The sequence below is a fragment of the Harpia harpyja genome, chromosome 21 (assembly GCF_026419915.1).
Source record: "Harpia harpyja isolate bHarHar1 chromosome 21, bHarHar1 primary haplotype, whole genome shotgun sequence".
Lineage (NCBI taxonomy): Eukaryota > Metazoa > Chordata > Aves > Accipitriformes > Accipitridae > Harpia > Harpia harpyja.
In genome coordinates, this window is record NC_068960.1 from 1,118,133 (window position 1) to 2,110,281 (window position 992,149).

The 992,149-nt window shown below is 52.2% G+C and overlaps 34 protein-coding genes, 2 long non-coding RNA genes and 2 other non-coding genes across 94 annotated transcripts in view; 17 read left to right on the top strand and 21 right to left on the bottom strand.

Annotated features, from left to right (window-relative positions):
• RBBP6 (RB binding protein 6, ubiquitin ligase) overlaps positions 1-29,921 on the bottom strand; it is a 32,175-nt gene extending 2,254 nt beyond the window's left edge. The window contains exons 1-18 of one of the 9 annotated variants that reach the window (XM_052773495.1): positions 29,239-29,378; positions 28,907-28,973; positions 21,475-21,574; positions 19,473-19,511; positions 18,757-18,793; positions 13,858-13,902; positions 11,371-11,459; positions 11,161-11,257; positions 10,240-10,379; positions 9,167-9,339; positions 8,304-8,407; positions 7,521-7,876; positions 6,337-6,433; positions 6,178-6,256; positions 6,028-6,085; positions 4,523-4,888; positions 4,064-4,165; positions 879-2,627 (exon numbers count right to left, since the gene is read on the bottom strand). In XM_052773495.1, the coding sequence (XP_052629455.1) occupies positions 879-2,627; positions 4,064-4,165; positions 4,523-4,888; positions 6,028-6,085; positions 6,178-6,256; positions 6,337-6,433; positions 7,521-7,876; positions 8,304-8,407; positions 9,167-9,339; positions 10,240-10,379; positions 11,161-11,257; positions 11,371-11,459; positions 13,858-13,902; positions 18,757-18,793; positions 19,473-19,511; positions 21,475-21,476 (3,533 nt within the window). In that variant the 5' untranslated portion in view covers positions 21,477-21,574; positions 28,907-28,973; positions 29,239-29,378. Of the gene's footprint in view, positions 1-878; positions 2,628-4,063; positions 4,166-4,522; positions 4,889-6,027; positions 6,086-6,177; positions 6,257-6,336; positions 6,434-7,520; positions 7,877-8,303; positions 8,408-9,166; positions 9,340-10,239; positions 10,380-11,160; positions 11,258-11,370; positions 11,460-13,857; positions 13,903-18,756; positions 18,794-19,472; positions 19,512-19,704; positions 19,834-21,474; positions 21,575-28,906; positions 28,974-29,238 lie in introns of all 9 variants that reach the window. The other 8 variants (XM_052773496.1, XM_052773489.1, XM_052773497.1 and 5 more) reach the window with 8 other exon arrangements.
• Positions 29,922-64,885: 34,964 nt separating this feature from the next.
• Positions 64,886-97,948, bottom strand: CACNG3 (calcium voltage-gated channel auxiliary subunit gamma 3). Of its 2 annotated transcripts, XM_052773291.1 has the most exons (5): positions 97,632-97,948; positions 69,967-70,050; positions 67,719-67,859; positions 66,125-66,371; positions 64,886-66,001 (listed from the first exon to the last, which is right to left on the bottom strand). In XM_052773291.1, the coding sequence occupies exons 1-5, from the start codon at positions 97,840-97,842 to the stop codon at positions 65,860-65,862; spliced, it is 825 nt and encodes a 274-aa protein (XP_052629251.1). In that variant the 5' UTR covers positions 97,843-97,948; the 3' UTR covers positions 64,886-65,859. The 2 variants fall into 2 exon arrangements, with proteins under 2 accessions (XP_052629251.1, XP_052629250.1); XM_052773290.1 differs by having other exon boundaries at positions 64,886-66,371; positions 97,632-97,947.
• Positions 97,949-103,483: 5,535 nt separating this feature from the next.
• On the bottom strand, positions 103,484-240,397 carry PRKCB (protein kinase C beta). 4 transcript variants are annotated; one of them, XM_052772283.1, is made up of 17 exons: positions 240,061-240,397; positions 239,777-239,808; positions 187,827-187,909; positions 173,205-173,316; positions 171,951-172,079; positions 156,780-156,936; positions 156,260-156,394; positions 153,848-153,944; positions 147,801-147,947; positions 141,406-141,579; positions 137,074-137,165; positions 136,053-136,115; positions 133,927-134,065; positions 130,342-130,422; positions 129,975-130,082; positions 123,418-123,558; positions 103,484-108,260 (listed from the first exon to the last, which is right to left on the bottom strand). In XM_052772283.1, the coding sequence occupies exons 1-17, from the start codon at positions 240,228-240,230 to the stop codon at positions 108,108-108,110; spliced, it is 2,013 nt and encodes a 670-aa protein (XP_052628243.1). In that variant the 5' UTR covers positions 240,231-240,397; the 3' UTR covers positions 103,484-108,107. The 4 variants fall into 4 exon arrangements, with proteins under 4 accessions (XP_052628243.1, XP_052628242.1, XP_052628245.1 ...); XM_052772282.1 differs by lacking the exon at positions 103,484-108,260 and adding an exon at positions 112,467-113,861; XM_052772285.1 differs by lacking the exons at positions 103,484-108,260; positions 239,777-239,808; positions 240,061-240,397 and adding exons at positions 112,467-113,861; positions 202,521-202,539.
• Positions 240,398-256,460: 16,063 nt separating this feature from the next.
• Positions 256,461-264,985, bottom strand: AQP8 (aquaporin 8). Its single transcript, XM_052772936.1, has 5 exons — positions 264,540-264,985; positions 262,130-262,256; positions 261,032-261,246; positions 259,585-259,719; positions 256,461-259,209 (listed from the first exon to the last, which is right to left on the bottom strand). The coding sequence occupies exons 1-5, from the start codon at positions 264,791-264,793 to the stop codon at positions 259,167-259,169; spliced, it is 774 nt and encodes a 257-aa protein (XP_052628896.1). The 5' UTR covers positions 264,794-264,985; the 3' UTR covers positions 256,461-259,166.
• Positions 264,986-275,701: 10,716 nt separating this feature from the next.
• Positions 275,702-296,960, bottom strand: LCMT1 (leucine carboxyl methyltransferase 1). Of its 3 annotated transcripts, none has more exons than XM_052772337.1 (11): positions 296,604-296,806; positions 295,163-295,272; positions 294,437-294,558; positions 292,850-292,926; positions 292,123-292,184; positions 283,908-284,010; positions 281,870-281,990; positions 280,989-281,090; positions 280,472-280,563; positions 278,357-278,454; positions 275,702-276,624 (listed from the first exon to the last, which is right to left on the bottom strand). In XM_052772337.1, the coding sequence occupies exons 1-11, from the start codon at positions 296,798-296,800 to the stop codon at positions 276,602-276,604; spliced, it is 1,107 nt and encodes a 368-aa protein (XP_052628297.1). In that variant the 5' UTR covers positions 296,801-296,806; the 3' UTR covers positions 275,702-276,601. The 3 variants fall into 3 exon arrangements, 2 of the variants coding, with proteins under 2 accessions (XP_052628297.1, XP_052628299.1); XM_052772339.1 differs by having other exon boundaries at positions 295,181-295,272; positions 296,604-296,795; XR_008232775.1 differs by lacking the exons at positions 275,702-276,624; positions 278,357-278,454 and having other exon boundaries at positions 280,989-281,122; positions 296,604-296,960.
• A 257-nt stretch (positions 296,961-297,217) lies between these two features.
• On the top strand, positions 297,218-345,953 carry ARHGAP17 (Rho GTPase activating protein 17). 9 transcript variants are annotated; one of them, XM_052772324.1, is made up of 23 exons: positions 297,218-297,392; positions 320,877-320,916; positions 324,997-325,101; positions 325,929-326,005; positions 327,106-327,217; positions 327,414-327,490; positions 328,166-328,277; positions 329,063-329,131; positions 329,288-329,369; positions 331,470-331,597; positions 331,988-332,099; positions 332,676-332,757; positions 333,215-333,295; positions 333,993-334,106; positions 334,459-334,550; positions 334,687-334,843; positions 335,008-335,025; positions 336,066-336,308; positions 338,344-338,507; positions 338,916-339,527; positions 340,541-340,564; positions 342,626-342,670; positions 344,956-345,953. In XM_052772324.1, exons 1-21 carry the CDS (start codon positions 297,340-297,342, stop codon positions 340,561-340,563), a joined length of 2,553 nt encoding a protein of 850 aa, XP_052628284.1. In that variant the 5' UTR covers positions 297,218-297,339; the 3' UTR covers position 340,564; positions 342,626-342,670; positions 344,956-345,953. The 9 variants fall into 9 exon arrangements, with proteins under 9 accessions (XP_052628284.1, XP_052628286.1, XP_052628285.1 ...); XM_052772326.1 differs by having other exon boundaries at positions 345,034-345,953; XM_052772325.1 differs by lacking the exon at positions 342,626-342,670.
• Positions 345,954-346,657: 704 nt separating this feature from the next.
• Positions 346,658-349,119, bottom strand: TEX47 (testis expressed 47). Its single transcript, XM_052773386.1, is given in 5 exon segments — positions 346,658-346,837; positions 347,305-347,529; positions 348,343-348,411; positions 348,795-348,974; positions 348,976-349,119. Coding segments are annotated over 5 exon segments (756 nt in total). The 5' UTR covers positions 349,078-349,119.
• A 1,109-nt stretch (positions 349,120-350,228) lies between these two features.
• On the bottom strand, positions 350,229-367,016 carry SLC5A11 (solute carrier family 5 member 11). Of its 4 annotated transcripts, none has more exons than XM_052772334.1 (16): positions 366,731-367,016; positions 363,441-363,617; positions 362,447-362,518; positions 361,630-361,734; positions 361,317-361,376; positions 360,696-360,800; positions 359,179-359,284; positions 358,271-358,351; positions 357,638-357,843; positions 356,671-356,806; positions 355,797-355,904; positions 355,247-355,397; positions 354,841-355,009; positions 353,851-354,066; positions 352,462-352,624; positions 350,229-351,357 (listed from the first exon to the last, which is right to left on the bottom strand). In XM_052772334.1, exons 2-16 carry the CDS (start codon positions 363,570-363,572, stop codon positions 351,137-351,139), a joined length of 2,031 nt encoding a protein of 676 aa, XP_052628294.1. In that variant the 5' UTR covers positions 363,573-363,617; positions 366,731-367,016; the 3' UTR covers positions 350,229-351,136. The 4 variants fall into 4 exon arrangements, 3 of the variants coding, with proteins under 3 accessions (XP_052628294.1, XP_052628296.1, XP_052628295.1); XM_052772335.1 differs by having other exon boundaries at positions 351,244-352,098; XM_052772336.1 differs by lacking the exon at positions 352,462-352,624 and having other exon boundaries at positions 351,213-351,357.
• Positions 367,017-369,533: 2,517 nt separating this feature from the next.
• GRID2IP (Grid2 interacting protein) lies at positions 369,534-413,235 on the bottom strand. 9 transcript variants are annotated; one of them, XM_052772314.1, is made up of 23 exons: positions 413,216-413,235; positions 409,952-410,523; positions 406,963-407,117; positions 395,446-395,700; positions 393,805-393,890; positions 393,292-393,361; positions 391,870-391,964; positions 390,223-390,406; positions 387,243-387,397; positions 385,096-385,197; positions 382,476-382,573; positions 381,877-381,994; positions 381,202-381,527; positions 380,549-380,962; positions 379,167-379,254; positions 377,718-377,807; positions 376,740-376,936; positions 376,041-376,196; positions 374,966-375,052; positions 374,285-374,414; positions 372,727-372,845; positions 372,117-372,281; positions 369,534-371,684 (listed from the first exon to the last, which is right to left on the bottom strand). In XM_052772314.1, exons 2-23 carry the CDS (start codon positions 410,513-410,515, stop codon positions 371,613-371,615), a joined length of 3,726 nt encoding a protein of 1,241 aa, XP_052628274.1. In that variant the 5' UTR covers positions 410,516-410,523; positions 413,216-413,235; the 3' UTR covers positions 369,534-371,612. The 9 variants fall into 9 exon arrangements, with proteins under 9 accessions (XP_052628274.1, XP_052628273.1, XP_052628272.1 ...); XM_052772313.1 differs by lacking the exon at positions 413,216-413,235 and adding an exon at positions 412,665-412,795; XM_052772312.1 differs by lacking the exon at positions 413,216-413,235 and adding an exon at positions 412,545-412,795 and having other exon boundaries at positions 377,718-377,795.
• A 2,211-nt stretch (positions 413,236-415,446) lies between these two features.
• ZDHHC4 (zinc finger DHHC-type palmitoyltransferase 4) lies at positions 415,447-430,991 on the top strand. Of its 3 annotated transcripts, none has more exons than XM_052772345.1 (7): positions 415,447-415,629; positions 416,601-416,731; positions 419,113-419,186; positions 420,867-421,045; positions 421,134-421,259; positions 421,920-422,164; positions 423,259-427,376. In XM_052772345.1, exons 2-7 carry the CDS (start codon positions 416,609-416,611, stop codon positions 423,541-423,543), a joined length of 1,032 nt encoding a protein of 343 aa, XP_052628305.1. In that variant the 5' UTR covers positions 415,447-415,629; positions 416,601-416,608; the 3' UTR covers positions 423,544-427,376. The 3 variants fall into 3 exon arrangements, with proteins under 3 accessions (XP_052628305.1, XP_052628306.1, XP_052628304.1); XM_052772344.1 differs by lacking the exon at positions 415,447-415,629 and adding an exon at positions 415,989-416,371; XM_052772346.1 differs by lacking the exons at positions 415,447-415,629; positions 423,259-427,376 and adding an exon at positions 430,234-430,991 and having other exon boundaries at positions 415,986-416,731.
• Positions 425,183-434,757, bottom strand: E4F1 (E4F transcription factor 1). Of its 3 annotated transcripts, none has more exons than XM_052772331.1 (14): positions 434,509-434,751; positions 433,887-434,038; positions 433,651-433,747; positions 433,039-433,244; positions 432,702-432,822; positions 432,264-432,416; positions 431,768-431,934; positions 430,995-431,222; positions 430,570-430,675; positions 429,826-430,043; positions 429,282-429,480; positions 427,872-428,032; positions 426,989-427,051; positions 425,183-426,304 (listed from the first exon to the last, which is right to left on the bottom strand). In XM_052772331.1, exons 1-14 carry the CDS (start codon positions 434,663-434,665, stop codon positions 425,957-425,959), a joined length of 2,376 nt encoding a protein of 791 aa, XP_052628291.1. In that variant the 5' UTR covers positions 434,666-434,751; the 3' UTR covers positions 425,183-425,956. The 3 variants fall into 3 exon arrangements, with proteins under 3 accessions (XP_052628291.1, XP_052628290.1, XP_052628292.1); XM_052772330.1 differs by having other exon boundaries at positions 433,651-433,750; positions 434,509-434,750; XM_052772332.1 differs by lacking the exon at positions 425,183-426,304 and having other exon boundaries at positions 426,989-427,077; positions 433,651-433,750; positions 434,509-434,757.
• A 381-nt stretch (positions 434,758-435,138) lies between these two features.
• On the top strand, positions 435,139-438,539 carry PGP (phosphoglycolate phosphatase). The gene is made up of 2 exons (XM_052772347.1): positions 435,139-435,790; positions 436,166-438,539. The coding sequence occupies exons 1-2, from the start codon at positions 435,166-435,168 to the stop codon at positions 436,489-436,491; spliced, it is 951 nt and encodes a 316-aa protein (XP_052628307.1). The 5' UTR covers positions 435,139-435,165; the 3' UTR covers positions 436,492-438,539.
• A 211-nt stretch (positions 438,540-438,750) lies between these two features.
• Positions 438,751-445,273, top strand: BRICD5 (BRICHOS domain containing 5). Its single transcript, XM_052772343.1, has 7 exons — positions 438,751-439,962; positions 440,048-440,293; positions 441,610-441,741; positions 442,455-442,607; positions 442,873-442,980; positions 444,401-444,554; positions 445,050-445,273. Exons 1-7 carry the CDS (start codon positions 439,816-439,818, stop codon positions 445,142-445,144), a joined length of 1,035 nt encoding a protein of 344 aa, XP_052628303.1. The 5' UTR covers positions 438,751-439,815; the 3' UTR covers positions 445,145-445,273.
• Positions 445,274-445,316: 43 nt separating this feature from the next.
• MLST8 (MTOR associated protein, LST8 homolog) lies at positions 445,317-450,743 on the bottom strand. 2 transcript variants are annotated; one of them, XM_052772341.1, is made up of 8 exons: positions 450,493-450,736; positions 450,305-450,356; positions 450,055-450,217; positions 449,877-449,952; positions 447,589-447,741; positions 447,270-447,394; positions 446,646-446,809; positions 445,317-446,083 (listed from the first exon to the last, which is right to left on the bottom strand). In XM_052772341.1, the coding sequence occupies exons 1-8, from the start codon at positions 450,619-450,621 to the stop codon at positions 445,965-445,967; spliced, it is 981 nt and encodes a 326-aa protein (XP_052628301.1). In that variant the 5' UTR covers positions 450,622-450,736; the 3' UTR covers positions 445,317-445,964. The 2 variants fall into 2 exon arrangements, with proteins under 2 accessions (XP_052628301.1, XP_052628300.1); XM_052772340.1 differs by having other exon boundaries at positions 450,055-450,356; positions 450,493-450,743.
• Positions 450,744-451,175: 432 nt separating this feature from the next.
• On the top strand, positions 451,176-459,413 carry LOC128134960 (hexosaminidase D-like). Of its 5 annotated transcripts, none has more exons than XM_052773300.1 (15): positions 451,177-451,543; positions 453,875-455,390; positions 455,598-455,694; positions 455,843-456,080; positions 456,222-456,331; positions 456,650-456,737; positions 456,824-456,988; positions 457,087-457,270; positions 457,485-457,556; positions 457,673-457,877; positions 457,976-458,058; positions 458,295-458,373; positions 458,613-458,714; positions 458,856-458,945; positions 459,072-459,413. In XM_052773300.1, exons 3-15 carry the CDS (start codon positions 455,600-455,602, stop codon positions 459,253-459,255), a joined length of 1,695 nt encoding a protein of 564 aa, XP_052629260.1. In that variant the 5' UTR covers positions 451,177-451,543; positions 453,875-455,390; positions 455,598-455,599; the 3' UTR covers positions 459,256-459,413. The 5 variants fall into 5 exon arrangements, with proteins under 5 accessions (XP_052629264.1, XP_052629260.1, XP_052629259.1 ...); XM_052773299.1 differs by having other exon boundaries at positions 455,160-455,390; XM_052773303.1 differs by lacking the exon at positions 451,177-451,543 and adding an exon at positions 451,939-452,496 and having other exon boundaries at positions 455,160-455,390.
• A 2,668-nt stretch (positions 459,414-462,081) lies between these two features.
• Positions 462,082-495,852, top strand: CASKIN1 (CASK interacting protein 1). 2 transcript variants are annotated; one of them, XM_052773186.1, is made up of 21 exons: positions 462,082-462,289; positions 477,097-477,148; positions 479,956-480,053; positions 480,171-480,316; positions 480,415-480,510; positions 480,781-480,911; positions 480,998-481,106; positions 481,386-481,494; positions 481,618-481,712; positions 481,790-481,907; positions 483,573-483,788; positions 485,863-485,970; positions 486,128-486,246; positions 487,233-487,320; positions 489,047-489,144; positions 489,630-489,740; positions 489,833-489,934; positions 490,423-490,561; positions 490,641-492,752; positions 492,836-493,241; positions 493,727-495,852. In XM_052773186.1, the coding sequence occupies exons 1-21, from the start codon at positions 462,196-462,198 to the stop codon at positions 493,821-493,823; spliced, it is 4,644 nt and encodes a 1,547-aa protein (XP_052629146.1). In that variant the 5' UTR covers positions 462,082-462,195; the 3' UTR covers positions 493,824-495,852. The 2 variants fall into 2 exon arrangements, with proteins under 2 accessions (XP_052629146.1, XP_052629148.1); XM_052773188.1 differs by lacking the exon at positions 483,573-483,788.
• A 482-nt stretch (positions 495,853-496,334) lies between these two features.
• TRAF7 (TNF receptor associated factor 7) lies at positions 496,335-532,716 on the bottom strand. Of its 4 annotated transcripts, none has more exons than XM_052772827.1 (21): positions 532,568-532,716; positions 518,042-518,160; positions 517,738-517,795; positions 516,479-516,570; positions 511,624-511,740; positions 510,196-510,288; positions 508,373-508,406; positions 506,888-507,071; positions 506,031-506,165; positions 504,910-505,127; positions 504,249-504,322; positions 503,143-503,191; positions 502,500-502,627; positions 501,337-501,419; positions 500,888-500,927; positions 500,338-500,454; positions 499,022-499,144; positions 498,086-498,205; positions 497,735-497,866; positions 497,383-497,502; positions 496,335-497,139 (listed from the first exon to the last, which is right to left on the bottom strand). In XM_052772827.1, exons 2-21 carry the CDS (start codon positions 518,120-518,122, stop codon positions 497,125-497,127), a joined length of 2,013 nt encoding a protein of 670 aa, XP_052628787.1. In that variant the 5' UTR covers positions 518,123-518,160; positions 532,568-532,716; the 3' UTR covers positions 496,335-497,124. The 4 variants fall into 4 exon arrangements, with proteins under 4 accessions (XP_052628787.1, XP_052628788.1, XP_052628789.1 ...); XM_052772828.1 differs by lacking the exon at positions 532,568-532,716 and adding an exon at positions 528,991-529,147; XM_052772829.1 differs by lacking the exon at positions 511,624-511,740.
• A 305-nt stretch (positions 532,717-533,021) lies between these two features.
• Positions 533,022-534,235, top strand: LOC128135012 (uncharacterized). The gene is made up of 2 exons (XR_008232892.1): positions 533,022-533,091; positions 533,316-534,235. It is a non-coding gene; the product is annotated as an uncharacterized LOC128135012 (long non-coding RNA).
• LOC128135051 (small nucleolar RNA SNORD60) lies at positions 533,151-533,241 on the top strand. Its single transcript, XR_008232916.1, has one exon. It is a non-coding gene; the product is annotated as a small nucleolar RNA SNORD60 (small nucleolar RNA).
• A 324-nt stretch (positions 534,236-534,559) lies between the features above and the next one.
• RAB26 (RAB26, member RAS oncogene family) lies at positions 534,560-568,674 on the bottom strand. The gene is made up of 9 exons (XM_052773255.1): positions 568,421-568,674; positions 565,796-565,906; positions 542,660-542,701; positions 541,695-541,761; positions 541,245-541,297; positions 538,619-538,684; positions 538,396-538,452; positions 537,871-537,947; positions 534,560-537,587 (listed from the first exon to the last, which is right to left on the bottom strand). Exons 1-9 carry the CDS (start codon positions 568,637-568,639, stop codon positions 537,485-537,487), a joined length of 795 nt encoding a protein of 264 aa, XP_052629215.1. The 5' UTR covers positions 568,640-568,674; the 3' UTR covers positions 534,560-537,484.
• A 14,540-nt stretch (positions 568,675-583,214) lies between these two features.
• On the top strand, positions 583,215-682,737 carry PKD1 (polycystin 1, transient receptor potential channel interacting). Of its 2 annotated transcripts, XM_052773106.1 has the most exons (46): positions 583,215-583,594; positions 624,573-624,644; positions 625,752-625,823; positions 627,198-627,367; positions 629,490-630,158; positions 630,465-630,648; positions 634,426-634,640; positions 635,736-635,848; positions 635,930-636,056; positions 637,006-637,283; positions 637,771-638,520; positions 639,623-639,754; positions 641,404-641,579; positions 641,966-642,099; positions 642,678-646,300; positions 647,300-647,446; positions 649,812-649,955; positions 651,214-651,493; positions 653,030-653,246; positions 654,382-654,532; positions 655,520-655,672; positions 657,948-658,092; positions 658,944-659,546; positions 660,051-660,207; positions 661,699-661,951; positions 662,605-662,800; positions 663,915-664,085; positions 664,551-664,694; positions 665,021-665,231; positions 665,605-665,731; positions 666,645-666,761; positions 667,172-667,221; positions 667,407-667,609; positions 668,230-668,335; positions 669,001-669,119; positions 670,294-670,496; positions 670,795-670,989; positions 671,811-671,950; positions 673,060-673,187; positions 673,561-673,729; positions 674,464-674,589; positions 674,756-674,930; positions 675,594-675,881; positions 676,362-676,496; positions 676,845-677,159; positions 677,574-682,737. In XM_052773106.1, the coding sequence occupies exons 1-46, from the start codon at positions 583,341-583,343 to the stop codon at positions 678,198-678,200; spliced, it is 13,164 nt and encodes a 4,387-aa protein (XP_052629066.1). In that variant the 5' UTR covers positions 583,215-583,340; the 3' UTR covers positions 678,201-682,737. The 2 variants fall into 2 exon arrangements, with proteins under 2 accessions (XP_052629066.1, XP_052629067.1); XM_052773107.1 differs by lacking the exon at positions 639,623-639,754.
• Positions 682,738-683,327: 590 nt separating this feature from the next.
• On the bottom strand, positions 683,328-717,693 carry TSC2 (TSC complex subunit 2). 7 transcript variants are annotated; one of them, XM_052773112.1, is made up of 42 exons: positions 717,233-717,693; positions 716,618-716,782; positions 715,644-715,730; positions 714,866-714,976; positions 713,862-714,006; positions 713,610-713,727; positions 713,061-713,109; positions 712,531-712,656; positions 712,113-712,186; positions 711,636-711,762; positions 710,831-710,974; positions 710,466-710,603; positions 710,149-710,252; positions 709,300-709,381; positions 708,230-708,385; positions 707,785-707,901; positions 707,115-707,237; positions 706,718-706,824; positions 705,959-706,112; positions 705,093-705,215; positions 704,640-704,774; positions 703,883-704,072; positions 703,345-703,438; positions 702,917-703,019; positions 702,605-702,699; positions 699,933-700,064; positions 698,004-698,168; positions 697,191-697,343; positions 696,914-697,026; positions 696,272-696,493; positions 695,269-695,484; positions 693,524-693,592; positions 691,178-691,338; positions 690,316-690,818; positions 689,410-689,485; positions 688,418-688,504; positions 687,993-688,179; positions 686,783-686,922; positions 686,495-686,573; positions 685,686-685,777; positions 685,302-685,400; positions 683,328-684,927 (listed from the first exon to the last, which is right to left on the bottom strand). In XM_052773112.1, the coding sequence occupies exons 2-42, from the start codon at positions 716,753-716,755 to the stop codon at positions 684,760-684,762; spliced, it is 5,502 nt and encodes a 1,833-aa protein (XP_052629072.1). In that variant the 5' UTR covers positions 716,756-716,782; positions 717,233-717,693; the 3' UTR covers positions 683,328-684,759. The 7 variants fall into 7 exon arrangements, with proteins under 7 accessions (XP_052629072.1, XP_052629069.1, XP_052629068.1 ...); XM_052773109.1 differs by having other exon boundaries at positions 699,933-700,061; positions 716,618-717,693; XM_052773108.1 differs by having other exon boundaries at positions 716,618-717,693.
• Positions 717,694-718,186: 493 nt separating this feature from the next.
• NTHL1 (nth like DNA glycosylase 1) lies at positions 718,187-725,185 on the top strand. Of its 2 annotated transcripts, XM_052772458.1 has the most exons (6): positions 718,187-718,287; positions 718,846-719,093; positions 721,179-721,349; positions 721,913-722,072; positions 723,877-723,982; positions 724,674-725,185. In XM_052772458.1, the coding sequence occupies exons 1-6, from the start codon at positions 718,230-718,232 to the stop codon at positions 724,795-724,797; spliced, it is 867 nt and encodes a 288-aa protein (XP_052628418.1). In that variant the 5' UTR covers positions 718,187-718,229; the 3' UTR covers positions 724,798-725,185. The 2 variants fall into 2 exon arrangements, with proteins under 2 accessions (XP_052628418.1, XP_052628419.1); XM_052772459.1 differs by lacking the exon at positions 721,179-721,349.
• Positions 725,186-725,758: 573 nt separating this feature from the next.
• On the bottom strand, positions 725,759-766,717 carry NHERF2 (NHERF family PDZ scaffold protein 2). Its single transcript, XM_052772457.1, has 7 exons — positions 766,264-766,717; positions 761,518-761,775; positions 738,271-738,447; positions 734,795-734,948; positions 732,194-732,237; positions 731,493-731,555; positions 725,759-728,618 (listed from the first exon to the last, which is right to left on the bottom strand). The coding sequence occupies exons 1-7, from the start codon at positions 766,471-766,473 to the stop codon at positions 728,460-728,462; spliced, it is 1,065 nt and encodes a 354-aa protein (XP_052628417.1). The 5' UTR covers positions 766,474-766,717; the 3' UTR covers positions 725,759-728,459.
• Positions 742,517-743,711, top strand: LOC128134583 (uncharacterized). The gene is made up of 2 exons (XR_008232788.1): positions 742,517-743,245; positions 743,366-743,711. It is a non-coding gene; the product is annotated as an uncharacterized LOC128134583 (long non-coding RNA).
• A 9,405-nt stretch (positions 766,718-776,122) lies between the features above and the next one.
• NPW (neuropeptide W) lies at positions 776,123-779,059 on the bottom strand. The gene is made up of 3 exons (XM_052773167.1): positions 778,634-779,059; positions 776,924-777,039; positions 776,123-776,663 (listed from the first exon to the last, which is right to left on the bottom strand). Exons 1-3 carry the CDS (start codon positions 779,019-779,021, stop codon positions 776,628-776,630), a joined length of 540 nt encoding a protein of 179 aa, XP_052629127.1. The 5' UTR covers positions 779,022-779,059; the 3' UTR covers positions 776,123-776,627.
• Positions 779,060-792,264: 13,205 nt separating this feature from the next.
• On the top strand, positions 792,265-811,088 carry ZNF598 (zinc finger protein 598, E3 ubiquitin ligase). Of its 3 annotated transcripts, none has more exons than XR_008232790.1 (12): positions 792,265-792,514; positions 796,222-796,334; positions 797,767-797,896; positions 800,162-800,373; positions 800,941-801,158; positions 801,908-802,025; positions 803,673-803,854; positions 805,129-805,201; positions 805,844-806,604; positions 807,548-807,683; positions 807,960-808,166; positions 808,522-808,639. XR_008232790.1 is itself a non-coding variant. In XM_052772493.1 (12 exons), exons 1-12 carry the CDS (start codon positions 792,329-792,331, stop codon positions 809,133-809,135), a joined length of 2,619 nt encoding a protein of 872 aa, XP_052628453.1. In that variant the 5' UTR covers positions 792,265-792,328; the 3' UTR covers positions 809,136-811,088. The 3 variants fall into 3 exon arrangements, 2 of the variants coding, with proteins under 2 accessions (XP_052628453.1, XP_052628452.1); XM_052772493.1 differs by lacking the exon at positions 807,960-808,166 and adding an exon at positions 808,788-811,088 and having other exon boundaries at positions 805,132-805,201; positions 808,522-808,666; XM_052772492.1 differs by lacking the exon at positions 807,960-808,166 and adding an exon at positions 808,788-811,088 and having other exon boundaries at positions 792,266-792,514; positions 808,522-808,666.
• A 2,609-nt stretch (positions 811,089-813,697) lies between these two features.
• SYNGR3 (synaptogyrin 3) lies at positions 813,698-836,589 on the bottom strand. Its single transcript, XM_052772511.1, has 4 exons — positions 836,413-836,589; positions 824,413-824,653; positions 818,159-818,301; positions 813,698-816,387 (listed from the first exon to the last, which is right to left on the bottom strand). Exons 1-4 carry the CDS (start codon positions 836,509-836,511, stop codon positions 816,178-816,180), a joined length of 693 nt encoding a protein of 230 aa, XP_052628471.1. The 5' UTR covers positions 836,512-836,589; the 3' UTR covers positions 813,698-816,177.
• Positions 836,590-846,391: 9,802 nt separating this feature from the next.
• GFER (growth factor, augmenter of liver regeneration) lies at positions 846,392-850,214 on the bottom strand. The gene is made up of 3 exons (XM_052772515.1): positions 849,980-850,214; positions 849,379-849,590; positions 846,392-848,486 (listed from the first exon to the last, which is right to left on the bottom strand). Exons 1-3 carry the CDS (start codon positions 850,184-850,186, stop codon positions 848,324-848,326), a joined length of 582 nt encoding a protein of 193 aa, XP_052628475.1. The 5' UTR covers positions 850,187-850,214; the 3' UTR covers positions 846,392-848,323.
• An 11,338-nt stretch (positions 850,215-861,552) lies between these two features.
• On the top strand, positions 861,553-865,890 carry NOXO1 (NADPH oxidase organizer 1). The gene is made up of 8 exons (XM_052773387.1): positions 861,553-861,617; positions 862,075-862,155; positions 862,271-862,346; positions 862,850-863,030; positions 863,293-863,486; positions 863,783-863,896; positions 864,185-864,302; positions 864,561-865,890. The coding sequence occupies exons 1-8, from the start codon at positions 861,597-861,599 to the stop codon at positions 865,213-865,215; spliced, it is 1,440 nt and encodes a 479-aa protein (XP_052629347.1). The 5' UTR covers positions 861,553-861,596; the 3' UTR covers positions 865,216-865,890.
• A 455-nt stretch (positions 865,891-866,345) lies between these two features.
• TBL3 (transducin beta like 3) lies at positions 866,346-876,875 on the bottom strand. The gene is made up of 22 exons (XM_052772495.1): positions 876,787-876,875; positions 876,587-876,638; positions 876,409-876,501; positions 876,093-876,140; positions 875,648-875,789; positions 875,041-875,125; positions 874,404-874,571; positions 873,994-874,069; positions 873,460-873,556; positions 872,846-873,042; positions 872,324-872,465; positions 871,779-871,837; positions 871,142-871,245; positions 870,327-870,477; positions 869,952-870,182; positions 869,262-869,332; positions 868,692-868,848; positions 868,214-868,272; positions 867,617-867,720; positions 867,312-867,383; positions 866,741-866,899; positions 866,346-866,583 (listed from the first exon to the last, which is right to left on the bottom strand). The coding sequence occupies exons 1-22, from the start codon at positions 876,831-876,833 to the stop codon at positions 866,471-866,473; spliced, it is 2,427 nt and encodes an 808-aa protein (XP_052628455.1). The 5' UTR covers positions 876,834-876,875; the 3' UTR covers positions 866,346-866,470.
• Positions 876,876-877,526: 651 nt separating this feature from the next.
• LOC128135052 (small nucleolar RNA ACA64) lies at positions 877,527-877,653 on the bottom strand. Its single transcript, XR_008232917.1, has one exon. It is a non-coding gene; the product is annotated as a small nucleolar RNA ACA64 (small nucleolar RNA).
• A 508-nt stretch (positions 877,654-878,161) lies between these two features.
• On the top strand, positions 878,162-881,034 carry RPS2 (ribosomal protein S2). Its single transcript, XM_052772510.1, has 7 exons — positions 878,162-878,378; positions 878,472-878,561; positions 879,023-879,130; positions 879,734-879,907; positions 879,991-880,150; positions 880,622-880,713; positions 880,911-881,034. The coding sequence occupies exons 1-7, from the start codon at positions 878,223-878,225 to the stop codon at positions 880,989-880,991; spliced, it is 861 nt and encodes a 286-aa protein (XP_052628470.1). The 5' UTR covers positions 878,162-878,222; the 3' UTR covers positions 880,992-881,034.
• A 454-nt stretch (positions 881,035-881,488) lies between these two features.
• Positions 881,489-883,452, bottom strand: NDUFB10 (NADH:ubiquinone oxidoreductase subunit B10). The gene is made up of 4 exons (XM_052772513.1): positions 883,179-883,452; positions 882,367-882,505; positions 881,848-881,987; positions 881,489-881,701 (listed from the first exon to the last, which is right to left on the bottom strand). The coding sequence occupies exons 1-4, from the start codon at positions 883,435-883,437 to the stop codon at positions 881,601-881,603; spliced, it is 639 nt and encodes a 212-aa protein (XP_052628473.1). The 5' UTR covers positions 883,438-883,452; the 3' UTR covers positions 881,489-881,600.
• Positions 883,453-883,788: 336 nt separating this feature from the next.
• RPL3L (ribosomal protein L3 like) lies at positions 883,789-892,314 on the top strand. Its single transcript, XM_052772507.1, has 10 exons — positions 883,789-883,942; positions 884,806-884,998; positions 885,637-885,805; positions 886,694-886,829; positions 887,985-888,171; positions 888,726-888,886; positions 889,174-889,275; positions 889,920-890,015; positions 890,537-890,656; positions 892,200-892,314. The coding sequence occupies exons 1-10, from the start codon at positions 883,940-883,942 to the stop codon at positions 892,254-892,256; spliced, it is 1,224 nt and encodes a 407-aa protein (XP_052628467.1). The 5' UTR covers positions 883,789-883,939; the 3' UTR covers positions 892,257-892,314.
• Positions 892,315-892,814: 500 nt separating this feature from the next.
• LOC128134598 (testis-expressed protein 2-like) lies at positions 892,815-899,861 on the bottom strand. Its single transcript, XM_052772494.1, is given in 13 exon segments — positions 892,815-893,447; positions 894,193-894,313; positions 894,454-894,666; positions 894,921-895,058; positions 895,162-895,294; positions 895,398-895,497; positions 895,602-895,748; positions 895,968-896,185; positions 896,514-896,817; positions 896,919-897,119; positions 897,279-897,692; positions 897,694-898,199; positions 899,745-899,861. Coding segments are annotated over 12 exon segments (2,604 nt in total). The 5' UTR covers positions 898,183-898,199; positions 899,745-899,861; the 3' UTR covers positions 892,815-893,321.
• Positions 899,862-903,735: 3,874 nt separating this feature from the next.
• On the top strand, positions 903,736-907,380 carry MSRB1 (methionine sulfoxide reductase B1). Its single transcript, XM_052772514.1, has 4 exons — positions 903,736-903,834; positions 904,403-904,545; positions 904,671-904,785; positions 906,053-907,380. Exons 1-4 carry the CDS (start codon positions 903,780-903,782, stop codon positions 906,082-906,084), a joined length of 345 nt encoding a protein of 114 aa, XP_052628474.1. The 5' UTR covers positions 903,736-903,779; the 3' UTR covers positions 906,085-907,380.
• Positions 907,381-929,805: 22,425 nt separating this feature from the next.
• Positions 929,806-970,917, top strand: HS3ST6 (heparan sulfate-glucosamine 3-sulfotransferase 6). Its single transcript, XM_052772509.1, is given in 3 exon segments — positions 929,806-930,083; positions 930,085-930,275; positions 969,787-970,917. Coding segments are annotated over 3 exon segments (1,002 nt in total). The 5' UTR covers positions 929,806-929,891; the 3' UTR covers positions 970,406-970,917.
• The last annotated feature ends 21,232 nt before the right edge of the window (positions 970,918-992,149 follow it).

Below are 992,149 nucleotides of genomic sequence, written 5' to 3' on the forward strand. Positions count from 1 at the left end.
AATTCCTTCATGTCCTATTTCTACCAATGGCAGATAAATTAGATATACATTCTTGTCTCAACATGTAAGCAAGCAGTTATGGAGAGGTATATACAACCAAAGTTTTACCCTCATGTCCCAGTGTTGTTCTTTAGAAAAATCTATGTTTTAAAAACTTTTTAGAATATCAAGACACTGTCTTAGTCTCCAGCAATGTCTCAAATATTCTTGAGTTTGCTTAGTCCTGCTTCTTTAGACACTGAAATGTAAGTAATAACAGCTCCACACTAATCACTTCCCCCCTTGCCACATCACACAATGGAATATAGAAGAGAAATCTCCAAGGTGGGTGCCAAAAAAAGTTGACACTGAGCTGGAAGTAGCGTAGCTGTGTCAACATGGCACTGTGCTCAACGCTAAAATCCGTATAATATATTGGCAACCAAGCTGCTATTTCTGCAAGATATAATTTCATGTCATACTGACAAAAGTATATCATTACAGTACCTTGCAGTTTTTAAAATGCAAAACATTGCATGGTATAGACATGTCTGTTAACCTTGCCTTTAGCAGCAAGTTGGATTTGAAAGAAGACATAGAGGGGACACCTCAGAGTCAACATGTAATGAATAAGAAGGGGGGGGGGGAAGTCCCAGAAGTAAGGGTCAAACATGTCACCAGTCAATTAACCTTATTAGCTTTCTGTGCAGTACAGACTGCTTGTTTTCATTAAAAAAAATTTGATTTTGACCAAAGTACAGTTTAACAGGAAAGATCACAGATTATTCACTCATTTAGCACAGATTTAGCTGTTCCTTTCTTTAGTCACCACAAAGAATTTTACAGTTTGGGAGGGGGAGAGGAGGAAAGAAAGAATATGAAAAGAAATTATGAGGTACCTGGTGTAATCTACAAGAGTGGTACTAGATCCATCAGCTGCTGTTACTTTTCTTCTCACTTTTCCCTTCACTTTTTCTTGTTTAACTTTGCTGCTGCTTGGCTCAGGTTTCTCAACAGGTTCTTTTGCAGGTGGCACATTTTCTCCACTCACAATCTTTTTGCCAGTTTCTCGGTTAAGTTTAATCTTTTTTGCAGGATTGTTAAGAAAAGCAGATTTATCCTTTTCTGGAGTTCGCTCTCCTTTTTCACCATCAGGCTCAGTCTTCCCCTTCGGCGATGTTTTCGATTCAGCAGTTTCTGGTTTAGAGACCTTTATGGAAGTGGCTTCATGTTCTTTATCAACCTTTTCATCTGCTTTTCTTTTTCTTTTTTCAGGTTTTGCATCAGAAGGTTTGCTTTTTTCAGCAGGTTTTTTTGACTTGTCATCTTTGTTGGAGGGCTTCTCCGACTTTGTTTCTTTTGGATGGTCTTTCTTTGCCTTTTCCTCCTTGGCTGGTCTGGTTTCTGGGTGATCTTTTGTCACTTTGGGGTGAACTTTCCGTGGGGTACCAAGAGCCTTCTCATCCTTTTGAGAGGAAGATGTTTTAACACTGTCTGTCTTTGGCAACTCCTCCTTTGCTTTTTTCACAGGAGGTTCCGTTCGTGGAGATTTTTCGCGATCGGTGTCCACCTTCTCTTGGGAAGTTTTAGCTGGTTTTATTATATTGTCTTTCTTAGGAGGAACAGCCACTTCTACTTTCCGCTTTGTCTTGTCAATTTTTGCTTTTGGCTTATCCTTCTCTTTTTTCTCCTTTTCAGACACCGGTTTGAAAGCAATAGAATCTGCTTCCATAGGCTCATCTCTCACAGGGGTGGCATCATCTCTGCTTGGGAGCATGAACAGAGTGTCCGTTTTAACGTCTTCTGCTGTAACTGGCTCTCTTGGTTTTCTTGCACCTTCTAACAACTCAGTATTGGGAAATCCTTCGTTCTCATCCCCTTTTCTTCTCTTTCGGTGTTTTTTATGTTTATTTCCTTTGCCATCTCCCAGTGGATTTTCCACCTCCTTCTCTTTTGATTTTGTAGGATCTTTGATACCATGGCTCTCTCTTCCAGAAGGTTTTTCAGGGTAATTTCCAGCTATATTACGATTTCTATGGCTCTGCCCACCAGGATAATCCTCCCTACGTCCCCGAGCATATGGTGAATTCTCTCGTCTGGTCCCAGGTGGACCAAACCTATCTGGAGAAAAGTTCTCTCTGTTTACTGGAGGTCGAGGTTGAGCACCAACAGCATAGCCCTTGTAAAACTTTTCATACCATTCCCTATAGTTCCTTTCCCATTCTCTGTATCTTTCCTTTTCAAATGGATCTCTAAAGTCAACAGATCTGCCATAGTAAGCTTTCATATCATATGGTGGAACTTCTCTGTATCTGTTAAAATACTCCCTTTCTCCTTCCCCTTGAGGTATAGTCCGTTTAGTGGGAGACTGGCCTCTAAATACTGGAGACCTTGACCGTGAATGGTATCTTCTGTATGGGGGTGATCTTGACCTTGAACGGTGATAACCATGTGACCTTGACCTAGAACGATAGTTACGACTCTTCCCTTTGCCTCTTCTTGGATATGGCGGCGATCGTGAGTAGGAACGAGAATGGGAACGACTAAATGATCGAGAGTAGGAGCGAGAGCGGGAAGAACCTGATCTTGACTTGGAGTAGGTATACGAACTTCTAGAGTAAGATGAAGCACTATAGGGAGACTTGGACCTTAAAAAAAAAACACAACACAAAAAAAATAAATGAAGTTAATTCAAAACAGTCACTCTCCCCAATTTTTTTCCTCCCAAATTTGGTTTGGTTTTTTTTCCTCTCCATATGCTTATGTCAAAGCTTCTTTCAGCTGCTGACATAATGCTACTGCAAATTGAAGAACTTGATAACACGTAAAAGTTTCTGCTTACAAGACAGAACAGCTGCTGCTTTGTTAGTGTAAAAACATACAGAAAGGGTAAGTCTATTTCCACTCACTTCTATCACATGAACTACCATAGCTATTGATTGATTTAAGGTGGTGTATACTGGCCTCTACTGGTACATGAACACACACATTTTTCACTTCTCGGCAACTACATGCAGTGCAAATCATTTTTGTTGCAGTAAGATGCAAAAAGAGCAAGTCTTAATGGCTACAGCGCAGCATCAATCATCAAGAGAACACAATTTAGCCTGAAGACAGTAAAGCTCAATTTTAAAATGCCAGCTTAGTCTATTTAACTTCACTACTTATTTGGCAATTTGTATAGGATGCAAAATACTTGTACTGCAATCTTACATACAGTACTATTTAATCAACACTTCTAGCCAGATGTCCTAGCAAAATTTTGCTCGTACCTCTAGCTCTAACCAAGGCTAGTGACTGCATTTCAAGGAAAATCGTATCTAAAAGCTTCTGAACTCAGCCTCTAGTAATATGACTCAATGCCATTACTCTAGGAAAGATACTGACAGCATTACTAATAGAGAGCTATTCAGACTCCTGCCCAAGTGATTTTTCAGGATAGAAAACATCAGCTACCCTGAGTTTTTTCTTCACAAGTTTTAATTTTTTTTAAAAGAACCATTTCACATTATTCTGCATATGTTCTTTAGCATCATTCCTCCTCTCAAAGTCCTTTACCAATTTAAGATTTCCTTAAAAACAAGTCTTATCTTTTAATTCCTAAGAAAAATTTAACAATGCCAACAAAATACTAGCAAAAGCCACCAGTTTGCAGTCCACGTTAAAGTCTCTCCGTGTACCCACATGAGATAAACAAAAGAGGAAATGAAGACAATTTCTCTCACATATGTCCTCCGAAGAGCTTTGAGATAATGGTTACAACCAGAATAGGGAGACACAGAAAATCCAGCAACTACACCTATTCAGTTTCTAGCCTCCTTCACAGCTGTCAGGAGGTGAAGGATGTCATTACAGAGAAGCTTTAGCAAAAGAGACACCTGTTCCTTAACAACTGCTGCCAAATTATAACTAACAGTCAACTGTAATCTCTGACATATTTGAGCTAGTAACCTACATATGAAACTCCTATCTCTGCTAATCCCTTGAATCATCCAATCCATCTAATGATAGAGAGGTGGAGTGGAACTCCTCCTGATTCTTCTAGACAATCTGCTTCTCCATTACGGACATGTAAAGCAGTTACCTGGAAAACGAACGCCTACGCTCCTTTTGAATCTTTTTATATTCCATCAATTCCTTAGCAAAATCATTTGTAAACTCATCAAGTTTGGACTTTTTCTTTTCCCTGTTAAAATAAGTTTGACCTTTATTACAATTATAGTTTGACCTTTATTACAAAAAGACATCAAGAAACAAAACATGGCCAATATGAGAAAATGTATACTGCATGCAAATGCAAAAGGTGAACATCCTATTTAAGCAAAAACAGTTTAGAATTCCTACAAGTTTTAGGGAAAGTTTTAGAATTACATTTGTCTTGTTTTAGTTTTGCATGTTTACCATCTGCAATGAAAAAGTATATTGGAAGAAACACTATGTCATTTTTGCTTATGTCAGATGCACTTTAGTGTAACTGCAGTCCGATATGCTATCGAAATACAAAAATGAAAAACAACGCAACTTCATTGAGTCAAATACTTACTCCTCTTTAAGTCTCCGCTGTTCTCTGTAAAACTCCTCCCTAGATAAAGGAGGTGCTTGTGTCGTTGGGATGGTATTTGAATGAGCCGTTGGTACTGCTGTTGGTACCCAAGCTGATGACATGTTTGCAGGAGCTGGGGGATATCCTGGAGGGGGGACAGTGTACCCAGCAGATGGAGGCTGACCAGGTGGAAACTGAGGAGGAAACTGTGGTGGTGGTACCCCCGGTGGAAGAGGAAGTGCATGGGGTGGTGGAGGATACAAGGGAGGTGGAGGCACAGGCACAAAGACTGGTGTTGATGCTGGTAGTGTTGGGGCCTGAGTCCTTTGGGTACGTTCACTGTGCGGGCGTCCTCGATTTGAACTTCTAAAGAAACCCAAAAACATGCGTCACCATTTGTTACACTCTGCCCTGATGTTAAACAGGAAAGCGAATGAAGCGGGAGCATGTTGGCGAGCACTTCTTGTTCTCAACTTAGGCATTTTTCTCCCTGCTTCCTGCTCATTTGAGACTACGCTCATTTCTTGATCCTCATACTTGCCTTCCACATTCTCACCCCCAACAGCTCCCTCAGTCTTCTCTCCTTATACTCAGCTTTGCGACTGTGGGTAGAGGCTGCCTGTGCTCAAGAGACTCACATCTCCCATGTGCCCACTGCTCCTCTGCCACTCCTTGATACACTTAATACTTCACAGTACTGCACAGATTAACTCATCTCTCAAACTTCTTTTAACTTGTTCCACATACGCTTCCTATGTTGCTGCCTCATGATGATGTATTTGGCCTGTTCTTGTCCCTGGAATTGTTATTTTCTTGCTTACTGAATTTGAGATTTTAGGCAATCTGTGGGATGGATCCTGGGTTTTGATTTATCTTTAAGATTTTTATAAACACAATACTGCACCCTTACAATCTATCTGTAACATATATATACCAAAATGAAGGACTAACTTGACACTGTGATAATAGATAAAATGGACTCCTCTCTCTCAAACTGAGAGAAAGCAGCTTGGCTGTTTGAGATGACTAAATTGAAGAAATTCAAAATTGTCATAAAATAACAGCACTTACTTTTCCAATAATTTGCTCAATCGGTATCAACCAAGTTGTTAAAGAAAGAATGTTGGAGGCTGATTTCTATTGGGAAGTCAATTTCTACAGCCCTATTCAGCCAGTAATCAAAAGGGTGGCTTTCCATCTGATCTTTTAATTATATTTCATTTTTATAGGTAATTATGGTTTCCTCAAAAAGTGTTCATTTTTCAGAGTCCTCTTCTCAATTATGTACTGGAGTTTTATTTTAAATAATCCTACTGCAAGCAGAGACCCCCTTTGTTAAAGCTAATTCAAATTAAGCCATTTAAAAATTAATTACCACTTGTATTCTCCACAACTACCTGTGCATACTTATACAACAGCTGACTTGTAACGAAATAAGTTATATGTTACGGCCTAATTTAACCGGTTACCAGTAGTCACATATTGAATTTCTGTAGAATACTTACAGTTCCCAGCCTGGTCTGCCACCTGCTGAGCGAATTGTACTGGCTCTCATCGGATGACCTTTTGGAGTGGGGAGAGGAAAAAGAAAAAAAAAAATTCAGTTTATCTGAAGATCATTTTTTTAGAAGAATTCCAAAGTTACATTTACTTACCAGTTGTGGGTATTGATTGTCCTTGAGGGCCCAGAAGACTTGGTAATGCTGGTTGTCTTAGTACAGGAACCTGATAGCCCTTGTGAATAAATGCAAACAGTTAGCAAATAAGCTCTACTAAAATACAAGAATCACTGCATGTGTTGAAACAAAATTTACCTTCTCTTCCAACAAACTGCTGATTGACAGAGAGGAAGATTTAGAAAGTTCAGCGGCAGTCACCAGAGCTGCAGGAGGTATAACAGTATCAGCATCCCTACAACAAAAAACCAATTTTTTATTATTCAAACATTGTTTTGAAGTGCTACTTGAAATGTAAAGTCCAATGTGAGAAAAGGCTGACTACTGTAAATGGAAAAAAAAAATTAAAAAATAATCTCCACCAGATTCACAAACGTGAAGTTGGCTGATTCCAAATGAAGCACTGAAGAGAAGTCAATTTGGACTACTAGCATTTAAAGAGGAAGCTCACTGGAAAAATATTTTATTAAGCTAGCTGCACCTGAAAGGATTAGAGTACTTATAAGCCACACACTGAATTTCTGGAAGATGCAAGAACTGAAATTCTATTAGGAAATGTTTATGTGCTAGTTCAGAGGCTGCCTTAGAGGCTCTTTTGAATTATGATCCTTTGTATTCAACGGTACAGCTGAGCCTGACAGCCTTCTGGACAGAGTGGCTATTTGCATTCAAGGCATAAAGTTGAAAGGATATAAGCCCTAAACACTAGTATACATTTTTAATGTATTTTCGTATGACTTCACTGGGTTGCAAGCTTAGACCTTCATGTTTGTAAACACTTCAAATTTACAGTGTTTCAATGTTTATTATGCATCACTGACTACACTGTGTTTTACTGAGGATGACCGACTTATAATATTGATGATAGAAATACTGTGGAAAAAAGTAATGTGAAAACACTTGGTCAATTTTACCTATAATTGTGCTTTTACAATTTTTATGAAAATATTATTTCCTCAGTACTAAACAGAAATTAATGCACTCAAGAAGGTTTGACATAACTAAATGGTTACTTTAGGAATTGCTAGCCACTTAAAATCAAACGTCTCCTGGGGAAAAAAAAGTTCCCCTTTTAGGGTAAACCTGTACTGAATGACTGATAAGGGAACCAAACAAGAAATACTTCTGAGAAAATTCTTGCATGAGGCACACTTCCAATTTAAAGTGTCCTCATTCAATGTAAAAACAAAAAACAACTTCCACAATTATCCGGAACTGTCACTAATGATATATAAATTGCTAGCTGAGAAGCTCAAGAGGAAGAATCTAACGTAAGCATTTTGGTGTCTTTCATATTCATGTTGATCTACAGATTTACTTACCGAAAAGGTCCATCTGGCTTTTCACCACGGAGAGATAGGGACACTGCTGGAGGGAGGTCGGAGACAACAACAGAAGACGGATTTACTGGCAGCCCAGCTGCCACAGATGACTGACCAGGGGCCAACGATGACAAAGCAGCAGCAGAACGAGAAGCCAGAGAAGCTAATGGAATCATTAGTGGATCCTGCTGTCTGGAAATTGTTGGCCGGAGTAGAGGCTGCAGGTTGCGTGTTATTGTTTGTCTCATGAGTGGTGGTGGAGGTGGTGGCGGTGGTGGCTGCTGCTGCTGTTGCTGCTGAATCTGCTTACGGAGCCTTTTTGTGTAGCCAGTTTCATTTTTGAAGTTGTTCACAGCCTAGAGGCAGAAAAACATTTAAAATAAGGTAATATGAAACTTCAGTACACATACAAACAAAAGCCTCCACAGCGTAAAATTACTTGTGTATTCCTGTAAATGCTAAATCCTAAAATAAATCAACATACAGATATATGAAAACATCACATTAAACCCTGATAGAGTATCTGCATTTAAAGTACTTCAGTGTTAACACCAAATTTGAAAGTGAGGCAATCATGTTAAACAAAAGTGTGACCTGAATTTGCCAGATTGTCTTTAAAGAGTTCTAAGCTTCTGTAACAACAGATAATGTATTTGTAAAGTAAATTTAGCCTTATTCAATCTAGCTTTGCTTAAGGAAAGGTAAATTAATATTTTCTTCCCTTTCAGCTTTTTACAAATAGACTTTTCTTACAAACAGTTTATGCAAAAGTAATCATGTTACCTGGCGTAGGAACTTATTGGCAATTAAAGCATCAGGAGAAACATCTGTCTGATGACATGTGGGGCATGTATGTTCCTCAGATTCCAGTAATGCTGTTCTAATACCTGTGAATAATTAGAATCATCAATATAGTTTTTAGCCAAACTAAGGAAATTTTTGTGTTCTAATAAATTATAAAAATATGTATACGATTAATGGGTGAATATGGCCTTGAACCGAGAGCATGAAACTATAAATGTTCAATAGTGTAAAAAATTTCTAGTATGTGGCAAATTTTTCAAAGTTTTCATATTTTACTACTGTAACATTTGAAGATGTAGAGTAGGCTGTGTCTTGATGTTTCAACTAGTCTTTTTTCCACTACCTAGTACAGTGAGAAGTCAACAACCTCAAGGTTAATGAATTAAACACATTTTAAAAAACAATTAGCAGGTTTGAGTTCTGAAGGTTTTAACCAAGTCTCTTGGGGAGAAGAATGTGGATTAAATGCCTAACTATCCGTTTGTTGCAGACCACCGTAAGTCGCCAGAGTTGGATATGTAATTTTGTATGAGAGAAAGGGCTGTGGACAAACCAAATGCAATCAATATCTAATACTGTAATTACCTGCACAATTATGCACTTTTCTCATACTCATCCTTCCACATGTAAAGAGGATTTAACTAGATATGTAAGAAGGGAAGAAAGCTTTCTGCCTCCCCCCCCCCCCCCGCCTCCTTTATACAAGAAGAGCCCTTTCCTATTCAGGGTATATTTAAGTATTAAATAGAACTGGTAACAAAGCAATTTCATGATCCCCTACTTCTGCTTTCAGAAGATCATATTTGGTGTTTTGAATTAACAAACATGGGAGTAACACTTACATTCGTCACAATAACTGTTTCCGCAGCAGGGAATAACAACTGCATCGGTCATTATATCTTTACAAATCAGACATAGCAACTCATCTGGAATAGGATCATCTTCTTCTGAGGAGGATGACGGCTCCTCTGGTAAAAAGGGAGGCTTTTCCTTCTTTCCTATAGCATAAGCTTCCCTGGAGGGGGGTGGGGAAAGAAAAGGAAAAAAGTTAAATATGGGTAAAGTGAAACTTTTCCAACCTTTCAATTTTATCAAAGTAAGATAATAGATGGAATCCTTCTCTCTCCACATTAGCCTTCTAAAACACAGGCATTTAGTTTCAACCACTTTTCTAAGCCACAACACTAGAAGAGGGAGGAGGGAACAATGTTCCTTCTGCAGAACTCTCCCATTCATTGGATCAACTAGGAAATTAGCTCAGACTAGAAAAATATTTTTCTGACAGCTAGAAATCAGATGAAGTGAATCCCATCTCTCCTTTGCCAGAGGGTAAATGTAAATTGCAGGCTCAGGATAAAGCTAGTCTCCTAGTAATTACATTTTATAAATGAAAGACGTCTACATTACAGCTTCTACAAAAAGAGATCCATGACAGAAAAACAGAAGTGCTACCAACTGCATTTTAAAACAGCCACTGTTCTCAGCACACAGTAGTATTTTCTAGTTTACAGCACCAGGAAAATTTCAGTCTGTTTCACACATGCGATTTGATAAAAGTCAGAGGGGGAGGAAATCTCAGTGCAACAGCTACTTGTTAAATTTTGCAAGAAGCCTTTGAAACATAAAGCAGAGGCAAAATAAGCTTTCAAAGAGAATGATTCAAACTATAAACACTACTGAAATGTTTTGCAGACAGAGATTCTTAGCATACCACAAGTTTAACCAACTTCCAGGGGTATGAACAATAGGACCACCCTATTTTAATATTAGAAAGCATCACAGATTTCAAGATTGAGATACAATAATTCCTCTCCTGTAATTACAGATGCTGGTCAACTTGGTTGCATTGCCACTCAGGCATTTACACGTTTTCTCTTGTTCGCTTTTTGGTCAGTCCGATTAATTCCATACTTACGCATCAATAGTTGGTATTGCGTATTTTCCAGTGTTTGTCAACATAGCACCCTTTGTATTGGGATCTTTCACCTCCATCATGAAACTCCTTGGAATTCCTGTGCTCTTTTTAATTCTGGGAACAGACTCAAAATTTTTGTCCTGTTAAGAAAAGCAATGCAGACATACCTCATCTTAAGACTCACACTTAAAATGAGATTTCAATTATTATTTTAAGCAGCAAAACCTTTAATCCTTTCCTTTTACCTAGTGTAAGGGTTGCTTGACTAACATACTTAATTTTCCTAAATGAATATACCCAGGACGTTCCAAAGGCTTGAGCAGTGTTTTGAACTCAACAGACATTCCTTGGCTTAACTTCAGGTTCCTTAAGGGTGACATATCCCTTAGCTCACCATCCAGTCAGAGAAGAGACACAAACCCATTCCTCCTCCAAAGCGCAATTTAGAGTGACAGCTTAATTCAGTGCTCTGAATCAGTCACTGGAGAAACTTATATTCACCATCTATACATGAAGACTGAATTCATACCTCATGAATATACATTCAGTGACTAATGTTAAATAGCATTAGTACTCAACCAAAGACTTGTGTAATTTAAACATGCAAATATTCAATAGATGGGGTCAGAAAAATTTCCAATAATATTGAAACATATCCAAAAATACAGGAAAGTTCACAGAGAATAATCTATAGGTATGTTTAATACCTATGACCTAGAAAGAAGAAAATTTTACATTTATAATTCCAGGTTTCCCTTGAATTTGAACGGCTTTGCAACACCGCCATATAACCGCTGTATTTCACCCCAAGAGAAACAATTCTTAATATGAATATTCATGTATTTGTTCAGTAACTGCCACAGTAAAAAAAAAAAAAAAATCAAAAACTTAAGCAACACCAGAAGTTCCCCACAATCTTACCCCATTTGTTGGGCAGTTCTTTATATAGTGGCCAGGTTTTCCACAACGAAAGCAAGTATACGATGGTGGAGGTGGACCCAAGGGTTTCTTCATGTAACTAGAAGTTTTTTGGGGATAAAAGAAAAAGGTATGCATGTGTGTCTCTTCTTAAACATAGCTACAATTTTTTCATAATCTTCAAAGAAAAGATATGACATTATCAACACTTACTTGATTGGATCATATTCATGGCCAGACTGTGTCATCATAGCTTTTATTTTATCTTCTTCAGAAGCATTGGCTTCAGCCAGATTGGCAGTCTGTTTAACAGGTAATTATTTGACACACACATTAGAAACACATTTAAGCCCACACAGCCAAAGACAACACCACTCATCCAATCCTGTAAAGAGCAGCACAACGCTAGCTGAGGTTGCATGAAAACAGCTGCTTATATAAAATATATTTGTCCTGAAGATGTTCTGGGGAGTCCTTACGCCATTACATGATGTTTATGTGCCTGTTAACCTACTTGAAAAGAGCATTCTTGGGCACTCAAAACCTTAGGCTCTGTTTGTACCTTACAGAAAGACTTGTGTAACCAATCCAATTTTCTTCAAAGTGGACTGAAGCTATGTGCAGAAAAAATACATTATCCAGTATTTTTAAACTGATTTTTAAGCTCCAGACTATTTGAAGGAGAAGATATCCACTGTACATTTAATTGAGAAAGATGTATGCAAGTATCATTATTTACATTTTGCAGCATTAAAAGGACACACAACTTGAGAGTTGGGGAAGTTGGTTTTGCTTGCTGAAATTCAGCTTATGACACAGAAGCATTAAAGGGAATCAAGCTTTTTTTATAAGTCCTCAGCAAGACAAAAGATTCTTTTCAGTAGAAATTTGACCATCATGTGCTGTAGGTGGTCCAAATGACATGATCCCCCCCCTAATAACTTCTTTATGTTAAGTGATTTAACAACAGTAAGGACAACCTGCAGTTTTTTCCAGTTGACTGTGTCCTTTTAACATGCAAATTGTAATATAAGCCTTATGCAGAACTAGATCTTCAAATTATTGAAGCCAACTGATTTTTTTTAAGTAGTATTTGTTGAAACATTTTTATTACACACTAGTCCAGATACAAGCAGGGTCTAAGGGAGTGACTGCAAATTACTTGGACCTTCAAGCACCTATCATTCAGATCAACCACTCATGTTTTTGTTTTCATATGCATTCATTCACAAAAGCAACCAACTAGTTTCAACATTTTATTAAATGGTCGTTTCATATACACAGTTTTTTCTCAACAGTAACATAATCCAGATCAACATCTATGAAATCATTTCCATTAACATTTACAGAAAACTTTACAAATACTTGACTAATTTGTTTGAACCCAAACGGTTTACAAAACACATCAAAAAAACCACAAAACATTAGTAGGAATAGACCAAAATTCAAATATGGCATTTAATACATAGTAATAGTAAAACAGAAAACTGTTAACACATTGCCTCCATGCTAAGCCAGTCTGCACTAAAGATGTTAAAGTAACAGTTTTGAGCTGCTCTAAGTTATGTTCCTGTATTTTTCTGAAATATTTAAATTTTCTTGAAAGCTTAAATGTGTACACCACTTGGACAGTTTTTCACATTTTAAGAGTAAAACTTCACATGAGTTTACAGAACCAAGGACACGTTTAGGGACAGCACTAATGGAGACCAATTTATTTTGGTGGTTACCTTCCAAATTTTTTTTTTTTTTGGCCAAATGTACACAATTTAATATCTGCAGTGAGAGAGGGAAGAAGTTAGCAGTGGGAAGAGATTTCTCTTTCTTGGAAATGAACTCCAGCCTTTATTTTCAGAAGAAAGAACTAGCTACTCTGCATTAGGCCCTGCCTTCTCTAATCTTTGTAACTTTAAAGACTAGTAATTTAATTGGCTAGCACTACACCTTTTCACAAAGTGCAATCACTAGTGCTTTCCCAGACAAAGGTTACACATTGTTGAGCAAAAAATGCAAGCAGTTCCATAGCAAAACATGGCATTACAACAGTTTCAGAAGGTCACATCTGCCAATATGCCACACATACACATTGGTATATTCCTATAAACAATTAGGTACATTTACACAATTTACACAGTCTGCGTTCAAACAAATTAGATTGTGTTGTCCACTATATATATACTACAATTTACGAAACTGTGCAGCATTCAAAGAATGAATCTGTAACTATAATGACTAGAAATTCAAAAATAGCCATGCAATTGTCCATGTTACAGAAACGCTTCTATTTTGGCTGTTGCAAACCCCCCCTGGAATGTCCATAACTTACAGCCAATTAAATTCTTCTGTAAAAATTGTGTTAGTTTCCAACGCAAAATTAACAAAAGGTATGAAAAACGGTAAACAGCTTCTGAAGTGCTTCTTCTTTGTGTCTTGAAGATGAGTAATACTGCAACATTATGTTGAGGCTGATAAGGTACTCCCCTTCTATCTTCCCAAACTGGGAACTACTCTTTACAGGATAGTATCAAGATATACACACATTTTAAAGTTAAAATAGATACTTTAAATTATTAAAAATTGAATTAAAGTTTTGTTCAAATTACAACAGTTATCCACCTATAGATCACAGTATAAATTTAAAAATAGGAAGCAAACACTTTTTTTTTTTTTAAAAAGTATTTGACAAGAATATATATATACCTTAGTAAGCTGGGCCAGAGAAATAGATGCAGAAGAGTCATCAATCTGTTCACAAAAAATTAAACACATATTCAAGTTCTACAATCAAAACATAGCAATCGTTAACCTCTACTGTAGTCTGAAAGTCTGCACTATATCCTCTGAGTGTCACTGAAAGAGGCATTTCCAACCTAGTGTAATTTGGTTTTATTCAAAACAAAGTCCAAACCTATGACAGCTTAAGAGAGTGCCTATGATTAGTAAGAAACTAAAATAACCAAACCCGCTCGAGATCAACTTATTGCTCCAGAATATCTCAGAGAGGGGGCCCTGGTCAAATGCTCACAACTGCTTTAAAGTCAAAGGGGTAAGGAAGCTGTCAATTTTTAGCTAAAAAGGATTTTAAAAAAATATTTAAGTTTATTTGAGAAGGAAGCATCACTACAGGAAACTTATTTTCAGTTTAGTTTGTAAATTAATCAGTTAATGTCTCATCATTTATAAATGCACATGGTTATGCTTTTATGAACACAGTAGCTGCCTGTCAGAATAAAGCACAGGCTTATCAGCCATGAAACAGGAATTCTGCCCCTCCTGTCAGTAAGTTTAAAAACACCGAACTCACCATACCCCACAAAACCCAAACAAAAACACCAATCTAAAACATCAGCCATAAAAGTAACCCACCACTTTGTCTAAAAAAACCCAACTGCTTAAATTATTTAAATAAAGGTGTTTATCATGACAGATTAGCCTATAAAAATTGAGAAAACTGATTTCTTGTATTTTATTAGACCACAGGCCATACTATCCAAATTAGTTTGGGAAGTGTGAGAATTTAATATTTTCCTTGCTACCAGACCAAAACCAATTTTTAATAGCAGCCCAGTAGTAAATGAACAAAAGCAAGAAAGTGTAAAGCACACTCTTATGATGAAAACATGGATTCAGAGCACAATCCTGTAATTTTTTTCTCCATTGCACCCATATTCCTCCCTCCCAGCTGCCTACTGGAACAGCTTGCAGGAATGAAGTCCCCAGGCCACTAGTTAGTAATGGACTGCAGGGTTTATTGAGAACTAATACTGAAGTGCAGTTTTTCCACAAGTAAAAAGGGTAACTTATCTAGTTCCTTTTCCAGTATATTGAATTATATTATGCCACAAGCAGCAGTTAAGCTTACACTAGCAAAACTTCATTAGAAAGACACTCGAATCACTGCTTATTATGTCTTAATTGCTCAAAAATGTAGAATAACATTTCTCAATGTAAACTGAACAGCTCTCCTCAAGAGGTCACTAAATTGATCAGAAGAGAGATTAAAGCCCGCCCTTGGAAAAAGCTCTTGTCCTTTATTACCTCATGTAGTAGAAAAATTCAAGGGAGTACTTTTAGCAGACTCTGGGGAAAAAATACCTACATGCAGAAGATGATTCCTCACTCCAGTTAATCATTCCTTCTCTATAGGTTTAGGAAAGCACATACCACATTACTGTATTAGTAACTAAAAAGTTCTTGAAAATGTGCCTTTGGAGAGGAACACCCAGATCTGGAAAAAGAGACCTTCTTTCTGTTGCAAGTCTTACCAGAAGATTCAACTTTCCTTCTTTTCAGAACATTTTGTACCTAGTTCTGTTAAAAAGGAAGTCTGATCAAGTATTTTGAAGCTTCGTGCTCCATATGCCACTCTTTTTTACATGTGGAAAAACAGGCCTATGTTCTCTCATGGCAGGCACAACCACTATCAGTTTGTAGTTTTTCAGAAGCAAACAAGAAATAAGGAAAGCTTTCTATTGGAGCCTAACATTAAACAGTCTAGTATTGACCAGTCACTGAAACATAACAGCTAATGAACTATTCATTAGCTCTTGTATTTCTTTAGGAAGCAGTTGTTATATGACCTGCAGGCAACAGTCTAATTTCTTAAAGGAGGTGATAGCACTCCTTTCTACTAAAGAGTTATCAAAAGCAGCAAATGGATAATTAATGTACTATTTAGTATGTTTGCCCAAGGGCCATCTTCCAATGATCCTGCATTCTTGTGTCTTTTTTTTTCCCTTTAAATTTCTACTGAAGTATTTCCTGCCAGTCCCTCAAATCAGTCAAGTAGAAACAATATCTCCATGAAACTTGTATACAACCCTAAGATAATACTGCAGAAGAAAAAAAACCAAGCAAAAAACCACAAACCAACACCCCCCCCCCCCCAAACCCCAGAATCAACAGTCAATGTATTAACTCCCATCGCATGCAGAAGACTAAACAGAAACTAACATAAAGCAAGTGGGAAAGGGGACAGAAAATAGGAGGAAAAGGCTAATCTCACTGCTGGAGTGCTACATTTAAATTACAGTGGCTTCCTAAAATGAGATAGCCTGGCTAAACTAAAAATTCAGCCAGGAAGGGTCACAGCTGTCCTTGACGGCGCTAAAACAATGGGCATGACTCTTTGCATTTCTGCAGCCTCTAAGGACAAATAGCAACTAGAGATCCTTGCAGTTACTGAAATAGTAATATGAAAACAAAAAGGATCCACTTCCTTGCTTTGGCTGTAGTAACAGTAGGACAGCAGCACAAATTTGCAACTGCAGAATGACAGCATAAGAGCAAGAAAAAGAAGAAATATTCAAAGTATAAGCTTTCGTGCATTCTTTAAAAAAAAAATCTTAACTAATTTTAATTTTGCTGCTTTACTGTTCAACAATAATTGGCAAGCTTTCCAGTGATTTATTCCTACCACACTAAGATCCAGATTCTGCTTTGAAATATATAAATATGTGTATTTAAAAAAAAAAACCCAAACAAAACCCCCACACTTCAGACCAAGACCTGAGTTAGCTTTAAGAATAAAGCTAATTGTGTCTCCAACACTAGAAGCACCTGAGGCTGCAGTGCTTTTACAGTGAGAGAGAGAGGACTTGTAAAGACAGATGCAAGGCTTCCACCCTATGGCTACCCATAACCCAAATCAGGTACAATTGGAGCAAACAAGAAGGGAATGTTTTTGCTTTGCCTTTCATTCACTTTAGTTCTAACTAACACTAAGTATTCCCTCCCACTCCAGGATTTTTCCTTTTTTTTTTCTTTTTTTTTTTTTTTTTTTCTTTGAGACATCTATGTTAGCTTATGGTGAGATGCTACTTAGAAATGTAATACAGACATGCCAGGGAACACACGAGGCTAAAAGAATGTTAACTTTATTTATGAACATGTGATTTGTGTTTATACACATGCTAGTAAACAAAAAGAAAAATAACTTTTCAAGAAATAAAAACCCATCTGAATTAGATCAAATACTATAAACGTGGTTTACATAAATGCATTACATTAACTACTAGGGTCACTGGGCCAGTTTAACTAACTCAAACTCACAATGAGAGGCATTCATGTCCAAAAAGGAATTCAAATCAATCAACAACAGAATTACCGATGCAGATTTAGACTTAGTGTTTTTAGACCTACACACAAAAAGTTTTCAATTTTAAGTTGATTGTATACCATTCCATAAGAGTCAGAGGCTGTATTCTTCACAGAACACAGACCCAGAGTTCATGAATTTCTAGATTAAGTTATCCTAACAGCTTATCAAGTGATCAGATCCAATGATCCAGGGTTAGTGTAATGCCTCACACCATTCTAGTGAAGAAAAAGCAGTTATACTTAAAATAAAGATGAAAAATAAAAAACACCACATAGTAATTTTTATACTATAAGGACTATTTTGAAATGCGTAGTTACACATAGTATTCGACCCAAGTGGCAAATCAAGATCTAGATCATTAAGAGTCAAGTATTTCCGTGTATTACTTATTTATATTTTAGCAGCAGAATGACAGTGTTTTCAAACCTGAAGAAAAGTGCTGCACCTTTTCCAAATATAAGTTCAAAGTGGTGGTATACTAAAGAAAGGCTTAACCTTTGAGAAATTAAAGCAGCATCCAACCCTGAAGTCACCCAGATCCAAAAATGTACTGCAGGCAAAAGTTAAGAAAAATGACAGGGATTTTCCCCACAAATGCACCAGGCTCTAACCTGGCACCAAAATTTGTATCAGATATTTTCATTTGCAGACAAACTATTAAGCTAAACTGCTTCATCAGATAAAGTGGAAAGATCAAATGCAGAACTTTAGAATACCACTTTGTGTAGCAACGACACTTAAATTCACGGCAATCTATTAAAGACATTTACGTACTCAGAGGGGCCCAAACAATATCACTTCAATTATACAGTTTTAGGAACAAATACCCAAGTATTTAAGGACATGAAAAGGAATCATTCAGCTGCACAGAACTGTCCTCAAAACATACGGGCTATGTTGGTTTTGGTATTTGTTTGAACCCCCAAGTCAAAAGTAAGAAACAGTATCAAGTTTAACAATAATGGTTTCTCAGTGGTTTTTGATAACATTTTCAAAAACCATTAGGCAAAAAAAAGTATTTAAAAACAAAAGCTAAGTGATACAATGTGAAAATGGCAAAAAATACACTCCAAACAATTTTTATTGCAAGAAACAAAAAGCACACAACAACCTATACAAACATACATATTACTAGCTATAGACAGACAGATGTAGAACATGGCACCATGTTCAATTGTGCAAACCTTGAACCTACATGATCTAAAAATGATCATACATTATCTGTACAACACAAAGTCATACAGGAAATATTCTAGCATATTCAATATGAAATACAATGCATTACTAGGCACAAATACCAATATTCACATTAGAACTGTGCAAATGATGGTATTACTCAGTTTTTACTATGCTGAATCAAATACATGGTATTTACAACATATACTATGCTTTACTGGAAAATATATTAAGTTAACGTTTGGAAAATTAATAAAAGGCTACATTGTTTAAAATTAAGTGCAGTGTGTAGAAAAAAAGTGTGAGATTGTGTTTTTACATACTGCTTTTGATGTTCCAGTCACTGGCTCAGTTCGACTTCTAGAAGAAGAAATAAAGGTGATCAGAATTTAAAAATAAAGCACTTGTACCCAACATAAAGCAGTGAAAACAGATTACAAAACCTGAACATCAAAACATTATGTTCCAATAGTCTAGTGAATGTGGAAATTTGTTTGTATACATAAAGTGTTCTCTCTTGGTACATTCAGGGTAACCAAAAAAAAAACCCCCAAAATCACATTTCTACTTTGTCACCAATTACTCTAAGACTTACAGATATAGAACACAACAGTGCAAGAGGAAGTCCTCAGATATTTTGTCTCTATGTAAGTATCAAAAATATGAAGTATGTTCTATGGTTTTGTGTTCTTAAATAATCAACCACCAAAACATGAAGGGAGCTTTAGCCAATCTGTATATCCCTAGTATGACAAATAGGTACCAGATACAGTACTTTCATTTCTAAGGAAGAACAGTGATAGTCTAGCACTTTGAGGTGCAAGTTTACTTAAGTGAAAAAAAAAAAACAAAACAAAAACCAGTCATCTGACAAAGGAATAACATAAAAAATGTCAGCAGCATAGTCTTTAGAACAGTGTTTCTTTGTGGAAGCCCAAGCACTGTGTTCAGATATCTACTATATTTAGCCATGAAAGTGCCAAAATACTAAACGTGTCACATATGCTATATTGACTAAAAATAGTAGTAGAAATGTCACCTGAAAGCAGTTTCTAGGATTTTGTGCGATTTAGGAGTCCTGTGACAAAAAAAAAGGTCTTAATTGCCAGAATTTGCTTTAAGATACTCTTGAAAATGCTACAATATTTTAGGAAATATTTATTACATTTGAAAACTTGCTGAGATTCCACATACTCATTGATCTGTATCTGCATGCTACTCATCATGTATCAGACATGCAACCATTGATATAGTTAACAAACAATTCATACATCATCCAAAGTGTCCCATGAGCAGAGGCAATTCATAGGCTGCTGTGGATTTTATGTACAAATAGAAAGGCTCGTGCTTCCTGCCACTGCTAGAACACCACCAGGCTCGCAAGTACAGCCACGTACCTCCTGAAGATGAGGAAGTACAAGGAAATACTTTAGATTACCACACAATGGTTTCTTCATCCATTTACCTTGAAGAACATACTACAAGGCGAGTAACATGTTTTGAAGGCCTCTCCACCATTACAGCATACATTCATCATTCCCAAACATTAACCCCTCTACCAGTTGTTTCTGCAATGTTTCCAGCTGAAGGAATAGAAAGCTAATCTGCCTGGTTAATTGTCAATGCTAGAACAGCAGTACCCTTCTTTCCTTATCCCCACATACAGGTATTTATTTGATCTTTGATGCTAGCAGCATCTATACTCTCATTTTAGGGCAGCATTACAATACCAGGAGAGGGTGCCATCCAACCAGAAATGGAGGGTGCATTGACAAGACAGCACTCAGCATACATATTTAAATAAACCCCCCAAACAAGGCCATGTTTGTAAGCCCAACGCTGTGGCATCCAGAATTACGAGGTAGTGCCCGAAAGCACTGCAAGAACTATTGCAGTAGCATGCCCAAAGTTTACATGCAGAGCCACACAAATTCAGGGTTTTTAGCTTGCAAATGCTTCATGGGTACCAGGATGCTGCTGTACTGTTTGTCCGAGACACACTGTAACTCATCAGTCTATTTATTGAGAACCAACATGAGAAAGACAGGGCAAAACCACAAGCTAGTAATATCTACTAATTGTGGTGAAGAGGCATATCTATAAGAGGGCTGAAAGACATGGCCATTCAAACAATGCTAATGTAGCTAATATAGAATGGGATTGTATGAATACATAAATGACAGCAATAATCCTGCAGTCACAATTGCATTTGAATATCTGTAGTTTTAATCAATACATCCGATCCTCTGTCCTCTATAAATCTTAGGAATACAGAATTAAAACCAGGAGCACAGATATCAGCTTAGGGTAAAAATAGACTTAGAAAGATAGCTAGTAACATTTGGTAATGTGCTAAACTGCTTACTGAGTTTCAGGTTTGGAAAGGATTAACTATTCCTTCATCATACTCGCACAAAAGGCGATACACTTGAGAATGCTGTTCTTTTTCTCTTGCCCAAAACGGACATTGTCTTTAGGAAACTAATGGGATTCACTTATGAATGGAACTTCTTGTTTGTGTGGTTCGCCAACTGGCAATCCTTGATCTTGCCTCTATAGCTAGTGTGCAAACCCCCCAGATTTGGGGTATAAAGAATACCTGCCATATCCCACCCCTCCCTCTGCCAAATGCAAGAAATAGTCAAACACTGAGAATTAGACTCTTCTGAGATGAGAACAAATTATAAATTTACACTACAATGCATATCTGTCTTTACTACAAAAGCAAACACATATAATATTGAACCTCCCCATGTGGAGGAAACAGGACCTAAAACTTGGATCTCAGAAAAATCAACCCCAAGAACAAACTCAATCTTGAAAGTTACCATTGTTGGAGTTTGAACCTCATGTCCCAGCAGGCCTAAAAATTTAAGTCTCCTTTGGGACAGATAAATTAAGATCTACCCCATTAAAACAAAAATTAACAGCACCTTTAACAAGAAAGACACAATCTGAATGCCTCTGTAAACTAGTATCAATAGAAAAAGTTAACACACTGAAACCCCTCACAAAGATTACAATGCTTTATGGATACTTACATAACATATGTTTTGCTGGTAGCTTTAACTCCTCCAATAGGTATTCTTCTAACAATTACCGATGAGTTCTTAGGAATCAGGGCATTATCATCTGTGTACTCTGAAAACAACATAAATACAGAAAAAATGTTAGTCAATTCATAAGAATGTATATTAATATGTAATTACATAGCACTTCAGAGAATCCCTTTACAGATCTAAAAGCAAAATTTTGTATGTAACATCACACTTTTATTGTCTCAACACACTAACAGTACCTTTCAAGAAATCTTCAGGTTTGATAATCAAACACAAGCAGCAAAATATTTTGGTTTTTTTTAAATAGTTTGAATGCCAACAGCAAAATCGACTCAATGGTCACTAAAAGAGAGCCTGCTAATGCATGAAGTTCTTTCCTGATCTAGCTTAAGTTGCTTTTGCTTCTGTTAGGCTACAAAATCAATAGATCTTTGGAGAAAAACAAGCCACAGGCATAAACCGGATTCTAAAGTCTGACCAGCTTGCCCTGCAACGAAACAGGCACTTAGCTAAAGCATGAAAACTCTGTGCCATTGCTTTCATAGCTGTTACCTAAAAACGACTCACCTATGCTGCTAGTGCTCAAGACTGACAGAACACAGGAGAACAGAGCCCGCCATCTCTGTCAATTTCTTGGAGCTTACTCCCTCAACAACCACACTTCTCAGCTGCTCAGTGCTTTACATTTAAATGGAAACGAAACTGGCAGTGCTAGAATTTGGATCACAGAAATATGAGGGGTTTTTTCTGAGCCTGCTTTCGCAAGTAGGGCAGAATTGGCTCAAACTAAAGTGGTATCTCCCCCCTTAAGCTAATCGTCTAGTTCGAATTAACCAGAGATGCGAATTCTTTCTATTCACTTTTTGCAGAGCAGAAAGACTCAAACTAAATTACTTATGAAGACAGCCTTGAAAAGCCTTTTGAAAACTGTGTGCCTGAAGCTATCCATGCTTTGCCTTGGCTTATACCACGTTAGTCTTCTGAAAAGGAGGAAAGCTTTCTGACCTTTTACATAAGGACCAAACAAAAAAAACCAACTACCTGAGATACTTTAACTGAGTAAGCTTAAAATGCAAAGATCTCTCCACAAGAATGGTTTCTATATTGTACATACACAAGCTGGATATGACTAAATATTTTAAAGCACTATCAGCAGCCATTCCCTGTAATCTGCCAAGAGTTTTAAATATTAAAAGCCCTTACCTTTGCAGACCAGGTAAGAACAATGATCTGAAAAGCAAAGATGCTGTATATCTTATCTAGTCGAGCTCTCTTAGGGTGGTTTTTCTCAGCGTTCACACACAAAATACAAGTATTTCACAATTATGCTCCATTTTTCAGTATGTTACTCCTACAGGCAGGAATCTCCCACAGACCAAAACATACCTACCAGAAGACATCTTTTCAACAACTAAATGAAAATGTTAATTCTATTTCCAAATGACAGAATGCTTCTTCAGAAAACTGAGAAATCATTTAGCTGAAACTAATTTCTGATCTTCCCCTAGGGAACTGAACAGCAAGCTTCCTCTGGACTTCACAGTAGTTTAAAACTGTAGGAGAAAGGACTACTAGTGATGAAAACAGAGCCTTTTACATAAGCCATATCCTTAAACCAACCCCTAGAGCGCTTCTCAAAAGGAAGATCTAACCCTTACACAGCCACTTGCCAAAAAAGGCCTGCACTGGGACTTTTCTGATGGACAAGGAGCTCAAAGAGTACTGAGGCCCAGACCAACAACAGGGAGATCATGCCCACTGCAGTTCTAGAAGCCCAAAGCAGCTGTTTCTACCTGTTGAGTGGAGTCATACAGAGTATTCTTTCTGGTCCACATCATAAACCACTGGACTGAGATTTCAGAGATACAGGATAAGCAACAGTGGCTCCACAAAAAGGCAGGAGTTTGCCACACCTGTACCGAACTGAGGATTGCGGTAGTTCTGCAGAAGATTACAAGTGGCAGCACCTCTCCCAGAAAGAGACTGTATGTATGAGGACAGCAACCAATGCATTTATTCACAAATTATGCAAGCCTGCAGACGTCAATTTGAACATGCGCAACAGGTGTATGATGCAAAAAGAGGAAAAAATCCTCTTTAAGTATTTTGTGACAATTCACTGACCATTAGAAGAGAAACATTGACATCTGCCTTCTGAATAGCCTATCCTTGTGTGTATGTATAGAAATACATGATTGTTTTCAGTCTGCTTATTAAGTGCACAGTGAAAAGAGCTCCAGCCATCTAATAACAGACTGATATAAAAATGAATTCACCTTAAAAGTCAATCAGTATACATTTAAATGTATCAACAGAAGAGCAACAACAGGTTGGTGAAATAAAGGCTTTATTTGTATAGGACACTTATCACAGCACATATCTGTAGTTGGTACTTGAAGTATCCCACTAGCTTGATCACTGTGTCAGAGAATTTGTGGAAGAGCATTTACATACAGCAGAGTACATTGCTGAGTTAGTTCTGTGAAGCGACCTGATACCAGTTGGCTTGAATACCTTTATTTTTCCTTCACCTCAATTAACTGAATTCATTTTGGTGATGAAATTTTATTAAAAGTGAAGTCAATGTAGACTAAAAAGTTAACTTTTTTTTTTTTAAAGAGGAAAGGACTAAAACTGGAGCGCTATTACTGAAGCCCTTGGAAAGTTTTGTTTGCTCAATTTGAATTTAACAGACTCCCGCTTAGTCTAACAGCTCTCAGACTAAACTGGCATCTCCCAGCAGGAACCCATTCCCTGCAGGCAGCAACATCCCCTAGTAGAGACTTGGCAACTGCCAGGACCTACAAAGCAGTGTCACTCTGCCTCACCACATGACTCCACATCTGCAAAGTGAGCAGTGACGTCATGCTCAACAAGGCTACTTTTCACACTTGTCCAAGCGAAGCTCCAATAGAAATGTTCAACAAAGCTGGAGGTAACAACGTTGTTGATTCCTACTTCCTTACAGCACAAAACTTGTTTTACTGCCAGTGATGGCCAGTAAGCAGCTACTGGGCTTTTGTCAATCTGACCTGTGATTAAAAATAAGGATTCCATTAACTCAGAAAGCTTGCAAAAGCAAAGGAAGATTCAGATGTTAAAGTCAAGAGCAGAAGAGACATAACAGTCTAAAACTTGCCATCTATTCTACAAGAAAATAGTATACTTGAAAGAGTCAAGGGGAAGAAGTACTTCAAGGAATGAATGGATGCAGACAAGTTAAACAACAGCTACTTTGACTGCTGCCTCACACTGACTTAGAAATCTGAAATCAACGATTGCATTAGGGTCCACAACTTTCTTCCTGCAAAAAAGTACAAACAGCTCAGGCTATGCTCTGAAGTTTGTACTGCTTTACATTTAATGCACAATTTTAAAATCCCATTTTTAAATTAATCTATAATTCTGAAAATCTGCTGGTTTTAATAATTTGTGTCATATGTATACAATAAACAAGCTACTAAAAAAAGTTCCTGCTTTACTTTATGGCCTGCTTTAATCCACCATTTTGAGTCTGACAGCACTGCAAAAGCATCCCTCTGAGCACTAGCTAGAGAAGTATTTTCACCCAGATAAAGTACAGAAGCTCATCAAAACAGAAATCATCAGAAGGCAAGCCTATATGTGAAATAACAAAGAAAAGCCTTTATTAGGCTTAGATGCCTCGCTAACCAGCTATTATGCTACTGGGGGAAGGATTTGCAGAGTAAGAGATGAACACGACTACTAACATGCCAGACTACCTCTACCAGAAAACACGGTAACTCCCAAGCACACATTTTCTCCCTAGCACTTAAAGATACGCTTTCTCATTATGTGATTTTTTAAACTCTGTTCTAATCACCACCACCCGCACACTTTGCGACAAACAAACCATCTATGTAGCCGGCACTGAAAGCACTGCCTCAAAACATCCTGATTAACAGACTGGACTACTATTGCTGGATTTTCAGCTTCCACCAAAACAGGTATCAATGATCTCATCTACAACTGGTATACCATAATTTCTTGAATTAGCTAGTTCAGTAGGCCAAATGGCTCACAGAACTTTCATTTGCATTATTACTACACAGTAGTGTGCTCCAAAAGAGCACCTATATTGCTTTGAAAGGATGAGTTAATAAAATCTAACATACTTTCAATCATAAATCTGATTATACAGACCACCCGATGTCTTATTGGCAATGCTTGCCATTTCAGTGTGTGACTGGGAAAGCGAAAGCAATGCTGGAGACAACATGGTAATGAACCAAACTGAGCCTGCCCTAAGCACCTGGCCAAGGGACATTAACCCAGCTGACAGCACACCCCCGAGAGGTCCCAACCCTGCTGGTGACGGAGCCCAAGCAGCTGGCTCCCAGAAAGGCAGTGCATGAGCTCACTGTAATATCATCTTTTTTGAATGGGTACACGCCTTACCCTCAACCCAACCAGGAAAACAGGGAACTCCATACCCTTTCTGAAAGCTCTACACAGTAATGCTACATGACAGCCCAAGAATTAATTGCACTCTGAGGTGTAACCAAAGTAATCCCCCATACTAGCACTGCAACACAAAATGGCACAGTGAAGGGCAATGTTTAAAAGTTGCTTAAATGTTTTCTCTAAAATGCTATGTTTGCACTGGGTTGAAGACATTCCAGTAGACAGACAGACATCAGCTGTGAGGCCAAATGATTTCAGAGTTAGCATGAGTTTGTTTTGAAGGCATCACATTGTGGCATTACTAAAGAGTCAAGTGCATGCTGCAACGCTGAACTCAAGCAAGTTCTGAGTTCAAGATACAGTCTTATAAAAGCAATACTCTTCCTTAAAACTATTCATCAAAGACCAGTTCAGAGTCACTTTTTTTTTTTTTTTTTTTTTTCATTTTGTCTGATAAGCAGAATAGCACATTCTCCAAGTGTTTTCGGTCAGGATGTTACAGGGCAGGACAGAGCACTCAAGAAACTTGAGTTCTGGAGTTTGCAGTTCTTCCACAACATTGTGAGAACATCTATTATAAAAGACAGGTCAAGAAATTCAGATCACATTAAAAGGTGGCAAGTTTAAATGCACCATTCTCGAGCACAGGCCTTTTGAAGGGAATTCTGCCTTTATAGAACATGCCTCTACAGTAAGCATGGAAGAGGACACCCTGCCCCCCCTTTCTTAAAACTGTTCCCAACCATCCATTTTGCCTTCCCACCATCTTAAAAGAGTCCATCATATCATTTTTTTTTTCCACTGATATTTAAAGTCCTCTTTACTTTTAGCTTATATTAGCATTGATTCTATTACTAGATTTCCATTATGAAAGTAACAGTTACTGATCTGTAAAAGGCTAGAGTACTCTGAAAAATCTGAACAGGTAGGCCATCTTCACTCAAGGTTCACTTTGTTCTTTCCAAAATCATTTCAACATTTAGGCAGGACTCCTGCACAAAGTTATAAAAACCCAATACTTTATGTCCACGTGTAAGAATTCCAAACATTCCATTTGGCGGAATATGCTGGTCTAGCTTTTTTCTTTATCTTCTGAAGGTGAGTTTAAGCATCTACATCTGATGAATAAAACCCCAAATTCATACTTATGCATATAAACTAAAAATTTGGCATACGTATATACTGCACAGAAACGTATTCTCTAGCTTTGCTCTGAAAACTACTGGGGGATTTTTGCGGTTTCACACAGAAAATGCCCTTACAAAAACTTCAGTAAGCATCTGTGTCACTAATATATTATTTAAAATTTTACGCTCATTTTACAAAGGTCAAAGTGCAACACGACCTACGCAGAGGAGGATCTTGTCCCTGTTAAACGAGAGCAATGCTCTTTGAAGTACGAAAGACATTCCTTCTTTAACTTCACATTCAGGCAACACCACATTTAACAGGTCCTAGTGAAGCACATACTTTTTCTTCACAAGATTCTGATTATGTATGAAAACAAAGCAACACACTTGGTAAGACCAGTCTTATGTCTATTAGAGCAACACTTTATGGGGTAACATATTTATGACCATAAATTTTTCTTCTAAAACTTTGCCTTCTGTTCCTCACCTGCTATAACAGAATCCATGTGTTTGGCCTATTTCAAAACATTTTTTCTTCTAGTGATAATAATTGGCCTCCACCACAGTTTATTACCATCCAGCATTCTGGTTTTAAGGCTCTTTTTTTACACAGACCCAACTATTACTGAAGTGACGTCAGCCAGTTGGACATTCAGCCTGTTAGCAGTTGGGAAGCTGAAAGTACATTAGCAACTGAAGACAAAATTCAGAGACCCTTCTGCAGCAAAGTCCTTAAAGCGAATTAAACATTTTTCAAAAGCTTTTTAAAATTTTATTCAATACTACTGGAAAAATTCAAGACTTCTGAAACGTATCTCTACCTATGTATGTCACACAATCCAATGGCATCCCTAAGACCCCTAACATTGCGCTGTTAAGTCTCTTCACAGACATCCTCATCAAAATAGTCTAAATATCTGTAAATAAATAGCAAACTTAAGGTCCAACCACTTTGAAGGCTAGTTACCACAGTGTACAGATCATTCTGTTTAAGTTTTAATACAGGAAACAGGAAAAGAAAAAAAACCACTAGCACAGATTTTAAAGAAAAGACTGTTATAAGAGTGTCACAGAACCACAGGGAAAAAACCAAAAAACTTAAGGTTTAACGAATGAAAACACTTTACAATTCTTTTTATTTCTGAAAAGCCACATCTCAAAGTCTTTAATCACATTCAAACTTATCAAGATGGCAGACTACGGAACTGAAATATCGTACCAAGTAATACAAAACCGTTATCATCTCTGAGAATCAAGCACCATTTATTAGATTTAGAAGAATTTACGACTTCTCCAAGAACGTTTCTGACGTATGTTCACCATAAATGTTCTGCTATAAAACTTCAGTACTATCCTTATACGGTTAACACGTAGTACCGGGGGGTGTGTGTGTGTGTGTGTGTGTGTTAGATATGAATGATGAAATGATGCTCAATAGCATCTGAATGACAATGTCTTTGGTGTAGAAAAATTATATTAACAAGAAATTCCAAAGTGTAATTTAGATGCAGAGAACACTCATGTGCAAGACGGCTTTAAACAGTCTGCATAGAGTATAACTCACAGGTACGCTCTGGATCCCAAACGTTGCTAGTGAGCAATTTCTGCAACCGGCACAAAACCCAGTTTTCCAACGCAGTGGGGTAAAAGAAGTTGAAGACAAAACTAAGTCACCAAACCCACTTTTTTTCCTTCAAATTAGCCATCTATTTCCATCACTTTCAGCCTCCTCTACCAGATTTCAAAGAAATCCGGCAAGTTTGTTATTACAAGATCTCCTCCCACATTTCCTTATCATTTTACGCAGCAGAATCCCAGGAAACCAAAACTTTTGTAAGCACGGCATGTCGCACACGAACCACGTATTCTTCCGTGCCTAGCTCCGCGTCTACAACACACATCCGACGGCAGTTGTCAGAACAGCAACTACGAAAGAACAGCCCCGTGAGGCCCCCAACGCCAAGTCACAGCTACCGAGGGCGGCCGAACCGCATTATCGCTTCCCACCCCGCCGCATCCCCGGCGCCGCTCGCCCTCCCGGTCGCGTCCCGTCCCGTCCCCCCCCGCCCCGCACGCCGGCGGGACGGGCCCCAAGCTGACTCACGCTACACGGGGACAAGCCACAAAGGGCAGGCCGCGCCGCCGCCAGCCGGGCGGTCCCCGAGGCCCCGCGCCCGCCGCCCCCACGCACCTTCTTTGGTCTGGGCGTTGGTGATCTGCAGGTCGCAGTCGGCCGCCTTCAGCTTCTCGCGGCCCATGATCTGGCGCTTGAGGTCGCACAGGGAGATGTGGAGGCCGTCGAAGGTGACCGTATCATAGTTGAGCTTGGAGGAGAACTTGTAGTGGACGCACGACATTGTCGGGGTCCGGCGGTTGCCTGCTCCGCGGCAGACGGCGTCGCGGCCTCCGCGCCGCGTTAGGGCCCGCGGCGGCGCGGGGCAGGGCCCGCCGGAGGGGGCCGGGGCAGGCGGCGCGGGCTGAGCTCGGGCGGGCCGGCGGCGCTCAGAGGCCGCGGCGCTCCGCCATGGCCAGGCCCCGCGGCCTCAGGCAGACTCGGCTGGCGGAGGCCTCAGGACTCCATCGCGGCGGCGCTGCGAGGCCCCCCCCCCGCTCCCCGCCTCCGCAACGACTACCGGCCCGCGGCGATCGAGCTGGGCCGCGCCGGCGCCCGCCCGCCCGGCTCCTCCTCGCAGACCCGGGCGGACGACGGGCAGAGGGGCCCCCCGCGGCCCCGGCTCGGCCTCCGCTCCCTCTCTCGCACGGCAGCGCGCCCAGGCCCGGCCAGCTCGCTATGGCGGCTCGGGCGCCCCCGCCTCAGCGTTCGGCGCCGAGGGGTTTCCCGGCCGCCAACCGCACGGGCCGCGGCCAGCGCCTCAGCTGCGCAGGCGCAACGGCGCACCGCACCCACCACCCCTCTCCCACACCTTCCCCCCCCACGCCCCACGTGACCCAGCGCATTATGACAAAAGGCCCGCGTCACGTGGGCGCGGCGGCCCCGCCCTCTTCGCCCTACCGCCGAGCGCCCCCTAGGGGACGGGGGCGGGCGGGAGCGGCCCTGTCACCGCCCCGGGCCGCGGCTGGCCCTGCTGCCCCCCCGGTCCTGCCACCGGCCGCCGTCCTGTCACCCCCGGGGTCTGTGGCGTCCCTCCCGTCACCTCCCGGGCTTTCGCCACCCAGCGTCACCTCCTGTCAGCGCCCGGGCCTGCGGTGGCTCTCCCAGCAGCCCCCGGGGCCCATCACGGGCCGTGTCCTGTCACCCCCCAGGCCTGTCACCACCCGGGGTCCCCTCCTGTCAGTAGCCAGCCTGGGGGAGACGCGGCGGGCTTTGCCGCGGGGTGCTCGGCTGCTGCAGGGCCAGCGAAGGGAGGGGACATTTCTCCTGGCACCCCGCGAGCTTCGGGGGGCTTTGGCCTGCCGCCTTGTCCGTGCGAAAGAACGAGAGCGTTCCCCTTATCTCCCACACGAGCGAGCAAGCGACACAGCAGGCCATCGTTAGGTTTCCATTTCTGCTCAGAAGGGGCCACACCAAAGCAGCGGTTCGGTAAAAGCCCCCCACCGCCAGTCAGCCGATCGGAGGAGCGATCCCCCACGCCGCGCACGCCAGCGTCCCGCAAAGCCAACGGCACCCGGGGTGGGAGAAGGACCCCGCCGCGCAGGGCAGATCTTGGGAGCGTGTTGGCACTCGTGAACGGGGCACAGATGGCAAAAATGCCGGGAGAAAACAACACTTTTTTCCGCATCTCAGAACGTCTCGTGAAAACACAAGTGACAGAATTTACAAAGCAGTTATGCTACTGACACACAGCCGAGCACTACCCCAGTATCAAAGACATGTCTGACAGGGTGACCGATAAAACAAAAAGAGCAGATTTCAAACCGACTAGATACGTTCTCTTTTTCAAAGGGAAGAATGGGTAGTCTGGATTAGAAATGAGAAAGAAATTAATTAGAACAGGGAACAGAACTTGAGCAGAAATAAGGGAATTAAATGCTGCGTGTAAACAGCAAAATACACCACATGAGGACAGAAAAATCATTACCATCTTATAGTTTTCATTATGCAGGCAATGACTGCAACTTAAAATATCTATTAATGTTTTATTATGCAGATGATTGCTTTTTAGTAAAGGAGCTATTTGTTATTTCCACAAATCTATGATGCACACTTTACTTTCTTTCCAGGCATCTAAGCTTTTTACAAGATCAAGTAATTTATACCATGCACATTTCTGTATGAATCCTCATTTTTCATTTACCAGTTATTTGCCCACTAATATACTGCAGAAAATTAAATGATACAACTAATGTTAGTCACTTTCTTGTGGATTTCTTATTTTTATTAATGTCATGATTAAACCCCCAAATGTTTAAAGTTATGTACTGGTTGCACATTCAATCCATTTGTTCAAACTTACAAAGTACAATCTTCCACTTAAAAATTACTTATTTTCTAACCCTCTGGCCGCAAGACGTTACAGAGAAAACCTTTTGAACCTTTGAACATCAGCTGGCACAGTGCTATCTCAAACAGATAAATCCAAAGACAAATACATTTTTTAAGTAAAAATAGCGAAGGCTTGGAAAAAACATCTAAAATTTCAGTCTAGGAGACTTCTGATACCTCAACCCTACAGGTAACATTTAGAGATTTTGTCCACTCCAGGGGAAAAAGGATCTGCATGAACAAGGTGACTGTCAGGTATATAGGCTCTCCAAACTACATAGGGTCTGTGTAAAACAATTTGTCTCCATTAGAGAGGCGGGGAGTAGATTGTCTTTGGTTTAGTTTTCAATAATTAGAGAATGTCAGCATACCCAGATTACCGTTTTTTACACCAGCTTCCACATGAGTACCAGATCTGTGTACTGCGGATCACCTGCTGTATCAATTTGTTCTGAATCAGACATGGGCACAGCCGTACCAGGCTGATTCAGACAGCAGACACCACACTGTGTTTATGCTGTCCTTTGGCTTTTGCCAGCAGCTGGACAGCAGCTGATACCTGATCTGGATAAGGTCTGCTGGGACAAACTTACCTCTTCAATAAACTTCAGAACAAATTTTTATCAGCAGAGTTTGTGCCAGGTCAGCACATTGCATTGTGTCATCCCAGCCCTTTTGATCTGGTATTAGGGGTCCTAAAATGAATGCAACGGCTGATGAAGCCCAGCCTTACGGTCTGCTCACACAGCCAGGAGATAATGTATCGGAGGTGGCCGATGGCTTTACACCTCCCAGCTCTCCACAGCACTGCCCAGCCCTGCCTTGCCCAAGGTTAAACCCCCTCCAGAGTCCAGCAGAACTTGCTTGGTTGCTCCCTCAAGCATTTCAGCCAAAATGGCCTAACCTGGTGATGATCTGCAGCTCAGGCCGTTGGAGCTAACGCTGCTCATTTGGACCAAAGCAGGATAAGGGATGCACCCATGAGCATCCGAGCTGTGAGATCGGAGGAGTAACCTCTGGCAGGAGGGTGGTGAAACCAGTTAAAGATGGTAATCTGGGCAGCAGCCACCCAGCTGCACCCAGAGGAGGATGTGTGACCAGATCCTGACTGCCTGGGAATGCTGCCATATCTTTACTTAGACAAATTCATCTTACACAAAAGGTTTGACGCCTGTTAAACGATGTTTACCACATTCAGCAGAAATGCTCATGTCATAACAAACAATTAGCTTGCTGTTGCAGCACGTAAGAAAGTGTTCTCAGTTACCCACATTCATAACTTTAAAAAACAAATTGGGAACCTCCTAGGGAGGAAGGAAATACTCCGTGACTTTCAGAGGGAGCTGGGTTATATTCTGAAAGTAATTCAAAACCGAAAGCAGCATTAACACTTGGTGTTCTCTGCACACCTGTTGGCATCAAGACTATTTTTGTAGCTTTAAGTTAGTTCTGTAACTTTTAACTCTTTTGCTTTCAAGTGCATTCAGCAGTAAATTGTTCTCCAAGTTCTGCAAAACAACCTAAAATGTAAGTTACCCAAGTTTTGTTGTCACTTTTTTAGGTCATACTCACAGATTAGTTAAAAAAGAGCAATAAAGAGAAACCATTTGCTTTAAAATGTAATTTCAGCATTTTACCATTACTGATCATTAGGAGCTGTGTAGGGAACTTAATCTCATTTACCACTTTATTGATTTAGAAGCAGCTTATCTATGTACAGTTCTGCTGCACTGTACTGAGCACCTTTTGCTGAGCACAGTTGTCTGTGCTGTTTTAATTCTGAAATACACAAGTGCTTGGACTGAGGGCTGAGACAGAATTGTTCCCGAGTGTGTGCGAAGTACCTGTTGTACAACTGAACGATACAAAAAGAAACAAAAAACCTGCCCCCAAAGCCAAGAAGGACAAATTATTTCTGATAACTTCCAAGCCGCACGGGCAAGTCTGTTGGAAAAGGACATGCAAATAAGCAGGTTGGCATAGTGGGAAGGTATATATTTGCATTTCCTTCTTCAGTTTGTTTTGTCAGGAGCAAAGACTCTACTGGTTTTTTTGTGTGTGGGTTTTTTTTTTTTTTACTTTAGCTGTGAGTTCTGTGCAAGAGAAGAGGACCTTGCAATGCCACGAGCACTCAGGGCTTGAGCGATCCGGTCCGAAAGCCCTTATCACCACCTGCAGAGCCAAGGGCCCACGTGGCCAGTTTTGCTGGAATATCCACATTGCTCTGTAAGTCACAGTTCCACAGCTCCATGTCATCAGTCCAGCTTCCAAGGTAGCACAGCTGCTGTCAGCAGGCACCGGTTAAAGCTAAGCTTTAATTAAGAATGACAATGTCCTTAATACACTTAAAAAAACAAACCAAACAAACCCCAAAATGCCAATTCTTATCTGCTCCTGCTCTCTTCTGCTTAGCTCCTCTACACTCCATGTACACACACACCACAGACACAGCAAGCCGTGTCTCACCACCACATCACACCAACTTATTACCATTGATAAGTTATTATATTTTGAGCACAATGATCAAAACTCAGAGCCTGGAGGGTGGTAAACAAAGGCGTCTAATTAGGCAAGAGGAATATCATGCAAATGTCTGCTCTTTTGCATTGCTGAATAAAGGAAGAAAGCAGGTCTTGGAACCAGCATGCCAACATCTGTACACAGTCAGTAAGCACATTAGGGATGGCAACACATCACATTCACCAAATTTCCATCTTAGTCTTTATATCCACGGACCATATATGTTTATTGCCACAAACCAATGTACTCCCCAAGTGCGGCACACCCACAGTTGCTTGAACTCTGGCTGTCTTTACTCAAATGCTCACAGAATTTAAGAAGCAAATTGTCATAACTTAGTATAACCCTCTGCATACTGCATTAAAACCCAGAGCAGTGGATTAATCACGCATGATCTCGAACATATTCCTCCACCTCTAAGTCTGGTCCCTTGGGCATGATGAGAATACTTCAAAGACTCCAAAGGGTTTCGGTGCCACTCCTTTCTGAAACAAAAGCTAGCACTCAGATGTGGTGGTGTGGTCTTCTGTGAGGAGTTCCTCACTTGAGCTGTGTCCGCTTTTTGCTGGTTCCAGTTCCATATTGTAGCCGTGGGATTTGATTTCCGCAAAATTCTGTTGATTTTCCCTCTCACCCGCAAGCTTAAACCTCTGATCATCCTGGATCTAAGCCAGCCTCATGCAGCCAGGATCTCCCTTACACAGTGGGAGTCCCCAGCTGTCTGTGCAGCACACCTTTCCAGCTACACAGCATAAAAGCAGAGTTGGATCTTTTTGTTTTTGTTTAGGACTTTTAAAAACTATTTTTTGAAGGGAGAAAGGAAAGGAGATTTTGTCAAATAAAAGACGAAGAAAGGACAATTAACACTGGGCCACACTCTGCTGATGAGAACAGGAGGAATGATAATCTATTTGCAGAGGGAGTAAAGACCCCACTTGCTCTGAGCACTGCAGAGCCCCGATCACTTGCTTGTACTTCATTCAGGCACCTTTTGGGGTTAGAAAGGGGGCTAGGATTCCCAATGGGCATTTTTTAACCCCTGAGATATTTTCCAGGAGGAGTTGCTGAAGCTTTCTAACTTTTGGGCTTCCCAAGAGAGAAATGCCTTTGCAAGGGCAGAGGGAGGATCCCAAATGCCAGTGCAGCATGCAGGAGGGGAGGCGCCTGCCTTGTGAGAGCACCCCTAAGCTACCCACCCCTCCAGATTGCTTTCCTAAGACAATAGTATCAGCTAGGAAAGAAATCCAGACTTTTCCTTATCTTTGCCACTGTAACTAGAAGGAACTTTGTCAGAAACAGACCAAACCTAATCAGTTTTTAATAAATGTCCTGTGCCATTGCTCTGATTCAAGACTGAAAAATGGTGTTTTGGGCACTGCCTGGTGAATACATGTGAAATGTGCTGGCCTGCTAGCCCAGCTGGGGAGCTGTGAATCCTCCAGTTATTCTGGAACAATACAGAATAATTATGGGATGAAGAAGTCGAATTCTCTTATTTTGTGTCCTGCCAACATTCCTAATTGAATCATTGGCCCTTCTGCTGGGAGAGTGAAGAAGCAGCTTGGCTATGACATTTGTACCCAAGCCTGGGAACTGGAGAAAGACCACAAGCCCCTTTTACCTGACGGCTGCCCAGTGGATTGCCCAGCTTGGCCATTACCTACTTGTCTGAGTTCAAACTAGTTACCCAGAGGTGGAAGCTGGTTTTGTTAAAGTTCCTCGAAGTGTTCTCACCCACCAGTATCTGCCTGCCCCCCCATAAACTGTCCAGTTACTTTTTCATGAAAAAATCCATTACAGTTCCAGGACAATCCATTAAAGATTAGGATCCATCTGACTCATTCGTAATGGTCAGGGCTGCACCACCAGCCAGCCATCTATAACCGGAGCGATAGCCCTGCATGGAGCACTGCACCAGGGTGCCAGTGCTTGGATGATGTATCAGCATCGTACATCATCACACTACCATTGCTCGGCTGATGTATGGCTTCTGGGGTGGCACTGGCTGGGACAAATGGGCCCAGGGGCCCAAGAAAGGTGTTATTTATTATTTTAAATGCTAATAAATATTACAGATATCTGTGAGGAACTGTTCTGCAATTTATGAAGTGAAAGGGGGAAGAAATAATTAACAGGCAAAGGAGAAGGACCTAGAGATCCTAAGACACTGAATAGCAGTTTGATTTCACAGGACCATCTTTGGTCTTTTTGGCAATGCCTCATGTGTTTCCCAAGATTAACGAGGGACTTAACTCTCCCCACAGATTTGGTACTGCTCTCACAGATCACCAGAAATGCTCAGATGTTTTGGAATCAGTTGTCCCTACAGCTCCTTTGCAATGTAGTATGTGAACAAAAATACAATGCCTCTGCTGAAATCTGGCATCCCAGGCAGTGGGGAAGAAAATTTCGTGTGGATTTTGTCCTGTTACTGCACAGAGGCACACAGGAGCTGGATGGTTACAGACACTCATTTTGGGCCAGCTGTGTTTGCACGGGCAGACCACATCCCTGCTGCAGGCAGGCAGCCTCTGTCCCTGCTCGAGACCCCAGTGCGACAGAAACTTGTACTCTAATGCATGAGTGCCACCAGAAAACATCTAGCAAAGCATCATTATGGGTCAGGCCTCTTCCTGACCAACCTGTTTATTGGGATTGTTACGCGTTTGTGCTTTTCATCTGTAAATTGCTTCCCAACATTAAGCAAGCCTTGAAGTGCGGTAGAAAGCAGGAAAGTCTGTAACTCCAGAACTGCTGAGAGGCACAGGTGTAAGATGGCAGTGCCAGGCAGATTCACAGCGTTCCCAGGCTCTGGATCATGCCTCCCTCAGCCTGTAAACTGGGGCTCCCAAATCCCTGCCACACCCTGTGTGGCACTGGTACTTTATACCTGTGCAGAGAAAGTGACACCTTTCATCCCCCCGCTGCTCCTGCTTGGCTTCCCCAGGAACCACAGTGAAAGACACAGGCTGCCGTCCAGCAGCTGGGAAACCTCCGAGCCCTGGGAAGCGCTGGTGCCCTGGCTGGAGGGGCAGCCTGGCCGCCCACCGCCGAGCATCATGGTGATGGTGTGCCCAAACCTCAGAGCCAAATGCTCGCCCAAACTTTCAGGGACACCTGCTCCCTCCCAGGTGCCCTGCTTAGAAATCAATACCTTGGATTTTCTTAAGATAATGTCTTTTACTGTGGTCAGTGTCCTGCCCCAGCTGAAGATGCTCGTGGGCTCTCCCTGCCTTGCTTGCAAGAGGTCCAGGGGGTGTGGGGTGGACTCAGACACCTTGGTGGCACTGCATCACCCTGTGACGGTCTCTGTGGACTCAGGATCGTCTCATGGGCACGGAGAGCCTCCCGTCACCATGTGGCCCATTCCCACCCGTGGTTCAGGAACCCTGTGACCAGCTGAGACCTGGGCTCGCCTGGAACCCCTCAACCAGCCCACAGGCGAGACCAGAGCTCACTGCCCTGCAGGGTGCTCTCAGGGTAGCACTGTGCAAAGGGTCTGATTTTTTTTTTTTAAATGAAAAAACAAAGACATTTTGTCGTGTTTTAAGTTAATAATTTAACATTAGATCATGTCATTGCGGCAGAGACAGGCACGTATTACATCTCTTTGCAAAAAATGTCACCTAAATACCAGAGGGTTAGGAGGCAGAAGAGGCAAGGAGTCTCTCAGCAATTCAAATGTGAGATCAAGAAGAAGGGAGGTTCTGCTGCGGTGCAGAGCCAGCAGCATACACCGACAGCACCTAAACAGGGAGGGCTTTGCCCAGCCCAGCCGCCCCGCGGTACCCAGCCCAGGGCTTACACAGCTGGGCTGCCTTTTTTTCCTAGTTCTGTTCATAAAACTTTGGCATCTTAATAAAGCCTATGTTTTATCTATCATTCCTGCCTATTGGCACTGCAGGTGTTTGTACCCCAAATAACAGAAGTTCAGGGAGAAAACCAAGGTTGCTGCACACTGCCAGTCCCATCACCCTCCCACAACCAGGCAGGGAAGGAGGGAGACCCATTGTTATGAGGAAAAATCCTAGAGATATATGGAAACACAGAACCAACAGCTGACAAACAATGGAAGCCCAACCACAACAGCTGTTCGTTTGGGCAGAGCATGTCTGGGTGTTAGTGTCCTGGAAAACTGGGAAATTCTTTCAGCCCAAGTCTGCAAGTGCTGGCACAGCCCATCTGCTTTGTTTCCTCGGTCGTTTTCCAAAGTCCTCTCCCAATTTGCAATCCACTTCAAGTTTCTGATGTTTGCCAGTGCCCTTAGGCTTGAGGGACTTTTAGAGTTGAGAGAAACTGCAAAAGTTGGGCTGAAATACAGAAAACAAATCCAGAAACCTTCTTTTATGTCATGGGAAACAAATAAACAAGGAAGTAAACAAGCAAAACCCCAGCCTGTAATTACCAAGAGAGCCTGTAGGTCCTGGGAGCTGCTCCCTCTACAGCTCAGCTTACACCCTCCAACATGCCACAAATGCCCGTGCAGACCAGTGGAGTGGTGTTGACCCAGTTTTCAGTGGATCTCAACACTGGGCAGTCCCGATGCAGCCGGGAGGAGCGGCGGTGCAGGCGCCCGGGCAGACGATGCCATCGCTCAGCCCCGGGGACCAGCGCAGCCCCGCACCCCTGCACCCGGCCAGTTCTGGGCCAAGCCCGCCTGAGCCCACACGAACCCTGGGGGGACCGTGCTGGTGTGTTCATAGGAATATAAAAGCATAAAAGCCCTAGATGCAAGCCATGACAGATAGAAGTAAACCAGTGCATCCCTCTGGTGCAAGGGCCAGCAATTTTCAACCTGGGCACCCTTTGTCATGAATTTACATGGATGTCTGAACTTATTACCCTTTGTACTAAGGAGAAGAAAATTGGCCCTATCAACTAGTCAGAAGATGAGAGCTCATTCCTCAGCAGGGGTTTGCCATCATCACAAAATGAATCAGGCGAGGTATAGCAGGACAAACAATTCCTCCCTGCATGAACAGTGTTCTGGAGTAAATGTAGCTTTTTCTGTAACAATCAGAGCTAATTTATCCAGAAAGTCATAAAAGCCATATAAAGAACTTCATCAGTAAGTTTCCCCCTAATGAGCCTGCCCTGGGACCACTGCTACTCATGCCTGAAAGCATGCAAGACTCACAGCCCTGGCACTGTGCAGCCCACAACGGAGCCTGTCCCCTTGGGGACGGTGCTCTCCCTGAGTTGTGATCCCAACTTGAAGCGAGATCTCCTCTGCAGAGGTTTTTCCTTTGATCCTATCCCAAAATGATGCCATGAGATGAGCCCACCTCTGGGTCTGGCATTGCAGCACAGACCTCTGTGACCCGACCACCAGACAAGCAGCAGAGCAGAGGACTCGGTCTGAAAGCAAGCGCACGCCAGCATTTCTTCTGAGGCTGGCAGAGTTCAGCCCTCCTGGAATCACAGAGAGGGATCATGCTGCTGGTGGGGACGTCTCCCCCCTCTGGGGAATCCACTGGCTCTGGGGAGACACCGGCTCGTTATCTCGCCATCGCTGACGCTGCTCAGCGTCACCTCTCAATCTCATCCCGGCTCTCAGCGTGGAGAACACCAGGGGTGACCTTGCTACTTAATGAATCTCGAGTCACTAATTATTCTGCTCAGTGAAAGAAAAGACAAAACTAACTCGCCATTGCCACCTCGTGAAAGAAGGAGCCTGTTGCCTTTCAGCAAGTGCAGCAGCATGAAATGGCTCTAGGACCTTGCAGCCCTGCCGAGCCCAGAGGATGCTGACCCACGGCCGGGAGGAGAGGACCTTCACTTTGGGTTTGCCCCTGCGCCAAACGCTGTCAGCAGCGGCGGGGGAACGCCTCTGGATCCTCCATGGGCTGGGTTTTGGGTTTACCTCTCACTTTAGGGTTTTGCCTGCTTACCTCCTCTGTGCCCTGGGGCAGGTCCTCTGCCTCCTCACCTGCGCACAGAGCTTTGCCATGGCCCTGATGGGGGGGGAAGCCCCCCCGGGGGGAAGGTGGTGTGCTAATGAAGGCCTCTCCGAGGTGTGGAGGAGCCGAAAAGTCCAGAGTACGGGTTCCTGGGCTTCTCCCATAAAGGACAATTACAATGCAACGTTCAGAAGATGGAGATAGTCACCCAGAGTGTCCTCAGCGTGAGCCGGCCAGCCCTGCCGTGTTTAGCCCCATAGCCATGGTGGTGACTCAGAGCTCTTCATTTCAGTCTGGGACTCGAGGCTGCCATGATGCTGAGAAGAGGGACAGGCAAAGGTGTTGGCACTTCAACAGCAATGAAGTAATGCAAAATACCCATTACCTCTCAGTTCAGAGTCTGCACTCTTGAGCAGTGCTCTTGCCTGCCTCCTGCATGGACAGGGTCACTTCTGCACCCAGCTGAGGATGGAGGTGGAGGCACTGGAGGAAGGACAGAGCCGTGCCTCCCACCACACTGCTGGTCAATACCAGCTCTTGTGGCACTCATGCCTGCGCTGAGACACATGCCAGCTCTTCCCATCACCTCATTTTTGCTAGCATTGCGGCAGTCCTGGGGAAGGACTTCTGCAACTGCCCAAAGCCAAGTTTGGGGAGTACCAGGCAGGCCCTGGAGCAGATGGTGCCTGTCCACCTCCTCCTGCTGCTGCCGTGCCTGCCAGGGGCCTGGCTGGCAGGAGGAGAGCTGGGCAGTCTTACCCAGGACGGGCTGATGCTACTGGAGCAGATAAATGTACACCAACATGCTCCTCAGCAAAGCGACCAACAGCCAGCCCCACCGCTGACACGCTGTCAGTAGGCTCCAGAGTCACCACGGCACTGGGGCAAACAAAGAGGAGCCGTGGTTCCTGGAGCTGGTCTTTCTGTAGGCGCCCAAACCTGGACAGCGGGAGAATTTCCACGGCACCGGGGAAGCAACGGAGAGCGGGTCGCACTTTGGTGTTTTTTTGTTGTTGTTGTTTTTTTTTTTAAAGAGAACGAACCTGCTGCCCCTGCCCCAGCCACCCCCGCTCCGGGGCCGGCTCGCCGCGGGCCGGTCCCGGTCCCGGTCCCCGTCTGCCACTAGAGGTCATTTTAGCACCGGGAGAGGGACCGGCGGCGGCGGCGGGGCGCGGCGGCAGCCCCCGTGGGTGCCCCGCGGGGCCGGGTCCCACCGCGGGGGCTCGGGGTTCGGGGGTTCAGGGCTCGGAGGAGTTCGGGGGTTCAGGGCTCGGGGTCTCGGCATCCAGCGAAGCGCCGTTTCCAGTGCAGAAGCCCCCAGACGGCGGGTGGGAGCTCGCTCCCGGGTGACCCACGGGATTTCTGTTCGCTGGAGAGCCGTGTCCTCCCGCCAACGCCTCTGATGGCACCAAGCGTGGGGCCCGAGGGCGGTGGGCCCGCAGCCACCGGTGGTCCCTGCCAGCGCCTGCCCTAGCCATTACTGCTGAGAAAAGTGCCGATGCCTGTTACGGGTGGTTGTTTCCATTAGGAAGGGCAGGAAACATCCCCTTGGTAACACACAAAGTCACATCTAGTAGCAAAATCAATAACGGTTTATGCACAACGCAGCCCCACACACGTGAACCTTCCCAGCGCCCTCGTTCAAGCGATCGCGGGGAGCAGGAGAGTCCCGTCGGCACGGAGCAGCCGTGGCTTTGCTGCAGCATCAGAGCCCTCTGCACAGAGAGCAAACGCTGCCGGGCCACAACCGACCGGGAACCCCGCAGCTTCTGCACCATTCCGCAGTGCCACCGCGTTCCTCCCGGGCTCTCCAGTGGGAGCACGGATGGGTCTGTCCCCATCTGTGCTCATCAGCCCCTTCTGCTCCCGGGTCCTTGCCTCAGACCTTTCCTGTCTCCCCTAATCTCTGCCCTCTGTGCAGCCTCTTGGCCACATCCACCCACGCACATCAAAGCAACGCCAGCTTTCCTCCTAATTCTTAGCTTCATAATACATTTTAAATCAGAGTTAATTAGAGGGATCAAAGGCCCCTTCTCTATATCCTCTCGAGCCCTCCTTTCCCAGCCCCGGCCAGGCCTGGCTGGCCGTGCACAGCAGCTATCACAAGATACAGATGCCAAGTTTCAGGAGACGGAGAGCCAAAATGGAGCACTTTTCCTCTGCAAACTCCCTGCGCGGTTGCGTTAATCACTCAGGAGACGGTGCTGAGTTTGTGGAATTGGCTGATGATGGGACCATGGTGGTTGACTTTATCCCTTGGATGCTGCCCTTCTTTGAGTCATCTTAGTTCTGAGTCACCAGCAGCCGTTAATCCCTTAGAGATAACGGCCTCATCCAGCTCTTTCTACTCAGGTACTTTTCCCTCTACGCTTACACTTCAAAAAAAGGAAATAAATATGTGTGAGCCGAGGTCCTGGTGGAAGCACTCCAGGACATGCTGCGGGGTGGCTAGTCACGCCAGCACTCGTGTCACCTTGTGGAGCCGGGGCTCTCAGCCACCCCTGCTCAGTGGGCTCGGGGGCTCCTGCCCCCCCCGGAACCGCTGCTTGTGTGAAATTACCCTGTGGGTAAACCCTGCCTGTCCCTGCTCCCCCCGGAGGCACGGGTCTCCTCTCTCCACCAGCACAGCTCTGCACCACCAGAAGCAGGACCGCACCATGCGGACCCACCAGCCTCCCCTGAGATTGATGCACCCCCCTCCATAAGCATAAACTGAAATCAAGCGTTGTTTGTATCCTTCATTTTAAAACCTTCTACGCATCCTTTAGTAAATTGTTCCCAGATTAATTTCACCCTTTGTTAAAATGTGTGCTTTATTTCCAGCTTAAATCTGCCTCAGTTAAACAACTTGTTATGCCATCCATTATCAAAAATTTCCACAGACAGGTACTTGGAGACCTCAATCAAGTGATCTCTTAACCCCCTCTTTGACAAGATACATAGGCTCACCTCTTGAATCTCTCTCTGTGGCAGATTTTCAGACCTTGAGCAGCTCTCGTAGCTCCTGCCAGGACTCTGCAGTTTCTTAACACCTTGTTGGGAGCACGGACACCAGCACTGGCCCCAGGATGTTCTTGGTCTGACTGATGCTGTACAGAGATAATATCCTCTCTGTGGATATTGTTTTGGTATTTCCCTGTTGATACCCAGCAATCGCATTAGCCGCAGCATCACACTGGGATCACGTGCAGCTGGTACCTGCCCTGTGCCTAAGGCCTTTCAGAGTCACCCCTTTCCAGGACGTGCTCGCCTTCACCCAGCCCCTCTCTCCTGGCTGCATGCCCTCACCCCTCCACTCCACCAACTGCAGAGCACAGCCTGCAAGGCAGCCCCTGCCTTGCACCCAGCATGAGCAAAGGGGCACTGACCCCTGGGTAATGCTGTTTGGTTCCCTCTTTTTTTTTTTTTCCTCTTTTTGGTACCTGCAGTTATACATGAAGCATTTGCTGTTTCCAGAAGAAACATCTCTTTCCAATCTCACCTGAGACCCAGGTGCAGGAGATAAGGCTGCATCCTCTGTTGCAATAAGGCACATGTGAGCATTGAGCGCTGTCTGATCTGATCCCAGCCCATCTGCGCTCCCCTCAGCACCCCAGTGATGCTGCTCTGATGGTCCCCAGCCTTTCCAATCAGCCTGGGGGTAGGAAATCCTCCCTTGCTGGGGCTGCCTGCAATGGGCTCCCTGGAGCTCAGCTGGGCTGCATTGGCCTCACCCATTTCTCAGGGATGGCTTTCTCCTCCTGTGTCATTCTCTGTAATCCAGGGAGTGGAAGCCACATTTGTATGCAGAGTTTAAGAGCTACTGGGCAATTAAATTGAATTCTAATTATTGTATATCACATATTAGCAATTTCTACCATGCTAATATTAATTGCTAACAAGACGATAAGACATATCAGGCAGTCATGATGGAGCATGCGTTTGCTTGCTTGGGAGAGATGTGTGAAAGCAGAGTGTCTGGAGTGAGATGCAGAAATTGCTGCAGACATGGATATCCGACAGCTGGAAGCCGTTGCCTGGCCTGGGAGTGCCAGGGTTTGGCATAAGCCTTCAGCCTTCCCAGGGCTGGAATCCAAAGGAGGCTGAAATTTCCTGTTCTCAGGCTTGGCTTCCTCAAGAAACAGGAACATTTACAAGGTCACACTGTATGCAGCTACAGACCAGTTATGTTGAAGATGTGCATGGGCCCTCCTCCCCATCTCAGGGTGTTTGAATGTATCTTGTTGCATTTATGGGAAGTTCAGTCGAAGAAGCCAACGACCGCTTGGTTCTTGAGATGCAGTTCCCTGTCCAGAGCTGCTCTCCCAAGCGCCCACAGAGATGATCTTCCAGACAGCGACAGGGAGGCAGCAGGATGGGCATGGGGCAGGAGACTGAGCTCTTTGTCCCAGTGCCAGCATGCCTGTCACATTTGAGGCAGTCACTGTAGCAACCTTCACCTCTGCCAGGCTGGTATCACAGTTAAAACACCACTGGTGGCTGTGGGGCTGGACATGGACATCCCGCTTCAGCTGAGTGGTGAGGCTGATGTTCTGGTTTAGCAGGACCCGTTCTAAGCTTGCCAGAGATGCTCTGGCAGGCTCCGGGCTGCCAGAAAGTCCTCACCCTGTCACAGCCAACATGTTAAACAACCTTACATCACACAGGGAAAACCAAAGAGATCAAAGCTGAGGCAGCTGGAACAGCCTCTGCGGATAAGCACATCCCTTTGGAGAGTTACTCAAGGACAGAATGAGCCCCAGCAGCTGTGAAATTAACCCAAACAGAAGTCTTGAAAGGCCTGTGGGAACAGAGAGCTGTTGGCTTGGAAGGAAACCCTTCCCAAGGAGATGGGCTTGGCGGCTGCTGCTGCCGGTCCCTCAGTACCCCCGGCAGCGGCCGGCCCCGGGGCTGGCTCGTGGGGGCTTCAGGGAGAAAAGCCGGCCAGCCGGGAGCATGGGAATGTCCCCAACGGCCCGAGTGGCAGCTGTGATAAAATCCTCAGCACATTTCTGTGCCAGGAGGGAGGAGCCGCTCCGGAGGCAGATGGAGAGGGCTGTTGTGCAGGGCAGGCTGCCAGCACACGTGTGGAGCTGGGGCGAAGCTCAGCAGGCAGAAGAAGGGCATGGGCTCCCCCGAGCATCCCCCCCAGGACTTGCCTTTCCACATCACTCAGCCTGGGCCCCTCCTGGTCGGGCTGCGGGCAGCTGCCCAGAGGGGACTGCCTAGAGCAGGCTCTGTTCACCTGGAACAACAATGATTTAATATCAGTTTCCTTTCAATGAGGTAGTTTTGTCCCAAGGGTTATTTATCTGTCTATTGAAAAAAAAAAAAGCCCTGTGTGAGTCAGTCTGCACTACAAACCCGTGATAAATTACATTTGGACATATGCTAAATGACATTTACCAATAAATTTATGCAGATTTCTCCTGTAATCCTTCTCCTCCATCAAAAGTAGTAATACTTTCTCTAATGCAAATGCGCTCCTAGAGCCTCGCCACATCAAACAGGAGCTGTGCTGAATTGTTAAGAATTCTAAATGATAATCTTCATTGTGCTCATGAATAATCATTTCCTATAGATGATTATTTAACAATGCCTTGGAAGAGCCTGACGGCTCACGCCTGAGCCTCCTTCGAGGTACGGCTGTTCTGGCTGCCCAGGTCCATCAGCGCTGACGAACCTTGCAATCAGATTTCATGCTCATTTCCCTTCTTGCTTCATGCATTACTTGTGTAGCATAAGATTTAATGGGCTCCACTAATGAGCCCAGAGAGGGAGCAGAGCAGCGTGCTCTGCGCTGCTGCAGCAGATTCGCCCTCACGCTGGGTCCTGGGCCGACCTCTCCTCCCCACCCAGCTGTGGCTGCAGCCCCCACTACCAAAACCTTCCCTCGCAAACCCAGTGCAGCTTGCGAGGCTCCGTGCGGGCTCCATCGTGGAATCACACAGTAATTAAGACTGGGAGCGTCCAACACCCAGATCAAACCGTAACCATGGCACACATCCATGTTCTTGACCAAAACTCCTGACTTCTTCTGAAGACCCTGCAAAAACGCAGCAGCGGCTGCTTCTTTAGCTTCTAATTCAATTGTGTGCTCATCGGTTGCGTTAGAAGGAAAGGCTCCCGCTCTCGGGTCCCTTCTCGGAGCTCCTTTCTGGAGAGGGCAGCAGAAAGCAGGTGGAAGGGTCAGGGCACTGGACAAGGTCTGGAGGCTTGGCGACATCTCAGGCATCCAGGGCTGAAAACAATGATCCTGTAAAGCTACAGCGTGTCTGCAGGTTGGACAGAGCAGAGATCACAGTGAAAAGCACAGGGTGCCGGTGGGTGGCACGCTGGAAGTGCAAAGCCCTTCACCACTTCTTATCAGTGGGGTTTATATTTTTAATCATTTTTAAAGATGATTACATTTTGAGCAGCAATGTTCTAAGCTAATGAGCAGCCTGCCACTTTGTGGCTCGGCAGGAAAAGTCATATTGCTGGAGTCGTGGTTTTTTTTCCTTCAATCCAAAACACAGACATTATGGAAATAAATGATTTCTTTTCACAGTTGTTTAATATAATTTTCTCTGTGCTGGGTTTTATGAGATGCTGCAGCTCATTAAAATAATGATCAGACCTAGGAATAGGACACAGGCGATGAATAGCAGCTGCAGCAAGCCCTGTGTGTGTCACATAGGTTTTACAGAAAGGCTTTGGCTCTCTTGGAGCCCAGTGCTTCTGTCACCAGAGCACTCCTGCCCCTGGAAAGCGGGATGTTGGGCTGGGCACTGAGGCATCCCTGTGTCTGCAGGCAGCGGCAGCACGGGATCTGGGGCAGCAGCCGCCAACCTGGAGCGGGGTTTGTGCGGGACCAGCCACCTTGCACACACTGGTGTGCATGGCTGTAACTCCTCCGTCCCACTGTCGGTCCACAGCTCATCCCCCTGTCTTGAGGTCTCACCCCAATTAGTGGATGACTTGGCTCCTGGAGAGTGAAGAACAGAATAAGCTGCTGATCTGTAACTCTGGTGGTGGAAGGAACCAGGACTCTCGTGTTTCTTTGGTCTCCTTCTTGTCTCGTTTCCCTGAGAAACCATTCTTTGTGGAAGAGTTCAGGGACCCATGAGCAGCAACGTGCTGGACAGAGGTGTGCCATACCCTGGGAAAAAGCGCTAACAGAGCAACTAGAATAAAACCACGAGAAACATCCAGGCTGCAGCACAGCCGTTAGAGGCACCTATCTCAGGCAACAAACATTAATTGCGGGCCATAAAGACACAGTTCTTTATTATCCATGAAAGTTTTGGCTCCAGTATCTGCCGTCAGAATCTCTTAAGGAGCATCACTGGGTGGGTGCTGCCAGCGGAGGGGCTGGGGGTGCCCAGCCTTCAGCCACGGCTGAGCCGGGCTGGACTCACCCGCTCGGGGAGCTCCTCCGGGGCCTCTCTGTGCAACCCCACCGCTCCCCGGGGCTGGGACGGTTATTTGCAGCCTCTTGATCCCTGCCAGTTTTGCCTCAATGTGTGAAGGCAAGTTGTTCTAGTTGCAGAGGTTGATAACCACAATCAAGACAGGCTTCCAGCGCGGCGGCTTTCCGTTGCTTTGCACCCGAGCATCTCAGCCAAACCCTCAGTGCCTCTCCAGCACGTGTCCCGGGAAGCTGCTGCCGTGTCCTTTGGGTGCCGGCGCTGCCGGATCACGCTGTGGCTCCAGCCAGAGGGGACCCGGGGGGTAAGTGGGTGCAGGGCAGCCCCCCCAGCTATTGCCCGTCAGGGCGGGTGCCGGGGGAGGCTCTGCCACCTCGGACAAGCAGATTTTCTCATCAGAGCCAGCACAGTAGTAAGTCTTCCCAAATTTGCCTTTTTCACTGAAGAAACAGCCTAAATACACCCAGTCTGGGAAATCAATCTCATGTTTTAGGAGCGAGTAAGGTAAGGACATGACAGGATTTGCAAAAAGCACCCTCCCTCTCCCGTTGCAGGCAAGGCAAGACTCCTGCCTGCTCTCCACAGCTCCCTGCCTGCTCGCTGCCCTGACAAGCGGCTGCTTTGGTGTCCCTGTGTCACTGCTGGCACCATCGTGGTATGTCGTAACTGTCCTGGCATCCAGGGGGTCTCGGTGTGATGGGTTAACCCTGGCTGGATGCCAGGTGCCCACCAGAGCTGTTCTATCACTCCCCCTCCTTCTCAACTGGACAGGGGAGAGAAAATATAACAAAGAGCTTGTGGGTCGAGATAAGGATAGGAGAGATCACTCACCAATTACCGTCACGGGCAAAACAGACTCAGTTTGGGGAAAAATTAACTTGATTTATTACAAATCAACCGGAGTAGGGTAATGAGAAATAAAACCAAATCTCAGAACACCTTCCCTCCACCCCTCCCTTCTTCCCGGGCACAACTTCACTCCCGGATTCTCTACCACCCCCCCCCAGCGGCACAGGGGGACGGGGATGGGGTTTACGGTCAGTTCATCACACGTTATTTTCTGCCGCTTCATCCTCCTCAGGGGGAGGACTCATCACACTCTTCCCCTGCTCCAGCGTGGGGTCCCACCCACGGGAGACAGTCCTCCACGAACTTCTCCAACGTGGGTCCTTCCCACGGGCTGCAGTTCTTCACGAACTGCTCCAGCATGGGTCCTTTCCACAGTGTGCAGTCCTTCAGGCACAGACTGCTCCAGCGTGAGCCCCCCACGGGGTCACAAGTCCTGCCAGAAAACCTGCTCTGTGGGCTCCTCTCTCCACAGATCCGCAGGTCCTGCCAGGAGCCTGCTCCAGCGCGGGGTTCCCACGGGGTCACAGCCTCCTTCGGGAACCCACCTGCTCCGGCGTGGGGTCCTCCACGGGCTGCAGGTGGATATCTGCTCCACTGTGGACCTCCATGGACTGCAGGGGGACAGCCTGCCTCACCATGGTCTTCACCACGGGCTGCAGGGGAATCTCTGCTCCGGCGCCTGGAGCATCTCCTCCCCCTCCTTCTTCACTGACCTTGGTGTCCGCAGGGTTGTTTCTCTTACATGTTCTCACTCCTCTCTCCGGCTGCCGAATACCGCCGTCCCAACTTTTTTTCCTTCTTAAAAATGTTATCACAGAGGCGTTACCACTATCGCTGATTGGCTTGGCCTTGGCCGGCGGCGGGTCTGTCTTAGAGCCGGCTGGTATGGGCTCTGTCGAACACAGGGGAAGCTTCCAGCAGCTTCTTACAGAAGCCACCCCTGTAACCCCACCCGCTACCAAAACCTTGCCACACAAAACCAATACACTCGGTTAACCCAGGGCAAGGGGCAGCTCCAGCATCTCAGAAGGTCCTGGGCTGCCTGAATCAGAGGTGAGGAACAGGGAGAAAAGCAGCATTTCTTCCCCGGTACAGCACGGCCGCAGCAGAGGATGCTGAATGGACTGGCTGGGTCATGGGCAGCAGCGCTCGTTGCATGCCAAGGGATGGGCACAGCGGCTGCAGCCTCGCCGGAGGGCACTCGCTCCCTCTTGCCTTCCTAGGCCAAGAAAAACTGCCCAAAAGGCGCCTTTTCAAGCCCAGGAGCACAGGCTGCAGATCTGATCTGCTGCTCAAAGTCTATTCCCATTTGTAGGAGAACTGGGACTTCGGCGTTCCTTGCTGTCTAAAAAGATCGCGCTTCATAAATGCATTTCCTCCCTCCTTTTAGGGTGTTTAACCAGTGGCAAAAGTGACCCTGTATCCCCCAGGCAGCCTGCATTGAGGGTTTGCAGCTTGGTTTTGGGCTGAGACACTTAAAGACCTCACAATACCAAGACAAAGAGTTCCTGCAGGGTTTCCACGATCTGGGAGGTTAAAAGGCACTTGAACCCCGAGGTGAGAGCCTCTGGGATGCACTCTGAGAACAATTTATAGCTTCTCCAGCTGCCCAGAGCCAGCTTGCTTCCCTTCTTCTGCTTCTATTTATTTTGCTTGTTATCACTGCGAAATAAATATGAAGAGGAGTTAAAATTCAGACTCTTGCCCCAGACCTTCCTGCTGCAGGGCAAGCCACAAAGCATGGGCAGGCTTAGGGGTCCGTGATTTTACAACTCCCCAAATCAGGAGATATTGTACCTGCTCTGCAAGGTAAGTTCCTACCAGCCGTAAATGGATGAAAAATAAGCTTGGAAACGTGCAAAAACACCCCAGGAGGGCCAAGGGGTGCTGGGGAAAGGGAGAGCCCAGCAGGTGTTTGCATTTTCTCAAAGAAGTTTGCAAGTTCGGAGGCTCAGCTTCCATTCCCACTCCCACGGGGGCCAGGGGGGGCATGCTGCTGCACAGGTGTAAGCACACCCCCAAGGGCTGGGGCCGAGATGGCCGTGGGGCAGAGGGGAGTGGGCAGTGGTGTCCGTCCCAGCCCCGTGGGCAGCGGGATGTGGGGACAGGGGGACGCCAGCCCCCGCTGCTGCGTGGCGAGGCAGACCATGGCTGCCTGGGGGCTGGTTTCCATTCCCCTGCCAGCCGCGAATGAGGGGTTCTGGTAAAGCCGAGCTCCCCCAGAGCTGAGCTCCTTGGCTGTGGCTGCGGTGTGCCGGGCTCTGGTATCAACTTTGGACCTTTCAGCCTTCTCCTGCTGCTCCTGGAGTGGGGGGTGAGTGGCCAGGGCTGCGTCACCCCACCCCACAATCTAAGCACCCGCAGGGCACCGGGGAAAGCCAACAGCAAACCTCAACAGCAGCAAAAGCAGAATAATAATTAAAAAAAAAAACAACAACAAAGGAAAAAAAAAAAACCTGTGAAAGCAGCAAGACGAATCAGCAGCATGGGGGACCAGCGCTGCAGTGAATTTGCAGAGGAGCAGAGCTGGTACAAATCAAAGCAGCCCTCAAAGCACTTTGAACTGGCCAAGTTCACATCTCCGGAGTTCAGCCAAACCCTTCTCCCCTGGGAGCTAGGACTAGTGCTGTACCTAGCCAGTCTAGCCCTGAAGATCTCCCACTGCAGATTTACTGCTGCTCATGCAAGAAACCATCCTCAGCGTCCCCAGAGCTCCCATGGAGTGGGTATCCCCCAGCACTGGCCCCTCCACCTAGGGCTGATCTGCTGGGAGATGCTGGCTGTCCTCGGGGGCAGCTCCAGCGGCCTCCCGCCTCTGGAGGAGCGTTTGGAGACATCCCCAGACCTACAGAGGTGGGAGCAAACATCTGAGGGACAACAGGGCCAAGCCAGGGCACATCCCAGCATCGTGCCAGTGACAGGTTATTTCTTCCTCGTGCAGCGTCCGTAGAAGCCCAGGCTGCCTTGGCCAGGAGCCATCCCAGCTGCCCAGGTTGTGCCTGGCAGTGGCTTGACCCTGGGAGGAGCTGCATCTCCTGATACTGTCCTGCATCTTCCAGGCGCGATGGCTGGGCGAGGACTTTCATGCTACGAAGCTCGTGGGGCTGCTCTGGGTGCTCCAGCCTCCCACGAGCTGCTCTGACACACTGGGACACGGTGCCCCACCATTCCACCGCTGTCCCGGGTCCCTGGTACCACCCAGAGAGCCACAGCTAGCCTACATGACAACTACATGCCACTGCTGTCTTCAAAAAGCAAGTTTCTAAAGATGCAGGCTATAAAGTCTTGGCCTTTGTATAAACATTTTAATTACAAGTTTCCGGGACTTCTTTTCTAAGATAAACACATTTTAATTGCAAATTGCTTCTGCTGTCTTTAACCGTCCTCTAATACTGCGAGCAGCTGTTGTTTTTAATGTTTAATGAAATTGTCTTTGGGATGGGCTGGGATGCAGCGGCAGCCCCGCTCTGCCAGCGTTGGGGGTGGGCTCCTCCGCAGGCAGCAGGGAGCCGGGTGACACCAGAGCACCCTGAGATTGCACTGGGTGAACCCCAGTGACAGTCTGGGACGCAGAAGAGGGGCAGGTCCTTCGTCCTGCAGAGCCACCCCTAGCCGGGCAGTGACCCTGGCACAAGATACCTGGCTTTCGGTGCGCGGTAGCTGTGCCACTGCCAAAAGGGACAGGGCCGGCTGCGGCAAGCCGTACCCCACCCAGCAGGGCTCGGGGATGACTCTGCTTGCAAAACCCACCGGCAGCATTTCTGCCTCCCCCTTGCCGAGCAGGAGCTCATACGCCCCGTGCCCCAGCTCCAGGGAAGGTCTTTCCAACCTGCCGTGTGTTGTGTGGACACAGGGACGGAGCGCTGCTGGAGACCTGCCCAGCCTGCGGCGGAGGGGCTGCCTCCAACCCTGACACCCAGCCGGGTGCTGGGGGGGCTCTGGGCAGTTCATGGGCTCAGCCATGGCCACCCCCGGCGGAGGGGCTGGCCTCAGCCGCTTCCCCGGTCGCTTCCCACCGAGCACATCACAGTGGCAAGCAACCACAAAGAGGCACGGCATCCCCTGTGCCACCGCTGCCCATCCCCAGAGCCGCCCGGCGACGAGGAAATGCAATTAGCTGTTAACGTGCGGCATTTCACGTGCCACCACTTGTAGGTCAGGTCTCTACGGCGCGAGGCTCAGCCTGCCACATCCAGGCCTTAATCCTCACGTCTCGCAGCCATCAGATTAGCACAGAAAATTGCTCCGGCACTGACAAGGGCTGCGCTGGCTTGGGAAGGGGAGCCACGAGGGCTGGGGGCTGTCAGACACTGAATCCCATTTTAAGCACTAAACCTCTCAGGGCTGAGCAGCCTGCGCAGGAGAGATGCCCCCGGCATCACCAGGGTGCTCCTCCCCACCTGCGCCAGCACCAGTGCCATGCGTGCCTCTCCCCATCCCCGTCCCCATCCCATCCCCTCCTGTCCTCTCCCGGCCAGCACTGCGGCTGCTCGTCCCCCCACCGAGCCCCGAGCCGCTCCAGCCATGCCCCTGACCTGCATCCCCCTGGTACCCAGCCCCTCTGCCCCTAAACCCTGGATGCCTGAAGGGGGGGATGCAGATGTGTGCAGTTAATGCCACCGCTTTGCCCCAGAGCTCACTCAGTCTGCCTTGGGCAACTTCCCCGCTGCCTTCAATGCCGGCCCCAGCCCCTTCACACCAGCCACAGGCTTTGCACACACTGGGGTGACACCAAACCTCACCCCAAATCCCTGGGGCTGCAGGGTGCTGGGACAGGGATGGGAACCTTGCGGCTGGAGCGGGACACGTTGGGGCTGATCCCGTGACGAGGACAGGGAATGTCACTGTGGTCAGAGCTATGGACAGCAAAGGACAGGAGGAAGGTCCTGCCTTTGCAGTGTCACCCAGGCAGTGAGGACTCTGACAGCAATAAAAAGTAATTAGCTGGCTGCATATTGCTGACAAGGGGCAGGAAATAGAGGCTAATTAAGACTGGGAAGCAAAAGGAAATCACCTACCTGCTTTGAGCTCCAGGCTGCCCAAGAAAAAAAGCCCCCCATTAAAAAAGAAAGAAAAGCAAAAAAAAAAAAAGAGCCTGCAGTTTTAAATATTTGCTATTTACTTGGAGGTTAGAGAACGCTCGTTAGCCTTTTCAATTATTTTTGCCGGTTTGCTGCTAGGTTAACTGGCTTGAAATTCTCTGTGAAGATATATGATGCATTTAAAGAGTCTCTGAAAAGCTCGTCTCTGCTCCCCGGGGCACTGGGGAGAGCACGCTCCTCATTCATCCCAGCTGGTGATAGTGCTGCTCATTGTGCTCGCACCTTCTCCCTGATTTTATAGGTTCAAATAGCAACCCTTCACCTGCTGCCAATTTCTTGCTTTTCTGTTTGCTGTAAGCCTGGGTGAGTTAAACCGGCGCTTTCTGCTTCAGCTGCGTCCCCGACGCTGACAGAGCTCGCGGCGGAGCGGGGTGACCTGGGACGAGGGGGTCTCCCACTCCTGGCGCTGGCTCCACGGGGGCACCCGAGGAGCTGGTCCCAAGGGGATGCAGCGAGCTCGATTCCACCTCGTCCCGCGGGGCAGGAGCAGGTCCCGCAGCCCCGGCTGCGTTCCCTTGGTCCAGCCCCCGCGGCTGCCGCAGCCCCTCGGCGCAGCTGCAGCCAGTGCTGCCCCGACTGTCCCTCGCACCCTGGTCCCGCTGGGCGTTGGGCTCCTTGGGGAGACCCTTGCGATGTCAGGGGTGGTGGTGCCAGGCCGGGGGGGGCACCCATATGGCGACCTTAGGGCAGGCTCCTGCCGCGCTTTGGCTGCTTGGACATCGCGTCCACAGGCTGTCCCAGGAGTCTGGGAAATGTCCCTGTCCCACGGACCGTGCTGGCAGCCGTCGGCGTGGTGCAGGGCAAGCACAGCCCTGCTCCCCGCGCTGCAGGCAACTCCCCGCATCCCAGACCCCCCGAGCGATGGGCCACCCCGCAGCGCTCCGGACCAGCACCCTCGGGCCACCCCGACCCCTCATCCCAGCCGCTGCCTTGTCCCGGGAACAGGCTGCGAGGCTGGAAACTGCGCGTCAGTGACCAGTGTGCATCTGCCCGGCCGCCCCGGGGGGACAGCCCTCCCCAGGGCCCAGAGCTGCTGGCACAAGCATTTAGCAAGACAGTCATTAATGTAACCCACATCTGCCCAGCTACTGCCCTTCTCCCCGGCTGGAGTCTGGCATTTCCCCCACACCGTGCTGGTGCTGCCTGCCCATCTCCTGGGCTCTCCCGGGCTACAGAATCGCTGCTCAACTCCCATTCAGCCGCAGAATTTATACGTGAGTGTCAGGATCTCCTGCCAAGTTTCATTACTACATATGCTCTTTTTTAAGGCTGGTAATAAAACACAGTGGTCATAGTCTACATCGATATGCAGGGGACATCCCCATCACACAGAACTGGGCTCCTGGGGAGGCTCTTCTCAGCTGTTTTATCTGTTCCTCTGTGCTGTTAACGAGTAACTGCAGCTGGAGCCCGCGGGATTGCTCCGTCCCTGCAGGCTGCCAACGCGTGCAGAGGGACGTGCAGCATTTACACGCTCAGCAGTGCAGCACTGGCACTCCGGGCAGCCACTGAAGCACTGTGCTCCCTTAGGGAATGCGCCACAGGTACTCACCACCCTCCCCGGGCCTTGGCAAGGAGTAGGAGAGGCTTTAAAGTCTCATTGGAGTATTTACTATTGTTTTTAATTGGTGAAAATGGGTGACCCTAAATACAGAGCTCCGATGGCGTTTATTGCAAGCCTACTAACTAGGCAGGGATTGCTAGGAGTCACTGGGACAGAGCCAGCGATTAAAGGATAATAACCACTTTCACGTTTATAAACTGTGCCCTTGATATGGAAGAGGAATATTTTTAGGTTGGAAGTTGGTGCTGCGAGCTCCGGTGTGGGAAGGGCTCTGCTCCTCCGAAGGGAGCATCCTGCAGCAATTACCCCTTTGCCCACACGCAGGAGGGGCTTGGAGCGGGGAGCCCACCCGGCAGCTGCTCCGCGAGGTGCTGGTGGCTGCTGCTGCGGCACCGGGCGCTCGGGCAGCTCTCGGACGTCTGGGAGGCTCTGGAATCAGATATCCCAGCCCGCACGGCTTCGCCTTCCAACCCGCCACGCATTAGAGCCCTGCAAGCACTGAGCGAACACACGCTGCCAGCTTCTGCCATCCGGGCAGCCGTGATCCCGCAGCAGGTCCCACGGCGACGCGGGGTTTCTCCTCTGTGAGATGTCGGTGCGGCTTCTCCGGTGACACCCTGGCTGAAGCCGGCAGCTGGGCAGCGCTCAGGACCCGCGAGGGGCCACCTCAGCGCTGTGCCATGGGGGGGAGCACAGGGTGAACCCCCCGATGCCAGCCCCGGACACCCCGCCTGCAAGATGGTGCTCTGGGATGCAGCGCCGGCTCCCACCGCAGCCAGCGGTTGCTCTCGGCTGCCTCCGCTGCATCAGCCGCATTACAGGAGCACGTGCTGCGCCTTCCCCAGACGCAGCATGCAGCCCCTTAGAGCAGCTGACAGGGAGGTTTCATCCTGCCCGAGCCCCCGCCTGGACGCGGGCATAGCTCTGCCGGTTAGTGCTGGGTTCAGCTCCGGCACGGCCAGCCCCTCGCCTCGCTCCGTCCACACATGTCCTTTACTGGCTTGTTTTGCTTTAAACCCAACCTGCACAGCCCCGCAGGCGCTGGGATCTCGCGTCGGAAACACACTGAGTGCTCCCAACTGCTCTGCTCAGAAGGCGGTGGCGGCGTGTTGCCTTTTTTTCCTTTGCCTTTTTTTTTTTTTCCCCCCTTTCTCTCTTCAAATCTTCCTTTGAAACCAAAACTTCCTGTAGTTTGAAATGGACAATCAGGCCACTCCGGCAGCTGCAGCCCGAGAGCTTCAGCTCTTGGCAGGAGGATCAGAACTACAAAACTATTTCTTTGAGGCAAATTATGCATTCATCTAGCTCATTTGAAACAAAATATGATTTGCAATTTAACTTTCCATAATGAGCTCCTGCTATTATACCGTTTCCATAATGGCTGGTTTCATTGGAACAGATTGTTGGTGCACATGGTTTACAAAACATTTTCGATGCAAGCCCCGTTTTTTCTTATTTTAAATAGCAACAGCTGCTAAGCATGATAATTATTGTATTTCATCAAAATAAACTTACCAAGTTGCTTCTTAATGCTACTCATTGCAGTTTTCCAGTGGACCTACAGGTTATTAAAGGAGCTGAAACTTTAGTTCTCCAAAGAGAGAGCCGTACCACAGACGTGAACTCGGCGCCTGAAGGGTCGGGGCAGGCAGGAGCCAAGTCCTCCCCCAAGCATGGCAGGCTCCTGCTTCACCGCCCCTGTCCCCAGCGTGCCTCCGGCGGTCCCCCCCGTCCTGCTCTCCCAGGCCAGCAGAGCCTGTCCCTGCAGCATCACCCGCAGTCTCCAGACACAAGATCTGCCGTCCTTGCAGGGTGTTGTAGCACCAGTGACGTTCCCACGCTGGCCCTGCCCACCCTGGCCAAGCGCTGGACTTGGCACCACATCCCAACCTGCCGCTAACTCTCCTGCTTGGTGTTTTGCCGCTGAGCAGCGGCCACCACCACCTTTTCCCGTAGCAGCCGACGGTGCCAGCGCAGGCATCGGCCGTTGCACGCGATGGCCCCTTGTCATCTCCCGCCGCAGCTGTGGCCCTGGGCTGCTCACCTCCTCGACTCCAAATTACATGGCTCAGTCCCCGCACGCCGGCCGAGAGCCACGTCCATCACCGCCCGGCTGGGCGACCGCGTGGGCACCCTGGGCTCGTCCTGCCCTCGCTGCTCCCGTCCTCCTCCTGTGCCTGCCCCAGGGCTGGGGAGCCAGAGGCTCCCACGGCTGCTCCCTCTTCTCCTCCCCTTCCAAACGGCTTCTCAGCTCCCAGGAGAACTGCATTCCCCCCCCCGATTTGCCATCACAGGCCAGAGATCCAGAAACCCATCAATTAGCTCCCGGTTGCAGGCCGGTTGCTGGAGCCAACAGCGCAATACAAGGGTGACAGTGCCACGAAGCCCCTGGCACTGGAGGGTCCCGTGCTCCCGGGGGCAGCACCCGGCCCTGCCCGCCCGCGGGGACGAGCTTTGCCGGAGGGAATACGCAGAAAGCAGCAGCACCATTTGCTAAGCACTGAAACGGTGCGTCTGCCCAGGCAGAAAAGCCAAGCCAGGGCAGAGCCATGTGTGCACGTCCCAGCCACCGCCGAGCACTGCTGAGGGCTCTTGCGGGGGGGAGAAGCACATACCCACGGAGGCAGAGGCTTTGCAAAGCAGGTGCTGGTGCAGCGCTCCTAAAAACACCAGTGGCAGGCTGGGCAAAAGCCCTCCAGATCCCCAGGCTTTTGGGGGACGTTACATCCCATGGGTCGCTTTGCAACAAGGCAGACGGGGACGCGATCGCCCCTCGGCATCTCGGCAGGTCGGTCTCCAGGAGAGGGGATGCCGCGGCCACCCCTGGGGGGGTCCGGCTCTCCCGCTCACCGCTGCTGGCACCGCCCGAGTCTCTGGTGGCGCAGGAGACAGCCAATGCTGTGACAGTGGTGTGAATGCTAATGAGGCTGGAAGGAACGAGAGTAACTAAGGAAACCAAAGAGGATGGAAAGAAAGTTGCTTAATAGGAGAGCCCAAACCCGCTGCAAATGGATGAAAAGAGAGCAGAAAGGTGCAGCCGGTTGGCCTTAGGGAGGAGGTTCATGCGAGCGAGGACACGGAGTCTTCTGCTCACTTCAGTTACTGGTAAATTTGACCCTCTCTTCATTTAGATGCAACCTTTGCAAATCAGATCACCTGTACTATATGCAATGCAAATTCCTGTCCTTCCTTGCACCTATGGCTCAGTCTATGGGTGCTTCAGGCCGATGTCCCTGGATGCCGCTGAGCTGGGTGCCGGGAGGCTGCTGAACCAACAGAGACCGTCCAAAAATTGTTACGACAAACCCCCAAAAAGACAGAAAGGGAGGATGGTTTGTGCAATCCCAGCACTATTTGTTGTCAGCCTTGTCCTGCACCGGGCAGGGTGAGAGCAAGCCTGGAATAATTTATATCCTTTGCAGGCTCCTTTTGACAGTGACAGAAACCAGCTTATCAAGAAAAAGGGAAGACGCTGCTTGACTTAAAAAAAATCTCAGCTGGCATCTGTGCAAGGTGGCACCTCAGAGAAGTGGCACGTACAAACGGTCCCATAAATCTGCTCCCTCTGATGCTGTCTGGGGACTTGTCACCAGGGACACCAACGCCAGTAACCCCTGTGCGTTGTCACTGCTTTGCAGCATCGCCTGTGCCGGGCTCCTGGCAGGGCGAGATGGGGTTTGGCAGGTTCCCACTGACAGACACCAGCCGACACATGGCCGGACCGTTTTTCCCCTCTGGAAGCGCACACCCATGCTCACCGGACCCTGAGGGGGTTCCTGCAGCAGCGCGGGTGCCCACGGGCCGCCCAGCAGTGTGCAATAGCCACAGGGGCTGATGCTTTATTTGGGGCTGTTTCCTGAAAGATTCAGCCTCCTGGAAGCCCCCAGGACCACAAACAACCTGCACAAGGGGTGTAGCACAGAGCGCAGCGAGAGCTCCGCCGCGAGCCCTCGGCCCCGTGTGAGGCTTTGCCGTAGCTGAGGACTTGCGGGTCTACAACCACCGTCAGCTGCCCTCCTCCAGCACAGGGGGCTGCCAGCTCACCCAGGGACAGGCAATGAGAACCAGCAATAATTAGTTCCTAATTGTACTTACCTGCATCACTCTTTCTTTCCCATGGCGTTCCCAGGGTACCCATCGGGAAGTGCCGAGGGGGGTTCCCCCAGCTCCGGGGCAGCTCCAGAGATGCAGCTGCAGGCACACAGCACCCGCCCCCCACCCTCCCAAAACACCCCCGGCTCACAACCACCTTCTCTAACACAAACTCAGGTGGGTCAAGGACGCTTTTCTCCTCTAGTGACTAGAGGGAGGTTAATGACAGAGGAACAAGAATTTATTAGCAAAGAGACTTTACTGTGCAAGCAGGTGAAATTTGTTGAAAATGTTCTGGGGAACTTTTAAGAGCTGGGTTTAGTGGCTGTGGTCAGCCAAAGATCTATGCGTGCACACATCCACTTACAGTGGATGATAACGATGCCAGAGAAGCTATTCCAGCCCCCGAAAGAAAGGCTGTCCTTTAAAGCATCTCAGCATTTGGATTTAGATGACATACAGTAATGGCACCGCAGAAGCCATTACTGTCCATCAAGTAAATAATAAACATGTGATATAAACTGCTTGGACTTACCTAGGTTTTCATGAGCTATTGCAAACAGTAAAAAAAACCCCCAACAAATCAAAGCAGGAAAGGGCAATGGACAATGTCGAGAAATGAACAGCCAAAGAGGCGGCTGCTCTGCAGGAACACAGACCAAGGCAGCTTCCCTTGCAGCAAACCGTGGTGAAGTCTGTAGGTTTATCCTGATGTAGATTTGGACTTGGGAAAAAAGGGTGGAAAGAAAAGCTATCTGCTGCAGACAGAACCCAGCTGACATCTCCCCTCCGCGGCTCTTTGTGTGAGTGCCGGCTTCTGCAGGCTGACAGCAGGCGGTTTGCCGTTAGGTTTCTATCTATTACAGCACCAATACAGCAACTAAAATCCTCCCTTGAGAGGTAAACAGGAACGTAAGCCCATGATGACCAGCAAATGAAAGCCCCAGCAATGACTGGAAAGCCATCTCCAGTTCCCCTTGCTATAACCGGGTCCCCCTGCAGCGGTGGGTCCCTCTGCACCCGCAGGGCTGCACCCAGCACCCAGCCGCGCGTCCCCTGCGATGCAGAGTCCCGTTTTACCCACGGTGAGCTGCGAGTAACCCGTGGCGACAGCCACTATTCTGCCTGACATTGAAACACTGACCTTAGCAGACATGTTTGCTGTAGTACTGTAACGGGATAGACGGTCTTTGTTTTGTCCATCCAGTGGGATCGTTCCAAGGGCAATGACTAAATTACCCAAAGTCTTTTGCTCCGGCCAGATGAGCCTACAAGCTTGCGCTCATTTTGCACTATTTACAGTGATCACACGATCATCTAAAACTGCATAAAGGCATTGTAGGATAAATATAGAGCACTGCAGCACCCTTAAATCAGGCTGCTCAGAGGCAAGTGTAGGACTGGGTTGGTTTGTGTGATGTGGGTCTGCTGGGACTCGGAGGAGGGGGAGTGGGTGCATCTGCACATGACACCCAGCCCCTTCATCACCGCCCTGGGCTGCCGTGCCCGCGGTGGAGGCGGCTATGGGCATTGGCATAGGGATCCGCACCCCGGCTCGCCCTCGCTTGGGGGTTGGCACAGGATGGCATGGCTGGTGTCAGGAACGGCGCTGGGCAAGGTGCTGTGAGCCATGTGATGACAATGGGCTATCATACTGTTTATCAAGGTCTGGTGGAAAGAAAACAAGGTAATGGGGCATTTGCTGATTCAATTCGTTGAATTTGAACAAATCTTTTTAATCTTCCTCCCCGAAGGATTGGAAAGGTCAGGAAATAGGCAGAATGTGCACTTTCAGGTATTGAAATTAAACTTGTTAAGAAATCCATATTGATTTGCACTTCTCTGAAAAATACTGAAGCCTCCAGATTTAGCCTGGGTATTGATTTTCTCTTCCAGGGGAAAGACATCGGCATGAAGGAAAGATATTACACATGGCAGTAAACACCTTCAATCACCAGCCGCCCGCTCTCCCTTCATAAACAAATGGCCCCGCTTCGCCCGGCGAGGCTGCAGACCGATCCCGGCACTGCGACACGAGGGGGCTCAGGCAGTTCTACAGCGGCAGCTGCCCGGGGGCTGCAGAGCTGCCAGCCCCCGGCTGACGGTGCCCCGCTGCTGCTCCCTCCCCTCTCCCCAGCCGGAGTTTTGACACTTTGCCCGGCTCGGCCGTGTGCCGTCGTGGAACAATTTGATGACGAGCGCCGCGGTCCCGGCTGTGGGCTGCCTGGTCGCTCGGTTCTCTCCGTGTGCGATAATTTCGCTGCCCTTTACTCTGCAGCACTCCTGCTCCACGTGCCCCGGCCTGCCAGAGCCCACGAGCGATGAGGTCCTTGTGCCCGCTCTGAGCCGGGGGAAGGAAGACTTCTGCTGATGCCCTGGGCGCAGGGAGCACCGCGGTCTGGTCCCTGCAGGAGCTCCTGAGGCGGAGAGACCCGGCACAGGCGGTGCCGCGCTTCACAGCTCCCCTTGCTCCGGCTGCTGCGTTGGGACGGGGACGGCGTCCCCCGGTGACAGCCACATCCCTCTTCTGCCCGTCAGCCCTCCCGCTGCAAGGACTCATTTCCAGAGGAGGAGGGTGGTGCGGCAGGGCACAGCCGTGCCGCTCTGCTCCCCAGCCAGGTCCCCGTCCTGTCCCCTTTGCTCTGAACACCCCCAGCACCTCCTTCCCCCTGTGCTCCGGGGTCTGAGAAGCCCTTTTCCTCCCCGCAGGGCACTGGGGATGCCCAGGTGAGAGCTGGCCATCTGTCCCGCTCGGGGCTCACAGCACGACCCGGCTGGTGGCCAACCTCTTGCCAGGCAGCTGGTGGGGACATCTCCTGCCATCGCCACCAACACCCCCTTCCTCATGCAGAGAGCTGGCTTGATTGAAAGGGATGATTTACAGCCCCCATAGGTGAACAGTTCTGTTCAGGAGCTCCTCACACGGGTGCTGTACAGGTAGCCCAACACCAAAGGCACCACCGGTGCAGCAGCTCTAGGGCTCTTCTCCCCGCTCATCTAACCACTCCCGAGGTGCTTTACGCCGCCAGCTCCGCAGCGAGCCAGCTGCGGGACCGAGACGAGTCGCAGAGGTTGGAACCAAAGGGCAAAGGCACTGGAAGAAGCAGTGGCTGGAGTTACGCTGCCTGAGAAACAAACAGCTTCAGGTCATAAATTTAGCCTCAAGTTAGAGCAGAGTTTGCTGTCTGACTCGTGGCACCCAGCACGGCACAGGGGAAGGTGACAGCCAGCACACATCCTGGGGCACCTCCTGCTTCTTTTCAGTTACTCAGGGGATAACTTGGTTAACTTCAGAAAATCAATCCTCTCTCTGAAATGAAGCAAAATCTTTTCCCAACCACTCTCCTGCCTCACTAGCCCACAAGAAAAACACTGGCACGACAAATTGCCCCGAATGTGGCTTTAATGATTCCTGAAGGCACCGAGGGTCCCGTGTGTACACAGGATGTGGCACAGCAGCATCCCAGCGCCTGACAAATCAGTTGCTCCGATTTGCTGCCAGAAAGGCAATGAATATATAATGACGGCAGCATTGGTAATGATAACAACGCTTTCAGTTATATTATCAACACTTGCTACGCCACAGGAGTTAATTTGTCTGAAGCTGGTCAGGCATCTTCCCGGCAACTCCCGCACCCTGATGTCAGGAGCCAGCCCTGCCCCAGGGATGGGGACAGCCGCCCGTCCTGCCAAGGAGGGCTCAAACACGCTGGGCACCATGCTGCTCCAGGGCAAAGCCCACCACCGAGAAAGGGGCCTCCTGCACGGCTGGGGCTTTGCTGTTTGGGGTTTGGTTTTAATTAAGAAGTGTACCCTGTTCACACGCTTTGCTTTGCCCAATAGAGACAAACAGGGTTCCTTACCTGCAGCAGTCAGTGACTCAGCCGGAGCCCGCTTTCTGGAGATTTGATTCTGAAAAAAAAATACATCTTTCCTTTAAGCCACAAGCGGGCATGTGTATAGAATCTAGAGGTTGGTGATGCCTCTGCAGCCGGGCAGGGCCGTTACACCGCCATGGCAGCCGGGCTCTGGGCAGCGGCTGGTCTGGTCAGCGCGGTGTCGGAGCAGCCGGAGCAAGGCTCCCGCCTGCGGCACACAACCCCTCCTGGGGCCGGCAGCGCTGCGGCCAACACCGCCGGCACGGGACAGTAAATGAAGGTCTTGGTGTGGCTTTCGTGATCAGAGTCCCTAATGAGCTGCTTAAAAGCGCTGCTCCGCGTGCACCGATCCCGGCACTCAGCCCATCGGAGTTTCCCCTCCGAGCATCCCTCCTTCCCCTTGCCTGGTTGGGAACCGTCGGTCCCAGGCCAGGTTCCCCCCGCTCTCCTCCGGCAGAGCTGCAGGGCTGGAGGGCTCTGGCTGAGCACACAGACCTCCCTAGCAAGATTGCCGGATTAATTATCGGTAGGGATTTAATTTCAGATCTTTGCCAAGGACAGTCAGAGCTCTGGGGTGCGTTAATAACATTAATAAAGCAAACCCTGCATTTGCTCAGATGCTGTTTTTGCAGGGCAAGCCCCCAGACCCCAGAGGCTGCGGGAGGGAGCTGGGCAGGAGCCCTGACCAGACCAGCGGCCACACACCAGGTAAGTTAAAATGCAGCTTATTCCATATTTTACACTGCCAGTCCTTTCACTACTTTGTTTTTAAATATTTCCCTAAGATAGGAGTGCTACACTTCCTCCACTATTTTTAATACATGCAACCAGCAACTATGGCAATTAAGAGGCCTAATTAGCATCTGAATCCGTCTTCTCACACAACCCCCCTTTGCAATAGTAGCAAATAAACGGTAAGAGAGATGAAGAACCTGCACAGAGTCTGCAGCCCCATGCAGCCGGGACCTGCCGAGGGGCCGACGGCCCTTGCTGGGGCTGTTTGAGGGGCTCCGGAAGGGATTTCGGTCCGGCACACTTCCCGTGCCGGGTTTCCCACAGCGACCTGCCCGTTATTCCTGGGAAGCATTAGGACATGCCCCATGACTGGCCACGCTCTGGCTTTGGGAGGGAGACCCAGGGCAAGGCTGCTCAAAGAAACACACACCAGGCACCAGATGTTTCCCTTCTGCAGAGAGCATGAGTAAATGAGAGCTGGCCCCAGATTACCTGCGGCTGCCTAATGAGCCCCCCCCCAGGGCCTCCGTGGGAATCCATCACTTTTGTCAGAAGGTTAAATAAGATTTCAATTAAGTGACACATCAAATTGTAAGACCAGCTGCTTCGAAACCGCCTCCGTTTAGACAAGCTCTGCTCCGGTGAGAGAAGGCAGCTCAGCCCTTAAAGCCAAACCTCCGGCTGCACGCGTTCACCTTGGCATTTAAGGACTGACCTCCTCCCTGCCAGCCCGCCGTCCCCTGGCCGTCACACCGCGCCGGCAGCCGTCACCCCCCTGCCAAGCAGCTCGGAGGGGACGGCCGCGCTGACACCCAGCCGGAAAACGCTGCCGAGCGAGCGCGGCCGGGGGAGATGCTCCCCAAGGAGGTCTTGGAGTGGGCTCCGAACTCGGCATTTCCCTGGGAGAGGGGGTCTCGCCGTGACTGCCCCGGGATGCCCAGCTGCCCCTGGAGAGGGGACGTCACCCCACCGCAGCACCTTTTGGGGAAAATGGCTTTCTGAGCCGCTCTCCGGCAGCACTTGCCCTGGCCGTGCGTGGGCTCGGGGGGGGCTGCACGTGCACACGCGCCTCACCCCCAACCCGCAGCACCCCGTGCACCCCGCGCCCCATGCACCGTGGCATCCCGTGCACCCCGCTGCCCGGCCGAGCCCCCCCATGCAAACCAGGGCAGCACCGCAAAGGGCAGGAGAGCGGAGCAGGGGCTGGGGGTGCTTCCCCGACCCCCTGCAGCCAGGGAACCCCGACCCCGGGCACCCCACGCAGCCGCGGGAGAGGTCGAGGCTGCCGTGAAACACCCGTAAGACACAGCGCATGGTTTTCCAGCTGCCCGCAGCAGGGTCAGCGCGACCTATTCAGCCAAGTAACTTGCTTGCCAAACTGGACAATTTTATTGTTATTTTTCTCATCGATCTCCCAGCCATTATAGAATCATACACCATCCGCACACAGCCCGCGGCCGGCGGCCCAGCCATCAACCCAGCTTCTCCTTCAGTACCACCAGGTCAAGCGTTGCCTCCTTGTTGTGCCAGACAGTAACTTGTGACTGCGTGTGTATTAATTTTAGGGAATTAATTCATTTTCTTGCAACATTAGAGGTTAATTAAATGCTGGCTAATTGCTACCAGTCATTGGAGGAATTCTGCTCCTGAGTCCTTTCATGGCCTGAATGCACCAAAGGAAGAAAAAAGGAAAGAAAGAAGGAAAGAAAGAAGCCCTTTCAAGACCACAGAAAATTGCAAAAGGATGTTTCTTCCAACCTGACATGACAAAATTGAATTCCAAGCTATTTAATGCATGCACGAAACGCCATAGAGAAACCCAGCCCGAGCACTCCATCCATCACGACAGGGAAAGGGGTTTCGTAACACGAGCACTCGCTATGGCACCGACTCAGTGCTTCAAACTCCGGACTTCCAGGCAATTTCGCTTAAACGTAACTACCAGATTAAGGATTCTCACAGACAGGGCTATCGCCAGCATTTCCATGGGACAAACAGCTAAGGTAACACTGCGATTATGATCAACATTAACGATGGAGACCTCGGGAAGCCACTGTCCCGGGTGGTGATGGAAGCCCCGCTCAGTCCGCAGGGGCACCACGGCCAGGGTCACGGCGCAGCCCCCGTCCCCTCCCCGCCGGGGAGGGGGGGACGCGGGGGTCCCGGTCCCACCGTGGGCGCAGTGGCCTGGCCCGGCCAGTGGCATTTCGGGAGTGAAAAACCAGCCCCGCGGGTAGGGGCACGGGGAGCCATCTGGGTTTGTCCTTAAAAACGGGATTTCACGGGTTACACCGTCACGAGGATGACGTCATGCAGCCTGACAAAACGCCCCTGCCCGCCTCAGACCGGCGTGGTTCGTCTGTTGGCCGGGTTGTTGTGCAAAGACTCCTTGAACTCTTTGGGGATGGAGTTATGGACCTGTAAAAAACCGTGGTCCCGCTCCGAGTTGAGCAGCGTCCCCATGGTGACCTTGGAGGGATCCCTGGAGAGGGTGAACATGGAGATGTCGGTGGAGGGGATGGTGCTGAACCCCTTGCTGACGGGTGACATGTCCCGGGACCGCGGCTCGGTGGAGCGGGAGCTGGACCGCCGGCGGAACCGGTACCTGTAGGGGGGGAGGCGGGTGAAGGCCGACTTCTTCAGCAGCTCCGAGTGGGACTTGGCGCGGATCTGGCGGTGCTTCTCGATGTACATGTGCACAGCGATCACCCCCACCATCTCGGCGATGATGAAGGACAGGGCTCCGAAGTAGAAGGACCAGCCGTAGGAGTAGCTCTTCTTGGAGTCGCTCTGCCCCGGGTCCCCCGCGTTGGCCGAGATGTAGACTATGATCCCGATGATGTTGCTGAGACCTTCAGGGGAGGACGAGAGGGAGAGGTGCTCGCTTGAGCGGCAGGAGAGGGACGGGGGACAGCAGCACCCCGATTCCCTCCCGGCAGCGGAGGGGCTCAGGCTGGAGGAGCCTGGCCCTTCTCTTGCCCGTGACGACCCACAGGGTGCTCGGCAGGCAGGCAGGGTGCTGGGGGCCATGGCTGCACCCCCGAACTCCATGGGGCACCAGCTCCTCTGCCAGCACACCAGGGCCAAACCCTGTCACAGACCTCCGCTGCCATCCCCAGTATACACATATATTCACATACACCCAGTATACATGTATATTCACCTATATTGGAGGGGCAGGAGGAACAACCACTATTTTGCTTAGAAAAGGGACGTTTCAAGAGCTGGTTTTGCTTTGCAGAGCTGCTCGCTGAGCAATGGACCACAGGAGCCCGGACGATGCTGGGCACCGGGGCTGTGGCCAAAGCAGAGCCAACACATAGGGCACGGAGGGGATCCCTCTGGCACGAGCCCTGGCTCGCCGTGGCCCTGGGAGCGCAGGGAAGCGGGAATGGCTCCATCTCTTTTCAGTTCTGTTGGAGCCCAGAGGCTTTATTTGGGATCCGGGCAGTTTTTGCACTGCCGGCAGCGCCACGGGGCTGTGCCGCAGGGCTGGGGAGCAGCTGATGTATTCCTGGATTTACTTAATGAATCGATTATGTTCTTTCTGTTGTTTTCTCATCTGCATCAGCAGCTCCTGCCAGCCAAAGGAGGGAGAGTAATTTGTCTCTTTGTGGGGAGAAGAAAAACACAAAATAAAGCAGTTCCTTGAGACAAAGACATTGTCATAAGATAATCAGTGGAAGCGTTGGGGAACAGTGCACAGAGAAATGAGTAATCCAGAAGGAACGGCCTCTCGAGAGAGCGATTTTCCTCGTAGGACTGCGGCAGCCCCTCTGCCTGCTGCCTGGTCCCGGCTGCTGCCAGCGCAGTGCCTGCCCTCATCTGGTCCCACGACCCGCTGCTCGGCCGTGATGGAGGGCAGAGCCCCCCAAAACCTGCCCTGGGGCCGGGTGCTCCCCCAGTGGGACAGCTTTGCTCCAGGAGCCCCTCCTGGGCTGCAGCCCCTGCATGGAGACTGCTTGGGGCAGAGCAGGGTGGATGCTTGAAGTGCTGTCTAGCACAGTGGCCACTCGTCAGAAACCTCTGCTGTTTTTTTCCCTGCCACGAGGAGTTTTCCACCAGGACAGGACAACTCATGAACTCCAGAATCCGACGGCCCAGAAGGACCCACAACCCGTCTCCAGCTCCCCCATGTCCTCCCACACTTCTACACCAGGAGAGCCGTCCCGCTCCAGTCCCTGCCGGGCAGCTCCTACCTGCAGAGACGAAGAAGATGCCAGCGCTGAGGATGACGTTGTGTTTGCTCTTGTAGAACTCGCTGGCCGCCACGCACAGGCCTCCGAAGAACAGCAGACCCACGCTGAGGATGGGGAAGATGCTGGATGCTCTCACTGCACCTGCGGGACAGGGAGTGAAGCAGGGTCGGTCCCCGGCATCGCTCCTGCGGCGGGGGCTGCTGGCATCTCCCGCGCCAACGCCAGCGCCTGGAAAGAATTGTTGCAACGCCACGCTCGGTTGCTGCCACAAGGGATGGGGGAGACCCAGCACTGGTCCCCGCTATGCATCCTCTGCTTGTCCCCGAGCTGCTCTGCTCTGAGCTTGCTCTGGAGCCCAGCATCAGCCCTGCAAACCCTGCAATTCAGGCCTCCCATCACAAAAACTGCTTAAACCCTGAATTTCTTTTTTTTTTTTTTTTTGCTTTCTAGGCGATTTCTTCCAGTCTTGCCACACAGTCAGCACTAGCAATTTACCTTCCCATTACCAAACACGCCACCCACAGGTTTTGGCTGTGGACGTGACTCTGGAATCTGGGATTGCTGAACCCCCCAGATCTCACCACGCTGGCAAGGAACAGTACTGCCAACCACAGGGGTCGGGAACCTGTCCCTTGGGTCCCCAAACTATCGTGGCTGCTTTGAAAGTAAAGAATTTACAAACTAACGCACCCCAAGTTCAACAAAAAGTCATTTTCTGATGTAAGGGAGGAACGTTATCGAAATGAACAAAAAGCCCAAGACCCCGAGCCCACCACGTGTGATGCCGTGACCCCGGCGCTGGGCTAATCCCAAGGGGATTAGCTCCGGCAGTGCCTCTGTCTGCATGCTCAGGAGTCACTGACCAAGCGCTACACAAAGAAGGGTCTTTTCTATGTGGCCTATCAGAAGTTCAGCTTCCAAAATGACAGTAGAGAGTAATAAGTGCAGCAAATGACTACCTGCTGCACCGAAAATACACTGTGCCTTGGTTTGGGCTCTCATTCCTCTATTAGGGCCTTTATTAAAAGCACAGAAATACAGAGAAGCCCCATTAAAATGCCATTCTGGGGGCTTTAAAATAGACTTTTTATTTTAAATGTGGGAGGGGGTGGGAGAACTTAAACGCTAATCTACTAAAATTGCAAACCAATTCCATTAAACGTGTTCCCCTCTTAGACGGGTGAGCAGAGCTGATGGCTCCCTGCAGAGTTAGAAAATGGGGAGCTCAGAGCAACATCTGGATGAGCAGCAGCTGCATCAGGCAGGAGCCGCTGCCGGCCCGGGGGTCGGGGCTGAGCAGAGGTCGATGGGTGCTGGGGGTCACTTTGTCCTCGGGGATTCTTCCCAGCCCCAGCGCCTCCGAGGCTGCCACGTGCCCCTACTGCCTTATCTTCTTACTTGTTTGGAAATTTAGGCGTTCAAATGAACCCTTTGCCGTGCAGACTTCGCGGTCTGTCACACACGCGCGTGCTTGCCGACGTGCCGGGCGGTGCACGTCCGTGTTGCTTTGCATCTCAGGGCGCGCGTCGTTTGCGTCCAGCCTCTGTCAACCTGCGCCTCGGTGCCCCAGCGCTCGCTCGTGCACGTGTCTGCCCAGCGCTCAGGGCACGGTGCCTCTTCTCTGCAGGGTCAGCCTCGTCCCAGCGGCAGGTCCCCCCACGTAAAAACCTGCGGGTTCTGCCCCGAGGCTCTGCTGGCCCCCCGAGACAGGAGGACTCCGTTTTTCCCAGGAGAGCCGCCAGCTCTATTTTCACTCTGTCTCCCTGCACTCGGCTGCTGCTGGCAGGGCGCACGGCAGATGCTCGTCGTGCTCTCCCGGCGAGCGCCAGCAAATCCAGCCTGGCTGCAGAGACTCGGGGAACAGGGAGACCAGCACCAACATGGCACCCCCGCGGTGCTGCACCAAGGACGTGCGGGGTCCCGGACCCCGGCGACCCTTGCACCCCGACAAGCTCAGGCTGCGCAGCAGCTGCTGGGACCGGCCGCGGGGGACAGCGAGTGCCAGACAAATGTGCCATTAACGCTGCTACTGCGGTGTGACGTGGCCACGCTCAGGTAACCCGGAGGGTCACCGCTGCTGTGCAGGGAGCCTGGGGGGCTGCGACCCATCGGCCTCCTGCCAGTGGGGGGGAAGGACCTGCTGGGTGAAGCTCTGGGGGATGGGGAGGGGGGTGCCAGCGCAGCGTGGGGTGAGGGGGTCCCCAGGGAGCGCCCGCGGCTCCGTCACGCTACGGGAAAGCAGACTCACGGAGGAGATACTCGGCCGTGTCTTGCTCGTAATCCGCATCCTCGGGGAAGTGGTCGATTTTCTTGCACACTCCTCGGAAGGTTCCTGGGAAGACACAAGCCAAGAAACCCTCAAACCCCTCTGCGCTGGCAGGAGCGCTGCTGGATGTGCTGCACAGGGCCGGCACGGCAGCAGCCCAGGAGCCGCTCGGGCACCGCTCGGCACGGGGCTGTCAGCGACCCCAAACGCTGCCCTCCGTCCCCAGGGACAGTTTGGTCCCTGCCTGCTCCTGCACCCTCCGAGCGCTGCCCGTCCCCTCCGGTGGGGCTGCACATTTATATCTCAAACTGAGTCCTGTCGTTCACATCACTGCTGAGCTGGGAGGAGACGCCCAAGCTGCTCTGCTCCCCCCGCAGCCCCACGGCAGCCGTGGGCAGAGACTCTCGGCAGCGCAGCCCCCGCTCCCCTCTCCGGCTGTGCGGTGCTGTGCGGTGCTGCCAGGAGCTCAGCGGTGCTCAGCACGGCACTGCCTCTGCTGAGCTTTCCCTCCCTCCGTGGGTGCACCCGTGGACACGGCAAGGCTCGCCTGGCCCGTTTTCCCCAGTGAATGGGAGGCGAAGCAGGGCAGGCACTTGCTGGCTCTCAGCACCCACCCACCCAGGCAAAACCCTCATCGGTTTTGACAGAGAATCGATGCAGCTGTAAATAAACCTCCCGGCCTCCAGGTCTGAGCAACACCTTATTCAGATGCCCTGGGGAAAGTGCTCCACGGCTGCAGCCCAGGGCTCCTTCTGGGATGTTGGGTTCATCTGCTTTCCCATCAAATTCCTGCTGGAGATGACAACAGCACCGGGGTCAGTGTGGCTGCTTGAGCAGAGCCCCCACCCTGGGACTCTGCAGCAACAAGAGACCAGCCCAGTCCTCCCAGTTTGGCTGCTCTGCCCCAGCCCCTCGGCTGTATGAAAGAGCAGCTTTGATTTACTGCTGACCTACAAATGCAGGGCACAGGCTGCCACACAGACGAGGAGCCTCAGCACATTTGCTAAAGTAACATCTGGGCTGCAGCTTAACTTCCAAGACGTGATTTTTTTTGGAGGCACAGATAAGTTCATTTAAATGCCTACAAAAAGTCTGCAGGCTGCTTACCCTTTCCTGCCGCTTCTCAGACCCGCTTCGTGCCGGGGACACTGGCAGCTGGGGCAGAGGCCAGAGGAGGCAGAGTCGCCCAGACGACCCGTCCGTACCCCATTTCCAGCCTGCTTTCACACGTCCCCACAGCACACGCGCGCGTGCACCCACGCGCGACCGTGGATGAGCACCCAGTGCCGCAGGCGGGCATCGCAGCTGAGCTGGGCACAGGCAGGAGTGCCACCCGCCCCACGGCACGGTCCCGCCAGGAGACCCCGGCCGCTCCGCGCGTGCCACCTTTCCCCTCCTGCTCGTGGGTCCCCACGGCACGACTCAGGAGTGGGGGCGAGAGCACCCCCACCACAGTGGGCACCGGCAATGCTGCCTGGAAGGCCTGGGGAAAGAGGCAGATGCTCTGGCATCTGCTGGCCTCCCACTTAGCATTTGGGGAAAAAAAAGGCTCTTTTTCTGTGGCTTTTTTTTTCTTCCTGCCTCTGAAGCAAAACAAACGCATTTCGCCTTTAAACGGCTGCCTGTTTGCTTTGGCTTTCTCCTCGCTGCGCTTTCGGGCTCATCTCTCTCCTGTGCTGAAGCCGTGCAATTGTGCCATGAGAGGAAAAAGCCGAGGACGTGTCAGGCTCAGGCACATGATGTACTGGGGACTCAGTTACATGCTGCAAGATGCGGATGCGGGGCGAGAACGGGGCAGCGCAGCCGTGTCCGCGGCGGGGGAGAGCCTTATGGTTCAGACGTGTTTGTGGGACAGCCTGGGGCAGGGGCTGGCTGCGAACGGGTTCTTGCCTCTTCTGCTCAACCATCCACCAGCCCCAGCAGCCTGGTCCACGTGCCACTGATGGACAGGCACAGAGAAATTAAAGGCATTAAAAAATAATAAAAATATCTTGGCTATGCCCAGTTGCGCTTATGGATTTGTTGTGATGGATGCAGCCCGTCACCTCCTGTGGACGCTGTGAGCTTGCTCCTTGTGGCAGCCCGCCAAGACACCGGGAGCCGCACTCGATATCTGCTGGGGGACAGCTCAGAGCTCAGGCCGTGCCACGGTGCTGGACGGGAACACGGCTCCTCAGGGCCCGGGGCAGCAGCAGCCGCTTCTGTCTGCAGGATTCACAGAGCCGTCTTCTCCAAAGCAAGCAGAAAACGCTAATGCAAGAGTATGCACAATGCTTCCTCTGCGGTGCCAACAAATGCTGCCCTTGATGCTATAAATGGGGAAACTGAGGCACAGAGCGCGACTTCTCTGGAGTGGCAAGGGGCAGGGCTGCAGCACATGGTCAGGTCGTGCTGGCTCTGTCCCCTCTCCCATGGGACCACAAAGGACATGCCACCAGGGGACAGGGCTCCAGGCAAGAGAAGCCAACCCGCACGGTGTCCTGCACGGCCGCACGCCGTCAGCCTGCACTCCGGCTACGGGCTTGGGGGAGCTGAGCATCGTGACAGGCATCAATTAAAGCCTGGAAATGAAGCTCTGGAGGTGGCAAGCTGTCATCCAAGCAGGGGACACAGCATCCAAGGGAGAAACGCCTGCTCCCGTGCTTTGGGAACTGCAGGCGAAGGGGAGCTGAAAACAGGCACCACGAAGGGGGCTGGGGAGGCACTGGGCATGGCAAGGACAGCAGCTGCACGGCACAGCGCCCGTCCTCCTCCTCCTCCTCTCAGCTTTCAGGTTTCCACCCACCTTCTCCAACCTTCTCCCCATACCTGCTAGCAAGGCTCTGCCCCCCACACCCCAGAGCCACCCCCCACTTTTGTCCCTTTGCTCTCCAGCCATCGGGGACATGCTGCCAGAGTGGGACTGTGCCAACCCGCAGCACCCCAAAACACCCCGACGGACCCAGAAGGACACCCAGAGCCGGCATGTGTCTGGACGTGCCTGGTCCCCCCCGGACACGTCTCCAGTCTCACCCAGTGCAGGGCTGTCACTCCCAGGACAGCACCGAGGTTTCTGTTTCCAGCTGGTCTCTAAACACCTCGGTCCTCGCTCTGCCTCACAGCCCCGAAGCCCCGACCCGCTCGGGTGGGACAGACCTGCCCTCTCCAACTTTTAACAGCTGCAAAGCTGCTGTCAGCAAGGGACACCCACGCAGCGTGCAGGACTTTGCGAGAGCTTCTCCAGAGGCACCGTGACAGCGCAGGAACATCTCCCTCTGCAGCAACCTCCCGGGTAGGGTCGCGGGGCCGGTGTTCATCATCTGATTAGCGGGAGGAAACTTTCCCTTGGTGCCATGTGGGAAAGGAGTTTAGAGAGTGAGTCAGCCCATCAGCACAGCGTGCAAGTGAGAATACTAATTTTCTTGGGCTCAATCTCTTCCAAGTTCTCAGAGGCTCCTTGTGCCACTGAGCCCCCACTGAAACACAGGGCCGGCACCCCCCTGCCCTGAGCAGCGGCTGGACGAGCCAGGACCCCCGGGAGCCTTGCTTCTGGTATATACGATGTCTAAGGTAAATCTGTGACTGTGAGGGAAGAGGGCAAACCTTGGAGCAGGAGGCACCTGCAAGCGCAGGGGATGCCCTGTTCGGATGCAAACACGCCCCGCCCCGCTGCCCGCGGGCTGGCAGGGCCGGGGCGCGACGCTCATCCATCCATCCATCCACCCACCCACCCACCCATCCCTCCCTCCTGCCGCAGCCACCGGGACCGCACACAGCTGCGCTGCATCTGCTTTGCCCCACGGGGATCCGTAACCTCTCTCCTTCCCTCAGCCCTGCCTGTCCCACCCAAACACCTCCTTTGCAACAGAAATGGGACGCAAAAAAATAAAAAAATAAAAACGGAGTGACTTTCTCAGGGCAGGGGCAGAGCCTTTGCTCAGCGTTGCTGCTGCAGGACCCACCATCAACTCCCTCCCGCTGCCCACGGCAGAGGCAAGTGCCGAGCAGCCACGGCTGACCGGCCGGAGCGGGAAAGCACGGCGGCATCGCTAATTTTTGCGGATTGCTCCGACGGGCGCAGGGCACCGGGTCCCTGCAGGCAGCGGGGCTCCAGCCGCCCAGTGCCAGGGGACGAGGACAAACCCGTGCGTGCCCCGGCGGGGCCGGGGGCTGCGCGTTTCGAGGCGGCAGCGCCGGGGCTTGCCACGCTCCTCGCTCGCCGGCCCTTCGCCACGCACCTCGCGGGTGGTTTAGCAAAAATCCGTCCCCGCCAAGGCAAAGGGAGCCCCAGCCCGGCCGGGGACAGGCCAGGGCAGCACCACCGGCCCCCCAGGCGGGGAGCGGGCAGCCCCGCTGCCTGCCCGGCTCCACCGCATCTATTTCACGCTCTGACATTTATTTTGGCTCCTTTACTCCCTCTGTTCATTAACCGATGCTCGTCGCCATGGCAACCGCTGAGTCACCTGACACACAACTTCCCAGCCTCCAAACAAATACCACAACAAGGCTTGAATCCCCAAAAGCCTGCCCTGACCCCCAAAACGCTCCCTGGGGATGGAGCTCTGTCCTGGGGAGGGGTGGCTGGAAAGGGCTCCGGGGAAGGATGGGGCGGCCGCTCCTGGCCCTGGCGGGGGGCTCGTCCCCCCCAGCAGCCGGGGTGCTCCCACTCACACCCCTCGCGGCACACCCCGTCCCCCGGTGATGGCAGATGCAACTCCGAGCTTTCCTCTCCTGGCTTTATAGCTGGGCCCCAGTAAAGGCAGCGTTACAGCATCACAGGCAGAAAGGAAGCCGGTTTTGTCCGAGTCCTCAAACTCCGGAGCCTCCTTCCTCTGCCCACGTTTTCTTAGCAAGGACGCGAGGCAGAGGCGATGCCGGATCGCCTGCTCCTGGCTGTCTCTGAACCTCTGCCAGAACCGAGGCTGTGGCTGCCCCCCCCGCTCCCAGGGCTCGAGCCCTGCCAGGCACCGGGGCCGGCCGGCCGCAGGAATCGGCTGGGGAGGACTGGCCAGCGCGGGACTCACTGGGACACTGTCCTGACTCGGCGCTTGCTCCAGGCACTCACAGCCTCAGGCCCTGCTAACGCCTCGCCTGGGCAGCACCGTGCCCCTTGCCAGCATCCCTCTGCGAGCCCTCGGGCTGGGCACGGCTCCCAGAGCGGCTCGTGCTGCGGGGATGGGATGGTTGGGGTGCCGCTGCCTCCCCCCGCAGTCACTGTTCCCTTTGGTGCCGGTGGTCGGGCTCCTCTCCCTTCGCAGGAGGAAGGGGAGAGCTCCCGCCAGCCAGGAGCACGCCGGGCTGCTGGTGGCTGCTGGTTTCGGCACACCCCAGCCTGCTCGCGAGTAATTTCCCCAGCTGATACCCATGCCTGCGACGCGACTCTGCGCTGCATGCATGAGTCGCACCACCTTGGTTTAATTCATCTGCTGGCCAGGAGAGCACCAGCAAAGGCAGCATGCTGCTGTGGTTATTCATTCCCCGCTCAGCTGTCTCTGTGGTAGATCTGGGTAATTTTCTCTCCCCGGCAGTGTGAATCCCGATTAGCCAACTTAGCTTATTACTGCACTTCCATGCCCAGAGCCCGACGCGGCAGCAGGCAGCTCTGCTCACGGCGGCTGCGCAGCCCGGCTCCGGAGACTCCTGGCTGGGAATTGGGGCTGTGCCGAGGAGCCCTGGTCAGCCGGCGCTGCCTCCCCTCGCCACCCCAGCACGGGACAGCTTCTCTCTTTTGCCTCTTTCTGCACCCAGGAACCAGACCTGGCCGGCCCCTGCTCCAGCGGGTCCTACTCGAGAATATGTGGAGCGCATCCAGCAGGCACGGCTGTCGGCGAGCTCAGCCTCCCCACGCGAGCACACGCTCTGGGGTCCCCCCGATGCACGAACCGGCAGGGACAGTCCTTGGCCAACAGGCACCGGCAAGGAGCCGCGCAAACAACGGCTTGAAGCAGCTGGACAAGTGCCGGCCGCAAAGCCTGCGAGAGAATCCTTTGTCACGTTACGTGGCCCTCCCGTTTTGCTTTCCTCCCCTCCGCCCCAGAGCGGTGACCGCGGCTGCACGACCCATCGCTGCTTTGGTGCTCTCCCGTGGCCGACACAGCTGCCAGCCCCAGGAGCAGGGAGCTCCGGGGGCAGCGGCAAGGCAGCGCAGACCCCCCGGCAGCGGGACACGCTGCCGCCGTGCCAGGGAGGGGAGGCACGGCCCCCGAGGGCCGGTACGTTGAAGTCTGATAAGTCAGCCAAGAGAGCGATAACATCAACCGGCGTAACCGCCTGGGTGAGACCGACGGAGCAGGCGGGAAGCGGGAGCGCTGGGGATCGGCCATGCCCTCCCTCCGCTGCCGAGGCACTCACGGTGGTGCGGGGCCGGCCAGGACAAGCCTGTCCTTCAAACGCTCGGCTGTGCAGCGCGGCACCGCACTCCTTGGCCAGGCTGGATTAAAATCAGCCAGGAGCTGAGCCACCCGAGCCCTGCAGGAAGCCTCTCCCTGGCCTTCCTGCCTTGGGGGGTGCCGGGGCACCCTGCCTTGAAAGGGTCAGCGTGAGCAAACCCAGCTCTGCCATCAGTTAGGTGCCATCAGTTAGGTGCCATCAGTTAGGTGCCATCTCTCTCCTCGTCCTTCACAGCTGCCGCAAACCCTTGGCCAGCTGCGGAGCAGCATCCATCCGCGCTCTGCACCAGTCTCGGTGAGCTTCAGTTCAAGCCCTCGATTTAATGGTCCCGCTTTACTCCAGGGGCACCCCAAGTGTCCCCAGGCACCGCAGGGAAGCCCTCTCCAGTTGGCAAATCTTCCAGGGCATTTTCCGCATGTAAGCGCTGTACACGCCAATGGGACTGTTGGCCGTGCGGTGCCTGCAGGGTGTCCCTGCCCAACAGCTCCAGGCTCGCTGCAGCGAGCCCTGCTTTTTAGGTAACATCAGATTTAATTTGGAAGAGATGAACTCATATAACACATTTTGCATTCAGTGGTTTTGTAAAGGCATCCTTTCCCTTCCCCTCCCGCAGGGCTGTTTTTCATCCCGCGCTCCGCGTGATTCTTCGATCCCTCTCATCCCCACCAGATCAGAGTATCCCCAAGCTGCACATTAAATAACGTGACTAACGCCTGCCTCCTGCGAGTCACCCCTTCTCCCCCGGACGAGGGCTGCCTTACACAGGGTAACATTTTGTTCCAACAGGATTTTGACGCTGTTGCTTTAGTCCATTCGTATTTCAATATAGATACTCTCTACACTGCATTTACTGGAGAATGCAAAGGCAATTAATTGATTTGATCTTAGGTCTTTTTCCTCTCAAAGCCCTTTTCCCCAGGGAGGCAGGGGGGTGGGGAGGGGGTTGCAGGGGAAGCACAAGTCTCGTGATGGTGGAAATATGGCTAAGAATATTGATCCTAACCTGGAGAGCCACAAGACTAAAGAGCTCTAGTTATGGTTTTAAAATCTCATTACTTTTCATCCAGTGGAACAGTTTTGCAGAGACTGTTCTGGTTGTTACTTTTCAGTGTGCAAACTAAGACTCAGGCTTGAGAAGATGAGCTATCACCGTTCTTAAATGGGAACAAAATTCCCCTCTCCCCTTGTGTTGGTTGGCTCAGCCAGGAGAAGTCCTGGGGCAAGGTCACATTTCAGCCCTTGGCTCTCCACACCTCCTGGTAAGTTCAAGTGAGTTATCTCCTAACTTGTGGTTTACAGTAATGGCCTTCCTAAAGATACCTTGTCACACCAAATGTGTTTGGAGGAAGTGGTGGCGTCATTATGGTTTAAGTTATCTGAAAATTAAGATTTGTTGGAGAATCAGAGGTCCAAGCTGAGCTGTCGAGTGCTGGGGTACGAGCCTGCAGCACATCCTCAGAGACGCTCAGGCTCTGCTCTCCCTTGAGTAACAAGAGCAAGATACCTAAATATCTCCGAGGAATTAAAACTTCAGGGCTCATCTTTTTTTACCTCCCACCCACCTCCCAGATGCTTGGAGAGATGGAAAGAAACTCATCTTTAGTCCCTCCCTTCCCCAGCTTCACGCTCTGCAAGGGATCCTGAGGCTCTTTGCACAAGGTCCCCCGTGTGAGACTGCAAAGCTCCAGGGTTTCAGGGTTTCATCGCCCGCAGACCCTTGGCCACCACGCAGGGCTTGGCTCAGCCGGCACGGGAGCGCTGGCACCGAGCAGCAGCTCTGTCCCATGTCCCTGGGAAGGGCTGCTGGAGTTCCAGACACCCCCCAGCATCTTGTTCACCTCCCACATCACAAAGTCTTTGATACAGCCTGGTTTCAAAGACAACACAAGCAGCTTAGAAAAGCATCAGGGAAGGCTGGTGGGACGGCTACAGACACCCCAGACCCACGGCTCGGAGCAACCCAGCTGGACGAGCTGCTCGAGCCAAGGACGCTGCCCAACACAGCAGCCTTGGGAAAGGGTCTGCTCTCCTCCCAAAGTCAGGGAAACCTCGGGAAGCCAGGCGAGCGACCGGCCCTCGCCATCAAATCAGATTTGTGATTACTCAGACCATAAACTGTCACCACTTTACAAATGCATCTGTTTGCTTAAGCTTCACTAAATTAAGGCAAAACCTGCGTGTTGGTTTAAAAAAAGACCACTGCTCCGTGTTACTCTCTCTAGCCAGCTGCTCCGTCCTTGTTGGGATGGATGCTGGGCTCCCCACCGCCTGCCAGCGGGACAAATCTTCCTCCCCAGGACCGAGTTCTCCCCCCAGCACATCCCCATCGCCCCAGCAGCCCCACACCAGCTTCCCACTGGGGTACCGGTGTAATCTGGCTCCATCTCTACTTCACACTCTCTCCCCCTCTCTGCGGTGGTGGTTTGTGTCTGAGCAGAGTCACCTACACAGATATGCCTTTTCTGAAGGATTTTTTTCCTGTTGTAAAAAAAAAAAACCCAGTGGAAAAAACCCAAGTCAAATGAAAGGAGCGCAACAGCGAGGAGGCAGCAGAGGTGGGTTCTGCGGTGCCGGCTGGACGCCGAGGCCAGCGCAAACACACATTTGAACACAGACGCACAGCAGCGCAAGAACTGAGCCCCCCTGCCCCGCACATCCCTGACACCTCGGGGGGGTTTGGGGAGCAGCACCCAGCTCCGCGCTGCCCGTGACGGGCATCCCCGTGGGGGACACGTCGGGGCGGTCGTGGGCACAGCCCAGGCACTCACACCCATGGGTGGACTGGGAGCTTCTGCCAGTTTTAGCCTGCAAGGTGCCAGCGAACGGCGTGTGTCACAGAGACTTTACTCCCTCAGCATTGCTAAAAGGAAAAAAAGAAAAAAAAAAAAATCTACATTTTGACAGTGACTCATCATCTCCCATTCTGGAATCTGTGGGGTTGTTGCAACCTACACAAGGCAGTTCAGAAAAGCAAAACAATTCTGAATAATAGAGGAGGAAAAAAAGTTTGAAAATGATCGGTAATTTCTAGCATTCTGCTTCAAGGGTTTAGCTTTGTTTTTCTCATTATAAAAGTAATCAGGCAATGCACTGGAGCTGCCTTCCAGGGTCTCCCCCCGCACTCCCCTGGTTTCCTTCCTCCCTCCATCCTTCCACATCGGTGGAGCTCACGGCAGGGAAACGCCCCGCCGCAAACCCGGCTCCCAGGAAGATGCCGGGCTTTCCCAGCCAGCCGGGATGGGGTCGGAAGGCACAGGGGGCTGCGGCCAGCGCGGGGGCCCTGGGTGGCCCCTGCCCTGCAGGGCAGCCAACGCGCCGCCATCCCCTCCGCGGCACGCCGATGGCAATGGGCAGCCGGCTGCCGATGCCGGGAGCCCTCGCATCGGGCTGGGGAGGAGAGCGCTCATCAGCGTGTCTAAGGAAACCGTTTCATGTTTTATCTTTAACAGTGATTAAACATCGATTTTTATTTTAAAAGGTAATTGACGTTCCTATGATAGAGAAATGAGCGCTGGAGCAGCCAGAATCAGCATAAATAAGCCATGTGCTAGAAATTAATGAGCTTCACTGAGTTTATCCATTTCAATTAATACAATTCCAGTAATTAAAAAAATAATAACCTTTTGTTTGTTTGCCTGCTCACAGACATTGATGGTAAGAGACAGGGCACGAGCGGGAGCCCTGGCCAAGCATCCCCGTGCCCAAGGCACCAGGACCTCCCTCTGCACAGATGCAGCCAGGGCAGGATCCCACTCTCCTTCATTTAATGAACATTTTAGATTCACTTGGGTTAACTGATGAGCTTCTGGGAAGGGTTTGCCTTCCAGCCTAGTCTTTGGCTATGGGTAACAGGGGCAGCCAGCTCAGTCCCAGGAGATTGCTGGGTCACAAAGCCTTTTACTAACAGGACATGGGGGAAGCAGGTCTGTCCCCCACCTGCCAGACACCCACCCTACAGCAGCCGGAGACATGTTTGAGAGTAAAGATTTTATTATTGCTTTTTATGCCTTCAGCAAGTTGTCCTTTGTGATCATTTCTGCCTGCCTTATAATGTCTCCTCATTTAACCTGTTGAAATTCATGCCCCTTTCTGTTTCTCTTATTTGGACACAACTTCCATGCATCAAATGATGTCTTTTTCTCTCCTTTGCTCTTTCGCTATAATTGTTTTTGTTGTTTTTCTTCACTGCTGGTGTACCTCTCGCCTGGCTCCATCGTGTTTGGAGCCATCATACCCCATCACCCCACTCTGGTCACTGAATAACCTCACAGAAGTGGGATGCAGGACTAAACCAAGACTTGTGTCCCTTGCCAGGCTGATCAGCGCCTCCAAAAAGCATCATTCACAGTGTCTACAACTTCCATTTCTGTGTCACATCTTGGGGCGCCCTTTCTGCGGTCTGTGGAATAACTGAAATTTCCTATTAACACGGTCCATCTTCAGCCCCCGCAGCCTCTCCGGCACAGCGCTGTGCCTCGTGTCGGCAAACCTTCAGCTGGGACTCGCACACAGCTGCGCTGCCGCTGCGAAGAGCAGCAGCTCCCAAAGCCGCCCCGAGAAGGCTGGTGGTCACCGCTCCCGCAGCGACGGCCTCCCCGGCAGCGGTCGGCAACGCCGAGGCATTAAACCAGCAGAAAAAGAGGGAGGGAGGAACCGGGGAACAACCGAGCCCTCCTCCAGCACGGCGTCAAGACAGTGAGAACAAAACTCATCCAGAAAGCAAAAGGCAGCCCTTGGGTTGCCTGCGCATCCCAGGCGCGAGCTGGGATAACGAACAGAAGGATCTGGACTCGCTCGTTTGTTGGAGTGAGTTTGACCCACGTGGCGGGTGAGCCCTACGGAGATCCATATGGCCAGAACGCTGAAAACTGATGATAAAACCTGCCCAGAAGGGACCAGGTGGGAAAAACAAGGGTCAAGAGTGTAAAAACCTGGGATCCTCTGGTTAAACAAGTTGCCAGTAATTCAGACAAAGATAATCTGTAGGTACTGGGTGCTCTGGTGTCTGCTTCAAACTCCGAGCTGTGCCGGAGGCCAGATTGTACCAGAGGCTGCTTAAGCACCTATTTATAATAAGTAGGAGAGAAAGCTGCATTATGATGGGAAGCTGGAGGTTTCACTTTGCCAGTATTAAAATGTCCTCTGAATTTCTAAAAACCTATAAATGACAATTTCATAGCTCTGAAGCGTGGCATCTAGCACAGGGGAGTGCTATTTTAGACTGTGTTGACAGCTGAAGGGGAATGGATCACAGAATTAAAAACTAGTTGCTGCTCAAGTCCAAGCAATCATGACTTGATTACGCTTCTTATGGGCAAACAGAGGCAAGTCCAAGGCACTAGCATATATTCTTGGTGCTTTGAAAGGTCAATTCACAGAGCAGAAAACAATTATAAGCCAAATCAGTTAGGAGAATGGATTTAAGCATAAAAGCATGACTCTGAATAGAGAATGATTTAGGAGTGTTTTACCCCAAAACTCAAACCGATGCAAACTCCTGTCGCGGTTACAAAAACTGCCTGGCTAATGTGTAAACAGCTATAAAAATAAAAACATGCCCAACAAAAAGAAGAAAGGAGATATTCATAACTCTGAATATAAATCAGCAACTAGAAATTGCAGAGCACTGATAAAGGACACAAACAAACAGTAGAAAAACCATCAAAACATCTTTCCCCGATGCATTAGGATGAACAACAACAACAGAAAGGAGCAATGCTATCGCCCGTTACCAAACAGAAATGGCAGAAGCGTTAGTCACAGGACCGAGAAATGTTAAATAACTGTTATTACAACTGCGACATTTCATATTCAGCATATTCACATCCCAGAGTTTAAAGAGACACACTGAAGGAGCCGACTGAGCGATTAAGAGCGACGCTTAACGCCTTGCCGGGAAGTTCCTGAGGACTGTGAGGACGGAGATGCTCCGTGGCAGGGCAGCAGCGGTGCGGCCGCCTGCCCTGCCCGGGCTCCAGCACGCCCCGGCGCAGCGAGGAGCCGTGCCGCTGTACTCCCTCCACCGCTCCAGGTGCTCGGGCTGGCATCTGATGGCACGAGCGGGGACTCGGAACAAGGGGACAGGCCACGGACAGAGCGACGAGGTCACCGAATCTGCTTTGGTGCAACTGACGGCAGACTGCGGGAGTGCTGGCGACCGGGGCTTTGCGCCGGTGGGCGCAGACCCCGAGCTCGGGCAGCGCGGCAGGTGAGCAGGTGACGATGAGTGTGATGGCCAAAAGAGCTAACCTGGGGCTTTGACGCACAGCAGCCTGGAGTAACAGCTTCAAAGTTTTATTCCCTATTTCAAGGTGAAGCAGCTGCTCCAATCTGTGACTAATACCACGGTCCGTTTTTCAAGGAGGATGTTAATAAAACCAGGGAGGGTTCAAAGAGGCAGAAGGCTCGGAAGGTCTGCTGTAAAGAGCCCGACAGGCGAGCGAGCGAATCCCTCCGTGCCCTCTGCACAGCCTGATCTCAGCCCAGCGCTGCAGATGCCGAATTGCATTGAGGGCTGTGAAAAGCAAATCATTTTCCAAAGGAGCCCCACGGTGCAGAATATCAAGGCTAAAAATATGTAAATCACCACGGAAAGCACTGTCAGAGCTTCAGCAAGACTCGCGAGTTGCTAAAAGGCAATTTTGAATTTCCGAGCTCGCTGCACAAGGCATTAAAAAGGTCACTATTTCTGAAATAAGGATCTTTACAAATAAACACATTTGCTGAGGACTTGGTGAGTCATGCTGGAGCGGAGCACAGAGCATTTCCAACCTAATGCTTTTGACAGGCCGCGAGCAGGGCGATCTTTTCATGTTTACAGTTCATCAATAGTTTTTACAGCTGCACAGTCAATCTTTAAAGCACATTTAGCCTGGGAGGAGGCTCGGCAGGTTGTTTTCCTTGCAAAAGTGATACTAAATTTATTTTTTCCTTCCTCTTTTATAGCATTGATTTGAAGGTAAGTATTTGAACTTCAAATACGTGACTGCCACTCAAGCACCTGTCTTTTTTTTTTTAATATATATATATACTTCTGTCACATCTCCCTAACGATATAAATATTTGAAGTTTTCAGCTGATGTGCTAAAAGGGACTCAATCCATCAGAGCCTATTTATTTCAGGGAATTCAGTGGGCATCGTGTTGCATGTTTGCTGGTGCGGGAGTGGGGGGTGCCGGCAATCTGCAGCTGCAGGCTCCCCGCTTTGCCTTACCCGCCTGGCACCAGGCTTGCTCCGCTCTGTGCGGCCCAGGGTCAGGGTCCTGCCCGGCCCCGCTCGCTGTCGCAGGTACCGGAGCACATCCAGCACCGACGGATTTAGCTCGCTGCCTGCTGGAGGCAGAGCCGCCTCCTCACCATCTGCGGGAGGGGAAGAGAGCCCCGGGAAGCCAGTTCCAACGCCCCAGATGGGGAAAAGTGATATTCAAGAGTAGCACCGTAGTTTCACTCTTGGCTTTTTTTGGAGAACAAGAAGGGACTATCCTACAGACTGAGCATTAGGGGAGGACTTTGCTGGTGAACAAGTGAGCGATGCCAACCTTGCTTTCCCCCTCCAAGAAATAAAAGGCACCTACCTATGCCCTGGTAAGCTTTCCAGAAATTCAGAGCAATTTCCATCGCACAGCACCCGCTCTGCCCCGCTGCCTTCGGGAGGGCTTTGCCATTGGATACTCGACGCTGCCGTACAGGCAGTGTGCTCCCTGCCCGGGGGCAGCGGTGAGGACAGCTAGGGGAGGATGGTGTGTCCTGTCCACCATCCATCGCTTTGGGATTTCACAGCACTGAGAGAACCCAAAACATTGCAACCAGCTTCCCTGGGCCCTTCAAACACTCTTCTGCCCACAGGCAGCGTGTGGGACTCCTCTGTTTAAGGCTCTCCCTTCCCCTGCCCATGCCGCAGCCCTGGCACTGCGGGCTCCATGTCCAGCCACCCTCGGAGCAGGGAATAGGACCACGCTCCCGGCTACAAACCTGCTCTGCTTTCACATGGGTCAGACCTGGGCAAACTGCCCTGTGGGTCCCCAAGCCACTCGTACCATTACCTTGGCCATAAACTGTCCTCACCTTCCCCTGGCTTCCCAAATCCAACTCAAAGAACAAGACACTTTGCTAGAATAACTCCAGGGCTTTGAAACCACCCCAGCTCCCACAGGGCTCTGCCCTTACAGGAGGCAGCAGCAGCCAAATAGAGATTTGAAGGGGGAGAGAAAAAAAACATAAAAAACCCTGAGATGGATGGGCAAGCAGATAGCTTCACAGCTCGTGCCAATGCTTTCCATCTTCTTCCTATTTTGCATTAAATCACACAGCAGAGCCCATCCTGCTGCTGTTGAAGCCAGGTGATGTTTTGCCGTTGGCTTCAAGGACAGCAGGGCTGTGCCCCACAGCACAGCACAGAGAGCCGGAGGGGTTGTGCCTACCAGAGGCACAAGGCTGCCCCAAGCACGGGGGAAGCCCCCCGGGACACTCGCTGCTACCCCTGCACGGCACAGGCTGCCTGCGCCACCCTGGCTCTGCCGGCACCGGCCCCCCCCAGTGCTTACCTGGGGCTGCTCCCGCGGGTTCGCTCCCCCGTTTTCAGCTCAGGCTCAGTGCCCAGGGTCCGTCGCTTTTCCCTCAGCCCACACTGCACATCCCTGCAGGGAAACCGGTGCCCCGCAGCAGCCCTTTTAATGGGTCTGTCCCAGCTGCAGCCCAGCACCTCCAGCCTGGTTAATGCTCATGGCACACACCTGCCTCGCCCTTGATGATGCACGGAGGGTTTCGGCTGAAGGAGATGATGAAAGCTGCACTGAGGGCTGTGGGGATGGGGCAGTCTGTGCAGCTTGGGGTAAGCCCCCGTGTATGTTGGGTTACCAGTATTTGCTACGTTATTGCTCCCCACCCCTCACCTCTCCCACCTCTGCCAGCTCCCTCAGGGCACTTTGCTTTCTGCCGGAGCATGTTCGTTATCTGCCCTCGGTGCTCAGTGCACGGCCCTGGCCTCATTCAGCTCGCCTCCTGCCAAGAGGGAGCTATTCCCCCTCCGTGGGCTTCCCGCTCGGCTCCAGCAGCACGGGAACGTCTCAGAGGCTCCTCTTGCTCCCGCGCTGAGCTGGGGCAGGTGATGTTATCCCCAATTTACAGATGGGTAGTGGAGGGATGCAGATCACAAGCGTCTGCTCATTTTGGGTGCTCAGCTGGAGCTGCACAGAGCCTGGGATTTCACAGCCCTCGGCACAGCCCTGGAAATAGGCTCTGCGCGGGAGGTGACAGCGCTGCCGCCCAGCCGGCCGAAAGCGCTGCCAGAGCCTGCACTGCGAGCGGGGCTAATCACGACGAAACCCGGACCCCAAGGAACAAAGCTCCTGGATGCCAACGGGACGTTCTACTTCTCCTATTTTCTGGAAGACTTTTCACCATCCTGGGGGGGAGAGCTGTCCAAATTGACAAGGCAAATGATTTCTAAAGGAGTGACTGAACTTGCATATCCTGAAAAGCGCTTGCTTGGGACACAGGGCTGCTTCCGAGATCCTCCGGTGAGCGGCACAGACACTATACCTGATGTACACACCGAGCCGCTGCAGATTTATAGCCACTGCACTTGTGCTGAACCGCAGGTGATGGAGACCAGCTCACACATCCCAAACACCCGTGACTGACGTGGCCGCTGCACGCTTGAACAGGCAGAGAGGGCCGTTCTGTTGCAGCGGCCCCGCACCCCAGCGTACCGTACCGCACCGTACCGCACCACTCGTTCCCCTCGTTCCCCGGGGCCGAGCGCTCGCTGCCTGCAGACGGGCTGCGCTGCGGGAGCGCGGCTCAGGGGCGGAGGCATTGGCACGTCTGTCTCTCACTTCAGCCGCGAGCGAGCTAGGACAAACAGGAAAGCCATACGGCACTCGCCTATAGGGATGCACAGAAGCTCAGCCAGGAGGGTGCCTCCGTCCCGAGGGGACGAGCCGGTGGCCCCTGCCCGGGAGCGGGGACCTGCCCTTCTCCTGCTGCCGGCCGAGGCTAGGGTCAGCGGCAGTGGGAGTCGCGGCAGGTTGGGGCAATATGCAGAGTAGGTATTATTTAAAACTATTATTGTTATTTAAAACTATTTAAAACATGCACGCCACCTCCCCCTGGCCTCCCTGCTGTCCCTGTGCCCTGGCTGGAGCACACTTCGACTGCTTGGTTCCCGCTTCTCCCCCAGCTAAGAGGTCTCGCGCCCCGGGCTGCAGCTTTCCTACTTCCTATGAAAGGTGTAATCACTCTTGTCCTTCTTCAGCTTTTCACGTTGGAGGGAAGGCCAAAGACTAATGTATAGAAAACACTTTCATCCTTGGCTGAAGCGTGCCGAGGAATGACAAGAGATTCTCCAGGCGCAGACAGAAGGAGCCTCGGGGCTGCGAGAGGCTTCCAGACACCGTCGGCAGCCCGCCGGCTTGCTGCCGTGCCACGGGCTGGCGGGGGGAGCGGCAGGTCCCCATCCGGAGGGGACCCCACTCCGCTGCCTCACGGGGTCCCCGTTTCCCCAGCCCGCTCTGCGGCAGCATCGCCGGCTGCTCGGCGGTGAAGCCGCGCGGCACAGCTGCTGCGCCGCGATAAGGTTTGCTCAGCTGAGCGAGGCTGTTAAGGCAAATGGAGGATTTGGCAAGGATGCTGTGCAGCCTGGCAGAAATGACTGCCTCGGCTGGCTGGTAAGGCAAAGCCGGAGCTGCTGCAGGCTCGGGGCGGCAGGGAAAGTCGACGTGAGATCGCAGCCTGTCTCGCAAAGTGACGGTGACCTTGCCGGGGCGGGCAAGCAAGCCCCGGGGTCAGGGTCGGGCAGGAGGCAGTCCAGAGGGAAGGCAGCCGCCGACTTTCGCAGCCCCTTGCAATTGCTCATGCGATGATGTTGTGTGATGCAATTGATGCTGCTGCTGCATCAAAGCACTCTGACAGTTGCAAAAAATAATTGTAAGCTGGTCTTTAATATCCAGCCGAGCACCAGCCGGCCTGTCCCAAGGGGTTTCTGCTCCCTTGTCAGGAGGGAGCCCAGCCTCTCCGGGGCGGACAGAGGTGCCATCCCTGGGACCAGGGGTAGTTCTGCGGGACACGAGCGGCTCGACGAAGGTGCCAGCAGCACAAGCCAACACTGATTTTTAAGAAGCTAAAATCAGGAATACTTTAAAAGGGTAGTTGCTTTTCGGTAGACTCTTTGGAGGTTGCTTTCGCCTCCCCTTGTGATTCCAGGCACGAACCGAGAGTAAAGGTGCAATTAGGGGACAATTACCAAATCACCAGCGAAATTGGAAATGCGAGCATTCGAGAGGCACAAACACAAATGTGACCCTCCAATGCTGCCTTTTGTCACTGCTTTCCACCACCCGAGGCCCACGGGGTGTATTGCCAATGCCAACACCCCCGCGGGCTCCCAGCAGCCCCCAGAAAGGCCGGGGGGGTCACACATCCCCCTCCGGTCCCTGCACCCACCCTGACGCTCCTGTCCCAGCCCAATTCTCCTCCTTCAATACAAACTGATTGGCAAAAAGCAAATGCACAAAGCCCCCAATGAGGGCGGTGGGATGGCAGTGAGGTGCTGCTCCTGCTCCCACGCCTGCCCTCTGCCTTCCCTTGCCTGCCTTACAATTTCTTTATGACTCTGTTTGTCTGTGTACAATAAAACAACACAGTTCCTAATAACCTGACGTGGGAACGGCTAAGCCGTCCTCTGCAGCCCGACAGCGCCAGGTGTGTCTGTAGATTGTGGTGTCAGGAGATAAGAAACAGGCAATATCTGAGAAAAATCATCATGCAATATCACCCATCCAGCAGCCACAATCATTCCTCCTGCCTCTCCCCATGATGACTATGAAAAACCCTGATATTTTCAAGCCCATCAAATGCAGTCACTCACGCAGCGTGCAAGTGATTTTTGCAAGGGTTAGGGAGATGAGCAAAGCCCAGATGGAACGCCACACATTTCAAAAGGGAGCAAAACCCTGTTGTGAGAAGACCTTTCCACCCCTTCTCCTTCAGGCAAGCAAGCCATGGGGCGGCAGGAGCGCCGGTGCAGGGAGGGCAGCAGCAAGAGCACGGCCAGAGCAACGGGGAAAGGTGGGATGGAGGAACGGACTGCGGCAGTTTTAGCATTAACATTCTTGTAGACCCTTGGAACTGAGACGGTGGTTAAACGATGGTGAATCAGCCCTGCTGCTGAGGCTGCCTGCCACGGAGCAGGGTGAGGACGGAAACCCGCTTCTGGGAGCCTGATTCCCAACAATTTGCAAACAAATGCAAAACATCAAGTTGCCATACGAGCAACTCAGTTACAATCTGGCCCTTTTGCCGGTGCTGGCCCAGAGGCAGAGCTGCTAAGGGAGGCTGACTGGGTTTTCTGGTCCTGCCAAAGGCAGCTGGCTCTGCTCTGGCTGCGGAGCGTGAGCTAACCCGAATGCAGAAATCCCACTTCGTTCTCATGCTTCTCCAGAGGCCACAGAATGAGCAGACCTTCGTTGGTGCCAGCTGCTCTGCATCCCTCCCTACCTTGGGCAAGCGAGGGACCAGACCAGGCAAGCGAAGCCATCGCTCAACAGCTTCACCCAGGAAAGCCCGTGGCCAGGCAGAGGTGTGCTGCTCGTCACGCAGCGTGCCTCCGGTCCAGAGAGTGACTGCGAGAAGTCGATGCGTTTCTGTCTCCGATAGAATCACTTCAAAGGACATGGGACAGTTTAAAGCACAAAGCATACACCAGCCTGAACTTTTCATTTTGAAGATACTGTTAAGTACCCGCTGCAAGTAGATGGTTAAAAGATAACACAAATGTAAAATAAGAAAATTTCGGCAATCATCCCCGAGTCCCAGGGCTGTCCCACCAGCCCGTGACACAAGCGGTGTTTTACACCAGGGGTTGTGTAACAGATCTGCCGCGCGGCGATGCAGCCCGCTGCTCCTCCTCGGCACAGGCTGCGGAACCTCTCCTCCCCGGAGCCGCTGCAGAGCTGTCAGCACGCACAAGCCGAGGGAGAAGACACCAGTTGTCATCCCGGCACTGTCATTCTTTATCACAGCAGGTGTCTTCTTAATCAAAGACATATCTCGAGATGCCCGCTGCTGCGGTCCCCCCGAGCGAGCCGCGGCTCATTACAGCCCGAGCGGTGGGACTGCGCAGAGCGAGTGGCAATGGATGCATTCCCGGGGTGCCTCACCCCAGAGAAAAGCTACGGAAAACCCCTCGTGCTGAGCCTGAAGTGTCAGCCAAAGCAAACCCACCCATGAACTGCTAGGAAGGGACGTGAAACCACCCTCTCCACACCAAGCACTAACCCAAAATGCAGTCAAACACCAGCTTCGAGGAATCTGCTTCCAAGTCTCATTTAAAAAATTGAAGTGAGTTTTAGATGTTGTAGCACAGTTGCAGCCCTTACCAACGGGGCCGCGGACAGGCAGGAGCCCTCCCTGGTTCCTCCAACGTCGCAGGCACGTGGAGAAAACCCTCGCCGAGCGCGCAGCCCTGCTCGCGCCCTGCTGCGCTTCCCCGCTCGCTCCCCGTCTCCCCGTGGGTGCTTCAGGGTGACTCAGTAAGCGGGGTGGGCACCTTTCCCCTTGGATGTCTTTGACTAACTCACCCTCAGCACCTATCAGTGCTGATGTGCATTAATGACAGTGGATACGTTGCATCTGCATCCTGCCAGTGCACGGCCGTGAGCCACCCACAGACACTCATCAGCAAGGTGAGCCAGGGATTAACCCCCCCTGCCAAGCAGGACCCCTCGGGCAGTGGCTGAACAACCCCCCTGGACTTATGGGCTAGCGCATTTCCATAATTTTAAGAGCAATTTTGATTTTCCTGAAAAAGGAGGTTAATGTCTATTTATGAAGTGCAGATTGTGTTCATTAGAAATCTGTGGTGAAATCCATGTGAAAAGTAACCACCGAGATGTGAGAAGCACTGAGCAAGTTTAATACCATGGCCGTCTCACCTCATCTCATCCCAAATGGCACGGGCAATTGAAGAGCATCACAGGTCTCCACACCTGGACCATTACCCAGAACCACTGTGCCAAAGAGCACCGCGTGGTCCAGGCGGGCTGTGCCGGTGGGCAGGGAAGGGTCTTCACCCTACGGACAGGCGATGATGCCGTGTGCCTTTCCAGGAACAGTGTAAGAGTTGAACACTAACGAATCCACCCGGCCTCACATCACAAAAGGCAAAACTCACGCAGAGAGAAGGGAAGCGATTTACCAAAGGCCACGTAACTCTCGGCAGCGGAGCCAAGCATCTCTCCCCACTCCCTGGCTGCTCTCAGCAAACATCATCTGCTGGCACCTCCCGCCAGCACCCCACCTCCCCGGGGACCGGGGAGAGGAGGATCCGGCATCAATCCATGGGGCATCCTCCCCCAAACTACAGCCACGCTCCCAGCTGCCAGCCCTGGCACCAGGGCTTGCAGCCTTCGTTAGCCATCCCTAATTATTTACAGCTGTAATGGAGATAGTGACCTTGCATGGGAAAAAAACCCACTTGAGCCTCATTCAAATTCAGACTTCCACCTCTATTAAACAGTAACAGCTCTTGAGATGACAGAGTCTGCACCACGCCTATGCAGCAATAAAATGCCTGTTTCTGAGCTGTTCACAGCATACATTTTACTCATCACGTGCTGCTCACAGGCAATGTGGGAACCAGCTCTCTACACCACCCCAGAAGACAGGATTTTTGTCCAGATAAATGCTGCAGCATCCCAGGAGGGTAAATTCTGCACCCCCTGTTCGAAGCGACTGTTTCTCAAAGCAGAGCTGGTGGCGGCGAGCTGAAGCACGGCTCCTCTCCGGACACCTTCTGAACAGCAGCGAGATCCGAAGGCACGGCTGCCTGGAAGCGCAGCACCAGCTGGCAGCGGCCAGGGCCCCTCGCTGGCCAGAAGGATTTTTATGGCTCTTGGCATCTGGCCACGTGCCACAAGAACACGGGTCTGGAGCAGACCGAGGGTCCAGCTAGCCTAATTTCCATCTCTATCAGAGGACAGCAGTCAATGCTTATTCAATATATCCTCCACCAAGCTAAGGTTTGGGATTTCCTAAGTCAGAGGGTGTGCCTGGGGCATCGTACGAGACAGCTCGCAGAGCCCCACGCTCGAGGCATTTGCTCGATCCTGTTTTGACCCCGGTGACACAACTGACCCCAGTGCCGGCTGCGTGGCCTGCCCCCCCCCAGTGCTGTCCTGGTGGAGAGGCTTCTTGGGGGTGGAGGGGAAGGGTTGTTAAACCTGCAGCGTGGTAGTTTCATCAGATATTCTCAAATGGGTAACTGGTCCCTCTTCGCCTTCACCCATCGCTACCACCTTAGAGGCCATCGTCTACTTTCCATCACACAAGTGAACGCGATGCCTCCTAGCTCTCGTATCACGGAGAGCAAACAAGCCCTCCCCACTCATCTCCCCAAACCTCCCACGCTGTTACAGACCTGTCCTGTCTCCCCCTCCATCACCTCCAGCCCACGCCAACGGTCCCCATCCGAGCACGGCCGCCACCCCAGGGCTCGCGGGCACGGCCGGGACAGAGCCGCGTGCGGCGGCATCGGCGCGGGGGGCCGCGCTGGGGCTGCCGGGTGGGTGGGCTGGAGCAGCCGCCCGCCAGGGAGGTCAGCGTGGCTGCGCACGGCGAGCTTGGCAGCCGCGACAGAAACCATCACCAGTGCTGGCGCCGCTGGCAGCACCGCGGAGCTGGACCAAGAGCACCGTGGAGAAGCGTTCAATTGCAAGACGGGTTGTTGATGAGAATCTATTACAGACACCAACCAGACAGAGGAACAGGATGAGCAGCTCCTTAAATACCTACCTATAATGAGTAGCGAGAAAAAGTGCTCTATCATGGATGATTGCAATCTCAGGGACATTTGCTTGGCGCTTTTAAAAATTAAAGATAATAACTTTCTAACAGAAACAATATTGCTGTCACCTTGGGGAAATTCTCTGCTTGGCCTCACTCAGAAGGACTGAGAGGAGCTGAAAGCAGGGGAAGAGCTGGTGGCTGTCCAGGGGCAGCTGCTTCCAGCCCAATTTAACGCCTTCGGTGCGAATCAGCTCAGCTCAGCAGAGCCAAAAGCAAGCACGGACAAAACCGATTGGGGGAAAAACGTAAATGCAGAAGCACGATTGCTACTCAGGAGCAAGGGCAGAGCGCTTCCCTGGCACCCCACACTTCTGTTGGACCTGCTGAAAGGGGAACTGACAATTGCAATTAAAAAATTAAAAATCAGGGCTTTTGATATTAGAAGTAGCAGTTAGGATGCGCACCTGACTGATAAGAGAAGCTAATGGGATCAGTTAAAATAAATCTGCAACCAAAAGGTTTAAACAAAACAAGGAGGCATTCTTTAGCCACGTTAGAAGAAAGGAGCTTTACTGCCGAGGTAAGTCACTACCAGATCATGACGGTGCAACTGTCAGTCATGAAGCAGAAGTGACACACAATTATTTATTCATCAGATACTTCTGTTCTGTACGTGGAGACAAATAGGCTCCTGTATTCCACCAGGAGTTAGGGAGGATGCTAAACAGAGACTATTAAGTGTAAACATGAAACTCGTAGGACTAGAGAACTTTCTCCCAAGAGCATTCAGAGAATAGGCTGAGAAGTTTTCTGAAGATCTAAAATGGATTTTAATAAACTTTGGTATTCTGTTGAATTTCTAGAAGACAGGAAAAGCTGGTCTAATGCCACGAGTGATGGCAATGGGCAATGGTAGGAGCTGCATCCCCAGCATCGCCTGTGGGTTAGATAAGGTGGGCAGCGGCTAGGGGGGAACCAGGGGATGAGATAAATGTCAAACAGCCTTGCGGAAAAGAGATTTATCAAACTTCATACATTTTTCCTGATATGGTTACAAATTCAGTTGATAAAGGAAATCAGTAGCATAATACATTTAGTGTTCCACAGGGTATTTGACTTAGCTCTCCTGAAAAAGTAAAAGACCAGTATTATGCAGAATCAACAGCACTTTATTAAAGGGACTGGGAGGCAGATTGCAGAGATTGTACATTGTCATCCGATGGGATATTTCTACACAGGATCGCCTGTTACCAGAATAGTGTTGAGCTATAACAATGTCTTTATCGAGAGTATTAAAGAAAAACATGAAATAATCGTGGGCAGAAGAGGCAAACGGCAGAGGAAAGACTGACTGCAATATTAATGAATGATGGAGGTGGGTCAGGCGAATTTGGGCAGCTTGGTACTGTGGACTCATTTAGCAATGGCCATTTTTATACAGCCAAGTCTGAGGTTTTACAGTTAGGAACGAGGAGAGCAAGTTACAGTTTGGGTATAGGAGGTGATACCCTGACACTCAGCAGCACAGAGGGGCTTGGGGTCGTGGTGGACCATGACGCGCGGGAGCTCCCTCTGAGATGCTGTAGCTAAGAGGGCTGAAGTGAGCCGCAGGTGTACAACCCGACTAACAACATGCAGAAATAAGGAAAAACAAGCTTGCCTGGCTACGTGAGACTTAACTATCAGAGATTATTTCTTATGTTCAAAGGAAGTTTGAGAGGTTCATTTCTTTTCCCAGGGCAACAGCTGGCCTAGGGACATGGCAGATTCACCCCCGCCTGAAGTCTCCAGGAGTGACCGTCTACCTAAAACGCACCAGGAGCCAAGCAGGAGTTGCAGGTCAGGTGTAAAAATGGCTCGGCAGGTCCTGTGGGCTCTAGGGGTCAGCTGACAATACCCGCAATATGATGTTTTAATCTAGACAGGATCCCCCCCCAAAGACCAAAACCCAAGCAAAGCTCTCCAGGTTTGGCAGGGAGGAATTGCTGGCTTGGCGAAGGCTGCGTTTATGCTCCTGTGGGGGACACTGGAGCGGGGAGACCGGGACAGGTCCGAGCGGGACAGCTTGGCTGACGAACGGCTCCGGGTCCCCGCGTCCTCCGCAAACCGCCCCGTGTCCAGCCCCAGCTGAGGACAGTCCAGAGGGACGGCAGGATGCCGTGCGTCCTCCGGGAGGGAGGTGGACAGATCAATGCTCATGGTCCTCCAGAAATGATGGAGCACTTTATTCTGATGAGAGAAACGAAGGAGGAAAGGAGAAGTACCCCATCGCCTTAAAATACGGTATTTCAAACAGCCTTCACCAAATCCTCTTGCTGTTTCAGATCCGCATGACGCCACGGAGCCAGTCCCAATCTATACCACACAGCAGGGAGGACAAGGAGGCTCCCTGCATTTAACGATGCTGAATTTAATTAAGTTTGATGAAAACCAAAGTTCTTTTACTTTCCTAAAAACAACACAAGCCTAAGCAGCTATTTCTCAGCTTCAGCTTTCTCCCTGAAGCATCCTGCATTTCCCTACCTTTTATATTAACAAGGAAGTCACAGAGGAAAACAACTGACGATCAACAGCCACAGGGGACGCACACCGACAAACGCTGGTCACGTTTGAGCGGGAAGTACAGGACGACACCTACTAAGTATTTGCATATTGTAAAAGTGATAATTGGAATTCAAACGCTGCAATTTAAAACAGAGGCTATCCTAGCACAGCAGTCTGGGAACGCCTGCCTGGGTTCCAGCTATTGAGTCAACCACTAATTTGTGTTTTCCAGTGTGGGTGTCTCTACATAGGTCTGCGGCGGCTTCATTCAAGATTTATCCGCTCTCGCCTATGGGCTTTTGACGCTCACGTGGTGCGAGCGGCTCCCACGCAGGCGCTGCGCCTGTGTGACTGACATGGATTTAAAGAGCATCTGCGACGGAGCGTGCACCCAGCACTCACGTCGGTCATTTTAATAATCTGCCACGCACACTCAGCCAGACGAGCGACTGGAGCTCGCCACTTAATTCCCCTGTCGTTACACATATTAAACCCCTGTTAGCGGAGGAAAGTTCAAGGCCGAGGCGCTTCCAGACGGGCAGAGAGCACTGCCCAGTGCTGAACGCATCTTCCGCAGCACGGGACAACCGGCCCTTTCGACTGACCGTGTTCATTCCTAAAGCAGGACGATAAAGTGCAACCCTTGTCCGTTTTTCAAGCCAGATACAACGAGCGCACAGAAATTATGAGACACAGGGAGGCCCTGCCAGCCGGAATCAGTCAGGACCTGCTGCACGTACAAGTACCGGGTGCAGGGGCTCAGCTCCCAGCGCTCCCCCGGCGCAGGGCGCACTGGCAGAGAGAGCGGCCGCAGCAGCGATCCTCGGCTGCGGGGGGGACCTCAGCCCCCGCCGCAGCACTGCCCTTCCTCTGTGGGGAAGGTGCATGAGCTCGGTGGGGAAGTTTTCCCTTCCCAGCATCGCATCAGTTAACAGCCTGTGAGACACCAGCTCATTTCTCCAGCAAAATTCAGGAGGGCGATGAGCAGCCCCACCGCATCCCCCCAGCACCATCGCAGCCCCACGTGCTCACCCCGAGCACCGGCTGGGACCCTACCCGCCCGGCTGCCGCCTCAGTCCTGCACACCCCCCCGCAGCCCCCACTGCCCACCCGTGCTCTCACGCGCACGCAAGGGATGACGGAGCCTGTGCCCAGCGCGAGGCCTCGATCGTGCCACAGGCACGACCGAGCAGCACCGGCACGGCACCGTGCGGAGCCTCCCCGCTCCCGCTCCCGCCCCAGCAGCTGTGGGAGTGCCGAGGCGGGGGGAGAACGTGCAGCGGGGAGTGATGACCCCACCGCGAGCACGTGCCCCGCTGCTCCCAGCCCCGCGCCCGGGCGCGGGGTGATGGACTGTGATTCAGCTCTGAGCTCTGGCATGGCACTGTTAAGCCCTTTCCTGAGTGTGCTGTGCCCAGGAGACCGGGGCCTCACCGGCTCCTTCCAAAGCAGTGATTTATCGCAGTGAGGGGAAGATAAAACATTTGCTGGGAAAAAAAAAAATACAGCCGGCAAAACCAAGAATTTTGGAAACTACTCATGCCTCCAGCCATCCCATCTTTCACAGCCCTGGCTGCTGCCTCCTTGACTCCCTCAGCCCAAGAGGGGAGACAGATTATCTCAAATTATTTATTACGGAATTAGAGCATGATCCGAACCCTCCTTGAATCAATAAGAAAGCTCTGACTGACTTCACCGGGTTTAGGATGGAGCAGCAGGAACAGACGGGATATTTCTGCATCCGTGGCCGTGACTCACCGAGAACTTTCCAATGTGGAGGGAGCAGCTCGGCAGCCGCGGCTCGCTTGCCCCCACTGTCGGAGGCATCGCTCCTGGCCTGGGGGAGCCTGACACCCCGGGGGCCCCGCCGGACAGTGGGGCAGGTCCCCCCAAGTACACAGGACACCAACTGCTGCCGCTAATTTTTTAAAGTTATGGCCCAGTGTGATTCCATCAGCCATTATTTTGCTGTGCAGGTACCAGCACCTGGCTCCGTTCAAGCTCACGTTTAAGCACAGCCTGTTGTTGCTCATATCAATCTCAACCAGTAGCTACGGGTCAAAACTGCCCCAAAGCGCGGCCTGTGCTGCAGGGGAGCGCCCGCTGCCGTGGCCCCTCCGGCCGGGCGCTGCTGCAGGAGCGAAGCACCGGGGTGAAGCGGTGAGGGCAGGCAGGCGGGAGTCCGGCCCGGCCGTGGGGCAGCCGTGGCGGAGCAGCCCGGCCGTGGGGCAGCCGTGGCAGGCCGTGGGGCGCAGTCCCCGAGGGACGGAGGGACAAGCTGCGGTTGGGGCAGCAGGAGCAGCACACCTTGCCCCGCTCTGCTGTTCAGAGGAGAAGGGCTGGCACCGGTGGTGGGGCTCGGCTATAAAAACGCCGGGTGCGATGGGTTTCCCCGTGGCAGGGACACGGTGCCCACGGAGCCTCGGAGAGGGGCAGAGGCTGGGGGGCTTTGCTCGCTGAGCACTTCGCGTTAAAACAGCCCCCGGGGCCGGGAGAGGGACCTGTGGCCTCTCAGCCCGGAGCTCCCCGTCTCCCCGAGAGCAGGCACACACGCCCGGCGCTGCCGGGAGGATGCACGGCGCGGCGGCCCACGGGCAGCGCCGGTCCCCGGGCACGGGGGGGGGACCCCGGCACCCCGCGGCCCCGCTCCCCCCGGACCCCGCGTCCTGCGTGCAGGAGCCACCCGCGAGGTTTCACGGCTGCCGTGCCCGGGGAAGGGGGGGGGGGGGGGGGCGCGGCGGCGGCGGGGCCGCCGAGCAGCCCGGCCGGGAGGGATGCTCCGCTCGCCGGCCGCGGGTGCCGGGGCTCGCCGGGGGCCCGGCTCTGGGGTGGGGGGGGGGGGGGGGGTCCCGGGATGCCCCTGCCCTCCCCCGAACTTTCGGGCAGGGCCCCCCGCGGGGCCGGGGGGTGGGCGGGGGGTCGGCGGGGCGTCCCGGCGGGGCGGTCGGTACCTTCCAGGCAGCACGTCCTCCAGAGCCCCGAGTGGGTCATCACCTCCTCGTTCTTGCGGCTCGTGTCGTTGTCGCTCGTGGACTTAGTCCTGCACACGCCGCGCGAGTAGAGCCAGTAGTCGGTGCCCACGGCGATGGTCATCAGGCTGAAGGCTGCGAAGGCTCCCACCGTGGTGATGAGCATCTGGACGCCTCTGTCACACATCCTCATGCTGCTTCATCCTACGGCGGCGGCTCGCAGGGGAAGGGCCGGCGCCGCCGCCCGCCGCCGCGCTCCGCGCTCGGCGCCTCATGCCCCCGCGGCCCGCGGCGAGCCGGGCCCCCGCGGCGGCGCTGCGCGGGGCCGCCGAGCCCCCGGGCGCCCGGCCGGCATGGCCCGAGCGGCGGCGAGGGGCGCGGAGCCGGCTCCGCCGTGCAGCCCGCGGCGGGGAGCGCGGCGCCTCTCCCGGCGCCTCCCCCGCGCCGCCCGGCCAAGGCATCCGCGGGGGGCGGCGGGGGCGGGGGGCAGCGGAGGGCGGGCCGCGGGGGGCCGCGCCGCCTGGAAAACGCCCCCCCCCCCGCCAGCCCGCCCGGCCGGCCGGCGGCGGGGGCACCGCCCGGGGATGGGCACCGTCTCGGGGGGGGGGGGGGGGACGCGGGAAGGGGAGCCCACCTCGGGGCGCTGGGACCGGGGCCGGGCGCGGGACCCCCGCCCCGGGGCGCTGGGACCGGGACCGGGCGGGGGACCCCCACCCCGGGGCGCTGGGACCGGGACCGGGACCGGGCGGGGGACCCCCACCCCGGCCCGCTGGGACCGGGGACTGCCCCGGGGAACCGGGCCGGGGAGCCCACCTCGGGGTGCCGGCACCGCCCCGGGGGTGCCGGGCAGACACCCGCCGCCAGCTCCCCCCCCCCCGGTACCGGAGCTGCTGCCCCGGTACCGGGCGCCGAGCACCGGCTGGCTGCGAGGGGCTCGGGGCCGCGCACCGACACAACCGCGGGCACCCGCAGACCCCGGGCGGGGCGTCGGGGTGGGGGGCACAGCAACAGCGGCTCTGGGGGAGGCCCCCGCAGCTGCCCCCCGACCACAGCCCGCGGGCACTGCCCGCCCCGAGGGACCGGGTTTTATCAGCCGGGACAGAGCAAAAGCAACGCCGGTGCCAGCACACGGGCGCTGTACCTTGGGGTGTTTTCCACATCACGCTCCTCAATTGTTTGCCGCCAGTTAAAACCCTCACTCTCTCTCTGCGCCTCTCTGCTGTCTCCTCATCTCTCTCAAACATTTTTGCAGCCAGTTGGATGAGCTTATGACTCATGCGACCTTTCAAATAAGCCCTATAATATACCCACCTCTTAAATTAATAGTCATTTAAGGGCTACAGATGAGACGGGAAAGCGTATGATTTACCTGAGAGTGTGTACTTCCACAGTGCTCGTTTGTATGCGCCCACATGTAAATACTAGTTATTTACGCCCAAAATGCAAACAGAAAATTACAAAGGTTACCAAAAACTCAGGCACTGGGAAATTAAGAAGTGTGACAATTAAGTAGCCTCCTCAGCCTTAAATCACCTTTGTGCATACTCATCAGGCAGGGCACGCTGATTGCAACGCCGCAGTATTTCTTCCCCAGCACCCTGCCGCACGCAGCGCGCCCGCTGCACTGGCTGCCCGGCTGTGGATCCCCCTGGTTTATTCCCCTGCTTCGTTACGGGCCCTTTGCCTCGTTTACCGCCTGTGTTCAGAGCTCAGGCTGGAGGCGGAGGCAGGTCTGCCTGGGCTCTCCCGGGCGCGCAGCACCAGTTGCTGCTTTTCCAGCATTTCCACCCGCAGAGCTGCAGTGCTCAGTGGGCTGGGGGCTGACCGTGCTCTCTGATGCGGGTGAGGATGGAGACTCCGGGATTGTGGTCAGAAGCATCCACCCAAGCTGAATCGCAGGGCTTTTTTCCATCTATTTTTTGAGGAGGGGTTATGGTTGCCCGGTTTCTGTGACTGGCGTTGGCAGCGGCACACGGCGGTCACGGGTCACCCCTTGGCGTCACTGGCTGGACACGCAGGGCTGCGCCGGGATGCTGTTCCAGAGCGATCTGGTGGGTACCACAAAGGTAGCTCGGGGTAAGGTGCAGGGAGAGACCGTGCTTCTCTGGGACAGCTGCCTCAGCCATGGCATTACCCTCCCTCGTCCTGCCACCCCCACCACTCCCACCGCCTGTCACCCAGCTCCTGCAGCGTGTGGGGCAGAGCCTGACACCAGCACCCTGCCCGGCCCCCATCCTGCGCAGAGGCAGGCGTCCCAGGGAGGAGGCAGCAAAGATATCTCACACCTACAGCGAAGGGGCTGAAAATTGCATTCCGAGTGGGGGATTTTGCAGCCTTAATTGTGTTATTTTAACAGTGTGTGTGTAGGTGTGCGCAGAGTGCACATGTACCGTTTCCTAGGCTTTTAACAAAGCAAGCTCAAACAGAATCAAAGTCCATGTGGGATCATGTTGGCCTTTGTAGGGGTTGGTGGCAGGGGCACCCCTCACCAGGCCCTGCACCCCTCTTGCCGCTCGTTGTATGGAGTAGCCAGTCCCAGGAGTGAGCCCGGAGCTCTGGCCTCAGCAGCCACCCCAGGGGACGCACAGGGGGTTCACTAAGATTTGCGGCCAACAAGATTTTGGGGACCTTGCCATCCCGCTTTGCAGCTCAGACTCGGGAGGGCAGTGTGCTCCGGCGGTCGCAGCCTGACGCCCTGCCCTGTGCAGCCTGGGCCCTTCTAGCTCCGGCCCTGGCCACCCCTTGCTGCTCACTGGCTCATCCATCGTCATTTACCTGCTCACGGACCTGGACCCTTCCGAGTTTGGCAAAGTGGAAACGAATAACAGAAACCAGCTCATGCTGCAAAGATTGTACAACTTGTGCAAAAAAAAGCTGTCCTTGCAGGCAAAAATGTCCTAAACCGAGATCTGTTAGGCTTTGTCCTTCCAAATCCAGCAATGAAAGCTCTGCTGCATTTAAATTGGCAAAGTGACAGAAAGTAAGTAGTCAGAAATAATCCCTAGCTGGATTAGGTTTTTTCCTTGAAGGAGGAGAAGCTCTGATACAAGGCGAGTTTAGGTCATTAGCAATGCAGTGAGATGCTGAGCTCCAGCCTTGCCTAGTCTTCACTTCATTTCCCTGCTCCCGGGGGCTGCAAGGGGATAAGGACTCCAGAGCCTTTGGCACGTGCGTTCATCCTTCCCCACTCCTACGAGGGGATTATTTATATCTGCACATGCTTTGGAAATGCTGGTTGCAGTCTACTGGCTCTAACAGGACTCCAGTGGTGACGCTGGTGTGTCCTTATGCGACGTGCTACTGAGTTCAGGGACGTTCTCCTAGCTGTGACACGACTGAGCAATGCCATACGTGCCACCAGCCCAAGTGTGTGTGGCACGAGCTGGCTTACTCGGTGCGAGCTTGTGCGGTTGCCTACCAGCTCTGCGGCTCCTCGCTAGACTTCCGACAGTTTAATAGCAATAAAAATAACAGGGGAGAGAAGCAGAAATCCATTCTTATTAAGCCTCTTTACTGTGGGAAGATGCCAATGGAGTGCAGGAGTGGCCACGCATGGGCTAGCAAGCACCACACAGCCTCTTGGGAGACCCAGGTGAACGCGCTTACGGCAGCTGCGTGCTAAGTCCACCTCACTTCGCCCACACTTCTGCTTTCGCACGTACCAGCTGCACACACGCTGGCGTGCCCAACCATTGCATCTGCTTTTTTTTTTCCTCTGTACCGATACCCTTGGTAGACAAAACAAATCCAGGAAAGGGAAGGGATGACACGGGACAGCAAATGTCATGCCAGTGCCACAGGGTTCCCCCAGCTGCTCCGTGCCGGCTCCGAGGGTACGGGGTGCTGTGTGCAGTTCAGCAGCTCCCCATCTCCGCAGCCCTGCCGGGGGCATCCTGATCCCGATTCCGATCCCAGGCTGCGGGAAGGAAGCCGAGGGATTCCCTTCCCCAAGGTCATTCCAAGACCAGCCTCTACATGGAGCAAGTCTGCGCAGGATGGGTGAGAAAGGAGGAAGATTATCAAAGGGATTCTATGAGGCAGTGGTACCACAGAAGTAATAAAAGAACAAATAGCAGGGAATTAAAAGGTATTTTGTAATCTGAGTCCGGCCGGACCACGCTGAGCCACCATAAAAGGTTTGCTGCTGCTCCGACCCACCGCAATTTAATTGATTTGATTTAAATTCTTTGAAGAAGAAGTGGATAACGAATAATGAGGCAAACAGGATTGTAATGCAAATGAAAGAGATGAAAGATGGCTTCAGGGAGACGGCTCTTGAAGGTCAGAGACTAACGCAAAGCTGCTTCTGGTCACTCATTCAAACATTAATGAGGCTGTGTTCCTCCAGATGCCTTTGATGGATGGAGGGACAGCTCCGGAGGCAAACGCTGTGCTGATGTCTGGCCTTTATTCTCCTCGCTCCAAGCGGATCATCCCCTCGCAGTGGTGAGGAGGATTTTACCTGGCCTGTTGTAGGGACTTGGGTTTCTGCTGCCCATGTTTCACTGGGTAAGCAGACTTCTTAATTGGGTTTTTCCAGATACTCCGATGGAGACTCTAACTTCAGAATTAATTAACTTCACTATCAAAAGCTGAGTCATTTGTCACAATGGTTTTGTCATTAGCTCCCATAATTAAGGAAAGTGTCACAAAACCAAATGTTTCACTTACACAAGCCAGGATAACGGAAGCTCAGGAGCATTTCCGACACGCTGGGAATGGGCACGTCAGCGAAGCTGGGGAGGGGCTCGACCGGCCACCCCAAAACGTGGGAGACCTTCCTGGCACGGCCCCGCAGACCGCCCCATCCTGCAGCTCACCCTGCCCGCGGCCGGGGGCTCTGGGGGAGCAGCAGAGAGGCAGCGGGGGGACAGACCAGGACTGTCCAGCCTCGAGGGCAGATGCTGGGGGTATGTGAGCGGTGCTGGGGCCGGTCAAGCCCTGCGGTTTTCCCACCTCTATGCCAGTTGGGGTGAGCCCCGGTGACCACCAGTTGCGCCAGGTAGGAGAGACACGGACATCTTCTTGCTGCAGGCTTAGCTGAAGTCCCCAAAGGGAGAAGGAAATGCCCTTCCTAACATGCTTACTGGCTTTCACAAGGGCGCTTCCTAAAAAAGCAAATTTCCTCAATGGAGAAAAGCAGGTGTGTGCTGTGCAGCTTTCCGTGCAAGCAAGCAGAAAGGTGCGTAATGGTGCGCTCGGCCAGGAAACCCTTTGCAGCCGCATTAGGAGCACGTGCAGACGCTGGGGGATTCGCAGAGTCCCGACCCCCTGAGCCTGCTGCTCCCCTGCCCTCGCTGCAGCGGCAGGGCAAGGCTGCGCAAAGCGCCCGCAGAGGGTCTGCCTGGCACCTGACCTCCCTGGAGCCAGCCAGCTCACCCCCCGCAGCCCTGCGTGACTCACAGGGACTGGGAACCAATGTTCACGGAGTGGTGGGAAGAGCATCTGCAATAGTGTTAATTAACTCATCTTAATTAGCAATTAACTGAAGATACAAACAACCTACACCTTCCCTCCCCCTCCCCATTGGTCTATAGGTATCTTTAAGTGCAGCCACAGCTGCAGGTCTCCAGTCCAGGACCTGCATTCAGGGAGGCCCCATTTGCTAATATTCTCTAGCTGTACAGATATGCATCTTTTTACAGAAAAGCTGCAACATCTCAACATCTGCTGCTGTAACAGGGCTCGGTGGGGCCCCTCTGGGTGACCACGCAGGCGGCCAACAGCTGGAACCAGTTGCCGATTGCTGGGGATCCCATGGCACACCCAGCCCACCGGCTCGCCCCCTGCACACCACCCAAGTCTCGCGGGCAAAGGAAGTCAAGCTCTCAGGGTTTCTTTAAAATTATATATTTTATTTTTTCATACATGCAGCAAATAGAATAAAGAGTATATGCCCATCTAAAAGGAGGTCTTTATGAGAATTTCTGACAACACACAGCAGGTAGTCTAGGATGTAGAAAAGTCATCAAATACTTGCAGGTGAAATCAAATTCACAAACACAAACTGTTCAACAATAAACATTTTTTTTTTTTTTTCCTTAATTGCCACTTTGAACGTGATCAGAAATAAACAGCTTGGATAACACTGCCATGCATGGAGCAAGATGTTTGTTGCTTCTTTTGCTGTTGCAGGCTCAGTGGCTCATCTGCTTCTGCAAAAGCAGAGAAGCCGCAGCACTTGTTAGTATGAGTTAGTTCCACGCTCCAGATGTTAAGCCCTACCTTTTGAACAGCTAGATCCTTGCACTCTGCGCTGGAAACCACCCTAGTTCTTCACTTGTATTAGAGCTCTCGGGATTCACAATCATCAGAGCGTACCTACTGCCCAGAGCGCTCGCCCATCTTCCCATCTTTGAGACTACCTATACGGGTTGGCCGCTATGCAAACTTGCATTTATTTATTAAATGGATCAATAACTCCTTTGGTGATGGCTCTTTCATCAAGAGAAGGCTGCGCAGATGTCCAGCCAGGGGAGATAAGAGCAGCAGCAGCAGGTCCCCATCACCACGTGCAAATGGCATCGCGCTGGGGCAGTCCCCCAGCACGCACTGGCTGGAGAGCAGCTACGCTTGGGCTGTGCAGACTCGCCCTGAACTGCTGTGTGACAGCTGGGTTGGGACCAGCTGTATCCCAAACAGCCATGTGCAGCTGCAGGACAGCAGAGTCGGAGAGGATCGGGGTTTCCAACCCCCCCGCGCCTGCCCACAGCCCTCAGCAGTGCCCTGCAGACCCCCCGGACCAGGCGATTCCTCAGGCTGAGCCCAAGCAGCCAGCCCTGGCTCTGCCCCTGGCCTCGGGCAGGTCCCTGCTCAGGCTCTCCTCTAGTCCCTCCGCTCTTCCACTGTCCCCGTGTGCCATGCAAGCTCTCCAGCGGCGCTCCGCCGCTGCGGGCACCCGGCAGCCTCGCCACCACTCCCCAGCTCAAGCCGGGCTGTGCTTTACACCAGGAACATGGACAAACAGCCGCAGTCCTCTCTCCTTTTCTTTGGCAAAATGTCCAAGTGAAAGACTAGGGCGCACCCAGGGAGCACCGGCATTTGCAGCCCTAACATCCCTGCAGACAGGAATGGGAATCTGCTCCTGCACCAAGGTATCCTGGTGTATTTCCAAATGTCAGCATTGGGAACGAAATCCTTAGCCAGTGGGTAAATGCAAGCCGTTACTTCTTCGCCTCCAAGAGCCTCAGCCCTCCTGCCCCGTGTCTTCTTCACACAGCACGCGGTCTCCTTTGCAAAGCCCACGCTGCTGCCCAGCCCCCCGGCTGGGTGCAGGAGCCGTCCAGGTTCTGCTGCCCGGAGCAGCCGCCGCAGCCCCGGCTGCAGCCGCTGACCAGCAGCAAAGGGGCCAACACCGCCCCGGGGGGGGGACACACTGCCTAATCCATCCTGCCCCCCAGGGAACCACCTGAGGAGCCTGAACCCCACTTACCTGCAGCGTTCAGGTATAATCCAGCTCGGGAGAAAGAGTCAGGAGTTGCCATCCTGTGCAGGTGGGGTGAGTGGATGTCCTGCCTCCCTCCTCCTGCCTCACCTGGGGAGGTGCGGGGCTCTGGCTCCCACCCTGCCACCGCCGGACCCCACGGCCCATCCCACCGCAGCCAGGCTGCTCAGTGTAGGACACCGGACTTGCCCCCAAAGCCCCTCCAGCACGCAGTCGAGCGGTCAGGGTGCACCCTGCAAGCCCCCGGGGATTTTTCTCTCCTCTGCAGCTGCAGGCTGAGATGCCTCCTCTGTCCCCCAGAGCATCCTTCGCCTGTCTCACCTGCTGCTCGCTCACACCGTCCCCTTGTCCCCCCCCGGCACTGCCCTGTTGCACAGTGGGTGCAAGCGTGCTGGCAGCATGCTCCAGTATCGCTTTACTGGGCTTTATCCTTGCATCAGAGCACCTGGGGACTGACTAACAGGGCTCTCGTGAAGCCTCTCAGCTCTGAGCATCTTCCTGAAGCGCTGCTTTCCCCATCCAATAGTGAAGATTAAATCATCAAATTACAGCAAACAGCGAGTCAACCGCTGTCGCTCTGCCCTTCCTTGGAAGAGTTTGTACAAATCTCAACGCCTGTGCAGGGCCAGGCATATCCCATTTTACATTTCTCCACAGAAGAAACAGGTCACCTGGAAATAAACCTTGAAATAAGAGTTTGGCAAGTAGCAGAACGGACAACATCAGAAATACTCAAGGTACGAGTTCTGCAGACAGGACCTAGCCTTTGCTAAGCTCTCCCTGGAGCATGGATCTTAACCCTGCAGATCCCGAAGATGACACCGAAGCTGCCTGACGGCACAGCCCAGCACAGCCGGCTGCCGGCCCGGCTTCCCCGCGGGCCCCGTCCGAGGCTGCCCGGCTCGCTCGGCGGTTCAGCAATGCCTGCTCCATGCAGGGCTGTCACCCCAACACATACACAGAAGTCCCAAACAGAAAAGACGTAACTCCCCCCTACCCCCCAGCAGCCCCTGCGTGTAACCACGGCCCCGGGGTGCCCCTCGGCACAGGAGACCCTACAGCAGCATCCTGCACAGACCCTGGGAACGGCTTCAGAGCTGAGGATACGGCAATGAAAAAGATTCACCACTGAAGTAATACTAATTCTGCAGCGACGGGTTTGAAAGTTACAGTAACGTACATGCTCTGAACATCGACCCTGGTCTGCAGAGGATGGCGAGACGTCTTCTGAAACGTGGAGTTACGAGAACCCTCACCAAAAACCAGCCCACGGGTGAGGCTTCCCTGGGCTTTGTCTGATGCAGAGTGTCTCATAAACCCTCTCGTCAATCTGGCACAATTTGCAGTTTTTCTGGGTTTTTGTTTTGTTTCCTCTAGCCCAGGTCAGTACCCAAGACCATGGACTCGCAGCTCACGTCCCCAGCACGCACGGGGCACTGCCTGCCTGCAATTTAATCACGGGGCGAGGACACCCGGCCGGCCGCTCCCCGGCAGGTGGGACATCAGCTTTAGCTTCTAGCAGCCTTTTTTCCCCAATGAATCATTAAAGGAAGAAAATAATTTCAAAAGGTAGAGTTTGATGTTTATAAAAGATCTACAAACCAGAATTTCCTTTATAGGATTCCTCGTGATTCATAAAATCCCACCCCCATTTTCCCCTATAGGCATGGAGTAATGTGTATTTACACTAGAATTGGTAGTGGTTCAGAAAATACAGGTATGGCGGTTTTTTTTGCAAACCCACCAACCTAATGTGTAATAAGAGAGGGATAACAGCCAGTGACTCAAAGGATGCTCGCACTCGGGGCTCACCCTGCTGCGAACCCAACAGCGAGCGAGAGTTGCCACCCGGCCAGCGACGGGCAGCCCCTGCCTGCCCCTGCCTGCCCCTGCCCTCCCGCATGGCACCGCTGCTGCACACACGGCGTGGCTCTGCCTTACAGACAGCTCCTGGAATTGTCTCTCCTAATTCAGAATTTTTAAAATGATGCAGAAGGTCCTGGATTACTGAATAAAACCCCCAGGAATTTTGGCTGAAATCAGGTAAATCAAGATGCCTGTAAAATTCATGGGTTTTGAGCCTTTAAGATAATAGCAGAGGGTGTAAAGTAGAAAAGTTACCTTTATAAATAGCCCTCAGTACAGCCCTTTTGTAGCGGGCATATTTTCAGTTGGTAAATTGTAAACCGAGAATATAAACGTGTTTTGTTTTGGTAGAATATTAATATCCTTTACAGAGCTGTTAAATTTCAACAGTGTCTGTGAAAAAACAGGAGAAAGATTTATGAGAGTGCTGACAGAGTGTATCAAAACTGCAAACTGTTCCAGATGTTAAAAAAAAAATCCCACCTTTCACTTAGAAAAAGATTTGCTCTGATTTACAAGAACTGGCATGGAATTCTTTTGGAGTCTTAATGCCTGAGTGTAGGAAAGGCCGTATGGCGAGGCGCAGGCTTGCGGGAGGCGAGGGAGGAAGACGGCTTCGGTGAGCCAGGCTGACGGTATATACAATGCATTTAAAAATATATGTCTATAAGCAGACTTTTCCACACTGATCAAATGTATCCATGTCTTGAACAAAAGGCTCCTCTAAGACAAGCTCACAGTCATCGCAAGCTTCAGCACAACGGTTTAAGATATCAACCATGCTTAGCATTCAACAGAAACGATTTGTGAGTAGCTAGGGTCACTGGAATCTCAGCATCCGATTTCAAAAATTACAAAGACTGTAGCAATTTGGTATATTTCTGTTTAAAAACTCTATTAGTCACCACCAACTATAGTTTCTAGAAGCATTACTGACTGTTAACTCGAACCCCAAACATCTCCAGCTAGGGAAACCAAGCTAGCGAGTGACACAGACATAGAAAGGCCTCCTAAAACAAGCGGTCGGCGTGTTTCGCATGAGGGTATGTATGTCTGCACTGCTAATCCCGGAAGACTAGTGTCGGTATGTACAAGGCGATCTGGAGTTTCGGACTGCGAGGAGAGGGCGGGCGGCGGCTGCGCCGCGACTACACGTTAATGACAAACTCAGGGTTAGTGTAGGAGAATCCAGCAAACTCGTTCTGGTCCAAGTTCATGATGAAGAGTTTGTCCGTGGGCGTGAGCTCCACCGGCTGCCGGGTGAACTCTTTGTCGAAGTTGGAAGTGTCTCGTTTGTCCTTCTGTTAAATGGAAAGCACAGAGTTAAACGCGGCAAAGGGGGGAGCGCGAGCGAGCAAGCGAGCAGTGGCAGCACCCAAGGGTGCGCGGCCGGGAGAGCTCTGCTGTCCCTGGGCTTCGTGCCCAGCACTCGAGACCTCCACACCGGTTTCTAAAGCCACCGCCGATGAGGAACACGCACCCAGAGAGGCACCCTGTACAATAGAAGTGACCCCACACCGCGGGCAAGAAGAGAAGAACACCAGTTTAACACCTTGAAACACACAACCAGACAGTAAAGGGACACGGTGAGAGCACGGGGCGTCGGGGAGGGCTGTGGTGCTCCCAGGCCAAGCGTCCCTCCTCTCCTGGCCGCTGCAAAAGAGAGCAACAGAGCAGTTTCTTGGCATGCAAAACCGCCACTGCAAACAGAGATTCACAATACACAGGAGGAAGGAGCCTGGAGGAAGCAACATGCCTCGAAATGGAAGTAAACGTTCAATACGATTTCAAAATTTGCACAAAATAATCAGCTGTAAGAGCTCCTCTTGCTTTAAGCTTGATGGTTTAAAATTATGCTACGATATGGCATTGACCAATGCAGTGTTTTATTGATTTGAGGATGCGATTTGCTCCAGGGTTGTATATAGAAAATATACAGTAGTTCAAAACCTCAAAGAATGAAAATTCCACATATGCAACCTTTTATCATTTTAATTTCGTAAGAACAACAACTTCGCAGCTACATCCAACCCAAAAAAGAAAAAAACAAAGTTAGTCACGATTAGCGCTGGTAACCTGCTATTGGCACTGCAGATCCCATCAGTTGGGAACGCTTGGGCCATTTTTGTAAATGGGTGTGCATCAGAGATTGCCCAATTAAGGTACATTCTGGCTGTGGGAGGTTACAGTGCCTTGGCTAAGTGGGAAACAGGAGCGCTGAAGATACAACATAAGCACCCAGGATCCTCCATCAGTAAAGAAAGCCCACGGAGGGATGCCCCGCTCCCTGCAGCGTGGCAGCCGGGCAGCCCGTGGGCTGGGACCTGCTCTGCTTCGTCTCGTTATTAAAGCAAGCGGGGACAAAAGACTTTCCCCATCTCTTCTTCTGTGTCTCTATGTAGGAGCTTAAACGAGATGGGAGCGCAGTCATTCGCAGTCCTCTCCCAGTGTTTCCAACTACCTGTAAAGGCTGCATGGGGCTGGGGTGCTGCTGGGGGTGACCGGTGGGGGACCCGCAGCATCGCCCCGGGGCCGGACAAGCCTCAACGCAGGGCAGTGCTCTTTCCACCGCTTTTTCATTTTCAGTAGCGGGCAGAGCCGCCCGCACGCCCTGACTCCGTGCTGACGTGACACTGGCAGGTCCCCATCACAAATTTGGTGCCTCGCAGAAACCTGCAAAATGGTCTTTTTATTTCTTCCGACCCTGCCGCTGAACCGAGGTCCCCGCAGTGCCGGGAGCTTGCCTGAGCTCTGCTATGATGGAAGATTTCCAACTCTCGCTCACGGCAGAGGGGCCCGAGGGGGAATTGCCGGGGGGTCCTGCCGCCCTCACACCCCGGCTGCGGGGGGGACAACGCGGGACCGTCTGCACCCCCACCCCGCTCCCTCCTGCCGCGGTCATCCTCCCCGCTGCTCCGTACTGATGAAGCACCCGGCGGGCGATACGTTGCGTCCTCACCGCAGCACCTCTTGTCCCACCGGCTGCCGGCAGAGCCGTCGGCACCTTCACGCCTCAAGCAGGAGCACGGCCAGAGCAGGGCTGAGAGCCGGGTCCTCCCTGCCCTCCTCCCGCCAGCCCGGCCAGGCCACGAGCTCCACATCACAACTGCAGCAGGATCGAGCCTCTGGAGATGAGCCCCAATGCCAGCAGCGGACCAGGACCTCCGTGGCCCCTCGGAGACTCCACGTGCCACAGGAGGCATCCCATCAGGACAGCTTCAGCCTTGCGGGGGAAAGACCAGAGAGCAAAGAGAGCCAAGGGTGGTTGAGAGGAGACGAGGTGGGAAGAAAAATGGGGCTGGAGCTCAAGGAACAACGAGAGAAAAGCCAGAAGAGCCAGGACATGCCATCAAGCCAGTGGTGCTCAGGGCTCCGGCAGCCCGACCTGCCGGCGCCCGCGGGTCCCAGCCTGTCCCCAAGCAGGAGCTGGGTCTCTGCCTTCGCTGTCGGACAAGAGACACTCGGGAGCCAGCACAGTCCCTGCAGGGCTCCTCTGCCCAGCACGGAGAGGGAAGAAGAAGTGGATTTGGGGGCACAGAGCAGGAGTGGGGAAGGGCAGACGGGGTGAAGGAGACGACTTCGGGTGCAGAGTTCTGCCAGGCAAAGGGTGAAGCGGTCGAAATGCAAGTGTAAGCCCACCTCGATGGAAGGCAGCGTCCCCCCTGGGACAAGAGGGGCTGGTGCGGAGCCATGGAAGAGCAGAGGCGCTGCCCTTCGCTGCCAAGAGGCCACTTCGAAGCGGTTGCACAGGGGCTCTCTCTTGCAGCCCCAGCACGTGCAGAAGGAAGGAGCCGACGCTGGCACCAGGCTCCTGCCCCGCTCCCGGAGGGATGCTGAGCTGACCAAATGGTTCCTGAAGGCCACGTCCGCCCGAACCAACGTGTGCCAAGAAAACACCGTCCTACTGAGCCAGGAGCTTCTCCCGAGCAGGAATGCTGTGGGATGCTGCAAAGAGAAATGGAATGTCCACATTTGCTGCTGGTGCAAACTGCCACCGCGGTCCCCAGCCCTTCGGAGTGGCCTCTGCTGATGGCACCAGAGAGGGCGAGTGCTCAGCCTGGGAGCCCTCGGGTGAGCAAAACCTCCTGCTGCTTTTCGGCAGCAGAAAGCTCTGGCAAAGGCTGTGACGTGCCTGGGAGGGGGCTCAGGGCAGCCCATCTCCCCCTGCACAGCGTCCTCCGGCAGCTTCCCCCCCCCAGCTCCTCCAGGGGCTCGGCAGGAAAGCGCAGCACCAGGAGGGCCCAGCTGTGAGCGCAGCGAAGCGGGGTTTTGCTGACTTCTTACCTTGAATTTTGTCTGAAATTGGTGGCAATTTGGCCTCTGTCAAAGATGATGAATAGCCTGGGAGCAGGTAGGGAACGGCTACGTGGATCTGGTAAACAGAGAGAGGGGAAGGCAGGGGAAATTCAAGGCTGAAAACGCCTCCAGCAAAGGGCTAATTGACTCTGGGAGGTGACGAGGAGCACGGGAGGGATGGCGTGGCGGAGGCACCGGGGCTCCCGCACGCCCAGGGCAGTGTGCCCGCAGAGCACGTCTGGCCCAGAACAGCATTTGTGCCCGGACCAGAGGGGACGGGAATCCCCCCCGACCACCGCCACCGAGCCCCTGCCCCGCGGCAGAGCTCCGCTCCAGGGCTGCACGGGCAGAGCTCGCCGGAGAGCAGCTCCCGCCGGCGCTGCCGGTGCTGCCGTTCGGTGCCTTTCAGAACGATCCCGCAGAGTTCAGAACCGCAGCAATTGAGCAGAAGCGGATTTCCAAAGACAGAAGGGAAATTCTGCGTGCGCTCAGGAGAAGGGAAGTTAGCAGGAACCTGTAATCCCTCTTTAGCTGAAACTGCCAATTGCTTTTAACAACTGCTCCTCTGAGAGCGCACAGGCAGGGCGATGAGTCACCGACACACAGCACTGCCTCGCCGAGAGCCTTGCCTCTGCAGTCTCCAGAAATCCGAAGCGCATGCCGCAGTTGTCTCTGCTCAAGGCATTTAAAGAGATTCCCAAGCGGCAGAGCTCTGCTCGCCTCGGCAGCACCCCGCGGGAGGGCCGTCCTGACACCTCAAATCATCCTTCCTCCAAGGGACATCGGACAGAAACTCCTTTCCCTGTCCGTGTTTGAGCGCACGAGTGAGCAGGGTCGCCGGCTGCGCAGCACGAGCTGGTGCAGAGGACACGCGGGCGTTCACTCTCCGCTCGGAAGATGCTTCCAGTACGTCGCACCTCGGTTTGGGGACAAACGCTGCAGAGGACGAACGGGCCGCGGCTCCGCCGGCGGTGCAGGAGGCTGCGTTGTGATGTGGGCTGCTGCCTGCGCTGCTGCCTGCGCTGCTGCCTGCGCTGCTGCCTGCGCTGCTCTCCCAGGCAGCTCTGGGGACCCACCGTGCCCCCGAGCCAGCATCCCCGAGCGGTCGGGGCAGCTTCCAGCCCTCGGCGCGGTGCAGCCCTGACTGTCGGTGCTCCTGGCATCTCCGAGCCCAGAACTGTAGAAACTCATTATTGCCAAACACATGGAGGTTTCTTGGACATTATTTCTCACTTTTTATTTTATAATCAGTATTGGAAAAAAAACAATGGCACATTACAACTCAAAGCAGGTTGATACAGTGACAGCTCGTGAACATCTGCAGAATAGTATAAAAGGAAGCTGCATGATTGTTATTGTTTCAAGAGAAATTCACCCTTCCTGAAACGTTTTCTTTGATGCCAGAAACAAAACTTAGGCCATTTAAATATCTAGCGGCATTTTTTAAAAGTAGGACTATTAGTTGAAACAAGTTTCTTTACAAGCTTCGTATCAGAATTCACAATACTGTTCAACGTTAAATAGCATCCCATTTGTGTTAATACCATTTTTTGACACATTTAAAGCGCAGGTAACAAACTCGATCAAGTGCTTTGGCATTTGAAAAAAAGAAAAAGTTTTGCTATGAGAACCAATGTGTGGTATTTACTAGGGTGACCATGGATTTGAAAGCACCTCCAACAGCTCTTTCAAATTTCCCGCTTACAATTGGATATGTTTCTTTTGATTTAAAAAAATGCTACTTAGAAACTGCACAATCAGGAGAAATCTTTGCAAACAGCAGACCTGGCTTCCCTAATAATTTATCACTGCTGCTGAAGACCCAACGCAGAGAACTGCACCTGCCCAAATCCACATACGTACGAGTCTACGGTGGCAAGGGGTGCTGTGGTGGATTTCAACCGACAGCAGGACAGAGCTACAGAAGAAGGCAGAATCGGCATTTCAGCTCTCTGGAGCAGCTGCTCCGTTTTGGGAGGAGCTGAGCTGCTCAGCCGGCAGCACCCGCGCTGCGGGGTGCGCGTTCGTACTGGGGAAAGGTTTTGTTAAAAACACTTACCTGCCGCTAAGGCTAAGAAGGCTAAATATTAATTTTTCATGATTACATTAAAAGACTAGAAAAAGGGAAGAGCAGGAATTGAAGCGCATGCTGAAAAGATCTCTCCTAATTGTCACAGTTTACACCTCTCCATTTTACCTCTGTTAGAACTGTTTTTATTTTCTAGAAATAAAATGTTATAAAAGCACATTTGCAGCTCTTACTGCACATCACCCACCCTTCAGGCACGCCCCAAATGATGTGAAGACACTTCGGGCTTTGAAATATGGTCACTCTAGTAAGAGTACTAAAGAAAAACCACGAATGCAAGTTTTGCAATGGAAAATGTCACCACAACAGCAGCTGGGACTGGATGATAGAGATGCAGGAATGAGATCTAGACAGCTACTTAGCTCTTGGCTTCACGTTTAAAAAACTCAGAGTTAACAAAGGAAAATCCTTCGAATTCTGACTGGTCAATGTTCCTGATGACTTCCTGGTCAGGAGGTGTTAAGACGGGTGGATGGCGAGTGAAAAACCGGTCGAAGTTTTCAGCATTGCGTCCACACTATGAGAGGGGAAGAAAAGAACGTATGGTGGGTGGAGAAAGAAGCGTGCGGGATGCGGCTGCAGCCACCCGCCCAGCCTCGCCGCGCGCCGCCGCTTATCTCGGTGCAGCAATGGCAGAAAAGAAAAAGGTGCAAAATACTTATGAGCTTTGTTAGTCACAAGGCGATGTTATCTCATGGCGCAGCCAGAGACCGGCAAAACCCTCCGGCTGCACCATGGCAAGTAATTGCAGGAGAGGAATGAGATGGGAGTGCAATTACTTGCTGTCGTTCCCTGCCTACACGCAGCACTGTACCTTCTCTCAGGCTATGCCACGCACACGGTGGCTTCTTCTGAAAGACCCCTGCGGCTTCACCTGCTCGGTCATCCCTCCTTCCCCGGGAGCGGGACGCTTTCGTCATGTCTGGACTGCTTAGAGGCTTCTCCTTGCCCCTGCTCAAGGAGAGAGCTTCTCACCTTCCGCAGAGCTCTTGTAACCTGCTGCTGGCCGAATGCTTAATGCAGGCACTTGTGCCTGGGAATTTCCAAGGCTGCTCCGTCCCTTCCCGACGTGCCCGTCAGACTCTGACGGTCCACGCCGGTGCATGGGGTGCTGCTCGGCCAAGGCAGGCGGGAGCGGGGGCTTTCTGCTGTGTGGCAGCCGGGCTCGCTGCACGGCACCCCCAGAGCTCTCCGCTGCAACTGGACAAGGCTGGCTAACCCTAAAAACCCTGCTCACAGCGACGTTTTTCTCTCTTGCCCCTGAAAGCAGCTCGTGACAACCCCTATGTCGGGTGAGGCAGGAGTCCCAGAGCACCGGCGAGCTCTCTGCAGCCAGCAAGGCTGGACGAGAGAAGAACCCGAAAGCTCTGGAGTCCAGGTGACCGCTGCCCTGGCTGGCACGGCACTGCGGGACAGGAAAACACGGGGCCTGGAAAGCACCCGAGAGTGCCAGACCCTCATCGGGGGTCGGTCAGCATCCGTCGCTCCCGGGCTGCCGCGGAGCAGGAGCCCTGGGCAGCAGCCGAGGACCCGGCTGGCTGTGCTGCAGTCTCTGCAGCGAAAGAGGGAGGTCGGGAGCAGGGAGACATGCCAAATGCCTTATTTAATTTTCTTAGCCATCAAAACAAGGGTCCTGTAACTTCCCGTGCTGCAAGTCATGATTTAATATAATAATAATAGCAATAGCTAATAACAGGTGGATACCAGGTCACTGCAGCAGCTACAAATTGTGCTCAATTACTACCTATCACACGCATGTCACATCCCTATGAACTGCATGTAATGACTTTGCTCTAATGGCTGGTGAACTCTCCCTCCTATCGGAGCTGCCACACAACTGATGCTCTCCTGGCCCTCTTTTCTCCGACGAGATGCAGAAGCCAGCATCTCCCGGTCCCTCAGTTCTCTCCTTCCATTTCTCCATGGAGAACATACGCTTCAAGTGCTGGGAATATTTTTCCTGGTATTTAACTTTCATTTGCTAAGGAAACAGATTTACATTTTTAATAAACGTCAGACTAAATATAATAAAATATTAAAGACAAATACATGTAAACTTCAACATTTCCCAGTTCCTTCCTCTGCCAGAGAGGAGGTTTCAGGGAAGACGTGAACATCCATCAGCCTCCAACGGCATGTTTCTTTGGCAGCTCTTATATGTTCTTACAGTGCCAAGTGAGACAATTCTTATCCCCAAGTCTCTAAAAAAAGTTCAATGGGTAACATTTGAGTCAATTTAACTCTAGTTACTGCTGTGCTGAAGCCTCCGAGCCCATCCCTCCCTCTCATATTTTGTAAGGCCATGTCTCAACCTACAGCATATTTCTAGTCTGGATTTGTCAAGCTTCTGCTCCCAAGCGCATCTCCTGTCCGTCACCCTGAGCTCAGCATGGTTTCTAACTCAGCACTCAAACTTACTCAGAGACCTCAGAGGCAGTTTTCTCCCCCTGCATCTCTTCTGGGCTGCCGCAGTCACACACGCTGCAGCCCCAGCCCCGGTGAACACAGCTCCTGCCTCTGGCCCCACGGCTGAGCCTGCAGCTGAGCCCAGGCAAGAGCTCTTGGTGTGGTAGGTCACAACGTGGTTTGCTCTTTTTTAAGTATTTTGATGCAAAAATGAGTTGGTGCTGCCCAAGGGAGGAGTTAGGCAAAAAAAAAAAAAAAAAATCCAAAGACAAACAAAATCTCCCCAAACCAAACATGCAAACACAGTGCAAACCAGTTCACCAGGAGGGTACTGAAGATGAGGGCTTCCCAAAATGAGCCTGAGAAGCCTTTTCATGCAGCCTGTGAAGAGCATCGCGTTGGTGGGGGAAAACCTGCCCCAGCTGCCCTTGGCCGTGGTCCCAGCACGATGCCATCCACATTGTGGCCCTCCAGAAACAACTTTTTGGAAATCCCTGATTTCAAACACAGAGACCCAAGTGGAAAATGACCCCTCCAGAGAAACGGTATGGGTCCCCGCACCAGAAAACACAGAGCCCGGGTCAAATTAACAACAGAAACCCAGTAAGGAGATGGAGAATGAAGACACAAGTGCAGCGAGCAGACTGGCAGACACACAGCTCGGGAGCTACTCTCTAGAAAAAGCCCAAGTTCTTGTACCTTGCCAATCCCTGACTGCTGTACGGACCCATCCCGAGGCAATTCTCCGCATCTCTTCTTCTGTCCAAGCACCCCGTTCCTGCGGGCAGCAGGCGGGTGCAAACTAAGAGGGACGTGCCCATCACCTGGGCAGGCGGAGGCTCGGCATCACACGAAGCACTGGCCAAACTGGGACCTGCTGGTTACCTTCCCCTCGCGGTTACTCCAGCCGTACCCGCGCTCCCCGTCCGCAGGTCACGTCTGATCCCAGCCCGCTGTCTCTGCTGAGGCCGGGAGCTGTTGGAAAGCAGCACCCCAGCCGTGCTGGGGGACGAGGCGGGGGCAGCCGAGCCCCCCCAGACCCTCCCCGGGGGAAGCGCTCCTGGGGGATGCTTACGCCGGGCACCGTATCACCGGCGTCTCCAAGGCTGACAGATACCCCTCTCTCCAGTGCAGCAGCACAGCGGCGAGGTTCACAGATGTCCAGAAACGAAGAGCGAGGTTCTCTCCAGATGAGCTGACAATTCCCACCATGAGGAATTTGACCAAGACCTGTCACAGCGCCAGTTTTTCGGGAAGAGCTGGTCGTTGCTCCAGACCACGCAATCAAGTACAGCTTTAGAGTCTTGCAAAAGTAAGTTTTAGATGTTTGACAAGTCAGCAACAGCCAAATGCATTCCTGAAAGCCATCCTATTAGCATCAAAATAGAAAATAAATTCCCCAAATTGAAGTTGCCAGTTCCACAAAGCCTGGAAGCTAAAGTCATGAAACAAAGAGACGGGGGCTTTTCGAGGCCACATTGTCCCTAGTCTTCCCCTTCAGTACCGGGATAAAATAAACTATGAGCAAGATTACTGGGAAAGTCTGCAGTGCTTAAGGTTATCAGTGCAGTAACACAGAACATAGCAGGGTTTACCTGGTAATAAGCTGCTCACCTGCACGTTCTATCAACTCCGTATACAGTGAAAGCCTTACAGTGCTCTGAAAATATAGCTGTCATTGCCTATTAGCTTCATGAGATCTCGGTGGAGACATGCAAGGCACTTCATGTGAAATGTCTGACAGCCCTAGCTGCCTTTTTGCTATAAAGAAATGTGCTGTCTCTTAAAAAAGAAAAAAAAAAAAAAATCAAACAAGAGCAACCCCTTCAAACATTTAAAAACTAATCCTTGTGAAACGCTTCCAGTTATAGGGATAGAAAATACAAATATATTTTTAATATGTATGTTGGCAAGGAATAATTCTCATCATAATGAAATAAGGCAAGAATATGTGGATGGAAAATTTTAGAAGTTGCATCTATCCATAGTATTTCATGCCCAGCTTTGTGAGGTTTGCAGACTTTCTCTTTGGATGCATAAGAACTTGTCCTTATCAGCAAACCAATCAGCATATCCTCCTCTTTGGGAACTTTCACAGGGATAAAATATATACTTTAAGGCTGGATATTGTCTTTGGGTTTATAGGAGCCATGTCCAAGCCCAAACCCAAGGTCTAAAGGCTGTGGCCATGCCTCTGTGCTGTCCTGCCACCCCCACGATGCCACAGGCAGCCACTGGCTCTCGGGAACGTGGCAGGTTTTATTCCAGTGGCCAAAGCCCAACACTGCTGGAGTTTCAGATGCAAGATCTGGCCCACATTGTGCTAAGAGAGAGCAAGAAGGATCCATGCCGCTCCGGACGGCAAATGGTCGCTCTCTGCAGGAGCGCCATCTTTAAAGCTTCCGAAATTAAGTTCCTCTTTAAAGGACGGGAGACATGCTGCATGAATTTTTACATTTATCTAAAGCCATGTTGTGAAAAATCTGCCTTATTTCAGTACTATATTAATGTACAGGCATCACTCCATCCTGAATGGAGAAAGGGGGAGGGTGGGAATTTATATCTTACATAAATCCCCAATGTGTCCTGTCTAATATTTATAGCCAGCATAGAATGACTTTTTTTTTCAAGCTGCAGAAATAAAACTGTCAGCTTAGAAGATAGCCTTTTTATTTTATCAGTTTCTAGCTTGATTTCAAATAGAGAAAAAAGGCATAATAAAATATTTTCCATTGATCCCTGAGATGCAATCAAAGATCATAAAAAGCCGAGGATGGCTGTTCTCCTGCTGCGACGAAGCCCTTGCTCCCGAGGAGAAGCGGTGGGCTGAACGCACCCTCGATTTCCCGTTTTTCTGGCCCAAACCAGTGGTACAGCCACAATCCCACTGGCCTCCCAGGCATCTCCTGGGCAAGTCTGACCTTCCCGGTGCTGCGCTGGGTTAGAAACCTGGCTCTTGCCCCCTGAGGGAGGATCAGGGCTCTCTGACACTTCTGGAAACAGATGCACCCTGTTTGGGGGAATTTGGCTTGCAGCATGAACCTGGGGCCACACCAAGGGCCCCTTTGCGCTGGTCAGGGTGAACAGGGAACAAAGGCGCTTTTTGTTCATAAGTGTTTGGCTAACGATCCCAGACCGCAGCTCGGGATGCTCCAGTGCGCATTCATCCTTGCTCCGGGCAAAGGCTGAGAGCGTTTGCTGCAAGGGTTTTCTGCTGTACGGCCCTGGCATTCATCTCTCTCCTATGAACAAAGCCAAGCTTCTTCCCAATGTACTGAGAATATTGGCTGAATAATCAGAGGGGAATCTCAGAGAAAGTCTTTACGGGACCCTGAGGCTACCAGAGCAAATCTTGACTCAATTATGAGAGGAGATGTTTAACCTCAACACATTTGGCCGCCTCTCCATGGCATGCTCCTGCCCACTGTTGGCCCCCTCAATCCTTACATCTCATCTAATTAGGAAATTACTTATGCAAACGCCTGAACTCACCTCGTAAAGACTGAAACTAAGGCTACAAAAATGCACATACAGGATAACTGGAGTTTTCACGCGTCCAGGTCTATAAAAGGCGTTTCAATATTAATTCAAAGCAGTTAGAAGAAAATTAATTTATGCAATTAAAAATTATTAGATTAAAAGCAATTTTTTTAAACCCCTGTCCTGTTGTGAGTAATCCTGTGCTCTGCCGTGTGATTTCAATGCTTTCAAAATGAGGAGACTTTTCAAATCACTAGGCTTTATGTAAAGTAAAGGAGTAATTAGATACCAAAAACAATAATTATCTCAATGAGAGACAGAGAAAGCAGGCAAGTGTAAATACACTTCCCAGGGTAAATGCAGACCCACGAAAGGAATTGTTATGCACAAGCCAAACCACGAAGCAGCCAAGCGCAGCCCCATGTCAAAACCGCCGAGTTTCTGCACACCAAAGACAACCCAGACTCTGATCTGTCTCGTTACCGTCTCTGTGATAAAGGTTAATCAAGCACAAAGCAGGAAGCAACACAGGAGCTCTTGGGAATTTACTTTCAGCTCTGGGTACGTAACACCCAAGCCAGGCAGAGGGCTGAAGCGTCCATTTTCCTGTTGGTGTAAAATGCTGCAGGTTTCTGGGAAGCGATGTGAAGCCCTTCCCGGCAAGCGGCCGCTGGGAAGGCACGGAGAGCCCTTGCTTGTACCCACGCTCCCTACCTGCAGAGATGTTACAAAATCATAGAAAGGTGGCAAAAATATTGTGGGTGGGTGCTAGAGAAGAGAGAACTAGCGAAGATGCTTCTGCGGAGACTGGGTGCGGGCAGGGGACCACCCCGGCGGGGAGAGGTGCGGAGGCAGCACGCGAGCTGCCCACCGCACTCACATACGCAAGAGGAGGTTTTGTGCTACTTGAGCAATGAGCAAACATGAATTAATGATACCTTCCGATAAGCAAAATTTGTCGACATGATGCTAAAGACAATTCGGACAGGGCTTTGCTCACCCTTGGCTTGTGTTCACGGGGCTGAAGTGCTCGGGCACTACACGGGGCTGGAGCACGGGAAGGCTGTGGGCATTTGTGGGCAGATACCGAGCCCACATCTGCATATTATTCTGTTATGTTGAAAATTTGGCCTGCAGACAATCTGTAACCTTATCTTTACAGAAGCTAATTAAGAAAAAAAAAAGAAAAAAAAAAGAAGACTTAAGCCAAGGTAAAGAGCCAGGCTAGCACAAATCCCCCACTCCAGCAAGTGCTCAAGCCCTGCATGCGTGGCTGAAGGTCAGAAGCAGTAAGCAACGTCTTTCCTCATGACCTGCCCAAGTACATTGTGAAGGTGCCCAAACCCAGATTTTCATTTCCGTGCTGCTCTGATCTGTGCTCACAGCTGGCATGAAAGGAGCAGCATTTTCCAGCACAGATGCACTGCTGTTGAAATATCAGCTATCAGCAGGTACCTGAGTTGTCTTAATCCTACCTAAATCCTAAATCTACTGCGCCTACCTTTCTATTAATCTTCCTGTCCTATCAAATGGTGAATTTTCCCCAGCACCAGCCGTTAGGTGAGATGCGACAGACGGCAGCTTACCGTCCCCCTTCCAAGGTCCAGCATCAAAAGGATTTTTAAGGAAATAAGACATTTAAAGCAGGACAAAAATTGCACATTTTAAAACCAGTAAGAAAGCACTTTTGACAGAATTCAATTGTTTTTAACTGTAAAACACCAAGCGACAAATAACGCTATGCCACAACCCAAGGCAAAGAGCATCACTGGGGATCTGCTCAGGAAGAAAGGGCAGATGTAGAGGAGGGGGACAGCAACAGCTTTGCTAGCAAACGCACACAGAGGCAGGAAACAGCAGGAGTTACGGATTTCAGGAGAAAAGGGCTCTTGCAGAATAAGACCCCCGAAGCCCTGGTGCCAGCTCAGCCCTCCCGATGGGCTCCGGGTGCGGAGCAGCGTCCTCGCCACGGCTGGAGCTCACAGACCACCCACCCCGTGTCTCAGCATCCTTTGCACAAAGGTCGGATCCCACCCTAAGCCCACACACATCATGGTGTGTACAAACAGCCCCAAACACTTTTGCACTATTATACTTCGATATCAAAGTTAATGCCTTCCCGGTAATACCTTCCCTACATGGTCTAATGGCTTGAAGATTCCATTCCATCTGAGGGAAAGGAAAGCAGGCAGCAATTCAGATCTCTTGTGCTAACCATCACCAGCTGCTTCCCAGCAACCTGCATCTCCACATTTCTGAGACAGGCAAGGAGAATGGGACGTTTTTCTCTTTGCTGATGCAGAGGGCAGCCCAAGCCCGCACTGCACAGAAGCAGCGCTCAGCCGTGGAAGTGAAAGGCTCTGAGGACAGTACCCCACATAGTTTCCTGCAAAGGCATCACTGCACAGGAGTTAAGTTTGTAAAAATACTTGTCTAAAATTAAAATATGCAGCACCAAGTGTACGCCGGGCATCGCTGTCAGACCTAGGGCAAGGAGCAGACCTCCCGGTCGGCAGCCGTTCCCCCATCAACGCTGCATGCCGGGAGGGAGACGAGGCTGTGGAGGCTCCTGCTGAGCCCAGCTAATGGGCGGTTTATTTGTATTTCATCAGTCAAGCAAGGAGCTGTAGAAGGGAAAAGGCTGCTAGAGCAGAGAGGCATTTAGAGGGAGGAGAGCTAAAGGAGCCGAGCACCCTACTCCATGTTTTCCCTGAAAGCGGAGTTCTTCCAAGCACTGAAAGGGTCCCTTCAAAAGAACAGGTTTGAAATCTGTAAAGCAGATTTCTGTAAAGCAGAGGAAAACAGACATGTCCAACGTTGCTAAGGGCAGTGGGGCAGGGAAGGCTCAGTTAAATACATGGAGCATCTCTGGACTCCTGAGCTGTGATCCAACATGATGGATTAAGAGAGCATGCAATGTCCACACCTTGATCACTGGGCATAAATATCAGTCCATATCAGCCATGTAAATCAGATTTAACTTTGGATTCACAGCTTTCTGTAAAACACCAGTGCCCAACTAGGGCACAGCAGCTAACAGGCACGCAGGAGGTGGAAACACAGGAATAAGCCTATGCCTTAAGGACCTGGACGACCGCGGAGAGACTCAGACATAGCTGTGATCCTGCCAGTCCCAACAGTGGCAAAGAGAAATAGAGAAATCCAGGGAGAGATGTCCCTGTCCCCGAGTCTACGTGGTCACTGCTACCTGTGCATCCTCTCTTGGGAAGGGCAGAGAGACCACGGGCAGAGAGACGCAGCAAACAACGTGCTCGGGGACGTACAGGGAAGCCCGAGCTCCGCAGCTCGCAGGCTCGTGCCCTCGTGCTGCTTCAGCATGAACCCCGTACGCAGCAGGCGATGAAACCCGCTTTGTGGCTCAGGCTGCACCCCTGCACTGGCACAGGCATTACACGGACAGATGTCACTGCAAAGACAGCTAGACCAAGGAGTAGTCAAGTAGTCTCGTCTTTTTTGACAAATAGCTTTCAGATTGCTTGTGCCTCCACCTCAGTTTCGCTGCTGGCAGCTTATCTCCCCCTACAGCCTCGCACTCCCAGCACACGCAGCATCTCTCTCGCGACTAGAACCCATCTTAAAGCAAGGCAGAGATGACAGAGAGCAGCCAGGTTCTCCTCACTGCAGAGCTCCTCTCCACCCGCGTCAGCGCCCGCACGCGAGCCAGGCTCCAGCCTTCCACCGCTTTACCTTGGAGAGAAACTGTTGAGTGAAATACAGCTCCGTTGCCAATTCAGACAGACTATGGTGCTGAGCTGGATGTTGAAATAAAGTTTAGATTAAAAAAAGGAGAGACCTGTTCAGCTTAAGAAGAAGGGAGGAAAAAAAAGAACAGAAAGACTGACCCCTGGGATAACAGACAGACAGTACTGCAACGCAGTTAAATCCGTGAGCTAAACGCGTGGTGTTTCTACCCCTGCAAGTCAGAGCGAGACCAGGCGTCCGAGAGCTATCCTTTCACAGCAGTGGTTTGACACGTGCCAAATGCGAGGAGACGCGATCTTCTAGGCAGAGAGACGGTACCTCCGCGCTGCGGGCCGGGCCGGCAGCGCCTGCACGTACGCCTGTGCGTGGGCACCCACGAGCACGAGTGGGAGAGACTGTGCAGGAGAGAACCGGCGTGTGGGAGAGCGGGAGGGGAGAAGCATGCTTAACGCAGCCACACTTACAGCCTTTGGCTTGAAGGGAGGCTGGATCTCCTTGCGCTCCAGCTTATCCCAGTCGATGTAGCGGAAGAACGCGTGCTCCTTGATGTCCCGCTCCCCTTCTGGACCACATCCCAGTCGCTTGGCAGGGTGCTTGGTCATCAGCTTGGGGAGAGGAAGAGAAGAAACAGTCACTCACAGAGTGTCCAACTGCTTCCCAGAACGTCCACTCTGAGAAGTCCCCAGGGTGCTGCGATGCCCGGCTGGGCAGCCTGCACCACGCGGCCGCTGTCCCGGGACGCCCTGCATCAGGGTCCGGACCCCAAGAGGGGCTCCCATCTCCTCTGCCTGCTTTTGGTGCTCAAAGCAGAGGACAGAGGGAGAAGCCGGAGCAGCTCCAGGGACAGGGAAGGTTGACAACGGCTTACAACAGCAGACTAAGCAGATCGCGGGTACGTGAGCACTGGGTGGGATAAGCACATCCCCTTTTCCTCTGGGAATGAAACTGGTTCACCAAGAAGTAATGTCAGGGTGCTGGTAGAGCTCCATGCATCACTGCAGTCTCCCCAGCCTGCTACAACGGGGGGAGTAGGATGCGTGCAAAGCTGCTCAGCAGTCCCTTTGCTCAGTAGCCAACTTCTCAGCATCTGCATAATTAATTTGAAAGGCCACTGCTGATTTAAGATGAACAATCTGCCCTCAAAAACTTTCATTAGCCCTAGAAGCAGAACCCCCACTTCTCTGGAGCCGCGGCAGCAGACAAGAGGTGTATTTCTAATGAAAGAGTCAATTTGGAGGAAAAAAGCACCAACAGTCCATTAATGTTGTTTATCATCTACACTTCTCCTCTTCACTGGCTCAATAAGAAAAGTGAAACGGGCCATGGGAATTAAGGGCGGCTGTACAAACATTAATATCCTGGGGGCATTGTTTGAGCTGTGTTCAGAGATCAGATGGAGATTCCAGAGATTTAGAAGACGTTGATAAGCACGGAGAATATGAGCCGTACACCTGCAACGAAAGGACTACTTTATTAAAAGCAGGGCAGTTAAAACTGATCCCAGAGCTGTGCAGAGGTTGCAGCAAGCCTGACTCTGTGGCCCAGGGCCGTGGGTCTGCAAGAGCCCCCCGCTGCCCTCCTGCCAGCCCCCGGGAGGGACAGGGCACCCACAGCTCGGGGGGAGGTGGGACGGAGAGACAAGAAGCCTCCCCACCTTTCTGTTGAGACTGGCCCACACCCAAAAAGACATGTTTTTGTAAGCAAGCATCTTCTGACAGAAATAAAGGCATCAGCCCAAGCACTGTGGCGGCAGGCAGCCTGCCGTGCCACGGGGAGCTAATGACCCCCGCCAGGTCCTGCGTCCAGGCAGAGCTCCTCTGCCCCAAGGCGTAAGTGTTTTGACACAAGTCAGCCCTGCCATCCTCGACTGCACAAAACAAACTTGCTCAGGGAAGCTGATCTTTAAAAGTAATGCTACAACAGGGAACTGAAAGCAAGGAAAAGCCTGCAAAAAAACCCCAAACCAAAAACCCCTTGAAAAAAACAACACCCAACACATGTGAAATAAGAGCGGAGCTGCTAACCACTCTGCTAGCAAATAGCACTACATCCATGGCCAGCCAGCTGCGGAGGCAACCTGCAGCTGAAAGAGTGATGGAGCGAGGCTTCCTCGAACCAGCATCACCCCCCGCAAAGCCCATCTGCAAACAGCAAGGGCTTTGCAAGCTGGACAAGTGATTTTCCAGATGGTGAGACTTGCCTCTCCTCAGGGCAAGGATGTGACTGGCATCAGCATCAGTCTTGCAGAGCCCTTCCCCGTGTGAGGAGGCATGGTGGAGCTGCTGCTGGTGGGCTGCAGAGGGAGGGCCACGGGGGTGCCAGGTGGCAGCAAAAACAAAAGCGAGATTTTTTCCTGACTAGTGTTTTACTTTTTTTGTAAATAATACGCTTTCCCTTAGTATTGCAGCATGCCGCCCTTTATGAAAAAAACCCAAAACAACAAATCCCAGCATAAGAAGCCTGGCAAGGTGGAAGATGTTACGCCTCTTGGTCTCTTGAATGAGCGTGGCAGCAGCACGGACAAGCAGGTGGGGCTGGCTCCAGCCCCGCTGTCCCCTGCCAGGAGAGGGGAGCGATGCCACCAGGTGCTGCTGGCAGCGGGTGGGCCGGTGGCCACGGCAGGCAGGGAGCCCACCGCGGGCTTACGGTCCTCCCGCTGCCGACGCAGCGCGGCGAGGCGGGCGACCCACCAACCCCTCGGTGCCGCCGGGCAGCTCCCACATCACCCTCGGCACACGGACAGGCCGATGCCGTGCCCCGCTGAACCTCGCCGTCCCTCGGCTTTCACTACATCCACTTCAAGGTGACTCGGGTTCGGCTCAACAAGAGGATCTGCGCGTCTCCTCGGCGGGCTCCGGACAGCATCCTGACAATTGAATCAGGTCCCGCTTAGCTGTGCCAAAGCGGGAGAGTAAAAAGCATCCTGTGACTCAATGAGGTTTTCCTAAAGCAAGTCCCCGACAACAGTGCGAGAGCCTGAAATGTGCTACTGAACTGATTTAGTGATTGGCTGTCGTGTCAAATAGCTTAGTTTGCTTTCAGAAAAAATGAAAAGAAATCTGTTCGTGGGTCTTTTCTGTTAAGTGCTGACCCTGAACACACTGACACACCGCTAGCTTTTACTGCCACAGAAGGCAAGGAGGGAAAGCAGGTCCGTGTCTGCAGGATCTGTGCCTCCGTCGACACTAAAGCTCACAGATGCCTGTGCATAAGCTGTGAAAGCATCTGACAGCGCGAGCCGGACAGACGTACGGTCACTCATCTGCAAAGGAGGTGTTAGCAGGGGGGAGGCTGTGGCCCCACGGAGGCTCTGAAGGCCAGCGGTGCCAGTGGGCAGGTGGCTCGCTGCCCCGTCCCCACGCTCCCCAGTCCGCTTCCCAGCTCCAGCTCCCTCCGGGAGGTCAGCAAAGCTGCCGAGGCTGCACCGTGCCGGGGCTCCCTCCGAGGGGACCCTCCCCTGCGGGAGAGCCCGATTCCCCCACGTGCACCCAGCGAGAACGTCTACAGCCCTGCTCAAATCTGCTGGACCTCAGCCACCGCGCTGCCCTGCAGACCCTTCGTACGCACACACCACCAAGGACAGTCCGTGATCTTTTACTCATTAGTTTTTCCAGCCAGAGCCCAGGTTCTTACCTGCTGCCTTCTGCTGGAAGCTGTTTTACACACACCTGCCCCCCAAATCAAAGTGTTGCCATTAAACCCCCGGCTTCCTCAGCGTAACACAAATGCACACCAAATTCAGAGCAGCTCAGCCAACTAATAAATCATAAAGGATTTTCTACTTCACGTACCTGCCTGTAAAGCTAAACAGAGCTGTAGTACAGTGCCGTTATTCAGTATTTTCAATATACACATCCAGAAATTAAATTTTCTTGTTTTCCGATTGTGCTTTTATGCATGTGAGCATGAAGGCACCATCTGTTATTGACATATAGGACCCCATAAACATGCAGTTTGATTCTCCTGGCTTACATAGGATAATCATTTAGCTTGCTTTGTATTAAACAGGAACAAGTTCGTTTAATCCCCATGCTAACGCAGCGAAAACCCTTCAGGCTCCTGCAGATAAGGAAGGATGTTTTAGACCAAATCACGTCTGATGCTTGCAGCTCAGGTGCAAGAGGTCCAAGTCTGGACTCAACTGCTTTGCTAAACCGCAGCTTTACTCTTTGCCTCTGGAAGGCAAGCGGATGCTGCGCGTTCATGGGCTTCGTGTAATAGCGGCACATTTTGCACCAAGAGGCAAAGCTGACCCAGATGATCTTTGTCCGTGTTTGACGAGACCACACGGCTTACGGGCAGCAGCCCACCAGGGGCTTCCCGTCGGGGCGCCAGTCCCTCCACCGTCCCGGCACACAGCCTGGGCACGCTTCTGCGCAGCACAGCCGTGCCACCGCGGCAGCACATCCCGGCCCCATCCCAACCGCAGCCCGGTGCTTCAGCCGGAGTGAGAGGCAGCAAACCCCTCGGCACCCAGGAGCGCTCGCCACGCGCGGCCCCAAAACGCTCCCACCTTCCAGCCGCCTTCTCCGTACCCACGGCCACCTCCGAGAGGGCTGCAGCGTGGCACTAAGCAGCTATTCTGTGCTTTTCCCAGGCAGCACCACCAGTGGAAATACCACTCAGAATACCTGTAAACTTTACTGTGGAAAACATGCCATTTTATGCCTTTGCTACCAGGCAGAGATTAAAGAGGGAGCTTATATTCGCAGGCAATCTGTCCACCTGGAAAGGGCTGCTTTGCTCATGCACAGTCAAACCCCTCCATATGGGACAGAAAACAGCTGATGGTTTGTGCCAGTGCCTGCGTGCGCACACACGCACGCCGCTCCACGGGTCTGAAACGGGAGCCTGGCTCCTCATAACCAAACCAGAGCTCAAGAGAGCAAAGCTAAGCTACCTGCACCACGGAAACAGCAGCTCCGACATCAGCCTTCAGAAAAAAATCTGAGCTGACAGCAGAGGAGGGAAATGCTCCATTTGATCTGCTAATTGATGCTGACTGTCGAGTCAAGGAGCTGTGTTCTGGTTAACTCTCCATTTTGCTTCCCAGCCAACAATCTCTGATTAACGCTTGTTTCTTGGCTCGGGCCGATACAAGGCTTTCAGGATCAAATGCTTCTCATCTCCGAGCTGTGCAACAGTAAGTGATGACTGGCACCAGCACGCCGGAGTGAAACCGCGTGGGAGCAACAGAATTGTTTTGGAGAGCATGGCAGTGAAATACCATATCCTTCACGTTTAGGAGTAGAGGCTTCTCCAATTGCTTGCTCTCTGGGCTGATATAAGGCTGGGTTTGTGCCCTCCTGGAAGACTGACCATGTACCAACACAAACAGCACGGCCCTGATGCCCCTGAAGTCAATTGAGACATATTTTACTGTATTCCAGGGGAAAGCATAAATACTTTGTTTCCCACTTATTGACGGTTCTTAGATACCGCACATATTTTTAAACTTTCTGGTGTAGCAGTTTGGTGGCAGCAAAGAACGTCAGGAGTTTTTCTGCACTTCCCTGAAACAACAGTTGTACAAAGGGAACCACCACTTCGCTGCAAAAAAAACTACAGGAATTTATAAAGGACCAAGCCCTCCATGCGTGGCTACGCGTCCTCCCATGCAGCCTCACATTTCCAAAAGTGAGAAAAGCCATTTCAGCTACACCCAGCAGACGTTTCAGTCATGGTCTCTTCTCGTCTATTTACAGCATTCACATTTTGACTGATGCAACAGCAAACAAAGCCGACAGTGAGATTTGTCCCTGTTCCAGCCTCTGCTCCCTCGCAAGCACCATTCCCTTGGGCACCGTGGGATAACGATGTTCACCATCACCAAGCATCTTCCCTCCCTCCTGCCTGGCCAGGAACACAGTGGACTTTCCCCTCATGCCCCAATCAAAACAAGAAGAACAAGAGATGGTGAGAAAGTCTGCGGAAATTCCCCCTTCCATTACCAGTGTGGTTTCCAAATTAAGGTCTCGATTTTACTACATTCTGCTGAAGGTGGGTGCCAGCTGGCCTGGACAGCACCCCCTCCCTGCGCCCCGTTCCAGGCGGGGAACACCTGCAGCAGCTTCTCCCCACGGGACAAGCGAATACTCCTCTTCAACACCAGCTCTGAATCCTGGCAACACTGGAAAGAGGCTTTGAAATGCCGCAGTGGGAGCGTTAAGCGCAAGATGTGTCATTTGTAGATAGAAACACTATTTTGAGATATAGAACATTCAGATATTTTAAATATTAACTATTAAAAGCAAACACTTTTTAAATTCCTACACAAACACATATTTATAGCACTGTTTGATACTGGCTGGCTGAGATGAGGCTCAGTCCCAAGCAATAAACATATGCATAATAACATCAGGACCTGGCCAGCCTTTATTCATCACAACCCAAATTAACTCAGACTGCATTTAAGTCTTGCCTAGGCCCAGTCCCTAAAGAGCTCAGGACACTGGGCAATGCAGAGCTTCACTGCAAATTAAGAGATACGATAATGAAAATACTGCCGTGACCCAACGGAGACGCACACCAGCACTGAACTTCAGGTGCCCCTAAAGGGCGACTGACTCATCAGAGCTAAACGGAAACCTCTGCGGGATGAAGGTTTTGTATCTGATCTTAGGAAAACTATTTAGAAATCATGTTCATTTTCTCTAGGCATCATTCTTCTTTTCAGGCAAAGATGCATAACGCTCCCCTGTTGTCACCTAACGGGGAGCAGGGTCTCTGGGCAGATGCCCTCAACTCCCGCATCCCAGCCAACACTCCAACTTTCTCCTGACCTTCCCCTGAGCAAAGACAGGTCAGCCCTCTGGTCCTACCCGTGTTTCTGCTCAGTGTACCGTAACGGCACAGAAAGGATCTAGGTGTTATTTTTAATTGGTTTTAGTACATGTACACCAAGTAGCACGAGTTGCGGTTCTGGGAGCAGAGAGCACGGGCACCAGAACACGATGGGGCTTTGTCAGGTCCCACCGCCTGCACTTGACCCTCCTGGCAGAGAACGCAGGGCAGCCCTTACCCCTTTGCAGATCGCCACTGCCTCCTTGGACATGGACTTGGGGTAGGCTACGTTGTGCTCCATGATGGACTGGAAGAGCTCGTCCTCATCTTCTCCCTCAAAGGGAGCCTAGAGCAAAGCAAACAGAGGTTCAGCGGCATTTCTCCATCTTTGAGCTTCTGTTTGCTGCTGTGATCCTCAGCCACGAAACCAGCCCCGGCTGCGCCGCGCAGTGACTTGTGTCTCGGCGTCGCAGTCCCCGGCTTCATCTCCAGCACCGAGGAGATGGCCCCCCACCGTGTGCCAGCAACAAAACAAATTACACGTCAGCGTATGCTCGCAATGGAATTTAACACAATCCCATAGGAATCAATTAAAATTCAATTACCTGGCCAGCTAACATTTCATAGAGCAGGACTCCAAATGCCCACCAATCCACGGACTTCCCATAGGGCTGATAAGCAATTATCTGAAAACAACACAAACAGCAGGATTTGATACACTCCCATTTTTAACCTGTTGGCACAATACAAACTAATTTCAAGATGTAGTCCGGGTCAAAAGGACAAGGTTATTTTCTGAGATACCAGTCTCTGAATGGTGGGAAATCGCGATTATAAACAGAACGCACAATAGGCAAAGAGTTCAGTAACTTTAAAAAAAATCATCAGCCTTCAAATATGCACTAAATATTAGAAAAAAACAGAATATTCACTGTGATTTTAGACAGACTCATTCTGATTCAGATGAAACTTTAGCATATTTGTTGTGCTCTTGCAGATTTGTCACGGCCCGGCGCGTTGGAGCAGGAGCAGCAGCCGTTCTTGCTTATCCTGGATGCACTTTGGGATTTTTTTCCGCTGACTTCAGTGCAGTTGGTCTGAAGTAACAACACAGAGTTTGGCCCTCTGTGGATGGTACGTGGCCCTTCAAAACAGATTTGCAGCATATGGGTAGTCAAAACCCTCTGCATTCCAGGCTGCCAGTTTGCTTTCTATTATTTATTGCAGAACATCCCTCATGAAATAACCTAATAACCCATGGCCCCACCCTTACCTGAGCAATGTAGTTGTTTTGGAGTTAGGCTATAACATCGGTGGTTCTTTTTTTGGGTTTGGTTTTTTTTTCTTTTTAAATTTAAAAATATCAACATTTATTTTGGAAAAAGCACCAAAACATGAATTTTTGTATTTTTCCATGATTTTCTCTACAAAATCTGAAACACCCTAAATTTCATAATCATACGACCCTGCAGCAAAGCCACCCAGCTAACCTGCCTCTGTCAAGCAAGTGACCTCACCCGTGCACGTCGGTGGTTTGGGGTGCCCACAGCTGAACCCAGCGAGGGGCTCGGTCCCCCGCCGCAAGACCCCACACGCAAACAAGACAAGCGGCTGGTGCAGAAACGGACCCAGCCCCGGGAGGGTCCCGCGGCTCCTTCCCACGGCACCTCTGCCGCTCGGCTCTCCGTGTCCCTCGGCTCAAGCGTGCAGCAAGCCGCCGGGTCCGCACGCTTGCCTGGGGGCTGCTGCCTGAAGCCAGCCCCCTCCTGCCTTCCCTTCAGCACGGGGGGGTCCCTCCAGCCCCCTGCTGCAGCCCCACGCGAAGGGGAGCAGTGACGGGTCCAACCCAGGGGCCGCAGAAGGAGCCGGGCTCCCGCGGGCACCTTTCTGCTTTGAAGGGTCTTTCAAGCTCCGGTTTATTTGCTGGGTTGCTGCTGATGGGCATCATTTCAGCGTTCGGGGTTTGACAGGCCTTGGGCTTTGCCATCTGTTACTGAACGCGAAACAATTACAAAATTTATTCATCCTAATTACAGAATTCTATTCTGCAAAGATTCCTATGCTCAAGCACAAATGCAGATCGTATGCTAATCACAGGAGGACGTACACAGCAATCCGGCCCCAGAGGTCTGTCCGCAAGCAATGCCTGGAACCCCAAGAGTCCTCATGTTGGGCAGCCCCTGCCCTTGCAAAAGACCTCGGCAGTGTCCAACGGGATCCGACCAGGAGGCACGTCAAGATGCAGGTCAGGCGCTGCCAGCCCACCTAAGAAGAGTCGAGTTCCATCCCGCGAAAGCATCAGCACCGAGGCACGGTTAGAGAGCAAGGCTGATGCCAATCTTCTCTTTGGTCCTGGTCCTGCTCCTGGTCCTGGTCCGGCCACACGTCCAAACGCGGTGACACGACCCTGACTGCCCTGACGGCATCCTGCAGTCTGGCCAGACCCTTCCCACTGAGATCAGACGTTGAGCTTCAGCTCTGAAATTCCTCAACTGAGCGCACTCGAAGTTCTTTCCCCTTGTTCTTTAGACGATTTACGAATGCTCTGGGAAATTTAGGTGTGAACTGTTCACACCATAAAGGCCTTTAAAAGAAAACAGTACTTAGACGAAATCCTTGCAGAAAAGCAGTCTCTGTAAATTGAAGTCGCCGACCGCACGTTAGGGAAGGTCAAAACCCAACAGCTGAAGAACACGTTTTGTTCAGAGGAAATTACACATGCGGGGTCATTTGCACTCAGTACCTGTCACCTTGGCACGCAGAGCTGTACCTTAGAATAGAAAAAGCCCTTAAAATGGGTCAAGCAAATCACAGGACATTTTCACCCTGAAGACATGTTGGCTCGAGAACATTGCAGCTTCCCAACGGGAGGAAGCACAGTCCAGCAGAAGGGCCCTGGAGCGGAGCTACACGCAGGGACCCCGGCTCTGCCACGGGCTTGGCCACCCAGCAGGAGACCACACCAGAACTGTATACCCCCTTTTGCTTTTTACAAAATAGGGCATGTGTATATTCACTCTTTTGAGACACACTGGTAGCAGGCTTTAATACCATTCCTGGGTACTGTAGTGATTTGTGCCCTAATTTCCCATTTTCTGTTTTTATTTTGGAAAAAAAAAATAGAGCAAGGAGAGGAAAATAAGAATTTAAGTGATAATGCTTAGGCAAATACCAAGAGAACTGGTCATTTGTCCTGCTTTGAAAGAGTATTAATCACACACAGCAACTGAGCTATGTACCAACTGAACACCAATATTAATCTTGGTAAGTAAGATGAGGATATGTAATACGCATTTGAACGAGTAATTAAAAACCTCTCTGGCTGCAGCAAAACACAATGTAGTTTAGCATACAAGCGCATCTAACTATGTCCTAGCAAAGAGAGTCTCTTCCTCTAAAATATTTAAATGAATAAATATTAATCTCATAATTGAAAATTCAGCAGAGTGAGAAGATTTGAGAGGGATATTTTTATGTTAAGGGAACAGACATTTGGGAATAATTACCTACCTGAATTTCACAAGTCTGCCTTAAATTGTATCCATATAGCACTTCATGTAAGTGTCATATGTGACTCCACCACATAAGTAATAACCAAATGCAAAGTAATTTTGGAGTGATCAAGAACTGTAAATAGGGAACTTCTCCTCATCAGACACACAGCCCTTTGCTGCAAGTGGCAAGCTGGAGAAATCTAAAGATTCCACTTCGCATGGGAATATTATCCACCGATAATTTCATTTTTCCCACCAGTCATGTTGTGCTGAAAGTGGCCGTTACACATGGCAAGGGGCAAAGCCGAGCTCTTGGGCTCATCTTTTCCAGGAGCAAGGAAGGGTGCGAGGAGCAGCCCTTGGTGGGTTTGAGCATGCCAAGGATCGGACAGGCATGGTGATGCCAGCGACACAGACATGGGAAAAACACCCAGAGAGGGAAAACACACTGCAGGGAGACCAGCAGGGAGGATTTTCTGTACTTTTGAGGCAGAAGCAGGGCATGCAGCCAAACAGAGAGGCAGATCCGGCATCACTGCTTCCTTACAGGACATGAACTTTCCAGGCTGACAGTGAATTCACCGACAGCCCTGTTCCTCTCAGAAAGCTGCCCAAAGCAAGGTCATCCCATGGAACAGTGTCAGACAGGCTGCCCAAACACGTACGGAGCATCTACTGCTCTTCTGCATCCCTTACCTCGGGTGCAATGTAGTCTGGAGTGCCGCAGAAGGTCTTGGTAGTCACCCCGTCCCAGATGTTCTCCTTGCACATCCCAAAGTCTGCAATCTTTATGTGCCCCTCACTATCCAGCATCACGTTGTCCAGCTTTAGGTCTCTACAAAGTGAAAGCAAAACAATAATGCAAAAGACCACCCGTGAAGCCACCCAGCAAAGACACAAGTTTCTGGACTCCAGGCGCTCTCTTGTGAGTGAGCTCTGGCTTCATCTGACACCCAGGCTCTTTGTAGGATAATGTTTGGGGAAATGAGTAAAAATAAGTTACAGATCTGTCAGGATGAAGTGTTTATTTCACTTTTAACCCACAGGAACACCATGCTGGGCAAATTGCTTTTAAGTGTACGTCAGAAAACACTATCATCTAGCAGGGAGACAGATTTAATAGATTTTTTTTTTTTTTTTTTTGTGCCTATGAAAATCAAAGTGTACTTAAAGCTCACTGGCAATGAAGAAGTACCTACTCAGCAGAAGTCCCTGCATCACCTATGCTATGCTCCCCCATGAAAGTACAAATCAACCGTGTTTCTCTCTGATCCTTGTCCACAGAATATCTGTTAGTTATACCCTGCAGGAGCTTTGCTCTTTAGCACAAATTGTGGAGACAGTTTCAGCTGTAGAGCTCCCGATCCGACTCCCAGCCCCGAGCAGCCTCTGCAGAGGTGGGTGCTCCAGCCTGAAGGACAGTTTTGCAGCAAACACTCCGTATTTCAGGTGCAATTTATACATTACCAGCCATGGAATTACCACGCAGTTCTGTGATCTGTGCCACGTCCTATACAGTAAAGCATTACTCAAAGGTCTCCATTTCAATATCAGAGCACGTCTGCAAGATTTCCCTTGCCCGAGGGCCAAGGCAGGCGACAGAGCGGCAGACAGAGGCACAAGCCCAGGCTGTGCCCTGCTCGCCCATCGGCTCAGCCGGCCGCGGCTCTGCGGCTCTGCCCAGCTCCGTGCCTTGTCTGCAGGCGAAGAGCAAACGCACATCGCCCGGTCCGGCGCGAAGGACACACCGTGTCTGCGTGAGCCCTCTTCTTGGAGACCCCCGGCTGAAACACCCCACTGGGAACAGCCTGCTCAGCAGAGCCGTGGGGCTGCACGAGGCTTAGCTTTGTTAAGTAAGAGCCCAATAAAAGGAACAGCATAATTTACAACTTCTTGCTGTTTTTTTTAAGGCTGTTTTTTCCAATTACTGTCAGTGCTTAGAACCTTGATGGGCCAAAGGCAGATGGATATGAGCCTGGATTCGGATTCGGAGGAAGGAAGGAAGAAGGGGCACTGCGGACCGGCAGACCTAGAATCTCTCTGTAGTGGCTGATGGCAAAAAACACCCCTCATGTCAGGTTTGCTCCACTTCTTTCATCTTTGGAACAGTCTTCAGCATCTCATAACTTCAGTAGCACAGCTGGCATTTCTTTTTGCAAAGCAGTTAATGGTATCTGACGCTCATTAGGATGCTCTGCTCTACCTTGGGCTCTGGGAATACTCCTGAGCAGGGAAGAGCAGCAGTACCCTAGTTTCAGTGCTTAAACAGCAGCCTCGGAGCCCGGTCCGGCACTTGGCGGTAACCTAGCTGACTCTGGATGCTATAGTCATATTGTGAACGGAAAAGAAGTTTTAGTGTCTGAACCAGAAGTGACAGACTTGCGCTGCAGATCTCAGAATAAGCCATTCATAAGCACTTAGTCTAGTGTTAATGGTAAGAAAATAGTGCCCTGCAGCAAAATACGTGGCTCAGAATGGGCCACGCTGCCAGCGAGCATTTGTGTCATATGGAGACATGAAACACATGAAACAGAGGCAAGAGAGGAACCAAAGCTGCCTTCCTATAGACCGGGGACAAAGACAAGAACCTTCTCAAAAACCAGCAACACTACGAGGCTCCCAGCTCCGTTTCGGGTGTGCGTACCCCACCGGCAGCCGCCAAACCTGACCCGTGGCACTAGAAGGGAGGAGAGCCCCGCGGCCGGTCGCTGCTCTGCAGAGTGGGGCCGCGGGAGCCCTGCAGAGCATCGCAGCGGTCACATCGCTCCGGCTGGGGCTGGAGTTCTCGGGGGAAGAGAGGAAGGAGGAACTTGCTCACCTACCGATAAATGATGCCTTTGCTCTGCAGGAAGAAGAGGCCGATGGCTATTTCTGCTGCGTAGAACCTGAAATGAAAGATTTAAAAGGAAGACTGATAATTAAAGGAGATGAATCAAAATAAAAACCTTTCAAATCCAATCGCACTAAATGAAATGCGTTAGGCATACATGACCAAAGGATAAAGACAGCCACAACATAAAAATACGAGACAAGTATCACACGAGAATGACACAACCCACCCTCCGCTCGTATCGGGTAGGGATGCGATCAGGTTGCTGTGGGCTAGCAGGGGGCTGTCACTTCTTGTTACACAAATTCTCATTAAGCGAGAGCTGGGATCTACGGCTGTTCGTTTCTCTGTACTGGCAATGCAGCTTGAAAAGTTATCTGTCATCTCGGGGAGGCCGACGAGATAACATGCACTGCCACCCCCTTCTTTAAAGAATATTCTGGGTCTCAGAGGACTCTGCCAGAGTGCAAAACACCAGTCCAAACCCACCCGGGCTCTGCTTGCTGTTTGTGTTTTTTCTTGAAGCATATGAAGGCTTTCACAGACACCTTCTGCTCTGTCCAGATTACAGGGAGTAGGAGCCAAAAGCCACCAGTTAACACTCAGGTCAGCAACCCCAGTAGAGGAGCCAAAGACCCGACATCCCTCACGCCCTGGGGAAGGGCACGGGGCAGAACAGAGGTGAGCTGGCAGCACGGCGGCTGGGAGCTCACCAGCTGCTGCTGGTGTCTCCCAGGAAGCTTCCAAACCTCCCTGCCTGGTCCTTTTATGAAGGTCAATTATTTACCTGTCAACCAGTGTATCCCAAAGAGGAGCTGGAGGCACCAGCATGCTTGGCACCAGGCAAAGAATGATCCTGCATCCTCAGATTCCTGCTGTTCTTCCTTTCCCCTCCCTTTCTGCCCAGGACTTGCACCACAAAAGCCTGTAGCTTGGACTATATTTCCAGCTGTATGACAAAGGTACATCAAGTACCTACCCTGAAGGTGCCAAACTAGGGCTACTGAACTTACACAGCGTGTGGCTCTTTAAACCTCCCAACCTGCTGGATCTGGTACATTAAGTCCCCACCATTCACGTATTCCATCACAAAATACAAGCGATCCTAAAGAAAAAAAGCAAACAATTAGCAGCAGAATTATTAGAGCAGGGAATCTGCAGGGGTCAGAAATAAGGACCAAGGCAACTGACAGCTCCAGTCTATATTTTTCATGGCAATACAACTATCATCATTGTCCTCCCCCAGGGGTGCAGGTGGAGCTTCTGTTCACATGGAATCCATAAGACAGATGTACTAATTCCTTTGCAACGCTCTGGACTTAAGCTCTGCATCTTTGCAGATAGATCTGATGGAGAAGGCAAGTGGAGGAATTCCTAAAACAGAGGTTTTTCACTTCCCATTAATAAATTTGCTCTTATTCTTCACTGAAGCCATTTTGCAGGGCGTTTGATCAGACAGCTCCTTGCCTGTATTTCCCCAGGCACTGCATGGCTTCAATTAAGAGATGCGCAAGAGATGTGAGCAGTTCCTATGGGGACCAGCCTCCATGTGCAGGCAGCGACCAGCATGATTTGGCCAAGCACCGGGAGGGCCGTGGGACATTCCCAGCTCACCAGTCTCGCCGGGAGCAGCCTGCGGCAGTGCCGGGACCACACATGCTTGCAGGGGACCCAGCAGCCCCCGGTCAAGCTGGGGAGGCAGGAGGAGGCTGCATCCCCTCTCCTCGCTCCTCCTAGCCTGGTCTGAGGGTGTACTTAATGTTCACGCATGGTTAATTAAGTAAGTAGTTGTTAAGAGTAGAACAAACAGGCCAACCAGTGACTTTGAATCAATTAAAACACTTGCTAGTAGGTGCAATCACAGCCACCTATAAGCACACACCGACTGCCTCTAATGTGTCAAACGCACTTTGCTTTCATTAATTAAGACTCCCCAGATTAAAGCACCCCTCCTCTTACACAGCGTGGCAGCCACACAGGTGCAGACCTAAGAAATTCCCAAGTAAGCTGAAGTGATATGTTCTTCTCTGCACCACGCTGTCCCCAGGGAAAGCCAAGCCACGGTCAGGGGCAGGCTGGGGCTTGCACCGTGCACTGTCCTGGAGCCGCAGCGACTGCGGGGAGCTGGCGAGGGGCTTGTATACACAGGATGGCTCCTGCATTCATGGCTACCATTAGTCCTGCTGGGTGTAAGCCCAGTCCTCTACACATTGCTAGAAATTTGAGAAAGCGTGGGCTGCAATCAACCCCGAGGAGAGCAACGAGGCAAGAAACAAGACCCAAGCATTCCCACAAAGCTCAGAACCGAGGATTAATAAAACAAAAGCAGCTGGATTTTATCATGCCGCGTCTTGAACGGAGCTCTAGCACGAGCCCTGCAAATCCCGGGAGACACAAGATTTGAGCCAGCAGGAGCTCCACACCAGCAACACCTTTACCCTGGGGAATCCATGCCCTTGAAATGCCACTTTCCTCTGATGTTTCACAGCTCTTTTTTCTAATGGGAAATGGCTGTGAAGAAAATTGTGCAAGACTGCCAAAACCACCGACCTAAACCATTGCAGGACGTTTCTCAGGGAGGGAGAAGCAATGGCTCCGGACCACCGGAGTGCATGCAGGAGTGGGACACAGACTGCTGTCCAAGTGGATCTTCCCTGCCAGCAGACATCTGTGCTCCGACCTGTGCGCGTGTCAGTTATGGATGAGCACAGCAAAGCGCTGCGTAACATCAGGCCTGAGTCACCCTTCTTACAACAAGCAACTTTCCACAGCCTTCAAAAACCAGTCGTGGGGCCTCGACGCACAGGAGCCCAAAGACATCCCCGGGCTCGCCCCAGCCCTAGACCACAAAAGGAAAGACACAAAGGCTGGAGCACTGCGAGAGCTTCAGGTTCGCAGCACTACATAAGAATTCATAATATTTCCCATTCTTCTTTTCCTCCTTAAATAAAACTTGCCCTGCTTTTAAGACAGTAAGGATGAGGAGCCCAGAAGATATGCAAATGTGAGCACTACCATAATAAGGGCTATAGAGTAACTCGGGTAATCAGCTCCTGCACCCCAGGCACAGCACAGCGTGGCGATGCACAGTGCACCCTGACAGCGGGGCGGCCTCAAAGGTAATTAAATACAGTACCGAAGGGCCAATCAGCCTATGTAAAACATGTGGCACTGATGGGATAGAAAAGAGATTTCGGCTTATCAGATGGCTGGGAATTTTGGAGCATACCCCTCCGTAAATGACTGCCTCTGCCAAGGCGTCGATCCAGTTCAGCAGTAAGGCACAGGGCAGGCAAAGTCACCTTCAGCAGCCACCGCCACGCTAGTCAGCCTGTGACAGTAACTGGAAAGCAAAGCAATATTGTGCTCATTTGCAGCTGTTTCCTAAATATATCGATCAACTTCAAGGAGGAAGAATATTAAAAAGATGGTCTCTTGAAACAGCCAGCTGAGCTCTAAAAGCAGGATTTGAGCTTTCCTCATTTGGGTGGAGAAGAGAATGCTGGTGCTTCAGAGAAAAAAACATCATGAATAAAGCAGCCAGATGGCTGGCCAGCCTACAGGCTGGAAGAGAGGGATGGATACAGAAAGCTGTCCTGGCTCTTGCCTATGGCAGAAAAGGACGGGGTCTATCCAAGTCTGGAGCATCCAAACTCACTGAGCAACAGCAAGTTACAGATACATAAATATTCCCTGCAGAGACTTGCACGGAGCTGGTAAAACACACACGCCCCTTCCTTAGGCAGCCAAAACGCAGCTCCTGGGGCTCCTTCCAATGCCCCCCTTCTTCGAATTAACCACTCGTCCATCTCCTGCCTGACTCCACGCTGTGAACAAGAGTCAGAGCCAGGACAACAGCCGAGTTCCCCATCCACCCGTTATTTATCATTTATCAGTGTCACTGCTGCTGCTGTGCCCTTCGCTGCTGAGCCCCAGAGGGAAGCGAGGTGGTCAGGGAAGGCATGGCTCACCCGGGGACACCCAGGGACACCCGGCTCACCCCCCTCCCGGGAGCCCAGGCTCTGACCCAGGACCTTTTCGGGGCAGAGCACCCCAGGATCCCACAGCCGGGCCAGCACGGGGCTTCTCTCGTCCTTCAGACCCAGGCAGGAGCGCTCTCATTGCTCATCTTCACTTTTTCTTTGAAATGCAGATTTAGGGCTTGTCTCTCTCCCACCAGTCACTGAACTAACAGCCCCGGCTGAGAAGTGTGCTCTGGACTGTGCTCCCAGAAATCAAAGTGCTTTGTGCCAGCATTTGATAATACACCCTGCTATACATTTTGATTACATTACAAATACGATTACTATTAAGCTACTATAGGTCTGCCAGGAATAATCCTGCGCTGACTCACTTCAGATGCCAGAGAGATGCTGTGTGAAATAGCTTCTCCTGCCACATTTTGATTACTGTGCCGCAAAGCCAGTCCGCAGGCTTTAAATACACTGAATGTGTTTGGTAAATGAAATTTCTGGGATAATATTAAAATGTAATCCTCCTGGATAGCATTGTCATCGTTCGAAAGGACTCTGCTGATTCCCTCTCCCTGCTCCCACTGACACGTACCTGGACGTTTTCACTCCCAGGTTGCTTGACAGCTGGGCAGAGATTGCTTTAAAGGTCCCACGTCCCCTTCCCCACTCCCCCTCTCCGCTTCTGATTTGTACAAACTCAATTGCATGCCCATTTCAAACTGAATTTCCTGTGGTTTGTATTAGGTTTCACTCTTTACTCAGGTTTTTGACCACAAGAATGAATCCTGAGAAAAAGCGCAGCACTTTGCTATCGAATCATAACGGGTATCAGCAGCTGGGGGGCCACCTGAGGGGCTGGGAAATCACATATAATGCCATCAACAGCTCCCTGATGAAAAAATCTCAGGGGTGCAGATATTGTTCCTTACTGCCTCCAGTTTAACACACACACACATTTTGTTCATGGAAGTGCTTTTGCAAGCAAATTGGACAAGTTGTGAGGTTGCCAAGGCAGAAAATACATGGCTGCTTTTGCAAGTGTAGGGATGTATATCCCGAAAAGAAACATCAATAAAAGCAAAGGTATGTTTTAGAGAAGGTAAAACGCATGACCAGGGCAGAAGTCCCTACAGCTCTGTCCACACAGCTCCCAGGCACCCTGCAGCCACCCCGAAAGGCACTGGTCCCAGATAAGTAGTGACACTGGGTCTCTAGAAGAGGGTTTCTGCCCACAAACTCACCACTGAAGCCAAGTGACTAAAATCCATTTTGCAAAGCGTCAGACTCCCCCTGCTCCATGTTCAGGGTCCAGCAGGGTCCCCAGTCCACTCTGCCCTTTGCCCAGGGACAGGCTGCGGCACCGGCACTTACCATCGTCTGAAAGCAGGAGTGGAGCTGGGTCAGGAACGGAGGCTTCCCGGAGAGAGCCAGGACACGTTTTTCAACCATCGTGCACTCTACGTCATCGTCCTGGATAACGACGTCCTTCTTCAAGATCTTAACGGCGTAGAGCTCGTCCGTACCCTTCCTCTCCGCCAGCATCACCTGCACGGGGGAGAGGACGCATGCAGGATAAAGGAAAACACGGATCTACAATGCTTCTAGCTTGCTATGGCCAGTAGTTAAAAATAACGGCTCGCTTATTATCCTGTGGCTCCCATTATAACCCTGAAAAGCGATTCAGGTGCCAAATGACACAGAAAGCTACCAGTGGTATTTCCAAAAGTATTTAGGAGCCCTAAGTCTAACAAGTAACACATCTACTTCCTCGCCACCTAATCGCCTCGAGGAACCCAGTCCAAGGGGCTTGCTGATGTCTGAGCCACACATCACCCTTCATCACCTTTCACCCCCGAGTTGGGCCCCGGTTCGGCACCCTCAAGCTGCAAGCAGCATTGGCGAGAGTTTGAACACAGAGTCCATCAAATTACAAAGTGGTAAAAACGTCAAGTGGAAAAGAGTCAGCAAGAAAAAAATGGCAAGATTTTTTCTGCCTCACACACCCCCTCCACAATGCGCGCAGTGATCAAAACCCAGTTACATGCTGGTCCATCACCCAGCCAAAGCCCCTCTCATCCAGAAGAATCCATCCAACCTCCCATTTTAAACCAGTTTCACCCATTTGCGGGTTTATTTATTACAATAAATGGGATGCGCTGCTTCTGCTGGTGCAAATTTCCCTCATTAATCCCATCAGCCCCAGTGAGGATCCCCAGACTGATCCACCATGGTCCATCAGCGTAAGCTGCTCCTTGGGCTGCTGGCAAAATTAACGGACTCTGAAACCACACTTTGCTTCCCATTTTCCCTCCTCGCACTCACTCATCATGTTAGATTCGAGCGCTCAGTGGAAATGAATTGCTTTCCATTTGAAAGAGTCTGCAGAAATCCTCCAGTCACATCAGGAACGGGAGTTCGGATGTTTTGAAAATAAATTACGAGAAGTCAACATCAATAGGGTGGAACTGAAATGCATTTCAGACTGTAGCAGACTGGCAGAGGAAACGCGAGCAAGTCTCACGGACAACTTTTGAGACACCGAAGACAGCGGAATTAACCCTCTTGTTGGCTTCAGGCAGACGACACGGAGCTGGAGCCCCGCGCTCCCCACTGCAACGTGCCCGGCTCCTCCGCTGGAGCCCCGACCTCCCCGGGGAGCTGGAGCTGGGACAGAGCCTGTCCCGGGGCAGAGCAGCCCTCTTTGGGGTTTGGGGACAGGGCAGCGCTGTGCCAGCCCTGGGGTGGCAAGGCAGGGGACACAGCCTGAGGAGTGGGGACAAGGCAGGGGACACAGCTCGAGGACCGGGGTCTTCGGTGCCCACCCACTTCTTAGAGGGAAAAATAACAGTACAACGAGGAAGAGTACTTTCTGAAAGCATGTGGCTCTGGCTCCTTTCAGGCGCTTGGCTGCAGCCCTGGAGAGGCTGGCTGTCCTTGACATGCTGCTTGTCAGGATTAGCCGGGAAAGGCATCGGGGCTCCTCAGCGCCAAGTGCTTTGGAGAAGCCACTGACATTTACATTTTCATCAGCGGGGCTGGGATTGCAGCGGCCACACGCCGCACTCATCCGTCGGCAGGGCTAAAAAGCAGACTGACAGCGTGTCAGTGACTTCAGTAACCGATTCCTTTACTCGCTGATGTTTGAAGAAAGTTGAGAACCCGGAGCAGCTTGGCGTGCTGCTGTGATGCAGCCCAGCAAGGCACAGGCACTGGGACCAGATTTGTGCTTCACCTTTTCCTGCTACCAGCTCCCTGAGGTGTCTTGCAAGAGCCCTTTGCACCGAATCGACAAGCTCAGCTCGCAGGAGTGCCCGCGGGCACGGGCAGACCGGTGCCCTGCCTGCAGCCGCGGGACAGGGTGCCAGGGCAGCAGACACAGCGGCTTCACATGGAGCCTGCACCCCTGCCCTCCCTTGCGATTCTGCACAAACTGAACCATTTCAGTTCATTGCCTCCATTTATCTTCACCGTTTTTATGCAAGTTGAGATTTACAAGTGACGTGCTAAAAAACAGGGCTGATTTTCAAGTGACAAAAGCAGACGGGCTTTGGCCATTCAAAGTTGGTGGGAAAAGAGAAGCGACCACTCCAAGCACACAGTTTGTGGGAAGATGAAGCCTGTTACCTGGGAGTAAGTGTATTATATGCAGTATCAATTATATGCAGACCTACCTCGCTATCCATAAGCCTTTCAGAGAAAAAGTATCTAAACCAGGGCATCTCTGAGCCTGGCGTGTGCTACTGCCCCGAAGGGACCGCACCGGGGCAGGGGGTGGCAGCAGGAGCCCCCTTTGGAAGCAGGGAGATTGCAGGGCCAGGCAGGGCTCGGAAAGCATCCTGGTGCTCCTCCAGACATTTTGCTTGGAGACTCTCAGGGGAGAGCGTGCTCTTGGTGGTAACGGAGCATGTTCGGGGATAAACACACCAGGAGACTTCCCTGGGGGTACAGGCAGATCAAATGCAAAGGTAAAACCAGCTGCTGGAGAAGGGGCTTCGGCTGCAGTAAATAACAACATAGGGGAGCTGAATTCTGCCGGGGCTATCGGAGCCTGTCCGACACGGGAGGAAACCCCAGAGAGAGCGGTGGGTGCCACCGAGACGTCAGTGGGCGATTCCCACCCGAGCGGGGACGTGACTACCACCAGCCCAGCGCGCCCGGTCTCTGCAGCGCGGCGAGAGGCAGAGGTTGGCTGGTGTACCGCATTAAATGCAAAAAACTGCTCTAGGGCTTATAGGGACTGTAAATGTTTCATGCGGTAGCTTCCCAATGACACGGCAATCCTGAGCCACAGCTGAGCCAACCAGCCCTGCTTTACTGAAATGTAAAAGGCAAAAGGACTTTGCAGCTGCCTAAAAATCAGCTGCACTACGTACACCCACAGTGAAGAGGCCAAGTATGAGAGCCTGCGTCTGGGTGAGTGCAGAGGGATGCTGAAAACCACACGTTACTATATTTCTCTCTCACATCTGGGCTGGCAGAGCGAGCAGCTCCAGAAGTGCACATCGAGACTAACGCAGTTCAGGATGCTGTAATCACTGTGAATTTGCATATGCGGAAGAGATTGCAGGCTCTGGCCTACGGCCAATCGAGAAAATACCTTCTGCACCCTGAGTGACAGGCACGAAGTCTGCACAGGCATTAGCAGACACGGCCTGTTCTCCAAGCAGGAGACAGGGCTGCTCACAGCCCGTGGGGCTTAACGCGACCGTCTCCGACGCCGTCTCGCTCCGACCCTGCCCGCGGCAGCTCGGCGGCGCGATGCCAGCGTGACAGCTTGCAGCACGGAGCCGCAGCCTGTCCAGCTGTGCAGAGGAGCTCGGTGCTCCCGGTGCGTCAGGGGCTGGCTCAGAGCTGGCTCCAGCACGCTGGCATCGCAGTTCCTATGGTGACTGCAGCATGGGTACGGCTAAGATCTCAGGAGGAGGACAGCCACCGACGAGCAGGCTTCAACAAGGGCTGGTAATGACAAAGGAAAAGAGTGGGACCCATTGCACTGTAAATACAGAAAGACTGAAACAAGCGAATGCACCCAGCGCAGTTTGATAATGCCCTGAACAGAGCTGTGCACAAGATGCACGCTGGTGAAGGAGGGAGCGTGCACCCAAACCTCACCACGTGCCCAGGGCCCAGAGCACAACTCTGCAAGTCAGAGACCGAGTCCCTGCCTGAGTGCGCCAGCTGCCAGCCCTTCTGCCACGTTTCCTACCGAGAGAGGAGAGGAAAGCATTTTACAGCTTGAAGATTATCATAGGACAAGAAAATTGTCTCCCATTGCATTGTAATCCGTAACTGCAGAAGCAAAAGAATCAGCCCTGCTCAGAAAAACACCATAAAACCCCCCGAAAAGATTGACAGCTTGATAGCATGACAGATTGATTAGCTGCAAAAATATGAGCAAGCCACATAATTTAACTCTCCTCTATTTATATTACTGCAAAGCAAACCCAGGGTGGGCTGTGCCAAGTGCTGCCTTCTTCAGTCAGGAACATCTCCCTTCCCCTTGCCAGCCCAGCGGAGGACTGCCACCAGCTGGAGCTCCGGGGGGCTCCGACGGGCCCCGTGGCCAGGGTGGGCAGCAGCGGGGGCCAGCCCAAGAAGACCCAAGACCACCAAGGAGCAACGAGGGTCACCCTGGGGCTGAACATGCTGAGCCAGGACCACGCACGCCCGAGCCCCTGCCCCTGAGCTATTTTCCACCCCTAAACCTTGATGCCTAGCTCTGTGGGGACCTCCCTCTGCCGGCTCGCTCTCTGGAAAGTAGACTGCATTCATTTTTTAATTTTTTTTTTTTTTTTGTGCAGAAAAAGCTGATGTTTAACTTGATCTATTCCTGTAATATAGTGTATTTGTTTGGGAATGCTCCAGCATAATAACTGGAGATATTCTGATGCTGAATGTAGAGAAAGGAAGTTTATTACACTGCACTGAGGCCAACTCGTAGGTACTCCTGACCCTGGACAGCCGTAGTGGTGGAGAGAGAAAAACACTAAGCAGTAAATCTGAGCTGCTGATGCCAAAGGGTTAATAAGCTTATGCCTGAGACAAAGACTCACTAAAACAGTGTGATTATACTCAAAGAGCTCTCACAGCCTGCTTGAACGGCAGCAGCAGTGGGTGCTGGGAGGCGGGAGGCTGGCAGCACACAGCCAAGGACGGGAGCAGGCGGTGCCAGCCCTGGAGAAGGATGCCGCTGCCACGGACACGACCGGCCGCTCCGCACGCCACGGGCTGGGAACCTGCCGGGAGCCCGGACCGGGGAGCCGGGCTCCGTTCCCCGCCAGCCGAGCGCCGGCATGGCATGCGTCTGTGCACCTCTGTCCGGCTCCTTCCGAAACATCTGGCACCTCTGTCTAAGTGCAAACCGAGCAGGTAGCAAAGTGTCCTCCGCAGCCGGGCACCCTCCGCCGTGCCACCTCGGTGTCCCCGTGCCGGGGCGACGGGCAGCGGGAGGCGGCGCAGGCACACGTGAGGGTGAGGCTGCATCTAACCGTAGAAACCAACGTGCTGTTTTAATAAGTGCTAATTAGCATATTTATAACATGCTGTTCCAGGGAACAGTTTCTGTCACGCATTCCCTTACATAAGCCGCGATGCCGACTGAAGAGTTTGCTAATGTTTCTCACATTAAAAGAAAGAAGAGGGGGGCGGGAAACCACAACTACAGAGTTTCCAGATGCCAGGCACAGACTTTAAAAGGGATTAGGTGTTGGGAGGGAGAGAAAAGGGAGCAGAACCGATGTGGAAACGGGGGTATGTACACATTACTGAGTGGTAGCAGCATGGGCACAACGCAGGGGGCTTTCCTGCTCCCCCAGGCTGCCAACCCGCAGCGAAGGTGTAAAACGCAGAGTAACGGCAGCCTCCTCCCCGGCAGCATCGCTGGCAGGGGAACCGCAGGCTGATGCTCGGGGTGCTGGAGACCATCAGGAACTCCCCGTTCTCCTCCTGTCGCGGATGCTTCAGTGGATCTCTAAGCTGTCCACCTCCAGAGAGGGAGGCTGGGACCTCCCCGAGCTCAAACACCAGCAGCAAAAGCCAGGGAAGGGAATGGGTGCCAGCTGTGAAAGGTGGGTTCACCCCTTGTGCTCAGCGGGCGATGGTGAGCATCGCTCCTCTGGCATTCCCTCCTCACCTCCACTGCCGGCCCAAGAGATGGGCCCAAAGGCAGAGCAATATTCCCTGCCCTTAAGGCAATTCACTAATCAGAGCGGTGTCGGGCCATCCATCACACCAGCAAACACCGCGCTGGTGTGCAGCAACAGCAGCCCACCTTCCTTCCTGCTCCGGGCTGTGAAGCCCAAGCAGCCACTTGAGCACTGGAATTTCTAACAGAAATCATGACAAAGTTGGCAAGACCCCAAGAAAAATGAAGGCTCTAAGTCACATAATTACTAGGAGAATGAAATTCTGTTACCACTCATAACCGGTCTGGAAAGCTAATTAAAATGTTCACATATATTTGTAATTATTAGAGAAAAAAATGGCCAAATAAAAAAGAGCTTTAAAGACAGAGCACGCACCCTGCTTCCCAAAAGAGACCATCTGATTTTTGTGATGGTCTAATCAGACATCTCAGGTCTTCATCACTGTGATACAGCAGTCACACAGTCCGGAAGGGAGCCAACAAACTGGGCTCCCATTACTGTGACACCACTGCTCCCAGGCAGAGTGACAGATCATGCTGGAGTAGCCACGCGGCCGCAGCTTAGAAATACTACAGATGTGTGTTAAATACAGAAAGTGCAAAGGCGTATGTTGTACCGCACCTTCCCAAAGCTTCCTTTTCCCAGCACCATCAGGAAATTGAAATCCGAAAGTTTCATCCGATCTCTGCTCCCGTTGTTGTCGAACTTAGAAATGGCATTTGTCGTCTTCTCATCCGCAGCCTTGGACCCTGTTCCAATCTTGGCTCTCTGCACAGATGGAGATGGGACGGGAAGAAAAGGGAAAAAATTACTGAAAACACTATGGAGAAAGGTCATTATAAAACCAGACAGTGCTCCTGAAATCCCACATTAATCAGCTCTTTTCCAGGTCAAAGCCTACCCTGAGCTACAGGAACCTTTCCTGTAAGCATGACAGGGACAGCACCAAGAAGGGCACTGGAGAAGTTATCAGTCCCAACACACTGCACTGTTTGGCTGGTTCCCAGTTAATCTCTGCAAGAGCAACTGGGAACCACATCTGCCCATTACTCCATTACCCCTCTCCCCGCAGACAGCGGGACATGGCAGCCTGCGTGCCTGGGGAGCTACCCTGTAACATGCTCTAGATCACCCTAGTCCTAGAGCATAAAGTAGAAAACAGAGGCTTAAATAAGCTTTTTCTTCTCAAAGCTGGCTTCTGTCTCTCACCTCACCAGAAAAGGACAGGTGAATATAAATATATTAAGGTAAAATACAGGACTTTTTATCCAGCTCCACCTCCGTTACTATCTGATATTGGAAAGAATTGCACTCCCGTGCCAGTTCAGGCTGAACGTAGGAAGCTACAAATCCATTTTGAACAAACCAGAATAGAAAGCACTCCTCCTGCATCCCCAAGCAATCGCACGAGCTGCTGCAATCACAATTGCTTATTAAGGAGCCTCACAAACCCCCACATTTTTAAACACAAAATCTCATCGGTGGCTCGGCACCTCCTCATTGGTCCAGGGGCTATCTAATTTGCTGAACCACAGTTTGTAAAAGCTATCTCACAATTTATTCGGTTTTAATTTTTAGAAATATGCGACAGTGTAAGGCTTGCACTGAGCTCAGTCTAGCATGAAATTCCATTAACCCGATTCCAGCAGTTCAATTTGGCTGCTGCTCACAGCTCCTCCAGATAGGAGCCTCACAAGTAATCTCCAAGCCTTTGCTGCTGCTAATTGGTTCTTGCAAGGTTCTCCGTGCTGTAAAATTCTCCATTCAAGGTCACCTGCAGCACCTAGACACATCTGAAAAACTCCTGCACTGGAAACTAAAGGAATAGCCTCCAAGATTTGCAAACATCATAATTGCTAATGCAGCTCTGCCCCAGGGAGGGGGCTGAGATCATCCAACAGCCACCGGTACTGGTACCTGCTACTGCCGCGAGCGGAGCCGCACAGGCGGCATGCCTGCTTTCCAATGGGAAAAAGTGCATACATTGAAAAGGAAATAAAGTCACCTCTCCCGAAGTACAAGGGCTTTTCCTCATTGTAATCTTTAGGCTTTTGCAACGTCCCCAAAAGAAGGGGATACCCAGACAGAGCATTTTACTTCAGATCGGCTCCGGTGACAAACAGCAGCTCTGGCACCGACCGAAAGCTGCTCATCGAACCTGGCCAAAGAGGGATCCAAACGTGGGCAACCGAACAAGAGCAGCCTCTGCGTCTCCTCCACGAGGCCAGCCCTGTGCTGTGTAACTTTGCCTTCAGCAATCCTCACCCTATTGTATTTCAAAGCTATCTCCAAACGCAAGGTGTACTTATCAGCAGGCAAAATAGTCATATTCTGTGAAAGCTTCCTAAATACTCTATCACAGCTGAAAAACAATCTCGTCAGATCAGATTTGACACTAAATTAACCTCTGTGAAAACAAGCTGCAATAAAATTCAAGGGCAATATTATACTTCCATTAAATGACACCCAAAAGCACACCTCTGCATTTCAGATGAGCCCACGTCCTCCCGCAGGTCTGCAGCCCAGCAGCACCAGGGCTGGCCGTGGGACTCACTGAAACTCTGACCAAAGCAGGGGGAGGCTTTCGGTTCTGAGCAGAGGGGGAAAGAGTAACACAAAGAGGGGGGAAGGAAGAGGATTTTCACGTGCTTCATCCCAGCAAAACTGGCTAGCTTCAGACACAGCATTACCAGCAGCACCGGCAGACACCCGGGCAAGTGCCCGGCACCCATGTGTGCAAGCGACTTCATGTCCCTCCTGTTGCTTACAGCTGCTCCCCAGTCTGTGTTTGAAGAGGGGCTGCTTCAATCACAGTCAGCCTTGCACTTGACCTAAATTTGCAGCATCACAGTATGTTCATAGGAGGCAAGATGAGGATATAACACAACGCGACTCCCCTGATAAAACAGGCTCAGCATGTAGCTTGGCCAAGAGGGGGAAAGGTCTTTCCTGAAAAGAGCCCAAAATAAGAGTCGGGGAGATCTAAAGATCATCACTCCCAAGTGAAGTGCCTTGCTTTCGCTATCAAGTGTCTCCAATATCTATCTCTAAGTGAGTACAAAAGTCCTTTAACCTGTTCTAAATACACTCCTGATACTCACACAATCTCAAGACCTCTTTAAGGTTTACAACTGAAGTGTACCAAATATTGCTCACAAAATTTTAGAAAAAAGCCCTTGACCTTCGTTATCCAACTCCATTTGTCATAGTTAATTTACTACATCTGAATTTTTGCAATAGCAGCTGACGTCCACATCTATCAAGCCATCCCAGCAAGCAGCTGATAAAGACGGAGCAGAATTGGCAGGGGATGTAGCGCAGGGCTTCACGCTGTGCTTTCGTCTCGGGATGCTTTCCTGTCAAGCCCAGGACGGGCCCGCTGCGGATGGACGGCTGCAAGAAGCGCAGCAGCAGGACCGCGGCCAAGAACGGCACCGCAGGCTGCCAGAAAGGGGCATTGCTCCAGCCGGCAGCTCTGCGAGCATCCGTCCGTCTTCTGCGTCGTCCAGGCTGACACCTCAGTCCTTTCCGCTGGGTGCTTTTGCAACGTTAAGTCCACCCAAGATACAAACCTGTCATCCACGTCTCAACTTTGGCCTGTTGATTCGCACTGCTCAGGAACAGGCAGAATCAAGCAGCACTAATGCGGATCGATGGGAGGATTTCTTTTTAGTCCTTGTCACCTGAAATGCCGTGACAGCACCCTGGCTGCTGCATCCCAGCCAGGCTCCAGCGCACTCCTCGCCCGTCGGGACGCCAGCACAAGCCATGGCTCAGCTGGCCAGGGATTTCTTTCCTTGTAACGCTGACTTGCTCACAAAGGAGGATGCAATAGGGGAAGACACAGCAAGGCGGGGGTACAGATGTACTCTGGCAGAGTGAAATGACACCTCCGGACAATGTATTTTCTGACCTGTAGACAACTCATCATCCGACTTCCAACACACATACCGTTTTCACACCACTGGAACATCATGGAATGCAACAAAAGCAGGTAGGTAGCTCTTTAGAGCCGACAACCGTTGGTTGTATGCCAACTGTTGTATTAGAACTGTTATATTTTCTTGGATATTCAGGGAAGTTATATATAAATGAGATAAGCGTGAGATTAAAAAAAGGAAGGAGAAAAAGGAATTAACTCTCCAGTCCTGTGCTATAATTATGGAGTTCACGCTGACAACCATAAGGGCAACTATTTTATTTTACATATGGCTCATTTCATGTAAGTCTCCAGATGTACCACATTCATTCTGAGGATTCTGGGAAGACTTTAGCAATACTGAAAAATGGCAAAGACCTACTAATTCAATAATGTCTGGATCAATCATTCGGCAAGATCTTCCACGGCTTATTAAGCTGTAAATAGACATTTCTCCTTGAAGCCTCTTTGGGGAATTGGACCCAAGCATCACTGAATCTCTCAGGGACTGGCAGGGAAATCTCACCAGCCTTAGTTCACCTCCGTGCAGATCCTTGGTGCCGCCAGCGCAAAGCCCCGGTGCTGACAGCATCTTTGCTGGGCCAGCTCCTCGGGGAAGCCCAGGCGTGGTAAGGCTCTGCAGAGCCTTTCTGGCTCCCTCAAATCCCATATCCACATTCACTCGGAAAAGCCCATCGCTTTTATGTCCTTTGCTTTTCACAGGCACCACCAGCGCTTTCCCCAAGTGAGTATTCTGCACTTCACCTCCATGGGCCAGAGCTGGCAGCAACCCCAAGCCCTCGCAGCCGCTGCTCCCTTTGAGGGCTCCGGCCGCTGCTGCTGCTGGCTTTCCCCTCAAAGTTATGGGCTCGCTTCGGACAAGGCACTGTCACTCATCTGACCTCCACTGTCACTTGGCTGTATCAATTAGCCCATAGTTCAGTTAGCATAGTCTCCACACTTGGTTCATCAGATTACCCCACTATCCAGGCTGAGAGCGCACTGCTACGCACCACGGGAAGGATGGATTACTTAGGTTATTGAAAAATAAATCACTGGCTTGTACGTATTGCCTTAGCATTGCAGGCTTACACCTGCGGCAGCCCCAGCAGCGTTTCTGTCGGTAGCACCTTGGTGCAAAGCACCATCAGGGATCGCTGATACCCCACGCCAGCTCACCCAACCATCACCCTCTTAAAAACCCAGCCCCGTCTCAGTGCACCAGGCAGGGTACAGAGGCTGCCATGACATTTAACGGCTAAGAAAGGGTTTCTTTCCGAGATTAGCTCCAAATCCAATTATATTAATATCTTAATTTATCTTAGTTCATTATATTAATTCATAATCAGCAGCATGACAGGAAAAAAAGATGAACAAATCCTATTATATGGCACCTCAGAATGAGGGTAGAACTGCTGTACCAACAACACGTGCACGTGCTGACATCAGAGCACGGTTACATCAGGTCATCCTGGGACATCCAGGATCTTCATCCCTCTTTAATTGGAATACAGGGTTGGAAACACATTAATAGAAATACCTCCTCTTCTAGCTATGCTATACTCATTTTGGCAAACACAAACTGTGAATTACGTAACACTAACAAAGACAGACATCGTCTGAAACAACACAAATGAAAGGGGGATGTTTGCTATGCTGCTTTTTTTGCAGTAAGAAGACACAACTTCTTAGAAATGATGGGATTTCAGACTCCTTCCTACCCGCAGGTAGCAGAGATACAGGATCAAGCACACTCTTTGTGGAGCACAAGGCGCCAAGCAAGCATTACACAGAACTCTGCACTATGCAACATTCTCTGTTGTATCTTCAACCTGACGTAAGTGCCAAAGAATCATTTCCATATCTCTCATCTCCTCATCCACCAGAAACAACTGTTCCCTTTCCCAGCTAATCCACTACCTGCTTCTACCATGCACAAAGTCAGACACACACGTGCACAGGGAGGTCACTGTATTTTCAAATTAGAAGAGAGTATTCCAGAAGGGCAAGATAGATGGCTCATTCCATGTGCTACAATTAAAAACCATCCTGTCAATCCCACCAAAAAATTGCACATGAATGAGCCCTACACTTTCAGCTCTTGGTGTATCTGAATCCTTTTGCCTTAACTTGCTCTTCTGCAAATCTCTACAAAACGATGCCCTTTGGCTCACCTGTCCCAGCTCCCCATCATTCCTCGGACTGCTGCACAGTTGCTCCTGGCCCCCCACGTGTCTCGTGCTGGAGAAGCTGCGCAGCTGCAGGGATCCAAGGAGCGGCCAGGTCCCTGCTCGAAGCACCCATGGTCTCTCTGGTCTCCCCTGCCCTGGAATCACCAGCCGGGCATGGTGACATGACCCAGCACTGCACCAGCGAGGCAGGAACCGCTTACAGATGCATCGCAAACTTCCCATTCCCATATGGTCCTTGTTAATTATTTAACATAGCCAAACCATTGCTGGAAAGCTTCACATCTTCAGAGTGATTTTTTTTGCTCAATGTAACTGAGCAACTTACCTTCTGGAAACACCGCTCAAAGCTCATACCCCGGAGCCAGGCGTGCCCCGGAGAGCGTTGGCAAAGACCAGCCAAGGGCATGCGTCCCCAGGCGTGGGTGCAAAGCAGGGAGAGGGAGGAGTGATGGGCCATACCCTGCTCCGCGCTCCCTGTGCTGCCGGGGAAAACCCCTTGCCAAGGACATGGCAGGCAGTGAGGAAAACCCCTGAGTTCCCAAGAAAAATCAATTCACCTCAAACTTCTGCCTCAGTTCCTCATTTCCTTCTTCTCCCTCAGGAGGCACCGGGACGTTGAAATACTCCCCCTCCTCCTGGCTCAGCAGCTTAAACCTGGAGGGGCACAGTGAGAAAGTCAGGTCAGGATGGCAGGCAGGACCGCAGGCAGGCAGGAATGCGAGCAGGCAGGACCGCAGCTCCTGCTGAGCACAGCTCTGCCTCTGCCGTACCGGCATCCAGGTGACCCTTCCCCAAGGATAGAAGACCCCCCCAAACGTCACACCTCCAAACCGTCCCACTCAGCAAGCTCCCAGACACACACCCGAGGGGAGGGTTGTTTCTGGGGTCCCTCGCTGTACTGGTGACCCCAGCCATCACAACCCAGAAAGCACATCCGCTACCCACTGCGGCAGACACCGCAAAGCACCCATGCCTCTTCCAAAACACAAGCCTGACCCAAAAACCACATCTTTCTCGTGATGGCCACGGGCACACGAGTGGGCAAGCTCCTTCCCCATCAGCTGCCCCGGGTGCCAAGGCAGGCTGGGCTCCACGGGGAGAGCACACAGAGCCGGCCGGTGCCGGGCTGGCGCCGACAACCCTGAGCGCAAAGCCAAGATGCTCACCCAAAAAAAAAGGAAAAAAGTCTAAGCAGCAATTATCAGAAATCATGGAAATGTCATTCAGATCTGAGGCGTTTCACACAGCCGCAGGCAAAGCCTTGGCTCCATCGGCGAACCCTCCCGGCAGCCAGAGGACAGTTATCAGCTGGGTGTTATCTACAGAGGCTGCACTGAACGAACAAAGCACTGTTTGCATAATATAGGGACAGGCTCTTCCTTTGAGCTTGTTTTCTCCATTAACTGCAGTTGTTTAGATATGAAATATACATCAGAGCTCCTTCCAGAGTTTATTCTAGCCAAATCCTGTGACAAGGAAAATTACTTAGATCTCCACTTACATGATTTTTAAAAGGCTGGGAAAACGATCAGACTTTGGGCTGCGTCAGAAGCCGGCAGCGCACCAGCCCCAGCCAACACACACGCATCCTTACAGGTGACTGGAAATTTGGGGGAAGCGACAGTTTTCTTCTGTTTTCCAGAAGAGAAGCCGTGTCTCTGGTTTGTGGCAAGCCAGGTTCGCAGGCTGAGCCCCGCCACCCGCACAGTAACGCGGCCGGACCCTGCCGGCAACCCCACGACGGGTCAGTTTTCCCTGGGGGGGGGCCGGCACCCGCTGCCTGCCCCCACTGCAGGCTCCCCATGGGCAGGACGAGGCGGACGGCGGCAGGGAGCACCCCCAGCTCTGCCCCCCAAGCCCCGGCTGTGCCAGGGCAGGCAGCGGGTGCCCCGCATGGTGCCAGCCCTCCAGCCCGCCTGCCTGTGCAAGAGATGTGCGGGCAGGCTAGCCCGCCCGCTAATTCCTCCTCTTCTCCGTTCTCTGCTTTAAGTGAGACACGTACGGCTTCCACGGTGGAAAAGACAGAGTCCGGGGTGTTTTGCTCAACTCGCGGAATGCAAATTAATAGCATGCAGGTTTTGGTTTCCAAAAGACATATAATATCTATTTTCAATTATTACACTTGACATGGAAAGGTAACACAGCTCTCAGGCATCAGTGGCTGGGGAAAAAAAAAAAAAGGGAAATAAGGCACCATGTGTCCTGCTGGGGGAGATAAAATGGAAATGAAGAGACCCATTCAGTGCGAGTGTTACAGACCCACTGTGTTCATCTTTCGTATGGTAACGAGTGACAGTAATTACACACTTTGGTAGCATTCCTCTGTTTATTGAACAGTGCCCCTCAGCACCGGTTCTGCTAGTCTGCCTGCTGCAGAACGGCTGCCCCCGCCACAAATCACAATCCAAAGCGTGTCCCCCCCAGCCCTTCACCCGCTCACAGCCTTGCTCTCCTGCACGCCTGATGAAGCCACATTGCCTCCCCAGGACGGAAACTAAGGGAATCCAACCAGAAAATGCTGGAAAATGCTTGCTCGGCAAATGCTCGGCAGGCGATGCCGTCTCCTCCTGAAGCCTGCGCAGCAAGAGCCCGTGGGGAGCACCATCCCTCCTGGCTGTGAACGCCAGGCAGAGCAGCCCCGCGTCCGTGCGTGCCCCTGGCAGGGAAAAGCCCCCCGAGCAACCCTGCAAGGGGCAGGAGGACACAGAGGAGGTGACACAAAGCCAGCCCACGCAGGGCACTCAGACGCTGTCCTGGCACCACGGGACAGCCCACGGCCCGCCACAGCACCAGCGATTCTCCCCAGTCTGGGAGGTGGAGCAGCACCTGACACGGGGGCCAGAACGGCTGGCGGTCCTTGGACAGAAGGGTGCTGGTCAGTACGACGGGCTGACGTGTCTTCCATGGCGCACAAAAAGATCAGGACTGCTTTTTGCCTGTAGTGTTTTTAAAACAAGTGCAACTCTTACCATCCATCAACTCCCGACTTCTGCAGCTCAGAAATCCCAAAGGACAAGGAGCCCATGAAGTCATTCCTGCTGGTCAGATCCCAGTCCCAAATCTCCACAGACAACCGCCTGTCTTTGTCCGCCTCTTTCAGTTGGCTGGACGAGAGGAAAGAGAAAGGGATGGTTTTATTCTGGAAGCCATTGCTACACCACCGTGACCCTCCGTGCTCCATAAGAACATGGATGCAAAATGAAGGGATGGTCTTCAATGACCATTCAGCTCACTACTATTTAATTTCCCGACCGCATCTGTTTCAAACGGAGAATGTAGAGCTCCTGCCCTGAAATAATTGGCTTTGATCAGGGGTCAGGGCAGTGGTTTGAGTGTTTCTGAGTCACACTTACAGGACCGAAAAGAATTATTTCTCAGTTGAATCAGCTTAATGTCTCTGAATAATTAAATCAGAGCAAATACAATCACATTAATTCTTCGGGGTGAGACAAATCAGTTTACAAGTTTAAACATTTTTCTTGTACTTACAATTTAAATGTCTCGTTCCACTCAGGATTCAGGGAGCACTTGATAGTTTTGGTCTTCTGCTTGCTTTCGTTTTTGGGGTCAGGGATTAGTTTAAGCTTCACGTAGGGATCTGACAAGCCATTGGGATCCATAGGAACTAGGTTTTTAGCATCTCTTACTGGGGAGGAGAAAAAGGATTAAATTCAGTATTCAAACTCTAAAAATACCCAACAATTGACAACTTCCCTGTGTGCCAAGAGTTAAGTGTGAAAATAGTGATTAAAAACAGAATTAAAACTGAATACATACAGACACGGACGTTGCATGAGAAATGACATACAGTTATCAATGCAAAGCAAATACAGCTCTAATAGACAAGGGAGGCTGAAGGATCAACTCAAGAGATTATTTTCGCTTTCCGATAGGATGATTTGGTGTTTGCTCTCAGTTTAAAACAATTTAAAGCTGCTCTGTTTCCTCTTGCACCTTGGTAAGGAGAATTGCACCGATTTGCATCTTTTTTGGGGACAGGTGGGAGCACAGGGACGGTGCCTTCCACGGCGCGTGGAAACAGCAACACAACAGCCGTAAGCAGGGGAGAGCAGGCACCAGCAGGCACCAGCAAGCACCAGCACAGCGGCCGGATCCAGCGGCGAGCTCTCCTTTGGGGTGCCCTCGGGCTCAGCTGCCGGGGCCCCGCGGGACCAGGGGGGATGCCCGCCGGGCATGTGTGGCAGCAGCACCCCGGCTGCGAGAGCCGGAGCATCTCCTCGGGGAGCAGGAGCGGAACAAGGAGGAGAAGAGGGGAGAGCAAACCTGCGGGCGACCTCGACTGCTTGTAATTGGATTGCAGCTTTGACAAATTAAACACGGTCGGGCTGATCTAAGTCTCTTTCCCCAGATTAAGTCAAGAAGAGTCTGTCTTCTGGGAAAAGGGTCTTAGATTCCCTCAGCCTGACCAAAGGTATCGGAGATGAGAAGTCCGATAGGACGTGATGGAGCACAGCTGTAACCAGGGGAAAAGCTGCTTGCAAGGCAATCCAGAGCAGAACCTCCCCTCCCCTGTGCTGCAGCCGGCAGACGCGGCTCCGCCGGGTGCTTTCGCAGGCTCTCCTGCCCAAACCGCCCAGGCCTGAGCAGGCAGCGCTGCCCGAGCAGCGGTGGGGGCTTCCCTCCCGCCAAAGCGTTGCGGTTACGGAGCCCCCCGCCCCTCCGCGGCAGCCGGCACGGTGCCCGCCAGCAGCCCCCTCGGCACGGCACGCCGTCACCTCCCCGGGTCCAGTGCGCAGCTCGGGGATCAGGCACGGAGGGTCGTGCCGTGTCGGGAACGGGGAACTCGGCGCTGCCTGAAATCCCACCGGATCACACCAGCAGCTCTGCTGCGAGGTTCACCGGGGGCACGCCTTCACCCCATACACCCCATAATCCCAAGGAGGAGAGGACTCCAGCTGCGTGTGCAGTGCTGCAGGGCGTTAGAAGGTACTTCCAGAGAGTCAGCAAGAGTAAAAACAACTGCTCAGTTCCCAAATCAGCAGTAAGGCATTTCTGATGCAAGGTTGGGAGCCAGATAGTTTTGAAAAGCAAATTAATGCTCCAAAATCTGCAATCTACCGCCGTCCTCCTGAAGCATCGCCCAATTTCTGGCTCCATGGAATAAAACTTGTAGCCAAAATTCAAATCTGCATTTATAAACTAGCTCATTTATCAAACGTGACACCCTTGACAGCAGCTCGTGACACAGAGAGAGGCAAGCCTGCCGGGAATCGCCTGCTGCCCAATTACAGGTGCCCGGGCAGCCCTATCGATTTGGCAGCACTAGATATTCTTCAGACTCCTGAGACGAGGCAGCCACGGGAGCCAGAGCCGCCTCCTGCCTCTCTGGCAGGAGGGGAAGGAATGACTTCATTACTGACAGAAGCAGCCATATACAGTGACCTTGCCACGGATGCCGTCATGCCCAGGACAGGTCGGATCTCTTTGCCGGGAGGTTGCGGCCCGCCGGTCGGTCGGCGGGCTCAGGGACGCAGATGCAGCAGCTGCTCGGCGTCGGCACTTACAAAGAGCTTTCTGTGCTCCTCTGCAAGAAGCGGCTTTGCTGTCGGGAAGAGGGGGAGGACGCCTGGCGAGGCTCCGGTTCCTGGGGCAGCACTCGTGAGAGGGTGCCCAAGGAGGAGGACTCACCCTTCGGGCACCAGAGAGGACCGAGGCTCAGAATTTCCTTAAAAAGACAACAGGTATCTCCGGAGGACAGTAAAATATCAGACTCGAGCGGCTCTCAAGCTTCACTGGTTATTGCCGGTTTGTTATGCATTGCACAGGCTGCGCTCTGAGTTCGGGCCAGCTTTGCGGTGGGTCGTCCCTCCACGGACCCCGCACGGGGAGAAATCCGCAGCAGTGCCAGGGCTGGTGAAGCGACAGCGCCCGATGTGCGTTACCTGCTCTGCCACAACCTCATCCACGTAACGAACCTGCACAGCCCTGCGTCTTGTGAGAGCAGCCCAACAGTTGTGCCTTCTCCTGCCTGTAACTGCTTGCTGTGACACAAGCAGCGTGACTTCATTTCTATAATGTCTTGACAATTATTTTCACGTGCCATTTAATAAATGAATATTTTTTTTTCTAAGTTTGGACATAAATGCCAGCTCTACACTTCAGAGGATGCACAGTAGTTATTCTGTGGCTTAATTTGGACTCTCAGTCAAAATCTTCTGCGGAAAGCTTTGTACCGTCCAAGCAGAAAGGCTTGCAATCTGCTGTGTAAAATCTCTAAGTAATGAGTTTAATTTCCAAGGGCCCTGCCAAGGCTCTGCACTGATACAGCCGAAATGTCTTCCTCTCCCTCACCCCTTATCAGAGAAGAAGAATACATATTTCCTCATCATCGTTATAAGCTTTTATCTGTGCCTTTTTGATAGGAAAAAAGGCAATCTTTATAACCACGTTCTTGAATTATAAAACACAAAAGAGTATTAAAGTCCCGCAGTAGGTCCTGCCAAGGCACTACCTGACTGGCAACGAGCCCGCAGGGGAAGCAGTCTTCGTAGGGTTTGTAAATAAACAGCAGGAATTGCTTTGGCTGCTTGCAGACGTGGGAAGTGCCTTGTACGGGGAGCCCGGCCCCCAGCCCAGAGCCCCGCCAGACATCCCCCGTCCGGTACCCTTTGCCCAGCTCCATCCTTAACTCCTCGGTCGGTCCGACCACGGGTCCGACCGCAGCCGTCGCTGCTGCAGGCAACCGCCCCGCTCCGCCGCAGGCTCCTGCCTTCACCCCAGTGCGGGGACCGGGGCTCCCTGCCCGCACCCCCCTGCGCTGCCATGGCACGGTGAGCGATGCTGCCAAGTGTCCTGCCGAACCAGGGCTTCTCACCACCCTCCTCCTGCGACTCTGCTGAGCTTTTACTACCTTCTGTTACCTGCCTGGCTTTAAAATCATTACAAAAGGTATTTTCAATGACCCTGACCATCTGCAGCACACGGAGACGTGAGAGCCTTGGGGGAAGATCTCATCTCCACGTCAGAAGCAGACAGCCCACTGCCACTCGCCACCGTGCAGGACCACTTAAACGGGGGTGTCGCAGTACTGGGTACTGAATGGTGCCCACCGCAGCCCCGGTCCCACACCTGGGGCAGGCATGGTCCACGCTGGGGACCATCACTCCTCATCTGCCCCGGGGCCAGCAGAAATCCTCAGAGACTCCTCACCCCCCCCGAGACAGATGGCAACAGCCGCTGTGTGAGCGGCAGAACTAACCCAAGAGCTGGAAGAAGCCGCTCACTCTCGGGACTCAAACCGGACAGCGTCCCCTTACAGAGAGAAGACGCAAAATTATGTCAGACTGAATCAGTGCTCTGACTTTGCTTCATGTCTCACCGTCCGAACGGCCAGTGTAATGTCCTCTGGAGACAAATAAGCCTTTGTCATTTATCAGGCCATTGTTCACTTCTTTAAGCAACGGGAAAAGTAATTCCTGACCCTCATAGTCAATCAGTTTATGCCCTGAAGCGTGAGATTTGATTACCTCATGTCATTATCTCAGCATGCAGACCTAAAAATTTCATTAATGGGAATAATTTTATCTATTCATTTAAAAAAACAAAATGCTTCTGCTTGACCTTAAGTAACTTTCTGACTTTTCAAGCAGAAATCAACAATTAAGTGAAAGAAAAATATAAACCTCAAGAAGCGTAGTAGCAATACCTCGCGTCAGGAGAAACGTGCTCCTCTCCAACCGTTTATGGCGTTTCTTTGACAGTTAAATTTGATGTAAAAGGGTTTTACATCTGTCATATTCTGACAGTTTTGTGCATCATTAAGAAGTAGTAACATCATTATTAATAGTGATGAGTAAGAATATTACGATCCCATTTAAAGCAGCTGGTCTTAAATCACGTTGGGTACCAAGCCCAGCTACGGCTACGGAGAAGCCGCCCTGGTTTCAGGCTACGGCATCGGTAAGTCTTGGACCTCTCTGGATCTGGGGGGGACCTGGGGCGGGGGCACAGCTGGCAGTGCCCACATCCTCCTCCGCACACGGCGGGTGCCTGCGCACGCTCACGCTCGGAGGGGACACGTGGGTGTGCACACGGGTGTGCAAGCGAGCGCTTGGCGCAGGCTGCGGCTCCGCTCGGCAGCACCCGGCGTGTTCCCTCCCACGCGCCCACGGCACCGCGGCTGCGGGGAGCATCACGGCACTGCCGACGGCCGGGATGCCCTCACCGCTGCGCGCCGGGGCTGGGCCGTGCACCTCGGACAAATAACTCTGATTTTACACCAATTCCTTCTCCTCTCCCCCTCCAGATGCATTTGCAGAACGTGCTGCCTATGAGCCAGCGCCCTGGTGAAGCATCAGCAGACCAAGACCAGCAGCCACAGCTCTGCAGCGCCGGCTGCTCGGCCGAGGCTCTGCAGGGGCAGCGACGATGCTTGGGGGGATTTCTGGGAGGAAAAACCTCTCCCCTACCCGGGGGGCACTGCAGGGAGTGCGGTGCTGGCCTGGGGACACTGCTCCATTGCCAGGGGAAAGAGATGTCACCCGCCCTGCCTTGTAGGGCCAGGGCAGGTAGAGCTGGTTGAATGATATTTGAATAATTTATTCTGCAAAATTTGCAATAGTCTCCAAATAAATTATTCAGACAACATCTTTTAACTACTGAGCCAGCCGTAACTGCAGGAACAGGCTTGGGAAGAGACACTTATTTCAGACACCCACATCTCCAATGGAAAACACGGGGAGAAATATCACTATAACAAATGCCCAAAGCAGGAGGGAACACAGCCTTTCCAGGCAGCTTGTTCTGCCCATGGAGGTCATGGCCAGAAGCTCACAGCAGCTGCAAGAGCTGTACTGTGGAGAAGCAGGCCAGGCAGCTCCGGAGCGGCCAAATGCCGCAGGATCAGGTTGGGATGCAGTGCTTGGAGGTCCATCACGTTCCCCCTCCCAGGGATGGGGAGGACTCCTGCAGGTCCTCACCAGGAAAGCCCCTCCAGAGGCCACTTCACTGCAAGTCCCACCACCGCACGGCACGGTCCTGCTGAGCTCCGCTGCCGGCCAAAGAGGTGGCAGGCACGAGAGGATGGTCTCTGACCCTCTGCTCCCAGGATTGTGTTCCACCTGGGGTAAAACCAGCCCCACATCAAGCAAAGGGGGCCGGTGCTCCATCGGCAGCTCCCCAGGGAAGGCAGCGGCTGATGCAGACCGCAGCCCAGCGCCAGGTCTGCTCCCCACTCCCGGGGTGGTCCCAAAGGGACGCTGCTCCCCTGCGCCCCAGAGCAGCCCACCCTGTCCCGAAGGGCTGCGCTGGCCTCACACCTGGGGGCACGGGAGATGCTGCACAACCCCATGCGAAAGGGCTGCAGCCGGCCCCGTCGTCTGCCTGGGGTCGTGTGCCTGTTCACGGCTGGTACCCAGGTTTCCATGGGAAGGCAACATTAATATGCTGGATAAATAAAGACCAGAAAGTTCTTCGCTAAATATGCAGTGCCATATGGGGGTTCACTTTTATGTTAAAAAAAAAAAAAAGCCTACAACAAAACCCACTCCTACCCCGCTCTTAAAGACAGCTTACACTGGCTGCCAAATCCTTTACCTTCATCTCTGAGTAAGCAAGGCCATTACAACACAGTCAGTGCAGACAGTTCTGCTTCCCATTGCCCACCAAAGGAAAAAAAACCCTTCTGAAAGCCCTGCTCATTGCAAGGAGAGGTCAGAACTCAACCACCTCATCCCAGCCCAGTCGTCTCACCAAGGTCTTGGCCAGCAAAACGCAGTGCCATGCCAGTGGCACCCCTGATTTCACGCCTCTTGGACAGGATTTTGGGGAGGGGAAGGCTCTCGGGCTGACCTGCAGCACTCATCTTCCTCCCCCCAGCAGCACGCACCATCCCCGGCTGGGAGCAGCTGCATTCCAGTGAGCACCCGGCAGTCGGATTTAACACCCTCGTGCGTTAAAACATTTAATTAATGCTCTGCCAAAGAATATATTTGCACATGCTTATACAACAGAAAAGGCACAGGACTCATTATGGCTGCATCTTCCTGGGCCGGTGATTATTAATTAACACACTTCCAGCTCGTTTATCTAATCACAGCATAATTGGTTTCAGTTTTGGTCAATGTTTTACTTCATCAGCTCAGTAAATAGCAAGGCTCCGGTCCCGGCAGCCTCTGCCAATGCTGCAGGCGCAACAGGAGTATCGGCCGTAACACCAAGCTGGCGCCGTGTTCCCACGGCTCCTAACAGGGGTCTCGGCTTCGCAGGAGCCACCAGCGACATCAGCACGTTGCTGGGATTCCCAAGAGAGAAGAGGGAACCCAACATCGTCCCCTCGCTCCAGCAGCCTTGCACGAGGGCAGGGCACACTCCACGTTCACACGCGTGTAGGTCAAAGTCACCTAAACATGTTGACTAGTGTCCATCTCCCATATATACCCCTGAATTTGCAGCATAACCCTATCATGTTTTTTCTGCCTTTTAGTCCCTGTAGACCACCACTTCCCTAAGCGACAAACTGCCCGACCCCCAGCTTGGCACAGGGAGCTCCTCGCTGGGACACATTGACACCCCGACACACGACGGGACACCCCGATGCACGACGGGACACCCCGACGCATGACGGGCTGCAACTCCCGCCGGAACAGAGCGGCAGGAAGAGCCAGCTCTCAGCCGCCGGAGAGGAGCGATGCACAGAGTCCTCCATGCAACCTACTGTCTCACCATCTTGGAGAAGCAATAGATTTAATGGACTCCAAGCCCAGCGTTCTTATTCTCTGGCTCCTCTGTTTCCCAAACTCAAATATTCATGTATCCTAATGTGACGGGCTCAGAATAATCTGCGTTGGGAAGCTTTTCTATTATGGAAGCAAAAATGTGCAACGCCTTGATGACATTTTAATTTGCTACAATTTCCCACTTTATTCAGCAGTCTTTTCCTGCTAATAAGACACTTGATCAAAGCCCAGACCAGAACACAGACTGTGAATATACATTTGCTTTTGTCCAACATCAGCCAAACGATGCCCTGGCACGCTCCACCACGTCTGCCTCCCACACGAGGCGGTTCAGAGACACACAGCCCACGTCGGTCCCACTCCGCAGCGTCCTGACACCACATCTCAGCCCGACCTCACACACCGGTGGGTGCGGGTCTGCCATCCCGTGTGCCAGGATTGCTGTTATGTTCACAAGTCTCTTTTTTTCTTGTTTCTTGCAGAAGAAATTGTTTATTATTGTTGACTGCAGGCTCATGGGAGAGCGGCACCATCCTCGCTGCATTGCTGCCCTTGGAGCTGGCAGCATCCCACTTACGGACACAGACAAACTGACACGGGCTGGCTCCAGGGAATCCTCTCTTTGTATTTAAGGCAAAGCCAAGAAGTGTAACAACGTCAGAGCAGGGAAATACAAGCAACAAGTATCTGCAGACTCCTGAAGTTTAAAGGACCAGATTCGCTGAGTGACTGGGGTAAAAACTGCCCAAGTCAATAAGCGTCTTTAAGTAGCGTATGAGGGAATTAACTTGCTTTGGCAATTTGACACATCTCTGAGCACTGCTAGGGACCCAAATTTTGTTTACCAGGCCCAAAAGATGACTTCTCTTTTGTCAAGCAGCTCAAGCTAAATAACCCAGCCCACGCTACCTACTTAGTATGACAAAGCCGCGAGCGGGAGTTTGCCGTGGTTTACGTGGTGGGCGAGAGAAGCAGGGATCTCATTTCGCCACTGGAGGAGAAGCGGCAGAGCCGTCCCCGGGCTGGGCTGCCCTCGCTCCCCAGCCCGCTGCGATGCTCAGCTCAGACGGCCTCCCAAACTGCTGCTGGAAAACGCCACGCAGTTTGCATCCGCCCTTCCAAAAGTGAAGGAGACTCCAAATACCGTGTTATGACAGTCATGGTATTGATGTAAGGAAGCCAAAGAGCTGGAGAGACTTCTCCCCAAATGGCCTCCCAGGAGGCTGAGCCCGCGGCAGCTCGGGTCGCTCGCTTCCGAGGACACTCGTGGGCCCCGCTCCCGGCGCTGCCGTGCACAGCACCGATTGCGCGGATGCTTTATCGTGATTTAAAACAACACATTTAGCAAGCAGAGCTGCTAACACAAACAGCCGTTTCTAGCCAGCTACTTGAGGTTTTCCAGCCTCATGCAGTCGTTCCCTGGGTCCGGTCTGTTCAGCGCTGAAAAAAAGAGCTTTTAACTCCAGCCAGCCCAAATGCACAGACATGCTGGCCATCCAAACACATTTCTCCTGCTGCTCAAATCCACCTTGGCTCATTAGGCTCTGAACCAAACCCTGCCCGCTACCAGGACGCTACACAGGGCACCTAGCACAGCCGGAGCCGGTCTGTGCTGGGGACCAACAGCCAAACTGGCCCCACAGAAGGACCGTGCCCGAGCCGGGGGTGTCACCTGCAGCTGGTTCCCCCCTTGCACAAAGCAAACCCCGAGTGTCCCAGAGGGGAGGCAGCGAGGGGTCGGGGCCATCCCGGCCGGCTCCGTCTCGGGGGTCTCGCTCACACTGCGGGCTTTCGATCCGAGCCCGGGGATGCTGATCACCCGGTCCCCACACAGCTCGTGTTGATGCTTCAAAAGAGAAGTGCCTGCCAAGAGCACGTATCTAAGTGCTTTGCTGGATGAGATGCAGATTGTTTTGTGCCCTAATTAACAAGGCCCTCAGAAACCTCCTGTATTTTGGAAACTGCCTTTGGCTGGTGGAACAGCGAGCCCTGTCCCCAGCACAGAGCTGGGGGACATGCTCCACAGCCGCACCTCACCGAGCCAAGGGTGCAGAGCCACAGGCATTAGGAAGGTGCCATTTATTTGTCCAGGTGCCCTAATATTAGACAAAGCCACGCATTTTTAATCACTGGGAACACCAATAAATCCCGGAGCTTCAGCAGCCTCCGAGCAGCAGCAGACAATGGCAATGCAGGGCTCTGATTGCAGCGTGCAAGGCTGCACTCCCAGGTGCACCCATTATACAATTATATTCAACGTATAGCATGAAAGGAGCTGTAACAGAGCCGATCCTCGAACATAAAGGAGTGATTAACACCACAGACCCAAGAGCTGGGAAGCTAATTAGGAGGGGCAGCTCTGCAGGTTCCCGCCACTCCTGCTGCTCTGGGCACAGCCCTGCAGACCTGCAAAGCTGCGGCTGCACCAGACCCCAGCCCCGGTCACCCCCGGTCTGCCCCCCAGCCCCAGTTGGCAATGGGGTGGCCATGCTGGGTCCCACAGGGGTGCACTGGAGCTGATGATGCCTGCTGCCCTCCGAGCGGGCATCAGCCAGGGACAACGCTGCTGGCTTATTAAATCACACGCAATTGATGGAAATCAACCTCATCGAGAGCCAGCCCCGGCTGTCCTGTGCACATTTTGTAGATTTTGAGAAATCTGGGGCTTTGGCTACTGAATTTCAATCCCCTGCCTCTGCAGGGGCCGCTGCCCGAAGCCTCACTGACCCCCAGGAACCGATACAGATGCTCTCACCAGTCTCCTACCCTGCAGCTCTGAGGTTCATTCTGGTTCTTCAGAACTAAGAATGGGTTAAAAATACTGAAATTTGGATCTTTCTCATGTTAGTGTCTGCCAGTAGTATCTGGCAGACCGTGCTGTAGGCAGGCCCGCGCTGTGCCAAGTGCTGTAAAAAAGCAAAGCGCGAGCACAGCCCTTGCTGAAGGAAAGCACAGCCTACGGCTGACCCTGGGACTGCTCTGTCCCTGCAAAACACCCGCTCCCTCCCTACACCACCGTACTGTTTGGGGTCAAAACTGCACCTCGCAGCAGTGCGAGTTTCTTATGTTTAAACACATCTCCTTCTTTATTGACCTTCATTTTGTGAGCTGAAGATGGTGAGCGTTCACTGCACTGGAAGCAGCAGCGTCTCCTACCTGCTGCTGTCAGGATAACGGAGCGTGAGGGGGGAGAAACACTGCTGGGGCAAGTCACAGTCACCTTCAAAAAGGGGGATGCAAACAGATGCAATTTGTCAGGTCACTATGTAACCAAACAAGTCATTCTAAGTCAAACACCACACTGTTTAACCAAAAAGCTGTGTTTTCCATTGGGAGGAAAAGGTTAGCCTTACAAAGGAAAAAAAAAAAATTAAAAAATCATAGAAAGAGAGAGAAAAGAAAAACACCCTGCCGAAAAGCATATGGCAAATTCCTGTCAAATTTAAGTCGATAAAAAAAGCAAAGCACCGATTCATCCTCCCTTGGCCATGCCTGTGCTGCCACCTGCAGGCACTTGTCCCTGCCCAGACAAGCGCTGCCTGCTCACTCCAACAGCCAAGCACGTAGAGACCTTTCACCCTTAACACTATGGTTGTGATGCTTTTTGCCATGGGAAAGCTTACTAAATTTCTGGGCAAGGGTCTCCACACCTGGGACAATAGAGAGAAGATCTTACCCCAACACCAGAACCTGCATGCAGCTGGGACCAAATGTGCCCGGGTACCACGGAAAGCCCCTCAAAAACAGACCCCTGCCCTCCACCACCCCAACAGCTCCAGCCTGCTACAGCACCCTGCACTGCCTGCTTAAACCAGCAGAGAAGTGTATTTAGGAAAAGCAGGGATCCCAGCACTGAAATCCCACTGTCTGGTGTGACCCAACTCTGCCTGCTGCGATGGGCAATGCTGCCTGCGCCCGGCTGTACGGGTGTCTGGAGCTGAGCCTCTGCCTGCTCCGTGCCAAGATGGAGACAGACCTGGCACAGGGCGAGCGTGTGCTATGTTGGAAAATGCTGACAAATACTTGGGATTGACTGCATGGGTGGCGGGAACAGCGGCTCATCCGTCCCTTAGTGCAGCCGGCCCCCGGGCCACGAAACCCCATCCACAAGCTGGACAAGGTCCATCTTTAAGTTGGCTTCTTATCTCACTGCTCAGACCTGATCTCCTTGCTTTGTAGAAACGTCTTCCCCCGTTCCCACTAGTTTCGCTGCTCATTTGTGCTTCAACAATTACTTGCCACAGGTCTTCTCCATCCCAACAGCTTCCAGCCCCGCGGTACCCTCTGGAAGGGCAGGCGGGTGGGCGAGCAGCCAGGCTTCCACCTCCAACCCCCAACCCCCCCAGCCTGAGCACCCCAGCAGCGGGCTCACCCCCCCAGCCAGCACTATCTCCCCACCCCTGCCAGGCTCGGGGTGCTCCACCACCCACCCACCCACCCATCACCACGCTGTTGCTCCCGTTCTTGACAGAAATCCACCCCCTGCCCACCCCAAACTGAAGTTTCTGCGGAAAACCTGTAAAGGGCATTTTCCACCAGAAATCTGTTCCAGCAGAAGCCTGCCTGCTGGCTCAGCCTGCTGTCTCCCCGTGCCGGGCTGTGTCTCCACGGGAGCCACTCTCCAACCGTGTCCCCCCCCGTGCCACCCTGCGGTGGCCAAGGCAGGTCCTGCAGGAGGAGACACCGGGGGCTTTTTTGGCACATGCCGTCAGCGGCACAGACCCCTCTGGGCAGCCCAACGTCCTGGCCGTGGCCACGTCTGCAGAGTACCTGCCTCCAGGCGCAGCTGCCAGCCACACCATGCCACGCCGTGGCTCCTCCAGCCCAGCTGGACCCCCCCGTACCGCTCAAACCCAGAGCACCGCTCCGCCGTGTCTTGTGCCACCCTTCCAACAAGCCCTGGCCAGAACTCGAGGGTTAATTTTTCAGCATCTGGCTTCTCCCTGCCAAAAACCTGGCAATACAAACCCAGCCATTATTTGAGGGCTTTGCCTTTTTGAAGCAAACAGTCGCTGGGGGAATGGAAATCTCCGCTGACCCACCGGAGAGGAGCCAAAGCCAGCCACAGCGGCACAAACCGCAGCGCCCAGCCTGCCGCCTGCCTGGCACACGGTTCCCACGGCTCCCCAGGGCGGGGTGCTCACGTTTGCTTTGGGACCAAGCGGACCTTTCCACCCTCCCTCCAAGTTCTGGAGTGAAAATCCTGAGCCCCTGACCTGCCCGGAGGAGCAGGAGGGAAGGCAGGGCTCCCCACCTCGGCAGCCAGCACACAGTCTCTCCTCTCTCAAAGTGCTCCCACTCCTTCATTAGCTATGCGGCAGAGCTGGAGAGCACAGTACGTTTCCCTGCCTTTCTGGAAAAGCCAACAGATGACATGTTTTCACCAACACCTCCATAAAGGGCCAGAAATAAAACAGTCTTTCAAACCCAGCTGAAGAAAAGAAAATCCAGCTGCACAGAAAGGGGCCGGGGGAGTTTCTCCCCTGCCTTCGGAGCTATGGGAACGTGGCTCCGGTGCCAGGGAGCCCTTGGTGCCAGCGGGAGGGAGAGCTCTGCGCCCCATCGGCCTCCGCCTGGCCTCTGATGGGAGGCTGGGTACCAGTGCCGCCTCATCCCCTGGAAGGAAGGTGCCCGGGAAGCAGGACTTCTGTGAAAGAAAGCTCTGTGTGGTTCATTGAAGCTCTCCTTTAAGGACAAATAAAACAAAAAATAAATTAAAAAAACCCCCACAACATTTTTCAATTTTTCATTGATATTTTCAGTAACTTGCTGTTTCTTTCGAAAACACTTCTGACTGCTCTCTAGGCCAAAAAGGATCCTGACTCTTCTCCACACTCCTGGATCCCACCCGAGCAGTTCCTGATGCGAGGCTGGGGGGTCACTCGTGCCACCACCTGCCCACCCTCGGGCACCTCCACGAAGCACCATCACGGCCCAACGCTCCCCTTGGTCTCCCATCACTCTGGGGGGGACTGGCTCGGGTCACCCCTTGCTGAAGGAAAGAAGGGGCAGGCAGGGCTGGTTTGGGAGGGCTGGAGCCCCCCCGCCGGGATCACACACGTCTGTTCGGATGCGCTCTGCCCAGCCTGTCCTCCCAGGCAAGAAGGAGTCATCCCAGAGCAGCGAGACGACAGCCCCACAGCCTCACACTCTCCCTGGGGGATAAAGCCCCCGTGAGAGCGGTGACGGATGCCTCAGAGCTGACACCATCCCACTGAAGCAAACCCTGTGGATGTCACGGCACCTCCCGCTGCCAGCCCAGCCGCCCTGCAGGATGCTGGAAACCAGACCTCTCCAAGAGGAGCCAGCCAAAGCTGGTAGGACAAACGAGAAGGATCTGGTCCTTGCTATCAGTGTCATCAGCCTGGTACCCGCCGGGGACCACTCAGAGGGGCGGCTGACCTTTGCAGCGTGGGCAGGTAGGCGGCATTTTACACCCCGCGGTCTTAACTCATCCTGTGAATAACGGTGAACGGCTCGGCAGTCCCCTGCAGAGACCGTAACCGCCCGGAGCTGCCTGGTTACCCAGCGTGGGCAGAAACCTCCTTCCCCAGAGCAGCGCCGGGCTCAGCCTTTGCGAGACAAACCCCAGCTCTTCCCCGAGCTGCCTGCCTTGCCCGCAGAGAGCTCTCCCTGCCTCCCACCCGCTGCCGGCACCTGCACCCGTGCCGCAAGATGCCGGTCACCGGCACCCAACAGAGAGTCTCACATCTTTAGTCCGATCTCTCCATGCAGGGGACAAGAGGCTTTACAAGAACACAGCTTACGTTTCATGAGATGCTTACAGGTCACGGGGGAAGCAATTATCTTCTGGGAACTCAAAATCCGGGTGGCAAAAGCCTTTAGAGACAGGATAATCCTGTTTCCTGCCACAAGACGAGAATGGAGGAGTTCCAGGACAGGGGAAACCAGGATGGGGGACAAGAGGTTTCCCCGTGGGTGGCCATCGGGTCCCTGGGACACTCGGGGCAGGAGCCTCTGCCGAGCCTGGCGCTGTCCGGCTGCCTGCAGCCTCCTCCAGCCCTGTATCCCACCGCCCGGCACATCCCCGGCAGCGGACACCGCGAGGTGGCATCACCACTCTGTGCCTCCCCTGGGGACGCACCCACGCGGGACGGCTCCTGCCCACCACCCATCGCCAGGGTGGTGGGAGCCACGCCGGCCCCCCCCCCGATCCACGCCAGCCCTGCTCAGGGTGCCCTGCAAAGAGCTGCAGCAGCCTGCCCCGCGAGCGCTACGCCGTGCTCCAGCTCTCCGTCGGAGCTGGGGAACAGCAAGGAAACGTGAAGAACGACGGTTATCTTCACCACGGCAGCGCGGAGGGGCTGATGTCCCTCTGTGCCCCCCAGGGTACAACCACACCGCAGGGACAGCCCGCCCCAGCAGCCTCCGAGCACCAAGTGGGAAGGCAGCACATGCGGATAGAGAGGGAGGCCGTGGAGTCTCCAAAATTGGTGGAAGAAGGCTGCAGAGCTCTAGTCAGGTAAAAGGACCATCCGAGATTCCCACCAAGACCTGTACGGGCCCAGGTACCGTCAAGGGCATGGAAAGAACAGCAGGAAATGGATGTTCATCACACGGACAGCACAATACAAACAACATACTTTTTTCATACTGCACAGCTAAACAGAGGAACTTTCTGCCACCCTCCCCAGGATGCTGCAGATGCTCAAGTTTACGTGATTCAAAAAGCAGTTTGAAAAGTCTGTAACTGAAAAAGCTATTTAGTACAGATAGCCCCTGGAGCCCCAGCCAGTGCTTGCCAGAGGGCAGGAGCATGCCTGGGGAAGGCTCAAAGCCTTGTCCTGCCTTGCCAGGCGCCCGCTCCTGGCCAGTGAGGCGCTGGGCACTGCACTCCCTGGACCCACCGCAGCCAGCACGGCTGTTGGCAGGGCACACGGCAGCAGTGAGGGGCAACCGGTCGACCCCAGACGTGGGGTTTGTACCTGGGTCGCACACCTACCTACGACGGTGAGCACATCCTTCTCGATGTCAGCCCTGATGTATATCCGTCCCCGACGCTCGGTGTGGTCCGTCCCGCACAGACTGGGGACGTTCATCACGCAGCGCTTGTGCACGTTCATCATACAGGCTGCGGGGCGGAGAGAAAGAAAAGGACACTCGGCACTCCTGTCGCTTCTGCCAAAGCTCTCGGGGTGTTCAGAGGGGATGGAGGGGGGAGAACTTGTCCTCCTTTTAAACGGGGATGTTTGTGAGGGATTCTGGGATGAACATGCAGCAAACGGAGCTTCAAACGCAGCCAGAGACTCTGGCAGAGCCCTGTCCGGACACAGGGACCCGCCACCACCAGCGGTTCTGGGTCCCGCCTACAGCGATTACAGGGCTTTTAGCCCTTACTCTAATTACTTGAGTTTTGCTGATTTATCAAACTTCTCTTCCATCACACCCATAGGGCAATGCTGGGTGTTCAGCTGGATTCACCAGGAGGTGATAAGGGGCATTAAAAATTACCTGCGTATGTGTATACATATATACATGTACAAAAATTTATATATAAAAAAATGTAAATACATATATAAAAATATATATTGTAAAGAAATTCATTTCCACTTGGTAACATTTTGAAAGTGATAATGAATACACTGTTCTCACAACAGTCAGCAAGCTTCTATATTTATGAGAAAGCCAGCACATGGTGAGCAGCAGAGTATGCTGTTCCCCGCAGACAGCCTAAGCACGCAAGCCGACGCTGTGTATTCGCAGTCCTTTTAAATAGGAACGTACAAGATTAACTTGGAAAGTAACTGATCTCCCTCTCCATCCCCTCCCTCTTCTTTCATCCCCCATTTTCTCCTCTCTGCCCAATAATTCCCCGTGCCGTGGTCAGGCCTGTGCAGACCCGAGCGCTCTGGCTGTGTCTCCGCAGCTGGCACCGCCACGGCCACAGGGTGTCAGTCGGAGCCGGTGCTGCAGAGAACCGAGAGCTGGAGACGATGCTGCAGGGGGGATGCAGGCAGAATCCCCCCCGCCCCTCTGCCTGCAGGACTCACAGGGGGTCCCCACGAGAGGTGAGAAGGTGCCCACTCGTGTCCGGCCCCTCGGGCGCCAGCGGCGTGCTCCGCACCGCTGGCAGCGGGGACAGGGTCTCGGCATGGGCTGGGAGCCCCTGCCCAGGACCTCGAGGTGCCAGAGCCCCCCCACCAGGTGCCAGAGCCCCCCCGACGCTGCAGCCACAGCCATCGGTTATGTCACTTACTGTCACATTTCATCCCCTGGTGAATAAGCCCGTACAGCAACGACCCGCAGTGGTCACAGAAGGTGGGGCTGGAGTACGTGTGGATTTTAAATTTGTGTTTGCTCCGGGGATCCTAGGAGGAAAATAAAAGATAAAGATTATAAACTTGCATCAAATATTGGCAAGGCACCACCACTTTCCACATTTCACATGCCAGCTGGCTTCGGAGGTGCTGTTAATGGACTTCAGTCAACTGCCACCGACTGATGTGGACCTTTTCCAACAGTCGCCAAGATCCAGCTTTATTACTCTTTATATGTGTTGCCATAACAATGAAAAAGCAATGCATTGGCTTGTCTGGGGATTTATTGTTTTTTAAATAACTTGGTCTTAACATAGAAAACACCAGGTGAAATTGGTACATAAGAAGCAACATAAGGGCTGGACACTACTCAACTTCCACGTCAACCCAGTGGGGTAAAGCAGAAAAAAACACCCATGATTTCCATCTATATTAAGACTACCCAGTAAACATCTTTGGGCTCTGGTACCAACCCCTCCCTGGCATGCTCCTAGGGAATCAAGCTGCTGAGGGTATAATTTAATATTTTGAGCTTTCTTAAAACCAATGGCAGACTCTTCTGCAACAGCAGAGTACACAAAACCAGGAAAGCCCAGTTTATCCTGGACACTGTCTGCAGTCTTGCAAACAGGCACCTTGCAAACAGGGCTCCTGGACCCCAACGAGGGTCTACAGAAGTTAAAGCCAAACAAATTCAAATGAGAAACAACTTCTCAACAGGGAGACAGCATCAACCACTGGAACAAATGACTGAGGCAGACCAAGGATTTGGTATTTCTTGGTATCTTCCATGCAAGACAAGACAATTCTGGAAGCTCTATCAAACCTCGGTTATTCAGCTGAATGCAAAGCAACTTTACGACAACACAAAGCTACACAGGAGACGAGACAACAGAACGTCTCCTGCCGGCCCCAAAGCAGCGCAGACAGCATTGGCTTAAGTGCTGCGGTTACTGCAGAAGCTGGGGCAGCAAACGCAGAGCCCCAGCAGCAGCCTGCTACTCAGTGCCCTGCCCCGGGAGCTGGAGAAGCCCCAGTGCAGGGGCCGGGACAGCACCGCCGGGACCACGCCGGGACCGCGGGCACGCCGGGGCAGAGCCAAGGCCGATGCTGGGGCGGGCAGCGTTGTTCCTGCAAGAATTGCCCAGAGCAGCACGGCTTTGCGGAGATGGATGCTGGGGCAGCCTGCCCGGGTGCTCAGCACGTTCGGTAGCAGCACGCACGCAGGCAAGGGAGAAGACTATGGCAAGCAGCAGCTGGCTTAATTTCATCTCAGGTTAATTGTTTAAGGGTTAGGGATGAGGCGTAGCTCCTGGCTTGGTCATTTGAGCTGACCGGCTTTTTAATGGCCTGGAAAGGTGCCTGGGCATTAGGAAAGACACCTTTTCAGGGCACTGTAAGCTGAGTAAATAAAGAGTGGAGTCAGAACCAAGCTATAACACAGCTGCCAATACATTACCTTCCCTTGAAATTAATTTTCCTACCGCTATTGCATTGAAGCTTTCAGTTGCATTCATCACTAATATTGTGCGTTATTACTTCGCAGCATCCCAGATAACTTTAGTGATACCAAAAAGGTGGACAACTTACGGAGCTTCATTTAATTCAATCTGTTAAATGCAAGGGATTAGGTACGTGCTTCAGCAAATGTATTGTACTTGAAACTGAAATAACTCACATTTAACCCGAAGCAAACCACTTCTAGATACAGAGCGCAACATGCCTCTGGTAGCTCATGTGTCAGCTGTGTCGCAGGAAGGCTGAGAGGATGAGGGCTCACGATTAACCTGTCTCCTGGACACCCCCAGCTACCAAAAAGACGGTTCTTTAAGTGACACTGTACGTTTGAAAGCCATCCCCCAGAGATACAAGAGAGGACAGAAAACTTAAACCTGGATTTTAGGCTAGAAGAGGGGGGGTGGGGGTGGAATTTCCCCCCGTGAAAGCTTCGGGCAGGCAGCTGGGGCTTGGGCCGGGCACCTGATGGCGACCATGGCACCGCAGGCAGGGCAATACCCAGCACTGCTGCCCAAAGCGCGGACGGACACCACGGAAAACCCCCGCACCTTTTACAGGGGCTTACAGGGTTCGTCAGATCCTCCCAGTGGACGCACTGTAAGCCCTTGAAAAGTCATCCTGCTTGATTTTATAACCTGAACTCTGTACAGCAGCTCAGGACCGTCTCCGTGAGCAGCTTTGCCTGGACGACACAGAGCTCTTTAATCGGCGTGAACCAGCTCCCCGCACCTCCCAGGGACCGTCCCCGGCAGCCGAATGCCTGTGGGCACAGCGTCAGTGCCCACAAGCCCACCAGTACCCACGCAGGAACGGCTCGGGCTGCCTCCCTGGAGATGAGGTACCCAAGAAAATGTAAAACTTTCTTTTGCCGCCGTCCCAGGAGAAAGGAGGTCTCTGGCCGGCCAGTCGGACACTGAACCACGCATCATCCCGCAGAGCCCCCCCCGGGCACAGCACCCACCCCTCCCGTCGCACTGCGCTGCAGAGGAGGGCAACCCGGGGATGCTCGGGCATCGGCCCACCACCGCCGACCCTCCGTCGGCAGCAGGACGAGGGCAGGGGGGGGCACAGGGGCAGCTCTAGCAGAAGCCACGTGCCAGTCAAACCCCAGCGTGTGACACGGGGAGGAATCGCCCCCGAGTGCTCCAGTTTCTGTGTTCCCTTCTAGAAACAGATATTCCCGTTTAGGCAAATGAAAGCTTTAGTCATTCATAAAAAAAATACAAGCTTAATGCAAAACGAGACAATTTCCACTTCATGCGAAGGATGTTGAATTCCCACTGGAACCGAGAGTTAAAAAAGCCAGAGCTAGAAAAGCAAAGCGTGCACCGAGCAGCGCTGCGGCAGCAAGAGCGTGCTGGCACAGGGACGGCTGCAGCTTTCCAAACCGCTCCCTCAGCATCCCAGCCCCACGAGCAGGCACCCTCCGCTCGGAGGGAGCCGGACCCCTCACGGGGGCATCTCAGGCTTCGCCTTCTGCTCCCACCCCGGCGAGGGGCTGTTTTGGAGAGACCCAACACCCAGAGGCCAAAGGGTGCGAGGGTGATGGGAGCAAGCCAGGCGTGGGGAGGCAGAGCCGCTTCTCCGGCTGCCGGGGCGTGGGGGGGAATCGTTTCACCTTGACCGGTGCTTTAGAAAGTACCAGAAACTGGAAATTCTGGATATCATTTTCAAACAAGGCTGAAGTTGTTTCACAAAGAGACTATTTTTGTACCACAGAGACAGGGATGACGAGATCACTGCGTATGCAGATGCCGAGAGGCTTAAAACAAGAATGGTTAAAAAGAAGTTCGCCAAGAAAAGAAAAGGCACCCCTCCTCCATCCTACCAGCGCAGAGCTGTCCCTGAAGAACAGGGCAGAAAAAGCTTTCTTTGGAGCAGAACTGAAAAATGCCATTAGGACTGTTTTACTGCATTGAGAGGCTCTCACTTTTCTCATCAGCGCTGCCACAGATCTGTCATCCTCCGAGCAGAGGGATATGTGCGTGTCCTGAGGATGTGAGCCCAAATGAGGGAGTCAAAGCGTGAGCCAGGGGAGGAGAGGAGCCGCTCTTGACTTTGACCCGGTATCCTGCAAGCACCGACCCACCAGAGGCAGCTGGCTTCTGCTTCCCAACTTGACAGCAGGCTTCTGGTCTGAAACAAGCCAGGGCAATAGCGCATCCCTGACTTATTGCATCCCTGACTTGCGGAGCAAACCTCGCAGCCCCTGGCATCCCCCAGAACCGCCCTGGCCCCGGCCGTCCCACCGCGGGCACCGGCGGCTGCGCGCAGCCTGCGGCTCTGTGGGTCAGGGCTGACAGCAGCCCGAGCTCTCCTGGGAACGCAAGAAATTTGATTTGTAAGTAAGTAATCAACTCACGGCCTTCAAGGCACTCTGAGTGCAGCCCAGCTGGACCCATATTCAGGCTCAGCAATCACCTGTGCCTTTCTTCAGGGTCATACCCACCACCGAGCTCGCTGAATGACCGCATCGACGTAATGTATGCTTGCCCGCTGAACCCTGATGGAGATGCTGATGCAGGAGCCACTGCTTACCAATTACGTGCAGGCAGGCAGCTGGTGGCATTGATCAGATTGACAATTTACGCGCCGCTCATGGCAGCCGGCAGCCCGTTTGCTCTTTTTGCGGCAGTGTGTCAGGATGGCGCTGGGCAGAGGCTCGTCAGCCAGCAGTAAGCCCAGGCGTGAGAGCAGAGCGGGGCGAGCGGAGCGGCAGGGCAGCACCGCGCTGCCTGGCAAGCCAGGGCGTTTTGCTTCAGCTATTTCTCATGCAAAGTCCGTGTCCTGGCAAGGGCAGCAGCCCTCTGTCGTACCCAGAATTGCAAACACTGTGCTGGATACCGCCCGGGCTTTTATTTACTTCTGCACTAAATTCAGCTTCGCCTAGCTCAGACGGAGTGCAGGCATCGCCTCTCCCTGGGGCAGGGAGGAGGTGGGAGGCAGAGGGAGGACCAGACCCTTCCTCAGGCCCAGCAGTCTGAGCCACAAAACATTTTTAAAACATGTCCAGCTTACTTGGGCTCATCTCTAAAATAAGTCATACACGCAAGGCACTGAAGTTTCTTCTGTTTCCTTGTGGAAATAAAACCCGCCAGGCCCCAGCTCCCGTCCCTCTCCCGGAGCACTGCACCGCTTGTCCTTCAGCAGAGTCCGGCCGCCCCGCTCTCCCCGGGGAAGCTGGCAGCCCAGACCTACACCCATGGCTGATGCTATTTTAATCCTTTGTACTAACCACATTCACTGGACTCTACGGACCAGCCACAGAGGTTTGCTCCAAGATTACGCGCCCCTGCTTTCCCCATCTCATTGCAGAGAAAGCTTTAAATTATCTTTCCTGAAGAATTAACACAGTTCACATGAAGAGACTGTTTTAAAGTGAATTTCATAGTAATTTAAGCAGCATAATAGCAGAGCAAATACAACACAGCAACAGCTTACTGTCTGCACCTGACGAAACCCAGGCAGTGGATATAAAACCCAAAACCTCGCACTTTGTTCCCACATTTCCCCTGCGGAAAATCCCCCCCAGTATGCAGGGAACAGCTCACAGCAGAGACAGAAGTGGCCTGACAGCAACTCTAAAGGTGACGGCGGAGAGAAAAGCCTGTCGTTCCTTCCAGGGACGTAAGAGGCTGGGTCGGGCACGTGAACGAGACAGCTCTGGGCGGCATCCTCTTCTTGCGCAAGTTCTTCTTACTGAAGCCAGGAGGTGGTGGAGGAAGATGAACTGAAGGCACCGGTGACCACCAGAGACAGGGACCCCACACTTTTGGTGAGGACAGGCTTTCAGCAGCACTCACCTGCCCTGTCCTGTTCGGGATGCTGCCCTGGTGATGCACCTCCTGCATCTTCCCACCTGCTTGCACAGGGCTGGAAAAACGCCTTTGGTGAGAAATAGCTCCAAGTCCCAGCAAAAAACAAGCAAGGAAGTTAAGGACCAACTGAACAAGAGTGATGGGTCTTTGTTTCAATGAAAAGAGCCATGATAAACCATAGAGACTCCACTGAAAGAAGGTTATGCACAAGAGGAAAACACAGGTCCTGTTCAAGGCAAGACAGCAAAGGTTTGGGCTATCTTTTCTATCGATACCGTAACTCCATGGAAGCCTGCTTTGGCATGCCACGTTTTAAAGATGATCGACACTGCCATGCCAGTAAGTGATACCAAACCTATTTTTCTATCATTTACAGTATTACAGCCACAGAAAACCTTGCACAGCACAGGGCCTGAAGGCATGGCAGCGCAGTCAGCGGGATGCAGGCAGCTCCTCCGCCCGGACCTGGCCTGTGGAAGGGCAAGCGGTCCCCCAGCATGGCCAGCAACACACCAGCAGCTAACGTGTCTGCAGGCACGAGCATCGCGGCTTGGGCTGCTTCCACGTCAAACACGCGGCCGCAGATAAAACCTGCCCTTGACAGCTTTCCTTGACAGCTTCCAGCAAGTTAATACATTTTTATTGACAAAAGATCTCATCTGCTAGTCAGACAACTGCAGAGGGAAATGGATGACAGTTATTCTTCTCTTGCTGCTGCCAACACCGAATAAAATACACTCTCTTACCGAGCAGCAAAAAGAAGCCAAACTCAGCTTTTTTCCCTGAGCAGCATTAGCATCTCAACATCATTTAGAAATGTTTGTTATCTTTCATGTGCCTTGAGAGTCATTTTATTACAGTGTAAGCTCTCTGTGAGAACAGGGCTCCCACAGTGCTTTCCCTGCAACTCGGCAGCCTCCAGGTTGCCCGAAAGAGCACAGAGACCCCCTGAAACACCTCCCGCCTGCAGGATGCTTCATTTCTAGACCCCCCCACTGGTGCCACCCGGGTGGGCACAGCCTGCACCACCCACCTCACTGCCCTCCCGATAGCTACGCTCTGCACAAACCCAGCTCAGACCCAGCCACCGGCTCTCCGCAGCCACGGGCAGGGCACGGACCCAACCGCCCTCTCCCATCCCCTCCTTTAACCAGAGAGGCTGCAACCTTAACAGGCGTAACTAGACACGCACCCCCCCGGAGAAAATGGGAGAAGAGCTTTTCAATTACAGGGCTGAAGACACGTGCAGGCTGGCAGGAGAAAGAGCTGGGCTCCGGCGGAGCCAGGGAAACACCAGAAGGTGCTGGGAGGGAGCAAGGCAGATACATCTTCATCCCACGGGAACTGTCACCGGCTGCCTGCGCTGGCAGCGACGGCAGGAGCAGCAAGCATGTGCCCTCGCGCAAGGGGCAGATGGCACACCACGAGAGCTGGAGAAGTTAATTAGCAAGACAAAAGAAAGCAGCAAGTAGCAGCAAGGCTGTGAAGATCTGCTTATGCACCAAACCCGGGGCATCCCGGAGGTACGCGAGATGCGAGGAAGGATCGGGGTCCTGCTCTCTAAGGCAGGACCTGGGCGAGAGGGTGCTTGGTGTCTTCAGGAAGGTCCTGGCTCGACGGGCACATCTGGAGGAAGGGAAGGCAGCTGCTCAACCCACCTCCACCCTCGACAGGCAGAGCCTGGTGATAGCCCCATGATGCTATCCTGTGCCAAGGGACTATGCAGCAGCAGGCGTCCCTTCCCACTGGAGATAATCCCAGAAAGGAGAAACTTGAAGGAGCTGCCAATTTTCAGGTAGTACAAATGGCATCTTCATTTGTTCTGCTGCTGACATCTCATTGCTAATTGTTGCCAGCCCACGCCTGACCAAATGCTCTAGAGAAGAAACCAAACTTGGGAAGGAGGAGCAACCCTCTTTGCACCCTGCTACAAGCGTCAGCTTGGGATCTGGTGGTGCTCTGCATGGAGGGATAACGACCACGTACTGATGCTGCAAAGACAGCTTCTGACTCTAATAACACCTGTATGACCCACACTCCGTGAAGTGTCTCTCTCGTTCTAAGAGAGAGTGGCAGCAATACTTTCTTCAGTACAAACACGCAACTCTGGAGCTTTTCGAGAACGGAGGAGCCCAAGACGAAGATGAAATAATTCTGCCTCCAGGAAACAGAGCGTGGAAAGACCAAAGGCGCCATGGTGATAGCATTACAGAAATCCTCTCCTAATGCTGCGAATGGTGGAAAAATTAAACGTAAAATTGAAACGAAGCTACGTGGGCTTGTTACCTTCCTAGAGGAACTCTGATATTTATTAATGCATCCTGATTAGATGACCTTTAACAGGATAATGCAAAGAAGGTCATTTTAATGATTATTTTGTCTACAATTTAAATAATTATGCATTCTACTAATAGCTCCGACTATAATTAGGTTTGCCAACTGGATTACATTACACATGCCTGACTTCAGCTCCTGAAGACCTTGCCGTATTTCAGAAAACTTCAGCTTGAATGGTCATGCCAGCTCTGCCTCTTGCAAACAGGAGAGCACAGGAGTGTCGGAGCTTGTAATGAAAAACAGCAGAGTTTAACACTGGAATTGGTGGGTTTGGGCTGACCATCCTCTACAGAGCAGCTCACCAGTTTTCACTTCAGGGATGCTGGGGAGAGACCACAACCTGACAGCACATTAATGGGAAAGCTGTGATGAAGCTCAGACCTTTTGGAGGAACGCAAGCCCACGCAGCCGTGGGAGCCCAGCCCAGCGGTGCGGTGCAGGTAGAGCGTGCGGCCCTCAGCACCAGCACTTCAAAGCTCAGCACAGCGCACATTCAGACCAAGTTAGAGAAGTAAATTGTAAAAATGCCATTGCCCTCAGCTAGCCAGTAGCGTGTAACAGACACACTGTCCTCAGCAGCGCTGCTGCCCAAAACACAGACCCGCTACCACATCTTCAGCCATCAAAAAAAAAAAAAAAAAAAAAAGAAGAAAATCCTGCCATGACTTAAGAGCAATCTAGCATGAAAGCAGCCCTGGTGTCTTCAGTACCAGCATTTATAGCTACAGCTTCATTCTCTATTGCAAGAAGCAATTAATTTTTTTTTTTTTTTTTTTTTTTTTTTTTTACTTAGAGGCCCTATCATCGCTGTATAATTAGTCCTCCTCTCCTAGATGGAAGATTCCTATTCGGTAGGCTTTGCAAGGTTAAACACACACACAGTCTCTCTCCTCAAGGAGGTTCAAACACAACCAGATCAAACAGAAAACTGCTCCAAAGTAGGACTAGTCAACGGTAACAGAAAGAGACTTTGACATTTCACTGCTCTCCAGTTATTTTGTTATGCTCCAAAAAGTGTAAAATGTCAGCCTCCCCCCAGGGTTATCAGCTTGATACATGTACAAGCCACCATCCCATAAAGCACTTAAGCACATACTTAACTTCAAACAGAAGAGTTTTATTTAAGTAATTAGTGTTACTCAGGTGTTTGAAATTAAGCATCCATATATACCATAAGCACTTTACAGGATGCAAAATGTTTTCCTCCTTGATTCTCAGTAACTATGAAGTACTACAAAATACAGAGATCAAGGAGCAAACTTAGAATTTTTTTTTTCTTTTATGATGGTTTTTTTTTTTTCCCTGGGCTCCATGACTAGCATACTAGAATAGAGCAGCTCTGGGGATGAAAAGCAGCAGCCAGCTGGCATTAAAATCTCCAGCCCAGGCTGGGATCTGGCTGGCACTGCAGCATCTCTCCTTTGCAGCCCCAGCCAGAGCAGCCTCTTCCAGCCGCCGTTCTGCGCTGCCCCTGCAGATGCCGAGCACGGGGTTGCCATCTCACTGAACAAATCTCTTCCCTCTCCAGCCCAGCAACGTCACGTGGCCCACTGTAATGACGAACACGCTGCAAGGTTTAAACAAATGCAATAAATTAAAACTCATTCTTTCTGCAAGATTTCACTGGATATTAGTATTTGTGAAAGGAAAGACAGTTACCAGATTGCTGCACCGACTGAAAAAATGCATAGCTATAATCGTTACAACCTAGATGCTACCAGCGTTTGACATAATTATAGGTTGCTCTGGATTCATGCCGTGGTTATTAGCAACAATAGAGCAGAGGAAAACTTGAGCTTTGCATCAGTTCAAAACGAAGCCCCTGTCCTCGGCTCATTCCCAAAGTAGACAGGACATTGCTGTTTGCTGAAGTAGCTTTCCATCTCCTGATTCAAAGCTCCTTAAGGATTATATTACTATAAGAAGCTTGATTGCCAGTGCAGAAGGAACAAAGTTTGCCCTGCATGCACCCCCCAATCATACCCCAGCTGACAGTTGCGCAGGGCTACAAACCAGAGGGTCTCCCAGAGGGCTCTGCTAAACAGCAAAAAAATCCGGCTACAAAAGGGCCATTTTTGCTCCCTGCTTTAAGTCCCAAGCATCTGCATTCCTCTCTTCATTTTCAGAAATAACGTATTAAAAAATTAATTAACGCCAACTGGGCAGCTTTTACCTGTCTGCTCCATGAGCCACAGTGGCAACTCACCCAGCAATAACAGCAAGCAATAGAGAATTCGAGCAAGGGCCTTTACGCATGCCCCGGTATCGAGTGGCGCCTCTTAAAATGTGACAACTTAGATTTAATTTAGACCTTTCCCTTCTCAGGCAGAGGCTGCCCACAGTAACCTACAGCTGGCCGCAGGGTGGGAAGAGACACACGTGGGAGAGACCTGCCGGTCAGAGACCAAGGGACCGTGCTAGGGGAGCGGGACCAGGCTGTCCGAGGGTCCTCACTGCTCCTTGCTCGCCCCAGCTTGGACAGGGCTGGTGGGGAGAAAAAGAAAAGCATTGCATCCACCTTTGGCCAAAACCCCGCACAGAAAGAGAGGAAGCATCTCCCTGGTACCTGCTGCCTTTCCTGCCGGCTGCGAGCTGCTATCCAGATGACGAGCAAGGATGAGAAAGCAGCGCCCGGGCGGGCAGGCTGCCCAACGCCCGAGCAAAGCTCCGGAGGTGGCATCTGGATCACAGCCATCCCCTGCTTTCCCACTGCCAAACCTCATTTTCCTTGAGCAAGGTTAAGCGGTTTCAGCGTTTCCATCTCCCTCTGCCGCGGTCGCCTTCGCTGGCACCTTTCTGCTACTTCTGCACCACCCCGGGGAGGGTTTCCAGCTCTGCCACCCCAGAGGCACCCGCAGCGCCCAAAGCACCCACCCAGCCGCTCCCGGGGCTGCTGCAGCAGCGAGGGGCCACTCGCAGCTGTGGGGTCGGGGGGCCGCTCGCCCGCTGCCGTCACCCCCTCCGGGTGCCTGCAGCCACCCAGCCCCCCCCCGCCAGCCCAGCCAGGGGCTGGGAGCCTGGGGGCTCTGCTCAGACAGCAGCTCCTCCGGTTACGTTGCACCTAAAGCAGCCTTGTAAGCAAGATTTCATCTCTGCATGCACAAATATCTAAATGCGTATCTAAACAGATATATATTTTGGATACATGACATACATCTCTTGTAGCCTGAATTAGGTCTGCAGGGTGCTAGACCCACAAGTGGATCTTGCTGCCAGTTTCTTTCTGTGTTTTAGACGACAGAGAATAGAGGAGAGAAGGCACGAGTGTCAGAGCTAAATCCACATGGCCAGAAGGAATCTCACTGCGTGACATTACTTAGCGGCAAAGGTCATTGTAAAACGACTGCACGACGGAGGGAGCCCGACGCACGCCTCGCTGCCCGGCGGGCACAGGGCAGGCAGCGCGGGTGGCAGGGGCTCTGCCACGTTACCCGCAGCCTGAGCGTTAGCTTTGTGCAGCGTGACCCGGACACGTGCGTGCGAGCTTGTTAGCTTGCCTGGATGGCCAAACTCAACTCTCGGGGAAGGGATCACCTTCTACCAACCTTACCTCATTTCTCCATGCCTTCTCCAGTTCTCACCCTGTTTCAGCAGGCACCCACTGCAGAGGAGCAGCAGCAGAGGCAGTGAGTGAATCTGCCCAGAAAAAGCAGAGGCACGAAGGCAAGCGGTGCAAAGCCATCGCTTCCCTCTCATGCAACTCCATCCCCTTGAGCGACACGCTCCGGTCAAGCACGCTGGGACAAATGCCGCATGGGCACAGCGTTGTGTGCACACACGCACGCTCACATGCAGACCTTACCGCTGCTCCCCTGCATGGACCCTGAGCGTGCCCCTCTGGCACAGCCTCAAAGCATCCAGAGATGGAGACAGAGGGATGCTTTTATCCCTGTCAAGCCTCATCCCGCGAGCAGAGCGATGGAGCCCTGTCCTTGACCGCCTGTGCCTCACTCCCTGCAAGCAACACGCTGAGCGGGCAGCTCCTGCCCATGCCTCCGCTGGAAGACCCTGCTTGCTTCACGGACAGCAAAGACCCCAGGGGCTGGTGTCCTGCAGCCCGACACCAGTGCCACCCTGCCACCCTCCTCTCCGGGTTGCTCTACCGCATGGAGAAAGGGCCATCGGTGCTCCCACGGAGGCTGTGCAGGACGGAGCTGCAAACACCCGGCTGCCACGGTTCAGGCGGAGGGTACGGCTGTCACCCAGGCCCAGGAACAAACCCCACCAACTGCTTTGGGGTCAGCGTGTTCAAACAGGACCCCAGCAGCCTCTCCTGACCTTCAATGTTACGGACTAAGAGTCTGCAGGACCGGAGTACTTGTGGATGCATTAGTCTCTCTTGGGTTGGCGCCTCTACGGCATCTCCTCTTCCCCTCCACTAACTGATTTTTAAGGTTCAATAGCCACCAATACACCACAATTAGCAGTAGCCCCCATGGAGAAGAAAGCCTTCGGCGAGGAAAGCGATAGTCACATGCAAAGTGCCCAGAGAGGGGGGATTCAAAAAACCATGTAATATCTTGACTAATTGTCTGGTGGGAAGTGGAAATAAAACTAGGCTTATCAAACTGTGCACAAGCCCAAGTCTGAAAGCATCCATTTTCGGGGCTGCTCCTGCAGCACCCCTGGCAGCCACATTGGCAGCACACGGGAGCAGGACCCGGGCTGCTGCGGCACTGACCTGGGCAAGCTGGAAGACACCTAGAAGGGCAGCTCAGCCTGTGGGAAACAGCCAAAAGCTTCATCATCAGCTCGTTAAAACTAACACTCTGCCAGGCATCCTCTCCGGAGGTGGAGGAGCGCTGTCAGGTAGGCTTCAGCACGCTGGAGGCACTGCGCTGTGGAGTCAGGGCTGGGCGGCTGCAAGCACAGATACCCCAAGAAATCCAGCATCAGGGGGTCAGGGTCGAAACGGGGTTTTGCACAGGCAGGTCCCTCGATCAGCCACAAGCTGGGCACTGGGATAAAGTCACCGCTTTGCTAGAGCCACGGTGGCGACTGGCTTCAAAGGTAGCTCTGGGAACGTGGGGGCTGTCAGGTGCCATCCCACCGCATCCCCCTGCCCGGGGTCCCCGGCAGCTCTGCGGTGCAGCTGCCCAGCCGTTCTTTGGGACCAAAGCCCAGCCAGATTTCTCAGATCCAAACCAGAAATGCTCCAAACCCAGCACGCTCATACAGGAGGAGAAACCAGACAAAAGGGGAAGCCAGCAAGGCTGCCCTCTGCTTTGCCTGGAACAGAAATGCAGTTCTGGCAAAGGATCCCAGACCACCACGACCCACGCTGAGCCCTTCCCCTCCACGTCCCCCCCCAGCCTCTCCCCGCAGCATCTGCCCAAGGGGCACAGGCAGCCCCTGCTCACGACTCCCTGCCCAGGGCTCTATCCGAAAGGGGCTGACCCCCCAGCTCTGCCCCTTCCCTTCGAGCCTCACCCCCTCCCCAAAAGCTCCCATTTATCAGAATCACGGCACGCAGCCCCGTTTCGGGCAGGGCGACTGACAACGTGTGTTTAGCCTCCACCTTCAGCTGCCTGTTACACTGCCTGCTCCCACCAGTTCTATTTTTATGGGTGAGAGTTGTGGTGCACTGTCGTTTCCCCAATTTGATCTCTTTTTTTCCTAGCAGTTCCCCAAATTAGCCAGTTTCCACAGTAAAACACAAAAACTGCCAGACAGACCTGAAAGGCGCTGGCAGAACCGCACTGAGGAGCCTAAGCCAGCTCTGCTCCACTGCTCCAGCTCTCCCACTCGCCCCCGAAAGCCTGGGGATTCACCAGGAAATTAAGTCCTTGTGAAAATAAGGATGAGGACTTAGTTAGCGGGCATTTGGGTGGTTTTCTGGTTTTTAAAGAGCAGCAATATTGTTTTCCAAAAGTCATACTTAGAGTAGTATTTCCCAGTAATTTTGTTGTCCTTGATGATGCTGCCCAGTCAGTTCTGTGTTTTCTGAGAGAGTCGGAGCAAACACAGCAACACTGACCATGCAAATCACAAGCAAGCATCAAATGTGCCTGCGGGGTTTTTTTTGCTTGAGAAGACCAAACGTATATATTTGTTAAATTAAACCTGCAAGATGATACAAAACCAACTTGAAAAAAATGTGCCTGTTTTTAGCAAAAAGGCCCCTGGGGCGAGGAGCAGGGATGCTGCAGGCGAGCGGCCGAGAGCCCCGACACCAGGTAATGCCGAACAACCGCAGGGCAATGCAGGACTGACATGGAAATAACAATGCGGGGCAGTGATGCCTTTGGAAAAAGTGATGAGCTGAGGAGGAACAAGGATAGGCACATTCCCCAAGGCTGACTCTAGTCCAGCAACACAGTAGGCATCTGTTAAACAACAGCTAATTTTTTCAGGTATTTCACTTGTGACAAAAGGAACTGATCGAGACCTTGAACCAAACCCTGCCAGAAGAGAGAGTCTTCTTCAGGTCAGGGCACGTTGGGCAAAGTTTTAAAGCAGCTTTTAACTTTTAGCGCTTCATGCATATTAAACAACTCCAAACCTAAAACCTCAGTTCAGGTGACAGAACCTGGAAACATCGTTTTACCGATGGGGAAACTGAGGCTGCGACTCAAGGGACAAAAGGGAGACAGGGCAAGGCTGCAGACTCAGCCCCAAATAGAAGTATCTCTGCATTCCCATATGCTCTCCCTGCTCTGCTGAGAGCAAGTTGTTGGATGATTTGAAAGTGTTTTAAGTGTCTCAAAAAATATATGAGAGCCCACGCAACTACGAATAACAAGGCATTAGAGATGCCCGTGAAGTAACGGCACAGAAGTGTCATTAGCCAAGAAACCTGGAGGAATTTCTTCTCCAAATTGCTGCGAGACAGTCATCCACCAAACCCCGCGCTGTGCCTTCACTCAGGGCGTTGGACCGGGTACTTACGTCCGAGGCAGGGCCTTTATCAGCACCGGGGCAGGAGAAGGTAACGAACTCATGGCACCGCTTGTGCACGACGAAGCAGCAAACTGCAAAGAGAAGACAGCGACAGCGTCAGGGGTATGTTAAAGGGTTGGCACCACGTGAACCCCGCACTTAAAAAAATAAAAAGCTGTTGCATCTGATTGATGAGAAGAGACATCCAGGACTCTAAGCAGGTTTCTTTAAGTAAACCTGTGGTAGATTTTTAAACCTTACTGAATATCATCAACTGGACCAGGCATTTCAGTAAAGCTAAGCAGAAGCAAAATGTTCAGTGAACGTCAAAGGAGGGCTGGGAACCCTTATGTTCGCTCATTGTCACTCACGGCACACGCTCTGAGGTCACCGTCGTGTATAAAAAGAGGGAGAATCTGGCATTCACGGGTATCTGAGCTGAAAAGTGCATGTGTCCAAAAATGGAAGATTGTACCGATGGGAACAGGTGGGCAGTTTTCCTCCCACAGCTCTGCTTTTCTTCACCAACTCCACAGCCTCCATTTGCCAGACCAGAAGACACGTACATCTTCCTCTCCTCACGCACGCATGTCGATGACAAAGTCACCCTTCTGGGAACAGCGCAGGAAAATTAATCCCAACATGCCACTACCCAGACTTTCAAGCATAAGTATCCAGAGCTAAATCCACATCCCTTAAACCACCAAACCCGTACAGCACATGCTAATCTGAAGCTGCCAGCAGTATTTTTGCAGTCTGTGCACTGACAGCGCTGTACTTAAAGGCTAATTTTTTCCCCTAAATGCCAAATAAGCACCTTACTTTCAGCGACAGACCTTAAAAAGGCCACTCGGCACTGCAGATAATTTCAACTGACAGCCCAGCTCCTTCTCTGAGGGTCTCAGCCTCCCTCGCCTCGCAGCTGGAGGTGGCACTACTGCCTGGAGAAGCTGGGGTGTCCCGGGTCTGGGGAACGGAGGCACCACCTCGCTCCCAACGTCACCTCTTTCGGGGTGCCAGCACCCCCCCAGGTCCAACCGCGCTCTGCACCGTGCCCCATCACCGCACCCGCGCCGCATCCCGAGGGATGGGACCTCAGCTCCGAGGCAACACCGCGCACGAAGGGAGCCCGTGCAGGAGCGGAGCAAACCCAACAACTGCTGATTTTTGTCAACAAAGCAAAGCTGTGCAAAGGCTGCTTTTGTCTGGGGGAAATCCAGGTACCAAACTCAGCTCTGCCTCAGGGGCCTCTTATTTGCCACATCCTTTTCCCAAGAGCCATAGTAACACTAAATGAAAGAGCAAGTGGAAGAGGAGATGCACACTCTACTGGGGTTCAGAGAAATCGAGCACATAAAACAAATTCGAGCAGTGCAAAAATGAAGCAGGTTTCAATGGCATCGCTACTGGACTTTTCCTAAGGAACAAGGAAAAGGCAAGTGATGTTTGCCATTAAACTCACAATCCCCTTATTGTGCCCTGCTACATCCACTTTTAAATTAATTTTCCTTTTCACATTTTTCATTGTGAAAAAAACAAACCCAGAAGGTTTTAGAGGCACAACAGCTGCCAAGAGCTCTCTCCTTATAGGACCTCTCACTTACTTTTCTGAGTCTAACAAATAAACATTTTCTTGAAAACACTGTTCACCATTTCTGTCATTTACATACAGAGACAGAAGCATCTGGGAAGCAGGAAGGAAGAAATTAGAACTCTATTAGCAAAGATTTGTCCTGAAGTGTGTGTATAAACTCAGTAAGGCTCCACGACACGCTGGAGCGCAGGCGCTGCCGGGAGGTTGCCTGCTGATGCCAGCATCTAGGCTGCGGTGAGAGGTTCCCAGCGGAGCTGGAATGATTTTGGTTCAACAAAAAAAACAAGATTGCTACTAGGCTGAACTTCCTAATGCCGCTCCTCCATGCCATATGCAAAAAGGCTGTTGGAGGCAAACCTGACTCTGAAGAGTACGTAAAGAAAGAAAAGCAGGTCTTGTCGTGCTTCCCCAGCTCCGAAGAAGTTTTTGCACTTTGGGGACAGTGATATTTGTTCCTGCTTGGGGAAGATAACCTTCCCGCCTTTGGGGTGACCAAAGCCAGAGAAGGAAAAAAAAGCAGGAGTTGTCTGTGCTGGTCTTCCCACCAGGGATGGCTCACCCACAAGTGACTCCAGGTCGCAGGAGACCGCCTGGTTCTGCTTTGCAGGTGCTGGCAGCCGCTGCCCTCCCACCCCTCGCCCGGTGCCGAGCATCCCGCAGGTCTGCCCGTGCTGGAGCATTCCTCCGGCTGGGTGCATCCAGGGATGCCACCGCACGTGGGCCAGGCTCTGCTCCGCAGGGCTCCGGAGAGCGAAGCCATCTCCAACCTCTCCCGAAAGGCGTGACGGCCACGCAAGAGCCGACCGCCTTCCTATTCCACCACCGCAACCTGCCTGGCATTACAACAGATCTCCTTGCCCCGCTCTTCCCATCTCCTAACCGCTCCTTCCGTCTCTCAACACTCCCGCGTAACGCGGTGCGCTGTCTGTTTGCCGAGCTGATCCCCACGGCAGCTCCGTGGAAAGCCCTTCGGAACAGCGGGCAGCCCTGCCAGCAGCACCCGTCCGGCTGAGCACACCCCGCCTCAGCGCAAATTTCCTGCAATTCAGGAGCAGGCAGAGGAAAGCAGCCTCCCCAAACGCTGCTACCAGCACATGGAGCACTCGAGGTATGATGGGGACTGCAAAAAAAGTTCGTTTCTGTCCCTCGTAACAGCAGCCTCACCACCATGGCTATTGCTGCATGTGCTCGCTGCTTTACTTTCCGCGTGCACCTCCCCTGAACAGGGCAAGGGCAGGCTGTCAGTTCGGCTTTACTTTACGGAAAGTCAGAAATCTGACCTTTCTATTTTTGCTCTCTCAGAAAGCTGCAGTGCTTTGGTTTCAAAAGCAACGCTCCTGGATCCCCTCTGCTCCAGGCAGACAGGACCAGGGCCCTGCTCTGCCAGCTCATTAACAGGGATGCATCGCTCCCCAGAGTCTGCATTGCACAGCCAGGAGACACAGCACATCAGCAGAGCTGTGGGTTTCAAATGTGTTTGGTTTCAAAAAAAAAAAAAAAAAAAAAAAAAAAATCTAAGTCTTAAGTTCTGCTGTGCATGAGAAGAATCTGCAGTGGCTTTCCATACTCTGCTCATTACACATTTAATTTGTCAGGCAGAAGTTAGCTGCAAAGGAAAAACAAAGAGGGAATTTGAAGAAGCAAGGGAAAGGAGAACACAGGACTGATCCTCACAGATGTGCGAGAGGATGACTGGAACAAGCACAGCGCACGTGTGTGCACACACCAACCCCGGGCACGCTGCTTCCTCTTGCCTCTCCAAAGACACTATGAAAGCAGAACATTTTACATTTTCACTTGCATAAGCAGAAGAGGTGAAATGCCCACTTCTAGTAGCAAGAGAGACTAGAAAGCCAATGTCTGAGAAGCTCAAAACCATCCCAGATTTTTATTGCAGCCTCTCCCCCATATTCTTGTAAGGTTTCACTGAAGAGTTTAATTATTAAAGATGGCATTAAATATATACACACAGGTAACACCTCTGCACTTTGAGCAGGGACCTAAAGAATATGCTAGAAATGCAGTATTTTCTCTTCAACTGGCAAAATAATTGCTGTGTGTTCAAAACATTCGTATTACAGTTCAATTAAGCAAATGATAGCCGAGTCACTGTAAGTCATCTTTGTGGCAACTGAATATTTAGCAAGAATAGCAGGTTCTCCAGCAATCAATGTTAACAGAGATTGTAAGGACAATCCGTTGGAAGATGGTGAAGCGTAACACTTCCTTATGCATCCAAAACAAACGAGGCTCTCTACCGACTGCAGCAGTGTGGGCTTTGCATCCAACGCTTCGAAGGAAGCTCTGCAAGCCTTGGAAAGATCCATTCAAACATTTCATGCGTGCTTAGGTGAATGCTCAATCCACGCAAAAAAAGGGCCAATAGAATTAATCGGGTACAGGAGCTTACGCCAGTAATCCTGCCTTAACTCCTAAACACGCATCCTACCCAACAGATGCGAGAAGCTTTGATGGATCTTTCCTCCCGTGACTAATCCGGTGCGTTACGCTGGGAAGAGACTGCTCGCTTTCCACCCTGCCGAGCAGGAGCCCGGTGCTGGCTCTGCACAACCGCGGTACAGGGCAGGCAACGAGGCAGCCACGGCGGGTCTGCCGGGACGGGCGCTGCCGTGCCGCTCCTGGCTTCGTCGCACTTCAGCATTTTAAGCCTGTATCTTTGTCAGTTTAGAAACTACAGTACAAGCAGCAGCTTTCCCAGGTTGCTAATTAGACAGTTAATTTGTAAATCTTATTATGTGGATAATAAAGCTATCAAATCCTACTGGTGAGCTACAAACGTCCTGAGTCATTTATATACAACAGAAATGAAACATCAACCTTTACCTTTTGTTATTGCATAACACAAGAATGTTTACTGGCCCTGAATTCTTCTTTAGGGCTATCTCCATTGCAGGCATCTGGGGAGACATCTCTGTCTCGGGGGAAGCAAAGGATACAAAACCCTACAAAAGACAAGCAGCAGAGCCCTCGAGCTCAGTGACTCTCCACAGGCTTACGAGACTTGCTGGAACACACATTTTTAACAGCAGCCCCAGCACAGATCCGGGGAGACTTGCACCAAAGCATCAGAGCAAGATCATGCACCTCCATTCCCTGTGATCCCGATGCGGTTTTGGGAAGAAAAAAATCTCCTAGAAGGTTGGTTTTCAGAGCTAAGAAACCACAATAGCAACAGGGCACCAGGGTGTTTTCAAACCCTAGGAACTAGCCTTATTTTGAAGGATGAAAAGAGAGAAAATGCTAATGGTGCTGCTTAAAAAAAAAAAAAAAAAAAATACACACACACACAGACTTAAAGGCTTCTTTGCCTAAACCACTGCTCAAAAATCCTCGAGAAAAACCATAAAGCAGTTTCCCAAGCTGATCACAGAACCTGCCAACCAGAAAAACCTCATCAAAATGCATTCCAAGTGTATGAACATTGCAGAGCACGTGTCCGGCTGCACCTCCAGCATGGGGATGGACCTCCTGGGGAAGCGAGGGCTGCTAGCGCAGCTCAGCAGTAGGCAGATCATCCATCAGCTCCGGGCTGCTGACAGCCAGCCAAACCAGGCTGCTGAACGCAGGGAGACAGGCCAGCAAATTAAAGCTTTATTCAGCGGCATGCGGTCGGGAGCAGTCATACGTTTGCATGTTTTGGAACAATGCTGCAAATTATTGCAGCAGGCAGAAGCCCCTGGTAAGTCCTCGGCAACGGCAGGAGGGACAAATCCAGCACTCGACTGCACTGCGCGGAAATACTGCAGCGAGAAGCAGGGTCCAAGTCCCCTAATCGCTGAGGACTTTTGCCATCACAGACCCACAGCCGGTGACCAAGACGAGCTGCAAGCTGAACGCTGCTCTCGGAGGTGACTTCCCTCCAGCTCTGCCGGTTGCTGCGTGTCCCCTGCCGCAGGGTGAAAGTCTCGCCCCCGCGCCGGGACCCCAGCAGTTGTCCTGCGAGGTCAACGGGACAGAGCGAATAACAAAATCCTCAGTGAAAGTAAAAAATAAGAGAGGACAGGACCTCGACATTAATCAGAGTGCAATTAGAGAAGAGCAGGTGCTTCCAGCGTCATGGAGCAGCCGGGCAGGTTTGAAGGTACATCACCTCGACGTGGGGACAGCTGATGGGAGCAGCGAGCTCCCAACGCTGTGTGCTCGGAGAGCTGCGCAGGGCTCTGGCACGGCGAGTTATCGGCACGGGGACTCAACACACAGGCACCCGTCACAAGCATCCGAGTTATTAAGGCACCGGGCAGAGTCACTAATCAGGAATTTCCTTGCAGCCACCACAGCCTGGCACTATGGTGTAGCCAGCCCTGCGGGAACGGAGAATCCCCTCATCCCGGACGCTCCCAGTAAAAGCAGCTAAAAACTCTTTGTTGGAAGGGACAGGGAAAGACGTTGCAGCACGACAAGGGCCAGCATTTATGCCACTCAAGGCTTGCCAGGACAGGCTGGGCAGCTGGCAGCCCTCGGCAGGGGGATGCACCCGTCCACCCCGTGCTCTCGGGGTCTGCGAAGGAGCGTGGTCCCCCCTGTTCCTGCCTGCCCTGTGCAGGGAGCAGCCCCAGCCCATGATGCTAAAAGCCCACCCGTGCAAGGGGCTCCCACGGCCGGTAACCCGGGGCTCCGCTCTTCTCCCACGCAGCAGCCCAGGGAAGCAGGAGCAGCCCTGGCCATGCTGACTTCCCCCGGTGATGATGAGCAACGCAGGTATCGTCACCTTTGTCTCACCAGGTCTGTTCAGAGCGAACAGAGCGCCTGTTTGCTGTGCGTCACCTGCACATGCACCTTCCTTCTCCTTCGGAATATTTTCTTTTCTTCTGTTTACAAAATGTAAACAAATGCAAAAGAGTTTCCCCCACCATATGCACCACGGCTCATCTCGCATGCTCCGTTTCCATTCAGATGCTTTCCCAAAAGCAGACAGTTGGGCAGTCTGCCCAAAGATACAACAATGCTGAAAGATTTGCTCTTAGAATACAAAATCCTTCCCAGTCCAGTGGCTTCTGCCCAGAAAGAGCCCTTTATCAAAGCTTTAAGCTCCTTACACTGGCATCAGGATACCCGGGGAGCCAGCCCAACTTGAGCACAGGTATTCCCAGGAATATGAAAGCCCAAGAGAAGTCTCGGGGTTAGCGTTTTATCTGCAAACTCTAAGCGTCCGAGACTGCGGAGCCCGTCCCAGACAGCAGCGCAGCAGCAGCAGCCCCAAGGGCTGGAGCTGTGCCTCTGCCTGTGCCGCTACTGCCAGGACACACGGCTGTCCAACGCAGCAGCGGCCAGTCCTGCTCAGAGCGCGTCTTTTGGGGCCCCGTTTCTCCAGCATACTTCGACCTTGCTCTGGATCAGATTTTGGGGATGCTAGAAGCACACTCTGGAGGGAAAGCTGCCTTGCCCCGTACCCTGGCCACCCTGCATGGTCCACTCCGTGCAAGGAGCTGGGTGACTGCGAAGGGTCCCAGGTGCCGGAGGGAAGGCAGTGGCCTCGTGCCACCCGCAGCACCGCATCTCCACACATCCCGGAAAAGCCAGGAGAGCCCCAAAGCTGCCTCCGAGCCCCAGCAACCCTGACACAAGCTCTTGGCCATCTGCACGGGGGTCTGGCACCAGCCCACAGCTGAGGGCTTAAAAATGCCAGGAGAGCACAAACCTGCAACGTCTCTGGCAAGCAGAGCAAGGCTGGCTCGAGATGATAAATCATTTCCTGACCCCTGCACGCTATCGGCTTGGAGCCTGCCACATGAGATCTGATTAGCCTCATCTCCCACATGAAATGTCGTTAGCTGGCAGGAAGGTATCCAGCCCTCCTCAAAAACCCAGACGCTGTGACAAATGACTTCCTGCAGGAGTGAACCCTGCCTAGCAACTCCATGCTGCATAAAGCAGCGTTGCCTTTTACTTGATCTCCATTTGTTCCTTTAATTTCATTGCATGAACTCCTTGTCCTGATGTTCTGAAGAAGGGGCTAATCAATTTTTCCCCGAGTCCTTCATGAAATGAATAATTCAGGGAAGTCACCTCTAATGCCTCCCCCAAGTACATCTCTTCCCAGAATACACATTCCCACTGAAGGGAAGCCCTTTGTCCACCTCCACTGGGTAAGGGAGAGCTCTGGAGGCACCAAGAACAGTCTCTCATACGGTATGTCAAATAAGGCAGACAGATGGAGAGTTAACAGAGACAGAAGAAGGTTCAAGCAAGATTCATCTAAAAATCAAACCCAGGGAGGAGTTAAAACTTCCCCAGAGAGCTGACGGAGCCGTGATTTAGCAGATGGTTCTAATATCATGAAGCTCAAAGATTATTTCGAGCGTATCTCGGTGCATAGCTGCTCCCTTACAACCTATGGAAATTCTCATTTGGATAACGTTTCCACTTCCTAAATAACAAGAGCTTCAGGAAACAGCTTGAAATTTGGATTATCAAAACTGGAAAAGTAACAAAAAGGAAAAAAAAAAAAAGATTTTTAAAGGAGCTTTGTGTTGATCCACCTACACTGGGCAAACCCATGGGGTCAGATGCATTGGCCTGGCCTTGCCCGGATGATGTACTGACATGCACCACAGCCAGCAGTTGCCCACAATTTTCCATTCCCACGTTAAAAATAAGGCTCACTACATCAAACAAAGCCAGTGAAGCATGGTAATCATGAAATAAGGGGAAAGAAGGTTTCCAGGAGGGGAAGTCCTGAATTTCTGACAGCGCTTTACAGCTTTTAATCACTTACAGTACACAGAGAGAAGCTGAGCTAAAATTTGTGCTATTTGGATTTAATCCCCAGCTTTGGTTAAAAGCTTTCTGGAGTTCTTACAACACAACAAATACCTTCAGCTCCTCATCAGACTTCAGCGGTTCTCTGGTTGTCAGCTCCAGAGAGACACAGTAAAAACAACCGTGCTCTGGGGTTTTTGGACTGCAGCTCTCCTCTACAGAAACCCATCGGGGAAGAGCTCCGGGGATTGGGATGACGGGGGTTTACGGCGAGTCCAGGCTGATGCACTGGTTGTTAGTTGCTCGTCGGACCGGAGGACGAAGCAAGAGACACAAACCCCCTGCCCTTACTCATTCGCTCCGTGCCTGCCTCCACCATGGCGCAGCAACCCCAAGGAACGACGAGCAACTTTTATCCCTTGGAAGCCACCGGGGTTTTGCCGATTCGCACCGTTGGGTGCGCAGCCCTGGAGTCGGGATGAGCAGGAAGGTTAACGGAGGGGAGAGGGGGCCCTGGGGACCAGGGGCAGAGGGAGAGGGGGAGACACCGCTGATGTAAGCAAAAGGTAGAGGGGTGCAGGAGGTAAGGCGTGCAAGAAGACATTTCTGTACGGTTTGGGTTTCTTGCAGAAAAGGAGAGCTGTTTTTCTTAAGGAAGGGGGGGGTGGGGAGAAAAAGAGCGAGCGAGACAGCAGGCTTCTCTTCTGCGAGTTCTCGCCAGCCTTATTTCTCTAGAAGACTCTGATTGCCTGAACAGCTACAAAGATTTTCAGTCCAAGAAAGCGATTCTTATTCAGACCAGTTAATTCTGCGCTAATGGTACAAAGAAACCTTCATTACAGATTTGAAGACGCCCAGCCTTGCAAATTAGTGCTGAGAAAGCTGTCATTCAGTGCCAGGAAGATAGAACTGCATTTTCTGGTATTTCTGAAGTAAAAGCATCAGGATATATATTTTTTTTAAGCTATACAATCTTCCAGCCATCTTAAAAACAACTGGCACTGTCCATTCTGCCCTCCAGCAGATCCTGTCCACAGTTCCCAAAGCAGGGACCACATAAGACCCCACAGCACCTGCAGGACTTTTGCCCATCATTACTCATCCCAGGCTGGCTTCTGGGAAGGGATGGAGCAGGGACACAAACATGTGCAGGATCAGAGCCTGCCATGGGCTCCACGAGCCGTCCTCGACCGAGCAGCCCCTCGGCCGATGCCGTTTCCCCTTTTCGCAGGTAGAGGAGGATGCTCCTGCTCCTCCCGGCCCCCCAGGCCCTTCCCCAGGGCTGCGGGAAGGACTGAGCCTTCCAGGCAAGGAGCTCAGCAACAGGGATTACGTGCCTGAAGAGCAGGAACCCTCTCTTTTGTGCAAATCCTTGTTAGGGAAAGGGCAGACTGAACCATCCTCATTTATTTAGGCTCCTCATCTGCCCATACACCGGGTACCAGCTCTGGGCTTTTTGCTCACATCTCCCATTCACCCTGCAGGGAGAGTTCCCAGTTCTCCAGGAAAACCGACCCCTCGCTCTTCCACTTGCTTGCTGTTTGGAAGGGGAAGAGGGGCAAGGTTAGCTTTTGAACAAGGCTGTGTCTGAAGAGATCCAGGATCCTGCAGGAAGAGCCCCTCTCCAGGGTCCGTCTCCCAAAGCCCACGATGCCGACGGGCCGGCAGCGCCCGCCGCTCTGCGCGCCCGCACCAGGGCTGGCGGCTACTTCCAGAGACACAAAGACATTAATTTTACATTAGAGAGCCTCGTCCCGGCTCAGAGAAAAACGGCTCAGACTTTAAATACTTCATCAGCATTTCTCCCATACCAAGCTGTAACAGAGATTCACTTTCAGACTGAATAATTCAGCCCTGTGCACGCTCCCGGCCAGCGCGACGCGCAAAGTGCCAGCCGCGGCTCCGCCAGCTGTGCCGGCAGGAACCAGCAGTGCCGGCAGCAGCTCGGTGAGCCCCCACCGAGCCCCCCCAGCCCCGACTGCACGGCCAGAGCCCAAGGGGGCTCGGGGAGGAGGCACTTGTCGGCCGCGGCATCGGTCGGCAGAGCCCAGCTCGCACCGGGCTCCGGCACGGGCAGCAGGACTCGCCGCAACCTCCGAAGCTGGGCGAGAGCCTGGGCTGTGCTAGACCAACTTCACCCCATCCCTGATTCCTCCACGAATTACAAGTTTGGGGACTCCCCAGGAACGTTCCTGTGTTACTGATGCCCTGGGGTGGGGAGGAAAATGCATTCAGGTGCCAAGGGGTTTCGTGGGCAGGATCTGGGCTGCTCCTCGCACTACCTCAGGCGGGGTATTTTGGAAGACTCCCGCAGGCGCCGCCATCTCCTCCTCCCCTCTCTTCTCCTGCAGTTCACGGATGACTGAGCCTTTCAGCTTGTGCCGTCTCCACGCCCTGGCGCTCATCCGCATTCCTACGGCATCTCCCACCCATGGCTCAGCACGGCAGCGCCTGCCCAACTTCCAAGACCAGGCTGGCTCGGATGCAGCCACCCAAGCCCTTCCCCACCGCCAGCGGACGAGGCTCTGGTGCCCGTGCCCCTCGCCACACCACCGCCCACGCTGCCGCAACACGGGCGGGATGCCCCAGAGAGCTCTCGACACATCCAGGCAGCAGCGTAACTACTCCCATCCCTCCCACGTACCCTGCCCTCGCTGCGTGGCTATCAGTTATCTGTGGCCTTTCCTTGTAAGCCGGTTATGACTTGTTCGCTCTTTGAGCTCCTCCACTTTCTCACGGCGTTTCTTATGCTCAAGGGCCAGACGAACTCAGCACGTCCCGACACGAGTTTTGCCCCGACTCTCAGCGATGGCACCCACCCTCCGTCCTCGGGAGGGAGAGGACGTGGTGGGCAAAGCAAGAGTTCGAAGCATGCTCAGCTCTCCACGGTCCCCTCCTCCGCAGCTCTGACCCCCAGTAAGGTCCCAGCAGCACCCATCGCTCCCCCGGGGAATTGCACGTATGCCCCTGGAGCAGCCGACGTTTCCTCACGCTCCAATTCCACCCCCCGAAAGGCGCTTGCGGTTCAGATCCCCCCCCACACCTGTAAAGCAGAAGCCCGTTGCCCCATTCAGCGCGAGCAATGCTTCTGGGCACTCATTTCCCCACATAATTCAGGGACTTAAGAAAATACAAAGAATACAAAACCACAAAGAAAATACAGCCTTGCAGAACTGTAAAAGGAAGCCTTGCTGCTCCCTTTGCATCTGGAGGGCAGAGAGACCCTACAGGAGATGTAGGGTCAGATGCCTCCCCGCCTGCAGCAGAGCTGCCCAGGGAGTGCAGGAGCACACGATCCCAGCCCAGCGACCGGTGAACATCACCGTCCGACGCCAAGCCGCAGCAGCGTTCGGGTGCTAGAGCTGGGGATACAACTGGCATTTGTGGCTACGCGGGGTAAGACCTTGTCAACAAAACCCAAGTGAATCCAGTGCCTGCAGTGTCCAACACGCAGAAGCAGCCCACAGCAGCTGTGCTGAAGAGCAGGGGGAGGAAGGCTACTCTGCTGTTCACTTCTAAAAGAGACTTCTTTAATATTCCTTTTTTTTTTTTTTTTTTTTTTTTTTTAAAAGGGGTTAAATATTTTGAGCCCAGCCATGCACTTTTAGGAGGATTTGAGTACATATGAACAAAACATTCAAAAAGTCTGCAGCTTTTATATGAAATACCAGTAATGAACTGACAACATCCTCTGCATGACAATGAATGTATTGAAGCCAGGCGGGATGAGGAACATCAATCATCCACGGCAACATAATAGGTGTGGGTGGGGAAGGGGACGATGACAGCATTAAAGCTCGGAACAGGGAAAGATCTTCATTCTCCCACCGCATGGGCCAGAGAAACACCTAGAGCTGCAGCCAGGCTGCAAGGGACGGAGCGGGATGCTCCGGGAAGCAGCACGGGTAACACAGCTGGCCCGGCTTCTGCAGCTCTCACTGGCGTGGGGTTCACCAGACGTGGCAGAGGGTGGGTCCCTCCACCCAGGACACGGCAAAAGTCCAGCTCCTGTTTCCTCTCCAAATTGCTTGGGCCAAAAAAGCTGCGTGGGAGCAGCGAGCAGAGCACCCCAGCAGCCTCATCACCAGCATCCAAAGACACCCCGCGGGAACGGCTCCCTTCTCCCCCACCACGTGCCCGTCCCCCAACCATGCGGGCAGGGACGGTCGCGCAGGTACACGGCCGAGTCCCACCACAAACCGTGCTATTAAGAGACCCACAAAAGCCCCTGGCAGATCGGCTCGCCCGCAGGAACCTTTGCAGAGAGGCTGTTCGCAGCGAGCGGAGCTGCACGCCCCAACACTTGAACGGGGGCGGCCAGGCGGACCACGCGGCACGCAGACGCTGCTCGCCCGCTCTCCAAACCCAGCCGGGGCCAGCAGAGAAGTTCAAAGCAACAAGAACGAAGCCACCGATACGTTTCCCTGCACAAAGTGCATGGGAATCGCAGACACCTTTCTTCTCTGCTCCTTTTCCCTGTGCCAGGTGCCGTTGCAGAGACCCACGCACAGAACCAGGGGGAACCGCACCAGCCGTGAAACTGCCCACACACCGGCCCTGACAGATGCCCTGAATGAACGGGAGGGAAACGTGCCGTTCCCTCATCTTTAATTATAGCCAAGTGACACGTTGCAGCAACACTAACAGGTAATTTTTCAAGTTGGAATTTGTTTCTTTCCATGTTAACATCCCCTCTAACCTGTTTCTTAAAAGCCCAAATTACGAGCCTCATGATGCTGCATGCAGAGAAGTTCGTCACGGCCTCAGGCAGCGAGAAGGACGGCGCTGGGCTGGAGTGGGACAGCCCTGGCTCCTGGACCACGGAGCCATCCTGCAACAGTCGAGGCAAGCAGGGATGCTGATGTTTCAGGGGCTCCCCTGGGGATCGCAGGCGCTGGAGGAAGAGCACCTGGGTGCTGGCCAAGGCTAGGCAGCTGAGAGGCTTCCCGGGATGCGGGACAGACGGACAAACTCAGGTTCTACTTTAGACAAACGGGGACAGGCGGCATCGAGGGAACTGCTGCAGCCCCCTCTGAGCCCGGTCCCTTTGCAAGGGGACGGGGTCTGGGTCCCTGGGGACACCCCGGTGCCTGCGGCCAGCTCTGCTCACACGCACCCACGCAACAGCTTCAGGATCGGTCCCAGCCCCCCAACGACACCTTCAGCATCTCCACCAGCGAGAGATGAAAAATAAGTACTCTGTGATTAATCAAGGCCCCAAGGGACCAGATTAAACAGTCTTGGCAGTTAGTTCTTACGAAGGCGCTGGAAGACAGTGGAAAGCTGTGGCAGTCCCTGGAGGATGAACGCCGAGTCCTCTTAAAATCCTGCCTCGCCTGCACCAGTTACACAACTCACCGCTCGCTCGCTCCTCGGGCTCGCTGTTGTGATGTGTTAAATTACAGATGGTCTCAATTAAAAGTGCATAGATGGAAAGGAGGCTTGGAAAAAAAAAAAAAACAAAAAAAACCCCCAAAAAACAACCAACAACCCGCACATGACAAGAAAGAGAAGATCATTAAAAACTTGGCAGCCTACTTTAACACTGGTGACCTGGTAATTTAATATTGTAATTGAAACTCCGGGTCAGCCTCTTGAGAGGAGGTAGAAATATGGAAAGGTAACCCTGCAGGATCAGTCCTGCCCAGAGAACAAGCCAAACATTAAGAAGAGGGCAGGCCCAGGTGCAGATAACCCACCACCATCCCAATTATTATACTTGCATCTCAGAGCCCTAGAAGATGGCTGCTAGCTTGCTTTAAAGTGCTAATAATGTAACTCAGTTAAAGCTGAATTTTATCACTTATCTCCAAGACAGAGAAGGGAACTTCACTCCTATTTTCTTCCTCGGATTCCCCCCCCCCCTTAAATTTTAATATTCTGAACATTGTCTTATTTCCAAAAGCAGAGACCAGGGTAATTATTAAGTAGCAGTGCTCAGATAACACTACCTTCGCCTCCCAATAAGCAAGGAGGCTTCAGGGACACCAGGCTGGCGAAGGATCTTTCAGCATTTGCGCAGTTCACGGTGCATGCATCATCACTGCCACGCAGCCACGTCCCACCGCCTTCCCCGCCTGGCTGCATCTTGCCCCAGCTCCAGCTCTGCCCGAAGCCTGGTGCCCACCCGGCTCTGGCTGGCACAGCCGGCTGCGCGGCGGGCACCGGCCCCCGGCACCGCTCCCTCTGCCCGCGGTAAGCACCGCTGCAACCTTTGCAGCATCAAGCGAAAAGCCACTCCAACCTCTGTACCCGCTACCGACTGCCCTCCGTTTCCACCACCGGTCTGTCTGCCCCAGCCCAATCGGGCGGTTATTTTAAAGTCCCCAGATTTGACCACAACGCTGTTTTTTGTCTCTCTGCCCCACCAGCGTTTTCAGGACGCTCACCCCAGCAGCAGCTTTGTCAGGCTTGTCTGACATAACCAGGGTAACCTCCAGTGATGCTTTCGCAGATGGGATTTAAAATTAATGACAGTTTCTCAGAAGATGTCTTTCAAACGCTACAGACCCAGGATTAGCCTGTTGGCAGTAAGAGGGTGTCAGACTGTGCGGAGAGGATCAGGAGACTCCCACAGCTGCTGGAGGAGGCGCGGGCTGGTTTCTCTAAGTTCCGTTTGTGAACCTCAGCAGGATCTGCAGGGGCAGCTGCTACTCAAAGTCCCACGAGGGCAACGGGATCTGCACAGATCCGTTTCAGGAATGTTACGGTTTTATCTGCCTAAAAGAGCTGGTGTCACAGAAGCCTCGGTGGTGCACCAGAAGCCATACGGGTGGCTCCAGCCTGGGAACAGGGGCACCTGGCTGAGGCAAGTGGCTTAGGGAGCCTTTTCTACAAATGGCAAGCATGAAACCAGTTTCCTGTACAAATCATGGAGTCTGCATACATTCAGAGCATCTCAGGACGATGGGATCACGGGTCAGCCACATGCCTACACTGAAGTTTCCGTAGCTGACCCGTAACCTCCCTCTCCCACTGCTGTCCCCACCACACCAACTGCCCCAAGGCACCACGGTGTCTCGGGGTGCAGGCGTGCTCCAGGGAGACCGTGCCTTCCTCCTGAACCTGCAGCACATTGAAACCTGCAGAGGGAAGTCAAAGCAGAGCGAGAATTTCACTCTGCTCGTAAGCCTCTGGCCAAGAGGCTTCATAATTCTGGTACCAGAATTAATTTTCCATGGCCCTGGAGATCCAGAGAGAGACTGAGCTGCTTTTTGTTCCTGAAGACTACAGCAAGAGGAATTTGTGCTGAGCACACATTGCAAGATAAAGCACTCATTTCCTTTAGATAGTCTATTTAGGGTACAGAGCTAAGCCCATACACAGTGAGAAATTTCTCAAGCACCCTTGGCTTGAAGTGTCATTTCTTCTTTCCTAGTCACCCTCCAGGAGCACTCGTGAGCACTTGCGTTACCTCCAGAAACTTGTAACCAGGCGGGTCAAGGGCTGGAGTTCAAAACTGGCCCTACAAATGCGAAGAATTTAAGGTCTTCGACCAAGACAACATCAAAAGTAGACCACAAACACAGAGCTACTGCACAGCAAAGTTTGGGAGGCATTTATATACTGCTAAAAAGACAGCATGGTCTGTAATCTTATTCCTCTCTGTCCCCACTATTTCTAAAAAACAGGCTCTCAATAAATCAGACTAATCCAAATTTAGGGAGATTTGTAAAGTGCATCTATTCAGAACAATAGAAGGGTGCAGGTGTTTATTTCTCACCTCATTTAAGGAGCTTAGTAATCACATACACCACCTAGCATCCAGATCCGACGCACTTCCACGGTTCGCGGCGGGGCTCGCTCCACCAGCCAGGACCACCCCCCCGTTCAGCCTTGCTCTGGGTGGGATCTGTTTGACAGCCGCACAGGGCTTAACATCGCGTGGGCATAACGTACCGGTACTGCCGTGCGGGCCAGCTCCCACGCTGACTGCCTGACCCGGCAATTTTGGTAACTCTGTGATAAGGCACCGGGTGACCCCTGTGGCTTGTGCTGAAGTGCCGGAGTCGCTGCACGGTCCCTTTGCTTTTCAGGAAGTGCAGAAAAAAAAAAAAAACCAAAATCATGAATACAACAGCAACATTATTTTTTTTTTTTTTGGCTGATACGAAGAGTAATGACTTCCCTGCTGCTGCCTCTGGCTTATTTTGAGCAGGCTGCATCTTGGGAGTTTTTGTTCTCTATATACAAAGTAATGTTTGAAGGGTTTCTTGAACACCCAGAAATGGTAACACATCAATTTAAGTACAACTGAAAGCAGCAGTTAGCCAGGGTCCTTGTAAGGTGAAGCTTCCTACATAGGATTTTTTAAATGTTGCAATTGTGTCGTGTAATTGTGCCACAGTCCGGGGTTTCCTACAGCAAAATGCTGACCGTTTCTCTGGTCTGCTGCCTCACCACCAGCAAAGTGTTTCCCCAAATAACCGAGAGCTCGCCAACACCAGCCCACCGCAGAGGGCAGGCACCCAGGGCACGAATTTGCCCTGACGGCACTTAAAACACAGGCACAAACGGCTCCTGCCATTAACATACCTCCCATGCGTGCGACCTATCAAAAAGCAAACGGGAGCGTTCAAGACAATCTCAAGCCACTTCTCAGTTTATCTCTGGCCTTTTTCTCTTCTGCAGGCTGTTGCGTGCCCCATTCTGCCCCAGCTGCGCAAGCCACCAGCGTGCCGCTGGGCACCTGTGCCTCCAGCCAGAGGCTCAGACCACAGCACGGTGTGTCCTTCAGCACTTCCACTTCTACTTCACCAACACGCCGGTCTCCCCACCAACTCACCCAGGCGGACATTAGCCAGCAATGTTTTGGAGCTTGCAAGCCCACGAGACAGCCACAGGACCTGCCAGATGGCAGGAGATGAAGCTCCATCCCTGCTCCTGTGTGGTGGGAAGCCAAAAACCGCTCCTGCCAGCCCCATCTGCTCCCCCAGGGTGGCTGGCCGTGGCCAGGCAGGGTCCCAGAGCCCCCGGGGGATGTGGGATCGTGCTGCTCTCCCCCCCCCCGTGCCCCAGCCAGAGGACAGCAGCCGACTGGACTTTATCTTGTTATTTCAACCACTTCCTCCTGCAACGTGCTGGCAGAAAGCAGGCTTATCTTCAACGGCTCTGAAGCAGAGTAGGGGTTTCCTTCAGTTTTTGATTCTCCCAGGCTCTCTCGTAAGAGCAGCGTACGTCCCAAACCTCTGCAGCTGACGGCAAAGAGGGGGTTCAGAGGAGGGACCCCGGCGGGGCTGAAGTCCGAGCACCGCAGCACGCATTAACCTCTGCCTGCAGCAGCGTTAGCGAGGCAGCAGCTCCATCCGCACGGGCGGCTGCTGACTCACATTTCCACCCAGGCTGTGCACCTTCCCCCCCCAAAACACCAGCACCCAGCCGGGGAGGAGGGTCCGAGGGGCTGAGCGGGGCTTGGCAGCCGGCAGCCGCCCTCCGGAAGAGACAGACTCATCAAGAAGTTGTGTTCCATGTTCATTAAGTCTATTTTTAAATGGGGGGGTGGGGAAATCAAGCGTTATTTGGTCCTCGCTGTCTCTCTGCTTTAAAAAGATCACTGCTACCGCGGGCAGGAGCATCAAATGCCCCAGGAAGCTGCAGGCAGGGGCAAGGCATCCTGCGATAGCAGGGATGCTCTCCATCAGCAGCTCCCACTGAAGGACCTCCCCAACCGGCCACCAGCAGCTATTCCCCCGCCACCGCAGCATCTTCAAACAGGCAAACAAATGCCCGTCATCAAGTACAGACAGCTCCAGGAGACTTTAGGTCCCCAGTAAGAAAGCAGCAGCCCATGCACCACGGTGAAGAGGGGAGGAAGGCTGGGCAGCCCCCGGGGTGACAGGCGGGGGTGCCCCCACCGAGGCGTCTCTCCGCAGGTGCACCAGACCGAAGCAAGGTTGCAGACTGCCAACCCAAATCTGGAGGATGCGCGCCCCCGCCGTAAGTCAGCAGCCAGTTTTTTCTCTAGCAAAGGAGAGAGCACGGAAGCGCCGTGCAGCAGCTGGCAGCTCTGGTTGCTTATCAATTAGCAATCACCTTATTAAGGCTAACAAGCAAGCCAGCCTGTAGCTACTCCACCTTCTCAAGCAAGCGAAAGCCATGCAGTGCGCTGAGAGGACACAGCGAGGAAAGAGCAAAACCCGAGCTCTGCAGCCTCATTTCACTTTTGCTTGCTGTCACGCCTTACCCGCTCGCCCCAGTGGACACCGCTAATTTGATGAGCTTAATTCTCTGAGGCCATTTTCAATCCCTCTCTTGCGCTGCAGCACGGGAGGCACAGAAAGCAAACCTCCTCGCAGTGAATCCTGGACAAGGTGGCGGAGCGGGGAACCCCTGCCCGGGTTCCTGCGGGCACAGCCATGTCCTGCAGGTCCACCCCGCGTGTGGCTGCCCGGGTGCTCGAGACGGGACCCAATTTTCACTCCTCTCACGTTCTCCAGGCAGAGGGGGCTCAGACCTGCACCCCAGCCCCCTCCCACCCACCACCATCCCTCGGGGCTGCCACCGGCCCCCTCCATGGGGCATCTCCCCGGGGTGGGCAGCGGAGCCCTGGGGCCAGTTGTTATAATTAGCAAACGCAGCAGCAGAGCAATGGCCGGGGTCTCCAGCAGCAGTTGGGGCCACGCTACACACACCAGGAGGTTGCTTGTTCTGTCCGTCTGTGCTGTCAGCGTCTGTCAGTCTGGGGACAGGACCTGTCCCACACCACACGACAGGTCTGTGGCCAAGCAAGGGACAGAGCTTGGCTGTGCTGGTGCTGCGCCGGCTTGGCCACGCAGACGCCCTACGATCCTCTGGAGAACAGAGGCATGCCTGCTGTCCGGAATCTGCTGGGGAATCGTTCAGGGGAAGCTCGTTAGGTACAAGTCGTTTCTTATTTTCCAAATCCTGTTCAAACCGAGACCTGTCCTCAAACCTGCCCAGCAGCTCGGCTGCAGGCGGTGCACGGCTCTGAGCTCCGCGCAGCATCCTCTGCGCATCGCCGGGGTCCGGCGGGCTCGGGGAAGCCCTCTGCCAGCCCAGGGGCTCAGCTCCCAGCCTCATACCACAAACATCGCCCCTGTGAGCCAGGAGGGGAGAGCACGAGAAGGATGCAGCCACCAGCCAGCACCCCAGGAGACACAACGGAGCACTGCTGAGCTTCAAGTGAAGTAGCGAGCATCTCTGACTTTATGCTACAGACACACAAATCGGATGTTAACGAGAAAGGACAACCTGGGGTATGACACACCATGGACGAGGCTCACATGAAATGGTTCTGCCCGTGCCAAACCCGCTGGAGCCACAGCCTGCCATGGGACATGACATGGGCAGGACAGCATCCCCGGCACAGGGAGTCGCAGTCAGAGCATTTGCAGGGGCAATTAGCTGTTTGGGAAACACGTTACCTGCACCAGGCACTCCGTTAACCCCATCGCACAGGGCTGATCCTTCAGCACACGTGCCAAGCTGTCAGGGAAGAGGAGCAAGGGAATGGACCCCAGCTATTACCAACCTCCTCCTTCGAGAGCCCTTCCCAGACACACAGAATTCCAGTCTCCAACCCCACTCCCCATTCATCAGGGGAAATCCCACCACAAGCACCGTACTGGACAATGTTTCACACGCTCACCTGAAGCACATTTCCCTAATTTGCCCATAAAAACGGGAGACGAGACCATCCCAACGCCTTGCTGAAGTCACAGCCTCTCTCCATCGCTCTTCCCTCTCCCTTCTCCCCGCACCACTCTGAGCCTTATTTCGTATTGTGAAGAAACTTCCCGCAGGGTTTGTCCTGGGACAGCCAATTTCCTCGGAAAGCCTTGGAGCACTGCCGACATTAAACCTTTTCCTCCCACCAGGAGGCAAAAGGAAAGCTAGTGAGAAGGACAGGCAAAAAAACCTGCAAGAAAAATCCTAATGATTTGGAAGACTTCCAATCAAGGAAAAAAGCCATTTATCAAAGGCAGGCCTTTACACACGAGAGCAAACAGCAATGCTGGGGGTCAAAACCAGCCTAGGCAGAGCCAAAGTCCACGAGACAGACGGACAGACGCCCACGGGCGTCCCTGCAACAGGGAGGCTGAGTACGGTGGAGTGGGAGCTCTCAGGGGGACCCACTGGTACCGGGCAGCCTCCCAGACAGGTCTCACCACAAAGAACATGGTGATTTGGCAGTTCTGGCATAAATAAGGCACAGAGAGAGCTGGGCAGAGAGCTGCAAAACCCCAATTTTGCTCCAGCAACTACCTCACCCTCCCTGCTGTCAGACCTCTCCAAAACGCGCTCCCTGTGCGGGGACCGGCACCGAGGGCTGCGGGGAGCAGAGACCGAGGGATGGAGCACCCCAGTAGCGATGGCTGGAGCATCCATAACCCACTTTCCACCTTATTACAAGCCTGCTCAGTCCCCAGCTCCACAGGGGAATTTTGGGAGGTCTTGCAGGCTTCCTGCTCCTTGTGCTGCCAATGGGGACATGCTGATAAGAAATCCAGCCACTTCCTCTGCAGAAAAAAAAACAGCTTTAGTGAACGGCAGGCGAGAGCACAGCAGCTCCAGCAGCATGCGGTGCTGGGGGCAGAAAGCCTTCTGCCACCCGGGAGGATGCTCGCCGCGGTGGCGAGGGCTTTCCTAGGCTTGCCTTGGCTGCAGCCAGGAGATGAATGTTCGCTTCTCGGGAGAGGCTTGCCAGCAGCGCTGCGAACAGCAAAACCCCTCAGTGCTGACCCTCGCAAGACAAGCGCTACCACACTCCAGCCCCCACATGCCACAGCTAGGCTGCCGCAGGAAAGGATGCAGATTACACCATTTTTTGTTGTTTTTCTTGTCTTGAAAACAGGCCATTATCTCATGACAGTTTGGAGCACTATATGTTATTACACAGCAACATTACTGCCTTTAAGACATTCAAAGGGCTGCAGCTGGCAAGATCTCTAGTGTACTTGGCACTCCTTTTGATGCTATACAGATAAGATATTAAAATAACATTTCCAACACGTAGATTTACTGTGTCTGCTCACTCCTCTCTCTCCAGCCAAAGCTGTTTAGAACAAGATTTTTATTGATGCTGCAAGACAGGCGGTGCACACAGTGCAGCGCAGGCTGGAGGAGTCACCTTGCTATGGGAGGGAGCGGGGCAGCTCTGTCCCGAGGATCCGTCTGTCCCTGCCCCAGGTTTTCCCAAGGGAAGGTCCAGGATTCAGCACCAGGTAGGATGCACTCAGGAACCTGTTTGACACGATGGCCGTGAAGAGCCGGCAGCGCAGCGGGGCACCAGCACTCGAGCAAGGTCAGCAGAGAAAGCGGGAATCAGACACTACCTGCAGTATCATATTAAGGGAAGAGTCTTAAAACACATTGAGGGGAGGAAGTAATCAGACCCACTTAGCGGTTTGGGGGGTTTTGTGGGTTTCTTTTTTATTATTATTATTTTTTGTTAAAGCAATTATTGTTTAGGTGAATTTTGCTTTAAGTGGCCAGTACGCTTGGCTTCTGCTTCACTAACAAAACTTCATGGAGCCATGAACTAAATTTGCTCTTCTTGGGCAACAGTCCTGTACAATTACATGCCACTGTGTTCAATTAAAACATTACCTAGGCTGCCAGCTTTCAGAGGAGGAGAAGAGAAAAACAGAAGAGTCGTTTTATTTACACGGAGCTCTGCAAAGAGCTTTCTTGGCTCACTTTCCACATCCACGTCCCTGCTGGCCAATATGACTTTATTAATGTTTACGATATGGCCTACTTTTTAATGCGACTCTGTCCCACTGAAAGAATCCATTTGCATTTTTAATGAAATTTGGGTAAGCAATTTAGCCTATCCCCCAGCACACTGGCTTCCATAAACCTCGCACAAAGCCTATGTACTGTCAGCCCCTCTAAGCAGACTGCCGTGGCTTGTCTTCTGGAAGTCCAGGTATTTTACAGAGCAACCTCTTCGCTGAGGGGTGTCATTTTATACAGAGTTTGCGCTGCTGCAGCTGGCACAGCATCCGCACCGTCCTCAGCACAATAAATATGGGCCATCACCAGCTAGCCCAAAGGCAGCTTTACATTCAGTTTATTTTAATAAAGCAATAAAGGGGGGAAAAAGCCATACATAAGATACTAAACGGAACAATAAAAATCTTTAAGCTCGCCTGAAATTTCTCACGGCTCTTATGTAGTACTTTATAGAAATGAAATAGGGCAAATTTCAGAAATACTGGGCTGAGTTTTGCTTGCATATCCCCAGCAAGTCTCTCCAGTTCACACTGGCCTCTTCTCCTGTTTTCCCTTTGCTACGCAGGATGAAGAGAGAGAAACCTCTCTGCTGAGCCGTAAGAAGTTGTCTGCTGAGCTGGGGGAAGAATGAACAGAAGCTTCTAGTAACTCATTGAAAGTTGCAGTACCAGCTCATACAGCAAGCAGCAGCCCCCAGCCTGCGTGCCCGCCTTCACCAGCCTGACAGACACACGCCGGCTCCTCCACCGCGCTCAGCCGGCATTTCCACGGCAGCACGCCGAGATCTGCCGTGCAGTCCTCCAGTGTGATTTTTGGAGTAAAAGCCCAATCTTCAGCAGAAGAAGAGACGCACACCCCTTACCTGTGACTTGCTTTATAGGGCCAGGTCACCTCTACCAGGGCAGGCAAGTGAGCTGCAGCCGCTGGATCAAAAATCCCACCCCACCTCCAGGCAATCTCCCCTTGAGTCATCCAAAGTTTCCCCTTTTCCTTGCAGGAGAGTACAGTACAGCATCACTGCAGCATCACCCCCACCAAGCCATCTCAGAGATCCTGCAATGTCTCCCAGTACCCGCAGAGCCTAGGAAAAGTCACATAAATGTCCCCAAAACTGCTTTGTACAGCAGCTTCTTGCATACCCCTGCAGGAAGAATAACGTTCCCGTGAGCTTAAAGGCCGCCTGGAATTGTTGGTGCCGAACAAGGAGGCAGATACACAAAGCCCCGTCACTGGTGAGGCTCGGAGCTGGTGGGCGCAGACCCATTTCGGGGTGGTTAAGCGGAGGGAGCCGCTGCACGGGGCCCCGCAGCGAGAGATGCTCCCCCACCATGCTGCCTTCGAAGCTCGCTGCAAAGGCACCCAAACGCTATTGCAAACACAAACCTGTGTCCATTTGAAGAGTTTGGGGTGAGAAAACCCCTCAAAGAGGTGCCTTTCCAACCACATCTCGTTTTAAAGCCCCTCCTTCACGCTGCCTTCCAGTCTCCCCCTCCCACCCGCACCACGCTGCCATGCTCGACCGTCCCGAGGGTCCCCACCAGCCCACCCCACCGGGCTGGCTGGAGGAGCACCGACAGCCCCAGCGTGGCCGGGCTCAGCGCCGGCTGCTCCCGAGGCAGCACCGCTGCCGGCCCCTCGCTGCGGGCTCCTGCCCTGCCATGTCAACTGCATCTCAGATTCAGCCTCATTTGAGATTGGCAGCTGCTTGGGGGCGGCTTTCCATTTCTGAATGCACGGCACCCGCTCCTCAGCACATGATATAGTAATAAATATTTGGAAAGGTTTGTTATTTTTATATAAACAGTAGCAACATATTGCAGAGGCTCGGTTAAAGAGCCTGCTCCTCGCTGCGAAGCTCTCCGGAGGTCCACAGCACTTCTCCGACCCCCACCAGCCTCGGGAGGGACCCACTGGCCGGGGCCACCCTCATTATGTGCCCCAGCACCCAGACATGGGATGCCGGACACAGGACTCGCTCATCCCAAGCTACAGAGGCTCCCAATTCTTTGCTCCGGATCTCCCAGCTGTAAACAGCCTCTCTGAAGCTCCCCTGAAGTTTTCCCAGAGCACGGCGTGAGAGCACACCTCCCATCTCCCCTCCCAGCTCCATTTTCCCAGCCCTCCCCTTGTTACGGGAGCTGTGTAACACGGGAAACCTTAGGCTCATCTCACTTTCCTCCTGCATCTCTTGGCTGCTCCCATCCCCAAACACCGGGCAGCCCGGCAAATTCGCAAAAGGCCCGAGACCCCTACACTGCAGTTCTTCAAGCTAGAATAAACACAGTCCCTCCATAAATCACTGCATACCACACAGGCTATTTATCCTGGGATTTACGGAGACTGGAGCTACAGAAGAGGAAGCAGGTTCAGCCTAGGACAGCAAACTCATTTGCCAGCCGCCCCCAGGGAAGCACTTCTCTGCCCTTCAGACTCCGGGAACATCAAACGCACACCCACAAAAAGGTGGTTCCCCAAAAAAACTCATCTGGTTTACACCCTGCCAGGATTCTAATTCGCTGCAAGCGTGGTTCTCAAATACAGCATATTTAGATGGCTGAATCTCCTTCTACATTGCATGTTTTTCTGTGTTACATCATCCTTCCTCCTTTAGCGGCTCCAGGATCTTCCTCCCCTTCCATCATCACTGGGGCACTGCTGCTCGGCCGTGGCCCAACATGACACTTGCCTGCCTGCGTCAGCCCTATTCCAACTTCGGTGCCATTAATAATACTTACATTATAATTCTGTTTCATTATAATATTATTTTGCATGGCAAAGGCTGAACCCAGCATATTCCTATTGCTAATGGAATTACCTCTCCTTCTGCAGCCCCGAGCACCCAAGGAGTGGGCAGACAGGCGAGCGGGAGCTGCGTGTTCCTCTCGTGCTTTAGAGAGCTACAGGCTTACGTGACCACCCAGTAGTACCCAAAAGTGAAAAGGAGACGACTAAAACAAGGCTTCGATGCTGCCCGAGCCTTTTTTCCTCCAAGGTTGGTGCCCACACACCCACAGCCCCTGTTCCCCGCTGGCTGCTACAGCCCCACGCTGCTCTTACTGCTGTCCCAGTTTGCGTCCCGGGACGTACTGCAAGGAGAGCATCAACATGCAGGGACTGTCATTTCAGAGAAGCTCTTAGCTATAAAATTATAATTCAATAAAAATGCTTTTTGCTGCTGCTCTTTTCAGTACTGCAAGTTCCCGAACCAGCCAGAGCAAGTGGCTGAGCCCCGCCAAGTGCAGCAGGACGCGGGGCAGGGCTCTAGAGCTGTGGTCCCAACACACACACGTGCTTTTCATCACCACCTAAACAAGCCACAACCACTACCACGGGGGTTCAGAAAATGAGAGAGGGTAAGCAAGCTCCCAGGAGCAGAGCAAAACAACTTGGCAGCACTGAAGGTTAATCCCCCTTACAGTATTATATCTCTAAAGTTGTAGTGCCCGCTCACGTGTGCCAAGTTCAAGAAGAGGCTAGATTATTTTCAGTTGGGCTGATGTTCCTGAGGATCAATTCCTCTTGCTTGCTCCATTGTAAGACCAGATTTGGCCTACACAAAATCCCATTACTCCTTGAGCAGCTGCTGAAGTCCCTCTAGCGCAAAAGGAACATTCTAGACAAAATTTGTTAAAAACCCCAGACATAAAGGAATAGCTAGAGTTTTGATCATCACCTCCATCCTGCAAATTACAGGGCTTGCTAAAGCCCTCCCCTTCTGTACCTGCCATCGGTGCACCTTACAAAGACAGCATTCCCAGCTCTTGCAGTTTTAAAGAAAAATATCCCAAATATCAATTGATGCAATATTGGAAGCAAAATACTCTCTATGGCAACCCGAAAGGTCATAATTATCCATGCAGGTGGCATAGCGAGCAGCCCCGAGGCACACCGAGCTTGTAAACTTTGCTTTTGATAGTAGGTATTGAGGAAAAAAAAAAAATCTCATTCAATCCCTTGAGAGTTCAGGCAGCTCTTTCATTAGCAAAAGATATTCTTGAACTCCCTGCACAACCTGAAAGACTATTATATTTGCAACTTAAAATCCATCTGAGTGTCTTAACTAGCAGGGAGCGGGGAGGAAAAGAATGAATTGAATCAGGTTTCTAACCCAAGAACGCCCGTTCCCGTAGCAACGGCGGCGTTTGCGATGGCTCTGGCGGAGCACGGGTGGATGGGTATGCCGCATGCAGATTTTTGCTAATAACCCATCACCCAGAGGACCCGAGAAGCCTCCCCACCACGCAGCCCCGGCACGGCCGATGCTGCACCCCAGGGCTTGGGGGGGGTCAGGTGTTAGCAGAGGTCTCCGAGAAAAAGCACAGCCTGGTCTTGCGGGAATTTCAGTGCACAAATGAGGTAGTTTTCAAAGATGTGCTCTGATGGCTCGAAATAAACAGAGCGGCCAGTGGCATCTGCAAAGAGGAGAAAGTGTTTAACCACCGCTGAAGCGGTAATTTTCTCCAGGGGAAAAAGCATCTAGGTGGGCACACAAGAATCAAGAGTTACCAGCATACAAACATTTCCTTCAGGGAATTGTCAACTCTCCAGTGAATTCCTGACCAGCCAGTAAGACGGTGCTTAGGCATCATAATTTCTAGAGATACAAAGACCAGAAAAAAACCAGTCTTAATCTTCAGCAGAATCAGCATGAAGTCAACTTTCAGGTGAAATTTGCGAGGTGACTCTGGAGCAGAAGCAGCTCCTCTTTAATCCAAAAGTAACCATGAGAATGAAATGCAACTCTTCAGTCTCACCACCCCTCTTAGATTTAGGTATTCATTTTTCAACCAGCTCAGTGCCGAGAGTGACCCAACATCATCACACAGCAATACCGAGAAAAACAACCAATATGTTCCCACCACACTCACACTTTCAAAGCCTGACACACAAATGAGCGATTCTGGCTAATTTCTCTCTCAGTCATATGGAGCAGATCTGGTAAAACCACCAAAAAGCTTCTAACAGAGTTAAGAACGAAGAGCTCACTTGTCCCCATACAATAAGGGCCAAGTGCTGTAAGGTTTACAGCAGCAGCCATACGGCGCAGGGGAGTTACGCACATCAGGAGACAGGCTGCCGTACGTGCAACGAGGGCAAGAGCTTGCCGTAATTTTAGCACACGCTCCTCAGTCGTGGTCACGGGAGCTTCACCTCCACACGGCTGCAGGGCAAGAACCGCACCGGCGACCCGAGACACCGGAGCCACCAGCGCCAAGCTGGGCCTTGGCCACACCAAGCCGAGAGACGTGCCAACGTCCCGCTGGAGTTGCCGGCATAGAAAGCACCAAGTGCCACCAGCAATCTGACGTCAAAGGACTCGGTAGCTTTCCTTCCCGCAGCACCTCTCTTCCTTGCAAATGCTTCCCACGCAATCGTGGCCAGAGCTCCACTGAAAAAGGTTCAAAGTTTGTGCCATAAGGGTTTGGGGTTTGGCATGTCTGATTGCGAAGAGACAGGAGCACGGTTCTGCTGTGCTACCCGCAGCTCTGCGAAGACAAGAGACCTCGGGAGACAACACCTCACCATCCACCGTCAGCTGCCGAAGAGGCCGCTGAAACCTTGCTTCGAGGATCAGCTTTGGCAGATTCAGGACTCCAGGTTCGTACAAAAGCAAGCGAGCGCAGCAGACAGGACAGGAAAGATGCAGCAGAATTTAAGAGCTAGAGGCAGGTTAGCCGATGCTGACTTTGAAAGGACTGAACCCGGGTCCTGCGTGCAAAGGCATCACATTAATATTGGCACAACCTTCCACTCCCTCGATAGAAGTGTTCCTCCCGCAGCAGTACCTGTGCATGGCGAGAGATGTGCCCATGGAAAGTCCTCGCTCCCACCTCCGGGATCTGACAAGCCTCAGCACTAGCAGAGTCCACCTGGGTTTGCACGCTGCCACGCAGCTTCGTGACAAGGCGTCCCCAAACCATCGCCTCAGTGAAATCCGGGATTCCACCCCAAAGCCCAGCCTCAGGACTGCAGTGCAAGACGCTTTATGCAAGCCCAGACCATGTACAACTACCCACGCAGATCAAGGGAGCTCTTCCTGCACACCCCCACGCCTTCTACCAGAAAAACCTCCTGCAAATTTTATTACGTTTCTAGCAGCAAGTCTGGAGCAAGGATTTCTTTAAGAAAAAAAAAAAAAATACTTGAAAGAGCAAGCAGCAAAGCTGCCATCTTCACGGGGGCTGCGGCAGAAACCTCCCCTCGAGGGCAGCACTTTGCCCTTCCTTGCCTAAAAAAGGGGTCACCACAAACTAGTGCTGCTCAGCTGACATGCAGAAGCTCTAGAAAACAAACTTCTCTTGCTGAGCATGGACACTCCTCTCGTCCTCAGCACTTGAAACTTCGGCTGCTACGTCAGGTTTTCATTTGACAAGAGGAGTCTCGTGGGAGCAGAGACAAAGCCAGCAGCCGGTGCTCCCACCCCAGCCCACGCGCGGAGCCCCGGCTGGAGGAGAGACCCCGGGGTGGGCAGCCCAGCCTCCCGCACGGGCAGAGGGACCCGACGCCGGGGGACCGAATCCTGCTCCTACGCCATCCCGCTGCTCATCAGCGCCGATGGGAACAGCCCCGAGTGCTTCTCGCCCCCGCTCGGGAGGTTTCACTACAGCCCTTGCATCCTCCACCATATCAAAAGGCAGATGGATCGCTCTCACGTCAAAGGTAAGACGGACTGAGTCAAAACACGAGAAGGATGCCTTTTAAATGGACCGATTGCGGGGAGGGTCCCGGTGCAGCTGCTGGGGATGACAGAACCAGGCAGCGTCCCCAGGGACACAGCTCTTCGCTCGCTCGAGTACAGAAGTGGGAGAGCAATTAGGAGGAACAGCAACGAGCTTCTCCCCCTTCCAGCCTTCCTACTCGCAAACACCTTCCATCGTGCCGCAGTGCCGGGGAACGGCTCCCCACCGCAGCGGGGCCCCCCACACCTCCCAGCAGCGCAGCCCCAACCCTCCACGCCAACGCCAGCTCGGGGGGACTTGCTCCTTTGAGCATTGCAAGAGAGACGACAGTCAAAGACTTCATGAGGTTGCAGAAGGGCTGGGGATGGAGCTGCTGCCTGGTCTCACCCGTGGCCAGAGACGGGCCACTGGAAAGCTCTTGCTGCCAACAGAAAAGCGGCACGGCAGCACCAGCAAAGCAGCTCTCCAGCCCTGGCTGCAAGCTGGGGGTCAGCACTGCAATCAACATCTTGTTTTCAAACCGAGTAAGTGTAGAGCGAAGAGGAAAGCCTGTACAGCAGCGTGATGAGATGGCAGGAGAGCACAGGATGGGGAAGGCGTGGAGCTCCTGCAGGCTGCTCCCGGGTACCAGCCATCACTGGGCCATTACAGAGATATACAGTCTTGGCTTACAAACCCTGAGCCACTCTCACAGGAAGCTTTATCACAACAGGATAGGTCTAATTTGGTCCTGATGCCCCAGTTCAGAGAGCAAAGGAGGTGAACTCCGTGGTACCAAAGGGGACGATCCAGAAGAACAGTGCTCCAGCACGGAAGGAAGAAGATAGACAACTTGGAGCCAGAAACCACACGTGGCAGCGAGGAGATGCTGAGCACAGCACTGAGGTCCTCTGCAAAGGGAAGGTTCCTGACTGCTTGCCAGGGGAATAACTAGGGGCTTCCAACCTCAGTCACCAAAGAGCGAGCGTATGCCAGCCACTTCCCTTTTACTGCAGGATTTCCAGGAGGAAGACCAGGGAGTAGCCGGGCACAGGGTGTCCAGGCTTCACCGTGCTCGCCGACTGCAGCCGTTTGACACCTTGCCTGCGACCGCCAGCACAGCCACTACACTCCTGCCCCCGAAAACTCCTCCTCGGAGCAAGGATGAGCAGGACCCTGCAAAGGATGCACTCCCCCACCACGGCATTAGCGCTCGAGCTCTGCCAGGCACGAAGCGAGACAAGTTCAGGCTGGTTAGTGAGAACCTCCAGGCTTCAGAAATAGCTTTGGGGAAGCGATACTACAGATGATGCTTCGGGGCACACACGGGGACTTCTCAGGGCGCAGCGCCTGGCACTGCTCTGCTGCTGCCCCTTCCGCCTCTCCCACGGGCACCGGCAGCACACGCGCTCGACGGGCAGCTCGGCTCCCGGAGCCCTCGCCGAGCCACAGCGCTGCATTTGCGCCAGGGACTGGGGGGAACCGAGAGCAAGCTGAACACCGCGCTTCTGGACTGGATGGAGACCGGAGGCCTTTTCTCCACCCGCTTTGCAAGTCTGGGGAGCGGACGCCTGCTGTGGCTGGATCTCCTTCACCTCCAGCCCGGTCCCGGCTGCCCTCTGCCCCGAGTGCAGCCTGACCTCAGCTTCCCCAAAACCAAGCCCACAGGCACAGCCTGCCCCAAGCCTGTGCGCTGCCATCTTCCCCCTTCATTTCTGTTCTTCTGCCTCGATATGAAGTCATGTGTTGAAGTTATCAGAGAGCTGGAAGTGAGTCAGCACAGTAAACCACAGCCTAAGAATATAACTAATTAAAACTATTCACTCAAGCCAGCATGTTCCAACATACTCAAGACCCTAAACAAAGCCAGTTGCATCAGTGGGACGCAGCACACAACCCCAGCACGTTGGCTACCGTCTCCTGCCACAGACTGTACAGAGAACGACTCATATACCAACGCAAAAGTCAGGGCTTCGCTACCAGGGACCGCATTCCTCAACAGAGATCAGGAGATGAGTTTCGAGAGAGCTTGACTTCAGCCTCAGAGACTGCAGAAGTCATGCTTTGGTTGAGGGAACACCACCAAGGGGTGGAGGGCAAAGAGCAGTGTTTGTACAAGACCGAACAAATTGGTGACTCGGACGCAGCAAGTCAAAGCAGCAACAGAAACGAACTGTAACTTGTCTCCAGTCTGTGCAGGATGAGCAAGGAGGAGTAGGTCAGCCAAATACCTTGCTACCTTTAATATATTTATCCTCCCCTTCTCTTTTTACGGGGTAGGAGTGTAATTTGCTGACCAGGACTAAGACACCCCAAGGTCACTCAGGCAGATTATGGCAGAACAGGGATCTGAGCCCACAGCCTTTCCCAGGTCCAAAAGCAATGCCTTAAGCCAGGTCTGCTGCAACTCCCAGCAACCAAGGAGGACCTAAATGCTTCACTGTCACTGAACGGTGCTGCTGGTGTTATGGAAATGCTCTGCAAATAGATGCTGGGACATCCGTTTGCAGAGTGATACCCACAGACACAGGTCTGAAAAGCTAGGAAGAGAAGCGCGCGTTGCTGTAAGCATTCACAGGCATCCCACGTGCACGGCAGCTGGCAGAAACAGGACTGCCCCAGTCCTCCCCCCCTCCGGGGACACATGAACCAGGGAGACCCCCTCCCACCACCACCATCGCAAGAAGAGTGGAGAAGGCACCTTCCGTACACCCGCTGACATCCCCGCAGGCTGCCGGGCCAGTCTAGTGCCTCCTCGTACACCACACACCCCCGCTACGGAGCACAGGAGCAAGGCAGAGCAAAAGCATTTTGATCACTAGCTTACATGAATAAAAAGCATTTAAAGACGTCTCTGCTGCAAAGAACGTTTCCTTTATGCAATTGAGATAGAGTATGGGAGCATGAAACCAAATCCAGTAAGTGCAACGGAGATGCAGCAGGCAAGGAGGGCGGGAGAGCCTGCCCGCAGGCATCAGCTGCACAGGTCCTCAGCGCAGCCTCCCCAGGACAGCGACGCTAGCTGAACCCATCAATGCACACGCCGTAAGGGGGGAGAAGTGCAGAAGACTGATTTACGAGAACTCTGCAGTATTTCTTCGGCATTAAAATACAGAGATGCCAAGTGCTTTATCGCACCACTTGTCTCCCTCCCAACCAAGAAAGATAAAACATAAAGATCCAAGACCCTATAATGGATCTATTATTAATAAATACAAGTATGCAATAAGACCTGGCTTATGCTAACAAACTTTGACAGAAGACAACTAACCATCCAGCTATGAGCGCTGCAAGAATAACATCAGACAATTAAATGGCACTTCTAAAAATAGACTACCTGACCTGCTACCACTTCTGACTATCAATCCAGCCTTCCCTGCAGAGAAGCTGCTAAAGTTGAGTCAAACCTCAAAATAGTTGTTCTCACATCTGAAACGGTGCTGTGTCTGTAAGCGATCCACCCCTTCCTCAATTTAGATCATTCAGAAACCTTCACAGAAAGAAAAATCACTACGTGTCAAGGCAGAAGCAGAGAAAGACAGATACTGATTGCAGTAACAACAAAAGCTGAGGGAAAGGTTGCAAAAAACGGTGCTGCAGCCAGCTGGGGCTTCACAGCGAGTGGCACTTGCATCGTGAGAAGTCGTCGATGGGGAAGGAGCCGGCAGCGCTCGGACATCAACACACGGTTGCCGGCGAGCTCAAGCCGCTCTTCGGGAGGTTTGTTAAGAAACGAGGAGTTCGAAGCCTTCGAAGTTTGTCTGTTGGCTCTTTCCATCACTTTTTGTCAGCCCATCAACACCAACGCACGCAAACACCGTGCAGCACGGACTCGCTGCCTGCGCGGGCAAGCGGGGCTTTGCCTGCCTACCGCCCGGCTCCCAGCACCCGCCCCACAGCCTCCCCCTCGGCTTTGCCGATTTCGAGCTCGTTTACGGGAGCGCTGCGTTTCACACCGACGAGTTGCATCGCTCTTGCTCTGCAGGCTGTTGAGGAGCGAGGTCGGCTCCGTGCCGCCACGCAACGGGTGCCCCTCGTCTCAGGTTTTGTAATTTCTGCGCCGCGTTGCTTCAGCCAGAAGACTGCACACATCTGCTCTTGTCTTCTGGCTTTTCTGGAAAAGGAGGTGAAGGCTGTGCCTGACGAAGCACATGTGCTCCTGGTTTCGGAAGGACCGACAGCAGCACCGCGTGAAGGCAGGTGCAGGATCGGATTGAGCTAGCACAGCCTGCCATCAACAGCGCTCCTGCGGGAAGGCAGGGCAGTCCATGGAAGCAGGCTGAGCTATGCAGGAAAAGTTTTTATCTGGGTAGGACTACACCAGACAGGCTGGATGTCACCTCCCCCAGACACACAGATGAGTTACCCCATGCCCCAACTGGCCACCCAACAGAGCAGGCTCCCGAATCAGTCACATACATGCAAACGAACTTCCAAAAAATGACCATTTTACAGATAACATGGAAACACCTGAAACGTGTGGTTTGATTCTTCATTTAAGTCTTTAGTGTTTTTTCAAAGACTGCTCTAAAACCCGAAGGGTGAAGAATGAAAGTGAAAACTCAGGTTCTTGATCTGACTGGGAGCGTAACACTGCAGGGAGCAGGGGCTGCATGGCCAAGCCTCCAGCCACCGCAGCCTGGGGACAAGCAAGGTTCAAGAGCTCCCAGGCCACCCGCTGCACAGGGAACACGCTGTGCATCAGAGGATGCCCCAGAGCACTCGACCACGGTCCGGCCGCAGCAGCACAGGGCTCTGCTCAGCCGCCTGGGGCACCGGTACCACCAGGGCAGAGGGAACACTGTCCCCATCACATCCAAAAGCAAGGCGTGCTGGTGCCCAGCAAATATTTTGCTGGTGCATCCTGCAGTCAAAGCTCTCACGCCGTCCTCCCGCCGGCACCCTGGGAGCCACATGCAGCAATGCCACCTTTCATGGCATCGGTGGCTCCGGGGGCCCATCCAAAGCACACGAACACCATTCAAAGCGGGTCCAGTACAACCTGTTGCCCAGACAAACTAGACCAGGAACGCCCCAGTTTTGCAGAGAGACTTTTCAGCAGCTCCTCCAAGGCTACTCCGGTGCTTCCCCACCTGAAAGCTCTCCCAGGTCCTGTTCTTTCTTTAACCTTTCTGCTTATAATTTTCCTTCCTCTCCCAGTGAAAGCCATTTACAGGAAGTTACTCTATCGTTTCCGTGTTACTTTAGCATAGCCCTACTTACGAAACCTCTGCCCAGGCCAGGGAGCTCTAAGATGCGCTCCAGGAAGGGACCAACGCCAGTAAAACTGTCCTGCCAGGATTTGCCATCTCCTGTCCAGTTCACCAGTGACTGTGAGGGCCAGGGCTGGCAGTTTCAAAAGGACGGGCAGCGTTACAGCAGCGCAGGAGCCAGAGGCTTCACGGGAGACAAGCAGCATCCTGAACTGCTCCCCCAGCAATTCCACACGAAACAGGGTAATTATCATGTCCTTCCTTCCCCCCTCAACCACCCAAAAACAGCTCTCAGGCAGCGGTGGGATGTTATTTGACAGCGCAGCTGAGCTCTGCTCCTCGGGAGGGGAGATATCATGGGAACAGCATCACAGCGCGCGGCACTCGGCATCAGCCCGGGAGCCACAATTCAGCCACACAGAGGCCAGAGGTTCCGGCCAAGCTTCACTATCATTGAATATAGAGCAAACACGTAGATTTTAGCGGTCTAAGTGGACTCCACCATCAGATCCAACTAATCTTGCAGAGCATCAGCCCCACCACAGCTGCCCTGCTCGCTCCCACCCGGAGCTCATCCCCTCCAGCATCTTCTTCCCTCCACTGCTGCAGAGAGAGGACTGCTGGTATTCTACAGTCAGCTTCAAGTACCTGTAAAATCACCCTTCCACTTGGCTTGCAACTGGCCATCTTGACCCAGCTAGCAGAAAATTTTTATTATTTACTTTTCTATAAAGCTAATCCTATGGTATCATGTTTAGTCAGTAACTTCAGCATTTCTCAGTGTGTGGTGGCTAAGCAGACATAATTCTCAGGAATTTCAAAGAGCTACCAGCTTGTAAGGACTGGCTAGCTGCAAAGCATTAACTCCACAGTACCGTATTTAAAACAAAACAGAATAAAAAGCAAAAAACTAAGCCACCCCAGAACCCTGGAAAGTTATAAGTTTTCTTTGTTCCCTGACCATCTAAGAAATCAGTTACATGTTTTGTAAGCAGCAGAGAAAGTAGCCCCAAACAAACATTAACAGCTTCAATAACAAAGGAAAAGTGGGGTTTTTTCAGGACATCACAAGCTGCCACTTTTCTCAGCTGTTTCAGCACAGGTTTGTTACAGTCTCGTTGGACACAAGTGCCGGTTTAGCAGCAGCAGCGCACACAGCAACGCCGATGCTCCCAGCCGGCTCTGCTGGAGGATGCGCACGCCTCCTGCTCCCACCGACGCGATCTGCGATGCTGAGCCACAAGCCTTCGCAATTAAGCTGCTCATTTCGGTGTAATGGCTTGGCAGTTCACATACAGCAGGGCCTGGACAGCAAATAAAACCTGAACAGGACAAGACCTGAATGTGCAATAACCCAATCAAAGGGGAACAGCTGTCCTGACAGGCAGCCACCTCCAGAAGGCCACTGCAGAGCAATTAGGAGTCCAATGGTCTCCGCAGCAGTAGAAAGATGAGATACGAGTTCTTTATTAGACATCCATTGGCCCTCGCTCGTTAGAGGAAAAGCATATCAAAACCAGTAGCCAATAAACAGGAATTTAAATGTGAGCAACAGGGATCCATTTACAGACACCTCTGTTACTAAAACAACAGGCAATTATGCAGCAACTGCCCCAGCATTTCCAGAACACAGGCACACGCTCGTGAGCTCTTCCACGGTCGTATACCTGCCCCAGACATTTTATGAATAAAAGTGGTAAAAGAAAGTGTTTGACCCTAGCTCTCCTGAAAGTTCAGTTTTGGCCTTGTAATAAGTGGACAGGTAATAACAGCTCCTCAAAAATCATGGGATATTCTAACAGCTAGGAGATCACAGTCCTAAGACTGATCTCAAAGCACATGCCCTGCGCGACCAGGATGCACACGCCTCAGGTCTGGCTAAAGCCCACCGGCATTTTTTGTTTCCTAACTGTCATTCCTAAAGCCAAAAGCTTTAGCACCCCATACAAGTCAGCAGTGAGCTGACAGCTATTATTTTAGGAGTCTCCATATGGACCCATTGCAGCATCTTGCATCTCTAATTTAGGGCACAGCCTGACTTGGAGTGGATGGCTGTTTCCACCCCCCAGGTCCGTTGAACAACGGAGCATTTCCCAGCCGGCTCCAGCAGCGCGGCGCTGCGAGAGCTCTGGACCCTGCTCAGCCCATTCGTTAAATGCAAGCAGCTGCAGAAAGAAAAGATGAAGAGAGAAACACTGCCCGAGAACGTATGTCCCAAAAACATATTCAAGGAATGAGTTTCTTTAGAGAGGGGGGAAATACACTTCCATTTGTGCTGCCAAGAAGGGCTGAGGGGACCATCCCGGGGGGCCTGCCTTCAGCGCCCGCATGGGACCACGGGGCACTTTCAGAGGGAGAAGGCGCTTCTTGCTCCTATGCGTAACGCAGTTTGCAGTCACACACATCGCCCATCCCGAAGGCAAGCAGAGCAAGAGAAAGGGCACTGGCACCGCACAAGTGCTCGCTGTACGGTGGGAACGTCCCTCCTCTGCCGCCGTGCACGTGCAGAGGGAGAAGCACCACGACCAGACCGAGAGCTCCGAGCCCACCGTGTCCCCACAGCCCAGAGCGGCTTTGCCACCCGTGCAGTGCAGAGGTGCAGCGCGGGGGCACAGCCGCAGCAGCCGAGACCTCGGCTGGACTCCCCACACACAGGCTCGCGCCAACCGCCCGACACCGAGGACGCTGGCCAGCGAGGGACAAGCATCGCTCGCCACTTGATGTTGAGGAGGGATCCTGCCCCAAAGAGAGCGACGGACACCCGGGCAGCCAAACACCCCCGAGGAGCTCTCGTCGGCAGCGCTATCAAAGCCAGGAGACATGCGACTGCATCGCCTTGCCCTGCTTCAGCAGCGCTGAGCAGCAAGCGATGCAAACTGGTCCCACTGCCATGCCAGGGGGACTGGGTTCTGCTCCTGCTGTCACCCACACCAGTCAGAATGTCTGGGGGCTCCTCAGGGACACCGGCCTCCATCCCCCTGCCCCAGCGCGGCTTTCCACGCTAACCAGCCGCAGCCAGCACCACCATCCGACTGGGCCCGCTGCGTTTTCCCGAGCATCCCGGCGCAGGGGCGAGGATGGCAGCGCAGCCTGGGAGCCCTTTGCTTGCCCCTTCGGAAGTGACCAGACGGGCCACGTTATTTTGAACCCTCTCTAAGTGCTGACACACCACTGCTTACTCACATGATTTTCCTCTTGCTTTTTAAAGAAGTATTCTTGTTTCACTCTGACACGGTGGAAGAAAAATTACAGCCCAGCAGGCAGCGATAAGGGAGGAACTTGCGACAGAGCTGCAGAGTCTGAAGCACCCAGCTGCCGAGGCACCCGATTCAGGAATGAGATAAGTCGCTGCGCCCCACAGCTAGGAAGGGGCCCCCGCTGCTGCCAGACAGACTGCTGCTGGTCCTGGGGCTGCACCGGGGCCGGGGGGGACGCAGGGCAGCCTCTCCACCTGCATCAGAAAAGTCTTGCTGCCTTCAAATCCCCACGGACCAGGCGGAGGTCTAGAAAAGGGCAAGGTGATCAAAATTACGCAGTTGCTTGCATAGGGGGAATGATGGAGCGGGCTGCAGCCCCGCAACCTGGAGGTGGGACAGATGACACCGTAACGCCTACAAAATCCTAGCTGGCACTGCAGGAGTGAGGACCGGCTGTTCTGCCTCTTCCAGGGCCAGAGCTAGAGGCCGTCAAACGATGCTAGCAATAGCGAGGGCAAAAGCAAAGAAGAGCCGGTGGCTGTTCATGCTGCGGGAGAGCCGAGAGCACCTCGCTTGCGCAGGTCACCCCTGCAGCCCTCGGCTCGGGTGAGCAGCAGAGCCACAGCACGAGCAGCACCAAGCCACCAAAGCATGAGCTGTACCGTGTAAAGCTCATTTTGGTGGCTCTGGAGCGGAGCACCTGAAAGGCAATTCGCAGGTAACCGCTGGATTCAGTATTCCTTTACAAAATTGTAGCCTTATAATTTCTGCAATTAGAAAGGGAGTTCTTCTACCGTGATCTAAAATAGAAGTTTTTGTCACAAATTACTAGCTTTCACTCCCCTCAAACCTGAGCTTAAACCGAAACTTAAATGGAAATTTACAGGAGAATGAGAAAGTGAGTCAGTCTGCCCTTCCCAACAGTCGTTTATTTTCATCCTCTTGGACTCAGTTAATAGTAACACCAGAGAAATTAAGTTTCTTCCAAATTTACAAAACCCAGAACGGGGGAGGCGGTTTTGGAAGGGAACTCCGCCGTGCCGCAGACCATCGGCAGCACTGGGATTTGCCGCCGGCCAGGGATGCCGTGCCTTGGCTTCTGTCCCCATCCAGGCAGGTGCCCCGGGAGGCTGGGGGGGCTTCCCGCTCCCTCCCACCTCCTGCGGGACCTGCCCCCCCCTCAACAGCAAGGAGGTACAGGCAGCACATTATGTCACAGCACTATTGTCCCATTTTTCTGACCCACGCAAGCGAGCGACTCTCATACCAGCTTGGGGAAATGGCTAAAACTGACCTAAAAGATAAGCCTCTTGCCTTGTAATTTGCTATTTGGCCAAACTGTAGCCAGGTGAAGGCAGAAGGAACTTTGTCTTCTGAAGCACGGCGCACTGAGGCCAAAACAGCCGGAGCTTTCTAACTTGCATTTGGGAAAGGAATGGCAACCACTTGCAGCAAAGCCTTAGATTGAAGAAAAACAATCCTCGAGTGATGCCGACCAGAGAGATCCATAGAGAAAGCCTCCCCAGCAAGGTGAGGAGCTGCTCACGAGGAAAATCGGACCCAGGTTCTCCGCAGCCCAGCTGAGCAGGGGGTCCCGGGGACAGCCTGTGAGCTCCCTCCCCGCTTCGGCTGCTCTCCCCAGAGCGAGCAGCACATTGCTGGAGAGACAACCCCTCCTGCCCTATGTAAACCCCTGGTGATAGAGCCATTGCCTTCAAACACCCAGCCTGTGCGAGTCAGCCGCTGTCCTCATCTGTTGGGTAATACAGACGCAGAGAACCTGGAGCAACAGCCAGTCCATGGTTACGGAGGTTTGTTCTCTTTTTGTATTGGCAATGCTCATCATTGTCTTGTGCAAGCTGACAATGCAGGCAGAAACAAAAAAAAGTTTCCAGAATGTATTTCAAAGCACCTTATTTTCAAGTAGCAGCAGAGCTGAGATTCAGAAAACAGGCTGCAAAGCTTCCTACCCCAGTACATGTCTCCTGAGTATTCAGGTCGATAGAGGGACCGCTGTTAGAGAAAAAAAAATCCTTTTAGGTATATAATAGGGGAGAATTTAATTTTGCTCCAAGGTTGAGAGAAGCAAGCCATTTGTCATGCAGTATTTGATGACAGCACTTGTCCACAACCTAGACAAGCATTTGCTTCCCTTACAGCAGAGCAAGAGCCGCAAACAAAGGAATTCAAACTGTTTGGCACCGAGACAGATATTCATACAGTTTCAGACAAGGAAGAAATTTGAACTATAGTTTGAAGTTATTTTAGAAAAATTCTCTACAAGGGTTTAGTACTCAACCAAAATGCAAATCACCATCATGGTTTCCTAAGCAAATGAGCTATTGTTACATTTTTTCCAGTCCAGCAGCATCTTGCTCTGAAGATCTAATAGCAGCCCTACTGAGCAGCAGCTAATTAAAGCCTTTCCTCCTGCCAAAACCCCAGATTCAGAGTCTCTAAATGACCCAGTAAGTGACACTTTTTCCACCTCAGAAGCCCTAGGAGACTCTAGGTCAGAAGCTCTGCTCTTACCACCGCCGCGGCCGTACATCTGCCATGTCCTCCCCACCGATGGCGTCTAGGGCAGAGGTAGCACGGACTGATACCCGGCTCCTCTCCCTGCTGCTCCTACCCACATGGTGCAAGAGCACGAGTTCAAAGACACCTCTCCAACCAGCATCCCACCTTCTGCAGCTTCTCCTACAGCCGGTAAAGGCTGCGGACAGAGCGGACACCTCTCCCCGGTGCAGACCTCGCTGCCGGCACAGCTCGCCCCGCTGCGTACGGACCTGGCCACAGGTCCGACAGGCAGCTCTGAAGGCGTCCAGCCTCCCACGTCGCCTGTACCGCAGAGCCGGCTCTCCTTCCCCGGCCGCAGCCCCCGGCACCAGCCCCCCGGACACGCTCCCCAGGCTGATGGGCATCCTTCAGCCCACCCCACGCGTGGTGGCACGGAGCGGCTCCAGGCGCCTGGAGAGACCTGGAGGACAAGGGGCAGCCCCAGGAGACTTGGTGGTGAAGCGTGAACTTCGCTGTTTCGGCACAAAGTTCGGCTTCCAGGGGCAGCCGCTGTGGCGCAGGGCACGGGCTCTCCCCCTCCGACTGGGAGGAGATGGCATCAAGGAGGTGACGTGATGGTAGGAGGCTTCTGGGACAGAGACCTGCCGGCCTCCGAAGAGGACGGCTCGCAGGACAAGCTGCCAGGCCACGAGCGTGTAGATACGGATGTCCGAGGCAAGGAAAACCCCCAGAAGCAAACTCTGAAATCAGCTTCTCAGCTGCCACGAAGGTCACTTTGTTTTACCCAGGGGAATAACTCGCTGCTGTTACAGACCTACAAGCCTCATTTCCAGAAGACTCTGGCCCTGAGGCACCTCTCCATCAAAGACAAACGAATAAGACAAATTTGGAAGTTAATGGACTGAGCTATTGGAGACGGTCCTTAGACACATGATCGCGCAAACGTGATTTAGTTCAGTTTCACAGCCATTCCTGGGGCAGCAAGCAGAAAGCAGCAGAATCTCCCGTGACAGGCTGGCAGCCGAGGTGTCCTGCTCAGCCCTTCTCTCCCCTTGCACGCAGGGATGTCCCCTCTTGCCCACTCTACCGTCCTCAGAAACTCTCTCCACCGGCAACTACAGCTATTGCATGAGAGGGCACTTTGCTCTGGTCAGTCCCCGCAAAAAAGCGAGTCATTCCATCAAACTCTTCAGAAACCAAGCGAACACGGAGAATTTTAGTCTCTCCCTTAAAGGCTGTTTTCCCAAAGCAGCCCATAAGACAACAAAAAACAAAACCTGTAACGAAGCTAATCTCCATCATGATGACATAGCAAAGGTTGCTCCACAGCAAAAATGGTGTCAAGCCTTGGAGAGTCTATAAATAACCATTTGGGGGATTATTTCAAGCTGTGCATAAATCTTCCATCAGTACAGGAAAGGTGACAATGCATTGACTTATCCTGAGCGATAGCAACTGCTGGGGACAGAGGGGCTCCAGCACCGTGACCGAGGCTGAAAGCAGCAAGCACCGCAGAGACCACGCTGTTGCTTCCACAAGCTCACCAGCACCACTCAGCTATACCTTCTGCTGCTGGGTGGGGAAGGTGCATCTGTCTCAGAGACCAGGGACACGGGTTGCACCGTTTTTATCGCTTAGGCAATCTTTCTCCTCTTGGCTACTCTAGGTTAACGGCAAGTTATGGAGTATTTCCAAATATTTTTCCTAATCCTAGCTAAAGCTGAAGTATTTAGTGTAATGAATGCAAAGAAAGAAAAAAACCTAAAAACAAATTACTCAGCCTCTTGGGGTAGGCACAATATTAACAATCTTGACATGCACCATCATTTTGCTTACAAGGCAAGTGTTAACGGTCCCTGCCAAGTAAAACACTGAGATGTAATGATCTCTGAATCAGCCTCTCTCCAAACCATTGCACTGATAAAGGCAACAGATCTGGAGACATGGTAAATAATGACTTTGCACTGCGTCAGGAGCTAATCCACTCAGTGATGCAAATTAAATTCGTGGGCCACTTCCCCCTCACTCCAGCTTCTTACTGATATTATAAAACAATCTTTGTACTGACTCCTGACTTCATAGCTATGTCACCGAGTAAAGTTGCATGAAGCCATTCAGGACAGCCAAGACGACTTTCACTCCTCTTCACAACCTCACTTTCTCATTCTTCTGCTATAATTGGAAATCATGAAAATGCATTTGTTCATGTGCTAAGAGTGTCAACTATTAAATGTGCTTGCTGTTCAGACCATCAGAATAGAGGTATTTAACTGTTCTCTCCAAAGGTGAAGCTATTACTGTTGCATCATTTCACATGGCAACAGAAGATGGGGAGGAACCTACCAGCATGATCAGCTGAAACGCACCAGCCTCACAGCTAAGATTTAGGCATCAGAATCGTTTCTAGCTTCCCTGCTGCTGACTGAATATCAAATGTAGGAAGACCAGATCAGAAGTACAGGAGACTGTAGTTTTTTAAACATGACCCCCAGCCGACAGCAGAGGCAGAGCCACCCCGAGCAACCAACTATTGCCATCGCCCTTGAGGGCACACGTACTCACCAACTCACCCTGCCCTCCGTACACATCCCCGCTGAAGCTGCCTGCACCAACAACTATGTGCCCTGCTGAAGCCCAGCGGCTCCCAAGACCTCCCTGCAGAGCCACTAATTATCCCCCCCATTTTCCCAACCACCCCCAAAAAATATTCACCTTCTTGCTCAGAAGATTGCTCTGGGGAGTAGGCATTCCCACCCAAAGAGGAAAGCTTGCAGTACAACGGACTCTGAAAAAACACAGATTTGACTGGATGCAAAAGAGCCAATTTACTGTAACGAGTCTCAGGTTCGCGAGTCCAGTAACTTGCATGTACTGGAGCCTACTAATACTGGGTCTTTAGGCAGGCATTGCCTGTCCAGCTAGGATTAGCACTGAGTATATTCTGCTTGTCGTATTTAAACAAGACATATAAATCTGGCACAAAAGCAAGACCAAATATGGAAGCAAATTATTTAAACAGACAAGATGTAACTGAAATGCATTAGATACTCAGCAATCAATGCACTTCAGCTGGGGCAGGAAGACTTGTGCTCCTGTGCTACAGAAGTTAAATTCTGAAAGCAAGAGGCTAATGAGGTTACAAGTATTCACCCCAAGCACTTGCCGATTCAAGCATCATGCTAGAACTGGGGTCTTTTTTCACATGATGGGAAGATCAGGACAGCTATAAACAGCTGAGAAAGTCAGCCCAAATCCCTCAAAAGCAAACAGCTTGAGCAGAGCCGTAATTATGCCTCGGGTCAACTACGAGCCACAAAGAGTTGGCCAGCCAACACGCCTGGTTCCTGACTGCGCACGCCATCCCCATCGGCCTGCGAGCATCCCCCCCTCAGCTGACACACGCCAGCAGATACACTGTGCAGGCACCTCAGGCGTGCCGGAGAAGCGGCAAGGGAAAGAATCACGTCTTCGTCTAAACAGCATTTATCAGCACCTAGCAGCAGAGCAACGATTGCCACAGCCCAGGTCTGCCCAGCCTTGGACAGCTTCCAGAAAGAGAGGCGCTTTGTAAACAAGAAGAGAAAGTAACTGGCTTCCAGCAATCTCTTCGCAGGAAGATGACGACGAGTCCTATCCCCGTCTGCAACAAGCGTTGAAGCGCAGATGACACGGCTGCAGGGGAACCGTCCTGAAGCGATTTACACGCTGCAGACCAGCATGCGGCCAGCAGACAATGCCCATCGCTGCCAGCAGATGCTGAGCTGAACAACAGTGGCAGCATGCAGCTTCATCTGCACGGCGATGCTGCAGGAGCAGAGCTGTCACGTTCCATGAAATGCATTTCCTTTTACAGGGAACCAGGATCAGCCGTCGGAAGCGATGGCGAGGGCTGACTTACTGCGTAAAGTGGGACCCTGCAAGGACTCGTCATGCTTCCTCCTGTATCAATGAACAGTTAAATAATCCTGAACAGGAAAAAAAGGACTGCCGCTTGCAAGTTATTGTTTTAATTATACAGAAATCAGGTGGCCTACTCATAAGGAGAACATTTTAATTTATTTTATTTTTCCAATGGAGGCTGGTCTAAGAACAGGACAGATAAATCACTCACAGCCTATATTAAAGTAATCGGAACAGAGAGCACCGTGGTGCTAACACAAACCAGCTGTGAACCGTGGAGATCCCCCTCTCCTCCAGGCACAGCCCGCATCAGCCCCTGCAGCTGCAGCACACCAGGGCCATGCACCCACCCCAGCACTGCGCAGCACCGCGGTGGGTGCACATCCCCAACTCCTGCTGCTCCCTGAGGAAGGGAAGGTTTGTGCTCGCCCCCCTTCTCCTCCCCAGCTACAAAGCCGCAGAAGTATTTCTCACGGGGCAGAAGCTGTTATAGGAGGCAATGGCTTCCAACCATCTCTCTGGGCATGGCACTGGGGCCGACTGAACACTGAAAAGCCAAACAAGCGACCTCCGAACGGGAGAAAGCTGCTCGGCCGGAGCCATCCCTCGGCTCTTTCAGTCGAGCCTTGGCCACGTGCAGCAGGAGGATGCGCAGGGGAGCGAGCGCTCGGGGTCCGCAGCGCCGGCAGCTCCCCCGGCTCCGCTCCCCGTTTAGCTCGACAGCCACCCCTGGAAGCTGCAGCAGTAGCTCGTCGAAGCCGTTTGCTGCCCCTCAGCTCCTTGGGATGAGACACACCGAGGGGGAACAGAGCAACCCGCTGGGAGAGACCCCGCGGCTGCTGGTCTGTGTGGTGCCCGCAGGAATCTTCATCGTCCCGGTAAAGCGAGCCAAGCGCTCGGCTGCTTCTGCCCTTGCACAGCATCGAGCGCAACTCTCACCAGCAGCAGCTCACGGCTGGGCACGCTGCCTTCCCGGGAAGAGTTAGAGCCAGCACAGCTACTTCTGGGAATTGCTTCTGCTTGATACAAAGCGTTTGGCTGCTACCGAGCACCACACAACCGGAGCTTTCTTCCCGTCTCCCCCACCCCTCTTGTGGCTTTTGTGGAAAAACTGACTTCTCGGTGACGGCTGCTCCAGGCTGGCAGGACAGGGCCAGATGGGGTCACATCTCTCCCAGTGAAAGCCCTTTCTCTGCTGGGGCAACAGCCCCCATGCTTGGGAGGGCCCCCTAACACTAGCCCTGATGGGGCTGAAAACCTCTGGAGAGATTTTCGCATTCATCCATCGGGTCAGCGTCTGGAGGACTACAGCATTTACTGCGTCCATCTGACATCTCTGCCGGTACTATTGCCTCTCTGCCTCAAGGGACTCCCGGCCAAGGCACAGTGGTCACCGACACCGGCCCGGCCCTGGCCGGCAGCGTTGGCTCGGAGCAGGGCAGCAGCAGCCCACAGCTGTCCTTCCTTTCCCAGGGGAACGCGAAACCCAAGGGACAGCCCTCGTTTCCTATTGCACTCGGCTCCAGACACCCTAGCCCCGTGTCTCTCTTTAGGCACAAGATTGGAGCCCAACACCTCCCGCCGGGGAGTCCTTGCGGGGGTCCCGCTCCGAGGAGCGCAGCGGCTCTGGCTCCAGTAAGAGCTTCTGCTAAAACTCGAGGTACAGGACAACGCCAACCCAGGGATGAACAAGTCCTTGGCCGCGCTTTGTTTCCTACAGCATCGTTTGAAAAGCCTGGGGGGTCTCTGAAGCACTTCTCGCTCTCTCCTCCCTCCTCCCCTTGCCCAGCTATCAGGGACAGCGTGCACATCGGTCACCGGCAGAGCGAAGGGTATTTGTGCCGGCAACACACAAGGCGACACCAGAACACGGCAATGGAAACCCAAGGCTGCATCCAGGACCGCTGCACAAGGACTCCTGCTTTTCTGATTTTGTTTCTACTGCCTTTTTCAAAGGGCTTGTTCTTATCAATCTGTCTGGGGTTGCAGCCCTTGAACAACGCGAGGAACACGCTGCCCGAAAGACCTACAGTTACCCCTCTCCTGCAGGGAGCTTGTTACTCACCTTTTCTAAATGGCTCCAATTTACGGACTTTCAGAATAATGATTCACGAAGCCACGCTAGAGGATTAATCGCACAGCACTGCAAACGCCCCCCACCACTGCTCCGTGCTGTCCTTCATGCTGGAGCCTCACCACATGCATAAAAAGGCAACCATCCCACGGTCAGACGCTGGCAGTTCCGCAGCTCTGTTTGTGTTAATGTACAGCACTAATCCTCTGCGCAGCTGGCTTCTGCAGGAAAAATCCACCCAAACATTTCTTCGGCAAAATCCCATCCCACCCACCATTATAAGCACCCCTTCTTGTTACCGCACATGTTTGATTCAGACCAGGGGACGGCACTTCAACATCCCCCCTCTGATTGTACACTTTATAATGACGTGTTCCAAGCAGTTCTGCCCCAAACTAAATTATGGGCACAGCTAGAAGTTAATTTCTTAGTCACTGTGATCATGCAACTTATTAGCTGATAAATCTGAAGGGGGACCGCATGGCATCGATGAGCATCTCAAGAATTTTTAGATTTTTGCCTTTCCAAGCGCAGTCACAAGAACAAGGAGCCGTGCTTGCTGGTTGGGAGGGCAGCAGCCCACCAGAAGGGCTCGTGCAACTCCTTTAGCTTGAGTTTCCAGATAAAACCCCATCAGTTAACAAAATTCACACCAAGTTTTGAGAAGAGATTCAACCCCACCCCCTGTTCTACACCAGATATCAAACCCTCAAGGTCTTGCTCTGTTTTGCAGCCCCAGCATCTTCTGCTGGCACTGAGACAGGTGAGCATCCACCCACAACTTACTGCTAGTGCAAGGATGCCCTACACACCCTTCCAGGAGCCCGTGTGCTGTAGGAATTTGTAGGATCGCATGCACGTGAGCTAGCAGACATACAGAAATGCCTGTACTGTTTGCCAAGAAGTCGCCTTAGAGACAGCTCAGGCATTAAATTCCCCTGGAAGACTCAATTCCCTGAGAATAATCATGGCAGAGGCTCGTAAACCGGGGTGGTTTAAACTCTGCAGTGGAGTCACAGCTGACAGACACCAGCTAGACGTGATGCAAACCCTCCTGCCACCCCCAAGGCACCCAAACACCCCCCAGGGCCAGCTCCGAGACCCTCTGCCCAGCTTCCTATTGCTGACACTGGTCAGCGACAGGTACCCCGGGAAGGAAACACACCACCTCGTTATCAAAGTCTAAGATCATTTTAGGATGACAGCTATCTCAGGAGATAAGAAAGAAAAATCTACCATGCTAACTGCAAAGGGGGAGGGAAAAGAGAAACCACTTCCACTGAGAAACTCAAGCAAACCCTTCTGCGCTGTAAGGAGACACTAATGGGGCTTAACATATCAAGTGATCCCCGCTGAACCCGACAGCCACAGACCCTGCGCTGCAAGAGGCTTCTGCGAGCCCAGATTTCCTACCAAAACGGATCTGCTTCCCTGGCTGCTCTTCCGAGCTGCAGGTACCAACTACAGGCAAGGGCAGGATTAGGGAAACCAGCTCAGGCTACAGGCTTTAAAACTAGTCTTTGGAGGAGACTTGATCCTTTGACCAAAATGCGAAAAGGCACATCTTCCCATTTTCCCTGTCAACTCTGCTTTTATTCACAGTTCTGCAGAACCACAGACCATCTGGTGCAGCGCAGGGGACCAAACCGACTTCCCCTTTCTATTTCTACTTGCTCCAAGGCACTGCCCCAGCGGCCGGAGAACCGGGCTCCCGCTGCCCGAGGCTCCACCGCTACAGTACCGAGAATTGTTTTACCACTGCAAGGCGCACAAAAAATCCCTCCAAAATTATGTTTCCAATTTCTGCAGCATTATATAATTAGCATCGTTTGTGTTGCAAAAGTAATTGCAGTAACATTTTTAATTAGTCTATTTGAACACTAACATTTCTCCAGTGTGCATAATATGTTGACACGAAATTACTGGGTTTGAGGCAACTCTGAATGATTGGAGTTTGTTTTGCTTTTGTTTCTCACTTGCTTAATACAGTCAATAAAAGCACACACTGAATGCCTGCGTGAAGTTAATGGCGACAAACCAAAACCCGTAGCAGCAGCACGAGCTGCAGTTAAGACCAGAGCTGTTATGGGTTTCACTTCCGTCTGGAGGGCAGCGAAGAGGTGGGGGAAGGAAGGGTGGGTTTTGAAGGCAGAGAGCAAGAAAGAAGTACTTGCTTGAAAGGTAAGACCTGTCTGACATTTTCCAGTTGCTTGGTTTTGGTATCAAACGTTGAATTGCGAAAACACAGAACAAAACGAGAGCACTGGATTTGGAGGACGGGGAGAGGAAAACCTGGAAGAAGGAATTGTATTTGGTATCAAGTTCAGAAAGAGATTAAATCTGAAGAGTATCTTTGCTTACTGAGTCATAACCAGGGATAAGAAGTAAACATTTTTCCTCAGAAAAGTTACTGCATGAGATCTAAGCACCTGTTATTAAATAACGCTTTTTTTTTTTTTTCCCTTCTCCTCTTAAGGAATCCAGGTTGTTCTTTCCAAGATCTTTTCTACTTTGTACACGTGAAAGCAGTAACAGCTGCAGGTTATTTTTTGCTCCTAAGTGAGAACCACATCACATGGCTCTTCACCTCTACATGAGCACCTCTTCCCCTGCTTTTCCCAAGTTCCCAAGGTAGAAGCCCAGCCCAGCTGCTGCGATGGCGACTCCAGGTTAAACAAACCCAGCTCTCAGTGAGGTGCCCCCCTCACAAAACCTCCAATGCAGCTGGTACCCTGGTCTGCAGAGGGACCGAGAGCTGCCTGGACCACAGGAGAAAGATACCCCGAGGATGGCAAGGAGGGAACACGAGTAGAAAAGATGAAGAGAAAGCTGCCAGTTCCCAGAAGCAGCACATTCCGAGAACGAGACCAAGAATTTCACTCTCGACAGCTTTCAAACCAGTTCCCTTTACCATCCTCAAAGCCCTTCTTAAGTTAGGAGAACCGAGACAGCAAAGCCATCGGCTGTAACTTAGTCACACGTCGTTCCTTCACCAAGGCAGGCTGCAGATAACGAGATACTGCTCTCTCCCTCCTCACGTATTCCCTGGTAATGGTATCGGACAGATGGATCTCGAAACCCAGGAAGGGGAGAACACGTACACCCCTTTCTCTTTGTTATTTATGAGTTCGCATGAGAGCTCGCGTACCTTCCAGCTAAAAGAGATCGTTATAACAGAGTCAGAAAGCCCCCTCTGTACCGCGGGCTGACACGCAGCCAGTACACGTCAAGCCTCCCCCAGGAAGAGTTCGTTTTTCTGGCAGCTCTGGGTACATCCACAGCACTTCAGTCCTCCAACACTCACAAAATATTGATATTTTTTGTTAACCTGCAAGAACCAGCCCTGCTCCTCAGGGCCGCCTGCGCACAGACCTCGGGCTGCCCAGCACAGAAATGCTTTCTGGCTCTGAAGAAAGACGTTAGTCCAGGAAGTCTTAAGATGCATACAAGGATAAGGAGGAGATTGTATACAAGGATAAGAAGCAGATTAGCAAGCAATTAAGTGGCATTTGTGGTATCCATTAGTATTTCAAGCTACAAAGAGTCAGTTTCTGCTAACTTCCTGCCAAAAGTCACAAGTAATGAGCTAATTAACAATCTAATTATTGCAAATGCCCTAGAAAGAAATCAGGGCACAGGTGAAAACCTACTTAAAGCAAGCATGGCAGTAGGAAACAGCTCAGAAACAAGGCATGTGCCTTAGCTACATTTCCAGCCATCCCCACTGAACGACAGGATAAAATAGTTGGGGAAGTTGTTAAAGTTGAATTAAAGCTGCATTCAGTAAAGGGAGAGCTAAACACTACAATCAAAGCTTACTGCAAGCCCTGTACAGCTGAAGAAAAAGAACCCCTAACAAAAAGCTAGCCCTGAGGTTTTTTCCTTCCACATTAAGTATTTATCAAGTTCCACAGCAGCTGCAGCACAACCCGTGGGGCACAGACCCAGCACGACCCGGCACTACGACGGCTCCGGTGCAATAGCTTGACGCGCTCTGGGGGCAGGAGCAGCACGCGGTGCCAGCCCTGGCACTCCAAATTCTTCCTCCCGCTGTAGAAGAACCGCTCTCCCTCCCGGAGCCTCCCGGGGTAGCTGTGATTTCAAAGCAGATGGCAGGCGGCAGCGACTTCTAGCTCACGCTTGACTTTCCAACCCGGACGCGTTCTGCATGGAGACACGGCGTGCCTTCCATCGTGGGGCACCAACTGCACGATGCTTTCGCTGTAACGAGGATCGCACCCACAGTCTCCCTCGCTAAGGGGAGCACTTTCACCTGGGGACCTCAGAACCTCGCAGAAGGGGACGTATGAGAAAATCCACAGAAGATCACTGATTTTAGGAAACTATTCAGGGTAAAGATTTGCAGTCTGCAAAATTTCCTATTGCAGTCTGCAAAATTTCCTATTGCAATACAGTGATGCAGTTTTCACATCTGTAATACCAGAATAACCTGGAAAGTGGTTTCTTAAGGCAGAAAGATATGTTACAGACCAGTTACGCACCTTTGGAGACGTCACTGAGCACAGCGTTCTACTGGCAGCCTCGTGAGGGCTCCTGCTCCAAGAACCACAGGACAGGACTGCGCTGTTTAACATCTACCCGTGGAGGGAAGGTCTCCCCATTTGGAGGCCAATTTTTGTGCATTAGCAAGCCTGAGACCACCTTCATGGGTCTCATTTACTGACCTCGCACCAAAGACTAATTTAATACTGGTTAAAAACATTTAAGGATAAAGCTTGAAGCAAGCGCACAATTACAGGTTTGGACAATAGTTCCTAACGGCTGGAAGAGAGACTTGAAAAGGCTCAAATTATCCGATACTGAATGCTATAGGTAGAACTGAGCAAAGCACTAGAAATGGTACAGGAAGAAAGAAAATCCCTGCCCCGCCAGCACACGATCCCCACTAGCTTTTCTAGCACACTTCAAATTTCAGGGGCGTTATGTTTGCACAAACACACCTGGTGTGACACTGCCTGCACCATAAGGAAAGCCAGAGAATTAACGGCTGGGTAAACCTGGGGAAGACCCTCAATAAGAGATGCAAGCTGCACAAAACTCCTCTTAGTAACATGACTTAACTGCCCATGTATGAAACCTCAGGTACCAGGGGAAGCTGTGACCTTGAGTAACACCACTAGGAAGTGTTTTAGTCTCCACATCTGCTTTCCTCTGCTTGCCAGCACCAGCCCAGGCCTTTAGGTGGGGGGTTGGGAGGCAGCAAGGAGTTGCTTCTGGTATTTTAAGGTTATACTCCTAAGGCAAGTGTTAAGGACGAGTAGCAGCACCACTTAGATTGGGCTAGACTTACACCGCTTGCACAAGCGTCTGCAGAGATGCTCCTGAGAGCACCCAAGACAAAGCCCTCCTGCCTGCAGCCGCCCCAGCTGGCAGGCGCAGCGCAGGCAGAGCTGCTTGGACCCACCGCGGCACCTCGAGTTTTGATTCTGTGCCACACCGTAACTCGGTGGGGTCTGCTTTCTGCTTCAGATGCATCTGAAGGCTGCCAAGATGAGCTGTTCTTGAGATATTAGAGCTATACAGCCGTTTTATTTTCATGCAAAATACCTCAACTTGGGATTCAGCCACCTGCCAAAATAAAGCTCTGTCCCAAATATTCAGAAGAGCAAAATTTCACTGCCAGCAAGTGCAAGCACCAGCCCGGTTTGAATCCCAAGCCCAGACCTTAACCTCACGCAGGTGTGACCCACACCATCACAGCCAGGGTTAGCCAGGCTATCTGCAAGCATCTGCAACCTGCCGTTAAGCTAGCTACAGGAGCACCATGCAACCAGGTAAAGCCCGGTTAATTCATCCTAATTTCCTGAGGGGCCATCATAAATCCCTGAAGAGCCCCTCCAGAATCCCCAGCATTATCAGAACAAAGAATTCTGGTTGTAGTAACCCAGGAGCTATTGCAACATATTTTGTTATAAAGCCTCATTTTTTCCCCAGCAACACAACTAAGCCATTCAAGTTCTTCCAGACTGCATAGTTACAGCATCGGACTGCCACCAAGCCAGCACGCAGCCCGTTTGCCGTTAAAACACATGTTTTCATGTTAAGTACATTAAAAACAATAAACTTCCCTCTGCCTCTTCCTGGGGGATTTATCTTAAGTCTTGGGCCCTTATCTCCAGTAATGAAGCCCGACCGGCTTAAAAGCACCGACCAGTTGCTCGGCTGATTAAAAAACAACGAAAAAAAATATGACTAAGCTGCTTCCCCGGCCTGGGCACGGCGGTTCCCGCGGGGATGCTGCCCGCCAGCCCCGGGAGCGATGCTCCGCGGGGGGTCCGCGGCCGGTCCCGGTCCCGGGGATGGCGGACGGTGTCTGTCGTCGTCCCCCCCGCCCTCCAGCCCCCCCGGCAGCGCGACACTCACCTTGACACTGGAAGCCCTGCTTGCCGAAGCCCCTGCGGAGAGAGAGGCGGCGTGAGACACCGGCCCCGGGGTGCACCGGGGGGGGGCTGAGGGGAGCCGGGCCGGGGCGGGGGGGGTGCCCGGAGGAGGCTGAGGGGGAGTCCCGCCGGGCTGGGCGCCGCGGGGCCGGGTGAGGAGGGGTCCCGCCGGGCCGGGGCGGGGGTCCCGGAGCGGGTCGGGGGGGGGGGGGGGGGGAAGAAGTCCCGCCGTGCCGCCGGCGGGGGGGTCCCCGGGGGGTGGCTCACCAGATGAAGTCGGTGCAGTGGCTGCAGAAGGTGGGCTGCTTGAAGAAGCGCGCCGTGAACTTGTGGTTCTTCACCTCGTGCACGTTCTTCTGCCGCAGGGCGCCCTTGCGGGCGAAGCGCACCGGGCCCTCCTCGCCCTCGGGGCCCGGCGCGGCCGGCGGCTCGGCCATGCTCTGCGCGGGGCTGCCGGCCGCCGGCTCGGCTCGGCTCTGCCCGGCCCGGTTCGGTTCGGTTCGCTTCGGCCCGGTCCGTCCGCGGCAGCTGGGGCCGGGGCTCGGCTGCGCTCGGCACCTCTGGCTGCAGCTGGCGGGAGGCACCGACACACACCCGGCACCGCCCCGCCCCCTCATCTACATAACGCTTCCGCCCCGCCCCTCATCTGCATAACGAGACCCGCCCCTCCCGCCGTTTCCAGCCATGACAAGCCCCGCCCTCCGTTCGCGCCGCTCGGCCGTAGCCCCGCCCCTCTGCTTTGCACCTTGATTTGCATAGCGCCGCGCGGTGTGGAGCGGGGGGGGGGGTGGCCCTCCCCTCGCCCCGCCGGGCCGCCGAGGGGCGCAGTGGGCGGTGCCGGGAGAGGCTCCGCCCACGCATCTCATTTGCATACACCACCTGCATCCCCGCGCCGGCGGCCCACGCGAGACCGGCGGGACCGGCCGCGGTGCGGGCAGCGGTGCGGGCAGCGGTGCGGGCAGCCCTGCTGGCCCCGGGCCGGCCCCACGGCAGGGACATCGTCCTCTCCCGCTGCCACCGCTGCCCCAGCAGGAGGGTGGGTGGACGAGCGGGAGTCAGTGGGCGTGGATAAGTAATAATGGTGGTAATAATGAGGGTAATAACAACAATTTAAACAAAAAAAACCCCCAAACCCAAACAGGGCAATCCTGTCTTCAAGCCAGTCGCGGGGGGCACCTGCGCTGAACGGAAACTGCCCGCTGCAGGACTGGCAGCACTGCAGGATGGGGGGTTCTCCCAGGCTCCCTCAGGAGTCCGAGGCTTCCCAGTGTCAAGGCCGGAATTATTTTGCTCTGCCCCGATTGTCCACGCAACACGAGTGGGCAGCAGGAGCAGTAAGTTTAGGGAGGATCCAGGCTGGAGCTCCAGCAGCCACCAGCTCGGGGGGCCGGAGTGCAGCTCGCCCACGCCTGGGCTCACGCACAGGCACAAGGGTGCAAAGCCGACCAGCTCAGAGGTCATCTCAGAATGTTTTTTTTCAAGCTTACGGTTCAAATAATGACCTTCTTTTACCCAACTCTTTGAAAATACCCCAGCTGACTAGCACGGAGGAGTTTTCAAAGCACATTTGCCATTCATCATCCTTGCTACCTGCTGGCATTCACAGACACTGAAAATCAGATCTGTCAGCCTCCTCCTCCTTGGGGTCCTGCTCTGACGCCCAGGTCTCCCTGTGGCAGCCCGGCACTGCATCGTGCCTGGTCTGGGAGCTGAGGCAATGAAAATTCAAATCAAAACAAGAGACAACTTTAATTGAAACATAATCATGAAAATGTTTCTGTGAACAACAAGGCTTTCTAAATTCTCGTTTATGGGATTTAGTTCTGGCTCTACATCCATGTGACCACTTTCCTTCTGTGGCCCAAGTGCATCCCTGCTCCGCTGTGATCCAGCCCTCCATCCTACAAGCTCTTTCTCTGAAGAATGCCCCTCTAGCTCTATGGAATTAAACGCCCAGGAGGCTTACCAGAAATAGGCCCAGAGCTGTTATTACCCGGCTGCTTTAAAAGGTTCATTACAATAATAAAACATAACTGACCTGTCCTGCTGATGTCGTCTTTCCATAAACAGACAGGCTTGTTACTAACACCCAGCACCATGTGATTTTAATGCTAAGAAGGAGCAATAAATTGCAGGCATCCCTCCTCGTGCTGTGCTTGTGTCATGAGGAAATGAAGGGGAACCTTCCCGAGGCCTCCCGCAGCGTGCCGGAGAAAGCAGGGGCCGAAGGTGGTGCCTTTTCTCCCCGTCATCCTGCCAGCCCGTACTGCAGGGTGTCTTCTGCCTTGGGAGCGAGGCCCTATTCACTGCTGCTTTGCACATAGAATTCTTCACAACAGAAATAACTCCTTCTGCATGCAAAGGAATGAGAGTAATAATGAAAATAATAACAGGTCATTTTGATTCCTTTCCAGTGTACTTTTGCAAAGGAAAGTGGTATATTACCCTAAGTGCATGCTGCACTTCACATGTAGCCATGCTAGGCTGAATTCTTCTCGTTTTAATTGTAAACTCTGGGCTTTGCCTGTTTCTTCTTTGTTGTTCTTTTACTGTATGTACCCGTTTTCCAAATGCAGCCCGCATAGCTGCTGCATATGAAACCCAGTGGCAGCAGAAACCACTGAGAATATGTCTTTAATTTCTCCCTAGAAGTGTTGATAATCATGTTAATGCGCAAGTTTTTTTCACTCTGCTGGGCCAAGAAGTACAAAAGCCAGGTACAGTTCCTGCTCTCAGGAGGCTGTTTTCTTTTTTCCTTATTTTACCATTTTCATTATTTAGCACACTCACAGTCATATCACATTAAAGGCAGGATTTTCAAGACCATGCTCATCTTCATGGGAGCTGGGTATCCAGATCCCCTCAGCACTTTGAAATGTCGGGCTGAACATCCCAGCAGCTCCTTCCTCTAAGGAAATTGTTATATTTATTAATGCAAGTAAAGTCCCCACAGGTGCGATGAGAGGACTAACACACAAACAACTCTGAACCGGCACTCTCAGGGGAGCGCAGTGCGTGGAGCAGAGGGCAAATCAGCCCAATTCGTTCCCATTTCCGTAGAAGTGCAGGTTCTGTATGACTTGTTCCCCTCCATCGGCTCCTGCCATCAGATAGAGGAAGGCACCAGAACCCAACCAGTGATACGGGTAAATGGGCTCTCCTTTCCTTGCCTGCAGCTGCAGAGCACCGCCGGGGAGCACAGCGCTGTAAAATCCAGGCTCGCCTTTACCCTCCGGCTCTGCGGCCTCCCTCCGCTGCCGGGGGGTGGGAGCGCAGCCCCGCAGCCACGGGAGACACGGAGACAACGGGTGCAGGAGCCAGCTCCCATAGAGACATGATTCACATCCTGAGGAAGGGACCTCATCCTCCCACCAGACAGCCGAGGAGCTGCTTTGTGGAAGGGAAAGCGCCGAGCAGGGCTGCCGCTCGCACCGGGAAGTGTGTGAGCAGAGAGCCTGGCATGAGGCTGCGGGGTCGGGGTTGCAGGGGACAAGTAACACGGGCCCTTTCCAACAAAAACCCCGAACCATAGATAACAAATTGCAGGGGTTCAGGTCAGAAACCCGCTGTAATCACACAACCTGGTGCGTTGCACCAAGGATGCTGCAACGTGCCCGCGGTGCCAGCCGGCTCCAGCCCTGCAGCCTTCGCTCTGCACCGGAGTGGGGAGAGCCAGCCCCAAAGTCCAGTGAAGAGGCAGAATCCCAAAAGACAAGGTAAATTCTCCCTGTTTCCTAAGCAAGCTCTGCCTCCACACATGCAGGAGCCCCTCACGCTGCTGGTGTGGACGGGACGAGTGTAGGAGCTGCTGTCCCGGAGCAATGGCTTGCATGGGACCGCAGGCAAGCTCCTGGCAAGCGCGCTGCAGCCTCCAGCCTTGCATTGGTGTAGGGATGCTGCTCCCTTGGTGCCCACATTGGCTTTCTCTAAAGAATTCAAAGAAGCTGGAGAACAGATTTTTCTCTTCTTTTCAGCATTTGTTTCTTAGGGACCTAAATCCGCCACAGGAAACAGGTGGAGGAAGAGTCAAACTCTAATTAAATATAAAGGTGTCTCAGCAGTGCTCAGCGGCCTCCGCCTCCACTTGCAGATGCCGTCTCGCCCCCGCAGTGTGCCAGGAGGGCTGACAGGGGACCCTGGACCAGGGACCTGCTGTGCCCTCCCTGCGGGTGCAGCCAAGCAGCCATCGCTCCGCGAGCAGCAAGTCTTAGCACTGGCTCTTACGCCCTGCATCTCCCCGTGCCTCCTTGCAGCTCTGGGAGCTCGTGTGAGGCTTTCTGAGAACACTTAAAGCTCACCGGAGCAGCGGGCTGGATGCAGGCTGGTGGGGTCCTGGCAGGGGTCTCCCAGTGCTTGGGGGCACATGCTGAGCAGCGCTGCTCCTTTGGGTCCAGGAACTGCAAGTAAAGTTTTAAAAGGTTTCACCCAAAATGGTCTTGCCAAGAAAGGGCAGATCCCCGTATACACACATACACTTTCTTCTTTCTCTGGAGGAAAGCCCTGGTCCCACCAAACTTTGGAAAAGCTTCTTGCTGCTCGCAGCAGTCGATTCTTCAGGCCCCATGGCAGAGGCTGCCCAGGCGGTACCCGGAGAGCAGCATGGCTGCAAAGGGCCCGTGGGGCAGAGCCGCAGCTGGAGCTGCAGGCTGGGGCATCCCCGGCCGGGCTGCTGCTCTGGGGTCACCCGCTGGGAAGGGGGGTTCTGCCCTGGGCCCCACAGGGACACTGGGGATGGAGGGGGTGACGGGCAGCCCCCCGCCCCCCGCAGTGGGGCGATGTCAGCTGCGCTGGTTTTTCCCTTTCTGCTTTCACAGTTTTTGCATGTTTCACGTCCTCCGTGCAGAAAGGATGGAGCGAGGAAGAGAGAAGCTGCGTTCATGTGAGGAGAGACCTACTTACCCACCCACCGGAGGCAAAAGCATCCTTCGCAGCCAGCCGCTGTGTGAAAAAAAAAAAGCAGCCCCAAACGTTAGCGCCTGAGCATTATATAAACCCTCACGAGTGGCCGGCGGCAGGGAGAGCAATGGGGAGAGCCGCAGAGGCATGGCCGGTCAGTGATGCTCAGCTGGAACAGCCGCTGCTCCAATCCCAGTTGCGAGAAGCAATCGTTTTCATTTACCTCCACTCAACTTTTTTAGCCACCTCGTTTTGATCTAGCAGTGCAGATGCCGAATGGCTGTGCGCTCTGGGTCTGTGTGGATGTGCTGGAGGGGAAATCCAACAGGGCTGTCGCTGAGGGCATCGGGACCACTGCCCGAGGTGGCAGCGCTGCTGGGGGACACTGTGGGCTCTGGCCGGCCACGGCCCCGCAGAGCACCTCTGCTAACCCGGGGGGGTTTCAAACACAGGGAGCAGAGACACCCAGATATGTTGGGCAGAGAGGAGGAAACCTGGGCAAAGCAAGCCAAGAAATGTTATCCCTGACGGTCCCCAGAGTGCAGGTTATTCAGCTGGCAGAGAGCTGGCACGTGCTGACCCTCCACCCAGCCATCCCGGGGCAGGAGGGCACGAGCAAGTGGAGGGACCGCAATAGAAAATGGTAGTTAAACAGGGCTCCATCCACCCCAAGTCCATCTGCCCAGGGCAGAGCGGGCAGGACAACACCAACCCACCACACCAGAGAACACACTTTCCTGCAGAAGCAGAGCTTGTGCCCTGTTTCCAGGCTCCCAGCTGGCCTGTGCTCCTTTGCTGGGACTCACGGGCACCCAAGAGTAAGAATGAGGCACGAGGACAGCCCGGGTGTGCAATTCCCAGCGAGGAGCTGCCAGGCTGTGAGGGGCAGCGGGGCAGAGCCAGAGAAGCAAGCTGGTTCCTGGCTAAGCGTGCAGACTTGCAGTGCCTGGTATTCAGGGCTTCTGTAAATGCATTGCTATTTTTCAGACCCACAAACGTTTCTTCCATCCCTCCTCAAGGCAAAGCATACTACAGATGGATAAATGAGATGAGAAGCCTGTGTTGTTCGCTGCCTGGCGGTGATACACCCTCCACTTGCTCCGGCAAGGGGCACAGGCACCAAACCTGCCAAAAAGCTGCAGAACCCAAGCGGTCCAAACCTGCATGCATGGAAAGCACAGCCACACATCAGGTATTTGCATGGTTCGGCACATCACAAACATGGTTAGGCTATTTAAATATTTCATATTCCTGGCTGCTGGCTTTCAGGGAGAACAAATTAATTCTGTTTCATGTATCCAGAAACGGCCCACATCAAACCGCCTTCCTGCACACTTGGTTAAACAAAGTTAGCAGTAAAATCCTTGGGGTTTTGCTGCTTGTTTCCAAAACCATTTGATCAGTAAGTGGCTTTCACGTCCTATGACTCTAAGATAGGAAGTGGTCATTACTTCTTGCTATTGCTCCAAACCGGTGGGGATTTCCCGCTGCCTTCCAAGCTGGGTTAGCACACAGGTGAGTTCAGCGTGGTGGCAGGAGCCACACTGGCACTGCCACCTCCGCTTGTCTCACCGGCGTGCAAAGGGTTGCTCCAGGCTCCGGAGAGCAAGGCAGCAGCATTCAGAGTTAAGGACAGCATTAAATTTTTCTGCTGGATTATAGAAGCAGCACCCAAACTGAACAGCAACAAGACCAAGCTGTAAGAGGTGGGCTCGAGCTGATGCACGGCCACTTTTCCATCCAGCTGCACTAATGCAGTCCCTGCATCCGCGCGTGCACCCCCGGGTGGCTGGCACACTCCTGGCCAGGCAGCTCTTCACCCCTCTCCCTTTCTTAGGATCAGTCGTGTCCAGTGACTAAGCCCAGCTCTGGCGGCAGAGCAGAGCGGGAGCAGAAGTGCCGCACACCCACCGGTGTCAGTGGTGCCACGAGGCCCCTGCAATCCTCTCCCATCTCTCTGGCCGGGGCTGCAACACCTGCCTCCTCTGGCATGCAAAATAATTCTGCTTTTGTGCCGTGGCAAACTCCAGCTGCCATCCCCCAGGAACCAGGTTTCTCTGCAGCACCCCTTCTCATAAGTGATGGCTGGTTTTATATACAGCGTTCATCACATTGCTCAGAAAAATCATCTGATCATAAAGTTATTCACCCAGCCCTGCAAGGATTTCCATTTAAATAACAATGAGGCTCAGTTACAGACGGCAGGGCTGATCTGGCTGCACAATGACTTCTTCATTAAGCTTCCCCTCGGAGGGCTTTCCTCACAGCTGAGCCATTAACCTCTTCCCTTGCAGCTGCTTTCTGCTGCTGACACCCAGCAGGTCCTGCCCCGAGCCAGCAAACCCTCGGCCCACAGAGCCCAAACGGGCCCTGCTGCGGGTCAGGGATGCTCCGGAGCCTGTTTCTTCATGAGGCTATCACCTGGCTGCCTTGAATCCTGGGAGATGGAAATCCTCAGATAGATGTTCCTACAATGGCTTTGGCCTTTGTCCGCCCCCAGCTTAACCGGGCATCGCTGCTGGCATGCCCTCAGCACATAAATGCCTTCACACAGATGCTTCACAGAAAATTGGGTGGCTCTTCCCTGCTTGTTCACTCCAAGCGAGCACGGGTCTCATTTGGCTTGTACCGCTCAAACATCATGCTCGTACTCTGCTCCCTTTCCCCCAGCAGCTCTGCCCCTGGGCCTCCATCTCTCCAGCTGGTCTGGTCATTTCCCAGCAAAACCAAGCCTGGGCTAAAGCACAGATCTGCCATTAGCGCAGGGTGGGGTTTGCCTTTTCTCACGGCGTTTATCTCATGTTATTTTCCACTGGAGATTATTCCAGCTTGAAGGCGAGCGTGCAGGCGAGAGCTGTGGGCCAGGTGTGCCGGGGTCCTGCCTCGCTGTCCCCCGATGTCCTGCCGGCCACCCTCCCAGACCCCACAGATGTTGGGAGCGTGCCCGGGCACTGCAGCAGAGCTGGTGGAGGGGAGGCGCAGGGGAGGCTCGCGGGGGCTTTACAGCCAAAGACGTGGGTTTCCCTCCTCCTTCCCCCATGCCTGGCACTCTCCTTGCTGGTGTTTTTGCCTTCCCAGTGGCCTCACCCTCAAAAGCCCATGCACACAGGGATACAAACACCCACCACCGCTCAGTGCTGTTACTGGTGAAGGCGGTGGGTGCCACTGCTCAGACGCCACCAACCCCTTCCCCGGGTGCTGTGCCTGCCGGGGTGGAGGACCCTGGCTGAGCCCACCCCAGGTAACACGTCTCCCCGCTGCCGCCGGCTGCCGGGATGTGGATCCTTACGCACGTGTTTGTGTCACCGGAGCATAGCCATGGCCCAGGCATCCCACTTTCCCTCCGAGGAGTGGTGACCCCGGGAGCATGTCCGCAGCTTTACCACTGACTTACTGCTGCCATCTTCAGCTGTGGCATCGTGTCTCTGCAGCTCCCTTACTCCTCTCCAGCCGGGTCCAGGAGCGTTAGTGCAGGCGAGGGATCTCCTCTTGGTGATGGCTTTGGGACTCCAGCTCTAGAGCTGCAGACAAGCTGGTCTCCTCTGCATAGTGTGGGGTATCCCGGGACCTCCTGGTACCGCTCAGACCACAAACATTTAAAGTTAGACAAAGCTGGGGAGGAAAAGCAATGAAAAAAAAATTGAAAACAGAGAACAACCTACCTGTTGATCAATTTCCAGAAATATTTGAAAATGTTTCACCAAAAAAAACCTGAAAAAAAAAAAAAATCTCCCAGAAAGGCTTGCTGCTTTACTAATTTAGAAATCAAAAGAATTTTTGAATGGAAAACATTTGCATGAGGTTTTCACTCCTCTCTAACTAACTAACTCGGTTTTGGTTTTGGACAGCAGCATCTCAGCTGCTGTTGGGTTTTGTTTACCCCAAGGGCATCCCCCCGGGCGGCAGGTTGGAGGGATGCGGGTACCAGGCTGCGCTGGTGTGTCTCCTGGGTCCTGTCCCAGCAGCTCACACCACCAGCCCCAGCGAAGAGAAGGGGAGGGAGCTCAGCACTGGCCGAGTGGGATTTTTCTGCTGTAAATCGCAGCAGGTTGTTTTACTCCGTGAGCTGTGAGGTTTATTTATTCCTCCCTTACGCTTGCTCATCTGTGTTTGTTAGCCAGATCGTACCAGTTGCCATCTGGAGGAAGCTGTAAATTGTTTTCTGGCTTTTCCCTACCGACCGTGGCTCCTCCGGCTCCTTCCTGCCCCTCTCGGAGCTGGGAGCTCTGCAGCACCCGGCAGCCGGCGGATGTCGGCTCCGCAGTGCGTGGCCCAGCCCCTGCCCGTGGGCTGCTGGAAGGGCCACGGAGACCCGGGACCACCAGGTCCAGGGGCCACAAAGCATTGTAGAAACTCCTGTCTTCAGGGGGATTTTTGCTTCTTTCTGTGTGTGGATGCCAGGCCACGGCCAATCCACTCACTGCACCCAGCCCGGGAGCTGCTGAAGTGTGCTCAGGTGAAAATAATCCTCGTCACTGGCGGTGGTCACATTTGCAATGACACCGGAGGGGGCTCTGTGCTCCGCCAGCAGTCTCTGAGCCAGCCACGTTCCTCAGCTCTCCCTCTAGATTCCTCTTCCCAACGCCTCCATGAAATCCAGTTGCTTCTGCAGCCCCGGGGCAGCACTGGGGCCTGCGGACGACGGGCGAGATGTCACCTGGGCTTTCCCAGGCATCCTCCCTGCTCCAGGGCTGCCCGCTCCTGGAACAAGTGGAAGGTGAAATCCTCCGCGCTCCCAGCTCAGTCTGGACCACGGCCATCGGGGCCTGTGAGCATCTTTGTAAACGAACATTTGGCGTGTTAAGGGCCATCCTGCCACTTCCCCCCACCCGATTCATTCGAGGTGGAATCTCCTCCCCTGAAACGACTTGCTGGACTGTCAGCAGGTATCTGAACATAATTAAATCCCGCTGCTTTTTCCAGTGTCCTCGGAAGCCTTCTGCCTGACCCATTTCTGATGCATCCCAGCAACGGCAGTGCCGGCGGGGTGCCCTGCCTGCTCCCCAAACCCCGCTGCCCGCGCAGGCAGCGCGCCTTGCCTTTGCCGGGGCACGATGGCTCTTCTCGGGATTAATGATCAAAGGGGGAAAGCTGCTGACACCGGCTCCAATTAGTGCTGGAGAGGGGAACGGCAGCGCCGGGCGCCCGGGGACACCGGCCGGGGCGGGGGGGGAGCCCCGCTGACCCCGGCCCCGCCGCCGCTTGCGGAGGGAGCGCTCCCACCCGTGGGAACCCCCCACCCGGGGTCCCCCCCACCCGTGGGAACCCCCCACCCGTGGGAACCCCCCACCCGTGTCCGGGGCGCCCCGGGCAGACGCGGGCTCTCTCCCCCCCCGCCCGGCAGCCCCGCCCGACTCGGGATGTCACCGTTCCCACGGCAACGGGAGCGCTGCAAAAAAAAAAAAAAAAAAAAAAAGGAAGAAAAGGGAAAAGGAGCTGAGGAAACAGCGGGGGGGGGGGGAAGGCAGCCGGGGGGTGGCGGGGAGGGGGGGGGGGGTCGGTACCCAGAGGCCACCCCCGCCCCGCCGGGCCGGGCCGGACCGGGGGATGCTGCCCGGTGCCCGGAGCGCGGCGGGGGGGGCTCTGCAGGCTGCAGCCACCCAGCCCGGCAGCGTCAGCCCCGCTGGGACTGGGGACAGCCACCTCCCCCAGCACCGGCACGGCGTTAGCCCCCCCAAACGCTCAGAAAGCAAAAATGGGGGGTCGGAGCGCTCTGCCCCGTGCCCCTCTGTGACTACAGTCTGAGAGATTTTCTCCAGGTCTCCATTTTTTTCTTAAATCAAGGCTGAGAGTCCCACCAGGTGCTGTAGCTTGAGAAATAACTCAGGGGGGTGGGCAGCAAAGCGGGCAGAGCTGGGGGCAGCTCCCGGCTAGCGGTAACGGCAGGCGGGACAGACGGACGCAGCCAGGAGAAGCCCGGGTATGTGAAAGGCATTTTGCAGCTCAGCATCCTCTGCCCGACCTTCACGTGTCCTCTTTTTGCAGACCCTCGCCAGGGCCGAGCTGCCAAACCCGGCCGGTTCGGCCCCCTCCCACCGCAGGCCTGGGCGGTTCGGCCGGGCCCCCGGAGCAGGGACCGCTGGCCCACCTCGTCCTGGCGCTGCCGAGGCTGGGGATGCCCTTTGCCATCATTGGCACCGTGGTCGCAAAGAAGAGGAGGAAGCCACGCCAGCACCAAGGTGCCAATTACTCTTTCATTAGCAGCCAATGCATTTCTTTACCAGCCCTGTGCTTCTCTGTACAATGTTGATCATTTTGATGGAGCATTTGTTTTAATTTCCCAAATGAGGAAGCAATCTTGTAAATATTGTGCGGTAATTAAAATGGCTATTTATTGTGCAGCATTCTGGCTGCTGCCAGCACAGAGTCTGATTAGCATTCCCCTTCCACGGAGCCTTTGCTCCAGCCCGTCCTGCTGCTCCGGCGAGCTCCTTCGCCCTCGCGCCTCTCGCTCCGACGTCGGCACAGCCAGTGATATGCAGCCAAAGCACCTCCGTGCCTGCAAGCCCCGCTGCTCTGATTCCTCGCTGCTAAAAAACAAACGGAGGTTTGACATCCTCCAAAAGCTGAGAAAACCAGCAAAGAGCGATAGAAACTCTTGCTTCTGAAGCAAAACCCGCTTCTTGGGGTCTTGCTGGCAGCAGCGGGATCAGCCACTATGGGCAAATCTCCGTGTTGGGGACAACAGAATAACTCGGGGTCTGGAGGAGGGGGGGGTGCCCTGGGGCAGCGATCCCTTTCCCAGCTTTGACCTCAGGTTGGGGAGTGCTGCCTGCTCTCTGCTCGGCCCGGCGAGGAAGGCGCCCACCCAAAGGCTCGCGGTGGTCCCGCACGGCAGGTGCCCCCCGACCCACCCTGTCACCGCCAGCATGGGAGAAGGGCGCACATCCCGACAGAAGTCCTGGTGAGGGACTGAAGCATCCCGGGGGAGGGGTGACAAGCCCGCTGGGAACTGCCCTCCTGCTTGGGCTCGCAGCCCCGCCGTGGGGCCAGGGGGGGTTTTAGCCCAGTTCAAGAGCACAAGCCCGTGTCTCAGGGAGGGGACGCTGTCCCAAGGCTGGCAGACGGCAGCGGTGGGCTCCACGCTGCCCGCTCCCAGCAGAGCCTGTGGGCCAGCACCAGTGACCTCCGTCGTGGCTGACCTTGGAGGAGGATGGGGACGGGGATGGGAATGGGGCGTGTGGCAGAAATTTCTCCGAGATGGTTCAAAATCCTCCTCCCAGGTCTCCATGGTGACCAGGAGCCTGTGCCATCTCCGGCGCTGGGTGCAGGGCAGGCGGCAGCCGTGCTGCCGGGGAGCGGAGCAGCTTTCCCACTGGGGACCACAGAGTGCTGGGGACACGCTGTGGGGTGGAGAGGGGCCCCACGGCCCGGGGAGTGGGACCGCAGGCTGTTCACGCATCACCGCCGCTGGTACTCACACCAAGCCTTACAGCGAGGGTCAGGAGTTGTGTGTCTGAACCTGGACTTCCAACTCTCATCACATTTGCGTGAGCGCAAATTAGTTACCTGAGGCTTTGCCTTGTGTGGTTTCTGTTTATTATTTCCTCTCCACAAACATTCAAAGTGGCAAACGCTGAAAAAAAAGAAATACTTGGGAATAAACCTCTATCCAAATCCATTTTAAAAACCCTTTAAAATGTAAATCCTTCCAGCTCAAGCGATGCCGGGTAAAGAAACACTTTGGTGCTGGGGGAAGCGAGGCTGAATGTCACTAGGTGTGCAGAGAGGAGGTGCAGCCCCCGCTGCCATGAGCGGCTCGGCTCCCCTGCCAGCTGGGGGGAAGCGGGGCTCCGGGGGTCCCAGGCCCCCACGCTACCCTGTCCCCCAGGCCCCCTCCCAGGAGGCACATTTCTATGCTGGCTCCTCTCCGGGGAGCCCGAGTGGGCTGCTGATGACAGTGAAAAGAAATTAAAGATCAATAAAATGAGGAGTAGAAGCAGAGGGGGTGGGAAGCAGAGGGATAAGCCCCTCTCCCCCTGTTTCCCCTCCACCAGCCTTGCTGAGGGGCCTCTCCCGCTCTGCCGCGGGGGTCAGGTCTGGGACCGCTTGGTCGGACCCCCAAGGCTGAGCTGGGGAGGTCCCCGCCTGCCCCCCCGTGAAACACCCTCAGCTCTCCGGCTGCCGTCGGTTGCAGAAGCTCCCGGAGCATGTGGTGGTGATGCTCATTAGTGCTCTTTGCATATATGCTAATCGGCGGGGAAGCTGCTCTGGCATTTGTGCCTTGTTCCTGGGCTGCAGAGTAAAAATAGCAGCGGAGGCTGGCACAGCGCTCCGGGGTGGCACAGTGGCAAGGGACATGGCACGACGAGGAGGGATGTGGCACGGCGGCGAGGGATGTGGCACGGCAGCAAGGGACATGGTATGGCGGCGAGGGATGCTGCCCAGCCTTCGGGTGCGTTCCCCAGCCCCGCAGGCACTGTCCAAGCACAGGAGGGCACGAGCCCGTCCCCACGCCTGCACTGCCTGGACCCCGCTAATGGCACGGCTTTAAAAGCTTCCCCAGAATACATTTAGACTCCCACTCCCTTTACCATCGCCTCGCTCCCCGTCTCCTACATACAGATGCCAGCTCACGCGCGGTACCAGCTCCGCACGTCATCGCCCACCTCCACTGTCCCCTGCACCCCCATACCAGTGCCCACACATCCACCCAGCACACCCCAACCCAGCAGCGAGCACCCATGGGAGCTCCCCAAGGCACCAGCACCCGGTGCGGCGAGCAGGGTGCTCCCCGGGCTCACGCAGACACCCGGGAGATGAGCACGGGGAAGGCTGGAAGAGACGTGCCGGCCAAATTATAAGCTGCCTTGGAAGCCTTGCGGGCGCAGCAGCTGCCCTGCCCGCTCCCTCGGGGCTGCCAGTGGTGCGAGGGCTGCAGGAGCTGCGCTGCTCCCCGCTCCCATGCAGCCCCTCGCATGGGGCCGTTGCTGCAGGTGCCCCCTCCCCTGCAAGGCTCCTGTAACACCCACAAGCACCGGAGGAGTCCAGGGGCTGCACATCCCTTGGCTTTCTCACGAAAGGTCTGCAACGCTCCCCCAGCCCTGTGCTGGTGTCGCCGCTGCCCTGCCTGCATCTGGATTTTAGTGCAATTCATGTTTTTTGAATGTTTTTTTTTTACATTGGCTGGGGCCAGAGTCCCCCAGTTTGCTCCCACAGGCAGGAGGCAGCCAGGGAGCCGAGGAGCAGGTCGGTGCCCTGGGAGCGGGTCCGGCCTCGACCGGTGGGTGCTGGTGAGGGGCAGAGATCCCGCTGCCCCCAGCCATCCCTGCTCGCTGCTGCCTGCGTCCGCCCTCCGCAGCCACTGCGTGTTCCGCCCGACAGACAAAATGAGCTAAAAGAATTAAATCACCTTTTATTTTTAAGGCTGTGATTTATCCAGCTGTAGACGGGCAAAGAAAACCTTTACAGCAGAGCAAAGTGAGAATTCCCAGACGCTCTCACGGGGCATGTTCCAAAAAGCATTCATCCATCATACTCTGCCGCAGCCACACTCTTGGCATCTTGATGTGCTGCCGCTGCTCGGGGATGCTGCTATTTTAAGAGGAGGCTTTGGGGGAGCACGCTGCCAGACACCCCTAATGGTTCTGAGGGGAGAATTTTGAAGGAAAAAATCTGAGGTTCCTCCTTTCCTGGACGGGGTCAGGGGTGGCAGGCGGGCGGGCGGGCGGAGGGGAACAGCGAGGTCTTGTTCTGTCTGTGAATGAAAAGCCTTTTGTGAGCCCGGTGCGGTGGCACGGGTGGGGAAACATCACCCGGTGAGGCTCCACCGCCGAGGAAACAACCACCACGGGGCCAGCACGGCGCGGCGCCTTGCTGAGCTCACGGCCCCGGTGATTTCTTCTTGTTACACGAGCTGTTGTCTGATTATTGCTAACGTGTGGAGGTATTGCTTTTTCAGCCCATTTTTCCCTACCGCCTGGACCGTCCCTCTCCTGGAGGTGAGCTCAGGGGTGGCCGGGCACCGGTGCAGTGATGGAGCCAGGTCTCCTGCAATAAGGGACTCGGTCCTGCAGCGTCAGTGTTTGGGATCCCAGAAAGTGGCCTGGGAGAGCAGAGCTCCCTCCCGGCTGTTCACCCCTCATCAGCCCGGGAGGGTGCCAGCCCCTCGCATGCAGCAGAAAGGAGAAGTCACCCCCCCCTCCCACAGACGCTGGGGATGAGCTGCCACCCCCCAGCAGGGACCAGAGTGCTGAGGCAGTGCTGCACTTACGGCCACGGCCACGCACAAAACCGTGGCCATGGGGCATTCCCAGGCAGGCTACGGGGCTGCATCCCACCCCGGCTCTGTGGAAACAGCAGGGGGGCAGGGAACCCCCCCAGAGCAGCCACGGCCCCATGTCACCGAGCTCAGGGCTGAGCCATGCACGGACAGCGCATGGGCGATGTCTGCCCAGCACCGTGCGGGGGCCAGGAGCATCCTGCGCTGCACCTCGCTGCCACGCCGGCTCCCCATCGGAGCACGGTGTGCTGCCCGACCGGCCGTGAATTCCCTGTTCCCAGCGGGGCTGCAGCGCGGTGGAGCCAGGCAGGCCTGTGAGCTGGGGAAGGAGGGAGACTCGGCCGAATTAACCAACTCATTAATTTGCACATTTGCACGCTGCGTATCAGCTATTTCCAGCACGATGCTGCTGCCAGCGGCTGCATCCCACACGGCCACCAGCCAGGGTGGGCTGAGCCGTCCCCGCCAGGGACCGGGGGATCGGCCGCAGGTCAGGGCGCAGGGCAAGGCATGAAACGCAGCAAGAACTCCTGCATGGCCGGGGGGGGTCACGCAGGCTGGGCAGGGGCCCGGCTCAAATTGGGGCCACAAGCCAAGGTCGGAATCGTCTGCTGCCGGACATGAGCTGCAGGCGAGCAGCCCGGCTCGGCGGCCGTGCCGCGGCACTTGGATATTTGGCGAGAGCCTTCAGCCATGGACAAACGCACGGCTGTTCCCCGCGGGTGGGCTGGCACCGGGGAGCCCGACCGCAGGCAGCGGTTTGGCGTTCTTCCCCCGGTCAATGTTTAACCTGAGTATTTATCCAGAGTGAAAGAGCTGCAGTGTGAGGGCAGGAGGGGCTCGGGCAGGCACAGGGACGGACAAACATCCTTCTGATGCTGTTCCCAGAGCACACCCTGATTTTTTTCCCTGTGTCCCCAAAGCACTGGCACCAGCCATGGCCGATAGCACCCGGGCGAGCACATGCACGAGGTCTGCAGAGCCTTCGGCGGCTCTCGTGTCCCCAGCGGTGCCCTGGGCTCCCCCCGGGCTTTTCATCACGCAGGGGTGTGAGCGCTGGTGTCCTCGCCAGCTCCAAACCTCAGTAATTACCTCCCCATTAGGTCCAGGTGCCCACACCATCAGTGTCCCAGGCCTGCCCTGCTCCCGAGCGGCATCTCCATCCCAACGGGTGCGAAGAAGCTGGAAAACACCAGGCAATGTCCCGGCTCCGCGGCAGATCCACGTGCCGATAAAAACATGGTATAGACCCATGGCCAGGCCTGATGCAAGTTTGATTGAATGGGAATGAGATGTATTTTATGTCCTTAAAGCACATCAAGTGCTTGGAAGTTAATTGGTATTTAATTAGCATAAATTAAGCTCTTTAATAACAAAAACAACGCAGTATTACAGATGCTTTATTAAAAGTCACCCTGACAAATTAAAAATGAACGTGCTGAACGCATCAACAGCAAAACAGGGAAGCACACGCGGCCGTGCGGGGGCCATCCCCCACCTCCTGCCCCCCTCGCCTGCACCCAGGGACCGCGAGCAGCGCTCAGCAGCATCGCCGCCCCGGTGGGACCGCAGCCCCCCAGCCCACCTCGCCTGCACCCGCCGGGCAAAGGGCCCTGGAGCCGGGGTGCAGGAGGGAGCTGGGATGCAGGAGGGAGCTGGGATGCAGGAGGGAGCCTGCCCCGCGCAGAAGCAGCTGCAGCCATAAGCGTGTTTCCTGCGGTGTCGCAGGGCCGTGCTTCCTCTCGAAAGGGGAAGGTGGGTGCCCATCCTGCCCAAGTGTGGCAGCTGCAGAGGTCTGCGCCCCGAGCAGGGGCCGGGGCAGGTCAGGGCCCCCCCAGTGGCTCCCCACGGCCCCCAGCTCCCACCAGCACCCGCTCCCGCACCCCCCCAGGGTCCCTCTGGGGAGGAAGCAGCGACTTTGCTCCTTGTTTGGTTTGGCATTTTTTGTGGCGTTGCCATGACAACCGTCCTAGTGACATCTTCATGCTATTTGTCTCCTTCTGTGGGTTGCATCATTTTCCTTCCTGAATGAGCAGCTGCCTGTGCCCCGGCTCACCTGGGGCCCGTCCTGCCCACCGCGGGGTACCACGTCCCCCTGCCCAGCCCTGGGAGAGCTGCCTGCGGGAAGGGATGCAGGCAAATACACACGCCCCGAGTCAGGGATGCTTTAATTCCAGCATTTCCTCACTTCAGCATCTCTACAACCTTGTCCTTTTCTAAAAAAGAATGCATCGTTGTATGTGCGTGCGTGCATGCGTGCATGTGTGGGTCACCTCCTGGGCTGGGAAAATAGAAAGCAAGCTGAAAATAGAGAGGTGACATTGTGCGGGGCTCTGCCAGCCCCACGGGGACATCAGAAAGCTGGGAACCTCCTCCCTGCCACAGCAACGGCTTTTCTGCCTCTGCGTGGAACAGCCTGTGAAAAGAGGTAGGAAGCATCTGCTTTACCCTGGGGGTTTCCTCCAGACCCACTGGCAGCAGGAGACGGGGAACAGCCGGAGCCCAGCACAAGGTCCTGGCCCTGCGAAGATGCTATTGCTCCCGCTTGCAGCAACCTGGCCCTCTCCCACTCCTGTCTCCCCCTGCTCTCCAGCCCCGTTTCTGGACTGGTGCCCCGGGTGCTGGGCTGGGCAGCCCCATGCGGGGGGCACAGGCCCCCCCAGCACAGCCCCTTCCCTCGGGGCACCTCAGAGCCACTCTTGTAGGGGCTGGGAAAGCAACAGACGTTGCCCAAGTTAAAAGTTTGCAGAATTAGGAGTGACTAAAGCCAGGTAACTTGAGGGGTTCCCTGCTGGGGCTGGGAGTACTCGCAATGATGCTCATGTGCCAGTTTACCACCCAAGAAACCCTTCGAGCGGTGAGGACGGGGTCCCTGTGAATCCCCCCCCCCCGCCCCGGTGGAAGCTGGCAAGTCCGCACGATGAGTCAGGGCAGAGCTGCCGTAGGGGACGGATACCCGGCTGACGTAAAGCTGCTGCGCTGGCTCCTCTCCCCCTGCCCACACAGCTCCATCATTTTCCTTCTGCCGACTCCTCCTGCTTATGGCAGCAGCTCCCTCCGCCAAGGCAGCCCCCTTCCCTCGCCGCCCGGCCCCCAGCACTCGTCCTCTGGCAGGGGAGGGATGGACCCACCCTGAGCTCTCGGTGGGCACATCACCCCTGGCCCTCCTGATGCCAAGAGGGGCCAGAATTCGGACTGCCACCAAAGCTCCCTTCTCCCATCACCTCCTATGTGTCAGTCTCTGTGGGGCAGGCCACAGGCAAGAGCTGCTCGGCATCATCCTGGAGCTGCGCGAGGGACAGGAGCCGATCCACGGCACAAGCCGTCAAGCGGGCTCCTGTGGAGGAACATCCTGCCATGCTGGAGCATGGGCTCCCCGCGGGCTGGATGCTGAGGAGGGAGCTGGTGGAGAGAGAGCAGAGATGCTCAAATGGGAGACAAATGCAGGAGTTGGTGTAGGGCAGGGCACGGACCCTCGCAGCACCCACCGTCACGTTCGGGGCTGGGGAGCTCCCGCAGGTGTGTGCCAAGGCAGAGGGAGCTAGCTGCATCGGGCCTCGGAATTAATATTGTCATGAGGAAGTTAGAAATCGATTAGTGTCAGCACTGGCAAGCAATATCATAGAGTCCCCAGGCAGGGCTGCTCGACTCAGCTTCTCGCCACCTTGGCAGGATTACGGCAGGCTCCTCACAGGGTGTTTGGGAACGGGCAGCTCTCACTCCCTGCCCCAGGGAGCTGGAGATGCTCCTGGAGAGCAGCCCAGCACGGGGCTGCCGGCCACTGCCACACACACCGGACCACCCGAGCACGGGACAGTGGTGCCCACCCCGGAGGGCGCAGGGCTCCCTGGCACCGCAGACACCCAGGCACGGCCCCGGTGGGACGGATGCCGTGCACGACCGATGCCGGGGAAGGCTCGGACCCCACGGGTGCTGCTGTGGGTCAGAGGATGCTCCTGGCAAGTCGGTCCCACAGCCGCGGCAGGGGCTGGCAGAGCCCTGGCGAGCGGGGTGAGAGCAGCGCTGCCCGGCCCTGCTGCCAGTGCAGGGCTGCCTGGTTCAGCTGGGCTGCTTTCCATCGTCCCTGCGGCATCAAGTGAACCATCTCCTGAGCACAAGGTGCCTGGGAGATGCAGAGGGGAGGTGGGATGGCGAGGAGCAGGAGCAGGGAGCTTCAACGGCGGCTGTGCTGAGCCGCACCGGCCGCCCGCGGCAGGTCAGCAACAGCGGCACGCACGCAGCCCTGCATCTGGCATCACTTCAGGAGCAGGCGGATGGTCCGGTCGCCGATCAGGAGCCTTTAGGGAGGTAAAAGAGAGAAACTCAGGGTTAGGTTTTTTTGCCATTGCAAGCGTGCATCAGAAACCCAGCAACAGCCCAGTGCCAGCCTGAGCCTGGATTCGCCCCGCACAAAGACATGGATGGAGCAAACGTGGATTTGGAGACAGGTAGGATCTTTGCTGTCGCCCTGTCCTCCTGGGAAGGAGAAGGGAAAGGAGTCTCCAACCCTTGGCCATCTCTCTGGAAAAGCGGCTGCTTGCAGCCTTGACCCAGGGAGCAGGGAAGCAGCCCAGGCAGGGCGCAGGGCAGAGACCCCGGGGAGGCGGCAGGGTGGGAAAGGGGGGGTCAGCCTGCACGGCTCCGCTCTCCTTACCGCTGCGGGCACCACGTACCTCACCAGCACGCCGACAAGGAGGGCAGCGACCATGGGCCCTACCCAGTAAACCCAGTGATAGTCCCAGTAGTTCGCTACCAGAGCCGGCCCAAAGGCTCTGGCAGGATTCATGCAGGCTCCGGACACGCCACCTCTGAAAGAGGAACAAACCGGCTGCATCAGCCCTGCGGGACACGACACCGGGACCTGTCCCCCTCGCTGCTGGGACAGGGAGATGCACAGGGCTGGAGGCAGCAGCGTACCCCTCCCGGGGCTCCTTGCCGGGGGTCTGGCCCCGTTCTGGGTGGGTGGCAGGCTCGGACCACCCCGGCCCCCATCCAGGCACTGCTGCTCGGTGCCCGGGTACAGTTTGCTTTTGCAGCGTAACGATGCCCAGACCCGAGCGGCTGCAGCGCAGGGACCAGCTCGACCCAACAGCCCACGGTGGCTGCTCACCGGTGGGCACCTGCCTTCCCTCACCAGCGTTTGCAAGATACCGGGGAAAACCCGGTGCGGGGTGGAAGCACGAGTGCCGAGTCTATTTTGGGGCTTACCGGGAGCTTGGCTTTTAAACAGGGGAAGCTCTGTGCCACACGTAGGTAGCAGAGCGGGGCAGGAGAGACGATAGCATTTAGAGATTAAAGAAAACTGCAACAGATAAATATTTGCACACGAGGTTTGTGCAGTGTTTAAATAAGAGCTCTGAATCCCGCTAGAGGGGGCACTGCCTTAACTAAACAACCCATTAACATTCATAATTGTGTGCACTCGTTATCTGATCGCAGTGGCACAAGACCCAGGCTGCTCGCCCGAAACGCCTGCCTACGCCGAGGCTGCGCTTGGCAGCGTTTCCAGCAGCCGCGAGGACACGCAGCGAGGAACGGCTCCCGATAAACCCTCTCCTGTTTGCTCAGGGCTTCCGACGACAAACACCGCCCGTGCGGCCCTTCGGTTTTATCAGCCCGTAACAGGTACTTGTAAAGGCTGCTCTGGCTCAAGTGCCACACTCCGGGCTCGAGCCGACGGCCTCTCCTGCACCCAGCCGGCTCGCTCAGCTCTCCCCAAAAATATCAGGGGGCCAGTGGGCTCATTTACCTGCCTGGCGTGCTCGGCTTTCCTCAGTTTCCCTGGCCAGCAGGTCCTGTGCTGTGCTGCAAGGGGGCACATCCCATCCCATCCCATCCCAGGCACCGGCACTCCCTCCTCCCCGGTGCAGGATGCAGCAGCCGCAGTGCCGGCCGGGAAGGGAGCAGGAGAGCCCTCATGCTGGGTGCTTAGAGCTGCCCCGTGGGCTCTGCTCAGCCAGCACCGCAGGGAGCTCTGAGCACCAGCTCCATCCCCGCAGCCCACGGTCCCATCCTGACCCCCCTGCTCGAGGCACCCTGCCCGGTGACGGCGGCTGCTGGGGCGGATGGCACCGGCTGGCCGGTGGGAACGCGGACGGGGAGAGGACTCGGCGAGCTCACCCCGCCAGGATGTCAACCGTGACCGTCAAGCCGATGCAGAAAGGTGCCAGCGGGGTCTTGGTCTTCCCGTTGACGGCGCCCATGCAGACCGCGAGGACCAGGAAGGTGGTCATGACGATCTCGCCCATGAGGACGGAGGGGATCTGCTCATCAGCTGCGATGCTGCTGAAGGCTCCTCCGCTGGCATTCACGTACCGCTCGCTCGCCGCCACGGCCTGCACGGGGGGAGCCCGGTTTGTGCCATCCACGCTCCATATTGTGGGCTTTAACGGGCATATGTGCTCACTGTCAGGACAGCGTGGGCGGGCGTAGCGTCAGGTTAAAGAAGAGCTAATCTCATCACTTTCCTCCTGAAAGCCAGCCCTAAGCGCCTGGCAAATATAAACTCATTAGCGAAGGCTCTTAGCGTCTCCCGAGATAATGAGCCAGCCACCGCTTTCCCGGCAGGATGAGCCTCACCCAGCTGCCGAGGGGTTTGCGGTGGCCAAACCGCACCGTGCCGCTGGGTGCGGGCTGGCTGGGTGCTGGGAATGGGCAGCACCAAACGTAAATTAACCTTAGAGCACAGTGCCGTAAGTAGAAGCGCAGGCAGACACCGTGCGTGAAAATGGCTGGAGCTGCAGAGGTACCGCGCACCGTTCTGTGCCTAATCAGTGCACCATAGCAAACCTCTGGAGAACAGCTGCCATCCAGGATTAATTAGCCGGGCCCCAGAGCGCCGTGCAGAGGCAGCACCCCCACATCTGCGTGGCACTGCCAGACCCAAGCCGGCAGCGGGGGGCGAGTTGCCCGAGTTCTGCAGTCAGATCGTGACAGACCTGGGAAGAGGAACCGGGCGCCCTGGCCCCAAGAACCAGACAAGCCCCACGGCCACGCGACCCTCTGAGCCGTATCCCCTTGTGAGAAATCAGGGCTCTTAATGACATGCAGAATGGATGCACCACGTCCCCCTCGCCCTCTCCAGCACACAAGCTGCTGCAGGAGACCCCAGGGCTGGGCAGCAGGTTGGGGCTGGCCAGGCCAGCTCCGGCAAAGCAGGGGGGGGTCCCTGCTCCCCCGCATTAGCCCTGGTTAAAGAGACTCCCCAGGTGTCCATACCTTTGCCAGGCTGGCTCCTATCGTCCCTCCACAGAGCTGGGAGAGCCAGTAAGGAATGAGCATCGTCATGTTCAGCCCGCCGACCAGCCACACGCCCAAGGACACGGCGGGGTTGAAGTGTCCTCCGCTGCAAAGGAGAGAGGAGCATCAGCGAGGGGTTCACCCCCAGGGTGGGGTTCCCTCCTGGGGGCTCGAGCGCTGCACTCGCCATGGACTGGAGCCACAAATGCTTTTTCAGTCCTTCCCGGGAGGTGTTATGCACTGCAGAAGAGCAAAATCCAGCCATTTCCTTTCTCTGCAGTTACTGCTTCGAAGCAGCAGCATCTTCACGCTGGACACCCACCCCCTCCCACGGGGCTGGCAGGGGCAGGAGCTGCCCCGGTGCAGTTTGAGGGACAGGGTTTGGGACTGGGTCTCCGGATACCCCCAGGTGATTCCAGGAGCTGCCGCAGCACTACCAGGGGAGGTGCGAGGAGAAGGGGTCTCTCCTGGCGTTGCGGGGTGCTGCAGGCTGCAGAACGCACCAAAGCCCTGCCCAAGTCCCCGGTGCAGGGGGGGTTACACCGCTGCCCCCACCCCCAGCGAGAGCTTTGCCTGTGGCAGCAGCACAGCCCGGCCACCAGCGCTGTCTGGAGCAGCTCCTCTGGGGGCAAAGACAGAGGAGGAAAGTCATTCCCCGTAACAACCTTGTGACAGCCACCCCTGCTGCTCAGGGGAAGCGGGGGGGGGCACTGATGGAGCTGGTACCCAGCTTGGCAGGACACAAGTCCCCAGGACAGCAGGGAAGGGGATAAGCGCTGTCGGACAGGGCTGAGGCCACCTCCCAGCCATACCAGTGCTGCTGGACTCTGCGGGGATTTTCAGGGTTTACCTGCCTCTGCTCGATGTGAATGCAAAGGCACACAGGTCTCCCTGCATCCCTGCCCGCTGCCCACCACAGCCCTGGCAAGGGCTGGCAGGAGCCGGCGCTCGCCTCCTTACGAGACCTAAATCATTCGTCTTGAAGACCACATGCAAGACAAACTCAGATACCTTCTAATTAAAACAGATTACCATGAGACATGTGTTAATGAACAGGTTTTATAACCAATCAGCCCTAATAATTGCTGGTGAAGCCGATGAGTCAGAGTGTCTAGGAACTATGATCACATCTTATTCTTCAGCTGTAATTAAAGACCCATCATACGAGAGCAAGAAGTTGTGTTGTTTAGGCTAGCAAACGTCTCGGCCAGACAGGGCTCTGGCTGCAAGTACCCTCGGAATGAGTGGGAGCCGGGGGGCTAAAGGAGAGCCTGTCTGCAAATAAACCCTGGCGGGAGCACCCACCCACCCGTGGCATGGACAGCGAGCACTCATCCCGAGCCAGGCTCCTCTCCAGCCTCTCTGGACACAAAGTCTAAAACCTGACTTTTAGGCTAAAACATCTCCCTGCGCAGGACCCTGAGCCAGCTCCTCCTTGCTTCAGAGCTAACGGGGGACCCCCGAGACGCCTCTGCAGCCCCTCATCACAACCCCCCCCCCGCGCTGCTCCCCTCGCCCGTGGCTTCGCTGTGCCGAAGGCGTCCGGCTCGGCTCCGCCGGCACACGCACCCCTGATCACCGAGTCCCGACTGCACAAACCTCACCCTGAGGTGTTATCCCTCCTAATCAGGCGCTGATAAATTATCAGTCAGTTTGCTCTGGACTCCAGGGCTCGCACGTGAGCCCAGCTGAGCCACCCTCCCCGGCCGGGGGAGGTTTGTGTCCCAGCCCGGTGTGCCCAGTTTGCCGGGGGGGGACAGCCCAGAGCCACCCCATCCATGGGCTGCGCGGAGCCAACCGAAGGGAAGGGAACAAGACTCCACAGGGAGTGTTTCAGTTTCTTCCTTCAGTGTAAATCCGTATCTTAGTGTCAAACAACACCTTTTTCAACGAGCAGGTTTGTCTAAATGTTGCTTTTGAGGAACTGAAACCATTTGTAAATGGAATCCAAATTTTTCACCTGAAAATACACAGAGTAGCAGCATACTTGGGCCAAAATGTTTCGTTCTGACATCCTTTTAAAAGGAAACGTCTCAGCTTCCCAAAGGAATGCCTCTGTTTCAGCTTTGACTGTTTTTATCAAAAGGGGCTAAAAATAAAGCATTGCAATCAAAAGCCAAGCGAACTCCCCCAAACCCAAGGCATTATGGGCAACCACCACCTAAGCAGCCATGGCATTAACCAAGAGGCTCGACGGCAGTGCAGCGCTGCTGCAGTCACCGATATTTGGGCAGGAAAGATCCTAAAGGCAGCGCGTGGGGACACGTGGAGCATCTCCTCCCGTCCACGCATGGAAACGGTGCGGGTGCTGCGGCAGGGACCGCAGTGAGGGGGTGCAGAGGGGGTGGCGGGGGGGACACGTGCAGCCCCAGGTGCCGGCCCCCCTTACCTGATGTCTCCCAGGATGGCAATGGTGAGCCCCAGGGCCAGCCCGTGTGCCAGGGCGGGCTGCAGCCTCCCCGTGCCCTCTGCATCCTCGATCACGGAGAGGCAGCCGATGAAGATGAAGAGCCCGCTGCCCAGCAGCTCGGCCACGCAGGGCTGGACGTAGCGCTCGTACCAGTGAGGTTGCGAGGGCTTGGACGGGATGTCGATGTCCATCGCCTCCTTCACTGGGTGGTGACCGCGCTTGGCAGCAGCCATGAGCGGGGCTGGAACGAAGCAGGCAGAGCCCTGGTGGCAGCCGGGCACGATGGAGGGGATGCTGCAGAGCGGAGGGCTTGAGAAACTGGAGATGCAGGCTCAGGTCTCGGAGGGGTCTTGGTGCAGGGACGAGGACCCTCGAGGAGCACCCTGCTTGTCCCGCTGAAAGGCTGGCAGGCTCCCCTTGACCTGTATGAAGAGGTAGTGGATGGGAGGCTCTAAAAAATGGATTGGATTTGCATTGCTTAAAAAAAAAAAAAAAAAAAAAAAAAGGGGGCAATAAAAGCTGATAGGCCAACCCCCAGGAATATAAAAGCTCTTTATCACTGCCGTTCCTTGGTTCAAGGCTTTGGGGTTTTTTTTCCCTGTGGGCTTTTTTTTTGTTGTTGTTGTCATTGTTTTAATGTTTTCTGCCAAGACTCAGAATCTGATTCCTTTCATGTAGATACCCGGAGTGCCGGCACCTGTGCAAAGCCCAGCTGGCCTGCTTCACTGGGCAGCTTATACCTGCTTGTGCTGCCAAGAGGCAGCACGTGCCAGAAGGACCACAACATCGCGTGTGCCGGGGCACGCACGGATCCAGCAGTGCCCTAGGAAATAGCTTACATAGCTCTGGGGAGGGGAAAAACCACTCCTTGTCAAAAATCACTCCTGGCCAAGAGCTCAGTTCTCTGTAATTAAGTCTAAGCCCAGGCATAACACAAGAGACGAGAGCCCTTCCTAGCATGGTGCGACCGAGAGCCCCGAAACGCGTGCAGAAGCAGACACACGAGGTGCAAGGGGGAAGGCTGCGCCCCGGGAAAGGGTGTCCAGAGGCACCGTGCTGACGTGGGGGGAGGCAAACTGAAGCCCCTCGGAGCCAGCCCAGGACTCGGAGCAGTGTCCGGGGTTAGGCGTGGAGGGCAGACACCTCCTTCAAGAACTGCCAGACGTTGGTGCCTCCGGGCATGGCAAACACGTGGGATTTAACTTGTGTTACATCGGTAACGCTTAAGGGGCTTTAAAACCTTAAACACAGCATCAGCATGGAGAGACCTATCACGAGATCTCTTCCTACAGACCCTAGAGAGCAGGTAAAGTGACCAATTTGCCTCGAGTTACCGAAGCAGCCTGCCTGAACCACAGTCAAAGCCGGTTCCCCTAAACCTCAGCCCACGTCCTGCCCAGACCTCCAAAAGTGGGGGGTCCATATCCCCCTTGCACTGCCCTCAAATAAAAGATTGCTGGCGAGGGTGCCAAGGGATCCACCAGCAGCTTTGAAAGTTGACGTTGATCAACCGCTTAAAACAAAACCTCCCCAAACCCCCACCGCACCCCGTAAGGGATCACCCACTGCCCAGAAAGCCAGACCCGAGCCCCAGCAGAGGCCGGGGAGCTGCAGCCGGCAGGCGAGGGGGGGGGCACGGCCGGGAGGCTGCAGCCTGGCCGGGGACACTAGCCACCACCACTGCCCGTGCAGCGATGGGCACGGCAGAAACCGCCCTGGCGACACGAGCGCGCGGGTCTCTGCATCGCAGCTTGCGTCGAGCAGCAGGAACGCGCCTGCCGCCTGCGCGGGGATGCAACCCACCCCGCAGGAGATGAGCACTGCGGCATTTCACCTCCTTGAGCAATCGCCCACAACGTTTCGTGTTTGTAGTGGGTAATTAAGGATTGGGGTTTATAGGTATTTTTTTTTTTCCCCTCTCGTAAGCAAGGGTAAAGAACGCCACGGATGTTTTATGATGTTTTCACAAGACACTGGGAATGGGAAGGAAATTTCCACTTGCCTGTCCCAGGGAGGGCTGTTGCTGGCCACACGACAGACAACGGTCAGGCCAGAGCTCCAAGGGAATCCCAGTTCAGGCACCTCAAAATGAGCCTCTGTCAACTCATTTCCCCTCCCGGGAGCATGTTTCCTACAGACAAAAGGTCTTGGCATCAAGTTAGAGAAATCACTAGAATATGGAGAGTGAGAGCTGGGGTTGGCTGGTCTTTGGGGCTTCTCTTTGAACCCCCTGCATGGACCTGTGGAACAGGAAAATACCCGATTCTATCTCATCAGCTCGCAGAGCACAGTCACCTGGAGCCAGTTTCCAACAGGTCCATCGAATCCAGCCGCCACCACATCTCATGGCACAACCAGATGAGGGTTTCATTGGGAGGGATTTCAACTCGGGCAAAAGGAATCCAGATTTCAGGGCATTTATTATGAGATTAACGTAACGCACATCCAGATTTCATCTGGTGCTTCTTACCAGCAGCTCTCACAGTGCTGTACAAGTGATGCTGGCATCGCATCAGAGTGCCAAGAGGCGGCTGAGCTGCCCCCGATCGCCGGCAGCGCCGGGCAACAGCACCGGGCAGCATGGGCAAAGCCCCAGGAGCCAGCCCACGGCTCTGCCCCTCTTTGGCCAGGGCAGAGGCAGCAAAATTTTGCAACGCTGCTGCTGCCGCGTACACGGTGCAGGAATGCTGCCGATGGCGATGCCATCACGCCTGGACCGCGGCTGTACAGGCTGCTGCAGATGTCTCCCAGTGGAGCGATGGCTCCGGAGCACTGGAAGGTCACAGCCCAAAAGTGAAGATTAACTCCGCGTCCTTGGCTTTTAAACATTTACCATTATTGTTTGGGGAGCAGGGATGTTTGCCTGAGCCTTCTAGAGGAAATGCTCTGCATTCAGGCAACAAAGGAATTAATTATTACTAAGCACAGGACTGAAACAACAAAACAGAAGTGCGATCTTGAGGGAACTTTTTTCCCCCATCAGTAGGAGCTCCAGCCAAGCAGCTGCGCACCAAGTGCCAGCCAGCACTGCCCGGGCATCCCGTGTCTGCCATGTGGGACTGACTGAAAAAAATCGCTGGGGGAAACCGGCTTGGGAAATTTCAGCACTGTGCAAAACACTGACTGATTTGTTTTCGAAGATTAGGGAAAAGGAAGCATTTTTTTGCAGGGCCACGGCTGATGTGCCGCTAACCGAACAGTTCAGCTGGCAGTTTCTTGCCTTTCTTTCTGGAGTCCAGGGAACACTGCTGTTCTCTAACCACTGCCTCGGTGTAAGGACAATTACAAAGGAAAATAACGCTCCCCACATGTAATTCAAGTTAACCTCAAAAACAGGGACAAAACCAAAACAATAAAATAACGATATTTTCAGCACCTGTCAGCTGTGGCTCTTAAAGCACTTTCGAGCCCCTAAATCCTATCTGAACTTCCTGATGGACAAATGAGGCTGAGCAATCACTTGGCTCGTCACCAAATCATCACAGCACGCACAGCAAAGGGGCAGAACCGGACCTGGCAGCGTGGGAGGGCAGGCAGGCAAAATACAAACGAGCCACATAGGAATTATCTAAAGTTTTCAGCTGTGCCATGCTGAGAAGTGCCAGAAGATTGTGCAAGACAAAGGGACATAGGGTTGTTCAGCGTGGTCAGAAGTTGCACTACTGGCAAGATGAGCAAGGGCAAAGCAAGGAACTCTGGACTGAGAGGTCCACCGAGGCTCGAAGGGAACAGCATCATCTCAGCACGCTCGGGGCTGCCTGGACTCTCCCACACAGTCAAAGGTTTACAGCACCAATATACACGATCTATATTTATAGAATTGGCAGAGGTGGTGTTGGATTTCTCTTGTGTTTACCCTGAACCGTGACCTTCCTGCACTTACAACTCTTGAGCATAATATGTTTTCCATAATACGTAATAAGTGATTGCTACAGACCCAATTTAAGCTACATCTCAATCCAACATTACTCCTATGCCATTCTGAGAAGAGGCCGCTCCAGCACCTGCCTTTTGTTTAGAGACGCCGCTAACGTGCAAAGAAAACAACCCTGCTCTTAGCACCCTTTGCCCCTCACGGATAAGATTAAGTACTTGGCACTAAGGTTTACTCAGTAAGCTTGATAGAAACTACACTCATGGGAAAAGGCGTGGGGATGAGAACAGATAAATCTGTTCATATTAGCAGACACTTATTTTTGTCCTTGTTTGTGCTTGCACCAATTTGTTAAATAAGTGACAACAGCAACTGTGTCAATTAGGACAGGAAATGGTGGTACAAAATAAGCAACAGCTTCGAAAAATCCTTTTTAGGAACCGTAGAGAACATTTCCCATGTCCATCCACCTGGACAGAAAAGTCAGAATACTCCTATTTTATTCAGCACCCCCCCAATGTTTCATTCTGTTTCTCCCAGCTTCATCATGCAGATCTGCAACCTTTCTTTTCCTTTTCTCTATGAACCATCGCACCTAGAGTCAAACCACCCAGACTCAAAAAAGCACTGAAGCAGACACTTACGGACATACTCAAGTGCCATTAACATTTAACAATGTTTAAGTGCAGGACTTGAGCATATGTGGAGTCTCTGTTGCATCAGTGCCAGTACATTTCATAGGACAGACTTCTGACTGCATATCTATAAAAAAACCCTATCAGCAAAGTATTTTGGTGCTGCACAGTGGTGTTGCTGCAAGGAAAGACCCCAGCATAGCCAGCATCCATGGTCAGCTCTTTTAAAAAGCAATAAAGAAGGCAAAGACAACTGATTTGACACTGCCTTATCTTTGCGGTATTTATCTTGGAGACTGATAGTCTTAATGATTACACAACAGTTACTGAATGAGAACTTGCAGAATTATTTGCAGCTCGTAGCAGTAACACAGGTTAGCTGACCTCTGCCCATTTATACATCCTATATTGCATAATAGTTTTACTTCAAATTGCTACCGTAATGCTTGAGTGCAGATGGAAATTTCCAAGGGTTCTTAATACAGACTTACTGCTGCCTGTTGGAAAACAGGGACAGATTTGGGTCAGTTCTGCATACACAGAGTAGACTGGTTTTTGAGAAAGGAAAATAACCAGTAGAATGAAGCCATACTTAGACCTTAATTCTGGTATTTAACATTAAAATCCACCAAGCTCTCAAAGAAGGGATGGGTGCTCCTAGTCCCATGCAGCATACACACATGCACATCTTCCCTGCAACTACCTAACACTCGACTCCCCGTGACTATCCTTTAGGCCGACTACAACAGAACATTTCTGTCCTTGATAATCACATTTCCCTGTGCCCCAGCAGCACAGAGACCTGAAAAATCTTGTAAGCACAAAATGAGGAACTGGTAACTCTGCAGAGAAGCTTGAAATGCTATGAGCTAAGCTAACAACCACTTTTCATTCAGTCCCTAGAGCTGGATAATCCCTGTAAGGAACTAAATAATTAAATTTTCTAGAAGCGGACTTCTTTTATCCATCTTTTAAGAGTGAGTAGACAATGCTCAAGCATGGGTCACGTGGCTGGAAGACAGGCACAGTAAAGCGTAACCACCTAAACTGTGGCTGAAGCTTGGGCAGTGCGAGGATCAACATCCAGGACTCAGCACGGAGCAGATACTAGGATTTTCTTGTACCTGCCAGGAACAATTTGTGACAGTCGTCTCAAAGGGAGGCAAGGACCACGTGCTCCGACTCCCTCTGTTTGCCATGACAACTGGACTCAGCTTCACAACCACAGACACTGGAACAAGCAAAGAGGATTAACAGCATCATCTTGCTTCAAGAACAGCAAGTATGACCAGACACAATTCCTCTGGCTGCCCTTTCTCGCTACCCACGTTCCCTGGTAGAGCTCCTTCAGCGGCCCCTTCATCCCCCCCACGCACCCCGCAGCTGCCAGGTCAGTCTCCTGTCAAAGCCCCACGCAGGACCACAGCCAGCCTGGCTGTCATCCTCACTGGAGGTCCCGTGTCACCCACGCTCTCCAAATGCACGGCACACGGGAGGGACAGCCCGACTACCCACCTGCAGTCAAAACAGAGCGGGAGGACAGGCGGGAGATGCAAATTTTCAGGTGCTCCACAACCCATTAGCAACATAGCAAAGAACATCATCACAGGCTTCTCGCCATAGCAGACCTGCAGGAGAACTTTTCCTATTGATGACATCAAATCTCCTGCTGTTACTACATTTACAGACATAGAAACCATATTCAGTAGGGAAGAGGAAACTAGTTCAAGTACTTTTAAGTGATCTTCAACAGAATGACACAGGTGTGGCTATGACACGGAGACCAGAGCTAAATTCAGGGCTGGCAAGAGACAGCCCAGTGGCAAAGATGACAGCGTTGTGCCCTTGTCTAGGGGCAGGTACCAGCCAGGTCTGGCTCCCAGCCTCTTCAGCCAGCACCGAGAGTCCCACGCAGTGATCCGCTGCAGACACCAGCCGGCGAGCTCCTGCGGCAGGGCCAGGCAAAACCCTTCAAGCAGCAGGGGAAGCCGCCAGCAGGGCAGGAGGTTGCAAAGGGAACGATCGAGCTCCTGCACCATAGTTGGCTGGTTGGGGCAATGCAACTCACTTTCGCCTTGCAGTTCACTCAAGCTTAAATGATTCCCCCTCCCCCCCCTTTAAACAAACCATTTGCAGGGATGAATTTTGTTGTACTGTCAGTACCAATAACCCAGGCAAAAGGCTGGGCTGGGCGCAGAAAAGAGGCAGAGATTCACCATGCAGCTCAAGGGAGCCACTGCTGACACGCAGAGTCACACAAACCACAGCAGGCAGCAGCAGAAGGCAAAGGCCATCCCTCCTGGCTAGAAAATGTTTCTCAGCCTTTTTCAGCTAGTGGTTTTCCAGCAAAGTAGCATTGTTTCAGCAGCACTAGGCACTCTCCAAACCCAAATATTCCCTGAAGAGAGGTGAAAGATTTATTTATCTTAGTTAGCGTAACCATGAGAGCTAGACTGCCCACACCCGTCCTCCCGAGGTATCACAAATTCCTTTGATCCTGTTGTAACCCTGAAGCACAAGGTGACCTACTTTCTTCACCACTGTTGGCAACCGAGCTAGAAGAGACTCTCGAAGAGTTCCTGCAGGAATGACTTCCCTTCTCCTAGCTGGATGCTGAACCGTTTAGCTGAAGAGCTGCAAGATGGAAAGTCAGACTCATCTAGACGAAGAGCAAATAGGGCACCATCGTGCCTTTCATCCCACGGCACCAGCTCTACTCCTATGCCGCGTTCTTCAGTGCTTCCCTCAGATGAACAAATTATACAGGAATTTAAAATAGAAATTGATGAGCAGAAATTCCACCAGTATCTGCCTGATGCTAGCAGACACATCGTTTCTAAACACAGAGAGGATTAAACTGTGACAAAGAAAAAGACAAAAAAGACTGACTGATAGAGCACAGGACTGTCTCCTGTAGTGAGCCACATTCAAAGTCCGTTTATAGGAAAAATGCAACAGCTCAGTGGTTGCATCTTAGATGTCGACCAGTTCAAAGGGAAGAGATTTGTTTGTTCCAGAGCAGGTAAGACTTACAAAGATATGTTACAAGAGGCTCAAGGAATATGCTCTCAAAGGGGGTCTTGCCAAAATTAAATTGATGGTAGAGGTGGGGCTTTTATGCTATTACACATCTGTTCATTTTATTCAAAAGAAATCAGCAGGATAGTCTTGTTGCCACAAAGCAAGCATTAGTCACTGCACAAGAAGACTCCTGCAGTGCAGAGGGTGATATAGGGCTTTTGGTTTGATGGTGGTTTTTTTTTTTTAATCCCTGATTCTTAATAACAGAGATATTAGCTGTCAGGTAACCTGTCAAACTTGGCTATCAGCAGATTTGTGACGCTACACATTGTCTCGTTTCCCTCATCTTCATACTTAAGCATCTTTGACTCAGCTATTTTAGATTATTTGAATTAACATGCAAAAAGTAAGAGGTTTTTCAGGATAGACACCATCTCTCACTGGGTGCTTGTGCAGCACCCAACACAGGCAATGCTAATGCCAGCAAGTCAGATCAGAGCCGTTTGTGGACGGAGATCAAGGAGCAGAACATCAAAGAGCACTGCAGGCAGAATCAGATATCTTGTCAAAGCCGTACCGAGGAGTCTCCAATACCAAGAAGTTAGTCATCCATTAAAAAGTTCTTACTCCATAAACCACAAGGAAGAAAATTGCATCCATATGAATACACAAGAAAGTAGGAACTAGCTTTTATACGCACTAGAATGAGAATTTTGAGAGATCATCAGAGAGATTAAAGGACAGTTAGGTACGCAATGAGGCTGGAAGGGAAGCGAGATCCAACTCCTGGCAGCTGGAGAGCAATGGCACAGCAGTCACCACCCCTCTCTGTTCCAACAGGCTCACCTGCTAGCCATCCACAGGGATGCAGATTTAATGTGGCTCGTTTCCAAAGGATGGAAACGCCTCTACAATAGGGTTAATGCCCACTGTGAAGATAGAGCAGGTATAAGCCTATCCCCAAAAAACACTGTTCTGCTGATTAAAAAAACCCATAAAAAAACCCATAAAAATTCCATTATCTCAGTTCACCTGAAGCAAAAGGGACCTCAAATACAGCACCAGCTGGTAGAACAACAGGTCCTAGCTCAACCACGTTCCCCAAGCGCTACAGTCCACTCTGAAGATGGAAGTAGTAAAACATTTACTGTTGTCCATCTCTGGTTCACCCTACTGTTTCTTCAAAATGGAAACAAACCAATAAAGTACTCAACCCCTAGTCATGCTTTCATAACATCACGTCTTTGATCTAGCAAATGAATTTGCAAGACAGAACACACCCCACAGGAGCAAAGCTCTTATGTGAGTCAGAGCATCTGTAGGTGGGAGGCCCTCGTATGCTATACGCTCATTAAAAGCAAGAAAGGCAACTTAATGGCCCACAGCATGATCCAAGATGCAGTACTGATGAAGTCCAAAAAAGTTTGAAGGTAGCAGCATCCAAATAAAAGACTTACCAGGATTTAGACTTGGGAAAACAGCCTTTGGGCAAAGGAAAAGGGCTGGGTCAGGGCGAAGGGGCATGAAGGCGAGACAAGCACCTCAGAATCCCAACCTAAATATGCAGCTGTAATATAGCAGTTCTTTTAGAAAGTTATTTCCTTTCTCCTCAAATGTACAACCACAAAGAAAACAAACAAACCAACCAAAAGCCAACAACAACCCAGTCCAAACCAACTGTCAGTGGAGATCATATGTTATAAAGCTATCACAACTTCAAATGGCTCAAGGCCTGGACTCACAAAGAAGTCAAGAAGATCTGGGCCAAGTATATTTTCAGAGTAACCATGCTTTAGATATTCAACTACCAAGCTTCTGGGCTGCATGAAACCACGTTAGCAGAACTGAGAAGTAAACTTTCACTAGACTGTGGCTCAGTCAGCAGAATCAGACCCATCTTTCCATCAAAACTTAGGTTGGTTTCATGGACAGCACAGCCATAACAAAAACCTGCTGTTCCAACTGCTAGTGACTAATAGCAAAAGAGGAGAAAAAAAATGCTGCAAATATAGCAGAACTGACTGCAGTTCTTGAGTTCTTTTACCTTTTCTCAAGCCCCTATCCCAGCCTAAGTAGAGACCCTTGCCATTTTGTCAGTGTCACATTAAAGCCCTTTCAGCTGTCAGGCTCTGCCTCCTAAACAAAACCAGGATGGTACAGAGGGAGGATGACAAAGGTATCTCTCCATAAGGAACCTTTTCAGTACTTATGCTCTGAATAGGGACTGTAGATATAAATTTGCACTGGCATTTTCAAATGAAGTTTTATCCATACAATTTTGCCCTTGTGACCCTGATACTCTTGTCTTCTGGCGGTTATCAGTTGTCTTTACTCAAACCTAAGGTTCCAGATCTTTAGAGGCGAGTTTCTTGCACTGACTTTCTGAAGGGGCAGACACCAAGAAAGTAGTTGTATACTGGTATTCCTCTTTATGCCAGCTGAATATCTACTCTTCACACAGCTACACAGGTTAACTCAGGAGAAACTGTACACTGAAGATGGGCAAAGAGGCACGATGCTTTTATCTTCTTCCAGGTCTCTGGTATAAATGCTATGTTTAGCGAGGCAGTAAGTTTGGAGGACTCAGAGGACTAATTAAGACAGATTCATAGATCCTTACTGAATTTAGCTCCTTGGGTTCATGTGAGGTTAAGACAGAGCAATTGCACAGTGGGAATGAAAAATATTCAAAAACTCTAAGTAATAACAGTGCGAAACCAGAAAGCAAAACCCAGAAGCTGCAGGCCATTAAATGCAGCAGGCTAACTGCCCCTGCTTCCCAAGAAGCAGAAAGGTTCATCAGCAAGTCTACTTCCTAATCTAGACAGCAGGCAACTGCCATGGGAAACTACCCAGTGGCAAACCCTATAGTCCCTGGTTACAGCTGCTGTGCTCAGGAAGGAACTTTGATGGTAAGGTGAAAAAATGAGATGTGCCCTTCTGGTCTCCTGCATCTGCAGAGAGAAAGGGTCAACGCTAATGCAGACACAGCTTACACATGTCTCTTAATAGACGAGGGGTACAGATAAGCCCAAACATCTAAAACGTGCAGGCATAAGCATACCATTGATATTGTTATCTAGGAAGCAAAGGTTATAAGCTCCTTTCATAATTGCACAGTCCATCCCTTCCCTTTGGGGGCAAAGAGTTTATGCGAACACTTTGCAAAGACCGAGCAGAACATTAACCAAATACTGTATTTCTGTGCCTTGTCATTTAAGAAATCAGCTTAACACAAACATAACAGCAGGTGGCCTGTAGCTACCAGTGACTAAAATCAGTGACAGAGAGGAGGGCAGTGAAGGGAAGGCCATTTCTTTTTACTACTTGTGTTCCTCTGAAATTATGACTGTCACTTCTAAGAACTGTTTCCTTTTTCTGGTATCTCAATAATCTCCTTCCCTACATCTCCAGTGCAGGCCCATGTCAACTATTTCCAAAGCCAGGTATTCTTACACTACAGAAAGTCACATACGGTAAGAAAATGGTTGCTTATGCTTGCAACTGCTTTAAAAAAATACTCTTGGTGAAGCATTTGGTGAAAGGGGAAAAATGCAGTCACTAAACCAGGTATAAATAGGTAATTTCTAATGAGTAAGACACTAGGCAAATTATAAATACTAAACATTTATTATTTTTCTCATAGGAAGGTTGCAAGATTCAAACAATAGGGCAAGGTCTTCCAGTGCGGTTGGGATTTTGTTTCTTTTAAGGGGAAAGAAAGAAGAATGAGAAACTGGTGTAAAGATACTACCAGAAGCAGTGCAAATTTAGATTAATTTCTTTCTTACCTTCACCATCCCAGTGCTGAACTGCCAAGCTAAGCCCTTCCCAGTTAAATAAAGTCTACTTTAACACCATCCAGTTTCTCATACGTGACTGAACAAGAATGATGGCTCCCCTTCTTCTTTCACTCTTCCTCTACAAGAACATACCTAGTATAGTGACAGCCTTGTAGCAACAGTAAAGCCTGGAGAAAGCTAACATGGTGACAATTCATACAAATTAAACCTGAACAGAATGAAAATTAACAAAATTTAACCTTCATTATCAGCCGTACACAGTGCAGAGATATCCAATAATGCAGCTCACCAGTATTGTTCTTCCAGCTTCCTGTCACAAATACATTTTACACACCCACAAAAAGACAACAGAGGAAAATCATATAATCCAATAACACTTTACTTTCAGTTTTAAACCAAGGAAGGCAAGCTTTTAAACAAGAATTATTGACGTCTTATGAAAGTCCGTCATTATATATCTGGGAATGGGATGCAAGTCTTGCCTCATAACAATTGCTCACAATGGGCAAAAAAGATTCATTAAAACTACCAAAAGCCAACAGGAGAGTCGACATCAGCAGCACCCGTTGCCTTCTGCACTGGCGCCGCTTACACAGATGCACAGACTAAAGTTGGCACATGCAAAGTCCCATCATTTCTGTGATCTTGTCTCAAGTAGAAGGCAGTTGCTGTGGCTTCTGGGCTCACGGGTTCCCTCCAGCAAATATATTAGAATGTTATGCTTGCAAGACCTATTTGGAAAGAAAAGGGGGCGGGGGGGGGGAGAAACAAGTGTTTATTCTTATACTACCTGTACTTCACTACTATTAGGACAGTTAGACACAGGAAAAAGGATGCTTTGAGAATATTTTTTTTTTTTTTTATTAACTTAAATGTAAAGGATTTGGTGGGAGGAAAGGAAACTAGGAAACAGGCTGATCTGTACTTTTTTAACCCTTTTTTGATTGTGATGCAGAAATTAATTTGAATAAGCCAGCCTGAAGGAGTACTGAAGTTATTCATGGCAGAAGGAACAACAGAGGCTGATGATGAACCTAAGGGTCTGCCCGTGAAATTAAAAAGAGAAAGCTGGGGAAAACACCATTGATGACGGCAGTAAATTCACACTGGATAAAGAAAAACTGCTTTAGATTAAGGCATATCCATTCATTAGACATTTGATTATCTCCTTTGAGATTTGTCTTTTTTGACATCTAAGATATGCTGCATCACTTAACCTCAGTACCCAAAATTGTCCTAAATACTTCTCTAATCACAGCAAAGAATAATGCTGGAGATCCCAGGAATACTGGCTACTATGAATAGGTGAACTTTCTGGCCTTATTTCTAGAGGAGCTAAGTTCTGTATTACAGTCATCACTTTTTAGCCATAAGAATCAAATGGAAAACGTGCATTTCTGCAGCTCAAAACTGTCAAAGTTGTAGGATTCAGGTCAGCAGACAGCACAAGCTAGCATCTCTGTTACAGCAGCAGCAACAGGGTATGGAACATCTAGTTTTATGAGCTGTATCAGATGCTTTGCTACTCAGTCTAGCTGCACAACTTCAGCAGAGGTTCCATCTATTCATGTTTGCTAAGGAACAGCAAATAAAATTTGTTCTTGAATACTGCTTTGTCAGGAGCAAGGGAAGGGCACAGAAGGAGAAGGGGAGGAAAAAGAGATAAACTGGCAGGCAGAGAAGTTTTCTGGAAAGACTGAAGTCCCTGAAATTGCAGACAGAAGTACAGATAAACCACGTCTGCAACAGTTGTCTTTCTAATTTGGACAGGTAATGGCTGTAGACATCCATCCTTCACCCAAACCACAATTCTTTTGATTTTATTATTTCTTAAACAGCAGCAACATGCATAATGCTATACAAAGCATAAATCAAGTCTCTCTGTTTCAAAGAAATTCCAGTCTAGGAGAGACAGAATTTTAAGAACAAAAGGAACATTTAAAAGAGTTAAGTTCAGGGGGAATTTTTTCCCCCAGAAGAAAGTAGTGTGGAAAACTTAAATCTCAGATGGATGTAAATGGGGACAGTGCAGAAGACGACTGGGCTAAGTAATACAAATTTATTTTTATGTTGTCAGGACACTGTGATTTCATATACTGTGTGCCCATATGGCACTTTACATGCATAGGATTTGTAAACCTTTCAATTAGCACTGGTAGTATAAAGCAGGCAGTTATTTAAAGTAACCCATACGGCATTTTTCAGTATAAAAATTCTAACTCCCCTGTACTGGACAGGCTTCCTGTTGGGCAGCTCAGATGCCTATACAAACTGTCAAAAGGCTGTGGAGAAACTGTCATGAGACACCACCTGGGAGGTGTTCACAACCCCATCAACGACAGAGAAGCAGACCCCATTCCTGATACAGGATACTTCTATCATACTTCTGGTGTATATAGTCCCAGTCTTTACACATAAGATTTCAATATGAAGCGTCACCCCCTAGATGTTGGGGAACATTACCCAGATTACTGCTGTCCTTTGAAGCCCAGCAGATGCAGTAGTGCTGCATTAGTTGTTCAAACAGTTCCTTTTCATCTAGGAATTCAAGTCCTTCTATTCTGTAGGAATAAAAACAAAATTGTGATTCAAGGTGGAGTCTCAGTACAGTTTTTAATGTACTCTTCTTCACCCCCTAGGAGTGAAAACTACAGCCAATAAAGCAGTTGACTTTCTAGTAAATTAATACAGGTATTTGTCCATAATGAAGATAACACCACTACTCCTAGCCTTTGTTGTCAATGTATGAAACAAGTGACCAACAAGATGTTGTCAATTTCTCATTCCTGGAATTTCATGTTCCAGGACTAATCTGTGTAACTTCTCACAAATACCAGTCTTCTAATCCCTTTTACTGCATGTATGTGATCTTGCTGGATTTAAGCAGACACAATAGTACAGCCTAATGGAAGGAGATTTATCTACCAAAGGATTACAGTGAACAGTTGATGATAGTATTTTCTCCAGACAATCACAAGTCCATAATATGTCTTGGAAGAGTGATGGGTACACCAGTGCGGCTTCTAACAACTCTCCCACATGAGCTCATGATGAAGTACAAACCAAATGGTACATATAAGATCTGAGGATTTTTTCCTAAAATGGTTCCTACCTAAGATTCTTTAAGTAAGATCTTTGAATGTCTTCCACCAAACAAATGGGAGAACTTCTCCCAAGCTGTGCTTGCTTTAAAAACCTGGCACATTCCTCTCTCTCACTCTAGATTACTTGAATATTGGAGTGTTTATTTTCCATGCTAAATATTTGGAAGGGCTGCTACTGAGGATCAAAAGAGACTGAGGAGCAAAAGTTCCTAAATACACTCACAGATGTGCAAGTGCCGCAGAACACTTTTGTAAAGACTTTTGTAAATAGAAAGCATTATTTGCCTCATTAATACTGAAGGACAGAGTTTACATAACCTATTTCTTGGCATTTGGAACAAGTGGAAGGAGCTGAACAGACCTAAGGTAGTCAAAAATGCTGCAAAAGTACAAGCTATGTCTCTCCATAAGTGCCATATGGTACAATCACACAGTCATCGTTCCTATTTAAACAACCTATGATTTTCAGTCTCACCTGTTCAGTTCCATGATTTGAGAAATCCCCATATGTGAATACTTATTTTCACCGAGGTAACTTGTTCAGCTAATTTAAGCTATAGTTAATGAATAACTCATAGCAACTCACAGTTCATATTATATACCTAAGAAGTTACTCATTACAAATAGTTTCCCCCTCTTTAGCTTTTCTTTAATGCAAAAAATTTAACGAAACCCATGCAGATTACTGACTGTTACAACAGTGTTTAGTTATACCCTCTATGTACTAAGCTCTGTCTACAGACCCAGCAGTCTAGCTCGTGAAGATGATATGAATGGAAGATGCATCCATCTGTTGAGAGATAGTCACAGCACACTGTTGGGCACACCTCTCCCCTCTCTCCCTCTTTGCTTGCATAGTACAATAGGTCATAGCACTAAATTACTGCCCTGCCTTGGCTCATTACCTAAATATGCTGCCAAGGAAGAAGGGAGGGAAGATCAGAACTGGCCATTTTCCACCCACTTGTAGTAAAAAAACAAGTGGATAAGTAATCTTACCTAGGCCTACAAGACTGGAGCAAACACCTGGATGTCATCTCCCTCGGGGACATGAAAAGTAGCTGCCTGTTCTGAGTGTAACTTAGGACTCCGCTCCACCCATCTAGTGTTGTGGAGGCTGGATGTTTACAAGAAACATCTTAGGTACTGTAAAAACTCAACACTGCATTTCTGTAGCATCTTTTATCTGCAAATTTCTGTCATAAGATGCTTTATATCGCACCCAAATAAAACATCACCACTGCCAGTGTACTCCTGGCAGCCATAACCCTCTGGATTGTTAATGTTGCTCCAGGCATTACCCTTAAAGTTCTGCAGAGCTTCAGACTCAGACATGTTCTGCCTACCTAGCTAGCATCTGCACACAGCCTCCTCTCTGTTGTACTATGAGATCCCGTACTACATACTGACATGAACTACCTTGGAAATGGCATCTAAAGATGACTTTTGGCCGCAAGCAAGCTATCAGTAATACCTTTTGACATCAGCCTGTGGCAAAAAGCTGTACACTTTCATCATATCAATGGCACGTGCAGTTTCCCAGCCATTTAACAGCAATCGTTCCCTCTGTAAAATAAACAAGCAGCACAGTTTTCAGTAGACTTGAGGAAAAATACCAGAGAACAATTTTTCCCCCTAAGGATTTTGTAGGCCATCTGCTTGACCTGTTCTCTGAAGAGCTCTTATACCCTTTTCTAAGCATCTGCTGCTAACTCTGCGCAGAGAGGACAGTGGGTAGATGGAGCTGTGCTCTGATCTACTGCAGTTTTTGTACAACTACCAAAACTAAGTAATATCAAGCAACCATGGCACTGGTAACAGGGAACCACTGTAATGTGGATAGGAAAGGGTTTCAGTAGGTAGCAGCTGTCCCACTGCAAACCTGCTTTGGTCACTGCTCTGAGCCTTACAGTGCACACACAGAGGCAGAACTTGCAGACATATTAATTAAGTTTAATATCAAACACAGCCAGAGCTCTGCACCCCTTTACCTGAGAGTCTAAGGATCTGCAAATTTCCACGCCAGCCAGGTTACACTGTCGTCTCTGCAAGTTCTCAATCATGATCTGTCCAAACCGGTCTGTCATATTCACCTCAGGTAGAGAATGAGACAAAAGTGTTCCCCCTTCCGAAAAGAATGTAATCGCAGTGAAAAGCAGTAACTTGGTTAAACTCTTAAATTGTCTATGTCATAAAATGTACAGGATAACATTAAATTAAGTTTCACGTTCTTACACCAGGTCTCATTTCCCACTGCCACAATTTTCTCAGCTACCTCATGTTTACAAGTTGAGTGTCAGTTTAATGGTGACAATGCTACTGCCTTCACAGACACAGGGACTGGGCACTGAAAACTGACTCTGTTTTGTCAGCAACTTGGTTCAGCTCTCTAGCAGTGATTTACAGCTTGGAAGATCCTGTTACTAATTCCTGGAGCCACCTAGTTCCCCTGAGGCAGCATTTTACTTCCATACAGAGAAGCTGAGTTCATGCTGATGTGATTTTTGCTCCACTTTGCTGAAGAACAGAGAGGGGTAATTATGTAATGTTAGACACTCATATCCAACATTCAGCATCATTTCTTTTTCCTCTGTCTTATCTAAACCAATATTCTATGGTTTTCTCCACATATGCATTAAGTCTCAATTATTTTGGTTCAACATAGTCCAGAAACTGTCTTTCAGAATAGCTGTGTATTCTTTACAATGAGCTAACAGATCTACAAGATAAAACACATTACTAAAGAAACTCAGCAGAAACTGCTGTCTATACAAAAGGATATGGCCACTCTTATTTTACAAGCTGAACTCCCACCTTGGAAAGCAATTTTTATTACAATAATGCAGGTCTAAAAATGCCATTTTTGTTTTACCTGCTCATAATTTATAAACATCGCCACTGGAAAAGTGCTTGCTGCCCACTTTAAAAGATTTGCAGATTGCTGCGGTGTCATGTAAACCAGCACACACTCCGCTACCAGAAGCGTTGGCAAACTTTAAAACAAAAAAAAAACAACAAAACAAAAACAAGAGAACTGTTTCTAGCAAAAGAACAAGAAAGATCTATAAAGAATTATTAGCAAGCAAGTAATTTCATGTCCCCAAAATGTCTTAAAAGAACTACCCTCTTTATGAGCTAGACATTTAAGACTGAATGAAATCACTTCATCAAGTTGACTAGAACTGGGTTTTCTGGCAGTCAATAAATTAACCACAGGGGATACCCATGGTTACAAAACAGAGATATTAGGAAACAATCTCTCCTAAGTCAGCCATACTTTGAACACAGAAGAATGTGTATTCTGTAAGTTTTCTCTGAACTGTGACAGCATCAACTGAAGTGCACATTAAAATTAATTTTGTTACCTGTGTTAGAAGAATTGTACCCTTTATATACAATCCGGACTCTTTTAGAGCTCAGTAGAATTAGGAATAAAATATAAATCAAAAAAAGTTTTCTCTTAAAAAAAAAGTTCTAAGAATTTTAATTAGACATATTTGCTCATTATCTGTAAAATAAGCTTCACATTATCTAACTATAATATAATAATATACCTATCTATAATGCAATCTATAGTTTGCACATTGCCTCTTCCCCCTCCACCACAAAAACCCAAAAATAGACATCTACACGAGTAATCTTCCTTAGAATTATGGAGTTTTATTTTAATTGCTAGAATGAACAGGAAAAAGAAAAGTCACTAGAAGCAGGAGAAATTCCACAAGGAGCAGCAATACAGGCAAGCAAGGGAAGATTTCAAAAGATGGAAGTGTAAAGATTTAAATGGAAATTTGATGCATTCTGCTTACCCATATGCTCTCTCCCACCCAGCCAGATAGCTGCTATTTATATATCTCATATTTGAAAGGTATGTCCATCATCCACTCTAAAAACTTAACTCTTGCCCCCTCTAGAAGCCTAACGTTTGAACAATAAAATCCCAGATATTAGCTTCTGGAGTTAGGTTCTCAAAGGACTCCATGGCGATCACTTTACCAAAAGGTCTAGGGAACAGTAGGGGTTTTAAGTGGAGGCAATAGAAAATAATTACAAAGATAAAACTCAAATAATTTAACATTGACAGAATTATTCTTCATTTTACCAGCTAAGCTCCCAGAAATCTTGACTCGTACAGCCCTTACAATAAGGGTGGAAGATGTTCACTGATCTACGTACTGCCCATCACTCAGCATTAAAACTAAACGCAACTGAACCAACCCTTAAAAAAGCGATTTATGACATTGACACATCTCTAGTTTAGAGAATCCCCTTGAATAACTTATGATTCTATTAACTAAATTTCAACCAAATTCAAGCAAGGGGTTACTCTTTTAGAAATCTTTAAAAGAGTTAAATTCATGAAGTAGAGAAAAAAAACTCATATGAGCTCTGAGGCAGAAAATGGCTGCTGTGGGAACCCATCCCCTCCAGGGCAAGGGATGGAGGGGGGGGGGAGCAAGAAGGAATTACAGCTGCCTGCCCTGCAACAAGAGCTTTACCTTGTGCGAAAAGATCACATACCCCAAAGAGAACCAACCACCAGAAACACATTCACAGAAAGCTTTATTTCCCCCAGCATTTTAAGAACAAGAAGCAAATAGTTCTGTAACGTTTGATCTTCTCAGTAAGGACAAAAATGCAGTTTGCAGAATCGACTACACAAGGAACAACCTTACTTCAGACTTGGAACTAGCAAGCAGTCACGGCAATGCCAGCCTGCTCAGCTCAGTGAGGCTGCATGAGGTGTCTGAACAATTCCTGCTGCTCAAAGGGCTCAGGAAAAGGTAACCATGGAAATAGCATAATGAGCACTGTATGCCCAAGCCTGACTTTACTCTCACCAGTATGCTTCCACAGGCACTCATAAAAAAAAAATTAAAAAAAAAAAAAATTAAAAAAAAAAATCTTACTGTATATCCAGGTTATGTTTCTTTAGCTTTTCTTCCAGATCTGATGAGAAACGGAGATCTGCTCCTACTATGGAATACCGACTGGAGTCTAGGCTGTGAGAATCTGCAAGTTTAAAATTTTGAGACTAACAGTTACAAATAAGGAATGCTGAAATTATAACTTAAAAAATACACAGGAACATATGAATTTGAAGTCAAAGTTTGATTTGTTATACCTAACAATCAACAACAAACTCTCCTTTTTAAAACATTAATTTCCCTTATACCTAATTGTTGTGGTTTACAGATGGTGATATATTAGCATCAGACTCTGCAACAAACCTACTCTTGCACTCCGCAGCCACTCTAATGCAGATAGGTTATCCCATCTGTTACCATGGTTTCAAGGAATGCAGAGAGAAGAAGAATGTGAGGATTAAAGGCAGGGGTTTTTGTTTTGTTTGTAGAGTCTTTTTAGATGACCCAACGTATGTACATAAGGAACTACATAAAACAAAGTACACCAATTTCTGAAAAACTAAGTTAAGAGTAACCATGTTCCAAATATTAACAATAGGTATAGCTATACAAATTAACAATACATATAGCCATATAATATACATGGGTATCAGACACAGATTTGGGGGCCAAAAAAAGTTATCATTTAGCATTTTTGTATGATCTAGCAATGGTATTTAAGTGTAGAGTCAAATGAGAAAAGGTATTCTGAGAAACAAATATTCACCCTGGGATGCAACAGGCAGCAAGTTCCTGTAAATGCTTTCCAACATGAAGGAGGAACTAATACTAAAGTCAAAAGACACTTTGCCATACTAGCAAAACTGTAAGGAAGCCAGCAGCAACATGAGCATCTTGCTATCAATAACTCTGACAACCAGTTGCAATCAATTCAACTAGATGAGCCGGTTCCCATACAAAGCATTTTACAAGTGCAGCATCAAACCCACTTAAAGATGTAAAGTTCTGTGGGAATATATCAGACTGCTCTTTCACATTTTAGCTTTACTAGAGTGAAGTCATTAGGACAGAAGAGCACATAATTTTCCCCTCTTACCATATGAGTGCGACGGAGCAAGCAGTAAAATAAGTAAGCTAAACAGTGAAAAAAAACGCAGAGTGAGCGTTTAAAGTGGTCTTGTAATGGCCAGTCAATATCCATCTGCAGCAGCAAGCTCTGGCACAGCTCCATTTGGGATCCTGCTGCAGACAGACACAGCTCCTGAATGGTAATATGGGAGCAGATGTCAAGAGCTAGGTGAAGAGAGAAAGAGAAGCCAAGTGGCTGAAGAGACAGGATGAAGGGTTTTTCCATTTCAGGAGAGGGGGAAAAAAAAAAAAAAAAAAAAAAAAGAGGAGGTGGAGGGGAAAGGCAATTTATTAAATTACACAGTGCTTCAAACATTCTGGAAGATGTACCTCCATTTAGTTTTCAAGTGACCAACTGTTTGAAAATGGCACTAGCAAGTGAAAATAGCTGTCTTTCCAGCAACATTTCTGAACAGATACAGAAACCAGAACAGTTCACGCAGAGAGTTACAGGGGAAAAAAAGAAAAAAGAAAAAAAGAAAAAGTTGTGTGGCAAATGATTCAACATTTTGAGTCAAAGCTTTTTTCCATGTGCATGTTCTGTAATAGCTTTACGACTTCCCACACCCTTCTATTTAAGTTATTATATCAAGGCCATGATAATGGCATCAAAAAAAGCCACACAAAAAACCCCCACCACACACAGGGAAGTATTTATATAGTGATTGGTTTGCTGTCTGGAGATACAGCACAATGAGCATCAGTCACCACAATTAGTATAAAATTAATGCAATCTTCTTGTCCAGCTTCATTGACTTGGACATACTAGTACATTAATTATAACCAGAAATAAACTACAAAAATTTTTAACTGATCCAGTAACAGAAGCAGTACAAACACTTCAGAGGTGGAAGTAAGTGTCTCTTGCTCACATGATGTTGATTCAAGCATTTTTATCACTGAACAGGAAAGAGCAAAACCTCTCAAACTTTAGGTTAGAAAACTGTCCTTTAAAATGCTTCAAATTTCAGCAATCAAAATTACTAACATTGTTTTTAATAAGTCTGAATAGGCATGAACAAACCCCACAGAATTTCTGTTATGCCTTGACATGGTGGGAGAGGGGATGGCCAAAGGAAGCAACCTGGGCAATTCTCAGTGCTGAGCTGTACAGCCCAACAGAGAGTTGTTTTTGGAGATGTAGGTTGTGGACAAGTGAAAATAAACAGCCATATAGCCATAGCGTGCTTATTCGAAGGTAACTACTGGAAAAAAAAAACCAAACACCAAACTAGAACAGGTTTCTTTAAGGCTGATTTGGTTCATATTTGGATGTGTTTGGAAATATTCTTTAAACCTTAAAGCCAAATATACTTAATGACTTAATACAGGACTCCTTGCAGCAGAAACTTTTAAAAGGCCAAGAAAGCTCACGAGGAATGGATTGTCTTCCTCTCTTCAAAAGCCTTTTACTCCAAATGCAGTAACTTCACTTCCATTTCCAGTATCCAGACTGCCTGGTTCTCCCTTCTTTGGTCCATTCAAACAGAATGTACTTGTTCCTCCACACATTTTCCTGCCAGCTTCCCTCAACTCTCCAGTGATGGTTGTTGGCAAACACAACCAGAGATAGTACCGAGGCAGAGCTGCACACACATTATACACAAGCTGATACAATTGCTGAAAATTGTACATATCTGAAAGCACCTCATTAAATATCTCCATAATTCATATATTTCAACATTTATGATTAATACTTTTATCTTGAAGGAAATCTTAGGGAAAAATATGAAATTTACACTAGGTAATTTTAAAATGCAAAAAGAGAGGCAAAAGGAAAAAAAAGCAAGAGGAAAGAGTTTAAGCTAAGCCTCTCCCAAACTTCCTTGTAAGATTTTCTGCTAGCTTCCACCTTTGGCCTATAAATGGCATTAAAAAAAATCCTTTTGTATATGAAGTCAAAGGGATGAAGAGCTCATGCTTAACTAGGTAAATAACTTCAAGATTTTTAAATCAGACTGACGACTGCTCCATCACTTCACACTTAGATAGCAGACACTCACTTATTGCAAGGCAACGGCAGCTGACAATAGCTGGAATTGCCATTGTTCCCAGCCTGGAGGCTAAAATTGAAGTACAGCCATAAACACCCCAGAAAATAATGTACTGCTAGTTCATGGTCTGGCACCAATATCTACTTTATTGCAGAGTTTGATGCTTGAAGCATGAAAATTTGCAAATATGCTGCCACCCTGACTGAGCAGCATTGGTGCAAATGTATTTTACAATACCTGCCTATCTACAGAGCAGCAGAAAAAGAAAAAGCAAGTTTCAGCTTGGTAGCAAGTGTCACATGGTCTCCATTGATTTCTTCTTATGAACAAGAAGTTTCTTTTAACTGAATCAATTTTTTTTGGTAAAAAAAACCCAAAAACTACTTTTTTGTTTTCTTACTGTAATCTCACTCTTCTGAAGGTGTCTGCCACAGTGACCTCCCCACAGACAAGAGCCCTGCACGCTCCATCAGATCTCTGCCGCTGCCAGGAACACTGCTGCCTTCCCTCCTGGCCGGGCCGGAGAACACCACCCACGCTGCACTAACATGCAAATCAGTGATAGTTTTCAAATAATTAGGGCCACCTTGTTGCGACTCAGGCCAACTGCCCTAATGCTGGCACAGCCAGCAACATTTGGTGGCTTAATCCATTGAAAATCCCATATTCCAAGCACTAACTCCTATCCAGGCACCAATACTTCATGTTGGTTTTTCGCAAAGATGTTTGGTCATGATGTTCTTTTCTAGAGCATGGAGCTACCTTATGGTTTTCTTTGTGATGCTCACACTCAGCCCATTCAGTTATGTACAAAGTTTCTCTCTTGTACTTGCCTGAATTGAAGGTTTGAGAAACACCAGATTCAGATTTCATTTGAGAAATACAAGGGAGGGGAGAGTGAAGGAGAGAAGGAAAACAAGACCCACCACTCCAGCCCACTTCATCTACCCACCACAGACTCTCTCAACCTAGGTGCACACTTTTGTTATCCATGCATAATGCAACGGAGAATGTTTCGCTCTCATCATACCACTTGTATGTGTATTCTCCGTGGCTTTCGGCACAGAAGTAACAATACAAGTAGTTCGAAATTGCAGTAACTGAATAGTAGCAGGAGTTGCTTACAGTTGCCTTTTGACCTCACTGCAATAAAATTTTTCTTCATGGAAACATGCTACCAGCAAGTAAATGCTCTGTTTTATGGTGGCCCTCAGGCACTCACCCGCTACCTTAATCCATCTGCTGAAGCAGCATTATAGAATCACAGGTGCAAGAAGCACAGCGCTTCCTCTGCTACAAGAATTCAGAGTTTTCTTACTCTCTTCTCAGACTAGTGAAACAATTTCCTGGAAGTTTTCCAAGAGACAGCATGCAGGATACTATTGACTCAAACTGATTTCATTAGGATTTTCATCCTAAGGTATCTTTGGCAGCTTTACAAACAACCAGCCCATACAACCTATTCTGCAGGCTCACAGGCACGATATAGTATTGGTCTCACGCAGGTTGTTTGTTAGCTACAACATCAGAATAGGATATGTGTCAAAACACAAAGAAATCGAGTCTTGCAAGCACAGGATCATCCCCAACGCAAGGCATGCAAGCCACCAAGACGGCAACACCCCCAACGTCTGCGTTGGGTCACAAGCGAGTTTGGAAATGTAGGGAAAAGGAAGTTAAAACAACCAACTCCCGAAGCTGGGCTAGACAGGGGCAGAATGTGTAGGAGTGGCACTGAAAGGTAATAGTTCATTGAAGTGAATTTGCACTTGCAAGGTAGCAAAGGTGGAGTACTAACTTCCCAACACTAGCAACTGCATCATAAACTAGATAGTGCCACTGAACTTTGAAAACAATTTAACTTGATATTGCCACAGCAATGTCAAATTACTGCACAAATTCACTGCTTTCCCCTGGAGATCTAACATTCCCTAGGAAACGACAGAGCTGTTCAATGACAAGTGTCATCTTGCTGCATTCAAGGGCAGAGGCCACAAATACCTATACTTGAATTGCAAGCCATGCTGTCATTGCTTTGTGTAAAGGGCAAGGAGAAAGGAGATGTTGCCCTGAAGCCAATAAAGTTGTCTATTAGCACTAGGTTCATGAAATGAAAACATTTAGTGTGAGGAGAAAAGCAGTAAGAGAACAAAAGTCATGTCAATTGATATTTACAACAACTCAAAAATCAAATTCCAAAGCATCTAAACAAATTATTCCTGGTATACATGAGACAGCAGTGTGGAACTGATTTGGGGGGACAGGTCAGGACAGGACAAACTCCCCCCACCAAGATTCTAAAATCCTGGTCCATATCCCCACCCCAAAACCCACAAAAACGAGTAACATTTCCCTACCTGGAAATGCTGCTTCATTATGCCCCACTACACTCCCTATGACAGGTATTCCCAGAACATTGCGTTAGTCTAACAGCTGTATCGAGTCAGACCAAAGGTCCCCCTAGCATGGTATCCTGCCTCTCACAGATGCCAACAGCAGCTACCTAGGGAAAAGACAAAAAGAGGGCAAACATGTACTACTAATACTGGCATCTGTGTTGTTTTCTATCTTTTTTCTAAGAATCCTTAAATTTTATTTGGATTTCTGGACCATTACTGAGCCAATGTTTTCATGTATCTATTTATTATAATACCCAGATCTCGTACGCAGGCAGCAATAATCAGCCAGAAGTCTATCTTTTACATGTGAGGCACAAACTATTTTTTCCACCCATGTGCATCACTTTATATTAATCTGCATTGAATTTATCACCAAGTCGCCAATTTCACAAGATTCTTCTACAGTTCTTTACCACTCTGAAGAGTTTGGACTTGCCAACAAGCTGCCACTTACTAATCACTCTATTTTCCCAACCATTTCTTAGTGTTGAACAACAACATATCCTCAAGCACAGATCTCCACCTCCCTCCATAATGAAAATTAACAACATATGCCTACCCTCCATCCCCAGCTCTTTATCCATATGAGAACCATTCCCTCCCCCCACAACAACTGTGCAATTTCTTTGGCACAGGACACTGTCAAAACACATTTTTTTAAATTCAAGCACTATATTAATTGGATGCCCTTTTCCAATATATCTGTTGACTCCTACAGAGAACTCCAATAGGTTTGTGAGGCACAACTTACCTTTACAAAAGCCATGTTGACTCTTTCTCAACACATTATATTATTCCTGTGTTCCACTAAGTCTGTCTGTTAGAGTTTCTACTAATTTGTCCAGTAGAGACACCAGTCCTACTGGCTTGTAGTTCCCTGGATTTCTCCTGGAGCCCATTTGAGTCACAGCCGCCACCTTCCAGTTCTCAGGTACTAAGACAGTTTTAAAATGAGAGGGTATATACCAGTTAGTAGCTGAGTGAATTCATTGTCAAGTTCCTTTAGATCTGTAAGAAATCTCTATTCAGCTGTTTGATTTGTCTACTTAGTCCACAGCCTCTTCCGGTGGCACTTCCACATGAAGCAGTTCCATTAACATGTCCTTAAATGAGAGTTCCCAGATGGATTTCACTTGAACTGACCAGTGGTTATCAAGTGCCAGTTCAAACTGGGATTCCACAACAGACTTCCACCATCTCCAAACACCTGGACGTTGTGCTACATCCCAAAGATCTCAGTGTAGTAGAGCCTACATCAGCCTGGTTACAGTAAAATTGCTACTCTAACGTATTTAAAACCCAGCACTGAGAAAGAACAAGAGAAACAGCTTTAGAGAAATAAGCCACTCCAATACATTCAAACAGTGATACATTAATTGCTGTTGACTGCTGTGACTTGCTAATTAGTAGCTTTTGATTACAATACACTACTGCAACTTGATAACTTTGCAGTTCTTTTCCTGTACTAGACGTATCTACAGCTGTTCAGTAACACAAACACTATCAAACCCTTCTGATCGACCTTGCATTAATGCCTTTTTAAGAGTGCTTATGCAGCATATTTCATTGTATATAAGAGATATAAGAAGGTCTCCTAGCTGAAACACAGTGGCACTTCGGAGCCCTTTTTCTGGGATGAGGCACTGGGCTTTCATCTTTTGAGACCTGCACGTACAACAGAGAATTCTGCCATTCAAACGACATCTAAAAGGTTGGTAAGTTAAGACCCTCTAATACGCAGCAATAAAATGTGCATAATATGCATAAATATGCACAATCAACTCAGTATGTGGCAATACTCTGATCCAAGTTAAAAGCACTAAAAGAGCCTTGGGGTGAAGCACCTACACCTTGCTACTGGCAGCACGAGCACACTTCCTCACTCTCTGTACTCTTCCTCACTCTTTGGAAGGCCCTTTCAAGTCCTCCAGACCCTTAGCCAGAATTGTGCTTATTAAAAGCACCTATACATGTTATCATATCAGGGAACATAAAATATTGCTAGCTCTGTTTTAGGGTCACATCTGCTAACACAGATTAGTTGGTATCGTAGATGCAGATAATTACTGTTCCTCCTAAAGGGTCCAAAGCAGCTACTATAGCACAGTATCTGCTATTTGGGCACTGAAACCATTACTCGATGGAACCCAGCTTTTTTCCCACAAGTAAAGAGGTTTGCGAATTACAGTCCTCACACAAACATAATGAGGCTATAAGCCGAGACAGTACAATCACATGACACCACCTGAATCTAATATCTTCTTAATATTAAAATGTAACAAATGGCACTGGCTCCTGAGAATGGACTTTGCAGGCTGCGTTTCTTCTGTGAAGGCTCCGCTAAATGTGAAGACATGTGCTCTTAATTAGACAGCAAGAAGATAGAGGAAAACACTCAATAGATATTTTAATCCAGTATACATGACTACCAGTAGCATTTTTCCTTTTCTGTGACAGAAAAGAAAACACAACTTCAGCTACATATGAGAGAAAAAGGAAAAAAAACCAACAACTTTCTGTCAGAATAAAATCACTTCAAGAGAAGACGTTTCTAACATGACACAGAACAAATGGGCAGGAGTCTGTAAGAGAAGAAAAAAGCCTCTTTTCCCTCCCAATTCTCTGTCCAAATAGCATTTCAAACATTAAAAGCCTGCCCACATAGCAGAACAAAATGATCAGAAAAGTTTAAAAAGTGCTGCAGTACATTGCTGACTTACTTTTAAGATGACTCACCTATTAGAAGAGAGTCCCCTGAATGGGATTCCATAATTGGTTTTGACAGGGGAGGTTTTGATCTGTGGGAAGAAGGAAGAAGCATCTCTGAGCAGTTAAGCTTGTTTAACAGTGTGCTTACAATTTTTTTTTTTTTTTTTTAACATATATATATGTGTGAGTGTGTTAAAAACAGACAAGAGAATACCTCTGCCCTCTACTGGAAATACAAACATTTGCAAGTTAGACTTAGTAAGTTGCAATTGAGTTTTATGCCTAATGACTCTTAAGTTTTGAGGTAATCTTTCAAGAGAAATCCAGGCACTCTCTTCAGGTATCCTCCATAAGCCTTAGTGTATTCATTCAAACAGAATATTCGCGCATAGTACCAGCTATCCTACCTCTCTAACTGAACATGCAAGTCTGGGAATTTACTACTGTCTTCAATAGTAAGAGAAGACTTAATCGCCTCTAATCAACATGAGGCTTCCCTTGCCCATTATACTTTACATAACTAAGAACAAAGTCTACTTGCCTCCCTAAAGCTTCCAGATATGAACTTCTCCAATTTGGAATAGTGGCTGCACAGTCACATGTATGACTTGCCTGCATAATGAAACCTTTGTTCTAAATCCTAGAGCATAAAGAGTTTCTCAGAAGAGAGATGAAATAATTGTAGGTTGCAATTCATGACATTTTGCTGAATTACATTCAGTTTCACATAGCTAAACATAGGCATTATACTTACTTGATATTATGTATTTTTCTTGCAACTATCATTGGAAAATCCACTTCGAAATATTTTCTAGGGAGAAGATTTTCATCCTGAGAATTGGAGTAAGACTCTAGAATTAGGGGTATTCAAGCTTCACATGCGCATGACAAGAAGATATAACCTTAAGTCCTAAACAGTTTTGTTTCAGTTTACACTGGCATTTGTAACAGTAGTATAACTTAATGTCCCACCACTTAAAAAAAAAAAAAACCAAACAACAAAACCAGTTGAGACATTAGAATGTCCTCTAAGCATTAAGGAAATTATTTAACATTTTATGTAATGCAGCAATCCTAGACACTAGATCACTGAAACATATATTCCAACAACATATTATCAGGATTTAGAAGAGCACAGCAACAGTAAACTATTACGCCATTTACCATGCACCTTCAGCATATTCTTCTAAGAACAGGAACATTTTTCACAGGTTTACACAGAAAGTGACCACATTCTACAATTCGCCCTCAAATCAACAGTCAGACTACAAGCGCACCAGCATTCCTCTACTACAAAAAATGGGAAAACCTCTTCATTTCATGTTGTCAGTATTTGACACCCTGATAGATAAGCTGTACCAAGTTTCTCCCTACGCAGCAATCCTTTTGTGATGGATATGTACTGCTAGTTCTAGCTTGTCAACCTCATGAGTTTCTGAACAGCAGATTAAATCAGTAGTCAGAACACTGAAGTGCTCTGTTAACTGGGTCCCATCTTCTGTACGTTAATTATACCACACCTGCTCTTTATGAGGAGAAAGAATTGGAATTACAGGCCCCACTTTAACTTTTGAAATCACTGTTACAGGAAAGTTAATAAAACTGTGTATTGACATAGTTTTCACAGGAATGCAGGTAAGAAAAAAGCTTCACATCTCAGAAAAAATTCATTATTTTTTCCCTTCCACTGACTGAAATATAATGAATTGTGACCAAGCAAAATATGACTGGCCTTCTTGAGCTTTCTTCCAGAAACCAAATTTACAAATCTAAATGCTAATGAGAAGACAAGATGACTTAGTGGTGTGTTTACTCAGAACGATACTCTCATATAATATCTGAATAGTCTGAATTTTTATGAATTACATACATGCACACAGACATATATATTTACATACATAAAACTCACATTTATATAAATGATTCAGGAACATCTAAATAAAGCCTGTACAGTCCTGTACTTTGGTACCTTATTCCTGTTTAAATATAGGATAAAAAAGTGAAATCTTAAGGCTTAAAGAGGGCAGCAAAATATGGATTTCAACCTCTGTTCCTGAAAGTCCACTAGAGGTCAGCTTCGTGTCACACACTTTTTGGTAAAAGCCAGTGAAAACCGCAGCCCCTCCTGTGCACTGAGGTTTAAAGGTACCTAAACTGATTCTAAGCAAGCTGAGAACTGAGGCAGACCAGCCAGGTCAGTCTGCTGCAGTACTCAGCCTTGCTGCACACCTCCACGTTGTACTACAGAATGCAGCACCAATAAGCCCTCACAGAAGAGTGCTTCAAATGTCCACACAAATCTTTGTCTTCAGCCCAGTTCGTTGCTCTCGGCTATCATTACCTTTAATCTCCAGAATAGGGTATCCATGCCAGCACCAAGATTAACAATTTGACAGTTGCAGTCTGTCTTCTTTAGAAAAGCTTTAATCAGATAACTGACTCCATGAACACGAGCATAATAGCCTGTTAACAAAAAAAAAAAAAAAAAAAAGTTTGGTTTTAATTGTTATTTTCATATAATACTTGATGTTTAACAGTCATTAAGATTTTTAGGTAGTCTATTTAAAAAATGGTGTTTCTTAGGAAGAATAACAGACTCTTTTTAAGATAGCTAAGGGTTTCTCTGGTTTGGGTTTTGGTTTTTTTTATTACTAACAAAATCTGATGCACTGATAAAACAGGATTCCTTGGGTAAATGGAAGTTTTAGTCAAGTTTCTCCTCAAACTGAGCAGAATAATTCTAGCTGGTGTGCACACTTTTGCAGAGACCAGAGCTGACATGCCCTGCTGTCCTGGGTCAAATCAACATTTTTGATTGCTTTGTAGGGATTACTGCATGCTGAGACACACAGAGACATTCCATTCAGAATACAGAAAGCAAAGCATAAGAGTTCTGATTTAAAGAATAATCTTTAAAAGATCAGATACAGCATGGAATTATTACTGTGAAGAAAACTTGTCTCATTCTTTTACATATTTGCTACACTCCATAATACCCAGTATATAGAGGTTTTGTCAGGTGCTCTTCAAGCCCAGTCAAGAACACGTTTGCACTGCCTTCACTCACATTCACGTGCCAACTTGCCTCTATTGATTTCAGGTGCTTTTCTTTCTTTGGCTTGTCTCACAAAATACTGGATGTAAGGGTCCTTCCAGTAGCCAACACTTACAGCAAACCTGTCCAGCAGAGGGGAGAAAAAAAAAAAAAGAATTATGAAATAAGGCCACCAAGATTTACTCTAAAAGATATACAGGCTGAAAGGGTCACTCTCTGACCTGAGTGTGTACATGCAGACACGGTTTAAAAAAAATCTGCTGAATCTGTCGAACTATTTTAATTAAGAAGTTATACGAAGTCTAGTTAAAAATTTTGGCTGCTGCCGTATTAAACAAGCATCTTTTTAATAGCCTCTGCACTATCTGATGAACTTCTGCAAGCGAAGACCCCAATCTCAAATATTTCCTTCTCGAGGACCCAGCAAACAGAGGAATTGTCTGTCTAAAGTTCCTTAGACCGCACACAAAGCATGCTTTACTTCTATACATCATTATCTTACGAGCTGTTTGCACTTATTCCAGAGCTTCTACATATCACTTTAAGACCAACAACAGTGCTGTTCTATTCTAACAGAACTTACTAGTTTCACAACTGATTTTAAAAGGTAACCTCTCAAAACCAGACTCAACCACCCAACACTTTCCTGCTACACCAATAACAAAAGGATACAACAAAAAGCCAGCAGTGACAGAAGTTAAACTCACACCCATGCACAACAGGGCAACAAAACTCATCACCCTCCCAGCACCCATCCTCCAGAGGAGGAGAAGTAAAGAATTCTGAAAAATATCAAGATGGTTTTTTTTTCCCCTGAGCTATCCAACATTACTGAAATTTCTGACCCCTGCTATTAGACAAGATAATTCTAGCTATCAATGTATGCTGTTTTATAAACAAACCCTAAGCTGAAAATGGGGCAGGTGTTTAATAACAGGGGCAGGAAAGTTTACGGCAAACCTGCGGGCCCGAGTGAAAAGCGCCTTGAGAGCAGACGCCCACCCCTTCAGAGAGGACCCCCGACCCTCTTTTGAAGTTTATCCTCCCACCTACAGCTGAGCTTCCCCTACAGCTGTACGCCTTTCGGTGGGTTTCCCCAGCCAGCCGGCCCTTGCAGCCGCTCGGGCCCCGGGTGACGCTCTCGGCCTCGGTGCAGACAGACAAAACACACCGGCACCGCCGGGCACGGCGGCACCCGCTAGAAGGGGCTCTCGCCCCTCTTCCCCCCCCCCAGCCCGGCTTCCCGGGAGCCGGTCCGTGCTTCGCCGCCCACCCCGTCCTCTCTGCCGGCCCTCACCCCCTCCAGCATCGCCCCAGGGCCGGGCAATCTCCGCCGTCCCCCGCGCACCGAGCCGCGGCCCGGTGCGGGAGGGACGGCGGAGGGGCCCGGCCCGGCCCTGCCCGGCCGACCCCACCCCGCCCCGCCACTCCCCCCTCCACCAAGCACCGCTACCGTTTACAGACGGACGCGTCCTCGCACGTGCCCCGGACCGCCTCGTCCGCCTCGTCGAGGCCGGCGGCGGAGAGGGGGTCGCGGGCAGCGGCCGCCATGGGGGGCGCGAAGGGCCGGGCCCGGGGAGCAGCGCGCCTGCCTCGGCCGCCCGCCGCTGCCGCCACCGCCCCTACGGCCCGCCCCCCGCCGCCCTTCATTGGGCGACCTCCGCAGGGCGGTCCGCCGGAGCTCGGTAGCGATTGGTCCGTGGTCTCGTCCGTTCCCATAGCGTCCAATGGGAGAGAGAGGGCTGCACCGCCCCGCCCAGGAAATGGCGGCTGTACCGCAAGGGAAGCCGGGAGCGGTAGTCTTGGGGGACGCTCGGCGGTAACGCCGCGGGGGGGGTAGGCGCCGGGGCTGTTCGCTCCCCGCCGCGCACCGAGCCCGGCCCAGCTACCGCTCCTGAAGCGGCAACGCTCCGCGCTCCTGAGAGAGCGGCGTGAGCGGAGGAGCCACCTTCGCCCTCCCCGAGCTCCGACATCCGGGTTCTCCGGCCGCCCCGCCCCTCCCGGGGACCCGGCTGTTTCCCCCCCATGCGGGCACGTGATGGTGTGGGCGGGGCCGGAAGCGGCGGTAGGTTCCGGTGTGGGCAGGGAGGAGGAGGAGGCGGGAGGCCGGGCCGGGCCGGGCCGGCGGTGGTGCGGCGGCGGAGGAGCAGTGGGTGCCCGGCGGGAGGCCGGGGCGAACGGCCGCCGCCATGAAGAAGCAGTTCAACCGGATGAAGCAGCTGGCTAACCAGACCGTCGGCAGGTGGGCGGTGGGGCCGGGGTCTCTCGGCCGCGGGTAGCCCTGTCTGGCTGGGCCGGGGCTGGGGCTGGGGCTCAGGCGGCGGCTCCGCTCCGGTTTTTTTCCCCCGGCGGAGCACGGCGGCGGGGAGCGGGGTGGAGGCTGTCCGCAGTCTCGGCCGCGAGGAGGGGACGGGGCACGGCGGGGTTTCCCGCGCCTCTGCTGCGCCGGGCCTTTTGGGGAAGAAAAAACTTGTGTCAGCTCGGAAAGAAACGGGTGGGACGGGGAGGGAAGGCGAGGCGGCAGAGGCCTTCGTTGCTCGAAAACTAAAAAACAGCAGCGAGAAGATTCGGGTCCTCGGTTTTCGAGCTGGGAGCGGGCCCTGGGCGACCGGGCGGGGGTCGGCTCCGAAGGGCGGGCTCGGTCCGTCGGTCTCCGCTGGCACCGAGGCCTCCCGGTACCTGTCGGTACGTGCTGTCAGCCCCGGGAGCGGCTCATGCAGCGAATGAAACGGAGCCCCCCGCGGGTGCTGCAGTTGGCCCCCGAATAGACCGCTTCCCTCCCGAACGCGCGTTTGTGCGGTTCGTGTTTAAGGTTTGTGTCGAGTTTAAGGCGGGGGGGGGGGGGGCAGAAAGGCGAGGTCCCTTGGGGGCTGGGGGGTGTCAGGCCTGGGGGTCAGGGGAAGCGAGGGAGGGGGCTTCTCCAGAGGGTCACCTTGCCCCCCCCCCCCCCCCCCCCCCCCCGAGCCCCGCAGAGCTATTTGCATTGTGTGCTTCCTGTCTGGGTTTTTGTGACTTTCGTTTCCTTTGTTGCTGTGTTAATATTGAGTTATTCGATCCATTTCTCGCTCTTTTTCACATTAAAGGAGACTTCAGAGAGCGCATTCTCTATGACTTAATTTTAACAAAAATAACCGCAGTCTTGTAGGGTATGATCACCACTGATTTCCAGATGTCAGAGTCTAGGAAGCTCTTTAGTCTGATTGTGTGGAAAGAAATCTGCGCGTAGACACAGGAGTGTCTGCCTGCGGCTCTTCTGTGTGCTAAAAATGCAAACGTAACTTTACTGCTTTTCTAGTAGAGTTCTATATTTTTCCCCCAGATACTCCTCTCTGCTTTTAGTGGAAACTTAATCTGAAAGTATGTACTTATACTGAAAGTATAAACTTTCATATTATCTGAGTTTATACTTTCATGGTCTCCACTCTAATAACTTGCTTAACATGGTGTTTGTTTTCTTTGGGGCCTACATACATATAAAACAGGTCAAGTGTGTCAGCTAATAATGGCTAAGTAGTAGATTTTTAATAGGGCGTTTGTTTTGCTATAAAAGAAAGCGTAACTTCCAAACCAATCTTGTGTCCTTTCATTCTCATTTCATATAAATTAATGGATTTTTTTTTTATATTGTTGGGGTGATTATTGGCATTCCCTTTTTGCACGTGTTGGCCCACAGCTCCAAATCCCAAGTGGAATTTCAAGTAATCTGCATTGTACTGAGTAGGATAAACATCTTGGGCTCCTTTCTACTTCAAGGGGAAAATCAGAATTAAATCTGGAGAGCTGTTTATAGTCATGTATGGGTTGGGAAGTTCGTAATGACCTTTGACTAAATGCAGCTGAAGCCCGGTGGAAGCTGTGGCTATTGGTCGTTTCAAAACAGAGCTTCTCAGGGTGTGGTTGTCTGTGTGCATGATTATTGCTCATACTTTTTCGCCAGGTAGTCTGCTGGGGCCTTAGCAGCCAGCTTCTGAAACAGTAAAGTTTTCTAGTTTCATTAAAATATGGACAAGTACCTGTAATTGTCTTTCATTAAAAACTGTTTGAAATTACACCAACTCATTTGTTTTTATAAGTTTAATATTAATAGTTTAAATTAAACTCTTTCTCTCTTTCCTGTTTTAGTCGGTATTAAATACAAGCACATCCTTATTGGTTCTGTCTTTGCTTATAGAATGTTTTTTAATAATAAAGTATCTTAAGTTAGTTGTATGGATTCTTTACCCAAGAACATACAAACTTTTCTTTTCATTAAATAGAGGTGAGAAGACTCTGAAGAGTGAGGGTAATCATAAACTTTTGACCAGTGCTTGTTGCCTTTTTCATGTATAAGTGTTTTCCTCGTGTTTGTAAGTGCTTTGAATGAACCAAATTGCCCCTTCTAGGGGTTTGTTTGTGTAGTCTTGTTAGCACAAGGTGGTACTTACTCTTTTGTTGCTGACCTTTGTGGCTTTCCAAGTTAAAGAAAAATGCTTATATAACTGAAATAATTTTCATCACTGTAAATCTGCATTAATTGTAATGAAACTAGGGAAACTTAGTTTATGGATGAAATTTGGGGATGGGAGGGAAAGAAACAAAACTCGGGAGGTTTGTGTTGCTTTTGCAATGTATGAGCATGTGTGTACAGGAGCTATAGCAGTGGAAACTCAGGGAAGATATTTTTACGTTTCCCAGAGTGCAGTGTATTCATGTGCGCAATTGAGCACTGGTTTTCCCCAAACCTGTTTTTGTTTAATTTTTTTGGTTCATCATTGCAATGCTTTTATCTGACTTTCCAGATATCCTGTTGTCTGTAAAGAGGTTGAAATTAATCATTTGTATTAGATGTTCACTTAGATACAGACAGCCTTTTAAATAGTAGTTTAAAGGCCCGTCCAAGCCCCCAGTGTAGTGAAGACTTTGATTTCATAGAGCCAGAGATAATTTCTGGAAATGCTTCTGCATTTCTTTTCCTCCAGTTATGGAGGTGAGAGGGGTGGCTCAGCCCTGCAAACACTGCATCAAGAAATCAAGCATGATTAGACCAGTTGGTGTACCAAGAAGGAGAAATGGTTCACTTCACAGTTTTAATAAAAGTTAACTTGAAAAGCATTTTTTTTTCAAGAGGTATCAAATGCGCTATTGAAATTAGTTGGTGAATATTTAATATTGCTAGCCTCCTTACATTTCATGTACTAGCCAAGCATTCAGATAGTCACCAGGGTCTGTCTTAATTTCCCAAAGTAAAATCACTTAGTAGTGAAAGATTTGTGATTGGTTTCACTTGCAAATATCAGGGCTGAGGTTTTCAAATTTGGGGCAGTGCTGCCTTCTGTGGTTTTGATAAGCGCTGTAGAACTCATGGAAGACGTGGGAGGTGCGACATCATTCAGTAGGATCTTGCAGGCAATATTAGCAGAGGCAAGTGTTTCTGGCACTGGGTACCAAAATGAGGAGTGAACCATTTCAATTTTTTAACATTGAAGAAAAAAAGAAAAAGGAAAAAAAAAAATTGCAGTGTTTCCCACTGTTGCAGCTTGCTGCTTTCTGAGGTGGGTTTGTATTGAGTTGGTGTAACTCATTTATTAGCTTTTTATGCTTTGACAGAATGAGGAGACAAATCCTATGCCAAAAGGGTTCTTCTGGTTATGCAAATGTCTTTAAGAGGTGCAGTGCTCAGTATTTCCAGACCTTGTGTGCCGTTGGGAGATCTAGCAGGTGAATAAGCTGCCCCACAAGAGGAGCAGTTTTGGCATCTGTGCTGAGGGGTCACATCCCCACAACTCTGCTGGCTCACCTGGCACGCTCAGGATGTTGTGTGGACTGCCTACTCCCTTTGAAAGGGACTTCTACCCTTTGATGTAATCTGCTGCTCCGTAGGGTGATCTTCAACTGGCTGCTGCTTCTTGTGGTGTTGTATTAGAACGGGATATCTTCTACTGGTTTTCTTTTTGGTCATTCAGAGCTTTTTTTCTCCATAATTGAGGGGTGGGGAGGTGGGGGGAACGGGCATGTTATCATGAGGTTAGCAAACCTTGGCTATGCATCAGTGATGTGTCTTTACCATGGTTTTGTTCCGTTTAATGAAGGGATGTTTAAAATAGTTCAGGATTTATCCTGGTCAGCTTGCTGTAGGTATGAATGATACTGCCTTTCTTACAGCCAGCTTCTGAAGGTTGTCATCCTTGGCCTTGTACCACAAATATGTCACTTAAGATCACAGAATTAACTCCGTAGCATTGAAAATAAGAAAAGATGGGCAAGAGCTTCATTAAAACAGAGGAATGGCATTTATGGGAAGCCTAAGAGTCTGCATGGATAGTATTATATAGAATTATGAAATATATATAGGAAACTAATGAAAGAGGGGATTAGCGGAGTGGAACAGGATTCCACAGTAATTAATAGATGTGGTAAATATTTTGCAGTGATTATCTTGTGGATGTTGTTGGATGCCTTAAAACAAGACAAGTATTCGATCTGCCACCCAGTACTTTATTTTTTATGTATTTGACAGGTTTGCTGTAAGTGTTGCAGGTCTGCAAGCAAGCATTTCTACTGAGGGGAACAACTCAAGCTCTGGTTAACCCATAAAGTAAAATATCAGTGGCTTGTCTATATAAACCTGGAGGAAAGGGGAAAATGAAACTGTATTTTGCCTTTCATTGAAAACTGGCAGTTCAAGCACTGGTCCCTCTAGTTTTTTGTTGGCTGGTGTCAGAGAGACTGTCCAAGTCCGGGCCAGGTGACTCAGACAACCTCTTTTTGGGAGGTGGCATCAGAACTTTCTCAGGGCAGTCTTAGCTAGAGTAACGAACTGTGAATCTCAGTGCGTGTTGGTTCTCATGTCATCGTGAAGGATGTCACATCTACTCAGAGATAATTCGCAAGAAGCAGGACTGGGGTGTGCAGGGGAGCGGAGGCATGGCTTACCAGGAAATCATTAGTTCCACGTGAGCTGAATTAATGCATCAGAATAAACTGGCATCTTGACCATGACAGATACACCAGCTAATCACACAAAACTACCTCAGCTCTAACTTTATTTTGAGCTGCATCCCAGCTCCAGCCTAAGCAATTGGAAACAGCTTGAAACTTTTAGTTAGGCTGAAAAAAATTAAGGGGGGGAAGGAGTGGAGAAGAAAAAAATAACCTTCATTCTAAACTTCATGATTTTCCGGTGGCCTGTGATTCCTTAGAGGCTATGTGCTGAGATTGCTTTTAATGGAATTTATGTATTAATTCCTGTAAACCTTCATCTGTTTTGAGGACCAAGGCTCATATCCACTGAGAACAGTTCTTCTGTTCCACACACATGTTTCCTGTATGCTTCGTCTGGGTACAGTGCCTTGTGAAATGGAAGTCATGGAATATGTTTTATTACATGCTGTCTCACAAATTTGAAGAGGTGATGTACTACCTTCCTGGTGTGTTTGTACCTTTCCTTGGGATGCTTCATAAGCAGATACTCATTCGAGCAGATGAGCTGCATGTTAGGCTCATAAATGAAAAGGATTATATTGTGTATGACATCAACAAGGTAAATCTTCAGATATCTATGTGTGCTTGTCTTCCAGTTTTCTTAGTCTTTTATAAATTACAAAGGGAGACAGATTTTGATTAGAAGCTCGGGAAGTGTTCTACTTTATAGTTGCAGTCATCTGTAATGAAAATAAACATTCAGAGGTATTGTCATTAAAGTCTTTCAAATGATACACTAATAAGCATTTGAACTACGTAGCTAAGTAATTTATATGAGGAATGAGTCCACAGAGGTGTTTGTTTCCTGCTGTTTGTTTACAGAAAACCAGGTTTGTAATTAATGACACTTGTTAGACTGTCTGACAATTTTAGGTGAGTTAGGCTTTCCTGCCTTTGGGGACACAACTGTTAATGTTGTTCCCATCAATTTCTTTTTTCATCTTTTAGATGCAATCAACAGAGTACCATGCAGATTAAAAATTATTCTAGCCAACTGGTCTGGAAAGTTTAGGTCTGGTGAAATCATTTAAGATTAAGACTGATAGATAAGTGGATATACTTACTGTCTTTACTAGAAGAGATACTCTATCTGCCTTGTTACAGTAATTTAAACCAGGGACAGGCAGATCTCACTAATTAGAAATCTGGAAGAGACCACAAACCACCTTAGTTTTTTGGGGGGTTTTTTGTTTTGTTTTGTTTTTTTAATGCAAGAAGCTAACTTACTATAGCTTCTTTACTACTTTTCCACTGTTCAAATACAACTTCTTGTATGCAAATAGGTTTTTCCAGGCCCTGTACACATGACATTACTGTGACTCAATAGAAGGATTTGAACGTATCTTTTAATAGCTCATGCCCTGCATAAAAGTTACTATGCTGAACTATATTTAGTATTTCTTCAAGCCACTTCGCAATCTGTAAGTCATAAGTTGGAATTGGTGTTACTGTGACACAATTATTACATTAAAGCAAGTTATGTTAAAATGACTATTATTGAATGATTGTGTACAGTAAGGAGCTACGTACATTTGATTTGTATAGGGGAAGACCTCCTGGAAAATGATAACTTTTAGTAATACTTTGTGGAAAAAGTAGATGGTCCAAGGTATTAATTTTTTTCTTTCTGTGTTACCCATTGATTCTAGTCTGTTTCAGAATTGTTCTGTGAGTTGTTCCTTAAGGAAGTTCTTTTACTTCTTCAACTTTTGTTGATAGTACTTTGCAAACTAGCTTTATTGAACATCCAGAGTGGTAAAAGAAGAGTGCACTCATCTCTGTTAAGTCCAAAACACTTCAATCAATATAACATTAACCCTACAATGCCATTTAGTGTCAAAAAACCACTTCTTTAATGTTTTTCTAGTTCTTATGTGGAAGAAAAAATTAAAAAAATTAGTATGACCCCAGTATTCGAAAACTTCTGGCTCACCCAAACATCCTTTTAAAAAAAGTTAAATGTGGTAGGCATTATTTATTTGGAGTGCTTGTTGTCATTGGTAAAGATATTTGAAGAAGTGGTAAACATTGAAATACGTTCATATTTATGGGCAGGGGGAGAATTTGCTTTGTGCTCGGTCCTAGAGGTTGGCATTTGTCTGCATCTGAGTACTCATGAAAAGAAAAATCTCATTTCAGTGTTTATAATAGTTATCTTAAACATTTCCTGTTTATCTCCAAATGAAGTTTGAGGTCTCTTTAACTACAAAATTGGCTTAGATCTTTCTGGATGGCAGATTAATTCAATGACAGGTTTAAAGAGCCTGAGTAGATTGAATTAGGGAAGATCTGTTTTCCTGAACATGTGCAGACTTTTGGACTTCATGTAACTAACTGTCAAGGACTGATTGAAATAAAGTGTGTGTGAATGCTAAAGCACTTGTATACTAATAGCAAAGGGACTGCATTATCTCAACATCTGCATGTTAGTAGTTTGGCTGTTGAACAGGCAGAGCAAGGAGGCAGTAAGCTTTATATTGACTGAAACACTGGAGTTGGCATATACAGCTGCATAAACTGTTCATTACCTCTGAGCCACTTCTAGGCTACTGTATGGGATGTGCAGAAGTTGGCGAAATGGTGTTTCCATCAGAGATGTAAGCAAGCCAAGAACTAACAGTTACCCCTTTAACGCTGCCTCTCAGCCTCAGCAGTATCAACAAAGTTTCTTGGTATCTGCATATTTATCTATTTCCTGCACCCTTTGGGGAAAACTGACACAATGTAATGCGTTGTGCAGCTCAGGAATCTGATTTTTCTAACAGTACAAACTTCCAATTATAGAAGAACATGCAGCTATTATGTTTTCAGTTTGGGGCTGCTTCTTGTAAAACTTGGCACTTGTCAGTGTATTTGCAATGGCCATTAATGCAGCAACAAATGGAGTAGCTTGTGGATATAAAGTGTGTCCAAGGTATGGTCTAGATTAAATTTTGTGAGCATGCCTGTTAATCCCATTGATTAATGTATCCTTCAAAGCAGATTGCTAAAGACAGAGGGAAAATGACCTGAATTTACTGAAGTTGAGGACTTTGTAGTGACTTTCTTCAGTTGTTCTGTCTCAGTGGATGACTGGTGAGGACTGTAAGGCTGAACACCTGCTGCTGCTGGTGAGAAGCTGTATTGCTGTACTGGAACCCCTGGTAAGAAGAGAGGTTTTGTCTGTGAACAGATGGTCAGAAAACAAAGGAGTGTATTCTGGCCTGCTTTTAGGTGTTCCCTCTAAGTTTTGTAAAGGCAGTCACTTTATCAGTATCTCTTAATTCCTCAGGGACCAAGATGATCTCATGTCAGTTTAAAGTCTAGGTCCTTAAGAATCCTTAAGATTAGAAACTGTTAAGAAATTACGTTGCGTTTTTCAGAAACTTAGTTCTCTGCAGAAGTTGTTCACTGTGTGTAATACTGTGCTTTTAGCGCATTGCAGTATGGTGTTTTCCAGAAAACCACCATATTAAAACTTCTAGATAACAAGTGCAACATGTAGTAGTGCTCTTACAAGGGCAGCAACAGGTTTTAAATCGGTGAGTAAGTATTTGCTCAGCCCTCGGTTTAAAAGGCCTCATCATTTGTGATCCGATTTCAGACCACATGAAAACCTAGGAATGCCCTGACTGGGCTGCGTCTGCCTTGCCCAACGTCCAGTGGCCAGAAGCAGATGACGCAGGAAGGGTGCGAGGCTCAGATAGCCCGTGGTGTTTCCCACGCGTGTTCTCATGGCTGCCAGCTGTGTCTGTCTCCGGAGCTTCCTGAGCCAGAGGTGGCTTCTGTGTGGTTGACGTCTGATAGCACCAGGCTTGTGGTGGTCCGTGCGTTGATTGTGCCATCATTGCTAATGTAGAGCTCCACCTTACCAAATAGCTGAAGAATGCGTTAAAGCTGTAGTCTGCTCCCTGCTTCTCAGAAAGTCCAAATTTTGATAGTTTCAACTATTTGTCTTTAAGTGACTCTTGTGTGAGAGAAATGTGTGTCTCTGTGCCTGCATGCTGTGAGAATGAGCTCTTGGGTGTGTTACCTTATTTTCCTGAGCGGTGGGTGCTTCCAGGGCAGATGAAGCTTCAGTTATTTTGCTTCTCCTTAATAGATGCAGAAAATGCTTTTCCAACTTCTATAAAAATTTCTGGTATTTGGTGGTGAAGAATGACTTGGTTTAGTTGCGCTAAATTTTGTTGACTTGAAGATATCTTAATAAAATGTTGTGCTTTCCAGTAGAGAACTAGCTAAAGCCTTTTGGTTAGAAGAAAAAAGATATTATATAACTTTGTGGCAGACTTGTGTGTCCACTGCTGAGTGGGCAGTGTGTAAAATACTTGAGATTTTTGTTGCTGAAAAAGAAATTAAAAGATTGCAAACTCAGGGATTTGGGAAATATTAATTGCCCTCTTGCATGCATGTCCTCATCTTTGGCTCTGTTCATCATGCTGCTGCTTGGTGAAACCGATCAGAGGACTGATAAAATATCTGCAATAGACATATACCATAGGATCTGTTGTAGCCAGTCATCTTGGGGGATCAGGACTGCACAGCAAGGGTAAAGGGAGCTTCTGTCTCAGGAAGGCACAGTCTTATGTTGCCTTAAAATGTCATTTTTCTGTGCAGAGACTTCTCAGGTGGTTTCACAAGGTTTTGAATGGTCTAGGGCAGCAATAATGATTGTGCCAAACCTGGTGCGCTGTGCTTGTGTCACACCACATAACCGGACCCTGAGTCACCATCCCAAGCCGGACCTGTGTGGCTGCCTGGGTGAAGCACTAAAGGGAAGCAGAGCAAGCTAAAACAGTAGGAAAGCATGTATTGTCCAGGGGTGCTAGGTGCATCCAAGGTGGAGGTGTTGGTATCTGACATAACAGCAGAATAATGAAGGTAAAAACATACTTGAACCTGCTTTAGTGACAGCTGCTCAGCTAAATGGTCAGCTGTGCACCTCTACTCTGGAGGTGGAGTCCAACTCTTCTGATTTATTTATATATACGTTTATTCATATAAACAAAATAATCTTGGTATTACCCTCTTTGTGGATGAAGCTGTGATTCCTTGATTCTAACTTGATCTGATGGTGGTTCTTTAGAGCAAATAAGTTTAATGCCAGGTTATGCCCAGAGTCCAAATCCTAAAATAGTAATGATTTAATCTGCTAAAATAGCTAGAAGTGATCTAACAAGCTGTTCCAACCTGATGCTGTAAGGTGATACACTTGGAATTTATGAAAGCAAATGTATTTCTTAGATACTTGCATGGTATTTTTAGGTTATGATAACAGGTCTGTGACCAGAACTGCTCTTTAGAGGTCATTGTATTAGCAAATTATGAAATGCCAAATACATATGATCTTTTTAGGATGTGGTTAAATGAAAAAAAAGTGTCTTAGTGTGTTAGAAATGTTTTCTAGTCTTATGTACAGTTTCCATAAAGAAAGGTTTCATAACTTAAAAGTAGCAGCTCCATTTTTTTTTTTTTTTTTTTTTTTTTGGTATTCAGGAGAACCTCCAGCCCACTGTCTTGGGCCTTACCTAAGGCAGCAATTAGCTGCCCCCGTTTGCCATGGCACAGCTCTGGTCTGAAACGTATGGGAGTTTAATAATGCAAATTAAACTGTGTAAGGTATGGCTGATCTCCAGTAATTCAGAACCAAGTAGCTTCATAGCAGTTGGTGGTAACTGTCAAGTGATTTTAACAGATTACTGTGCTTGATTACCTAATTTTTTCAGGGCTGCTTGATTGTTATAGGTACCAGTCTTGAAAGGAAAGCTAAATTTGATCCTCACAGATGTTGTTGTGCTTAAAGCAGCACTTGATGTCTAGACAAGAAAAAAATAGGGAACTTTAGAGTAGCTTTTTTATCCGCAACATTGCTTTGTTGACTGAATTAGAACATTTTGGTTAAAATTTATTCTGTAGAAACCAAATAGCCTTAAAAGCTTTGAGTTTGTAATCGCTATTCCGTTGCTGATAAAAGCATGTCAGAATAGTTGTGCATCTATCTTATGTTTGGACAGTCCTGCTGTCTCAACAGGAAATGGGCTTTCATAAATACACGCCATCTGGGTGAGGTCACAAGTTCTTCTCCTAAGTGAGGTGGAGCTTTTTTTTTTCCTTGACACAGATTGTTTTCTTGTGAAGTTAATTGCATCGCAAAATGACAGGAACATCCTGGGCTGACTCTGGCAGAGCGAATCAAAGAGCCAGGGGATCTGCAAAAAATGGGTATGCAAAATAGCCAAATGGATTTTAGGTGGGAAGAATCAATAAAGGAGTTTTTTCCTTCTGTCTTACAAGTTGTCCTGTGCCAGAAATTGCTGGACTGAGATTTTTGTATAAATATACTTGTTGGCTATATTGCATGTTTCTCAACATCCCAATGATACTTCCAGAGTGAAAAAATAATAAAAGGAGAACTGGTAACTCGTACAGCTGAGCATTGCACAGAAAAGGTATGTGATTGCTGAGAACTGTTAATGCTGTTGGAGCATGCCACTTGTGACAGAGTTAAGGCTACAAAAAACTACTTTAGCCAGTGATGGGAATATTAAGTTATAAGGTTGGCCCTTTTTAGAAGATACATTGCATGCAGATTGGAAAGTTAGGGCTGTGATATGGCTCTGGAAAGTACAGCACTTTATTCAAACAAACTTTTTTGGCATCTATGAACTAATTATCAAGCAATTAATAGGAAATGTTAATCCACCTGATTAAAAGTTGAATTTTCTGTAGAAAATGAAGATAGAAAGCTAACATTTTCATACAGAAAAATGTGTGAGCTAAACTGTTGCAGCTTCTATTTCAGTCAAACATTGAACTGGTTTGTCTTGCTGTAAGCTTATTTAATACGCAGATTAAGTGTTCTGATCTGATATTTTTTGTAGGAATGGAACAGTAGGATAAAGTAATCCTGGTTTTGTAACAGCGGGTCCAAGTGTGTGTTGAAGTGCAGTACATGTTAATAAACCTCAATTAGACTATTAGTCCAAGGCTCGTATTTCCTTCTCAGAAATCTAGGGATAGAGTTAACTTTCGGTTTCATGCTAGAACAGCAAAAAGCATCGTGTGCAACACATGGCAGGGTGGTAATAGCATAGTTCTGCATGTTATACACGTTAGTATGGTCTTGTATACCCTGTATCTAAGCAACATAAAAACAGACATCTATATCCAGTGCCGTAAAACCCAGTAATTGGATGAGTCGTCTCAGTTGCAGGCTAATTGTCGGACTCAGCTCAGAAACTTGCTTTCCTGTTGGTGAAACATAATAAAGGGTTCAGCCATTAATTGTTAATCATGGCTACTGATCAGAAAATCAGTGCAAAGGCTTCATTGTGAAATAGTAGGCGTAAAGAATAATCCCTATTTTGTCACTAGCCTATTAGTCAATTTTATATAACTTCAGGTCCCTGAATTCCCTTATAGTTTTACTGTTATTTCAAAGCTTCCAGCTCCTTTCTGCATTCTTACTTTCTATTCCTACTTCATTGTTCTGCCTTTTCTGTGTTTCCTTGTTTTGCTTCTTGTATTGATTCAGTTTGGTTCCTTTTCAAAGGCTTTCTCTTGCCAGTTTTTTGAATCCCCAAACTCAGAATAGACATGTCTGGACAGTGTATTAAATTAAGAATAGCATTACCTTTGGTGAAATGTTCATTTCTGGATTGGAGTTTTTTGACGCTTATGCAAAGTAATATGTAGCTGAAGTGTCCTGCCAAAGTGCAAAAAAGCAAACAAATATGCAAAAAATGCCTAGGATTTTTTTTTTTAGCAGTTCAGTGTATTTTGCTTATTCCTGTATTGCATATTTTTCCTATTCAAACATGTCTGCACTGTAAAAAGTTTATCTTTGCAAAAGGCAGTACTACTTTTTGGAGTCTTTTCCAGTGATTAACAATGCAGGACTTCTGGTAAAAGAAGTCATAACATTTAAAAATGTCTTGAGTTAGTGGGCAATCCACCTGTTTTGTGGCTAGAATGGAAAGTAATGTCTTGTTTGAAAGTTCAGGATATGTTTGAGGGGGGTTTTTTTGGGGGGGGGTGTCCCCCTTCTCTCCTTAAATGTGAAGGAGTTCTCATGTCAGCAGGTGGTTTGGCAAGGGGTCTGGTCCTTGCCTAAAACTAAAAGCTGCCAAACCCATGTGTAGAAAATCCATGAACTGTTTTCTTATCCAGAAACATCAGCTGCTGCCTTAACTCTGTGGTCAGGATGTACAACTGCATCGTGCTTTGCACCAGTACCCTTTCTGCCAAGCCTTGGTTCCCTGGCTGCCCTTCCATTTATTCCCACCCCTTCTTTGTGCTTGCACGTCTGATCTTGGCAGTGGAGTTAATCTGACTGAAAAGTGGGTTTTCTTCCAACCAGGTTAGTTTTCAGTCAGGTCAGTCCTTTGAGCTGTTGGCTAGGGGAGATGCTTGTGCCAGGCAAAGGGAGCTGTGAGCAGCCGATGATGGTAGGAAGGAGGACACAACAACTTTTTTCAGTAGCTCCACCAGCTGATGTCACTTCTGTGTTAATGAAATGTTGGCCCCAGGGTGCAGTTTCATGATCAGCTTAAGCTGATTTTAAGTAGCTGCTGTTGCTAAAAGGGACAGATTTCCCCTCTCCCTGCCCAGCCCGCACTGGAGCCAGTTCCCCTGCCCGTGGACAGGGAATGGTGCAGCCACAGGGTGGCCCAGGGAGGGGGGCCAAGACAACTGGAAACCAGTAATTTCTTTTATTGGATGTAATTCCAGTCTGAGCTGCCTGTGACTGATACTGATGCAGGGGAGGGGGATGTAAGGACCTGTACCTGAAGTTTGGGGAAGGGGGTTTGCTTCAGACAGGACTCTTGAAAGGAGAAAGGTTGTAGGGCATCGTGCGAGGGAGGAATCCAACGTTCGCTCCTTGTTGTGGGTTTGATTTGGTGGTGACTCAAGCTGGCGCAAATTCAGGCTGCTGTGGAGGGACAAGGTGAGCAGCTTTGGAGAGGCAGCCCAGGGAAGGGAGGTGGCTGCAGGCTCATTTATTGCTGCTGCTTGGCCAGGTTAATTTTCAGCTAGACCTAAGTGCTCTGGTGTGGCTCTGGTTGTGAGTGCTGCTAGCGCACAAAGGCAGCAGGGGGAATTCCCATTTTGGCAGCACTTAAGTTTGTGTTGGCGTACAGGGATTGTAAAATTGCACCTGAGATTAAGGAATAACAAATTCAATAATTATTTAGGTTGCTCTCTGCTCTACTGTCTCTTATTTCAAAATTGTACCCACCTAATTTTAGATAAAATTATTCTACATAAGTAAAAGGTTGCTTGCTTGCTTGCTTGGAGGAGGGAAAGACCTTATGTGACAATAAACTTTTAAATGTAAATAAATACTGGGCAGTTAAATATTAGAAACAGTTCTTTACCAAGACATTGTGTAAGGGTGTTTGTATGCATTTTTTTATAAATTATATTAATAAACTGATGTGTTTGGAAAGTTCAAGTTCTGTAGTAATGTTAAGTAGAGTGCACTTAGCATGAGAAATGTGTGTTGTAATACTTAAAGGGGAAAAAGCAAGGCACAGAAAATACATTATGATTTGATATGTTTAGAAAGTTTCTTGTGTAGCTTAGCTTTGTCTTGGATTCCTTGGGGATTTTTTATCGCTAATTTGTGACAGCTTGACATAAGAGTTTTTACTTTGGAAAAAAAACATCGGACCACTGCTAGATTTCATCCTGGCTGGATTTAAGCATTTAGAATTTTAATTCCCTACAGCAGCACTTTGCATTTCCTTCTGAAGGTATTAATACTTTCACAAATCAAATGCACTTTCTTTAAAAGAAGCCACCTTTTGTTATATTGGCCAAACACACACTGTGAGTGGAGGTTTTGGGGTTTTTTTAAAGCTGAAGAGAATACAGGGAGAGCTTTACTAGCTAAAACTTTGTTCATGATATGAAATAGTAGGCTAGCAATAAGTATTTGATTTGCTGGGACAGTAGTCAACTGGAAGCACTTAACTGTAAATTTTTATTTGTATCCAGAAGTTTAAAAGCTATCAGATTCATGAAAGACTGCTTGCTGAAACATTGCTTCCTCCATTGAACAAAATTGCTTTAAATCTGGTTCTACATTTAAACCACAATTGTATTTTTGCAATATAGAAAGTTCAGCTTACATTCATCTCGAATTTGCAGTGTATGTGGCTCAAAATTATCTACCTAGATTTGTTACATAGACTTAACTGTTTGAACAGTATTTCTTTCAAACTACACCATATTTGGTTTAATTCCCTATATCTAATATTAAAAACAAATGTGTATTTTACAAGGAGGGGTTGGAGTTCTGAAGGGCAGTGCAGGGCCTTGCTGTAGTAACTGTACCTCAGAGTGGCCCTAAAATAGGATTTGGCTTGAGCTGTGGGTTGTTCTAAATAGCTAAATTTACTGCCTCACTTGGGAGAGGAGCCTTGGATCCATTTCACTTACAAAGGAATTTCAAATCCCCTAATGTGAACAGTCTGTCATGGGTTTCCCTGCAACTGCAAAGGAACAGTCTGCTTTCTTTCCAAGATGATTATCTTTCTAAAGCCTGGTCTGCCTTTAATTAGAGCAGGCAGGCTTCATTCTTCAACATCAGATGGCTGAGATTATAGACGAGATCAAAGATGCAGCTTTTAGATTGAGTGATCAAGAAAAGTTTGATGGAGGAACTCAATGGAGGGAATGAAGAAGGCAGACAAAGGAGCAGAAATCTTTATCCATTTATTGAGGCCTTAATTGTAGTTTTGCAGCTCCTGGGTTTCTGAAAGTGCAGATCTTGATTAATGAAATATTTTGGTGCCTTGGAGGTGATGCACCATTTTTTTAAAGCACTCCTAAAGGATTAGAATCGCAGAAGCTGCAGTAACTGCATGGGTTAAAATTGGTGACCTGAGTGTCACTTTGGTATGAAAACAGGTTCTGCAGCGAGGACCTTCCATAGTAAGTGAGCTGGTGGGTTATTGCCTCTGAAACAGCAGCCTTTGGTGTGATTGCTGCTGCTGCCACTAAAGCATCAGTGGTCACCAGATTGACAATGAAAGCAATTTCAGTACTTGTGCAGAAATTTATATTGTTAATTTGGGTGAAAAATGGGGATAGTAGGCAAACTTGGAAGTCTAACTGGTGAGTGGTCGTGAGTGGTGTTCCCTAAATACTAAGTGAATATTGAAAATGGTGACTATCATCTGACAGTCATTCTGAAGTGATTTTAAAATGTTTAAAAATAACTCACAGAATATTGATGCTTACCTTGGGTCATGCTGGTTTCTTTTGAAAAAAAAATCCAACCACACCAAGGATCCCAGTTCATCGCCTTACTTTTCAGTATGAATGCTGGTTTTGTGTGACATAATGAACTTGGTTTCTGTGGTGAGAAGTGTACGTGGCCAAACACATTTCTGCTCTGGCTTGTCTTCAAAATGCTGTGCAGGTGAAACCAAACTCCTACAGTATATCCACAAAGCTGCGTATTGCCACAGGCTGCCAAAGGAAGCAAAATAAATCCTTCGTAATAAAGTGGTTTTGAAAAGTGGCCTTTAACATATGCATTTATGAAGGCCACAATTGTAGGATTTTTGCTTGCCAGTCACACAGAAAGATCCTTTACTGTGCTAAAAGATCTCATCTTCTGAAAAGCATTTAGAAATGCAGAATCTGGGTAGAATATGGGGAGTGAGAAATGTGTATGTTATGACCTGTATTTTAAATTCTAGTTCAGGTGAGGAGCCTTTTCCATGAGCCTGGCTGCCTGGGAGGAGAAAGGGGCAGGGCAAACCTTGTCGTGTTTGGTGAGCTGGAAAACAAGAGGCTGCCTGCATCACCTTGATTTCTTGAAGTCAAAACCAAGTAAAAGCTAAGGAATAAACTGCCATAAACAATGATTTATTTCACATTTGGATACTGACTGCAGCAATTGCTTTAAGTGTATGGTAAATGGCACCCAGGAGTCGCTTCTGCATGTTGGTGATTCTCCTGGGTCCTTAGTGAAATGGCATCACTGAGCTTGTCTCTGGTCTTGTTCAGCTGTTTCAGCTCTTTCCTCTGATTGAAATTTTCATTTAGTTTTAAAATTATTTGATGTGTTTAATAATTAGGTTCCATAAACTTGGATTATAAAATACAGGGTTCACCTATCTTAAAAAGGAAGCCTGTTCCTGGAATTTGGCACAATGTCAAATGGGGAAAAGTAAGCTGGTCGTCCTGAAACACCTTTAAGTTATATTTTCTATGAAGTCTATCTTAGTGAATGTTAAAAAAAGTGAACCTTTTAGAAGGGAAATCGTCATCTAATTCTGGATTCCTTGTTTTGGAACAGAGCTGTTGATTCTTTCATTTTTCCTGGCAGCAAATCCTGCCTATTGTATGTGGAAAGCAGGCAGGATGTGCTGCCAGCCTGGCAAAGGTGCTCTGAAGTGTTAACTCTCCGGCAGAGCTAATCTGGTTACTCCTGGTAACAAACAAATGCTTTGTTTAAGGAAAATCAAACAGCAGGGAAGGCTAGCTTTAATTTTGTCTCATGTTTCGGGTGGATGTCTCCTCGCTTCCTCTGAAATCTTTCCAGAGTTCAGGAACGCGGACTTGTAGTTTTGCGCTCCCGTGGCATCACCTACTGCCAGCTCCACCTCCCATCTGCAGTGCGTGAGTCAAGGTTTCTGTTTCCACTTTGACATTTGAACTGAGTCACTTGTTCTGTTGTGAATGTCCAAGTTTTTATGGCTCTTCGTGTCAGGTTTGCTCTTGTTCCTTCCTTGTTAGCCTTTCAGGGGTGTAAATTTCTACTGGTTTTGTAGCTTTGACCTGCTTTGGAGATCAGCCCCTGGCTCAAGACTGATGCCACGGTGGTGGACAGGACCCTGCTGTGAAGCCAGTTATTGTTTAGATGAAGCTTTATTTTTTAAAATCTCCAGTGCTGGTTTAATAGATCCTCTTCATTTTATACATGGAAATGTAAATTCTTTCCCCGTGGAAGATAAACACTTCTATCTCAGGAATTCTCATCTGCTGTTTCCAGATGTCCAGAGAAGACTTCTGGCCTGGAAGCGTGAAGGAGCTGTAAAATGAAAAAGTGAGGGGACCAGTTTTAAACCTGTGGGGTGAGAACTGTTCTGCCCACCCTGCTCACAGCTCAGCCAGGCAGTAAGCTGCAGCAGAGCCCTGCATGCTGAGCTGTGTTTCAGGCTGTGCTGTGCTGCAGGGCCTTTCTGGAAAGAAGGAAAGAAATAAAATGAATGGTGCTATAGAACACTTAAAGAGAGAAGGCCAATTGAGGGCACATGTAATACCTTTTTAAAATGTCACAGCAAGCTAAGGTATTGTAATTAATGTGTCTAGAATGAAAAATACAGTCTTTCCACTCTCAAACCTCTTGGTTTTTTGCTCAGAGTGAATTAACACAATTACTTCTGGCCATACCATCCCGAAATAGAAAATGGCACCAGCATTTATGTGGCATGTCATATTTCGTGTGAAGTACACTATTTGCTGTCTTACAAAGAAAAGAAAAATTGTTCGAGGAGTCAATTTGGCAATAAAAATTTTGTTGAAAATTACGGTTTCTCAGTGTTACAGTATCAGAAAGTGAAAAGCTAGCTCTGCTCAGGTTTTTTGGCTGTCTTTGAAGAATTTGCCATTCACCAGCTGAGCTGTGCTTGGAGCCTAACCTGCTCTTTGCTACCTGTTCCCACCCCCGAGCTATGTCAGCAAGGTTATTTGTGTGAAGAGTGAATTTGGGGAGCTGATTTGGTTGAAAAGTAACTGTTTCTGCCAGATTATTTTCGGTCAGCTTGGCTGCCTGAGCTGGCTTACACCCTGGCTGAGCCAAGTGTTGTATCAGTGCAGGGGAGGGACAGTGAAGAAATGAAGAGCTGCTTTTTGCTCATGGAGCTCTGTACTTTGGATGCTTATGGTGGGCAAAATGTTGTACTAGCTCAGCGTGAAACAGTTTGAAAGTACCATTTTTAGGGAATTCAGTAGTTTTGTCCTCTTTATGTGTTAAAAGAGGTGATTATAGCTGCAACAAATAATTGTTTAGTTTTTAGAAGCAGTCTTTTAAAATGCACTGCTGAATTCTAATTGAAAAGCTTTGTGCCAATTGATTCATGTAAAGGTTCTGGCATAACAGGTATCCTGCCTAGAGTAGCAAGAAAACTTCACCTTCAGTTCTCCAAATCCTTCCTTTCCCAGGGGACCAGCTCCGTTCCTGCTTCCCGTGGACTGCTGCCAGCCTAGCAGCTACCTTATATTTAGGCAGCTGAACAGCCTGCACGCTGCGGTGGGGTGTGATGCCAAGCCCTGTGCGCAGAGTCTGGTGTCCCCCAGGCTGCTGCTTGTGCTGTCCTCTTTCCATCTCACATAGAAGGTGTTGGGAAGCTCCGGGCTGGGCAGGTCCCTATTTCCTTGTCGTGTGCCGGTGGATCCTGCTGTCTGGAAGCATGGGGACGGCTCCTGCACAAACAGCTTGGTCACAAACCAGCATGTTTGGGGCCTCGGCAGGGCATGCTTTCCCCATTAGTAATGGCTTTGAGGGAGCTTGTTTTGCAACTGCGAATTAACTGTTTGGACTGTATTGAGTTTAGCTGCTGGGAATGTAAACAGCCATAGCTGCTGTAGTCTGGGCTTCATAATCTCAGTTTGGGATGGGCTGTGTTTATGATATCTCATGGGGAAAGCTTACAGTGAAGGGTCTCCAGGCTGGAGGCCAGCTACTGGCGCTGCTGGGCTTGATAAAGCCCTTGGGAACACGCTGCAACTAAATTTTCCAGTTCTTAATTGGTTCTTGATTCCAGAAGGATTTCTTCATCGCTTCGTGCTACTGACTAGTTTAAATACAAATAAGACCTAACAAGGGATAAGGACAGAACTTTAAGTAGCAGTGAAAAAGAAATTCTGTTATTTTCTATAGGTTTCTAATTAGTCGGCAGGAGTTAGCATCCCATGAAGTTGCAGTTAGTTGTAAACTCGAAACTAGTAGTACCTGTTACGTAGAGGGAGACAGGTACCTTTGGTTTGGTGCTTTTTCCCCAGGTGACTGCTCAGTAAGGAGATAGGCGGTGCTGCTATCACAAGGTTGCATTTTCTGTTTCATGGTTGTGGTCACTGAAAAACAATATTATTTAGTGGCTCTTTCTTGGCGTCCTTATTAAAGGTGGAATGTGGGCCTGCAGGAAGGGTGAGGTCTTCCCTCTTGCATTTCCGAACCTGACATCATCATCAGTGGCTTTTCTAAATCGGCGCTGGCCTGGGGACGCTGTCCTGCTGCCACTGATGACTGGGGAAAACATCCCTGACTTCAGAGGACGAGATCCGGATTTTCAAGCTGTGACTTTAAATCCTTGATAAACCAGTTAGGTGTACAAAGAGCGCTTAAGATAAATATATGAAAATTGTTTTGCACTTTACATAATGTTACTTAGTCTGCGGGTAACCATATTTAAAATGGAAACAAACTTCTGCTAGCACATTACTGAGCCATCTTTGCTTTTCACTCAAATGGATGTAACTTCCTAGGAAAAAGGAAAGGAAGGAGAAATCAAACTTTTAATGAATCTAAAGTTGTATGGAAGCTCTATTCTATTATTCAATGGTTTTAAATTGATGTTGTGGCTAAAGCCATTCAAAAGCATGCAGTGTAACTTTATAGTAGTATAATGGAAGGTTCTGTTGAACACAAATATGGAATAATGTTAGAAGGAACCTTGTTTCCTTTAAAGGTAATTTCTATAAAATGCATTTCATGATTCCCAATAGCTAAAAGTGAATTTACAAAATCTTACAGTAATTTGATTATTGCTGCACTGGTGGGAAAAATTCTGTGAACTCTCAGTCAATCCCTATTCTTGTGATTATCAGCAGTTCAGTGGTTTTAATGATGTGTACATATCCAGTCATAAGTACTCTAAATGTTCTTAGAAGTTGTTTTGAATTACGCCACCTGAGGTGGCTGTTTTATTTCCTAAAACTGCTGGTTAAGTTAAGGTTGTATGTTCCCTTCTGGTATGTCAGATCTTCCCTTCTGTAGTGTCTGTTTCATATCATGTCAATATGTAAGTGTGTCAGCATCTAGGGTGAATGAACTGCTGAAACGCCTTCGTCTAATCAAACTTTCTCTTACGCTGAGCCAAATTAAGGACTAGAGAGATATATGGGGGAGTCAGTGCAGGCTTCAGTTGTGTAATGTAGATGTAGAAACCAGCTGCGTTTTTTTCTTAAACAGACTTCCAGGCAAAAGAAGGAAACTGAGACCTGGATATACGTGAAGACGGAGATGGTGGCTGCTCTCTCATTACTTTTGCCATAGTCCATTATACATAGTTAATCCTTTACGCCATGTGTGTGGCACTGCTGCTGTCTTGCTGCTTTTCCAAGTTATCCTAGAAAGATTGAGACTACTAGCAAGTCAGCTGCTAGAGCTCTAGTAAATTGCCATGCTGATCTTTTGATAAATGCTGATTGCTTTAACTAGAAAATCTTAATGTGGTTAGATCTGCAAGTAGCTATTCTTAAATATCAAAATTAAATCATTTCCAGTAAGCCGTTTTATTTATAAACGACTGCATCTGTTGTTGAAAGAAGTTTGTATTTTTGCAGAAGACACCTTGAGCTGTATTGTTTAGCAAGCTTATGGCAGGTAAACAGTCTGCTCAGCCTGCTTCCTTCTCAGGGCTGCACTCGCATCTTCAATCTGTTGATGCTGGTGTATAGTGTACCACCTTCATCAGGATGGGATTTGAATTGGTGCTTTTTTGTATGAATTGCTTAGGCTGACTTGGTATTTAAGATGAGCTGTTCGCTAACAAGTGAGGTACAAAGCTAAAGCATATGTCATTTGAGAGCATTGTATAGACTGTGCCATACACTCTTTCTTAAAGGTGGGTAAAATACAACTCATGAAAGCTGTTAGTGAAAAGCATCCATTCACCTCTGGAAAACAGGAGTGAGAAGAAAATGGTGTTTGAAATCAAAAGCCATGTTAGCCATGGTAAATACAGCTCCTTCATGAAAAGCATGTACACTATCACATTTAGTTTTAGAAACAGAAGTGGCTCATCTCTTATGCAGTCTGTTGAAGGACAGAAAACTGTGGCTGCTCAAGAATTTTGTGTAAAACCATTATCATGCACAGCTCTATGTTCCTACAGAAGTGTTTAGTAGCTCTGTATTCTTCTATCAAAACAGTTAGCTGATACGTGTAGTAGTTGCCACGTAAGATTAGATTAAAACCTGTTTAAGAATGTGCTGCTATAACTGGAGTATTCTTACACTGTAGTTCTTCCATCTAATTTCTGGTGGGATTTTGCAAGACAAAAAAAAAAAATTGCTCTTTAACAGGATATAATTCCAATCAGGCACAGTATTTCTGTGGACAAAAAATTTATCAATCTTGTGTGTGTTTTCCTAAACAAATAAATATTACAGTGCTTGCAGTTTATGTTGCTATCGAAGTATTTAAGTGGCTTTTGTCTTAGTCTTGTTGAGGTTGTGAGCATTACTGTATTCTGGTATTTAATTATTAAACACCTTATAGTTCAGAAATAGTTCAAGCAGATAATGTGCCATGAAATTGAAGTCAAATGCCTTACAAAACCCAAACAAATAAAAAAAAATCCCAAACTTAAAGTGAATTAATCTTGTCTTTGGAGGCATTTTGCATGTTCGGCTGATGAAGCCTGATCAAGAAAATGAACTTTCTGTGCATGACCAGTTTTGCAGTAGGTTATTAAACAGATTGCTGGATCAGAAGGACGTCAGTGTAGTAGATGAGGAACTCTATGACAGCAGCGGGGGAAGGTCTCTGAACAGGAAAGTAGAGTACTGGAGTACCTTCAACTCCTCTCTAGCAATAGATGTGTAGTAACGGTGAACAGCCAAGTAGAAGAGATCACGGGTGAACTAAATTTATCTTTCTCTATTTTATAGATCTAGCAAAGGTAGGATAAAGCAGTGTTATAGCTAATGAGTCAACACCAAGCAAATCTGTGTCAACATTAAACAATTCATAGTTTATGTGTAAACTGAGATTGGAAAAAGGTGTGGAATAGTATGTGTAAAGGTTTGAGTATGTTTGTAACAACTGTTAATATTTTGTCTGGAAGTATGTCTAAGATATTTTTCTATTGAGGGTAAGCCTTTACTGGGAATACTATTAACTTCTGGTGATCTTTTTAAGTAATAAATCTTCTATTCTTTTAGTATTATGGAAGTCAGCAAAATGAGGTAATGGGAGATTTCTGATGAAGGTTATGTGCATGTAAGGTTAAGGGAAGGTGTTCAGGCTACCATTTCCACTGATTGCTATTTGATAAAGCTCTGCAGTGGTGAAATATAAAAAGATGAAGTTGGCTGTCCTACTTTTCTCATGTCTTTATATTCCTTTACATTCAGGTGCATTAATAACATTACCTGATTAACAACATAGAGTGAAATTCAGGTGGCTTCCAGTACATCTCTGCATTCAAGTGAAGTTACTCAGGATTCCAGTTTGCTTTGTGTTAAACCATGTGCAGTCTGAAATATCGTTAGAGCTAGGTGCAGTGGATTTGTGCTGTGGGCTGGGAACTCTGGGAATGTCAGGCTTTCCCGAGCACCCTGTGCTGGGCAAGTCATCTGTGTTCACTCCTTGGTAGGGGTCGGGAGCCGGTGCCACATATGACATTGTGAATGTGGTGGTGTTTGCAGCAATGGTCATAATGGGATTATAACTTGAAACTGAATGGGTTTTGTTGAAGGCATTGTAGCAATCTCGGACCCTGAACATGCTAATTAGTCTGACTGGTCTTTTTTCCTCCCTTAGGGCTGAGAAAACAGAGGTACTCAGTGAAGACCTGTTGCAGGTATTGTAACACAGTTAATATGTATTTCTTTAAATACTCTTTGTGAAGTTTGAGCCTTCTGAGTTTTGTGGAGTACCTAATGTGGGTAGGGGGGAAATACTGCAAATGACAGGGATGAAAACAAGGATGTCTTTGGCTAACTTCTCAGCACATGAAAAAACTGATACAATTTGAGTGGAAAAACTCAGGTACTTCTGTTTCTGATCATGCAGCTTGATAAAGTGAAGCAGGAAGCACTTTTGCTTTTAATTAGATGAACTAGCTTGTTAAGCTTATGAACCATTAGTGCTAATGACTTGCCAGTCTGTCTGGTGGAGGACCATGAGCTGGCAAGAAACTATGATTAGGCACAGCTGGTTACTGTCTTAATTTCTGTTTCTCTTGAAGAGGTCAACTTGGGCCTTATGAGAAGTGGCAAATACATGCCAACTGCTTGCTAATAGATGTCAGTTTTTTTCTGAAAGTGTGGAATTTCTCTAAGTGTACAAGTGCTTCTTATTTAGCTTGTGATACTTATTCTCAAATTTGTCACAGACATTGGATTCATTTGCAGACTTGTCATCTTTTAGAAGTATACCATCTAATCAATTACTTTCATGGTGGAATTTTAGTTGCAACTGTTAGATTAACAAGGTTGACTGATTACATGGAACAAATTTGACTACAGACTACAGATTTATTCTATATAGTTTTCTTCCTCTGGTTACTTTGTGAAAGACTTAAAGAAAAAAATGGAAGAATATAAATTGGCAAGGGAAGTCAGGCTAGCTGTTCCACGGGACCTCGAGTATAATGGTTATTTCAAATTGATTACAAAGCATCTTAGTATGCTTAAGTTCAGGACCTGTATGTGAAACATGGAAGCCAAACAAATGATGCAAGTACTTCTATTTCAAATCTCTCCAGCTGTTCAGATTAAAGTAGAATATGAGAGAATATATCAGCCTTAAAACTTGAATTCTGGACAAATACATGAAATCATCTTGAGTAATGGTGAAATGAGCTGACCTGAAACATTTTACCCTGCTTTTCACGGGACTGCTTTATTTGAACCATAAATACCTTAGCAGTTTGACAATACTGTTTTTAATTTCTGAAGAGATGTGTACAATTAAATGGCACAAAGGATGTTAAAACACCTTGATAGCCTTCAAGGGCCCATCTGTTTTCTTGGTTAGCTGCAGAATAGTAGCAAGAAGTGAAAGCCAAAAGTACTGCTGCTTGTTGCCAAAAAAATTTTGCAAGCAAGGCTTTCCCAGGCACAGAGCAGACTGGCTACACCCAAGTGGAAGAATTTACTCACTTGTTTGTTTGCTCTTGGGGGCTTGTGAAGGGGAGGGAGGCTCTTATCTAACTAAAGAGCTTAAAAGCGTGGTACCGAGCACTTTATAAAGATGTTTCATAGTGTTCTTTTTTTATATTTAGCTCAAGCTTTGACATAGGATTGCCATAGCTTTTTTCTGTTTTCTGAAGTGTAATGCTCCAAGTATCTCTGTTAAATGTGTTCCTGTGTGAAGACAATGACTATAATTCAGAACTGAAAAGGCTTCTACAATGGACCTGCTTTCTGGCATGCCCTTGTAGCATATAATAAAGCAGTTGTGTGATGTTTTGTACACTGAAGATGCCCTGTGGGTACAGACAGCATGGCCTGTAGGTCACATTTTCAGTTCAAAGGTAGCTTAATGGAGATTAATGTCCTTCATGGTTTTCCTGACATCTTTGAAGTAAAAAGCAGATCAGAGAAGAGAGTATATCATCATGAAGTTTTGGGGTCATATTCCTCCTATCAGTCTTCTGCCCTTTGAGTTTGGTGTTCAGACTGCCTGGAAAGAGGCTGTTAGGAATATATGTGCTCCAGAGTCTGACTAAGGAATGTAAGCCACTGTGCGTGGCTGACAAGGGCTGTGTTAGTCTGCTGGGATCTGTAAGATGGTTCAGTTACAGGATGTCACCATGTTTCAGGTGTGGGGAAAAAAAAACTGCTCAGTATTTTAAGAAGTCTTAACTATGTGACCAAGCAAAAATAAATGCTTTCACAAATAGTGGTTTAGCATGTGTTGGTGGTATTTAATTTTGAAGATAACAACAGAAATGAATCATCTTAGCTGCAACAGTAGACCACAAACAGTACCTTCTTGTTCATGTATCTTCGCATGGACTTTCTTGAAGTAGACTTAATTTTGAGCTTGTTGATATATGCCTTGTAAATAAAAGGCAATGCCTGGTGCTTTCAGAGCAGTCCTTGGGCAGTTTCTTTGCACCTTACTCTAACAGATTTTTACTAAGCTTTTTGAGCTCCTCAACTTGGATTCATCTCGTGGCTGTCAAGAGCTTTTAGTCCCTTTAGCGCCTCATGTAGCCAGTGAAACTTCAGGCTTCCTACATTGGTCCTTCAACTCACCAGCCCTCCTGTACAGGTTCTTTTTCACCTTCCCTTTGGACTTGCAAAGGCTGTTGCTGGGTGGCACAGTCCCAAGGCCCAGCTTTGGGTGCTCCTCCAGGCTATGATTTAGCAGAACTGCTGCTCCCCTCTTCGGAAAGGAAATGTGGGGAGCCCAGTCCTGCAGTTGCTCGTGCATTCGGGACAGGGCTGCCACGTCCAACAGCAGTGGTTCTGTGCTGATCCTCACCAAGTTCCCGTCTGTCTATGCCTCCCTCCACTGGCATGTTCTTCCTCACAACTTCTCCCAACCCACACCCCTGAAGGCTCCTCTTGTGTTGGATCTGCTGTCCCTTTAGTAGCTGTAGTTTCTACTAGCTGCTTTTGTTGGGACCTAATTACATCCTTCCAGTTGTAAGCACTTTAGGGATATGCATATCCCATCGTAGCAGTACCAAATAAACCTGTTGGGAATAAAAAACATGTCATTCTTACCTGGATGTATAACATTTTAAATGAGAATTTATAGCATTTTGTGTTCATTAGAACATGACAGTTTGCCTCCTGGAAGAACCAAGAGTATATCTCCTGCTTTAAATCCATGTACAGTGCCTTTAACAGGAGCTAACATGGGGCATAATAACTTTGCACTACAATTGCTACTCTGTCAGCTAATCTGTATTTATGATTGGGAGCTGGGGAGAATTACTGCCCTCCTGAAAATGTAGTAGGAGTGATTTTTAGAGCTGTATCAAAAACTGGAGCCTGTTCAGATTACTTCTACAGATGAAATCTACTTTTTTTTTTTGCTTGGTTTTTAAATAGAAGCCATTCCAAAGGGCCTCCTTTTATTCTTGGTGAGTCATCAAAATGCAGATAAACCACATTCTTCTGGTGCTGTGCATAGAAAGCTCAGTGCCATAAGCAGTTCTGTCCTGGTGCTCATCACTTCATTTGCTTTTGGTGCTCTTTGAAATAAGAGTCCGAGTTTCTTACTTAAAATCCCTTAAAAGAACAGTTTATGTCTTTGTCATATTCACAGTCTATGTGTTAAGCCCTGTTTCAAATATACTATGATAAACAGAACTCTTGTTTGTGCATTGACGCCTATTTTTTTCATTCCACATCCCTTTTGAATCCCATTAATCTCTCCCTGAAAATATTATTTTGTTTAGGGTGTAGGAACTTTGTCCTTGTATTTAACAGCTAGAGAAGGAAATGCAATAGAAAGTTTGCAGTACATAGGTTTGGCCCAGTGTAAAGAGGCAGTCAGATATGTCTTATACTCTACAAGGTCACAATGAAAAAAATATGAGAGTTTTCCTACAGTTTTCTCCCTAAATTAGTGTCTTAGATATCTGTATGCGCCATTCATCTCAGATGGCAAGTATCAACCTGATTCTCTTTTGTTGAGACAAAAAATAGGGGCAATGTTTTTCTCCCTCTTCCACTCCAGTCTTGTGAGTATTTCAAGCTCTGACTGAATTGCTGTGCCACTGAGGGGGAAAAAAACAATTTAAATCTCTTTCCAAGCATTTTTGCTGTGAGGCACTTCTGCTAAGCTGTAGAACTTGAGAAATATGCAACCCAGAACTAAGTGTAGTACAGGAGGAAGGTTTTCTGCTGAGGCCAGGGAAATAACTTCTGTTTTTTGTTTTGTTTTCTCTTCCTTCTCTCTCCCCCCTCCTGCCGACTAGATCGAGAGACGTCTTGACACTGTGAGATCTGTTTGCCATATTGCACAGAAGCGATTAATTGCCTGTTTTCAGGGCCAGCATGGTACAGATCCTGATAAGAGACACGTGAGTACAATTGCCCTTTGGCTTGTCTTCTGAGACTAGGCTGAATACGGTCTGGCCTTCTAAATACTGATCAGCTGCTGTGCCTCAAATTAGCCAACGGAAGAAAAACTCTGTAAAATCATCTCACGTGTTGACATTGTTTGGTAAAATGCTAGCTGTGATTCCCTGTCCAAATATAACAATACAACCTTGGAGTACCTTAGTAGTGTCAGGACGCTCACTTGTTTCTGCAGTGTGCTGAGTACTTACAGCTTTCATGAGACCTGACTGAGAAGATCCTCTGCAACTCTGATTAAGCTCCTCATATTTAGAATTAGCTTTGTGCACTGACATCTCCAGTTAACTGTAAATGTTATTCTGTACACGTTTGATTTCTGCCCCTCTTTAGCAAAGCCATAGGTAGGTTTTTCCTAAAGTGTTTGAACAGAAATAATTAACATTCAAGTTTTCTCTTTTTATTGAATAATAGAGACCTCCTGAAAACAGGGGCACACAGACTGAACCTCTGTGGAGAGATAGATGACAAGCTAGTTGCTTAAATCTCAAGTTAAAGCTGTTTACTTGTCTTTGACAGTAGTTGAGATACATTTTTGGGCCAGTCATTTCAACTAAGACTGAGAAGAAAGTGGTTTTCAAAGTATTTGAGAACAGGAGTCTTAAGGCTTGAAACTTTTTGTGACTTGGCGTTTTCTTAAAGTCAAAGAATGAGCTGCATATGTGTATAATAGAAACCATATGGAAGAAGAGAGAAGTCTTGAGGGGATGTACTGGGAAAGCTGGAAAGGGTGAATAGCTCTAAGCTAAGCACTGTTCCTTCTGTTCCACAGAAAAAACTTCCTCTAACAGCTCTTGCTCAAAATATGCAAGAAGGATCTGTCCAGCTAAGTGATGAAACTCTGTTGGGGTAAGTGTTTGGCTTGCTTTCTAAGTTGCAGTCTGTCATTTTGTTGCCTGCAGGGCTCTAATTAGAGACTTTGGGTACACAAAGGCTGTTTCCAATCTAATGAAACTAATATTTCTGGATTCCTTCTCTAATCCAAAAGGAGAAAAAGTGAGCAAGCATTTCTTCTTGAGTGATTCTGGGGGCAAGTTTTAGGCTTGCTCTGAATTGCATTCCAAAGGATTCTGATTCTCTGCTATCTTAAAAGCTTTTGAAAAAGGCTTTTATCCTTGTGGATTAGTAGAATTATTATCTCCATTTAAAGTTTAAAATTTAGTGTAAATACTGCATTCTGCAGGTTTGCATTAATGACTTAATGCCAATATGCATTAATGGCTTCTAGTTTAAAATAATGCCAATTTCCTTATCCTGGCAGAGTGCATGTTTGCAGCTTACAGGAAAGTGGCTGAAACAAATGAACATTAATATGCTGAATTCCTAGAGCAAATGTGTTTCCTTGTTCCTGATGGGAATTCTAATGGAGACAGTGTAGAATGACCTTAAAAACCTTTGTGTGCATTTTTGTGAGCTGTTGCAGGAGATTTAAACATGGATAAAATCTTAGAGAATAGGGTTTTTCCTTAGAACAAGCTTAAAACAAAGGTCAAATTATGGTTTTGGAACCTGAGACTGCTGCGTATGTGATTGCTTAGCATTAGGGTGTTAAGACTTTTTCACATTAAAGGGGCTTAGGAGAAAATTAAATATTGCATTGAGCAATTTTCCTGCATCTGGTAAGATGGAAGGATAGGCTTTGAAATAAATACTAACTTCTCTGCCTTTAGGGCCATTATAACCACCTAGATGACTTAAGGCCTCCAAAATGTTGTAATGGCTAAGGAATTTTAGAAGACAAAGGTTTAATAACACTCCTCACCTATCCCAAATTTGCCCATGACAGCATAGAGCATCTTGGGTTTATGCCATTAAGTAATGCCTTGCTTTATACAGCACAAAGCTTTCCAAAAGGGTAACAGATGACAAAGGGCCGCTACTGTTTTGTTCTGAATCTTTCTTCTTTAGTCAGTAGTAACTCACGTTACAACTTCCTATAATTCTTAAAGGAAAATGCTAGATACCTGTGGTGATGCAGAGAATAAGCTGGCAATGGAGCTCTCTCAGCATGAAGTACAGATAGAAAGAGAAGTTCTGGATCCACTGTGTCTACTGACAGAGGTAGGTCACTTCAGCCTGACTGAAGAAATAAATCTGGATTTATGTATGAACTGAGCAAAAAGGGCTTATCGCATTGCTAATAATAAAACCGTTTTAAGGAGTCGTGTTGATGGAAAGTGGGTATGAAATCTACAAAATGTAGTTTATTACAGTACACAATTTAAAAATAAATGTAAGCCTTGAATTCTTGTTTTAGACAGAGATCCCAAACATTCAGAAGCAGAGGAAACAGCTTGCAAAGCTGGTGTTGGACTGGGATTCTGCAAGAGGAAGGTAAGAAACCATTTTAATTACTAGGTGCTTTTCTATTCATGTTAACTTCTTGTTGGCATCTCATGGCATCAGATCTGATGCTGGTATTTGCTTCTGAAATGCTACTGTATGCATGTTAATACTTTGTCGAAAAAAGGCAAACTTAAATGTAAGTTACTCAAAAAAGGACTCATGACTACTAGATCCAAACAGATAAAGATTTTGGAGCCCTTACATGCTTATATATAATTGGAAAAATGCTGAAAACTCATCTTCTTTCCAGTTCACTTAAGTTGTCAACTTAAATAAGGAATAGGAGTCTAATTTTGTAACCATGCCAAGTGCTTTTACAGCTTTATATTGAACCATCTCATTGGTAGGGTCCTAGGTTGTTCAACTTACCCTTCAATCCCTTAAATGGTCTTAAACTGTGGTGATAATTTATGTAGCATTTTCTGGGATTCGTAGTTCTAACATACTATATGCCCATGTTATACTGTGGAGAATGCAGGACTTCTTGTGAGTTATGCCAGCATGTCATAAATGGTGTATTTTGAACACCTTAGTTCTGTTGGAAAACCTCTGAAACTATTTGTTTTGTTTCCTGTCAAAAGAAACCAATTTTAAGGGAGCCATAAATGCAGATTTGTGTTTAATATTAGTTTTCACCAAATGACTGAAGCCTTTCTTCCACAGGTACAATCAAGCCCACAAGACTTCAGGAACAAATTTTCAAGTGCATCCTTCAAAAATAGAATCTCTTAAGGAAGAGATGGATGAAGCTGGAAATAAAGTAGAACAATGCAAGGTATGACAAGATGAGTGTCTATCCTTTACATACCTCTCATTAGCAACAATAGCAATCAGAATATGGATGCTTCTGTAAGCCTTGCATGTGGAACTGGCTGTCTGATTACTGTGGTCGCAAATTATGTGACTTAACAAACTGGATGTCTTAAAGGTATATTAATGCTAGCTGATCTGCGTCTGAATTGCTTTAATTAAAGAATTTTTTTTTTTAAGATGAGTATTCTACATTATTTTCTGTTTCAGTCTGAGGCAGTTATGAGAAGGAATTGTGTCTTAGCCTTGACTGAAATGTTCAGGGTGTCCGTGTGCTTCAAGCCACTGAGTAGCCATGCACTGTGAGCTACCTGGATGAAATTCAGGCTGCTGACTTAAAAGGAACATTCTGACTATTACAGCTCTGAGCAGTTCACATTCAGTTTCACTTCTCAATTGTCAAATACTACATTATGACGCAGTTAAGCTGAGCACCAAAAACCTTTTATTAGTACTTGTCTGTGTATGCATGTATTGGCTGTAAATAACATACTGCCGTACAGTCCAATTGTTGACTTAAGTGGGCAACTGCTTTGCTATATAAAACAAAGTTAGGCATTTTTGAATGAATTTTGCTTGGAAGAATACATGTAGCAGAGTAGGCGGATTACTGGCTTCCTGTACTGCCTGAATTGATAGTTCAAACTTAACTGCAGGCAAAATAAACATATGTACTTCTGGCTTTCTGTATAAGTTGAAATGCCCCTGTAAATTTGATGTACTGTTTTGCTTTTTTTTTTTTTTCCAAAGGATCAACTAGCAGCAGACATGTATAACTTTGTGTCCAAAGAAGGGGAATATGCTAGATGTTTTGTTATGGTGAGTATTTTTTCAGTATGACTTTGCAGCACATATGTGCATAGACACTCAATTCTCAAAGATTACATTTTGTGTGCTAAACCTTCTAGTCTTGTATTATGTGCTCATCAGAAGCTAATGCTCTTTTTGTTTTTAAAATGTGGCTTCTGTTCTCAGTTATTAGAAGCACAAGCAGATTACCATAGAAAAGCATTAGCAGTCATAGAAAAGGTCCTACCCGAAATTCAAGCCCATCAAGGTAAAGTAACCTGTGCTCTGGCTGATGCTTCTCCTTGCCTGTGCCACCTATGCACAATATTCTCCTCCTTTATCTTGATTCTCTTGCATGCAGACTTATTTATTAAGGCCATTTTGATCTACTTAACAATTTTACATTCCCAAGCGTAATTCCATCTTTGTGTTCTCTGGAGTTCTCCAGCCATATTTTAACACACTAATAAAATATTAAGGATCTGTCTGATACCCAAGAGAGTAAAGGAAGGATTTTTCTATTTGCTTGCACTTCTTCCTTGACATCACATGACCTTTGCTAATTCATACCTGGCTTTTTAGGCCAATGAATGTTTCATTGTGATTGAGGAACTTTTTAGGGTCCTTGCTTCTTGAATTATTACTAGGCAATTATCAGAAAAATTTCCCTTATTCCAAGGAGCTTGACTTCTATGCAGTCCTTTTTCCCACTGTGCACACTGCGCTACAGCTGGCTAATGGAGTGTTCACATTATTGTGTTGAATATCAGGTTAAGAAAAGTGAGTAATACAGCTTCATTTCTTTCCCATGCTACTAAGCTTTCCATTGTCAGTGGGAGTTAAGTTGTATCATTAATGGTTTGGTACGAAGATGCACTTTGTGTTGTTGAAATTGCTGTCCTAAATACTGGCTATACTGTCTCTTAATCTGCTAATTGCTTTGAACAAGAGGTAGGCTGAACAAAGGCTGAGGAAAAATATATTCTAACCTGAACAAGGCTCAGGTATACTTAGTTGCAGACCACATGCAAGTTGTAAAAGAGGAACCATTTAAATAAATAAATAAATATGAGCATCTTGCTGAAAGATGATACAGAATATCTGTACTCTGTAGATCTGATGGGAGACGAGGTAATGCAAACAAATGATGCTTACACAGCATCAGGGCTGCATTATGGCTGTATGGAAGGTTCTCTGTTTATGGATGTGACTGCTTTAAATTTTTTTGTTGTTGCTTAGCTGCTTTGTACAAACTTGTCATATGACAAATGCTTCAGAACAGATTAGCCTTCCTAGAAGGTGGGCTAGGAGGCATGGTGTCTTAAGTGGTCCAGGGTCTAAGATCTAAATGTAGTGCGTGACTTCAGTTGTGTTTCTAGCTGTCATGTAAATTACTGTGACTTTGAACAATTACTAGGGTTTATTTTCCTAACGTTTGCTGTAACTTGCAAAACTGGGGAAAATGACTTGTGCCTCTCATGGTGTGTTAATGAATGAAAGGAACTAAAACCTTATGAGGGATATAGTTGATGTGGTTTTGCAAACAGAAAGGGTAAATTAAATCCTTTGCAGAAGCACATTGTGTCTTCAGAGGACTCTTTCAAAGTCTTTGTCTTTCTTGACCTTTTTTCCACATAAAAGGAATAATGCATCTATACTAACAACCTTTTACATCTGCATTTTTTCAATTAAGACAACAGAAATGGGTGAAGGAAGAAATTGTAGGAAACCAAGAAATTTCACATTCAATTTGGAGAAACCTGTGCCAATTTCAACTTTCAGAGTTAAGCAACAATTGAGAAATTGAATTGAAGATTTGTGCTAGCATTAGTGATGGGCTGTTAATGTGGTAATTCCGATGTAAGACATTGGGGCTATTAACATCCATTTAAAATTGCTGATTCCTTAAATCAGCAATAAACTTCGTGTTAACAGCTCTGGTTTTATGCACCTTAAATACCGTGAAAACTGAGTTCAGCCCAGGTCATGCAATCTGGACAATTTTTTTCTTGAAGATTCTCGCAAACCTCGGCCTTTTGGTGTCTTGGCAAATCAGAATTAATGTAACTTACAGCCATGTGGTGGCACTTGTGTTGAGGCCTAGTGGGACACGCACTTCCAGTTATACAAAGGATTTGTATGTGATATTCCATCCAGAAAGATGCAGAAGTATTTTTTTTCTTGAACACTAGCAGGCTCATTTTCTCTTTACTCATTATACAAGGGACTTTACCGATCAAGTGCTGTAAAACTCCTACTGTATTCTGAAGATCTTTGCTGTACTGGAGGCTTTCTTCTTTTCTTGTCTGGGACATAATTTAAGTGTTTGTTAGATATTTTGCTTAGTGTTTTGATACTCTCCAACTAGACAAATGGACTGAAAAACCAGCTTTTGGAACTCCATTAGAAGAGCATCTCAAGCGCAGTGGTCGTGAAATTGCAGTCCCTATTGAAGCCTGTGTAATGATGCTTTTGGAAACGGGAATGAGAGAGGAGGTAGGTAATACCATATCACATGCTACGAAGGACAGGAAAAAAGAGCTCAAACTCATGGACTGGTGTCTGTACTTTTTAACAAGTTGCTTAAGTAATTTTGTTCATTAGTGTAGATGATAAATCTTTTGCAACAGAATAATGTTCAGCACTATTTGAAGTATCTTTGAGATGAATGCACCTAGAATGAAAAATTAGGAATGAGCCAAGGGTGAGAGGGAACTAAAACATTGTAAGATGGCAGTGACCCATTAAGAGCCAGCTAGCTCATAACAGCGTAAGGTGAAGATGCCAAACTTGAAACTGTTCTGAAAGAGGCTGTCATAAAAATTCTACTGTTTCATGCTTGTACTAACATGTTGTTACCAGTCAAATTTTATTTTTATTCTGCAGGGCTTATTCAGAATTGCTGCTGGAGCCTCCAAGTTAAAAAAGCTGAAAGCTGCCTTGGACTGTTCAACTTCCCAGCTTGACGAATTTTATTCTGATCCCCATGCTGTTGCAGGTATTGTGAATGTTCTGAATCAAAACCAGGTATAAATTGATACAATGCAAGTTATGCTGTTCATTTAACTGTTGGCTTGCTGCAGTGTAAGGTGTTGATCTCTGCAGATAAACTATGAATGAAAATAAATTGAAAGTTCACTTCATTGCACAACTTAACACAGGTAAGGAAGGTAGGCGTGCTCATCACACTTGATGTATTCATGTCTGCATGACAGAGCGGTGTTTAAAATTCAGGTGATCATAGTAATCCAAATATCATATTTCCTCTCATAACAAGAGTGTTAATGTGTTCAAGGGAGATTAGAGCCATATGTAGACCTTTAATAAGTTCTTTGCTCTGAAGAGATGATTCATAATTTTATAGTACATGTTTCTGTCAAATTACAGTAATTACTGGAAGACCTTTTGTATTGAGTGTTGAGCAGATATACTGTGGAAGTGTCAGGTCTTCCCACTGTTTCATTGGAACTTGGGTCCTATTACATAGATAAAATTACAAATCTGAGGACAGAATTTTAAATGCAGACTGAAAGCATTGCCTAAGAAGCTAGCATGTTTCTGGTCTACATTGCAGGTGCCTTGAAATCCTATTTGCGAGAGTTGCCAGAACCTTTAATGACCTACAGTCTATATGAAGAATGGACACAAGCTGCAAAGTAAGCATACTAAAAATAGTTATATAGGAAAACATTGTACATATTTTTATCAGTTTGAGTCTTCATATATGAATTCAAAAGAAAAGACCAAGCTCACACAGTTTACTTTCTTATTTCTGCTCTAACAGTTAAGTATTTTGTGTAACAAATTATTTTAAATTTTGTGGTTTGGCTTAATACTAATTGCACAAAAATGTGGCGAAATATCTATTTTATGTTTAAATGTAAGGGCTGCTTCAGACTATTGGCTGCATAGTTTTGATGCTTAAGAAGTTTTCTTTTGTTGCAGGTAGAGATAATTCAGGGATTTGATTAGCAGGTTACTGAATTACTGAATACAAACAGTGCATTTATTTGGCATAAACAGAAGGTTATACAGTCATCTCTTTGTTCACTGCAGAAACAACAATTTTTTGATCTGAAAGTAAGACGTAACGGAAATTTTTTTTCCTTTCAGTATTCAGGACCAGGATAAGAAGCTACAAGAGTTATGGAGAATTTGTAACAGATTACCTAAGCATTATCATGCTAATTTCAGGTATGTATGAACATCTGTTGACTTGCAGCACAGCTGCTTTGATGCTAGGTTACTATGTTTCAAAGCTGATCAACCAAAACTCTAATCCAGGGTGTTTTTTCGTGGCCAAATTCAGTTAGGTTTATAAAAGGACATCCTGTTTTATTAAGTAGTTGGTGTGCATTGGTGGTGGTAGACTTTTCCAGTTGAGTTAATTCACTATTGACTGTAATGAAATACTGATGCATAGAACCCTTCTACTTAAGGGTCATGCTGTTGGCAATAGTACCTGGCTTTTCACCAGCTGTGCTCTTCATTGTATTTTCCAGTCTTAGAAATCACCTGGGTGTATCTTACACATGTTATTTTTCCTTTCGTTTTGCCTTTTGGGAATGAATCGGAACAAAATCGACTCTGGTGACGCCTAGAAGTTTGGAAGTTCCATTACAGGAACGTAAATCTAAATTTTTTTTCTGAAAATACAATAGTTCTGTAGTTCCATTTTGCTAAGGTGGGAGATGCTTTCCTTTCTACCCAGTTCAACTTTTATGATTCTTGAGTAGAAACTTAGTAGCCAGCTACCAAGCACAGAAGGCTGTTCATCTTATTTCTGTTTTGTTGGGAGCTGTCTTTACGAGTTCTTGAATTTTTACTTAGTTACTTTCAACAAGGAATGCTCTTAGTTCCTGCTGTTTAATTATTTCTTTCCTTTTTGTAGGTATTTAATCAAATTTTTAGCAAAGCTTGCACAGAACAGCGATATTAACAAAATGACACCCAGCAATGTCGCAATAGTCTTGGGCCCCAACTTGTTATGGGCAAAGAATGAAGGGTAAGTTGTTTTAGGAAAGCTGCAAAACAGAACTTCCACAAAGCAGTAGAATTTCTTGTTGTATTGTTATAAATCATGTAGACTATTTGCCTAAAAAATATTTCAAATGTTCTTTCAACCTGTGCCTCCAGATCCTTTTAGGTATGCATCTTTTTAGGGGTGTTCTCAAATGCTGTGAATGTTACTGAATAGTCTAGATTTCATCAAAGTGTGAAGTTGCTCTTTATGTGGTGCTCAAGAGTCCTGATACATCATGCTTAGCATAATTTGTCATTTAGGTAATATGAATTTTTATTTTTTTTCTTACTTTGATAGAACTCTGTATAAAGTGTTCTACAAATTTCTTCTGCAGATCCCTTGCTGAAATGGCAGCAGCAACTTCAGTCCATGTGGTAGCAGTTATTGAGCCAATTATTCAGCATGCAGACTGGTTCTTCCCTGGAGGTAAATTCTTGCCATAGTTAAAAGAATTTTGTATTTGTGATATCCCTATGCAGGTAAACCTCCAACAGCTTTTTGCAGTGAGGCACCATTTTGTATATATATGTCTTAGGATGCGTTCTGTCTGCCTCTCTTTCAGATCAAGATTTCAATGTGTCTGGGGCATTTGTTGCAATTCCTGCTGTTAATTCAAATCACTTGTCACACACTGGGAATGAATATGAATCTGGGACACTGGAACGGAAGAGGCCTGTTAGTATGACTGTAATGGAAGGGGATTTATTGAAGAAGGAAAGGTATGTTACATTCTTGGGTTAGGTTTCAATTATTAGCCCACTCCTGAGAACTGGACTACTGAGGAGGCTGTAATCAGATACACTTTTATTGGTCTCAGGAGGAGAATTTCATGGAAACTATAGGTAACAATAGTGATTTATTTCCCCCCCCTATGTTGTTGCAGCCTGAGGAAGGTTCAAAGGTAAGGTACTGGTATTTGCTTCCAGTTACACTCTATGCATGATAAAAAACAAGCAGATAATTACTGCTTCCAGTTAACCATTTTCCTATTACAGATTTGGGGGGTCTAAAATCCACTGACACAGAAGTGTATATAGTAGCATCTATCAGTATCTAACTTCAGATATTCCATGGCTTCTTTTTCAAAGCCCATAAGATGAGGTGGTGTTACCTGGTGCCTTCATGATAAGACTTCTGAGTTGATGATGGTACAGTATACCACAGCAAACAGTAGAATGCTAAAAAATAAAAATAAAACATGCTGTTTTCCCATATAACATGTAGTGTAACGTTCATTTATTATCACTCATATCATGAATATTGAAGTGATGTGCTGTTTTGTTTTTAGCTGTTTATGCAAATGTTACATTGTTACCTGAATGTTAACTATAGCTAGCCACATGCAAATTTATCAGCACTGACAGAGGAAGAAGAAAATCAATTCAAGATTCACTCTTTAACACAACAAGAATAAAATTATATTCTAGAATGCATTTGCTTTATGCATTGTAAAATCTGTTAGAATTTTAGTCCGTTTATCCATAGTTCTCCTTTAAAGACAAATCATAGCATGTATTCAGTGGCTTTTTTGTCTGTCTTGAAATCTGTACTGTAACTTAGTGCGTAATAGAAACAAAATTCATGTGGCAAAATACATTCAGTGAGGAGATACTCTGGTATGTAAGAAAATGTGTGTATTTACATGTCAAATTACTGAGTGGTTTGACCTCATTGTCATCAATGTCTGTCTTCAAACGTAATTGAGTAGTTTGTTCCACTTATGTTTAGCTTACCCCTCTGTGTGGATAAGCCAAATAGTGTTGCATGTCTTAACATTAATGGTGTTATATGCAGAAAGTTGAAGCTTTCTTTGTTGCTGCTTTGCATGCTAAGCAACAGGGGTTGCATTTGTCTTTGTGGGTTATAACAGCTAATTGTCCTGTTGCTTTAGTTACCTGGTGTTGGCTGGTGTGGTGTGTTTACTCTCTCTTCTTTCTGTAGCTTTGGTGTCAAGGTTATGGACTTCCAAGCGAATCCTCGGAGATGTGGCACTATAAATAGAAAGCACACATCCCCAGCTTTCCAGCCACCACTTCCACCCACGGAGGCTGGCGTGCTGGCTCAGTCTGGAGCGGAGCAGCACTCACAAGCTTCTGTGGCTGAAACAAGCCCAGTGGGTGCTGGTTTTGCTCTCTCTGCTGGCACAGCAGAACAGTTACAAAGTCAAGGAAATGAGGATGTCAGGTAAGAGGCATGGCTTCTGCTGGCAGTGGCTTAGCAGGCTGCTTCAGCAGCAAACTGATGCATTGACTGTATCTGCCTCACAAGGCACCTCTTCTAACTGGAAGGCATGTTGTCATGTGTGAAGCCTTTTCAGAGGTGGGCAGAAGCACTATGCAGGAGCTCTCTTGCCATGCATATTGTTCCAGAATTGATCTTCTAAAATAAGAGAATTCTTGGGGGGGGGGGGGGGGGGGAAATGATGATGCAAAATACTAAAAAAGACTGTACTTCTACTACCCATGTTGACCTTTGCAAGTTATACTCTATAGGTATCCATGCAGTATGACTGTCAGTTTGCTGCTGAAAGAACAAAACCTACCATTGGCAATACTAGAAACCTGTTGGTCTTGTTTGTTGTTTCTTGTACACGTTATCTGGATGTGTCTCTTTTTTTGTCTGTAGCAAGCGTTAGTGATGACCAGACTTGCTTGCTAGAAAACTGGAAGTTAATTTATCATACTTCAATATTAGTTTCTTTAGGACAAGCATGTACACAGACTTTTTTGCTACTTAATTACTATTGAAACTTTGTGCAATCATGTCCCCACTATTAGTACACACGGACTCCAAGACTAATGGCAGTAGCCTTGACTCTTCTTTTCATATATGGTGAAAGCAGCACTTTGCTTTCAATATTTTGTGGTCTGAGAGGTATAAGGCCTGTAGCACTCTCCAGACATCAACCTCTTGCATGGCATCTTATGGTAAAACACCACCATGGGGTTCGATGCAGTATTGACTCTTTTGCATATAGCTTTTGTTCTCACTTGACATTTTTACAAAAACAACTTCTCATTTGGAAATCCCCCGCAGACTAACATTTCTTCCACAGAGGTCTTTTGTGGCATAGGCAGCTAAAACAAAACCTTGAGAGTAGTGTCTAAAAGATGCGTTTAAAATCTGCACAAACCCTGTGTTCAAGTACTTGCAATTTATTAACAGCATCTGGAGAAATTAGGATTGTAATGTGCCCATAAAAGTGACTGAAAGGTGTTAGTCCTTTTGCGATGAGTAAGATGCTGCAAGAGACTATAAAGAGAGAGAAGTGAGTGAAGACTGCAAGCACATAGCAAGAGGAGGGGGCACTGCCTAGTACCACCTTGGCTGGTTCATACTCGAGTGCTGTGTTTCCCCCCAATTCTATTGTCTTCATAGCCAAAGGTCAGGAAGACCTGAGTTGTCCTGACCTGAATCTCAAAGATTTTACAGGGGTTGCTCTCTCGAGACAAGTTCTGGTCTCCCAGTAAGGTAAAAGCTTAATTCCAGGTAGGGCAGAGAGAAGACTTCAGCCAGTCAATGAAGGGAAAAGAACCACTACTCTCTCCACACCCAGCTCTTGCAGTCCTTGCGCCCTCCCTGGGGGCTTCCAAAGGCTTCAGGGACTTCAGTGGTGAGGACTGCACCTGCCTTGCCCATATACTATATGGAGCAAGTTAGTTCATGTCCCTTGCGGGGTTGTTTTTTTTTCTGGCAGAGCTTTACAGATTGTCATCCCTTGGTCCTTAGTAGCTAGGTCTACCAGATAACTGCCAGTGAATTGGATGTGATACTGTGAGAGAATATTTTGAAAAGGCTAAGAGTTATAGGGGTAATAGGTATATTTGAATGAGGAAATTGGAGAAGTAATTTTATATGAACTCTCATGTTGGGAGTCTGTTTTTAAAGGATCTGCAAATGCACTGACGGTGCGTTAGCATGGAGGCTGTACTCCTAGGTGTCAGTAGTGCGTTCAAACAGGTACTGTGACACTGCAGAACTACTTGGATTCCTGATTTAATTTTGGTAATTAATCATTTGTACCCAAAACCTGCTTGCCACTTGTTTGAAGAGTTGTAGCACTGTTCAGTCTGTCCGTAAATACTAGCCAGTGCAGAAGTTTTTCTGGAGCGTTTGAGGGTCAGAACTATAGCACGGTTCATAATGTAAACCTGAGCGGGTGCAGCTGATCTGGCCAAGGCGTTTTACAATCATCTAATTTAGGATTTTTAATTTTCAGTACCTCAAAATCTAAGGACAACACATCTTCAGCTACTCCTCCACCGGTGAGAAATGGCGCGCATGCAGCCACTGTCCAGAACCAGTCAACAAGTAGCACTAATCAGCTTTCTGTTAATCAGCCACAGAATGCGGCAGGTCCCAGTCCCCATTCAATGAGGAGAGGTATGTTTTTCATTTGGTTTTCAAGCCACTAAGTTCTTATTCTTGTATGTACTGCAAAAATGCGTACTGAAATAACTTTATCAGTATCTCTTCCTTTATTGCAGACAACAGTTTAATTCGCTTGCATTTCCCTAAGGCCTAGCTAAATGCATCTTTGGACTTTTGGACTCTTTCATGAATGCTGATAGTAATGTTACCGATGCTGTTTAACAAAATTACTGAAAGACTATTGATTAGTAAACTTGTGTACGCATTTCTGTAGCTTCCTATTGATACCGCTTTTATTTGATAATACACCGTTTTATTTTGCTAATGTACTTGAGTATTCTTTTGCGCTACTAATTTCTTTCTTTCAGGAGTTTGGTTTCACAGTACACAACCATGAAATCTCACCTCTTCTCTTAACAGCTGTTAAAAAGCCTGCGCCAGCCCCTCCCAAGCCAGCCAACCCACCGCCAGGGCAGCCAGGAAGCCAAAGTTCTGCCCCAGCTGCTCAGCCACCTTCTGTCTCTCCAAAACCACCTGCTAGAAGTTCTTCTCCTCCTGCTCAACATGCAAACCAAGGAGCAGCCCAGACCTCCACTTCCCAGGTTTCTGCACCTCGGAGATATTCCAGCAGCCTTTCCCCAATACAAGCTCCCAGCCATCCACCACCACAGCCCCCAACACAGGCTACTCCTCCACTGCAACCCAAATCAAACAGTCAAGCATCTCCTCCTGCTGCACCCAGCAGTGAGCATGGACCAGACCAGCCCTGTTACACTCCTCCACAGACTCCAACACCACCCGATACACCCCCTCTAGGAAAACATAATACTAGTTCCCCATCGCCACAGCCATCTACTCAAGAAACCTCCCAGTCTCACTCTCCACCTCAGAGTGGTACACTGCCGAGGCCACGGCCAGTACCAAAACCCAGAAATAGACCTAGTGTTCCCCCTCCGCCTCATCCTCCTTCTCAGCTGGCTGGAGATGGTATTATTGCAAATCCCACACAAACATCTTCCAAAATAGTAACAGGTGAGTGGATTCTTTCATATTCGGTGTCTCCTCAGGGAGTGGAAATGAAGAAAATAATGCCTGTAACTGTAAATCTGTAGCTGGAAATTAATTGGGGGGGGGAGACACCTGGAAAGCACAAATAACAGTTAAAATACTAAATTGCTCATTTCCAGTTAAAATGCCCACCCACCTGTTCTGTGCATGAGGATTTGGGGCACTTCCTCTTCAGTGAAGGTTTTCAGTCCTGAGGCAGAAGGGTTTGGGGGGAAGTGTAGATTAGGTTGCTTTATTTTTTTCCTGCTCTGGAAGCTGAACACTATTATAGCAACCAACTCTCTAGGGCTTTCTCCAGGCTCAGCATCATGGCAGTCTCTATTATGCTTAAACATCTGTTGCCAAAAAGCAAATATTTGGAAGAGGGAGAATATGTAGCCAAGGACAGTATATTTCAGCACATACAGAAGATAAGGAAGTGGTAAAAGTGGTCACTGATACATGTTCTAATAGACAAGATACTAACACAGTGAGTGTTTTACCTTATGAGAATGAAGTCTTCTGATGTGCTTTTAAGTTGGACATCCAGATGCTGAAGAATCACATACAGTAAACTGTCTATCTTAGGTCAATTTCTAGATAGATCTTCATATTTTAAATGCAGCTGCTGCCTTCTGTTTTGAGACATTTGTGAAGTAAAGAGAAACTTTCTGTTTTCTCACAGGAACTTCATGAAGCTTGTAGTTACTGGTTTGATAGGGATAATGTTAATTTAAGTCTTGGGGAAAAAATTGTAACTGCTGAGGACAGTCAAACTAGTAGATCTTGAAATGTACTCCTGCTGAGTCTCTGCTTATAGGAAATTCTGAAGGAAGGGATAATGAACGTAGGAGACTAATGCTTTTAAATCTACTTATATTTAATAATGGTTAAAACTTTCCAATGACACTGCAGCTTCTCTAGAATAAGACTAATGTATTGGAATGCAAAGTATAAATTCTGTTGCCTAACAGCTTTACCCCATGATGCCTTCACAGGTGGGGATGGTTACTGCGAATAAGGTTTGTACTTACCAGAAACATGCAATATAAGCTAAAATGCTCCTGCACAGCAATATTTTATTTGTAGCTTTATTTTGTATATGCGCTTTGGAATATGTGCTCTCTGTCAACTCTGTTACCTCATTACTACATATCATTATGTTTGTAAGAGATTTTAAAACCTATGCTGCTTAATTTTAATAGTCCTGTGAACATTAAGTTGTTCCTTAAAACAAATTGTAAAAATAATTATTATGAAGTGAGTAACACGTCACACAAAGTCACCAGAACTACTAGTCCACAAGTCAGGTATGAAGCAGTGACCCGTTTAAAACAGGTTTGTTCTCATCAGTGCAGGCAAATACTGAAACTTATGGTTTTTCCTACAGTTCAGGGTTTTATGGTTGTATTTTAATATAGCTTTCACTTTAGTTTTTCAGTTATTTTTAACTACTTGGAATTTATTTGGCAAAATACATGTTCATGTGACTAAACCCCTTTTCGGAAAAGCACCCAGCAGCATCTGCATTCTGGCATGTTTGCATTTGCATTCTGTCAGCTCCAGCCTCACTAATAGTACTGGTCTGTTCAATCGCAGCTGCCAGGTGACATGTTAATAATCTTACTATTCATATGTAATGGGTTGGAGATGCTACCTTTTTAAGGTAACAACTGCATGACAGGCTGAAAAAATTGAGGCTGCATTCCTGAATTATCTCAAGATTTGACTGCTTACAGGAAAGATACTGAAATTAGTATTGGATTGAGAAGTCAAGCTGGAAGTACAGTTTTCTTAATTGAGAAACTAGCAGTAAATATGCTGCTTAAGCAACTAAAAAGTAGCTTTGCTTTTTAAAATAACAGACTTTTCCATATTGTACTTCTGTTCTTTTTGTCAGTATCTTTAAAATACAAGAGCAATTTATTTCAAAACTGAATTCAGAAATAAGGCTGGGGTCTGGATCTTTACAGCACTTACAAATAAGTTAAGAATGGGAACTGTGCTGATGAGTCAAACTTCAAGGAAAGACTTAACCTTAATTTCTAAGTCATGTTTCATAGGTTGACCATGTTTGTTTTCATGTCGGAATTTTTCTGCTTCTGAGGAAATTGCTTTAATAGCAGCAGACAAGCAGGGTTTGTTTTACCCCAATGGAACTGGAGAAATACTTGCCTTCTAAATAATACCCAGCTGGTATGCAGGGGGCTGCTTCATAAGTGGGGGAGTTGAAGTTACCCAAGGCAAGCATCTGGCATAAGGGAGTGATTGGCAGAACTGAGGCTGGATATGGACTGTGAATTACAACTTAGTGCTGACTACTTTTCAGCTGAGTTACAGGCATAACAGAGGTACACAACTGTCCTGTAGTCTGGGTAAATATAAAAAAATACTGAAATCAACAGTGTTGAAACAGTGTTAAAACTGGAGAGACTTAATATCGTTCTTTTCAAGTGCAAACCATAGCAAATTGGCCACTTAAGTTGTGTACAGTAAACAACAGTATGAAAGCTGCCATGCAGGAAAAAGAGGCAAGGAAAGCTGATGATGAAGGATTCTCTAGCAAAACTGATAAAGGAACTTAGAAAATCTGTTATGTTTTGCAAAAAAAAAAACCAAAACACCATTTGGGGAACAATTGAAATGATACTCAGACTTACCTATAGCAGTACGCTCAGTACAGGATCATCCACCTTTCCAGACCTTTTTTTTTTTAAAGGATTAATATTTGTTCTGAATTAACACCACTGCATATTACATAAGAGTATCTGCTCTAACATTTACACGTGCACATATAAGCACTTATTATAGACTGACTTACCTAATTCACAATGTGAAATAGCTGGTTTTAATTTTAACCTTAAATAGTGGAGTGATGGAAGACAGATGGGAATAATGGAAGCCAAAATTAAGCTACCAGCAAACTTTGTTATATCAGAACAGGAATTCTGAATTGTTTTCAGGATACTGTTGCATTCCTTTGTCCATGGGACTGTAGTAATGCCTCAAATTCTATTTATGGTATTAAAGTAATAAGCCCTAGAAAAGAATATTCTAATCAAAAATTTTATTAAATAATCTAGATGTTTGACCTGCATTCAGTAGGAACTGTATTGGAAAGTTCGATGGTAAGGAAAAGGCATATGATTGGCCAAAAATGTTGCTAATTCATAATCATGTGTGTGCTAATGCCCACTACTAACCTGTCACAAATAACACTGCTTGCTTGCATTATCATTAGCGTGGCATGCAAAAAGAATGGCTGTTTGATGCTCGCTCTTACATTAACGTACTAAAAGTATTGGAGATTAGAATGTTGTAAAGTTGTTCATGTTTTGACTGGCCAGTTTCACATTGTACTTTTTCCACATACAGAAAATCCTATCTAGAAATCCACATGTTTTATACAGAGGTTCATTTTGTATTTGACGTAGCTGTACCATTGTTTGTCACAAATACTCCTTTCCTGTGTCACCTCACACTTTCAGTTACCTCCTTTTCTGATTCATCCTTCAATGTGCAGTCGTGGTAGGGAGAACTTGTGTGCCTACATCTAAAGTTGAAGTACACCTTTTGAACCATACTTCAAATGAAAGTTCAAAGGAAACAGCAGGTACTGGTAGATATTAGGGAGAATGCAGTGCCTCTCTACTTGGTTCTGTGCTTATCTCTTCTGAGGTCAAGCTCAGCGTGGAACATTTTGAGTAAGAGAAAAATGCAAGAAGAATTTGGGAACTCACACGGTTGGAGTTTATTCTTTTATGTAATGTTGCTTCTGTTAACAATAGTAAAAATGACTTTAAAAAATCTAAAGTTTACATCAGCTGACTTTAAAAGTACTTAAATTTTCATCTCTTGTAGAAACAGCAGTTATACAGTATAGTGGGCATAAAGGAGAGCTGCTGATGTTGTGAAACTTGGTTTCATGGATTGGGCACTTAATTTAAACACATGAATGTGAGGCTAAGTGAAAAGGTTTGGTTTTAAAGTAGCTGCAGTAATTATTTCTTCATTGCCATCAAAGGTGTGTTGAACAGTGATGGTCTTGTAGGTGCCACAAGGCACTGTTCACTGGGTATAGCCCAGCAACCAGGACACTGACCTTCAAAATGAGAATGAGGGCTGGGGAGAGAATCTATTTGAAAGATTACCCCAGATGATGGTGTTTAACAAGTCATAACAGCACTGATGGTTTGTTCTGTGCCTTCAGGATGACTTAATTTACCACTGAAATGCTATCTTAGCAGAATATGGTATTCCCCAAGACTGATATAAGACTGGGGAGAAGATGTATAGTTCACACCTCGCAAGAAAACATTAATAATCCTGGAATCACATTTTTGGGAAAGTTGCAGCAATACAGATGTGAACACTTAACTGCTTAATCAGTGTCAGGCCATAATATGATGGAGTTCCAGCTACTATTAACAGTATCACTGAATACAAACGTACTGCACTTTGCATAAGGCTGGCTGGCACTCCAGTAGCGGGCTGAGAGAAAAGCAGGGGAGGCTGCGCTCCGACTTCAGTTCTGTGTCTGCTTTTGCCTCTTCCATGTCATTTAGCTCAGAAACTTTCAACTTGAACATTTATAAAGTAACTTCTGGGCTAAATTTAAGACTTCATGCCTGAGATATGAGTCAAAGTCTTTATAGGATGCCTGTCTATGCCACCTGTGTTTAAAAGCAAGGCATTTATTTGGATTCTTTATTGATTTAAGTGATCTAAATTATTTTCTGTTTGAAACAGCTGCTGGATTGCAGTAAGTGATGTCACAGCATATTATAAATTAGCTTTCCAAAATACTGACTTAGTATTTTCAGTTACATTTTTTGAACTGTTACAGATTTTTCTGGTTGGCTAACTACCAGGGCAGTCAGTCACCAGAAACGCAACATTTTGAGGTCCTTCTTGGACACCTTGGCTTGAACAAAACTCTCCTCCCCTCAGAAGAGGCAAAGAACGTGACGTTCCCTGTTATACACAGGAAAGGGGTTTAATCTGCATTTGGTTTAAATAATTTTTTCCTTTTCTTGTGACAGTGCCTCCTTTTGACACCATACATGCTTCTGTTGCTTCTAAAAGTCATAGGTGGTGGTTACCTGGCTGATGATTTAGGTGCCAAATTTTTTTGCTGAGTGACCATTGTGTTTTGATGTGAAAGTCTGGAGTAACATACCACTCTTAAGGGGCATTGAAGAATCTGATACTAAATCGTACTTGCTGTCTTCCATTCTTCAGAAAGAAATGCTTTTCTTTTATTATGTACAAGACTAAAAAAAGGTATGTAGGAGAAGAAGCTCATGAGCTTTTTTAGTTTGGCTTAGCCTGTTTGTGTCCATGTGTGCACATATGTGCCAGCCCTCTGTTTGAAAAGCCTTCGTTGATCTTTCCTTTCCCTTTTCTTTCTAAGGAAATGCACCAGAAATACACTAGTGAATGAGATGTCACTGTCCAGACTGCTAAACTTGCTATTCTATTTTTTGTGCAGACTCTAATTCCAGTATTCAAGAACCACTTCAAAACCCTTCTTCAGAGCTTCTGACAGAGACAGCGAGCAAAGAACTGCACAACCACCTCATGCTTGATATTGACAATGATACGGAAAGCACTGCTCTGTAATGGAAACTCTCAAACTTTTTAAATGTTCCTCTCCTGGTGGGAAAACTAACAGAGCTAACAGTGAAAAGCTTCTTTTGACGATATGGCAAAACTGTGTAGAGTTGTGACTTGTGCATCATGGAGGAAGTGATTTAGCCATTCAGAAGAAGTTTAATGATCTGTGTCTCAACAATGGTTTTCAAAATCTTGGATGGAAGGAATTAATTACTGCAGAAACTTGCATAGGAAGCATAATTGCTGCTAATACAGATGGTATTAGCAGAAATTCCAAAAGAATAAGAAGCAGAACATTAGTTATTTAAAGTGCATGTATTATGGAAATAATCTTTTTAATGTCACGGTTAGACTTTTATTTCTAGTTCTTAGACGTTACAAAGAGATGCCTTGCAAGAGACATTCCCTCACTGATTTGCTGCAGATTCTTTTTAAAACATGAACCAAAAAATGCCAGAGTGCTGGTGGTGACTGCTGGTTATCAGTCACCTTGTCAAAACTGTGGATGTATTCTAGTGCCTTGAAGGACTGTCATACTGTAGAAGGAAACTTACTGTATCTTTAATCATTTCATTGCTACTTAATGATCAGTACTTAATACTTATTTCATAGTTATTTGTATTAACCAAGCCTGCTTTTGTTTATGTGAAACTTGCAACTGTTTCAAGATGAAACTGTGGAAGTGGTTTTTGCGCTTTTATTGAAAACAGTTGAATTTTGAAAGAACTTTGAAACACCTGTTTGGATTCGTCAGTTGGGTGAACATTTATAAAATTAAAGATTGTCTTTTGTCAACTTAAGGCATCTTTATTCAAGTTTGTGAGTAACATTTGCTTCCAGTGGACACTGAAGGTTTCACAGTCATTCCCTGGGCTTTGTAGCTCATGAGTCACTGGCTGCTCAGCTTGTTGTTCTTTTAAGGAATGTAGCGGACTGGGAATGAATATGCATCTATTCTTTAATGTGTAGATTCATGTTAAACACTGATGAGCCTAGCTGCAAAGAGGAACACTGGATACAGCCTGTATCATGCAGAGAAATGAGATGGAACAGGCCATACTGTTTCTGTGAATGAGAGGGAAGGAGGGGAAACCAGTCAATTGAGGTAACATTCATATAACTAGTTGAATTAATTTACTTAAACTATAAATTCCTTAATACTTCATAATACATTTTATTGAAGTGATTAAACTAGACCTCAGGCTTAACTACAAAATAAAACTGCATTTTGTGAAGGCCTTGACAAGACACGTTGCTCTTGGTGACATGATAAATTTATTTTAGTTGCTATCTTCTCCATGCCCCAGTTTGAAATCCCAGTGGCTGCCCAGTTGTTTCCTGTTTGGACATCTCTTAACAGGGAAGATGACCCCTGTTAGTGGGGTGTAGTCCTGCTTTCCTCTGTCACTACACTAGCACTGTAACAGACTCTTGTAACTCAGAATTCAGTGTTAGTAACACAACTAGAATTTTTGGCTCCTAAATTTGATGTTCATCCCTCAAACTGTATGCAGTTTACCTGAATCCAGGGCAGGTTGCGAAGGACTTAAATAAATTCTCAGAAAATCTTCTGGACTTGCACATTCTTCAGCATTACACAAATAGTTAATTGTCTCTGCTGGGATTAGCAGCTCAGGTGCAAGAGTGTGTACACTCTCACTGGTGTCCTCGCTGTCATCCTTGATATTAAAGAGCATATTTCAGTACAGTTACAATAAGAGCACAGGGCTATGATGCAGTTAAAGTTGAGGAAATTTGCCCAAAACAGCAGGGCTGGAGTTACTCCCTTGTTTACCAAACCCAGCTGTATTCTCTGCTCCCAGGAGTGCAGAGCAATGGGCAGGGGAGGAGGCAATGTAAGGTGTCTGCTTCATGAGTGCCTTTCACCTGGCTTTAAGCTATGTTGGGGCTATTGAATAGTTAATCACATGGCTGCACAAAATAACCCTACAGAGGTCTAGAAAGAAACTTGGAATAAAATAGTGAGGTTTTGTAATGCTTTAACATTGCTTTTGGAATCTGCTCAGGTGTTTATGCTTGTAAACACTGCTTGAAAGACAAGTGCGGCTGTTTGCTTGTGTGGTTTGGGGGGATTTTGGGGGGTAAACTAGGAAAATTTCTTCCAGCCCAGTTATTTGAAGCTTACCTCAAAACTTTGAATACAGGCTGCCAGTTGGAGTAGGAGGGTGAGGCACTCTGCAACTACCTCTGCTGTAGACTCTGATTGCGTTGAGTCTTGTGGACATGTCACGGGAGCCGTTGCTATTGCCATGTACCAGTCTGGGAACAGTCTGGTGGGGATGTTATGTGCCACCACTAAAACTTTAATTTCCTGGAGTAAAGCACTACATGGAAAGACAGTGAATTCCATCTTAAAGTACAGCAAGGAGTTTTTATCAGACGGTCAAGTTTCATAAACTAAGCAGTGAGTTGTTTGCATTCCTAGAGCTATGCTAAAGCATTGTATGCATACAGCATGGTGCACCCCTCCCATCCCAGCCAGTGGAAACCTTTTCTAATTCTGCTGTGACATACTGTGCAAGGGTCTTGGGTGGACTGGTCGGATGTGAGGGTGAGAAACGAGCAAAATAACAGAAGGGATTTAATAAGCAAATGTGGGTGTGTGATGGTGGCTTGCTTTGATAGGAATTCCATTCACAGCAAAGAAAATGATGCAGCTTTAATGAACCTGGATTTCAGTGAATTAGTACGGGGCCCTAGAGAAACACTTGGGTTAAGCTAAAGACAGTAATTGGCTGAACTATGTGGGACTGGTTAGGTAGTGTTGAAAGGGCAAATAGCAGGCTGGAAGGCAGTGACTAATGCTCTAAAGATAATTTCTGCAATTCCAGTACATACATTTACAAATGTTTACAAAGCAGGGTACAGAAATCATACAGCTGCTTCCTAAGGAAGGAATTTTCCTATTTACTGAAACCTATGAAGGTTGTTGGCATTTGAAGACTTCGTGTCTTGAAGATGGACTCCAATGCAGAGGGCTGGGCAAGAGCCTGCTGGTCAGCTGCTGACTGCATCCAGAAAAGATGGGTCATGGTAACTGAAAAATGTCAGCTCCTCTGTGGTCAACAGGTATTCAGTGGGGGAGTAAAAGCTTGATATAATTGTAGCCAATGTTCATTTTAACCTTAAGGAAGCATTCTGCCGCTTCTGTAATATGAAACACTTACCTATGACGTTGATTTTGGAGAGAAGCTAAATCTTGGATGATGAGATGGATTGTGCTACTGCAAGACTGCAGAGGAAAGGGTAGAGTTTTTACAGAACTGCATATTACAAACTAATCTGGGAATATAAAAATAATTCATCAGCTGCCCTATGTGGGCTTTCCCTTTGCGTCACAGGCACTGAGGACAATGCATGTTGTTCCTATTACGTCTAACAGAACACGTCATCTAATTCTGTCAGGATAACGTTTTGGGGCAGTTATCTGAAGCACTGGGTGGAGTAAATCCCAGAGGTAAGCTACTGAACCCACCACAGCATTATTCAGGTCTTTAAGCCTATGTATGGAGTAAGAGATGGTTATACATTTGTAGTTAGCTGGATCTTAGAAGCCAAATTTGTATAAAGATGAATCAAGGTTACTTGATCCCACTAGGAATTTATGTAACTTACCTCTACTACATGAAGAATATAGCTGGAGTAGAGAAGTAGCAGACCTGAGACTTGTTCTCTTGAGTGGTCTTCTAATGCATTTTCAAACAATTCTCTGTGATAACCTTGTTTCAAAAGAAAAACTGGCAGTTTGTCAAACGGTTTATAGCAATAGTTCCAGCTAGTGTTGTGTGGTGTGTTCTGCGTGCTCTCTGCTGCCACAGACAACAGCTTCACAGATCGTGCTTTTATTACTCGGAAGAAACATGAAAGCATTGCTACCATGGGAATCTCTTCTTGACATATGCACCAATGCAATTCATGTTAGCTCCTAAACCTGCCCGATTCCCACTAGCATTTCTTTAAAGAGGTAGTTACATAGTTGTTGCTGTAGATAGATCACCTGAAGGCCCTAAATGTAGAGCACTTAGAAGTCTTGCATGTGTAGTTGCATCCTTGCTTCTGCTTGACATTGGCACTAGCTGATACAGGTGTTTAAAAGAAAATAAAATTGTCTTAATAATAATAAATAAAATTGTCTTAATGTATCTCACTCATTTGACAAAACCCTTGGTACGCATTAGTTGCCGGAGGAAGTCATACATGAAGTTGGTTGCAAAAACAGTATCAGACTTTAAAGTCTCCCTCCCTCGGGGTTTCCAACAGTTGTGTTTTTGTTAGCTCAGGAAGGATTCCAAAGTGACAATTCTCTTTATGCGGTTTAACAAAATCGTATTTTTCTTATTTCACGGGCCACTACAAGGCTTCTATGTATCACCGCCCCATACCGCCCGTTCCATCGCTCGGTGTGGTGCCCTCAGCGTTCGTAGGTGATGTTTGCTCCAACCACGCGATATTTACTGCGGTCTAAGACACCTTACGAGGGACGAGGCCGTAAGCCGAGCGCAGTGGGCGGCATTCCCCGCACCCCGGCCGAGCAGCCGCGCGCCCGCTCTGCCGCAACGAGACCGGACAGCGTGGGGCTGCCTGTCCCGTCCCCCCCACCACCATCACCCCGTGGCCGGGGCGGGCACCCACCTGCCACCTCCTCCGCCGCCGTCCCCTCGCCCAGCCGGGCCACCACCAGCAGCCTGTGGAGCGGGAACCGGCGCTGCGGGGAGAGGAGAGCCCAGAAGACGCGAGGCCCGCTCGCACCAGCCCGGCCCCGCCGCCGCCTCATCCTCCTCCTCCTCTTTCCCACCTGCCCGGCGTGGCCCAGCCTCTCCCGCCGCACGGCCAGCAGGTTCTGCCGCTCCAGAGCTGCGGGCTCTGGTGAATCCGGCCGCCCCAGCGCCGGGGCCTCCTCCGACATGGCCGCCGGGGCCTCCTCCGACATGGCCGCCGAGGCCTGGAGCCTGCGAGGGGCCGGTGGAGCCCGAGGTGTCGGGCAGCAGCACCACCACCACCCCCCCCACGGCCACCCCCCCGAGCCCCACACACTCCAGGCAGGCAGGGAGCAGCTCTCGCTCTTTTAATAAGTTTATCTGCAGCTACACAAAGCCAGGTGGAAGGTGGTCGAGGGTCTTGGCGTTGGGAGTGCTGGCGGAATGGCTGCGGGGTGCCCGGCCCTCCCCGGCAGGCGAGGGGGTGCCGCCGGACACCTCTTCCCTGGCAGCACCCAGTGGGTTTGGGCTGGTTGGGTTCCTTCGGGTGCCCCCGATGACAGTTTTGGGGCAGTTTCCACACTGGGCGCTGGCGTCGGCCGGCTGGCCGGCCCCGCCATCGCAGCGCCGCGAGGGGAGGTTGCGAGGCGGGCAGGCCCCGAGCGCTAACGTCGCCCAGAAGCGGCGGCGGGCCCGTGAGCGCTAATTGCACAGACGCTTCTGCCCGCCGCACTGACGGAGGAAGCTAAACGGGCACGGCTGAGCCAGCGGGGCACGGCTCGCTGCTCCGACGGAGCACGGACGAGAGGCCTCGGCCCTCCGCCGGGCACTTGGAGGGGTTACTCAGCCCTGGAGGGTAGAGGAGCTGAACCAAAGGGGAACCAAGTGGTTGTAGCTGGTTATAGAGGCATAAATAGGAAGGGAATCCAGATTTCCTGAATTCCAGGCAGTGCTCTAACCCCAAAGAGCGTAATTAAATATTTAAAATGACCAAACAAACCTCTTCTGCCTAGCTGCCTGCCTGAGCTCTTTACACCCATCTTGTTGTTGCCAGTGCGGGTCTGACGGTGATGGTGCCGAGCGCTCAGCACCTTTCACAGCCAGGCCCCCATTAGAAATAAGGAAAGGATTAGGGAGGAGGGTCTGTCTTCTTAAATAAAATTTAGAAAGCATTAAGAATTACATTAACCCTCTGCTAATTATTATTATTTACACCAATTAAAATTAGTTGATGTCATCTGGAATCGAATAGCCCAACTGCTATGCGAAGTAGGCCCAGAGAAAGAGCCCAGCACATACACATAATAGCAAGTTGATGTTCAGGACATGTTTCACCAGCGGTTTCTCCTCCAGGGAAGCCATGGGAAGCGGCTCGGGTTTAGTTGGTGCCGCGTTCTCGGCGTTTTCCTGTTTGCGCTCCATCCCGCAGAGCCACAGAAAAGTGGTCATCAGCTTCGACTTCCCTTTGGTGTTAGTTGTACCTAAAAAGACAGTGAATAGTGAGGTGTAAGTCTTGCCAACCAAACAAATCCCAGGAATGTATCAGTGTGGTCCTGTACAATGGGTTTTGATGCAAAAACGCACCAGCATTCTTTACACTAGCTATCCTGAGGTGTAGGAAGCCCTGCTATTAGCATCTTTTGGGGCTGTAGTACCAATTGCATCCTTCCCTGGAGCTCTGAGCTCTAGTTCTGCTGTGCTCAACAGTTTAAGAAACGGTAACAGTAGACCAAACCTAAAAGCTCAGCTGTAGCTGCTTGGTGCCCATCAGCTTCCTCTTGCAAGTGGCATGCTCTAGTCCATTTAGGTTTACTCCACGCCACACACGTGTAAATGGAATTTTCCCAGCTCTGGTGTGGGTTAGGGCGTACACGACTAAATGCCGGGAAGACAGCGCTCATGCACAACAAACGTGAGATCTCCCGGCAGTTGGGAGATCTGCACCGTAACTCATTAACTTACTGATCTTTTCAACAGCTTTTTATAGATCAAAGGAATACACAGCAAAAGCTGCAAAGTTACATAAACAGTGTCCCAAGCCTGGCAAAAACAAGTGATGATAATCATCGCTGGAAAATGCAGAATGAGTTGCTATGCATGTTTGTACCTAATACCGACAAGTACAAGTTTTAAAAAATGTAAATCCTCCTTCACTGATCTGTCAAGAACTCCGCCCAGGGCTCTGGGTTCTCCCTGCTGCTAGAGTCGATCAGAAAACATCACTGAAAAACAGAAATGGAATTTCATGAAAATAATTGTGGTTTTCCTCCACCCTCCCCTTTTTCAACCAGTTCTCCTTGCAGCAGGTGCAAGCAGCACCAGTCGCTAGTGCAGGATAATGGGCATGGCTTTCTGTATCCCATCCAGCTCCTTCTTGATTTCAAGCATATGTAATGCCATCAAGAGATGGAAAAGAAACTAAACTTCTGCTTAGGTAAAACTGCCAGGTAAAAAGCTTTTAGCATGCCCTGAAGTTACAGAAATCCAGAGGAAGTAGTTTTAACGTTTCTTGTCTTCAAAGCCTTTACATAATGCCTAGGGTTGTTAAGTGTAGGTATTACTGAATACGATGTTGGAGCACTTACATTTATTATCATTTGAACTATTTTCAGAAGCAATGCTTATATCAATCTGGAGAGCTGGACGCTCAGCTTCACACACTCCTTTTGCAGCATCAGGGGAAGGGCTGACTGCTAGGTCTTTCTTGACTGGTAGATCCCCACGTGTGAACCAGGTAAGCCGACTTATCTGATGGCATGAAGAGTGGTGTTAAAGAAAACTGCTTTCATGGTTGTTTAAAGGACTACCTTAGCAGTAGAGTAGCCTGCAGAGAGAATACTTAGAGGGGCTGAAATCTGTTCTCCTGCTCTGTTGGAGCAGGTGAACAGCCAAGTGCTCAGCTGGTAACTACGGAAGCGATGGCTACCATCAGCGTGTTGGGTTTAGTTTTGTCTGGAACACAACAGCTGTTTCTACAGCTACACTCTCTGAAGGATGGCATTCTTCACTCACTGAGGAGGCGGCATTTCTGCACGGGACCGTCACTGGATGCAGACTGAGAGCAGGTCAGTGAAGGGAGCAAAAAGAATGGAAATTGTGGCCAGGGAGGAATGATTCAAAGAACTGGGGTTGTTGAGAGAAGAGAAGACAGGTGGGAGACATGATAATTTTCTTCAAATATGTAAAAGACTCATTAAGGAGGAATGTTCTCAATATCAACGATAGGGCGGACAGGAAGGGATGAGCACAACATGAAGCTAGAAAGATTCAGGTTGGAGATGAGGAGAAACTGCTCCTGGGAGGGCAGGTGAGCTCTCAAATTGATCACACCCCTCCCTGGGCATTCTTCCTCTCTGGGGATTTCTAAGAATAAGTTCACCAGGTCTTTCAGAAATCTGTCAGGTTAGTCCTGTCTTGAAGCAAGAGGATGCGTTGGCTGTATGATTTCTGAAGGTCCCTCTGGCCCTCCTTTCTGCTATTAATGTGTTTCTGTAGCCTCAATATATCTATTGAAAATAGTCAAACTGGCACAAACCTGTTCCAGAGGAAGTGTGCTCTCTGCCCTTGATTTCTCTTTTTCTGCGAGTAAAAATGGTTCCTCACTAAATTAGTAAGAGAGTTGATAAAGATGACCCAGAAGCTGGAATTTCTTGGAAAATAGAGGGAAAAAGCTAATTTGTCATGGATTAAACACACATGTTTGAACTTAAGAACAGCTCTTTGTAGCATCTACTGTTGACCAGTTTCCAGGGTGGGACTCTGGATTTATGGGACCAAAAACTTAAATGGCAGCAGGGTGCTGGAGCAGAGGAGGGATTGCTGTTACAGGTTATTGCAGATGTGATCATAAATAAAGAATGAATGGAAACTTCCATTTCCAGATTCTTTATCCCCACATTATTCCCATGGATGTAGCGTGGGGCATCCTGGAAACCATTTACAAATAACAAAAGAAATCTGAAGGGGTGACGCACCATTTCTTCCGAGGGGGGTTCTGTGAGCATGCTCACGACCAGCACAGTGAGCGTGGAGATCACGGCCAAGACCATGGAGAAGTAGAGATAGTGCATGTACTTCACCACGCCTGGTCGGAGGTCGGTCTCCCCGCACTGGGGCTCTGGGTAGATGAAGTCCAGCACCAGCCGAATGACGCCCAGCAGCAGCCCAAACACCAGGCCCCAGAACGCGCCCTAGGAAAGGAAGGGTATTCTTTATTGGAGCAAGAAGCATGCATCCACCCAGGATCCAGGGCTATACCCACATTCTCAGGCTACAAGCTGGCCAGGCTTTCTTCTTGCTGTTTTTTTGGTGGACTTCTTTTCCTCCTGCTCTTGCTATCTAGGTCTGCCAGTGCTGTTACAGTAGCCTGGTACCTCTCCTCTGGGGGGTCAAGTGGGTCATTAGTTTTGGTATGGAGGGGAAGGATAACATCTTATGCTAGAACACTTCGAAGAGTGATATTTTTATCCTAATGGCTGCCTTAACCCCAGGGGGCTGACAACTGCTTTCCGCATAACCGAAGCCCAGCACCACAAAGTTTCTCTTTGTGGAGAAACTGGAGGTTTAGGACTCCTGATGCCATTTGGCCTGGCTTCTTCACTCTCTGGGCTCACTATGCCTTCTGTAGCCCCCCTGATGCAGATAATACGAGGCCATTTAATAAACAAGCTGATGGCTAATAAGACCCTAACAGGCTTCAAGATTTGTGAAGGACACCCTGCAATGGAGCGATGCAGTCATCTCCTTCTGAAATGCCAGTGGAGTCTTTGAAAAACAGCAGGCATTGCTCCCTCCTGTATTGGTGATGGTTGCTTGGGTTGTGCAGAGGTCTGGGTGCATCCGTTCTCCCAAACACTACAGGAGGCAGCAGAACTGCAGCCTGGGGCAGTGGTTTGAACCGCAAGACCCTCGTGAGGACAGCAAGGCCACAGAAGTGACCGTGCTGAGCGCAGCAGAGTTGTTACCTTTTCATTTGCTCTTTTCCAGAAGCAACCCAGTATAAACACCATTGCCACAGGGGGCTGCAGGTAGGAGCTGATCGACTGGATGTAAATAAAGAGCTGCCCTCCCTGGCCAGCCTGTACCAGTGGGATCCACAGGATGGAGACCACAGTGAGCAGCAACACAAAGACCCTGTGCAAGAAAAAGATGCCATTACTGTTAGCTCAGGCCATTCTTTTCCAATTGCTCAGCTTGCAAGACTCCAACTGAGATCTCTTGTAACCATAAGGCCTCCACTCCAGTCCTCTACCAAACCTGTGCAATATGAAGATACTACATCTGTACAGGGGCAGCAGGCTGCCAGGTGTGCCGAGATGTCTCTCTAATGCTCAGGCTCTGATATAATATGCATGTCCTAATTCTCCATACCTGCCAACAATCATGAGTTCCCACTCAGAGCAACGAGGACGGAAGTGTTTCCAGAGGTCCATGGTGAAAATGGTGCTGGCACTATTAAAGATGGAAGTCAGGGAGGACATGAGAGCTGCTATCATCACTGACATCATCAGGCCCCTGAGTCCTAGAAACAGAAGAAGTACAGGTCCCCTGAGGAATCCCCAATAACCCCACTGTAGGATGTCCTCGAATTCTTCTTTGAACTAGAACAGACTTTTAAAAATGTTTTTATCCCCAGTTTTAAAATGGCAGTGATAGGGAGGTGTTAACAATTGATTCTCATTGTTAAATATCTGCACTTTATCTCTTATCCAAATTTGACTGAATTAGACCTCTGGATACTGGATCATCACCTAGCTCTCCTGTTGCATGCTGTCCCTTGCCACTGTCTCACCAAGCCCAACATAAACCCCACTGAAATTATAGTTGCAGGGTATTTTCCTCTCCGAACTTCTCTCACGGATGCCTTTTGGCTGGTGCGTACCATACCCATCAGTGCCAGCACCATTACCAAGCTCCTTACCTACAGGCAGAAGTTCTATGACCAGCTTAGGATAAGCAATATCCGAACAGCCAGATGGGTTGCCACAGATTTTTCGGCAAATTTCTGCATCTGCACAAGCCACCAGATCTAAAATAAGCAGGGGGGAGTGAGAAGCAGTATTCCGTAGCCACAATAAACCAATATATCTAACCGGGTTAGTCTACTGAATGTTGTAAACTGCTTTCTAGGTGAAATACTGGAAAGCTTGGAAAGCTTCGAGCAGATGAGAGAGGACTATCTCAACACAGTGAGAAAGGGCAGGATTGGGCTTCTCTGTTTTCCTTTTTTTCCTTCCATGCAAAAGATAGAATCAGTATAGGTAGCTGACCTGCCTTGCATGTCTAATTCTTCTCTAGGAATGTTGCTCACTTGAGGACTAAGGCTATCCACCAACCTCTGGCACAGCTCCTCACGGACAAGCACATCCACACATTCCCACCCAGCGAGCAGTTTATGGCATCCAAGGTGGTGTGTTAGGATTTCTCCCAGTGCCTCAAATTTAAATTGCAGGAGGACTAACACTCTGGGTGCAGGAGGGGGCCTAAGTGCATGATCAAAACGCAGAGCAGCTGCAGGTAGCAAGCTCAGAATAGATCAGCACCACTGCTATGAGAAAGGATGACAGCCAACTGCTCTAGCACACGGAGCAGCGGGTTGTGCAACAGGTGTCTGGAGTCTGCTGTAGGAGGATGTGCATTCTCCAGCTTATAACTGGAAGAAAATTTCATCATATGTTGGGCATTTGATGCATTACAACCTTTTAACTTACTTGGTAAAGGCCGTTCCAGCTCCATAGAGTAGGCACAACCAGTAGTGATAAATAGAGGGAACAGATCTCTCCTTCAGCACTTACCCGGGAAGAGAATCCGACTGATCATGCCCGGCATCACCATCATAAAGAGGGGCAAAATTTTCAAGTAAGAGGTCATCAAGGAGCCTCCTTTGGCGTGAGAGAGATTTTTAGCAGCAAGGGACCTCTGAACGATGACCTAGAAATTAAGAAATGTGTTTGGTCTGCTGTCAGCAGAGAGCAGCTAGCTGTAGATGACATGATACCGACTGCATTCATGCGTACACTTTATCCTCCTCTAAACTATTGAAATCTTAGAAGGGTGAACACAGAGCTTGGCTGTAGCTTTATAATTCTTGCTTCAGATCCCGAGTACCTTACAGAAACGTAGACCTGAAAGGCACTGCTTGTGTCATCAAATCTGAGCCTTGCTTCTGCAGTATACCATGCTGCATAATCTGTTCCTTGACTAATCATACTCAGGCTTAGAATTTTCTTTTCTTCTTCTCTTGTTTGGGACTTCCCTAACCCAATGGCTAAGCCGGGCCAGGTCAGTAGCCCTCCTGTCAAAGCAGGACAGAGTCTGAAACAAGTAAAGTGACTTAAATAAGAGTACTGCAGGAACATCAGGAGGTTGCTTAGGGCTTCAGTCTTGCTGGCTCTGATGTCCCTAGGAGGGTAATCAGACCCCTGGAAAGTGGAAAGAGTGAATTCACAGGTGGTTCAGAAGAAGTGAAAGGCTTAAGTTAAAAAAAAAACAAACAACAAACCACAAACATAAAATATCTTTATAGACTGGGATTAACTCACAAACACATTCTTACCCCTTTTTACATTGAAATGATTCCCAAAATTTAGTTGTGCATCTGAAGTTTTGCATCTTTAGGATTGAAACCATCAGATTTTACTGAATTCCCATCAGAAATAGTAAACCAGTCCAGACTACCTTGCAAACCTTAAGTTTGTAATCAGATTTAAACAAGCAATAGCATGTTCTTGAAACCAGACAAAGGAGTAAGCAGTATCCCACCTGATCTGTACACCAGTACCACAGGGATGGAATGGTCATTCCCACCAAAACTCCTGGCCAGGGAAGGTCAGAGTGAACAGGGTCTCGGAAAATGTGAAAAGCATCTTCTCTTGGCAAGCCACAGCTACTGTTTTCCTTGCGGGTGCTGGGAATGGCATCGAAGTATTTTGTCTGCAAACCTTCAAGACCACCAACTTCAACAAAGCCTGGAATAGGTCATGAGAAGCAGTTATCACATCTTCCTGGGTTGGTGCTCTGATTTTCAGTCTCTGTAGTTTGCTGTGGGTGATCCTTCACAAGTGTTCTTTAAAAATCAGAAGCTATTGACTCTAACATTGGGCTGGGGGATAGCATAACACTACAACTGCTGGCTAGAGAAGGTGCTTGTTCACCTGTAATAGTGCTTCAGAACGTATTTCTTCAGAGATTTTTCAGGGAGTACTCATGCATTTTTACCACATAAAGAAATACTGTAAGATTATTTGTATGAGCATATATTCCAACAGGAGAATATATAGAAAGCAGTTCCCAGAACATCAGTTGAGTAATCAGTTGTGATGATCCAGCTTGTTTGTAGTACTTGGTAAAGCTTCTATCATAGTTTTAGTAATAAAACCCCAGGGAAGTACTTACTGAAGACCATGAGAGTCACAGCCCCGATCAGCATGATTAGAGTTTGCAGAGCATCTGTGTATATCACAGCTGCCAGGCCACCTAAAATTACAGAGAAGCAGCAAACTGTGGGAAACTGGGTTTGTTCTGTCATAGCATCTCACACTTTGCACAAGTTTTTGACAAGCAGCGTAAGCCGAGCCCCGTGCCTGGCAGGCTGGCGTGTTTTGACCGTGTTGGGGGGCAGTTTGGCCAATTGCTTTGCATGACACTTTGGCTGAAATTTCTCATGTTTTGAATCATAATGAGTCACCATTTTGTCACTAAAAAGCCAAAGTCCAGTATAAGTACTTCTACAGGAAATACATGGAAAAGCTCCAAAACAAAGCCCAAGCTGAATAAGAAAGAGAAGAAAAAAAGGGGGGGGGGCATTTTTATGAGCAATATCACTAGGGGTGAGCACTGGGAAAGGAGCAACCTTTATTTGCTTGGGATTTGCTGCTTACTCCGTGCATGGCTTTTTTCCATTTGGCCACTCATAAGCCCTGAAAGGGCATCCAAGATTGACAATGCTTTCTGCATTACACGGCTCATTGTTATGTAAATCACTCATACCTCCAAAAAGCCCAGAGGAAAAATGTATTGTGCAAATGCCTCAAGCATAGCTTCTCCTTAAAGCAGAACTGACATGCATCCGTACCTGGTATGGCCTTATAAGGTGTATTCATTTACTCTTACCTGGTAATTTTTTCTTAACAGGCGTTGTCAATTGCTTTTTTTCCCCCCCTTTATCCACACTCATGGCAAAACCAGATTGTATGGGAAACGCAGGACTCCTGCCACGAGCATGAGGATGCACGGTGCATCGCGTGAACATGCTCAGCTCACTCAGCAGGATCTGTGGTATGATCTGAAACTCAGCCACGTACCCGCGACAGTGTAAACGGCCGTGATTGCCAGCAGGCCTGCCACGGCGATATAGAGGTCCCAGTGTAAGGCTTGCTGAATGAAGAGGGCCCCAGCATACATGTCGACCTAGAGAAAGAGGATAGTTATCACAGTTGCAATGATGATATTACCGAGTCCCTCAAAGCTGGTAGTGCCAGGGAGAGTGAACATTTAGCTGACCAGGCTGTCTCCTTTAGTGGGACCAGTCTGTTTTGTAAAGCTCGTGACTCCCCAGCTCCCCGCAGCGTCTTCTCCGCGTGGCACATCCCTCTGCAGCCCCAGCTCCTGCCTACTGTGCATTAGGACCAGGCTCAATTCGGTATTTAGACAGTTTATTATGACTGGTCATGGGGGTGACAGGGAGGGTGACGACGGAGCTGTCCCGAGAGTGGGGGAGCACGCACAGCTCTCCGAGAAAAAGGCATTTGGGTGGGGTGAGCTTATCTCTTCCCCGGAGCACCAGTGAGCTGGGTGGGGAGAGCTGCGCTGGCCGGGGGACCGGAGCACCGGCGGTGCAAACCTTCCCCGGGTGCCTCGGCCTGCCGCCAGCCCCAGCACCGGTTTGCCGTAATGCGAATTCCTCCCTGCTGACACGGTGACAGCAAGATAATAAGGAAGAGTGTCCTCGGGGCTGGGACCCAGCCCTGACCAACGAGCTCTGCAGCTACGTGAAAATGCTGCGTTTTAGGAGAGCATTAGGATAGGCAAACTGCAGACCACAGAATGACAGACAGATATAAAAGCATCCTGAATACAGGACTCATTATCAGAGATTTCCATCAAACGGTTCGTTTTTTTCTAGAGGAGAACCTGAGCCTAGCTCCTCGGTGCCACCTGAACCCCGTGACTAGTGTCCGTTTCAGAGGGGACACAGGCAGGCGTGTGTCAGACGGCGCGTCCCACTTTGGCCCTGTACATACAGGAAAAACACCGGCAGGGACTTGTCTGATTTCACAGATTAATGCACTGCTGCACGGTTAATAAACAGCTAGTGAGGTGTTGCGCAAGGGTTGATTCAGTTATTTATTCAAGGCACTACATCAAACAGGTGCAATAAATCACTAAACTCTTTTCACCTAAACACATACCAACTCCTCCATTCTTATTCATCCTGCACATAACAGCATTTGCTGTCTGCGCAGGCAATAAATATGCAAAGGGAAGAAAGTGGGTAAGCTGCCAGATGTACAAAATCTAACAACAAATGCATCCACACTCACAACTCAACTTTTCAATAAACTGTTGCTCAGGACATTGACACCTAGCTTTCCCTCCTACTGTAGCAAGCATTCAGATACTTAATGGGGAAAAAAAATAAAAGTTATTCTTTTTGTGTAGGTTCTCAAAACAACTATAGTCTGTCTTCCTTAGGTATTTTGATGATACACCCTTTTCTGCTAATACAGGGAAGGGCCAGTAGTTGCATTTCTCAGCCTTGCTGATCAACACATTTCCAAAGAGAATTGAATTCAGTCTGTTTCCATTTTTTTCTACTTACTGATATTTTGGTGAAGATATAGATGAACAAGTAGAGAATCGCCAGGAACATCTGAATTCTTTTGCCTCCAAAACGTTTCTGCAGGTATTCTGGCATGGTAGTAACCTACGCGAGAGGCATACCGTCAGAGAGGGTGGTACGCGGTTGCACCCATGAATTGCTGAGGGCTCACCCACGGAGCCGGTGTGGGCGGCTTGCATTGGTAGAAGACCAGAAGGGCCCTGCTAGCTGCCCTGTGCTGGTATTTGGTTCTCGGTTGTCTACTTAGGCCAGCACGACAGCTTAGCAAGCACCGACTTTGCTGTAATGTCTGGCAGAAGGCTCACTATAAACTGTGATGTGAGAGCCTCCGTCCATCTCCTCAGGAGATGGAGCAACTCTACTGCATTGCCAGGGGTAGCGGAGCACTCCGGCCCCCACACCCGAACCCTCAGTGCTGTTCCCAGGCAGCAGCTCTCCTCCGCTTTAGCCCAGGCCCCCGGAGCAGCTGGGTGCACCATGGCTCATGTCCTGCCTTCCAGAAGAAGCACAGGTGCAGCAAGAGATGGTTAAGCTCAGGAGCCAAACAGGTGGTTTAAATACCAGCAAATCATTGATGGACACAACATCCCATCTACTTACTCCTGCTGCTATGTAAATCGGAAGGAATAGCCAGGCCAGCACCAAAACACAAAACATCCCCTGCAAAGCAAATGGAAAGGACGGTCAGTGATGCTGGTCAAGGCTGCAACCAGGTGGATCGATGGGAATACGAGGGCTGGGTTATCCCTCAGAGCCCTCAAACCCCCAGCAGCTGGTGGTGATTTCTCGCTCCTGCAGCAGGAGCCTGAGCCTTTGGAGCTGCCAGACCTACACCCTTGTGTGGTGACTCGTTGGTGTTGGAGTTGCCCTGTACACCACGGAGATGGCTACAGAGCCGCCGAGCCACACTCACATTCCACTCGTAGGCTGTCGCGGCAATTCCCGAGGCGGCTCCCGACCCAGCCAGGCCGATGAAGTGGCCACTTCCAACATTGCTGGCAAACAGGGATGCGCCCACCTGGAGAAAGATAGGAAATGGGATCTGGCCCTGGAACAAGGCGTTGTTCTCAGCCTGGTGAGAACATGGTGATGCTGTTCCCCCACTCATGACTACAGAGGATGTGAAATCCTTGTCACCCTTTGCCACCTTCTTCTTTTGCCTACATGTTCAGTGACTCTGGCACCTCTCTCCAGCTTCTTTCATCATTCGCGGCCTGTTGCTCATTTGTGGGCATGTTTAGGACCATCCTGCTTCCAAACCAGTGTCTAGTCTCTTGCGGGGGAGCAGAGCAGAAGGTGGAGGTAACAAATAGATATGTCAGATCATCAGGTTCTTATATTAGTACATACTGACTCACCAGACCAGCCCAAATGAAAAATACCCCACCTAGCAGACTGGCTCAACATAAAGCTGTATCCATGATGGGACCACCCAGTTAATTCTGGAAATCTCCAGATCAAAGCATGCAGAACCAGTCAGACTTTGCAAGCCGGCAGGCTGTCTCTCGTGGGGTGCAGGGCTCTGGCAGGTGCCCTGCATCCGCGCCACTTCTCCAGTCTCAAATATGGAAGAAAACCCCACTATTATAACTGGGTCTTTGCAAAACATGGAAGGCTTTTGGTTTTGGGTTTTCTTTCTGTTTGAAGAAATAAGTTCTGCTTGGACAGAAGTGCTTTTCAGTCTTGCTGTAGCCTAGGGGCACAAGCAGTGTAACGGTAAAGATACTTACAGGCCACCAAACCATCTGTCCTCCAGCTAGAAAGTAGCCTTTTACAGTGCTGCGCTGCGTCTTCCACATGGACTGGGAAAGCAGAAAAACAGAACACAGGTTTCAACAATCATTTCAGTTGCTGCTCAGAGCATCACCAAGCAATTTCCCCAGTGGGAAACCCTGTACTGTCATCAGATGGGAGTAAAGGGTTTCTTGAAGGACCTCCAGTTGCTGCTGGGAAATCCTGGGGGACGAGAGAGCAGCAGATGAGGGAGGCAACCGGCCAATGCTGTAAGCCACGTGCAAAGTTTTCTATCATCTCAGCATTCTGATTAAATGTTTTCTGTGATAAGCAAACTAAATCACTCCAGATCCGTGAGGAAGGCAAGCAATTTTGGACAAGAACTACAGACATCCCTAGTTATTAGGTGCAGCCAAGAGAAATGCTCGGCATTGCACGTATTGCTCATTGACTCCTGTTCCTCAGAGATTTCAGATAGTTTCATGCAACGTGAGTTATGCACCACATTTGAAGGGAGCAACTATTCATCTCTGCCTTATGACAGCCAGAGTGTGCTTTTGCTATTACAAAAGTCACGCCAAAAGGATGTACTTCTGCCTTAATTTTATATAAACAGTATTTTTAATTTACGGAATCTGCTGTCGAGACCAGTGCAGACAAGCACAGGTGATTTACAGGACCACAATTCCTTCCTGGATGAACAAAACATTATTATTAGCAATACTTTGTACTTAGATGACCTCTTCCTTACAAGGGTTCTCAAAACCTTGGCAAACACTAGAGCTGAACAGCTCTCCTCTGGAGCAGTGAGGACACTTCCCCAGGCTGAAGCGAGGAAAAGGACCTGTAAACTCTGTCCTTCGGCTTGCTTAGTTGAATCCAGGGAAGCGCAGCTTGATTCGAGCCAAAGTAAAATAATTTGAGGCCAACCCAGCCATATTTTTCAGTATAACAGGGCACACATGAAAGTTTTTAACAGTATCTGCTTACCCACAGCCCAACCACGAGGACAAATATGAAGTACAGCACAAGAACAGCAATGTCTATGGAGTCCAGCGTCTTCTGGGGAAACACATCCCACGGGGGGGTCACAGAGGATGGAGTGCTGCTGGTGGTCTCCATGGTTTCTTATGCAGGCCGAGTGCTTCTTTGTATTGATGCATATATCTGTTAAAAAATGGGTTGCATGGTTAGGAGAGGATGTGGCAGCACCATGAAGGTGTTGACTGTTTCTTGAATAATTCAGGGGTTACTGGCTCTGTGGTTCTGGCTGCGGTGCTACTCGTGCTGGAGCTGTGGAGAAGGCTCTTGTCTCTGGCATTTGCCTTCATCCGTGACTCCCTTTCTGAGACGTGAAGATGCTGCCAGCAGGCAGGCCCATCGTGAGTTGGTTGGATTTCTTATGCAGTGGATAATTCTCTAACTGGTGGAGAAATGGGTGCATTAGAGAAGGTGTAAGTAGCTGAAATAGCCAGAGGAAAGGACCGGGACGTGGCACAGCCAGTGATGACAGCCTGAGGTCCCAGTGGAGCAGCACTGCAGGACTGGCCTCGATGAGAAGCCGCTGCCAGGAATGTGCCCGTGATGAGCCGCTGGGATGCGAAGACACATGAACTGCTCCAGCAGCAATAGCATTTTCCTCCTTTGCTCCAGCGAGAGCTCGAACTTGGGTGCAGAGAGTGCTTGGGTCTCCTCCTGAGTAAGGCTGACTTCCCAGCGAGCAGGCACTGCCCTCTCCGAGAACTCCCTTATCGGGAACGGAGGCTGGCAGCGTGTTGCTGAGCACAGGGATGGAGGAACCCTCTGCCATGCTGGAGCGGGCCGGGGCAGCGGGGATGAGCAGCAAGCACCGCCGGCAGACAGTGCGGTGGTGCGGGACCGGCACCAAGCGGCAGAAGAGCCGGTGCCGGAGCTGGGGCTCCCTCCTGCACACCAGCCCGCAGAGGCATTTCCTGCGGGTGAGATACTCCTGTGTTTCCCACAGGAATAAAAACTCATTTTCTTCTCCAGAAGCGCCTGATGAGGAGACGTGGCACCACTGTGGGACACCTGCAAGGGCTCTCGGGAGCTCTCCGGAGTGCCCCACGGTGCCAGGCTGCTGCCCTTCGGCAGAGGGGCAGGATAAAGTCCATGCGAGGAGGTTGGTCAGGTATTTGAATTAATGCAGTCCCTCCTCGCTACCTCCTCCTGCCCTCACCTAGGCTTTGAGAGCAGGACAGGAGGCGAGCGGCAGCCCTGGTGCGGCCAAGCACACCCCGGGGAGTCCCTGGCTCGGCGGTGGCCACCGTCGGTCACCAGGGATCGCCGGGCCCGGCACCTCACTGCCGCGCTGGAGCCACGGAGCAGATTCGGGATTATTTCTCTTACCCTGCTGAGCCGAGGAGACGGTTCCTCCGAAGAGGGGCAGAGCCGGCACTCCCCGGCCTCGGCACCGCCTCGCAGCCGGCTCAGCTCCGGGTCCGGTCCCGGCGTCACCAGTGTCTGCTGGTCCTCGTCCTCCTCCCACCTACGCGGCTGGCCAGGTCCTTTGGCCTCTCTTGCACTTGTAAGGTGACACTTATAAGCTCCCCCTTGCCAAAAAGCTGAAGAAGGTGGGGCGAAGGGTGGCTTGCACCAGCCCGGGGCTCCCGGGGTGGACGGTCGGACAACAAGTGGTCGAACAAGTTCTTCCTCTGAACGCCCGGTGTGCAGCAAAGCACAGACCGAAACAGCCGCCCTGTCCCTCGGTTGCGTGTTTCACAACCTCCGCCAGCTTCACCCCCTTGTCGAGGTGTCGAACTGCAGCTGGAGCCTGCCCTTTACTCACCCGTGGCCCGAAGACTTGCCCCAAGCGCAACTGGCTGCTCTCCTGGCACCGGTGGCATCGGTGGCACCGCCGGCACCGCCGGGCACCTCCTGCCCAGGTGTGTGAGCAAAGCGGAGAGGGAACGGAGTCGCAAGCGCCGCGGTGACGGAGCTGCAGCGATGTCTCCTGCTGGGAAGCATTCGGGAGGGCGAGCCCTGCCCTGCGTCCCCGCTACACCCGGTCCTGCAGCGCGGGCTCTGCCTGGAGCGGGGCTGCTGGGCTCGTGCATTTACGAAAAGGTCAGGCAATAAATAAGGAGTTTTCTGGTGGCAGATACCATCCCATCGCCCGCTTTCCACAGCTGAGGGATTGTCTCCCGAGACATCAGCAGCCTCCAGCGCAAGAGCCAGGGATGGTACAGAGCCATGTTCTGGTGGAGTGGCAGCGCCGGGCTGGGACCGGGGACTTGCAGCACCTTGGAAGAGCCTTTTCTGTGCCTTATAAAGACCCTGGATCCCACTGAATTCCTTGGGAGCTTCTGCCTTGCAAGGATGCAGGGTGCTGATGATCAGAAGATCAGTGCTATCTTACCTCTTTAAGAGGCAATGTATCTTGGCTGTTGCTGAGTTTTTACTGGCATGCTTAACCTCTAACTAGGAAAAGAAAAATAGGGTTTGGTATGCCAGCCTTGGGAAGTTGCTAACCCCGCTCTAACACCTCCTACTTTCTCTTTGGCAGCTCTGATATTGCTGTTTCTTTCCATCCCGAGACACCTCCCATCTCAGGGCCTGCAGCAGGTGGTTAGCACCGGCAGTACCGCCAGCACTATAAGCTACGTATGCTCAGTCTCAGATGGGATTCAGCCACACATGCAGGAGAGTGTTGTGTCTTTCCCTCTGAATGGCGTGCGGATCTGGGGCAGAGCTCTTGCAGGCATTTGTCATGCCCGTCAGTAAAAAAAGGAAACGCGGGATATGCTCCAGGGGAAATTCCTGGAGCTGAATACAGGTGCCTGGTTAAAGCTCCTCTTGCGGCTCCCAGAGCCGTGGGGTGAGGCTGGGCATTAGGAAAGATGCAGTAGACTCGGTTGCTCTGATTTCAGATCCTAACCCTGCCACGGCCCAGTGGAAATTTTGCCCGTTTTGTGAATTCAGCTCACAGCCCGGTGTCCCTCGGTTCCTGGCACAGGCGGCAGCGCTTTCCCCGCCAGAGATTGTGAGGAAGGAACATCCGTGGCATTGAAATGAAGCCGCTGAAGCCAGCCCTTTATCAATGGTGCCGGGAGAGACGCAGCCCACGTGGGTCTCGAGTAACCCGTCGGGACTGTATCGCTCTAAATGCCTCCTCAACGGGATTTTTTAAAGCATTCCCAGGTCCATCCACCTCCTAAAGACACCACTGCTCGCCGGGGCCGAAACGCAGCCCAGCAGCAGCCCCGAACCCACACACCAACCGGAGCTCCCCGACTCGCGGTAGAAGCTGAAAGGGAACTTACTGCGCTCAGCTGGGTCTCATTCTGTTCCCTGCGCCGGGCACCACCAAGCCTCTGCCAACTGACAGGCAGCTTAAATATTGCCAGAGAATCGGGATTTGCCAGCAGAGCTGTTAACGATGTCACAAGGAATGAGAAGGAATATTTATAGTCAAAGTTAAACTAATTGCCCGAAGTTACTCCTTCGGTCTCCCGTGGCTCTGGTGAGAAGTGTATTATTTTCACTATCAGGGCTCATGGGTCAAACTCCACAGAGTGCCATTCTCTTAGGCAATCTGCGCAGCTAGAGAAGGGACAAGTAACAATAAAAACAAATCCGTGCTGATGTCCTCTCAAGCTGACAGCCTGTGACACAGGGGAGAGCTGACAGCTAGTCCTGTCTCTAGTTTTATGCCTAAGCCTTACAAAGAGCAGAACTCATCTGTGGGCTGGGGTTCATAACTCATTTCTGAGTCTGTAGGTTAATCCCAGAATCGAGTTCCCTTCGGGGACCAGGCTGGAGGTTTTGGCTTCAGCATCACCTCTCTGAAAAACCTGATAAACACTTACAGCCAAATAACACACAGAGAATGATGCTGAAGAGGGACCTTCCAGCACAGCGAGAGACTGTGGCAGGAGGCAGCTCGTACATCTCTGAAATCGGGGTGCAGAGAGCCCCAGGGCAGCACTACCGAGAAGCCCCATGTCTCTTGCCGGGCAGGTAACCTGCTAGCTGGCAGGGCAGATCGAGCATGGGCACTGTCCTTACACAAGCCTAATCCATATCCTGACGGTGGAGTTATCAACCCAAATTTTAATGTCTGTGATCCCCTAAGGACACGTTTTTCTGGCGAGTCCTCAGCTCTTCTGCGACACCTGGGTGAAAGTCTCAGCCAAAGCAGGGCAGCCCCCAGGGAACGCCGGTCCCGCGTCGCTGGCCGGGCGTGAGCAGCATCTCTGAGCACAGGTGCTGCTTTTGTCTCTTTCACTCACTAGTCATTTAATGTTGCAATGAACTGCACTGCTTTTACCAAAGGTTTTGTGAAACTTACCCCTTCTCTGACAATCTCAGCTGCTAGAATCAGAAATTCAGCTCTCGCCTTCACTTTTGAGTTTTCTAGATTGACAACACCAGCAAGTTAAAAAAAAAAAAAAGGCACCCCAGAGTCTACAAAACCAGAAAGGAAAGTTGGAAAAACCTAGTATCTGTATTTTATCTCATTGTTTCACACTCGGCTCACAATTCTGATGAACGTAACTAAAGGTCTTTGAATCTTGCGATTGGAGATGCTTTAATTTGATCTGCTAGAATTTGGAAAACCCAGATTTTCCTAAATTGTGTTAGAACAAGGTGGATCCTCAAAGGCTTCAAATTCAGCATCCAGGTGCCTTGTGCTACCTCCCACTCTATGCCACTTTTTCCTGAATTCCAGCCCTTCCGGACTGAAGCTGAGACCTCTGTTTGTCTCTTTGGCATCTTTGATGGCACCTGGAAAATAATTACGGATTGTGGCCCTTCAAACCATTATCAAGATACTTAGAGGGAGGGTTCATATGTGGTTCCACCTGGGCTTGGAGTTGCCAGCCTGGTGCTACTTTATCCCAGCCAGTCCACCAACTGGAGCTGCCATCATGTCTTCACCACGACTTTACTAAAGCTGCTCATTTCCTCTTTGAGGTTTTTCCCACCCCCATTTGTCACAGGACAGAGTGAAAATCCTTAAATAATCCAAGGTTTGGAATGTAACCTGGGATTTCAGGGTCACGGTTTCCCTGTCTCTGTCAGAGGATGGAAGCGGCACCCCGTGGAGCAGGAGCCACGGCTGCGTTCCCCGCACTGACCCCGGGCTGCTGCCTGAGTTATTATTTCCTTTCCGAGGACTGGCTTTCCTGTGAAGACGATCCCATGATCAAGGCTGACGCTGGGCTGTACAAGGCTAAAAGGAGAGCGTCCAGCCAGTACACTGAGTCTGGGGAAAAATTACCTAATGTTTGCAGTTATCAAGAAAGAGCAAAACAACAAGTGAGTGCGGTGAATGATGCCGACTGTTGCGTGTACCACGCTGCAAAGGAGGCTCCGGGTCATCATTTCTGTGGCGGTTTATGGACCGCAGCCCGGGCCGCGCTGGACCGTGCGGTGGGAAGTTTGATGGCCGCGCTGGGCACCTCGAGATCCCCAGGGCTGCAGAAGAGCCAGGCTCGATCGGCTGGGAGGGCTAAAAAAACATCAGGAGGGGTTTGAGCGCTTTAAATGCATATGCCCAGCGAGGGACTTCCACCCATAACATTTTTATTAACTCTCTTCAGAGCCGTTTTACAGTTGCCGATGCTGTGGCCTCCAGGGAGGAACCAGTGATTGAGCAGGCTGCTGTAAACAAGCTAAACTACAACCAGGAAATCTGATATGAAGCCGGTCCCTATCTGTCTGCTGTTAGTGTAAAGGGAGATAAATTGCTCCGGGGACATAAACTCAACCTCAGCCAAGAATTCCTTTTCACAGGGAAACAATTCACTGGCTCATATGCTCACTAAATGTTTTCTTCTGAAGGCTGCAGAAAAAATCCATACTATTTTAAGAATTTGCTGCTCATATTCATCACGCTGGCCTGCATGCTGGCACGCAAGCAGGTCTTTTCAGAGTTATGCAGTTATTTTCCCTGTACCAGCCCGAACCCAACAAGGTCAAATCCTGCATCTCTCTCCTGTAGGTGTAAGGGGCCAATATTAAGAAGTGTAGTCACAGAAGAGCCAGATGCAGAATTCCTCACACCTTCACCTGCAGCTGTCATACGAAGCAATTTTTGACAGAACACAGAGGTACATGCAGTCATGAGGCAGAAGGCAGTAGCTTTATTTTAGGAATAGCACATAGGCATTGGGTAGAGACTGAACTGTGAATATACATAGTCCCATTATCAAATAATAACCATGTGTCAGAAGTTCTGGTTCTTTGAAAATATTCACATAAAAATACCAAAGGGATTGGAGTTCTAACTATTTTGGAAAGTTACAACATGTAGCAAAATCTATGTACAGCATTTTCACATTTGTAATGACAGTTTCAAAAGAACCTCCAGTGGTTTAAATATTGAATATGTTTTTAGAAAAAAAAAAAAAATCAACTGAATACAGTGTGCGACATCCAAAACGGAAAGAGGAGCTGAGTGAGCATTGCCCTGTCACCGCCGTCAGGGCAGAAGAGGCAGAGACAGACGGGGCCAGACCTCTGGGAACACAACGCTAGAAACTACCTGGCACTTAAAGCTGTATAAACTGAGAATGCTTGTGAAAAGATACTTCACTTTCTACAGCAGGGTTTAAAAAAATACTGAAAAACCAAAGATTTGATGGTCATAAGGTCTCCCATAAATAATGCACCAGTTGGTGATTCTGTACTTGAGCAAAGGCTTCAGTAAGAGCTCTTGCTCTGGCAATAGGCGGGAGGAAGGTTACCTACGCTACGGCTTGCTGGAGTGCTTCCGCAGGGCACGACGTTGGAGCATCGGGTTTGAAAGGCAACGGATGCGTTTTGCACAGAGTAATGCCTCACAATATTAACGCACTGTAGGTTTGCTGCTGTAAAGCTCTCGGGGCACTGCGTCGCCCGGAGGCACGTGCACTGCCCATGGGATGCTGCTAGCCCTTTTGTCCCAGGGGACATCTCGGAGGGAATTAAGTCATCTAAATAACAATCAGACGTTGTTGAAAGATGGACGTGCATGCTTCTAGAGTTCCCTGGGTATATTCAGCATGAACGACTAGTCATACAGTAAAGGGATTCTCAGGACTTCAGCCCTCCGGAGTGAATACAGGAGGGCAGGGGATGTGTTTCTCGCTGCTCTCTGCCGTGCCTCGTGCCTTGGGAGCAGTACTCGGGGCTGCAGAGGACTCCCACTCATTTTTAGGCTACCGAGGGTTTGGTACTTTCCCAGGAGGCACCAAAACACTCAGGGATTTATGTCTCCTGGCGAGTTCAAATAAGTCTACTGCTGATGATGTTAAACTCTTGGGAAGAATTCAAGACCTGCCAGTCTCTGCCACACCTTTAAGCAAAGCTGATGGCCGGGAAGGACTCTGGGCTTTCTGTCCTCTCCAGCACAGCTGGGTAGAACCAGACTGGATCTGTATGTGGGACCACACGGACATGCCAGAAGGGTTCTGCAAGGTCATATTGCTTTCCATTGCCACTAGCTGGCAACGGCAGGGGATTAAAGCCTCTGGGCCACCTCCGGCAACCTCTCTGTTAGGGTCTGTTCAGGTGGAGCTCCAGCCCCACGGTGCAGCTCAAGGGGAGAAGGGCTTCGAGAGGGATTTGAGAGGGGCTCAGCAGCGTTGCTCCTCAGGGTCCTGGGGGAGCAGGAGCTGGTGGCAGTCCTTGTCCCCCCATGCTCCCTTCCTCGCCTGACCTGCTCTGCCTCCCCAGGGAGTCCGTGGCTGGGCTCTAACCCCGGCCCCGAGGCTGGCAGGGATGAGCAGTGCCTGCCTGGGGAAAGTTATATCCTGCGAGGGCTGACTCCTTGCACAGCCACGCTTGGGTACTGGCTGGGGGGAAGGTCTCCAGCAACTGCTGGTGCCAGTTATACGTGTTCTGGAAACACGGGAGAATGAGGTTTTAGCCAGATGTGTCTGAAATCCTTGACTCAGTCATATGCTGGAAATGGAGGATGCCAAGAAAGCTGTTGTCAAGACCAGCGCAGTGTTTACCTTCATGTCCCTGTGCCTCACCCTCGCATCCATCCACTATCACCTGTGGTGCCTTTTCAGTGTCCAAACTGCCCCGACCCTTTGGTCCTTGGTTCTCCTTAGTGGTAGCAGGTGACAGCAGCGTATTTACAACCAAACTCAATGGGAGCAAATTGCACTTTGTTGGCAATAAATTGTTGCACCTCGCATTGCTGCAGGCCCGTCACCAGGCAAGGGGGGAGGTCATCCTGGGGCTGCGCTGGCTCTCGCCAACCTGCACATCGCTGAGTGCCCGCTGCAGGGAGAGAGCAAAGAGCAGGAGCTGAGGATCAGGCAGGGGCAGCTGGTGTGGACAGGGAGATGCTTCAATGGTACTGGCCACTACAGACTTAATTCTTCCCCGGCTTCCTGCTGGACAAGCCCTGTGAGTCCTTGTATCTGCTTTGTGGTGCTCCGACCCAGCTTTCGTTAACCAAGAACATCAGACCATGACAACATCTGCTTTACTCTCCCTGGAGCTGGTGCTTGGACCATCAACCCTCACCTCAGCCTCCTGCACTGGCCAGCCAACGTGTATGTTTGTTAGAAAAATTGCATTTTACAGACGTTCAGGTACATGTGCTCACAAAAATCTCGTCTCGTTCCCACAGCTCACATGTAAGTAAAACGCTTCACTGACATCTAACAGGAAACCACTTGCGGGCTAGCTTTGAAAAGTGCAACTCACCTCAAACTTGCTAATGAATTCTGCAAAAATGCCAAAGAAAGCTTCAGAAGTTGTCATTTTCGAGTCTTCCCCAAAGAAGGACAACACCTTGCTGAATTCTTCCATGGCCTTGTGCTGCAGGTCATCCAGGGATCGCATGGCAGGCTGGGCACTCTCCAGGAAAGACTGAGAGAAATGGCTCAAGGAAAAACAGCTGCACTGCGGGTCTGGTACAGACCAGAATCCCTTCTGCTTACCAAATGGCTGGGTTTCATCTCAGGTCTAAGAAGGGACCTGCTGCCAATGCAGGCTGTGGCCACATGCGAATGGCGGCTGCTGGCACGCTCAGCCGTCCCTACCAGCATTTCTCTGGAAGGAAAGACGGCTCAGAAAGCTTTGGTCAAGCTTTTGGGTTTGAACCGCTGGTCACCACAAAAGCTGTTTCCCATGCTGGCTAAGAGCGAGTGGAGGGTGGAGATCTCCACCATGCTCTCACCAAGTGCTGCAATGGTGCTTTCTTACCAGCCGGACACGGCCCTGCTACTTACCAAGGAGGCATAAAGACAACAAACCGGTTTTACTCAAGCGCAGTAGGTCTCATTGGTGATTTGCCCCTTTTATAGAAGGATACAGTCATCACAATTGCAAATCTGTCCTCTGCAGTAGCTGGCATGTTGTGACAGGCCATCTGTATGTCACTGACGGTGGTGTGCAGGTCCTTTAGGTCAGCCGTTAGTGTTCTCTGATTCACTACATGAGAAGAGAGGAGTCAACAGTGTTAGGAGAGTTAGGTCCGGCTTGCTTCCTGCGGCAAAGCGAGGACAACGAGTGTGGGCCATGGGTCGGGGTGGCTCAGGCTGTCTACATGGCTCTGCCTAACCTGTCCGTGTTGTCCAGGGTGTGGTGGACAACCAGACCTTCCTGCTGGCCTCCAGCAGGTTGCCAGCAGCCGTTGCTGGGTGCTCGGGCCAAGAGATGCCAAGAAGAGCCCAGAATGTGCCAAGTGCAAGGAGCATGCAGGACTCAGCAGCACGAGGGCAGTGATGGATACACGGGCACTTGACTTGGGAGGGGGGCAGAGGGAGCGTACAGGACAGTGGGACAAGGGGTGATATCCAGGCGGCCCTCCATGGCATCTCATCATAGCACCAGCATTCAGGAGAGTGATGAGCAGTTCAGACTCCTTGCTGGTTTGGGCAGCCAAGCCTCAGCTCTTCTACAGGCAAGGGAGAAGGTGAACTGCAGCATGCCAAGAGGGTTTGGGTTATGTGCTGCAGTTGTGTCACTCTGTGGCCTGTATGTGAGCGAAGCTGGGCAGCCCTGGGTGGCACCCGGTCTGAAATTGGGTCCAAAGTGGCAGGAATTTGGGCAGCAGGGAGCCCTCAGTGACAGAAGTGTTATTTAACAGGCCAGACACAAAATCCAGCTAGGAAAGCTACAGATACAGACCTTCATCAAGTGGAAATTTACATCTCCAGGCCTGAATTTTCTCGCTTATTTATCTGCTGTAGCACTAATTCCCAAGGGAATTACTCACAAACAAGAGGGGATGGTGTGCAAGGAGAATGCAGCCCATGCTTTGCACGCAGCCAGCCTGTTGTGACACCACCAACACAAGTGGATGGATGATAATGCCAGCATCTCTGTGACTTTTTTTATTGCAACCAACGAAGCTGTACGAGCCTCAGTCAGCGTGACATACCTGTGACTGGACTGTGAACTCATAACGTGAAGGGTGCTGTACACTCTGTACCACACGCGATTGCAGGCAGTAATAATGCTGGCACCCACGCCAGGGAGGCTGCACACCAGGGATGGAAGGAGGCAGAGGCTGGGTGGAGCAGACCGGCTCCTGGCACTTCCCTCTTCTGTGCCTCCTTTGCACTTACAACATATCTCTGAACTTGGGAACTACTTTTTCAAGTCAGAAGGAAGGTTCAGGTCAGTGGCAGAGCCTTGTCTAGCTCTTGACAGAGCATGTGCGGCAGCGTGGGATGGATGGGACCTCCCCTGTCACTAAGCTCGTCCCTTCCTAGCTCCGTCCTCTTGCTTAGGACCATTCCTCACTAGTGCGGGCCACCATCCTGCTCGTGCCAATGCTGTGCAGCTCATGACTTATTCTAGACCCATACAAAACCAAGAGACAGTGCAAGGAGACACGGAGCTTGCAGATGCTTTTGCTCGTTTACCTTTGGCAGCAAGCGGCACTGTAGGAAGATCCTTGGCAAAGCCCAGGAGCTCTGGGAAATGTTGGCTAAGTGATTTGGCAAGAATGTGCAGGAAGGTGGATTTCCCATCAACAGTCTTGGTTGTGTTCAGCTACGGCAAAGCAAAATAAGTAAGGAGATTCCTACGCAGAGGAGAGTGGGGTTTGCCAAGCACCCAGATACACAGGGGCTCCTCTATTCTGCTCGGCTCACTCTGCATTCACGTGCATGGCAATTCCCAGCCATGCTATGTGGATTAATGTTTAAATAGGACATTTAATGTTTACACAGCATGTTACGCCCAGATTAGTGGCGTCGAGATGCTAAGCAATGCCTCTCTCCTGCAGGCCGGGTCTGTCACCCCATCCCCCACCGCTCAGGAGACCCACCGCAACCCACGTGGGATAAAAGACCTTCGTTTTCTCCCACCCCACAGCCAGAAGGCTTGGTTCTCAGGTCCCAGCACACTGAAGCACCAGACCACCATTAGGGCCTCTCTGAAGTCAACCCTGAGCATCAATCCCTGCCCTCCCACCGGTCCCCCCCCACTGGGAGCCGCTGCACCCAGGAGCCTTGTACGAGGACAGGCACGATGAACTCCTGGGCCTTTGGAGCTCCCGCCATTGGTGCCTCCTGCACGGGAACAAGCATGCTTCGTCTTACCTCGGTGAGAAAGTTGATTTTAAAGCCTGTTGTTTTGCTGGTCTTGGGCTGCCCATTGTTCAGGTAGTTCCCCATCGCCAGCACAAACTGCAAAGAGAAACCGCTGTGAAGGACTGGCCAGTGACCTCCAGCACTTACACTGTCCCATCTCCCATCTCTTTTTGTACCTGCTTTTGGGTCAAGAGCCCTACCAACAATGTGGTAGGAACAGAGGTAAAAAGCCTCCCTCTGTCTACAGGACTGTGGGAAAGCACCCTTTTTTGTGTCAGGTCACTTCTCCTAAGGGGCCCCATACATGTGCTCAAAGAGCATCGTTAATAAAACCTTATCAGTTCATTCAGTGGGTTAGATTAGGTGGGTGAATACATGTTAAAGGCAGAGTTTCTGCTGGTTCTGTACAAACTGTTCATCCCGTCACCCACACAGGGCAGCCACAGCACACTGGGAGAAGGAGAGCTGCTAATGCGCCCATTGGCACGGCAGCCCCAAGGGATGGGGCCGTGGGTCCAGAGGCACAGGCTGTTCTCTTCTCTGTGCTGCTCCCGTACGAACTGCACTGAACCCTCAACAGCAAAGTCCATATTTCAGCTACAGGCACTGCTCCTCATCCACCGCCTCTCCTGTGTCTTCAGCAGGGGCTAGAAAAAACACCCCGTTTGTCATCCGCAGACCCAAACTTCCAAAGCCCTTGTAAGAGCTCACATTTAGATGCTTCCCCATGTGGTTTATGTGGATGCTGCCCAGGAGTCCCTTCCCTCCCCTGCAGCCCCCCAGAAGGTCTGTGCTGCCAGAGGTCTGGCTCTTGCAGCCCTGCCATGAGCTGCGGGTGGGTGCGTGGCCGTCTGTGATCTGCCCTCCTGCATCCTCCCCATGCCAGGATCCCCACAAGCCAACACCAGTGGGAGCTGCCAGTGGATGGAACGTGGCCAAGCTGGACCCGGAGGGGCCAAAACACAACCATGGGGCTGGAGGTGTGCTCCAGCTGCCTGCGAGCTGCCTGCGAGCTGCCTGCGGGCTCTCCTGTGGACACTGGGGGCCCCCGGTGGCTGTTACCAGAAAGAAGGACTGTTCTGACCTCCAAGATCTTAGCCAGCTTCTTGCTGCTTTTCAGCTCTAGAGAGGCCTTGCAGATGCACTCGTAGCTGGCTTTGATCTCCTCTGTCTTCTCTTGCAGAGTGGTCTTAAAATGTAGGCTGCGCAGACGGATCTTGTATTCTGGTACTGACAACATCTGAGAACAAAAGAAGGAGAAAATTACTACTATCACCATCAGCATAATCCCTCCTAGATAGTGTTTTTCGTGGCATATTTCCCTGTACATGAAAGCAGTATGCACTTGCTTAGCACAGGTGACACCGCGGAGCAGCTGGGACGGCTGCTGTAGCTCGCAGAGCACGGCCACTTCGCTGCTGCAGGAGAGGAAGGTTTCATGCCAATATCCACAAGTGACTTTGTCAACAGAAAGTAAGTCCGAGTTGGGCAAAGTCACTCTTACCGTGGAGTAAATATCATGGTATGCTTCGGCGGTAAACCAGCCGCTGTGGGAGCTGCCAGATACCGTGGGCATCAGCCCGAGCATCGCTCACTGCCAGTCCTTTTTGACCAGTGCCACCAGCTCTTCCTATCCCACAGCATGCATGAGCAGACCAGCATCCCGCTGACCGCTTCCCTTCTGCTGTGGGTTTTCCTCCCCTCCAGCTCACAGCGGGACGTCCCGGGGACACTGCACGTGCAGACCTCCTCGCTCCTGGCGCACGTCCCTGCCCACAGGTACCTGCAGCACAAACTGGTCGGGCTCGCTCAGCTTGCCGGGGTTCTCCTTGTAGCTCTGGAAGCGCTGGACCTCCTCCCCGTCCGGGGCGTACAGCAAGAGCTGCTTGATGTGGGAAGGCTCCAGGCGGTCCGTCTCCATCGTCATGAGAATCTGGCGCAGCTCGATGTGTGAGAGCTTGAGGTGGGCTATCAGGATGGCTGGGGGCAAGGGAGGTGCGTCACTTAGGAGGGGAGGAGGACCGGACCCTGGGGGCTGGCTGCACTGGGACAGACTGCCTAGCAGGACAGGGCCAGGAGGGGAAGCTCAATTTCTCCATGATGTGAAAGTGATGTGGACTTCTCCATGTGCCCGTGCTGGCACAGGGTCCGCCCTGGGGAGAGGAAGGGCTTTCCGCTCCCCAAGGCCCTGCAGAGGCTGCACGGGGACCCCGAGGAGTCACTCTGGTCCTGCAGACCCCCCCCAGGGTATTGTATCATGTGCACGTACATCACCGACGCATCACGCTGGGCTGCACTGGAAACCAGCCCCAGCACCTCCTCCTCTCCCACGTCCCCCACGGCCACGCGACCGGGGTCTCGCAGGGTCCCACCGAGCTCTCCCACCCTCCTTCCTACCAGAAGGATGTCCTGGAGGAGCAGCACCGAACCTTCCCCAGGTTCAGCCCTGGGGCAGCCCCGCACACCCTCGCTGCCCCGCGGGGCCCTGCAAGTTCTGCCCCTCTCCCTCCCCGGGCCAACGAGTCGCATCCCGTCTCTGTCCCTTCTTGTAAAACCTTCTTCTTCCACCTGCCCGGGGCTGAGCCCAGCCTGGAGGGGCTCTGGGCTGCAGGAATGGCCCAGACCAGCAGAGCAGTGCTGGGATTGTGCTCACGGGATGGTGCTTGTGTAGCCTCCTTCCTTTTACCTTTCCAGTTCTCTACATCCCCGGTCCCATCTCTGGGCCCGTTTTGGGTGTACATTCACTGTGATGTTTACTTACATGTGTTGTAGGCCTTTTTGTGGGACAAAATTTCAACCACGTCTTTCTTTTTAAAGTTTTCAGGCATGAGAGTTGGCTCTGGAAGAGAAACTGAAAGATTTAATCATCGGTAAGGACAGGCTCAGCTGGCTCCAGCAGGAAGAAAACTGTCCTGAAAACAGTGAAACCATGAATGAAAGAGAGGAGAACTGATGCTTTGCACACAGCAATGGCTCCGGGAATCCTTGAATTCTGTGATTCAAAGATCTCCTCAATGGAGGACTCAGTTGGAGCTGAAAAAGGTAAAACAAGAGGTGAAACACACAGAAAATCCCAGACTGCCCAGAAACATCCCCAAAAAGGTAGCCCCTGAGAAGAATCCCATTTCATCCCACTTCCACTGCCAGTCCCGTCTGTATCTGCCTGCTCTAGCTTAGCTCTGCCCACGCTGCCATCGTGCAGCATGTCCCTTGCAGAGGAGCTCAGACGTCCCACTGGCATTTCACTTCTCCCAGTGTAAATGAGGCAGCCGTGCTGCTCCACGTCTCCCTTCGGGCAGGCTCGGGGGGGGGGGGGGGGGGCAGGAGCGCATTGCTTACACCCCCCACCCCAAATGCCTCCCCGGCCACCGCCGCTTGGCACCCCCAGCCTGGACCTGCTCTCTGCGTTTGCAGCGCCCAGAAGCCCCGGTGGGTGGGAGAGCCCAGCCGGTGGGTCTGCAGGAGACCCCGATTCAAGAGCAACAGGGGAGGCTGCACTGGCAGGTAGCTACGGACCCCACACGTAGGTCCTGGGAGGAACTCACTTATTATATATGTATAAAGAAATGTGTTGCTTGTAATGCTCTCTATGAACAGAGAAATGTTTTCACGTCTTTTTCAGGGCTGAGTTCTCAAAGCAACAGAGCTGCAATTCGCTTCCTAATTTGCAGCCGTGACTGCTACTGCAGCACAGCATGGTGTCCGTGCATGCCGATGGCCCGGCTGACTGTCTGTTCTGCACGGACTGTAACAAGCAGAGGCTGTGCACAAATTGTTATAATATGTGGCACAGGTTTGAGCTTCTGCTGTGTTGCAAACCAGGCCCCTCATGGCACTGGAGAGCAGTGCTGGCACACCGGCATTCCCTGCGGTACGGGGATGGCCGGGTACTCCCTATGAGAGCCGGGAAGCAGCACTGAGCACAATGGGGAGCAAAACCCTCCAGCTGAGTTTCACTGCCCCAATCGACTGAAATGCGGAGAGAAAACAGATAATGGCAACAAAGAAAATTAAGGGAGATGATAGTGAAGCAATCTCCACCTTAATAATCTGCTGTGCCACCAGCCACAAAATCCTGAGTACGAACGAATTCTGTGCCACGGGTGATGCTAGGACCAGGCATTGCCTTGCTGCCCTCCGAGCCCCGGTTCCTCCCATGTCCCTGGTCTCTGGCCTGTACCAGGACCCATTCTGGGGCTCAAGTACTTACTTGTAGGCTTCTGCGTCCCGAAGTGCAGCTCCAGGTCAAGGTATTTGACCATATCGCTCAGCTTGTCGTAATCGGAGTCTTCCCCGAGCTGCAGGAGGAGGAAGAGTCAGGAGCTGTGCTGGCACAGGGGACAGCCCGACACTGCCCGCCTGCGCTGAGCCACCTTCCCTCCGCCCCACGCTAAGCTCTGTGTTCCTAGAAGAAACCAGGACAGGTTGATGGCACTGTCCTGTAACTGGAGACTCAGCCATCATAAACCCTGCACAGAAACCAGAGCCTGGTGAACCGTTCACCTCTGTGGAGGCAGTTTCTACACAAGTCGCGCAGCCCATCTGGCGGGACCTGTTCTCATTTCAGAAGAAAGGAAGAAACCCGGAGATTCACCCCATCAGCATTTCCTTGCACCCTCCAGCTGGCAGCTCTGCCCCGCAGATTCATTTAGCTTCTGACACAGCTGGAATCCTACAGAGCATTACTGCTTCTCACTTGCTACTTGGGCACGATTGCTTTACTGAAGGACAAAGTTGGAATTCCAGAAACTTCGGGAATTTTTTGCATACAAAAAAATCACTGGGAAGAAGCATCTTGTTCTCTGGAGTCCCAGGGAGAGGGACCTGCAGGATTTCAAGTGCCTGCTATGAGGTGGGTGCCTGTGGGACTGGAAGATGATCCCACAGCTCCCCTCTAGCTGCTCAGGGCACAAAGAATACGGCACGTCTGAACACGTTCATCGTCATGAGAGACACAGAGGCTGGAAGTTAAACTCTGGGGAGGCCAGCTTCTCCCTACAGGGACTCAAATCCACCTCCAGAGTTCTGCATCACTTCAAGTCCACTGTGCCAAAGGATTATCACATCTAGTCTCACTCCTCGCCTCTGCATTCCCCCTCCGGTGTCCTCCCCTGCCTCGGTGCTCTCCCCATCTTTCTTTCAACCATCCTAACAGTTTCCCATTGATAAAACCTCCTACAGCTGCAGAACACATCTGAAGGCAGCTCCTGACTACGTCAACCCACAGAGAGCAGGAAAGCATGCGCTCCCCAGGACGCTGCAGTCAAAACCCGCATTTCAGATGCTTTCCAGAGCCTCTTCTCATCCTGGCAGTTTTGGTCCGAACGAGTAAAAGGATGAAAAGAAATATGAGATTTTCTGTATCTTGGCATCTTCAGAGTTCGTTCCCTTGGCCAAGGTATTGAACGTGTGGCCCAACAAGAGGTGAGGACATCGTGCTCTGGGGAGGGGACAGCCCCCCAGCACTCTGGGCAGGGAGGAGGGCAGTGCCCACCGATGCTCCTAACGACCTGCATGACCTCGGCACAGGCAACCGCTGCCCAGACCGCGGTTCGGACCCTCACCCCCCCCCGCCCCGCTCCCAGACCGTACCTGCCCCCAGATGGTCCCTTCCGAGTTCTCCACCTGCTCCCACCGCAGCCTCTTGACACTCATGTGGTTGGACTCGCTCCTGCGGTGCAGCAGCCCCCGGTGCAGGGGGGGCGCGCAGGGCACCGGGGGGGGCGGCGGCGGGGGCGGCGGGGGTGGGATGGGGTGCAGGTGGCTGACGAGGGATTTGGGAGCGGGCGCCATGCTGGCCTTCGTGGCCTCTGCCTTGGTGGGGACGGTCTGGGGGTCGTGGAACTGCAGGGGAGGGGGTGGCGGGGGGGGGCTGAGCGGCGGAGGGGGGATGTGGTCCGAGAGCGTGGAGTAGGTCAGGGAGCTGCCCTCGTCGCTGCTGCTGATGTACTCGCTGCTGCTGACGTCGTTGGTGACGTAGCTGCCCTGGTCATCGTGGAAACTCATCTGGGTGAGGGAGAGAGGAGAGGCTGAAGGTGACACCTCCTCCTCCACCCACCCAGCCCTTGGGGGTGTCCTGCCCCCCAGCCGTGCAGCCCTCGCCCCCCTCCGCCACCCGCAGAGCCCCAGGACGCGTCCCCAGAGGGTCGGCGCCCATCCCGGTGCGGTGCAGGCTGCAGGATGGATGGCTCCACGAGCGGGGCAGACAAAGACCGTGCACCGAGCCACCCCTGCGCCACGCTCACCTCCTCGTAGTCATTCTCAGGGGTGAGAAAATCATCCACGATGGTGACCCGGTGTCCCAGCTGCTCACTGAGGGCATCCAGGAATCGGTCGGTGTCGCGGCTGCGCGGGGGCCTGGAGAAGGTGAAGAGCTTCTTCCGTCGCGACAGAGGGCTGAGCGGGTAGTCGCGGTGCTTGGGGGACGGGGCTGGGCTGCTGTCGAGGCTGACGTAGGGGTTGGACTCGGTGCTGCTCGGGGAGGCCACGCTGCTGTGCAGGCGGTAGTAGCACTGCTGGGAAGCCAGAGGGTCGCTCGGCCACGAGATCGCCATCCCCGGCTTGCGAGAACCTGCGGGACAGAGCGCTGCCGAGGGGGTCCTGCACCGGGCGCTCCCCGCAGCCCCCCACCCACGGGCTGCGATGAGCCCCGGCACCGCACTGAATGCGACGGGAGATAACGGTGCAGCCCGCGGGGGTCCCGCGGGATTTGCCGTCCCACGCACTCCGCTGCCCTCCTGCAGATGCAGCTTTGCTGGAGCCGTCGCTGAGCTCACATGCGGCACTGTCACTGCTTCGTTATAAAATGGCACCAAGAGAAAGATGTCTTCTCCTCCGCCTGCCTGGCCGGCACCATCCACCATCACCTGAGACCCCCCCCCAAAACTGCCTCTCTCACGCTGTGGGAAGCCAGACGGTACCTGCAGCGTGTGCCAGCTCTGGGGCAGGAGGCGATGCTCTGTGCAGGGCAGCGCTACCCCTCTTGCCAGCAAAGCTGCCGATCAGGCGGTTTTCTAATTCTGCGTAGACAGCCGACATCTGAAAAAAAGGGCAAAGAGCTGCTGTCGATGCCCAAATCCGAGACGGGGTTTGCGGAGTCCCCAGAGACCTGTGACTTACTGGGGACAGGACAGCCGCTGCGGACCTGCCAGCCCCCAGTCTCTTACTCTTTAAAGGAGTGCTTCACCCCAACTCAAGGCTACTCTGCCTTTTCTGAAGCTCCGCAAGAGCCTCTCTCTCACAAGGCTGCGGGAAGATGCTGACAGACACCAGCCTTATCAAAGCTGACTAATTGCTGAGGGAAGTGATCTCAGAGACGAGCTCTGAGGCAGGGATGTTGTCAGCCACCAGCAGGTATTTACATGCAGACACATCCTTCCCCCGTTCCCTTTTTTCTGCTTTCCCCTGTTAGCGTGAAAGGAGTCAAACCGTCGACCCTCCCTGGGAACGCAACTGTCCTGCACATGTCGGCAAAGCGCTTCCCGGAGGCATCCCCCCCCCCAGCCCCATCGAATCGCACCATTTTGGGGTTGGGTGTCTCCGGGAGGGATGTGCCGTCTCCAGCCTGTCTCTCTCCAGGGATCAGGCGAACTGGGACCTCCACAGTGTCGCTCTGCCCTGCCAGGGAAGGAAGAGACAAACCAGTCAGCAGCCCCTCCTTCTGCCCCTGCTCCCCGGGGGTCCCGACTGTCCTCACCCACCGAGGTCCCCCCGTCTCCTGCTGGGACCCAGAGCCATCCTGCCCGCCCAGGCACACAGCGAAGCACCGGGAGCTCCCGGGTCTGGGGGTCCCGAGGGACCGATGCGGGGCAGCCGGTGGTCCCGTGCGTGGGCTGCCTGTGAAACAGGGAACGTCTTACTGCGGGCTTCCCTGGGCGGCAGCAGAAGTCACCTGGCAATGAAGCATGACACGTGGTAGAAAACAAGCATGGCCAAGAAAAAAATCCTCCTATGTCTTGCCTTTTACCTCTCCATATTCAGTTTCTTTGTCTATAAAATGAGGATATTATTTCTCTCTCAATCTACCCAACTGGTAGATTCGGAAGCTGCCTATAAATCCTCAGCACCAGAGCGCTGCTGCGACTGCGGCGTGGTTAGTGTGTTCCTCACTAGTGCTGCACGCAGGGGGACAGGGCCCAGCGAGGAGTTTCCATCACAGTATTTCAGGGGAAAAGACATTATCTAGGGCACATGCAGGAGTTTGCACTGTGTCGAGAACTCTCCAGATATCGAGACACTGCAGTGCCATGGGTGTTTCTTTTTTTCTTGGTTTCTTTTCCTTCAGCCTCCCTGGTAGGTGCTGGACACCAGGACAGTCAGGGTCATCACACATGGCAGTCAAGGTCGCAGTTTCCAAAATTTGGTCCTTTTAGTCACAGATGCCCAGGCAGTGCTGGCCACCCCAGCAGCATCCCCTGAGACGGGGCTCTGCAAGCGAACGAGGAGGGTGGGATGGAGAGAGAGAGGTCTGGACCTCTGCGAAGGCACAAGGGAGCTCACCTGGAGTGACGTTGATTTGACCAGCTCCCAATGAAACTCTGTTTTTCCAGTTTCTCATCCATGGAGAGCTTCTGTTCAGAGGTTAATGGTTGCAGTAGTATAAGCTCTCAGAGGTGTGTCCAGACCCCCAATTTACCTCCAAGGCTGTGTGAAGGGCTGCCGGGCAATCCCTGCCTTTCCCGAGCTGCTGGAGGGCAGGTCAAATAGATTCTCATTCCCTTCGGCCACAATATTTCCGCGCAGTGGTCAGGGCCAGGCTGAGTACTGGGGCAGACAGGCAGAGCTTCGGAGAGCCCAGCGGAGCAGCTCCACTCACACCAGCACCAAACCGGACCCGTGTGCTCAGAGCCCAGGGTTTAATGGCAACAAAGAAAGAAGAGCCCAGGACGGACATAGCTGGCTGTAATGAGAAAGGGCTCTGGAGGGGGGCTTTCATCGGGAACAGGAGGTGCATCCTCCCCGGCATCACCTCTCTCTCCAGGACTGAGGAAGGTTGTCTACTTTTTATAAATAAATGGTTTGTGCAAGAAGGTGAATTAGGAGCAGCTGGGGCAGGATGCACCCCAGTGCCTGCTCAGGCTTGGGTAAGATTAGCAAAAACGGGTCGCAGGCTGCTCTGCTCTTCCCCCAGGGCAGCTGAGGACAAGGCTGCTCCCCCAGCGCTGGCGAGCATCTGCCCGGGCGAGCGGCTTCCCTCCGGCATACGCAGCTGTCGGACGCTCTCCGTGCTGTAATCGCGAACAGAAACGCTCCTCGGAGGCAAGTTAGAGGATCTTCCCTGGGGAAACGTCTCAGAGTTGACTGCTCCGGCAGCAGCCCTCCCCGCCAGCTGAGGAGCACCGCGCTCCCAGTGCTGGGAGGAAGGCGTGCAGCCGGAATGCCGGTGGAGCCTGGCTGGTTGCGGTGGGGAGGTCGTGGTGGGCAGGTCATGGTCAGAAGCCGTAAGCACAGGTCGAGTGCCCTTCGCAATCAGCTAAGAGCGATGGAGGAATAGGCAGGATGCTTTGTCCCGCCATCTGGGAAAGGAGAGCAAAGACCCGAAGGACTGAAAACATAACCAACAACCTGGGGTGCATCTGAGGGAGACGGTTAGAGATCTGGGGGCTGTGGAAGGCCCTGCAGCATTACCAGGAGGATGGGATTTTCAGACGAATGGGGAGATACGGGGCTTCTCTCTGAAGGGAGGGAGGGTTTGTGCCATCCGTGTAGTTCATCAAGAGTCTTAAGGTGGCACTGAACCATGACCTTTTTCCTCACATGGATTTCATAAATGCTGTTTTCCCTGTGAATTTGGTGGTGTCCAAGAAAGTTTACAAGGAAGCTAGAAACTGTGCACCCCAGAAGGGAGGGCTTGGACCAGCAGGATCAGCTCATATCTGAGCAACGGAAGGAATTAGAAACAAGGTTCAGCCTCAGCCCAAGTGGCCTCTTATTGAATCGCTTATTTCAACTGTTTCTGAAAACATGGATTTCCAGACAAAGCCTCTGTGCTGGCTCTATGCTGACCTCCATGTTTTCCCACCATTCGTGCTTAGGAACAGGTCAGGATTTTGGCTTGGGGCAGAGCAGAAGTACACTACCGGCACAACCACCAGGCAACACAACCAGAGGGAACCCCCACGCAGCCCCCAGTCACCCACCTGCTGCCCCCCCTTCCTCGGGGCGGGGGGTTCGAAGGCTTCCCCGGCACAAGGATGCCCCTCGAACGGAGCTGCGGTAGCGGTCCTCTGCTTCTGGCTCAGCTGCAGCAGAAAACACCCTTCCTAAGGCACGGCCGGTGCGTACCGGACCCCGCAGCTCCCCCGTTCCTCCTCGCCACGACACGGGGCTCCCCCGGGCCCGTGGGACTCACGGCCGCTCTTTGAGCCCCGCACTCGACCGTGACCCTTTGCCGGCACTGTGGCTGCCTGTCCCCCCCGGGTAGCCGCTCACCCCATCCTCACGCCGGCCCCAGGGAGCGGAGCAGGTTACGAACGCTCCTGCCAGCGCAGGGCAGCAGGATGGATGCCCAAAGATGGGACATGCAATCGCTTTTTCCAGCCGGATTGGCATCCACCAGCTTATGGTGCACGTGAAATGCCAGCCCTGAGCTAGGCTGGTCCAGAGGGACCCGGCTAACTCCTTCCTGCCCTCAAGGGACAAGACAGGAGTGGGGGCCAGCACCGAAATGCTGCCTGGAAGAACATTGTCTAATGGATTGGTCCATGTGCAGTGCAGCGCGACACCTCAGAGAGGCTCAGACTTACGGAAGGATGAAGATACCGGAGCATCAGTCTCCATGGTATCTGACAAACCAATGCTCGGACAGCCCGATACACACAAACTTCAGAGATCACCACTGAGTTTGGAAGAAGCCCACATGAACGACTAACCCAAATTCAGAGATCTCTGGCCATTGCGCTTCCATGCATGGACAGACACGTCATGCACCAGAACAACCAGAACTTCACCTGGTCAGAGACTGCCCTTTTCACCTGAGAAGCTGAAAGGAGCCCGGGACCAGCCCGCAAACCGGGGACAACAGTCTGTCTGAAATAGCCTGGTTCAGAGGGAGATTTACTCCCCTGCTTTCCTCCTCTGCCAGTGGCTGGGGATACCTGCTTTGTATTTCTGAAATATAGCTGCAAACTGCAAATATATCGGCTTCCCTCTGAGATCTTCTAAAAGTTATAAATTAATTTTAGGGTCTAAGTTCTTGGGAATATACAACACATTAGGTAGGTTGGGCCATGATTCTGCACACACAGAAGCAGTGGTAATTGAGGGTGCAAATGAGGTGAGCAAATACCCAAGAGGTTTCGATGCGCAGCAGGGAGTATTTGCACCAGGACTTCAAGCTGTTTCTCCCTGCGAGGGGAAAGGCTGTGCTAAAATAACTGTGTTCCTCCAAAAGTCTCTCTTCAAGCAACACCCCTTTTTACCTACATTGAGTCTAAAATAAACACATCAACACAATGTAAATAGCCTAGAATAGAGGAATTTGATTCTTAATTTGAGCAATTAAGAAGCCCAAATCCAACGATTAAGACATTTCACTCCAAATTTGCCCTTGCTCTTCTGCTGTCTGACTGCAAAGCCCATAATCCCCAGCAAACCACAGCTGGTTTTTGTGTTGCCACAGCCCCAGGTGATGGCGAGGGGAGAGGTGGACGAGTGAGCAGGAGAATCACCGACTGCCTTTCTTCTCTGTGGGAGAGCAGCACTCCCGGGCAGGCACGGCACTGCCGGGGGAGCCGTGCTCCCCACCTGCTCTCACCACGGATACCCACGCACGGATACCCGCATACATCTGACTGCTGGAGACATCCTGAGGGACACCACCGCCACTGCTTATTTTGCCTGTCTGATCTGAACGCTGCCCCTAAACCGGCTATTTCCTTTCGGGACTTCCTGACCTCTAACGACCCGAGCAGCTTCCAAAATCCTTTGCTCCCAAAGACGAGCTCTCAGGTGCCATCTCTCCTCTCAGTGCAGAGGTTTCCTTCCGAAACTACACGGCTCCGTGGTGCAGAAAAGGTAACCTCCCTCCTGACATTTACAGACCAACCTCATCGGTTACAGGAGCTGGAAACTCCTCTGCGCTGCTCTACATCCCGTGCAGCCAACTCCTCCGCGCAGGCAGCGTGTGGGCAGGAGCCAGGCAGGGCAGAGCCGCGGCCGCTGCCCCTGGGGTGAGCTGGCTGCTCCCTCGCCGCCCCAGCCTGCTCCCAGCGCGACGGACCGAGGTCCCCGGGGACCCGGTGGGACACGGCGTGTCCGTGCCAGAGTGCAGGGGCTTTCCTCTCACCTGCCAAGGACTTGTAACCAAGAAACCTGGCAATCTTTTGCTGGCAGTGCTCCTGCTCTTCATACGTCAGCAGCTGGTAGATAAACTGCCAAATTACTTGCTTGGCCGGTGTGTCCAGCACCGGGTACACATCCACAATGAGAGTGTCAATGTTCCTGCAAAATTGGAAAGAGAGGGCTGGGCAGTGAGCGCATCCCTACGGCACAGCCCCACCACGCCGCGTCCCTGGGCGCCGGCGCTTCCCAGCCTGCCTCCACCTGGGTCTCAGCTGCCGGGCTCGCCTCTTTGCCAACAAACAGATGTCTTTGGCACAAACAGACGATTTCAAAGCAGAGGTGCCAGGCTGCGAGCAAGGGACCGAGCCCTTTGGGAAGTGGAGTTGGGCAGCTGGTGCTAAGGGGGAGAGCAAACTCCCTGGGGACCAGCAGCACCTGACAGCCAGGTATAAAACCTGGTTCGTGAGTCAGCTAGGGTTTGTGGGGAGTGAGAGGGGTGGAGGAGCACCAGGAACCAGAGAGAAACTGTGGAAAGACCTGAATTTTAGCCAGCAGCAGGTAAGCGGGCTCAGGGAGAAATGCATTGGAAAGGGTAGCTGGGCTAGCAGACTCGCTGGGCTGAGGGGTTGGTCTCATTTTGGCTCTGTGGTGTGTAGAGATGGTGAAAGGGCTGTTGAGAATAGAAGGGCTGAGCACCCGATTCTGTGAGGAGGATAAAGCAGCCTGGGGGAGGAGGGCTGTCCTGAGTCAGAGAGCTAAAGCCAGGCTGCTTTTCTACTGAGAAACTGAGGCAGAGATGATGGGTTAAAGCTCACTGCAACTATTGCATCCTTAATGTAGAAGTAATAGTAAGAACTTCTTATAAAGAGCTGGAAGGAGACTGCGTACATAGGAACAAATCTGTTGTCTTGATGTTAATTGAATGGACCATCACTGCCTTCCAAGGGGCAGGGACCAGGCACGCAGGAGAAAGTGGAAAGGTGAAGAGGCTCGAATACTGCAAGGAATTTGTTAATGAAGTGTCTTGGGGGTCCTCAGAGGCCAGCAGGGATGAGAAGCAGTAGGAGCCATCTACAGCCTGCCAGAAGTCACCTGCTAAGTTTCTCCCTAGTTTGGGGCTAATTTGCCTTTTCTGTGGAGCTGGACACAGCTCTTGGCTGTCAGAAGCCTATTTCCCATTCAGAAAAGTTGAAGTATTGTGGAGGAGCTGCTGAGGCAGATGGCCGCTCTGCCCTGCGAAGGCACTGCTCCTCCCGGGTGCTGGACGGGGCCGGCTGGCTTGTCATGTGCAAACTGGCTGGAGGGCCAAAGCCCAGAACAGGGACGTCCCGACTCCGTCTCTGGCGTTTGCTGCTGGGAAATGCTGATATCTGCATGCCGTGGTGGCAAGAAACATAAACTTAATGTTTGGAGATTTCCCTCCTTGTTGGAGCAGTTAGAGGCCACAGCTGCTCATCTGGGACAGGCATGCAATTAGGTCATGATGAATTAGTGTTAAATGGAGCAGTGGCCTTTGCATCAAGCTGTCCAGGGTAGTGACAGGCAAAATGAGATGGCAAAATGAGGGTGGGCCTGCTGGTGCCCCCGCTGTGCCTTGCTCCCCGCAGCCGGCAGTTTTGGGGCAGGCAGCAGCGACCACCCCCGGCAGAACACTGCTGGAAGACCGAGCAACGTGTGCTGCCCTGCACTGGGAGGGGAACTTGGGCACTTGATTCCTGGTACTGGGGTTCCCATCCTTCTGTACCACTGAGCAAGAGCAAATACCCTGCTAAGATCAGGTCTGTGTTTCCCAGTTGCAGACCCTGGGGACCAGATCTGCTCCCACAGCTGCAGCTCCTCGGGCTGAAAAGCCCAACTGGGGAATCCTGTAGAAGCAGTGCAGTCTCAGGAGAGCATAAAGCAATGATTTCTGCTTTACTGGGGCAGTGTTAGTGATTGCTGGGCCTCAAGAGGATTCACTCAGCTGGTGCTGGGGGGGTTACACAGCTGTGCCTCCCCCAGCACCTGCAGGCACCGAGGCAGCCCAGCCTCCCCGCGGGCAGGGGGATGCTGCGGCGTGGTGCAGCCCTCAGCCCCGGCCGTGGTGCATAGGGGCAGTGCCACGGCTTTGTACTCTGTAGTTTCTGTTCTCTCTTACTCTCAGTAACCTAAATGCTGAGGGCTTTACTGCACTTCCTTGTCAAACTAAGGATTTTGGATCCTCTGATCCTTTGGGCTTTACGCCAGCGGGCTGCTGCATCATTGCAGCAGGAGCCTGCCTGGCCATGGAAGGTGCATCCACAGCCCGTGTGGGACCCGGGCTCCCGAGGAGCAGCCAGGCAGTCTGGCTGGGTCAGCTCAGCAGCTGAGGGAAGAGGCAGCGAGCATCTCCCAGCACCCAGAGGGATGGCTTATTCCCCATCGTGCAGAAAGGTTAAAGATCAAGGGCAGAAAACAAGGTCACTGTTGAAAGTCTCGAGTCTGCCAGGGGATCGGTTTTGACCCTTGCAGCAGGGTGGGGAGGATGTGCTCCACTGCAGGATGAGGGCTCTGCCAGCCACAGCCGCTCCTGTGCTGCCACCAAGGGAGTGCTGCAGCCAAGATGCTGAGAAGAGTGAGAAGACAAGGATAAAATGCAGTGAGATTTACTGAAAGAGGTGAAATGGGATCTGTGGCCGTTGGGGAGAGCCAGACAGCAAGAGAGCCCATGCTGCGGCGGACCAAGGTCCCTTTATGAGGGATTAAGGGGTGACCAAATTAACCTCAAAAGCTAAAGGGTCTGCCCTGTGCTTGGGCAGGACACCTGGTAAGAGATGGGCTTGTGCCCTGCAGACAAGCACAGGGAAATACACAGCTGAGGAAATCAGAGAACATGATCACAGCAGAGCTCAGGGCTGACAGCCTCACAGCCGAGGTCTGCCTTCTGCCTGGAGACCGACCCTGACACAGGCATTGCTACCAGGCCAGGTACCAGCATTAGAGGAATGGAGCTGCTAACGAGTTACCGATGTTGAAAGAAGCCTTCCAGTGCTTTGCAGATGGTATAGCGCTCAGGTGGAGTCAGTAGGTGCTCCAGCTGCTGGGTGAAGGTCCTTCCTTGAATCTTGATGCTAGAGGGGAGTATTTCTGCAACCCACTGCAGGGAGGTGAGGGCGGAGGAGGTGCTCGGGGAATCAGCAGAGTCAGAGTCTGCAAGGCGCAGGTAGAAAGAAAAAAGAAAATTCAACAGACAAAGGGTCTTAACCATGGGTTAAAAGGCTTGTGCTGAAACCAGGGGTTGGTCCTGGGGACAGCTGGGGCAGCTGCACCCGTGCATAATGGGTGCTCCATAGAAATACAAATCCTGATGTGCTGATATAGACATTGTTACCCCAGCAAAAACAGATTTCAGTCACTGGAAGGCAGCATGGTGACAAGGTGAAATGGCTCATCTGGAGCTGTGACTGCCTCTGCCTTCCTCCCGTCCTCTGGACCTGCTGCTCTGGAGCTCATGGCTGTTCCAGTAGGTCCATGGACCTGCTGGAGCCGAGCAGGAGTGTTTTGACTGGGGTGCTCTCTGGGGTCTATCTCTTCAACCATGCTGCTTCCACACTTTCTGTGAGCATGTGCAGATGGTATTCCTTCTCTGGCTCTCCAAAGCCTCTGCTCAAGTTTCAAAGCACTTTATGATAATCATTGACTTTAAAAGCAGCATCAGTCAAGGATTACTGTGAGTGAACTGAGGCATGGAAGGTCATTTGCTTTGCCACACTCATCTGCACTGGTCCCTGTGCTGCCTCTGCAGTGAGCGCAGGGCAATAAGCACACCTGGGAGAAGGGACCTGACTGAGACTGTGGGATGCACTTATCCACACAGGAATATGGCCAAGGTAGTGGGAGTGAAAAATTCTACCTTTTCTTGGTTTCTTTTGGGGGGCAGTGAAGCAGTTTGGGTGCCGCTAGCTCTATACTGTGAAGGAGTGAGGTGCTCGGTTTTGTTTCTAGCGCACATGCAGATGAGTTGGTATCACAGGGCTCCTAATACGAAGCCCAGGAGAGTCCATTGCTGCTCTGGAGGGAAGAGCCAGTCCCTAATTCCTGGGCCTGCACATTGCAGGGCAGCACCCCAATAACGCACTGACCCTCCTGTGTTCGCACAGCTTCGGAAATGCAGCAGCGACCGTGCTCTGCCCTGGGCTGTGGTCTTGCCCCTCTGCTGAAATTGTGCTGACAACCCACATTGCCCCAGACACCCTCCTCTCCCGCTGACTCGCTCACCAGCAACAAGCTAAATTATTCATAACAGCAGCAGTTATTCTGAACAGCACAGTCCATACACAACCGTGGGATTTGCAAAGCGACCATGGATGCACAGGGTTGGATTACTTCGGTCAAGTACATGGCACAGACTGCATGTAAAGGACATTGGCAAGGGCCGTCAAGGACGATCATACAGTAGGATGAACCCTTCTGGAGAGCAGCCAAGCCTGAGATTAAGCCTGATCCCAGAAAACGGGCAGCCGCGTGCCCCGGCGGGACGAGCAGCCCTCCGGGCAGCGCATTAAACCTGCCGAGCCTACGGAAGGTATTTGGCAATTCCCTCCTGCACAGGGAATTCGGGAGCCGGCGTGGGGTTTCTGCCGCTCCTGGCCCTCTTTTCCCTGCGCTCTTACCGTTGGAGAAGTTGACGATCCCCTCTTCCACCACCAAGGTGGGCATCGCCCCGCTGCCCTGCAGCATCGACACCACCTTGTCATGGGAGCAGTTCCTGCAGGGCACAGGAGAGCGCGGGTCAGAGCTGCCAGGCTGCCTGCCTGCGCGGGCAGCACTGCGGGCAGCAGCTCGTGGGAGAGCAGCGGTAAAATGGAGTTTGCAGCTGCCTTCGTTTATCTTGCAAAAAGCCTCATCTTGCTGCTCAGAGCCAGGCAGTGTTGGGCCCCGCTGCCATTCCCCTGGACTCTCAATCTTTGGTTTTATCTGTGCTGCACAGAAAAGAGTCTCCCCGAGGGAGAGCGTGAACCACCCCCTGTGACTGGGCCCTCCGCTCTACCTGCAGCAAGGAATAACTGCAGGGCATGCCTGCGAGCACCCTGCGGAGCTGTTACGGCAAATGAAGCCAGCGTTACTTTAATCTACTCTCAGACCCAGAAGATGAACTTTCAATTTAAACGATACAGTGCTGCGGGTCTCTTCTTGCCTGTCCTAATTCTGCATGAAAAGAAAATGCAAGGTGGATGTAAAATACATTTTTGTAGGCAAAAAAAAATCTTGGCATGACCTTGGAGAAGGGTATGGGCTGGCCTGGGACAATGCCTGCCAAAATGCGGGCTCAGAGGACAATCTTCAACTCGGTCTCCTCTATTCTCTGGCAATGCTGCATCAGCCAACAGTTTGCTGGATCAGCTGAAATGTGAGAACCTGAGCACTGACAGAAGCAGCATCAGATGTTTAACCTTTAAATATTCATCAGTCTCTTATCGTGTAGCCTCTTCTAACCCTTTGCTCTTGCTTTTTGTGTGGAAAGACCAACCCAAGGAAATATGGGGCTGCTGCCACTGCTCGGTGAGGTGCACACTCAGCTCTGGTTCGATCGCTTTTGTTGTGCTCAAATAATATAGAAGAAATAACTTCTGGGTGGAAATGTGATCACCCATGTGGTTTTAAGCTTATGATCCCATTCTGGGAGTGATTTGTGGGCTGGCTGGTGCTCTGCTCCTTTCAAGAGCAGAACCCCAGGTGTTTAACACATACAGCTTCACTCGCAGTGGCTTGAATCAGGGTCTGCGGTTGGGTTGCAGTCAGGACACCAGTTTATATATAGTGTGTCATGCATTATGCATGATTATGTGCACAGAGAAGTCAAAGGAGGAGCAGGGATGGAGCCAAAATACTACTCTTAGAGCCAGTTTTTGTAAAAGAATATTAAAGGAGATGCCCATATGGGGTGAAACCCCTCGTGCACCTCAGTAGACAGCTCTTGAGGATGCCCAGCTCTTGTTTCTCTTGCACAAGAGTAAACAAGTGAACACATGTGTGCTTGGCCACCTACCACCCCCGGGGCCCCCTTGGCACAGGTCTTCTAAAGAGCCTCTTACCTCATGTCCAGACCGTTGAGGAATAGGATCCGGTCTCCAGGTTTGAGAGCTGCCTTCTCGGCCGGGCTCCCTAAATGCACAGGGAACAAGAGGGGCTTTAGCTGGTGGACCCCTGCTCACAGGGATGGGGTCCCAGCTCCCTGGCTGCTGGGTGCCCGGCCGTGCCCAGGGACACCCCCCAGGGCAGGGTATCTGCTGCAGGTGGATTATCTGGGTGGGCTGGAGCTGTTCACCAGGCACAGTGATACCAGCACCCAGCTTGCAGTGGAAACTCAGGTGTGATTTCAGGCTATTCACTGACCACAGGCGTTTTCCACCTTTCAAAATAGGGAGTGCATAAGGCCAAACTAAATTGTACCAAAGACCCTAGATACTCAACTCGGGAAACTGCATCACTGAGCCTTGTTAAAGCCCCTTTTGCTGTTTTCTAGCAAACAGCAGGCACTTAAAATTTTGAGTTCAGACCAGAGATAAGAAAGTGCCTTTGAATCTTGTGGCTGGAGGCTTTCTTACCTGGCAGAACAGACTCGATCCACACCGGGGCATGGCCACGTAGCGTGAAGCCAAAGCTTCTGTTGCCTTTATAAACTCGCACAGTTCTGCAGGTGAAAAAAGCAAATGTGAAATCAGAGCCCGCTATTTGATTCTTGTTTCCTTTCCCAGCCCCTCTGAAGCCCCGTTAGCCTGGATGTCTCCTGAGTGCCCAAGCCCTCGATGCTCCGTGTCCACGCAAGGTCCCCTTTGATACCAAAGTGTCTTTCAAAGGGGAGCCCCCAAAACATGCCCTGTCCACAGGGACAGGGGATGGAGGGAAGGTGGGTGCGAGTTTGGTGGCCCTGGATAGCCACAGTGCAGTTTGTTCTGCCAGCCTCTCTTGCCTGCAGCCTGCCTGTGCCAGGGAGCAGAGGGAGCTCACGGTGCTGAGCCAGCATGGGGTGGTGGGATGGGGAGTGGTCCGGGGGTGCTAGAAATGGCCCAGACAAAACCTCAGGGGGGGCTGGAGGGATCTGGATGCTCTGGAGGCAGGAAGAGATGCTGCTGGTTTAGGGGCAGAGCCCCTGAGCATGGCCTCTTGTTCTGCATTAATTACCTAATTCATAAAACCACCATCCAGTCCTTCAAATCCAATGTGTTTTTAAAGTGGAACATGAGATATAGCTTGTGTATTACATAGAATAAGAGAGACAATGTGGTTTAGGGGGCAAAGATCTCACAGGCTGATGAGAGAGAAATTAAATTCTGCTAGGATATTTTGGAAAGAGCATTAGGAAATCTCCCTGCTGGGAGGCTGATTGGAGCTGGGAGCTGTTCCCCGCAGGGAGCTGGGGAAAGGCAACAACACCGAGATCATTTACAACTAGAAAGCCTCTTGTAGGGACTGATCCTACACTGGCAGGGAGGGAGACTGCGCTGGAACTGGATTTTTGATAAGTCACAGCAAAAATTATCCTGGCGGGAAGGTGGGCTGCGGCCGAACACCCTGGAGATACCAGCTGCAGGCAGGGGAATAGCTCGGGATCTGCCTGTGGCAGCACAGTCCCTCCCAGGAGTATTTTCCAGCTGTGCTGGCGGGCCAAATCCTGCTCTCTTGTTCGTGAGACGGGGCTGGGAACGGAGCAGCCAGCACGGCAGGGCTCCTCGGCCCTCCAGGGCTGCTGAGGTCTGGCCATGTGGGTAGTGGGAAATGGGTTAATCCCCTGCGCACCGTCCTTCCCCCTGCAGCCTTGCACCCAGGCGCCCGCCGCGGCAGGGCAGGATGATACAGCCTGCTCTGTGCCCAGGTACCCTGCATCCCACCGGCACGGCCAGGCACCCTGCAGCCCACCCGCCCACCCACACAGGAGCCGACATCCCCTCGCAGCCTGCAAGTGCCGTCTCAGCTCCACACGTGGCTCGTCCCAGCCAGCCCTGCAACAGCGAGGGGGCAGAAAGGGTGGCCCGGAGCTGGGACAAGGGGTGCAAACGTGCCCAGCCTACGAGAGGGAGAGGTCTTTGTTCATCCTCAGCCCAGGAGGAATTCACCCACTCTGCACACCGAAGACATGCCATTTCCTAGCGCTTCTCCCCTTTCCCTGGCATCCCTCCTCCATGCCACCGTCCATGCAAAATCGGATGCTGCCGCTGTGAACGCAGGGTGTCCAGGAGAGGTGTTACCTGCGGGCAGCCCCCGAGGCCACGTTGCTGGTGATGAGCGAAGTGGTTTTCCGCAGGCTCTTGCTGGCCTCCTCGTGGCTGCGGGGCACGGAGCTGGCACGGGTGGAAACAAGGAGCCGTTCCTGGTGGTCTTCACTCCGGCTGCGTCGCAGCCGATTGCTGTGCTGCTCGCTCTTGGAGCGGCAGAGCTTGCTGATCAGGCTCTGCGACACCACCTCGTCAAACCGCTGCCGGTGCTTCTTGGGGATGAAAATCCTGGAAAAATGAGGCAAGGGAGGGGAGTGAGGAGCAGGGCAAAGGCAGCTGTGGCCCAGACCTCTGGATCCAGCCATACCTGGAAAGGAAAGATCAGAGCAGCCCTAGCCCCTCACGCGCTCTTGGCCTGTCCTCCCAGTGCTGCAAATGCCAGGGCTGGGGATGCCAGGGATGCTGGGGACACCAGGGACACTGGCTGTGTCTCTTGTCCCATCCCGTGCACAGCTCCATTGGGGCGAGGATGTTGGACCCCTCCACAGTGCTCACAGACTGATTCAAACAGCTCAGTTCCTCCTCACGCATCCCATCCTGGACCCCTTCAGCTGCCGGTACCAGTATGCCGATGATGAGGTTCAGCTTGAGTCCCAGATTAATTGCCAGGGAGCCGGCCAGGCAGGGGAGGACCCTCGCCCCCACGGTGCCCGTTCTATCGTCACCCTGCTCCTTGCTGCATGGTACCCACTGTCAGGGGTCCCAACGTGCAAGTGCCCCCTGTGTTGCCAGTGCCAAACCACCTCCTCCAGACCCGGTTCTTCCCCAGCACAGTCTGGGACCCCCAAAATGTTGCTCCCCATCTCCTGCCCCAGCCCCTCTGCTGGGAGCCCTGGACTCCACTCTCCTGGGCTCCAGCCTCGGCTTCTGCCACCCCCCATCTCCCACCATGGCCAGGCAGGAGCCTCGCGCCCCTTGGGGGATGCTGGTGCTGCAGGGACAAGGATGGGCATGGTGATGCTGCAGGCAAGGGGATATTACTGGGAACTTGCTCTGTTCCAGGTCACCTTCCCTCTGCTCTGTAGGAGCTGCTCTGCCAGCAGCCAAGTGGCCTTTGTGCCCCCCCGCAAGGACCCCCTGGGACCCTCAGGGGATGCATAAAGCAGGATCCCAGGAGGGAGCAAGGAGGGTGCGTCTGCACTGCTCCTAGCCCGGCCAGGGGTTCACCCCTGTAACATGGGGAAACACTTTTCCTTTTCCATTTCCTTATGTCATCGCAACGGTGAGACACTGACACCCCACTCACCTACTCCTACCCTCCCATTTGCACATTTAGGGGCTTCTGGAGGAGCTGTTATCTCCGTGTGTTTCTATAGCAACTCCTCCCTGCACCCGTACCGGGCTGCCTGTCGCAGCTGCATTTGCTCGTTAGACAATACCGTCTTGTGAGGTTCATTAGTGCTCTTCACCTCGTAGTGCATGAGAACGCGCTCCCTACATTAACACAAACTCTGACACTCGCGGCAGAGGAGGGATGTGAGCATCACTTCCAAACCGCCCCGGGGACCACATCTCCGGGGGGGGGGGGGGGGCCACAAACTGGGCCAAACTCGCAGCTGGCGTCAGAGGACCCAGAGCAACTTGCTCCGAGGGGCTGCAGTGCCAGCGCGACACGGCTGTGATGGCAGCTGGTTGCTAATGAAGCGCAGCTGGAGAGGCTGGGGCTGGCGGGGGGCTCCCGTGGGTCTCCCCTCTCCCTTGGGCAACTTCACCAAAGGAACTCCAAAGCCTGGGTGAAGCCAGAGGAGAAGGAAGGGGAGGCTTCAAATCCCAAATCTACCAGGACCAGGACATCTCTATTTCCCCCCAACAAAAGGCAGAATTCAAAATAAGAGCTGATGCTCACGCTGAGTAGGAGCAGACAGATCGCAAGCCAGCCTGAGGCTGACATATGCTCACACAAAGCATTTGGTGACAATTTAAAATAAGTAACACATCGGTACAATTCACAGTCAATTTGTGATTAAGCAGCAACTAGAAAAGAGTGAAATCATGCTAATAAATAGTTGACCCAGCTGTAAGCAGGCTCCTGCGGGACCGTGGGCTGCCGCAGCCCCGTGGCAGGGGAGGATGCGGTGCAGCAGCAGCAAGTCCCGGCAGGACCCTGCACCTCTGCCCTGGGCTGGGCTCCCGCTGGGGAAAAGTCTGGGTTCCTTGCAGGCAAAACGAGCGTGCTCCCATTTAAGTTGGCCAAATTAAATTGCCCCTGCTCGTTCCGGCAGGGCTGTCCCACTTTGCACTGACTGCTACTTTGCCTGCGGGCTGAGAAACGTCAGGGTTGAGGAGCAAAGTACGGCTAGCTCAATAACCAGGCACAAGGACATGCCTTAAGGGTTTTGCCATGAATTAACTCAATGCTAGAAGTAAAACGGTGTCTTAGCAAGGAGAGGAGCTAAGTGACTGGTAAAAATAATCCTATTAAAGCATGCAAAAGAGTTTCCTTTGCAAAACCCTTGAGAGAATTTGCAGTGTGGCCTTGGGGAGCCTGGGATGGCCCCGTGCCACAGTGCTGCTGGAGGCTGGATCCCCGAGGTCCCTGATGCCCTGTGGTTCAGTGGGTGCTCAGGTCTGGTCCTTAGCGAGGGACCCACCAAAGGCAGCATGTGGGGTGTCATTAGACAGCATTAATGCCTCAGCCTGTCCTCTGCTCCAGCGCAATGCTGCCCGTGCAGCATGCACCGGCACTGGCATTGGCACCGGCACCAGCACAGGGCAGATGGTACCCGGCGCTTAGTGGGAAACTGTGGCTATTTCTGCAGCACCCTGCCATCCCATGCGATAAACCTGGCTTTGCCCATTGTCATGGCACTGGGGAGCAACACCCAGCTGGGGTTTCCCTCTCCCAGCAAATCCCACCGGGGCACAGGGAACACGGATGCACCCACCCTGTTTGCAGAGGTCAGCCTGGGACCAGGAGCAGACCCCGTGTCCCAGCAGCACCGCGTGCTACACGTGCCCGTGGGAGGGCTTGGGAGGCGTGTGGCGCTGACCTCGTGCCTTCAGCTTCCTCTTCCTCCTCCTCGTGTGCTCCAAGTCAGCCCTGGCTCTGTTCCCTGTTGGAGAGGGGATGGGAAAGGCGTCCCCAGCCCTGGGCACTGCAGCCCTGAGCCCACTCCCCAGCCCCGGGGCAGGGTGCACCAAGCCCCAGCACACTAACCCTCCTCTGCAGGAGTGTCAGCACATGCTCTTCCAGACTATTCAGTCTGCTTTAACACGCAAATGCAAATTCAGGGTGCTTTCCAGGCCGGGAGAGGCCCCAGAGGCTGCAAGCCACTTTGCCTTCACTACCTCTCCGAAGCATCCCGGGACGGCAGCACGCTGCCATGGGGTGGAAACTGCCTGACAGGAGCCCATCGGCCAGCATGCCCGTCCCCAGCCGCTTGGCTCCCTGCTCTGGGGCTCATTTCAACAGAACGTGTTTAGCGCATCTCGGTCCTTGTCACACTCACTATTTTTAAAACTCCCAGGGGGGTCACTTGCAGCTCACCTCTGGACAGACAGTCCCATTTCTGCAGCCTGCGATCACTGACAGCTGCCTCCCTTGCCAGCCCAGTGCGCTGGAAAACCACCTTTCACGTGTGCACGTGTCCTGTGATGGGCACTGAGCTCACCTGGATGTTCCCACCCCGGGATGCTGGATGCTGAGACTCACCGGCGCAGGATGCGTCCCCTTGACCAGGGCAGCGGTGGCGGCTCCGGCCTTGGTGGGAGCAGCTGAAAGCAGCCGCAGGTTTGCTCAGAGCTCGCCCTCAGCCAGGGCTGGGAGCGAGGGGTCCCCAGTCCTCGCTCCATCACACCCCCTGCCCCACGCAGCATCCCCAAACCCTCGTCCTCACCGCCCATCCCTTTGCTGGACTATAGGCACGGAGACAAAGCAGACCCAGATGGGCTCTTCCCACCTCTCCCCAGCCTCCTACCCCCAATTTTTCATCTGAGCTTTGCCCGACTCCCCCCAGCAGCTCGTGCCACCGGTGCGGTGGGCGCAGGCTGGCGGCAGGGCTGCACCGGTGCCGGGAGGCAGGCTCCCCGCAGCTCAGAGAGGCAGGAGAGACGTCGCGGGGATGTCTGCCGGAGCGCGAGACTTTCCCAGCGCATCCAACACCATGCATGCCGCGCGGAGGAGCGGAGCAGAGAGACGTACCGAAAATGCCGAGAGAAACTCCGGTCCTTTCCCATTTGTCAGGGTGCGGTGGGAACAAAAGGGAGCTGCTTCAGATCCTCATGCAGCTGAGTCTCAGCCTCGGCTCACGCCCACGACGCGGCCGGATCCAACAACCAAACCGCGCGCCAGCCGGTGCCCCCCTGCCACTTGGCACCCCCGCGGTGCGTGGGGACCGTGGCCAGATGGGCCGGCGAGCCGGCAAACTCTACCTGGGCTGGCTCCCTGCCTCCCTTTGCCCTCGCCTCCCCACCGCGCTCTCAGTCCCAGGCGGAGGTTTACCATCTACCGAGTGCCTCCTTTTTCTATCAATTGGGCTTTAGCGCCTGCTCTGCCCTCCCTGCTCCGGCTCTGCCCCGGCTCACAGCGACGAAGCCTCTCGCTTTCCCTAAAAACTGCAGTCGCTGTAATTTCCAGCTGGAACAATCTCGTAACAGAAAGGAGGGCACGGCTCTGCGCCGAACTCCGGGGGGATGCCTCCCTGGTGCTAATTAGTTGACTTCTAAAGTGCTTCTGTTTAAATTACATGCTGCTGTAATGGGTGAGAAACCTTAAAGGCAAACAGCATCGGCGGTGGGTGTGCGGCTGCTGGGCGTGCAGGTGGAACCGCCTGGGCTGGACTGGGACCAGGACCGGGACCGGGACCAGGACCAGAGTCATGGGCCCAAACCTCCTCCCGAGTCGCGGAGCGTCATTTACCCCCAGGGTAACACAGCAGCGCTTTGTGTTAGGGATAGAAGATTAAAAAAAAAAGCCTCTTTAATTTAAATAACGCCATCTTTAAACACAGCACTCGCGTTTGATGAAGAGGATGTGAAGCTTTCCAGAGCTGCCAACATCAGATACAATCTCCAGGTAGCAAAGGAAGGAAAAATGAAAAATGTATGGTTTAGCCCCAAAACAACTAGCAAAGACCTGACCTTGAGTCTGTCAGTTGTGCAGAAAAACACATCCCGGGGTGGATTAAAACACTGAGCTACACTTGGATTATGTCTGAACTGTGCTGTGCGAACAGCTACCAGTCTGGAAAAGCACTTCTGCCCCGACAGTATGCCGCAGTGCTAAAATTCATGCGCTTTTGGGAGAGAAAACTCTTGTATGGCTTTACCCATGTTACAGGACTTCTGCTTATGAACCTATACAGATTTTTCTCAAACCTAATCTACCTGTGTGCATGGGTAGGGGTGTTGGCAGCCTTGCGCTGGCCTCCCGCCCCGGCAGCACCGGCAGCCACGGGGGGATGCGGTGCCTCCGAACCCTCATGCGCGAGCAGGACTCGCTCCAGCCTGGCAGCGAGCGCGGACCTGCGATTTTCACGGGGGCTGTTATCCTGTTACCCCCGGTAATGGGAGGCTCCATAATCACTCATCTGGCTGCAGATGTTTTGCAGATGTGACAGTTGTTATTATTAAATAGGAATGAAGGTGCTTTTCCACCCGAGAGTGCAGATGTGGTGGGATGCAGTGGCCATGCACCGGGGCCAGGACCCCCTCGCAGCCCTTCCCCAGCCACCCCGGCTCCGCACGGCAGCTTTTGGGAAGGGTCACCCTCTCATGACACATCCCTGCACTGTCTCCAGTAATGACTGATGCACATTATCTGCTGGTAAGAGCCTCACCGAAGCAATGCCGCAGCCCGTGCCTGGCTGGGGGTCACCTTCCCCGTCAGCAGCCGGGGCCCCGGGGTGCTCTCGCCTCTCCCAAACCCGGTGCCCCGTGCCCAAACCACGCTGCGCACCAAGAGCCCATGGCTTTGTCCTTCCCCTGGCAGGGACGGGCAGCCCCACAGCTGCCGGGAACATGGAGAACTTCAAAGAAACTCCCAGAAAGGCTTTTTCTGCAGCTTCCATCCTGCCTGGCATCACCCAGCGGGTGCAAACAGCTGCTCGATGCAGCCCCGGCCTCATGGCCAGACCCCCAGACTCCCTGTGGCACGCGTGGGACCCTGCCAGCCGCTGTGCTGGGAAGATGTGGGGCCACCAGCAGCTCCCACGCACCCCGTGCCCCATACCAGCACCCGACACTGGCCCTGGGGTGCAGGGACTTGTGTCACCCTCTGCTTTTCGGAGCCGCAGAGAGCCGTCACCTCGGCCGAGGCACTGCCCCCAACCTGCTTTCTTGCTGGGAACACCAGCACAAATGTGGCTTTCCGCGTTTTGTTTAAGATACTGGAAAACTCAGACCAAGTAACCACTTCCCAAAATAAAAGTTGTGACCCAGTGGTGGGGTGGAAGTGGGCCAGGCTGATATAATCTGCATTACAGCCATAGTTTGATTTGTCAAAAGAAATTAATCTCCTAACAGGAGATTTTGCACCGAGGCATTTTGGTCATGACCTATTTGAACTCAGCCAATAAAAAAGGAACTCCGCTCCCAATTGTTTTCACTGGTGGCACGTTTTTTTCCTGCTGCCCTAATTCCCTTTTTTTGGGCAGTTGAACATATGTTGGGCTATCAGATTAGGGATTTTTTTAAAACAGAAGAAAACAAGAGCTGCTTTTCCTCCATTATCGTCCTGCCATCCGCGCAGTTTCACAGCAGGTCTGCCCAGACCGTGGGCAGGAGGACGATGTCCACGTAAGGTTTGAAGTGCTGTATCTGGCAGCAGCCAGAGCGATGTGGGTTCAGGGAGGTCACCCGTGCCGCAAGCTGCATCGGCACCCGAGAGAGCTGGAAAGCTTCCCCCAGCCTTGGAGGAGTGGGTACATGGAGGGGGGACGACAAGCAGGGAAGCAGCACAATCTATAATATATAAATCCTGATGGCTAAAATGAAATTTTTTATCCAGACACAGTCACAGATGGCTGGAGTATTTTAATACAGGAACATGCCAAGTGATTTTATTGCCATGGAAAACAAGCTGAGACAAATAGATTGTGTTTGGAACATTATTAAAATGAACTCGGTGGAATTTTACCCATAATAAGGGAACCCCCGATGGGCAGCAATTTTATCTTTGTCAGGGATCAAAAGTGACCGCAATCAGAGCGGCGCTCGCCTCGACCCAGCCACCGCGGGCCAGCAGCTTCGGCTGCACGCTTTGGTTTTCCCCCAGGAGCAGAGGCTCTTCGGGAAGCAAACGGACTGTAACCAAAGCAGCAAAGTAACAAACTACCCCTGACTATTCTCCCTGCAGTGGACTGAAGCACAACATGACTTAAAGGAGATCCATGACAACATATAGCAGTCTAAACAGCCCGAGAGTTATCATCTAATGAATTAACGCGGCCAGGGTGAGAGGCTGGATGTGCTCCGGAGCACACACGCATCATGCTATTCAAATCCAGGTTAACGGGACAACGTCCGTGCAAGCATCAACACCCGTGTTTTATGCACCAGCTTTTGTAACACTGCAGGTCAGTGGGGAGGAAGGGATCTGCGTTTCCATCGCTCCCCAATTCTACTGCAAACAGATGTTTCAAACCTGAACGCCGCTGCCGGGAGCTGGTGCAACGCTGGCACGAGCACTGCCGGTGCTGCTGCCAGCGCTGGGGGAACGCACGGTGCAAAGGGAAACAGCAACGGGTACATAGCGGTGTGAAAATGCTAAACCCCTGTGCCACGCAGGTGAGGATCCCCCCGTACCGCTCAGCTCGGAGGGCGACTTTGGCCCCCAGAGTCCAGGGAAAAACCGGTGGCCGTTGCGACAGCACTGCAGAGCACTTGGGTGCAGAGCCGGCACCGTTCCTCTGCTGGAATTGCAGCTCTGCCCTGGTTTGAAAACAGCTCAGAAATAAGAGCAGTGCCGAGAGGCGCACGCCCCTGGGACCCCGACCTGCCCAAAATAACCCACTCCCCTCCCCATGCCGGCGCGAGGCACACGCAGCCCCTGCACACGCGCTCGGCACGGCCGCAGGGAGCAGGGGAGATAAACCCCGCAGCTCCCCCCGGGACTAGACCCAGGCTTTGGCATTTGCAGGTGATGGAGTAACACAAAATAAGAGATTTCCCTCTCTCCGGCAGAGCTGTGATGCCTGCGGAGTCCCTGACAAGAGCAGCTCTGATGCAATACGGATGCTAAGAGTTAATTAACTTTTAGCACATTTCATTTTTGCGGTGCCAGGGGTTGCTAGATTCAAGAATTAAGCTGTTTTAAACCCCTTCCCCTCCCAGCCCCCTCGGCTCCCAGGAAAGGTCCGTTCGTTACTCACCCGAGACAGCTCATCTTGCCCCCTCGCTGCCGTATTTCATCATTCTTGAGCAGAACTACAATTGTGCACTTTTACTACACACACCAGCCATATGGGCAGGGGATGGGAGCAGGGAGGAACTGGCGCAGCACGTGCGTTATCCCCGCTATCCACAACCAAACAGATGAAGAAAATGTCAGCAAATTAAAATCTGCAGGAGCTTAATTCTGGGCAAATAGGATGAAATCCATTTGAGCTGAAAAGGAAAAAAAACCCCAACAACGGAAAAAGCCCAGCTCGAGGACAGATGAGAGGAGGGGAGGTGTCTGCAGCCCCAAGTCAATCTGTGAGCTGAGTCGGGGGGTCTTGGGTTACGCTGCGCCGCAGCACTTTGCAGGGAGCACGTTAAAACCCGAGGGGAGCCCGGGGAGGGGACAGGCAGGGGAGGGAGGACAGCCGGCAGCAGCAACGGCCCGAAAATAAATACAGCTGGTGCAGAGGGAAGATCCAATCAGGCCAGCGCGAGGGTCAGCGGCAGACGGGGACGTACTGGCCGCCTGGCTCTGCATGGCAGGAGCCACGCGGTCACCCACGGCAGGCCACCGCCACGGACCCTGCGGCAGGGCTCAGCCAACCCTGTGTTGGGGACCCTTGCCAGCATCACCCCCTGGCATCGCCCCCAGCATCCCTTCCCAGTCCCTGGCCGATGGGCACCACCATTGCTGGAGGGAAGGGGCTTGTCCCAGCCCCTCCGAGGGCTCCTCTCGGCACCTCTCCTCCAGGCTTTGCAGGGTGGGAGGCACGGGCGAGCTCCTGGTGTGCGGGACTGCTCCCCGCATCTCAGGTGGAAACAGCCCCCGGAGAGCCAGGCACAGCCTCACAGGGATGCCTGGGCTGGCTGATGGGTACCAAGCCCATCCTCGTACGGCTCCGCGTGCCGTGGGGGTCGTCCCGCAGGACAAGCCCCAGGATGATCACTGGGTCAGCTCAGATGGGCTCCATTCACCCGAATTGCACCAACGCTGCCCGGGGGTGGCTGTTCTGTGCCCCAGGGACGGTGAGACAGCCACACCAGCACCCCATCCCTGGAGCCAGCACTGGAGCCGGGACCGCCCTTGCATGAATCCCCCGCACAGCCCTTCCCCAGTCCCGGGGTGCTGGCTCGGGGCGCAGACCCCAAACCTCAGCCAGCAACGGACTGAACCAGCTCGAGCCGTGCAGAAATCACCCACATGTATTCACAGCACCCCCTAAATCCAGACCACCCAGGAGCTGCTCACCACCTTTCAGTGAGTTATTAAAAGCATTAAAAGCTCTTGCTCGGCAGCAAACCCATCGGATGGGAGACCCCGGGATAAGCAGCTCATATCACGCACGGCAGCGCATACGGAGCTGCCCCCGCCTCCCCAGCACCCCCACAGCTGGGAAACCTGGTCTCCAAAGCACCTTTTTTTTTTTATTTTCTTGACTTCATTTCATTAAGATTAGACGGTAAATCTTTTCCCTAAGCTAAATATTTCATTTCTATTAAACTGAGATCAGCTGCCTGATTTACGGCTCTTCTTGCCCCAGACCCGGCGTTAACCTTTCACACGGGGGCACGGGGTGACCGCGGGGTTTGACTCTGTTATCAGGGGGTCCGTAACATGGTGCTTCCCCATGGCATCACGGAGCTGGGCACGGGATGAGCTCTGCACCGTGCGGAGGGGACAGCAGCACCTGGTGCAGACACGTTCTCCTCTGCTGATGTGGGGGTCACTGGGACGGGGACACCCTGGGGGGAACCTGCTGTGCCCCCCGCAGAGGGGCTTGGGTCAGGAGGAAAATTTGGACACTTATTCAAATCCCCTCTGTGGGGGAAATAATCCTGTATAATTCCCCAGGGATGAAATCAAAGGGAGTCTCTGAGGCGTTTAAGGCATGACCATGGATCTTGCTGTGGAAAAGATTTTTCCTGAATTGTGGGTGGTGGTTTGGTTTTTTTTTTGATTGGGACTAGTTTGGGGTGACAGCTCAGGCGGGACTCGGTGCCGTCCATCCCTGCCCCCAGCCCCAGCCGTTTGCAGGTCGGGTCCCTCCGGGACATTCAGGGGGTCACGACAGCCCAGACGTGGGCACCCGGACAAGACGGCTGCCGGGGAGCTGACGGTCCCCTCTGCACCCCGGCTCTGCAGGGCTCTGTGCCCGTCCCCACTCAGGTATGGGGGGGTGCCGGGCAGCCCACGTGCAACCGTGGCAGAGCAAGGGGACGGTGCGTGGCACGGGCCACTGACCCACTCTCCCCATCCTCCCCACCGCCAGATCGCAGCAGGCGCAGCAGAGACCCCGGCAGGGGGATGTTGTTATGGTAACTGTAATATCTTGCAATTCCACTGATTAAAGCAAGAATTGGAAAGCCAGACCCGGAGTGGGGCCAGATGGAGACCTGATTCCCTAATGGCCATCGTCTCAGCCTGGCCGTAATCCCCACCACGTGTCCATGCACCGGCACCAGCACCGTCCCGCAGTGCCAGCCCACGCTGCAAGAAGAGCAGCGGACCGGCTGCATCAGCTGCACACCCGTGGCACAACTGCTCTGCCGGGGGCTCAAGAGGTGCCGGGGACCCCGAGCCCAAGCGGAGCATTGCCGTAGCATCCCAGGATGTGTGACCACAGCCCCGGCACCCCGGGATGCTGCGGGGAGTGCTGGCCTGGAGGCAGCAGCCCATGGCACCCGCCAAGCCGCCCCTGCTGCCGGAGCTGCTGGCAGCCCTGGCCAACCCCTTGCCCACCGCCAGCTCTCGCCTTGCAGCTCTGTTTATTTTCCGGCCAGGCTCTTGAAGAATCGCCAGCCGTTCTGCAGCTAATCCCACCTCCCTTTGAAATGACGGCCAGAAACGGGAGCCATGTCCCGTGCTGCAGGCGGAGGCGGTGGCTGCGTGGGGCTGGTGACCACCGCTCCCTGCAGGGACGGGGACGGCCAGCAGGCAGGAGCAGGTCCTCCCGTCCCACCACGCAGGCTGACGGGCACAGGGATGCCAGGCTGAGACCCTGCCAAGCTCAGCTGAGCTGCCCCTTGGAAAAGGGGTTGGCATCTTCCCTGCACTAACCTCCTGGCCCGTGCCTGCACCACTCAGCCCTGCACGCTCGCCACCGACGGGCAGATGGATGACCGTGGTTTAATGACGAGCACGGCAGCATGGAGGTAACCGGTACCCTGTACCTGATGTTGTCAATCAGATGCTGGTGGGACTCCTGGGTGAGGACCATGCAGAGGGCATAGGCCAAGTACTCCACCTTCCGCTCCGCCGCGTACTGCTTCAGGATGGTGAACACCTTCTCCTTGACCTCTGGCTGGTCACCGAGGATGTCATCTACCTGCAGCACGGGAGCCGGGAAAGAAGAGGGAAGGGGCATTGAGCAGCAGAGCAGTTAAGCACGCATACAGAGGCACTGATGGTGCAGAAAACGTGTCCGTCTCATTGCAGCACCTGGTCAGCCAGCGAGGAGGGAACCCATGCAGGGAAGAAAGAGAAACTTCAGATATCAGCCCATCACGCAGCACTGCTGGGGCCTCGCAGACATCCCTGGTGTTGCTGTTCTGCGTATTATAAACATTGCACTGGAACAGTGGCATGACCCCAGACCCCAAAACTCTGCTGGGTCACAAGTGGCCCTGCAGGAGAGGCTCTGGCATGGCTGGGCTGGGACCTGGCGGATCGGTCTGGAGTCTACCTGGCAGAGGACACCGCGATGGGCTTTTGGAGGTATTTAAGCCTCTAATCGTGGCCTGATCCTGACAGGCAGCACTGCCCTGCAATTAACTCTGGGAGGCTGCAGGGAAGTGGTGAGGGGGAGCACAAACTTGAGCATCAGCAAACAGCATCGGCAGCTCCCAGCCGCTGTCCTGTCCTCTCCACCTGTGACAGCCATGACAGGCAGAGTAATTAGCTAATTACCATCGAGCCAATTACCCTGCTTGGGACCCTCCTTATTAGCTTCTTGCCAGGCCAGGGGGCTGTCTCTTGCCCTGGGTCTGTGCTGGGCAGTGGGTGCTGGTAGCTTGCCTGCAGCCTGGCTGTGCGCAGCAAATGTGCAGGATGCAGAAGATTCCCTGTGAGCATCTTGTGGTCCCTGCGCCTGTTGGGTCTTCCTGCAAGGTGATGGTTTTGTGCTGACAGCAGGTTTAACTGCTTCCCTCCAGCTCCGTGAGCACAGGTGGAAGCAGCAGCGAGGGGAGCGGAGCCCCTCGCCCTTCCCCGCTGCACAGGGGCTGCGTGCGGGGCTGTGTGTGTGTACCCCTGCGGCATCGCCCGGCCAAGCTCCCTGCGCCGGCTGGGAGAAGCCCTTGCCCAGGGAAAGGGAAGAGCCGTTCCCTCCGGGTGCTCATCCCACTTGGCAGCTCCCCAGGGAGGGCCGGCACCGGCACCTCGACCCCCAGCGCAACCCTCCAGATGCTGCTGGGTTTGCGCAGCTGCCGCAGGGGCTCCCGGCAGCAGCTTCAAGGTTACCAAATCTGGGGCAGCCAAGGCAGCTGCGTCCCCCAGGGCAGGCTCGCATGCTTTTCAGTCCCAAGGTCCGGCACAGAAATGACAAAAGACCGTGGTGTTCCCGGTGGGCTGAATCCCAGGATGCTGCTGTTAAATTTTTGCCTGGGCTGAGACCGCAGGGGTTGGCAGGGTGGGAATGGCAGGGTGCTGCCACCCTCGTGTCGGTGCAGTCCCCAGCATGTCCCTGAGTGTGCAAGGGACAAGAGGACATGTTGACCTGGAACTGAGACCATAAGTACCTCCATCACTTTCCGGTGATGCCCCCAGGCTGCCGGGACGCTCGGCTGGCACAGCCTGGCTCCAGCCCTGGCCCTGCTGCCACCCGTCTGTCTGCTAGGTGAGCGCAATTCAGACCGGGGCTCTGCCAAATGAATGAGGGTGGGAAAAGCCTCCATATCTCAGGCTTGCGAGTGACCTGCGGGCAGTGCAGGCATGAAATGCAAGCCACCGGCACCCTCCAACCTTCCAGCCGTGCGGCGCGTGGGCAGGAGTACCAGGTGCTTGCAGCACCGGCACCAGCAGCACCTACCAGAGCTGAGCTTCCAGGTAAATGAGGGAGTAAAGCACCCCGCTGGGTTTTATTATTTTCTGCATCATGTAAAAAGACGAAGACACTTAAAACATCTGCGCCATTAACTGTCTCTAGAGAGGCATTTGCCAGCCGAGCTGCACTCCAGTGCCCAGGAGCCAGCAGCACACGTGCCCTGCAAACCTGCTTCTGCCCAGGCTGGCTGGGGCCGTGGCGGGCGGCTTTGCTGGGCAGGGAAGGGAGGTGGCAGAGGTGCTGCTGCGGGTGCTCGTGGCATTGCGACCAGCTCGCTTGCTCCAAAAGCGCTCTCCTGTGATCATCTAGGAAACGTTTACATGGTTTAATGCGGCTTCACGAGATGGAGGCAGCGTGGAACAACCTCTCATCCTCTTGTTAATCTCCTGTAATCAGCAGGTATCTGTTTCACATGCGATGCTCTGCCTTATGAATCCAAACCTCCGTGCATATTTGTGAATCTTTAATGTAGAAGCTGACTGAGGGGATTCGGCTGATACCCACGAATCTCTTTATGAATATCTTGTTCCTTTATTAGCTCAGGATCAAAAAAACCACAAGCCTGGTTATTTTCATAACAGTATTTTAAAAGGCTACTTTGAAATGGAAATTAGAAAGATTAAAAAAACAACCATGATCAAATTTATAATTAGCATGAGGCGATGTGTTCAGTAAACTACCCACTAGGAAGCTTTCAGGAACACAATGAAGATATAATCAGATTGATGTTTTCCCTTTGCAACAAAATAAGAGCTAAAATGTCTGTGGGATGACTTGCTCAAACTTTGAAGGGACGTCCAGACACGCAGGAGAGAGGGATCTGGCCCCGTGGGTTTCCAGATGCTCTTGTAGTGCAAAAAATAAGTCACTTGGGGTCATCCCCCAGAAGATCTCCAAGCTCTTTGCAGCATCCCTCTATTCTCCCAGGGATTACTGAAATACAGGTAATTACCAGACCCTTCCGGGGTGATGCCCTGAATCTGCACCCCAGCCCTGGGACAAAGCCAGGAGCATCCCCCCCCCGAGCGCACTGCAAAGGCTGAACGCAGGAATCTCCAAACCTCCCGGTGCAGGGGTTGCCCAGAGCCCCGGACGCTCACCCCACGCCCCGGCCTTACCTTTCTGCTGAATTCCTGCGCTTTCTGCTTCCTCTCCTGGCGCACGGCGTCGGCACTGGGGATGGTGTCCCGCGTGCCGCTCCGGCGCTGCGGCCGCAGCAGCCCCAGCCGCAGGGACCGTCCGTGGCAGGACCCCACCGAGGCGACCGCCGCCTCCTGCAGCATCACCGGCATCCCGTTGACTTCCAGCACGTAATCCCCCGGCTCGATCCCGCAGGCAGCGGCGGGCGACTCCGGGCTGACGCTGGCCACTCGCGGGGGGCTGCCGCTCGCCAGCTCGAAGCCGAAGCATCCCCGGGGACCAGGGGGGATGTCGACGTGCTGCAGGCGGGAGACCACCCCAATGCTGGGGGGCACGTTGCCGCAGCGCCTGGCCAGCCCGAGCAGCGCCTCGCAGCCCAGGGAGGAGACGGGCTGCCCCTCGATTTCCACCACCTCGTCGCCCGGCCGCAGCCCCGCCACCGCCGCACTGCTGCCATCCTGCACCCAGAGGATGTAGCATGGACCGGTCCCGCTTATCTTGAACCCGAAGGCCTCGGGCCAGCCCTGGTTGGTTGACGGCATGGCTGCAACTGTAAAAGAAGGAGGGGGGGGGGAAAAAGGAGTTGTGATGCGTTTTCCATCCTTAAGGTTAGCTGCTGTAGATGCCATGTGGATCCCATCAGGTGTGGGGGCTCTAATCTCTGCTGCATCCCCCACCGTGGGAAGAAATGCCCCAAGAGGGATGCTTTTCCTCTGTATTTCCCTAAAAAAATAGCTTTTATTCTTCTATCGTCAGGCTGCTGGCAGTGCCTGTGCCATTAGCAGTGAGGAAGCTGCGTTGGCTGGAAGGGTCGGGGCTATACCTGGCACCCGGACCGTGGCCTCGCACAGCCCTTGTCTCACCCGTTGGTGGCACCTACCTAGCCCCCCTCTCCCCGGGAGGTGCGTTTAGGCACCTGCTTGTATTTATTTGTCTAGCAAAATGTTTATTTCATTTCCCTGGCATGTCATGTTAATGAACAGATCATCCAATGACTTAAGACAGCCTTATTTTAACAAGCTCTTCTCAATACTCAATATTTTTAGCAGTTTGCAACAGCAAAATTACTGCAAATTCATTAGAATTTGCCAGATCTTCTCAGCCGTACTGGGAGTATTTCTTTGTGCCCTCCCTGTCCTGTGTATAGTATTAACCTGATCACAGCATCCTGAAATACACAGATGAGGATTTTCAAAAGGACTTGTTTCTGGTTCATTTGAAGGTTTAGGACCGGCTCCATGGATGCTCAAGGAGAAATCGGGCACATCAGCCCTAAATATCTGCAGAAGTCGTCTTTGCCCAAGGTAAATCAGACCAGCTGATCTACACGGCTCACTTGGATGCCCTTTTGATGCCGCTGATATGTAAGTGCCTGCATTGTCCACTGACACTTGCTAAAATAATTCACATGTAGATTTTCTCTTTGTTTGATCTTAGCTGGCTGTGAAGATCCTTTTTACTCCCACATTTATTCCGTGTTACTTAACACACGTTAAGCACTTACAAAAACGAAATGCAGACTATTGTACCTGGGCAAATTATCTTACAGACACTGCAAGGACTCAGAATCCCTCAGGAAAACATCCTCACAAAAGCACCTTGAGTTTTGTGCTCTTCAGATCAAAAAGTCTCAAGCACAGGCACAGAGGCACAAAGCCCAGCAGCAGCCTAAAGCCGGCTTTTCATGCAACCCCCCCGAACGGCTGCTCCCCCCAGCCTGGGCAGCCCACAGGGTCCCAGTTTGCTCCAGTCCATGCTCCTGCCAGCACAGCAAAGGCATCCCTTCACATCTCCACCTCACCGCTGTTGGGGTGGCTTGGCCCTGATCCGAATGACCGAAAGACATTTCTTCTGCTCCTGGGAAATCTTGGTCAAAATTCGGTAGCATTGAAAACATCATTTAATACCCGGTTATAGGCCAGAGAGATGAAAAGAACTCTTCTCATGTCCGTTTTCAGCAGAGATAATACAGACCAGCTTGCTCTGAGAGCAGAATCGTGAGGATGGGCAGGGAACACAGCACTAGCACAGAAATCTGTATTAATAACCTGAGCCTGCTCTGCTGTTGCAAACAGCTACTCAAGGCTGCATTACAGAGGGCACTAGAAGTGCCACCTTCATAACAAAATATTAAAAAGGCCCAAGCAATATGCTGTCACTAACATTATAAGTGTCATCATCTTGTCCTTTGTACCGCAGTGGTGATTAAAATGCTACATAAAACTCAGGGATTATTGTTATTGTTAATTTAAAGAGGAAAAAAAGCTGTTGCCCATGTTAACAGGCACAGCTCTCAAGGACCGGAGAGGAAGCATTGAGGGTGAAGCATAGGGCAAGTCTGGCAACAGCGGGATGAAATCCACCAGTGTCCGAACACCAGGGCATCCCTGGAGCTGCAGAGCACAAGCTTTGAAGGCTCCAGCAAGAGCCTGGTAAGCACCGAGATGGCCCCAGCGCTGCCGCTCTGGGCTGAGCTCCGGGGCAAAGCCCGGCAGAGCAGCGGCTATTGCCTTGCTGCGGGGAGCTGTATCACCCCCTTCCACTTCTAAACCCTACGGCTCAAGCACTTACAGAAGTCTGCAGCCATCCAAGCAAGCCTGGCGGGCTCTCACCGGCGGCAGGTTTGTCCCGCTAAGGGCTCAAAGCTTTCTCGATTCTCCTCCATCGCCCCTGGAAGCGCGTCCCACCTACCCGCCGGGCTCCCGGGGGCATCTCCCTGGCTCTCATGCCCTCGCTGCAGCCCCCGGGGTGCTGGGGGCACAGCCCTCGCACCTAACGCCAGTCCAGGGGTGGGCGAAACGGCTGCCGTGCCGTGACGCTGGGGCAGAAGGTGGCTGCCCCTTCCCAGGCTTCCTACTCTACCCCTGCGCCCTTCCAGCCGCTCTGAGTCAGTGCCAGGCACGCAGAAAGGTCTTTCTTGCCTTTTCCTTTCCTAATTAACTTTACTTCTATCACAAAGAGAAATGCGGACAGACTAATTGCCGTTCTGGTCCTGGCTGAGTCTGGTGCTGACCTGAGCCCGCAGATCTGGGGGGAATTAGGAGCTGGAAGGAGGTAAAACAGATTAGCGCCTGTGGAGGGAAATCCCTTATCCCCACAGGCAAATGTGAAGAGACGGCGCTTTGCAAAGCAGCAGGGACACAGCATGCGGTTGCCGCTCCCAAACAGCAGCTGGGCGTGCTGAGACCTCGCTGGCCCAGGCGCCGGCAACTTGGGGGGGAAACCAGAGATTTTGGGAGTACGCGTCTGCCGAACAATGCACGGTTTGCTGCAGGGATTTGGGGGCCTGGACCGATGTCTCCGGGGCTCGCCAGGTGAGCTCTCCCCAGCCAGGCTGCTCTGTGCGGGGCAGCGGGGGTCCTCGCAGCGGGGAGCGGCTGAGAGCATTTTGCAGCAGAGACCCCCATGCTGGCACCGACTGTTCGTTAAGCTGCTATTTCTGATTTTCTCCTCTGCTTCCTCAGCACTTAGGGATCCCAGGGCTTAGCACGCTAAGAGGTTTTAGGGTATTACACGTCCTGCTGTGGCACCAGTGGGAGGGGCTGTCTGCATCCCATCACGGACCGCACAGCAAGACGGTCTTCCCTTGGCACCAGCGCGGGCTGAGCTGTCGGCAGCGTTGGGCTGGATGGGAAACAACCTCCCCAGGAAACCTGGGAGACTTGAGACGGGATCGGGTAAATCCTTATGAAGGAGAGCTGCAGGGACCTGCTCTGCCCAACCCGAAGGTGAGCACGATGCGGCGGAGGGTCTTCCTCTCGCTCGTGCCCTTCGTGTTCATACACACCACTGCTGCAGGGGACTTGGAGACCCCCTCCTCCTCCTCCTGTCCTCTCCAGCTCTTCACCTCTCGGTGAGACGGGACATGGCTCCTTTCTCGCAGGTTCTGCACAAACACAAATCTCCTCCTCAGCAGCTGAGATCCATGGCCGCGCACTGGGGGGAGCGTGCACTGCCCTCCCGTGTTGAGACAGAAACGCGCACACCTTCCTACAAACTGTCAGGGCATCTTCTTCGCTATTCACTGCCCAAACAGGCAGGCAAAACTGCAATAGATATTCTATTTTTTTTTTTTTTTTGCCCCCAACAAGTGAAGTAATTGCTTCTTTTCCCTGCATTTTTAAGTGTCTTGAGCACTTTAAAACACTGACAGTAAATTTTAATCCTTGCAATAAATTAGTTATGGGATTCCAAGCTAATGAAAAGATTGCTTGAAGACCTTCTGCTAGACTTTGATCAGACAAGATGTTTTAACTGATTTTCACAGCACTTGGGTTGAATGAGCTTCAGCTCTTTCAGTCTCAACCTGCTGTTAAAAGTATTTGCTGGCTGTTTTGTCCTTGAGCACAGCCTATAAGGCCACTAAGAGTGGATGGAGCTTCTCAGACGTGCCGGTGCTGGTGCAGCTCCTGCCGGTACCGCAGGCAGCTCCGCACTGTGCGCAGGGACCACGGCGCACAAACCCTGCCTCTCTGCCTGCAGACAAATAAACCGTCTCGTGCCCACACTGCTGCCAGGCCCCGTCCCCAGGCCCCTTCTGTGCTGCCAAACTTGCCAGGTTACATCCAACGTCCCAAACAAACCTACAGCTGTACCTGGAGCAGTACAGAAATTTTGCTGTATTAGCAGGAAGGGAAAAAAAAATGGCTTTTTCACCATGTCCTCCATCAGGAGCACAGTGCCTCGGTCTGCACTCTAGGATAGCTGTGTCCCAGCAATATTTTGGCCGCATTTCTCTCTCTCAGGTTCTGGTTTGGTGCGTTGGGGGCCAAGAACTTACCAGTGAAAAAAAGGTCCCCTTTCTGAAACTCAACCTCATCTCCTGCCGCTGCGTCTCGACCAAGCCAATTAATTTCCTCTCGGTGCCAAAGCAGCCCGAGCACCCCTCGGAGGGCTTACCTGTCGTGCCCAAGATCCAGCCAGCAGCAGACTGGGACCCAGAGCTGGCAAAATCATCACAGCAGCTTCGAAGCTTTTGGATCAGTTACCTGGTGGCAGCAACCGGCTGAGTTTCTATGGCAAATTCTACCCAGGCACCGTAACCCAATCAGCTGCTCATTAGCGGCGCTCTGGAGAGCACGGACCATGCCGGCTGCGGGGACGGTTTCAGTTGACAGCCAGCGTGTAAGGAACCGGCACAGGACTTTTATCTCCTGTGGCTTTAGCCCACCTCAGCCCAGTTCTAGACGAGATCCCTGCAGGTACTGAGGCAAACTCAGCCCTACTTCTTACAGCACATGGGACGTGATGGTGTGAGAGGAGGCTCCTTATTAAAAGGGAACATAAAGCTCAGAGCTCCTGCAGAAAACAAAATAGTTTTGCTTTAGAGATTTCACCGAAGGCAACAAATCTGAAGAAGTTTTTGTGGGTTCCTCAGAAATGACACGAGATGCGACATGCCAGTTACACAGACCCTCTGGAAACAGAAGAAAACAGCACATCAACTCCGCTCAACCCGTACGGTAACGAGCTGCCCAGGACCATAACAACTCTACACCCAGCTCTGGGATTTATAAAAATTATTTCGCTTTTATTTCTACTGCTTTAACCTCCATTCTCTGCGGCGGAGGAAGGAAGAAGGCCGGAGCGAACAGCTCTCCCCAGCTCCTTCAAGAGGCGACGGCTGATTCCTCGCTCGATTTGGAGCCGCTTCCCGGTGCGTTACCCAGCGGCAGCCCCGTCCCGACACCGACAACCAGCTCCCCTCAGCCTGGGGAAGGCCCACCCCGTCCCCGGAGCCGCTGGGCCCGGGCGGCTGCCGGTAGCCGGCCGGAGAGGCGCGGTCCTCGGAAACGGACCTTCCGAAGGGCTCGGGGCAGGGCGAATCAGCCGGCCTGCTCTACCCGGTCCCCGGGGCCGGCCGCTGTGGATTGGGATCCCTCCCGGGATTAGGATGGGGCCGGCCCGGGGACAACCCCCGCTTCCGGGTGGCACCGGGCCCTGCCGCCGCCGATCCCCGAGCGGCCCGGGGCGGGGGCTCGGCGATCGATTAGCCGGCCTCGCGGGAGGGGCGGGAGCGGAGCGGGGCGGGGGAAGCCGCCGCTGTCGCCGGTGTCTGAGGGGAGCGGGGTCCCCGTTGTCCCCCCCGCCGGGGCCAGCGCCTTCCCGCCCAGCCCGCTGTTCCCTCGGGGCTGGGGACCGTCGCCCTCGACGCCCCGACTGTGTCCCCTCGGGTTCCTGCCTGCCCGGGGGGTTCGGAGGCCGTAGGCCCCTGGCTCGGCGCCTTCACCGGGCTCCCCGGGCCGGTCCTCGGTCCCGCCGTCGGTTCCCGGGGTCGGGCAGGGCGTCGGGACCGGGGTCGTCCCCCGTTGCAGGCAGGCAGCAGGCAGCGCACAGGCAGCCGCTGCGGCGCGGAGCCCCGAGGCCTGGCAGAGGCCCAGCCTCTCCGTCCCCTGTCAGTGAGTCTGAGGGCGCCGGGCCCGACAGACAGACAGACAGACAGACACCATGGACACCAGCCCTGTGCTCTCCTGGAGGGGTCGGGGTGGGCTGGCTGGACTCGGGGCCGCTTCACTCCTCCGTTTGAGGGATGTGGTGAAGGGTGTGAAGCGTGGCGAGGCCCGGGCGCTGCTGCAGGGCTGAGCTGGCGCCGAGGGGCACTAAAAAGCGGCTTCTGTTACGTTGCAGGGCTCGGGATGGACTTTCTGACACTCTTCTTGATTTACTTGTGTTTTGTTCTCACTGCTATTGCTCTACTCTGCATCTGCGCGGGAAGGAAGGAGAGTTGCCTCGCAAGAAGCGTCAATGGTGCAAGCCAGGTAAAGAACCGAGCTTTCAGAGTGATGATCATCTCCCGTTCTGGTGGCCTGCTCTAGTTTGTCATGCTAAAATTAGCGTATTTCTCCTCCATAAAAAATGCTCGTATATGCGGTTAGAGTGATGATACGGCGTATTCCGTATTTCATCCTATTTTGACAACTGCTTTCAGGCAAGCTCTCATTGGGGTTGGAAATAGAAATACGCTTCCTTTCGGCTGATGAAATCCCGCCCAAGCAGGTAGTAAAAAAACATTTACGTCTTACAGCTCCTGTTCCTGCGTCTGCTGGTCTGGCCAGCTGCAGTCACCGCAGGGTAGTAGTAAGGACGGAGCTTCTCGCGATGCTACAAGTACATTGTTCAGTGACACCGTAACACGTCAGCTTTGAGAAATTAAATAATAATGAGGCCCCCAGTATTTGCAATTTTATGGTATTTGCTGCTGTCATTAAGAGGAAGAAGGTGGGGGGAGGTTTGAGGTATAAAACAGGGAGAGAATTGTAACTGGTGGCAAGTATTTTAGGGGAATTTCTTTAATGTGAGTCTGTAATAATGCTGCAGGGTGTTGTTTCCTAAGAAAGAGGGAGGAATGAAGAGCTTTAGAAGAGGATTAAGAATTGGCATTTTATTGTAAAAACAGGGAATGAACTGAAAAGGCACTAGCTTATTTTTCTGTCTGTTGGGCTGTGTCTGAATGAAGAAGGAAAAAAAAGGTGTAGCATTCTTGGAAAGGAAAGGATAAGAGAATTATCATTTAAATTGTAAATAGTATTTAATGCTATTTACATGAGTCTGTTTAGACTTTAATTTTTATTACTAGTAGTATACTTTATTTTGCTTTATAGACACGCACATCACTGCAGCAAAATTTATTGTTTTCCCACATTTCTTAACAGCTGCTTCTATGAAACATATGTTAACGATCAGCAGTTAAAATACTGCTGTGATAGAAAGTCCCTGTCTGGAGAAATGTAATAGATACTTGTATATGCAAAATAAATATAGGTAATCCTAAATAGTTTCTCTAGACACTGTATTTTAAATTCATTTCCGACTGTAATTAATAAAGCCTGTAAGCCTGGAAGTTTGTTGAAATTGTTTGACTGCACTCCTGTAAGAGCCTTTAAAGTATTCATTGTGAGCAATATGAAGTAATTAACTTGCACAGAGCACAGCTGTTTCTAGCTCTGTGGCAAGTCAGCTTCCACCCCCCAGCTTGTTTTCCTTGCTGCCAGCCGTTCAGTTGTGCGGGATGGTTATATGCATTGTACAAGTCTTCTCATTCCCTCCTACTTTCGTCATCACTACAAGCAGAAACCATATTTGTAAAAGCCTTTTGCTTTGGTGTAAGGAATGGCTGAAATACAGGGGATTGCTGTACTGTATGTGGGGGAACAATGGATACTGAATGTAATGTTAGACTGTACTAACACACGTACAGGTAATTTAAATTTGAACTTTGCAATTGCATGCAGGTTGCTTTTCTGTCTAGCTATGTTTCTTATTGCAGTACACAGCCTCTTTTTAAAAAGACTTGTCACTTGAACCGCTGATAAGAGGCATACCAGTTAAAAGAAAAATATTTAACATCTCATCTCTACATATGCTTTTTGCCTTCTGGTCTTTCACACCTGAGACAAGAAGCTCTCACTGCATATTTTCTTTCCCTGTCAGCTAGAAATAGGCTCAGCTGCTCTAATTCCTCCACCACTGATGGAGCAGCATGTTGCTATAGAGATCTGTCATCTTCTCAACAGCAGAGTCAAACAATTCCGCAGTCACAGACTATTGCTGAGGATTTCACTGAATGAAGAGAGGCAGTTTTCTTCTTCATTGTGTCTACCCATTTTTGAAACAGTAGTTAGGTAGATGTGGAGTTATCAGACTGGATCATAGCTGTAGCTGAAGAAACTGGATGTTTTGGTTTTGGTGGGGTTTGGTTTTTGGTTAGGTTGTGGGGTTTCTTCCTTTTTCTGGAGGATAGCAGGCTTTATCCCTTTGCTTATCTCCGCTTGCATCTGTCAGATGTCCTGATGAAGCATATTGTAGTTCGGAAATTGCTCAGTTCTATCCCTTGCTTAACCAGTTACCCAGTCTACAACCCAATATAAGCTGCTTATAACTTTCACACATTAACCCAAATACATTTGTTTGTGCCTATGGGGCTCTTGAGAATATAGAACCTCACTCCCGTTTTGAAAACCCCAGCAGCATGCCTGCCTATATTCTTAGGAGCTCAGATACCCCTGAAAATGAGCTTCCTCCCCAATGACATGGCTGCAGATATATCACTGAGGGATTAGGTGACTTGTATTTTTATTTGAATTTTCTACAAGGCAGAAGCAATGTGCAATTCAGATAACAGTATTTTCATTTGCTTCAGGTATTGTCATTTGTAATCCCCACACAGTTCCAGAGAGTGACACAGAAGGCACTTCACAGGCTCTTCCACACAAGGTATTGCACTTTTTTTTTATGCTTTTGACATTATTTTTTACTAGTATTTCTGGTTACTATAGGTGACCTCCTGCCACCATCAGAGCTTTCAGTATTATCCTTAGATATTCTCTCTTCATTAGGGGTGCTTGTCAGGGATTACAGATTGCCTTTAAGGTTTGCCACACTGTTGTCTTTCTGTTCCTTGCTTATTGCTGGGAAGATGGTACCCTGAAATATTTGAACATACTGACAAATAAAGATTATGTGGCTCAGTAGCTTCCAGTGTGACTAACAGATGTTGGTCACGCTGGTGGGAGACTGCATCCACGTGAGAATTACAACAGACTCTCTGGCAGCTGCAGAATGAGTTTAGACAGAGCTAGCGATCCCCGTCCTCTCCCTCAAATCCCATTAGTCTTAGTCCAGCAGCTTGGATGTCCAGGTGGCTCAAGGGGAAGCCGCACAGCTGCCAGTGTGCAGTCTGCTGTATTAAGGTGAATTTTGTAGTGTCCCGTAAACTTTGGTGCTTTAGGATCTGCTTTGGGAACAATTTAAATACTTTTCCTCTGGGGACAGCAACTCCAGTATGACAGACACTTCAAGTGGTGTATACAGCTGTTGAATGTGTGCTGCAGTTGTTTTGTTGCCTGCTGGGCGGATTCTCTGCTGTTAACACAGCCCAAGAGAGAGTGGTTACACTGTCAAACGTGCAGTCAGCAGCAGAGTAATTATCTGATGAGCCTAGTGTAGTTATCATTGCTAGACTGTGCTGTGCGCTGGAGGCACTTGATCCTCCACGCACACCCTTCAACTACGTCACCTCATTCAAGCAAGAGATTTTTCAGTTCATGCAGAAGTCCAGTGTGGCACAGCACTTGAGGGTATCTTCTTGTAGCCCTGCAGTTGAGAGGACACTCCACAGGATCCTGCTGGATTACACACAGAAATGGTGTAGGAGAGAGCAGTAGAGGAGAGCTTGTCTGCAACGGACTTCCCGCTGTAGTAAAATAAACATCACTAGTTACTTAAAACTCGTAACAAAAGTCCAGCAAACTGATGTATAATGCAGAGAACTGCAGTAAGTGAACATTGCTCTCCTAATGCGTGGCTTATGTGAGCATCTGTTTGCCAGGCTGCTGAAAGTTGTTGCTCAGTATGATGCATCCCAAACAAACCTGCTTGCCAAACAGTTGTGCAGCTTGCCTTGCAGAAGCTGTAGTCTCCCAACAGGTTGGAACTAGTGTTCGCCATTGCTAACCTCCTGCCGCGCTAATTTCATAACAGCTGCTTATATTACTACAGTTTTTTTAAGATTACCTTTAACTGGGGTTTTCTTTGCTTTCAGAGCAGCACACAGCAAATGTCTTCTGGCAGAATGTTTTGTGGCCTATTGCTGTGGCATATTTTGTCAGCACTAAGGGTGCTTTGTACTTGACTACTGTTGGAAAAAAAAATGCAAAGGACATGACAAAATGGAAGTGAATTTAGCTGGCATATTTAAAGGAGTGTATGTGGGAAGAAGAGAAGGAGAAGCCACTGGATGGAGAAAACACTATTAATATGCAATCCATGCTGGCCTGAAAACCTAAAAGAGGTGTCTCCTTGCATTTGGGAAGTCTTTGCTGATCACCTCTGAGTGTACTTGACCTGTTAATCAGGATGCTGAGTATTAAATAGACTGTCCCCTTTCTGTTACAGAAGCTGTTTGTTTGTTGTCCTGCACATAGCCTTGCAAGCTGCAGTGTATGGGGAATACACATGGGAAGTGTTTGTTTACTGCTGGGAGCTGCAGTTCCACCTCCTCCTCCTGCTGCTGCCCTACGTGCTGCTGGCTGGGAACATGGGCTGTTTCATTCTCTGCTCCCAGGCCAATCCGGGTAAGCTCATGCTGATTGTGAGCTGTAGCCGTTTGAAAAGATGGTACAAACACCATTACTTTTACTGTTTTTCTTGTTTCTTTTGCAGGTATAATAACAAAATCAAATCATGCATCATTGGTTAAGATTTATGCATATGATGGTGTATTATTTCAGAAAGGCATTGTGTGTCCTACGTGCAACATGGAGAAGCCAGCCAGATCAAAACATTGCAGTAAGAATCTTAACTTCCTTGATAAGCATAACAGTAATACTTTCCTAAATTAATTCTCCATCAATAACTGCAGTTCAGACTACATCCGTTCTGTTACCCAGCTCGATGCACCCAGGACTGGTTTGTTTTACTGGGGTCCCAGATTACAGCTGCCCTTTACCCATCCATGGAACTGTTTTGCTGCTCTTTCATCTCACAGAAATTACCAGTTCTGAGGGTATCATTTGGGGTCAGGTACAGGCAAGCTTTTGAGCATCTAGAAGTTAAATGAAAAATTATCTCCTGTCAAGACCCGAGTTTAGGATATTATGTTTCTCTTGCAGAATTTGCTGTTATCATCTAAAACAAAGCTGGGAGCTGCAATTTCTAGCTTTCATAGGCTTTGCTAGGGAGTACTGTCAGAGAAACCAAAGTCTTTGAGCTGCAGTTTTGGTGAATAAAAGAGGAAATGAGATACATGTTTTTGGTTTTAGTATTGGGGTTTTTTTTATGATAGGCAATTGAAATGAATGTATTTGCTTAAAAAGCTATCAGCTAAATCATGACCATAATTCTCAAGATTTTTTCAGATGAAAAACTATCCTGATCTGTGCAAAAATAAAATTGATTATTTAAAAAAACAAATAACTGAACTGTCTTTTGTCATTCACTCCTCATCAGGTTTCTGCAGTATATGTGTACATCGTTTTGATCACCACTGTGTGTGGGTCAACAACTGCATTGGTGCCTTCAATGCAAAGTATTTCTTCCTTTACCTCTTCACACTGACTGCCATGGCTGCAACCGTTGCAATCATCACCGCAGCATTTCTCATCCAAGTGGTGCTGCTGTCAAATATGATGCATGGGAGTTACATTGATGACCAAGGACAAGAGCGTGCTGTTGAGATTCTCTTCCTCATTCAGGTAAGTTTATGCTGTCTGGGTTATTAGCTTATAAAAAGGCTTATGTCAGTCTTTGCTTTCAGGAATCTTGTAAGTCCATCTGTTCTCACAGGCAGGATGTGGACAGACTGCATTTTTTTTACCAACTTTACACAGCTAATTAAGTTTAGAAAACTGCTGTTGCAGGATACTTCAAAAATAAGGGATTTTTCTCACAGCACTTCATTCCACTCTCCCGTTCTTCGGATTTCTGTCTCCAGGCTGCTTTCACTCAGCAGATCTGGTTCATAAAGAATGACTTTACATTCCAATGACCATCTACTGTAGTAACGTTTAGGAAACAGTTGACAATCCTTGAGATACCTTCACGGAGATGTTAAAGCAGGACCTTACTACCCTGGAATTTAGATACTTGAATATTTTCTCTCACATACAAGCAAAGGGTGACTTTGAGTCTCTCTAGCACTTGAGCCATTTGCATTTCAATCCCCTCATCCCTTTCTCTAGTATGGCAATGAGGTGATAAGTAGAAAATGCTTTATCCTTTCCTCATCCTAGACAACAAATGTTTCAGCCTTGGACTCTTACAAAGGGATCTTGGTCAGGGAATGTTTCCTCATGTTTGAGCAGTACCATTACCACTCCCCAGTATTGGAATTTAACTCAGAAAAGAGCTGCTTCAACTGTATCATGTCAGCAAAACCTGAAGTTGTACCAGATTGTAGCCTCTTCATTTGGCAGTTTGTTTTCAGATGATCTGTATTAATGATTTTAATTAAAAAAAAAAACAAACAAAAAAACCCCAGCAAAACCCCAATATGAAATACAAACATTCAGAGAGAGATGGGTGTAGAAAATCTCTCGCGTATTAGCAAGGCTTGTGAGGAAATACATTTCTGGAAATCTCTATGCTCTACTCAAAGATTCAGTCACAGGGATGGACCGTCACTGAGCTGGATGGATGGAGGATAGGGCTGTGACCTTGTTTCTGGGGCTGCACAGTTATGTGCACGTATGGATGTGCATTTCAGCTGGTGTGTTGCCATGGTCACATGCCTCCATGTGATTTGATGCTCCCAACTTCTTAACTACGTTATTATTTTCTTTCTTTGCAGCACCTTTTCTTGACTTTTCCTAGGATTGTCTTCATGCTTGGTTTTGTCATTCTTCTCACACTTGTACTGGGTGCATACTGCTGTTTCAATCTATATTTGGCCTTAACCAACCAAACTTCCAATGAATGGTATAAATCCAGAAGACATGGGTGTTCCCACCATCTAGCATTGCAGCCTCATGACAGACGAGTTGTCTACAAAAACATTTATTCTAAAGGAGTCTGGACGAATTTAAAGGAAATCTTTAAGCCTCCTACAGTGTTGGAAAGAAAGAAGAAAACGTGAAGATACTATTCTATGTCCATTTTTAAACTTTTTGTAAGACTTTATTTCAGCAGTGTGCTTTGAAGCCCCAGACAACTTCTGTGCACAGATTACTGTATGTCAATTAAGTAATTGGAAACTGTTTTCACAAAGCCGACCAGCCTTCAAAAAAACTAGAGTTCTTCTAAGTTTGTCTGTAACGCTACTCGTACCAGTTGTGACAGTGGCCTGTTAGTCTTTTCAGACACAATGACAGTACAGAAGCAAGCTGGACTAGAGTTAGGTTCACTTAAGGAACACATACACAAGGAACTTTTTTTATGGTTACTGTTTTGTATGCTGCATAATATATACCACTGTATATTAGGCAAACTGAGTTCCTAAGTTACTTTGGTATGTCTTACGTAGCTCTTCCTGCAGGAGACTTTACAGGAATCTAGCAATGTCACACTTGTGGAAGTGGCAGTTATTTGTCAATTATTCACATTTTTTTTCCCCTCAAGGAAAATACTAACTCAGAGCTGACTGCAGTATTCTGATTAACGATGCCTCAGCAGAGCACTATTTAAGAGACTTCACTTGGTGAGATCTCTGAGTTTAAGCTCAGTCTTCTGTTTCCTAGTTAGAGGGACCAGTAGTGAATTTGCTGGTATGGAGAGGGAAGTTTGGTCCATCTTACTGAAGTGAATCTTTTTCTCTGTGTGTGCACTTGCAAGGTAAGAGCTAACAAAGAGCTGCTATGAACTTTGAGGAAGCATCATCTTTTTTATCTTTGTTTGGCAAATTATTAACCCATTACCGTTAACAATAAGTACAATAGGTTGCATGTATTTAGCTGAAAAACCCCATGATTACTGGCAGAATCTTAACCTGCAGAAACCATGTTCTACTGCAAATTCATACTAGTATGGAGCACCTTAATTTCAGAAAGGAAACTACTACAAGTGCTACTTCTCCTTACCTGCTAAGTCTCTTTCTTGATACCTCTTTTCAGCTTGTTCAAATTAAGATGCCATTTCAGCCTTAGAGTCATGAAAATGGTGGACGTCTGGACAGAATTTCAGCATCCTGAAAAGGGTATCAGAAATTTGATACTGAGCTTTGGACATACAGGTCCTGGCAGATTAGACTTAATCCTTCTGGTGTTTCTCATCTTTATTGCATTGTTTGATATACCTGTTCACAGCAAGAGGTTCAACCACGTCTTAGGTGTTTCTTAGTATTTTGGGCATTTTGCAGCAGGGGAAGTTACAGTTGCTGAAGCTGTTTCTAGGGCTGCCCACCCGCAATCACTGAACAGGCCACTTCAAAAGCACGGCAGTGACATGGTCTTCCACCTCTGTACAGAGATTCTCTAGGTGAACGCTGAAAGGCAATTCATCGGTGTCCCTCAAGAAAACCCTCTGCCTTAACAGCAGAGGACAAAAGTAGACCTGCAGCTATGCAAGCGGCCTTCTGAAATCCTTCCAACTTAGGATCACTTGAAAGATCTCCAAAGCATAGCTGTACTGGCTGCTTTTAGAGGCTTGTGCTCGCTTTGGGAAAAACAGCATGTTTGACTCACCCAGCGGTGAGGGTTTCTTTAAGCACTATGTTAAGTGGCCCTGTTCTCTTCTCAGAAATTCTTCTGAGTGATAATAGAGCAGAAATTGGAAAAATATAGTAAGAACTTTAAATAACTTTATTTTTAAAAATGTATTTATTTACATGCCGAATCTGTACAATATGCAATTAAAAATCCGTATATGGTTTAAAAAAAAAAAAAAATCATATACAGTATGGCTTTACATACCAACAGACTAGCTCTCAGAGAAGCCTGTCTGGCATTGCAAGGGTACAATGATGCATTCTTTCATAGACCAGTATATAAGGCTATTTGTCCAGGATATAAAATAAAATAAAAGAAAAATACTGCAGTACCATGCCTTAGGAGGACTAAAGTAGTGAGGTTAAAGGCATGAAAGTTTTTGAGCGGTGGTGAATGCACACCAGAACTCCTTAGGTTTGGTTTTCTTGGTTTGTTTTAAATGCATACTATTAAGTAGTCTCTTAAAAGAGACCCTATGTATTTGCTTCACTTTCTGAATCCTTTTAAATACCAGAACACTACTGTCCTGTGGTCAGAGGTAAATGCTTTGCAAAGGATCTTCCTTTATTTGAGGCAGCTGTACAAAACGCCAAGACTGTCAAATACGGCCTATCAGTCACTTCCACAGTATAACCATGCAGAGGTTTTAAACTACTGTTATTTCCATTTTAAACAGAAAACATCGTGGGGCTGTACCATCCTGTTAAGCCACTTACCTATAGAAGCATTCTCTCCCTTGCTCTCTGAACAATTATAATGGCAAACTTAGGACTGATCAAATTCCCCAAATAGGAGAAAAATAGTAAGTTTTACATTTAACATCTGTCACTAGCTGCATGCTGTTCATTACACAATCACAGTCTGGACTTCCACCTCCCCCTCCTCGGAGGCGATCACAAACTCTCCTGCATGTTCCATTATTTCAATATCCTCAGATGCCACCATCGTCACCGTTGCTTCTTCGGTCTCGATGCTACCCTCCGTAGTCAGCACTGCTCCTTCTCCGATGGCGGAAGCCAGCGTCATAGCGACCTGCTCCGTGAGGCTTTCGGGGGTCGCAATGGTGATGGTGTCCGCAGCATCTGTGGTTACTTCAGAGTTTTCTGCCACGGTGACGTTCTGTACAATGATCTGGTGACCAGAGTTTGCTTGATTTACTATTTGTTGCACAACCTTCATAATGTGGCTGTCAACCTACATGAAGAGAACAGAGGCCACGTTATTTCTTGGTGTATTGTACTCTGTTAGAAGTACAGACAGTTATCATCACCATAAACAGTGCTCGATGACCAGCAGGGCAGTATAACAACCAGCATTTAATTCCAATTTCCTCCAGCTGTTCACTGAAGTTCTCATCGCCCCGAGAACAGCAGACTCTTAGAACACGTCACACCTCATGTCGCTGAAGATATTTTCGCCAGCGGGGTGCTTCCTACAGAAAGTCAAACTACTTTTTATAGAAAAATCTTAACGATGCATGCCCAGACATTTAAACTGACCGAATGCAATTCAGGAGCGTAGCCAGCCTCTGACTTCGCAGCAACCGTTTTTTCTGGCATTCAAGAATGCCTTAAGAGGATCATTTCCCCAAGGCTGAAGTGTAACTGTACAATTCTACTCAGCTGGCAACTGTGCTCTCATGTATGAAGCCACACCAAGTCACTAGCCGCCATCACTGAGAGGATCTGGGGTTAACAGAGCTCGGTCAACACAGTATGACCAGTACTATGTTCTTATACAGACAGGTCTGCAGATCTACAGAGGTAGGTAAATTAATTATTTGAAGTTGAGTTTATTTAGCATGACTTTCAGACACTAAAAGTGATTCATTTCATCTACAGCAAGTCCTCAAAATAATAGTTTATGCATCTGCTTTACCTCATGTCTTGTTCCCTCAATTATTTCAGTAGCTTCGCTGGTCTCGATGTCTTCCGTAGCAGTCTTGAAAGACAAAATATGATGATTCCCTTTTTAGATTATTACAAAAAAATCTTTTATTACCAAGATACGAGGCACTAAGATCACTTACAAAAATCTTTCTGTTCCCCCCATGATGCAGTAGCTACTCTAAAGACAACTCCTCCCTGAAATTCCCTCCAAATCCCATTATCAAGAGCTACTTAAAAGTAATGCAAAGTGCTCACAAATAACTGAAAGAGAACATCCTCTCTCAGCAGGACTCGGCCAACTGGCAGATTTTTCTCCTATTGGAGAAAAACTATGGCAGCACTAAATGGACTCAATAAATGAACTGTGTTATTCTGCACGGCTGAGTAGTGGTTCTTTGTCACAAAGGGGAAGCAAGCAAAATGTGTAATTCATTGCTTTTGGCAGCCACAGCCAGTTAAAAACAACAGAGATTATTTTGGACAAAATAAGCTAAATAGAAATGCGAGAAAAGAGTAGGTAAAAGTTGAGGGAAAGCTGAAGCAAGTTTGTGAGGACATAAAATCTCGTATAGTCAGAAGTTCTCAGTCTCAGCCTTCTGATGAACTACTGTCAGTCTTCCCTGCATTCTCATTTTCCTGCCTACATTACACATAGGACTTCAGAAGGGTGGTAAAATAGGCTCCAGCTGCTCTCCTTGTGAACAAGATTAATCCTACTTATTCCTAGGGTCATGCAGGCAGGGGTAGCGTTAGCTAGATCCTATTGTACCTTCTCCCAAAAGCCTAGATGAGGAACATGCACGACTGCAGTTTTTACTGACAAAATACCGTGCTAAGTTCAGAATGAGAAGGCTGTTTGCCCCACTTCTTACCTCAATGATGTATTCCTGAGTGTCCGCCACCACTGAAGAAAACTCTACCAAAACAGTGTGAGGATCTTCAGAAATGACTGTTGCAGCTAAATTGTCAGCTGACTGACTTTCCTCAGACATGATCACTTCTTCCACCTCTTTCAAAGCAAGGAGGCAGCCACCTGAATGGTATTCCAAAAATGCCAGAAAAACATTTCTCATAACCATCCCAAATACAGGAGTGCCTGGAAAACACTATGCAGCACAAACGAGACCCCTTTAACAGGATGCAGCTGACAAGCGACCAGCAGTCAGACAACAGTCATCCCACCACAACCAGCCAAGTAATGGCTTAGAAGAGGCCTGCGTGACACCAGACAACAGAACCGAGCCTCCAGCAGAGCAACTGTCCAGTGCAATTTCAAAAAAATACACAACTAAATTCAGATGCATAAAACCACACAGGATTTCAAAAGCCATATGTGAAGAACATACAGTAAGATTTTTGGTATATTTTAAGTCATGTATCTTTTCTGCTTATGCACTGCATTTCAGTATCTACCTAGGAAACTTTTTTCTCCTCCAGTAAACTTGTATTGTTCTTTACAATCTAAATACATCATCATCACTACCTGAAAAAGTTTGAAAATCCGTGCTTAGGAGCTAAAGGAGCAGCAGCTCCGGTGCAACTAATCCGATCAAACAAGATTATCTGCGAGAACTTAACTCTACTTAAGACGTTTTCCCCACAGAACATCCACATTTTGTGTTTTTACAGGATTTCATAAAACCCCCAAATTAGTATGAATTTAATGCAAAAAAAAAAAAGAATTGGCAAGTTTAACCACAACAGTATGTGCCACATCCTAAGTTTTACAGTCCCCTCACCTCTTCCCCAACACAGAAATCAAGTGCGCTCTGTCATTACTTTGCGAAAACCTTAATTTTCTCCCTTTTTGTGTGTAGCCTTGGAACAGAACCACTTCACAGTTCGGGGTAGACTCTTGCACGGTATAGGGTCTGTCTTCCCCACTTAGGGCAGTGGCGACACTGCAGAGACCACTTAAGCCAGAGTTTGGAGCAGAAAGCCCACAGCACTCCTGCAGTTAGATTCTTAATGCAAATTCTGGTTTGGTTATTTTTATTTAGATGATCTAGATTTTACATTAGAACTGTTTTATGGCTGTTCGTTCAGCATCATTTTTGGTCAGAAAGATCACAATAGAAATATTCATTAATGTAGATGAAAAAAATACAACACATCTCCTTCTGATGCAACTGAGATGCAGATGAACAAATGGCCTTGACGCAGGTTGTTAGATCCACTCTAAAAAACCATTACCATTCAGCCAAAAAGCAGCTTGTCCAAACCCAATCCTGGAACACCACACGTGCCCCGCACCCCCACGCAGACAAGCTTTGCCACCTCACCTTTGGTTTTTAAGTGCCTGTTGAGAGTGCCATGCTCTGCAAACCCTCGCCCGCACTTGTAACACTTAAAAGGCTTTTCCCCCGTGTGATGGCGGATGTGGCGGACCAGCGAGCCCTTTTCCCGAAAGCCCCGACTGCAGTACTGGCAGACATAAGGCTTATCCTCTAAATGCGTACGGAAATGAACTTGCTGGGCATTCTGTACAAAGAGAGAAGCAAGAGAAGGGCAGCTGAAGGGAACGACAAACTCAAGCAAGCAGTATTTTAGCTTCCAGGGTAAAAGCCAACATCTTTGACTTGTTTTTATTATTATTACGTAATTTTTTCCGCACACAAAGGAACAGTTTCTTCACAAATGTGAAGGTTTTATTAAGACTGTCCCTCTTTTCCCCACTAAAACAAAAGCTCCTTCTGAAGCTTCAGATCATGTCAGAGGCAGGTGAGCTGGCATTTGTTCTTTCAGGAGCAAAGCCTCCTAACTTCTCCCAATCCCTGGCTCTGGAAGGGAAAATCTGAAGGCAAGCCTGTTGTCAGGGAGACGCACCTTTGTCTTGTACCGCTTGCCACACTTTGGACAGGAATACGGCCGCTCATCAGAATGCACTCTTCGATGCCCCTTCACATGTGCAATGGTCTTGTAGAGCTTGCCGCACTCTCCACAGCGGAAGCGCCGTTCATTCACGTGCACTTCTTGATGCTTTTTTAGCAGATAGCCCTTTGTGAACTCTTTACCACACTCCTCACACTTAAAAGGCTTGTAATCTAGAGAGAGAGAGAGGGAGAACGCAAGGTTGATACAGGACAACCAGCAGCAGGAAGTATCTAGTTCATGCTGTAATAAAATTCTTAGGAAAAAAATTAACCCGGAGAAGGAGGGAAATTATATTTTCAACTGCATGTATGGGCTTTGTCCCATTCATAAGCAAATTCTGCTCAAATGTTGCTCTTACAGCCTTTGGTGCCTTTCAAGCAGCAGTTCCAGCCCATCAACCTGTTCTGCCATGCTAACCTTTTTACTGGCCTCTTCACAAAATTCTACTTTCAAGGATGCAGTGCAGGCCCTGAAACATGGAAACTTCTTTTTTTAAAAAAATATTTCTTTTACCCTCTCTTCTAGACCTCAACCAAAGTCAACCTTTTCGTATTAATGTATTAAGCATCAGTTGATTTTGCACGGCTAACGGCCATGTAAAGGCGAGGAATTTGAAACAAAGCAAGCTGTACTGTGCTTAAGGTCATAGTAAGACACGGCACATTTTAGACACCAGCATAAGCAGTAGAACTTTACCTAAATGACCTTTGATGTGTGTTTCAAGGGAAGTCACTTCACTGAAGGCTTCATTACAGTGAGGGCAAACGTAACTTTTGTACCCATTTGTTCCTTCTGCATCTGTCTATTGGAAAGAAAATGGTACAACATAAATATTTTTTGTACTAGTGTGTACAGTAAGTATCGCTAACCAAATTCCCAATTAAATACTCCAGCTTTGACAAGAAAGAGATCTATATTGCTAACAAGAGACAGTGAGCATACTAACACTACACTTAAAGCATACGTGAAAAACGTAACTAAAAATTGACACAAAGACCCAGGCACAGGGAGAGATGCGCTGAGGATAGCGTGAGGGGTGGTGAGGCTGACAGTGCTGTCCACAACCAAGTGCAGGCAAGGAAGATTAAAAAATTAAATCTATTTATGGAATACAAACATACCGACTCCACTTGTTCTACTTCAACACACTGTTCCTCACACAGCTCCTCTTCTGCTTCCACCACTTCATTTTCTATTTCTTCTGTAGCAGCCACAGCAGGCTCATCTAGCTTTTGCATTTCCTCCATAGCGACTCTCTCTATCACAATACCCGAATTCCTCATGGCCTGCCTCAGCAGATTCTCACTGTTCACTTCCCCCTCACACGGCAGCTCCTCAGGATGCGATTGCTGAAGGAATAAACAGCCCAGTAACTGGTACAGCAAATAACACTGTTAGCCTTTTTTTTTTTTTTTTTTTTTTACAGCAACATTGCTACTATGACAGTCAGTCTTCCTAGGGTGTCTAATGCTGTGATGCAGGGTTGAAAGATCAACTGGGGACTGCGGAGGAAGATGAGGTGAATCTGTACTCTGAAAACATATAGTCCAAGGGATGATAAGCCTTTGCTCCTACCACAGAGTCTCATAGCAGGGAATGGTCAACAAAAAACACCCTTTCACCTTCTATATCATCCGGTACATGGTGTTGAACCCTACACATCCTCCTGTATGCTATACACATGCTGCTAAGCCTCAGCAGCAGATGGCCAGACAAGGTCAGGGCAGAGTTTGCCGTCTATGTTCTCAGATGAAAGAGAAGCTAATTAACCATCTACTTCCACCACACAGAGTTATTCTGAGCACCTAAGAAAATTTTGCTCATGAGGTGAAATACTTCAAAATACTTCTTTGCATAAAACACATGAAGGGCATTTAAGAGAAATGACACTCACATCTTGGTCCAGGGATTTTGCATCTACAACAGGAAGTTCCTGCATTTGGACGTGGACTTCATGAAGAACGTTGCCTTTTGCATCTGTCACGAGATGAATGACGGGCGAGGTCTCGATGGATTCACTCGCTATTGATGAAACGGTGTCCGTGTTTGAACTACAGGATCCTTCAAGAAAAGCAGCACAATGAATCACTTGGCGTACTGCCACACCTCACCAATTTGCTGTGCCCTACACAAAATGTGTCTCAGAATATGAGGTGCCTGTTAAAGCCACCTTTGAACCAGATTCTCAAACATTCTTCACAGCCAACACCTGGCTACATGCGCTTCAGGGTAATAGTTTAGCTCTGTAAATTACTTTTTCCTGTATAAAAAATATAAACTGAATACAACAGAAATACTTTTTTCATAACTGAGAAAGAATTTATAGTTCAAGTGCCAGGAGCATGCTTGGTTTTATCAGACGCAAGGCAGGTATTGACAGCATCACTGACCTGTTGGCAAGTCATCTTTATTGACTACTATTTCTTTGTTCATGTTGAAGCGGATTTTTTCAGTGCAAGGTGTCAGAGATTTCAGGTGCCGAGTCAAAGCTCCTGATTCCCGGAAGCTTTTCCCACATTTCTTGCATTTGTAAGGTCTTTCATCTGGAAACAACGAGAATCAAAACAACAGTATTAAACTAACGACAGCCAGTATTTGCTCTATGCAACAGACTGCTAGAACGATGCTTTCAGCTTTCTACAGCGAGCAGATTGTGCTTATCCCAGGACCTTGCGTCGCCTCCCAGCACCCCAAACATCGGGGAGCTCCACGGTCTTGGCTCAGCAGAAGGTGGAAAGCAGCAATAAATTCCACTGGAAGGTAAGCTGGATAACCACACACAGCACACTCCAGCAACAAGGAACTCTTATTTTGGAGAACTGTCTTACCAGTGTGACGCCGATGGTGTCGAATCAGAGATCCTTTTGTCCTGAAGGAAGTTCCACAGAGTTTACATTCATAGTCCTTTCTGCTGCTGTGCGTGATCATGTGAGCTTTGAGGATGCTTGCCTAGGGAAAGAATTTCATTTTAGAAGATGCTCCACATGGTTATAGATTTTACATTTCAGCTGTAAAGAACAACAACACTCCTTCTGAAAGCAGAACTTCCCTTTTGAATGTGTAGCACGCAGTAGAGAAGCACACTGTTATCGAGTCTTGAGATGTCTTGGTTAACGGCTAGCCTAAGTAACTCACTAACCCAAACACAGTAGAAGTGACGCTTACTGTTTTAAACGTCTTCTGGCATAATTCACATACATATCGCCCTTCTTTGTTAATCAGCAGCTTAACCTTTATCAGTTCTGTGGCAATGTCCTGCTCCTGATCTTCAGGGTTGCCTTGCTCTTCAGTGACTTCCCCATCGACATGACCATTTGGGTTTTCAAAAACGTGGTCTCCTGCAACAATGACTTCTTTGATGTGCCCACTACCTGGGAAAAGGATACGAAGACAGTTACGTTCTTCACAGAAGAGAGCTTTACACGACTAGAGCAATTTACTGTTTCAGCATTTCATGCCAAAGGAAGGAGAAATGGTTACTCTAAACCTGGAATATGGGTCTTTGCAAAGTTCTCATTATCGCAGCATAAATATTAAAATGGACACTTCTCGAATGGAATTTTAAATCTGATTTGTATTAACACGGAGGGAATTGCAAAGCTGGCCTAGGGATGCCTCTCTCACACCTTTGAGGTAACGCTCAGTCCCAGGTCCCAGTGCTCAGAAACACTGAGGTGTCATGTACCCAACTACAACACAAATCAAACAGAAGAGGACGCTGGACGAGTCAAGTTCCTAACCCAGCAGGGGTACAAAGGCAAGCGTCTCGAAGCTCACCTACTATAGCAGATGCGTTGCTGATTTCCTCTGCTATTGAAGATGCTTCAACAACTATATGAGCAACAGTTATCGACTCCTCGACAGAAGGAACGACCTGCTGTAACAGATAACATTTTAGCAGAAAAGTTTTATTACCTTTAAAAACATTGCATTCTGTTCTCTCCCCTCCAACCCAACAGACCGTTGCATCCTAATTATTTTCAGCCACGGCTTGAGGAGAAGCCTGCTGTCACCTTTTGTACTTCTTGGTTGAGGAGACCTGCTGATGCAGCAGCGAGAGCTTCTGGAGCTCGCTGGCAGACCTTTTGTAATTTGTGTTGCACAAATTCTTCCAAGGAGGTGAACTCCGACTGGCAGCGACCGCACTTATGCACATCATCTTCATCTACGATTTAAAACGCAGTTATCGGTTTAGGAAAATCTGGCCCCTATTAACGAGCAGCGTTTACACCGAAAACTTTTGGGTTCTGCTTGTCCCGGTGAGCTCCGACGCCAGGAGAGAAGGGGCCCGGCGGCGGGGGCTGCCAAAGGGTGTTTTCGCTCCCGCAACCAGGCGGTTTCTGGAGGGGTGCGGAGCGATCCCCACCACCCCCGGCCGGTCCCCGGGGCTCCGCTCTCGCAGCCCGGAGGAGGGACGGGGCGCAGAGGGGCACGGAGACCCCGCCGCCAGCCGCCTCCCCGCCCCCGCTGACGGAACCGGCAGAGCCAGGACCCCCCCCACACCCCTCACCGCAGGCGCCGCTTCCACCGGGCCGGGCCCCGCCGCCGCCGCCGCCCCCCCCCCGGGCCCCGCTTTCCCCTCGGCTCCGGCCGGGGCCCTGTCGCGGCGGCATGGCCCGTCCCGCGCCCGGTTACCTTCCTCGCTGAAGGGCGCCGGGAGGCGGAGGAAGGCGGCGGGGCCGGCGGACGGCGCGGCGGGGTCGGAGCCCGCGGCCGCCGCCCCCTCCCGCTCCTCGGCCGCGGCTGCCGTAAGCCCCGCCGGCCCCGCGCTCGTTGCCATCGCGGCCTCCATGTCGCAACGAGCCGCACCGCCAAGATGGCGGCTTTACGGCCGTGTCGTCATAACAACGGGCCGCGTGCCGCGGGACGGGCCGCCGCGGGGGAAGGGGGGGGGCTCGGCGGGGGAACGGGGCGGCGCGCGGCCGCGGGCGCCGTTGGTGCCCGGCCCTCGCGCCCCCCCCAGTGACCTCTGACCCCCGTGCCCGGACGGACCGGAGCCTAACGAGTTACCTAACGAGCCCCCGGGGCGGCCGGACGGCCCAATGGGTCGCGGAGCGCCTGGGGTGACCGCGCGCTCCTGGCCAATGGCGGCGCGCGGGGGGCGGGCCGGTGAGGCGGGCGACCAATGAGAGCCGAGCGAGCCGGGCGCCGTCGGTGGCGCCGTGCGGAAAGGCGGGGAGAGGGCGGTGGGGTGGGCGGGGCGCGGCACGCCGACACCGCCCAATGGGGGGCGCGGGGCCGGGCCGCGGCGCGGCCAATGGGGAGGGCGGGGCGCGTGGCTGAGGCGCGGCGATGGCGGCCATGGCGGGCGGCGGGCCGCGGCGGTGCCGGCGGTTGGAGGCCGAGGCGGCCCGCGCCGTGCTGGGCGCCGCCGACACGCTGCTCTTCGACTGCGACGGCGTGCTGTGGCGGGGAGAAGCGGCGGTGGGCGGCGCGGCGGCGGCCTTGGGCCGGTTGGCGGCGGCGGGCAAACGCCTCTGCTACGTGACCAACAACAGCAGCCGGACGCGCGCGGCCTACACCGAGAAACTGCGGCGGCTGGGCTTCCCCCCCGCCGAGCCCCGGCACGTCTTCGGCTCGGCCTACTGCGCCGCCCGCTACCTCCGCCAGGCCCTGCCGCTCGGCGCCGCCGCCTACGTGCTGGGCAGCCCCGCGTTGGCCGCCGAGCTGGAGGCCGTCGGTGTCCCGCACCTGGGGCCCGGCCCCGCCGCCCTGCCCGGTCCCGCGCCCGCCGACTGGGCCCAGGCGCCGCTCGATCCCGCCGTCCGCGCCGTCCTGGTGGGTTTCGACGAGCACTTCAGCTACGCCAAGCTCTGCCAGGCCCTGCGCTACCTCCTGCGGGGCGGCCCCGACTGCCTCCTCGTCGGCACCAACCGCGACCACCGCCTCCCGCTCGAGGGCGGCACCGCCATCCCCGGTGCGCGGGGCTTGGGGGGGGGGACACACACGACACCGGGGGTGGGGGGCGGCCGGTGCCTCGTCTGCCGCCCGGCGGGTGCGGGGAAGTGGCCCCGGCCCGTTCAGAGCTGCCCGTGGTGAGTCCTGGGGCGTCTGGGCCTCCTCCTCCCTGCAGCCCCCCGAAAGAGGGAGAATCCTTGTTGATCCTGTACTCGGGGAGTAGCGGTTCCTTTTTGATCTCGATGCGGGACGGTATTCCCGCCTCCTGGCGCTGACCTATTCCTGTGCCTGTCCCGTCTGTGAAGCTGCGCTGTGCGGTTTTGCACCAGCCCCTGCGAGCGCCGAGAGTCTTCTGCAGTCTCTAATCAGTGTTTTTTTTCTCCTCTCTCCCTAGGGACTGGCTGCCTGGTAAAAGCAGTGGAGACGGCAGCCCAGCGCGAGGCGTTCATCGTAGGAAAGCCCAACCGGTACATGTTTGATTGCGTGGCGAGCGAGTTCGACATCGATCCCGCTCGTACCATCATGGTGGGAGATCGGCTGGACACAGACATCCTCATGGGCAACAGCTGCGGGCTCACCACCCTGCTGACGCTTACCGGGGTCACCACGCTGGACGAAGTGAAGGGCCACCAGGAGAGCGACTGTCCCGCCAGGCAGAGCCTGGTTCCCGATTACTATGTCGATAGTATAGCCGACCTTCTCCCAGCACTGGGGGATTAATAGAGCAAAATGCTTGCAGCCTCTGCAGCGCTACCCCGAGGAGGGCCCCTGTTAATCACCCTGTGGCAGTAACGTACTCGCTAGGATACCACCCAGAGTTAGTAACCCTTAGCTTTTTAACCTTCCTGTCCTCTCGATACGATGTTGTTTACATCTCAGTCTTTAAATGCACTTTGAAACAAAGAGGGCATTACGGTGTCACCCAAGTCTTGGCGGCTTGGGTTTTGTTTTTTTTTTTAAATTATAAGCAACACATTTATCCAAATGTTTGTGATACTCGATGTCAACGTTGTCCTCTAGACTGAGTTGAGGAAAGTAGAGCTGGTTGATCTGAGGAAAAGAACCCAACGTCTTGCGGCGTGTCCTCGCCTGGACAGGCTATGGCTCAGTCTGGTTTATTCAGGGAAATGACTCTTGGAGTGTGTAGTAACCTAGCGGCTGTGTTTGGAAATGCTTGCGGTGGCTGGCAGAATTAGTTTTTGGCTTTAGACTGATTCCCCCCCTGCCCCTTTTTTCCAGATGGGGTCCTGTTTAGTAGTACAGCCCACTGCAAGCGCGACATCCAGTCGCAGAAACTGAAATCCGTCTCCTTTATTTGATCGTTGCAAATTGCACTTGTGATGCAGATTAGGATGATTCCACTCACAAAATAGAAACGGTGTCTTCTGTATACTGTATTTGTCCAAGCGTTGGATGTATGTGTAAAGTACATGTACATACAAGAACTACCCTGATCCTAAATATATATCAGAATATATTTAAATTATAAATTTAAGTATAGTATATGATAATATATCTTGTTTCCCAGAAGGGAGGAGAAGAGGAATGTACTTCACTGATCACAGTAGATTTAATTCTCCTAAGCTTTTGCATTTGATAATGCAGAAAGTCTGTATCCACATAGGACTGTCCTTCACTACTGCTGCTTCCCAGAAATAACTGGATCGATTAGTACCAAGTTAGTTCTTGTGCTTCCCTCAGCATCAAAATAGCCACTCGCTTTGGCTTTAGCTGCAGAATCTGAATTGACGCTCAGTCCGCAGGGGATGGATGCAGTACGCAGTACGGCTTTCCACTGAAATAATCCTGTGAGAGTACTGGCTGTGTGTGATGATGGCATGTGCTTCCTTTAAATAGCTGGGGTTAATAATATCTTCCACATGTGTCTGGTATGGGGGCCTGGCACCAGTTGCTTGTCTGAAGAGGAGTGCTTGCTTGCTCAGGTGATGATTTCATTGTGATCTTTAGGCGGGTTTGGGTGATGCACAGCTCAGGCTACGGGGTACGTTTTTATGCTGGCTAAATCGAAGGCCACAGTTGAAAGCTTTTGCGTTACAGAATTAAGTGAAAAATTATATATGCAAATAACATGCTTTTATTCCATAGATTCCACTATCGGTAGTTAAATTTGAACACTGGCCTTCCTTCATCTCCCACTGTTCAGCTGGATAGCTCTAGCAGTGTGTTGACGCCATTTCCTTCTACTCGGACACTTGAAACAAGTAGACTTGCCACCTTGTCTGTACAGCAATAACCGTGCAGTTCATACTGTCTTTTGGTGTTACCAGATTAGCTGCTCTTGTAAACGGGTGTTCGTTTGTAACTCAGAGTTGTGTGAGGAAGTGCGGATAATCTCTTCCCTGTTCCTGTCTCCAGCTGGAGGGCTGTGACTGTGTAGAGTCACAGAGAAATACTTACAGATAGAACTTCCACTTTATCTGGGTAACGTGGAAATGGACATTATGGATTTACTGCAGGTAGGGTCCGACTTAGCGACGTGTTCTTTGATTCATTTCCTGTATCTGGTGCTTATAATTTCAGAATATGTCAAGTCAAGTAGTAAATGCCAGGAGAGGCGTTCAGCCTCGTTCAAGCAGCGCACTGTCCCTGCCAAGTACTCTTCACTGTACAAGGGAACCATTACCTCGATTCACGTATGCTGAAATGTACTGGCGAAGGTGTCAATCGTGCTTCAAAACTCTGTATCAACTTCCAAATGGTTTTTAAGCCTCTACTTGAATTCACATTAAACTTACAAACCTGCTTTCCCCTGGCGTTGTCTTATTTCGTAGTCTTCTCTGGGAGCTTTGCTGCAGCTGTACTGTCTGGACGTTCTGGGAGTTAGGGATGCAGTTTGTGTTTATCATCTTTACTCCTCACATGCAGTATCAGGGAAAGAAATCCAAATCCTGGAGTGTATTTCTTTGGTTCAGGTCCCAGAGCTGTCCGGGGCTCTTAGCGTGGGCTAGGATTTGCCTCTTTGAGTAAGGGTACAGCACAGAGCAGAATGCAATAATCCTTTCACAAACAATGTTTTATAGAGGGTTTTGCTTTCTTCCTGTGCCTTATGTTGGGCAGGGTATAAATTAAAGTGAGAAAGTGTCTGCTGTGTGGCTGTTAAAAATCTCTGGGGGGAGAACACCCTGTGCGTGTCGCAGCTTGTTTTTCAAATTTCTTGAGCTAAGCTCTGCTGCAGGAGAAGCCAGCTAGCAGGCTATTCTGCGAGGAGCGCTGCCTGCTCTCCAGTGTCTGTTTGCAGAAGCAGAACTGGTGGGTTGACCGTTCCAACATGGTTCCTGTTCTCGTCAGAGCTGCAGCACGGGACGCTGCGGACTTGCCTTCGCCGTTTTGCTGTTTTAAAGCAGTGACAGTGATGGTGGTTTGACTCTCGCTGGCTGCAGCCTTCAGGTGTGTATTTGTCCAGAGTTTGAGTTCACGTCCCACAGAAGCAGCGTGCTGGGATGAGATGGTGATCTTCTAGCGAAATAGCTCATGTTTGACTTGCAGAAGGAAAGAGGCTGAGTGGGGAGAGGGATTGCTAGTACTTTGATGATGAGAAACTCCGGGATGAACTGCCCTCTTGGCTGAGTTTGATCAGTCCTGGGCCGTGTTTGATGGGAAAATGTCTGAAAGCTGTATTTTCCCTTGATAGACACCATGTGAAGGAATTCTCTTGAGCTTTTCCTTGCCTCCATTCAGTTGGTTACGTCTGGCTGGCAGGTCTCAAAAACACAAAGCTCTCTCTCAGAGGCTCCCGGACTGCTGAGGAAAACCATGGTCTGGCGACCTGGGAACGCTGTTCCCCGCGGGGTGTTTCTCATCATGGGACACGGGTGTTGGCATGAGCGCAGCTCAGGTTATGGCGATGACTTTGTAGCAGAGATCCTTTTTCCCGGGGTCTGAACAAAGCGAGGTCCGTAGGTGGAACACAAGCGTGTCTGTGCAGCCAAGGCTTGCAGGGCAGCAGTCTGCAGGATAAACAGTTGGCTGCAGCCCACAGAGCTCAGGCGGCACAAAGTTCACGTTGAAATGTAGAAATAACTGATGACAAGGGCAGGCTGCCACTTTTCTCTATTCATTGTGTCTCTTAATGAGACTTACCCAGTCCTGCTATTAGGGCCTGCCAGCAGGGAGGACCGACACAAAGCCCCCGATTGTCATCCACCTGCCCCCCGCCAGCCGGCTCGCAAGGTGAGCAGGAAGAGCGGTTTTATGCGCTGACAGCATCGCTCAGCAGCCCTGGGTTTTACCCCCGTTTCCCTTCTCGTCTCCCCAGGTGGCAGCTCTACGGTTTCACCCTCCCTGTAGATCTGAGTTGAGGAACTCCTGGCTGGGAAGCCCTCTGGCCGCGACGGACACGTATTTACGTTTCGCGGATGCACGCTTAGGTTTCCCAGGCGTGCCTGGAGTTGGGGATGATGCACAGTCTGTGTGTTGTCAGGAGGCAGAGCTGCAGGAGCGAGCTCCTCATCTGAAGTGGAGGATGGAGGGTAGGACTGGCACTGGCGATGCTGTCTCTGCAGTGAGTATCCCTGGTCCCTCAGGTATCACAGAGAGAGTCCCCGCTCTGTGCTTGCTTGATTCCTCTTTGGAAGGGGCTGAGCTCCTGCTGTTCCTGTGGGTCCTGGTAAGATTTTGTTCATCCCCAACCTCAGACCCCCCACAGTTCAGCTCCTTGTAAGGCAGCTGACTGTCACCTGGATTTTCTTGTAAGTGCCCGGACTTACACGGCATAAACCAGTCATGTAACAAGGCAGGTCAGGTTAGAGGTGCCAAAGAACCCCTGCTTGCGTGCTGCAGAGCTGCTCAGGATGCGTGTGCACGTGTGAACTGCAGCCTGCCGAGGGACAGGAGTCACTGGATTTCTTTATTTGCACCTTTCCCACCCAAGGGAATTTCGTTAGTTATAGAAAACTTGCCCATTACTGTAGGGCTTGGGCTATATTGCGTTTGAATTGAGAAGCTTTCAGCTTTGCGCAGCTTTAACTTCATTAAGACTTGCTGCTTTTCTGGTGGAATATATCTGGAAGTTACCGAAAAAGATCAGTAACTGACCCGGAGGCTTGAAGAGCCCCTTACTTGTGCGGCTGTAGCAAGTCTAACCATGGCCATTTATTGAATTTCTTTATGTGCTTTAGAGGATTGAGAAACAGATTAGGTTTCTTAAGTGTGGGCTGTACAGTTGAGATTATTGAAAGTGCATTCTTTCCGGTTTGTAAAAATAATTTTATGTGCCATTAAGTTAAATTTAATTGTTTCGATATAAGAATTAAAGTAAGTTTTAATAGAGCCACTAGAAGTGCCACACGACTACCAAGCTTTGTTGCTTCAAGTAACAGCTTGGTCTGCATGGAGAACAACTTATCAGGAAAATAAAAAACCACGAAATACACGTTCGGGCAAGGAAGCAGGATCACTCCGCATGGGGTCTGTTTCGAATGCTGATGGTTCTCCTGGGGATTTCTGCTATAAACCAAAATAATTTAATTTGTTGCTAAAGCACAGCAGCAGCAGCCCCTGTTTGTGGAAAGCTTCCTGCTGCAGCCCTTCCTCAGCGGGTTTGCAGCGTTTGCGTGCTTCCCCGGCCACAGGAGGAAAGTGCTCGACTGTGGGAGTGCTGGTTACCAGGATGTCGGATCTGAAACTCCAGCACTGTGGGATAAAAGCAACATTATTCCGGGGCTGCTGCGATGTTCTGGCAGTTCCGCACTCAAACACCAGCAGTTTGCACGATGATTTGAGTCACGAGCGGGAAGCGCATTTCATGGTGAAGAAGAATAACCAGCAGAAGGGTTGATTTTAACTCCTGTTCTTTCCTTTTTTTGCCTTGGTTCCCAGGACAGGAGGGCCGCAGCACACTTCACAGCTCCATCCAGGACGTTCTGGATCATCTTGTCCGTTGCCTTGTTTTTTGCAGTAGTTGGCATCAGCATCGTGGGGGTTCTCAGCTTCTCCCCCAGCTCTGCCCAGGTAAGGGATCCCGATCGAGGCAGGAAGCCGCCTCCTGCCCGCAGCCCTTATTTGTGTTGGAAACACTTGTTGGGAGAGATGAACGAGCTGGGATCAGGGCTGGGTTTGGCCGATTCCTGTCTCTGGAAGATGCAGGCAGCCTGCAGGCAGAAGGGCAGGAGGGTGCCGGCAGCGCTGCAGGCAGCGAGCTGAGCAGTGCCTGTCTCACCCCTGCAACACGCCTGCCAGAAACCGTTGCTTAAATTAGAGGAACTTCAGTGCATCGCTTGTAAATATAGCCACAAGCTGGTATTTTGCTAAGCAGGCACGTTCCAACGTGCGGCTGTGGCCTCTGAGGCAAGGAGGGGGAGCCCGTTTGATGCCAGCGAGCTGTGCTGGCTGGGGAGGCAGATCCCAGCCTCCCCCCGCGTGTGGCTGCGGCAGAGGCTGGCGAGACCCCTGGCCCTTTCCTCCCCTCCAGCAGCCTGCTGCCAGACAGGGTGGGTGCCTTCGGCGTGAGGGGCACTGGCACCTCTCCCCCAGCCCTGCGTGATGGAGAGCGGTCTGCTTCATGGATCTGCTCCCCTCCCTTGGGTCAGAGCTTGCTTCTCTCTGTTGCTAAATAATTCAGGCAAGCCGGCGAAGGGTCTGGGTGGGGATGTCGGCGGGGAGACGCTGCCTGCGAGCACTGAACAGCTGAAGGTTGGTGCTGCGCTCCCTCTCTTTGTGCCCAGGCTGGCTCGCAGCTCGTCCGGCTAACGCTCCAGGGCCAGCTAGACCCCCTGAGGAATCAGACAGCCTTGGTGGACAAGTCCAGGAGCACCGTGACCTACTACGTAACCTCGCAGAGTAACCACACCACCGTGGTGCTGTATGACAGCAGGAACGTAAGTGTGTTGGGATAATTACCTGCCTCGCTAGCGTGGAAGCGAGCAGAGGCGCCCAGGCTGCTGAGAGAAGAGCTGCTGGGGTGGGAGCGGGAGGTGCAGGCCAGGAAAAACATCACCCAGCTACCGTTTGGTGCCTTTCTCTGCACCTTTAGTTAGGAAAGAGAACGCAGGGCAAAAGGAGGAATGTCCATTTTTATGGCTCTTAAGACAGCTGCGGGTGCGTGCCACTGCCTGCTGTAAGGGGACATGATCTGTCTTGCAGGGCTACGTGTGCTACAAGCCCATGGAGCAGCGTACGTGCTACCTGAGGAGGATGGATGCCTGGGACGTCCAGACCCTACAGACATCTCTCAACACGTCTGAGCAGAGAGTGAGCAGCTGCTGTGGCCGTTCCCCGGGGCGGCTGAGCGGACGGGGGTGATGAATTGGGCTTTGCACGGAGTCCTGGCTTGCTGAAGGCCCTTTTCTGCATGGATTTGTGTTCGCAGTGGTGACTCTTGCACACCAGCATCCCAAGTGTGGCTAAATGAGAGCACAGGCTCTCCCAGCCGGGGGTAGCAGCAGCAGCCCCCTGTTCTGTGCAGTTCTGCTTGGGGAAGGGCTGGGCTGGTGTCTTGCATAGGAACAGAACTCTGCCTTGCAGTGCTGGGCTCAGCATGCGAGCTCAGAGCAGCAACTCCCGGTTTTACCAATATCCTATCTTCTGTAGGAAACAGCAGAGTTGCAGATCGGGGAAGGGGGCTGTGTCCCACAGAGGTGAATAGCAGGGCTCTCGCAGGACCTGCTCCCACTGGATTCTGTTACTTGCTCAAAATTCTGGGGAACAAAAAACAAAGGGGGTTTGTTAGCAATTCACAGGGGAAAAAGTTGGAGTAAAGCATGTATACAGACCCTCTGAACAAAATGTTAATGGATGCGTGGGCGCGGGGCAGATTCTGTTTCAAGAAGACAGAAGGCCCCATTTTTTGTGCCCCTGCCATCTGCTCTCCATTTCCTTGGGGGCTCCTGGGGGGGCTCCTTGTCCCTCGCCTGCCGCTCCCACCCAGCTGGGAAGCGATGGGCAGGGTTTAACTCAGAGGAGCGTAGGAACACAGCACCCATGAGAGCAGGCTACCAAAGGGGATGCAAGAAGAAAGCATCTGCCCGGCTCTGAGGCTCCTTAATGGAAGTAAAAGAATTGGTGGTGCCGGGGCTGCCAGCAGCCCACTCGCCCATCGAATGGGACCCGGCACTGAGGAGCCCCAGCTCACCCTCGTCCTGTCCCAGGCACCGCGGGGCTGAAGGACACCGATTTGCATCGCACCCGGTGCTGGGGACTCCGCTGCTGAGTGTGGAGAGGGGACAGGGCTGCCGTGGGTCACCGCGGCTGGGATGCAGCCGAAACCTGGGGGTGCTGGTGGCACTGGGTAGGCAGACGCAGGTCAGACCGATGCTCCTCTGCCAGCGGGCTGTGGCTGTTGTGATACCTGGCACAACGGGGCGTTTTAGCTCCAGGTCCAGGGACAAAGCAGCCCAGCGAGGGGCCCGGGAGGAACTGCGTCCCCCGCTTCCCAAGCTGCAGGGCTAGCAAGGGGCCACGGGCTGTCCCTGCTCCAGCCTCACCCCTGGGAGGCTGCTCCAGCCAGGGCGAGCATCCCGGTAGCCTGGTGGGATGGGGCAGCCGTCGGGAGAAACCTGCCCTTACTGCTGGGGTAGGGAGTGCTCCCTGGGTGCCCTGAGACTAAGAGCAGTTCTGCGGGGCTGGAGGGCAGCGCCAGGAGGGGCAAAATTAACAGGGACGTTTCTTTCAGGCTGATCAGCTGCTACGTCAGAATAACGAGACCGAGTACTACCAGGAGTTCCTGGGCATTCTGGCGGGGGAACAGGTGGACCCCAAAAGCCTGGGGGAAGCTGTCCAGACCCTGTGTGAACAGACATCCATCTTCTGGGTCAGGAGAGGGGAAGGTGAGTTGTACGTGTCCCTTTGCAGAAGAGAGAAGCACAATTGTTTCCAGTACCCCTAAGAGGAGCAGGCTCTGCTGCACAAAAGCTGATGTACATCCTGGGACAGGCTGCCGAGGCCCAGGACAGGGACAGGTGACCTCTGGTTCAGTACCAAACCGCTGCTCGGCCATCACCGAGCGCTGGCTCGTACCCACAACCTGCAGTGAACCACGGTGCTGGCTGGGAAAGGCTCCGAGCCCCCTTCCCCGCGCAGCGCAGCGCAGCCTGCTTGTGTGGCACAACCACAACACAGAGCAGTCCTCGGCGATGCTGTTGGCTTGTCACCTTCATGTTCACCAAAAGCAGCCTGCCAAGCTCTCATTCTGTTCTTACTCCAGCTTTAATGAGAAAGGTCATTCCCTGAGGCTTTCGACTTGTTTGGCTCCCCAGGGACTAGTATCTGCAGGACTGCAAAAGCAATCATCTCACCTGCTTTTGTCCTTGCTCATTTGGCAGGACCGGGGAAGCAGCGGCTGATCTACCTTTGCATTGACATCTGTTTTCCAAGCAACATTTGTGTGTCTATCTGCTTCTATTACCTCCCTGAGTAAGTCCTGCAGCTGCAGATGCCCTCTCGCTGCTCTAAATACTTGAACTGGATTCCTGAAAAGCCTCTGATTTCAACAAGGAAGGTAATATCTACAATATCCCCCAAAAGCTTCCTGCTGATTTCATGCTGCAGTTCAGGAGAGTTTAGAAAAATAACAGGACTCTGCTCAGCACTGTCAGTACAGACATTTTATTTGCAGCTGTGCTCCAGGGCTGCATCTTGTACGTAGGTATTAGGAGATCCAGGCCTAGAGGAACCACGTGGAATAGCTAGTGTTTTATGGCTACATGCCCTGTTCAACACAAAGTTATTAAATTTTTTGGGGGTGGTTGGCTTTATAAGAGTGCAGCTCTCCAAGCAAGTCTGTGAAATACACTTTGAATAAAGGGATTGCAAAACAAGAAAACAACTGCCTTTCCTGTGTTTGCTCAGCCTCTTCCATCATTTAGAAAGGCTGATTTTTTTTTTTTTTTTTCCACTCTGGGGTACAAGAACATCACAAAGCTGTCAGCAGCTGATGCCACAAGGATTCCTCCAGCTGAACTGTACCCAGCTCCCCTCTGTGGGACCGTGGCTCCCCCTCCCATTCCCTTTTGTCCACGCGGCCTCCCTTAGAGGCCACACACGTTTCGGTAATGATCTGCTCGGAGCTGAAGCCTGGTCTCACTCCAAGCAGATGCAGTTGCTTCTGCAAGAGACCGAGTCCTCTCCGTCAGAGGAGGGGATGGTTACAAGTGTGTGTCTCGGGCTCCAGGGAGGGTGCTTGCCACTGTAAGACAAGGGAAAACAAGCAGAGGTCCTTTCCTTCCCACACATGACCATTATCCCAACACGCTGTCATTGAAAGCAAGGCAGACAACTGCTTTCTGGTGGCCGCTGTATTCCCTCTTGATCTCTCCTGTCTCCACACACCAAAGTCTGGCCAGGTTGTCAGAGGAGGCTGAAACAGAAAGTGAAAAGAGGAGTGGGATATATTGCATTACACTTTAAACTTTTTTTTTATTATTTATTATTATTATAAGGAAGACTTTCCTCTTGCTTCATTCAACACAGTTGTTAGAGCTGTTCATGACGGGTAAGGGAGCTGTGCAGAGCAAGAAGCTTAGTGCATTCCTGTATTACGTGGGGTTTTAATTATTTTGGAGAGAAGTTACTGTGGAAATTACAACATATATATTTTGAAAGGACTATCAATGCTGCGTACTGCAAGCAGCATTGCTACCAGGTGAAATAAACTGCACACATGAAGATCATCTCTCCACTTTAAACAGATGCCCTACTGCAGCACAGGCAAAATGCTTAAGGGAGCTAGTAGACTGCATTGTGGGTGTGAGGCTGGGTGCTCTCACCTCACATACACTGGTGCACAAGGGTTTGGCAATATCCCAGCTAGAGAAACTGGTAAGTCTTGTGCTAGCGCAGGGCCCTGCTGCTGGGGGCCTGGCATAGTCCAAATCAAGCAGTGGGCCAAGGGCAGGGGCAGGAGTGCAGCAGTGCCTCACCTGTGACGATGTACTGGGAGTCCCCGGAGAACGCGCAGTCCCACATCCAGCCCCGAGATGTTTCTCCTGGGTTATTGCTCTTAATGCTCAGCTCTGTCATCAGAGAGAAGTTTGAAGTCCTCCAGATCTTACACGTCTGATCTGCAGAACACGTGGCTAAGAGCCTGCAAGGAAGAGACATGCGAGGGCAACCTTATCAGTCACGCTGTGCGCCTAAGGGCCTCTCATTAATGTGGGCCTGGAACAGTAACGAACTGGAGACCTGCGTTCATTGTAATCACATTTCTTTACACCTGTATCATCTGCTTTATGAGATTCAAGCCAAACAGACTTGGTGAAGGAGGACACCAAGTCCGCCACTGCTCCTGGAGATCAGCAATTCAATCCCAGCTGTAAGAACAGCTCACAGCTGCAAAGCTGGCTGAGAGCATGAGGCTGGGATGCCACTGACAGTGATCCAGTGCCGGCATGTCCCGCGCCTCCAGTCCCGCTCCTCCCCGGGGGACCTGCAGGGCAGTGTGGAGCCAGCATCAGCCAACAGCTGGAGGCACAACTGGCCTCTGCCTGCCCAGAAAGGATCATCTGTTCCCATCGCAGATAGGCGAGGGGCTGGCATGCACTCACGTGGAGTCGGGGCTGAACTTGCACTGGAGGGCGTAGCGGTTGTGCGCAGGGATCTTGGTCTTGGGGATCAGCTGGGTCACCTCCTCTCCAATGCCACCCGTCAGGTTCCACACGTAGCAATTTCCCTGTGGTGAGACAGGGGAAGCTGTGGCCGGGCTGGTGGTCACCCGCCCAAAAGCAGCCTGGACTTTCCACGCCCGACCACAGCACAGCAAAGTCGGTTCGTGCAGACCGGCTGTCTCTGCCCACGGGAGGCACAGCCCAGCAGCTGCCAGAGCACCATAAATCCCATCCCACGTTCGAGGCTGTCAGAGCTCACCGAGCTGTTAACGGCCGCCATGTAACTAGCATCAGGGTCAATGTGAACCGAATTCACAGAAACTTCGGGCTCTGGAATCAGCTGCTCGTTGTGGTCAGTCTTCAGGTCCCAGATGTGAATGGCACCACTCTGATCACCCACAATTAGCTCTGCCTGCAAGAAAACACCAGCCTCATCTCTCTGAGGAGAACCCCGCAAGCTGATGCCCAGCCCATGCCGGTGTAGCACCACATGGCACCTTGCTCTGGATTTAAGCATCAGGGTCCTGTTCTGCCTAATTATTCCCCAGCACAGGGCTGTTTCAGAGCTCCAGGGGCCTGTTGACTGCCCCTGTGCGCTGAGAGCAAGCACAGTACTCATCTCAGGTTACACTCTGCAAAAAGGCTGTTTACCTTTACAGAAGTGTTTGCTAATTTTATAAACCCCAGAGCAGACAGCGGCTGCCTGATTTCCAGAACCGTTGCACGGCTACAGCTCCAAACAACATCCACAGAAGCCAAATGATTTTCAGCATGTCTGAGAAGCGGGCATTAAGATGCGAGTTGGCCAGTGAACAACTGAAGCACTCAAGAGTGTACAGATACCTGAAAAACACAAGCCTAAATGTTTTTTTTTTTCTCTCTCTCTCCCCTTCTCAGGGGAAGGACAAGAGCCAGCTGAAGGGCAGGAGTTCTGGCTCCGATCCCATGCTCAGACCAGAAGACAATGCTGGCGGCTCTCCACTAAAACCAGGGCTTTTATCGACAGTCTTGCGCTGCCCATAATTTTAGCAGAATCCCTAGAGGAGATCAGGTCATCAGGCGCAGCTAATCTTGTACCTGTGAGCAAAGGCTTGTTTCTGAGGAAGACAATCATCGCTCGATATATTTAGCTGACTGCACAGTGCAGAACCGTCTTCTGGACGCCTCAATCCTTAGCCCCCTCTTAGCAGGTGTTAAGTGCAATTGCTAAAGCTGTCACGGCTTTACCCAGGCCATGAGAAATCTCTCTCGGATAACTAGATCAGCATCACTGCAGCAGGGAATTGCAGAGCGATGAAGCTATCTGAATAAATACTGCCACCTTTGGACTAATTAACTGCGTTCTGCTCACAAACCGACACTTCTGCAGCGCAGCAGCAAGTTGGCTAGTGATTATTTGACATGTAAGATCTATGTACAACAATAATATTTGTTTTAACATGATGCATTCTCACAGCACCGGCACTATAGGTGCATCAGCAGTATTTGGGTAAAGTGTGTTCCAAATAACTGATCTCAAATCTGGTCCGAAATTCCAGGCTTGCAAAATTAAACCTTTGCAAAATCAAATGCAAAGAAATGTTTCTACTGCTCAGCTTTTTAAAAAGGTTTGTGCTGCCATGTCTGCAAACAAACCCTGCAGCACTGTGAATATAAAATGGACCAGACGGGTTATTAACACTGCAATGATATGTATTGATTTTCACCGCCGTCCCCTCTAATGCACCGCACTCCCTTTTAGCTTCGTTTCCCGAGCCCCAGCCATCCCTCTGTTTTATCAACAGCTTCTGAACCAACTGGTGAACCTCCAACAAATCTGACCAAGGTCCTGAAGGTAATGGGGGCCACAGGCCCAGAGATGCTTTTTCTTGACAGCAGTGCCACTCTCAAGATTCCCAGCCCACCCCATGCCACCAGTTCCACTCCCATCACATCCCACCACATCCCCTTGGTTATGTTCTTGGGATAGAGACGGTCCCAAAGGAGTATTCCCTCCTACGGGATGAGAGGCCCAGCACAGCCGCTATGCTGTCCCTTTGCAACAGCCACCAGGTAATTAGCACAATTGTGCTGGCTGGCAAATGAGCTCAGCGGTCAAAGCCCCCAGGCTGCGGCATGGACACCTGCTGCAGGCACAACGTGAGCCTGCGGTACCTGCTCTCCCCCAGCACCACTGTTCGGGGAGGTCTGCTCCATCGCACAAAGCAGCGTTGGCTTTCCTGGGGCAGACGGAGGGACCGTGCGTCTGTCATGCCGGCTCCCGTGTTGCGTGGGCTCTGTTCTCCCACTGACCCAAAGCTCCCGGCACCAGCAGCTCAGCAAGGGACCAGGCGGATGGGCAGCCTGGATGCGGGAAGCCAGCTGCTGCTTATCCGGCAATGCCACCAAGAACTTGCGGGTCTGTGCCACCAGGAAGGCCGCCCTCCCCAGCCAGCCCCCAGATATTTTGCCGCGTCCGCCAGTATAAAACTCCACAGCCCCTCAGGTTTACCTGGAGGAGCCACGGCAAAGCACGAGCTGGGAAATCATGGAGAGACCAGTGCTCACCTGGTTGGGGTGCAGGCAGACACAGTTAATAGGAGCGTTCACCTGGAAAATCCGCTGGCACTGGAGGTTACGAGACCTGCAACAAAACAGTGAGGAAGCAGCGTGTTCAAGAGCGTGCAATCTCTCTCTGGGGTGCTGCCAGAGGTGGGGGGGACGGGACACCGCCGCCTCTGCCCACCTCAGGTCCCAAATCCTGGCCATGCAGTCCTCCCCGCCCGTGTACATCCACCGCCCGTCCTCGTGGAAGCCCACGGAGGTGATGTTCTTGCTGACGCCGTCGTAGTTAATGACGGGGTTGGGGTTGTTGGAGTTGAGGTCGTACATGCGGATATGCTGGTAACCTGCAACAACGACCGGGCAGGGGATGACCGACGTTCCCCCGACCCGTGCCCGGGGCGGCGGGGGGGGGGGGGATCGGGTGGGCTCACCTGCGGCAGCGATCATGCTGCGGTCCGGCGTGATCTCCAGGGCGTTCACCTGCTGCAGGCTCCCGTTAAGGTCGGTAAGAAGAAGCCGGGACCCGAGCGGTGAGACCGAGCGCTCCCAAACGCGGGGCGTGACACCGAGCTAACGGTGTCCGGGGGGCGGCGGGGGCGGCCCCGGCCCTGAAGGATACGGAGTCCTGGTGCTGGACGGTGCGGGTGCAGATGCCGCTGTGCGCCTGCCAGAACCGCACCGTGTGGTCGTAGCCGGCCGTGGCCAAAATAACGGGGTCGCTGCCCACCGTGCCCTGAGCGGCGTTCATGGTTCCGCCACCGGCGCCCGCTCAGGGACCCGGTCCCGGACCTGGCCCACGCGTGGGTCCACGCCTGCGCTTCCCCCCCCCCGCCCCTGCCCGTGCTGCGGCGCGGGGGAGCTGGGAGCCCGCCCCAATCCCACCCCCCCCCCCCCCGCGCTCTCCCCCGGTACCGGCAGCCGGTGCCGGCGCGGATCCCGCCCGGCGCAGGGAGGGGGGGCACGACTCGCTCTGCGCATGCGCCAGGCAGCCACGGGCCGCGCTCTGCGCATGCGCGCTGCCCTCCGCCTTAGCGCGCAGCCTCTCGGGGCGTCATCCGTGGGGGGGGGCGGGAAGGGCGCATGCGCAAGAGCCGCGGCGTCGGGCGATACTAACGTGCGGGGCGCGGAGGGGGGTGGGGTGAGACCACGGGGCACGTCGTGGGGGGAGAGGGGGGGAGCGGGAGCTCTTTCCCAGCGCCGCCGCCAGGGGGCGCTGCGCTGAGGGGCGGCCGTGCAGCGCCGAGCACCGCGGGGCGGGGCGGGCACCGGGCACACCGGGAACACCGGGCACACACCGGGCACACACCGGGCACGGTCGGGCCCGCCGGGGCATCCACGGTGCGGTCCCGGGGTCCAGAATACCCTTTGGGCCGGTGACAGCCCCGGAGCAGAGCGGGCGAGCGGCGGGTGCGCGGTGTTCCGGTGCTCGCCGCCGTGCCGGTATCGCACCGGGGAGTGGGGCACGGTCCCCGCCCTGCCGGTGCCGCCCCGCTGTACACGGTGGGTAACGGGAGCCGGAGCATCCCCTCCTCGCTTGTCCCTCGGCTTCGGTCCCGCAGCTGCCGTGGCACCGGAGCCGCCCGGGCCCTTTAAGAACGGCGGCGGCTGCGGTCCGTGCCCGCGCTTGCGCCCGCTCCCGGCGGTGCCCGCGGCGGCCCCCGTACCTGCCGGTAAGGGCCGGGGGAGCCGGGGATGCTCGGGGCCGCAGGGGGGGGGATCGGCGGTGCAGGGGTGGCCGGGATGCCCGGTGCCGCGGGGATGCCCGGTGCCGCGGGGATGCCCGGTGCCGTAGGGATGCCCGGGGGGATGGGAGGGATGCCCGGTGCCGCGGGGATGCCCGGGGGGATGGAGGGATGCCCGGTGCCGCAGTGGGGACCGGTGCGGCAGAGATGCCCAGCGGAGCCTGGAGGGATGCGGGGATGCCCAAAGGGTACCTGGGGGCGTAGGGGGACGTGGGGTGCCCCAGGCTTGCGGGGTGCGGGTGGTGGTGGGCTGGGTGGGCTGTGGAAAGGCCCCCTCCCCGCCCAGGGGCTGCCCCGTGTGTGCCCCAGCGTCCCGCGGAGGGGGGGGACAGGGGCTGTTTCTCCCCAGGGGAACAGCCCCCTCCTGCTGCCATGGGGGCTGTAGCCCCGCGGGGGGGTGGGGGTGGTCCTCAATCTCCCCACGCAGGAGCCCCCGGGGCTGCAGTGCCGTGGCCTCTGGCGAGGGGCAGCTCACCCCGGCGGGGGGAGACCCAGGCTGGGTGCGAGGGACCTGGACGGCCTCGGCCGGGCTGACCGAGGAAGGCTCTGGAAGCGTGTGAGCGTGCACACATGCGTGTGAGCGTGCACATGAGTGTGCACGGAGCAGCGTCACTCTTCCCACGGCCGCGCTGTCGTGCGCACCGACAGGAGCGAGGGTTTGGCATGGTAACGGCTGGGGAACACCGGAGCGGAGCGGGGCAGTGGGCAGCCGGGTGGCATCCAAACCCTGCAGCAGCACCCAAAACCCTCGCTACGGGCCCGCAGGCTACAGTGGCACCTGCCACCCTGGGGGCACTCGGCTCCGTCCTCCCCACGGCCCCGCTCTCTCCAAGCTCAGGTTTGGGTTTGCTTCCATTCTCCTCTCCTTCAGGCTCGGGAAGGTAAGTGGGGAGCTGGGCTGGTTTTGGGGAGCTGGGCATGTTTCAGGGAGCTGGGAGCAAAACCCACGTGAGCTGTGCGGAGGCGGGGGGGGGGGTCTGGCCCCCTCCTCACCCACCCCATGGCTGCTGAGAGCGTTGAGCCAGGCTGGCCGGTTGCAAGGAGCCGCGGGCTCTTCCGAGCCTCCCAGGGACCATGCCAGCGCCATTCGCAAAGGGCTGGCAGAAGAAGATGTCACGTTAATAAATATTGCGGGTGCTAGCAGCAAGATGCCGGGTTAGAGGGGCGGCATCAATCAGCTGAGCCCTCGCTGCAAAGGGATCTCCCGTCAGCACAGGGGCGCAGAGTCGTGGCTGCCCCCCGTCACCCCTTGCCGCTGCACCCCACCACCGGCATGCACCGAGCCCACCTGCCCTTGCCTGGGCCATGCCAGGGAGGCTCAACTCTGGGAAACCTGTTCTCTATTTAAATAAGATAACATATATTAAAACCGCCAAATCTTGGCGAGCTGACAGCGTCTGTCTAAATATTTATCCCTCTTCCGATCAGGCGCTGTGTTCCCATGACAGCGTGATTAGCACTTTGCATATTTATGGCCTTTCTGGGTGCTGGGCTCCCCGCGCCTGCCTGCCCCGTGCCTGGGGGGGCCATGGAGACCCCCCTGTCTTCCCACACAGCCGGCAGAGGTGAGCCCTGGGCCGGCAGCTGTCCCAGCCTGGCACATCCCTGCTGGGCTGTGCTGGAGCTGTCAGGAGCAACCAGGGCCGGGCAGGATGGAAATGCAGCAGGGACGGGCAGGGCAGGGAGCGGGTGCTGCGTTTGTCCCCCACAGCACAGGAGGTGCAGCGCTGAGGACGAGGCATCTTGTCCATGCAGGGACACAAGCACAGGGGACAGCGTGGGCATGACCTGCCCCAAAAGCAGGGTCCTGCTCTGCCTCCTGTGCACGAGCACCAGGGGACTGGGTACCTGTGGGCGATGGGGATGGAGCAGGGATGCTCTGGCTCCCTCCCGCACAGTGCTGCCCTGCCCCACGACGTGGCCTTGCTGGGACTTCATGCTCTGGGGACAGCACGTCCCACGCTGGCTCTGCAGGACGTGCCAGGGGTCCCGGCCGCCGCATCCCCCCTGCGCCCCATGGCAGCGTGCGGGAGGAGCGTGTCAGGAGGGATTAGGGCTGTGTCTAGAAAAAGGGCTAATTCAGAGCCAGAGGCACAGGGTGGCTCAGCACGGCTCTTCCCCTGGTGCCACTGCTCTGGCAACACAAACAAAACCCTCACGATCAGCTGAGCCGCTTGTGTACCGGCAGCCGCCAAAATCTGCTTTTCAGTTCCCAAATCTGGCAACGCTGAATTTAACCCCAAACTTTGGCGCATTTAGGTGGCATCTCACTGAAAGGGCTGGTGGTAGCTGCCCGGGTCCTGACAGCGGCTGGGGGTGTTGATACGCTACCTCATCCCTGCCTCGCCACACGTGCTCGGGTTGGTAAAAAAGGAGAAAAAGGGGCAAAAATGGTGCTAGCGCTTCTCGTGTACAGCTTCCGAGAGGATTCGTGCTGCCTCCTGCCTGTTGTGCTGTGGGCACCGTGGGAGACGTGCCACCCACAACAGGGTAGCTCTGGGCTCCTGGGGTGGGAGCAGGCGTCACTGTGGGTCCCTTGTCACCTGGGAGCAGTGCTGCGGGCGAGGAGGAGCCCCGAGGGGGCTGCAGGAGCGGGGGACACAGAGTGTGCTTGGTGTTCCCCCCCGCCGTGGTGCTTTCCCAGGGGGTTGTGTTGGGGCTGCAGAGGTGGGTGGCTCCGTGGGGCTCGTGGGAGCAGTGCCCCCGGTCACGGCGGTGCCCCCAGTGCTGTGCTCGCCGGGGTCTGGCCTGGCTGAGCATCTCCTGCTGCAGCTGCGGTGCTGGCTGCATGGAACGCTGCTGTGGGTCTTGGTGTTGGGGCTGGTCATGCACCAGCTGGTATAAATCTGCACAATCCCTCGAGCTGTGGCCATGGGGGGGGCTGGGGAAGGGGCACCTGCTGCCTCCTGCTCCACAGAGACTGCCTTTGGCTTGGGCTCACTTTCATCTAAATTGGTAGATCCCCATCTCAGGAGTTCTCAAAATTGGTTTAGGAAAAGAAGACTTCAAATGAATTTTATTAATCTTAATTGTGACAACTCTTTGACATGAGCTCTTCCCTGCACCCCGCGTGGCGTGTCCTACATGTCCCGTGAGGGATCAAACATCGGTTTAACCAGACCAGCCCCCCCCCCCGCACGGCGCGGTGCGGCGTCTCACAGCCCCCGGCAGCGGCAGCACCAGCACCAGCAATCCTGCTCTCGTCCCTCTTCCCCTCTGCGGGGAAAGCGGCAGCTCTTCTCGCCGGGCTCAGACCCCAGGCAGCCGGACCCCACTGTGCTCCTGCCCTGGTTGTTTTCCGTCGGTCGAAGCAGCTCGTGCCCCTTCCCCTCCACGGTGCCGGGTGGGACTCCCCTCCCCGGGGCAGATGCTGCGGGCTGCGCATAGCAAGCGTGTGCCCATCCCTGCAGGTGCTGGGGGGGTCCGGGCTGTTGCCCTCGCCCCAGCGGTGCCTGTGGCCGTGCCGGTGCCCGTCCCCAGGGCAGCACTGCCCGTTGCCAGCACGTGCCCGGGTGGTCCCCAGTCACCTCTCCTCTGTCCGCAGGGGCATTGCCTCCCGTGCCTGGCCCCGTGATGCCACCCCACCCAGCTGCCCAGTGACACAGCCCTTGTCTTGGAGGTGACCCAGCGGCTCGAGGGGAGCCCCCGGCAGGGACCTGCCCCTGCAGCCACCGCCTTGTTTGCTCCTGCGCTGGCGGAGCCCGAGGAGGGTGCGCCCTTGCAGGCAGAGGCAAAGGCAGGTCTGGCCACTAGCCCCTGGGCTTGGGCACGTGAGGTAGGAGGGACACGGGGGTACCTCTGTGCGTGTCCCCAGTGGGGACCAGGGTGGAGGGAGGGGTCTCCCCCATGTCCCCTTTCTATGGGTCTCGAGCTGCCCTGGTCAGGGGAGCAGGGCACGGTATGTGGGGTTGCACGGGGTCGCCTGCGCTCTGGGTCCTTCGGGGTGCTGCCACACAGCCGGACCCCTGTGTGTGCCCCACAGAGATGGCCTTCCAGCGGAGCCACAGGCTGAACCTGCTGCGCCTCGTCGTGCTGCTCCTCGTGGCCTTGGCCGGCATCAAGTTCCTCTTCCGCGACAGGTGAGGTGACGGCGGGACCCCAGGCCTGGGTGGGGGCCCCCACGGGGTTGGGGTCTGCGGGGAGCCCCTGGGTCGTGCCTGTGCTGGGGGGGGGCAGCTGGTGCCCCCGTGCCCCACGGCACCCCCAGCCCTGCTCCGCTGCCTGCAGCTTTACCCTGGAGCTGCACAAGCACGTCAGCAAGGACAGTGGCTTCTGGGGGGACCTGGGTGATACCGGCCGGGACACCGGCCCCCAGAGCCAGGCTCTGGAGCTCTCCGCGGCAAAGATAACGGCCCCGAGGCAAGAGCCTGGGCAGCAGGTCCCCAGGGATGTCAGCGCCACCGAGATGAGGCTGGTCCACCTGGACCTCAAGGGAGCTGCGCCCAGGGTCTCCTACCTGGAGCAGGTGAGGATGCCCAGGGACAGGGAGGAGGTGCCGGGGAGGGATGCGCTGAGGGGGCAGAGGCAGAGCAAGGCTCAACCTGCCGGCTGTCCCCGCCATCCCCCGGGGTCCCCGCCGGCTGAGCCTGCCCTGCCCGCTCTGCAGGTGTTCCCCCTCCTGTCCCAGCTGGGAGCCAACGGCATCCTCATCGAGTACGAGGACATGTTCCCCTTCAAGGGGGAGCTGGAAATCCTCAAGTCCCCATACGCTTACAGGTGAGCCGGGGCTGTGTGCTGAGCTGGCTGGGGGGCTGCCGGCTCGGCGCAGCCCCGGCAGGTCCCGGTGTGCCGGGGGCTGGGTGTGACCCGCCTGGACCTGTGCCCACGATAACCATGATCGGAGTGCCAGGCTGTGCCTCTGGCAGACCAGTTTCCTGCCCCGCCGGGTCAATATTTGTGTCCCCATAGTAAAGTCCACACAGGCGTGGGGCAGCTGGGGCCACTTGGGCAGGTGCCGGAGGAAGAGGAGGGAGTGCCCTCATGTTCTGCCCTCTGCCCCGGCATCCCCTGGTGAGCCTGTCCCTGCCCTCCCAGTGAGGATGACATCGAGCGGATCCAGCAGCTGGCAGAGCTCCACAAGCTGGAGGTGGTTCCCCTGGTGCAGACCTTTGGGCACGTGGAGGTAAGGGGGTGCTGGTCCCACTTCTCATCCCACAGCATGGGGGGGGTTCCCCCTGGAAACCCCTCCTGACACGTCTTCCCGCACAGTTCATCCTCAAGCACGAGAAGTACCAGCACCTGCGGGAGGTCGAGCGCTTCCCCAACAGCTTCAACCCCCATGTCCCCGACACCCTGGCCCTGCTCAAGAGCATCTTGTCGCAGGTGATCGAGAAGCACAGGCGCTCCACCTGGATCCACATCGGCGCGGACGAGGTGGGCAATGAGCCGTGCAGGGACCCCAGCCTTCACCCCGGGCACCAGGCGTGCTCCCAGCGGTGCTGAGCTTCCCCCTTCGCTCCCCCCAAATCCAGGTCTTCCATCTCGGGGAGGGCATGGACTCCAAGAACTGGATGAGCCGCAACAAGGGTGACACGGGGACCATGTACCTGAAGCACATCAAGGAGGTGCTGAGCTTCATCACCACGCAGTACTGGGGGCTGCGGGTGCTCATGTGGGACGACATGCTGAGGAAGATCAGTGTGGGAGCCCTGCAGGGTGAGAGGATGGGGACGGCAGTGGTGGCACCCGAGCTGGGGGTCTCAGCAGTGCCCGTCCGCATGGCCGCCCTGGCAGGCATCATGCCCGGTGCCCAGCAGGAGCCCGTGCCTGGCCCTGTGGGGACACGGGTCTCGGGGGAGCACGAGGACCCCCAGGCATCCTCCTGCCGCTGGCACCGGTGCCCACGTCCCCATCCCTGCTCCCCCAACAGAGTCCGGGATAGCAAAGCACGTCTCACCCATGGTGTGGTTCTACGCACCCAACTTCGAGGCTGAGCAGATCGGTAAGGCGGCATGCCGGGCTCCCTGGGGCTGGCAGGGGGGGAACACCCCCCTTCCGAGCCCCCCCCCCAGCCTCCCGGGGACAGTGGCACTGATGGTTCACGCCTGTCCGCTGCAGGGCCATTCCTCACCAAGTACGCAGAGAGCGGCTTCGAGGCGGTGTGGTTCGCCAGCGCCTTCAAGGGCACCACGGGACCGGCGCAGACCTGGCCCCCCCTGAGCTACCACCTGAAAAACCACCTGAGCTGGCTGAAGGTGATGCAGGCCCTGCCACAACTGGCCCCGCTGCGCTTCCAGGGCATCGTCCTCACCGGCTGGCAGAGGTGAGGGGCGGCGGGACCCCCACCCTCCCCGGTGCCTGCGCAGCCCCGCTGACAGCAGCGCAGGAGGCGGTGGCGTGGCTGGCCCCCTCCCTCCGCAGGTACGATCACTACTCGGTGCTCTGCGAGCTGCTGCCCGTCGGCATCCCCTCCCTGGCCGTCTGCCTGCAGACCCTGGTGAACGGTGAGCCATCGCCCCGCTGCCAGCACCGGACCAACCGTCGCGGCCGGGCTCATCCCCCATCTCCCTAACCCGCAGGCAGCCGCTGCCTGCGAGACCCCATCCTGCAGGCAGGGAGGGATGCTGGGGAGGGAGGTGGGAGGCAGGGGAAGGAGAGCTTCAGCTCCCCCAGTTTTGGCCCCGAGTGCCTGACGGTGGGGTGGCCCGGGCCCTCCTGCCCCTCTCCTCGTCCTCCCCAGGGGGCTTCACGGAAGAGACGAAGAGGAAGGTCCTGGACACGCTGGGCTTCCAGAGCATGCAGCTGGAGCAGAGCACGTGGTGCGTGGCACAGCCTGGCCGTGGTGGGGGGCGGCTGCGGCGCTGCCACCCTGGTTCTATCCAGAAGGGATGCACTGGAGGGGAGCGGGGAGTTGGCTACACAAATGCCCCAGACCCCCCTGGGGCGAGGGTAGATGCCCTCCAGCCACGCAAGGTGCTGGGGTTCACCCAGCCTGGAGCCCCGGCGTGGCCAGTGCACCCCACGTGTTGGGCTCTCACCTCCTCTTCCCTTTCCCCAGCGAGGGCAGGGGAGCGTTCCCCGGCGCGGAGATCTACCACATGGTCGAGCAGGTTAATGGCCACCTGAAGGAGAGCATCCTTAAGGCCCTGGAGGAGGAGAGGTAACGGGCAGTGGGGTCGGCCGCCTCTGGCCACGGGGCCAGAGCACAAGAGGTTTTTTGCATGGGAGGGGACCTGCCTGGCGTGCAGCTCCCTGTCCCTGGGTGTCCCCCGTGCCCCCCACTCCCCTCGTGCCTCCCCAGCGCCATCAAGGGCTGGTTCAGCCCCTATCACCGCAAGCGCCAGTTCGGCAACCCCCGCAACATGGAGAGCTTCGGCAGCAAGGTGCTGAAGTACGTGGTGCTGGGCACCGGGAACAACCCCCCCCCGGGTGCCTGCGGGGGTCTGGGAGGGGTCCCAGGCTCAGCTCTGGGGTCCCTCGCAGGAGGGAGCTGGACCCCCCACTCTCCCCCTGCCAGGCTCCACGAGGACTGGGAGAGCTTCGTCCGTGACCTGCGCGCCCACCTGGAGAGGGTCTACTTCCCTGACACGGTGGAGGAGTGGATGGAGGAGAACATCAACCCCTACCTGGACCAGCTGCGGGACCTGGTGCGCGACTACCGAGCCATCATCCGCCTCAACGCCAGGCCCAAGGCGACGTAGGGGCCGCGGCCCCCCCCCCCAGCTCCCTCTGCCCCCCTAGGGTGGGCTTCGGGTGCCACCGTCGCATGTCTGTCTGCTGGTGACCGCATTGCTGCCGTTGGTTTGTACTGTACAGAGCTCCTGCACATCCCACTTCCACAATAAAGTATTTTCGTAGATGCTGCTGGGTGCTGGAGGGGGCCACGGCTCTGCCCCCGCCTTGCAGGCAAGGGGGAGCTGGGGCCGGGGCGGAGGGCCGGGGTCTGTCCTGCGACAGCTCCTGGGCCCCTTGCTCCTTCTCCACTGGAGCTGGAGGGTTTGGCAGCCGTGACGGAGGGCAGGGAGAGGACAGCCGATGCCCCACGGGGACACCCGTGTGCCTCGTGCCGGCCTCGAGGGCGGCCGTGCCCTCCCTGCAGGACGGGGTCCAGCTCGGCGCGGGTGCTGGGTGCTGCATGCCACCGGGCAACGGCTGGCACCCGGGATGGGGCAGCGCACAGGGGGATGTGCGGGGGGACCCTGCCAGGCTCCCACCAGCACCCACTCCCCAGCCTCGTGTCCGCTTTCAGCAGCAGCCGCCAACGTGAGCCCCTGATGGCTGGGAGGGGGGGGCGAGCGTGGTGCTGGCTTCCTGCGCCTCCAAACTCTGCTTTCATCTCTTCCTTCCTCTCCGTTAATCCAGCGCCTGGGAGGCCCATCCTGCCTCCCGCACCCAGGCAGGGGCCTCCGCCACGCTCCTTGCCTGCGGCCGTCGGAAAGGCGGCCATGGTGGGGGGACGCGGGGGGGACCCCTCTGCGGGGCAAGCCCTCCTGCTACCGGTGGTGCCTCCAGCTCCTGCAAGTGAAGATTTCCATGTGCCTGCTCCTCTGCGGTGCCCGTCCCTGCGGCGGGGGGGAGGTCAAACCAACCCCCCCACCACCCCCATGCCCGCAGCTCTGCCCGCTCAGGGCGCCGGTTTCAGCTCAGCCTGTGCAGGGCAGCAACACGGACATTTCACTGCTCATTTTTCTGCTCTGCAAAGACCAACCCGACTTGGCAAGGGCCCGGAGGGAGCCGCAGAAATGCGAGGCGGTCTGGAGCTCCTGCAAAAGCCTGGCTCAGCCAGGGGAGGAGGGACGGCAGCTGTACACCCCACTCAGCCCCACACAGCCCGGCCGCCCTATGTCCTGGCTCGGTCACAAAGGTCCCGGTGCCCGGCGAGGCCATCGGGGTGGGGGCTGCCCCATCCCGTGTCTGTGCTGGGTCCCTGGGTGCTGGTGCTGAGTGCGGGAGCCCGGCAGGAGAGAGCTGTGGGGCACAAAGGGACCTTTGTTGAGGAGCTTCATTTGTTATCAAGTGGTGGCAGATGTGAGGGAAGCCCCCCGACCTGCCTGGACCCCCCGGGGCGCGTGCGGAGCCCCAGCCCCCAGCCCAGGGAGACCCGCAGCGGCTCAGGCCCCCCATGCAGCCGCACGCCGCCAGGCTGTGGGATTAGAGGGCAGATTAGATGGCGTTTTGCGCCGGCAACCCAAATGTCCTGGATTGGAAAGTGGGGGTGGGGAGAGGAGACGGACCCCGCCATCCCTGAGGGGGGGGTCAGCCTGAAGCTGGGGGCTGCAGAGGGAGTTGAGGGCTGCGGAAGGCATCCTTGGGCTCCAGCTCAGGAGGCATGGGCCAGCACAAGGTGGGCAGGGGGCATCAGGGAGGAGCTTGGTTCATGTTTGGCTACAGTTCGCTTGGTTTCCTTCATCTTTCCCTCTGCCACAGGCACTCACCTGGGTCTGCAGCCGCCTGTCCCAGTGCTCTGCACCCACCAGTGCACTGCAACTACCTGTCCCAGTGCTCTGCACCCACCAGAGCACTGCAGCTGCCTCTCCCCATGCAGCCGCCTGCCTCGCTGCCCTGCAGTGACCAGCGCTGTAGTGGCCAGCTGGGTACCGGCCTTCTGGACCAAAATGCGCCCCAACGTTGGTTTGCCAGAGCTGGGACCTCCGCAAGGCTTTTGGACATCAACTCGGGTGGGAGAGCAGAAATTTGGGCGTGATTTTGTGCCGGTGATGGCTGTGCTCCACACTGACTGGGCACCATTAGCACATTAATGCCTTGTCCATCGCTGGCCCCATTTCCCATCTGGTTCGTCAGCATCCTCCACCCAGCCAGGCACCCTCTACACCTTTAATGTCTCTGTCATTTAAGCCATAAAAAAGTGGAAGGGGACGAATGTCACTGGCCATTGTGTCTACAAAAGTGGAAAATTAGGCAGTAATAAGGGCTTTATTGAAAGAAATTGAAAAGCTGCTCCAGCCTGGTTCCCATTATCAGCCACCACAGGCTGACGGTCGGTGACTGCAATGGCCAGGCAGGGCCGCGGGACACGGACTGGCGAAGGGCACCCGGGAGCGGGGCTGGGGACCACGGGGTGCCCCGGGTGGGGGTCTGCTGGGCCGGCCAGCCCCCGGTGGCAGCCCCCAGCCCCGGCTCCTCTCCCCCCGGGGGGGGGGGGCGGAGGAGGGCACCGCCACCCCGGGGGGTCCTACCCCGAGGAAGAAGCAGCAGCCTCGCTCCCCGCTCTCCCCTCCCGGCTGCCGGGGCTGCTGAGACCCGCCAGCTCATTACACGCCACGGCTGCTCGGCAGCGGCGGCTCCCGCTGGGGCGTCCCCCCCGGGCCTCGGCACCTTCCCCCGCACCGGAGAGGGGGATCCCCGTGCCCCGCCCGCAGGCACCGGGGCGGCCCCCGCCTCCTCCTCCTCCTCCTCCTCCCCCTCCCTTCCCCGCTGCCCCCCGCGCTCCCGGTACGCCCCCCCCCGCCCCGCCGCGCCCCGCCCCGCCCCGGGCGCCCGCCGCCGCCGCCGCCGCCCCCGCCTCCGGAGCGGGCTGGGCGGGGGGGCCCGCGCCGAGCCGAGCCGAGCCGCCCCTCGCCGCGCCGCGGAGGATGCTCGGGCCGTGAGCCCGCAGCCGGCAGCCCCGGCGCCGCGGAGCCATGGGCAAGGACCAGGAGCTGGTGCAGGCGGTGAAGGCGGAGGACGTCGCGGCCGTGCAGAAGCTGCTGCAGAGGCCCAAACCCGGCAAAGCCAGTGAGTGCCGCGGCGGCGGGGCCCGGCCGGGCCGGGGGCGCCGGTGGTGGAGCCGGGGAGGGGGGGGGGGGGGGCACACACACACACCGGCATCGCGGCGGCTCGGGGGCCCGCATCCCGCCCGCTGCTCCCGGGGCCCGGCCGGGATGCCGCCCTTCGCCCTGCCCGGCCCCGGAGCATCCCCGGCCCTTCCCCGGTGCGGCGCGGCGCGGGCGGGTGGGGGCCGTGGACGTGCCGGGGACCCCCGGCGTTGCCCCGGGGAGGGGGGCCGTCTGGCGGGGGGGGGGGGGGCGGGGGGGGGAAGCGGAGCGGCGGCGGAGCATCCCCGGGCGCTGCGCGGGTGCTCGGCGCTGCACAGCATCGCCCCGCCGGTCCCGGTGCAACCCCCCGGCACGGGCGGGCACCGGCCGGGCTGCCCTTGCCCTGCGCCCGGGAGAAGCTCCCGAGCCCCTGGGGGGCCGGGCCGGGCCAGTGCAGCCTTGGGGGGGGGGGGGGGCTTGGCCTGGGCACGGGCACGGGCGAGGGCAGGGGGCTGCAGGCGGGCAGGCAGGGCAGAGCTGGGGGCATCCGCCTGTGCTTGAGTGTGCGTGGAGCGTGTGTGCACGGACCGTGCGTGTGTGCGGCGGGGCTGCCGGTGCCTGCACGCATTTGCATGTGTCGGTGTGCGTGTACGTGCGTGCTGGGCGTGCATGTGTGTCTGTGTTTGGGTGCGTGTCTGTGTTTGTGTATCGGTGTGTACCCTGGCATATGTGTGTTTGGATGTGGCTGTGTTGGTGTTTCTCCGTGTGGGGGTGTTTGGATGTAGCTCCACGGGTATCTCCCTGTGTGCATCTCTGCGGCTGGGTTTGCACGTCTCCATGTGTGCACCCGAGGGTCTGTGTCCAGGCGTGAGGCTGTGGGGGTGTACGTGTGTCCGTACGTGTGTATCCGTGTGTGTACGTGTGCGTAGCTCCGTGAGGATCTGCTCTCTGTACAATATAACTGCTCTGTTGAGGCGTTCCACCCGGGACTGAATTATTCATGGTGCTGATGCAGCCGCAGGTTTCAGGCCTGGTGCGCGGGGCCGACCCGGGGGGCTGGGGACCATCCCTGGCCATGGGCAGGGACCACGGGGAGCGCTCGCGTGGCATCGGGTCGCTGGGCACGCAGCCTCTTTGCCACTGGCACCCCGTGTCCCTCCCTCCAGGGCCCAGCGCTCCCCGAACGTGGGCACCCCTGTGTCCCTGGAGCGATGCAGGGCTGGTGCGGTGCCCCCCATCCTTAGTCGTGCAGGGGTGTTCCTGGCCAAGCAGGCCCAGCGTGGTGTTCCTCGTGTCCTGGTGCCATGCAGGGCCGGCGTGGCGTCCCCCGTGTCCCCGGTGCCATTGTTGCTGTCGCTGCTGAGGGCCTATGCAGGGAGAGAAGGGGCTCCAACACAGAGCCTCCTGCATCCCGACCTGCTCCAGGTGCTGCCAATTCCGTGGCCTCTCGGAGCGGCGTGCGGGGACAGGGACGACACCTGGCCTGTGCCCAGCGCTGTCCCCCCCACACCCCTCTCCAATCCCCGCTGGCCCGGCCGCACAGCTGGTGTTGCTGTGGCAACGGCCAGCGGTGCCGGAGTGCCACCACCTCCTCCTGCATCCCTCTCCTTCCCAGCCCTGCTCTGCTGCATCTCCCACCGCGGCCGCTCTCCCACCGGAGAGCCCTCCGGCTGCCGGGCACTGCCGGGTGGGATGGCTGCGGGGGCCAGCGGTGCTCCCCGTGCTGGGCTCGCAAGCGAGGGACAAGGGATGCCCAGTGAGGCTGAGCCCGGCCAGCCTGGCGTTGGGGAGATTCCCGTTGTGGGCCTGGATGTTTGTTCCATGCCCCAGATGGGCTGCACATCTCCAGCTCTGCCGGACCCCCCTGGTGCCGGTGGTGGGCTGCTCTGGCACCGTTTCCCCACGGGACCCGACTTTCCCGCCTGGCAGCAGGGCTGTGAGCGTGGCAGCGGGTGCCGTGCTCCCGGCCTGGGGTGCACGGCCACATCTGGCTGCAGCAGCAGGGCTGGAGGAGCGGTGCGCGGCACAGGGTGGGAGAGCACCGAGCAGGGGCTGTCCCCACGCCACGGCATCCCCCCATCCCCTCCGTGTGTTGGTCCCACACATGCCTCCGGCACTCCCCGTGCTGCACGGCACCAGGAAGGTTTGTAACTTAGCTCTGTTATCTGGATAATATCCTATTCATGTGGGGTTTAATAAATGAGATTTTAAAAATCCCTGCGTGAATTAACACGGGTTGCTATGGTGACGTGGGGCCCGATTTAGTGTGTGGAGTACGAGTTTGTGGGGCCCGGGCCGGCCGCAGCGCACACCATGCTCGCTTCCCGGGCATCCATAATTGATGAGGTTGTCTGAAAGTTACGCAAATCAGATGCAGGGATTTGGCAGCAAACTGTTTCCCTCCCTGTCCCCTCCTCCCCAGTGCTACCTCGAAGAATTGTAGTGACTTGGCGTTTTCCCCTCGGTTCCCCAGCTCGAGTGCCATGGGATGGGACGGGGCCCTGGGGTGTCCCCAGCAGCACCCATGCCCACCGCGCCGTCCCGGGCACCCGGGGCTTCAGGCAGCGGGAGACGGGGCTGTGCTGTGCCATGCGGGGGAACCGCGGTTCCTTGGCTGTGGTGTGTCGGAGCGAGCAGGCTCCTTCCCTGTGAGGCCGGCTCGTCCAATTTGGAAACGGCTTCCGCGTGGCACCCGCTGGTGCCGTGGGAGGGACCTCGAGCCGAGGGTCGGACCCCTCTGCCTCGACTTCTCGTCCCGCCAGGCTGGGGGGCTTTGCAAAGCGCTTCCACGCACGGCAGCTTCGTGTGGCAAAGGAGATGTCCCGGCACGTGGCCCCACGGTGCCAGGGCGAGCACCCGGCGTGGCAGGGGCTGGCTGCAGCCCGGCCGAGTGGGTGGGAGCCAGGGCTGTGTCCTGTGGGGCTGCGCTGCCCACCCTGTGCCTGGTCCTCGGGGCCGTCCTGGTCCCCCAGCCCGCCCTCGGGGCTTGTGTCCTCGTGCGCCGCTGGAGCTCTGGATACCTCACTCTGGGACGTCCGCGGCCGGGGTGAGCCACGCTGCCTGGCTGGACTCAGGAGCTGGGCACAGAGCCGCGCACCCCCTGCACCCTGCTATGCCAGGGTAACCCAGCCCAGCCTGGCCCCACTGCCCGGGGGTGTGGGTGCCGAGGGGTGGGCAGCTCTCAAGGTGCCCCTGCCCTGTGCGGGAGAGCCCCGTTCCTGCATTGCCACCCGTGGCAGGGCTCTGCGTCCTGCCCCGTGCGTCGCTGGCAGCGGCCCTGGCATTTCGGGGTTTATCCCAGCCAGCCCTGGCCCCGCTGCTGCACACAGGGAGCGGGGTCCTGCCCTGCCCGGGGAGGGACCCCAGCCCCGCTGGCACTACCGGCGCTGCCCTGACCCCACGGCTGCCTCCGGCTGCGCTGCTCCCAGCTCTGGGCCATGCGGGGCGGGCAGAGCCCGCTACGGGTGAAAAGACCGGGACAGGAGCCAGGCAGCTCCTCGGAGGGGCACGCATGGTGCAGGCAGCGTGGGCAGCCTGCCTGGGAGCGGACGGGAGGGGAGGCACCCCAAGGCTCAGCGAGCACCCCCAGGTTCATCGCCCTTTGGGGTGCTGCCATCCCGTGGGGACCCATCCCGGGATGAGAGCGGAGCTGCAGCAGCTGGGTGGGATCGCTGCTTCGCCAGTGCTCTGGGATGGGGGGGGGCAGCGGGAGGCAGGAGCCAGACCCCTCGGGGACGTGGGCTCCCCGGGCAGGGCCTCGCCGGCTGCCCCCTGCCCTACAGGGCGTCCTCCTGTGCGGCGGCCAGTTAATTCTGGGTTTTTTTGCCTGCATTTGATTGCATTAATAATCTCCTCTGATAACAGTATTTAATAAAACCAGGCTAATATGGCGCAGTTAGGAAATGTCTTTGACATTTTACAATTCAATTTCCATGCAGTAAAAGGCAGGGCAGCTGCAAATCCAATTGTGGTGCAGTGCCCAGGGTGTGCGTGGCCGGCAGCCACCGGAGCTGCCCGGTTCCCCCCAGCCCTCCGGTAACGGAGGAAACTTCCCTGTGCGGCAGCCGCCCCTAATGGCTCCCGCTGCCGCTCCCCAGCCACGGGCGCTGGGGCAGCCCCCTCCTCGCTGCAGGGGAAGCCTGGGCAGGGGGGGAGCAGATGGTGCTCACTGGGATGCCGGAGCCCCTGGGTGCTACCGGCCTCTGGAGCCATCGGTGCCGGGCAGGACGTCTGGAGCGGGAGGAAGGGGCTGCAGGGCTGGATCCTGGGGCAGCTTCACCAAGCTGGGGGGCTGCAAAGGGGTGCTGGGTCCCCATGCATCCCCTGTCCCGTGGCTGGGCGCTGCTCCCATGGCCCCCCCTGATCCCCTCAGCGTGGATTAAGGGGCGAAACACCAAGGGGGTGGGCTGGGCTGTGCAGGGTGATGCCGGCATGGGGCGATGCTGGCGCGGGGCAATGTCAGTGCATCCCAGCCAGGTCCCAGGCGTGGGGCCCGAGGGCTGTCCCCGGGATGGTGGTCAGGGCCGAGCGGCTCCTGCTGCTGCTGTGCTTGACGGTGTGTCAGCATGTCCCTTATAAACTTCTTCTTGGGGTTTCTAGCCTGTGTGTGAAAACTCGCTCCCAGCAGCACTTGGCAGGCGGGTGCAGGCTGGCGTGTGCCAAGTTTCCTTCCAGAGGGGGATTATTACTCAGCCCGGGGTGACATCGAGTTATTTTACATTTTCTTGCCTCTTTCTGGCTGGGCTGGAGTTGTGGATGCAAACTCTCCTCTGCCCCCCCTCCGCCCTAGCACAGCTCCTATTTCAGGGCCGGCGGTGGGGTCCCTGCCTGCCAGGGGATGCTGCAGAAGACCCGGGGCTGTTGGCCACCACCACCGAGGAGCAGCAGGGCCATGGGCTGGCGGCTCCGCTCCCAGCTCGAGGCTCCCTCGCTGGCCTGGATTTTCTCGCGGCAGTCCCAAATTCACCTGGCTTGACACCAATTAGCCCTTTGCTGGCAGCGGGTGGCCCCTCGTGCCCGGGGCTCTGCTGGGGTCACTGGCTCTGGCTGTTTCCCGCATGAGGATCTTGCTGCCGGGTGCCACGGTGCTCCTTGCTGCCCATGCATCGTGGTGGGGTGATGTTCCCAGGGAGTAGCCGGGAATGTGGCAGGGCCGGGCTGCACCCGAGGGTGATGGTGCCGTGGGTGCTCAGGGTGCCGGTGGTGCAGTAGGGCTGGGTGCTGTGGGTGCCCTGAGCCCCCCCTCCGCAGCCGCCCTCTTCGCTGCCAGCCCATCGTGGTTTCCAGTAGCCAGGCTGGCGTCTGGCTCCTTTTCCCTGCTCTGCGCTCCCTTTTAACACTTCCCTCCCCTTCCCAGCTGCTGGGAAAGGCTGGGATCAGCCCCCGGCTCGGTGTGTCTGGGTGCCCCCGGCCCCTTCCCACTCCCCCTGTGCCTGCGGGGCCCCACTACCAGCTGCATGGGCTGCAGCATGCTCAGCCCTGCGGCGGTGATGCCTACGATGGCGGCTGTGCCAGGGCCCGTGCGGGTGCCGAAGCGGTAGTGGGTCCCCCGAACGTATGCGCCGGGCGCGTGGCAGGTGGGAGCTGTGGTATTGCTGGCGGGGTGAGCAGTGGAGGGGACCGCCTGGCTCTGGGGTGATGCTCGGGGCTGTGCTTGCACGTTTGCCACGGTGCTCTCCGTCCTGGTGCGGGAGCGGTGTGTGCCACTGCACCGGGGCTGGGCACCGCTGGCTGCCCTGAAGAGCCGGGGCTGGTGAGCCTCTGGCTGAACGCTGGCTGTGAACCCGCTGCCCTCGCCAGCCAGCGGCTAAAGGTGCCTTTCACAAGTGTTCAGACACCGTCAGGAGAGCGTTGGAGAACTCATTTGCTGGTGTTTAATGGCTGATGCTGTTACTGCTGGGCCAGGCTCCCGCTGGTGAGGGAAAGGCATTGGGAAGCAAAACCCACTCAGGAGTGCTTGGGCTCATGCTGAGCAGCGCAGACACTGCTGCTCCATCACCGCTTTGTGTCCCGGCTGCGGCCGAGCGTGCCGTGAGGACGGGCCATGCCGAGCTGGTCACTGCGCCAGTGTGCAGCGCCGATGTCCACCTCTGCCCCAGGTTACTGTCCCGTCCCGCAGCGGGGGCTTGTGAGACTCGCCTTCCCGGTCCCCTCTCCCCGGAGGGACCGGGGCCAGCTCAGCCTTCCTGGTGCAGGAGCGATCCCGCCGGCGGGCTGGCTCTTCGTGCCAGGCTGAGAGGGATCTTTAAGCCGTAATGAAATGTTAATAGTATTTTCCAACTCAATACGGGAGTAGAAGATGAGGTGTTTAACACTGGGCTCTGCAGCGACAGGAGCAATCAGCCTGAGAAATGGGAAGCCGGGGACGCAGCACCGGCCTCGGCTCAGCCTGACAGCCCCGCGCTGCTGGGCCTGCTCTGGTGATGGATGGGTGCCGGTGCCCGGCACGAGCCATCCGGCCAGGGAAGCACGGTGCCGGGATGGCGTGGGAGAGCGGCTGTGGGGGAGTGCCGGCTCTGCCTGGGTCTCCTTGGGTCTCGCCAGCAAGGTCACTGCCGGCCGCCTGGTGAGAGCCGAGCAGATCGAGGTGATTGTGGGGCTGGGGTCCTCCGGGGCGCAAAAGGCTGCTGGGACCCCGGCTCTGCACCCTGCCATGGCCCGTATCAGCTGGAGGCGGAGTAGGTTGGAGATGGTGCCTAAGCAGCTGCTCACGGGCACTGCTTCTCCGAGCACCGAGCACCGTGCCTGCCGGCCGCTGGCTGCTCTGCGCCAGCGCTGCTCTGCCAGCGTGCCTCCGTGTGCCCCTCTGCATCCGTGCGTGCCGATGTGCATCCGTGCGCATGCAAGTGCCCCTGTGCGTGCGTGCGTCCGTGTGTGTTGTGTGCCTCTGCATCCATGTGCATGCCTGTGCATCGTGCGCCCGTGTGCATCTGCCCCGCGCATCCGTGTGCCCGCGGCTGTCTCCGCTGCCCGCTTCGGCAGCGCCTCCTCCCCGGCCTGGCGTGGGGCTCGGCACTGGGGACGGCTCTCGGCGGTAGCAGCAGCAGCAGCCGGCTGATCCCTTCCAGATGCGGCTGCTGGAAGCCCGGCTTCGCGCCGCCTCCTCGCCGAGGCCCCCGTAGGTTTTTGGTCCGTGGCTGCCGGAGCCGTTGGAGCAGACAAAGCAGCCGCCTGCCCGGCTCCTGCATTGCAGCTGGGCTGTTTACGGCGCGTTCCTCGCGGCTGTGCAGCTCCGCAGCAGCTATTCTCCTGGCTGTCTTCGCTCCGGCGTGCGCGGATCCTGGGGCTGCCTCTGACTAAGCCCCTGCTCCCGGCAGCGGCGTGGCAGGTGGTCCCGCACGGCCCCTGCCAGCCCCCCTCCCGGTGCCCGCCATGCTGGGGACGCTGGGGACACTGGGACGGGTTCTGCGAGCCCTGCTTGTCCCCTGCAGTGCTGCCAGGCCTTCGGGAGCAGCGTGAGGCCTCCAGCCGGGCTCCCGGTGCTCAGGGCAGATGCATGGCATCGCCCGGCCGCACATCCCCGTGCTGCTCGTCCGCCCCGGCAGTGACCGCGGCATCACCGAGCTGCCAGCCCATGCACTTACGGAGCTGCCCATCGCCGTGCCCATCCTGCCCGCGGGCACCGTCGGGAAAGCTGCCGCCGTGCAGGGGGGGTGTGGGTGGGCACGGTGCACTGGCACGCGTGGAAGCCAGGCTGTTATGTGGACGAGGACAAATGGTGGCACTAAAGGCACCATGAGTAAAATAGACCGTAGGGCCTGTTTTACCTGCATACGGCGTGGGAGCTCAGCGCCCAGCGCTGCAGCAGCACCTGTTGCCCTCTTATTTATCTGGGCTGCCTGCATGCACATGCATGCACGCACATGCATGCACACGCATGCATGCATGTGCAAACAGGCACACGCTCTGTGTACGCCGGGGAGCTCCCCGCCACTTCCCAGTGACGTTGGACTGCGGCTGGGTTCGTGGGAGGCCAGATGATAGTGACTGTTTGTTAGTTAACGATGCTTTAAGATACACAAAGCTACTGGTCCCTCCCTGCAGGCCAGCATGGCTGGGGACGGTCCTCCCAGCGCTCCCTGGCCCTGCAGAGGAGGCAAGGATGGGGAGGAGATGGGGAGGATGGGGATGGGGCTGGACAGGATCATCTCTGCCCTGGGGTGGAGGTGAGTGCTGCCAGCATCTGCCCCCATGTCCTGGGCAGCCTTTGCTCGGGCACCGAGGATGTGCAGTGTTGGCCGTGCTGGGATGTGGACGCAAGGACGGACGGGCGGACGCAGGCTGGTGGTGGCCCTGAGCAGCCACGTCCCGTCCTCTGCTGCGGCAACCTCGCCGTGCCGGCGGTGACTCCTTCCAGCCAGGGTGATTACTGAAAATTACCTGTTTGCCGCCGCCCCGGCGCGGGGAGAGCAGGCTGTCAATTAAGGCTCCGTGGAAGCGACACCAACGTGCATTTCCGCGGAGACGAGGGTGGGCGTACGGCTGGCACCCGGCCGGCGGCAACGGGCGCAACGAGGCTCGGTGCTGGTCCCGTGGGGCCGAGCGCGGCACCTCATGTCCCACCTGTGGGGCCGGAGCCAACGCATCGCTGCGCTGCCCGCACCCCTGCCCATCCCTGCTGCCGGCTTCCCCGCATGCCCAGTTGCACGGGGCCGAGTCACCGGCAGCCTTTGCATGGCAGAGCAGCGTAGCACCGTGTGTTATTTAGGGGTCAGCAGGTTTGCCGGCAACCCGGAGCGGGCAGGAGGCTGCTGGGACTTTGCAGGCAGTGACCCCGCACTGGGAGGGAGTATCTGCAGAGCCAGGGGTCTGCGTGGCTGAGCCCCAAACTGGGGCTGGGGGATACCCTGGGGGGCTGGGGCTGCCCCAGGGGAATCCGGGTGATGCAGCGTGGCTCGGCCGGGCTCCATGGCACCACGCGGCAAAGGTCGGGTCAGGATATGGCTCGGCGATGCAGGAAGAGCGGGGATGCTCACAGTAGCTGCTGGTGAACACCGCTGCCCCGGCATGGTGCTGGCAGGCACCGTGGGATGCTGGGTGCCCTGGCCAGCTCCAGCCCCAGGTTTTTAGCAGGTCGGCTCTGCCTTGGGTACACTCGCGTCCCCCGTCCCCACCTGCCCTGGCAGCCCGCAGTGTCAGCCCCTTGTCCTCCCTTGGGATCAAAAAGTTTCTTTTTTTTTGAACAAAAAAATTACAGAGGAGTCCCCACTGCCTCTTGAAAGCTGCATTTAAGTTGCTTCATCCTGGCCCCAGGGGACAGCCCTGCGCTGCTGCAGCACCGTGACTCAGGCTGCCACAGCCTATTGATTTTGAAGTGCGGATTTCTCCGCTCCCCGGGGAAGGCTCCGCGCGAGGGCCAGGCGTCCGGAGCACCAGCAGGTGCGCTGGGCATAGGGCCAGCATCCCCCCAAAGTGCCTTGGGATTTGGGGAATGGCTTGTGATGGGCACTGGGGCACCCAGCTGTGGGCATCCAGCTGTGATGGGTGATGGGGTTTCCAGCTGTGATGGGCACTGCAGTATCCAGCTGTGGTGGGCAGTGGGTGTCCATCTGTGATGGGAATGGCTACCCAGCTGTGATGGGCAGTTGTTTTCCAGCTGTGTTGAGCACTCCAGTGTCCAGCTGGTCAGTGTCCAGCTGTGTTGGGCAGTAGTTATCCAGCTGTGGTGGGCACTGGGCTGCAATGGGTCCATTCCATCCCTGCCATCTCTTTGCCCCAGGCAATCCCTTCCCCTGCAGCCAGAAGCCTGCGAGCTTCCGGGTACATTATTTATACAGTCAAAATCGATCAGAAGATGATAACAGCTTCATTAGCATCTGAACATCATGCCGGCCTCGGTGCTTGACACGACCTTGGCTGCAGGAGTACAAGCCTTTCGCTGTCTGACAGTGGCGAGGACCGGCTCCCCGGTGTCCCCATCGCCACTGGACCCAGCCAGGGCTGCTCTGGCCATCTCCGTGGGGTCCCCACGGCGGCACGTGTGTGGGCAGAGCACACGGCCGTGTGCTCCCTGTGGGGACTCCACAGCAGGGACCCCATCCTCGCTGCAAGGAATAAGACCACTCGTGCCAGGGCTCCTCGTGCAGCGAGCGCTTGCAGCGCCCGTTGTTTGCGTGGCGCTCGTCAGCAAGGATATAATTAAGAGCAGCTATTTTGGATGCTTCCTTTATCCGGCAGCTCACAGCAATGCTGCTGCAGGGTCCTCCCCCCTCCTCCAAAATAGGCGCTTGGCTTTGCCTTGAATGTCTTCCTCGTGGGTACTTGGTGTCATCCTGCTTGTGGGGTTCCGGGGGTCCCCACACGCAGGGGTCTTGCTGCCCGCGTGGGCTGGGGATGGGGAAAGTGGCAGGGATGGTGGGCTGGAAGGGAGGGGGACCACTGCAGTGGACTGACGGAAGGGATGGGGAGGAGGATTTGGGGGGGGGGGGGTTGCCCCGGCTCATTTGCTGCTGCCGCCAAGCTGGCGGGGGGCAGCGACGGCTTTCCCCTCATTAAGTAGATGTTGATTTAGCGGAGGCTGGAGCCATCTGCTCGGAGCAGCCGCCCGCTCCCTGCGAGCTGGCGCGACGTTGCTGGGGGGAGCTGGGCGAGGATGTGCTTCGTCAGCGGGGGCTTGGCCGGGAGCCCCCGCGCCCCGGCCGGGCATCGATCGCTGCTGGTGCTGCACCGGCTGCAGATGCAGGGGGCTGGCACAAGAGCACGCTAATGGGTGCTGCGTGGCCCCGCTGCCGGGACGGGAGAGAAGCCCCCAGCCAGGAGCCACGGAGGCACCCAGGCGTCCCGCCACGTGGGGCTGTGGCCTCGGACACGGGTGCAAGGGAAGGGCTGGAGCGGCTGGGTGCGGGGGTCTCCCCGCGGCGTGCGCTGGGATGCCTGGAGCCGTGGTCGGGCACGGGGGCTCTCCCCGTGGCACGCACCGGGATGCTCAGAGCAGCGGCCGGGCACGGCACGGGGGTGCGGGGGGTCGGGGTGACACGTGGCCGGACCCCGGCGTTGGGCAGAGCGGCTTTCCCACGCGCACCCGGCCCTGCACGTGCAGCCGGCTCGTGCATCGCTTGCCGTCGCGGCGCCCGCCCGGGGCCATCGCTGCTGCTGCGGGCCGGCCGGCGCATGGCGGGGGAGGACGGGGCTGGCGGGGAGCTCGCCGCCCTCGCTGCGCGCAGAGCGCCGGGTTGAATTCAAGCGTGCATTTAGCTCCTGTGATCCTTGTGTTTAAGTAAAGGCATTTCTGGGAGTAGTGGCTGGGCTGAGCTCCCCGCGGCGGTGTTTACTCGTGGCAGACGCTGTTTATAGTCGGTGTCTATGGCAGACGGCTGCGGCTCCCGGTGCGCGCAGGAGTCGTGGGCTGGAGCCGGACCTGGCGGTGCCGGAGCTCGCCGGTTCCGGCAGCGCAGCACATCCCTATTTCTTGGGGCCGGCGACGTGGTCCTGCCCGACCCTGCTCGGCACCATCAGGCCCCTCAGGATGCTTGTGGGGTGCAAGCTGCTCCGAGAGCTGTGGGGGGGAGGCCGTGCCGTGGGGCTGGGGTGCAAGGGGAGCCCTGTGCTCCCACATGGCACAACCATCGCCTGAGCAGCCCGTGGGAAGCAAAGAGGGGACACTGGGGTGTCCTGAGGGCATCGGTGGGGCTCGGGCGGTCTGAGCAAGGGTCCCAGTGCTGGGGGTGCCACCGTCCCTCTCTGCTGCAACGTCTGCCCAATGGCCCCAGCATCTGCCTCTGCGCGGGCAGGGCAGGACGGTGCTGGTGGGTGCTCGCAGGTGCTCGGTGCTCTCCGTCACCCCTCCGGCAATCCCGGCGGGGAGGACAGCCAGGGACATGCCCAGTGCCCGCTGGCAGCGTAGCCGTGTGGGAGCCTTGCTCTCCTCCCCGCTGTGCCTGTCTCCTTTTGTGGCCGGTATTTCTAATTGGCAGTGCTCTCATCTCCCTTCCCTCTCCCTCGTTAGTGGAGTAGTGTTCCTTGTGCTTCCCGGCCATTAACGAGCTCTCCCCTGTCTCCCTGCCCCCAGACAGGCTGCAAATCCTGCATGGCAGTAGTGGGGCTGAGACGGCCCCGCGCTGCGGATCCGGCGGCGTGTCGGGATGCCCGTCCCGCTCCCCCTGCCTTGGGAAGCGTGAGCACCCAGCCACGGCCCCAGTTAGGCTGCAGGCTCCGGCTGCAGCGCTGCGCCCTCGGCACGGCTCTGCCGTGGCCCGTGCTAGGCTGCCAATGCTGTGCCGGGCAAGCATGCTGCTTCATTACAGGAGGGGCTTAATTGCTGGACTGTAGGACCATGGTGTGAGGTTTTTGCTCGCGGCCCGTCGGGAGCGTAGGTGATGCCGGCTGGCGTGGCAGTCGCTGCCTTCCCTGCCCTGCCCGCTGCCGGTGCAAAGCCGCTGTCCCCCGAGGGTCCCGGTGCTGGTGCAGGCATGGGGTTGATTCTCCGCCGGTGCCGCGCCGGCTCCCACCATCTGGGGCCTTGGCCTGGCCCTGCAGGGGTGCCAGCCACCGCACCGCCATCCCTGCCACCATCCACACCTCGCCATGCTGCTGGGCAGCCGGTGGCAGCCTGGGGTGCTGCACCCCAGGAGGACGTGGGACCACCCGGCTGCTCCCCAGGGGACCCCATCAGACCGATGCCGCACATAAAGACCTTTTCCCGGCAGCGCTTGAAGCCATGCCGGGGCCTGAGCTCGTGGGCAGAGGCAGGCTCGTGGCCACTCCAGAGCTTTAACGAAAGTCAAACCGCTGCACGGCTGGAAGTCACTGACTAAGCACTTGGCACGGGCGTTGATGGAAGTGCTAAACAGATTTTGGCAGCCGCAGCCTCTCCTGCAGGTGCAGGGAGGAGAGATTTGCCGCTACGGTGTGTTCGCCCGATGCCGGTTTGGCTGGTGCGGGGGGCTGCCGGCACGCATCTGGGGTTCGGCGTCGCGGGGTGCAGCGGTGACGCCGACGGCGTCACCGCTGCACCCCGCGACGCCGATCCCCGGGCATCGCCCCATCCCAGCCCCTCGCCGGGAGCAACCCGTGGGAAAGGCCAGGCACTGCAGACCTGCTGACATCCGTCCCTCCGTCTGCGAGGACCGGTTAGCCGGAGCGGGGCCCGTCTCGGGGCCGGAGATTGGAGCCAGTGCCGGGCACGGTGCCGCTCCTGCGCCCGCCGGCTCCTTTTGTCCACCGGCCATTTGCGTCCCTGGGGGGCGGCTCGGCCCCCTTCTCCTGGGAGCTGCTTCTTGGCACCGGGCGGCAGCGGAAGCGGCCCTGGGCTCCTCTCCATCGGCAGCTGAATGGCACCTTTGTTGGGGAGCCTGGCGGCAGCTCGGGGCTGGCGGGGACCCGCTCGACCCCGTCCACGGTCAGTCCCGGTGCCGGGGGGGCTCTGCCCGCCGGCAACATCCAGTCCTTCCCGGGGGAGCACGGGGATGCTGCAGCAGAGCTGGGATGCGGGGCGGGGGGGGGGCTGTTCCCCGGGGTCTGGCCGCCCCAACGAGGATTTGTTGCTGGGATGATTTGTTAATGTATTAAATGAACAGCATGGGCTGCCAGGGCAAAGGGGGGGGCTGCCCTGTCACGCAGGGCGCGGGCTGGTGGTATTTTGTTTGCTGGAGGGAGGGCGAGTGGGGCTGGCTGTGGGGACCCTGCGGTGCCCCGTCCCTCCCTGCACCCAGGGGACCCTGCAGTGCCCTTGTCCCTCCCCGTGCCCCGGGGACCCTGCGGTGCGCCTTCTCATCCCACAGCCGCCCCGTGGCACTGTGTGCTGGGAGGACAGGCTGGGGACCTGGTGGACGTGGGATGATTGTTGTGGCTGTTCAGAAGCCGTCCTCCGTAGCTCTCGCCCGTTGGCACCGGGCTGTGTCATCGTTAGCAAACGTCCTGCAGCTCCAACTGCCGCGCAGCCGACGGAGCGCGGCAGCGAGCCGGTGCTGGGTGCCAGGGCCTGGGAGCCTCTGCGTGGACAGGGAGAAACCTCTGCCACCGCCCCGGTTGCTGCTGGGACCGTCCGCCATGCGTGACCCAGGCAGGGGTGGCTCAGCCCGGCACCGGGCTCGGGGCTGCGCCAGTGCTGGCTCGCTGCAGCAGGCACGGGGGCTGCTGCATGGGTCCCCAGCCTGGGCTCTGCCCTGCTGCAGCCACCCTCCTCTTCCTCCTCCTCCTGCTCCGGCTCCCTGTTGGGGGCTGTGAGGAAGAACAGGCTCACTGGAAAGCCTGAGTGGCATTTTTCGGTTAAATCTTATGTAAATCTGGCTCCATCCTTCTTCGTGGTGCTAATTGGATTGCCCCGAGGCGGTTTATTTTCCCACGCAGGCAAGCACGGGCTGGGAGTGGGGCAGCGCTGGGTGAGGGGGCTGCAGGGGCAGGGGACATGCTGGGGCACGGGGGAGCACGCCCAGCTCCCTGCTTTGCCAAAGCACCCCAGCCCAGCGGCTCGGCGCAGCACTGGGCTCCACGGGGCCGTGCCGGAGCCCCAGCGAGGCGAAGGAGCCCGGGAGGGAACCCCAGGCAAACCCACAGCAACCCCGGGCAGATGGAGACCTCGGTGCCAGGAGAGACCCTCGGGCTCTGCCGCCATCAGCGGGGACCCCTCCACCCCGAGCCCTCCCGCCTGCAGCTGCCCGCAGGCTGGGGCAGCCCCGCATGGCACCATGCTGTGCCCCGGCCCAGGCTGCAGGGCTGCAGGGAGCTGAAACCTTGGTGGGGAGGGAAACCTGGAGGTGCAGCCACATCACCGCCGCAGTGCACCCCGGGTCCCTGCCCCGGCTGCCTCCCGCGCCCCTCTAACGTGCTGTCCTCTTCTCTCCCTGCCAGAGCTCCTCGGATCGGCAAAGAAAGTCAACGTCAACTTCCAAGACACTGACGGGTGAGTGGGAGCCCCGCGCCTGGGCATGCATGCAGTGGGGTGCATGGGCAAGGGTGTGCGTACCGTGGGGTGCCGTGAGCAGGGGTGCGCGTGCTCGGGGACACGTGCAGCACAGGGTGCAGCGAGCAGGAGTCTTGTGTGTCTGTGTGGGCACGCCGGGCTCTCCGGAACGATGCAGTCGAGCTGCCAGGGTCCAGACGTGCAAAGGCTCTCGCCCCTGTTAGCCAGCGTGCCTGAGCCCTGCCTGCACCCCTGAGCCAGTGGGCTTGCGTGTAGCAGCTGCGGGCATCAGAGGAGGTGGGAGGCGAGGGTTGAAAGGCAGAGGAAGAGCTGTGCCCCACGTCTCGCCGGCCTTTTCCCAGCTCTTGCCGCAGCTCTGCGGGTGCTGTGCAGGGAGCAGCCCCGCGGGGCACCGGCCGGGCAAACCGTGACCCCGCCGGGCTGTGCCGCCGGTGTGCCGCTTCGCAGCCGGCATCGAACAGGCAGGGAGAAGCAGGGAAGGGGACTGCAGGCTCACCGCCCGCTAATCACACTAATGAGGCTGCCGGCGCAGGAAGGCAGCCGGAGCCCTGTTGGAGGAGGGGGGCTGCGGTGGGAGTGGGCAGTGATGCTTACAGGGCTGGGCAGCAGCCACCTCCTGTGCCCCCCCCGGCTCCCCTTGCCCTGTGCCCCCCCACCCATTGAGCGGGGTGGCTGGGCGATGCTGCTTGGTCCCTTGGGGACAGCTCTGCTGTGGCCACGGAAATGGCAATGGGCGGAGGGGCCAGATGGGGTCAGGAACGGGAGGGCATGCCCTGGGGACACGTGGCCGCAGCAGCCTGGGTCCCTCCTCATCCTCGCCCCTGAGCAGGGCCCGGCACTGGGGTGGGTGGCAGCGGGCATCCCCTGGTACCTGCCAGTACGTGGGGTCTGCCAGCCCACGGATGTGCACGTGTGTGCGTGCACGGGTGCACGCAAGCATGTGGATGTGCCGCTGAGCGTGCGTGTGCATGCAAGCGTGTCTGTGCGCAAGCGTGCGTGCACGGCGGTGGGGCGGGTGCGTGGCGCTGCCTGTGCGGGACTGGGGCTGGAGGGCGCGATGTGGGCAGGGCGAGGGGATGCATCACCCCACGGACCACCTCGTGCAGCGGCTGCCAGAGCCGGCAGGTCGCTGGAGGGCTGTGCGTCGCGGCGGGGCTGGGACGGCAGTCGAGAGCTGTAGGCAGCTCGTATGCTGTCTCCAACCGCCTGCGGCTCCTGGCCGGCTTGGTGGGTGCAGGAGCAGCCCTGCAACAGGGGAGCAACCTCCAGCCTCCAGCGCTGCTCCTGGAAAGGATCCACCCTGGGAATGTGCAGGGCAGACCCAGGCTGCAGCCGGTGCGTGCTCCGCTCTGCCACCCGCCCGCTGTGCCAGCTCAGCCAGTCCCGGTGCTGTGCCTCAGTTTCCCCATCTCTGCTGTGCTTGCTGATTCCTAGGCTGGTGGATGCTGTGGGCGAGCACCGTGCTGATGGCCCCGCACTTGCCTGGGGGACGGCGTGGCCTTTGCGGCCGGCTGGGCCGTGCCGGGGGAAGCCCCCGAGGCAGCCCGGGGGAGGGCTGCGATTTGCACCATCTTGAGCGGATTTGAGCAGGGTGCTGGAGCGGAAAATGTTGACATTTCCCAGGCAGACGTTGGGGATTGGCCTCCTGCACGAGCTGTCTGCTCACATCGCTGCTCCCCGCCCGGGGATCGCAGGCGGCAGCTCCGCGGGGAATGTGGTGGCCGGAGCGTGTTCCCCAAAGGGGATGCGTCCCCCCTCAGCTGGGGGTCCCGGCGATGGGGGGCAGACGGGATTGCTGCCCCGCCGCCCGCCTCTGGAGCGCTGGGCGGCTGTGGGGGCCACCAGGTCCCGCTGGGGTCCACAGCCCATTCCCGTGCGCCGGTGACACCGGGGTGTCCCCAGGGACGGGATGGGGACGCTGCGTGTGACCGGGGCCCGGAGCAGCGGGGTGGCAGGCACGAGCGCAGCCGCGTGGAGGATGCCGCTGCCGGGAGCAGCAAGTAGGTCAGCTCCTGGCCTGCTTCCCAGCAATGAGCCTCCTGGTTTGGCCAGTCCCGGGTGCTGCGAAAGCAGAGCAGGGTGTGGGGCTGGGGGCTTTCCCCACCCCATGACAAAGCCCGGCACCGGACAGGGGCACCGCTGCCAACCCCCTGTGCCGGTGCCCGTGGTTGTGCTGCCGGAGCCAGGCTGGGGGAAGTGGGTCGGCGGGGAGGGTAGCTCCCTGGCACCCTCCACCCTCAGTGGGACCCCCCCCCTTGCCTTCCCTGCCCATCGTCTCCAGCCCCGTGGGGTCTCAGCATCCCCAGGGAGTGTTTCATCTGCATCCATCTCGCTCCAGCCTCCCCGGATCAGACCCAGAAGCCCCCAGCTCGGCGGCAGCATCCCCAGCCCTGCGTCCCGCCGCGCAGGCTGGGGGGGGGTCTGTCCTGTGGCTGCAGTGCCCCGAGGGGAAGCTAAATAAAAGCGATGGGCTGGAGAGCAAACCCGCATCTGCCCTGGCACATCCCATCCTCTGGCCCTCGTTGCACGCCGCGACATGGCCGGCTCCTGGCTCGGCTCGTGGCTCAGCCACGGCTGGTTCCTGCGGCAGCTCTTTCTCGGGGTGCACGCAGAGGGATGCAGAGGTGGGGTTGCCCGGGGACACGTGCACGTGGGGGGGCTGCGAGAGGCAAAGCGGGTGCCTTGGGATGCTGCAGCGGGTGCAGGCTCGAGGCCGTGCTGCTAGGTAGGGGCTGGCAGGGCTGCGGAGGGGACGTGGGACCCCTGACACGGCGGCCGGTCCCCAGGTTCTCTGCTCTGCACCATGCGGCGCTCAACGGCAACACAGAGCTCATCTCGCTGCTGCTGGAGGCGCAGGCTGCGGTGGACATCAAGGACAACAAAGGCGAGTCCCTTGGTCCTGGCCGTGGCCCCCCGCCCCGTGCCCCCCCTCCGCAGGCTCCGGCCAGGCGCGGTGGCATGCCCGAGGGGCTCACGGCGTGCCCGTCCTGCCCGCCCGCAGGCATGCGGCCCCTGCACTACGCGGCTTGGCAAGGCAAGAAGGAGCCCATGAAAATGGTGCTGAAAGCGGGTTCCTCGGTGAACATCCCGTCGGACGAGGGCCAGATCCCCCTGCACCTGGCGGCACAGCACGGGCACTACGACGTGGTACGGTGGGGCCGGCGGCGGGGCGCGGCGGCGGTGGGGAGACCGTGCCGCCCTCCCTGCCCCTGCCCTCGCCGAGTCGGGGTCTCACTCCTCCGCAGTCGGAGATGCTCCTGCAGCACCAGTCCAACCCCTGCATCATGGACAATTCGGGGAAGACGCCTCTGGACCTGGCGTGCGAGTTTGGCCGGGTCGGGGTAAGTCCTTGCAGCGCCGGGACCCCCCGAGAGGCAGCTGGGGAGGGGGTGGGGGGGCACGGCGAGGTCCCTGGGGTGCTGGGGCAGCCCGGGGAGGGACACGGGGCAGCCCCCGGGAGGGATGGCGGGGGGGCCCTCAGTGCCACTGCTGTGGGGGATCCCTGGCTGCTGGGGGAGAGGAGGCAGGGGCAGGGGGGGGGGGGGGCCGCAGCCCCGGCAGGCGGCTGAGCCGCCCTTGCAGCCCTGCTCCGTCTGTGTTTGCTGAGCCAGGTGGTCCAACTGCTCCTGAACAGCAACATGTGCGCGGCGCTGCTGGAGCCCAAGCCGGGGGACGCCACCGACCCCAACGGCACCAGCCCCCTGCACCTCGCCGCCAAGAACGGCCACATCGACATCATCCGGTGGGTGCCGTGGGCAGGGAGGGCAGGGCTGGTCCGTGTCCCCCCCCCCCCCGCCCCGCCTCGCTGACCCCGCTGGCTGCCCGCAGGCTCCTGCTGCAGGCTGGCATCGACATCAACCGGCAAACCAAGGCGGGCACGGCGCTGCACGAAGCGGCCCTCTGCGGCAAGACGGACGTGGTGCGGTTGCTGCTGGATGTAAGAGCCACCCCCTGCCCCCCCGACACCCCCAGACACCCCCAGCCCAGGGAGGGGCTGTGGGAAAGGGAGCGACCCCAGGGCTGGGGGCTGCGGAGCAGCATGTGCATCTCTCCTTGGGGATGGGGCTGAGGGTCCCGGGGAGGGGGGACACACCAAGGCAGTGAGGTGTGCCGCCCTCCAGCTGCTGGTCTCAGGGTGTCCCGGGGGGGGGGGGTGTCCCGGGGGGTGGCAGGGTGGGGGGCAGCCTCCTCGCAAGCCCCCTCCGTGCCGTTGCAGAGCGGAATCAACGCCCACGTCAGGAACACCTACAATCAGACGGCTCTGGACATCGTCAACCAGTTCACCACCAGCCAGGCCAGCAAGGAGATCAAGCAGATGCTGCGGGGTAGGGGGGGCTGGGGAGGGGGGGGCACGGGGCGGCTGCGCCGGCACTGGGGGGACACTGGGCTGGGGGTGACAGCCCCCCTGGGGCTGGGCGGCCAGCGACGCTCCCACTCTGTCCCCGCAGACGCCTCCGCCGCTCTGCAGGTCCGGGCCGTCAAGGACTATTGCAACAACTACGACCTGACCAGCCTCAACGTGAAAGCCGGGGACGTCATCACCGTGAGTGTGGCCGGGGGTGGGGGGGCCGGGGGGACCCCGCTGGTAGCGCCGGCCCCTGACCCGGCCCCTGCCCGCAGGTGCTGGAGCAGCACGCGGACGGGCGCTGGAAGGGCTGCATTCACGACAACCGGACCGGCAACGACCGCGTGGGCTACTTCCCCTCCAGCCTCGTCGAGGCCATAAGCAAACGAACAGGCAAATAATCGCCCCCCCCCCCCGCCCCCCACCATGGGGCTGCTCCCAAACCCACAGCCCCAGGGACCCCCGTTTCGGTTTGGCGGTGCGTGGGGTGTCGGGGGGATGCAGCCGGTGAAGCCGAACCGGGGCGATGCCCCCGTCGTGCGTGTGGGGTCGGCGTCCCCGCCGTGTGCATGGGGATGGTGCCTTCGAGTGCGCGGGGTCGGTGTCCCCGCTCTGCATGTGAGGTCGGTGCCCCGTGAAGTGCGTGGGGATGGTGTCCCCGTTGTGCATGTGAGGTCGCTGTCCCCCCCCGCCCCGAGCGTGTGGGGTCGCTGCCCTTGTCGTGCCTGGGGGGGGGTCGGTGCCCGCGGGGGTCGGTGCCCGCGGGGGTCGGTGCCGGCAGCCCCGGGGTGCTCACGGGGCAGCCCCAAGGCCAGGCTGGCGTTGGGCTGGGGGAGGCGGTTGTGGTGCCGGGAGGTCGATGCATGGGGAGAGCTGGGGGGTGTCACTGCGGTTTGGGGGGGGATGGCGCAGCAGCGGGGCCACGGGACCTGGTGTTTGGGGTCTGAGCGGGGGGGGGGCTGGGCACCGGTGCCAGGGACCCGGCGCTGCCCCACGGGGACCCTCTCCCTGGCCAGGGGCCATCTCAGGGTTGGATGCTGCTCCTCTGCCCTGCGGCTGCCTGTCCCTGTCCCCATCCCTGTAGGCTCTCGGTGGGGTGCGTGGTTCCCCCGGGATGGCCCGTGGCTGTGCCCGCTGCCAGGAGCGGCACGATGGGGCTGGTGCCTCTGCGGGCAGCGTTGAAAGACCCCGCATCGACCGTCTCGCTCCCGCTCGGCAGCTGCGTGCCGCCCGGCCCCACGCAATCTCAGGGGCGGCCGCGTCGCTGGGGCACGGGCAGGGAATGGCGGCACTTGAACAAGATCCCAAGGGAGCGGCGGCACGAGTGCCTGCCGGCTGCCGGGCACTGCTGCACCGGCCGTGGCGGCTACGGAGGTGCCGTGTGCCGGACGGGCAGGGGTAGAGCTGCCCTCCGGGTGTGGGTTGTGTGCCGGGGCTGAGGTCCGTGGCTCCCGGTATGCAGCTGGCTCCGCAGCAGCGTTTGCCAGGGTATGGGCTTTCGTAGCCATCCCATCGGCTGCAGCCCTGGGTCCTGTGCAGCAGGGTGGTAGCACAGGGCACAGGCAGCAGCTGCCCCATGGCTTGGCCGGACGGGCACAGGGGGGCTGGCGCTGCAGCCCCCAGCCCAGCCGTGCCGGTAGCCCCCCTCCTCCCGGGATGCCTTCGTGGGGAGCAGCCCCCCCCGGCAGCCCGGCTATGGGAGCCTCACAGCTGCAGGAGCCCCACAAGCTGCCGTTTCCCCGAGCGTGGGGCTGCCCCGGCGTCCGTGCCCCGCTGGGGAGCCGTGGTGGGTCTGCGGGATGTGCCCACCGGCCGTACCCTGCTGCCGGGCTGGGCCCTGCGCTGAGCTCCCGCTGCTGCTCCTTGACTCGGCTCCGCATCGGTTGGGTTTCGGTTCTGGCTTGTCCCCGTTCCTTTGGTTGCTTTTTTTGTTTGCTGCTTTTTCTTTTTCCCCTTTAGTTTTTTTTCTTTTTTTTTTTTTTTTTTTTTGGTGGCGCTGAGCGTGTCTCTATTATTTTGATTCTTTTCATTTTGTCTCTTGTTATGTTTTATTATCAGGTTCATGGGAGACTGTAACAATCCCCCAACAGTACCAAAAGATCCCGCTCCCGGCTTACGGGGCTGCTGTGCTAAACGGTGACGCCTCGTCCCATCCGTTCCATTCCCTGCCTCCACCTCCACCTCCACCACCACATTCCCATCAGACTCTTTTCAGTTCCTTTGGCTATCACAGGCTCTCCCCTAGCAGTGCCGACGAGCCGCGTTACGGACAAGGTAGTTCACCGCTCGCTTCGTGCTCTCGATGGATTTCTTTCTTTTCCTTTAAAGTCTGTATCGAGTCTTTTCGTTCTGCTCGGCCTCTCTCCCCCTTGCCGTGGTGTGTTTGCACGCGGGTGCGTACAGGCGTGTGCAAGTGCGTGCACGTGGGTGCGTGCGTGTGCATGCAGGGATGTGTGTGTGTAGACGTGTGCGCGCATGCAGGTGTGTGCATGCGTGTGTGTGTGCGCGCATGCAGGCAGGCGTGTGCGTGCAGGTGCGTGCACGCATGCATGCCGTCGGCCCCCTCCCCTGCACGCCCTCTCCAGCGCTGCTGTAGCACTCCGTGGCCCACGGCTCTGCTGCCGGCACATCCCACCCTCGCCACCCCGGTGTCCCCGGCTGCAGGGCAGGGCTGGAGGCAGCACCGTGCTGCCGGCTCTCCGTGCTGTGCCCGTGGCCCCTGCTCTCCTGCCCACCCTGTCCGGGTGCGTGGGAACCCCCAAAACCACTCTCCAGGCTCTGTGCCGGGCGGCAGGGCTGGGCAGCGCGGTGCCTGGCCGGGAGCCACGGGCGCAGGGACCCTCTACCCGCTGCAGCCTCCCCCGCAGGGTGTTTGACACCCAGCGAACGGCTTTAACTGGGTCGGGGCCGTGCGCTCGGAGTGGGAAGGGGCTGCGGCTCCGGGCGTGCTTTCCTGGGGGATGCTCTCGGGGCTGGCTCAGTGCAGGCGGTGCCCAGCTGCACCCTGGGGACCGTCCCCATGGCACGGGCAGGTGATGGATGCTGCAGGTCCACGTATCGGGAGTGCCCAGAGAGCAGATATTTGACCAGGGGTTTGCAGGGCTACAGCCTGTGCTGGGGCTGCTGCCGGCTCTCTGGGGGCCGGGGGGGGGGGGGTCTTTGCATGTGCCCCCGTGGCGTCGGTGCAGCGGGTTGTGTTGGGAGAGCACCGGGCTGGCCGTGCTCATGATGGGGACAAGGGAGCAAAACTTTTCCCCTGGGCTTTCTCTCCCCGCTGGGTCGCACAGAGCCTCACGCCTGCCCCGGCAGCGTGGGCTCCTCTCGGTGTGACTGCAGCACGTGCAGCTCAGGGACATCCCAGCCCGATTGCGGCGTGGCCGGTTGTTCCCCCTCGCGCTCCTTCGGTGACTTTATTACCTTGTACCATTCACCCCCTGCTACGGCCCGGCCGCTAACGGGGCGAGCGGCTTAATGAATGAAACCGGCCTGGGCAGCGGCGGGGTGGCAATGCCCTGTACCTGGTGGCCGGTGGCAGGGCCGGGCTGAGCCGGGCTCCTCGGTGGCTGGCGGTGGGGTTGCGGCAGTGCCGGACCTGTTGTCTATCTCATCTGATGCTGTTTTAAACCCCGGGCTCAGCGCTGGGTGTCCCTGGCCGGCCCTGGTGCGAGGTGGGCAGCGGGGTGAGCCGGTGAAGGAGCGGTGCTTCGGGGGGTGACCCTCGAGCTGTGCCCCGGCGGGAGGGCCAGGTCCTCTCACCCGCTGCTGTGTCACCCATGTGTCACCGGCTGCCATGGGGCACCCTGGCGAGCGTGGGGGGGTTCAGCACCCGGTGCCTGGCCCCTGCATCCTCCTCCAGATGGGTGCAGGCAGCCGCAGGGGCACGGCCAGCACCGTCTTGGCCGGGGGACAGTGGGCTGGGGACCCTGGTCCCCACTGCCTGAGTTTGCCCGGTTCCCTTTGCTCCCCGCACTGGGTCATGTCCCCATCCTGCTCCGCACAGGGATGATACGGTCCCCATCCCCTCTCCGGCCTGAGCTGGGGCACCGGGACACCCCCCCATGGGTCTGTCCCTGGCCGGTGGCAGGGAGGGGGGACCCTCCAGGACAGGGTCCCAGGGCTGGTCACTGTCACCCCATGCCCGTTGCTCAGAGTGGGACAGGTCCCCAGGACAGCGCTGGCATCCCTGGGCATGGCCGTGGCCAGGGACCCCACACCTTTGCTGTGGGATTTTTCCCTGCGTGCAGCAGCGATGGGCTGCGGGTCGCTTCGCCCCGTGCCACACCGATGCGAACCCGAGCATGGGGAGCCACGCATGCCTGACGGCCGCTCTCTCTGCTCTACCACCAAGGGTCCCGCGGGGCCGACATGAGCCCGTCCCACCTCTCGCCGTCGCAGGGCGGATCGGCCGCGCCGGCTCCCACGGAGGAGATCTGGGTGCTGCGGAAACCCTTTGCAGGTACGGTGGGCATGCGCTGCTGGGACCCTCCCCGTCCCCGCTGGGGGTGTGCGCTGGGACGTGGCAGTGGCTCTGGCAGGGCATGGCCACGCCGCGGTGTTCCCCCTGCCCTGCCACGGGGCTCAGTGTCCTGACAGCATCTCCTCTTCCTGCGCAGGTGGTGACCGCAGCAGCCTGGGCAGCACGGGCAGCGTGGCCTCTGCCCGCAGCTCGGGGAGCGGGCAGAGCGCGGGCAGCGGGGCGCACGCCCTGCACGCTGGCGCTGAAGGTGTCAAGGTAAGGCGGGCCCCGAGGTGACCGTGCCAGCCTCCGGTGGCATTCGGCTCTGGTCCCGGCACCGCTGCTTGCCCCGGGGCAGGCGTTTGCTGCCTGGGCAGCTGCCCCCAGTCCTTGCCGGGACTGATGCTCGGCCGGGTGCTGTGAGTTCCTACTGGCACCCAGCGTGACACCGGCCGTGGCTGTCGCTGACAGTGGCCACCAGCGTGTCTCTTCCCGGCTGGCCCCCGGCCGCTGGCTGGGCCCGGGCTCAGCTGCCAACACGACATCCCGCCGGGCTGCGGGGCCAGGCAGGGGCTACCGGAGCGTGCAGTGTCCGGCCGAGACCGCGTGCCGTGTCTCTGCTGCCGCTCGCAGGGTGCCTCCGCGCTGCACTGCACGCTGCGTGCTGCCACCGGCACGCTTCCCGCTGCAGCTCCGCGCTGCACGGAGCCGTCTGCCTGCTGCTGCCAGCGCGCAGCCCACTGCACTCTCCTGCCTGCACGTCGCCCACTGCGCGCTCCTGCCGGCGCGTCGCCCGCTGCACCCTCTGCCTCCGTGTTGCCCCCCACTCTCTGCGTGCTGCCCGCGCTAGCCCGAGCTGTCCCATCCCGGGGGGCCGAGGCGCCCGTGAGCCCACCTCCCCCGGCATCCCGCCTGCTTTATGCCACAGCAGGTTGGGCACCGGGGTCCGCCGCTGACGGCGGGCAGCGGGGGCTCCGCTTTGCGGGCAGAGGTGGGGGGGGGGCCCCCGCAGCCGGCGCCGTCTGCGCCAGGCTGGATTCGGGGTGCTGCGCCACGGCGGGCTCCCGCCGCCTGCCAAGCACCATCTGCGCCGCTCCCGCTCTCCCCGCCGCAGCCCGAATCCGCCGCGCCCCTCCCTGCGCACCCTCGCCCGGGGTTGGCGGCGGGGCGGCCGCCGCGGCACCCGCGGCACCCCGCGACGCGCACCCGCCGCCCGCCTCACTCCTGCCTTGCTCTCCCCCCCGTGCCGGGGTGTTTTTCAGCTGCTGGCAACGGTCCTTTCCCAGAAGGCTTCTGCGCAAGAGACTGCCGTGGGCGATGGGCCGGCCAAGGCGCAGGACATCCCCGCAGGTGCGTGCTGCCGGCCGCCCGGCTGCCGGGAGCAGGAGGAGCCCTGGCCCTGCCGCGGGCGTGCCGTGGATCCAGGGATTTGTCTTTTTTTTTATTGCCACGGCACCCGTCGCCAGAAGAAAAACGTGTGGGTAAAAAATGACTCTCTCGCCTTTCGGCTGCTGCCAGGCCTTCTCCTGCCTCGGTTAGTGGGGGCCCCGTGGGGGGGGGGGGGGGGGGGGGGGCGGCGTGGGCGGGCGGGGGGGGCGGCAGCGCTCCTCCCCAGCCCCTTCCCTTCCCCGGCCCCCCGCCAGCCCCACCGGAGCCCGAGCTGGGGTCGTCGTGTCCCCCCCGCCACCGCCAGCACATTCCGGGGTGGGGGGGATTGGGGGGGGGGGGGGGGGCTGTGGGAAGGGGCTGCCCTGGCAGCACGGCCACGCCGCGGGGGTGCCCACGCCGCGGGGGAGGCACATGCTAGGTTTGGGGGGGGGGGGCGCAGATGGGAGATGCACATGCGAGGAGGATGCACACGTGGGGGGGGATGCCCGGGCTGCGGAGATGCACACGCAGGGGGGATAGAAACCCGGGGGGGGGGGGGGTGCGCACACAAAGGTGGGGGGGATGCGCACACAGAGGGGGGGTGCACACACGGGGAGGGGCAGCACACGTTGCCGGGGGCGGGGGGGAAGCACATGCTGGAGAGATGCACACGCAAGTGGGATGCAGACGTGAGGGAGATGCACATGTGAGGAGGATGCCCACGCAAGTGGGCTGCAGATGCCAGAAGGATGCACACGCAAGGAGGATGCACGCACACGCGGCACACGCGCACACACACACACGGGGGGGGGATGCACACACACACACGGAGGGTGCAGTTGCCAGCGGGGGGGGGGGAAGGAGCTGCTCTTGCTGATCCCGATCAGAAATATGAGGCAGAAATTTCTGGGCATCCCTCGTCACCCCCAGGGCTGGCGAAGGCATCAGCTGGAGGGTGGGCACCGTGGGGCTGCCTGTGCGGGCGTCCCGGGGGACGAGGCGGTTCATGCCAGCCTGTCCCCCCCAGCCGAGCCCCTCGCTGTGGGGCACAGCGGGTGGATGAGCCCCGTCCTGGGTTGGTAGCGGGGCCGGAGGGCTTTGGGCAGCGGGACCCCTCTGGCTGCAGCCTGGGGGAGGTGGGCAGCCAGGGAAACCCACTCTGCAGGAGGGGTCCGGCTGGGTCTCTCTCCTCGGGGCTGCAATGGGTGGAGGGTGCTGCAGCACCTCGGCCCTAACTGGGCTGGGGGGCTCGTCTGGCTCTGGGTGGGTGGGCAAGGGCAGCAGCACGGGCTGCCCCAGCAGTGCCGTGGCACCTGGGAGCTGTGTACACCACGGTGCTGGTGGCACGGGCGCCTTGCCGAGCCCCGTGCAGACACAGCCCTCGCTGTGAGTCCCGTGCCGGCGCCACCGGCTTCACCAGGATTAAGTAATAGGGGCTGCAACCCAACGGCAGTGCCCGGGCATGGTGCCCCGCACCATCCCTGCCCGTCCCAGGGGAGCAGCCCCCCGTGTCTGGGGCACCCCGGGGTGCTCCGGGCTGCTGTGCTGGGGCACGTGTTGCTCTCCCATACCTGCCCCGGCCCTGCCAACCCAGGGGCCGTGGCTGTGCCATCCCAGCCGGGGCAGGGGCTTGGCTCCCCCCCCCCTCGCTTGGCTGGAGCCCGGGGGTGTGCAGCCCCAGCCCCGCTGACCGCTGCCTCTCCGGCAGGTTCGTCGCGGTCGCAGAGCGTGGCCAGTTCCCCGTACGCCCCCCAGCCCCCCGCCGAGCCCCAGCTGAAGAAGATGGAGCCGCCGTCGGAGGGGAAGGTGAGCGGGGAGCGCTGGGGTGGCGTGGGGAGCCCCGCGGTGGAATGTGGGGTCAGGGGAGGGCTGGGGGGGGGGGCACAGGCACGGCCATGCGGCGGGGCCACCCCACTGCACCCATAGCCGCAGGTGCCTCGGCAGCCCTATGATGCGGCCACCAAGGCTGGCATGGCTCTGGGTGCCGGCTGTGATGGCAGTGCCCGTGGGGTGCTGTGCCGTGCCGTGAATCAGTGGCGTGAATCATCCCTGCGGCTGCCGGCTGCCAGCTCCCCCCCCGCCAGCCGCTCCACGGCACCAGCCCCCTGCACACCCCGGGGGACAGACGTGTGTCTGGGGTGCCACGGGGCCACGCAGCCCCTCTGCAGTGCCGGCTCCAAGCCGGGGGCGTCCTGCTGCCACGCGGATGGGTGCCGGGACAGCCTGGGGGACATGGGCAGGGGTGGTGGGTCCTGGGGCTGGTCCGAGCCACGTTGTCCCTCTCGGCCCAGAGCTCAGAGGCCGTGTACCAGTGGCTCTGCAAGTTCCAGCTGCAGCTCTACGCGCCCAACTTCATCAACGCCGGCTACGACATCACCACCATTAGCCGGATGACACCGGAGGTGAGGCCGCGGGGACGCCGGGGCTGGCCGGTGCCGCGGGGAGGGAAGCGTGGCCGGTGCGGGGCAGCGCTGATCCCCCCTCTCTGCCCCAGGACCTCACGGCTATTGGTGTCACCAAGCCGGGGCACAGGAAGAAGATCGCCTCCGAGATCAACAACCTCAACATCCCCGAATGGCTGCCGGAGTACAAGCCGGTAAGGGCTGCGCGGGGCGAGGGATGCCGAAGCCACGTCCAGGGTGGCAACTAGTCTCCTCTGCCCTGTCCCCTCCGGGGAGGGGGAGGCACAGGGGGACGAGGGTGGGAGCTGGCTCACCGCTGCCGGATGATGCCGGCATCCCACGGTCCTGAAGCTGCGCACGTCCCCTCTTGAGAGCTCGGGGACCATCAGGCTGGTGCCAGCTGTCACCACATGGACGTGAGACCATGAGACCGTGTTCCCCTGACACCCCTCCTGCCCCATCGGGTGGGCACAGCAAGGGGCTTCCCATGGGAATGGGGCCGGGCATGGCCCCGGGTGCTTGTGGAGAACAGGGACAGTGCGGGGACAAGGGGAGTCCCCTGGGGCTGTGCCCCAAAAAGATGGGATCACCTGCGTGTCGTGGGTGCTGTGGTGCCGAGGGGCACCGGGGCCAGACCCTGCTGCCAGCTGGCGCTGAGCCGTGCCCCGTGTCCCCCCTCCAGGCCAACCTGGCGCTGTGGCTCTCCATGATCGGCCTGTCCCAGTACTACAAGGTGCTGGTGGAGAACGGCTACGAGAACATCGACTTCATCACCGACATCACCTGGGAGGACCTGCAGGAGATTGGCATCACCAAGCTGGGTAAGGTCCCGTGCCGCAAGGCTGGCTGCAGTGGCCCCAGCCCCCTGCAGCGGCGCTGATGCCCCGTGCCGATCCCCAGGCCACCAGAAGAAGCTGATGCTGGCGGTGAAGAAGCTGGCGGAGCTGCAGCGCGCCGAGCTGGGCAAGTACGAGCCGGGCACGCTGAAGAGGAAGGCGGCGGCGGCAGCGTGCCCGGAGGTCCTGGCCATCGAGTCCCCCCCGCCGGAGCCGCCCGAGTGCCAGTCGCCCAAGATGACCACCTTCCAGGACAGCGAGCTCAGCAGCGAGCTGCAGGTGGCCATGACAGGCGAAGCCCCCGAGGAGCCCCCCGAGAAGGCGGCGAACCCCGCGGCCCCCGGCTACCGCTCGCCCCCGGGGCTGGGCGGCCGCACCAGGCTGATGAGCAGCTCGCAGGAGCTGCTGGGGGACGGCCCGCGGGCCCCCCCGGCCTCCGCCATCTCCAAGAGCCAGGAATACCTGGCGGAGGGGGCCGGCGAGGGCCCCCCCGCGCCGCCCAAGGAGGGTCGCCCGCCCCGGCACGGCCACCCCGTCAAGCGCGCCAGCGTGCCGCCAGTGCCCGGCAAGCCCCGGCAGCCCTTCCCGCCCTCCGCCGGGCAGCTGACGCCGCCGCACACCCCCGGCAAGCCACGGCCCCCCTCCCCGCAGGGCCTGCCGGCGCCCCACGCCACCGCCAAGGTGAAGCCCACCCCGCAACTGCTGCCGCCGGGCGAGCGCCCCGCGTCGCCCCGCTCCCTGCCCCAGTCGCCCACCCACCGCGGCTTCGCCTACGTCCTGCCGCAGCCCGCCGAGGGCGAGGGGGCACCCCCGGGGGTGCCCGTCCTGCCCGTCTCGGTGCCGGTGCTGTGCCTGCCGCCGGCGGGCGAGGGTGAGGAGGAGCCGGGGAGGCCGAAGAAGCGGGCGCACAGCCTGAACCGCTACGCCGCCTCGGACAGCGAGCAGGAGCGGGACGAGCTGCTAGTGCCGGACGCGGGGCCCTACGCCACCGTCCAGCGGCGCGTGGGGCGCAGCCACTCGGTGCGGGCGCCCGCCGGCGGCGACAAGAACGTCAACCGCAGCCAGTCCTTCGCCGTCCGCCCCAAGAAGAAGGGGCCCCCGCCGCCCCCCCCCAAGCGCTCTAGCTCTGCCATCTCCAGCGCCGGCATGGCCGAGGACTTCCCCAAGGAGGGTGAGGGTGAGGTGGCCGCCGGGCCCCCCGCCGCCGAGGGGGAGAGCCGCCGGGAGCAGCGGCGGGCCAGCGACCTGGGCGGCAGCGTGGACACGGGCAGCGCCGGCAGCGTGCGCAGCATCGCGGCAATGCTGGAGATGTCGTCCATCGGCGGCGGGGCCCGGGCGCTGGCACTGCAGAAGCCGCACGGGGCCGGCGGGACGGGGCCGGCCAAGGCGCCCGAGGGCTACTACCTGCAGCCGGGGGCCCCCCCGGGCAGCCCCGAGCGTGCCCGCGTGGCCACCGTCCTGGCCACCGTCAAGCACAAGGAGGCCATCGGGCTGGACGGGGAGGTGGTCAACCGGCGCCGGACCATCAGCGGCCCCGTCACCGGGCTGGTGGCAGCCGCCCGCCGCGAGCGCGCCGACAGCGTGCGGTCGGAGGCGGGCGCCGACGGCCCCGGTGAGCGGCTGCGGGTTGAGCGCGGCGGCTCCCCGGATGGCATCCCCTTCGCCGAGGACGGCAACCTCACCATCAAGCAGCGGCCGCGGCCCCTGGGGCCGGCCCGGGGAGAGGCGGGCGAGGGGCTGTCCCCAGCCCACCGCCACGGGGACCTGGCCAAGGTGGAGGCCAGCGCCACGCTCAAGCGGCGGATCCGGGCCAGGCAGAGCCAGCAGGACGGCGTCCGCTTCGTCCTCACCGAGTCCGACACCGTCAAGCGCCGGCCCAAGGCCAAGGACAAGGAGCCGGCGCTGGAGCCCGCCCCGCTCGCCGTCTACCAGAACGGCACCGGCACCGTCAAGCGGCGGCCGGCCTCCGAGCTGAGCGGGGCTGAGCCGCCCCCCACCCCGCCGCCCACCGCCCGCCCCGACGGCCCCGACTACGCCCCGCCGCCCGCCGAGCCCAAGAAGCCCTTCAAGCCGCCGGTGTCCCCCAAACCTGTGCTGACGCAGCCGCCCCAGAAGGTGCCCGGGCCGCCGGTGCCCGTTCCCAAAAAGGTGCCCATCCCGAGCCCCGGCAGCCCAGGTAGGTGCCCCGCCATCCCCTCCCCGGGGAGGACGCCGGGGGTCCCGGCCGGCCCCCGCTGCCCTTCTCCCTTCTCTCCACAGAGGTGAAGCGGGTCCACGGCACACCACCCCCGGTGTCCCCCAAACCCGCGCCGCCCCCCACGGCGCCCAAGCCCCCCAAGCCCCACGCCGCCATCCAGTCGGTGAGCGCCGGCTCCACGCCGGCCCCGTCCCCCGCCCGGCAGCTGGGCACCGCCGCCGCCGCCGCCGCCAAGCCGTCCAGCACGCCGCCCTCGCTCTGCTCCAGCCCCGCCAAGCCCCTCTCGCCCGGCGCGCAGCCCCAGCAGGTGCCGGTGAAGCCGCCTCGCTCCGCCATCACCGGTCCCGCCATCGACAGCGCCGGCCCCGAGCTGGCGCAGCAGAAGCTGGAGGAGACGAGCGCGTCCCTGGCCGCCGCGCTGCAGGCCGTGGAGGAGAAGATCAAGCAGGAGGACAGTCAGGCGGCAGAGTAAGGGGGCGCGGGGCGGCGAGGGGGGGGCGGCCGGTGGTCCCTGGGGAGGGCGCGGGGCTGCGCCGCGTGGGGATGGGGGCTCAAGAGGCCACCGGCATCGCGGGCTGGGGATGGGGCTGTGCCACCACGGCGGGAGCGGGACCGTGCCGGGGGGTGACGCTGTGCCGGAGCATCGTGGGGCCCCGATGGAGCTGTGTTGGGGAGGGTGGCACTGGGGGGGGGGGGGACACACCGTGCCGGAGCAGCACGGGGACCTGGGCGTGCGGGTGCGCTGGGGGGGGTGTCTTGGAGAGGGGACGCTGAGCCGAAGGGTCCCGGGGCTGGGCTGGCCCCAGCCGTGCAGCGGCACTGGGGTCCGCACCGGGGAGGGGACGCGGTGCTGAGCACCGCGGGGCAGGAGGGCCGTGGCGCGGGGCAGGGGGGTCCGTGCGGTGCCACCGTCCCGTGGGCAGCGCGCTGACCCGTCCCCGCCGCTCACCCAGCTCGGCCGTGGAGTCGAAGAGCACCGTGAGCATCCTGGACGACATCGGCAGCATGTTCGACGACCTGGCGGACCAGCTGGACGCCATGCTGGAGTGAGGGGCGCCAGGGGCCCCCGCGAACCTCAGGGCTTACGTGGGCACAAGGGCACAACGATCCACGACCCCCCCGGCCCCGCTGCCCTCCCCCTGTCCCCTTTGTACAGCCGTCCCCTCCCGGACATCCCGTCCCTCGGGGTTTGCACAAAGAAGAAGATACCTCAGGATTGTGCTCACGGACTCGGCGCCGGCTCCGGCAGGACTCCCTTTTGCAGAAGCAAAAAAAAAAAAAAAAAAAAAAAAACAAACGAACAAAACAAAACAAAACAAAACCAACAGAAGAAACAAAGCAACACGTCCCGGACCGAAACGGCCCCCGCCGGCTGCCGGGGCTCCGGGGGTGGTCTCTCTACCTACCTGTCCGGTGGCTGCCGCCGTCGCGCCCGTGCCCTGCCGGCCCTGGCGCCGCGGGTCGCCGCGACCCGAATGTAGCACAAGCCCTGCCCGGCACGGCGGCTCCGGCGGCGGCGTGCCGCGTGTCGCCGATGGCCTTTGCCGGTGGCCGTGCCGGTGGCGGGTCCGGGTGGGTAAATGCACTTGGGTTTCTTTTCTCCTTTTTTAATTTTCCTTTTTAAATTTTCTTTCTTTTTCCGTCGTCGTTCGCCGGGGGCGGGCAGGACGCGGGGTCCCGCCGCGGCGTCGCACCGGGCTGGGGGCTGCCTCGTGGAGGGATGCTGCCCCGAGGGGCGCGGGGGCCCGGCCGCGGGGCTCCCCTTCACGGGGGCTTCGCCTCAGGCGTGGGAAGGGGGTTTTGTTTGCGTTGGTTGCAAATCGGGGAGCGAACGCCCCATCTCGGGGCCCTCGGCGGCGCGGGTGGGGGGCAGCGGGACGTGCCCCTGCCTGGCCCCTCCCCGCCGGGGGAGAGGACAGTGATAAGCTATAAAGAAGTATTAATTTATTGGAGGGGAAAAAAAAAAAAAAAAAGATATAGACCAGATTTCCCCCACCCCCCAAAATAATAAAAAGAATAAACTTTAACAAATATATATTTAAAAGATTTAAAAATATTAGCAATTATATATAAAGCAGTTTAAAAGAAATCAAGAGAAAACTGGATTTTAGCTTGAGAAAAACTATTAGATTATACTAAGCTGTGTGTCTTGTGGCAAACTCATTCTAAGAGTAGCACAATATTTACCTTTTCTCTGGGTGGAAGGTACGTGCAAGCAGTTCTGTTCGGGTCTTTCCGTTGGGATTCAGTGTCACGTCTTTATTTTTACACCGTTAAGAACTCAAAGGATGTGCCTTGTTTTATGGAGGTTTTTGTTAATTCTTATACTGGAGGTGTTTCATTTCTTTTGGAGTGTCTTCAGGGTTTGGTTTTGTTTATTATTTTTTTTTTGGCATTTGTTCGGTGTGCGCGCGTGTGGGTGTGCGTGTGTGTGCACGCGGGGGTGCGTGTGCTCGCGTGCGTTCTCCAGGACGCACCACTGTATATTCATGTATAAACTGGAGTTGGAGTCTGGTTCAGTCGCTTGAGTCCTGATGAATGCATTTTTTGCTTGTGGTTTCAAAACAAAGTGTTGCTGTTCCTTTCTTTTCTTGAGACGTACAGAGTGGTCTCTCCCTCTGCCTTCCTCTCCCTCCTTCCCTCTCCCCCGTTTTCTCTCTCTCCCCCTGTCTCTCCCGTTGTGGTCGCTGATCCAGATGTGTTTGGCACAACTTTGAAATTTCTTTAAAAAAAAAAAAAAGACTTTAAAAAATAACAAAAAAAAAAAGATCACCCGCCTGAAAATATCTGTTGAAAAGAAAAAAAATATGTATCTAAAAAAAAAATCCTTAAAGTTCTACATGATGGATATATACATATATATATTTTTTATGATTAAGTTATGGACTCTGTATCGTATCCCATCTGTCAAGCTATGCATCTTGGTGCTTCTCCCTGCTCTTCTGTGCTTAGATTTCACCTCTACTCGTCTTATTCTTCCTATTCTGAATAGTAGATGGCTCGTGGTGCTGTGAAGAAGTTTGCTCCTATACGAAGTCTGGCAACAAATATTTAAAGAAAAATAAAAAAATAAAACCCCTGCCGGGCTGACACCACTGTTTGTATCCAAAAACCATCAGCCATCGCGTGCAATGGCTCCCGCCGTGCAGCCGGGGCTGATGGGCAGCCGCGGGGTCCCGGGTCCATGTCGGCAGAGCAGGCGCGCGGGTGCCGGATGCCGCGGTGCACGCGGGTCCTCGTGCCGCGGTCGTGTCTTGCCGGGTGTACGTGCTGCACGCTCCGAGGCCACCCTTGGGTGCCTCTGCCTTGGCCGGGCCGGGTGCCGGTGCTGGGGGTGCTGCGGGGTGTGTGGCAGCCTGGCTGGCTCTCCCCCCGCAAGGTGCCCGGTCCCTGCACCCCATTTTTCACAGCGGGTGCCGTAGCCGTGCCCACCTCTCTGCAGCAGCCAAGCGCAGCTCTCGGCAGCAGCCGTGGGGTGGACGGGCGCAGGAGCTGCTGCTGGACCGGTGCTGGCCGCTGGCTCCCTCCAGGAGCCTGCAATAACTCACGCTGGCCAGGAACAACTCTTTCTGCTTTTATTGTCAATGAAGAAATAATCAAATCTATATTACAATCTTAAAAACAGTAGAAAATGTGAGTAAAAATGCAACGGAGGCTTTTTCTCTTTAATGTGGAGACCATTATTACAGGGTGGTGAACAATGGGCTTGTGTTATTTGATTTGAGAACTAGCTGTGGCATAAAAATCGTACCTGGCTACTCAAGAAAACACCTCTTCCCAGACGGATCAGCCTGACATCTTGGCAGTAAAATTAAATACTAGAGACAGAAAGGGGTCGGGGTCCCAACCCAGGGCAAGGCCTAATGCTCAGTTCTACCATTTACAAGGGGACCAGCCTCCCAGCATCACCTCCCCGGCCAGGCCGGCTCCCGCCTGTCACAAGCTGAACCGTTCAGTCCCATCACTGGCCGAGGGCTGCACTGCATCTGCACCGCTGCTCTGTGGAGCTGCCCTGGCCCCAGAGGATGCTCCCCGGCTGGGGGGACGCAGGCAGAGGAGGGCACCCTGCGGTGCGGAAGGTGCTGGCAACGGAATGGCTTCCTCTGCGTTTCCAATCATATATGGCAGATCTGAGGGAACGTCTGGAGCATCCGTGGGCCAGACCCCATCCTGAGAGCTGCCAGCCAGGGTCCTCGTGGGTGGGGGAACCGGCCGATGGGCAGCAGCAGGCAGTGGTCGGTGCGGAGAGGAGCTGCAGCAGTTACTTCATAGTGGTGTTAGTCACCCAGCAGGCCGACGGAGGGGAGGAGTTTTTGGTCTTTCAGTGTGCAGGACTAGTGTGGCACTCTCGCTAGCACGTCCAGACCTGCGGAGGAGAAACAGGAGCCCATGGCAGTGACTGTTCTGAGAGGCTCTGTGGGCTTCTCTTCATCCTCTTGGGGAGCTTCCCTTTGGGCTTCCAGCATCCACAACACCCTATGTCAGGAGTTAAACCTCCCACCTGTTGAGAACCATCCCCTTGTTTGAAGACCGCTCCTAACTTATTTAATGCCCTAGTTCCAGTACTGGAAGAGACCAAACCATCAAGGAGAAGCCTGAGGAAACCAACCTTTACAGTGCTGTCCACGGCGCCGGAGAAGAGGCGGCCCCTGGAGACTGCGAGGGCAGTGACGCTACCCTGGTGTCGCAGCAGCGTCTGAGTACAGATCATGTTGTCCATGCTCCACACCTGCGGGCACACAGGAGGCGTGAGCCAAGCGAGCGGCACGGGACTCTGGCGCATCCCAGGCACCGGGAGGGAAGGGGGACGCTGCATGCCACAGGGTTCGAGCCAGGTGACACAAATTAAATATGAGGCCACGTGGCATGCAGGGATGAGGATCCCCCGTCCTCCCTTTCCCTCAACGCTGTCCATATTTTAACAAATGCACAGATGCAGCTGCACAGCCCTGGACACGTACCCTGAGAGACCGGTCATACGATGCACTGAAGACTTTGGTTTGATCTGGCGTGGAGATGACAGCGAGGGCATAGACTGTACCCACATGCCCGGTCAGCGTGCGGACTTGCTCCTTTGTCTCTATATCCCAGACCTGCGGGAAGAGAGCAGGGCTTGGAGATTGCACTGGGCTGCACGCCACCGACTTCTCTTCCGAGAGGTGTTTCCACCTCCACGCACACCTCTAGGGTGGGTGCTGTGCACCCATGCTTCGGGTGTGCTATGAAGGGGACAGGCAGAGCCAGGCGCCCATCTCCTTGCCCCTCTCCCCCAGCCTCAAGCCAACAAACGCATCAAGCCCCGCAGCCCTTACATGGATGAGGTTCTCGTAGGTGCCACACACAATGTGGTGGTTTGTCACAGCGATGGAGTAGACGCTGCCTCCCGACGTCTGCAGCACGTGGACGCACTCCAAGTTGCGGATGTCCCAGATCTGAAAGAGACGCCAGAGCAAAGGCAGGATGAGACCCATGCAGGGACCCCTCTCCAGGAGGGAACTCCCTTGAAGCTATTCTCCAGCCACGCACAGAGTCAGCCTGGCTCCATGTGTGCCTAGATCACATCTTTAAGGACAAATCTGTCCAGCTGGGAATGTTCGGTACTGATGAGCAAAGTCCTGCTGTCTTATTTAGCTGCCCAGCTTTGAACATACAGGCTGAAAAAGTTGTGGAGATTGCACACTCTTTGTGTGTGACTATGCACACACGTGCACAGACAACCTAGTCCGTGATAGCACTAAAAACGGATGCAGACAAATTAACAGGGATTTATTAACACCGAGGAGGGCAACTTCAAACTCTCTTGTGTCACCCAGATGCTGAGAGGTGAACTATTCATCAAAGCCTGAGCCAACGCAGATTGAGGGCATTTTGGAAACCACACGCAGATTTATGGTAACTCTGCAGCCAGACAGTGACCTTCTCCTCTTATCAGCAGGACTGTCAGCACAGATAACGCTGCAGCAGCTGCAGAGGCAGTGTGAGGCGCCATGGCTGCGAGGCCGCGTTTTATCTTAGCGAGCATCCCCCAGCAGCTGCGCTCCCAAGGACCAGCCAGATCCCAGCCTTTGTGCCTGCGAAGATGCAATCAGCACAGTAAAATCTAGTGTGTCAGCAACGCTACAGCAGTGCTCTCACATCCTAGCAGCTACCTTTTGTCCTGCTCCACCAACCCATGCTGCAGAATACAGATACATAGAGGCACGGAGAGAGCCGATGGCTTACAGTTGCCACAAGTCTCAGGGTCCCACCTTGATTGTTTGGTAAGATCCACTGTAGAGATAGTTTTGAGAAGCCACCAGTGCTCGCACCCAGTGATTGAGACCTGTCAGTTCCTTCTTCAGTTTGAGCTCGGTACCTACAATATCCCAGACCTGTGGAAAGCACAAACACACACACAGACATAGAGGAGAGTCTCAGTAGACGGGGCAGTGATGGGGCAGAACAGGTCAGCCTCTAGCTCGGGAGCCAGGCGCTGCCCACCCCTGCCCAGCCAGCCAGCACAAGGTCCTACCAGATCACTAAGTGGAACCTCATGCTGGCTCTCCTGCTCAGTGGGAATCGCCTGAACCCACTGACTTGCAGATACAACACACAATAACTATGCTGAATAAGCATGTTCCCAGAGGGCCCGGGAGAGCCAGCTTGGAGCCTGCATTATCACTGGCAGAGACCCTTCCCTAGCAGAGCCATGGGCTTGAAAAACCTAAACCAAATCTACAGTAAAGAACTGCTCTGGACTTCCACTCCCAGCCCGTCCCTGCAAAGCTCCATTCCCACAGCTCCTGGGAAACCATGGCCAAAACCCCCCGCACGCAGGGACCAAGAGATCTTACCCTGCCACTCCAAGCAGCACTACTGGCCTGCTCGGCTCATCTGGCAGAAAGTGGCTAGGGACGACAAAAAACAAAAGGCCCCAAGTTCTCCTTCTGCTTAGTGCTGTCTCATTGCTCCTCCAGTCCTGAGCACTCTCTAGATAGCTGAACCACTCCAGGCCCCAGATAAAGAAAAGAGCATGCGCCCTCTTACAGATGGATGGTCCCATAAGCTGTCTCACCAGGAGCTGGAAGCAGAACCAAGGGAATCTAGCCAAGGCTTTAAAGGGCAACTTGCAAAGCTGTTCCCTGATTTCTGCATGCTTTAGGTAAAAAATGCAGATTCAAGATCCTTTGGAGGGGGTTTCAAAACAGGCAGCCTGAATGCCCAGCCAATTCTGAACCCCAGACCCAATTCCCAATGGTCTGAGTATGTCTGTTGGGGGCCCAAGGACAGACACACTCAGGAACTGCCAAGATACTCCACCTGCAGTCTCAGGTTTACAGAGTTAGAAGAAACAAAGTGGTTTTTTCAGCCAGGTCCCAGAACATCTTTGACTTCAGTGCAGAGCACAGAGCCAGCAGTGCTGGCTGCTCTGTGTAGCTGTGCTTCTCTGTGTGGCTCAGGAGAGTGTACTTACAAGGTCACCTACAGACCAAAATGCCACTTTCTTCCTGTTTGGACGCTGCTGCCTGACAGTTTGTACCACTGGTCCCCAACTGGACCAAGAGGAGCCACCCCAGAGCTCTACCTTGATGGCTTTGAGAGAGCCACTGAACAGCATGTTGTGCGAGGAGACCAAAGTGCAAACAGGATTGTCATGTGCTCGGATCGTGTTCACTTTCTGCAGGTTTTGAATATCCCAGACCTGCAAAGGAGAAGAAGAGTGCCAGTGAGGGGCAGGGGCAAGTCCCTTGTGCTGAAGCCCTTCCTCTTTGCCTCTGGAGGCAGGCAATCACACACAGGCAGAAACACAGGCAGGACAGGGCACTTGTATGAGCCACTGGCATGGCCTGATCAGGACTGACCACCCTGCCCCAGCTCAGAGCACCAGCCTCCTGCTCCCCACATAGGAGTGGGGAGTGGGAAATCTAGCCTGCAGAAAACACCCAAATCCAGCCCACGAGTAACTCGGCTGATGGCAGTGGATAAAGCGCACAGGGGTTATCAGTCTTACACCACTGGCAGCTGAAGAGCCTTATAGAAAAAAGGATGCAGGTCCCTGCTCTACAACAGCCTGGGGCTGGCCTGTAGATCTCACATCCCAACTGTGAAGCGGAGCAGGGGTCCTGAGTACTCACAATAATGGTGCAGTCAGCAGAGCCGCTGTACAGTTTGTTCCTGTAATGTCACCAGAAAACAAAAGGAGGTCAGCGAGGGAGAGCAACGCGTGCAGGGTCCCAGCTCGTTCCCAGGCACCGTGCTGGGCGAGGAGCTGCAGTCCCACAGCCTCAGCGGGCCAAGACTAAACACACCAACCCCAGGAGTGGAGCCCAGGTCTCGTGGGGAGGCTGGGCTGGATCAGCCCTTTGAGCAAGAGGCCGGGCACCCCGCTGGTGACCAGGGAAGGAAGCCAGGACAGCAGGGGAGGCCAAAGAGATATGTGCTTTGTCGATTTTTAAAGAGCAAAGAGGCAAGACGTGCCTCTCGTGCACAATCTTGGCACGTGCAGGACCAAAGATGGGAGTTGTAAGGGCCCCAGTGCTCTCCCCGCTCTCTCCTGCAGGGGCAGGTGTCCCTCTCCACTCACCCCTGGATGCAGAGAGCCAGTACAATTCCATCGTGACCCTCCAAGGTCTTTTGGCACTTGTATGTGGTACAGGTATCCCACACCTAACAGGAAACACAAGTCAGCAGAGGGTCACATGCTGGCAGACAGAGCAGCTGGGGACCCGGGCAGGATGTCAGCAAAGCCACAAAAGCACCGAAACGAGGAAACAGGCTGTCACCTGGGCACCTGCCTTCCGGGTTCCCAGGCAGAGATAAGCTTGTCTAGGAAAGGAAATTTACTGTAAAGGGTCAGGTTGAAGTTAATGCGACACTGGACAGCAGCACACATCAGCCCTCTCCAGCTCTGCCTTTCACAGCCCAGGCCAACACAACACACTGAACTGGAGAGGCAGCTCTCGGGCTCCTGCTTTAGCAATTCACACCCCATCCTAGGGCTCCAATGGCACAGCACAGCCTCCTCTGCCACTGCAAAGGTTTTCCCCACTGACTACACACCACTCTCTCAAGAGAGGGAACATGGAAATGTGGTGCCCAGAGCAGCCAGGACAGGGGAGAAAGCTGTTTTCTTTCAATAAAGTACAGCAACATCCATTTTCTTCCATGTGGCTCTTGCTATCACTCAAAGTAACTAAGCCAAAGCTCTGCTCCTGGCAGGGCTAGTCGTGGCAGCCCGCCTAGCTCCCCAGCCCAGCCATCAGCCACCAGCAGCCAACATGGTGACACTGGGAACTCTTGTTTAGGTTGCACTGGAGCAGTGCTGTCAGTTTGAGTTACTGAAAACAGGACAAAGAAAAACAAAAGTGCCATAAAGTGAAAAAAGGACACATCTGATCAGGGAAAAAATTTTTTTTCTAAGATGACTTTTTATAACAAGGGAAAATAAAATCAGAAGCTGAAATAGGCTTGAATGCCCTAAGCACCATACAAAGCAAAACCAGCAGCAGGAGGAATGAAATTCTAATCAGGGCTTTGCAAAAACCATTTGTCTCTCCATTTCACTATCACATAGTGTTTCCTCACAGACAATTTTGCCCAACTATAGTTGCAAAGAATCATTTAAGATTCTTTGGGGGAAACTTTGGGAAGTGACATCCCCCCACTCCACAAACTGCAACTCAGCTTCTGTCCCACCTGAAGCACATTTACAAATGCAGAAGATACACAGAATAGGCAAGCTCTTACCTTAATGGTTTTGTCTGAAGAGCCACTGAAGAGCAAATCTCCTATGGAGTAAACGCACAAACACCAGACAGGGCCCTGGTGTCCCACAAAGGTCCCCTTGCACTTGAAGATCTGCTGAGGATCATAGGCTACAGAAACAAGAGGGCAGGTGAGAGGTGGGACAATAGTGCCACGCCATGTCACGGTGAGTTTGGAGGGGACAGAGCTCCCTGCGCTGGCCTGGCAGGTCCTCCTTGCACTTCATGTTGTTGCAGGCCAGAAGGAACTGTGACACCCTCCCAGTCTGGCTGGAAGATCTCATGTCCCACCCTTACAGCCCATCAACTTATCATTGCTCTGAGCCTCAGGACTCATCTCCCTAATGCAACTCCTGGGCTGGACCTAGGGAGGCCAGAGATGCAGGGTCCACTTGACACCTCCCCCCAGCAGCTAATAACCCTGCAGCACTGTGAGTTCCCCTTCAACCAGTGCTTCTGGCAAACCCTCCCACCAGTATCTCCTTTCTGTGGCAGTGGTGACCCTGTGAACAAATTACTGCTGCACCCAGAGACAACTGTGCATATCTGTGACCTCGCCTAAAAGGGCTCACTGGGCCATCCCCCCAGACCCAGCCTGAGAGGATGAAAACCACATGCATACTCACATCCAAGGATGCCCATGTTGAGCCGAGCATTAATGTGGGAGAGCTCGTCCTGAAAAACAGAACAAGCTGCATGAACTGCAGAGCCATCAAGACCAGCCTGCCCTTCTGGACATGGCTTTAAGACTGTCCCCCTCCACTGCTAAACCTACTCTTGCCTTTGGACAGGTCTTGACTCCCTGTGAAGGCCCTCCCTCAGCAGCTGACTCATTCTCTGATCGAAGGTCTCCTGCTGTAGGACTCTATGCATACGTCCCTCTGTCACCTCCCTCCGGAGACCATGGGGCTCTGACAGCATCTCAGACCTGCACTAAACTCTTCAGTATTCAGGCAGGCACAGAAGTACCTTTCAGAATATACTGTCCTTGCTCTGCCATTCACCAGAATGCTAAAAATAATCGAATCGGTTATGGGGAGTGCTTGCTCAGCTGGGCTCTTGAAGCCCACCTTACTGGAGAAGAACTGGAAGGTCTTTTTGTAGTCTCCTCCACAGTCCGGTCCCTACTGCGTCCACAGGGACCCTCTTCATTAGCATGCTTAGGTAAACCAGGGCAAGCTCCTCCTAATCAGTAGATCCAGTGGGATGCAGTCTGCCTGAACTAGGGAGGAATGTCTATCCAATATCAGTGCTTGAATAATGTCCAAAATCATGAGACAGCTCTCACTCCCAGTTTGCTAGCAGGGATCTGCTTATCTTCCTGCTTTCTCTGCAGGCAGAGAGAAGGGCATACTGTCCCTGGCTAGTATAACAGGTATAGGAGTGCCCAGGCTTTGGAGCAGAAGGCTCTCTCCTTGCTGCAGGGGTCCTTTCCTATGTTAACACATTTCCAGAGCAGAAACAGGCTGAGAAAAGGCATCAGAACCAGTTAAAACGGCAGCCCAGATGCAGTGTCCAGAATGTGCTCACTGAGCTGTCTTTAACTCAGCCCAGAGGAAACCTTCACCCACACCCCAGCTGCACTAAAAGCAAATCAAACCTGGGTCAGCAGAGCCAGAAAAAGGAAGGAACCACAAAGACTCCCCACACTGCAGGAGAAGCCTAACTAGTAGCAGAGCCAGCTAACTGCACGCAATCCCTGCTCCACCCCAGGGCCCAGCTCCCTCCTCACGTTCAGCATGGAGGCGTCCCTGCGGAACTCCATCAGGTCCTCACTCAGCTTGCTCTGGTTCTCGTCCAGCACATCTACAAGAGATGGACAGGCCCATAGTCACTGCAGAGTCAGTGATGGTGTCCAGGGAAACAGGCAGAGGACACCTGCTGCCACCTAACCTCTGAACAAGGAGGGAGAACCCACTGCTGTTAGCAGGGAAAAGCAGGAGGGTGTCTGCTACTCAAATGCAAATTGTACTTGGATGCTGAAGACCCAGTAAATTTCAGAGGCAAGACAGGGCTGGCACAGCAAAGGTGTCCAAGAACCATGCTCACTCCAGGATGGCTGCACTGTTGGCTATTCAACTTCCTGATTTTTATGGGGGCTTGCGTCCATGGACTGCACAGGAAAAAGTCACAGGAGAAAGGTGATAGCCGCCTACAGACATTTCTAGGACTTGCCATGTGACCGGTGACTGCAGGATTAGGTCCCGTGACGTTCTGGCAGCAGAGAAGTCAATGGAACCCCTATTTGTTCCTCTGCAAGGAATATCTGAACCTCCTGAAACCTGCTCAGCACCAGTTTTAAGCATGGAATGAATCCTGTAATGCACCATCCCAACAAAGAGCTGCCCTGTCCTTACAGCTCTGGCCGCAGAGCTCATCCATTGCAGACTCACCAAACTTAAGCTCCAGGTTCTTCTCCAGCTGGTCAATTTTCTCTGAGAGTTTCCCCAGCATGGAGCGCAGGAAGGCAATTTCCTGGTCCTTCTGGGCCATTGCCACCTGCATCTCATGGAAACGATCGTCTGTCTGCTGCAGGAACTCCTTCAGACCCTCGAACTTGCATGTCTCCAAGTGGGTCTCATAAGTGTCTTGATTTCCTATGAATGTACACCTACAAGGGGAAGGCAGACGCTGGCTGGAGCAGGGCCACACTGGAGACCTCCTTGCTTAGCTGGCTCCTCAGAGGGAGGTCTAAGGCCTGTGTGGGTCCCCAGCTGTTCTGCTCCTCCTACCAGGAGCAGTGGTGCTATGGTTCACCATCCTGCTGGGTGCAGGCAACTGCAGGGCAACAGAGAGGCCAAGCAGCTCCCATTCTTCTAGCCAGGGCATAGGCCCCAAACTGAACTGTCTTACTGTCTGTCTGTCTAGGTAGTTGCAAGGAAAAGCAGATCTTGGGCAAGAGACAGAATGTGGTGTCAGTTCATGTGCTCACCAGGAGTCCAATCTAAGAGCCATCAAAACCAATAGAAAAAACTGCAGCTGACCTCAGCAGATGCTGATTTGGCCCGCAGCGTGGCAGGGAGTCAGGGCTGCTCTGTCAGGACTTGCCTTGCTCTGCTTCTGCCAAGACATCTCTTCCTGCAACAGTAACCTTAGCTGTGCATCCTGCAGGGAACCCCCAGCCCGGGCTGCACTCCTTGCTCAGGTGACAGTCAATCCTCCAAGGCTGATCACTTCCCTTGCCCTGGGAGAAGGACTGGTTTGACAGACACTGCCGTGGTGCTCACATTACTCTTGTACTTGTCCTCCTCCCTTAGTGGCTCTGGCCACAACCACTGCTCTGACTCTCCTCCAGCTGGTCCTTCTGCCTACGCACTCCTCCTCCTCCTCGGCTGCCAGCAGGGCTTACAGCTGGGCAGCGTGACCTGCCTGTTCTCAACAAGAGGCTCAGGAGCTGCCTTCTGCAAGCCCTGCAAGCCTGATCTCAGTCTCAGGCCAGTAGCTGCAGTAGCTGAAAAGTAGCTCAGAAACGAGCTCCGTGCATCTTTCCCACTAAAAAGCACCAGCTCCTTACCCATATTTGGAGTGGGGACACTTTATGTGCTCGCACTCTTTCAGATGTGCCTCCAGGTTCATTTTCAGCAGAGGTGGACAGCTGGGGTTATTGGGGCAGCGAACCGGCCTGTAATCACAGCTGCTTTCATGATCTCTGCCCATGGAGAGAAGCAAAAGAAGGGAAAATCAGCAGTAAGCAAAAATTAATGGAAACAACACAGATCATCAGTAAAGGAGCAAACCAGCCCTGTGAGAGTGTCAGGTGATTGAAAGCCTCCTGCTCTAAGACTGCAATTACAGCTTTAAATTGTCATTTGGCCAGTAAGTTGAAAGTAATAATAGGTCACATTTACGCAGGGAACATCTACTTCTGCAGCTGATGGGCTGAGCCTTCAGGCAGCTATCAACAACAGGCAATCGCCAGGTGATAGGGAAGACAGTGAATGCATTTAGGACGGGGAGGGAGCTAGATTTCAGATTCCTAGGATATAACTAGGATAACTCCTCTTACAAAAAGAATCCCAAGGTCTCTGCTTGACCATAACCACAGTGTTTCAACCCAGATGTGAGGTGGCTGCCTTCACAGTGTATCCCCTGACACACTGCTGAGACACTTGGGTAAGCTGAGAGCAGAGAACAGCATCCTTTCCCTGAGACCAGCCCATCTGCCATCATCCTAAGACTGACACATAGTGGAAAGAATTGTCTCCTCAAGTCACCCTGCCCATTCCCACACCCCTGCACGCCCCAGCAGGGCACTGCTGGCAGAAGCTGCACTGTCCCCAGGAGCCGCAGGGCAGCTCAGATATGACAGCAGATTGCTGGTGGTAGAGCCCCTTCCCTGGAGAAGCTGCACGCTGGTAACAAGTCACTTACTTCCTGGCACTCAGTTTAATTGTAAACGGACATCCACGGGGGTCCACCTCGAAGGCAGCGGGCTTGCTGCTGGCTGCAGGCCGGCAGCCATACTTGCAGTGAATGAAGAGCTCCCCAATCTGCTCAGCCACCGCAATGTTGTTAACCACTACAGTCAGTTTGGCATTGTCCACGGGGCACTTCTCTGCCAGGTAGGGAAGCGAAAGAGAGAGTCAGCAAGGACTGAGACACTGCAGGAGCATTTCCAAGAGCCTCTGCATGGACATTTTTTTTTTTTGCCTTCTCTGGCCAAGACAGCCAATTCCCAGATGGGTGGCAATGGAACGAGCCATGAATATTCACACAAGGTCTGCAAGCCACTATCTCTGGTTTGTCTTGGGGCTTGGTGAAAAGTTACAGTTTATGTTAATCCATGATAATTTGAGCTAGCTGCCAATGAAAGAAGGCCACACTAATTCAGACTACCTTGTGCTTGCTGAAGTGTGAGAGTATTCACGGGCAGTGACCACAAATCAGCAGATGCCCCATACATAACCCATTCCCCCACCGGGGCCTGGGAATCAGCTCCTCTGCTGCCAGCAGGGCACTGCAGACCAGGGATGCTGCAGTGAAGCAAAGACACGAGCTTTGAGGGCAAGAACAAAACTGAGCAACTCAGGATTGCAACTGCAAAGCCTTTTGCTACAAATCTGTGGTTGGGATAGATACAGCACAACATGGTGACAGGGGATTAGCATGCGAAGCAGAGGGACCCCTCACATGTGGAAGACAAACATCTTAAGGCAGAAAGAGCTGCTGCTTTGCTGGACTCCCCAGGGAGCCTCCTCAGGGCTCGCTGTTCTGGAAACACGAAAGGCTTGGCTTTGTGCTGAACAACAGCCTTCCAAGAGGGGCACAGGCTTGTGCCAAATCAAGTCTTTTTTTGTAGTGCAGAGTCCAAACCAAGTGGGAGCTGGTTAGGCCAGGCCAGCAGCCAGACACTTGGGCTCCATCAAGTTTCTGGAAGAGCTGGGTGAGCTAAAGCAGCTCTGTGTGCTGCTGCGCATGGGCTCAGTCAGTGGCCAGAGAGCTGGCACTAACGGGAAGGGGGAGGAGGGGTTTGATGGGTCTCTGCCAAACACGGCCCCCCTGTTGCTCGGACAGGCAGCCACAGAAAGCTTTCTGTCTGAAATCAATGGGTCAAGTCTGGGCGAGACATGTATTATCCTGGGATTATCCATTGCATATTCCAGGATTTGAGAACATCCTGTGCCCAAGAGCCGGGCCCAGCCCCCTAGTGCCCATGCTACAGCGCGTACCATCAGAGCTTGGAGCTGCACAGCCACCCATGCCCCAGCACCACACTGCTGCAGTGGCAGCCTGTGACTGACAGCTTGTTTTAAGCCTTTCAGACATCTTTCTGTGGGTTTCTTTTTAAGTGAAAGCAAACAAACCAGAAAATAACAGTGTTTTGGCTGCATCACACAAGAACAGTTCTGTACTCACCAGATGTTAAGGCACATCTTCTACAAAATGTGTGCTGTGGAGACAAAGAGGAACAGCAGTGTCAGCGTAAACAATATCGGACAAATTATTCCCTGTGGCTAACGATGGGGAAGGTGGGAGATACCAAAGCCTGTGGCTCAGGGGCCTCAGCAGCTGTTCTGCCTGCTATATAGCTCAGTGCGCTCTTGAGTCTGCACCGCAGGGCAAAAACCAGCTGCTCAGGCAGCTAAGAGGACAACATGGGTCCTGTTCCTGAGAAGTATTAAGCACACAGTTTGAAGCTTTGAGGGTTCTGCCCTGTTCCAGATCAGGCCATGATCATGGTGCAAGCCGAAGCCACTGGCATGTTCTGCCACATTCTGATACTCCTACCCTCCAAGTCTGCATGGTGTTTCCCTACTTCACCCTCCAGTTTAGTCCATGTCATTCCTCTCACTTCCCCGAGAAGTCCTCAACGGGAAGAACAAGGGGAGTCTGGCCTCTCCCTGTCCTTGGCCAGTCAGCCCATCACATATATCCCTCTATAGCTCTTTTAACGTAGCTGAAGCTGTTGTGCTGTCAGGTGGATGGGACAGCTGGTTTGTAAGCCCATTAAACGCACCGTAAATTTTGCCACTTTAAATAGCTCTCTATTTCTCTATTCTTACAGCAGAAATGTCTGTAACAATTTAACGTGATAAAGTAGCAAATACAATCTAACATGCTAATGAATATAAAGAAAGGAACAAAGGCTGCAGCATTTCCCTGGTCCTGCACTTGCCCTGTGGGTTCCCTGGAGCCTCCTCAGCCACATTCCCCTGCCACAGGGCCAGCGCTTGGCAGCAGCACTGGAGAGGCTGCAAGTCACTCTTCAGAGCTGTTATCTGCTGCCCTGCTCAGGCGGCCTTTTCCTGCCCTGCACAGCTGCATGGTGCTCTCTCCAGAGCTGCCAAACCAGGACTGCAAATGAAGCCAGTCTGTTTCCTGCAGCAGATTTGTTTTGTTTTGTTTTTCCATATTAACCAGAAAATCTCAGTGTCTCCATGAAGAGCTGCTTACTAAAATGGTGCAGAACTGCACCAACTTCCAGCACCTTTGGGGATAGCACCCTCACTGCAATAAACAATCCTGCTCTCTGCTTTTGTTGCTACAGCTCCATCCTAGCAATCAGAAGCACGTCAGAAGCATTAGAGAGCCCATCACAAAGTCATCTTTCTTCACATGTAGCAAAGAAGCAGGAATAATATACAGTTTCTATTAAATCCCAGTAAAATGGAATATGGAAGAATATTCATAATACTCTGTGCCTTTCATTAGAGGATCTCAAATCCCTTTGCAAGCATTAACTAAATGAAGCTTCAAGCCATTCTTGTTTTATAAGAAACACATTCTTCACAACTGAAGAGCAGCCGTTCCTGGGGTGCCCAGGAGGCAGCAGCACTCTGCAGAGCCCTTCAGGAGAGGGAATAAAGAGTTTAGACCTCACTGAAGCCACACCAAGGAGACTGAACATGGCCAGCATAGGGAGGCTGACAGTACAGCTCTCCTGGGAAAAGCCATCCAATTTTAAGCGAGCCCCAGGCTTCTCCGGCTAACTGCAGAGTGCCCCGCACACCCCATTGCAGACTGGTTCAGAGCTGCCTTGTGTGGAAATCTAACACATGTCCATCAGCATCTCTGCTCCTACGCTGGCCTGGCTTCCCTGGTGAGGGGCTGCCTCATCTTTGCTCACTCAGGCTGACAGTCACTGGGGACAGTCACTGGGGACAGGTCAGGGCTTGGCTATAGCTCACATAAGACATCTGTGGAGCCCACGCTCGTGATTTGGAAGAGTACTGCCTTACCCCACAAGTTGTGATGACTGGATCCTTAAACACACTACAGCACAGTTGGCAGCACAGCTTCACGGACGGTTGTTCAGCAAACACCAGTGGCTCCTGAAGAGGAGAGAAAGGGACAAACAGAGCACAAGGATTAGTCCAAACCCAAGAGCCTCCAGCTCTGCAGAAAGAACAAAACAACTTTTCAGCTGTGAGCCTCAGGGACCCTGGGGCACAGGGCACACTAAGGATTTCAATATCTTGAAATAAACTTTTGTCTGGAGCCGCTGACCTCCAGTATGTAAGAGGTAGAGGAAGAATGAACTTCGGAATGGCTGGAGACCCTCAGCTCATCACAAACTGGCGGCCACCAGCATCTGGCAGCATCAGGACCCGACAGCAAAATGCACAGACCAACTTCTTTGCTAGAGTGACTCAAGTTACCAGAATTCTGTGAGCTGCACTGTCTGGTACTTTTTGCTTGGTTGGACTGAACACTGTGTTGTCAAAAATGTCCCCTGTACTAAGCTTGAAGTTTAAAAGCCATTTTAAAACAGCTTGCCCTTTTGTATTTTTGAAACATCCTGAAGGAAGGGCTCTTTCATTCCCTTACGAAGCAGAAACAACATTGTTTCTGCCGCAATGGGCCCATCTCTCCAGTTTTGTTTACCAGCTAAGACTGCTGGAGTGTGGGCTCTGAGCACGTCCTCCCGTAGCAGCACAGCTCCCCACTCCACATCAGAGCAGGGCTTCACATTTCAGAGCATTTCAAATCAATCACTGCAGGTTGGTCTGTCTTTTCATCCTGTCCTGCTCTCAAAAATGCAAACACAACCCCCGGGGTTCCTAAATATGAAACACACACTTTTTTCCCAAATCTGTGGCAAAATGCCGCCTGACCTTTTATGCATCCAGACTGGGGTTAGTTACTGGGTCACAAGCTAAACTCAGCTTAAAAGTGTCCTCCCCCTACAAAAGTCACAGGTGGACAATTCCTTGCACCCTCCTGGGGCTTACAATCAAGTCAGTGGGGTGCCATGCAGCCCTAAATGCAGGATGGCGCTCTGAATCAGTGGGGAATTGTATTAGTCTTGCTGCCTGGGGCTAGACCACCAGCCTAAAGACTTACAACCCCCTACTGCTCTGCAGCAGAGCCAGGGAATCACACATGACTTTGCAAAGACTTTAGAGTTTTTCTGAGAAGCAGAAAAGCCTCACCATTGCCCCCTCTTTACAGATAGGGAACCGGTACAGAAGGAAGCTAAGTAATTTGCAGAAGTCAGTGGTGGAAACAAAATTAAAACCAGGAGTCCTGACAGCCAGGCTTTTAGTTGCCAGACATCACAAAAAATCTGCCCATGATAGCTCTATGTACTCACAAGAGTCCACTAAGTTACTCTTTTGATACTGAACTTCCTAATACTGCTCCTTCAGACAATCCCAAATACCTACTGGCTCCTCCTCTTCCTCATGGAGTGAGAACGTCGAGCGCAAGGACATGTTGGACTCAGAGTGCAATGAACGGACGGAGATAGCAGAGTCAGAGCGGCGTGGGGTGCTGATCGGAGGCTTCAAAGAGATAAAACCAGTTCTTGTTATTGCAAATAGTTCCCCCCACTCCAAAACCCTAGCACAGAGACTTCAAGCTCAGTCCCTCCCCTCCACAAAACTCAGCTGCTCCATTTGTTCATCCACTCTGCCAAGCTGCATTGAGTAGCCCCCAGAAGTAGCGCGTCTCACTGCTGCATGCCCTTCCCAGCAGCCGGGAACACTGCACCATGCTCAGAGACAGGATAGACATCATTCAGGTTTAACTTGCTAAACCAAGCTGACATCTAAATTCCAAGCATGTAACTTTCTCAAAGGTGCATTCGTTTATATACTTACCGTGCACACCCGCAAAGCAATGGTTTGGAAGAATTAATCCTTCACAGAAAGCTTTGTAAATCTCCCCCAGAGACAGCTACCAGCTTCTGCAATTTCTATAATCTCTGCAGCAGCACTTGTTGTTTCACTCGCTATCTAACTTCTGCCAAATTTCTTTGCGTAAGTGTGGAGACTTCCTTCTATTCAATTCAGTAACAGACTGGCTTTGTCGCTTCCTGCTCGGGAGGGGAGAGCTAAGTGGACATTGCATGCACCAATCAAGAAAAATCCCACTGGTTACGGCAGCCTTGGGATTGGCTTTGAGGGAACGTCGCTGCTGGAATATTAACCAGCAGCACATCTCTTAAGGGTGGAATATCAACCAGCAGCGTGTAGCCAAGATGCAATTTGGTGTCAAAGCAAAACCAGAGACTCTTCAGACCACGGGGTGATTGGAATCGGGGGTCTAGCACAGCTGGTAGCACAGCCACTGCTGGGTTACTCTGGAAGAAATGCTGCTGGCAGACTGGGAAGAGTGCAGAGAGAAGCAATAAAAGTCTTCAAGGAGCGGAATGGATGGGCTGACAAAGAAACGGGAGAATGAAGCCATAAGCTTCAGAGACTTAGCATCAAGAGATGACTAATGCCCAGGCTGCCTGCACCTGCATGTATTGCACCTGTACATGGCTTGATTGTAGCCTACATCAGTTGCAAACTCCTAGAAGTGCTGGCTGGAAGGAGCTCTGGAGATCGCTGGCCCTGCTGCCCACTCGAAGAGGGACTCTCCCTGGCCCTGGATCAGGTCAGCCCTAGCACTGCCCAGCTGGAATGGGGAAAGCTGCACAGACGAGACTCTGCCCGCCCCCGGCTCCTGTCCTGCACTACCTTGTGAGCAAAATGTTTTTTCCTCATGTTCAATCTGAACCTCCTGATCCACATTTTGTGCACCTGCCCTGGGTGAAAGTGTGTGACATCAGACCTAAGGACAGACAAAAGCAATGTAGGAGGCCAGTGGGGCAGTCAGGAAATTCAGCAAGGAAAGATGTAAGATGAGGTTCAGAGACTGCTGCCTTCCCCAGAGACAAACTATACTGCAGTCTGTGTGCAGTCCTTGCTGGGCTGCAGAAGAGGAGCAGACCAGGATCCTGCTAGTTCTTCACAGTGCTCTGCTTCTTAATTTTTATGATACTGGGATCCTAGGAGCTCAGAAATGCTGCATCTGCTTAGAAGCCAAAGCATGAAGCTCTTTTTCTTAAAGATGGCATATTTATTGGCTAAATATGTAAACCTTGAGGAGGAATGGTTATAACGAGGTAAATCAATTTTATATGTATCCATTAATTTTATTATTTTCCTCCACTAGTAACAGAAGTTATTAAAATAACAAGAATGACTGTGCATAGTTCCCATTCTGGAGGTGACACAGAGATCAGGGCAGCAAAGGCAGGCTCTGCAGGGAGGCATTTTTATCAAGAGCAACATCCTGTGTGGATCACTGATGGAGGGGGGAGGACTGCAGCCCAAGAGCACTTCCAGAAGGCAGGGGTGTGAGACACAGCCTTGCTAGGCTTGTGCAACACTGTGGACTCAGCTCCCTGTGTCCTGGCTGGGCTAATGCTGGTGTTAACTACGCAGGAGAGAAGTTGATGTGCTGAGAAAGATCACGCCGCTTGGGCTGCGGAGACAACGCTGAATGGCAGAGGTGTGCGCTGGCATTTACTGCCCCTCTAAGTATCTGCAGCCTTTTTTTTTTTGCCAAGCAAACAAAGCTAAGACTCGAAACACCTCACCTCTACAGGGTCAGCCACTGCACTGCTTCCCACTCCTCGCCTGGCTATTTAGACCTCACTTTGCAGCACTAGTCATGCGTAGAGCTGCCAGCACAAAGGAGACTGACTGCAGGGTGCTCTTGCACTGCAAACAGAACAGTAAGGCACGAGGACCACAGGACCCCCACGCTATGGGCATCTGCCCAGGCTGGGGAGGAACTCGTGTGCACCAAAGCCAGGGAGCACCAGGCCCTGCTACAGGGTTTGCGATTCAAGCCCTGCAGAGTTCAGGGGCAAGGTGGCACAAGGGGCACAGGCTTGGATTTAGGGGGATCTGTCAGAAGTGTCCCACCTCCCCAGGTGGGGAAATGTGCCAGGGCTATTTCTGCACTAAACATCAAGTCCATTTTCAAACAGACCAAGGATGGAGTGCTCAAACATCGTTTGATGGAAGACGGATAGCTTGTGGCTGGCTGGTAACTCAGTCCAGCCTCTGGTTCGGAGGTGAAGCTCCCTATAAACAACTGAGACTTTGGACAGCCAGTCAGCTCTTCATCCATTAGTACACATTTGCCCCAATATTCAGCTGTAATCTTTAGGTGCAGTTTCCGTGTCAGCGACAAAAGCAGCCTCCACTCAAAGGCTCTAGTACAGTCCTCGTTCCTGCTCCCTGTAGGCATACTGAGGCTAGGAACTCGTGGCACTGTTTTCAGGAAAGATGACAGCAGCCGCTCAATAATCCCCGCCTTGCATGCAGAACATGCTGCTCTGCTTTTGGTTTCATTAACAGAAGCTTTAAAAAGAAAGAAAAAGGGGTGGTGGAGGTCACAGGAGGGCTCTGACTCGTCTCCAGCTGTCTCTCTGACAGCTGACAAGCCCTTGGCAGCTTCTGGAGAAGGGAAAAGTTAGCTATCAGGAAGGGAAATCCCAGATTATTTCTTGACAAAGCAAAGGAAGCTTCCTAAAGGTTAGTGAGAGTTTGTCTGGAGCAGCAGGCAGAGCAGGGCTGTGGCGGTTCTGGTTTGTTAGCACCTCATGCTGCAGGCTGCTTCCTGAACCACTCATTAATCCTCTTGCTATTTTTGCTTAAGAATATTTAGCATTCCAGGGAAGGTGGGCTGAGACTGTCCAAGAGGACTGAGGCTCAGTCCTAGGAAAGATCTCTCCTATTCTTGGCTGTGCACCTCAGTTCATGACGCTGGGGTTTTCAAAGGAGTCAGGGAGCTTCTACATCAGACATGGCCAAATGTAACATCTTCAGCACACCCTACTCCTCTGGAAAAACCTTCACCTATGCTCTGTGAGAACTGCACAGCTCATGAAAAAGGTGCAGTGAGCACAGCACTCAGACCACTGGATCGTGCTGACAGCCAAGGGCTTCCTGGAACAGCGGCCGAGCACCATGGGGTCAGTGATGTGATGGAGAATTTCATTTGCCAAGGACAGGAGGCAAATGTTCAAAGGACTTTTTGGGGAAAAAAAAACAAAAAAAACCCCAAACCAAACAAAAAAAAACAAACTAAAAAAAACCCACATGCTGACATAAAACACTGCAAGATCTCTGAGCAACAGAAGGAACTTTATAGGATGCTGACAATAAAGCTCTTTGCAATCTGGTGTCAAATTTATTTTAAGAAGTGTTGTAGCTCCATACTGTTGCTGACCCCAGTCTCTGCCAGTGCCTAACTTCAGCAGCAGCAGTGATCCATTTATCCCTGGCTTGGAAGCTGGGTCTCGTAACCTGACAAAGTCTACAAGTACTTACTTAATTTGAAGTCTACTACTAACAGGCTTAAACCTAAACACGAGCTTGTGGCTATGAGATGTGGCTGGAGCACTAGGGACAGGAGAAAGTCAAGGCCTCAGAGCTATCCATCCATTCACGGAGGTTTGCTTTGCTGTTGCTGTTCTTGATTTAACTGATTTAGCTGATTTAATTTCTCTTTAAGCAGCTAACTGTGAGGCCTGTTGGATCACTAAATTCCCCAAAAAGAAGTTACTCAGAAGTGAGTGTGATGAATGAGAAAGCTGGATACGAAATTGGGAAGTGCTTTTCTGCAAAGATATTGTGAGGCATGGGAATGGTTTGTGTGAGAAGACTCCGATGATGTAATCCCCAGGAGCCGAGCATAGTGTCCGACATCCCACTCTGCAGGTTTCAAACCTGCTCCCTGTGGTCAGAAGCCCCATCTGGAGGTAGAAATAGGAATGGATTTTGTGTACTGCTGGACGGTCCATCCAACACACCCTGATCAAGACTGACTGGCCTCTGTCAGTGCCCCAGACATCACTGACGGTAGCTATGTTTTCTCCCAAGCCCAGGAGACCCAGAGCACAGTGTTCACATCAGGAGTCAGGTACACCCTCACAAGCAGGCCTGTGGGATTTGTAGCTCCTGGGCTTTGTAACCACACACCATTTTCAAGCAGTCTGAAAATGAGCACCAGCAGTACCAGCCTAACGCCCTAGGTCAGAAACAATCTCTGCTTCCCCACTGCACCAACCAGGAAATGTTGAGGCTGGTCCTGCCTCCGGTGCAGACATCTGCCTCCGATATAACGCAGTGCACAGGAACGATGAGGGAGGCGGAGAAGTCTAGAAGAGCACCAGACATCTCTCAGTTGACATAATCAGCTAAGCCAGTGAGCAGGAGGGCTCCTGGCAACACCTACCATGCCATCGTCCTCATCTCGTGGGGAGTAGGTGAGTGTGCTGGAGGAGGATGGGGTCCGACGGTGCTGTTTAAAAGTATTGGTCCCGTCAGCTTTAAAGCAAATAAAAATAAAAAAAAGAAATAAAAAAAAAGCAAGCATTCAGGCTCCTCAGTAACATTTCCAAGCTACAGGTCAGTCTCTGTAGCTGTGAGTGTTCCTTAGAAAAGGAAAAGACTAGGGATTCCCCAACTCCAGTTCATGACCTGGACATATCAGTGCAGGCAGAACAACCCTCATCTCTGATAGCTTGCTGAAATGCATGCGGCCCTTTGAAGGTAGCTTGCCCAGAAAAGAGCACAGATAATACTCCACCAGGTGCATAGGTTGAAAATACTATTAAAAGGAAACCTTATACTCCCACATATCTCAGACACCAACAAAAATTGCTTCAATCAAGGGAGGTCTGGATAATCTTGTAGCACCAGGGAAGCATGCTAAATTAAATATGAGATATTTGTATAACGATCATGTTACTGACTTATATAAAATTTTGTATGTAAATATTCAGGAGTCCAAAAACATCTAGAGTCCACAGTCCTGGACAAATGTAATCTAAACATTTTCCTTGGGCAGACATTCATTTCCTTATCTAAATCACTGTCAAGTGCCACAGTTTATCTTTACTAGAGTAAGGATATTTTTATTCCAAAATGAAACCAGACCTCTTTCTACATTCACACCACGTGTCAGGGCTCAGACTCCTCACCTGCTGGACTTTGATGAACAAAGCACAAGAATTTTAAATGAGCAGGTACACTTGCAACCCCTCCTGTCTGAGCTAAAAACAGCCATCGGGGTTTTACCAAAGTGTCCAGAGTGACTCACAGTCAGGCAGAGAGTGAAGGTGGGAATTTTCAGCACTCGTAATGATTGCATGAGAAGTCACAGGGATAAATAAGATTTGGGACTGAGCTCTGTATCAGACCCTGTTGTACTATCCTAATTTCAGCAAGGGCCTCCCAGTGGTACTGTTAAGTCTGCCTAATGGGAGAAAATTTCTGTGCATGCTCATTTCCATCATGGCTGGTGATCAGATGCCATGATTAAATAACACTTGGGCTTCATAATACTAAAAACAGCACCTCGGCACCTGTCTGTAATGAACACGGTGATTCTCCCAACAGCTTTATGATTTGTAAAATAACAACAAAGAAAAAAACTGGTAGGAATCACACATAGTGCTTTGGGGAAAAGCTCTACGCGTGGAATACACTTACCCTTTGTGATGGTTGTCACAGCAGAGTAAGCTGGCCCAAAAGTTGTTTCCATTCTTGTCTGAAATATTGACAAAATTAAAGTCAGTGTGTATCACTGCAGCGCAGCCCAAAGGCTTGCTACCTTTCCTGAATTGGTCAAAAAATGTACATGTATATTTCCAACTTTTATCTGTGGATATTGTGATTTTTAAGAGGCAAGAAAATACTATATTTTCAACAGGCATCTTTTTTTTCTCAAAAGAAAGGACGAGAACATAAGAAGCAGCCCTAGCCCCTATCCTCTGCCAACACCACCAAGCCTTACCCCGTTAGTGTTTTCAGAAGTAGTGATGTTTGTTGTGCCACTGGAGAAACGATTGTAGCGAGCGTTCTTGTTTGAGCTCATAATCTAGGCCAGCATTTGTTAGTCATGGGAAGTTTGCTCTGTGGAAGAAGAAAGACAGAAAGAGAGTTAGGTTCATTGTATGTATTTTCCTGGGCTCAGAGAACACTCTCCTGTGGCATTAAGTCCAAGTATTTACCTAAACTCACACAAACCTGGATTTTCAGAAGCAAGTGGCAAAGACAAAGTCAGATTCCTTCAAATCATTCCTGGATGAGTGCTCAGTGCTTTCTAAAAATACAACTATCTTTTAAAGCAACTCCTTAATCGCCCAAATACTGGAATACCCATAATCATTAGCTGCTTTTACAAGTATACAACTGTTTTAACAGCAGATGAGACTTCTCAGGAGACTAAGTTAGCATCCCACTGGCCATTATACACATCAGTCTTTTCAAAATGAGAGTATGTACCAGTTGTGACTGACAGTCCCAGCAGCGAAGGCGGCTCTGTATCTGGTCCTCCCTCCCTCCCCGGTCTGAGTGTAGTTCAGAAAGCAGGTTGTCTGCTGCTTCCCAAAACACTTTGCACAGAGCAGTGATTAGTAAGCAGGGTCCTAAAAGGGAGTCCCCTCCACAAGACACAGCGATGGTGAAGACAGAACAGACTGTACCATGGCAGGCACAAGGGATTTCGGCTGAGGCACCAGACACAAGCATGAGGGCAGAAAAGGCCTCTGGGTGTAAAGCTATACCAGTAAAACCCTTATCCCATTAACTGTGAGGCTCAAGCTGAGCTGGCCTGGACTCCAGAGCCCAGGAAGCCTGTTCACTCGCAGCTTTGCGGCTCAGACCACCTTCTGAGTACACGATAGAAACATCCCATTCAGTCACCCGGGGCTTTGCTTTAGCACAAGGGGCTACGACTGCCTTCCTCTTCCCGGGACTTACCCACTGCCAGATGAAGGAAGAGGTGCCCGGGAAGCTCAGCAGCCCCACATCCTCGTCAGCTGGGGTGGCAGAACGGGACCCCTCCAAAGGAGCCCCTCTCCTGGGCAGGCTACGCAGCACTTTCTGGCACTTCCAGCCAAGGAACCCAAAGCCTAATCTTCCCTGCACCCCCAGAACTTAAGGCTGCGTCATATTCAAAAGCGTGATGAGCGCAGGCCTTGTTCTGTTCTTGTGATGAACTCAGTGGGGGTTTTGCTATTTAATTCAAAAGCCCTGGGCCGTACTGCTGAACACAAAAGCCAGGGCTAGATCTTAGCAGAAAGCAAAAATCCCATGTTTGATTTAGCTATATTTGCATTAAAGGAGTTCTTTTGAGCACGGTCTGAGCTACGAGGTCAAGGAAACCATGAAAGAAACCTTACTTCAAGAAACATGTTTGTGATTCTGGATCTCACTCCCAGTTTCTGCTCAGAAACAACCAGCAAAGTCTGGATCATCACCCAGAAAGAGAAACCCTCTCTCCTCAGAAGTCAGCAGAGGGGCTCATTTCTCTTCCTCCATTGTTTACACAGTTTTTTACTAGGTTCAAGTTTGCAAAGTCAAGTATTACACAATAATAATCTGCAGAAACACATGGAGTTTGCTTTCTTTAACCTCTGTTGAAACCTGATGCTGGCTTCAGGGCACAAAATTATGCTGTTGTCCCAGCAAATCTGACAAGACACTCTCAAAGTCTCCTTCGGAGCCAGGGTAGGAAGGAGCTGCACCTCCTCTCTGCTGTCATACAGAGATGCTTCTGGCTTAAGCAGAAGTTTCCATCGGAGAAGGCAAGGGCACATGAGCCCTCCTGCCCAGTTGCCCCTTCATCCTTGCAGCTGAAAGGTACTGCCTGCACTCGCAGGCTGTCCCAGCCTGCCCAAGGAGGCAGGGACCCTGTGTTCCAGGAATAAGCTGCTTAGGAAGGATCCTGATTAAAAGACCCCTTTCTGTCCAAGGTATAGTTAAGTCTTGGTACTCTCACTGCCAGCAGCAGAGTCCAAAAGCTAAACCAACAGACCAGACAGACATCTGCAGTGAGGACAGACAGGCCAAAAATGGTTTACTAAGACATAACCAAAATCTTTTTTTGCAGGACAAGAGCCAACCACCAGCGAAGGGCGCCTCGGAAGAAACACCCCGCAGATGCCTGCGATCGGCCAACGCAGAGCTCCCGGTCCCTGCCGAGACAGCACTGCTCCGGCCAGGCTTTCGCACTCCCGCTGCTCAGATTTCCAGCTTCAGGTGAAATGTCTTGGACATTTCTAGCAATTGGTTTTCTCTTATCAGAGGGTGACAAGTCCTAAATCTCCAAGCTCTTTATAAAGGAGACCACTGTGATTTCTCCACTTTACAGAAAGGGAAACTGAGGCTCAAAGAGAGACATGATCACACAACGTAGCTGTGACCTGGGACTTGCCCAGGGCCTCCTTAGCCCCAGCCCAAGAGCGTACCCACCTCCCCTGTGAGCCCCAGGGCAAGGCTGCCTGCACACAGGGCCTGTCGTGTCCTGCACTCACATTTTAAACACTGCAAAGGCAACGTTCAAGCTGTCCTCAGCCACGCCTGACACAGCACTTCATGTTGCTTTCTGCAGTTCGTTATCAGACAACTGTCAGGCAGCCAGATTACAGCAGCAGCACAGTCCACGGAATCACTACTCAGGTCTAAACTCGCAGAAAAAGCTATGGTCTAAAACAAAAAAAACCCAAAACCCCAACAAAAAACCAAACAAACAGAAACCCCAAAACCAAACCCAAGACCATCTTAAAAACAGGGATCTGGATAATGTTTTCCACACATTTGAAAGCACTGTCCTGGCTGTTTGCAAATGCCAGATCCCTTAGGAGATGCTAAGCAGAGTTGCTGGAGTTGTCTCAAGAACAGCAGGAATGAAGCAGTGTTGTGCTGCTGCATCATGGAGACCTGCCGAGTTTAAAGCTGGGTTCCAGCAAGCGAGAAGTTTGGCATTGGCCATCAGGATCCTTTTATTCCTTTCAGTGATTCCTTAGAGCACAGATAGCAGAAGGCACAGGGAGGGTGGGTGGTGGGGAAGAGAGCAGACAAAGCTTTTGGGTAACACACTGGCCATGGCCCACAAGATCTGAACCCCACTCAGCCTCCCACCCTCTTGCAACCTTGGGCAAGCCACTGGAGCTTTCTGCTTCCTCCCTGCACAAGTCTCTTTAGTTCACCTCTGCTGCACAGCGTATCTGGACTACAAAGCCTGAAGATGAAAGAATCTTTGGATATTTGTGCAGCATCTAGCACAAAAAGGTCTCCACCTCAGCTGGGGCCTCCAGATGATGCAGTGCTCATAAATAATGTGAAGCAAGCACTTCCATGAGTGATGACACAAACTGCCACATGTCCTGGGATTTCATGCCTGAAGGTTGCATTGTCTCTTGTCTAATAACATGCATGTATCGCTAAAGTTCCCCTCCTCTATAGGTTCCCTATGTCTAACAATACAGCTAAGCTCACCAATCTCTCCTCTGGAGAAGGGATTCAGCACCCTCCTCCTCCCACACTAGGGTGGAAATAGAGGGACTCACTTTTCAGGGCTATGAATTCATGATTCCTTCTTCAGAGAACCTCAGCAGCATCTACACAAACACCCTCCATCCCGCACTACTCACAAGGCAAGAGCAGGGATATGCTCCCACCTCACCAGCCATGACAGCGTTAAGGGAACCTCGCATATCAAATATTCCTACTGGGTTTCAAAGCAAACAATCACTCCCAGATGGAAAGAGAGGAAGCCCATCCTTATGGAGGATTGCAGGCTGTCTGGAGACTCAGACAGAAGCTTCATCCCTTCTCATTTTCAGGGTATGTACTGCCTTCAAACATAACAGATGGAGACTCAAGAAAGCAATGGGAAAACAGGAAAAACCAAGAATGAGGACAACTAACAGTTTGAGTAGTTTTGTAATATCATTAAACATAGGATCAGATGTGCAACAAACAGTGACATACAGGCACTTGAGCTGCTGCAATCAGTGAGTTATGGCCTGTCAGCCAAAGATGAGTATGACCCTTTAAATAACTGCCTTTGAAACCTCTGTGCAGGCTAGGAGGTGTCCGCCGTGGTGCGGCTCTCAGGGTAACCCAGCAGGCAACAGAACTGCTTACTGCTGAGAGGTGTTAAGGAGGCACATCTCCAGTTTCTCCCTGTCCCAAAGCCCCATTGAAAGGGATGCAAAATGCATTCCAACTTCAACAGATCTTGGATAAATCCAAGCGAGGAAGGGAACACGGGCTGGAACACAGGGATTTTCCCCTCACTGTTTATAAGCAAGTCCTGCACTCTGCAGCTTGGCTGAGCAACCTACCTGCAAGCAGCAGCAGGGAGCCTGCTTTGTGTCTTCTCTGAACAGAAACCAGAGGAATGCAAGCAATGGAAAAAATGTCGAGTAGAATATCAGCCAGGCTGCAGAACACCAGCCGCCACATGAATATCTGATTTCAGCCCAAATCTCTGCAACCACCATATGTAGGAAACATTTCAACAGAGCAGACACCTCTCTAGAGCACTGTCTGACAGCTCCTTCACATCTCAGTCTTCCAAGAGGTACTGAGAAAGGCCTTGTCCAACTGATATCAAAAAAGTTAAAAGGAGGCAGAAAAGAGCTGGTGGTGTTGACATTAATACCAGCTTCCTACAGCACTTGCAGAAATCTCCACCAGATCTCTGAACCTTGGCTCAGCATCTGTGCGCCCAGACCTGGAGGACGAGCATCCCTCCCGGGTGGCTGGTGTACCTCCCTGGGGCACGCCGCATCGGCCACGGGCAGCAGCTCCTGCCCCTGCTCTGACTGCAGGCAGAGCTGCTCAGCCTGCGGGATCCGAGCAGAACCGCATCCTGAGGAGATACAGACTATGACACAGTGAAAGTATCAAATATTTTATGTTACAAAACACACGCGCTCTGTGACCTAGAAGGAAGGAAAACCAAAATCACAGAATCCTTTGGGCTGCTAAGTCCTTCTCAGAGGACCAAACACAAAGGGGCTCCAGAAATCCCCTGAGCATCTTCAGCAGCTCTGCAGAGCAGCAGGTCAGAAGCCCTCATGCTGGAAACATTCTCCCAATTTTCTGGCCCAGGACTCTACAGGGTCAGGTTATGATTTACAGCCAAATGGGTTGCAGAGGCACCCTGACACCTGCAGTGAAAGGACAGGCTCCGTTTGCTCTGAAAAGACAAGAACTGTTGAAAGAACTTGTGCGTCCTGGCAGCACAACAGCACAGGGCTGCCCTCTAAACCGCAGAGGCATGCGTGGACCCATGTGTCTGAAGATCAGCTTGGGAACCCAGCCTGTAATCCAGACTCTCCTTGCCTGGAGTTAATATATATATATATATTTTTTTTTTTTTTTTAACATGAAACTTTAGTGTCTTTGACAGTAAAAAAAGAGGGGAAAAAATCCACCCTGGAAAAAGGAAGCTGTGGGGACCCGCTATTCGCTAAATCACACGGCTGATAGTAACCAGATGCGAGGGAGGGCAAGGGCTAGGTTTCAGCATTTGCACACCACAGGGATCAACTCAAGCTTTTAAGACTCAGCGAGAAGAAAAGCCTTAAAATTCCTACTTTAGTACTCCAGGCAAGGAAAAACCCAACCACCAGTAGTTGCAGAGAGAGCTGGGGAAAGCAGTTGTGTTTCTCCCCGCTGCAGAGGCCAACAGGATCAGCAATGGAGCGGTTTTCTGCCGGCTGTTTCCCGCTGCTGCCAACCCCATCACTGCACCTCAAAGCAGGCAGGGGAATCACCTCCGGGACCAGTGGCCTGGCTAATCCTGTGGCTGTGCTGAAGAGTTTGCCCACAAGATGGGTCTGGTGGGACTGGCATGGGTACCTCAAGGGTCTCCCCTCCTCTCAGCCCCCAGAGCATCCGCCCCCCAGCTATTCTCAATACTCAGCAAAAGGTCTTTACAACCAACCTCAAGATCAAAGCCAAGGCTCTGAGGGAGGACGTGGCAAGAGGAGAAGGGATAGCAGAGTATACAGTCCTTCAGAAACATCACGTAACCTGCTTGGTCCCCGTTAGGAGCCAGTTCGTAATGCAGGAACTACACCATTGCAGGCACAATGGCACTGCTGCGGTTTGTGCTCCAGCTGCTCTCCAGGACGAGACACGGACACGGCACTGGATCCCACAGGTGAAACATGGCACTGCTGGGGAGCGGCTGGCAGATGCAATGCCCCACGCTGCACAGTGTCTCTTTGCCAAGAAACCTGCACGCGTCTCCACCTTACGCAATCAACAGCCCATAAAACTCAGCGACATGTCCTACATCTGCTTTGTTCTTCTTTTTTTCCTCGCTCAGTTCATTGAAGCCATCTCTAATTTTATTCACCCCTGAGGAAACTGCTGGGCTGGTGAAATCACACACAGCAGGAGTGTTTGCTGGAGAGCAAAGCCAATGTGTGCAGCTGGCCTCATGAGAAAGGCAGGCATGGGGTTATCCTGCTCTGGCTGGGAACAGCCTGTGGGTGACATGAATTTCCTTATTTCACAGCCTGGGTATTTACAGCATAAGATGCAAGCTTCTGTTCCTCTTACAACACCGCAGCCAGAACAAGAAGGGTTACACATCCTTGAGATTATTGGCACATCACTGCGGAAATACTCTTACAAAAGCTAAATTGCACCGCGTTGCTCCAACAGCCCAGCTCAACAGGACAAGGGCGAGGCAAGCAGATGCCAAGAGCAGGGGCTATGGGTTTGTGGACTACACCCCCCTTCTCAGCTGTATCACAAGCTCTCACACATCCAGGGCTCTTCTGGGGGAGGTAACAGGGCTAGTAAATAAATCCAGACCAGTTTGGGCAGGGTCTGTCCACCTTGTCCTTCTGCAGTACCAAGGTGTTGCCCACACAGAATTCTCAATGGCCCACAGAACCTGCAAGGGAATGCCTCAGACCAAAGCATAAATGAGACAAGATTCATGAGCTCAAATGCCAACTCTTCTACAGAGACAACCATGGGACAGTCACGCTGGCTTTCTTGGTCAGTGTCTCTGGTGGAAATAGCACTCACGAGCACTCATGAACTGCATGAACAGGGCTTAAAGAACATGGTGACGAGGACTATCAGCATCTAGTCTGACTTGTAAAACACGGGCCATAAGAATGTGCATGAGCTACAGCAGATCACGGAGACAGATGTCACCAGACAAGAACCAGAGGGTGGACCTGAATGGTCACTCCTCAGGTTAGAGGAGACTACGCAAGGGTTCCCCCAAGAACCACTGCCGAATAAGCTTCTTCAAGGTCATAGGTGAAGATGTTGAATAAAGAGTGAGCAGTGAAATCGCCAAGTTTGCAGATGACACTAAGCTCTTTTGAGTAGTCAAATACCATGTTGACAGTAAGGAACTCAAGAACCTCACAAAACTGAGGAGACAAAAAGGTTGCAGATGAGCTTTTACGGAGATAAATGTCAAGCGATGCATCTAGGGAAAAATAATGAAAGCAGGCCAATGTGATGCTCAGCTCTGACCTGGCAGCTACAACTCAGGAAAGAGAAGCTGGAGTCTCCGTGGTCAGCTAGCTGCAATTCTCAGCCTAGAAGACAGCAGCAGACAAACAGGCCAACAAAATGCTGAGCAGCATCACAAAAGCTGTGGAAAACAACCACGAGGATGTCATTTGGGTGCTACATAAAACCTTGATGTATTTATCTCCTGAGCGCTGTAGCAGTTCTGGTCTTTGCTTCGGAAGAAGGCCACAGTGTAGTTAGAGAAACTTCAGGGAATGATATTAAAATGATCAATGGGATGTAGTCCCTAATCCAGGTACTCTGAGTGGTGGGAAAATATGAGGCAAATGGATGGTAGAAAGTGGTCAGGTTCATGTCCTCTGCATTAACAGCACCCATTTTCGTAACTGCTGAAGACAGAACTGGGGCTAGGCAGAGCAATGCTTTGAGCCAGTAGGGCATTTCTTACACTCTTAGGGTGACCCCTCTAAGGCCAGGCACGTATACTGAGATGTGCAGTCAGCGCTAGAACATAAAACATGAACAGAAGTTCAGCCTTACTGACAGAGGATGGCACTTCCATCTGGTGGGTCTTTGGTTCTGTGGAACAGAAAGAGCCTTTTTATTGTTTACAAGTTTTTGCATTGCTCTTAAAAGTCATACAAACTTTTCTGAGCTACTTAAAGTGAGACCATAATTGTACTGAGCTGTCATCAATAAAAATAAAAGTGACATTTTTAATTGCTGCTACTTTTACCAGCGCTTCAATTGACTGCAGAGCTGAGAGAGCACATTCAACAGCTGTTTGAACACTGTCATTCCTTTGTGCAAATGCAGTTCAGAAAGGGAAATCATTTTGTGTTAGGTGCTTTTCCTAAAGGGTAATGAGTCCTTGGGATAGAAAAACTTTTTGCAATACTTCATGTTAAAACCTGAAGCAGTAACCTTCAAATGTGCCTATAACTGGATCAAAAGTGATTGCTCTGGTGGAACAAAGCATCTCATTTTTCCCAAAAACCTAAAATCAAGTTAGAAGTTAGAAAAGAGGACAATGTTCAATACTGTTTCCATGACACAAAAGCTACGCTTGAAGCTTTACTTCCATTTTAGGAAACCTGGAAGCATCCATCTACTACACCATTTTTCTTATGCATAAGGCCACAGACCAGGGTTCAGTAGTGCCTGACCCCTGCAACCGAGATTGGCTTGTCTTGGCTCAGTACCTACGTGGTCGCTGCTGGGGTGGCCAGGCTGGCAGAAACAGGCAAGCTCAGAGCTCTTCCACACAAGGCCCTTAATCAAAAGGTGCTGTAAAAGTTGGCCCTAACATTACAGTGCTGCATGCTGTTCCTTTCACAGCTTGTGATCTTTCCCACATCCTCACTCAAAGAACAGACCCATTCAGGGATCTTCACATTATTAAATTGTGGAATTGTTTAAGAAAAAAGAAAAAAAAAACCCCAACCAAGGCCCCAAACCAACGATGTCCTACCCCTCCAAGACAAAATCTCAGCCCTGCTGCTGTTTCTTGAGAGGGAATGGCCATCCCCTTTGTGCAAGGCAGGTGATGATCTCAAGATATCACACTTCAAAAGCTATGAGTAGTCACCTACACAAATCACACCAGAACTGGTGCTAACTGGTACTCAGCCTTGCTTGACAGAGAGAGCAAGCAGCTGCCGAGACCCCATGGGGTCCTGTGGGCTAGATGTGGCTCTGCTGCTGGTTTACCTGCTGCAAACTGGCCTGCAGAAATCCAGTAGATAGATGGGCTTGCAACCCATTTAAAAAAAACTCTAAGACGTGCCAGGTCAGGAGCAAAACCTGGGTTATGGAGAGATTCAGCCCCTGTCCTGGCAGGACAGTATATGAGGAAGCAAAGCCTCTGCTTGGAGGGCTTCAACCTTGGTTGATCAGCTCAGGAGCAGCACGAGCTCACACAGAAAACCCCTGTACAAACAGATCCCGAATTCCCTTGCGCACCTCTCGCCTCCGCCCTGCGCCGTGCCGACATGAGCACTTCAGCAAGGCTGTGACCGAGAGACTTGCCCATGAAAACCAGAAACTAATCCATCCTCAGCCATCCTAGTCCCGCCCTTGGCTGGTAATTTACCAAAGTTCAAAAGCCACCTCTCAGCCGGCCTGGGAAAGGAGTTAAACACCAATAAATGCACTAAGGGACACGGTTTTTAGCAGATGCTGCACCCCACGTCCCCCAGTGAAGCCAGAGAACGCTTGTCTCATCTGCTGCATTCTCCTTTCCTGAAGCCACCCTGCTAGACCAAAGGCAATCAAAGTTTCTTCTTTATTTCGTTTCTCAACTGCTGTGCAGTCATTGAGGGCTTTTCAAACTGCTTTGCCTTACAGGTGGCTACACTTCTCTGGAAAGGTTTAACCACTCCTATGACATTATGGGACTCTTACAGATTAAAGTCATAAGAAACCTGAGCCCATAATCTTTACTCAAAATGCACAAAGTATCACTTTATCCCCTATACCCCCTCAACACCCTCCAAAGCTTTGAAACCTCATGACGTGCTCTTGCTTGCCCTCTGGGTGCAATTAGACCACTTTAAAGATCCATCTGAAATGCATCAGCTCCTTCACAAAAAAAAAAAAAAATCCAGTAAATTTCCGTCACCTGCTCTTTTTTTTTTTACAGTTTCCTTGGACTTTGCTACTGAGAACAAGCAGGACAGCACAACATAAGACAGCTATGCTCACTGCTAGGGAGTCTCAACCAGCGACTGAGAAAGGGAGAAAATTGTAGTGCTTTCCAGGTAGCATGTGAGCTGGGCAAAACACAATCAAACTAACAATGTCCTGCCCTTTGATAAAAAAGCACCGAGTCCTTGATTGCAAAAGAAATCAGTGGATATGGACACTTCCGCCATGGCAAATCTACTGACAACTTTCACACAGAAGCACCATTCAGTGTCCCACAATCACCTAACACCACGCTAGGAAAGCTGTATTCAAATTACTCCCCCAATGTACTATTAGCAGCTGTAGTGTAGCCACGATGACTTAGGATGCACGGAAAAGGCAGTGAGAGATACTGCCTCTTCTCACAAACTTGGCTTCTTTGCTCACAACTTTCCTTAAAGAATATCAAGGATTTCCCGATTCTGAAACCACCACAAACAACCTCAGAAAACACTTGCTGGGTTGCCGCACAGTCAAGTGTTACACATCCTTCCAAAGGTCACTCTGAAGGATCACAAAATCAGCATAATACAGCTCCAGCTCGTTGGACAGGCAACAGGTACCCACTTCTAAACTGGCGTTGGATTTCAGATACCTCCTGCTTCTTCACCAAGATCTAGACACAGGCATGAAACAGTTCCTCTCTCACTACTGTCCGCGACCACTAAAGCACAGCAGCTTCCCAGGGAACACTGCCGACACAGCCCTGACATCCAGCTCCCAGGCAAACGCTTTACCTTGGAGGAAACTCACCATCGTCCGTCCAAGCTGGCACGGAGCGGCGAAGCCCGGCGAGATGCAACCATGACCAAGTTCCTACTCTGTGGGCAGGCTTTTCCTCGGTCAAAATGTCGCTTCCGCTATCTGTGTGCGTGTATGTGTGTATCGCTCTTAAGTGATGCAAACAGAAAGGCATGCAGAGCAGTGGGCGATATGTAAATTCAGCTGGAAAATCCCACAGCTCAGCCAATCTCCACACTGCGCTGCCTCCAGCTTTGCCCTGGCTGCTCTGAGACTGAAGAGGTTTGGTCTAGTGCAGAAAAAACCACCACTCTTAGCACACACAGATTTACTCCTCTGATCAGAGAAATCTCCAGGGACAGGAAAGTCCATCACTCACTTTAAAGAGAGTTTGAGTTTCTCAGCCTCTTTAGATAGTTCCCAAACTATTGATAGTACTGAATAACAAGCAGCCTAACAAACAGCAACACAGTCTTTGCTTGTAGAGACAATCCAGGGAAATCCAGTTAACTAAGAATCACCACAAAAAGGCAGAGCTGGTGAGCAGGGTTTGCCTGAAAGACGGGCACTGAGTTTGGGGGGGGGACTTGTACTACCGGGACACCCAACCCACACAGGAGAACAATGTGCTCCCACAGCTGAGGCTCTCCCACGAGCAGGCACTGCACAGAGAGCTCTCACCCCACTCCAGCCCCCAATACACCTCCTGCAGTTTTTACACCTCATTAAAAGCAGCAAGGTAACTCTGCTGAAGCTCTGAGCTCAGGCTGCACTAAAGGCAGAGTGGGAGCAGTCTGTAAATGGGGAAGTAAGGGTGTCACTGCCCTGGACTCCTGAGGAAGTTGCTGAGCTTGAAAGAAGGGTGACACGTACCCTTGTGAGCAACCACCAGCTTCCTCCCTTGCCCCAGACAGCCACTACGTCCCCCAACCCAACCCATGGGCAAGGGGACATGCCAGCATATGCCTCATCACGCCCACGGCAAAGGAGTACAGCCAGGGAAGGGAAGACGCGGGGCATAAAAATTGTAAGAGTTCTAACAGACTGAACTTGTCCGCGTAATCTGAGTATTGAATTAGTAAACCCAGGAAGGATTTTCTCTCAAATGCCTTTCTCCTGGCACAGCTGAGATAACCTGAGAGGCAGGAACGATCATGCTTCAGAAAGTGCCACATTCATGGCTAGCAGGGGCTAGGAAGGTCCTGCAGAACAGGCAAACGCTCAGCCCACAAGGTGACTAACTGCTGAATGCCAGCTGAAGCTGCAAAACACTCAGCACTGCTCAGGACCAACCCGGCTGATGTACAGCCACTTCTGTGGCAGCTCACGGCAGGGCAGAGCAGGCACTAGCACCATCACACGGTGCTCGGCAACTTCCCAGAGCCCGCGGGCCTCCCTGCAGCTCCAGCAGTGGGGTTGTGTTTGTGGAGCCCCAGGAAGGGAACGGTTGACTGCGGAAGGGTTTCAGCCAGGGGACACGAACTTACCTGTGGTGCTTCACAAGTGGCTTAAGGGCATCTAAGGCTGCACTGGCACAGGAACGGGCAGTTGTGGGCCCAGCCCCACCACTCTCACACTGCAGAGTGGCTGGTATCACCATGTGATCCCTCGGGTCAGGGAACCAAACTGCCTGAAAGCTATGGATTTGGGTTTTTTCCCCTGGGTTCAGTCAACTTTGTGAAAATTCTTGTTTGGGTGTTACCAGTGAAGGCACCTGCATTCCCTGACTGAATGTTCTGGTCACTCCAGTTTGGCTTAGGTTTCCCACTGCCACTTGGTAAAATTTAACCTCCCTCATTGTGAAACATTCCTTTCTGCAGGGCAGTTTCACCTGCAAGAGATCTGCTGCTGCACACTGCAGCAAACCAAACCGCAAAGCTGGAGCTTTCTGTATTGCCATGGATGGATTTACCCTGTCCCTTCTCAGCCTTACTTGAGACCAGCAGTGCCCAGGGTGGGGGACCCCAGGACTTGGAGGGGGACCCAGCAGACTGCAGACAGTTCCCTGTTCCTACAGTTTCCTGCAGGACGCTTAGGAAATCCCCAAACTCTTTGATCTTCTGCTCCCCTGGTGTGCAATGAGGACAGCACTGTCTGTTCTCTCGCTCCTTGTCAATGGTGATGGCCAGCTCTTTGGACTCGTGGTTAGTAGCCATCTGTACAGTACTTGACACAATGCAGCCCAGTTTTTGGTGGTGCACTGGGTTATCTTCACCACAATGCACTTTCTGTGAACTACCTCCCCTCCTTGCACAGCTACCAGGGAGCCATGTGAAGGCTGTCATGGAAGTGGTTGACTTTCTCACGCCACTTTCCCTCAGCAAGGGTTTTCTAGAACCATCCTTCACTCACACAGCCCTTTCCCTGCAAACCCAACAAATGTTGTTGTGGCTGTCAGCGCAAGTCAGTGACAGACAAATGCTTGAAGGCAAAACACAACAGCTCTTTAATGGGAACACTAACTACTTAGGACAGACTGAAAAGAATACATCACTGGGGTGAAAAGGCACATGGAGGCAAAATTAAAGTGCTGGGATTGAAACAAAATGTTTGGCAACATTGCCAAAGTTGAAAAAATAACTGCTCTGCCAGAATTCTTCACAATACAGTTACCCCCCAGGGGATACAATAGCCTGGACCTGGCTTGCTACATACATATCAAACCTGCCTAACTTACGTACCAGCTTTTTTCTCATCCTCATCAGTCCCCAGCAGAGCCTGTCTGAGCTGTTGTCTCTGACACCAACAGAGCTCAAAAGCAAGCTGAACTGAAAGAAGGTCCTCACTTCTGGCTTTCATGCAACACAACAGGATCATCAGGTCACAGTCACGGATCAAACAGGAGAAAAGTGTTTGACAGCAAGCCTGTCAGAGGAACACCAGCTGCGAACTGGCAGTAGAATAAGGCAGAACTAAACAACATGTTTGAAATGAGAAGACGATAGTGCAATTTCACTGCCTACTCTTGAGATCTGCAATTGTCTTGGGGCAGTTACAGAGATCTACCACCAAATATCCTATATTGCGTAAGTTGTGAAACCAAAGCACAAGGGAATGAGGTTACCAGGAGATCAAGAGAGAACCATCAGCAACACGTGCCCCACGTCGGACAAGTCACGGCGCAGAAAAAGACAAAACAAAGCAAGCCCCGCGCTGACATATGTCAAACAGCAAAGGGAAGGCAGCGGGGCGAAGAAAGCAAGACGTGGCCAGGATTCACCGAGGACCCAACAGCACAGGAGGTGATACACGAGCTCCTCTGTGCACCTGGAAAAAAATCACGCCGGCACCCGCACAGAGTTTAAAAACCGACAAACAAACCGCCCAAGGGAAGGGAACGAGGCGGCAGCGCTGCCGGGCGGGCGGCAGCCCCCCGGAGCCGCCCCGAGCAGCCCTGCAGCCCCCGGGGGAGCTGCCGCAGGCACTTCCCCAGAGCGGGGCCACCCCACCCGGGCCGCTGCGCAGCCCAGCGACCCCGGCCCTCACCGTCCCCACCGCCCGGCCCGGCCCTTCCCCTCGCAGAGCTCCCTCAGCCCCGGGCCCGGCCGGCTCCCCTCAGCCGGGGTCTCCGGCCCAGCCCCGCTCGTACCTGGCAGCAACAGCGGCGGCGGCGGCCGGAGCGCCGGTGCCCGGCCCCGGCACATCGCGACCCCGGGCCTGCTCCCCGCTCGTCTAGCGGCTCCGCTGCCGCCCGGGCCGGAAGCCCTACGCCCGTCGCTCCTCGGGACTTGTAGTCCGGCGCGTCCGCCTTCCGCCCGTTGCTCGCCGCGCCTCCGTGACGTTCGGACTACAATCCCCAGCAGCCCTCGCGGCCGAGCGCTGATTGGCGCTTTCCCAGTCACTCTATGTTACAACCAGTGTTGCTACTGGCTTGGCTCGGCCTCTTCCAGGGTCCAATCAGACGACGGCAGACCACCGCCTCGGGCCACGCTGCGCCGCGCGGCGCCATTGGAGCCAGGAAAGTCGGCGACCAATGAGCGTTGAGAGAGGCGGGAGAGCGATCACGCCAACGGCTCACGATTGGCTTGCCCGCAGGCAGTCTGACCAATAGCGACGTGGAGGCAGCTATAAAGTCGGCAGCGGAGGAATAAGCTGCCCTTTTCCAGCCGGGAGGTGAGCGGGAGCGGGCGGCGCGGCCGGTGACCGGGGGGCGGGCGGCGGTAACGGGGGCGGGCCGGTGATGATCTGTATCTACCTTTCTGACACCTCGTCTGAGGGCGGCGGGCGTCCGCAGCCCCTGCTGACGATCCGCGGCTGAGGCCCGAGAGAGCCCCGGTGGGGCCGGGCCCGGCGGGTCGGGGCGGCCCGCTCTTAACCGCGCTGCCTTCTCTCCTCAGGGCTCGGCGGGAGCCGGATCGCACCGGCGTGAACAGGATCGCGGCGGCCTGAAGGGCGGTGAGGCGGGGGCGATGAACGGAGGACATTCCTGGGGGTCTAGGGCGGTGCGGGTCGGGCACCGGCACCCTCCGTGCCCGAACGGCGGGTGGCCGCCGGCTAGCCCTGGCTGCTGGGAGGCTGCCTGGCCCGCAGGGCGGGCTGCTCCCGCCGCTCCGAGATGGTTAAACGCGGTATCGCTTGTTGCTAACGGACTAGGCCGGGATGGGGTGGTGAGCCACAGGCAGGGTGACTTCATCCCCACCGCCCGTAAGCTACATCAGGAAGCTGCAGGGAAAGCACGAGTGGGTCTCAGGCGGGTGAAATTGGGGCTGGAGTAACCACTTCGTGCCTTGGCGTAGCTGCTATTCAAGGGATAGTGTAGGTTGCAGGCTCCAGAACGGAGCAAGTGATGCAGTTCTGAGTACGGCTAAAAAATGCACTCTTTTGGGGCTGCTGTGTCAAATGGGGAAGCTGCTGTTTCTCATGCTGTGCAACTTGTGAGTCAGGGCAGTTTTTAAAGTGCAAAGAAGCAGCTGCAGAACTGGCTGAAGTACAGGAATCAAAAGTCATTGACTTCTAGTCTACCACATGGGGTAGCTTAAGGTAAACATCATGGCAGGTGGTGGGTGCAGTAGTGTGGGTAATGGAAAGGATTCACAGTCTGAACTCTGGTGCTAGATCACATAGACACAATTTAAATCTGGGAGTCCTTGATGCTAACTCACTTTTTGGAACATAAGTTGCTCGGGTAATGTTCTTTCCCCAGCCTCAAATCAAATGCAGCTTTGTAATTCTTGAATTGTTTGCTGCTGTATCTCCACTTTGGCTTCTATATTAGGCCAATTTTATAGCTTACAGATTTAATAAAGTTTTCAAAAGACTTGTTTTGCTTTTGCTTCTGTTCTTTACAAATCCCATGGGTGGCATGTAAAACCACAAACCAACTTTAAACTGCATTTGGGCACCCAGCAGACCATCTCTGTCATTACTGTTCACTTACGGGGAACCAGAGCATCTTCAAAGATGTGCTGCAGCTCAGCTTAGCCCAGCTCCCTTTAATTTTTTTGCTGGGTGCATTGGAGGGCCTGAACCTGTGCTCGTAATGGAAGGATCTGGATGGCCTCAAGAATGAGCTGAACTATTTGAATGATTAAACAGTGCAGGTGTGTATGTTAGACAATCAAAATAGCATTGTAGTCACAAAGATTATTAAAAAAATTTATTAACAGGAATGAAACAAAAGCTGTAAACAAGAGCCAGCAAAAATGAGAAGTTGCATGTAATGCTGAGTCCTCTGGCTTGTTTGAATGCACCGAACAATTCTTCATCGCTTGGTGGCAGTAAAGGCCCGTGTGAGAAGATGCCAAAGAACAGTCTGAGGAAGAGCTTTAGGGCAAGGTCAATGTGCAGGCTTTGGGAGACCAGTCGCATAGAGGGAACCTGTGACTGGGAGAGATGGGGACTGAGTCTGCCTTAAAGTTTAGGTCTAATACCACAAATGCAGTTGTGATGTCTCTGCTGTGGTAGAGTTGGCTCCCAACAGGCATATTTAAAGTATTCCAAAGGGTCACATTTACATCTTATTTAAATTAGTTTTGGTCCCCCACTGAAGGAGTAAGTTCAGAGTTGCCAGCTTTTTCTTCAAGACAGCAAGGTGCAAGGCTTTACTGCCCTGTGAGGGAGAGGGAAGGCAGCAACCTGGTGGGAGCATTAAGAATACTGCTGCTTATTTTTGCCTTTAGGGGGAGACTCCCTATAGCTTCTGGGGTAATGTGACCATGCAGTGACTGGCAGATCAGGACAGGGGCTGCTGCTGCACTGCTAAGGTCAGGCTGAGAAAACACAGAGCCAAAATCAGACCTGGGCACAGATTGGGTATTGGAGCTGCCTGACTGCTGTTCTGTGCCTCTCTGCTGGGCTGGCCCTTCCCTGCACAGCTGGGATACCAAAATACTGGTACATAGCAAGCTCAGGACTCGAGGAAATCCCAGTCCCTTTTTTCCTTAACCTCAGCCAGCAAGTGTGTGCTACGCAGCCCAGAATGAGAATGGAGGTGGCTCTAAGGTAAGCAGCTTCATGTAGGACACGACTGGTCAAGTAGCAGCCACGGGAACACAGCAAAGCTCACCAAAGCAGCGTGAAACCGAGTTTTACAGATTCCTGTGTGCTTCTTGACGGTGCCTGAGCAACTTTCAGAGCCTTCCCTGTGTTCTGTTGCTACTTGCGAACAAGTCTTAAGAGAGCGCTTGTAGCAGGCATTGCTGCCTTCTAGAGTGGGTAAAGGTGAAGAGAGTTGTTCCAGTTATTTCGGAGAAAGTCTCCGTTGAGGGATAGATGGCTGCTGCTCTGGCGGGAGCAGCTCTGCCAGTGCCGGCCATCCCCCTGGATCTGTGGGGAACGTTGCAGCTGAGGTGGGACACGGGGGGGGGGGGGGGGCTGACTGCCATTCTCCCACAGCCCCTGCTTGCTGCTGCCAGCGGAGCTCACCTGCCTGCTCCTGCGGTGCTGGCACTGGCAGCAGGGGTCTGCTCTAGGCTGTGCGCTGCAAATATTCCTGCAGGAACAGTTTTTCAGTAAATAATTTAAATAAAATTTAGATCAGACAGTTGAAAGACTTGTTTCTCCCTAAAAAGCTATTTAGGAAAAAATGCTCTGTTTGCAGTAGGTTTATTTTAGGATCCTTTTTCATACTGTTATTGTGCAGAACCCACTTTAAGCAGTAGCTGCTCATTTTACTGTAGCTCTGAGGAGTCCGTGCCTGTCTGAATCACACACACGGTAGCTGCGGAGGGTCTTTGTGCACGTCAGGAATGCAGTGCTGGAGCTAACACCCCGAGCGAAACAAGGGGCAGGGGCATCTGAACCAACTGCTGAGAGAGCTCGTGCTTGGCTGGAGAGTGAAGGATGTGTTATTTTAAGTGGCCCGTTTAGGGCAGCACGAGGAGGTTCAGTGTGGTGGGCACCTGGTGTTGTGCGTGTGGAATTTTCAAAGAAAACTGCCACAGGCCAAACACTTCATCCAAATGCAAATCTGTACTTAGAAGTGCAGCTTTTAAAAAAAAAAAAAGCCAAATGCCTGACACAGACCAAAAGGATGAGGAGTCCATTGAAGAGAGCTGGCAGGAGAGTCTGAAACCTGTAAAATCAATGCCTACAGCATTTCCCCCAGCTTTCTTCAGTTAAAAGAAAGAGCTGTCCCAAGAGAACTTTGAAGATACCAAAGCATTGTTGCAGTCTAAAAACGCTATCACGCTTACATGAAGGTATTTAGAATAAGCTGCAATACATTAGATTTCTTCTCAATTAAAGTACTCGAAACGGCAGAAGTAAGAGAATCAAAGCCTTTACCGAACAGATAGACATTCAGGAAATCTCTGTACAACAGATAGGTTAGCAGGAGCTTACTCAAACAGACAGCTAAGCTCTTGTCTTCTGCAGGGAAGAGGAGAAACCTTCATTGAGGAGGTGTGTTAAACCACATGAAAGATGGACAGACATAAGTAAGCAACTACAAAAAATGGTTGCCTTGAAAACAAGTCTTTCCGGTGTGCCCCAGGCCAGGGCTCTGAACAGCTGAATTCCAGGTATGCGGGGAAAGAAAAGGGAATTTGGGACTTTTTCCTACCCAGATGTTTGGTGTGGAGAAGGCATTCGTTCCCCTTAGTCACACCGTAATTGTTACTAACATTAAAGAAGCCTCGTGATGCTCCTGGCTGCTGCTGAACGGGTAGAGACAGCCGGCTCTACCGACTGCCCCCGGCCCTGGAACGAGCGACGGTGAGACCCCAGCCCACCCCAGTCCCTTTCTGACCGCCCACCTCCCACCTGCATGGGGATGAGCGGCTGCGAGCCAGGCAGGAGCGACCGGCGAGGGAAGCCGGAGGGCTCGCAGCGCAGATGGATGCGATGGGGGCTTGGAGAGCAGCGCCTGGCATGTGGCTGCAGCACGGCCAGCGTCCGCCCCATCTGAGCGAGCTTGTTCTGCTGCTGCTGCTTCCGATCCCCAAGTCTCAGCTCACCTTTTAGGCAGATACAGACACGACAGACAGACATGCACACATTGTCCACGAGGAGAGAGCGCGGCGCACAAACACTTGGCATGAGTCTCTGTACAAACGCACCGAGCGCATTAGGACCTGCAGCAGCTTGAGCCTCTCACTTCCTTCTTCACGTAGTCGTGGAGCTTGAATTTGGGCTCGTTGGGCAGCTTCATGGACCTGTGCTTCAGTTCTCTGCGGGAAGGGGAAAAAACGTTACTTTTCTGCCTACGCTGCCTGCTTCTAAGCTGCCTGGCCCAGCTCGGTTGAACTCGACTCAGTCTAGATGGTTTGCTAAAGCTCCCCCTGATGAGACATTTCATCTCTCATGCGAGATGGCAAGTACTTGCCAGCACAAGAGCTGAAGGTGGGAGCCCAGGGAATGAAAAGGTGGGTGACAGTGCCAGCCTTTATCTCAAATACTGCTGTCCCCCCCGTGGGAGAGGTGCCCAGCACGGCCGCCACACCAGTCACTTACTTTGCAATGGCTGTGAACGCTAATTCAACATTGAGGCCACTTTTTGCGCTGGTCTCCATAAAGGGCACTCCGTACTCCTGCGGAACAAGACACACCGGCGTCACAAACATCACCCGGGGGGTTCCCGGGGGCTCCCGGCTCGTGCCGAGCCCCAGCCGACATTGGTGCCTGTGGCAGGAGCTCATACCCTGCACTGGGAGAGGAGCTCTGCCGCGGTGGGCAGGAAAAGCTGAGCGAGGGTTCACAGCTCAGGCATTTCTTACACAACTTTGGAAATAACTTTTGAGGACAAAGAGGCGAAAAATATTAGTGGAAGCTTTGAGGAAGTAGAGCAGATGAGGAGGAAGAGGAGAGCAAGACAAGGGATGAAAAGCAAAGCACTCCCAGACATATTTTGGGTCAGACTGGTCTCCAGTTAACCATTTCACTGGTGTACATCATCAAGTACATGCTGGCACGCTTGCACATCCCCAGTCAGAGCATATAACAACTGACTTGGCTGCAGCGGACGGACACTTCACATACCTTGGCTAATTTTTCTCCATCTTCCCTTTTCACCACTCTGTCCTGGGCTGAATCCACCTGCCGACAGTAACGGCAAAGAGCAAATTGGGATGATTTGGAAGGTCACCAGCAGGCAACCCCTATGTCCCCTTACGACCTCCCAGGCTCCTCTGCCTGTGGCCCCATCACAGCACCATCAGGGGAGGAAGAGGAGGCTCTGGCGAAGCTGTGGGGCCAGGCTCACCTTGTTTCCCAGTAACATCAGGACCACATCTTGCTGCGCGTATTCGTGAATCTCTGTCAGCCAAGCCTGGAGAGAGACAGCCAGAGAGAGGAGTTAGCAACAGCTCGAGGAGGAGGAAGGATGGGGGGCTGCCCCGGTCCTGGGCACCAGGCATCCTCTGTGGGAAACGCTGCCATCCCTGAGCAATGCCAGGTGGGCATTACGTGGACACAGAAAGGAGGTGGCTGGGGGTTAGATGCAAAACAAAAAGCCCAGCTCAAACTCGGCTGTACAGGGCGGGAGCCGCAGGCAGGGAGCAGCCGGTCCCACAGGTCCCCTGCGATTCAGCAGCACCCTGGGGAGAGGAGCTGCCTCTTCCCCTGCGGTTTGGCAGAAGCCAGCCAGCAGCCAGCGACTTGGTCCTGTGGGTGAGTGGGCGCCCTGGGGTGCCACCAAGCCCCGGGGGACCTGCTTTGCCGAGCAAGCCCGGCACCCCACTTTGGCTGCTGACCGAGCCCCAGTTTTCAAGGACAAGAGCAGCCTTTCAACCCTGCTGCCCACTCCATCTGACCACAGGCGCTTGTAGGACTTTAACCCAAATTCCCCCTCGGATGGGACATTAAGACTAAACCTCTTTTTGGAGGATAAGGCTGAGGGTTTGCTCCGGGACGTGCCCCATGCCCATGTCCTGCATGCGCTGCCCTCGTGCCAAGCACGCTCGTCCCGGCAGGCAGCTGAACCTGCCTCCCCAAGCTGTGGGGTGGCTTCCCTGCCCTCTAATCCAGCCTAATCTAATCAAACCTGCCCTAATTCCCTGTAATCCCTGACCCCGCGGTGCGAGCAGCCGCTTGCTGCCTCCCAGGTGGGCAGCACTGCTGCAGCCCTTGCCCCAGCTCCGAGCACCGACGCTGGGCTCGCAGCAAGCGCCGGGCGATCCCCGCTCCACCACCGCTCCTTGCCCAGCAGCATCCCGCGTCAGCACCCAGCCAGCCAGGGAAGCAAGGGGTGATTCAGGATTAGAGCCTGTCACTGACGATACACGGGAGCTCAACACGTGTGGATGCAGCCCTGGGAGCCCATCGCACCCCGGCTGGGCTCAGGACACTCAGCTCCATGGATGTGTTGGTCCAAGGGACACTCTGTCACTGCCGATAACCCCCCTCGGGCTCCCTTCTGGCACCGCTCCCCCTCCATCCCTCCTTCCAGCACCTCACAATTGCCCCTGGGTGCTCGTTCCTCCCCACCGGGGCTGCGTGTGCCCCATGGACGTCCCTCCCGCAGCCGTCCCTCCCATGTCCCCGTGGGGCCAGGAGAGCTGATGCTGCAGATGGGGCCATGTTACCAGCAGCGTGAAACCTCCAGGCGATTTTCTGTCTTGTTGCAGGATCACAACCTCAGTGCAGACCCACAGCCTGGTTAACGACCAGCACTCACTCTCCATTACACCCGGCAACAGATGCCTCTCCTCAAGCCATCCAGCTCCTTGGGCTGGAAAACGCCACCACTGACCAGTCCCAGCTTGCGGGAAGCATTCCCAGTGCCGGTGACATGGGAACAGGGTGGCAGGATGTGTCCCGTCCCCCACCACAGGGCTGCAGGCACAGGGGGGTGGCAGGCGCAGGGCTGCCAACAGAAGGATGCTCCGGAGCAGGGATAGCTCCAGGCACTTGGGACCAGGCGGTCAGGGGGTTCGGGGTGGTGCAGGACCCCCTGGGAGCTGGTGTGGTGGATCACGGCTCCCCACACGCAGCCCCGGGGTGTTAATGCCGCACGGCACCTCCTGCGCTATCGAACAGGGTGTTTTTGCAGGCACGCAGCCTGCTCGCCGCAGACGCACGCAGTGTACTCCGTGTCCAGGACATGAGCAATTACATCCTATTCCTTCAGGGCTAATTGCTCCCCGGGCTCATGGCACGCTCTGCCGGTGCTGGCGTAGGTGGCCCCCAGCAGCCGCACGGGTCCGGCAGGGCAAGGGGAGGGGACGCCAGGGCCAGCGATGTGCCCACGGTCAGCATTTGCTCTCCCCCCCCTCTGCCAGATTTAACGGAGCCCTCTGCTCCGACACTGCTCCCCAGCACCCCTGAAGCACCCGCACCGGGGGGGGGCTGGGTCTGCGGGGAGGGGGCAGACTCGGGCAGCGCAAGGGACCCCCGCAAAAGCCGTCAGGAAGGGCAGGTCTGCTGGGGGTGAGGAGCGTGCGGCAGGATGCGACCCTCTCCCCTGCCTGGGTTTGGCACTAAGGCGGGTGGGGGCAATGCGGTGCCCAAGCCCGACCCGAAGGTGAGGAGAAGAACAAGGGAGCACCTCGCTCGGTAAAGCTGCCCGTGCTCATCTACCGGAGCAAGTTCTCCAGCTGGTGCTGTAATTACACACAGCATTAATTTGCCGGTGAAGTGAATCCATCACCCCTTTTATTTGCTATGAAAAGGAAAACCTTCTCTGCCTGTCCTCTGGTGTCCTTGTAGGCAGACCTGCCGTCAGACAGGCGCTCAGCATTAACCACAGCCCTTCTGGAAATGATCGCGGTTCACATCTCCGACACACATCTCCTGCAGCACGTATCCCCTCCCCGGTGCCAACCCGCGACCGCGACCCAGCCCATCGCACACGAGGGACGGGCAGGAGGGGCCCGGGGGTGCTGCCGTACCTGGATGTTGTCGAACGATGCTTTGTTGGTGACGTCGTAGAGTAGGAGCAGTGCTGCGGAGAGAGGGACGGTGCGTTAGTGCCCGTGCCGTGGTGCCGGGCAGGAGCACAGCCAAGCAGAGCCCACGGCTCAGAGCTTGCTCTGCACCGTTCCCCAAGGCAGCGCACCCCCCGCTGCGGGTCACTCCTGGGGACGCGGCATTAAAGCACCACTGAGGTCCCTGCTGTAAAATAGAAAGCAACATGCTTAAATCCACCCCAGGTGATGCCTTGGACTCCTGGTGTTTGCACCTCGACATGCAGAGGCTCCTCCATCGCTTGGCGGTTGCTTCTTACAGGGGAACCGCTCCGGTGATTCCCGACTCATCTGGCCTGGAGTCACGGCTCGGGGCCCCGAAGAGCCGGAGGGAGGGGGGGTCCCCGCGGGGGAAGCGGAGGTGGCCGTGCTTACCGTGGGCATCCCGGTAGTAGGCGTGGGTGACGCTGCGGAAGCGCTCCTGTCCGGCCGTATCCCAGATCTGGAAGGCAGATGGGAGCAGAGGGGTCAGCCACGACCTGCCGCCGCGTGGGCTGAGGGACCCGCCTGGCACCAAAACCAACCCCAAACCAAACGGCACGGTGCAACCCCAGGGAGCTTCTTCAGCCTTTTGCTTGTAGGGACGGTAATAGGAAAAATAGTAAGTGCGATAAATATTGAAGCAGCACCTCCCCGCTCCTCAGCACACGGAGATGACGGTGTGTGGCAAAGGGCTCCCGACATGTCCCTTAATCGGAAAATCCATCCAGCAGATGGATGCGTGGGGACCCGCTAATTTAATTTATCAGTTTTTAATGCAGCAATACATTTGCAGAGTGCCACACTGCTGTCGGGGGAAGATCAGTGCTAATGTCGTTATTGAGCTCCTGGCACAGGGGTCAGAGAAACAGTCGGGTCTCGGGGGGCCGGAGCGGCTCTGGCTGCGGGGGGACACAAAATCTCCTGCATGTCCCACGGGCTGGATGCAGGCTGAGCCAGGGGACACGGATCCCTTTGGAGGATCTCGGTCCCTCTCACCATACTCCAGTCTTCCAAAGCAGGAGCTGCCTGGAAACACCGGGCAAACCCCACAGGCACTGCTCCGGTCTCACCGGCTCTGGCCGCGGTCACCGAGCGGCAAGGAGGCAGGTGGGCTGGGCTGGGGGTGACCACAGCCAGAACAGCCCCCAGGCTCAAGCAGGCTCCCGCCCAGGGGATAGAGCAGCCGAAAGGACTCGTAAGGCTGCCCCGGAGCAGGAGACGTGACAGCAAAGGATGGAGATGGAGATGGAGATGGGGGACCCGCTTCTGGGGTGCTCCTCTGCCGAGGGGCTTTGCCCAGCCCCAAACACCCAGGGCGGGGGGACGAGGGGGCTGCTACCAGGGCCACAGGGACATACCTGCAGCTTCACCTTCACCCCATCCACCGTCAGCACCTTATTCTGAAAGAGAAGAGAAAGGGTGGTGAGGGGCAAGCGCAGCTGCAGGACGTCGAGGACCCTGGGGAGACACGCGCACCCCAGACCCCCATCCCAGGCGACGTTTCCCCCCGAACCCTCAGGCTGATCTCCTCTCCCCACTTTTTAAACCTGCACACATTGGTCCCAGCGCCCGTTGGAGCCATTTGCACCGTGGCCCAGCCAGAAGATCATTCCCTGCGTCTGCTGCAAGCTACATCTATTTGGATACTTAAATCCTCGCGTCTGCGAGGCTGATTTAGTGCAGTGTGCGGCTCAGGCTAGAAGACCTCTGGCAATAAATTAATGAGCACCAGCATCCCATCTTAATAGCCTTCAAAAGACACAGCCGACTACTCCATATTCAGGCAGCAACTTAAAAATAACTCCTCTTCCTGTGGTTTGTACTCATTTTTCTCCCAGTGAGCACCGGTTTCTGTCTCAGTTTTGGGGTTTTTTTCCTGTTTTGCTTCTTTTTAGCAGGAAAGGTGGGAAGGAGGAGGAGAGGGGACAGTGCCCCTCCACACTGCCCTGCAGGATTTTCCCCAAAGCCAACAGGAAACTTTTTGTGACTGCCTGCAGCATAGCCCGGCAGAGCCAGGAGCAGTGCCGGGCGCGGAGAGAGCCCATCGGTGCCCCTCTGGGCAGCTGTGCCGGCCAGTGAGGACAGCGGACGGATGCTGACCGCATCCCGGAGAACTGCACCAGGCTCTCCAAACACAGTCCTAAAGATCCAGCGGTCCCAGGGGAAGAAGCAGAGAAGAGATTAATTTGCCTGCTAAATCCACAGAAATTAGCACGCTAATCAGTAGGATGTGATGAAAACACAGCCCGGGAACAGTGCACTGGCGGGACAGGGCAGCCGTTCGCTGCTCTGGTGATGACCGATTTAAATCCCATTTGCTCCGGAGCAGGCATGGGGTGCTCTCCCCTCCCCAGGCACGCGGCCATGGGATGGCCAGGGCTGCCTTGACCCTGGCTGGGCTCTGCCAGCTCGGCCCCGCTCCCCACCTTCCCCAGCACCGACCAGCAGGAGCACGGGCTCTGCACCGGCTCACCCCGCCGGCACTGGACACGCCACCACCTCCGGTGCCACCAAAACCCTCCCAGGCAAACGACAGCATACATGTGCCGAGAGCCATCCCTGCGCATCCCACGCCGCTCAGCACCAAGTACCAGGCACCTTGGGATGCCAGCGCCCAGCATCACCCTGCCAGGACAGTGCCTGCGAGGCTCTTAATTTCTGTTTTGATATTTTTAATTAGGGCAGAGGGAGCATCTCGGCTTCTGCACATCTATGCTTGCCGAATAGCAAGGATACGGGCAAGGAGGAGAGGGCAGGAGTGAGCCAGAGCGCTAAATTTACACAGTCTGCTAAAGCAGGCGCAGGGGAGATGATCGCGGTTTATAAATACCTTCAAAGGCAGCGACCGAGACGAGAGAGTGAAGTGATTCACAGCCCAGGAGCGGTAAAAATAGGCAGCCAGGCTGCGGGGTGGGGGAGCCGAAAGGTGCTTGGGGAGCCGGCCGGGGGCTCGGGACCAGCTCGCCGTGCCCCGTACACGGAGCCAAGGCTTTCCCCAGGACACGAAGCCGGGGCTGCTGAAGGCTTGAAGTGCTTAAAACCGAGGGTCCCCCCTGCTGCTCCCGGTGCCTCTGCACGACGGCTCCTGGGCGAGCACGGCCACAAGCCGTCCCGGGGGTGGAAACACGCACCACGGCGAACGGCGCTGAGAAAATCCGAGCGGAGGAGCTGCACCTTCACTGCCATCCCAGCGGACGGAGAACCACACTGCCAGGCACGCGTTTTGCGGGTGAGATGGGGCAGATTTACTTTCTGCAGAAGATCCGCTTTCTGAGCTCAGCTTGCCCTCCAAAACCCCGGGTCCTACCTGCAGGTCTCGGTGCTGCACCGGAGGCACCGGCACATCCCGCAAGGTGCAGGGGCTGGGAGCTCTGGGCTCTGCACCGGTGCAATGCTCGTCCAAAGCCGTCCCCAGGCGGTGGCAACCAGCTGGCCCCTGGTCCCCCCTGGCCGGGGACCGCACCAGGGATGCCGTGCCAGGAGCTGCAGGGGAAGGAAAACACTCTGCGTTTCCCCATTAGCCCCGGAGCACCCAGCTGCTCCGGATCTCGGCACAAGCGCCAACAGCCCTCACGGGGGATGAGGATGCTTGGTGTGATGGATGATGACAAGGGACGATGACGCCGGGAGCTTCACGTTAAAAACCACACCAAACAAGTGCCCTTCGCCGCGCAGCCCCACGTCCGCGCCGGCACCTCCAGCTTGGAGGAGAGCGTGTGCCGAGGGGCAGCTGTGCTTGGGGACGTGGCCATGTCCCCAGCGAGGCCATGCTCCACGGGTGACCAGCCACCGTGAGTGGGAGGGAGGGAGGGAGAACGTGGCCCCAGTCCCGAGCATGGACCAGCCGAGCCAAAGAGACCACAAACATCTGGTGAGCAGCCGAAAAAACTAAAGCTCCTTGTGCATCGACCTCCACTTCAGGAGCTTAATTAAAAGCCAAGCTGGCAGCAGCAGGAATCACACTAATTACGACTGACCTACATTTTAGGGGAGGAAATGCTTAAACCTAATTAAAGTCTGCACACGGACCCAGGTGCTGTTGGACCAGGCTGGGGAAAAAAAACGGATTCCCTGGGGTTTCGTTGTGGAACAGAGCGGTGTTTCAGGGCGAGTATTTGCAGAGATGCTCCTGCAGGCAGGAGACACAGTCAGAGCTGTCCAGAGCAGTGGCTTCTGCCTGCATCCCTGCCTGCATCCCTGCCTGCCCCCGAGCTCAGGGCAGCTGCAAAATGCGGGTGAAGAAGCCGAGCAGAAGGTGGGAGGAGCAGGGTGGGAAAAGGCAGGGGCTGCCACCAGCAGCACACAACAACTCCCGTCGGTGCCACGTGAACCAGATGCCCAAGTCTTCCCCCATACCACAGCTAATAGACTTTCCAGCTTCCAATTATTATTATTTTTTTAAGGAGCTGCAGTTCAATTCCATACTCACAGCCCTTCAAAGGCACAGCTGGGGGGTTTAACGACTAATACACATCCAAAGGCAAAAGAGGACGTGTGTCAATGCACTGAAATGTGAAATATGCTGCCAGGCCTGATCGCAATGAGAGGGGTTGTGTTGTTCGGCGTTCGTTCTTAATGTTGCACAGTTTAATATAATAGAGGTAATACTCACAGCAGGCCACCCGTTACGCAAAAGCAGCCAGGAAAGCCATCCCCACAACTCAGCTCTGTCATTGCCCTTTGCAATTTCAGTTTTTATGTGTCCTTTTTCCTGGGGCGTTGACAATGTTATTAAAATATCTTCTAGCAGGGGCTGCAGTGGAATGCCTGGAGTGCCTTTGTTGGAGGAACATGATGCCCGTAAGTTAAATAATCCTCAGGATGTCAGATAAATAAAGTTGGAACCTTGCAGATGCAGGAAAAATTAAATTACCAAGTGCAGATGGTCCTCAATTAAGAGCAGCGTTATCAGCACACCAAAGGCCCCGCTGGCTGCAGCGCCAGCGCGATCCCGCCCCAGCGACAGCACAAGAGCGGCCGTTCGGAGGCAGAAAGGAGGGAGGAGAAGGCGCCTGTGGCGGAGCAAAACCGCGCTGTTCCCTGAAATACGCACCCTGCGACGGACAATGCTCCCACCCAAATCGAGGTGCCCCCGCCGCTGGGCTGCTGCCCTGCACTGCTCTCAGGTCAGCTGGTGAGCGGCCGCAGTTTAGGTAATGCCGTTCCCCTCGTCCACAGGGTCCCCACGGTGCCGGTGAACCACACCGGGAGCGACCGGCACATCCCAGCCCATCCGCCCGCACCTGAGCCCACGCCGGCGAAGGCTGCAGCGTAACCCAGGGTCAGCGATCGCACGACAGCCCGGCCTCTCCCCAGCTTTTCCACACATTAACTCATTAATTAAAGCCTTAGAAATTAAATCCGATACATGGATTAACTCGCTTCACAATTAATCTGACAAACGGAAAGCTGCTCGCTGACACCATTCAGGCTCCAACCAGGGGAACCCCTCACCCTGGCTCCCCGGACCCTCTGATGGGTGCTGGATCCAGCGATGCTGCCCAGGAGCACCCACCAGCACCCACCCACCCGCCAGAGCATCCCCCTGCACGGATAGGCACTGCGCAGCACGGCACGTGCCAGGCGTGGCTGCAGCCCAGCATGCGTGGCTGCAAGGGAGGGAGAGGGGACAGGCAGTGTTTGGGGACCGGCTGAGGGACCCCGGTGTGCCCAGCCTGCAGCCCCGCTCCTCCCCAAACCATCGGGGTCGTCACCTGGAGAGGGGGAAGGACAGAAACCTGGGGGCTGCAGGGTCCCGGCAGGGACCGAGGGCACCTGTCCCCGTCGCCGCTGCCAGGGGCTGCGGCTGCACCAGCACCTCTGCTGCGGTGGGCTCATCCCCGGAGCTGGCGGGGGTCTGGCCCCCGGCTATCCCCACCTCCACTTTTACGATGGAAAAGAAAAAAAACCCCAGATGTCATTAGTGTGCTTTGGAGGCAGTCTCCGCAGCCGACTGGGGGTGAGTTCTTGCAGAAAGGGGAAAAAATTGCATTAGCGAATATACATCAAACCCAACCGAAGGCGGCTGGGGCACTGGCTGAGTTAATTAGCGGCAGTAATGGCTCTGCTACAGGCTGTGGGACTGACACCGCAGCCACCCAGCAAACTTCATTAGGGCTGCGGCGTCACGCCGGCTGGGGCCGGGTGGGTTGCCAGGTCCCCATTGCTGCTTGGGAGCACACTGGGAGCGGGTGATAGGTTGGGGCATCCTTTATTTTAGGAAGCCAGGAGGAAAACAGCAGCACAGCAAGGGTGAGCTGGCTGGAGGGATGCTGGGGGACCCCAGCCCCATGCCAAGGCAGGACCCAGATCCAAATTCCCACTTGGCAAAGCCTGGGGAGCCCCCGCCTCCGTGAGCACAAATGCTCCTGTGCCGGGCAGAGCTGGGATTCGGTTGTGATGGGGCTATAGCAGACAAACCAATAAACACCACTTCCAAAAGCGGCTGCAAAAATAGATTAAGGATCAATATGGAAATCTGCCCAAAACAGCAGGACACTGCATTAAATTTGCTCATTAAAACCCTGAAGTTTTCCCACACACGCGCATGCTGCTGCCAGCGAGCTGGTCCTGGCGGCTCAGCATCTTCTCCAGCCACAGCATCCTGGCTCAGGGACAGCCCGGCCCTTTGCCAGGGTCAGGGCTTGAAGAGCAGCCCCCCCTTTGCTCCCTCAGTACAAGCGGTTCTCTAAAAACTTGGTCCCTCAAAATTAAAGCAGTGAAATTGGGTGATTTTTTGAGACTGAAAATAAAAAATTTCATTTTCATTTGAGAAAATGAAAAAAAAAAACAAAACAAAAAACAACCCAAATTGCTGTTTGCTTGCAGCCTGGGAGAGTTGCTTTGTTGGGATCCAGCACTCGCTTTCCTAACGCAGACATAAATTAGAAAATATGAGCTACTCTAGAGGAGTAGGAGGAGGAAGAAGGTCCCCTCCGCTCCCCGCCTTTGGTGCTTTTGCTCCGAGCTGCTGCGGGCCCCGGTCTCGGCACAGGCTTTGCATCGCACGTCGTTTCAGAGATGTCGGAGGCAGCCGAAGCGGCTCCCTGCATCAGCACCGACGTGTTGGCCAACACGGGCTGCCGGCAGGCTGGGACACGGCAGCAAGGTCTGGCTCAGGGCACGGACCATCCAAGCTGGCTCCGGGTGAGGAGCTGGAGCTTTTCCGACTCTCCAGCTCTGCATTATTTACAGCCTGTGCGCAACCCTGGCATGGCACAAGGAGCGCGACAGCAGCTCGGTGTGAGCCCAGGGCCCCCGGGGTGAGCACCCGGCAGGTTTCGGCTCTGCCCACCCCACCGTGGGGTTCAGCAGCCGGGAGAACGGCTGTGCCCAGCAGCCCGGCACGAGAGCCCCAAGCACGGCTGTGCCTGAGGCCATCGCAGCGGACCCGACCTCAAGGAAAAAGCTGCCCAGAGCTTTTATTGGAGAAACTGCCCTGGCAGCAGCTGGTTTTAAAACCTCCAGTTATTTCTGCTGGGGGTAACAAAAGGGAAGAGAGCAGGAGGCTGATATTGCACAAGGATCTGCGCTTCCGAAATCAAGATCTGTTCAGCGAGACAAACAGTAACTGGGAACAAATATTTAAGTTTCAGCAACCGTGAACAGACACCAGAGCAGTAAGAGCAGTGCTGAGCTCTTATCTTGACTTCGCACAAGCTTTCAAAGCACATTACGGTGGGGCTGCTCTGCCCATCACCGGTCCACAGGGCAGCACAGGCGGTCCTCCCGGCCACGCAGCCGGCGTGTCCGGCACAGCCCGGCTACGCGGCACCTCGACGGAGAACACAGCCAGCCATCCCACCACCCCCAGCTTAAGAAAAAACGATTTCAGAAGCCCATTCCCTGCAAGAGAGGGGAGGGAACAGCCCGATGCTGCACTGGGGACAGGGAGAGCGGGGCAGGGACACAGGCTGGATGCAGGGCTGTGCCATGGTGTGGCTGGACGTGGTCCTGCTCTAGCCATGCTGAGTCCCGCTGGAGGATGGCCCAGGCACTGGGAAACATCTTCAATGATCTTCCTCCTTCTCAGCTGTAGAGCAGCTGTGTCACCGCCGGCGATGTGCCCGAGCAGCCCCGGCACACGTCCTAGGGGAGACCCAGGCAGCCAGCACAACCCACCACGGTTCCCTCCACCCCATCCCATAAACCTTCTGCTCAGAGAGAAAACCCAACCATTCATCTTCCAGGGCAGGTGATTAATTTCCTCGCAGCTCTGTGCATTTGCACTCTGCAGCTAAAAATAGAAACTTCTGCCTTGGTTTTTTTTTTCTCCCCAGGACTTACACACTCCTGCCTGCAGCAGAGATGCTCCAGAGCCAGCCGCCGATCCCTGGTGCCAAGATCCTTTCAGAAACGATAACGTGTCAGCGCTCGCTGCTCAGTTCAACAGCAGACCCCATGAAAAGCAGGTTAACACGGCACCTCGCAGCAGACGGCGCTTCTGATCTGCTCTGCTGCTGGAGCTGGCCCTGCATCCCCTCCATCCCCGTCCTCCGAGGTGTCACCCCTCCATGTCCCATCTCCCCCTTCACACCGGGTTCTGGCCAGGGCACAACTTGCCCCTCACGCTGCAGGTGAGATGGGAGAAGCCACAAGCCCTGCCCTACATAAATCACCCCAACCCGTGGTCTCCAAGTGAGCACGGACCCTCTGCGTGCCCTGCAGAGCCCCTCGCCTCTATGGGCAGCACAGCCTCTTCCCCGCACCCTGCAGCACCCAGCAAACGCCCCAGGGATGTCTGCAGCAGTAGTCTTTGTCAAGAGCCATGTACGCTACATTAAAGCACAATTAACATCTCCCTGGCTGCCAGCCCTGCAGAGTGTAAGAGTCAAGGCTCTTGTTAGAGCAGACACACTGAACAATTAGTGTCTTATCATCTTCTATTCACATCAGTCTGCACATAAAAGGTTTTTTCTGGCAAGAAGTAGAGAATCCTGTCTTAGGGACAGATTAGAGGTAAGAGGATCTGGTTAAGATCATATTATTTTAAAATAAAGTCATGCTCTGCTTCTCAGCATTGCCCATGGCAGCCGTGTCCTGCAGCCACCCGGCTCCCGGCACTGGTGGAGCAGCACCAGGTTGGTGACACTTTCCCTCCCCAGCCTGGCTGCTCCATCTAACCAGCAAGGCAGCGTCCTGGGGATGATCGAGGGGATAGTTCCTTGAAGGAGGCACAGGCAGATGAGACTCAAACTATCGATGCTTTTAAGCCCGATGGGGCTGCTCAGGCTCATCCCAACAGGCAGGAGACATGGCCGTGCGAGGCTTTCAGATGTCCCCTCCACATTGGAGGGACCCTGTGCCCTAGCCCCTCGGGCAGCGAGGGAAACTGGGCTTTCCACCCTTAAAAATCCGCAGGATAGGATCTGCTGCAGCCACGCCAGAGACCAGAGCCACCAAAAAGCAAGTCAGCAGGAAGGCTGCAGCCACCCCTGCAGCTCCCAGCATGCGGTTGGGTCCCGGGATGGGATGGAGCCCATGGCTGCATCCTTCCTCCCCGCCTGTGGATGGCCTGCGGCAGCTCCCCCACCACCCTGGGCTGCATTACTCACCCCTTCCATCTCTTTTTTTCTACTTTATAATAGAAGAGATATTTTTAAAAATTTCCGTGCTTACTTCTAAACCAGGCAGCCTTGGAAACAAAGGGGGCAGAGATGGCTCACGCAGATCTGTGCCAATACCGAGAGTAAGTAATGTGGTGCTCAACATATTTATCTTCATTTTCTTCATCAAGGACATACCGGCCTGCAAAGCAGAACACGAATCTCTACAGAGCATTTATTGCGATATCATTTCTCATTTACAGCAAACACAGCGCCTGTCAATGCCGCAAGAATGAAAAATGGGTCATCAATTACTGTTATACAGTGAATTGTTTACTCTGCTCCAAGGGGGAAATAAAGCCTTGCATCAGTTTTTATGCCAAAGAAGCCAGTCCTTGTGTCAGAAGTGCTGCTGTGCCCAGCGCTCCCATCGCAGCCGCCCGTGGGGTGTTGGAGCAGCAGGAGCCGTGGGATGAGCCAGGGAGCCCCGCTGTGACAGCCATGCCCTGCGCCGCTGCCTCGCTGCTCACCGGCCTCCCGGGTTTGCACCCTTTGTTTCAGCCTTGTCAAAGCCCCGGTGACGGCAGCCAGCCCCGGGCTGTGCGCCCCAGCCCACGCACTCCATCCTCCGCCACCTCCGAGGATGATGAAGAGGATGATCCCCGCGGGGGAGTCACCCCAGACACGGGAGGACGTGATTTTGACTCAGCCCAGTTGTGTCCGGGCGCGGGGTCCCGGGGGAACCACGTTTAAGCCCTGCAGCAGCCGTCTCATTTCCAGCACAAAACGCGTCCCACCTCAAGAGGAGTTTGACTGGTTTGGCCCCAGAGCAGCCAGGCAGCGGCAGGGTTCGTGGAAGAGAAAGCCATTGGGAAACACCCCGCGAGGGGACCCCCAGCCCTGCAGGATGAGCCCTGGGGGGGCTGCAAGCCCGTCTCTCCTCCAGCTCACCCCCACACACCCGAACAGCCCTCAGGCATGGCAAGCAATTAGGAAAAATTAATTTTGCCTGGAGTTATGCTTTGTCCAAACGTTTTCCATTTGGCCTATCCCAATCTGAAGAATACTACAATTTGGTTTTGGAGCTACAAAATCAGCCTTCTGGGCAGCCTCATCTGCCCTCAGTACAATCGCAGCTATAAAACATAGCTTTCCTGAAGGCAGCGGGGTCACTTTGCCTGGAGGAAGATGCCGCTGAGAAAGGCTCCAGGGCTCCGGCCACCAAGACTCTCCTGCGCAGCACGGTGCGTGCAATCAGCTGTACCTGCAACCGCAGCGAGAGGCGCAGCCAGGCTTCTTTGGATCAGAGGGCTGGCACCTAAAGGGATGGAAACTTGGCCAAAGTTTCAGAGAAGACTTTGCAATCCAATTAAAAAAAAATCAGGTCTGAATATACAGCAGCAAACATGCCGGCAGCATCTGGCAGTAACACAGCATCTTCTGCAGACAGCATTGCAAACAGCGTTATTAAATAGCACTTCTCATCCCTAAAAAAATAAATCCCTAAAGACCTGACAAAGGAATCTGTAGCTTTTTATCACATACGCACACAAACGCACATATCCTTCACCTGGAGCTATGGCAGACAGCTCTCGAAAGCCATGTTCTCACTGAGCAGCAAACCTGAGCCCAGCTGAATCCTTCAAAGGATTCAAGGAAAAGAAAGCAACTGAACAACTATAATGAGATTTTCTAAGTCCACACAAGCCCATTAAGACTCTGGGAATGGCACGTACCAGGCCTCGGTGCTCACCGACACCCCAGCCCATTTCTGCGACGGGGCAGCAGCTCCCACGCGCGGGGCGGTGCGGTGGCAGCAGCGGCGGGGGGGGGCTGAAGCGTGATGAGCCCCGGCCCCCTCCTCGCAGGGCGAGACCCCTCCTTGGCCCTGCGCTTTGCTTTCCAGACTCTGGGTGAGAATTTTCTGAGGTTTCACCTCCTCCTCGCTAACCAGAGCGGCTCCGCTTCGCCACGGGTGGCAACACCGCTGCGGTCCTGCCCGGCCACCGGCAGGCACTGGGATGTCCGCGCAAGCAGCACCGGGCTCAGGGCTGGGAACGCAGGGCGGACCGTGCTCCCCAGCAGCCTGGTGCTACTGCAAGACACAGGCACTTGCAAACCTTTCTGCAAATAAAACTGAACCAAAACCCACACGCAGTTGCCTTGATTTCTTTTGTTGCGCCAGAGAGATCCCTTGGAAAGCCCGACTGCAACCAAGAACTCCAGCTGGAGCGGCCAGGGTCCTCAGGAGAGGATTTCCACCTCTGCACCAAGCTGCAGAGCTTATCCCCCGGGGAATCAATCGCCCTCTGAAGCTGCACAGCTCCCCGCTGCTCTCCCTCAGCAACACCCCGGCGATGTCAGGCCCCGCAGGACTGCCAGCGCGCCGAGCTTGCGGGAGCCATTTGACCTCACGTGTGTATTATTCAGGAGGGAAAAACACATCTGCCATGTGTTAATGCTTGCTCGGGAACAAAGTTATTTTAGGCATTGTCAAGCTCTTCTCACATTAATTCATGCACATTTATAAGTGCAGCACATTAATGTATTTAAGAAAGTTCAGGCTGAACTGCAATCCCACTTGCCGAGCCCCAGCCCTGCAGGGAGCCACCTCGCCAAGCTGCGATTCACCCCGATGCAAAGGGGTACAGTGTGCACCGCCATCGCAGCAAGACCCAGCTCTCCAAGTTCAGCTCCTCATCACTAAATTAGGTGCTCTCGGTGCTGCTCGCCGAGGTCTGCCAGCACCACAGCCCACAGGACCACGGCTGGCACCGCTCTTTGATTTTTGTGCATGTTCTGCATCCCAGAGCAGGGCGATGCTGCAGGAGCTGGTCCCTTCCCAGGAAAGCCACTGCAGCGGAGAGGCAGGCACAACACTCAGGTCTGGGAGCGCTCACCCCCCACGGCAGCTCATGTTCCAGCGCTGTCGTGCTGGCACGTTCTGGTTGTTTCCATCCCTGAAGCTCTTTTGGGTCAGCAAAGCCTCAGGAGAGGCAGCAGCAATGAGCACCACTTACCCACTGCAGTGACAGCAGGCACAGGGAGGGAGGACGGTCTCCTTCTTTTATTCCCCCTCCTCACAATGCAAACTTCTGGTCTCAGGCAGAGACAGCTGGGGTCACCCCTCTGAGGGCTCCGGTTCCCCCAGTTCTGCCACTGCTGTTTGCTGCAGGGCTGCTGTGCCTGCACCGTGGCAATGTGCTGCAGGGATGCTCCACGGCAATACACTGCAGGGATGGGCTGCAGCGATGCACCACAGCAAGGCACCACAGAGATGCTCCATGGCAATATACTGCAGGGATGGGCTGCAGGGATGGGCTGCAGGGATGCCCCACGGCAATGCCCCGCAGGAATGCACCACAGCCAGCCCTTCTCCCAAACACAGTGCAGCAGGGTTCGCCGGGAAGCGATTCCCAGCCCCGCTCTTGTCCCGTCACATCGGCCACGTTTCCCCAAGCCATGTCAGCAAGCCCTAGACCTGCCACGGAAGGAGCTGGGGAATCAGCCAGCCTTGCCCACGGCCGGGGTCCCTGAGTGGGAGGAGAACGTGCCCGCGGGGCTCAGGACCCAGCACCGTTCGAGCTGTTGTGTTTGCCTTCAGGCCACATGTGCCTCGGCACTTAGAGGAAAAAGAAAAGCCCACTCATCGGAAACCTGCGATGCGTGATCTCCCGGGAACGCTTTTCTTTCAGAAAGCCCTGACTCACAGGAGCCCGAGGAAGCCCGCAGTGTAACAGCCTGAGATGCTTCACAGCCCCGACCCGCACCGTGACCATACAGCACCCCGCGGCCCCTCGGCCCCTATGGAAACACCCAAAGCCATACGGTTACGGCAGAAAATAAACGCAACCGGTGACGGCTGCCCGGGGCAGTGCGGCACGGCCGTCACAGCGCCGGGGTCTCTTCCCAGCCCTGGCTCACCCGTGCCATGGGGAGGTGCACGGACACACGGCATGGCACGGCGGACTCACCCCCGGAAAGCCGCATCCCCGCCAGCCCGGCAGAGCTGCCAGTCCTTCCCGAGGCTGGCACTGCTGAGGGCTGCGTGGGCTGGCCGGCGCCGCTGCCAAAACCCGCGCCGCGCTCTAAAAATTGACGCCGAGAGTAGCAACAATCCCCCGGCGTTTCCGCCGAGGCACGCCGAAAGCGGTGAGCCCACGGGGGCTTTGCAGCCGGTGGGGCGGGAGGGTGAGCGCCCGGCCGTGCCGGGGAAACGATGCCGTCCTCTCGCAGCCACGACCCCGGAGAAACGGCTGCTTCCCTGCAGCTCCCGAGAGCTAAGTGTGCTTAACACCGAGGGAAAAAAAAAAACAAACAAAAAACAACCCAACAAATTGAAGCCCAGCCATCTGGCTGCACAAGCGGCGGGAAGGGCTCCCTGCACACCCAGGAAAGGGACTGGACTGACCCTGCACGGCGCGGGGCACCGAATCCCTGTTACAGGATGGATGCTCATTCAGGGACCAGTCCCCTCTGACAAGGAGGTCCCCAGACAGGGTCTTCTCTGTGAACCCCCCAGCAATGAGGCTGGGCTGAATTATTCATCCAGCCACGCAGTTGTGTTTTTCTTAGTCACCGGCTCAGAGGAAGCAGCGAGACACGGAGGCACTGGTGGGGAACCGCTGCTGTCGAGCGGTACGGGGGCAGCAAACCCCGGCAATTCAGACCAAATTCAACATCACTGTCCAACGGAGGGCAAGGTCCTGGGCAGCGGGATCTGAGCTCCCTGGGGGGGATGCTTCCCAAATGCCTCCAGCAGCCTCCTGGACTCAGCTATGGGGGGAAAAAACCATTAACGGGAGGTTGTTTCAAGGTTGAGAGCAAAGGGCACTGGAGTGCCAACACCAGCGGCTGTCCCTGGCAGGGATGGTACCAGGAGCCGAGGTTGGTCCAGCCTCATTATCCTTAATGAGGAGCAGCAGCATCGGCGCGGGGGCAGGACCCCCCGCTCCTCCTCTGCCGCCCCCGGCCCCGCGCCCGGCACGCATCGCACCGCAGGCGCGTATGGCAAACGGCGGTGGTTTGGCGGCGCTTGGCTAATAACCGCGTTAATGCCATAAAGCGGTGCGCGTCGGGCGAGGCGTTCGCCGGCGGCGCGGTTGCCGTGGCGACGCCCGCGCAAGCAAAGCTGGAAAAGCCAAAGCCTCCATTTCCCCAGCAAGTCACTTGGGCCCGGGAACATCACGGCTTGACGGGATGGAGGAAAATATCCCAGGATACGGGCAGAATGAACGAGGGCTGACGAGGTCCGACGAGGTCCGGGCTCGCCGCAGGTGGACGGCTTCACGGCATCCGACCCGGGCAGGTTCGGCTGCATCGCTGCAGCTGGTCACGGCTCCCCGCCACTCCTCTCCTTTCAATAAATTAAATATAAAAACCCCACACAAAATGAAACAAAACCTGTCCAGATGTTCACAACAGGACCAGTTTGCATCCTCAGAGACATGCCGCCGGTCTTACGACCTCCAGAAGATGACCTTTCCTGCCTGCTGACCTGCCTGCGGGCAGGACTGACCCCAGACCCGCTGGGTCTGTCACACGAACAGCTTCCCCACGCTGAAGCCCTAAAACATCACCGAGGCCCCCGGACCCCTGTCGGGCTTCTTCTCGCCCTGGGACAGCCATGGACTGAGGCAATGGGCATCACCCTTTAAAGCTGAAGGACCATGAGCTCCCAACGCATAGTAGTTATGATTGGGGAGAAATATTTTTTCCAATGAAGACATAAAGATAAAATATTTGCCGTTGCTTTTGAGAGGTTCTGCAATCCTTCAAGGCAATGACTCGGTGCTTAGCCAGGATTAAAAATGCTGTGTGCCCCTGTTAGACAAACAAAGCTGTAGGAGTTACACCACTCCGCTGGAGATCCCTCACCAGGGGAGCAGGGGCAGCTCCATCACTCTTGGATGGAGCCAGCAGCGTGTACAGCGACGCCGCGGCTTCGCTCCCCTTCTCGCCGGGCTGCGAGCAGGGCCAGGAGCCGCACAGGCAGCACGGCACGGCTGAGCATTGCCCTGGCTCTGCCCAGCCATGGGCATACGATGGCACGGCACGGCGCTGAGCCAGTCCCATGCTCTGGGGCAGGGATGTCCCCATGGTGCCACTAACGTTGCCCCATGCAGGAATCCCACAGACCCCGTGCTTTCCCAGCCCTCCTCCTCCTCCTTGAGGCTCCCCACCAGCAGCCACCCTGGGTCCCCCTACTCACTGCATCCCTCACTCACGCCCAGGACAATGCTGCCGACAAAATATTTTGCTTGCTCTGCAGGTAGACAAGCCCTCGATCCCCAAATTCCCCATTCCCATAGGAACCAGCATCCCCCCCCATTGCCAGCCAAGGACAAGCAGACAACTTCGCAGACGCACACCATGGTGCGGCTCCTTCCACCGTAAACACAGCTCCAATCCACTTGGATGGGATTGTTTTTCCCATTCTTTTTTTCTAAGGGGGATGATCTGCCAGCACTCACGGTTCCAGGCTTCAGAGCGGCCGATCACTGCCCTTCTGATTTGCCGTGCTGATGCTCAGCATTACCATCACAGGGCCTGGCAAAAGCCCCCCCGACGGGTCCAACCTGACCCCTATCTCCACGGCTCAGGTCTCTCCATCCTTTGCAGATGTGAGGAGGAAAGCGGCTCTTTGGGAAGAGGACGAAGGGGCAGGTGGTTTTCAGGGAAGGACGATGCGCAGCCATCTCCCGGCGAGTTCAGCCAGAGACGGCTCCCCCCGCACCAGCTTTTTGGGAACGGCAGCAACATCCCGCTGCAGCCCTCCGCAGCACTGCCGAATCCAGAACCGGCATCTCGCCCTTCCCCGCGTGCACACAGAGATCACCGGCATCCATGCTGGGAATAAACCAAAGCCTGCTGGGGGCAAATAATTAATCAGCAGCAATGAAATGAGTCAGTGGCTCAGCGGAGAGGCAGCAAGGGCTCAGGAGGGATGACGGGGGCCGAGCAAGGTGAGAGCCATGGGGCAGGGATGCCCCTAAATGCCCATCACAGGGGTGGCAGAGGGGAGCAGAGGCACCCCAAAGCCTCCCCGTCCCTGCAGACCCAGCTGCCTTCCCTCCGCTTTCAAAGAAAAACCCAATTCTGCACAGCTGAATTCAGTATTTTATCGCAAATAAAAGATGAAAGTGAAATTAAGCCAAATGTATTCCATTAAATATTCAAACCATTTAGACTTACTCTAGCCCCATTTAAATGTTTTATTGGCTATAAAACACTCCCTCACAGGCCCCGGCACCACAAACAGACCCAGCGTAACGCCTGGCTCTGCACCGGGGCAGCGGATGCTCCAGCACCCGAACTGGCCTCCCCGGGGCCAATTTCTCACCTGGCACCATCCAGAGAGATGCAGACACACCACATCTGCGTGCCCACAGCCTTCCTCCAGCACCAGCCTCCTCCTCACCCCGCTCCTTTGCAGAGAGCCTGCTAAGCTGGAGTGAAGCAGGGAGCAGGGCACTGACCCACAACCCCGAAGACACGGGATAATGCTGCTTGTGAGCAGAGCAGCGGCAGCTCCACCGCACCTACCACCCCTGCAGGAGATGGGTGCTGCACCGAGGATGCTCACATGAGCGGGTTCATCACCCTGCACCGAAACCCAACTCCCTGCAGGGACTTCACAGGGCACTTCAAAGAGCGGCCACTGAGCTACCACCAAAAACTCCTACAATTTTAAGATGCACAAAGAAACTCTTCCCTTCCCACGCTGCTGCAGGAAAAACAGAAATAAGATAAAGGCACGAGAGGGCTCCAGGAGTGCAGGCAGCCGTCCCCACATCACGATGCCATCCCCACGCCAAGGACAGAGGAGACAAACATTGCCAGCCCCGTGCGCCCACGGAGCCAGGACCGCGCCTGCTGATGGCTTGGCCGCGATGGATGCCGGCGGCTCAGGGAGGGGACACCACAGTGACAACACACGTGCCCGGGTGCCGCTTCCCAACCCGCCTTTGTGCTGCACCACAATTTGCCTGGAAAAGAAATTAAAGGAGAAGAAATTAAGCCGTTCTGGTCAGATGCTACAGGGCCCAGGAAGCGACTCTGCTCACGCTTTCCACGTAGGCTCGCAACAGCCTGCAAATCTGCAGGAATTGCATTTTCCAGCTGAGTTTCCACCACGTTGGTCCCCATCCTCTAATGGGGTTTTGAGCTCCCATACAGCTCTAATGAGGAGGATCCAGAAGCAGGTTATGGTGAACAGCTTTACAACCTCCCTCCTTCCACCAGCAGCTCCCAAGTGTATTTCTTCCATGCCCGTGCCCTAGCTCTGCAGCTCCCAAGCAGCCCAGGCCTCCTGCCCTCCACCTGAGCTAATTACACCTTTTATTCCAACCATCCCAGACCAGGACAGATCCGCGGGGACACCGGCTGTTGGCACGCACCGGGAAGCCACAGCACAGCAGAGGGAGTGCAGGAGCCTGGGTGACACCGGCACCCTTCCAGGAGCATCTCCCATGAAACCCCATGTCCCCAGCACTCTCGCTGTCAGCTGAAATGGATGCAAAATTTCACACCCGGCTTAAACACCCAGTCTATTCTGGGTGGTATTTCCCAGACACTGAGGGGGCGGGAGAGCCCCCGGCGTGCCGAGAGCGGGGAAGGCACCTTCACACCATCCTGCAAACTGGTTAAGAGTTTTCTTAACCAGGCTCTGGGTCTCGATGCCGCTCCAGCTGCTCATTTAAAGAGCAGCTCAAGTACTTCTCTGCTTTGAAGACATTGATCTTGTTTCTTTTTGCCTTCCCAAGGCAGGAATCGAGTCTGTTGTCCACCGGGATTACCGCCAGCACACGGGTGTTTGCAGTTTACTGGTGCGCTGCAGAACTGGAGCACACCGAGGAGGTTTATTATTTTTCAAATGCAAGAGCCAAAGAAACATGAATAAAATACTAGCAGATGTGAGAAAGCGGGTGCAGCCCGCCACGGGTGCTGCTCGCAGCATCTCTTGGCAACTGAGCCCCTGCATGCAAATGACAGGCTTCGCTGACTGCAAAGCTGTGTCCCTCTGCAAAGGAGGAGAGCAGCAGCTGAAAGCAAAGCAGGGCTCGGTTTCCCAGGAAAAATGGCTATTTACTCCCCTGAGAGCCCGTCCTGGGAGCAGGGAACAGGAACCAGCAGCAGCCGCAGAGAAGCTGTTGTCCTAAGAGTCAGACATGACATAAATCGATAAAATCAAGGCGTGTTCCGGCAAACAAGCACCTGCCCTCCCTGAGCGAGCTCTCCCGGACCTGCCTCACCTGCTGCCGGATTCGGGAAGCACCTGGTCCTTATGGCACCGGTGCCAGCATCTCATCTGATCCCTGAAACCAGGCAGAAGGGGTGGAAAGCATCGCAGGAAAGCTCCTCTGGGCAAATTGAGCCCAGCTTTCCTTACAGTGAGACATGCGAAAGTATGAAATCAGCTACTGGCTTCTATTAAAATTCATACAGCACTTGGAGATGCAGAACAAGCCGATTTCAGACAAAGAGCTGCTGGAAACACATACCCAAGGCAGGCACGCAGGCATCCCCCTGCCCGCCCTGCCACGCCAGCACCCGCACAGGGCTCCTGCCCCGGCTCGGAGCGGTCGCACCGGTGTTGCCGCTGGCACGGCAGCCCCACGGAGGGTGTATTTGGCCCAAGTGACCCAGGCAGCACCGAGATGCCTCTCCCAGGGGAAGACCACCTCCCCTGCAGGCGTGCGGAGCGGGGACTGTCCCCTCCGGTGCTCCAGCTCGCAGCCCCGGGGACCGACCTAAACCCACCCGACTGCAGCCCGCAGCAGCCCCCCTGCCCGACCCCGCACACGTCACCATGCTACACGGCAAAGCGTGCGAACAGAGGAGACTAAACACTCTGCTCGATGCCCAGAGTCCCTTCCCTTGAATGTTCAGGACTAATTTTATATAGAAAGACATGCTAGAATTAATTTATTTCCGTTTCTTTCTTCTGGCCTAAGCAGATCCCCTCCCACTTTTTCCAGATCGATCCATCAGAAAATTAGCCCTGCTAATGCTCCGTGCCAACTGCTGAGATAAAAGCCAGCCCTTGGCATTCAGATGGCTCCAGGTTGCACCAACCCTTCAAAGGGAGGCACCACGGCGAACGCTGCGCTGGAACATCACCCCAAGGGCAGGGATGCGGGCGCACGCTGGGGACCGGCAGATGCTCAGGGCATCCACACCTCCCTCCCCTGAGCACATGGAGACCCAGGACCAGACTTGCCAAATCCAGACTGTGGCCAGTGTTAGATTGCACACCCTGCATGGCTGGAACGAAGCCTTCCATCTCTCCTGCAAAGTTAAGCTCACTGAGGGAGTCAGCAGGCAGCCAGCAGCTGCTGTTTTGCCGACGGAAGGTGCGCACACACGCACACGCTACAAAAAATAAACAGAGATGCAACAAATCTCTTATGCAAAAAAGCATATTATATACCGCTGATTCCACCCCCAGACCAGCACAGGGCTGAATGTAATCAAGAGCCCTTAAAGCTCAGGGTCACAAGTGACAGCTTTTATTTACAGCGCACAGCAGCCGTCCCAGCGGGCAGATTAACTGCGGCACGGCCAAGGCTGGAGCAGAGAGCGTGGCCGCTGCCGGCTCGCCCGCACCCGAGGAGGCTGCGGCTGCAGGGAGAGCTGCAGGTCTCCGCAGGGTAACAACCAGCAGAAACCCCTCCTGGGCACGTTGGTGCAAACCGCCAGACATCCAAGCCCAGCCTTCAGAGGAAATATTCCCTGCGCCCAGCTGCCTGCCCAGAAAGCCCAACGCTGTGCTGAAGCACCAGGGCTGGCTCCATCCTCCTCCTCCTGCAGCACCTAAGGATGCTTCGCACCAGGAGGATGTTGGTTTGCTCCCTCTCCTTGGGGCAGCGAGAGAGGAGCGATAACTGCAATACACCTCGGAGAAAACGAAGACAAGCCGCCCTGCTCTGAACTCTGCCAGCAAAGCGCTTCCTAATGGTTTCATCCCACTGATTAACGCAGAAGCCATCTCCCCTGCTAATGCAAAGAAACTCATTAGCACCTCTTCCCTGGGAGAAAAGGCTCATCTTTAATTTTTTTCTTTTATGTTCTTCTCCTTTCAGGTCCAATTAGTACAAAAAGTCTTAACTCGCTTGACCTTGCAAAGCTCAGGACAAAGTGCGGGGCTGTGAGCACCAGCGGGGCAGCCAGCGTTGGGGCAGCCCCACGGAGCCTGGCCGTCATCGGGGAGGGGGCACACGGTGGGCTCACGTGGCCCTTTGGTTTCTCGGCTTTGGCAAGACATTCCTCCCGTTAGTTAGCTGTTACGACGAGACAGAAGTACCGTTGGCTGTGGAGCTTTAATTTCTGTTGAGGTTTCTGCGGCGTTCCCAAAATTCCAGCAAAAGGCAGCTCCTTCAGTAGCCCCAAGAAAAATGGGATTCACATCCCTGAGTAATAAACCTGCTGTTTTCCAGGAGCCCCTTCTCCCTGCAATCCTAACATACAGAGACCCAGCCCCACCGCTGCCCCCAAGCAGAGGGATCTGCTGAGACCCCCCAGCCCCCGGGGAAGAGGAGGAGGAGGAAGACCCCGTGCCATGGCTCGGCACAGCCCCGGCCATACCGCAGCCGATGGGAGGGAATAATTAAGCCGCCCATTATCTAGCAATGGCTGGAAATGGCAAAGGCGACTCCTGCAACCGGGATGCTGGAGGCAGAGAGGACTTTGCCCCCCTGGGAGGTTTTCCCCTCTGGGGGAAGCAGCACAGTAACTCGGACAGAAGTTTCTGTCGCTCCAAGCCAGCCCCCTGCTCCGAGGAAGCCCCCACGGGAGCAGGACCCCTCGCCCCAGGGCTCTGCCTCGCCTTAATGGCACTTGCAGCAGGGGGGGCTCGCCCCAGCAGCGCACCCCCAGCCAAACCCTCGGCTCGGCACCCTGGACACCCCGACACTGCCCTGGCTGAAGGGGGAGGGCTGGTATGTTCCTGAGGAGCTAAAGATGCTGCCCCAGTAAACCCAATTTTCAAAGGAAGGAAAGCCAAAGGACTTGGCGTCTCCAAAGCTAGAAGCCAATAGGTACCATTTTGATGCATTTTGTAATACTATGATCATCTTTTTTTTCCCTAGTATCAGTGGTTTATTTTCCAAATATATTTAGATCAACATCATTCTCTTCTCTTAAACAAAGACACGATGATAAACAAACACAATGGGAGAGGTTCTCCCTAACATAAAACAGTAGGAGGGAAAAAACGTAGGGGGCCATTAGGAATTGTAATGCTAGATTAATTTTAAATGGATTTCTATTCATTTACATTTGCTCAGACCTACGTAATCCATTATCCATAGCTTTGCGCGTATCTAATGGTTTGACATGCTCGAAAATGAGCGGCTGATCCTGGAGCCCACTGGGACCAGTGGACGGACTGGGAGAGGAGGCGGAGAGCAGCTGGGTGGGTGCAGGGGCTGCCCCGCAACACGGCTCCATTCCATCCCTGGGTGCTTCACAAAAACCAGCCGGCATCAAGAGGGGCAGAGACAGTCCCGAAAACAACGGCAGGAGCCGGGCAGCTCCATCCCCGCAACATCCCCAGCCTTTACCCAGGTTCCCGCAGCTCGCCCCTGGCCGAGCAAGGTCGCGCGTGCACAGGAGCGCAGCTGCCCCTGGCCTTGGGGAGGTCCCCCCGGTCTCCGCCGCCAGCGAGGCTCAGCGACCACCGCAAACCCCGCCGAAAAAGCCCGATGCACCGAAATAACGCCCAGCGCTTGCTCAGCGCCTCTTGCTTGGGTCCGAGGTGAACGCAGCAAAAACCCAGCGACCGCCTTCCCCGACCACAACCGCCCGCGGTCGCAAACAGCCTCGCTTGCTTCAGCCAGAAAACCCGATGCCAAATTCTGGGATTACAGAGAAAAGGAGCTGCGATGTGGCCGTTTTGTTATTAGATAGACACAAATTAAAACCAAAATGTGCTCTCGCAGCAGAAGCCTCCAGCGTTGCCACCCCAGAGCTTCATCTGCATCCTGATGCAAACAGCGAGAAAGGCACAATTACACAGCGCCTGCAAACAGGATTATCTTAATGGAAACGGAGATGTACAATCAAAAAACTATTTCCATGTCCCCCCCAAAATTATGAGTGCCTTACAAAGATGATAGTAATGAGGTTTTGGGCATACACATGATCTTCCCCACTGTATAATCTGCCCATTTCAAACCGATGTAGCTCTAGCAGCTCTATTACAGAAGTAAATTAACCCTAATTTGATTGCTACTCAGTAGCAGTCGTTTCAGTGCTCTGATCAATAAGTCACAGGATTTTATGACTGCCCTTGGTATCAATCATTGCAATCAGTAATAAAACACTTTTCATTTTAAGAACACCTGAAATACCGTGTAATTACCTTTGTATAAAATCACGGACTCCAATTTACTAACTTCACCAAGCTGCTGCTGCAGCCCGCAGCATCGCTCTGCACCGAAAGCCTCTTTGCAGGAAAGAACATCGCTTTCTTTCTAAAGGCTTTCTGAGCTGTCCCTCATCTCTTCCACTTGTCACTGTACCAGCAAGTTATTATTCACACCCTGGCGAAATAGCAGATTACAAGAGACGCCCATCTCCCAGAATTCCTCCAAGAAAGGGGCAAATCCAAGATCCTGCTGAGAAAAGGCAGTCAGGAAGATGCAACATTGGTGCGTGGCATCACCACCAGCTCTTCACCGCACTCACCCATCACCACCGCAGCACCAAAACGGGGCCAAAAACCATTGCACAGTGAGACAACGCAGCCGGTGCCCCGACAGCAGGGCAGGGAGAGCACTGCCACTGGGCACATCCGCGGTCCCGAGGGCTGAGCCTCCCCCAGGAGCCTGTGGCACCGGCCAGACATCTTGGGGGGCGGCAAGCTCGCAGTTTGGGGGGAAGCAGATGGCTGGGGAACTGGGGAGGGACTGGTAGCACCTGATCCCTGGGCCAGAGACCCAAGCCAGGCGTGCTGCCAGCTGCCGCTTTGGTAGCAAAAGCTCCCTCGCTTGCCCTTCACAGCTGCCGTAAGGTTTCTTCGATGCCATCTCTGTAAAGTCACCGTCCCTGTTGCTTTGCTGTCCCATCCCAGGGGTGCCCGCTCTGCAGCCCAGGGTGCCCACGGCAGCCCCCCTTCGCCAGGCTTTGCCCTCCCCAGCAAGATGTCACCGGGAAAACGATGCCAAGAAAAGGCTTTGAGGGCCCCGGCCAGCACTAAGACATTCCCAGCTGGCAAAGGATGCTCTGCCCACACTAGAGCATCGGAGGACACGAGCTGTCTCCCCTTCTGCCTCCCATTCCCCACATTATCCCCTCTGTCAAGCAGGTTCCCGCTGTCCTCGCTGGTGCCACGCAGCCCCGACATGCTGCCCTCGGGGCTCCCCCAGCACCAGGATGCTCCGGCCGGCACCAACAAAACAGTTACTCTCCGAGAGCTCAGAGACCCCTCGGCACAACGCATCCCCCCCCCCCCCCCCCCGTGCCAGAGGGAGCAGGGCCACCCCGGCACCGCACCCCCACGTCAGCACCCCAAAGCTGCGCTCAGGAGATGTTCCCAGGAGATTCTGGTTTATGTCAGTTTTCGTTTTGGTTTTTTGTTTGGTTGTTCTTTGTTGGTTTTTTTTTTTAAAAAAAAACAAACTCAACTTTTAAAAACACTGAAACTGACTCAGGGAAATACTTTCACCGTGCAGATGCTCAGGCCTCAGCTGTTGTTGTCACACGAACCATCCCCAGGACCCAGAGCAGGGGACGTGCTCCCCCATCCTTGTCCAAAGCGGTAACGAAGAGGCCGCTGCTCTCTGATGCTGCCGCCATCAGCACCCTGAGGTGCCCCGGCTGGCACTGACGTGGTTGGGATGATGAGGTTTAAGTCCTTGGAGCAACGTTTTGTCTCTCCTCTGCAAAAGCCACCATTCACCTGCCAGACCCCGTGGGCAGAGGCCGAGGAGCCCCCCAGGCACTTACCCTGAAGTCGATTCCAACTGTGGAAATGAAGCTGCCGGCGAGGAAAGCGCCGTCTTTGAACCGCACCAGCAAGCAGGTTTTGCCGACCCCCGAGTCGCCCACCAGCATCACCTGCGAGGGAGGGGGGCAGGCGTTAGACACTGGGTTTCGGGAAGGAAGCCCCACCGCAGCCGTTACCCATCGCCATCCCAAAAGCCCCATCCGGGCCCATGAGGATCCCGTATTCTTGAGGGGAAAAAAAGCACGTCCAAGAGGGATGTCCTCAGACCTAGGGGAGGTGGGGGGAGAGAAGGGGGGGACCCACAGCAGGATTGCTCCCCACCCTGCACCACGTGTGTCCCTGAGCACTGGCTGAACTCCAGACACCTTCCCCCGAGCAGTACTTAACAGATCCCCCGTGGGGACACAAACACCCCTGGAAAACCAAGAGGTGCTGTCTAGGCGAAGCAGGCTGCGACCCGACGGCTGCGGGGCCCACGCTGCCCCCGGCGCACCCACGAAAGACCTTGCACCCCACCACGTGCGGGGCTTCTGGGAGGGTGGCACTGCCCACGGGGAGACTTCGGGGGGGCCCCCAACCATGAGCTCACCCTGCCCTCTGCGAGCAAACTCCTTTGGCGGGACCCTCCCAGCCACCCTCCCGGTCCTCAGCGGGTGCCGAGGGAGCAGCTCCTGGTGCCGCCTGCCTCAGTTTCCCCACCCAGCAGCAGCGCCGGGTGCAGATGGGGCAGGCACCCACCCTGCCACGAAGAAACCACAGCAGAGCTGAAGCTGCTCCCAAACGCAGCTCCCCAAAGCCTCTGCTCAAACCGCAACCCCTTCCCAGCCCTTCTGCACCCCGGGGCCGCCGACCCCGCTCCCCTAGGCAGGACGACAGCTTCCCGCCATTGAGAAATCCCAGACCACGCAGCCGAGCTGCATTAGCGGCTTCTCCACCTGCACCAATTCACACGGCTTCACGCTGACATGGCAGGGTTCCCTCTCTCCCAAAAGCACTGCCATTAGCCCGTGACCAAATTTAAATGGTTTTAAGGCAGGCGCTGCCTTGGGTCACACCAAACCCAGGCAGGAGCCATCAGAAGCAGCAAATGCCATCACCCCTCTGCAGCTCAGCCTCCCAAGAAGCAGCAGCAGCCATAACTTGTTTTGGGGCAGGGGGGCACCGCTGGGGAGGGGAGTGGGCGGCCAGGATCCAGCCACACTGCTCCATCACCCACGGTGCAGAGCCCCGCACCGGGTCTCCTGTGGGAGCACCATGCACAGCCACGCACCGAGCTCTGGTACAGCAGGGTTAGGAGAGCCAGCGAGCCCGCGAAGCCACGGGAAGGGGGAAAGAAAGAGGCATTTTTAGTACAAAATAGTAGTATTGTTTTTTTAAAACTTTCCAGACCTCTGTTCTAGAGCAGGGTGACCCTTAAAAGCAGCTTCTCTCCACCCAGCACCACTGACACCTCACCCAGGGCATGCAGTAGCACCCAGGGCCAGGCTTACGCCAAGGGCTCGGCGATCAGGATTCGGCCCCGGGCCCAGGACTTGCGTTTGGCCACTGCCTCTGGAGAGCTTGGGAGCCTCAAGAGAGGGGTAGGGGAAAGAGAAAGTTTAATAAACCAGGTTTTTACTGAATACAAAGCAATTTCTCTCTCCCACTGGTTCAAAACCAGCCAGACCATTAGCAAAGGGTTTGGCTACCCAGCACGTTTGGGCTTATCTGAGACCTCATCTGGCTTATCCCTGTGCCATGGGAAAGCCCCAGCCCAGGCAGGGAGAGGCGAGCTGAAGGAGCCAAGGACCAGCATGAACACGGAGATGGCTCCATTTTAGGGAAGCCGTTGAACCATTACTGCAGCTGTATCAGGACCAACCACCTACCAAAGCAACCAAATTCACTTCTCCAACGCCCCTCACCTCCTACTCCACGTCCCAAATCTTAACACCACGATGGCACCTTGCCACAGGCTAAGGTTGGACTTGCCATAGCAAACACCCTCTTCTCCAAGCTCAATCCCCTGCGCTCGGTTACACAGGTCTGTGTTCGAAATGCAGTCAGATGGGTCACACCGAATTGCAGCCCCAGCCAAAATCGCTAAGCGAGCTCCAAGCTGGGCTTGCATCAGGTCGCATGACGGAAGGGGGGGGGGGGGTGCAAATACGTTTGATGTGTGGCTCGCTCGCCAGAATCTGAGAGAAGAAGCCATCTGAGCCCTTAAAAGAAAGCGCAAGCTGGAGACATTTCAACAGCAGCCAGAGCAGATTCGATGCGACTCGAGGAATACTGTCACCGCGCTGCACGACCGCATTTCTTACGTCGGTGAAGAGGAACCAGCAGGTTACAATAACTCAGCTGGGCAGAAAGCCTTTTGCCATCACTTCCAAAAGTTCCGCCGAAGCAGCCCCGCTGCCGAGGGCTCTGCAGGCGCAGCCCCCCCCCCCCCCCCCAGCAGCCCCGACCCAGGCGGCGGCAGCAGCAGAGGAGGGGCGGGATGCCGCGGCTGGCAGAGGGATGCCCGCCCGCTCCCGGTCCCGGGGAACTTCTCCGGCGACCGTAAGGAAAACCGCACCCGACCCCCGCATCCCACCGACCCCGCACCGTTCCCGTTCCCCCGCGGTCCCCCCCGGTCTCCGCACCTTGAAAGCGAGATCGTAGAACTCCCCGCTGCTGCTCAGCGACGGACGACCCACCGCCGCCGCCGCCGCCGCTCCGCCGTTGCGGGGCAGCTCGGCAGCGGGCGCGGAGCCCCTCGGGGCGGCGGCGGCGGCCCGGCCGGAGCCCTGGGCGGCGGGGGGCAGCGCGGCGGAGGGCGCGGCCCCGCCGCCCTTACTGCGAGCCGCTTTCTTCCGCGACATACCGGGGCCGCCGGCCGGGGCGGGGGGGGGGGGCGGGGGGGCTAGTACCGGCTGTACCGGCCGCCGCCGCCCTCCCCCGGCCCGGCCCCGCCGCCAATGGCAGCGCCGCGGGGGCGGGCGGTGGGGGCCGGACGGCTCCGTTCCGCGCCCGCCCCGCTCCGCCCCGCGCTGCAGCCGCGGTAAGCGGGGGGCACCGGCGCAGGCAGGGGAGGGGCGTCGGTGCACGTGCCTGAAAAGGGGGGGGGGGGGTTGCAGACGCGAAGGGAGCAGCGCTGAGGGTGCTCACACGCACCCACGGGGGGGGGGGGGGGGATTTGCACCCCGGGATGCGCCCCACGCCGTGTCTGCATCCCCCCCCACCGGAGCCACTCGCACCCCCAGCCCCGCAGCGAGCGAGGGTGCGCAGCGGGGGTTTGGGGTCCGTGTACCCCCCCGCCCCGGGCCCTGAGTTTGCCCCCGTTGGGGCACGGCGAGGGGGGTTCGCGGGGGGCAGACGCGGAGCATCTGCTTGCTGGCAGCATCCCGGCGAGAAGTCGGGCCTGAGGGCAGACGCGGAGCAGGGCAGAGCCCGTGGGGTGGACGCAGCGTGGGCTGCCGGGGCGGCAGGCTCGAGATTTTTTAAGACGGGAACCCGCGTTACCCCCAGTCTGTCTGAGCAACTGGTTTCAGCGAGCGACGCTCGGCATCTTTCTTTCTGGCTGCTGACAAAGTGTCACCCGAGGCGCTTGCGGGTCTCTCGGCTGAAATAAATGTCTTTAGCTGTGTGACACAGTTCCAGCGGCGCGGCCTCATCCTGACTGCAAAAGGGGGCTTGAACAGTCGCATCGAAGCAGGAGCGGAAAATAACTCGCTGTGGTGAGAAGCCAGGCAGGCACACAATGAAGATGTAAATAAGCAACAGCGCTTGCACAAGAGGGAGGGGAGGTGATGGCCGACACGGTGGGGCTCAGGCAGCCCGGCAAACCCAGGGCCAGCACCGGGGCTCAGGTGCCAGCCGTGGTGATGCCAAGGGATTGCTCTCGCTGTGGGCACGGCTTTTCCCTTTGCTGCCCTGGGAGCATTTAAATCTGTAGTCAATCCCTCTTCAATGGCCCGAAAGCGCTCCAGGGGGAAGAGGAGGAGTGGGCAGCAGAGCTCTGATGGCTTTGGCCACCGATAAGGGAGATAAGCTGGGTCAGGAGCTCCTGTGCGTGATTCCTGGATGAGATCCCCCTTCTCCCACCCCAAGCCACGGCCACGGCCATCACGGGCCCCAGGGAACGCTGAGGAGCTCTGGGTTTGCAGCATTCCTCCAACACAGCTGAGGAAAAGCTGTCACGGCGGAGGCTTATCCTCCTGCTCCCCTTTGTGTGCTCTTCATCCTGACGACCTAGCTGGGAGATGGAAGACCTGACTTGTCAGAGCAGACTCGATGCCAGGGGTTTGCACTATAATCTGATTTTCCGGGACAGCTGCCGTCAATAGAGGCTGAGGCCTCGGAGCAAAGTGCGATGCTGGAACCATCTGTGGGTCTGTAGGGATTTTAACTAGTCCCTATGCAGTAACAAGGCTGTTGTGGAGCTTTCCCCTGGTGCTACCTGCCCGGAGGAAGGGGGTACACAGCCCTGGCACCCCGCGCCTTCAGGGTGCACCCCCCCGCCCCCGCAGGCTGTGAGCACTGGCGCACGGGGACTTTTCCCCTCTCTGAGCCACAGTCGATGATGATGGAAATCTCCATCAACAGCCTCGTGTTCAGGAGCAAACAAAGCCAGCTGCTTATCGCTGCCGCATCAGGGCAACGCCGGAGGAGGATGACCCCTTATCGCCGGCGGCAGTGGGGAAGCGTGCCTGGTTAATTCTGCCTTTACCAAAGGTCATGTGCTCCAGCGCCTGCAGCGGTGCTGATCCCCGCTGCCCCGGCCCCCAAAACTCGGCCTCGTGCAGCGCCAGAGCTCAGAGCACCGCGTCCACGAGCGCCGCAGGGAGAAGCATCTTCAGCAAGTTTTTCTCTTAGCAAACGCGTGTGCAGAGACACAGTCTGCTCAGAAATCGCAGTCACGCCTGGAGATGTTGCTCCTCATATAGTTACAGGAACTAATCAGATAACTGCAGCTGAACTAAGGGGGATATATTTACTAAAAATAGATTAATGGAACAACAGACGCCTGAAGATACGGCGTGCCTTGGGGAAGCGGGACTGCGGTATCTGGCAGGGCTCTGAGTGGGGCTGGCCGTGACAGTGGCTATCTGTTACTCTGATACATCTACATGTAAGTAATTTGTTTTTAGAGGCAGAAAAGCAGCTTGTCCCCATCAGGGCTGTCAACCCAAGAGGCCTGTTGTATTGCAGCGTAGCGGGGGGGCTGTAAATGCAAGCACTAAGAGGCAGCTAGTGCCAGCTACTTCTGCCTGTACTAAGGGGCCGAGCAGCAGCCCGAGGCCCGCGGGGCACAGCACCCTGGCCATCCCCGCCTGGGGACAGAGCTCAGCGCTGGGCTGGAGACACGGAGAGCCTGGCCAGGGCTGGGCACCGGGCTTTGGCCACCTGCTCTGCACAAACACTGTGCTTTGGGATTTGAAATCTAGCCGTTTTCTTTGGCATGGATATTTGCAGGGTTCTCTGTATGCCAGAAGTTGCACGTCGTGCTCAGAGCCAAGCGAGATATTTCGGTGCGAGGCCATCCCTCCTTCCTCCCGCTGGTCCAGGTTGCTCCATCGCTGGCTCGTGCCTCCGCTGCTCCTCACTGCTCCGTCCCCCGGGCAGGGACGCCCGCCTCGTCCCGGCCAGGCTCTAGCGATTCCTCTCCCAGCAGCCCGGGAGCACGCTGAGCCTGCTGCCCTCCCGGTCCCAGCTCTTGTCACCAGCTCAGATGGAGCAGAGATGTCTCTTCAGCAGGCAGACTGCAAGGACGAGCTGTTCCCATCAGACACAATGTCAGCTGCGCCATCTTGGAAGATGTTCATCTTCTTTGCCTGGTGGCTGCAGGAAAACCGGTGCAGGCTCTTTCCACGTGCTGCTGGTAACACGGCGCGGCTTGCCTCTGCTGTCACCCATCGCAGTGCCACCAGCCAAGGTTCAGGGGACTTTTCTCCTAATCACATGTGAACCTGCCAGCTCTTCCCACTCTCTGTTCTGCTGCAGGTCCTCTGCCAAGGGCACACGCAGCTCCGACTCCAAAGCGGTTGTAGAGAAAGGGCCTGAAGGCAGTGGGCATCACCCAGGTGGGAGGTGCGGGAGGGCAGCCGGGGACAAAGGTGACACCACGCTCATGGGGCTGACTCGAAAATACAGAGAGCTCGGTTCTGTGTTGCACATGAGCAGACATCCACTGGAGATGTCAGACAGAGGGGACAGCCCTGCTTCAGCGAGCATCTCCCTGCGGAGCAGGGTCTGTGCAGGAGGTGCGGGGAGGCAGAGGGAGGGTGCGCAGGGCGTGGGACGCGTGCCGGAGGTGGATCCCAGCACCCTGCCATGCTCGGCGGGCGAAGGCTTTCTCTCTGCCGCCTTGGGAAGGGCCCAGCCCACGCAGTGCTGAGCAGGCACTGTTCCCTCCCTCGCCATTTATTGTTCTTCCCTCCCCATTGCTCACTTACCTTTGAACACTTCAATCTCGTTGCCTTTGTCAGTGTCGCTGGCTTTTAATTGAAATTCTTCAGACATCTCATCAACGCAGCCCATCATTTATTTTTGTGGGAAGCGATTGTTTTCCTTTTGCAGCTGTGAAAGTTAAATTCCAGCGTTTTGCTGGGAGACTGCTTTTGTCTCTTCCCTTTCTTATATTACCAAGCCCAGTCTTACATTGCAACCCTCCTTCCTTTGTCTGGTTATTTAATTTTCCATCTCTCCTGTGTGCAGTCCCCCTGTTTCCATCTCGGGCTCCTCCGCTTCTCTGATCCATCCTGAAGGGCAGCTTCCACCTGCGGCTCCCTCCAGCCTTTCATCACCATCGTTTTCCCTGCAAAGCACCTAAGAGGTTTGGAGAGCCCAGCCTGTTACTAAGTCTTCGCTTCTTGGCATTCAAATCCATAATTTATTCGCAAGGCGAGCCCTGCTGAATGCACCAAGCCATGGGGCTCTCACCAGCGGTCTCACCCGGTGGGTCCGGCTCGCACGGCAGTACCGGAGGGCTCCGTGCTCCCTTTGATGCCCGTGGCACCCCAAGAGGTTTGGGGGTCGGGAGGGTGCAGCCCGCCGCTGCACGGGGCAGCTCTGGCATGCTGCAAACCAGTCCTGCAACCAGGCTGGCACGTTAATGTGTTGCAGAAATTGCTGCTTTTGGAACAACTTACGGTAATAGCAGCAACCAGGTCCCCGGGGGGGGGTTGTAAACCACAGAGCTGGTTAGATACTGTTATCTCAGCACGGGCCCTGTCTCAGCACGTGCAGCCCAGGGACAAAGCCCGAGCACTCCTTCGCCCACCAAACTGCCCCCATTAGCCCCTTCTCCCTCTTCAAAAGGCAAAGTCAAGTGAAGAAAACCTCTTTCCTGGCACTCTGCAACCCCTGGCAGCGTTCAAGAGGAGATCCCAAGCCCACAATAAAAGCACCACCCGCACCACTGCCAAGACATCATTTCCACGGGTGGCAGGAGGACGGGACGGGGTCTCTGCCCCAAGCGCAGCGCTGCAGGTCAGAATCCTGCCCCTGCTCCAGAGCCGAGGTGGCTCAGCCCCCTCCTCCGGAGCAGAGCAAGAGCCCTTCGGTGTAACCGGCTGGCTCTCCTGGGCTCAAGCTGGCAAATGAGACGTGGGGCACGGCTTCCCTCTCTGCCCTGCTCCGGGGCTGGCACCCCGGGATTACCCACGGCACGGCACGGCACAGGGAGGTGGCAGCAGTAGCCGGGCCTGAGCAAGACACAGTGCGGCTGTAAAATAAAACAAACTCCCACAAACACAGGGATCCCCCCCCTCGCACCTGAAGGGTTTTGCTCCCTGCAGGTCGGCATCCCACGTCCCTGCCAGCAGCGTGCCGGGACACGGGCCCTGCCTGGCACATCCTCCAGCCCTGGCACATCCCCACGGGCATCCCCAGGGAACCGCGGTGCTGCCCTGGGCCCCCACCGTCCCCTCCTGCGCACAAAAGGGTGATCGTGCCAGATCCTAATGAGTCTGCACTGGGCTGAGGCCAGGAAATTAATTTTCCTTGTGCCAAGATCAAAACGAGCCAAGGTTTCAGCCAGCGGAGGACCGAATGCGGGAAGGTCCCCAGCTCCAGCAGTCACCCACGAGAACTTTCAAACGTGATGAAGAGTTGGATGTTCAAATGGCCTTTGAAATGTGCCCTACTGAGATAGAGGGAGAGCTGAACAACAAATGCTCAGCCTTCCAAATATGAGATATTTTCAGGCTATTTGGCATATTTTAAATGCTTTTCAGACATGCCTCAGCGGCATCAAATATTTTAGAAATATAACATCTCAGCTTGAAACTATCCAAGATATTTTGCAGCTATATACGGATACAACTTGAGATGGGGAAGGGTTAGAGCGTGGTTACGGTTTCAAAAGCAAGCGCATAAATGTCACAGGGTGCCTCCATTATTCATGCACACTCAGCCGTTTCCATCCCAGATAGGTTCATACCGGTCCGACCACGTCTGGTGGCCCGGAGCCTGGCAGCTTCCCGCAGCGCTGCCTGCAGAGTCACCACACGGCAGAGCCCAAGGAGCTCGAGCAGACAAACCCCCCAAACCCCTTGTCTTTGGAAACAGCGAGTTAAGCACTGCAGAGCTAGACAGCTACCCCAGGCCAGCCCCAGCGCCGGGATGCGTGCCGTGCTCTGGGGCCCTGTAAAATAATAAGCAGCAGTAATGAGCGAGCACGGAAACGCGCAGAGGTTCATAAAGCTGCTGCTGCTCCAGAGAATAAGGCAACCACTAAGGGCCAGGGTGGGAAGAAGCTCCCGCCGGAGCGAGGCATTGCATCGCTGCCTGGGCTGGGCTTGCCTCCACCTTCCCCTGCACCAGCCCCTGCTCCGCGGGCAGGTCCCTTGGGAAGAAAAGCAAATCCACCTCCTGAGAAAGCCGCCGGCACTGGGGAGCAGCAGGGCCCCCCCATTTGTGGCTGTTGCAGAGCTGGTGGCTGAAGAGCTGGGCTCTCGCTTGACAGGGAAAGATGCAGATCTGTGCCCACAGCTTGTTCAGCCATTCATCAGAGCAAATTGGCAGCAGATTGCTGATTAGACACAGGCAGCACCAGGCAGTATTTATCAGCCTAAGGATCAATAGCTTCTGTCTTTCTGCTCATCCTCTGACACACCTGCAACGACTTTCCCCAGTCTGAGCTGTTAGCAAGTGGCACTGCTCCAGGTAATTAATAATCTGGACAATGAAGATGCAGCTTAGAGTTTTAATGGTGTTTGTTAATGTTTTCCAAGGGAGGCTAAACATTTCCTCTTAGCAAAACTCTAGTAAGTTTGGGCAATTACTTTTGTCTTCAAGATGACAATGCATGGGCAGCCCAGAGCCAGGCGTTTCCAGGCACTCTGAGCTCTGAAATGCAATCAGCTTCCAAAGATCTGCTCAGGCAGCCTCCTCTTGCCTTCCCTTTTCTGCAAACTTACGATTTCTCAGTCTGTTTAAAAGTATTTCTTCTTTATTGCTGGAAACATCTTCCCCAGCGAAGCTAAGGGTTGTCCCTGGCCTGCAAATATTTTGTCTGCAAGTAATTTGCTTTGCATTAGTTTTCCTTCTGCGTTAAGGGGACTAATCACATCTGACCAGCTGAGCACACGTGGGAGCAATCCACCCTGCCTGGGGAAGGCAGGGAGTGAGGCACAGCCACATGCAACCAGCTACAGCCAATTCAAAGCCAAAAAACTGCTGGCAAGTAGCTTTTCCAAGCTGGCTTCTCAAAAGCAGATGCATTGTGGTGTGACGGGCCATGCCCCACCAGCGTTTTGGGGAACACCCTCTCACCCTGCCGGGGTGCCAGTACCCCAGGCTTTACCAGGCTGGAGGGGGGTGGAAGGAGCCTTAAACTCAGCCCGTCCTGAAGGTTTTGAACCCACATTTCTGCCTCTGTGCCTCTCGCCGGCTGGCCTCTGCCTTCAGCTTCATCAGCACGTTTCCTGCACTCTGCTTTTTGGGCGCGAATGGTCACGGGGTCCCTTTGCAGAGGGGAGGGGAGGCCTCAGCCTTCGCCTCCTTTCATCGACGGCATCTGCAGTGGAAACAGGACCATCGTGCCCCAAGCTCGGTACCAGGCAACGCTTCTCTTGGGCTCTCTGCAGCAGGCTGGGAGCCTTCCCCTTGTGCAGGGCAGGGTGATGCCATGAGGGTGGGTGCGAGAGGTGAGGGAGAGGGGACGTGGCTTCCTGAAGCCCCCGTGGTGGGAAAATGAGCAGCTCTGGCTGCTCCCCGACGTTTTACCCAGCTAAAACCCAGGATGGCTTCAACTCGCCTCAATGAAAGATGCCAACTCCAGCACTGCAATGCCTCCTGACGGCGCTGCGACATAAGCATTGCTATAGCAACGGGCCCAGAGCAGCAGGAATTTCGGGGGGACCGCGCTGCAGCCGGATGGGTGCCGCTGCCCCCTCACCATCCCACGGTCAGCCCTGGTGCAGCGAGGCTGGACCCCTGCGGGGCACCCACGGTGCAGAGCAGCCTTCCTCCCGGCTCCTGCAGCCAGCGCTCGCCAGCATCTTCACAGCTGAATTGGTTATTACCTCCCTGCGCTTTGGATATTTCCAGCAGCACAAGAAATAAGAAACTGGGGCTGGTTTGTCCCAGCTTCCAGCACTGATGCACCTGCAGCCTGCAGAGGGGATTTCAGGAGCATCAGCTCTCTCTCAGGGAGACTGGGGTACATGGTGGCCAAAGGAGACATGAGGCCAGCCCTTTGGCCAAAAACCCCGTGCTGCGCTGGCCCTTGCCCCAAAGCTCATGTCCTCCCCAAGCAGCGCCGACTGCTACAGCCTGGGCACGCCGGGCACACGGCGTCCTCCGAGCGCTGCCGGCACGTGGCCGGCTCTCGGCCGGGCTTCGCAGCGCCGAGCACGCTCCCCAGAAAGTTTCTGATTAACAAGTGCCCGAGCACAAACCCCTTCTCCATCCATCCTGTCTCCAGTCAAAGCAACGCCTCTGACCTCGCCTTTGCTGGCGGGCAGGGACCTGCACATAGGAAAATTCCAAGCGGGTATAAACCCCTCCGGTGTGCACGGTGCTCCCTGGGGAGCTGAGGTGGGGGAGAGCCCGGTGGGAAGGGGCAGAGAGCAGCCACAGCCAGAAGCCAAGGGTCTGCAAGTTCAGCCTGATGGGAATGTCCCTCCATCTGCCAAGGACCCCTGAAAACCCTCAACATGGAAAACTGTTGAGAGAGAAATCATGAAGTTTTGTTTGCTTTGAAAGAGTGTTTGGTAAATAAAAGCAGAATTGCCAGGGATTAGTTACTGAGCAGAAAGTGTTGTTGCTAAATTTGCTCGGCTGGTTTGCATTCACACTATGTCAAATGGATGAAAACGACCAGTGTGAATAAATTCACTTCCTGAGCTGAAGCTCTCCACAAAAATCCTCCAGAAAAAGCCCCAAAGGGGCTTGCGCCGGCGCTGCTGACTCAGCTCAGCCCCGAGCAGTTGAAAACCCAGCGCTAAAAGACAACCGCGTGCCTCGCCGCAGAGCACCGACCCAGGGGTTGAGGGGGGGTCCCCTCTTTCAGTCACCTGGGGAGAAGCCGGGTGACAGCATCCGTCCCCCCGGCTGTGGGCACCCCACGCTGCCGGGATGCCTGTGTCGAGCCGATGCCTCCCTGTCTTGTCTACAGCATCCTGCGCCCAGCGTCCGCGGACGTGGAGCTGGGAGGCGTTTGGTGGGCAGATCGCTGCTGAATTCATCCGGCAGGGATGAAATCTGTTTGGGACGTGGCGTGAGACGACTCCGCTCTTTATGGTCGAGCTGGGATAATCGCCCTGCCCAGCAATCGGTCCATCCCACGGAGGTAGCACCGACCGCATGGATTTTACGCGTGCAAGGGGGAGACCGAAGGCAGGAGCTGGGGTCATCCTCATCCTCACCCCACGGCGGTGTCCGGGCTCCCTTTGCATCCGATTTTAAGGCACGCTTACTCGCGGAGGCCCCTCAAACCTCTTCTCCCGGTTTCGATCCCGGAGGAGCGCGGGCAGGCGGTGCTAGAGGGCGCCCGGGACCCGCCAACCGGCCCCGCCGCGCCCCGGGGCCGCGGTGAGGGGCTCAGCCCGGCGGCGGCCCGCCGGGTCCCCCTCCCCGGAGCCGGGGCAGCCCCCTCCTCCGCCCCGACGGGGGCCGGTCTGCGCTCCCGCTGCCGATCCGGCCGCAGTCGTCTGGGTCATGGATTACAGGTGGGGAAGGGTCGTACCGGGGGGGGGGTGAAGCAGGAGCCAGGCTTGGGTGGAAGGAGGTGGCTCTTGCGGGGGTCACTCTTCAGGTACCCCCTTTGCAGGACGAGCCGTAGGATCACGCAAGCGCGGGGCACACAAAGGACAGCCACGGAGCAACAGCCTGCGGGGATGGAAACAGCCCTTTCCTCCCAGGAGAAATAGAGATTTTTGTCTCCTCTGGGGTACCCGTGTCCCCCGCAAAAGCGCACGGGACAGCGCTCTCCCCCTGGACACCTGCTGAGGACAAATTCTGCTCCCTCCGTCAGGCAGGAGTACTTTCTAAGCAGGAAAATAACAGCAAACCAAGCCCTATGGCCGTACGTGAATACAGCCGCCCTCCAAAGGGACCAAAGCTCATGGTAAGGTGGCAGAAAGTTCAAGAAGGGTATTTTTTTTCCTGCCTTTCTCAAACCACACACAAGGTACAGCGGACACGTGCTGCTGGAGGCAGAAGGCTCCCTGTCCTGGCCCAGCTATCGCGGCTCCAAACCAAGCTCCACGTGCACAGAGCTTCCCCTCCACTAGCCACGGACCCACCTGGGCGGCGGGGTGTCCCCACTGCTCCTGCCCACCCACTGCCCCACGCGTAAATGTGACAGAGGATTCCTGGGCGAGAGAAAAAGCAGCGGTGTGGGAGGGCAATGCAGTGAAGAGACTTGCTCCCACTGCGTCTTTTAAAAGCAGCTGCCATCACATCTTACGTGAAGCCCAGTGCAGTGCCTGTGCAGAGGATTTTTGCAGAGCGCGGTGGCTGCGGCACACGGCTGCGGGGAGCACAGCCCGCTCCGCACCAGCTGCTCATGGCCCTCTGCACCGGGGCACTGCAGGCGTGAGCAAAACAGCACTTTAATGTATAGAAATGCAGTGCCGGAGAGGGGGTAGTGCAGGGTCTGGCCATGCACAGCCGGGTTTCAGAGCTGTCTGGGTGCCACTGAAGATATCTGCGGCACTTTTGGGATCTGGCCGGAGGGGCCCGGAGGCAGCAGCGACATTCCCGGCCGGCCACAGCTCCGTCACGTTTTGCTGACCACAGTGTATCTGCTGCTGATGATGTTCTGGGTGCGTTCAGCTTGCAGGACTGGTGGGACAGGGAGAATTAACACCCTCTTAGTTGGGGTTTAAATTCTGCTTCAAGTAAACAGTGTTGAGAAACTCTCCGTGTGCTTGCCAGTAGGAGGAACCAGAAGAATCCCTTCTCCACAACAAGCCATTCCCAGCCTTGCAGTGAGCAACAGCCTCCCAGCCCCAGAGTACATTTTCCACTTCCATCATTTTCTGCAGTTTGCATTTTTAGAACCCATTCCGACTCAGTGACAGGACTTTCCTCCAAGACCAAAGATTGTGCTTCGATGTGAACAAATTATTCTCTTGCATCTGTATCGAGATTTGCTGTCTCCTTTCCCACTCACTCAATTATTTCCTTGTTTATTGCCCTCATTACAGCTTGGCAGCCCGAGCTACTGGGGGAGAGCCCTTAACTTCTATACATCTGCTGGATTACACTAGTGATCTAATCTGTTGATTACAATCCATACACAGGATATTTTCTTTTTGCTGTTATCTGAAAAAATATGGGCATCAGTACAGAAGAAAGGGAAAGAAAAAACAAAAAGCAATTTACAGCTGAGGGAGCGGAAATAAATACATCGTAGTCACATGAGGAAGTAGTAACCACTGAGCTATTTTGGGCACAATACATCATGCAAAGGATGATATGTCTTTCAAGCAGATTTCAAGTCCAAAAGGCACAAAATGTTTTCGGAAAGTAAATTCTCACATACATTAAGTACCATGCCAAGGAGTGAAATTGGATGCTGTCAGGCTTCTTATTTAAGGTTTGTACAGCATTCGGATAAGGGAAGCCAGAGCCCCAGCTAATACCACCCCTGTGGTTTCAGCGGGACAATACACATACCTAAAACCATGCAGGTGCTTAGGGACTTTGTTGGATCGGGACCGTCTTGGATCAAGCACACCGGGTAGAGCAGGGAAGCGGTGAGCAGCTCTGGAGGTGTAATGCAGGCTTCGTAACCCGCAGTGGATGTACACCCAGCGCTAGCGGGCCAGTCTCTTGTTCCCTAGGGAATCCTACATGTCCGAAATCACAAGTGGCTTAAAAAATCCTATGTGATTCAAACCCAAACTGACTGTCACCCTTGGCTAATCGTCCTCCTCTTTCCTGAGCTTTCGAAGGTTACCATGTGCCCGAGGTGGAGGCAGCTCAGCAACGATCAGCTATTTTCTCTTGGGCAAAGGAAAGACGCCCGCGTTTCGCCTGCTTGCAGGAGCCGGGGCTCGCAGGACCACAGCAGCCATCACGCGGCGCACGGTGAAAACCCGTGACCTGGCCCCAAAGCGAGTGCGCGCACGCAGGCATCCGCACACGGGACGACTCCAGCGAGGGTGTTTTGCACCAACAGACAAGTTTTAGGCAAGGCCAGCCACCGAGAGAGGCAAACATGCCCCCCTGGACCTCCTCTCCCCCAGGTCTATTCTCAGAAGAGGAACAGCGGGGGTAGTGAGCTCTGAGGCTCCCGTCTGTCGTTTGTCTGGTACCACCCCGAACAATTGTTCTGGCTCCCCGCTGCTTGCACTCTTCGGATGCTTGCGGACAGCTAGCATCTCTCTCTCCCACCCCTTTTTGTTGTGGTTCCTCCCTTGAAAGCTGCCAGGCAGATTTCCTGAGCCCGCCAGTTGACAGGCCCCCACTGACACAATGCCTGCTGTAGAGTGTCAGGACAGCAGCTCCCCAGCACGCTCGCCGTCGGAGCACCGTGGAGTGGGGAACACACCGGGGAGCGTGGCAAAAGCCGGCGGAGGCGAGGGGTGCAGCCCCGAGGGGTGGCGAGAGCTCTGGACAGAAGGCAGCCCCGCTCGGCTGTGCAAGCTGCTTCGGACAAGTATAAAATGCCCCTCACGCTGGTATCGGGGCGGCTGACTGTTCGAGGGGTGCAACCTCTCTGCTGGGGGGTGACTCACCTGTTCGGTGGAGGGGCAGCACTACTCACAGAGGTGCTTGCCAGACAGCACTTCCAGAGGTTTTCATAAAGACGGTAATTGCTGCAACAGCCGTCATTGAACAGACTGTGGCTTCAGTTTTGCAGGTGGGCAGCCCCTGGGGACTCCCGAGGACACTTGCAGGCTTCATGCCAAGGCTGAGCTGGAGTGATGTGCTGCACTGAACTTAAATGTTACATATGAATATTTTAAAGGGTGTGAATGGCTGCAAGAATTAATGGAATTGCATAAAGGAAGAGCAAGATGCTCTTGTTTTCATTTAGCAAAAACCCTCATGACAGTTTTGTCCCGATCAGCAAATCTCAGAAGGAGAAAGTGCCTTTGGTTGGCACTTCAGATATCAGCTCCCGCTGAGCAAAACAGGACCTGTCTCTGGAGGATGTGCAGGATTTACCGCTCTGTCTTGGGGTCCGTGCCTCTCTCAAATGTCCCTTCCCAGGGAAGCATTGGGCACTGTGCACCGATCCGCTGCTTCCCTCCAAATCTCCTCCATCCTTCTGCGGGTCAGACAGCCTCTGGCAGCTTGCTGTCTAGGGCCAGGCTTTCACCTCTCACACAGGCTACCACGCATACATGTTTGTTGTGTTTATGGTGAGAAATCCCTGCTCGGCTGGACAGGAACCACCGGCTCTGGTTTGCAGAGTGACTGATCCGGCACTGAACAAGTTCAAAAGCAACTTCTTCCGTGTTTTATTTGAGCTTCCTTGTATCATCTTCCCCTCTGCTGATGGCTGGGGCCATGTTCCGTACGTACCATCACACGGTAACACAGCACGTATTAAAGACCAACAAATTAGGGTCCCTGTAAAATTATCAGCTATCACAACTTCTTCTCCACCGCTTTCAAACGGGGCTGGGTTTGGTTTTGGACATGCCCTCTGTAAGGACAGAATCATGCTTCCTTTGGTTGTATAGACTTTATTTTAGTCATATTTTTCAGTCACTTTAAACTAGAACCAGTTCAGATCCCTGAGGAGCCATTGGATCCCTGAGGAGCCATAATACAATGACAGGATTGACCTCACTAGGTCTGGCCCAGTCTGAACCATGGCCAGTGCCTTAGGCCAGCGCAGGGTGCAAGTGGCATTGAAACCCGATGACTTTGCTATGGTTAGCATTAAAAAAACACACTGAAAAGTACCTGTCTTGTTCTTCATCTCTCTCCAAGATATCCGAGTTACCTACTGCGCTGTAGGTGTGTAACGCACACCGTACCCTGCAACTCTTACTGGATTCAACAGGCTTGGAGCGGCCTCAGGAATGGGCACCAGCCGCGGGAACTCAGTGCCAAAAGCCTTCAAGGAGGGTGCAGGTGCGTGCTCGTGCTCCCCTCTGCCCATTGCCCATGTGTGCAGAGGAGGGAAGGCTCCCCCCTCTAATTTTGAGACAACCAAAGCTCTATCCAGCAGAACTCCATGCTCCGTTGCCGGCCCTGTCAGGTTTCCGAGATGCTCCCACCAGGATACCCCCTGCTCCCCAGGATGCCCCATGCCCTTGGGGATGGCCCGGCTCCTCGGGATGCTCCTGCTCCCCCAGCAATGCTCCTGCCCCCCAGGACCCCTCTACCCCTCGGGAACTGCTTGCTTGCAGGACCCCCCTGCTCCCTGGGATCCCTCTGCCCCCCCGGGATCCGCTTGATCCTGGGACCCTCCTGCCTCATGGGATCCCCCTGCCCCTGGGATCCGCTTGCTTCTGGGACCCCCCCTGCCCCCCGGGACTGCCCCTGGGATCCCTCTGCCCTCCTGGGATCTGCTTGCTCCCGGGACCCCCTTGAACCCCGGGATCCGTTTCCTCCCTGGACTCCCCTCCCCCCGGGACCTGCTTGCTCCTGGGACACCCCTGCCCCCCAGGATCCGCTTGCTCCCGGGACCCCCCTTGCCCCCCGGCCCCCCCCCCCCCCCCCCGGGGGCCGGCCGGGCTTGGGCTTGGGCTTGCTTGGGGGCGAGACGGCCGCGCTGCGGGGGCGGCCCGGGCGGGCGGCGGGGCTGGAGCGGCGCCGGGTTTCCGCCGGGCGGGAGGCGGAGCGGGGAGGCGGCGGCCGCGGCCCGGGCGGAGCGCAGAGCCGAGCGGCGCCGGGCCGGGCCGGGCCGGGCCGGGGGGGCTCGTCAGCGCGGCGTGGAGCGGGAGCCCCAACGGGCCGGGCCGGGCCGGGCCGGGCCGGGCGCCGCCGCCGAGCCAGCGCGCAGCGCCAGCCCTTGCCGGGGGGAGGCCGCCATGCCGGGCGGGCGCTGAGGCGGGCGGCGCGGAGGGTGCGCGGAGCGTCGCGGCGGAGCGGGGCGGGGCGCGGCCGGGCCCGGCCGGCCGGCCGGGGGAGCGGCGGGCCGGGGCCATGCCATGCCCGTAGGGAGAGATGCCTTTTGGAAATGGAGACACTGGATCACAGCGCAAACATGGCGTCCCCGCGGCGCGGCTGCCCCTCTCGGGCTGGTGCCTGCTCTGCTCCCTGCTGTGCGGGGGGCTGGCGGCGGCCCGGGAGCCCCCGGCCCCCGCCTGCCAGCCCTGCGCCGCCGACTGTACCTGCGCCGGCCCCGCCTGCCTCGTCAACTGCTCTGCCCGCGGGATGGAGCGCCCGGGGACCGGCATCCCTCCCGCCGCCACGGCGCTGTGAGTACGGCGGGGCGCGGCGGGCCCGGGGCGGCGGGGCCGGGGGCGGCGGGGCGGGCGGGCGAGCGGTCGCGGCTCGGCCGCCCGGCGCTTTCGTTCGTCCTCCGGTGTTTCCTGGCGCGTTGTTTTGCGTTGGGCCGGGACGGGGATGGGACGCGTGACAGCGGGGACAAACATGGAGACGCGGCAGAAAGTTTGCCGTCAGCCTGCCGGGTCGGACGCGGGCAGAAGTGGCCCAAGTGAAGAAAAAGGGGGAAAACGGCTCCAAGTTTTCGGCAGCTTCAGCTGGGGGTAGGGCTAGCGCGGCGGGGCCGATGGCCCCCCAGAAGGCACGGCCGTGGGGATGCGCTCGGCTCCGCAGCTGGAGAAGCGTTTTCAGGATTTCAGCCCAAAGCGGGTTATCTCGTAACGCCGCTCGCGTCTTGCCGAGAGTTGGCAACCCGCGGGGCACGCAGGATAACACCGGCGTGGGAGATGGGAGGCGGCCCGGCAGGTGCCTGGGGCAAAACCGTAGGGTAACGTTCCCCGTGGGTAGGTCGAAGAGAGGCCGGGGGGCTGCTGCGCCTCGCCGGGGGGCCCGGAGGTTTTGTGCTGGGGGGTTAATTCTTGAGGTTCTGGGGGAAATGGCAGGAGGAGACCGGTGTCGAGAAGTCAGCAGTTGGATGTGGTTTAAACACTCTTCTCCTAACAGCAAACCTGAAAGACTCAAGTAACGGGTTCAAATAAAAATGTCTCCGTGAAAGTGCTGGGTTGGGATGACAGTTGTGTTTGTGTCCAGATGCTGATTTTGTTGTTTCGGGATAATCGGTCAGAAAGGCATGTTTCTTGGAGGGGCATTAGAATGGTCCAGGTGCACAGTCACTTGAATAAAGTTACTGTATGATGCAAAAAACAGACTTAGGGGAAAAGTGGTTTTGTTTTTTTTTTTTTTATTTCTTTTGAACCTAAATTTGTTTGCCTTAGGGAGCAACTTTTCTGTTCTTGAGGAGACAAAAGCATCGAGTGATTCATGTAGGAGAGATGCCGTGGGGCCCGGCACAGTAGAAGAATCTCACATGAACTAATTTCTACTGGTATTTCAATAAGTTAAGGGTCTGCTTTTCTATTCGGATATTCTTAACTGAGTTTCCACTTTTTAGCGTCTATATAGATTAAAAGATGTTGCAGAAGTTGCCAAGTACCGCAGTAAACGTTAAATGGTAGGTCGGCAAGATGTATCTAGGCTAACTTCAGGAAAATGTGTCTCAATCCTGCAGACAAGGTGTTTTCCAACTCTTTTCTTACAAGATACGTTTAGACTTTTCCAAACAAACTAGCCATTGCTTGTTGCAGAAAGTCCCTAACTGGGAAAGACTAACGTTTATTAAGGGGTTTCTGACATTGCGTTATCTGTTGTCAGTTAGACATGGGGATCTGCAGCTCTGGAGGCTGAATGTGCCGTTGTGACAGAGGTAGAACGTGCCAGCGCTTCGCTGGTCGCTTGTAGAGCAGCCTTCTGAAGACTGTGATGATAAGTCCTTCATTTGGCTTTTTAAGGATTTGGGGTTATTACAGTGTGTTTCTAGGATTATTAATTTTGGTAGTAAGTGTTTGAGACTGTTTATATTATTGTTGTTCAGAGGCGTTGAGTTGTAAAAGCTCCCAGAACGTTTTGGATTAGATCCTATTATGCAATGACAAATTGAAGTTGGACATAAAGCTCTTGCAGGTCAACAAAACAAAGTGTCCGGAATCTGGGGAGGGGAAATCCACTAAAGCAAATGGACTGAAACGGCAGGATAGTGTTACTGACATCTTCCTCTGATTTCGATGGAGAAATGTTTGTTTACAGCACTGTTGAGAGCATATGTGGTAAGAGGAAGAGCTTTCCTCCGCTGAGGGACAATTGTCTTTGGAATTCAGACTGTAGAGTCATCTTTGTCAGCCAGCAGATCATCTTGTGTGTACAGTCACGACTCAGCTGAAAAAGTGTGTGCTGGTAATATTCTGATGACTGGTATAAGATGTGCTGAAGTGGTCTGCTGTGGCACATGGATTTCCTTTGGGGAGAAGTTTACTGCCCTGTTTGACCTCCTGATGATGGGAAAGAAGGCATGTGTACTTATATCGTCATTATAACCATGAAAGATTTACAGATTCAATTTTGTCAGGATGAGAGGGACTCTGGCTCATGACACAGTGAAGTTATGCAAGCGGTTTTGTCTATTCATTTCATGTTCCCTTTATTGAACACTGACAGATAAAGTAAATAATGCTTATAATGATTGCTGTCTATTCTGTCATTAGAGGAAAGCTTTGTTTTTAATATCTCAACAAAACTTTTTTTTTAGTTAGTCTGAAATGAAAACAGCCTTTAAGAAGGCCAAGTTCAGAAAATTACCAATGCCAAAGCTCCCTGATTCTGCGGCAGGCGTGTGTGCTAGCAGTCGCACGCCGCAAATGTGATACCGTACCTCTAGCTGTAGAAGTAAGGCCTAGGAAATTAATTCCTCGTATCCGACATTATAGATGTAGCAACTTTGAAGAAATAAATGCCAACTTCGGCAGCACTGTTACTAGGAGTACAGAAGAAATGCCCCATCCAAAGAATCACTAAGGAAATAAGCTCTGCTGCTTGCAGACGCTACATACCTAGCTGGAAGCAGTCTCCAGGCAGACCGAATGGGAATATTGGCCCCCTCCCGTTGCCAGAGTCGGGTTCTTGAAGTGTAACGCAAAGTCTGGCTGGAATCAAGAGCAAAGTCTGTTTTTCCAAATAATCTGCAGTGCGCAACATAAAAAACTATACTTCAAGAGCAACACGCTTCAAGTGGCAGCATTTGCACTTCTGAGTTCCTCCATCTGAGAAATGCTCTGATCTGATCTCTTTTCAAGTGCTCTGCTTTCAGGGCTACCAGATTTTGTTCTCATTTACTTTTTGAGACTTAGATGTTTCATGAGCTGGTATCATTTCTTTCATTCCTCAACTGGAAATAAACCTCATAAAGATTTTTTGACTTTCCCTTGCAAATATTGACTATTTCTGACACATCTTTAGTAACCTGGTAGTTTTCAAGTGGAGATTAGAATCTCAGCTGAAAAGACTAGAGTTGAGACTCCCTTATTCTTCCTTCATTAATGTGGAATACTATTTGTGGATGGGTAAGAAGGAGAAGCTGAAATCAGAGGAGCTCTGCTATCGCCACACTCCTGCAGAAGCAGAAGCTTTGCAGATTTGGGGGTCATAACTTTCATCCAAAACCCAGCGGGGTTTTTTTGTGGGTTTGGCAGTGAGCCCTGGGGTTACACTGCCTAGCCGGTGACTTCACCTAAGCAAACCTTCTTAAAATAAACAGATTTTATGATTCAGGAACCTACAGTCTGTGATATTTTAAATTTCAAGACTTGGCAATGATCGGTAGATTTTGGTATTGTTATGTGATGCAGTAAAAGCCGTTTCAAGGCTCAAGGTGTCTTCAAAAGCTGTGGGAAAAAATGTTCCCATTAAAACTAAAATCCAGTTCGGGTAAAACCACAAGCAGTGGAGTGTCTGTACAGTAATGTCCAGTCCACAAAGGCAAAATAGCTTTACTGCTGTTCCTAGAAAAAACTTAAACAACCTGGAATGTCATTCTTACAAGAAGCCGTATCCCCAGCGAAAACAAGGCTGTGTTTCTCTTTTGTAAGACGTTTTGGAGGGAGAAAAAGGCCCAAATGAGGTGCTAGATAAATGTTTTGCAAACGAGATTAATTCAGCCTGTGGAAGGGACCAATCACATAAGCAAATTGTATCTATAGTTTAAGCACTAAACAAGGAGGCAATTCTGCATTATTCTACCAGAGCATAATGGTCTCTGGTGTTAGTGAAGTGTCACCATAATGCTGTTACAGCAATGGCATAAGCAGAAGGTCTGGGTTGTTTATTGTGTTCCTTCCTAAAGCTTCAGAGAAATTTGAGTGCTGTTCCCATGACTGAGAAACGTACCCCTCTTAAAATCAAAACTTTAGGGTTTTTTGTTGGTGTTTAAAAACGTCCTGCTAGGTGAGAAGAGGCATCCCCCAGAGAGGTGGCATTTGGAGGCGTTCCTGCTCCGTGGCAAAAGTTGCAATTAAATAATCCCAAGCAGCATCAAGGTCTCTCACTTCCTTGACGTTAGCCCAGCATTAAAAGATTTTGCGATTTGCAGTTCAGCGCAGCCAAACCTACAAACCCTGGTAGTGACCGAAAACCACACATTAAGAAACTGTAGCTAAACATCTCACAGCCCCACTGGGCAGAGGGAAGACCTGCTGTCTGAATGCCCACTCCTGACCCTAGTCAGATGTTAGTAGAAAGGAACACCATGTCTCTGCTCACCTCATCTTTTGGGGTTCCTTTGACATCTGGTGTGTTTTTTTACCACGTACTGTTTGCATTGATTTTTTCCCTGTATTTCCTGCAATTTTTAAGTCTATTGGTGGTGTCTTTCTGTGTGTGGCTTTTTCCCTGTTGGAGTGAACAGCTTCTCCTGCTGGCAAGCCCCCACCAGGTCTCTCTCGTGTTTCACCCAGCTGCTTTCATTCTGCTCTCACAAAGAGGGGTTTTAAAAAGAAAATCACTCAAATCAGAAGGTAGGGTGAAATGGGCTCATATGGTTTGTTAATGCTTCTCTGCTTGCCATTTAATGGGATTCCTTGTTTTATCTCTTGTCATGCCGCGTTTTCCACGCTGTGGTTTCCATAATGCGTTTCTGCGTCATCGTTTCTCCATTTCTTCAAGCTTTGTTGTCCTGTGATCGTTGCAGTTCAGCTTGATTTAGTATCTTGTCTCTTATTTACCCCACATGTCCCCAAACATTTCTCTGAGTTGTAATAAGTGAATAAGAAAGTAAGCGGGAGTGAAGAAGTACAGCTCAGGAGCAAAGATGTGCTTTCCAGTGCCAGGGTGGAGCGGGCTGGGAGCTGCACAGACAGAGGTTCTTGCTCTTGCCGTGAGGAAAGTGCACGGGGGTGTGTGGGGGACATGGCACTTGTGAATTAGTCCCTCCCTAGCCAACAGCACGATTTAGGCAGTCGCTGTCAGGCTCAAAGAGAAAATTTCTGTCTCTGCCACAGTGGAAAGTTGGCAGCTCCGCTCGTGGGCTGCGCTTACGACGCAACTGCTATTCGGAGGAATGGCTGCTACCCCACATCAGCCCACTCTTCTCTCACCCCACGTCAGCCCACCCTTCTCTCCAGGCCTTGCTGAGATCAGACTTAAATGCTGGAAAGCTGCAGCAACTGCCGGGCTGCAGAGCTCCCCTTGCAGCTTCTGCTACCTACACGAACACGCTCTGCCGAAGGTCACTGCCTGTCCCGACAGGAGGATGAGGGTGTCAAATCAGACCTCCCCGGCCCTTATTTCTTAAACTGCCTCTGCAGTAGAGTTGGCTTGTTTTTCATATCGAAGGACTGTTGTTTACTTAGACACTGAGGCTAAGTTGGCATCTCTGTTTGCCAAAACTAAAAATGTCTAATTGAAATATAACGTTAGCTTTTGCTTTGCAAAGGGCACAAAAAGCAAAAACCATGTGATTACAGCCATTCCCATTTTTTTAAAGGACAGCTATCATCAGGAGAGCATCAACAACGTGCAAGTTGACCATCTGTAGCATTTGTGGTATATTATAGGAACCATGACCAGTAAACAGATTCTGTCCTCACTTTCCAGCTCCTCCTTTTCCCTCAAAAAATTGCATACATTTTGATGATGTGCTACCACTGGATTTAAACAGAGATAATCAAAAGAAAGCGTAATATTTGTCAGTCAGCTGTTTCTGCCAGTCTAACAGTAAAAATAGTTTCCCTCAGGTTAGGAACTAGTATATCTGTTTGGCTTCTTGGCATCAGGCCTATTAAAAACTTCAATAAGCTGAGATTGGCAACAAAGTTTCAGATGTGACGTAGGGTCTCCTGTTACTCTGTTTAATCCAGCATCATTTTTAATTAGTAACCCGTGTTAAGATAGTGTGATCCGCTGGTTTGGTAACAGTACTCGATGGAAGGAAATGACGATGTTCACTTTGTGGTAATGAATCTCCCACCTACGGTATTTTTCAGTCGTGGTGCATGTGTGTTAACCGTGTGGCCCTGCTTTACCTTCTGTCTGGGGTCTACGGGCTGCCCTCCGGCAGTGCGGTGTTGGGAGACGACGGGACTCTCTCTGCCCACTGCAGGCATGCTGGCGTGTGCTCTTGAGCATCATCAGGAGAAGGCTATACTCTCCCTGACAGCAGACACAGTCTGCAGCAGCTCTTGCTTTTGACGAGCCTGCGGCACGATCTGTAGTGACGTGAATTCCGGATCCAAGCCAGGGCTCAGCCAGCCTGTTCCTATTCATTTGAAATTGTACCTGGACACCATACCATGCCCTTTTTTCTTCTAGTGACAGCTGGGCAACTTGTATTCTGCCCGCCTATACAGACAGCTCCTTGTATCAAGAAACACTCTGGCTCTGTGCAATACTATTTTGCGTGTCTGTGATGAAGTCGTGAGGTCTAATCACTGGTTTGAAACTGCGACTTCCACGGTGGAGTCTGTAGCCCTGGCTAGAGCCTGTGCCCACCTCCTTGGACAGACATCGCTAATGGTACTTGCAGATCCCCAGCAACGGCCTCTTCACAACTCCATTGCAACATCTCCTGGCAGGACCTCGGCCCTGGCTCCCGCAGGATCTGTGCTGCTTTGGGCTCCTCTAGCAGGGAGGAGGACTACCGCGGATCCAGAAGCAAAAGAGCAGTTTTTCTTGCCACTTTGGTTGAGACAGGCAGTGAAGCCTCTTCTTCCTCTCCCTGGTGTGAGGGCTTGTATGGGATTCTGTAAACACCTTTCCCTGCTCTGTCAAGGGACACGGGTCCTGCTGGGAACGGGTTAAATAGGTTCTGCTACAGCAAATGCTTCTTTGTCAGGGAGAGGTGGGAGTGGCTCTCTAAAAAGAGGATCTAGGGTGTGGGTTGAGTCCTCCTGAGGGAGGAACCCGAGGAACAGCTAAGCCTGGGAAAGCGAGAGCCCAGACAGATTGTGTTGGCCAAAGTTGTTAGTTTCTCTCTCAAAGCCACGCCTCGGGAAGGGGGTGGAGTGAGTCCGGCCTGAAACATGCAGATTTTGTTTTAGGTCAGGTTGGTGAAAGCATCCGTGTCTAGACCCATTAGGGACCGCGCGTGTGATTCTTGCTGCGCTGCAAACAGACCCAAGGTGGTTAGCTGGTGGGTGGCAGGAATACGCTGTGAACACAGAGCTGTGAGTCGAGGGGGGGCATCCTTTTACCGTGTTGCGGTGACGGGAGCACATGGGTCCCTCTAATAGCTGGAAAAAACCCCCAAGATCATTCCTTTTTGTGCATTTATTTTTGTAGGGCAACCTCGTGTTGCTTGAAAGAGCACTACAGAAGTGGCTATTTTTGTACTTCTCTGTTCATCTGCTTGCCTCACAGCTGGGCTGGTTGTGCTTTAGGGGTGGAATACAGCTTAGCCTTTCCAAGTGTGGCTCAGAAAAAACAGATGTTTCAGTTCCTGTCTCCACTGCCGATGCTCCCATATGCCACATTTCCAACAGTAGGACATCAGTGCTGGCACACAGGGCCTGGACTGTGCACGGGGGAGGCCCTGCGGGGCTCTTTGGCTCTCCAGTGTCTGCGTGCTCTTTGTGGAGCTGTCAGGAGGGCTGGCCACACAAGCGTTAACTTCGAGGGGAAGCACATGGCTCCTCGTCAGCACCTGCCTGCAGCCCAGTCCCGGCACCCTGGCGTCTTGCTGGCAACGGGGACCAGCGGGCTGTCAGTACGGGAATGTTCACGGGTTTTGCCTCATGGGTTGCTTCTGTGCTATTGCTTAATGGCTTTCACATGCAGAGGCTGCGTAGCTGTTTGGGAGCAGAGAGAACCATCTGAGCCATGCTCTTCAGCCAGTGCCAGGCAGTCCGTGGGGTGATAAGAATAATAATCACAGGCCCCATCCTGCGACGCGTGCTCCCAGAGCAGAGTGTGCGTGCTGCATTTCCTCTCCTGGGGCTTAGAGAGCTGAGGGAACAGTTGGAAACCACAATGAGATACAGAGTAGAGAGTCTGTGAGAAAAGCGTTGCAGCCACATTCCCTCTTCTTAGCTATGTTTTTTACTGCCTCAGACACCTCTGTTTAAGCTGCATTTCTTCCTCAGAAAGAGGAGCGGGACAGGGTTTTTGGGACAGTGTCTTGTCACCCACAGACAAGTGCTTGCACAGGAGCCTCGTGAAGACCCTGTGAAAGGGTCTGTCCTCTGCCTGAGCCAGTGCAGACAGCATTGTGTGCTGCCTGGAGTGTGGAGCTGGCCCTCGGCAGAGTTGTGTTTCACCCCTCCCCAGATGAAAAGGATTGGAAAGCCTTTTGGAAAGAGTGAGTTTTCGGAAGAAGGGGTTTGGATATGGAAAGAGCAATCAACTGGCACCTTTAATATTTTGTACTGCTGTACCACCTCTGGGATCTCATAGCTTAGGCACAGTGCAGACACAGCAAAGAGACAGCTCTTACCCAAGACCTGCATGTGGTCCACGCAATCCTGCAAAAGCATAAACTTGGAATATGGGCACTTGCCTTTGAGGTGTTAGCAGAGCTGCTGCCATTCTGGTCTCATAAATGATTCCAGCAGGCCATTTAGTGACTCCTCAGTGATTTGTGTCATGAAGCTGCCCTTGCACCTAAGCATAGCACAATTAAAAAGAAATCTTCTCCTATTTCCTAAAACAGAACAAAGCACTCATCTGAAATACAATGCTGGGTGATTCCCTGGGAGAAGAGTTTCCATTGGAAAATATCTTGGCTCCCGACCAACCCACTGTAAAGCAGTTGTAGAGGGCAGCTCATTATCGCTACCTGGGTGATTTTCTAGGAGGGGACTGTTACATAAGCAACAAGTTGGTGAAGCCATTAGTCAGGATCCCTTCTCAGCTACTTCACTACATAGTAAAAAAAAAACCAGTTCCCTGTCCTCCCGGACTCAGGAGGCGACTGCAAGTAGAGAGCCACTGAAATGAACGGAGTGACGTTGGCCAGAGATTCATAAGTAATGAATTAAATCTGTGCAGAGCAAAGGTTTCTATCAGAGTGTGGGAACGTTATTTTACTCCTACAGAGGGAAAACATGAAGTCACTGGCTTTATAGACTGAACTCAGCCTAGATTTGCAGCCTCTGATTGCATGGATCAGTGCAGTTTGTATCAGAAGTCTTAAAAAATTTAGTAGACAAAACTGAGGTGGTAAGACAAAAGCTACAAGGGGCCAAGGGTTAGACTGTGTTAGTCTTTCAGTTGCATTAAGAAAATTCACTGTAGCTAATATATGTGGTGGATTGTGTTCATACCAGCAGTAAGTAATGGCTTTACTTAAGGAAAGGAAAAAAAGAAAACTGCTGCCCCTTTGTGCAGTAAAGCTGTTACAGGGCATAGCACATGTTAGGACAGCACTATGGAAACAAAGCTTAAGCTGTCTGGGTGGTACTCGAGGCTCTGCTAGACTGACACAACACAATTCCCAAGTTTTAATTTAGAGAGAAGACACACCCCATTTTTTGCAGGGAGTGCCAGGAGCATCGCTGATTCTTGAATCTGTGTTTCATACAACACAAAATAACTTCAGTAGCCCAACAGCCAGACCCAGACCCTTGGCCCTCACTACTTTCCCTCTTGTCACTCATCGCATCCAGCAATTAGCCATTTCTTGAAAAGCCCTCTGCCTTTCAAGTGCTTGTAGGAGAGTAAACTGTCAAGGTAGCAATGTTCACTGTCCTTGGATAATTTAGTTTCTGATTACATGCACGGATTGCGTCTGATACAGCCACCAATTTAAGTTGCATTACCTTGGATTTGCTTTGCGCTGAGTGTAGTGACCCACGTTATGCAGCCAGTCAGATTAGAGTATTACTTTCTGGCATAATTTAGAATTTGCAGTGCTTAAAGGGTTAATTACAGCTAGCCGTCAGATCTCTGAAACAAGCCAGCAAAGCCCACTGCTGCATTCTGTCTTCCTGTGGATTAGCTGTGACACGTCCAAGCCTGTAGCTTGATCCCATAACTTCAGAGAGAATTGGGAGAGGAGACTAAGTTTGGAAATTAATCTTCAACACCCCCGGTCCCACAGGATGCAAAGCTTCCTCTGAAGTAAATGCACTCTCTAGCTGCTTGGGAAAGACATATCATAAGTCATCAGAGAGTCCTGGGTCTCTGGAGAGCGTGCAGCCCTGCTCCAGATCCTCTCCTCTTGCAGGTGATTGTTCTGATCAGCAACATGGAGCACCTTTTCCTTCCTGTGCAGACTGACCACAACTCCTGTTCATTCCCATAGAGAGGGGAAATGGCAGTGGAGCTGGTGTTTATTGGCTTGCTCTGCAATTCCTGGAAGTTGCTAAATTCTGCAGCAGCCATGGAGGCTGTGTACAGCGTGCTTAAGGCCAGGACTCACTTCCCCCTCTGTCCTTCTGCCCTCTGCAATCAGGGAATTGAAGTGCATACCTTAGTTTGGGAAGAAAGCCGAGCTACTGGGGGCAGTGTTGTCTAGCAGCTGGAACACAGAGGGGAAAGCAGGACTTCTTGGTTTTGTTTTCAGTTCTGACCCTGGTTGTGTGGGTTGGGCTGTCATTGATTCATCTGCACTCAGTCTCCCCTGTCTGAGCAATGGGGCTGGTGCTTCCTGCCTCGCGGGAGTATTGTAGTGGTTATTTATGGGAATTAAATGCTTGTGGAGGGCTTAAATGCTTGGCTGCTGGATAAATGCCCTGGATTTCTAATTCCTACTTGCCTGGTGCTCCTTGTGAGAAGGCAGCAAAACATTATCCTATACCAACTCTCAGGAAGCTGAATCTTCACTCTGAGCAAGGTAAAGGACAGGGCAGCAAAACACACACGCACACTCATTTTGACAGGCTTATCAGTAACCTTGGTCTTGCCTTCCCACCCCTGCTTGTGCTTCAACCTCTTCTTGCCATCGTCCTCCGAACTAAACCTTGTGCTTTGCTGGTGCGTACTGTGTGGCATGTACCGGAGCCAGCATGATCTCACTGTGCTATCATAGCTAGAGAACCATTCGTTTTTCTTTTAAAGCATCTGAAAAAAAGAGAAGTTTTGTTTTCTGCCCAACTTTATTTTTTGTTTCAAGGCAGTGCCATCAGTTTCCCAAACAGAGACATCCCAGCCCCAAATGGGAAGTCAGCGCTGACTCCATTCCAGGGTGCCAGCTCCTGAGAGAAACGTGGCTGCTCCCTGTGGGCTCCTCGGAGCAGAAGGACATGGGGCCGGGACCGTTTTCCTCACCAGGAGCCGCCTGGGGAAAGACACTGTGTAGCCCCAGGCCGCCTGTACAGAGATGGATGTGCATGGCCAGAGCTGTGCTGCTGGGACAAGATGGCCCCCCACAGCAGGCCCATGGCCATGCTTGTGGACCTCGCTCCCCTTGGCGGAGAGCGAGGACTGGGGTGGCTCTCCAGTTCTGCCAGCACCTCTGCTCTTTCTCCCTCAGCCAGGAACCATTTTACCTCAGCCAGGAACCATTTTACCTCAGCCAGGCGCCATTTTAATCTCACCGGCTGCCATATTACTTCAGCTGTGGGGCAGCTTCTCCTCTCTTGTGCTATTTTCCCCCTCAGGTCAGGCAGCCCACACCTCAGGGGATCTGGCAGGCTGGTCTCTGTAGTGTTAGCAGTCCGACCCTGTTTCTCAGCCCCAGGCAGCCCTCCTGGGTGCCTTCACCCAGCAGGCCTGCGGCAGGCAGCCCGTCCCCATCACGGCGCTTGGCGGCAGCATGGTCTCGCAGATGGGCCCTCTGGAAACGTGGGTTTTGTCTGGGCTTGGGCAAACCCCTGCGCATCCATCTCCTCTCCTGCCTCGCACCTCTGCTGTCAGCACCCGTCGGGCACACAGGGCCTTGGCGCTGCGTGCACCTCGCAGTGAGGCTGGGCTCAGCCTTGGGGAAGGGGTGCCATGAGCTGCCCCACGTCCCAGGCTGGGCGCCCTGCGGGGCTGAGCCGGCTGCCCTGCCTCGGGGCTGCGTTGCTGGGCCTGCTGACACCGCTGCGGTGCGGGTTCAGGATCAGGCAGTCGGTAGCTCTTGGCTGTGGTGCGTACTACAAGATCCCCGCTGTTAGTTGTTTGTTTAATGATGGCTGATTAGGGGGAGAGGAGACGGGCCCTTTCCTCCTCCTTAGGGGGTGTGTTTCGGTATTCTGACTGGGAGTGTGAGGATGTCTTGATCCTCTGCCTAATCAAACTCAGTGCAGGGCATGAAGAGCTGTGTCTCTGCTGCCCTGCTGCCACTGCAGCCTGGAGCCCAGCCCTCCAGAGTAAGGGGTTCTGTCTTACAATACGAAACATATTTCAACAACAGCATTTTTCTTCCTTATTGAATCTAGAGCTAAAAAGCCCTCAGCAGGAGCTTGAGCTTACTGTTGGGATGAGACACAGGCCTGTGACAGGGATGGGTCCCAGTTCTCCTGGCTGCAACTCAACTTTTACACTTGTTTCTTTTAACTTCTTGGGGTCCTAATTCTTGCTGGCTCATGGGCTGTCTGGCAGTAGCAAAGCCGTCGTTGGCGGTCTATGGGAAAGATAAGAGTTTACAATCAGGGGCAGTGTGGGTGACAGAGGATCAGCACGGGGACTAGCATGAGTGTCTGGTGTGACCATGAGAACAGTCCCATCAGATTTAAATTACTGAATTAGTCTACGGAAGTGAAGAGCATGGGAGACTTGTGTTGTTTTACTCTGTTTCTGTGCAGGCCACAGAGAGATGAGAGTCTTGGCATTGCAGCATCAGGTCCTGGCTTCTGCAGAGGAGTGTTTTAATCCTTCCCACCTACCCTTTCAGATGCACCATGTTGTGCTGAGCAAGGGCTGCTCTTAAATCCCACCTGGCCATCAGTATGAGGAGGCCTTGAAATACCCTGGCTCTCATACTGCAAGGACAGGTTTCTGGGTCTTGGGATACTGGGTATCCATGTATTTCAGGTCTCCATATACAGTTTTAACTGGTGTCTCCCTGCCCTGAGTGTGTGCCATCAGGGTCCTGGTGTTGAACAGTCTAAGCAGACACCTGTTGTGGCTGCATGGGTGGCTCAGCGCCACTAATTGATGAAACCCAGGCAGAGCAGTGGGAGCGCGAGAGCTGTTTACTCAGGTGTTGCTCTCCATGCCAGCAACTTTGGTGACAGGCAGTAGTGGCAAGTTGCTTTCAGCAAATGCCTGTAAAATTGTACAGTCCTTCTTCTCCTAGTGGGAGGAAATTCTGAACTTTTAATGTTGGATGCAAAGACTTTGTGTCCTGACAGCAGAGCAGACTTTCAGCAGGTCTCTTGCCTACTACTAGTCATCGGGTGATGAAGAAGCAGCTTTTCGTATGTTGAGGTACTGGAATGCCCAATTTAAAATGCGGAGGTTCAGTTGTATCTCTGTTGCATGGTACCATGGTATGTGTGGGCTTGCATAAAAGACCCAAAGCTCTAGGAATTGTTTTTTGTATGTGTTGTGCTTCAAGCCCTGGGCAGGATTGGGACCTGGTAGTGCTGGGTACTGTACACAAGCATACTGAATAACAGACCTTATCCTCAGGATCTTGCAATAAAAATAGACAAGGCAAAAGAAAAAGGAAGTCTTCCTGTTTTTCGGCTGGGTAAGGCTGTAAAAGCTTTATGCTCACAGAGTGAGGGAGTTGCCTGAGGTCATACAGGGAGTTTGTGTCCAAGCCCAGCACTGAGCCCTCCCAGTCTTCTGAGGTGCAGCTGAGTGTGATAAACATGTGGGCTTGCACGTGCACGTGGGGCCAATCTGACATGAAGATCTTGTAGTGTGAGATGACTTGCTGGGGGTGCACATACATCTGGGCTTCCACTGGTCTGTAGCATCTTCATGCTGGCAGAGCTGCATTTGCTGTCTTGTCTTAGTCCCAAAGGCAGTATGGCATGTCTTAGATGTGGTTCATTTTAGAGTGGGGAGAGCAACACCTAGTCATCATATCATTTTGCTGCCTTGTAAAGAGCTGTCCTTGCACTAGCCCCTGCTCCTGGTGTGCATGGAGGTCCTGCCTCTGCAGGCCTGTGTAGACACCGTTCCTCCATGGTGACCTCCAGGAAGCAGGATTCATTTAGGTAAATTCAGTGTGACAAGAGAAACAACATTTCATCATGAATGTGTGCTGGGGTTCTGGATTAATCATTACTGCACTTAATGCGTTTTAACTCAAAGCTAGAACCATCCGCATCACCTGACCACTCTGCAGGCAAAACCAGTGGGGTATCAGATTTTGGCATGGCTTTGCTACCCGGAACTGGGGTTTCTGCGAGGCATGAGGGAATGGAGAGCAATGGTTAATAGGTAGGATGGAGTTAATCATTCACTGAATTCCTTAGCTGCAAACTCTCTCCTCAGTAATTTTTTTTTGGTGCATTGCTGGAAAGGAAATCGGGGTATGTGAAGCAAAACCATACTTAACAAGTCACAGTAGCCCTGGTGTGTGTAGGATTGCTTGCCTTTTGCTGAGGGTGGAGCTCCCCTGTGGCAGGAGATGCTTGAATAACCTGATAGCACTGAGCAGTGCTGGGAAATTTGATATATCTGCACCTGTCACTTTGGATGCTTGGGCCAGAGATTGAAGAAGGAAATGTCTGGCCTTTCACCTGCCTGGTACCCAAGGCAAAGATCTGTATTTTTCTCTCAGCAGTCAGTGGCATCACCAACACCTCAAACAGAAGTGGGAAAACTTATCTTAATTAATGAAATAGCAAGGATGCAATTACTTACAAGAGTCCGGCCCTGCCAGCCAAAACATGAGTCAGCTACCTCTCATAAATCTTGAGATTAAAAATAAACCAAAGAAGGCCAAATGTTGTTGCCTTCTGGGATTTGAGCCTGAAGTCCCATTAGGAGATGTTTGGAGGAATCTGTACTTCTCAATAAGGAGATGTAGAGGGAAAAAAAGACTTTAGCAACATAAAAGGGAAGAAAAAAAGTAGAGATTATCATTTAATGTCATGATTCCAGGAGACAGTTTTAGGGAACCCACCACTTCTTCTACAGCAAGGCTGAGTATATCTTCTAATTCCCTTTTGGGGGTAAAAGTGGGTCATCTAGAGCCACGTACCATGGGACCAGATACAGGAGTTGGTTAGGATTCAAGTGAGGTTGACACAGGCTTTGAGGTTGCTAAAGAGGCAGCTGAAATCTTGAGGGTCATTTTTGGAGGATTTGTCATGTGGTGAGATGGATTGTATGACATTTCTGCTGTTTAGAGGTAAATATTTAATCTGTAGGTAACCCAAGGCTGAACTGAATACTGTACCAGACGGAGCTAGCCTTTGATCCAGGAATCTGAGTCTGCCTTCCTCTCCCTCCCAGCTCTGATTCACCTCCCAAACACCACTCAGACCTTGAGAAATTTTATCCCTGAGCTTCTGGCTTTTGCCTCTTTCTGAGACAAAAGAGTGGTTGTAGAGTTGGGGATGGTGGTTACAGGGTCGTTTCAGACTTGGGGATGGGATGTGCCCAACTGTGACAGATCTACTGTCTTCCTCGGGAGCGCTGACTGGACCCAAGAGGTGTGACTGTAATTGGGACCTGCAGGTTCAGGATGTATTTAGTGGGTAGCACCAAATTCAAGTACTGTGAGGTATTTAATGGGAAGGGCAAGTTCCTCTATCTCACTCTTTGATTTCAGAGGTCTCTTCCATTCTTCCAGCCTCACCTTCTCCGCATGTTCAACAGGGCTAGCTTACCAATATTTTTCTCATGCTTTCTCAGGTGAAAAATTGTGATTTGAAGCCTGATTCTGATCTGTCTCATAGCAAAGATCACAGTGTTGTTCAGCTGAGTCCTGTAAACCCACGCCAGGAGCACATGGGTGGGAGAACAGATTAAGACTTTTCTGTGCCAGTAGAGCTTGTGAGCCTCGGAATGCCAAGTCTAACGGCTCGTGCCAGCCTCTGGGGTGTCTGCACATAATAGATGTGGATGGATTGTTTTTGTAGCTGATTGTTTCCAATTTGAAACTATACCCCCTAATTGCTCACTGTAAGTTACCAGGACTCCCCACGTGGAATCTCATTAGACAGCATAGTTAATGGCAGAGCAGAGGGAGCATTTTAAAGAGTGTTTGATGATATGTTGAACTAAGGAAGATTTGTCTAAGAGTACGTCAGATGGGGAAATCTTGCTGTAGTTCTATTCCCCACTTCTAAGCCAGCAGTTGTAGGATTGGGGCTGTCTTCACATCAAGAAAGGTAGATTATTACAAGAAAACGATGGATTTAATTTGTTGACAGTTTCTTGCATGGCATTTTTGAGACTTTTAAGATCCCAGGTAGGATGAGCATGCTGGCTGTTTCCAGGATCCTCTGGGAGCTGCTGTTGTGCAGGGAGGGGCTCCTGGAACCAGCTCTGTGGTTATATTTCTTGCAAAGTCTCTCCCATTTCTTTCCATGCCATTAGTGATGTTCCCAACCCAGTTAGCCTCCGCCATTAAGATGAAGCCACAGTCTGTCAAGGAGGGGGAGAGGTCATGGAAGGAGAATTCTGAAATCACCCGAATCCACAGTTCAGAGACATCCAGTTGCGAAAGACTTTTCCTGGTAGGGGAAAGTGTTGGTTCCACAGGGTGTTTCATAAACCACTGCCTGCTGCCTGCTTCCTGGGCCTGTCTCTGTCCCTGCTGCCAGACTCTGGCCAGTTAAGTGCATGCAGTCAACCAGAGTCTGCTGGTCACTTTTCAGTAAAAAAAAAGGGGGGGGGGGGGGGGGGAGAAAATCCCCAACCTCTTGGAAGCACAGGGCCAAATATTGCTTTCAGGAGCATTGCTGCAAATGCAGAAGAGCCTTGCTAAGTCAGGAAAGGTTCTGCAGCTCTTTGCTGAGGGCTGAAGCCAGCCTCATGGGAAGAGTCACCTTCCTCCTTTAACTTCTGTAGTGGCAACCTGTAGCTCTTCATCCTTTTCCTTCTGCCATTCTGTCTTACACTGCCACATCAGTTGCAGTTGCACTTTATCTGAAAAAAAGCCATACCTACACACCCCTTTTGCTCACTGAGTCAGGGAATGCAGCAGCTTGTCCCTACACCTCTTCAATCACAGATTTGCTGGTGAACTTTTATCCCTGCTCTGCATACATCCAGCACACTGTTTATCACTCACCTCTTACTCTGCTGCTCTGTTTGGCTCTCCTGTCTGCTATGACAGGCAGATGGAGCAAAAAAAAGCCAAATGAGAAGAATAACCCAATTGGTGTTAGTCATGCTGCAGAATGCGTTAGCAGTTCAACAATGGCCTTAAACACCTAGTGGGATCCAATTTAAACCCATAAAAGTGAGGAAGTCCAGACTTGGAGCCCGTTCTTCTACCTGTCCAAGCAGCCATGCATGTATTAGCTGTGGCACAAGCAGCCTAGGAAGGCGTTGGGATTTTTTTTTACTCCATTAAACAATTGTCATTTGTTTCCAAGGATTTGATTTTATTGCTCCTCCTGTTTCACACAGCAGGAAATTAAAAAACCCCCAAACACACAAGAAACAGATGCAAATTTTTATTTGCTCAAATTATGCTGCATGTAGGAGCTGGGGCTCCAGGTAGCTTCACAAAAATGTCATAATATTTGATGATTCTGAATGTAATAAAAATATATTAAATCCATGCTCAGGGATCTGAGACCAGGAGATCTGCCTTTGTGTGGTATGTGGGAACACTAGTCACAAGCAGAAACCCCTTTCTGCATTTACAAGCCAGGCCTGAGCATGGGCAAGTAGTGGTTATCTGGCTTCTAGTGCATTGCCTTCCCTCTTCACTTCATCTGCTGTAAACCTTGGCATGATCCCTCTACCTTAGGCGGCTTCCAAACCCCATAGGAGCTGGGGAGCTGGCCTGCTTATGAAGGACCCAAAATGCCTAATAAATTTCAGAGTCAACCCTCACTCTCCTTGAGCGTCTCCTTTGGAGGATATCAGAAGAGTCTCAGCCCCTTGGTGAGGAGCGAGGACAGAGCTTTGCGAACGTCCTGCCGCATCTCTGAGCAGTGCAGCAGCAGCCAGCCCTGGTGCGGGTCCCTCCGTGTGTGTGTGCATGCGTGTGCTAACGGGGAGGACTCTGCAGTAGGAAGCGTTTGCCAGACATGGCAGGCAGCTCTCGGAGTTTTCTTGGCAGGAGGGTGTGGAAAATGTTGGAAAGGAAGAACGGAGCAAAGGCAGTCTGTAGCTCAGTCTGCCTCGAGATCAGACGTGTGTGCGAGGCTGGGGAGATCTGCATCACACGCTCCCCGCTCACTCTGCCTGTATGAAATCCCTCTTCATTTGCTGCTATACTTACAATCCCTACATGCTCCTAATTTTATTTTATTTTATTTTGAGGGAAACAGTAGCTCTTTGACAGCCTTCTGAGGGATGAGATGGGACAGACAGACTACTTATTGGGAAAAGCCTCGGGGTCTTTGTCTTCCTGAACCCACCAACTAACACAAAGCACAGCTTCCAGCAAGTCTAAGCTGCTATTTGTATTGAGAGACAGAGAGGGGTGCAATCAGCGTGGGTTGACGCTGTTTGAATAGGCATGACTGGGCAGCGATCCCAGCATGACTTAGCCGAATAAGGGGCTGTTTTTGTCTTTTAGCGCGTGACCCAGGACCTTTTCTGACCACAGGTGCCCGGGCCGTGGTTTGCCCGTCTGCTGGAAAGCAGCGTTCCCAGCAGCTCTGCTCTCCCAGGCACGCACAAGGTGCCCGGCAGTCTGTCGGGGCAGCACGGCCCTGAGTTGAGTGGGGGACGGCAACAGTCATGCTGCCCTGTTGGCTGCTGCTAAAGACAGGGAGCTCCAGCATTTGTCATTATTCCAGAGAGATCTGGGTTTAGTCTTGTGAGCAGAAAGCAGCATCTCTCCTCTGACAGATCTTCAGGGAGCAGACCGTGGATCAGAGTCTACCTTTCCTCACATCAGCAACATGACGGAGGATTCAGTTCTTGTTCTGTGGCATCCCTTTCCTAGTGCACTGGCGATTCTTCTTTCCATCTTGAACTCTGCTTTAAGGCTGGATTGCACCCTTAAAGAGCAGTGGCTGTATTTCAGTGCTGGATTATATAATCCCTGTGCACAGATCATGCTTCAGTGAGTTAAGTTGGTAACGTCCTTTTGGATACGAGAGGAAGAGGGGTGCTATGGAAACGTAACTTGTTATTATTATATGGGAATGAAATTTGTTATTTCGCTCTTCTGCCTCAGTTTGTGATTACACCACAGAGCAATTTTTAGCCTTGGCAAAAAGGTGATTTAACATAAGACCAAAGATGCAGCTTAACTCGGTGTCTACCATAAATCCTGAGAAACGATGATGCCCTCTGAGGCTCGGTGTGCCTTGAGAACTGGGCAAACTTTCTTTCTGCCAGCAGAGCTGATGTAAGGTCTGAGTTATGAATGTGATACTTCTTGACATTGCTGTGGTGTCCAAAGATTACCAAGGATGTTTACTGAAACCCTCCAGAGCCTCCGTATGGAGACTAAGAAGGGATCAGACTGAATTTACGTGTCCTGCTGTGCCAAGCCGGCTCTTGGTAGCCTTCCAGTCTCTGCGGTACTTGGAGCAGAGGCAGCGGATGGTGCTAGCAGGGCACAGAGCACGCTGGTGCCCGCTTTGCCTGCCACACAGCGCGGGAGAGTGGGCCACATGCCTCCGCTTGTTGGGGCACTCTGTCCTTAGTATTTTATTGGGCTTGGCATTGCTTGGGTTCATGCTCTTCTTTCCATTTTAAACAAAGCAAATTTACTGGTGGTTTGTATTTACCGCTAACACCCTCTTACACAATCACCCTTGTGGTTTTTTATCTTCAGCTTATGAAGAATAGGGTAGAGTAATTTTGTATTTAATCATTAAATTGAGACATAGTCCAAGACAGTTGCCTGAACCTGAAGCGAAGCATCAGCCTCCCCAAAGACTCCTCAACCAGCACTGTCAGTGATTCACTTTCGGTAGCACTGTGCCAGAGAGGGGACTCAACTTTGGGTTTCTGTTTTACACAACAGAAAATGAAACAACAACAAAATCAATTTGTTTACAGTAGAAAAAAAATATCTACGAAGTGGAAGGGGGGTGACTTTTTTTTTTTTTTTAATTTGTCTGTCTCTGCTCCAGTGACATTTGCCCTGTTGGGTCTCTAATGGTTCATTTCTCCTTTCTTGGTGTGTGCTTTGACAACTGTGTGATATGCAGTGGCTGTGAGTGTTAACAGTAAATGCCTGTTGTTAAGGTGAATCGTCAGAGGACCTGTGCTTGAGAACTTTGGAGAAAACCTGAACTGAGGAAGATTTATGCTGACTAATCAAGAAAAGATTTCTGAGAGGAAGAATCAGCTCCTGGGGTAAGCCCCTTTGCTGCAGCCATTTGAAGCTGGAGTGGAGGAGAGACCAGGCAGGCTGAGCTGGGGCAGACCTTCATCTACCCACGCTCTGTTCCCTGTGAGCCTTCGGCACCTCGGCTCCGCGCTGGGTCACTTCAGTGAGGGGCCAGGTGCGAGCACCACGGAGTGCTGAGCCCCTGAGCCACTGTGTCAGTCCCAGCACACGCTTGCATGGGGAGGAGACAATAATTTAACAGGTTTTACAGTTTGGCATGCCTGTACATACTGACCTGGGAAAGAAATGTCTCTCGGCTTTGCAGATGAAAATTAAAGAAGAAAACTACAGTAGTATAGGCTGCCGTTGGTGAGGTTCACCCCTGGGCACAAAGCCAGCACACATACGGCCCATGAAACCACTTCAGCCTTATTCTGAGGTCTTGAGGGGGACAGGAGTGTTTCACAGGCTTTGTTCTGGTCTTGTACATGGGGGAATGCTTAACCCTGCCTAGCTGAACCACAGCAGTCTTCGCCTGGGACTCTTCATCAGGGCTGCGGCACATGGTATCTTGAGCAGATGCAGAAGGCAAACTGGACTCTGGGATGTCTGTCCCCTGCCTGTTCTTGCTAATATAATTAAGAAATTGGGGGGAAAAAGCATTGCAAAAACTGCAGGAAAGGGGTGCTTGCCAGAAATAAAGAATAATTAAAGAAAAAGGGTGGCTGTAGTAGAAGAAAAAATGCTGATTATGAATCATCAACTGTCCATGACTTTCCTGCTGTAAAAGGTTGAATGGTCCAGTCTGTGTATTTGTGCTGGCAGTGAGGGATCTCTACAATAACAGCCATACCCTGTTTAGCTTTGCTACTATTTGGAGGATCTGTGCCAGGACTTATTGGAATTCCCCAGGCAGGCATTTAGAAGATCTTTTAAAATTGGGGGGGGGGGGGGGGGGGGGGCAGGCTGTGGGAGCAAAAACCCCTGCTCAGTCTCCAGAGAAATTGGCTTTGTTTAAAAGAAAAATCCACAGTAGGATGCTGAAGTGTGATGAGACGTTTAATACGACAGCTTTTAATGCGATCAGGAAAGGAATACCTCCCAGTAGTATTTGCAGGTATTAAATCATTAGGAAGATTAGCAGAGTTGCAAGGCCTTTTTTTCTCCCTAGACAGTTTATTCCACATAATGATGTTTTAAAAAAAGGATTATAGGCATTGGTCCTGTGGGAGAAAGGAACAGACACCGTAGCGATCCTCCCTTTAACAGATCACTGACATGACCTGTAGTCCGAAGTGAATGAAATTATCCTCTCTGTGGTTCCCTCACAACAAAATCAGACCAACTGTGTCTCCATTATGTGTTTAATTTGAGAGAGAGACATCCCTTTTCCAAAGTTGATCCGAGAACGGAGTCTGCAGAAAGAGGCACCTCCTTGTGAGGAGAGGGGATGTGGGTACAGCCAGCCTGTCGCACCAGCTCTGTGCCCACTGTGGCCCCATAGGAAGCAGACTGGGACCACCAAGCCTCGTTCCTGTAGGCTATGGGATAGCTGCTGTGATTTCATCCTATTTTTCCCCAGGCTGAGTTGAAACAGATGCTCTAGAGATAACGTGTTCTTGACCTGAGAGCATGTGTGACTTATATACCTGTATGGATAATATATGTGCCAGGACAGGGGATGATGCCTGGCACCAAGCTGTGGAAGCTGTGAAGGATCAGGGCCTTCTGTGTCTTGCCCCAAGGAAGCATGGAAGTTCTCCCTAAGAAGCACGTACCTTCTGCTTTCTCAGCTGGTGGTGGCTTTTGAATGCAGCCCCACTCGAACTGCAGCATGAGTCCTTCTAGGCAGCAGGTAGTAGAAAGAGTCTGCAGTTGCTGAAGGTCTTGTGGGCTGCGGTAAAGCAGCACAGAAGCTATGTTTCAGCCAGCAGAAGCAAGCCCAGGAGGGTCTTTGACTGAGCCAGAGGTCAGGGGTAAATCGTTTTCATTGCTCTGGACAGGTGGAGGTCAGTCCATGTCGAGGGGAAGAGTTGAGCTGAGGGGAGCAGTGTAAAAGCAGGTTATCTCAAGGTCAGCTGCATCCTTCCAGGATAAGCTGATGACTTGACTGAAGTATTCTTCCAGAGCTCTTTCCAGGGATCTGTCCTTTGGTCTCCACCCCGTACCTCCAGATATGTTGCATAGTGGATTTATCAGCCATTAATATTTGGCAGAAGTGTGGACAGTTATTCGTCCCAGGCAGGTCATGTTAAAGCTTTGGCTCTCTCCTATCTGGAGTTTAAATTTTCCAGGCAACGGGTAGAGAGTTAGATGTGCAAGTCCTGGTTAACCCATGAGATCCAAACCCTTCCTTCCTGCAGCGTCGGGCTCATATCATTCCAGCTGTAACACTGCTAACATGTCCGTTGTGCCATCTGTACCCTTTGCACATTGAGGAGCTGTTGGCATCTCTTAATGTACAACAAGTGGAAATGAGTGGATCCCTGGGGTACATCTCTTGGCTTCAGGGCTGAATTTGTCCCATCGCTGCTTGACAACTTTTGTCCTAAAATTCCCTATAATACTTGTGGGTTTGTACTTTGCCCTTCTCAGCAGGAACATTTGTTGGGTGTTTTGATGTGTTGGGCAGGGAAAGACCCATCTCCTCTCATGAGCGAGATATGACTAAAACGCAGAGTTTAGCTGATAGTGATGCAAAGAGTGCTAAAACCAGGATGGGTTCAGAGGAGGACACTGAGCTATGCTGCTGTGCACAGTGGTCCGGAAAAGAACCAGAAATGTACATCACCTGCACCCAGGCCTGGCACATGATCTGGCTTGATGAGGACCTCCACCATGCTGGCAGCAGTATCTGCAGACACTGAGCCTGACAGCCCACTGAAGAAGCCCAAAGCATGGCCAGTGACCAGAGCAAACCTCCTTTGATGGCGTCTGGGCAATGGGTCTGATCTGGCTGCTGGAGGAGCCTCAAGAGAAAGGAGACTTCCATCTTCATGCTTTTCCTTGAACCTCCCAAGAGGGAAGGGTGGACAGTTTCTGTGGAGTATGCGGTCAGCTGTCTCTGCTGAAGCCTCTGTGCTTCTACCTAAACCAGGATCAGGTAGGTGATGGAGGATAAGGAGAGTGGCAGGGGTCCTCAGCCCATACGTGCTCCGATCCTGGCAGCGGAGGCATTGCTAGGGAGAGGAGCAGTGTTGTGTGGTTTCCATCCTACGCGTGCAGCTTCCAGTGCCCGTGTCCCTTCTTGCTAGAGCAGCAAAAGGAACTGTCAGCTCTTTCACTGCAACAGCAGAGAAAGGTTCTTCTGGAGATCTCGTGCAGGGGACAAATGGGTTACTGTTTCCCACGCCTGTTCACAAGGTCTTCTAGAGAGGGCAGCTCTGCTGCAGAGCTCGAGGCCCTGCCGAGGCCCAAGCAAGCTGCTCGTTTCCCTTTGTACCTACTTTGGGGCCTCTGAACATCAGCATTTTTTGGAGCAGAAATATTCTGACTGCATCACAGAAGACTTTCTAATGCTAAAAGGAAGCAACCCAACCACATACATTATTAATGCCAGAAACATGCAAATGCATTTTTTACTGGAACCAGCAGGTCTATATTGGGTTCTAATTGTTTTTTGTTTTCAGAAGGAAAATGTTTAAGGATCTATAGTGAGCATATTCCAAAAACATTCAGAGCAGAGCCCTCCAACCCAAACAACCACATTTGAAAAAATATGGAGGAGCTCGTGTCAGTATCAGCATCGGAACATGGAGGTTAAGGAAAGGCCTGCCCTTCAGCATCTTGTAAACCATTTCCCTTTTCTCTGTCTGTCTGTGTGTCCAGTTGCAGAGCAGACTGGCTCTGGGCTTTTACCATGCCCTGTGATTTATGGCACATAACGTCAACCAAAGCTGCTGTTCAGTAAATTCCTTGAGTGTTTCTGTTCCAATAGGAATTCATGGGCCTGACTTTGAATTATGGCACCCTTGTGCTAGAGAGGCGTTTACAACAAAACAGTAGATTGGAAGCCCTTTCTCCCTGGCAAGCATGGAAATACTGTTATCTCGAGCTTCAGAAGGAACTGTAATGCATGGAGACCATCCGAGACACAGGCCCACCTGCCACCAGAGCACCTCTGCTGCTGGTCAGACTGCACACCTCCATTTGGTTTAGGCCGCTTAATTAATGAGGTCTGCTTTTTTCCCCCCTTAAATAGAGAAAAATTCTAGGATTGATTCTAAATCTCTGTTATTGCCCAGCTGACCAGAATGTGAACTACACGTTCAGGCATTTTCTCCAAAAGTGTTTTATTTAGCTGATAGACACAGCAACTCCTGCAGAACTGCTGCCTGGATCCTTTAATGAAACATATATTGAGGCATTTAAAACAACAGTCCCAGATTGTTTCTGTATTTGATAAAATGTATTTGAAGAAGAAAGTCCATTTGGGGGCAAAATACCTGTTTGTCTGTATGTGTGTCTGTGTATGTATATATCTGTTTGTCTGTCTGTCCATCTATCTAATTTCAAACCCAGAATATTGTAACACCCAGGGATCCAGGGAGTGTGGAAGTGAGCCAGGAAAGGAAAGGAGATGTGCTTTAGGAACTAGCATAGATGATATTTGTTGGTGGATACTGCAGCGACGCTCAGAAGTAGAAGAGATGCTGCAAACCTGAAACCTTGGCCAACATTTCAGAAGTCATGCCTGATGTTGCATGCCCAACCTTAAACAGAGGGCAAAGATCTGTCATCTGCAGACCCACAACCCTTCTGCTGGGCTCAGCATCTGATGGGACCCCCATTGGCACAGTGGTCACAGCAGTCCGGTAGCTTCTGGGTCTTTCTTTGGACCACCTGGAATTGTCCCAGTGCTGGCCCCACGGCTCACACTGGTCTGACTGTCCTGCTCTCACACTCCTCTCCTCACCTCCCATTTTCCCATCAGCGTTCTCTGAAATGTGTCATCAGTTCCCATGTCTCTCCTGCCTTCACAGCTCCCAACAAACACCACTCCGGTCCCCTGTGTTCATGCCATGTACCTGGGGGGAGGCAGTGAAATTTGGCACAGGCTGGGCTGAGCCCTCATCACCTGGAAGGGCTGGATCCCCTGACACAGCTGTGGACTAGGAGAGATGGGGAGGTCCTCATCAATGAAGTTTCTGGCTACGTTCGTAGTATCTTCAGCGTGATGAACAACAGAGCTTTGCCCTTGTTACTGCTGAGAGAATATCCCTTCCTGAGGGCCTGCAGGCTTTTCTCTCGTTGCTGTAGCACAGGACTTGTTTCCCTTACATACTCATTTCACTTCTTCTCTTCCTGCTGCTGGTACAGGCTGCCAAACGTTTTTCTTCCTCCCCCGTAGATGTGTCTGCATCCACTGCTGTTTGTGTTCCTGCTTTCCTTTAGAGGCTTTTTTTCTTTTTTTAACATCAGCTGCATTTTTATCATATTTGGATCCTATGAGTTAAGAGATCACTGCACAGCGTGGGGCGAGGGGGAGGATGCTGTGCAGGTAACATCTCTGTTCTATCACCTGCCCCGTGGCTGTCAGGAGCAGACCAGGTTGGCTGAAGACCAGTGCCCAAAGGGTTTAACCAGCAGACCTCTAGCTTCCCCTCCTCTGCAGACCATGGTGGGAAAAAGCCAAGCCTCCCTCCAGCTCCTCTGGTGCTGATTTTGCTGTAGAGGGCTGTGCCAAACGCTGCTTTTCATAGGTGACTGAGAAACACCCCTTGTCCTTGTCTCTCCTGGGGTTTTCTTTATGCAAGAAGAAATTGAGCACCTGGAAGAAACACGGACCCCAGGCCCGGCTGATATCTCTTGAAAGAGATCTCATAGAAGGGAATGGTTGTCCCCATGGCCAGCGGCAGCGTGGCGGGGGCAGCGGGTGTTGGGTCCCTCGGTCCCTCCTGGCTCTCGGTGAGGGAAGGGGAGCGGGACACCGGGATGGGGCCGGAGAGGAGCCGCGCTCCGGGCTGGAGCTGGATGAGCGTTACATAACGCGCCGCTCCGCTCCAGAGACACGTTCAAATGATTAATTTGAGGCTCTGGCAGCCGCTTCCCTGTAATAATATTTTAAACATTACTTTTCCACTGGTCCTTGCCAGCAATCGTTATTTTGCGCTGTGGAGGCTGTAAAATTTCACTTCAAGGATGGGTTTCACTCCCGTTACAAAATGTGTCTGGAATGTGCAGATGTTTCCTTCAGGGAATAGCGAGCCAATCCGCTCTAACACATCATCCCCACGGGGAGGACTCAACGTGCTAAGCAGCCCTATTCACAAAATCACAAACAAACACACACACACAGAGCCCTGTGGAGCTGTACCCGGGCCGGGCATGTCGCTCAAAGCCCTGTTGATGTAAAAAGCCCAACGTCTCTGCTGGAGCTGCAGAAGGCTTTGGTCTGGGCTGCTGCTGGGCTGCAGGGATACATGTGCTGGTCGCAGAGAGGTCCTGCTCTGCAGCCCGCGGGAGCTGTGCATGGTGTTATTGCAATTGGCTTTTACACGGTGCCACATATGACTGTTTTCTGGAGACGAATTGGAAGAACTATGAAAATTTTGTCTTACTGGGTGCAGATTAACGTCCTGCAGGTATCCAAGGGGTGTGCATGCCAAGGACAAAGAAGAGTTGCTGTAGATGGGCCAGAGTTAGAGAAAATGGAAAGATGGGATTTAATTGAACAAAAAAAGTTTGCATGGAGTGAGGAGAACGCTGAAGTATGCTTTTTAAGGAATAGCCACCAGCAGATGGGAACCCCAGCAACTGGGACTTCAAATTAAGGCTGTAACCATCCCTGAGGAATATCTTATGGGGCTGGTCCTGTTTTTCTAGGAGGATCCAGGAGATCACTCATTTTTTTACTTGTGTAATTTTCTCTTTCAGTATCATCTTTACTGCATGGGATGGGAGAACAAAGCTGTTAGGGGCATCAGGTCCTTAAAGAGGACCCCTTAAAGGGGTTGTCTCTCGTGCACACGGGGATGAGTGCCCGGAGCAGATCTGCTGTAAGTTCTCCTGGAGTCCCCCTGCTCTGCCCCATGCTGGCTGCTCCCCTCAGTTCTGAACCTTGTGCCTCCTGCATGGCTGTTCCCCTGTCTGCAGGTCGGGACGGACAGTCTTTTGGGGATGGGTGCTGTCTTTCTGCCGCTCCAGACGGTATATCTGGGCTGTCTTAATCTGTGTTGAGCCGTGTTGCTTGAAACCCTGCCTCTAGTGTTATGAGAGCATTTTGGGCCCATAGCATCTCTAGGGAGAACCTCATTTGCAGTGCTAGATGGGTTTTGGCGATGGGGTCTGCCTTGATCCTGATGTGCACCTCTGTATTAATCAATATACAGGACAACCTTACACCCTGCATAAAAACCAAGTGGAGCCTGGAAGAGAAATGAAGGCAGTTAGGGAAAATAAACATACAAGATACAGTACTGGGAAAGAGAAACGTTGATAGTGACGAGTATGGCCTGAGAGCTTAGGGCTATCAAACACTGATAAGCAAGAGAATGCAAGCAAAAGTCTGTGGCCAGCAAAGTTGAGAAGAATAAAGAGTTTTTCCAAGTATATTGGGAATTAAAGGAATTGAATTATACTGGTCTGTTAATAGATGGACATGGTCAAATTATCAATGAAAATACAGAAAAGGCAGGACTTTTCAGTAAATATTTCTGTTTTCTATTTGGAAAAAAGCCAGATGATGTATTTGTATCATATGAGGATGATGAAACACTTTCCACTCCAACAGTAACTGAAGAGGATGTTAAACAGCTGCTATTAATGTTAGACCTTCTTAAACTAGCAAGTTCAGATATTTTGCGTCCAAGAATTTTAAAAGATCTGGCTGAAGAGCCCAATGGACTATTAATGTTCTCTTTTAGTGGGTTTTTGGGCAGTAGAGAAATTCCCAAGGACTGGATCAAAATGAATATGGTGCCAGTGTTAAAACAGAAGGTAGATGGGGTGGTACAAACATTTATTAGCCTGGTGTCCTGATTTTCTAGGACAAGGAGAAACAATACAGTGCAGAGCATGGACATTAGCTAGAAGTTAAAGGGGATAGTGTAATTAGTGGCAATCAACATGGAAAATTCACTTATGGAAAATAGATCTCATGAACCTTTGCCTTTTAAGTAAGTTTACAGATGGAGTAGATGAAGATGATGATGTTGATGTAATACACATATGACTTCTGTAAGGTATTTGACTCAATGTCACATATATTTGTTAGAAATTGGAATGAAAAAAATCAGCACTACATATATTATAGAGATTAAATACTGGCTTCAAAATGTAGGAATAAACCGGAGTCATCATGAAGAGCTGTGTTGCACTGAAGTCTCAAAGATTGATTGCTGACTGCTTCCATAGTGTCAACAGACTGGAGGAAAATGAAAAACATCAGTGATACTGTACTGAGAGTGCCAAAGCACAGAGAAGGAAACGGAGCTCTGCTTTGGTTGGAGAGGTGGTCACAGAAAGCAGCAACGATGCTGCCGAGTGTAAGATTGTACGTCTGGGACCGAGGAAGGCAAGCCTGCTGTGTAGGATGGGAGCCTTCTCCTGGAAGGCAAGGACTCAGCCCGGGAAGGTGTGGGAGTCAAGTGTGCAATGAAGGATATGGCCACCAAAATGATTAGTGCAGCCCAGGGATGTGTAAGCAGAGGACTATGGAGCAGAGGGGTTGTATTTCCTGGTGTCCTCACTTCATGGACATAGTGATGCCCTAAAGAATCCAACTAAAAGCCTATCTGAAGGACTGTCTCCTGCGAGGCAGCTGGTGTTTGCTGCTCTAGCAAAAAGGTGGTAGGTGACTGCAGCCTGGGGAGTATTTGTGGTTAAAACCAGAAAACATGATAGAGGGACCCTCAGTTCAGTGGACAGGTGGAGTGAATCCTACACCTGGGAACTCAAGCTAGGCAAATTCAGACCAGAAATAAGCCTGACTAACCCTGCAACAGCTTACCAAAGCTGGTGGTGGCCATCCCCTCCCTGGGAGTATTTACGTGAAGATGGGAACGTTCCCTAGAAGGATGGGGAACTGCTTGCTTAGGCTTGATGCAGGAATTGATTGTGAGGAGTCTGATGGCTTGCAGTATGTGATTCGTTGGGATAAATGATCATGTTAAAAGTCTGTGAGTCATTCTCCTTGCTCTTTGTTAGTGCAAGAAGCAGACTGCCAAAAGGGAAGGGTTAGTAGATTTGTGTCCTGTTCCCCCCTTCCCCAAAACTGGCTCAGGTATTGAGTAGGTCCCAGGGCTTCAGAACATCTGGAGAGCCTGTGCCTCACTGAGGAGACCACAGAAAGCAGACATAACATCAGGATTGCAAGGAAAACACAAACCGGATTGTGCTGCAGCCGTGGTTTGGCCAGGTCTTGGGTCCTGAACATGCTGCACTTTTCTTTTTGCTCCAGGCTCCCCTGGTTTGTGGATTTTCTGTCGCAGGCAGTGGGCTGTGAGCTTTGTGGTTATGCTCAGCATCATTGTTTTCACAGAGCAGCACCATTTATTTCGTGCTATTTTTAAACATATCAAGTGCTAATGTGACTGCCCCAAATCCCAGAGTTTTCTCTCTGGAGAAGAAGATAAGTAAGGGGCTCAGCATCTCTCCAGCACAGGCTGTGCTGCAAAATGTTGCTGAAAGTTGTTCTCCATCGCTAACAACACACTGCCAGACATGGACCTGGTTGAGTCTTCCTGGTCTTCACTTGCCCTTTTCCCCATCTCAGCTATTTTTAGTTAGCATCCCATGCTTTTTGCTGAAGGGTGTTGGTGAGAGCCTGGAACAGGGAATCTCTTAAATGAAAAGAAATGTTGTTGGTAAAACATATTGGAGATGAAAATCTATTGACAGACAGGGCTAAAATACACACAAGAATGTTTTTCTTAAGCAGCCACCCAGGAACTTGGAAAACTTGCTCGTCTGTTAGAGATTGCTGTTAGCTAAAGGTCAAACAAATTTGTACTGTCGGCTACAAAAGGGAAAGCGTTTGACGGAGTGTTATCGCCCGTGGGAAGTGACTGTTGAGATCTGGCTACAGGGCCAGTGTTACCAGGGGTGGGTGGAAATCTGGGTCCGTTTCAGCACCGAGGCGGGTGCCGGCGGGTCTGTGCCGGAGCCCATGGGGCCAGGCTGGTGGCATCCCCGGTCATCTCTGCTCCGTGTGCCCCGCGGGAGGTACAGGCTGGGGGATTTTGGAGCAGGACCTGGGGGGCTGGAGCTCAAACTTTGCAAACGACTGAGGAGGAAATAGCTGCAAAATCTTTCTGTTAGGTCCGCTTGCCTTTGTGCTGCTCTGACAGCGGGAGGTCCAAAGCCGGGAGCATGCCGTGCTCACCCCAGGCTGCTCCCACACCTGGAGGGATAAAGGGACGCGGTGACGCTGTCCCTCCGCCGCCTCGTGATGGTTGGCCGTGAGACTTTCCCCATCTGTTCTCACAGTGTTTTGGATCCAGGGTGCCCTCTTCGTGTCTGCTTTACCCGCCGTGCGTGGGTGGCTTTGGCTGGTAGGTGATGTTACTCCTAAATCCTCAATCCTTTGTGAACCCCCGTAAAGGCTGTGTTTTGCTGCCTCGGGGCTTTGTTTTCTTCTTGGTTTTGTGCTGCCGGTGCCGTGCAGCGCCTGACAACGTACTGACAGTTCTCCCAGTGTGAGAAATGAGAGAAGTATTTCCCAACTGTTTGAAGAAATTACTTTTGATCTGATACTGCCTCACTTATCAGTCTCACTCTCTCTCAGCTGGCTTGCACTCTGAATTCAACTAGGAAGTGGCATTAAGTTTTTTGCAAATCTCCTCAGGGCATTTCAGATGATCAGGCGGTCCCTGGTTCACAGCTCTCCTGCTGTATCGATGCCCAAGTTGTTCCACTGTTCCTTTTGGGATACAAAACACGGATGCCCCAGAAGGTTTCCAAGGAACAGGCTACGCAAATATTTTTTCATACTGTGTCAGTGTTTGCAAACTGGACGTGTGCTTTGGAGAAGACTTTTCCTGGAGTTCTCTGCGTCTCTTGGCTCCAACTCCTGTGTCAGCTCAGCGACGTATTGCTGCTATCGGTTCAGCAGCATCCAGAGCCTCCTGCATCCTGTGAACCTTGCCTGTGGCTCTTGTTTGTTGTGTATTGCAGAACTCATGGTGCTGGGGAAAAAATAACATTATGTTTTTATCATTTCTCACAGAGAAATAATATCCCTAGAGGATAGCTGTCCAAGCAAAGGCCTCACATTAAAATAAATACAAATAGAATAATAAAAAAACAGGACCTGAAGATTATCTACTCCATACCCTGTCCTGGTGGTGAATTAATATCAACAATACCTAAACATTTATGGAAAACTCTTCACTTTCTGTGAGGAAGATTAAGCACTTAGTAGCTCAGCTGTGTAATTCCTAAATTACAGCTTGCAGAGGGCTCACTTTTCATGGTAAAATAAAATATCACTGGGCTCTAAACATGCTGACTTGGAAACACTCTGGGTTTTCAAGAGACCGGAGCTGGGCATTGAAAGAGCTGTGTGTTGGCATGCAATGCCACAGGACGTGGAGGCTCCCTGGACAGATGTTTTTTGGGGGAAGAAGTGGGTATCTGCGTGGAAGGTAGTTGGATTTGGGCTGCAGGCGTCTAATATGGTCTGCTTGAGCTCTGCCATGTGTGCTGGGAAGATAGTTGGTTTTATCGCATCTTTGGTTTCTTTGCAAACTTTCCATGAAACAAATGTGTATTTGTAGGGCTGGCATTTAGCTGGATGAAACTGTAGACGGCTTGTTTATGTGCAACACTAATTATGGACATTAACTTTATTTAAATATTTGGGTTGCTGCTTTCCCAAGCTGAAGGTCTTCCCTGTTCTCGTCTTTTAGTGTGATGTTGCAGAGGCAGAGCAGGTCTGGGTGACGCCTGATGTTTCAAGCCTTGTTTTATGCCACGTTAAGTCACCTCTTGGCAATGGAGGGGAGGACCACGTCCAGTGCCAGCTCCGGTCAATGCCAGCTTCTGGTGGCTCAGGTGGCTCAGAAGGTGGGACCTGGCATGAAAAGCCTCTCTCACAACAGCGGCCGTCCCTGTAGCCAGCTCCTCGTCCCACCAGAGTGCCTTGCAGAAGCTCTTGCTGACCTCCACAAGCACAGGAGGCCCCTGGTGACTCCCCAGTGCCCCCCTCGCCTTTGGCTCCATTGTTTTGGGAATGAGGAGATGAAGTCAGTTGCAGTCTAAGAATAACTTGTAAAATGAGCCGTGCTGTGGGTCCCTGTGCAGACAGCAGCGCTCTGGTTCCTGGGAGCCTCTTGTGTGAAAAAACCCCCACCCAGCCCTCCCGGCTGGGGAAGAGGGACGGAGCGCATGATGCCATTGCCTATGAGCCGGCCCTGCCAGAACATGACGTCGCTCCATGAGGTAACACGTCCCCTTTGTTCGAGTGGCTTCATCCCTGGTCCGACTTTATAACCATATTTGGGAAAGTCTGCGGAAAGCTGCTGGCTGCGGGGATCCGAGGAGCCGCTCTTTGAGTCTCAGCTGCACTGCAGACAGCTCCCACCTGGAGGGTCAGGACGCCCTGGCCGCAGTGGGGATGCCCTGGCCGCAGTGGCGGGGATGCCCTGGCCGCAGTGGCGGGGATGCCCTGACTGTGCATCCCGCAGGCGCGCACAACTTCACCTCCTCTGTCTGCTCCAGGGATGGGGCACGGGCACAGGAGCAGAGGGAGTGTGGACAAGCAGCGGCTGGGTAGGGACTGCCATGTCACCTGGGGTGTCCCAAGGTCTCAGCTCGATCTCGTGCAGGACTCGGGGATCAGTCTTTCCCACGCTGCTTGAATGCTGCTCTCGCAGCCCCTTTTCCTCAGCCACTGGCAGGGACACAGACACCCACTGCTTGGCTTGACCCTGAGCTCACTCGCTTTGCCGAGTGCTAAGGGAGTGTTTTACACTGCCCTGTGGGCAGCCATCTGCCTCTCAGGGGGATCGTGAAGAACCTGTGGCCCCAACCCAGCAAGACAAGTAGGATTTACTCCTACAAATCTGAGGGTCGCATTGTGCTGGTACTCCGGGAGAGGCTTGCGACAGGATGAGGCAAGGCAGTGAGATGGGGAAGGAGCATTGCTTCACTCCCATTGCTCAGAGGGGAGCCTGCAGTGATGGAGTGACCTGCTTGTGGTCCTGCAGCGAGTCTGCAGCGGAGCTGGGAGTTACATCTGGGTCTGCTTTGTGTCAAACCCAACCGTCTCCTGGCACAACTGCCTTGCAAGGGCATATGTGAGAGTGCTTTGTGGTTCTCCCAGGAGAGCACAAAGCATACAGAACATTGCAAAAATGCTTGTATCCTTGCCTTACATTTTCGTATCAACAATTACGATTTTGCCGTGGGAAGAAAAACATGTAGTTTTTAAATGAATATTTGTGAAAAAGTCTTTTGGGGCAAATTCCTTAGAGAGAGCTAAGACTTGGGCCAGCATTTGAAACTCATAAATTCAAAATGAACGAATAAACTGTCATCGTGCTGTGACAGCCTCGGGGAGACGAGGGTGCTCGCCGCTGTCTGCCAGTCCCAGCGTGCAGCTCTCTGCTCAGGACTCGCTCTCAGCAGCTGCCAGTGTCTCCCGTTGAGCCTTTCCCTGGACAGCCCTCCATCTCTTGTATTTGCTTCCTAACAGCCTTGCTGTTCTTTGGAAGCTGATCTCTGCAGTGGAGTCTTTGGGCACACGGATGAAATGCAGCCTCCTCTGGGGTGGGATGCATCCGTTCAGAGTGACCCACTGCTAAATGGCTTTGGGAGGGAGGGGTGAAACCCACCAGCGAAGGGCCCTTCTTTGTGTTCGGCTGCAGCTCTTGGAGGTGATGTGCGGTGGAGCTGGAATCCCTTTGCCTTGGAAAATCCCTGCTTCAGTGTGATTGAAACCATTAGCTGGTGATGAAGATCTCCCCATGCTGTTGCTCTCCTGTCTGTGCTGAAAGGCTGAGAGCTCATCGTGCAGGAGAGCTGTTCAGACTGTTCCTCCCAGCCTGCCTGCTGGGGTGTCCCTGCATCTAGTGCAGGATGACAGCGTTGCTCCCTGCACACAGAAAAATCGGTGGTTTTTTAGATTTCCATAGCCACTGTGGCAACAATCTCTTATTTCCCCTTCTGCACACAAGTGCTGTTAGTTTTACTGTGCTTCCTATGAGAGGTGCAAGCCAAAAGACAAAAAAAGGAATCAGATCAGCAAAACCCTGTAATTTTTCCTGGCTGAAACATGCAAAAACACATAGGGTTTTTCCTCCTCTTTTCTGGAAAGTCTGTTATGTATGTCAGGCAGTATCAGCACAGCACTGCTGCATGGGGCACCATGCTGCTTTTTATTCCTGGAGTCTAGAAAAGTGTTTGCCATGGTAACACATAAGACAACGTTTCAGCTGTGCAGGCGACCCTCTTGGGCAGTTTGCTGCTCTGTCAGCTGATGGAGGGCTCTGGAAGCAGTGGGCTTCGTTGTGTCTCACAAACCATCTCACATGTCCCTCTGTCACTTGTCCTCTCTGGCTGCAAGGTGTGGAACGGTGCAGCCTGGCTTTTGGTGGGGGTGAGAAATGGGAGCATTGCTGGGCATTGCTCGGAGCATTTCTGGGCAGCTGGTGCTGCCTGCGGTGTTTTCTGTGCCTCGGTTTGCTGCTCACTTTGGTCGTTGTCTGTCCTCCCTAGTTGCTGCAAGGCTTTATCCGCGGGAACTGCCAGGGACTGAGCACCTTCGTATCCTGAAGGTGAAATTCAGTGGGTATTTTGGCAAAGTACGTAGAGTTGAGATCGAAAAGGGGGAACTGTTTCCACTGGAAGTTGTGCTTGGGAAAGAGGACTGAGGCAATCTGGGAAGGGCTCTGGAGTCAGGAGTGGGGCAGAGAAGATAAATAAGAACAACTATTCAGTGTTCACAGTGCAGAAAATTAGGCAGTATCCAGTGAAGCGATGCATCTAGCAGGTTTCAACAAATGAAAGAAAGTACTTTTTTAAAGCACGTGAGTTTCGGAGCTTGTTGCTGTAGGCTCTTGTGGAGCCCAAGCTGACTCAGGAAGGGGAAGATGGCATCGTGGAAGATCAGTCTGTTGGTGGCTGTTAAATACGACAGTCCAATGCAGTCTCTGGCTCCGAACATCCTCGGCTGCTGGCTGCCAAGAGCTGGGAGGTGTGTTGGGGAAGGATTGCTCATGGATCTCCCTGAACACCTGGTATTGACCACCATTGGGGGGTGGGATCTGGGGCAGGATGGAATAGAGAGCAGAGCTATTCTGATGTCCCTGCAACCACACCTGCTGTTAAAACACAGTGTCTGGGCCAGAATTGGGCCCAGCCCTGTCCCCAGGACTCTTACTTGGGTCACACAAACATGAGGCAAATTGCATTTCGGGGGGGTTTGTCCTGGATCAGGGAAGGCTGGCTGGTTGGGGGAGGCTAGTGGGAAGAGCCCAGCCCGGCTGATCCACAGGGAGAAAGTGCTTTTCCCCGAAGGACAGGGTCTCTCTGTTGCAGGTGCTCCATGTACTCACCCCATGTGTCCTGTTGGGCCAGCCCGGCTCAGGAAGATGGGCTGGGAGATAGAAAAGCTTCTCCCTTGCCTGCAAGCTGCACCCAGCAGCCTGGAGGGCAGATGCTTTATCCCTCCTGCACTGTTGCAGGCCCCTTAGTGGCCACTGTACCGGCTCCTGTGCAGACTCTGGATGGAAATATGACCGTACCCAAGCTGCCGTCTTTCCCTAGCACCTCTGGAGCTTCACTGACCCACAAAAAGCTTAGCTTTTATTGTGGCTTACAGACCTGGAGCTTCTTTTCTACTGAACCGCTGCAACTCTCCCCCAGCCTGCACGCAGGCTCCTCTCCGCACAGACGCTTCTCTCCGTCTGTGGATGCTTTTCCCATTACTGTTCTGGCCGGGCTCCATGCACCAAAAGGGCTGGGGAAGGCACAAGCCAGCACTGCCTCCCCCCTTCCCTTCCCTTCCCTCCCTTTTTTGTGAAATGAAGGCAGAGCGGGCCCACAAATGACATAATGAGAGCATGACATCAGGCTTGGCAGGCAGAGGCGTGCTATACTCTGCTCAACATTATATGTTCTGTGGAATTAAGAAAAAAACAGCCGTGCACCAAAAAAAGCCTGTCCACCACAGCGCTGCAGAAATAAACCCCCTGGCTGCCCTGGGCTTGCAGCTGCGAGGCCATGGAGCCTGTCTGAGCATCACCAAGGGACAAAGCGGGTGGCACCAAGCCCTGCTGCTCATTTCCATCAGCAGCTGCTGGAGGGCAGCAGCTATGTGAGGGCACGCCAGTGCTCGATGCTTTTTACCCCCAGAAGTTACCTGACCCCATCTGCAGGAGATCTCGCTGGCAGTTTTTGTGACTGATCCGTCCTCACACTCCCGGTGAGACGGGCTGCTGTTAGCCCTGCGGTACACGCAGCTCTGGAGAGGTTGGGTGGCATACCCAGCATCACACAGGGAGTTGGTAGCAGAGCTGAGATGGAGCTGAAGGCTCCCAAGGCTCAGGTTGATGCCATCATTACTAAATGTTCCCTTATCTGAAGTTTCACCTTCCCCGCACAACCAACTCCTCTTCCAGAAGAAGTATTTTAAAATCTTCCTTTGCTTGGCGTGTAAGTTAAATGTGTCTGTTTGCTGGGGCATTTAGAGAGCTGCAAGGGGAGCTCTCTGTAAGGCATCTTTTGCACAGTTTTTGTTCTATACCGTAGTTGTTGGTGGGTTTTGGTGCCCCTTGTCCCACAGAGTGCGGAGAAGTGAGCCAGCCCTCCCAGCCTCCTCTGGCATTACATGTCTCCATTTTATAGGTATGGAAACTGAGGCAGGATCGAGAAGTTGTGACTTGCCCATAGCTGCCCTCTTCCAGGCAGCACAGCGTGTTCTCAGTATCCCCCATGGCACAGTAAACTAAATTTTTCTTTCTTCTCGTGGAGAGGGCGGCAGTCTGTGTGCGCAGTGCATTTCAATGGGGAGCCTTGTTTTCTGCTGGCTTCAGCTCTGCTTTGAACCTGCTCCGAATTTTCTCCAGCCTGGCAGTGGGCTGGGAAAATACAGTCGTGGCAGTTTGTGGCACCGAGAGGCTGAGCTCTGTCCCACAGCCTTTGCCTTGGTTTTTATTGCTCAGTATTTCCTGATTTTTTTTTTTTCCTGCAACCTAACTTGGTTCACAGCCATCTTTCCCATGCCAGGAAGGCATAATACGATTTTCCATACAAGTTGGAGAGGGACCAGTGGGAGAAGGCAACCAGGCAGCTGGGAGCCCCAGCTCACTGACTTGCAGCTGGAGGTGGCAGGCGCTGGCATCCGTCACCGTTCCTCACTTCTCCAAGCTGTCCTGTCAACGGGAGCTCTGCTTCCCTTGCAGGCTCTGCACTGAGGAGGTCTGGGGAGGTTGAAAGCTGGGAGGTTTTATACCGGTTCCTCATCAGATCATGAAGGCAAGGGTAGAAAATAGCAAGGGAATTGGGCTCTGGTTTGTAGGTAACAGTGGGTTGCCATCTAGTGCCTGGTCTGGATGGAGTTCAGCAGTGTCTGTGGGTGCTGGATGGGAGCTCAGGCTGTGGAAGACAGAGGGTGGGAACCAAGGTCTTGGGATCCCTTGGAAAGCATGTGAGCTGTAGTTAAGTGACAAAGTGTCAGGGTGTAGACAGAGCTTGGGTTAATTACAACCTCCAAGGGCTCAGAGCATCTCGCAGCCTCTGAAGCAGCCTTGCCTGGGAACCGAGCCCCAGGTTTCTCCTTTGAAGCCTGCTGGTGGAGCTTCTCCGCATGCTGGGCTGTGGGTCAGTCTTGGCTTTGGATGACGGTAGTGGGTGCAGGATAGATGGGTGAGCTCAGATGGTACTATCTGGCAGCATCAGCTTGGTGTACGCAGAATGACAGCCAAGTTGTACTATCAGGAGAGGAGGAAAAAGGCACAGGAGCCCTCTCCAGCCCTTCCACCATGCCGCCATGGAGGCTCACTGGGGCACGATGGTACTGATACCCCAGAGACACGCATCTGAGGGGCCTGACGCCCTCCCAAGCTGTCCTGGCCATATGAAGCAGCACAATCCCTTGAACAAATCAGAGTGTTGAGGGTTGTCACTTAGTAGTTCATGGGGAACAGCTCCTCCTGGCCCTTTCTGAATAAAACCTGCTGGCCGCAGCCACAGCACCAGGCGTCCTGCACCCCTTGGGTCCCCACTGGATCACTCCTGTTCACCAGGAGCTCCTTCCCCCATGCGTGCCGCTCAGCAGGCAGTGACATCTAGTGTCAGTCCAACACACTGTGTAAAAGCAGCACTGAGTGGGGAATTACTGCCTGTATTTGCATTTTACCTCTTTGCTGAAGCTGGTGGGAGCAGCTCTGCCACTGTGCATCTTCCTGGAGCAGGTACCAGGTCACAGTCATCCCTGGTCCTGCTCTTGGGTAGGCATGGAGCTGACTGACCCCTGGGAGTCGAGGATTTGGGGTCTTAGCCTTCACTTATCTGAAGTTTAAAAGCTTTCTCTGAGATGAAATGGAAATAATGATAAGGGATGTTTGTAAAGGGCTGGGGAAGGCTCAGGACCAACCACTCCATGCCTGGCACTGTGGCAGAGGGATGGAGATGAGCAGAGCTGTCCTGCTGGAGTTGTTCACCTCCTACTTGGGAAGCAGCAAGATGGGAGAGATGGAGAGAAAGCTGCAGAGAGCTGCAGAGAAGGCGGCTGGGCTTGGGGCTGGGTGTCCCAGTCCCCTGCATGGCTCAGGTGCCTGCTTGCCCGATTCTGCCGTCTGTGATGGTGAGAGCTTCACCCGGCCCTGCGTGCTCTCTTCTCCATGCAGCCAAGCAGAGCTGTTGGAAGAGGCTCTTCGAAATGGCCAAGCCCTGATTTTGTAGCAGCAGAACAGTTTGGTTTGGAGGTCTCTCTCGTCTGGGCAAGGAGCAAGAAGGCGTCAGAGCTGAAGCACCATTTCCTTCTGTCTTGGGCTTGAGGGGCTGCCTAAAAACTAAATGGGTTATTTCCAAGTATTTCAAAGGAGAAGAGAAATAGTTGTACTGGTCTCCCTGTAAGGTAACTGGTCAAGTAATGCAAGAAGGTGCAGAGGCAGAGGAGTACAATTTACAGAAAATGTCAAGGAGAGGTAGAGCAGGAGCCTCCCTGAGGAAGGATCTGACCTGGCTGGCAGCAGTTGGGATTCCAGTCCAAGCTGTCCTGTGTGTTTGTCTTGCAAGTGGGAGCTGGAAACGGCTTTGGAGGTGACTTTCATGTCCCCCGTGCAGAATGTGACTTCCATGTGGTCTGTGTCACTTCAGCAAAGGATGCTCTGTATTCTTTAACTATTGTCCCAGCTACCCCGAGACAAAAGAGCACTGGCTTGATCGAATATTTTTGCTAGCATCCTTTTTTTAAGTGTATTTGTTGAGCTTTTATTTTGCACATTTCTTGGACTTCTTTATTGGTGTTGCTGGTGAACTCTTCTGAATCCACTCTCAGCTTGGCAAAGAACTCTTGGACAGCAAAATTAGGGAAAATAAACTCAAACCTTTTAAAGAGACATCCATCCCCGTTACTTATCCCCAGAGTTTCCTGGAATCGTACGTAATTTTCCTGCCAGTTTGGCAGAATTCTTTTCATTTGGATAAATTAAGTTTAAATGTCAGATCAAACCAAGAATTAATTAATTAGGGGATAAAAAATAAGAGGTGAGACAGCAAGAAGAAATTATGGGAGATGCTTGTAGGAAAAAAGGTGAGAAGGGAGGTGGGCAGGAGAACGTCTCTGTTGACACGGCACGGCTGTGGCTGCTGTGAATCCAGCTCTGTCCGCCTCCCTGGAGCTCTGCCAGAAATCCTTGAAGGATAATAACCATTTCATGGGCTCAGAATAAGTATTTTGATGCTGTTAAAAGAAGGTTTTGGCCAAAAGAGATTCATCTGAAACCAAAGAGTGAAGTTTATTGGAAACGAGTGGAGACGGATCAGCGAAACTTTCACTTCTTAGCTGAGTGACATTTTAAAATTGAAAAAGAGGACGTGGGGTGAAAAGAGAGAGCTGGACTGGAGGACAGAAACAATTTTGCTTTGGATGAGTTGAAGGCTATTGGTGTTACAGGGAGCAATTAGAGATTTTTTAGAACGGTGTTCCTTTTATAAGGACAATCTAACCTGATTTTAAACAGAAAATATTCTTTGTTACTTCTTTCCTTTTAAGCTTTTCCAAAGAGAGACAGAAAGATCTTTAAAATGTAAAAAGCTGAACGCATCAATTGTGTAATTAATGATCAGTTCTTTGGCACTAGAAATGGACTTCGAAGTTCTGCAGAAATTTTTCTCTATGTTAATTACTATGTTAGTCTAAATTATTTCTTAATTACTTCTTTGAACGTACATTAGACTTGAATATTTTTTTAAAAGGATACATCAAATTTAGTAATACATTTGTCATGTCTGTAATTACTCTAGATACACTGCAGAATGGTATGCATATAATGATAGTCCTAATCTGTATCTACGCATTATACAGAGCTTTGAGCAGCAAATGGTTTATAGCTGGGAAAGGCGTTTTCTTTGGCCAGCAGAAATGCTCCGCTTTAACACACCAAAACCTTCCGCTCTGGAGTCTGGAAGGAGTTTGGAGAGAGGCTCTTCTAAGGTCTAGTAATGGAGGAATGACAAAATGAAGTTGAACGAAAGCTGAAAATTGTGTTTTCTTTCTCTAGGGATCTTTCCAATAACAAGATCAGTGGTTTAGATGTTCAGATATTCGAAAGCCTGACTTCTCTGGCAAAACTGTAAGTACACACTGCACCCTTCCAGTCCTCCAGCTCACCGTGCACGTTTGAGCTGGTACCTAGAACGCATGCTTGTGTTTCACAAGTTAGCCTTGTTCTTGCTTGACCTCATCTGTCGAGCCCCAGATAGATGTGTCCATGGACTCCTTCCTCAAGGCATTTAGCTGCACAGTCCAGTGATTCGCTTATTGGCATGCAGAGAGTTGGGCAGGATTTGACTTGCTGTACTGCAAGATGGAGAGGAGATCAAGGCACGAGAATGAGATTCGTCGCAAGATGTTTGTTAGTACATGGAAAATTATAAAACTGCAGTGTCCAAATCCCAGTTGTCTTCAGAGGGAATTGGGTACGGAGTCTGAGGGTCCTTTGAGGAGCCTGGCAGTAGTGGGGGAAAGGCCCGATGTCCCACCGCTCCCCACACCTTGAGCTGTCCTGTTTCACTAAAACTACCCAGACTCTGTCTGGGCCAGGAGAAGAGGAGAGGAGAGCTTTGACCATTAGCAAACTCACTGGTTCAGCTGCTGATGAGATGAGTTTGCACTGTTATGTGCTGATGGTTCATAGGGAAGATTAACTGTTTTTTAAAGAGAAATTGGACTGTCAGATCAAAAAAGGCACCAATACAGCAAGCCCCAAAACCTGCTTTGGTGGTTCCAGCTGAGTACCTGGCAGCTTGGACAACCTGCCATCTTCACACCTCAAAAATCTCCTAAAAGGAGGACTTATGGAAGGACTTGGAGCACTGGAACTGGATTTGAGTGTGGGAACAGGCTACCTAAGGAGGTTGTGGAGTCTCCATCCTTGGAGATACACAAAAGCAGTCTGGACGTGGTCCTGGGCAGCCCACTCTAGGTGACCCTGCTTGAGCAGGGGGGTTGGACCAGGTGACTTCCAGAGGTCCCTTCCAACATCAGTCACACTGTGATTCCGTGACTTAGTGCCTGGATGGGCATTTTGCTATCATATGCATGTGGCTTTTGAGACTCAAGGTGCTCAGAGGGTAACTACTACTCAAGCAGAGCTTGGGATGAAGGTTGATCCTGTATGTTGGCCAGGAAGTTGTTACCAGCGTGATGAACTTTCCTTTTCATTTTCCCTCTTTTACAGAGATATAAGCCACAACAAGATTTCTACATTAGAAGATGGAATATTTGATAATTTATTTAATTTAAGTGAAATGTAAGTTCATCCTCTTTGTTTCCCAGTTCTTTATTTAGACCTTTCCTTGAAACAGCTCTTCCCTTCCTGGTGGTGTGGGATGCAGCACTGTCTTGGGGAGACCTGGGGCACATACCCAACCAAGCAGCTGCCTTTTGTACTCTTCTCCAATTTCTTCCTCAAGCTGTGTCCTGCTCCTGGGTCCTGTTGGTGCCCTTCAAGCCTAACCTCTTCCTAGACTTTGCTTCTGTCTCCTGGATACCTCCAACCTCTGCCACTGCCTTTTTGGCTTCCCTGCTTCACTCCCACACCAGCTCCGCTGAGGTTCTTGTCTCTGGCCGTGGTCTGGGTCACACTTACTGTTCTGTTTGTGTGGTCACATCTTGGGACTGGGAGATCTAACGAAAAGGGCACCGACCTGCAACATGGGAGACCCTGACTGAGGTGTCTAAGTCACTTGGAGGCACTTCAAGATGTTGTCCCTAAGTGATTCAAGTTCTTAGGCCTATAACTGAAGTAATTAAAATCTGTGCCATTATGTGAAGGGAGGCAAGGGGAAGCCACACATTTCCAGGAGAGATACATGAAGTCACAGCACAGAATGGCAGTTCTGTGTCTGAATGAGCAAAAGGATTAACCCCATGCAATCGCTTTTGGCAAGTAAGAAAAAAGCTCAGCCACACATTCTCCCTGAAGACAGGACACAAAGGGCATTTTCAGCTCTGCATTTTTGCTTACAAGTGGCACTGAAAAGACAGAAGGTCCAAGTGAGTCTGTCCCTGCTAAGGCTGGCCGGCAAAGTGGTGCTTTCAGTATGAAAATCCGGGGTTCAGCCCCTGTGGCGGCCCGGCCCAGCTGGCGTCAGCTAAACAAACAGCTTTCCATCTCTGTCCTGTTCGCAGCTGAATGCCAAAGGCTGTAATTTGGATCAAGCTTAGCTGCAATTAAAGTTTCCATCTTTTCATTAAACTGCCACATGGAAAGATTATCATTGACTTTGCATTTCTTTTTTGACAGATCAATTTTATTCTCTTAGCTATTTTTTAATGGAGCTGTAAATAGTCTCCCTTAGCTGGAGAGGCTGCCATTACATCCAATGGCTGTTAGATGGCAGACTATTTTAAATATAAGATTGTGTCTGTAATTTGCTTCTAATTGCAACAATTATTTGTAGAGTTAAAAAAGTACTTGGAGTACTTGCCTAATTCTAGCCTCTAGAAAAATCATGTTAATTATTGCTTGATTCCCTATTCATTAACTCCCCTCGCGGTTCTTTCTGAAGCATTTCAGTGGAGTGGCACAGATGGGAACAGTGAGGGATCTGCACACTGCTGTAATTAACACTTCGCACATGTCAAGTTAATGCCTAACTTTTGTCTGATCTCCCCATTACAGAAACTTAAGTTGGAATCCATTTGTTTGTGACTGCAAACTTTCCTGGTTGCCCGGTTGGGTGGAAGACAGAAAAGTGAAAGTTATTCAAGCGTCAGATACGAGGTGCACCCATCCTCCTGAGGTGGCAAACCTTTCCCTCTTCGATGTCTCGTTCGTCAATGCTACTTGTGGTAAGGAAACGCTGGGGGCTGTGGTGTGGGAGATGACTAAACTGGTGGGAGCAACGGGCCCAAGGGCAGCTGGGGATCACATCTAGACTTCTTTAGACCTCAAGTCACCAGTTCTAATCTAATTAAGCAAATAATGGTAGCATATGACTGTACCCTCATGCCTTAAGGATTGAGTCGGTCACACCAGGGCTGAGATCAGCGAACTCGTTACAGCCCAAGCTTCAGGCAGCCATCAGATGACACTAGTTCCATGACCTCCAGCCTTAGGCTTTCATTCTCTCAAACTTCGAACAGTCTGACCTTAAGCAGTGAAATCTCATTGGAGTCGATGGGACATGAGGACATGCTAAGTTGAATCTTTGCAGGTGACAGGGCTCCACGTCGGGAGTGTTGAACGGACACTGCCCGGATCTACAGCCCGTTGCCTGCTCCGGGTGCGTTTTTCTGACCGCCTTGGCTAGCAGAAATGTCGGGCAGTGTTTAACTGGAGAATGGGAAGGGGAAGCCCTAAGAAACCTAATCCTGCCTGGATGCTCAGCTATCTTTGAGTAAGAGAGAGGGAGGGAGAGCGAGTGCTCCCCCCTGCAGGCATCAGGCATCTCCTTTAATGCATGACAGGAGGATGCAGGGCTGAGGGAACCAGAGCTGGTGGGAGCCAGCTGAGCCACCCGGTGAAGCGCGGTGCTCCCCAGGGCCAAAACCTTGGTGGTGGTTGCTTCTTCTTCCCGGGCAAAGTTACCCCAGCCTTGCAGCACCTTGCAGGAATTATCGAGGGGAATAACACCGGCACTGTTATTCCCCTTGATAAGAAAATTAGTTGTTCCCCTCTTGAACTACTTTAAGTTACTGTGGAAACATTAATGTGAGGCTGTCTTCTGGGTAATTCAGTGTAATGGGAGTAGGCTGGGGACAGCCTGCCAGCTACTGACAGTTGTTACTGACCGGCAGGGAATGAAGAAGTATGACCAGGCCAGCGTTAAAAAGCAAAGTGGTTCCCATGCCGTGGTCCTCCTCACGGGACTTTTCTTAAGAAAAGTGCCTCAACGTTTGCAGGAAGGCCGTGGAGAAAGCCGGACAGTTGGATGGATTCGATATGGGAAGATCACACAAGGCCGGAGCCGTTGAGATGTTTGGGGGGAGATGTTGTAGCAACCGGCAGAAACAGAGGAGCAAACATGGCTTGGTTGCGTGGGCAGAGCTGGAGAGGAGGCCAGGCAGTCCCAGCTGGGCTGCGGCTGTGCACGCGGCAGAGGCCCTGCCTGAGTGTTTGTGGCAGAGAAACATCCCACCCCTTGCAAGCCGGTGAGGGGGAAGTAAACTCAAGGGAATGAGCTGTTGCTCTGAGAGCGGGGCTGTTGTGGCTGCCATCATTGTACGTGCCTGCGTGTCCGTGCGTGTGTGTGTTTGTGCTCCCTGTAGCCAGGCATAGGTTGTTTCTGTGCATCCTTCCCATGAATGCATACACGTGCATCCTTCCACACTCCTCGGGTGCAGGCTGTGTGTGGCATTGCCCTCTTTTCTAGCACCAGATTTTGCCTGCAGGTAGGTGGGAAGCTCTTGGCTCTCCCCAAGGAGGAAGGTGGCTGCAGCGTCTGCCCAGCTCCAGCGTGGGCCTGGTGGAGGGTCCGGTGGCGTTTCCCCTGTGCCTCCGATGTGCCACTCTGCCCAGCTGTGTTTGGTTGTAGACTTGTTGCTGGAAGCCCCAGGAAGCATGCAGTGAAATGTGCTGCACCAGACCAAGCCAAAGTACAGCCAAGGGACAACCTTTTCTCCGGGTCTCACTCGGTGGCTAGTCCATTGAGGGTCAGACTCAGCGGCTCAGTGTCCCATGGGACTGTCAGGTTCTCCAAAGACCCCTTTTATGTGCTAAGTGTTGCTGCTCCATAAATCTGCGTGACTGGCTTGTTATATCTGTCATCATTAATTAGCATGAAGAGTTTGGAAATTGTTGCTGAGGGATTAAAGACTTCCCAGGCAAGTCTCAAAAAGGAAATGCTTGGAGCAGGAGCTGCCCAGGAGAAGTCCATTCCCAGGGGTAGTGGGGTGGTGTCTCTTGGAGGGTTTCACCAAGCCATGGCTTCACAGTGTCAGTTTGCAAGAGGATCTTCTGTTCTTTCTCCAGGAGCTCAATACGTAACGTGTCTGACAAGCAACCACACAGAAGGGGCTGAACTTGTCATCGTCTTCACATCTGTTCACTCTGGGAACCTCACTGAGGAGACGTGCGGTGCCCTCTGTTATGCCGAAGACCAGGAATATGGAGGTTTCAGCACCCAGGGGCAGTGTTTGTGTGGTACTGCCCATGAAACAAACTCTTCCTCCGGTTGTTTGCCATTTTGCACTGAGCATTTGTCCGGGCAGGACTGTGATGGCCCATCACTCGTCCCCTCTCCTTTCCAGGCACAGCTCCCTGTGTCTTTCACAGGACTCCAGCCCCGGTACAGCCTACACCAGGCCGTGCTCTTCAATGTCAGTATTCCCATTGCTGTCAGCACTTTACTGTGGGAATTTGGGGACCAGACAGAGGTTCTCAACACCACTGGAAATGCAGCTGTCCACATGTATGCCTTACCTGGGCAGTACAATGTCACTGCCACCATCTTTGTGGGCACCAAGGTCTTACACGTGCAGGCAGAAATTGAGGTGGTGGCTTCACCCCAACAGTTAGAACTGCAGTGTCCTTCCTTGGTCAAGACGAATGAGAGTCTGGACATACGGATCCGCAACAGAGGTGGCACTGGCCTCGCGGTGTTGTACGGTATCACCGCAGAGGCTGGAGAGCTCGGCAGAGGTAAGCAGGGTTGGCTGGGTGGGTGCTGGGCAAGGGAGGGGTGGCACTGGGTCCTGGGACTTCTCTTTCCCTTCCTTCCTAACAAGGAGTAAGGGATGACTCCTTTGGGCACTCCTCGCTCCCCTGACTGACCAGGCAGTTTTACACTGTCCTGGACCAAGAAGATGACTGCAAAGAGCGCGCTTCAACAGCGAAGGGGATTTATGGGCTTCAAGAAGGACAGGACATTCCTGGAGCCTTGCTCCCCAGATTGGGTTGGGGGCCCGCAGAAAGGACGTCATGCTTGTGTTGTTCTATCTCCTGCAGCAGTTCACCCCATGTGTCCCCCGGATGGCTTGGTTTTCCCGGGCAATAACCACTGCTATCAGCTGGTGGTGGAGAAGGCTGAGTGGCTGGAGGCGCAGCAGCACTGCCAGGAGCATGGCAATGGAGAGCTGGCTTTTGTGAGCAGCCCTGAGATCCAGAGCTTCTTGGTCGCTCATGTCATCAGGTAAGCGAGGAGGGTAAGGGTTAAGACTTCCTAGGGACAGGTCTTGTGTTCCTGGGGTCACACCTGCAGAGGGGTCCGGAGGGAGGGTCCCTGTGCAGCCAGTCAGGCTGGAGAGACACTCGGGTCCAGGCTGAGTACGGGGAGATGGTAGGGGTGAGGCTGCTGAATAAAGAGGAGGAATAAGCAGAGCTTGAGCCCTTGTTGAACTTGGCTTCTTTACTTAAAGGCTGTGGAGGGAAGAAGAGGAATGGAGCAGAAAGGCTGGAAGTCAGAACCGGGAATCGCGGGGCTGCTGCTGGTGGGCGTCTTGTACCCTACGTTTGTGCCTGTGGGTGCATCTGAAATGGTGCAGAGAGGTGCAGGGTCAGGAGCAAGCGGGGCTGGACAGACCTTCCTCCTGGGAGTTCAGCAAAATCTGCAGGCTCGGATTGGGCAGTGGAGAGGGGCAGGCGCTCGTGTCCACGAGGGTGTTTGGCTGCAAGGCAAGGCCTGAGGGTGACCTTGCAACCAGCTCCCTCCATCAGCAGAATTACAGCTGGATTATCCCATGTGTGACACCGTGGCATCGAGCAGCCGCTCTAGTAGAGCCCCAGCCAGTGCTGCAGTCCTGCCTCCCAGCTGGGATCCTGCACCCTTCCAGACACGGCTGCAGCCTGAAGCCCAGACCTCTTCCCCTCTTCTTTCGCCTCTTGAGAAGGAGCAGTGCTCCTCTCCGAGTGTCAGGCTCCAGCAGCATCTGTTCCACCTCAGGACTTGAGCTTTATAAACAGAGAGCACTGGAAGTGTCAGCCTTTGATTAAATCCGCCCCTCTAAGTGTCCTTTCTGCAACCAGCTGTCTTGGGAGGATGGACGACCAGGAGAGCTTTCAGGGGCCTGACAGCTCTTGTCAGCGCTCCCAGATGCAGATGTTGGAGATGGCCTCTTAATAAACACGGCCCAGAAAGCACATGGAAGGGAACAGCTGCATGTGACGTAGGCTTTGAATGGTTCTGCTGAAGGTCTGACAGCCCCTTCTTCCCAAAGTTGTATCCTTGCCCTATTCCCTTCACACTGGGGTTTATCCTGAGATTGCAAACGTGGTTGCTGCTCTGGGGAAGAGGAGTCTGTCCCTTTCCACAGGTTAGGAACCGGTCACTTGGTGCTCTGATTTATCAGGCTTTGCGTGCAGGGCTTTTGATGGACTGCAGTACAAGGAAATCATGAGACCTCAGAAGGGAATGAGCTGCCGCAGCTGCTGCCCCACGTTGCTCTCCTCTCTGACCCCCTTTATTTCATGTATTTATTTTATTAATCCATTCAGATAAACATGAATGAGGCAGTTCCAGGATGCGATTTCCCTGGCGATAAAAGACAAATCAACTGAGCCGCAGGTTTTTGGAACACTCAGCCTCCATAGTTTCTTGTGGGAAAATGACAGAAGCAGAAATCTGTTTCCCATTACAGCATGCAGCAGTGAGGACCACTCTCTCCTCTCCTTCGCTCCAGTCATTCTATGGCCTCCCCAGGAGCAGCATGTGCTGAGCTGGTCCCCTCCCCACCTCCAGAAGCCCACACCCTTTTCAGGGGACCCCACTTTCCCCTCTGAGGCAGCACAGGGAGCCCCTCTCCCCGTCCAAGCCTCCTCAGGCTTTGTTCTGCTCCTGCTGCCCCAAGCAAGGCAGCTTGGTCCTTCCTCAGAGGCAGAGGGATGCTCACATCTTCCTTCAAAAAAGGATGTCTAGAGTCCTCTTGTTCCTCTCTGCAAGGTAATGGGCCAAGCAGTGGGGCAGGGGTGGGAAGCAAGCCAGCCAGCCTTTTTCTTTTTTTTTTTTTTCCTCCTTTTTTTTTCTTCCTTTTTTTTTTTTCTTCCCCTTTTTTTTTTTTTTTGATGTCTTGCAGTTAGATCATAGCTGGAATTAGAAAAGGAAAATCTCTACCAAGTTTTACTGATGGCAGCAAACAGGCGGTTTCCTAGCCTGTTCTCCCTAATCCCCTGCCAGTGGTTCGGGAGCAGAGCACAGCGGTTATTTATTTTTTAATCTTATTTGCAATGAAAACTACTGATTCACGGAACAGTTATTTTCGTCGTCGTTTTTCAGCATGACCTCATGAATCATTTCATCTGGTGTGAGCCTCGTGGTGGAGAGACACCAATTATCTCCCTGGTCTGCTTTTTGCAGAGTTGTACCACCCTGGGAGCACACTGGAGCAGAGGGGCAAGGCCACAGCAGAATTGATTGCAACCTGTGGGAGGGAGCGTGGAGAAGGAGCTGGGGACTTTGAGGGTGCCTGATGAGGCTGTTCCCCCCGCCCCCCCCAAAGTTAATAGGGAACAAATGCCTCACTTTCTGCTGGGTGCGATTAGAAACAGTTGTCCAGGCTGTTTGTGGCTATGAAAGACTGCTCAGCACTTTCCACCAGAATCTCTGCTGGGATTCAGCCAGTTTCCAAATGTGGAAGGGACATTTCATCTTCCTAAAGTGATCCTGGCTGTTTCTTGTGTATGTGGGGTTCATCTGCCTGCAGTGCTTTGGCATCTGCTGCCGGCGTCTTGTCCCCGCCGGTGGCTGCTGCCTTTCAGCGGTGGCTGAGGAGCTGACGATCTCCCAGCAGCTGCATCAAAGCGAACAGGAGTTCCCATACCTGGCGCCGTCCGAGGTTTAATCCTGCACTGGTGCCGGTTCCACTTGCAGTGGAGAATTGGCTAGTGGCAAATTCCACAGGTCTGCACGGATGAAGCACAAAAGTTTTCTAAAGGATGCAGCTTTTTCAGACAGTTTTGTATGACCGTACCATTCCTCTTAAGTCATGACTCAATACAGGCTTAAAAGTGTCTGTGAGGGTCATTTAAACTGCAGTGCAGGTAGGCTATTTTAACAGACTGCTCTCCTAAGAGGGGTCTGAGGTTCCAGTCAACCTCCTTAGTCTGCGGATAGTCCCACTTCCCTGTATTGTGCAGGGTTTTCTCCGCCACGGGGGAGAGCTGGTCTCAGCCCTGCCAGCAGTGGCTGTCAGCCCTCCATGCCCACTGGGAGGGGACGCCAGGCGGCATGGTGGTATTAATAAAGATATTAATATGAAGGAAGCAACTCCAACTTGGGGAAGCAGAAGATGTGCAGTTAGAGGGAGTCCTGGGAATTTCTGAACACAATAAAACTTTGTGGTTCTCTCCAGCCAGTGTCACCTCGTGCCTGTGTTTCATTACCCTCTCTGATATCTTTGTGCTGTACCAGTTGTGGCTGGTATGAATCAGTGCTTACCAGTATCTCATGAGCTCTGTGGTGCTGGTGGAGCCTTTAACTGGGTCCTCTTGTAACTGGAGTGAGAGAGACTGGCATTTTGGGAATGGGGTGGCTCAAGTTGTGGGGCAGTGATCACCAAGGGTCTGACTTGGCGGCACACAGTGGTCCCCTGAGCTGCTTCTCTCTCCTGGCTCCACTGCACTGTAGTGTTGGTGTTGATTGCTCTCTCTGGATCCTTTGGGCTCAGCTGTCCTCTCAGTTTATCAAAGGGCAGGTGCTTTCTGTAGCTCTTAGGACAGAGGTTTGAAGGACTGGTAGGTAGCAGGACGGTGAGCCGTGAAGGAGCTGTTACTGAAGAGCCAGGTACTGGTGGTAGAATGGATACTGAAATCCTTTAGTAACTAAAAGGCTTTGTTAAATGCAGCCTGTGACACATGGATGAAGCTGTTGTTGTTAAGATTATTTTCATTGAGAACCATAGATGGCATCAGTCCCAGATCTTTCTAATACTCATAGTTTCCTGAAATCCCCCCCTCCCCCTTTTTTTTTTTGAAGGAGCCTTGATGTCTGGATTGGATTCAATGATTTTGCAAGCACTGGAGCGCAGCAAAGAGGTGAAGGATTTAATCTGGAGAGCTGTCAGAACTGGCTCCCGGGAGAACCCCATCCGTCAAACGCTGACCACTGTGTCCGGATGGGCCCAACGGGCCAGTGTAACACAGACCTGTGCATGGCCAAGCACAGCTATGTCTGCGAGTACAAGCCAAAAGGTGGGCTCTGCTTCTTTTCCGCTGTCTGCTGGCATCGTGGGCAGGCGGGTATCCTGCTCACTGGCATGTGCCAAGGAAAAATAGGGCTGCATGGAGGGGGTCATCCAGAGCATCACCCCAGATCAAGTTGGACTGGCAACAACCACAATATTCCCAACAGAGGCTTCACTGATAAACTTTCAGAAACCTGGCTGTAGCCTGAAGGGAAGAATTTGGCCCACTCCAATCTTTGCCATCAATAGAAGCAGAGAGAGGAGTGAAGCTCTGAGGCGGAGCTTTGGAAATAGCTTTTCTCTCTTATTTGAGCAGTCTCTGCTGCTGCTGCCAGGACCCGCGGCCATGGTGCTGCCTTGGTGACTCTTGCTGTCCTTCTGTGGCATCTCGTAGTTTGTGAAGTGTTGGGGTCTTGTGACTTAAAAGACTATAGGGCCTTGGAGATCATTAGGTGAGCTTTTATGTGGTGTGCGCTGTGCAGGTTTGTGTTTATGCAGCCTTCCAAATCTCCTAAAGTGGTGTAGGGAGTGAGAAAGAGAAGCAGAAAGGGCATGAAATACAGGAGAAGATTTAGGTAAGAAGAAAAAGCCATCGCTAGGAAGAGAGCCCACTGGCCCTGGTAGGAGGGACAGCATCAGCTGGTTGTTCTCAGTCCCCAGAGCCTGACATGGCTATGAAAGAGCCAGAGGTATTTGCCACTGGTGGAAACCAGCTGGCTCTGGCCACATTTCCTATAAAGTCCAGGGGGACGGGGAGGATGGGGAGTGCACCTCGTGCTTAAAAATTCAAAGCAAATCATGAGGTATTGGAAGGGAGAAGTATTTGCCGAGCTCCTAGAAGTCAGAATTGCTGAGAATTGCAAATGCAAACATTACTTGTGCAGCGTGAGAAAGAAGTCAAAACACCTGTAAGAAGAAGAAGGAAACTACAGGATTACAGCAGCTACTTCTCCAGTAAAGCTGGAGTTACAGATTCCTAAGTGGTCCAAGCCCTGCTACACCTTTGCTGCATGGTGTGAGCAAGCATGAGCAGGGTGGGGGGAATAGCTTCAGGCCTTGCTGGGTCTCGTGGGCTTTATTCACATATTTCCCTTTTAAACAGGAGTTCTCTTAAATGCTGAAAACTTCTTTGTGGGAGACCCTGTGTTTGACACACATGAGGCTGTGAAAAATGTGACAGAAGATGTGCTGTCAGCTCCATGGCAAGCTGTGGAGGTAAGAAGGGTTTGCTCATCCTGCTGCTGCAGAGGAAGCCCCGGGAAACGCAGGCAGGTGAGAGCCTTGTTTGTTTTGCAGGTGATGGTGTTCCCTGAGCTGGCATTCAGGCACGAGGGATATTTGTCTGCCCTGGAGTTTGTGACAGAGGAACTGCATCAACCCGTTCAAGTGAGGTTCCTGGTGCATAGACCGATAGATGGAGAAGGTGAGGCATCTCCTCTCGACACTTGTGGTATTGTTAGAGCTGATGCCATCAGGGCCGTGTCAAACTGCGCGTTTGTGGCCTTCTTGTGGCCCCCCTGTCTTCAAAGCAGAAGCTTTGAAGCCTTAAAGGCTCAAGTGATTCTGTTCTATTTTTTGAGGACATTAAAGTACAAAATCTGCAGGTATGGTTGGACAGCCTGAGGTTGCCTTGGGCAAGTGGTTGTCCTGGAGAAATTAATAGAGGGAGAAACCTGTCTCAATGCGTGAAGAAAATGTGAGTGTAAGGAACATGTGTAGAAGTGAATTAATCTTCTGAGCTATACTTTTTTACACTGGGGACACATGACATGTCAAATGGGAATGTGTTCTGGTCCATCTGGCCCCACAGGTTAACAAGGAAGAACATTGTCCTGAGCCCATTTCTTCCTGATGGATGAGATAATCTAATAAGCCTTTTATTCCTTGTACAACAGCTCAATAGTCACAGTTTTGGCAACAATTAATTTTGCAGCAGAATGTTTGCTATGGCCATAGGGTTGGCTGGTTACAAAAGGATATTTTTTGACACTGAAAAGCTGATACCTTGACATGGAAACATTAACTTAAGAAAAGTTGCTTAATATGTTTTCAATGTCAAAGCCAGCTCTGCTTTTGCTTGGATTTGCTTTCCCTTGAACATAGATCTCTTTTAGATTGCAAATTGGTGCGTCCTCACTGGAAAAGAGACCAACTTTGTTTTTAACGATCTTCGTGCCTTTGTGAAATTTTCCAGTAAAACAGGACACTTGTCTTACATAGCACCAGGATGCGTTGCAGTTGCAACTTTTACTAAGAGTGGAGCCATGGGCAGTCAAAGTGGAAAAAAATGGTGAATTTGGAGCAAAGGAGAAGTGCACTAGAAGTGTTACTTGTCAGAATGGTGATTGTTGCTTTCTCTTTCACTTCTTCAGACTACCAGGAGGGAAAAAATGCTACAGAACCATTCCACCCTGCTCAGGATGATGGGAACTGGACGCTACTTGACTGTCCTCCTGGTTTCCACTGGTGTCATTTGACTAATTTGTGCTCATCACTAAACAACTGCTGTAACATGACCGAGTGTGCCAACAGTTCTCTTGCCAGCAGCTCTGCCCCCATTTCCCTTCAGCACAATGAAAGCCAGCTCAGCTATGAACTCATCAAGGAATTTTTCTTTACAATACCAGCTGGCCCTTCTTCCCAGTATCTGGTCAGTGTTTATTAGCTGCTGTAACCAGCGAGTAGGTGGGGCAGTTTTCTCCTGAGTGCTTTGGGTAAATAAAGAATTGTTCCCAATTTGCAGATGGAGATACTGAAGTCCATTCAAATGAAATTACTTGCTCAGTGTCACACATGCCACCTCTTTCTATCTCCCCCACTCTAAGCCATGGACTCCCTGCAGTAACCTGTTGCAATAGCACAGTTGGTCAAAAGGCTGTGCAGATTTTCTGGGCTATTCCTATTGCACTTATGCAGTGGAGAGAGAGCGTAAAGCTGACTTCTGTGTTAGCACATTTCATTCGGAGTGGCCAAGGAGAGCGGAGTGGTGAAATGTCTCCCCATGCTGTGTTTGGATCTGTGGCTTTTCTGTTGGTTTCCACTTGGCAGTGAATCCAGCTGACTTGCCCAGGCAAGAGTTGGGTGCTGAGTGCTCTTAACTTGAGGCATTAATCCAAAAATGTCTCCTCTCTCTGCAGGTCACATTCCAAAAAGAAGATATTTTTGTCCGGGCTGAGGATGTCTTCAGTATCCAGCACGATGCAGACTTGGGCTTACTCCTCCAGTGCCAACCAAGTACCACATCCCCTTATAGAACCAACGTCTTAAGCATGAACTCTTCAGAGTGGGCACTTGGCCTGTCTGATGGCTTCATTGGTGCCACCTGGATAAACAACACTGTTTGCTCTCTCCGAGTTCGCTATGCCGAGGAACAGCTGGTCCCGGTGATCAGCCCCCACAACGCGGGGCTGGAGCATCCAGGTCGCTACACGGTCAGAGCCAGCGTGGACAACGGGGTCTTCAGCGCCAATCTGTCTTGCAGTTTCTGGGTGACTTCGTGGGTGTCAGGCCTGCGGGTCATCCACCCCGCTCCTCAAGGCGGCAGGGTCTACCTACCATCCAACCACACTACCCTGGTTGTCAAACTCTCCTCAGGGCTGAACGCGACAGCTAGCTGGCTGGGGGACAACCGCACCTTCCCCTTCGAGGGGTCCTGCCCAGCGGCTGTTAAACTGCTGACGGCGGACTGTGCCAGGGAGACCAACGACACCTGGTTTGCTGCGGTCAGCCTGAGCGGCCTCAGGGAGGGGGTGAGCACCCACGTCCTTGTTGCGGAGAACACCGTGAGCTCCCAGAACATCACTGTCACGGTGAAAGTGGAGGAGCCCATCCGCGGGCTGCGGGCCACCCCTGACCCTGAGAGCAGAGTCCTGCTAAATACACGAGTGGTGAGTGATTACTGCTGCTTTTAATTCGTCGGTAGCTTTTTTAGCCTTTACTGCTAACGGTGTGGGTTTGGCTCATGAGGAGGGCTGGGGCTCAGCTCCACACTGGTCGGGTGTAGTGCTGCTTGCTGCTAAGCGCCAGCTCCCAGGCCATGCAGACAGAGCTGCTGCAGGCACAGGCATGTGGCAGAAAGCACTGGTGCTCTCCAGCAGGAAGGCAGCTCAGCTGTACGTTCACTTTAATTCCCTCAGAGGTAAGGCAGTACCTCCTGCGGGGGGGGATACTGGCTTTCCAATTCCACAGAAAACCGGAGGCATTATGAAAGGCCAGTATTACCTTCTTTTGACTTGTCAAGGTAGCTATTCCTTTAGGTGTTTAGATTTGCTCTACTAAATCCTTACATCAGCTGGCTGAAGCTATAAAAATGTTTCGTCCATCCATCAAAGTCTTGGAGTTACTCTGGTGTTTGCGGTCTTTTTTTTCTCCAATCCCCTGTCTCCAGAGCTACAGCCGAGCCCTAGGAGCCTGTTGAATAACTGCCCATCGGTATCTGTGAAACGCTCTGTTCAACCTCTGGCTGCTTATGGCAGAACCCTGTGCCTGCAATGCCTGTTGGTCTCACCCTTCCTGGCTGCCATGATCTGCTCAGGAGGCACTGTAGGAGTGAGGAGGGAGCCTGCCCTGTCCAGTGCAGGTCAACCATTTTTGCCTTTGGGTCAGGCACCATCAATGGACAAGGGTCAGAGACTCAGCTTACAGGCGTAGCTAAAGCTGAGTTGTTTCTGCAAAGATATCGGAGAGTTTTTTAGCCAGCAAGAAAGAGCTGATCACAAGAGCAGAGCACTAGGGTGTGGGAGCAGGCAGTATGGGTTCTGCTCCCTGTTCTGCTGTTGATTTATGGAGTCAGGGTCTGCATTTCTCTACCAGCAGCGAAGCCACAGATGATCTTGCACCTCTGTGTCATGCTCTGAGGGCGCCGTCTTGTAAGTGTGTGATGCCTCTCAGTCTGGCTCTGCTCCCTCTCCAGTTCAGCTGGAGATCTCCTGGGAAGTGCTGTGCATGCTTTTCTCTTGCACTAGTATAAAATGTTCTCATGCCTTTCAGAGCTACATCCCTGTGATGGAAGCTGGGTCAGATGTGACTTTCCGATGGACAGTAGATGATAAGCCATCTTTCACTTTTTACAATGTTGTCTTCAACGTTATCTACCAAAGCCCAGCTGTGTACAAGCTTTCGGTAAGCCAAGGCATTTCCCATTTTCAATCCTGGGTTTCCATCTCATCCCACAAACTCAGCAGGGAAAGCAGCAGGGAGAGTAGAAGGCAGAGTTGAGTTGAGGAGATTTTCACTGTGCTCCTAACAAGCTCTTCTGCTATTTCTCACTGACCTGCTCTTGCAAATGCAAATAGTAATTTTCTTGCTATTCTTCCATTACAGCTGACTTCGCTGTCTTCCTCGTCTTCGCTTTCTTCTCTTTTCTCCTTGTTCTCTTTTATGTTCATGGAGTGTCTGTCCTTCCTCCTCCCCAGCAGGAATGAGGCAGGGAGCCCCCACTACAGGGTGCTGGCTGCTGCTGTGGCAGGCAGGAGATGTGGATTCAGAACCAGGCAGAGGCAGGATGCAAACTAAGACTTTCATAGGCAGGACAGAGCTTCTGCCACAAGCTCTTCTGGTCTCTGTCCTGTTCTCTTTCTACTGGTGCAGACTGGCACACTGGGTTTTGTCATGACCCCAGAAGAACGATAGAGCAGAGAGTCTGGGCAGAGGGAGGTAGGTATCTGTTGTGGAATAGGAGTCTATCACTGGCCAGAACATCTTTCTGTATCATGCCCTGTACTGCCATGCAGAGTCCTGGTCTGGCTCCAAGCTGCATGATCCATTTGCAGGGTAACTGCTGGCTTCCTGAAGAGACACCAGCCCTAGCTCCAGGGACATGCTAGCACTAATTTGCTTGGTGCAGCACTATGCTGAGTAGCACTAATTTGCTGGGTGAAGCACTGTGCTGACAAGCCTGGATTGCTTTCACTTACAGAGCTGACAAGGTGGCATTGGTCTGGGGTCCACTGGGTTCAGTGTAACAGATCCACAGAAGTCGAGACACAAACTTCTTTTATCTGTTGGGGTGGGAGGTCCCTATTCAGCTGGGTTTGAAGGAGCAGCAGCTCCTTCTGTCAGCAGCTCAGCTCTCCTGCAGGTGAGGAGGTGACAAGATGCTTCGTCATTAGGTGCCACGTCACTGTTACACGCTTAGATAATCTTGAGGATCCTGTTCTACTTCTGTCATGTCTCTTCAGTCTCTTGTCTCCCTTTCCCTCCTCTGCCCAACTTTGCTCTCCCTCTCTGTGCCCACTACACCCAGGGTGCTGGAACTGCACTTGGCATGCTTGGGTTTTGAGTCTCTCCCATCCCCACTCCGTGCTTGGAGCCACTCGTCTGCCACTGTCCTAAGGAAACTGGGTGGCTTTTGCCCCCTTGGTGGCAGCAAGTGCCCGGGCACAGCAGCTGGAGACAGTGTGCGGGGCACATTGGAGCAGGCAAAAGGGTAACTGGCAAGTTCAGAGCCAAAGCAGTCTCAGGTTGAGAAGCTCTTCTCCTTGCTCTCTTGCTGTAGAAACAGTCCTTCCTTGGACTGACTTTAATGGTGGAGATATGGTGGTTCCAGCAAGAGGTGGCTTCACCAGGTAGGTGACCTTCCAGTCACTGCTGCTTTCCAGTGCCATTCAGGCTATTGCCCCTGCCTCCCTGTCCCACAGGCTACTCTTCTTTGACCTAACCTGCTTGTCTGCCTGGGGGGACCTCTTCAGTACTGTGAAGCCCCACTCTCAGGAGAGGGCAGCGTGGCAAGGTGATCCCAAATGCATTCTTTATCCCACTGTCCTTCCCAGCTCACCGCCTCCAACCACGTCAGTAACTTTACGGTCAATTACAATGTCACGGTGGAGATGATGAATAAGATGAAGAACCTGACTGTGTTGGGTGTCCTGCCAGTCCTCCCTCAGAACAGCACCGTGGAGCTTACAGCAAGAGTTCAGATTGATTCAGCTGTGGATGCTCTGTTCCTGTGAGTCCTTTGCAAGTTGCCCGAACTTAGGATCTTACTGTGCATAGCTTACCAGTCTTGCCTGTGCTATTTCTCTTCCCGGGGCCTGCTGATGTCAAATGGCCCATTTATCAGCTGCTGTCTAGTTAATTTGAAATCCCTGCAAGCGTGGTTCAGTCATGCTGGCTGGGACCTATAGTTCAGGCTGAAATACTTTTCTTTTAAAGGATTGCAATGTTGCTTTAGTATTGGGTTCCTCTTCTTCTTACCAGTGCTGTACTCTTCTCACAGCGACAATTCTGCAGCCTTGGGCACAGCTACTGCTTTGATATTTGGCATTAGGGTTCCTCTGGGATTTCCGTGATTCTCCTGTTGTGCAGTGTAACATGGTTTGCATGTTTCTCCAGGTGGGATTTTGGAGATGGTATCCAGGAGACGTACCTGTTCAAACCTCCCTACAACAAGTCTTTCCTTGTGCCTGATCCCAGTGTCCACGAGGTTGTAATTGAGCACAATGTTTCACACGTCTATCAAGACCCAGGTATGCTCGGGACGGTTGTTTGGGAAAGAAAGGGTGTGGGCATTTTTGTTGCGAGAGGGTACAAGGCACCTTCCCATAAAACAGTGGCTTGAAAGTCATTACCTTGTTCCTGAGCAAACAGCCAGAGTGACTGGAAGTCTCTAGCAATTGCCATCCTCTGTAACTGTTTCTAGGAGATGTTTGTAAGAAGCAGGTCCACCACACAGAGTCCCCTTTTGGGGCAGTCTCAGCAGATAGACAAGTGGCAGGCGAGCTCCATGCTGATGGGAGCAGGGGTAGGAACCGCTACTGCGGGCAGCAGGAAGGGAGTCTGTTTTGTGAGCAAATAGAAGGAAAATCTTTTCTCTGTGTCTTGTCAGACTGGCTTCTTAATTGGTGTTTGGTCCTCACATGCATGGCCTGGTTGTAATTCCTGCTTGTCCTGGACCAGAGGAGGGAGGCCCAGGGTGTGCGCAGTGCAGGAGCAGAGTATCTCCCTGCAGTGCCCCGTCACACTCCCCACATTGCTGCAGCACTGAGCAAGCTGTTGCACAAGCATGTCCTCACAACTGGTCTTTTTCTGCTCTCTTCCAATGCAGGTGAATATGCCCTGGTGGTTATTGTGTCAAACCAGTTTGAGAACCTCACCCACTTGACCCCCGTTCACATCTACAGTTATCTGATTGATGTGAAGATGGAAGCAGAGGAGGATGTTTTAGTTGTGAGCCGTCCGGTCACCTTCAGAGCTGATCCGTTGCCATCTCCTTATGGTGTCGTGTACACCTGGGACTTTGGGGATGGGTCCTCACTGTTCACAGAGAGCCAGTCTACAGTGACATATAGCTACCCCAGAAGAGGGGTATACAACATCACTGTGACAGCGAACAATACCATAAGCAGTGTGGAGACAGTCGAGTGCTACCAAGTATTTGAAGAGATAACTGGGCTCCGTGTTTCCGCAGATGAGGCAGCAGAGCTGGGAGCATCTGTGACCATTAATGCCTCAGTGCAGACGGGGGACAGCATCACCTGGATATTCGATATGGGGGACGGGACAGTGCTGAGGAGTCAGGTGCCAGTGGTGGAACACGTGTACATAAAGGACATCAACTGCACTGTGAACGTGACAGCTGTGAATCCTGTGAACTCTGTCTCCCAAACTGTGCGTGTTCGGATATTTGTCCTGGAAGTACTCAAAATAGAGCCTACTTCTTGCATCCTTGAGCACCCAGATGTGCAGCTCACTGCATATGTGACGGGGAATCCTGATGAATACATCTTTGATTGGACTTTTGGAGATGGCTCGTCCAATGTCACAATCAGCGGGGACCCTGTGGTGATGCACAACTTCACCCGAAGTGGGACTTTCCCCCTCTCCCTGACTCTCTCAAGCAGGTTTAACAAGGCTCACTATTTCACCAGCGTCTGTGTAGAGCCGGAGATAGTCAACGTCACCCTTCTCCTTTCCAAGCAGTTCGTAAGGCTTGGTGAAGAGAGCAGCTTCCAGGTCAGTGCTGTGCCTCTCTACCAGTACCGCTACCGCTGGGATTTCGGGAACAATGAGTCCACTAGATCGAGTGGGACTGAAGTGACCTACACCTACAAGAACACAGGAGTCTTCCTGGTCACAGTGACCGTCTCCAACAATGTCTCTTTCAACAATGACACAGCGTTTGTGGAGGTTCAGGAACCAGTTGGGGTAGCAAAGATTGAATATAATGGGACAAGTGTTTTGGAGCTGAACCAGATCTACCTGTTCTCTGCCAGCATGAATGGAACCAAAGTGAGTTACTGTTGGGACTTTGGAGATGGCACTACCCAGCCTGGGCAAATTGCTACCCACTCCTACAACAACACGGGCCATTACACTATTAGTGTGATGGGCCAGAACGATGTGAGCTTTAACGAGACCATCATCGACGTCGAAGTGAAACGTCGGCTCCATGGGCTGACCATCAATGCCAGCAGGACAGTGGTGCCATTAAATGGTTCGGTGAGTTTTGTAGCCACACTTGCAGCTGGCAGTGCCATTCGCTACTCGTGGATCCTCTGTGATCGGTGCACTCCTATCCAAGGGTCCTCCACAATTTCCTACACTTTCCGGTCCGTGGGCACATTCAATGTCATTGTGACAGCAGAGAACAAGATCAGCTCGTTGCAGGACAGCATCTATGTCTACGTCCTGGAGCAGATTGAAGGCCTGCAGGTGGCTAGCAGTGACCTGGTGGAGGACATCTATTTCCCAACTAACAAAACACTCCATTTGCAGGCAGTAGTGAGAGAGGGAACAAACATCTCTTACAGCTGGGTAGCCCAAAGGGATGGCAATGCTGTGCAGACCTTCACTGGGAAAACCTTCTCCTTGAGCATCCTAGAAGCTGGAAACTACACTGTCTATCTGAAAGCCACTAATATGCTGGGTTGCGCAACTGCTAACAGAACACTGGAGTTCATCGAAAGCATTGGTCTTTTAAAGCCTTATGCCTTCCCAAACCCAGTTGCTATTAATGCTTCTGTTAACATAAGTACCACCATAACCAGTGGCACTGGCATCACATACGTTTGGTACCTAGAGGATGGCTTCTCTCCTGTTACCTCTGAACCCTTTATTATACACTCCTTCCAAAGCCCTGGAGTGATAGAGGTTGTCATTGGGGCAGAAAACAAGCTGGATTCAACCAATGCAACAATTTGTATCTGGGTAGAGGAGGTTATAGAGGGGCTGAGTATAGGGACTGCAGAACTGGACTGTAGATACGTCTCGTCAGGCTCCACGGTGGTCTTTGAGGGAGAGCTGCAGAAAGGGACTGAAGTGACATGGCTTTGGGAGGTGCCAAATGGCACATTGACTGGCCAGTCTGTGGCAGTCATGTTCCCCACAGCAGGGTTTTATACAGTCTATCTGAATGCATCGAATGACATCAGCTGGGCTCTGGCCAGCAGGAATATCTCTGTGCTGGACAGGATTCAAGGACTGGAAGTTCTTGCCAGCAAGAAGGTGGTGGAGCCAGGGGAACAGGTCACCTTTGTGATCAGGATGTTGTCAGGTACCTCTGTGAGTTACTTGGTGAGCATAAGTGGGGACTACTCGGTGGTGCTCAACGGGTCCAAGTACACGCATGAGTTCACCAAGAGCGGCGATTATTTGGTGACTGTGACGGTGCAGAACCAAATCAGCATTGCACATGCCCAGGTGCTCATCTCTGTCCTGGAGGCCATCCGCAATGTCAGGCTCCTGAACTGCTGTGAGGAAGGCATACCCACGGGCACGGAGAAGAGCTTCAGTGCCCAGGTGGAGAGTGGCTCCCGTGTGTCATTCTCTTGGCAGTTCTCCCTGTGGAAAGAGCGAGGCCAATCTGTGGTCACTGTGGCAGGAGAGAGTGTTTCCTACACTCCAGAAGCTGCAGGTCTGCTCGAGATTCACCTCAATGCTTTCAATGACTTGGGAGGTATCAATATCACCAGAACCATCCAGGTCCAAGACCCGATAGTCCAAGTCTCCCTCACTGCCTCCAATGCCTTTGTCAACAGGACAGCACTGTTTGAAGCAGTGGTGGTGCCCAGCAGCAGGAGTGTTGAGTTCTTGTGGACCTTTGGGGATGGCTCTTCCACTCAAATGACCAGGGTTGCGGTGGCCAACTATTCTTACCTGAGCCCTGGGGATTACCTGGTGGAGGTGAATGCCACCAATCTCATCAGCTTCTTCATAGCCCACCTCACTGTCACTGTGAAAGTCCTGGAGTGTGAGGAGCCAGAGGTGGAGTTAGCCTTGCCCCCTCAAGTAGTCATGAAGCGGTCCCAGAGGAACTACCTAGAGGCACAGATTGACCTCCGAGGATGCATCAAGTACCAGACGGAGCACCTGTGGGAGATCTACCGAGCACCCAGCTGCATGAACTTGGATGACTCCAGCAGGATCCGTCTGCCAAACGTTGATGTGAACAGGCCCCAGCTAGTTATACCAAAACTTGCCCTGGAAGTTGGGAACTATTGTTTCATCTTTATTGTCTCCTTTGGAGATACCCCACTGTCCAAAAGCATCTTTGCCAATGTAACTGTGATACCAAGTAAGCTGGTCCCGATCATTGATGGGGGGTCATACCGTGTATGGTCCAACACTCAGGACTTAATCTTGGATGGGGAGAAATCCTATGACCCGAACTTGGATGATGGTGAACAGACTCCGTTGTTATACGATTGGTCTTGTACGTTCTCCTCCAAGGTAAGAGCGGTTTTGCACAGCCAGAGAGCGTGATCATTGGGGAGCTCCAGCTGCTCGTCAGCTCCACTACAAACATGTGTCTGGGATGAAATGGTGTTGAGGGAAGCTTTTGTGAGCATCTTTAACAAAGCTGCTCCGGAAGGAGGGTTGCAAAGGTTTCCTAATTCCCAGCTCAGGATGATGCTGCAAAAATTGCTGTGAAGAGTTATGCAGTGCAGCCTGCTGCAGTCCGGTGCTGCACAGCGTCCCTGTGCACGGCAGAAGCGTTGGCACTGGAAGCTGAGGCATTCGCATTGCTTCTTTCCTTGTACTTGGCCTCTGGTTCAGAGTTTCAGTGTAGCTACTTCCATAACCTGAAGGCATTGCAGAGCTGCTGACTGCAGTCCAGGGGGCTGAGGGCTCTGGTCCCTCGCCCGTTAACAGTTAAATATCTCCAATTGGAGGAGTCAAGTGACCACAAGTCATGGTCACTGTGGTCACAGGCAGGTCACTGTCCTCGCATGCTGAAATGGTCTGACCTTACAGTGATAGAAGGGCAAGGGAGACCTGCCCTTCAAATTCTCATGGGAGATCCTCTTCAGGAGCATTTTTTGATTGAACGTGGGATTATTTTGCTTGTAAAAAGTCATTGTTTTCTATCTTTACCTCAAAATAGAAAGATGTGGAGTGTGTGGATTAGACTTTTGAGTTTCATGTGAGCTTTTTGTGTTGTTTGGCAACGTTTATAAGCTATTTAATGAATAATTAATTACTATAAAATAAGAATTTGAAGCTCAGATGAAATACGGGAGTATTCCAAGTACTGCTTACTAACCTGAAGAATAGGATAATGTGCTTTATTGTCCACACACCACCCCGTTTCTCCCACCCCAGTGGTGGCATTGTACAGTAAGATCTGTAACGGTGACTTTGTGTGGACCTGAATGTTTTGGCTGTGGACTAACCCGATGTGCACCCGTACCAAGGAGGGTTTGAAAGTTCTTTTCTCCTTGCAAGCAGAGCTCGGCTGCAGGGTGCTCTCTGAATTTCAGTGCCAAGGAAGGAATTGTCACAATTTCCAAAGCTGTATTAGAAGCAGATGTGGAGTATACGTTCGACCTCACCGTCAGGAAGGAGGGTATGAGTCCCGAGGCAACAAATCAAACTGTACGTACCGCAGACAACTGTCGCTTTCTGTCCTTGTGTGCCTGTTGCTGGACGCAGCCGAGCTGGAATTCTGTGGCTCTTTTCATAAAGAAGTTTGTAGAGGAGTGTGCTGCTGGCTCAGGACCATGCCCAGCCATGGGTGACTCCCCAGGCTGCTTCCCCTCGCCCGATGTGAGAGCTGGTGCCAGTTCAGCTGGGGGTGTGGAAGTACAGCTATCTACCTGCACCAGCCAGCACGTGAAAGCAGGGGAAGCAGATTTTAGGGCATCACTGGGGCTCCATAACCAATCCCATCGAGGTCATTGGCAGGAACAAACACTGGTATTTCTGTGATCTGTTCATCTTATGCTGCCTTAGGCAGCACGTTTTGCTTGTCCTGCCAAGTCCTTTTAGTTTCTTCCTTCCTGTAGACCTTGTGTTAGTCCCTCTCTGTGCAGAGGCTGATTAGTGACCCAGCCCTGAACGGTACTGGCCGCTGTTCCTGGGACTGAGTCTGCGACTGCAGATCTGCCGTAGGAGGACAGCAACGGAGTCCGTGGTCAGTAGCTCGTCCAGCACCGCGTGCAGTCCTGGGCTCTTCACATGTCACAGCACCAGGCTCTTCCTTGATTTTTGCCCAGAGAGAGCTTCCTAAGAGTTGGTACTTAATTTTACTGTCAACAGTTCCTCTCTTCTCTCCTTCTGAATATTTTTAAGGGAGGATTTTTTTAAGCGCATGTTGTTTATGTCAAATTAAGCCTAACACTGAACGCATCTGCAGTCCGGCAGCAGTTATGGTTTATGTCAGAAACATTCATCGTGGTGCGTTTGGCAATTAGAGATATAGTTAGTCTGAAAGTGGAAACTCTTACCGCCTGGGTTTTAAACCAAAGCTGGAGGATAAAAAGAAAAAAATTAAGTTGATAGTCTTTCAAGGACATTCCGTACTATCTGGTTTCCATGCATGAGCGCAAAACAATGATTCCAGTGTCGCAGGAAATTTGCAAATACTGTAGGAATGAATGAAGCTTCAATGCGCTCCGGCTTAGTGCTGTGGAGTATTTATCCTCTTTTAAAAGTCTGCCATATTAAACAATGTCTTCATTACTGTCTTTCTTTGAATTCAGAATATTCATTATGCCAGGGCAGAGGGCTCTGTCGAATGCTGGACAACCCCATTTCCTAGGGGATTAAAGGAATTTAGACAAAGTACAGGGGTCAGAGCTCAATAGCCATTGTGTCTGAGCCACCAGTGCTTCTAAAGCTCTCCTCTCTCTGAGTGCTTTGCCAGGGAGGTGTGGTAGATGTCTTGAGATGTGCAGCTTCCATTTGAGCTAAAAGCCTGAAACAAGATGCCACTCTGGAAAAGGTGATTCTTCCAGGCTGTAGAGCAAAATGCATTTGATGCCCAGTGGGAGCTGTGTTTCCTGCCTATTTTTGTCATCATTCCTGTCTCTCAGGGACACAGGTAGTGTCAGAAATGATGATGGTTCTGCACAGGCAGTGCTCTTGAGAGCCTGAGGGTCGTGTCCTGAAACGTGGCATGTGGTTCTAGTCCAAGCTCTGTAGATCAGAGCAGGGATGAGGGAGAGAGCAGGACCATGCTGGCTTTGCACAGGGCAGCACATCCTCAGTAAACCCACGCTCCCTGGCTTGCCCTGAGCCCTCTGTTACTCTGGACTGTAAACACCTCCCATTTAGCAGTCTTCCGAGTCGAGGACAGGGACCCACAGCCCCACACTCCTGTGTCCACGGCAGATCTGCTGTGACCCCACCAAGTCAGGCGCTCCACAGCTGCAGAGGCAGGACCAAGAGTTTGGCCCACCGAAAACAAAGGAGAGCTGCGGTTTCTTCCTGAGGCAGGTGTTCACCAGATGTTTGGTCTGTGCTGTAATGGAGGCTTTCCTCCTCCCAGTTAGACTGCTCTTTTCCAAACTCTTAACACGGATCCCATTTTTGTAGGGTTAATAGCTGTCCTGAGGTGGTCGGTACAGCACAGTGCTTCAGTTAGCATCATCCCCACCCAACAGCACAAGCAGGACTTGCTGGGAATTCAGCACAGGGTACCAGAGGGACATTTTGAAAGCGATTTATGTTGTTAAAAAGTGTAAATAAAGTAAATCCAGAATTACCTGGATCGGCCCGTCTTGGCATTGGGTGGCTCTTGAAAATCAGTGGCAGAAGAACTGGCCAGTGTAAGAAAAGTGATGTAGCTTAAGTCTGACATGAAATCCTTTGGAAATCCCTTTCTGCTGTTTCCTTAGCACAGACTGGGCGGGTGCGGAGCAATTCCTCCCTGCAGAACCAGGTGCTGGGATGTCTGCTTCCCTGTTCAATGTCTGTATTTTTGTCTCAGATTTTCTGATGGAGCCTCTCGCTTCCCCAGGTATTCATCAAGAAGGGGGGAGTCCCTATCGTGTCCCTGGAGTGCGTTTCCTGCAAGGCTCAGTCTGTCTATGAAGTGAGCAAGAGCTCCTACGTCTACCTGGAGGGGACCTGCCAGAACTGTCACAATGACTCCAAGCTTGGGGTAAAGTCATCAGCAACGCTGGTCTTTGCTTCACCTTTGGTGGACTTCAGGGAGAAGGGAAGAGTCAGAGAGGACAGGGTGGAAAGAGCTGTGTGAGAAATAAAGTCCTGGACCTAAACTGCTGTAGAGACAAGGAGGGGAAACAATCTCTGACCATAAATGCAGTGGCAGGATGGGTCTGGCTGAGGGGATGAAGAAGGTTGGCTGATACTGGTCTCTTCATCACAGCCCCTGGAAGTGGCTGCAGGACTGGCTTGCAGAGTCAGAACTTTTAAAACAGGCCGTCCATGGAGCTTGCCTGGTGTGACCTGGGGCTCCCGCGTGCCGTGTCTCAGCAGCATGGAGGAGGCTAGGAGAGCCTGTGAAGCAGATTCCCCATGTCCTGTAACCACTGGACACCCTGGGAGATGTCCAGAGCTTTTCCTTGCCCAGGGTTGTGCCTGCAGGCTGTGGGACACATGGCCTATCAGTCCTCCATCGGTGTCTCGACCTACCCAAGGGCAAGTCCTTGCTGGGTCATTTTCAAGCCAAGCCCCTGAGTGACCAGCTTGTTTCACACAAAAGCCACTTTTTTTCCTAGAAGAGATCTGTAGAGTATTTTCTTCTCCCTGCTGACTGGCATTTTGCCCATTTTTCTGGTGGCTCAAGCAGAGGTGGTTCAGTCTCTTCTGATCCCCCAAGTCCCTCATGCCCTCCTCTAATTACAGATTCCACTACGCAGCATCTCTGCAACCTGTTGAATGAAGTAGGTCTCGGAAGTGAAAGTCCTGTTGCGAGAGCTAATCTGTATTGCTCCCAGCAAGCCCAGGATGTACTTGCATGGCATTTTCTGGCTGGCTATTGCACTGTTTCTCTTGTTATCACAATTGTACATTTGTGCTATTAACAGTAACCATCCAGGACACGTTCAGCTTGAAGCATATAAAACATGGTATCCCGTGGAGACTCCACCAGTACTTAATTTATTTCCTGTGTTTTGTATTCTGTATTATGAAATATTCTGTCGGAGGGTGATGTAATCCTAGAGACTAAAGTAGATCTCACAGTGGAAATATTCCCACCAGACATTTTGGAAAGGTTCCAGTTCTTGTTGCTGTAGCACACAAGACTAAAGCTGAATTATCAACTGCAAATTTGGCAGATGCTCCCACTAGAAATCTGTTACTTTTTATAAGAGACTCAATCTGAAAACATTTTAAGGACGTAACTTCAGATTTAAACAAAACCTCTCCTGTCTTTCCCCTCTTCATTTCTATAGAGATGGGCAGCGCACAGCTTTAAAAACAAGTCTCTCATCCTGGACAAAAAAACTACCTCCACTGGCGACACAGGAATGAACCTGGTCTTGAGGCAAGGGGCACTGAAGGATGGGGAGGGATATACTTTTACCCTTCACATCACAGACCTCACAACAGGGGAGGAAGGATTCGCCTCCATCGATCTGCTCCCAAACCAGCCGCCCGTTGGAGGATCCTGCCGGCTGTCTCCCAGAGGACCCGTCAGGGCACTGATGGCAAAAGTGCACTTTGAGTGTTCAGGTGAGAGCGTACAGACAGCGGTGCTGGGCACCTGCCAGCCCTCTCGGCTCCTCGTGGCCAAAGGTTGCTCATGACCAGTGGGTTACCAGCTGCCCTTCTTCCCACAGATGTTTTCTTTACCCCGAGCTCCTACCCCACGACACTGTTGGCCAGGGCTGAGTTTAGAAGTGGATCTTTCCATTTCTGATCTCCAAAGTTTGGACCGTGAGCAGCTTTGTGTGCCCAAATTATGGAGCTCTAAAACTCAGGGTAGCAGGCAGGCACTTTTTAAAATCCTATTTCATGTAGTTGAATGGTGATATCCAAGCCAGGACAGTACTTGCAGAAGAAACTGGTATTTCAGTGCAGGGAAAAGAAGATAGGTGCCCAAAACTGAGTCACACATATATGGGAAGAGTCAAAAGACGAAGCACTGGGGCCTTCTCTGCCATGTGGGCTGGATGTTCCCATCAGCAGTTATCTTCTCAACCAGCTGCAGAGACAGCAACAACAAGTCTAGCTTTGGAAAAGTGGCCTGGCTGACATCCTGTAGCCTTGGGCCAAGGAATAAGTGCCTCTGAAAACCATATTTCCCCAAATGATTAGTGTTAGAGATTAATGCTGTCTGTGCACAAATGCTGGGAAGCCACGCTGCAGAGGAGATGATGAATTCTGCTGGTTCTGGGATGGCTGGTCACCAAAGCCCAACTTAAGCTGGGGGAGAAGCAGAAGTGTATTCAGCATAATATGGTTGTAACTTTGGTATGTTTTGAGCTACTCAGAATAATTATGAAATCCTCTTTGGAGTGGTGGGAATTTTAGCTCTTAGTGATTGTTTTTAAGCTGAAGTGAAACACACAGGATCCAAACCCTGGTCGACGTCCAGTGCAGCAAGCCCTGACAGAGCCAGCACCTTCACTGGTGCTCACTGGCAAATGTGCAGTGAATTTCCCAACTGCCCGGCTCCCACAAGACTCCCCATAATTCCTGGGAGCTCCAAGGAAACCTTTGTGCAGGTTTTATCCTAGACTCAGTTGTTCCTGAGGTGTTGAACTGCCTGAGGGCTGCGCTGAGCCTCTGTCTAATGTCAGGCTTTGCAGGGCTTGTACAGAAGCTGTGGCTTTGGGTTGGTGCTGTTCCCAGCCCCAGAAGAGTTATTCCCAATTTTATTCTGCTCATGAACTCTTCACAAATCCTTTTAAACGTTACAAGACCCAGACACCTAGGCAGGAACCCCTAAACATCAGAAAAATACAAAGAGGGTCAGAGCTTTACACCGCAGGCTCTGAATACTTCCCTCCAGCCCAGTGGAGTCCTCAAGCTGTCCTCATTGTGGAGACAACCTGTCGTCTGCCGGAGCGGGGGGACCCCTTGCTGGGGACAGCAGTGAGGGCAGGTGCCATGCCGAAGGGCTGACCGCGGTGGGACACACCAGGGGAAGGAAGGGGCACTGCCGGGCAGCGCCAGCTCTGACGGACGGGCTGGGCTTCGGGATGGTGGCTTCGGCCCCGCCGTGCCCTTGTCCCATCGGACCCCCTGTTCGGGTTTGTTTTGCAGGCTGGCGAGACACGGAGGACACGGAGGGCCCGCTGGTGTACATCCTCCTGGCATCCCGCTGCAGGGCCGGGCACTACCACGAGTTCTGCGTGTACAAGGGCAGTCGCGCCGAGCACGGTGCCTTCCTGCCGCCGGGCTTTCACGAGAGCGGCTTCATGGTGTCCGTGTCAGTCCTTGTTCAGGACCAGCTGGGAGCGACCGTGGTGGCCATTAACCGGTAAGACCCACCGCTCGCAGCCTGGGCTTACACGGCAGTGCCAGCGTCCAGCCTAGGCTCCTGAGTCACGGTCTCGGGGCTTGACCACTGGATCCCTGTCCTGAAGGGCTCGGCAGATCCTGGGTGAAACGTTTGCCTCCTGGAAGAGGCTGTTGGCAGGAAGGAGAGGGGAGGCTCAGCAGAAGTGTAATAAAGAGAATTCCAGTCTTTGTGGATCATCGCTCAAGGGGGAGACTTTCCCATGTTACTGCTTTCCTGACCACCTCCTTAATTCCCTGGTGACACTTTGCTTTGAAGGCACCATGTCTCTTTCTCAGAAGATCTCTATGCTTTGTGCTCCACCACCTCTGCATCGGGAGCTCAAAGGAGAGTTGGCAGCACCAAGCTCTGGTGCTGCGGGTGGCCTGGTGTCCCACTGCTGAGAGCCAGGGAGGTCTCACGTAGCCAAGGTGCAGAGCATGTGCATTTGAATAGGGTGGAAAGGATTGCAGCTTGAGTCTCAGCAGCACCAGTACCATGAAAGCCCAGTTATCCCTTCTGCGTGTGCCCCTTGGTTTCCAGTGTGCTCCATGCAGGCCACAAGCGCCCACAGGTCTTTGGGCAGTAGCCTGAGCTGGTCTCTGCTGCCTGACCAAGCTGTAGGACTGCTCCTTCTCAGGGCTGATTTGCAGCTCCCTGCACTGTACATGTGGTCCCGGCCTCCCAGGCTGGAGCTCACAGTCCTGCCGTGCCTGCGGAGGAGGATCTGTGTCCCAGCTGTTCCTCAGACCCCAGGGAACGATGCCAAAAGCAATGCAGCTCCTCCCAGCACACCGACCCTGTTTTTAAGTGCTCTTTCTGCTCCATCAAACTAAACCTGGATTTTCTCCTCTGGGCTCGATGCACCTATGTGCGTCCTTCATCCGCAGCTTCAGGGAGCTGGACCAGTGAGGAACCTGGCTTCGGGTCCACGATGTTCCTACGTACAGCTGGTGCAAACTGGGTACCAGGGCAGGCGTTAGCAGTGCTGTCTTTGTTGTCTAACCACCTGCTTCCCCCCTCATGTTCTTTCCCAGCTAAAGGGCATGTTCTGCCCCCTTCCCCCAGCCCCATTTGACAGTCTGCACTTAACCCAGATGCCTCTTTCCCTTGGCAGCTCCATGGAAATCGGCTTACCCGAGGGGTTCCCCAGCCTCTCCCACTGGCTCTACAATCAAACTGACACCGTGCTCCAGGGCTTAGTGAAACAAGGGGACCCTCAACAGGTCATTGAGTACTCTCTGGCCCTCATCACCATCTTAAATGAGGTAAAGCAACACTCTCTGCCCAAGAGGGGCCTCCAGAAGGCCTTGCAATTGCCGGTAATGTTCTTTGGCCAGGTTTTGTACAGCGATGTAGGGAAATGACTAATGCTACAGTTTTTCATGTAAATCGGTGTACGTGCATGCTGAGAGCTGGGCTGGAGCTATTTTCATGCATCAAAAATAGTAACAAGCTCCAGGCACACAATGACCAGGGAAAATAGAGGGGCTGCAAAATAAAACAGAGGTCCCAGAGAAGGCAGTGGCCTGGGCATCTCCCATGCAGTCTGCTTTTTTCCCCTCATATTCAGATAGTTTTTACTGCCAACCTCAATTCTAAATACTGAATTTGGAAACGGAAATCTTAGCCCAAATTCCCCCACCTCCTTCACACTTCCTCTGAGCTAGCCACCCCACTCCAACTCAGCAGGCAGGAGACTGCCGGTAGCTGCTCAGGTGATGCTCTGGGGTGCTAAGGAGACCTCCTTCTTCTGACTGCTCAGCTAGTGCAGCTAGAAAGGTCTGCCTGCATATAAGGCTGTTAATCCACAGTGCAGGAGCGTCATCTTCCTGGCAGCATTTACCTTCACTCCTGCCTAAAGTAGGGCCCAGTCCCTCCATGTGCATCTCTGTAGGCAGGGCAGGAATTTTGGTCTATACTCATGCTGTCCTGCCTGATAAGAGCCTGCTGCATGCCTGGAAGCCAGGCAGGGGCGATCCCCCTGAGCACAGGCACTGTGCTTAGCTGGGTAAGGACTGCACACTGGTGTACTACTTAGCTGTCGAGTGCAAGGCTGTTAAGGTAATTGCTTGGAGAGCACAAGTGAAATTGAGGAAGTTCTGCTGAAAAAACAGCTCATTAGAACACGCTCTGGGGAGGAGCACAGGCAGGGAGATAGAGAGTGCAGGGAAGAGGTGACTTCAGCACATCTCATCATCCTCTGAAACAACCTGATACATTTCCTCACTCTGCCTGCTTTTCTCCCCCACCAGTATGAGCGGTCCATGCTTCTGGAACCTGAGACTGGGAATGAATTCGAACTCCGGACCTGGACTCGCAACAATATCACAGAAACCCTGAACTCGCTGAAGGTCAACACAGTTGATGATATCCAGCAGATCTCAGCTGCCTTGGCACAGTGCACGGTATGTTCCCCATCACCACCTCTAGCCTCCTGCTCTTCCAGGTGCAGCTTAGATGGTCTTCAATTCTTGTCCTGCTCCCCTGTCTCTCTCTCCCCCCCCCGACACATACCACACAGGGAGGACAGGTATCACTTGTTGACATCATTAGGGTTTCTGTGGTGATGTCCTAAGTGTTGTCAGCTCTGCACCTTGCTGTGCCACCGGTCTAGCAGGCGTGGATAAGATGATGCATTCATGTGCTGGAAGACAGCGCCTAAGAACTCTGTGCTTCTTCTCTGGTATCAGCCCTGGTGTGGCAGCTTGCTAGCCAGTAGGTTCCCACACTTCCAGATGGAGACTGTAGGAGAGGCCTCGACAGACTGGAGAAGCGCTGGAATAAATTGCTGGGGGACTTGCAGAATCTCCAAGGGCAGGCTGGACTCCATCAGGAGTAACACGAGTAGAGCCGGACCTGCCTTGAGCCAGGGGACAGCGCCAAGGACTGATGTTCCTTCCAGCCCGATTTTTACCATACAAGATTAGAAACACTGCTCTGCTCCACTGCTGACTGGAAGCGCTGTGTTCCCCAGCCAGCTCACAGTTTCAGCTCCTTGGTGCTGGGGCTGCTGCCTGGTGGATTTAGGAGTGGCTTTATATGTTTTGTCAGATGGGCAAAGGGAAGAGAGCCCAGTTATATAATGTGCTTGGGGTTTGGTGGTCAGCCAGTCGGCTCTGGCGTGCTCTTCCTCCCAGCCCTCCCAAATCTTTGCTTTCGGGACTGGAGTCAGGTACCCTGGCTTTGGCTGCACTTCGCCTCCCCAGCCAGGTCAGCAACCTCGCTCAGCGGGAACAGGCTGTCATTGAAATGATGGACAGACTACTGCATCCCACCCACAGAGTCCCTATTCCGCTGCTCCTTTCTCTTCTTCAAAGTCTGTAAACCTCAAAAATCACTTCTTTCTGTTCATCTTTGTTCAGGGATTTGGGGTTCGGCACATCCCATTCTGATGCTGGATTGGTTTGTTTCTGTCTCTCCCACGTGCTTTTGCCTTGCGACTTGATCTCGCTGTGGAAGCTTAGGTCTAGAAATAGAATTATTGTTCCACGGGAAAAGCTGACGTTCCAGGATCAGTTTGTGCTCTGGATTGGAATGAAAAGCTTAGAAAAACAGTAATCTAGAATTTCCCAAGTGGTTGAGACTAGTGCAGAGTTCACACATTTCCTTTCCTATAGAAATGTCAATCAATGCTGATACTTTTTGCTTTTACCTACAGGGGAGAGGAAAAATCAGAATTAATTTCTCCTAGAGGTGGAAAAAAAGAATCTCAGTCTTCTTAGGGAATTCTCCTTCCTAAGCAGTAGCTCCTCTTGGGTGATTCCTCCCCATAACCCTTTTGTTTCCCCACCTCCTTGATAGCTGACTGTGCCTTGTGGACTCCAATTTACATAGTATGTCCTCACTTCTCATTGCTTACAAATAAAAGGAGAAAAGGGGGAATTCTAGACCTGCAGATGCTGTTTTGATTCCTCATCAAAACATACGGTGAATCATGTCTGAATCCTATGATGGTTAAAAGAAAAAAGATGAATAAGAGCTAGGAATGGGGTTGTGGTAACAGCTTCCATGTGTTGCCTCAGTCCCCTCCCATCCAGCCCTCGAGAGTGCGGGGAGCTCCAGGCCATGGCTAGAACATTCTGTTTCTTGGACACATCTGGGAGCAGAGGGAGGGACATCCATCATGCGTGAGTGGCAGGATCCCTCCCACAGCTTTCAGGAGTATTGGACACTGAAACGGAGTCATGAAGGGCTAAATCTTGCTTCCATTGAAGACAGCGGAGTGGATGCAGGAATCCTACCCAGCTCCTTCAGGTTGATTTCTGGAGGAATAATGTGTGGCCCCAAAGGGGTGCTCAGGAGATGCAACAGCAGGAGATGTGCTTGGTCCTTACAAGTGAACTCCAGGGAACTTGAATATGCTGCCCTTTATTGCTGTTTCCAACCCTAATGCATCCTCCATCAGACTCCTGGCATGCCTGCCTGTACGCTGGCAGATTGTAAAGTGAGGGGAGGTAGGTGGAAGAGTCCTGGTGACACCACCAACTTCTTGGCATCTCTCAGCGTGAGCAGAGCAGCCATGGTCTCTGCAGTCACCTCCCTGGGACTTTCAGAGTGCAAATGGTGTTCGAACAAATCTGCCCAGGTCTTTGCAGGACCGAGCCAGCTGAACTTGCCCACAGCTGCCTTCGTCTTTCCTGGGAGCGTTCCTACTGAATCAAACTGTGTTTCCTTTTGCAGGTGGTGAGCAAGGAGCTGGTTTGCAAGTCGTGCCTGACAAGGACCTTGAACAAGCTGGAGACCATGATGACAATTCTGCAAGGGGAAACGACCCAGGGCACTGTGACACCAACTGGCATCGCCGACAACATCCTCAACATCACAGGTCGGTTTTGTTCACGCAGGAACGGGTGACAGTTGACCAGGCGCCGCTGAGGGCACAGGTCTCCCTGCAGAGGGTGCTGGGCAGAAGCAGGCTGAGGGAAGCTTTGCAGGCTTTCTCCTGTACCATTGGGGGTTTGGCCTTTTCAAGCTGTTAGGAAAATTGCATCTAACATTTGGAGAGTGGCACCCCAGTACTTTCTTCTCCCTGCACTTTCCCAGGGTTGTCCTGGCTTTGGCAGCTGTCTCTGCGGACATTTAAATATGTCAGTTGTTAATAAACTCACTAATACTCCAGGGACTTCTCTTTTTAGTAAACAATGAGTAACAGCTATGGCTTCCAGATGCTTGCCTTCCTGGTTGCAATCTGAGGAGGGTGCCAAACTTCACTGGGGCACCCGTGAACACTGTGTGGAAATTCCCACCTGGTTACCCTGGGAGGAAGCAGACACCTTCTTTGCACTCCTTGTTATGTGTTTGAGTGTTCTCCACTTCATAGTGCAAAAACTTAGTCACGTATGTTTGCTTTATCCTTTCCCTCCCTGTTTCCCAATCTGCTGTTGTAGTCACTATACAGGAGGAAAATAAAGCCTGTTGTGATTAAGTATTCACCACCAAACTTTGTAGATTAGCCAAGACACTGCAGGAATTCCTGACAGCTCTATTTTTAGCTATGGGCTACTGAACAATTCCAGTGTGGAAGGTCATGAGCACAGTGTACAGTTACAGTGAGAAGACAGTAAGGAAAGACTTGTCTGATTGTTTTGGGAAGGTGTCAGATGTTATCTAGACTGTAGCAGTTATCTAGGCTATTTACCACTTCCTCTGTTTGCACCTTTATTTCTCTCCTGGCAGGTGACCTAATTCACCTTGTCAATACGGCTTCACAAGAATCCAAGCCCCAGGAGCTGCTTGCTGATTCCCACAATTTGCTGCTAGCTCCCAAAGCCTACAACCTGTCTTCCAGCCTGATGCGCATCCTCATGAAGTCTCGAGTGCTGAATGAAGAGCCCCTTGAGCTGGTGGGAGGAGAAATTAAGGCCACAGGCAAGCGGTCTGATCCCTTTAACTTGCTTTGCTACGAAAACACACCAAACTGCCAGTTCTCCATCCCCCAGGCGTTCAACACCACCCTTTCCAACCTGACAGATGTCATTCAAGTCATGTTCCAGGTGGACTCCAATCCTTTCCCTTTTGGTTATATCAGCAACTACACCGTGTCCACAAAGGTCGCCTCCATGGAGTTTCAGACACACAACGGGGTGCAGATCCCCATTGGGAGCCTGGACTCAGAGAAAGCCATCACTGTAATGGTGTCAAACAACACAGATGCTGACAATCTCTCTGCTGGCACTGAAGTCATCGAGGCAAGAACATCTGTGAACCTAATTGTGACTATGGAGAGCAACAACAGAGAAGCAGGACTGCACTTCCAGCTCACTTACAGAGTCCTGAATGGTAGCGCAGACAGATCCAACTCTTTATGCTCTTTGCTATTTCTTCCTGTGGGAGAGGAGGGCTGGGTGTTGCAGCAAAGGAGAGCTGTGTCAAGAGATAACTGGTGTGGGAGGGGATGTCAGGTGTAGCCAGCAAGTTCCACACCGCATGGTTGAGGTTCTGGCTGTCACGGGCATTATCCAGTCCCTGGTGCAATCCTTGCTTGTGGATTCTGGCACTGAGAAGCCTTTTGCTTTTCCCAGCCCTTCTGTTGAGCCACATTAGCACTGGAGGGAGTTCGTCCAGTCCCTCTCTTGGTCAGGTACAGTGAATGGTATCCAGTCTCTTGCTCAGGGATCCTCTGAACTGCAGACTGAGCAATTGCAATCTAGAAAAGCATCTCTCCCAACTTTCTGCATTCCTGATACTCCTCCCTGAACATTCACTGCTGGCAGCAGGCTTGTGGTGGAACTCTCTCTGGTGTTTATAAAGTACTTTCTGTTTTTTCTCCCCCTCCCCATGCAGATCGCTACATTGCAAGTGAGCCTGAGCCATTCATCATGGCTTATCTCCATCATGAACCAGAGCCCAATGAGCACAACTGCAGTGCCTCTAAGAAAATTGGCCTGGATGCCCTGGCTGGAAGTGACCACAAGCTCTATACCTTCTTCACCTCACCCAGGTAAGAGAAGCCTCCCTTGTAATCCCTGTCATAGAATCATAGAATCATTTAGGCTGGAAAAGACCTTCAAGATCATCGAGCCCAACCATCAACCATGCCCACCCACAGGCTGTCCCATGGATGGATGTGAGGGATGCCGAGGGCCTTGCCATGGTTTATACCAGGCTGCTTTGCAGGGCTGGTGCTGTTGTAGCTATCCACAGTGCTCCTCTGTCCTCGGAGCAGACAGCTGTCCTGGGCAGGGAGCTGCAAGCTGCCATTCCTACACCCCACCATTGGCACCTCTTCTAGCCTGGCACTCCCTCTTTCCCAGACATCTTCTGCCACTGGTGCAAAAGCAGCTCAGTGCTCTGTGATTTGCCTTTCTGATCCAGGTGAGGGAGGGTTCCCCTTTTTAGAGCTGTAAATCCCATTCCCTCTGAGTATCATGACCCTCACCCAGGGCCTCTCCTGGTGATGAGTCTCCCGCCGTTGCCCTTTTCTCTGCTCACTGGCCTGATACCTGCTGTAGTCTGTTTGACTGCTGCTTGTCCAGGCTTTCATCCTCTGTGCAGTAGCGATCCCAGAGTTGCCCACCTTTACCAGGACTCTCCCCAAGGGACTCACACTGACCTTTGCAGATTCAGGGCTTGCTTCATGCAGCTCATGAAACCATTTCCCAGAGCAAAGCACCACACATTAGCCTAGTTCCTGATCTGCAGTGCAACCTTCACAAAAGCACCTCTGTCCTCAGAGCTCATCTTCCCAACGTGTGACAGGAGGAGAATGCAGGTACCCTCGTGGGTTTCCATCCACCCTGCTTGCCTTCTGCTCGGAGCGTGCCGGGGCTCATTAAGCACTGCTGTTGTGCTGTTGGGTTTTGCAGCAAAGCTCTCTTCTTTTTATCAGAGCAGTCATTCTTGTAACTTCAGTTGCTGACTTGCTGCCTTGCCTGGGAGCGTGTGTGTTCCTGCCTCGTGTTAGTTACGAGCCATTCCTAGGCGTTATCTGAGAAGAAAAGATAGGCAGCTTGGGAGTAGGTGGGGCAAGAGTGGAGCCACTGTTGTGTAAGTTGACACAGCTTCCATGGCTTTCGGTAACGGGATGCTCAAAGAGGGATTAATCGTTCTAAAGAGCAAATCTGCTCCCAGCCAAGAATCATGGAGTGACTGTGGAAGTGTCGTGTGGCTCAGTGGGACACGGGGAAGGGCAGGTGGGAGAGCTGTGCAAGGCTGCCAGCACAGAGAAAAGGATTTACAACATAGTGCTCCAGGTGCTGAAATAATACAAAGATAAAGAATTAAAGTGGTCTGTGGAACCCCAGAGTTTCTGCACAGCCAAAGGGTGATGTAAATTACGCCACGTTCACTGGACTTTTCCTCCTCATCGTATGCATGCTCACCTGTCCCTGCAGCAGGGTGCTTTCTGTGGGCACACATTCATCAGAATGGGGTTTGTGTCCCTTCAGCAAGGGGGTTAATAATGTCTCCTTGCTGTCTTTCCCTTCTCCAGAACTGATGACACCATCCAGAAATACTACTTCAACATCACAAACCATTTCAGCTGGTCCCCGGTGGAGGTGACTCTGGGGCTGTACACCTCCCTCTGCCAGTACTTCAGCGAGCAGGAGAAACGCTGGAAGACAGAAGGCATCATCCCACTGGAAGAGACCAGGCCAGACCAGGCTGTGTGCTTAACCCAGCACCTCACCGCCTTTGGGGCCAGTCTGTTTGTCCCCCCAAACTCCGTCCAGTTCATCTTCCCTGTGAGTAAAACAAAGCAGAGGCTGTGCAGCATTGCCACACGCTGAGCAGATTGTTGTCACCTAGAGGAAAGCCTCCGGCTCCCGTCAGCCTCACGTTCAAGCTGGGTCATGGCTGACCTGTGCCCAGCTGGCAGACCAGCACAAGTACCCGAGAGCCTTTGGGAGCTGCACGTGGGCACAGCTCACAGAGGGGCTGTCTCCTCTGATCTTGAGTCCTGGCTGCTGCTGCTAAAAACAGACCTTTGCAGATGGCTTTATTCTCCATTCTGGACACCTCGCAGTGTGTTCACCTCTTGGTGAGATGCCAAACGCTCCTCCCAGCTGTCACCCGGCACTGTTTTATCCCAGTGAGCTTATACCTGCCAGCTGCTCCCTGCCTCCCAGGGGGGTTCAGGCTCTTCTTAGCTCTGTTGGTGTGACATAAGTGGGAGCAGAGACCTCTCGGCAGCTGCTGCAGCAGCTTCAGCCAGCTGCTGCAGTACGCTGCACGCTATCTGTGCAAAGAGAGGTCTCTCTATTTGTATGTGGTATCGTGTCTGTGAATGATGATAATAGCCAGGAAGGAGGCAACATGACTCCTGGGGAAGGGGGGGGGGGGGGGGCGGTCCTCCCGGGCAAAGAGAGTGCCTTTCAATGTATTTCTCTTCTTCTAGGCTCCAGGCCCAGGTCTCAACTACATCGTTCTGCTGACATGTGCCGTCTGCTTTGTGACCTACTCAGTGGCTGCACTGATCGTGCACAAGCTGGACATGATTGACATTAACCGAGTGGGGGTGATTCCCTTCTGCGGGAAGAACGGGCTGTACAAATATGAGATCCTGGTGAAAACTGGCTGGGGCAGAGGATCAGGTTAGCCCATAGTCTACTCCCGTGCTTGATTCCTAGGGTGACATCTGTGTAGTTCCCCTGAGGTCTCACCTCAGCACGTCATGCACCGAATGTTCCCCTGCAGGGCCCAGAGCTGAGCTGGTGTTTGGGGCAGCACTGAGCAGACTGTCAGTTCAGGGCTTCCCACAGCATTCAGTTTTTATTGCATGATGATGGGGCAGGTCAAGAGCTGTGGAGAAGAGCATGCTGCCCCACTGCTTGCTGTTGGGGTGGGAGAAGCAACTGCTGCTGAAAGGAACCACCCAGTATAGAAATATCCCCACCCTTCTTTCCCTGACTGGGCTGTGGTTGCAGGAACAGCCAAGAAGCAGCGATTGTTCCTCGCTTCTGAGCCTCTTCTGCAGAAGCATCCAGGCCTTGTGGTCCCTTTAGATGGACCATTTTGCTGTCCTCCAGCATCCATCACTTTTGTTCTATCTGCATCTTTCCCAGAGGCATGAAGGCAGAAAGCTTGGCTTTCTGATCTGGGTCTGGGTTTGTAGCTAGAGCTGCCAGAAACATCATCCTGGACTTGGAAATCTGGGCAGTTGGGATGTGGAAGCTTTAAGCAAGGACGGAGGTGGAGTGCTACCATGTCACTGCCACAAACATGCTCCCATTGATCTTAGTGTAACCACTGATTTCACTGGCAGCAGCTTTCTCCTGAAGCCACCCCAAGGACCATCCAGGTTGAGCAGGTGGACCAAGGAGCATCTGGCAAGTGGTGCCAGAGAGAAGTCAAAGAAAACAAGTCTTTCAACTACTTGGTGGAGAAGAACATCCAGAATAAACATCTCCTCCCATTAGGGTGTTAGCAAGGCAAGGAATGTCAGATTCAGTCCCCTCCAAAGAGGAAAACCATGAGCATGCCAAGGTCCATGCACCAGGCCAATCTGAGCAGCTGCCCTCCAGGCTGTGTGTAACACTATCCCTGGGTGTGGGATGGCTGTCGAGCACATTCCTTCCTCCCGAGTCTCCAGGTGGCCCCTCTGAAGGGCCACTGCATCTGGTGCCAGGTCACTGGCAGGAAGGCAGGGCTGGGGAACAGCTCCACTTTGGGTGGACTTTCCTAACTGAGCCCCGTTAACTCTGTCAGGTACCACGGCCCACGTGGGGATCGCCCTGTATGGTGTAGACAACAAAAGTGGTCACAGACATCTGGATGGAGAAAACGCCTTCCACCGCAACAGCCTCGACGTGTTTCAGATCGCAACAGAGCGGAGTCTGGGGAGCATCTGGCGCATCCGCATTTGGCACGACAATAAAGGTGAGACGTGAGCAGATGTGTGGGGCTGCGGCAGCCGTCGCACATCCCAGGTCAGAACCAGGCTCTGCTCCACCTGGTACCTGGGCCAGGAGAGAGGTACCTGAGCCTACCGTCTGGACTAACCCTGGTGGGAGACCATGGTGACCCACTGGCTTGGGGGAAGATTGCTGGGTGGGGACGTGTAGTCTGCATCACAGGGAAGTCTGCAGACTGGTCAGCTGTAATCCTGTACACATACAGTGCAACATGCTGTGACAGTGTCTGTAAATGTCCGTACAGCCTAGGAGGTGACTGGCTGTGCCAGGCCTTTCTCTTGGGGACTGTGCAATTCCCACCGATGAAGATGGTGTCCCAGGGTAACTGCTGCTGTCCCACTGAGGGGCTCTTGTGTTGCCCTCTCGGCTTTGCAGGTTCATGCAGGGACTGTCTGCCATGAAACACATTTCTTCGTCTCTTAACTTTTAGGGCTTAGCCCCTCTTGGTACCTGCAGCATGTCATAGTCCGGGACCTGCAGAGCAGCAAGAGTTACTTTTTCCTGGTGAATGACTGGCTGTCGGTGGAGAGTGAAGAGAATGATGGCATGGTGGAGAAGGAGGTTTATGCTGCCAGTGAGTGCTCAACCCCTGGGGCGTGGGGCTGGGGTGGCTGACCAACAAGGCAGTTCTTATTGCGATGAGAACTGCAGAGAGACCATAGAGCCTGCACACCGGCTCTTCCTCACTGCCTTGATGCCTTGCGCGGCCAAGTGCTCTGCTGGGTCCTTTGTGCTAGAGGACAAGGCACGGCAAGGAGCCAGCTGTGCAGGAGGGACCAGAGAGATGCAGTGCGGGTACCTCCTTGAGCATCAGTCTGCAAGGAGGGGGCCGTGGCAGGCCCAGCCGGGTCCCATCCACCGTCCAGCTGGCCCTGAGAGTCTCTCTCTTTTTGTGCTCAGGTGAGACAGAGCTGAGGAGCTTCTCCCGGATCTTCATAGCAGAGTTGCAGCGAGGTTTCTTTGAGAAGCACGTCTGGCTGTCCATGTGGGACCGCCCGCCTCGCAGCCGCTTTACCCGTGTCCAAAGAGCCACCTGCTGCTCCCTCCTCATCTTCCTCTTCCTCTGTGCCAATGCTGTGTGGTACGGCGTGGTGGGCAACGTACACCTCAGGTGCGCTGCGTCCCGTGGTGCTCTGGCCAGTCCCTTACCTTCCTCAGGGCCCCTCCTGCACTTCCCATTCCACAGGGCAGGACAGACCTTACGTCTGCTGTGAATAGGTGCCTTGCTTGTGGCCTTGAGTCTGCCCTTCCCTTTCCAAAGAATCTGGGACCAGGACATGGATGATGGATGACCAAGGACAACCTGATCAGCTTTTCCCCCTTATCTGGTTTTGCTGTGTCATCTGTTAGCACAGCCCATGCTCCTTTCTTTCTCTGCATATCTGAAATGCCAGGTTGTGCAATTTTGTCTCACTCCTCGCTTAGCTGGCAGCCCTGAGTGCTCCTGCTAACAGCAGTCTCTGGTTTCTCTTGATTCTCTCCAGCAATGGGGCCGTTTCCAACCTGATCCCTGTTAATGTGGACACAGTGGCTGTTGGTCTGGTGTCCAGCGTGGTGGTCTACCCTCTCTACCTGGTCATTTTATTTCTCTTTCGGATGGCTCGTGGCAAGGTAATGAGGAGAAGTAGTTGTAGGCTGCCCAGATGGGTGTGATGCTACCAGGTTTGCTCATCTGAGGCTAGATTCTGCCCTGTGTGGTACATCACTTCTCCAGCCAGTCTCTGCACTTTCCCAGTTGTGCCTCTGTGCTGCCCTGCACCATGGCCAGACCCTTGCCCCTAGCAAGTGTCTGCCTCCCTCTTGAGCTGGGAGCAGCCCCTGACCTTAGAGGGACAGATCACTGCCTGGATTCTGACAATGCCCAGACAGAGACCAAAAGGGCACATTTTAAAAGCTGTTGAGGCACTTACTCCCTCTTGATTTCAGTACGTGATAGGAACCCAAATGCCGTTTAAAGGTATGACCCTTTGGTGCATTGGCAGGAGTGTGAGACATGCTCAGTGGAGCATTGCTAATGAAATGCCTACCCTGGGTACAAATTCAGCTGTCTGAACAGAGCTGTGGTTAGGCAGCTGTGAAAGGATTAGCTGGGGAGTTAATGACTAGTTAGACACAATTAGCAGCCCCATTAAGTATTGCAGCCAGCTGCTCAGTGACTGATGAGCAGCAAATGTATCTGATATTTCTTGTTCCTTTAAGCATGCCCTGCTTTGCAGGAGGTTGCAGGCTCCTGTGGCTTCCTGGGAGCTTGTACCTGGGGTAGCCTAGACGGCACTGGGCTGTGGCACATGTGGGTACAAGTGCCCAAGGTGCCTGGGAGGTAATTGAGGACGTGCACGAGCATGTGCCTGTTCTCAGCCCTGCTAGGCAGGCCTGGGGTCCCCCAGCTCTGCCTGCAGAAGTGTGGAGCTCCCCAGCAGAGTAGTGAGCTGACGGGATCCCCTGAGCAGCAGGGCTCTGAGCCACTGTGACACTGTCACCTTCACCCCTCCCTTTTCTGCTCAAGCCTTTCTGTCTCCTGCAGGTCTCCATCAACCACACCGTGACTCACTCAGACCAGCAGTCCTTGGAGATCGACAACTACCTGGACTCCTCAATCCTCGACAGCTCCTTCCCCACCTTCCCCGGGCTCCGGGCAGAGGTAACGTGCTTCCCACCCAAAAGCTGGACAGGCTGCACGGATCTGTGTGCTCCCTTGCAAGAACACAGTGTTCATCCACAGCTCAAGAACTGATGTGCTCAAGTGCCTCTGGCAGATACTGGTGATGCGGGAGGGCCACAGCCCTTCATCTCTACCTGCATCTCTGCCCAGGCCAGTCCCAGGTACTGAGCACAAGCTGTCTCCAGCTACTGCTCTGTGTCTGTGAGCACGGATCTTCCAGCGTGCCTGGGCATTATCTCTGGAGGAGAGCAGGCTCCTGGACGTGTGGACCCAGGGCTAATAGCAGCTCAGGGTCCAGGTTTCCAGTGAGCCCTGATGTTAACAACCTGCTGTTTTAACCAGGCACAAACCAGTGTTGTGTGCCTGAAATGCCTCCGCTTCCTCCACAGGCCTTCTCTGAGCAAACCAAAACAGATCTGTTCTTGGAGGACTCCAAAAGGTAAGTAGGTTTCTGGGGATGGAGCAAGTGGGAGCTTAGGGTAGTTTTCTGCTTTGGTAGACTGGGGTTGTGCTCCCACAGCTGTTTCCCTTCTAGACAGTCCTACACACTAGCACAGTTGCTTTTCTCATGCTTCCCGTTCCCCACGCATACCTGATTGCACCCATTCCTCTGTTTTGCCGCAGCCTCGTGCGGTGGCCCTCCAGCGAGGCCCTGCTCAGCTGGCCAGACCTCCTCAGTGACCCCTCCATCATGGGCAACACCATCCAGAAGCTGAAGAGAGGCCGGGCCAGCCGCCACCTTGGACTTGAGGCCCCATTGGCAACTGAGGAGGACAGCTTGTCGCTTGGTGTTCACCAGGGACAGCCTCGATATTTCTCTGCCTCAGGTGGGTGTGTGGATAGCATTGCTCTGTGCCAGGGTTTGAATTTCCCAGGGAAGTGCAGGAGGAGCAGTCTGGTCCCTGGGAGCCCTGGCTCAGCTCTGGAGAAGGCAGAATAATAGAGCCTGCTGCCATCACCACTGGCTTCAATTTGAAGGGCAGAAGAGGAGGGTCATACTTTCTTAATGGGGATTTCAGTCTGCAAAAGCAGAAATCTGATGTGGATCAGTCTGAAGTGAGTGGTCACCACACTGCCAGCAGACTGGGAGCAAGGAGAGATGTGTTGCCATGGGATGGATCTGAATGTTGCAACCAGCCAGCACTTCTTCACTGGTTGCAAAGCCTCAGTGTGTCTCTGAACCTCTGTAAATGGCTGGAGGAGAAGAACTTGGCCTCCTATACCAGCAGTTTCATGCCAGGCTCTGCAGCCAAGCTGGGGATAGACGGGAGCTAGAAGACAGGGAGGATGGGAGGGAGGGCTGTCCCATGGAGAAGGACCTCACCCTGGCCCTCCGCCTCCCCAGTTCCACAGATGTGGCTGAGCCTGAGTGGTGCGGAACCGTCCCCTGGTGTGATGCTGGGTGCTGTGCTCCTGCCAATGTTGTTTGCACTCTCTCTCTCCTCAGATGAGGATCTGATCCGGCAGATCCTGGCAGAAGGAGCTAGCGGCATCTCCCACTCCCAGGACCTAGGGCCGTACATGAGGGCTGAAACAGATCTGATCTCAGGCCTGTAAGTATTTGGGGAGCAGAGTCCCACACTAAGCCAGTGCCTCCTGTCCCTTGCCCTCCCACCCAGCCCTGCAGTGGCTGGTATTGTGCCAGCCAGCTCTGCTGCACCCAGCCACAGTGAGCTGAGCTGGGTTTTGAGACATTGCAAATGCCTGGGACAGCCTTGTCAAGAGTCACTAAGTTCTTGCTGGCTGTGATTCCTGCAGCCCTGCCAGCCAGAGCTCCAGGAGGGCACTGCCACCCTTCCAGGAGCCACCTGAAAGCTCCTTTAAAGCCCCAGCTGAAGATGTGTCTCCAGAGCTCTGTGGACTGCTGACAAAGTGCCGGGACGCGGGTTTGCTTCGTGGCACTGACAGGAGGGAGAAGGGGGATTGAACCTCTGTTGTGTTATCGTGCCCAGAGCACCCTGTTTTGGGACCCTGACCACCACCCAACTGGGCTGGCAGATTACGGGAGGGGAAAGACTTTCAGCCCTTCTCCACGAGATGCAGAGTGTCTGCGTGCCTCAGCAGCCTGGGCCCGCTGCTCTAGAAGGAAGTGCTTCTAACTGGTCCAGGGCTGCTGCACTGGTGTTAGCACTGGAGTTCAGTCCACCTCAGTGCCAGCCTGCTTACTGCAGAGCCAGCAGTGGCATGGCTCACCAATATCACCCCTTTGCCTTGGCAGGTCCAGCGTGTTTGGGGAGAAGGTGGAGACCGTCATGATGCAGAAGCTGAACGACAAAGGCCAGAGCATGGCAGCTCCTCCCAGGGAAGTGAGCAGATCAGCCAAGTCGACATGGACAGGTACGAGGGCTGCAGGGCTGTGCCAGCGCCAGGGCAGGGAGGGTGGGGATGTGCAAGAAAAGGGACTGTCGCACACAGCAGCACTTGGGAGGCACAGGCAGGTAAATAGAAAAGGAGCCTTAGGAAAGGCTGCTCCCCTGCTTGGGATATATTTACTATTTCCTGCCAGCTTCTCTTGGAGCCTGAATCTCAGTAAGCCCTGGGCCACCGCTTGTGCTGTGACGGTCCCCACCGTGCACCCTAGGGAGGCTCTGCTCGCTGCTTGCCCAGGTTCTCTGCTCGCTGCTTGCCCAGGTTCTCTGCTCGCTGCACCCCTCTGCAGCCATCAGTCCCTTCATCCATCCAGCATGAGAGAGGGAGAGTCGCTGTACATAACCAGAGGGGAAAGGGAGTAAAATGCCAAAGAAAGCTCAAATCAACAAACAAAGCAAAGAATAGAAGAGACGCTTCCTACTGGGTCATGCAACACGACAGCCAGCCAGCTGGGCTTGCAGAAGGCAGGGAGCAGGCTGTCAGGCCCCGCAAGGTCTGGGGAGTGATAAATGTCTGGGTGCCTTGTGGAGAAGCTCAGCATCAGTTCTCTTAGCATGAGCTCTTGGCTACCCAAGGCACAGCTTCCCTGGGGCAGGCTGCAGCATGGCAAATTGGACACAGCAGTAATCCTCTTGGGTCTGTTAAAATCCATCATTTCATCTTGGTTGATGAATGGTTGTAGTATCTTCATGCAGGCATTGATTTGCATGGGTGGGTGAAAGCTGTGCTGAGCGAGCCCCGGGGCAGGGTGGCTTGGCAGTCTGAAGGCAGCCAGAGCAACAAATCTGTGTGGCTTTTCATGGGTTTGACAGCAGCACCTCCAGCCAGGCTGGACATGCCCAAAGTCCTGGAGCTCTGGGATAAAGCAGGGAACCCATCCCACTACCCAAATCAGGATCCCATCTCCTTCTCCTGCCCACCCTGTTGGCTGCAGATGGGAGGTTGCTCTTTTGAGGCTGGCTGTGTTTCAGTGTGCTGTCTGTGTTGCTGCTTAGTGGGAGATGTTTGGGATAATCCCTCCAAACTCACCCAGGACTGGTGGTGAGCTCTCTGCTGGGATGAGTGGTGTGCTCAGCCCTTCCTGTGCCCATTGGGACCCTTTTGCAGTAACGTTTATGCTAGTTTTCCTTCCTCTTTCCAGTTGCAGACCAAACATTCAGGAAGCGCTTGCTCCCACCCTGGTGCTCCTATCTGGCTCATGGTATCAGTCTCCTCCTCTTCGCCACCTCCACGGGGGTCTCCGTGTGGATCGGGGTGGGCTTTTCCTCCAGCGTTGCCCTCATGTGGCTCATCTCAGGGATATTCAGCTTTCTGGCATCCTTCTTGGTCTGGGAGCCCCTGAAGGTAAGGATAACATGAATACACAAGCACATATCTGTACACGTGTATGAATTAGCTGTAATTACATCTTGTCCAGATACTAATCAGGTCATACTGGACACTGTGGATTGAATACTCTCTCCCATCTTTGTATCCCTGCAGGAGGGGAAGGATATGCACACCAGCAGCAGTAGGAGGGGCAGGGCTGGTGGCAATTTGTTTTAGAGGTTGTCTTATCTGCTCCAAGAGAGTGCTCAGACATTAGTGCCCCCACTGCTCCAAGAGATTGTGCCACCAGTGCCCACACTGCTTGTCTCCCCAGGTTCTGCTGGAAGCCCTCTATTTCTCACTGGTTGCCAAGCGCTTGCACCCAGAGGAAGATGATACCTTGGTGGAGCATCCATTTGTTGAGCATGTTTCTGAGAAGATCAGCAAAGTCCGACCCCCACAGGGATTTGCCCTTTTTCAGGCCAAGGAGGAGGCCAGGAAGGTCAAACTGCTACACAGGATGCTGAAGGTAAGACATCTCCTGACGCTTGTGGTGCCTAGGGCAGAGGCAGAGTGCTGGCTCCGGGAGCTGTGTCCTTGTGTGGGTCCTCCCAGTCCAGCTGCGATCTCCTCCTGAGCTAGTAGGTGCATATCTCCAGTTTCTGCCTTAATTTGCCCATCTGTAAAAGACTGGCAGTGATATTCATCTTCTCTGAAGCTCTGAGATGGCTGGAAAGCAGAACCGTAATGGGGGGCTGTACATACTCGATTTGGAGCAGCTGGTGTGTTTGACTCCATAACTCAGGTGTTTGAGGTTAGGGCAAGGTTTGCAGTGTGGAGTAGATGCCAACTTGCACAAGAAAATTTATTAGTTGTGTCTTGTGAAACACACAACTCCCTATCTAGGAGCAGAAGTTTCAATCTGTTTGTAGCTCGTTCAGTACTAATCCTCCACACTTGTGCTGGGAATACACAGCTGCTTTAATGGAGTCAAGTTATTTTTAACTGAGTGATTTCCCTTTAAAGGATGGAAACCCCCATAACTATCGTATAAGCTGAGCTGCCAGCATATAGGAGCTCGTACAGGGAGGTTGTGCAATGCATATCAACTAAAACATGTGGTGCTGGGCTGGCCGCTTTGAACAAAGAATATTGTTATGAGCCTGTGGTCTGGGTTTCATTTTAAGCTGCTTCCCATATGGAAAAAGAAAGAACAGCATGCTCTGGGTCCTGATCCTGCCGCATGGCAGGGAGCAGTCAGTGGAAAGCACTGATTTGCTGCAGGATTGGGAACCAACCCTCCCCCCCCCCATGCTTGGGTGCAATCCCTTTCTACTCTCTGCTTGCCAGAATTTCCTCATCTACATGATGTTCTTGCTGGTGATCCTGCTCACCAACTACGGAGATGCCTCCCGCAACAGCAGGGCCTTCCTTTTGCAGAGCTCCATCAAGCAGCAGTTGGGCAGCAATGAATTCCTCCGCATCAAGAGGTAACTGTGAAGGCCCTGGGGTTGGGGAGGAACAAGATGTCGCTTTATATGAGAGAAGCTGTCCAGGACTGCAGCGAAGAGTCAGGGAGTGGGCTGGGGCTGGCTGTTGGGCTCGTGCTCCACAGTCGCTCCCATAAAGAGATTCTCAACTCTGTGGGGAGCACTGGTGCCTCTGGGGAGCTGGGCACTCGCACACGAGCATGGCATGGCAGTGAGCATGTCTCTTTTTGTCCCTGTGGTTCTGCTTCTCCCCTGGAGAACAGAGGGACCTGTGGGGGTTGAGAGCTTTAATTTCTTTGAATTTTAATTATTTCCTCAGTGGGAAGGGACTGTGTGAATTATAGATGTTTGTCTTTCTGCTTCTGATTAAAAGGACACAAGTTTGCTCTGTCTCTAAAATTTACAACTGTAAGGTTTAGCCATAAACAGTGTCACGAGAACCAAAAATAACATCTCGTATAAATACAGTCCTTCCCTTCCTTGCTCTGCACATATGGTTTAACTAGATTAAATTTTCCCAGCTGAGTTTCCACACCACTGCAAACTTCAGCAGTCTAGACTCACATCAGAATGGCTGCCTGGGATTAACAGCGTCTTTGTACCCGTCTCACTACAGACCCCTTGATTCTTCTGTGCAAATAGATGTGACTTGTCCATGCCACGCAAAGTCACAGAAACTTTGATTCACCACAATATGAATCAGAAATGATTCTGGTGAACTCGGTGGAGTTCTGGGGTGGAAGTGGTGTAAGGGGGGGGAGAGCAGAGCAGAATCTGGTCCTAAATATCAGCCTTTTCCACTGTGCTGCCACAGACCCGCTGGTCTGATCCTCATCCAGGTGCCAAGTGGATTCAATCATGTTTAGGTCTTGCATGTCAAATAAACATTTTCCTGACTCCAGCCCAGCTGAGCTCTTGGAATGGATGGAAATGCTGCCTCTGCCTGCTAGCCAGGCACCTGGGAGGAGAGCAGCCCAGGTTAGCTCTCCAAAACTCAGTCCCCCACTCCAGGTGAAGCACAGATGGTCATACGAGGGTGAGACATGCAGAGACTGCCCTAACAGAGCTGCCCCAGGAGCTCTGCCTCTCACGCCTTTTCCCCGTTGCAGGTCAGATCAGTTCTGGGTCTGGATGTCGCAGGTCTTCCTCCCTTACCTCTACAACAACCGGTCGGGTCAGGAGAGCTACAGCACCACGCTGGGGACAGCCCGGCTGCGCCAGCTCAGGCTGCAGGAAGGTAGGTGGGCAAGGACCCATGGCTCTGCTGTCACAGGGTGGGTGGTGACATTCCTGCAGGGATGAAATGGCCAGGTCTGGATGCAGCTGGGGCTGAATGAAGCAAGGCAGAGGTTGCGGAGGCAGGTTTTTCTTTGCAGCGTGTATATTAGTGTGCCTCTGGTTCTGCTCCTGCGGAGATGAACTGGAGCAATCAATCATGGGGATTTATGCTAGAGAGGTTGACTTGATTTCTGGAGGTGTGACTGAGGACGTGGAGGTGGAGGGAGCTTGGGAAAAAGGGAGATGCTAAGTGTGAAAGCTCAGCTGTGTGCCCCAGCACCGTTTGGCTGCCTTTGGCTCCCCACGGGATGACAGTGTTGGTCTCGTTCCAGCCGAGTGCCAGCGCAGTGCCCAGGACGTCCTCCACGGCATGGGCATGGCTGCCAGGAGGAACTGCACCGACTCGGACAGTTTTTCTACTGCTGACTACACAGCTGGCTGGGAAAGGGCAGCCGTGAACGTGACGGCTGCGTGGTCCTACTCGCCACCCGACCTGACAGGGTAAGGACCTGCCCAGCCTGCACTTACACCCCCTGCTCCATCTGCCAAAGACTTTGCATCTTTACAGTCGATTCGGTGCCCAGGGTGGTTCCCAGCCCTCGCCTCAGTGAGGCCAACTGCAGCCCCTGAGCCTGGCAAAGTGCAAATAAACACAGAAATGCCAAAGGCCTTCCCTGAACATGTCTACAGTGGCAGTGTGAATGGTGGGAGACACATAGCTGCCACTCACCCAACTTCCCTGGAGATGTGCGTGTCGCCTCGGGCTGTCTGAACGGCAGCATAGTGCTGTTCTCAGGGGCCCAGGGGTAGAGGGTTCAACTCTCTAGCTTCAAGGGCAGAGACAAGCTGCAGAACAAGGTAACCCAGCCACCCACAGAGACCACAGAACAGCACTAGCTTTCTGTTAAAGTGGGTTATGGGAGATTGGCCTTACCAGCATACTGGACATTAAATCACTGTTGGTTTCTGCTCTGGTTTGTTCCTGAATGTGTCTTCATTGGTCTGGGGCACAACAGGGCTTGGGGCTGTTCTGAGGCTGGGAACGCTGAGATGGATCAATGCACTTTTGTAATTTGTCTTGTGAAATAAATAATGAGGCAGCTGTTGCCCTTGGATGTGCAGCATAGGGGTCAGGGTCTGCATCTGTACGCTTCCTCCTGGTCTGCCACATAGCAGAGCATACCAGTGGCTGCTCCGTCCTTCAGCTCTCACCCATGGCTCCTCTTCCTCTGCAGGGTCTGGTACTGGGGTTACATCTCATTCTACGATAGCAGTGGTTATGTCCAGGAGCTGGGGGCTTCGCTAGAGGAAAGCAGGGCTCAGCTGAGTTTCCTTCAGCAGCACACTTGGATCGACAACATGTAAGTGTGGCAGGGGCGAAGGAAATGTTCTGCTGTCACCCAGGTTTTTAAGGGGAGCTGCTGGAGCGTCAGTGGGGAGAGGATCTATGGTCCTACAAAACAGTGGCACCAAAGCCCAGAGTTGGTGTTGTCCCAGTGCCCTGAGCTGCTCTTCTCCCCTCCACAGGAGCCGGGCAGTCTTTGTGGAGCTGATGCAGTATAACCCCAGTGTGGACCTGCACGCTGCCATCACCCTTCAGCTGGAGTTCCTGGGGGCTGGCCAGGCCATCGCCGCGGTCACCATCAGCCCCTTCCCGCTGCTGCGGCTCAGCGGGGGTGTCACGCTGCAGCTTCTCATGATGGTCAGTGTGTGTTAATTCCCCTCTGCGCCCCTCTTCCCTCTCGGTCACTGCACAGAGGGCTCTGGGGACCCATTGCCTGGGCTCCCGAAGGGCAGCGTCGATCACTGTGAACTAGATCTCCCCTGCCTGAGGCCACTTGTCCCCATGCCTGTCACCACTCCGCTTCCAGGCCTGGATAGCACACGGAAAACATCCCTGGCACCACTGAGGGGAAGGAGTTTCCTCCTGTCTGGCAACATTTGTTGGTCTTGGCTCAGCCTTTTTGCTTCCTTGAACTCATGCCTGTCACTGTGGAAACTTGAGGCTTTTGTTCTTCTGTCCTCGGCGGGGACATCAGCCAGCTGAGCCGTGTCCCCAGAGACCTCGCCTGGGCCAGGGTTCAGCGTCAGCAGAGCCCTCTTCCCCTGGGCACTGCCACCCTGCCACAAGTGCATTGGACGTGGTTTGGGGAGCTTCACTGCCAGGGCAGGAGGGAGCAGGGCACTGAGTGAGCGAGGAAGGCATGGAAGGGCTCAGGGGGGTGTGCTCCAGCTGTGGGCTGGCAGAACTCAGCCTAGTATGTCGGGCTTTTGCTGTCCTGGGGTGCTGCAGGATCCCCCGGTGCAGCATAGCAGTCAAACATTGCCCTCTCCTTCCCTGGTAACCTCTCCATTCCTCCCCCAGGTCTTCCTCATGATGTTTGTGGTCTACTTCGTGGTGTCGGAGTCATTGTCCATCAAGAAGGAAGGCAGAGCCTACTTCACCCTGTGGGGCAACTACGGCCAGTGGGTCTTCATCCTGCTCACCACTTGCACCGTGGTGGTACACCTCAGCCAAGCCACCCTTGCCGACCAGCAGTGGCTCAAGTACCTCAACAACCGCAAGGGTTTCACCAACTTCTACCAGGTGGCCTTTCTCAACACCGTCTTCAGCACCTTGGCTGCGTCCCTCCTCTTCCTCTTGACTGTGCAGGTATGGAGAGGGTTGGGTAGGAACAGCATGTGGGCAGAGATGTGTGCTTTGGTTCTTTTGTGCCAGCTTGTCATCCGTGCACAGTCCCATGTCATGGGCAGCAAAGGGCCCTGAAGTAAAAAACAAATGCAAGACCGTGGTCCTGCTGTGCCAGGCACTGATCAAATGCAACAGGGCTGCTGCCACATCCAGACTCTACTGCAGGACAGAGGTGGTGGGCAGTGATGCCACATGCATCTTTGCTGTAGCACTTTGGGTCTCTAAAGGCCCTCAATTCCCTTGGGGAATTCACCCTAGTGTGGCTGATGGGATGATTTTTTTCTGCAAGGAGCCCGTTGACTAGAATGTCCTCCACTCTGCCAGTTTGCATTTCTCGGACTTGTAGATATGTTTGAAAGACCCTTCCCTGGGCTGGAAGGATCTTGCAGCAGCCTCTGCGATGGGCGCGTGTTGTAACGCCATCCTCTCTCTTGGTCCTAGGCTGCCCAGCAGCTGCGTTTCGTCAGGCAGTGGTCCGTGTTTGGGAAAACCTTTCAGAAGTCTGCGAAGGAGCTGACCGCTGCAGGGCTGGCGTTCGCCGTCCTCATCCTGGCCTACGCTCAGCTCGGCTTCCTGGTAACTGCCTGCTGCCCTCGCCTCGCCTTGCAGAGCGGCCGGTTGTCAGCGAGGGCCGCCCAGCGTCGCGTTGCCCCTCGTCCCTCGCCACGCCACGACTGCGAGCAAAGCTCAGCGGGTCCTCCGGGTGCTCCAGCGCCCAGCCTGCGCGGGGTGCTCGTCTGCCACAGGCCAGGCGGTTTTGGCCAGGGACTGTCATGCTGATTTGTGGGCATGGCTGTCGTGGCTGATTTGTGGGCCACTCCTTGGGGCTCGTGCTTTGTAAGATGGGGTAGTGAGTTTCAGGGGTCAGGGGAACATTTTGCTACCGATCCCTTTCTCATTACATCTCCGATGTCCTCCTTGCAGCTCTTCTCCTCCTCCTCGGAGTCCTTCCGCAGTGTCGGCAGCAGCCTCCTGCTGCTGTTTGCCATGCTGCGGGGCAGCGTGAACCTCCGCCCCTGCCTGCCCGAGTCCTCGGGCCTCTACTGCCTGTTCTGCACCAGCTACATCATCCTGGAGGTGTGGATTGTGCTGAGGCTGTTCACCGTGGTGCTTATCTACAGCTACCGGGAAATGCACTTCGAGCTGTACCGCCCAGCCTTCGAGCCCCAGGACTACGAGATGGTGGAGCTCTTCGTGCGCAGGCTGAAGATGTGGATGGGCTTCAGCAAAGCCAAGGAGGTGAGTGCAGCCTGGGAGATTCTGTGGAGAAGGGGCCTCGTAGCAGGCAGTATGCTGCAGATGTTGGCAGAGAATCAATGATGTCCACCATCCTTGGCCTTCGTTTGCCTCTGGCTACTTCCCACTGCTGTTCACAGTCACGTTCCTCTGGCAGGTGAGGGCTGGAGCAGTGTTCATTCCTGGAGGCCCAAGAGCTGGGTTAGCGATGGGGTGTTGTAGGGGCATCTGCTGCCAGTTCTCAGGCCCACAGTTCCACGTGGCTTTATCTGGGATCTATCCCTGGGTCCGTGCTGTGGCCTGGCCCACCAGGAATGGCTGGGAGCAGCCCTGGGGCTGTTTGGAACAGGACACAGTGCCACAGCGTTCCCACTTAACTGAAATAACTCCATCCCCTGCTCCCCTGTTCTCTTCCAGTTCCGACACAAGGTGAGGTTCGAAGGGATGGAGCCACTGCCGTCCCGAGACTCCAGTGACTCCAAGTCCTTTCGGGGCCCCACTCCCAGCGCTGCCTCTGACAGCTCCAGGGCTTCCACCTCCTCCAGCCAGCTGGACGGGCTGAGCCTCGTGCTGAGCACCCGGGACAGCCTGGAAGTGGACGCCGACATCCAGCGCCTCCTTTCCCTCTTTGAGATGCTGCTCGCCCAATTTGACCGGGTCAACCAGGTGACGGAGGACGTGTACCGCATCGAGCACCAGCTGGAGGGCTCTCAGAGCCGCCGCTCCAGGAGGAGGTACACCCAGATGTCGGAGGACGTCCTGAGCAGGTACTGCGCAGGCAGCACAGAGCAGGGGCCCTCACCCGAGATCTCCTCCGACACGGACCTGCAGCCCCCGCGGGACGCCCCGCTGTCCCCCAACTCTCCTGCCGCCCCACCAGGCAGCAGGGGCTCTGTGCCCAGCCGGCTCCTTCGAGCTAGCAGAGGCATCAGCGTGGCGGCTTCTGTGCTGCCCCCACGCAAACCCTACGCCGCTGTAGCTCCGGCGGTGAAGAAGAAACGGCCCCTCCGGGCCAAGAACAGGGTGCACCCCGCTGTCAAATAACAGGCGGCGTGCTGGGCATCGCGGGGAGCAATGCCCTCGGAGGGCAGAGAGCGCCTGGGAAGGGGTTTGCGAAGGGTGGGCTGTGCCTGCCGTGCAGACCTGGAGCCTCAGGAGCTGCCGCTTCTGAAAGCTCCCGCCGCGGCGGCTGTGCCTGCCGGGGCGCACGGGGCTGATGCCGGCAACGGGGCTGGCACAGCCGCCGTCCTCCACGGACCTGACCGTCTGCATCAGATGTGGTTTCCAGCATGAAGGGTTGGTTGGAGAAGGCTGAGCCTTTCCCTCGGGGACAGCTGGGGAAGGCTGTGCGGGGTACGGTCGGCGTGCAGAAAATCCCTGTTGGGGTAGGGCAGTATTAAAAAGTTGTCTCTTTTGCTAAATGGCCCCATCTGCAAACAGCCTGCATATGGCGACTGTCACAAGGACACTTTACTGGGGACTGGCACAGGGTGACCGGTACAAAGCTCACCTCCCTTCGCCGCTGGCTGTGCCGGATGGAAAGGGGGAGAGGAGAGCCCCAGGTCTTGAAGGTTTGAACTGAGTCTTGGATTTTTGTCGACCAGTCACACTGTGGAGGAAAGCTACAGGTTTTGAGAAGATATTTAACCAATCTTTTTTTTTTTTTTTTTTTTTTTTTTAAAGCATAAATATATATATAGATATAGATAAATGATATCTACACCCAGATCAGTTAATTTCCAGTATTGGCTACTTTTATCTTCCAGAAATTGGTACTATTATTTGTATTTAAAGAAATCCAATATTTAAAACAAATGACATCATTGCAAGCTGCAGCGAGCTGCCAGCCCTGCTACCTGGCCAGGCTCGGAGGGGATAAGGAGCAGCAGCTCAGCCCGAGGGGTGTGGAGACCTCGGGCGGCTTTCAGCCGTCTCTGAGCGTGGGGTTGCCAACGTGCTGGCTTCGCTGCGGTCCCCCACCCAGCCCCTGCCTGCCAGTGCTCGCCCCCCACGCGGTGGCCCACGGGGTGCGGGCACTGCTGGCTGCTTGGCTTTTCTAATCCAAGGAATGTATTGACGTAAGTATATGTATTTTTTTGGTTTACTTGTTCGTATGTACTGCCCAGCACTTTAAACGTTGCTTTCCTCGGCTAACAATGACACATGCGATCTAACAAGAACGGGATAATATATCACAAAAAGCAGTATTTTTTTTTTGTTTGTTTATTGGTTTAAATCATAAACTGAAATGAGCAAGTGCTGGTGAAGTGACCGCAGCCCCCAGAAGGCCCCAGCCTGAGGCAGCCGGGCCGGTACCTCCTGGCATCTTTCCTACGAGAAGCACAAAGGCGTCGGGGGAGGCAGGTGAAGCCCTAACAGAGCTTTTGTCGGGGTCCCTCCAGTCCTGCCACCCCGCAGCTCCCCGGGACTCGCCGTGCACGGGGCTACAGCTGGCCTGTGCTCGCCATGCCCGGCCGGGGAGGGGCTGCGCCGTGGGGCACCCCCTGCTCGCAGCGTGGGGGGTGCTGAGCAGCGGCTGAAGCCTTCCCAAGGGCTGCCTTCACTTCATCCCCATTTCACGTTATGTATATTGTAAGTAATTTATATGTTTTGTTTTTAAATGTATATATTTTTGTATGTTTGCTATATTTTCATAGCATCGGTAACGTGTTTGAAACATGTAGATAGGAGACAGAATACTATTGTCAGAGTTATTTAAAGGATGTATTAAGTGCTTCTTCTTGGGAATGTCCCGTGTATATAAAGTATTAGGTGTCTGTGTGCATGTGGTGCGTGTGCTCTCCTCCCAGCTGAGGTTCGGCCGGGCTGGCTCTGGGCCAGTCGCTGCCGGTGGAGCGGAGCGTGGCAGGGGAGGGTAAGCCCCGCAGTGTGCTAGTTGGTGTGTTCCCAGAACCTGTTCCACGCTTTAGAAATGCGAGAGTCGAAGGGAAGCGTTACGCAGCAAGACCAGGCGGGCAGTGCCGCAGCGGAGGGTGCCTCGCGTTAGGCTGCATCTTGCCTCTGATGCTGGTGGTCCTGGCAGCATCCGTCCCCTTCCGCTGGCAGGGGAGACCTTTCTGGGCAGAGCAAGGGGTCTTCGCAGACACTTACTTCCATTACTAATCACATCACCTCCTGAGTCTCCCCATCCAGCTCCCAGCACTTCTGCTGTGCTGTGTTGTTAGATACTTTTAAATAAGATTTCATTCCAGCTGTGCTTCCTTGGCTCCAGGCGCCTGCCCATGTCCCTTAAGGCTGACTGAAGGAGGACATGGGGGTGCTCTTTGTGATGGCATTGGGACTGGTGGAAGTTACCTTTGAAAAACTCAGTTGATATGAAGGATAGACGCTGTGGAAAGGTTGCAGAAGGATGCGGGCAGGAGAAAACAAGTGTGCTGTAGCTTGAAGATCATCTACTTAAACTGTGATGGTGGTTGGTCACCATAGAGGTTGTTGAAAGAGCAGATTGCAGAGGGAAGTAAAGTGCAGAGAGGAGAAAACTAATGCTAGTAAGCATGAAGCTGTCGTAATGGGAAGGCAAGGCAGGTAGAAGAGGAGATGACAGAGAAGTGCCTAGAGTTCAGTGGCAGTAGTTGGAGATGGAGGATTCCAGCTCGGCAGCAGCAGGTGCCTGGAGCAGGTAGAACCAGCAGTGAGGGCTGCAGAGGCCAGGGATGGGGCCCAGTGCTGGCTCAGGTGCTGATGTTAGTAAGCTTTGTGAACTGTACAGACGTGATTTGTTACTCCTTTTACAAACAGCTCCATCCTCCCCAGAACTCTTCTGGTTCTAAAACTGGTTTTCAAGGCAGAGATTAAAACTACTGGCCTTGTATTTTTTGGTCCCTTTTACTTACCCAAGCAGCACAGCCACCAGGCTCAACTCTGGTAGATGCCCGTGACTCTTTTTTGGTGACAGGTGCAGTACTGGTGCAAGTGCTTGCAAGCCATGTCCAAAAAACCCCTAAGGCAGTAAAACGAGCAGCTGAGATGTACCAGGATACCTAGGCTGTGGCACTGCAGTGCTGATAATAGTGCTGGGCACACATCTGCAGTCACATCCAGCTCCTAAGCTCATTGCCCCTCTGGAATGTCCTCCCTGGGGCTAGGAAGGATGCAGTTATAAAGCAAAATCCTATTTGGTGAGAGAAGCACAGGCTCTGGGTGAAACTCAGGAACTCTGTTCTACTTCTGTCTTTAAAGACAGAAGTTTCTGACTCTTTGGCTATGCCTCAAAAGGAAAGGCACTGGAGAAGTATTTAGTTGCACAAACAGCAACTACCCACAAAGACAAAAGCAAGTTGCTCATTTTCTAACACCGCTGTGTAAGCATGCAGACCAGCAGAGAGATGGAAAAAGGAGGGTTACTATAGGAAAGCAGTCGCTGGCATGTGCTGCTGGGTGGGCCACCAGCTCTTACTCTCTTTTGGGTTCTTACATGGGAGATCTCCTAAGCATAACTGCACCAAAACTGCCACTTTTAACCTCCAGCTCCACACCTGGCTGCACCTGTGCATCCCTTTCCTGCTGTAGTGGAGCAACATGCATAGATCCAGCCACCCCTGAGGGCCATGTGGGAACGTTCAGCGAGTAAAATGAACCAAGCAGGTCTTGGAAAGCTCTTGCATCTTCAAAAGCCAAAAAGTTCAGTTCTCAGCCCCTCCCTGTCCCCACAGCTTGAGTATGCTCATTTAAAAGAGGTTGTTAATCGGAGTTAAGTGCAGGAAGGAGAGACAGAGGCAAGAGGCAGTGGCAAGCAGGGCCCCGACTGCTCAGAACAGCCTTTAATAAGCTAACGGGAGGCAAGCGGGCAGTGTAACAAGGATGCTCCCCAATTGAAGCGTGAGGATTTTTGTTCCCAAGTGCCTGTTTCCTACCAAGCTTGCTCTGCGTGTGTGTGAGTGTGACTTGATGCGTGTGACTTACCAAGTGCTTCTTCTAATCAAAGAGGAGCAGAAACAGGATAAGACAACTGCCCTACTTCTTTCCTTCACTTGAAGTACGGAGAGCAGCTCTGGAACCCACAGTTGTTTCTTGAAAAGCCAAACACCTCCGCAAGGGCCCATGTGCGTGGTGGCACCACTGACAGCTTTCAAGCAATCATAGTTCTCATCGCAGCATTTATTTGTACAAACTATAGCAACACTCACAGGGTTCCTTCACTGTCCCAGCTAAGGTACTGCGTATACATGAACTTAGCTGCAGCCAGAGTTACCAGTCATGGAGCTATACCCCCCGACAGCAATAAACTTGACTTGCAGCCCTAGCCAATAAATACTCCTGAATGTATATTTCTGTGTTTGTAGTCACCAAGAGATGGTTTCTTATTTATTGTCTTAAGTCTCACAAAGATGCAACAGTATCAAGCTGCTTAAATAAAAAACCCTATCCATTAGTTTTTAAAAGGGAGAGGGAGGGACTTCTTATATAAGTGCTTTTTTTTAAAAAAAGGAACAGAAGATTGTGACCAATATGCCAACTGTTACTGTCTGGTCAGCATTTCACTGCAAACAAAAATATCGTATTTTGTAACTGTGGGGATGTTTCTTAAAAAATGACAAGGTCAAATAAAAGATGACTGCTATGACCTGGCTCTGGTGCTTCTGTTACGCTCACTCCAGCCCGCTCACTGCTACCAGCAAGAGCTCAGCAAAGGCACGGGCAAAGCAGCGCTACTCAGAGCTAGTCCACAGACATTCCTCCCCACCCCATTGTTATTCTCTTTGTTTGTGACTGGAGTTTTAATTAAGGTCTCCTGCAGAAATACAGGATGGTTTCTTAAATCAGCCAGCCTATTAGGGCAGCTCTGGGCTGTAATTAACAATATCAGCTTGTCAGTGAAGGGTCTGCTGTCAACGTAAAGGAGGCTCAACCAAGGCAGAGTATGGCACAAGGGCTTGCTCAGCCCCAGGATGCTGCTGCACAAACACAGCGAGCTGCTCCGGCTCACGTGCGGTGGGAAATGCCAGCAGGAAAGCTCCCCCCCCCCGTTGCAGAGGTTACCTGAAGCTGAACCAGAGGGAACATCCCCAGTACAGGGACTGGAACACAGCCAGGTATCGCACCATGTCCAGAACTTGGAGGTGTGGCTGGTAGTTACTGAAATATGAGCAATATGGATCAGAAAACTGAAAGGAGAAAGAGGGAAGGAATTTAAATTACTATGAAACACAGTTTGAATCTTCCCAGGCCAGCAAGAACCCACTGACCATACAAATATTTTATTTCCTTTACGACTTATAAACACTCAAAACACAACATACACTTAGAGTTCCCAAACAGCCCTGCACAAGCTAGTAGCATCACTTTTGTCCCCTCGCCTGTCACTTCACAGTTCCATGTGCAGATTGCACTTGTCTTCATCTCCACTGCAAGGGCGCTGCTGTTATCTGTTACCAAAAAGCCACGCTTCCCATTTATTGACAAAGCAGGAGATAGATAAAGTACTCACAGTATAGTCCAGCTTACATGGTTTCTCCCAGTTGGGTAGTGTAGTGTCTGATGACCATCTTACCACAAGATGGGCTACATAATCCCATTCCACCTGTACACACCTGCACTGAAAGGACCGCCTGTTAACCACTTCAACAGCCAAGGTCCCAGGAGGAGAGACTGTCACTATGCGTTAGTGCAACAGGCAAAACTCGTTCAGAGATGATGCCCCAAAACATGTCAACAGTCTTTCGAAACAGGATTTACAGGGTGCACAGAGAAGGACAAGAGTTACCCCCAGCATCGCTGCAACTAGTGGAAATTCTGCAGCTGAACCTAGAAGCCAGGGCTGGCCTCTGGCTAAATCCTTGCAGTCAGCCTGGTGGGTCAGACTGTTCATCACAAGTAATTCATGGCCCAGCTCTCTGCCATTCTGCTGCTCCAGTGAGTGGCATCCACCTCCCTGGTTTGTGTTACTTCTGGTAGCAAAATCATTTCTGCTGAATGAGGGAGGGTTTGCTGTGAATCTCTTAAAATGGAGACAAATCCTTGGGAATTTAAGCAGCACGTTTGACAGGTCACTTGAGAACCCAAATTGACTCTTACCAGGAGCTGGCAGCAGAACAAGTCTGAGAGCCTGAGCTGAGTGCTGAGAGGCACCAAGGCCCGGAGAGGAAGCTGGGATTCCACGGTGCTTAGAAATAGTAACTGGATTCTCAGTACATCATATTTCATTCCCAATAAAGTGGTCAAAATTCCCACAATTCCTGCACCTTCCAACTACATGATGCACTGCAGAACATCGTACTTTGTCTGCTTCTACCAGATGCTGGTGTGGAAGGAATCCAAGAAAGGATCTGCAGGAAAGATCCCATCAGAGATGGAAGCCTTGAAATAGCTCAAACCAAATAAAAACAAAACACAGAATTGGTCCTCTCAGAGCATCTGCTGGGGATACAGTGTCCTCATCAGACAACAGTGGCAGGCTGAGACAGTGAAACATTCAAGGCTCCCAGTACGGTTCCATGCCGAGTCCACATGCAAGCAGCACAGCCACACTGCGCCCGCCAAACCCTTCTCCTGTATGTCCATGCAGCCGCACGGAGTCAGCACGCAGGTAAAACGCTTTCGCTGCCTTGTCCGTCCCAGAGCAGACACACCGACCCGCTGGGACCTACACAAACTCTGTGAAGTCGTCCACCGAGGAGATCAGCCTCTTCCTCTGTCCAGTCTCATAGGTGGGTGGAGGGTCCTGAGGGATCTGGGGAGGGGGCTTTGTCGGAGCAGATGGATGCATCTGCAGGGGAAGGCCAGGAGTCTGGTACTGGGTTTCTTCACGTAGCTGAAAGTCAAACAAGAACAGATGAGCTCCATTCTCTCTGAAACTCTTTTCACTCTTCATTTGGGCAGGGCGGGACAGGTTACTCAGGACAGCTTGTCCTATCATCCCTAGCACGGTGCCATGTGGGTGCAGCTCTGTGTCCAGGTATAAGGGTTCCCAAACCCCTTGCTGCCAGGGAAGCTGTTTGGAAGCTCGCAAATCCAGACCTACATAGCTACACTTAGCATTCCCACAAGAGCTGGATTCTAACCTTCATACACATACTCCTCCTCTTATTCAGCAAGTTTTGATAGCTGATTTTTTGTGCCTTGTTTGTAATAAGGTTCTAAGACAGAGCCCAGTTCTAAACACTTAGAACAGACAGCTTTACTTACCCGGTGCCTTAGTCTCTTGATATGACGTAGCCTTGCAATCCATTTGGATGGGTAGGTGTCAGTAGGGTTTGATCGACTATGATGAACCTGGGAAGCCATCTAATTTGGGAAGGGTGGGGAGAAGCAGGGAAAGAGGGGAGGGACATTAACATAACCATGACAATAAAATTAATAGAATGTTTCAGTACAGTTTGACAGCAACTGAAATACAGCTCTGTTATAACTGTTCACGTGCTAACTCTGACTTAAAGGTTCACAGCAATAATGGAAGCAGAAAAGATATTTATTTGCTTTAGCAAGCCCTACTCATTTCCTTGGAAGCTGGTGATGGACCAAGACACCAGCTGAAAGACAGAAGGTCTCCGGGAGCTCAGGAGTACTCACGTTAGCATGCAAGGCCATCTGACGGGCTACAAATGGCAGGTTCTTATCAGAGATGATCTTAGCGACACTCGTGTCTACGAGACCCTCCATGTCTTCGTTTTAAAGGAAGAAGAAAAAAATTATTGTAAGACAGTTAAGAACAAGCCAAAGGTTGCCAGTTACTAAACAGATAAGTAATATAAACCTGAGGAATTGCATCACAGAATCTCAGAAGCTCCCATCGAGCTCTACAGCTCCAACTGTAACAGAACTTGCAGTGCAACTTAACACAACTGGCTCTCAAATTCTGGCTGCTCCATACAGGTTTTGAGGAGAGCCTGCTGGGCTCTTTATCACATGAACCAAAGTGTGAGCAAAAAACACCCCAGAAGTGCCCCTTTGGTAAGAGGAAAGCAAACACCCCTGCAGAACACTGCACCAGCACTGCTGAACTTCCATGGAGCCATGATCGGTTTCCAAGTATCGGGTCCTGCAGTGCTGGGAAGGACAGCAGAGGCCAAAGCCACAGGGACCTCCACCTCATTTCTCCTCCAGTATTCCCAAGCAACTGTTGGAAGGACCTGCTCTACTCTGCTGGCACTTTGCCCTAAGCTTGAAGACAGTATGAGTGGTACAATGGGAAGATACCTTTTGTCTTGGGGAAGATACATGAATAGGACATATCCAGACATAACCGGGCAGCAAACTGGTTTCAGAGAGTTTCTCCTGGAAGTTTTTGCTTTTGAAATGCAAAAACACTGCAAAGTGAAGGCAGTTATTGCACCACTGATACAGGAAAGACTGAGAACAAAGGCTGGAGAGACTCCTACCTTTCCGACACTGCAGCGTCACCAGGTTACAGTCATAGTCAAGTGGTGTGATGATAACATGCACAAAATTGAACTGTCCCTAATGAGAAAACAATAAAATAGTCATACACATTTTACTGGCAGCCATCGTAGTTCTCGTGAATGCCATAAACTAACACATGTGAACCCACCAAGGCATATAACCTCCATTCATGATCTCAACACTGCTAAGATAACACACATGAGATCAAGGTTTTACAAACAGCCACGTGCCTGTTTTATAACACACCCGCAAGTAAAATCTTGTACCTTTATTGTTCCCAGTTTAAAGTCTTCTCCAGAATCATTGTAAACAATAGAAACAAAATCATTCCCAAGGTGCCTTTTCTTGTCACAGCGATATTTATCCAAATCCTTTGTGGGCATCAGAGTAGCAATGTGGAAAATGGCTGAAGAGGAAACAGAAAAATCCTTAGGCTGGCCTGGGAAAGCAGTGCTGTAAGCAGCAATGATCAACATGCAGCACTCCTCTGGACGACAAAGTAGTACCAGCACCCCAATAATAAAAAATATGAGTTGTGCTCCCTCGTTAGGTTTGTCCCCATTTGTGACAGCTGAATCCAGTCCCACTGGATTGCTCCACTGGTACCTGGAGCATGGAGTGCCGAGGCCAGCGAAAAGGCAGCCTCTGAAAGCTCTGCTCTTGCCAGTTTTTAGGTACTGCTCTGCAGAGTCTTCTCTAGCACCAGGCTCAGCAAAGTGAATTAAGGGCCTGGCTTTCAGCATGTGCCTGATGTATACTGGAAGAAGTGTTCTCATCAAGCTGGGGTAGCTATCTATCTGTTCATAGAAAATAAATGGGACTGCAGAAGTGCTTCTGGGTATTTATTCCATGACCACAGTAGCACGGCAAGTAGAATCTGGTTTGAGGAGGAAGAGTTAAATAGCTTAAACCAGGACTTCCCCTAATTGAGCTGAACTGGACTAAGTATGATGATTGGGATGCACAGAGGTGTACAAAAAAATCTGGGAAGCTCATCATAGCTTGTTGGATCCTGAACATTATCTGCACAGCTTGATGCTGCAGGAGCTGGGTAATGCTACAGTTCAATTAGCAACAACCACAGTAATGGCAACCCTCCTGCTTTCAATACTGTTCTACAGAGAAATTATTAGCAGAGTTTTGACATGTACACACTACCCTCAATTAACAGGCTTCATAGCAGCTCAAGAACAAACAGCCTATTCTACAAACCTCTACACCAAACCATATCAACCTTTAATAGAGCAGACTATTTTAAAAGTAAGTAGTGTGATTTTTTTTTTTTCTTAAATAAGGCAGGTATGCAACTCTCCCAAACTTTAACACATGGCTTGCAGAGATACCAGAGAGAGAACGGGATGAGAACAGAGCCCCAGGTCATTTTTACTACATCCCTGGAAAGGCAACAGTTTGTAGAAGGCAGGTCAGTCTTAAGATAAGAAGAGACCATCCTTCCAACTTCTGGAGCCACCTTACCTTGCATAATGTCATCATGCCAACAGTAGGTGAACTGTCCATCCTCCCCACACACATCCAGGCCACCAAGGTAAATTTTATCTGGCTGACAGTCTTTGAGCTCAATGAGCTTCCCTAACCCAGTCAGGAACTCTGTATAGCGGTAGGATCCATGTTCATTTGATAGGATTGCGATTTCGTTGTTGCTCTAGGAAATAAGAACATGGGAGTCCCACACTGAATGCTAAGAGCACTCAATCAGCATGAGTGATTAGGTTATTACCTTCCTAGAAGGGCTTCACGCAGGCATGGATTTTTAGTGCAAGAAACTAAAGAAAAGCAAGGCAACTGCAGGAGCAGGACAAATCTCAGAGCTGGAGTAGTGGTGCCTGGCCTTCTGTTGAGATGTAACTATTAAAGGATTAATGCATCTACACACAACTCACCTGGCCTTCTCCAACATAGAGCACTGCAATCTTGTGTGTGTCGTAAGAAGGAATTTGATCCAGGAGCTGCACTGATCTTTCAAATGTCTACAATCAAAACATTGGTCACATCTTTAAAAACTTATCTCTACACACCCACTGCCCTCCCTAAAACCCTTCAGGACAACGACAGCACAAAGTAAGCACAGATTCCTGACCTTCGCTAGTGTCTTCCTTAATGAATGCTGCCCTACTCTGTTCTGCAAGGGCACAGTGCATCCTCAGTCCAAGGTACAGAGCAGTGCTATATGGCATCTGTCACCACACTTTCTTGGTTTTATACTTCAGATGAGATTAGTCTGGCAAACTGCATGGGTTAGATGCCCTTGCCATGACAAATTACATCGTATCTTCATTTAAACTTCAGGCATGAAAAATTATCATGTCTCTTGCTCTGAAGAACATTTTTAGCACCTCATCTCACCTAGGCTCCCTACTGCCTGACCACCCAAACCTAAAGTGAGGGGAAACTATCAGCAGGTCTGTGGTGCTCAGTTCACAAGAACCCTGTTCCAGCACTACTTCTCCAGGAAGTTTATGATTAATTTCTCATATTATGACTAATTTCTCATATGACCACAGAAAGCTTCTTGGCCACTCCCAATTATACGGAGGGCTGACAGGTTTGTCTAGTGACGTTCTGCCAATATCACCTAATGCACCATTTTCATCCTGCACTCTTACCAGCGAAAAACAAAACTCCACAAATCCCGCCTTCTGGCTGGGATTCTGAAACAGCACCAGCAAAATCTCCCAATATCTTAAATTCAATCCAGAACCATAAAGCGGGAGCCACCAGGATTGGGGTACAGAAAATCTCCCATCTGTGGCACTGTTGGTAGGAAACACCTTTAAATTGCACCAAGCTGGACATTCATTACTATCATTTATGTTCAAAAAAAATAATAAGGTTAGAAAAATTAACTACAAGAATAAAAAAAATACTTGCCTACCTCATTTGGCAACAAAAGGGGCTTGTTGTTTTCATCACCAAAGAATGGGGAGTGGTACAACTGTAAAAACACAAAGCTAAGGGAGAGAGGGGGGAAAAAAGTGCTGTTACCATAAAAATTAAGTCAATTTTGATATGTTGTATGTAAGAATGTTATGTACAGAGTAAGAGGAGCAATTAAAATGCTAACAGAGTATTACTCATCTTCTAGAGACACTTTAGGTGACTGGACTACCTGCAGTTTGTAATAGACCCCTGTCATAAAAAACAATGGTTATGTCAAACAGTGGAAGCTGCACAAATTCCCCGTTCAAAAGGCAATCTTTACGCAGAACAGAGGAGTAGGAATGCACTCCTGCCTCACAGCTATGGGGGGTATTTCTAGGCTAGCAGAGAAATGATTTTACAGACATTTGCATTTTACCTGCCCTCAATAAGATGAAGATTGTCTCATAATGCAATTTTGGGCAACTACCAATATCTAAAGTTCAAAAAGCAACTATTATAACCCCTTCTTTTCCTTCTTAGCATTTTGCACATTATATTTCTTGAATGGCAAGACTAGTAATTCATCCTGTTCACAACAAAATTAACTCTACGTGACCTGCATTCAAGCCACATGTGCATTTGGACCCTAAATTGGGATAGATTAAGAACATGAGGAAACTATTTATCTATTTCTTTCACCACTTGAGACCCATTTCCTAAATCACAAAGTTAATTTGGTGGTAGTGGGTTCAACATGTTGGTATTAGCTCCTGCAAAAACAGGTAATTAATCTTTCTTTTTAATGAGATACTGTTTTGTAGATCCCACAAAACCAGCAGACCACTTTGAACGAAGCCAGCCATGGCTGCAGCAATTCTGAGCTCACCATTTCTAGCTTCAGATAAGCCCCTCCACCCACCTTGGGTTTATTCCGGGTACTTTCTCAGCATTGGAGGCTGCTGTTCTGCTCTTGAAGGCATCTCTTTCGATCCTTTTTCCCCTCCTTGATGGGGCTGAGTCAGAGATAGTGTATCCCCGGGGCCGGTGCCCAGAGGGAGAGCGAGGCGAGGTGACAGGACCGGTGCCATCCAACCCGCCTGACCCAGTCACTCTGGCATCCTCCCCCTTGCCCAGCCAACTGCCCAGCCCTTCCCCTTCCAGGTTCCCAGACTGGGATTTTGATTTCACTTCTGTGCTCAGCCTCCTTGTTACTTCTCTGCCGTTTGCATCTTTGAGGACCTCCTGCAGTGTCTGTAGCTCAGGAGAAGAACTCGACTTGCTGAGCGGCTGGGATGGCTGGAAGGAAAGCTCCTCCAGTGTTCGGCCATCCTCTGATGGCAGGACTCTCCCAATGGGAATTCCACCCTCCACCAGGTCTTCCGACTTCAGAGATTTTTCTTCTTGGCTGGAGGTTGAGGAAGACTTAAAGAGGGAGAAACAAAGATGAACAGTTTTCCTGATATGCAAAATAAAAGCTGACAACAGTAACGCTCGAGGCACCCCCCAACACTTCCAGTGAAAGATGAGCAGAAAGGTGCCAAGTACAAAGTGATGCAGATTGAGGACCCTGCAGAAAACAGGTATTTACTGTTGCTGCTCTGCATGCAGTCCCTCACAAGCCATCCAAACTCTCAAACATGACTGCATGTGCATTTTGGTATCATTAGCGAGTTCTTTCAGAGGACGCCAAGAGGGACTCTTCCGAGCACAGACAATTCTCCCGTGTGTCTAAAGATAGGGCTGTCATACAGGACAGAACTGGATAACCCGTTTCTTCTTACCCTGCTATAAGACTCCTGGGGTTTACCAAACCTTTCCTCGCTCAGGACTTGTTCAGAACATGAAGTCTCAATGTCTTCACTCTCTGGAGACCCAGCTGGGGACTCGGTTTCCTTTAGCTCCATTTCCAACGGGGTCCCTTCCTCCAGCACCACCGCTGATTCTATCGAGACACAAGGCAGAAGAACTGAAGTCTGTAGAGAGGCACAGACTGGCAGGCCCCCATCCTCTCCTCTGAAGTACCAGCCTTTTCCCTACGGGATTTCAATGGAAGGCCATATTGAATGAGTGCTCTGGTTCTTTGATTTCTTGTCATGTCAGACTTGCTCCTGGTTCCCCTTTTGTATAGAATAACTGATCGCCTTACCCTCACAGCAAAGAGCTGCATCTGCTTTGGTCAAAATAAGTGCAGTTGTTTCCAATTGTTACTGATGAACAAGCAGGGGACAGAATGAGGAAATGGGACCTTGTACATCAATGCTCAGTTATCAGGACAGACAGGAACTACAGAGATGTAAGAAAGTACAAGACTGGCATTAAAAGTTCATCATTATCCAGGCAATGAAGACATCAGTTCTATGCAAGTGTGCAAAAAAGTAAGTTTTTCTTGTATTGAAATGCAATGCTCCTGTGCCTTGTAGTGGCCTAGAAGGAGATAAGAAATTTTACTAGGAGCCATTTACTTGCAGTTTGGCAGTTTTCCTAGTATGTCTCAGTAGAAGTAAAACAATTCAGTCCTAGACATATGAAAGGACAAGAGAGCAAGAGTAATACATGTACTGCAGCAATACTGGGAAACCTGCATGTGGCATCTGATCAGACAAACGGTTAATGAAACCACACTGTCAAGAAAGCTCCTTGGAAGCCCTGCCTACAGTGGAGGAGGTTATCACAGCATTTAACATCGTCTCTACTCCAGGCAGTGACCCTGACCATGGGGATGAGTCTGACCAAAGGCTCCTCTTGGCCTTGATTTTTTGTCCTGAGGAAAAGGCTGGAGAACAGGAGGCTTCCCATTATGCACACAAGGGACTGGAAGACCAATCTGAAAGGCCAAGATTTGTTTTCCAAAGTAAAATAATAAAAAAAAAAATTAGCACACACAAAAAATAAAGAAAAATCAGCAAAATTAAAAAAAATTTAAAAAATAATAATAAAAAAAATCACTAAAGCAGCTTTTCCTGGATTGATTTCAGCTCGCAGGACCAAAGTTATTTCAAAGAAGCAATTAAGAGTTAGCATTGCACACACATACCTTCTAAAAAACAAAACAAAACAAAAAAACCCAAAACAACGTGCTGATCTGGTTAGCTGTCCAAGCCAGAACACACCTGCATATATCCAGTGTTTCCAAGCTTCCCTAGCTTTTACACTACTGCCAAGATTGCTGGTGTTTTTAAATAATGCGAGCACTCACTAGTCTTTAGGTGGGAAGAGAATAATAGGAGCAGAGAGGAGAAGTACAGAAAAATATTTTACTGCAGCATCTTTGTGTTGCTTTAAGAGGCCTACGTCAACAACAACCAGCAGTTAAGAATACCCTGCTGCTCTACAGAGAATTTTCCAGTGAAGGAAAGAAGGCAGAAAGACATTTCAACCCTCTAATTAAAATCACAAAGCACTGCAGATTATCAAAGCAATGCAGGTGGTGTGCTCATAAGGTATGCAATTTGATCTCCACTTCATTTAATTACAAAGTCAATTTTACTGAAGCGGAGAAAGATTTTACACTACTATAGAGCCTCCAGAAAGCTAGAATTTAGCAGATTTCCCCCTGAAATTTATTTCTTCATTTTTTTAATGTAAAAAACTTTTAATGAGCATCCGTTGTTAACATCAAACTTTATATGTATATCAGACATATATATCAGCTCCTTTAACCTTTTCTCTGTCCAATTCTGACAGATTCCTGTGGGCTGAGTAGCATGGGACTTCATTTCAGGGTAGCTTGTCCTGTAGCATACTATGCTATTCTCAAAAGTGGGAGCTTTTACATTTAGCAGAACACAAAGCCAATTGTAAAATGAAGCTGAAAATAAATAATTCAATTAATCAAGCCACTCAGACATTTTGACAGGTCATTTAACACGGTGCCTCATGACTCACAATCCACCCCAGCTAAAACAAAAGTTGCTTTAAGAACTTGTCTGCACTTGCAAATGTTGGATCTGGCTTGGACTTCTTCATGCTAGTCAAGATCCCATTTGTTGAGAGTAATGAGACTGGGTACAGACAGGAGACATGGAAGGGGAAAATGAAGTATGAGGGATACATTTTCTATGAATCAGAGGTGTTCTTCTATGGCAATACTTTTTTTTTTTTTTTTCCTTAAAGATATATAAATATACCTGCCCAGGATATGCTCCTGTGCAACTTCCCTTGACAACTGGACTGGTACATGGAAGAGAAAGAGGCCACTGCAAAGGGAAATCAAGTGAGCAGCTACATCAAAAGGAAGGAGAGACTATATAAAAAAAAAAAAAAATTAAAAAGCACAGAGTTTAAAATGTAACCAAGAGCCTATTTTAAAATAAATACATAAATAAATAAAAACAAAGGAAAGAACAAGCTGGGATAAGCTCACTAGATGCCAAAGGGATACTTTAAGGGTACAAGGTCTCAACATGTGTAAGGAGGCATAAACACATTCAAACAATGCAGGCTCGAACTGCTCGCTTTGAAGAATGCATCTTTGAGTTTTAGAAACAGAAAATTCCTTAGTGATGTCCTAGCACACGCAGGAAACCAGTCTGAGCTTTTCCTGAGCTACACTCTTTTGGCAAAAGATCATTTTTAAACCCACAGAAGAGTCTGAAGAGTAGAAATATGGATAAAGATTCACATAGTTTTAACCTCTAAAGAGGAAGAACATGCATATGACAGTCTGACAGCAAAACTTCTTCAAAACATTCATTCACTAGCCAGCTCTGGCAAGTCTACTGTAGAAGTTGTGTTAACAAGAATGTGGGCAAAACTATTTTCTCAGTCTGCCACAGGAGTTGCATTCAGGTCAGTGCTTCTTTCAACTAATCAGTTAGCACCTAATACCACAAATTTGTAGGAGTCAATAAAAGTTCATGGATAAGAATTTAATTTTTTTTTTTTAAAAGGAGATAATTTGATTTTGACTCTAATTTTGTGTTTATACATTCTGAAATCCTAAAATCATATCCTGCCCTGTTTAAAACAAACCTGAAAACTAGCATTTTTACCAGATTTCCAAACAATCCATACCATTGATGCCACCTTCCCAGAAAAGCCTTGTCTGCTATTACCACTGCTCAGTTTTGACAGTGCTAGCAGTGCCGAGCGCCTCAGTGTTAGATGTTGTTGATAAGAGCTCTGAGCAGGGATTACATAAAGCTTTAAATATTTCAGCTGTTGGTCAACACTAACCTCCCAACATTAAGAGCTCTTTTGGAGTGAACTAGCACCAAACTAAATATAGTGAAAAGTCCTGGCCACTATAAAGCCATCAAAAGCAACTCAAGTGATTCAACTGCACCAGTCTGCAGGCTAAACAGTCCTTTTACAAGGTGAATAAATCTGCAGCCAACAGGATTTGCATTCTGCTATCTCATGCTCTAAAAGATGGTGGCAATTAACTGACCCTGGCTGGCAATGTTTGTAATAGGCCATTCTCCCAGGAACCTAGTGCTCTTAGTGTCCAACACGAACTCCCATACTGAAGACAAATGGAAATGGAAACACTGCATGGGAAGATTCATCCACATGTGGGATGCCCAGATCAGCCCCAAACAAGTGGAAGAGAGAAAAGGTCCATGACTTTGTACATTTTCATTTGGGAAACAGTTAGCATGAAACACATTACTCCTCCAAAGAAGCTCCATTACTCCTCTCTTTCTTCTTTTTAAGAAAGAGAGGTACTTTTCCAGTGGAACATCAGAGGCAAGGAGGAAGGGAATTTTTCACTGAAAACTTGTAGGGACAAGAACTGATCCCCCTTCTCATTGCTATGTTATCCCTCATGCTACTAACTTTACTGTTCTAGAAGACTTGCAGTAACTTCAACAGACTTTAAATAGGCTAGTGACAGCTATGCTGGACACACTACTGGCTTGACATCTCTCACCTGTGTTGGAACGCTGGAGAAGTGATGGTTTGGCTGTGCCGGTGGCCAAGCTGGAGGAGGGGACAGAGAGGGATTTATATAGAGCCGTTTCTCGGTGTTCCTTAAAACGCTCTGCAGCCATGAGTGCATTAGAGAGCTCTTGCAGGGGCATATTATTAATATCCGAAGAAAATGGACTGAGCGGGTTCTCCAGACTCATTAGCCAGCTTGTGTTACCTGGTAAGACAAAATTAGGGAACAGTATTAAGTACTTCCAACTCCAGAAAGTTTACAACTCACATCGAAAAAAGCACAAGTTGTTTTGGATTTCGCAAGTAAAAATCAGAACAAACCAAGTTCTCAGTTCTCCTGACATCTGGCAGAATCACTTGATTAATTTCCTATTTTCAGTAAGTAACTCCCAGTGCTCTGTACTTCACCCCAAGCTCTTCAAAAACCATCCTTGGTAACTCAGTACTACAGCAGATTCCCCAAGGGCATCCCAAACACTCAGGTATTTTAATTAATGATACCAGGTCAGTTATTTTCTCATGAAGCAACTTTCAGCTGAAATAGACAATTCCCTGAAGAATTTTGACCTTGAGCATGTCATTACTTCTTCCCTAGCAGCAGACACAACTATACAGCTGCTCCAGCCATAAGCCTCATTCATCTCAAATCTAGCATGGTAAGCTAAAACACAACACAGACAGGTTTTCAAGACAGACCACGGAGCAGTGTAAAAATGGGAAATGCAAAGTAGGGTTGATATTATCTAGCTCTATTTCTGTAACAGTACTTAATATACAAATTTAAGTCCTTGCTTCAATCTTTTCACAGGTCTTTTGTAGATTTAAAACACTAAAGAGTGATTTCAAAGAATCAAGTATCAGGTGTATTAGTTTCAAGAGGCAGTAAGCAATAAAGAGATCCATTTGCAACTAAATATGAATTTTTCTTCTTCATCCAGGCTCTGGTTTCTTAGCAAGTCAAAAGACCTCACTCCACACTCAGGTCAAGATACCTGTGGGTCTGCGCACCAGGATTTCTGCCCATCCCTGTGTCAGCAGTGGGACATACGCAGCTAAGTTTGCTTTTTCTTTCTGCAGAGGTGTCTGTGGAGCAGGATTAGTCTTCTCTGATCGAGATGCTGGAGCAGGAGGACCCTGTGTCCCTTGGGAAGCTGAGCCACTGGGAAAATGGGAGACTGAGCTGTCTAAGGCACCAACACGTAAGGCATGACCACCTAGCAAGACAGACACAAAACAGAAAGGAGAGCCATGCTTAGTTAGCACTAAAAATATCTCAGAAGTAGTAAGTCTTTTTAAGCTCCTCTAGCAGCTGCGCGCGCAATATTGGGAACCTAAGAGAACTTCACCTTACATGTGTTTCTTATAAACCATGAGGTTAGATAAACATAGGCAATTCTCACTGCAAGTGCTCACCACTTAACCAATCACCAGAGCTCTCCTGCAAGGAGAGGCAAGCAGGAGGAGCACCACCACTCCTGAGGCCAACAGTTGCTGTTACCTGCCCTCTATTAAATACCAGAGAAGTCCAGATTCTCAAATTATTTTAGACACAGGTCTCTTCAGTAGGCGCTTGGACACTTAAGCCTGTGACATGGACCCAGAAATGGCAGTAAGACTCCAGGATATTAATTTACCAGACATGGATCGGACTCTGTTGCGAGAGCTTCTGCAAACCTGCTGCCCAGCTTGAGATTCCAGTTTTGCTGGAGCTTCTTTAGTTTGTCTCACTTGCAAAACAGGGTCTGAGCTGTGGAAAAAGAAGATATTGATGATACTGAGAGAGGAATCAGTCATGCTGGACAACTAAGACATTCCTCTTCTGGTAAAAGGAAAACCTAAAAAGTTGCACTGTCACAGTGATTTAAGTGACTTTGTTAGGTGGAAGTTTCTAGAAACAGGAGCAAAAATTACCTTGACTCTGTGCTGCTTTGGAGGTCTCCAGAGTCTAGGCCAAGCAAGGACCTTGTCCCTGTTCCAACACTTGTAGTGATGGTCACCAGCTTGTTACCAACCAGCCACGTCTTTGTCCTTCCTCCAGCCAACAGAAACTCACCCACAGGAGACCTAGAAACACATTCGTGATGAACACAGCTCTCAGATTGCAGAGCACAGAGCCTACACAGGTGGCTTATTTCATGTAACTGTGCAGGAGGTACTGCCTGCTTTCCTTCTTAATACAGCATTTTTAACGTACCCTCTGGTCATCAACATACACATTATCCATCAGGATAAGGGATGAGCTGAATTTAGTATCAATTGATAGTAGTGCTACTGGACACATATTACAGAGCAGTCTAGTTCAATCCTGGACACACATCACAGAGCAGAAGGGAACGAGCCTTTTCTGAGCTATGTGTCTCCTTCTGGGAAGGGCTAGCAAGAAAAGTAAATGCCCTCCATTTGAAGCCAGCTGGCACAACACTCCGTTCTGTAGTAAAGACTGATTACCCAGCAAGGACATGGAGCAAAGCACTGCTCACAGACAGCATGCCTTCAAGGCATCTCCTTCTGGACAGTTCAAGGCTGAGGCAAAGGCTGATTGGCTCCAATGGACTTCTCTCATCTAACCTCATATTAAGCCAAGCCAGATTTTATCTGCGAGGAATGGCTTCAGAGCCTGGGCCTGCCAGAATCTCAAATGTGTCATGGTAATTTTCCACTAATAAAGTGAAATATGAACCTCAAACAAAAACATCTCTCCCGTGGTCACTGACTGACCCCTACCTCTTAGGCACGGCAGTGAAGTTTGAAAAGACGTATCGAGCCATCATATCCAGACAGGTCTCAGTGAGTTCCAGGTGGAGATTTTTTAAGTTGTCATCAGCCTGAGCCATTGAATTTTCATCTGCAGAGCCCAGGCTTGAACTAGTGATGGATGTTTGTATCCGACTAGAAGAGAATGTTTCCAACTGACAGATCACATTGCAAAATGTTTGTCCCTGTCACCCGAAAGACAGCGTGATGCAGAACACCTGCGATACATGCATGTGCCAGATCAGAGAGGTGGCCAGACATTAAACCCAGGACATAATAAAAATATTTTTGGATCAGCCTCATGTTGTGCTTTGTCGATTGTCGTTGCAGAAAGTGTATTTTATCTTGAGAGACTGAGAAACATTTAAATGTCCATCAACTGACTAGGTCAGGCCAGTGCTCTCTGATGTTGGGTGGCCCATGGGCAAGTGCACCAAGCAAATAGTGAGTGGCAGCACCATGCTTTGAGTTCACCAACCTATAGTGAGGGCAAGCATCCCATGACCTGCACAGTTACCCAGGCAACATGTTGCCCATGAGCCATAAATAGGTGCATTCCAGCCTTAACTTTATAATCCTGTAGTTTGCTTTTTTCTCTGTTGCACCCCCTTCATATATTGATTTTTTCCTCCAAATTCAATAGCTATATAAAACCTAATTTAACTTGAAACAGAAAAAAATTGCACTCTGAACAGGAAATTGGCACAAGAATAAAGAGCAACTCTGCCTACAAATCAGCCAAGTTAGCAATGCAATTTAAAACAATTGCTGTAACAGGCTGGATTGCAATATTTTATAAAGACGACTCCTTATGCCATCATAACACAAACTAAGCTGAAGTACAGCCAAATTTTTTATAACGTGGCAACTTCTTTGGCATCATTCAGTGTAATTATCTGAACTTTCAGTTGCTACCATTCACACATAAATACAAGAGAAGAAAGTCACCTAATAGATTAATGGGGATATGAGAGAATGAAGTGCCAGAATTGTATTCACCATTCAGTCACTTCAGTGTCTCTCCCACAAATACCATATAGTTATAGTCAAAAATAAAACCACAGAAAATAAAATTCCACTGACAGCAATCCTTACAGATTAAGGCACAAATCTTCAGATTCAGCTTTTAAACCAACATGTTATAGACAGCAGTTTAACACTCAAGGTAAGTGATCCAGAAATACGTTTTAAAAACTAGCATAAATTGTTTCATCTTTCATGTGAGCAAATCAATGTCTGCAATCAAAACTTGTTTTCTTTATTCGTGAAAGCAATAGCTTCATATGGGCTGAGTATACATTTCACTGCCCTACAGAAAGACAAAATAGGGTTTTCCCGGCATCATACTTTAGACCAGAATACCTCTGTCAGCAAACTTTGCCTCAAAGAACAAAGCCTAAACTGAGGCCAGAACTATTCCTCATAGTTTGGGAGGAGGGCCTGTACGTAAGTTTGCAGAGTATCAAAAGCCTCTCCTGGGGCAAGTCACTGCTTAGAATGCTGAAGTTTTAGTGAGTTTTAACCAGGACTCTCACTTGCACAGAATGCAACCTTTTTCTTTTTTTTTTTTTTTAAGTGGTTTTTTGTTTGTTTTTCCCCCCCTTCACCATCTTTACTTTGAAAATAGAAATTTTTGTTGCTAAAGCATCAGAGAATAGGGCAAGTAACCATACGCAACATAGGTGTGATGTGACAACCCAAAAGCCGGCGTTGGGAAGCCATGGGATATCCATGATACTTTCCCAAAACCTTTGACTGTGGCTAAGGCCATATCTTTATTGCGTAACAAAGTCATGCAAGCATCCCACATGCAAATCCACCCTGCTTCCACCCACCCTTGCAGTAAAATTTCCAAGCGCTGAGTTGCTCTTGGATTCTCCCCATTTAAAGTGCCTCTACCTGCGGACCACATGTTCAGACACACTGATGCTGCGGGATCGGAAGGCATCAACTGCAGAGGATTCTTTCAGCTCTTTCACTGGAGGAGAGTTATTCAAGCCTTGCTTTGCATTTTTGGCTAGTCTTAAACTACTAGGTGGAGAAGCACCAAGCCCCAAAAGAGGTCACAGGAAGGGAGGAAATCATTGTAGGGATGTAGGTTGAAAGGTCACAGGTCACAGGGTCAATATTGGGGGATCCCGGAGGGTGATGTAAAATAAAACAAATGCCAAAAAAGGAAAACAAAAATTAAAACGTACAAACAAGCAGAGCTGAAAGCATTAAAAAGACAAACCACATTTTGAAAACAAGATTTTAAACGTGCTACAAAACAAATGAAATTAGTACAAGTTAAAACAAAAAACTGATTGAAATGATAGTTGGAATACTGCACTGTTAAACAAAGGCAAAAGCACCTGAATGCTAATTTGGCACAAATTTCTCAAGTCTGAGAAGTTCTGTGCAGTTCAACCACCTCTTGTGTTGCCCCAACTCACCGCTTCAGCACGGCTAAAAACCTGACTACTTCCACAGAGACCAGATCCTAAAATGCTTTACCAATACCAGGTAGCAGCACATTTTTCTAAGAGACACAGGAATACGTCAGCCATTTCTACCTGTTAGGCCAGGCCCAAATCTGAGCTTCTACCCCGAATCACAAAAACACCCAGGGCCAGTCAGAGGTGCCCCTTCGCTCAGCTCAAGACACTGGGGGAGACTCAGCCCGTCTATACGAGACTGATCCTTCTCACGCTGCACAGACGGAAGGGCAAAAAGACAAACATCCTCTTGGCTGTTGCTGACTGTGTCATGCTTTTCTGTCAAACAAGCTATCTTATTTCACATGGCTCAAGGTAACCCACTTGACTTTCAACTGGAACAGAGAGGAAGATAAGCCTTTATGCTGTCAGGTGCCAACCACACGTGGGAGATGACAGCAGTTAACATCTACAAGGCACTTTAATTAGTCATGGCTGAGATACATGCCTGGCTCAGTATTAATTTGGACATAACAGTTGGTCCAGCAGTTCACATCCCCATATATAAAATGGGGATACCAATTTAACTCTTCTGGTTCTTTCTAAACGCGATTTATTTGCTATCCTCCTTGCAGTGAATTATTACATTTCAGATAGCCATCTGGAAGGATCAGAATTTCTTTGTCCTCCTTCTCCCAACAAACTCTGACAGATCACTTTTGGCCACAGCTGGAGATGTGACTGCACAGAGCAAAGGCTCATACTTTGAGATAATCACCTACACCAACATCGTGCCATTCAGCAACCTTGGGAACCGTTGGGATCTTGATCTCTTGGAACACCCAGCACCTCAGCTAGGGCACAGAAATGCTTATTCTTTGGGCTCAAGGAGTGAAAACTAAGCACACAAGCTTCTCAAGCGAGGAAACAGGCATGTGCTCAAAGCTATTTCCCCCTCTCACTTGGCCAGAATCCAAGCTCAGACAGACTCAGAAACAGTAGCATCCTGTCATTCTGGTGTTTCGGGTTGCTGCCTGAGTACAGCCCACACTCCTTAGCAGAGACTTCTGTGGAAAGTGATCCAGCAGCACTAGCAAAAGCCTTTAGCTACAGTAGTATTCCAACCTGGTAGAATTTAACAGGTTTTTGGAAAAAAGATTAGTTGAAATTCTAATTCGAGAGACGAGTGTCAAAAGGCTTCTCTTCCAAGTTTCTGAATGAAAGAGGAGGAGATGGGAGGGAGAGATGAAACACAAAACAGGGTTTACAGCTATAGCATTAGGGCAGGGATGGTGTTTCTTCATTGCAAGATACTCATTGAGCCTTGCAGTTAAAGTAGAGGCACTTTCCCCAGGGTTCAGATGCCACTGTATGCTTACTGCACATTAACACTGAAGCAAGTTAAGTGAACCAATTTAGGTAAGCCCTGCAGGTAAAAGGACATTAGAGAAACCCTGAATGCCTTCCAAGGAATATTTTCCTATCCCGGCAAATGTTACTTTGAAAGACTGTTGGCAAGATACATTCTGACTTGTAAAGACATTAGGCTTTACCTAAAACTGACATAATGGCTTCAAGATTCAAAATCAGGACATCCAGATACACAAAAGGCAGCTATCTGCCACCCAGTACACTGACTTGACAGATAACACTATGGAAAAACACAGCATTGGCGCTCTCAATTTATACAGGTTGCTAATCACAACAATTTCTCTGGCAATCATTTAAATAGTTGTTACAGATCAATTATCAAAAGAAGTTAACACTATCAATATGAACATGGTATTCTATTACTTCTGGTATTACCCTTCTCTATTACCTCTGGTAGCATCGTACTGACACACATCAACCTGAAAGAACTGTTGATTTTCAAAAATTAACAACAAAAAGCCCCACACCTTACTGCAAAGGCTTGCAGAACAGCCAGCGATGCCCTCATATGTACTATCGGACTGTCAGCTTGATTTGATTGCAGCTTCTTACCAACCTAAGTTTGTCTTTTACCAATCCCTTGACCTAAAGAGGTTTACTTTGCTTGCTTAAATGCACGGTCAGATTTTGGATAACTAGACCCGGCCTCCTTCAGAAAAACACATGGAAAGGTGTCAGCACTAGAACAGAGAACACAAGACCCTGGAGTCAAATATAATTTACCTTTTTGGCCTCTCATTCAGGCTTGTACTGCGAGCCCTGAAACTGTCCTTCTCAGGCGTGTCATCAAAGGAAAGGAGGACATTCGAGCGCAAACCCTGCCAATTGAGACAAACAGATAACATTTTGAATGGCTAGGACGTGCAGCTGAAAGACTGCAATCATGGGCCACCACACAAGAACTCACAGTCAGTTTTGAAAAAGATGTTGACAAGAAAAGTAGAATTTTTCTAGCTTCAAACAGAACTTTTAAACTTCTCAAATTTTATGTCATCATTTTTATTACATACTGTTTGATACAGCACAGTCCATTACCTTTGTAATGTAGGGGACAAAGTCCTTTCGGAAGGGAAGGCGACACCGAATGAACCACATAGCTATCACATGATGGGCCAGGCAAACGATGTACTGGTTAAACCTAAAACAGCAGAAAGGTCTCCACAGAGTTTAATGCTGCATTATGATGCCATTCCAGAACTGAACAGAAGGACTTTTCAACCTGAGAAGCAGCACTGTTCCTTTACCTACTGTAAGTATAAAGAAAAAAACCTCAAAAAGTTCTGTTCCAGAAAAACAGATATTTTGTCCAAGGTGAATATGACCCTTCTTCAGAAAAAGCCTGGAGATACCAAAACGAGCAATATCCTATAAACAACCTTGACCCAAGTACTACAAAAAAAAAAAGCACGTTTCATTCTCTTAATTTTACAGATGAGGAAGAAGCACAATTGCTATGAACTTACTTGGAAGGATTTGTGTATGGCAGGGAGATGGCGAACACACTGGCATACTGCTCTGCTGCAAAGTTCCTGTAGAGGTGAGGCAGCCTCGCTAGAGCTAGAACAGTTCAAGAGAAAACCAACACAGGTGAGGTCTGAACACAACCTATTCAATATCACAATTCAGTTTAATTTGAATCGTTTTGTTTCTTCTAAATCATCAGCAGACATGGAAGTTAACATCATAGTATAATTTCATGCCATTTAAGTTATAAGCAGCAAGGTGGAAAAAGCAGCTCCATATTTCCCATCACTGTATGGCTGCACTACACAAAGCATGTCTCTTTCTTCACTGTGTGCAAGTGCTTTAAACAGAAAAACAGTAACAAACAAGAGATGATCAAATATTTATATCTTGAGGATGGTGCAAGGGCATCACCAAAAACCAAGAAACGCTTTCACTGCATTCAACATGACTAACACAATCAAAATACCCATATTCAGTGCAAACAATACGTTTACAACTATAGAAGATCAAAAGTAGAAGAACATTACAACTTACTTGAAAGAAATTCTAAGAGAGGGATTGCCATATTGGCTGTAGCAGAAATGTGGGTTAATTTGACTATTAAGACAGGAAGTGCCTTTATGATGATGTCAGGCATCTCGACACTACAGACAGAGAGTGCCACAACGCACTGGTTTGCACAGCGATAAATAAGACCATGTTCCAGGCAATACACTATTTCACGCTAGAAGAGTAAAAAACAAAAAAAAAGTCGTAATACAGGGAATGAGAAAACCTCCCATGTACCATCTCCTGATTTCAGTTAGCATTTCAGAATAGCTTGCAAGGTATCACTACTGCAAGGCCTGTATGACACACATGAATTCCTACCAAGAATGCACTAACACAGAACCCTAAATAACATTGCATGTATTCTAGGCCAAAATCTTAAGATGGGACTTGAATCAAGTAGACATTTTAGAAATTAATATTAAAGTTTCTGATTAAACAGAACTTTTATGTTTATCAGGGTCTTCCAGCAGAGGTTAAAGTCACTCAGCAACCTGTGAGGGGAAACAGGTATGGACAGAGAACAGTGAATCCAACTGACTGGACAGTTACTGCTGCACAAAGTTAGCGAAGCATTTTTTCCACCCCTGACCCCAACCCAAATGCAGGAGATGCAGCTTTTTACAACAGAAAAGGGTAGTGTTACCTTGCACTTAAGTCTCCTAATCAGGTAGTATGAGAAAATGCTCTACTATACAGACTCAGGCCCCGTTCCCCCTACAGACTCTTACTTTCCCCATACCTGTTTAGCTTTGTCCAGGTAATTATGGTAAGATATTAATGCCGTCAGTACTGGGACTACAGCCAGATGCAAATCAGTGCGAGAAAAGCCTTCCGGGGTACCATGGAGCCTGTCAGTAGTCTTTTTGTCTGTGAGCTGATACATCACACAGTAAGTTAGAACACCTCACACTAAAAATACTCTCTAAAAGGCAGTAGACAGGCACCGCCCATAGCTCCCTTTTCACATGTATACATACATACATAAAGAACACTCATTATTACCTACTTCTGTACCTAAAACAACCCTCACAAAAAGGGAAGGTAAGCAAGGATTGACGACCAGCATGCTAATCTTCAAAATATTAGACTGAAGAGAAGAAAATAAAAATACCAACTCAAAACCCCCCCCCAACCAACTCTCAAGCAAACTAAGGATCTGGTGATTATACATCAGTAGGGTGCATGGCATTACCATGTAGCTCAGTGCGGAGGCCAGGAGGTCTATGTTACAAGGAGAGGTTAAAAATAGCACTTTATAGCGGAGGGATTCAGGTAATTTGTTGAGGACCAACTTCAACACCTTCCAGTCTGTCTCCTGGAAAGAAAGAAAAAGTTAAGGTGGAAAATTTTTGTATGATTTCAGTTCAGTTTAAAAGTAAGACCAATCAAATTTCAGACAACGTGCCATTTCCTAGGCAGATGTATGTCTTGTCATCGTAACTACATAAAAAGAAGTGGCATTTAACTGTCACCAGTTACTGCCTGTCTGTCATCCAGCTCTAGGTGCAATACTGGCACCGCAAACTGGAAGACAACTTGTATCCAGACCTGACTGAGCTCAAAAAGACAGAGCCAGAATTCAGTTCTCCTAAGCACTAGCACAAATTAACTTCCAGAGCAAGACAACCCCTCAGCACATAACTATGTCCAATACAACACTAATGAACAATTTATATTTACCGTTTGTTAGCAACTGAAACATTAATCAGTTCTCAAAATACTTCCAAAACTTGCAGTAGGAGAGTTTCTTTTAGTTTCAAATGCCCTTTCAGAAACAGGATGACTTACGTGATCTTTGTTTAACACACACATTTTTTACTCATCTGCTCTGAAGCAGAGTGAAATGAAAGCTTTGCTCAGTTTCTGAAGAGCTGAACCTGTGCTCCCACTGGTGGTTGTAAAGCTGCACAATTACACGCAGGTTCTGTCCAAGGAGGAGGATTTACGTATTGCTTTTCAGACGTTATTTAGATACTCTGGGACAGAATTCTCTAGCCAGCTGGTTTAAGTTGACGTATTTCACATGAAGATGACAACTATCATTAACAGTGGACGTACTTGCTTCAAACACTGCAGAAGGACACCAAAGACCATTGAATACGGCAGATGCCCTATCCGAATGGTGGCGTTCTGGGAAGGCACACTGGGACTTCCTGAAGGCGGAGAGAGCGTACCAGTGGGCTTTTTCTCAGAAGCCCTCTTCTCTGCTTCTCTACAACATGGAAAGGGAGAAAAATACATGTAATGTAAAATCAAGCTCAGAAGAGCCTATTCATGTGATCTACAGTGCTACCTTATTTGGTAGCCAGTTTAATTACCAAACAACAATACAAACTGCATTTTCAATTAAGAAACACAGGATTGCCCAGTAGACAGACAGCAATGAGTCAGTTTGGTCAGGTTAAAGATTCTTCTATCCAGGCCCTAGCAAATTTAGAAAGGTATCTTTTGGGGCATGTTACACAAAGAACTTCAGACCAAGCTATAAAATTAAAAATAGCCAGATTTGTACAAATCATTGAATCAAACCTCAATGTGAAAACTAGTCTGAGGCAGGAAATTGCAAATATTTTTATGAAGTTTTGTGAGCAGGAACAGAAATTTCACATCTGAGATTGAGAGGTCTGGAACAATTCACCAATGAGTTATTAGCTGAGACAATCCTAGGCTGTAACTGTAGACTTGTCTAGCAGCTGATTCATCCGGGTTTGGAAGATTTAGAAAAACTGCAGATTGCTACTGATGGACCATTAAGCTCATGCAAAAATACCAAATAGTTTGGAAAACAGCTTTTGCTTAATACAATGAGAAACCTACACAAAATCACATAGACAGTAAGGGCTGAACCTCACTGCTCCATCTTTGTTGGAAAGGCCAAGACGGTGGAGGGAGTCAGCTCGAAGCATCAGTAGGAAATCAAACACCTGTAACAGAGAAGACAATGGAATCACTCAAAACCCAAGCCAGTGGAATACTCTTCCACCTCCCCATGTGATACTTTTGCAAGTACAAGGGAATTTTTAATAGATGCTGTGGCTAGTTCTGTAGGAGGCATCAATTCTGGTGTTACAGTACATATACATACTCCTATTAGCAAAGAAACATTTAATTCTACTTCTGGCAAGCTCTAGAGCACACATTCCCCATCTGCCACCCAAGAATTCCACAGACAGCATGCAGCTCTCGACCTAAAAGCATAGGTTACTGCTCATACCTGCAATCTGATGCTGCTAGCAACAGCAAGGCTGTACGCATATATATAATGGCGTTGGACGTGGTGAATAAGCATCTCATACACCCGCATTGCGTGGCTGGAGGGTAAGCTGTAGAGTTTTGTCTACAGGGAAACAGAAACACAAATCAAAAGGCAGACTGACACTTATTATTCAGAAATGCATATCTGCACTCAGACTTCAAGAAAAACACAGCAAAAACTTGCTCCTGAAAACAAGATGAACATATGGCTCTGGTCAGGACCCCTGCAAAGACTGCAGAGCAACTCTGCCTGGCTCCAGAAGGGCACCGGCTGGAACAATCAGCTCTTCACAACTGCTTAACCGTATCTCAGGACACGCTACCCAAACACAAGGGATCTACTCAAGGTTATGAACCACTCCCTTTCTGCTAGTTTACAAACACATCTGCCCTCCACACATGAAAATGTGCTTATATTCATTGTGCAATCAAAATTAAGAAAATAAAACATTTAGCAGACAGTCATACAGTACCCAAAAGCAAAAGGAATGACCAAAACAAGAGTTAAAATATTAAGTGGATAAAACAAAAGTCAGAATATTTAATAGTGGGAGAACGGTTATCTAAAAAGCCAAATCCAGCAGAAGACTATTCTGAAGAAAACACATTTAATGCTTTGCAACATTTACCTGAAGAATTATCAAGAGTCCAAGAACTGCTGTCTTGACATCCTCCAAGGAAGCTGAATACGATAGCAAGTCCCTCTCTTCCAGTTCAGAAGGAGATGAGAGAGAATGTGCAGCTACCTTTTAAAAAGAAAAGCAATACATGGTTTAAATCTGCAACACACCTTTTCTTTATTTCCATCCTGGAAGATCAGGAAAGACTACAGCAAGCCATCCCTGCTGGAAATTCTGCAAGCCCTGTCACGTAGCTTGGATGTGCATTGATAGGGTTGCTAAAGCTCCCTTCCGCTCTGCACTTCAGACTTGCATCCTCCAAAACCCAGCAGTTTTACAATATCCTGCTGAGCCATGCAACTGGTAACAGTCACGGGTTAGTCTCCTCAGTCACAGTAAGAGGATCTGGCAAAAGATGTGGTGATACTACTGACAATTGACCAAACTGCCTCACCTTTTCTATGATATCAAGCAAGCTGTTAAAGTGATGTGTGTTGCAGCCTTCAGCCAGATCTACGAGTAGCTGAGTGGCCAGTTTTCGGACTTGATGGTCTTTATCCTCTGGAATGTGAGCCAGCTGAGAGATCACAACCAAGTTTATCAGCTCTTCCTGCAAGAGGACAGACCTTAATAAGCCTTTACATTTCGCTGTCAGTTTTTCAATCAGCATGTTAAAAAGACAAATAATTACGAACAAAAGAACACTGATGTTCTGATATCAGGCTTGTTCCTCAACTAACTGTTTGGTTCCTTGATCTTTCCTCTTCTATTCAATTAAGTGTTTCTGTATGCCATCCCTCCAAATATTTATGACTTTTATTGAACTTGGATTCAATGCTTTGGTTTTCATCTATCCTACAGACTTGATAGCCCAGGCTCAAGTAGACTGCTGGCAAGGGATTTCTAGGGCTTGGTTTTTTGAGAGAGAGAAGAAACACGCAACAGCATCATGTTTTCACAAATCTTGAAGGAATCCAAGAAGCACCTCTGCCCCTTCCTGTCCTCTGACACTCTGGGTACATTCCAAGGAGCCGAAGACATCCCCACAGCTCTTCTGTAACAATTCTCTCAGACAGCTTCCATCTTGGATTGCAATTAAACTGCAAGCAGTAAGACAAGTCAATCTGCTCACATCAGATTACGTCCAGACCTCATCTTTTTACAAAGCTTTTAAATAAACTCTGCATCTCTCACATTGACTTTCCCTTCTTCCAAAACAAAATGCATAGGGAATTAATTACCTTAATACAGGGAAGCAAATACACAACCAGGTATGTCCTCAAAACACAGCAGCTCCCACTGCAAGTTGCACATACCTGTGTCCAACTAAGGACAATTAAAAGGCAAGTCCTCCTACAAGCATCCTAAAGAAACATGTCTATTGCGTGCAACCTTAAAGCACAGTTCTGTGCATTCCCCAGTGGCAGAGATGACCTGAAGCACACCGTAAAACATGCCTCACCAAAGCCTTTCCCACCCACTTAAGATCTCACATGTGATCATCAGAAACAGATAAACACACACCTCATAGAACTGTCTGTTAATACTCAGGACAAAGGACAAGACATCCAGAACTTTAATACGAACAGCACTACGACTTTCGTTCCTAAAATGGGAAGAGCAAATTCAAGATGAATAAAATAAAGTTGCTGATATTTAGGGAAGGGGGAAGAGGAGAAAAGGAAAGTAAAACTAAAGTAAACTAAGAAACTTCTTAAGAGTTAGAACAAAAACTGTTAGAGATCAGCTGAGCCTTCGGTTAATGTCTCTACATACAAAATCAGATTCAAGAATAACTGGAAACTGGAATTCCAGTTCAGCTTTTACTGTTTCTGGAGACCTGTAACTGCAGCTTTCCTATTTCCAATCCAAACTCTGGTGAGCAAATTTAAAACCAAACATATGGCATCGAGGAAGAGTTGCTCTTTGGCAGCATTTCACAGACGAGACAGAAGTTTGTTATTGCTGTATGTTGTTATTTTAGAGCACAAGAATACTTTTAGGAGTACCAATTCAAAATCAGATAACTTTAATACTGGATAACCATATGCAATCCTGATGCTTAACAGGAAAGTCTTGTTTGGTGTCAGAACTACAAAGTGCTGTGGAGTGGAACACATAACTGCCTAAGCTAACTGGAATAGCACCATGCAATGGAAATAAAGAAAAAAAAAAAGCAGCAGCATAAATAACTTGGTGCAAAGTTTTTCTTCTGTTAAACAAAATCCTTTCATGTACCGTGCCCTGGAACTACCATACTTCTTAGAAGTCATTTACTAAGATTAGAACTTCAGAAGACAAAATTATCTAACATGAAAAAGTGGCAAGAAACATTTGAAAGTGCCTTGTATTCACAAAGTTATGATTTCATACCTGAAGAATCTCTCCATTAACATCTGCAGGTTGTGAATCCAGCCATCTTTGGCAGGATGAATGGATTGAGCTCTGTATGTTATCAAGTTTAATACAGAAGATTCCTTTCACAGAAAGATCAAGAATTTTTTTTTAGTGTATAAGTAAATACAATATATCCATTCCCCCAGCTCCCACCCCAAGAATAAGGCTCATGTAAGTCCTTGCTGTGATTTTCTGGCCACTTGCTATTTTAGGACTCCCAACTTTCAAGCGTACTGAGTAACAAAACAGATTCAACTGGCAACAAAGGAAGACAATAATAAGTAAAGTCTTACTGGTCTCTGATCAGCACATCTTTCTACCAGCTCAAAAAATCTCTCTTCAGAGCCATGGAATTCGTTCTGGTCACAGAGTTCTTCTACCGTAGTCAAAAGATCATGTACAATGGACTTAAGTTCTTGGCTCTCCAGACTCTGAAATAGAGACAAACACATTCCTAAAAGACTTCTACCTTACCAGAAAGTGCTAACTTTTAAATACAAACAGAAAACTCAGTTGAGAAGCACAGTGTTGAGAATTGGGCTAAACCTTCACTCAGCTTCAAAGTTCACTAGAGTGTACAAACAGGACATCAATTTGCAAAAATATTTATGGCAAGGTCTTTTGATTGAAAGCACATCAAGACAGGCTCAACACTTACCTGCAGCTGTTGCAGTAATCGCTCCATGATGTCCAAAAGGATATCCCACGTTACAGCTTGCAGCTCCTTTCCATACTTCTTTATTAGACGTGTTATGGACAGAACTATCTCGTAAGACACAACTGCATTGGGACATGTCATGGCCTGGAATACAAAGCATTTCAGTCAGTTAACAGTTGGAAAGTAGTGATCAGAAACCCTCTTAAATTCAAATGAAACACGTCTTACTAATTAGGAACTTAGCCTGAAGGTCTGAGTTAAATATATTCCAGTCTATACACACAAAGGGCAAAGCAAAGAACCATTTTATAAAGTGCAGTTATGCACTCTTGCAAACAGCTGTAGATCAGATGTCAAATACAGTCCCATCTTACAGAGCAAACACACATGAGGTTAAAGCTAGTAATTCCTGCTTGATGCACTTGGATGACAATTTTAAGAGAGCTCTGAGGCTGTCCCTGAAGACACCATCCCTTGCTTTTTGTACCACACACTGGAAAGAGTGAAAGTTTTTGCTTTGTTTTTATTTTTTAAGCTAAAGTACCCACAATGCAGGTATTTGATAAAAAGAATTCAGACTTTATTTTTCTGGCCAACAAAGATATTCCAGAGGAGGCCTCAGTTTCAAACTTAAATCCTCTGTTGTTTTACTGTTTCCCCATGTTTCACCCCCTACGCAATTGCTGCCTCTCGTCTTTCATGCATACAAAGATCTCTTTGGTGTAGGGGACCACATTTTTGTTCTAAATTTGTACAGATCCAGATATATACCTGATTAAAAAGTTCCTCCAGCATCCCATCCTACCTTGAGGAATGAAGGCAGCACTGAAGTTGGGGAATTCTTGAGTGAATTGAGGCGATGAGCACCCCACAGAGCCATCCCAACAAAGAACACAGCTCCTCTCAGCAGCGCTGCATCCGCCATGTAAGCTCTAAGAACAGATGGAAGGAAAGTCTTAGACCACGCTACAATTATTTTAGCATACAAGAGTCAATAGGAATATACACTGTCAGAGTAGGAATTCCCAGCTGTTATACATCAGAACCTTATACAGCAATTTACAAACATTAAAAGCAGAAAATCATTTAGTACAACTTTAAACAAAGGAAAATTAAATTCAGAAAAGCCAAAAAATGAGCAATTCAGCAGCATAACTAAGAAGGGAATTCCCTTCTAAGCACCAGAACCTTCAGCTTGTTCTACTGAGGTCAGCGACTCCCTATCTATCTCAACAGGACCTCTACTGAATTCCTTGGGTTTTCTTAGATACACCTTCTTTACCTGTCTTCCATGATCCTGCACATGTTGTAGATGGCACTGTGTCCCAAATGAGTTCCCAAAAGGTTGCGCATAAGCTGCAAATTCAAACAGAACGCTTAAATATCCAATTGTTAAAACACTCATTAGCAGTTAGCTGGCCGATCATGCCTGCTTATGGTAAGTAAATGTGTCCAGCTATTCCCATGCCACAACAGAAGCCTGTCGCAGCAGCTGAGAGGAAACCATGAGTAAATTCCATGGACATGACAGGACTTACACTAACAATGTGCTGATCCCTTAATACTTGAAACAACTTCTAATTTACTCTTAAAACCAAACTGAAATTTATGGCAGATGTGCACAGGCACATCTGACACTTCCATCTGTGAGGCCAAAACAGCAAACTCATTAAAAAACAAAACTACAAGAAAGTTCTGACCTTCCAGCACGGCTCGCAGAGCTCCTTCACATTGATGGTACGGCACAAAGTGATGATAAATACTGGCAGGTTCTCTGATGGCAGACAATTATAGCAAACAACTGCATCTAGGACTTGCAAGGAAATCTTTGGGAAAGAGAAAGACAAAATGGTTATACACTTCTCTACAAGTAAAGCAGGTCAAATGCTAACCTGGCAGACCCAGGAAATCTTCTAGATGTCAAAAAGGATACATATATGTCCTTTTTTTTTTTTTTTTTTTGAAATTATTGCAAGATGGACAGTAAACCATAAAAAGCACTGTTGAAAAATTGATTCACTTATCAATGCTCTGTTTGTTTTAGAATAAAATGATTATTGGTGTATGAGATCCAATGGCTTACAAATACTTCGTCAGATTGTATTAGCTTTCTCATAAGATGAGAATAAACTGAGAGAAGAGTCTGATGATCTGATTTTGTTTGTAAAAGTTACAGTTTCAAAAAATTTCAAAGAATTCTAAAGTACTAAAAGAGACTCAAATTACTGACCTCTATGTCCACAGATGAGGAAGTCTGAATGCACAAGAGGCATATCTTGCTGTTAGGAAAGAACATTTAATTACAGTTGTTTGCTTAATACGATTTTAGGCAAATTACAAAGAGCCAAAACAGACAAGTAAATTGGCATGTTACTTTACTCATCATTCCCCTTACTGTGGAATTGTTCATAACACTCCTAGAGACACTGAACACTACAACCTCTTTTATAAAGTTACTTTAAAGTTGCACTTAAATGCAACTCAGTATGCCTACACTAATACAAAAGCAGAGACCCGTTGTAAGACTAAGCAATGCAATCAGGTCCACCACATGAAATGGGAAAAGCACATGCCACTAAACTAAAACAGATCTGAACATTGTAAGAAGGGAAAATCAAGTATTTGTCAGAAATGTCAGGTATGACCTGGAATGAAACAGATCCCGATCGGATGAAAAAGATTCCACTTATCTGCATATTGATTTGCAGCTTTCTCCTGTAATTTACCAATAATAAGCATGTAGGAGTTAAAAAAAAAAAACAAAAAAAACCCAACTTACTGGACCATGTCAGCTACATAGTCTTCCAGATAGCAGCTATTGAATTTCACCAGGTTCACTAAAACCAGAAGGAACTCAGAAGACAAACCAACATCCATCCACTGTAGTACAAAGTCAGCTAAAGAAGGAAAACAAATTGTGACAATATGCTTTCCACCCAAAAGTGTTATCACTACCTTCTTCTCACGTCACTGGATGCCTGTCCCTTGACTTATTCCCACCAAAATGAAGAGGGGTAGAGACAATACTCACCTAACTCTTCTTCTAAGTAGGTGATGTATCGTCCATTCTCCGTTAGAGCCTTGAACACTTCAAGCCGTTCATGCAAGTCTTCGTTGGAGGGATAGTCCTTAATAACCTTAAAAAAATGTGCTCTGAGGATCCCTAATCTCTCACCCTTAAAAAAAAAGCAGGGAGGAGAGCAGATAACAGTGTCACTAATGAAAAAAGACAGTTAAGGCGTGGACCTTATCAAGGTCTATAACAGTAATCTTCATGCCTGAAATTATTTTCTTTTCCTACAGGCTATGAAAGTCTCCTGAAAATACCTCCAACCTCCACTGGCTACTGACAATCACTCAGGTCTTCTCAATCTGTTCTATCAGCACTCAGGGCTGGAGGCATTTTGTCCAGCAACACACAAACAGCATCCAATACACAAAGTAATCCATGGAAACTGCAACTGACAGCACTGCCAGTAGAGCATTTAAAAAAAAACAAGCCAGCAAACCAGAATCAATGCCTATTCTTTTCGTAAGCATCTACCCCTATTTTTTCAGAATACTGAAAACTAGCACTTTGGTTTGATACAGTCTTACATTTGTATAATACTTTGTGAAATCTCAAGAATTCATAGTATGCTTAACTTGGCCAGGCTAGAAAAGCATCTCATACAGAACTTCTTGCATACTTGACATGCTGAAACATCAAAAACAGCTGCAGACTAGGACTAATAGGTCTGGGCAAAGACCATATAAAATTTGCTGTACTATGCTGAATTTAACCCAAAGTATTTCCTCTTTTTCAAGAACATTGCCCCAAACCAGAAAAGTTTTCTATGAGTTGTATGAAAAGTTTTGCTGTGAGGTCAAACCAAGACTTAAATTAAAACGCTTCCTCTTCCCAGTCACTAGGCACAACAGAAATAAGAAACATGGAAAGTTATAGAAAAGAGCCACCCAATATTTTTCACATTCATTCTCTGCACAAACCCTAGTTTAAGTGTAGTGTTTCTTCTACAGTTAGTTTGTTTTCACCTGTCCTTGAACGATTGACTTTAGCAGATGAAGAACAGCATGTCTGGCTTCCACAGGGCGCTCTGGCTGGAGCATATCAGCTACCACTTTCCATATTGCTTCCACTGCATGCTGAAAACAAACACAGGAGACAGGCAGTAGTAGGAAAATTAAGCTGCTTCTGGGATCTTTACCCCGTAGGTCAGTCATTAATTATGGCAAGTTAATGAACAAGATCTCCAGGGATTTCATGTCCAGAGTTCTCTTTTCTGAGGGACACTCTCACCTGCTCAGTCATAAGCTCAGATGAACCACATGAGAGACACCAAATGCCGTCCTACCTGACAACTTGCACCCCAGTAACTGAAGTTCTTCATTCTCACACTTACTTCAGTGTGAACATTTGTGCAGAAACCTTCACCCAAATACAAGATGAGTAAAACCAATTTGAGGTTGCTTATTAACAAGACAGAATGAGCTAGCAAACACCTCTTCTACAGGATTAACATCATCTCCCATGAACTGTCCTGAACGGGCCTGAACATTCGCAGCATTCTCTTTCCATTCAGTTCAGGAAGCCCGTCAGCTATGTCCTCTCTGCTCCACAGTTGGTAGGTTGGACAAGACTAATTTCCTTGGCATGTGAGCCATTCTTTTACAGGTTTGGACAGCACAAAACAGCTTCTGGGATTACCAATTTTAAAAGGCAGTCTAAACTACAGGAGCCTCTTACGATAGGTTAAGAGCTGTTGCTTAAATTTTCATCCTTCCAATATTCACTGAACACTTTGAAACTTACCTCCTCAATTTTTTTTGTCTTTGCCACTTCACAAATTTGACTGATTGCTCGTATCCTATTACTTAATCCACATTCTATGCTCAGTTCCTGGAAAGAAATGTAGAAATAAGCTAACAGTTTATCTTACTAGAAACACTTATTCATTTCTCAAAGGGGATCATGAACCACTGAAAAATAAATTACACATCTGTCCAAAATGATCTAACCATTAGTCATCACTGGAGCTTTTCAGGAATTTCTCCAAAAACTTTTTTCCATTAGCAAATGATTTGTCAAAACTAGAACCTTCACAGAACTGGAGCCAAGCAGCTCTTCACCTCCAGGACAGAATACCTAACTTTCTCCAGAAAAGTTAGTAACTCACTGGCTATGGTGCTCACCCAGTTCATGGGAGAAGGACAGAGAAAGGAGGGTTGTTAAGTCTAGCTCCCCAGCCTTCCAGCGGGTAAGACCTTGGCTGCTCCAGCACAGACAGGAAGGGATTCTGGTCTCCTTCTCCCTTTTATGTGCTTCCCTCCCTGTGTGCCAACTATTCTGTTTACAGACTTGCAGTACCAATTACTGGAATCAATTTTTTTTTTTTTCATTTTCACAAAACCATAACATTTTCATAAAATAGAAACAGTTTCCGGCTTGTGCTAACTGCCACCACATAAACTTCATCAAGCTCAGACTATAAAAAAAGAGCAACATATTTTGAGGAAACACCGTGTAACCCGACATAAGGCAACACCATCCTATCAAATATCTCAGAAGTATTCAACCACTGAATAACTAAAATGCTGTAACTTTGAAGTAGGTGAGTTTTACATCCATTTCACCAGAGAATGAATTGAGAGATAAGGTAAAAAGGCATGATCGGAGAGGGAATGCATGTCAAAACAGCAAGGAGAATGAGCAAGCCCTCCTTCTAATCCTCTCAGCTCAGGTAATCCAGGCACTATCCCCACCTTTACTATGGTCAGTTCTCACACCTTGAGTATTTCCGCGGTGATGATAAACTCCGTTTGCTTGCCCTCTGACGACTTTGAACTTCCCCGGGATGTTCCCAGCCCCAGGAGATTCCTGAACTTCTCCTTCAGTCCAGAATCCTTGCTCTGAGGCTTTGCCATTGCTGACAAGCAAGCAGCGCTGAGCCCCTGCAAATACAGAACAGGGTTTCCGTTAAGGGAGGCCCAAGGGGAATCTTTAAGCAGGAAAACACCAGTAAGAGCCATCACAATGTGGCTTTGACAAACAGCTCTGGTGTCTCAAGCTGTTTCAAACAAGGGAGAAGCCCAACACCGAGGACAAAACAGCAAGGAGCCCACACTGCTCCTGCCTTCAGCACCCGCATCCTGCAGCTACCCGAGGAATATGGACCTCTGGGCTACTATTTTCTGGAAGCTCTGAATGCCCAGCACCACCACATCCCGCACAGAGCAACCACCATTTTAAAACCTCTGGGCTGATTTCTGAAGTATAAACACACACACACACTTTTTGGCGGGTGTGAGCTGAAGTACTTGTTCCCAGTCCAAAAGCAACGGACAAGCACACGGCACTGTAAAGCAGATGTTGAAAGTAGCTAGATGTGAGGAAGGACTTACGAATCTGAGTGTTCAAACATCCAAATGCTGCCACGGCAAGGAGAAAAAAGGGGAGCGAGAACAAGCACACCCATTACAGCAACAGCACATCAACAGCAACATCTTTCAGAAACTGTCTCCCCAGCCAGCCCCAACCCGCTGCCCCTCGGGGACCCCCACACCCGGCCCAGAGCAGGACACCCGCTCCTCGCATGCTGGCACAGCCCCAGCACCCCACGCTCCTGCACAAACCCAGCAACCCCCCGGCTATGCCCTGTGTCCCCCCCCCGCCCCGGACAGGCCACAGCCTTCCCTACACCCCGGGGCACAGGCCACAGCAATCCCTTGTGCTCCCTGGGGACAGGCCACAGACCCTGTCCCACCATCCCAGGGGACACGCCACGGCCACCGGCCTAACATCACCAGGGGACACACCGCAGCCCACCGCCCCGGGGGACACACCAGAGACCCTAACACAGCCCAGGACATGGCACAGTGTCCCCCACCCCGCCGCCCCCCAGACACACCACAATCCCACCACGACCACCCCGGGACATGCCACAACCCCTTACGGACGCACAACGGGGGATACACCGAAGGTGCCGGTCCCCCCCACACCCCGGCTCCCTGACAGGGGACCCCCCCACACACACAGACACACACCCCCCTCCCGGGGCACGGCAAGGCCCCGCCTCCCGCTAGGCCCCGCCAGGCCCCCCGGCCCGGGCAGTGCCCCCAGCCCGGGTAACGGGCCGGCCGCTCACCCTCTCCTTCCTTCCTTCCTTCCTTCCTTCCTTCCTTCCTTCCTTTCCTTCCCTCCCTCACTCACCCGCCCGCCGACCCCCGGCCCGGCCCCGCCGCCCCCGGCCCTCGCCACCGCTCCGCGCCGGCCCGCCCCCCCCCGCCGGCCAAGCGCCGGAGCCGCGCCCCGCCCCCGGCGGAAGTCCCGCCGCTTCCGGCGCCCGCTGCCGCCGCGGGGCACGCCGGGGCCGGTAGTGCCCCCTCCGGGGCCGCCGCCATGTCCGCGGCCGTATCCGCGGCCCGGCGGCTCGGCAGGGCCAGGGGGGCGGCCGGAGGTACGGGGAGGGGGGGGATGATCGGAGGTACGGGGAGGGGGGGGATGATCGGTGCTTCCCGGCGCTGGTGGGGTCGTGTGCGGCCCCGGCCCGGCCTTAGCACGGGGAGGGGGGGGGCCTGCAAGCAGGGGGAGTGAGGGCCCAGGCCCAGCCGGGGGACCGGGGGCATGGTGTCCTTGTCGCGTCCCCCTCGGAGCCCGGGATGTGGCAGCGACCCGGCGGCTGTCCCGCCTGTGGCACTGGGCGAGGGCCTGGGGATGCATCTTGTCCTTCTGCAGCCTCCTGTGTGTTTGGGACACGCGTTCCTGTAGCGTGACATGTGTCCCCAACTGTTGTCAACCTCTTCCCCGAGTCCTTCCCAGCCCTTCCTCGCCCCGCGGCTGGCTCCGGTTAGATGTGAGGTGTTGCTGCTGGGTTGGGACTATGGGGAAGACGAGTTCAGCCCTCGTCGGGGTCCCCTGGGTGGTTGCTGGCACGCAGGAGCGATGCTGTGGTGGGAGACGAAGGCTTCTTTCCCCTGACCTCGGGCCTGAAAATCTCTCTTCCCCTCTCTTGCAGCGAGCCAGGTCCCCAGCACAGCTGGCATCCCGAGGCGCAGCAGGAGGAGGAAGAGTGTCACCATTGCCTACGAATCTGGGCAGGGCGATGGTGCTGAGCAAGGGGCGACTGAGCCGCAGAGACCGCGCTGGGAGCCGAGGGACTGGCAACAGCAGCTGGAGCGCATCCGGGAAATGAGGAGGAACAGAGATGCTCCCGTCGATGAGATGGGAGTGGATAAGTGTTACGACAGCAGCGCACCTCCACAGGTAACAACGACCTGCTGCCCTGCTCTGTCAGGCAGGCACATGGAAATACAGCCCCGCTTCCACAGCCCTCCAGCCTCCCTCATCCTCATGTTGCCCCTGGATATATGTCCCACTTTGGTTGTCTCCAGAACAGAAGAATAAACACAGGGCTTATCAGGACTCTAGGCTGGGATTGGTCCCACAAGAGGTTATCGCAGAAGTGTGCATATGAGAGAAACCGTTCATCCTGCTAGAGGAGAAGAGTCAGCTGCTGCTACTCCGGTATTGGGCTTGTTGGCTTCAGACAGCCCTTGTGAAATGGCAGTGGGTGTTTTCTGAGCTATTCTCTGCTTGCATTCAGCCCATGCTGGGCATGAGAGACCAACTAGCAAACACAGCTGTGAAAGGCCCTTGTCCTCTGCTTAAACTGCTGCCAGAAGAGTTAGCAGGCTGAACCTAGAGTGGGAGCTGAGGCAAAAATAGGATGATTTTGGACTTGGGAGTGAAAAGCCTCAGAGTGTATTGTGGCAGGGCTGTCTTCAGAGGCAGGCTGGCAAGACATGAAGGCATGTCCCTTTTTTCTTAAAAAATTCTGTAGGAGTCCAAGGAAAGTATCCAGCAAGATGGCTCTGTAATACAGAGCAAAAACAGTATGGAGAGAAGGCAAGGGGAGCCGAGAAAAAACTTTCCAGGCTGCTTTTATGCTCTTCAGAGCAGCACATAAGCGTAGGTTGCCTTCCTCCCCTCTTGCATTCCACTTTTAAGGGGATACTGGTTGAAAGGAAGGGCCATGCTGAGATGGCAGTGTGCTCCCCAAGCCTGGGAACACAATCAAAGGCCCCAGATGACACCTCCCTCCGAGGGGACCATTTGCATCAGTACAAAAAACAAAGCGGAGTGAGGCCGTGGTGCAGCGCTGGGACCCAGGGCTGCGTGCTCCATGCACGGTGCTGGTGTGGGAACGTGGAGATAACCCGTAGGCAGGCTCGGCAGAGCAGTGGGAGTCGTATGCTCCACAGCGACCTGCTGGGCTCTGAGGGAGGGGTCTCAAAGACACAGCTGCACAGCTTCAGCACATGTAACGCTGTCCTTATTGCTGGCACTGTGCCCTGGCCTTGGATCCCTGGGGAAAACGGTTAGCTTTGACTCCGTCTTCAGACAGCATCACACGCTCCACAGCCATGTGGGCTGGCACCAAGTGCAGCTGTGGGGCCAGGGGGACCGCGGTGCAAGATACAGAAATAACTTTTCTTCCCTAGGGAAGCAGCGTTGTTGCTTCCAAGAAAAAGTGGATGTTGTAACCTTCAGCACACATCAGTGCTCCTCACACAATTTCCATGCATTCGGAGATTTTTTCCTGGTGTGCCTGCAGTTTTGTTAACTTTGTTTGTAAGATATCTGGAGGAAGGATTGTATCCCATGTTATCCTGGGCCAGTTCAGGTTAGTTGCATCATCCTCCTCATTCTGGTGGGGACAGAATTGCATCTGGGGAAAAATAAATTAAAAAATAGGAGGTGGATGGTCTGGGCTAAACCCTGCATGATGGCATCAGTGGAACTTCTGGGTTTTGTGCTTCATCTCCCAGTCTCTGTCATCCCAGTTCTTTAGATTTGGTTTTGTAAGGAGCTCACTGGAGCCAGATACCCAATTCCTACTGAAGCCTAGTGGGAAAGGGCTGGGATTTTCAGAAGCTGCTTAGAGCAGAAGTTGCATGAAAAATCATTGGGCGTTTGTACTTCTATGTCCTGTGGAGTCTCCTGAGAATCCTGTCATCAGGAGAAGCTTTGTCTGGCCCTTTGTGGCTAAGCACTGGCGTCTTTGGATGTGAGATCCCAGCAGACAGTAGCTGTTCTCTGCTCTTTTATGCATGCTGACTGCTTAGATTGAAGGTGTTTCTTTTCTGTCTTTATTGTGTGGTAGAATTAAAAGGTTATGGATTATTTCTGTTGCAGCCTTCCAGCCTCTTGTAGACGGATACAGCTGAACCAGGGTAGGTCCATATTATGCACTGGACTGAAGATGGTGCTGGATGGGAGAACCGAGCCCCAGAGGTGGCCAGATCCTCTCAGAGATCTTGGGGTGTATCACTGTCTCTTTTCCCCCAGGTTATGCGCTACCAAGTTCTGCTGTCACTGATGCTCTCCAGCCAGACCAAGGACCAGGTGACATCAGCTGCCATGCTGCGCCTGAGGGAGCATGGCCTCACAGTCGACAGTATTTTGCAGATGGATGATGTGACGCTTGGGCAGATCATTTACCCTGTAGGATTCTGGAGGGTGAGTGCAGGATCGTGGCAGCACCTGACACGCAAGTAGAGGAACCCTCTCCACTGTCCTCCGCTCCCATGCAGCTGTCTGAGACAGCTCAGAGGCCCAGGAGAGGAGCGCAATGCGGGTGCAGGCTTGTCCTTTGCAGGCTGTACTCGTGGCCAGTCGCTGAGCTGACAGCAGGTGATCAAGGCAGGAGGCGGGTGCGAACCAGCCCTGTTCCTGAGAGACGCTCCCCCAGCTGGTATTCAGCCTGTGTGCCATGCCCGGTGGTGATCTTTCCCCTGGAGTCAAGCTGAAGGCTGTATTTTACGCCAGTTTTAGCAATTTGTATTCACAGCAAGATTGTTTGCTGCAGTGCCTGGAGTGTGCAGGGGAGGTTAGAGCTAATCAGGTCTCAGCATTTTGCTTTCAAGGAGAAATCAAAGACCTCTGTCTCCCCTCCGCAAACTCCAGTGTGTGCCCTCACATGTCACATACACTCGGGAGTGGTTTGTTTTCTGAGCTGTTTGTCTCTTTTCCCTATATTGGAGGGCAACTTGGATTTTCTGCCTTTCCCCTTGGTTTTCCAGAACAAGGTGAAGTACATAAAGCAGACGACAGCCATTCTGAAGCAGAAATATGGGGGTGACATACCGCAAACTGTGGAGGAGCTGGTGCAGCTGCCAGGAGTTGGGCCCAAAATGGCCTACTTGGCCATGAACATTGCCTGGGACAGTGTGTCTGGGATAGGTAGGTTGGACCATGTTTTCCCCATTCCTCTCCTAAATCCTGCCTGATCCATTCCCCAGGCAGAGGGGAAGCATTGCAGCTGGGTAAACTGCCTGCCCCAGGAGCCTGATAGCATCGCTTCTATTTAATCATCTGCAGAGTATTTGGGTGGGTGAAGGATGTGACCCTCAACCACTCACAGCAGATGAGTTGCTATAGGATTTAAGCACGGATCCAGCTACTGGTTTTCCCCATATTTGATAGCAGAAATCCCCAAGGGCAGTCACTCCCCTCAGATGCTGGTAAGCAGTGCAAGTATTACCTAATTGAGTAGGCATCCAAAAAGATGTGCTAGCAGAATAATGCTTTGAAATCTCTTTGGTGTCAAGTGAAAGAGAGGTGGGGGTAATTCTGTGATTTGGGGATAGTTGTAGGATAGTCTGAGGTTATTTTTTTTTTCCAGGGTTGCTTCTGTTTAAACAAATCTCATTTGAGATTTTTGTTAGGCAAGCTGTAAGAGGGCAGAAGCAGGGCTTAGTCAAAATTACCTTTTGAAGTCGGTAATTCGTGATGGGTGGTAGAAATAAATGGTTTCAGGCAATCTGTAGCTACAGAATTTCTGATGTGTTTTAGTTCCTGCAGCTGAGTAATAGGTGGCCACAGGTACATTTGTTTATTTGCCACGTTTGTTGACCAGAGAGTGTAGGAGAGCGCATAGCTGTACCCCGTGGAGCTGTGTGCTTCAGCAGCCATCGGCTGGGAGGAGGTCTGCGGTGGAGATGGGCCCAGGCCAGACCCAGGGCAGGTTCACTCCTGCACGATGCTGGTTTGGGGAGCGCAGCTGGCAGCAGAGCTGCCCGCAGTAGCCGGCAGATGGGGCTGGACGATCAGCTGCAGGGTCCCGGTGGGCTGCCTGGCCTGGGGGCCCCTGGAGACAGATTAATATTCCAAGTGTATTTGCTGCTTAATGGAGGAGCCCTGGGAAAGCTAGGAGTGGTGCCACCTGATGAATGACTCCTGCCGCAGCGAGCACGCAGCCCAAGGTCAGCGCGGGCGGCAGCTGACTCCTCCAGCCCCGCTGGTGACCGTCAGCTGTAGGAAATGTGGCTCTTGCGCTAGATTCGACAGCGCTTGGGGTCTGTTGTTCTCTCCCTGCTGTGGGGGAGGGAAGTCTAGAGGGAGCCAGACTAGCCAACTGTTTCCAAATAATTGTGTGCTCAGTTTTGATTTAGGAGGCAAGACTTAGTCTTCCTGTTTACAGCAATTTCCTGGGTTTTGCCCAATTAGCCATAGAGACAGGTTTATCACTGCTGATCTAACAATAATATACTTTGCATTCAGAGCTTTTTAGCTCAAAGCACTTTATAAACATTCGTTTAAGCCTCACAAACCCTCTTGTGTTGGTAGGTATTATGAAATGTGTTTTCCATCTGGGTAAACTAAGGGGCAGAAATTGCAACTTGCATAACATCAGCTGAAACACGGGGAGGAAAAGAACCCGGGACAGGCTGCCCTGTGCCTGCTAGATCAGAGCATGCGAACCTTTGAAGGGAGGCTGGGTCAGATTGTGTGAGCGTGTCACTAGCTGCGTGGTGTGAGAGATATCCATCCCATCTTGCTTTTGGCTCCGGGCCTAGGAAGAAAGCAGCATGTCTGTTCTGCGAGTGAACCTCCCCTCCTGTTTCACCTGCCTGTTTCTGCCTGCCTGCGGAGGAAGCCCATGCAGGGAGCTGTACCTGGTGTGCTGTGACAGGCAGCTTTTGGCTGTGCTCTCTCCGTTCAGGTGTGTCTGCCCCCACCTAAACTCTGGGCTCTCCCTTCCTAGCTGTGGACACCCATGTGCACAGGATCACAAACAGGCTCAAGTGGGTGAAGAAGGAGACCAGATACCCCGAGGAAACTCGGGTAGCACTGGAGGACTGGCTGCCCAGGTGAGGCCCGAGACCCCAGCCTTCTTCCTCCACACCGAGCCCCTCAAGCTAGTTGCAGGAGCCATGTCTGCACACAATCCTGCTTATAGCATTTTCAGTGACTGCACTTTGGGTCCCTTCTCTCTATGGGGGAACTAGTCTGCAGGTGTTTCTCTCCCAGAGAGCTGCAGCAGCAGCATCTCAGCTACTTGGTTGTTTCCTGGCTATCAATCAGATATATGGATTGCCACTAGTGCAGCCAGGTACCTGGACATCTTGATGCCCGATGCTTGGCTTGGCGAGTTTACCATGACCCAAGGCAGGTCCTTTTCTACACAGGACCTTGCTGAGCCTAATGGCCACAGCAGTATCAGACCATGGTTAGATTCTGGCCTTCATTGATGGTTAATCTTCAGTATCACACGCCAGCTGACAGGTACTCTGTTGCATCTCGACATCTGGCACATGCCTTAGCACGAGAGAATGACCACAGGCAGTTAGTCTGTCCCCTGCTCCCCACCCCAGTTCAGAGGGATCAGGAAAGGTTAGGAGGGCTGTTTGTAGCAGGAGGCTTGGAGCCGCTTCCAGGCGCCTTGGGAAGCCAAGAGGAACAGGCAGTAGGCAAAAGGGATCCATTTAAAAGCACAGGCTGTCCTTTAGCCCCTCTGAGCAGCTGGATCAGAAAGCTTATGTTTTTTTCCTCTCACTGCAGGGATCTCTGGAGGGAGATAAACTGGCTCTTGGTGGGCTTTGGTCAGCAGACCTGCCTGCCTGTGAATCCTCGCTGCAATGAGTGCCTCAATCAAGACATTTGCCCAGCTGCTAAGAGACCCTGAGGGATCATCCGGTCTTCGCAGAGCAACAAAGCTCCTTCAGCTCAGCAGCAGCCCGGAGCTGAGCCCTAGTAAAGCTGTGCTTTGCACGGGGCTGGCTGTGTGACTGCAGGGAAAAACAGGAGGCTGCTGCAGCCAGCTCAGCATCTCTGGGGAGGGAGCAGCCGCTGGCAATGGCTGAGCTCTCGAGAGGAAAAAGGGTCTTTCAAAGTGCAGCAGTCCTGCTGTGTCAGTGCTAAAGGCTCCAGCCCCCGTGTGAATGCCTGAGCATGCCCCAGCACAGCAGCAGGCTGTGCCGCATCAGGAGTAGCTGGAGAGAAATGCTTTGTCCTAGGGGACTTGCTGCTGCTTGTAAATACACATTTAATAAAGGTGGTGGGGTTTTTTTCCACCTATGAGGTTTGCTGGCATCTGTGCAACATGGGGCAGGGGGAGGAGAGCACGGGTGACCTCACCAAAGTGTGAGACCATAGCAACCAGCCCTGCCAGCTGAGAAGAGGCAGCACACAACCTGCCAAGCTGCCTGCCTAGCCCAGGCAGTGAGGGGCACTGCAGTGAATAAGGTGCAACTGCAGACCTCATGAGCCAGGATCAGAGGACGATGCCGCCTGGACAAGTGACCTTTGGATCCTGGTAGCAGAAGAGCAGGGGGTAATGCGGGGGGGGCAGGAGACCAGCCAGCACCACACTCAGTTCTGTGTGTGCCAGCAAGGGTTATAGTGGCCACGGGAGCCAGGCTAGTGTGTGCCTCAGAAGTTGACAGAAGGGACACCACCACCATCTGTGTTTTGTTCTTCAAAGAAAGGGCAGTGCTGACTTCATTGTAGAGCTTCAAAGGAATAATTTCAGCTACTCTTTAAACAGGCAAGGGAGGAAGCAAAGTTTATAATGTGCTAAAGAAGGCTGTAATTCCGCTCTGAAGTTCCCTACCAAACAGATGAGGAACGAGCAAATAAGTACTCAGTACATGGGAAAACGAAGTTTATTACTGACGTTACAGTGTACATTATGTTTTTACAATGCAGCTGACAGCCTTATACTTTATTGATTTTTTTTCCAAGTTAAATGTACAGGAACTGAATAATTACTACTGAGCTACAAGATGTCAGAAATACAGCAAGTGCTTTAACCAGGAGCAGTTTCCACGGACTAAGCAGAGATTAAGATTTTAAAATCTTATCAGTACAGATTTGCACACCTGATTTCTTTTGATCTGCATTCAAAACTACATTTTCTTTTTTTTTCCCCCCTCAACTACAGTGGTCCAGTCTTGTACAAGAAATGTGGTATTCACAAACAGGTCTTTGCTCTCTGACATGCATCGGAGAGTGTGACATTTAGGTCTGTGTAATGGGGAACGCTTTGCCCTGCGCAGACCAGGGCACTGCTTGGGGTTTGGCTATGCAGGCACGGGAAGCAACGTGCATACCATGAAAAAGAAGGGCTCCTTCAAAATATTACTGATTTATAGAAGCAAATATTTGGAGGGCCAAAAAGAGAGCAGGTAATTGTCTTTGAATTGGGGTAGGGAAGAGGCGTCTTGTTAATGGCAGAGTCCTGGAGGGGAGGCAAACCTCTCCGCATCCTGACCCATCATCCTGCTGCCAGTCTCATTACCAATAGCCAAACACCTGCACCAGTTCCTCTCCAAAGTCATTATTTTCAACCTGTTCAGCCCATCAACATTCCTAAAAGATAACGTCTGTACAAGAGAACTCATCTCCTTCACCCCTGAGGCTCTCCATGCTCTCCTGCCAACCAGCTAACAGCCATGGGCATCAGCTGCTCCTCACGGTGAAGCCCAATGTCCTGGCTCCGCTGCCGCGGTCCCCCTGCCCCGCACCGACTCAGCACTGTGCTGAGCCCCAACCCGCTGCCAAGGAGAGCAGTAAATGTTGTAAGGCACCTTTTAGCTCAATACTTGGGAAATACAAACAGAGCCGTTACGATATCCGTAGCACACTGACTAACCCAAAGGCCATGGGCTTGGAACACAGCAGTGCTGGAGTAATGCAGAGCAAAATCACAGCCATGTGTTTTAAAACGGTCATCGATGTCCAAGTGACTGCTGCCATTTGCTTTTAGCTGGGGAAAGCGGTTTTGTACTCGACTGTCCTGCTGTGCCCAGTCCCTTCCCACTGCTCCCTTGGCATTTGAGCTGAAATACTGGGCAGCCGCTGTGGCTGGGCTCGGGGAGCTGCTGGAGCGTGGGAGGGAGGGAACCTGCCCCATCACAGCCAGGACCCTGCCCTGGTAAAACACCTCTGTCTGCAACCTCTGAGAGTGCTGTAGTTCAGCTTAGTCATTTTCCCTCATTTACAGCCAAAGGCAAGTAATAAAGAGCTTAAATGGGCTTAATTTGTAATGCTTTAAAGGTACATTTTTGACGCTCTAATACCAAAAGCAGGGTGTTTTCAAAGGAGGCCATAAGCAACTGCCCACTCCATCACACCACTGCCTGCTTCGTAGCCAGCCCCATGGAGACCCCACAGCTTCGGAGAGTGCCCTACTGACAGTGAGACCGAGACTCAGTTACGCATCAAATACCAGCCCAGAACTAACAAACCAGGTGGGACCCGGACCCTGCTCCGGGACCCAGCGCCCAGGCACGGCCACAGCTGAGCCCCACTTCCCCAGCACCAAGCCCGCAGCTAGAGCCACATCCCCGCGTTCCTCCCTGGAAAGAGATGCTGGGTCGTGCTGGCTTTCAAGTCTGTCCAAAGAGTTTTTGTAGCATCTCGTGGCTCTTGTCTTCTCGCAAGGCTGCCGGAGCCGGGCCGGCAGCACCGCTCCTCGCACCGTGGGGCAGGACTGGCCCCGCTCCCTGCCTTCCCCTGCCGCTCGGTGCTGCATCGACGGCTGCAAACGGTGAGGCCTGTGGCGTTTAGGCTGTTGGGTTTGGGTTTTGTTTTTAAATCCCGCCCTCTCCCCTCTGCAGAGCTGTCGGGGATGAAAAAGGGGCTTTTATTGCCAGGGCAGAAGTCACTGGTGGGGAGGGAGGTTCCTAAACTAACTGGAAACATATGGGACTTCATTAAAAAAAAACCAAAAACAACAAAACAAATGTTTTCTTTTCAATAGCAAAGCCACCAAGAGCGATTTACAGCCACTGTCCGTTTTCCCATCCTTTGAGTAGTTAACGCTGAAGACGGGGTGCCGGGGAGGGGGTGCCAGGTATACCCCACCCTGCGGGCCCCCACCACGGTGGGGGCATGAGGCCGTAAGACGTTTGCACAGGGGCACAGAGCATCCCATGGGGCTCAGTCTGGGACACCCGCAAAACCAAAACAAACACTCCAAATTAAAAAAAAAAAGTAATAGAAGCCTAACTGCTGCAGGTAAGAAACAAGAGTTAAACTCTTCCAGTCCTTTCTCATAGGAAGGGGGGACGGCAGGCAGCCAGAACTGGGCTGAAGAGCAAGCAAGAAAAGGAGCTTTGGTCACATTTGTCTTATGAGAATCGCTGGTGAGTAACAATAATAATAATAATAAAAAAAAATTAAAAAAAAAAAAGGGACTTTAAAATACGCCTTGTAAAAGCAACCAGTGAAGAGCAGAGCACAAAGCATCTCACATGGACACTGAAGGACAGGGCGTAGGCACCTCAGAAACGTCCGAGCTGGGGCAAGGGCAGGAGAGCGGCGGACAGCAGCCACCAGCAAGGCTCAAAAATTGCTGAAAATCTCTCGCTTCTTGTTCCAGTCCATCTGCGGAGCCCTCTTCTTCACCCGCTTGGCCCGCACCTTCTCCTTGGCCTCAGCAGCCGTTGGGCTCAGGGTCAGCCCGCTCTCCTCAAATGGGTCTTTCTTCTCAACGTCTCCATCCTGCATGGAGAAGGACGAAAAGATGTCAGCCCACGGCAGCATCCCCCCCACCGCCATGAGCACGGCCACGGTGTCCTGCAGCGTTTCACCCCGCACGGCCCCGGGAGAGGCGATTCCTCCAGCTGCACGATAAGCAAATGCGCAGGGGTGGGTTTTTTTGGAGCAGAAGGTCAAAGTCCCTCCCCTGTGCCATGTCTGTGGTTTTACCGGCGGCGGCAGCATCCATGTGGCCGTGGAGTTAATTACTACATTGCATTTTGTGGGGTTTTTTTCCCCCCGCCTGAAGAATGTGTGGCTGCCACGGCTAGAAGTGGAAAAGCAGAAACACAGAAGCTGCTGCCAAAGGGAAAACAAGCTGCTCGGCTTGTCTGCTGGGAAAATGAAAAATAAGCCCCTGGTGTAGGCAGAAAGCAGGGATGAGGGAGCAAGCTGGGGGAGCCTCAGGGCTCGCAGGGAGGGGTTGTGGCAAGGCCCCCCACCCTGTGTTTGCCTGCCCTGGCACCCATTTGCTCCCAGAGCACCCGTGGCTAACCGAGGCAGGGAGGGGGGGTGCGTGGGAGGACAGCAGTGCCTGCCTGGGTACCCAGCTGGCCATGCCCGGCATGGCCACCGTAAGACGCCAGCCAAGGCAGTATTTGCTTTGGGAACTGTATTGAAAACAGCATCTTTCCATCTGCTTAATAAAAGTACTTTTATAAGAAGAAAATTAACTTTCCTTTCTAAAATCACTGCCACTGCAGCAATGTGCCCTCAAGCCAGAAACCCCAGGTGCCCAACCACTAACCCCGACCCTCTTGTTCTTGCAGTAGGTGAAGGACAGCCACCACGTCCTCAGGGTACAATTAACATCCTGGCCCATTGCATCCCTGCTGGGGACAGACCCAGCACCGGGTCTCCGAGCCCCTCAAACCCCACAGGGCTGGGAAGCATCATCCCTGCAGAGACTTGGCTCATCAGAGCTGGTTTCGGTGGGCAGCACGCTCCATAGTGGGCACAATCTAAAGCTTCTGCTTCTTCAATCGTGTCTGTACGGAGGCTTTGCCAGGTCTCGGTGCCGGGCAGGGCGAGCCGGGTTCGGGGAGAAGCGGCTGCTGCACCCCGGAGCAGCACGGCTGCGCTCTGCAAGCACCGTGCTCCTGTCAATAGTGTGCAAACATACAGAATCAAGACCTTCTGTTTTAAGGGAACATTCTAGAGCCTGCCTACTCACGTTGCTGCCTTACCACGCGTGCGAAAGTCCAAAATATATGATTTCACAAACGCTGCTGATAACCGTGGGCAGGTCGTCCACCAGCACTGCAAGGTAATGGCTCCGCTTTGTTCTGGCTTACGAATGCAAACTGAATTGGGAGGTCGCTTGAATGAGCACACCAGGCTACGAACTGGGGGGCAGAGCCACAGGCAAACCCCCTGCCACCCCCCAAGGACTCTGGTTTCTAGTGCAGAGGTGGGACAGCGATCTCTGAAACAGCCCACGGGAGGAACCGCCGTGCTCGGGCACCAGGACACAGCCCGGTTTTCCAAAGGCAGCAGCCATTGGATCAGGACATGTATTATTTAATGCTCAGAGAGAAACGGAGATGCCAGACTGCAGGCGTTTGGCCACAGCTCTCGGACACAGCTGGCGTTCGAGATGTTTTAGAGGCTCTGGGTGCTCAGAGGAGGCTGCGTGAGCACTTGCTGCCGTCAGACTCCCGCACCCAACAGTCTGGGGGCAGGGGACAGCACAAGCACTCAGAACAGCCCAGACCCCGCAGAGCACCTGCATGGAGGCATTCCTCTATTTTTAGCAGAGCCTCATGCTAAAGAAATTTTTGAGCAGTTTAGAAATCCCCTACTTCTTATTTTCAGAAAAAAAACCTGCTCAGTTAATAACACCGAGAGAATACCAGTCTATGCCTTGTGTTTACTTTTGGTCACTCATCCCCCTTGCACAGCGAGGTCTGCCTTTGCTGCGGCAATCAGCCAGGCTCCACCAGAGAAACAGCCCCAGCCCTGCAAGGCACCAAATCCATGCTCCTCCCATCTTGAGCAGCTCCTTTAAACACTGTGATAAATTCACTGTGCCCCAAGCTAAAAGCAACTTGGCTTTTTTAAATTTTAGCCTGCCTTGTTCCTCTTAGCAGCACTTGAACCGCACAGGTCCGCTCCTCCTGCCCTCGCGGCTTCCCAGCCTCGCCTCCCGCCCTGTAGCTTGTCAGTATAATTACACTTAAGATCCAAAACTCTTGTAGACATCCTTTCATCTTACACCTCCTTTCAAACTATTCGAGCACAAGTCACTGCCCAACGAAGTGCCAATTAACCCCTCGACGTTCTCCTCTGCTCGCGTTTGGGGCAGTGCCACCTCCTCCCCGAGGTGACGATGCCCAAAGGGATGAGCACGCGTGAGTCCTCCCGCAGCCAGGACAGAGCACGCGTCTGCCCCCTTGCAAAACTCGTCCGTTAACAGGGGACATCTGCTGCTGCTGCTGGCAGAGGCCGTGCAACCCCCGCGAGCTTTTCTGTCACCCAGACAAAGAGGGGAAAGAACATTTCTGTGACAGCAGCTCGTGCTGCTACAGCACACGTCACCCCGAGGGTCCCGAGCCCTTGACCGGCCACCTGAAGGAGTTATCTATCCATCCCAGCAACGCAGCCACCTCCGCGCTGGAACCAGCAGCTGCTGACAGCTCACGGCTCCAGTTCACGCACGTCTACAGTGCAAGGGATGAAAGAAAACCCTGGATTTTGTTTGCTGGATGGGTAGATGTGTACCCAAGTCTGTGAGACAAAACTGGGAATGCATTGAAAGGCATTGTTACACAGCACCACAAGGCAAGTATGTACCTACAACAGTGCGTAAAAGGGAGGGGGAATGTTTGGGGTTTTTACCTCTGATTCCTTCCCAGGACTTTGAAGGTCACTGTGAGATGAAGATGTGGATCCTCCATTCAGCTAGTGGAAATTAAAATGGTAGTCCAGTTTGCACAAAGACAGAATTAGAAAAAAAATCAAAATAAAAAGCTAGGTAGAAAAATGCTCCAGCCCGGTGGGGACGGACACCCCAGCCGCTGCGCCAGGCAGAGAGCAACGCCTGGCTTGTCCAGGGACAGAGCCTGGAGGGGAGGGTCCTGCCGAAGGGACCCTGCACACTCATGTGCACACACACACACGGGAGCTCCCCGGGATTTGCGGGCAGAGCCGCTGCTCTCCCGCATCCCCCAGACCATCCCGCCAGCGCCGGGCAGCCACTCGCCTCCTCCCTCTGTCACTGGGAACAGTGATTAAATGGCCCTGAAACCAGCCTTGTTCAACCCCTAAATTAAAGCTGCAGCAGGAAGCAATTAAAATCAGCCAGCAGCAGTTAAACTGAGCTAAATGAGCCTTGGGGACATTACGAGCATCCCTCTCTGCTCTGCAGGCTGGCGAGTCATCCCGACAGGCTCACGTGTCCCAGGTGGGAGCCAAGGAAAGCTGGCCTCTCCCCCCCGATCCCTCTTGATCCCTCCAACACGTTCCCCTAAGCTGAGCCAACCCGGGATGCTGCCCAGCACCCCGGCCCTCGGGGCACTCTGGACCAGGCAAGTACTCACCTGAGTCTGTGCGGATCCGTTTGTCATGGGCTGAGGTACCACACCTACGGACCACAGAAAGAAAAGATGTGGTAAATACACTCAGCTGGGATTGCTGGCCTCGGGTCCCAGGCAAGCATCCCTCAGCATCGCCCACCCAGCCACCCCGAGCCTGCCTTCTCCCCTGCCCACCCCCCCAGCTCCGCGTGTCTTGTCTCTTGACTTTGTCCTGTGCTGCTTCCGAGCCCGCACAAAAGCCTGTCCATCCCCCTTGTGCCCTTCTGGAACCAAATCCTTTCGAATTCCTCTGATTTCACTTGATTTCACCCTGTTTTCATCAGAAAAAAACACCTTCCAGGAAGGGGACCAAGTAACTTGCGTTGTCCCATTTTTTTGACTGTTAATTTTTCTTCAGAAGCTGTTTCATCAGAAATCTTAAAAAACAACCCAACGTTCTTCACCAAAATCAGCACCTTGGTGTCGTAACAGCACGTGGCAAACAACCCACTCCCCAGGTACCCTGGCACTTTTTTTTTTTGCTCACTTCCAATGATTTGCACTAATAATATTCCACACGATGGCAAATTTTATGCAGATAAGCTGCCAGTCACCACAATCAAGTCATTGCTAATGGCATTACCATGTCTCATCTGTCTCAGGCTAACAGATGTGTTAATTGTGACAGGATTAATAACTGACTTATGTCAAGCATGAATGCTTCTTGGGGCAAAGCCCTCACTCTGTGCATCTCTCCAGCAGAAGACAATGATGTGGATGCACATCACTCTGTCACCCGAAATCCAGTGAAGCAAGAGCAGCACGTGGTGCCAAATGCGGCTTGCAACTGCAGAGACCCAGGGCAGCTAACTGCACAGCTCCAAAGCCGTCGTCTCCCTGCACCACGTTCGGGCACGGCTGGGCTTTCCGAAGGACCGATTTGGGGGCTGCATCAGTGCGAGCTGCAGGGATTCCTAGCGCAAATCAGGGCACCTTTGCATGTGAAAAAAATAAACCCAAATCATAATTTTGAGAGTGTGCTGGTGCAAAAACCTCAGTTATGGTGTTGGGATCCTTGAGTATTTTATCACACTGAATGCTGGACTTGTGTTGATAAGCTCTGAGCAATGGTCATCAGAAGAAAGTCAGCTCATAGCAGAGATGATGTTAAAGTCTCTGATGTCATAAGAAGCTAAAAGATAACGTTACTTAAATGAGAAGCAAGCTTCAAATCACAAGCAATATTAAAGTGGAACTGGACTTAAAAAAAAAAAGTTATTTCAAAATTTGGCATGTCTGGAAATATTTTCCTATCTCCTTACTCCCGAAAGGTGCATAGCTCTTAAAATATACTCATTGGCTAAAACATTGAGGTGCTTAGGATCAGCTGTAAGACTTTTAAATTGTCATCTTGAGGTCAAAGCAGTTTGATTAAAGAGCGCAATTATTATTTCCTCTTATCCTGCAAACAACAGAATTTACCAGAGCACTTTGTCATCAACACAGGTGCTGTCCCCAGCCAGCCAGACCCAATTCTTGATCTCTGACGAATGCATCGAGACGGCAGCGAGAGCTGCAGAGCCAGGGCAGGGGCTCGAGCACCCACCCGCGCCCCCCCTCATGCATCCGTGGCCCTGGCTACATCCCCACCCCGGGGAACAAGGGCTCCTTTATCGCTCGTGCCAGCAGACAGCTCTCGCCCCAGCTCCTCCTCGAACCGATGCGGAGCATCTGACACCGCTTTCGCCCCGTGCGCTTCTCAGCATTGTTTGACCTATTTTTTTGGACAAATCTCCCCATTGAGCATCCGAGGGAGCCGGGCTGCTGATCAGATAAGGAACAGCTGTATTGGGAAACAGAGCTCCCCATTCAGCCGGGGGGAGCAGGACGGGCTGGGGACCACCCCGCTCCCTCCCCATCCGGGAGCCGCAGCACAACAGGTCGGGGAGTGGAGAGGCAGCTTTCTCTGCCAGGTTTCAACAGCAAAGAAAACATTTCCTGCAACAGCCACCCCTGTGATCGCCGTGGCGTGAAACCCTTCCCGCTGCACGCACACGGCGTTTGCTCCGGTATTTCTCGATGCACCCTCAGGCTCCTTCGCCGGAGCAGAGCGCAACGGGGGATTTATGGCACTCTCCCTCCCGAGACCCCCAGCTCAGCACCCCAGGCAGACCGCTCCGCTCCCCCGGACCCTGCGGGTCCACCCACTCCCACACCAGACACCCTGTCTCCCAGGGTGTGGGTGCTGCAGCCAAAAACAGAGTGGCTGGAGGAACTGCTGTCAGAGAGGCTTCCCAGCCCCGACCAGATGGACCGGTTCCATCTGAGCATCCCTCGCTGAGCTCATCGCTCACCGAGCGCCCAGCTCCCCCCAGATCCCACCATGCTTTCCCTCAGCCGCTTTATGGCAGCAAGTTCCTAAGTTAATTATTCACCATATAAAAATAACAAATTGCTTTTTGGCTAGGTTAGGAAGCGTTCTCACTATTTATAAATAGCTGGGTGGTGCTCAGGAAACTACCGAGGGATGAGACAGAAGGGAAACATGACTCTCCCTCACTTCTGAAATCCCTCCCATGAGTCACAGGAACGGCGTAGGGTCACCCAGGGAAAGCGAGGTCTCACCTTTGGTGTGCTCCTCCGTGGGGATCACCCCCAGCTTCTTGAAGTAATCATCTGTTTCGGGGTCCACCACCAGGAGCCTGGCTTCGTTCTCCCTGGACTTAATGTGGGACACCACCTCCGAGTGCCGCAGGCCTTCCACGTTTATGCCGTTCACCTGCAAAGCCACGGCATCAGAACCCAAGTCTGAGATGCTGCTCACAGACGCCCAGAGCAGCCTCCTCATCCCCTAAGGGACGGGATTTTCCTTTTTTAATTTCCACTGGGATGATAGGAAGGCTACAGGCTTTTTCCTTCCCCCTCTCAAGCCAGCCACAGCCTCCTACCACCCGCCCGGTGCCTCTGCCAGAGCATCCTTCGTGTTACTGCACCCCTCCGCCTGCATCCCAAACATATCCATTGGGAATCACAGACCCCACACTCCGCCATCACCTCGCCCACCCAGGTCCTGCCAAAACACTTTGGCTGCCCTCTTCAGTGATTTCAAACCCAGCCTTCACCTTGGACGTGCCCCAGGTATCTCAGGCTGCTACAGGGTGCAACCATGTGCACGGGCACTGGGCTGGGTGCCACCGGCACGTCCTTCTCCCTGGCCCTGCCCAGGTGGCTGCCCCATCACCACACCATCGTTCATCCCTCCGTGATGAAAAACCGTGGATTTCCCACGTCCCCGGCGGGCGAGTCCCCATGCCTGCTGCACGGATTCATTTTTCCTTTCCCTGTGTGCGAGCCGGGACCTACCAGGGAACATGATCCTCTGCTCCTAATTGTTCCCTGCAGCGAGGGGACAATTGTGATTTTGAGGCATTGTTTGCGGTGGGGAATGAATCACCCTTTGTCCCACAGGGGAAGGTCTCCACACCGCCCGGCCCCTCGCTGCTGGACCCGCTTTTGTGCGATAAACTCTTTTCAACGCTCCAGCCTGTCTCCAGCAAAGCTCGACCCACCCTTCGCCGCCCGTCCTGCCTTTGGCATCCAAAGGAGCCTGCCTGCGGGACGGCAGAGCGATGTGCTAATTCAGCTTGGATGGAGAAGGGCAGAGAGCTCTGGTGGTGCAGAGATCACCGGGAACAGAGTAACCTCCTCTTAAAAATAGCTACTCCGTTAATACAGCTTTCTGAAACAAATCAAAGACTTCAGAAATCTGTCCAACACAGAAAGGCCTTCGTTAGGAGAAGAGGACGGCAGGTTTTGTTTGTTTTTCTAAGCCACACATGACGTTATAACTGCATGCTCTGGCTGCACACGCCTGCTCTCCTGCAGGGCCACGGCTGTCCGGGATCACCAGCATCAACACATTTTTATTCCTCCACCGCCTGCAGACAGACAACTGCCTTCTCCAGTGCCAGACCCCAAAAAACAGAGCACACCGATGCCAGACTCGGGGACCGAGCCCAGGAGTGGGGTAACCCCATCCCAGCAGCCCCCCCGGGAGCTGAGCTACACCAGCATGGCATTGCCCCAGCAGCTCCCAGGATGCTGCAGCCCATTCCAGGGAAGCAGGACAGCCACGGTCTCTCTCGCTGCAAAGTCGTGGCTGCATCACAGCAGGAATGAGCAACTGCCGCCTCTGGGTCGTGCCGAGGCTGTCGGGGGGCTGGAGACCCTCCAAACGGAGGGTCTCCAGCCCCCCGACAGCCTCGGCACGACCCAGAGGCAGAGGTTGCTCATCCCCACCGCAAAGGGACAAGGCAGGTGAACGCTGCAGAGCCTGAGCTAGGCCAGCTCCAAACTTTGTGTTTTGTATGCCTGAACACAAACCTGGGGCAGAAGCAGGTCCTGAGGGCCAGGACAGAAAGGGAAACCCCCCTCCCCAGGCTTTGCATCTCACCGGCAACTTCAATTGCTGGCTTGTAACCCCAGCAGCATCCTCCTGCCACTCCAGGTCACCCCAATTCACATCCAGTTGGTTGAGCTCAGCCAGGCATCATGGGGCTGCTCTCCCCCCACCCCAGCACCCCCAGCCCGCCCAGGGCAGAAGGGCTGGGGGGCATCAAATATTTATCGAAGCCCCAAAGAGCGAGTACGGAGGGGATTGGGTTTCCAAGCTCGCCAGCTCACCCCTCGCCGCTTTGTGTGTGCCAGGCGCTTCGCCAAGCACCGATAAATAAATAACACAACGCCTCGCCGTGACACCGCGCTGCTGGGAGCTGCTGCTGCCGGCGCCCCGCTCCCGGCCCCGGCCCCATCCTGCTCCCAGCATTAAACTTTCAGGTGCTGGGAAGAGGCAACAGCTCCCACTGGCTGAGGAACAATTATTCACGGGGCTAGAAAGCAGGCGAGTGCTTTGGTCTTAGTATTTCCCCAATTCGCCCGGCTCTGCAGGATGCGAGTGTTTTCTTCCAGGAGTGCAAAGCCCGTTCCCACTCTGAGCCGGCAGCGAGGGCCACAGCTTGGTCCCCACGGGAGGGTTTTGGGGTTCACCCTCCTGGGGAAGGGCCACGTATCACCCCAAGCAGGGGACATCCAGGTGCTCCTGCAGCAAAAGGGGTGATGGCTGCCGTGCCTGGGGCACCGGCTGCCGGATCAAGCCCTGCCTGTCCCTCTGTCCGTGCGCTGCTCAAAGCAGAGGCAGCTCTGGATGGGAAAAAACCTCATTCTTCAGGAAAAACACAAGACACAAACAAGCCAAAGGGAGGGTGATTCCTGGCCGCATCAAAACTTGTGTTGTCCAGTGCTCGGTGACCAGGAAGCTGCTTCCAAGAGCAGTTTCTCCCCGTCATTCACAATATCGTGTCTTAACATCCCTGCAAAGCTTTTCCCCCTCTTTTTCCAAACGCCTGCCTGGCAGTGCATCAGCTCAGCCGGGCAGCACCAACCCATCCTTATGCCCGCGGCAGGACGTCAGACCGGAGGGTGGCTGGGTGGGGGGCCACCCCCTCCCCTGCACCGGTGGTGGGATGGGTCCCATCCGTCCCTGCGCCCCTTTCGCTCCAGCGGGCAGAGCCAGCTCCAGCACTGAGCGGCATCAGGCAATGCCACCGACTACGGGGCTCGCTGTGCTGCAGGGGGAAGATGGGCACCCATCAAGCACCCCATCTGTCCGTGGCATCCCGCTGGCACCCCCGAGCCACCCGGACGGGCACAGGGGCAACAGTTCGTCCACTCCCCCCCTCCTCTGTGCCAGCCGGAGCCAGCAGCATCATCTAGATTTCAGCGCTCGCAAGCGCCTGCTTTGAACGAGCTGCCAAAGGACCGCAAAGCCACTGCCTAAGCACCCGCATCGGTCTTATGGCTCTGTATTACAGAGGAACACGGGGGGATCTGATGGAAAAGCTCAAGGGATGGGGGCTGGTTTCAGCTTCAGGCTTCCCAAGGGTCCCATCGCTTCTGCCATCCCTCTCCCCACCTGCGCAAGGGGGACAGGACCCAGCCGCCCCTGCCAGACCGGGCAGGATTGAACATCCCTGCGCAGCATATGCCGAGGAAAGCCCAGAAGGCTTCCCAGGCAGGGAGGTGCCGAGTCCCCGTGCCGTTACCTCCACCAGCCGGTCCTGGGGCCGCAGCCCGGCTCTGGAGGCCGGCGAGTCGGGGTCGACCGAGCGGATGAACTGCCCCGGCCGGGACTTCTCGCTGTGCAGGTTGAAGCCGTAGCCATTGGGGCCTTTCTTCAGGTGGCAGAGACGTGGGCACAGCTCCTTCTGTCCGTTTAGATCCTGATTAACAGAGGAGGGGTTGGGGGGGAGACAAAACATGGCGGTTAATTTAGAGGTTTGGGTTTGCCCTAAAGCAGATGCAATTGTAAATAAAGCTACCAAGGAAGCACCGTATCTGCACCCTGTCCTCCCGTTCCCCGGAATGGGGACAGGTTAACAAATGAATTTCCTCTCATTGAGTCTATTTTAGAAAATCAATTGTCCGAAACCATTCCAGAAAAATTAAAACAAAACAAAAATGCATTTCCTTCACCAGAAGCAGCCCAGATAAAGTCCGCCCATACGCAGAGACCCCCCCAGCAGCAGTTGAGCCCCATGGCTGCAGCCCCAGGCAGGGAGGAACCAAACCTGAGAGCCCGGGCAAAGCACACAGGCTCACCGAGACACTGGATTAACCTTAGTTATTTATTTAAGGCATTGCCATGCCCTTGGTCCCGGTCACATTGGCATCGCCCGCAAGTATGATCCCGTCCCAGCGGAGGGGCTCTGGGGGCCGGGGTGATGAACCCCACGCCTGACAGCTCCCCACAGCATGCAAAGGCTGAGCGTGCTGTAGGATGAATGGTACAGGAACGCGTGAGGAGTTTAGTGCCTTCCCCCCATCCCATGGAAAATGCTTTACAGCTCCTCGGGGCAGCCAGGGGAGCAACAAATACCAGCTTTTCTCCAGGTCTGCAGGACCCATTACATTCCCTGCTCTCCCCACCAGCCCCCACACAGCCCCTTCCCAGCCCACGCACTGGGCAGCACCGGCTCACGGCACAGCACCGCGTCCCCGGCAAGAGCCGCCTCGGAGATCGGGGTTTTCATTTTCATCTGTGGTTTAAGGAAAACATCCCCTGTGGCTGAGGTTTAATCTTTCGTTAAAAGAAATGCCACTCCCCTCCTGCTAACAGACGACATTTTTTTCAAATCACATTTATGGTGAAAGCAGGTACAGCCTTTCCTTGCAAATTAAAAACCCACGCAGCAATTTTCTCCACGCTCCTCTCTTGGCCGAGAGGCACCAAGAAACACCAAACCTGCACCCCCTCCCCTCCCGCCGCGTACCCAGAGACGTCCTCCCTCCTCCACGCCGTGCTGCCTTCGCGCTGGAACTGCCCATGCCAACGGCTCCTTGCACCGGCAGCACCTCGGGGTTATTTCTGCAAAATACCCTCAACGTTGCTTAAAAGCTGCTTCCTCTGCAGGAAGGGCTGCGGGACGCGAGGGCACCCATGGCTGATGCCCAGGAGACCTGGCCTGGCCACCACCCGCGTAGGGGACCCCAGGGACGATGCCAAGGGGCTCCAGCTGCACACAGACCCCGCGTGGCAAGAGCCAAAAAAGCCAAAAGACGTTTCCCGCTGCCACCGTGGAGCCGGACTATCCGCAGGGTCCCTGCGTGCCCCAATGACGATGGGGAATAACTCCATTTGCAATGATACAAGGTGATTTTTGGCCACCACGAGTCACGGTGGGGCAAATACGGAGGGCAGTGAAGAGCTGAATCAATTCATCAGCACACCTGCCAGCGGCACCCCCAGGGTCAATGCCTAATTCCCGCAGGAGAAGCACAGCGTGCAAGCAAGCCGATTACTGGGTGGCCGAGCGTTGCCGGCGAGCTGCTGGCTCCTGCTGCCGGGACCGCCACGGCTAAGTCGCTTTGGGGGCTGATCCCGTCTTCTTCATCCCCTCAAAGAGGGATTTTTCCAGAGGAGCATCAGGTGGGGGGGACACAGAGCGGTCTCCCCCAGGGACCTGCCACGCTGGGGAACGGCTCTGCTGCCTTTCCCCTCTGGCATGGCCGCGGAGCCACCGGCTGCCCACGGGGATGGAGAGAGCAGCCCCGCTGCATCCTTCTGCCCCCGGGGCACCGCGTCAATGCAAACGGCAAAACACGACAAATATTATTCAATGCATGTCCCTGTCCCCAGCCGGGTTGCCCACTTTGCAGAGCTCAGGGCCAGAGGATCTCCAGGCGCAGGGCATCGGCCGTCACCCGCACCGAGCACAGGCACCATCCGTGACACAAACACACCCAGCCAGGGTGACACCGCTGTCGCTGGCAGGGGACAGACGCCACAGAAGACGAGAGATAAACCCAAATAATCCCAGCAAGAAATACCCCACTTCGTGCCACAGAGAGCACGTGTCCCCGTGCCGTGGGCTGTGACCGCGGCCGCCTGGCAAGCAGGGGCTCCGGACAGCCCTCCCCAGCACCGACTGCCTGTTGCGGGCTTTAATGCAATGGGGTGAGACCTGGGGATGGGGTGAGACCTAGGGACAGGGCAAGGGGAGGCAGAAACCCACCACGACTGCTTCACTGAGGGGGGAAAAACTCCCCCTCGCCCCATCCGGAGCTCGCTCCGACCCCGCACGCACCCGCCGGCTCGATGGGATGTAAATAAATATCCCAGCACAGCTCTCTTCGAGCTGCTTATGAAATACTCAAGCTGGCGGGGTTCACGGTGGGTTGGAGGAGTTCAGGGGACAACTCTGGCGTGACTGCAGCCCCCATCCCCACGCAGCCCTTTGTTGAGAATACGAATGCAAAAAAGCCACCTTTCCCCCCCCACCCATCACTTAGGGCCGCATCTTCCCAGGGTGGCTGACCGCACCAAACCTCCTCCTCCGTTCCCTCTGCGACTTGCTTCCTCACCTTGAGCTCTTCCCAACACAGCCCCCGTGGGGCTGACAGCCTGACATCCATCCCCCCCACCCCGCCGTGGGCTCCCCAGCTCTGCCGAACCCCAAAGCAGGGAGGTGAGGGCAAAGCCTTCCCCGTGGCCAAGCGCCAGCGCTCGGCAGCCCCCGGGCAAAGCAAGAGCTGAAGCTGCAACCGCCTGCACCCATCTGCTCCCACTCGCACCCATCTGCTCCCACTCGCATGGGTGCGTGCCGACTGCGCTCTCCGACAGCGAGCAATGAGATCGGTCCCAGAGTCCTGGGGCAAAAAGCAGGGAGGAACTTTGGCCGTGGCTGCAGTGCCCAGTGGGGATAAAGGTGGGTCGGGATTCAGGACCAGCTTGACCAGCTCAATCCCAGCATCCGGGAAGAAAAGAGGGATACGGGATGACCAGCCCTCCAGCCACCTTGACTCCTCGTGGCCAGGGTGTCAAATTCTTCAAAAAAAGCTTACAAACGAGAGCTGCTGTCGGCAGCACCCATTGTGGCCACTGAGGCTTACTCGGACCAGCTGCAAACTGTACCTGAGATTTACAGAGATTAATTTAGCAATGCAGGGGTTTTATAAAAAACAAACGAACAAACAAAACAAAACAAAACATGGAGCGAGCTGCAAGAAAAGCTTTACTGACTGCTCATGCGCACACAATGCACCTGAGCGTGCGGGGCGCAGGGATGCTACCAGGACAACTTTCGGAGGAAAAGAGACCCACAGGCACCTGCCCGGGGAGATGCTCTTGGCATCGACACCTCAATGCACAGATCGGTTCTTAAAAGGGAAAAATCATCAGTGCAACATCCAAATCATCGGTGCAACATCGAGACCAATCAGTGCAGCCATCCACTGATCGATAAAACCCAGCTCCTGCCAAAACCGGGCAGGGTTCCCAAAGCATTTCAGCTACCTGCTCAGCAAAAGCCAGGACCAGCCCCTCCGCCTCGCACCCTCTCCCTCCGCAGATTTAGCACGCCTGTATTTTTCCCATGGCCCCAGCGCAGTTTGTTCACCCTATCTGCAAACATTTCCAGCTTGCTTTGGAGTTCTTCAAAAACTGAAGAAAACAGGAAATGATTCAACCGGCCAAAGAGGGTCGGATCCGCGCGACCTTAAAGGATGCACAGGGCTCTGTGCAGCTAGGAAAAGGGGGCACATCTCGCAAGCAGAGGAGAATGCATCTGGGATCACCTATTCGGGTTTAAAAAGGACCTTTTTAAACTATTTTCCTCTTCCTCCATTTTTACAGGGTCACAGCTCCAGCAGCAGTGTGAAAGCACCAAGAAAGTCACCCGAAAATACCGCGCTGTGGCTGCCGTCCCAGCGCAGAGATCCCCCGGCCTCGGCAGGCGGCTGCGGGGAGACACGTCGGCAGGGCCAGTCCCTCCGCCTTCGAGGGATCCCCCGGGATCACCAGGGAAATCAAATTACCCAATAAATAAACCACACAGGGGAAAGCTTCGTCTGCAGGATCTCTTTGGCTGTGAGGGTAGTAACCGGTGCCATGTCCCATGCGGACTTGCTCTGCTTTCACCACAAAATCTTGAATTCAAGGTCCTTAACTGAAATGAATTCAAGATCTTTGTTTTAAATAAATAAATAAATCCCAATTCAGCATCTGTTCTGAGCAGAAATCCTCAGGCAGAACTGCTTATCCTCCCGCAGAGATGATCTGGGGCTTTCGCTGGGCTCTTAAACCTCCCAACTAATGCAATCCTCGACCACTGGAAAAAACAGGTCTTAGACCACAACTCTGCTTAATCCCAGAGAGGGGCTTTGCAAACACTGACGCTCCCTCGCTTCACCCAGACCCGAGCACATGCTCAAACACTTTGCACTTACGTGCTCTGTTGACACAGAGCTGCTGCATCTCTTGCCAGCTCTGCTATTTATTTTCTTTTCGACCAGTGCCAACGTTTCCCTGGTTGTGTTCTGGGAAGATATTTCCTAAGCTCCCGGGGGGATTTTGCCTTTGTGAAACTCAAGCCCTGCGACGAAGCGTTCCCTGTAACAGTGGCACGTTATCTGGGCTCCCCAGAAACTCACCACCGCTCACCCCTGCAGAAACGCTTCGGTATTGCTCCAGAGGAGGCTTTGCCACCCTTTCGCATGCCAAGAACATAAAAGCTAGTTTGGGTAAGTTAGATTCGCACGTATACTAGAAAGCAACAAAAATTAACTGTATTTCTTGACTATTTGCATGCAAAAAAATTGCGTGCAAAAAAGAATTGCAAAACAAAGCAAATTTTTTTCTAGGAATCTGGATACTACCAGTGACCACTAATTTCATAAATTGGATTAAGAAGCAATGGCATGGCATGGCATACTCCACCTACAAGCATCACTGGCTATACCCATCAACAGGTATGCATGTGCAGATAAATGCTGCTTGGACAATAAGCTGCATTGCCACACCACCAGTGGAGCTGCCGCTTGAGACAAATCATTGTCATTTTAGAAGGAAAAAGGTTTCGGAAACGCTGCTCAAGCTGGTCCATTTAAAAATACACAAACAAGACATTAAATAACAATGAAACGTTTTCAATAAAAAAAAAAACCCAAAACTGTTTGGGTGTTGCCAGCTCTCACAATCTCATTGCAACTCTTGCAGCATCTGATTTTTTTTTCCAATAGAGTTTCCAGTGCTGCTGCTGGGAACCGGGGTCCCCTGGGAACACCCCTTGGCTCACCAGGATACCGCAGCACAAGCTTCGTGCCACCCCCGTGCAGGTCCCTGCAGTGACTGGGACCATTCCCATTCTGACGGATGTTTCCAAGCACACTCCACCATGGAGCTGGTATCTTAAATGTCACCAACTCTGATTAGCGAGGGGTTTCCATGCAATTAATTAGTAGGTGCCAACCTCCAAGAGAGCAGAATCCCCTCGCAGAAGCACCAGACCGCCGGCACTTTGGTCTTTTCTGTTTCCTGAAACAAACTCGCCTCCCGGGTTTTGAGGGGCAGCAGAGCAGCCCCCACGCTCCGCTGTCCAAGCAAAACCCACCTGCCCCTAGAAAAGCCCCTCGCTGGCTCCAGCACCCACCCGCCAGCCCAAGCTCAAGACCACGAGGCTGCCGGCATCAGAGACCCGCTCGCCATCACCGCCGACCCGGTCCCAAGCTCCGGCTCCGGGACGGGGCTGCCCCTGTGCTCCCCCCCAGCCCCTGCCCACCACCTCCACCTTCCCAAAGGGCACTAACTCCCAAAACTAACCTGTGCGTTCCAACCATCACCCGCAGCATGACTTTGGGCAGGGCTGGGGATGAAAAGCGTTTTTCAAAGACCTCCATCGCACGGGCATCGGTACGTGCTTTTGAGCACGATGCAAACTCGCTGGCCAGCCCAGCCGGGCGAGCTGTCGCCCAGCCCTGGGCAACCCAGCCAGAACGGCCGCGGGTCTCTCCCTGCCCAGGATGCTCAAAGCTGGCAGCGGCCAAGTGCAGCCGCGTCGGGTCCCAGCACCATCTCCAGCCCCTCCACCCCGCAGCTCCCCGCGCTACGCAGGCGAATGCATGCCCCGTGACGGGCTAAAACGCCTTGAAAAGTCACGCTTTAAGGGTTTATTCCAGGAATAAAACACCGGCGCCAGCGTGGACACCTGGCTCTCCCAGGTCTTCCAAGAGAGGAGGAGGAGGACAACTGAGCACACACACGCACAGACACAGAACTAGTCTAGCGGCCAAGGCCGGTTTGGTACCATCGGCACGCCGCGGGGCAGAGCCGCTCCTGCAGACCGACGCGCCGAAACCACGATGCTGCTGTGCACCTCAGCAAGGGGGTTCGCCCCCTGAACCCCCCACTCCGAGGCTGAAGAGATGCTCTCGGCACAGCCGGGAAGCAAGCGGTGTCCCACGGCGGCACCGCAATGGGAACAGGAGCTCCGGTTCCCCTCACCCCCCTCCCGGCACGGGGATTTGCTCAAACCGAGCTGAGCTCATCCGCCACGGGTGTGACGGCCGCCTCGGCTCCATCACTGTGCGTAATCACCGGAGATCAGGGCTCGCCACCTAATCGGCTCAATCCTGCCTGGGACCACCTCACCCGCAGCACTCCGCACCCACCGGAGCTTTCGGGGCTGCTCCCGGCACCGGCTCCGTCCCTCCATGGCCCAGCCCGGTGGGCTTCGCCGCTTCTCGGGGGTGGCCAAATAGGCTCTAATCGCCGCTGTTCGGAATTGCACCCCTGGATGCGCTCCAGGCTCCGGATCACCCTGCAACACGTCAAGCCTTTCCGCCTCTGCTCAGCCGAGCTGGAGAAAACACAGGCAGGAGCATTCCTGCCTAATTTACATTGTTAACATATTTTCTTTTAAGTCAGCTCCCGTAGCGTTTCCTCTCCTTTCACATGTGGTTTTGGTCAGAAAATGGCTCCTTTGCTCGCCTGCTCCCTGCAAAGAAAAACTCTGCCGGCAAATCCCACCAGGACTGGGGGACACTGGACTCCCATCCTGCTCCGTGGCCACCTCGGGACACCGAGATGTCCTGGGGGGGGAGAAGGGACACTGCTCAGGGCCTCAGCATCCATCCCCGCTGTCTCACCTCCAGCCAGGACCTCTCCATCCCCTGCACTTTGGCTTCTCCGCTGCAGGCAGCGAGCCCCAAGGGATGCACGGGAGGGACGCACAGGGCAGACGCCCTTGGGGGTTGCAGAGGAGAAGGGCAGCTCCGGCAGTGCGGGATCCCCACCAAAACCCAAACACCAGCAGGCAGAGCAGCGAGGGGCGATGCTGGGAGCTGGGAAGGAGCCGAGCAGGGGGAGAAATTCATGCAGGAAGGGGGCCCGGGGCCGCAGCAACACCAGAACAAGGGGCCCATTTACACCCGCCCTGACACGGGCACCCTCCCTTGGCAGTAACGGTTATACTGGGAGCTGAGCTGAGCCGCCGGCAAGCTTTAATTGCCACTATTATTACTACAATTTTGTTGGAAGCTCAAAGGCCGCTGCCTTCGCACAGATTTAGGGATGCACTTAACTTTAAGCAGATGTTTATGACCCTGATCTGGGAAGGGGAGGGGGGGTCCGCATGTCCCCGATGTGAAAACCCGCTGTCTTTCACGCTACAAAGATGAGAAAAGCTGGGAGAAGCAAGAGCCCTCACCTTGGCCGCCGGCAGTGCCCGCAGCCCCGCTTGCCATGAGAGCCAGGGAGGCTTTGGGCTCATGCCACAGCCAGGAGCAGGATTACTGCCTCCATTCACTGCCGTGCCAGGGATCCGCCGCCTGCTACAGCGGGACTGGTTTTCATTCCCCTTCCCCCAGGAATGACTCAAATTTTCCCATTAAAGCAGCACCAGAAAGGGGGCTATTGTAGCCCTGCATCCCCCCGCCCCCCAGGCCAGGGGGACCTCAGTGACACTTTTCGGGAGGGACAGGGCTGACTGCTGATGGCAAATGTCAAAGGAGCCTCGAAACCCAGCCAGAAAGCGGGACCGCCGGCCAGCAACGCCGCGAGGGGGGAGGCAGAGCACCCCCAGGTCTGCGCCGCGGGGCGAGGACACGGCAGCTCTCCCACCGTCGGGAAAAGCAGAGCGAGGATGCTCCCAGGGCTTCCCAACCCCCGGATGGTCCTCAGCTCCACGCCGGGATGCTGCGGCCCCCCGCACACCACTGGGAAGGGCTCGGGGGGGGTCCGTCCCTCCCTCCCTCCCCGGCCGCACACGTTTCACCCAGCTCCGTCACCCGGCTCGGAGTCAGCCAGCGCCGAATCTGCTCCAACTCCAGATGTTGGTGAAATGCTATAAATAAAGGAGGGGGAAGGGGAGACAGGGCTGGTGGGACGCCAGGCCCACCAAAACACAAGCAGATGTTCCCCTTCCCTGCGGTGCCGGGCTGCACCCATCCGCAGCTGGGGTTGGGGAGAAAGGTGGCAATTCCAGCACCCTGAGGTTCCCCCGGCTGGCGAGACCCCCCCAGCACCTGCAGAAGGGAGGTAATTCGGAGGTTTTCCACCAGCCAGCCCAGGAATAAATCCTCAGGCAGGACCAGCTCAGTAAACAACCTGCTTCCATTTTTATACAGCCACAACTCTAATTACCACCCACCCCGTTAGCCGAGGAGGGGTTTCAGCTCCGACACCAGCAGGCAAAAGAGAAAAACCTCGCTTTGTTCTTCCAATACAGACGCAACAGCCTGACTGACGTCTTAAAGCTCGTTGCTTCACAGCATCTCCTGGGCAGTGGCAGCCGCTGCCTCCACATTGCGACAACCAGGAGAAAGTTTCGGGTGCTCCCCGGGAACGAGCGGGGACCGCGGCAGCGCCCACGGCAATCGCTGCCCTGAGAAAAAAAGGGGGGCTCAAAACACAGCTGAGCTGCCACGAAATACCTTTTGGTAGAGCCCGTGATCACCCTGAAACAAGCAGAGTTATCTTAAACATCACCGGGAGGAGAAGAGGGCTGCTGCAGGTTCCCACCGGCGCCGGCACAAACCGTGCCGCGGTGCCACCGTCCCTCACCTCAGCGTCAAAGCTTCGCGTCACCACCGACCCAAACTGCCAGGCACCTTGCCTGCTCGTGTGGGCTACCAGCCCCAAACGCGAGATCTGGGCTTTTGTAGCTTATTTAAACTGCTCCAATTATTTAAATTGCTCCAGCTGGCTTTGAGTGATAGAAGCATCCCCAAAAATTATTTATTTGTTTTTAAAGGGCAAAAGACACTGAGATTTGCTCTCTTTTCCTCAACAGCTGCAGCACTGCTGCCCCCCGCATCCTCACGCCAGCCCGGGGGGCTCAGCCAGGTGCTGTGTCTCTGCCCGGGGGGGATGCTGGAGGAGCGGGGGCTGCACCGGCACGCACGCCCAGCGCCCTTCGGACGTGTCCCGCCGCTTTCTCTGTCAACGCGCAGCATAAAGGGAGCGAGCGAGGATGGCAGGCGAGCTGGGAGACAGCCGAGTGATTCCAATTAGCAGTGGAAAGTGTCCAGCCATGGGTACTCAGCAAGACCCACAGCCAAGCTGCAGCTGATATGGTAATTTGGATATTTTCAGTGAGTCGCCAGCCCCCGACGGGTCTGCTGCGGCAGACCGGAGCACCAACTCAGGAGCTGGCTGTGCGGGCTGGGATGACACCGAGTCCCTGCTCTGCCTTCGCTCACAGCCCGAGGAGGATTAGCGTGCAATGGAAACGCCGTGCCCGCAGGACGGCTCCTTCCAGCCACGGAGGGGAAGGATGATGCCCGCAGCCGGCCACGGTGGGTACCAAGCCTCGGCAGGGATCCGCCGTCCCCGGAGACACTCACCCGGAGCCCTGCGGCAGTTTCAGACACAGCGGGGAGGGGTGGACGGACACAACGGTGTGGCTTGTCACCGGTGACCCACAGCACCCAGTAGCCCTTTCCAGGGCAGTGCAAAAGCAATCAGAAAAAATTAATGAGGTCCTTCTCTGTCCCCTGGCACTGCAGGAACAGCATGAAGAAGGGGTACGCACCCTGCCTGAGCCACGAACCAAAGCGGCCAGGTCTCCCCCAAGCCCGCGCACCCCAACCTGGTCTCTTCCAGTACGCAAACCCCCCGGGAGAGCGGGGCGGCCGTGCCAGCACCCTGCCGCAGAGCCAAACCTCGGCCACGGCCCCAGACACGACAAAAGGTTATTATCCCGAGAAACTGCCGGGCAGGAGAAAACAAGAGCAGGAAGGATGTGAAGGGTGGGGAGGACGCCTGATCTCCAGCCCACGGTGACAGTGCCTGCCAGGCTGGGCTGCCCCATGGGACAGCACAGCTCCTGCCCCCCCCTCCCTGGGCACCGCGCACCGGAGCAGGGTGATGGGAAAAGCATTTCACTCACGGCCTCCCACCGTCTCTCACCTTTAAACAATTTGCTGCCCAAGAAATTAAGAGCCTGACCTCATCAACCGCTGATGCCCTACGGTGAGGGGGGTAAGCCTAGATTTGCCCCTCTCCGAAATCCCCGACAGCGTGCCGCAGCTTCGGCCGTGGCATTATGGAAATCCCTGAGCACAAAGGGGTCTCTCAGGAGAGGGGCTGCGGCCGGGGCCACGTCCTGATGAGGACCACGCGTCCCCGGTGGGGACAACCCTGGCTGAGGGTCCCCGACAAGCACATCCCCCGGCGAGGGCGGCTGGCTAATGCCGGGACCCCAGCCCGGTCCAGCTCCGTGGGGTCTGTCTGATCCCATCCGCCTTCCTCCCGACAGCGATGCCACCGGCCAAGCTATCCCCGGCGTTCCTCAGCAATCCTACAGCTGGGGAATTTCTCAGCCACAAGCTGCAAAAAGCAGCTTATTTTTCTTCCCCCACCCCGCTTTGCTGGCGTTTGAGCAGCCTCAGACAGCGAAGGCACCCGCGCTCTCCCCCGGGCAAGGCTGGAGCCAGGAACAGCAGCCCAGGCTTGGCTGGGAGCAGGGAGCAGCTGGGCCAGCCCAGGGAGAGACGGGGAGGGAGGGAGGACGGAGGAGACCGAAACCGCCACGTGCATGTGTTTTCTTTGAGAGACAACTTTTCCAGCATGAGCTGCCAAAGGAACACGCAATCAGGATACCTGCGAGCTCCCCTGCTCCGGAGGGATCGGCTCGGGGACAATGTGGGGCGGCAGCGCGGGTCCTTGCAGGCTGGGATTTGTCCAAGAAGAGAAACACTGGTTCTCCATTCTGGTTGTAAAGGGATCTCATCGGATCTAGGATTTGTTTTCCAGTGAGTAGGAGGGAAAGGAGGCAAGGAGCATCGGTCGCTCTGCGCAGGGCTCAAACCACAGCTCGAGCTGCTGGAACAGGGGGAAAAGTCCTTCCCATGCTTGCCATGAACCCCCCCAGCAGGGGAGGGATGGCTGCGGGCAATAGGAAGGCAGCAGAAATGCTGGGAATGAGCTTCCCTGATTGCACGGTGCTCTCTCCCTCCACAGGGGCCGAGCCCCGGGGGAGAGACGTGCCCCACTCCGCAGCACCCCAAATCGGAGGTACAACTGCCACCCACGGCGGCACATCTCCACGTCCTCAGCGCTGCTCCAAGGACAGGCGGTGGATCCCAAACGGAGCCTTCTGCGCAGGGCAGGACCCAAAGCACACCCTGCACGCGAGCTCGCGCTCGCTTGCAGCCAGAGGCTCTGGCCAGAGCCGTGCACCATAAAACCGCTGACCATGCCGTATTAGCCTGCCCTTTGGACTCCTCAGCTTCTCACCGCGGCCAAGCCTTGAGCAATCACCAAATCATTCGTTAACGCTGGCCCCATTCGTTGCCTTTAATAACCCTGGGTCACTAACAGGAATCCAGTTGTACCAGCTTTGCGCTCCCACAGCAACTAGCTTGGCACGACCAACGCTGAGGGAAATCCCCCTCCAGACGACGGGGGCTCTCATGCGATGCACCGGGCACCGCGGGGAGCACCGCTCCCTCCCCAGAGAACACCGTACACCCCACGACAGGCAGGGCTCTCCCAGCCGCACGCCCAGGGAAGGAAAGATATTTTTCTTAAGGGTTGAGGTTGCTCTCTTAACTCCTGGCTCTCACCCTGCGGGCTGCACGGCCACACTGCAGCGCCCGTGCCAGGGCTGCGGGACCTGGGGAACACCATCGCAGGACCACGTAGCGAACCCCACGTCCCACAGCTGCTTCTTGACCGCTCCGATCCACGGCCCACGGGGGCCAGCACCAACCTGCTCAAACCCACCGAGAGCTGCCCCGAAAGCCCGATTTCTGGGGATGGGGTGCAGTCCCCTGCAGGTCAATAAATAACAGGCAGCCCTGCAGAAAGGTGGCTGTTGGCTGAGATGTCTAAAACGGGATGGGAAAGCCTGTGTTCTGCACCACAGGCCAGCAAGGACGCTGCTCCTGGTCCTCCCCCCGAATCCCCACAGCCTCCCCTGGCCCTGGAGGAAGAGGTCACGGGTGCTGTATTTAGATTTGCGGAGCCCAATAAAGCACGTGTAAGGTGGGAGACAGATCGCACAAGCCATCGTACTGGCCCTTCGGGGCCGATCTTCTCCCGCTGCTCTGCCACCAAACCCACCCTGAGCCCAGGCTGGGGCGAGGGGTGCAACGGGCACGGGGCAGGAGGAGCTGGGTTTAGCCCCACAGGTGCTGCAGCCCCGCAGAGCACGCTGCACGCTCACCGCGCGCTTGCTGCACGCTCGCTGCACGCTCACTGCACACCTTCCAGCTCCCATCGCTGCACAGTGGCGTTTCGCTGTCCCCAGCGTGGGGACACATCTGTGCCTCCCCAGCCCGGCCCCTGCCCGGGGAAGGGGGGAGAACAGGCACTGCTCTGTGAGCGCTGGGGAGCATTGGGACCAGGGAAGTTCAATAGTTTACTACCAATATTTGTCTTGGCCGGGCGGCACGGCTTGCTGGAGGAAACGGGGCAGGGGGAGGGCTCCAAACATCCTCTGCATTCCTTAAAATGAAAGTAAAGGCAGTGCTGTGGCACCAGCGCTTGGGGTTAACCAAATGTAAGGCCTTTTGTATTTAAAAATCCAGCAATAAAATATCCAGGGGTGCAATTTTCCAAAAAGCAGGAGCGAGTGGGCCTTGCTCCCAGCCCTCGGCGTGACATGCGAGCTACCCCCTCCTCCCAAAAACCCACAACTCAAAGCTTTTGCACAAAATCTGCCCATGGAGCCGGTCTGGACACAGCACCCAAAGTCCATGGCTCTGCCTGGGGCTTTCAACCTCCTCCAAACGACTCAACCCTCCTTCCACAGCCACCAATGCAAACTGCTGGCGCCAGCTCCATCCCACAGCACTGCTGGAAAACACAGGATCAATCGGGGATGCAATCGGGGAGCATCAGGGCTCGCTCGCTCAGCCTGTACCACTGCGATGCGATGCTCCAAAAATCACGTTTTAAACACCAGCCTCTGAAAAATGAGAAGACCGCAGAAGATGCCCCTCGCTTGCCAAATGCTGCGGGGAGCCGAGTGCCCTCCCGGCCGCTGCTCCTGGGACGAGGGGCTGGTGTTTATCTCCAGCGGGAACAGCACCTCCGTGCTGGGGCAGATAAGGAGGTTCGGAGGCGGCTCTGCCAAAGCCCTGCGCAGCGGCGGGAGGTCCAGGACAAAGTGCTTTTCCGACGCGGCGCGGGAGGACCTCCCGCGATAACCCCCGGGTTCAGCACCAGGCTCCGGCTGCTCCTGCTGATAAACCTTGGGTGAAGGTGGGTGCATGGTGTCAGGCACACTCCGGTGCCGGCTGCGGGGCTCTGAGCACGCTGCAAGCTGTACTCATGGGAAGGGCTGAAGACGACCAGAAAGCTGCAGAGAAAGAAGCCACCCCGGCACGGCGCTTGCAAAACTGAAAGATGGATACGGGTGCCCAGCAAAAACCAGCAGCCGCTTCAAGGAGCGGCATGAAGCATTTTTTATCCCCACGTTCAAGCTGTCCCAACCACCTCTCCAGCACGATGCAGGGTCTCCCACGTACCCCGTCCCCAGGGCAGACTCAACCCCCCCGATGTCGGTGGGAGCGCTGCGCTCATTAACAGCTGCCAGACAAGAGCAGGGAACTCTTCCAGGCAAAGCAGACTATTCACCCCGCTTAGAACTAATTAGGGCTTGTCTTAATTAAATCCTGCTAACCACGAACAACCCCAGGGCCAGAATTAACGGATTTACCTGGGATGGCCTTTGGCCACTCATAAGGGACTGCTAGCCCAGCACGAGTGAGCCAGCCCCGTGCCGGCCACGGTGGCTGCGGACGTGGCAAGGCAGGAGCTGTCAGGGCTCGGGAAGAGCCACTGAGACCTGTCCCTGGACAGAACATCACATCACCGGGGATGCCGGTCCAGCCGGGTGGTACAGCCCCGGCCACGAGGGCTGCGGGAAAAGCTGCCGCAGCCCACCAAGGCAGGAGCGGAGGGATTAGCCCTCCCACCACCTTTTGTGCTGCTCGTTTCTTTAAGGGGATTAGTCCCTGTAAATCTGTAAGAGGGTTTAATCACATAACGCCACGGGGTGAGCACCGGGGCTCCTGCCGGGTCCCCTGCCGGGTCCGTGCAGGCGGCGAGCCTCACTTAACTGGGTTTGCAGTAGATGGTGATGGAGGGGCCCAGGACCACATCCCGACACCAACTCACTGCTCTTCCCTGCCCCGCTCCTTTCTCGAGCATCCCCGGCCACGAGGCAGCGCACGGGATGGCTCAGTGTCAGGGCTGGAGACCGCACCGAGGGAGAGACCCGCTGCCAGGCAGTCAGAGCCTGAGATGCCCATAAAGCAGCCCTGCACACTACTGCAGCACTGGTACCTATAGGGAATCATCTTTCTTACCTTCCCCATGCTCATAAAACTACTTTTGAATTTGGCTTTCAAAGACTCACCACTAACAGACATCTACCAGCTGCTTATTTTACCTGGTAACAAACTCTCGCAAGGCTTTAGTGGGAAAAGAGAGACATTTAGCCAACAAAATCCAGCTCAAAGTCTGGTTACGGTTTAAACATACACAGCAGTGGAACCAAAACACTCAGGAGTCCAGGCAAAAGCTCTAACGAAGTTAAACTGTGATATGGATCTTGCCAGAAATAATTATGTCGACAACTTGGGTTTTAGTTCCTTATTTATAGAGACCTGTGATTCCGGAGAAACCCTTTGCTGATTATGAGTTTAACTTTTTCTCTCTCTCATATCCCAAGCTGGAGTCTCCCAAGACCACTACCTGTAAAATCTCTGTACCTAGAGATAGAGCCAAGGACTGGGAGCCAAAACCAGCTCAATTCAGACCTTCATTTATACACCGAATTCTCCCATAGTGCTGGGTAAATCACTCCACCTCGCAGCCTCAGTCTCCCCGACTGAAGGGCAGGAACGAAGCGCACAGAAGCGATGCCACAGCCATCGCATCATACTTGTGTGCTGTTACGGCTGCCATCAGTAAAGGGATGTCACCTTATGGATTAAACGGAGCTCTTTAAAACCTCGTTTGGAAGTCAGGTGTGCCCAGCCAGCAGCTGGACACCCTGGCCCCTCCCGACCCGGGAATGCACGCCATAAGTCAGAATATGCACGGCACCTTTGCTCCATGTGTTTCCACTTCTCACGAGCAATGCCGTAACCCCGGCACCTTCTCCCCTGGGTGGGAGCAGCCCTGTGCCCAGAGGGGCTGGGCAGGAGGAGGTGGGATTCACCCAGACCCGCAGCATCACCTGCAGCACTGCCAGGTCCGGGGTCAAACTCCTGGAGATGTTTTATCCAGCCACACTGCACGGTGGCACCAGGGACAGTCCTGGATAAATAGCTGGAAACGTGCAGTCTGTCCCCTCCTCCGCAACTCATTTGGATTTTGGGAATAAATAGAGAATCAAAAAAAACCCAACCAAAAAAAAAACCCAAACCCAATATTGTTTTAAGGTTTTTTCCACCGTGACAAGACCATGAGCCCAACTAGCCTGTAGAAACTCTGAGGGATGGAGCAAAGACACAGCAGAGGCTCTGTGCAGCTGCCAGGGCACATGCAGAAGGCCCTGATTCTGCCAAAAGATTTTTAATTTATTTGAAACCATTTAATATTCTTACTATTGAACAGAACCATTAACCAGCTGGCAAGCAGCCCACTTTTAAGTGGGGCTGTTATTAAAGCAAGCTGCTCAAGCGCATCCCTGTGAGCAGGGGGGGCTGGGACTGGCTGTGCCGGAGCAAGCTGCATTTTGAATGGCTCCCATTTAATACCAGTTTTCAAATCATTTTGAGGGAAAGCTTTTGATTACTCGAGGATGCAGAAAGGAACATCACCGGCTGGACCACATGCAGCATCTCTTCATGTCAGCAGCATCACTCCTCTGCAGCCAGGCAATGGGCTGGGATGCAGACACCCACCCACGCTCCTGCCCCCCTCCCAGGGAGGTGGGGGGTCCCAGGGGTGACCCCACTGTCCCCTCGCAGGACCGGGCATCCCTTGGGAGCGCATGGCCCCAGGAACAAAGGCTCTTGGCAGGGCGCAGCTCCTCCCGATGCTAATCTGCCTCCTGCCTCCCGCTCCCTTCCACTTTGCTTTGTGTTTCACTAAAAATATCGCAGTGGAGGAAGTTTCTGCCGCGGGGTGGATGCTCTCCTCCCCGGGAGGGGCTTCCTGCGCTGCCCCGGCACAAAAATAACCCCCCAGCCGAGCTCTGCCGCAGGACCCGCTGCCCACACCGAGCCCAGGCAGGCGATGCCAGCTCAGCCCCCTCGTCTGTCCCCGCAGCCCACCCGCAGCTCCCGGGTGTTTTGGGTGATGGGACACAGCCACAGTCCACGTGAAAGGAAGCATTTTGCATCCAAACCCCCTTCCCACAGCACTGGGAGGATGCGAGTATGCGAGACCTGGGGGGGTCGGAAGCCAGGGCTGATCCCGCCGTGCTCCAGCACAGTGAGCAACACTCTGTTTTCTTCACCTTACAACACCGTGGGTAAGTGTCCCATCTCGTATCTGGATTGCATCCAGCAGGACGAGGCTCAGATCCCTGCCGGCACCTCCTCCGAGTGCTGCGGCAATACCCACCCCACGCTGCTCCTCCACGGGCTCATCACAACCTGAGCCGAGGCTCCAGCAAACCCCGCTGCAGATGGCGGCACCGCGATGCCAGCCCCAAATTGATACCAAAAACCAACGAACAAAAATCAGAAGTTAACAGATTGCCAATGCACAAGGAGCGAGCAGACGGGACCGCATGGGGAATGAGGCTGGGGCTGCCCCGGTCCCAGCATGGGAACCTGCAATGCTACGGGATGCAGAGCCCCCCCCAGCCCCTCAAGCAGCACAGATCCCACTGCTCCCAGTCGCCCGTACACCATGGGAGGCAGAGGTGCAACCAGCTCCTGAAACACCTCAACACTCACACAAAGGGGTCTCTGCAAAAACGGGTCCTACTCCTTCTAACCAAGCGCCAAGTCGCTGGGCTGTCAGAGGGACCAACGGTCTGAAAAATCAAGTATTTTTATCCATTTAGCCTATCGCTGCCTGCACAGGAAAGGGCCAGCCTCCCAAGAAAGCAAAACATTCCAGGCTCCTCCGAGCAAAGCCCACGGTGCAGCACAGCCTCCTATGGTCTGGATTGGCACGGGCCACCACGCCGCCAGGCCAGGGGAAATCGTCCTGCCGCTGTCCCCAGAGAGGACACCTCCAGCTGCCGTGTGCCCCAAGATGCTCCGTCCCCAAGATGCTGCGGCTGGAGCTGCTCCAGAGCCCACCTGCGGTCCCAGCACCGACTCTGCCCGGCCCCGTGACACACGATGCCGGCGCGCCCGGTGCTATCAATAATGCAACGGGGTCAGCGCCGGCACAGACCCGCCGGCTTCCCCGCAGCTCCGCCACATGCCAGCCGAACTGCTGCCTCTGGGACAGGATTGAAGCGCTAATCCCAAAAGCAAGCTCGGCTTTGCCGCCGCTCCTCGGCTGAGCTCCTGCAGTAACCAGAGCCCTCGCCATCCCTGTACAGCCCAGCACCCGCTGCAATGCTGCCCTTTGCAGGGAGGCAGGAGGTCTCTGGCCCTGCCATCCTCCTTCCCGGCTCCCTGCAGGCATCTTCCCGTCCCCAGGAGGGATGCGGGAAGCCGTGCTCCCTTCCCGTGCTGTCAGTCAGGCACAGCAGAGCAGCAACCCAAGCTCCCAGCAGCCCTGGTGCAGCTCCACGCTGCGGGTGAAGAAATGGCTTTGCAACGTGTTTTTTAAGCAGAGAAACACAGAGCGCACGCGGTGATGGATCCCTGCCCCGACAGGGCACACGCATGGCTTCCTTTTGGCTTTGCCCTTTCAGACCCGCAGCAAGAGCTGCCGGGCTGGCAGCATCCACAAAAATAGCTGCTGTGGGAAGGGCAGGGAATGCTGCAGGGACATGGCCACAGCTCCTCAGGCTCCGTGCCGGAGGGCTTCCCCAAGCCTCTGCCTGCACAGCAGGAACCTCACCCAGGCTGTACCAGGGACGAGCTTTGCCATCCTCCCCAGTCACCCTCTCCCCGCAGGTCTGAGCCTGCCACCGGGGCCCAGGGAGCGCAGGATGCTGCAGGGAAGTGCTTTAATATAAACCATGCATTTATTTGGGGTTGGGGTTTTTTTTTCTGTTTTTTTTTTTTTTTTTAATCGCATAATTACTGCAGACATTTCTGCTCATGTTAGGTTTTATTACATCTTTGTGGTTATTCTACAAGCCCTAAATTTTGGGCCTCAACTGAGTTGGCAAAGTTCTCTGAAAACATCTGTCCCGAGTTACTGCCCCTCCAGCGCTCCAGCAGAAAGCTGGCGGCTGAAGATGTTGCAATGCAGAGTTTTATTTGCAACAGAAAAAGTTCTTATTCCTGACCCAAACAGTAGTGTAAATATTTACTGCCTCGATGTCAGCGCTGGCCCCACACCTGTGGGTCTCGAAGGCACCCAGGCGCTCGTCCATTCTCCTCCAGAAAACCACACGTCTGTCCCCAGGCACGTCAGCTCCTCTCAAGCACAGGCCGGTGGCATGCAGGAGGCTCAACGCCTGCTCACTGTCATGACAAAGAGCCAGCCACAATCCCCCGTGTCGGTGGAGGGACACCCATTCTCCTGCTGTTTGCAGGTTTTGCCAGCAGCAACGCTAAGGTGACGCTGTCGCTCCCCGAGCAGGGGACAATTAACAACCGGCTGCTAATTCCCCTACATTAAAATTCCCAGACCCAACAGGCCACTTGAATCCAGCGGCTACAAGATGTGCATTTGCTTCCCGAAAGCTAAATGCCAGTTGTAAAGGTCCCTTTGCACACCCACCCCCTGCAGTCGTGCTTTGGTGCAACCGGAGCAGCAACGGAGGGCAACTGCATCACCCCGAACGCGTCTTGGTGGCTTCACCGTTGTTCTTGTTTCTCCTACAAACACACCTGGAGAAAGCAGCGAGGCAGCAAGCCCCAAGGACACCCCTCACGTGGCTCACTGAGCCTGCGCGGCCATAACGGGGGGTCCCAGTAACAGCACATCCCTCCCACTGCGCAACTGGAGCGGGGACAGCCGAGCCACAGCTCCTGCCTGCAAAGGTGCTGCCAGCCCCGGGCCACGCTGCCTGCACACCACGAACACCCCCGGGACGGCCGGCAGCTCAGCACCAGCCCAGCCCCACAGCACGCCTGCCTTTTTACACGCCGTTAGCCCAGGCATTTAATTAACAGCCACCGTCAGCTCACCCCGCTGTCCCAAAGGCACCTTTGCAATAAAAGCAGCTCGCCACCAGGCACCCAGCACCCAAAGCAGCCCCTGCCATGCCGAGACCCCCTTGCCCCCCAGCACAGCCCTGCCTGCTACCTCCGAACCTCCCAGGGGACTCGACGCTGGGTGCCGGGCAAGGCAGAGCCAGAGTCCCGGGGAAAAGCAGAAAACAGCCCGGTGGCCACGAGAACATATTTGGGACAGGGGGAATACTTGGCATGGGGGCACGTGCCCTGCTGCTTCCCCTTCCAGGGGACACAGCATGGGGCAGGCAGCGAGCGGGCAAACCCCTCCAGCCCACACGGACACGGGTGCAGCGCCGCGGGATGGGGAAAGGCAGACCCTGCTCCCCGTGCCACCACGGCCACGCGTCCCCAGGGTGACGGGCGCAGCGGCTGGCAGCCAGCCCTGCTGACCTGCTCTCGGGGCAGGCAGCCTGATTTTAAATACGTGCTGAATTATTCATGGCATGACCGTGGTTCCTGGAGCACAAGGTCCTGGACACCGGGTCTCTGCTGGGGGGGGGGACACGTTGACCTCCCCACCCGTGGCAGCTTGCCCAGAGGGGTCACTCCTCTTGGAAAATAAGACTGGGGCAGCATGGGGGAGGCTGGCAGGGCTGTGCCCACCCTGCGTGCCGCATCGCCTCCCTGCTGGCCCACTGCTACGGCCACCAGATTTCCCTCCTCTTTGTTTCAGTTGCTCCTTGCTTCGGGCCGCACTGAAAAACCCGGCCTCAAATCAAGGAAAACTGCAGCCTTTACATAAACAAATGCTGCTCAAAAAAATGCTGCTTCCCTGGGAGCAGCCCGGAGCATCGGCACCAGTTCCTACAGGGACAGGCTGGGGCCAAGGGTCTGCAGGGGGAAGGGAACTGCCTTTTCTCCTCCTTCACTGAACGCCTCCAGGGAAGCTACACAAAAGACCCAAGCACCGCCAGCCCAAGCCCAGCTTCTCCCAGTGCCACCCAGCTCAGAGCCTGGTCCCCTCCAAACCTGGTTGGGGGGACGAGTCTCTGACTGGACCCCAGCTGCCACAGCCCTGCCGCAGGGACAGAAATCTCCCAAACAGCCCCCGCATTCGGGAGCTGCTCACACCACGTGCGCCCAGTGCCAGCCATCCGCAGGATTCGGCTCAGGCTAGAGCTGCCCCACGCAGGGACACGGCACTGAAGGGCTGAGCACTGCAGGAACCGGGGTTCACCATTGCTCCCCGGCCTGAGCCGTTTTGGACCTAGGCAGAGAGCCACCATCACCCAGACCAAGAGCCTGGAGCAGCTCTTGCCACCTTGAAGCAAGCAGGACGGCAAGGCACGGGAGCAGGACGCAGGTCCCGCTGCTCCGGCCACCCCTGACCTCGTACCACGATCGCTCATGGTCCCAGCACGGAGAAGTGACCTTGGCCAGGAAAGCCTGCAGCGCCCGGCTCTTCAAAGCTCAGCGGGAGCAAACCAGCCACCGACCCAAGGCTCTGCAGACACCCGACACGCTCGGCACTGCCCAGCTCAGCAGCCCCCCGTCCCCCACCCCACACGATGGGCATCACCCCCAGAGTCAACTCCCTTTGTCCAGCTCAGGTTCTGCCAAACGCCGGCTCCGGCACAGCGAGCACCAAATGCCCCAGCCACGCTGCCCCAGGCGAAGCCACCGGCCAAGCCCCCAGCCCCTCTGAGGGGAAGCGTGGGTGCTTCTCCCCCCTTGCACCCCAGCCCTGCCCGGCTCTCCCCGTCCCACCCTCTCCTCGGAGGAGCCGAAACCCAAAGGCCGGAAAGGACCGTCCCGTTCCCCTCGCCTGACTTCCCGTCAGCACACGCTGTTGGATTGCACCCAGCAAACGAAACACAGACAGGATAGGAAATCCCCAGCTTGGAGAGCTGCCCCCAGCCATGCCCAGACACCCCCCCAGCCCAGAACGGCTCCTCTCCCACCAGCCATCCCAGGGGTGACCAGCTCCCCACAGCACCTGCCCCCATGGGAAATGCATCCATCATCATCACACAGACCTTCAAACAGCTTCAAATCATGCAATAAGTTAAAAAAAAAAATACTGCCTCCTATCCTGCCCCTGCCAGCCCCAGGGAAGGGGGGATCCTCCTCTGTAAGATGCCAAAGAGCTCCAGAGGGAAGGAACGGAGGCGAGACCCCCCTCCTTATCGCTGGAGATGCACATGCCTCCTGCCTCGTACCACCATCCCCCCTTACCTGCGCGGGGGAATTCCTTCAGCTGTTTCCCCACGGGGGCTCCCGAGGACACAAAGCTTTCTTGATTTTCCCACCCATGTCCTCCCAGCAGTCCCACCGCCGCTTCTGGGCCGGCATCCAGCCACCACCCCACCTCTGAGGGGGCAGAGGCTGACCAGGAGCCCTTGCAAGCTCCCTGGGGAGGAGGAGGAGGAGGAGGAGGAGGAAGAAGAGTGCACCCACGGCAGCTCCGCACTTGAGGAGGCGGCTGAGCACCACCGCTCCCTGCCCGGCAGCACAGACCAGCAAGCACGGGGGGGCTGCAGAGCGGGGACGTGGCAGGGAAGGGGACAGACGGCTGCAGAGAGGTGACAGAGTCACCGGCTCGGCCACACGACGCCCACACCGCTCCTGCCACGTTCACACCCTGAGCAAGGGCAGCGCCGGGACTGAACCCTGCTATCTGCCGAGAGCAAGGCTGCGCCGTCTCCGCCAGCCCGGCCCCAGCAGCAAGGCAGCCATGGAAATTGGACGTTTTCCACCCCAAATTCTTTCCTTTTTGGAAAGGAGTTTACCAATAAAAGGCACTTACTGCAGAATCACAGTCCAGACCCAGGCCACTTGAAAAAGAGCTAATTTCCTTCCTATTTAAGCAAAAAGCTGAGAACACATTTGCCCCAGATGTTCCCTCCCTCCTGCAAATAATGGAGGGGAGAGAAGCTCATTCACGAGCTCCAGCTTCACCGCATCCCTGGTCTGTGCAGCCTGTCCCCACGAGTGAGCGAGAGCCAGGCTGGGATGCCAACCTCAGCCGAGGCACCGTGGGGGTCACTCGTCCCCAGGGCTGATGACTTGCCCCCCCCAGCCCCCTCTGTGCCAGCCCCCCCAGCAGCTCCCGGGGCTCAGGAGACCCTCAAGGGGCACAGGAGGGGAGAGCGGCAGTGCAGCCCCCAGCAGCCGATGCTGCTTCGAGCAAGAGCGAATGAGGCCGAGGGGCAGCTTGCCCGCTGCTTCAGGACACAGTGGGGTCCCCAAAGCCGACAGCCACGTGCAGAAGGTTTTTCTCCGATGGGAAGCAAGCCAGGCTTGCAGAGGGAGGTGCTCCCAGCGTGGCTGCACCCGTTCCCCGGCTCTGCACTCACCTTCCTGCTGCCGTGCGAGGAGAAGCTGTGCGAATGCCGCTGGAGGCTGCCCCCGCTCAGATCCAGCTGCGGCTTCCAGACCTCTCCGTTGTCGCTGCCCACCGACTTGGTGGGCGAGACGCTGGAGTTCAGCAGGATCCCGCTGTGCACCATCTCCTCCGTGCACGTCAGGCGCAGGCTGCACAGGTACTCATCCGTCTCCTTGTCCACCACGAGCAAGCGGGTCTCCGTCTCCACGGCTTTGATGCGCTGCACGACCTGGAAAGGAGGAAAACAAGTGAGCAGAAACCCAGGCACCTCCTGGTTGTGGCAGGAGCTGGACCAAGGACCATCAACTCCCCAACACTCTCCTGCAGCTTCGGACTTGCTGCAGGGTGCAAGTTTTGCTGTCGCTTCCAGCTATCGGTGATGGGGGAGAAGGGCAGAGCGTGGCTTTGGGGGACCCCCAGGATGAAGCATCTGTTGCCTGCAGCCCCGGGTGATGATGGTGATGGCTCTTTCCACCCCATGCCCTGCAACCGACCTGACAGCTCTGCCCAGGGCCACTGCACAGACCACCCAGGATCACCCATCCTGCTCAGACAGGAGCTTTCCCAGAGGCTGCTTCACTGCCCCCCAAGCATCAAAAACCCTGCTGCCTGGTTTTGTTCCTTAGAGGGTCGACATAATCTGTCCCACCAAGCAAACCGTCCCGCACACCCTCATTTCCTTGACCTGTGGTGACTTTCTCTCCCCATACCCAGGGCAGGGTGGAAACCCGGGGAGCACAGGGAGGCACCAAGCACCCACGCATGCATTCACTGGCTGGGCTGCCTTTGCTGGGTGCTCCCCACCCTACCGGTGTACCAGCTACCCCCCACCCTGGGTGGATTTATGAAGGAAACAACCCAATCTGCACATTCATCCCCAGTCTGTGCTAGGAGCCAGCTGAGATAAGGGAAGCCGGTGCTGGGAGCGGGAGATGGGCCCCGTCCCTGCTGGGATCCAGCTCCAGGCAGCGCTGAATGGGGACCATTGTCCTGCTCCTGCCCGGCTCCTTCTCAGGGATCGGTGACTGGCAGAGGCTCTGAAAAGAGCTCGCCGTGTCGGCGCGGTGGGGAGAGCCGGGAGGACCCGATCCCGGCCATGGCCGGGCGGGCGGATAAATCACACCAGGGCAGGCTGTGATGGAAACGGGGCAAATCCAGGACATGCACAGGAGCGGGATAAAGGGAAACCGCCTCCAGAATCCCCGCCAGCAGCCACAGAGCGCTGGCTCTGCTGGGCCACCTCCTCCCTGCTCAGGCCTTCATCCCAAGGAGGAAGAGGAGGAGGGGTGGTATCACTGGCAACGCTGCTCAGCAGCCATCCCCAGCCATGAGGTGGCCTTGAAGACCACAGACCCCGTGACCCCCCCTCCCCAAGGTGTGCCGGGAAACCCCCGAAGCAGCACTGGGCTTCCTTACAGAGCTCCTGCTCTGATCTAGGTCACACCGGCCAGACGCACTGCAACCACCAAGGTTGTAAGTGACAAACGAGCCTAATGCGCAATTAGCTAGCATTTATTTACTCCCCTGCAAGCTCCATTCAAGGTCAACAGAGCCGGTATCTGCAAACGAAAAAAACAACCAGCAAGAAATTTACAGACTGCAGACAAGGTGGCTTGTCCTGAACCAACTAATCTGCTGCAGGGTTCGTCTCCACGCGCCGCATCGGGCAGCAGCGCGCCCAGGGCTCCCATCCATAACCGGCCTGAAGGATGCTATTCCACCAAGCCCCAGAAAATCCATCTGCTCCCTTTCAGATCTATTTACATGCGACATCAGACAGCGCTGCCGATACTGGCAAGGGAGTGCCTGTGCGAGGCCACTTCTCCCCAGAGTGACCTGGGAGCAGGCAGCCGACGTGCAGCGGTTGCAGGAGATGCAGACAAGCAATACCTGTGGGGAGCATGCAGGAGAAACATGCTGGGTCCCACACAGCGACATTCCCCCAGACCCTGCAATTTGGGTGCTCCAGGCATTAGGGCAGCACAGTTAATCGCTGGCAGGGAGGAGGGTCACACCGACCACAACGAAACACAGAGGGACCACCGAAGCGCCCTGACCTGCTGCGGTGCTGCACGGCAGGATGGGTGAGCTGCCTCCCGGCCGGTGGGGAACGGTGCTGGGGCTCAGCCCGCTGCCGAGCTCCCCAACAGCCACGGCAAGAGCAACGATGGAGCAAGCGTCCCCCCCAGCCCCACGTGCCCCAGGGGCTGAGCCAGGCAGGGATGGAGAGCGGGCACAGAGCAGCCCCTCGCCCTCTCCCCAGTAGCAGGGACAAGCAGAAGGGGCTTTCCGTGACAAACTCCCCAAGCAGCAAGTCGCTTTGGGGACAGAGCAGCGAGGTGGAAGGCAAAGCAGCAGCCAGGCACACGGCGAGGTCCTACCCGACACGGGCAGAGCCTGGCACCCTACCCGTTTCCGAGCCATGGTCACAGGCTTGAGTCCGCAGCTTTTCTGAAGACGACACAGCCTCCCCTGCGCATCTGGCGCCTGGGGACCTTCTCAGCACCGGTCCCAGCCGCATGATTTCCACAGCTCCACCCAAACAGACTTTTACCCCTGGCTACACCAGCACCAGCCCAGCAGAGCCGGCCCGGGCCCTTCCACCCTTGCCAAACACCAGCTGCCCAACAGGGAGACTCATGGTGCCACCGGGAACGGCTCCGTTCATCCCTCCTGCTCCGAAAGGGACGCCTCTGCCCGTGCACCGCGCTGCCAGCCTCAGCAAGGACCTGGAGAGGCTTTCCTCGCTGCGCTGCCCAGCTGGGCAAGGAACTGAGGAGCCAGGATGCAATTTTGCATCCAAGACATGAAACGCCCTGAGAACGCGTTCTGCCTTCACTCCTTGGGTAAGGCCAGGAAAAAACAGAGAACAAAGACACAAATGCCGCCAGCTTCAGCTCGAAACACAGTTACACCCAAACAGCAAGGCCTTGTTTGCTGCGGGCTCTGTCCCACCGCAGCTTCAGATGCACAGGGAGAAGTGTTACTTATTCAAGGTTGGGGACCTCAGCAGCACAAGGAGGAGAAGCCGCAAACTGGCTGCTTTAACACATTGGCAGGAGCCAGCATCTGACTCGCCATGGCATCGCCCTTCCCACAGTCCATCAGTGCTGGGGGGGTTTTTTTTGGGGGTGGGGGGAAGGTTCTTGCTGTATGGAGGCAGGAGGAAGGGCGATCCCAGAGCACGTCCTGAGGCAGGGCTGCTCCTGCTCACACCACTCATGGCATCACAGCAGGAACACAGCACAGCGGCGAGCTCCACGACACCCCGGACGGGACACTCCATCCCATTCACTGCTCTGCAGCAGGGAGCGAGTGCCAGGGCTTCATCCTGCCTCCGCCAGCAGAAAATGGAAGACAGGAAAATTTCTCCCATTTCACTTGACCTACTGGAAAACTCCCACACATTTCAAAGACACAGCTGGCTGTCTCAGCTCCGCTATCGCCCATCCCCAGCATCCCAGTTTCAGCAGGGAGTTCTGATGGCTTCCAATATGACGCGGCTCCTTACAGGAACACAGCCCTCCTTTCTGCCCAGCCAGATCAAAATGTGGATCCTCCTTCAAGGGTTTTGAAATCACATTCAAGACAAATGTTAACTTTTACACAGCTGGCTCAGATCATCAAAACAGGCTCAATTAGCCAGGAAAACCCACCAAGCCCACAGAGAGGAGTCCACAAAGGCTTTACTGGAACCACCTGGAAGGCTCTGCCTCACCTTCAGCAAAGCGACATCCACACGTGGTGGGTGAAGCCCAGGAATCCACAACCCCCTAAAACTCTGCCAGGTCCACAAGCTATGCAAGGCACATCCCTGATAAAGGGCAGGCAGCGGGGCCCGGCCGTATGTTTTAAGTTACTAAAGCACTAAACCCTGCAGAGCCCCGCGAGCCATTAGGCAAATGGGCACACTGGGCACTGTGCCTCTGCCAGGCTCTGTGTCTGCGGTGAGACAGGAGCAGCTTGAGTCTCATTGCTTGTTTTTTGGACTAAACTGTTTAACAAATACAAGTTTCAGTTTTATAAGCAGAAAATGACACAGCCCAAAGCATGCAGCTTCTGCTACAGAGCTGAGAAACAGCTTACTCAGACCCCCCCCACTCACAGCTGTGGTCTAATAACAGCCATTATTTCTCTACAAGCCCTATCTCACTTAAACCAGTCGAACTGCTGAACATCTGCAGAGCTTTATCAGTAGATTTTAAGGCATCCTTATACACTCTGGGCTGCATAAGCAGGAGCAGCTCGCCCAAAGTAGCTGAAGAAACCCATAGCAGAGGTGGAAATAAAGCCCAGGTCTCCCCATTCCTTTCCACCACGGGTTGCATAACGCAGCGGTGCCCTGCCCATACCGAAACACCTTCGCCTTTCCCACCTTTACACAATTACAACATCCTTTCCCCGGCAGCGAGACAGCCCACGCCACGCAACCGTTCCCTTCGGAACTCAGCACACAAAGCAGCAGCCCAGGCCTAGGATTTTGAGGGGGGGGGGGGGGCACCCACCCCAACAGCCTCCAGCACTGGCCAGGCCAAGGATGCTCGGGCACAGCTATTTTGGGAGAAAGCCCCCCCTCTAGCCCACCCCAGGGAGGCCGGAGCTGGGCAAAGCCAAGCCGGCGAGGTGGCTCAAAGCCGGGGTGCTCGGTCCCTGGGAGGGCTGGGGGGGGGGGGGGGTTGCCTGCCCTGCCCGCCCCTCGCCCACCCCCTGCCCGTACCTGGTGGTGCGTCTCCTGCTCCACGTTGAGCCCGTTCACCTCGACGACCCGGTCCCCGGCGCGCAGCCCCGCCGCCTCGGCCGGCGAGCCGGGCTCCACTTTACGGATGAACTGCCCGCTCTTGCCCTTCTCGCCGTGCAGGTGGAAGCCGTAGCCGCTCTCTCCTTTCAACATGCGGCACAGCCGCGGCTTCAGCTGGTCCTTGGCCATGGCCGGGGCGCCGGGCGGAGCGGAGCGGAACGGAGCGGAGCCGGCGGGCGAGTGGGGGCGGGCCGCGGGGCCCCTTTTATGCGCGGCCCGGGGCGGGCGCGGAGGGGCGGGCCGGGGCCGGGGCCGGGGCCGGGACCGGGGCCGGGGCAGGGGCCGGGGCCGGCGCTGGAGCTGGGGCTGGGGCCGGGGAGCTGCGCAGGGCGGCCATGCTGCGCGCTGCCCCGCGGTGCCGGGAGCGCGGCGGGAGGAGACGGGGACGGGGATGGGGACGGACCGGGCGGAGCCGGGGAGGAGCCGCAGCGACGGACGGGGATGGGGATGGGGATGGGGATGGGCGAGGGACGGGGCGGGCGGAGCCGGGATCGGCACCGACACCGGCATCGGCACCGGGATCGACACCGGCACCGGCACCGGGCGGACGGAGCCGATGGAGCCCCGGGACCGATCGCGGCCTCCCGGGCTCACGGATCGGAGCTCTGCGGGCTCAGCTCCGGCTCCGGCTGCTGCGAGGCTTCCCCCCCCCCCGGCCCCGTGCCGGTGCAGCACAGAGCATCCCCCCCCGCCCGGGCTGGGGGCAGCCCCCCCCCCCGGGCCAGGGCAGTGGGCAGCCGGCTGGAGCCCACCACCCTCCGGGCCAGCCCGGGGACCGGTGCTGACACAACGCCACCGAGCTGGGTCTCCCCTTGGGTCTGTGGGCCGGGACCCCCCATCCCCATCCCCTCCGGGAAGGGGTACCCGAGCCAAGGCTCATCTTTGGGGGGTAACACAGCTTTCCGGGATGCGGGCAAGGACAACCTCGTGAAGGGGAGGTGATGAAGAGCAGGGCCCTGGAGCAGAGGCCGCTCATCCGGAGTCGATCCTGAACTGATGGGATGTGCTGGTCCGGAGAGGGCAGGATACAGCCCAGCAGCCCCTCTGCCCACCCAGCCCCAGCCCGTGACCATGGGGAGATGTGGGCTCTCTGTGGGAATGGCTCTGCCCACCCAGCCGGTCTGGCACACACGGAGCTCATGACCTGATGCGCTTCATCCGTTCACGTGAAGGAGCTCAGAAATGTTTTGTGTGTCCCCGAACGCCAGGCCGGGGACGGGCTTCGTTAGCGGGCAGCTCTGCCATTCCGGTCCCAGACATTCCTGGCGGGGAAAGGCTCCTGCTCCATCCCGGGTGCCCCTGCGGAGAGGCCGTCCAGGTTTCACCTGGAATGAGCTTGTTTTGGTGGAACACGGGGATCCCCATCTTCACCCTTTTGCATTCCTGGTCTTCATTTCCTCGAAATCTTTTACAAGGAGGAAATGACCCAGATTAGCGTTGGTGCTGCATGTCGCATTCCTGTGTCACAGGTTTTCTAGCTCTCCTCTGTGGCATTTCTCCTTCCTCAACTGCTGTTCTACCAGATTTTTATAGACCCGCAGCAAATGCAGCAGCCAGCTTGAGGCCGTAAATGAGACTCCAGAAATTAGTATCGATTCACCTTTAATTTGTAGTCTGCTTTAAAAAAAAGACTTCCACTGCAGTTAGACATAAAGTCACTCTTCAAAGGATAGATGCTCGAACCAAAAAGATGCTTGGTGACGTGTCTTAGAGGAGAGTTGCTGTCCTGCAAAAAAATGACATTATTTACCTCCAGCAACACTTCCCACCCTCATTTCCTATAGGCAATGCGGCTACCTGGGTGTCGCATACAAGGGGAGAGCGCAGCGTGGCTGGGCGGTGGGCACCAGCCCCCGTGAGCGCTCGGTGCTGTACCTCGAGGTGCCCGTCACCCTCAGACAGGAGCGGGCTCAGCCCCGGCTCCGGGTGCCATTTGCAGCCGGCGAGGTCCCGCCGGGGAGGACGCTGGCTGCCTTCGCTCCGAGGCCTCTTTGCTCTCTGCGGTGCTGCAGAAGCGCCGATCTCGGCACAAAATCTTGGGTGACACAAGGGGAGGCCTGAGAGCCGGGAAATTCGGAGACTGTTTTATTTGCTGTACAACGCAAGTACTCCCTTGAGCCTCTTTGTGGAGTCCTGAAGCTTTTTATCAGGCTAGAGGAGTGCGAATAATTGATTTTTCCACTCACTGGCCAAACCAAAAAACTGGAGGGAGGGGGGGAGGAGAAGGAATTGTTTCAAGTTTATTTGAACAAAAAAGTTTTTCTTTTTATTCAGTGCAATAAAAACACGAGGGAGAAAATCTTTTGGGTGGTCAGACAGAATATTTTAACCCTTTTGAATGTCTTTTTAAAAGTGTTGGTAGCTCTCAAGATAAAAGCAGGGAGAAAATATAATTTCAAAAAGGTGAAAATGAGATGTTTGAATTTTTAAAAAATGTTTTTTTTTCTTGATCACAAACATTTTGTCAACTGTGACCTGGATTTGTTTTTTTTTCCAACCTCAGTGTCCCCAAAAGGCATTTTTTCCCAAAAAACCCATCTATTCATTGTAGAGAAATTAAGGAGGGTCAGGTACCGAGTGTCACCTCTCCAGCAAGAGGACGTAACCCAGCAGAAATGCCGGGATCTGCAAAACACTCCCGGGAAGGCTTTAGCAAACCTTCCAGCCTGAGCACCCCTGCCCACCTCCACCGGGCGCGGGAAGCAGCAACATCCCAGCACTCGCTCCCCGGGGGCATCGGGACCCCCCGACCGAGCCAGTGCTGGGTCCCCTCTCCTGCAGGGACACGTAGGGGACTTGGTAGAGCCCTGACTCAGCACAGGATTTTTGCCTGCCTGCTTGTGGTCTCACACCTTGTGAGCCTAAAATGGAGCATTTGTTTCATGATCCCGGTACTTTGGGGACCGACGGAGCCGTGCTGTGGTTGTGCCTCTGAGCTCAGACCGTGCACGGGTCTGGGATGTCCTTCCTGCCTGTCCTCGGGTGCAGAGCTCAGGGCATGCTTTGGCACGGACATGGTTCAAAGAGAAATGCTGTATTTTTTCACTGCAGGTGATGGGGAAGGCTCCAGCTTCATGTGAAGGAGCTGGAAAGAACTTGAAAAGGCGTTGTGCATCCTTGCACGGTACAAAACCCCTTCAGTTCTCAAGGCCATCCTGCTATTTCCCATCTGTGGCCCATTGTAAAAAAAAAAAGGAGAGAGCACAGGAGGGCTCCTGCGCTTACTGGTAAATCTGATTAAATGCAGCAGATACTGCACAGGCGAGGTTTTTCCATCTAAATTTCTGAGTGTTTTGATTTGGGCAGATATTTAAGTCTGAATTGGGCCAGCCTTGAGGCTGAGGAAGTTCATGGGATCTGTGTGCTTACTGGCTTGGAAGGGTTTGAAGCTCTTTTTGTTTGACATCTGCTTCTAATTCCTTCACTGCACTTGGTTGAGCAGCGACAGAGAATCGCACCTGTGTCCTGAACCCTGTTTGCTTTAGGCCTGATCCTGTTGCATCACTAATGCAAAATACAGATGCAAAATTACAGAAGTTAGGCTCAACTGGCAGGCTCCCTGCTGTGTCGGAGGGAGGGAGTTTTGGACCCCATAAAGTCCATCTTTGTTCAGAAACTGGCAAAACCTTGGCTGATAACCTGAGCCTCTTCAGGCTGGCTTGTTTCTAAGGCGGGTGGAGGGTCAGGGCGAGGGGCTCTTTGAGTGGGAGGATGGTTTGCCGAGGCTGACGATGGAGTCGCTGGGCTGTGCCGGTGCTTCCAAAGAAATCAGAGGTTTTGCACCTGCCTTTGGGCCATCTTCTGCCAAAGAGAACACACATTTTCAAGACAGCAGGAGCCCCGTGGCTCGCTCGTGGCTCCACCTCGTGCCTGCTGGATGGCTTTGGGCAGATCTTGTGGTTTCTCCATTCCCCCCGCCCCCTTCCCCGACCCTCTCCCGGGATGCAGGTCGCTCTCTTGTGCTTGTCTTGCTCGGGGACGAGAGCTTCGCCAAAGGCAGGCGAGGGCGAGGAAAAGGCTGGGCGCTGCCGGACACCCCTCCCTTCGGCTTTCGTGAGACACCGGTTTCCATGTTGGCCGTGGGAGCAGCTGGCAAGGAGATGCTCTTCCTCCCGTGCAGCCTCCTCCTCCCCGTCAGCACGTTTCAGCCGGTGTTTATCCACCCCCCACTCCACACCCAGCTTTCCACCGCAGAGCTGGAGCTCACTGGGCTGGTTGCAGCCGGGATCCACGTCCCAGGACACCTTGGCCACCCACAGCACCTTCTGCCTGGGTGTGGAGGAAGATGCGGGTCCCTCTGCCCAAGCTCGGGGACATACCTTTGTTGGCCATGGTGTTTGACGGTCCCTGCTGGGAGTTGCAGAGAGCCACTGCTACTGCAGTAATTAACTCTGACTATTAATAGATGGAGTCTCGGGCTTTCTACCTGGCATGGATGCGGCCGTGCTTGTTCCTCCCTCGTTTCGCCATCACTCAGCGTGGGGCTGCTGGGTCCTGGCCGCTCTCGGGGAGCGGCAGCTCTCGAGGAGTGGGGAAAGGCTGATGATTTATTTGCACTGCCGGAGGAACTGGGAATGAGAGGAGAGCTCATAAAAAGCACCGTCTCATTTTCTCTAGGCCTCTGTGTGTGGCACTATTGAGCTGTAAACATTTTCCAGGTTAGATTTATAGAGACAAAAGGAGAACTGATCATTAGGAGGATTAATTACATGCTTTGTGGGTTGTGAAAGTCCAGAAAGTTCAGTTATGCTGCCGAGAGCTGGGAGATCCCTCTTGTACAAGCTGGCAGGTAGGAATCCACCCAGGTCTTTTATTATTTGCAAGCAGGTAGCAGGGCGATAGGTACCGAGCCGGAGGGGGCCCGGTGGCACTTGGTGCTGTGCAGGCACGGAGCTGGTGACAGTCTCTGGCCAAGCTGGGTGCACTCGAGACGTCCCACATGCCAGCACACCCGCGGATAAGTGTGCAAGCAACGATGCTGCTCCCGCGCGCTGGTGGCGTGCAAGCCACCCTGCTCCGCAGGCGCCGCGCCCCTGCGGCACCGGCACCCCGCTGCCTGCACCATGCAGTGCGACAGTCCCGCCGCTGACCACCATTTTCCCCCAGGAGAGCTGGAAAGTCTTTAGCGGCTACAGGAAAACCGCAAGGATAATACGACCGCAGAGGGACTTGCTCCTGGAGAGGCTGCTGTTGGCACAGCTTGTTTCCTGAGCTGGACACCAGCCGGTGCTGGTGCCGGTGCCACACCGGCGTGAGACTGTGCCTGCCGCAGCAAGGATGTGGATGTAAGAGCAACGCCAAACCCTCCGGTTTGCTCTGGGGCCCCCTCTGTCTGGAAGCACCCATCCCTGGAAGCACCTATGCCCAGGAGCACCCATGCCCAGGAGCACCCATCCCTGGAAGTACCCATCCCCAGGAGCACCCATCCCGGGTGAGGCTGGTGGCGGAGCAGCGCCGGTGAGCACGTCCATGGAAGGGCCAGCACGGCAGAGGGGACATCTCCGGGCAGGAATGCACCCACGAGATCCCTGCCAGCACCCGGCCAGGCGGGCAGCACTGCTGCCCAAGGCGAGCATCGGCGTTCATTCACGCCACGCTCCGTCACAGCCGGCTCCTCTCCTGCCAGAAAGAGCAGGAGAGCGGAGGCCCCGTGCTGCCAGACGTGGGAGCTGGACCCAACCCCAGGGTGGTGGTGACCTGAGCGGGGAGCAGCAGAAGCACCTCGAGAGGCTCTTGCAGGGCTGGAGGTGGATGGAGACTGGGGGGGCAGCTCCCGGCTTCACCCAGCTTGGACACCCCCTCCACCAGCCCAGCCGCAGCAGCCCGGGGGGCTGGGAGCGTGGCCGGTCTGTGCTGGTGTTTTAGCACGGCCGTGCCTGGGTTTAATCCTACCATGCTGTGAAAGTCGTGGCCCAGGCTAAGGGTTCTGGAGGCATCAGCTCTTCTACTGACATGTCCAGCCCTGGATGCCACCCCAGCGCCCAGGGGACCCCGTGAGGGCTGGGGCCATTCCTGCAACTTCTTCTTGGCAGGAGCAGAAGGGCTAGGACTTCCCCAGGGACCTTCGCTGGCCTCTGAGGTGTTTGCGGCTCTTGACAGGGTTTGGGGAGCGCAGTTTGACTGAGGGGCTGCTTCTCCTGCAGCAGCTGCACGGCTGGGCTGGGGGAGGATGGCTTCCTTCCGCTGCCCAATGGGGCTACGTCTGAATTTTGCTCTCTCCTGCACACATTGGAAGGAATATCTACCAGAAAATAAGACAGGGGAGATGCTCAGTCCTGGGAAGGTACCTGAGCCCAGTGTCTCATCACCCAGGAGGGGGTGAAGGGGGGGCTGGAGGGGACCCTGAGATGACATCTTATCTTTGCTGCACCACCAGCTGCTCCTGTGCCGGACCCAGCAGTGTGTGTGCACGTCCCCAGGGGAGGGGCACGGGGTCCGGCAGGATGCCCAGGGAGCAGGCAGAGCCGGGCAGTGCAGGCAGGACAGCGCTGGTATGGGTCACCTCCGCTCCCAGTGGCACGTGCCCACGGCAGGTGAGCTGCCACGATGACGGAGCGGTGCCGGCGCTCCCCAAATACAGCCCTGTGTACAGTCAACATGGGGGAGGCACCTCCAGGGCGGCCTCGGCATGGTGCTGGCACGGCTGTTGGGGTGCCGGGGGGGGAAACACTCGTGGGTGGGAGCGTGGGACCTGTGGGAGGGTCCCGACCTGGAGTTCCCTCTCGGGCACCCCAGGAATAGCCCCAGGCTGCTGCAGCTAGGTCAGGGAGATCTCTGCCCGTGTTTCTAAGCCACTGTCACCTTATCAGCGCTCTGGACATCTTGGAAATAGGCGAAGCAGCAGGCGCAGAGGTACCGTTGTCTCCTGCTCTCTGCAGCTCCTACCCCTTAGCTCCAGCCTCGGTCAATTCCCTTGGGCAGCATCAGCGTGAAGGTGTGGACAGCCTGGCGGGATGGGATGGGACAGGACCCCTGGCAGATCCCAGCTCAGCGCTGGGTCCCGCAGCCCGGGGCTCCCCGCAGGGACATTTGGGGCCATCGCAGGGACCGTCCGGGGTACCCAGCTCTGCCCAAGAGCTTTCCGTCCCCAGCCACCACCGCACCCAACAGGGACCACCCGCCGGAGAGGGGCTCAGAACCGACCCGGCTCAGCCCCAGCCGCCCGCATCCCGGCGGGGCGAGGAACGGCTTCTGGGCAGAGCCGACGACGGAGGAAATTCCTTGGGGAGTTTTCTTCCTCCTGGTGCACGCGGTGGCCCTGCAGCCATTGTGTGTGTGCCCAGGCCAGCCCTGGCGTGAGCTCACGCCGGTTCCCCTGGGGCTGCCGGTTCCTGTCCCAGACTCTGCCCTCCCCAAAGCCCCCAGCCCCGGCGTGCCCGTCCGCCTCGATGGATGCTGTTGGTCCCTTGGGAGAGGCCAGGGAGCCGGGAAGGAAAGGGAGCCGCCCTGGGCTCTGGGCCGGGTTGGGGTGGGACATCTTCCTGCCCGCTGCAACCCCTGGGATTCGCTCGCCTCTCGGACTGGAACAAAACGCATCCGCTGGCACGGCAGGCTGGGTGACGGCGCACCCCGTCCGGGAAAGCCTCGCTGCGTCAGCCGGCCCCGGCTCTGGCCGATGGTGCTGGATCTGCAGAGTTCCCAGGCGGCACCTCAGGGATGGACCTGGACCAGCGGCCAGATCCAGGTCCAAACCCCACGTGTGCTACACGGGGACCCAGAGCCTGGGAGCAGCCCCATCCCTGGGCTGCCCTAATCCAGACATGGAGCGGTGGGAGAGAGCTTCCATCCTCTCCCGGGCCCGTGGTCTTGGCTGGGGCCGTGCAGACAGAGGGGCACCCGTGGGGGCAATTCCCCACTCTGCAAGGGCGCAGGGATGGGGACATGGTGGGAAGGCTCATCCTCATCCCTGTTGCAGCCCCTGGCATGTTGGCGTGGCCACAAGATGGCATGGCAAAGCCACCCGGGTGCCGCTGCACTCCTGGCACCCCCTGCACGCTGCCCACCACCCCACAGCCTCAGTGATCTGGTGGGATGTAGTAGGAGGGAAGGGGTGCCATGTCCCACCGTCACCTGGGGGTTTCTGAGCCCCCCACATCTCCCAAAGCCCAAAGACGTGCTGGGAATCCTGGGATGTAGTTACCCCCCACAAAGATGCTCTGTGGGGGTCAGGGAGCACCGGGACCCCGAACGGGGCCAGGAGCCGATGTGCTGCTGGGGCTCTGGGCCTGCCCACGCTCCCCCCTCCAAAGCTTTCGTCCCCCTGCTTTGCTCCTGGCTGCAAACTCAGCCTATGGTGGGCAGGGACCCAGCATCCTCCCCGAGAATCCCTGGGGCTGCATTTCATCTCTGGGCATCCATGGGGGCCAGGACAGGGGGTCCCCGTGGTCCGGGCACGCAGCCCCCCCGGAGCAAGGGGGACGGGAGGCAGACCGAGGGGAGCACAGCATCTCACCCAGGACCAGTCTGTTAGAAGGGATCAGATGAACATCTATCAAGGATGGCTGGGCCCTGCCCTGAGGCGGGAGGGGTAATTAAATGCCTTCTTAAGTTTTCTTCCATTTTATTGAGCTTGTTGACCCCGGGGAAGGCCCAGACCTCTCCAGAGAGCTGGGAGCACAGAGGAAATTATTTTTTATGGCCCCAGAGACGAATCAGCTCATGCTCCTCAGCAGTAACAGGAAAAATTATTTTACAAGGTGAGAAGTGAAGGGCTTGTGGTTAACTGAGTGTCTCACTGGTTTTGCCCCAGTAATTGGCACATACAAGTGTTCCTTTCCGAGAGACGAGGGCAGAATCGCGTGCTCCAGTCGCGTCTCTCATCACATTGTCCTTCCTCCCGCTCTCTGTGCATCCTCCTGCGCAAAGCTGACCTTTACATTTTCTACCTCATTTTATCACTTACCTCCATCAAGAAGGGCAATCTGCCTCAGCGGCCACTCCACAGGCTGATTGGCACCCTGACAGGTATGGCCCTTTTCAAGTGCAGCTGCCTAATGGGTTATTGGCAATCATGTCTCATTTGGCCCATCCGAGCACTGCGCTGCGCTAACGAAGAGCAGAAATTAGAAAATCATGGGGAGGGGAAGGGAGAGGGGACATGGAGGAGAAACCGGTTGGGAATCAACTGGGAGAGAACAATCCTTCACGTGTTACAGCACCTGAAATCCTCCCCGAGACCCAGCAAGGGGTGACGGCAGCCCCCCGGGTGCAAGGGGCAGCGCGGCAGGCAGGGCTCGGCGTATGCCCGGCTCCCCCAACAAGCACCACGAGGGTTTTTTTCTTTCGGATCCAAACCACAGGCAGCACAAACCCTGCTGTCCCCGCTCCACGGTCGGCTGCAGGGGCTTGGCAGGAGCAGGCGGTTCATGCGAGAGGGGTGGAAATGTCTCTCTTTGCCAGATTTCCTGCAAAATCCGCCAGCGCTGGCGGGCGAGAGCTCAGCAATTCCTGGGAGCCTGACTCAGCCCCCCAAACCTCAGTTTTCTTTAGAGCCCAGATCCCACCCACTCCAGCACACCTTCACCGCGCACTCCTGCCTGGCCCTGAGGATTCTCTCTGTTTTAATGGGAAATAACATTTATTTTCATCAGCAGAGAGATGTATAAAATTAAGCTCTAAGCAGGCAAATAAACAACTAGAGCAGTGATGACTCGCAGAGCTCTTGTTCAGCCCAGTCCAGGAAAGATTTCTAACTTTGTCATCTTAATTGACACTTAGCCTGGCAGTAACTCCCCGACGGGCAGTAAAAGAGATTTACTGTAAAGCTGCAGAAGAAACTGTGTCAATGAGTTAAATCATGTCAGAAAAATCTGGGAGTGACCCAACCGCCGAAGTGCCTGCCCTGTGCAAAGCCGTACCAGGTTTTGCTTTAAAAAAAAACCAAAAAACATAAGAGCACAATGAAGCCAAAGCTTCCTTTGATCAATTCTCATTTTAATGAGGGCAGGTTCCTAGGAAGCAAACAGTACATGTTTGTATCATATTGCAAACAAGCTAGTACAGAAACCTAAAAAAAATAAACAAAAATAAATATCTTCCCTGTTTATTTCTCCCCAAGTTTATAGCACTAGGTTGACCTGAAAACAAGATGAATTTACCACTGCGTCTGGACAGCGGCCACGAAAAATCAGATTTTTTGGAATGCAATTGTCTATATGGTTTCAGAGAGGTCAGAGTACCAGGAGATCCGCCGATGAGACTCTTCCTCGCCAGCTAGGATGAGCGGTTTCCACCTCGGGCAGTCAATGCTCCTCCGGCGCTTGAAGCATCTCTGCCGGGCCCCTTCAGCGGGTCAGAGCCAGGTCTTCAAGTGGGAGAAGCTGAAAGGAGAAGAAGGGCCGAGTTATTTCGGAGCCTCACCTAAGCGTCCGGCTGTGCACCCAAGCCCTGCCACCACCTCCCTCCCCACTTGGGACCACATTTCCCCTCTGTGCAGCTCTTAAACCAACGCTGCACTGTGATATTCATGAAATAGTCTCCTCCATGGGCTCAGATCTGACCCGCGGTGACTGCAGACTCCCATTCTGCCACTGTGCACACAGATAAACCCCATGCAGACACCCAAATCCCGGGCTCGGACCTGCCTGCGAGGCTCCCGTGGAAATTTTGCTGTGAAATCAGAGGGATGCACGCACGTCCGCAGGTCCGGAACCCCAACCGCGGTACTCGGGACTGCTCTGCCCACGCACGGCCAGGCTGCGGGAGGTAACGGGACAGCGCAGACGTAACACAGGGCTGAGCTGACCTGTCTGGGCTTTCCCAAAAAGATACTAATCCCAGATTTCCTCCAAAAAACGGAAGGGGGGAGGAATACAGCTACGTGTTTCAGGGGCTGATCCAACAGCTAAAAGCCTCCGTGGATTTCAGCTGGATGTTGGCTTCAGCTTTACATAAGAGGAAAGAGATTTAATGTTTGGAACCAGCCCCGAGCCAGTCCCACGCAGCTTGGCTGAGCCCCAGGCGGGCAGGGAGAGGGGTCCTGCGGAGGGGCCACGCTGGGAGCCCCTCGGCATCACCGGCCTGCCGGCCCCGCAGACACCCTTCCCGGCACCTGCAGCTCGGTCCCACAGGGTGCAGGTTTGTGTTGCACTAAACGGGGGGCACAGAAACCATCCGGCTCTTTTTTCTGCCCTAAAGCCAAAGTGCAGCTCCTCCAAACTCGTCCCATGGGGAGGAGGAATGACTGCCCCCTTCTCCCGGCCCGCTTTGCTGGGTGAAACAAACCTCGTGGTTCAAGTTTAAAAATGCGGCCGACACTCAACTCATGCAGTCGCACTCACGCAGCGGTGACGGGGCTGTAACCCCTGCGGGACCCGGGCTGTCCCGTGGGGTCACGGCTCCCCTCGCTCCCCCCCACCCCCCCAGCCCAGCCGGGGCTGGGGTGCAGAAGGCGGTGTGGGTGTCGGGGGGGGCAGCTCCCCACAGCCGGGCGATGCCATGGGGCAGCCCAGCTCTCTGCCTGGGGCACTCCGAAACCCTGGTGCCTGTGGGATGGGAGACCACAGCAAGGCTCCGTGCACCCCCCATTACCTGGTGAAACCCCTCCATGGCTCCGTGCACCCCCTGTTACCTCGTGAAACCCCTCCCAGGCTCAGTGCACCCCCATTACCTGGTGAAACCCCTCTGTGGCATCGTGCACCCCCCATTACCTGGTGAAACCCCTCTGTGGCTCTGTGCACCCCCAGTTACCTGCTGAAACCCCTCTGTGGCTCCATGCACCCCCCGTTACCTGGTGACCCCCCTCCGTGGCTCCGTGCACTCCCTGTTACCTGGTGAACCTCCTCCCAGGCTCCGTGCACCCCCCGTTACCTGGCGAAACCCCTCCGTGGCTCTGTGCACCCCGCATTACCTGGTGAAAGCCCCTCCCAGGCTCCGTGCACCCCCAGTTACCTGCTGAACCCCCTCCGTGGCTCCGTGCACCCCCCGTTACCTGGCGAACCCCCTCCCAGGCTCCGTGCACCCCCAATTACTTGCTGAACCCCCTCCCAGGCTCCGTGCACCCCCAATTACTTGCTGAACCCCCTCCCAGGCTCCGTGCACCCCCCATTACTGGTGACCACCCTCCGTGGCTCCGTGCACCCCCGTTACCTGGTGACCCCCCCCCAGCACCCCAGGGTGCCGCAGACAGACGGCAGCAAGACTCCTTGCCCCCCAGGCACGGCCGGCACCCCTCAAGCACCCCGGGGCGCTGCGGAGAGACCGTGCCCCCCCCCGTCCCCGTCCCCGGTGCCACCCCCGGGCTCCACCACCGCCTCCCTCCCGTCCGTCGGTGCCCCGGGACCGGGTTTACCTGAGCTCCGCGGGGGCCGGGCGGGGGCCGGGCGGGGGCGGCCCCAGCCCCAGCCCCAGCCCCGCCGGAGCAGGCGCTGCAGGAGGCGGCCGGGGCCCGGGGGGGCCGGCGGCGGCGGGGCGGGGGGGGTCTCCCCGTCGGGGCGGCCCGGGGGCGGCGGGGCGGCGGCGGGCGCGGTTCCCCCGGGGGGACGGCGCGGGGGCTCGGCCGGCAGCTCCCGGCGCCAGAGGTAGGGCGAGCGGCGGACGCCCATCAGCAGCCCCGAAGCGCGTCCCACCGTGTGGTAGCGGGGGCTGGCGACGTGCTTGTACCAGGCTCCCGCCGGCAGCATCAAGCCCAGCAGCACCAGGGCCCCCCAGGCGCCCCCCGACAGCCGCCGCCTCGCCATCGCGCCGGGCTGCGGGCAGGGGGTGCGGGCGGGGGGGGGGGGGGGGTGCGCCCCGACCCCGGGCGCCCCAGCCAAGGCTGCCCCGCTCCCGCGCCCCGCCGGTTTATACCGCCGTCGGGAGGGGCACCCCGCGGCTCCGCCCCGGCAGCCCCCCGGCCCCCCGCACCTCCTACCCGGCGTGCCCCCCCCCCCCCCCCCCGCCCTCTCCCGGCAACCTCTCCCCGGGAGGCCGGCATCTTCCCCATGGCCCCGAGCATCCCGAGCATCCTGGAGCATCCCCCTGCAGCCCTGAGCATCCCCCTTCCCGCCCCGAGCATCTCCCCTGCAGCTCCGAGCATCTCCCCTGCAGCTCCGAGCATCCCTCCCATCCTGGAGCATCCTCCTGCAGCCCTGAGCATCCCCCTTCCCGCCCCGAGCATCTCCCCTGCAGCTCCGAGCATCCCTCCCATCCTGGAGCATCCCCCTGCAGCCCTGAGCATCCCCCTTCCCGCCCCGAGCATCTCCCCTGCAGCTCCGAGCATCCCTCCCATCCTGGAGCATCCCCCTGCAGCCCTGAGCATCCCCCTTCCCGCCCCGAGCATCTCCCCTGCAGCTCCGAGCATCCCTCCCATCCTGGAGCATCCCCCTGCAGCCCTGAGCATCCCCCTTCCCGCCCCGAGCATCTCCCCTGCAGCTCCGAGCATCCCTCCCATCCTGGAGCATCCCCCTGCAGCCCTGAGCATCCCCCTTCCCGCCCCGAGCATCTCCCCTGCAGCTCCGAGCATCCCTCCCATCCTGGAGCATCCTCCTGCAGCCCTGAGCATCCCCCTTCCCGCCCCGATCATCTCCCCTGCAGCTCCGAGCATCTCCCCTGCAGCTCCGAGCATCCCTCCCATCCTGGAGCATCCCCCTGCAGCTCCGAGCATCCTTCCAATCCTTCATCATCCCCTTGTGGCCCGAGCCACCTCCCCCGGTCCCCTTTGCAGCCCCCAGTATCTTCCCCATGGCCCTAAGCATCTCCTCGCAGCCCTGAGCATCCCCCTGCAGCCCCACAAACCTCCCTGCAGCCCAGCATCCTCCCCGGCCCCTCAGGACCTGCTCAACAGCAGCAGGATTTACTGCTGGAGGAAGAAGTGTTATAAACTGACTGCAAGTGAGGACCCTCAGAGGGTCCTGCACCCCCCCCTCCCTCAGGTGTGACCCCCAGCCTCACTGCCGAGAGAGAGACCGACTGCAAGGCACAGGAACGTGCCCTGGAGGAACCGTAAGTAAGAACAAATTGCAGTGATTTTCAGCAAAATTCATCCCAAGTGGGGTACCAGACAGAGGTGGGCGATGCGGATTGAAGCCCTTCTTTGGTAACCTGCCTCGGTGCAGAGACGATGCTGCTGCTGGGGGGGAGCAGAGGGTCCACACGGTGTCCTGCTGTGCAGGGCTCGACTGGCTCCTCTCCACCTTTGTGCTGCCCACAAAGTGGTAAGACCTAGATTTCACTCCCATCTCGCTGAGCTCAAATTAATATCCCACCCATGGTTCGGGGGTCCTAGGGCCCATGAACTTGCCTCCGTGCAGGACAAAGACATGACTGCTTAAGAGGTGCAAAGCAATGGGAAGAGATAAGACACCGAACCCGTGCGGGGTGCTCTGATGACCCCCGTGAATGCTACCCCCGGGATCACTGTCTGCTCTTGGTCACTTTTCCCTAACAGTTTAAAATGGGCAGTTGCCTGACTTCCTACCCAACAGCTACTTGAGTGAGTGACTCCTGCTCTTCCATCTCTTCTTTAGGAAAAAAAAGATGATCCGGGAGACGAATACCTGATTCCCATGGGATGCCTGCCAACTTGTCCTCCTGTTACCAAAGCCTACTGCCTTCATAATCCAGAGAAATTACAGGAGCCGGTATTTCCAGCCCCTTCCAACACTCCTCTGGTGCCACTTCTTAACAAACGGGGGGTTGGGGATTCAGTAACACTGTCCCTGCTGCCTCCTGCTGAGAGACACTTCATGTTGCCTGGACTGAAATCTTGTGACCACACAGTGTTTTGCCCGTAGGTATTTTGGAGAGATGCGAGGAGGCGGTTGTTCTGCTCCCTACTGCACTTTCTCCTGCAACAAAGTGCTCAAGACCATTTGCAGTGGATTTGTCGAGCTGCTTCCCCTCCTCTTCTGCAACTCGGCTCTTAAATAGGACAGTACCGTGAATTTTGCCATTCCAGTCAGGTGACTTTTTCCCCCAGATTCCTTAATAAAACCAAGCAGGTCAAATCTATGCTCATCAGGGAGCAATTCCAGTTCCTCTTGTTTATTAGCCAAGTTCTCGCCTTTACACACTGAACTATGACTAAATAATTTCTTTTTTTTCAGGCCACACAGTAACTTGATTAATTTTGTTCTCAGCATCTCGCATGCTCCTGTGTGCCCATTTCTCCTTGTTGATGTTATTTTAACATGCTCCCAAGGAATCTGGCCAGCCTGCTTCCCGCCGTCAGGCTCCCCGGCTCTTTACCGGCACCCATCCAGCCCCCGTCTTCTCACGCCCAGCAAGCACAAATTCCCAGCAGCAAAGCTTTCTCCATCAGCCCAGCTCACACACGCCGGCGTTTTGTGACCCTCTGCTCAGGCGTGGGGATGTGTTTGCCCATTCAAGCAGGAGACAGATCCATGCTGGGGACCTCTCAGCGTGGGGGAGCAGGTTCTGCTCATCTCGGCCCAGCAACAACCTCCTCCTGTAGGAACCAGCCCCTTGGCCAGGCAGGGGCCGGAGAGAGCGGGGCTGGGGGCTGGGGGGAGGAGGAGGAGGAAAAGAAAAGTGCAAAGCAGCAACAAGACATGGGGAGGTGTAAGGCGGGCAGTGCAGAACCTCACGATTTTTCTCTTCTGGGAAGGCTGGGAGCCAGTGAAATTCCCAGTTGGTAAGAAGGGGATCCCAGCCTTTTCCCAAGAGGAGTGCTGGAAGTTACCTCTGTGCAGAGCACGACTCATTTCTGTTAATGAACCGGACCCAGAGGGTCCGGCTCACCCACAGCCCAACTTCTTGGAAGCACCCAGGCTTACAGTAAGGACGAAGCTGGGCTCCCATCTCCCACCGAGCAGATCATTGATGGGTGGGCTATTTTTGTCACCCTTTGAGTGCTCTGGACATTATGAGCGGCCTCACCGCTTTCATGTTTTAATAGAGCCATTAATGAATGGCATCGGTACAGCACACAGACAATCACATCGCATCCCTCCCTGGTCACCGAACCCCAGTTCACAACGGGACATGCGCTGCCAGGTTTATTTCACTCAATAAAAAGCCATTATACTTCCTTCTCCCCCCGAGAGCCCGATCAATTCTGAACGACCTGATGCTCAGTCTGGAGAAGGCTTGTGCCTCTGTTTCAGCAGCTTATGTTTCGCTGCAGCAATACACCAACGTGGGCTCAACCTTCCCAACCAGGAGTGGAAGATTTTCTCATTCCTAGAGATCTGCTTGAAGTGTCTTTTACGTGCATTTTTGGTGTAACTTGAATAACTTGTCACGCTGATAGACTCTCCGGGAACTGAACTGAACTCTCTCCTCCCAGTACATTGAGTGATTCCTGCTTACAGCCAGCCTGTTGTGTCTGAAAGGCACTTTGAGATCCTTCAGGCTGATACAGTAAGGCTCCGGACCTCAAGCAGAGTGCACGTTTCCTCTCCCAAGTATTTTTAAATATCTTTTGAACGAAACAGCTGACAAGCAATTTGTTTTCTATTTATATTCTAAGTAGCTAAAATATAATTTTAGGATTCCTATTCCCCTCTCAGAAGCCGATGCTCCTGCAAACACCATAGCACGTCAGCGGGCACATTGCACCATGCTGCTCCAAGGTGGTCTTCAGGCTAGGAACTCCCCCAGAGGAACAAAATCCTGGTTCTTCTTGGTAGATAAAAAGCTTTTGAACAAATCCTGGCTCCTACGGAAGTTTTCTACAGACTCCCGTGAGATTAAGAGTTCAGCCTTTCGGGCCACTTCTATAAGCTGCAGGTGCTTGGGTTCACCCGAGCAGGGTCCAGCTGATCTCAAGCCCTTTTGAAAACCCTGCTTTTATGTTTTCACTTAATAAATGCAATTATTAGCTCCAGCATCACATTTACCAACTACACAGACACCGAGCCAAGGCTTTGCTCGGCTACCCCAGTGCTCGGAAGAACCCTTAATGATGTTATTCCACATTCGTCGAGGTGAAGGGGAGAGGGATCTAACCTTATGGCTCTGCTGCTGAAAGGATTTAAGTTTTTTTTCTTTTACTTTGGAACAAAATCAATCTTTTTGCAAGAGGAAGACTCCGCTGCAGGTCCCCGTCCCGCTGGATGCTCGGGCTCTCCAGGATATACCTCCCTCTTCTCTGCTGGACCAGCCACCTCCACCACAGCTCTCAGCTGAGATACCAGAGCATCAGCCAGGGTTTCAGTCTGAAAAACTTCCCTGGGGACCCCATGGCTGGGGGGCGGGAGGGGTGAGCAGCTGGAGGCATCACGTCTTAAACCCCTGCAATAAACCCAGCCGAGCTCTCCTGTCAGAGCCCCGAATCCCTGCTCGATTTAATGCCTGTTCTGCTCTCGCCTCCCACCACACACATTACTGCATCCATTCAGGATTTGTGGCTTTTGAGAATGATCTAAATGAATTTGATGTCCCAGAAAGAGGCACTTGAAAAATAAACCGGTGTGGTTTAATGATAGCATTTTCCACATTTTTATTATAATGACTCTGGTGTTTATTGGAAGGTTAGCGACTCAGCCGAGCATGAAAACAAAGCAACTGAAGAGGCCAGCCCCGTGATGGGGTCTCTGCACGCTTGGTCATTAATGCTCATTCTATACATGACACTTTTTGGCCATTTGGGCTCTACAGCCTCTCCCTGTGGGAGTACGATGAGAGGATGGAGGCGACATGGTTTTGGATGAGGAGCCTCATGCACTCAGGTACAGAGCCTGCCGTCCTCCTCCTCCGGCTGTGCAGCACTCTGCAAACTCACACCGCCTTTGTTAACTGTGATCATCCTGTTTTTCAGGTTGGGAAACCGAGGCCCAGAGTGTTGGAGTGAGATGCCAAAGGCCACACAAGCAAATGGCAGGTCTGGCCAAGTATCGGAGCCTCCTGCTCCGAGGTCCTTCACCTAGAGACTCTGCCTGGCTCTGCCTTCCCACGCAGGCACAGGTTTGCCTCGGAGAGACAGGCACGAAACAGCCAAAAGGCAAAAGAGGCTTCACCGCCGTGAAATCAGCTGGAGGCACAAAATTGGCAAAGGAGCTGAAGTCAGAGGTTGCAGCAGGGATGCGTTTTGATGCCCATCCCCTACCAGGTCAGCACCACGCTCATCCTGAGCCGGTGCAAAGCCCGGTGCTGCTGCAGGCAGTTGTCTTTCAGATAAGGTTTGAAGCTCAGCATCTGAGCGACCTGGTACTGAAGATCCCACGTGAAAAGGTGAACGTGATAAATAACCTGCCTGGCTGCCCAGAAGGTCAGTGGTGTGGGTCCCCACTGCTCCATCACTGCCTGCACGCCGAATTTCTGCGGTTCACCCCTCACCTACTTTCCCAGATTCACATCCCTGCTGCCTCCTGCATTACTTCAACCCAGGAGTGAGTGAAGCCTTAATGGCGAGAAAAAAATATTCCCACATATGTAGCTCAGCAAACCCTGATGCTTTCCAACACCCATCCCACTGCTGAGCTTTCTTGGTGAATCAGAACGAGTGTGTTTTGCTAAGGAGTGTGGATGAGCCACTTAGTGAGCGGGACCCAAGCAGGCTCGGTCCCTCGGGTACCGCAGTGACAGCACCCCAGGCAGATAGTCCCAGGAATAACAACCTTTGCCATTTTCTTGCATCTAGAATGTGTCCTCGTGTAATAAATTCAGATTACGGAGCAATTCCTTTCACCAGTGATTCAGAACATGCTGATTAAATGCTATTTCTTTGTTCCTCTGAAATAAAGGAACTGTAGCTGATACAAACAAATTACGATTTCAAACTGTGAGGCAAGGCACACCTTGACTCCACGATAAAGCAGCTGCATATTTTGGTGGCTCTGAAGAGAAAGAGGAAACAATAAGTGGTGTTTCCTGGTGTTGCAGATCTTCTTATTAAAGTACACTAAATTAATTATTTTACTCCTAAGAAACAACCAATTCCTCACTATTTTTAGACTCGTGTACTATTTTAAGAGATTTTTTTTCCAGGGTCCAGTCACATGGAAGTTAAACAGCAAGCAGTAAAGTCTCCAAAGGATAATAAACTATCTCAAATTACTTTGCTAATGGAACAAAGAGTACTGTAAATGTCACACACGGTATAACACGAGCGGTAGAAACCTTTACATGAAACAATGGATCCATTAGCACTAAGTTAAAAAAACCCCCACAGACTCGCGATACTTTTGCATAGTTTTGTGGAGCTTGCTGCTCCAAGCCAAATGAACTTCTTTGTTCACTCGAATTCTGCAGCTGAGCTCACAACATGGCATCCAGCTTACTAATCGCATGCACTCTTGAGGCATTGATCATTTAGGATTTCAAAGCCCTTTATAGATAATAATTAAGCACCATTGCACCCAGCTGAGTCAGTGGAATGATTTCTGCTTAAAACTGAGGTATGGAGAGGGAATAACTGAATCACTGATGGGAGACCAAAACCGAACTGAGGTACAGACCCGGGTCCTCTGCACTACCCACCAAACTCCGATAATAGGTCCTCACCTATCCAAGCTTAATGAAGTAGTCCATCATCTTACAAGCTACAGGTGTGATCCTTCGCTTCTTACGTGACTCATCAACTTGAGAACCTGACTCTGATGGGGCTACTTGGGTGAAAGGATGAACTGTCACAAACCATCACATCGCCCATCTGTCCAGCCCCGTATTTTGCCTATTTTGCCTCCAACAGCTGCGGTTGGCAGAATATTAAGAGAGTCTCTAAACATCTCAAGGGCTGAAGCAATGTCATCATAGAGTGATTTGGACATAACATAACACCACCAAAGAATCATGATGAAAAAATCAGGAGGATGTGGCATGACAGCGTCGCCTCAGAAAAGCAGCAAGGAAGCAGGAAAGATAAAAACCTGAACTGCAGGTAAAAGAGCAGGCAAAAAAAGATGCCATCAGATGGCTGTCTCTAATGCAAGGAGATTTCTCAGCCCCCCTCCAGTCCATGATTCAGCCTTTCTCCTGGAAGTCATTTACAATAATGAAAGCAAGCTAATACCCAGATGTGTGAAGTGCAGAGTATATTTGGCTTCGATCTGAAGCATGTTTACTGTAAGGAGGAAGAGTTGTGAGATGAATCTTTTCTTTGACAGCTCTGAGATCTCTTAACCAAATCCCACACAACCCCAAAGTGCTCTCCTATTTTCTCGAAATTTGATTAGGTGAGGCTATATAGTACGCCCAATTATATACATGTAAGATAATTGGAGCAGAGGGCTCTAAGGCATGTAGATGAGAACAAAATTTGTCTTCAAGCAAATCTGCACAGGTGGAGTATGTTTTCCTTGGCATGAACACTTTGCCAGATTAAGAGCTGTATTTGTAAAACCCTCTGAGATACCAGAAAGGAGACGCATTAGCAGTCCTGTTCCTGCACCAGCACTACAACTAGAGTTAAATATGCTACAACTGTGTTGCAAGAAGCACGATGCTACAACAAGAAGCCCAATGTCCCACACTGACCACATGCAATTCTTACTGCTGCTTATGGTGTCCCTGTAGGTGTGAGATTGACCCCCCCCCAAAATCTAGCAGCAGACGAAAAAAAATTCAAATTATTCAGAGCAGAGTGGTCGGGCTGGCAGGGCACCAAATGAGGAGTCAGGAGCTCCAAGTGCACTCCCAAAGTTATCAGTTATTTGCTATCTGACCTCTCCAACTTTCTGAGCCTTAGCATTGCTTAATATAAAAATGGGGATGAAAACATCCAGGCAGAACTTGCTTTTGCCAAGTCTGACGCTGGGCCGGCTTGGATTAAGCGTGGTTAAGGTTTGGTCACAGTTCGGCTCCACAGACGCTCCCGAGGCTCCCACCCTGCCCAGAGCATCGCGCAGTGCCCTGCTCCGGCTGCCTCGTCCCCTCTGATGTGCCCCAGCACGAGCTCTCCTCCCCATTACGAAAACTGGGGCACGAGCAGCAAGGGAGCTCTTGCTGCCGAGCTGCTTTGCTTCTGTCCATTGACGTTAGCTCCTGTAACGTTATTTGAAAATCAAGCTCTCTCGAGGTCCTCATCCTGTTCTGGGAATTTGCACGTTGGCACTTCACCCTGAAAGCCTAATGCCGTTTCTTTCCCCCTCTGTTCCTTTGAATTCCCATCTAGGTACTATATTTTCTGTTAGCTGCACTTAGGCTGCTCTCAGCCTCCAACAAGCTGTTGCTAAAGAAAACTCTATCACTAGACTAATGTTTATGAATGCCTTAAAATACAACTCTGCTTCCCAGCATGTGTCTCTCTTTAGACTTTAAGGATCCTGCCCCTCCCTGTTCATCCTCCCCCTCTTCAAGGAATCGCTACTTTTCAGAAAAGCTCGTGTCACCAAATTACCTTTCTTCGCAAATAAAGAACTTGGGAGGAAAATTCCCTCATCAGATCTGAAGTTGTGCATCATGCAGAGTGCACTGTGCCTGTTGACAAACCAAAGGACTGCGGTATGTGTATGCCTCTGCAACTGGACTTTTAAATAGAAAAACATGTTTCGGTTAAAAAAAGAGGTGAACAACTAATGTGATTAGCAATCGCAGACTGGGTTATTTCTTAAATGCAGGAAAATAACAGACCGACTTCCTATTGGTCCCACAGATAGGGCTGTCAGTATATTTGATCCAAAACCTCGTAGGATGAAAACCCCCAACTCTACAGACCTCTGTGCAGTCTGAAATGCTGCAAGCTGGTTTGATAGCACATAGGACGCAGTGGAAGGGAGGTCGCAGAGGAAGGCAGCGTGATGTGTCTGGGACAAAACACTGATCTTACAGCAACCTAAAATGCTATTTTCAGCCTTAAACTCTGAACCATAAACTCTGGACTCTGAAGACTATGGATGGCCAGGGCTATAAATTTAAACGTGCCCTCAAGTGAGGTAGCTGCGTGAAGCCAGTGCTAACAAGAGGCTGCCTGTGACTTATTTAAAAAAAAAGAAGCCCTGAGAAAATTACCACTTTTAACAGAAACTTTGTCAAATGAAAGCAAATTTCACTATTACGCGCTAAGTATCTTGTCTGCAAATGAACCGCATCCACATCAAGCTGTGAATATGAAATTAATCTAAGGCATAACCTTTAGCTCTACACTTTGACAATATTTTAGTGCTGAACTATAAATATTTGATCTGTTGCTCTTCTGAGTAAAATGGATTTGTTGTGCTCATCTGCAGAGTTATCAATTATTCCAAAGTATATTTATTGCTGATTAAATTACTTGAAAAGTGCCTTTGTCTTCTGATGTTATTATGTGATATTTAGCGAGTAAACATGGAAATTAACTATCCCTAGCATCAATATTAACCCTTTATCTTGGGAAGAAAACATTTCCTGTCTGACAGCACATAGAACTAAGTACCAACCAAGATATTCACAATACACACTGGAGCCTAGTTAATTATATATGATTATATTTCTTTATGTTTTGGGGTCACGCTTAGCGCTAAGATCCAGCTTCCATTTGCAATCACCAGAGAAATAAAACAGCATCCTTAAGTCATCAGCAAAGAATGATTCAATCCATTGAAAGAGTATTATAAAAACCTCTTTGCATCACGAAATAAATGAATCTAAACCCATGACTCACATACAGCGGCAGGATGATTTTTCAGAATGATGATAAGTCGAAAACAGGCTTTGGTGAATAGTTTGAATATTGGCTTTTTAGCAATTCTTTGTTCTGTTTGCTGAAGGTGCGGACATCAAGAAAGCAGGAGTATCTTGTGCGATGATATCGAAATGGCAGAGAGGACGGTTTTTTGGCATTTTACACCCATGTAAAGACCTGGCACACCGCTGGAAAAGCCGAGTCGTAGACAGAGCTGCAGTTTGCAGGACATGACACAGAAGGGCTGTTCAGACCTGTTATCTGGCGTGTTGCGGAGTGAGAGCAAGAGGCAGGAGTTAAGGAAACCCAACCTTTGCCGAAGGCTGCCTCGGCAGCGTGCTGGCAGCTGGGGGTCTGGGTTGGTTTGGGTCGTCGTATGGTTGCACGTAGACAGGGCTGGATCTGGCATCCCAGTCTGCACTGATAACCTTACATGTTCTTTGTTTCAAATAAATTTCTGGGATCTAGTTTAAAATTGAGGACTCGGTGAGAGTGCGAAATCTGACAGGTGTGAGTTTTCACTGCTGATGGAAGTTTAGCTGTGCCATGAAGTGACACAAAACCTTCAGCGATTTCCCCCTTCAGACACCGATTATAGTAAATATTATCTGAGAAGAAGAAAATGCCCCAGCTGATGAGTTGCCAGCAATGCTGCCTGCCTGCAGCACCCTGGAAAAGAGCCAGCGCTCCCTTTCACCAGGAACATCACACACGCTACCAGCGGGAAAAACACACTGGTATGAACATGCTTTGCAGGATCAGGTCCTCGGCGCTCCTGGACCTGCAGGCAGCGGTGCCACCGACCGGCTCCTACCCACACAACTGAAATCTGAAAAGTACAAACTCCAGTTCCACCCAGTCACTTTGTCACCATGTTCCTTGTGATGAGTAATGTCACTTTTAAGCCTAATTATGCAGGTATATTTATTATCCTATGCTTGGCCATAGTGCTGGGGTACTTGCGTAATTTCACAGACGAGTGACACTTAAGACAGCACATTACTGTCGGCAGCCTCCATCTCATTTCATGCTAATTGCTCTCCAAAATTGTGTGATGCAGTTTTGACACAAAAACATGCTCAACAGTATCATTAATTCGGGGGACACACGGACACACACACATTTTCTGAAGTAATTACAGCCAACATCCTCAGTCATTCCTAATTATTTAATACAGCCCCACCCAAACACACTTTAATGTTGATTACCAGAAAGACATGTATTATCTACTCTACTTCAGTATGATAAATGGGTCTCTCTAGGAGAAAGTAAACATTACCTGTTGTAGCCAATGATCAAAAACATTGAAATACTTTATCTGTTTTCCAAAATACTTATCAAACCTATTACTTAATTTATTTTACAGCACAGATGTTGTTAAATGCTGCTGGTGTTGGACTAGATAACATCACGATACATTTTAAGGAACTTACTATGTTTTATATGCTCCTTTGTCCTAAAATGATAATTTATGCCTCAAAGAAAATGGGAGCATCTTTAAACTCAAATGACAAGGAATTCAGTGAAAAGAAAGCGGATCCGAACGATAAGGATGCTGCTCGTCCAATCTTCCAGCCAGCCATGATGCACACAAGTAGATCCTAGGAATTTACTGTACATTTTAATGTGTAATTTCATGTGGTTTGTCTCCATTTTCTTTCCTAGAAAATTTAGTTTCTTTTGAGATGTTTATGTCAACGAGTAACCTGAGCATTGAGCTGCTCACTGAGGCATGGTGCGTCCTGGCATCATTTTTCGATCATCCCCTAATACCAGCTCTGCAGGTCACAGGACACACCCACAAAAAATCGGGCCACTTTGTCATTTCTGGGACAGATGGCAGCCCTTGACTCAGAGGACAGGACTCCAGGAATGTTTGCTAAGCAGAGTGACATGCTGCTCATCTGGTGACCCACATGATGATGTGGCAGAACAAATGCCTCATGCCAAGATCTTGGGGTTTCTTGAGACTTTTTGGGTGGATCTAGAAGCAGAACTTCTGCGTTTGACAGGGATCTGCTCTGGTTTTTCACATGCAGGAAGTGACCGCACATTGGTCATTTAGTGGGAATATGGGAGAAAAAAAGGGTGGGAGAACCCAAAGTTTGAAAAACTGTTTCTGTCTCTTCCTCTATGCTGTCCCCAAACAAGCTTCTACGCTTTTCACTTTACTTCCAGAGGAACATGGCTGCTGAGCCCCGCGTTAAAGCTGTTCTCCGTGCTCCTGGAGCACCCTCTTCTGTTTGAGGCACTGCAATTCTCATCTCCGAGCCCCAGCAACACACAGGCCTTCAAAATACGAAATCAGCCCTGAGGGAACACACATTTCTTCACCAACCAACCAGGCGTTATCGACGATTAACTCTGGTTCACCTCAACTCGCTCTGAAATCCCGGGCAGCTGTCACACGCTGGGATACTGAATGCATGTATCATGACCTGTAGCACATACACAAAGATTTCCTAACAGACTGTGCTCTTAACATACCAACACTAACAAGAGCCCATTTGTGGTACTGTTCTAATGGATGCGATACCCTATTTTCCACAGTGTTTCAAACACACTTCTTAACGCTTTTTTCCCCAATCGCACCTAGTTTATGCAGGCTACCAGGCGCCTGCGTTATAAAATCAGATCAAGAGGCAGAGCTGCAGGTCCGATGCATCCATCGTGGGGCTGTTTGCCCTGGAAAAACCCCCACCTCAATCACCATCCCACCACGGGTCACCACGTTGCCACATCTGCAGGACACCAACCCCACCGCACACGCTGCGGCCAAAACACCTTGTCCAGGGGGAAGAGCCAGGGCCGTGCTGCCTCACAGCCCCCCGTCTGCTGCCGAAGGCCCAGGGCAGCACCCAAGGGTGCCAGGAACGGCCCTGGGGTCCCCAGTCTCCCCAGAGCCAGGGGTGCTGGGGCAAAGGCCTGGGGTCCTCCATCTCCCCACAGACCGGGGCTCCAGCTGCCCAGGGGCAGGCCCTGAGGTGACACAGCGCAGACCACAGCCGCCCGGCCACTGCTCAGTCTCTCCCGGGACCTGTTCAGCTGCCACCGGGCAACGAGTCGCCAAATGGCTCCCGCAGACCGCCTCCGCCTCAGGGGAGACCAGCGAGAGGCAGCTAGAGGGGCTCCGCCGCGGAGACGCTCCGGGCAGCGATTCTCCATGGTCAGGGGGGCCGGCGAGAGGAAGGCTAGCGCGGCGCAGGGCGATGGGGCGCTCTGGGCTGCTCCTCTATGGTGGAGCGCTGGAGGACGCGGGGTGACGTCAGAAGGAGTGGCGCTCTAGCGGTCGGGGGGGGCGGGGCGTGAGGCGCCGCTCTAGGCGAAGCCTCGGTGGTCAGCCAGGCCGGCGCTGCGCTGGGGATCCGCGAGGGCGGCTCTCTATGGTCGGAAGGCGGGCGGAGAGTCGCTTCGCCGGGCCGGGCGGCGCTCTAGGCCGCCTCTCGATGGTGCGGGCGGTTGCTAGGCGGTGCGGGGCCTAGGCCGCGGCGGGTCGGCGCCGCCATGGCCGCCTCGGCCTCCGGCTCGGCGGCGGGTCCCCCGGACGGGTCTTGCGTGCTGTGCTGCGGGGAATTAGAAGTGGTAGCGCTGGGCCGTTGCGACCATCCCATCTGCTACCGGTGCTCGGTGCGGATGCGGGCGCTGTGCGGCGTGCGGTACTGCGCGGTGTGCCGGGAGGAGCTGGGCCAGGTGAGGCCGGGACCGGCTCCCTCGCAGCCGGCGGGGCCGGGCCTCTTCCCCCCTCCGCAACCACCATCACCACCACCACCACCCCCGGCCCACAGCCTCGCCCGGGGCTGGGCTCGGGCCGGCTGCCGCGGGGGAGCAGGGCCGCGGGGTGGGGGGGGAAGGCCTCGGGGTGGGCCGGGGCAGGAGCCGGGCCACGGAGCGACTCGTGAAATCTGCTGAGTGGAGCCGTGGGGGGGTGTGTGGGGGGGAAACCGTCCCCCAGCCGGGAGCTTTCCGGGTTTATCTGCCGTCTGCTTTGCTCCCAAAGGTGCGGTTGACGTCCAGAGGAGAAAGGAGGCGTGTTGAAAAGAAAATAGGAAGAAAATGGGATTTAAACGGAATGGGGTTTTGTTTTTTAAGTCAGCGGGGCTTGCTCTGCAGAGTCGGTATTACGTGGTCTCGGATGACCTTATCGTCCTGCCGAATTCCTGACTTGGTTTTAAGCTTGTGGGAGAACATACTTTGTATTCTTCCAGGGCTTGCTCACGCCTCGCATTACAGCACACCATGCTGCGTTTGCCTCCGGTTCCGGTGAGCGTGAGCTGTCCCTTGGGTGTACGCTTAAAAAATAATTTCCCCTCGGTTATAATTTTTCTGATAGACTTCTGTTTTCCTCATGCTCTGCTGGTGCGATAGCGCAGGGCCCTGTTGCGGGGTTCAGGGGAAGTCGCTCTGATGCTGTGGCTCGGCCGTGCGGAGGGAGCCGAGGATTCGGTGCAGCAGTGAGCCGCGTGAAGAAAAGTTGTTCAAGGATGTTTGTGAAAACAAATGCTCATGCGTGAATTTGTTTTTGCAGAACTGATGCAGAGAAAAACAAACCCTTTAAGAAGATGACAATTGGTGGTAGCACTGAGTGAAATATACTGAGATGGTTTAGGAAATGAAATAAGATAAATATATCGGGGGAGGGGGCTCTCCCTTTGGCGAAAGGAGAGACCCCCCAGCTAAAGCGTTGGCTGCTTGTCATGTTGCTCACGTGGTTGGAGGGAGTGAAGATCTTGGGCTGCGTGCTGAAGATCCTCAGACTCTGTGGCAGCCAGGAGGGTCAATGTGGTTTTTAGACAGAGCTTACTGGCACATGAGTAGCTTCTGTGTACAGAAACAAACTCTGTGAAAGTAATTTTATCTCTGGTCATCCTCTGAGGAGCTGCTGCTCTGCTTCTCCTGTCTTAGGAAGAAGCAAGCTGTGATGTTGCTCTTCCTCCTTAAACCTGCTTGTCTTGGGGTCACAGGTGGACTGTTAAATCTCGAGAGCTTTTAAGTTTTGTAATATTACTGTATTATTTGGCCTGAACTTTGGTTCATTCAGCCATCTTTCTCCCTCCTTTATTAACTGTTTAAAATGATCCTTTTACTATAATTAACTGAGAGGTCATTTTTAATGGCTGTGCTCTTTTTCCCCCTTGTCTTTAAGTGCTGCTGTAATACTGTTCTGTCTGTTCACCCATCTACCCCAAGGAAAGAAAAAAAGATATTGGGGTGCATAAATCACATCAAAAATGCTGCTGAATGAACTGAACATATATGTAGGACCTAAAACCAGGTCTCTTAATTTGCATAGCGTGTGTGGCATTAGCAGAGGCAAGTACAACACTACCAAATCTCAGCTGGTGTCGTACAGAGTAGCGCAGACTGAACTGGTAAGTGTTGTAGCATGTCCAAAGGAAATGTAACTATGAAGATGAGTGGCAGCACAGGACGTGACGGAGGAGAAAGCAGGATATACTTGTTATGGTAATACGTGCTTTCAGTGATGTATAATTGTTGCAGTGAAGTTAGGAAGGATTACTTGTTGACCTGTGTCGTAGTTTAACCCTAGCCAGCAACTAAGCACCATGCAGCCGCTCACTCACTTCCCCCCCACCCAGTGGGATGGGGGAGAGAATTCGAAGGAAAAAGGTAAAACTTGTGGGTTGAGATAAGAGCAGTGTAATAGAACAGAAAGGAAGAAACTAATAATGATAATAATGACAGTAATAATAAAAGAATTGGAATATACAAAACAAGTAATGCACAGTGCAATTGCTCGCTGCTTGGTGACCGATGCCCAGTTAGTTCTCGAGCAGCCGTCCCCCCAGGCCAATTCCCCCCAGCTTATATACTGGACATGATGTCACACAGCATGGCATATCCCTGTTGGCCAGTTTGGGTCAGCTGTCCTGGCTGTGTCCCCTCCCAACTTCTTGTGCCCCTCCAGCCTTCTTGCTGGCTGGGCATGAGAAGCTGAAAAGTCCTTGACTTAGTCTAAACATTACTTGGCAGCAACTGAAAACATCAGTGTGTTATCAACATTCTTCTCATACTGAATCTAAGACACTATACTGGCTACTGGAAAGAAAATTAACTCTATCCCAGCCAAAACCAGGACAACCTGTAAACTAATCCTGACATATACTTGGATCAGGCTCAGCGGATCAGTCAGTGTTCTTGTTATATATGTGTGTGTGATTGTTGGAACTGCTGTAGGAAATTGTGTTGGACTCGTGTGAAAAACCTGCTTTTCAGCAATCCATTCCTCTCTTCTAAAACTCAGTTTGGGCTGAAATGAAATTCAGTACAATTTCACTGAAACAAAATTTTTTAAATAATTGGAGTTAGACGTAGTTGTCATTTACACAACAAACTTAAACTTGTATTCTCTTTATTTTAAGTTTGATATTTCAGAAAGTTTGGTATATTTTTTATTTTGGTTAATTTTGAAGTAGCCCAACTGTAAAGAAAGCTTTAAAAAACCCCACAAAACCAGACACAAAGTCTTGTTCCGTGGTATTTCACCCCAACAAGGGTAGAGGAGTGATTTAACAAGACTAAACGACGTGCATATTATATAATTGAATGCTTATATTAAGGTTGTAAGTATTTCTGCGTTTATAATGGCTACTGTAAGAACTGAAAGATGCCTCCTGTGTTTGTGTCTCAGCCTTTCTGAGATGGTGCCGGTAACTCCAGCTGTTTCATAAATGTTGCTGCTACCCCAGCACTTCCCAGACTGGGAACGTGTGCTGGAGCACACCAGTGGTAGGCTGCTTCTGAAGAAGAATGTAATATCGTAAATCACTGCAGTGTGAGACCCAGGCTGCTTGGAGGTCGGTGGGAGCAATTGTGAGCAAGCAGGTTCGCTTAGAAGGGGTAGGTGGTACAAATAATTTGGGAAGTGATGTAGCATTTTATTTCTCGCTTTCCTGATAGTTAAGGAAAGAAGAAACCGTGGTTTCCTAGTCCGACTCTGAGTAGTGTCACTTTTCACTTGCAGACTGTAGGTTTCTGTGTGATCTCCTGCCAGGAGGTAGGAGGGAGCTGAGTGCAGGGCTCTTGACAGACATTCGCTGCAGAAGGGGTTGAATTGGTTGAAGATATTTACTCTTAGCACAGCTGTGGTAGCAAAACATACTGTGAAAGAGTCCTAATCTAGTTCAAAATCCAAAGACCAGGCTAGTCCAATCCACCTTCGTCTAAGCTGGTTCACTTGCTGGAAGTTGATAAGGAGCACTCACAGTGGCTTTGCACCACAGTTGTGGGGGTGGTGATGAGCAGCTGGGAGTGACACAAAGCTCTGCAAGTGTTGTCCAAGCTTCAGGCTGTGGCGAGTTCCCTCACAAACAAAGTTTGTGGTGAGTAGTTTATCTGGAGCCTGAGTGTGCTCTCTCTCATTCTTGTGTTGCCTGCAGGTTGTCTTTGGACGGAAGCTTACATCTTTCTCAACAATAGCGCTTAACCAGTTGCAGCATGAGAAGAAATATGACATTTATTTTACGGATGGAGATGTTTATGCACTGTACAGGTAAGTACTGAAATCCTTTCTGTAACATATCCCTAAAGTAGCATATTCTTATCTGCGTTACGTGGCAGGAAATGCATGCTTTAGTAGAACAGTGTGGTTTTGTTTCATGGGAATAGAGTGGCTGCTGTGCTGTGTACATTAGTCACCGTGCAGTGCAGGTGGCTTTGCTAGGACGAGAGGCTGGAGCCGCACAGTTGGCGTGAATGCTCAGTACTACAGTCAGCAAAGGGAGCAACTCCTCAAGGCTGGAGTGTTAGATTCACCGATGCATAATACAGGAGAGTCGCTCTGTCAATAAAAGTTGCTTTTTACTTCTTTAGCAACAGGAAACTTGCTGAAACGCTTTTCATTCCTTGCATGGCTGCTGTGGAAATTAGTAAAGACTGAATTACTATTATAATTGTATTTATTGCTGTGCTGTGTAAGGACTAATCAAAACCAGTTGTACCAAACATTGTATGAAGAGAAGAGCAACCTTGTCTGCCTACAAAGATCTTAATTCTAAATGGGAGAGAAAAAGGGTGAAGTAAAAAAACAATGGAGAGTAAAAAAAATGTGGCATCAGCATCATGTTCTAAAAATATTCTTCGTAACGTGCTTAATTGGGAGGCTTTAAGATAATGAAAAGCAGTTAAAAGGAAAGAAGAGTGAAAAAAGATGAAACCATGCAGGCAGTGGTACCTTTTTCTGGGAGAATTGTGCATTATATCCAACCTGATTTGGGCTAAGAGTGTAGCTTTTCTGATACATTTATAGTTTTGCATGACTTCATATTTATGGAACTGGGCAATGGGTTTAGTGAGCAGAATCAGTTGGAAGCATGTTCTGATGAATTATACACCAGGTCTGGGAATTGCTTTTGATGATACGATTTCTGGAGAGTTGCTGAGATTACAGTTCCGTGGGCAGCAGTCAAGTGCGAGGGAGTGAGGTCTCCCACAGAGACCAGTGCTCTGTCTTCAGCTCTTGTTGGGAATCATTGTGGGTTTTTTGTTTGGGTTTTTTCCCCCTCCTTTTCTATTACAATTCTTTATCTCTCCGGACTGTATTCTTCAGTTTCTGACAGTAGAAAGTGCAATTAAGTTGGGTGTGAATGTTGCATATATCAGCTCAATCCTCAGTAAGCAAGGGGTGTGTTGCATGGACGTGTTACAGTCCACTCAAAATTTTATAGTGGCAGTGTATTACCTACACTGTGACTGTTCAGCTCTTCTCTTACAGTTGAAGCCTCTGTGTAATTTGCTTCTGTTCTGTTCCTGACATATGACAAAGTATTCTTGGAATAAGCAGGATGCCAACCTCGTTACAAATTGCTGGGAGAGGTATAAAAATGCAGCCTTCTGCCACTGACGGAACATTTGTTTTTCGATAAAGGTATTAGGCAGCTGAGAGGGAATCAGCTAATTTTTAGGAAATCTTTCTTGTCCCTTAGGAAGCTGCTGCAGCATGAATGCTCTTTGTGTCCAGATGTGAAGCCATTCAACACCTTTGCAGATCTGGAACAGCACATGAGGAAGCAGCATGAACTCTTTTGTTGCAAACTCTGTGTTAAACACTTAAAGGTGAGCTAGTTCTATGTTTTAACGTCTGGGAAGGAGAGGTGCTCCCTTATATGACCTGTAAGAGTACTTGGGGAGGTGGGAAGAAGGGAGTGGCTGAACAGCACCAATTTATTTTTTTAAGTTTCCTATGTCTGTCTGCCTGCAGTGAGGCCAGTTGCTTTAAGTCTGTCTTCCATAAACTCATTAATGAAGAAGGCCTAGAGGTTCTCAGTGGATTATATTTTAAATTAAACCCAACCATATTAATAACCTTCTGATGTTAGCTCCTCTGCCACAACGTGTGTAAATACCAAACCCTAACTGTCTGATAGAAAGTTAATCCTGAGTTGTGGGCAGACTTTGTTACAACAGTACCGGTAGAGATTTGATGTCTATTAAGACTTATACGTGTAATGATGTTACGAGCTAAAACTGTAACTTAAGAAAATATTTGTTGCCAGTTCAGAAAGCAAAACACATCATGGAGTGATGGATTTATTTCTCAGATCAGCGTCAACGTAGCATTTACAGTTGGATCATGTACAGGATGAGAATCCATCTTGCTGGTTTAATGAAATATAATTGTATTTCATTATCTTGTTTATTTGTTCAGAGCAAATTTCCTGTATCTTGTTGACTTGATTGGAAAATGAAACTCACTGTTGCCTGCAATTGAGGTCCGCTGTGTTTGATGTACACACATAGAACGTGACCAAAGGCTCACAAAAAAAATTTATTTTACAAGCTGCTAAAGATAAAACAGTTACTGGAAAGCTGAGTTGTCTATGTCTGAAAAGGTGATGTGTATTGAGCCTTAAAACTACTCATCTTACCACTACCATCATCATCCTTTCTTATTTTTTTTAATCCCACCCAAATTTCACGTAGAAGGGCTGGTGTTATGTCAGTCAGGCAATGCTTTTTCACAGTCTGAAAGTCAGAATTCCACCTTTCACTGGAGCTAGAGTGGTTTTTGTATTTGTGAGTTAACGCGTTCATCAAAATTGGCAGCTACTGTTAAATGAATTCTAGGACCTCTGTGTCTAATAGTTGTCAGCATTCCTTATTGTCGTAGGAGGGAATTTAATGCATGAATGCACATTTTTAGGAGTCATTACACATGGTTTTGTATGTGTGTTTGTTTTCTCTGAAACCAATTAAATATCAAATCGGAGAAGTGCATTTATCCTGTGGTGCCACAGTTGGTTTATGCCAACTGAACTGGAGTTTACTGCTGAAAGGGACAGGATCCAGAAGTGATCAGGTTGACCTGAATGAATGTTAATACGTGGCGGGGGGTTGCAAGGTTAGCTTTCGGTGAACTGATTTGACTCTTTCCTGTGGTCGTGCAATCACTAAAGCTAATTCAAGGGAAGTGGTCAGGGGAGGGCAGGACTGCTTCTTTCGGTTGCAGTGTCCTTTGAGCTCTGGTGAAGAGGTGTTTCCGCGGTCAGCTTAAGTAGCCAGCACTAAGGGAACTTGTTTGTCATTCTTTGTGAATTCTCTGGGAGAGACAATATTAGAGCTTACTGGCTTTTAATTTCAGAATATTGCAAGGTTGGGGTTTTTTTGCAGAAAAAAGTTCCATATTACTAGTACCCACCGAAAAGAAGTTCTTAAACTTGCAGAAGCTTCAGTCCGTCAACCCTAGCTAAGCCAAATGAACCTTTTTCCAGAACAAGTTAACAGTCCTTATCTAGGCAAGAAATAAAGGATATTCTGTTCTCAAGGCTGCGTTGATCTTTTTGGCATCTTCAGAACCCTTACTACCAAAATAGCTTGCGTGTTAGTAGGGACAGAAGATTGGCTTATAATACAAAATTTATTAACTGAACTGTATCCTTTGTATGTAGCTATCTTGGGGTAGTTGTGATCTGAGGAAAGTAAAACAGCTCACTTCTGGTTTACATGTTTTTTTAGTTTGAGTATGCAAAATACTGTATGTTCATAAATACATATTTAGGATTTTTTCCCCAGCAGAGATTATAATTTAAAGTTTGTTGCATTATGTTAATACACCAAAAAAAGTGAAAGGGAAAAAGGTGAATTATATCTGTTTCCAATGTTCAAACTCAGTGGAATGCAAGTTAGATTTAATTTGGATCTATTGCTTGAATTTTGTTTCCTATTCACTGAAAATTTTAGGTGTCGGTTGTCATATTGCATCTTTCTGAAGCAAATCCTTCACTCCTACAAATTAACAAGTTGTGCGCAACCCGGCTTATTCCATTTTGTTCTCTGTTCACAAGAAGTAATACATATATATATATATATATATTTCTTCAGATTTTTACTTATGAACGGAAATGGTATTCTCGTAAAGACCTCGCCCGTCATCGAATCCATGGAGATCCAGATGACACCTCTCATCGTGGGCATCCCCTGTGTAAATTTTGTGACGAGCGTTATTTGGATAATGATGAGTTACTGAAACACCTAAGACGAGATCATTATTTTTGTCATTTCTGTGACTCTGATGGTGCTCAGGAATACTACAGGTTTGTGCAAGCAGTTTATTCCTCTTTCGGTAGCTTAAATTTTGAGGAAGAATTGCTTGGGACTGCTTTGAATTTTGGGGAAAGTAGTGCTTGAAGACAGAGGGCAAGAATGTGAGCGGGTTGGCTGCAGTCTCTTTTGTTCCTCAAACCAATACCCAAAGTAATCACTTTTTGTCTAGTTCATGTTTTAAAGTTTTCCTCATTAATGTTAAACATCAAAAGTTACGTTTTGCAGCATGACAGCAGATGTCTGCAGCTGTCTAGCGTGTTAACTCTAATGCTCCAAAGTTCATGTGCAAAGCAGATAGAAGTAAATTTTCTTTTCTGAAATACATGCCTTGGGTACAGCTGGATGTGATGAGTATCAGCCAGTAGGTTTAGTTTAACATCTGGGATCATGCATTAAGGTCTATGTTGACTGTACGCAAGTGGTTTCAGCTGGAAAGCTTACCTGGGGATAAAGAAAGAACCAACTGCCTAGGCTTGTCTTCATCTTGGAAGACTAGCCACCTACCGTTAGAAAAATATGTTGGGAAGGTTGCAGCTCAGCTTCTTTTCTCTTTCCAGTGATTATGAATACCTTCGTGAACACTTCCGCGAAAAGCACTTCCTTTGCGAAGAGGGACGGTGCAGCACAGAACAGTTTACCCACGCTTTCCGCACAGAAATAGATTATAAAGCGCACAAAACAGCCTGCCACAGCAAGAACAGGGCAGAGGCCAGGCAGAACCGACAGATAGACCTTCAGTTCAACTATGCTCCTAGGCACCAGAGGAGGAGTGAGGGTAAGCGTGGTTGGGGGATGAGGTGGACAGAAACATAGTTGGTTTTATTGCTTTGAGGGTTTTCAAGAACATCTGGGGAACATTTCCATCCAGGAGGAAATTCTTTATAAAGAGGGTGGGCAAGCCCTGGAACAGGACCCTGGGAGGTTGTAGAGTTTGTCCTTGAAGATCAACAAAACTTGACCGGACAGGGCCTTGGGCACCCTTGTGTAGTTTCAGAGCTGGCCTTGCTTTGAGTGAGGGGATGGAGCAGATGACATCCAGAAGTCTCTTCCTACCTAAATTTTTTTTACAATTTTTTTCACCATGTGTGGATTTAATGATGGTAACGCAATTTTAGGAAAATTGCTGATTTTCTTCTCCAGTTTGTAATTACATGAATGACACATATTACAGTTAATACCAAGTAGTGATGAAGACGGAGCATGAGACCAGAGTAGCATATCCACTTAGAAGTGCAGAGGTCGACATACGTAACTTTTCTTCTGTGTGGAACTGTATGTAGAGAGATCTCTGCACAAAACCAAAATTATTCAAAACTCACATCACAGGTTACAATACATGGAATCTATATACTGCAAAACATATTTTAATGTAGCAATCCTGAAGGTTATATAGACTACTTAATCATCAGAAAGAAGTCAAGATAGGTTTGTTTGTACCAGTATATTTTCACTTTTTTCAGGCAAAGTGTGATGCCCGGATTAGAGAAATAACTTTGAGAGTGATCAACCATCCCTCCTGTTTAGGTGTTATAGGTGGAGAGGACTATGAAGAAGTTGACAGGTATAACAGGCAAGGGAGGTCAGGCAGATTGGGCGGCCGAGGAAGTCAGCAAAACAGAAGAGGCAGCTGGAGATACAAGAGGTGAGTAGCACAGCATTTTGTGGCTTTTTATTGTTGCTTAGTGTTGTTTTTTACTTACCAATTAACAATGTTTTGGTGGACCAGTAGGAAGGAAGTGGGTACAAAATTTGGAAGCCTCCATAGTGAATCCTTGAGAGTAGAACTAGCTTTCGGTCTAAGCCTGTGTGCTGACTACATGCTTGGTCAAAGTGAAATTATTTTGTGCGAAGTTGTCGTGGTTTAACCCCAGCCAGCAACTAAGTACCACACAGCCGCTCACTCGCTCCCCACCCCCTCCAGTGGGATGGGGGAGAGAATTCAAAGCAAAAAGGTAAAACTCGTGGGTTGAGATAAGAACAGTTTAATAGAACAGAAAGGATGAAACTAATAATGATAATAACAATAATAAAATGACAATAATAATGAAAGGACTGGAATACACAAAACAGGTGATGTGCAATGCTATTGCTCACCACTTGCTGACCGATGCCCAGTTAGTTCCTGAACAGCAATCCACCCCCCAGGCCAATTCCCCCCAGCTTATATACTGGACATGATGTCACACAGCATGGCATATCCCTGTTGGCCAGTTTGGGTCAGCTGTCCTGGCTGTGTCCCCTCCCAACTTCTTGTGCCCCTCCAGCCTTCTTGCTGGCTGGGCATGAGAAGCTGAAAAATCCTTGACTTAGTCTAAACACTACTCAGCAACAACTGAAAACATCAGTGTTACCAACATTGTTTTCATACTGAACCCAAGACATAACACTACACCAGCTATGAGAAAGAAAATTAACTCTATGCCAGCCAAAATCAGGACAGAAGTTTCAGCTCTCTGGAGTTGACACAGGAAGCAAACAATGTGATCTTCAACTTGTGGGTTAAATACTCAGAATCCTAAAGTAATTTCAGCAACTGTTTTTATGCTAACTTTTCTAAATAGGATTTTCTGAAGTAAGTGACAAGTGTTTGCAGGTTTAATGGACTTTTTGGTCTGGGTAATCATGAAGTTCCTATTCTAAGGACCATGCTTTTCATTGAACTAACAGATCTCTGTGTGGCCAGACTGAGTGCTTTGGAAAAAGAAGAGGGTTAAGTATTGAAATGAAATTTTGCATTTATATGTCTCTTCATCCACACAAGACCTGAGCGCTTTATACATACTGCACATCTATTTTTCTTCTTTTTCTCGCTGGACGGTCAGCTGGTTCATTACTGGTGATTTCACTGGGGGAAAAAGTCCATCTCTAAACACTTATGTGTTGGTGTCGCATGTGGATCGTGCATGTGTTGAGAGTTCATGACAAACCATGTTTCAATGAATTACTGTGGCCTACAAGTATGATTTCATACGTTTGAAAATGAATGGGAGAGACAGGTGTCCCCATGCATCCTTGGTACTGTCTCTCCCAGTTCACGCCGGTTTCTTCTGGCCTGGATTGTTACTACCACATGTAGAATTTGCAAATCCAGGGGGTGAATGTTGCCTGTCTCACCAGCCAGTGCCAGGGCGTATTGGAGTGGTGGGTTTGTTTTAGCCTTCTCAGCAGTTGGCAGCACAAGATCAGGGACAGTCATCGGAGCTGACACCAGAGAGGTGAGAGCTGGAGTGAGACAAAGCTGCTTGGTAATCTTTACTGTTTGACCAAGAAAATCTGCCTTGTCCTGTAGGGAGGAAGAAGACAGAGACATTGCAGCAGCAGTCAGGGCGTCTGTAGCAGCTAAACGCCAAGAGGAGAAAAAACGGGTAGAAGACAAAGAGGACAGCAGCAGTAGAGGTAAAAAGGAGGACTTGAGGGATTCTGAAGTGCTCAGCTCCAAATGTGTGCCAAAGTCTTCAAACGATGCTACAGGTTAGTGTTGAACACGTTCTGCAGCTGCAGGGAGGCATGATGGGTCTGGAGATCAGCCTGGCAAAAGTGGGAATCACCATGCATTGTTCTCAAAAGCTGGCAGACGTGGATAGAGCTATGCAGAATCTTAACCCAGCAACACAGATTTGCAGTGAAATGTGTCCGAGTAGGCTGGGATTCCTGCAGCAGGTTACATGTGTAATGGAGCTGGGTAGAAATATCAAATGCAGTTAACATACGACAGTGTGTGATGTTCCATCCAAATTGATATAATCTAAGAATGTGCCATTTCCTACACTAGCATGCAAGAACTTATTTATTGTGATGCTTGAGTTGAGTTTCCCCTTTTTTGAGAACAAGTTATTCCCGGTAAAAGTTTACAACTGGTGAAAGCAAACCTTTAACTGTTTTGACCCAGGTCCAGTTTGGGGCAAATAAATGTGATACAGTGGTGTTTTGGTATTACTGTTGCTCCAAATCCATTTTCCACTGTTGTATTGTTCCTTCAACAGGATTTCCACTTAAAGATTATATGCTTTCATTATGAACTGAGAGCTGCTGAGAGCTCTGTTTGGTTAATGGGTACAGCTCAGTTGGGGTTGACAGGCAAGGTTATCTCCTGCAGCTGCCTGCCCAGCTTTTGCTGCATGCGTGTCAAAGCTGTTATCAATCTGTCCCTGAACTGCTGCAGTCCACAGCACAGGATTTGGATTTTCAGGCAAATCTAAATTGGGAATGAGTTATGTTTCAATGTAAAATGACTGCCCAGGAACTAATTGCTGAGCAGCTTGGGCATCTGTGCAGCAGAGGGGTGATGGACTGCTCAGAGGAGCAGCTTTCCAAATGAAGAAGCAGTGGCATACATCAGGTGGAGCACTGAGGCTCTGATGAACATCCCGACCCTGTGCAGGCAGTTGAGTGCTAAACTCTGGTGGAAGCACGGAGCAGACAGCTGAGGGCATTGGCGTCTCAGTCTCCAGAGGCTTCCCTCACAAAGTACTTATTGACCAATGTTTTGCTCATGTTGAGTATTATGAATTTCCCGTATGCTACAGCCGGTATACAATGACATAATGGTGAATGCAGTTAATTGAAGGAAATAGTGATGCATGAATTTAAATTCTCCTTTTGGAATGTCACAGTTAATGACATCATCAGCTGCTGAAAATAGGACTTGTTAATGCTGCTGTCATGTTCATTGATAGCTTTCACTCTGAAATGAATGGATTTTAGTTGAAAACATTTCTCTGTTCTTTTTGTCAATACTCCAAAAGAAGCAGCTGCTAATGGTGCTTTAAGCCAAGACGACTTTCCAGCAATTGGTTCAGCAGCAGGACCTCTACAAGGGTAAGTTTGTGCGAGGCTGCAGCAATGAGAAAGCAGATTTAGAAACTTACCTATGTTCTGCATTTCTGGAGAAAATAATTTTACAGATCACTTAAACTACACATGCTTCCTCCCTGCCCTGGCCCCCTTCTGCCTCCAGCTGTTTCTGTGCTAGTCACCTGCATGAACAGCACCAGTTGTTGCTACAGTTCATGGCTTGATCTTTTGGTGGTGCAATTTCAGGGTCATTCTCAATATTCTCCATTCCAGCCATTTTTAACTTGATAGCTTATCTCGAAGGAGCTATATACTGTGAGTTTTAAAATTCATCATCTCCTGAAATTGGTGATGATTAGAATAGTGTCTTTGCAGGATATGGCAGCTCGAATGCACCTGTGTGTACAGCTCTGGTCAAGGTGAGGTGTACTAAGACAGTACTGATAACACAGCAAGGCTAGTGTGGCTTCTTTGAGGAGACCCATTCCAGACACAGTTTACGAGCCTGAGTGTATTTGCATCCCGTTAACAGTTGGGTCAGTTGTGCCACCCTAAGTGATAGTTTGGGGAAGACTGCAGACAGGAATGGAGCTTGCTCGGCCTGTTGGGAGTTGTGCTGCCTCTGCAGCACTGTTGTAATGGGGTGTACTTTTCCTTTTCTTACAGCTCTGCCCAGCTAGCAGCAGTTAAGCTTAAAGAAGAAGATTTCCCAAGCTTGTCATCCTCTGCAGCACCCACCATCTCTTCTGGGATGTCTTTGACATATACGGCGACTGCAAAGAAAACAGCTTTTCAAGAGGAGGATTTTCCAGCTCTGGTGTCCAAAATGAGGCCTAACAATAAAACAGTAACTAACATCACATCTGCATGGAACAATGGTTCCAGTAAAAATGTAGTCAAAGCCATTAGCAACCCCTGTGTAAACCAGATAGCCAAAAAAACATCTTCCTTGAATAGCACTAAAGGAAGTAAGAAGAGCAATAAACTCTCTCAGTCAGATGATGAAGACAATGGTAGTGGCTTGACAACCCAGGAGATCAGAAACACACCTACAATGTTTGACGTATCGTCCTTGCTGGCAGCTTCTACCTCACAAACTTTTACGAAAGTGAGCAAGAAAAAGAAGATGGGGGTTGAGAAGCAGAGACCATCGTCCCCACACCTGTTACAGGAGACATCATTTCCCAGGTCATTGACTGAAAAGCTGCCAGAAGCAGAGCAGACTTCAAATGCATCTGCTCTTCACACCCCTGACAGATCCGCAGCTGTCATGAATGGTCATTTGGAAAAATCATTAGCGATCTGTAGTACACCCAAAGAGCCCCCTGGCCTTAAAAAGCCCACAGTGACTAACAAATGCCCTTTACCTCAGGAAGACTTCCCAGCTCTTGGGAGCTCAGGATCAGCTAGAATGCCCCCACCACCAGGTAAGTACTGCAGGGCACGGCCAGCATTGCTTGGAGGTAGCTTAGAGAAACGTGGCGCATGGATGAGATGTATAAACTGCTCCTTCTGGCTGTCATGTGAGGAGCAGATCTGCCACCAGGTGCTAGGTTAGGCTTTGAAGTTTAAAAAGGCAGTCTGGGTGACATAGATGGGCTTGAAAGTCTTCTGTAAATCACAGTTGAAGCGGTGGCAATGTTGGGATACCTCTGCTCCATGCAGCTGCAGGTGTCTGCTCTCTGTCTTTACCTGTCACTGCTTTTCTAGTGAGTCACGGCTGACACATATCTGTGCTTTTGTGCTTTAAGATCTTGTTTGGAAGCCCTGTGGGCAAAAGAAATCTCTCTTTAGCTGTGACCTGTGCCTGCTGGTACTTGCCAAGCAAGTTGGCTTGCTTGGTCACTTTCAATCTGTGTTTGCAGAGGTTTAATGCCCTTGCTTTTAGTGGTGCCATAGTCTTGTAAAACTGGAGTAACAGCAACAGACACGACTTACAGTGGTTTTAATGAAAGTAGCATCGCATCAGGAGATGCTTGCATAGCTGTTTTTGTTCGGTGCTGCTCTGCCTAGTGTTGTTGTGGCTTCTGGAGTGATTTCTGTTCACTTCAATAACGTAAAAGTGTTTTTCATCGTGAGTTTGAGTGTGTTTTTAAAATTATTGAAAAAGTAAATTAATAATTAAAGCATTTTCTCTGTAGAGTAACATCAGCCACTATGAAGTGCTCCTTGACCTGACTGTTAAGGCAACAGATTTCCACCTCTCTAATTTTTAGGCTTTTTCCAATACAGTGATGTCTGCACTGCAGACTCTTACTACTTAGTGCTTCTGGAGAGTACGTTAGACCACTGGTGTTTATTTTAGACAGTGGTATGTGGGTGCCACAGATATGTGCTCTAACTTCCTGCCTGTTCTCTGCTTTTATTTAGGCTTTAATACTGTGGTGCTATTAAAGAGTCCTCCTCCGCCTCCGGGACTGTCGGTGCCTGTTAGTAAACCCCCTCCAGGTTTTGCTGTTATTCCATCCACCAAGATCTCTGAACCTGTCACTACATCTTTGAAAGAGTAAGTAAAATTCCTTTGAGTTAGAGAAACTTTACACATTACATCTCAGTTATGTCATATGGGCTTTAAACAACAGGAAATACTCTGAGGGGATTATTCTAAACAGGTGCCGCCGCAGAGGCCAGCCACTTAATGATTCCCATTGGGGAGTCCCATGGCCATTGTGGGCTGGATTCAGGAGAGCTGTGTAAAAGAAAGCACAAGCGTTGGGTGGATTCAAGTCTGAAGAAATGAAAACCTGCGCCGTGTGGCAGCTCAGACTTTTGTCTTTTTTAGATTTATTTGGAAATCTGCAGTTTCAACATATATCTTAACCTTTCCATTGATTCTGTCTGAGTCGCAGAAGCAAGGTGCTGAAGCATGTTTTCCTTGGTGACCTCTGAACGCCTTCACTGCTCTGATCTTTCCGCTAGCTGGTGTCTGGATGGGGCCCTTGTGGGCTGGAGAGATGAGTTTACAGGAAAAGGGGAGGGGAAAATTTGTGTAAGTTTAATACAGACATCTGTATTAATCTGTTCAGTTTTATTTGTGGTGTGGTCTTTGTTGCTGACATCTTTTTAGTAAACCTGGTTTACAAAACGGCTAGTCAAGACTGTGTTAAACTTGCATTTTAAATATTCTGTCTAGGTAAAGCTGGAATCTGATACCGTAGTCCCACAGGATACATTTTATCATCCTCTCAAGATAGCTGTATGCTGCTTATAGTAATTGCACGGGTAGTTGAGTGGAGGAATGGAGTGCTTCCTATAGAAGAGAACAGCCATATAATATATATCCCGCAGCATCTTTGTGTAACACAAAGCAATGTCAAAGTCACGTCTGTTTTTTTCAAATGCAGGCCAAAATCCTGTCATGGATCATACTTGATACCTGAAAACTTTCAGCAAAGGAACATTCAGCTAATACAATCTATTAAAGAATTTCTTCAAAGCGATGAGTCCAAGTTCAATAAATTTAAAACTCATTCTGGGCAATTCAGACAGGTGAGTGGGCAAGAACCTTTGGGTTCCTGAAACCTTCCTCTCTGGGAGAAAGTGAATCCCAGTGAGATTTTTTTTATATATATATTTTTTGCTAATTATTCCCATTCTCTTTTCACTGAAGGGTCTGATTTCTGCAGCACAGTATTACAAAAGTTGCCGAGAACTGCTTGGAGATAACTTCAAGAAAATTTTTAACGAGTTGTTGGTGTTGTTGCCGGACACCGTTAAGCAACAAGAACTGCTTTCTGCTCACAACGATTTCAGAATCAAAGAAAAACAAAGCTCAAACAAATCCAAAAAGAACAAAAAGAACGTTTGGCAGACGGACTCCAACTCTGATCTCGACTGCTGTATCTGCCCAACGTGTAAGCAAGTACTAACTCAGCAGGACGTTGTCACCCATAAAGCTTTGCATATTGAGGATGAGGAGTTCCCTTCCTTACAAGCAATCAGCAGAATCATCAGTTAGCTTTCCTGAAGACCAATAAAACAGTCTCTCTATCTATGAATATGCACTTTTTGGAATGAGGTTTGGCAGTGTAGTGTGGCTGAGGGCTGGTGCCAGTTGAGTAGTCATACGCAGGTGACTGTTAGAGAGCCCTCTCAGTGCTGTTCATAAATACTGTGCAAAGGGATCACTGGACTGCGCCGTAGCTAATTAACATCCAAAGTCTGAGCTTCCGAAACGCCTGAGTAGAATTAGGCTGAAATCGCAGGGTGGGCAGGCAGGGGGCCACCTTTCTCCTGTAACATGCAATAGCTGAGAAAATACTTTCTGATCTGAAGACCGACAGGGGACACAATAGGGGAATAAGCATCTGGTTTGGGTTTTTTCTTTCTTTTTTCGGGGGGTGGGGGAAGATTATGAATCACTGAAACAAATGGAAGCAGAAGTGGCTTCCCTCACAATATTCTGATCTTTTGTGTGCTATTTCTGTGACCATGAAGATCACAGTAGCCAGGGGTACAAAGGTGCAGAAAAGGAAAAGATGCTACTCACTGGTGAGTAAGACCATTACAGCTGCGTGTCTGTAAACATTGGGTTGCTCAAACAGCAAAGAAAATTCCTGTCTGAAAATGGAATTAATTCTACTACTTGAAGAATTGGACTGATCTGTGCGATTAGTTGAACATGAGATTTGAAGTTGCCTCTGACCTTTTATGTAACATGTTCCTTAAAGAAACTTATTTTGTAGCACTGCATGTAGAATAATAACATTAAGGCTTTACTTTCTGTAAAGCACACTTCACAGTAATTTTATTTAATGACTGCCATGTTTCTAATTTCTTGGATGTATTAATGGTGGTAGCGCCAAACAACAGCAAATGGGGACATTAAATGCTGCTGATCACTGACCATGTTTATCTGCAGTGCCTTTAAGTGCATTTATCTGTTTACAGTGGTCTGCACTAACAAGAATAATTTGTTCAGACTGTACGGAGCGTTTACATCCTGCACCTCCCTTGGCGATACCAGTCTGAAGTAGCTTTGCTTATGTTGCTTGGCATCTCTAAATTCCACCTCTCAGAGACAAGAGGGGAATCTATTCGTCGTTTGAAGTAACTCCTCCAGCAGCAGCTGTGACGTGATGGAGTGACAAGAGTCCTCCCTGCAGTGCACTTTCATGGCTGTAATTCAGTGTCTGATTCTCTCCCATCCTGGCAGACCAGGTTTAGTTATTTTTAACATGTAGGAAAATTAATTGAAATTAATTTATGTAATTTTTAGTGACAAAACACTGCTTTTATATAAGCATCATTTCTATGATGAAATTGAGCTCAGAGTATCACTGAAGAGCTAGTCCTGGCTACAGAAAGTTTTCCTTGCCTTACACTTTATTTTTGCTTGCTGTCAGGCTGCAAAGTGCTTTTGGTTCCTCTTCTGACTTAATAATTAAGACCGTTTTGAATACCTGAATGTGTTGTATTCAGCACAGGGGCCAGGCTGCACGCCCTGAAATGGGGATGGGGAGGATTATTTGGCTGCATGGCTGTTTATAAAATGCATGACTACGTGACAAGTAGTAACGCTTCCGTGTTCCTGCTTCGAGTCGGGTTCCTCTCGAGCAGAGCGGGGTGCAATGCGACACTACCACGACACGACCGCCTGCAGCGGCGCTTCGGTTTGATGCCGGCTGCCCCCAGCACTTCTAGTCAGCAACTGATCTGCGGTGTCAGCTCTTCCCCCTGTCTCTTCCTTTGGTTTGTTAAGTTCAGGGGAAATAAAATGCATATTCTCTGCAGGAGTATCTTACGTCTTCCCTTGATTCTCAGTTAATTTCTTCTGTGTTAGCAGATAACGTAGTTCCCACCGGGCGGGTGCTGCTGTAAGTTTCCTCGAGGCGATCCATCTCTTTGGCCTGATGATGCAGTTTCCTTGTTCCTTGTGCTCACCTGATTAAATAAAGTATTACCAAATTTTTTTCAGGCTGCTTCTATTCATTTTTAACTCTTTATTGAAAATAAGTTGCAGTTGGTACACAGACACTGAAAATACATAATCACAGATTGTTCTCTCAAAAGATATTTTTATATATATAATATATACAAAAGTTGTAAACATTTTAAACATTTCCATACACCATCCACTTTATACTACAATGCACATAAGGTTAGTGACAACTGCAACTCTTTGAAGCGGTCTGCTTATACAGAGGTATCTGCAAAAAAACTTCAATTTGCAAACCACATTTGGTATCAGTTTGATATTAAAACTCTTACAGAATCTGAGGTTTAAATGCATATTGCAACAAAATACAGGCAGCTGAACTTGGGTTTCAAGTTGGTACAGGGAAGGCTCGCTCTGAGCCTCACTGGTGGTGGGAGAGGGTCTTCCGACCCACACAGCTTCACAATGCTATCTAGAAAAGTACTAGGACTAAACCAGAACGGGACTAGACCCACCCGCTCTCCCCAGATCACTTTGGGAAAACAAAGGCTGAAAGGAAGTCTGCAAATCTATACAGTAGCTTCGATCGAGAGAAATACTGATCCCGCCAAAGTAACGATGTGATTTATTAACGAATAGACAATGACCACAGTTAGCTTCGTTTTGTTTAAGTGACCTCATAGCTGCAGCAGGCAGAACTAAGAGCCAGCCATACACCATTGGGGGGGGGGTTGGTTGCGGAGGGAGAAGGGTACAAATTACCCCTGTAAGGAATTGCTGGTTGATGGAAGTAGAAAAGAAATGCCATAGTTGTGACTTGCTGTTGTAGCGTGAACCGATGGGAAATTCATCCTACAAAGTGTCCAGGCAGAAGAGCCAGTGAAATCCCAACTGCTTGTAGATGTGACTTAAAGGGAGGGATCTGCTCAAACCGCATGAGATACAGAAGCATTGTAATGGGGGAGATCTTTTTACTAAGCATCAGTTAAGCAAAACTTCCAACTCACTACGAATAGCTTAAAATGTTGGGAAAAAATTCCAATTCTTTCAAATCTTTTAATATGCCTAAAATAAATACGCAAAAAACATGATGCGGTTAAACTCAGTGCTGAGGCAGATGCGTGTTGTCGCAACAGAGGCTCCTGGAGCAAGGAGATTTAGCAGAATACATCTCCAGGAAAGATACAGGATTGTTTGAATTCTATTGTTTACACCCAAATTCATCGCTAACACTACGCGGAAGCTTTCGGCATGCTGAGAGCAGCACAATCCTGCCCTCTGCAAGCTCGAGTTAGCTGCTGGGCTTCTGAGATCTCTAGGAGAACAGAGGATATATTAAACAGCTTGCGAGGACAGCATGGGGGCAGCAGCTGGCATGGCACAAATTCACAGCACAATCCTGGCATGCTTTTGGGACGTGGTCTGGACGGTTACAAGGAAAGCCGCTAGTGCTACTGTACCACAGCGAATGCGCGGGGAGAAAAAAAAGAAGGACGAAGGATGATGTTACGAATACTTGAACCCCAAATAATATACTACAGTTATTACACCGATGGATCTAATTCTCTAACCATAAGCCCGTTAAGGTTATATTTAGTTACAGTCCATACCTGTATACACTAGTCTGCCTGACGAGTCACGGACACGCCGATGTGCTACGACAGTTAACGCACGGCACCGCCGATGCTGAACAACTAGCGGGGACGCTGCGGGGGCTTGCAAAGAGCCTGGAAAGAGGATTTCGGGCAAAGGGTAGGCATATGGCATCGCTGGCCAGGCAGGGGGCCGGCGTCTCACCCTGCCTCTAAGCATGTTTTAATTAAGCAGGGCCTCGATGGCTGCCGCGGGGTCGGGGAGCTACACGGGCGTTCGGCAACGGCCTCGCCAACAAACCAGAAAATGTTTTTTTTGTTCAAGGTGGGCAAACGCTCTTTCCAAGGTGTGTATGTCTTAGGCGTTGGGGTACCACGTTAATTACGGCTTGTCCCGTCCTGCCTGGCTGACACAGCCTTGGCGGGGCGACTACATTAAACCCATCGCTATTGCCCGGAAAAAATAGACCAGTTGTGGGCTGCCTGCCCCTGCCTGCCGAGCAGCCCCAGCGCCGGCTCTGCCGCGAGGCAGACCCGATCCTTCCCCGTGCCACCCCGGCGGGGACGTCCTCCCCTCCGCCGATGGGGACTGACATTTTCGGTGGCAGAGACAGCAGGGTTAAACTTCCTGGAGATGCCTGTTGATGTGGCTGGACACATTATTCCCGGCTCCGGTTTAATCAAGGAGCAATCTGTTCTGCCTTCCCGCTGCCAGGAAGCCTCTCAGGCTCCCAAACCCTTCCTCCTCCTCCTCCTCTCCTGCCCAGCAAAACGCAGCCAGGTCGTTGCACGCTCACCGTGCCGACTCCAAGTTGAAGGTAATACTGACTTTTGGGGAGCTGTAAAAAGCCGCTGACCTTGAGAAGAACTACGGTGCCTCGGCCGGGGGCTGAAGTCGTGCTGAAGTCATCCCCGTTTCACCGTTGCTGCTTTTAAGGGCAGTCCCGGCGTGAGAGCGTGCGTGGGGTGTGCGTGTGTGTGCATCCCTTCTGCGTCCCGCCGCCGGCAGGTGGGAGAGTGGGGAGGAAAGAAAGGCAATGCAGGCCTCGGTGCGTACATTCAGATGTTGTAATATTCAGCATGGTTACACCAGGGGTCAGGACACGTCCCGCAGTCAGACAGAGCTTTAGTTCTTTACGGTTACAAGGAAACTCTGGAACAGTTATATAGTTAGAAAAAATACAATGTACTGAACAAACATTATCTCACATACAATCAATTTAAACATTTAAATTGATTATAATTTTGCTAATATTAACACAAGTACTGTTTGTGCTGCTAAAATTTCAGTGTTCCCTCTAAGGAAAAATATTGCTACAGTTCTACCGTACCCTGTATTAAAATCCTTTGCCTTTTTTTTTTTTTCCCAGCAAGGCTGACTCTAGAAAAATTGTAAGGGTCCCGTAATTAATTTAGGCTTACACCATACCGGGGTTTGGGTGTCCCTGGTCTGCTTAATGCAAGGATGTCTTGCTGCTCACCAAGCCCCGCTGGCACGGGCTACCTGCAGATGCCCCAGGGCCACCTCTTCCTTGCTCCTTGCATTGACCAAGTGACACCTCCGATCAAGCAGTGCAGCATCCTCCTGCTCATCCTCCTGCCTCCACCGCAGGCAGCGGGGCTGAGCCCTACCTACTCTGATGACAGTGTTTGGACCTCAAAGTGGGTGCAAAGGTGTCCAGAGGGAGAGACGTCTCCTCTGCTGTCACTGTGGGGAAAGCCCGTGGTGGGACACCAGGTCTCGGTGCCCCCGCGTGCGGCTGTGCTCTATGGGGAGGCTGCAGCGGTGCGGGAGAAGTGTCCGAGTTGGGAAATGCTGCCTGAAAAATCTCCGCGCAGCTCCAGCGCCAGCAAAGCCAGCCTTTGCTGCAAATGCACATTTAACCCGGCCTGAATAGTTGGGGAGTCAAGTAATGCACTTTGTCACTGATAATGACTGCTCGTGATGAGATTTGCTGCTTATTAATTAATGCATTTATATGCAATTTAGCAGCAGAAACGAGCTGTGTCGACGGCGACAAAAAAACTGCTGGGTGTTTTTGCTACAAGGAGAGCTGGGGCAGTCCAGTAACTATTGCTTGTCAAGAGGTCTGAAGGCAGCACGCAACTTTTGCCGGCATAAACCAGCAAGGTGAAACCCGGCTCGCCAGCTGCCGGGAGAGCCAGGGGCCTCTAAGGACGGAGCTGCCACCGAGGTGGTCGGGAATTCAAGTTTCAGCTCCTCTGCTTAGTCCTTAGTGACAAATAGCTCGGATCACAGCTACCGCGCAGGCAGACAGGCAGGGAAAGCAGGCAGGCTGCTGACAAGGATCTACTGGATATTACACATTTAGTTGTTTTTGACAAGGCAGGAATTTTGCAGCTGAAAACCAAACCTGAGCCTCTTTCCCGTGTGCTTTTCATTCGCTCTCTTCTCCCACTATTTGCAAACATGGGGCCATAAGGCTCCACATGATGGACTTCAATGGCCTGTACAGTCTTTCCAGTTCTCCATCTGAATTCTTCATTTCTAGAGACGGCAGGATAAAATACACGTTCACACCTGAGGTTCTGCTGCAGCTGATGACAGATGGTGGCTGCTCCCAGTATAAAAATACAAGTTCAATACCGCTCCTAATTGACTTGGACACCCACCCCTGTTGTGTTGGCAGCTCTGGGTTTGAGCGTGAGTAAGTGTTCAGCGTTGCCAACCAGAAACTATTTGTAAATTTGCAAACTTTCCCAACCCCTCGGTGAAGAAGTGGAACTGCAACGCGGCATGTTTTCTGCTGGTAAAAGGCTATTCCTAATTAGCAGCCAACTATTGCTGAACTGGTTTCCAGTTTCAAACAGTAACTTTTTACATCCTCAACCAGAACCCTGTTGAAGCGTAGAAGCAATTTGGCTATTCAACATAACCCCAACCTGCTGTGCCCCCCCATGCCGCTTACATCCTAAGCTAAGTTTGAAACACCTGTTTGGATTTTTGGTTTTTGTACAGTAAATATATACAAATAAAAGTAACACAGACACTACTGAATTTGGCACTTTCCATGGAACATGTACAGGAAAGCTCTGCAGTGGGAGCAGCACGGGGCCACCCTCCCCAGCGCTGCCCACCCACCCTCACCCTCACAAGACTGATTCTGTGTTAGCTCTGGAAGAACGAGATAAATAGCAACTCCTCAGCTACTGTGTTTTCTAACAGGAAAAGGTATTCTGGGCTTTCCCGGGCACCCAGCAGAGCCCAACACCTACTGCCCGGTGTCAAGCCTCAGAGAGGGCATTTATTCATCTTTCGCCACGTGTAGGTGATGTGGTAGCAACCTTCCTTCCTTCTGACTTAGAGGGAACACTGCTTTTATAAAACCCTTGGACAGGTAAGACAAGAACCAATACCACTGTACAGAATTCACTGCACAACTAGCTAATAGTAAGGAACCCAGCACTGACTTGCCACATTAAGGAAATGGGACTGAATACATTTGCAATCAACCAGTTAAGTGTACTGCACCGTAGGACTCGGTCTCTTGGTACGCGGCCCTCGCCCCTCAGTACGCTGGCACTTGGTAACCTTTCGGGTTGGCATCTAAGGTCTCGGTGAAGGGGGGGCTCTGGTAGGTCTCTGTGCTCTCGATGCCGCTGCCGGTGGGGTAGCCGGGGTACGCCGCGTTGGGGTCGGTGGCGAACTGATCGGTGGCAAAGAGCGACATGTCCGTCCCCAGGCGGTATCTCTGCAGTGCCTTCACCGCCAGCGCGACCTGCCATGGGATGGAGGAAGGTTGGGGGGGGGATGGCAACACCGTGCCCAGGACCCCACGACCCCCCAGGACCCCACGACCCCCCAGGACCCTGCATCCCGCCAGCTCGCCGCAAAGCACCGAGCGCATCGCAGCATCCCAGGCGGCTGCTGGCCCCCCTCCATTATAGCCCAGATCTAAACCAACCCCAGACCACAACCCCTAATGCTAAAGAAGCCATTTCTATGTGACAGGTTGTTCCCCCAAAGCTCTGCCTGGGGTGGGGGTCGCAGCCTGGGCTCGGGTCCCTGGTTGCGCAGATTTGGCACCGCTGGCACCAACAAACCCATCTGCTGCGGGGAGGGAAAGCTGCTGAGTCCCGGGCCAGCAAAATAGGTCAGTTCTGCCGAGACTCCTTCACCCTCTTCCAGGTTGCCAGTATTCAGGTCGCAAACCGTGGGAAATGCGGGCGGCAGAGCTGCGAGCGCACCACGCTCGCTCTTATTTCAGGAGGTTTCATTAACAATTCAATTAGTTTATAAATGACAGGCTCAGGGGAGGGAAAAAAACGCCCGCAGACACCAAGAATGGCTTCCCAACCACCGCCCAGCACCCACTCCCCGGCCAGTGCCGGTGCCAGCGGGGCCGGCGCTGGTTGTGTGCCACGTATCGATCCCGCAGAGCACCTGGGTTTATTAATGGTACCAGCGGAGGGGCTGCCGGTGTGACCCCACATCCCGGCCGTCCTCTGTGCCGGTAGCACGGGACTGGCATCCCCACTGTCCTCCCTGGGGTGGGAGCAGATGCTGATGGGATGGGGGAGAGCATCCCACCCAGTGGCCTTCCCTGCCGGCTGCATTAAATGGGCAGTCTGGCAATTTGGCGATGGAGAAGAGCTGCGGGGGAGCTGGGATTAAAAGAGATTTATTTGGATAATAATAGAGCAGGGAGCAGTTAAACTGGCAAGTAACTGGAGCCAGGCCTGCTGCTGGAAAGCCTCAAGACTGTCTTTTGCCCCAATTCTTCTAAGGCAATATGGAATTAGTGCACATCTTGGGTGCTCTCTGCCCATGAAAAGCCAGAGGGGGGGTGGCAGTGATGCAGGGGCCATCCCTGCTCCTCCATGCACAGCCTGCGGAGCAGGAGCCCCCCACATGGCGCAGGCACCCCCAGGCACACGTGGGGTCCAGCAGCTGCAGTCAAGGGGCCCCCCCAGGGTTTTGCACACCCCTGGCAAATGTACTTCTGCCACTGTATGGCCCTGGGGATGCGCAGAGCCTAAAAGCAGGAGCAAAGGGGGTTTTTGCAAGCCCCTGCCTCCAGGGTGGGCAGCAGAGGAGCCAGCCTGGCTTCCCCCGAGGGTGAGCTGATGAGCCTGAGAGCTCCCAAAATCCCCCTGCCATCCCATGAGACCAGCTCATCGCAGTGATCCGTTCCTGGGGACTTGTTCGCTTCCAACCAAGCTGCTCCCGGGGGTCTAATGAGGCCCTGAAATGAGGGCAGCTCGTGGCTGACGACACGTTTTCGATGGGAAAGCAACTTTCCAGCCGCAGGAAAAGGGGAAGTCTGGAATTCCCCAGTGAGTGGGGACTGAGCTGATGCTTCCCGGGTAAGAAACCACAAGTTTCATCTCTATTTGGACGGACCGCAGGTTTCCTCAGTACAGCCTCTTGACACCGACCAGGATTCACTTCTCCAAACCATGCCCCAGATTCTTCCTCCCAGCTCAGCGCTGAGCCCACAGCAGGTTTCATTTCTCGTCTCCCCACCTTAGCTCCGAAGCTGAACTCACCCAGACAATGATGGAGAAGAAAGAGAAGGTGATCGCTGCCCGGGCGGCATCTGCTCCTTGTGAAACCCCTTTGCTCATCGTTGTCCATTGCCACTGGTTTGCTAGGAAGCAGAAGGCTACAAACCACAGGAAGGACAAGAAACCTGAAAGAGAACAGAGCTGGTCAGTGCTGTCCCTGCCCACCACCTCCTCTGCTGCAAGGACCCCTGTTTGCTGATGCACAAACATGCTGCCATCAACATTTTCAAACAGCAACCGTGTTCTTGGGTGCCTTGGCCTGTGGTGTGGCCCAAACGGAGCTATTTTAAAAGAGGCTGATTTGCAATCACCGCAAAAACAGGAATGGAAGGAACCTTAAAGGGTCACCCAGTGTGTTGCCTGCCTGAAGTTTAGCTCACCTACATCTGAACCTGATCTCAAAGACCTACAGGGACAGCACACCCTCTCTGGACACGCAGTCCTCACAGTCTGTGGGATTTCAGCCTGCTCGCAGGCGTCGAGGTGCTACCAACTCAGTTCCAGCATCCCAGTGTGTCGACCCCGCCATTCCCTCTGTTCCCAGGACACCACCAGCTCTTAGAGACTTTGGACTGGATACTGCAGACCTCACCCAGGAAGAAGCCTGCACTCCTGGGAGCAGCACCAGGCTGCTCGGCTGATGCAGGAGATGGCTTTACAGTGGTTCTCTTTCTGCCTTGGTCCAAGGACACAGCCGGAGAGCTTAAAGAGAGGCAAGGAACAATCACCCAGGAATACAGACAGGCTGAGGTTAACCCCTGCTCTGAACACCAGGATCACGAGTGACCCTAGGACATCAGTGCATTCCACGAGCGCAGCAAACGAGCAAGTCCTCATTCTGCGCTGCGCCCAGGGCAGGGACGCGGCAGGGCTGCCCCACGGAGCCGAGAAGCACACGGGCTTCACGAGAGAGCTCTGCTCATCCCTGCTGCCCGCCGCCGACTGCGCTCCTCTTCTCAGCCTCTCTGGGCTCTGTGAGATTGAGCAAAAACGCTCTGGTGATTATTCCTTACTGGAACCAAAGCTGGCTGAGCAAGATAGGGCTGCAGCTCCCCTAATTCAATCACCAGCCAACAGCACTGCCTGATGCCAAGGAGCTCAGAAAATAGTCAAGAAGCAAGCCATAAGCTCACAGTGTAAGGAGCAGTGATGCTTTCCAGCACCGGGAAGAGAAGCTGCACAACCTGGAGCCTTCCATGATGCTGTTTTAAGTGTCTCCAGCTTTCCCAAACATCCCCAGCACAAAGGTCCCCCCGCCAGCCCATTCTGGGTGTCAGTGCACGTGGGGACACTGGGCACCAGCAGACGGGATGCTGAGCTACCCAGCACCTTCCCAAGGATCATTAGCACATCAGTATGAGCAGCCACACTGTCAGTCCCATGGGGCAGCCAGCTGCAAAGCACAGTCTGGCTGCAGGGAGAGGAAAGAAGCTTCCTTTATTCCCCTTTATCTTGCCAGTTGTTCCTAAGTATGATATAAAATGCATGCGTGCATCCACATCCAGTGAGAGAGTTACAGGGCTCATCACACACCTCACCTTTAATAAGGAATTTGCTCCTAGCTGCAGTTTAAGACGACACACTCCTCATCTCCTTCTCTTGCATGACTGGTCCTGGGGCTTCCCAATCAGCGATGCTTTTATCAGCCTGGCCATACCTGAGCCCTTGAACTGCCCTCACAGCAACACAACCTCCAGCGAGGATCATCCAGGCTTTCCTTTTCCAAATTACAGACTAATACAACAGCCTCATTTTGCCAAATACAGCTAATGCCTGCCACCAAAACCGCCCCAAATCTCTGCATATACATTTTCACTTCCCCTTAGGATGACCACTTGTCATCAGTGTCAAACGAGACCTCTGGGGCTTATTCCTTAAATGTCATCCTCAGGAACAGAGGCACTTTCTAGTTCCCCAGCTCTGTTATAGCGGGGCTTTCCCGGCAGCTGGCCCCTGTTAGGGAAAGCAGATCCAACCCCTAAATGTGGACACAGGAAGATGCATGCCCTAGATACGGCGTTGGCTGCAGCTCGGATGACCAGTATGTGGTGAGCGTGGCGGGTAGTGGTCTCCCGACAGGTCTCAGTGCAGGAGATGCTGAACCACATCTCCAGATGCTGCACTGCTGCAGCACTCCCACCTCTGGGTACTTGGGGAGCAAACGCCACGGCAGTGGGGAGTAACTGCCCTCCTGCTCAAGGAGCAAGCCTCAGTCAGGAGTTTTCTTGCTCAAAAACGCACTTTCCTGGAGACAGTGGTGTTTGGAAGTTGAAAGACCAGAGATGAAACATAAGAGCAGCTCCCAACAGGTTAATTCGGAGCCGCACTGTGAGGAGCAGAGGGATGCTCAGGGACAAGCTCTGGGGCCATGCAGTGCTGGCACCGAGAGACGTGGGGTGTCTGCAACAGGACTAGGCTGTGTCACTGGTTTATGGAGGATGAACTTGTTCGGGAGGACTGTTTCTCTGTTTAACACTCCATCTAATGCAGTTTGTCCTCCCTCTTACGCTCCTGGGCAGGACACCACCACAGAGCACGAGTCACAGCCGTGGCACTGGGACCGCCTGCCAACCGGCGGCACAAAGCCCCATCTATCGCTGGTGCCTTCTAAGGGTTTTCAAGAGTTAAAATGACATCATGCACATCTCTGAACGTACACCGGCTGCGCTGGGTATTGCAGCTACCGACTTCCTCTGCAACACTGAGAGATGCAAGACGCTGACCTTCCCAGTGCTAAAACCATTCACTTCTTCAGCCAGAAATGCCGAGCGGTGGTCGCTTCTGCTGCCGCCCATGCGGACCTCCTGGAGGTTTCGCGACGCAGAAACAAGCCGTTCCCTTCCACATCCAGCTCTGCCTGGATCCCTAAGAAGGAGGATTCCCTCCAGTGCCCTGGGGAAGTGGGAAGGCAGGAGGTATTGCTGTCGACAGGGGAGACGGGGTCAGGCATGGAGAGTATCTCCAAAAACACCAGCCAGGTGTTCTTCGAAGTCTGGAGGACTGACACACGCCTGCGTGTGAGATCAGACCTCGCAGGGAGTTCTATGGGAACTATTTTTGTTTCTGTACCGGCGCTTATTTTCATTTGTGATCATGTTCACCTTCTGCTAGCACTCCTTCGAGTAGAGGCTTTGCACCCGATAATGTGAATCAGACACATGGGATTGCAGCTGACTCCCCTCGCACCCAGAGCCTCACCGGGAACACGGCTGTGCCCTCGTCCAGCACCCGCATGGTTCCAGTCCCGCAGAGGGGCTGGCAGTGCCTGCTCCCAGCCCCTGGTGCGTTTACAGCACCAGGTGTAAGCGGGTGTTTTGGAGGTGTCTGTTGCTACCCATGAATTTAAAACCTCACCAAGAGGGCTGAGCTGCCAGTGGTTTGGTGAGGCTACGTGTGCTGGTCCCAACTCCAGCTGGAAACAGGCACGGTAGCAGCTCTGCACCCTCCAGCACGCTGGGGAAAAGGAGAATGCCAGGAAGCACCGCAAGAGCCAGTAGGTAATTATCGTTTTAGGATCTGCAGACATCAGAGTGCAAACACCAGGGAAGATGTGTTACAGCCATAATTACAGCCTGGTCCCAAGCAAGCACACGTCTACAGGAGCAGCTGTAAGAGCAGATGGAAGAGAAGGTCGCAAATGCCGTTTGCACAGCACGGTGGCCCTGCCTGCGCCCCTGCCTGCGCCCCAGCATTACCTCCCAGCCGGCTCGGTGGCTCTGATCTGCCACTGATCTGATGCACAAGTCCTCTTTCCTTCAAGCAAAAGCAAGCTGTGGGTTAACACTTTCATTAACTCCCCCCACAGCCTCCATAGACAGCAACTGCCAGTTGACATCTGCTTCACCAGCAGCCAGCATCAGGCTCCTGGGTGACCCAGGCAAAGGACCAGAAACGATCTGCTTTTCTCAGCCCCCCGCACACCATCCAGTTTGCAATGCTCCCTCGTACCCTAGCCTGCTCCTCACCTGGTTCTTTCCCAGATGCATTTTCAGCTTTTATATTAAGCAATAATGCAGAGATCACATACAGAGAGAAAGGATGAAACAGTTGCAAGGAAGCAGGAGGAAACCAGGCATCCCATCCTTGGTGGGGAGGAAAAAAGAAGGGGACAGCATAAGAGAGTGTGACAGGTGAAGTCTCCAGGGGTTATTAACGTGGAGGTAGTTAAACAAGGCAAATTACACAGGTCAGCTCTGCCTCTGGGCAGGTTGGGTGCCTGAGGCTGCTAGGAGTGGTGCGGGGGGGTACGGCAGGCTGCGATCTCTGCAGCTGCAGAGGCTTCACGTCCCAACGAAACCCTGCACTTCATCTCTGCTATGGGATCTGCTTGTATCGACGCTTACTCTGGGACCAAACAACTGCCTGGCATTTCCACGTGAGTGGGTGTACAGGCTATGGCAGTAGGGCTGTAAGAAAGGTTTGGGGCAGTCATAATTTTAGAAAAGTGAAGGCACAACAATAGGAATGGGATAAAATACACCGACCAATTCCTCCTGCCGGAGCCCAGGGACCCACACCCGCCCCTGGGAGCCAACGGGGTAACCGCACATCAGCAGCGCTGCACCGAATTTGGGCTTAGGAGGAGATGGGAAAAACAGCACTGGGTGGAGATGAGTTCACCTGCGACCACGGACTTTGTTGCAAGAGCCCCGGACAACGCTCCCGTTCATATCAGCACCAAGCTGGATTTCAGCATTTGCTAGGGTGCCCTGTGGGAAATGGTTCATTAAGCAGGGATTGTACAAGAGCAGCGAGAAAGGTAAGGAGCTGCTGGCGGGGAGATGAACCAGGCAGCGTGAACAGAGGCAACGCCAAGCTGGAGGGGAGCTATGGAAGACCGCTCTTTGCAGACCCTGATAGGTGACACTGTGCCGGTCGCAGGCGTGTGTCCACATGATCTGCATGTAAGTGATCGATTTGTTTTACCAGCAACGAAGTGGCTTGCTTGTTTTCTACCAAGAAGCCCACAGAGGGGATGGCCCAAGGGAGCAGGACATCTTTGCCCAGACACAGGCTGCAGACATGATGCACCCAGAACACACCCATTGATCCTGGGGTAATAAAAAAGTCACTGCTGGCAGCACAGCTGCATTGGGTGGATTTACCAGTGCAGACCTCTGGTGCAATACCGCAGCCTGTCCCCCGGGCAGAGCGCAACCCCTGCATGGCAGAGGCTTTGCAGGGCAGAACTTGTCTTCTCCGGCTCACTGCTGAAGCCCGTGAATGCACACACAATGCATGACAAGTGCAAAAGAGAAATGAGGCAGAGATTGAGAGCGGTACCATTTCACACATGCCTGGCAGGGGAGAGAACGGTTGTTACAAGGTGGAAGGCAGGGAGGATCACAGCCTTGCACCACGACACGCAGCATCAGCCAGAAGATGGATGTGATGTCCCCCTTCCGTTTGAATCAAAGGGTTGCAGGCACCGAGCCCCACGGAAGGGGCTGTAAATATCATCTAACAAGGGCTGGATGCTGGTTCCGTAGCACCGTGGAAATAAGCTTTCCAGCAAGGAGAGAACATCCTTAACAACAGGCAAACACAGGGAGGCGATGATGGATGTTTTCATTTGGGACTAGAGAGCCATCAGCGATGCTTGTGCTGGATAAATCACCTTCAGACTTTGCTAACACAAGAGCCTGGAAATGGAGAACATCAGCTGCAAACTCAGCCAGGCAACTCCCACAGCAGCCATGCGGAGGGTGGCCTCTCCCAGCTCAAGGCATCCCGCCTGCTTGTGTTCGCACGGTTAAGCCCCAGGTCAAAGGGGCTCAAGATGGTGCAGAAGATCTGTGCCAGCCCTTGGGAGCCCCAGACCCACCTGCACACCACAGTCCTGGAGACAGCGGGGTATTACAGTGGTACGTAGAAGTACGTTTCTGCTTTGTTCCAAAACCCACATGCGCAAAGTGAAAACAGACCCAGATGTAACTGATGAAACGACATTCGCTTGAGCCAGAAACAGGAGATGTGGGAGGGTAAAACACCTCGTCTGGTCTCTGAGATGCGACCACCAAGCCTCATTTCTCTGGGTGGCCTCACTCTGAGCTCACGGCTGGATGGGATAACCCATCTGCCAGCCCTGTTCTCCCCGACTGAGGCACACCAGTCGTGCCACGCCGTGGGAGGAGAGGGGAGGACTCAAGCGTGGTGCTGCAGGGCGCAGCGACGACCCCGCGCTGCCCACGGAGCCAGCATCATCCTTCACAAGCACAGCAAAGCCAGAGACATACCTGAAAAGCCAAGGTCCAGCAGGACGGCCCGTTTGCGGTCCTTCACGCTGCTGATCTGCTGGAAGTAGAGGTCCACGACAAAGAAGAAGATACAGCCAAAGAAGGCAATGATGCCAACGGCGATGCCGTAGCTGCAGGCACTCTCATTCTCATTGAAGATGCAGAGCAGCTCAGGGTTCTGGCTGTCCTTGTTCACGTAGCACTCGTTCACAATGGAGCCAAACACCACGATGGAGAAGATCTGCAGAAGGAAGGAGAAAACACAACTTGCTGCTGTTTACATTTAACTCTGTTTTCCAACAGCAACATAATTGTATTCAATCCTGTCTTTGACTCCATGGCAACATGGCATTTGTTAGACAGATCCCGACAGATCTCATCTGCTTGGCGGCTCTAACCGATGGGCTGGTGGACAGTACCTAGGTCTTCCTTCTCTGTGAGCCTGTCTGCCTTTCAGTGGCTTGGTCTGCAGAGTATTTTAAGAGATGTTGTTCTCCAGACAGGCTGGGGAGGGAAAAAATAAATAGATGGGCCAGGTCTCTGCACAGTCTTTCTGCTCGTGCTGCTCTCCGCTGTCAGGCTGTGCTCGATAAACCCCTTTGTGTCACTGCGGAGCGGGGAGAAATGAAGTTACAGAGGATAACTGAGTTGCTGAGCAGGCTGAGCCGGGGAAGGACTGGATGCCCAGTGGAGGGGGGACGGGACATGACAGCGTGGGGAGGTGGGGAGCTGCTCACCTGGGCGCAGCAGGGCAGGGGGAGAGGCTGCCCTGTGAACAACAGGGCCATTTTTCGCCTGGCTTAGCAGGGGTTGAAGGATGCAGCGCCTGCATCCATTATCCAGTGACCTGGTTTCGGCCCTGCGAGGGACAAAAGGGGCAGGGGGTTTGCTGGTGGCTGCCCAGCTCCTGCCGCTGGGACCCGAGGGTGTTTCACGTCCCTGCAGGCAGGAAAGGAGCCGGATGGCAGCACGCAGCCAGCTGCCTAAATTAATACCATTCATGATGCTAAAGTAATTCCCTTATTCCTCCAACACCAAAGGCAGCAAGCAGAAGCTGCCTTACAATTCACTCTGGAACCTGCTCCATTAAGAGCCTGGAAAGCGCTGCACCGCTGTTTGGATTTCAAGGCGGAGAGCAGGGAGGGAAGCAAGGCGTGCAGGGGCCCCTCCATCAAGCTGTGAACCTCTGATCTTGTCCCTCGCTGCCGGCACCGGCTCCCCGCATCCCTGCACATCCCTGCACATCCCTGCACATCCCTGCACGCCTGCCAGCCCCGCCGGCTCGCAGGACACAGCTGGAGGCCACGTATGCAAGCGGAGAGATAAGAGGCTCCTCCAGCATGCCCCAGCACGGTGGCTGCCCAGGAGCAGCCGGGGTCTCGGGGTACGGTGCAGCTCCCGCTCTGGATGCCCCGCTACGTCTTCTGCGGTAACAGCACAACAGCACAAAGTGCACGAGACCGAGACAGGCGACAGACAGAGGCGGCAGCCGACGAGCCCCATGATAAACTTTGGAAAGTCACCTGCGTCTCACGGCTGATGCCCGGCCGCAGGCATCACCTCCTACAGCCCCGCACTCCCCGAAGCGCAGTGTTAGCAGAGCTGGGTGAAACGGAGCAGAAGCCACTACGAGCAAACCATTCAGAAAGCTCTAACCACTCTTTAACACAACATCGTGATAGACGTTTTCTCCCAAGCGCTGGCCAAGCGTCTCACTCCTGCCTGCCCCGAAGGATTTCATTCGGATTTCTCTCCTCCAAACTCCTTCCAGTGCTGGGGTGAAGCTGGGCCAGAGCTTCTGTCTGAAGCTACTCACAAATGCAAGTGTCCCATTAGCAAACACGTCTCAGATCGTCTCCACTAAGTCTCCTCCAAAGTGGAGAACAAAGAAATGGATCTGCAAGGGACTGAATTACTAAAATGTGAAGGATTGGTGAGGGAGTTTTTTTTTTTTCCTTGGTAGGGTGTCATCTGAAATAAATGATGAGCAGAAGCAGCAGGGAGAGTCTCTGGAGTACATCCTACCTGAGGAGTGTAGGAGCTTGAGAAAGCAGTTACCCCAGCACTCCAAGCCTGGGACCGTGCCACCAGCTTCTCATGCTGATATCTGCAAGGACGTGATGGACGAGCAGGTTGCACCATGCTCACTCCTGCCTCCAGAAACCCACCAGCAGGACAACCGAGAGCGGGGCTCTTCTTTAAACCCTTTCAGCCAGGAGCTCTTTTAGTGACGGCAGACTCCTATTGCTTCTAGCACTTAAAATTCAGGCCAGCAGTAAGCTGGCCTGTGTCGGGTGGTGAAGATGCTCTGAAACCTGCTTGCTAATTTAGCTGGCATCCCTGAGCTACCCGAAGATGTGCAGGAGGTCCCACCGTGGGGTGAGAAGGAGAGCAGAGCTCGCCCTCGACACCCGGCACTGCTGACGACGGTGGCTGGAGAGAGCGGCTGTCCTGCCCTGCTCAGCTGGGAGCGGGCAAAATCCTGCAAAATCCCCCCAGGGATGAACCCACGAGTCCCAGCAGCAGCTCTTTGGGGCTCTTTCCATCAAAACACCTTGTGTACCTCCCATCGCTGCCCTAAACCCCCACCGGCTCTGCGCTGGCCCCTTCTCTCCATGGCCTGCTTAGCCAAGGGGATCAGCATGTCCATCCCAGCAGAGGCGAGCACGCGTCCCCATCTATGCGACAGGCAGCAGGAGTGGGTTTCAGCCCTGGAAACGCTCCTCAGCCCCAGGAATTAGCCCATTCTTGAACAACGCCCTCCTAGAAAAGTGGATTTCCAAATGTGCATCTGCAAAGTTCAGGTGCAGCCTTTGATTTCCCCTGGAGCGCTAACAGGGGATAGAAGGTACGTATGTCCCACGGACGTCTCCATGGTTGGCACAGGGAGATAATCAGGCCTTCCTCCTCTTCAAATTTAACCACAACCTGGGGTCCTGTCCCCCATCCATCCCCAGCTCATCTCAGCTCTGAGCACCAGCCACCTGAGTCACCCGCTTGCATTTGCACCCTCTTCCTCGCTGGCGCTGCACTTACGGAGCACTCGGCTGTCACACCGCGACGGGCACATCATCATCATGCAAAGAACAAGAGGGTTGCTTTGTAAGAAACAAACAACAACAAACAGTAATAATAATTTTCCCAGTGCTTTGGCAGCAGCTGTAATATCAGCAGTTGTAAAAATCTGTTCATAAATAATGCAAAATTGTTATTTACCATCAGAAATAGCAGCAGCATTTATAAAACAGGCCCTGGAAGAAATAATGTGATTCTGGAAAACATGAATAATTGAGAACCTCTGATTCCACGGGATTATTTCTCTGGCAGGCCAGCGAACTCGTACTCAGCTTCTCCAATAAGTGTTTTAGTCCTCCCAGGATTAACAACCCGCACTACTTCTCTGTGCTTTCAGGTGCCTACCAGGAGCTCACAGTTTCAGTGGGTGAGGGAGGGCTCCCGTAAATACAATTAAGGACATTACAGGACAGGGTGTCTGGCTGCCTCCACACAGGTTTGCACACCTGGGGCTGTCGACGGAGGATGCCCAGGGAGCAATTCTGGAACGGCTGCAAGCACAACTATTACCGGAGATGGAAAAAAAAGATGTTTCACCACTTAACTTCAAAATCCAGAGGGCTTTGCAAAGCAAAGCATCCTTCTTGCTGCCAGACGACCTGAGCGGCTCACCCCATGAGACCCCCTCGACTGGGTGCTGCCTGCAGTGTTTCGGTGCAGGCAACATGGGATACACGGCTTCTTCTTGGGATGCCAAAATAGTAACTAATTGCAAGCACATGCATTTGATAGATGTGCTCAAAACATCAGCTCTGGCTGAAATACTCCTGTCAAAACATGCTTTTCAGTGAAAACAAGTCTTTCTATGGGTTTTCTCTCCCTCCCCCCACAATGGAAATTTTATAGTTTTTCTTAAAAAAATAACTGGTGCTGGTAAAACATTTTAATGACAATAGATTTGGCATTGTCTTTCTAAGTAGAGATGAAAAAAAATTTTTGAGAAAACGTGGGTAGGTGGGGGAAAATAAAACCCACGTGATTTTTTTAAAGTTCATGCAAAACAAGTGCCCTTTTCCAAAGACCTCTACAAACAGCACTTGCTCAAACCCACAACCAGTTCATCAGAGACTTGAAAGCAAAAATACAAGGTCAGATTTTCCACTGCGAGTGAGGTTTTACGGGTCTGAGCAAGGATGCAGGGATCCTGCTCTCCAGAGGCACTCCTCCGACTCCCACCTCCTCCTGCCTCTCAGGTCGGTCCCCAAAACCGCAGTCCCCGTGACCGAGGGGGGCTGTGACAGCACTCGGGACCAAGTGCCAAGGTCACCGGCATGCACAGCACGGGGGCATCTGCCGTGCAAGCCACCGTGTCCCAAGGCCATCCACCCTTCTAATGGGGCTCCTCCGTATCTCACAGGCTTTGCGAAGGAGCCTGCGCGTTCACAGGACACTCCGTTTTCCAGCTGAACGACCCAATGCAACCAGCAACAAATTTTGCTCTCGCTGGGTGAACCGGCGCAAGACACAGTATGAAAACTGGATTACCTCCAGCCACCCCAGTACGAAATTGCATCCCGCCTGCCAAAGCTTTCACATCAATCCGCCTGCAGCTCGGGGTCTCCTGGCCAGCAGCCTGGCGTGCGGGTTGCTCAGCCCTGCCTCTCCCCGGTGTCAGAGAGCGGCTGGGAGCCGCCGGCACACGGCTCCGGCAGCTCCGGCGGCACGGACCGTTAGCCATCCTCTCGGCGTTCAGCTGAGGGGAGGGATGGGAAGGAGGAAAGCTGTCTTCCCCCATCCCTTCCATTAAGACTTGCACTTCAGCCGCACAAAGGAGCTTCTGTGCCTCGGTCACACTCTGGGAGGGAGAACAACGCCGGTCGGGGAGATGCGTGAAGTGCTCGGACCCACGATGACGCAGATCAGCTGCTCGTGCAAGTGCAAAGGGAGCTCGTGTTACACCAGACCAGCAAGAAGCCAGGGACCTCACTTCTTAATGAAAGCCAGCTGCCCAGTTCCCCCAGTTTAAAGCTTGCTTCCAAGCAAGAGGGGCTGCCTCGCCGGGCCAACGAGCATTTCTGTAATGCAGGACAAAGGGACAGGTCTCAGCAGCGATCGGTGACAGGGTCCGGGTACACCGGCCACGACAGACTCTGGCAAGTGGCTGGTGCAAAGCCGAAACCAGAGGGGGTTTGAGTATCACCCTAAAAACCTGGGAGAGCACCCTAGGGATGCCGCTTACCTGAGGCTGGAGGCTGCGTCTGGGCAGGAGCCTGCAGCTCCAAGGCTGCCTTTGGTATCCAAAGTGCTGGACCCAGATGCACATCTCGCCCGCTTTCCTTGCTTGCTGCCCACCTCCGGTTTTCCCCACTCACCCTATTTTAGGCAAGACCTCTTGCCTCTTTTGTCGTCCGTGGCAATGGATGTTAAGTGCAGGGGACCGTGACCGAGTGCTGCTGGATGCCCTGGCAGGGGCTGTGCTGGAGGGACAGGGAGGTGACGGTGCACGGTGGGCATGCTGCCGGCAGCATGGACACACAGGCAGCCCTGCAGCAGGAGACTGAGTGAAATCTCATTCTTTCCCCCCAAAAAAGGAAAGGGGGAGCCTGAGAGGGCAGGTTCCTTGTTTGGCAGTGTCCAGGCACTCATGCCCAGGCTGCTGGAGCCACAGCCGCTTGCCAGACCCTTGGAGGAACCCAGGGCGCTGGGGATGCTTGTGTGCCCCACGATGGAGACACCGTTTTAGGTGTGCATAAAGCCGGGAGACCTGCGGCTGCCTTCTCTGCACCAGATTTTTACCATCTGGAAGAAGGTGGCTAGCCAGGCTGCCTGGCTCGGTTTTGTAATTATACTTTGCAGATCCACGTTCCCTCCCGGGGCTTGAGCCGGCTGGACCCCAGGACACGCACATTTTTCATCCACGTTGCTTTTAGCCTTCTGTAGCCCAGGCACCTAAAATGTGCTTCAGGAGACCTCGCGGTCTGAGCACAGCCATAGCGAGGAAAACAAAAAGCAAGTAACGCAAGAGAGCACAAGCTGAAAGCTTCAGTGTGTGAACTGTCAGCCATTTTAAGGTGAGATGTTTCCACTGCTGATGCACTGTATTTTGATTTGGGACCTATAAAAAACATTACCAGAAGGCATGGGGTTGTAGGAGACTGCAAAACGTTGCTTTGATTACACACGTAAGCAACCATTAATGTCAACATCAAGGAATTTTAATGCATGAAGAAAAATAATCCACCGCTAATTTGCTCTGCTGTAGCTCACAATCAATGGTGTTGGGCACAAACCGCATGTACAGAGAGCCGGTACCAACGTCTGGGTGATCCTACACCACTCTAACAAGAGCATCAGCGAGACAAGATGCTACCCTGCTCGGCACCCTCCCCTCCTCGAGCCACCACTCAGCAAGTGAGAGACAGACTACCAGATGAGAAGGGAAAACAATTAAGGTCAAATCAGCACAGGCCAATCCTGCCTAGCACTGAGCGTTTTCATAAGCCCCAGTTAAGCCCTTGTCTTGAGTTGCATATGCACCTTGTGCAGATACTCCGCTCAGGGATGAGTTAGACCCTTGGCAGAGGGCCAGTCTCCTTCAACACCCACCGAACTCAAATTCTGGGGGAATCGGGTCCTGGGTCCCTCTCCAGTTTATCTTTACAGTTGTCAGTCACAGGGAAGTTTCCAGCACAGATCTGCGTAATTTATTGGAGGGTGTGAAGACTAAAAAACTACTTTAAGCACTGCCAGATCTCCCACAAGGACTATGGATACGACCACAAAGGAAAGACCTGACGCAGTTTCTGGCACAGAAAGAGGTGGTATGATGCTGGCCATAATAGGTTTATGGACATGTCTACCAGGCTAATCAGCTTGGGAAGGATGCATATTGATGACCACATGACGAATTTTTACTGAATTACTTTTTCTAATGTGGCAAGAGATGCTGGCTGAAACAGAGCACCCATTCAAAGTTCCTAATCTAGTAATGCAATCCAAGCACATGGCAAGACAGCAGCGTTTTGAATCAGTGATGACAGCAAAATGATAATTTAGCAGCATTTTAAGCTCAGATACAGTGAAACTTCTGTATAATTCCATTACCAAAAATGTTAAATTTAAGTTCTGCCTTCAACCTACAGCCCACGGAAAGAGAGAATTAAGACGGAAATCTGGTGACCCTACTGAAAAGCAGCCAAGACCAGGCAAAGTCCAGAGCAGCTAAGATCACGCTAATGATTCTTAGCATTGCCGCTGGCTCCTTAAGTGCCAGACCTGCCTTGCAGCTCTTCTCTAAGAGCCCCAAGTGCTCAAGAGTCAGTGAAACCCCTGAAGGCTGTGGGAGCTATTCGGAGCTTGCAGCACCAAGGCTCCCACCTTGTATTTCTCGCTGATGTCTCCTGGGGAGTTCTCAGACCCAGTGCTGGGTACACCAAGCAGCCACCTCCATCTGCGTCTGCAGGACGCCTGGAGCAGGCAAGGTCTGCTCCAGCGAGGGAACTTTCCAGGCTCCAACTCCAACCCTTTACAAGAGCTGTGTGTTGCAGCCCTGCAAACCCAAATGTACACCCCACAGCACCTCAAACCAGCATTCCTGTAGCTTCACCCCGGGTGTGAAACTCCTTAGAAGTGCTCTGTCCTGAGACTGCAGGGTAGCAACAATCCTGGAGCCATATTCTTCTTTGTTTGCTGCCTGGCTCTTCTGCTCCTGAGCTTGTTTTTTCTAATAAAAATAACCACACCTTTTACCATGAGCACGAATACCGCCCTTTCCATCCCTCTGGAGAAGCAAAACAAACCTGAACCAGGACAGAAAGGGCGTGCTCCCTCACTCTGAGAACGACCACCTATTCCTGGTACATCAAACCATCACCCGGCACATCCCTTACCAAAGTCACAACTCAGCAAAGCACATTTGCCTTGCTGAAAGACAATGATCTGCTGTATGATGGACTAAGACCCATATCAGTGCAAAGCCGAGCACATAAAGACTTTGCTGGATTTGAGTCGAAGTAACCTCTGGTCATAAAAGTTCCCTCTCGCCTATCAAAGGCTACAGGGACTGCCACTTTGCTGCCATGCCTCTGCCAAGTAATCAGATTTGGCTGCCCTAGTCCGGTCCCTTAATAAAGGTTTTACTCTTAAAAGCATAAGACTATTGCAAGGAAAACCCAAACAAAATACCAGGCCTAATGAGATAAAATACCGCATAGGGAAAGCTCTCTCCAGTGATCCAAGTGATGAACTACAAATCCGTTCAACTTCAAGAAAGAAGAGATAACAGCAGCAGATGGGGTCAGGCAGCTGCCGATGCATCGGTTGCAGGCAAGGTTGTCCAGGTGCGTGGGTCATGCAGGCAGCAACAGGGAGGTCATTGGAGCAAGAAACAACCATTTTAAAGAAAATACTTAAGTATTCCTCTATGTTGTAGTAAAATAGGGACCTGATCTCCTGCTGAGCTCCACAGTGGCAGAGGGAATGGCTGGGTGGGTGGAGGGAGGCAAGAGTGGTACAGCCCTTCTGAGCTGGCTGCACCACTGGGACCAGGCACCGCGCTTTTACTGTTGCTTTTACTGAAATTCACATGAATTACTAAAAATATTTTCAGAACTGCTTTTAAAAGTCAAACCTAAACCTACGTTAAGCGAACAATGCCCATGCAAAGCTGCGTGGCCACTGGAAAGTCTAGCTGGTGCTGGCAGTCACAGAGAAAGGAACTCATGATTCTGCGGGCATCCTTTGTGAACATTGAGCTTGGTTTGCTGTGCAAAAAATGTCTCAAAAGGAAACCACAAGAGTGATCACATCTTCATCTGACAAACTGCATCAGACGGAGGGGGAAGAGATGAATGAGGAACTGTTAAATGGTTCTTTCCAGCTTTTGATTTTACAGCTCAAGCCAGGAGCATTTTTTTCCCTTCAGATACTGAGAATTACTATATCTGTCAGGGAGAGGTTGCTGTGTGAGGTAGAATCAGGAATCCCCCTTCTGCCATCAGTTACATTTGGGGATTTCTACATTGAAGTCACCATTCACCTGCCAGTCCCTTAGATCTTTACCAGCACAAGGTCTGAACCCACGGCCTCAAAGCAGCTACCAGAGTCACAAAATGGAGCTGGACCCTCCTTTGGTGGTAGCTCATCATGAAACCCCAGCGACGGCTGTCGGCTGGACTGGCACCGATGGTGGTTCTCCATTGCCCCTACTCCCACCCCAACCAGCACATCCCAGGCAGCTCCCTCCTTTCCACACCAAAGGAACGTTAACGTCACACGCACAGCAAGGGTTACATCTCTGTGGTTTGATCCAACTGCAAGGGTTCAACACGTTTTAAAAGATGCAACAACAAAGCACAAGAAGGAAAACCACACAAAGAAAACCCACCCCAACACCTAAACTCAGTCGTCCTGAAAGCCTCAGTCAAGGGCTTTCTGAATAACTCTCCAGACCTCTTACATGCAGGCAGAGGCAGCTCATCCCTCCCATGACGGCAGGCAGGAAAGCCCAGAAAGGTTTCTGTTTGCTTTGTGAATCAGGGAGCGTCACGGCGGGGCATTGGTCCATGCTCCCCACGCGGCCACCAGCACGGTGCAAAAAGGAGCAGACCCTGCCACATGCCACGGCACTGCCACGCTCTCCCGGGGCAGCAATTACGAGCGTCAGGGAAGAACAGAAAGGCAGCAGAGACCTCGCAGGCAAACCCTTTTGGCTGCCTCCTCCATCCAAGCTCTCCATCTCGACATGGGTCCTGTCTGGCAAGAGCAGCAAAGCAACTGCTCGGAAGGAGCCCGGGCACATGTTGCTTTACAAAACCTGCAAAAAATAGCAATGGCCATGCAGGCAGGTGGGCAGGAAACCTCCACTCACACCTCTCACCTGACTGTAGTCCCTGCTCACACTGCAAAGGAGCCGTAAATGCTGAACTGTTTTAAGACACAGGTAACTGGACTGCAACAGCCGAGCAAAGGCCAGCTGGGGCTCTGAACCCCCAAGCTGGAGTGGCGAGAGAGAAGGGTCCCCGACATATCTGCCAGCAAATGTGAGACCTGGAAAAAGTAGTCCAAAGGGCTTTTAATGTGAGCTTCTACAGCCTGATCCTCAGCCTACCAAAAAGAGCAAAAAACCTCCCTTTGAGCTCAGTGGACTTTGGAACTGACTCTAAATACTGCAAAGATTTATGCTTGGGACAGCTCTGTGCGTGTCTCACGTTTGTCCACGTCAATGGGTCCCTGCACTTTTTAGAGTTAAGTTCATGTGTTTCTGTAGTTGTAAGTGCTCAGTTTTCACAGATTCCCTGTGAACGCAGAACCATGAAACAAGTGACTGTGCCATTGAATAAACCAGCTAGCAAATATATGCATGAATATTTTCGAAGCTGGAATAGCAGCATATTCTGTATTCTATTTCTGCTTCCCAGTAGCGTCCGATCCCCTTCTGTACGACAAGGATGGTGAGCTCTCCGGGTGCGTGGTGGCAGATTTATTTTACGAGGGGCCTAACTCACCATCAGTGGGTCAACAACTTATCTACCTGTACCCAAAACCAACACCACTGCCTACAGTTTGCCACTGCCACGTGAGGAGGATTGAGGAGGATCCAGGTGGATCCAGACCAAGTTTTCTGGACCGAAGCAATGCTTCTAGGAAACGACTGCTGCCCTGCCCAAAATGCCCCATCCACCCCAAGCTGGATTCTCCAGATCCATACCCAGCCTCCCTTCTTCTCCAGTAACGGAGTCAGGGGCTTTCTCAAAGCCCTGAAAAGCACGCTAGCTCCCATCCAGCAAAACACCTAAGCATGTGGTTTAACTTTCAGCATGTGACTGCCACTGGAATTGCTCATGTGCTTAAAGATAAGCACATGCTCCCGTGTTGTGCTGTACAGGGCCTCGGCCGGGGCACCCCACCCCCGAGAGCCCCCCAAACACACCCGCCATGTCGGTTGGAAGGAGGGCAGCCGGGGGGGGACAGCACCTTCTCATCACCCCTTTCCTTCACTCGCTGCCTGCATTTGGCACTGCTGAAGGTGACACAGAGCCAGCACGGGTGGCCGAGGGCCTCCGTGCACAGCAGAGCCCTGACGCGGGCGAGGACGAGCCCCCCTGGCCCGGCTGGGCTCGCCCGCAGCCTCCGGTCAAGCACCAGAGCCAGGAGCCGGCCGCGGGGAGAGCCGGACAGAACCTCCCCGCCGAGGGCTTTTGGGAAGGGCCAGGCATCGCCGACCATCTCCCGGGGCCGTGCACACTTGCAGATCTTAGCAGGTAGAAGCCAGGCTCCGGGAGGTGAATTAGTGGCTGCCCTTACCCCTCGGGCAGCTGGGCACCACGGCCCCAGCCAGCATCAGTGCGCAGCTCGCCGTGCTGCTTATTCACAGACCATCGGCGAGCGAAGCTTTCCCGGAGCGGCTGCACAGCATGTTCCACCTCCTGCTCTCCGCTCCGCGGTAGGAACTCGTAGATGGGAAACGGCCAAAAAATAGGACATCCTTTCAGAAGAACAGGGGGAGCTGGGCAGGGCTGGCTCTCGGATTTCTTCTGTCACACACACGCACGCATGCATGGAGCGTGGAAGGAAGGAAAATGTCCTCTGCCTCCTCATTTACACCCCACCGCCTTGCCCTTTCCTCAAGCACCAGGGACAAAACCGGCGAGGGGCAGCGGCACATCCATCCCCGAGGAAACTCCCCGCAAACACCCACGGGAGCCGGCAAACCCCGCCGCCCCGGTCGGGACCCGGCCAGCCCCACGGCTGGCCACCACCCGCCACGGCCGCAGAAGCACCGCACCTCGCACGAACGCTGCACGACGCCCGCCGGCCGCTCATCCCACGGACACGGCACGCCGCAACGGACGCGCTCCACGCCGCGCAACGCGACGGGCACCGCACCTTGCAGTGGGTGCTGCCCGTCGCACAGACGCCGCCCGGTGCCCGGTGCCGAACCCCGCGGGTCCCGTTATCCCGGTCAGGACGGCCGTTCTGCCTTACCCAGGTCGTCACCCGGAGGATGGTCTGCGGCTGCTTCAGGAAATCCACGGGGTCGATGGCTCCCCCCGCCCGGCCCGCTCCGAAGGAGGCTCCTTCCATCTTCCCGCTCCGCGCCGCGCCGCTCCGAGCCGAGCCGAGCCCAGCCGCGCGCGCCCCGCGCCGGCCGCGCGCCTGCCCGCCCCCCGCGCTCCTCCCGCGTGGGCTCGTCCGCAGCGCCGCGTGCGGGCAGCGGGAGGAACCACCCGCCGGGCGGGGGGGGGGGGGGGGGGGCGGTGGCGGCGCGCCGCTCCCCCCCCCGCCCCCCCAGCGAGCCCCAGCTGCGGCCCCGGGATGCGGCCGTGGACACCGTGGACACCGTGGACAGTCCGTGTCACCACGCCGCGGCCGGGGACACCAGGCTATGGCCACGGTCACCGCGCTGCAGCCAGGGACACCGTGCCATAGGCAGGGTCACTGTGCTGCGGCTGGGGACAGCACGGTACGGCCAGGATACCTTGCCACAGCCAGGGTCACCGTGATATTCCAAGGATTACCGGGCTACGGCCACGGTCACCATGCTGCTTCTGGGGATAGCGTGCTACAGGCCAGGAGTAGGGTGTTGTCGCAAGGGTCACCGGGCTATGCCAGCGTCGCTGGGCAATGGCAAGGGGCTACCTGCGCTATGGCCAGGGCAACCCACGCGGCTGCAAGTACCTGGGCCGTTGGCAGGAGGGAGATGCCGCGGCCCGGAGCGCTGGGAGGTCACCACGCTGCTCAGCTCACCTCTGCTGCCGATGCACACCTTGCTTCCCCTAAGATAAACACCCTTTCTCTGCCCAGACCTGCTGGTGTCCCTGCTGATAGCAGGGACGGGCGGTTGTAACAGCAGAAAGGGCTGCTGTCACCTCTTCTGGGGAGCGAGAGCCTGGGAGGCCCCCGCCGCAGGCAGCACCGCCTCAACGCAGGCAGGGCTTTCGCACCTACGGCAGGAGCGAGGTGCTCCGCGGGCAGCTCGCTCGGGGCCTTTGGCTGAGAGCAGACTGTTATGTGGCAGAGGGAAAGGTTTGGGAGCTGCTTCGCAGCAAGGCACGTCGTTACGTGCCCATGAGCTGGTGCAAGAAAAGGGTTGCGAAGACTGATGGGGTTGAAGCTCTTGCTTTCCTCGTGCGGGAAAGGAGGCACCCAGAGCTGCCGTGGGACGAGAGGAGGCCAAGCCCTGTCCCCGCTCCCACCGCAGGGACAGTAGGAAGGAGGAAAAAAGAGAGGAACCTTACGGAGGGAAACCCTCAATTACTGCAAAGGGAGTTCCCCCCCGCGGCTCCAGGACCATCTCCTGAGTTAGTTTTCGTAGCACCGTGATGATGATCCCGGTTCCATAGATACCGATGCCATGACAACTCTGACATCATCTCTGCTTCGGACGGGAGCTGCAGGGAAAGTCGCAGAGAGGAGTACGCATGCACCGCTGGCATGGAGCAGGCCTCCGGTCAGGGCTGGGGGGCTTCTTGTGGTTCCACCACCAGCTCTCCTCCTGACCTGCTGCCCGTACAGCCCCGTTTCCCCATGCAGCGACCAGTGCCGCTGCTAGATCACACGGGGTACATGTGTAGCCGGCAGGTTTAGCCCCTTACATGCAAAATGCTGCAACAAAGCAAAGGGTTCCTGTGCGCTGGGCCCCGTCTCCAGCTCACTTTGGCCTTTTGCAGCTTTGTCAGTCTGTTCTTTCTGGCAGGTGGAACCAGGATTTAACTGTTAAAGCTCATGATGATGCCATTCAGCTTTTCTCAATTACAGGTGAGTCATCATCTCTCCAGATCTATTTCTGACTCTCAGCAGGAAAAGCAGAATTCAGCCTTTCGTTCCTCAATGTCACCAGCTCTGTAGAAATCACATTTTACTACGTAAAAAAGAAATGGCTATGAAGAGAATGCCAGGTTGGTCCCTCCTGATTTATTCTGGCAGGGTGTCTCATGGGGCTGGCCAGGGATTGCACCCCAGTGTCAAGAGCATCGCCAGCTCATCCCTGAACTGCAGGTTAAGAACAAAGACCATGTTAACTGGAAGGGATTACCATAGGTGAGATTCTCAAACAGCTTCAGCAGTTTAGAAGCAGCTGTTTCGGTGTCCTCAAAAATCATTTTTATGCTTTGGGAACAAACCATCCTGTATCCATCAGCCCAGAGTTATGTACGATGGCAAGGGCAGCCCTGCTCCCCAAGGGCAGCTGGTGCCAGGGAGGCTCCCTTGTCCGGGTTGGGGTCAGCACACCCCGCACCTCATCCTGCGACCGGGTGTCCCTACAGCCATTGCCACGCCATACATCCCAGGTGGGTCTGTGCAATGCGAACAGCTCGCGTACATATAAGGCTGTGGACAGACCCTCAGAAAACCAACGGCATTAAGAAAGCTGTGGGGTAGGACATACATGCAGGAGGACAGCGTGCTCCCGGGGCTACTGCACAGGGAATCATCTAGACCTCCGGGGTCTGCTCTTGGTTTTCTGATGACATTGGGAAAGATACTTCAATCCACCCCCCTTCAAAAATGTCTTGCCCAGCTCATCTGTCCCAACTGGGACAGGCATATTTCAGACAATGCAAAGCACAAGGGACCAAGATACTGCCTGAATCTTTTAGATGCTATCGTAGAACAAACTGTAACTGTTTCCAGGCAGATACATGGTTTATACACTTCAGAGCATGACCGTGATGCACCAGGCAAGATCCCCACTGAAATGCCTGCTTCTAAACTTGTCCTCTTTCTTTGAGGTTCATCTCTCCAACTTCTGCTGTGTGCAGTATGTTTATACAATCATTTTTCACGTCATATGCTAGCTTTTTTCCCCTGCTACAGTGCAGATAAAGTGCAGTAGCTATCTCTAGCCTACATGCAAACTGTATTTCTGTTTCACTTCCTATTGCTGCAAATAAGCTAACAGATACACAGAGCCAGCCAATAACGGGAAAGGATATTGCATCTTGAACATTTTCCCCATCAAATGGGGGAAAAGAACACCGTTTGGAAATGGCACTTTCCAGAGCATTTGTTCAGTTTGAACAAGTTCTGTCTGCATTTACCATTCCCCCTGGATTTCAGTGACAGGGAGCAAACCGAGCAGCATGCATACAAGTGCCTGAGTTCTATTGTGTTTTGATTTACAGTAGTTTCATTAAGGGTAGTGGAAAACATGGGTTTGCCTCCTGCTTCTTGTAGTCACGCTGATTTCTTAATCTTTGTCTCCAACACAAAAAAGCAATCAGGTTTTTACCTGGGTTAAGTACATGGACATGACAACCTTGAGACAAGATGTGGGGCTTTCTCCTTCTTCAAAGCCTGTTTGAGCCAGTCCTCCCCACTCGGCTAAGGGCTGATTTCAACTAGCTCTACAGAGCTAAGAGTGGCGATGTTTTTCAAGGGCATATGGCTGAACACAACCCATTTATGAAAGCTTACCAAGTTACCTGTTGTCAGCTGAACGACTGTAAGTGATGCTAGCGTTGCTCTGTGAAGCAGAACGTATTTGCAAAAATTTCCAAGCAGATGGCTGAGGCTAACACAGCCTGCTTCACAGTCCCAGCGCTGCGATCGCTGGGATCGGGACCTGGCCCATAGGAAGCCCAGTAATGGACAAGATGAGTGAATACGATTTCTTTAGCAGGACCAACCATATTTTCTCTGTGGCAGAGGGTAGCAGTGGGATGCTCCTGATTTGGCAGGCAAAACAATCAGCCATACTTTCTACTTAACATCTCTAAAATAAAAGTGATGTGAAACTGCCCTGCTCTCAGAACAGCTTTGACAGTGTATTTATAGTGAAGCTGCTCCAGCTGAGCAATCCAAATAAGCAGAATGCAGGCTCTCTGCAGAGCGCGGCCCGAGGGAGCCAGCCAGGCTCTGCCCACAGTTTACAGCCCACCGACTTCAGCAGCTCTGCGAGGTCTGACACTGTCTTTTGCACAGGCATGGGTGGTAAAACGGCTTGCCCTTCACATTGCCTGGGCAGCACGCTTGAAGCAGTACTTTGATATACGTTAATTTACTTGTTGCTCTGAAATGCTCTGCTTGACATTCATTAGAGTTTGGCTAATGTTGCTTTCAGCCATTAGTCTCTAGAAAAACAGGAGAGCTGATGGAAATATTTGAGAGGTGCTTAGAAATTCATAGTGTCCAGTAACAGAGAGAATGGACTTCCTGATTAGCAATACCTTAGCACGCTATCACTAGAAAGCTACTTAATGCTCTCCACCCTAAGAGATCCAAAAATATCTGGAAGATCATTTATTAGCTGGTTACTCATCCACTTCTGAAATGCAGCCATTTCTCAGGTGGGATTCAGCAGTTACTGTGCAAGTATAAACGCAAGATAAGCATGCTATAAAAAAAAGGCAGAAAACTTTACTAACTGAAATCAACAGGGGAAGCTTTGGATAGCAGAATTCAATTCATTGAGATAGCATTTGTTTTAAACAGAAGAGTTAATATCTCAGTACTTGCATAAAAACCAAACCAAACAAAAACCCCAAAAGGATTTCAAAATGCTTTCCAGTTTGCAACTGCAGGCTTGACGTCTCATCTAGTAAACTTATTCTTTGCTTCTTCTCAAAATATTTCATAGCACAAAAAGTTTGGGGTTTTTGGCAAACCAGTAATCTAATCTGATTCAGTTGCTGGGCTGAACTCTGCTACATGAAGGTGCACAACACCTTGGGAGGTGCTAGACGAAAGGGAAGTAAGATCCCTAGCTGTTTTCCAAACTGACCTCCTTAGGACCACAACAGCAAGTCACATCATGTAGGGCCTGACCAACAAGTTGACTTTGGTGCTTGTCATCTGCTACCTGCTCGGTGTTGCAGCTAAGCAGGTATGGTAATGCGAGCAGAGCTGACAGCTACAAGGACACGGGGCAGCCTCCGAGCAGCTCGAGCCATGCTCTGACATGCAGAGCTTCTACAATTCTCATTTGAGCTACATCAAGCTTTGCTGCCAAAGAAGCTCTCCAAGCTCAGTCCTTTTGTTATTATAATTTCTGCTCATGTTACACAAGAACGCAAGATCCACAGCGCAAGTTCTGGGGGAAAAAAGGGCCACGAGTTTTGCGTAATGAATGTGATATTTGTAGTGATATACTGAAAATAAGAAACACTTTGTCTCTTAACTGAATATAGCAAATACTGAACAGGTCCTCAGATTCAAAAGAAAGATGTAACCTGACATAAAGAGAATTTGTGGGACGGATTGAGATGAGTGATTTTATTGTAGTGAACAATCTCGGGCCCAGGACTGTGCAGTACGAGCACATTAAAATAGCCTCCCTGAAAGAGATTGTCATCTAAATAGGAAATACAGGCAAAGGCTGCTGAAACCGCTGTTTTTATCCCCATTTTGCAGAAGTGGAAGTGTGGCTACAAAAGATGAAGTGACTTACCTGGAGTCTAGCAAGAAGCTTGTGACTAACTAAGAACTGGATTTTTATCTCTGGAGTCTCCAGGCACGTGCTCTAGCCATATAGGCCTTGTCTTACATACCTTGCTATCTTTTACCCCGTCTAAGAAGCAGGACATGAGGTACAGTCACAGAATCCACTTTTTCACACTACTGGTAGCTTGGGCCAGACGTCAAGGATGGAAGAAGCTGGGAAAGCCCAGCTTTGCCTGGGCGTACTCAGCATTTGAAAGGAAAGTCCCCATCCAGTACTGGGACTTGAGTTTAGACCTAAAGCTTCGTGTTCTGGCAAAAATGGAAGCTTTCAGGGACTGTATGAAATAGCTGCCTAGTGTCTGCTGTGGAAAAGACATTAATTTAACTCAGCTGTTTTCTTTCTCACAGATCTGCTAATTCAAAGCAAGGCTCCCATGAAACTCTGCGGGATTTCTTCCTACCTCTTCCCATGCAGAAAGGCTGGGTTGCATCCCCATATCTCAAAAGGAACAGCTTTGCTGAAGTCATGACTGTCCTGTGATCTTCCTTCCAAATCCTCTTTTTCCTCCATAAAGCATTCAGAGCAGATGACAACCATGCCAGGTAACTTTGATCCCTTCTGACTAAAAATTACGCCCGTTCCATGACTGCTGCGTACAGTTCCCCTTGCCTATGTCTGGTCTGTGCATGACCCTCTGCAAGTCTGCGCATTCACTAAAGAGCTTGTGTGTGGCACAACCGAGTTGTGCCAGTATGCATGAGCTCACCTTTAAGCAAGGTACACATCTGGCTCCCTTCTGCTGTTGCCTCAGGCCACAGGCGGAAAAATGCAAGCCACGGGATCTAACCCAACACAGCCCCTGCCACCAAGAGGACCTCTGAAGGCTGGCTGCAGCTGAAGTCGCTTTCCTACAAGCAAGCGATGCCCTATATTACACACACAGTGTTCTGTGTTAAGAAAGCGACTGTTACAAAATTATCAGATAAAATTCATTCACCCTTTTCAATCTGTTAATGACCTGATAAAAAAGCCAGAACTTCTCCATATATGACCAGCTATGGGCTGAAGACCAGGTAGGAAACATGTTGGAAATAGCATCCAGACAGTGTTTTATTATACTTCCAAATGCAGATTTTAGCTGCAGGCAGAGAAATAACACATCCCTCATTTAGGTAATTATACATGAGGTATTACACACTAGTTTGAAAAGTAACTGAAGTCACCAAAATCTCCTCCCAAAACCACAGAAAAGGGACTAGCATGAGGTAAAATATTTGATGTCTGGAGCAGTTTGCTATTCCCGGGAAGGGTAAGAGACAGGAAAGGCAACGAAATACATGCTTTGTTGCCCTCTACTGTTTGCTTGGTTAAGATGCAAAGCAAATTTTCCCTGCAGTTTTCCCCCCCGTGAAGCACATTGCAAGTAACAGGCAACAGAAGCCAAGAAGCATGATGGTATGTAATATATGGGAGGGAAAACGTGGGACCAGAAAGAGGACCTTCTGCGTTAGGAGCGCTCGAAAGGAAAACCAGCAGCCTGCACCAGCACAACGCACAGAAGCAGAGGGCACTTTTCCGCAGGAAGCAACGCAGCAAGGTCATGGGAGGCAGGGGCAGAACTCAGCAGCTTTAGTGCCAGGACTACCATCTAAGTGCTAGACCGTGCCAGATGCTGTGAGCCCAGACAAATGCTGGCGTAACTTTCCAGGCTGTATTAGCTATCCTTCACTAGCCCAGTGAGTGCAGACAGGATTGTCACACACCAAGGGGAACAGAACAGTTTCAAAGCTTGGCAAATGCTAGTGCTGCTTGTTAGACTTTACTTCTGGAAACGTTAAGAGTAATTACAAAAATTAAGAACTGACAGCAATAACAGATACCCCAGCATCAGCACAGATAAGGGTACTGCGTCCCATTTATCCTTAAGTGGTAGGAAGCAACCTTTGTTCCAGAGTTTTGCAAGCTGTGGCAACTTTTCTGACATGCAGTAGGTGCAAGCTGCATGCCAACTACCACCAGCTCTCAGCTCCTTCGACTGTGAATTAATTGTGCATCGGTGCAGATACACCTGAACTGGCTATGTCAGCCAGCTTGGAATCGGCATATGGTGTTCGTGTACACTTCCCTGCGGGACTTGCCAGTCCCGGTCAGTGCTCCAGCTCACCACAACACTGACCCCCATCCCCTCAGACAGTCCTCTATGTTCTAACTGCTGATTTGCCTACATGCTATTAGCTGTGTTTTTGCTTTACTTGCTTTATTATGTTTCCTATTAGCCTACAAAATCAAGAGTTGACTTCACATAACCTTGCTGGCAGTTTCTACCGAAGTGCTTATTCCTAACTACACAAAATACTGAACAGCTCCCCTCCATCATTCAGACAAAAAACCTCAACAGCCCCTCCAAGAATAGGAAAAAAAAAAAAAAAAAATCAATGCTGATTTTTTGCAAGGGGCAAAAAACCCAGAACAAAAATCTAACCCCTTCCCTCTCCAAGCCTGTAAAACTCCAACAGGAAGAAGTATCACACACTGCCTGTAACAGACTGGAGCAAAAGACGCAAGCAAAGCGACTCTTGGGAATCTTACTGTAAACAGGAGACTGTATACACCCAACACACTGCAAAGGAACAGCTAATCCCTGGAAAAATGTTAAAGGCATAGTGGTGCTTCCGCCAACATCTGCACTTGTTACTTGCTTAAGCAACTCTGCCTCCCATTCATGAAGCGGACAATTCCCTCGTGGCTCCCTGCTCTTTGCTTTCAAGGGGGAAAACAGAAGACGAAGAAAAAATTACAGCTATGAATGCAAACCAGTCCACGAAAACAGTAAGTCCTTTGTGAAGCTGAAAGGTTTGCCAGGTGCCTGTTACACAGGAGCAGCTCTTGAGGAAGGTCCCACAAGCTCCTCAGGCAGCACCTGCTCCTGACTGTGCTTTGTCTTGCAAGGGCTCCTCATATTGATAGGAAGCAGCTTCCCCTTTCTGGCAAATGTGACGGGATGTGCATGGTTGTGTGGTGAATATGCAGTTAACAAATGTTGCCCTTCAGTAGATAACACCCTCCTCTGCCAAACTGCTCAAATTCAGCAAGATTTGAGCTACTCCCAACTCTAATGCTACCCTTAATGCTGTTAGAAACATATGAAAAAACCCACACTTGAACCTCATAAAACATCCCACTGGTCCCCACATAAAACCAAACTCCGATCTGATGGGCAAGGACCTGTTGTACAAAACCACTGCATTTTTGTAGCTTCTTGACCCACAGAGAATTGCATCAATTCAGCAGCACAACAGAAGAGGACCATTCGCAGCCCCGCCTTGCTTGATCAATACACACACACAGAATCACACAACCTCAGTTGAGCAATCAAGCTCAGACAGTAATATATTGGCATGCAGGTTAGACACACCAGCACAATATGATGCCTTTTCCTAAGGTCTCATGCAGTAGGGAAGCCAGGAATGAACTCAGTTGCTTTATTATTTTCACATCAACAGGAAATATAATTTGAATACAGATATTTTTAAAACTAGATTTAATCAAGTGCATTTAGAAGAGTATTCACAATTTTCTGTACAGAAATACAAGTATCTTCAATAGAAATTTCTTACCTAAGATTAAAACTTGAGATGTGGTACAAATGAGCAGCAAAAAAAAAAAATCCCCCCCTCCCCACACAGTCAAGTCCACAGAGATGACAATATGCCTGAGAAACATCAAAGCTCTTCTGCAAAGCCATAAACATGAGAGAACAAAGTGCAAGCATATATTTTACCAAATGGCCACTTAGCAAAGTTACAAACTGCCCTAATAACATCCTAGCAGCCACAGCTGGTGGCCTCATTATTAGGAAGCATTTGCTAGAGATGCTGGCTTCAGCTTTAAGGCTCTTCCCCTACCCCTGCACCGCTGCCAGGCCAGCAGAACAGTACATGCTGGCAGAAGGGGCCTTTCCTTCTGCACACTTCTACCACCTCCTTGAACAACATGAGGTGACAAAAATTTTGTGCTGCCACACCTGCTCCCCCTGATTTTGAGCAGGATACACGTTTATTTTCCTCTCTACACTCTAATATGTGGACAGATGCTGCAATATGGTGCAAGGTTACCATGCACCTGCCTATCATCAGCGGCTTGCCAGCACAAGACAGCAGCGGTCCTATGACTTGGCAGCAGAGATCAAGTGTGCTTGCACAAGTAAGTGCAACCCATCGATCTGGTCCATTTTCAGTATTAAGATGAAAAGGGATGAGACAGGTGTTTTACCAACCTGCTCGTTTACAGTGAAGCAAATTAGGAAAAAATCTCATCATCTGCTCCATGGGCAATGAAATTGTCACAGAGAATAGTTGAGGGCAGACTGGAAAGGAAGAACAGTAAATTCCTTCTCTAGCACAACCAAGTCCAGAAGAAAATGCCTGTCCACACTCCCAGCTGTTAAAACTATCCTGACAGAACTGGGTAATTTAGGTCATGCCTGACAAAAGGGGAGGGCTACAGCCTTTTTGTTGGTCCTCTCCCCACTAGTGGATATCAATGAGCTTCGTTTTGGAGACTGAGTTTATTACCGAAAAGACAAAAACCAAGGGCTGGAATTTATTTGTTCTAAGAACCTCAACATCCTAACAGGGAAAGTTTGAGTGCTTTTAATAACCCAAATGATACCTTTAAGTCCTAAGTCAGCCTGCATACTTGATAAAGCACCTTATCATTAGTTTTGTTGGGTTTGTGTTTAGAAACGTTACTACAAAAAAAACTTCAAGAACAACCAGTCCATAAAATTTGTCTCATACTGTTTTAACAGGTCCAACTTGAAAGAACTTGAATATGCCATAAAACATTAAAATGTATTTCCAAAGTTCTTACTGCTTTTCTAAACACTAATGAGCCCTATGCACACAGGTTTGAAGATCAAAGTTCTTAGATATGAACTGTCATCACTCTGATACTATCATAAAAGTACCATTAACATTTCCAGGTAACAATCAGCAAGAATGTATTTACAAATGTACCGTAGTGCATGAAATAAGGAAGCTCACTGAAACAAGCAAAAAAACCTCAGCAGGAAGTACAGAAGCAAAAAGCCTACTATTGTCATGGTTTGTGCAAACTCCTGCAAACTTTTCACAGCCAGAAATGCAATAAGGGCACGATATCACTATCTACTTTAAGAACGTGAAATTCTTTTGACTTTTTTTCATCAACTGCCTCTTTTTATAGACAGACGTGTTTATATGCATTGTGGTGTAAATCATTTATGCTGAATGAATCCATTCACTTATGTATCAATACACCGATGCAGTATAGCCGACCCAGGAAAAATACACATAGCATGGACTCTGACCAGTTTCTACAGAGGGAATCTACTGTAGGGACTCTTTTGAGTCCCCTGCGCAATAAATACTATCTAAAGCTGACATCGCAGTCTTAAGCAGGACTGAAGTACTGCAGGGGCCTTGTAAAGTTCTTTTGTTCTAGAGAGATTTTTAGCTAGGGGATAACACCAGAATATCAACCAGGTCAGCAAGTACCAATTAAGAATTTCAAAACACAAGTGACATCTCAGAAATACTGTATGCTAAACAAAGCTGAGTGTGCTTCATTACAGACATCAGTCTCAAGCTATTTTCACGACAGACAAAAGTTCACAGCAGAGATGAAGAGGTCATCTGCTTTAAGATTAGGTAGTTTGGTAGAACCTACCATCATATCACTTCTGAATCCAAAGAAAATTAGCAATTAATTTAAAATGTTTGAATTTCACCCAGTTCACACTTCATTCCATTTGTCAGGTGAGTCTTTTTTTTTTGTCCTGCTTTAGTCTCCCTTTCTACAATGTTCTCTTACGTAAGTTGAAAGACAAAAATAAAATGAGAAATCTGAGCTCCATGATTTTAGTATTTAAATTAAATGTACCTGCCTTCCGGCCTTTTATCAAAGGAACTGGATGCAAGTTTAAACAGAAGCACTGGAGATCTCTGAAAGAAAGATCTGGGGGTACAGACTTGGCACAAAACACAGCATGAGTTTTCTCTATCAGAAAAACAAAAATGAAAATTACAATTAATCAGAGGCATTTTCTAAAACATCAGGATAATATCTGCCGATAAACGTAAAATGCCACAGGGCAGCCCTCTACAACTGCGTTCAGGGAAAATGATTTCTAGTCACAGAAATAAGCAAATGCCCTTAAAATAAGGAAATGTCATAATGAAAAAGTCTCCACAAGTTTATCAGTGACTGAATTTCACAGGCTTCTGGCAATTCCTGTGTCAAATGTAAGGCTTCAATCCCTCATGTGATACATTTATGTCACCTTTTATCAAAATATTACTATGATAAGATTTTCAAATTTACTTTTAGAATTGGTTTACCTTTATTTCCACAAGCCTTATCAGTCACACACACAAGCACACAAACACACAGTTATTGACTCACACATCTCCCTGTAGTGACTCGACACCAGATTGAATTGGTCTGTTAGGTTTCCAAAGCAGTCTCTATGGATTAATCACAACTACCATCTTTCCAGCCATCTCTCCAGCGCTCATCCACACGAGAGCAGTCAAATTCAGATTTCCCCAGTTTCCTGTTCACTTCATTATGAAGAAGACACAACCACTGGGAGAAGTTATTTCTGTTGCTAGTATCAGGCTGATTTGTACGTAATCTGCAAACAGGGAAGAGGAAACAAATGTTACTTCTTTACAGTCACCAACTTCAATACCCAAAGCAGGCACATAGCACACAGCCAGCCAGAGTTGCCTTTTCTGCTGTTGCAAGATGAGTCACAAAGAGAACCCAGAAGAGAGCACACAGAGAACAGTAATTATAAGAGGCCAAAACCTCCACTATAAAATACTGATGGCTGCAACTGGCTTGGTTTCGTTCACTGCCTAGTCTTGTCAACTGGAAAAGACACAGGAGTCAAACCAGCTTATCTATGATAAAAAGCAAGAAGTACTTGAGTTCATCAAAATGCTGAACTAAAAAAAAAAAAAAAGAATAATAAATGAAAAAACTGAGCAGATGCTTTGCCATGTGATGCCTGCTAAATCAATAATCAGGTTTCAAACTTTTTTTTCCTGTGTTCATCATCCAGAAAAGAGAAGTTGAAACTTTCAAGAAACAAGTTGACAGCAACAGGAGTAGAACACTTTATCAAACATCACACAGCCCATTTTGGCCTCTGCCTCCACTGCTGAGGTTGCCAATAAAGGGGATTTTCTGGGGTAGAAGAACACATGCCTCCTGAAAGCCAAATTATTTCAAGTCCCAGTCTAATTCCACAACAGCGTGCAAATCCAGTTTGAACAAGAAAATCCCGAAATTGCCTCAGGGATGCCGTAGAGGCAACACACAACCTAACAGCACAAGAAAAGGTATTTGTTTTTTTGAGTAAGTGTATCTCTGATTTATGCAATAGTGGAAGAAACCAGTTCAGGTAGCTAACCCCAAATGCAGGAAGAGCTGCTGATATGCAAATAGCTGCTGCAGGCCAGCATTTCAGGCTAGCCCCTTCAGCAGCAGCCACCAAAAAACCCCCTGACGAACCAACTCACCTTTCCCTCAGGTCCTCAGCACAGTGCTCGCAGGGGTAAAACTTGGAGAAGAGGTTGATGAACTCCCTCATCTCCTTCTGCTGGGCACCGGTGGGGTGGTCGGGGTAGTACGCCGCCATGGTGTGCAGGAATGCCCAGGTGTTTCGGCCAAGCTGCTCGCTGTCGAGGGGACAGTCCGGCGGTGGCTCTTTCTCCTCCGTGACCGCCGTGTCCTGGAGCAGGAGAAAGGGTTGTGAGTGGAGGCCGGTGCTTGGTGGGGAAACAGCCCCTTTGCGCTGAGGTGGGAGGATAAGATGGGGGGGAAACAGGCCCTTCGCACCCTCAGCGGGGGACAACGGCAGAGCCCCCCCTTCACACCCGGTGGGGAGAAGATGGAGGCCCCCTTCACACTCTCACAGAGGGGAAACCCTGCCCCTGGCCCCTTCACACCCTGAGGAGGGGGGCACACAGCCCCATCGCACTTGGAGGGCAGGGTGGAAGCCCGCTTCACAGCTCTAAGGGGCTGGGGGGGGGGGGGGACACACGACAGCCCCCCCAGACCCCCGGGGTGACAGGGGAGGCTCCCGCCGCCCCTCCCGCGGGAAAGCGGCCGCCGCCTCACCCCGCCGCCCGGGGCCGCCCGCTTCCTCTGCTCGCGAAGCCAGCTCTTGAAATCCGTGCAGGCTCGGCACGGCTTCTTGGACGGCTCCTCCGCCCCTGAACCCGCGGCGCCGTGCGGGACGGCGAAGGGAAAAGCGAAGGAGCCGCTCTCGGTGCCTGGGAACGGCGAAGCGCCGCGACCCGGCCGGCCCTCGCTGGGCGCCGCCATCTTGGCGCCGCGGTGCACCACGGGCCGCCGCGGGAAGCCGCCATTTGAATTGTCCCCGGTTTCCCTCAGGCGGGAGCGGACGGTCCGACCGGACCGGCCCCGGCAGCGCGGCGACCCGGGGCCGGGGACTCGGGAGAGCCTCGCTGTACCCCCGGCCGGGCGCTGGCTGGAGGGACGGGGCTTTTCCCGGGTCTGGGTGAGGAGGCTCGGCCTGGGCGTTTGCCGTTCAATACCACACGCGGAAGCGTGCGTTTCTGATGGTTTTTTTGCTAATACGGCAGCAAGCTCTGGGTTTGAATCTTGTGTGTGAGGAGAACAGGGCGGGTTTTCCTTCACACGGTGCAGTGACATGAGCCTCCCACCAGTGCTTGTCCGCCTCACGTCTGTATGTGTATATATATATATATATATATGTATATATATGTATATATGTGTATATACTGTGTGTCACAGAGCTCATGGCATGGAGCAGCTCTCCTACATACCGACAGCAGTGAAGGACACTTCAGCGTTATCTCCAGCGCAGTGATACAATCAACAGTGTGACTGCAAGAACAAACAAATGGATAACTCATTTCCAACTCGTGCACCTGTAGCAGAACACGCCCTGTTTTAACACCTGTCACATGCTTGTAAAACTATATTGAGGAAGGATTTACTTGCCTCTCTCCGAGAGCATTTGCACGTGTTATACGAGGGCAGGCACGTCGAAGAAGCGAGCCCTCGCCTGTGGCTGGGCTGCTTGGGGCTGAAGGAGAGCGCAGGCCTTGCCCCAGCTCTTCAGTCTCGAGCGGACATTCAGCAGCTTTCCTTTTACTCCTGGTGAGCCACAGGCTTGCGAGCACATAAGGATGGTGACCCAGCTCCTGGGCAACGGTCCAGCACAGCATCAGCTTCAGAGCTGGGTTTCTCACCCCTTGGAAAGGTTAATTAGCTGCGGCTTGGCACTATGCTAAAAGCGCAGATAAAGCTTTTGGCCGATTCATCCTGTGTGTGACCACGTGAAGCACACCCCACAGCCAGCCTCCGAGACACAGCGGCCTTGGGAAATTCTTGATGGGTGTCACAGGATGAAAAGTCAGAGGGCAGCACAGACTTGCTCTTTTCCTTCTTTTTGGCTTGACGTTGTCGTGCCATTAGAGGTTTTGAGGTTACAGGATAAGTCTCCCAATGTGGACAGTGTACTCTAGAATGTGAATTTTGTATCCACTTCCACTTTTCACCTCTTCATGTCCTGCAGGTTGAGTGACAAATGTGATTATTTTGTTTAATGCAAACATTTATGGCTGGGATGGAGGTGGACCAAAATACCATCTTAAGAAATCTTGTATTGGCTGGCTGGGATAGGTTTTTGCCTCCCTTCCCTCCTCCTCTTCCCCTTCAGGCAGCACCAGCCCTTTTCGTGTCCCTTCAGGCAGCCGTGACCTGGGACCTTTACCCTTCGCAGCTCCTGCCCCTACAAATAGCTGTACTTTTCCACATCCTATTTCTTCCAGGCTGTTTCATAGCCTATTTGAAATGCATCTTGAGTCTTTTGCCTGATGTTAAGTGCTGTTGTGCCACCAATTCTGCGAAGACACAATTTGTATGAAAGTTGCTGGAAAAATACTGCTCATTTTCAGCTGTTATCCTCCAATATATTTAACACAGCATGGTGTTATGTTTAGTAGGTAATGCATTATTTTAGAGAAATGCTTCAAAGTCTTGCCTTTGAAAAGATTTCAAAACTTAGTGTGACTTACGTGGAAATGGCTGATCTGTTTCCTGGTCTGCGTAGCACCGAGCTGATAATCTGGATCTCCATCTTTAGGCCTCCTATTTACCAGTGCTCTTTTTTTTTTTTTTTTTATTTGCAGTTTCATGAGAGCATTTCTTTGCTGATATTCATGAGGGAGGGAGAAGAGACATAAGTAACTGATAGGTACTACTGAAATGGCTTTGTCTAAAGTTATAGACAACTATATATCTAAATTCCACACATGAAGGCAAGATTCAAGTAGGGGAAAATACATTCTTTATATTTGTTTTCCTTACCCACCAATAAATATTTAAATGGTGTTGATGACCTCATTCTTTTTTTTTAATTCAGGAAAAAAGTTATGCTGGTATCTGGAAGAGAGACCTGGGGAATTTCCTGCAGTGCTTTATTGCTTAGCCTTCAAGCAATTAAATAGCTGCAGAGATGTTTCTAAGTCAAAGCAATCTCCTTGTTCAGCTGTTAACAGTCTGTTTGCTTCCTCTGTAGTGATTTCATTTATTGAGTTAGTTAAAATATAAGCATGTTTTATTTAAAAGGAAAAGGTTCATAACCTGGAAAGAAGCTGTTGCTTACAGAGGGATTTGTGCTCAGTGTTGCCTCACCTGCCCCTTTCTGGTCGGCTGTAAGAGCGGAGCTGGCTCTTTAGGAAAAGGTGCTCCCAATTTTCTCTATTTGCCTTCATGGCTAGCACCATCTTGTTTCAAAGCAGGCGAGGAAAAAAATGGAGAGATGCTCAGATTCAAATCAGAGCAAGGAAATCCACTTTACTGTCTCTAACCGAATCCAAGAGTACAGCCTAATTAATTCCGTCCGAAGGAAGGAACATGGTGCAGAGCAGAGGAGGGACGCGGCAGCCCTCCTTCCTGCTCTCCCTTGGACAACCCTTCTGTTACGTCCCAGCAGGAGCCTGGTGGATGCCCCGTGGAAGATCCCGATGGGTGCCAGTGTTCAGCCGCATGTCCCTCACAGGGACTGTGTGACACTGGAGCATCCCTGTGCGTCCTCGCACCACCGCTGCCCCGTCTGCTCCAAACCTGCCTGAGGGTGCTCCGACCAGGCAGAGAAGCTGCAGCATGGGTGGGCGACACGTGAACTCGGTGGGGATGGAGCTCTGGGGCCGAAGGAACCCGCGGTGAGCCCTGGCAGGCCGGTGTGGTGCATGCTCCCACCTAACCCTCCGGTTCCAGCCCTGTGATTTAGGAGCTGCCAGTGTTGTAGAGCCTGTTACCAAATGAGCTCCTAACAAAGACCCCTCCTAAGAGTGGCTGCTTCCTGGGGGCAGGGAGCAAAGCATGGCTCCATCCCGCGCTGTCCGGCCGAGGCTTCCTTGTTGCGTGGTCCAGGCGCCCGCTGACAGTGGCACCTTGCAGTGCTCCTGGGCGTGGGTGCTACCAACAAAGCACCTATTTTTCAATTACTTATGTCAGTGAGACCGGGCTCACTGAAGTCTACTGAATAGGTGCCTCTTCCCAGAAGCTGCTTAATCTGTGACTGGAACAGGGTAATGCACAGGACGGCAATGACGGTAATTACCAGGAAGCATTAGTAAAACCTGCACTTGAGAAAACGCAAAGAGTGTGTTTGCCTTTCTCAGAGGAAGACTGCTGTTTGATGTTCTGCTTTTATCTTTGGCACTTGCTAAACAAGAGCTTGGGAACTGGCAGCTGACAGTAGGTGCACGGGGAAGGAAGAAGAAACGGGCTGGCAATGGGAGACGACCCCTATTGAGGCCAGATATGCATCCCTCTGCTCACTCTCTAGCATGACAGTGGCAGCTGGGTCTGGACACCCGCCCTGGGGCCGGACACCCCCTTGGCCCTCTGAGTCCCACTGCACTGTGGTCAGAAAGTCGAGTCAGGATGGGAAAAATGCATGGTACAGCCATATCTACAGTGGGCTTCGGGCAAGGATAAAGGCCTGAGCTTAAATGCAGCTCCTGAGCAAAGGGGTGACCCCAAGGAGGGGTAACCCCAAGGAGAGGAGACCCCAAGGAGAGGATACCCCAAGGAGGGGTGACCCCAGGGAGACTTCACACAGCTCTTTTCCCAGCCATCTGGCCCCAGGTTACAGCAGGATGCGTATTTATATACGGATATGATTACATCTACGGAAAGGCTGCTAATTTTCAAAGGTAACTGGCTTAACTAACACAGAGAGGACAAAACTCTTGCTGCTATCTGCACAGCTCGCTCTCTAGGATGCAACAGGATTGTATGGAAATGTAATAGCCCGCAGGGCCAGTGAGCCCAGACTGCCTACTGGCATGCATTTCTCTCCATTACTGCAATAAAAAGTTAGATTTTGACCACAGAACAAGGAATAATATTCTCAGAGCCTTTTGTGTCATTTGGGAACCTGAACATCACTGACTTTTAATTAATTTATTTAAAGTTATTTGGAAAATTTCACCCTACACATCTCAGGATTCTTACCATGGTTTTTGTGATGGTTTTGTAGGTAGTTCCAATTGAATGTAACTGTTGCCCTCTCCAGGGGAGTACACCAACAGGAAACTGACTCGTATTTACATGTAAAGATGTGAGCCTGAAGTCCAACTAGTTACAAAGCCAGCATCAGGAATTAGTCATGCAGTTGTTTGTGAAATTACAGTCAACTAGGAAATAGCAGCAGAAAAAATTAATGTATATTTCCAGGTAGGTGAATCATACCGAAGAGTTTTGTTTGTATACAAGAAATGCATCACCTGCAAAATTTCCCAAGGCACGAATTTATCTCCCAGTTATCAGGAAGGAGCCTGCTGCCATACTGACACACTTCACTGCCAGTGATTGGGTGAGATATCGCTCTCAGTTCAGATCTGTCCAGAACTATTAAAATCTGTTCAAAACAGTCTGAGGTATGTTCAGACTTCACACAGAGTATACCAAGACTCTGCATTGCTCAAATCTAGGGGCCTATACCCAGACACTGCAGTACGTTATTTTGAAGTTTTTGCAGTTTTTACCTGTGGATCCTCTTGCTGATCAAAATGAGAACTCAGAAGTAGTGGTGTATATATTTGCAATGGCAGGGATAGGGAGAAAAAACAAATTACTTTCTGCATGTTGGTACAGCCAGTTCTCTGACACTCGTGGCATCCTCCAGTCTGTCTCCTACACCCCAGACTCTCTCGAAGCATCCATGGAATCAGTTAATGCATTCTGAGCACAAACACAGCAAAACTGGGGTTTGAGAGCTGCGCTTTTGAAATCACTTGTCCTGTACAGGACAGGTATACCTGGTGGTTTCTGTCTTTTTCCTCATCCTTTTGCAGCTTTTCCTGATTTTGGGGTAATTCCTTTTTCTAGAAGTAGGTCAAAGCAAGGGGACAGTAGTAAGTCTCAATCAGTGGTGGAGGAAGAGATTTTTCTCAGATAACAATTGCTATGAGAATGTGTTGAATCATTAAGAATTAAACATTAATGAAACAACAGTTCTCCTTCCACGTTACTCTTCTCCCCACCAGGCTTTTGAGTGAAGATTAAATATTGTCTTCCCTGTTTTCTGCAGGGGGCAAGGAACACGAAGGGCTTGTCTTTGCTCTGAAATAAAGGTGAACTTTTAACGTAGCTACCAGTGCTGGTGGAAACCGCAGGAGAGATAAGGCACTTTGCATATTCTGCTTATTGATGGCAGTGGGGAATGAGGAAAAGGTAAGAATAGGATGAGCATATCTCTGACTAATCTGGGAGGAATACAACGGTATTGTCTCTGATCAGACTTTACCATATGTAGCGTGAAATAAGAATAGATTTTGCCCAAGTGAAAATAGTATTTCTGCACGTTCACCAGTGCTTGCTTTGCTCGCCATTGGCTGTACAGGTTGTGTTGCTGGGATTTTCCCCTGACAGTTCTTGGAGCATGCAGGGCGGGCTGTGCGCTGTAGAGGCACAGCTTCCTCGAGGCTTGAAACCCCTTGGAAACTCAACCCTGCTTTCTGTCTCCCTTCACATTCCATAGCCAGGTCCCAGCATGTACACATGCTGCGTTGGCCTCAAACCATACAATGCACTTATCAAGCACCCCCTTTTTTTTTCTGTAGAAAACAATGCAGGAAACTTTGTCTTGCAGCAGCTTAAGTTACATTCTCATCCTTCCTGGAAGTTTTCTTCTTAAATTATGCTTTTGTCCTTTGCATAACCTTAGAAAGACATGCCATTTTTACAAAGGAGCTATGAAATTATTGCAACAAGTGCTTGGTAAACAGGGGCCTGCCTGGCATGCCCCAGGCGGCGAGCAAACCTCCTGCAAAAGGCAGCTTTCTCCCTGGGCTGGGCAGCTGAATCCCAAGGGCATTTAAAGGAAAATTTTCTGTTGCTTTCACCCCTCCCAGCTGGCCAGTGTGAGGTTTGAGGGAGTTTGATGCAATACTGTGATTTTATACCAGCCATCTGACTGAGGCCACACTGTCGGTGACCCAGTGGGGGCACGGGACCCCTGTGTCCTGAGCCCTGGTCTCCTGCATGGAGGCAATAACCAGGGACGCCCCAGGCACAAGTCCATCGCAGGAGATTGCAGATTAAAGGGAGTGGGACTCATGCTGAGGTGGGAGGGTGGCAGAGGAAAGCAGACAGGCATGGAGTAGAAAGGAGAATGAAAGTGCCTGAGGAAGCCAGCCCCTCTCCACGTGCCGGCTCACAAAGCCATGGCGATCGCGTACAGTTTCCTCGTGGAAAAGACAGATCAAGGGCTTGTAGAAAATGAGCACTGTCTTTTCCCAGCACTGCTGTAGGAGGCCTTGCTGGCTGGGACTGTTTCTAAGACCGCTCAGGTAGCAGCACTGCAAAATGACTTTTTCTTCCTTCCAGCAAATGCTGCCTTACCAGCCTGAGCTGGTGGAGAACAGAGAAACACATTCAGCCTTAATGGATCTTTGGTCTCTGTAGCAGGAGAAAACTATTACAAGCTGCAGCAATTCACTGTGATCTAAGTAAAAACTCAGCTTGCAGGTATTGCAAAATGCATTCTTGGTGCTGTGCACACACTGCAAGTTCATCACCTGGAAAGGAAGGTCCTGCACACAGCCCTGGTATAGATACCTACCGTCCAGCTCTACCGTTATTGTACATACAGTGCCAGTTACCACAGCTCTTCACGCTTGAGTCCTAACTATCATAAAGTAAACCTGCCTGTGAGGAGTTAGCGAACCCCCCGCATTGAAGATGGCCGTGCATCTTCTGAAGTTACTGCAATGCAGCCGCTTCTGGGGGTGGAGAAGTGCCGCGCTGCTGTGTGTGCTCAAAGTATTTCTGAATCGGATTCCACTGGCCACTGAAAAATGCTTTAGTGCCTGCAGCAGCTGCTGAAACTAGGAGGAAATGAAATATCTTCTTCTGGATTAGATATTGCAAAATCCCTCATCCCAGGCTGTGTGAAAGTTCAACTGCTTCCTTTGTTCATGAGGTGAAGGATATTTTTGTGAGCTCTAGTGTCTGATTTTTTTTTTTTTAAAAAGAGTCTTTCTCTATTTATTGGAAGTCTAAAACCTCTTTGTACTCTTAAAATCAGCTTTTAGCAGCTGGGCTTTTCATTAAAGGTGCTGATAGGTCATGTGTTATCGCAGGTGACCTTCAAGAACAGTAAAGGGCAGGTTTTGATCCTGAAGGTGATGGTGGGAAAAGATGAAGCTCTCCTACCGGCATCGTTCCAGGCAAGGGCCCCCCTTGGCTGTGCCTGCGGCTCCTTTCCATATCTCTTTCTTGCAGCCATAGTACCTCAAGGGTGGTTTGAGGACTTTTTCTTTCTTTGCCTTTCCCTGGTGAGTTTGCAAGACGTCAGTCAGTCTAAACTCTAGCAGTTCCTCCTGTTCTGGGCATAGAAAGAGAAATGCCTGATTTAGAGTCCCACACACGTGCAGCCATGAGATGTACAGGTCACTAACCAGCCTGGACCTGACCCGTGTACGTGGTAAATGATGTTCGTAACATGGCTCCTTCTCTTTTTCATGTGCGTGCACTTGTCACAAGGCCATTGCTTGTTAGACTTGGAAAATGGCTGTGGTGGAGCTAGTGAAGAGCTGCCTTTGGCTACCCCCGAGCATCCACACGCTCAAACTCTACCTCTGGCTCTCGTCGGACACAGTGAAGGATTGGTCCAGGCACTTGTCCCACCTAGGCTGCTGTACTCTGGTTAAACACATTGGATTAAGTTATTCCTGATCTACACTGAAATGAAAAGAAAACCAGACCCTCGGTGTTTATTTGTCATGGATATTTTACACTCGCTGAAGGGAAGCTGGTAATGGAAATAGTGCAGGGGACAGCCCGGGTGGACAGGGGGGACTCCCTGAAGCCACTGGATGACCTACCCTGTCCTTCAGACTGTGGTCTATTTGGGGCAGGGACTCCCCATGACTAGACCTTAGTCACTTTCTGTGTCACAAACAAAAGTATTTCGTATGCCCAGAGTGGCTGTTTTATGGTGGTAGTGATGTTCCTCAAGTAGCAGGAGGCAGAGCTCCACCTTTGCGAGGTATGCGTGGCTTTCTTGAAGCAGGCTGCAAAACAACTGCAGTTATTATAGAGAAAAACTTGCATTTCCTCAGTCTTGTCAAAGCTGGACGGTCTGCTCCTATATATCACTTGTTAATTTATCATCTCTTTTGTACCTTGTAAAACGACTAAAGAAAAAAGTAACTGCTGTCCTCAAAAACTATGTAAATATATACTGATGATGAAATAGCAGCACCTAGCAATACTTGCTGAGTTTTACTTTTCCCAGGCAGACCACTCCCAACTTTCAGTTAATAATTACACATAAAGAGGTACTGATTTATGGCAGGATGATGTGGAAGTAGTAGAAGATGCAAAGTAAACTTGACAATATAAGGAAAATGGTCTTTTGTTTCATTTTTTGTAAGTGTGCTCAAATGTATCTAGCAAAGATGTGGACTTAATGGCCTCTCCTAATCAGTTATCCATCCTTCCCAACAGAAATGGCCCTGACTTGTCAGGGGTTTGCGTAGGAGGAGGTGCAGTAATGCTGTTGGGGAGTGTTTGTGTTGGGATCAAGGCACGGCCTTTCTTTCGGATTCGCAGATAACGTCACTTTAGACTAATGTGACGTGACTCATTACATCAATCTCTTGAGCAGACAGTTTCTTGACATCAAACTTGACAACACCAAGGCAACGATACTGCTTAACAACTGCAGAGCCTTGAACTGAGCTCTCCGGGACAACACCAGAAGTGTTGTTATCTCGGAGTAGTCCCTGGCCATTCTCCTCCCCATACCTCCGTTCTGCATTGCAGTGACCTTTGCTTCTGCAATATGCTTTCTCAATAACTAATTATTGAGTTTTGAGTAGATTTGCTCATACTGTGCTTTACCTGAGATCCCTGTCACCAGCCAATCTCCCCCAGAAACTTGGCTCTCCAAACTGCGTGGCTGGCTCTTCAGCCTCAGGTGACTTGCAAACCTCCACGTAGTTTCACCTTCCTGTTGTAACATTTGATTGTATGTTTTCCACGTCCCCCTCCTGCCTGGATTCCCTGAAAATGGTGAAATACGGCAAAGCTTTTGGAACTAGCAATTGCCGAAACCAAGGCTGTTTCCTACTCTTTTTTCCACCAGCACCCGCAGTACCTGCTGACGTGGAGTGACGTGCTGTCTGAACCTCCCCTGGCCACCTCCTGCGCATACAGAGATTGCAGCTCCTCTAAGATCTTAATTGTCTTTTGCTTTTCCCATTCAAGGTAAATTTGTTTAAACCTTTACATTCTTGGAAATACATTGTGTTTTGTGTTTACTCTGAGACAGGAAACCAATCAAATGTGCTTTGCTGGTTCCAGCAACCAGAGTCTGGTTCCAGCTCTTTCCAAGATCCATGTAACAAAGCCATGTAAAGGCGAGCTTGGCCTTGGCTTGGCTCCCAAGGAGAAGCCTGTGAGCGTGGGTATGATGACAGGGAGTCGGCAAAGGGTTTTGCCACCTCGGAGACTGGTAGCTTCTAGATAAGCACGATCGTAAAGAATAAACTCGCTGGACAAAGTGATTTCTTCTCTCTACATAAAAACCTTACCTTTTGAGCCAGGTAGATTTAACAGCACATGCTTTTGCTGGACCCTTTGTGAACAGCGGGATGGAGGGTCTGATTCCGTTGCTGTTGAGGGCAGTGAGCTGCTTTGCCTCGCCTTTCTGCAGGGCAGCTCCTGTCTAGCTTCATGAGCCAGGAAGTGCCCTGGAGATGCCATCGAAGGGTTTTTCACACCAAATCTGCCCATGGGACCGCAGTGCTCTCTGGATAATTTTCCCTTCCCAATGCAGAACAGATATCCAGCAGCAATAGATTGAACTGCAACAAAAACACTTCCTTTGTCCCCAGAAACTGCCATCCTGCTGCGCAGGAGCAGCCTCATGTGCTCATGAAACACAAACCATGGCCCTGCTCACGGTATTTTCTGGCCATCCAGAAGGAATCTTCTTGTTTGGCTTCCCATTCAGATTCTGGTGGGGCGTTTCTGGTACATGAAAAATCATCTGCAGCTGTTGCTGAGGGTTTTGAGACACCAGGTGTAACTGGAAAATGAAAGGGAAGGCAGGGCTGAGCCTCTCAATTTGGGCTCCAATAATGATAATGATTCAATTTAGGCTTCATCAAAGAAGAGGGGGAGGGAGGTCGGAGAAGGCGGTTTGATCACACAGATGCCCATCAGCCAAGTCATAACCTGAGGCATGCTAAACGCAGCAGTTCAGTGAAAGGACAGGCTTTCCAGGGCTGTAATTACCGCTCCTGCCGTGCCTCCAGGCAGTGGGAGCGGGTCCGTGGGAAGAGCTGCTGGTCGCCCTGGGTGGGTACGGACACCTGGCTCGATGCGGGACAGAGCACAAGGCACTTGGATCTGAGTCTCTGTTGCGTATTTACACCTGAGAAGCTTTGGGACTTTTTCAGTTACACCCCAGGGATGTGTTTGTTCATCCTTTGCTCCAGCAACGTTGGCATCAGCAGCTCCCGCTACTTTCTGATAGCATGCAAATATTGATATAGCTACCAGAAATCCATTTAAAATGAAGTATCTTAGCAGATGGGACAAGGCAGTAAAGAAAAGAGATTTTTAACAGCTCGATTTTTAACACACGTCGAGTTGTGCCTGATTTGTGCTTTACAAGAAGCTGTGTTCTTAATCAGTTTTTGGACCTGGTGTGAGCGCAGCCCAAGCTGCAGGCAACTCTGACAGGCACGTCTGTGCAATATAGCCATAAACACAACACATTCATCCCTGGAAATGTATTTTAGTTCACAGCAGGTGTTGCTGCCCTAGTGACCTCCCAGACACCCAGGGATGATAAACCGACTCATTTGCAGGGCCAGGCTCGCTTTCTGACATTATTCTAGCAAGGATGTGATAAGGTGCTTCTCCTCCCCAGCTCTCTGAACTATGGCCTTGCCATCTGCACTCCAAAGTATTTGCATGTTACAAGCAGGGAGGCAGGTAAAAGGCACGCGGTAGTTTGCCAAATTACGGAATTTCTGCCGGCGTTACTGGGCGGAGGAGGAAGCGCGGGAACGCCTGTGCCCTGCCTCCATCTCCAGCATATTTAACCACGGGAGTCGTGCCCGGAGCTGCATCTCTGCTCAGCCTCCAGTTGCCCTGGGGAGGGAGGAAGATGAGCTGCGGCAGGTACCCAGTGGATGTGAAGGCTGTAGGCTTGATGCAATGCAGAAAGCAGAAGGTACTTTAATGCTTTTTTTGTTGTTTTTTTTTTCCTCCTTAAATATTTACAAATCGGGAAACTAGAGGGCTTTTTGAGTTATTCTTACAGGGATATACTTGTTCATTTCCCCACGGTATTGGGATCACAGCCTTGTGATCTAGGACAGGGGTCTTGGACTTGTTTTTTAATGGGCTTAATATCACAAGAAAATGGTTATCTATCTTCCATTCTGCTGTCTTTCTGTTCACAGTGTCATAAAATTCTTCCGGTTTTAACAATGATTATCCATTTGGGACTCTAAAATTAAGGAAATATTTTTGTAGGTCTAGTGTTTAACTTAATTTTTTAATATAACAGTCTTGCAGCCTGAAGCCAGAACTAAACCACAGATCCTGACAAATGCTGATTGCTTGAAAGCATCCAATATTGAACACTGTAATTTAAAAAAATGCACTTTTCCCTTTTATTTTTTCAGAACTACATGATGTTTGTGTCTTGGTCAGATCAGAACAACATTCTCATCTACCGGACATTTGAAGACTTTAAGAGGTTCCATGTAAGTGAGTATTTCCCTGAAAAATACGATTCCTGTCCTGGGGAGGGGGAAAAGGAGCCCAGCCATGTGTCAGGGCTGCGAAGCACCACTATTCTCTCCTTCTCCTCACTTTTAGAAAGAGCTGAAGAGAAAATTCCCCATCGAGAGTGGCTCACTCAGGAGATCTGACCGGACAATACCCAGGTTTAAAGGTAAGGAGAACAAATCTCTGATGGACCAACAAACACGATAGAGCTGTCAGGGACAGTTGTAACTGATGACATAGACTTCAGTCTCTGAGTCTGACCTCCTCTGGAACAGATTAACAGTTCACTCCTGCTCATGGCATGGTACTGCTGGGTTGTATCAATGTGCTTGGGTCTATTACAGACTTAAAATAACCCAGAAAGACTTTTTTTTTTTAACAGATAATTGCACTTGGTAAATTAATATTACACTTTAAATATTGGCCCAGAGCTCCTTGCAACATTTAAATGTGAACAAGGATAAATTTTAGATATTCAAAAATTGTATCAGGCACTATCGAAAATGATAGGGAGGCAGAGACAGCTGCAGTCTCGACTTCTTACAGTTTGGGCTTTTGCGGGGAAGGGTGGTAGGTGAGGGCACCCCCATCTTCAGGCAAAAGATGCTGCTCTCAAGGCATCCAGATCCGTTGTTGTCTTACACCAGCTTTGCTCTTGTTATTTTAAAGATGCAAATGTGAAGCAGAGGAAGAGTGGGAAGCTGAACAGGTGCCTGGAGATACTGAAACTGCTGGAAACTTATTCCCAGGAGCTGCTGAAAACAGATGCTAAAATCTCTCAGGGTGAAGATGTGATTCAGTTTTTCAAGGCACAGACCCAAGACCTAGATCCCTCCTTTCCTGAAAACAGGTATGAAATCTTATTTGTATTTTTTGTTTGCATGTGTCTTCATGAAACAGAAATGTTACAGAATATGGGTAGAAGAGAAACAGTGCTTACATACCAGGCCAGCAGAGCAGGGAAGTTCTACTGAATGCTTTAATGCATGTTTCTGTTGTTTCTGATGCCTAAGCTTTTCTTAGCTTATTGCATGGATGATTTTACCCAAATCAATACTAAACTCAACCTTCAGTGAGTTTTCAGTAAACCGATATTAAACTTTATTTTTCAGTGTTGTGATAATGCCATCAGAAATTGGAGGGGAAAAGAAAAACCAGCCACAGCAGCAGCTCTCCTCTATTACACATCCCCAGGCATCCCAGAGCTACAGATGCATTGAAACCTTTGAAACCAAAGACACAAAGAACAAGACTTTCAAAGTCGCTAAGAAGGAAATTGTTGAAGTGTTAATCAAAGACATGACTGGTATGTTTGATAGAGATTCTTCTGTTTCAGGGATGGATGGTGTAGATTGATTCATAGCTTGGCAAATACTGAGTCAGTAGCATCACAAGCGCGGGTGGGTGTTTGCACGTGTGGTGTGCCTACCTGGCTTTACACAGGAGGAAAGAACTAAATGTCAGTACGGCATCGGCCAGGCACTGAGCTACTCTGCAGAGTGTCCCTCCTGTCTCTTGTGGCAGAGCAGCCCCTACCCAGGGACTATGGTCATCTGTCTACTTGCAGGCTGTAAAAAACCTTTTTTTTGCTGTTTGCTGCAGGATGGTGGCTAGTGGAAAATGCAGACAAGCAGATAGCCTGGTTCCCAGCCTCGTACCTGGAAGAGATTGACGTCCACAAGGACATCCAGAATGACTTGAGCTCAAATGAGGAGGGTAAGTATGCTTCTGATCCCTGGGACACCACATTCTGCCTTCAAAAAAATGAGTTCTGCAAAAAAACCTGCCACTTTAACCATTGCTTGGAGTCCCTGCCTGGATCTCTGGAGCTCTGACTTTTCTGATGAGCCCTGCCACCAGCAGGGTCTCTGAGCAAATCAGTCACTCACAGGGACACTTGCCCTGCAGCTCTCACTTGCTCCCCAGGGCTGCTGAGCTGGTCTGTCACAGGGATGGAGGCATTTTCTCCGCAAGGCAAAACCAACCTCCCTCTTCTCTCTGCAGGCAGCCTGTACTTTGTTGTGCGGGCCTACGAGTCCCAGAAGGCTGACGAGCTCTCTCTGAACAATGGTGTCATCGTGGAGGTGGTCAGGAAATCTGACAATGGCTGGTGGCTGATCCGGTAAGGAGGCTTTTCCGAAGCGCTCGCCCCCTGAGGGAGCCGGTTACCTGCTGCAGGTGCTTCTTGCCTGCTCCTCCCCAAGCAGGGTGCAAAGGGGCTCCCCCTGAGTTGACTGCCCTTGGCTGGGGATGGTTTTCCCCCTCCTCATGCCCCGTGTACAGCATTGGGCTGAGTCCCCTGGGTGCTCTGCTCCCTCCCCGTGGTCTGAGCTGGGAGAAGGGCTCTTCTCAGTGTTCCTTTTCATCCTCCCCCCCTCAGATACAACGGCCGTACCGGCTACATGCCCTCCATGTGCCTCCAGCCCTACAAGAATCCTCACCACAAGCTCCAGACCATCATAAGCTGCGGGCTCAACATCTCCACCCCGAACCTCTGCTCCTCCCTGACGGCTCCCCAGCCGCAGGGTGAGGCTGCAGGACAGCACAGGGTTCAGGCTTGCTCTTCCCTTGACCGGACTGAAGAGGACGTGAGCTCTCCGAGAAGCAGATCGCAGTCTCTGCCCAGGGCCAGCTCCACCCCGGACCTGGAGTCAGACAGCTTGTCCCTCAGCTCGGGGAGCAGCAGCGAGCAGGACGGACGGCTGAGCTGGAAGCCTGACTTGTCAAGATCTCTGCCCGAAGTCGAGCAGGCCAGGAGCTCTCCCGTGGGACGTGCCTTGGCCACACGCAGCAGCAAGTCTCCACGCCTCACCCACAAGGACAGGAACGATTCTGGCTTTGTGGAATCATCTGCGGCTGATCTAAGTTACTCCCTCACTGACCCAGACTTGGCCGCTTGTGTCCCCAAGGTGCCCGTGCGCCCCTCAGCCCACGAGATCCTCCAGAAGTGCAGCACCATCACGAAGCGAGCCGTGCAGCAGTCTTCCTCCCGGCCGGCCCTCCAGGCTCTGCTCCCTCTCCAGAGCGTGCACTAGTGCCCCCGGGGAGTCGGGGGGGTCACGGACTCAGCCCTGGGCCAGCACCACGACCGAGCCAGGCACCCTCCTCACCAAAGTCCTGCAGGAGCCGTGGGCAGTGGCACAGGGAGCATCAGGGCTTGGGACTGTCGCTTTCCAAGGACACGGTTAGATCCTGAGCGAACACGCATGTGGACGTTGCCTCCCTGGGTAACAGCGATTTGTGCTGCAGCTTGCAGTGGGAGGCTGGGGAGCCAGGAGGGGCTTTACTGGAGTTAGCGGGAGAGGTTTTAGTGGTTTAACTCATCAGGGGATCTGCTGAATGGCTGCGAGAACAAAAAAAAATCTGTTGGCTAGGAACCTCGTGTCTCTGACTGTTCTCTGCAGTGACGTCTGTGCAGGCGCAGAAACAAAAGTGGTTGTAGTACAGCAGCTTGTTTCTCAACTGAGCAAGGGGGCCAGAGCTCATTTTTATGAACAAAACATTCTTCTTTCAAGGGGTTCTGATTGTTACTGAAATTCACAGCAGTTCTCATCCTAAACTCATTTGCTAGAATTGAGTTAGAAAAATAGTTACAGGAAAACTTAAGACTTTTATATAGATTGCTACCTTTAATTTTAGTTATTCTCCCAGGTATCTGTTAATTTTTTTTGAAACAAACAATTTAACCAACTTGTGAGGTGGTTTTTGTCTCTAAAATAAAATACACGTAAATATCTACAAAGACTGCTTGGTTTTTATACTTCAAAAATTTACCAGCTGGGGAATTAAAATTGCATTTATCTCCCTCCCAGGTGTTAACATTCAGGCCAGGCACAGGCGAGAGTCCTGCCTTGGCTCAGGCTGCATTTTGCCCAAGCAAAGAAAATATTCAATGCCACAACACTGATCAATACACACTGCCTAGCTGGGCTTTGGGATGTGATACGACATTGCCAGTAGCCTCTCTCCACTCTGTAAAGTCTTTAAATCCCCAGTAAACACCAACTGCTTGTCCAGAGCCAGGTTCTGCCTTTTCTCCAAACTCAGTATTGTTGAAGTATCTGGGCCTCAAAATTCAGGGGTGAAAATACAAAGGGAAACCAGAGCTTGGCCAAAGAAATGACCCTTCCCTCTCATTAAGCCCCAAGGAGATTGAATGCTGGACTTGTTTTAGAAATTCAAACTTTAAAAATTTATTATAAAATACAGGAATATTCCAGTTGCCACACCTGGTGGGAAAGCATTTCAGACTCTCCCCCCCTCCAGAAGGAGCAACTGGTGGGAGGAGGGTCACAAAGTCACATCTTCCTGCTGGGACGCATCAGCCAGCCTCATGTTTTGCCACATGAAATCAATGAACATGGAGGCCTGCAGCAATCGGCTCAGTCTCTGAAAATGGCGCTCTGCAAAGAGAGAAATGCAATGATGAGCATCACAGGAGAGAAAGCTCACCAGAACAGGGTGCAAAAGTCTCTCTTCTCTTTAGACCAAGGCAAAGAGGGAATATTGACAACACAGGAGGAGACCTGAGGCTCAGCCTGTCCCTGCAGCGTGACTCACCAGTGTAAGGCAGCAGGGACTCCACAGCAGATTTAATGCCCGAGTACTGCAGCAGGCTGTCCGGTGCTTCATGCTTCAGGAGGGTTTCCATGACAGCTTGGGCCTCGTGGCAGTTTCGCGAGTTTGTATTCCACGTCACCAAAAACGTTAACACCGCCTCTAAGGAGGAAGGAAATTTGTACACAGACGCTGGCACGCAGGAGACGCCAAGTTAGAAAGCATCTCTTCTCTCTTACAGAGTGGTTCAGCTCCCACACACCGTGACTGACGAGCCCAGAGGGACAGAACAACCACGGACAGAACCGTTTCCTGAGCTGCCACAGGGACACCCTAAACAAGGGGGTGGTAAGGCCAGGCAAAGCCACTCGCACAGCTCAGAGCAGTTGCTGGTGTGCACCACGAGTAGCACCGTAACAAAGAAGCTGCCGTGGGCAGCAGTCCTGCTCGAGGGTGGCAAGAGCTCAGTGGTAAACGCTAAGTCTAAGGAGATTCTTCTCCTTTTAATTTCAGTTGAGAAAACAAGCCCCTAACCTGAAAGGTTATTTAGCACTTAAACCATGTTGCAACAAACCTTTCTGATCCTTCCGGAGCCGAACAATGTTCTCCTCCAAGTGCTTTCTCCCGTCAGTTTCCTTGAGGATGGCTGCAGAGAAATGAATAGTCCATGAAAGAGTCCAGTCCACGCACCCATGGGCTGAGAGCAGGGAGACCATTGGTTCTCTGTGGTGATTTCACTTATGAAAAGGGGAGTCATAAGAGAAAGAGAAAACTGAGGCTTTCAGACAATTAGACTTTGTAGTCGTCATCTACCTGCAAGAGACATTCTGGAAAGCAGAGAGGGCAGAAAAACACCTTCAGAGCACAGCGTGGACTCACCTTTGACCACCATCAACACTGTGTGCGGACGATCCAGAGAGATTGCCAACCCTAAAGCTTTGAGATATCTTTTCTCATGAAGTAGGTTAGAAAGCTCTTGCTCTCTGGAAGACAAATCAGGGTCAAGAGAGCAAGACAAATATTTGGTTGGTGGAAAAAAATGCTATACAGAAAGTAGCAGATTTAGCAATAATAGTGTGCGGAGGTTTAACGCCAAAAAGTCAATACTGCTTGCCAATGAATGCCTCAGTGCCCTCATGCAGATAATTACCCTGGCACATTCAAGGGCTCCCTGAACTATTCAGTGCTGGCTGAAGCAGGAGAAAGTGAAAGTAGGTTTCAGCTGTTTGACTTTGCTTCTCTTAGCAGTGCATAAACATAAAACTAATCAATTGTCAAGCTGACAGTATCATAGCAAGGCTTTGCAGGAACTAAAGATAAACTACAAAGTAGAAGAGACAACTGTGCCTTGACAGCCTCTAAATAGCTAAATGATGTGATATTCAGATTAGATGGAGCTGGATGGCTCTAGGTGTGGACAGTATCACTGGACAGAGTTTGCCTTTCACAGCTCATTATTGCACAAGATCAACTTACTTCATAATCTGCTCCTCCTGTTTAGCTTGCGCTTCCTTCTCTTCAATTTCAGTGACATCCTATAAAAAAAACAGGATACAACTTTGTCAGATCTTGCTTTAATACAGATGAATTTTTATTTAGCCATCAAGTGATTAGGAGACCAGTTTCTGCAGCAAGAGCTCTAGGTCAAGTAATTTAAGTGTTAAATCCAGCAACTTGCAGCCTCCCTCCAAACCACCTTTAGAACACCAGCAGGGCAGGCTGCTGAGGCCCATCTGCTGTTCCTTTTACAACGTCGACTGGGGAGATACAGTATGGCCCCCCCCCCCCCAAAACCCCAAGATATGCCTTACTGACCCAATTTCAAAGTGCAGAAAATGAGGAGAGCACGTGTCATGCTGGAACAGCGAGGAACAAGCCGCTGGGATCCTGAGCTCTCCAACTGCATTCTGATTACCAACCCAGAGAGGAAACACAGAAAGACCCCGTACTGCACCTTCCACAGTATGACGCAGGAGTCACTGGATGCTGTCACAACCATATCATCTTGCTTGTTGGAGTGAAGACCCCAGATTTTATCTTCATGACCATCTAACGTTTTCACACACTCGTTTGTTTTAATTGTCCAGAGCTTTAAGAGACCATCGGAACCGCTTTTGGAAGAGAAAGAAACACAACGCAAAGAATCACTGGATAGATCCATTTTCACTCTGCCTCACCTCAAATATCAGAGAAACTTGTCCCATTTCAACGCCTTTCGCACAGGAGCAGAACTAACCAAAAATGTCAAGGACGAGAGGCACCCTTAGCTCTGCCTAACTATAGCGTATGTCACCAACCCAGCAACGTCACAGCAGCTAACTAGAATCCCCAGCGTAACTGGAGAAGAGGAAGATAAGTCAGCCCCTGCAGAAAGCTTGGCATTAACATGGCATCTTCCTATCAGTCTTTCCAAAACTAAATCCATTGCACAAGACTCTTCCCTCTTGCTGCTGATACCAGCTAAGAGATTTCTCTTCTGATTAGTCTTGGCATCTTCCTCTAGACTCCTGGTGCAGGCACTTACCTGCTGAGCAGTTGTGTTCCTCGGCTTACAAAAACGATCTTCAGTACAGAGGCATCGTGACCTTCAAAGGTCTGGAAAACAGAAAGGAAGCTCAAAGGTGTTAAGAGTTGTTGCCACGCCTTTTGAGAGAGTCCTCTTTCAAGAGGATAATAGTTACTCCTAAAGCCCAAATAGGTAAATTCCAAAAAGCAGCCTCTATCCTTGGGACTTTTACTGTAGGTTCAAAGGGCAGTAGGAAATGACTGGTGCCCATACCCTTTCTTCAGACAACCTGCTTGCTTAGTAAGACACTACTGGGCTGGAAAGATAGCTTGGCTACGAACAGCGAGTCTGAAATTTAAACGTGCATGCTTTAACTTGATGGCCTCAGCTGTGTCAGGCAAAGTCAGCTTTCTTTCAATAGCGTGAATGTGCTTTTCCCCGTGATCAACCATGTAGCTCGTTGGTTAGCTAGAAGAGAAAGATCACTTGAGCACTGTGCGGATGCTTTTGTCCTGGAGCTTTGCATGCGGCTCATGGATCCAAGATCCTGGAGAACAAGGCTAGACCTGGATAGCTCTTCCTTCAGCATGGCCATGTTGCTACATTTCAGCTGCATTAACTAGCACGTTCTTTTCTGAAGCAGCCTTAATTAATCCCTGTAGCATGCACGGGTTGCCTAGAGCAAGGGGCAGTCTGAGTTCTCATTACCTTCAGACAGCTGAAGTCCCGAAGACCCCAGAGCTTCAGCGTCCCATCTGCTGAAGAGGTGGCCAAGACCTGATCCACTGGGGAGAACTGCACACACCAGATTCCACGCTTATGTCCAGTGAAGACACCCAGCAAAGAGCAATCAGAACAGGACCACAGCTTGGCCAGCCGATCCTGTGAGCCTGTGGCAATCAGCTTGTCATTTGGAGAAACTGCCACGCTGTTTATGTCCTAGAGAAGTCACAGAAGTACAGAGAGTGCAAAGCAGTTTAAGTCTTCACTCTAACTGTCGGACAGGTAATAAACGTAGGGTGCAACACAGGAGAGAAAGATTTAAGTACTAAAAGCATGTTCTAATGTCAGGCAGAGCTTTACCTTGTCATGACCCCTCTCAGTCACTTTTGCGTGAAGGTTTTCTGGACTGGAGATCAAGGCTGCTTTTGCTTTGGAAGTGAGGGATTCCGGGATATTCCAGATCTTGATTGTGCAGTCCTGGCTGCTGGTTACTATGAAGCTTTCTTTCAGTCTGAAAGGAATAAAAATGTCAAGTGTAATGAAGCAAAACAGTGGCTTCCCCTGCACAGAAAAAAAAGGCATTTTCCTCCCCTACTGGGATCTACACACATTCAGTCACTCTGCTGGGATGTGAAACAGAGTGCTTTAATGTTTTTTCAAGCTGTCTTTCATTTTACTTAGGTCCCTGGCACAGCCTCCAGTAATTCAGACATTAGCCAAGAACACTGCTACCTCTCTTCATTTACACAGGTATACTGCAGCTCTTGAACAGGCAAGCTGGACTTCCAGACTGCTAGGCAGCACAAAGAAAGGAGAAAAGCTGATAAACAGACACGCTATTCAAGCAAGCACCTTCACAGACACATTCCCTTCACTCCCCAACCCTCCTCTCCAGATCACTCAAGCTTTATCTGGCAACTTATCCAGCTGCTGCTCTTTCAGGCAACCAGGAGTTAGACTGACAAAGAAATGCAAACCTATGGATAGACAGATGTGCATCCGAAAAAAAAAAATCATTCTTCCTTCAAACTCGGAGCACCATGGCAAGCTGGGACCAAGAATGAGAAACAGCATGGCTCAGAGGCAGGCATCCACCAAAACATTCACTGTGAGGATCAGCAAAGCAGCCATGACTCAACATTTGCAAAGGGAAACCCTTGTCTGATTTTTTTTACCTTGAGCAAGAGACAGCGCCTACTCCATGCGCATGACCCAATCCTTGGGCAACACAGATCACCCTTCCATCTTTGTTCATCCGCCAGACTCGAAGGCTTTTGTCCTGTAATGGGAGAGGACAGAAACTGCTGTGCTTTTTGACAAGTGATCAGTTCCCCATGCATTCACCACATCTGTGAGCATAACTATTCACTTATTTTCAAGATTGAACCTTTGCCTGCATTTGTCAGAGCAGGGGAGGGCAGACACAGCCAAGCAGGGTGCACTGCAGGCTGGGATTCCAGCATGGAGGTTTATTTCTGGGTGTATCAGGGCAGTTGGCACCTTTTCTTCCGACACAGTTTTTACGCACAGCTCCCCATCAGTCTCACACTAATGACATGTCTGAACTCTAATGCAAGAGCAAGATGCTTGGAGAATGAGACATCTCCTTTTGGGCTAATAAAATACAATCAATCACATTTCCCCAGGGACAATTAAAAAGGGAGAGTGGAAGAACCTTGTATTTGGGGGATGTAGCAGACAGGAATTCCATCTGAACAAAAGCCCTTTCTGGATCACCAAAAAGGAATACAACTCCACCCATAAAGATCACTAGAAATGAAGAGTTTCATTAAGTGAAGAAAACTAACACACCTTAGCACAGCTGACAAACATGAGGCCTTTTCTGAAGACATCCAAAGCAAGAATTGTTTCTAGACAAGAAGAAAAAACAGCTGGATGCAAAGTAATACTGAAATAGGACAACAGAAATGTGTGAATTAGTGAGTCCACTGCTTACTGACTGGGGGAAGGTTTGGGACACTCGGAACACAACATATCCACACTAACTACAGAGTGACGGGCTGCTTATGGCATTGGTGCGAGTCTGTCACTTGCAGCCACAAAACTGCATTCAGAGCTCGCATTTATGTACCTACATCTTTAGCTCCAATTTAAATTGATCTCACTGCTAGTGAGAGGGACTGAACTGACAGACCTGGAAAAAGAAAATTAGTGTCTGCAAAAGCAAGACAGCATAATATATCCTTTCTCCACACAACTCCAAAACCTGTTGTGATGCCATTCCAGAGAGAACTTGAGGACTCCAGTCTCCACATAAGAGTTGTGAGAGAAGCTGGATAAAGCAATACTTGCACACCTCCCTCCCACCCACCCACATCCGAGCTGAGCACACACACCTGTGTGGCCATAGAGGATCTGGCAGTGTGATGTTGCCAGTTCAAACACTTTCAGCTGAGGACTGTTGGTAGCCACAACAATGTGAGAATCACCAGGCCCAAGGAACTTCACATCCAGAACCTCATCATTGTAACCTGCAAGCTGAGGATGGCAGAACAGGAACAGTTTAACAGGGAGAAGCCAGCTGGTTAGAGAAGTACCAAATGGCACCACACTCAGTGAGGCTGCATTACTGCTACCTTTCATTTAATACTGCATGTAAAAATCTTATTAGACATAAGCCAGAGCACAGGACGGATTTCTGGCTAGGCCTGTTCTGCTTTCTTTTTCCTATGTTTGTCCCTGTGCAATATTCCTCCGAACAACCCCACCAGTGAAACTGGCTTTCTGGCTTGTAACCAAGGAACAATTCAAGAACAGGCAGGACGCAAGAGCACCCCTAGACAAAGCTTTCACCTGAAGCAGAGCTGATCCTCAAGTACAGACAAAGGAACAGGAAAAGGGAGGCTGAGGGTTGTTACCTGCTTCCTGAGCTGAAGAGTTTGAGCATCATAGAAAACAATGTTGTGTTCCACAGACACTGTGACAATCTCATTTCTCTCGGGCACAAGCATGCACTGGGTGAGACTGCGCTCGCTGGCCTCCTCCTTCAACTCAAAGGGCACAGGCTGGGTATATACACAAGCAGCTGTGGCAACTTCCCAAACTTTCAGGATGCCTAACAAAAATGATGATATAAGTTATCTGTCAGAGCCACCGTTTTAGACAGCAATTCTCCAAAGAATATAAAACAAACCCTGGCCTTGCCTACTGGAAAAAGGTACATAGCTTTAAAGCAGGACTGTGAAGAGATCCAATCATAGGAGCACGAAGGGCCACAAGGTTTTTCTCCAAATCAAACTTTTTTGCAGTTCGAAAACATACCTAGTTAAAGCTCCACAGCATGCCCGATCAATCCTGCTCATACACTATTGTTGGAGGGAGCCAGAAGGCTCTGCTCTCCAGCCCTCAGGAGTTCAGCCCAAGGCTTCTGCCACACAAAGAACATACATCCCAGGAATAATGGCAATGCAGTGTCTTAAGTACCGTCTTTCCTCAGCCTACAAATCTGGCAGCAACGTGCCAGGACACTCACCTTTGCTGCCAGCTGTGACAAAGTGCAACCCCTGTTTCTTCACACCCAGTTGAGAGAAATCTCCCTTTCCAGGTAACAAGATGGCAGCTTCCACACTCTGCAAAAGAGTTGGTGAAATACAAGCTGAGCGCAAGGGACCGGAGTCCCATTTCAGCAGCCAGAGCTGTGCAACAGCCTGCTAGTGCTGACAGACGCACACACACCACACTCCACTACCCCAGACTGCATGGCTACCATGGACAGGCAGGCAGATACAATGACAGAAAAAAGTTTTTATGTGCCTGTCCTTCCTTCCTCCTCCAGCACTGAGGCACTGGTGGAATGTGTTTCCTCAGACTGCCCAGGCATGACCACACCAAGCAAGGAGAGAAAGAAAATAAACAGCTTTACACACAGTTTTAAGCTCTCGGGAAAGTACAAGGGAGAGAAACCTGACTTCACAATATATAGGAACCTGAAGAGGGAGAGGTACCGTAGGACCATGACCTAGAAACTACAAAGGATCTCAAAGGAATAAATGAAATGCAATTTCACCTCGTAGACAGGGACGGTTCGTTTACTTTCTCTGGTTTTCAGGTCCCACACCATACAGATTTTATCACGGCCAGAACTGCAAGTTAAAAGAGCAGTTTCAGTGCTAAATCCATTCAACTCAGGCTCTCAGAACTCAAGCTCTGAGTGCAAATTTGGAATTGTGGGAGTTCAACACCTCTCTGAAAAGGCCCATGTGAAAGAAAGCACCAGCCTTCCATGTGGCAACACAGTATACTGCAGGAAACACAGGTGCTGACACCCTCAGTTACTCACTTGTATGGTCAAGCAAAGACTGTACACTTGTAGCAAACCTCCTCACAGGAGAACCTTCCCAGACCCTACAGAAACACCCAGTCTCTGGCAGGAGGCGGGGTGAACAGGAGAAAGGCTAAGCTTCTGCAAGGCTTTACCTAATGAGCGTGTTTCCATCTGCAAATGCCAGCGAGGTGACAGCACTGAAGTGGCCGTCCAGCATAGCAACACACTTGCTGGAATTCAGGTCCCAGATGCGGATTTTGTAGTCAATTGAGGAGGAGAAGAGTTGCAGACGGGAGATATCCGGGTGGAACTCAACAAGGCTAGACGGAAGGAGATGCACTTGAACAGGACAGGAATAAACTATCTGGCATGCTGGCATTAGCCCAACATTTAAATAAATATACATTCTACACAAAGAGTTTGTCAGATCAATTGACATGAATTTGTAAGAGGACTTTCTTTGTAGAATTTCATTCCTCTGCTGCCCACCAGGAAAATTTACAACTGATCTTTGCCAGTCTTTCCACATTCTCGAAGTACATCAGCTAGCAAGCACAGATACTCTATTTAGATCCCAACAAATTTCTTGACCAAACTGTTTCCTCTCTGAGCTAAAGTCAGTCATAGCCCTGCTCCTTCACTAGACATCTCAAAAATCAGGAAGCAGAAGACCCCAGAACCTGCTCAGAATGGGCCTTTATATTCCATTAACTCAAGACATTTCACATCAATCCTAGCGTCCAAGCAGCACACTAACGCCAGCAACTGACAAGTAGGACTCATCCTTACTGTACAACTCCTGAAGATCCTTTTAGGTTGTGTGTGCAGTACTGTTTGATCATATCCCAGATCTTAATGGTGCTGTCACAGCCACCTGACAAAAGAAGGGCATATAAGAATGAACTATGGAGGAGAGAGACACACGAGGTCCGACATATCAGCAACTGTAAAATTTCATGGGTTGCAAAGGCAGCAGAAAGAAAAACGAATCTAATAACAACAACCCACACCAGGAGAAGTCCATGGAGCACCTTACACTTTCAGAGAGCTGGGCAAAACCTGACTGCTCAGAGTTAAACCCGAAGTACAATTACGTTATAGGTCATGCCTGACCTCCTCCATCTCCAAGAGTCCCCGTTCTACACCAGGATAGCAACGCCGCATCGTTTTATAGATGCCTGATACTTATCAGCGTTTTACTATATCTATTTTAGATAGAACATTGAAAGTATCTTGTCGTCTGTCAAGATGTCACTTCTATCTAAGTAAAAGCTCTTCTGATTACGTCTGAATTCAGATTACTACCTCAGGCTGTGTCCAGTTGAGCTACATTATTCAAAAGCAGAAGGGCTACTCAGTATCATTCCCATCGTGTGACTGTGAAATAGGACCGCACCTGTGGCTAACAACGTTGAAGTAGAGTCAAAGGCCATGCTAGCAACCGGCGCGATGTGCACGGCTTTCCATGTGCGAACACACTTGTTCTCTCGCCAGTTCCACTGCTTCAGCAACAGGGCTCGGCTCCCTGTCACAAGGATCTAGGCAAACGCAAGGCGAAGGAAAGCACGATTAACTACCAATTAGGTTTCAGTTTCTTTCAGTGCCTACGCACAAAGCGCAGGAATGCCAGCTGCTGTGACACCCTCGAAGCTCAGTCTCTCAGCATTCCTCTGCCTGACTTAAGCCCAGAAAGGGAGACAGACGGAAGCGCCTGAGAAGATAGATGCCACAGAGATCTCTGGAAACGGAGGGCGCTTCCAGGTGGAACAGCCTGCAGCGTTCACTAGCTTTACCAGGAGGCCTGACAGAGCGGCACAGAAAACCACAAAGCAAACACATACCTCATCATCGGGGCTAAGAACAAATGAACTGATATCCTCTTCGTCATCCTATAAAAACAAAAGGTAAAAAAACCCCACGGTTAAACACCCATGGAGAGCTCTCAGAGCTCCCTTCTCTACACACTTCTGCTGAGCACAGCCAGTCAGACAACACAAAGAGCATCTGCCGGCGTTCAGCACCATTCTCATCCTCCCCTCCACTTCTCGCTCCTGGGAGCTTTAGATCAACAGCCGGCGGTAGCAGTAAAGCCCCCCAGGAGCTTTGGAAAACCCTCAGCGGTCTCACCACCCGTCAGCAGCGGCTGGATCTCCTCACCTGCTGGAGGCTGTGGAGAGCTCCTGTTTCCACATCGATGACGTTCAGCTTGGTCCCACAGGGGCAAAACATGAACTTTCCATCTCGGTTTAGCTGGAAAAGAGGGAACGGGGAACCTGAAACGTTACAAGACCGGGAGATGAGATATTCCCAAACCTGCCCCTCGCTGCCTCAGTACCTGGACTCGCCCTCCTTTGTAGAAAGGCTCGATTTTCCTCGACACGGCATAGCTGGAAGGAACAAGAGAGAGAGAATCGCAGAGCGACCGTTAAACCAAAACTGCGGCGGCCTGTTCGCTCCCGACCGCGAAGCCCCAGGGCAAGCACCGCCACAGCCGCCCAGCCCCGGCGATCCCGTCGCGTCCCGGCCGCTCCTCACTTGCTCTTGAAGCGCACGGGGCTGACGGCGGCCTCCGCCGCCGCCATGTCCGACCCCACCGCGCTCCGCGTGCCGGCCGCTTCCGGCGCTCCCGGTTGCCACGGGAGAAGGCCACCACTTCCGGCGCATGCGAGTGACGCACAAGCAGGAAGACACCGGCGCCATCTTTGGTGCGGGCAGGAGGCGGCGCCCGTGATGGCGCGGAAAGAACTCCCGGTACTTTCGCCCCCCCCCCCCCCCCCCCGCCACTTCCCAACCAAGCATTCCCTCCCCGCCCCAACCACAGGGAAAGGTGGGATTTTTAGACAATGGGAACGACAAATAAAGAGACTCGACGAACGAGCTTTCAAGTAATTCATCTTTTATTACGCATAAAAACACATAACCGAATCCTCTCAAAGCCCTCCGGCTGCGAGTACTCTGTCATCGTCCGCTACAGCATCCCCTTTGCTTTGCCAGGCTCACCTTCACCAGCGGCCAAAAGGAACGAACGACGCCGAAGGAGAAGCAGCAGCCCACCGCACCGCACGCCGCGGGGCTGGCAGCTCGCAGCCGGGAAGGTAGGGCCGAGCTCTGCCACCTCCAGCAGCACCAGCAGGTCCGCTCCTCTCCATCAGCCGTCCGTCCGGGAAGGCCGAGCACTCCCGGGCCGCGCTCAGCACCTGCCGGCGGAGAAGGTCGCTCTGAGAAACAGCCGTGACCTCAGCACGCGTTATTCCCCCACGCATCCACAATACAGGGGTTATGGGAACATGGGTTTCACTCCCCACACACGTTACCGTGGGCAATAAGCTTAATGTTCCCTATGCTGTCGGCACAGTTATCTCACCGGGGGCCACAGGAGACCCCAAGTGATTTTCAGACCGCGCCTGGCACACATAGCTAACGCGAACCCCAAAGAACCTTCCCAGGCCGTTCACCGAGGTCCTCCCCTCCCGACACCAGCTCGGACAACACCAGAAACACACCCTAAGAGTGTTTTTAAAAGCTCAAGGAGCGCAGCAGGCGGCACACAGCGCTCCACACCTCACCTCCGCTCGGCTCGCCTCAGACTCACCCCTACGCGCGTGCGCATCCCCTTATATAGGCGGCTAGCGCGCATGCGCACGGCTGTCAGCGGTTCTGTCCGCCCCGCACCCTGTATAAGTGAGCGGAAGGCGCTGCTCTGCACCGTAATGTATTCCTCATTCATCGCGCGGGGCTCGCGTGGCGGGGCGGTCCTCTCGCGAGATCTCCGCGCAGTATAAATAGGGAGCGGCGGGGGGCTGAGGCCTTCTACTGTGAGAGCTCACGTAAGCGCGGCCGGGGGGACAGTATGGCGCCGGGGGAGCGGCGCGGCCTGCGCTCCATCCGCCCCCATCGGGGCCGCGTAGCCGGTTCCCGCCGGGGTGGCGGCGGTATCCCGGTTAACGGTCCCCTTCTCTCTGCTCTAGCAAATGGCGGACGACGCCGGTGCTGCGGGAGGTGCGGGAGCGGCCCGAGGGGGTTTCCGCGGCGGCTTCGGGACCGGGCTGCGGGGCCGCGGGCGCGGCCGCGGTAGGGGCCGAGGAAGAGGCCGCGGGGCTCGCGGAGGCAAGGCCGAAGACAAGGAAGTAAGTGGTTGCCGGGGCCGGAGCGGACTGCGTGGGGCTGTCCCGGGTGGCGAGGGGCTGCCGGTGACACTTTTCCACGGATTTCTTTGGTAGTGGATTCCTGTCACCAAGCTTGGTCGCCTGGTCAAGGATATGAAGATCAAGTCTCTCGAGGAGATCTATCTCTTCTCGCTTCCGATCAAGGTAAGCTGCTGTGAAGGCTGAAGTAACGTGCAGCAGAATCTCAGTCTGAACTGCAGAACTCGCAGTAGTTGCTGCGTTTGCTGTTTGGGATGCTCAGGTTAAGAGTGGTCGTGTTAATGACGATGGGAGCTGAGGACCGATGCAGTTGCTTGTAGCGAAGCGTGGTGGGTTTTGTGTGTTACCTTCTGCCTTGTGTGGAGAGGGCAGCGTGGTGCTCGAGTGTTTCACTGTCATAGTTCTAGTCGGTGATGGAAAAAATGAAATTTTAACTTGCTACGTTGGACTGCTTAGTATGCTAGAATAAGTTTATGCCTGCAAAATCTAACATAGTTAAATATCTATCGTTTAAAATACATGTCTGTAGGATTGTTGAAGTTAAATTGTAGGAACTTTACTAGCTGTGTTGAGTTTGTTTAAAAAGCGTGGCCTTGTGTGACTGATTAAATGACTGACTCTTGCAGGAGTCAGAGATCATCGATTTCTTCCTGGGGTCTTCTCTGAAGGATGAGGTTTTGAAGATCATGCCTGTCCAGAAACAGACTCGTGCTGGTCAGCGTACCAGGTTTAAGGTAGCCTATTTCTTCTGTTTTGTCATGTTGAAAACTTGGAGTGTGTTGTCTGCTGCTTTTTTGGTATTGTATTAATGAATTAGTTTAAATACTTTTATTTCTTTTAGCATCTAGTAAATATTTTGGTATGGGGAACAGCTTGTATAGCTTACAAAGTTACTGTATTAACTTTAAAACCCTAGTAATATGTTCAAGTGTTATTGAAACAGCCCTAGTGTGAAATTAAGTCATGCTTGTGCAGCAATGTTGGCTTTTCAGGGCCTGTGGTGGAGAGAGAAGTCTCAGGTATAAAGAGGGAATGCTGTTTGGAAATTATTGGGACTTTTGACCAGTATGAGGTTGTAGCAGGGAATCGAATCCTAATTCAGTTGTTTTTGACTGAAGGACAAGCTCTAAGGGGAAAAATGGGCTTCTTGAACTGTGAGCTCTGCTGTGCAAGTTTTAGCAGGTGCTGATTTGTACTTGGAGTGAGCTGCAGGTGTTCACTGCTGAGCATGCACCTCGAGTTGTCGTTGGTGAGAGACCCTGATGGACTGTGTTCTGCTGAGAGAGTGTTCCTGTGCAGTGCAGCTGCCACTAAGAGCTTTTTTTTTTTGACCCTAGGCTTTTGTCGCTATTGGGGACTACAATGGCCACGTCGGTCTTGGTGTTAAATGCTCTAAAGAAGTTGCTACTGCTATTCGTGGGGCAATTATTTTAGCCAAATTATCCATTGTACCTGTACGACGAGGCTATTGGGGGAACAAGATCGGCAAGCCGCACACCGTGCCTTGCAAGGTGAGAATGACTTGCTGGGCCCGGTTGCAGTGATCGTGCTGTAGCCTGTGTTTTGGGAGCTCTAACCTGTTGTGTTTGCCTAGGTCACTGGCCGGTGTGGATCTGTCCTGGTGCGTCTGATCCCGGCCCCCCGTGGTACAGGGATTGTGTCAGCCCCTGTCCCCAAGAAGCTGCTGATGATGGCTGGTATCGATGACTGTTACACCTCGGCCAGGGGCTGCACTGCCACCCTTGGCAACTTTGGTAAGCTTTAGGCTTTCGTGTTGTAGCTTAGCTGTACGAGCTGCTGTTTTTGTCATTGATGGGGATGCAACGTACCCTTTTCTGTAGTATTTTTTTAATCTGTGTGGAATCAAAAGCTTCTTGCAGTCAAGCAGAAGCCAAGACTTCTGCTGATACCTTTTACAATGCAGGCTAGTCCTGCTGTAGAGATCCTGAAGTTCTGTAATAGTTAATTACAAGAAACTGTGTTTTTATATGTGCATTGATGGTAAAAAAAGAAATCTCCCAATCTGCGCGATTGCACTTGTTTGAAGTAGTGTAATTGTCGTAAATGGAGAGAGAAAGAAACTTGAGTTTTGTGTGCATATGAGAGAGACCCTGCTATGGTCTCCCTGTTCCTTCCTAAATTCTACATTTTTGGAGCTGCGTGGGCGGGTACTAGTGAGGGGGTTTCTGTAGCTGTGACAAGCAATGTTTGACTTCTGTCCGTAGCTAAAGCCACCTTCGATGCCATCTCCAAGACCTACAGTTATCTGACCCCTGACCTCTGGAAAGAGACTGTGTTCACCAAGTCTCCTTACCAGGTAAGAGTATTTCTGCAATTTGCAGAAACAAAGGAAATAAGAGGAAAGCTCTGAAATACGAAGTAAAAATGTTGGATCTGAACTACCCCAGTCGTCCCCCCCCCCACACCTTGTTGGAAGGGGGTGCTGTGCTGAAAAACCCATGATAGTGGCTTAAGAAAATAAAGCACTGATTTTTTTTTTTTTTTTTTTTGCAGGAGTTCACTGATCATCTGGCAAAGACTCACACCAGAGTCTCGGTGCAGAGAACCCAGGCAGCTGCTGTGGCAACAACTTAAGTGGTTTTTGTACCAGACAATAAAGTCATCAGTGAACAAGAAACTGTGATTGGTTTGATGGGATGGTTAATGCCTTGGGCAGATGGATGAAATCTCTGCTGGGGATTTGAGTAGGTTCAGGTCTGTGGGCCAGAGCCTGAACATCTGTTGAATGAAATAGTATGTTACGTTATCCTGATCCTTGTTAATCATGTATTAATTCTAAATGGGGTCTAGAACCAGCTCTGAAGATTAATGTGCTGTCCTATAGCATGTAATCTTTACCCTGAGGGAATTCTCTGCCAGGGCTGGGCAGAGCGGCACAGTGTTTCTGTTGGTTCATGGAAGTGGGGGAGAGCTCCAGAGGGGAAATCCCAGTGAGGGCAGCCGGAGTGCCTGGAGGTCGGGCCTGACTGTGGTTCAGAGGATGGTAACAATCAACTGGAATGCAGAGCTGAAAAAGGAAGAATTCTCTTAAGTGTTCACAGATCTTTTCAAAGAATGAGTCTAGATTCTGGTTGTATGGCAGATATCTGGGTTGCACATTTATTGTAGAGGTCAACAGCGTCAAAGATGCGACACGCAGGATTCGATACACGCACCACCATGGGAGGTGCTAACCATTTAGATCTACTGAGATGCCTTTGCTTGTGCCTTCCTCTCCTCCATCATCCTGTGCTTCTGCTTCATCAGGCACGTCCTTGCATTTCCATGGACACCAAGATCACCATCTAAAAAGAAAGTCAAAGTCTAAAAAGTCTTCTAAAAAGAAACAAGCCTCTGTTCCTCGGGAAGTCTGGGAGGTAGCTTAAAGGCCCCCTTTCCCCGCATGCTGTCACAGCCGCAGCAGAGGTGCGCAGGCCGTCGCCGTACTCACATCTATCCTGGTATGCCTTGGTGACCTGTGCCAGCTGCTCCACCTCCTTGGCGCAGTTCTGGAACTGGTTGGGTCCTTCCCTCTGCTTGCAGGCGCCTAGCCTTTCCCGGACTATCTCCACGATTTCCTGATCAACCATCCTGTGGGAAAGATGACGAATGCAACCACAGCCAAGAGATGATAGAAAAGCTGAACAAAGGGGCGACGATACCCTCTGGAAGGTCAGCTCTGGGTTTTTACAGGATCCTGCCCTGTCCTGCAGCAGTGCTGTAGGAACCAGGCTGTGCAGGAGGATGTGTCCTAATGCCACCCTGCTCAGCTCAGGTGTGCTGCAGGGGACAGCAGGCCTACAAAAAGGGGTGTTCTGTAATGGGGTGGGCAGGAGGTGCTGCCTCAACACCCCAAACTCCACCAAAATGCTGTGAGTTCAAGACAACCGCTGCGGTTCCCAGGGCTGACTAACCAGAGCAGTGTGCTCTGCTGTGGCCTTGCCTGGTGTCAGCCCAGTGACAGCCATACCTGTCCCTCCTCCACTGTGCTTCGGCCTCGTAGAAGCAGAGGTAGTCGCCCTCCAGACACTCGCTCAGGTCAGGCACACGGCGAAACTTCTGGTGGTAGTAGTAGAACTTGTTCTTGGCTTGCTGGCGCTCGATCCACTCTGCAGCAACAGCCCCACGGTCAAACACCCCTGGCCCACAACTAGCGAGCGGACCCTGTGTCTGCATCCAGCTTGGAGTTCCCAGCCCCTGTGTGCCCATCTGCCTGTCAGTCCTCCTCTCTGTGTTGTGTCCTTGTCTGTGTCCCATGTCCCTATGTAAGTCTCTCTCTCTGTGCTGTGTCCTTGTCTCTGTCCCTGCTGCATCCTTGTCTGTGCTGCATGTCCCTGTGTCTGTCCATCTCTCTCTGCTGTATCCTTGTCTGTGCCCCACATCCCTGTGCCTGTCCCTCTGTGCTGTGTCCCCATGTCCCAGTGTCCATGCTGTGTTCTTGTCTGTGCCCCAATGTCCCTGTCTGTCCTTCTGTCCCTGCTATGTCCTTGTCTGTGTCCCACATCAGTGTGTCCGTCTGTCCCTGATGTATCCTTGTCTGTCCCCCACATCCCTGTGCCTGTCCCTCTGTCTGTCCCGTGTCCCAGTGCCCACGCTGTGTTCGTGTCCCGCGTCCTTGCGTCTTTGCCCCGTGCCCGTCTCGCTGCCCGAGTTCCCCCTGCCCTCCTCCCCCGGTGCCATGCCGCGGCCCGGCTCCCGCAGCCGTCGCCCACCGCCCTAGTGAGGGGGCCCGGCCACCCCGGGAGGGCGGCGGCAGCGGGGAGGGGCTCGGCCCGCCGGTACCTCGGACGAAGGTGACGGGCGCGTCGATGACATAGTTGAAGACGGTCTGGATGAAGGTGATCGGGTTGGGCACCGACGTGATCCTCTCGGACTCGGGGGTGCGGGTCGGAGGCACCTTGTACGCCTCCCAGTCCCTGTCCTCCGGCATGGCGGCGGCGGGCCCGGCGGGAGGCGCGGAGAAGATGGCGGCGCCCCACACAGCCCCGGCGGCGGGGTCAGAGGGCGCCGCTCTGCGCATGCGCCGCCGGGCCCGGTGCATGCTGGGAGATGTAGTCCACGCCCCCCCCCGGCCTCAGTCACCGGCCTGGAGGAGCAGCAGGGCCCGCCCGCACAACCGGGTCTATTGCCTCGATCTTTTTTCCAGTCAGAATCGCAAAGTCTTTCTTGCCTGGGCTGATGGAGGGATTTTTAGTCTGTCTCTACGCAGAGCTGCTGGCTGCACCGAGCTCGGGCTGCCCGGTGCGGACCTTCACGGCTCTGGGTGCGTGGTGCCCCATTAGGAACCTGTCCGAATGGCTGCCATTCGAGTTCAAGTTGTTCAGGAGGGAGAAATGTAAACCGAGACACCGGCAATTGACCTTTATCACACCGCAACTGTTACGTCCAACCTGCCAGCTTGGCCAAGTACGAAATGAACATAGCAGCGGGTGAAGCTAGGAGCTAAATTTGTGTCTTCAGACCGATAACAATCTTAAGTATTAGACAGGAGACGCACTTACTGATAGCCTCTTTCTGCGGCTGACCTGGGCTGAAGACGTCCCATGGTTTGTAAAGCTCGGCACTGCTACCTTTCGATTGTGTGGAGAGGGACAGTGAGCAGGGCTGGGTTACCGGCGGTGTTAGTGCAGCTGAAATGGGGTCGAACTCGACATGTCTCCACTTGGGCTGGAAAATAAGCTCGGTGGAAAGTGCAACCAGGTGCTGGGACCGATCTTAGCAAGGAGGGAGTTGCAGTGGAGGTAGATCTAACTTTTGCTGCTTGGGCTGACCCCCAGTTCCCCTGCCTTGAAGTCAATTGTGTGCAAACTTGTCCATGTCTCTAAAGTGCTGTTGCTTTTCTCTGCCTGGCTCAGCATGACCTTGCGATTGGGGTTTATATATTTAGCTCTTCTAATTTGGTTTTCAAGGTGCATATTTAACCTGCGCATGTTCTTATTACTGATTCCTTTGGGCATCCTTTCCCGTTTCTTCTGATCTTTAGCTGTGCTTGCTTGGTGCCATTTGCCTTGACGACATGAAGCCCATGAATTCTTAGCAGGCCCTTTTGGTGTTGCAGACTACAGAATAACTCACTATAATTAACATCACAGAAGGGCAGACCTATTAAAGAACATATTTCTCCTTCAAAGTCCTCAAGCAGAAGAAGGGAGATTATGTTCAAGTTTTTCTATTTCATCGGCACCGTTTGTCCAGAAACTTGTTAAATTCTTCCATGCACATGACAGAAGCTTGAACAAAATCCCGTCCTGTTATGAGTTCTTTTTGTCATGTTGGAACTGAGGAAAAGCCCAGAATCCCTCCAGCATTCACTGATGATAAAGGGGAGATTTCCTGTTGTGCTTTGGTTTCCCAGCGTCTTCTGGGACCTGAAAGTGAAGCTGACCTTTTTTGTTCTTCCTCTCCACAGTCCCACCGCAAGTTCTCTGCTCCCAGGCATGGCCACCTGGGCTTCCTCCCCCACAAGAGAAGCCGTCGCCACCGAGGGAAGGTGAAGACGTGGCCTAAGGATGATCCCAGCAAACCAGTCCACCTGACAGCTTTCCTGGGCTACAAAGCTGGCATGACACACACTGTGCGGGAGGTGCACAGACCTGGGCTCAGTAAGGCTTGGCTGATGGAAGCAGGGAGCCACATCCAGGAGGGAAACGAGGGAACAGACTTGTTGGTGGGAAAGGCTGCGCCTGGGAATGGGCGGTGGAGCACTTAGCTTCCAGGCTATCTGCTGTAATGCCGTCCAGATCTTGGATGGCCAAAGGCCACTTCATGGCCAGTGTGGGCTGAGTCTGGGGGTTCCTGGGAAGTTCCCACACTGGTATGGTGACTAGTGGTTTGTTGGATCCTGCTGGCAGAAGGACCCTCCAGGGTAACTACCTGACAAATCCTGGGCTTGGAGCATCTTGCTGGGGAAGTTTATAATGTTACCCTCCAGGATGCCCACAGGATTGGAGCCAAACTCCAGGGCAAGAACCATCCAATGTACTGCTTCCCCCAACGTGGGGAAGATGGGTTAAAGTGTGCTGGGCCACAGGGTCTAACCTGTTCAGTGTCTGGGGATCAAACCCTGCGTGGTCCTCCAGCAGGTGGGAGATGGAAGGGCTGAGGCTGGCTGTGAGAGCAGAGTGTGACCTTGCCCCCAGCACGTTGCTGCCTCGCTGTAACGTCATGGGCCATGAATGCCTTCAGGGAATGATCTGATCCTAGATGATGCTGAGCACCGTTTCCCTTTGCTATCTTGCAGAGACCTCCAAAAGGGAGGAGGTGGAGGCCGTGACCATCATTGAGACCCCCCCGATGGTGGTGGTGGGCATCGTGGGGTACATAGAAACACCGAAGGGCTTGAGGAATTTCAAGACTGTTTTTGCTGAGCACATCAGCGACGAGTGCCGACGGCGCTTCTACAAGAACTGGTACGTGCCTCCGTGGCTGGGGAGGGTCCCTGGGGCACTGCATGCGGGGAGTTCCTTGCAGGTCTTCTCCACAGGCTGTCCATGATGCCCAGCCATTGCAAACAGCTCAGCTACTGGCAGCTGGCTCTGAGGTGGAGTGAAACTGCTATTTATTTAGTCATGCACAGAGATACTGGAAACAGCTTGATGCTGGGAATCAGCATATGCATATGTAAATTTATTCTAATAGTTGAACTAAGTTAGCTTTCTCCACAATATCATATGGCAGTGCGTGCTGCAGGTTCGCTTTCCTTTGTGTAGGTCGGGCCCATCTACTCTCCATTAAATTGGGATACTTGAACTGAGGCACCAAATGAAGGGAGTAAAATCAGATTTGTCAGGGGAAAAATTGATGCAGAATGTCACCTCTGGCCCTTGTAAACATCTACGCCCCAAATCCCACACCAGCAGAGAAGAAAATGGAAACATGAATTTCATAACTGTAGGAATCGTGTCTCCTGCGAAAGTGCCATTGAGATCCACCCACCACATGCCTCTGATCCCTGTCGGAGCCTGTTTTCTCCTTTTTCCACTTAGCTCTGATTTTGCGCTTGTATTTTGATGGCACTGAGCCAGTCAGTGGGAGACAACTGGATTCCTCATGCAAAAAGGTTTGAATTACCAGCCCTTTTCACAGCTCATTATTCACTTTCTTCTTCCCACCTCAAAGCCCTGTGTCGTGGCCCTGACAGTCAGGCGAGGTTCAGGTATCCACAGGTACCTTGTGCCTTCGGTCGAATGTCTGGCAAGGTGATCTGTCCCCCCACGCTGCGCTGTCTCAGGGCACAGTGAAGTGCAGAAGCACTTCACCATTCAGCTCTGCTGGATGTTAAAACACTTTTGTCGTAGGCACAAGAGCAAGAAGAAGGCGTTCACCAAGTACTGCAAAAAATGGCAGGATGAGGATGGCAAAAAGCAGCTGGAGAAGGATTTTGCGGCTATGAAAAAATACTGCAAGGTCATTCGTGTCATTGTACACACGCAGGTCAGAGCCTCACCCTGGGGGGGTGGGCAAGGGGGGCTCAGGGTCTTCCTCAGCTCGGGAGCGTGGTGAGGGCCTGGGAGGTGGGATCGTGGGGGTGTCTTGGTGGGGTCACAGAAGGCTGAGCAGGCAGACGCCGGTCAGAGGGTGTGGGACAGGGCGTGCAGGTGATGGGAGGTGCTGGCTGACCTTTCCAGCTACCTCCTGACACCAACCTTGTCCCTTTGAGCCGGGCTCAGCAGAGTTGCCTGCTGGGGGATTGCCGCGGGGGGCTGTGGCTCGGGCACGCTGGGGAGCCCACGCTCCCCATGGAGAAGAGCAGACTGCACAGAGACTCAGCAGGTGGTGAGCCCTGTGTCAGCAAGGGACCTTAGGCCCCATGATCACCTCAAATTAGCAACGGGTGTCAAATGTTTGGGCAAAAATAACCCATGGGCAGGCACAGTTTTTCCAGATGCTGAATGCTGGATACACAGGGCCCATTTTCATGCTGATCCCTGGAGTTAATGGCTGCTTTGGAGTCTGGGACAGAGCTAAGCTGGCTCAAGGCTTTACTTGTGGTTGGCACAGATCCTCAAAGTCCCGCTGCGGTGATTTGGCAGGGGCTTTGCACAGGGAGCTGGAACTGGGAGAGACCGGAGGCATCTCTTGGTGGGAACTAGAAATAACTGCTCAGTCTGGAAGCAGAGGTGGAGCACAACCAAAGGACAGGTGCTGACTCTGGCTCGGAGCATGGAGCCGCATCCTGGCTGGGCACAGCATTCAGCCTCAGACAGTGCTCTGGTGATGGGCTTCTCTGGGGCATTTACCATGGCTATTACTACTGTGCTTAACTCTTGGGGTAGGATGAGGCTGGCCTGTTCCTGTGCTCCCTGGAGAGAGGGTGTGCATCAGCTCCTGCCTGGAATGGGAGCACTGGGAGTGGGGTGGTTGGACTCAAGGACAAGGAGTCGGGTCCAAGAGATATGTAGGCATGCTGACCCAGGCTGCTGGCTGTTATGGAAGGGGTTGACAGTGTGGTAGGGAGGGGTGGTGAAGAGGGCTGGACCTGCTCACCCTCTGTGTCCCTCACAAGTGGTGGGTGATGCGGCCCTGGCCTCATGTTCGTGCCTGGGAGGTAAGGGGCAACATTTTTCCCTAATGCATTGTCTAATGCAGATGAAGCTGCTCCCGCTGCGGCAGAAGAAGGCCCATGTGATGGAGATCCAGCTGAATGGCGGGACAGTTGCTGACAAGGTTGACTGGGTTCGTGAGAGGCTGGAGAAGCAGGTTTCCGTGCACAGTGTCTTCAGCCAGAACGAGATGATTGATGTCATTGGTGTGACCAAGGGGCATGGGATGAAAGGTACAGAGCAAGGAGACCCTTGCGAGGGGCTTGGTTCTGTCCTTCTCATATGGCGCTGCCCATAAGGTAGTGTTAGGGGAGGGGAGTGTTAGCCATGCTGAGAACCCACCAACTTATTGCACAGGGAGTAGCAAAGAGGCTCTGGACCTCAACCATGACATGCAGTTCCATTGTAGCAGAGCTTGGTTTCCTTAAACTCAGGAAAGGCCATGTTGTCTGCCGTGCCCATAGTACTCCCAGGAGGCTCAGAGGCACTCTGAGTATGTAAAGCCATTGCACTTCTCACAAATGCCACGTGTGTGGAGGTGTGGGTGTTTCTGTGCGTGTGCGTGGATGTGCTCAGCAGGAACATATCACAGTCTGATCAGATCCATGGGAAGTGAGAACAGTTCTGTGCTCTGGCCTCTCATGGTGGTGACAGCTCTTGGTCTCCTTCCAACATGGTGTCTTCTGAGAACTGCAGAAGAATGACGAGACTCTCCCCTCCCCAGCGCTCAGACACCAGCCCTGAATCTCCCCGGTGTTCTCACCACCCTGTCCGGTCACACTTTCAGGGGTGACAAGCCGTTGGCACACCAAGAAGCTCCCCAGGAAGACACACAAGGGCTTGCGCAAAGTTGCCTGCATCGGAGCCTGGCACCCGGCCCGGGTTGGCTACTCCATTGCTCGGGCTGGCCAGAAGGGCTACCACCACCGCACGGAGCTCAACAAGAAGGTATGGCCCAGATGGGCTCCCTCAGAGCACCGCTGTGCCTTCCTGCCTTCCCTCCTCCTGTGCTGTCACCATCCTTCTTTGCATGGTGGCCTCTGTCCCCCCCAGCTTCTCAGATGTTTCCCTAGAGATCTGCAGTGCTGTTGCTCTCCTTGTCTTTCCCGGTGCTTTTTCCCTGCTCAAGGAACACATCACAGGGGGCACATCTTGGTGAAAACCGCGTTAACCCTGTGGCATCTCTCAGTGAGGAGGCAGAATAGTCGCCGTCTGCATTTCCTTTCTGTTCCTAGATTTACCGCATTGGCCATGGGATCCACGTGGAGGACGGCAAGGTGGTGAAGAACAACGCCTCAACGCACTACGATGTCACGGAAAAGACCATTACGCCTCTGGTAAGGGCTGAGGGGGTAACAGGGCTGTGACTGGCCCTGGGCCCTGGCTGCAGAAATCCGAGCCAGGGAAGTAGTTCCTTGCCTGGGGACAGCTGCATAGGAAATGATTTGAAGGAAATTCACTGAAAGAAATGCAGTGATTCCTTTCCTCATGGAAAACCATCTCTGTGAGGTGTTTTTTCAGGTCTATTGGTAGACCCAAACATTTAACTTTCAGCTGATAACTTGGGCAGGAAATGAGAACTTTGTTTAAAAAGAAAAAGAAGTATAAATTACGTTAGAAATCTGATACTTAACAGATAAATGTTTGTTGCTTGGCTTAAAAATTCACTTTTGCATATTAAATACCGTTAACTCGGGAGCCTAGCCAGCTCTGCTCTCTGTTTACCCACATCCCCCAGGGAAGGAAGCAGGGTTACTGGTTCCCCAGCTCTTATGGGGTGCTCCTTAGCTGGGGTCATGCAGTCAGTGTGGCTGACATGCTCTGGTGGTCCCAAGCAGGCAACCTCAAGGGTGCAGAGGGTTGTTAGCTGGAAGGACAGTCAGTCACTACCTTCTTCTTCCCCAGAAAATGTCACCTGTGGACACATCTGCTCCCATCCAGCTTTCCTGCCTGCCAACTGTCTCTCTGCCTCTCTCCACAGGGTGGCTTTCCTCACTATGGGGAGGTCAACAACGACTTCCTCATGGTGAAAGGCTGCGTCGTGGGCACAAAGAAGCGTGTGCTCACCCTCCGTAAGGTGAGAGTGCAGCCGGCGCTGGGAAGGGACAGTCTGTAGCTCTCTGTGAACAGATTCACCACGTGGAGAATGCTGCTGCCTCCAAGCGCTGGGCAGGGGGACTGGTCGGGTCCTTGACACTGTGTTGCAGAGGGGATGTGGCACATGAGCATGGTGCTCAGTGAGACCATTTGCAGCTGGATCGTTTGTGGCAGTGTGCAGTCAGATTTACTGTCTTTGGAGACAGAAGCTGCAAGCCTTTGAGGGCTGTGATGCAGGGCCCAGAAATGGAAACCTTGGCCATAAGCAGATTGTGAGGAAACGAAATGCTAAGTGAAGAGCAGGCTCATTTCAGAGCTGCTCTGCAATCCAAGGCATCACCTGCCACCTAAGCACCAGGGTGTTTCTCTGAGAAGGCAGATTTTTGTGGAGATATTTGGCTAATGGATGCACCTAGGATATTTCAACCCTGCTTCCATCAGAGCAGATGTCCAGATTTTCTGTAATGATGAGCCTGATGCATTGTGACTCTTCTTTTCCAGTCCCTTCTGGTGCATACAAGCCGCCGGGCTCTGGAAGCCATTGAACTCAAATTCATTGATACTACTTCCAAGTTTGGCCATGGCTGCTTCCAGACAGCTCAGGAGAAGCGGGCTTTCATGGTGAGTTATGCTCTGCAGCGGCTCCAGCTCCCAGGCCATGTTTGCATCTGGGGCTAAAGCAACTGATTGATTCCAACCAAGCATCTGCTTCTCAATATAACAACAGCCAAATGAGTGATCAGGACCATCTTGCATAAAAGACAGGCATGAATTCAATTCACACAGCAGATATTATGCTAAGGAAGAACATGATGGTTGTGTGAATGATCCAAGACAACCCAACTAGCAAATAATATACCATATGGCCAACCAGTTTCCATTCACCACAGGATGTTTTAAACAAGCAGTTAACTTGGCAGGCACTGCGTTGGACATATGGTCCCTTTCACCCGTAATTGTGCACTTCTTTGATTTGTTTGGAATGATTTATAACTTTAATGATCTTAAGAGGAAAAGGTTGGGTCAAATTCAGACACAAATTTGGGATTCTTTTGTCAGGAAGCTTTCAAAAAGGCCAAGCAGTGTATTTTTCTTAAATCCAGAGCAAAAAAATAAAATTTAAATAAATCCAAAACAAGCAGAGTTTCTTGAATAGTTTTGCAACCTACACCAGGCTGGTGCATAAGTCTGAATGTGAAATTGAGGAAGCATTAAGTGAGCCAGGCCTTCAGCTAGCAGAAATGAAAGAAACAACTGCTTGGATACCACGCAGACGTAAACCATGTCTGGATCTGGCCTGTCAGCTAGAAGTCCCATGTGAAACAGGCTAAGCCTCCTTAGCCGTGGGAAGGGGGATTGGCTATGCAGTGCCTTTGCAGAGCTCTTTAGAGGTTAAGCTGATTTCCTTTATCTCAGTGTTAGGAGCTTGTTCTGTGTTCTGCTCTTGCTGTCACTGCAAGTCCTGAGTAGTTGTGATGTGGATCTTAGTGACAGGAGGTGGTTTTACCTGGTTGCAGCTGTTTTCTTTGCCATTTTCTACTGCGGGGTGAGAGTTTCCCCCATGTATACTGTGGCAAAACTTTACATTTGGCTGGAAGTAGAGGCGCATAAGTAATTCTTGCCGTCTGCTCCCATAGGACTTATTTGGTCTGGGACAACCTCATTTCTTAGCTGGTGGAAATCCCTCAGGGTCTGTTGAGTTGGCTGATGAGAATCTGTGCCTTTGGCTGTGGGAGGCCTTGCCTCCTCCAGGGCTCATACAGCAGCAGCTCAGCAGCCGCTCCACCACCGTGGGCTCCTGGTAGCATTCATCAGCACAATTACTGCTCCTCTCCACGTCCCCTGACTGCAGGACAGCCCGCCTGGCTCGGAGCAGGTCACTCATTGCCGCTTTCTGGCTGCTTTTGTGCTGTCCAGAGAAACAAACCCTTTGTGTGAGGGCAATGACGTTCCGCTTGTGATTCCTGCAGGGCTAGGGAGGCCCCGGGGGTGGTTTGTGAATGGCGGCACAGAGCTTCCAGCTGGGGAGCAGAGACCAGGAGCAGCCTTGCACAGCAGAAAGGGGCCAGAGCTGCATTTCTGCTCCCCACAGCTCAGATGCAGCCTTGTAGGCCAGGTTTGTCTGCCACTAACACCGAGAGCTCTCTTCTCTGCTCTCTTCCAGGGCCCTCAGAAGAAACACTTGGTGAAAGGGAAGCCAGGAGTGCAGGAAGAGCTGTAAGGACTGAGATATGCAAGGCTGCCTAACTGGGCACCTTCAATAAAAAGGCTTCAAGTCATGCCTGCTGCCTGTCTTCCTTCTGGAGGGGTGTCTTGCCTGTATTCAGTGCTGCCTGTGGGCAGCAGTGTGTCCTTGAGGCTCCTCAGCAGATGAGGATGGGACAAATAGCACTTGGGACTGGGACTAACTGGGACAGCTGAATGTCTGCTCTGTCCTCTGGATCCTCCCTTTCCTTTGCCCAGTGAATTTTTTCCCACTGCCTGCATTCACCAAAACCACGGTGAAGACTCCCCTTCCTCTCTTCCAGAGGAGAGGAGAGCCGGTACCAGCACTTCTGCCCCAGTTTCTGCTGGGAATACAGGGCCTCCCCGTTACCTGCCTCTGCCCAGTCTCACTGACCGTCTCTCCCCTTGCCGCCTCTCACACACGCACACCCAGGCACTCCTTTTGCTGAGCTGGAAGTATGACCCGTGGACTTCTCTCTGCACAAAGCCCCACGATCCTGGCCGGCATCCTCAGCAGGTGTGGGAACTTGTGTACAATAAGATGGCTGCTAGGTAAGACTGGGCAGTGATGGATTTATTCAGATTTTGAACTCATTTCCCACCCATGTTTTCCTTGCAGTCCAGCTGCCTGCGGGGAGGGTGTGATGCATCTTGGAGCTGTGATGTCTTGGATCAGCGGCGATCACAACTCCTTCAGTGCAGAACTGGTCTGGGCGTCCTGCACCCTCTTTGGGAACCAGACAGTGGAAAGCCCAGCCCTCCGCTGGTCCAGAGCTGCCCCCTTGACCAGGAGTCCTGGGAACCTGGTAGGAGGTGCATGAAGTTCTTGGGTCTCCTGCAGACCCCTTGCCCTGTGCCTGGTTCTGCTCTGAACGTGTGCTTGCAGTATTTAAGGAGGAGGCTCATCTACAAAAAGTGCTGAGGATGAGATGAACCGAGAAGCTCAGACCCCACGGCATAGCCCTGGATGCAGTCAGTGGCCAGGCCCTGGCTGGCCCCGTGTCCCAGCGAGGTCCCTGAGCTCTGTGCAGTGTCTCTGCCCTGCCCGTGGGGCTGCGCTTCAGAGCCTCTTCTCTCCCTTGGCTGGTAGGTCCCTGGGCAGTCCCCCCGTGGGTGGCTGAGGATCCAGGCCAGAGCGCATGATGGGAATGATGAGATCGTCCATGTTTGGCATCACCAAAATTTTCTGAAAAGAGGAATCCAGAATAACAAGTAAGTGGTTTTGAATACCAAGAAGTGACCTCGGCAGGAGGCACAGGAGCTCAGGTCAAAGACCGGGGCTGTGAACAGAAGGTCCTGGGCTCCCATCCCCTCATCAGCAGCTGACTGTGCCTGGCCCTAGGGGATTACCAGCTCTGGATATCTCAGGGTGGGGACAAGCAGAAGTTTTTCTTTGCCCTGCCCACCTGTATGGCTTCAAGGGTGGTCATGGCAGGGGGCAGGGACCAGCACTTTGAAGCCATTCAAATGGGCAGCTCTTTGGGGGGATTTGACTACCCAAATATCTGTGGGGACCTTTCTGCTCTTTGACTAGAGGTCTCAAAGGTGAGAGGCTGAGAACAATCCAGCGGGTGCCTTGTGATGGTAAATCTCCCAAACATCCCAAAACCAGAGTGGATGGGTGAATTCAGCCCTTCTGGGGGGGTGGTCTGCCTGGGACTTGCTGACACTCCTAATCCTCCCTGCTTGGTGCAGGGCTGCACATGCTGGGAGGAATCCACTTTTCCTCATGGACTCTAGTGCTCAGAGCACCAGCCCTTGGAGCTGGTTCCTTAGGTTGTGTTTCTTGACTGTCCAAAGCTGGACAGACCAGATCAGATATTGGCTTTTTGTAGTGATAACCCTGGCCCAAACTGAGGTCTGATTATCCCTGACCGCAGCAATGCCCATGCTTGAGCAGGGTTTGCTGAGACCTTAAACAGACCAGGCACCTGAAATTCATGCTGCAGCTTCTTCTCGATCCACTCGGTGACATGGAGGAATGTCACCTCCCGCTCACCCAGCTTTGGGCGCACCTTCAGCTCCAGCTGAGGTGGGACTCGGAAGCTGTACCTGCGAGGGGAAAGGAAAGAGGCAGAAAGCCTCATGTCCCGAAGCCCCAGAGCTGGCTCCTTGGCTGAGCCGCAGGGAGCAAGGGGAGCTGGAAGGAGGATGTACGTGGGTCCCCGCATGGGAGGAAGAAGAGCTGGTACCAGACACGGTCCGTCGGCGGCGGGGGAACATTCACGGCCAAGGTGCCTGCCAGCTCCTGCACCTCCACTGTCAGGAGCAGCGGCGTGTTGGAGACCTCCTCGATCTTCTTTTTGATAAACTCGTTTTCAGTGGCCTTCTGGAAGTACTTGGACTTGGCGATCTTATCCACAAAGCGCAGGATCTTCCGGCTTGTGCTGTTGCCACTGACATGGCTAAAGCGAGGGGAGCCACAGCTCAGCAGCAGGGTGAGACGCAGAGCCGTGCTGGGTTTCGGCATCCCCCAGCCTTCTGCCCCAGCACCCCGCAGGGACAGGAGTCCCCTATGAAAGGCTGCCAAGATGTGCCGGGTTGCCTGTGTGTGCCTTCCCGCAGAAACCAGACCCAAGCCCCTGTGCTGGCGTAGCACCGTGCCTCGCCCAGCATCGCCCCATACACCCCATGGTGCAGACCCCAAACAGCCCCTTACCCCTCGGTGCCAGGCGGCGGGACCCGCTCCCCCAGGGCTCCCGCAGGCTCCGTAACGGTGACGTCTTCCTCGTCGGAGGAGCCAGCGCTGGAGGACTCTGCATCGCTGTCTGCCAGCAGGATCAGCCGTGGCCTGGCCCTGTGAACCCTGAAGAGCATCACGGGGTGCCCTGGTGCCCAGCACCCTCTAGCCTCGCTCAGGCAAGCGGAGGATGAAACCCAGCCGTGCACAGTCTCCTTACCCCTCTCCAGCTGCCTCTGCCAGGCCACTGTCCTCTGCAGCGCTCTCCTTCCCCAGCTTGCAGAGGTTCATCTTCGTCTCGAGTGTCATCTGCAACGAGCCGCTGTAGGTGACCTCCATGTCCACCCAGAGCCCTGCCGGGGAGAGGGACAGGGTGAACGCCTGTCAGCACCGCAGGGGCTGAGGGCTGCTCGTGTGCCTGCTGAAACCTCCCTGCTTCAGGGACCGGGCTCTTACCTCGGTCATTGATGGTGGGGTTCGAGGCGCTGAGGACCAAGGGGATGGATGTACCCATGTCCAGCTCCGTCAGCGTCAGCTCGTTCATGAAATATGGGAGCTGATGGAGAGAAACCACACGGGGATGGTCACCGCAGCCTGGCACCTGCCGTGGGTCCGTGGGGATGGGGCTCCCCTGGGTGCTGTGATGCTCCTGCTTCTCACCTTGATCTTGCTCAACTTCTTCTGGATCTTGCTGGACACTTGCTCGGCCCAGTATTGCTCCCGGAGGAAGTCCCAGAAGATGCGCCCCACCAGTGCGTTCATCCAGGCCATGCACGTCTCACCGCGCCTGGCCGTGTCCTCGCCGAGCTGCGGAGGAACAGAAGCCACGAGCCCCTGGAGTGAGGTGGTCCCAGGAGCGGTGGGACGCGCTGGATGGGTGCTCCCCTCCACCACAGCTTGGCCACTCAAACTGCGGTGCTGGGAGGGAGGAGACGAACCACAGGACTGGAACGGCTGCACGCAGCATCCGTCAGCCTCCACTTAACACTCGTGTCCCGCTCCCAGTGCTGGATTTGTGCCACTCACCTTTGTGGGCGTGGGGCTGCCCAGCGCTCCATGAGGGGGGCTCTGGTCCAGGCTGCTCCCCACCTGCGCTGGCACGAATCGGGCCATGTAGGTGCTGTAATCCAAGAAAATCTTCTGTCGGACGCTTCCCTCCAGGTCCTTGGGTGGGACAGCAGAGGGGATGTCCTCGGTGCTCCCTCCGCTGCTGCCGCCGCTGCTCCGCAGAGCTGGTCCCACGCCTGGGGACACGGGGACATGAGTGGGTCAGGATGGTATGAGAAGTGACGTGCCACCTGGCTGTGATACACGCGTGGTGATGTGTCGCGATGCACGTGCGGTGACACGCTGCCCATCCGTGAATGCCAGTGACATGCCACCCACCCTACGCTGGCGAGGGGGATCCTTCAGGCCCTCCCTGCTGCTACAAATGCTCTTGGCTCTGGGCTCCTCCATGTCCCCCCCATGCTCACCACTGCCTACCAAGGGCTTTGTCCTCCCAGCACATGTGCAGCTCCCACCCCGGATCAGTCCCGGCACAGAGCAGAGGCCACGATGCGTGCTTCTTACCTGCCCTGGCTTCGCCGTGGCTGCTGCTGGGTGTCCCGCGGGAGGCTTGCATGAGGTGCTGGTACCACTCCTCCTTCTCCCTCCCTGTCCGCCCGAAGAGGTACAGGCACCTCTCCCTGCAGTCTCCCGGGACGTCCTGCCCCAGCACCAGCGCCTTCTTTGTCCCTTCATCCCTCTGCAGCTCTGTGTCGTGCTCCTCGCTGCTCCTGCACTCCACCTCCGCTGGGTTGGGGAGAAGAACGCAGATGGGGTATTTCTTGTTCCAAGTCCGCTTTCGGGCCAGGCTGGGGGGGCAGAGGAAGACCTGCAACACCGAGAGAGGCGGTGAGGCTGGGGTGCGGGGGGTTCTTACAAGGGGAGAGCCCCCTGCTCCCGCGGGAGGGTCCTTGGCACCGCTGGGCTCACCTTGGCATCAGTCAGGTTGTAGCAGCGGTGGCTGACGAAAGTGGCGTCGAGGATTTCCTCCTCGAAGGTGGCTCGGCGCGGGATGTTGCTCTTGGGGTAGGACAGCTTGAGGGTGGCCCCATCCAGTGTGGCGAGCACCGAGTGCGTGAGGGAGGGGTGGAAAAGCTCGGGGTCGTAGATGTGCAGCTGGTTCATCCAGCCCTGGGTGGGGGGAGAGGGTGCCGGCTGCTTCCCGCTGTGCCGTACGGGGCAGCAGCCTGCACCCGCCGCAGGCTCGGCACCCCCTCGGTGCTGCCCCTCCAACCCCAGGCTCCCTCCAGCCGGCACCCAGCACCCCATCCCGGACCACCCTTCTCCTACCTGGAGGCGGTGGGTTTCCTGCGGCTCGCCTAGGAGCAGCTTGGGGCGCAGGTGGCCCCGCGGTCCCCGTGCCACCAGCGGACACTTCGAGACGAGGAGGAGGACGGCGAGGAAGCCCAGCACCAGCCCGCAGATGAGTCCCAGGCAGAGGCCGGCGGCGTAGGGTGGCAGCGGCAGGACGAAGTAGCCGTAGGCGAGGAGGGCGATGAAGGCGAGGGCTCTGCCCGGCACCGTGCCCCCCGGCCGTGCCGGTGGCGGCTCCTCGGGGGGCGGCAGCTGGGGTTCAGCATCCCGCTGTGCCACCTCCACCACCTGGATCACGTCCCCGTAGGAGCAGATCTCGTAGCGGCAGTTCAGGATGGGCTCCCAGGGGCTCCAGTCCCGTGTCCGGCGGCCCCCAGCCCCGCGGCCCCCCCATCTGCCCGGGGCTGCCCCCCGCCTCCTGCCCCCCGGCACCTGCTTTTGCCCGGGGCATGGGGCCGCTCTCCTCGGCCATGAGCCGGCTGAGCCGGCTGAGGGGCTCCTGCACGGCTTCCGACAGCCGTCTCTTGGTGTCCTCCAGCCTGGCCTCCCGCAGCCGGAGCAGGGCGGCACGGCTCTCCGACGGCGAGATGCTGGGGGAGGACGGGGCCGTGCGGGACTTGGCCGGGCTCAGCCGGGGCTGGGGGGTCCGCGGGAGGTCGGCCAGGAGCATCCCCCCGGGCTGGGGCGAGGGGAGAGGCTTTGTGTCCCCGTCCACGGCGAAAACAAGCCCGCAGCCGTCCCGTCCGCCGCCGTCCTCCCTGGTGGCGGTGGGATGGAGCGTTAGCCCATCAGTGTCCCCACGCCGAGGCGAGCCCGGGGACGGTACCAGGGTTGGAGAGGCATCCGCCGCTGCCGCAGCCTGGTCTGCCATCGCTCGCATCGCCGACGGCGTCGGTGCTGCGAGGGAACGGGAGGAAGCAGCTCAGCTCCGCGCCATGTCAAGGCGCAGCACGTCCCTGCCCCGGTCCTGCCTTCCCCATCAGCATCGCCATGAACCATGGAGCAGGAGCGGGGTGCCCCCGGGGACCCCGTCACCATGGGCTGGGTGCCTTCCAGCCTATTTCGGGATGCCCTTGGGGCCGTGGAGCTGTCAGCAGACGGGAGGCTCGTGGCTCTTCCTGCGCTTCCCAGCAGGGATGGGATGGAGAGAGCACCGTGGTAAGATGAGCTCAATGATAGCCTGCGGGGAACCGCTTGTATAACGAGGATAAACCTCAGCCGGGCAATTAGCAACGGGGCCTCTGAGAACCCAGAGCCGTAAGCCAGGTCTGCAGCAAAACAAGGGGGATTTTCCTGCACCAGGACATTCTGTTGGTGCCAGTGCAAGCGCGGGGGCTGTGAGGGGGGATGCGACGCTGGCAGGCAGGACTCTCTGACTCCTCTAAATGTTTCTTGCTTAACCGACAGTGGTTTGGTCCTTGCTTAATGCATTGCATGAAGCTGAAATGAAGCAAGCCCGAGCTGCGGCCCCAGTTCAGCACGAGGATGCTCTGGAAGCAGGGGGTCGGTAATGTCTGTTTTTACTGAAAAGGGCACAAAATTTTTCCTAATGCAAAAAGTCTCTGTAGCCCTGAGGGTGTTTCTGGCCATGGCAAAGTGTTGTCCCATCCCCAACACCCACTGCGATCCCTCCGTTGCTGCACTCCTGCCAAAGCAACGGGGCTGACCGCGCTCCCGAGCTGTGCCCCCTGCGTGATTTTGGGAGGGAGGATGGAGGCTGCAGGACGGGCTCTGCAGGGCCATCGTGGGGCTGAGCCCAGCACCCAGCAGGTTTGTGGGGTGCTCGAGCTCCGTCACTGCCCTCTTCCCCCGGCAGCATCCCTGCGGCAGGAGCCGGGATGCTGTCCCAGGGGAGCTGGGGCTGAGCATGACCCGGCCACCGGCGGTTGCTTCCCCTCGGGCTGCCTTACACCCGGCATCCACGTCGCCCTGGATCTTCAAAGCATTTCACTGCCATGAATTAATTACAGGCTGTGCCGCAGCTGCCTCCAGCGCCATTTATATAATCTCACATTTCGCGGCTTTTGCTTTGCTTCTGATTTACAGGAGCCACTTGTTAACCTCAAATAATCCACGGGTGCTTATCCCGGTAATACCCCGCACCCGGCAGAAACCCCAGCTGTGGGGCTGGTGCCATCCAGCCTGCGGGCACCGCCGGCACCCCCCCGGCAGACGGAGCGATCCGGGGCACTAGGCAAAGCACCGAAACAGCAAAACGGGGAGCGAGCAGAGGGAAATGAGTGGTAGAGCTGGGCCTGAGAAAGGACCTTTTCCCTCCCTGATGCCATGGGGCCCCGTACACCTCCCACCCAAGCACGGCAGGTGGGGGGCAGCTGGGACCCCCACTTGCCTCTCATCGTGCAGGTTTCTCAGCGGCCCCACAGCCATCCCCAGTATCCCCAGTGCTGCCTATTGCCCTCCCTTGCCCTTGGCCGTGCCTACCAGAAAGCCCCGGGGCTGGTCCTCGGCTGCTCCTGCCTGGCCGCTGCTCCCCGTCCCTGCTGGTTTAGGGGGGCACCAGCTCCCCGGCGCTTGGCAAGGGCTCGGCACTCCTCTGCTCTGCCGTGCCTGCCTTTTCGTCACGACCACTCCGGTATTTGTGGGTTTTAAAAGCTAAAAAAAAAAAACACGACTGTTTCCTGAGAGACCGTTAGCACAGTGGAAGACGGAGATAATAATAGCCTGGGTTTGTATGGGAGTTTTCATCTGGCAGGGACGTCAAGTACAGCGGGGGCTATAGATATGTTGCTGAAATGCAGCCACCTCTGGGGAGCGTGGGTGCCTGGTAGGGTGGGGAGCACCGGGGATGGACCCCACTGGGTGCCATGGCTGGACCACCAGCACCCCGAGATGGAGGGTCCACACGGAGCAGCCCCGGTGAAGGCTTTGCTGCTGGCTCAGGCTTCAGAGAGCAAATATCGAGCCCAGAGGTACCCCCGGCGCTGGCTCCTCGGTGCCAGCACTAACCTACCATCCAGCCCAGAGCTCGTCCCCAGCCTGCGACCACGGGGGCATGCAGGGTAGGGGGAATCTTTTCGCTCTTTATAGGATAAATTGAATATGAATGTCCTTGCAAGTATTTTCATCCAGCGCCGGGGGTAGCTGGGTGGGCACGGCTGGGCGATGGAGCAATGGGGATGACAGTGGCTTCAGAGGCACCGGCAAACAGCTCTTGGGGGATGTTCCCCACAGCCTCTGCACAGCACCTGCCGTGCGGAGTTTTGTGAGCCCAGCCCCAGTGGTACCCAGAAGGGATCGGTGCTGTGCGGGAGGTCCCTTTGAGGAGCGGTGCTTGGGCCACCCATCCCGGGAAGGTCACGTCTCTGCAGAGCCTCGAGAGCTGCGAGTGCCCCAGCTGGGCAGGGACACAAGACCCCTAATGACTGCCGACCCCCCTCGCTGCTTTTGAAAACACCAAAGCCATAAACATCAGCAAGCCTCTCCGCTGGACCCAGGCTCTGAATTTCCTCTCCTCGCTCTCAGCTCTGGTTCAAATTCAGGGCTTGGACTTGACCTGGCACAGAGACAAGCTGCGGCCCAGCCTGGGCTGGTGTCTTTGAGCATCTCCCCCCAAAATGCTCTCTTTACATGCCCGAGGCAGCAGGACCCTCCGCGGCACGGCATGGCAAGGCACGGCACGGCACGGCATGGCACGGCACGGCACAGCGTGGTGCTCCCCGGTGTTAACTCACCCCAGGGTGCAATACCTACAAACCGCTTGGAAAGAGAAAGTTTCCCCACGCTGGGATCTGCCCCATCAGTGCCCTGAGCCGCTCGCTCCCAGGTGGGCACTGCTCGACTGGTGTTTGCTTTTGTTGTAAAATCAGGGAGAGTTAATTGAAAAATTGATTTCCAGCAGCCCTCTCCAGTTAATGAGAGGTGGCGGTGGCTGGGGCAGAGGGCTGGCACTGCCGGCGGGGATGGTGGCACAGCTCTGCCTGGGCGCGGAGGAGGCTTTCATCACCCAGCCAAGCAAGCTGGAAATCCCTCATCTAATTATCTCCACAATATACCGCTACAGAAACAAAATTGCTGTGGTTATTAGCGCTGTAACTGGAGAGCTCTCTGCATTATCCTGTGATTAAGGAGCGTGGGGCTTTGAAGAAAGTCTCACTGCAACCTCAAGACATAACTTTGGGCAATGGGTAGGGTAGCACGGGATCCCAGCTCTGTCTTCTGCTCCCGCTTCCACATCACATCGCTCCTTCTCAGGGGATTTACTGGTGGATACTGGAGCGGATTTTATGCTGCTGGGGGAGCGAGGAGCCCGGCAGGCTTCGGCACCGCATGAATGGCTCCAGGGCGGCTGTGTCTGGGGTGCTCAGAGCTGCCCAGCCCCAGCACCTGGTCTGGTACCCAGTGACCCGCACCCAAAGCCCCCCCCTCCCCGCACTGTCCCAGGGCTTGAGCTCGGCCCTGCCTCTGCTACGGACTTTGCTTTGCCCCCATATCCCGGCCATCCCCATCCTCTGCCCATCTTCCCCAGACCTTCGCATCCCTCCTGGCATGGCGCTTGCAGCTCACAGGAGAGCTCTCAGCCCCAGTTTCACCAGGACACAGCCCTGGGGAAGGACCCAGCCGGTTCACCCAACTATTTCATTAGCGCAGGCACAGCTTCACCCTCTGAACTGGTTAGCAGCAGACGTCCAGGTGGACGATGCTGCAGAGACACAGGGGCCCAGCGGCCGCTGTGGCTCCTTCCACTGGCTGAAAATCTGCGCCCCAAAGGCGTACACGGCCCTTGAGTCTATTTGGAGCCTTTCCCGACACCCCGCTCGTCTGATCTCGGTGGATCATAAGCCAGGCGCTTTCAAAACAGCAAGTCACCCATTCCCCGCGCGGTGACACGGTGCGTCCTCAGCTCCCCGCCGCCCCACGGTGCTGCAGCGAGAGCCCCTTCCTCCCCCTGCCCGGGTGCCTGCCACAAATCATCAATCCCTGGGGCTGGAGCGGGGAGCTCAGCCTGCCCGAGATGAAAGCCTGACCTAATTCAAACCGGCAGCATCCAGCGGGCAGGAGCGCTGGCCCAACGCGGGGTTTTCCATGCTGAGCGCTGGCCCCACGCGGGGTTTTCCATGCCGGGCACAGCCCCGGGGTGAGCTCCTGGCTGATGGACACGTTCGGTGGCATTAGGGAGCAGGGACCCATCCAAGCGCTTTGCTGCGGGCCGCAGGGCTCCGGCAGCAGGGCCGGCTCCTTGGGACAGTCCCTGGCCTCTGTCCGAAGGGCGCCGTCATTTTTGCTCTTGCATCAAGAAAGGTGCCATTTCTGCGTGAGGCCGCTGGATGAAGACTCATCCAAGACGTCCTCAGATAAAACTAGGGAAGAAGAGACTTGCGGTGCCTGGTTTTTTGGAAGGAAAAGGAAGCCGCACGCAGCTCATCCCTTGCCAGAGCCTGCCGAGGAGCCGGCTGCCTGCGGTTCACCTTCAAAGCCCTTACCTTTGCCACATGCCGGGCTGCTGCCTCCTCCTCCTCCTCCTCCTCCTCCTCCTCCGGGACCCCCACGAAGGGACGCAGCTCAGACCCCGCATCCCCTCCCCATGCTGGCCTCCGTGGGGAGGGTGCCCACGGGTGACCCCTGGCTCTGCGCTCCCGGGGTGGCGGGACGGGTGGCCCCCACTGAACCTGCACCCACATCCCCATCCACTGAGCCCCTGGCGTGTGCGTGGTGGCGGAGCCCCCGGTTTGTCTCAAGAGCTGCCCGACCTCCATCGCCCACCCCGGGCAGCGCTGCGGGGGGGGGGGGGGGGCTGTGGTGGCCCCGGTCCCCTCCCCGCGGGTCCCCCGTTCCCGCAGCGCCGGTACCTGGGCCAGATGGGGGGTCCCGGTGCCGCCGGGGAAGGGTCGATCCTGGTGCTGGAGACGGACGAGCAGCCCCGGCGCCACCGGCGAGACGGACTGGTCCCAGTGCCGGGGGAGAACCGGTGTTGGTGCCGGGGGCGGGGGGGGGGGAGGAGGATGACAGGAGGGTCAGTCCCGGTGCCGGGGGAGGACCGGACCCTGTACCGGGGAAGAAGAACCGGTGCTGAAAGAGGCCGGGTGGTCCTGGTGCGGGGATCCAAGGACTGATGTCGGTGCCGGGAGAGGAGGGTCGGTGCCGGCGCCGGTGCCGGTGCCGGGGGTGAAAAGCCGGTGCTGGAGGCGGAGGATATCCGTCCTGGTCCCGGTGCCGGCTGTGGATGACCGGTGCCGGGCTGAAGCTCGCCCCTCTCCAGCCGCCGGTGCCGGAGCATCCGCAGGACCGGACCGGGTCCCCGCTCCGCCCCGCTCCGCCCCGCGCCCCCCCACCCCCCCGCCGCGGGTACCGGGACCCCCCCCGCCCCCGGTACCGCCTGCACCGCAGCGCCCCCTGCCGGCCGCGGGGTGGGGGCGCGGTGGAGGCGGGGTCGGGGCGGGGCAGGGGCGGGGCAGGGGCGGGGCGGGGCGGGGGCGGGGCCGGGGCGAGCGGAACCGGGCCGTGGCGGCGGGCGCAGCCATGTCCTTCTGCTCCTTTTTCGGGGGCGAGGTGTTCAAGGATCACTTCCAACCGGGTGAGCGGGGCCGGGGGGAACGGGGGGGGGCGATCTCCGTGGGGTCTGGGGGTCCCTTCCTCCCCGGTGGGGCGGGCAGGGGGTGGCTCCCGGAAAAGCTGAATTCCTCGGGGTGAGTGGGGGGGGGTGTCCTTCCTGTGGGGCATCTTCCACCCGTGGGGACCGGGCTGGGGGTTCCCTCTCTGGGGTCCTTTTTGGGAGATTCCCCCCATGGGGAGGGGAGGGGAGATCCTGCCTATAAAGGTGGGGCTGGGGGGGGTGTCCCCCTATAGGGGTCCCTGGGAGGGACCCTGTCCTGCGGGGCTGGGCTGTAGAGGAGCCCCTATAGGGAATACGGGTCCTGCCCCACGTCCCAAAACCTCCCGCTCCTCTGCCTGGCCTGGGGGGGTCTGGCAGCAGCAGCTGGCAGTGGCCCACGCGGGCAAAGTCCAGCGTGGGTGGGTGTCCCATGTCACCCTGCTGACCAGTCCTCACCGCTGCCCGCCCCCCCCAATCCCTGGTAATCGCTGCTGGGAGCCGGCCGGGGGGCTGCCCCCAGCACTGACCCCTCTCCTGCCGCCCTCCCCAGGCATCTATGTGTGTGCCAAGTGCGGCCATGAGCTGTTCTCCAGCCGCGCCAAGTACGAGCACTCGTCCCCGTGGCCAGCCTTCACCGAGACCGTCCACGAGGACAGCGTGTCCAAGCGCAAGGAGCGGCCGGGGGCTTTAAAGGTGACGATTCTGAAACATTTGGGAAGTAGCAAAAAAACCCAAAACCCCATGGGCTTTTTTTTTTTTTATGAGCCTGTCTGCTGAGAAAGATGGCTTGCTGTCAAACCCTCTCCTTGCGTTTCTAGGTGTCTTGTGGCAAGTGTGGCAACGGGCTCGGCCACGAATTCCTCAACGATGGGCCGAAGAGGGGGCAGTCTCGCTTCTGAATATTCAGCAGCTCGCTGAAGTTCATCCCGAAAGGTAAAAGCTGTGGCTTGGCAGCTGTTCCGCCCCACGTAGTTATTTTTGGGGAAGCTGCTGATAGCCAGGCCACGCTGCGTGTGACGCGCTGCTTTCGGCAGAGCATAACTAGCCGTTGTTGTGGTTTAACCCCAGCCAGCAACTAAGCACCACGCAGCAGCTCACTCACTTCCTCCCCCACCCAGTGGGATGGGGGGGAAAATCAGGAAAAGAAGTAAAACTCGTGGGTTGAGATAAGAACGGTTTAATAGAACAGAAAAGAAGAAACTAATAATGATAACACTAATAAAATGACAATAGTAATAATAAAAGGATTGGAATATATACAAGTGATGCACAATGCAATTGCTCACCACCCGCCAATTGATGCCCAGTTAGTCCCCAAGTGGTGATTCCCCCCCCCCCACTCCCCCAGTTTATATACTGGACATGATGTCACATGGTATGGAATACCCCGTTGGCCAGTTTGGGTCAGCTGCCCTGGCTGTCCCCCCTCCCAACTTCTTGTGCCCCTCCAGCCTTCTTGTTGGCTGGGCATTAGAAGCTGAAAAATCCTTGACTTTGGACTAAACATCACTTAGCAACAACTGAAAACATCAGCATGTTATCAACATTCTTCTCATACCTAACTCAAAAACATAGCACTATACCAGCTACTAGGAAGATAATTAACTCTATCCCAGCTGAAACCAGGACACGGTTCAGATAAGCCAAGGAGCCACCTGCATCCTAAATAAATCTCACCTGCATCAGTCTGCCCAGCTGGCAGCTCCGCAGGAGCTCCCTGACCTCCCACGGTGAAATGCAGAGCGTGCTGGAGCTCTTGGATGCGGCCGCAGGTCCCTGTGTGTCTGAGGGGCGGCTGAGCCTTGGGGGTTTTCTGGTTTTCTGCTGGTGGTGCAAAGTGAGGGCAGGGAGCTTCTGCAGCAGCGTCAAAGGGGCTGGGAGAATTTGCTGGTTCACTCCTCAGGGAAGTCAGGTGGGAGCTCTGAATATTTGCAGGTGCCCTGCGGGTAGGGAGCGAGTCTGTGGTGAAGGGCAGGGCTTCTTGCTGTTGTGATTATCATGCTGTTTGCTTCCCCCAGTCAGAAAAAGGCTTTGGGAGGCCAAGTTCAGGGCAGCACCCTGGCCACAACTTGCTTTCCTGCCTGACGGACTACAATGGCTGTGAGATGTTAGCTGCATGTAGCAAAATAACCATATAAAAGGGGCTGGGGGTTCTGGAGCAAGATACATGAACCCTGATTTTTTCTCCCCCCTCTTTTAGGCAAAGCAGACAAGGACCTGAAGGAGAAGTAAGCGAGCTGCCCTACTTGGCACGTGGCTCTTGGGCTGATCCTGCGTTCACACCTTGGGGCGCACTGTCCGGTCAAGGGGGCACCGGGAGCAAAAGAAACTCCGAAGAAGCTCCTGGTTTCCCTGTGCCGGTTCCCTCTCAGGGCTGCTCCGATTTGGGGTGCTGGGAGGAGCACGGGGGAGGTGAGGGGAAAAATGGGGTTGCTGAAGCTCTGAGCTTGCTGGGTGACAGGTTGTATGACCTTTGCCTGAGGGTGTTTCACACGAATTGGGGTGATGCAAAGGCTACAGCTCTTCATTTTACCCACCCTTACCCCCTCCCCAACCATCTGTTCTCCCCAGCATCCTCGCCTCTGCCAGCAGCAGCTACTGCTGAGTCCTTTCGGTTTTGTCCATTAAAGCAGCACGCGTGCCTGCGGTCCTGCCTCTGCTGAGCTCTGGGGCGGTTTTGCTGGTGACTTCAGCTGAGCCAGGACACCCTCCAGATCACAGCCAGGAGGGGCTGATTCTGCCGTGGCACTGATGCAATCCAGAGTCGCTCCACTGGCATTTCCAGGGAGTAACGCTGGATTAGCTGAGGTCAGAGTCTGGGTTAATCTCTGGTGCTATTCTGGGCTGAGATCATGGTATGAATTGCCCTATATAAACCCTTCCAGGGTGCTAGGGCAAGGATGATTTTATGATCCCACTAGACAGCATCCAGGTATTTTACCCCTATACCCATTTTGCACACAGTAGAGACGGTTCTAGATTTCCCATGTCCTCTGGGCTTGATTCGGACTTGGCCTTACACCAGATTTATCACTGTGCTATGAACTCCAGTGGCACTAACGGTTCTTCCTTGCTGTACACTGGTGCGAGGGAGGCCAGAATCGGGCTCACGGGCTGCACTTGGCACAACTCAGGCTTTAGGAATCACATCTGCATTCCCTCTGCGCTCGGAAGGGCAGTGACACTGATTTCTCCTTAAATCGGCATCAGATTCGTGGCCTTCCCTCCCTGTCCCAGAAACCAAATCCTCCAAATCAATACGCAAGGATTTTTGAAGACCTTTTGTTGACCCGTGGGTCCAGTGGTGCAGCTCTAGTGCAACACGTGGGTGGTTTGGTGAGGCTGCGGGTGCTGTTATGGTGCAGCTGCGCTCGGGCACGTCGGAGGCTTTTCTCTGCATGCGTTTTGCCTCAATCCCACCCTTACGAGGGCAGCGATAAAAAGCGCAACACGCCAGCTCATTACCTCGAGCTCATTGCTGGTCTTGTACCTCTTTCAATATTGAAAATAAAGCACTGATTCACTGTGTTGGAGAAATAACCTCTTCTCTTAAAAAGCACTAGTGATGGCACCCTGGTGCATCTGCCATGGGATTCCTTCTCTGCTTGGTTTTCCCAGTTTTGGATGCAAGGATGGGGAGGCTGCACCAGCGGTGGGATGCGTGCGAGGCAAGTATAAATGCAGGTACAAATGCAGGGCAGGTTTCTGTGTCTCCAAAGCCTTGTCCAGAAGGCTTGAGAGCAGATTTCACCTGATGTCTCCATCTCCAGCCACGGACCCGCATCCCTGGGTGCAGACACGTGGTGTCTTGCATCCAGCGTGGTCTTGCATCCCGAAGGGTTAGCCTGAGGTCGGTGCGTGTGGTTTTATCCCCTGCCTGTTACTGCTGCCCCAGGTTTTGCCGTGTGAAAGGAGGATGCTGATGCATTGGAGGCCTTCCAGCATTCCTGGGGTCAAAACTCATTGGGGAAGGTTTCCTTTTCACTCCAGTTAGCATTTTTTGCCCAACTGGAGCTGGTTTTAGCTTGTTTCATAGTGTGTTCTTGGTTCCTTCTGGGCTGGCAGGATTTTCTGGGCAGAAGGGATCTGAGTTTTAGCAGTGTCTCACAACAGTTTCCCTGCATGAAGCTGCCTGCAAGACTGGAAGGTACAACCCTTCTCTGCCTCCCAAAGGTTCCTTCGCCCCGGCAGGGTTTGATACTGGGTTCACGGAGGCTGGAGACTTGAGCTGGGCTTTGCTGGACTCCAGTTCCCTCCTCCAAGGGAGTAAAGTCTGCTCTGGAGCACAGGAGCCAGCACCACGTCTCGCTCCCGCCCTGCCACCGGCTCGTGCCCCGTGGCATCACCCTCACCACCTTCCCCATCTGCAGGATGACCTCTGGCTCTAATTACTAATCAGGTTCAAGCCTGAAGGTTCAAGCTGCTTTTCGACCGATTAATCCCCTGATCTGCCGCTTTGCCCCTGATCTGGTGACCACGCGAGCCCGGGAGGGCAGGAGCTGCCCCTTCGATTCCCACCCTGGAACACGATGGGACCATCCATCCCTGGGATGTCTCCCCGCTGCCCCTTGCCCACGGCACTGGGAAGGAAGGTATTTTTGGGGTGGTTTCCCCAGAGATGCTGCGGTGGAAGGAAACCCCCTTGGGAGCGCCAGCAGCGAGGGGACGGCGATGATTCCTCCCACTCGTGGGTTCTCCAGCACCGTGTGCCACGGGGAACCCAGCCACAATTCCACGCTGCCTTGCAGTTCGTGGACGCAGGCACGGGAGGGTGCAAGTGCTTTTCCTAACCCTTCCCCAGGCGTTGCAAGGAGGGAAGGGATGAGGCTGGGGTGGGCACGGCAGTGGCTTCATCTTCTGTGGATCCACCCGTGCAGCAACGAGAAGGAAAATTACCTGGAGCCAAAAAAACCTCAAGATGGTTTAAATAAGGATGGGATGTTTTTCTGGAAATCTGGCCGGAGCCACCAATGCCAGCAGGGATTTTGGTCAGGGGGATTGGCAGCACCCGGTGCTGAGGATACAGGATGCGACCCTGCAGGGCAGATCCCATCATCCCTGCCCCTTCCCAGCTCCACCGAGCACCCCGGGGCATCCCGGGCACCGTGGGGTCCCTCGTCCTACCCCGGACTGCTGTGGGTGCTCAGAAACCTGCTCTGCTCTTCCCTGGCTCTGTGGCACTGGGCATCCCCATCGCCTCCGCTGGGCTGCGGCCAGTCCTTCCCCTCTGCCATTCATCCTCATTTTATTATTACGCTAATGACAATTCTGGCTTAATAAGAGGATTTTGCTTAGTTGGGCAAAAGCGGCCCCACATCAGCAACACGGGTTTAATGACAGAAATTGAATTACGTTACCAGGCCGACGCAAACTTCCCTGGTTGTTTAAAAAATCATTAATTTCCTCCGCTGTAGCCTCCAGCTGACCTCCATTTTTAATTTTTTAATTTTTTTATTTGCGTGCCATGAAGAGGACCTGCCTCTTTGACCCTCCTCGGGATGGCTCCAGCGGACGGCAAAGCAGCCAGAGCACAGCAAGATTTAGATTAATTCTCCTAATAACAACGACAAGCCCTATAGAAATTATGTTACACAAGGAAAAAGAAAATGACCTGGAGGCATTAGGAAGCTGTAATTACCGTTATTCCTTGGAGCCAGCGCTGTGGGAGAAGCGAGCCGGCTGGCCGGGCAGTCCTCCGCCTGCACCTGGTTGCTTTTACCTGAAATTTTCACTTGTATTTCAAGTTGGCTGCCCGGGATGGCTCCTTCTGTTCTATTTGTGTTGTTTTATTTAATTTTACCCTTTGATCAACAGTTTTTCCCACTCCAGCTGAGCCTGCAGGCTGCCCTGTGCCGGTAGGTCTGCAGGCGTGGTGGCACACCAAGGGCAGGAGGAGGCTGTAAATATGCAGCGAGACCCCAAAGCAGCACTTTTGGGGTTTTACACATTGGGGCATCCCTCGGGCAAGGCAGCACAGCCTGATTTGGGGTGTTCTTGCACAGTCTGGTCCCAGCAAATGGGTGCCTTCAGCCCCAGCCACGGCCCGGAGCTGCGCCAGGGTCCCGTCCTGGTGATGAGCTCTGGAGCATCACTTTGCTTAAAAGGGATTACTTGAATTCTTTTGGGGGCAATAAGGGCTGGAGCTGGTTTTGTGTCAATTACAGAAAATAAAGTGATGGTAATTAAAAAACCACTACACGCCCCTGATTTTCCCCGAGGCGCGGGGGGCTGTCAGGAGGTGAGGTGCCCCCCCATCGCCCGGCTCACCCGCTCCATCCCGGGGAGCTCACCTGTCCCTCAGCACATCCAGCAACAGCTGGAGAAAATTAAAGGCTTATTCCACTTCTTTTGCTGATAATAACTTCATCTCTTCCCTGTTCCAGGCTGCCTCCCACCTTGAGACGCCGCTCGCCGGGCAATCGCTGACCTCGTTCCTGAGGTTTGGTTATTACGGCTGAACCTCCAGGAGCCACGAGGTGGGGAAATTTGGTTTTGGTTTGCGGTGTGCATTAATTAGGGAGATAATGACTGGAAACATTCAGAGCGAGTCTGAGCGTGCTGGAAAAATGTTTAGCCCAAGGAAAATTTAAATCTTTCTTTTTTTTTTTTTTTTTCCTTCCCGGCTGTTGAGATCTGACTTTTTAAGGCAATTAGTGAGGGTTTATTTGTTAATCAGTCATACTTATACGCTTGCTTTGGGGTCTTATCTCACGCTCCCAAGTGCACATCGCTTCTAATCATGATCTTCATTTTTGATGTGGGAGATACCCGTCCCGGGCTGGCTGTGCATGCCACGGTGCAGGCACGCTCCTGCGCTCAGCAGCGGCTGCCGGCTGCACCAGGACGCGACGTGGGCTGACGCCGGTGCTGCCCTTCCCGTACCCAAACAGCCACATCCACCGCGGGCTCCAGCCTCAGCCCAAGCGTGTCCCAAGTTTTCAGGGGTTGCTTCCCTGCATGGGTCTCCCAGACTCTGCCCAGGGTGGGTCTAATCACCCCCAGCCGAAACCCCATCCCATGCCGTGGGTGCAGACAGAGCCGGTGTCAACCCCCGAAACGGCGGTGCCGGTGCGGAGATGCCCACAGCACTCCTCCCCGCTCCGCGCCCCGGCGTGGAGCAGGATGAACCGTCCCCAAAACACATCACCCCCGTGGCCTTGGGGAAAGGCCCCAGCAGGGAAAGCCGCGCCAGACGGTGCCGGCATCGGTCCAGCCCCGTGCCGGCATCGGTCCAGCCCCACGGCTGCTCCCGTGGCTGCTCCGATGGGCCACGACCCAAAAACCCACCGGTGGTGGGCAATGCCCGGCTGGGGCTCTCCTCTCTGTGATCCTCGTGGCGCGTGCTTTTAAGCGATACACTTTACTGTCTACAATAATGATTTGTTGCTTGTAAAACCACCGTGATTAACTACAGTTTAGCCTCCTGGTTTCATGTCTTATCATGTTTCATCTCACACAAAAGACATTTACAGTCTATTTTCAACTTCAAAGCAAATGCTTCTTGCGTGAGCATTAGGGAAGGCAAATATTTAAGCAGAACCTGTATGGTATTAGCGTCTCTTGATGTTCCCTGCTGAGTGAGGATTGATGGCTGCCTCAAAAGGCAGGTTTTTCCTATTGTTTTATGCACCAGTGATTAATATTTCATGTTCCCACTGTTATATATTTGCTGGCTGGCACTGGCCTACCCTGACAATGCTTTCTTCGTGTCTTACATGTCCAGCTTTTATGCACTTCAATATAAGAAGTGTGACTCTTGGCAGGGTCAAGAGACTTATTGAAGCCTCCTGCCCGAGTTTTTCGAATTAAGTTCGTCTTGATGGCATTAGGGCGGATGGCACGTTCTCCTTCTCCAACAATACCTCTGTCCTGTTGCTCTGCCCCAGCCCAGACCCCTTTGCTGCCCCAACTTTCGGGTGGGTGCTGCAGGCTCTGTCCCTGCCTACCTGGCCGTGCACTCACTTGGATGGGGACAGTGGGGATGGCACCGTGGGGACCGGATCATCCTGCAGCAGCAAGAGAGTGAGGCTGGATGCTGACCCACCACAGCCCTGCGGAGATGGGGGGATATGGACCGGGGCGAGAAGCAGCTCCCGTCCCTGGTACCACCCTCTGCTCAGTGCCTACGCTGCACCGGCATCGCCCCGAGACCATCCCGGTGCTGCCGTCACCATCCGGCACCGCGTGTGCCGCCCCGGCGGGGTTTCTGTTCCCCAGCGCCGGAGGAAGAAACGCGATGTTTGCACTGGACTCGCCAGCGCTTCTGCACCGCAACTGCCAAAAAAACCCCAAGTTCCCCAGCCAGCCTTGTCGGGGCAGGATGAAAATAGCCCAGGACCAAATTCCTCCACTTTGAACACGATGACACACTGGCGTGCATTTGTCTGAACGCTAAACATATTAAGACCAGGAACTGTAAGGGACGGCTCTGCTTATCATCCAGCTCGGAGTTAATATAATTCAATTAGCATGAACAGTAAATATAGCTCGTTTTAATTTAGATGGAGGGGTTGCTGTGTCTCCATCCTTTAATTTCAGGAGTAGGGAAGCTGTGGGAGGACTGCCAAGAATTTCTGCAAACCCCACATTTTCTCCAGGGCCGCGGGCTCTCGCTCCGGGTGCTCTGCAGCGGCGGCGCGGAGGCCACCTCCGAGGAGCCCGCGCGCTTGATGAGCGGCACTCGGCGAGGGGCTTCCCGGAGGGGCAGGGAGGGTATGATGATTTTGAACTGCATCGTTATTAGATGCAAAATAAAGACTGGAAAGCCACCGGGAGGGAATAAGTGGTGCAGTCTATTTAAAGAGGAAAAGATCAGCTTGGGAGAGATGCTGGAGACATGTGTCTTCAGGGCTGCGCTGCATTCTTTGGAGATTATTTTAAATGCGTGCATCTTTTCTGCATCACAGTCTATCTTTGTTCCCCTCTGACGTCTTGAGTCGGGGCTGGTATTTTATGGCCATGGCTGTGCCTGCCAGCAGCACGACAGCTCTGCTGGAAATTAACTTCTCTGTGCTTTAAAAAAAATCTCACAGGCATAAAATTCAAAGAAAGAGATCAAACTAGTTAATCTCGGATTAATTTAAGCCGCTGGCTCCGGCGGGCAAAGCATCGAAGCTCTGACAGGGATGTAACGCAGGCGGGAGGTGCTGCCTCTCCCAGCCGTGTCCCATGTCTGTCTGTCCGTCGGTCCAGGCATGGGGGCATGGCACGCTGCTCCCTGCCCTCTGTCTGGATGAGGTAGCCCTGACTGCGGTGCTTTCCATCGGCCCATCCCGGACAGCGGGACAGAAATCGGGTGACATGCTCTTTTCCCGGGAAGTCCGTCTCGAAGGGAGCGGGGTTTGTGGGTGCAAGCGTGCGTGAGGGGTGAGGTCGGTGATGGGTCATGGGCTAATGAAGCTCATGAAATACATCCTTCTCTGCTGGCTAGGCCAAGTGGAGTGTTTTCTATCATCTCTCCCGACGTTACCGCATGACTTAGATTGCACTTAATTAAAATAGCTCATTTAACTGATGGCTCCTAAGATGCAATACTGGAGATTGTCCGCTTTTCCCATCCAGCCCACATACAGCAGAGGGATGTCAACATCTGGGTGCTGCTGCTCCGGTAGGATGCGGGGACACCAGCGGGGACCGTCTGCCTGTGCCACTCCGGCTCAGATGGTGCTTGGATAGAAACAGGCATGAAGGGATCGCGGGTTCAGTGCTCAAAGAGCTTTTGAACGTCCTGGGTTGTCCAGTACCCGGGATCTGACCCTCCCTGTCCCCCAGCCCATCCACGAAGTGAGGTAGAGACCAGCAGCCCCCACGGAGCTGGTCCAGGTTATCCCATCACCCCACTGTGCTGCGGGATGGGAGCCGGAGGCTCTGCCGGTGCCGCTGGTGGGCTCGGTCTCAGCCATGCTTCCCGGTGTGCCTCTGAGGTGGGGAGACACCATCTTCTATTGCATTACCAAAAACCTCTTATCTTTATCCACTTCTCAGAGTTCACAAGGCCCACAGCGGGTGGGTTGTTCAGGCTGGCTGCGTCTGCCTCCCTGGCTCTTTAAAGCTCACCGTAATTAATGACCTGTTAAAAATCAGCCTCAGTTTGAGCAATGGGCAAATATGTCCTTTCCCAGCCCAGAAGCACCGGCTGATGGGCACGGAGAGCTCAGCCCTGCTTGTCCCATTGCTTTGCAGAGCTGGATGCATCAGTTGAGGATGTGTCCGGCTCACCGGCACATGGACCTGTGCTGGAGCTGGGCATGAGCCTGAGGGGTCTTGGCTGCCGAGACCCCTGCAGAAATGGGGTACTGCGGCCTGATCCTGCCTGCAGAGCTGATGGGTGAGCGGGCGGTGCAGTGGGGAGCACGGGGCAGGGCTGGGTCTGGGGACACTGATGGGGCTGAGTTGCTCCACCTGGCTCAGGCATCGCCCAGAGCAGTGTTTAAAGGATGAGCTGAGCTGTGGTTTGGGGTAGGGGCTGCTTGGGGGGGGTCTCTGTTAATGCTGTGACCCCAAAATCCTCCACGTAGAGATTGCTGGAGTCAGCAGGAGCAAACCCTCTGCCTGATGGCCCCATTTGGTGAGTGGATGCATCAGCTGAACACAGCAAATCCCCAAGACCTGACTTAAACATCAACTCTGAGCTGCACCCTCATCTTATGCGCTTTATTGTGTATTTAAAAAACTGAACAATAGATGTCGCATATATGCTAGTAAACATCAGGGTGAAATGCTGGCTGTGGGGTGGGAGCCGCAGTGCGGAGCCCCCGGTCTGGGTGGTGGATCATGGGGGTACTGCTCAGCAGGGCTCCCGCACCCCCTGCCCTGAATATACCCACCCCCCTCAATGAACACCCTGTTTTGTGGGTGCACGAGTCTTCCAGAGAGCTGTGAGCCCAGGCAGGTTTTTGCTGGGAAACTTCATTACTGGAGCTTGTGTCCATCCCTGGTGGGACCCACGTGGATGGCGATGGGCTGCCGGGGGAGCTGGAGGCTTCGGAAAGGGGGGGCTGCAGCTCTCAGCTGGTTTTCCCATGGGAAGGAGGCTGCTGTGGTCCCTCGGGCTCTTTGTGAGGGGGTTTCCCTCTGGACCACGGTGGTTGGTGCAGCCCAGCCTGCCCGGGGGACACGTCCCCGAGCTCTTGGGCTCCCCGGGGCTGAAGGAGGCTCCTCGCAAAGCTGGGTCACTGCTGGGATTCCTGTGCTGCAAGGAGAGGATGGGGCTGCAGTTGGCTGTTTTTTGGGTTTTTTTTCGCTGTCTGCCTTGTTCCAGTTTAGCCTGGAGGTACGGTATTTGTGGGGGGAAAAGAAAAACCCAGTGGTTGCATATTCCTGCGTACCCGGGCTCCCCGAAACAGCGGTCTGCACGCTGCAGACCCCCATGCAGCACGTCCCGGCTGTGCCGAGCACCGGGTGGCACGGATGTGCCGAGACACCCGGCTGGAGCCAGGGCAGCCGCCCACGTGTGCGCTGGGCTTTCTCGGCACGGGTGTTTGCACGATGGGTGAAGATAAGCCTGGAGCGTTTCTTGTTTCTGAGGGATTTGTTGGGAGCTGGGCTCCCTGCGAGGCGCGAAGGTGAGACGAACGCCTCTGCCTCGATGCAGATTAAACTGGGGGAAATAACGAAAGGCTGTAATTTGCCAATACATGCTGAAAGGCGAGACAGATCGTGTCTTCAATTACAGCTGCTCACGTGCGTGAGTCGCTAAAATATGCAAGGTATTCATTTAATTTCTCCATTTGAGGCCAGCGCAGTATCCTGATCCTTATCAAACCCGTGGCTTGGACGTAGGCTCTGGGGCGGAAATGTGCTCTCGCAGACAGCTCGAGTCAGTCCAAGGCACTGCTTAAATCTTCAAAACTGGGCCCAAATTGAACCTATATGTGAGCTTGTGCAGGTTGCTGTTGGAGGAGGATCATTTTTACCCAGTATTGTGCAGGATCTGAATTTCTGTTTTGCGTGACAGCAGCGGGGGAGATTTTGGATCCCGGGGAGCTGGGAGCACCCAAGGGGACCTGTGATTGCCCCGAGCTTGGCCTCAACGAGGCCGTGAGTGCCTCCCGATGCTCCCCGGGCTGTCCCCAGCATCCTGAGGACGGGGTTGTGGCTGGCGCCAGCAATCCTGCTCCATCACCGGCACTGCCGCCCTGCTCTCCCCGGGGATCTGCTGCAGAGCCATCCTCGTGCCCACCGGGAGAGCTCTGGCTGCAGGGCTCCAGCCCATGGGAAAGGTTAAATGACTGCAAACCATAAGGAAGTCTGTAAAATTAGTGGCTAATTAGCAGCAACTATGGTCTACATCATACCACGCTGCTGCTCCGTGCGGGGATGGGTGCATGTGCGACACTGTTTTGCTCCCTAGCCTCAGACATTTGCATTTGCTTGTAGCCTAGAGCTACCATGTTGTAATTGCAAAATTAGGGCAAAACAAGTGATTTGTTCCTACAAATGATAAGAGCAAATGGAAACACCTCCCACCAGAGCTCTGGCAAGGCAGACATCTGCCTCCTGGCACTGCGGTCTGCAGGAAGGGAAGGGATGCACGGGGAGAGCATGGCCGTGCCTGCAGCCTCCCGGGCAGGACTGGCACCGCTTGGTCCAGGTGTTGGGAAAAATGGGCCAGAGCTCGGAACCCCGCTCCGTGTGTGGAGCACAGCACATAGCGATGGATGGATGCGGGCTGATGCACAGGCTGGTGTCAACTGCCACAAAATCTATTGTCCCCTGCTGCTGCACAGAGGGACGGGACCCCAGTAAAGGCTCCCACTGCCTCCACGTTGCCGCTGGTGATGCTGGTCGGACGCGGGTTATTTGTTGGTGAATTTGCGGGGTTGGTATTTTCCCTTCCATCTGCTCTGGCTGCGGGTAGCTGTGAGCTGGGCAGCCGCCGAGGCGAGCTGAGCTGAGGACTGCAAAGCATTTGCCGTAGAATCTGAAGAATTTGGAGTGAAACCCCCAAAGAAATTAAGGACAGATGGGTTACAGGGGAAAAAAGAAACCCAGATTCCTTCTGCCGCTCGGTGCCTGCCTCCGAGGCAGCCCCTCGTCCCCGCTGCAGCTCTGTGCTGGCCACGGGGCTGGACGGGCATCCTCCTGCGTGCCGGACGAGCCACCGCAGGGACACCAGCACCTCTGCCCTGGGGACGATGCCACGCAGGGACGATGCCCCTGCAGCAGCCAGGGCCATCCCTGCTCGCTGCCCGCGGCCGACCCTCGCCGATGGTCCGGGAGGACTCGGGGCTTCTTCTGGAGAGACCCCGAGTTCCATCCTGCAGCGGAGCAGAGCCCCCGGCGAAGCACCAGCTCCTTGAGGAGCAAAGCGCAGCGGGAGACACGTGGCAAGAATTAACCTCCTCTCCCCTGATTAACGGCTCCCGGAGAGGCTCCGGGGCAAAGCCAAATCCACCCGCTGCAGTGGCCGGTGCTGCCCGGGCTGAGAGGAGCGTGAACCCCATCCCCACACCCACGTTTATGGGCCGTAATCACCTGGATTAGGAGCTTTCTGCTCGGGCTGGCGCTGGCACGCTGCCGGGCGCCGCGTCAGCCCCAACACCTGCCTGCTGACTTCAGCACCTCAAATATTTCTCATGCAACTTTTTTTTTTTTTTTTTCCTCCTAAAGGGAGCTCAACACTGTTGAACGTGTTAATGGGTAGAAATGAAGCATAATTGTTCCTTTGTGTAAAATCGGTCGGTAGAATAGCAGCGGCTTGGCTGCAAAACTGGAACTGCAAACAGGTTGTGGTGTGATCCACCCGAGCTTCGCTCCGTGCTTGCCGGGAGAGCAAACCTTCTCCTGCGGGAGCAAACCTCCTGCGAGAGCTGCTCGTGGGAGGAAAATCAGCAGGCTCCTCTCCCCACAGACGGGCAGAGAAAGGAGGGTCGGGAAATGGTGCATCTTTCCCTCTCTGAAGGTGCTGTGGATAATTGCTGTTGTGTAGGGCTAATTTTATTATGGTGTGTTTGATATGTTCCCATATGCCAAGCTGTGGTAAATGACATCCAGATGAAGCCAACGCTGGCACAGCCATGGCTGGGCTGGGGAGGAGGAGGAGAAGGAGGAGGAGGAGGAGGAGTGTGTGTGCGGATGCAGTGCTCCAGATGCAAACAATAAGGCCAACGGATCTTGATTTCATCTGTCAAGTAATTGGACTGGAAGTCTGTGCATGCTAATGACTCCACATCAAGCAGCTTGGTGCTCAGATGTGACCCATCCCGCTCCGCGGGGAGAGTGGGGGGCTGCAGCCCGCGGTGGCCATGATGAATATCCCCCAGATGTTATCCCATAGGGGAAGCGAGACCCACATGTATGTTATTAATAATGCCAAAGATCTGAGGTTAAAAATGACCACGGGGTGTTCACATGAGCCCTGGGATGGTGGGTCCCACGGGCTGGTCCTGCTGCGGGGGGCAGTGGGAATGGGGCTGGGGGGGCCTGGCCCCACTCCTGGCTCTGCGCCTGGTGCTGCACGGGGTGGGCGAGCACCATCAGGGATCCCAGCACCCAAGTGCCCCCCAGCACCCCGTCGGGCAGCCCTGGCTGTTTCAGGGAGGCAGAGGATGCTCCGAGGAGCTCCGACAGCCGTGAGAGTTAAAGGTGGGGATGACACGAGGGAGCGGGATGCAGGGATACCCTGGAAGGCAGGGCCAGGGCAGAGCCAGCAGGCTGGTCCCAGGCATGTCCCTGTTTGGGGGGCTGCGGGCAGCTGGCCCCTCTGTCTGGGCTCCCCCAGCTGCCCTTGGCTTGTCGTCCATCCCTCTCTTCGGCCTCATCCTGGCAGCCTGGGATGCAAAAGCCCGGCTATGGCTGTGCGAGACCCCCAGCATGCGAAAGTGCCCGGAGAACACACTGGTCCCCCGTGCCGGGCTGCTCTGGTCCCCTCTGGCACTGCGGTGGGGAGCCGAGCCCCGGCACCGGAGGGATGCGCGGTACGGACGGGTGTCTGTCTGTGTTTCACCCCCAAGGTGCGATCCTAAAACCCGTTCCCAGCATTTGAAACTCATGGACTCTCTTGTTGTTTGTATCTGTGCTCAGAAGTTGGGTCAGGCGTTGGCTGAGACCCGCGGCGGGGACGCACGTCACCACGTGCCGGTGCCTGCGGGGAGGGTGCTGCAGCCCAGCGAGCTGGTGGGGATGCTCCCGCGTTCCCTCTGGCGAGGGCTGCCGGCTCTCCCCTTCTCCGTGGGGCTCTGGGGGTTTATCCGTGAAGTTCCCACGGGGCCAGAGGCTGGTGCTGTTGGGATGTGTTTGGCAGGAGGCAGAGGAACAGGCAGAGGGCCCCGGCTGGGGACGGGGGCTTCTGCCGCTCTGCAGCTAGCCCCCATGGGTGTGCGTGGGACGGTGGCATGGGGAGTGACAGGAGAGTCCCGAAGCACAAGCACCCAAATATTAGGATGAAGCTTTGAGGCATGGGATGCTGGTGGGTACCATGAGCCTGCGGGGAGCGACACGGGTCCGAGGGTCCCCGGGGCGGCTCTCCCTGCGGAGCGGAGCTCTGGGGCTGACGAGCCTCAGGTTACCGACAGCTTCGGGCCCGGCTCCATCTCTCCCAGACACGGCAGAGCCTGCGGGATTTGCCTGAAAGCTCCTGTCGTCGGTCCAGCTCCAGACAAAGCCCCAGCTCCTTCCCGCAGAGCCAGCGAGCGCTGACCTGCCTTTTTGGGGAGGGTCACGCAGCACATGTGGGTGCCTGTGCTATGGGAACCAGATGCCTACTGTCCCCAGGAAAGGGGATCCTCACCACCAAGAGGCTTTTGTCTCTAAATGGGGCTTTTTCCCCCCCCCAGTGCTTCCCCTGCCGTGTGTGAGCCAGGAAGAGACCGGAGTACTGGGAAGCAGGATCTGAATCCTATTGAAGCTCGCGGGCAAGTGCTCACAATCCCCCAGCACCTGCGGTTTATTGGTGCGGGAGGTATTGCAGCCCCGGGGCTGTGGGAACACGAGCGTACCCTGCGCCCTCTCCCATTTTGGAGGTTTTCCAGCCTTTCCCCGCTGATTGCTTCAGCATGTGCATCACAGATGATGAGAGATGAGCGGGATCGGCCCTTGCCTGCTGGGCAAGGCTTGGCAGCCGGGGCCGGACCCTGCCCTCGCGCCGGTGGGAGCTCCCGGCTGGCGGCAATGCTCCCTGCGGCTCCGTTCCTCTCGCCTCTCCTCGCTCCCGGGTGAGACCCAAAGTCTTGCCGGAAAGCGGAGGTTTTTCACCCGGAAAGCCGGGTCGTGGCACGCTTGGCACGCGCGGCTCCGGTGTGACCTGGTGGCCGCTCGGGCTTTGATTTCAGCAGCTGTAATTCATGAGTGCACGTGATGCATGCCACTATTTGGGGGAATGAGAGTATTAGCTCCTTATGTTCATTACCCGATTCATTATCCGTTCATTAGCTCTTCCTAATGGTGCAATATTTTGCTGTCGTAGGGGTTTTGCAGAATTAACGCTGGAATAGAGAATGAAAACAAAGAAAATGCATTACTCCTCTATATGACTTAAATACTGTTGGCAGGGCTGCTTGGGGAATGGAGCCTGGGTGATGCCGGGGGCACCTGCAGCCGCTGCCCGTGCCAGGGGCTGCCCAGCATCAACCGCGGGATGGAGGGAGAGCTCCGGGCTGGCACAGGGAGTGGGACCATCCCTGTCTTGTGGGGGCTAAAAGTCAGGATTCTGACCCAAAATGGCAGTCCGATCCCTCTGCTACTACTGAAAAACCTCTGAAATTCAGGTTTTATTGCATCAAGCTCTGGAATCCGCCTTGCCCGCAGCAGAGGAGCAGGTTTTGCTGGGGGTGCAGCTGGCCAGGGTTTAATCCAGTGGTTGGTTTTGCCTCCCTCAGGTTTTTTTCCTGTTTCCAAAATGCAACCAAATGCATGACAGAAGGACACTTGGGAGCCTGCCTCCCTCCTCGCTGGCAGCGGGGAGCCCTTTGAACTCTGCTTTTTCTCGTCCATCCATTTGAGGCATTTTCTCTAAAACTTTGCATTTCGTTATTGCTCAGCTCTGCTCCAGATGTTCCAGTTCTCGATCCCACACCTTCCTCTCCCTTTGGCCACTGAATATTTGGCTGAGCCAGAGCCAAATGAAAGCTACCCCCACCTGTGCAAGGAATTAGCAGCGGGCATGCCAGAGCTTCATAGACTCGTAAATGTGGCCATCTGCGCCTGGTGACATTATTTTTTAAAGGCAAACAAGCAAAACAACCCCCTACCCCCAAATGGTTTTGGTTTTTTGTTGGGTTTTTTTTGTTTGTTTGTTTCAAAAAAGAGGAAACTTGTAAACCGATTTGCTTGAAAAAAGCCGGTTCCCGCAGAGATTGGGCACAGCGGTGCGGAGCTCGCCGGCTGCGACGCGGGGGAAGCCAGCGTGCCATAAGCGAGCGGTGAGGATGCGCCCCAGCTGCGGCGGCTCACTGCTTGATTGGGAACAGCTCTGCGCACTTACCCACTCATTTGGGGAGTGTTTAGGATATAATTCTCCAGCTCTGCCCTCCAAGACGACAAGTTGTGCCTGTCTTTTACGGCACGGAGCCAGCCCTGCCTGCCCAGCGTGTGGGAGAGCTCTGCCGGGCTCCAGCCCTCCCGGCTCTCTCCGGTGGGCTTAGCGCTGCGGTGCCAGCATGAATGGGCGCAGGGCTGGCATCTCTCCCTTGCCACCATCATTTTGCAGGGTGCTGGTGCACCTTCCAGGCTTCCCAATCCCATACCAGTGCTGTCCCAGTGCCTTTGGCGCAGCCCCCAGCTGAGCAGTGGGGGGGAAATGCAACGGAGACATGACCCAAATGGAGTCAGCTCCAGTTTTAGGCTAAAAACGTGGGATTAAACCATGCCGTGACCCTATTACTAGCCTGTTGTAGATGCATTTCAAAAAAGAAATGGCAACTTCAGTGTGGCATGCTATTTTATCTGCCGGACTGGCCCCATCCTAGCCATGTTGCTACCAGAGCGGATGGATTTGGGGCTGCCCCCGGTGCCGGTGCTGCCGTGGGTCAGGTCTCACCTGCTGTGGCCAGGAGAGGTTCCCCGTGTTTCACCTCCTCCCTCGGAGCAGAACCGACGCCACATCTTCCCCCATCCCAAATGGGATGATACTATTGATTTAGACCTGCAAATAAGCACCGGGTGGTGAAACACCCGGCAGGATGAATATCCGTGTTCACACACATATTGATGGGCTGCTCAGAGCCTTTATTGGGATGCTTCCAAGCACATTAGAGATACGTCTATCTGGCATGTAATTAACTCTAAATGAGATCAGCAATGAACATATAATTATGGTTCCATCGAGTTACTGAGCTTGTAAAGAGCAGGTAAGCAGTTGTCAAGATACCCCTGGCTGGTCAGTCAACCACTTATTGTGCAGATTGACGTAGCAGATGCAGAAATAACTGCAGGGGATGTGAGGGGTGTCGGAGAGGCTGGTAATGAGGGGCTGACGGTGGGACCTGAGACTTTGCTCCCTTGCTGCCCAAGAAAGGCAGGGGTGCCGCCGGCTCGCCCTCGCGTCGTGGCTCCAGTAAACCCACAGGGACTTTGCCACCTCTACAGCACTGACCCACCTTGTCCCCAGGCTTTTTGGGCTGCAGATTCCCTGAAACACCCATCAGGTCGCTGGGCACAGCACTGAAAGTCCCGCTCCCTCTGTGGGCTGCAGCCAGATGGGCTTCACGGTCAGCTTCGGCCGCAGCTATCGGCCACCTGCAGACAGCGATGTTTCACCATCCGGCTGCGTGGCATCGCCTGGCTTCTTCAAAAGGGGACTTTCTCAGCTGGAAATGGCCTTTTTGCCCATACATCTAACCAGGATAAAGAAAACCCTCCGCTTCCACAGACCTGTGCGACCAGACGGGTAACAGCAAATTAAACACACAAAAAAGCACCTTTGCTTTTGTGCCTCCTCCCTGTCCCTGTAATTTTTCAGTCCCAGGATGATGCGAAACTGTTGTCACTCTTGCGTCTTCGCCCAGGAGGGCATCAATAAAGGAATAATTGCAGCCAGCCCTGAGTTTGTGTTTTCATGGGAAATGAGAAGGAAAGCGGGGCCAAGGCAGAGCTGGGAAGCTGTGCGGAGGATGTCTTAGCACTCTCGATGGCACAATTAATAGCTGGTGTCCTGGGGACAGAGGTTTGGTTAGCGAAGGGTTGTCTCTGATACTCTGCAGCTCTGCCTACTCTAATAAAAATCGCACATTTCATGTATATTATTTTTTAAATTGAAGCTTTAAAAAAATCAGTGGGTTTTGGCTGCTTTATCCCCTTATTGCGATTATTTAAATCAAAAGCAGAAATAGGGGGAAGGCTCCTTTTGTAACTCCAGCTGGCCGGGAGCCAGCCGTGTCTGCCGAGAGCGGGCAGTGCTCCCTGGGCTGGTGCGGAGGCTGAGGGCAGCGGGACGGCTGGGGGTCCCGTGGCCAAGGATGCTGCTGCCCCGCTGGGACCCTGCCACTGCCCCAAAACACCATTAGGAGAATAACATGGAGCTGTTGAACCCGCGTCCCTCCCGGGCTGATGGAGGAAGCGGAGACCCGCAAGTGCCAAGGGTCTGGGAAAAGCCACGTCCTCCCTTCGGCGCTGCCAGTGCCAGCTTTTGCCTTCTGTGAAATGTTGTGTCGCTGTTTGGTCGCCTGCACCGCTGCGGGAAGGTGCGTCGTGCTACGCAGCCACGTCTTGCTATCCCATGGGGAGTTTTGCAAGGCGGCTGCCAGCACCCGCTGCCGGCGGCACTGCTTTCCCTGCCGAAACCCTCGCTCCCGGGACGGTGCTCCCTTCCCAATTCGGGCAGGAGAGCGGCTTTGCCCTCGTCTGTGCAGCCTCCACGTGGCTCAGCCCCCAAATCCCAGCGGAGACCGGGCTGGAGCGGGGAGCTAAGGTGGCCGAACATCCCGGTGGTGGCAGGGGACAGCACGCTTGTTGGAGTTGGTGGGTGTTTTTGTTGTGCAAATGCCTCGCCTCCTCCTTGAGTGGGGCTGTCTCCAGCTCACTGGTATTGCTATAGCTACGGGCAATTTTCTGTGTTCAAGTTTTGCAAACCCATATTAAGAAAAATCTCGCCCTGGTGCTGCTGGCTCTCCTCCAGGCTGGAAATTGCATTCCCCTGCTTGAAATTCCTCCCAGAGTTTCAGATGGAGAATGTACAACTTCACTTTCCATCTTGAGCTGCTGTCACACATTTTAATAACAGGGGCTGTGCTACACCCCAGAGGTGGCCGGGCGCCAGGATTTTGAAGCGAACCCGTTGGAGCGGTTGCGGTGAGGGTTTGGACGGCGGCGAAGGCGCTGGAGCCGCGGCTCAGCCCCGGCCCCGGCCCTTCCTGCCCCCCCCCGGCCCGGCTCAGCCTCTTGGACCGAGGACGGAGTTTGGGGGTTCATTTTTCATCCTCTGCGTGAGAGCGGTGATGAGTTTGTTGGTGTCTCCTTTGCCCCAGGTGATGGGAAACGTGGGCCAGAGGGGATCGGCTCTGTTTGCTGCACCGCAGCACCCGTGATCCCAATTAGAGGGAGACACGATTCATTCCTCCTCCTTCGCGCTCGTATCCATCCCAGCTCGGCTGGCCCTGGCAAGCTCAGGCAAAGCCCCAGTGGTCCCGTCTGGGTTTCTCCCTCTGTCAAACCTGCCTCTCCTCACCGGCAGCATCAGGGCAAATCCCCCCACAACGTTACATTGAGGATGGGGTGGTTTTTTTTCCAATACCCAGTGGATAAACCTCCAAGCTTGCCAGGTCCCTGGGGAAAGGCTTGCTAATGTCACAGGCCAGCTGAGCGGGGTGGTCTTCACTGAGACCCTGGAGGGGACTATGGAGGGGTAGCACTGACAGGGACCTCGGTGGCATCCCCTATCCAGATGATCCCAGGGCCCCAGCTCCTAGTGGGGACCACAGCTCAGAGATCCTGTCTCCCTGGCTGGTGGGGCTGTGCTGCTTTATGGACAGTCACAGGGCTGCTCTTCCAGCGAGCGTCACCATGCACGGGGCTTGGGCATCCCGTCCCCTGTGGTACCCGCATCCCTGGGGACAGGGACACCTGCATCCCTGGGGATGGGGATCGTGTTTGCCTCCCCCAGCTGCGGGCACCGGCTTGCCTCATACCGAGCTCCCTTTTACGGATTGCTCTTTGAACCCAAGGAGTTGTGCTGTATTTGTAAAACACGCTGCCATAATCAGGGAAACAGCCTTCCTAATTGGATTGGAATGGCCCGGAGTAATTGGCTGTTTGGGAGCAGCCGTTTCGAATCAAGCTGTGCGCGCCTTAATAAGTTTGCTCGCCTTTATCAGCTTGGCAAACTCTGCTGCGGAGGTGACCTGTTAAATGATCTCCCATGTTTCTAAAGCATTTTTCATCCCCGCTGATCCCTTCAGCCTTTTCTTTCTTTCTTTGTAATAACAAACTTTGGGAAATCCCAGAGCACCCACGCTGCGGCTCCTGCTTGCCTGCAGCGGCGGGCAGAGGGAAGGTCTCTGGAGGACTGGCTGGGTCGTGGTGCTGGGGTGGCTGGTCAGGGTGCTCTGGCTGGTTATCCGGGGTCCCATCCTGCTCGGACCCACTGGTTTTGGGGCGGGGGAGAGGATGGACAAGGGGAGCATTGAGCTTACGTGGCACCGTGCCGATGCTGCTCTGTTGCTGCACCCCGCTATCGCCAGCCGGGGAGTCCCGGCTGCCTGCCCCACGCCAGCAAGGTGGGGATGCAAGGGGCCAGGCACAGCAGCTGGCTCCGCGGGACCGGGATGCACCCCTCTGGAGCGGTGATTCCCCGTGTGCCCCTGTGCCACGTGGGGGTCCCTGCTCTGCAGTGGCAGAGCCCGAGCGGTTTGGAGGGAAAGTTCATGTCATCACCAACCCAGGCAAGGTGGGGAGGGCAGGAGGCAGCCTGCAGCCATCCCCAGCCCTGGGCAGCACACGGGCTGGCAGCCCCCGGCAGCACGGGGACCCCCACAGCCAGCTGGGCCGGCCTGTCACCTCTGAAAGTCTGCCCTGAGGCAAACTGCAAATCTGGTGGTGGGTCTTTGCATGGATGGGTCTTTGCATGGATGGAGCATCACCATCGCTGAGCATCCTGCAGGCTGGACCACCACTCGCTGCTCCCTGGTACCTCCTGTGAGCCCGGCAGTGTCGGCACCAGCAAGCTTCAGGCCTCTCTGCTGCTTTATTTTCCCTTTTTGCTGCTCACCTGTCAGCGCCAGGCATCACTGCCGTGGGAGCTCCCGGCCAGCTCGGATGCGTCTCACCTCTTCCCCTTGGCAGCCATCGCACGCTCCTTGGGCTTCGCTCCAGCCGCCCCGCGGAGCATCTTCTTCCCCGTGGCCGTGGTGGCCCGGCTGCCCCCCGGTTGCTGGAGACCCCCAGTCCCTGGGGAGCTGCCGAGCTGTCAGCCAGGTGATGGGGCTTCCCGGGGACCTGCTCGCTCCTGCCGGGACACCCGGGGGGGGAAAAAACCAACCCTTCTCGTCCTTCGGTGGAGACGATTGTCTCTGGGGTTCAAAGCACCCTCGTCCCGGTCAGAGGGCTGAGGCAACAGTGATATAGTAAGTGAAACGGCCGGCACTTGCATCTCATCAATCAGGGGTCGGAAACGCGGAGGCTCCCTCCACATCCGCAGTGTCTGCGTGCCGCTCCCCGCCAGCGCTCGCAGCCCATCCATAATGCCGGTGACAGCCCCGAACACTTTCATCTGCCTCTGCCAGAGCAGCCCGGTGATTCCTGCGTGCCGTGAGCGGCCCTGGGGACCAGCCGTGCTGCAGAGGTGCCCGTGGGGCCGCTGCCCCCCCAGCCCCCCTGGGGCCGTGGGTGCCACCCGAGGGTGCAGAGCCCTGATGCCAGGGCTAACACGGTGACCCAGGGCAGGGACCCTGCTGCGCACCAGCTTTGGGAGCGAGCTGAGTTGTCGGAGAACGGGGTACGGCGGTGCCTGTCCCTGCTCTCCCCAGGGGTGAGGATAAACCCTCCCAACACCGTTCCCAGCCGTGCACCGCCAAGGGCCAGCAAGGCACGGCCACCACGCTGGCCGCGCTGGCTCCACACCCTGCTGCCCTCTCGGCTTCAGCTCCTTGATGCAAACACATCGGTGCCCATCACAGTGGCATTGCTCCTGCACGGGGAAGGCAACCCCATCCCTCGACAGACACCAGCATTGCCAGCAGCCCGGCGAGCAGCTGCAGCGGGAGACCTTTCAGCAGGATCACCAAACTCTCGGAAAGCTGCGCTGTAGGTTGTGTTATCAGAGCTGCAGACGAAGACGTGATAACGGAGGGCGAAGGCACACGGCGTCCCGGCAGAGGACAAGGGATCAGACAGGCACCGGGCACCGGCCCCGCTGGCCCGGGTCCGCGTCCCACGTCGCCATCCTTGGGCGGCCACGGAGACGGGATGGCATCTGCCGTTTGCCAAGGGCACTGAGCATGGGGAACGTCATTTCAGGCCACCTTTTTTTCAAACAAGACATCCTAATTTTGCTTAAAAAATTGCACCTGTGTGCTTGTTGTCCTTAATTGCCTGAGCTGCCGGCAAGGTGGGGAGCCGGTCCTTGTCCGGTGGGGTCTCAGCTGAAGCCAGGGACCCTCCTGCAGGGCCACCCGCCAGCTCATCCAAACGTGGGGCTGGGGAAGCCTCGGGCACAGCCCACGCGCCCACGGTCCTTGGTGCTTTCCCTCCTTGCTGCCGCGTGCCTGGCCCCAGCAGCGAGCCCCGAGCTCACGTTTTAAGCCTTTTTCCCCAATTTCAAAGGTGAGAAAGGAAAAGGCGCTGCTCCTCTGACCGTGCCTGAGCAGCGGCAAATGCTGAGACACGGCAGCGCCCACAGCACTGGCGGAGAGCTGGCAGTGCCAAAAGTCACCGCTGTACCAGCTCCCCGCGGACAGCCCCAGCCCTGCACCCCAGAGGGATCCCCCTGCGCTGAGGATGAGGAGGGTGGGTGCGCTGTGTTGTGCTGCCCGCCTGCCTTTCCTGAGCCTCCCTGGCTGTGTTTTGACAGAAGTTTGTCAAAATGGATATATTCTTGCCAAACTTTTCCATTTTGACAAATTGGCATTCTCCAACAACAACAGCCCCACCCCCCAACCCAAACAGGGAGCTGGAGCGGTTCCCACCCACTCTCGCCCCGAGTGAAACAGTTCCTATTTCTAATTGCTTACGTAAACCCAACAAGAGCTGGCAAGTGCCGTGCGGCAGATTTTGGATGCGTTTTTATTTATCAAACTGCTCCCGATAACAGATTCACTTCCTCGTCATAATCTTTCCTCCTCATTTTTCCCTGGGGAACCTTCGCCTTGTGAGTTGGAAGGGATCTCCAGTCGCACTCGCGCAGTTTTTTCCTCTCGTTGAAAAGCTACCGTGCAGGACAGGCCAGGCAGCCCCGGTGCAGCCTCCGAGCGCCAGCCACGAGAGGGCACAAAGCCCCGTCCTGCTGCCACCCTGCAGCCCTGCCACCCTGCAGCCCTGCCATCATGCATCTGTGCCACCCCGCAGCCCTGCTGCCGTCATGCAGCCCTGCCATCGGGCAGCCCTGCTGTCATGCATTCGGGCCACTCTGCAGCAGTGCCATCCTGCAGCCTGGCTGTCATGCAACCGGGCAGTCTTGCAACAGTGCCCTCATGCAGCTGTGCCACCTTGCAGCCCTGCCATGGTACAAGCATGCAACGGTGCAGGTGTGGCACCACGCAGTCACGCAGGAGCATCGCTGCCTCTCGATGCAGCTCTGTTGGTGCAGCTCTGCACCCCCTCTGGTCTCAGGCCACGGATCTCCCTCTCCCCGCCATGCTCTAGCTCTTGGAAGACTCGGGGGATCTAATTACAAAAAGAGCTAATTATATTAATAGGTTAATTAAGACACTGCTGATTTCAGATACAAAAAAGGAAGGCTTTAGCACAAGACTGGAAATCAGCCTCAGTGTTTCGAGGTGCGGGGCATTTCAATGAAGCCACAGTGGGTCCCAGGCACAGTGGCCCCGTGGCAGCTGGACCTCGGCTATTTTGTGTTCGGCGATGGCCCACGCTGCCGGGAGGGCAAGAGCAAGCCGAGATGGTGCCATCGCTGCACGCAAAGGCCAGGCCTGGCCAGTGGCACCCGGGGATGCTGCCGGCACAGCCGCTCGCCATGGGGTCCGGCTCCCACGTGTCACCGATGCTGCGGCACCGGACGGGATTTATTTAGCACCCGGGATGCACTTTGCTTTGGGGCACAGGGAACGGGGTTTCCCCAGCAGCAGCAGGAAAACCACCTCATCCCACCCCACCGTCTATTACACACACGCGTTTTAAATCACACCACGTAAACTCCTGCTTTGGGGCTTTTTTTGGCAGGTGGAAACCCAGGCCCATCCTTTGCATCCCAAACAATAAATACACGCACACGGGGGTTGTGTTTCCACGCCCGCAGCGGGAGCCCCTGCAGCCTAATTAGCGTTGCCCCACCGGGTGCTACTTGCTAATTGCGTGGCACTGGGCTACCCCCCCACCCCCGGGGAGGGGCTTTTTATTTCCAGCCCGGTGCTTGCCTGGGATCCCCCACCGCTGCTTTCCCCGCGTGGCCCTTTGCGTGAAGCGAGCGGCCAAAAACACCCGCTGCAGCCCCCGAAATTATTAAAAAAAAAAAAAAAAAAAAGGGGGGGGGTGGGGTGGGGAGGGAAATGGGATGGGAAAACATGGGAAAACGCATCCTCCCGGGGCCGGGAACGTTTCGTTCGGCTGCGGCTCCTCGGAGGGGGCGGGAGGGGGCCGGGCTGGTACCGGGGAGGGCGGGGGGGGGGCGCTGCCCTCTTCCCCCGAGGGTATCCCGGCGGTGCCCCACGCGTGTGCCGGTCGTGTCCCCCCCCCCCCCCAAACCTCGGGGCGTTGCCGCCCCCACGCGCGTGTCGCGCCCCCGCCCCGCGGGTGGGCGTGGGGGGGGGGCGGCGCGGGAGGGGAGGGGAGGGCCGGGCGCGGAAGAGGCGCGGAGGGGAGCGCGGAGGGACGTGGGCGGCAGGGGGGGAGGGAAGGGGAGGGGAGGGGGGGTAGGTGGTGGTGGTGGTGCGGGGGGGTGTCTCGGCGGCGGTGCGGGATGCGCTGCCCGGCGGGGCCGGGAGCGGCCCCCGATGGGATGTAGCGGGCGGCTGCTGGGACCCGTCGGGGGCCGCCGCGCCTCGTTGCTCCTCACCATGATCCTCTTCTTCACCTACTTCTTCTACTGCCTGCCGGGGCCCTGCGAACCGCTGCCCCCCCCGCTGCTGCTGCCGCCGCCCGCCGCGCTCCCCGACGGCGCGGCACCGGCACCGGCACCGGGGGCGGCGGCGGCGGCGGGGGGGGGGGGGGAGCGGCGGCGGCAGCCGGCGGTTCCCGCAGGCCATCATCGTGGGCGTGAAGAAAGGCGGGACACGGGCGCTGCTGGAATTCCTGCGGGCGCACCCCGGGGTGCGGGCCGTGGGGGCCGAACCCCACTTCTTCGACAGGTGCTACGAGAAGGGGCTGCGCTGGTACAGGTAACGGCGGGGGGGGGCGGGGGGGGGTTGCATGGCCCCGGCGATCGTTAATTAATTGCCTCCCGTGCCGGGATGGGGTTGCTCTGCAACAGGCGGGTCCGAGCGCGGCGGCTCCCTGGAGATGAAGGGGGTTCGAGGGGCTGAGAGGAGGGAAGGAACGGGCGGGGGCTGGCGGGGGGGGGGGAGGAAGGCTGCGGGTCCCGGGCGGGGATGCGAAGGAGCCGAGCTGCGGGTTCCCGGGGGGGGGAGGCAGCTCCGACCCTCCGCTTTGCCCGGGGAGGGGGCTGGGGGCTGGTTTTTTCGGGGCCGCGGCTGAAGTCGGGAGCGGTGGGAGCGTGAGAGCCGCTCCCCCGTGTGTCCCCCCCGTGTCCCCCGTGTGTGTGTCCCCCCCGTGTCCCCCATCCCGCAGCCCAGCCGGCCGGGGACAGGTGGCCGGGAGCGGGACAGCCGGCAGCAGAAATTGGCTTTTTTAATTCTCCCGGCTTTGCGATTTTAACCTTTTAACACTTTATTCTCAGCCGTCCCACCGTTTCCCCACCGGGTTCCTTTAGGAATTAATTTTAATTCGAGTGGCTTATAAAAATAAAGGGAGCGAGGACCTCGGCTTGCAGGACCGGGCTTGATCCCGGCTGCGCGCTGAAACCGTGAACCGGCGAAGGACGGGGAAGGGTAAAAAGGTATCGCTCGAATTCCTCGGTAGGTTTATGTCAAAGGGCAGAGCCGTATTGATTCAGGGGAGTTGTTTGGTTTTGAGGGTTTCAATGGAATTGAACTCTTCAGGCGATAAAGCATTCGGAAGAGCAGCTACTGTGCATGTGGTGTCTATTAAACTCCAGTCTCTTCGCCAACTCCGGAGTGGCCGGGCCAAATGGAGTCGGAGCGCTAAGTCCCTTGAAGACAGTGAAAGAATCTGGTCCGTTATTTTGAAGAGAGTCCAAATGTGTAGATTTATAAAAGCGCTGCGGTGTTCTCGGGGAAACATCTGAAAACAATAAAAGGAGTAGCGATCCCTGTCCTTCCTGCCTCTCCATCCTATTCTCCCCGAGCCCCGCGGGAATACTTTATTTCTTACGTGCTTTTAATGTTTCTCGATGTTTTGGGGGAGGTTGCAGCTCGGTAATCCTCGCCAAAATAATAACCTGTGAAAATCAGTGCCTTTAATGGAAAGTGTAATTTTAGTGGTAATTTTACCCGCAGAGTTTCAGCTCTGTGAGACCACATCTGGACTGTAAAGTTATTGACTTAACACACCTTCAAACGCAGTAAGTAGCGCACTTATTTTTATGACTGTATTAATATTGCCGTGATTTATTAGCTCATTTCTCAGTTCCATTTGTATCTACGCTGCTCTAGAAACAATAACGATGATAACTAATCTTTTTGGGTGAGGATTACAAGATAGATCTCACTTGGCAGAATGGGAGTTTAATGACTGCGAGCACATAATTAAAGTGTGGAAGATGGAACGCTTTCATATCGCTCGCCGTAGTCCGGCGAGACGTTCGCAGGATGGACCACAGTGAGAGAAGAATAAATAAATCTTAGTTTTGGATTGCTGTGTAGTGAGTTTTTAGTGCTGGAAGTGCTTGCGGGGAGCCTGGCCTGATACCAGCGCGATGTTTTAAGATGATTCTGCATATGGTTGTGGTAAATTTGGAGAAATAGAGCAGGGAAGGTTTTCGGCATGGCCAGATGCATCGCAGGGAAGCGTACGCTGCACTGGGAAGAAGTTGCATCCCTTCTAGTGAGAAAAACATCAGTAGATGTTTTGCTTTAACTCTGCATAGAGTAAGTGTGTTTTCAATCACACGCACAACTATTTTCCTTCGTTTCCTTTTCTCTTTGCCTCTCTTGTTTTGTCTTCTTACAAGACCTTGCTATACTGAGGGTTTTTTTCCCCGGGAAAGCCAGACAGAGCTAAATGTTTAAAGCTGGGGTGTGTTGGAGCAGAGGAAGATAGAAGTTGGACAGAAGTTCAGGTTTTTCCAATGAATATCTCAAAGTGGTGTAAACATTTTTAAAATATTTGAACTTGCTAGGAAACCAAAATTACACCAACTGCTTCTCATGCCAAGATATTTGGCCCGAAGGCACCTGTAGGTCGATGCTTGTCTTAAGTAAATGTGGAAAAAAAAAAAAAAATTCCCTTGGAAATATCGCTGCAGAATTATTTTGTTCTTTCTTGGTAGTTCAGTCCCGTAGCGATTTCATTGCTGTGGCAGGAGTATCTGCTTGTGGGTGCCGAGTAGTTTACGTTATAATGTAAGTTGCCGACTGAACCCATTTATTCTTACTGGAGTGTTTTTGGTTTTTTTTTAAATTTGAACTAGCCCAAAGTCCCTTTTTTGGACTGGTTCTTTTTGCTACTGAAAAGAAAATGTTCTACAAAAGCAGCAAGCACCTCATATGAAATTCCTTGAGTTACTATAGGTTTAGCTAATTATAAGAAGATTAAATACCTTTCTAGACTGCAACGTAAGTTACCTAATGGACAATCCAAGTACGATATGACATTTTATCCTAAAGCAAAACACTATTTTAATTTTTTGGGAACTCAGTACTGCTGAAAGTAAACCTCAATAAAAAGAAGTGACGTTGGCGTGTCTACTGCTCTGCTCATGCAGCGGTTTGGGGAGTGTGAGTGTCCCGTTTGGGACCCTGGGAACCTTGCTCTCTGTCTGTCTGTCTGCTTTATGGGAATGTAGGCAAAGGCAAACGTTAAGAACTTAATTGAATCTGAGGTGTTTGCCAGTGATATTTAGAACTTCACTGCAAAAATTTGAAGAGATGCTCAGCGTGGCGGCGTGGGGCCAAATCCTGCCTTTGCCTGTGTGAATTGAGAAAAACTGCACTTGTGGGCCGAGTCGCTGTGGGGTGTAACGGGTGTAACCCCCTCTGTGTCTGCAGAGCAGCGCCCGCTTTCAGCCCAGGGACCTCTCGGTGCAAGGGGGAGCAGAGTCGGGGTCACAGGCGGCATTTGGGGTGCTCGGGGCGTTTGTGTTTCGTACGATGCCTGTGCAAGCTGTGCTGCGGGCTCTCTGCTCCTGCTCTCTGCCCCGCTCTGCTCCGCTGGAGACATTTCGGGGGCGTAGCCGAGATCTTTGCACGGGATTGTTCCCTTTTCGGTTGCCAGAGCCGGGCTCGTTTCCCACGCAGCCACGCGATTTTGCTCAGAGGTTCGGACCGCTCCATCTGCCTTGCGCCGTAATTCGGCGCAGCTTCGGCAGTTCTGGTGCTGGGGGGAAAAGGGTGGGAGACGCGGTGGATAACAGCGGCTTTGGGGCACGAAGGCGGTGCGGGGAAGGGTCTTTGCAGACGCTGGCTTGCATAAAAGCAAGTTTTGGGGAATTCAGCCTGATGTAGCTTATACGAAGAACAGTGTCCTTGTCTCCATCCCCCAAAACTTTGCAGCAGCGTCAGCTCAACGTGACGCTTTTCCTCTGTCTTGTGTTTCCTCGTATGATCTATGTTCAGAGCCCCTCTTTTCCATCTCCTCTTCCTGCTTTTTTCCAATAGCCAAAGAAAGAGTTGCACAGGAACGGGGCTGGGCCAAGGCTCCCAATGACCCTTCACGTCCCCGAGTGAAGCACACACAAGAAAGCAGCCGTTGGGGTTGTGCTCTGGGTCATGGCGCACACTGGATGTCATAGGAATTGTAAAGAACTCCTTATTTTCTTACAGTTTGGGCCATAAATAGTAACAAGTACTATGGGATGGCTAGTCACAGTTGGCAAATGCCTCCTGGTGAGTGGCCAGGCTGGAGCCCCGCAGCCGGCTGTGGTGGCACGCCAGGAGCGGGCATTGCCGCCGAGCATCCTCCGGCACTGCAGAGCCATCCCGGAGCCCTGAATCTCTTGGAGGCTGAATTTAGCTTTTTATTGTCATTTCCCCTTTTGATGAGATGCAGCGCATGCAGGTTTGCACGCGGGGGGAGGAACTTTTCATGTGGTTCGTCATGCATTGCGCCGTGCTTCCGTGCATGCATTAAACAGCGCTGGGGGTGTCCCAGCTTGGGAGCATCTGTGTGTGCCCAGGGGAGGTGGACGGGTAGCAGAGAGCCGCTACATGCGATGTGATTTGGGTTTTTTTGGTTGGGGTTTTTTTTTGGTGGTTTTTTTTTTTTTGTCCCCTCCTTCAAACCCATTCATGGGAGCTAATAACGTTCCTGAAAGGCATCCAGGATTTCTTGAGCCAGACTTTGTTATCTCCGAACCTTGCAACCCCGAAGCCTTTGAGCGGCAGGGAAAGGACGCGGCTCCAGCGCTGCTCTTTTGACTTTTGCTGTGAGTGTTATTGGCAGTTGAAAAGTAGAGCTAAGTAGATGCCTTGAGGGGTTTTTGTGTGTGTTGTGATTGTACGGACAGATCAAGACACTCTATAGCACAAGCTGTTGAATAAAATCTGACGTTTCAGCTACTCTGGAGTCACCAGGCTGCATTTTGGCACAGAGCTTGTATCCCCTTCCAGGGTGATCTTTTCACAGGCACATTTAAGAAATACATAGGTGGGAAGAGACAAAAGAATCTTGCGAGGAGTCAGATGGCGATGCACTGAGAGCTGCTCCAGGACATTATCTTTATTCATTGACACTGGCTAATCTGTTCTCCTGATGGACTCGCGTTTCAACCCTCCGAGGCTGAGAGTGGCCCTTGTTTTTCTTGGTGCTTTTGGAGAAACTCAGTCCTGCAGCCTGCTTCTTGGGTTTATTACTTTGTGATCTCTTCTTTCTCTTTTTTTTTAACTTTCATTACAAAAATAGGGCCTTTCTGTATCAGCTTCCCCTATCCTCAGCCCCGCGTTTGGAAAATAAATCCTGAAATGCAAAGAAAAAATGCTAGAAACCTGTGAAAAAGCTATAATTTTGTAACTCTGAAGAAGATATTTTGATGCTTTTACTTTGCTGTTAGAACAAATGTGTCTGTGTTTAGAGGGGCCCTAGGTCTCTTTTAGATTGCTGGCTGTTTGTACAATGTTTTAGTCCCAGCTCTAGACTCAGGAGAGAGCCCAAGCACTGTGTGCGGCCGTGCCAGCCGGACAGGTCTCCCCAGGTCTCCCCGCGATGGCGTGCCCCCATTTCGCTGCTCCCTACCACCCAGCAGCGCCTGTCCTTAGGAAGCAATCTGTAATACGTGCAAAGTTTAGTCTTCTGCAAACTGCTTTCACGTGGGATTAAAAATAGATTTTACTGCCACGATGAGGAATTAACATTTGAAACCGTTTAAAGGGCTCCTAGGCAGATATTATTGAGGGCAGGCGAGAGGGGCTGTGCCTGCCTTGTTTAGGGGGGTCTTTCCCACCGGCACCGAGTCGGCGATGGGGCAGGGAGCATGACTTGGCCCTCCTGCTCCCCGCTTTCACGCTGACGTTATTCCCTTGCTTTCATGTGGCCGCTCCCGAGTTTTGTTCCCGATCCAAAGCCCGCCGAAGCCGATGAAGTGCTTCTTGCTGATACAAGCAGGTTTGTGAGCCTGAATTTTAGCCTGGCTCAGCTGCAAGGCAAAATTAAGTCAGGTTATTCCATGTGTTGTTACGTAGATAGTGTCAGGCTAAAGCGATTAAAGCTGCATGTTAGTGTTGGCTGTGATTTTTCGGATAAAAGCTGTGACTTGCAGAGTGGAACGAGTTGTGGTCTTCCCGACTGAGGAATGCTTTCTCTGTCGCTGTCTCTTTTAAATAAATGGTGGTTTTATATACAGGCTGTGCAGTGGGGTGTGCAGAAGTAACCTGAGTTTCTAAAGGATTTCAAGTCTGCCACTGTTGCTATCCCAGACTGCTTAAATAAATATGTAAAGCTGGGTACCTAGAAATCATGGGGCTGGTTTAAAAAAAAAAAATCAATATTATGTGAATCGATACCTTTGGAAAACACTTCTTCATTCATGCCCTTTTTCTTGTGCTCCCCTGGTAACTCTTTTGTAACGTCAGGGGCTAGAAATTTAAACATATAAACATGGATGGGTTTTTTATCACGTACATGTAACTCCAGAGAACTTCCGAAAAGATGTCAAATATCATGAAAAGTTCACAAACAGTGGTGAAAGGTGCAGAGTTTCTGTTAGTTGAATTATCGAGGGGCTGGAGAAACAGTCATCACAGAGTAAGAGAGTGTTTCAGAGTTTCTTCTTAAAAGTATTATGGGTTTTTTTCCTAGATTATTTTTAGATGCAGGCAGTGACAGAAGGTGGAAAAGGCCAGTGGATTTAGAGGGTGCTTTTATGCAAGGAGAGACTATTACTTAAGAGAGTTCAAAGCTTATTTATAAAACAGTAATTACCATCCCCTGAGACGGAAGTGGGCAGCTCACGTCGAGTTGAGGAGGGGGTTACAATAGTTAATTGGCAAATATGCTTAAAAGCTTCTTCCTGACCTTTTAAAAAACTTTTTGCTGAAACAGGCTCGGGCAGAGATTGAAAACCTGACTAATGAAAGGCCAGGTTTAATACCAGGACTTAGCTCTAAATGGCTTTTCAAAGGGCTTTGGAAATCCTCCTGCTTAGGGAGCCGGCCGGCGTCAGAGGGATGCTCCCGCGTCCCGCAGGACCGTGCTCTGCCCCAGAGCGAGAGCTGCCGGGGCTCCAGGAGCTGGGTGAGACCTGAGCCTGGGGGCTCCTTCCCCGCACCCCAGCTCTTGGGGTGGCCAAAGGGGCTCGGCCAGGCTGGCATCGCCCGGCCGCCAGCCCGGAGCCCCTCGCGGCGGTCTGCTCTCCCCCCAGCCAGGTCCCGCGAGGTGCCCCCCACTGCTGCCATCCTCCGTGGAGCATCTGGGGTGGCTCGGTTTAATTCCTGCCCTTGCTCTCGTGCTACGTTTCAGCCCTCCAGCGAGGACCAAGCCGTGTGCTGTGGGGGAGACCGAGATGCTCCGAGTTCCCCAGTACTGAGGAGGTGCAGGGTGCCTGGAGCTGTGCCAGGCATCTCTGCCAGCCGTGCCCTCCTTGCCCAGCTCCAGCGGGCTAAAAAAATAATCAGCTCCTCTACCTGGGGGTGGGTGGCAGAGGAGCCGGCGGAGCTCTCGGATCTCCCTCTGCGCCTCCCACCACATATTTCTGGTGCGTTTGTTTAGAAATTTATTAAAGTGAGGAGCAGAGGGACGTTCTGGATGGCTTTCTGCGGGTCTTTGAAAAGCACTTGGTTGAAAGCCTGTGTCTTCTCACCTACAGAAAAACCAACCCTGGGCACCGCCGGGGCGGTGGTTTAAGATGAGTCTTTCCTTGCAAGAGGATGTACGGGCTGGATGTGGGAATACGGGGTGTGAAGCACAGTCCTCGCTCCCCAGCAGCTTGCAGGGCTCCGAGGGACACCATGCATTGCTCTCAGGAGTCGGGGTTTGCAGGATCCGACTGGGATCTCTCTAGCAGAGTGTCTTCCCCTGGGCTTGTCCGAATTAGCCCCCCTGAGTGGGGTGGGCCAGCTCTGCTCTGTAATAAAGAAATGACAGACACGTGGTGGTTAGACACAAGAAATACATCGCAGCTTTCTGCAGATATGCTGAGAGTCTGGAGAAGTGCAGGTCTGATCCTGCACCGCTCCGTTAGCTACCGGGGCCCTGCCTAAAGTCCCGGGCACCATGTGCCTGGTATTACGGTGTGCACTGGGTGTCCTGGGCTGGGGGAGTCTCGTCCGGGCTGTGCGATGGAGGGCTTTCCCCTGGGCAGGGTCTGAGGTCCCGATGTGTCGGTGCTCAGGGCACCGTGTGCTCGTGGCTGCTCAGGTTTTACACGCTCACCTTTTGTGGTAAAGGTCCTGGGTGGAAAATTCACAGCAACTCATTTGATTTCACCTCCTTCTCGCTCTGCGCAGAGACAGCTTGCAGATCACAGCAGTCTAAACATCTTCAAAATTATTCATGCATCTTTTAAGCGAGTCACTCGTGATCTGAAGAGTCGTTTGAAATGCAAATGGGGAATATTGCAGTCAGTCAGGCCACTGGGGTGGTAACCAGGGCACAGAGGCAGCGTGCCCAGCTAACTGAATTTGAACCTGCCAGTGATCCCGACGCACGGGGTTGTAAATGCCCGACCCCCGTGTGCTGCTGGTATTTGCAGACAGCGGGGATGACTCTGCCTGCAGAGATCCAGGCTTTGCGCAGCTGAGGTGCTCTAGAGCCGCAGACCAAAAGGAGCATCCCTGTTCCGGCACGTGCTGCGCCCTTTGGGGCTGCTGGTGACACGAACCGCCCTGACCTGGAGGATGCAGAGTGCTGGGACCAGCACCGTTCGAGACTGAAATACGGGGTGAAATGGCTGAAATTAGCTTCTTGTAAGCAGTTGCAGGAAACTTTCCCTGTTTGGGCTATTAAAGCACCAGCACAGAGACCTTTTAGGTGGCCGAGGGGAACGGCAGCGCTTTGGGAGCAGGATGCGCTGCTGGGCTCCTCCTGGGAGTGATTTTGGATGACCGAGCGTGCTCTGCCGAGGAAACCCCACGGCCCGTCGGGGACACAAGGGGAATAAAATTCCTCTCTCCCAGCCAGCAGCTCCGCGGTGCTGGGGGTGGCACAAGGATCCCAGGCGGCCGAGATCGCTGTGCATTTTAACACACAAAATTGATTACAAGCAGAAGAGAATTACATTAATATAGTCACTTGTCACTGAGGTCTTATTAGTAATCTCCACTCATTAGTCTGGAGAGAATAAGGATGTGACCTTGTTAAGCGTCCTTGCTGATGGAAAGGCTGACCACTTTGGTATTGATTTATTACTTAGGCCCTAAACAGCGCGCGCGCGTGTGTGTGGCCGTGCCTGCGTGCCCACCTACCCGTGGGCAGGCGTGGGTGCACGGGAGGTGGTTTCTGCAGTCGGAATGAAGAATTGGCCATCTCCTCACCTGCCCCTGTCTGCACCCTTTGGGCTAGGTCAGCCGGTGAATTAGCAGCCGCTTTCGGTGGGCACCGTATTGTGCAAAAAAAAAAAAAAAAAAAAAAAAAAGGACCTGCCAGTGATTGATGGGAAGGGAGAAGAAAAGTGACAGATCTCATCCCTGGAGGCCACATCACGCTTCTGCCTCCTGCCCGGCGCTGCGTGGTGCCGCTCGGCGGGGGCTGGCGGGGCCCTCCTGCACTGCCCAATTTCCCAGCTGCTCCAGAGCCCCCAGCATCCCAAACCCCAGTCCTGGGGGGGGATGGACCTGGGCTGCGGGCAGGGCTGGCTGCCTGCGGCTGCTGACTGCTCCCCGCACCAGCACCCGGCCGAGGGCAGGATGGCTCCTCTGTGAGCACAAGCAGACTCTTTTCTCGCTGCAGGTGAAATCAAGCCCCCAAAACAAACCACAGCACAGGGAGGTGGGAGCCGGGAGCAGAGCCTTGCCTCCCTGCTCTAGCTGAAGGCAGAGCTGCTTGCGCGCTGCCCGAGCTGCTTCCCGCAGCTCTCTGCTTCTCCGCACCGATGGGCTGGGATCCTCTGCCAGCCCTGCAGTCCTCCGTCAGATTATTTTATTTTGGTTTTGCCTTTCCCGAGGCTGGCTGTGGGTGCTGATGGTGCCCCGAAGGTTTCCCTTGCCTCTACCTGCCGGATGCCTCGCACCGCCGTGCCGTGGTCCCCGATCCCGCCTGTGCCGCTGAGCTCCCCTGTAATTCTAAGTGACAACACACCCCCACGGACACCCTGCCAAGGAGGAAACGTCAATAAGAGTGCAAGCGAAAGAAATCCTCCAATTACCGGGAGTGCGGAGGGGGCTCGATAAGTGCCATTGATCAGGTGCTCGTCAGCGCAATCCCTCATCGCTGCCACTTGTCAATAGATGCTGCGGAGCAGGAGGGGGCTGCTGGCCACCCCCCCGGTCCCTGGCTGACGCAGCCGTGGCGTGGTGGTGGCTCTGTGGGGCCGGGTGGGTTGCTGATGGCCAGGCAGAGCTTTTCCCAGCCGCTTGGACCTGGCTGGCCGGGACCTGCCGGCTCCATCCCTGCAAGCGACAGCCCAGCGGGACGCCTGGCCGGGGGTGTGGGGGGGTTATTCTTCAACAAGAGCATCAGCCGCTTCCTCCGGCTGCTTTTATATTTCAAAAAGTCATGTTCCTAAGCCACACAAGCCATGAGAAAAATTTCAAGGGGTCGCTGCCAAGTACTTTCGGCTGAGAATTTAGGTTTTGTTGAGGGAAGGGATCGTTTGTCTCCATGAAAAGCCCGTTCTGGGGGGAGGGAGGGAGTTGAACGTCCCCCCGCGGTGTCAGAGACCCAAGCGTGACAACCTGCATCCGCTCCGCTGCCACCCGGGCGGCGCGGAGCTGTCGCTGGTGCCTCTCCTTCACAAAGGAGCCGTCGGGCAGGGGCCGGGCTGCTGCCAGAAAAAGAAGGGAGAAAGGCATCCCCAGGGGCCTGATCCTGCCCCACAGGGAGGGCCTGTGCTGCTGCCGGATCAGTGCATCCATTGGAGACGAGGGTCTGACTGCGATGGTGGGAGCATCCCGGCGCTCCTGTCCGGGGAAGGGGCCGCGGGCAGGAATGGGACCAAACCTGCCGTGGCGGGGCACTGTCCTGCCCTCACCTACCAGGTTTTCCCAGGGTCCAGGCTGCGTCTGGCTGGTTCCTGCAGCAGAAGTCGTGCTTTATTATTTATTTTGAGTTTGTGTGGAAAGGGAGGGTTGCTAGAAGGATGGCAGTGCTCTGTGTCCGCCCCAGTTTGAAGCTCAGATCCCGTCTTAGGCGCCTGGCTTAGGTGGGAGGATGGTGGGTTATGGTTTTGTTGGAGGGTGCTGTTCTGGTGTCAGCCCCAACAGACAGCTCCGGGTCACTCCTGTCCCCTGCCTCCGGGGGGACCTGCACCCCATCTCTCGCTTTCTTCCAGTCAGTGGGGAAGGGTGTCCCCATCCACCCTCCCCCCAGCTCTACTGCAGGTCCCTGTCTCTGCAGCATGCCTGGGCTGTTTTAGGAGACCACCGCTGCCGCAATCACCCAAACCTGCCCCGGACCTCGGGGTGCGGTGGCAGGGGGGTCATCGCCCTGTGCTGGGCATCGGAGCTCATCTCTGGTGCTCCAGCCGCATCCCACGGGGGAGCGGAGGCAGCGGCAGAGCCCATCAGCCCAGGGGAGGAGATGGGGCTGCTGAGCCCGGTACAGCCCCCAGCGGGTCCCAGCGGGTCACCGTAATTAGCCCGGGCGCGGGCTGCGAGCGTGGCGTGCCGGCTAATTACCTGCTGTGCAGATGGGAGGGATATGCGGTGCTGGTGTAACCCAGCTACCGCCTCCTCTCCGAGAGCGTGCTCGGTTTGATCCTGATCTCGTTACAAGGCAGATAACGAGGGATAGCCTTGTTCAGTTCTGATCTTGTTATGTATATTAAAAATTAATATTTGTCTCCTTCGAGGTGTATCAGGAAGCGTGTGAGGGCTTGCTGTATTCACAGGACTTAGCGGGGATCACAATAAGGTCTCTGTCATGTAAAAGGTTCATAAAACTTGAATTACTGAGCAGGATCCTTGAATGAGCAATTCCTTTTTAGCATTAATCACTCTGATGGTGCAAGACCTCTTCTAAACATTTTTTTTCTAGGCAAACATTCTTTAAAATAAAGGCAAATTCAGGCTTAAATCCTGCCAAGGTTTGATCACCACCTAACTCCAGCTGTGTCCAGCTGTGGGAGCCTCATGTCAGCGTTTGCATCACGGCTCAACAAGTTGCCTGTAACATACACCTTGTTGCTAGTGGGTTTCTGGTTGCATGACATCATAGGCTGATGAACTACACAATCGGTTGTGTGTATGCAATGTACCCAGCACTGACCCGAAAACAATCCCCAAACCCCATGCTTCTGCTTGGGTGAAGCTGGAGCCAAGTTTGTGGATGAAGAGGAAGAGTAACCAGTGCCCTTTGGAAAGAAATCTGGCCGTGAAACCCTCCTGAGTTCAGCTGGGATGCTCTCAGTGACAGATCCTGCTCTTCACATGGCAGCTGAACATTAAAGCACAATCTCGGTGGAGGGCAGGGTTGGGAACTCTTCTGATTTTGTTATGAATCTCAAGAGACTTGATGGGTTTTTTTGAGCTGTGGCTCCTGGAGTCACGGGACAGGGAGAGTTTCAGTTCTTGCTTGAAGCAAGCGTCTCCTGAAGACAAGAAAACTGAAGACTCAGGAACCAGAAGAAAGCTTTGGAGAACCATAGTCCGTATGTATTTGAAGACAATCCCAATTTGAACTGTGATTCTGCTGAAGGTGGTTAGCGTTCTTCTCACCTACAGAAAAACCTCAGCAGTTATTTCTTGCAGAGCTATGAAACCACCCAGAGACAGTTTACAAGCCCCAAATGAGCGTTTGCAGCCCGGTGATGGACAGTGGCTCCACCATGGTTTGAAGGTCTCCGTGGATCAGAAGAAAGCAGTTAGGAGCAGTGCAGTGTAGGATCGTGACATGAGGTTCTGAAGAGACCTGATTTCTGCAGAAATCTCCTTTCACCCAGGGTCTGGAGGAAGGCCCTTGAAGCAGAAGAAGGTGGAAGGATGCCGGGGCAGTGGCTGAGTGTCCCCACCGGCAGGCAGGTAGGTAGGTCCTGTGCCAGCTGGGTCACCTCGTCCCTGGATGGCTGTTAGCGTAAGGCACTGCACATGCTGCACGTTCGTTCCCCACGTCACCGTGCAGGAGGTAGAAGAACAGCTTTAAAGAACAAGTAAAACTGTTGCCACTTCAAAACTAGTCTCAGAATTGATGCCAGGACTCCAACAGACTGATGTTCCTTTATTCTCCTTTTAATTAATTCCTTTGCCTCCAGTGAATTTCCATCTTTTATTTCTGCTGCAATCAAAGGACTATGAGCAGCAAGGCTTGCATTAGGAACAGACCGATCCAACCTTTTTTTAATCTTCCTGTATCAGTTACTTGTCTTTTTCTTGTGCTGCCACAATGCATCTGAAGCACATATGCCAGGAGATGACTTGTTGAAGGAGAGATGGGGCATGCAAAACCCTGGAATTTGCTCTCAGCAGGTCTCCTTTGCTGGCAGTTTTGTATGGCAGCAAAGAGTAAGAGTCCAGATAAGCTTGCTCAGATACACAAATGGGCAATTACGTGGTCACCTGAGAAGTGCCTGATGATTTATGGTGTTATTAAAAGGTGATGGTAAGAGTAGAAAAGATTTGTAACATCTGCATCGAAAACCCCGTCTCTGACCCTCACACCCCAGATACCAACATATTAAATATCCAAACAGGCATTCAAGCCTGCGGATCGCTTTGACAGAAATCCCTGCACATCTGGTAACACTTGGCCTGATACTTAAGACCCTGGACAGTGTGTAATTAAACATAATTCACTCCTTGCCCAGTTGCGGACTCAAAGAGGCTGTTCCTGCGTGAAGGGCGGTCTTCGGAGAAGCCTCGTGGAAGCGGAACGTGTAACCAAAGTTGATGTGAAGATGAAGACGTGCTTTGCTGCAGGCTGCTGGGGGATGAGAGTCATATTGTGGGAAAGCAGTCACGTCCAGGTGGCAAAAGAGCCAAGGCTGGACGCTAAGGGAGCGTCCCACGCAAGGTGGGAGCTAAGCCTGATCCCAATCAACAGCTCTATCTTTTTACTAGTGATGATTGCAGCTCTGAAACAGCCTTCAAGGCTCGTATGTCTCTTCCCGTGTCCAACACTAGTGTGACAGCGTTGGCCATCCTCAGACAGGCTGCTGGATCTCCTTGTTCTCTTGCCCTCTGAAGACTGTAGAGGTCCAGGGCGATGCTGTTGGCTCGAGCAGCGGGAGCCTGCGTTGTTGGAGCAGTGCAGCATTCCTCTTTCTCCCTTTCTATCTGTTATTTGCAGTTCTGGCTTCTAGTCCCCCTGGACAGGCATTCTGCTCATTAGAGGGAAGAAATCATAGCTGGAAATGAAAGGTGCAAAGAGTGGGCTGATCAAGAAGGTTTGTGGTGCTACCCTTGGCGGGGATGGCCTGGATGTGTTATCGCATGTGTTAGTGTACGGCAGAGCCTGCGGGTAGTAGGGTTGAAGAGCAGTGTGGGATCCGAGAGAAAACACTCTTTTTGTGGACTCTGGTCCTCCACGCCTTCACAGCTGGAGGAGATCTCTCCTTCCAGACCCTGGCTGGTATGAATCGATAGGATTGCCGTTGGCTTCAGTGGAGTGATGCTGCTTTGCAGCAGTGGGATTCCCAACTTGAAATTTCATCTCAGTCTGCCAGAGCAGCCTTGTTTTGTGCAAACACTGATTTTTTAGGCACAAGTGGGAGAAATCTGTTGGTGGAAGCGGCTCTGACGGGCATGTTCACTTGCTAGAAGTCTGCACTGTGCCGAACTTGCAGCCTCTGCTCTGTGCTGAGCTGAAAGTGAGCAGAGAGTGGAGGATGCACATGTTTTCAGAGAACGGGAGAGAGCTGGCAGTGGTGGGGATAAAAGCAACATATGTCTGATTGAATAAATGGAGAAATGCAGGCCAGATGGCTGGAAATACTAAGAACTGTTTAATAATTTCTAAACACTTTGCTCTCTGGAGCAAGATTATGGGCACTTGCAATCTTTTCCTCTCTGCTCAATTTGCCTCCTGTGTTGGCTGCACTACTCTTGGCTTTGGGTAGAGCTCTTCATATTGTTTGTGACCTTCAGAAATTTGTGAAATTATTTTCTGGGGTATAAATGTTGAGCATCTTTCAGGGAGCAGCCAATGATTTGCAAGGATGACCTCTCCATCCCAGGGAGGTGGGGCTTTGGAAGGGCCTTTGTGGCTGTCCCAGTCCCATATATGTTATAGGGTCTGAACAGCCCGGCAGTAACTGGGGGAGGTCCTGGGGGAGGCTGATCTCTTGGTCTAGTTCACACTGACCCGGCTGGACCAGTTTGAAAACAGGAGTACCTATGCCGAACACTAGCAAAATCACTGTCAGCTCCCCGGAGCAGAGCGCGAGTAGATCCGTGGGACAAGCACACGGTGTTCCAGCCACTGGGCTCGGTCTGGTTTGCACCGGCTCTCCTCTGGCTCCTACCAACCGTATAACTCGGCAGAGAAGCTGAGCTCAGACCGTTTGCATTGCAGCAGTTATCCTTCCCAGGAGAGAATTTGGAAACCAGGTCCTACGCGGTGCCACCTTCCTCCTGGCAGTGGCTGAACCACGTGTTACGTGGGACAAGGGAGGAGGAAGGATGTGTTTGAAGGGCTTTGGGGATGAAGATAAAGGTGCTTGACGTGCTCCTAGGGATGGGTCCTCAGGATAGTTTTCTGGTGATCACCCACTGCTGCATTGTCCTCCCTGGAAGCCAGGAAGGACTCGGAGACTGGAGGACCCTCCCAGCCCAAGCTTTCTTCAGGTGTCCTCATCTTCCCCACACTACATCTCTGTGGCCAAATATCTCACCTTCCTTAGAGGGTGCGAGGAGGTGGTGGATGCAGCGGAATGAATTAGGGCAGGAGGTGGACAGGGGGGTGTTGCTGCAGGCTCGGGGCATGATCAGGGTGGTGGTGTAAGGACAGGGGCCAGGCTGGAGCAGGCAGGAACCTGTGTCCTCTGGTCCATCCCCGCGTTCAACCTCTCGCAAGGTTAGCAGCTGATTTTCTCCCCGAGTTTCCAAGAAGATCTGGAAGTGCCAAAATAAGATGGAAAATGCTGACCATGCAATACTGCTGGCCAGGCCAGGAGAGGTTTGCAGCGTTCAGGAGTTGTGCTCCGCTGTCACCACCAGCCAGCTTCCCAGATGTGGGAGACTGGGATTGTGCAGGCGCGTGGCTGGCTTTGCCAATGACCCCAAATCGCACCTTTCTGAGGGGCCCCGGTAATCAGATTTGCTGCTTTGTGTCGGCAATTCGTCTCCTCTCCCGAAAAGCTTCTGTCTCTGGGAAGACACAAATACAAGCCCTTTGCAGGTCGGTGGGCAATTCAAGCTTTTATTTGTTGTGGTCGAAAGTTTCGTTTTCTTCAAAGCAGGAGTTTGCATTTTTTTTAAACACAAAGAAAGCGATGATCTTCCAAGTGAAAACTTCGATTTGGTCAGTGTTGGTGTTTCAAAACTGGGGAGGTTTTGAGCAGAAAACGGACATTTGCATTTTAGGGGAAAGGCTGATCTTTTTGCTACTTCAGAACTTCATAATCGGCTGTCAAGTTTCTCTGTGGATGGTTGTGAAAACAGATATTGTTATATTTTCTCTAAAATATTTGTTGTTTTGCAGCAGAGAAATTGCATTCAGGGTTGTTGTGTGGTCTCTTCAGGGACAGATCCTGCTGACCCCTGTGCAGGCACCATTGATTTGAGAGCTGACCCCTCTTGGTTTTTATGTGTTGCTAGAAGAGCTGTTGTGCTCCTCCCCAAGGTGGGGACACTTCAGAAATTAAATAATCATATTCTTTGGGTGATCTTTATTTAAAAAAACCAGAAGTGCCTGCTGTCCTTTGAGGGGAAAGGCATGGTAGGAGCAGAAATTGCAGTTACATTAAGTTGGAAATCCTAAATAATCCATAAATAATGCAGGTTGAAGTTTTTGAAGTTGCTTTCTTTCCTTGCACAATGGAAGGGAGAAAAAAAAAAAAATCTGTGTATATACCCTGTTTCAAGGAAAATGAATTGCAAATAAGAAAAACAAATTCGAGTTAATTCTTCTTTTCCAACCACAGCTCCATTCAATGTTTTAGAAGTCAAGGGATTTAGGGATCTGGAGATAGCGTCAATGTTTTTTGGTAACAAGTACAAACTGTAGCAGGTTTTAAGACTTCGGAAGCTGTTTCTGATTAGTATCTTTTCTTTTGACAACTTTTTTTTTCTTTTCAGAAAAAGAAAAGGGGGGGGAAAGGGCTTTTTGTAACACAGTTGGGCTAGAGATGGGGAAAAATCTGTTTGAAATATGCAGGGACCTGAAAGAAATCTTGAGTGAATAATAAGTTTAACTGACCTTAAAATATCCCATTGCCGTAAGGGATTTGAGAGTAATACTTCAAATGGATTTTTGATGCGGCTCTCCAGGCTGTAGGAATATTTTACCCAACACGTTTTCTGATCTAAATTTTCACAATAACTAGGGAAAACTATTCTGAAATGCCTAAAGAAGTTTTGTTTTGGTTTTGTGTTTTTTTACTTTAAATCTACTGCCATGCACGGAAAAAAATCAATTTACTGGAAAGTGACTATTCAGAACGATTTTTTTTTTCCCCAACATTAAATTTCATCCTAAAGCAGAATTCATCCTGACCACCAATGTGTCTCCACGTGGCATCCTCGGCTGGTACCCGCCGGCGCGGTGGGATCTGCTGCGGCGTTATCCCCGTGCCCGCTGGGTCGTGTCCCCGGTGGGGGGGGGCCGCGTGTGCCCCGTGCCTGGCACCAGCCCGGGGGCTCTGGTGGGACCCTGGTGCGGTGTCACTCTCACCGGGATTCCCGTCCTCCCCTCTGTCGGCAAAAAAGCCCATGCTGGTGGGGAGTGCGTGGGCGGACACCCCTGGGAGAAGCACTCCGAGCAGGCAGGGCATCCTTTGCCGGGGTGCAGAGGGACCCCCAAATCCCAGGACAGACCATCCCTGTGGTCACTTCTCTCTGAAATGGAAACAACCAGCACTTTCTGGGCTGCCTTGCTGTCCGTCCGTCCGTCCGTCCATCCATCCACCCATCCATCCATCCATCCATCCATCCAAGGGGCCGATTCAATCTAAGTCGGACAGAGGGATGTCCGGTGCCCGCAGGGGTGGTGGGGCTCCACGATGGGCTCCGTTCATTCCCCCTCACCCTGGAAAACGGAGTACAAAGCAGCATTAACGCCCCGTCCTGCCCCCCTCTGCCCCTCGCTGCACCGACCCCTCTGATCCCGAGGCTTTCCTGGCCCAGTCCCCAGGAATGGGATGGGAAACCCATGGGCAATGCCACTGCAGGCAGGAGGTCCCATCCGGGGCCGGGCGCTGCCTGCCAGTCAGGCACAAAACCGCATGAATTACGGCCGTGCCATCCTGAGATGGCCGGGGAGCTTTCGCAGCGTGGACCCCTCTTGCCATTGAGACGTTTGACTGGGGGGAAGCTGCGATCCAGTCGGATGCCGCGGAGAAAATGGGAGCTTTATCCTCCCTTGGCATGGGGTGACGCACGCGCCGTCCTGCCCCGGCTCCGGCCAATGTATCGCGCTCTCTTTTTTTTTTTGTTCTTTTGTTATGATTTTTTTTGGTGTGCTATAGACCTGTGCAACCCACACTGAAACCCGTTCCTTGTGCTGAGCTTCTCCAGCCGCTCAAGTCCCCTTGCTGTAGGCTTGTCCTTGTGGGTGGCTCGCAGTTGGCCGGCAGCGGCTCTGCCCGGCTCTCGGGGCGTTTGGTTACGTGTGCTTTCTCTGCATCGTTTTGACTTTAGTGATTCTGAAAACAAGCTCCGTGAACTCGAGCCGGGCGAGCGCCCTGCCTCTGCTAGCAGATTAACAATAGATCTGTTTTATCTGCTAATAAAATTTGAGTTGTGGTGTTGAGGAGTGGAACAGATGAGTTTAGTGAGTGGTGTGAGCCTGGAAAAATGCAGCATTGCTGTCAGCATCCCAGACATCCCCTTGGCCTGCGGAGCAGCCGGGCGGGCAGGGAGGGCGCAGGCAGCCAGCGCTCGGTGCCATCCCTCCCCAATGCCAGCACCTCTCTCTCTCCATCCCCTGCTTTGTTTTTCTTTTTATTTTTCCCATTACAGCCGTCCCTGGCCGAGCCCAGCCTGGTGACCTGCTGTCACTGGGAGGAGAGCTCTGCTCATGCCCACCGTTCCTGCCTGCAAAGACCAACCCTGGCTTAAAAACCATTTTCCATCGGGGTTGCTCTACCCTGACCACAGTTTGGAGAGCCCGAGTGCCCCTTGGTGTCCCCGCGAACACTGCTGGCAGCCGGCGGTTAATTTGCCATTGACAGCTCGGGGTTAATTTGCCATGTGCTCTGCATTTCCTCCTTACACAGTGGAGTGGAAAACCAGCGCTGAAGGAGAGGTGGCCCCAGTCCTTCCCATCCTAACGCCGGCCGCTGGCACGCCGTGGGCTCATCGCTGCAGTGTCCTGGTGGTCCGGGGGTCCGTGGGCTGGTGGGACCCTGCAGATGGGGCCGTGACCCTGCAGCTCGCGGGGCTGCAGCAGGATGCATCGGTGCAGCGTGCCCGCGCGTGCTTGCGAAGCCAGCTGGCGTGAGCACCTTCACGGTGCCGCGGTGCCTCTGCGCGTGGCTCTTTTTGGAGTGGGGGCACCCGATGGGAGTGTGATCTGACTGACCCTGGGGACCGTGGGGCTCCCTGCAGCGGGGCAGCTCCCGCTGCCGCTCACCCGCACCCAGAGCCCGGCTGTGCCTGGGTCCCAGCTCTACAGGTGGGGTTTCTGGCTGGATCCTCCAGCATCCTCCTCACAACATCCCCTGCATCCCTGGAGGCTTTTGAGCTGGTGCTTCCCGTGGCTGTGGCGTGGAGCAGCGAGTCGCTCCGGTGTTGGACAGTTTGTACCGCTGCTCCCCAGCAGCTCTCGGTCGGCTTCGGAGCCGCGTTACACCAGAGCACGGCTCCCCAATTTCCAGCCTCCCCTTCCTCCGCAGCCGCCGGCCCCGGCACGAGGGGGAGCAGAGCTTGGCCCGGGGCATGAAGCTGGGGGGGAGTGGGGGGTCAGCCCATCGTGTGCCTTCTCCGCGTCACCAAGTGCAGAGCTGAGGACAGGGATGCTGGAGGAAGATGTCCCACGGGTGGGGGGGCTGTGGTGCCACCCCAGAGGCTAAGTCAGCGGGGGTGGAGGGGGGCTCTGGGAAATGCTCCCATCAGCTCGTAACGTCCCACCCTGCGTGAGTCCAGCGGCAAACAAGCTCCCAGTGTCCTCCCTGCTTTTACAGAGCAGCTGGAGTTCCCAGGCGTGCCGGCCGGCGGCTGAACGTGCCTTGGGAGGAACGCCTCTCGGCCTCCCACCGCTCAATGCGCTCCAAACGGCCCCGGATTTTTTCCTCTGTTGCATTCAAAAAGGGGAAGAAAGAGAAAATTGTCATCCCGTAGCAGCCGCTGGGGCCGTGGGCTGGGGAGCTTCCCCCCACGCCTCCCGGGGCCACGCAGACCACGCTAGAGTCCCGCTCGCTTTCTGTCGGCACGGCTACCGGGAACGCGGGCTCCCTGCTAAGTGGGTGATCCTGCGGGAGCCATGGGGTTATGTTGGCTCTGGGATCTGGCCCTTGCTCTGCTCTGCTCGTGGCGGTTTTTAACAGAGATGCTGTTCGGTGCGTGCGTGAGCGCGGGTGTAGCTGTGCTGGGGGATAAAAGACCTGCCGATTCAGCTGTGCGGTGGCTGGGGACCTGGCCAAGGGACACTGGTGGACCAGTGTGCTGGTGTTGGTGAGCAGTGGGCTGATGTGGCCCACCACAGTTGTTTCAGCACCAGCTGGGAGTTCAGCACTTTGTGCTGCTCTAGGAGCTGGTCCCGGTTGCAGAGATGCTGCATCCCGCCAGGCAGGAGCAGCCTCTCTGTAGGAGCACACGAAGCCGTTGCCTTTGTGGATGCTCGGGTGCTCGGCTCGTGTGCCAGTGGTGCTGGGCTTCGTCATGGACCGGCTCTTTGGCTGCAGTTGCTGATTGAGGGGACAGGGACGGTGGCAGGAGAGCCGGGCTGCCATTGGGTTTATGTGCCTGGTGCTCACTGTCTCCATCAGTTGCGTAGGACGGGGTTTCCATGAGTGCTGTTTGTTGATGATTTCTTAGGCTGGGTATTAGCAGACAACAGCCCAAATTTGCGCTGCTACGCTTACTGTGTCCACAGCTGTGGTCTCCAGTGCTTTTCCTTATCAGCGGCTGTTCATGAAGCTCTTTCCCAGCAGGACCATCAGCCGCTGCAAGCCTTGATGTTACCAGTCCTTTAAATACAGCCTGTCGTACTGGTTATGGCTCTGGTGTGGGCGTTGCTCCACGTGTCCTCAGGCTCTGCAGCCCAAACTCACCATCCGGACCCCGCTGCAGACTCCAGCCCTCGCAAAGCCTCCACCTGCCCCCTGCCTAGGACTGGGTTATCGGGAGAAGCTGCCAGGGATGTGAGGATCGATCTGTCTGTCTAGCTGCACGCTCCCATCCATCATCCCTCCTCCCATCCATCATCACCCAGATATTGAAGTGTCTAGTTAAGGATGCTAGCGCGGTGAGTCTGTAGGAGATGAGGAATAGATTCAAACTCCTGGTTGGTGGAATTACTGCTTTCCTTCTCAGCCAGGTACACCAAACCATTCCCAGTGCTGTGTAGGTGGGTAAGCGAGTGTCCATGTGGTCCCGTGCTGGGCTCTGGGGTAGCGAGGAACCCATGGGAACATGGTTCTTGCTTTTTCATGACTCCAGCGTGCCAGGCGGCTGTGGTCCTTCCATGTATTGCCGCTGGGTCTGACTCTCTTTGGACCAAGAGAGTTTTGTGCTGCAGCAATTGGCCTGCAGGTCCCTAAGGGAGGTGGCCGAGGTGGCCGCCAGCCTGTCTGCTGCTGGTGCCTCAGAGGAAAAATGAGTGGGGTTCAAAAAATGAGCTGGGTTAAAAGAATGAGCTGGGTTCTTACCTCTCCTGGGAGTTACTGTCTGTTTGTCTGCAGCCCAGGGGAGACAGTGTCAGTCCTGGGCAGCCTTAGTCTCTGCTGCTGCAGAATCACTTGCTGTGCCTTGCTCCCTCCCTGCTCTGCCACGCTCCGAGGCGGGAGAGCCTCTGGTGCTTATGGAGACATTTTACTGCTGATAAATTTAGGGGCAAAACCCACAGGCTGTGAGTAAACAGCTGAGGGTGGGGGGGATACACACACACGGGGCACCCCTGCTAGTGCCTGTGCCCCTCCAGTCCTGTCCTGGGGAGATGCCCTCCCAGGAGGGGCTGCACCCACAGCACAGCCGCGTTATTAGACACCAGAGAATCCACACAGGCGGCCTCAATATGAGCTCACCCACGTTATGAGACACGAGAGAGCCCACATCAGAGGGTCGGCCGCTGCGGGGCTGCCTGTGCTTCTTGCCCTAAATCAGTCCCCAGAGATGAGGGGCAGCGGTGCTTGGGGGTCTGTCGCTTCTGGAGGAGCGGTGGCTGGGAGCTGCCGGCGTTTACAGCCCGAGGCTCCGGCTCCAGCAGCAAAACGTGGCTTGAGGGCAGACAAGCATTTCCTCCCACCCCGCCGCGGTGGTCTCGGCGGAGACGCGGTGGTCTCGGGCTCCCGAGGAGCCGCCGCTCTTGTAAAAGTGAGGCAGGGTCCCGTCTGGCTTTAGAGGGGCAGCCCGATGGAGCCCCGAGCATCCCTACGGGGCAGAACCTCATGCGGTCCTGCCGCCTCGGCAAACACCGGTGGGATGGCGGGGGCTTCCCGGCAGGTGTGGTCTCTGATGCCCAGCCCTGGTTTGGACCACGCTCGCTGATGGAGGCATTGCTCTGTTTGCTGCAGCCAGGAGAGGGGCAGCTCACTGGGGAGAGGGGCTGAAGGTCTGGGTGCCCCTCGCTCCGTCGTCACTCAGGGCTGGGCAGCAGCCGGGGGGCTCGTCCGTGAGCCGTGGAGGTGGCAGCGTGCTGGCACAGCTCTCAGGGGAGCACCACCTTGGCTGGTGGTTGACATCCCAATTTTCAAACGCAGAAATGAAAAGTCAACCCTTTGCTTCCTGGGAGCGCGTACAAGTTGGTGACTGGAAACAGCACAAATTAAATTAAGTATGTATTATCGTCGCTGCATCAGTGGAAAAGGCGGCGCAAGATTTACTCCCCTCCTCTACAGGGGTAAAATGAAGAGCAGCTTTTTGCTTCTGCCAGCTTCCACACTTCAACCTCTGCTGCTCCGCTGGCCACCAGCTTCTGAGGGCTTAAGACTGTCTCAGATATATACGAAGACACATCATAACTTGGGAGCAAATAATGTAGCCTTTGAATTCCTCTTCCCTCTTTCCGAAGCCCCGAGCCTGGGGCTTTGCAGAAATGCCTTTTCTTTGCTGCGGCTTCTCTGCCTGGCTTTGCCTTTGCGGAGGCAGCGTTTTGCCCGGCCCGAGGGTCTTGGTCCCCATCGGGAAGAGAGGCTGTGGCAGCGAGACACGATAACACCGTGGGGCTGGGACATGCTGGGATGCTTCCTCATTTTTTTTCCTTATCGAAAAGGCAGTTTGGGGACAAACCAGCAGCGGGCTGTCCCCAGAGGCCGGCGTTACCCCCGTGTGTGGGGTCAGGACTGTGACCCTTAGGATGTCTGGCCTGGCTGCTGTTATTAACTGATGCCCAAGACCTGGCAGAGTCCGGCCCCTGGCTCCAGGGAGGACTTTCCTGCTTGCGAGCGCAGCGATGCCCGGTGGGGTGGGCAGGGACGCCTGCCAAAGCTGGCTCTGCCTGGGGAGCTGCTTAATGAGAAGATTATTGCGAGTCTTTCCAGCTTGTGCAAATGAGTTTTAGTTGCAAGGAGTGTATTTCTCCTTCCTCTGCAACGCTGGCCACCCAAATACCCTGGGTACTGAGCGGGACCTGGGGAGCCTGAAGCCCAGTAAAGCTGGCGTTGACGGGGCTGCTGGGTTTTGGGCTGTGCTGGAGTTGCCTTGCCCTGAGCTGAGAGCAGCGGTCAGGGTCCCGGCCACCGCTCGGCCACAGCTTTTAATGGAAATGTGCAAACTTCCTATTTTTGATCCTTGTCCTCCATCAAATCCGGCTGGAATCGGCCGGTAGGATCAGACGTGGCTGAGGGAAGACAGGCAGACAGCTGGGCGGACAGGCAGACAGACCGTGTGATTGCTTAAGCCACATTTCCTTAGGAAGCCAGGCTAAAAATAATCAAAATCCAATCCTTTCCCACAAACAGCTCCGGTTGCCACAAACCAATGCTTTTCCAGTGAAGAAATGTTTTGTTAGAGAATTCCCAGTTGTTCCTGCTGCAGGGAGGGAGGGAGGGAAGGAGCACCAATGCCGGGGCGAGAGACCCGAACCTGCTGGGCTGCGGATGGAGCCCCCCCATCTCTGCCCGAGCACCTGGGGCTCACCCAGCGCGAGCGATGGGGAGCTGGGAGCTGCCAACGGCTCAGCCTGGGCACGGGGCTGGAGAAACCCCCGTATCCTCCGAGCCTTCCCCGTGCCTCTGTGGCTGCTTTCTCTAGAGCTGGAGAAACAAGCTTTTTTTTTTTTTTTTTTTTGCAGCAAAGTGCATAATCCACCCACGTCTCCCTCCTCGGTGGGGGATTTCCTTCGCCTGGGGACCAGCTGAACCACAGGGCGAGGGGAGGGGGAGGACGGGCTGCTGTCCCGCTGGGAGCCCAGCAGCATCCCCAGCATCCCAAAGCCTTGTTGTCTGGGCTTGGCTGGATTTCTGAAGCTTCTCCCTTATCTGCAGAGGAAACAGTTATAAGCTCCCATGTGATGGGCTGCAGATTGGGGAGGGAAGTCCTGCACACGCATGGAAGTGGCTGAGCAGGTTGTCGGGGAGAATAACCATTTGGCAGCCGCTCCGGGGCCACGAGCTGCATGTCAGGGCTTCTCTCCCAATTCCCTTTGCCTGGCTCCTACCGGTGTTTCGGCACATGCCGCAGGATGGGATGGCACGGAGCAGCTCGGGTTGCGTGAGCGCTGGTGGCTCACATCGTCACGGCGCTCCGGGGCAAAACTCGGCTCTGCTCATGGCCAGGAAACGGGGCTTTTTCTAATAGCAAAAAAAAGAGCTAAATTTGTTTCCCATCTTCCCCCAGGCTGTATTATAAATTTGACACAGATGGAGAGTCTTTTTTGTTTCTGTGGAAAACTGGATGCATTTTCCATCCCAACAAGAGCAGCATGACAGCATTCGACCCGAGACAAACACCAAACAAACCGTATTTCTGGTTTTTGTTGTTGACGGAGGTGGGGAGGGCAGACGAGCTCCTCCAGCTCGGAGCCGTCGTGAGCTGTAGCACACGTAGCATGTGGTTTGTAGAGAGCCGGGAGCTGCTCCTGGGGGGCACCAGCCGGGTGCAGAGGTGGTGACCACGACGAGGGGATTTTAAGTCAAAGTTTCCCCTGTCGACCCCCAAAGCCAGGGAGGGAGGGTGCAAACTGCAGCACCGATGAAGAAACTGGGGGGATGCAGGGGTTTGGACTGATGGATGCTGTCGCGACCTCCGCTCCGGGGAAAGGGGAGACAAGGGGATGGTTTGTTCTTGCCTGGGGGCTTTTGGGCACCCTCTGGGCTTTGCTCTCCAGCCGCAGGGTGAAACCTTTCTCCTTACAGATGTAGTTACGGCTCCTTCGCCCTGCTCGGCCGGGGAAGGTGGCGAGGAGGAGGGCTGGGCAGCCCTGGCTCCGTCCCTGCGTCCTTGCAGGCAGCTCGCTCTCTCGAGGGATCAGGGGTAACCGTCGCCTTTGGGTGGGTTAACCTGGGGGTAACCTGCTGCTCTGCAGAAGCGCTGCCTGCTCCAGGCCATCAGGCAGCATGCAGGCAGCGTGCAGCCGTGCCTGCTGCCAGGACCAGGCGGGCAGCAGCCCAGCCGTCGCCCGCTCGAGCTGTCAAAGGCATTACAGCGGCGCGGGGGAGATGGCATCGGCCGGATCCTGCCCGCAGCCTGGCCGCGGCTGGGGACCGGGAGGGGGGTCTGCCATCGCAAGCATTGCTGCCTCAGCACATTTCTGCCCCTCCTGCCTGCGACGCAGCTGCCCCATCGCTGCGTCCCCGTCCTCCCCTCCGCGGGCAGCCCCCCCACCCCATGCCTGCAGGAGGGTCCACACGCCGGTGGGACATCTGCTCCCTGCCCCGAGCCCCCCGGCAGCGCCGCGGAGGGTCCCCGCGCGCCGGCCGAGAGCTGATGCTGCAGATGATGCCGCTCGTCTGCCAGCTATTGAACCCGGCCCAGGTACCCGCGGAGGTTTGTCTAAACTCAGGTAATTGCACCAATATGGTGCTTTTCCTCCCTTGAGCCAAACCCTGCAGCTCATGCATCACCTTGGGCTGTTTCTTGAAGTTGCGGCTTGCTCGGAGCAGAGCTGGGCTGGTCCAGCGCCGTGCAGCGAGGGCAGGATTGGCACTGCTGGCTCCTGTCCCCCCTCGCTGCCGGCAGCCCAGGGCACCCTCCTGCTCAAACCCCGGTCCCAGTGGCAGCTGCTGGTAATGGGTGTCCGGCGCTGGAGGGTTTGGATGCTGCGGGGCGTGGGGTCCCCCCACGCAAGGGCAGCGTGGGGGGATGCTCCCGGCAAGCCGAGGCAGCGGCAGGCTGGGAGGGAGGGTGGGGGGAACCGGGGCAAAGCAAGGCACCGGCTCGGTTCTCCTCCTTCGGAAGGCTGGGGAGGTGGTGAGCGGGGGATCCCGATCACAGGGGGATTGAGATGTGCAGTCACCGGTGATTTCGGTGAGCGTTAGGTTCCCAAATACCTTTGTGGATCCAGCCAAGAGAGCTTAAAACTGTCACTGGAAACTGCTGATGGATCCCCACGGCTTTGTTGCAGACCTCAGACCTGGCTCTAGTTCATGAGCGAGGACTGATTTATGTTTTCTTAGGTAGAAATGAGACAGTTTTGGATGCATTTCAGAATGACTCGTGGTTAGTATGAAGCTGAAGCTTCGAACAGGACTCGGTGCTTGTTCTGCAGGGGAGAGCCAGACTGGGAAAGCATTTTTGCAGAAGCCTCCATGAAATGTAGTCGATGGACTCGCTACGTGCTAGATGGGTGCCCGCTGATGGGAGAGGTGTTTCTCTGATGGCAGGGGTTGGGCTCTCGCCTCGCTCAGAGCATCTTTGATTTCTAAGTCATCACATCCAACCAGTGCAGTTTTAAACTGGGCGTGGAAGGCACCGTGGGCAGGAGAATTACATTAAAATTGCTTTTGTTAAAGCAGTTGAATTTGCTTGGTTTAAAATACGGACTGTGTGCCTAGCTTTTACTGCTTGATTTACCTACTGGAGTAGGACCCGGGGTCCTCAAGTCAGGGAGATGCAGGGAGACCCCCAGCAGCATCATGGCAAAGGCTGCGCCTGCTGAGCGTGGTCCTGGCTCATCTTCTCCCACAGCCGCTCCGGCAGGAGCCGAGTGGAATCTCGGCTCTCGCCTGGGCTCAGACCCCCTTTCTTCAGCCCTGGCCGGGTCCATGTGCCATCACGCACCGTGGTGCTGGGGCAGAGGAGCTGAGCATCCCGGGCCATCCCAGGGAGGGAGTTTTTCTTGATCCCTTCTGCCAGTAGCATTTTCCGCTGGCTGTCTGGTTTGGAGCCCGGGCCAGTTCTCCTTTCCACCCGACCCCCTCATTTACGGGGGAGACCCAATACCTGGTGCAGTGCTTGGGTACACTGGTTCGGAGGTAAGTTCTGGTGGGTTTATGCGTCGGACCGTGGGGGTTTATGGCCAATTCATGACTCTGAAATGCATTAATTGCTTTCTAATGAGCATCTGATCCTTAGTGATGCCAGCAGGACCTGGTGGCCCTGGCACATGGCTTCTGATCCCAGCTCTGGTCCAGGAACCAGAAAGTGCCAAGTTCCCTTTTTTGTCTGTTTAAAAGTGGAGGAAAGGTAAAAAAGACTTGAAAATGTTGGAATGAGTTACGTTAAAAGTTGTGAGGCTTGGGGGATCTCTCCTTTTCCTCGAAGGCTGCTGGGAGGGTCCCTTCCTCACCCCCCCAGCCCGGTGGGATGGCTGTGCAGGAGGAGCGGGTGGAGGAGGGCGAGGAGTGCAGCAAAGGGCTCTCTGCTCCCCGGAGCACACACCGGAGGGGGACAGCCAGCCCTGCCGCCGGTGGCCTCGGAGCGGCCATCTGGAGAGCTCGGCAGTCCCTTCCCCATCGCCCCGCGAGGGTCCGGGCCGGGGTCGGGCGAGGCAGTGGGTCCAGCCCCATACTGAGATCAAATAAACACAAATACACTGAAATTATTCATGGCTCTGGGGACTTGTCTCGATGCCTCGTCAGCATCTGCTAATCAAATCAAAGCAGCTGTCAATTCGCCGGCCAGCGGGAAGGTCTCGCTCTGGCAGACATGTGTGGATTCCTCCTTTCTTCCTCCCTCGCGCCGGCTCCCGCTGCTCCTGCACCTGCGACGGGGCTGGGACCGGGGTGTCCGACGTGGGGCTGCTGCCCACGCGCCCTCCCCGGGGCTGGGCAGGGCTGCCGGGGATGCCCCTCGCCTGCACCCCATGATGGAGACAAGGAGGGACCCCAGGGACCCATCGCCGCAGAGGGCGGTGCGGGTCCTGCCACCAACGCTGCGCCCTGGCTAATTAGTCTGAGCTAATTAGCTGAGAGCTTGTGGCTTGGGCTGGCACTGCTCATGGCGCTGGGACCGCCTGCAGCCACCGTCCCCCAGGACGTGGCACCGCATGGCAGCGAGGGGATGGATGCGCTTGCAGTATTGGAGGATTTTGCCTCAGATTTGAGTATCGCAGCTCCTCGGCGTGGCGGGCGCTGGCATGCAGCGGCCCAAGGCCCCGCAGGCAACTGCAAAATTATAGATAATTCTCTTTTTTTTAATGTCCCCTCCAAAAAGCAGCAGATGCTGCTGGGCTGCCCGTGGGGTTAAGCCATGGGAGAGGAAAACACCGTCTGCCTGTGGGTACAGAGATCCTTGGGATCACGCATTCCCCCCAAGGAGCTCCCGGGGCAGAGGTGAGGGTGGCTGCAGCGCTGGGTGCACGGTGGGTGCATGGCTTTTCCATCTCTGGAGCATCCAGACAGGATCCGGCCATAGTCTGGCCGCGTGGGGTGAGGTAGAATTGTGAGGGCTGGGGAGGAGGTAGTCGGAGGGATGGGTTTTGCGCCGCTCATGCCATGACCTGAGAGCACAGTGCCATGGGAAAACCAGTCTTGATGTCCTTGTGCTTTCTGATTTGCCTTTTAGGAACTGCTTTTTAGCTAGACTGGTTGTCCTTTTGCCCCCTCAAGCATTGGGAAGTGGAGGAATTCCCGTTTCTGCTGGCCACGTAACTTTAAACCTGAAAAAAAGGAAATTTTGTGGGCTTTTTATGTCCTTCCTGTGCTCTCCTCGGTCTAGGTAGGAAACCAGGAACGATCAGCCCATTGCTGCCAGAGGATAATTTAGTGAAAACCAATATGTGTATATTTTATTTGTAATTGAAAACAAAGACCTTAGACATACTTACAGTGATCTCAGGGATTTCTTTTCTATTTTTTTAAACAGCAATAAATTTTGCATCTGAATGGCCTGCCAGAAGCGTGCTGCCTGCCTGGAGTGCTCAGACTGGGGACAACTGGTCCGTAAAAAATAGCTGGCCAGTAGAAGCATATAAGTATGCATTAACCGTGTTATGCCCGTCCGAGCGGCGTGTGCATTGCAATTGCCTGGGTTAGCGGGGTGCTCGCCTAGAGCAGCGGACGGGGGGGTCCCTTCCCCTCCCCAGGCTGTCGTGCCGCAGTGATGCAGAGCCCCCCCAGCCCCGTGCAGCTTTAAGAGCAAATTTTCCTTATTTATTGGAGCGCCCAAGGATCCCAGTTACTAGAGGTATAAAATTTGTCACGGTGCCTGTAGTCTGGTTGCAGAAGAGCGTAATTTGTGTTTCCCTGTGCTCAGACAGCAAGTCAGGTCATAAAACACAAGATGCATGGTGAGGGGAGAGCGTATTTAAAAGGCTGATTCCGCTGAAAGGTGTAATAATCTGCTGGATTACTTGCTGGGGTAGCTGCTGGAAAATTTACTGCCTTGGAAAGAGATTATCAGCAGGCGCTGCTGCCAGCAGATTTCTTCCTTTTCTTTTATAAGAGGAAGGAAGCTTTTCGTTGAATTCCTGCTGCTCGCGCCCGCGAGCGGTTCTCCCCCCACCGCAACCAAACCACCCCATCAGTTCTCACAATTTAGAAGGGAAAAAAAATAATCCGGACGATGCCAATTTTTATCCTTATCTCCCCTCTCAGGTGTGAGAGGGAAATTCGAGGCTGCATTTGAATTATGCTGGTGTGAGCTTACATGCGACCAGCGCCTTCCCTGCTCGGAGCCTGAAGGTGCTGAGCTGGCAGAGGGGGCTCGGGTCTTGCTCCAGAGGCATAAAGAAGAGAGGAGGTTTGTTCCTGGGCAGCCCCATGCCTTGCTCCCCAGTCCCGGGCTCCAGGAGCATCTCACCAGATCCCAGCTGCAGGAACAGGCTTTGCACCGATGGCACCGGGGCTACCTCCGCTCCGCTGCCAGCCAAGCAGAGACCCCAGCCCCGAGCATCCCCTCTTGCCAGCGGGGACAAAACCCGAGCATCTGCGTCCTCCCATTCCGGGCAGAGCCGAGCCGGTTCCCGGCAGAGAACGGAGCCGGAGCAGCTTCCCGGGCTGGAGCTCAGGGCCATTCGTGCACCGAGTTTGCGAGTCCTCCTGCCGTGCCCCCAAACATACATTGGAGGGACCGGACCGGGGCTTGGTGGGAGCATGTGGGGGGGTTGGTTTTGTTTGATTTCATTCCCCTGGAAGGGAGGAGGGCCGTGGCGGGCCAGGGCAGCTAACCCCTTTAATTGTGTGCAATGAAGGCTGACAGTGCCGAGGCGCAGCCTTTAAAAGGGGTACTGAACCTTTAATTCCTGAATAAATCATCTCCAGTCTGTTGCTCCTTCATCTGCAAGCTGTTTGAGCGCGGGTACATATTCACTGCTGGGAAGGGTCATTTGGAGATCAGAGCCCTCGATTGACCCGGGTCACAGGCAAGACACCTGCCACAGGCTGTCCCCATGCCCCCGGGGCCGCCGGGACTCGGGAATCAAAGGGACACCGGGGACCCAGCAGCGAGAAGAGGATTTCTAATTGCTGCCTTGCAGACGCGCTTCATTCCAGAGGGATGGAGAGAGCAGTGCGTGCCCGCTGCAGCCCTGCCCTCGCCTTACACCAGCCCCAGTCCAACATCCCACCAGGGCTGGGCACATGTCAGCCTACGCTTTCTGTAGGGTTTTTTGGGGGGATTCACGTAGCTATTCTGTTTCTTACCTGTTTTAACCCAAGCAGCGGTTTCAGCTGCTTTTTCACTAACGGTTGTTCAAAATACATCTTTGCTTGTTGCAAGCGAAGTATTGCTCCCGGGAACACGAGGACGGTTTTGTTTCAGATCCCTCTCCTGCAGCTGAGGGCTGCAGGCGGCACCGTCCCGCTCTTGTTCTGTCTCTGGGTGAGCTCTCGAGGTAGCAAATGTCCCCGTGGACTGTGGGGTGCCCGACGCTCGCTGCTGCAGCCGTGGGCGATGACTCCAGCAGCGAGCAGGAGTCCGAGGGCGGCCGTGGCTTGGTGCCTTGGCCAAGGGGGGGTACCGCCTTCGGCAAGAGCACGGGGGGGGGACCTGAGCGGTGCTGGCTGTGACGGGTCCCTGGCAGGCATCAGCGAGGAGTTCAGCTGCTCTGCATTTTTGGGGTGACCCCGTGCATCATAGCTCCACAACGGAGAAGGGTGAGGAGGGACCATCTCTGAATCCCCTGGATGCTGACAGAGGCCAAGCAGCCTCTTCTTCCTCCAGCGCTGTCACTCCCGAGCAGGGAAGGAGCTGTGCCCTTATTAACGCTGGTGTCTGCTCTTCATAATCATATGCTGTTATGTGCATTCACCGGGAGCCCTTTGGCCTTAACGACCCCACTGGAATAACCATGCAAAGAAAAAAACCTTCAGGGCCTTGAGCTGCCCATAATTGCAACCCCCAGCCGTAAACATGAGCAGGATCGTGATGCAAATGCCGGGCGATGGAAGGGAGCGGGTCTGGGTCCGCACGGGAGCAGGAGCGGGTGCAGGGGGCTGCGGCTGCCCTGTGGTGTTGGGGGGGGGGGAACAGCCTTTTTCTCACCTTCCTGCCAGGGCTGGGGACTTGGGGTGCACAGGGGTCTGGGTGGCTTTATAGACAGGCAAAGCAGCTGTGGTTTCCCAGATGGCCCCGGTTCTTACTGGGGTTAATAACTGGGTGTCGGGTGACTTGTGAAAGCAGCCACTCCATTAGAAATGCTAATGCTGGCTCCAGCTTCTCCTCTTTCCCTTGCTCCACATCTCCCTGATCTTGATGCTAAGTCAAACAGAAAACTCCCCAGCTCCTGGCCCTTCCCAGAGCCCCCCAACAGACCCCACTGCTGCCTCCCTTCTGCTTTGCAGCCCATGCTCTTCGCAGGATGAAGCAGCTGGGCGCTGCAGCCGGCGAGGGAGCCCCTCGGGAAGGGTCTGCGGGGCTCGGACCCTGCGGGGAGCAGCCCTGGCCAGTGGCACCCCCCAGCCCATCGCATCTCCCTTCTCCAGCGAGCCTCTTCTGCAGCCTGACCCGGCTGAATCCCAGCCCAGGGACCCCGTCTCCTGTGGTCTGATGGTGGGAGAGCTCCGGGGTGCTTTGCGTTGGCCGGAGACCCTCCAGTCGTGGTCCTGGGCTATTGCCCCGGCGAGAAGCTGCTCAGGGGCAGGAGGAGACGCTTGGGGCTGTGCAGGGATGCTCCAGCTGGGAGCAGGACCCGGCAAACCTCCGCGATGTTTCATGTATCAAACAGTAATTAGGAGCAAAGGGCAGGGGGGTGCAAAGGCGCATTAATAAATTATCTTCCTTGCTGTTAATTGACGTGTCAGAGTCAGCCGATCGTTGAGCCGAGGGCTTGGCTCCCCTTCCAGGCGCATCACAGGCTTGTTACTGCCATCATTAGCATATTCAGGTTTCCCTGCTTAAAGCCAATTAGCTCCTGGCCAGGCCTGATTGGGAAGCCGTGGCCACATTTGCACATTTTTGAATTGGTGAAAGAATCAAAAAATAATGGAGGCAGGCCTGGGATGGAAAGCGCCCGGGGGGCTCTGCCTGCTGGGGAGGTGCTGGCAGGACCCGCTGCCTCCTCCACAGGGGCAGCAGGGAAGGAGAGGGGGAATATCACAGTAATTAGGAGTAAAAAGGAACATGGCCTAATTTGCTCCCGAGCGGCTTGCCGGCGAGTTCAGCCTTCCATTGCCTTGCACTGAGGTTCAACAGATGCCCTGGTGCCTTCTCCGGGAAGAGGAGGTGATGGAGGGGACTGGGGTGGGGGGTAAGCACGGCTGCCCACACGTGCCCCCCACCTCGCTTTGGGGAATGGGGGGTCCGGCATGACCCCCGGCAGCCGGGGTCTCCGTGGCAAAGCCGGGAGCGGGGACACAAGGCTGGATCTGTCCCTCCCGACATCCTATCCCCCTCGCCGCTTTCTCCCGCCCTGCTTCCCAGCAAAGGTGCTGCTATTTTAGCTGCCTTGAAGGAAAAGGCCGGTATCTTAAAGTCTACATAACTGGTTCCAGTTTAACAACTTCATAGCCGCTGTGCGGCCACAAAGGCAGCCTTGTCCCGCCGGGTGAGATAAGCCTGTTGGGGCGATTCATATGCAGATCCGGGTGGTACGGGGTGTCTGCTGAGAGAGGATAAATCTGTCCCAAGCCTTGTCCCCCCTCTCCTGGTTCCAAACTGTTTTACATTTACACAAAAAAGGTTCTGTCCCCCATTGAGCCCCGTCCCGGCCAGCCTGTCACCCCGCCTTTGAGAGAGGAGGTCCCCTGGAACCGCAGCCGGACGCCACTGGGTGCCCCCTGCCCAGACAAGGCTGGGCTGGGGTGGGCGAGCGGAGCCGTCACCGCCGCTAAGCTGGGCTGTCCCGGCCGGTTTTGTCCCCCACGTCATCCCATCGCCCATCTTATCGCCTTGAAAGAGTCACTTTCTTTGGCCCTGCAGAAAGCTCTCAACCATATCCCCTCTGGCAGAAATCCCCCTGCCTTTCACTTGCTTTTGTCGGGGGCTTTTTTTGTCAGTGCTCGGGGTTTTTTTAATAATAATGGAGAGGGGTTTTTTTGCTCCCTTTTCTCTTCCACTTTTGGTGATAACACAGAACCTGCAAGCCCTGATCCGGATGGCACCCGTCACCCACACCTGTGGTTTATCTGGGGTTTCGGAGCCTCCTTTCACGCTCCTAGCACAGGTTGGACCTGCATCCGTGCTAAAGATACTGCCCGGCATTTTCAGGGGGGATGAATTGTGGGCAGAGCCTGCCGCGCCGGCAGTGAAGCTGCTGCACAAGCAGCCGGCATGGGTGCAAACGCAGGGATGCTCTCAGGCTGGAGACTTATTTATCGGTGAGGTTGTCCTCCGACGGGCACATCCATCACTTGATGCTCTCAGCTCGGTACTGGGAGGAGTTCTCCTTTGTCTGTAACAAAATCATCCTGGAGTTGAGGAATCATGAACCAATTAACCCTGGAAAGTTATGTCAGCCCAGTTTTTTGAAGTCTGCTTTGATTACCTGCCTGCTATGGCTGTTAATCTGTATTTAATGCAGCTTTCTGCATTTTTATCAGGGCTGTAAGTTATTGCACCTTGCTACCTCAACAGAGGAGGTAATTAATCTAAACGAGGGCCCCTGGGAGCACAGCCGTAATCTGCAATTTCCCATTGACTATAATAGAGGGAATGTCCCAGAGAGGTCCAGCAGCCCTTGGAAATGCACCTCGGCTGAGAGCAATTAGGGGATGTTACAGACGTGAGCGTGTCGGCTCAGCCTCTCGGTGAGTGGTAACCGCAGCCCCGGGTCGTGGCTGGCTGCCCGTGCAGAGTACGAGGTGGTACAGCAGTCATCGCGCAGCCTCCGAGCAAATGGGTACCACTGGGAGGGGGAGAGGAGGATGAGGATGGGTCACTGGGGTGGGTGGAAAGGAAAACTCGGTGAAATGATGAGCTAAATGGCTCCTGGGAGGCTTTGAAGTAGATGGTGGCATTTCCCATCCCTCTCCGTGATTTTGCTGTTTTCTTTAAGCATTAACAGCTTCCCAGGTTGAATATTTCTATGTAGGAAATCCCATTTCTGATGCCACTCAAATGCCATTTGTTTTGCTGTCTAACTTATCAGCTTATTAGAAAGGTAAAAGAGTTTTGTTTCGCTGCCTGGGCACATGGTCTCCTCTTGAAATACAAATTCCCTCCAAGGCTGCCGAGGTGCTCCCTCGTTGCAGCGTCGCCTACCTGTAGGCGATGCTTAGCATTCCCGAGGTGTTTTCTTAAGGTCAATAAGAATTAACTGTAAATTTAATTAAAGTTTCCAATGCTTGTGCTGAAGTGGAGCGTAACGGAAGCCTGGTCTGCTCTTTGCCAGTTTAAGCCAGATCTGGAGGGAGACAGGGGTTATCAATAATTAACTGGGGTAATTTAGGGGAAAGTATTAGGGAGTTAATGAAAATGTGAAATAGCGTAATTATCTTGCAAGTAGCTGGGAGTGATTGAGCTGCTGGGGAAGAGGAGGTGTTGCACAATTAACTGCTCGGAGGCTGCCGTTCCCAATGCGGTCCCGGGATGATCTTGGGACCCAGCTCCTCCGCCAACACCCTGACCCCAGCAGCCGATGGCTCCGCGTTAACCGAGTGCCGGATCGAGGGTTTAGAACCAAGTCAGCGATGTCCAGCCCATGGGGGGGTCGCGCGCCTTTCGTTCCCATCAGAAACAAAGCTGTAGGTGTGTTGGAGCCTGTCCGAGGGTCCGCCTAAGTGCTGGCTTGCAGAGCTGACGGCTCTGATGGACCAGCCTTGGGGGGGGTTTTGCATGGGACATCACTGCCCCACTGGTGTCCCTGGTGGGGGGACCAAGTATGGGGCTGTGCTGGTGGGGGGGGAAGGTCTCTGCACCCCGTCAGAGCTCACAGGCACACGAACCGCTTGCCGCTGCTCTGGCGGTACCTGTGCAAACAGAGTGGGAATCCCTGCCCCAACATGGGCTTTTATTAAAAATTCTATTTTAATTACTTTTTAATTAACCCTAGGGTGGTGTGGTTGGCTTTCATGAAATTTGGTGCTGTTCCTGTGTGCTGAGAAACCCTTGGTCAGCAGGATGAGTGCGGGGAAGGTGCTGGTGCTGCTGGGTGTGGGTCTCCTGGGCTGCCTGCGGTGAGTGGGGTCCTGGGGGTCCTTCTGCCCCACAGACCCCTTAGGGATGGCCTCAGCACCAGGGGGCTCAGCCTGGCCCTTGCTGTCGCCCTGCAAAAAGGAAAAGGGGGAGTAAAATGGCTTTTATTAAAATATTTTAGCAAAACCTTTGCTGGTGCATCCAGACTCACGTCGTTCTTTGTGGTCACTGCGTCAGTGCTCTCGGAGAGCACCGCTGTTCCAGGGGTAGCTCACGGGTTTCCTCTCTGGTTTATGTCCTCGGGAACACCACGATGGCAACTGCAGCAAACCCAAACCATTCTGCTTTACAAAAGCTGAGCACAACCATGAATTCTTGAGCTTGAGTCAAATCAGTGCCGGTTTGGGAAGCACAGGCTAAGAAAAACAGTGTTTTGGTTTAACGTGAGCTCTCCAGGCTCTCGGATCATGTAATCCCAAGCATTCACTCTTTGATAATAAAAACTTCATTGCCCATTGAGGAGAGGGACTGATTTAGGTCTTAAGCCTGTGTTTGCTGAGAGAGGGTTTTGGGCGGGCAAGCAGCATGAGGAAGGAGCCGTTTTGCTGTGTGGAAATCCCAGTGGCATCCAGGCAAGCACTGCAGAGCAGCAGAAATGCCTCAACAAGTCGCCCAGAGAAGCTGCGTGAAGCAGCCTGGCAGGTTTATGAACGTAATTAGAGTTAAACGCACTTTGCTGGCCTGGCTTGTGGGGCAGGGAAAGCCAAAACAGCAGGTTGGTGGTGTGCTAACGGCAGCATTCGGAGATGCGCGGTTGGTTTTTGCTTGGCTCTGGGCAAGCACAGCAGGGAGGGGATGGGGTGGGGGGCTGTAAGGGCCTGATCCTGGTTTGGGAAGGCACTTCCCAGTGGGAACCCCAGCACTCAGCCTCTCTGGTGAGCACGGTTATTTGGGACAGGGGTGGGAAAGGTGCTGAAAAGGTTGGGGAAACCACCCATTGCTGCCCCAGGATGCATGTACACCCGAAGGGAATCCTGCCTGCCCGGGCACCACTGGTGCCAAACAGAGGGGCCCGGGCTGCTGGGTGGTGACGTTGGGGACAAGAAGCGGCTCTGAAAATGCTGGCATTGTCCAAAAAAAAAAGAAGAAAAGGGGGGGGAAAAAACGCCACGAGTGGCTTTTGCCTCTGTTTGGGGGAGGGAGTTGTGCGGGGCCCAGCATCGCTTGCAAATGCTTTTAATAAAGTGTTCTTTCCTGCGTCCAGGGGAAAAAAACCCAGAAACCTCAAGCCTTTTCCCATTACATAAGGAACAGATGCTGCTGGGCAGAGCCCCGGCTTCCCCACAGCACAGCCCCGGCCGCTGCGTGGCCTGTCCCCTCCTGCCGTGGGGACCCAGCTCCCTCGCCGGGCAAAACCAGCCGGTGCCACCGCCGCTCCGAGCAGCGGGATGGGGATCCCTGAAACACCCCGTCCTGCCCCAAAGTGCCGCTGCCAAGAGCTGGCCCCACTGCGGGACCCAGCCGCAGCCGGGCGGGAAGGTCCATCCTCATCCTCCTGGTCTGTCAGCATTCCCGCAGGGATCCCCCGAGCAGGGTTTTGGAGCTCTCCCTGCCCTTGCGTGGGTCGGCTTGGCCTCAAACAAGAGACGTTAAAAAAACTGCCCCTGCCTGGGTGAGGGAGGAGAGGTGTAGGGAGGCAGGCGGGGGAAGCTCCTCTCCTTTCCAGTGAACCCCAAGGGACACGAGGTGGAGCAGCCCCAGGGGTTCAGAGGAGACCCCAGGGGGAACCTTGAGTTTTAAAACCAGAATTCTTCCAAGTTCAGGCAAAAGGGAAGGTCCCTGTAGGAAAGAGTCTGTTCAGTCCCAACTCTCTCCTTTCAGTTAAGTGAAACATCACGATTAGACTTTTTTTTTCTCTTTATTTTATCCCTTGTCACAGTTAATATTCAGGTATTGGTACTTTTTCCAAGAGACTTCCTGATCCCTGGAGCTCATCCTGGGATGCCTCTGGGTATGGAGCAGCTTGGGTTGAATCCCCATGTGTTCGCTGACCCATACAAGTGATTTTGTGTCAGGATGGTGGATGTTTGTTGGCTGGATGAATGTAGGCATCTACACAGCAGCTCCTACGCAAGCAATGTCATTGCTTGGTGCCTCAGTTTCCCCTTGTAAACCAGCGCTTCCCTGCTGGGTTAAGTGCTCTGCCATCTGCTAAGAAAAGTCCTAGGTGGGGGCAAAGGTCATGCTTATTCTGTGTATGTGTTATATCTATTTCTGTGTACGCCCAGACGCATAGTTTTTATTTCAGAAGAACTATTGAAGCGGTTTCATCATTTCCCAAAGTATTAAGCAAACCTCTGAAAGCCTCGTGTCCCCTCCCTGCGGGAAAGCAGCCTCCTGCTTGGGACAGACCCAGTGCAAGGGCAGCTGCCCGGGTTGGGTGGACAGCAAGGCTGAGCCCTTGGCACCGGAGCAGAACGCTGCTGGGCTCCGAGCAGAATGAGTTTCCAGCCCAGGGCTTTCAGCCAAGAGAATCTGTTTTACGTGGCTGGGGAGGGAGAGCATGCATGTCACCCCGAGCACGATGGAGGGAATGGGAACCGTGGCTTGTGACAGCATGGAGGAAACAAAGTCGTTTCAATCCCAGATGAGCCCCGTGAAGAACAAGCTCCATCGCTGCAGCGACGTGGGGTGCATCGGCAAGGGCACCCATGGGTGCTGCGGGAGCGAGCTGGTGGGACGTGGCTGGGATGCAACAGCGAGAGCTGTCGGTCCCTTGGCACATCTGCAGCATCTGCCAGCAAGGCAATCCGTGGGGAGCGGCTGGGGGTGGCATTGCGTGTCGGGGAGCCACGCTGGGGGCTGTGCCCACAGGGACCCGTGAGCTGCCTCCCGGCTGGCCCCGCGGTCTCAGCTCGTGGAGCTCCGCCGATGGGGAAACCGAGTCCTCTCTTCGCCAGGACACCCAGAGGGGACGTGTCCACCCCCAAGAAGAAGGGGGACGTGAGGGGCTCTGGGGGACGTGAGGGGCTCTGGGGCAGGTGCCTGCGCTGGTGGCAGGGAGGTCCCATTCTGCAGCCCCTGGCTTTCCTCACCCACCTCACCCAGGGTGACGTGCCTGGGTAATTTCTTCGGCTATTAATGCCTCATTAAAGCGCACAAGAGAACAATCAGGGCAGTGAATTTTACACAGCACAATGGCTGGGCCCTGAGACATTTTCTGCCTTTTTTTTTTTTAAAAAGGAAACAGTCTTTTTCTGGCCTTAACTGCTTGCTGTCTGGAGGCAGAGGAGCTGGGAGCCTCTGTGGGCATCTCCATCCCCAGCCGCCACTTGGGCTTAGTCCCCATGAGTGCACACCCCGTGGTGAGATTTTTCCTCTTTGCAACCCTACGTGGCAAGTCAGCACCTCCAGGACATGTAATCTGTCTGGAGGCTGGGGTGAAAACCAGCCCTGTCCCAAAATCCACATGTTGTGATGCTGAAACTCACGGGGGTGGAGGAGAAGGGGGCAGGAGGAATTTCCAGGGCTGGGAAGGGGGTCGTCGGGGACCTCCGAGGGGGACCGACAGCCTGCAAGAGCCCTCTGGACGGTGCTGCTGGGGGGGCAGAGTGACAGGGAGTCCCTTCCCGGGGACAGACCCTGGTGGGGGGACGAAGGGGAGGCTGAAATGAGGCGAGGAAAGGAGAGATCCGGGCAGGGGGGCTCCTAGGAAGGCTTTTGAAGACGAGGAGGTGACCGGTGGGGTGTGACAAGGCAGTGTCCCTGGCTGGTAGGAGGGGAAGGAGAGATGGGGTTGCAGTTGGGGAGCCCCATGGCATTTCTGGCCGAGTTTGGGGGTTTGCTCCCGCTCGTCCCCGTTGTGGCATCAGGTCGGAGCAGCCGTGCCTCGAGCCCTGACCGTGTCCCTTTCTCTCCCCAGGAGCCTGATGCCGCGCACGCTGGAGGGGCAGATCACGATGGAGAAGACCCCCAGCTACTTCGTCACCAAGGAGGCTCCCCGGCGCATCTACAACATGTCTCGGGACACAAAGCTGATCGTGGTGGTGCGCAACCCCGTCACCCGCGCCATCTCGGACTACACGCAGACGCTCTCCAAAAACCCCACCATCCCCAGCTTCCAGGCCCTGGCCTTCAAAAACATCAGCACGGGACTGATCGACACGAGCTGGAGCGCGGTGAGGATTGGGATCTACGCCAAGCACCTGGACAACTGGCTGCAGTACTTCCCCCTCTCCAAATTCCTCTTCGTCAGTGGGGAGAGGCTCGTCAGCGACCCAGCCGGGGAGATGGGCCGTGTCCAGGACTTTCTGGGTCTCAAGAGGGTGGTGACGGACAAACATTTCTATTTTAATGAGACCAAGGGCTTTCCCTGCCTGAAGAAGCCGGAGGGCGGCAGCAAGCCCCGCTGCCTGGGGAAATCCAAGGGGCGGCCGCACCCCAAAATCGACGTGCAGGTGGTCCAGCGCCTGCGGGAGTTTTACAGACCCTTCAATATGAAGTTTTATCAGATGACAGGGCAGGACTTCGGGTGGGACTGAGCTATCCACAGGGCACACCACCGTGCTGGGACCTGGTCTGCCCAGCGGTGCGCGGAGCCAGGACCGTGATCCAGGGATGCTCGTGGCTGCCATGGTCCAGGGATGCCTGTGGCTGCCCCACCAGCAACCTCCTCCCTTCGTTCTAATTTATATTGGACCTTTTCTGGTGAGAAATGGACCCTTCTGGAGTAGAGAGAAATATTTAAGAAATAAAAACACAGATGACCCCTCTCCCCTCCCTGACCAGATTAAATATTCTTCCATATAAATCTTGCTAATCTATATTAACCGTGACCATTCTGGGTGGCGAGTGGGAGCGTGTGAGTGCGTGGACGGGTGCGTGTGCGTGTGTGGGGATGACGGCTCTGCCATCCACAATAAAAGCTTTGGAAACCAGTCAGCCTCTGGGCTGTGCGGCCAGTGGGTTTTTGCTAAATCAAATACCGGTGCTGAGCACAGGCAGCGGCTGCCGTGGGGCGGTGGGTGAGGCCGGCCGAGCAGCAGGCCCCAAGCGTGGGGTGTGTTTTGCAGACAGAAAATAGTCTGCAGGAACTTCCTAGTTGAGAAAAACAATTAACGGCAGTAGTTTTGAATAAATGCCAGGTCCGGGGTTAGGGAGAGGGAGTTACGTATCACATACCTTCCTGTGTTCTTTGAGTAACCCAGATGATAAAGCAGGGCATTTCTAACCCTTAGGGTGAAAATCCCTGCTTCCCCCAAATTCACCCAAGCAGAGCAGACAAAAGCCCCAAACTCTGACCTTCCAGTTCAATAATCTCAATAGATTTTCAAATCTGCAGCCATAGAGGGCCATCATGGGAGGCTGCAGAAATTAGTTTAATCTGAATTAACTAGTTTTCCCTTAATTAAAGATGAGGAAAACATTTAATTAACCTCTAATATCTTATTAGTGACTTGTATTTGTCTCTTTAATGAGCTAATTACATGTTTTCAAGGGCCCTCAGGCCCTGCATTGTTTGCAAATATGCTTTGGCTGTGGTTTCTTCCATCCTGCAAAGCTGACCATACTGCCAGGCGTGTCCTGCCAGGCGTGCCATCGCCTCCCCTCCTCGCTGCTGCTCTCCAGGAGTGATGGAGGCGGCAGGTACCCCTTCTCCTGGGATGCACAACAGGCACCGGCCCCTTTCCTCCCAGCGCCGGAGTGGTTTTACACCGGCACATTGTGCTTTATCCCGCACAGCTCTCCCCGCTCCTCCGTCCCGGCCGCTGACACCTCCTTTGTGTCCCTTGGAGGTGACGTGTATTTTCCGTACCGATGCTCTGGGCTGTAGCTGAGGTTGAGCCCATTTGCCCAGTTCAGCCCCTGGGCTTGTCTGGTCACTGCCAGGACAAGTGACGTGTGCGGGGACGGTCTAAACATGATGCTGGAATTAAATGCAAACAGTTGCCTGTTTCTGCGCGGGGTGTCGTGGCGTGGGTCCACGCGTGGGTGAGAGGTGCCGGGGTCAGACACAGATGCCACCGGTGCGATGCCAGAGCCTGGGGGCTTTGTGGCCGCTCTTAAGAACCCGGGGTATTGTAAAAGAACAGTAAGGAGAGCTGAAATCGGGACTGGTTAAAGTCCCAGAGCCCTCCGAGGGACGCAGCCATTGCCGGGTGGGCCTCGGCACCCCGCGCCCAGTGCGGGGTCCCCCCGGGACCGCAAGTGCCGCGGCCGCCGACCCGCTGGGGTTGGATGTCGGAGCGGCTGGAGCCTGTTGTCAACCTCGCTGGCAGCTCCGCATGATGGACTGCGCTCTGCTTGTTTAGGTTTTGTTTCCAGCCACGACATTCGACCAAATTATTCTCCACGAAGGGCTTTAAAGTTTCCCAAGTGCCTGTGAAAGCCTGGAAACGCTGATAGTGATCCTATTTCTCAGCTGAGTGACTGCATTCAGCCCCAGCCATATTGATATGCAAAACGTTAAGGGTCCCGGCTCTAAAGATGGTTTCTGTCTGCCCTGTGAAAGGGAGCCATACTTTTTTAGAGCCCGGGCCTTTCTAAAGCCGCACAATACCATATAGACTATGCCATTTAAAGCATCTGAAGCGACCCAAAATGTATTGAAAGCTTGCTTTGCAGACTCATTAAGACTACTCAATAGGTTCTGGCAAATACCGTGCCAGGGCTGACCGCACGGATTAAGACTTTTGAAGTGTTACACAAACCCCCTGCTTAAACTAATTGCTGCCCCGCAGCTCATGAGGTCAAGTATTTGTATTCATTGCCTCCGAGAGGAGCCACTTATGGGTCTGTCCAGGTGAAGTCTGCACTTCATTAGATCAAGACAATAAAAGCGGCTTTGGGTAGGAAGGGGGAAGGTACCCGGGGTGAAATCTCCCGGCTCTTGCTCTGAGCGCAAGCAAAGGCTTATGTCCAGCACGGCAGCCTTTTGGGTCATTTCTGTCGCTTTCAAGAGCCCCAGCGGAGTGATGCGCTTCTAACCAAAGCTGCTCGGTGCAGGATGGCGGCCGGGCCGGTGGCTCTGCCAAGATCTGTGCCGCGTCACTCTCCGGTCACCTGCAGCACGCGGGGACGTGGCACCCACGTCCCACTCGCGCTGTCCTGTGGTGTGGGTCCACCCAGCGTCGTGGGGGTTTCGGCTCGAGAAGCGAGTCGGTGTGCAAGGGAAGGGCTGGGGCGTGGGAAGGGTGGGCATCGCTCGAGCAGCGATTGCTTGAAAGTCGGCGTGCTCACCGAGCGGTTCTCCACCGTGATGTTTCATTCCCCAGGGTTGGGTGGATTCTCTTCACTGGCCCGACTGGGATCCCATCATGTGCTAGTCAACGTGTTTCTCATGTCTATCTGGAGGAGAAACCGCCTTTGCCGTCACTGCCTCAGCCACCTAATTAAAAAAAAGGAGATTTAAGAAAAACCAGCAGCTGATTTACTGAAGGTGTCAGCTCGCACCTGAGCGGAGGCACAACGCAGCTCTTGTGCCGTCTCACCGAGAGCCGAGGACTACTGAGAAAAAGAAATCTGCCTCTTTATTGTAGGTGCTTTGGTGGAGCTTATTTGGGAACCCTTTCCCTGAGAACAGGCTAGGGGGCTCTTAGGGAAATTGAAGCTGAAGCCCCCTTTGCAGTGGCTTTGGTAATCATCGGTATCAGCCTGTGCAACCTGGCTTTGGGGCTGCTGCTGTCAGGCTCAGGCAGGGGCCGGGGACCCCGCGGTGCTGCGATGCTGCCGGGAAGCGGCACTACCGTGGACCACCGGCCGGCCAGGGTGGTGGGGCTCCGACCGCTCACCCCGGTGCACTGCGGTCCCTGCGTGGGAGATGCTGCGGGGGTCAGGAATTGTTCTGAAATGCCCCTGGAAAACTCCCACAGAGGCTCAGGGACAGGCATCACGGCTGTATCTTTCTGCACAAGACCTCTGGAAATAAAGTTATAAGAAGATGGTCCTGAGTTGTGCTGATGTCTTGTATGTGCCTGCTATTGCGCACCGCTGGGGCGGGCTGGGGAGGGGACATAGTCCCACATGGCTGCTTTTATGACTTTTTCCCTTTGTTGTGTCTATAATCTCAGCTTGCTAAAAATCCAGAAACCTGGAAGGTGATATTTTCCCCCCAGGACAGCAGATGCTGGGAGGATGTGCTTAAAAACTCAGGCCAGCACCCGACGTCTATCTGCTCCCCAGCAGGCTGCTGGTGCTTCCTTGGGGAAGTGATTCCAAGTAAGCTCCCAAGAGAGTTTGGGCAGTGGCGCGCCCATGTCTGCTTGCTCAGAGGACGATGGCAAGATCCTCTGCGCTGCCAGAGCTACAGAAATGCCTTTGGGGCACCAGGTTATATAGGGGAAGTGCCAGAGCACGAGGGTGATGGAGATCCAGCTTTGCTCTGAGTGTGAAATGAAGTTTTCATCCCTGTCTCAGTTAAAGTTTCCATTTCTAACCCCATTTTTGTTTTGAAAATCCAGCTATCCAAAGTGTTGTGGTTCTTGTGCCCTGGGCCTCCCCCTCCATCCCAACCACTTCATAAGCCAGGAAGAGTAGGGTTGCAAGAGCTTTCCAAAATTTTTGTTTACTCCTTTTGCCTTTATACCAAATTTAGGAGGACAGAAGGGAAAGAACAAAAATAGAAGAAAAAAAAGCTCCAAAAGGAAGAAATTAAAACTTCCCTGCCTTTGCGTAGGTCTGGAGTTGCAGGAGAGCAGCAGGGCTAATTTGCAATTACACATTTCATTTTGATGTGCCCTGGGAATGTTTTATAACCTGTAAGAGGGAAAGCCACGCTTTTCCCTGAAAATGCCCCATCCGTCCCCATTCCCTGCCTGCCGCGGGGTGTGTGTCCCACAGCACAGACCCCAGGTGGGGCTCGTGCTGCCAGGGCCGTGGGGCACCTGTGGGCTATAAATGCAGGGAGGGTGGGGGGGTTTGGATCTTCCCTCCAGGACCTGCTCCAGCTGTGGAGAGTGCTGAGGGCTGTCCCGGCTCCAGGAGCAGGAGCTGGCTGGTAAGGGGGGACGGGGGGCTACTGCCAGGGATGTCAGGTATCCTTTGTGCTGCTTGGGGGGGGGCTGTAGGGACAGCGTGGTGTTTGGGGATGGAGCAGCAGTGCTCAGGGAGCGTCTGTGGGTGCTGGTGCATCCTGAGGTTTCCAGTGTTTGTGCTTGGGGTCTGCAAGAGGAGCTTTGCCTGTCCCGTGGTGCAGTCCTGTATCTCCCCGAGTGTCCGAGCGCTCACCCTAGGGCCACTGGTGCTTCTTTGGTACATGATGAGGGCCCAGTGGCTCCGTGGGAGTGGGGCAGTGAGCAGGGCTGGGACTGTCCCCGCAGGACGCGGCCGTGCTTCCCGCTGAAATGAGCTGCAGTGCGGACAGCATCACCTGCAACCCTCCTGCCTCAGACAGCATCACCTGCAACCCTCTGCCTCATCCCATACTTGAGGATGTCTGCGGCCGTGATGCTTCTCGCCTCAGGGCACGCTGTGGTGGCTTCTCTTCCTGGCCAGCACAGAGGAGAGCTCTTGGGAGGGACATTTTTGTCCCCTCGCAGTGTCCTGCCTGCCTGCAAAGCTCCCCGGTACCACACGCAGCCCTTGCGCAGCATCTGGAGCTGCCAACTCCGCTAGCTTCTGCTCTGGTTTCGATCTTGACGTGATCTCAATACATAAAATAAACTCATGCCATATTCCCCAATAGACAAGAAAATGCCCATGTCGAGGGAGAGGCTGCTGTAATTGCAACCAGGTGCCCGGTGGTGGCTTCCAAGTCATGCAGAGCGTGGGCTGGATCCCACATGTGGGCATGAATAACCACCATCAGGTGTAGGCAGCTCCAGGGTAGATGAATGTAACAAAGAAAATGCAGTACATGGTGCTTGTGTCTAATGCAGGAGCGAGCTGGGCCGCTTTGGTTCAACCTGTGCCCTGATGTTGGGTGAGGTTATTCACTGGTTTAACTGGAGTTGGGGCGAGATGAGCACAGCCTGTGTGCTCAGCCCCTCTGGAAGCCTGTGAGCAGGCAGCAAGATGTTTTTTAGGAAAATAGTAGTTACTTACTGAAATAATTAACCAAATGATTTATTTGTGAGCAACTTGCTGGGATTAGTGCCTGTCCAAACTAGGACAGGGCATGCTGCTGGCATGTCCCCACTGCGAGGCTGTCTCCGGGGGTCCTGGGGCAGGTGAGGGCTGGATCCCCCAGCCCTGGTCCCCATCCTGCCAGTGCCCCAGGTCCCCCCTGCTGCTTCCAAACCCTGTGGCTCTTGAGAGCAAATGTGAAAGACGTGCAAGTGGTGTGGCTGCTGGCAGGAAACCAGCTCCACTAAGTTTATTTGCATTTCTTGGTGCAAACAAAAAGTATTCTTTGAACCATTCTGAAAATGCAAGCCCTTTCTCTGTTCAGGTTTAAAATATCTTGCCTGTGCATTCAAACAGACGTGGCTTCCAAAGGAGGAGGGGTGCCAGTCTCGGCCTCCTCCTGTGCAGGTTTAACTCAATTGCAGGGGCATTTTAAAATGCTCTGGTCATCCTGTTCATTCTGGGTGCTCAGGGTCCTCTCCATCCTGCTGGTGCTGCTGGCAGGGGTGCGGCGGGTTCGTGGGCTCACAAAGGTGCTGCTGTGCATGGGTTTTGTGACAAATGTGGTCTGGAAGAAGAAGGTCTCTTTTGCTTGCAGCATCCTTTTTCCCACTCCAAGAGCTGAGATCATGGTTGTGGGAGGGGGCCAGATCCTGGCCGGAGGCAGCGTGGCCCCGCAGAGCCGCCCCATCAGGCTGTGCACCCTCGCACAGGCTGGGTGCTTCCCTTGGCTAATGCAAGAGCTCTGATTTTTTTTTTTTTTCTTTGATTAGAAACAGCAATATGCTGCCTCGCATAATTAATCAATTTATATCAATAGAAAGAATAAATTGGTGCCTTTCTGGCAAGCTTTCCCCAGGCGGGAGGCAAGCCCCAGGACTTAATCACGTACCCCCCATTGCTTCCCATGGGTGCAGGGTAGAGGGAGACACGTGGGACGGGGCACTGCCACCACCGCTCCTTCCCCACGGGCCACAGACACACAAAGCTGGCACGAGGAGGGGGACGGCCGGGGCCTTTGGGGCTGGCTTGTGGCGGGGCACCGAGCGATGCCACAGCTCATTACATGAGGGCCCATGTTAGAGGTGAGCAGCGGTGCTAGACAGTCTGATTCAGCCGCATTTCTCCTGATTTACTGTGGCTGGTGAGGGGTGGTGAAGACCATGGCCAGATGATGAAGCTCATGGTTCCAGTGCCTGGGCAGGAGCAGGCTAGCATGGCCATGCTAGCTTTGCCCCGGCACCAGCATCCACACAGGCATTTGCTGCCTCCAACCACGCCTGAAAGTCAACAGGGAGAGAATTTTTCACTTTTTTGTCCTTTTCCTATGAGTGCAAACTTCCATCTGACGGCAGGGGCTGATTGCTGGAGAGACACCCCACGGCAGCCGCAGCATGCTGCCGGCAGATGCCAGCGGGAAAGAAAGTGCGAGGGATGGAAGGCAGCGGGGGAGAGGCCGGGAAACTGAGAAAAGCTTCTGGTGGGGGTGGGAAAGGGGCTTGTGCAACAGCCAGCCTTTAATTAAGGGTCTTTAAAGCGTTTTCCCAGCTGGTTAACATTGCCTTGCCATATTGGAGTGGTTTAGAAGCAATGCTCCTTGGGAATGACTCCCTTCCTGTTGGCCCTGTGCATGGGTGATGGCTCCCCACCCCGCCACCCTCGGTCCCCCACGCCTTCCGAAAAATGGGGCAGAGAAAAACGGGGCCATGCCTGGGTGGAGAGGATGGGGAGCCCTCTGCACTCGTGAGGGGCGAGGCAGGGAAGAAGCCCGTTTCTCTGACCTGGCTGCAATACCCAAGTATTTTTAACACAGCTTCTGCAGCAGCCGGGGCAGTTCGTGGGGGAAGCGCACTGGTGGCATCACCAGCGCTGGGAGGGGACAGCGTGGTCTTGCACCCAGCACACAAACGTGGGATTGGGAATGCCAGATCCAGTTCTGGGGGGGATATTGGTGCCAGGAGCCAGCCCTGGGGCTGTGGCTGGGTTGTGGGGAGGTCTGAAGCGCAGGAGCTCCTGTCCGGCAAGGTGGGCATAGTGAAGGTACGTGACTACTGTGTCAATCAAAATGGGCAAAACCTGCTGCTCTGTGCTGTACCTGTGGCTGCACTGACACTTTTTATATTGCCTCTGGGAAAAAAAAAATCAAACCACATAAAAACATCTGAGTTGGAGAAGGGTTGGTCTGCAGTGACCTTCATGTGCGTGCGGCTGCTCCGGTGCTGTGGAGCTGCTTCACACCCAGTTAAGGGTGGGAGCATCCTCCAAAGATGCTTTCTCCCCCTCGGGTACTTGTTTGTGCCTGTCTGCTTTTGGTTTGGTGCCGCAGAGCTGCGCTTGCCAAGGGACATGTCTGCTTTCTCTGCTGATGGTGCTCAGATTCTCCCCACGTGTCTCCTGCCCCTTGTGCCTCGGTGCTGGGCAGGACTGCGCTGCCTTCAGGTCTGTCTTCGTGGCAGGTTTTACGTATGGCAACGCAGCCCTGTGTTAAAGTCCACCCTGAAATGTTTCTGCTCTGATCTTGCTCTAGTTGCAGTGGGAAGAAGGTATCGTGGGGGCCCTTTCTGCTGCGATTCTCATGCTGGTCCCCCCGTGGGGTGCCGCCTCCCCCCCGAGCCGTGCTGTCCGGCCCCTTCTGCCCACAGCCGCAGGACCCCGGGGCAGGGGTGATGGGGGGTGCCACGGGGCACCCAGGCATCTGCTGGAGCTAATGGCTCTTCCCCATTTCTCCTACTGCAATAAACCTGCAGAAATGAGCTTCAGAATGAAAGCATTTGCCCACCTGCCAGCAGGGATAGACTTTGCTTTGGACATAAACCTGCACAGAGGTGTTTATGCTGAAACTACTCAGGGACTTGTTCTGCCTTTTTCAGCTTCATCTGCCCACCCAAATCCTCCTGGAGCCTTTCCCTCCTCGATCCTACAGACCACCACCAAAATTGCCTTGTATAGAATCCTCTTGGAGGTGAGAGCGGAGATGCCCACTGGCCGTGAGGGTGGGATGGATGCATGCCGTGATGCACCATCCCTGCTTTGCCGGGAGATATATTAGTGTAATGAAAGGGAGGAAAGTGCCCCATGAATCACCGTCGCACTGGGACATTGCGATGCTCTGTAAATAACGCAGGGAGCTGGTATTAGTGGGGTGGTCTGCTCCGGCAGGCACGGATGGCTGCAGGGTGCCCCAGCCCTGCCTCTCCTCTTCCATTAGGTTTAAGCTTCTGGTAACAGGGGACGAGGGTGCGGGCAGAGGGTGCTGCGTCACCCTTCCTTGCCGAAGCCAGAGCTGCCCGCGAGGGTGCATTTGCAGATGGAGGTTATTCCCTCCGCTTCCCCATGGGCCGGGCTTTCCCAGCGTTTCCAGGCTCAGCGGAAATCTGTGGGTGCCAAACCCTGCTGCGGAGCATGCTGCGTGTAGAGCTGCCTGTGTTTAAAAGCCACTTTTGTGTGTTTCTCTGTAACCCTAAACCTTTCTCTAGAAATGAGTGCAAACTGACAGTCATCCCTTGTCCAGGGTTTTTCCTCTTCCTCCTGCCGAGTTTTCAGCTACAAGCTGCATTTGCAGAGGAGGAGGTGATGCCAACCCAGCTGCGAGCGGGCTGAAGGCGTTTTGCTCAGAAAGGGAAAAATTCCCCTTTTCCAGCAAAACATCCCCTGACTGCCAGAGCAGGCAGCGTCACTGCTGTCTGCTTTCCTGGTTCCTTCATCGAAGCTGGGGCTGAGCGAGGGGATGGCTGCGCACCATCCTCCTCTTCCTCTGCACACCCTGGCCTCGCCGTAGCACTCCCAGCTTGAGGCTTCCCACTCTGTCAACTCCAATGACATGGTTAGTGCCGGGGCTCCCTCTGCTTCTACAGCGCTCTTTTATCGTTGGAAAAAATCCCAATAAAGCCTAAAAGGCAACTTTAATAGTGTAATATTAGAGAGGACTGGAAGAGAAGCACTGGGAGAAAAAGGCTCCTGCCTGGGGCTGGGGCCATGGCACAGCTGGGGCTCCCAAGCATGGATCCACTGTTGCCACTCAGGAATGCAGAACTGGGGGGGGAAAAACCCCATAAAATCAATGTTTTCTGGGCTTGGCTGGTATGTGCCGATGCACTGTGCTCGGGCAGGGGGAGGACAGGTTTACCTCAAGGCTGGCACAGCAGAGACTCCTATTGCCTTTAGGACAGGTATTGGGGTTATTTAGACCTGTCTGAGCTAAAGGCCAGTTGTGTACCTGCTTGTGGAGGCTGGGTCCTGGTGCGGTCTGCCCAGGGACTGGTGCCTGTCGGCGAGTGGGACGGTGCACAACCAGGCAGCAAAATGTAGGCGCAGGCTGAAGCACTGCCCAGAGCAAGCGCCTATAACCGGCAGAAAATGTTCCAAGTCCGGAGAGGCTTTGCAATAATTTCCACATTCCGTAATTTTTCTCAAGAGGGGAAGAGAGGCAAGCCTGAAATAATTACCCACACAAGCAGTCATTGAAATGTTCTTTACTGTGAGCACTGATCACTTACTGTATTTAACAAGACAATTTTGGCTCTCGGTGCATAAAAGCAAGCAATGATTAAAGCTCTTGTTTTCAGGATCCGTGAGCCAAAGCACAAAAGTCTATCGCTAGATCCAAGTCTGAGCTTGGCAACCAGCTCCTACCCAGGGAGTGGGCCAAGGTGAAGTAGCTCCTCTCGGTATCTGTGGGGTTTGGGGTGCTGGCGAGAACAGGGGGTGCTGGTCTCCCCGCACCCTGCCTATGCTGGGTGCGTAGGGGCATCTCCGGCAGTGGGGACTTGTGCCTTCAGCCCTGGAAGTGAGTTGGAGTATTTTGCAGGAGGTGGAAGATGTTGCAGCTCCTTAGGGCTGTGAAAGGTTCCTTGGTGGTGGAAAGAGTAGGTGCTGAACCTCGAGGGGAGCTTGGGAAATGGGGCCGGTGGGTGTCTGCTGCCGTCTCCCTCTGTGTTTGTGCAGCAAGAGAGGATATTTGGGGGGAGCCTGGGAAGGCAAAAGGCCCCGGTGTGCACAGGCAGCAGTGCAAAGTGGGGGGCTTGGCTGGAGGCAGAGCTAGCTGACAGTTTATGCTGCCTGGAGTCGGGGAATCCCACTTTGGTCTCCAGAGTGTCTCAGACTGTGCTCGCCGGCTGAATTAGAAGGAGCTGTGCCCTGGTGAGAGGCCGTCAGGGTATCACGCTTGCCCCAGGGTAAAAATTAGCAAAGCTCATGAAAGCACCCTTTTGTGCTGTGCTGTGTACCACCCTGCTCAGAAACGCTGCCCCGAGATGAACTGGGATCAGCAAGGCCAGAACTCGCAGAATCGCTGGAGACGTTACTGCAACAGCCCCGCCGCTGCGGTCGTGCATCAGGGTGGGGGGGATGCTGCAAGCTGCGGGGCCCCTGTGTTAGCAGAGGATGCAGGGACACTGCAGGTGCCACCAAAGGTGCTGCAGCTGCTGTGTGTGCAGCATCACCCAGGCAGGCAGCACAAGAGGACCCGTGCACAAAACCCACTCCTGAGCTGCAGGTTTGCACAACTCCACTGCGCCCCTGTAACCTGCTCTGGTCCCTTATCAGGGACCTTCTCGGAGACTGGCTTCATGGCTGAGACATGAGTTTGAGCAAGATTATCTCCTCTGGGAAGTAATATTTTTGTAGCTAAGCCAAGAGGAGTTGCCTGTGAGTGCCCATTGGGACAGTCCCATATGTACCACATGGCGCTGAGGCTCTCTCCTAAAAGCAGGCTGTGTTTAAGATGCACAGCATCCTGCGGTGGTGGGCAGCTGTGCGAAACCCAGAGGAGTGTCTGCTGCAGCACATCCCCTTCTGAGGGTTTTTCTTTTACCCTGAGACTCTTAAGGCTGCTGATGAGGCAGGGTGCTGAGGTCAGCAGTACAATGTCTCGGTTTGAGTGTCCCGTGGAGTCTGAGTGTTGGTGTCACACCATGGCTCTGCACTGGGCTGCTGGCAGTCCCTGAGCCACTGGGAGAGCTGGCATTAGCAGGATGAGCTCTGCCCAGCGTGGACAGGCAGCTCCAGCAATGCTGGTGGCAGTAGGAGCTGGACATGAATTCGAGCCTAAGAGACTGGCTTCTTGCTGGCATAAATCAACCTTGTTTGGTTCAGTGCAGCTGCATGATTTAGACCAGGTCAAGATCTGGTTCAGATCTTCCTACTTTGCTTGTTAGGCTCCTGTCCTTGAGGATGGTGTCGGTTCACCTTTGAGCTAAGATAAATGAGTCCCAGTGTAGCAACCCTAAATCTATCCAGCCTTGTGCTTGGCTTTCCCAGGTCTCTATTCTTGCTGCAGGACAGGGAGGGCTTCCAGGGAAATACTTGGGACAGCTGAAAGACGCAGTTCTGCATGGACAGCATTATGCAGAGTCCCCTGTTGCCTCTCCCCTGGAAAAAGTGCAAGAATTTAGACACTGAATAAATTCCACAGACATTAACTATGCTAATCAAGCAACTGCTTATACACAGGGCTGTTATATACTGCCTTCCTCTTCTCCCCAAGCGTGGTCTAATCAAACAAACAAATAAAAAAATCCTTGCAGAGAGCTTTTATTTTGAGCAGTGGCCTCTTGGCTGTGCTGGAGCATGTGGTGCTGAGGGTGCTGTGGGGATCCAGCTCCCGGTGTAGCTGCGTGTCCCTCGGGTGCCTCCACTCCAGCTTGGATGCAGTCGAGCAGTTGCTTTTTGTCTGTCACTGCCCTTCTGGCATTAACTGGGAGCATCCCACGGTGGGCACAGGGCTGCATCCCGTGTCTCCAGGGATCTCCCCATAGCACTGACCATCCTGGCTGGGAACCCTGTGCCAGACCAGGGCACAGCTGCCACCAGGACCCACCTGGGAGCTGCACTGGCTCTCTTGGCTTCATTTTGGATGAAAAAGAGCCTTTCAGGAGTGGCTCTGTCAGCCCTGTGCTGCTGGTGCAATCCTGCCAGCCCTGGAAGGGATGTGTGATAGCCCCTGGCAGATGGGCAGCCTTCAGCTGAGTTGTGATTGTTGGAATTATTTACTGCACTGATCAATAAATACTGTAGGCAGCGGGCTATATTTCATTAATGCAACACTGTATGTGTGCCTACTGCTGTATTTCAAGAGCATAAATAACACTGGGGCATCAGCTGAAATTAAAACCAAACAGATATAACTTAGAACAATTTACACCCAGAATTTTTCAATGCAAGGGGGAAAGAAAGAAGGAAACAACGGCTTCAGACAATGCCCTGGGCTGTGCCCCTCACTTAATCGAGCCTATCTCCTGCCTGTACTGGGGTGCTAGGTTGGCTGCCTGTGGCTCTGGCTTTGCTCCTGCCTCCAGCCGAGGTGATATTGGATGTTTCCCACTAGCACAGGCAAGCCACCTGCTTTCCCCACATCCCCTCGCACATGGGCACACGGTCCCAGGCCGGCTGCTGCCACGTGCAATTCAAGAGCTGCCTGCGGCACGTCCTGCCTGCCATCGGCCGGTCCTGGTGGCGGCACACCAGCATTTATTTTGCTAGAGAGCGTATAATCCAGCAGCATGTACTGCAGTCGCTGTGTTGTTTGTTTTCCTTCAAAATGCAATATAGATCTAATTATATGAAAACAAACTATAATAAATAGAGGGGTTATTCAGTGCAACCCCCGAAGCGCAGGCAGCGAGCGCTCAATTCCCCTTCCCTCTGGTAGCATTTAAGCGTTTCCCCTGCATCAGTGACGCAGACGTTCTTCATAAATCAGCGGAGGTAGGAGCACATTTGCTCCCCCGTCTTTGAAGAGGCGTCAGATCTCCGAACAGAGGCTTCTTGCTGGGTGATCCTCTGGGGCTGGTTCTCATTTCCTTGTAGGAGGTGGGTCTGGAGCCCATTTTGTGCGTTTGGGAAGGCTTGGGGGAGGAAAACGAATGACTTTGCTTTGTCGACAAAAAAAAAAAACGCGCCTTGACACCATGAGTCCTGTGCACCATTAACATCCCACTGACACAATTATTTACCAGGAAGATGCACATATTGATTTGGCAGTAACCGCACACACCAGGGCAGGGCTGAGGCTGCAGGGATGCTGAAAAGCTCCGTAAGCGTAACCTGGGCTCACCGCTAGCTTTGGTTTGGGCCTGATCCTGCCTAGGTGCTCAGCAGGCCTGACCCTGGCTGGGTTAAGCCTGCATTACTTGAGGTACTGCTATGGCTTTTGCCCCTCTGGTGTCACTTCCAGCTTTGCCGTATGCCCAGACCCTACAAGGAGGGCGAGGGCTGTGCCGGAGGCTGTGGGGAGCAGCTGGTGGTGGTCAGGGATGCGAGATAGCCGTGCTCACCATCGACTGCTGCTCATCCTTGCTGGCAGGTGCATCTTCTAAGTGCTCCGCTCGGTCTTTGGAGACCTTTACAAAGTGTCAGCCCTTGTTATGGGTCTTTGCTAGTAATTGCATGCGTGGCCCCTTGGAAGAAGGGTTTAGTGAAGGATGGAGGGAGCGTGGGATGCGTGCAGGTCCCTGGATGGGCAGTGGCTGCTCTCTGCTGTGGGGTTCCTGCAGTGCTGAGAGGCTCAGGCAGGGTCCACGCAGTGCCTGGAGGATCCTCGTGGCTGGTGCAGCTAGCATCGGGGCTGGCACCATGTCCCTGCTGTACCAAGGGGTTGCTTGCCTTGGGAAGAGCCTCTGGGTGCACCCAGCCTTTGGTGGCACTAACTTCCAGGTGGGGGGGTGTTGCGGACACATATTTAGCTAACGGTCGCAAAAGTATTCCAGACGCCTTTAGAAGGCCTTGAACAGAATAAACAAGAAGACAAAAAAAGAAAGGTGCCAATTAGAAGAACACAGGTGCACATTCCAAGATAAAGGGAACTTGGCACGAAGAACCTCAATTCGGCAGTTTATCTTAACTGATTAGGCTGAGACAAGTTTCGCATGTTTTAGTATAACCAATTGTGTCCTATGTTTATGCGCGTGGACAGAGATGGTATAACCAATTATATTTTAGCTTTTGGCGCCTGGACAGCTGATGTTTAGCTTGACAAGATATATAAGCACGCTATTTGGGCAATAAAGGGAGAACAACTTTAACCGTATTGGTGTCCGGTTGTTACTTGGCTCACGTCTCCAGATGGGTCCCTGCTACAGGGGGGATGAATGGTGGCACTGGGGAAGGGCAGCACCTGTGGCTGAAGGATTGCATCTTCCCTTGTGCGTTTTAACAGAGGAAAAGCTACCGAGGTGAGGCATCAGGAGACCCCCAGCTTCTCTGGGCAAGGGAGGTCAACAAGAAGGGAGGTTTTCTGTTCAGCTCTGCCCAATTTTGACCATCTTGGAGCAAGGGTGTTGATGCACGACAGCTGTGTGGTGGCACAAGGCATCCATCTCTGTACCCAACCACTCCCGTACCCCTCCTAAATCTCTCCTGTGTGTGCATTAACTGGGAAGGGCTATCAGAGATGTGTCCCTGCACAAGCTTAAGCTCCACATTAGGGGCAGGTTGCCTGAAGAGGAGTATAAGAGGCTTTTCCTGCTAGCCCATCACCTCTGTGGCAGCCTTGGGATGTGCCAGGCCTCCAAGGAGCTGGGCACTAAGGACGGACACCCTTTGGATATGTCCTGGGAGATGCCTTCACCCGGGAAGAGCTCGGGTACTGCCTCAGGAGAGCAGCTGCCCTGGGACAGCATCGCCGGCCACAGCCAGGACCGCCACGTTCATACAGGCAGCCACAGCAGGAAGAAACTCCCTGGAAGAATTTTAAGGAATTTATCTGGCAGTTTTTTAAAGGTAATTGTAACACGAAAGTTGAGCTGGAAGATTTCTGCCTCGCTGGGTCGTTTCCACCGAGGAGCTGGCAGCAGGCAAGCTGCTGAGTGAGGAGTTGGTGTTGCCATATGGAGCTCTGCTCTGGCTGCTTGCTAAAGAAAAAATCATACAGGGCCAGGACTTGGCAGCCCTTCTCCGCAGAGACCACTTGTGTGAATAAATGTTACTCATCGGCGTTACTCAGTGCTACAGGATCTGGCCTGTATTCATAAAGAACAACTGCATTTTGGCCTGGGTTCAGCAAAGCACTCACATATGTGCTCAGCGCGAAGCACACGAGCGGTCCCGGTGACTCCCTGGGAGAAATTTTGTGCTTAAACACGCTCTTTGCTGGATCTGCACTTTCATCTGACTTGACTTTTGTGCCTTGAATCTCCCTTGGCCTTCCCAGTGGAGGCAGCCTCTGTGTCAGCGAAGCTTGTGCTCCTTCCGTGTCTCCATCAAGTTTGGCTGAGACAGGAGCCTTATAAAAGGGGAACTGGGGATTTGCTGAAGAAGGTTGCAATGGGGAGGCTGAAGCGGGCTGACAGGTCTACATCTTATTTCTATTGTTAAGAGCAGGGAAGAGGGAGGAAGAAATTCACTGAAATTGGGAGGCTGGGCGTGTAAGAATGATAAAGAAAAGAAACCAAATTTTTGTGCGTATTATGCTTAAATAGTCTGTGGGACTTTGTAGCCACAAGGTCCTCCAGAATCTGAGTGCAGAAGATGAGATGAAGAAAGCGTGAGGCGCAGGTAATGAAGCCAGCCCCGTTGCTGTTAGATGGGAGACACTTTGGAAGGGAGTCAGACTTGAAGACTGGAAGTCACAAACCCATCGCTCACATCCCAGCCCAGTTCTCCTCTGGCTCCCTGCTGCCTCTTTGAAACCATGGATTTATCCATGAGACACAAGATCCCGAGTTAGACGGGCTTTCATCTGCGCGGCGATAGCTGCTTCTCTGTTTCTGCACTCATCTTTAATCTAACTCAACCGGCTGCAGCGGAGTTACATCAGGGACACATTTGGCCTCCAGTATTTACACACGCAAGTGCCAATTTCCCCTCTTGTTTCATAAACGGGTAGTTAAGTACATTAGCGAGCCATGTGAATCGGGACAGCGATCATACGGACGAGCTCCAGAAAAGGAAATACTAATGTATAGCAAGACAAGAACAAATTCAAAAGAATAGAAGAAACTCTTGTTAGATATGAAGTGCCTTGCCAAGCCAGTGAATCTGGATGTAGTTAGAGAGGTGTACAGTACACAGAAGAAGTCTGTAATATTTTATTCCAGGGATATATATTTCCGGGACAAGTTGTTAGATTGACCTCTAGCGTTCATTTTCTTAAAGGAAAATTTCTTGATAAAGTCCTGTTTTGATCAGGCCTCGTACCTTTGCACTCTGAACAGGCTTTGGGGGGAGGTTTTGTTTTCCTAATGGATAAAAACTTAAAATGTCAGTGTCAGTCTGCAGGAATTTTCTAAAGAGCTGGCTGACAGGCAGCCAGGCGTACCGTGGAAATGTTGACACATGATTACCTAGGAAGGGGCTGGATGCGGTCCTGGCTCTCAGAGGCAATGGGAGGCTTGCCACCGCCGCACCGGGGCCAAGCATTCAGCCAGGAGATCAAAGGTATATTTTTGCTGGAAAGTTTGGCTTGGACGCGTGGTTTGGATTTCACTGGTGCTCTGTTCACTGAATTCTGTGGTGGGGGAAAAAATTTTATTTACTCTAAGATCCCAGTTTTCTTTTACAGCCATCCCCATATGTCTGAGAATTATGTCCCAAGTTTTCCTCCTTATGAACTGCTCACGCAGGGATTGAGTTTTAGACTTGGTTGGAAAGTGGAGAAACTGAAGGTTGGAAGGGCTTTCCCCCAGTTTTGTCGCTGGAAGACGCTCATCCCGTGTGTCCTAATTGATATTGTTCAGTATCATGTGTCTCAAACTGAAATCCAGATATAATTTCTTTGGTTTTGGTTTCATTGATTTGAATAGCTGAAAATGTTTGAATGGCAGCCAACCAATGCTAAATATCTTCTTTTTTTCTCCCAAAGCATTCTTCCCCAGTGTCAGGGAGCTGTCACTAAAACTATTTTTAATTGTTGTATTTTTTAATTCATGATGTTTTGTTGGAAATTATTCATCATTTGTTTGCTCAGAGAGGGAGGAGGAAATTCTGGTCTTGGGGAAAGTGATGAAAATCCAAGTAATTTCGCTGACCTCACTTTAAATTATTTTGGAATTATGTGCAGGAGAAGTTATTCTCGATAGCCTGAATGCTCTCATGCTGCTTGGAGGCTCCAAAAAGAAGTACTTTCCACCTCTGTAGTTTCAGGCAAGCTAAACAGTAGGATGAGGGCTTTAAAATCTTGGGCAATCAAAGCCTGACCTTCAAAAAAGCAAGGTACCATATCACTGTGCAGACAAAGAGAACTGAAGAAAAAAGACTTGTGTCAGTGTTTTCAAGCAGTGTATTCCTATATGGCCATCTTATTCTGACTTTTTGCTATAAAAAAGACACAGAAGGATTAGTTCTGGGATACGTTTATTTGCAAACTATTAGCTGAAAATACACCAACTACTTAGTGACTATCCAGAAGGTCTTAGATTTCAATTGTGGTGTTTATTTTTTGCTAAAATTCTGTGATGGCCACCTGACGTGAGCTGATTTCAGTGTCCAGGCTGACGATGATGGCTTGCTTTCCTCTCCGGGTTGTGCCGGCTTGCCTGTGTTGCATGATGTTTCCGCTCCACCATTGCGCGAATGTTGCAGAAGGGATTAATTAATGTTGAAATAGTTATGAATTGAGCTTGCTGATGAACGGGCATCCAGGCCCTGCCTTGGAGAGCAAGGACACTGCCTTCCCCTAGCACGGACCGCAGCAGAAATGCCGTGCTTGCTGTATTTGGGCCCTCCAGATGCCGTTCAGTCCCTGCCCGTGGGGAAGGCTGGGTCTGGTTTTAAGCAGTTTCATGTGAGTTCATCAGAGGGAACAGGGCGACTTTGTTGTCTTGAGAGCAGCTGTTGTTTCAAAACACTGTCCTTCCTGGACAGCTGGAAAGAGCAGCACTTACACGTCCCACATAGCTTTACACCTTAAAGAAAGCCCTTTTTCTTCTTTGCCAGCAATAGGGCTTTCCTCATGCAGAAGAGAGCTGTTGGCATCCCCACCCGAGCCCTTGGTGCGCGGTCCTGCTTCGTTCGATGTCTGAGCTGCCTGCAGGCACGCGAGCACCGCTCATGCTGCTGCTGGGTGGATGCACCAGGTCTTGGTGTCTTCCCCCGACCGAAGAAGCCAGAATTAGCACAGATTAGGCAGGAACCAGCCATGGTTCATGTTCACTTTCATTTTAAAATATAACTCCAGGTTGCTGCGTTTTCCTGTCCTGTGGGAGGTCGCGGTGCCGCTCAGAGCAAGGAAATCCCACTGAAATAGCACTGGGTTGGCTCCAGTGCTGGGTACCAGGATGGGGGAGACACAGGGCAAAGCGAGAGATGAACAATGACTCACTGCAGTGATGGGGAGAAATTTAGATTAAATATCCCTCAACACACTGTGAGCACCTGTTGGCTGCATCAGCACCTGCATTACTTCTGCTAAAGACGTCCATCATTACTCCATCAGCACTCCCGATTTGCGGCCAGTTCAGGTATCAGCCAAAGCCGCTGAACAGTAAATACCTTTAATAATTTGCTGCTTTTAATGCATTCAGTCAGGCCAATTACATAAAATTACAGCTCTGCTTTTTTCATTTTACAGATTCTTTTTGTCCTAACAATGTATAAACATTCAATAAGCCCACTCAATAAACACTGTGGGCAGCGTAAAACTCAGAGAGCAAATATTTTTATATTCCTCTAGCTTTGAAGATCCTTTTGAAGATGACTTCTGAAATGTCCCTGCTAGTGCCGGATGGGGACTAGCTTCCCCTGGATGCAAACGGTACTGATTGCCACATAACAAATTGCTAAGTGAATTACAAAATAGCATTTGCACTCCTCGACCACGCCAATGAGTGTAATTTAAATAAATCCATTCATGAAGGCCTAATTAACAGGGACTGTGCAATTTGCAGCCATGTATGGGAAGCCTCTGCTAATCACAGATTGAATCCGGCAGAGTGCTAAGTGCTGCTGAAGTGCAGGAGAATTAAAATCACTCAGACCTTTCAGGGATCAAGCACTAGATCAGAAAAATACTGAATTAATATTGTTGCCCTCCTGCAGGGGCTCTTGCTAGTACTGGAGAGGGGAGCAGGTCCTCGTGTGGTGCATGGCCCTCAGGAAACTGCTTCTGGTCTTTTTCTTGCCTCTGTTTTGCCAGTTGTCAAAGGGAGATAATGATGCTGATTTCTTTAGAGATCACTTTGAGGTCAATTCAGGAGGAAAGCTTGAGTACAGCTGAGTACAAGTTGAGTGACTTTTGTTTTTGCAGGCTCTCTTCAATGTTTGTATTAAAAATTCTTAACTTGGAGAATCAGCTGACACTGTAAGTTACTGGGAGACATTCAGGTTAGACATATGTTTATTATAAGCACCCGAAAAGATGTTATTTGTTTACAGTAACCTACAGCAGTCCAAATCACTGACCGTCCCCCGTTGTGCCGTGAGCTGTACGAATGGCAGAAGTCACAGCATTGCTGAGAGACAGGTACGTCAATGAAGTGAATTCTTGCCTCAGTATCTGCAAGCTAGAAATTCAGCATCTAATCACATCTTCTAGGGAAATAACTCTGGCCTCACGTCTGCTGCCTTTGTGCCTGTGGCCAGATGGGTGCATCCCTCCGTGATGGCCCTGATAACATCTTCCGAGCAGGAGCTATCATGGGACAGTAAAAAGCAGCTTTTTTTCAAAATGTAGGCACATTGAAAATGGGAGTGGAACTAAATCACAAAGCAAAACCACCCGATCATTAGATGTCTGCTGAGGCTATGGGGATGTCGAGGAGCCGTGCACAACAGCATCCTTGTTCTGGTGGCTTTGAAATGAAACAAAGCCTGCGGCCCTGGGCTGGGGACAGCGGCAGCGTTGGGTTTCACCTGCCCTTTGTGCCTGTGGGAGAAAAGCAGCTCAACCTGGACAAAACCTAATGAAAGTGGTGACCGTGCTGGGCAGCAGCACAAGATCCCAGCTCGGTTAAGCAGGGCTCCATTTAAGGAGGTGCTTATGTCCCACCAAAACCTTACTGAGATACTAGACAAGCTCAACACCTGCAAGCCCATGGGCTGTGATCCTGCTTTTATCACCCTCTGCAGCAGCGGAGACCCCACAGATCTCATTTCAGGGATTTTTTTTTTTTTTTTTTCCCTGGTTTACCTTGCAGTCATGGTGGTAAGAATGAGACCTGTACATTTGCCAGCATTTTCCAGCTAGTGTACAAGTTCTCCTTCCCATTTGATTAGGATCCCATCACCATGTTCATTATCTTCTGCTTGTTCATTAGCTTGAGATAATTAAAACAAGTACTAACAAAAAAATTACCTCATTCTGTTTACTGGAGACTTCAAGCCTATGGAACAAAGTTAGATCCATGGATCATACTGTATAAAAGGTGACCTAAAAAAAAACCCCACCCAGGCTGTCAGTTCTCTGGCATGCTGTTTGTCATCAGCACAGTGTAATTATCATGGACTTTAGTGACACAATAAATATGAGAGCACAGGTGGTATCCATTTTCAGCTGTTTAATTGAAGAAATGAAAGATCCTGTAATACAGAGTCAACACAGAGAATTTGTCAGGCTACACTAAAAACTTCAATAGCCATGACCTTGAGGTCATAAAATTACTCATCAGGAGTAAAATTTTTTATGATACAGAAGTGAAGAGTATCGATTTTATAAAAAATAATTTTATATGCAATATAAATGGACATAATGGCTCACTCCAGTCTTCTACAGGGCCTGAAAATCCAGGAGTGCCGTGTGCAAATCAATACAAATAATATCTTAAGCCATAAATTTTAATTCATTTATAAAATACAGGCTGCAATTTTTTTTCCTTAGAGCTACCACAAAACCAAAACCAAACTAGGGAATGGTTCCTCCAAAGCTTTCTAAAATTTGCTTTGTCTTGCTGGTGTGTTGTGCACTTATAATTGTAGTAGAATAAGCCTGACTTTAGATGCCTGGGCTGGTGCTTCGTCGGCTTTAAGTCCAGGGACTTGAGACCCACTAGCAATCCTGCTGAATGCACTTGGTTAGGAAAAAATCTTCCAGGGCCTGCTGTGGAGTAGCACTGCAAGAAAATACAGAAATTTTGTTAGAACAGCAAGCAGAAGATGCAATCAGGTGGCTCAAATTACCATCCTACCTGGGAAACCTCGTGTATGTCGGGATGAAGCTGCTGCCCCAGAGGGAGCAGTAATGGCGGGGGACTCGGGTAAAGCCCCACAGACCAGAGGACTCACAAAAAGTGAAAGCCAAGCTCTGAACCCTCAGCTCTGGACCTGACGCAGAGCGCTCTGACTGAAGCCGAAGC

What these genes read in the sequence shown, in the direction of transcription:
- CACNG3 (XM_052773290.1), bottom strand. Translation starts at nt 97,842, where the DNA reads ATGAGGATGTGTGACAGAGGCGTCCAGATGCTCATCACCACGGTGGGA. An exon ending in CACGGCCGAGTATCTCCTCC is followed by an intron (nt 67,860 to 69,966) that starts GTGAGTCTGCTT and finishes CCTGTCCCGCAG; the next exon opens with GTGCAGTGAGAGCATCCAGC. An exon ending in CATCTTCTTCGTCTCTGCAG is followed by an intron (nt 66,372 to 67,718) that starts GTAGGAGCTGCC and finishes CCTCCCCTGAAG; the next exon opens with GTCTCAGCAACATCATCGGG.
- PRKCB (XM_052772282.1), bottom strand. Translation starts at nt 240,230, where the DNA reads ATGGCCGAGCCGCCGGCCGCGCCGGGCCCCGAGGGCGAGGAGGGCCCG. An exon ending in CAGACTACATTGCACCCGAG is followed by an intron (nt 130,423 to 133,926) that starts GTAAGGGATGCA and finishes TGTTGTTTTCAG; the next exon opens with ATAATTGCTTATCAGCCCTA. An exon ending in CTCCCTTCAAGCCAAAGGCT is followed by an intron (nt 113,862 to 123,417) that starts GTAAGTGTGGCT and finishes CCCCTCTCATAG; the next exon opens with TGTGGACGCAATGCTGAAAA.
- AQP8 (XM_052772936.1), bottom strand. Translation starts at nt 264,793, where the DNA reads ATGGCTGCTGCCAAGCGCGGTCACCACCCAGTGAAGGAGGCGATGGAC. An exon ending in TAGGAGCCAGCCTGGCAAAG is followed by an intron (nt 261,247 to 262,129) that starts GTATGGACACCT and finishes CCCCCCGTGCAG; the next exon opens with GCCGTGGCGGCGAGCGAGCG. An exon ending in CTTGTCGGCGTGCTGGTGAG is followed by an intron (nt 259,210 to 259,584) that starts GTACGTGGTGCC and finishes ACCTCCCTAAAG; the next exon opens with GCTCCTGATCGGCGACCGGA.
- LCMT1 (XM_052772337.1), bottom strand. Translation starts at nt 296,800, where the DNA reads ATGAAGGGCGGCGGGGGGCGGGCCGTAGGGGCGGTGGCGGCAGCGGCG. An exon ending in AGGCAAGTTGGCACGTGAAT is followed by an intron (nt 294,559 to 295,162) that starts GTGAGTGAAGGC and finishes TTTTGTTAACAG; the next exon opens with GCTATTATGCTCGTGTTCAT. An exon ending in AAAGGACAGCAGTAATCTGG is followed by an intron (nt 276,625 to 278,356) that starts GTAATGTTCCCC and finishes CTTTCCAAATAG; the next exon opens with GTCTTGCAAGCATAACATTC.
- ARHGAP17 (XM_052772321.1), top strand. Translation starts at nt 297,340, where the DNA reads ATGAAGAAGCAGTTCAACCGGATGAAGCAGCTGGCTAACCAGACCGTC. An exon ending in CAGATCCTGATAAGAGACAC is followed by an intron (nt 325,102 to 325,928) that starts GTGAGTACAATT and finishes TCTGTTCCACAG; the next exon opens with AAAAAACTTCCTCTAACAGC. An exon ending in CACTGTGTCTACTGACAGAG is followed by an intron (nt 327,218 to 327,413) that starts GTAGGTCACTTC and finishes TTCTTGTTTTAG; the next exon opens with ACAGAGATCCCAAACATTCA.
- SLC5A11 (XM_052772334.1), bottom strand. Translation starts at nt 363,572, where the DNA reads ATGGAGACCACCAGCAGCACTCCATCCTCTGTGACCCCCCCGTGGGAT. An exon ending in CGATTTACATAGCAGCAGGA is followed by an intron (nt 360,801 to 361,316) that starts GTAAGTAGATGG and finishes CCTCTCGCGTAG; the next exon opens with GTTACTACCATGCCAGAATA. An exon ending in AACCCCCCTCGGAAGAAATG is followed by an intron (nt 352,625 to 353,850) that starts GTGCGTCACCCC and finishes TCATGCCATCAG; the next exon opens with ATAAGTCGGCTTACCTGGTT.
- GRID2IP (XM_052772311.1), bottom strand. An exon ending in CGAGGAAGGGGGGGCAGCAG is followed by an intron (nt 382,574 to 385,095) that starts GTGGGTGACTGG and finishes CTTCCCTGGCAG; the next exon opens with GGCAGAGCGACACTGTGGAG. An exon ending in GATTTGCAATTGTGATGACT is followed by an intron (nt 372,282 to 372,726) that starts GTATCCTTCTAT and finishes CATTTCTCTCAG; the next exon opens with TCTTTCCTGGAGAGTGCCCA.
- ZDHHC4 (XM_052772345.1), top strand. Translation starts at nt 416,609, where the DNA reads ATGGACTTTCTGACACTCTTCTTGATTTACTTGTGTTTTGTTCTCACT. An exon ending in GCGTCAATGGTGCAAGCCAG is followed by an intron (nt 416,732 to 419,112) that starts GTAAAGAACCGA and finishes CATTTGCTTCAG; the next exon opens with GTATTGTCATTTGTAATCCC. An exon ending in CACAGGCTCTTCCACACAAG is followed by an intron (nt 419,187 to 420,866) that starts GTATTGCACTTT and finishes TTTCTGTTACAG; the next exon opens with AAGCTGTTTGTTTGTTGTCC.
- E4F1 (XM_052772330.1), bottom strand. Translation starts at nt 434,665, where the DNA reads ATGGAGGCCGCGATGGCAACGAGCGCGGGGCCGGCGGGGCTTACGGCA. An exon ending in CAGGCACTTAAAAACCAAAG is followed by an intron (nt 428,033 to 429,281) that starts GTGAGGTGGCAA and finishes AATACCATTCAG; the next exon opens with GTGGCTGCCTCCTTGCTTTG. An exon ending in TTGAGGGAACAAGACATGAG is followed by an intron (nt 426,305 to 426,988) that starts GTAAAGCAGATG and finishes CTCTTCATGTAG; the next exon opens with GTTGACAGCCACATTATGAA.
- PGP (XM_052772347.1), top strand. Translation starts at nt 435,166, where the DNA reads ATGGCGGCCATGGCGGGCGGCGGGCCGCGGCGGTGCCGGCGGTTGGAG. An exon ending in GGGCGGCACCGCCATCCCCG is followed by an intron (nt 435,791 to 436,165) that starts GTGCGCGGGGCT and finishes CTCTCTCCCTAG; the next exon opens with GGACTGGCTGCCTGGTAAAA.
- BRICD5 (XM_052772343.1), top strand. Translation starts at nt 439,816, where the DNA reads ATGACAAGGGCAGGCTGCCACTTTTCTCTATTCATTGTGTCTCTTAAT. An exon ending in CCCGCCAGCCGGCTCGCAAG is followed by an intron (nt 439,963 to 440,047) that starts GTGAGCAGGAAG and finishes TCGTCTCCCCAG; the next exon opens with GTGGCAGCTCTACGGTTTCA. An exon ending in TCAACACGTCTGAGCAGAGA is followed by an intron (nt 442,981 to 444,400) that starts GTGAGCAGCTGC and finishes CGTTTCTTTCAG; the next exon opens with GCTGATCAGCTGCTACGTCA.
- MLST8 (XM_052772340.1), bottom strand. Translation starts at nt 450,621, where the DNA reads ATGAACGCCGCTCAGGGCACGGTGGGCAGCGACCCCGTTATTTTGGCC. An exon ending in CCGTCCAGCACCAGGACTCC is followed by an intron (nt 450,357 to 450,492) that starts GTATCCTTCAGG and finishes GGGAGCCTGCAG; the next exon opens with CAGGTGAACGCCCTGGAGAT. An exon ending in GCCAGGATTTGGGACCTGAG is followed by an intron (nt 449,953 to 450,054) that starts GTGGGCAGAGGC and finishes GTTTTGTTGCAG; the next exon opens with GTCTCGTAACCTCCAGTGCC.
- LOC128134960 (XM_052773304.1), top strand. Translation starts at nt 455,600, where the DNA reads ATGGCCTTCCAGCGGAGCCACAGGCTGAACCTGCTGCGCCTCGTCGTG. An exon ending in GTCCTCACCGGCTGGCAGAG is followed by an intron (nt 457,878 to 457,975) that starts GTGAGGGGCGGC and finishes CTCCCTCCGCAG; the next exon opens with GTACGATCACTACTCGGTGC. An exon ending in CAGCTGGAGCAGAGCACGTG is followed by an intron (nt 458,374 to 458,612) that starts GTGCGTGGCACA and finishes CCCTTTCCCCAG; the next exon opens with CGAGGGCAGGGGAGCGTTCC.
- CASKIN1 (XM_052773186.1), top strand. Translation starts at nt 462,196, where the DNA reads ATGGGCAAGGACCAGGAGCTGGTGCAGGCGGTGAAGGCGGAGGACGTC. An exon ending in TGGTGCGGTTGCTGCTGGAT is followed by an intron (nt 481,107 to 481,385) that starts GTAAGAGCCACC and finishes GTGCCGTTGCAG; the next exon opens with AGCGGAATCAACGCCCACGT. An exon ending in AAGCCGGGGACGTCATCACC is followed by an intron (nt 481,713 to 481,789) that starts GTGAGTGTGGCC and finishes CCCTGCCCGCAG; the next exon opens with GTGCTGGAGCAGCACGCGGA.
- TRAF7 (XM_052772827.1), bottom strand. Translation starts at nt 518,122, where the DNA reads ATGAGCTCAAACAAGAACGCTCGCTACAATCGTTTCTCCAGTGGCACA. An exon ending in CTTCTGAAAACACTAACGGG is followed by an intron (nt 517,796 to 518,041) that starts GTAAGGCTTGGT and finishes TCAATATTTCAG; the next exon opens with ACAAGAATGGAAACAACTTT. An exon ending in CAACATGGGCATCCTTGGAT is followed by an intron (nt 502,628 to 503,142) that starts GTGAGTATGCAT and finishes TTGTTTCTGTAG; the next exon opens with CCTATGATCCTCAGCAGATC.
- RAB26 (XM_052773255.1), bottom strand. Translation starts at nt 568,639, where the DNA reads ATGTCGCGGAAGAAAGCGGCTCGCAGTAAGGGCGGCGGGGCCGCGCCC. An exon ending in CAGTTGGAATCGACTTCAGG is followed by an intron (nt 542,702 to 565,795) that starts GTAAGTGCCTGG and finishes CTTCTCTTTCAG; the next exon opens with AATAAGGTGCTGACGGTGGA. An exon ending in CTACTACCGGGATGCCCACG is followed by an intron (nt 541,298 to 541,694) that starts GTAAGCACGGCC and finishes CTCTCTCCGCAG; the next exon opens with CACTGCTCCTACTCTACGAC.
- PKD1 (XM_052773106.1), top strand. Translation starts at nt 583,341, where the DNA reads ATGCCTTTTGGAAATGGAGACACTGGATCACAGCGCAAACATGGCGTC. An exon ending in TTCGGATGGCTCGTGGCAAG is followed by an intron (nt 665,732 to 666,644) that starts GTAATGAGGAGA and finishes TGTCTCCTGCAG; the next exon opens with GTCTCCATCAACCACACCGT. An exon ending in CGCTGCAGCTTCTCATGATG is followed by an intron (nt 674,931 to 675,593) that starts GTCAGTGTGTGT and finishes TTCCTCCCCCAG; the next exon opens with GTCTTCCTCATGATGTTTGT.
- TSC2 (XM_052773108.1), bottom strand. Translation starts at nt 716,860, where the DNA reads ATGGCTCTTACTGGTGTTTTCCTGCTTAAAGATTCCCCTTGGGCCTCC. An exon ending in TACTGTCTATGTGATTTTGT is followed by an intron (nt 706,113 to 706,717) that starts GTAGGTTTCTCA and finishes TCCATGTTGTAG; the next exon opens with AGAAGCAGAGAAGAGGGCTT. An exon ending in CCATACACAAATCCTTCCAA is followed by an intron (nt 703,020 to 703,344) that starts GTAAGTTCATAG and finishes CTGCTGTTTTAG; the next exon opens with GTTTAACCAGTACATCGTTT.
- NTHL1 (XM_052772458.1), top strand. Translation starts at nt 718,230, where the DNA reads ATGTCCGCGGCCGTATCCGCGGCCCGGCGGCTCGGCAGGGCCAGGGGG. An exon ending in ACAGCAGCGCACCTCCACAG is followed by an intron (nt 719,094 to 721,178) that starts GTAACAACGACC and finishes CTTTTCCCCCAG; the next exon opens with GTTATGCGCTACCAAGTTCT. An exon ending in CTGGAGGACTGGCTGCCCAG is followed by an intron (nt 723,983 to 724,673) that starts GTGAGGCCCGAG and finishes CTCTCACTGCAG; the next exon opens with GGATCTCTGGAGGGAGATAA.
- NHERF2 (XM_052772457.1), bottom strand. Translation starts at nt 766,473, where the DNA reads ATGGCCAAGGACCAGCTGAAGCCGCGGCTGTGCCGCATGTTGAAAGGA. An exon ending in AGCAGGAGACGCACCACCAG is followed by an intron (nt 761,776 to 766,263) that starts GTACGGGCAGGG and finishes CCTCCTTTCCAG; the next exon opens with GTCGTGCAGCGCATCAAAGC. An exon ending in ACGGATCCGCACAGACTCAG is followed by an intron (nt 731,556 to 732,193) that starts GTGAGTACTTGC and finishes AATTTCCACTAG; the next exon opens with CTGAATGGAGGATCCACATC.
- NPW (XM_052773167.1), bottom strand. Translation starts at nt 779,021, where the DNA reads ATGGCGAGGCGGCGGCTGTCGGGGGGCGCCTGGGGGGCCCTGGTGCTG. An exon ending in CCGGCCCCCGCGGAGCTCAG is followed by an intron (nt 777,040 to 778,633) that starts GTAAACCCGGTC and finishes TACCTCCCGCAG; the next exon opens with CCTGGCCGTGCGTGGGCAGA. An exon ending in CACGGGAGCCTCGCAGGCAG is followed by an intron (nt 776,664 to 776,923) that starts GTCCGAGCCCGG and finishes TTCTCCTTTCAG; the next exon opens with CTTCTCCCACTTGAAGACCT.
- ZNF598 (XM_052772492.1), top strand. Translation starts at nt 792,329, where the DNA reads ATGGCCGCCTCGGCCTCCGGCTCGGCGGCGGGTCCCCCGGACGGGTCT. An exon ending in GGTGCTCAGGAATACTACAG is followed by an intron (nt 800,374 to 800,940) that starts GTTTGTGCAAGC and finishes TTCTCTTTCCAG; the next exon opens with TGATTATGAATACCTTCGTG. An exon ending in GTCACTACATCTTTGAAAGA is followed by an intron (nt 807,684 to 808,521) that starts GTAAGTAAAATT and finishes TTTCAAATGCAG; the next exon opens with GCCAAAATCCTGTCATGGAT.
- SYNGR3 (XM_052772511.1), bottom strand. Translation starts at nt 836,511, where the DNA reads ATGGAAGGAGCCTCCTTCGGAGCGGGCCGGGCGGGGGGAGCCATCGAC. An exon ending in GCTGGACCTTGGCTTTTCAG is followed by an intron (nt 818,302 to 824,412) that starts GTATGTCTCTGG and finishes GTTCTCTTTCAG; the next exon opens with GTTTCTTGTCCTTCCTGTGG. An exon ending in TCTTCTCCATCATTGTCTGG is followed by an intron (nt 816,388 to 818,158) that starts GTGAGTTCAGCT and finishes ATCCCATGGCAG; the next exon opens with GTCGCGCTGGCGGTGAAGGC.
- GFER (XM_052772515.1), bottom strand. Translation starts at nt 850,186, where the DNA reads ATGGCGGCGCCCAGCGAGGGCCGGCCGGGTCGCGGCGCTTCGCCGTTC. An exon ending in GGGCGGCCCCGGGCGGCGGG is followed by an intron (nt 849,591 to 849,979) that starts GTGAGGCGGCGG and finishes CTCCTGCTCCAG; the next exon opens with GACACGGCGGTCACGGAGGA. An exon ending in GCTGAGGACCTGAGGGAAAG is followed by an intron (nt 848,487 to 849,378) that starts GTGAGTTGGTTC and finishes CCCTGTTTGCAG; the next exon opens with ATTACGTACAAATCAGCCTG.
- NOXO1 (XM_052773387.1), top strand. Translation starts at nt 861,597, where the DNA reads ATGCAATGCAGAAAGCAGAAG. An exon ending in GACAATACCCAGGTTTAAAG is followed by an intron (nt 862,347 to 862,849) that starts GTAAGGAGAACA and finishes GTTATTTTAAAG; the next exon opens with ATGCAAATGTGAAGCAGAGG. An exon ending in CCCTCCTTTCCTGAAAACAG is followed by an intron (nt 863,031 to 863,292) that starts GTATGAAATCTT and finishes TTTATTTTTCAG; the next exon opens with TGTTGTGATAATGCCATCAG.
- TBL3 (XM_052772495.1), bottom strand. Translation starts at nt 876,833, where the DNA reads ATGGCGGCGGCGGAGGCCGCCGTCAGCCCCGTGCGCTTCAAGAGCAA. An exon ending in GGAACACAACTGCTCAGCAG is followed by an intron (nt 868,849 to 869,261) that starts GTAAGTGCCTGC and finishes CTCTTCCAAAAG; the next exon opens with CGGTTCCGATGGTCTCTTAA. An exon ending in GTCCCTGCTGCCTTACACTG is followed by an intron (nt 866,584 to 866,740) that starts GTGAGTCACGCT and finishes CTCTCTTTGCAG; the next exon opens with AGCGCCATTTTCAGAGACTG.
- RPS2 (XM_052772510.1), top strand. Translation starts at nt 878,223, where the DNA reads ATGGCGGACGACGCCGGTGCTGCGGGAGGTGCGGGAGCGGCCCGAGGG. An exon ending in GTCAGCGTACCAGGTTTAAG is followed by an intron (nt 879,131 to 879,733) that starts GTAGCCTATTTC and finishes TTTTGACCCTAG; the next exon opens with GCTTTTGTCGCTATTGGGGA. An exon ending in TGCCACCCTTGGCAACTTTG is followed by an intron (nt 880,151 to 880,621) that starts GTAAGCTTTAGG and finishes TTCTGTCCGTAG; the next exon opens with CTAAAGCCACCTTCGATGCC.
- NDUFB10 (XM_052772513.1), bottom strand. Translation starts at nt 883,437, where the DNA reads ATGCACCGGGCCCGGCGGCGCATGCGCAGAGCGGCGCCCTCTGACCCC. An exon ending in GCACAGTGGAGGAGGGACAG is followed by an intron (nt 881,988 to 882,366) that starts GTATGGCTGTCA and finishes TCTTTCCCACAG; the next exon opens with GATGGTTGATCAGGAAATCG. An exon ending in CAAGGCATACCAGGATAGAT is followed by an intron (nt 881,702 to 881,847) that starts GTGAGTACGGCG and finishes CTTTCTTTTTAG; the next exon opens with ATGGTGATCTTGGTGTCCAT.
- RPL3L (XM_052772507.1), top strand. An exon ending in CAAGGGGCATGGGATGAAAG is followed by an intron (nt 888,172 to 888,725) that starts GTACAGAGCAAG and finishes TCACACTTTCAG; the next exon opens with GGGTGACAAGCCGTTGGCAC. An exon ending in GTGTGCTCACCCTCCGTAAG is followed by an intron (nt 890,016 to 890,536) that starts GTGAGAGTGCAG and finishes CTTCTTTTCCAG; the next exon opens with TCCCTTCTGGTGCATACAAG.